This window comes from Homo sapiens, chromosome 10 (assembly GCF_000001405.40).
Source record: "Homo sapiens chromosome 10, GRCh38.p14 Primary Assembly".
Taxonomy (NCBI): Eukaryota; Metazoa; Chordata; class Mammalia; order Primates; family Hominidae; genus Homo; species Homo sapiens.
In genome coordinates, this window is record NC_000010.11 from 62,725,692 (window position 1) to 63,798,437 (window position 1,072,746).

Sequence of the window (1,072,746 nt, forward strand, 5' to 3'; positions counted from 1 at the left end):
AAGATAAAAACAAAGGTAATACCAAGGTACAACCAAAGTATGATAAGATATGCTTCCACTACAGCCCAAAGTTGTGACTGTGTTCCCACAGTGAAAGCGAGGAAGTACTATGGTTGCCTTTAATTGGTGGCAAAACATCCGTACCTCAAATTTCAAAATACGTTACAAACATGCTTCTAAAGCAGGTTTACATTAGGGTGGAGAGGAATAAATCTTTTTGTGTGTCAAGCGCTCTTGTTGGATAACCTTATGCAGAAGTCAGGCCATTCATAAAAATCTTGAGATTTACTGTTGAGCCTGTCTAATGGAATTCCTGCAGATTGAACCCACAGGGAAAAGTGACACTATTCGGGGTCCCGATTTCTCATTAACATAGTCAGAGACCCCCTATGGAACACACTGGAATTCTTCCTAATTATGGGAAATGCCTTAGAAGTGTCCTAGAAGAGAAGACAGCCAGTAGGGAGGCTATTGCTTGTTGGAGACGATACTGAGCACCAAGGAGTGGTCTATCTTCTCAAGCACCATGGAAACCAGAAAGAGGTGTGGAGATGACTTTCCACGTGGGTTTAGAAGTGAGAGGTTCTTCAGTGATCTTAGTAAGTGTAGCCTCTGTAAAGCGGGGGTGGCAGAGGCTGGTGTGGACAGACTCTAGGAGTGAGTCAGGGCAGATTTTTGATGCATCATTTCACTAGTGCTTAGGAGTTGCTAGCAGGCAGGTGCAGAGCTGAGTGGTGTCTGCTAACGCCGACCTCCAGCACTCTGGTTGGCACTGATTGCTGTCTGAGCACAGCCTGGTGCATAAACTGGATCTAATAAAGCCTGGGGAATCATATTCTCCTCCACTCAAAATGCGTTTTCAAATAGACTGCAATAGATTTTGCCCTCAACTCCAGTAGCCCAAACCCAATAGATGATCCAAAAATGGTTAGTATTATTCTCCCTTTCCTACTACAAAATTTTAAAAATGCATCCTTTTGTCACAGAGGGAAGACTTTCCCCTCTGTCTCTCCTTTATGGAAGGGAGACGGATTGTGTCAGTTGTGTGTAATCTCACAGAGGATGGGAGGGAGGATGGAGCATGCTGGTCAGTCCCTGGAGCTCTGAGATTGAATAGAGCTTGAGTCCCAGCTGACTCACTTACTTGTTGTGGGCCCAGAAACTTAACTAACCTGCCTGACCTGCAGTCTCTTCATCTAGATTGTAAAGGAGATGACTGCATCTTTCCCAGTGAGCTGTTATTGGAAATAAATTAACCAAGTATCTAGTACCCAGCCTGGTACAGAGCAAGTCTACTGGTCAATATGAGATCGTGTTAGTTGGTTTTAGGGGCCTATCTAAAAGTCCTTAGGTTGCATAATTCTATCTGACAAAATTCCTTCAGAGAAAAATAACTATTTAAACTCTGTTTCATATGCTCTGGGGAGATTTGCAAAGAATTGGAAGATCTCTTATTTAAGGACAAACCTGCTGATTACATGTTGGTTTTTGCCTCCTCACATCCTTTCAACATGGTTAGAGCTGTATCTTCCTCTCGATGGATATCTGGGGTTAGAGGAATTTAAGAATCTCTGGGGCTAAGGAAAAGAAATAAAGGCAACATCTCAGACTGAAGGCTCAATTGCTCTGTTCCAGACCATATGTAGTGGGACCCTAGACTGCAAAGAGGTGTAATGCGCATCTGAGATTTTCCACTACAGCAACTCTTCCCCTTTCCTCCTGAAACAGCATTGATTTCTTGGGATTGTTCATTTGCTGGTTTGCGGTGATCTATCTTCCCTGACTCTCAGCCCCACAGGGTGTAAGAATCCACCCTGGAGTGTTTGTGACCTAAACTGATCCAATCATGGTGGAATTTCAGGGATTTAGCACATAATTCAGTAATTCTAGGTCAAAATGTTTGTTCTCTTTTGGTGAGTTTGGCCCTGTGATAAGATAAACCTGGAACTTCTGGGGCACATTGTGGAGCCTGGAAATGAATCCAACATAGGAGAAAGCAGAGTCAAGTGGAGATAAATTGGACTCCAAATTAAGTCAAAACCAAACCAGCATTTTGAGTTTTCAATGACCAGAGACGGTAAGTTCCCCATTACACTTAGGCCAGATCAAGCCTGGATTTTTGTCACTTATAATAGCAAAAATTGTGACTGATACTAGAGGCAACTCTAGAGAGTATTTGAACAAGTATTTACCAGAAGAGAGAAAATTCTGATTCTCCCTGAGCTGCTACAGAATTTATGATTGAGCACTTTCTTTCAGACACTGCTTTGTATGTATCTGCTGCCTTAGTCTGTTCAAGCTGCTGTAACAAAATACCATAAACTGGGTGGCTTACCAACTACAGAAATTTATTTCTCACAGTTCTTGAGGCTGGTAAGTCCAAGATCAAGGCACCAATAGATTTGATGTCCAATGAGGGTTCACTTGCTGATTCATAGATGACACCTCTGACTGTTTCCTCATGTGGTGGCAGGAGCTAGCTAGCTCTCTGAGATGAATCTCTTTTATAAGAGTACTAATTCCAATCATAAGAGCTCCACCCTCAAGACCTAATCACCTCCCAAAGGCCCCCTCTTCTAATACCATCACCTTCGGGATTACCATTTCAACATATAAATTTGGGGGCGACACAACTATTCAGACCATAGCATCTGCCAAAGAAAATCCCATTGACATCCTCCAACAGAGAAATTTAAAAGAAATCAGAATACTTTCGCTTAAATTCATAAGTGCCTTATGAACAATTTTAAATTCCCTGTAGGCTAAACTACGATGGTCATTTTTAAGATACATTCAATTAACAATAGTATAGGGTAGGATAATGAAAATCACAATAAAACCTTGTAACTACTGATATCCTACCAGGGGGTGTCAGAACACAAGAACTTTCAATGAGATGCCATATCTTTGAAGAAGAGAACCCTCCCCCCACTCCAGCGTTGAGCAATGCTTTCTCCTTCAGGAGCTATGTCTCCAGTGTTTTGTGGGCACCATGTGATGCCACTATGCAACCAAAAACTAGCTTCCTTAGTGGTGGCCCAGATGCTAATTTCTTTGAAGAGTGAATGAGTCATAATTTGTACCAGAGATGTTGCTGTAATTATAAAACAATGCAAGAGCCAGAACTTTTAATTGTTTTTACTTCAATAATAGACCTTGGGTTTCTTTGTGGGCTAGAAGCTAAGAAGATCAGCCAGCAGCAGGCTCAAAATCTGATGTCCTTGACTCTTTGTCATTTCCATTTCTGCCCTGAGGGCCAACAAGGTAAATTGTCTCTTTGTCTCCAGCTGCAGAGGGGTCTCTGGCAGATTCCTGCTGGGTTCCATGTGAAGCAGCATCGTACTGTTTTTTTCTCCTGAGCGCTGCATGTAACAGCTGTTCTGTAGAAGGACACAGAGGCCATCCAGTGAAAGAGGTTTAAATGATGCCAGTGGAATCCATCCATCTTCCCTGCAAGCCCAGCATTCCCAGGAATGTACCTTCTAACACACTTCTACCTGCCTGGTAACAGCATGGTGGGAAAATCCGTCTTCCTTTTCCTTCCTTCCTTCCTTCCTTCCTTCCTTCCTTCCTTCCTTCCTTCCTTCCTTCCTCCCTCCTTCCCTCCCTCCCTTCCTTCTCTCCTTCCCTTCTTCTTTCCTTTTTCTTTCTTTTTTAGCAGAGCCTCTAAAGGGCTTGGAATTCTTCCTTAAAGACTTCTGGCAGATAAATTAAAGAGATTTCCTTGACTTCTAGTTTCCACCATTGATTTTGTTGTTGCTGTTGCTGTATCAGCTAGGGCTTTGTAGTTTCAAGCTGCAGATACTGATCCTGGAAAACTTAAGCAAAAAGAAGAATTTATTGAAAAGAAGTAAGATAGCTGACAGAATTGAAGGAAAAACTAAAGAATCTGGCATGGAAAGAGAACCAGAGTAGATTTAAAAATCAGGTAGCAGCACCTATGAATAATCTTTTTAGGGCTCTGCAACAATCATTTTCCTTTTTTGCAATAACTTTGCTGAAAAGTCAAATTCCTGGAGAGAGAGTCTCATGGGACTAGATTGATTCAGCTGTCTCTGGCCCTTCAACTGCCTGGGGCTTGGCTTTCAGGCACCTTGATTGACAGATCCACCAAATCAGCTCCTAATAGAGGAGGGGGCGTTCCTGCAATGGTTTATCCACAAAAAAAAAAAAAAAAAAAAAAAGGGGAAAAATGGCATCAGGATGCTTTCTCTATCTGGAATACCCTTCTCCACTGCAGACCCTACTCAGCCTTTCAAATCCAGCTTGGACATCACCATGTCCAGGAATTGTTCCCTGAGCCAAACACATAACCTCACCAGTTGCTTAGTTAGGCATCCCACAGCCTCCTTGTTTCCTTCTCTTACTGCCTTTAAACAATGAAGTGTAATTATCTGAGTGTCTGACTTCCTTGAGGGAAGAAAGAATTTATTATTGAATATTATTCAATCTTCTATTCCTAGCACCTAGAATGTGCTCATCAGATGCTTCTTGAATGATCAGTTGGAAAGAAAAATGGATAGTAGTGAACAAGTTGGATCCTCCTCCATCCTCCCTCTGGCTGTCCCAGACAAAGTGAACATGTTTTCAACCTTATTTTCAACTATTTTGCTAATATGTACCCCAATAAGGTGAGAAAACCTCGAGTGTAGCCTTAATCTAGATGATGTCTGCTTTTAGTCTAGACTATGCCTTTGTGCAAATAGAAGAAGGCATCCACGCTACATGGTCAGATGAGAAATAGGTTCCTCCTTGGGCACCTAATTATAAGATACCATTTAGATAAAAATTAAATAATACACCAAACTTTATATTGTTAACATGATATATTAATATATTATGTATTTATATATATGTTGCTTATATATATGTATATTATATATATCTACATATTTTTTAAAACACATCAAAAGATGCCTGCTCTGGTTGGATGCAACTATGCAGACCTGTGCCAGGGGTATATCTTGGGGAGCAGAGCATGGACTGTGTTTCATGTCCCTGCACACCTTGGTCAGCATCTCTGTGAAGTGAAGGGACTACCCACGCACACATGGCCTCTCTGCCCTAGAAGAGCCCGGTCTGCAAAGAACAGAACTTGACATAAAGTCAAACTATGCATATCAAATCCATGAGGTACAGTAGGGAGTAAATAGACCCATAGGCATTATCTAATTGAAGAGTTAGTTCATTTGAAAAGATATTAGCAAGAAATAGAACCAGTTCTTTTCCATTTGTTTTTTTTAATTTTAAAACATCAAAACACAGAAAAGTACATGTATCTGCATATATGCCATCAACCACCTAGATTTAACAATAACATTTTATTACATTAGGTTCCAATCTTTTTTAAGTTCCCCTACACCAAATCACTGCCATCCCTGTCTCTTTCCTTCATCTCCAGATTGTCCTCGAGTGAGGACATGCCTGTCCAGCCCATGTTTGTTTGTGATACATTCACTATGTATTTTTATATAAACAACATGTGTCTTTAAAAATATATGATGTAGCTGTATATAACAAATATATAAGCAACATATATCATATATAAATATATAATGTATAAATATATCATGTTAACAATATAAAGTTTGGTGTGTTTTTTAAATTTTTATCTAAATGGTATTTTATAATTCAGATACTTGTATAGTTTGCTGTTTCTATTCTTATATTACCTTTCAGAGATCGATCCATACTGGTATATGTAGCTCTATCTCATTTACTTTAACTGCTGTATAGTACTGCATTACATGACTAATTCACAACTTGTCCATCTTTTCATTGATAGGCATTTAAATGATTTCCAGTTTTTGCCTTTACAAACAATGATGCAATGAACATATGTTCACCTGTCACTTTGTATACATGTGCAAGAGACTTTTAGCTTACATACCTAGAAGTAGAATGACTAAATCTTAGGATATATACATCTTCAACTTTGACAGATATTGCCAATGCACTCTCCAGCATAGACTCACCAACTTACACTCCCACCAGCAATGTATAAGAATATTTGTTTCCCTGCATCCTTGACAAACTTGGTTTTATCAGATATTATCATTTTTGCCAGCCTCAGGGGTTTGAAATCATATCACACTATGGTTTTGATTTGGATTTCACTTGATATTAATGAGACTGAGTTGTTTCTTTCTTTTTTCCATGACTGTCCAGTTCATATTAGTTGTCCATTTTTATTGGATTATCTTTTCCTATTAATTTGTAGGAATTTAAAACATACATCTGTATCAAGAATTTTTGCTATCTGTAGGCATTATAAGTATCTTCTTTCAGTCTGCAGCTTATATTTTAACTCTCTATTGTGTCTTTGTTGGCACACAAGTATAATATTTCAATATAAGTCTCTTCCTTTGGATGTATGCCTTTTGAGACATAGCTCTGATGTTTTAAAGTGCCCTATGTTTGCAACTCAAAGTTTTAAACTTTCCCTTTCATACTGAGGTCTTAATTCCATCTGTAATTTACCTGGGTATAGAGTATGACATAGGGATATTTCTTTTTTTCCATAGCTAATTATCCCAGCACTTGAGTAGTTCACTCTTTCTCTGCAGATTTGTGTTGCCATCTCTGTTATAAACCAAATTTCCATGTATTCATGGGTCTGTTTCTGGAACTTTTCCCTCTCAATTTGTCTCTCCCTATGCAAATACCAAACTCTTTAATTACTTTCAGAAGGCAGTTTTTACTGACACCTCACTATTTTCTGGGTGAGATGTGAATACCTCCAGGAAGGGTGATGCTCTAAATCAATGACAATGCCATGTGCATACTGTCCTTAGATTCCTTCCAATCTGTCAATCCACTGAGAGGAAATTTTGGTGGAGAAAATCCAAGGGAGATCCAGAGAACACAGGGCTCCAGGAAAGGGGAAAGGAGAGAGACTCAGAGAGAGGGTCTCTCAAGCAAGAAGCAAAACATAGCACCTCCAATTACTCAAACTTTTTCTAGGCTTTATCCTGAACATAGTTATATTTGCCCAGAAATAGCATATTTCAATATATAAATGTACCCCACAGCATTCTATAACACTTATCATAAAATCATAACCAGACCATAGCTAATATTTATTGGCACCTAGGCTAAACATTGATAGTAAATATGACTTTATTAAATCCCATAACGTGGGTAATTTCCCTGAAATATAGATGAGAAAATTGAAGCTCAGAGAAGCAGAGTGATTTGCCCAAGGTCACACAGCTAGTTAGTGGCAAAACCCAATCTACCTTCCTTGCTACTATATTCCACTGCCTCCATGTTGTAGAATGTACCACATTAGAGTGGGATTACCTGCTTTTGAAGGGAGAGAGTGAATCTTGTTTTACCATTACGTTCTCAACCCAAGCACTGTGTTAGTCACACAACAGGCTCTCAATCAATACTTGTAGACAAGAATGAATAGATGCATGTTAGCTGTGGAGTCTGTGGTTTCTGAGTCATGAAAGGTCTACGTGGTTTATTTAGTTGTTTGGGGGAGAACAGTCTTCACCTTACTTCCTCTGAAAGCCACGCCAAGCCTCTTTTCTTCTTACCCTCAGATAATGAGCTGAGTTACAAATACACAGCAAAGTCTTTCCACCTACACAGATCCTAGGAGTGTACAAATTGATTTGGGGGTGGGAGAACCAGGCACACAAAGGTCAGTGCCAGCAGCACTTCCAGCTTGGACATTTGTTTTCATCTTCTAGAAATAATATTCCCATTTCCCAGATGTTTCAGTGTCATCAGCTTTGTTTCTCAGCAGAGGCAACTGCAACTATTCCTCCTCATGAGGCTGCGTGCTAAATCTGAAAAGCGTTTGCAGCTCAGCCCCACAAAGATTGCTGCTGCAGTGGGGATTCCCAGCCAGCACAGAGCCCTTTGCTGTCGAGTGGATTTCCCCGACATAAGAAGTGAGTGGACCACTGGTCCCTGGGGGATTGTCAGCACCATAACTTCTTTGAAAAAAAAAGTATTTTGGGGTGGTGGGGTTGGGAGACAAGGATCTGTAAAGGGAGGCTATAGTGCATTGGGAACTGGTTTGGAAGACATGGCTCTCTCTTCTGCAGAACAGAATGGATTCATCAATGATGGCTTCACAGCAGTTAGGCCTCCATCACCAACCACCTTGGGTTAACTACTTTACCACCTCTGAATTGAGCTCAGCCTCAGAGCTTCTCAGGGCCCATGTGGGCTCCATTCCAGCAATAAGCATTTGGAAAGCTTCGCATCTGAGAAAGTGCCTCCCGTGAGTTATCTGTGCTAGGAACTCACATCTGCTGTCATTGTCATTCACTTGGATTCTGACATTGATCCAGAATTTCCTAGAAAACACTGTGCTTTCTGACTACTGCTGTGATCTGTGGCTCCCAGATCAGCTTTTACCACCAGCCCTTACCACACGCCTTGCTGTGGCTTCTTGCCTTGTCTCCATAAGCATTGCTCTCTGGAGCTGGCACATGACTTGGCAGGAAACCCCTGGCCTAGAAAAGTCTCCTTACTTTCAACACTCCATTCACTCATTCAACAAACATTTCCTAACACCTGCTATGTTCAGGCACTCGTCTAGGCATTGGGATACAACAATAAACAGGCAAAGTCTGTGCTCTCAAAGTCTTGCACTCTAGTGAAGAGGATAGAAAATCTGCACATAGATAAAGAGCTATTGAACATAATATTCTGTAGTAATGAGCAGCACCATGAAGCAAAAATAAACTAAGATTAGAGAATTGAGATTGGCCTGGGGAGGGGGTAGCACTTCAGAGAGAGGGGTCAATGAAGAAGATAACATTGAAAAAACCTGAACAGATGAGAGAGATTACTGGGGGAACATACCTGGTAAAAGGGCCGAGGGGGAAACGTGCTTGGCAAGATTAAGGACAAAAGTAGGTCAAGGTGCCTAGAAAAGAGAGAGAGAGAGAGAGAGAGAGAGAGAGAAACAGAGAAGGTATGAAAGGAAACAAGTGTATCATGATGTGCTCCTAATCAGCCAATCCTCTTAGCTCATGAGACCTCAGCCTAGATCCCCAAACCATCACCTGCCATCTTACCCAAATTATAGACACAAGCATAAAGAGAAATGGAAAGTTTCATGCATTTACCCTTTGCTAATCGATCCAATGACAGTAAACTCCAAGGAAGGCAGTACTAGGAATTCCTGAAGCCTATATGGGGCCAATGAACACTTAGAAATTAGATATGACTATGGAGTAAAGCAGAAAAAGGTCCCTTGGTAGTCCTGGCAAATACGTGGTACATGCGTCACCTCTCCCCACCTCCAAACCCAAGCTCACAAGCCCAGTGCCAATCAACAATGTCATTCTCATTCATTGAAATGGGATTAGTCATCCTGACAGATTATTGACATTCTGGCTCCAGAGTTACCTATAATGGTCTAGTTTCTTGAGATCAGACAACTATTAAGTATCTTTTGGCAACCTTCTGTGACAGCTTTCAGCCACGTTATAAATGAAGTAGCAAAGGAAATATGTTTATTAAGCTTTAACCTGAACCCTTTACATAGACTATAGTGTTATGTTTCAGCAAAGCTCATCTTTGATGACAGTTTTAATCACACTCAGGCCCGCTCAGGCATACAGTGCCTTCGACAGTCACCTACTCACCTCACTGTGCTGTGTTTGACACGTCTGCCATTTCTGAGTGATTCTGGATGTCTCACACTTTTGCTTACCTGCTTCCCAATCAGTACTCCAATTTTGCCATTCTTCCTGCACATGACACCAGGCAGTCAAACCATATATGTACTTAATTCTGCCAAGGATTTCTGTAATACTCTTAAGGTCTCGTGCTAATAATGGGAATTTCTGGAATTGTGACAGAACTTCTGGGAAGAAAGAGAGGAGGTCTGGGGGAGGAAGGGCTTTTAGCACTTTTGCAAGCATTATATCAGATAGGCAACCATCCAGGTAGGTTGCCATATATCATTGCTTGCCACAGAAAGCTAGTTCTTCTCTGCTTATGTCCAAAATAAAGGAAGTGAGTCTTGCCAAGAGCCATTTTTAACCATATCTGGGGCAGAAGAACATTAATGCACTATCTTGATGCTTTCAAAGCTCTTCTACTAATTCCACATGCATAATACCTCAGGGTCCAGGTGTCACTTGGGTGGACTTCATCCACACCAAGCTACAGGATGAAGAGGCTCAGAAGGGAAATTTCTTAATCGTGTATAGTACTCTAACCACATCCTGCCCAGAAAGGATGGGCTGAGCTGTAGGTCACTGTCCAATGCATCTAAATGCATAGACTATTTTTTTTGGTTGTTTATTTTATTTGGGGCTATGGACTTGGACTTTTGAGAAAATTCTCTGTCATCATTATCAACACAATCTTTCTTACACTTCAGGGAGTTTACTAACCCCACCCACACAAATAGAATGACTCATCCCAGAGGGGTCTGAGTTGGTGTCTGGAAAGACAGTGAGATTAAACAACTGCTTCAAAAAGCAATGTCTTAAATTGTCCTTGTAGCAATTGCCCATCGGAAGAAAGACCCAAAGAGAGGACATCCAGATACTATTTCATAGATATATTGGACATGTCCCAGCAGAAAACAATGGCATGCTCAAATTGTGTAATAGGAGGGTTTATGATAAAGAGACTCTTTTCAGAGAAGTGGTCAGGGTACAAGGGAAACCACCAGAAAAATCATGTAGCATTTAGTTCTGGCAATTGTGGTACTCCCCATACTTCTCCAGGCCTGAAAAGATGAGGGGAAGGAGCTATTTCCAAGGAGAGAGAGAATGGCGAGGAGAGGTCCCTGACAGGAGGAAGGAGCTATGACTCACAGTACTAGGACCCAGACAGTCTGCATTGCCCCCACAGGAAGGGAGTCAGGGGAATCGATACCCCAATTTCACTCTCATCTGCTCACCAGATCTCTTTCTGGTGCCTCCAACTGGCCAATTCCAACAGGAAGCCAAGGGCAAGGAAGCCCAGCAATGCAGCCAGTGGTCTGAGGGCAGAGCGCAGGGTGGTGAAGAGTGGACACTGGGTCTAGAGGGCTGGTCTGAAGACACACAGTAGATACGATACATGTGTGTATATTCAAGTGATTCAAGTCCAAGAAAAAGAAGACCTCTCTGTAAGGCTTCTTTAGCTAGAAAATTCTATAACTCTAAATATATTTACCTTTTTATTTCATTGCCTGTTTTTCTTTCTTTTATTTTCCTTTCTTTTATTTCCTTTCTTTTATTTTCTCTTTTTATTTCCCCTTGGACCACTCAAGTACTCCCTTAAAAGAATGTCTAAATCCAGGGTAGTAAATGGATTTTTCTCACACATGTCAATACCAAGCAATGGGTTGTACCTGACTATAAGGTAATGTTGAGGATTCGGGGGCCCCACTGGCTTCAACAGGAATGACTGCCATGTTGGTGATCAATGTCTGCCATGGACTCCGGAAGGGTGAGGGCCAGGGAAGTCCACAAATTAATATCTACATGATCCAAAGCAAAAGGAGGAATTAAGGTAATTATCTATGTCATCTGGCTAAAAATAAATTTAACAAAAATATTCTCTTTAAGTATGTATATGGGTATATGTTTATGTAAACTTCAACCTATTTACTTTCTCCAATACAAAAAAAAATTAAGATAAATATCGCATACATTATATCATGTCCATTTCTGGGAGCATGAATAAATTGTCTTGATACTTCTGATTTTATCCTACTGATGGTTTTCATGTTCACATGTACAAATGACATTGATGATGTTACAAAATGACTTGTTATTTTTATGTTTATGTTCTAGATCTGTGCTGTCCAGTATTGTAGCCATGAGTCATATGCAGCTATTTAAATTCAATTAGAATTAAATAAAATTTTAAAACTCAGCTCCTCAGTCACACACACACACACACACACACAAACACACACTTGAAGTGTTCAATAGCCACATGTAGAACAGTGCAAATATAGAGTAGTTCCATCATTGCAGAAAGTTCTATTGGAAGGTGTTGCTCTAGAACCCAAGGCTAATTCTTGGACACAGTGAAACTGATGTGTTTATAAACATCACTTAAGCTTTCAATAATCCTATTATGTACGAGGCAGCAAGCTAAGTCCTTTATAAACATTATCTCATTTAATCTTCACAACCACCCTATGAGGGAGAATTATTCCTGTCATATTACAGATAAGGCCTGGAAAGGTAAAGTAACTCATCCCATAACCACAAGGTAGTAATTAAAAGAGCTCAGATTCAAAACTAGATCTTTCTGACATTAAAGCTCATGCTCTTTACCATTATATCTGCACCTGTGAAAGAAATAACAACTCTATGGAATAATTCACTTAGTTTTGCGTTTAACACCTGAGACACCCTAGAGATATTAATAAAGTTGAAATGACAATTTATTTCCAAAACCAACATTTTTCCTTACATAATAGATTGTCATCTGTTGTTCATAATAAAGCTAAGTATGATATGTTCTTGAATTAACCTTGTTGCTATCTTTAGTATTGTGAATGTGAGTTAATAAGCAAATGAATAATTGTTGTAATACTCATCCCATCCGTCTTAGTCAGGGTCCCATTACAAAACAAATGGCACACTCAAACTGGGCAATTAAAGAGAGTTTAACTATGTGATTATTTATCAAGGTGTGGACAGTGTCCAGGAAAACCAGCAAGGAAAAGTGGATACTTAACGGCGAATAGGAGTGGGAGCCATTAGTACCTAAAGCCTACAGTAGGGGAAGAGCAAGGAAAAGAATACTTCCTAGAACCAGAAGGGGCAGCTGCATGGAGAAGGCATCTGATGGAAGCTGTGGCTTTTTGTAGAGGGACATAGTCAACTTATTGACTCAGCAAGGAGAGAGCCACTTCACTCACTTCCTACCCTCCCAGGTGAGGGCAAGTTTGTCCACTAAGACAGTCCATACAGTGCAGCCTCATGGGGTACCCAGCAAGATGCAGATGGGTGGAGAAGGCATCCAGGGGGACAAATAGAAGATGCCATGCACATTATCTATTAGAGTTATTTGGGAAAAGACAAAGGACAGCCATGCATGAGGTTAATATTAATAGGGATAAGGTTAACCAACACCAGACTTCTCTAAATCACAGAGTCACTTATGGCTAGTTAGATCCTCAAGGTAGAGGAGATGCCCAACCTCAGGGCCAGGCAGGCCATGGGTCTGCTTAGTCTGGAAGAGATTGGTTTTCATTAAATTTTAGTATACCAGTTCAAATAAGTAACTAAATATGGAACTTCCCTGTGGGATTTCCTTCAGGCCATGGCCAAGGATGTGGCAACTATATCATGGGATTAACCTGAAGCCAACAAGCACAGGCTTGATTGTAAAAGCTGCTAGGTTAGTGGTCCAAGAATTGACAGCTAGACTCACAGTATTGAGAACAAGGATCATGGGTAGTCTAAATCCCAGGGCCACTTTTACGGAACAGCAGAATTTAACTTTGGAGACTAATCTTTGAATCACTATCACGTGCCTACTACATCCCAGATACTTGCATTCCAATCACCAGCTCATCCCACGATTTCCAGGCACACCATTTTCTTTCCTGCAGTTAAGACTTGGAACATGATGATCCCTATGGCTGATTTCCCCTCCTTGGCTTGGTCTGATAAATTCCTACTCTAACTTCAAAACCCACCTTGGGTATCACATCCTCTGAGAAGCCTTTCCAATTTCTGTCACACAGACTAAAGGGCTCCCTCCCTGAGACCTCTGTGGCTCTTGACTCACCCTGCCATGATAGTGGGTATCAGAATAAAGTGAAATTAATCTATTCAGCTAGTGGGGAGCTAGTGCTTAGCCTGGAAGAGGTTGGTTTTCATTAAATTTTAGTACATAAGTATCTTTGAAAGGCACTGTATTGGGCATTGTGGGGGTGCGTGTGGGAGTGAGGAAAAAGGGAGATAATAAAGGGTAAATAAAATTACCCATCCCTGCCCTTAGAGACGGGGCTATAAGATAAAACGCAGAATGCCCAGTTACATTTGGATTTTAAATAAGCATACGAAAGATGCTCACATCATATGTCATCAGGGAAATGCAAATTATTAATAAAACAACAATGAGCTATCACTATACACCCACTAGAGTGGCCAAAGTCAAGAACACTGACAACATCAAATGCTGGTGAGGATGTGGAGCCACAAGAATATTCGTTCATCAGTGATGGGAATGAAAACTGATATGGCTCTGTGGAAGACAGTTTGTCAATTTCTTACCGAACTGAACATACTCTTACCATATGACCCAGCAATCAGGCTCCTTGCTATTTACCCAAATGAGTTGAAAACATGTCTGCACAAAAACCTGCACACAGATGTTTATAGCAGCTTTATTCATAATTGCCAAGCTTGGAAACAAACAATGGAACATTATTCAACTCTAAAAAGAAATAGCTAGCAAGCCATGAAAAGATGTGAAAGAAACTTAAATGCATATTACTAAGTGAAAGATGCCCATTTGAAAAAGTGGCATACTATATGAGTCCAACTATGTGACATTTTGGAACAGGCAAAATGGTGGCACCTTTTAAAAGATCTATGGTTTCCAGAGGTTGGAGGTGAGAGGAGATGGAGCATAGAGAAATTTTAGGACAGTGAAACGACTCTGTATGATACTATAGTGGTGGATACATTCCATACATTTATCCAAACCCATACAATGTACAACACCAAGAGTAAATATACCCTTAGGTTAACTATGGACTCTGGGTGATTGTGATATGTCAATGTAGGTTCCTCAATTGTAAGAAGAGTCCCACTCTGGTGGGGATGTTGATAATAGGGGAAGCTATGCCCCCTTATTATCTGGGGGTCAGGGGGCATCTGAGGTATCTCTGTACCTTCCTCTCAATTGTTTGTGAATCTAAAATTGCTCTTTAAAAATTTTTTAAAATCTCTTGAATTTCAGGTGGGCAACAGATAATTTTTAATATAACTTTTAAAAGTATATGCCATGCAGGCAGGGCATGGTGGCTTATACCTATAATCCCGGCACATTGGGAGGTCGAGGCTGGTGGATCACTTGAGGTCAGGAGTTTGACACCAGCCTGGCCAATGTGGTGAAACCCTGTATCCATAAAAAAATACAAAAATTAGCCAGGCATGCTGGCACATTCCTGTATTCCCAGCTACTCGGGAGGCTGAGGCAAGAGAATTGCTTGAACCCAGGAGGCAGAGGTTGCAGTGAGCTGATATGGTGCCACCGCACTCCAGCCTGGGTGACAGAGACCCTGTCTCAAATAAATAAATAATGTGTCATGCAAATAGACTCAAATATTCATGGGATATAGATAAACAAACAAAAACTTTTTAAAGTAAATACAGCTATGTTATAACTATTTTATTTTGATTTTTAAAAAATGAGTCTCTTGATTTAATCAGGGCTTTAGGATCATAGGATATTAGTCACTGTCATAATGATGCATTTATTCTGGGAAAAATTTAACTTTCTTTGTCTTCTTCAGAAACAGCTGCAAGAATGCCTAACATGAAAGTAGTGGCCATCTAGCACACCTTTACTAAAACTGGATTCCCTGGGGCAGACGAAGGTCCTCACTGTAGTTGACAGTACTAATAGACCTTCACATGTGCCGTTTCCAAGCATCATTGCCAGACTTTCTGCCACCACCAGTGTGCTTTTCTCCTCTAAATGCACCTCCAACCTCAGCCCCGCTCACTGGAATGTTGACATTTACAATGCCATAGTTTGAATTTCATCTAAAATTCAAATTTAACTGGCTGTATTTTAATTTGCTAAATCTGGTAACCTTGCTCAAAGGATTCATATTCTGGATTGCTGAAATAATATGTGAATACATGGGCCATTTGTGCTACCAGCCAGGGCATACTATGAGCACAAGAAAGGCACAGCCAGGGAGTGCTACGGGAAGCCCAGAGACAGCCCTCCCTTGCCTCTCAGTACAGAGGATTCCTGCCAATAAACATGGCTTCTCTCAGGCTACTCTGGCTTGCAGAAGCATGGTGCACTTGAAAGCACCCTGGAATTAAAAGAGAAGACCTGGGCTTAAGTCCTAGGCAGGCCACTTATCAGCTGTTTGACATTCAGACAATCACTTAATTTCTTTAAGTCTCATTTTTATTTCCCATACTGAAATGCTCATAAACAATTTTTTTAAAAGAGTGAGGAGTCCTTTTATGTACTTAAGGATTCACACAGGGCCTACCCTGAGAAAAATCAGAATCTTGCTCTAGCATCATCCATTGCCCTCCCTCTTCTGCCTCCATATTGCTAACAAACACTGGCCCCCAGACATGATCCAAACCATGACCCAAACCATCTAATGCTTATGCATTCTGTGTCTCAGCCCTCAGAATCTTCTATATCAGCGATCAGAAAGCTTTTACTGTAAAGGGCCCAATAGTAAATATTTTAGGCTTTGCAGACCATATAATTTATAAATTGTAAACTATTTTAGGGTTTGTGAGTTTCTGTTGCAACCACTCGACTCGTCCATTGCAGTGTGATGAAAGCCGCCATCGAAAAAATGTAAACGAATGAGTGTGGCTGTGTTCCAATACAATTGCATTTATAAACCCTGAATTATGATTTTACATAATTTTCTTGTGTTATGAAATATTATTTTTCTTTTGACTTCCAAAAAGCCTACAGAAATGCAAAAACCATTCTTAGCTCACGGGCAATAGAAAAACAGGCAGCAGGTTGGGTTTGGGCCTGGGCTGTGGGCTGTGGTCTGTTTACCCCTCTTCTTTAGGACTGGGTTGCTAATGTCTGATAAACTCTCCAACTTGGAAGGGTGGTCCATCTCCTACAATTGGTGACCTAGAACAGAGTTACAAAAAGAGCAGATCTGAGTTCTTATCCAGCCCTGGCCTCTGTCGTTAACTTACTATGCGAATCCAGGGAAATTATGTCACTACTTCCTGCCTCATCCTTCATCTGTTTAAAAAAAGACTGGGAGTGAGGGGGCATTATATTTAGCAAGCTGCTAAATAAAGTGATTGGGAAATACAAATGAGGAAAAGAGAGACATACTTAGCAGTGACGGTCCAAATGTTGAGTAACATTAAAAATCATACAGCAAGAGAAATAGAGGAATCAAATTGATTTTCTGAGAAAATTTCCACCACTGCTTTTTACTTCATGGAAAGCAAAGTAATGGGTGAGGTCATTTTTCCTTCACACACAATTCACTTTCATGAAGTTTGCCAAAAAGGGGAAGTTTCTCTCAATAGTGAAGTCCTGATGCCCGACTGAGCCCCAAGGGAGCATTTTTCCACAAAAGCTGTTTCTGTCCCTCTCTGGCCCCTCTCCTCTCTTCCTGCACCGCTTCCCACTCCATCTCAGACTACTGTCCGCAAATCCCACTTTTTCCAGTTATTGACTTCATCCCTTTCTCCTGTGGGATTATGGTGCTAACAAATACCAGGTATATTGCAGAGCCAGAAACCAACACAAAACTACAGGGCTTACCAATCGTTGTTTTGATGAGATGATATGAAGAAACTTTTAAAACTGAAACAAAACCCTTAAAACTTATGAAAATAAAACTTCCAGGTAAACAGTGACACAGAAAACTCAAGTATAGAAAAAAAGAAGGTGCATGTTTTAATAACATGGCTCTTTTGCTGGTGAGACATGGCAATCAACCTTAAATGACAAGCCTAGGGGGATTAGAAAAAGGGCCCTCCAGGTGACACAAGGGGAAAAGATCAGGTTTTGTTAGAAGTAGAAAGCATCCACCAGAACAGAATAATGATTAGAGATAATTACAGTCAATTACAAAGGTGCCAGAGTACTGGTGTCTACCCAGCAAGTTACAGTACAGTTGAACCTCATTTTTAATCACTTCGAATGTGCCACTTTTATTTCTTGGCTGATGAATCTTTCACAGACAATCTCAAGTGTATTTACAGAGCATTTTGGTTCAACCAAGGTCAAAGAAAGTAAGAGACACATTCTCCTTAGAGCCTCATTCTCTCTCAGATGCTTGAGTAAGTGGCTTAAGAGAAGCAACTTGGGGCCAGGCGCAGTGGCTCATGCCTGTAATCCCAGGACTTTGGGAGGCCGAAGTGGGTGAATCACTTGAGGCCAGGAGTTCGAGACCAGCCTGACCAACATGGTGAAACCTCATCTCTACTAAAAATACAAAAATTAGCCAGGCATGGTGGCATGCACATGTAGTCCCAGCTACCAGGGAGGCTGAGGCATGAGAATAGCTTGAACCCAGAAGGCGGAGGTTGCAGTGAGCTGACATCACTACTGCACTCCAGCTTGGGTGATAGAGTAACACTCTGTACCAAAAAAATAAAATAAAAAGGAAGCAACGTGGAGCACAAGGGGAATGCTAGAATTCAGGGCTTGGTCCTGCCTCTTTTGAGGCAGGTAAACACAAACACATTGACTTCTTTGAACCTCAGTTCTTTCATCTGTAGAATGAAGATAATGTCTTGTCCCACTTGCCACATATTCCATCAACTTCAAACAACTTGAAATATAAAAGGACTTTGCAAATTATAAAATATAGGAGTGCTCTTTATGATTACTATTGTGATTGAAGGAGGAACAGTCATTCAGGTCAACTGCTAAGCTATTGACCGGCTGCTTCAGTCACTTGAACAGATGACTTGTGAGGGTTAATAAGCACATGGCTTGGTCACCGCTTAGGCCTGGTGAGTCAGAGCCCCAAGCACGAGGGCCAGATCATGGGCTTCATGGGACCAGCTCATCTGACCTGGACAGCAGGAGCTTCAAAGCTAAAGAAATCTGGGATTGAATCCCATCTCTGTCCATTTCTCACTAGGCAAGTCCCTTATGGGTTGCTCCATCCCTGAAACTGAGAAAATAATACTACCTGGCAGAGTTGTTGTGAGGCTCAGAGATAACACACATAATCTCTGGTGCATAGCAGGTTTTTTCACAAGTAGGAACAAGTGTGGCTAAGGGAAGAGCTGATATCTCTGACCCTTACCAGCTATTCTGCAAATGCACATGGAGATGGCTTACGTGGACAATCCGCTCAGATTCATTCTTACTTCTTGGAAAAAAACCCAAAGACATGGCTTATGGTGATGAGATTTGCACCTACAAATGATAGCACATTATAAACCTACTATTTTCAGTTACTTTTCTTATTACAATATAGTTCCTGAGACACCAGAAAGGAATTTCTGATCATTTGACTTGAACTGGTCATAAGACTGCTCCTTAATCTTATTATTCCTGTGCTCAAAACTGCCAACCCTCCCCATCCCCCAACCCTGCCTCGGTCTACTGTAGTAAATCCTTTCCAAACTTCTACCTCACTTTGCCCCTGCATCAACCCAACATTCAAGCCAAACTGGACATCTCATTATTTACCAAAGTCACCCTCTTCCTGGAAAGCCTGACAGTGACTTAAACCAGGCATCCTGGAAAAAGACACTGAAATGCTGAGATTTGTGTGTAGGAGGCTTACGGGAAAAGCTCCGAGGAACACCTGTGAGGGGCAAGGACAGAGAGATTGGGCAAAGGGAGATGTTCAACCATGATTTGTCCACAGCTGAGGACTTAGCTCACACCACAAAAAGCTCTGGAGCTGAGATGACCCCTCAGAGTTGCCGTAAATTGTGTCAAGGAGCTGTGACCTCTACCTATTGACCAGTCTCTGGAGATGGGCTGCCCCCTGGGAGGGGACATAACTTTTGGATAAGGGCAGTGCTCAGAGAGGAAGTCAGCTGAGATCCATCAACAGCCAGACCTCCCTGGGGAATGTGTGTCTCCTCCTGAGGGGGCATCTGGGCCGCCGCCCACCACACTCACTATTCGACTGGCCAGCCCACAAGGCCCATCGTTGTCCCTGCCTCACTGTGAAGCCCACTCTGACCCTATTTCTCTCCCTGTTCATACATGAGATATGACCAACACACTTGCAAGACACTTCCAGGTGTCTCTTGGTGTCACCACTGAGTTCAGAGGTCACAAAGCTCAAAGCCTATATGTGGTGCCACTTCTCAAAATTCCAGTGAACGCAGAGAATGAGAAACTTATACCCCTCAAAAATATGCCGTGATGTGTAGTATTCTCATAGTAAAAATTTCCAAGATCTCAGCATATTTAAGTATACTGAATATTTCCTAGGGTGGTTCCTCATTTTGTTTATAGGAAAGAATATTTCATTGGTAATGGTACAACTCTATTCTTACACAATATCCATTGGGGTTTTCATTTCCTTTATTTGCTGAATAATTTTTCTTTATAAAGTATTCTGTTGAAAATGTAACAAGAAGTTCTACAGACTGAAAGGAAAATTCAGACTAGACAAGCAGAGTCAAATTAATAAGAAATCTTCCAAATTTTACCAAAGTATCAACCATAAAGAAAATATTATTGTAAAGCAAACCCGGTATTCAGCTTAAATACACCTGTCCAGCTCCCTTACAAACTGAAGAAATGAAGATTAGTGTCATCATTTCACATATTGAAATGATTTATTGGATCAAAAACACAAAAATTGGTGCTTTGAAATAAATAGATTGCATAAATTTTAAAAAATTGAGTGAATGAATGAAGTCATACGCTTTTACCAAAGGGGAGAGATTACTGGTATATAAAAGATATACATAATACTTACATATGCACATTTATAAAAATATATACATTAAATCATATTAGTTTATATACATTATATATGCTTATTTTATATGCATTTATATATAAAATGTGTGTGTACACATGTGTGCATTAGGTGAATACACACACATACATACACATATATCCCTAACAAATTATATATGGCTGTTGTCTTTCGGGAAATTGTACAACTTCACTGTGACAGACAATTGCAAAGTGAAAGGCTGAAGTTTCTCCAGCTCTAGTTCAACAGTATAGCTGTCTACACATCGTCCCTCCAATGCTTCCAATCTACAATGCAAGACCCTACACAGTACCACCCTTAGATCCAGGCCTATGACCTACCCTGCACACCTCAGGTTACCTGCACTTTGGATGTCTTGTGCAAATTTTTCCAAGTCTTCCTCAGGTGTCTGGGATCAGGCACCCCATCCCACACTGGGACTTGCATGAGCTCTGGCCCCCATTTCTCCTTTTCAGGATACTCTCCAACCCTCTGCCCCATTGTGGGGTTGACCACATACCCCAAGGAACCTCTCTGTGGTTATCCAGGCCTGTGATTAGGCCCTGTTCCAGGAGAGTGGCCTGGTAAACAGGTCACCCCTATGGACAAGTGTGGTGTTTATTTTGCAGGATCTCATAATGTTGTGCCAGAGTGGCAATGACATACTGATTTGGGGTGATTCACTCATGTTGGACACAGGATTATTCAGGGTTCTGCATTCACTGCCCATCCTGGACTTGAGTCTGGCTTTTGTGGACCTATCAGTGTTTCCACGGTGGTGCTGCCTCCGGTCTACAGAACCCCAGGCTGGTAGGGCAGTAGCAGGTGTCCTTCATCCTATGCCACTCCCACCCTAACTTCTGGCTCCACCCTTACAGGCTCCTTGCCACATGCCAGATGGTCAGGGGTGGCCTCACCCATCTCTGAGTTTTCTGGAGACTGTTGCTCCACAATGCAAGTGGCCATGGATCTTTACAATAGACGTTCCCTCATCTTATCAATGTGGACCTTGCATTTTCCCACATTGATCTTTTTGTGGGAATGAAACTACTCTTCTCACTAGGCCCATGGAAGGAGAACCCTAGGAATGCAATGAGTATAGCCCAAGGCATTCAAGAAAAGACACACTTGAAAGGCATGTTATTCTACATTTATACTATAAAGATGCAAATAATAAATTTAACATGACCAAAAAGTGAGTTATTGTTCCCATTTTTTTACATACTCTGAGTAAGGCTTGCATTTGTGATAATCATCTAAGAAGCATAGTAACAATCCTAGAGAGAGTCACTGGAGGCCAGTATTTACAGTGTGCACAAGGGAGGATGAGGTGCCATAAGTAATGGTATGACCAGCACTACATAAATGGTTATTAGGGATGTAAAGAGGCAAGAAAGTCTATCCATATTGCTCCCATACAAACAGGCTCCAAAGAGCTGTATGGGTATTATAATACTCTCACAGGCTCTGTGAGTATTATAACATACTTCTCACCTTTTTCCCATGGTGGGAGATTTGAAGTTAGCCAGAAATGGTGTATTTGACAACAAAGAACACAGAGAAGTGGTTTCTGAACCTGAATAGGAAGCAATGGTGCCTGGACACCATGAAGAATCTTTACATGCACTGACTGGACAATAAACAAATATGTAAGTATCACTTCTTCATCCATTATCCTAAATCTTCATTAATAAATGACTATACCTCACATGGGTCCTTGAATTTTATGTGCTTTAATCCAGTAGTTTATATAGATTGGGGTCCTGCAAAAAAAAAGAAAAAGAAAAAGAAAAAGAAATTTCCAGGGCCCTGTAAGTCTAGAGGTGGCCCTGATCCCATATGAGTTAGAAAAATCATCCTGAGACCCAGAGATACCAAATGAACAATGACTTTCACAAGTACTTTTTGAGTGCAGCAAGTTCTCTGAACATTTCCCAGGCTGTGATGAATATCATTATTGGATTTACTTGACGGTACTTTGTAGTAATCCAATGGAACATCTTCCAGTGGAATTTTTGGGACATACATTGACTTATTAAAATCAAAGTAGATCTTAAGAGGCCAATAAAACCAACTCCCTTGCCCCACGTAACTGATATTTCCCCATTTTCTCCATTTTTACCTCCTGTTTGTGATCCACTAAAGTGAAAAATTCTACAATTGTTTTAAATGTCAAATGGAAGTAATTTATATTTACAGATAATCTAGTATAGCACTAATCCAAGATGCTCACTAGAACTGGCCCAGCTGCTTCACCCAGCTGTCTCTCACCTTGAAGTAGTCAAAAACCCACATAGACCAATGAAAATGTTTCCTGTTTTTCATAACCTCCTGAGAAGGAGACTGCATTGTCTCAATTACCCACTTTAATGTTTAGCAATGTTTACACTGCTTCTATAGGAGGCACTCATTCTCCATCTGATGAACCCATCTCTGGATTCATGGTCCATGTCTCTGGGTCCCTAACCACCCAATGACCCCATCCTGTTTATCCAGGCAAAGGAGAATTTTTTGAGGGACAACTAACTTTTCCATGAAGACCTGCCTTAAATCTTTCCGAATTTACCTGCCACTCTTATATATGGACTCAAATTACTTATTTCTTAAAACTAAAAAATTCATTCCCAGAGATATTGGTAATCTCTTCCCTAGAAGAATATTTAACCTCCTTTGACTAACTCTATGTGGTAAGCTGTAAACATTAGTCCATTTTCTTTCTAGTTTTATTTGTTTTGGTTTTTATACTTCTTCCATTTTCTTTTTTTCCTATTTGAAATCAAGTACTCCTGATTTTAACTCATGTGAAAGAAACATATTATTCAGCCTCTTCTTTGTCAAGGGTTTGCTTGACAGTTTTCTCAATCCCTAAAAAGTAGAAAGGTCAATTTCTATCATGCCAGCTTGTAAGTGAGACTCTACTGTGGTAATACACCCCCATTGAGCCCTTCTTTCCACCCTCTAAAATTTCAAAAGAACATGTTTCCCCTCAGATCTCCTCTAGCAAATGCCTGATTGCTTTAGAGGCTTTGGGGCACATTTGACATCGAGATATGAGAAGTGAAAGCTCAAATGCAGTGATTCACATTTGTAGCAGTTATGAATTTTACATGTTAAAACAAAATGGAGCTCTTTTTAATTCACTGTAAATGAGCTTAAATTAGTTCACAAACTCATAGCGGAAAACTTAAGCTCGACAATCAAGGTAAACTTAGTCACTTCCGGTTTATGCCAGTCTCCTTGGGAGGGCATCACCAGTCATTTCAGAAGGCTCCCTTCTTTTTCTTTTTTCCTTATCCCCATGGGGAGATACAAGCTGCAGGAGGAGGCGTTTGAAACTTGCTGGCATCAGGCAATAGGCATCAGGCCAAGGTCATCAGTAGGTGTGATACTCAAAAGGTGTAACAAGCAGTTGGAACAGACACTGACTGGTATACGGTGGGGTCTTCCTGATTAGTGCCAGCTGATGGCAACCCTGCCTCCATCCACAATGGCTTCCAAAGGAGCATGTTCTTTGATCTTTGGGACCCTCACCAGGGCATCCAAGGCTGAACAATCTACTTCCTGCTCTGTTCTCAGGCTGCCGGTTTCAAAGATCACACAGTTGATTCCAGAAGCTTATAAGCTATTTGACATCTAAATAAGAGAAAGGAAAACTAGAATGCAACATGATTAACATTTATAGAAGTTATGGATTTATGTGTTAAAAAATGATAAACCCAAAAGGCCACTCTAATACTCATCTCAGGGGAATGGGAGATGTTTGGCTCTCTGGCATCTCCTGGGACTGCAGGCCTGTTGGGTACTGCTTCAGGCTTTCTCTGCCTAGACCTTCCTATTGCTGCTGCAGAGCCATGCTGGAATGGGAGACTTATCTACAATCATTGCTCCCTTTTCCTAAAGCTTCATCAGCAAGCAAGATACAAGGCAGCAAATGCATCCTATCCTATGCTATCATTAGGTTCCCCAAAGACTTGGCAGGAGGTGGATAGGCACAAAGCACTTTCTCTGGTTCCTCACCAGCCTCTGTCCTCAATTTCTTCTCCTGGCTGCCTTTTGCTTAAACCCCATCTCCCCATAGGCAGGAAAATACTCATGAGCCATTCCTTCCCAATCAGTGGTTTCCATGTGCCAAAAATTCCAGGGTCTTAAGCTTTTGGAGTTCAGGCTCTTGCACTAAAATTCTCAGCTTTCAAGAGTATTGTCTCTTTTAAGGCATTAAAAAATAAATTCAGAAACTCAATTGACTTTCTTATGAGTGATTTTAGCTTTCTCCTAAAGAAATAAATTCCACTGGCATAATGGGTGGAGGGTTGTAAAGAAGTAAGAAAATTGTGAAAAATAAAACAAATAGATATACAAAAAATCTCATTATCTCTAAACTGTATTGGTTGCATACATTTGGGGATAGTTTCTTTCAATATTTAAGACAGAGACCAGAGGCCCATAAAATAATTTATATTGATGAAAACCAGTCAATCCTTTTTGGCTGTTGTAATTAAAATGTACATATCAACAGTTAATAAATAAGATGTGATGAAGATATTTAAAATATAAAATGTCTTCATTTTAAAAATTCTACTCCATTTAATATACACTTGTTATATGACCTCAAGTCAAAAGAAATTCAAGATAGCACAATTATCCTTCCCTTTTTTTTTCCAAAGAAAATATTTCAAAAGACCACACTTCCCACATATGTGGCATCCTATTGTAAAGGCCTCCCATCTGTAGAAGGAAGGAGGTGACTTTAAGGACAGTTAAGATTTTCACACTGAATTTTAACAGCAAATGGCATTAGTCACCTCCCCCCTGGGATGCTGACAATTTGCTTCCTTGTTACACAGTTTAAAAGGAATACCTCCCATCTTGTTTTTTCCCCCAAAATCCAAAGACTAAACACACACACACACACACACACACACACACACACACACACACACACACACAGGTTGAGTATCCCTTATCCAAAATGCTTGGGACCAGAACAGTTTTGGATTTCAGATTTTTTTTTTTGTTGAGCACTCCTAATTCAAAAAAAGAACCACCAAAATCTGAAATGGTCCAATGAGCATTTCCTTTGAGCATCATGTCAACACTCAGTTTCAGATTTGGAAGCATTTCAAATTTTGAGTTTTGAGAGAGAGAGATATATATATACACACACACATTATATATATACATATATATAATGTATATATATTATATATGTTATATTATATAATATATTATTATATATTATAGTATATATTATTATATAATACATACATTTTAATCATATACAAGATATAAAAATACATCATTTATAATTTTGTATCTTTAATAAGAGAAATTTATATATAATCTATTGTATATATGATATATTTTATATAAAAATTCATATACATAAGATATAAAAACATATCTTATATATGAGTACATATGTTATTTATTTTTTATATATATGTATGTGTGTGTATATATATATATATATTCAGTTTCTGAGGGAATATGAAAAATTATGTTTAGGCCAGGCATGGTGGCCCACGCCTCTAATCCCAGCACTTTGGGAGGCCAAGGCAGTTGGATGGCCTGAGGTCAGGAGTTCAACAGCAGCCTGCCAACAAGGTGAAACCTCATCTCTACTAAAAATACAAAAATTAGCCGGGTGTGGTGGCGCACTCCTGTAGTCCCAGCTACTCAGGAGGCTGAGGCAGGAGAATCACTTGAACCTGTGAGGAGGAGATTGTGCCACCACACTCCAGCCTGGGTGACAGAGTGAGACTCCGTCTTTAAAAAAAAAAAAATGATGTATAGTCTCCTGGTAACAAAGGCATCAGCATCTCTATCAGTCTTATAGCCAGGTATATGCAACAGATCGTCCCAGAAGTAAGAGTGGAAACTGGACCCAAGGTGAGGAGGAGGAGGAGGAGGAGGAGGAAGGGCAGGCACTTATATTTGCACAGCATCTCAAAGAGTAAAATAAACTCTTCCTTTGATCTCATTTGACCCTGAAAACAACCTATGCAGTAAGTGAGGCAGACATTATCATCACCCTTATCTAATAGTTAATGAAACTGATGCTCAGAAAGATTGTGTCCCATGCAAGTTCCCATAGCTAATAAGTGAAAAGCTAGGACAACTACAAATCCAGATACTCTGATTCCAAATTCCACACTCTTTTTGTCAAAGCACAATAACATCTCCCATTAAATGAATATAGATTTGGGAGCTGTAACAATTCCCCTGTGAGAGTATTTCAATCTACCAAAAATTTGTCCGTTTTTACATATCTATTGAAGGCTATGGCAGAGACTGCTACTACTCACTTACATGCATATTTCTCCTCTTCTAGGAATTTCTAGAAATGTCTCTGCTTTCCTAGGTAAGACAATATGACTGAGTTATGCACAATGAATTGTGGGCAGAAACGAGGCATGCCACTTTCACGCCTTGTTTCTATGATCACCATCAGCCATGAGCTTTCTGTAATCCCATCTTTCTCTAATCCAGATCTAGAGAAGCCAGTGGAGAACACTAAATGGAAAGGATAAGGGTCCCTGAGTAACTGCATGGGGTAGCAGTAGCCTGTGACATGAGTGAAAAATAAAACTTGAAGGTGAAAGCCTCCAACATGTGGGGGCTCTTTCCTACAGCACTAGTAATTTATCCTAACCAATACAAAGAGCAAAGAAAAGATCATATTTTAGCATGCAGGATGCAGTGACACCAATATTTTAAATGATAAAGAGAGGATGGAGGAAATTGTCTTCAGTTTTTAGTGTTCTCTTATATTTGACACGAAAAATCTTAATGATTGGTTCAGGAGAGGTCCAAGATGGCGAGTCTGTCTCTCTCTCTCTCTCTCTCTGTCTCTCTCTTTCTCTCTCTCTCACACACACACACTGTCACACACACAGAGACAGACATTTTGCTTTGCTTTGTATCACATCAAATTGTTCTTGGATAAGGTGGAGTCAGGCTTTGAAAAGACATAAACATAATTTCAGGGGTCTTCTTGAAGAACACAAAATTACAAATAGAATTAGGCACAAAAGTAAGTATTTATTGGAAACTACAAAATAAATCACAACAAATTACAAATTTTAAATACCACAAATGTAACCAAATCCAAAAAGAGAACTTAATATTTTTCATTAATAAACTGCCTAAGTATATAATATTTATTTTTACTTTTTTGGCTGTATACTCTTTCATCACCCCTTTCTATGACAATGATTTTATAATTTTATAATAGAGAGCACAAAGATAAATACCTTTCTTCCAACATATTTCATCAATATTGTTCTTATTATTGATGGTAATGTCATGTGTACTTTTAGGATTATTGCCAACTTTGGGAAAATCTCAGTCAAGTTTCTGCCATATAAGAGCTGTAATATTTGGAAACATTGTACACAGACTAGCTTTCAACTCTGTATATTTCAATCCTTGTTTCTCCTCTTCAATTTATGTACTTCCAGTGCTGGAGACCATCAGATACACCAATATTAAGACAGAACCTCTGCCCTAAATCCTTGTGTTGTGATGCCAAGTGAGTTGGCACAGTGGAAAATAGAAATGTTCCTGGAAGACATACTGATATGGTTTGGCTCTGTGCCCCCACCCAAATCTCATCTCAAATTGTAATCCTTATAATCCACATGTATCAAGGGCAGGATCTGGTGGGAGGTGATTGGATCATGGGGGTGGTTTCTCCCATGCTGTTTGCATGATAGTGAGTGAATTCTCATGAATCTGATGGTTTTATCAGGGGCTCTTCCCTGTTCGCTCATTTGTTCTCTCTTGCCTGCTACCATGACTGTAAGTTTCCTGAGGTCTCCCCAATCATGAGGAACAGAGAATCAATGAAACCTCTTTCCCTTATACATAGTACTTTATGGGAGTGTGAGAATGGATTAATACACATACTTATGCCAGGATAACTTGCAATAACATAGAAGTGACTGAAAGCCATATAAATGTGTCCCTTTTAATCCATACAAGTCTATCCCCCATTGCACTTTCTCTAAGTCAGATCAAAACAACAAACAAATCTATGGCTGCCCCTGTAACACCTGACAGGAGGGGAATTACAACAAAGGAAAGTTAAAGAGAAAATAATGAACTTAATTGATTGCAGCAAAAATATCTAGAAATTTCCCTAGGATTGAATGTTTTAATAAAGTTTAGGCTGATGTCCAAAGCTAGCATGGTCCATGGCTTTTGGGGTTAAATGCTCCACTCCTAAATTGCAAACTTCATTCAGGAAATTATAAATTGGCTTCATGACCATTTTTGATGAAAACTAAACTTTTTTTAATGTTTTCATCAGATACAATATAATAAAATCTCTTTTGGAAATGGGTCCAATCATTTTCCCAGGTATCTCTCTCTCTCATTGTAACATAGACAGTCTAGAAAATAGCAGTTATATTGAATTTTGTGATCATCCCCAGAAGCTAAGACTGTGCACCAAGGTGCCTAAGGTACATTGTCTATTGGCACCTACAAGTTTCAAAGCAGGCACATTAGCTAAATTATGAAACGCTGGATTTTTAAACTACTTAAGAGTATTGTGAAATGGAAGAAGAGTTGAGATTATCCAGGTAGGTTAGAAACTGGGTGGAATTAATCTGGGAGAGCTCCTTAGGGGAGATGTGTAATTTGGGGCACTATAGAACAGTGGTTAAGCTCCATGGAGGCAGGGACTTTGTTTTGTTCATTGCCATCTTCAGTGCCCACAATACTGCTCAGTATACACCAAGTGCTCAACTTTGGCTTGGATGGAAGGAAGGAAGGAAGGAAGGAAGGAAGGAAGGAAGGAAGGGAGACAGGAAGAAGGGAAGCAGGAGAGAAGGAAGGAGGGAGGAGGGGAAGAAAGGAAGAATGGAAGTATGGAAGAAAGGAGAGAAGGAAGGAGGAAAATAGGGAAGGAAGGGAGGGAGGAAGCGAGAGAGGAGAGAAGGAGGGAAAAGGGAGAAACAGAGGGAGGGAGAGAGAGGAAAGAAAAAGAAAGAGGAAGGGAGGAAGGAAGGGAGGGAGGGAGGGAGGGAATTGGTTGGATGGAAGAAGGATGGTTGGCAGGAAGGAGGAAAGGAGGAAGAAAGGGAGGAGGGAAGGCAGGCCTTTGCACTAGGTAAGTGTGTTTCAGGTTCCTCACCTGTAAAATAAGGATAAAAATAGTCCCTCCCTCATAAAGTTGCAGTGATGATTAAATGAACTAATATACAAATAATTTATAAGAAGGTCTGGTACTCAATGACTTAGTTATTACAATGAATATTTGCCCTTCACTTAGTTCCATGGGGCTGTCATTCATAGCATCCAACAAGAGAGGATATTGTTACTGATTGGCACAGAGAGAAGGAAGCTGAATTAAGAATAATAGGAAGTCTGCCAAGGGGCCTGAAATCTCTATTCTGAAAATTCGTGAGAATTGGAAGATCTGGGATTTGATCTGCAGGCTGGAATGAAAAGAAGAGGGTGCCCTGCAATGTGGCAGGAAGACCCATCTCAAGCCCCAACTGGGTAAACGCAATCAATAACATCCTGTCAGGAACTTTTTGTGGTCTCATGTAAATTTAGGCTACCTGAATAAAAGATAAAAACTGTCATTTCCTCTATCATCATGTAGCGTGATGATTTATCTATGCCTTTGAAAGAACCAAACCAAACCAACTAATGCTTAAACGTTCCTGGTTATATGTGTCCATTGTGAAATATAAGAGAAGAATAGTGCAACATGGTGAGATATTTTAGGACATTTGCCTAGAGGAACACTAGAAGAAAATGAGGACTAATTAACTCAAGACAATGGGCAAGTCATTATAATTATTCCTAAGGCAGGCTAGAGGGAAAAAGTGTCATGGGTTGTTTAATCAACCCTGAACTGCGGGGGTGACTAGTTATAACTTAGGTGTTTTCCAATTAGCTAATACCAAACATTAATAAATGGCCAGCTGCATTCGTAACACAATGCTTCCATATACTTACAGAGAGTTAGTGTAGCATCCTCTTAAAAACTTTAAACTTGACTTGGGATGCTCTGAGAAAATTCTACTTCTCAAAAGTTGTTATATCTTGTTTATTTATCAAACCCATGATCTTCAAAGGCGTTTAGGGTCACAAAGGCAATGTGAAAAACCACTATGGCAGGAACCGAGGGTGATTTTCACATATAGGCAAGTCATTGTGCTCAATACATCCTTTAAAATGGGGACAAGGTTGAGGTCCAGACTTATGAACTGTGTTCCACATAAAAGACTAATTCACAACTTGTCTCCCACCATTTGCAATCTGATCTTGCTCTGAAGGGCAGGGAGTGTCATATTCAACACTATCCACATTGAAAGCCCCTGGTTAAAAGGATGTACAGCAGAGAGCTTGGTGTTTCAGATGATCCTGTGGAGAACTGTAAAAACAAACATCCTGCAGAATTACGAGGAGCAACGGCTTCCTCATTTGGGCTCAGCCTGAAGGCTCATCTCATCTCAAGGTCAGAACAAAGGTTGACCTCGTCTAGCACAGACCTTCAAGACCTAAGTCCTCCGGAACACATACACAGTCTTACTGTGACCAAGTGGAAGGGAAAGATCGATTTTGTTTGTCCTACGCCTCAGCCAATCTCTGAAAAATCTACACTTTGGCTCATTTGTATCAACAATGCTAAGCCCTGTTTTCTTTTCTTTTTCTTTTTTCTATTCTTTTTTTTTTTTTTTTTTTTTTTGAGGCAGTGTCTCACTCTGTCACCCAGGCTGGTATGCAGTGGTACGATCTTGGCTCACTGCAACCGCCACCTCCCAGGTTCAAGCGACTCTCCTTCTTCAACCTCCTGAGTAGCTGGGATTATAGGTGTGCACCCCCATGCACGGCTAATTCCTATTTTCAAAGGCATCTTTCTGGAGTAACTGGGTATTATTTTAGAAAAATCTTCACTTGTTTATCAGAGAGGTCAATATTCATTAAAGATCAAAGTAAAATCATATCCACTCAAACCCCATTAACTAACAAGGATGGGGCATAGAGAAAAGAACTTGATCCATGAAGTTAGATAGACCTTTAGTAAGATCTCAACTTATTAGCAACAGGACCTGGAATAAATGCCTTGACTTCTGAGGGTCTGAGTTTCTTCAACTATAAGTGGGACTGAGAAGCCTCACCTTAAGAGATAATTGTGAGAAACAACACATATCAAGGGTTTGGCACAGTGTCAAAAAATAGTAGGGGCACCATAGATACTCTTATGCTATTATTATTGTTATGATCAACATGAAGATTTTGTGATAATTCAACCAAGAAAACATTAGTAGATCTAAACTCCACTCTTGAAGACCCAAAACTTAGCTGTGTGACTGAGATCAATCAAGTTCGGTTTCCGCACCTTTAAATGAAAATTGTAGTTGGAATCGTAATATAGCATATACTCTCAATGGTGAAACACAAAAACATAAAATTTTTTACAGTTAAAAGCACTCTGTGGAGTGTTCTTTTTTTAATTTAATTTAATTATTTATTTTAAGTTTTGGGATATGTGTGCAGGATGTGCAGATTTGTTACATAGGTCAACGTGAACCGTGGTGGTTTGTGGCTCCTATCAACCCATCACTCAGGTATTAAGCCCCGTATGCATTAGCTCTTTATCCTGATGCTTTCCCTCCCCCGAACCCCCACCCCGACAGGCCCTGGCGTGTGTAGTTCCCCTCCCTGTGTCCATGTGTTCTGATTGTTCAGCTCCCACTTATGAATGAGAACATGTGGTGTTTGGTTTTCTGTTCCTGCATTAGTTTGCCAAGGATAATGGCTTCCAGCTCCTTCCATGTGCCTGCAAAGAACATGGTATCACTCCTTTTTTATGGCTACATAGTAGTCCATGGTGTATATGTACCTCATTTTCTTTATCCATTCTATCATTGATAGGCGTTTGCGGTTGATTCCATTTCTTTGCCATTGTGAATAGTGCTGCAATAAACATATGTGTGTGTGTATCTTTATAACAGAATGATTTATATTCCTTTGGGTATATACCCAGTAATGGGATTGCTGGGTCAAATAGTATTTCAAGTTCTAGATCCTTGAGGAATCTAATATTGTTATCATTGCTGGTACTGTCAGAATGGTCAAATACCCTCTGAGTTTGTGCTTCTGCTGCTTTTTCTGCATGTTTTCAGCCGAATGCACCAGAGTCTTAGATTCCATCAGCTAGAGACTACCAGCGTCATGGGGGCAAGACCAAACCGCTTTTGCTCCTCATTTGGTTAAAACATGGCATTTTTTCCAAGCTAAGATTTGACACTACTAAAAAGAATGCGGTAGGTGCTCTCGAGTGAAACGTCTGAAGCAATTTCTCCCCCTGGAAATGTCCAAGAGAAGTCCTCACTTATTGAGCCGAGCCCAGTTGTCAGGGATGCCTTCCTCCATCACCTATGTGGTCCTTCCCTTCTCAGTACTCCCCGAGCTTGCCTGTTGCCCTTTCTCCTGTTTCTGAGCCTTCTGGGTGTGTCTTGTCTCCAGTACTCTTCTTGAGGCCAGGGTCTGTATTTTCATGTTCCTTGAATCTTCTGTGTCACTTCCCACTCCTCTTCATGTGCTATTGGTTGATTAATTCTAACCTCTGATATATGCTTCTTTTTATCTACTCATCACCTGTCTAAACTTAGCAAAATTGTCCAGCAAAATAATGGAGGAGCCTGAGTTCCACCACCTGTTGAAAAGAATAACACTTCCTAATGATGAAAATAATGGCAATTATAATAACTCTTACTGAAAATTTACAATATCCCAGGCATTATACTAAGTGCTTTACTAACATGACTTCATTTCATCCTCCCAGCAACCTCATGAGGTAGCTATTGTTACCTCTCATTTTTAGAGAAAGAAACAGAAGCACAGAATAAAATAACTTACCCAAGCAATAGAGTAGTCTGTCTGTTTGTGGATTTGGAGCCAGGATCCTGACCCAAGTCCATACCACCTCAGTATCTATAACCCTCTGGTTTTTACTGCACCAAACCAAAGCTTTAAAATTTACTTTGGAACATCAAAGTCCTTGCATATAAACCTATTGCTAATTGGGAGATTTTGATTTGTGGATTTGTATATACATCTAATTAACCTTTCTCATTTTATGAACCAAACCCATCTGTAACATGCATTGCCTTTTAAAGAATGAAACTGTCCTAACTCATAAATATCCCGTTTCTTCAAATTGTACCGAGGACAGGGATTGCTTCTTGTTGACAGGGTCAACTTATCCATTAGGTACGGCAGATGCAGTGCTCACATTCCACAATACTTTTACAGCGCCCATGAAAAGTGTTTTAATTTCTTTTAAAATGAGAAGAAAAAAACGAGCTTTCAGGTGGAAGGAAATATTGTGACATATAACACGAACACATTTGTCTGTATATCAGTGTAGCCATAAAATAGAATTATGTATTTATTTATCTTTAGGAAGAAGAAGGCCTACCATGGCAAAAGTGCCTAGGACCCCTGAAGTCCTAGTGTGGCTCGGCCTGTTGCCCATGCAGGGTTTACCAGAGCTCTCTCTTCTGGTGGAACTTCTCATAACACCTTCCTTTGCTGCCCCTACTATCAGGTTTCTGCTGCTTTGTGACATCAGGCTCTTCCATGTGGATTTCAAGTCCAACAGGGAGGCCTGGCTGGAAAAAATCATGACAGCTGCTTTTTAGCATAAATAGCACACAGCGGAACCCTGGTGTTAAAGGGTGGTTTCCTTCTCCCTTTCCACATCATGAGGCAACATAGCTGGATGGCACATCTAGACCACTCACCACGTGAGGGTTTTCTGGCCACAGATAGTCTTGCCACAGGAAAATAGGCCACAACAAAAAGGATATTTCAGAGAGGAAATTTTTGAAATGGCAGGAAAAAAGGCATCTTAGCTGTTTAGCAAGAATGCTCTTAAGTTAGGGTTCTAAGAAATGCACCTGTCACCACCAATTATAATGACAGGCTCCCAGAAAGCCTGGAGGCCAAGGTCCTAGAAGGGAAGACTGTCCCCAGATGGAGACTGCTTTGTGTCACTTCTTTCCCTCCTCATGCCCGTAATCTTGAGCGCTTTTTAGCAAGCTCAGAGATTCCAAATGTCTACCGAAAATACTTACAAAGCTTGAGGCAAGTCTCGGGTTAACATGAGGACTCAGTGAGGGGATCAGTGTCATCTTGACCCCAGCTGGACTGGGAACTCACTGAGAGCTGTGGACTTTAACTTTTGTTTCGTTTGAACTTTAGCGACCTTTATCCCCAAGTCTGGCCTGTGAGTAATGAATACGAAGCCTTCCTTTCAGCCTCTTGGTTTAAAGAAAGAGGAAGGAAACAGTCCATTGTTTTTCTAACTTCGCAGTTTCCTAGTGTAAAATGGAAAATTAAGGATGGCCAGTGAAAGCGGCAGGCATCGCTATAGAAGGACATCCGGTGAGGCCCAGGCCTGCAACAGACGGGCATCTGTTCACCGTGGGGCAATGGGGGACGGGACCGAAAACAAGCCGAAGCAAGTTTCCTTAGCAAACGGACGTGAATACTCACTATGGCCAACTCTTTCCTCCAAAACCTAATGTACAGCCTGTCTATCCTGTGTCTGGAACCCAGGGAAAGGAAACCTCGTTAGATTTACAAAAGTGGGAAAATATACCAGAGCAGCAGTTTCCTCCAGCTCCAAGAGAGATTTTGTTGTACCCGGAAGGCTAAAAGGGACAAGAGTAACAACAAAAATATTTTTAATATTCTGTTCTGTTCATCCACTAATGTGGTCAAAAATAGCTCTCAAGTTTGTCCAGCACAATTCGACCTTCATAATTATGTGGGTGATTATGGGGCCCTATTAGAGCTTTCAAAACACTTTGTACATAAGGGGCCTTTAAACATTTTACTATAATAAAAACTAGCTCATAAAAATCCCACACATTTCACATAGGCCTTTGATAACCCATCACACAATAATGACCTTGAGTGACTAACAGCCTGTACTACATTCAAACAGGTAGCTTAGAGGTAAAAGGTTTTTTCTCTTATTATCTCTGTCTGGAGTCACCCGGGGGCTTAGAAAAAAAAAATACTAGCTTTGCCTTTAGAAGAGCAAATTCGATGAGTCATCAGAAACAACCTCTTTCTTCTTTGGCTGCTTCTTCTTGCAGGCACGTTTGTCAGAGTGGAAGGCATGGATCAGGGCACAGGTGACTTGGGCCCCAACCCCAGTCTGGTAGCCACCTGTCTGTGGAGTCTGAGGTCCCTTCCTCTCTCTGTGCCTTGGTTTCTCTTCTGTAAGGAGAGGGTTGGACTAGAATCAGTGGAGTTCTGTGCAAGCACTCTAGGGCCTTCAGTTTGGGGAAAACCAAGCAGGGAGGTGCTACCCACCTCCTCTCAATCAAAGCAGACCCCTCTATATTTTATAGACAGGTTTATGAATTATGTTTTATTTGGAAAAAAAGTTTGAAAGCCATTATATGAGATGATCTCTCTAGGGCACCTTTCAGATTGTGAATCTATGAGTGCCAGCAGCCAACCTTGGGTGAGCTGCCCTTCAGGTTAAACAATTGCTGGGGGGTTGGAGGGGTCTTTTCTAACCCATCAGTATCCATTAATGAATGAATAGGGATGATTTTATCCTATTTAGTAGAAAGTCGAGTTCTGAAGAAACAGGATACAGAAGAGGTAAATCTTGATATGGAAATCAAAGGAAAGAAGTGTGGAAAGATCAGAGGAGGCTGAGTGCACCATAGGGCCTTGCCTTAGGACAGCAGGCCTCAGTGGGCAGCTCAGCAGATGGTAATGGGTACCCAGGGACCCCAGAGAGGGCACTGGGCAACAGCCAGAACCACAAGCCTTCACTGACCACTGGCTCTCACACATGCCATCTTAGCCTTTACAAAGGACTAATCATGCCCCCATTTTCCAACTGCAGGAACTGAGGCTAAATCATGATCCAAGATCATCAGGTAATCAATTCCAGAGTCAGAATCCCAGCACAAGGGAAGGAGAGAGGTGCCAAAATAGGAGGGGAAAGAGAAGGGCAAGTTTTCAGGCCCTTGTTCTGACTTTGTTCCAGGTAGCTGGTAAGTTCTACAGTGAGTGAGTGAGTCAGTCAGTCAGTCAGTCAACTAACATTGCTCACATTTATACTGCAGGCTGGTGCTGGGAGAAAGGCAAAGAGGAACAATTCTTGGCCATTACCTTCCAGGAGCTGATGACTAGTATAAATGTGAATGAATCCTATTGTGGTAATTTAATGTTAATTAAAACTTCTTTCAAAGTTTCTGCATCGTAGGCTTACAAACATGGATAGAAAGTTTTGGTATATTTACTTTTATGCCAGTTACTTAAACAGCCGTAACAAACTCTGAGGGAGAAAGGGGGTGTGGGAGAAGGGGAGGAACTCATGAAGCAGGAATGGGAAATATAGAAGGTGCTTCTATTTTTCTTTTTAGAGTGATCGCCAATTTCTCTGAGTTTGTATGGCCACACAATATCTTCAACCAATTCTCAATTTCAGCCTTCCCTTTCTATGATTATTCAAAACACTACTGCATTACTTGTTATAAATTAAAACTCTCTGTTCTGATGTTTTTCTCTTCCATCGAGAAGTTCTCTATATCCTAATTCCCCTCTAAAGTCATAAAGCCACATTGAAAGTAAGCAATAAGCTACCATTTGCACTGTGGGCCAAGCTCTTTGCTTTGTGTGAGTTTCCACACTGACCTTCAAAACAACCCTGTGAGGTGGGCATGCTTGTTACAGACCTGACAAATAAGGAAAATGAGGAGTTTTTAGGGGCCAATACCTTACTCAAGCCCCACAGCCAGTATATAGTGGGAATAGGTAATTTGCCTTCGGCACCCATTTGCTTATCTCACCAGGAGCGTGCTAAGGGACACGCTCCTAAAAGTGGCTTGGGCATCTTAGACCTCAGCCCCCTATTCACCCACCATGTGGCTTAGGAGCAGAGACGGGGCCAGATACACAGGGCATTCTGGGGCACAGACAGACAGACACAGAGCACGGAGGCCGCCCACCCCTGAGAACAGACTGTGCGGCTGGAGGCACCCAGCCAGAGCTCATTGTCCTGGGACACTTATGAAAGAAGGTCTTAAAATAGCATTTGCCTATCTGGAGACACACAGATACCTTGTGTGACTAAGCTCTGGAACTCCATGAATACCACTGAAATCTACACTCTGGAAAATGCAGGGGAGTCAGGAGGTCTGTGTCCAGGCCTGGCTCTGTCTTCAACAAGCTCCATGACCTTAGCTAATAATAATGGTAGACAGAACCTAGGCAAGGAGTACAAACATGGGTGTCCAGTGCTGGGCTCAATGCTTCCCATTCATGCTCTCTTGCATTTACTCTTCCCTAAAACCACACAAAAAATAGGCATTATTATTATCCTGCATTTCAGAGATGGCAACTGACAAGTGAGTGACTTGTCTATTTATTACACACACAGGAAGCGGCAAAGTCAGGATTTATTCCAGCCATTTCCTTTTGCTGGGCCTCAGTTTATCCATCTATGCAATAAGAAGTCTGGAGCATCTCAAAAATCTATTTTTAAAAAATCTATTTCAGCTCTAAAATCTCAGCTCCTTCATTCTGTTGCAAAGTTCTGTTTGCACAGGCACAAATAGCCAGAGAAAGTGAGATATTTAATCATCATCATGAATTTGCAGAAAACCATTGTACCACTCTCCCTTTGCCTAACTTTGTTAGAACTGGCCAGAATGGACCAAACTCTAAGCAACACAGCTCTTTTTTTTCTGAAATTTCTAAACATTAGAGAGCGCTTGGCAAATTCACTATGAGATTAATCCCAATGGCAGAGGTGATAATGAGAAAAAGATTGATGTTTAAACATATCTCCTTTTCTTATAATAAAATAATGTGACTCTTGCCTCATCCTGGTGGGTTAGTGAATGATTTATATGAGGAAGTGGTTTGGAATTAAGACCAACTTCACCTTCTTTCCACAGTGCTGAGGTTAATACTGCCTCTGGCTCAAGTTCTAAATGAATTCACAATTTTATTTATTCATTTATTTATTTATTTGTTGTTATTATTATTATTATTATTATTTTGAGATGGTATCTCGCTCTGTTGCCCAGGTTGGAGTGCAGTGGCGCAGTCTCGGCTCATTGCCAAGATTACCCAGGAACTTGCTAAAAATGCTGCGTTCTGGGCCTATCCCCTGAGAATGATTTTGCAGGCTGGGATGGAGCCCCAGCAACTGCTTTCTTAACCCCCGTCCTCCACCCTGATCAAGCAAGGCTGAAATCTATGGTTTCTGGACCATACATTTGAGAAATGCAGTCTGATTTTCATATTAGACTCACTTACCCTCATTTTCCTCAAGAGAGATATGGACTGTCCTAGCCATTTTGGCCAGACACAAATCAGTCAGGTCAGGTTAGATGACCGATTCAATTGTGGTTTGTTTACTTTGTTGGGGAGGTTTTATTGTTTGTTTTTGTCAATTCAGATTTTAAAGCTGTTTAATTGTGGCATACAATTGATATCCAATAAACATACTTTCACACTGAACAAAATTGCTGTTTGACTTTTTTGTTACACAGCAAATAGACAGGTGTTTCATTGGATCAACAGCCTCTCTTACTTGTTTGGGGCCATTAGTCACTGCCTTCATCCTATTTCACATGATTTTTCAATAGCACTTTATCCTATCCCCTCAAAAAAGTTGAATTTGGAAGTACCACCCTAAGGCAACCATGTAATTTATCATCCAAAACAGGCCACCTGTGAGACTAAAAGGAAGTGCTATTAATAATTTCACTAGGGGCAGCCATGGACACATGGACATAGAGTGTGGAATGACAGACATTGGAAACTCGGAAGGGTGGGTGGGAGGCCAGAGGAGAGGGATGGGTACAACAGGTATCACAATTATTCAGGCAATACATACACCTAAAAGCCGGACTTCACCACTATGCAATGTACTTATGTAACAAAATGGCACTTGTAACCCTTAATTTTAATTATTTATTTATTTATTTATTGAGACAGAGTCTGGCTCCACTGCCCAGGCTGGAGTGAAGTGGCGTGATCTTGGCTCACTGCAACCTCTGCCTCCCAGGTTCAAGCGATTCTTCTGCGTCGGCCTCCAGAGTAGCTGGAACTACAGGCACCCACCACCATGCCCAGCTAATTTTTCCATTTTTAGTAGAGACGGGGTTTCACTTTGTGGGACCAGGCTGGTTTCAAACTCCTGGCCTCAAGTGATTGGCCCGCCTTGACCTCCCAAAGTGCTGAGATTACAGGCATGAGCCACTGTGCCCTGCCTTGCCCCTTAAATTTATACAAATAAAAAAAGCAAAATAAATAATTTCACTGGGACAACAGGTATAAACCAATAAACCAAGAGTATCAGGGAGAATCGAGAGATATGGTCACCTGAATTTTCACCAGTGTAGAAAAGAGACCACCAGGAAGCCACCTATTTGCCCAAGACTCCAAAGTGACCCCTCCCCTCACCCTCCCTCTGTGAAAGTCCACAGCCCAGGATCACATACTGCCTTGGGTTGCTTTCATCTTTCCATGAGACTTACAGCTGCCCAGCCCCTAAAATAGTTACCACTGCTGAAAAGGCAGGGGCCATGCCTCTCTTTTCATCTCCCTCCCACTTCCTGGCCTAGGTGCTCGGCAGGTACACCATCTGATGTGGAAGTGGGTTAGGTGGCAGAATCCACTGTTCATATGACATGACACTGCAGGGGTCTCTCACTCAACCTAGAGAGGAAAATCTTTTGAACTATGGAGCCACAGGGAAGCCTGGGTTTGTGCCCTAGCTGTGTGAACTCGAGGAAATCACTAAACCTCTCTGAGCCTTAGTTCTCTGAACAGTAAGGTTGATAATATTTATCTATAGTGTTTCTAGGAAGATAAAATGAGATAATATATGTAAACCGCCTAACAGGGCCTTATCAACTATTGATAACTCCCTCTCTCTCCTCTCTGCTAAACTGATTCTCCTGAAGAGAAATGAGCCAGAAAAACGCATCACTATTTACTATTATAAACAGTGATATATAACAAATTGCTACTGCTACTACTGCAAAACAAATTGCACCAAACCTAGCTGCATACACAACTATTTTATTATGCCCACTGATTCTGTGTGCCAAGGATTTAGAAAGGTCACAGTGAAGACAACTTGCTCTGTTCAGTGACACCTGAGATCTCAGCAGGAAGGACTTGAAGGCTTGAGGTGACTTGACCTCTGGGGGCAAGGATCACTCAGAGACACTTTTAACTCACGTTTCTGGTAGGTGTGGCCTGGATTTCCTCACAGCATGGAAACTCTGGACTTCCTACACAGTGATTAAGGGCTCCAAAGGTGAGTGTCTTAAGAGAGCCAGGAGAAACCTTCATGGCCTCTTACGACATAGCCTTGGAAGTTACCTGGTGTCACTTCCACCGCAGTCACAAGCCAGTCTGAGGTGAAAGTAGAGCCCACCTCTCAGCAGGAGGAGTGTCAGAAACAGGGTAAGAAGACTGTGAGATGGGAGATCTTGATTTGGTCATTTATGGAAAACAAAATTTGCCACATTTACCCTGTAAAGTAATCACAGAGATAAGGATGGATAAATTTAAAGCAAAAACAAAAACAGCAATGACCACACAAAACATTGCAAAATCCCAAAGTGCTCTGGAACTCTGGAACACATTAAACACATGAGCGGCCTCGGCTTTGGTGAAGCTGGCCATGCCCTGCCTTTGAAACACCAAGACTTGGCTTAGCAATGTAGTCCAGTTGTGCTCTACTTCTAGAAAAATTTTGTTGGTGAAAATTTAAACCTTAGGAAGCAAAGTTTCAGGAGATGGGCATTCGTACTTAGTGAGTTATTGAGTTTACTTGCATACCAAATAAGATGTTAGCATGGCAGTCAGGGCGTCTCGTAACCCAGACTCTATCCACATACCCATTTAATCTCCAGCTATACTGAATCCCCTGCCATTCCCAAACAGGCTTGTATTTTCTGCCATGGCATCTTTGAGCTATTTTCTTCTTTCTGGAATGTTCCTCCATCTATACCTACCTATCAAAACCCTATCTATCCTTCAACGTCCCCTCCTCTACAAAGACTTTCCCAGTTACCCTGAAGGTATCCTCTCCTTCAGAACTTCTAGAGACCTTTACTTACACACGTCCTTTATTTACACACGTCCTTTATTTATGCCACATTCCACCTCATGTAAACTTTGCCATTTCCCAAGACCGACCTCACTCTTCCACCTCAGTCTTCCCTATTTCCCCCCAAGCCCCACCCGTAACTGTTGCTAAGAAGAAAGAGAGATGAAAATTTTTCACCCATTTCAAAAGTAACTGGGTTTTCACCAGTTAAAGCAGAAAGTGTTGGCATCAAGAGGTGGCAAGAAGTCAAAGTACTAACAAGAAGTGGAGCTGCATCAGGCATGATTGCCCCTAGCCAAATGACTGCTCTCCCTGTCTCTCATGATTTCTTCTTCTCTTACTACTCCCCTTTTTTTTCTTGAGACACAGTCTTGATCTGTTGCCCAGGCTGGAGTACAACGGTGCAAACACTGCTCACTGCAGCCTCAACCTCCTGGGCTCAAGCAATCTTCCCACCTCAGCCTCCCAAGTAGCTGGGACCATAGGTGCACATCATCACGCCTGGTTAATTAAAAAAAAAATTTTTTTAATAGAGATGGGGTCTCACTATGTTGCCCAGGGTGGTCTCAAACTCCTGGCCTCAAGGGCTTCTCTTGCCTCAGCCTCCCAAAGTGCTAGAATTACAGGCATGAGCTACCGTGCCCAGCCACCACAGCACTTTATGACACTGCTACTACTACACACACCACAGCCACACACACACGCACACACACACACACTTAACTCAGCCATATGAAAGCATTATGAATCTCTATGAGGAGTGCTTTTTTTTCAACCACTGCAAAATAATTGTGTATCTCATAAATGTAGAGATCCATTTTTAATATGGAAACTTGTGAACTTACTGATTCTTTCCTATTGACAAAAACCTTCAATCCTTGGATTTCTATTTCTTCTCCAGACCACGCTCATCTAACTTCCCAAGCAACACTCCAGTACACACAAAATTACATTCTAAATTACATTGATTTTGACTTCATTTTAAGTTACATTGTATTTCTTTCTATTGAACCAAAGGGCAAATTTGAGCAACTAATCTCCTGCTAAATACAGCCATCAAAGAGGAGAACCCCCCACCCAGCGCACGCACGCACACACACACATACACACACACACACACACACACACTGCTCTTCATAATTTGAATCTAATCTGAGGAAGAAGAGCCCTCATCAAGTCGAGCACCAAAGCTCTCTGGCAAGATGCAATCTGACCTTAATGGCACAATTATGACTCTCCTGCACATCCTGTTACTTGTTTCCTTCAATCTTCATTACATTCATGACTTATTTCACATCTTCAATTTCAGCTAGTGCTTAATTGAGCTCCTAAAGTAGTTTAATTAGTTGCTGGTAAACATTTATGACTTAGGCCACAGATCCACTGTATGCTACAGCACCCACCAGAGTGGGGGCGAGGGGAGAAACGGGAGTCTCTGCTGTCCCTGTTTGTCCCATCGGCTAACTGGTAAGAGATCTTTATGTGTGTTCTCTTTCAAATGACAGCAACTGACTAATAGCTGATAACAATCCCTACTTTATCAAAGACAACACCATTATTTTCATATACTAACGCTATCAAAGAAAGTGCCGCCACTCAAGTAGACAGGCTGCTGCCTAGTTAGCAATGGGGCAGTCCAGAGGGGTCCCATCTCCTAATTAACCATCCGTCTAGGGACCTCAGCCTGTCTCCGCACTAATCTTTCAAGAGCTATCAAAACGAGCAAAGCAAGTAGTAGATATTTCAGCCCTTAGCTTTATGGGATATAATTCCTGTCTCATTGAATCATTCATTCAATAAATATTTCCTGAGTACCCACGCAACCCAACTGAGGACACCATAATCCAATAGTTCCCAGAATTTAGACTTAATAGATCAGTAAAATTTCAAAAATATTTGATGGGTTAACAAATGCTGCCAATTTTTACTTTTGTTGAGGGAGGCCAAGGCAAGATGAGCAATGGGTCTCCCCACTCAGAGAGTGGAACAGAACTGGCTAATGGTAGAGGAATGGCAGGAAAAAGGTAACTGTAAATAAGCAGACACATGTGCAGGATGAGAAACATGCAAAAAGTAAAAAACATTCTCTGGTCTCAAAGTTGAATGTGTTAAGAAGACTTGAAAATGGTAACAGAGGCATACCCATAGCCAAGTTAGTAAAGCTTGGAGGAGGGATAGCACCATAGCTGTAATATTAATAACTAGGCGGACTGTTTTTCCAGCTCCCTCCCTCCCCACCATATTTCCAGAGACAGGCCCACATCACCCTAGCAAAGGGCTCAGCCACCATCAGGGTCTAAAGCCAGCTATCTCATAGCCAGGGAAATCTTGCTGAGTCATCCTGGGCCCATCCAAGTCAGCTGTGACCCTGATTTTGGTTACTGGGCTTTCTTTGTGACCCAGCCTGTACCTTCTAGCCCAGTTTCTGTTAACTCTTTTCTTCTTTGACTCCTGGGGCCTTTTCTTGGCTTCTTTCCAGTAGCCCACCAGTCTTCTCCAGGATGGGAATTTTAACTCTTTAAGTCTCAGTCCTCATGCTGAGTCTCTGACACCTATAGCCAAGCATTCCCAGTAAGAGCTCCCACACAGATGAAACATTGACAATTGCTTATTCCCCCTCCTGCTGCTGGGAAGCCCCTGGTAGGCTTTCTCTGAACTTCCTGCCAGCCAGCCTCCCTGCCTGAACCTACAGGTATTGCTTGTTACCAGACTTTGCTGATGCTATTCCACCCACCAAAGAAAACTGGTTCCAAGGGAGCTGGCAACCCCAGAAATAGTGTTCAACATTCTGCTTGCATATATATGTGTGTTTGTAATTTCTAGAGAGAGCTCTTAGCACTTCTCAGCTTCTAAAAGAGTTCCATGACTCTGAAAAGGCAAACACAAAAACAAAACCCACTGCACTAGGGCCATTTCCTGACTGAGAAATCTGACTTTTGTATTCCAGGCTGGTATTTATTCTTATTTTATAACAAAGCCAGGCTTTAATGAGGGGAATGCATTTACAAAGGATCCCTAGTGTTTGCAGAAACCAGGATTTAAGTCCAGTTTTCCTATTTCCTTTCTAGTTCACCTCGGGCCTATGTGCGGTCTTCTATCAAACAACTTTTATATTTCCCTTTCTTGGTCATGCTACCCACTGGCATCTCTTTTTAACAAGATAATACAGTGCTTGGCACATTGTAAGCACTTAACACATGTCAGCTGTTGATATTATTTCTCTCAATGAAGTGGGACCTCTTAGTTTAGAAAAGTGAAAATTCATGTTTTCATGGCTCTTCTCCCTGGAAAACAATCAGTTTAATTCCTACACAAGTTCCTTTTCCTAAGAAAAGGCAGACTCCTCCACATGTGCCCTTAGTTTCTCTAAGCCTCAGAGAGATGCAGGATGACAGGAAAGTGCAGACCTGCCCCCAGACGATGTTTATGTCTCAATGGCCACGAATATGAAGAAGTATGGGTTTGATAGTCAATGCCTGTCCAAGGAAAACCGGGAGGTAGTTTGTACAGTCCGTGAGGGTACCCTGGGAGTTTTCCTTCATCATTTCATGTGGTCTCTCTGTCCCTCTCACTACTTTAGCAAGTAGCTAAAGTATTAGCTGGTAAATGAGGAGCTGAGAGCGATGAGGTCTGAGAATTCACTGGCACTTTCAAAGGGAACCCAGGTCTCAGCTGAGGTTTTCTGAGGTCACCAAGCTGCCTGCAGTGGCCAACTGCTGAAGAAGCCACCCACTGCCAAGGTGTCCCGAATGCTGGGCATCCCAGGTCTGGGATCTGATCCCTGGAGTATCTCAACGTCACTCCTGAAAACCAGCTGCACTCAGTGAGCTTTCCCCTGTGACCCTCCATGCCATCCTCTGGCTTCTCACAGGGTGAGCCTTGGCATAGCACTTCAGAAATATCTAAGACCTTAGATCTTATTCTTCTGCAGAGACCCTTGACTCAACATCATTCAAAATGTGTATATCTTGATTTTACAGCTCAATCAGAAGAGCTTCCCCTCATAATTTGATTTCTTCTTAATTTTTACCCAATTTCTTTATTTATATATATTCCCCCAAGATATCCGTCCCACTCCTATCTTGAATTAAGTCTGTCAATTAATTTTTGAAAGAGGCAGCAAAACTGACAGGATACAGAGGTGGTCCAGACAGCTCTTTTCTTGTGCAAAACTTTCATCGCAACTTGGAAATCTCAAAAAGAAAAATTATTAAGCAAGTTACCTTCTTGAGAATTTTAAACATGAGACATTCTTACTGTTTTCTGGAAATTGTTTAACCCCATGATGCAGTAACATATCTAACTTAATAAGTCTTTTGTATTTGATAACAACCATGGTATTTAGTCTTTGGTATTTAGTCCTCATTCAAAATGGAAACTGCCTTTATTTCAGAGCAATCAAATAAATCTAATTTAAATAGCAAAGCCTTTTGGAATACAGAGACTCACCTCTCAATGCAAAGAACAAATATTTGCATTACCTATTTATATTAAAATATGCAGAAATTTCCCAAGCATTCAGCCAACTTATAAATTTTTATAACTTCTTTGGATTGTTAACATTTTTTTTAACACACTGCATTATTTCAGCTTTGTGAAGGGCTCAATAACAATCTTTCTGGTCAGGAAAAAGGAAAGGACATTAGAATAAAGAATGCAGAATAAATAAAAACAAAACAGTACAGCCCGTACATCCACTCATACAAAGACAACTTTCATGGTGAGCTATAAGCAATTATAATAACACAATGCCTTCATGTTGATTTCAGCAGTGAAAAGAATTTCTCTAGTTATTGAAGACTTTCCTGGCTGAGTTTCAGAAAAAAAATATCTGATTCTATCCCAATCTGACTTCTGTGCAATGCAAGTCATGCACATTTTAAACGCTGATATATAATGCTGCCATTCTTCCACGAACTGTTAACAGCTGTAGAAACTATTATAGCCAGCTTCAAAACATGTCTGTGTAGTCAGTGCTCTCCAGACACTTAGCAATCCCAAAGCTATTCCTGGACTCACTCGGATTGCAGTGCGAACACAAAGTTTTGATTTATCTTGGTAATGAAACAACAAACTTCTGATCTTTCCTCTAAATGGCCATTCAGATTACATGAACAGCATGTGCTTCGGGGGAAAGTGGAGGGCAGAATTTACAGAAACAAAAAGGAAGCAAGAAAATAAATGAAGGGGCCACCCACAGTTACCTTAAGGAAAACCCACAGATGTCAGTACAAAGCACTGTACTGGAGTTCCATCTTGGGACCACAAAAGGCACTTGTGCTTGGAGAGAAAGAAAGAGCAGTGCAGGCTTTGGATGGGGAGGTGATCCAGCAAAAGCTTGTGCTGTGATCAGGGAGATGGGCAAAGCTGGTGGTGGACATTCACATGCCCAAGCTGCCACTCTGGCCATGAGCGAAGACGCATAAAAGCCATGAGATTCACATTTAAACTGAAAGTTCCACTTCAGTGAATGACAAAATCCCCTGAAATTGACAAACTCATGCAAGGGAATTTTTTAGTTGTAGCAATCCAACCACCCCCAAAAGCAAAATGTCCATGGGAGACCTTAAGCTACAAAGTTCCCTTATTCCATATTTGCCAGCTATAACTCAGCTAGTTAGCAGTGCTTCACTAAAATGCTGTATTTCAAGCTAACCATTACAAGATTTCACCTAATCCTGCATCTAAGTTGTTCATAAAAATGGAAAGATTGATACAGACCCAAAATTCAAAGACTGTCCACTCCTAATGATTAGTGATGTAACATGAAGAAATCTCTGTAAGATATTATAAGGCTTCTGTTTTCCAACTTAGAGACCAAGAAGGTGGTAAACTTGTACCTTCTTAAGATAAGCAATGTGCTTACTTCCCTCTCTTGCTGGCTTGGATAAAGAAGGAATGCCACTGTATTCATTCACTTCCCAGTCATTGAGACTGCTCTCCACACCGTGCAGTGCGGGAAGGAACACCAGAAGCCTAAAAGGTCCAGCCTCTATTCTGAAGGAGTTTCAAATCTAGTAGGAAAGAAAACACACATGGGTATAGGAAAATGGTAGAAAATGAAGTATATTCTGAATGGGTTAGAGTTGAAGGGCTGTCTAGCTGTGGTCAAGTTATTCAGTCTTTCTGAACTTAGAATCTAGGTATAACTGAAATGTTGGAGGAAGAGAGGTGCCAGGATAGCTGTAGTATCTACTTGAGATATTGTTCATTGCTTTTATATCAGTTTGTATGTATCAAGTTGCAGGTCATAGAATACCCAACTCCAGTCATTTAACAAAGAGGCCATTTAGTTATCTCACATAACCAGAGATTTGAAAGTAGGTAGTTCCCAATTTGGTCTCATGATTCAGGATCTTTTTATCTTTTGTGCCACCATTCTCTAACATGATTGTTTTTCCCCATGATTGCTGCCTCATGTTGTCGATGGGGCTGCTATAGCCCCTAAAATCACATTTACATTCATGGCGGGAAGAAGATGAAAAGGGAGGCCCAGTAAGCTTTCTTCTAACACTTGTCCCTGTTATCAAGAAAACAAAAGCTTTCACAGAAGCCCCATCCCCAAAGGTTTTCTGCTTATTAGCCAAAATTCTATTATATGACCACCACTAACAGCAAGAAAAACTGGGAATGTGTGCATCTGTGCATCTAAGCCTATCCTAGCACACATGCAGTCAGCACAATGCTGCCAGCAGTCAGTCCCAGCAGTCAGCACGATGTTGCCAGAAGAAATCAGGTTTCTGAAAATGGCAGCTAAGTAGTCAGTTAATAGTGTTTCCTGTATTCCCTTCTTTTTTGTTTTCTATCTTGATAAAAAAATAAAAACTTAAGATTTTCTTTTTGCTGTTACAAAGAAGCAGAAATATGACTTCTGTTTTTCATGCAGAGTACTTTTATCTTGTTTCCAGTGATGGTAGGGTATAAATCTCAGCATCATCTTCTCTTCCAGTGCCATAGAATCATTTCATTAAATGAAAAGGGATCTGTGGTATTGAAACATAAAGTACTTGGAGCAGACAGTATTGGTCGCCCACCTTACAGCCATTAGCCCCAGGTCTTCTTTAAAGTTAGCTGGACCCTGATCTTGATCACCTTCTGTATGACAATATGCTCAGTGAAGATGCCCCTTTAAAACTTCAGGGATGAGTTTTAATTAAACTAAATTAATCATAGTCACTCTATTTTCTAAATCAGAAATTGGTTGAGGAATGAGTATGCAACATAATTCTGGCCAATCATGAGGGGAAAGTCTGCTGAGGACCTTCTAGGAAAAACTTTCTTCTTTGATAAAGAGACAAATGGAGAAACTGTCCCTTTCTTCATCTCAAAGAAAATAAGTGAGGATGGGCCAGGCAGGGTGGCTCATGCCTGGAATCCCAGCACTTTGGGAGGCTGAGGCAGGCAGATCATGAGGTCAGGAGATCGAGACCATTCTGGCTAACATGGTGAAACCCTGTCACTACTAAAAATACAAAAAATTAGCCAGGCATGGTGGCGTGCACCTGTAGTCCCAGCTACTCAGGAGGCTGAGGCAGGAGAATGGTGTGAACCTGGGAGGCGGAGCTTGCAGTGAGCCGAGATCGCGCCACTGCGCACTCCAGCCTGGGCGACAGAGTGAGACTCTGTCTCAAAAGAAAAAAAAAAAAAGAAAATAAGTGAGGATGAGGATGAGATACCTGGAGCATTAGCAGCCATCTTGCAACCATGAGGGGAGAAACCTAAGACCAACATGTTAAGAATAGCAAACACAACCTGGGCCTTGATATAATTGTTGAACCACTGAATTAACCAATCCTGAAACTGCCCTACCTCTAGGCTTTTTATTAGGTGAGATAATAAATCCCTCCTTACTTCAGAAGCTTAGAGTTTGTTTTCTGTGTGCCCAAATCATCCTCATTGACATGGTACTATCCTAATTAGCATATCTCCCAGGCTCCATATTTTCATTAATAACCTTATTTCTCTAGCAGCAGCATCAAACTCTCATCAATGCTCAGCTATCTGCAGGATAATGTGCAGTGCTTTGATAAGCTCATGATGGCTTATCCTCATGCTCCATGCTGCCTCCTCAGCCTCAGCAGAACCAGATATTCTGAAGTCTACGTGGTCAGAAAACTCCACTTCAGTCATGGTTACAAAAGGCTCTGAGGCTCTTCAGGTTCACCACTGAAGGTTCTCTATTTCCCTTCAGCCACCCACAACCTGCCTACCCTGAAGCGTCTCACTGACTGACTCTAAGAGGGGGCCGCATACACTGCTCCTGAACACACAAGCAAAGGGGTGTTAGATGCTCGAAGGAGAAAGCCTATGGAAATAACAAAATCATTTGGCAGAGAAAAAGAGATCTATATATGACAAATTTGCTATAATTTGGGGCTTTTATTCTTATAAGTGAAGATATAACATGTCTTGTGCGCAAATTATATGGAAAGATGAAAAAGCTGTGAATACACAAAAATATATCCAGATAGAGATCTATTATAAATGAAAAATAGCATTTGGTCCTATTAAGTGGTTTATCATAAATTGTCTTTTCATAGAGAAGATTTAAAGTGTGGTTAAATGTCTAAAATGTCAACTGACACATATGCATGTATCTTTTTTTTCCCCAAAAACAAAGTTGTCATGCACGGCTGCACGCTTGTTATGGAAGAAAATTTTGCAAAATAAAATCATGTGTTGTCCTTACCCAGGACTCCCAGTGTTCAAACGCCACTCTGAGCGGGGCAGTGAGCTTGCAACTGATTCCCATGACTTCTCTGAATCTCATTTCGGGACCACTTTTTAAATGTTCACTCTCTCATTTTTACATGAGGACAGTACACTAAAGGGGCTCTAAATAAATACTATCTACCTTGGCATAAGAAAAATATACTGCAAACTTTTGTCCCAAGGTTTCATACCTACAGGGCCTTTGCAAGACAGCATCAAAAGGATTTAGGATCTGACTCCCAATTGAGTGAGGCCAACGACTTTATTTATATCTTCATGATATAATATTCCATGGGCTTCTTTTTTTTTTTAAGACAAAGTCTCTCTCTGTTAGCCAGGCTGGAGTGCAGTGGCACCATCTTAGCTCACTGCAACCTCTGCCTCCCGGGTTCAACCAATTCTCCTGCCTCAGCCTCCTGAGTAGCTGGGACTACAGGTGCGTGCCACCACGCCCAGCTAGTTTTTGTATTTTTAGTAGAGACGGGGTTTCGCCATGTTGGCCAGGCTGGTCTCGAACTCCTGACCTCAAGTGATCTAACTGTCTCAGCCTCCCAAAGTGCTGGGATTACAGGCGTGAGCCACTATGCCCGGCTAGTATTCCATGGACTTCTGAAACTAGTGATTTCTTATATTCACGTTTTAAAACTGTTTGTCTTAAACCAAAAACTTTGGACACTGAGTTTGTCAAAGATACTTAGAATCGAATAAGTAGGTTTTGAATATACAAAAATATATCCAGATATAGAGGTATTATAAATGGAAAGATAGTATTTGGTTCTATTAAGTGGTTTATCATAAATTATCTTTTCATAGAAAAGACTTAAATTGTGGACAGGCCAGGTTACCAAGAGAGCTGATTAGGTCCCATCTGTTCAGTGCCACCTTCAGATCCACAGGGTGGCTGAAGTCAGAGCCAATATAAATATAAAACAGAGGGAAAAAAAAAAAAAACTTGACTGGCTTCTAGTTAACAATGTTTTAACAACTGCTTTTTTCCTGAACAAATTAAAAAAAAAAAAAGTTCAGGTATTGTAGGTCAAGATGCTCTGGGAGGTTGATCGCAAAACACCACAGCTGGTCTTTACACAAATAGAACAAGACTTTTCCACCTAGAAAGGGGTCTAGGTAATACTTGGGGAAAGTATACATTTCCCCTAAGGATGCTGCTATTGCTTAAAACACTTGGAGAACTTCTCCTTCATAATTTCCTTTCAGAGCCTTAAGCACATTCTTTAGAATATTCTCAGTGGTGATGTACCTTTATAATTTAAATTTTTATTTCATTTAGGGGATGGGTGGGAAGATTTTAAAGGAAATGATGGGGAGATTTAAGTAGCCAACAATCTTTTGAAGGAAAACCCAATGAATAAAGTTGGTCAGTAAAAAAGGTTAGTGCTTTTTCACATCCATCTTATTCACCAAAAAGAACAGTTTTCAAATGGGAAAAGAAAGGCAGCTATCATTAAGAAGGCACTAAAATTTAAGACAGATTTTTTAATAATTGCTAATTTAAATGAGAAGAATTGCATCCCATGTGCCTCCCTGCAAAAGACAATGAAAACAAAAATGTTTCAGATGTAATCAGAGAACCATAGTCAGTGACATTTTAAAAATCAGGGAGAAAGACTAAGGATAGATCAAAGCCCCTAAGACTAAGATATAATCCTAAGACTAAGGATATTTCAGAGAGAAGGAACAGATTGGGAGAGGAAAAAATGGAATCCAGAAATTTCATGTTGTTTCTAGAAAAATTCTATGATAGGGTGTTAAAATATGACTCCAAATTATAGAATGCTAGATATAATTGAGTTCATAGTTTTCCAGATTTTTTTTTTAAATGGTGGGTAAAACAGACAAATTGACTTGCCTGAAGTGATAAAACTAAGCATCACAGGGAAATCCAAATAATCACCCAAGTTTACATCCTGATGCCTTCTTACAACACTTAAAAAATAAAATAATGATCACTAGAAAGAAGTGGGTTCAGAAAGAGACCAACAGAATCCACAAAGTCACAGCAAAGTCATCTTTAATAAGTGATTAAATAGGGAAACACCATAGAGTCAGTGTATCAGCATTCTAGCAAAGCATTTCATTCAGCATTGGGTGATATCCTTGCAGACAAGATGGGAAAATGCCACCAGGTGCTAGTAACAGCCAGGAGGATTTAGAATAGTTGGGTGGTTTAACAGTCATAGCAAACTTGTGGGTAGAGGCCACCTTCTGTGTGCAGCAAGGCTCTCATTGAAACATCTGTATTATGACTTTGGGGTAGAGATGGCAAGTATGTTTATCAAATCTATGTTATAATACTAAAAGAAAATTTGAAAAATTGACGTAGAATTCAACCACCACCATTATAAATTGTATATATACGCATATATATACACATACACATATGTAAACACATATATGTATAGATACATATACACACTCATATATGTATATGTGTATATAGGATGGAGGAAGCTGGCTTATAATGGTTCACATTAAAACAAATTTAAAAATAAACAACAGCAAATAATTCTTACTTGACCACAAATTCAATAGAAGCCACCAGGGCAGTATGGATACCAAAAAAAGCAAACAGTCTTAATCCGTATGAACAGATAGTGTCATTGTCCCCCCCACACTTTGGTGTAGGGGCTTCAGTGACTCCATCCAGAGGATTATGTTTCATTCCCAGCCCTAGGTTTCATGAAGAACCTCCACAAACTAAGTCAGCCCAGACAAGGGTGACCAGAACAATGAAAGCCAGAAACTTGAGAAGGGGAGAATCTGATATGCTTAGCTTGAGAAGAGAAAGCCTAGATGTTATAGGATGGTTGGTTGTCTTCAAATATTTGGAACAAGTCATGAGAAAGGGAGGGAAGGCATGTTGTATGTAAAAGGAAAGAACTCTGGCTGCATAATAGAAGAAGCCAGATTCATCTTCACATCAAGAACTTTCTTACCAGCCTTCCTGGCCAGCAAAAGGATGGATGGCTGCCTCGCCATGTGTGGTCAACAATGGGTGCTTCAGCACCACAAGGGCTCGAGGGAAGTTGGGTGACTATCGGTCAGGGAACCCCTGGGAGACATTCCTGCAGCTGGAATTAGAGGATAGATCAGATGCTTTCCAAGAGCCTTTTCCAAAGTTAGAGTTGGGTTTTGTTTCCAAGAGTTGTGACCATGAGGTTTTGAGAATGATTTTCTCTCACAGCTCATCTAGCATCTCTTTGGGTCATTTTCAAAATAGGCTAATCTTCTTCTTAAGATTTTTATTCATGAAATTCTCTTCCACAAATTAGAACTAACATCCTTTCCCATTTCCACAATGCCTCCTCCACTAATCCCATTAGCCTCTTTCTAGGATATAGAGATAACTGTAAACTTGGCCAGAGAGCCAGCTTCAGGTGTTATCTTCCTATATTTGTCTCCTTCCTGTTATTGTCTGTTTGTGGCTCTTTTAGATTCTGAATCTCCTTAATAAGCTGCTGGGTCTAAAATTGGCCCTTTGCCCAGAGTGGGGTTTCCCCAGCCTAGAGGTATGAAAAGACACTTCACACTCTGTGGCACGGGGGAAGTCCCAAGGCCCCCACAGAGCTAAACTATTTTATTTTAAATATTAAATAGAAAAGGAGCTTGATTAGTGGGTGTAGAAAAGAGGGGAATTTTCAGTTGTGAAATAGTGACTAGATTTTCAGTTGTGAAACAGTGACTATTTTAACAATAAAAGATCATGTCTCATCCTTGACTCACACATATACATCTGTTTGATCAATTTGCTCTTTTACCAACTCTCCAATATTCTACTAGCACCATCAGAATAAGCTGTTCAGCCTGTGCAACACAGAGAGACCTCATCTCCACAAAAACAAAAACAAAAACAAAAAACAACAAAAAAAAATTCGCCAGGTATGGTGGTGTGTGCCTGTAATCCCAGACACTCAGGAGGCTGAGGTGGGAGGATGGCTTGAGCCCAGGAGGTTGAGGGTGCAGTGAGCTATGATCGTGCCACTGCACTCCAGCCAGGGCTACATAGCGAGACTCCATCGTTAAAAAAAATAAAATTAAACAAATAAATAAATAAATAAATAAATAAGTAAAAGAAGCTGATCCAGAGGTACCAGAGTTACAACTAGATAACACGTTATCATCTGAACCAAACAGAAAATTTATGTTTACTTTTTGAAAATATTGAGAAAATCTCATTTGTAGTCAATGTCCAAGTGTTTCCCACATACCAAAGGCCTTAGACAAAGTTTTGTATAACTTTCATCCATTAACAACTCACTGGAAAATGCCAGCGAATTTGGGAGTAAATTCATTCACCTTCTATGGGTTAAAAATGGGACTCCTCAAGTCATCTGGACCCTTTAAAAAAATCTTCATAGCCTCCTTTAACAGACCAGTGGAGGAGAAAAAGCTGGGAGAGAGTCTATGTCTACTCAAGGCTATCACTACTGAGTCCAAGTGCATGGTAAAGATGAAAGAGAAACAGCTTGCATGGGTCTACTCATCCTATTAACCCACTGGGACAAAGATCTAGAGGCAGGTCACAGTGCTTAAAGACTAACAAAGGAAAGTTAAAGGAATTGGCAATGAGGAGATGGAGGAAGCAGGAGGTGGAAGACGTTCACTCTAAGCATCTGGATCCATAACTGGGCACTGAACTTTAAATTCCAAGCAAGGAGAAAGGAATGGGGTCCATACAGGTTAACCCTCAAAGGGCCCATAGCTTCCTCTTTGCTGTCCCATCCCCAGATTTGGAGCACGTGTGTAAATTGAGCCTACTGATATAACAATCTTGTCTGTCAGGGACCTCTCTGGTTCTTCCTATGTTATACCAGCAAGAAGGGATGGAGGGTTCTTTGAGGATGATCCACTGAGATGCTAATCCACAAAATAATAACCCCAGGAGATGGGTTAACAAAGAACAGAAGGTGTGAATCATCAATAAAAGTAAAAATTTATATTTAGTATACATTAAGAAGTATACCCCAAAACTAGTTTTTTTTAAGCTGCCAAGATTATTCCTGCCTGAGAACATCTGCCAGGAAAGTTCTACTCAGATCTTACCGTGGCCAACTCCTTGTTGCCCTTCAGGTTCCACTCAAGTGCTACAATCACAGAGAGGATTTCTTTGGTGTTCCAGACTAAAGCAGCCACCCAGTGGCTACTCTACTGTCCAGTTTATCGTTGTGTCACTCTTATTTTCCTCTCAGTACTTAGGGCTTTTTGCAAGATAATTATCTTCTTCCCTTGTTTCTTTTCTATTGTCTGCCCCTCCTTCTGGAATATGAACTCCATGCAGACAGGAATCTTGCTTGTCTTTTCACTGCTATATTCCTCACCCATAGGTACCATGGAATGCATGGAATGAGTGTTTAATACACATTTGTTGAATGAATGAATGACCAAATCAATGCTGGTAAGTTCTCAGTTCCTAATAATTCAGAACTAAGCAATTTTCTGGTTTTTAATTGAATATCTAACAGATTTTCTTGCGGGGAGAACTTCATTCCCCAATAATACCAGACAAATGGAGCATGTAAATAGGAAACCATATTGTCATTGAGATTTAAGCAATTTTACAAACAAAATTTCTTTCTAAGCACACGCTATTAGAGAAGACAGACTATGAATCACAATTGTAAAATAAAACTATCTATCACTTACTGTTTCTGACCCCTATACCACTACTCATCTTTCTCCTGACACCTAGGAAGCTGTTGTATGCAAAGGCCACCTCTTTATTTCACTGAGCATCTTTTTCACTTAGCTTCATTGTGTGAAATTATTTCTCTTTTATTCCTGCCCCAGAAATCTAAACAGAGTCCCAATCTTATATCCAGGAACAGCAGAAGACTGGTGCGATATAAAAGTATTACTCTCACTGGTGGCTGGCAAGATGGCCGAATAGGAACAGTTCTGGTCTGCAGCTTCCAGCGAGATCAACACAGAAGGTGAGTGATTTCTGCATTTCCAACTGAGGTACCCAGCTCATCTCATTGGGACTGGTTAGACAGTGAGTGCAGCCCACAGAGGGCAAGCCAAAGCAGGGTGGAATTTTGCCTTACCTAGGAAGTGCAAGGGGTTTGGGAACTCCCTCCCCTAGCCAAGGGAAGCTGTGAGGGACTGTGTCATGAGGAATGGTAGTCTGGCCCACATACTATGCTTTTCCCATGGTCTTTGCAACCTGTAGACCAGGAGATTCCCTCAGGTGCCTACACCACCAGGGCCCTGGGTTGCAAGCACAAAGCTGGGCAGCAGTTTGGGCAGACACCGAGCTAGCTGCAGGAGTTTTTTTTTTTTCATACTCCAGTGGCACCTGGAACACCAGTGAGACAGATCCGTTCATTCCCCTGGAAAGGGGGCTGAAGCCAGGGAGCCAAGTGGTCTAGTTCCGTGGATCCCACCTCCACAGAGCCCAGCAAGCTAAGATCCATTGGCTTGAAATTCTCACTGCCAGTACAGCAGTCTGAAGTTAACCTGGGATGCTCCAGCTTGGAGGGGGTAGGGTCATTCGCCATTACTGAGGGTTGAATAGGTGGTTTTCTCCCATAGTGTAAACAAAGCCCCTGGGAAGTTTGAACTGGGCGGAGCCCACCGCAGCTCAGCAAACCACTGTAGCCAGACTGCCTCTCTAGATTCCTCCTCTCTGGGCAGGGCATCTCTGAAAGAAAGGCAGCAGCCCCAGTCAGGAGCTTATAGATAAAACTCCCATCTCCCTGGGACAGAGCACCTACGGGAAGGGGTGGCTGTCGGTGCAGCTTCAGCAGACTTAAACGTTCCTGCCTGCTGGCTCTGAAGAGAGCAGTCAATCTCTCAGCACAGAGCTCCAGCTCTGCTAAGAGACAGAGTACCTCCTCAAGTGGATCCCTGACCCCCATGCCTCCTGACTGGGAGATACCTCCTAGCAGGGGTCAACAGACACCTCATACAGGAGAGCTCTGGCTGGCATCCGGCAGGTGCCCCTCTGGGACGAAGATTCCAGAGGAAGGAACAGGCAGCAATCTTTGCTGTTCTGCAGCCTCCGCTGGTAATACCCAGGCAAACAGGGTCTGGAGTGGACCTCCAGCAAACTCCAGCAAACCTGCAGGGAAGGGGTCTGACTATTAGAAGGAAAACCAACAAACAGAAAGGAATAGCATCAACATCAACAAAAAGGATGTCCACACAAATGCCCCATCTGAAGGTCACCAACATCAAAGACCAAAGGTAGACAAACCCACGAAGATCAGGAAAAACCAGCGCAAAAAGGCTGAAAATTTCAAAAACCAGAATGCCTCTTCTCCTCCAAAGGATCACAACTCCTTGCCAGCAAGGGAACAAAACTGGACTGAGAATGAGTTTGACGAACCGACAGAAGTAAGCTTCAGAAGGTGGGTAATAACAAACTCCTCCGAGCTAAAGGAATGTGTTCTAACCCAATGCAAGGAAGCTAAGAACCTTGAAAAAAGGTTAGAGGAATTGCTAACTAGAATAACCAGTTTATAGAAGAACATAAATGACCTGATGGAGCTGAAAAACACAGCATGAGAACTTTGTGAAGCATACAGAAGTATCAATAGCTGAATCAATCAAGCAGAAGAAAGGATATCAGAGACTGAAGATCAACTTAATGAAATAAAGCATGAAGACAAGGTTAGAGAAAAAAGAATGAAAAGAAATGAACAAAGCCTCCAAGAAATATGGGACTATGTGAAAAGACCAAACCTATGTTACATTGGTGTATCTGAAAGTGATAGGCAGAATGGAACCAAGCTGGAAAACACTCTTCACGATATTATCCAGGAGAACTTCCCCAACCTAGCAAGACAGGCCAACATTCATATTCAGGAAATACACAGAACACCACAAAGATACTCCTTAAGAAGAGCAACCCCAAGACACATAATCATCAGATTCTCCAAGGTTAAAATGAAGGAAAAAATATTAAGGGCAACCAGAGAGAAAGGTCAGGTTACCCACAAAGGGAAGCCTATCAGACTAACAGCTGATCTCTCTGCAGAAACCGTACAAGCCAGAAGAGAGTGGGGGCCAATATTCAACAATCTTAAAGAAAAGAATTTTCAACCCAGAATTTCATATCCAGCCAAATTAAGCTTCATAAGAGAAGGAGAAATAAAATCCTTTACGGACAAACAAATGCTGAAAGATTTTGTCACCACCAGGCCTGCCTTACAAGAGCTCCTAAAGGAAGCACTGAAAATGGAAAGGAAAAATCTGTACCAGCCACTGCAAAACATATCAAATTGTAAAGACCATCGACACTATGAAGAAACTGCATCAACTAGCAGGCAAAATAACCAGCCTGCATCAACTAGCAGGCAAAATAACCAGTCATAATGATGGGATCAAATTCACACATAACAATATTAACCTTAAATGTAAACGGGCTAAATGCTTCAATTAAACGACACAGACTGGCAAATTGGATAAAGAGTTAAGACCCATCGGTGTGCTGTATTCAGGGGACTCATCTCATGTGCAAAGACATACATAGGCTCAAAATAAAGGGATGGAGGAATATTTACCAAGCAAATGGAAAGAGAAAAAAAAAAGCAGGGGATGCAATCCTAGTCTCTGATAAAACAGATTTTAAACCAACAAAGATCAAAAAGAGACAAAGAAGGGTATTGCGTAATGGTAAAGAGATCAATGCAACAAGAAGAGCTAACTATTCTAAATATACACACACCCAATACAGGAGCACCCAGATTTATAAAGCAAGTTCTTAGAGACCTACAAAGAGGACTTCCACACAATAATAGTGGGAGACTTTAACACCCCACTGTCAATATTAGACAGATCAACGAGACAGAAAGTTAACAAGGATATTCAGGACTTGAACTCAGCTCTGGACCAAGTGCACCTAATAGACATCTACAGAACTTTCCACCCCAAATCAACAAAATATACATTCTTTTCAGCACCACATCACACTTATTCTAAAATTGACAACAAAGTTGGAAGTAAAACACTCCTCAGCAAATGCAAAAGGACAGAAATCATAACAAACAGTCTCTCAGACCACAGTGCAATCAAATTAGAGCTCAGGATTAAGAAACTCACTCAAATCCGCACAACTACATGGAAACTCAACAACCTACTCCTGAATGACTATTGGGTAAATAGCTAAATTAAGGCAGAAATAAATAAGTTAATTGAAACCAATGAGAACAAAGACACAATGTACCAGAATCTCTGAGACACAGCTAAAGCACTGTTTAGAGGCAAATTTATAGCACTAAATGCCCACAGGAGAAAGCGCAAAAGATCCTAAAACGGACACCCTAACATCAAAATTGAAAGAACTAGAGAAGCAAGAGCAAACAAATTCAAAAGCTAGCATAAGACAAGAAATAACTAAGATTAGAGCAGAACTGAAGGAGATAGAGACATGAAAAACCCTTCAAAAAATTAATGAATCCAGGAGCTGGTTTTTTGAAAAGATTAACAAAATAGATAGACTGCTAGCCAGAATAATAAGGAAGAAAAGAGAGAAGAATCAAATAGTCGCAATAAAAAATGAAAAAAGGGTCCAGGCATAGTGGCTCACACCACCCAGCACTTCGGGAGGCCGAAGCAGGTGGATCACCTGAGGTTGAGACCAGCCTGACCAACATGGAGAAACCCCGTCTCTACTAAAAACACAAAATTAGCCGTGCATGGTGGTGCATGCCTGTAATCCCAGCTACTCGAGAGGCTGAGGCAGGAGAATCACTTGAACCCAGGAGGCAGAGGTTGTGGTGAGCCGAGATCACGCCATGGTACTCCAGCCTGGGCAACAAGAGCGAAACTCTGTCTCAAAAAAAAAAAAAAAAAAAGATAAAGGGGCTATCACCACTGATCCCACAGAAATATAAACTACTATCAGAGAATACTATAAACACCTCTATATAAATAAATTAGAAAATCTAGAAGAAATGGATAAATTCCTGGACAAATACACCCTCCCAAGACTAAACCAGGAAGAAATCAAATCCCTGAATAGACCAATAACAAAGTCTGAAATTGAGGCAGTAATTAATAGCCTACCAACCAAAAAAGCCCAGGACCAGACGGATTCACAGCTGAATTCTACCAGAGGTACAAAGAGGAGCTGGTACCATTCCTTCTGAAATTATTCCAAACAATAGAAAAAGAAGGATTCCTCTTTAACTAATTTTATGAAGCCAGCATCATCCTGATGCCAAAAACCCGGCAGAGACACAACAAAAATAAGAAAATTTCAGGCCAATATCCCTGATGAACATCAATGTGAAAATGCTCAATAAAATACTGGCAAAATGAATCCAGCAGCACATCAAAAAGCTTATCCACCACGATCAAGTTGGCTTCATCCCTGGGATGCAAGTCTGGTTCAACATATGCAAATCAATAAAAGTAATCCATCACATAAACAGAACCAATGACAAAAACCATATGATCATCTCAATAGATGCAGAAAAGGCCTTTGATAAAATTCAACATCTCTTCATGCTAAAAACTCTCAATAAACTGTGTATTGATGGAATGTATCTCAAAATAATAAGAGCTATTTATGACAAACCCACAGCCAATATCACACTGAATAGGCAAAAGCTGGAAGCATTCCCTTTGAAAACTGGCACAAGAAAGGAATTCCTTCCCTCTCTCACCACTCCTATTCAAAATAGTATTGGAAATTCTGGCCAGGGCAATCAGGCAAGAGAAAGAAATAAAGGGTATTCAAATAGGAAGAGAGGAAGTCATATTGTCTCTGTTTGCACATGACATGATTGTATATTTAGAAAACCCTATCATCTCAGCCAAAAATCTCCTTAAGCTGATAAGCAATTTTAGCAAAGTCTCAGGATACAAAATCAATGTGAAAAATCACAAGCATTCTTATACACCAATAATAGACAGAGAGCCAAATCATGAGTGAGCTCCCATTCACAATTGCTACAAAGAGAATAAAATACCTAGGAATACAACAACTTACAAGGGATGTGAAGGACTTATTCAAGGAGAACTGCAAACCACTGCTCAAGGACATAAGAGAGGACACAAACAAATGGAAAAACATTCCGTGCTCATGGATTGGAAGGATCAATATCATGAAAATGGCCATACTGCCCAAAGTAATTTATAGATTCAGTGCTATCCCCATCAAGCTACCATTGACTTTCTTCACAGAATTGGAAAAAACTACTTTAAAGTTCATATGGAACCAAAAAAGAGCCCACATTGCCAAGACAATCCTAAGCAAAAAGAACAAAGGTGGAGGCATCATGCTACCTGACTTCAAACTATACTACAAGGTTACGGTAACCAAAACAGCATGGTACTGGTACCAAAACAGAGATATAGACCAATGGAACAGAACAGAGGCCTCAGAAATAACGCCACACATCTACAACCATCTAATCTTTGACAAACCTGACAAAAACAAGCAATGGGGAAAGGATTGCCTATTTAATAAATGGTGTTGGGAAAACTGGCTAGCCATATGCAGAAAACTGAAACTGGACCCCTTCCTTACACCTTATACAAAAATTAATTCAAGATGGATTAAAGACTTAAACATAAGACCTAAAACCATAAAAACCCTAGAAGAAAACCTAGGCAATACCATTCAGGACATAGGCATGGGCAAAGCCTTCATGACTAAAACACCGAAAGCAATGACAACAAAAGCCAAAATTGATGAATGGGATCTAATTAAACTAAAGAGCTTTTGCAAGGCAAAAGAAACTATCATCAGAGTGAACAGGCAACCTACAGAATGGGAGAAAATTTGTGCAATCTATCCATCTGACAAAGGGCTAATATCCGGAATCTACAAAGAACTTAAACAAATTTACAAGAAAAATACAAGCAACCCCATCAAAAAGTGTGTGAAGAATATGAACAGACACTTCTGAAACGAAGACATTCATGCAGCCAACAAATATATGAAAAAAAGCTCAGCATCACTGGTCATTGGAAAAACGCAAATCAAAACCACAATGAGATACCATCTCATGCCAGTTAGAATGGCAATCATTAAAAAGTCAGGAAACAACAGATGCTGAAGAGGATGTGAAGAAATAGGAATGCTTTTACACTGTTGGTGGGAGTGTAAATTACTTCAACCATTGTGGAAGACAGTGTGGCGATTCCTCAAGGATCTATAACGAGAAATACCATTTAACCCAGCAATCCCATTACTGGGTATATACTCAAAGGATTATAAATCATGCTGCTATAAAGACACATGCACACGTATGTTTATTGCAGCACTGTTCACAACAGCAAAGACTTGGAATCAACCCAAATGCCCACCAATGATAGACTGGATAAAGAAAATGTGGTACATATGCACCATGGAATACTATGCAGCCATAAAAAAGGATGAGTTCATGTCCTTTGCAGGGACATGGATGAAGCTGGAAACCATCATTCTCAGCAAACTAACACAGGAACAGAAAACTAAACACCACACGTTCTCACTCATAAGTGGGAGGTGAACAATGAGGACACATGGACACAGGGAGGGGAACATCACAAACAGGGGCCTGTTGAGGGGTGGGGGGCTAGGGGAGGGATAGCATTAGGAGAAATACCTAATGTAGAGGACGGGTTGATGGGTGCAGCAAACCACCATGGCAAGTATATAGCTATGTAACAAACCTGCAGGTTCTGCACATGTATCCCAGAACTTAAACTATAATAACAACAAAAACAAAGTATTACTCCAACCAACAGTATCCCTTGCTATATACCAAGGCAATTTTAACATGCTCAAATAGTCACCTGCTAAAATGTGAACATTCCACAACCAGTAAATTCCACAAAAATTTCAAAAAGATTTTTCTCTGCAGACAAAATAAACATTGCAGCATGAAATGTACTTTGTGAATTGAATAATTAGATGCCGGATACCAAAGGGCCAAGATAAAAATAGCGGCATCCACCAGGCTTCCTACATTCTTTATGATAGACTAAGCTGGCAGCCTGTACGGGACTGCACTAACATGAAAAATTTGTTGCCACTAATCCTGTTCCTGCAGGCAGAAAATTCTCTTTGTTTAGCTTCAGAGTGAGAAAACTCCACCATCACCTAAAGTCCATCTTGTACAGTTAAAAATAAAACTCGTCAAATAGGGATTTGCTGCATGACCCTGACCTGTGCACAGCTGCAGGCTTCTCCGGGCAGGAGAACAAATGTCTACATGGGAAGAGAATGCACACTCTGGCTGGATCAGGGGAGAGTAGACGCTCATGTGGGAAAGTTCAGGCAGGAATGCCTGAAGGTTGGAAATAATTCTATAAAGTAAATCACACCATACGCCTCTGTCGGCTACACAAATGCACCTGTGGCCAAACAGAACACCGTGTGGCTCTTCTGTCCATGCACAAGTAGAGAGACAAAGTCTGGGCCTTCACTTCTCTCCTGTCTCTTTCCCATCAATGTGCTCCCAATTCCTGCGTAGGGACTTGGTTCAAGCTGCGCATCCTCAGAGAGGCTTTTTCTAAACATCTTGCCTAGAGTGGCCTCTGGTGCATTTTGTAAGCCCAGGCTTGTATTTGTTAATAGGTAACAGGAGCTCCACAAATCCCCTTACCCTGCGTCTTGCTTCCTTCCAGCTCCTGTGTGTCCTGTCTGGAGGGAGATTCTAATCTCCCAGCAGCAGGGAGGCACATCTTCTGTTATTCCCACAGTTTAGTACAGCACTCCTATCAAACGGCTACGTAGTAAAATCTGATGAAGGACTTAGCAAATTACCTTCTCATAGGATTCATTCCTGAAAAAACAAGGCCTCCTTGCATGAGAAGTGGATCTTGGGGAACACTGAAATTGGGTGGGAGCGAGAAAAAGGATTAAACACAGGAGGTTAGAGAGGAAGAGGGAAGGAACGACTGGCCTTCCCCCAGAAGAGCTCAAGGAGGACCTCTGAACTGAATGCAGCATTTCAGGGTCGCGCAGAGGAGAGGAGGCACCGAGGCAATCCAGGAAGGAGCAAAGACTCGCGATCCGGAGAGAATGGTGGCACTGAATGCACAGTGAGGAGGGGGTTTCTGGAAGAAACGTGCCAAATGTTGAACAGAGAGTGAGGCAAAGTGAGCATCTCTGGGTGTGTGTGAGGGGGGCATTGAGATAGACGGAAAGTAAGATAGTGGAAGGGACCACAGTTGCAGCACAATCAAGGCTATTTGCTGACACTGAAGGAGAACTGTTAGGCAAGTTTCCCCGCGCTGCATTTTTGTCCTAAATGCCACCCCAGAGTGGTATCTTCCCAAACCACACCCAGCTCTGACGCATGACGGCTGACACCTGAGTTTCCAAGGTCTCGTGGTGATTAATATGCTCATTTCCATGGTGATATTTTTTGGATCTTCACCTAACTCTCCTTTAAGGGTAGAATAAGGACTAGTTAGATAATTCCCTCGAATTCCAAAGTTATTCCAAATTCTCAGGTAATCCAAGTTATCACAGCTGCACTCAATTCTCCCATCCACTGCTGGCTATTCCGGGAGCAGCCTTCCCTGATCACCTAGGAGGGACCCAGGATAGAGCCTGGCTTCACTGGGGGACCCCAAGGTACCAGCAGAAGATGTGAGAGGGAAGCAGTCTCCTTCCAGGACCTTTTCTCTGCTTCTGGTAAGGCCTGACACCTAGGCAGTCACATGCATGGGGCAAGAGTGCTCTCTGCTTAGACAGTCAGTGACTACAGCCAGGAGCTAGAGCATTTTGAGGGGCACCCCTCACCAGGGATGGGAGAGATGGGGAGGTGCCAGTGCCATCACCAATCACAAATTCTCAGATTGGTTAATTTCTTTGACAGTTCATTTTAATGCTTTGTACATGATGCTGAGACATCTAAAATAAGACAGCTTTTCTCTCCTCGTTTTTTATTAGGAGAAAAGGGGAAAGCAATCAGAATCCATTCTTCTCAGCACTTGGGCAAAGCACACATTAAAGCACCTCCACGTCAGATTCCCTTTCCTCCTCTGCAGTGCTGTCCGTACTTCTCCAAAACATTCCCCAACTATCATCCCTTCTAGGAATGTACTCCAGAATATGCCCTTGAAGAGGACAAAAGGCATAAGCCCCACAGTCACTAGCATGTGCTAACATACTCATGGGTTCTGTCATCCTGGGTTCATCCTGTTATCATCCTGGGTTCTGTCAAAAATACATTAAGTAGATGTAGTCTTCATCCTCAGGAAATGTATAAGCCAACACAGGAATATAGTTTTCAAGGTTTGCTCATCCCCCTGCCTCTCTGGTCCCTGCCCCTAGCGGTGAGGAAATGGCCCAGGTGGCTGTGCCTTGGCTTCCCACGCTCGGCCTGCGCTCCTAGGCTTTTGCCGCTTCACCTCTTTTTGGTTTGGTGACCATATTCTTCAACCCCAGTAAGACACTGGGATCTATTTTCATAGATCCCTATATGTATATTTTTTGGGGGACAGGGTCTCACCCTGTCGCCCAGGCTGCAGTAAAGTGGCATGATCATAGCTCACTGTAACCTCAAATTCCTGACCTCAAGCAGTCCTCCCATCTCAGCTTCCCAAAGTGCTGAGATTATAGGCATGAGCCACCACACCCAGTGATCCCTCTACTTTAAGAGGAAAACAGTCTAAAGCAAGTTATTAAAAGGTGAACACTCATATGGCCATCTGTATTAGTGTTCTATTGTGACTATTAGTAAGAATAAAATACTATCTTTATGTGAAAGCTTACAGGAAAATCTGAGTAGAGAAAAGAAAGGTAAAAACAAAATGCTAGATTGGGGAAGTTATGCCAAAAGGGACAACTGTGAAATCTGTCAGTCAAGTATAATATCATGACAACTGCTTACATGATACATGTAAGTCAAACTACAAAAGAGGAGCCACTTAGTCCAATTTGAGGCAAGGAACCTAAAAAAAAAAATATGAGGTTAATGCAGAATGTAAACTGCAGAATGTTATACTATTCAGCCTGAAAGTAAGAACTGGTGAAATAAACAAGAAAGAATATTTCATTTTATTAACACTAGGCGGGCACGGTGGCTCACGCCTGTAATCCCAGCACTTTGGGAGGCCAAGGTGGACGGATTGCTTGAGCTCAGGAGTTTTGAGACCAGCCTGGGCAACATGGCAAAACCCGTCTCTACAAAACATACAAAAATTAGCCAGTTGTGGTGGCGTATGCCCAGAGTCCCAGCTACTCGAGAGGCTGAGGCAGGAGAATGGCCCAAGCCCAGGAGGCAGAGTTTGCAGTGAGCTGAGATCACACCACTGCACTCCAGCCTGGGTGACTGCGTGGGACTCTGTCTCAAAAAAAAAAAATCATTTTACTTTTATGTTCAGTTGGACTTTTTGAAAATGGGCTATGTTAACTACTAGAAAGTATAAGATCAGTAACTAGTCGAGGAGTCTACAACTTCATATAGTAAGTGGCAAAATGTTTACATAAATAAATCAGGTTCTGCATGGGCCCCTGCAATGCAGATGCTTGTTGTCTAGTCCATCTGTGATCTGTGGTGTATTTTGGCTCCTTCGCTTTAGGAAGAAATTAAGAAATGAAGAAGCAAGTGACATTCGATGGGAAAAAAAAATAAACACAAACTATTCTTAGAGTTTGGTCATGGCCTGAGGGCCATGATACAGTAATTACATAAGAAAAGTCAATGAGAAAAAAACCCAGCATGAAAAACTGAAATCCCATAGCCTGAATGGAAGCCTAGTGTGGGGAACTGCTAAGGGATTTATGAAAATACCCTGGAACCCACTTCAGCATGTCGGCCATCAGATCGCCGTGTCTCTCCTATGTTTCAGAAAGTTCCTTTTTATGGAGCACTACTTCAGTGATTAGAAAGGTGTGTTTCCTAGTGAGGGGTGCTGAAAGGTCCAGGAAACAAACCATCTTCTAGGTCCAAAATTGCCAGTCACTAATGTGTTAGGAAACAAGGGAGGAAAAGCAGGCACCACACCTCTCAGGCCTCCCCGTTAGCACAGATGATAGACTTAGATACCTGTCCTTCTCTAGACTTTTATATTTTATTTACAGTAACTATCCAAAATTAACTTGGGACACCCAACATGAAGTGGCAAAGAAAGTGCAATAGACAACAACTACTACACCATCTATATAGTCTTCTTTACCTTTTTTAAAAATAGAGTTTATTTTAGAGCAGTTTTAGGCTCACAGAAAAACTGAGTGAAAGGTACAGAGATTTACCATATATCTCCAGCCCCCACACGTGCATAGCATCATCAACATCCCCACCAGAGTGGCATTTTGCTACAATTGATGAGCCTATATTGACATATCAGTATCACCCAGAGTCCATAGTTTATATCAGCATTCATTCTTGGTGTTGTACAGTCTATGAATCTGGACAAATGTTTACTGACATGTATCCACCATTATAGTATCACACTTAGTAGTTTCACTGCCCTGGAAACCACTGATCTTTTTACTGTCTCCATAGTTTTGCCTTTTCTGAATATCATATACTTGGAATTACACAGTATGCAGCCTTTTTAGATTGGGTTCTTTAATTTAGTAACATGGATTAAGTTTCCTCCATGTCTTTTCATGGCTTAGTAGCTCATTCCTTTTTATAACTGATTAATATTCCATTATCTGGATGTACCACCATTTATTTATCCTTTCATCTGTTGAAGAACATCTTGGCTACCTCTTCATTACTTTTTTTAAAAATAGGATTTAAAGATACGGTGAGGAGTGAAAAAAAACAAACAAAAACATGGCAAGAGCAACTCAGGCTACCCATCAAGAACTATAAAGAATCTCTTTAGTGCTTTCTACTTTCATCACTCCTTTTCCCAAGGTGATTGCTTCGTGTTCATCCGCCAACTCTTGATATGCAAGGTAATTTTCGCCAGGGTCTTCTTCCTGAAGGATCTTGTCATAAGTAGAACAGTATTATAAGTATATATTAATAACCTATATATACATATAGTTATATATTAATAACATGTTAGCTTTTAACTGAAAACTAAAGTTTCAGTTTTTGTGTAAAGAAATTCTCCTCTCAGGAATGTTTGCATTTTAACAGAAGGAACAAATTTCAGACTAGAAATTTCCAACACTATAGCAGCCTGTTTGGGAAAATCAAGTGGTATTTGGAAACACGAGTGTTTTTCTGGTGTCTCTCAAATTACTCCAAACTGGGATTCACCAAGGCTCTGATTTATTTATCTCTATTAAGACTTCACTTACTGCCTGGGCATAGTGGCTCATGCCTGTAATACCAGCACTTCGAGAGGCCAAGGCAGGTGGATCCCTTGAGCCCAGGAATGTGGGACCAGCTTGGGCAACATGGTGAAAGTCTGTCTCTACAAAAAAAAAAAAAAAAAAAATTAGCTGGGAGTGGTGGTGCATGCCTGTGGTCCCAGCTACTCTAGAGACTGTGGTGGGAGGATCCCTTGATCCCAGGAGGCAGTGGGTGGTGATCCCAGGAGGCAGATTGCAGTGAGTGGTGATCTTGCTACTGCATTCCAGCCTGGGCAACAGAGCAAAACCCTGACTCAAAAAACAAACAAAAAAAAGACTTAACTTACTAAAGTTAAGAATTTGGATCTAGACATCCAAATTCAACACTCTTTATTTGTTTAATATTTAAATGCTTTTAAAGGAAGAAGTTGCCAAGATCTTATCCTTTATAACTGATTCTCAACCGGGGTGATTTTGCCCCATATCCTGAGGACATTTGGGAACAGATGGACGTATTTACGGTTATCACAACAGGGTGGGGTATGGGAGTTAGTGCTACTGTCATCTAGTGGGTAAAGGCCAAGGATATTGACAAACATCCTACAATGCACAGGTCAGCCCCCCACTACAAATAATTAGCCAACCCAAAAGTCAATAGTACTGAAGTTGAGAAGCCCTTCTCTATGTGAGCTAACTGCACTAAAGTTGATACCTGGATAATATAAACATCAATGCCAGTGAAATTAGTGCCCAGCTTAAGAGTAAAACTGACCATAATTTATAAGGATCTGCACTATTTTCTTAACATTTCTGGAATATCTTATCCCTGGCTTTGATTTACTGAAATTACCTTTTCAAAAACACTCAACTGAATAAAATGAAGAGGGTTTATCTACTGTGTAGTTCATGCAAGTTTTTCTATTTTGGAAATGGAAGTAGTGATTAAAATTGGCATTTCTGAAACTCTAATTGCTAGTTGTTGCACTGCTAGGGGGGAAAAAAAAGAAAAATATTTCCAAGACCAGCCAGATGGGAAGTCTCAAGATAAGAAATTATAAGCCAGTGTTCATATTCCAACCAGAAGAAACATTCTGTTTATACATTTTAAAATTCTGCTTAAATAGTAAGCAATGCACTTCTTTAATGAATTCCTAAACAGCTATTAATTGGCTGACTAGTTTTCTAATACTGGGTTTAATCTCCCAAACCCTATTAGATTATTAATAAGTAGAACAGTCTGTATTAAAAAAAAACTCTGTATAATAACAGCTTTATAAATTTTAATGGGATTAGACTGGTTTCTGATATTGTAGGTGATATCTCTTTGTAGGTGTATAAACTGCCAGTAGAATCTCAAAATGTCCATTTTTCAAAACTCATTATGTTACCAGCAGTGAATCCGTACAAGTCTGAAGCAAACTTGATCCTTGACTCCTCAGAGAAAATAATTTGGCTGAGGAGCAGATGCAGGTTTAAGGCAGAGGGAAAGACCAAGGCAACTTTTAGAGTAGGAGTGAAAGTTTATTAAAAAAAAATTTAGAGTAGAAACAAAAAGAAGTAAAGGACCCTTGGAAGAGGGCCAAGCGAGTGACTTGAGAGATCCAAGTGCCCCATCTGGCTCTTGACCTGGAGTTTCATACATTGGCATGGTTCGGGGTTTTGGTTTCTTCTCGCTTGAGAAGAAAAGACTTCCCTTGGAGCAGGCTGTCTGCATGCATGGTGGCCTGCCAGCACTTGGGAAGGGCTGCATGCACAGCATGTTTACTGAATTTGTGCAAATGCTCATTTGAGGTGTTGTTCCCTTACTAGCTGACTGTTCCTAGAGGAAGGTCATATACCCATTAAACCACCATTTTGACTCTTAGTGCGCATCCTTGAGCCCACTTGCCCAACTCCTGAGATCTCATCAGGAAGCTGCTGATCACCAGATGTGGGTGTTTTCTTATCTATTGGGAGACTGCCCTTCCCTGGCACCAGCTGTGCCCAATTATTATTTTACAGAGATAGTTTAACAACCACCTGACCATCACCTGATGGTCGCCTGACATTCCTGGTGGGCAGGGCCCTTTCCTGCCCTGCTCATGTCTGCCTAACTACCTACTCCAACAATTTGTGATTGAAATATGATGAAGTCTTTCAGCTTACACATCCAGAACCAGAGCAACACAAATGTTTTCATGACATCAATACTCAGAGTCTTCGGAACACAATCTATATTTCTTTGGTAACTTCTGCTCTTCTGAAAGCTCTCTCTCCTCCCTTTGTCACTCCCTTTCCTCTCCTTCTTTTTCTCTTCTGCCATTCCCCTAAGAAACAGTAAATGGATGGAAAAGACTTGCAGTGGAGGTATGTGAGGAAAAGCCATAAAGGTTCCATCTGTCATCCATGAAACTAAAACTGCTCAAACAAGAAAAGACAGCCCAGCAAGGGCTTTCACTTACTGAAATTTATCTCAAATTTTCCAAACATAAGAATCTTTAAGCCACGAAGAAAGGCTTTTTTTTTTTTTTTTTTAACAGGGTCTTGCTTTTGGTAAATTTGTGTAACTGTTTTCTTTTATTCAAGTCTGCTGAAAGCTACTGAGTGAGAACTACAAATTGAGGTACATCTCTTGCTCGTTGCTTGGGTTTGACAAATAAAGCAATCATCAAAATCATGGAGTGTGCACTGTTTTTAAAAGCCCTATTTGCTTGACATAATATAGCAGCTGGATGGCTAGGCAAATAAATGGCATTACTTAACATAATCACTTAATGTTGTGCAACGAAATTCAGGTCTCATTGCTTTATTGCTTTCAAAGAGTTTAATGACAATGAAGTTGATTGTTAGTGTGAAGATATAAATTGTTCAGTAGTTAGAGTTGTTAATGGCAGCAAAGGAACACAAAAGAGGAAAAACAGGCTTTAGTAGCACAAATTCATTGCTAATTGCCTGTGCATTCATTATAGGCTGACCAGGGCTAATTATCTAATTAAACTAAAGCTCTGCTGCCTTAAAGAAATTTCTACGCACTGTGATGTTGGTTGTCAATTCCTCAGCATGTCCTGTTGAAATGTGTAGTTAACTCAAGTCATGTTTTGCTTTTCCCACTAGCAATACACGGCAGTCTTATTGCATGATAATTTGTGCTTAGAATGAAAAAAAAATTTTTTTCCTTAAAAAACACATTGTGGAAACTAAAAATAATGACAAACATTTTAAACAAGAGCTCCTGCTCATTTTACTCAATGATCTATATTCAGGAAAAGTCAATATAATCTACTTTAGAAAGGGAAAACACAGACATAAAAACAAGTCAAGTATCATTATATACATGCTACTGAGTGTTCTCTTCATGTTAAAAATACATTTAAAAGTGTCTTTTGTGATATCTGTGCAGATCATGGTATGAAATTAATCATTACAATCTTCAAAATTCATAGGTTTTTTTTTTTTAATGCTGGAAGGAAAGTGGTAAATCATCTAAACCAAATTCTTCAGTTTATAAATAAAGGAACTGAAGTTCCAAGAAGTGAAATGACTTGCCCCAAGTCACACAGCTGGTTGCTAGAACCAGGAGGAGAACTGGTGTCCTCGCAGTCCATTATTCTTTCCATGATAAGTCCTGCTGTTCCACTTTCAAATCGTACTGTTATTTCTCACACTTTCTTAAAATGCCAGAACAGAGCATCTATGTTATGTGGACAAGGTTATTTTTGTTTGTTTTTCCAAAAGAAGGCTTTGATTAGCAGCATTTCATCTCTCCAAGAAAACACATGTAATACTGCCCCTATTTATTTATTTCAAGTCAGTCAAATGCCCAGGAGTGTAATTTAAGGTGAATACTCAAGGGAGAAGCTTAAAAAAACAAACAAACAAACAAAAACAACAAAGTATCACTTGCCTTCTCCAACTAAAGAGAAAAAGATGATAAACTTACAGTGGATTTTATTAATCAGAGTGCTCAAACAATTTAATTGCATCCTGCTATTTTGTTCCTAAGGAATTTGATTCCAAACCAATGATCCATGACCATAAAGCAATATTTATTGGGTTGGTGCAAATATAATTATGGTTTAATGGCAAAAACCACAATAACTTTTGCACCCACCTAATACTAAGCATCCTGTGGGAAAAGCGTCTTCCAAGAAAGTACAATTTCATTCTAAAGAGTTTCCTCACCTTCATTTCCCTTAATCCTAGTATACAGCATCTCTTCCCCTGCAAGGACATAGAACTCTGGAACCCTATCCTGCCCCTTTCCCAGTCATTTTTCAGGCAGGCACCAGCAATGAACACACAGTTCTTTGCTGGCAAGTTAAGGAAGACAATTTTCCCTTTCACTGCCTCTTGAAGCTGAACATCAACTGTTTCACCACTTGTGATTCAAATCCATTAATTAAAATAAATATAAAGTAAAACTCTCTCAGCCAGGAGGAAGAGGACAGATGGGGAAGCGGAGGAGGTAGAGATAGCTGATGTCTTCTCAGAGGAAAAAAAAAGGAAAAGAAAAACAAGAAGCATGAAATGGGGCGGGGTGGGGGGAGTTAATTAAGAGAGGTAAAGTGTGTTTGAATTTAATTTACAGTTCACAACAATTTTAAGTCTCATAATAGTTGTATTGCTTAAATGAGAAGAGGAAAACCTCTCTAATACCAAATTGGTGGAGGGAGTGTTATAATCTTAAATCACCTCCAAAAATCATAATACGTGATCTCTGGCAGTTCTTCAGCCTGAGCTATAGCAAAATCGTCTCTTCATTAATAACTTGTGAAAGCCACACCTTCCCCCACCTCAACTATGCTCTGCATTCTACCAGTTTTTAATTCTTTTTTCCCTTGCCTCTCATTGCCTGAAATAAGGCATTGGCAAGTAAGAGGAAAAAAAGAATAAATTTAAGTCCTTCTCTATCCCAACCCAATATGCACCAGTCTATAGAATTACGATTAGAAAATTGTGTCTATGGCATGTATCACACAACACAACCTCTGCAATTTATTAGTGCAATGTGTGCACCTAAAGTCTCACCCAAACATGAAAAAGCCCTGAACTTAGCATATTTAGCTAAACAGCCCGTACTCCAAAGTGATATGATTTCAGACAACCACACAAATTTGAACTAGAGTAGGCAGAGTTACTTTATAAGATCTTAATGGAGATAGACACAGCTAAGAGGATTATAGTGTAATAATTTTAGGTAAATGAAAGAAAATACATATGTTTGGTTTTGTCTGAATCAGTCTTGTGATTGTCTCTGTCCTCCACATTGAGCTAATGAGATGCCAGAAGGAATCTTACAGATAGATCATCTCTCACAGAAACTGGGATCCAGCGAGGGTGGACTTGCTCGGTAACACACAGCTAGTCAGTGGCAAAGCCATGACACCAGCTCCTCTGACTTTGAAATTTTTATTTTTTTCTTACAACATGACATTCATTCATAATAAGGAATGAGAAATATACACTCATGTTTTTTAAAAACTGAAAGGAAAGCCACAATATGAATCCAAAATACTTCAAATATAATTATGAATTAGTCTGAAAATGGGGACATTTTAATCTATTTATTTACCATGTTCTATACTAATATAAAAGGCAGATATCGGAATAAGGTGGAAATGACTACTCGGGAAAAAATAAACCTTAGTTCCCACTTTAAAAACAAAAACAAAACAAAACTGCAGACTAGGAAGTCTGAGCATGTGAGAATACCATTATAATCTTTTGTACTCTTTCCACTGGATCTCAGTGTGACCAAAAGAAATGGGCAAATGAATTCTGAAGAAGATTTGAGTAAAAGCCAGAAGGTAATGTATCTTGTGAATTAAAGAAAATCAGTCCTCATAGAGTCAAGAGGTAGGGGAAGAAGAACGAAAGGCAAAAGCACAAGCCTAGTTCCCAAAGAATGAAGAGATCATAGAAATGAACAGGTGGAGTTAAATCCATATAGGCTGGGGGCTCTTCCAGCTCTCCTTGTTTCCTGGTTAATTAAGCAACTGTAAAGGAGGAGAAAAAAAAATCTCAGCTTTACTCATGGTTCTGTGTGCTTCCCTCATTCCTAAATTTAATAGATGTGGGTAGGAGGTGGGATTTAAGCTGTATCAGTCTTACCTATCACCACAAAGCTGTCAACCTGTGAAAGAAAAAACATGGAGAAAATACACTTTGAAATAGATTGCTGAAGCAATAGCTCATCAGCAAGCCCTGTCAGCTGTACCTTCAAACAGATTCTTATCCTTACACTAGTTCTCTTGTCTTTCTTCTGGATTACTGCCCCTCATTCAGGTTTCCCTGCTGTTACACTCGCCCCACCACCAACCTCTTAAAAATGTAAAACAGATCAAATCACTCCTCTGCCCAAAGCTCTCCAAAGACTTCTCACTGCATTTAGAATAAAATCCAACTCCCTACCACAGCCTACAACTCCCTATTACCCCCTCCCACAGCCTATAAGGCCTACATAACACAATCCCTACTGGCCTCTGCACCTGCATCTCCCTCCAGGAACCTGGAAGCTCACTACGCAGTCTTAACCCCGCAGGTCTTCATCTTCTCTCCTAATTATACCAAGTTCCTTTCTACGTGGTCAAAGTTGTGATAGTCAATACCCTGTTAATAATCTTAAGGATGTTTCCTGGTCTTGGAATGCTCTGACCCCAGATTTTTCCATGGCTAACTCCTTAACATTCAAAAATAGCTTAAATGTTAACATCTGGTCGCTCCTGATAACCCAATTTAAAGTAACATACCACACACAAATAAATATCACACCAGTCTATGACTGTGTTTTACTGTCTTCCTAAGTTATCTCTGTCTGAAAAGTATGTTGCTCATTTACTCGCGCTGTATAACGCTTCCATCCTCTCAAACATACACATTTACTCGCAGGTAAACTCCTTGGGAATTTGGACTTTGTCTTCCTTTGTTCCTTGCTGAATCCCCAAAGCCTAGAACAATGCCTGGTACTCAGTGGATACTGACTGTTTATCAAACGATTGATTTTGTCTATCCTAAACTTTCCCTAAACCTTGTCTCTGCCATGCATTTTCCTAGTATTTGTTCACTATCACTTCTCTTCCTGTCTGTTCCCTTTCAGAATTTCTTTTGGTCTCCATTTTGCTTATAACAACACTGAAGAATTACAGAATCAACAAGGATAAAAAAGAAGGATGTTAATGCTAATAGAAACCCACTCAGCCTATGCTACTGGCAGTGGGGCAGAAGGGCAAGTAAACTGCTTCTTAAGGGCAAAAGCCCATAGAGTCAATATCACCCATTAGTGCAGCTCTGAATGAAGGGCAACATCAAAAGGAATTATGGAGGTAGACTCTTTGTGACCTAAAAAAGTACCACATGCCCTGTAGACACTCAGCAGTTCTTACAAACTTTTTTTTGAGAGACAGTCTCACTCTGTTGCCTAGGCCTGGGTGAAGGGGTGCAATCATAGCTAACTGCAGCCTTGAACTCATCAGCTCAATCAATCCTCCTGCCTCAGCCTCCAGAATACACTACAGGCGTGTATCACCATGCTCAACTAATTTTTTAATTTTTTTTTTTGTAAAGATGGGGGTCTTGCTATGTTGCCTAGGCTGGCCTTGAACACCTGTCCTCAAGCGATCTTCCTGTCTTGGCCTCCCAAAGTGTTGGGATTACAGGCATGAGCCACCATACCATGCCTGCCTGGTTCTTAAAATTTTTAATGTGCAAAAGATTCAGATGCAGTAGGTTTTGACGTGATCTGGGAATCTGCACTTTTGACAGACACTCCCAAGTGATTCTGATACAGGCAGTCTTCGGAAACTTTGAACTCAGGCCAAAGGATGACTAGCAAATTACCAGGTAAATGGTTTAAGCAATAATCTTTTTTATCTCTACCCTGAAGCTGATTCTCAAAACAAGTCAAATTCCATTTCAATACTTGCTTAGTATTATTTAAATTCATTGGTCTTTAAGTACAACTTATAGCCATTTTAAACCTATAATAGCTACTGTCATGGGGCAGCTACTATGTTCTACATAGTGTCATCAGTGATTTACACAGGTATATTATCCCATTTTATAGATGAAAATTTTGAGCTTCAGTTAAGTAAGTGTGGACAACCATTAAGTGCAAGAGATCTGCATGTTAATATAGTCTGTGTTCCATGGAGTCTATACTTACCACTAATTATACCCTAATAGAAGTAAAACCAATAAATAAAAGTCCATATTTGTAAATAAAGGAAGGGGAAGAATTTTACTCTCAAATACTTCTCACTTTAGAAAAAAGACTGTATGAAATTTATTTATCAGCTTTGAAAGTACATTTAAATAACGTAACAATGGCATGGCAACCTCTAAAAATGAATCAGTCTTAACAATCCTTTCCTAAAGCAAATAACCACCCTCTTAACTAATGAAAGCTGGTTCACTATTTACAGCTCTACCAGTGGTTCTCAAACTGAGCTAATGATCAAGAATCGCTTGGACGAGCGCCGTGGCTCACGCCTGTAATCCCAGCACTTTGGGAGGCCGAGGGGGGCGGATCACGAGCTCAGGAGATCGAGACCATTCTGGCTAACATGGTGAAACCCCGTCTCTACTAAATATACAGAAAAAAAAATTAGGCGGGTGTGATGGCGGGCATCTGTAGTCCCAGCTACTCCGGAGGCTGAGGCAGGAGAATGGCGTGAACCCGGGAGGCGGAGCTTGCAGTGAGCCGAGATCGCACCAGTGCACTCCCGCCTGGGCAACAGACCCAGACTCCGTCTCAAAAAAAAAAATAATAATAATAATTGCTTGAGGAAGCATCTTAAATATAAATCATAGGGGCAACCCGCTGTGGTCCCCTTCCAAGCTGTGGAAGCTTTGTTATTTCGCTCTTCACGATAAACCTTGTTACCCCTCAAAACAAACAAACAAACAAACAAAAAAAAACCACACACAAAAAAATAGGCTTCACTCCAGTTCTTCTGAATCAAAATCTCTGAGGTGTGACCCCAAGATCTTTATTTTTTAAGCTCTCCAGGGGGTTCTGATGAGTAGGGTTCAGAACTTTTGTTCCCTTAACACCGGCATTCTACAAATGAATAAATTGAGGCCCTAAAAGGGTAGGATTTGCCTAACGACACACAGCTTGTAAGTACACACAGTAGGCTGGAACAACAATATCCTGACTCTCGTTTGGTGCTTTTACACCAATTCAAGCTGCTGTTTTTGGTAAGACTGTACTTATTTCTGCTCTGCTGCTCATGCTTTGCTGGGTACTTAGTATTCACTATCCTACAACTTATTCCCTCATCTGCAATCTGGGAATAATAATAGTGCCTGCCTCTTAAGAGTTGCTGCAAGGATTAAATAGTATAACATTCATTATATAATGCACTTAACACAGTGCCTGGCATATTGTGAGTACTCATTAGCCAGGTTATGTAATCCACTTTAAAAAGTATGCCTATTTTAACTGGAGAGGATTCACTGAACCACTCCAATTACAAAATGTACAAGAAACCCATGTTCAGCTTTGGAATCCAAAAAGACTTTAAACTCAGGGTTAAGTTTAAAGTCATAGTATCTAATGTCTTGCTTTTCTAGTCATTTACTTATGCCAAAAGTTAGTTCACGCCAAGGAGAAGGATGCCTCTGTGTAGTGAAACAATTTCACAATTACTGACTGAACTGACTGTTGCACACCACTATTTCTCCTAGGATGCCTCAGAACCATCTAGTAACTCCATCTCTGGGTGACGACAGGGAATCTGCATTTATAAAAGCCCGCTCCCCCTTCTCAGGCAAACCAAGATTTGATAACCACTAGTATGTTCAGAATCCACGACCACTGTAAATGGCCTCTCAAGTCTCTCCAGCAAAAAGCTATACTGCTCTGTAACCAGAAGAGCAGCGTCATCAGGTCCTGATGCAAACAACAGCTGGGCCCAGCTGGGCCCAGCTGGGCCGAGTAACCTTGATGATCACAGAGGACGGCCTGGACCCCCTCCCCTCCTAGGAAACACAAAATTATAAAAGCGCCCTCCTGCAATTCCCGTGGGAGACAGTGCTGCCTAGGCCGCTACGAGGAGCTAAGGCTGACTCAACAGCCTCCTTCCCAGGGGCAAGGCCAAAGGAAGGCGACCCTGCATGGCTAACCAGGCCCCAGCGCGGCGCCAGAAGGTTAACGACCCTCCCTGCCCCTTTCCTTATGAAGGCCAAGAGCCTCCACTACTCCGGGGGCCAGCTGACGGAAGTGCGTCACTCCACCCTGCGGGGAGTGCCGGGAGTTGTAGTCAAGTGGCTACTAATCTTCCACCCCGATTCATCTTTTCTAAAACAAGAAAAACACCTCTGCATCCTGAAAAAGATCGCTTTATGCCCAACATGTGTAATAGTTCCTCTATTTTCCAATCAACAAACTGAACTATCTCAGAGCTCAAGCGGAAGGCCGGACTACAAGTCCCGGCATGCTCCGCAGGGTCCCCGGGCGCCCGGCCACCGTCGTAGGTGCGGGCCGCATGAATGGAGCGCCGGGCGTAAGGCAAAGCCTGGCACCGTCTGCGCGGCCGCTATCTGCTCCCGGAGCGTGAGTGCGGGGTGTGGGGCGTGCGCGTGCGCGCTCAGAGGGGGCTCAAGGCGAGCGCGCCGGGCAGTTGCGGGCGCGTGGCTGCTGAGGTTGGCGGCGGTGCCGCGCGCCCGACGGGCCGGTGGTTGCGGGGCCTCCCGCCTCGACCCGGGCTGGGGGCAGCCGTGGCGGCCGCCGGGGACCGCAAGGGGCGGAGGAAAGGAGGGGGCCGGTCCCGGCACGCAGAGGAGCAGCCGACCATGCCCCGAGACAACATGGCCTCCTTGATCCAACGGATCGCCCGCCAGGCTTGCCTCACCTTCCGGGGCAGCGGGGGCGGCCGCGGCGCTTCCGATCGCGACGCGGCTTCTGGCCCGGAGGCGCCGATGCAGCCGGGCTTCCCCGAGAACCTGAGCAAGCTGAAGAGCCTCCTGACCCAGCTCCGCGCCGAGGACTTGAACATCGCCCCGCGCAAGGCCACACTGCAGCCGCTGCCGCCCAACCTGCCGCCAGTCACCTACATGCACATCTACGAGACGGACGGCTTCAGCCTGGGCGTGTTCCTGCTCAAGAGCGGCACGTCCATCCCGCTGCACGACCACCCGGGCATGCACGGCATGCTCAAGGTGCTGTACGGCACCGTGCGCATCAGCTGCATGGACAAGCTAGACGCGGGCGGCGGGCAACGGCCGCGGGCCTTGCCGCCCGAGCAGCAGTTCGAGCCGCCGCTGCAGCCCCGGGAGCGAGAAGCCGTGCGGCCGGGCGTGCTGCGTTCGCGGGCCGAGTACACCGAGGCCAGCGGCCCCTGCATCCTCACACCGCACCGGGACAACCTGCACCAGATCGACGCCGTGGAAGGGCCTGCCGCCTTCCTGGACATCCTGGCCCCGCCCTACGACCCGGACGATGGCCGGGACTGCCACTATTACCGGGTGCTGGAGCCGGTCAGGCCCAAGGAGGCCTCCAGCTCGGCCTGTGACCTGCCTCGAGAGGTGTGGCTCCTGGAGACCCCACAGGCCGATGACTTCTGGTGCGAGGGAGAACCCTATCCAGGTCCCAAGGTCTTCCCTTGAAGCCACTGGCGCCCAGGAGCGGTGGGCCGAAGACGTGCCCTACCCTACCACAAGGGCTGTGTCTCTACCCCCTAGCCTGGGCGTTGGATCTACTGGAATGAGCAGCAGCCGCTTCCTCGGCAGCCTTGGGAAGCACGGGCGACTGGACAGCAGCCGCCGGGCACGGTTATGGGGGCGGGGTGGGCGGGGAGGCTAGATTGTTTCCTGGTACTGTCACTGCCACTGGGGCTTTGATTTGGAGGAATGGGGCAGGGGACTATCTGAAGCGCTTCCATCCTAAAGCCATAATGAAAATATCTTCCTCTCTTCCCCATTCTATACAAAATACTAAGTGGTTTTCTTGCTCCCACTCCCTACCCCTTAGTTAAATAGGGTTTATTTTCCACTCATGCCCTTATGCCTTTTTTTCTTATAGTTTTTTAACTTATTGACTGTGCATGACCCAGTGGTTTGAATTGTTTTTAGTTCAAGTCATTGGTAAAAACTAGGTTTAAGGAGATGAGCTACTGTTTAAAGTGAGCTGGCCTGCCTAATTAATTCCTTGTGAAAACTAAATGATTTTTTCAGTTTGGGGATCATTCTCACAACATAACTATGCATGTAGAGGACAAGATTTATTTTCTTTCCTCCCTTTGCCCAGTAGCCACATCTGGTTTACTCAGGCAGCATCTACTAAGAAATTCAGCACCTGCATATCTCTGTGACATGGTCACTTAGAGCTTATCTTCCCTATGAATCTCCAGATCTGTGAGTCGAGCAGATTTCATGTTGCAGATTCACCTTTAATGCAAAGACTGTATTATCCTCACATGACTTTTTTTCTTGTCTTACTGTACCTTAAAAGGTGATAGAGTAATTCTGTATTTTCTAACGGGAAGATTCAAAGGAGCTGAATGTGTTATGCTTCCAAACAACTGAATGTAAAACACTCCTAGCCAGTTGTTGCATTCCCTATATTTATTTACTTCCAATATTTTACTGTAAAAGTAGGGAGAAATATTATGTTGATAGTTGTTTCATATTCTCTCAGGAACTTTAATGTTCCCGACTCGGGTGATTCCAGCTGTGTTGCTGGCAGTGTTGTCTCAACCCTCTCCCTAAAATGACTGAGCCCTGGGTTCATCTAATGTGGTTTTCCTTAGGAAGAGATAGAAGGCACAGAAGATCACAGCTAGAGAATTGAGAATTAACTATACTACTAGCCATTTTAGGGCACCAAAACTTGGGATTAAACACTTCCTACTTCCCACTCCCAACTCCTGAAATGAAGTCTTGCTATCTGTGACTAGTTTTATTTTTGTGCTTTTAATAGTCCGAGCAGTCTTACCTTGTTTACACATGTATTGACACCATTTGCTTCAGGCCATGGAGCACTGTTTCTCCCTTTTTACTATTTATAGGATTCCGTTTTTTCACAAGACTTTTAATAAAAAGAAATTGTAGAAATAAACACATTAAAATTTGCCCAGCTGTCGTCTAAGCCCTCTTGATTGACTTGCCCAAGTGGCAATAGAGTTCTAATATCTATAATAAAGGGAGATTTGCTATTATTAGTGGAATGTTGACCCCGTATGTAGAGAAACAGTACGTGCCTTTGCCTCTTTATGCACACAGAGACCCAGGGTGAGGGAGTATTTGTTCCCAGTTTTTAAGATAGTATAAAAAAGCAAATACTTGGTGAGTGATTTAAAAATAAAACCAAAACAAAACACAAAAAGATATTCCACAGGACATGCCACTTTATTATAAAACCTGACACAGGCATAGTACCAAGTATTTCCTGCATTGTTGCTAAAATTGTTTTATTGTAGCTCCACATTCTGGTGTAGTTTAAAATGCCTTTGGGGGCAGTTTGAAGCAGTTCTTCATGCCACTTAGTTTGAAAATAAAATTCTAGATATGCAAATGATTTTCTTAGAAAACTTCACAAAATAAAAGATCTTGTTTTTTTTTCCATAGCACAGTAATGAATGTGGTTATCAATCACATACTTTTTTGGATTATATTGTAGCAAAAAGTTGATTAGCTTACCAAGATTATTAATAGCAATGTATGTGTTATAATACAACTTAGTACATTAAAGCTACGAAAACTCATCCTGGCTGTAGGATAGTAATAAAGGAAGAATTATGACTTCATTATGAAAAAAAGAAGTTTTAAAGTTTTCAATTACGAGCAATTTGGAAGAAAAAACCTAAGGTGCTTTTCAAAAGAGTAACTGAAATTGTTGCAGGCCAAAACAGCAATATGATATCTCAGATTTAGTTCAATAAGAACAGTGAAACTTTTGGTTCACTAATAAATTCTGAGTAAATTAGTGGTGAAGACAAAATATAACTTGTTTTAGTGAGCCACTGAGGAAAGAATATGCTTATTACAAAGACAAAATGTGGTGCAGAAACTATCTTGCACCTGTGTGCATAAACTGTTAGTCGTGACTGACTTGGTGTGTTGCTATTGTGTTTCTATATACTCCGTCCAATATAGATAATGTTTTAATAACAACTGTGGGATAAAAGTTATCTTCCCCTTGGAAAGACTAATGAGCACAATGATATTAATCACTTTTATGGTGAATAATAAATGCAATAATTGCCTCATGGGTGAGAAATTGTCTGTCTAAATGCTTCTGAAGCTTTTAAAGTATCTGGTTCTGTCACTGGCCAGTTATATCAATGCAGAGTATTGTGTACCTACTTACTATTTTATGAGAATTGATTTTTACTAAGCCTGATTTGAATGGGTTGCATTTACACCAACTGCTATTTATTAATGAAAGTGGTAGCCTGCTTTTTAAGTAATATGTGTTTTGGCAACAGGAGAGGGTTTTCTGAGCTTTTAACACCAGTAACCCTGAACTTCTTCCAAAATCCACACCTTTTATTCCCCCTTTTCCTTGTCTCCTTCTAGGTGCCTCAGTCCTGGCATCTCGGGAGGACTCTGCCATTACTCATCTGTTACTGATTCTGAATCTTGTGCTCTAGCTCTACAGCCCAGTGAAGAAGCAATATATCTTTAATTCAGGGCTTGCCTCTTGCTTTCCAACTCTAACCTGAGAGCAGTGCTACTTTTGTAATTGCAGGTCTAAATAACTTAAGCGTATATACAGAAGCCAATCACTGATCACTTCCATTGCAATGAGGCATCTGTTGTCAAAGAAGGAAACCATTTGTCAAGTCCCTTATAGATATTGAATCTTCAAACCCAAATCTGGGGATGTTTACATTTCTGGATTAAAATCAGTGTACCTGTAATCCCAGCACTTTGGGAGGCTGAGGCAGGCAGATCACCTGAGGTCAGGAGTTCGAGACCGGCCTGGCCAACATGGCGAAACCCCATCTCTACTAAAAGTACAAAAATTAGTCGGGCATGGTAGTGGGCGCCTGTAATCCCAGCTACCTAGAAGGCTGAGGCAGGAGAATCGCTTGAATCCGGGAGGTGGAGGTTGCAGTTAGCCAAGATCATGCCACTGCACTCCAGCCTGGGTGACAAGAGCAAGACTGCATCTCAAAAAAGAAAGGAAAAAAAAATCAGTGTACTTATGGAAAATGAAGACATGTTTCAAATTGTTTAGAGATAATTCTTACTTGATTATTGCAAGACAGATAGGGAAAACCTTACCTGCTCTGATGTCTACAGTTTGATTACCATGAAAGGTTCACAGTATATACTGTAAGATTATGTTGTACTAAAATCTAGTGGCCTTCTGCAGATTTCTAAAGCCCAAGTAATATACACTTAAAAATAGTTTATTTCCTTGAGAGTGAGCTTTGAAACAGCCTGAAGGAAAACACATCTGAAGCTAATGTCTAATTGGACTATTTTGCTGTAACAGAAAAAAGCTTACTTTGTATTTAACCTAAGGAAAATAAGATAGTACTATACAAGAAAACAAAAATACTTTCATTCTGGAAGGAAAGAGTTTTAGGACTTATTTTCTTTCCTTATTTTTTGTTTTGTTTTCCTGTAGTATTTGTTTAGTTTTAGCTTCTGCTGGCAGCATTTTTGGGACTTGTGTTAATGCTGACCGCTCTTCCCCCTGCCCCCCCCCCACCGACACACACACACAAAAGTGGTTATTAAGTGGTTAAAATGTCACTGCAGCCATTTTTAATATATATGAAACAATTTGCCTTAATCTTATTAGCAGCTGGGATAATGAAATTAAATAGCCAGGTTTATGAAAACTTGTAAGCCTTGTGTAGGTATTATCAACCCATTTTTAATATGAATTGAAATATCTCAAAAGCACTACGAATCTTTAAGGAATTCTTCTCCAAAAGTGTATGTACAAGATTAGAAGAAGACATTTTTCTATGCTTTATTTCTTGAGCAATGTAAAAAATGAGACGTGCAAGAAGCACCCTGAACATTTTAAGCAGAGAGCAAAATCGGATTAAAGATACTGACCTCACATGTTGAAATCTACTAGTAAAAGCCACAAAGTTGGCTCTGAGAAAATGCTGAGATGTGGTGTTCCTTATGGTATGTGTGTTAATGCTACCTCACCAAGCCCACGTCAGGGTGAAAGTGATTATGTAACCAATTTTGCTGTCATCAAAATATCTTCTATTTTATTTTTGAGATGACTTTTAGTCTACTGCTTCGTAAGTAATTGTTAAGATTATCTTGATTGAAAATCCTCTAAAATTAGAATTTGGCAAGACAAATATATCTTACAAAATTTGGGTATATTTTAATATAATGAAATCTTGGTAGGAGGGAAGTATTCTTTAAAATCACGTAATTATCAAAATGTGGCATTGTCTTATACTTACCAAAGTTGGACAAGCAAGGATGATATTACGCCAACAAGCTGGGAAATAGGAACTAATGGGAAAACACCAGTCACTAAAAAAATATGAAACAAGTTCTGAAAACTCTTGTTTCGTAGTAATAGAATAGAGAGATTCGACATCCTTGAAATAGGGATGGAGAAGAGATACAGAAGAAAGGCATTCATTCCCTCCACAAATTGGATCTCAAATTCTAGTGCTGGTAAGGGCAAAAGGTGGTTTCCAGAGTAGCTGTAATCATCTGTTATTCTGAAATACAGGTTGAGTCTGAGGGAGTCTTAACAGTGCTGAAGGGCAAATAGTCAAAGGGATTTTCAGATGTCAGCTAAACAGTGGACGCTGCAGCAACATGTTACATTTGTGTAAGGATCCAGAAGTGGGTGAACTTAAATGATTTTTAGGCCCAGATTTTACAGTAAAGATGATAACTTCACAAAGGCATCGTCTGTTTACTTTGTGGCTAAATTAACTAATTTTTGGTGAATTTATATTTTAAAACCACTACAAAAGACTTGCAGTGAAATGAACCCTACAGTATATTCTTTGCAAACCTTTATCCAGTACCATGGAGGACTATATTGGCCTATTTAGTTTAGGTTATCTTTGAGATTTTCTTGAGGCACCTATCTTATCTAATGAGCTGAGTACTTTGATCGTCACTTCTAGACCCACCAAACCTTTGGCAGATCAATGATTCTATCAAATAGGGGTAATCAATTGGGAAGTGAAGGTTGGAGAGAAATGAGTCCTGGGGTAATTCCTTTGACAACCCATTCATGCTGTCATCAGCAGCGTCTGGGGGCATTTTCGATCTGAAGAGATGATAGTGCTTTTCAAAAAGTTTTCTGTGGTCATGAGACTAATCCTGGAAGCTGAAAGTCATTTCCAGCTTGACCACGCCACCACACTTTCCACAAAGCCACATCTCGTCTGAGTTCTAGACCCTGGTCAGGGTTCTGAAAGCGACTGTAAATGTGTTGTCTCCGAGTGGGCACTTGTTTGTAAGTATTTATTTTCCGGAGCCCACTCAGGAGCAGAGAGAAGCTATAGGCTGTTAGAGACAACGGAACAATGAGTCAAAACAACGCCTCCCCACTTTTACACTAATGCATGGGGGAAATCCCCAGAACACTAGTGTTTGATTATGAATGGAGCCTGCTTTGGGGTTGGTGTCCACAGGCTAGCAAAGAAGATCTGGAGACCATGGTTTGGTCAAAGCATTTTCACTGGTGCTTAGTGCTGTTTTTAAAAAATATTCCCACAGAGACTGAATGACTGTTTAATTCCCACCCAGTAAGTATTTCAGAAATGATTTCTGCAACAAAAATATTGTTGAAAAGTATTTATTTACACTATAGTCACAAACCATCCATTATCTGAACTTCAGTTAGTGGTTTTGCGTTAGAATAGATTTATTTTTTCACAACTATTAAGAGCTAATGACCAAACAAATCAGCTCCGGTAACATTATGTACATTCTTATCTGAAATTTGACTACAAAGGTAACACTTTTAAGTCACAAAACAAAGCATACAAAAATATACTTTCTAAAAAAAATTCCAAATATTAATAGGCAGAAATATACAGCCATACTAAACTCAGGGAGTGATTTTTTTTCTCCATAATAAGGCAACCCATTTACATGCAGACCTTGTAACATTGTCTACATCACACAAGGCACCAAGGACACTTCCAACACAATTGCATGCATCCTAGTTTCAGAGAATATATGTACATCCCCCTTAAATAAGTTAACCTCTGAGATCATAAATGCTTTACATTTTTTCCCAAAGATTCAGAATTTAGAGAACAGTGTACATCAAAAATACACAAAATCTGAGTGGATATACACTGAAAAAATAGCCTACATTTCTCAAACAACTCGAAAAGGAGCAGATATTGCTATGTTCCTCCCATCACATTGCACTTCTGTTCTCTGAGTTTATAATACATATTGCTTCAAGGGTTGAGACAACTAGATATGCTCTGATTCACCATTTTAGGGCCACAGAGTGTGGCATAAAGGCTATACTTCACTCACTGTACAATGTCCCCCAAATCAGTCCCAAGCCATAAAGTGCACATCAGTTTTGCTTGTCTTTTTGCTGTCCCCACTTGAAGGGATCAGCATCTCCCAACCTATTGTAGAAAACGTCTTAGATCAACTCTGACATCCAGGGTCAAAAACCTGTGATGGGTCAAAATAAGGGGAAGTGGGGTAGCAAAACCTAGTCAAACAACCCTTTAAAGCAGGGTCAGACCTCAGCCCTCTTGGCCAGGGGTCCCCACACCACCTCCTTCTGAGCCTCCCCTTTGCCTTGGGTTGATAGTCAACTCACCTAAGAGAGACTAGAATGGGCTAAGTTTTAGGAAGAACCTGCTTCTAGGTGGAAAGGGGGCAGTGCTAGCTCCACCAAAGCCCTTTGCCCAACAAAGGGAGAGAGGGACAGGAAAGGGTGGTAGTGTTTGTTGTGCAGCTCCAGTGGACAAAGGGCCTCCGGGACCTTTGGGAGCTGGTGTATCAGCCTGAGTCTCATCTCAAGGTGTCCGGGTCCGAGAGGAGCAAGGGGCGAGCGGCCCTCCGCCAAGACTGCTGCTGTTACTGCTGCACAGGGTACCCCCAGGCTGCACGCCCCCAGAGCAGGAGGCTGTAGAGGGGGCTGGCACCGATGCAGAGGGGGCACTGCTTTTCCGCTCTTTCTGTCTCAGGTGGATCTTGGTGTGGCGCTTCCTCTCATCACTCCGGGCAAACTTTCGGCCACAGTAGTCACAGGCGAAGGGCTTCTCACCGGTGTGGGTGCGGATATGGGTGGTGAGGTGGTCACTGCGGCTGAAGTTGCGCATGCAGATCCGACACTGGAAGGGCTTATGCCCAGTGTGGATTCGGATGTGCCGTGTCAGCTCGTCAGAGCGGGAGAACCGCCGGTCGCAGCCTTCTGCTGGGCACGGGTAGGGCCTCTCGTGCACCGGCGTCTTGCTGGGTCTGTTGGGGTACTTGCGAGGCCTCAGAATGGGCCGCAGTGGCAGGTGGTGTGGGTTATAGGCGGCGGCGGCGGCGGCTGCTGCTGCTGCTGAGCTGCTACCAGGCAGCCGGGGTCCCTCGCTGCCTCCACTGGCCCCTGGTCCGGTCACCCCAGCACTGGGGCCCCCCAGGGTAAAGTTACGGATTGTAGAGAGTGGAGTGAGTGGAGGGGGCACCCGCAGGGTGTCCAGTGGGCAGGGAAAGGGCTTACGGTCTGGGCCAGCTGTACCATGTAGGTCTCTCTGGCACTGAGATGGAAAGAATCCAGGATAGTCTGGGATCATTGGGAAGAGACCTGGGTCCGTGGCTGGCTTGGGGGATGGATAGGAAGGAGGTGGTGGGTAGGCCAGAGAGGAAGAGGTGGAGGTGGTGGCTGCTGACAGGAACGCAGAAGGGTCCTGGTAGAGGTCTCCTGCACAGCCAGAATAAGGAGGAGGAGGCGGTGGCGGAGAGTACAGGTGGTCCAGGTCAGGCTGGGTCTGGGACATGGTGCACACACCCAGGGGTCCTGTGGCCAGTGGGTTGGGGGAGGCAGAGGTGACGCTGGATGAGGCTGTGGTTGAAGCTGGGGAAGTGACCCCTTGCAAGATGCCTGCACTCACAATATTGATTATGCCTTCTGGGTAGCAGCTGGCACCAGGGTACTGAGGGTCAATGGAGAACTTGCCCATGTAAGTGAAGGTCTGGTTTCTAGGTGCAGAGACGGGAGCAAAGCTGCTGGGATATGGGAGATCCAACGACCTCTTCTCTCCAGTCATGTCAATGTTGATCATGCCATCTGGGGAGGGGAAAGGCAGAATGGAGGTGGAACAATGAAAATACAGCCAGGACTCCCTTCTCACCCCCGCTCACATAGGTCCATTTCCAAGGCCGAGAGTCTCAGCACTGTAGAGCTGTGGCAAAGTCCAAAAGGTGGGGAAATTGAGGCCCACAGACTGTAAGAAGAGGCCAGCCCAACTGTGGCAACCCATTGACAGTATGGAACTCAAGAACTACCTCCAAAAAAGCAGAATGAGCTTTTCCCAACTCCCCTCCACCCCCAGCCATCTGTGGCTCTAGTCCCCAATAAAAAACACCCAATAATAGCAACAACAATATTTTAAAAAGCCTCATCCGCCCGGAGCTTTTCTCCCTCTTTTTTGCCTGGGGGTTCCACGGCTGAGGCACCAAGACAAACACCACCCAAGAATCGACCTATCCCAGTCAGTGCCGTGATGGTGCCAAACCGAGAGGAGAGCCCGAGAAGGGGGTGGGTGATTTCCCGGCTGCTCCCCATCCCCGGCGCCTTGTGCCTTTTTCTCCCTCCCTCTCCCGCTGCGCTTCAGCCGAGGGCTGCTGGAGCGAATGGGGGATGTAGAGGAAGGAGTCCGTAGGTTTCCGTGCCCTCCCAATCTTCTCCGCCTTTCCCGACAGCCGCGCGTCCCCGCCTCAGCCCAAGGCCAGTGGCCCGGCCTCGAGGAAGGCGCGGGGGCCGCGAGAGACGACTTTCCACAGCATCGCCAAGGAAACCGGCGTCGCCGGTGCCCCCGCGGGCCTCCCTCGGCAGTCCGGGGGCTGCTTCCCGCCGTTGCGCGCCCTCCTCCACCACCCACTCGCTGCCTCCGCCGGCCGGAGCCCCCGCCTTACTAACCCCCTCAACTTCGCGGGCGGCGGGCAGGTGGGGGCGCGCCTCCAGGCCGCAAGAAGGGAGCGCTCCGAGATTTTCCCGGGGTCGGCTCTGCCCAGGAGGGAGCTACCGACGCTTTCCCCTGGCGCTTCTCCGCCGCTCGGCTCTCCAGGCGCGCAGCTCTCCCCGAGAGCCCCGAACTTTACCGTCACTTTGCCCCTGCCCCGGGAGAGGGGAGGTCGAAGTGCTGCCGGCCAGAGGGCCTACGCAAGCCTCGAAACCCGGGGGGACGCCTCTTCCACCCCCATCCCTGCGCTCGCCCGGGGCTGGGCGCGCCGGGGCGCACGCACGCCGGTTTGCTGGCGACCTGGCGCATCTGCCCGCGCGCCCTGGTCTCAGCTGTCGCAGGTTCCTCCTGCACCCACTTCCAGTCTTCAAAGCCAGTGCAGTCAGCACCGTCCACCTGGAGCCCCAATCCTCTCCTGCGATTCCCGCACACCCACTGCACCCCATCCACCACCTCCGGGCCGCGCAGGTCCGGGCCTGCGAAGACACGCGGCTTACCTCCGGCCACTCCGTTCATCTGGTCAAAGGGGCCTCCCAGTTCGGCATTGGGAAAGATGGTCACCGACGTGGCGGCGAGGTCCTCCACCGGGTAGATGTTGTCAGACAGCTGGTGCACAAAACCACTGAGAGTTACTGGGATTTTGTCTACGGCCTTGGCGGTCATCATTTGCTCCTCGCACAACCTGGAGACCCAACTCCCTCGCTACCTGGAGTGTCAGAAAAGCCGTTTTGGAGAGGGGTTGGACTGAGCCTGGGATGGTATCTCCTTTTGCCCTCCACACTTAAAAACAACCACCACACACACCAAGAAAAAAAAATCAACAGAAATAAAAGTAGCAAACAAGTTGCTGTTTTTTAAGAAATAAGAAAAATGTCTATTTGCCACTGACTCTCTCCTGTCTGTGTTCCGGCTGCTGGGAAGCCAGGAGTTGCTGGTGTAGTGTTATTATAACAGTCAGTGAGTCCCCTCGCCGAGCTATTAATCAATTGCTCCTCGCTCAGTTAGACGGAAAGTGTTGCTCTAAGTATTTATGGGCAGGTCTTCAATACCCGTGACGTCGCTGCCCATATATGGACTGAGGAACAGGGCTGGGCCAGGCGGCTTTTGCCGTCACATGGCTGATTTGCATACACGGGCTCGGCCGCGCGGACTCCGCCGGGCTCGCGACTTCCAGCTCGCAGGCGGCGGGGATCGCTGGGGTCCCGGGCGCGCGGCCCTAGCTGCAGCCTGGGTCCGGGGCGCAGGGATCGCGGGGGAGAGGGCGCGCCATGGACCCAGTCACAGCCACAGCAGGAGAGCGAGCTGCTCCAGGCTGCGGCTCAGCCTCCCGGGGCGGGGAGGAATTCCGGTTCTCTGGGACTTTCCAAAAAAGGCGAAGATCCGGTGCCGGCGGCTCCGCCTCCCTAGCCCTTGTTTGGGAGCCATTCCGGAAAATTAAACTTCGGAAAGAAACCGAGCGGAGCCGAGACACTACAGTCAAACCCCTACTCACTTTCTTGGCAGCTCAAAACCGCAAGCAAAAGGAGGCAGCGAAGAAAAAAAAAGCTACATGCATTCACGGAAGCTGACTGCTTTTTTCTGAATTACTTGGTGGAAAGAAGTGGCTGGTGATAAGAGTGAATGCGTATTGCTTTTTTGGAAAGTCTGTTCTATTTATACAGGAGCGAAAACGGAACAGGTTTGGGTTGTTTGTTTGTTTAAGTATTTTGGGCACCTTGGGACTGGGAGGGTAAACCCTAGGAGGAGCAGAATTACTGTGGGGAGCTTCGAGAGAAATCCTCAGCCGGAGACACCCTCCTTCCTCTGCCCGCGCGCTCCCCGCCCCCCTTCAGCTGCTGCGCGGAGCGGGCGCCCTTCCCGGCGCGTCTGGGCGGTCGGCTGCGTGGGGGCGTCCAGATGGAAGCTTGGACACTCACCCTGCCCCTCCAGACACACATACACACACACTCACACTCGCTCCACTTCCGCTACACACTCCCGCCCCCGCTGCCCTCTTCACACACCCGCTCACACACCTTACACTACACACCTCCCTGTTGACTGCGTCCGCGCGCCGTCGTTGCCAGCAGTGTCCCGGCGGCAGAGCGGGCTCCGGGCTCGCTGGACAGGAGGTTCTATGAAGACACTGGCCTAACCTTCACTACCGGTCCCTGCAGCCACAGAATCCCCCTGACCCCCATAGCCCAGGATCCAGGACCGCGCCCTGCCCGCACCCGAGCCAGAATACACGTACTAGAATAAATATTTTCTCTCCCTCCCCAAAAAACACCTCGGTGAGCCCAGCGCGGTCCTCAGTGACGGCCGAAAGCATCTCTAATCACTTTCAAGACGCCATCCCCATCCCCCAACCCACTCGTTTTACTTTGCGAGACCCCGGTAGAAACCCTTCTGTTTCGTTCCCAAAGCAATTTTTAAAAACTTTTCCAAAGTCCAAATAGCAGCAGGTTCTGGCTTGCTGGGCGCAAAGCTTCTACCTCCCAGTGCGCCCCAGCCCGCAATGGATAGCCGGGCCTGTCCGGGGCCCCACAGGAGGCTGGTCCCGGGTGCCCAAGTCCAGCGCACCGCCGCCTGCATGACTCATTCATGGTCGTTTGTGCAGGTTGCGAACTGCCCCAGAGCCCTTTCCCGCTCCAAAGCCGCGGAGGCCAGGGATAACGCGCAGGGTCAGCCTCGCAGGCCTGTCCTGTCCCTTTTTCACCCCGGGCCCGGAGCGGCCCTAGCTTAGTGTGGGCCGGGGCGGGCGGGAGCCACGGCGCCACGCCGTGGAGGAAGCGCGGCGCTGCAGGCGGGTCTTCAGCCGCTCACCTGCCTCGACCGCTGCAGCCGTGCGCCAGCTCTCGCCGGGCCCAGCGCACCGCGGTCAGGGCCCTGAGGCTGCCGGGAGCGGTCTCTCCCTCTGCTCTTCCACTGAAGCGCTGCTTCTCCCCCTCCCTCCAAAACAGCCGGTATCCAGCGGCCGGCCATCTCTCTGACTTAAGTCACCCAGAGCACATTTGGGAAAGTTTCTCGCTCGCGCTGTGCGCTTTTTTCCAATTGGGGATGAAAAGGACATGGAAAGAAATCGCAGCAAGGTTAGCACCCTAGTAGATACCCCACCCCAGCAAAAATGTGCAAAGTCCTATTTCTCAAGAAAGAAAGAAAGAAAAGAAAAGCAAGAAAAGATAGCTGCGTTCTTACCACGTGCGCCAGCCCACTCCGCCTGCGCTCTGGCGGGTCCCGCGGCCCCCGCGCTGACCATGGGCAAGACGACGCCTCGGAAGGGAGTCCGACTCGCATCTCGGGCCCTGAGTCCGAAAGAACGGGGGAAAGCCGAATTATGCAAATGCGGATCCCTGCGATGGGGCTCGGGTTACGGCCCCCGCCGGCCCCTTAGGTGAGGCACCCACCGGCAGCAAGCGCGGGCGAGGCGACTGCTCGCGCTTCGCTCCTCTCTGCGCACGTGGGCGGACCGGCAGGCGGGCGAGTTGCCCGGGCCGCCCCGCGACTGGCGCTGCTGCCAAACCCGCCGGCGGTCGCCGCGCGCCACCCCGAGGGGGAGCTCCTGGACGCCCGAGTGCCCGGCCAGCAGGGCGCGGAGGGCAGGACCGGGGCTGGGGGCGGGGCGGGGTGCCTGAGCGAGGGAAAACCGCGAGGTCTTCGGCTGCCACCTTTCCCGGAGGAGGATGCCAGTAGAAGGCGGGTGGAGGAGGGGGCCCCATCAAGGAGTCTTGAAAGCACATTAGAGTAAATGAGAGTGACTGACCCTCTGAAATTCTTGTGAGCTTTCCAAGGACTCACACCTCCCCCTAAGAGCTACGCTGCATCAGCCTGGGGTGCGCAGGGAATGGAGTGGGGGCGGGGACGGGCGGCAGCTGCGGGGAGGCCAGGGAATGCCTGGGGCCAGTCCTGGGAGGCCTTTATTGAACCTCCGCTGAAACAAGTCAGTAGATAACTCTCGTAACCTTTGTTTTTTTGAGTGTCTCTTGAAGTACCAACCCTTAAATATGGGTAGTGCAGATAATGGAACAGAATCAAGGCGCACCCTTTCAAGCCAGCCACCCTGTGGATAAGCTCAGAAAGCTAAAGTGGCTTGCCTAAAGTCACGTAGCTGGTAAGTGGTCGTGTCCAAACTTGCAGCTGGGTCTTCTGAATCCAAGTACAGCGCACAGTGGTCGCTACATCGTGCCCTCAGGAAAACCCAGGTCTGAAAAGTGAACACTTCTTTGAGGATTGGGAGCCTGACTCAGCCCACTAGGGAAGAATCAGGCCGCCTCCGCCAATTTCATCTCCTTTCTTTGCCATTTCTGAGGAGAGCAAAGCTGAGGTCAGGGCTTTCTACAGGCAAGGAGGAAGGGACTGTCATGGACACGCCCCCTGCCCACTGTAAAGGGAGAATTTGAGTTCTTGGGCTCTCCAGACCTAGACTGTGGATGGAATAGCCAGGCTGGCACAAAGCCAGCATACTAATAGGCGCTGTCATAAGAGAAGCTAGCCCCACAGTATCCTTCCTGGAGACAAGAAGAGGTGAGAAAAGAAAGAAGTGCGGACAAGTAAAAACTCCAAAGGGTTTACTGAGCAAGATACTGTGCTGGAGGTGGAGGGGTGTGGGGATGGAGAATGTGAGAGTTGAATACAAACATGTACCATGGTCCCTACTATTAAGCATTTGAACTTTTTTGTTTTGATTAAAAATCCAACAAAGAAACAACTTTCTTTAAAATAGACCTGTAAAAATGCCCGACTAAATGGGGCACTCCAAGATGTATCAGGGCTATTAAAAGAGTAGCAAACTCATGCCAGATTCCAATTTGCTTTGTCCAGATTCCAGAGCCAGAAAGTAAAATAACAACGATGCAGAGAAACCCTTTAGTAGGCTTGCTCCTGGGGTTGCGGGAGAGTGTTTAGGGTGACAAGCAGGGGTGGCAACCTGAGGGTCCTAGCTGGACCCCAGAGTCTCCTGAGTGATTTTCAGGTTTTTTTTTTTAACCCAGATTTGAAATTCTCATTTACAGTGTGGTGACAGGATCACCATCAGCCAAGAGGGATGTCACAAATAATTTGTTCATATTTGTGTTTTGATTTATTAACATTCTTGCACATCATTATAGGCTCTACCTATTGTAATGTCATTTTTGTTCCCTTCCATACTAATACTGTTACTGGAGTGGAAGACAAAAGAAGGTCAGAATTTGCCTTAACTGTGGACACTCATGAGGGTGGGGACCTCAAACTTGAATGGCATAGAACATGTGCACTTCGGTGAAAATCAGATCAATTGCCAACTCTGCCATCCACCTAAAGTGCCCCTGCATGCTGAAAAAAAGTGATAAATGGTTCTCTACGTTTCAGCATCTCACTACTAATCTGGTAATCCCAGAGGCTATAAACCAAGCCCAGGCTACGCCAATCAGAACTGTTGTGAAGCTTGAGGAAAGCATTGCTTTGCACCAGTCCAATGTACAACTTAAGTCACGTGTCATTGGCACAAATAATCTGGACAGGAGGAGATAAGAGCTCTATGATCTAATTTTGTAGAAGCAGCAGCACAAGCAGCAGCACTGGCCCAAGCAGTGGGTGCTCAGGTTCCCTTTAGATATTTCGTGTGCCTCTCTACCAGGTGTCCATCACTACACCAAACCCCAGGGATATAATGGTGCCTAAAATTAGGCCTGGTTCCCACCCCATGGAATTAGCATTGTGCATCACACAAATACATGACTATGAACAATGACAGTGTTTGATCCCAATGAAAGAAAATGACAAAGGACCCAGTTGAATCTAGGAGGTTGAGGAAGACTTCTCTAAGCAGAGATCTGAAGGATGTGCAAGGATTGGGGGAAGGTCAGTGGAGACAGCATTCCAGGGAGAAAGAACAGGTGTTGAAAGGTGCCAAGGTGGAGGGAAGCAAAGTTCATTTGAAGAATGGAGAAAGTCCATGGTTGGTGGAAACTTCTGAGGCCATCTCCATGTCTAGTGCACTGGGGCTGAAGGTAGCCAATACAGGCATCCTCCTTGGAGTGTCTCCGGAGAGATTTCATTCTCCAAGAGTCTTTCTTTGCTCTGCCATTTCTTTTTCTGGCTAATGACAGTGACATTAGAATTTTTACATTTGAAATTTTTTACCACTCAGCTTCTGCAGACAAATGAGAACATGCTGACAAGGTTTCAGCAAGGAGAACATACACAAAAATGCTTATTGATATTAGCATTGTGTCTTGGTGACAGTCGTAATGAAAAACATTTCTTAGTTGTCTATTTCTTAATAAGGAAATGACAGACTGTGTGAATTTTGTCCCATTTTAAATGAATAGAGTTTGTAAGTGCAGTTTTATCTAGTAGAAACACATCCTGACAAATCTACAGATCACTTTACCATTGCTGGCAAAAGACAAAAGGTAAATCAATGCATGGTATATCATGACTGTTTAAGACAAGGTACATACAAACCTGATGTCCACTTTAATAAGTGATAGGCTGTCAGTCTGATCATAAAGGCTCAAAGCATAATCTTCATCCAAAATCATGCCTTTTTATATTTTCTAATCTTTCAGCTTATACCTTTAATTTATTATCTCTAATTGTATAAAAAATAAAGTTTGCTATAACTGAGGAGCTTACAGATTTTTAGACACATATTACTAGCCTGCTTATATTACCAGGTTACGGGGAGCAATTTTTCTTCTTCCAAATGATGTCATACTTGTTGTAGAAGCTTTGCTTTTATACTGACAAAAGGACCAGGCCAGTCAGTGCATCCAGTTGTCAGAGCAGTTGCTTTGCAGCATTAAACCAAAAAAGAAAGCAAATTGTATATTTCAATCAGATAATCTTAATAAGAATGGTCACTATTTCTCATGATTACGGTTAAGATTATAGGCTCTGGAGGCCTATATGGCCTGGATTTAAATCCTGAGGTCCTGGGTTCAAACCCAAATCCTGACACTACCTGGCTATATGTACTTAAACATCTAGGTAGTCAAAAGTTCTGGCCAGACGCGATGGCTCATGACTGTAATCCTAGCCCTTTGAGAGGCTGAGGCAGGCAGATCATGAGGTCAAGAGATCGAGACCATCCTGGCCAACATGGTGAAACCCTGTCTCTACTAAAAACACAAAAATTAGCTGGGTGTGGTGGCACGCACCTGTAGTCTCAGCTACTCGGGAGGCTGAGGCAGGAGAATTGCTTGAACCTGGGAGGTGGAGGTTGCAGTGAGCCAAGATCACGCCACTGCACTCCAGCCTGGCAACAGAGTGAGACCCCATCTCAAAAAAAAAAAGGAAAAAAAATAACAAAAAAAAACTTCCATAACTTCTGTGTGCCTCTATTTCCTCCTATATAAAGTGGACAGAATGATTATAGAGTTATTTTAAGGATTAAATATAATAATATATGTAAAACCCATAGCATATTGTCAGTATATAATAACTATTCAGTAATTGTTAGCTATTAAATCATTACTATTATTGACTGTTCACTCTGCACCAGACACTTTACTATGTTCTAGGTTCATTGCTTCATTCCTCACAACCACCTTGAGAAACAGGTCTGTTTATTCTCATTTTACTGATGAGGGAACTAAAGCTCAGGGAAGATACACAGCTCACCCAAGTTCACACAGAACCAGAATATGAACTCTGTTCTCTCAATCACCAAAGCCCACATGTTTCAAGTACATTATATAATGTAGAACAACCCACAGCAGATAAAAGCAAGACAGTGGCCATACTTCAAACATTGATATATGAAGTATTTGTCGCTTTTTTCCAAAATTCTGAGCTTCAGCTTCCAAGAACATTGATAATATCATTACTGAGCAGGCGAAAAAGGAACCCAGAAGGCAGAGGTTATTGGCATGTAATTTAAAACAAGCTATACCTTTGTGGAAAATGTCATCTAAACTTGGAAAGCCAAGTTCCACATTAATAATAATCTAATTAATATATCATCTTTTTTTCCAGTGAGACCATAATGCATAATAATAGCACTGTTGTTCTTCCAAGGAGGTTTGGGAATATAGAACCAAAATATAAAATTTAGGAAGAATGGGTTAGCAAATTTCCTGCGAAATCTAGAGACAGTGCTCCATAAGGGGCATTCTTAGCCTTGTACAACCCATGTAGGAGCATGTCCCCGTGGGATCTTCTCACATATTCTCCATGCCATTACTTTTTCAACTTTATTATAAATCTCCTTAAGGCAGGGACATCAGAAATGTGTTCTCTGTTTATATTCCAATCAAGCAAAGTTCTGGATAGGAATCCAATATATGCCTTTCCAGTGACGAGAGGCATCTGAGATTTTTATACTATCTTGTCAGATAATTCCCAATTAATTCTACCCATCCCACTGCATGCTATGTCTAACAGTTTCTTAGGGAGATGTTGTATTCAGAACAAGGGCAAGGACCCTAGAAAGCATCCTCTGAAGGGTTTGTCCTCAGATATCCCCTTTTGCAGAGGTTTAAATCATTAAGGTCTGAGGGGCCACTCTCTGTCTTCAGGATAGTGAGTGCTACTGACATGGTAGCAGCCAGCAGTGAGCCATCCCCTCTCCTTCCTGACTCCTCTCCCACCTACTACTAGTCCCAGATGCAGGGCAATCCAGGTAGCCTGGGGAATGGAAAGGACTCAAGGCACAGAGTTTCAGTTCTGCCTCTGACAATGGCTGATGGTGCTATTTGGGGTAGGTGGTTGATGCTAGAAGGCACCACCTGTGCTTGCTGCAGTCACATCACTCAAACCTTTAGTGACAGCCTTGGGAGATAGGCTTTTCTTTCCCTGTATCCAGTGATGCTTCTTAACCTCATGCCACAAAGAGGTAGAGACATCACATCCCCTTGTGCCTGCCAGAATTTTAAGTAGCAGCCAAGGGGGCCATAATGTTTAGAAAAAGAGTTTTACATCTTCACTATTTTGAGTGAGAAAGGTGGAGGGAGCAGGGGAGAGGATTGGGCAGAAAGAAAATGCAAGAAGCTGGTGCTGGGTACAACACTGTGTACTGGAAATACCATGAGATTAGGAATTGGCCTTAATAGTTGCCTCTCCATCATAATAATGGTTGATATTTATTGAGCATTTCAGGATGCTAAACACTTTCATGACTGGGATGCTTTATCTGTTTTAATCTACCAATCACACTATGAAGCAGATATCATTATACTCAGGAAACTGAGTCACCAAAGCCCAAGTTGCAGAGCTGATTAAGTGGAAGTGCCAAGACGTGAACCCAAGTAGTCTGACTCCATTACTGGTGTTCCCAGTACCTACTCTAACCGGTGTAACTAGACAAGTGACTTAGCATCTCTGAGCCTCTGTTTCTTCATCTTGAAAATGAGACTGGGTATTCCTGCACTAAGTGCCATTGGCCAGAGCATTGCGAGACATCCAAGGAAGACCACATTCTGAAAAGCAGGACAATACTGCAAATATAATTGTTGTCTCCCAGGGCAATTGTTTGGGTTGCTGGGCCTTCAGAGGCAGGGCTGAATATAGATTGGGGTAGGTTGGGAGGCCAAGTTTATGATTCCAGGACAAGGCATCAACCATTGAACTCACTTGTGACTTGTTTGCTTGCTGACCAATCCTAAGGCCCTTTAAAGTGGCCTCTTTTCCTCTCCTCACAGTGCAGAGTGGTCCATATCTGTGTTTTCCTTCTCATGTGGAGATAGGGGAGTGGGGAAATGTCCCTTGGAGTCTTGGGGCCTTTGTAACTAGGCCTTGGTGGGTCTGCTTCTCCTGATACTAATAGCAGGCCCAGACACATGGTCATACTCCTTCTCGCATCCTCATAATTAACTAGATTGTGTGCTTCCCTCTAAGGGCTGTTGTGGTGCCAGTGTGCTCACTACTAACAGAACAATTTCAATCAATGGCCTTGTATGCTCAAAAGAGAGTCTCCCCAGAGACCTGGCAACCCCCAGCCTTTTGGAATTAGACAGATTGCTTTTTTAAAATACGATTATTCAGACAACAACCCATGAACACTTCAAAAAGAGGAAAACTGGAACAATTTATTACAGCCTTTCTTCCCTTTATTTGAATTTCATGAAACAAGCGGCACCAAAAACATGTCCAAAGTGACCATTTTCGTCCTCTCACCTGTTACTCAGAAATCCTAGAGATGGAAGGTGCTTTAACAAGGGAGCTTATTCCTCACTTTTCCTGTGTTTCAGGCTTTTTAAAATCACAGATTGCTCTCACAGAATAGCAAGTAGAGTGGACTGTTACCAGACAAATAGAAACTAGTATCTGGAAGCCCAATATGTATAAATATTAGGTAAAAGATGGGTGGGTGGCTGTAGTGGAACCTGAGTGGACTTGACTCCTTCCCCACTGTGCAAATTCCTGATGAAGAGGACTGAGACACTGTGATGGTTAATACTGAGTGTCAACTTGATTGGATGGAAGAATACAAAGTATTGATCCTGGGCGTGTCTCTGAGGGTGTTGCCAAAGGAGATTAACATTTGAGTCAGTGGGCTGGGAAAGGCAGACCCACCCTTAATCTGGGTGGGCACAGTCTAATCAGCTGCCAGCACAGCTAAAATATAAGCAGGCAGAAAAATGTGAAAAGAGAGACTGGCCTAGTCTCCCAACATACATCTTTCTCCCATGCTGGATGCTTCCTGCCCTAGAACATCAGACTCAGCTTTGGAACTCAGACTGGCTATCCTTGCTCCTCAGCCTGCAGACAGCCTATTGTGGGACCTTGTGATTGTGTGAGATAATACTTAATAAACTCCCCTTTATATATTTATCTATTCCATTAGTTCTGTCCTCTAGAGAACCCTGACTAATAACAGACAGCTTGTCCAAATTCCCTGGGATTTGAAGGCCACTGCTCTAACTTAGAGGCTCAGCCCACATTATGCTGAGCCAGGGGCTGTGGATAAGCAGGTAGGTGAACCAGAGGGTAACTTCTCTCACTTCCAAATGCCCAGACTAGCTCATAGTGTTCCTTTATCCATTCAGCAAATATTTATTAAGCACCTACTATATGCTAGGTATTATGCTAGATGCTTGGAATGCATCAGTGAACAAAACTCCCTGTCTTCATGGAGCTCACATCCTGAAAATTCTTATGAATTTAGTTCCAGGAACCAAAAAAGGGAACTAAGTTTGTAGTGTCTTCCTCTATCTTCAGCCAGAATCACATTTAAACCACCCACACTCAGGTATGAATCTCTCCTAAGGCCATCAGAGAAAGAATACCAAACTTGTTTTAGTAACTCATTCCAGTGTTTAATACGCTCACAAGACATTCTTCAGAGATAGAATACACCTTATTTTAGTAGGCATTTTGTTTTGTTTTTTCCTCAGGAAACCTGATAGAAGTTAGTCACAATGTTCTGGGTAAGAACCAGTCACAGGCTGGAATAGAGCCCTCAAACTTCTCTGTTTAACGTGGATAGAATCTCAGTTTCTATAGCCTGTCCCCAGGATTTTAATGTTTTGAGCCTTTCATCATCCACATCAACTCTCTGATGAATTTCCTCCACACTTCCCAGTGGTTGTAAAGCCCAGTAAGCCACTTTAGGTGCCACTCTACCCTTTCCAAGTCCCTTTCACTCACATTACTTCATATATAACCCTGTGATGTTGGCAAGGCCATGTTCACCTCTCCCACTGCCCAGAGAAGCCAAGTGAGCCCCAGAGGGGCCAAGTGACTTACCTAAGGTCACGTAGCTAGTAATGAGACAGAGGCAGCATTGCCAGCCGGGTCTCCAGGTGCTGAACTTCAGAGTTCTGTCTCATGGGAGCCTCAGCTACCAGTTGGGAAGGCCCAGGTATGTGAAAGCTTGTGCAATCCCTGAGACATTTTGATGGCTGGTGGCCAGTTAACATTTAGGTCATGTGTTTTCTTCCCCAGGTGTGTGCTGACCCTGTTCTGTACCCTGTGTCATATGACCCCTAAAGGTAAGGACTGGTAGCATAAAGTAAAATGATAACCACCATCAACCAGCCAGTTCCTGGCCTTCTAGGTCATCAGAGGCAGGTTGGGGCCCCACCAGCCCTAGGTCCATCCCCATTAGTACTCATTTGTCCCATTTCTGTGAGGTTGGCACTGACTCAGTGATTGCCACCCTCTGGGTTATCAGCCTGTGGTGCAACCAGAAGAGATTCTCATCTGTGTGAGGTGGCTCGAGTGTGGTTGGGTCTTGACTGGGGTGACCAGCCTGACCAGGTGGAGGAGATAGATTCATCCACATCATCAACAGAAGGCTTTGATGGCTTTGTTTTTTTCCAAACTTAGGTAACCTGTGCCACAGTATGCTCAAAAATGATCACCACATTATTTTCAGATGAAGCCATTTGTGTTTGTGGCTAAAATTTGGCCTCATCATAATTCACGTAATGGGTAACACTACACTGCCCTTTCAGTCTTGCCCAGAGGGTTGCAAGAGGGTCCTTAATATAATGAAAGGAATTGGTGTATAGTTACAGGAACTGGCCGGTAACTGTGCTGGGCCATCTTCTGACCTGACTCATTATAAGAATCCTAGTCCCAATAATCTATTGTAGAACAATAATAACAGCAAAGAAAATGCCCTTTAAGAAGCTAATTTTGAAATAATCTGGGTTCCCATTATAATTTTTTTAAAAATCCACTCCTTACCACAACCTGCAAGTCTCTACATCAGGGGTCCCCAACCCCCAGGGCTACAGACTGGCACCAGGAACTGTTAGGAAGTGGGCTGCACAGCAGGAGGTGGAGAGTGAGCATTACTACCTGAGCTCCACCTCCTGTCAGATCAGTGGCGGCATTAGATTCTCATAGGAGCATGAATCCTATTGTGAACTGTCCATGCAAAGGATCTAAGTTGTGTGCTCCTTATGAGAATCTAATAATGCCTGATGATCTGAGGTGCAAGAGTTTCATCCTGAAACCATCCCCCGACCATGTCTGTGGAAAATCTGTCTTCCACAAAACCAGTCCCTGGTGCCAAAAAACGTTGGGGACCACTGCTGTAGATGACCTGGCCTTGTCCTACTTCTCCAATTAACGTGTCTCTCCTCTCTCCCCACTGCTCACCATGCTCAAACATTCCATGCTCCTTCTCATCCTGTGCACCAGCTATTCCCCTTGTCTAGAATGACCCCTGCCCCCACCCTTTGGTCATCCTATGCCTAGTCCTTATTCAAATCTCAACACAAGCCTTCCCTTCCCAACCCTCCCCTCTGTTCCTTGGTCACCCTGACCATTACTGTGATTTATTTTCTTATATTAGGTATATTTTTAGTGAGTATAAGCTCCATGAAGGTAAGGGCAATGCCTATCTGGACGGTCACTGTATCCCCCCACCAACAACAGTGCTGGCACAGAGGAATGTGCAGTAAGCATTTATTGAATGGATGGGATGAATGAGCCAAGATCAGCCAGGTTTGGGATCCACTGCCTTATTACAACCTTTTGCCCTTCCTGAGTCTTAGCTGCCTAATCTGTAAAACAAGAGTATTAGCCTCCGTGGCAGCTAAGGCCCCATACAGCTTTGGCAATCTATAATTTTCTGGCCCTGAGGACCCATAGGGAGCCCAAGGGCTTCAGCCTCAACCATCACCCCAAACTGGACTATAATTTTGTAAATAAGGCAATATCACAAGTCCTGATAAAGGCAAAATATATCAGGCCCATTGAAGAGGTCTCCCTCCTGCCAAGAAAGAGTGGGGTTGTGCTTTTTCCTAGGAAGAGGCTGGATGATCCTTATAGGAATTGTTCCCCATGAAGTCTGTTTGATTGAATCCTGTTGACTTGCTCATGCCAAGGTATTTGCAAATGGATGGAACAAATGAATATTCTGATACATACATGAGCTGTGCTTAGAAGGAAGACTTAACTAAATCTGCAACTACTGGAGCCTCTTTTTAGCTTTTTATCTTTATAAATAAAGATAATTTATCCTTTTTCAATCTTCAGGCAAGTCCCTCAGACTTCATTAATTCTTTCAAATGGATATTCTGCTTAAAGTGACATAGAACATAATGGGAAGGAGACAGTTAATAAGAGGGAAAGAAATGGTTTTTCTACCTAATTAGAGAATAGAACCTTAAAGTAACTTGTATTCTTTGATCTAAGGCAGTTAGGACTGCATATTGCTTTTGAATGAATGCTGCTAAATTTCAGTAAGTAAATACCATTATTATCAACATTTGGCTTTGAATACCCTAATGGCACTCCTGTAGGCTTACTTTAATTTCAATGATGTATTTTAATTTTGGCTATAGAATAGAAACTACAGTTTATATAATTTTTAGAAAATCAAGAACAAGTTGGCTTAATTGGGGCTTGGTTATTTAAAACACACACACACAAATCAATAAATAGTGTGAAGAGAAAATAGTAATGCAAAGAAAGAAGTCACTTTCTTTATTGTCATAGTCCAAAAGTATCCGACCTATCAGGTGTAAATTGTAACTGACAGACACAAAAAGGCCATTTGTTAGAATTGTTGGGCCAATGCTGGCAAAATAAATGAGTAAGCATTTTTGAGACCTACTGAGTGCCAGGCCCTGGGTCAGAGGTTGTAGGAAATGAAAGATGAATGTGAGTCCATGTCTCTTGGAACCCATAGTCCAGAAAGAGGTAAGCTGGGTGCACCCATAAGTAGATTGCACAGAGGACGTGGTAAGTGTGATCAGACATGTTCAAAATGTTGTTACAGGTCCCAAAGAGGGGGACAACAGCTGCAAGTGTAGTAGTTGGGATCAAATAAGGTAAAGTACATGAAGGCCACTCATTTTTCAGACGTGAGTGTTTTCATGTCCTTCATAGCTCAGTAAACCTCTGTACACTATACCTAATACAATGGGATGGCTGTGGGAGATTATCAGTATGCACTAATCAATCAATCAATTGACTTGATTGATACTTAGTAAAAGATAAAGGGAACATATTACAAACACAGTCCTTAGCAACCGATAGGTAGAGTTAATGGATTCTGGGGTTTTACCTGAAGATTGATCAAAAGTTTGGCTACTATAGTTGTAGACCCATAAACATAAGTTCTGTAGGTATCTATCATTTTTAGTTTTCTGAGCTAAGATTATTGAAGCCAATCAAGGGAGGAAAACCCATGCATTTGTACAGCCTAATCAGAAATGAAGGAGGCTGAATTTAGCAGCAACTAAACTTTCTTTTTCCATCCAAATATTCTGAGAATCATGTCCCAGACATCTCACCAACAAGTGGTTGTGTGGCTCTGTCAGGGGAAGAAGCAGGCCCTGAATTGTGCTGGTGTGGTTTTACCTAATAGGTGGATAGAAAATAGAAGTTCAGCTTTGAAAAGTTCATAGGGCTGTCTGCTATGATGTGCAGGCCCCTAAAGACAGCATTTCCCCAGCCACCCTAAACCCTGATCACTGAACCCTCTACAGCTAATCTCACCACTGAACGGCCAGCTTTGCTCTGCATACACTGTGAGATCCCAGGCCCCACCAGGAACAAGCCATGGAGGAACAGCCAACCTGCTCATTTCAGTTTGTTGCCTCAGCCTGCATCTCCACAGGACTCCTGGATGAAATAGGAACTGCGAACACACTTGAGCTGCAGCCGCTGAATTTGGGGCATCTGGAGGAAGCCCATTTCAGGGCAAGACAGCCTCTTGCATTAGGCCAAGAGACCAGAGAAATCAGGAACTTGGGAGGCACGGGGACTTAGCATTCTACCCCACCCACTGCCTTTTATGCAGACTCTGACTCAATTAGAAGCCCAGGGAGGTATAGCAACAAAAATCTGAGGATAGGTAGATGTTAGGAAAGAAAGAAAACCTGTCTCTGGTCCTGGCTTTCAAATTCCCATTTGGAGTAAATTTTCAGAATGGAAATTGATTATTTAACTTCAATGAATTTTTTAAAAAAAGAATGGACTTTTTTTGGTTCTGTCTCAGTGATTTTAATTAATTTTCAGAGGTCTACAGCAATAACTGTTACCTAGAATGCTTTTATGGATAAAATGTGATGAGCTAGATAAAATTAAATGTTAATTGGCATAATTACCCAGTTAATATTTAAAGATTTGTTATCTGCATTCCTCTGCTTTTGCCTTATTGTGCTTTGCAGCTCAATATGAATTTTTTTTAGAAAAAGAATTTTCTCTTCATCTCCCACTGAGTTATTTTTCACTTTGGGTTTGCTGGTTATTAGTCAGAGACGATAATAATAATTTTTTCTTAAAGAGCAGGCTTGCAGCTGAGAATTTCCAAGCTGCAGTGAGTCACCTCTGGAGTAGTCAAGTCATTTATCTCCAAACCTCAGAGTCCAACGTTGTGCCAGGAAAGGGATTCAGGACTCCCCATCCTTGAAACCAAGCATCAATACCATGATTCCCTACCTCATGGCATAGCTGTCTGTAGCTAGTCAGTGTAAGCCACAGTAGTCCCACAAGCAAGCCTCCAAGACAGTCTCTAATTTTCATGTCTCTCAAACCAGTAGCTTTCATGTTCACCCTGCCTCAGCATCACTGCAGACACAAGGTCCCAAACCTATGTCACATTGTCAAACAGTGACAGAGACTCATTAATTGCACAGGACTACCTGTCCAGGTTCCTCTGCAGGAAGGGCCCAGTGTAAGGACCTGGACTATAAGGAGATCCAGCTTGTAGTCCTGTCAATGTTCTACCAATAATTTCAAATCATGGAATGTCAGTGTGGCTCAGTGTTAGGTCTCTCAAACTTCAGTCATTTTTATTTTATTTTGCACTAAAATTTACTTTGTATTTTTCTTTAAATTATTTATTTTCATAAGTAAATATATTTTAAAAGAAAACTTTATATTATTACCACAAAAGAGAAACCTGTATCATTTGGCATAAATAAAAAGGAATCATGAGAATGAATAATACATTAGGGTTTCCAGCCAATACAGGAAAATGGCTGTGAAAGTTCAGCTCCTGGAGGTAAAAAGGATTAAATGCGGAGAAAAGAAACTGGCTCACTGATTAAGACCATAGACTGAGGCAAGCTGTTCACTACCACTTCATATAAATGTGTGTGTGTGTATTATATATATGTGTGTGTATATATATTTGTGTATATATGTGTGTTTATATGTATGTGTATATATATGCATATATATGTAGGTGTATATATGTGTATATATGTGTGTATATATACATACATATGTATATGTGTGTATTTATATGTATATGTATATACACATACATATATGTATATGTGTATATGTGTACACATGTATATTCATATGTATGTATGTATGATGTATGTATGTACATATATGTGTATTATAAACATCCATATGTATGTTTTTATATATACATGTGTATATGTGTGTATGTATGTGTGTGTGTGTGTGTGTGTGTGTAAAAACAGCTGCTGACCCACTGTCTAAGTTTATGGCTTAAAGGAATGTGTAAAGATAGAATCAGCTTCAAGGCTAGGACCTTAGCCAACCACCAGTTAACTTGTTGCTCTGATTTGTGAATGACATAAAAATAGAAAAAGAGAAAATAGCTGATTAGAATCTTGGAAATAAAAAATATGCTAGTGGAAATAAAACAATTGAAAATAATAAAAATCTGGATTAGAGAGAGAGAGTCAGAGAGAGTATTATTAAATGGGAATATGGCATTAAGGAATTTACCAGAATGTAGCACAGACAGAAAAGATGAAGAGGAGATGGAAATGAAGGAGGAGACAAAACAAAAGCAAAAAGGAAGTTCACTTAAGAGACATGTGGATAGATTGAGAGTTTTCTCCAACTCTTTAAATAAGAGTTCCAGAAGCAAAAAAAAAAAATGGAGAGAATAATAGAGAAACATTATATGAAGAGTAATACTTGCAAATTTTATCAAGACAACCTGAGATCAAAGTTGATCAAAGGGTACACAGTTTCAGATAGACATAAGGAATAGGTTTTGAGATCTATTGCACAGCAGGGTGACCATGGTCAAAATAATGTATTGTGAAAAATTAGCCAGGCGTGGTGGCGTGCACCTGTTATCCCAGCTACTCAGGAGGCTGAGGCAGGAGAATTGCTTGAACCCGGGAGGCGGAGGTTGCAGTGAGTCAAGATCGCGCCACTGCACTCCAGCCTGGGAGACAGAGTGAGACTCCATCTCAATAATAATAATAATAGTAATAATCTATTGTGTATTTTGAAGTAACAAAGATAATGCATTTCAAATATCTCACCATAAAAAAATGATGGGTAAGAGAGGTGATAGATATGTTAATTAGCATGAATTAATCATTCCACATTGTTTGGCTATATTGAAACATCAGATTGTACCCCATAATGTGTACAATCATAAGTTGTCAACCAAAAACAATATTAATAATAAAAAGTGTATTGCGGAGCATACCTAGCATGCAGGTCTTGGTTTCTAATACCATTCTCCAATAAAAGGAACCAGGGCTCCTTTAAGAAAAGGCTGATTCTTAGACTGGGGCAGGAAATATACAAGATGAGCCAAAAGGAAAATAATACAATGATGGGGGTGAGCCAAATGATACAGGAACCAACTGAAAGCTACAAGAATTTGAACAAGAAAATAAATATAATTATATTGGGTTATAAGCCAAAGTAGGAAAATGTCCCTTAGTACATATTGATATAAATAAATGATTGAATAAATAAACAAATGGGGAGAATAGATATACTTAATATGCAGAAGAATTTCAAATAATTTATGTAGATACATTGCCCTTAAGAAGGTGGAGCATAATTCCTATTTAAGTGTGAGCTGCACATAGTGATTTTCTTCCAAACAGCACAGTATGGAAAGGGAGGGAAAAATGAGTAACTTTACACTGGAAAAACCTGATAAGCATTACCTCAAGTCAGGTGATCATGGCTAATATCGATAGTGATGTCATTTTCATAGTATGTACCCTTGATACGATGTGATGAGAATGGCACTTTACCCGTGTGATCTTCCTCCATAAAACACATTACCTTGATCTAACAATCAAGAAAACAACAGACAAATCCCTATTAATGTTCATTCTACAAAACACCTGACTAGTAATCTTCACAACTGTCAAGGTCATCAAAAATGAGAAAGCCTCAGAAACTGTCACAACCAATAAGAATCTAAAAAGATAGGACGACTAAATGTAATATGGTATCCCAGATAGGATCCCAGAACTGAGAAAAAAGACATTAGGGAGAAATTGAGAAAACATGAATAAAATATAGATTTTAGTTAATAATAATGTATCAACATTGGTTCACTAATGGGGACAAATGTACCATGCTAATGTAACATGTTAATAATAGAGAAAACTGGATGTGGGATATACAGGAATTCTGTACTATTTTCTCAATGTTTGTGTAAATCTAAAACTGGTCCAGAATTAAAAGTCTAATTATTTTAAAAGTGCATAAGAAGTGACCAAGTAGGATTAAAAAAGGCTCACTGTAATAAAACTGTAGAACATCAAAAATATCCTAAAAGCTATGAAAGTAAAAAGAACACCTACACCTATGACTTACAGTTAAATTTATTTTGATCAGCAGTAATAAAAGCTGGGCAACTATGAAGGTAAATCTCAAATGTGCTGATGAAAAATAAAATAAATGTCGACTTAAAATTTTATACCTACGTAAACTATTACTAGGGAAAGAAGACAAAATCAAGCCATTTTCAACATACTATTTATATACTATTTACATATCTTATGTAAAAAAACAATTCAAGACAGACAATTTTGAAGAATAATTTAGCTGCAGGACTAACACAGATATCAAGATTAATATAAATCTGCATATGTAAACAGTGGTATTGGTCCAAGCATAGGTAAACAGACCAATGGAACAGACTAGGATCTAAAAACAGACGCACCTATCTATGGTCATCTGAATTATGACAAATGTCCCACAGCAATATGAAGGAAAATAATGGACTTCAATCAGTAGTGGTAGATAATTAGCTAGCCATGTGTTACAATGGAATCTTGACCTTACCTCACACTATATACAAAATTCAATTCAAAATGAATCATAGGGCCAGGCGTGGTGGCTCACACCTGTAATCCCAACACTTTGGGAGGCCGAGGCGGGTGAATCACCTGAGGTCAGGAGTTCAAGACCAGCCGGGCCAACATGGTGAAACCCAGTCTCTACTAAAAATACAAAAAATTAGCTGGGTGTGGTGGCATGTGCCTGTAATCCCAGCTACTTGGGAGGCTGAAGCAAGAGAATCACTTGAACCCAGGAGGCAGAGGTTGCAGTGAGCCAAGAGAGCACCATTGCACTCCAGCCTGGGCAACAGAGCAAGACTCCATCTCAAGAAAAAAAAAAATGAATCATAGAACTAAATGTGAAAGGCAAAACAATAAAAATAAACAACTATTTTTATGATCTTGAGGTGGACACAAAATTCTTATAAAGCACATAAAAACACTAAACACGAAGGAAAATATTGTTCTTTAAATTATATTAAAATGAAAAACATATGTTTATTGAAAGATGCATTAAGAGAATGAAAAGTCATACCACATAGTGGGAGAAGATATTTGTCACACATATATCCAATAAAAGTCTTGTACCCAAAACACATTTTTAAAAAACTTCTGCAGAGCGCAGTGGCTCACGCCTGTAATCCCAGCACTTTGGGAGGCCGAGGTGGGCAGATCACGAGGTCAGGAGATCAAGACCATCCTGGCTAACACGGTGAAACCCCATCTCTACTAAAAATACAAAATATTAGTCGGGCATGGTGGCAGGTGCTTGTAGTCCCAGCTACAAGTCCCAGCTTGTAGTCCCAGGCTGAGGCAGGAGAATGGCGTGAACACAGGAGGCAGAGCTTGCAATGAGCCGAGATCGTGCCACTGCACTCCAGCCTGGGTGACAGAGCGAGACTTCGTTTCAAAACAAAAAACAAAACAAAACAAACAAATAAACAAAAACAACTTCTACAAATCAGTTTTTAAAAGACATGCAACCTGATTTTCAAATGGGCAAATAGTTGGGCAGGTATTCCATAAAAGAATGATGTTTATGCCCATAAACATTAAAAATATTTTTTAATATCAAAGTCATCAGGGAAATGCTAGTTAAAACTGCAGAGGGATACCACTACACATCTGCTAGAAGAGCTACCAATTTAAAAATGAAAAATATCAAGTATTGGTGAAGATACAGAGCAACTGGAACTCTTATGTAGTCCTGGGAGGAGGTTATATTGGTAACTGGTTAAATTGGAAAACTGGCAGTATCTTCTGCCACTGAAGATTTACCTAACTCAAAACTGGGCAGTCAAACTCCTAGATATTAAACCAACAGAAATAAATACACACCCCCCCACACACACACACAGATCTGTACTAAAATGAACATAGCAACATTCCTTATAAGAGCCAAAAAACAGGAAACAACCCAAATATCCATCAGAAAAAGAATAGATTAAAAAATTACATTTTATGCAGACGATAGACTACTACCCAGCAATTTAAAAAAAACTACTTGCAATGATGTGGATAAATCTTACAGACATAATGCTGAATAAAAGAAGACGGACCTATATGCATGCATGACCCCATTTATACAAATTTCAAAAACAGCCCAAATTCATCTATGGTGAATCTCAGCTCTGTCATTTTTTAGTAAGTTGCTCTCTGTGCCTCTGTTTCCTCATCTGTAAAATAAAGGCGATAATGGTGCCTACTTCTTAGGATTGTATGTAGAAAGATTATGCAACATGAGGTAACTAACAAACACGGTGCTTGGCCCATGGCATTATGTAGCTATTATTATTATTATTATTGCTGTTATTGGTATTGTCACGTTTAACCCTGAGGAAAAGAAAAGAAAAAACATGTATTGAATTCTCACTTGTCACTCTCTGTGTTACCTCTCAATTCTCACAGAAACTTCATGAGATGGGCATTATCATTCTCATTTTGCAGCTGAGAACAGCAAGGCTCAGATACATCATGGGCTGAATCCAGACATGAACCCAGGTCTGTCTCTACCATACTCTATGGGAATAGAGTATAAGTGTACATGGAGGGGGAGAGGGAGAGGTGATCACTTTGGACTGAAGAGGCTTCTAAGATAACTCAAAGGAAGATGCTTATCCCTGAGTCTCATACCCACCTAGACCTCAGGTAATTCCAAGTGAACATTATATGGAATTGCTGCAGAAGACATAAGATAATAAATAGTAATGGGGGGTTTTATTTAGGAATTAACATTTAGCTACTCTTCAAATTATAAACTGTGGAGATCTAAAAACATTTTTTAAGATATTAAATTCATTTGAATGCATTTAAATATTGAAGGGTTATGATTAATGAAAGTTCTAATAATTATTAATGTCCAGGTTTTTCCAACATCAAACCATCATTTAGGTTAGCGATTCCTATCTAGACTATAATAAACATTCATCCTGAAAACATCTGTTTTTATTCCACAAACCTAATATGTATTTGCCTAAAAAATTAACAAATAAAGGGCTGGGCGCGGTGGCTGACGCCTGTAATCCCAGCACTTTGGGAGGCCAAGGCCGGCGGATCATGAGGTCAACAGACAGAGACCATCCTGGTGAAACCCTGTCTCTACTGAAAATACAAAAAAATTAGCCAGGAGTGGTGGTGGGCGCCTGTAGTCCCAGCTACTCGGGAGGCTGAGGCAGGAGAATGGCGTGAACCCGGGAGGCGGGGTTTGCAGTGAGCCGAGATGGTGCCACTGCACTCCAGCCTGGGCAACAGAGCAAGACTGTCTCAAAAAAAAAAAAAAAAAAATTAACAAATGAAGTAAAAGATTAGCAATAATAATATAATAGTAAACATTTATTAAGCACTTAAAGTGTGCCAGACATCATTATAAGCAACCTACATACATCATTAGCTCATTTACTATCTCAACAATCTTATGAATTGTTATTATTGTTCCTATCTTGCCAATAGGAAACTGAGGTACAGAGATATTAGGCGTCAAAAGTTACATAGCCTGTAAGAGAAGATTCAGTGTGTGACCCCAGGCAGTCCAGTACCAGAACCTGCACTCCTGACTACCCTATGACAAGAATGCTTATCCAAAAGTGATTTAAAATAGAGGAAATCTAAAAACAACTTAAAGGTCCATAAATTAGGGTAAATTTCCAATATGGAATAGTTACATAACCACTAAAAACATGTTTTTCAGAAAAATTCAATGATATAGGAAATGTTTATGAAAATAAAAAACAGAAAGGTGAATATAATAATAAATGACATGGACTGAGTGATTACTATGTTTCAGGCTCTATTCTACATGATTTATAATGGACTATCTCAATTAATTATCACACTAACTTTGAGACAGGTACCATTTTCATCCCCATTTTACAAATGAGAAAAACTTCCAGGAGTTAAATAATTTTCTCAAAATACAGACCCTGGGATTCAAATGCAAATTGTCTGAAACTGGAAACAATGTTCTTAAATAGTACTCTACACAACTTCTACTTTATTCTCCTATAAAATTGAATGTAAATTACAAGCACCCATTAATTAATTCATTCAACAAATATTTATTGAACATTTCATATATCTCAGGTATACCTTAGCAATGGGACTACCGCAGTGAACAGGCAGATAAAGCTCCTCCATTATATTCTAGTGGGAAATTAAAACATCAAACCACTCATTATAATAAAGTTTAATGAGCACTATGACAAGGGCAACTAGTAGTCTAATTAATTCCTGGTATGACGAGTCCCTTCTAAATCCTATTATTTTTATATATTAGTCTGGGCAGGACACAGTTCAGATGATCAGTGAGCACTCCACACATCCACTGCATGAGAGAATCAATCTCTATTTGTTTCTTACTCAATGATTGCCGTAACCTGCCACCCAGGCCACAGACTGGACCAAGACTGGCCAAAAGTAGCTATCCTTATGCAATGATTGTCATGCCCTGGTATTCTGAGTGAGAATAAGAGGGAAAGAGAGGAGGGGGCTGAGGATTCAAGTAGGCACGTTCCAGATAAAAAGACTTGAAGGAAATCTACCATAATGCTATCTCCAGAAAACTTGATGGCTTATCTCCAGATAGACGGAGTTGAGTGATGTTATTTTCTCTGTGTACTTTTGTATTTTCCATATTTTCTACAGTGGATAATGCTTCATATGTATAGTTTTCAAAACTCTAGACCATTTGCACACTGATAGTAAATTGTAGAAAACATAAAATAATCAGTTAAAGAGATTTAGGACTTTTCTGACTATAGGAGCCAAAACGCTATATCAATTTTGTTTATTTGTTTGTTTTTTAATTGTGTAAAATACACATAACATAAAATGTACCACATTGCCAATTTTTAAGTGTATAGTTCTGTGGCAATAAGTATATTCACATTCTTGTGCAACCATCATCACCATCCATCTCCAGAACTCTTTTAATCTTGCAAAACTGAAACTCTATGATGATTGAAAAATACCTCCTCATTCCCCTCCCCACAGCCCCTGGCAACCACCATGCTACTTTCCATCTCTATGAATTTGAGCACTCTATGTTCCTCATGTAAGTGGCATGATACTTTCCTTTTGTGACTGGCTTATTTCACTTCCCATAATGTCCTAAAGGTTCATTCGTTGTCTCAGTCCATTCAGGCTGCTGAAACAGAATACCTCGAACTGGGTGGGTTATAAACAAAAGAAATTTATTTTCCACAGTTTTGGAGGCAAGAAGTTCAGGATCAGAGTGGCAACAGATTTGATGTCTGGTGAGGGACCATTTCCTGGTTCATAGAAGGCCATCTTTGAGCTATGTCCTCACATAGGAAAAGGTGCAAGAGAACTTTCTGGGGTCTCTTTTATAAGAACACTAATCCCATTCATAAGGGCTTGACCCTCATGACCTAATCACTTCTCAGAAGCCCCAACTCCTAATACCATCACATGGGAAGTTAGGATTTCAACATATGAATTTCAGAGGACACAAACATTTAGTCCCTAACATCAATGTTACACGTGTCAAAATTTCCTTTTTTTAAAGACTGAATAATATTCCACTGAATTTATATATAACATTTTGTTTATCTATTCATCTGTTGATGGACACTTGGATTGCTCCCACCTTTTGGCTATTATGAATAATGTTGCTGTGAACATGGGTGTGCAAATATGTCTTAGAGTCTCTACTTTCAATTATTTTGGGTATACGCCCCAAAGTGGAATTTTTGGATCATATGGTAATTCCACATTTAATTTTTTGAGGAACTGCCATACTGTTTTCCATAGAAACTGTATCATTTTACATTCCCACCAACAGTGCACAGTGTTCCAATTTCTCCATAGGCTCATCAACACTTGTTATTTTCGAATTTTTGATAATAGTCATCCTAATGAGTATGAGGTAGTATCTCCTTGTGGTCTTGATTTGCATTTCCCTAATGATTAGTGATGTTGAGCATCTTTTGGTGCGCTTATTGGCCATTTGTATATCTTCTTTGGAGGAACGTCTATTCAAGTCCTTTGCCCATTTGTTTGTTTTACTGCTGTTGAATTGTAGGAGTTCTTTACATATTCTGATATTAACCCTGTATCAGATATATTATTTGCAAATATTTTCTCCCATTCCATGGATTCTGTTTTTACTCCACTAATTGTGTTATACCCATTTTAAATTAGATATTTCCATTAGGGTGAGGACATGAAGAAAACTATGAGTCTTTTTTCCAGGCCAGCAATTTCTGCTGGGCCCAGTAAAGCAAGGATAGTCCCAAGTCTGTGGCCAGCCATTCAGAGGTATAGACCTGATGTTGTGACTTTTAAAATGAGGAAATATAGCAGAAGTAATGAAATCTCAGACCAGTCTTTGACATGTCTCTCCCCTGACTCCACATCCAGACAACTTGCCATGCCCTCCCAATTCTTTCTTCTCCAGTATGATCACATCCACTCCTCCTTCCCATCGTTCTTCTGCCACCCTTATTCAGACTTCTATGATTCTACTCTAACAGATTTTTTAAGTGCTTGCGGTTGTTCAGAATGCCATTGTGAAAAATAAAGGCTGCAAATGAAATGTCCTAGGTCCAGATAAAACTGAGAAATGATGGATTAATAAAAACGAAACACATTTTTATTGCAGGACTTCTCAGAGCCTATACTATGCTAAAGAGGATTACATATCTCAAAGTAGAGATGTGTAAAGGTTTTCTAAGGTTATTTAGCTGCTGAACACATTTAGCAAGGTGGGTGCGAGAACCACTGTTAACTTTTAATAGGACATGGAAAATGCTAAAATATGGCAATAATCTCTCTGCCTCCAGTGTCATAGTCCCCCAAACTTCTGGTCTCCCAGCTGAATTAATCTGCCTAAGATGCCACCCTGAGATATCTCTTATTGGCTACCAAGGGAAGTATATCAAAGGCTAATTGAGAAGTAGGTCTAACTTATCCTTTGAGAATGCTTGCTGACTACTCCCCCACACAAACTCTACACTTCCAGCAAACTGGACTGAGTGTCCTATCCAGAAAAGGTACAGCCTTTTTCATCTTCCTACAGGCAGAAGGAATCACTCCCTCATCCAGATTCCCTAACACCTTCCATTGCAAAATACCATCATTATCTGTATGTTGCATTGATCCTCATATTGGGGTTTTTTTTTTTGAAGGAAGGAGACTGTCCCTTTCTCATCTTTGAATTCTTTGTATTTCCTCTGTCTACCAAAAATAAACCTTAAAAAAATTACACAAGTAATAAATAAATACATGCTTGTAAAAATCCAAACACCACCAAAATACATAGAGGAAAAACAATCTATTCTCTACTCTTACCCTGTTCTAACAGGAAATTTCCATCAATAATTAACTGTGTATCTTTCAAACCCTTATTTACATTTAAGTGTATGTGTGTGTAAAATATACTTTTGATTATAATTTTATTTGTTAAGACACAAATGAAATTATGAATATATCTACTCTGCTATGACCTGCATTTTTCACTTTACCATATGTCTTGAAGATCTTTCTGTGTCATTACATATAGATCAAATGCAGTTCTAGTGGCTTCATGACATTCCATTTATGGAGGTACTATTCTATATTTAACTATTCTCCTTGACAATTTAGTTTGCTTCTTAATTTCACAATTAAAAATTAATGCTGCAATTAACATTCTTGTACATATATATTTATGTTCATTATATGAGTGATTGGATCTGTAAAATAAGGATATAATACTGGGCAAATGCTAAAAATGTAAAATTTTGATGTTAACAAATTTTCCACTAAAAAGCCAATAATAACAATAAGTGTGTGTTTAATGAATATGTTTCAAATTATAATGTTCTAAAGTGCTTATCTCTCTGGTCCAGTGCCCAGCACAGAACCACATACAAACAGACAGTCAATACATATTCCTGTTTAGCAACAGTAGTAATCATTTTTACAAATTCCTATCAGTTGAATACAAGATGGGTAATAATTTCTGTGAAAGTAATCTATGGGTCTTAGCTGGCCACAAGCTTAACATAAGGCAAGATAAAGTAGTACCTTAAAAACAAACAAAAAAACCCAAATATTTCGTTGCATAAATAGAAGCATAAGTTTTAGATCACAGGACCTAATAGTCAGTTCAATTCAACAAACAAATTGTATCCCACAGGCTCATACAAGTCAGACTACATATTTTTCAATGAGGGACACTGGTTACAAGGAGGTCACTGACAACCTGGGGTTTACTCAAGATGATAAAAGCTCTAATGCCATGTTACATGAGGCAGAATAGGAAAACTGGGATATTTAACCTAGAGAGGAGAAAACCTAGGCAGCCCATGATAGCCATCTTGAAACAACACAAAAGGCTGACGTGGAGAAAGAGGAAGCAGATATATTCTCTAAACCAGCACTAAAGGTGGACTTGTCAGGCAGAGAGATTTCAACCAGTATGAGCTGACCACTTGCTAACCACTTAGGTCATTCAACAATGAAATGAGCTGTCTCATGAGGTAATGGGGTTCCCACCCCTGAAGAGGTTACAGAAGAGGGGTGTGGACTTTTAAGGATCTTGCAAAGGCTCCCATGAAGGGTAAGGCATCTCCAGGTGTCCCATAAGCAGGGACAGAAACTATCTTCCTAAGGACAAAGGAATGAGCTCCTGGTCTATTTTCCATTTATTCCAGCACCTCAACCTGTAGGACCTTAAACAATTGTTTCCTAACATCCTGATCCCTGGTGGGAAAAGAGAGCCAAGATGACAGAATCCAAGGATGAAGAAAGCTCTGAAAAACGGAAGGGAAAGTTACAAAGAAGAAAAAACAAATAATACTGAAAACAAGCATTGTCTTTGCTCAGTTCTCTCATCTCTCTTTCCTCTGCTTCTTCTCAACCCTCAGGCTCCCCATAATCCTCCCTTCCACCATATCCCAGGACTTTCCTGCCCCAAAGGATAATGTCTGATAATTAACCCTAAACACAGGTGTAACAAACAGGATCAGTCTCAAGAGCTCATTTCCATCAATTGATAATGCCTGGCAAGAGCCCTGATTGGGAGGGATTCTGACGATGCATCTGGGCAATTGATTAGCACTGTCTGCTTTAAGCTGTGCAATAGGAAGTGGTGGCACACATGCCATAGAGTTGATAAGCTTGCACTAAGATGCACTAAGATGTTAGTATTTGCAAATCCCTAAGAAGGAATGAAACGTAAGTTTCACAAAACATCGTGGGAAGAGGGCAATGCTTAACCCCTAAAAGGGGGCTTAGTAATAAAGGAGATAGAAATCCCTGTGGCATTTTAGTGGAGGCCCCATCTGAAAGAATGAAGTACCTCCCAATATCCCTCTAATCCTACCAGAGAGGTGACCTCCAGTTCCATTCCCTGTTGGACAGGCTCTGGGGGCCAAAGAGAGAAGGTGGATGCAAACATCTTCTGTATCAAGTGTTTCTGACTTCAGTTCTGGAGATCAGGACAAATGGATTTTTGTCTAGAATTGACCACGCTCATCTCTCCCATTTCCCATGCCAAGTCCTGAACCAAGGAACTGAGTGGAGAAATGACTTCCCAAACTTTACACACTTTCCTCCAGCATTTGAATTCATGGCTACCTGTGCCCTGATCCTGCAAGGGCCACGAGCCTCTTTCAAGTGTCTCATTGCTCCTGGGCCAGACTCAGGTCGTCTGTCCCTCACCAGGTAACTCTGCCCACTCCCTGAGGCTCCCGCCTACCTCTCGGAGGCCTGTTCCAAGTATTATGGTGATGTCAGTGGCTTCTGGCTCCCTGCCTGAAGCCCACGCTTTCCTCTACAACAAAAATGCTTCAATTCTTCTGCCCTCATCGCCTTTTAAGTTGTCTCTCCTCAGCCTGCCACAAAGGGCTCTGTTCTCCCTTTGGTGTCTCCTCAGCACAGAGTCAAGACTGCTCCAGGGCAAGGGTTAAGGTTAGTGGGGGTGAGTGGGAGACACTCAGGGCCTCTCACACACACTTTTCACTGCATGTTGAGGAAACTGAGACCCAGAGAGGAAAAGGGACTCACTCAAGATGATGCAGAGATGATAGTGGAGATGAGGCAGGGACCTGGGTTTCCCCACATGCCATCTGGTCTTCCCACCCCATGAGCCTCTGTGTGGCAGCACAGGCCGGGACTGCTTAATTTGGTTATTACCTTATACTCTTTCAAAACAAAGCTCCCTCTCTGTCTCCCTTCTCTCCTCCTTTTCTTCCTCCTTCTCTCCTTCTTGTCCTTGTGTCTGGCTCTTCTCACACCTTTCTCTGTCTCTCATCAACATCTCTTTTCCCCTTCTCTCCACCTCAGTTCTTTTCTTCTCTTTCTCTTCCTTTCCCTCCCTTTTTCCTCTCTCTCTTTCCATCTGACAACAAATGAAGAAGAGCTGTTTCCTCCACAAAATTGGTGTCCTCCCTAAGCTTCAAAGGGGGCCTTGCACAGGACCAGAGGAGAAGAACTGGGGTAATCCCCTCTTGGTTAACAAACTGGGTCACACTCCTTCAGGCTCCATTCTTGGACCCCACAATCTGGGTATTCTATTTTCTTTCGAAAAGGGTGCAATTTTATTTTCCTTTATTTTTTGCTTGACTAGATATAGACACAATCATATCATGTAAAGGTGGAGTGTTCTGCTATTGATAAAGTGTTCCCCCTGTTGGATTTTGGGGGTCAGTGAGGAGGGGGGAATGGGGAGGAAGGGTGGAAGCCACCTGGAAAGTGAGCACTCACCGAGATGCCGACGTTATCTGATGAAGCAGGTCAGTGTGTTCTGCTTCAAACATTGTTAACAATGAGAGAGGAGTAGGAGTGCAGGTTTTGCAACCAGATACCTGCATAATGTGTAATAAATAGGGAACACAGATGAGATGGCCTTTTATTATTTTTCTAATCTATGCTGTCAGGTTTCACTTATGAAATGGGGGAGAGACAAAGCAGACATTTCTCTCCGGGGTCCTCAGCATGTTGCCCTTGGTGGGCCTGGGGCTACTCCTCCCCTGAGGACTCACAGTGTAGACTAGGCTTGGCCACTCGGGTGCTGAAAGATAATCTCTCCCAAACCCACAAGTGTTGGTCTTATGGAAAGAGCGCTATATGAAGAGTTAAGAAATGAGGAGTGTTTATCTCAACACAGCTTCATACCTGCTATGTGATCCTGAGTTAACAATTTGTCTTTCCAATGCCTGGATTTTCTCTTGCCTGGAATGAAGAAATTGAACTGGATGGGTGATTTTCAAATAGTACTCCATGCATTCCCAGGGATCACCATAACTATGTTTCAGGACATCTTCACCCAGAAAAATAGTGTCTGTCAAACAATGAATGTTGAAACTTCCAGAGAAGCCTGCCTGTTGCTTTTATTTGTTTAGTATGATGGAGTTCTAGGTAAGATTTAGTTAGAAAAAAGAGGTTTCCTAAAGTGTGAAAACCACTAAAGTAGATTATTCTTTTCCTTATACAGGGGCTATAGAGTGGTGCCCCAAATCTGGTCAACAAGATTCTCCTCTGGAAGCAAAGAAAGAAGTCAGCTCAAAAATGGCTCAGAGGAGAATTATGCAGTCATCTTCAAGACACCAGCTTGCCTTTAACCCAGCAGCACTTAGCCTGACCTGACTAAACATATCCACAGAAAGACAGGCTTGTCAGAAGAAATATCCATTACGTATGGAAGCACTGAAAAACGATGTTAGCAGTCACCAACCAAGCACTGCCCAGGGTGCCCAATCCTCTAGTCCTAGTGAACGTGTGTGTGTGTGTGTGTGTGTGTGTGTGTGTGTGTGCACATTTATAAGGCTCTCTTGGTGTGATGGTTTTACATGAGGGATGGCTCAAACATAGTATATATATATACACACCTTCTTCCCACTCTTACAGCCATGGCAGACATCACTAACCAACTGTCACTTTCCTACCAAGCCCAAATGTGGCCTCATACTTCTCAACACTACAGACAGCCCTGAACAATTGATAAGAGCACCTGTTAAATGAAGCCTACCTTTCATCCTTGCATTTAAACTTTTGAATCATGTAAGTAACTCCTTTTGTTTAGATCTCTGACTCACCAAGCATCTTTCTTATTATAACATATTTCCCATGAGGGTACAGAAACCAAATGGGCTTTTCAGAAGACAGGAGTGTCCAGTCCTCTTGAGAAACCAAATGGACTTTTCAGAAGACAGGAGTGTCCAGTCCTCTTGAATATTCTATTTTTCACTATATAGCAGCCTCATGAATTCAATTACTGCAAATCATTTCCTTTAAAACAAAAGTATCTTTCTTTCAGTATGAAAAATTAGGTATCTTGATAACTAAGGGTCCGATGATCAAACCCTGGACTCTGACAGATCCCTGGTTAGAGAACCTTCTGGACACCAGGTTTCTCCAGATAACTTACTCATAATCTCTGTGTAGCATGATAAAATTTTGTTCCTTTCAAACATCTCTATGATGATTCCAAGCAGAAGATTCTACAATTTAAGAGGTGTTTGCCATTTGCAGAGTAAGTTAAGGTCAGAGATTAACAGAGTGTCTGTCTAGTACTCATGAGAATATGTCCGGCCAACTTAATGGAAAAAGAGCAAGAGTATGGCAGTCTGGAAACAAACCCATCCCCCTGCTGCAGCCCTTATCTGTCAGACCCTGTTCAAATCTAAATCAAAATTGCATGTCAGCAAACACAAGGGTATCTAACCATGAAATGTCTTCTTTACTTGCTTGGTTTCTGTGATCATATTTGAGTGATAATTAGAAAATAATAATTAAATGCTTACCAAGTGAAGCCTTTTCAGAATGATACTGAAAATTGACCAGAATATCATTTGTCCTTCAATCAGTTTTCACCCTTGGCTTTGTCTGTTGAGTCAGTTAATTGGAGAACCACACTAAGGCCAAGGTTGGCTCAATCCCCATGTAAATGAGTTTCATAATGACAGTCTGTTCTTAAGGGGCTTAAATAAAAGGGTACACAGGATACACAATGCCTTGCCTTCTCCTAGAAAACTCAGACCTGGGTCCCACCTGTAGCAAATCTCACATTTTTGCACAGAAAGTCAGATCTAAAGCACATAAGTTTTCCTTGTGAAAATGCTTAAACACTCCCAAGATACAAGTCTTATGCTTGAATAATGAGACTATCCCCTCTGCCATGGGCTGAGTTGTGTCCCCTCAAAGTTCATATGTTGAAGTCCTCATCGTTAGTACCTCAGAATGTGATTATGTTTGGAGACAGATGTGGTTAAGTTAAAATGGGCCATTAGGGTGGGCCCTAATTCAGTATTGATCCAATACTGATACAATTCTGGTGTCCTTATAAAAGACAAAATTTGAACACACAGAGAGACACAAGGGATGCAAGCACACAGAGGAAAGATCATGTGAGGACACAGCAAGAAGGTGGCCATCTGCAAGCAAAGGAGAAAGGCCCAGGAGCTGACACCTGGATCATGGACTTCCAGCATCCAAAACTGTGAGAAACCAGACTTCTGTTATTTAAACCACCTAGTTTGTGGTATTTTGTTATGGTAGCCCAGCAATCTTGTTAAGGTGATTATACAAACCCCACAAAAAATTGTTACCTCTCCAAGTCCCCAGCTATGCCAATTGAATGCTCTGACCACTACATAGCACTTTCTGATTTGACTTTGCTCTTTGGGTCTAGAGACAATGGATTAAGAGCCTTAAATTTTGTAGTCCCTGACACCACCATTTTGTAACTCCTCCCCTATAGCCACACATCCATTCTTCTTGGAGGATGATCTATTGAGAATATAGCACTTTCCAGAAATGATAATTTAAAGTTCATCTGTGTGTCACATGGTGAGTAGGACAAACCAAACTCTACGCCAAGCAAGGATTATGCTACCTACAACGTAGGAGCTTCATTTGACTTCTTATAAAGGTTTCTCCCCCAATGAAATCATTGATTATTTCAAGAAAAAAAAGCAAATACCAAGTACCTGGCATATATCAGAGAAATATATCATTTTGAGATCAAGAATCTAAATTTTCTCTTTGGAAACTGTAGGAGAGGACAGAGACCACATCTTGCCCATCCTTGCAGTCTCAACTCTCGTGCTCTATGACTAGCATAGAGCTTTGCATGTAGAAGGTAACTTTTTTATTTGAATGTAGTGGATAAAGGAAAATGACAACTCTAAGAGAGTCTGGAAGGAGGATGGTGTCTGTTACAAATATGGATACAACAGCTATTTCAATCAAGCTGCGTGGCAGCACACCCACAGTGACATTCTGGAAGTAGAATCCAAATGCTTTTTTTGAACGTGGTATCTTGTGATTCTTCTTGGATAAGTATCCTATTATCAGGTTACGCCTGATCAAATTTACTCATGCAGCCTAGGTTTGTATATAACATTGTCTCTTCTCAACACTGAAGTCAAAGTAATGCTTTTTAACATATGGAATATAGTGTCACATCTTCACGCAAAACTCTGCAATTGCTCCCCATATCACTCAGGGTAAAGGCTTCCAGAACCCCCATGTTCTTCTTCCTCCTGTGTTCTACTTCTCACCCACTGGTTCACTCTCTCCAGCCTCCCTGGCCTCCTTGTTTGTCCTCAAACAAGACTGGCACATTCCCACCTTAGGGTCTTTGCACTCACCCTTCCCTCTTTCTGGGAACATTCCTCTCCAGATATCTGCTTGGCTAACTCCCTAACCTCCTTCAAGTCCTTTTCTAAATGTCACTGTCTCAGTGTGGCCCATCCTGAGTACACACTGGCATCTTCCTCCCTCATGCCAATTCAATCCCTAATTCCACCTTACCATGCTTTACTTTTCCTTTTTTTCACAGCACTTGTCATCTTCTAACATATTAAATCATCTACTGATTTATTATGTGTGTTGATTATTGCCTGTCTTCTCTCCACATAGAACAGAAGTCCACAGACTGGTACTGGTCAGTGGCCTGTTAGGAACAAGGCTACACAGCAGGAGGTGAGTGGCAGACAAGCAAGCGTTACTGCCTGAGCTCTGCCTCCTGTCAAATCAGCAGCAGCGTTAGATTCTCACAGGAGCATGAACCCTATTGTGAACTGTGCATGTGAGAGATCTAGGTTGCACGCTCCTTAGGAGAATCTGATGCCTGATGATCTGAAGGTGGAACAGTTTCATCCCAAAACCACCATCCCCAGCCCCCATCTGTGGAAAAATTGTCTTCCACAAAACCGGTCCCTCGTGCCAAAAATGTCGGGGACCGCTGACATAGAATGTACGCTCCATGAAGGCAAAGATGTTTGTTTTCTTCACTGATGTACCCCCATGCACCGAGAATGGTGGCTAGCACATAGTAGGTGCTTCATAGATATTTTTGAATGAACTAATAATATCTTATAGGAACTAGATGTTTATCTTCCCTAGGTTAAAATGACGAAGCTCAAGTTTACCCAACAGTGATTAAAAGCACACTAACATCTCTCATGGCCTTATTGCTATGCTGTGTAGAAATCTAGATGCAATGACAGATTTCTAGGACTAGTAACTCCAATATTTTATCAGAACACTTTATAATAAATAAATGCATCTCATGTTGTGGGCAGTGACCCCAAGATTATCAATGCCACCAGTGTAGTCACACTGGTGAAAAGTTTAGCCAAATGGTCGGGCATGTTGGCTCATGCCTGTAATCCCAGCACTTTGGGAGGCTGAAGCAGGTGGATCACTTGAGGTCAGGAGTTCGGGACCAGCCTGGCCAACATGGTGAAACCCTGTCTCTACTAAAAATACAAAAATTAGCCAGGTGTGGTGGTGCATGCCTGTAATCCCATCTACTTGGGAGGCTGAGGCAGGAGAATCACTTGAACCTGGGGGAGCGGAGGTGGCAGTGAGCTGAGATTGCGCCACTGCACTCCAGCCTCAGCAACAGAGCAAGACTCTGTCTCAAAAAACAAAACAAAACAAAACGAAAAAACACTTAGCCAAATAGATTGCTTAGTATCATAAAGTAAAAACAAATATGGAGTCGACCTTTTCCAAGTTTTGACTGTTCAAGGGATAGTCTGGGGTGACCTTAGCTATGACAAAAAAGAAAACCAGAACTTTTAGGGGCTTTTGAGATCCTGAAAGATCAAATGAGGAAATAGCTTTTTAACACACAGGACAGGAAACTTGTTGACTACCAGGCTATTTGGGGACAGACTTTCGGTAGAGATAACACCCAGATTTTCCTGGCTGCATCACTTCCTGGTTAATCTCATGGCATCTAATTCTTTGACCAGATTGTTCTTGCCAAGGCAAGGCTGAGACTTTAGACAACTCCCTTTGTCCTAGGGAAGAAGCAATTCCAACTGCAGCAATTCTTTTATGCCTTTATTCTCTGGGGAAGTGTAGAGACTGGTTCTCTCAGAAAAACCAACTAACCAACCAACTAAAAACAACAACAACAACAAAACCCATCCCTTAGGGGTATCTGATGATGTAAAGGTCATTGTTGCATTTTTCCCCCCAAACTCAAGCCATAGGGGAGTCAGGTATGGCAGAGCAAGAGAAACAAACCATTCAGTGGTACTAGGCCACAGCTGGTAGTTTATTATTACTTCACTGTCAAAGACACCCTTACATTGTCGATGAAGTATGTCATTCACCCTCAGAATATGCATAAGGAGAGAACGTTGCAAGCATTTGGCAAACAGAAAATTCCTCCCTTCTTCCTTCTCTCCCTCTGCCCCTTCCCTTCCTCCTTTCTTAAGAAGTCCTCACTAAGAGGTTGCTATTCCAGGCAGAGATACACAAACACCAGGTCTCTGACCTACAGAAGCTCCCCCTCTAGCAGATACAAATAACTCTATGACAGGGCAACAGATGCCAGGAAAGAGATGGGTGCAGAGTGCCTGGGAAGCACAGAGGACAAGAACATGAATTCTACCCAAGGAAGGCGCATCGACAAGTGCTTCCCATAGGAGGTGCTGTTTGAACTGTGTTTTAAAGTTAGGAGGCAGAGTTTGCCAGGCAGAAAAGAAATCAAAGCCACTTGATTTAAGTGGCTTATGCAGAAAGAAACCATTGAAATTGAGCTTTCTGTAGAGTGAGTCCATGGAGGATTGAAACAACTGGTCAACAAGGAAAGAAGTCAGCCAGAATGATTATTTGACCTTGGACAGATCAAAAAGGAAAATTGTTGGACTGACTTTTTTTTTTTTTTGCATATGTTGACAGATGGAGTCAAGTAGAATGGAAAAGTGATTTGGATAATGCAGTCAAACTCCAAATGATTCTTTTGGTCCTACCAACAGAACAATCAAGTTGTGAGATCTGTCTCCTGCCTTGTGTTTCCTATATGACATGTCTTCAGGAAGACAGTGGCCAGAGGATGGGCTCCAGGAACATGAGGTCTTCGGGTCTAGACACCAGTTGCTGAGTCCAGGAATGTTAGGGGTACCAGAACCTCATCACTTTCTCTATGAAACATATTCCAAGACCCAGGAGGAAGGGACCCTGAGTACATGAATTGTTTCTCCAAATAGGCAGAGAGCTCAAGAGAGAAGAGGTTGTCATTTAGTCTGATTATTTAGGGGATCATAGCAATTGAAAGGCAGAAATGACCTCAAATGCCATTCTAATCTGAGTTTTCATTTTACTCAGAGGAACCTGAGTCCCAGACACTTGCATGAGGTCCCATGAAGTCAGTGACAGAGATGAGACTAGAACAAAGTTATTTTCAGTTCTGAGGCACAGCTCTATTCAAGAAACTTCGCTTTACATTCTACCTCATGACTTTACTGCTATTCCTTTTTTTTTTTTTTTTTTTTTTTTGAGACAGAGTCTAGCTCTGTCACCCAGGCGCTGCAGTGCAGTGACACGATCTTGGCTCACTGCAACCTCCATCTCCTGGGTTCAAGTGCTTCTCCTGCCTCAGCCTCCTGAGTAGCTGGGATTACAGGTGTCCACCACTGTGCCCGGCAAATTTTTGTATTTTTAGTAGAGATGGGGTTTTGCCGTGTTGGCCAGGTTGGTCTCAAACTCCTGACCTCAGGTGATCCACCTGCCTTGGCCTCCCAAAATGCTGGGATTACAGGCGTGAGACACCGCACCCGGCCTGATATTCCATTTTCATGAGGAAAAGGAAGCAAGTGGGAATGAATTAAGATGAAACACCAGTATGTAGAGATGATATTCCAGTGAAGTCAGGATTTAAGGTGAAAACTCTGCCTGGTCAGGTTGATTCTTGGCAATATCTCAACTAGACACCATGCTGGAGACCAGCAGGGGCCCCCTCTCTGAGACAAATGCAACCAGCTTTCCTATCCAGTGTTGGGAAAATGCACTGCTTCTTTAGTTGAGCACAAAGTATTTGGCTTATACCTAGGGGCTGTGCTGGATAAAAAACACATATCTCATAAAATCACACCCAGGGTGGGTTGACTTCAGCTCTTGCAGGATTGAAAGCAGCAACCTCAGTTCCTCTGACCACACAGGAACCACAGTGCCCTCCTGCCCCTCTAGACAGTTCCACATTTTGCCTCAGTCAAATTTCACCTTTGCAAGATTTCCTGCAGAACCTCCCTAGAGTCAGTCTTTCCCCTCTCTGTGGCCTCATTACCCATAGTTTTAGATTCTGTTTCTAGTACTTCATCAAAGTATTTTAAAATATTTCCACATAATCAGAGCACTTAGAGTCATGTATATTTCCTTCTTTTTTGTCAAATATAGATCTTTATATTTTACAGCTTTATTGAGGTATAATTGACCAAAAAACTGTATAAATTTAAGCTGTGCATGTGACGTTTTGATGTACGTTGTGAAACAGTCACCACAATCAAGCTAATTAACACATCCGTCACTTCACATAGTCATCCTTGTGTGTGTTTGTGGAGAACACTTAAGATCGGTTCACTTAGCAAATTTCAAGTCTATAATACAGCGTTATTAACTATAGTCACCCTGCTGTACATTTGATCTTCAGAACTTTTCAGAGTCCTTTGTATTTCTAAAGCAGCCTTTGAATTTGGGAACGGAATAGAAACAGCATTGGACAGTAGTCAGAAGACTTGGATTCGAATGTGTATGGTTAGGGCCCAGATAAGAAACAGATGACATATTCAATGGAAACTAGTAAGTAAAAAGGGACTATGTAGCAAGGCATGAGCCAGGTTCAGCAGGCTGGAGTTAGCAACAACGGAAGCCTGGTCACTCCTGGGGTGAAAGGAACCACAGGATGGAGCTGCGGCTTTGGGTCGAAAAATGCAACCGCTACTGAATCACATCCCAGAAGGGAAGCTGTTGATGGAGTAAATACCCCAGCCTTGCCCTCTACTCATCCTCCAATCTCTTGCCTTTGCCTCCCACCCAGAAGGCTAGAGAACCTGATCCATGTAGTTTACAGAGCTGGCTGGCAAAGGGAGCCAGGCCAATAAAGATGATCCAGCACAGGCTGCAGCTGAATCACTTCAGACAAACCTCTCCACTCTCTGATCCTCAGGATTTGTATTAGTAAAAACAAGTGGGTTGATCATCAGGAAGTGTCTCTGCTGCCTTCCTGCCTAACGTCCAATGACGCTATGACTGTAGGTAAAATAATGCACACATATTGATTTTTTAGATTTCCAGGGGCAGATATTCTCAATAAACCAGGACATAACTGCTGCTGTTAAAATGCTTCTTGAAACAGAATATGTGGAAATAGAAAGTCATGTCTTTATAACATAATTCAATGCTTAATACATTTCTGAGAAAAACAAGCTAGTCATTATTCTTTACTTTAAAAAAAAGTTACTTTTTTCAGCCTTGTTTATGCAACATCCCAATGTATGTCTTGAAAAATTATTCAATTCTTTTTTTTTTTTTTTTTTTTTTTGATGGAGTCTCGCTCTGTCGCCAGGCTGGAGTGCAGTAGCACAATCTCGGCTCACTGCAAGCTCCACCTCCCGGGTTCAAGCAATTCTCCTGCCTCAGCCTCCTGAGTAGCTGGGACTACAGGGGCACACCACCACACCCAGTTAATTTTTGTAGTTTTAGTAGAGATTGGGTTTCACCATGTTGCCCAGGATGAGCTCAATCTCTTGACCACATGATCTGCCCACCTCAGCCTCCCATAGTGCTGGGATTACAGGCGTGAACCACCTTGCCTAGCCTATTCAATTCTTTTTTATGCCTAGGCCTTTGTTTAGACCCTTGGTCTCGAAATGACCTAGTCATCTTATCTAACCTATGTGGGGCTTCTTTTAATCATTTGTAATTTGAAAAAAGACAAAAGTCACCTGTCAAAGCATTCTTTGGTGCTGTGTGGGTCGGGAGGCACCCATTTCCAAATTCAGTAAGCAGGAACCCTCAAAGGTGGTGGAACTCTAAGAGGAATCTTAAGAAACCTTGGTGTCTCCCAACCAAGGGTCCCTCATTAGTAGCCTAGCTCTGGAAAGATGGGGACTGACCATCACAATTTTTCAGGTTTGTTTCTCTCTTACAACCAGTCTTCACAGAGCATGTTCTAGGCACCAGGAAATAGCAGTGAACAAGACAAGGTCACTGTTTCTAAAAGCAAAAGAATTATGATCTGGAATCATATAAATATGAAACATAAATATGTAAGTTATATTTATATAATGATAATTGTAAGCACAATGAAGAACATGAGACAAGTTAATGGGATACAATGATTGGGAGTCAGGGGGGAGAATGGGACCATTTGAGCCAGGATATAACAGGCTTGGGAAGAGGTTGACTTTTGATAGGAAACTTTAATTTCAAACACCTTATTCCATATTTTTGCATAGATATAAAATGCTCTAAAACTTCCAATATCTTGGAAGGTAGTGACTGAAAGGAGGAAATTAGTAATGTTCATTTTAAAGAATTAAGAAATCTAAGATGAAAAGCTACAAAAGAAGAAGGATCCCAGGCTGAAAAATTATTACAGTGACCTGCAATTGTCTGTGTAAAATGCCAGAAGGGTTTATTGTTGGGTCTGTGGGCACTTGGGGATGTGGGATGGGGGCAGGAAAGAAAGGGGCTAGACACATCTGAGTGAAGGAAAGACAGCGTTAAGATGTTGAGGAAGAAAGAGGAGCAGAAAGGGGTAAGCTGGGTTCTTCTGAGCATCAAGATGGATATTGGTCCAAGTGTTTAAGTCTGAAGCTAGGTGCATACTTCTAAGTGTGGAGTGATTTTCAGGCAAAGCTGATTCCTATGATATGCATTGATAATTATAGGGGCTATTTCTGCTCCTGCCAGTAGTTCAGAGATATTCAAAGGGTGCGTAAAATTATTTAAACTATTTTATTTTTGGGTCAAAATGATTGCAAAGCAGAGAAACGGTCGGGAAAAAATAAAACATTTACTGGGGTTTGCAAAAGGAATATTCACATAAATAAAGTGTCAATCCACATGTAGCACTTTGCTTCTTGTGTGGTAGGAAGTGAGAAAATGTCGAAGCCAAATCTGCTATCTTTTTGCGTTTTCAATGTAAGGAAACAGTCATTATCTGTCAGATCTGGATCTTCCATGATTCAATGATGAAATAGCCCATAAAAGGTGCTCAGAAAAGCAGTGGTAATTCCATATAACACCACAGAACACAATCATAACTTCATATCTTTAGACTACATCTCTGAGCAAGGTTCCACGGCATTTGAACTTACATTTTCATCAGCACAAACCACAGGTATAGTGTAAAAAAAAAAAAAACAAAAACAAATTTTAACTCACTCCGAGACCTCAAAAGATTTAACAAGAATTGGATAAAACCTTTGTGTCTCAGCACTATTACAGCTTCAGCTAACCACAAAAATAAAAAAGCTGTTCCTATATTAGTGAGTTATTTTAATGAGATTCCTGGAGATAATGTAAAAGTTCTTGAACTTGATGTCCTGCCAGGGGCAACAAGTGGCTATTTTACTTTCTCTACTCTGAGTGCAGCACCCTGGTTGATAAGATGATCAGCAGGTCAGCTGATAATATTAACTTCAGAGATGGAAAATCCTACCAGTTTAAAGACTTTTTTCAAGAAATTGATGACTAACTTCATCAAAACCTGATAAGAATTGATTCTAACAGTACACTCATATCAATGCTATAAATGAAACATCTGATGATTTTCCAGTTTTTGAGGAAAGTTGTTCCTGTAAAATATTTTTCTCTATATATGGTGTGAATAGGTCACTGCAATAATTTGGTGATTTGGTCAAAGGGCAATGCAAATAGCATTACCTTAAATTCAAGATATCTGAGACTGATGCCTCCTCTTGAAAGAAGACTAAACATGTTTCAAATAGTTTATTATTCTACAAACAGTTAAAACAAATTGATGGCCTCTTATCTAAATGAAGAAAAAGATAAAGATTTTAATTCAAGGCACTGGTTCTTGTTTTAAGCAAACTACTTCCACTATTTTACCTGATGCTCTTTCTAAAAGAAGGGGCAGAACATATCATCACTGAAGACCATGTGCTTTTCTAGCAGTATGCAAAAGTCATAAATAATTCTAAGTTTTCATTTTCATTTCAAACTATGAGAATTGTGAAAGAACATCATTAACAGTGGTTTTCACTCTGGTTTAGATCTATATCTAAACAGATGAGTTATATATAAAATTGTCTAAATCATGAAACTTTGGGAGAATGAAGTGCAAATAAGGCCTATCATTTATACTGGCTTCACTTAGGGAGAAATTATAAATAAAATCATACAGAAAAGCCATTAATTCCTTTCAAAGTTTTGTCCCTTCTTTATCATGCAATGACATTTTTAATAAACACCATGTCCTTAAATTATAGTTTAATGAGAACTTACTAGCCTAATGGGCAAAGAGAAAGGATACAAATGAGAAACAACTGGATATGATGAAAGATTGTTTTCCTCCTGTGTATCTTAGTATTCCAGTCTTATTTTAAAAGTGCAAATTCATCCTCTGCTAGGTACACCATGAAGGAGAGACAAATTTCAGCAAAGAACAATTTTAGAGACTGTGAACCCTCTTCAGGTTCAGTGAGCACTGAAACTGTAGACTCTCTCTTAGTATTCAAATTAAGTACTTAGAGACTTGGTAAGAGATGTTTGAGAAAATTAGGCAAAAATCAACAGTTATTGATGGAAGCTGAGTTCTTCAAAAAAATGCAAGGAAAATAAGTTACTCTCAGCATCATTATTGGATAAATGATTAAACTGAAGAAGTGAATATTGCATTGAAGCATATATATGTCATTTTCCTGACAGACTATGATTCATTGGGAAAAGGTTTTCTGTGGTTTTTTAATACAGTCAAGTTCATTATTAAAATTTTTTAATTAATAGACTTTTTTTAGAACTAGGTTAATAGAAAATTGAACAGATGAAGAGTTCTTATAAACTCTACTTCCTTTTATTGCATCTTATATTAGGGTGGTATATTTGTTAACATTAATGAGCCATTATTAGTGCATTATTACTAACTAAAAATCTATACTTTAGGACTCACTCCTTGTGTTATTAAGTTCCATGTGTTTTATTATAGATATTTTTACCAAATTTTGTATTTCTCTTCATTTTGTTCTTTTACATAAAGAATAATGAGTCATAAACAATGTATAGTGACATATAATGTAATATCTATACTTGGAAGCACTTTTAATATAAATAAATTCTAGGAAATAAAAGCCCTCATTTCCTAATTCAGAATAGGAAGACACTAAAGATACTAGGCATAAGAAAGAACCTGAGTAGTTCTGGGAAAACAGACTCCAGAATGTTAAGGACAGAAATTACTTAGACCTCAGAATCTTGAACACCAAAGCATCAAGCAATGTTAAATCTTAGCAGGGAGGTGCTTGCCTGGCCCTTTAAATGTAGCTGACGTCAGAGGGCCTGGCCACCAGAACCTCTGGCTGCCTGGCCTCTCCTGCCCACAATCCTGGTCCACAGCCCGGACTCTGGAGCCTCTCCCACCCTCCTCCAGGGACCGCCCTCAGCTCAGTCCTGTGCCTCTCTCTGTCTATTGCCTTTATGGTTTATTTTCCAGCCAGATCCCAACCACTTGGCTTTAACCCAGCAGAGATGGAGACGGAAAAGACACATTTCCTTCGTTCAAGGAATTCGCAGTGGACCTAATAGAAGGGGCTGTAAAGTGGTGTCCTATGAGCTGCCTCCAGCCTTCAGGTGTATTCAGTTTTGCAGCAGGATGTTGTCCCATGTGCTATTTTAAATTTGGATTTGGCTACCCACAGTTAAAAATTAGAAAATTTCACACACACACAAATCTTGCTCTCCAGCTTCTCTTGAAAAATCAGAAGCAATCTTGCAGTCATATTGCTAAGAATCAGCTGGAGATGAGTGGCAGCTGCCCTCCTTTTGGGCAGGATATTTGCCCCCTAGTTTGACATAGTCCCCATCTCTCCCTGCTATATTACACTCAGGCCACTTACCGCATTTACATTATTATCTACCTGGCCCTTGTAGACAGTTGATTTTACAATCCTTGGAGTGGCTGGCTGTTTTTGTGTTTCCAGTGGCCAAAGAAACCATAAAAAGCCTAAAATATAAACCTACACCAAGCCCTATTCTTCACCATCCATTGATGGAAGAAATAGATGTTCAAATATGACCACTCATGCTTTTGTGTGCCAAAAGAAACCCCAAAGCCACATGTTGCTACCTTGTAGTACTTCTTATTTAAAATACAAATATAGCACTTCTTATTTAAATATATATATCCTGCTGGTTGAATCAATTGCCCCTTTATGGAAAAGGAGCTCCTGACCACCAAGCCAAATTTATGGTCTGGAAGCATTACTCGGAGGATCTCCCAAACCTGGAGTTGATCAAGATGAACCACCATGCTTGAACTTGGAATACCTTATCACTTTATTTTATTTTATTTTTGAGACGGAGTCTCACTCTGTTGCCCAGGCTGGAGTGCAGTGGCGCAATCTCAGCTCACTGCAAGCTCTGCCTCCTAGGTTTAAGCGATCGTCCTGCCTCAGCCTCCCGAGTAGCTGGGACTACAGGCACCTGCCACCAAGCCCGGATAATTTTTGTATTTTTAGTAGAGACGGGGTTTCACCATATTGGTCAGGCTGCCTTATCACTTTAAGGAATCAATCATTTGTCCCAGAAATTTCACAAGCTCTCAACTCAAGGGCCTTCTTACGAATTCTGGTTTGTACTTTAAGAGGGTTTTCCTCATTGAAAGTTCTTATAAGCTACTTGGATAAGGAGTCATGACATCTCCTTGCCTCTCGGTTTTGCTGAAATACAGCAGAAAGCAGAAAAGTTTCTTCCCTAGACCTGCCCTCCTAACCTCTGCCGCTTTCTCCCATCATCTAGGAAGTACATGCTCCAATGCCCAGCTGGATCCCTGCAGAACTTAGACCTTACCAAAGGTGAAGGGGACCAGCTAGCTAAGGAGGCAGGGAGTACATTAAAAGCACCTAGAGAGAGATCCAGGTGAGCATGCCCAGGAGCAGCCTTCAATGAACACGCCTTTGTTACCTTTGTATTCCCGACGCCCAGAATGGTGCCTAGCATTTTATAGACTTCAGTAAGGATTTGTTGAATGAATGAAAGAATGAATGTATTTCCTATGCACGTCCTTGGCTTCTGTGGTTTTGCTGCTTTGCCTGCCCCAATCTTGGTCTTCCATTTAGGTACCTGGGACTGACTCAAACCTGACCTCCTGACTTTTTGGATCTGATATTTACTCTTTTCTTTACGACAATGGCTCATGAATACCTCTGTTTTCAATTTTTCTTAATGCTCTGTATTTCTTCAGGCAAATGAAAAGAGCCTTGGGAGTCCAAGTCGTTTGGCTCTGGTTCTATTGGTTGGGTGGTCCAAACTTGGGAAATAGGTATGATTTTTGCCATTAAGAATGTTAAAAGTTCTGGAGAGTCTTGCAGTAAAGAAAACTTGTTCAATATTATTTAAATGTAGCATTTCTCAACATTCTTTTGACTAAGGAGGCTCCCTTTTTCCCCACCACACAGTATCTATTGATACCAGGTGAAATTAGGATTCCAGGGAACAAACACACTTTGGGAATTGCTAGAGTAGAGACACTGGGGTCAGTCCCAGAACTAACATACTCTGCTAAAATTCAGTTGCATTAACTTTACTAAAGGGCCAGGACACCTTATCACCAACCAAATGGTATAAAATTGAGAGTAGTTCAAGTCTGAGAGCATTCTCTAAAAGGAAACTACTCATGTCACTCTTTGCCAACTTCCTTTTGTTGGTTCTATTTTATGGGTCTGTCATTTATCAGCAATTAATGAGAACAAGTGGAGTCAAAGCCTCTACCTTCCTTGCAGGGGCATCTAAGTTGGATTGGGGATGGGGGATGGGGGAGCCAGCTGCAGCTTTTTATCTTTTGGTGACAACAAGTAGTTGTATTCCTTCTTGTGCAGTCACCGGGTTCATGAATAGTGCCACAGTCTTTTAAAGCCAGGACTGCTCTTTTGATCTACAAGTTCATATGACTCCACCATGGGCAAGGCCTTCTGTCCCGTTCCACCCCCTCCCCCTTCCTGTGTTTGTCTCTGCCCTTGCAAGCATTTAGGCACTCAGCCAGAACGAGGAAGTGAGTTGCCCAATTCAGAGAAATAAAGGAAAACACCCCCCTCCTCAATTTGATGGTCAATAGCTGTGGGGAGATATAATAAACCTCTTCATTAAACGAATGCAGCTTTTAGATAAGTGAGGAATTATATCTCTAAAGCTATTCTTCAAAACTTGTGACAGTTCCACATGGTCAGGAGGCTGTCATGCTGCCATGGAGATGGAATTTAAGTATAGAATTTAAGGGACTTTAGCCTGCGTGGTTTTCTTCTTCCCAGCCCCACCTTGCAGTTTGGTGTTAAAAAAAAAAAAAAGAAAAAAGAAAAGAAAAAAGAAATGAAGCTGTAAACTAAATGCAACTTCTGATGTAAGAAGTTAAAGAACATGGATACTTTTTTAGAGTAATTTTTATTTTTTTTATTTTAGAATCTATACACGTTGAGTAATACTGATATGAATCAGCTTTGAGGAGGCTGCTAGGAAGACCCAGGCCTCCTGCCAGCCACAATAGCACAGGCGGGGAGGCACCATCACGGTGTCAGCTCTACCAAATGGAACAAGAGCTTTGATGTTTTCTGTCCAGAAACCTTTCTTCCTTCCTGTGCTTGGACATTCACTTGACTCTTTGCAGAGCAAGCCCTACCCAAAAGTAAAGGATGGTCAAATACATCACTTTCCAAATTCCATCCATTAGGGCCACTGTATAGGATTCAGGCACCATCTTCAGAAGATCCTAGATAGGATGTGGTTACCAAGATGGGATGTCCATTTGAACGAAGCCTTGCATTACTTTCCAGGTCTCCTGCTCTACTTTCTCTCCTTCCTTCTGCTCCATCCCTGCTGGCATCTTTGCAACTGTTCAAATGCTCCAGGCATGCACCCCAACTCAGGGTTTTTGCATTTGCTGTTCCCTCCAACTGGAACACTCTTCCCTGGTAAAGACATGGCTCACCCCCTCCTCTTTTTCAAATCTTTCTTCAAATGTCATTTTCTTAGTGAAGCTGTCCTAACCACCCTATTTAAGCAGCTTCCTCACCCAGCAATTCCTAGCCTCTTCCTTGTTTTATTTTACTCCACAACACTTACCACTGTCGAACATATCTTTTGCTTATTTATTTTATTGGTGGTTTGCTTCCACTCCTAGAATGCTGGTCTATGAGGGCAGGGATTCCGTCTGTTTGGTTTGCTGCAAGAATCTCAGCAGTAAAGAGTGCCTAGAACAGGGCCTGGCCTTGGTTGGCATTCAATGACTATTTGTTGAAGAGGAAAGTCATGACCGAACTGCTTAGCTAGCCACCATCTAACAGAGATCAGGGCCCTGGGGCAAGGGCCATAGGACTGGTAAATTCTTGACTGTGGCTTTAATGAATGGCTCCAGGAAAAGAATCTGCAAAATCAGAGGGCCCTGGGCAGGGAGTTGGCAAGCACAGGAGTGAAAGTGGTGCAAGTGCTCATTTCTCAAGTCTTAATAGTGATGCTGAGTGGTGTGTTAAGCACTCTTCCAAGCCTTCCTTCCTAAGGTCTCTGAGTCTCTTATTATAAGAAAATTGCAGCTGTATGAGTCTCTGAAAATAGCAGAGAATGTTAGTCCTGAGACAGACCCCAGAGCCTCCACCCTAGCAGTTCCTAAAATGTGTTTGTTCCCTGACATCCTAATTCCACCTGATGTCAATAGTTGCATCAGCACCCCTATTCCTCCAGGCATAGCCAGGGATGAATGGTTCCATAAAAACAGGTTTCATTTTGCTTAAACCCATGCATACATGAAGGAGACTCCCAAACATTCCCTCAAAACCAGCAACTCAGCCTTGGTTGGTGGCACCTCCCCTCTCTATCACATTAAGGTCATCTTTCAGTTCTCTCTCTGGCCCTCTATATCCAACTAGCTGCCGGGCTATGGCCACTGTATTTCCAAAATACCTCTTTCATCCTTTGCCTCTCTCCCATTCTCATCACCACAGCCCTCATCAGGCCTTCATTAGTCTTTGCCTGGCTATTGCAATAGCTGCCCAACTGGTTTCCTTTCTCTAATTTTTTCCTCCACCAACCCATGCTCTACCACAATAATATTCCCAAAGAACAAATTGGGTGTCACTCTTACTAATCTAACAAAATGCCAATGGCTCCCCATGACCCTTGAGATGGGTCATTTAATCTACCTTCCAGGCTTTCCATCCACTAGCTCCCTAAATGAGCCCTCCGCCATAGTCTTGTCTACGTGTGTGCTCAAGCTCTTCCTCTCTCCAAATAAAACATGTGTTTTCTATTCGTCACATCTTGGGTTTTTCCCTCCCCACCCTATCTTTCTCCCTTCTAACCATATGCCCTAATTTCTCCTCTGTACCTGTTGAAATCTTATCCAGAGATCCCTCAAGGGCCATTTACAGATTGATTCATTCACACAGTGAGTCAAGAGAGACTGGGGGAAGCTCAAACCTCTTTTTCCCACATCTGCCTTGTCAGAAGTGAGCTTTCTTCTATATATCTCCTGTGTATTTATCATATGTTACCTTGGTTAGGGCTACTGCTCTCATATACATCATTATGTCTCCAGCCAGTCTTTTCGTATGGTCCTTGAGGGCAGAGACTTTTGCACCTGTGTTTTATTCCCAGGGCACTTAACATGACAGCTTGTTCATAGCAGGTGCCACACCTATTTGGGGATGATCATAACATCTCGCGCATCCTCTAAGGGTCACTTTAATCCTCTCAAGGTTGCTTTGCCAATTGTAACTGGTGCGCCATCACCAGAAATATTTCCCTTTCCCACTTCCCACGGTCAGCAGGGCTCACAGTCCTCAAGGTAGCCAGTTGTTATTCAAAGCTGAGTGAGCTAGGAGCCCAGGGTGGAAAATAAATGTCACACAACTTCCTCCAAGATGAATTTTAAAAAGGAAATCATCAGGGTAAAAAGAACAGACTTGATTTACCAGTTGAGGCTGTTGTCCCAGGCACATAAGCATAATTTATCTCCCTGATGCCCTGCGGCACACACCTGGATGTCCTGAGTGCCACATGTTGTGGGCAGGCAGTTTGGTGGCAAATAAAACAAACCTGGAATTAGAGGGGTAGAGTGAGAGAATAAGGAGAAGGAGGAAAAATGGAAGGAGAGGAAGAAGGAAGAAAGGAAGTAAGGGAGGGAGGAAGGGAGGTAAGAAGGGAAAGGAAAGAAGAAAAGGGAAGAAAAGATAGGGAAAGGAAGGAAGGAAGGGAGGGAGGGAGGGAGGAAGGAAGGGAGGGAGGGAAGGAATTTAGTTTCATCCTGTTAGGTATGAACATTGTGAAAGGAAATAAGCAGAAAGATATCTGTAATATGCCATTGTGTGGCCTGTGCTGTTAGGTTTCATCCTGTCTCATTGTTATTGTCTGTGATTTTTTGGCTGTTCAGTGCACACCCCTCGTCCCCATCAGTACAGGCTTCCACCATTTACCAGTTTACATGTCCTTCTTCCTGGCTTTGACTGTGAACTCTTAGAGGGAGAAGCTTGTCCCTTTAACTCTGCATCCTTAGTACCGAGCATGGCATCCGGCATGCAGTGTGTTGATGGTGGAAAGTTGTGCTCCCCAAAATTCAGTGACTGGTTTGCCAACTTTGTGCTTTTTGTTCTAATCAAGTTCTACCACTTGCATGGTTATTGGCCTCTTTCAACTGATTCATGCTCTTTTCTTTTAACTTTGGGCCATTCTTTGCAGTCATATCTGTGAAGTCACACAGACTGAGGCAGGATATGTATTTCCTAATCTATATTAAAATAAATAGATAACCACTAAAATAAACAGTATTCATCCAGGTACCACCTACATCAACACCACTGTGGTAGGCAAATCACTTTGGGGAAACACTAATTATGCTTTGTTCCGAAAATTGAAACATAATCAAGTGCATCAATTCTGTAATTTAAGTCTTTTAGTAGGATTTCTGCAAACACAGTCAGCAATACTGTCTTTTCCCAGAAGAAAGTGGGCACTGTGGGTATAAATTTTTCTGTGTACCGGCCAGGCAAGGTGGCTCACGCTGGTAACCCCAGCACTTTGGGAGGCCGAGGTGGGTGGATCACGAGGTCAGGAGTTCAAGACCAGCCTGGCCAAGATGGTGAAACCCCGTCTCTACTAAAAATACAAAAAAATTAGCCAGGCGTGGTGGTGGGTGCCTGTAATCCCAGCCACTCGGGAGGCTGAGGTAAAGAATTGCTTGAACCTGGGAGGCGGAGGTTGCAGTGAGCCGAGATTGCGCCACTGCACTCCAGCCTGGGCGAAAGAGTGAGACTCATCTCAAAAATAAAGAAAGAAATTTTTCTGTGTACCAATTGTTTAATTGGTGAAGCACAATGTGAGCTGAGAGAAGGAAGGATGTTTTGTCATCTCCTCAGATATTTTAATTAAGTAGATTCTGAACTTGAGAAAGCATTTGGCCATTTTAGCAGTCAGTGGTAAAGATTTCCTCAAATCTTGACTGTCCCATCTTCCTCATCCCCTCACCCCTAATGTGTTCCCCAAGTCTGCATAGTCTACCTGGAAAAGGACTCTTAAAAATCCTCCAGAAGACAAATAGACAAACTGCACAAGCAGATGAATTCACAAAGAGGAAATGTAATTAGTCAGAAAAATATGGGAAAATATACAATCAAATGAATGCAGATTACAATTAGATATAATTTATCACTTTAAACCTTCTAAATAAGGGTAATATTTACTAATAAATAATGTGTAATGCAAGTCAAGGCAGGCTGAATTGATACTCTCAAACTTTGCATGTGGCTACCTGATGCATAGTGATTGTGAATTGTAAAAACATTTACAAAGTGTAATTTGGTAACATGAATCAAGGGTTCAAAAATTCCATGAGGCCTTACATCCAGTGGCAATTCTGTTTCTAGGAATCTAGTCTATGGAAATAATTAGATGTAGAAAGTATTATCAGCATGAAAATGTTTGTTACTGTATTACTTATGCTAGTGAAACCTAGGAACAACCAAATACCAACAATGAAGATACTAAGTGAGTAAATTTGCAATCTATATCCATTCAGTAGATAGGCATGCATATATTTAAAATTAGGCTTATGAAAACATTTTATGATGTGGCAAAATGCTTTGGGTATAAGATTTGAAACATTATGGATAATGATGATAAATATGTAAAAATATTTGCATGTAAGAAGAGTCTCAAGGAAATGGCCTTGTTCCCTGGCAAGGCCGTGTGGCATTATGGCTAAGTGCATGAACTCTGGCCTCAGATTTTCTGCTTTTGCAACTCATCTCTGCCACTTATTAGCTTTGTGACCTTGGGTGAGTTGCTTAATTTCTCCAAGACTTCATTTTTCTCATCTGTAAAGTGTAATAGCTCTCTGGCCATGTTGTGAGGATTAAGTAAGGTAGTTTATGCAAAATATTCAGCACACGGTTGGCACATAGTGACACTAAGTAGCTACTCATCAAGCAAATATTTATTAATCATAGACTATGTGCAAGTCACCTAATATGCTGGTAAACCATGGGAAAATTTCGTGTCTTCTGTTTTCTGCAATATGCTTATAACTATCTTTGTAAGGAAAGGAACTCCACTGTGCCTGCCTTGGTCAGCCACTCTGTCATCTCTCCCTTGGGCTACCCCAAGAGCCTGTTAATGGCTGTGACTGGCTTATCCCCTCTCACCCACTCCAAAATGAGGATTTGATCATGTCACAACCTTGCTTCTATAACTTCCCTGGTTCCCTGTGGCTTCCAAGGTAAAGCCCAATGTCTTTATCTGGAAATTTTCAAAATCTGGCCTCAACCTACTCTTAATTTCTTGCCATTTTCTATCTCTGCACTCTCTATTCTAAGCATTCTATCTCCCTATCCCAAACCTGGGCAGGAGAATCATTGTCAAAACCCTGGCTTTCATACAGCACAACACTGCTCTACTGAAATTTTAGCCTCATTTAAAATGATGATTCTTGGACCACACCCCCAAGGATGCATATTTAAAAGTCTGAAATGGAGGCTAGGAATCTGCTTCTTTAATAAGCATCCCGTGTGATTCTGAGATGAGGTTCAAGGATCCTCTGAGAAATAAGCCATTCTCTTCTCTGCCTAGTAGGTCTGTCCTCCTGCCTGATGGATACTTGTGCATTCTGCTAGGCAGCTGAAAGGTTGGCTATATTTTCCTGACTTCCTCAGGAAATGATGATCTCCCCTCTCTGTACTTCTGTGATATTCTCTCCAAACCTCTATGGAGGCGTTATTTCCTTGTGCTTTCTTTACTTACTTCTGCAGCTGTCTGAACTGCCCTGGGAGCTCCTAGACTTCAATAACTGGCACATAGTAGGCCCTTATAGATGTCTGGGGGGTGTATTCATGCATTCACTCATTGACATTAATCCTAGATGATTCCATCTGCCACGCTGAGCTCTAGTTCATCTGTAATTAGTGAGGCTGACCTTACTGACACTCATTATTGGCTCTGCTCATTTACCTCCTAGGCCATGCAAAGCCAGCTTACTTTCTCACAGGGACAATTTAGCAAGTAATCGGAACCCACATAGCTGGGATCTTCTGGCAGAGAGAAGAAATCCAAGCAAGACATCACCAGGTTGAACATGGATGGCATGCAGACTGCAGTGTGGAGGAGGTCAGCTCACCTTGGGGAGTCATGCTGTAGACAGGTCAACAGGGCACAGACCCAGGTGGGTGGTTGTCCTGTGACCAGATCCCAACAGACTCACCATCAGCTTGCCAGTTTAAATGCTAGGATAACAGAATAGTTACTCAAATGGGCCCTGAAAGTCAGAGTGCCTTGGTTGGAATTATAACTCTGCCAGGCATGTGGTGCTGGACATGTTTCATAACCTCTCTGTGCCTTGGTTTTCTCATCTGTGTGATGGGGACAATAAGCAACCTAACTCTTAGAGTTGTTGTGAAAAGCAAATAAACTAAAATATGTACAATATTTGGAATAACATTTGGTGCATATTAACTGCTCAATAAGTAGTGGTTATCATAATTAGATTCCCCAAGCTATACTATGCAGTCAATGCACATATTAGTTTAGAGTTTTTCCTCTGGCCTTTGCTTCAAACACATGCTGAAATTTTCTGTACTAATCTTTGTCCCTGCTTAACTCCAACCTTGGAGATTTGATTTTTATTGGGACAGCTTCAACTCCATAAAACTTGCAAAACCAAGGTAATATTAAGCTAAAAAGAGTCCCTAATTCATTTGTTGGATATAAGTTTGAAGTCAGAAAAATATGGCCAAAGAAAATATAAGAACTCTACATTTGTATAGAGGGGAAAATTAAGCATCCCAAAAATGACAGGATGAAAGAAGACTGAAAAAAATCTGATGAGAAACAAAACTCCATCTAGTCAAGATTGCAAGCAATATCTTGCATGAAAAGATACCTCCTGAATTTTATGCCTTTGAGAAAACTGAGGCATAAGGATGCGCTCAGTGTTGAGAGCCTATTATGGGCCAAGGGCAGAGGTCAGCATAAATTGCCTTTTTAATACTTATTCCCAATCCCTATGATTCTGATCTCACAGAGGGGAAACTACAGTGTTACATAACTAGTAACGTCAAAACTGGATTCCCACCCAGCTCTGAGATGGCTCCCAACCAACAGAGCTTTACATTTTAACCACACTGCTTTCTTGCTGCTCCTAATTATGCCTCTTATAAACTTTATTTATTTATTTATTTATTTATTTATTTATTTATTTATTTATTTATTTTTAGATGGAGTCTCGCTTGTCGCCCAGGCCGGAGTGCAATGGTGCAACCTTGGCTCACTGCAACCTCCGCCTTCCAGGTTCAAGTGATTCTCCTGCCTCAGCCTCCCAAGTAGCTGGGATTACAGCCACCATGCCCAGCTAATTTTCATATTTTTAGTGGAGACAGGGTTTCACCATGTTGTCCAGGCTGGTGTCGAACTGCTGACCTCAGGTGATCCACCTGCCTTGGCCTCCTGAAGTACTGGGATTACAGGCGTGAGCCACCATGCCCAGCTACCTCTTATAAACTTTTGAGTGAAATTTCATAGCCTGGAGCTTCAAAACAAGTATTTATTCAAGGCCAGTTTCCAGTCTTAGCTCTGTAGCCCCCAAAGCTGGGATGGAGGAAAAGCCTCCCATGATCCCCTGGTTGGAGTCTTAACTTCCAGCTCCTCAGAATGTGACCTTATTAGAAGATAGGTCGTTGTGAATGTAAGTAGTACAGTTAAGATGAGATGAGTTTCTACTGGACTAAGGGGTCCCTTAATGCAATATGATTGGTGTCCTTATAAGAAGAGGAGAAGGGATACCGAGCAGACACATGAGGAAAGGTGTCATGCGAGGCATTGAGATGCTGCAGCTGCAAGCCAAAAAAGGCTAGAAAGGGGCAAGGAAGGTGTCTCCCCTACAAGGAAGGTGTCTTCTCTACAAGGAAGGCCCTGATGACACCTTGACTTTGGACTTCTAGCCTCCCAATATGTGATACTTTGTCACAGCAGCTTTAAGAAACTAATGCACACCTACCCCACCCTGGAGTTGGGGGAAAACTGAAATAAACAGAGGATGTTCTTTTGTGGGCTCTCTGTTGTCACTGTGCTCATGTGATGATAGTCATGACAATGATACTATGGCAGACACTGTTGGTTCTTCCCCAGTTGCCATCCTTCCCCACTTTTGCTAACAGATCCCCTATTTGCTCAGATATTAACCTCTGCCTCCTTCATGGGTCCCTCTAGTTCTGTAAACACGTGGACTTTATGCATGTGGAAGGATGCTCTGATTGGACCCATCAAACTGAATTAGCTCCTTACAGCCTATCTTGTTGGCAGTATTTCAAAGCTCAAGAATCTGCTAGGTTTTGGCGTCCACATGCTAAGCCCGAAGGGGACTTCAGCATTCTGCTTTGTCAGCCTGAAAGGAAGGAGTAAGTGATTCATCCACCAACTCAAAAAAATTAATAGATTTGGTGGCTTATGCTGGTGTAATTACTAACACTTACTAACATCCCAACAATAGCATCACTGGTGAGTCTGTAGAGATGTGGTAGTCATCTCTCTGCTTCTCCTCTCCTTCTCCTCCCTCAAAACGACTAGTGGATGGGCACATGTGAAAATGTTCTTATTATTCAAATTGAACTTAATAATTTAATTTTTAATATTTTTACATACTTTATTTATATAAAGTTCAAAAACAGACAAACCAATATATGCTGTCAGAAGTGAGGAGAGAGGTTAGCTTTGGTGAGGAGGGAGGAGGCATGAGAGGGCTGCAGGGTGTTGGTAACACTGTCTTCTTGAGCTGGGTGCTGGTCACACAGGTGTGTTTATTTTATAATGTGTGTGTTTTGTGCACTTTTCTGTACCTATGTTGCATTTCAGTCATGTTTTAAAAATATATTTTGGTTTGCACTAATTCTAATGTCCTTTCTTCCAGTGCACTGTTTCCACATGAGTTCATCCTAAAACAATACTTCTTGGAAGGCTGGACTTGATAGAGAATTCAGTTAAGTAGTATTCGGTGGTTACCTAGGCTCCAACTATTAACTATTCCCCAGGATCAGGTTGGCCTCCCTGCCGCTCCAAGTCACTGCTTTCTAGGAGTTAACAGCTGCTTCCTAATTCACTTTTTTAAAAGTACTTTTTCCTAATTTTGTTTCTGGAAAGTGTTCTTACAAAAGAGGTCTATTTCGCATGAGAAGACCTGAGGCCTGCTTCCCCATGAGCTGAGCTCTGAATATGCAGCTTCTATCTTACATAACGCCCCCCACCCCATCACACCTGACTGCCTGGAGTTGAATTTATTAAACTGATCCTTTGCGTGAGCAGAGGCATCGCTTTCAAAACCGAGCAGTAAGCAAATGACTAACTGCTTTCCCATCTGCACACATTCTGCATCGGCTTTCAGGGGGGTTTACCTACTACGTCTAAAGTAGTTATGAATAATCAAAATATAGTTTTCAGAAGAACTGCTCATTACACATTACATCACATGACACTTCCATCTCAGTTCAAGAAAAAAAACAAAAACCAAAAAAACAAAACCTTAAGAAATGCATCTGCAGACAAATTTTCCTGATTGAGTGTCATTTTGTTCACCCTTGGCAGCCAGGACAGATAAAATGTTGGCATAATAAATTGCAATTTTTATCTAAAGTTTTCGATTCTCTTTGAAATTCTTGGTTGAAGATCAAAATGGACCAAAGTTTTCTCAGTTTTCCCACTGGGAACTGCTTTTGTGAAGAAAGCTTAATTGATTTGATAAACATTTTTTTCATTACTACAAGCTAAATTCTGTGGCTGGTTTAAATACATATATATAATTCAGAATGCTTCCAATTTATTAAGGGAGACAAAAATGTGAAAGTATCACTCTAAGACAAAGCCCATAGTGAAAAGTATTGAAACAGAGGTACCGAGGTCAGGACTGGATTCCTGAAGGAAGTAACATTTATTCTTGAAGAATGGGTGGCATTTTAAAGGTGGAGATGGAGAAGAGGAAAGGTCATTCCAGGTAACAGGAACAATTTTAGGAAATGTAGAAGAGCAAAGGAGGACAGATGAGAGAAATATGAGAATGTATTAAACAATGTAGCCAGAAGTTTGGGTGGGAGATGATATTAGAAGTTAACACAGTGCTGGGAAGGAGACCAGAAGCCAGATGTTACAGAGTTTGGGTTGAAGGTTTAAAAAGATTCCTGGGCCGGGTGTGGTGGCTGACACCTGTAATCCCAGCACTTTGGGAGGCTGAGGTGGGCAGATCACCTGAGGTCAGGAGTTTTAGATCAGCCTGGCCAACATGGCGAAACCCCGTCTCTACTAAAAGTACAAAAAATAGCCAGGTGTGGTGGTGGGCGCCTGTAATCCCAGCTACTCGAAGCTTCAACCTGGGCATTGGAGGTTGTAGTGAGTCCAGATCTCACCACTGCACTTCAGCTGGGCGACAGGAATGAGACTCCAGGAGCGATGGCTCACGCCTGTAATCCCAGCACTTTGGGAGGCCGAGGCGGGTGGATCACGAGGTCAGGAGATCGAGACCACGGTGAAACCCCGTCTCTACTAAAAATACAAAAAAAAAAAAAAATTAGCTGGGCGCGGTGGCGGGCACCTGTAGTCCCAGCTACTCGGGAGGCTGAGGCAGGAGAATGGCGTGAACCTGGGAGGCGGAGCTTGCAGTGAGCCGAGATCGCACCACTGCACTCCAGCGTGGGTGACAGAGCAAGACTCCATCTCAAAAAAAAAAAAAATCAAGAGTGAAGTAATATTGTTTTCAGGCGTGTGTGTTTGTGTGTGTGTGTGTGTGTGTGTGTGTGTTAAAACATACATAACATAAAGTTTACCATATTAATCATTTTTTTTCCTTTTTGTTGAGACGGAGTTTCCCTCTGTCGCCCAGGCTGGAGTGCAAGGGCAAGATCTTGGCTCACTGCAACCTCTTCCCCCCAGTTCACAAGATTCTTCTGCCTCAGCCTCCTGAGTAGCTGGGATTAGGGTGTGTGCCACCACACCTAGCTAATTTTTGTATTTTTAGTAGAGACAGGGTTTCACAAGTTGGCCAGGCTGGTCTCGAACTCCTGACCTCGTAATTCACCTGCCTTGGCCTCCCAAAGTGCTGGGATTACAGGCGTGAGCCACCGTGCCTGGCCATCAACCATTTTTAAGTGTACAATTCACTGGCATTAAGTACATTCACATGGTTGTGTCACCATCACTACCATCCACCTCCAGAACTTTGTCATCTTTCTCAACTGAAACTCCCCATTCTCTGCTTCCCAAGCCCCTGGCAACTACCTTTCCACTTTTTGTGACTGAATTTGACTACTCTAGATACTTCATATAGGTGTATATAAAATACAAACTTTGTCCCTTTATGGTTTATTTCACTCAACATAATGTCTTCAAAATTTATTCATGTTGTAGCATGCATCAGAATTGTTTCCTTTGTAAGACCTAATAATATCCAATTGTACGTATATGCCACAATTTGTTTACCCGTTTATAACACTTGGGGTGTTTCTACTGCTTGGTGAATAATGCTGCCATAAGCATTGGTGTACAAATATCTGCTTGAGTCCCTGCTTTTACTTATTTTGGGTCTATACCCAAAAGTGGAATTGCTGAATCGTATGGTAATTTTATGTTTAATCTTTTGAGGACTCATCAAATCATTTTCCACAGTGGCTGCACCATTTTACCTTCCCACCAGCAATGTACAAGGGTTCCAGTTTCTCTGCATCTTCACTAACACTTGTTATTTTCTGGGTTTGTGTTTTTGTTTTGTTTTGTTTTGTTTTGTTTGGTATTGTCATCCTAATGGGAGTGAAGTAGTGTCTTATTATGGTTTTGATTTGTATTTCCCTAATGAGTGATATTAAGCATCTTTTCATGTGCTTAGTAGCTATGTGTATTTCTTTGGAGAAATGTTTATTCAAGCCCTTTGCCCAATTTTAATTAGGTTGTTTTATTGTTACTGAGTTGTAAGAGTTCTTTGCACGTTATGGATATCAATCCCTATTAGGTATTGATTTGTAAATATTTCCTCCCATTCTATGGATTATCTTTTCACTCTGTTGATAGTGTCCTTTGATGCACAAACGTTTTTGTTTGGTTGGGGATTTTTTGCTTAGATTTGCCTTTTATGTATTTTTATTGACACATAGTATTTATATATATATTTTGAGGTACCTGTGATATTTTGTTACATGTATAGAGTGTGTAATGATGAAGTGAACATTTCAAGTCCTCTCTTCTAGCTATTTTGAAATACGCAATACATTATTGTTAACTATAGTCACCCTGTTCTACTATCAAACATTAGAACTTATTCCTTCTAACTGTATGTTAAGTAATCTCTCTTCATCTCTTCCCCCACCCACACACCCCTCACAGCCTCTGGTATCTATTATTCTACTGTCTATCTCCATGAGATCAACTTTTTTAGCACCCACACATGAGTGAGAACATGCGATATTTGTCTTTCTGTTCCTGGCTTATTTTACTTAACATAATGGCCTCTATTTCCATCCATGTTGCTGCAAATGACTTGATTTCATTCATTTTTATGGCTGAATAGTATTTCATTATGTATATAGACCACATTTTCTTTATTCATTCATTCGTTGATGGACAGCTGGGTTAACTGATGCACAAGTGTTTTATTTTGATGAAATCTAACTTATCTATTTTTTCTTTTTTACCTATGCCTTTGGTGTCATATCTAAGAAGTCATTGCCAAATCCAGTGTCATGAAACTTTATGTTTCTTCTGAGAGCTATAGTTTTAGCTCTTACATTTAGGTCTTTGATCCACTTTGAGTTAATTCTTGTACACAGTGTAAGGCAAAGATCCAACTTTATTCTTTTGCATGTGGGCTATCCAGTTTTCCCAACATCATTTGTTGAAAATACTATCCTCTCCCTATTGGATGGCTTTGGCATCCTTGTTGAAAATAATTTCTCCGTATATGCAAGGGTTTATTTATGGACTCTGTATCCTATTCTATTGGTCTATATGTCTGACTTTATGACAGTTCCACAGTTTTGATTACAGTAGCTTTGTAGTAAGTTTTGATTACTGTAGCTTTGGTCTACAAAGTTTTGTTTGTCTGTTTCTTTGTTTCTTTGTTTGTTTTTGAGACAGAGTCTCACTCTGTCACCCAGGCTGGAGTGCAGTGGCATGATCTTGGCTCACCGCAGTCTCCACCTCCCAGGCTCAAGTGATTCTCCCACTTCAGCCTCCCGAATAGCTGAGACTACACCACTATGCCCAGCTAATTTTGTATTTTTAGTAGAGATGGGGTTTCACCATGTTGTCCAGGCTGGTCTTGAACTCCTGACCTCAGGCAATCCACCCGCATTGGCCTCCCAAAGTGCTGGGATTACAGGCATGAGCCACCATGCCTGGCCCATGTTCTACTATAGTTCTGAATTCAAAAAATGTAAGACCTCCAATTTTATTCTTCATCTTCAAAATTGTTTTGGCTATTTGAGGTCCTTGAGATTCCATATGAATTTAAGGAGGAATTTTTCTGTTTCTGCAAAAAAAATCCTTGGGATTTTGACAGAGATTGCATTGAATCTGCAGATTGCTTTGGGTAGTACTGACATCTTAACAATATTAACTCTTCCTAATTCATGAACATGGACTGTCTTTCCATTTACTTGTATATTTTAAAGTGACATCTTATTTTTTTATTAACATTTTCATTCTATGTGTGTAACCTGTGACAAAGAGGGCTGTTAAATGCCACACAGAAGGCACATGATAAATGCATGTCGCTGAATCAAAAACAAACAAAAAGCAGAATGACAATTGCAATTGCACAAACTATGCTCACCAGAGCTAACAATTATAATATGCAGCTAGGCTTATCTAAGCAAGATTGTGAGATTGGTCATTCATTTCTTCTCCCCCTCCCTTCAGAAACTCTCACGCTTTTCACAATTCCCCCTTTGCTGTATCCATCTCAAGCCTCTCCTTAGGAATCCTTCCTCCTAGAAAAGAAAACTATGTTTTAAAACTCTAGTTCATGGAGTTGTAATAGAGTGAAATTCACAATTTTAAAATGCATGGTGCAGTAAGTTTTCACAACTGTTTACAGTCATCTAATCTCAGAGCCAGGCTTTGGAAGTAGACTCAAGGGCAGCTTCGTCCATCACACATGAAAAAAGTTGGTTTGCCGTTTGATGGTTCCTCAAAAAATTGAACAAAATTACCTTATCACTCAGCAATTCCACTTCTAGGTATGGACCCAAAAGAATTAAAAGCAGCAGCTCAGATATTTGTACACCAACGTTCATACCGGCATGACTCACAATAACAAAATGGGGGAAACAGCCCAAGTGTCTGTAGATTGATGAATGGATACATGTTATATACATATGATGGAGTATCATTCAGGCACAAAAGAAATGAAGTCCTGGCACACACAACAACATGGATGAACCTCAAAGACATTATGTGAAGTTAAATAAGCCAGTCACAAAAGGACCAGTACTGTATGAGTCCACTTACATGAGGCACCTAGAATAGGCAAGTTCTAGAGACAGAAAGTAGAATGGAAGTCATCAGGGGCTGGGGAAGGGGACAATGCGGAGTTATTATTTAATGGCCACAGAGTTTCAGTTTCCAGTGATGAAAAATTTTGAAAACAGATAGTGGTGATGGTTATACAACATTAGAAATGTACTTAATACCATTTAACCATTCAGCATGGTTACAATGATAAATTTCATGTTATGTATATCGTATCGATTTTCATATTTTTTTTCAAAAGTGGGTGGTCTTTACCATGAAGGAACACAGACAACTTCAAATCCTCTGACTTAACATGGGACACACACACAATCATGAGAATAAATATAATATTGTAAAAATATAGAATAAGAACAGATCAAAGAACACTGCAAGCTGGGAGAAGGCTGGAAAAAGAGAAAGAATCTGAAGGCAGGGCCACCAGATAAGAGGTACTGCAATGGTCTCAGAATGGCCTGAGCTGAGTATCACAGAGGGAAAGGGAAGATGGTTCATGTACAGGAGGAAGAGTGAACTCATGGTATCAATTAATGTGGCACAAGGCAGAAGGAAGAGGGGAAAACGCAGGCCAGGACCACATCATGACTGTCGTGGGCCCTGGGCACTTTTCTTAGAGAATGTTTCCTCCCTAAAGTATATATATATATGTTTGTATTCTAGAGGAACAACGTTTTTTTGTCCTGAAGGTACATTTTTTTCTTTTAATTTAAAAAGGAATCAAAACATTTCATGGGCCCCTAAATGGCACTGCCCCTCCTGAGACTGCACTGGGCCAGTCCTGTGTGAGGAATAGATGGTCTCCTGCCAAGAATATTCATCCTCCTTCCCCTTCCCCTGCAGCCTCCCTGTCTCATTTATTGCTTGAGGTATTGAGGACTTTGTTACTGCAGATATGTGATTGGGTGGCACAATGCTGTTGGGGACAGTAACTCAGTGTGGGGGTTAGGATCCAGGACTCCAGAATCAGAACAATTTGGGCCTGAATCACAGCTCCCACTGCCTGGCTGTGTACATTGAGCATGTTACTTAACATTTCTGAGCCACAGTGTCTGTCAAATGAGTATGAGTTCCCAACATCCTAGAGGTTTTGTAAGAATTAAAAGTCGTAAGAGAACAACCAGCTCAGCATGGCGCCTGGTACATGGCTGGCAAGTGCAGGCAACTCCATCACCTCTCCTGGCTTGGCACAAACAGACACAGTTGTTTGGAGTTTGTAGTGAGTGGGAGGAGGAAAGGCATGAAGATACCTGGAGAGGGGAAACAGAAGGGGCAGGAAGTCCAGAGAGTAATGGAAGGGACACGAACCGTTTGCAATTTTGCCAGGAGCAGGCCCAATTAGCCTACGATCTCCCACCACACTGCCTGGAGTGTTGCCTCTTCTAAGCACACAGAGGCTCCTGTCACCAGCTACAAATACCCTTGATATGCTCCCCTCTCCCAGAGCTGGGAAACAAACCAAAGGCATTCAAGGTTTCCAATTCGCTTTAGTTCTCGTTTCCCTGTGGCCTCCTTTTCTCCTTTCTCGCATCCATCCCCACTCCAGATTTGCCATTCCTCACACTCTCCTGCCTTTTGCCTCACGTGGTTTCTTTTGCCTGCAATGCCCTTTGGGAGAACTTCTGCTCATTCTAGAAGACCCAGCTCCAGTGTCTCCTCTGCAACTGCCTCTGCAAAATCAATCCCTCCCTCTCCTGGGTTTCCACTGCACCTGCGTTACTCTATTTATTACTCTTCCAGATAATCATTTGTTTACATCTCTCCCCAGCTGGAAGGTGAGCTCCAGAAGGGGAGGGGCTGCTGGACTCTCCCTCCTGGGCCACCCCCACCCCCACCTCACCCTGCCCCCACCCCAACCATTGCCCCACCTCCTGCACATGCTGGCAGCCCATGAATGAGGAAAGGGAGGTGTCTTCATTGTTTACTTGATTTTGGAATCGCTCTTCTCACACCTGTTCCAACAAAGGACTCTGATTTATGTGGCGAATTAAAGATTCAACACTTAACAAAGTTGCAGTGCGACATGAAGGGGCAAGAAACTAGAATTGCTTCCAAGACAGGAAAATAACAGGGGGATTAACTTGGTGATTACACCTGGGTCCCCAGGCAGCTATTTCTAAGGGAATGGGGTGGAGGGAGTCAGTGGTACCCCCAAAGGCTTGGGATTCAGCTATATAATCAGCACCCAATGGGTAAAAATTAGGGCAAGGGGCTGGATGGCTGCCTCCAGCATCTCCCCCACTCCCACATTTCTCCCTGACTCCCCCAGCCCCTCCCCAGACAGCACTGGGTCTCTTCTCTTCTTCCCTTTCAAGGTTATTCCCCTATTACTGATTTCTACTTAACCTTGACCTCACGCAGGTGGAAACTCTGGGATTAGGAATAATTTGTCCTAGTCTCTTGGAATGGCTCTGTCAATTGCTTTCTGGAATTGCTTTTTTTCTGGGGGTTGTGGGGAACAATCTGCCAGACCCCCAGTGTCCACTTCAGTGGTGTGCTCTTAGCAGGGCAGGGCAGACTTCGGTGGTCCTGATTCATTCTGGATTACTCCTTCACCCCGTCTGACTCCTCCATCACCTGGAGCCTGTAGAGGCACTGTGTGCCTGAAACCTCTGGCCATCCCTACAGCTGCAGAAGAGTTGGGGTGTCTCCATTCTCAGAATTGCTGGGGCGACTGGCGAATGAAGATTGGCTTCTAGAGAACAGCCCTGAGGAGCATGGCGAGAAGCTGCTGTGGCCCTGTAGCCAAGGGTCCTGCTTCCTCCTGTGCATCTGAGAGCTTATTGTGTATCAGGTGATCTGGGAGACACCTGGTTGTCATGACTGTACACTGCCCTGGAGCAGGCTGGAGCCCTGGAAGGTGGTGCACAGACCGCATAAACCCTGGTTTCATTAGTTTTGTCCCTAAGGACCTATGTGTCCCTGCCATCCAGAGCATCTGTGGCCTTCTTCTAATTCTCATGGGCACCACCCCGGCTCAAAGTCCTTGAAATGAAATACATGTCACCCAGGCTCTTGCAAGAATCTCCTCTTTTCCTCACTTACTTTTGCAACAATCTCCTCACTTGCTCTTGCAAGAATCTCCTCCCTTCCTCACTGTACTTTCTGTACAGTGCTGCTGAAGAAATGTCCTAAAGTACACGCCACAGCTATCCATTTACTGCAGTTTAATAACAAACTAATCTAGGTGATAGGAATCAGAAGAGCGGTACTTGTGCATATGGTGACTATTGCCTTGGATGGAGCATGAGGGAGCCTTCTGGGGTATTTGAAATGCTCTGTGTTTTGATCTCACTGAGCTGCATATTATTACTTATGTTACATTTATAAAAATTCATTGAGTCTTCCACTTGAGATTTGTGTGCTTTGGGCTGGCCTCAGTGGCTCATGCCTATAATCCCAGCAACTCAGGCAGCTGTGGCAAGAGGATGGCTTGAAGCCAGTTCAAGACCAGCCTGAACAACACAGCAAGACCCTGTCTCTACCAAAAAAAAGTTAAAAATTAGCCAGCCATAATGGCGCACACCTGTAGTCTCAGCTACTTGGGAGGCTGAGGCGGGAGAAGCCCTTGAGCCCAGAAGTTTGAGGCTGCAGTGAGCTATGATCGCGCCGCTGCACTCCAGCCTGGGTGACAGAGGGAGACCCCATCTCTTAAAAAGAAAAGAAAAGAAAAGAAACATTTCTGCACTTTACTGTATGTATGTTAAGCCTCAGTAAGAAAAGCAAAAAAAATAAAACTAAGTCTGCATTCATAAAAAATGATTTTAGGGCCAAAAACGTGTTAGGGATTCAGGGATAGAATACTCAGCCTCTACTACCCATTCCTCCTTCACATTTGCCTCCTAGACTTCTCACCTCTTCTCCTGGAGTATCACAACTAGACTGTTTCCTGATGTCCCAGATACATCCCTTTACTCGTCAGCTTCCTCCGAAGCCCTCTGCGGGCCTTGCTCCCACCACCATCTCTTCCTACTACTCCTGGTCTCACTGCAAGGCTCAAAAACAAGATTAGCTCCTGAATGAAGCTTTCACCTTCTGAAAGGCGCATGCTCCCTTCTGCAATCCTGCATTCCTTGGTGCTTCTCTGCCCACAAAACTCCGTTTTGGGAGTTCTGCCCCTTTCCTGACCTTTTCTAGTTCTAGTAGACACAAGCTCCTTGAGGCAAGAAACTCATCTCTGATTCACCTGTGATCCACAAATACCTGCTGAACTGACATAACAGAGAAAGGAAAGGGGGAAACACCATCAACGGTGTCCCAGACCCTCCCATCTTGGTCTCTCCCTGTTTAATTGCTGATGAACACACAATTCAAAATGTGAGCCAAAGCCTTGTTACCATCCCTGCCCCTAGACTTCTGCCCTGGTTAGAATGAGGGATTTGGGCTGCAGTGGTTGGTTAAGGCATTCAGTGCTCCAAAAACTAGCTCCAATGGCTTCATCGGAAAAAACAAAAGGGGATTGGGGTATGGGGCAGGAAGAACAACAGAAAAATGAGCAAATATGCCCACTGGCAAGTGGTCCCTCTGGGGACGTGATCTGCTTTTGTCTTCCTAAGAGTCTGTGTGGGGTATCTTTTCTTCTTCCAGAGGAGAGATCCCTGCTGCTTCTGCCACAGAAGAGAGAGTAGATCCAATTCCCAGGCATCAAATGGATTGGATCTGACTACCCAGAAAGCTGTCAGTTCTGAATGTGTACTTCCAGAGCATCACTTCAGAACATAACTTTGTGTACTGGCTTACATATACCTATGTTGCACAATGGATATGTTAATAAACAGATTGATCATCTACCATAAGCAAAGATTTGTATTAGGGATAATAGAGGATTCAAGAAACAGAATTCACTGTTCCTGCCTCCCACAGGATTTAAAAGGAGTTTGACATATTTAAGGGATGTTCGCTGAAGCATTGTTTACAAGAAAAAATTGGAAGCAACCTAAAAGTCCAACATGAGAAGGGCCAAACAAAATGCTGTACACTGGTTCCATAGAACACAGTGGAGCAATTTTTTTTTGAGGGAAGACATTATAGCCCCGGCCCCGACCCTTTCGAGATAGAGTCTTGATATGTTGCCCAGTCTGGAGTGTGGTGATGTGATCATGGCTCACTACAGCCTCAACCTCCCAGGCTCAAGGGACCCTCCCACCTCAGCCTCTGAAGGAGCTGGAACTATGGGCATGCACCACCATGCCTGGCTAATTTTTTTTTTTTAATTTTTCATGAAGACAGGGTTTCATCATGTTGCCCAGGCTGGTCTTGAACTTCTGAGTTCAAGGGATCTGCCCTCCTTTGCCTCCCAAAGTGCTGGGATTACAGGCGTAAGCCACTGCAACCAGCATAGAATATACAGTAGAGCAATTTAACAGAACTTACTAGGGCTTACATATGTCAATGTTGGTAGATCTCAAAAATATATTAAGTGAAAAATATCATAGAATGATGCATACCATACAATGTCATTTATGCAAACACACACATAAGGAAAATAACACTCTATATATCTTATGAATACATAATATATCTGCATGTAAAAGTGTGCTTTTTAAATGGCACAGAAGGACACATACCAGCTCTCTCTCTGGGACAGAAATGAAAAAGGGATGAACCTAGCTCAAAGTGGCTTTTGCTTTTCTCTATAATTTTGTTTTAAAAAAAGAATACATTTGTGTCTTACTTGTGAAATAAAGTTTTGAGTAAACCATTTAAGTAATTAGGAAGGCATGGCCTAAATACATGAGAAGCTTAGTAGTAAGAGTTCACCGATAACCACGACAACAATATAAGCAACATCACAAGGCAGAATAGATGTATTGCTCCACCATCAGCATCTGCAGTAATGGCCAGGAGTTCAGAAGAGGAAGAGCTTGCTGAGTGCTGGGGAGCTCTGAAAGGGGGCTAAGAAGTCAGGGCCTCTTTGAAAGTCTTTTAATAAAGGAATGCTGTGACCAGGTGGAGCTTTGTGAAGATCCATCTGGGCACAAGGGTGCAATGTGTTTAATTAAAAAATTGCATTATGAGTGTAGAGGTTTTTCTTTTTTTCTCCTTATACTTGCCAGGTCCTGGAAATTGAAGATGGTATCATACGATCTAAGATCTAGGAGGAAGTTAGAATAGGAAAATGAGGGATGCTTTGGTATAATCCTCAAGCCAAATGAACAAGTGATCAAGGACCCCCAGGAGGGTGTCTGGGGATCACCAAAGTTTACTTAGTTTCCTCCACTGGATTGTGAATTTCTTCAGAGCCGGGGCTATGATGTCTTCCCTCCTGGAGCCCCAGTGCATAGAATAGAACAGTACAAGATGCCACACAACAGGTACACCTCAGTGAACACTTGTTGAACGAACGAATGCTTGCATGCATGAATGAATGAATACTGCAGAAAGGTCAAAGAGATTTGGATTTGTAAAAGGTTTGTCACTTGAATGGCTACCTCTTCAGTTTTGAGGGACATCTGTCCCTTCTCCATTCTCCCCTGCCAGAGCCCCCCTCCAAGTGTGGCTTTCACTTGCCTCTTGTCCCATCCCACCACCCCTCCACTACTCCACCCCTAAATCCTGGAGACCCTCTTTAAGACAGGGTGGAGAATGGCTGTCAGCTCTCAGTGGGGCTGGGACACAGAGGTCAAGAGAAGAGAACAAAATTAAAAAGTATTTGGAGGTCAGAGCTGGGAAGAGCTTCACAGCAGTTGGGTCAGAGAGTGATGTGTGTTAGGCGAGTGGGGACCTCTGACCTAAGGTGGAGGTGAGATGACCCCACAGGAAGAGATCAGGCAAATGAAAGGATTAGGGCCAGATTTCAGAAACTTGGATGTGGAACTGGTTCTTGCAGAGGCTTTCAAACATACATCTCAGAATCCTGGGGTTCCACAGATAACCTCCAGGGGTTTCCCAAACAATGAGGCTGCTTCTGCCAAGGAGAGAAGATGAGAACTGCCAGAGGGACCTGCTCAGCTGTTATCTGTCTTACACACTGGGGTTCTGAGTAACAGTTCATTTGAAGGAAGGACCCAGGACAGGAAAGAGAGAGAGAGAAAGAGAGAGAGAGATCATTCCACTAAAGCATTTGAAAGAACATAGAGTTCATGGACTCTCTTTTTCTCTCTCTCTCACATGAAATGCGACATTATATAAAAAGTAATCTGGATGGAAAAGGTTCTCGATGAGTGTATTGAGATTGGACATAAAAAAAGAACTCAAGTGAAAGACAAATTCATTTGGAATTACCACAAATTTCCTGCCCCACCCCCTTCTCAGGTTTGGCATTACCCGCTAAAGGTCAAAATTCAGAGACTCAAAGCTCAGGATAAGGGAAGAAGTGGGGTATAGATAATTGGTGTTTAGTTGTTATTAATAATTATCAGCACTTTATTAAGTATTTTTCAGAAGTTCTGCTAAACCATTACATGCCTGATCTTAGGAATTCTCATAACAGCTTCTGAGGTAAACCTTATTATCATCCCAACCAAGGCTCAGAGAAGTTGAACAACTTGCCCAACATCACACCAAATTGCAAGCAGCACAGCTGGGCTTTGTATGCTGGCAGCCTAACTCCAAAGGCTCTAAGCATAAGCCCAGTTCAGTGGTGTATCCCCAGCGACCATGCAGTGAGCAAGTGTGATTGCAGTAAGGTACAGGTCCCTGCAGTAAAAGGTCCTGAGGAAGAGAGAACAACACTTCTCACCACCTGGCAAAAATACCATGTGACACTGTCCTCCATGGAAAATTCCAGAAGCCCCTCCCTGGACCTTCAGGTGAACTAACCACACATGCAAGGTTCATTCACTTCTGGATACCACATCTGAGGAGGGCTGAAAGGTATCTCATTTTGCATCAGTGAATAGCAGGATGAAGGATCTGACTAACCATAAAGAGAAGACATTTAATCTAAAGAAGAGATTAGAAGGGAAGGAGGGAGCTATCTCAAATGCTCAAAGTGCTTTCTCAAAGAATAGTGACCAGACTTGTTTTGTGCAGCTCTGAATGGCAGAACTAGGGACAATGGGTTAGTAAGAGGATGGACAATGGGTTAGTAAGAGGAAGACAAATTACAAGTCAACATTGCCACGGATTTTCCTTAGATCTGTCTGAAATGGCCACACTAGAGGTACTGAGCTCTTTGTCAAAGGAAGCCATCAAGCAAAGATTGAGAATCAGGAATCATAATTGGTAAGAGAAAACTCATCTGTTGAGTGGAAGGTCACATGGCTACTAAAGCCTCTTCTGACACAAAGATTCCAAAAATTTATAATCATGTTTATTTTCCTTTTCAAAAATTCTGCCTCCACCAAAGACTTAAGAATGAACCCAACTGACAGGCCAGCCTCTAAAAGCATGGTGTCTTATGAATTCCTACATTCTGCATGTCTGTGAAAAAAAAGCTCTGACCTGTGACAGGGACCTATATGTCTCTCAGCAGAACCAACATCTTTCACACTAATAGTACAAGTCAGAATAAATACCATCTCCATTTGGAAGACAGTCCTTGACAGAAGAGAATTGGCCTGCTTGATTAGGAATATATGTCAGGCACTGATAATAGGGAAATCCTTTTCAGCCAAACCCCAGAACCTGAACAGTCATAATGAGGCGATTTAATGAGCCTCCTGTTCTACACAATATTAATTACAACCCTGTGGCAGAAGGCAGCCAACTCAAGATAAAATAGGTAAAATGCACAGGAACTGGATCACATTCAGAATCTCTTCCCCAGATACAAATAGGCTTGCAGTCACATACATGTGTCTCTAGCAAGCAAATAGATTTAACACCTTTAAGCTGTTTGGAAGAAATACTAATGGAGTCAGTCTAAACAGCAGAAAAGCTTCTGAACTTTGGGTTTATCTCTTAGAATACATCTACCCCAAATAAGTCTGGTGAGCCTGATCAGTCCCAACTTGTTGCTACCCTGGAGAAAGAAGAAAAAAAGAAGAGCAGTAAAGGCACCACTTGTCCGGACACCGTGGCTCACACCTGTAATCCCAGCACTTTGGGAGGTCAAGGCAGGTGGATCACTTGAGGTCAGGAGTTCGAGACCAGCCTGGGCAACATGGTGAAACCCCGTCTCTACTAAAAATACAAAAATTAGCTGGGCATAGTGGTGCATGCCTGTAATCCCAGCTGCTTGAGAGGCTGAGGGATGAGAATTACTTGAAACTGGGAGGCAGAGATTGCAGTGAGCCAAGATCACGCCACTGCACTCCAGCCTGGGTGACCGAGCGAGATTCCATCTCAATAAAATAAAATAAAATAAAATAAAATAAAATAAAATAAAATAAAATAAAATAAAATAAAATAAAGGCACCACTTGTTGAGCAGGTAGGCATGCCTCCATCCCTTTTTTGGGGTCAGGTCTCACAAATATTTCCACTTAAATAAATAGAATTTCTTCAGGTCAGATATCATCAGTCTCATTCAATAAATCATCACCAAAAGCCTGTTGACTGCTAATAGCTGTTGAGCACTTACTATTTGCTGGAGATTTCTTTACATGCTTTAAGTATTTTAGCTCATTTGGTCACCATGAAACACCCTGTAGTCAGTACTAGCAATGTGTCCCTTAATAGAAAGCGCAGCGATGTTAAGTGGTTTGTCCACACTACCAGTTAGGTGGAGCCAGGATTCAGACACAGACTGATTATTCTAGAGCCAGGGTGCTTAACCACTAGGCAATGCTGTGCACTGTGTGTTTGCAGGCAACTTGTTCATGAAGTGAGTGCTGACTGAGCACCACTTATGTGCGCTGCACTGTGCTAGATGCTGGGACAGTGATCAACGTGACAATTCCTGTCAGAGTAATCAGGCAATGCCAGCAGATCTAAGAAACTGTCCCATTCCCTGTGTGGTCAGCAAGGGCTTCTAGAAATGGTGACATTTAACAAGAAGCCTGAAAGATGAGTAAGAGTTAGGCAGTGAGTCAGGAGGGAAGCTGGAGGAGGAAGAGGATACGGATGGGAATCCCTAGGGGTCAGTTCACAACGGCAGAAGCGCAGACACTCTGCAAATATCAAGGAGTTACACACAGAGAGTGGAGAGACAGTCCTGACAGGGACTCAGGAGGAGGTAAAACTTGATCTAGGTCCTTAAAAATAGAGTAAGGAGGTAGGAATGTACATGATACATACTTTACATCTGTTGACATTTTCTCATATTTACATAACCCTCTCACTCAACTCAGACCCAGGGAACTGCCACATGGACAAAGGACTGACTCCAAGGGGTTAATCACCTGCCAATCAAAAGAAACCACAATGGACTGTTTTCTCTTTTCTCACTAAATCCACATTGCAGAGATTTTGATGGCGCAAGGATGGGGTGGCTGCTGAAGGAAGCACCAAAGAGGACAAGCATGGAATCCTGAGCCTCAACCCAGGCAGGCGCCTACCCATTCTGACACAGAGCATCGGAAACAGTTGGAAGCAAAGCCCACATCCATACAGCATATGCCCAGGGTCCATAGACTTGAAAACTCACACGGACCCCAGGCTCTGTCCCACAGCACACTGACTTGCAAACCCATGAAATGGTCCATGCCCACTCCCAGCTCCCCACTACTAGAGTGAGGCATCTTGCCTGGACCACCTGGCTCTGCCCATCTCAAACCTGCCTGCCTATGCAGTGGTTCTCCAATTTTAGCACACATTCAAATCACCCACAGGGCTTGCTGAACCAAAGGTTGCCGGCCCCACCTCCAGAGTATCTGGTTCAGTAGGTCTGGGATGGTGCCAAGAATGTGCATTTCTAACAAGTTCCCAGGTGATGCCGATGCTGGTGGTCCCACACTGAGAATTGCTGCTCTTTGGCACCAGGCAAAGGCACCTCTCCAGAAAGACTTCCCCCAGCACTCCAGCCCGGCTGGCTTCTCTCCCCAGTCTTACTGCACATTTAAGTTAATATAGACTACAAAGATAAACCCAATTGCCTTGAGGAGCCTGACAGGCAATAGAATATGCGGGTTTGGACCGGCTTAGGTACATTTGAGTACAGTTGTATGAAAGATAGAAACGACTGTAAACTGGAGAATTCAGACACCAATAAAAGGGGGAAACTCACTCAGTTCTAGCCAATTTTTGCTGGGTGTGATTACAATACTACTATTGCAGAAATCTTGATTTTTATGTAAACTATCGCAATTTTTTAAAACTGGTTCAAGATTTTTGAAGACAGTAGGATGCATCAGGTGATCTCTTAGGCCTCTTGCAGCTTTAACACTTGATAGTTTGGGGCTTGTCAGGCATCCTGTAGAAAGTTCCCCAATCTGGGTCTGTGTGTTGTGTTTTCATGATTAGATTAGGGGTATGGACTTTTGTAAAGAATACAGCAGAGCTGAATGTCCCTCATAGACATGTTTCTGATGTTCCTCCCTGTGATCAGCCACAACACACCATCAAAAGACTTTACAACAGCCCCACAGTGGGGAAAAGGGAGCCATGACTGGTCACATTTGCCAATTTCCATGGTGTAAATATTCCCACCACAGCCAATGTGGAGCACCCAGTGTGATGGCACCAAACACGAAATTGGAAAAAGGTGTGCACAATTAGCCAGCTCTGTAGTAGGAGCGGGCTCCTGCACTGCTTGTCAACTTGCTTTATTTATCCTCTGTGTTCTAAATCTCAACCAGGCAACCCTCCCTTGGTTCTGACTGAATGCCAGTCATGCACTCAGCACTCCACTAAAGGTTGTAGAGGAGAGCAAAGGGCTGTAAAAGATTAGTCAAGAAGGTAGGGTGAGTGAGATTGCAAGTTTTGAGAAGCCTGGTTTCAAATCCAGATCTGCCTCTTGTGAGTGTGTAACCTTGGTCAAATTGCTTAACCTCTTTAAGCAATTGATTTTGTATATACAAATAAATATATATGTGTATATGTATGTTTATATATGTGTATATATTTTATATATGTACATTTTATATATACAGTACTTGCTAAGTACTAAAAAATTGTATATATATACATTTATTCACACACACGTAACATATGTCATATATATATATATACACACACACACACACACACAGCCTCTCAAGGAGCTTTCAGTCTAGCCCATATAAGGTTATATTAATATGTTCTAATTTAAAAGTTGGGTGGTAGTTACATGGGTGGTCATTTTATTATTCATCTTTTAATTACACATGTATGGCATATAATCTTTTGAATGTATTATTTCACAATAAAAAATGATAATACAAATCTAAATGAAGTTCATCACTAAAATATGTCATCTCATTATCGCCCCAGCTCATCCATGTTACCATCTTGAAAAATGAGGTCATGACCCATTGGGAACTTGGCAGAGAACTTGGCCCTGTTGGATGTCAGCTGGACGCTTGAGAAAGCTAAGGGCATCTTAGTCCGTTTGCAGCTTATGGATGCCAGACTTGAAGAGATGTGAAGAGATCTCACTCAACTAAAGAGGATATGTGTTTATTCTTCCTGGGGACCCAAGTCAGAAATTCTAGCACTGCTACCACCACCATTGAGGGCTCTATTAAACTACTCCTGCAAATCATTAAGCAGGCTCAGAAATGGGGATAAGAGGAAATCTAGTGTGACTCAGAAAACACATAGGCCCATTTTTCACCTTCTATTTGAACACACTAGATGAAAGGCTTTCCAACAACTGAAATAAGTTATTCATATTTCTACCCAGGATCCACTAAATGTGGAGACTTCTCCCCCTTGTCCAAGTGATGCCTTGTTTTCAGGTGCTGTGTGTACTGAGAGCACCTGGAGCACTGGTGGACAGCAGGCATCCACCATTGACAATCAAGACCACGGGACCTTCCCTGGGCCTCAGGTTCCTTCCTAAACCAGTTAGATGCATCAGGTGACCTCTTACGCCTCTTGGAGCCTTGATGCTCACTGGTTTGGGCTGCAGTAGAATACTCTGGTGATGTGTTCTGGTCTCTCAAGGTGAAGAAGAAACCCACACAATCAAATCACATTACCATTACCCCCTTGATTTCTTATGCTTTTCCTTTGTTCCCAGTAAGATATTCTGATGCAGAAAATAAAGAGGGAAAACAGTTTATTGCATTTAACCAAGTAAATGATTAAATTAACTAATGTGGCTGGACAAGGTGTTCCATGCCTGTAATCCCAGCACTTTGGGAATCCAAGGCAAGTGGATCACTTGAGGTCAGGAGTTCGAGACCAGCCTGGGCAACATGGAAAAACCCTGTCTCTACCAAAAATACAAAAATTAGCTGGGTGTGGTGGTGCACGCCTGTCATGCCAGCTACTCGGGGGGCTGAGGTTGGAGAATCACTTGAACCTGGGAGGCGGAGGTTGCAGTGAGCCAAGATCGCACCACTGCACGCCAGCCTGGGTGACAGACTGAGACTCCATCTTGAAAGAAAGAAAGAAAGAAAGAAAGAAAGAAAGAAAGAAAGAAAGAAAGAAAGAAAGAAAGAAAGAAAGAAAGAAAGAAAGAAAGAAAGGGACAGAGAGAGAGAGAGAGAGAAAGAAAGAAAGAAAGAGAGAGAGAGAGACAGAGAAAGAAAGAAAGAAAGAAAGAAAGAAAGAAAGAAAGAAAGAAAGAAAGGGAGAGAGAAAGAGAGAAAAAGAGAGAAAGAAAGAAAGAAAGAAAGAAAGAAAGAAAGAAAGAAAGAAAGAAAGAAAGAAAGAAAGAAAGAAAGGGTAACAATAAAATAACTAATGCCTAAATAATGCCTGCTATGTGCCAGGCACCACTCTAAGTACTTCACAATATATTGATTCAACTGAGGAAGATACTATATTATTGTCACTCCCAAATTACAGATGAGTAAACTAAGGCATGGAGCAATTAAGTGGTTTGTCCAAAGTCTCATAACTTCTAAGTGGCAAAGCCAGGATTATGAATCCAGGTAGTTTGGCTCCGGAATGCAGACTTTTTAGACTGTATGTTATCCAAATATGTGGCTGATAGAGTTGCCTTCCTTTGAGGAAGGAAAGCTAAAAGATCTCATTTTGTCAAGCTTAGAAACTACTCAGAATCCAGAAGTTTGAAGTTTCTATTTAGAATCATCTTTGTCACAGATTCTAAAAAATGACTCTGATTTTACCTGAAAAGGTATCCAAAGTTTTGCCTAAAAATGTTATCAGTCACTTCTTAATAGATCAGCAGTGGGAAGACTTTAAAACACAGGACAAATCAACGTGGTAGAGAGCACACTTCACAGAGGCAGGAAACCAGGGTTCCAGCCATTCAGCCTCCGACCCAACAAGCTGTGCACCTTGGGGCAGGTGCTTCACCTCTCTGAACCTCAGATTTCTCACTTGTTGATGAAGAAGTGAAGACAGATGACTTTGGAGATCCTTTGCCTCTCTAAAAGAGGCTGTGAGTCTCTATTCTTCCCCCAACTATACAGATTGTTGGTGATGAAGAGATAAGGCAAATGGCAAGCAAGTTTCGACTCTGCTCTGAAGGCAGACACCAGACATGTAAATTCAGATCCCAGGAATGTGAGAGGAAGCTCTGGCATGGCCTTCCTATTTCAACAAACAACTAATCAATGCAGCAGCAGCCTGGTAATTAATAGCCACCTTTTCATTTTCAGACTCTGCTCATCATAGACTAATCCTTCAAACTACATATTTTTACCAAAGTTCATCCCAGACCCAGAAGGCATAGACAAGAAGGGACCTTCCCACCACAATCCTCCTTCACACTCTCTATTTTTTACATTTGATGATAGAAACAAAACTCTTAAAATATTCAACACAAAATGTTTGAGACTTCCAAAGTTTATGAATCATAACATATCATCAATCTGTATAAAACATGACAAATAAATGGTAAGTTCCTTCCCTATACCACAGAATCTACTGAAGAGCAGGCACTCAATGAATATCTGTTGATTTGTAATAAGCGTGTTTATGTGAAGTTCTAATTGCTACCAATAAAGAATCAGACTCATGCATGTGCTGATGAAACCTCAGTTCCTTCTGGGTTAATCACATACTTCATTCATCATCAGACAAGGCGGTAAGACCTCCTCAACATTTACCGCGGAAACTAAGACTTTACCAGAACATCCAATGCCCAGACTTCTCTCTCACACACTTCACTTAGGAACCAGCAAGACGGATCTAGCACACAGACGCTAATACCTACAGTCACTCATGCTTGGGAAACCCTGAGCCTAGGACTTGATGAAAGTTTGGTGGATTATTCCCCAGCTCTCTTACCCATTTGGTTTTGTAACCTCAAGAGGTCAGAGCCAAAGGGCTTGTCAGTAAATGAAAGTGATTGGGGGAGGGGAGAGCGGGCAGGATTGTTAGTGAATTTAGGAAGTCACAGTCCAGTGGCTAGAGCTGCTTTGTCTTAAGAACCCCGTGTTCTGACTTTGAGGGACGCTGGATATCCGTGGCATTACTACCCAACCCAGGAGAAACCTGTCTCATGCAAGCCAGGAGACTTGAATCCATTATCTTAGTCTGTGTCTTTACAATCATGACACTAGGGTAGAGTAGCCTGAGGATCTTTTCTATATGGCCTTTTCTGAAAGGTCCGTATCAGGCTTGAACCATGAAGTAATTTGAAAATGACATTCTCATGGGATTTATTCCCAATTACAAAGACCATCGGTTAGTCCAAAGATGACCTTTAATTATCATTGTCATCATCTGAAGGCATTCAGTGACACTGGACTGCTGCTAGGATGTGTTGGGGAAGATGATATTCACCCTTTGGGAATTGAAGCACATCTCACTTCCTTAGAGTAACCTTTAGTCTTACAAAGAAGGCACCGCTCCTTACTTGACGAATTCTAACTAGCAATGAGATCTAGCCAAGGCTTGGAAGGTCTGGTCCTTAAATTCCAACTCTGCTGAGCGGAGAATGCATGTGGCCATTAGCTGAGTTTTCATCCTCAGTTGCCAATACTTCCTCTCTTAAGAATAATCACAATAACTGTCATACTTCCAACTTTTATTGTATAGTTTTTTTTCAACTGCTCAAACATCTTCCCAAACAATACCTCATTTGGATCAACTAAATTCTAAATAGTTTACTTTACCCTGTCATTCTGTTAAAAGTTTTCTTTTTTTTCCAGCCAGTTCTGGAATCCCTCTTAATTTTCTATTGTGAAGTACTCCCCAGACCTCCTTTAAGCTACCTGGCTTAAAAAAAATGAAGAGTTAAGGGCAGGGGTGTCCAGTAGAAGTTTCTTCAATGACAGAAATGCCTTATTCCTGCACTGTCCAATAGAACACTTGACATGTGGCTAGTGCGACTGAAGAACTCAATATTAAATTTTATGTTAGTTTAATTAATTTAAGTGAAACCAGCCACATGGGACGAGTGGTGCTGTAATGGACAGTGCAGAAGTTAAACTGTCAGTCATCATGATTTAACCTCCTTTCATTTCCAAGTGATACTGATTTCCACCCATAAAAGATTTTAAAGTTTAAGTCAAGTTTCTATATACTCCATATGGTTTAAAACTGGAGTTGTGTGCTCTCCCCTCAAATGCAAATATGGCCCAACCACAATGTGCGGCAGTAGCAACTTTATTCTTCTGTAGGGTCTAGGAACCTTCACATCCCTGCTGGGAAGGCTCCATTCTTTCAGGCTTGTGAATTCCCCACCCGGCACCCACACAGCTCAGGGCTTCTAAAGAGCGGCCCTTTGTCCCCTTGCCTTGTGTGTCAAGGAGGCAAAGGATTCTGCTGCATGGTAATTAATCAAGTGACCCACTCCTACCTTTGATGTGGAAGAAAATAGTTAGGACCACATTGAAGAGGAGAAAGTGAAAGACAGCGACAGAGAAATGGGGGGCAAAAGGAGAGACGGAACTTGCTAGAGAGATGAGGAAAAGATAAGGCAGAAAAGGGAAGACAGACATGGTGGTAGTGTAGGGCACAGGCATTTCAAAGACAGATACCAGCCATCCTTCACCATTCCCTATTCTCAGAAAAACCAGGATGCCTCCCACCACTGTGGCAAGTTCCTTTTCTACTGCTGGCCACATTCAAGCCATGAGTCAGCCTAACTCAGAATAGGGGCCTCATAAAGGTTTATTGGGATGGTTTCAACAATACCTATTCACTTCCTGCTCCAGGGTCCCTATGCTAGTTTTTGCTTGTATCAACAAGAGGTGCACCCAAAGGGAGCATTCAGAAAGATCCTGACTAAGCCAGGGTGCTCCAAGGAACACATGGTAAGTCTGCAGGTCTCCTGTAGTCGGAAACTGCCTTTATCCAACTGAAAAAAACAGAAATCCACAACTAACCACAGAGAAGGCAGGGACTAGGAATAATTTGTGATTAAATACAATAACTTGGTGGCAAAACCCTTCTCAAAGCCTTGCAGGGTTACCTTTAAATGAAGCTCTTTAGACAGTGGCTGGGTGGAGGGTAGCCCTGAAAGAGAGGATTGAAAAAGATATGGTGTTATTTCATTCAATGAAAGAGAAATGAAGTAGTCAAAAACAACGGTTATGTTGGCATTTGTTTTGCCTTCCTTAAAAAAAAAAGAGCAAGAGCTATAATATGTGTTCCTTTTGTACATCTTAAAAACATGTTAGGGACACACTGAGCTGATAGATATGCAAAATTATGAATATTCCACTCAATAATTAAGCATGTCTTCTTTTCTTGGCCCTTTTAATGACAGCATTTCCTGTACAATCCATTTTAATCCAGTTCTTTGATATTTAAAAAAATGGAGATTCCTCTAATTGATTCATAGAGAATTTTTATTTATCCAAAGGAACTGAGAAAAGTTCAGTTTGGAGATAATTACTGGAGCTTTTTTATGAGGTTAAGAGTTGGCATGTACAGGGGAAATTATCAAAGATGCAACAAATTGATCTGCAGTTTCTCTAGAGAACAAACTTGATTTCACTCAACTGCATAAACACACAGACCCAACACACTTACCCTCTTCACAGTTCTCAGCTCAGCTGGACTTGGGGCCAGGCTATAATGTTATAAATGTTTTAAATGAGGAGCCAACCCTCTTGGGTCCTGTAAACATGTCCAGTTTTCCCTGATCAGACATCGGAGTCTGCTTAGGTCTGTCATAGGTGAATAGGTTTGTTCCCAGCCTATCCAACTCAAACCCTCTAGGAACTTATTTGAAAACCACAGAACATCATTCCATGCTTGATTTTGCACTAAGATCTTTCAGTGGGTTGAAACATACTGCACTTAAGAGCAAGTGTTCCTAGCTCCCGGCCCAGCTCCACGCCTGAGGAGGCTGCAGAGGGCATGCCATTCTCATTAACAATGCACCATTGCCAATGTCTCTTCTTGAAATAGGCTCACCTTGTTTCAGACAGAAGAAGGGGGTCAGACACAAGCAATACCTTGGCCACTCTATCTCCTGGGAAAATGCTTGCTTGCAAACTGAGGAAGGACACAAATAAGCATTAATACATGACTGTTCTCTAGATACATTAAGAAGGCCCCAAAGTGTCTTGAAGGGCAAACTTTGCCCTTAACCCTGATCTGTTGATACCCAAATTGATCCTAACATAGAAGGAAATTCAATGAGTATCTCCAATTACAGAGGATGGCCGATCAGAGATTTTATTTTATTTTACATTTTTTGAGAGAGGGTCTCTCACTCTGTTGCCCAGGCTGGAGTGCAGTGGCACAATCATAACTCACTGCAGCCTTGACCTCCCAGGCTCAGGTGATCCTTCCGTCTCAGCCTCCTGAGTAGCTGGGACTACAGGCATGTACCACAATGCCCAGATAATTTTTTTTTTTAATTTTTTTGTAGAGACAGGGTCTCACTTTGTTGCCCAGGCTGATCTCAAACTCCTGGGCTCAAACAATCCTCCCACCTCAGCCTCCCAAAGTACTGGGATTACTGGCATGAGGCATCATGCCTGGGCCAGAATTTTAGATACTATATTGTGTGACTAGCTGGAATGATATGGAAGATTTCCAAATCCAGAAGACTCAAAGACTCATTCTCCTTTCCTAATTTCCAATGAAATGCACATTTTGGGTCACTGGTGACTTACACAAGCTGATAAAATATCATCTCTTTCTGAACAGCTGTCCTGTCAGCTCCAGATAGTTGCTAAAGTGCTAGTAACAATAAAACATTGCAACATCACAAAGACTCACTCCGTCTATTTGACCAGGATGTCACGTACAGCACTGAGAAAGAATATCTTCTGTCAGAGGCCCACCCACGGCCTTCCCTGCAGACTTGGTGGGGGGAGTGCCATTGTGCAGGCATGGAGCTCCGTACCCTCCACACCCAACTTGCTCACACTTAAGCAGTTCTTCACATCAGCCTGGCTAGCTGGCTCCAGGCCTCCAAAAATGAGAGGGAGAATAAAAGGGTAACTGGTCAAAAGCAATTTCTCTTTCCAGGCACTTCATTCCTTTTGCATTTCAATAGTTGCTGTAATGAAAGAAGAAGGAGGGGAGTTTCTCCACTAAGTGTGGGAGAAAATGAAGGGAACCGCATGAGGAAAAGAAATAGGAAGGCACAAAAATCTTTATGATTTGACAAATATAAATTATTCTAGAAACATAATAAATAACACTTATCAGGCCAGGAGTGGTGGCTCATGCCTGTAATCCTAGCACTTCGGGAGGCCGAGGCAGGTGGATCACTTGAGGTCAGGAGTTTCAGACCAGCCTGGCCAACATGGTGAAACCCCCATCTTTACTACAAACACAAAAATTAGCCTGGTGTGGCAGCACACACCTGTAATCCCAGCTACTTGGGAGGCTGAGGCAGGAGAATTGCTTGAACCTGGGAGGCAGAGATTGCAGTGAGCCGAGATTGTACCACTGTACTCCAGCCTGGGCAACAAAAGCAAAGCTCCATCTCAAATAAATAAATAAATAAATAACACTTATCATCAAGTATTTACTATACAACAGGCACTGGGTGTGCATTATTTCATTTACTTCCAATACAAGTTGCCCTATGAGGTAGACATTTTATTTCCCTTTTACAGTTGAGGAAAGTCAAGCTTTCAGCCCCAGTTGCACAGGTGGTAACCAAAAAAGGCAAGGTTTGAGACCAGGCCATCTGATCCCTAGGCCTGCCTCTTATAGGCTGTAATACCTCTGCTATGACAGCCAGACAGAGGCACATGAGGACAGCTTCTAGCCCAGCAAACATCTTAAGAGCAAGAGAAATATGTTCCATGTCACCTTTCATAATTACCTACCATTACATTTTAGGATGCCCATCTTTCTTTTCACTGGCTTCTTCTCTAGTGCAGAGAGCAAGGACTAGCTCAAGGGCTGTCAGGTGGCACAGGAAATCAAACATTGGTCCTAAGTGGCGAGCACCTGGCCAAGTCAGGCCAGACAAAGGCCAACCACATTTTCTTTTTAATAAGGGTATTAGTCTGCTCAATCAGGAGACATGGTGTATCTGATGTTCAGCAAGATATTTGACCAAGTCTTTTAGGATACTCTGGTGGGCAGGATGGAGAAATGCAGAGATTGGCAATTGTGACAAGTTGTCTTCCCCACAAACTGCTGAGGAATGGGCTGGTGTCAGTCTCAGACATTGCTCTCCAGACTTTTTATCAACATTCCAGACAATCTAAACTCTCACAGGTGCTCCCCATTCCCCTCTGAGGAGTTGAGCCCCTTCTCCTGGCATCTCGCTCTGCCAGTCCCATTCATACATACCCACCGCCCCTCCCCCAGGCTGTGCTTTCTTTTGTCTCTGGTCCTTGGATCATGGGATTGCCCCACCTGGAACACTCTTCTTTCACTAATGCCACATCTCTTGCATCTCAGCTTAGAGGTCACTTCCACAAAGCAGCTTTCTCTGACCACCACCCTCAAAACTGGACAAGATGTTCACCCCGGGTCACCCTTCCACGTGTGCACCCAAACATGCACACCACTCATCATCACAGGTACTGTTCATGTTGTTGGTAACTGGTTTGTATTCGTCATTCGACTATAAATTCCATGACAGAAGGGATATGACTACCTTGCTCACCATTTTATCTCCGATATCCAGTACCATGATTGGCATATTATAGCAGGTTTTCAGTAAATGTTTGTGGAATGAATAATTGAATAAAATCAAGTAACCTCGGACTAATGACAAAATCAGCATTTTAAAAAGGTGTCAATAGTCTAGGACAGTGGGGTGACTCCAGCAAGATTAACTGGGATCAATGTTAAATAAAACACATGAGTTTAAAAAAAAATCATCAACTCAAATACTAGGTGGGAGACATATGATTGTAGCAACACTTGTGAAAAGACATGGGATTTTTAATTGTGAGTTGAATGTCATTGGTCCACTCAAAATGATAATGTAATTTTTGTATTTATGGTTAGGCACAAAGTATCTTAGAAGTAATGAATTTTGAACCAGTCAAACCACACTGAGTACTGGTTCTGTTCCAGTTGCTATATTTTAATATAAAAGATGACAAAACAGACTGCATGCAAAGCAAAACAATCACAAAGAAGACAATATTAAAAACCAAGTTATACAAAAAATGGCCAAAGGATCTTGGATTGTTCAACCTCGACAAAAGAATGTTTAGCTAGAAGGCATGATCACAGTCATGTGGAAGGCCAATTAGACTTGTTCTGTATCTGTTTTGAAAGTAGGCCCAGCACTGGGTAGAAGGTACAGGTGTGGAGGAGAGATTTCCAGCCCAGTATAGAGCTAATCGTATGGGATGAGAGTTGTTAGGAAGTGGACAGGGGAAAGGGGATTGGCGTGGTTGGGAGCATCCCAAGAAGTCTTCAAAGAGAGTAGTCTTCAACTAAATGGATGCCTACTTGGCAGGGATATTATATTGGGGATTTTAAGAAACAAATGCAGATTTAGACTTGACAGACTCCACAAAGACCCTTTCAGATAATTCAGGAAATAATCTGCAGGCCTCGTGTTGTTGCATTTCAGTGACATCCTCAAATTTGCATGACGGAGCCAAGGCAGCCACATTACTCGATCCCACTAACCCTGAGCTGTTTCAGATCTGTGTTGTTGTATTTCACCTCTTGACTTGAAGCCTTATAAACTAGAACTCAGGAGACCTGGTTTTAGTCCTGAAGTCCAGAGGATAACTTGTCACTGATTAGCTGAGGGCTTATCATTGTGTTTAAGCTCAACTTCTACAGCTGTAAAATAAGGAAGTTTGGACCCATTTGTTCACTTAGTTCTTGCCATATACACGTTTTAAAGCATTAATGTTTCTCAGACCTGGTCCTAGGACCACAGCATCAGAATCACCAAGGGATACTATTGAGTATATCGATTCCTAGGCTCCATGCTAGAATCTGTGAGTAGAACCCAAAAGTATACATTTTTAATAAAACACCATCAATCACTAATAGGCACACTGAAGATCTAGAAATGATTTAAAAGGGTCTGTGTTCCTTTAAGATCAGCACAGCAGATAGGCAGAATTCAGGCATAGAGAGGTTAACTTGGTGGCCCACATCTCTTGGTAAAATTGTTCCTAGAAGAAAATAATCAGGACATCTCCTGTTCTCTTTGAGGACCTGAAAACTGAAATCAGGTGGGTGGAGAACTAGAATAGTCTCCAAGACATCTCTAGTATGGCTGGAGAAGACTCAAACCCTGTCTGGTGAGGAGAGAACCAGAGCTTTATAACAATAGGCAGCCACACACTCTCCAACTCTCCACAGCAGGTGAGGACAACAGCAGGCACAACTCCACAGCAGGTGAGGACAAAATAGCAGGCAAAGCTGCCAGACTGTAGAGAAAAGTGTAGGGCAAGGCCTGGCAAGAAGCTCTCACTCCACACATTTATCCCTTGGGAGAAAGATGAATCAGGGGTTGAAAAACTGGGCAAATTAAAAAGCAAGGGATGCTCTTAATTAACTGAAAACCATGCTCCACCAGGCTCAGGAAAGCAAGCGTTTCAGATCACGGAGCGATGACTCTATCACAGTTGTAATCATTACACAGAATATTTAGCCCTGCAAAATATTTTTGTCTCTCAATTTCGAGGTCCCAGAGAACTGTTTTCTCAAACTTGCCATGAAATTTCCTTGGTTTGAAGACCGAGTAAAATTAATAGAGTTCTTTATTTTAATTGGTGAAGAGGAGTCTGTATTTAAAAGCCCTTTGGCTACAGACCCCAAGTAGATGTTAGACTATCACCACTCACAAGTCCATTTTCTCACATATAATTCCACTGAGGTTTTCCTGAAACTGAGACTCATTAGTAAAAGTTTTTTTCTTAATCTCTGTTTGAAATGCACATGACATTGCTGGTTATAAAAATTCTGGTTTTGTCCTATAGCTTCTTATCTAGGCAAGCGCCCTAAAATAACAGAAGTTTCACTAAGTCAGCGGCTTGCATAAGCCTCACTGTCTGATATTTAAGCTGAAATGTCCCAGATGCTGGCACATTCAATATTTATACATTTAGCAACTACCTCAAACTCCTGCCCAATCCCTCCACAAAAACAAATCCATGGATGCTCATCATAAATAGAAGTATTGCCTAATAGAGAGGTTTCCAACTGTTTCGATGAGGCATATTGAAAAGGTTAAGACCACAGATTTGCCCATGAGCATGCCAAACATTTGGGTCTTGCACGAACCAGAACAACTTTTGATGTCCCTCTCCTCTTAAAAATTACAGAAAGGCTTTATTTCTAAGTCATGAGCACTAGTCAATCACAAAGTCATACACACTGAAACCTCCAATAGCATCTCCTTAAATGACACCTTCTGTCTCTCGGCTCTAAAGTCACTTAGGTGCCTTTATCAAATCAGCTACAAAGCAAATAAATCCTGTGAAGAAAATATTACTAATGCTGAAAAGAATAAAAACTAAAGCTTGCCTATGAAGAAAGTTAATTTCATATTCCTATCAGAGAGTCATCCAGTAATACTTCTGGAAAAATAAAAAGTACCTTACCCAGAAACAGTTGAATTAGCAGATGGATTTTGACAGGACCTGCATAATTAAAGTTTCCACTGCAGCTTTAGAAACTCCTGTTCTGAAACCCATTTTGTCAGCCAATGCTAAAGAATGTTTTTTTGGCTCTGGAATATAAAATCCAAATAGTCCCAGAGGAGAAGCTGCCTCTCAGCCTGGACACCCTCAAGAACTGCCTTTCAAAGAACAACTCTTTCCCCTGGAAATGGATCTTGACATTGACATTGTCATGTTAATTGGCCAAATTCAAACACAAGTCATCTCTTGAACTAGCAATTGGAAGACCTTTGGGTAGTCTGTTTTAAAACTTTTTCCTAAAGGAAAAGAGACATGCTAGTAAAAAGTCAGCCTTGGCATGCTAGTCCCTAATAATTAAGGACCCAAGACCAAAATGCTGTTTGTTAGCTGCTGCTGGCCAAGAAAGCCTTCTTCTTTCCACATATTCTCCACTGGGCAGTACGAACATGCACTCAGACCTCAAAACCCAATATAATAATAAATGGTTAGACGTGGTATGAATAAATTGTCACCTACATATGTCTAAAACCTTGTATCAACCAACAGTTTTACTCTTCTTCTGAAGCAAATTTTGTTCCATTTTAATACACACCTATTCACAAGGAACAGAAATAAGCATTTAAAGGTGGGGCAATGAGGGTCTCACAGCTCCAGATCCATGGCCTCCATACAAAGCAACCAACTAAGGGGACTGGGGAAATGCAGAATACAAAGCTCGTGATGGATAAAAGATGCAATATCCCCAACTAAAATCTTCTCACCTACCAAAAATAAAAATAAAAACAAAAAACAAAAAAAAACAGTAAACAGCATTCTTGAGATGGGATTTTGATTTCTGGGCCTGAAGGTAAGATGTCAGTCATGTTGCCAAAACCAGTGCTATTTCTGAGTCATTCTGTTCCTGGGTCTGGAAATGACCATGGCAGAGTTCAAAGAAGGATGACTTAGTTTCTAGGACTCCATAATTGGAAACCATAAGGCCCTGTCTCACCAATTACTAACCAAGAAATATTTTTGACACATCGTTTCTGCCTGGTTCAGATCTACTACTGAGGACATATCCTTAAACTTGATTAAAAGAAATGAATGGCACAATTGGAAAGCATAACTAGAAATAAATGCTCCATATGTAAGAAAAATGTAGATTTTACATACCTGAAGACATGTAAATGTTGGCTGTATTACAGTTTCTGTAAAACTCCTCCCACTGATTTGAAACCCTCAAGCATCAGTTCAGAGGAGTCACTGACAGAGTCTCTTGCCCAACTGGTTGCAGGAACCTAATACTGGCAAATGTGCAGTGTGCAGCACGTATGTCTCTGCTTTAGAAATCAGGCTGTGCGGGGCCACTGGTGTTGTGAAATAAGTCTTCCATCTTAGGAGTGAAACTAAAGGCTCGATCTGTTTGTATCTGAGAGCTGGAAAAACCCAGGAAATGGACTCCCTCTTTAGAAATGAGCAATGAGCAAAATTAAGATGTAAATTAAATGGCCTGGAAGTCAATGCTGGCTTACCTTGGGGAAGCTGATGGTGCTCTGTAACCAAGTCCTAAATAGCAGATGCTTTGGGCATTCCCAAGAGGGTGGCCACTTAGGCCCCTGGGAGGGTTGGGCACACCATAGCACTGCCTCCTGGTAGAACTGAGGACCCAGAAAGAAAGAAACAAAGAAAAGTTGAAGGAAATCAGAATATGCCATCCCAAAAGATGCCAATTTGGCATATTAGGTATTTTGAGCTGAAGGCAACTAAAAAACAGCAGATGCAAGAATGACTCTTTGGCCTTTCCCTTTTTACCTAAAGAAAGAACTAAACTTCCCATGACAATGGTGCCTTCTCTTTTGCCAAAAAGAGGAAAACATTCTTATTATGGGGTGAGGGATGGAATGGGATTAATCTGTATAAACAAACCTACCAAAATAACCCTTATGTTCCATTAGTTCCTCCATTATTTCCTCATCACTTTCTCACAATTTGCCACCCCTAGCCCAAATCCCTTTTTCCTTTGTCTTGTCAGATCTTCATAATTCACTTTTTTTTAATTAAAATTGTAAATAAGCTTTCAGACCTATCTCTTTTTTTGGATCTTTATTTCCTTTTTTCTTTTCTTTCCTTTTTTTTTTTTTTCCACAGGGTCTCACTCTGTTGCCCAAGCTGAGCACATTGGTATGATCACAACTCACTGCCACCTCCGCCTCCTGGGCTCAAGCAATTCTCCTGTCTCAGCCTCCCAGGTAGCTGAGACCACAGGCATGCACCACCATGTCCAACTAATTTTTTATTTTTTGTAGTGACAAGGTCTCACTGTGTCACCCAGGCTGGTCTTGAACTCCTGGACTCAAGAGATCCTCCTGCCACCCACCTCTGACCTCCCATCTCCCAAAGTGCTGGGATTACAGGTGTGGGCCACTGCTCTCGGCCGGAACTTCATTTCCTATATATAAATGCATGTAAAAATATTAACATCAAATAAAGTTTGTATGCTTTTCTCCTGTTAATCTGTCTTTTGTAAGTTTAATTCTCAGGCCCAACCACAGAACCTCAGAGGGTAAAGGAGAAATCTTTTCCCCCATACAAGGTCTTCAGGGTCTGGGAAGGCCATAGAAGTAGCTTGATACAAAAGTGTTTACAATGGAGAGAATACATTGTATTCTGGGCTGGGTATAATGTAACTGATGTGGAAACACAAATATAAATATATAACCCCACCTTGGCAGTGGTTTTATGCATAGTTGGAAGAAACCAGTAGTTCTCAAGAGCTGGTCCCATTTTAAAAATTATCCCCCCCTATCTTATCACCCTATGCCACTACATTCACACACACACACACACACACACACACACACACACACACGTGAAATCAGGTTGAAGAACCATAGGGACATCCTTATTCTGAAGCCTTCAGAGAACACTTAATCCTATCCGCTAATGTGACCAAAGAGAATATTGAGGTTAGAGACATACTGTGACTTAGCCAAGGTCTAGGCAGGACTACAGTCCAGGCACCCAGTCTCCTAATCCAGTACTCTCTCCTCTACACTAGCTAAAATGTGTGAAGGTGCTTAACCACAGCAATAGACATTGTAATAGCCATCCTCTCAACCTTTCACTTATAGGACACATGTTCACTAGCCAAGCATTTTAGTGGCTTCATCTCTCCTTAGGCATGGCTCCAGTCTTCACTCCATTCTCCCCACACCCTCACTTCTAGTCTAAGAAGCCTAAGGTGTCTCCGCCCATTTCATCAAAGCCACAGAAACTTAAAACTGAGTGGCCCAGGAATGGCAGAGTCTAGTAGGGCTGGAGCACTCTGTTTATCAGAGGGAAGAGAGAACTACTGGAGGCCAATGGAAATGGAAGATATTTTGAAGATAGATTGCAATGGGTCTCGAATATCCTGCTGAGAGATAGAGAATAAAAAAGGCTACGAACCTTTTTAATGGATGGCCCCAGCCTGCTCGAAGATGACAGATTCATTATGATAGTTGTATTTGTTTCTTTCTCTATTTAATGTTTGTGATCCCGCTAGAGTGGATGCTCTTTGAAGGCAGGAACAATGACTCTCATGCTCAACTCCACATCCCCAGTGGATAGCAAAATGCCTGACACACACAAGTCCTCCAAAGCTATCTGTTGACTGAAGGAATACACACAAAACTACAGACATACAACTCCCCTTACATTTGTTATTGTGAACTCTCTTGGTCAGTGGCCAACATTTATATTTTGGGAAGTAAAGATAACCCAGTTGTCACTCCCTTGGTAGTTTGTCCCCACCAGTTACAAAGATGGAGGGAGAGAGTTAGCCAATATCAGGATAGAACAATGGCCTGGAAGTGAAGAAACTTCTCTGGCTGGCTCAGTCTCTGACTCACACATGACCAAGGACAAATCATTTAACCTCCTCTTGCCTTGTTTTTACTGTATGCAAAATAGAGCCGATAACAATACAAGCCTCCTCCTTCCCTCTGAGGGATATTCTGAGAATTGGAGAGATGCTATCTTAGAAGTGATTAGAGCTCCTAAGAACTGGGCTTTCAATACAGAAGCAGTGTTGTTCTCAGGCTGTGCTACAGCTGTTGTTTTTCATTATGAAAGGTAATATTGTAAGGCCTTGTTGGCAACAATAGGAAACTGTTGCTATGTGTTGACACAATGATACAACAAGCAGGAGGGCAGGCACCTTAAAAGTTTAATGGTTCTGATTTCATTCATTGAATTCCTTCTTCCTCACCTCAAACCTCAATCTCCATTATTCTTTATGGATAGGTGTTTTTAAATTTTTTTCTTTCTGACTTTCCTCAGCTGCCAGGACATCTGGAGAAAAAGCTGGTCCAAGACATAAGTATATTTTTCCTAATTGAATCATAGAACCATGGGGGGAACGTGCTTCGTAAGGAGTCACTTAGTTCATTCAATTCGACAAACTATTTCTGAGGATTTTCTGTAAAAGGACATATATAAAGATGAATAAAAGCTGTGACCATATTTTCGGAAGAGATGTATGGTCTGACAGGCACGGGTGTACTTATATGAGCAGTAAGACAGGAAAAAAAAGTCACTTCCCTGGAAAATCATGATCATATAGAGGTTGTACATATTAAACATGGTTTCAGCTTTTGCAGGAGCTCACAGGCAGTGCCAGAAACAGATACAAACTCTTCACTACAAAACAAGGCAAGCTGTAAATGACTTAGAAGTAAACTTGCCTGGGAGTACAGAGGAGAGAATTTATAATTCTGACTCTGAGGATTAGGAAGAGACATTCAGAAGAGGGAACATTTAAGCTCAGCAAGGATAAGTCTCTCAACAATGAGAACAGTGTGTGCAAAGCCACGGAAACATAAAACGGAGTCAGAAGGGATGGTCATCAGAGTCCAGGGGGCTGGAGTACTGTGCACTTTGGGGAGGGTTGGATGGGGTTAGAGATGGAAGGGATTTGAGAGACAACTTGTAAAGAGACAAAAGTATCAACACTTGCTGAGAGGGTGGGAATTCATACTAGCAATAAAAGGCATCATAAATGTTGAGTTGGACAGGACGATACAACTTGTGCTTTGGAAATGATAGCTCCTAGAATCTGGGAGACGATGTGGATGACTACTGCAATAATTCAGAAAGCAGATGCTGAGGCTTGAACTAGCCTTCAAGATATGGAAGAGAGGAGACAGGGTTTAATCAACTATGAACAAACAGGATGAGGTTCTCGAAGCAGAGGAGGAGTGGAAAGTGATGCTTGGAAGAACTGTGGTCTAACTATTCCATTATGTTTATGCTATCAGCCCAAATGGCACCTTCCTATGCCAAGACCTGTGGCCTGAAGTTGAACCACCTTCTGGGTTTTAGCATGAAATCCTTACTTCCTCTAAAGCAAGAATTGGCTCCTGTTTAGATTGGAACACCATAACCAAGCCATGTTCATGGGGCCACAGAGTACAATGGCAGGAAAGAAAGTAGATGCATAAAAAAATGAAACAAATAAAGATAGAAGAAAATAAGAAAAGTTGGCCAGGTGCAGTGGCTCACGCCTGTAATCCCAAAACTTTGGGAGACCAAGGCAAGAGGACTGCTTGAGCCCAGGAGTTTGAAACCAGCCTAGACAACATGGTGAAACCCTGACTCTACAAAAATATACAAAAATTTGCTGGGTGTGGTGGTGTATGCATGTAGTCCCAGCTACTCAAGAGGCTGAGGTAAGAGGATCACCTGAAAGATCAGGAAGTTGAGGCTGCAGTGAGCCATGATCATGCCACTGCACTCCATCACGGGCATCAAAGTGAGACCCTTTCTCAAGAAAAGAAAGAGAGAGAGAGAAGGAAAGAAAGAAAGAAAGAAAGGAAGGAAGGAAGGAAGGAAGGAAGGAAGGAAGGAAGGAAGGGAAGAGAGATGAATGACTGCCAATAATGATGTCTCACTCCGGGTGCTTTCTCCAGCTCTAGAGCTTAGAAAGTCATCTGAAAGAATATTCCCAGTCTCCACAGATGAGAGACAAGCAGCTATTGTTCTTGGCCTCTTTCAATACATTATAACTTTAGGGGACTAGTTTAGAGCAAAGAACTCTGTAAAGACCATCACAATCTCTCTAACTTGGGATTGCCAATGATGTCAATTTTTACTGCAACGTTTGAAATGTCTCCATAATTAACTAACTCATTTTGCACATGGTTTGACTAGCCATTATGATTGTAAGATCTCCAAATGCATTAATTCATTCAACATTCGACCAAGTTTATTATGTATATACCATACACTCAGCCCTGTGCTAGGCTTCAAAGAAACTGACGTGAACAAAACTAACAATCCCTGACTTCATGGAACTTATAGTCTAATAGGGGATACAGAGAAAATATTTTAACACCTAAACATTTTCATTACAATTTGGTCATGAAGGAATAGTATAGGCACCATGGAGCAACCAGATCTGGTCCCATCCATTTTCACAGACTTGAAGGATGGGTGGGAGTTTGCCAAGCAATAACTGGAAGAAAGTGGATTCCAGGTAGAGACAATAGTGATGTGAAGGCCTGAGATGGGCCTTCTGGAAGGACAATGTGGCTGGAGCCTTGAGAGCAAGTGGCAGAGTAGCTGGAAGTGAGTATGGAAACTCACAGAGGCAAGCCTTTTCCATGTCCTGTCATTACTGCCTTAGCATCTAGAATCAGAACACATGAAGAAATGCATCATGGAGTACTAGAAGTATCCTAGCCTATTGGCAACAAGATGCCCCCCGTGCTGAATTCATCTTTACCTAATGGCATGAGGCTGGATGAAATGGCTTTCATAACTTTGCTTATGCCAAGAACAGCCTTGTAGAAGCTCACAAGAATGAAGATAGCATCTCTCTTACCTGTGTTATTATTCATCTATTTCATGGCAGTAAAACCAATGGTTGTAAACTGACTCTAAAGTTAGTTCAATACCCCCTTTTCATGGAAGAGGAGAGATATGCAGGAGCTAGTTCTCAACAGCCATGTTGATATAACAGACACTGTTCTTTTAGGTCAAATGTCTTTATCCACTATTTCTAGGCACCCAACCCTCTTCTCTGCTTCAGGATCCAGTTCAGATTCATCTCTCCTATGGAACATGACAAGCTCTCCACTGTCATGCTCTTAATATCTTTCCCATTCTCTTTAAGTTCTACCTTATAATAATCTATCTTGTCAAGAAGCAAGAACAGCTCTTCTACTCCTTTCCATTTCCTCCTAAGGTTTGACATAAATGAAAACAAATGCATGAAGATGAACTTGTTATATAAAATGTACATAAATGGATGAATGATGAATCATTCTGTGAATACCAAAGTGCTACAGTTCAACTCACAGGGGCATTCTTATCATCTGGACCCTCATGCTGATTTTTTTAAGATTGGAATCCTTGTCAGGTTTATAGTCTTGTTTCCCTTTCCAGGGAGAGAACGGTAAGAGCGAACAAGCAGGGTGGGGAAGAGCTCTGTATTCTTAAAGTAGGGACTCCAGTATCTGGATTTAAATGAAATCAAGAGAAAGGTGAAAGACACAGATGAATCTAGACTATCATAGAAGTGTAAATGAGTATGAGGCTACTGTTTCCATCCACTAGTGACTCAGCAACGAGCCCAGGACTGATCCCAGGGCAGAGAACCTCTTAGCCACAGATACACCTTCATACCTGGTAGCTAAAGAAGGAGATGTCAGGTGCTACAGTGTCATTTGAGGCCAAAAACCCATAGGGAGGTCAGTAATCTATAGAGGGGCCACAAGAAAATATGATCCTAGCAAGCTGGTGTCGAAAAGGACTCTTAATCTTTTTTTTTCACATGCATAAGTAACTGTACGCTGCATGTCAATGAGTTTTCTCTAAGCAGCCAGGCATTGAAAACCATTTACGTGGCACTGGGTATGTATTTTAATAGCATCAGTCTAAAGGTCAAGCAATGCAAAGAAAAGCAGACAGGAAGCAGGCCAACAGCTCAGGCAGGTAATTGAGCGTGCAAAAGCACTCTCCTACCATAGCGACTACTGACATCTTTGTTTATCTCTCCACTACCTGGTGTGGAAATGGTATTCTTTTATTTTCTCTTCTCTGTTTATGTTAGAAAGTAGCTATCAAGATAAGGATTATCCTTCTAGAAATAATATTGCTATTGGCAATAGTCTATCAGCAAAAGATGGGCTTTCACTATACAGAAGAGAGTCAGGGAGTGTCAGGTGTCAGATCTCAGAAGAAAACTCAAGTATCACAGGGAAGATCAGAACAAAACTGAGAGTGGAGGTGGACCTTTAAAAATATGGAAATCCCCAATGTTAATTCCAGTTTGGAGTCCTGGCAGATCAGAATGTTGAGGGAATACTTTTATAATTCATTGCAAGGTCTGCTTGCTGCAGCTATAGAGAATGACATCCATCCATCTATCTGTCCATTCATCCAACATACAAGCATATATTTAGCACATGAATAATAGTGATAATTATATGTAGCTACAATTTCATTCATTTCTCATTACATTCCAGGAACTGAGAATATATATATATGCTTCTTTGATGCTTGTAACAACCCCCAACACTTCAGTTTGACAAAAGTGGAAACTGAGACTCAGAAAAGATTAAGTAAGGCTGCTTGAGGAGTCAAAAAGTAGTGGGACTGGACCTAAGGGCATGTCTGACTCTAGAGTCCAGGCTGTTAATCCTGAACTGATGTCTACTTTACTTCACATGAGACTCTGCTAGGTGCCATGGAAGGCACTGCCCTCCAGGAACTTAAAGTGTAGTAGAGAAGAGGAACAATGTAAATCACTAAGAAATACTAGTAAGAAAAATAGCATCTTTCCCGAGGGCTGTACAGAGTTTCAAAGCTCATCAGGTTTTCCAGGGTGTAGTGAAAGATTTCATGGAAGAAGGAACAATTGAATAAATTCTCTGTTATCCATTTTAGAAAGCCAAGAAGTACTAAAAAGAACTTTCTAGGTATTAGAAATTTATCTAGAGTAGTGCATGCATTCACACACACACACAAATGTACACACTTTGAAGATGACTAGAAATGACTTCTCTATGAAAGTTTTGCTTAAGCTAATTTCAAAATGACTTTGTATTCCTTCAGAATACATCACTTGCTATGAATGAGAGCCAGAAAGATGCTAAATGAACAAGGGAAGAATGTTAAGATTTTTTTAATTCCCATGGAAAATTTTAAAAGTGGTCTATGCAGTTGACACCATAGGTACCACTGATTGAGAACTTGCAATGTGTCAGGCTTTGTGCTACACACACTATGTAATTTTACCCTCAATTTTATGAAGCATGTCCTTATTCTTCATTTAATGATAAAACTCCTGAGGCTCTGGGAAGTTAATTAATTTGCCCAAGTTCATGAAGCTATAAGCATCATGCTAGAATTTGAGCACAGTTCTCTTCAACGTACAGCTACTAACTAACCCATATTTGTGGTCATGAATCTATAGCATTAATCCTGGTAATTCAGCCTTCAAATAAATACTAAACGATTGGTAGGCCAGAACACTTCCTAAATATGTCCTCTTTCTTAAAGGAACAAAAGGGGTTTTTTTAACGAAGAAGAAAAGCGAAGAAAACAAAGAGAAAAAAATTAATTTATGACTTAGAATATACCAGTTATTCATTGAGCCCATTTATTTCACAAAAGTAAAATGCCAGAAGGCAACATTTCTCCAAATTACCCAGCCATAAGGGGCTAAGTTTAGTTAGACTTTCAGTAACTCTGCTGAGGATGGAAGGAGAGAAGACAAAGATGGCAAAGAGACAAGACTCAAGGAGAGAAAAACCAATGGCCCATTAAAAAAACCTACCCAACTATTCCTCTAAAACTTCAGTTTCTGTGCACAAGGCTAAAGGAGTTTGGATTTCTCCTTTCCTCTCTGAGTCACCAGCGACACTGTCCCATTTCTTATTAGAAAAATAAGCTGAAGTCAAGACATTTCCTAAGGAGAAGGAGAAGACTAGATACAAAGATGTTGAAGAGGCAGTGGCTGACTGATGAAATTTAGTCCAGAGTAACTCAGAAGGAACTCAGCTCTGAAGCCTCAACACTGTGGAAAGACTTGGGAATAAAGTAGTATGATTGATAGCCAAGAGCTTCTGAATCTCCAAACATGAGCTTGTGCAAAAAAAACAACTGTTCTCAAAACTGTGTAAACTGCTGGGGAATTAAAACAAACAAAAACAAAAACAAACCAAAAAAAACAACTTCCGGGCTAATATTTCTAAGACATTTGTAGTTTACACAACTGGCAGAAAACTTGCAATGGTTCAGAAGGGATAAAATTGGGTTTGTCTCTTCAAGGAGGCAAGAGCTTCCCCACAAGGGGCAGACAGTTTCTCCCAAATGCGAATGGTACCTCCTAGGAATCCAGGCTGAAAGGGAGGGTAAAGATGGCAATCCAAACAGGTGTGTGTGTTTCACTCTGGGAATGGAAACTAAGTAGTTCAGAGTGCTCCCAGGAGATATAATTCATAAAGTTCTTCTCAGACCAGTGTCTCACATGGCCCACATTGAAGGGCTGTAAATGCTGTTAGGAAAGAGAGGAGCCATCTGATCATCCACCTAGACTAGAAAAACATAATCTTTTTTTCATATAATTTTAACTTTTCTTTTAGATTCAGAGGGTACATGTGCAGGTTTGTAACCTGGGTCGATTGCATGATGCTGAGGCTTGAAGTATGATTGATCCTGTCACCCAGGTAGTGAGCACAGTACCCAGCAGGTAGGATTTCAACCCTTGTCCCACTCCCTCCCCCACCTATAGTAGTCCCCCGTGTCTGTTGTTGCCATCTTTATGTTCATAAAGAGCCTGGGGAGAGTAGTACCAGAGAGGTCCTCATTAGCCTGTGGACCCATATTTTGGAAGAAGCTCTGCTGCAGAGACTCCTCTCCCTCTATCTTTTCCTCTACTGGTGGCCTTCGCAGCAGGATGAAGCTGCCGGTGACCAAGGCCAGTCCGGTTCACTCCAGTCTCTGAAGCTTCTTCCTGAGGCCTTCTCCATTGGCATGAGCAGTGACTGGATACATGGCAACCAGAAATCAGTGAGGATATCTCTGGAGGTGCCCAGTTCCTCCCACTGTTCTGCTCTGGGTGCTGCCAGAACCAGCTACAAACTATTAGAAAGCTACAAGAAGCAAGGAACCACGTAGGTAGCCAGGATATCTCCCCTTCTCACAGCTACCTCCCTCCATGTTCGTTTCGGTGTGGAGCCCAGGGCCTTTGGAGGGCTGGCTATTGTGCTGGGACTCCTTTCCCTGCTTCCTTCACTCACTCTACAGAACTAGAAAACAAACAAAGCAAAAATGCTTGCAACCCCAGGGGAGATGAGAGGACTGTCCTAACTCCCTCAAGCTTTTCTGTGCAGATCCTAAGAGGCCCAGGATGCGGCCAGAGTCCTAGCCTGAGGACACTAACAAAGTTTGGTTCCTAAACTGTTGGCGCCTTTTTGAGATAAAAGTGGATGCTATTCAGAAATGGGGGAGGGGGGCGGTTCCCAATGACTGAGAAATCAGTGTGGGCTTTTATTGGTTATTGCTGAATATTTATGTCCCATTTATCACTGATCGTTGGCTATGAAAAAGCTAGATAAAGACATTGGGCCACCTGAGTGCCTGGGGCTTTCGATCACTAACAAGCCAGCCTATCAGAAGGCCCCATTTCTGAGGATCTGCCAGAGACAAAGGTTCTTTGTTAACTGGAATGCCCCAGAGCGAGGAGTTGGAGCTGTGTTGCTCTAAACAGAAGGAAGAGGGAGCGGAAAGACGAAAAGAAAACCTTTTGCTTTCCCAGCAGAAACCTAGGATTGAAAGCAGGGACTTTTGAAGGGAAAGGGCTCTTGGGGAATGATGAAGATCAGGGTAGGTGAAATCATCTTTCATGGATTTCCTACTCAGACTGATGATACAGCTCTGACCTGGCTGCAGGCCCGGGAAGGCTCCCTGATAAAGATGCAGAGCTGAGGTGAATTTCCAAGTCTCCCACTTTAATGTACCTTTGCTGCTGCCTTCCCCCAGATCTGGAGAGGCTAAAGAACTTTATTTTTCTTTTTTGGAGGGGGGCTGAGTACAGGAAGTTGAGAAGCTTGGAGGAAGATATGTTCAAAATAAACTGAGAACTCTGATGATTATTTTTAGTCTGGAAAGAGAAGAACAATTCTTTTATAGAACAAGCATTCACTTAAATAGGTTTCCCCTATCTGGGGGATCCCCAGAAATGCAAATCATCCACTTGTGACACTTAACGGTTCTTGCCCGGGATTTTGTTTTTTTCTTTTCTTGGCTGGATGAGCCATCTGGAATAAAAATGGGACAATCAAGTCCAGACCAGATCATTAGAAATGGACAATGGAATTAGGAACCACAGCCCGAGACCAGGAGGGTAAGAACTCTGTAAGATAGATTCAACTTTATCCCTTTCTCACAGTTATCATTTTTATTAGCCCATTGCTAATAAACATGAACAGGAAACATCCTGTTAATAATTTGCAGTAGGACGAAATGAAAGTTTGGAGCTTGTTTCCATGGGGCCATCAATGAAGTGAGCTGCTGTGGATGCTGCCGCCCAGCTGCCTCGGACCAGATGGAGGGAAGAACCCAGATGGAAAGCTAAGGCAGTGTTTAAAAAGGAAAGGGGCCTGAGAGAGCTGAGTTTGGAGGACCCCCCCAGGAAGGTGGAAAAACCAGGGAGCAAGCTTGGCTGAGACAGCCTTGGACCTTCCCAGGAAATCATCCTAGGCTCCCCATCAAAGGCAGCACAGTGGGCCCAGGTGTCCTGTCTTACTTATGCACTCCAATCATCACCTCAGGATGAAATCAGATCAGCATTTTAAAATTCCATTCTTTTTTTCAAAAACTATAACACTATACTTAGTTTTTAAATCCACATCATATAATTAATATTCGCAGCCCTCTGCCCCACTTTAACCCAATCCTCCTGCCCCAGAGGCAACCACCCTCACCTCATGCAGCTCTTGCCTCCCTAGGCATTTCTATGTTTGTAGGTGTGCTTACAATGCCATTTCTTGATGTATTAATTTTAAGCATTATTTATTGGTTCCCTGCCAAAGAAGATAGGAACTTTGCTCTTTCATACACACACACCCAACTTTCCTTCCCCCATCACCCCAAAAGAGTAATATTATATGGTTACATTAATAGTCGACATTCACAATAGAAGCATGCAAATATTATGCACCACTGATATGAGTAGCGCATAATATTTGCATGCTCCTATTGTGAATCTTGCTCAATGTTTGCTTTCCCCTGCACCCTTCATACCCCTCAGATGACTGAGAACTTTTCTAAGTTCCTGTAGAAGAGATGTCCAGGTTAGTCTGTTCAGTCCCTCATAAACACCACTGTCCACCCCCAGCACTCTGCCTTTATTTGCGTTGTTCTCCTACTTCTCTCTTCCTTCCCTCCAAATCCCAACACCTTATGTAACATTTCCTCCAAGAAGCCCCACTTGTTTCATTGCTCTTCTTTGCTCCTAAATGTCTGTATAATTCACAATCTTGAATACATAATTAATCCATTCATTATATTCTTTCTTATAGAGTGTGGCGTTATTTGTTCGTGCTATTCTTGCCTCTCCAACTGTAAGCTCACTGAAAGCAGGTATTTTCTGCCTTGCACATTCTCTGTATTTGTCACCCTCAAAAAAGTTCCATCACAGTGTAGCCCTCAATATATTTTCTGAGGCTACTGCTTTGGAGATCATTATAGCTCCCAGGTATAAGCCCTGGACAAATTCATCCTAGCAATCAGTTTTCTCTTAAACCCTTCTCCCTAAACAGAAACAGTCGAGATCATTACCCAGTGGGGAATTACAACCAAGCTAAAAATCCTCAGTCATCTTTGACAGGTGTTCTACCTTACCTACCCCATATCTGATCAGCTGCCACATTAGTGCCATGGTGTCTCCTCTCTGCCTTCTCATTGTGTTTCTACTGCCTCTTCCTCTTCCTCTTACTCTCCCACTCCTCTTCATGACTTCCATTGTCTATAGCCCAGACTGTTTTAATTACTTCTTGAATTACCTCCCCTTTCTTATCTCACCTTCTAAACCCGTCTACTAGATAAATTTTTCTACAGCATAGTTTGTTTTCATTCTGTGAAATCTTCAGTGATTCTTCATTGTTCTCCTACCTTACATTCCAGGTTCTTCTGGCATTTGAAAGTTTCCATTCAGTCTTAGTGCCTATTACCCTCAACTCATCCTCTACATTACCTCCAACTAGAGGCCTCATTATTTTCCAAACATACCTCCATGCTTTGTGGCCTTAATGCCTTTGCATGTGCAGTTCACCACCTGGAATTCTACTCTTCATCATTCCTACTGTCACTTCCACCATGAAGCCTTCCCTCCTCAGCTCAGCTAGGTCCTCCTCTAATCTGAATTTCTATAACCTTTCATTCCGTCTTTCTTGAGGAGCTTGTTACATTTCACTGCTTATTATCATTATTTGTGGGTCTGTCTTATCTCCCTGCCTAGTGTGAAAGATCGTGGATGGCCAAGACTCAGTAATTTCATATTCCATTCTCCACAAACATGGCAAATCACACAGATTAGGAGAGGCAGAAGTTGAATAAATGTTTATTAAGCAAGTGAATGAATGAAAACAAAACTGTGCGTTTGTCTCTTGAATATACCAGATCCTTCAAAAGACCATTCTGATACTCTTTGCTCTCTCTCTAGTAGGTGGCAGGGATAAGTTTCAATGCCCAGCTTCTAATAAAGTAGGAGAAGGGTGTAGCTAAGTTAAGCCTAGATGCTAGGCTTGCCAAAAAATGGTGTTCTAGAGTTAAATGGAGTGCCTCCTACTCTTATGCATGGGGAGGTTGCACTATTTCCCAATCCAAAGACCCTTTAGGGTATGGGTTTCAATTCGAAGAGATGGTAATTCTCTTCGAACACCAACCCAGCTTGCCTCAACCTCACAACTCAGCTCTAACTGCAAAACAGTGCCCTCCCCATCTGTAAGTGGAAAAGGAAGTCTCTGTCTATTTTTACAGAGATGAGGGGGAGGCCGAAGGAAGAATTTCATTTAATTTCTATTTCTTCTCTTGGCCTCTAACTTTCTGGCCAGGGGTTTCTATTTCAAAAACTCTGTATTATGTAAACACAGAAGGGCCCTTCTCAAAAACAGAAGCAACTTCTACTAATTTCCAGTCTCCTTTCTGGCACTCTCAGGAGTCCTGCTAAGCATCTTGATCCCAGGCAAATTTTTCCTTGGCTACAAAACACTTGTGATGGCCAACCCTGGGTCAACAGCTTCATTTGGCTCTGTGTCCCCAAGATTTTTGCAGTACTCTTCAGTTGAAAGCTTTCCTAAGAAAGAGGATGTTGTCCATGACTTCTCTGTTAGGCCAGCTCACACAGAGCCAAACATGTTTCCATTGAACAAAGCCTACCACAGCCAAGAATAACTCTTTAAAATGCCCTTTCTAACCCATTCCACAATTACACAAATAATTCAGGCAAAAGTGAATTGTGAACTACACATTCCATATCTTGATGCTGTGTAGACTACGTAGCCTGAACTCATTCTAAACAGGTAGACTACCTGCCTCCCCTATTAAGGAGATACAGCAGAAGGTAGACAAACACACAGGTGCAAGCTCCAATGGGGACTGTGTCATTTTTTAAATGGTCCAACAAAAACATGCCATTGAGATTGCTACCAAAGCTGGACAGCCTTCATAGCTCTGTATCAAAGAGGGCTGGGCCCATGCCCTGGAGATCTGAGATCTAAGATTAGCGAGCTCACCTTGATGCAGTGATGAATCAGATGAAATTATAAGAAAACAAGAATTATTTTTATTTTCCCTGCCTTTGTGCCACATACTAGTACCCTCAGGGAGAGAATTTCTGGAACCGGGATGCTAATAATGTAGATGAAGTGCATAGACGGTTTGGAACTATTCTGGATTCCTAGTCTTCTAGTCTACCAAGGATGGTAGCAGATGGCACAGGACCCAATCTGTTTCCAAACGTTACATTTGTGAGTAGAAACAGGCACTTTGGCCAGATTCCAGTTGGTACATTCAACAAAGAATAACATAAGCCTCAGATTTCCCATTGGTAAAACAAAGGAGGTTGGGTGAGCTATTCTCTAAAGTCCCTCCCAGCTCTAATATTTTATGATTCTCAGTGGTAAAAATTCAGGGATTTGGAATGACCAGTCTCATTCTCCCATTAAGCTCTGGGTGAATCAAAGGCCAGCATCACATTGCATCATCTCATGTACAGTAATATGTGAATGACATTACACAATGCCAGCTTTTATTAATGGGAACACTCTTCCAGCAATAATGCAATACCCTTGAGCTCATTCTGGCCTTCTTTGTTAGTACCCAACCCAGCTGCATTGTCAGGAGATACAAAATATTACATAGACGTTGGAAGTAGGAGCAGTAGAAGAGGGCAGACACATCAGCAAATGACACAACTAACAGCCTGTAGTCCTGTTCATGCTCACAGTGGATGCTTAGTGAATGCTTGGTGACTAACAGTGAGTAATGCAGAAACACTAGTGGATCTATTAACTGACTAGAGTCAACACCTTTGCACTTTGCTATTTTCCTAGGGGCCAAGTCTCGGCCAGAATGGAAGGGAGGGAATTCAAATTTAAGAGCACTTTTAGAGTTCCCATAGGTTGAGAACTCTCATATATTGGTGTTCCAACTCCTAAGTATATGGATGGGTTCTCCTTCATTAAGCAGATACTCCATTCCTAAGAGGTTTGGCACAGACAAATTTTGAGTCTATTTTACATGCTTTACTCCTGGCATGGGCTTCTGTCTTAAGTCCTTGTTGGCTCTTTAATGCTGCAGGCACTAGAATGGGAACCAGAAATCCTCAAGTATCTCACCACGTCTCTTACCTTGAGGAGTCCAAGAAGCTCTCCTTGAGTCCCTCGCTTGGAATTCCCCTGGCCCTCTGTAGACACCAACCCTGGCAAACAGCACCAACTTATAGCTCTGGAAGGAGAGAAGGAATAGGCAACAGGCTTAATGTAATCTTCTTTCAAGACACAAATGTCCCACCTCCTATGACTTCAAGAAAGAGTTGAGTTCAGCATTGTCCTTTGATGGTTCCACTACACCATTTGTTTCTGGAAAACACTGATATCCAACAGCCACCCTATGCATGCTACCTTTCTCACATCAAGACAATTCCTCTCCAGCCCCATTTTCACAAGACCCTTCTCTGAACTGTTTTACTGGAATCTACACACTATTATTTACTGGGAGCATACATCATTCCTTCTTTTTGGTCCCTGAGTGCCAGAGTGCAGGGTCAGGTTAAGAGCCTGGTTGGTCCCATGGGACAGAACAAAACCAACTGGCCACACAGAGACCAAGTTTTGAGAGAAATAAACTTTAGTAATAAGACACTTGCTAAATGGAAGAGAAGAATGTTAGGCTGGAATGAATTTTCTGTTCGTTTGGCCCCACTGTCTCTGCAAATCATATCAGATTCATAATGTCAGAGGAAGAGCTAGTTAACGTTTTATAAAGTGTGACACCCAGCACAGTTCCTTCCTCTGAGGTTCTGACTGATTTCTCTCTGTGCTCATTCCCCTTTTGTGGATGTTCCTCTCCTCTTGTCAACTCAGGTTTCACTGTTTTCCCTTTAACCACATTGAACAGGCTGATATCCCCTCATGCTGTAAAGGTGTGAGTTGTACTTGGCCTTGGACGAGCTTGGAGGACTTTTTCTTTTCAGGGAACTTAAAGGTGACATCTTCCATTGAGTCAGCCAGCCATTAGTTCGGGGAAACTTTCACATCATTTGCAGTTGGAAAGCAGTTAACATTGACGTGAAGTCTCTGCTTAGAAGTTTGCCTCATTAAGAGATATTTGAATTTCTACACGGCTAGATATTTAAATATTTAAATAACCCCAAAGAAGTGTAAACACAAAACCTAGAATAGTTACTTGCGTAATGAAGCTGAGGGGAAGCACCTAGATGAGAAGTTTCATAATTTTACAAGTTGCACGAATTCTTGGAAATTCCATAGAAGTGTCTGAAGAAATGGACCTCAGTAGGCCCTGTAATAAGTATGTTTGGCATAAGAGATTGCTGCCTTTTGGAGACCAGGCCTTGGGAAGAGGACTGGGTTGGTGTTACGAGTGTTCTCCAGAGAGGCTGGGGCCTTGTTACCACCTCTGGATATTTGGTCTGTTCTTCCCCCCAAATAGTTTTTAGAACCACCTCTAAGAGGTGTTCAGTGTGCATGATTCCCCAGGCTGCAAGATGTGACTTTGTGGCCAAGTAACAAGGACAGAAGGTGATGTAGGGAAACTGGTCCAGCCAGCTTGTGCTTAAAGATATGTGACATGTCTGATGAGCTGTTTTGGCTTTTGGACTCAAAGATTCTTCATTTTAACAAAACCAGGAAAACAAACCATAGAACTTTCTAGTGTTTCTTCTTAGCAGGGAAGATGAACCACACACCTTCTCACTCCATTCCTCAAGCTCTCCCCCTCCCCGGGCTTCACTTCAATACTGCCCCTCATGGCCCTCCTGGATCTCTGGGGGTAAAGTTTGAGCCCCGCAAGAGTCAGAGGCAGAGTGAGACCCGGTGATACAGCCTAACACGGGATCGAGAGATGCTGTTGTCTTACTTAGTAACAAAATATAAGAGTGTCTGTTGCAAAAATAACTTGGTAATAGAAAGCAAAATGTTTACACTTTGGCTGCAGCCAAGTTTGACAACATTAAGATGCTCTGCCTCTTTTCAGTAACCAAGGGGCACATAGAGTATTCAGAATCAGTGCTTTATGAGGTAACAAAAGCTAGTGTCTATGCAATATTCCCTTCACATGCTACTCGCCTGCAAAGGTTTTAGCAAACAAATCAAAACACTTTTTTCTTTTCCTCCGAAATGTTGAAAGGATAGAAATACAGACACTGAAGTCTGTCTGTTTTATTACAGATTAAAGCTAGCGTAGGGGCTGTGAAATTAAATATGCAGTCACAATAGTTTTCTAATTTATGTCAGAGTAAATCACACTTACCCAGCCAGGCACTGGTGGAACTGGATGACCGCAGGTCCATCTCCAGGCAGGTAGAGATGGCTCACCTTATGGCAGAGTAGGAAGCAAGCTTGGCCTGAGAACAGACGGCTCTGAGAAAGTACGGGAAAAGATATACCATGTTCACGCTAATCAAAAGAAAGCTGGAGTAGCTGTATTCATATTAGAAAAAGTAGATTTCAGATCAAAATGATGAAAAGGTCTTTCATAATTCTAAAGGAGTAAATTGATGAAGAGGGTATAACAATTCTTTGTGTGTTTTTTTTGTTTGTTTGTTTTTAGATGGAATCTTGCTCTGTTGCCCAGGCTGGAGCACAGTGGTGTGATCTTGGCTCACTGCAACCTCTGCCTCCCAGGTTCCAGCAGTTTTCCTGCCTCAGCCTCCTGAGTAGCTGGGATTAGAGGCGCCTTCTACCACGCCCGGCTAATTTTTTTTTTTTTTTTTTTTTTTTTTGGATTTTTAGTAGAGAGGGGGTTTCACTATGCTGGCCAGGCTGATCTCAAACACCTGACCTCAGGTGATCCGCCCACCTTGGCCTCCCAAAGTGCTGGGATTACAGGCGTGAGCCACCGCGCCCAGCCACAATCCTAAACAGTTATGCACCTAGTAACAGAGTTTAAAAATATACAAACAAAAACAGAGCTTGATGCCTTAAAGCAAAAACTGATAGAACTAAAAGGAGAAATAGACATATTTACAATTATAGTTGCTGACTATAACACTCGTCTCTCAATAATGGATAGAACAAGTTGACTGGAAATCAGTAAGGCCTTAGAACTTGGTAAGCAAACTACATACCTTTGGTCCAAATCCAGCTCATTGTGAGTCAAATATGGTCACACCCATTTATGCATTGTTTGGCTACAGCTGCAGATTGGCGTAGTTGCGACAGAATGTATAGCACAAAACTGAAAATATTTAGTATCTGGCCCTTTATAGAAAACATTTGCAGACCCCTAGGCCCCTAATTTGCAAGACTTGACAATGTCAACCAACTTAACATAAATGACATTCTTAGAACACTCCATTTACAGAGGACACACATTCTTTTCAAGTGCACATTGAACGTTACCAAGACAGACCAGTACCTAATTTCAAGACTTCCTAAAAAGCTAGTTATCAAGACAGTGTGATATTAGCATAAACAGAGACACCTACATCAGTAGAAAATAATTGACAGTCTAGAAATAGACTCACACAAATATGGGAAACTAACTTTTGACAAAGATGAAAAGACAATTCAGTGGATTAATAGTTAATCTATTATTAACACATATTATCGTCTACATTTAATGCTCATAACAACTCTATGAGGCAGGAATTGTTATTATACCCACTTTTAGATGAGAAAACTGAAGTCAAACTAGTTTGTCCAAAATTTAAAACTAGTAAGTGGTAGAACTGGAATATAAACTCAGTTTGACTCCAGAATCCATGCTCTTAATCATTCCACCACATGTTACAATGTGCTTTTCAGGAAAACAATATACCAGGTGCCACACTCTGAAACCATTGTTCCAGGAAACCATTTTTAAGAAATGTAATAATTTACTAAGAAAACTAACATTTAAAACATTGTAGCAATGGAGATTTTAAAATAATTTTAACGTTCTTAAAGCAGCCACATACTTCAATCATTCATATGGTAAATACTTATTGAGCATGGTTAACTATAGGACATACTTCTTATTCAATTGATACATTACCATCATATCAATGAGGTTCTCTATTAGAAAAAAAAAATTTAAGGTTAGTATAGGCTATCCCTAAAACAGCATTTCTTTGCTTTCAAAATCCATTTATTTTACAACCTCAGATTAGCTTTCTCCCATTCTTTCACTTCTGAGATTTGACTGCACAGGATTGCATAAGATGTAAGTATATTTAACATAATAAAACATAATTGTAGTTAAGCCACAAGGAAGAAATCTTTCTATCCAGCTTGGCTGTTACCACTGCTTTGTGCTTAGTGGAAAAATAATACATATCCTGAAATTTAACATTCAAAACAGGCTTGATGCCTTAAAAGGGAGCATACTTTGTAAAGTAAATATTTAAACACCAGTATCCATTTAACTTTAACTTTCTAAAACCCTATTTCATATATCTAGAATAAAGTACAGTGCAAGTTTTCTTAATCAAATGCTATTTAACCAATTTACCAGAAAAACCAATGCTCTCCATTTCCTCTACAAAACACACTGATTGATGGCCAAAACATGCTGGAAATTTGCAACTATAGACACCTCTGCAGCAGGCAATTACAATTAAGTTTTCTGCTTACCAAGAGCCAGTTGCACTTGTTTCCAAATGTATTTATGCTGGTTCTATGTGTTCCTTTACTTATGTAATTTAATCAAGTATTATATAAACCAATATAAGTGTAAGATGAGTGCAAGAAGAGAATTGTTTCTATAAAAACTTAGTCAAGTGTTTGAATTGCCTTTGAATATAATATGTGTAGGTTAAGTGTAAAATTTTAGAAGTTTTTCATAAAATTACAGAATGTAGAAAAGTTCTTTATTCATCAGCTTTGTAAATGTCTTTAAATTCCTTAAATAATCTGCTTTAAAGATAATGAGGCCAGGCACAGTGGCTCACGCCTGTAATCCCAGCACTTTGGAAGGCCGAGGTGGGTGATCACCTGAGGTCACGAGTTCGAGGCCAGCCTGACCAACATGGTGAAACCCTGTCTCTACTAAAAAAATACAAAAATTAGCCAGGTGTCGTGTTGGGCACCTGTAATCCCAACTACTCAGGAGGCTGAGGCAGGAGAATTTCTTGAACCCGGGAGGCAGAGGTTGCAGTGAGCCAAGATCACACCATTGCACTCCAGCCTGGGCAACAGAGTGAGACTCTGTCTCAAAAAAAAAAAAAAAAAAAAAAAGATAATGAAACTTGAAAAGTAGATGAAGTATTGTCAAGTGTGGTTTGACCAAGAAAGATGACAGGAAACTCTGTAGGCAAAGATGCATAGGCAAAAGTAAGGCTGAGAATTAAATCCTCACCCTTTTTCTCTCTTGCCCAAATTCCTATCTAAGGAATCTGGGGAGCCATGCTCTACAAGCCAAAAAAATATCATCAGGTGGGTTTTATTTAACCCTACTTGGCTTACTTTCCAACCTGACTCTGGCATAATATCATATGATGAATAAAGAACGAAATCAAAATATTTTACCCCAAAATATGTTCCTTTGCCATATTTTAAAATGGTTCTGCAAAGCTGGGTTTTGTGGGGGAAATTTGCAACTATAAAGAGTCCATATTAACATACAGATCTCTCCCCTTCCAGGACCTCCCAGTCCTGAAGAGGTCTAGCACCTTTTAAAGATATGAATAGGAAACATTTCCTATCTATTGTCTCTAAAGGCAGCCACCTATGAGACTTCATAAGAACATTGGTCTTGGCAACCCCTTATCTTGACCCAGACACTCTTTTCTACTGATTCCAAGTCTTCAGATAATAGCTTCAACCAACTGCCAATCAGAAAACCTTTGAATTCACCAATGATCTGATAGTCCCCTCACCCCCACTTCCAGTTCTCCCACCTTTCCAGACTGAACCAATGTATATCTCACATGAGTGGATTGATGTCTTATGTCTTGCTAAAATGTATAAAGGCAAGCTGTAACCCAACCACCTCAGACACACATTCTCAGTACCTCTTGAGACTATGCCTCAGGCCATAGTCACTCATATTTGGCTCAGAATAAACCTCTTTAAATATTTCACAGTTTGTAAACTTTACAAACTCTGTAAAGTATTTCTTTTCGTCAATGAGGCTATGGCTCTGCCTAAAAGATTGGCTAATCACATCAAGCTAAAAAGCTCTTGCACAGCAAAGGAAACAATCAACAAAATGAAGAGACAACCAGAGTGGGAGAAAATACTTGCACAACTATCTGACAAGGGATTAATAACCAGAATATGTGAGGAACTCAAATGACTATAGGAAAAAAATCTAGTCTGATTTTCAAATGGACAAAAGATTTGAATAGACATTTCTCAAAAGAAGACAAACAAATGGTAACCAGGCATATGAAAATGTGCTCAACATCACTGATCATCAGAGAAATGCAAATCAAAACTATAATGAAACATCATCTCACCCCGTTAAAATGGCTTTTATCTAAAAGACAGGCAGTAACAAATGCTGGCAAGGATGCTGAGAAAAGGGTACCCTATACACAGTGGGAATGTAAATTAGTACAACCACTATGGGGAACAGTTTGGATGCTCCTCAAAAAACTAAAAATAGAGCTACCATATGATCCAGCAATCCCACTGCTAGGTATATACCCAAAAGAATGGAAATCAGAATATTGAAGAGATATCTGCACTCCCATGTTTATATCAGCACTATTAACAGCCAAGATTTGGAAGCAACCTACGTGTCCATCAACAGACAAATAGATAAAGAAAATGTGGTACATATACACACTGGAATACTATTCAGCCATAAAAAAGAATGAGTTCCTGTCATTTGCAACAATATGGATGGAACCAGAGGTCATTAAGTTAAGTGAAATAAGCCAGGCACAGAAAGACAAACATTGCAAGTTCTTACTTACCTGTGAGAGCTAAAAAGTGAAACAATTTAACTTACAGAGAGAACAGAATGATGGTTACCAGAGGCTGGGAAAAGTAGTAGGCAATGCAGGGGGAGTGTGGATGGTTAATGGGTAAGAAAAGATAGAAAGAATAAGATCTAGTATTTGATAGCACAACAGGGTGACTACAGTCAACAATAATTTATTATTATTTTAAAATACTAGTATAATTGGATTGATTCTAACACAAAGAAAGGATAAATGCCTGAGGTGATGAATACCCCACTTACCCTGATGTGATTATTAGTGTATGACTGTATCAAAATATCTCATGTACCCCATAAATACATACACCTACTATGTACCCCCCAAAATTTAAGATTTAAAAATATTTTAAAATGGCTAAAGCAGTACATGCATGTATTGTTATTATTTCTCACTTTTTTCAGCTTTACTGAGGTATAATTGATACATAAAAATTGTACATATTAAAGGTGTAAATGTGATGCTGTGATTTACACTTACATTGTGAAATGATTACCACAATCAAGCTAAGTAACACACCATTACCTCATAGTTACCTTTTTTGTTGTTCTAGTTGACTTTTTCATTTAACCCACAACTAATTTTAAGAGTATAGAGTAAGAATGGTTCTGCTTAATTGATGCTTCCTGTCCCCAAGGATGCAGGTCGCAGAGATGCCCAGGTCCTGCACCTAGGAGGGCGGCCTCAGGTGCCCCGGGGAGTTCCCGCCCCGCCAACTCAGAAGGGGTGGGGTTCCTGCTTGTCCTGGCTCCTGCCTGCTCCGTGGAGCCGGAGGCCCAGGTCTGCAGCCGCGGTTCAGGAGGCTGCAGCTGCACCTGGGAGGGCAGATCTTGCCTGCTTCTGGGCCCAACTCCAAGGGAACAGGGAGGCTCGGATCCACAGCAGCAGTTTGGGTGGCTGTGGCCCCGCCCAGGAGGGCGGAGCGCCTGCCTGCTCCGTAGAGCAGGAGGCCTGGGTCTGCGAAAGGGCTTTGGGCGGCCGCAGCAGCGCCTGGGGAGCTCCCGCCCCAACTCAGAAGGGGCGGGGTTCCCACTGGCTCCATGGAGGGTGCAGCCCCAGCTGGGCCTACCTTAAAATGCCAGGGTAATGAGACCACATGATACAAAATACAGTGATGTATTAATAAGGAAACACTTTATATAGCTTTTCTCAAAAGAGGGTGAATGGCAGGCCCTCATGTCATCACGGCAATACATTGGGGTACAGAATCAATAAATCAATACAAATTTAAACCACAATATATAATGAATAATTATAATAAAATTGAGAGTCCAGACTTGTCTGAGCTTGTATTGATAAAATTACCAAATTTGAGTAAAAGGATAAAGAGGGGAGAAAAAACATTAAAAAAGTAGTTGTGTATTTTTAAATGCATAGAGATTCCCCCATTTTAAATCACCATTGCAATATGAATAGCTTTTTAAATATGTATTTATTTTTTCAGATGAATCCCTCTCCCTTTATTTCTGTTCTTTTTTTACATTAGAAAAATCTGACTATTTTTTAAGTGATGAAAAAAATTTGCAAACACACATTATGAAATATGAAGAATCTTGGGACTCACTGACCACTTCAGTGATTATGAAAACTGTAAACTATTTTTAAAAGCAGATTTTTCACTGTTCTTCATTAAGTCTGATTACCTTGCCCATTAGCATTTGGCTCTTTTATTATGATGATTGTGAAATACTGTAGATGTTACCACTAATGGATAAAAAAACTTTACATGGTTATCTTGATTAACTCATCAATAATCATTTGGAATAATTTTTCTTCATTCAGTGAATGGATCATTCACATGCCCTAGAATAATTGTCTACATTTAGGTGCATGAAATTAGCATAAAAACTATCTACCCTAGAGAGCTAGTTTTCACTTCTAACACCACTAAAAGTTAATTCAGACTAACATTTGAAGGCTTTATCAAGTGAGTGAAAGAAAGAAATATGATTCTTTGGCCATTTTCTCTATAATGCTATTACACAAACAGCCTTCCATTTTTAGGGTCCCACACTTACAAATAAAGAGCAAGATTAGAAATGTAACAGCATACCTAAATCTTCCTTCTTGCTATTTCATTTTTGATAAGGGAAAAATATCAAGAAGCTTTTATAAAACAATATAATAGTGACTCCCAGTAAATAGAAAAATTATACAAGTGTATTATTCCACATTCTTCTTTCTTTGATGAAGAAAGAAAATGATAGCATTTCAAGTCTTGTTCTTATAATGGAGTTCAGATTTTAAGTGAGTTTTACATAGTTTGGGATTTGTGTCTCAGCTACTACCAGAACAACTTAGAAACAGAAGACCTTGGTTCTAGTAGGTTTCTTATAGATCAGCTGATCCAATCCAGACGAGAAAACTGAGAGAGACTGTGTAATTAACCAGGACCTCTCATCCAGATCTTCTGACTTGATCCAATAATTGCTTTTTTAAACCACAAGTCATCACTAACACAAATATCCTGAATCTGGCAGGAATCCAGACAAAACAAGAGTATGGAAAAGGTAGCTAAGGGAGATAGAAACTTCCAGATTAATTTTTCCCCTGAATTATAGCACGTGACAATCTCTCTTTAGCCAGGCTCGGGAATGTACTGATCCTAGTTGGTCTCTGTTCTCTTTCAGGAACTGAGACAGTGAATCCAGCTGTTGTCTTATCTCATAAAGGCCTTGCTTGGCACCATGAGTCAATTTGTTTTCAGGCACAGGTGACCATATCAATAGTGACTAATATAATCTAAGATATGATTTCTGGTTCTCCTTCACTTACAGTTTTCCTAAGTTGATTGAAATTAATGATAACTAGTCCAAGATCACTGATTACATTCCTCCATGGACAGGCTGTTTTCAGGGAATTCAGTTACACGGCCAGATTGAACCTTGAACTCTGACTGGGCATCTCACAAACAGATTCCCTAGTTGACAATGAAGAGAGAATATGGTGGGTCAGTGACACACACAAACTTGGCATTACAGGGCAGGTGACATTGATCTGGATGATTTTATATATAACTAGGTAGTGATACCTTTGGGATTTTGGAACTAATCCACAAAATCCATAAAGCTGGCATGTATGGGGCAAGTGCTGGCAACAGAAATACAATGTGAGCTACATATAGAATTTTAAATTTGCTAGGTACCACATTTAAAAAGGTAAAAAACAAAGGTGAAACTAATTTTAGTAATATATTTTATTTGACACAATATGTCTAAAATATAATTTCAACTTGTAATAAACATAAAAAATATTAATTAAATATTATACATTCTTTTATTTGAACAAAATCTTCAAAATCCAGTGTGGATTTTATAGGTACAAAATATCTCAATTTATATGCCTAGAACTACTTTATCTGATTTAGATTTCATAAACTATACCATTTAAAAAGCAGATTTTTATGCCCAAGTTGTTCCGAAAACACTAAAAGTTTTCCAATCATTCCATCAAGTATTCAAAAATCATTTTCCTTTAACATTTGCATTTACATTGACAAACTGGTTCTTTTAAAAAATAAAAAAAAAAATTGCTGGCCGGGCGCTGTGGCCATAATCCCAGCACTTTGGGAGGCCGAGGCAGGTGGATCACGATGTCAGGAGATCAAGACCATCCTGGCTAACATGGTGAAACCCCGTCTCTACTAACTATACAAAAACAAAAAATTAGCCAGGCGTGGTGGGGGACGCCTGTAGTCCCAGCTACTCGGGAGACTGAGGCAGGAGAATGGCGTGAACCCGGGAGGTGGAGCTGGCAGTGAGCCGAGATTGCGCCACTGCACTCCAACCTGGGCGACAGAGCGAGACTCCATCTCAAAAACAAAACAAAACAACACAAAACAAAATAAAAAAAAAATTTCGCTTTGATTTTGAAGCATAAGCATTTTCAATTTCAAAACCACATTCATTTAACTACATTCAGTTACGTGAATTGTTACTCCCGTGTCTGCTCAAGATTAATATCAAATTTTAAAAGTATTTAATAAATTGAAATACAACTGTAAATTTATCAATATCAACAGTGTTCAAATTTTCCTTGTACTTTTGACAATTTTCATGAAAATATTCTGCATATTAATTCATACTCTAGAAAGTATAAAATCACTATTGATTTGTATTACAAAAAGTTTCTATTTCAATATAAATTGTTCTATCTGTCTAGTTAGGTCACAAACAAGTTTTACCTTTCCTTGGAACTTCAAATTTAGCTCATTCATATGTGGTGTGATATCAGTGAGAAAATGTAAAGCACACTGCCACTTTTGTCTTTAATAATTGAATGTTTGGCAAGCATTCTTTTTGTTTCAAGAAAATTAGAGCTAACAATACAGTAAATCTGTAAAGCTCTTCCACAGCTCAACTAATGAGCATTGCCAAAGAATACAAGATCACTCAATTCATTGTCTTCTGTTTCTTTCAACAGTTCCATAAACTGCCAATGATTAATAGCATTTGCACACACATATGAAAGGATGTTAACAACTATATCAAAACACTTTCATACAGTCTGTACCAGCAAACCACACAAATATTTTCTTTTTCTTTTTTTTTCTTTTTTTTTTTTTAGTATTTATTGATCATTCTTGGGTGTTTGTCGGAGAGGGGGATGTGGCAGGGTCATAGGATAATAGTGGAGAGAAGGTCAGCAGATAAACACGTGAACAAAGGTCTCTGGTTTTCCTAGGCAGAGGTCCCTGTGGCCTTCCATAGTGTTTGTGTCCCTGGGTACTTGAGATTAGGGAGTGGTGATGACTCTTAAGGAGCATGCTGCCTTCAAGCATCTGTTTAACAAAGCACATCTTGCACAGCCCTTAATCCATTTAACCCTGAGTTGACACAGCACATGTTTCAGAGAGCAGGAGGTTGGGGGTAAGGTTATAGATTAACAGCATCCCAAGGCAGAAGAATTTTTCTTACTACAGAACAAAATGGAGTCTCCTATGTCTACTTCTTTCTACACAGACACAGTAACAATCTGATCTCTCTTTCTTTTCCCCACATTTCCCCCTTTTCTTTTCGACAAAACCACCATTGTCATCACGGCCCATTCTCGATGGTCACTGTCTCTTCGGAGCTGTTGGGTACACCTCCCAGATGGGGCGGCCGAGCAGAGGCACTCCTCACTTCCCAGACGGGGCGGCCGGGCAGAGGCGCTCCTCACCTCCCAGACGGGGTGGCGGCCGGGCAGAGGTGCTCCACATCCCAGACGATGGGCAGCCGGGTGGAGGCACTCCTCACTTCCCAGACAACGGGCAGCCGGGCGGAGGCGCTCCTCACTTCCCAGACAGGGCGGCTGGGCAGAGGCGTTCCTCACTTCCCAGACGGGGCGGCCGGGCAGAGGGGCTCCTCACATCCCAGACAATGGGTGGCCAGGCAGAGACGCTGCTCACTTCCTAGACGGGGTGGTGGGTGGGCAGAGGCTGTAATCTTAGCACTTTGGGAGGCCAAGGCAGGCAGCTGGGAGGTGGAGGTTGTAGCAAGCTGAGATCACGCCACTGCACTCCAGCCTGGGCAACATTGAGCACTGAGTGAGCGAGACTCTGTCTGCAATCCCAGCACCTCGGGAGGCTGAGGCGGGCAGATCACCCGAGGCCAGGAGCTGGAGACCTTTCCGGTCAACATGGGGAAACCCCGTCTCCACCAAAAATACAAAAACCAGTCAGGAGTGGCAGGGCCTGCCTGGAATCCCAGGCACTCGGCATGCCAAGGCAGGAGAGTCACGGGAACCCGAGGCAGGGAGGTTGCAGCGAGCCGAGATCATGGCAGTACAGTCCAGGCTCAGCAAGAGAGGGAGACCGTAGAAAGAGGGAGAAGGGGAGGGGGAGGGGGAGGGGGAGAAGCAAATATTTTCAATATACATCATATAAGGGAAATATCAGTCACTTATTTTAAAAATCCAATAAATTCATTTTCAACCTAACACAGTTGGAGCATCATCTATCATTATAAAAAGTATTTTTCTTTCAATTCTACCTTGAACACTCTGACAAATGTAAAAGACTCAGAAATTATGTACATTATGAGTTTAATGTTAAGGCACAAATTTTCAACATTTCTTTGAAATATGGAAGCCCCTTGAGACAAAATATACCTGAAGAAATTAATTGGATAGTGTCTCTTATGTTGCATAGCCTCTGAAGCTAAAGAAAAGTACTTGTAATTTTTCAAATTTTGAATCACCTGATCATTTATATTGTTGAAAGTTCATGTTTAGGCAATTGTTTAATGACTTATTTTTTAAATCTTTTAGTTTTTATTCATAAAATCTTTTACTTTCTGTAAAATATGTTTTACTCTCTATCCTCATAATTTACTAACAATTTCCATAACTAAACTCATAATTTATTTTACCATTTTTCCAGCTAAATGGTGTGTGTGTGTGTGTGTGTTTGTATATGTAAAATATTTTATTGGACACTTAATTCCAATTTCAGGTGACTTCTCTTATCAACTTTTTTACTGTTTAGAGGAGACTTCTTACCAAAATTCAGTATGTATTTCCTGAAAATGTCTCTTAATATTGTCCACTTTATTATCTTAGGAAAGAATTATACAATAAACAGCTCTGCCACAGCAAATTGCAATTGCCATTCACTGTGAAACTGGCAACATACCTTCTTCCAGTCTCTTCTTTACTGTTGTACTACTTCTACATCTCCATTTGATTCTCCATTAGTAGCATGCCTTCATTTGAAATCTAAAATTCATTCATACTTATTTTCTAAGTAGAAAAAAAGTTTAATTATACTATAATTAAAATACTAAGTATTTTAATTTATATGAGTATCACTTTAACTCATGCTGCCTGCATACAGTATTCAAATAAACACGTTCTTGTGTCACATCAATGCATAGAAAAGAATAATTTGAACTGAATCCCAACTACTCGATTATGTGTTTATATGTAACATTAGAAACAACACAGACGCATGACAATATAATATCTGACACTGCAATGGTTAATGTGAAACGCAGTCCTACCAGAGAAATGAGTTTATTACAGGAAAAAATATACTGCTTCAGTTTTTAAATATAAATTAGTTAAAATTAAATAATATTAAAAATTCAGTTCTTCAGTTGTCCTGCTCACATTTCAAATGCTCAACAGCCACCTGTGGCTGGTGGCAACTATTTTACACAACACAATTGTAGAGCTTCTTGGACAGTATCTAGTTCGAGAACAACTGATCCATGTTTATTGTTGCTAGTCTTTTTAAGTAAATTTAAATTTCAGTTTAAGCTTTAGAGGCTTTAAAGTTTTTCTCACAGCCCTTGCTGGCTTCTCTGGAAGCTGCCGCTTGCAGAGGATTAGGAAGTAATTCCATTAATAGATAACGCATTCAGGCTTCCACTGCAGAAGTAGAAAAGAATGAGAAAACATTTATACACTTGCCCATACTTTCTACTTTTAGAATATTAAGAACTGGTTACATCTTCTTTAAAAACTGTGAAATAAACAGAAAAAAAGATAGTTTTTAAAAGTGCAAGTGTCTTTACATTTGTTAAATTAGTAAAAACCGGTTACTTTTTCTTACATCTTTGTTTATTGTTCTTTTACCAATAGGATGCCCAAGCCCTTTTCACAGCATCAGTTCAGCTGCTTGCAGATTAAATCCAGTTGCTCCCTTATCTTTAGTTCTTTTGACCCGTGCCTCACCTACCAACAAGAGCTAAAACTGTCTTGATGACTTTGAATAGCAACAACAAAAAAATGAGCAGAATATTTAGCATACATAATAATAAAAACTCTGAATTTCAATAATGTAAAATGATGCATTGCTTTTAACAATGAAAAACTAGAAACAATTAAACAGTAGAGGTCAAGCATGGTGGCTCACACTTGTAATTCCAGCACTTCGGGAGGCTGAGGCAGAAGAATCCCTTGAGGCTAGGAGTTCAAGACTAGCCTGGGTGGGCCAGGGGCAGTGGCTCAGGCCTGTAATCCCAGCACTTTGGGATGCCAAGGCAGGCAGATCACCTGAGGTCAGGAGTTCAAGACCAGCTTGGCCAACTTGGTGAAACCCCATCACTATAAAAATACAAAAGTAGCCAGGTGTGGTGGCATACACCTGTAGTCCCAGCTACTCGGGAGGCTGGGACAGGAGAATCGCTTGAACCTGGAAGGAGGCCGCAGTGAGCCAAGCTCATGCCTCAGCGAGACAGAACGAGACTCTGTCTCCAAAAAAAAAAAAAAAAAAAAAAAAATGACAGACTACTAGCCTGGGCAACATAACGAGACTCCATCTCTACAAAAAAAATTTTAAAATTTGCCAGGTGTGGTAGCATGTGCCTGTAGTCCCAAGCTACTCAGGAGGCTGAGGCAGGAGGATTGCTTGAGCCCAGGAGTTTGAGGCTACAGTGAGCTATGACTATACCACTTCACTCCAGCATGGATGACAGAGAAAGACCCTGTCTTGAAAAAAAAAAAAAGAAAGAAAAAAAGGCTGGGCACTGTGGCTCACACCTGTAATCCCAGCACTTTGGGAGGCCGAGGCGGGTAGATCACTTGAAGCCAGGAGTTCAAGACCAGCCTAGCCAAAATGGTGAGACCCTGTCTTTACTAAAAATACAAAAATTAGCTGGGTGTGGCGGCACACACCTGTAGTCCCAGCTACTCGGGAGGCTGAGGCAGGAGAATCACCTGAACCTGGGAGGCGGAGGTTGCAGTGAGCCAAGATTGTGCCATTGCATTCCAGTCTGGGCGACAGAGCAAAACTCTGTCCCAAAAAAAAAAGTAGAGATTCGGTTAATTTTGGCGCATCTATACAATGACATCCTCTTCAAGCTTTAGAAATGAAAAAGTTAATGAATATTTATTGGCAGGGAAAGATGCTTATAATAATGTACTAAGTAAAAAAGCAAATTCTATAACAATATATACTGTATGATCTCATTTATGTTCTAAAATGTGTGTATATAGTATATATTATATATGTGTACACATGTGTATCTTAAAATATAAAGATCTGAAAAGTGTAACATGTTTCTTAACCCTTTAAATTTCACTCTTTAACATGGGTGTTTTTATTTCCTTCTTTTTGTTTTTCTGTACTTTATATAATAAAAGCACATTTTATGTTTTTATATTTTAAAACATAATAATATTTATTATTTTTTCCTCTCTATTGTAGTTTCTATATCTGCCATTACTATTTGTTTCTAATTCACTGAAAGCCCTTCCTTACAGGTAAATAACCATTTTTTTTTATACTTTAATTTTTAGGGTACATGTTCACAACATGCAGGTTTGTTACATATGTATACATGTGCCGTGTTGGTGTGCTGCACCCATTAACTCGTCATTTACATTAGGTATATCTCCTAATGCTATCCCTCTCCCTCCCCCCACCCCACGACAGGCCCTGGTGTGTGATGTTCCCCTTCCTGTGTCCAAATGTTCTCATTGATAAATAACCATTTTTATACCTGAGCTCTCCCTTCACCCTCTCTGGCATTTTGAAATCACCAGACAACATGAGACACAGGTCAGAAACTATTTAGGTGGATTTGTCGACAGTGTCCTAAAAACCCTGCTCTGTGTATGTCGTGAGATTTTGAGAATTACAGATTTGGGTCATTTCCCAGTAACTTGCCCCTTTTATGAGCCCAGCTTGGGCAGTATAAGCAAAGAAGAATGTTTCAAGGAGACTGAGTCCCCAAAATTCCATGTGAGTACCTGACCACCCCGAAACGCAGTGTGTTGTCCACTCCGGAGAAACCCGCTCTTGCTGAGTGCTGAGCACCTCAGTCCTTGGCCTCTTTGCCCTGCCTCTGTCCTCTCTCTAGCTCTCTTTCTTACAGGCAGAGACTGATACCTTCTTTCCCATCAGCGCTTCATCTTATGACTAGAGCATGTTTCTTAGCCAAAGGATTGTGAGTCAAGGCCCCAGAAACTCGTCAAGGAGGACATGTGTAGTTAATAAAGGAAACTATCATTTCATTTGACAACAGGATGCCAGCCCTCAAGGAGGTCATGGACCAGTTTAGGAAGCAAAGGGATATACATGCAACCTGTCTTAGGAAAACTTACCAATAAACAAGCACAAAATAGTGCAGAATAGATTGGATTCTTTCAGTGTGGAGGGAGATGAGATCAACGTGGGGTTGGATCAATACCAAAAAGCTTTAACTGGGGACATTGAGGCTGGCTCAATTATGCTCAGAAGGTTCTTTCATGGAGCAATTTCATGGGAACCAGGGATTGTCCAACCCAAAAGTCCCTAATCTCTGGACACCGACTGCCCAACTTTCCCGGATAAATAATTCCTCTGAGTTGAAGCTCCAAAGGCCACTATTAATCTGGAAATGTTAATAAAAAGGGTTAACATATTTGGCTATCAGCCTTTAGTTACCACTGATTTTATTACTGGATTATTAGTTTAGATGCCCAGTCACCTGGCAAGGTTTGAGGAGGTAGAACCCGGATAGAAACATCTTGATGGAGAGAGGGTGAGCTGAGAACCCAGGACACTGGCCCATAGCATGCTCAGGGCGGAATAGCAAAAAGGCAGAAAGATGGCTCAGGACCCAGAGCAGGGAAGAAGCCAAAAGACCAACAATGCCTGTTGAGAAGCCCTGGAGAGCGAGGCCATCAACGGGTGGGCAAAGAGGAAGGGAAAGAAAAAGCGTGCCCCAGCCTGCTGGAGGCATTTGGAGTTCACAGGGCCGCTCATTCGCCACCCCAATTAAAGGCTTTCTGCTTCGTGCCTCGCCTTGCTGTGGTTTTTCCAGACAGAAGTGGCTTTGTTACTGGGTGAGCACCGGGGCCTGGAAGCAGCTGTGAGTATGTGGACTTCCTGGTTGCAGCCTTTCTCCTCTGAATGCTTCTCTGGGACCTCTTGGTCCGGAGCCTTTTATCTCCCGTGTTTCATCTGATTCTCACTGAGTATATTCTGTAATTTGCTTTGTCAACTGCCGCTTCCAAGGAATCATTCTCTCTTGATCTTTCACTCTTCAATACCTTTTTTTGTTCTGTCCAAAACATAATTTTTAATTAATGTTTTAGCTTAAAATGTATCAAAGTTCAAAAGTCAAATAGTCTAAAATGTTTCACCAAAAAGGGCAGTTCCTCGCCTTTCCCATCCCACCCACATGCAACCACATCATCTCTGAGTGATTTTTTTTCTTCTAATTTATCCCAAATCTTTACATAATACAAATATACTGCTACCACTTGATTTATCAATTTTAAACATCATCTACTGACTTCTTATAGCAGAGGAAGATATTAGCACTCTCAAATACCCTTCACCCCCTTCATTCTCCCAACTAGTTACCTCATAATTTGAGGGTTAATCTATTTTGAGTGTTTTAGTTATTATGATTAAGTACTGTTTTCTCCTAGTTTACTGTGATCATGGTAGTATGCTATGATTAATTACATTCTTGAAACGTTTTTGTTTTTCCTGGAGTTCACAATTACTTCTTTTTTCCAAATGTTTAGTTAAAAAATATGAACTGTCTTATGATTTTGTGAGTCCTTCCTGGGCAAGGGCCATGTAGTGGTGCCTTTTCTTTTCTCAGCTGTAGTGCACATGTAACCAAATAAATATTCTCATGACTGTTTCCCTTTCACTCAAAATCCCATAAAACTACAGGTCCTATTTGATGACAAAAATTATCTCCAATCACAGGACCAACACTGAGCCCTACGCATAAGCAGTGCTCCATAAATATTTCTAACTTGATTTACTGTCCATGGTCCATGATCTTGTGCTGTGTACAGCTCCCACCAATACCTTCACATATTCTGTAATAAACCAAGTTTTACTCATCAAAGTTCAGCACAATGAGATAAGGATGCACACACATCATACGAAGTGTAATGAGTCTTTTGCACTGCCTCTCAAGCATATTCCTGTATAAGGCAACTGTAGCTCTATCACCTGGAGCTAAGACTTCCAGAAACCCTATCCTTCTTCTCTTGGAAAAAGTATCTTGTACCCACTTTCTGTAATAGAAACCAACATTTACTATCAGTAACTCTTTCAAAAACCTCACTCATACTGACTCATTTAATCCTCAAAACTGCCCTCAAATGCTGAGAATGTTTTTCTGAGAAGGAGGAATGACAGGGATAAAATATTACTAAAATTGGATCATTCCCAGATTGATCAATCAGGAATTAATCAATTACAGAATAGGTTTGGCTGTCCATAACACAATACTTAAAAAATAGTGGCTTGTTTACTTAAAGGTTTCTGTTTCTCATGCAACAGAAATTCCACTGGAAGGCACTGCAGGGCTCGCACAGAAACCCCACAGTGCCATCAGACTCCTACCTTTCCACTCAACTATCCTTTGTATGTCTTCATGCTTGTTGCTTCATGGTCCAAGATGGCAGCCCCATCTCTGCCATCACATCTGCAGTCCAGGCAGGAAGAAAGGGAAGGGCAAAGGTCAAAAATGTTTGCTGGCTGAGTATGTCTCCTTCAACAAGAAAACAGTAGCTTTTCTTTGATGTCTCATCAGGTGGCTTTCCCTTATGTCTTTGGCCAGAATGAGATCATGCAGTGATTCCTTTCACTTACAAGGAAATCTGGGGAATGTAGGATTTTTTTGGCGGGGGGGGGGTGTCAGGCAAATTGTCATCCCAAATAGCATTGAAATCCTATGTACAGGCTATTAGCAGTGTCTCTGCTGTTCACATATGTGGGTTAACAATACCAATATATCATGGAAATTAGAAGAAAATCAGACTTTCTACAAATGATAGAATTGAGCCTATTTTTATTCCAGTGTTACTTTAGTGTAAAAAGATTGTTAAGCCTTCATTGCACTACAAGTCTAGATCCAATTTCCCACATATAATCACATTTGTTATAATAATTTTTTGTGCGATCTTGCAAATCCTCATTATCAAAAAAGGTTTGAAATTTGTGCATGTATCTAAACCCTCACATACACAAAGACAAAAGAAACAAAAAAGTAGTGCCCAAGCAGTCAGGAGTCAAGTAAGTAAAGAACATTCGGTGATAATCAGGATTAATTTTGAGGAAAATGATACTGCTGGGATTTTAGAAAGAATAAATAACTGACATAATGAAATATTTGCAGTATTTTTACCTTATGCAAAGGGAATTGTTTTCTCCCTTCAAGATGTGAATATCTGTTACATACATATTAAATATAATTCTTATAATTACAATGGGGAGGAAACCTTCAAACACTTTATGCTTTAAATTAAGTTTATCTCCTCTATCCAAACCTCTCCTTAGCTAGTAGGAGAGCTATAATTCCTACAACTTCTAAAACATTAGAATCTAAGAACTGGTCGAAGAAGACATTTTTGCTGCCATCATGATGCAAAATAACTGCCCAGTAGTATTCTCTACAGAAATCAAGTTAATAAAAATGTGCAAGTATTAGCTAACACTTAAAATCCTCAGAACTGAACAACTAAAAATACAGCAGTGGATCTCATGGAAGATGGCTGCATTCCACTTTCATTTTAACTTCTTCAGGTTTGGTGGGTTTTTACAGGAGTGTAGTTTGAGAGAGAACTCAACGTCTCCATTTTCTGTGAGGTAAGAACCTCTTCTGTGCTTTTATCATCACCAGTCAGGAACGCTTTCTTTCCCCTCTCTGCCTTATTGGATCTCTTTGTTGTTCAACGCCACACCTACGAAGCCTTCCTTGATACCTTCCCTCTTTCCCCATAATCTGATTGAACTCATTGTAGTATAACTTGCATATATGATGACCTTATGATTTATCAGACAAACCAGGACTATTTTGGAAAATGAAAGGAGACACTATTAGATATTTTACCAAGTCAACAGGAGTCAATCAGGAATATCCCAAGCAACCTAGGATGTGCGGTCATCCTACTTATTTGATCTATGCAGGATACATTCCCATAACTTCCAGAAGGTCAAAATCATGAAAATAGGTTCAGATTCCTGGTTTGTCTCTTAAATCTATTTGCATTTCAACACATACGTCTCTGGATGCCACCTATTTACTACAAGAAAACTACCCTTTTGAGTTTTCTCTGTCATTTGGTGGGCGTTTTTTCACTATGAAACAACACCATTAAAAACTTCATGTGACACCAAGGTAGGAGTGGATGCTGAGCCATCTGCTAGGTTCATGAACCACAGAAGGGACAGATACGGTCTCGGCAGCCTCAGCATGCACATGGGTAAAATTCCTACCTCAGCAAAATGCCGAATTGATACGCCATGGATCTCCCTTGTCATTTCTCACAAGTTAAAGCATTAACATTGAACATGCAGTAATTACACATTGCCTGGACCTTCACTCACGTTCAAAACTCCATGGTTTCAGTGAATCCTTGCTGAAGCATTTGAACTGCTATGAAGTTGTTTTCTGAGAAAAGCTGTAAACTAGTCTACAGGAATTCCAGTGCCCGTTCCCTGAGAGAAATGGAATGGCCCTTTTCCATTCACACATCTAATATTTAAGACTATTTATGGCTGGGCACAATGGCTCAAGCCTGTAATCCCAGCATTTTGGGAGGCTGAAGTGGGAGACTTCCTTGAGTGCAGGAGTTCAAGACCAGCCTGGGCAATATGGCGAAACCCAGTGTAACACACACCTGTAGTCCCAGCTACTTGGGAGGCTGAGGTGGGAGGATAACCTGATCCTGGAGAGGTCAAGGCCACAGTGAACCATGATGGCACTGCTGCACTCCAGCCTGGGCGACAGAGTGAGACCCTATCTCAAAAAAAAAATGTGTTTAAAAAAAGACTATCTATGCCAAAATCCTGTCCTCCTTCTCCTCACGGCTGAATTTCTAGGAGATGTGTCTACACTCTTCACTTCTTTTTTTTTTTTTTTAGATGGATTCTCACTCTGTTGCCCAGGCTGGAGTGCAGTGGTGTGATCTCAGCTCACTGCAACCTCCACCTCCCAGGTTCAAGCGATTCTCCTGCCTCAGCCTCCTGAGTAGCTGGGATTACAGGCATCTGGCACCATGCCCGGCTAATTTTTTATATTTTTAGTAGAGACAGGATTTCACCAGTGTTGGTCAGAATGGTTTCGAACTCCTGACCTCAGGTGATCCACCCGCCTTGGCCTCTCAAAGTGTTGGGATTACAGGCGTGAGCCACCGCGCCCATCCACTCTTCACTTGTTATGCACTTCTCATCCTACTGTCTTCTGGCTCCAGCACCCTCTGTACTGTAGAAGCTGTTCTGAAAAAAGCCAACAACAAACTCCAGCTGGGGAAAGTCACTGGAAATGTTTTCAGGCTTTATTACATTTGAACTGTTCTCACCAACTATTTCTCTTTGCCAGATGTTTTATTCCTTGGCTTCAGGCACATCACTCTCTTCTAGCTCACAGTCTCATTTGCTGAGCTCTCTACCTTCACTCCTTCTTGAATATCAATGTTCTCCAAGATTCTATGCTAGGGCCCTCTTTCTTCCCCATTCTCTCATTCTTCTCCGGCAAACACGTTGACTTCCATGTCTTTGCCCAATACTACACTGCATAAGCAACAGTCATGGGCTCTAAATTTTCTAATCAGTTCCAAATTATTCTACTCCATTTTTTCTGTGAAAGTTATTTTTGTTATGCAGTTAAATGTGACTTAATTTGAACATTTTGTGGGATTTTTCACATACATATGTAAATCCCTCCTTTGTGGCTTGTCACACCATCCTCTGTCTGGATTTTTGGTTAGGCAAATATGTTTCAGTTCAAATCCCTACTCCATCTCTCACTGGTGTGAACTTGGGTAGATTATATAAAATGGGGTTAATGACAGTAAGTCCTATCTCATACAGTCACAGGGAAGAGGACATGAACTGAACTACATGTGAAGCACTGGGATCAGTGTTGGGCATATAGACTTACATCCATGTTAGCTACTATAATTTTACATGGTCGACCTATTTATATATTAAAGTCTCTGCAAGATCTGTCCTCTTTTCTGAGCATTAAACTGCCTGTTCACATGGAGTTCCTGTGGGTACCTCAGTTGCAACATGTCCAACTCTTGAACTTACTGTTTTGTCCAACAGACTTCCTCCTCTGTTCCCTGTTTACACTAATTGTGTCATTTATCACCCTCCACCTAGCCATGAAATAGCACTATTACTTTTAACTCCCCCCACTTTCCATCCATCAATCGGTAATAAATACTATTGCTTCCAAATGTCTTAGATTGTACCCATTTCTCCATTATCACTGTCACTCATTTTCTCTCAACTGTACCCTCACTTCCTCTTTTTAAAAATTTTTTAGAGATGGGGTCTCTGTCACCCAGGCTGGCAATACAGTGGTGTAATCATAGCTCACTACAGACTAAAACTCTTGGGCTCAAGCGATCCTCCCACCTCAGCCTCCCAAGTAGCTGGGACTACAGGCCTGCACCACTGTGCCCAGCTAAGTTCTTTACTTTTTGTAGAGATAGGGTCTCACTATGTTGCCTAGGCTGGTCTCCAACTCCTGGCTTCAAGCAATTCTCCCTCCTCAGTTTCTCAAAGAGCTAGGGTTACAGGTGTGAGCCACCATGCCTGGCCTCACCTCACTTCCTTTCCAATTCAATGTTACTAAGACCCCAGTCGGGTCATATCACTACACTTTATAATAGTCTTCCTGAGCACTCCATTGTCTCCAGCAGTGCTATCCAACAAACTTCCTGCAATGATGGAAACTTCTATGTCTGTGCTCTCCAGCATGGTTACCCCTAGCCACATGTGGTTATAGAGCATTTGAAATGTGGCTAGTATAACTGAGGAAATGAATTTTTAATTATGACTAATTCTAATTAGCCCCATGTGACTTGTGCCAGCACAGGTCTGGAGGATAGAGCTCCCCCAACCTGGCTTGGCAAATGCCACATTCCCCACCCCAACACCTGTCTGCTTATCTTTTTCTGACATTCTTTGTAGTTTTATACATCTGTGCTTTTGTATATGTTGTGCCCTTTACCTAGAAGTCCTTTCTCATCTTTTCTATTCAGCTTTGCAAACCTATGTCAAATGTCACCTCCTCTCAAGTCTTTTGACATCACACACCAAGACACAGACTTCCTTTTTCTTCTGTGCCTCCCTGCATATTAATACTTATACCTCATTATTTTTTAACTATGTGTTTGTCTTCTTCCAAACAAATTATAATCTCCTCTAGTGTAGACCCTTGCTTAGTTTCTTTAACTTACTAAACATTTGTAGAGTGCACAAACAAATAAATGAAACACAGAAAACTAATTATGGTCAATAGCTGAATACCTATACCTTGGGTTGAGGGCATTAGTAATCTCATGTTTTTGTCATTTTTAATCATCTTAAATCATTGGTACAGTGCCTGTCAAAGTACCAACTGCAACAACTGACTGTGAAATAAGTTGGCAAAAGATTTATGCTTGTCAATCTGACCCTATATTCTTAAGGCTCTACCCTTGTACTAAATCTGATTCTCAAAGAGGCATATACCTAACTTCCCTAAGAAATACTAAGCACTACAGCAAGCTTGCCCGACCCGCAGCCCACAGGCCACATGTGGCCCAGGATGGCTTTGAATGCAGCCCAACACAAATTCATAAACTTTCTAAAAATGTTATGAGATTTTTTTTTTTTTACATTTTTTTTTTAGCTCATCAGCTATTGTTAGTATTAGTGTACTTCATGCGTGGCCCAAGATAATTCTTCTTCTTCCAATGTGACTCAGGGAAGTCAAAAGATTGGACAACCCTGCACTACAGTGTAACACTATGGTCTCATTTTGTGTGTGTGCAAGTCACTATTTAAACAACAGTCATATGAAGACTGAATTTTTAAAATAATTCTATCAAAAACAGTGTCCATTATGTGGTTCTGTGCTCCTTATAGAAAGACCTACATGAGAGCTCTTTCATGAGTACAATTCTAGAGAGATTGCATCCTTTCTAACAAACTTGCACACATCCTTTTAGAAGCTAATGACAGCTACATGACCCTACACATTTCCCATCAGCGCTAAGAAGCATGGAGTTAAGTTGCATGCATTATTAATTAATAGCTTTTTATTTAAAGCTCAAGGTAAATTCCATTCTTAATCTCTGTCTTAATGGTTTTATTGGTTCTAGGCCATTTGTTGTTAGTAGTCTCAGATCATTTTATATTATCAAATGTCCTTTTAGATACTATAAATGTTAAATAAATAAAATATACAACGTTTCCCATTTTAAATGATCTATTTGCTTGTATCTGTCTTTTCTCTGCAGCAGATTAATGCCTTAAAGACAGGAACTCACCTTTTCTCACCTGCGGCATCCTCACTGTGGCTGTCACACCATCCTGCATATAGTCAGTACTCAATAAATAGTTATTGAGTAATGGTATTGAAGCTAATTAATTCATCCAAAATAAAACCTTTGTGGTCTAATTCTAACATTGAAAAAAACTACTTGTAAAGCTGAGCTCTATATTAATAAATCTTAAGGCTAAAACAAAAAAATATGTTTAGTTTCATTAACAGTCAAAGAAATAAAAATCAAAATACTAAGTTACTATTCTTGGATTGTCTCATTAGCAAATTTTTTTAAAATGATAAGCTACATGCTAGCTAGCAAACATCTTGAGAAATAAATGGCATTCTAATCACTGGGGGTGAGAGTTATCCCTTTTTCTAGAAGAAAATTTGGCAATATGGATGAAAAGCTTCAAAAATGTTTATATCTTTGATATTGCAATTTTATTTATGAAGATGTTTAACCTAAGAACACAGTAAATGTGTAAAAAAAAAAAGTCATATCCAAGGATGTTCATCACATTATAACTTACTATAGTGACAAATTGAAAATCACTTCAATATTGAACAATAGGGGAATAAAAAGTGGCACAAAAGTTGCAATTTGTCAACAATTATATCACATGTTCTTTTGGGGTAAATTCCTAGGAAATTGCTAGCAATCCTTTTTCCTAGGAATTTACCCCCTTCTATCTAGCAATCCTTTTCTTGGAATTTTTCCAAAGAGAACATGTGAAACAGTATATACAAAAAGATATTTATCTCAGCATAATTTTAAATGTCCAGCTCTAGGAAATTGGAAAAGTGAAACTTGGAACTTTCATGTGATAGAATACTAGGCAGCTATTAACATGGTGTTGTAGAAGAAAATTTACTGACATGGGAAAATGAGCACAATAAATTGTTTAGATACAAATATAGTCTATACAAAAGTATTCATAAAATGTAATCATTTCTGTAGTTTAAAGCTATGTTCACATTTAGATATACCATTGTGCTTTTCTGTACTTTTCAAATTGCTTACAATGAACAAGTATTATATTTTCAAATCAGGAAACCTTCCAAGATAGATACGTGTTTATGATTTTAAAGCCTAAGTATGAAAACAGCTAACAATAAAATGTCAGAACCCTCTGAAGAAAGTGGTTCTCTAGGTGTGGATCAGGCACTTTATTCTCTGTCCTTAGGCACTTCAGAGAAGCTCTATTAGGGTTTTAGGCAGTGCACTTCTTAAGCATCTGAACCATGTCAGGAAGCCAGGTTTACTAAGGCAGGAGCCTTTTATCTTCTCTGTGCCCACACACAGACCCGAGCCTGCTTTCTCCCTGTTTTCTGGCTCTAACCACCACAGGGTCTGGCACCCCGATCATGGTTTCTCCATCAGAGGGGCTCATAAGCCCGAAAAAAAGAGCACAACCTCTAGGACTGAGGCAGAAGAATGCAAGAGAAAATGGCCTCATCATGTTTTCTGTTTGGCTGCTGCACCCCAATATATGGGCCTGTGCCTTACCACAAAAATGTAAAACAGTGTTTTGCTTTCTGGTATATTTTGCCAATTATTATTTAGAGGCACTAAGTGGTACTAACAGGTCTGAAAAGAGATAATGTGTCTGGCAAAGTCCCAAAACTAATCTTTTATTTAATTCAACTAAAAAAATGTTACTGAGCACCTTAACACTTCAGGGAACTATGCTACTTGATGTGAAATGTAGAAAAGGCAGGGACCTGATATTCAGTAGGCAGCTGCCAGAAATCAGGTGCCAAGCTTGAGCTTCACATTCCTGATCGCTTGCACTCTGTCAGTCACCTTGGGAGGTAGTTACTCTAATCTCTATCTAACAAACGGCACAGTGGTGCGAGCAGAAACAGAGTTCCCAAGCCCAGATTCTAGGTGGTGGAGCTAGAATTCGAACTCAGATCCACCTGATCCTAAAGCCCATGGTTTGCCCATTATTTATCAATCTCTACCTTACTGGAGTTTATAAGTCACGTATCTAATATGAAGAAGAAAAGAAGAAGAAGTAGGAGGAGGCAGAGGAGGAGGAGGAGGAGATGTCTTCTAAGCACATTTCAAAACTCTAAAGGAAGACAAAAGGAGAGTGCCTGTTAAGGGATAGGGGAGGAAAATTGTCACAAAAGAAAAAGGCGGCACAGAGACCAGGCCATGGAGTTTTGATAGGATTCCACCAAGATGGCAGCGACGACATTCCAGCAAGAGATGGGCACAGAGATAGGATCAAGGGCGTTAAGCTTGAGAACTGGTGAGTGTTCCTGGGTGCCTGAAGCAATAGATGGAAACACAGCAAGTGAGCCCAACTTAAGCCAAGCCAGAGAGAGGCCTGAATTGATTCTATGGGCAGTTTTTGAGCAGAGGAACAGCACAATCGGTATTGTGCTTCAGAACATGTTTACTCACAAGCATTTGCTCCAGGGAGTGTTTTTCCCCATTTAATTTCATAAGGAATCTTGGTCTTCAAAGAGCAAATAATGGCCATCTTGAAAGGTAAGGTCAGAAGTTTGTTGTTTGTTTTTTTTTTTGTTTTGTTTTTGTCCTTTTCTATTTTTAGTATGTGGATTTCCTTATCTAGGTTCTTAACTACAATGTAAATCTGACCATTTAGGAACTCACTGTCTGAGCCTCACATATTAGTCCTTCATCATAGACCAATGTTATTTTCCCATGCACCAAATTTCTTCAATACAGGCAAATGTGGATTTGTTGCTAAGATATTTCAATAAGCTCAGCTTGGTTAATGAAGAATACCGACGTTGACGAATGGGTGAGTCCATCAGTGGCCCCCTTAGGGGCTGTGTCATTGCAACCTCCCTGCTCACTGAAATCAGCTCGAGTGCCTCAGTGTTTCAGGATGGAAAGAAAGCTGGGCTGACCAGACAAAACCAGTGGAGACTTAACTTGGAAGCAGAAAAGACAAATGTACATGAACGTAAAGAGCTGGAGAGATGAGTACGGCCTGCTTCCTTTTTTGTTGTAACTCTTCAATTCTGCCTGACAATCAATTCAATTTAATATAACCCCTTGGGAAGCACACTTTCTTCCTGAGCAGGGAACCGCAAAATGTCAAAAATACATAAAAGGTGGCTTACATCTGGAAGAGGAAAGACAGTTATGCTTCTAGAAGGAAAACCCTTGAGTTGGACCCCCAGAATTAAGCAGTTGCAGTGCTCATCTGTTAATGTTTCTTTATTCCTATCAGAAGGACTGCAGTTTAAGGATGAGTTCAAAACTCCTCACTCAATATTCCAAATAGATTATGAGCCCCAGTACTGAAAATGAAATTTAAGGTATAATGATCAGCTTAGATAAAGATACTGGGAATAGGACATGGGTCTCCACTCCTCCCCTTCCCTCCTCCTCTCCCCCACCCCCACTCCCAGGCCCTCAGCACCTCACACCTGAATTCCTTCACAGTTACCTCTTTTGTTCACCTCTTCTTACTCTTTTCCTATTCCAGTTCACCCTGCAATAAGCTCCCTTTGAGGCTATATGTCTGATCATCTACCATTCACAACTCCCTACTGCTTCCCCCTGGTCTGGATTTTCAAGCAGCTTCCAGAGGTACACCTAGGTATGATGGACAGACCTCAAGGGTAGGGTGGGGATCGTGGAATTTGGCTCCTGGACTCGCGTTCCCCTTCACCCAGAATTTATCTGTTTCATCTGTTTTATTTACTGAGCTTCCACTTACAGTTGTTTTTTTTTTTTTTTGGTTTTTTGTTTTTTTGTTTTTTAAGAAAAAGCTTCCGCCGGGCATGGTGGCTCATATCTGTAATCTCAGCACTTTGGGAGGCCGAGGCGGGTGGATCACTTGAGGCCAGGAGTTTGAGATCAGCCTGGCCAACATGGTGAAACACGGTCTCTACTAAAAATATAAAAATTAGCCAGGCTTGGTGGCACGCGCCTGTAATCTCAGCTACTCGGGAGGCTGAGGCAAGAGAATCACTTGAACCTGGGAGGCGGAGGTTGCAGTGAGCCGAGATCGTGCCACTGCACTTTAGCCTGGGCAACAGAGCAAGACTCTGTCTCAAAAATAAGCTGCCATTCCCAAAAGAAGTTTGAAAAGTACCTTCATTCCCTACTGCAAGCCTAGGTTCACACCTCTCATCATCTGGCCCACCGGCTTTGCCAGCCTCGTTTCCAAACCACTCCAATGCTCACTATTTTTCAGTATGTCTATTCTGTTCCATGTGCTCCAGCCAACTCACCCCTCAACCAGGTTGTAAAGAACTCTTCCTTCTCAGGACATTTCTTTGGCTCTTGGCCATGTCATGCCTTGCAGTCCATTTCTGATGCATTTTCATCTCTGCATGTCTTGTCTGTCCAAGTGGACTATAAGTTCAGTGCAGAGACACTCAGCACTCATTCACACATGGAATGTCCACCCACAGACATATGGCTTATGCTACTTCCCTGTGCCCGCTGACACCCTCCTCCACCCTAACTCCACTCCACTCCACAGTCAGGATCTGAGCCCTCCTTTTTTGCAGCTACCTCTTGCCTCCTTCAATCATTTCTGGCAGCTCCAGTCTGTTCTGACTTGCCCTCCTCTGATTGAGTTCACATCTGGTCAGTACCACATGATGTAGCATGTCATTATCCCTGCCATGAACATTATTCCTTTTCTCTGGTTGTTGCAGGTGTTACTTTTCTCTCCCTGACTGAACTGCAGTTTCATTGAGAAACGGGCTGGGTCTTAGCACTTCTCGATGAAGGCAGATGGCCTGATTTTTTTTTTTTTTTAGACACAGTTTCACTCTGCCACCCAGGCTGGAGTGCAGTGGTGCGATCTTGGCTCACTGCAATCTCTACCTCCCAGGTTCAAGCGATTCTCGTGCCTTAACCTCCTGAGTAGCTGGGATTACAGTCATGCACCACCATGCCCAGCTAATTTTTGTATTTTTCGTAGAGATGGGGTTTCACCATGTTGGCCAGGCTGGTCGCAAACTCCTGACCTCAAATAATCCACCAGCCGTGGTCTCCCAAAGTGCTGGGATTAAAGGCATGAGCCTCTCCCTCTCCCTCTCCCTCTCCCTCTCCCTCTCCCTGTCCCTCTCCCTCTCCCTGTCCCTGTCCCTCTCCCTCTCCCTCTCCCTCTCCCTCTCCCTCTCCCTCTCCCTCCACGGTCTCCCTCTGATGCCGAGCCGAAGCTGGACTGTACTGCTGCCATCTCGGCTCACTGCAACCTCCCTGCCTGATTCTCCTGCCTCAGCCTGAGGAGTGCCTGCGATTGCAGGCGCGCGCCGCCACGCCTGACTGGTTTTCGGTTTTTTTTGGTGGAGACGGGGTTTTGCTGTGTTGGCCGGGCTGGTCTCCAGCTCCTAACCACGAGTGATCCGCCAGCCTCGGCCTCCCGAGGTGCCGGGATTGCAGACGGAGTCTCGTTCACTCAGTGCTCAATGGTGCCCAGGCTGGAGTGCAGTGGCGTGATCTCGGCTCGCTACAACCTCCACCTCCCAGCCGCCTGCCTTGGCCTCCCAAAGTGCCGAGATTGCAGCCTCTGCCCGGCCGCCACCCCGTCTGGGAAGTGAGGAGCGTCTCTGCCTGGCCGCCCATCGTCTGGGATATGAGGAGCCCCTCTGCCTGGCTGCCCAGTCTGGAAAGTGAGGAGCGTCTCTGCCTGGCCGCCCATCGTCTGAGATGTGGGGAGCACCTCTGCCCCGCCGCCCTGTCTGGGATGTGAGGAGCGCCTCTGCCCGGCCGCCCCGTCTGAGAAGTGAGGAAACCCTCTGCCTGGCAACCGCCCCGTCTGAGAAGTGAGGAGCCCCTCCGTCCGGCAGCCACCCCGTCTGGGAAGTGAGGAGCATCTCCGCCCGGCCAGCCGCCCCGTCCGGGAGGGAGGTGGGGGGGTCAGCCCCCCGCCCGGCCAGCCGCCCAGTCCGGGAGGGGGGAGGGGGGGTCAGCCCCCTGCCCGGCCAGCCGCCCCGTCCGGGAGGGAGGTGGGGGGATCAGCCCCCAGCCGGGCCAGCTGCCCCGTCCGGGAGGTGAGGGGCGCCTCTGCCCGGCCGCCCCTACTGGGAAGTGAGGACCCCTCTGCCCGGCCAGCCGCCCCGTCCGGGAGGGAGGTGGGGGGGTCAGCCCCCCGCCCGGCCAGCCGCCCCGTCCGGGAGGGAGGTGGGGGGATCAGCCCCCAGCCGGGCCAGCCGCCCCGTCCGGGAGGTGAGGGGCGCCTCTGCCGGGCCGCCCCTACTGGGAAGTGAGGACCCCTCTGCCCGGCCAGCCACCCCGTTCAGGAGGGAGGTGGGGGGATCAGCCCCCAGCCGGGCCAGCCGCCCTGTCCGGGAGGTGAGGGGCGCCTCTGCCTGGCCGCCCCTACTGGGAAGTGAGGAGCCCCTCTGCCTGGCCAGCCGCCCCGTCCGGGAGGGAGGCGGGGGGGGTGGGTCGGCCAGCCGCCCCGTCCGGGAGGGAGGTGGGGGGATCAGCCCCCCGCCTGGCCAGCCGCCCCGTCCGGGAGGTGAGGGGCGCCTCTGCCCGGCCGCCCCTACTGGGAAGTGAGGACCCCTCTGCCTGGCCAGCCGCCCTGTCCGGGAGGGAGGTGGGGGGGTCAGCCCCCCGCCCGGCCAGCCGCCCCATCCGGGAGGTGAGGGGTGCTTCTGCCCGGCCGCCCCTACTGGAAAGTGAGGAGCCCCTCTGCCCGGCCACGACCCCATCTGGGAGGTGTGCCCAGCGGCTCATTGGGGATGGGCCATGATGACAATGGCGGTTTTGTGGAATAGAAAGGCGGGAAGGGTGGGGAAAAAATTGAGAAATCGGATGGTTGCCGGGTCTGTGTGGATAGAAGTAGACGTGGGAGACTTTTCATTTTGTTCTGTACTAAGAAGGGTTCTTCTGCCTTGGGATCCTGTTGATCTGTGACCTTGTCCCCAACCCTGTGCTCTCTGAAACATGTGCTGTGTCCACTCAGGGTTAAATGGATTAAGGGCGGTGCAAGATGTGCTTTGTTAAACAGATGCTTGAAGGCAGCATGCTCGTTAAGAGTCATCACCACTCCCTAATCTCAAGTACCCAGGGACACAAACACTGCGGAAGGCCGCAGGGTCCTCTGCCTAGGAAAACCAGAGACCTTTGTTCACTTGTTTATCTGCTGACCTTCCCTCCACTGTTGTCCTATGACCCTGCCGAATCCCCCTCTGCGAGAAACACCCAAGAATGATCAATTAAAATAAATAAATAAATAAATAAATAAATAAATAAATAAAGGCATGAGCCACCACGCCCAGCCTCTTTTTGACAAACTGCATTCAAGGGTCATCGGATGAGTTTGAGACCCACTTAATTCCAGCAGAAGAGAATGTTCTCTTTCTGTTTTGCCAACCTCATCTTCATATTCAACTGTTGCAAATAACTCTTATAAATGTCATGCATACTTATAAAACAGTATGTTTTGGCTGGACACGGTGGCTCATGCCTGTAATCCCAGCACTTTGGGAGGCCAAGCCCGGTGGATCATGAGGTCAGGAGATTGAGGCTACCCTGGCCAACATGGTGAAACCCTGTCTCTACTAAAAATACAAAAATTAACTGGGCGTGGTGGTGCACGCCTGCAGTCCCAACTACTCAGGAGGCTGATGCAGGAGAATCGCTTGAACTGGGGAGGTGGAGGTGGCAGTGAGCCAAGATTGTGCCACTGCACTCCAGCCTGGCAACAGAGCGAGACTCTGTCTCAAAAAAAAAAAAAAAAAAAAGCAATTTGGAGGGGTGGAGCCAAGATGGCCAAATAGGAACAGCTTCAGCTCCCAGCATGAGCGACACAGAAGACGGGTGATTGCTGCATTTCCAACTGAGGTACCAGGTTCATCTCACTGGGGAGTGCCGGACAGTGGGTGCAGGACAGTGGGTGCAGCGCACTGTGCATGAGCCGAAGCAGGGCAAGGCAACGCCTCACCCGGGAAGCGCAATGGGTCAGGGAATTCCCTTTCCTAGTCAAAGAAAGGGGTGACAGACGGCACCTGGAAAATCAGGTCACTCCCACCCTAATACTGCACTTTTCCAACAGGCTTAACAAACCGCACACCAGGAGATTATATCCTGCACCTGGCTCGGAGGGTGCTACGCCCACAGAGCCTCGCTCACTGCTAGCACAACAGTCTGAGATCAAACTGCAAGGCGCAGCGAGGCTGGGGGAGGGGCACCCGCCATTGCTCAGGCTTGAGTAGGTAAACAAAGCAGCCTGGAACCTCGAACTGGGTGGAGCCCACCACAGCTCAAGGAGGCCTGCCTGTCTCTGTAGGCTCCACCTCTGCGGGCAGGGCACAGACAAACAAAAGACAGCAATAACCTCTGCAGACTTAAATGTCCCTGTCTGACAGCTTTGAAGAGAGTAGTGGTTCTCCCAGCACGCAGCTTGAGATCTGAGAACAGGCAGACTGCCTCCTCAAGTGGGTCCCTGACTCCTGAGTAGCCTAACTGGGAGGCACCCACCAGTAGGGGCGGACTGACACCTCACACGGCCGGCCAGGTACTCCTCTGAGACAAAACTTCCAGAGGAACGATCAGGCAGCAGCATTTGCAGCTCACCTATATCCACTCTTCTACAGCCACCACTGCTGATACCCAGGCAAACAGGGTCTGGAGTGGACCTCCAGTAAACTCCAACAGACCTGCAGCTGAGGGTCCTGTCTGTTAGAAGGAAAACTAACAAACAGAAAGGAGATCCACACCAAAAACCCATCTGTACATCACCATCATCAAAGACCAAAGGTAGATAAAACCACAAAGCTGGGGAAAAAACAGAGCAGAAAAACCAGAAACTCTAAAAATCAGAGCGCCTCTCCTCCACCAAAGGAACGCAGCTCCTCACCAGCAATGGAACAAAGCTGGACGGAGAATGACTTTGACGAGTTGAGAGAGGAAGGCTTCAGAAGATCAAACTACTCCGAGCTAAAGGAGGAAGTTCGAACCAATGGCAAAGAAGTTAAAAACTTTGAAAAAAAATTAGACGAATGGATAGCTAGAATAACCAATGCACAGAAGTCCTTAAAGGACCTGATGGAGCTGAAAACCATGGCAAGAGAACTACGTGATGAATGCACAAGCCTCAGTAACTGATGCAATGAACTGGAAGAAATGGTATCAGTGATGGAAGACGAAATGAATGAAATGAAGCGTGAAGAGAAGTTTAGAGAAAAAAGAATAAAAAGAAATGAACAAAGCCTCCAAGAAATATGGGACTATGTGAAAAGACCAAATCTACCTCTAATTGGTGTACCTGAAAGTGACATGGAGAATGGAACCAAGTTGGAAAACACTCTGCAGGATATAATCCAGGAGAACTTCCCCAATCTAGCAAGGCAGGCCAACATTCAAATTCAGGATATACAGAGAACACCACAACAATACTCCTCGAGAAGAGCAACTCCAAGACACATAATTGTCAGATTCACCAAAGTTGAAAGGAAGGAAAAAATGTTAAGGGCAGCCAGAGAGAAAGGTCGGGTTACCTGCAAAGGGAAGCCCAACAGACTAACAGCTGATCTCTCCACAGAAACTCTACAAGCCAGAAGAGAGTGGGGGCCAATATTCAACATTCTTAAAGAAAAGAATTTTCAACCCAGAATTTCATATCTGGCCAAACTAAGCTTCATAAATGAAGGAGAAATAAAATACTTTACAGACAAGCAAATGCTGAGAGATTTTGTCACCACCAGGCCTGCCCTAAAAGAGCTCCTGAAGGAAGCACTAAACATGGAAAGGAACAACCCATACCAGCCACTGGAAAAACATGCCAAATTGTAAAGACCATCAAGGCTAGGAAGAAACTGCATCAACTAACGAGCAAAATAACCAGCTAACATCATAATGATAGGATCAAATTCACACATAACAATACTAACCTTAAATGTAAATGGGCTAAATGCTCCAATTAAAAGGCACAGACTGGCAAATTAGATAAAGAGTCAAGACCCACCAGTGTGCTGTATTCAGGAAACCCATCTCACGTGCAGAGACACACATAGGCTCAAAATAAAAGGATGAAGGAAGATCTACCAAGCAAATGGAAAACAAAAAAAGGCAGGGGTTGCAATCCTAGTCTCTGATAAAACAGACTTTAAACCAGCAAAGACCAAAAGAGACAAAGAAGGCCATTACATAATGGTAAAGGGATCAATTCAACAAGAAGAGCTAACTATCCTAAATATATATGCACCCAATACAGGAGCACCCAGTTTCATAAAGCAAGTCCTGAGTGACCTACAAAGAGACTTAGACTCCCACAAAATAATAATGGGAGACTTTAACACCAAACTGTCAACATTAGACAGATTAACAAGACAAAAAGTTAACAAGGATATCCAGGAATTGAACTCAACTCTGCACCAAGTGGACCTAATAGACATCTACAGAACTCTCCACCCCAAATCAACAGAATATGCATTCTTTTCAGCACCACACCACACCTATTCCAAAATTGACCACACAGTTGGAAGTAAAGCACTCCTCAGCAAATGTAAAAGAACAGAAATTATAACAAACTGTCTCTCAGACCACAGTGCAATCAAACTAGAACTCAGGATTAAGAAACTCACTCAAAACCACTCAACTACATGGAAACTGAACAACCTGCTCCTGAATGACTACTGGGTACATAACGAAATGAAGGCAGAAATAAAGATGTTCTTTGAAACCAATGAAAACAAAGACACAACATACCAGAATCTCTGGGACACATTCAAAGCAGTGTGTAGAGGGAAATTTATAGCACTAAATGCCCACAAGAGAAAGCAGGAAAGATCTAAAATTGACACCCTAACAACACAATTAAAAGAACTAGAGAAGCAAGAGCAAACACATTCAAAAGCTAGCAGAAGGCAAGAAATAACTAAGATCAGAGCAGAACTGAAGGAAATAGAGACACAAAAAACCCTTCAAAAAATTAATGAATCTAGGAGCTGGTTTTTTGAAAAGATCAACAAAATTGATAGACCGCTAGCAAGACTAATAAAGAAGAAAAGAGAGAAGGATCAAATAGACGCAATAAAAAATGACAAAGGGGATATCACCACCGATCCCACAGAAATACAAACTACCATCAGAGAATACTATAAACACCTCTACGCAAATAAACTAGAAAATCTAGAAGAAATGGATAAATTCCTCGACACATGCACTCTCCCAAGACTAAACCAGGAAGAAGTTAAATCTCTGAACAGACCAACAACAGGCTCTGAAATTGAGGCAATAATTAATAGCTTACCAACCAAAGAAAGTCCAGGACCAGATGGATTCACAGCCGAATTCTACCAGAGGTACAAGGAGGAATTGGTACCATTCCTTCTGAAATTATTCCAATCAATAGAAAAAGAGGGACTCCTCCCTAACTCATTTTATGAGGCCAGCATCATCCTGATAACAAAGCCTGGCAGAAACACAACAAAAAAAGAGAATTTTAGACCAATTGATGCAATGGTCTGCAAAAATCCTCAATAAAATACTGCCAAACCGAATCCAGTAACACATCAAAAAGCTTATCCACCATGATCAAGTGGGCTTCATCCCTGGGATGCAAGGCTGGTTCAACATCCACAAATCAATAAAAGTAATCCAGCATATAAACAGAACTAAAGACAAAAACCACATGATTATCTCAATAGATGCAGAAAAGGCCTTTGACAAAATTCAACAACCTTCATGCTAAAAACTCTCAATAAATTAGGTACTGATGGGACGTATCTCAAAATAATAAGAGCTATCTATGACAAACCCACAGCCAATATCATACTGAATGGACAAAAACTGGAAGCATTCCCTTTGAAAACTGGCACAAGACAGGGATGCCCTCTCTCACCACTCCTATTCAACATAGTGTTGGAAGTTCTGGCCAGAGCAATCAGGCAGGAGAAGGAAATAAAGGGCATTCAATTAGGAAAAGAGGAAGTCAAATAGTCCCTCTTTGCAGATGACATGATTGTATATCTAGAAAACCCCATCGTCTCAGCCCAAAATCTCCTTAAGCTGATAAGCAACTTCAGCAAAGTCTCAGGATACAAAATCAATGTACAAAAATCACAAGCATTCTTATACACCAATAACAGACAAACAGGGAGCCAAATCATGAGTGAACTCCCATTCACAATTGCTTCAAAGAGAATAAAATACCTAGGAATCCAACTTACAAGGGATGTGAAGGTCCTCTTCAAGGAGAACTACAAACCACTGCTCAATGAAATAAAAGAGGATACAAACAAGTGGAAGAGCATTCCATGCTCATGGGTAGGAAGAATCAATATCGTGAAAATGGCCATACTGCCCAAGGTAATTTATAGATTCAATGCCATCCCCATCAAGCTACCAATGACTTTCTTCACAGAATTGGAAAAAACTACTTTAAAGTTCATATGGAACCAAAAAAGAGCCCGCATTGCCAAGTCAATCCTAAGCCAAAAGAACAAAGCTGGAGGCATCACGCTACCTGACTTCAAACTATACTACAAGGCTACAGTAACAAAAACAGCATGGTACTGGTACCAAAACAGAGATATAGACCAATGGAACAGAACAGAACCCTCAGAAATAATACTGCATATCTACAACTATCTGATCTTTGACAAACCTGACAAAAACAAGCAATGGGGAAAAGATTCCCTATTTAATAAACGGTGCTGGGAAAACTCACTAGCCATATGTAGAAAGCTGAAACTGGATCCCTTCCTTACACCTTATACAAAAATTAATTCAAGATTGATTAAAGACTTACATGTTAGACCTAAAACCATAAAAACTCTAGAAGAAAACCTAGGCAATACCATTCAGGACATAGGCATGGGCAAGGACTTCATGTCTAAAACACCAAAAGCAATGGCAACAAAAGCCAAAATTGACAAATGGGATCTAATTAAACTAAAGAGCTTCTGCACAGCAAAAGAAACCACCATCAGAGTGAACAGGCAACCTACAGAATGGGAGAAAATTTTCACAACCTACTCATCTGACAAAGGGCTAATATCCAGAATCTACAATGAACTCAAACAAATTTACAAGAAAAAAACAAACAACCCCATCAAAAAGTGGGTGAAGGATATGAACAGACACTTCCCAAAAGAAGACATTTATGCAGCCAAAAAACACACAAAAAAATGCTCATCATCACTGGCCATCAGAGAAATGCAAATCAAAACCACAATGAGATACCATCTCACACCAGTTAGAATGGCGATCATTAAAAAGTCAGGAAACAACAGGTGCTGGAGAGGATGTGGAGAAATAGGAACACTTTTACACTGTTGGTGGGACTATAAACTAGTTCAACCATTGTGGAAGTCAGTGTGGCGATTCCTCAGGGATCTAGAACTAGAAATACCATTTGACCCAGCCATCCCATTACTGGGTATATACCCAAAGGATTATAAATCATGCTGCTATAAAGACACATGCACACATATGTTTATTGCGACACTATTCACAATAGCAAAGACTTGGAACCAAGCCAAATGTCCAACAATGATAGACTGGATTAAGAAAATGTGGCACATATACACCATGGAATACTATGCAGCCATAAAAAATGATGAGTTCATGTCCTTTGTAGGGACATGGATGAAGCTGGAAACCATCATTCTCAGCAAACTATCGCTAGGACAAAAAACCAAACACCACATGTTCTCACTCATAGGTGGGAATTGAGCAAAGAGAACACACGGACATAGGAAGGGGAACATCACACACCGGGGACTGTTGTGGGGTGGGGGGAGGGGGGAGGGATAGCATTAGGAGATATACCTAATGCTAAATGACGAGTTAATGGGTGCAGCACACCAACATGGTACATGTGTACATATGTAACAAACCTGCACGTTGTGCACATGTACCTAAAACTTAAAGTATAATAATAATAATAAAGAAAGAAATTAATAAAAATCATTGTCAATTGATTTAAAAAAAAAAAAGTTTGTTTTAAAAGGAGAAACTACAGCCCTGTTGACCCCATTTCCATCTTGGACAAGCTTCAGTAATTGTGAGTGACAAACGTAGTCATCCCAGCCAAACCCATAGCAGGCATGTTTGTAAGGATACAGGGGAGTGCACAAAATCCAGGGGCAGCACATGGAGAGACACATGGCTTCCTCAGAACCAGAGGTGAGAGCAGATGCCAAGACTATCCCAGCACCTCCTCAGAGATCACAAAGTCAGTGTTTCAACCCATAGCAGTGCCTTTCTCTGTTTCCTTGTGGCTTCTCAGCTCATGCACACCTTCGAACATTACATAGATAGGCACGTGCCTCTTCCTGCAGCCCCAATACTTGGAAAACTCTCTAGTGTCCCTCTGTTCAAATCTTCAGAGAGACAATTGGATTGGCTCATCCCAGGCTGTGGTTGGGTCCCCTTCTGTCAGGTGTCTGGTAGGTAAAAAAGAGGGCCCTTGTACAAACAGGACATGCCAGGGGATCTGGAGAGAGAATCTTATTACAGGGGTATGTCTGAGAAGGCAAGGACTGGCCCCCCTTTTTTTTTTTTTGAGACTGAATCTGGCTCTGTTGCCCAGGCTGGAGTACAATGTTGCAACCTCGGCTCACTGCAACCTCTGCTTCCCAGGCTCAAGCAATTCTCCAGCCTCAGCCTCCAAAGTATCTGGGATTACAGGCGCATACTACCACGCCCAGCTAATTTTCATATTTTTTAGTAGAGACGGGGTTCCACCATGTTGGCCAAGCTGTTCTCAAACTCCTGACCTCAGGTGATCTGCCCACCTCAGCCTCTCGGAGTGCTGGAATTACAGGAATGAGCCACAGCGCCCAGAAAGGACTGGTGTCTTTAGTGACACTTATTATTACTTGCAACACATTAAAAATGTGCTATAGGCTCCATCTCATTTAACCCCTTCTGTTTTCCAAATATGCTATTCTCTCAAATAGTGCTCCTAATTTTCAAGCGCACGGACAGAAAGAAATCAGCAACCTGGACCCCACCTGGGTTAGACTGAGTGTGCCTACTCAGTGAAGGTTGACACCAACAGGGTCTGTCTCAAGAAGCTTCTATCCTCTTAAAAATCCCCTAAGTCAGCGGTCCTAGCCTTTTTCACACCAGGGACCAGTTTCATGAAAGATAAATTCTCCATGGACCAGGGAGGTGGTTGGGGGATAGTTTCAGGATGAAACTGTTCTACTTCAGATCATCAAACATTAGATCCTCATAAGGAGCACACGACCTAGATCCCTCATATGTGCAGTTCACAATAGGGTTTTCACTGCTATGAGAATCTAATGCCGCTGCTGATCTGACGGGAGGCGGAGCTCAGGCAGTAATGCTCACTTGCCCACCACTCACCTCCTGCTGTATGGCCAGGCTCCTAACAGACCACAGACCAGTACTGGACCTCAGCCTGGGGGATGGGGACCTCTGCCCTAAGTTTCGGTAGAATCAAACTTTGTGTCCAAATTGGGATACTACCTTTAACTAATAAGCTTGTATTCTGTTATTTGCATTTTGAGCTCATTAAAAATGCAATTTTCCTACGGTTCTCTCAAAATTCCATGCCTATGTGTTCTGTGAGGCTTCCCCAGTGAATACCTTTATATCATGGGATTTTTTTTTTCCTACTGGACAAGATAGTATATGTCGTTCAATAAAAAATACTTTGAGATATGAGATTTCTGTCTGAAAATCAGCACAATTTTTTTCAGATGAAAACTTCCAGGAAGAAGTTTGTTTTTAATTCTGTCAGGTTTTGGTGTTGCCAATCTTGTTTTCACTAAAACAAATAAGTTAGAAAAACTGGTTGCCATATCATTGCATTATTGTCCTGTGATTCTCTATTCTGCAAGTTTTAACGTAGAAATTGTTCCCATAAAGTGAAGACCAAAAATAAATGAGAATTTCCACCAGACTTCCAACAAAAACATAGTCAAGTTGTAAATTGCAGAAACGAGAAATTTAATTAATTCTCCAGTAAAGAATTATGGAAACACAACTAGAATTTTATGAACTAAATGTGTATAACACCAAAGCCAAACTAAACATTTCTGAGACTATTTTTACCTTCAGTGATAATAAATTATTGAATTTTCTGCCAAAAGAAAGACTTATAGAAGCCACAAGACCCAGATTTAACAGAAAACAAATCAGTATTATTGGACATTAATGATTTTTGAGTCTTTGAGATGGATTTTACAGTCAACAACGATTCTGTCTTACTCACATTGAATCATGTAGAAAGGAGGGATTTTGAAATTGGCATTTCCCACACAATTTATTGCCTACAACTAAAGGCAAACACTGGTTTCCCCCGGTATCTCTCAACTTTACCTTCACTACTTCTGCATGAGAGCAGAACTCTCTTAACAAGCATTTGTGTGTGAAATCAGAACTCTGCTGTAGTGAAGAAGTTCTTCAGATCCTTTTTGCTACCACTCTCTTCCTGATCTCGTAGATATACTTTGATACATACAGTATTGCCTTTGCTTATAGACTCCCTAATCGTCTACCTGATGCAATATACATATGAATGTATTGCTATTTTTAGCAGACAGTCAGATCCTTTTTTTCTGATTCTGAATATAGAGATAATACATTGTTCAATAATTTATTGCTCCTTTTTCTATGTTTCCGTGGCCAAGAGTACCTCTGTTTTAACATAAGTAATATAAATTGCCTTATGTACTGAGTAGCCAACCAAATCACAAATCTCTCCCTAGGCCATACTCCTTAAGGAAAGAGAGTGTCTCCAAAACCTTTGCATCTCCCAAGGTCCCTGGCATAGAACCTGGTGGTGCCAAGGAGTGTCTTGTGGGCGCTGCAGTGTCTCATCCTCAGCCATCCCGAATAAACACATAACCCAAGGGAAAACTGTACTTGGCAAACTCAACCTTAAGATCATTTCCCTAGTTCATTCCTCTTCATCTTCCAACCTGGTTACATAACCCAAACCTTCTTCTTAAAATAGAAATTACAGAGCTGCCTGTCACTTAGTAGAAGGGGTCAGGAAATGGGGAGGGGAGGGAAGTCCAGAGAGAAGGAGACAAGAGAGGAAAAGGAAGAAGAGAGACAGCTAACATATTTTGGGCCCCATAAGCCAGGAAGCATGTTAAATACTTTACATGCTTTATCACATTGAATCCTACCAACAGCCCTAAAAGGAGAGTACCATTATTAGGTTATTTTTTAGCTGACAAACTGCAAAAGTTAAGTAACTGCCCAGACTTACCAGTAAGAAGCAAAGCCAAATACTCAGAAATTGTTATGAGATTGCATAAATGATGCTTATTAGTAACCATCATCCTTCTCCTGGCACTTCAATAGGAGAGGTCAAGAACTAGAGTAAGATAAAAGCAGTCCATCATTTCACTCCCCAGCATTTTGGGCTTACACACATATACCAGTCTATCACATTGGATTAAGTGCTCAGTGTACCTAGCCAAGATACGGAAACTTATTGGAAGCATGACAGCCACACAGACAGAAGCAGGTACAACATATTTCAGCATAGCTTCTCATGGTTCCTGGAACTGCTCAAAGGGAGACATGGCCAGCTGTTGGAGACAGCATCAACACAAAGTAAGCTCTAATGAAACCTGGAAAGCTCAGTTTTTGCTACACCACGGCCTTCCATACCCAAGATTCCAGACAAACTTTCCGTTCCAGACAAACTTAAACTAACAATCTACATGCTTCATTAAGGAAACGTTTACAAACATTGGATTCTCCTGGTTCTTGAACGAAATCCAGCTTTAGCAAACCCATATCCTTCTCCAGAGAGAGAAACTAGTTAGTGCTCAGGTGTCCTTGAACAATCACTTGGCCTTCAGTTTTCCCAGCTGGGGGAGCCAGTTTCTCGCACACTTCAGAAACCTCAAAAAAAAAAAAAAAATTAGTATTTCCAGAAGTGCAAACCACAAACCTCTGTGTCAGAATTTCCTGGTACATTTTTTGGAAGAGCTGATGCCTCACGCATCCTGGACCTACTAAATCAGAATATCCAGGATTGTAAACCCTAACTTGGCATTAACATTGTGTTTCCCAGTACTGGCCTGCTCATTGGGATCTCCGGATGGCTATGTAAGGGTGGGATGTTCCCAGCTCGCAAGGAGAATCTCATTTATGTAAGAATAGCCTTCCATTTAAAGCATTCAAAACTCATTACTGTTGCAGACTTTTCATTCCAGTGCCTGGCTTTGTAGAAGAAGCCAGGGACCTAAAGTTTTAAGCTTTCTTAAAATTGTACTCATTAAACAGCATGTTAATCATGGATCAGGGAATGCACATTATACAGTCCATTAAGCTTGTGTATGTTCCTGGAAGACTGTAGATTGTATAAAAATACAAATGATCCAGCAGTTAAAATAATTGGCTATAATGAACAGCAAAATTAATTATGAATGACCACATTGCTTACCCAGTTGACCTAAGTCATTAGCAGATGTAATGGGTCAGGTAAAAATAAGATGTATTTTGGCTTCTACAAATTGCTCCACAAGCATCCGCGATAGTCCAGGGATCTCATGGCCAGAACAGAGGCTAGACATGAGACAATGTATGAGAGTGAGGCCATTGATGTTCGTCGGGGAAGCATTCACTACAAATCCATCATAAGAACATAATCTATTATAAGATCACGGATTTATTACAAGCAGGAAGAAAATTATTTACCTTTTTGAGTTAAATGAAGTCTTCTGTACCACCAAGATATTTTCTGATCAACTAAGCAGTGACTCACTAAATCAGCATTTCCCCCAATATGTTCAGTCATTCCGCAGAAGACTAATGCTAAGATAAGTTGTGGGGGCTGGGCACAGTGACTTACGCCTATAATCCCAGCGGTTTTGGAGGCCCAGGCAGATGGATCATTTGAGATCAGGAGTTCAAGACCAACCTGGCCAACATGATGAAACCCCGTCTCTACTAAAAATATAAAAATTAGTTGGGCGGTAGTGGCGTGCACCTGTAATCCCAGCTACTTGGGAGGCTGAGGCAGGAGAATCACTTGAGCCTGGGAGGCAGAGGTTGCAGTGAGCTGAGATCATACCACTGCACTCCAGCCTGGGTGACAGAGTGAGACCCTGTTTCAAAAAAAAAAAAAAAAAAAAAGAGAAGTTGGAGGTCCATTGGGAGGTGGAGGTGGGTGTGGAGGCAGGGCTTCTGGATCAAATGCTTTTAGAAAATGCCACATACTTGAGCCCTGTTTTGGGGAATTATGAACTTTAATTTGCATCGAGTCTATTAAAGGTTCTGAGAGTCGAGCAGTGAGGAACTTCACTTCAGTTCTCAATTAATCAATGGTCTTGGCCATAGGCAGCCAGACAAATGCTACCTAACCTAAGAAAAAAGGGAATCACAGAGAGGATTGGAAGTAACTCCCAGAATAGGTGAGAAGCCTGGAAAATCAACAGTGTCAGAGGCAGAAAAACACTGAAACCACCTGGCTCGGGCATGGCCAGGGCCACTGCAAGACATCTCATCTCTCCCTTTCCCTTTGTGACATTCCCCTGATGAACCATTTCAGGAGAAAGCCATTTGAAGAGACAAGCCCAGGTTAGAAGGCTGTTCTCCAACCAATGGAGGCAGAGAAAATAATTATCCGCCCTGCCAAATTCCTTCCAAGGAGCAGTGAAAACCCTCGCTTCAGAACTCACACAGTAGGCAGTTCCCCTCTCCCGGTCTCACACAGTCAGTAACAATTTTTCAGCTCAACTTTGTTTAACCCAGTGTTTCCCAAAATTATTCTATCTCTATTTCTTCACATAACACATATAAGCAGTAGAAGAGACTTTTAGATATGGGGTTAATAATAGTAAATGGGGTTAGCATGTACATGAGGCACATGATTACTGTGTATTATACACAATTAGTATATCCTGTCATTAGCATGGTTAATTTTGAAGGTATACTGAGTTGTCACTTACATTTGCAATAGCATTCTGAACAGGTCATCCTGGGGAAGGCAGAGATTTTGAGGCAAATCAGTCTAAATACCTCTGTCCCCCAATTTTAAAACAAGTCTACAAGAACTTTGTTTACAATGAATCCCAAGGCAGCCTTGATGGGAAGAAATTAACAAGAAGACATCTTCTCAGTAATGTTGGGGAAGGAAATTGCTTGTGTTGTTACTCTCTTCATTAATGAAATGACAATAATCTTCATGGTGTTTTCTGTTCCACAGTGTGCCTCCACTCACCTTACCTCTTTGATTCTAAGAGCTCTAGACCAATTGTTCTCATATGATCCTAAGTTTCTCTGAACTCCAGCTCGCAGACCTGCCTCCTCTTTGCTCAGCAGCAGGCTGCCTCCCTGAGTCACTGCATAGAAGTGTCTCTGATTATGGCTTGCCAGGTCTCACATGATGCTAACCGAGGAAAAGATGCTACTCTCTGCCCCTGTAGCATTAAGGCTTCTGTTGTTTGTGTCTCCAGTTTTCCCACACTTCAGAGTCCACAGTATTCACAGTCAAATTAATCCCCAGGGAGTGAATGAGCTCAGTGCAGGGGAAATGAGGACCAGTGGGGATGCAGCTGGCCCACACACGACAGAGAGAGGAACAGAGCTGATTCTCACAAGCCTGGATGTTAGAGTCAGCCAGCTGCTTACAGATAGCCCCAAGAAGAGAAAGAGAGGCTCAGCAGAATAGTTCTGCCTTCACAGTCTCTGAAACAGGCACAGGCTATGTCAGCTCTGCCTGCCTCTGCCTCTGCTCAACCCATGTTTGGCCCTTGCAAGGCCATCTGTCCCCTGCACAAGGAATACCTGGCTTGACAGCAAAATAGCTACTTCTTCCCCATCAGTGATTGTGACCCAGATGGTTCACACCCATGCATTGGGCTGGAGTTCGAACATTGATCCTAACTAGTCTGCCAGATTCCTGGTTGCAACTTCCACACTAGTTTCCCAACTAGACTAGACACAAGCCACACGTCCCAGTTCTCTGGGGCTGATTCCTGTTTCCTGTGCCTTCTGGTTAACTCTGATGAACCTCTCTGTCAGATAGGTTAATAGAAAACCCAGAACAAAGTGGCTTAAATACCAAAAGATTTGTTTCTTTGTGTAAAAGAAGTTCAAAAGTAAGTGGTCCCATACTGGTAAGCTGGATTCACAAAGTCATCAAGGAACTCAGCCTCCTATCTTTCTACTCCTCAAGGACTCTCATGGTCCAAAATTGCTGCTGGAGCACCACTTATCACATTCACATTTCAGACAGCAGAAAAGAAGCAGCAAAGAAGATACAAGGGACTTTCTCCAACTGTCCATATCCCTTCTAAGAACTCTTTTCAGAATTCTGCACAATTTCTGCTTTATTTCAATGACCAGAACTCAGACACATTGCCATGCACAGCTTCAAGAGAGGCAGGGGAATACAGTTCTATTGTTGGATACACTGCCACTCCCAATAATATAAGGGTTTCATTTGTGTATTAATTAGGATTAAGTTCACATTAATGTAGGTGGTCTAGGGTTGGTTTGGAGGCTCCATGATTACCAAGGTCTCAGACTCCTTTTACCTTATGGTTCCACCATCCTATCATGGGACTTCCACTTCATGATCATTAATGGCTGCTCCTGCCCAGTTGTCACATGTACAATCCAAATAGCTGGAAGAAAGAAAGTCAGGAGATATTAAATATACTTCCTAACGGTTTCATGTGTCACTATGCTTGAACATATTAACTATATTTTAATCACATGGCTGCTCCTAGCTGCAAGGGATGCTGAGAAATAAATTCAAGGTGACCATGTACTCAGCTAACATTTGGGAATTCTACTTTTGGAAGAAGGGGAAATGCACGTTGTAGCTAAATATCAGTTTCTACCACCATTGTTTTTTGAGCCAGGGTCTCTCTCTGTTGCCCAGGCTGGAGTGCAATGGCATGATCATGACTCACTGCAGCTTTGACCTCCCAGGCTCAAGTGATCCACCCACCTCAGCCTCCCAAGTTACTGGGGCTACAGGTGCATGCCACCACACTTGGCTAATTTTTTATTTTTTGTAGAGTTCGGGTTTTTCCATGCTGCCCAGGCTGGTCTTGAACTCTTGGGCTCAAGCAATCCTCCTGCCTCAGCCTCCCAAAGTGTTGGGGTTATAGGCGTGAGCCACCACACCTGGTCTCTACCATCATTTTTAAGGAAGAGAGACAGAATGGATGTTGGGTAAGTAATTAGTAATACTTACTATTATTATAACCTCACTAATCCGCTAGGACACCCACTAAATGCTGAGACTTGCCTTGGCCAAGCTCTGTCAGCAGCCCTGATCCCTTGGATCTAATTGAATTGGATGAGACTTTGCCAGCTCCCCTAGGTTTAAAATGTGGTATCACCCTAGAGCTGGCCAATTATTCTGTCCTAACTATCCCCCGTCATTCCCTAGCCCTGTCTAAGAGCTCCCAGCATATTTTACACTCCAGACTCAGCCAGTTCCAACAAATAAACAAAGCACTGCTGGTTACTTAAAAAAAAAAAAATCACTCATGTCTGATCACAAAGTAGGTTTAGTCTTATGGAAATGCCTCTTTAAATTCGCCTTTTGATGAATTTGCATTTGTAAACAGAAGCGTATAGATGAATAAAATAACCATTGAATGAAGTGAGGCTTTGGTTTCAATCTAACCACTGAGTATATTATATTTGTCCTCTGCATGAAAACTTAAGAAGCAAATCGCCAATTTTAACCAATAAAAATCTCAAGTTCATCCCACCATATTGAAATAAAAGAGTAACCGATAAACATTTTCAAATAGGCATACCATAAGTAATCATTGTTTTGTCAAATTCAGGGAAACTTTGGAGGTTATAGACATGTCTGTTGGTCCTGCCTGAGGTCAATAGTTCTTAGCACATGAGACTTGGGAAAGGTTATAATACTACCATGATGGCATCTAATTTCACAGCATCCTGAATAAATGTGCTGGTGAGAATGCTGACCTCACAATAAGAAAATCTGGGTTTATATTCCAGCTTTGGAACTTTTTAAACTTTGTAGCTGTAGGCCAGTTACTCCACTCAAAGACTTTAGATTCTTCTTCTCTCGACTGAAGATGACATTGTTGGATTGTTTGAAGATTAAATGACCATATATGAAGAAGAAGCTAATATAATACAATATTTGGCCCATAGAAAACAGTCAATAAATGTTCTCTGAATCTGAATTTATTTAGAGAAAAAGTTTAGTGCTATACTAATTAAACACAACATCCATCATTCTTTTTAAGAACTTTTAAAAAACCTCATCGTGAATTTCTCATTTTAGAAAAACAAACTAAGTATTTTCAAAGCTTTGTAACTAGTATAGTATATAGTACCATGAGCTAGTCAGTTATTTTTCATTAAAATATATAAAAGCTTATATTGGAGATTATATCCATAAAGCCCATTTAGTTTTACAACTTAATTATATGTAGTAAAACTTTACTACCACATTTAACAGGTATTAACCTAATTCTTTTTAAACAAAAGCAATATTTGACTGGAAGTGAACCCTAAGTTGAGAAAACAAAAAGGAACTCCCTTAAAATATTTCCTTAGTATTTATTTTTCAAGAAAGGTCAACTCAGCTAATGCATCAGCTTGCTTAATGTCTTATTTGTGTTATCTCAATATTTTTAGTAAAACAAATTTGTTACTATGGTGTTCAATTTTAGCATTACCAAGAAATAGGCCAATATCAGGAAGGCAAAACCAACTGTGAGTTTTGCAATAACAAATTTTAGTCAATTGAATTTATACTTTGGTTAAAATATTTTTAAACTCAAGCAATAGCTGGGAAAAATGAGTATTTTAGATAGATGAATCTCTTACTATATTCTAGACGATGTGTCACTTTATTTCAGAATAAAACCAAAAAAGAAAAGAATCTATCCAAGTGCTGAAAATACATTACTTTTAATCTTAATATACTTCGGAGTGAAATCTTACCAGAACTTCTACCTTATTTAATGTGTTCCTGTATGAAATAAAATATTCTTTAAAGTTCTCAATAAAAATTCATAAGATACCATTAGATCCTTAAAATATGTTTCATATAGAATATTTACAACTCATAGCTTTGGAAGGTGCCAGCATACATATTCATGAGTAATAATACAGACTTCTTGGATGATTATCTGAAATTCAATTTGACTCTAAAACTACGTATTGACTACTGTATAATCAGAGATAACAAGTTTATATAATGAATGAGATCCACTCTTCACAAGACACCATCAGCATCACCAACTATCATTTGTGGAGTTTACTACAGATATGTAGCCATGTGGCAGGTTCTAGAGATACAAACTCATATAAAATACAGTCTCTGCCTCAAGACGTTTGTTATTATTATTCTCAATGCTGATAATGCCAGTATATTACACTTGCATAGTGCTTTTCAATGTATGAAACATATTTCTATCCATTATTTTATTTAACACTGTCAGTATCTTTGGAAGGTAGCTGCACAACAGGTAAAACCATTTTCATTTTATAGATGAAACCTCAGCAATTAGGCGTCCTGCCCGGGTCGGAAAGCTAAACTGATGGCAGAAGTAGGATTAGAACTATATGCTTGTCTAAGAACTTTTTTCCCCCTCTAATAAACTTCCTCAAGACCTTTATTTAGGAAATCTAGACATATTGAAAGGATTTATAAAACACCAATAACATATGGTAGATGTAAAAACCAAATGACCAATGTAAGATGCATTAAGAAAGCTGTGTGGGGAGAGAACTCCAGTTCTGGACCCTCTCTGCTGAATCAGTTGTAAAGGATAATTAAGAGGCAGAAAAGCAGGGAAGAACCAGGGAGGTATTGCAGGCAGGGTAAGCTTGATCCAAAATGTTCTGCTCAAACTGCCCTCCTTTCCAGAGCACAATAAGCTGAGGCTAATTCATATTTTCTTCAGGCTTAACCTGTAATGCCTAGCACAGGACCCCTGAGGATTGCAGGCTCCGAAGCAGCACCCCTGACCTCTTCCCATAGCAGGCCCTCAATAAATGTCTGGTGAACAGAGAATCAGAATAAATGAATAGACCAAAAGAACCACTTCCATGTCATTCAAGGATTCGGAAAACTGTTGCATTTCTGAATGAGTCTGTTCATCATTTACTCATTCATTCATTCACTCATCAATTCATTCATTCATGCATGCATGCATTCCTTTATACCAGTGGTTCTCAACTAGGGATGATTTTCCCCAAGAGAATATCTGGACACTCTTTTTAGTTGTCACAGCTGAGGAGTATTACTGGCCTCTAGTGAGAAGAGGACGAGGACAAGGATGCTGCTAAACATTCTGCAATGCTGATGAATGCACAGGATAACCCCCTATAACAAAGAATTATCCAGTCCAAAATTTCAATAGTGATGAGGTTGAGAAACTTTGCTTTACAATAAGTTCTAGTAAATGTTTTTATTCTTCCTTTTTTACTTTTTTAGTTTTTTTGTTTCTTTTCTTTCTTTTTTTGTTTGTTTGTTTGTTTGTTTGTTTTTGAGAGACAGCGTCCCACTCTGTCATCCAGGCTATTGTGCAACAGAGCAGTCATAGCTCACTGTAACCTCAAACTCCTGGGCTTAATCAATTCGCCTGCCTCAGCCTCCCAAGTAACTAGGACTACAGGCACTTACCACTATGACTAGCTAACTTTTTAACTTTTTATAGACATGAGGTCTCACTATGCTGGCTGGTCTCGAACTCCTGGGCTCAAATGATCCTCCAACCTCAGCCTCCCAAAGTACTAGGATTACAGGAATGAACCACTGTAGCCAGTCAAGTTCTAGTAAATATTTTGGTTTAGTGATGGGAACAGATGCTTCAAATGACTAAATAGATTATTTATTATAAGTAATCATTAATAATAATTATAAACCATGACAAGTACCATGAAGGACAAAACAGTGCTATTGGGAGATTTTAGATGGCTTATTGCTTCTGAGCAGGAAAGGATAACTGGTCGTGTCCAGAGGACAGCATTTTGGAAAATCTAAGGCAAACTAACTAGAAATCCCAATACACAAAATACCCAAAATGAATGGGTTGTCTTTCTGGAAATATAAAATAAAAATACAATGCCTAAAGCAATGGCTCTGCCATTTTTCCTCTGAAATGTGGCATCGCTCCCAACAGCACAATCAACATTATATATATATATATGTTTCATATAGAATATTTACAACTCATAGCTTTGGAAGGTGCTTCCTTCCATATATATATATATGATAGTGTTTAAGGCTCAATGGACTCCCATTTTTATAAAAATGCAAAGCCAATTTTTTTTTTAATAGAGAGCTATTAGGGTTTAAAATGAGGTCTGGTATCCATCTAGTCTTCCTCTCTTGGGAGGATCAGCCCTTCCCCACTCCTTGTGATTCCAAGAGGGTGCTAATCATGGGAACTCACACCTCCTATACTGGAGTACCCACATGACACAAGCTGGACCAATCAATCTCTCTCTCTCGGCACTCAAAAGGAAGGTCAATGAAGCAGATTCATTCAGTGTAGCATCCTAGAGAACTTGGCTGTGTATTCCTGCTGCCATAATCTCTAGGACTGTTTTGACCACTTGCTTTTATAGACCTTGTTATTTATCTGTCCTTGGCTTCTGTAAGGAACCCTGGCATTTTCCTGATAACACGTGTTCTCTTTCTTGAGTTGGCCCAAGTAACCGTCTTTGCTTGCAACCAAAGAACTTCACCTGATAGAGTTTGGTACTTTGTTTTAGGAATGGACAGTGGCTCAGTGAGGGAAGTAGAAAGAACCAGGGCTTTCTTTTTTCCAATTCCTTACCCACCCTTCCAACAGCACCCATCACACCTTCTCTAAAAGCCTTCACTGGCTATTTCAATGTAGCGTCACCTCTTGACAGATATTGTCACTTGAAATGACCATTATTTATTGAACATGCATTGTCTTTTACTGTTAGTGTTTTTTTCCTAGACTGTAAGGACTATGCAAATGGGACCACACATGGTATTTTTTCTTATCTTTCACACTGACAAGTAAATACTCCATTAACAACTGTCGAGTGAATAACTGTGGAAGCCAGCCTCCATAATGCTCCCAATGATTCTCACCCCTTAGTGTTCATGCCCTTATAGTTCTCTCCCACAGTGAATAGCTCTGACCTGTACACCTAATTAGATATTTTAGAAAGAAATGTTGTGACTTCTAAGGCTATATCCGTCAAAGTCATTTCAGCTCCTGCCTTCATCTCTTTTGGATCACTCTATTGAGAGAAACCAGTCACCACATCATGAGGACACTCTAGTGGCCTTATTAAGAGGTCCACTTGGTAAGGAATTAAATCTCTTGCCGACAGACAGACAGTACTGGCTTGCCAGTGTTTGCCATCTTAGAATTGAATCCTCTGACCCCAGTCAAGCCTTCAGATAACTGGTAATCTGGCCAACATCTCAATTCTAACAACATGAGTGAGAAACTCTGAGTCAGAACCATCCAGTTAAGCCACTTCCAAATTACTGACCAACAGAAACTGTACAATAATAAATATTTGTTGTTGTTTTAAGACACGAGGTTTTTGGGTAATTTGTTATATAACAATAGATAACTAATACAATAATTAATTCTATCCTGGGAGAAACACAAACCTTATGTTTATCTGAACTGTAAGAATGAAAGAAAGATGGGCCGGGTGTGGTGGCTCATGCCTATAATCCCAGCACTTTCGGAGGCTGAGGTGGGTGGATCACTTGAGGTCAGGAGTTCAAGACCAGCATAGCCAACATGGTGAAACCCTGTCTCTACTAAATACAAAAATTAGCTGGGCATGGTGGCACGCGCCTGCAATCTCAGCTACTTGGGAGTCTGAGGTGGGAGAATCATTTGAGCCCAGGAAGTGGAAGTTGCAATGAGCTGAGATTGTGCCACTGCACTCCAGCCTGGGTGATAGAGCAAGACCCCGTCCCAAAGAAAAATAATAAAAGTAAGAGGGACCAATTTATTTGTTTCCTTGAAGAAACAATTTCTATAAACAAAGCTACTCTAATATATGAAGACTCAATTCCATTTAGAGGCTAAAAGCAAAAACAAAAACAACTCAGATTTTGTGCCAATTATAACTTTTTTCAGCTTTATTAAAGGATAATTGATAATTAAAATTGTATATATACGATGTACAACTTGATAATTTAATACTTATATACATTGTGAAATAATCACCATGATCAAGCTAATCAACATATCCCTCACCTGACATAGTTTCCATCTTCTTTGTGTGTGTGTATGTGTGTCTGTGTGTCTGTGTGTGGTGAGAAAGAACACTTACGATCTATCTACCCTCTCAGCAAATTTCAGGTATACAATACAGTATTAACTACAGTCACAGTGATGTCCTTTAGATTTCCAGAACTTATTCATCTTACAAAACTGAAACTTTGTAGCCTTTGGCCAGCGTCTCTTCATTTTCCCCTTCCCCCGCCCCTGGCAATCACTCAGCATACTGTCCTCCATGTTCATCAAAGTTGTTGCAAAGGGCAGGATTTCCTTCTTTCTTAAGGCTAAATAATATTCCACCAATTATAATTCTTAATATGTCAAATACTTAACAATAAATATAGTGCCTTTTTAGATACTTAGCCAAAAGAGAACCGGGTAGATTTCTTGTAGAGAAAAGTCTTCTACTGAAAGTAGATGGAAAAAAAGCTTGAGTGTGGTCACCAGATTTTCTGAATCCCAAATTAGAAAATATGGTTGTTGTTTATGGAGACAATGGACTACAATATTTGAAACCAAAATGGTTCTAGAAAATCCAAGATACGTGGTCTTAGTACCTAAGACCGAACTGGGTGCTTAAATCATGCTAAAGACTAAACTTATTAACAACTACTATTAGAAGATTTAGTCACAATGTTTTGATTTGTTCAGAAGAAGGAAAACAGTTTTAAAAAGACTCTGTGCCATCTTGAGAAAGTAATTGTAATTTTAAAATAATTCTGACTAGGAAATGGCTTACTAAGAAATGGATAAAAATTATGTGAATCATATGTATTTGAAAAATTAAAGTAAGTATCTCTTCTCAAAGTTATGATCTTAATAAACCAAGAAGACCTAGATGTTAAGTCTAAATGACTTCATTTTTTGACAGATAATAGAAGTATAAATTTGATTCTATCTAGCAAATTCACCACATATTAATCCTTAAGTAGAAGTATTATAGGTTTTTAGCTGTATATATCTGTTACCATAAAAAAATTACCTTATAAAGACCTTGGCTGCCTTCTAACAACATAACTGAGTTTACGCATCTAAACAAGATGACTCCTATGCTAGGCTTATCAACTTATTCCTAAGGCATCGTCATTATGCAAAATACTTTTAGAACTCCTCATTTGCTTTTCCCACCACTGAGGAGATAATAATTTCATGGTTAGGAAAAGACAAGTAATTTACTGATTAGAAATAGTGACTCTGGATTTAGATTTTCTGGGCTAAAACTCTGGCTTCAGCATTTACTTACAAAAGTTATCAGGTGCATACAGAGGAAGGTCCAAGGGAGAAAGAAATATATAAACAATAAAATAGACACATAAGTGATACAGTGAGTAACCTTAGGCAAATCACTTAATGTCTCTGCCTTAATTTTCTCAACTGAAAAACTGAAATAAATAAAAGAATCCATCTCTTAAAGTTGTTGTAAAATATAAATGAAATAGTACATGTAAAATTCTTAGACACTCCAGCACACAAAAAGTGCTCTATAAATGTTAGTTGGTGAAGTTAGTTAATTAATTAGTTAATTAGTGATGAGACTTTTATCCCCCAAAAAAGTCCTCCTAAAAGTATGTGCAGCAGTGCCATAATTATAAAACATATTTATTCTCACAAGGACCCCAAGAAATTAATACTTTTTCAGGGTGATAGTAAGTGCTTGTTATATAATTAATGCTGTTGTTGAATGAATCTATTTGCATTCTTTGACTTTTAGAATACTTCTTCATAAACAAAGATCAACTAAGCAGACAAACCCTGTTGCTAAGAAAAACTAGAAAAGCTGGATAATGTGCACAGGCATGCGCGCGCACACACACACACACAAACACACACACACACACAATGTTTGAAGGCTTTGGATAGCTATAAAGACAGCTAGGACTTGAGGGTCTAATATCCCCAATAAAGAGACATTCATTGAGAGAAAGCTAACTTCTACCTTTCTTTTTCCATCAAGGCATTTGCTGATTGATACACAGTTTGCTCAGATAAACTGAGGAACCCAGCAAAAAGCAAGAGGAAAGAGGCAGAGAAGCTGAGTGGAGATTTTCACAGTCTGCTAGGACTGGGGAAGAGAAATTGAGGTTCCTAGCCACAAAGTCATCCAGCATGTAGGGGACTAAGATCACAAATTAAAAAGAAGCATAGAAAAAGAAAGGCTGAGACTGATAGTTTGATCCACTTTTCCCTTAAAGCATTTGCTGACTCATAAGCTGAGTGGACTATGAGGCAGAAGGGCTGAGCAGAAAACAGCATAGAAGAGCCTGGACAGCTAAATAGAGCAATTAAATAGTTTTAGTATGCTAGGGAGATAAAAATGAGTTCAAGTATACTGAGGAGAAGGGCATCTGATAAATTCCTCAGATTTTCAGATTGAACTCCTGAGGGACTATTTTCTAAGAATAAGGGTGAGTGAGAAATTGACTAGGTCTCCTGATGGTTGAAACCAAGCCTAGAACCAGCTTAATCCCTCAGTGGATTAATGCAAGCTACTCCTACTCTTAATGCCTGCCAGAAACAGAATCTTCCCTGGAGGAATTTTCATTAAAGATATTCAGTATTTGATCAAAAGTTATCAGGTGGATCAAGAGACAGGGAGAAAAAATATAAACAATGAAATAGACCTATGAGTGATACAGAATCAGTATTATCGCATATGGACTTCAAAATGACTGGGGTTAGTGTATACTGAAGGAGAGATCAAGACGGAGAATTTTAGCAGAGAACTGGAATCTATAAAAAATGACAAAATGGAAATTCTATAACTGAAAATACAGTAGCTGAAATTTAAACTCATCAGGTGTCTTCAAAAGAAAATTGGACAAAGATGAAGAGGAGTTAAATGAGAAGATAGGTTAGTAGAAAATATATGGAATGAAGAACAGAAAGGAAAAAAGATGGAATATACAGAAAAGTTTATGAGACACTTGGAATAGAGTGAAAGTTGTAACATATGTGTAACTAAATCCTAGAAGATGAGGAGAAAGAGAATGAGGTAGAAGAAACGTGAGAATGAGGTAGAAGAAAAATGTGAAGAAGCAAGCTAAGGATTTTTCAGAATTGACATGACATAAAACCACAGATTCAGAAAACGCTGTGAACCCCAAGCAGGTTAAATACAAACACAAACAAAAAAACCCAGGCAGGTTAAATACAAGCAAAACAAACAAATAAAACCTTAAGCATATTATATTAAAACTGCTAAAAACCTAAGAAAAAAGAAAATCTCAAAAGCAGCCAGGAAAATACACACACACACACACACACACACACACACACACACACACACACATTATTTCAAAGGAGACAAAACATTGACAACTGACTCCTCATTGGAAACAAAATGAGGTTGAGGTTAGTGAAGCAGGAAGAGGCTATTCTGTAGGGCCTTATATACCATGTGTATTAGTCTGTTCTCACGCTGCTAATAAAGACATACCTGAGACTGGGTAATTTATAAAAGGAAGAGGTTTAATGGACTCATAGTTCAGCATGGCTGGAGAGGTCTCACAATCATGGCAGAAGGCAAAGGAGAAGCAAAGACACTTCTTACATGGTGGCAGGCAAGAGAGCTTATATAGGGGAACTCCTCTTTATAAAACCATCAGATCTCATGAGACTTACTATCAAGAAAATAGCATGGGAAAGACCCACCCCCATGATTCAATTACCTCCCATGGGGCCCCTCCCATAACACATGGGAATTATGGGAGCTACAATTCAAGATAAAATTTGGATGGGGACACAGCCAAACCACATCATTCCACCCTTGGCCCCTCCCAAATCTCATGTCCTCACATTTCAAAACTGATCATGCCTTCCTAACAGTCTTCCAAAGTCTTAATTCATTTCAGCATTAACTCAAAAGTTCATAGTTTAAAATCTCATCTGAGACAAGGCAAGTTCCTTCCATCTATGAACCTGTAAAATAAAAAACAAGTTAGTTACTTCCTAGATACAATGGGGGCATAAGCATGCCCCCCATTCCAAATGGGAGAAATTGGCCAAAACAAAGGGGCTACAGGCCTCATGCAAGTCTAAAGTCCAGTGGGGCAGTCAAATCTTAAAGCTCCAAAATAATCTCCTTTGACTCCATGTCTCACATCCAGGGCCCACTGATACAAGAAGTGGGTTCCCATGGTCTTGGGCAGCTCCACCCCTGTGGCTTTGCAGGGTACAGCCCCCCTCCTGGCTGCTTTTACAGGCTGGTGTTGAGTGTCTGCAGCTTTTCCAAGTGCATGGTGCAAGCTGTTGGTGGATCTGCCATTCTGAGGTCTGGAAGACGGTGGCCCTCTTCTGACAGCTCCACTAGGCAGTGCCCCAGTGGGGACTTCTGGGTGGTGGCTCCAACCCCACATTTCCCTTCTGCACTGCCCTAGCATAGGTTCTTCATGAGGGCTCTGCCCCTGCAGCACACCTCTGCTTGGACATCCAGGCATTTCCATACATCCTCTGAAATCTAGGCAGAGGTTCCCAAACCTCAATTCTTGACTTCTGTGCGCCTGCAGGCCCAACACCACATGGAAGCCGCCAAGGCTTGAGGCTTGCACCCTCTGAAGCAACCACCTGAGTTCTATGTTGGCCCCTTTTAGCCACAGCTGGAATGCAGGGCACCAAGTCCCAAGAATGCACAAAGCAGCAAGGTCCTGGTCATGGCCAATGAAACCATTTTTGCCTCCTAGGCCTCCAAGCTTATAATGGGAGGGGCTGCCATGTCCTGTGACATGCCCTGGAGACATTTTCCCCATTATCTTGGCAATTATCATTTGGCTTCTTGTTACTTATGCAAATTTCTGCAGCAGGCTTAAATTTCTCCTTAGAAAATGGGTTTTTCTTTTCAAGACTAGGTAATTTATAAAAGAAAGAGATTTAATTGACTCAGCATAGCTGAGGCAGCCTCACAATCATGGTGAAAGCAAAGGAGAAGCAAAGTCACGCCTTACATGGCAGCAGGCAAGAGAGCTTGTGTAGGGGAAGTCCCCTTTATAATACCATCAGATCTCATGAGACTTATTCACTATTATGAGAACAGCATGGGAAAGACCCACCCCCATGATTCAATTACCTCCCACAGGGTGGGAGCTACAATTCAAGATGAGATTTGGGTGGGGACAGAGCCAAATCATATCACCATGTTAAAGATGTTATCATTATTGGGGGAAAAAATGGAAAGATACTGGAGATGTAGAGCAGATTTGTGGAATTGTTGCTTCTTTGCTTGTTTGCTTGCTTGTTTGCTTGCTTTTTAAGGTAGGTATGAGGCTGCTAGGGGCTATCACACAGGGAAGTCTGCCTGGAATGGAACTCAGCAAATAGAAAATCAAAGCTGATAGATGGAAGTGAAACCAACTCCTGAATACTTACTTAAGGAAAACAGGAGGAGGAGCCAGTCTGAGAGTAAAAGGAGCTAGGAGTAGGATAACGGAAGAGGATAAATTTAATTGGGGGATATGATGACATGAGAGACATATGCAACAAGATCAGTGCTAGGCCACTGGAATTGGATATACAAATCTGGAAGTTAGGTGAGGGATTCAAACTGGAGGATGAAAGTGTGTGCTCAACATTTGCTTGCTGGTGGTCAGAATCTCAGCAGTGGATGAACAAACCAGAATGAAGATTATTCAGAGGGCCAAAGAGGTCAGTGAAGGAAAGGTGCCCACAAAAGCAATTCAGGATGAATTATTAGAGAAATGGAAGGAGAACCAAGTGAGAAAGGAAAGAGGATAACATTTAATGAAAAGAGTTCACAGGCTTCAGAAGTAGTCTGCCTCTCCTGAATATTTGGTTTGTGTTCCTTTCTTTACATTGGTTGCTAGGAAGCTCAGAAACTTGGCATGCATCTAGCAACTGCACAGAACTTTATAATCATTATGTTCAACAACCTTATCCTTAGTTTATTTTTCCAATCTTTATTTCCCCCCAACCCTATTCCCTATTTGTTTACTTTTTATTGCATTTATTTGTATTACCTTAAATCCTGAGGTGGAAGGAAAATAAGTAAATAAACTAACACATTGCAGCTAGTGTAAGATTCCAAACTTCTGGCATGCCAGAGTGTCCATCATTCCCAGTTGACTTGTGTACAGCCTGCCTCTCTCATTTATCTTATCTGCCTCAACTTTGTACTCATCTGAGTCTGAGACTCCTAGGCCAAGCAATCACTAGGATCCTTTTATGCTCTAAATTTGATGAATCTATATTCCTTCAATGCTAAAATCTCATGAGTTAAACTACCAAATATAATATCAAGTAGTTAGAATAGCAGTTATTTCTATTAAGTCCCACTTTAAAAAAACAAATGGTAACAGTGAACATGTATGGTGTGCACAGCACTTGAGAAGAAGTAGGTTGGGCTTAAAAAGCAACATGATGGCATTTACTCTGGATCTTTGTAATGCATCACTATGAGGTCCAGAACTAGCACATGTGTTCAATAGGATTTAGAGCAAAATGACTGAGTGGCACATCATTAAACCATGATGTTCAAGGCTAATTCCCTGAGCCTCTGCATTAACAGAGCGATATTCTGTTTGGCTTTATTCTCTTTATATTTATAGTGTACTCATTACCATAGCAACTAAGTGCTTTCCACAAAGACCTGATCAAATTATTAGGGAGAGGTGAACAGGAAAGGAGAGGACACTGCAGGAATTGAAAGGAACCTTCTCCTTCTGATCTAACTCTAAATAACCCTTTCCTCCCTTTATCTGACAAAATGGGGACCTCATAGAACATTTATTTAATGCTTTCCCTCCCAGAATCCTACCAATACCCAATCTTGCTTCCCTAGAGCACTGCTACATGTCCTATTGGGTTCTTCCTTGACCAAAAATGGTGAAACAGAAGAAGGAGTTTGTCTGCAACCCTGATTTTGCCTTTTTGTGTCCCCTTTTCCTCTTACAAATCAGATTTGCCTGCGTTTGAATTCGAGCTCTCCTACTTATTAGCTAGGTCTTTTTGGCAGGTGACTTAACCCTTCTGTTCCTTGGCTTTCCCTTTTGTGAAATGCAGATACTAAGAGTGCCTACATAATAGAGTTATTACATAAGAATCATGGCCGGGTGTGGTGGCTCACGCCTGGAATCCCAGCACACTGGGAGGCCGAGGCGGGTGGATCACAAGGTCAGGAGATCGAGACCATCCTGGCTAACACGGTGAAACCCCGTCTCTACTAAAAATACAAAAAAAGTTAGCCGGGTGCGGTGGCGGACACCTGTAGTCCCAGCTACTCCGGAGGCTGAGTCAGGAGAATGGCGTGAACCCAGGAGGCGGAGCTTGCAGTGAGCCGAGATAGCGCCACTGCAGTCCCGCCTGGGCCAAAGAGCGAGACTCCGCCTTAAAAAAAAAAAAAAAAAAAATCAGACCGAGCGTGGTGGCTCATGCCTGTAATCCCAGTACATTGGGAGGCTGAAGCGGGAGAATCACTTGAGCCCAGGAGTTCAAGACCAGCCTGGGCAACACGGCAAAATCCCATCTCTACAAAAAAAAAAAAAAAAAAAAAAAAAATTAAAAATAGCTAGGTGGAATGGCATGTGCCTGTAGTCCCAGCTACTCAGGATGCTAAAGTGAGAGGATCAACTGAGCCCAGGAGGTTGAGGCTGCAGTGAGCCAAGATGGCGCCACTGCACTCCAGTCTGGGAAACAGAGTGAGATACTGCTGACGATAGAGAGAGAGAGAGAGGAAGGAAGGAAGGAAGGAGGGAGGGAGGGAGGGAAGGAAGGAAGGAAGGAAGGAAGGAAGGAAGGAAGGAAGGAAGGATGGAAGGAAGGAAGGAATCAAATGAGCTGAGCTGATAAACATTAAGTGTATTAAAGAGTTCCTGATCCATAGTAAATGCTCAATAAATGTTAGCTATTATTTCAACATATCCTATTCTTGTATTCCCAGTCACTAGAATACTCATGCTATCCTGGTCTTCTTGGTTCAGTGAATGGAAAAAACTATTACTGTCAGACAGGGTCCTTCCTACATACAACACAGAGAAATGAGGAAGGTTACCCCTGTCTGGCCAGATCTATTGGCCAGATCAACAAATGCCTAAATCTCTGCCATTGGAAGCTCGTTTTTGCGGGTAAAACAATGTCTTTACAAGTGTTTTTTCCAACTAGATTCAACTTTCACAAGGGCAAGGAGCGTGCCTCAGTCATTTGTTCCCAAATGTAGAGACAAATTCACTCTCACATCCTATTCATACTAAGGTGTAAGTGAATAACTTGTTATCCCTCTCTGAGATTATGTATATAGGCATACACAGAAAGTTATGGCAAGCCTATTATTTCAGGCTCTATGACAGGTGGTACGGGCTAATAAGTGATTGACACATGTTCTTTAGCCTTCATGAAGGTTAAATCTAGTGGGAGAAAATACTGGTAAAGGAAATACATTACCCAAAGAAACTGAGTTTTAAGAGGAACGTGGTGAGGTCTTCATGAGTTCCTCAAACCATTCTAAACAGAGGACCACCGATTCTAGTAGAGGTTAGCCCAGCCCTGGCATTGAGTCAGCTGAATTCTTCTCCTGGAGAGCTACCTCCCTATTGTGGTGTGGCAGTACTGATCAATGCTACTGACTCATCTTTGCACAATTACCAAGAGACTATCTCAGACAAGGTCGGAAGCATCAACACCCAAACCCAAGAGTTAAGATTTCAGATAAGCATACTTGAAACTTGGAAGAGGTCGTTTTAGGATAAGTAAAGGCAAACATTCTTTTACGCTGTGGGTAGTTAATTCATTACCTCATCTGGAACTTGTTACTGCAAGAGCCTATATAAACCAAAAATAAAATTAGGTTCAAGAAGGTTGAGATAAATGGATGAATAAAGAGTTACAAACAGGCTCTTGAGATAAGATTAAGAAGGCCTTCAATTCAATAGGAATCTACCAAGGATCCTACTACTACGTTCTGACCACAACTTTGAATGTGTTCCTGACTTTCTGAAGATCTCATTTTCTTCCATCATATATTCTTTGGTTCCACTGCTGAAACAAGCTGGGTTAGAGAGAGAGTTTGCTAACCACTGAGAATTTTCCTATATCCTTTTGCTCTTTATAAGCATGATTTACTGACCAGATCTTAAAATAATAGGGTCCTTTCTCCCTCACCCAGACCTTGGAGAATCATCTACCAAAGGGCAATGGTTCAACTCCAGAAGGATAACTGGAAAGCCTAAACTGTGCTATAGAAAAAGGAAGGGTAAACCACATCTGCCCCAGTTTTCAAGTTGTCCTGAGCTGAAATTCTTAGATTAATTACATTCTTAAGACTGTTTTTGCTCTTGCATTTGCTCTTGGGTTCCATGGGTGAGGTGGCTTTAGTTACAAGTGGAGTAGGTGATCTCCTGGGAAGAATGATGAGAGGCTCAAGAAGCCCTGTTCTCCATACTGTCTTTCTACCTCAATTGACTGATAAATGCCTCAATACTACTGGGTCATAGCTTGGTCAATTTAGGTCAGTGATTTTCAGACTTTACTGTATATCAGAATCACCTAGAGGGCTTGTTAAACTAGATTGCTGGATCTCACCCTCCAGAGTTTCTGGCGGTCTATAGGAGGGCCCAAGAACATGCATTTCTCACAAGTTTCCAGGTGATGCTAATACTACTGATACAGAGACCACACTTTGAGAACCATTGCTCTAGGCCTAGACGCCCATTCAAAAGCAAGCCTCTACATGGAATGGATGGCACTCAAGCTGGCATCAACCTCTTACACCCAAAAGTGGGGTTAGTACACCTATCAGATGAGAGAAACTCCCAATTAGGAGAAAATGAAAATAATGAATATATCCACAGAGCAGGTTTGGGGTACCCAGGATCTCTGATTTTGCTCATAGGAAAAGACTGAAATGAACTATCTCTGAGTCCCTTCACCCTTTGCACACTGATCAACTGAGAAGTAAAAGAAAAGGAAAAGAAAGGGAGGGTTCATGTACACTCATATTCAGATTTTTCCTCACTTTCCACAGAAAGATTTACAGAAAGAAACCCTGCCTGCTTTCCTAGGTATCTTATACATGCTCATCAGTGGGGAGACTGGTTGGGCTGGAAGTCAGCTGGCAAGTATGCTTTGCTCCTCCCCACCCTCCCCAGTCCTCTTTCTTTCCTCCATCACCCAAAGATTCACTTACTTCCTCCTCTGGTAACATTTCATCACCATGAACAAAGCACCTTCACCTTCTACCCCACCTTGGAAGTCTGCTAGGCTGCCCATCCTTCCACATGCTTTTTTTTTTTTTTCCATGGAAGCAGTCATCTTTAAACCATATAACTGAAACCTTCATTGTCAGAGGATTTTTTTTCTAAGTAAATAATATAAAATAGGAATACTGCACCAAGTTAAATATCAACATTATCCATCTTTGTAGCTGTCAAAGGTAAAAATATTGAATATATTACTTTGGTGAGCAGCAAGCACTGATAAACCATCAGGTATCTCATCTTCCAGGGAGTTATTTTTAGGCAGTTAAGTTGACATGAATGTGCATCTTAATTCCCTAAATTTTAAAAAGAAATTGAGGTAATAGTGTAAGCAAGTTGTGACTCCAAATGTGCTTTAACTGAAAACAGTATCTCTAGGGAATACTTTTAAACGACCCATTCTAATGTTCTTCTTACAATTAGGTTTATTTCCCAGGTTTATAAAATGCAATTGCATTCCCACAAAAGAAAAAGAATTCACCATCTTCCTTTCCTTATGACAAAGCCCCAGCAGCAAGTCATTATCACTTTTGACTAATCAGAGGGAAACCACCTGCAGGAATACTCTCCTTTCTGTGGGCTCCCAGCAGAAGCTTCCAAATGATGATTAATCACTGAGTAAACGGCAGAATTGACAACAGCATAATGACAAAGAGAAAGCAGAGAAGGGGCCTGAACCGTGGGTGCCTGTGGCCCAGCCCCAGTGGGTGGAAGGGCCAAAGAAGATGGATGGCCCTGTAAGCGCCGGACACTTGAGTATCTTGTCTTTCATAAGGGGGGGGGGGGTCACTTTTGCCAAATTCAACAAATAAGGCACCACGCATCAAATGGACATGCTTCCTATGTCTGTCAGAAGCAAGGAGAAATGTCTTAAAAGTTAAACTAATGAGTTTAAATTGGCATCCTAAACTCAGACGATCACAGAAATAAGAGATACTACAAATGACAGCCTAATCCATTATCGTGGAAGGCATTCAGAAGGTTTTACTGATTACAGCTTCAGATTACCCTAACTGTGTCCCTACTAATTTGAAAAATGATGAATCACTAAGTTCAAACAGGGCTCAGAAGAGTCAATTATACTAAGCAGTGATATCAAAAGCTCATATTTTCTACACTAAGGAATAAAACATGTTGTGCCTAATAACAAACAGAAATGAGGCATAATACCCACTCTCAGTTGACCCAGTCATTAGCAATAAGAATGTTTCTCTAATTTTTCAATATTTCTTTCCAGGATATATACTCCCTGCCCTAAGGAATCCTAGTAGCCAAAGTTTATTAACACAAAAAAAAGATTTGTAGCAAATGAAATATTGGTTTGCAGTCAGCTGAAGGTCCTTCAGATACCATGCGTTTCCAGGCCTTCATGCTTCAGCAAAAAGAGCAGTTACTGGTCAGAACCATTATCTCCCAGGCATCATGAGTACCATCATCTTCTTCACCATGATCATATTCATCACCACCTTCTCACCTTTGTCATTTTTTACCCCCTGTAAAACAAAGAGAACTTCCAGTTCACAGAGGTCAAAGAATTCCATGCATTTTTTCCCATTAATCCTAACTTAAACAGATTCGCCTGGCCAGTGCCCTTTCTCTAGACACTTTTTTTTTTTTTTGGAGACAGGGTCTCACTCTGTCACCCAGGCTGGAGTGCAGTGGCACTCTCATGGCTCACTACAGCCTCAACCTCCCGGGCTCAGGTGATCCTCCCACCTCAGCCTCCTGTGTAGCTGGGACTACAGGTGCACACCAACACGCCCGGCTAATTTTTGGATCTTTTGTAGAGACAGAGCTTTGCCATGTTGTGCAAGCTGGTCTTCAACTCCTGGGTTCAAGCAATCCACCTGCCTCGGACTCCCAAAGTGCTGAAATTACAGGCATGAGCCACTGCGCCTGGCCTCTAGACACTCTTTTGACATTTCTTCATTCTGCCTCGCCACATGGGCCACTCTTCATGTTAATTTATATCAACGGAAAGCATTTAATTGTGTGACTATGACATCATATATTGACATGTCCCAACACCATTAGGTACATTTTCTGTATATGATGTCTTTTTCTCAACCTTGCCTAGAACCATGTTGCACATTGTAGGTGTACAACAATTGCCTGTTAAATGGCTTTATTTTCTGTTTCTTTTTCTAGACTTAACCAACATGAGGTCCTATACTTGAGATCTTTGAACTCCTTCCCAAGGGGAGTTCTTGGGCATATGTAGTAGCATTAAGACCTGAAGGGAGCAATTGAAACAGTAGAGGAATCTGGGAACCCAGGATTATAAACAGATCTTGAAGTAGTCTCTTTTCTCAGCACTTATGGTATAGCCATACCATAACACACTGGGAAATTATTTTTCCCACCAACATTCAATTTCTAGCGTCCTCCAGTGATTTCAATGATCCAATGATTTCAGAAAGTTTAATCTCATATTCAAAACAAGTTTCACATTCAAATTCTCTGGCCAGGTTTTCAAGCCTCTACCCAAGATACTGCCATGCCTGCTTAGCCAACACCACCCCACACCAACACACACTGTTTATGTTATGTTCCCTCCTTCTGCCTTTCCCCTTCGACAGGCTGGCTCTCCCTCTTCACTTTCATTCATGCCTTCTCATCTTCCTTGTACCCCACCACCCTTCTTTGGAGCTCCCTCTCTTCTAAGATCTTACAATCTTTCGTCAGATACTTGGAGAGGCTGTAACCAACCACAGCCAGTGTCAGAGAGCATGAACTTTGGGACTATCAAGCCATCCCAAGATCTCCATTTAATCCCTACCTGACCTTGGATAAGTTGCTTAAACTCTCAAAGAACATTTCTACATCTGTGGAATTGGAGTGAGAATATGTACCTTAGGACATAATTGAAATAACGTGTAAGAAATGCCTGGCCCAGATACTGTACAATTAATTGTTATTAATATCACTGTCTGTCATGGTTATGAATATTTCAGGTGGCAAATGCATGGGTCTGGAGCAAGAAGTACCAGTTCTCTTTAACAGGCATTTCTTGTACAATCATTAGAACCATGTGGCCTATATAGTGGGCAATGTTTATAGAAACAAATCAAATACAGGCTTCTGCTGCCTTCCCTACCTCTGCCTGTCCCGAAATTTCATCTTCTTTTTTGGGGCTTCAATGTTCCAGTGGCCCTGCTTTGGACAGTTACCTGTAGCCCAGAAGCTGCTCCTCCCATGGTCCACTAGTTCCAGCAGCTGTCTCACCAGTGATGCACATACAAGCTTGGATACCCCTGTGAGGACACGTGTGCTTACACTGTATTGGCTTCCAGGTCAGGGATGCAAATGAACAGCAAGAGAATGTGCCGCCTAAAGCAAGAGACCGGTGGGCTGCTCCCATCTACTGGTAAACAATTTGGTTGCTTTTTAAAAATTCATTGCACAAACATTTTGACATTAGTAGTGAAAATCAATATCTTAAGGACTTATTTGTTTAAACTACCTATAATCCCACCACTGTAGCTCATTATGTTTTCATTTGTTTAGATGTTCCCAGTCCATATACAGATATACTATCACACCGTTGAATTACAATTACAGCAGTCGTACCATTTTGTGTTCTGGCTTTTTTCTTTTTATTTATTTATTTATTTATTTATTTATTTTTTGAGATGGAGTCTCGCTCTGTCACCCAGGCTGGAGTGCAGTGGTGTGATCTCTGCTCACTGCAACCTCTGCCTCCTGGGTTCAAGCGATTCTCCTGCCTCAGCCTCCTGAGTAGCTGGGATTAAAGTTGTGCACTGCCATGCCTGGCTAATAGCATATGCATCTCCATATTGCCACACTTTATTGTTTTAAAGCCTACCAAAAGCTTTCTGATAAGGAATAAAAGATGGGAATATCAAAATGTTGACCTTATTTCTTGAGGCATCCTCCCATGACCCCTCCATCATCATGAAGTCTTCTCATGGGGCTCTCCCTTCTCTTACTGTATTAAGAACCTTGGACAGGTGAAATGTATGAAATTCAAAACAATGCCCATGTGTAGTTCCAAAGCACTTGAGGTTTAGATCAAAATCACCTAGGAAGGGTGTTAAAAAGTATAGACTCTGGCTTCAGGCAGACTTGGATTTGAAATCCGATTCTGCCACTTACTAGCTTTGTGACTTTGGACAAGTTATTATCCTGTCTATGCTTCAGTTTCTATTCTGTAAAATGGGGTAATAGTATTCCTCTCCGAGAGCTGTTGTGGGGATTAAATGAAAGGACACATACAGAATGTTAAATAAAATTTTGTTGAACGTTTTGTTATTTTTCTCATTATTACTATTATTGCTTTGCGTAAGAGCAATCTTTTAGGCACTGTGGGGACTATGTTTTTGCTTCTTCTGCTAACTTTGAGCTGGATGAAAGAAAAGATTGTTTCATTCATTTCTGAATTCCCAGTACAAACCTTTGGGCCTAACGCATAATAGGGGTTCAGTAAATGTTTACTCAAAATTGATTGAAAAGTAAGCAGACACAGAGAGGGAGAAAACACACATGCACTTGATTCAAAGTTTAATTCAGTAAAATGAAAGCTTTGGTTTTCTTATGTTATCTTTTATTTTTAAAATTATTTTATCTTTCCTTTCTAAAAAAAAAATCCCTACTTCTTATATCTACCGGCAGCCACGTCAAATATTAGGCATTGCTCATTAATGAGCAGCAGAAACTAAATGAGTTTAGTTATCCTAATCTGGAGTTCCAGCTGCTCTTCTTTCCTCCTCCCACATATTTACACAACCCCAAAAGGAAATCTGAGGAAGCTCCTGTGCAAGACAGGTGTGAATTTGCCCAAGAAACTTAAGTATAAGGCATCCCCAATGAGCTCCTCTCTGATGGAGAGATTGGAGGTTTAAAAGCAACAAGAGGTGCAGACATCTCCCCAAAGGCAACTAAAGACAATAGGTTCTTCCAGCCACATAAATGTGAGTTTGGTGGGGAAAACATCATAGAAATTATGGAGTCATTAGATAAATAATTATTAAATAGAGTAAAATTAAATATAAAATGCTAGAAACTAAAAGAATAATGAGGTGGTTTTAATTGCATGGATTTGGGGAGGGAGTCTAAATTCTATATAGATTTTATATCCAGAGCTTCCTAGTTTGGGGATCTTTTTGGATTTTTGGGATTTTTTGCTAGCAATCATATTTTTTACAATGATCTTTGTTACAATTAATTGAAAACTACAAAAAATTAAATATATTAATAAATCAAGTTATTGAATAAAATAGCAAAATAAAACAGAAAAAGATACTTATTCCTGAAGACTTTTCTGAGATATGGGGGCCTTTGTCCCATATCCTTCTGGTTTTTTTCACTTTGGGATTTGACAATTTTATAAACAAACAAAATGCATCCTTTCTTTCTAAACCAAGTGAATTCGAATGTGTAAATGGTGCTTTTAACAAATATAACATCAATAACTATTTTATTTTTAATAATGTTTTCATTCTCTTTTCTACCTGTCTTCACAAAACAGATTTCTTTTCCCGCTATAATTTAAAATTTTAACTGAATTTCATATCTTAGGAGAAGAAGGTTCGGCACATGAAGTTTTGCACCACTTGTTAGGAATTTGGATTTGGTTCTCCACTCAATATTTGCTCAATAAAATTTGTTACATTACATTTGAGTGTTCAGTGAAAGAGGGAAAAATGTTCCTCTTGAGTCTCCACTGTGGTGTTTGGAGGGCCAAAGCTCTCTTGGCAAAGCAAAGTCCTAACTCCAGGCTGCCTGTGTGCAATCTAAGAGCAGACTGGGCCTTCTCCCACAGGGCCCACGCCTCCAGAATATTCTTCCCCTCCTGATCAGACACAGGCTGAAATCTGTGATGCTCTCTGCCCAGTCAGGCATTTTCCTGAGGCCTGTGGGTGGACAGGGATCAGAGATTAAAGTGGTGGCAAGTCTTTATTTATTATGACTGCAGAGTGGTCTATCCAAGCCATCCATTTATAGGGACGGGAGATGCTCTTGTAACAGCAGAGAAAATCATTAGCATTTGATTTCTCCTCTTGACTACCTGTCTGTTGTAGTTGTGCTCACGTTCACCCAATCAGGGCACAGAAATGGTTTCCTGGCCTAAGGGATGAAATGTGAGGTGGCTCACCTCCCAGGCCAGACTGGACGCATGGAGACAGCATGGTCCAGTGACCTAAGCAATGAGCTGGAAATTCCAGACTAATTATGCCCTTTCCATCATCAGGCTTGCTGTGTGATGCCAGGTGAAGCACCTACCATCTCTGAACCTCTGCCTTGGCTTGTTTGCTACAAGCTGAAAGTGGTTGCTACAAGATAACAGGCAACTAACAACCTTCTTGAACCTTGGCTTCCTCATCTATAAAACAGGACTGACTTTAACAAGTGTCTTTGTTGCCTCACAGGGTCACTGTGAGGCTAAAATGCACATAAAAACTCCGGTAATTTGTAGAGTACTGAACAAATTGGTTCTTCCTCATGCCATTATTAGTACTGGAGTAAAGCTGGGACTCAACTCTAGGTCTGCTGACCTCCATTTCCAGGACCCAAGAAAAGCCAAATGGGCTAAAATGCTAAATCCCCCTTGCTTTTCATGAACAGCCAACAAATCTTGGACCCAATGGACTGTGGTTTCATGATACAAACATTCCTGCAAGGGTTCAAGCATGTCCTAGTGTTGGCTAAATCCAGAAAAATCACTAAGCCAGCACGCTTTGGGGCATTTTGTCAGGTTCTTAGGAAACCAAGAAAATGTGGTGCAATATTTTTATTTACAGCGAATGTAGAAGTTAGCCACACTTCTCTTTAAGTTCTTAAATGTATAGGAAGGTTCCATTTGAGGATTAGACACAGAATGGCAAGCTGGCTTCCCTCCACCCTGAATCCCACTTGACCCTCCTCATTATATCCCTAGTTAATTCTTCAGTAATTGGGGAGCTGTGGTCTTTGCAAATGTCACAGTTTCACCACAGTGTATTTACTTCTGGGTGGATTAGCATGAATGTGTCGATTGTATTGGTTTGCCAATTTTGTGGGAGTGATTTGAAAGCCTGCAGAATAAACTGTTATTTAACTCGGGGAAATGGGAAGAAAAAAATGGCAGTATTTTATGTGTTGCTCCCTTTGATTCATATTTGCATGAAATCCTCATAACCCAAGGCAGCTGGAATCCCAAGTATAATGACAACATTGGTGGGAAGAAGTTTAGACCTGGATGGAAGGTGAGGCTTGTGTAGGAGGCAATTTTTCCACACAGATGTAAAGCATAAGAAATATTTATTAGTAGAAATTATATACGAAGATTAGGGTGAAAATAGGCTTGTTTTTTAAGAAATTGTTCACAGTGTAAGCCAAAGTATTCAGCTAACTTGGTTTCCATGTAAAGACGTTTCCTATTGTATCCCCTTGCGAATATTCATGATTGTGTAGAACATTTGCTTGTCATTCATTTTCCGAAAGAACCTCTTGTTTGTGGGAATAATGCAATTATATTGTTTATACAAATCAGCTAACTCCAAACTGACAAAATAAATTGCTTTTTTTTTCCCCCGAAATCATCAGAATCAGGGGTGGGACAATGAATGAGGCCAATATGAAGAGTGCTGAGTTTTCTCACACAGGCACTGCTGATGATGAATGAACATCCTAGTCACTTACATCATTGGATTAACAAGCCTAGGGAGTTGCTACTTTCTCCTCCTTGGCTCTCGTATCTCTTTTCCACCTTGTTCTTCTGCCCTCTTTTGTCTTCTGAACATATCACTAATGATCTCCATTATGATCATGAGGGTATTTTACGTGAAAGACTCCTACAATGTGCACTGCAGAGACAAAAAACACCAAAATGGCGGCCACTGTTACCATACTGTGCATCAGAGGAATTTTGGCCACAGTCTATTGGTGAAGGCTGGATTCCAATCAATCACCCTAGAGAGCAAGATATCACTGCTGGCTAAGGCAAGGAGTTCACAGGTCTCAATTAAGCAGAATCTAAATAAAAAGAATGTCCAATTATTGTTGTTTGCCTCCTTTTTTTTAAGCAAGAAAATGGAAAACTACCATAAAAGTGTGCCAGAGTAAAAGAAGTACTAGGTTAGGAAACTAGAAATGTGGTTTGTAGTCCTCAAGACTGCTTCTAGGAAGTTCAGAGAGAGGGCAAGCACATCACTTATCTCTCGGGTCCTCAGTTTTCCAACATGAAAATGGACAAGTTTGGCTAGAATCATAAACTTTTTCAGCTTCTAACATCTATGTTCTATTTTCACAATGTCTTCTTTTTATTAACTATTTTTCTTATTACATAAACAATATATCTTCATTAGTTATAACAAATAAGTAATAAAGAACAAAATTAAAATCACTTGCTGATTTACTACTCTGAGACAACTGGGCTTACAAATAAATATATATTTATTTGTAAATATATCAAAATGAGGCTATGCCAAATATCCTGCAATAAATTAAACATTGATTTATTTTTTTTCCAAAAGGTAACACTAAATGTTTTGCTTATTGCCAGAGCACGCGGGGCCCATTCTCTTTCATTCTCTTCAGATATTGCTACAGGCCCGGATAAGAATTAATAATGGGATGCTGCTGTCCCTGGCCATCAAAAAGAAAGGATAGAACCTCAAAGGAGCACTCAAAGGAGCCATAAAGATCCCTTGAAACTGCCTTCTAAACATTTTACAGATGAGAAACTTAAAGCCAAGAGTCAAGTGACAAGTCAAACATCGTCACTGGATGTCAACGCTGGAACAAGGATCTCCCACCTCCAGTTTTAAAACTGTTTTGCACTCTTTCATTGTTCCTACAGATTTTTTTACCTTAAACAAGCAGTGTTGACTTTTTTTTCCTTCTGATTGAGCTTTGGTTAACAGGAAAACTTGATTTAACCAACTTTCCTGGTTAATGGAGGTCTCACCTTACCACACTCCAACCTCACACCCTGTCACTAGCAGGCTCCAGGAAGAGTCGCCTTGAATGACAGGGATGAGTCATGGACCATAAATGGTACTTAGCAGGAAAGGTACCGAAAAAGTACGGAAAAGTACTGTTACCCCTCACTATGATATTATCCAAGCAATATAACCTTTTTTTTTTTTTTTTTTTTTGAGGAGTCTCGCTCTGTCGCCCAGGCTGGAGTGCAGTGGCATGATCTCTGCTCACTGCAAAGTCCACCTCCAGGTTCAAGCTATTTTCCTGCCTCAGCCTCCCTAGTAGCTGGGATTACAGGTGCCCACCACCATGGTCTTGGAACTCCTGGTCTCAAGTGATCCACCTGCCTCAGCCTCCCAAAGTGCTGGCATTACAGGTGTGAGTCACCACACCTGGCCTCAAGTGATAGAATCTTAATTTTCCTTTAATTCATTAAGTTTCTTTACATATTGCGCCAAATGAAGGGACATAGCTTGCAATAGATACTCCCAATAGATACTCCCTAAAGGTATGTGTAGATAGATTTTCCTTTGCATACCTTTAAAAAAGCAATGCCAGGAAACAATGTCAGATACTTAATAAATATTCGTTGACTGATTGAGCTTGCTCCAATCAAAGGCACTGCTTTTCTTGGTGTTCTTGTTTACCATGAGATGGGGAAACAGCACCAGCCCACGCCTATCTCACGGAGAGGCCAAGAGAGTGAAAGAAACAAGGGAGATCAGATCCTTAGAAGAAAAGCACTAGGTGTATTCAGAGCTCACTAATATTAATCATCAAGCCAGAGCACCTGGTCCCTAAGTAAGGCTACTTCTTGGCCATTGAGAACTATCAGGCTTATTCTCAGTCTAAAAATGGCCTCATTCCCTAGATCACTCCATCTAACGTTTACAATTCCTCACCACAATTCCCCACCCAGTTTGCTTTCCTGAGGTCATATCTGGTCCTGGTCAAGGTTACTTCAAGGGCATCTAGCCTAGTTGTCTTTTGTTTTCTTTTTTTTGTTTTCCTCACCTCAGCTCATCTGAAGGATACACACATTCTCAAAGACAAGGTGGAGCATGCTTTCTTGTCTTGAATACAACCTTCTGGATGGTTCTGATAAACCCACCTCACCCCTAGTGAGTCTCCCTGATTGCAGTTCAGCAGAAGAAACTGTGAGTCAGAGACTGGAGATGGTGTGTCCAGGGTTTCATCACTAGCAGGAGGAAGAGAAGCAAAAATCTCTTTCACATTTTAACTTTTCATAATCCGTTTTTTTCACTAGGCTCTGATGTGGTCAATCCTGACATTGTTTCATTTTATTTAAGGGTATATCTTAGCATCTCCCTATAGAATCAAGCAGATCACTTTGCAAATTGTTGATGCATAGTAAATACATGAATGAATAAATGAATCCCAAGCTTGTTTTTCTCTTGCTGCTCTTTACTCAGTTTTTACCACTTATCTGGACCCAAGTCTATTTCAGTGGTACTCAAACTAGAGCATGCATCAGATTTACCTGGAAGGTTTGTGAAACAGATTGCTGGGCCCAACTCTCAAAGTTTCTTATTTACTAGGTCTGGGGTGTGGCCAATAATCTGCATTTCTAACAAGTTCCCAGGAGACACACTGATGCTGCAGGTCCAGAACTGCATTTTGAGAACCAATGGTCTATCTTATCCAAAGATTTCATGGGATCTCAGCTTTTTTAAAAGGTTCATTTTCAGTCAATTAAAGATTCTATGTTCACTCACCACTTTTCTCAGGCCTATTCTCAATCAGTGGTCTGATTTGCTTACCAATTTTCTTCTTTTTTTTCTTTTTTTTTGCTTACCAATTTTCTTAAGCAACACTATCCATGGTAATCCGCAACACTCATATTTATCTTTATTTACATCTATCTATATATTAATCTTTCTATTAAGGATTGTCTTATCTAGAATATTTTTCCTTATTTATACTATTATTCTCTTGCTATACATACAAACAAGGCTTATTAGCATAGGCCCATGTCTTAGTTCCCCCTAAAAGAAATTAGCACCCGCACTGTGTTTCGTTGACCGTAGACTACTGTTCAATAATATTTGTTACAGAGAATTATAAAAATTTAGAATTGCAATAGACCACAAATACAAGTATAATCACCAACACATTTTATCAGGGGAGAAACTGACACACATAAAGCTGTGACTTTTCCAAGATTTCACAGGTCAATGGTAGCACAACCAAGATTAGAACCCAGCTCCCCTCCTTTCATATTTTTTAAGCCTACCATAATGCCTCTTGGGCATCATGAAGCTATAATTGTGTGTGGTGCTATTGCAATGGATAATTTATTATTTTTTTATATATAATAAAAAAATACAACAATAGTAACAACAATTCCTATAGTAAACAACAATTCCTCTGATGATTAATTATACAAAGATCTAGCTTTTAAAAAGAAAATGCATTTGCAATAGGAGTTCCCTATTATCATAAAGATCTCAATGTTCTCAGGCACAGGGCTAAGAACTTTATATGAATATTCTCACTTACTTCTTGAGTGAACCCTGGAGGTGGATATTGTCCCCAATTTTCAGATGTAAAAATTGAGACACAGGAAGTTGTTTGCTCACACTACTAGGATTAGAACTTCTGACTATCATTTCTTTTCTGAATTCCCAACAGACAGTGAGCTTCATGAGGGCAAGGATTGCACACACCTTAATTACTATCTCCCACCCAGTGCATAGCTCATGGAAGGAGCTCAATAAATATATGCTGAGTGAATGAATGAATGAAAATCCCTTTCAATATTCTTGGTCTTACCAACTGTTTCTACACTCCTTATTCTACCATGGAGTATCCTTTAATAATAAAAACTGACAATTGTCCTGGCATCATGAGGAAACATGTTTTCTTATGCAGCAAAATCTATAGTTTATTGTTTTTGCCTTGACATTTGTATGCCACCAAATGTTTCCAACTCTTTTAGCATGATTAGGCCCCTATAGAAGGCTTTGCTTGCAAAGTGCTTTTTAGTTATTCACAATGAATTGTTCCAGTGGTAAATGTGACTCATCATCTCATCATTCCCATTCAACAGAGGGGAAACACACAACTAAGTCACGTCCGAGGTCAAAGTCAAGCGAATGGAGGAGTCAGGCATGAAACTGGTGACCCTAGCCCCAAATCTAGTTAGTTATGCCTCCGGCTCCTGGTCTCTTCCAAGATTTCTACACAGTTCCAAGCTCTCCTGCATTTGCCAGATGTTTATCACATCTTTCAAGTGGAAGCAAGTTCTTTCAATTAAGCTCATCAGGGGAAACCCACTCTACTTCTCTGAAAGAGGAACGGCTGAACCAGTTCGCCTAAAATAAGAACTGACGTGAGTCTTTGTCTGAATTCTGAAGCTGTTCTGACAGCGTTTTCTAGTTGGCTAAGGTCCCACCAGTAATGAACTGGAATATAAAAACAAAGGCTGTTCTCATGTTGTTTCCCAACCAAAGAGGGCTGTCCAAGCACTGGGTGAGTACTGAAATATCGGGATGTTTATCTGAGTCTTGAGCCTGACTTTTCCCTACCTAAATACTCCATCAAGTTCCCACCAGTATGCACACAAAAAGACTATGTTTCCGTGTTTCTACAAGAGTCCCAGAAAACAAGCCAATTTCTACAGTCATTTAACAATTCTCCCCTGATATCTCTGGATTTTTTTTCTCTCTTGGGGAAATAAATGAGCAGCTGAAAATAAAATAGAATTTTTAAGTTGCACTTAGGATATAATTGAAGTGCTATGACTTGTCTTTACTCCCAATTTTATAATCCAATTTTCAAGTCTATACTAGCAATTTAATGGTGCCACATTTGTATAGTTTCTTTGAAATTTTCATAATCTCATTAATTAAAGAATTGAAGAACATAAAAGGTAAGAGTGAAAAGGCCAAGAAAGAACAAAAGCATAGTGCAAGACTTGAATACTAATTAGATTTACCATCAAGGTATTCTTTCTGGAGTGAAAAATCACTCCAAAACAGCTACTGTGGATCTAATCTGAGAAGCAACTAATAAAGGTCATTGCAACAGTCTTTCCAGGTTTTCCAGAATTTGAGACAGCAAACCTCAAACCCCAAAGTATTTCTCTGGAGAGGTTTTCAGGTTAAACTGGGAACCACAGATAATTAAAGCAAGCTAACTGGTAGACAGTAGCTGCTCTGGCAAATTTACTGCAAGGGCATTCCTTGGCATGCTTGATGTGTTGGCTTCCACAACAGAGAGGCTGGAGGAAGAATCTCTGCTCCCACCTCAGTGTCTTATCTGCACTTTCTCCCCCAGCCCCTACTTAAAAAACAGAGAAGAACCTCACAGTCCTAGCCCTGATTGCTTCAAATTGGTTTAGGAGCTACCATCAAATTGAACATATAGTGGGGTAGGAAGAGGATTTGGGCTAATATTTTATATTTTATGCTTCCCTAGTTTAGCTGGATGTTTTTTTCTTTATTGCTTAAATCAGGGACAGAGCTTAAGCTAGGACAGTGCTTGAAAACACAGATATTTACAGGAGAAAAGCATATAACATCAACACATATAGCAGGCTGGGTGTGAGAAGCACACATCCCACTCAGTCTAGCTTTATTTTCCCACTTTTAATGAAGACTTGAATGTAAGAAATAGATTGTTTTTACCTTAACTCTACTACACAAAAATAACATTCCAAATTCAGTGGTAAATGGCAAATGACACTAGGCGTTAATGTGGGCAGTAGGGAGTGGCAGGGACTGTGGAAAATAGAGCAATAAGCCCATCTAAAGGTGGTAGCCACTGCACACCTGCAGCAGATTGCTGGCATGCTGGAATTCAGGACCCAGGGTCCTGTCTGATGTTTCAAGAGAAGCCAGAAATTTGGGTATGTCCATGTTGGCAATTTATTTTGGTTTTGTTGTTGTTGTTTGCTGTTTTAAACAGCATGGTTCCAATGAACACTGTGTGGACCAAAAAACAAACAAAAAAACCGAAACATAAAACCTGTGTGCAACCTCTGCTTTCAGGTCCCGAGAGGGTAATTAGTTTGGTTTCTTGGCTTTTATTTCCCATCTCTCTCCTACCCCCCAACCCCCAGCCCTCAGCCTTCACCTGTCACTCTCTGCTCACAGCCCTTCATTTTGGCTAAATCTAAATTCAGCACACAACTTTAGGTTCAGTAAAGCTAGGATTTGTTGATTTGTTTTCTCTTTTATTTTTTATTTATTTATTTATTTTGAGACGGAGTCTTGCTCTCTTGCCTAGGTTGGAGTGCAATGGCATGATCTCGGCTTACTGCAACCTCCACCTCCCGGGTTCAAGTGATTCTCCTGCCTTAGCCTCCCGAGTAGCTGGGATTACAGGCGCCCGCCATCAAGCTCAGCTAATTTTTTTTTTTTTTTTTTTTTTTTTTTTCTGAGACGGAGTTTCGCTCTGTCGCCCAGGCTGGAGTGCAGTGGCGCGATCTCGTCTCACTGCAAGCTCCGCCTCCCGGGTTCACGTCTTTCTCCTGCCTCAGCTTCCGGAGTAGCTGGGACTACAGGCGCCCGCCACCACGCCCGGCTAATTTTTCTTTATTTTTAGTAGAGACGGGGTTTCACCATGTTAGCCAGGATGGTCTCGATCTCCTGACCTCATGATCCGCCTGCCTCGGCCTCCCAAAGTTCTGGGATTACAGGCGTGAGCCACCGCGCCCAACCTATAATTTGTTTTCTTAGAGTACACTTCTATTTTTAAAAAAAGTATGTCCTGGTGGGGAGTCTAGCCCACATTGAGTTGAATCCCAGACATACAAAGATAAGTCAACCAAACAATGAAAGAATATTTCATAGCAATAATATTGAAATTTAAACTCCCAGGATCATTCAACATTAGGCATAGAAATTTCCTTCAACATAAAGCCTGCTTCAGTCCACTCCTTTTATATCCGAAGGAATTGAAGCCTAAAGAGATTCAGTGTTTGGGGGTGACTAGAAAAATAGCTAGCTAATCAGGAAAGCGGATCTAAGATCCAAGTCTCCAGTTTTCATTATTAATGTGGTTTTCATTATCTGCTGTTCTGATGATACTATCATTTGATTGGAGACTATATTCACCAAGCTAAAAAGAGTAAAAAGAAGACTATCCTTTGTCAGTCATGCTCATACATTTTGGAATCTATTCTTGGATGGCATATCACAATAGCTACTTAGCTCCAGAGACAACAAACTACCACGTTATTATTATTATTATTATTATTATTATTATTATTATTATATTGTATTCATGTTCACTAAGCATTGAATCCGGGCTTCCTATGTAACCACATTGCTCCTTGCTCTGTGATTGGCAGGGTCTACTGTGCTACACAGAGGAGTGGTACACAAATCAGCATAAGCACATCATGACTCACCGCTGAATACATTTTTTCCTCTGAAATTACTCAATCAGAAGATGATAGTATCTCACCCAAAAATACACAATTAAATCATTGTGAATGGAAAGACAGACTGTAAGCAGAAGGCTGGAGTGATCTCTTGTAGCCACCATTTCTAGCTCTCAAAATCTGGGGTAGATTTGGTCCCAAGTGTCTGAGCCTATGACAAAGGGGTTCTACCCCCCAAATTCTATAGAGTGAGACCATGGTGGTGTAGAAAGAGCAGTGGGCCCTGAGCCAGGAAAGAGCAGTGGCAATGAATATGTCTACTCCGGCATTCAGTTTTCTCCTCTGTGAAGGGATTAAACGAGGTGACTCTGAGAGTCTCCTTCAAGTTTCAGCATCCTCTGCTTCTCCTACCACAGCTAGTGGTAACTGACTTGAGGTTTTCTGATGAAAACACACATACCACCACACACATAATGACATCTTTAGGGAATGACACATCGTATAGGGTTCATTGCTTAAGTGGCCAAGAATATATTCTGGGTTGGGCACAGTGGCTCATGCCTGTAATCCCAGCACTTTGGGAGGCCACGGTGAGCAAATCACTTGAGTCCATGAGTTTGAGACCAGCCCAGGCAATGTGGGAAAACTCTGTCTCTACTAAAAATACAAAAAATTAGCCAGGCATGGTGATGCATGCCTGTAATCCCAGCTACCTGAGAGGCTGAGGTGGCAGAATCACCTGATCCCAGGAGATCGAGGCTGCAGTGAGCCATGATCGTACACTGCACTCCAACCTAGGCAACAGAGTGAGGCCCTGTCTCAAAAAAACAAAAAAAAAAAAAAACAAAAAAAGAAAAGATATAAAATTAATGTATTTTGTCCTGATGTAAAATAATTATCTTTATGTTGTTGTAGCTGCTGCTGTTGTATGCTTAGATATACTTTGATATTGTCTTTATATTTCCAGATATTTGTTTACAAAGTTTTTGGAGTATCTGCCTTTATATTTTGAAAACTTTTGAAAAACACACCCACAAATCTCAGATTTTCTCTTTAACCTTAATCTTTTAGGAGACAGAGAAGCAAAAGAGAAGGAAACACGTGCAATTTCTTGGCTTTTGTCTCAACAGGAAAACCTTTTTCTTTTCTTTTTTTTTAACATCTTAGACTTTTTTTCAAAACAAACATCACAAGGAAGGGAGGAAATCATAGCCAGAGACACTAAAAGGCCAAAACACTGCATTTCCACATCTTGTGATGCTTCTTTAACAATGAGTTGAAGATTGATGCCTTTAGGGATAATGAAGCATGGAACTACCTTTCAGACATACAGTTCCTTTTCAGTTCCTTCTCTGCATGGGCCAGGATATTGGAAAAAAATCAGCAGATTTCCACGTGTTAATGTTCAACCAGGTACAGTGATGGGTATAAAGCACAGAGGGCAAGACAGATCTGTTTGACATGTTCACCACTCCAGCCTATTGAAGAAGGCATGTACTTGCCTTGTATGTTGCCTTGTCTAATTAGCTGCTGAGCTGTTCCCTGGCTCCCTGCTCCTGACTGAGACTTAGCGGGAAAACTGTCACAAGGCATGATGAAGTGGCGCTTGATTGTGCTACAAGATGTCCTGTGGATGCAGTCCAGACTGTTTCGACTAATCATCAACTTTGCAGATTCCAACACCAGGGCTTGTCTGCCAGGGCAAGGGCTTTGCAAAAGTCAGAGTAAATGATCTGTAGCTGCAGAAAGAATATAAGGAATTGCTTTGTTTATATATTTTTTAAAGGACTGACTTCAATAGGCAGCTCCATGAGGGTGCCTCAGGAAAGGGGACCATTTCAAGTCACGTCTCCTCACAGCACCATCCTAGGAACGAGAAGCACCAGCATTTACTATCATTTACACACACACAGATATGTCGCCATGTTAAGTACTAGGTAAATTTTTAGCCATAGCTATATAACTATTCAGTTAACTCCTCCCTTCCATCCCAGCATTATCACTTACTCTGTACCTTTGGACAAGTTACTGTCTTCTCTGAGTCTCGGCGCCCTCATTTGTAAATTATTTTATATGGTTTTTGTGAGTGACTTTTATTTTATTTATTTATTTATTTACTTTTAAATAGAGAAAGGGTTTCACCATGTTGCCCAGGCTGGTCTCGAACTCCTGAACTCAAACAATCCACCTGTCTCGGCCTCCCAAAGCACTGGGATTACAGGTGTGAGCCACCACGTCTGCCTGTGAGTGACTTTTAAAGGGCTTAGAACATAGTAAGTGCTTATTCATGTTACCTGCAGGTATCATTACTATTATGGTGTTTGAGTCCATCATTCTAAAAGTGAATGTGATTTAAAAAAAAAAAAAGCCACCAGTTGATAAGCATCATCTGCACAGTGTAGATTCAAAAGCTAACTACAGGTTACAAACGATAGTTGAGAGTGTATCTTGAATGATCTTCAGAGGGTTGTAATAACAAGGAAGGCTTCTGATGCAGATTTGCAAGGTGAAACAAGAAGAGCAGGCTGTTCCCCCTGTTAGTTAGCACTACCATAACTTGTTGGTGACAAAGGCCATTCCAAGCAGTATTTTTAAAAACAAACACATATGTCCACCACTGGTAAAAATAGACCTGAGTCTATCCATTCTTTAAATTTTGGCTGCCTGTCACTAGCATAAGATTAGTACTAATCATAGAAGAATTACCCCAAGTCAAAACACAGCATTTAGTTCGGAAAACAGAAATAGAGAATGTAAGATCCGGACAGAAACAAAAGCAAATCTAGTCTGCTCTACCCTGGCTCCCATTTTCAAGTGGAGAACCTGAAGCCCAGAAGGGGGACCTGCTCCTTTGTGTCAGAACTGAATCCAGAGCGAAATCTCCCACCTGCACTGCCTCCCAATCAGGGGCTCACATCCTCTCTAACCACGGGATGAGTTTCATCTTTGCAGTGGGTCAGAAGTGATTGACCCAAGTCAACCAGTTAACTGGCTAGGGCTCAAATTGAGATTTTCCTCCAATTTACCTAGCGAGGACTTCCTAAAATAAAGGATGAGGATGATAAAAAAGAGCAAACCTTATTTCATAGAATGATTTAATGGCTAAAAATAGACATGATCAGTTTTCAAAAAGGAGAGCTATATATATGTACTTGAATGATTTAATGGTTAAAAATAGACATGACCAGTTTTCAAAAAGGAGAGCCATATATATATACTTGAAAAGATATCCAAAACATATTTTTAAGTGAAAAGAAGTACAGAAGAGTCTATAGAATATCCATAAAATGGCCAGGCATGGTGGTTCACACCTGTAATCCCAGCACTTTGGGAGGCCGAGGCTGGTGGATCATTTGAGGTCAGGAGTTTGAGACCAGCCTGGCCAACATGATGAAACCCCATCTCTACTAAAAATACAAAAATCAGCTGGCTGTGGTTGGACACACCTGTAGTCTCAGCTACTTGGGAGGCTGAGGCAGGAGAATCACTTGAACCCAGGAGGCGGAGGTTGAAGTGAGCCCAGAGCACTCCAGCCTGGGCGACAGAGCATTACTCTGTCTCAAAAAAAAAATCCATAGACAGGCGTGTGTGCGTGTGTGTGTGTGTGTGTGAGAGAGAGAGAGAGACAGGAGAGAGTCTGAGTGTTTGTACACGTACATAAGTACATGAAAAAAAAATTGAAGATTTGCACCAAATTGTTAGCAACCCTCTTAGGAAGGAAATGGGATTAAGGAAACAAGAATAAGTAGAAGGCAAAAAGACACTTTCTTTTTTTTCTACCTACTTCAGTTGGTTTGAATTTTTTACAGAAAGAACTTTTTTTTACAGTAAATGTTACTTGTGCAATTATAAGCTTATTTCATATATTTCAATATATTATCCATGATCTATTATCACCCAAAGCATCCCCAAAACTTTTGCAAAACTTATCATAACAAAGGGAAATATTTGGCATATGAAGCTAATTTGCTTCTGTTCTCAAACTAAGACATAGTGAAGCTGCATCTCTACTATGGCCCGATAATAATAATACGTAAATCTTGACTTGGTTATTAGTAGTGTCAGTAATACAAATACAATCTTAGAATATTAATTAAGCTTCTAAAGCATTTTAAGAATAGCATGTAACAATCTAAATACATCAGTATTCTAAGGTTTTTATTGAAGTTTGCATATAAATATGCACAAAAGTTTCCCATCTTTGCAGATAAGTTATATTTTAAAAATTAATCATAGAGCCATGCTTTTATTTAGGAAATTCTATGTGAAATATTTTTAATTCATGGTGACTTTATTCTCCAAACCTCCTGGTGATTTTATGCTGGTAATTCAGCAGCAAAATAAAAATCAAGCTATATTAATCCCAACTAGCAAAATTACCTTCTAATTATACTTTTGCTTTAGGAAGTGGTAAATTATTTCACATTAGGACATTTTTATTGGATAGTCCTTGTATCTGAATGTCAATTGAAATTTTAAACTTCTTGAATTTTAGTTCAGTTTTTCCTGTGAAGCAGAAATAAAAAGTCCCAGCTGTAGTGTTGCTTATGTAGGGAAATCATCAGAGAACACAACTGAACCTCAGCTTGCACTAATAATGACTAGATAGCCGTCATTTTTAAAAACAATGTCACAAAAGCTATTTCGATGCTGTCATGCTTAAGAATAATTAGTTTCCATCAAAGCAACAGATTATCTGTTCATGTTGTCCACTGGGTCATTACAATGAACAACCAATACAGATAAATGATATCTAATCTTTTCTGCTCTTCTATTGGGCTGATTGATGGTTATAACAACTCCAATATTATAAGGTAGAAAAATTATGCTGACATTTAGAAGCAAAAGCACAGCAAGATAAAACTAAGTACAAAGCATGCCCAACACTATTGGTGGTGGTGGGGGGAGAAATATCTAAAGACAAATAGAACTGAAAACAGAATGGCAATTAGGCCAAAGGAGAGTTATGGGAGGCAACGACTATACCTTGTGGGTGGCAGGCAGCTCAATTAATTATATAACAAGGGGGACCCGGGAATTTCTGTAAGACACATTATTAAAAGGAATATTGACTTAAGCATTTTTTAAATTTTATGCCCTAAAAGAAGACAAAAGGGTTTCCCTAGTATTGATCTGCTCCTGAATCAGGTTGACTTTAAAGGATCACATAATGAGAAACGGTTGAGCTGCAAATGAGACTAAGAAGAAACTGCAACTACTTACAACTCACATTTATCAGGTTCAATAGAGTCTATCCTTTTCATGTTGCTTTGTGTTCATGCTGTATTTGTGAGCCAGAATTGGAAAACAACCATTAAGCTTGCCGTAAATATGAAACAGCAGTTTGGGACTGTACCTTTGGTTCAGTCTATTAGCATTGATCATTTGTAGAAAAAAATACGTAATGAGGATAGCTTAGACTGAGAGTCAAGACAAAAGCTGCCTTCAGTTTATTTATCAGATATTTGAAAAATATGTACTAGTATAGTTGTTTTTGCCTCCGAGAGTGTCGATTCCAGCTAAAGATTTTCATTTTAAGCAGAAAGAGGGGAACTTTTTAGCTCAGTGCGTGCTAATGGGGATAGGCCCCTACTTAGAAAAGTCTGCTCACTGTCATTTATCCTACCTATGTCAATGTGGCTCACATTTTTTTTACAGCAAATGTTTTTTAGATTTTCTCTGAGAATCACCAGTTTTCCAGGAATACATTCTATACTCTTTCCATTAAAAAAACTATGCTCCTTCTAAATGCAATGAGGCATCCTAGGTTGAATCTTGGAACAGAAAAAGGACATTTTTTGAAAAACTGAGGAAATCCCAATAAAGACTACAGTTTAGCTAATAGTATTGTATCAATCAATGCTAAGATCTTAGTTTTGATAAATGGGCCAGTTATTATGCAAGGTGCCAACATTAGAGGAAACTGGAAGAAAGGTATGCGGGAACATTCTGTACCATCTTTGCAACTCTTCTGCAAATCTAAAATTATTCAAAATAATAAGTTTTTAAAAATATGCTCCCTGGGGTACCAATTCCCCTAACCCCATCACACTTAAGAATTAATGGTAAACTGGCAAATGAGCGGATGCTTGTTAGACTTACACACAATGCCATCATTGTGGTCCACTGGCAAGACTTCAATACCAGGAGAGAAGAGTTGTAAAAAAAAAATTCTAAAGTTGTTAAAAAAAAAATCTAGGTTTTTCTTCCTTAACACAGAGAACAAGAATGAGAGCAAAAGAGAGAGGGGGAGAGAAAAAAATGAGAGGTGTGCTTTTTTCTTTAAGCCAGTGGTTCTTAACTGGGGGCAATTTTACACATCCACCCCCCGCCCCAGGGAACATTTGGCAATGTCTGGAGACTTTCAGATGTCACAACTGGAAGGTGCTACTAGCATCCAATAGGTAGAGACCAGGGAGGAGGCTACGTATCCCACAATGCCAACAAAGCCCCCTATGACAAAGAACTATCCAGCCCAAAATGTCAATAGTGCCTACATTTAATGATCAAAACAAAACAAAACAGTAACAACAAAAAAACTTGCTTAAAGCAATTAAAATTCAAAAGCAAAATAGACTGGGTGCAGTGGCTTGTGCCTGTAATCCCAACACTTTGGGAGGCCGAGGCGGGTGGATCACTTGAGGTCAGGAGTTGAGACCAGCCTGGCCAACATACATGGTAAACCCCGTCTCTACCAAAAAATACAAAAGTTAGCCAGACGTGGTGGTGTGCCCCCGTAGCAGCCTGATTCTCCCAGCTTACCTACTTGGGAGACTGAGTTGGGAGAATTGCTTGAACCCAGGAGGTGAAGGTGAGCTGAGATCTCACCACTGCGCTCCAGAGTAAGACTCTGTCTCAAAAAAAAAAAGCAAAATAGATGAGAGAAGATATCAGACTAAAGAAAAGCTGTCCCAAGTCTTCCCTTTAAAAAAAATTCAGTAAGGATGGGAGAGATTCTACTAAGGAATGAATAACCCGAGCACAACTCACTGACAGCAAATATTCCCGGCATCCCTACCCCTCTTCTTTCAGCTTATCCAAATTGGCTCTCCTTATTGTGCAGCTTAGTTCAAGTCAGACCTTAGGAATCCTTTATAACCTCACTGCCTTAAAATTCATTGATAATTTCTCCCATGGTTTTCCCATTTCCCAAATTCACAGAACTTACTCTGAGGATTATTTTTGATAATGCTTATAACTCATTTTATCCTTTACCTGGTCCTTGATAAATATTTTTTAAATGTAACATATGTACTAACATATGTACTAACTACCACATTGCACTGAATCAGTTTAAGATGTAACATTATTTTATATACCACTAAAAATGAAAAGATGCTGCCAATTAGGCTGCCAAATAGTAAATCATTATCACTTATTAGATGCATCCCAATAATACAGACATAAAATGTGAAAAATACTACCTTAGAAGCAATAATATATAATTTTATTACTCCTTTAGCATTTACTATGTATTTTCACAATCATTGCATGGAAATAGATCTTATCTCTTTAAGCAGTTGAAAATCCCATTAAAAGCCTATACATCTTATATTTCTCTGCTCATCCCCAGCACCAAGATCAGCACTAGAGCCTTAGAATCAGTGGTGGAAAAGTAGTAATGATAATAGCACTTTACATGCCATGTAGCATGGTAGCATTATTATTACCCCTTTTAGTAAATGAGGAAAGCAAAGTGATAGAATGTGCCCAAGGTCACCAAGCAGGTGGGTGTGCGGCAGAACCTCAGTTCACGTAGCCAGTTCTTTTCATTGCAGAGGCCAGGTTCCCAATGTCTATGCTGCTCTGCCCTCAGAAATGTGGGCAAAAAAGCTACAACGGGCAGGTTTAGGATAGGAGACACTGACCATATGGTGCTTTTTGGACATACCCATGTGAGTTTTCATTTTACAGCAAGGTTTTATATTAGTCTGTTCTCACATTGCTATAAAGAAGTACCTAGGCTGGGCGTGGTGGCTCACGCCTGTAATCCCAGAACTTTGAGAGGCCGAGGCTGGTGAATCACCTGAGGTCAGGAGTTTGAGACCAGCCTGACCAACATGGTGAAACCCTGTCTCTACTAAAAATACAAAAATCAGCCGTGTGTGGTGGCAGGCGCCTGTAACCCCAGCTACTCGGGAGGCTGAGGCAGGACAATCGCTTGAACCTGGGAGGCGAAGGTTGCAGTGAGCCGAGATCACACCACTGCACTCCAGCCTGGGCTACAGAGCAAGACTCAGTCTCAAAAAAAAAAAAAAAAGAAAAGAAACACCTGAGACTGCGTAGTTTATAAAGAGACAAGGTTTAATTGGCTCACAGTTCTGCAGGCTGTACAGAAAGCATGATGTTGGCATCTGTTTACCTTCTGGGAAAGCCTCGGGAAAATTACAATCATGGTGGAAGGCCAGGAGGGAACAGATAGGGCTGGAGCAGCAAAAGAAAGGAGTGGGAGGTGCCACACACTTTTAAATGACGAGATCTCCTGAGAACTCACTCACTACTGAAAACAGTACCAAAGGGTGGTGCTAAGTCATTCATGAGAAATCCACCTCCATGATCCAATCACCTCCCACTAGGCCCTACCTCCAACACTGGGGACTACAATTCGACATGCAATTTGGCGGGGACACAGATCCAAACCATATCAGTTTTATCCTCACAAACAGGGCCATTAGCAATAGCAACCAAAAACTAAGCCAAAATTGTTTGTTTACAACTTTAAGCCACTAGAGGGCAAGTATTAATAATCCTCCTCCACAAACGAATGATGTCTAATAAATATGCTCTGAATGTGATGATGCCTTTGGTCACCCCATAGCAAATAGTTTCTTTTAAAGGTTGCCACAAGTATGAAATTTTGTGGGCACTCTTTAGATTAAGGACCTACAAGGCTTTAATTTTAAAATCATTGACAAGATATTACATCAATATTAAGAAACATTTCAGTAAAGAATAGTACAATAAATTCCGTCTTCCAATTCCCTTCTCCCATATTCTAATGTCGTAATTTTTCCCATAGGCTTATCCATTCTATATGATTGTGTACATGGCTCAATTCATATTCTGCTCTTTCATACAATCTATCATAAGCTTCTTTCCAACTTTCTGTGCCAACCGTCAAAACCATGCCAACATAGTATTTTCTCCTGCATTTGGTTATTAAAGCATTTCCATCATGTTAAATGTTTGGAATTTCTACTTTGTTAGCTTACAAGTTGAGTTGAGTCTCCCGTTATTGTAAATAGCACCATTACGACCAAGCAGTGAACGGCAAAGAGACTTATTTCTGTGGATTTATTTATTTAGTAACTATCCTTAGGTATGGGATTATTGAGTCAAATCATATGAACATCTCTATGTTCATGAGATGATTTCTTAATAGTTCAACAGTATAAAACAGAGATCCCCATATTGAATTATTTCATTGTCCTGGAAAAAAAGGGGAGAAGGAGCAAAAAATTATAGAATAATAATAGTCGGCATTTACATCACACCTTATACTTTTCAAAGTGCCTTTGCAAATGGAAATAAAATACTACTTCGCCAAGCTGTAAACAACTGACTTTCTTAGGGACACAGTTACTGAAAGAGCTCATGAATAACTCAAGTGTGTTTAAGAGAGACTATCACAAGATCAAACAATGTTTGTTAAATTAAGAGATAAAGTCTGTCAAGGAAAAAAAACTAAGGTGCCTGTAGATTATTTAAGTGAAATATTGATCAGATTGATCACAAGCATGCTAAAGGCATAACTACATCTGTCATGTAAACTCCACTTAGTTCATAAAGTATTGAACGGGAACAGTAATTGTTTTCCTGTTAATGAGGCTGTAGACTATGTTCTCAGAGTGACTCACTTATTATTTAGTTTATTTCGAAATGGAGGGTGGCTCACCAGCATTCAGCTAAATTGGATAGATTACTACCACCACCACCAACAACAACAACCTCCAAAGTTGGGCTTCTGTCCAAAATATGCAATGGAGCTCTCACCAAAAACCAAAACGAAACAATTCTTTGAGTCATAAGTAGGCCAAACTACTCAAACCCACCAGTTACTATTTCCCTTCACTTAATTTTTGTAACATAACCCATAACTTAAAATCATCCTAAAGGAAGATTTTTGTTTTTAAGTAAGGTTAAAAATTAACCAAATAAGCTTGTGAATTATATGAAATAAGATTTTCCTATATCTGTTTCTAAGCAAGCTCTACAAGATGACACATTATAATGGTGGAAAAGTGACAGGACCCACAACATGGTTTGGGATTGATCCCCTGGATGATGGATGAGCCTTCTCTGTTACTGTGCATAAAACTTCCCTCTACTCTGTATACCAAGTACAAGTTTCCAAAAGGACCTTGTTCTCATCCTCTTCACAAGTCCTAGCATATCTGCTTAAAATACCTAGCCCTGCCAAAAGTTGGAAGAATCTAAGATGGCCTTCAGCAGGTGAATGGTTAATAAACTGTGGTACATCCAGACAGTGGGATATTATTTAGTGCTGAAGAGAAATGAGCTATCAAGCCATGAAAAAACATGAAGTAACCTTAGATGCATATCACTAAGCAAAAGAAGTCAATCTGAAAAGGTTATATACTGTATAGTCCCAACTATACGACATTCTGGAAAAGACAAACCTGTAGAGACAGTCAAAAGACAGTGGTTTCAAGGGCTGAGGGAGGAGGAAGGGATGAGTAGGCAGAGCACAGAGGATTTTTAGCACAGTGAAACTACTCTGTAGGATACTATAATGGGGGATACATGTCATTATACATTTGTCCAAACCCACAGAATGTACACCACCAGGAGTGAATCCTAATGTAAACTACAGACTCTGGGTGATAAAGATGTGTCATTGTAGGTTCCTCAGTTGTAACAATTGTACTTAATGGGGGAGTCTACACCTTGGTGGGGTCAGAGCGTGTATGGGAATTCTCTCTATCTTATGCTCAATTTTTGCTGTAAACCTAAAATTGCTCTAAAAAATAAAATCTATTAAAAAAAAACAAAAACCTTATCCCCACCTTCTTCACCTAGCTAAAGCTACCTGCCCTTCAAAATGTAGCTCGTGGGTCACCTCCTAGCTAATGTTCACTTTCTCATGTCTTCCTCGTCTTGACCTTCAGCCGCTTGAGGGCAAGGACCTTGTTTCATCTGTCTTTGGATCCCCGGATCTAAGCACAAGCACATAGTAGAGGCTCAGTAAATGTTAGCTAAATGAATATGTGAGAGAAGTTTTTTCCAGCCAGCTCTAGTTTGGCGAAGAAAATATCTAGTTGGCCTTTGTAATTAGCCACATACAGAGATGCATCAGAAAAGGACAGAAAACCTCCCTAAACTAACTAACTAACTAAATAATAAATAAATAAAATCAGCATTCTACCATATTCCAGAAGTCTGTGGGATCCTTTTATCAATAATGTGTTAAAATCCAAGCATGCTATAGCCCAAAACAGAGTTTAAAAAAAAAAAAAAAAAAAAAAACTCTATGAATCCTGCTTTCACTTCAAGCCCCCAAATGATTAAGAACAGGAAAAAAATCAAAGCTCTTGTTTAAACCAGGTGAAAATCGCATTCAAGAGCTCCCTCCGCCTTGCTTTCTGCCCACACAGTGCAGAAGTGTATAAAGTGCTGGATTGTGGAGAAAGCCTCACCGTGGTTCCAACCATGGAGAAAAAAGAAACTCCCTTGGCTCCGATTTACATAGTCACAAAACAAAACCCAACATGACAGACATAAAGGGCATATACATAGAGGAGAGTAAGAACCTGAGAACCCCATTGGCAAAGCGGCATCCGCCTAACGCAGGGTTTGAAATGAGTAATTTGTAGCTAAGAGGTAGCGCTGTCATGCAAGGCATCGGCTGTAGCTTTCCTCCCACCCCTCCAGAAAATAGTTTTGAAAATACTTCCAATTTAGGGCAGTCTAGCATACACAAAAGCAAACAATCAGTTCCTGAGAAAGTGCTTTCTGGGAGCGTCTCCATGCAGCACAGGTGAGAAGACAAGGTTAACTATAGGTAGACAGGCAACAAGGGTTTCATTTCGTGTCACTCTCTGCCTTTATTATGCATTATCCTTTCGGCCCAAAACTTCTGATCGCCCTCACCCCTTAAAGGACATCATTGCTGAAAGGAGTTTGGGGAAGAATTAGCAGTCATCTTTTCACCCTCCAACAATGACATCTTTCTCACAGGTTGTTGCAAGGCTTCCAAGTAATGTAAAGTGTACATAGAGAGCCTGGCACATAAAAGGTACAAGTAGCAGATGTAAAAGATCAAAAGCAGGGCTTGTCACTACTGAGGTGAGGTGGGGTGGGGTGGCAACATGTGGGCCACTGGACCCAGCCCTCACTTACAAATATGGCATCTAATTTAGACTTCTGAAGTCATCTCTGAATAAGGTTATACATACAATTTACAGATATAAACCAAGAGATGGAAAGAAGTTCTTTTACCAACTTTCAAATTGTTGCATAACTGGATCATATCACCCGTATTGTCCTCTTTCTATAAATCCTAAAATTGTATTAAGGCTGGCACAATATATTACAATGCAATGTATTTTTATATTAAAAGTGGTGATTTGTTAGGTATAAATGTTTGCAATACAAAAATATGGAGCAATTTATGTAACTCTGCTTCTGGCATTTTCCATCTTTAAAAATTTACTATGAAGCAAAAAAAAAAAAAAAAAAAAGAAAGTGGCCTGGTTCTCTCATAATCTCTGAGATCCAGATTGGAGAACTGTAGTTTCTGGGTCTTTCTTGAAAGAGATTAGCAAATGCATAACCAGCAATCTGTCTATATTAGTGCTGTCTCCTAGAAATTTATAATGCAAACCACAAATATTAGCTACATATGTGATTTTAAATTTCCTTCTAATCACATTTCAAGAAATAAAATGACATGGGGAAATTAATTGTAATAATATATTCTGTTAAAATATATTTAAGATATCATTTTAAGTGCTATCAATAAAAACTTATTAATGTAATATTTTTACTTTTTTTTGTACAAAGTCTACAATCTGGTGTGTACTTTATAACCTACAGCACACCTCAATTTGAACTCACCACATTTCAAATGCTCAGTAGTCATGTGTGGCTAATGACTACTACATTGGACAGCACAAATCAAAAAAACCATAATCTGCAGAATTTTCCCTTCAGGTTTATTTGTATAAGTGATGTCTGGGCACTTGCCATTTTAATGGTTAACAGTGGCATTTAAAAGAAGGCAGTTAAAAAAAAGATGTAAGAGATGGCAACTGACACCTAGTGGACCTGAAATGAACATTTTTAGCAAGAAAATCAACTAAGAATCCATAATTTAACAAAAATGTAAGAAAAAGAAATATTTTCTCATTTCTGATAGTCTTCCCAGGCCATGACTCCCTCCGTGGAAAATGTTCTGTGAACATTTCTGCAACAAGAAGCCAACTTTGAAAAAACTCAGAGATTCTGAACTGACTGTGATTCTGGAATACACAAAATAAATAAAATTCCATGAGCAAACGATAAAGTGCTTTATTAGAAAGAACTCTGGACTTGAGCTCCTCACCTCAGTTTCATGAAAGCAATCCATTTCTACCTGTCTCAAATATTAAGTTTCTGCATAAAAGTTCATTTGAATATGGCTGAGCATGGTGGTTCATGCCTGTAATCCCAGCACTTTGGGAGGCTGAGGCAGGCAGATCATTTGAGCTCAGGAGTTCCAGACCAGCCTGGCCAACATGGTGAAACCCTATCTCTACTAAAAATACAAAAATTAGCTGGGCATGGTAGTGCATGCTGGTAGTGCTCCAGCTACTCAGGAGGCTGAGGCAGGAGAATCACTTGAACCCAGGAGGAGGAGGTTACAGTAAGCCTAGATTACACCACTACACTCCAGCCTGGGCAACAGAGCAAGACTCCATCTCAAACAAAACAAAACAAGTTTGTTTGAATAAAAACAGTTCCTAGTGGAGTAGAAAAGAAAGGGAAAAACCATTGGACAAAATGATCTCCTGGCTATTTGAAATAAGTTGAACTTACATTTTCACTCATATGACATTCTGGAAAAGGAAAAACTGCAGGGATAGAAGTCAAATCAGTGGCTGCCAGGGACTGGGGGAGGGACTAGGGATGAAGAAAGAACTGATTACGGAGAGGAACAGGGAGCTTTTTCGAGTAATGAAAATCTTCCACATGTTTATTTTGGTGCTCTACACCTAAAAAGTGTGTCTTTCTTGTATATAAACTATATCACAATATACATGACCCCATAAAATGACGTCTCTAAGCCCCCTTTGTCTCTAACTGCTAGAAATCTTGGGGATGTCAGCTCTCAGGCAGAATGTGTGAAATGCAATTTGAACACTTAGACTGTCATTGCTTATTTTTTAGCTTTGTTACTGGGCACTTGTGGGCTTTTATCCTTAAGTTTATATCCCTTTGTTTTGTCAGTAACATCCCATTTCCTTTTGAGGAATTAATTCTCCATCAAATGCTATCTTGGTGAGACTGTCAGTGCAATCCTCTCCTACCCAAGAAATAGGCATGTGACCCTAGCTTTGCCAGCTACGACCTCTTTTCCAAGACTTCAAGTCTTCATAATGAAGGGAACAATTATGTCCTTTTGAGAAATGTGTCTTGATTGCTGTCACCTAGACCTCCAAAGCAGCCCTTGCTCTTGTCTCTTTCTGATTCTGTTTCCTAGACAACTTCAACCCTTCCATTTCTGTATCAGAATAATACAGAATAATGCATAATGGCTCATCAGAATAATACAGAATAATGCATAATGGCTCATCCAGTATCATCTCTAAGCCCTCTGGCATCTCTTCTTGTACTATAGAGGCTAGAAATTAAAACTACATTTCCCAGAGTCCCTTGCAGCTAGAGTTCATATGTGACTAGAGTTCACAGGAGATTGGGAAGACAGTTCTGAGTTGCATGAGATGGTAGCTTCACATAGGAGATAAGGTCATCTTGGGTAACTTGGGTAGAAGTTCTGTTATTTGTAACCCAAGAATCCTACTAATACATCTAGTCATCAAGTAATTCAGTAAATTATCGTTGGACATCTGCTATGTGCCAAGTACTATATTAGAACCTGGGGATATAAAGATGATAGAAACAGTATCCATGCCTTACACACAACCACATGGATGAATCTTAAAGACACCATGTTGAGAGAAAGAAGCCAGACTCAAAAATGTACATCCAATATGATTCCATTTATATGAGGTTCAAGAAAAAGCCAAATAAATCTATGATAGAAGTCACAGATTATGACAGATGTCAGAAGAGTGGTCACCTCTGAGGATGGGATATTTGACTAAGAAGAGGCCTAGAGAAGTTTTCTGGGGTTTTGGAAATACTGTGTGGCTTCATCGGGGTGGAAATGTAAAAAAAATCCTCAGGCTGTACACTAAATATTAGTGCATTTTAGGAATATTATATGTAAATTAAAAGAATTTTAAGAAGCCCATAACCTAGCTGGAGAGCCAAGCATCATTTAGAAAACTCAAATATAGATGATAAGGCTGAGAGACGGGGATTAGATCCTATTAAGTTACAGAGAAGCAAGACATGATGAGCTCTCCTTAAAGCAGGCATGTCAGTGGCAATCAAGGAAGGTAACTTGTGGGTAGACTGAAAAGGTCCTTAAATGCCAAGAAAATAAAAATATTTTTAACACAATTATCATTCATCTTTCTTTTGGAACAGGAAGCTAAATTTTTCTTGAGATGGGGTCTTGCTCTGTTGTCCAGGCTAGAGTGCAGTGGCACAATCACAGCTCACTGAACCCTCAAACTCCTGGGCTCAAGTGATACTCCTGCCTGAGCCTCCTGAGTAGCTAGGACTACAGGCGTGTGCCACCACACCTGGCTCATTTTTTAAAAAATATTTTGTAGAGACGGGGTCTTGCTATGTTGCTGAAGCTGGTTTCAAACCCTCGGCTTCAAGTGATCCTCCCGCCTTGGACTCCCAAAGCATTGGGATTAAGGCATGAGCCACCATGCCTGGCCAAAATGCTAATTTTTTTAAAGAGAGAAAAACTAATTTTATTCTCATCTTATGTCTTTCCCAGGCTTTTACAGAATATAATATCCTTCTATGAATTATTTAAAGTATCCTGTATTCAAACTGCTAGTCAAAAAATAAAATTTTTAATTAAAAAAATACAAAAATAACTATATAAAACCTTTGTGCTCACTGGAGCATAAAAAAAAAAACAACAGCAACAAACGCTGAAACTAGTTTTGCTTTTGATTTTCCAATTTAAGGTTTTCTTAAGGCAATCTTGAAGGTTTAGAACCCAAAGAAAATAAGAATTTTATTTACCATTATTGGAAGTCTCCCATCCTTTCTACTTAATTCTTAAATGATTACTGTGTAATCCCCAAACTCAGATGAATGTCAGGTGGACCTAGAAATTGACCTTTAAAGAGGTTTCAGTATAATCATAAACAAAATTAAAGTGCTGCTTGATGAATAAAAAGTAACTTTTAGGCATCTTTTTTTGTCTGTCCTATATTTTTAACAAACTACTCCCAATTTATGCGTGCTTGTCCTTTTACTTCATTAAGAGCATATACTGCATTTAAAGACTATGAACTGTTTAAGTCTGTTTTAAAACACGACAAGATATCAGCACATAAACAGATTTTAGTGGTACTTTGTTCCCACTCACAGAAATACCTGCAGCATTTTGATTGCCCATGTATATGTAAAGTTGCCTCACATCCTGGGAGTAAGGAAAGGATGCTTACCAACTAGATTTTGCAGAAATGAAAGGATTGTTGCAAAACTCTGTAAAGAAGGTATCTCAACAACATACACAAATAAACATGTATATGGTGTTTACAGAAGAAGCGGGGCTGGGAGAGGAAAAAAATATAATATTGCAACAGTTTTTTTTTTAATGATTAAAATTGCAAGTAAACTGTGTTTAGGCTACAACTGTAGGTTTCTGAATCGCAGTCTAATTTTGGCTTTTTTTAAATAATGGAATTGTGAAATACAGATCAAATGCCATTTCAACAAATATAATTACAATACATGACAAATTCCAGTTAATACTTCACAGAAACAACAAGACACCCAGCAAAATAAAATAATTTAAACAGCCCCTTGGAGTTTATTCAATAATTCAACTCTTCATTCAATGACTATTCATTATGTAACTATTAAGTATGAAGCATTGCACTAGGAACTAAGGAAACAATGAGTAGAATACAGTACTTTCTCTTGAAGATCTTACAGAGCAATGACAGAGAAAGACATAAATGAATGATTACAGTAATGAGGAAATAATATCTTAGAGTCACACACAGGGTATGAATGTACAGAGGAGAGTGTGTGTCTTAGTCTGTTTTCTGCTGCTATAACAGAATACCATAGATGGTAATTTATACAGAAAAGAGATTTATTTGGCTCACTGTTTTGGAGGCTGGGAAGTCCAACAGGCTATATCTGGTGAGGGCCTTCTTGTTGTGTTATAACATGGCTGAAGAGCAAATGAGCATGCAAGCATGCAAGACAGAGAAAAAATGGCCTGAATTCATCCTTCTTATCAGAAACCCACTCCCATGATAACTAACTCACTCCTGTGCTAACTGAATTAATCCCTTCATGACAGCCAACCCCTTGGGGTCTAATCATCTCTTAAAGCCCCACCTCTTGATATTATTACAATGGCAATTGAGTTTCCAACACATAAACTTTCAGAGATACATTCAAACCATAACACCATAGCTACCTCTGCTGGGGCATCATCAAAGGAGACATGATTGACTTTACTCTTTAAAGATATAGGGGAGTTTCAGGTAGGAGGGGAGGCAAGGGAGAAGAGCCACAAGAGATGAGGTTGGAGAGCTAGGCTGGAATCAGGTCCTAAAGGGCTTGATGTCTTGCTGAGGACTGTGGATTTGCTATAGTAGGCCAAAGGAAGCCAGTGAAGAATATTCAGGAACTTGGCCGGGTGCAGTGGCTCATGCCTGTAATCCCAGCACTTGGGAGGCCAAGGCAGGTGGATTACTTGAGATCAGGAATTGGAGATCAGCCTGGCCAACATGATGACACCCCGTCTCTACTGAAAATACAAAAATTAGCTGGGTGTCGTGGCTGTAATCCCAGCCACTTGGGAGGCTGAAGCATGAAAATCTACTTGAACCCGGGAGACAGAGGGAGACAGAGTGAGCTGAGATTATGCCAGTGCACTCCAGCCTGGGTGATAGAGTGAGACTCTGTCACAAAAAAAAAAAAAAAAATTCAGGGACTGAGTCAGGTGTGTATTTCCGTAAGAATCATTACTGCCCCAGCATGGATGATGGGTGGTATGGATGAAACTAGAGGCAGGGAAGCCAATTAGGAGGTTGCAGTGGTTATCCAAACAAGAATCATGAGGACCAGAAGAAATAGGGAAGTAGGCACAGTTCTGAGAACTATTTGGAAGTTTCAGATTGACTATTTTGGGGAGACAGAGATCTCCAAAATATCTGAAGTTTTCAGCTTGACTGACTGAGTAGATGGTGATTTTATTAAAATTAAAATAAAAACAGAGGAGGAGGAGCCATTTTGGAGAAGAGAAGGCAAGTTTGGTTTTGTAACCAAATAATGAGCAGGAATTGACTATAAGACATCCAGACAGAGGTCAAGTAGGCAGTTGAATATACAGAACTGGAATCAGGTTAGCCTGATTATTTTGGTTCTCATTTTTTGCAAAGAAAACAAGAGCCCCTGAAAGTACAATCCTTGATGTCTCTTAGAATAAATTATTGATAAACTAATGTTCTCTTCTTCTTAGGACTCTGTTATCAAACTATATAATTTGTTTAAAAGGGTGGAGATATTCACTGCTTCTCAGAGCTGTCAGCTTAAGGCCAAGTCTTCATAATTCCATAAGAAATTATTCATATTTTTTTTCAAAAGAAAGGAGATGAGAAATGAGATAATATATTAAAGGAAATCAAATAAATTTACAATAAAAGATCATTAGGAAATGAAATCTTGTCAGCCTGGATAAATGGGCCAGATTATTATATTTAAGTCAAACTAAATTACTGTCCATGTATCTATTAAAGCATTTATAAGTGTCGAAAATCAAAATGTTAGGATCCTGACTCTAAGTGTAAAATCAAAGTGATTTTGATAAGTTTAAACAATCTTTTACTGTGAAGAAAAGGCAATTTAAAATCAGAAAACTATATAAGTATCATAGGAAGGTATATAGATTCCTTTTCTTAAACATTGCCAATGATTTGGGAGGCTAAAAAAAAAAATTAGAGACATTATTTGCACAATTAAGCATGACAATCAGATGATCTTAGCTCCAAATAACCAATTATGAAATTTTTTAAGCTGGCAAAGTCTTATATTTTCTTCTTAAAGAACCAAGAGGAAGCTGCTGAGATAAATTCAACTTGTATAGAGAAAAGCAATCTGCTACGTGTGTGTGTCCATCTCTCTCTATCTGTCCAACAGAAAACTTAAGTCATTATTGCTCTTTTTTAATGAGATTCTGTCTAACCAGACTCTCAGTTAAGCAATTAAGCAGATATTGTTTACTCTCATTTGTAAGAGAAAGGGACCAAAGATAAGAAAAGCATGTACATGTATATGTTGTCGCTGTTCTTGAATTGCATTGAATCCATTGAGATTTCCCAAGGATGACTCTCAGACACCAGAGAAAACTTTAATTCTGGATGCTGAATGATACGTTCACCTGCACCTGCTTACCAAACCTGGAAGGGTGGGAAAAGCACCTATGTCACTTGAGCCATTCATGTTTTGGGTTCTCTCATGTGCGAAAAGATAACTGGACTAGATGATCTCCATAGAAGTGATGAAGTGATTGCCAAACCTTGAGAAGTGTTTTTAGTTTTTGTTTTGTTTTGTTTTGTTTTTTGTTTGCTTGTTGTTGTTGCTGTTGTTTTCGTTTTTGTTTTGAGACGGAGTCTCGCTCTGTCGCCCAGGCTGGAGTGCAGTGGCACGATCTCGGCTCACTGCAAGCTCCACCTCCCAGGTTCACGCCATTCTCCTGCCTCAGCCTCCCGAGTAGCTGGGACTACAGGCACCCGCCACCACGCCCAACTAATTTTTTGTATTTTTAGTAGAAACGGGGTTTCACCGGGTTAACCAGGATGGTCTCGATCTCCTGACCTCGTGATCCACCCGCCTCGGCCTCCCAAAGTGCTGGGATTACAGGCGTGAGCCACCGTGCCCAGTCAAGATAACTGGACTAGATGATCTCCATAGAAGTGATGAAGTGATTGCCAAACCTTGAGAAGTGTTTTTAGTTTTTGTTTTGTTTTGTTTTTTGTTTGTTTGTTGTTGTTGTTGTTGTTGTTTTTGAGATGGAGTCTCGCTCTGTCGCCCAGGCTGGAGTGCAGTGGTGCGATCTCGGCTCACTGCAAGCTCCGCCTCCCGGGTTCAAGCCGTTCTCCGGCCTCAGCCTCCCGAGGAGCTGGGACTACAGGCGCCCGCCACCACGCCTGGCTAATTTTTTGTATTTTTAGTAGAAACGGGGTTTCACCGGGTTAGCCAGGATGGTCTCCATCTCCTGACCTCGGGATCTGCCCACCTCGGCCTCCCAAAGTGCTGGGATTACAGGCGGGAGCCACCACGCCTGGCTGAGAAGTGTTTTTCAAACACAGATCACCAGACCCTTCCACAAATCTATAAATCAGAAACTTTGGTGGGGAAAGGAAGTTTGTTCTGTTTGTTTTGTTTTGTTTTGTTTTTTTAAGCTCTTCAGGTGAATCCAATGACCAAATAATCACATTGGGGAACCATAGCACTAAACTACCAGTTTTAAAGCCTATGAAATTACGAGTCAGATATTTTAAGACTCTTAAAAAAAAGAATTCAACAAAACAAAATATGTGACTATCCACTAAATTCAATACAAAATTTGGCAGCCTTTGTAGTTGACACCCTGGCACCACTGTAATGATGATCATACTGTTCCTCACACCCATGCCCCAGTCCTGGCCACAGGGGCTTCCACGAGAAGTTTCCTCACAAGAACTAGTCTGATGTTTCAATCTTCTTTCTTACTTTCCTGTCAATTTCATTGCCCACTGTAGAACCAATAGTATATTTTTACATATAGGAGGAGATTTACTATAAGGAATTGGCTCACGTGATTATGGAGGCTAGCAAGTCCAAAACCTGCATTGCGGTCCAGCAAGCTGGAGATCCAGAAGAGCCAGTGGTGCAGATGAAGTCCAAAGACATTACTGAAAAACTCCCTCTTGCTAGGAGAGGTTGGTCTTTTTGTTCTATTTAGGCCTTCAACTGATTAGATGAGGCTCAGCTACAATATGGAGGGCAATCTTCTTTACCCAAAGTTCACTGATTTAAATGTTAATCTCATTCAAAAGCAGCCTCCAAGTTAATACATAAAATCAACCATCACACCCACCAAGCCCATGAGTTGATCAACAACTGCGCTTAAATCAGGGGATCCTGCTGAGGAGGGCTCTCTCCATCCAATCTCTGCTAATCCAAAGTAGATTCACTATTGTAAGGATGTTCATTTTCTCCAAATTATGTTATATGTTGAATGTAGTTCTGTTCAATATTCCCCAAGAGTTTTCTTAATCCTATTTACCAGATGGGTAATTGGAATAAAAGAGATTAGATCCATGGATTGTTGGTTCATATGGGGTTCAATGGAGCGGTGATAGTGGAAGAACAGAACAGAAAAGCTAGGAGATGGTGCCCCAGGGTGGAATGATTAAAATTGAAATTATGCAAGCACTGGTGATGATAAGGTCTTGGGTATTACCATGTGTTTTTGTTGGAGATTCTTCAGATGCCGACCTTCAGAAAATAATTCAGGTGCAAATAGTTTTATTTGGAAAGTTATTCCAAAAAATACTATTAGCATAGTGGGGAAGTAAGACAAAGAAGGAAAATAAACGAATAGAGGATGTGAAGTCAACTAGACCTTAATATCATTGGGAGCTCTAGGAAGGAGTATAGAACATGTTCCCTAGTTATTCCACTCACAGTCCTGCCATCTTTGGTTGAGGGCTGCTCTGCAGTTCAGTTTTTAGTTCTCCTGGCACTTGCTGCCTGCTGTATGAATGGGCAAGGTGAGCTCCCACAATTATGTGAGGTCAAATCCATATAATAAATCCTGTACCATTACCAGTAGAGGGGAAAAAAAGGATTACTTACACATGGAATATTGTATGCCTATTTCAAATGATACAGAATTATATCTATTGGAAAAAATACTCAAATTTTCTGATTTCAGAAAAGAAGTTTGTAAGATAGAATCTTCCACTTTCTTTACATCCACACCCACAAATATGCACAGAAAAGGATTTAGAAAAACACACATGAAAGCATTAACAGTAGTTGTCTCTGAGCAGGTAGTTTATGGCTTCAATACATTCTGTATAAAATGTGAAATCGGTGAAGGAAGTGTCCAGTCTGATCCCCTGGGTCATAGCCCTTCAATTCTTGAAGATTTTATGTCCTGAATTATGTTGTGTTTTCTTCATCCATTTTTTTCATATACTGAGGATATGTTTATGGAAAGAAACAGACGCTTTCCATGGAGAGGATCAAAGCAGAGATTTTAATAGATTTAACTCTTGTGTTAGTAAGACAGTCTTACTGCATTGTTAGTGACAATGCTATGACTTCTTTGCTAACTCTTCATCCAGCTGGCATCCAGCAATGCCAACTGTACAAGGCTTTGTTAGTCTCTCGGCTATTACGGGTGTCTTTCAAGGCAATGTGATGTGATAACTTATCCTGCAAGATATTTCAATGGATTTTTCATTTCTAATTTGAATAGCTATTAGAAATATTTTGGGGCTTTGAAAGAGCTCATGATTTTTCCTAATTTAAAATATTCAGTTTCTTTTTCTTTACCTCTGAATGATTGGTCTTAAAATGATGCCACAACTTAAATGGCACCATAATCTTATTTGAAACTATTCTGTTGCATAAGACACAAAAAAGCAAATCATTTCACCTCTAATGCCAAAGGCAAGATAGATTTTATCATATTTTTGCTTCTTATTTAGATTTTCACCCAGGATTTTTTTTGGAGTAAATTCCTCCCTTACATGAATCAGAAAATTCTCTAACATATAAGTTTTATCTTGTGCAGCATCTTCAGATATACATGGAGCATCTGTGGGTTGAGAAAGTGAGTCTTCTAATTCTCTTTTTAAAGCCAACAATCTGTCCTTAAATATGAGAAAAATATATTACAAAGAAAATGTATTTTCATTTAGGATGTACACTATTGTTGAATTCTAAACAATAGTAGTTATAAATAAAATGTAATTATTTAAAAATTTTTTTGGAAAATATTTTACAGGCTATGCAAAACAAGACAAGAGCATGTATTTACTACTTATTGTGTTTCCACTAAGCTCAAGGAGAACTTTGGGATTTCAAGATAATGATTTATTGGATGATAACAATGCTACAGAGATTTTTGCAGGCATAATTAAAACAAGTTAGTAAAAACACAGTAGGAGTACTGAGAACAGATTGAATTATTATTTGAATATGCACATATTTAACCTTAGAAAATTCTAAGACTAAAATTTTATGATATATTCTTATAGCCAAAAACAATAACAAATAGAAGAAAACTTAAACCAGTGGGTTTTTTTGTTTGTTTGTTTTTGGTTTTGTTTTTTGAGACAGGGTCTCATTCCGTCACCCAGGCTGGAGTGCAGTAGCACAATCTCAGCTAGCTGCAACTTCTACCTCCTGGGCTCAAGAGATCCTCCCACCTCAGCCTCCCAAGTAGCTGGAATTACAGTCATGCACCCCTACCCTTGCCTAATTTTTGTATTTTTTGTAGAGCTGGATTTTGCCATGTCACCCAGGCTGGTCTTGAACACCTGAGCTCACGTGATCCACCCACCTAGGGCTCCCAAAGTGCTGGGACTCCAGGAGTGAGCCACCGCACCCGGCCACCAGTGGTTTTCAAAGTACTGTTTGGGGGACACCTAGAGTCTCAAAAACTCTTTTAGAGTTCCAGGAGGTCAAATCTATTTTTGAGCCCATTGGCCAATTTTTAGTCACATTTTCATGCCTTATCTGCAAGGAAGCTGGGATTCTCTCCCTGCCCTTTGGGCAGGGTAGGGCAGGAAACAGACCCAACAAGATTGCAAGCCATGAAAGAAAATGGAGGTTTTATTGGAATATAAGGAAATTATTTCAAGGCAAGGAAATATAAATCTTTATTTCACAGATAATTAAAAATTAAGAACAACAAGACTTTTAAAGATTGGGTTACTTGTATGGGTGTCAGACTGGAAGAGGACAGAGCCAGGACCAATCCTCAGTCCTCTGACTCCCATATCTGGGTTCTTTGCCCCACACTTAGACCTTTTCTGGTGCAAACATATCTGACAAAATAACCAAAACCACATCTCTCTCAAATAAACTCTTAGTACCAGGGGAAAATGAGGAGACATTGAAATTATTTCTTCATGGAAGAAGGTGTATAGTTTTGTCTTTTAGAGGTAATAGGTCTCCTTTTAGAAAAGTTATTGACATGTGAATGAACTGACTCCACCACCATTCCCTAGAACCTTATAAGAAGCCTTCCAATCACCCATTTTGCAACTGTAACTCTGGCTTCTCATTATCGGGGACTTGTTGCCCTTGCATAGTAGTTTTGAGGGCACTATGTTGGCATTGCTTTGCAGACCACATGTGTCCCGCACATAGTAGGATCGCATTAGCATGCAACAGAAATAAGTATCTTTATTTAATCATAAGTACTTCTTATGACTCCAATGGTTCCCTACTAATAGTCGTTCCCAATCTACATCTTCCATAGGCAAAGACTTCTTCCTAAGATAAATTTTTTAAAACCTGATATTTTCCTAACCTTCCTTGCAGATAAGGCATGAAAATGTGACTCAAATTTGGCCAAGGGACTCTGGTAAGAAATTTGCTGAGGATGGCTATGAATCGTTTTCTTCTCCAAGAAGACACAAGAGAAAAAAATCTCCCTCTCTCTTCCTGTGGATGCTTGAGAATATGGAACCTGGGTCTGTACCAGTCATCATGTGAATATGAGAGTCAAAGCTAAGGACAAGTCAAAACACTGACCTGACTGTAGATGGCACAGTGGAAAGATAGAAAGAGCCTGAATCTTTGATATCATAGAACCAGTGAATTAACCCTGGAACCACTCCACCTCTGGACTTCTTGTATGCAAGATAACAAATGTATTTTTTAATTTAAACCAGTTTTAGGGTACTGAAAGTATCTTAAATGATACAATCGCTTTCCAGGGAACCAGGCACCTAGAGAAAATTTAGCAAGTTTCTAAGACTACCGCGTACTATATGCAATAGGTCTTACCAGGTACACATACACTTATAACTCAAATATATGTGACAAAATAAACAAAAACACATCTCTCTCAAACTGTTAGTACTGGGGAGAAATGGCGGGGGGTGGGGGACATTGAAATGACTTCTTCACAGAAGAGAGTGTATGATTTTTGTCTTCTGAGGATAATAGTTCTCCTATTGGAAAAGTTATTGATATGTGAATTAACTGACTCCACCGCCATTCCTAGAACCTTGTAAGAAGCTTCCCAATATCTATTTTGCAATTGTAACCCGGATGAGCCCTCCCTGTGTTTTTGCCCCAAGTCCTCTGTCTTTCTGAACTCATTTTTTCCTTAAAAATTAAAAAAAAAAACCAGTATGAAATAAAATGATGAGTAACCAAGATCTCATTGTAGTCTACTGGTTATTTTTGAATGTTTTTCAAAATTCCTATAATGACAAAAAATTGTAAGTGTCCAACCATTCAATCACAGACCATGGGAAGATTAGTGCCTCCCAAGACTCAGCTCTTGCATTCAACCCTCACTATAACTTCCTGCTCCCACTGGACTCTTAGGCTCACTAGTAAGTCTTACTTCCTACATTTAATGTCATCCCAAAGATTGCACAAGTCTCTTTTTTGCTTTAACTTCCCAAAGCCACCACTAATACAAGGTTACTCTCTATAGCCCACTTTTAATGAAAGATTCAACCGTAAATGTTAGGCATCCTTGTTTTTAAATTTCCCTGACCATCCCTGTCATTAATCATCCTTTCTTCTTGGGCTCTGACCTCCCAATAGGCTTCTGGGCCCTCTCTCTTCCCCAAATCGCTTTACAGCTCCCCCACTGTGTTCTCTTCCAGCCCTTATGCCCCTATTTCCTGGGAAACTCAAGAACTCCTCTCCCCTATGTAGCACAACAAATCAGCACTCTCTTTGTTTCACCCCCTCCTTGCAGAACTGCTGGAATCACCTTTTCAAATCAAAGACCTCCATCAGGTTATTTTCCTAAATAAATAAAAATTCATCTTCCCTGAAATGAACTATGACATTCCCCTTATAAGATACAAGTAGCAGCAGATGCAGTTAGTTTTTGGTTTTCAATAGCAATGTTTTTCTTCTCACTGTGCCAGAATGCAATTACTTTGCAGTCAATGCAACAGGATGTTAAAAATGAAACAACTTTCTGCCTCCATTTTAGATGAGGCCTAATGGCCAAAAAGTGCCAAGGCTCATGGCATTCTAATTTGCGTGCTAGGCCATCTAGGCAGGAGTTGCCAAAAGGGTAGCTAAAAAATACTTGTTGGCCCTTAACCCACCACCCCATCTAAGAATATAAAAGGGATAATAAAACAAGGATATAAAAGGTTTGAAGTTGTAAAGGAACATAGAGAAAATGTATTTGGAGTTGCTGATGTTTTGTGCATTCCTTTCTCCCCAAGTGAGGGAAAAGGATGGAGGAGCTTGTGAGAGAGGGAACTGGAAGAGGATCACTCAAAAAGCCCAACATGTCTCCTGGAGTAGAAGTGTCAGAGGCATTTGAACAAGAGCAACTCCATCTTGAATAGAGGCTGGGTAAAATAAGGCTAAGACCTACTGGCTGCATTCCCAGATGATTAAGGCATTATAAGTCACAGGATGAGATAGGAGGTCAGCACAAAATACAGGTCATAAAGACCTTCCTGATAAAACAGGTTGCAGTAAGGAAGCCAGCTAAAACCCACCAAAACCAAGATGGCCATGAGAATGACCGCTGGTCATCCTCACTGCTACACTCCCACCAGCGCCATGACAGTTTACAAGTGCCATGGCAATGAAAGGAAGTTACCCTATATAGCCTAAGAAGGGGAGGCATGAATAATCCACCTCTTGTTTAGCATATCACCAAGAAACAACCATAAAAATGTGCAAAGAGCAGCCTTCGGGGCTGTTCTGTCTATGGAGTAGCCATTTTATTCCTTTACTTTCCTAATAAACTGCTTTCACTTTACTTTATGGACTCACTCTGAATTCTTTCTTGTTCAAGATCCAAGAACCCTCTCTTGGGGTCTGGATCGGGACCCCTTTCCTGTAAGAGAAGGAGTAGAAAGACTGTGCGGTTGCATTGGGAGAAAATTGCTTCTTCACCAATGGCAGGGTAAAAATGTACGAGATCAGACTGAGCTGAATCTTGCCCAAGAGACTTTCTCAAGGAGCAAAGTGACCCAAATGAGGGAGGGACCATGGGAAGTCCAGGGGTGAGAAGGAATTCTGAGTGACCAGCCAAAGAGTGGACTTTCATATGCCATGGAAACTACAGTTAAGGGTTCTCAACATGGATATTTTTGCAAGCAACCCACTAAAACATCAAATGAGAGAGAAAAAAAAAGAACCAAATTGAGAATAGTGCACACCCAGCAGGCATCATCACCAAATGTGATTTGTGCCAATCATGGGAATCCTATCCTGAGACTTAGCTCTCTTCACTCTCCCCTTCAACCGTGAAGGAGCCAGAGACAATTAGGTAAAGAACAGAAGAACCAGGTGAAGAGCAAGAGAAGAACAATGCAGACAAGTGAAAGAATCCAATCACATTCCACATCCCCAGCTGCAGGCTTGCTGACCTGAAGCAAGCTCAAGGTGGAAGGATGGAGAGCATGCAACTCTGAAGGAGACTCTGAGTGTCAGTTATTAAACTGGCTGGATAAATCAATCACTGAAATGAGCCTGTTCTTAAGACTTAATGTTACTAGAAACTTTTATTATTCAAGATTGATGATAAAACTGTTACTGGAAACAGGTCCCAATCCAAACCCCAAGACAAGGTTCTTGGATCTCATGCAAGAAAGAATTCAGGGCCAGTCTATAAAGTGAAAGCAAGTTTATTAGGAAAGTAAAGGAATAAAGAATAGCTACTCCATAGACAGAGCATCCCCTAGGGCTGCTGGTTGCCCATTTTTATGGTTAGTTCTTGATGATATTTTTAAAAAGGGTGGATTACTCAGGCCTCCCCTTTTTAGGCCACTTAGGGTAACTTCCTGTTGTTGCTGTGGCATTCGTAAACTGTCATGGCACTGGTGGGAGTGTAGCAGTGAGGACAACCAGAGGTCACTCTTGTCACCATCTTGGTTTTGGTGGGTTTCAACCAGCTTCTTTACTGCAACCTGTTTTATCAGGAAGGTCTTTATAACCTGTATCTCGTGCTGACCTCCTATCTCATCCTGTGACTTAGAATACCTTAACCGTCTGGGAATGCAGCCCAGTAGATTTCAGCCTCATTTTACCCAGCCCCTATTCAAGATGGAGTTGCTCTGATTCACATGTCTTTGACAAAACTTATGGAATCTATTCAAAAGTTTATTCAGGGTAAGAAAAAAAAAAGTAGTCCACACAGAGCATTTGATAAAGCTGTGCAGAGTAATCTGCGTATCTAAGATCAGGTAGGAGCATGTAGGATATGACAAGCACACAAAGAATAACAAAGTTCAGCAGTCAGGAAGAATGATAAGGATCACTGAATGTGGCCTAAAGGAAAAGTTCTATTTTGCACATATTCTTGGGTTTGTCTTGGTTTTTGGTTGTTGATGCTGGTTTTTGTTGTGGTCGGTATTTTGTTTTATTCAGTGTTATAGGTCCATTGTTTGGAATACTGCCTGGCACACAGTAGTGCTCATTAAACATTTATTAAATGTATTGTTAGATTTGAAACCAGAAAACAATGAAGAGATATCATCATCTTGAAAAGAAAATAAAATGCCAATATAAAAACCTAGAATTCTACAATAGTGAAAAATAGTTGCAAGAATAAAGACAAGCCAGGAGCGGTGGCTTACATCTGTAATCTCAGAACTCTGAGAGGCTGAGGCAGGAGGATGGCTTGAGGACAAGAGTTCAAGGCTGTAGTGAGCTATAATTGAGCCACTACACTGCAGCCTGGGCAACACAGTGAGACCCTGTCTCTTAAAAAGTAAAAAGAACAAAAACAAAAACTGAGAGAATTCATTCTTTTTTTTTTTTTTTTTTTTGAGACAGAGTCTTGTTCTGTCACCCTGGCTGGCACTATCACGGCTCATTGCAACCTCTGCCTCCCAGGTTCATGTGATTCTCCTGCCTCAGAATCCCAAGTAGCTGGGTCTACAGGCATGCATCACCATGTCCCGCTAATTTTTGTATTTTTAGTAGAGACGAGATTTCATTGTGTTGGCCAGGATGGTCTTGAACTCCTGACCTCAAAGTGATCCACCCACCTCAGCCTCCCAAAGTGCTGGGATTACAGGCATGAACCACTGTGCCAGCCTCTTTAAAACTTTTTTTTTTTTTTTTTTTTTTTTTTTTTTTTTTTTTTGAGACGGAGTCTCGCTCTGTCGCCCAGGCTGGAGTGCAGTGGCGCAATCTCGGCTCACTGCAAGCTCCGCCTCCCGGGTTCACGCCATTCTCCTGCCTCAGCCTCCCAAGTAGCTGGGACTACAGGCGCCCGCCACTACGCCCGGCTAATTTTTTGTATTTTTAGTAGAGACGGGGTTTCACCGTTTTAGCCGGGATGGTCTCGATCTCCTGACCTCGTGATCCGCCCGCCTCGGCCTCCCAAAGTGCTGGGATTACAGGCGTGAGCCACCGCGCCCGGCCTAAAACTTTTTATAGACACAAGGTTTCTCTATGTTGCCAAGGCTTGTCTAGAACTCCTGGACTCAAAGCAATCCACCCACCTTGGCCTTGCAAAGTGCTGGGATTATAGGAATGAGCCACCTGACCCAGCTGATAATTCATTCCTAAAGGAAATAATAAGGGCCATTTATAATCCTACATGAAAGTTTGGAAATGCAGAAAGACATGAAGAGCAATTCAAAAAACAAATATTTAAAGACACATAAATGAATGCTAGCCACAGAAAATACAACTACTATTAATAATGCCCCTTAGGAGAATAAAATGTACAACACTTGCATATAAGTCAAAATGGGAATTAATGGAATTAAGTGTTTTATGGTCCTTGTACATTCTGGGAAGAAAATGAAAGCGCCAATTAACATTTTTCTTTATAAATCAAGGAGGCTTATAGTCATCTTTAAGGTAACCACTGTAAGTCTAATTTTTTACAATGTAATAATAAAAATTACTGATTCCAAACATAAAAGAAAAAGGAAAAGAAAATGTAATACAGAATAGCAGAGATAAGTGTCAGGGTATAAAAGTAATTATATTAAATGTAAATGTTAAATGACAATGTACCCAAAAGCCTAAATTTAAATATAAGGACAGTCAACTCAAATTCTGAAAAGCTCTGCTCTTCATAAGAGACACATCTAAAACACAAGGATTCAGAAAGACTGAATGTAATCACAATGAAATAAGATACACCATGTAAAAATTAACATTACTATCAGAGCAATTGCCTTTGGAGAAATAAGCACTACCAAAAATACATAGGAACACTTCAAATTGAAGAAGATATTAGGAATAAATAACAATTCTAAATTTGTGTGTACCTAATTACATGACTTCAATATATATCAAGCCAAAATTGGTAAAATTAGAGTAAGAGGAAAAATACAAAATTATAATGGGAGAATGTAGCATATCTCCCTCAGCAACCAACAGAAAAAGCAGTTAAATACCAGTATGTGTTTGTGTTCTCTGCTGAAGAAAAAAACATCAGTATGTTTTAGTATGTATACAGAAAATGTGCACAATACAATTAAAGGACTTAATCTGTTGGACTAAGAAGAGTGCCACCTCACAATTTCAAATCTCATATTAATTAATCAAAAGTTAGGCTACAGAGCAAGTCTCAACAACTTAAAAAGCTTGAAATCATACAGAGTGGTCCTATAATACAACTAAACTAAAAGTACAAAATAATAATAATAACCAAAATCCCCACATATTTGAAAGTTAAGAAATATAACTTTTAAGATAAATTATTGAAGGAAAAAAAAGAAATACAACTTTAACACATAAATTCATGAAGAAATAAAAATAAAAATTAGAAAATAGTTTGGACTGGCTGCGCAATAATAAAAACACTACAAATCAAAACTCATGAGATATAAGTGAAACAATGTTTATAGGGAAATTTCTTCTCTTGAATGCATACATTAGAAAAGAAAAAAATGCTGAAATTAACGAACTAACAATCCACTTCAAGAAATTAGAAAAGAAAGACAAAATGGACTCCAAGAAAGTAGAAAATGGAAATAATAAAGAGCAGAAATTAATAAAATATAAAACAAACATAATATAAAAATTAACAAATCTGAAAGTTGGCTAAATGAAAAACTAATGAAATTAATAAAGCCATGGTGAGACTTACAAAGATAAAAATAGAGGACAATTAAACAATATATAAATAGATGAAAAGGAAATATACTCTTATACTTTGTCCTACATAAAAGAAATTAACCTTCTTCTGATACATTTGGAAAATTTTAAATGAAATGGACAAATCTCTAGAGAATTAAACTTTCCAGAAGTTATATAAGAAATACAAATGTAACTAGTTCTATAGCAATCAAGAAATTGAATCTGTCATTAAAAATCTCCTCATAATGAAACCCCAGGTCTAGATGAATTTATCAGCTAATGTAGCCAAATATTTAAGAAAGGCCAGTCTTACATAAAATTTTCTAAGTAGTAGGAAAAAAGGAACATTCTTCAACTTCTTTTATTAAAAAAAAAAAGTAAACTGATTACTAAAACTTGACAAGGACTTTGTAAGAAAGAAAAAATTGCAGATCAGCTTAATCATGAAAATCAATCCAAATTCCAAATAAACTATTAGCCAGCTGAATTTATCCAGCAATACGTAGAAAGGATAATACAACATGACCAAATAGCATGTTTCACAAGGCTGTTGGCAGAAGGTCTCACTTCCTCATCACATAGACGTCCATGAAGGGCCACTTGAGAAAACTCGTGACATGGCAGCTAGTGTCCCCCAAAGAAAGCAAACCAAGAAAGAGCACAAAAAGGAAGCCACGAATGCCTTTTATAACCTAGTCTTGAAATCACACACCATCGCTTCCACTATATTCTCTTCCTTAGAAGCAAGCCGCTAAATCCTGTCTGTACTCAAGAGGAGGAAAATTAAGCTCCATCTTGTAAAGAAAGAGTATCAAGGAATTTGTGGATATACTTTTTAAACATCACAATAGATAACCAAACAGAAAAAGAGATACAAATGAGGAAAAAAATGTTCAATGTCATGCAAATTAAATAAAAATTACCATTTTGATCTTTAAATGGGGAAATCTTAAATTATAATACTCAGTGCTGGAAATGGACATGGTGCAGTAGTCACCATCATAAAATGCTGAAGAAGGTATAAACTTTTACAGCCATTCTAAAGAATAATCTAGCACTATGCATCATGTGATTTGACCCAAGGGGTAGACTTCTTGTTGTCCTCCCAAATTTATCTTCACTGTATAGTAACAGTATGTTCACTAACCATATGGTGCCCAGTTATAAACTATATTACCCAGACTCCTTTATAGCTAGATGTGACCATCTGACTAAGCTGTAAACAATGGAAGATGAGCTGAAGTGATTTTTGCAACCTCCATGTGACTTATTTTAAAGGAAATTGTCTTCTGCTTCTATTCTTTCCATTTTCCTATAGACTGGACTGTGATAAGCTAGTGGCCCAGAACTGATCGGATAAAGACAACCCCCAGAAAATAGAACAACAAGATGGAAGGAATTGAGTCCTTGACTTTCTAGCAAACCAGAGCCGCCCAACTTTCTGGACCACTCAACTCTGGATTGCATTTTGGGGTCTCTTCCCTATAGCAGTTTAGCCCACTCCCTAACTATAGTTTCGCAGACTATATGTTTAGAAAACCAACAAGTAAAAAAATGAAGATGACATTAATTAATCAAACAGCTAATAAAGATGTCTAGAGGTGAGATAAATATGTAATACTCAAGTACATTCAAGTAAAATACTCAAAATTATACTAAAAATATAGTCTGATAGTATAGTAAACATACCAAAAATGGTAAGTTAAAATGCATAAAATACACAAACTAGTATTTTATCAGTTTTATTCAGATCATTTTTCCTAATTATAAAACCATATGCTTCTGTTAAAGAAAACATAAAGTGATAAAAATTATAAATACATTTTTCTAATTTGTTCTTAAATTTAATATAACTCAAATTTAGGTTTTTTCAAGTTTTTAAAAAATAAATGTATATGTATTTGATTTGGTTTTACATAGTATAAGTAATTTTAAATATTTTATTTTGCATCTTCCTTTTTCTTTTCACTAAACAGTATTATGAGCAGTTTTCCATGGCTACATAATCTCCTATCACTTGGTCATATCATAATTTAACAACTTAATAAACAGTGGGTTTCTTCTAATTTTTTCTAAAATATATACTGTTTCATTTTCCATAATTGTGGAGTGCTTCCTTAATTATTATAGCAGATTAAATTTTTAAAAGTTAAATGACTGAGTTGAAGGGCATGAAAACTGTAAATCTGTATGTTATAAAAATTTCCTGCAAAAGGATAACATTAATTTATAATGCTAGCAGCATTTTCTGAGAGTGCCTCCTTTATTGTAGTTTTGCCAACACTGAGTATTAACTTTGTTTCATCATCCCCAATTAATTACAAAATAATAATGTTCATTAATTGATTAAACAAATATTTATCAAGTGTCTATCTAGGAATACAATGGCAAGCAAAAACAGACCTAATCTCTGATTACTTGGTGTGTGTGATTTGGTATAAGAGGTAGATATTGAACAAATCATACACGCTAAAATATTACAAACTGAGATCAATGCACTGAAGGAAATGAGTAGAGTATTACGAGAGTGGCTTGAGATAATGGTCAAAAGACAGCTGGGGAGTTTTGAATACGGGTGACATGATTGGATCTGAATTTTGAAACTTGCCTTCTTAGCTGCAATATAAAGAATGAGGCCGAGTGCTGTGGCTCATACCTGTAATCCCAGCACTTTGGGAGGCCAAGGCAGGTGGATCGCCTGAGGTCAGGCGTTCAAGTCAGCCTGGCCAACATGGTGAAACTCCATCTCTACTAAAAATACAAAAAATTAGCCTGGCATGGTGGCGGGCACCAGCAATCCCAGCTACTCGCAAGGCTGAGGCAGGAGAATCGCTTGAACCCAGGAGGCAGAGGTTGCAGTGAGCTGAGATCACGCCATTGCATTCCAGCCTGGGCAACAAGAGTGAAATTCTGTCTAGAAAAATAGAGAGAATGAATTAGTGAACAATCAGAGTGGATCAGGAGAGACCTGTTCATCAGTTATTGCAAAAAAAAGAGAAAATCATAGTTTCTTTTTTTTATTTTTTGTAAATGGTAGTTTCAACTCCAGTTGCAATGCTCTAGTTGAAACTACCATTGCAGTAAGTTGAGAAGTTCCGAAATATGTCAATGGTATTTGAATCTGAATATGTCTGATAATTAGTAAGATTGAACACTTTTCTGAGTGTTTGTTAGCATTTTATGTTTTGTGCCTACATATGTGTGAGAATGAGACAGTGAGAGACTGAGAGAGAAAGAGATGGAGAGGGATATTAGGCTAGTCTTGTTTTTTGGTTTTGGTTTTTGCTTACTTTCAATTGAAGTTTTCAGCATTTCCTTGATTAATTGTGAAAGTCCTTTATACGTGACTGTATTTCCATTATAATTCTCCAAACAATTTAAAAAATCCTAGTGGTTTACAATTGCAAGCATCATTTCTTCTTTATAGTCCTATAGAATGGTGGGGGACCTCTGCTTCGAGCTTACATGGAGACAGGTCTGCTCCACGTCTCTCAATCTGGGACCAGTGTCTTCTCAGGACACGCTCATCCCAAGACAGATGGCAGAAGCATAAGAGACCAAAGCAAACTATGCAAGCATATGTAATGCCTCTGTTTTTATCATATCTGCTAACTTTCCATTGGCTAAAGCAAGTCCTGAGGCCAATTATAACATCAAAAGAGCCGATATGTTTATGCCACATATTTTACTTGGAGGCTTTGCCAAGTCACATGATAAACTAGGCAATTTGTAATTCTCTTACAGAGAGAATGTAAGGAGTTAGCAACAATGATATGATCTACCAAGGGACATTTATCTTTTTTTTTTTTTTGAGACAGGATCTCGCTCTGCTGCCCAGGTTGGAGCACAGTGACATGATCATAGCTCACTGCAGCCTCAACCTCCCAGGCTCAAATGATCCTCCCACCTCAGCCTCCCAAGTAGCTGGGACGATAGGCACATGCCACCACACCTGGCTTTTTTTTTTTTTTTTTTTTTTGTCTATTTTTTGTACAGACAGGGTTTTGCCATGTTATCCAGGCTGGTAACAAACCCCTGGGCTCAAGCAATCCTCTCACCTAGGCCTCCCAAAGTGCTGGGATTACAGGCATGAGCCATGAGACCCAGACTATCATTTGTTCTTTATATATGTATCAATATTTTTTCCCAGGATTTTGCCATCAATTTTTTATTCTATTCAAAAATTTCATGTAATAAAAGTTATAGTTGCTTCCTTTGCATTTTTTTGTATTATCTGCAGGTTTAGGAAATCCTTGCCTATTTTAAGCTCTGAAAAATATTTGCTTAATTTTTTTAGTAGTTTCTATCATTTCTTTTCCTATACATAGCTATTTAATTCATCTGAAGTTTATTTGGAGTATGTGATATAAACGTCTGATTCCCATTTTCCTTAATAGTTAATTAATCACCTAAAATTAAAAAAAAAAAATTTTAAGAGATGAGGTCTTGTCCCGTCACCCAGCCTGGAGTACACTGGTGCAATCATAGCTCACTTCAGCCTCAAACTACAGGGCTCAAGTGATCCTCCCACCTCAGCCTGCTGAGTTGCTGGGATTACAGGCATGAGCCACTATGCCTTGCTAATTGCCTAAAAATATGTTAATAAACCTTTCTGTGTACAATATGAAGAAGACTACTTTGTTGAAGGCTGTTAATGAAGCAAAATTTCAATAAATGAATAAATGTGGCATATATCTAGACAAGAAAGTTAAATGTTATAAAGTTTTCCATTCCTAGATAATTGCTGTGCATTGTAGACAGAAGACCATTGAAAAAAAGAAAAAAGCAAAAAAAATGCTATGTAAATGCAATGAAATATCAACAGAATATTTTTAATCTGACAGAAAATAATAGAATATGTTTGGAAGAATAAACAATGAAGGATAAGTTATGAAAAGTGGTAAACTAAATATTACGAATGACAATTATTAAATATGTTTTTGGTGGCAAGAATAGAAAGACCAGTAGAATAAAATAATCCAAAACCTATAAAAATTAAATGTATCACAAAGAAAACAAACCAAATCAGTAGCAAAAAAAGATTAATTTTTGAAATAAGAGGCAAATTTCTTTAGGGAAAATATTTGCTTAATACATTTTGCTCATTATCCTTCTGGGATCAATAATAATAGTAAAATTACAGCCACATATCCTTTGTATACCAACATAAATTCCAGACAAACTAAAGTTTTAAATACATACTCAGAAATTAAGCAATGAAAATAGAAAATGTTAGGAGAATGCTTGCATAAGTTCAGACCTGGGAGTCTTTTTTTTTTTTTTTTGAGAGGGAGTCTCGCTTTGTCACCCAGGCTGGAGTGCAGTGGTGCAATCTCGGCTCACTGCAAGCTCCGCCTCCCGGGTTCACGCCATTCTCCTGCCTCAGCCTCCCGAGGAGCTGGGAACTACAGGCGCCCGCCACCACGCTCGGCTAATTTTTTGTATTTTTAGTAGAGACGGGGTTTCACCGTGTTAGCCAGGATGGTCTCGACCTCTTGACCTTGTGATCTGCCCGCCTCGGCCTCCCAAAGTGCTGGGATTACAGGCCTGAGCCACCGCGCCCTGCCCGTCATTCTTAAGGAAAAGCGAAACCTACATAACAAACCACTAAGAAATGTAATTACATAAAAATTTAAAATGTCTGTGTGGCAAACACATAACCTCCAGGGACAAGTAATACATTGGGTTTTAAAAAATGGCAATGTATATGACAAAAGGTTAAAAACCTTTGTATATATAGAGCTTGTAAAAATAGGTTTAAAAACAGTAACAACAACAACTTCAATAGGGATAAATAACAAAAGGCCTAAATTCAAGATATGACATCACAAAATTTTAGAACATCAGGAATAAAAAATATTTTATAAGTGAAAGGATCAGGATTCAGGAGAGTATCGACTACAACAATGAAAGCCCGAAGATAATGTTGTAATGTTTCAAAAATTCTGAAGAAAAAATAATCTCCAACCCAGAAGCTATATGGAGCTAAAACAATTAATAAAGTCTGCAGGCTCCTTAAAGACATCTTCAAAATTACATTCTTAAGTCAACCACTATGAAGTTTTTGATGAAAATAAGATAGTATCTTCAAGATCTTCAATAGATAAATATTGTTTGTTCAGAACACAAAAAGCACTAACCCTTTAAAACGTGAAAAATTAGACTTCACCAAAATTTAAAAGGTATGCTCATAAGTAGTTATTATTAAAATTAACTGACAAGCCACAACTTGGGAGAAAATATTTGCACACGTATATCTGGCAGAGGTATTGCTTCCAAAATGAGAGGTAACAGCATGCTGGCAGTCCTCACAGCCCTCGCTCGCTCTCCGCGCCTCCTCTGCCTGGGCTCCCACTTTGGCGGCACTTGAGGAGCCCTTCAGCCCACCGCTGCACTGTGGGAGCCCCTTTCTAGGCTGGCCAAGGCGGGAGCCGGCTCCCTCAGCTTGCAGGGAGGTGTGGAGGGAGAGGCGCGAGCGGGAACCGGGGCTGCGCGCGGCGCTTGCGGGCCAGCTGGAGTTCCGGGTGGGCGTGGGCTTGGCGGGCCCCGCCGTCGTAGCAGCCGGTCGGCCCTGCCGGCCCCGGGCAATGAGGGGCTTAGCACCCGGGCCAGCAGCTGCGGAGGGTGTACTGGGTCCCCCAGCAGTGCCAGCCCACTGGCGCTGCGCTCGATTTCTCGCCGGGCCTTAGCTGCCTTCCCGCGGGGCAGGACTCGGGACCTGCAGCCCGCCATGCCTGAGCCTCCCACCCCCTCCGTGGGCTCCTGTGCGGCCCGAGCCTCCCCGATGAGCGCCGCCCCCTGCTCCACGGCGCCTAGTCCCATCGACCACCCAAGGGCTGAGAAGTGCGGGTGCACAGCGCGGGACTGGCAGGCAGCTCCACCTGCAGCCCCGGTGCGGGATCCACCGGGTGAAGCCAGCTGGGCTTCTGAGTCTGGTGGGGAGGTGGAGAACCTTTATGTCTAGCTCAGGGATTGTAAATACACCAATTAGCACCCTGTGTCTAGCTCAGCGCTTGTGAATGCACCAATGGACACTCTGTATCTAGCTACTCTGGTGAGGCCTTGGAGAACTTTTATGTCTAGCTCAGGGATTGTAAATACACCAATCAGCACTCTGTATCTAGCTCAAGGTTTGTAAACACACCAATCAGCACCCTGTGTCTAGCTCAGGGTTTGTGAATGCACCAATGGACACTCTGTATCTAGCTACTCTGGTGGGGACTTGGAGAACCTTTGTGTGGACACTCTGTATCTAGCTAATCTAGTGGGGACCTGGAGAACCTTTGTGTCTAGCTCAGGGATTGTAAACGCACCAATCAGTGCCCTGTGAAAACAGACCACTCCACTCTACCAATCAGCAGGATGTGGGTGGGGGCCAGATAAGAGGATAAAAGCAGGCTGCCGGAGCTGGCAGTGGCAACCAGCTCGGGTCCCTTTCCACACCGTGGAAGCTTTGTTCTTTCGCTCTTTGCAATAAATCTTGCTACTGCTTTCTCTTTGGGTCCACACTGCATTTATGAGCTGCAACACTTACTGCGAAGGTCTGCAGCTTCACTCCTTAAGCCAGCGAGACCATGAGCCCACCGGGAGGAAGAATAACTCCAGATGCACCACCTTAAGAGCTGTAACACTCACCGTGAAGGTCTGCAGCTTCACTCCTGAGCCAGGGAGACCACAAACCCACCAGAAGGAAGAAACTCCGAACACATCCGAACATCAGAAGGAACAAACTCCAGGCGTGCCACCTTAAGAGCTGTAACGCTCACCGTGAGGGGCCGCAGCTTCATTCTTGAAGTCAGTGAGGCCAAGAACCCACCAATTCCGGACACAAAAATATATGAATAATTCCTAAAACTTAATAACAAACAGTTTAATAAAGAGTAGACAAAAAGCTTGAATAAATACATGAAATAGTGCTGAACATCAGTACTCATCAGGAAAAACAAACCAAAACCACAACAAGACACTTTTCACTAAAACAGCTAAAATGAAAAAATAATAATAAATATTGGAGAGGATTTGGAGCCACTGGAACTCTTAGATATTGCTAATTGGAGTGTAAAATAGTACAGTCACAACCGGGTGTGGTGGCTCATGCCTGTAATTCCAGCACTTGGGAGGCCGAGGAGAGTAGATCTCTTGAGGCCAGGAGTTCAAGACCAGGCTGGCCAACATGGTGAAATCCCATCTCTACTAAAAATACAAAAAAAATAGCCAGTTGTGGTGGCACGCACCTGTAATTCCAGCTACTTGGGAGGCTGAGGTGAGAGAATTGCTTGAACCCAGGAGGTGGAGGTTGCAGTGAGCCAAGATCACACCTCTGCACTCCGACCTGAGTGACAGAGCAAGACTCCATCCCCACCAAAAATAAAAGTACAGCCACTTTGGAAAATAGTTTGGTAATTTCTTTAAAAGGTTAATGTGCATCTGTTTTATGACCTACCAATTCCATTTCCAGGTATCCAAAAGAAATAAACAAAAATTAGAAGCAAAATGGCTGGGCTCAATAGCAGAAAGGAGGGTACGAAAGAAAGAATCAGGCCTGGCGCAGTGGCTAATGCCTGTAATCCTAGCACTTGGGAGGCTGAGGAGAGCAGATCACTTGAGGCCAGGAGTTCAAGACCAGCCTGGACAACATGGTGAAACTCTGTCTCTACTCAAAATACAAAAATTAGCCAGGTGTAGTGGCATATGCCTGTAATCCCAGCTACTCAGGAGGCTGAGGCAGGAGAGTCACTTGAACCTGGGAGGCAAAGTTTGCAGTGAGCCAAAATTGCGCCACTGCACTCCAGCCTGGGTGACAGAGGGAGACTTCAACTAAAAAAAAAAAAAGGTAGGGCAAAAGGCCAGGTACAGTGGCTCACGCCTGTAATCCCAGCACTTTGGGAGACCAAGGCCAGAGGATCGCTTGAGTCCAGGAGTTTGAAACCAGCCTGGGCAACATAGCGAGACCCTGTCTCTATAAAAATAAAAAGAAGGCAGGGTGCGGTGGCTCATGCCTGTAATCCCAGCACTTTGGGAGGCCAAGGCGGGCGATCACCTGAGGTCAGGATTTCAAGACCAGCCTGGCCAACATGGTGAAATCCCTCTCTATTAAAAATACAAAATTAGCTGGGTGTGGTGGCAGGCGCCTTTAATCCCAGCTACTTGGGAGGCTGAGGCAGGAGAATCGCTTGAACCCAGGAGGCAGAGGTTGCAGTGAGCTGAGACTACGCCATTGCACTTCAGCCTGGGCAACAAGAGTGAAACTCCGTCTCAAAAAACGAAACAAAACAAAACAAGCAGAAGAAAGAATTGGTAAACTTGAGGAAAGAATGCAATAGAAAATACCAAATCTGAACAACAAGGAGGGAGGAAATAGAAAAAAATAAAAAGCACCTGAGGCACCTGCGGGCCTTAAGAAGTTCTAACGTTCATGTAATCTGTGTACTAAAAGGAGAGGAGAAAAAGAGTGATGCTTGAAAATTACCTTAAGAAACAATGGCTGAGGCAGGGTTCAGTGGTTCATGGCTGTAATCCCAGCACTTTGGGAGGCCGAGGCAGGTGGATCACTTGAGGTCAGGAGTTCAAGACCAGCCTGGCCAACATGGCGAAACCCCATGTCTACTAAAAATTCAAAAATTAGCCAGGCATGGTGGTATGCACCTGTAGTCCCAGCTACTCAGGAGACTGAGGCAAGGGAATGACTTGAACCTGGGAGACAGGATTGCAGTGAGCTGAGATCGCGACACTGCACTCCAGCCTGGGCGACAGACTCTATCTCAAAAAAAAAAAAAAGTATGCACTATATGCAAAATACATAAACCTACATATTCAAGAAGCTGAGCTAACCTGAAACAGGCTAAGCCCAAATAAATTTACTCCAAGAGATATAATAATTAAACTTCCAAGAAATATCAAAGATAAAGAAAAAATTTTCAAAGCAGCCAGGGGAAAACAATACCTTACCTACAGAGGAAAACGATTTTAATGACAGTGGATTTCTCATCAGAAACCATGTGAACCCAAAAGAAGTGACACAGTATTTTTCAGGTGCTGAAAGAGAAAATCCTGTCAACCCAGTGAAAATATCTTTTAGGAATGAAAAGGAAATTAACACATTCTCACATGAAAGAAAACTAAGAGGATTTGTTATCAGTAGACCTACCCTAAAAGAAATGACTAAAGGAGGTTCTCTAATTAGAAAGGAAACAATAAAAGAAAGAATCTTGGGACATCATATAGCAAGAAAAAACACAATAAGCAAAAATACAGCTAAATACTAGAGACTTTCCTTCTCTTGAGTTTTCGAAACTTGTTTGATGGCTGAAGTAATCTTTGTAACGTTAACAGACGTGATTTTAAATATATGTAGACGAAATTCCTAGAAATTATGTTATAAATGGAAGAGGGTAGAAGGACATAAAGAAAGGTAAGAGGCCGGGCGCAGTGGCTCACGCCTGTAATCCCAGCACTTTGGGAGGCCGAGACGGGCGGGTCACGAGGTCAGGAGATCGAGACCATCCTGGCTAACATGGTGAAACCCTGTTTCTACTAAAAATACAAAAAAAAAAAAAATTAGCCAGGCGTGTTGGCGGGCGCCTGTAGTCCCAGCTACTTGGGAGGCTGAGGCAGGAGAATGGCGTGAACCCGGGAGGCGGAGCTTGCAGTGAGCTGAGATTGCGCCACTGCACTCCAACCTGGGGGACACAGCGAGACTCCGTCTCACACACACACACACACACACACACACACAAAAAGGTAAGATTATTATTATTTTTGTGTGTGTGTGAGATGGAGTCTTGCTCTGTCACCCAGGCTGGAGTGCAGTGGCACGATCTCGGCTCACTGCAACCTCTGCCTCCCGGGTTCAAGCAATTATCTGCCTCAGCCTCCCGAGTAGCTGGGATTACAGGTGCCTGCCACCACACTCAGCTACTTTTTGTATTTTTAGTAGGGATGGGGTTTCACCATCTTGGCCAGGCTGGTCTTGAACTCCTGACATCATGATCCACCTGCCTCGGCCTCCCAAAGTGCTGGGATTACAGGCATGAGCCACCGTGCCTGGCCAGGTAAGGTTATTCTTATTCATGTTATTCAAAATGGTAAAATGACAACAGTAAACTATGATAAGTTATGTATGTAAAATGTAATTCTTATAGCAACCACTGTAAAAGCTATACAAAGAGAAGGCTGGGCGCGGTGGCTCACGCCTGTAATCCCAGCACTTTGGGAGGTCGAAGCAGGTGGATCACGAGGTCAGGAGATCAAGATCATCCTGGCTAACACGGTGAAACCCCATCTCTACTATAAATACAAAAAATTAGCCAGGCTTGGTGACAGGTGGCTGTAGTCCCAGCTACTCAGGAGAATGAGTGAATGAGGCAGGAGAATGGCGTGAACCCAGGAGCCAGAGCTTGCAGTGACTGGAGATCGTGCCACTGCACTCCAGCCTGGGCAACAGAGTGAGACTCTGTCTCAAAAAAAAAGAAAAAGCTATACAAAGAGATAAACTTAAGTTTTAAAAAAAAGACAGTAGCTCAATTAAAATGGAAATCTTAAGGATATTCACATAACCCATGTGAAGGCAGGAAAAAGGAAACAGACAAATGAAAAACAGAGAGAAGCTGGGCACAGTGACTCATGCCTTTAATCCCAGCACTTTGGGAGGCTGAGGCGGGCGGACCACTTGAGATCAGGAGGTCGAGACCAGCCTGGCCAACATGACAAAACTCTGTCTCTACTAAAAATACAATAATTAGCCAGGCATAGTGGCACATGCCTGTAATCCCAGCTGCTTGGAAGGCTGAGGCAGGAGAATCGCTTGAACCTGGGAAGTGGAGGTTTCAGTGAGCCAAGGTTGCACCAATGCACTCCAGCCTGGTCAACAGAGCAAGACTCTGTCTCAAAAAAAAAGAAAAGAAAGAAAAACAGAAAGAACAAATAAGAAAACAAAAAATAGAATGACAAACTGAAGCCCTAATACATCAATAATTACATTAAATGTAAATGGTCTAAATATACCAATTAAAAGACAGATATTGGCAGAATGATTTTTAAAACATGACCCAATCCTATGCTGTCTATAAGAAACTCACTTCAAACATAACAATATAGAAAGATTGAAACTAAAAAGATGGAAAAATATATACCATGCAAACACTAATTTAAGGAAAATAGGACTGACTATATTAATTTCAGATAAAGTAGACTTCAGAGCAAAAAAAAAAAAAACTGGTTACTAGAGACAGAAGGGGACATTATATAATGATGAAAAAGATTAATCCCCAAAAAGACATAGCAATCCTAAATCTAAATGCATCAAACAACAGACTCCAAAGAAGCAAAAACTGATAGAACTGAAGTAACAGACAAATCCATGATTATAACTAGCAGGTACAACACACCTCTCCCAAAATTTGATAGGACAACTAGACAAAAAGTGAGCAAGAATATATTTTAAAAAAATCAACAACATAGGCCAGGTGCAGTGGCTCACACCTATAATCCAAGCACTTTGGGAGGCAGAAGCAGGCAGATCTCTTGATGCCAGGAGCTCAAGACCAGCCTGGCCAACATGGTGAAACCCCGTCTCTACTAGAAGTATAAAAATTAGCTAGGTATGGTGCCGCACACCTGTAATCCCAGCTACTCAGGTTGCTGAGGGATGAGAATTGCTTGAACCTGGGAGGTGGAGGTTGCAGTGAGCCAAGATTGTGCCACTGCACTCCAGCCTGGGTGACACGTGAGACTCTGTCTCTAAAAGAAAAAAGGAAAGTTGCAAAATCAACATCAACCAACAAGATCTAAACATTATAGAGCACATTATAGCAGAATACGAATACTTTTCAAGTGCTCACAGAACATATACCATAAGATAGCCCTTATCCTGGGCCATAAAACAAACCTCCAAACATTTAAAAGAATTGCAATCATACAGTGTGCTCTCTGACAATAATGGAATCAAACTAGAAATCAGTAACAGAATGATAAAAGGAAAACTTGCAAACACTTAAAAACCAAACAACACACTTTTAAAAAAGACATGAGGTCAAAGAGGATCAAAGAGGAGGTTCAGGGGAATTTTTTTTAAGTATATTGAAATGAATGAAAATGAGAATACAGCATATGAAAATTTGCGCTAAAGCAGTGTTAAGAGAGAAATTTATTTAATGTATGCACTAAATGCATACATTTAAGAAGACAGAAACATTACAAATCAATAATCTAAGCTCCCAACTCAAAAACTTAGAGTAAGTAGAGCAAAATAAACCCAAAGCAAACAGAAAAAAGAAAATAATAAAGATTTATCAAGCGGAGTCCCATGGATGGAAAAAAAAAGATTTAAATTGTTTTTAAAAAAAGAAAATAATAAAGATAAAAGAAGAAATTAATGAAATGGAAAGCAGAAAAACAAGAGAAAATTGATTTTAAAAATAACTGGTTAATTGAAAAAAGCTGTAAAATCTCTAGCAAGATTAACAAAGAATAAAAGAGGACAGAAATTGCTAACTTAGGAAGTAAACAGAGTATATCACTAAAGACTACGCAGAAATCAAAGGAGTAATAAGGGAATATTAAGAATAACACTATACACATATATTTGACAACTTAGACCAAAAAATGATTTGTTTTTTTTTTTTTTTTTTGAGGTCTCACTCTGCCACCCAGGCTGGAGTGCAGTCGTGCAAACATAATTCACTGCAGCCTTGAACTCCCAGGCTCAAGTGATCCTCCCTCCTCAGTCTCCCAAATAGCTGAGACTACAACCGTGGACCACCATACCTGGCTAATTTTTGTATTTTTTTTGTAGAGACAGGGTCTCTCCATATTGCCCAGGCTTGTCTCAAACTCCTGGGCTCAAGCAATCCACCAACCTCAGCCTCCCAAAGTGCTGGGATTACAGGCATGAGCCACCACACTCTGCCAAAATGGACCTTTTTTTTTTTTTTCAATTAAAGACACTACAAATCGCTCAATATGAAATAGATGATATGAATAGCCGTATAACTATTAAGAAAGTTTAATTCATAATTTTAAAACTCCCAAAAAAGAAATATCCAGACACAGATGGTTTCACTGGAAATTCCAATCTTGTGCATCCCCAAGAGAAACGAAAATTTATTTTCACACAAAAACCTGTACATGAATGTTTATAGCAGGTTTATCCATAATAGCCAAAACTGGAAACAACTCAGCTGTCTTTAACGAATAAATGGTTAAACAAACTGCAGTATATTCATATCATGGAATACTTCTCAGCAATTTGAAGAAACCAACTACGGATGCACACAATATTTTGAATGAATATCCAGAGAATTATATTCAGTGAAAAAGAAGCCAAACCAAAATGTTACATACTATATTATTTCATTTATGTAACATTCTTCAAAAGACAATACTTTAGAAATAGAGAAAAAATAGTAATTGCCAGGGGTTAGGGATACGGAGGGAGTAGGAGGGAAGTGGGTGTATCTATAAAATAACAACATGAAAGATTCCTGTGGTGATAGAAATGTTCGGTATCTTGACTGTATTAATATCAGTATCTTTGTTGTGATTATTGTACTATGGTTTTGCAAGACAGTACCATTGGGAAAAACTGGGTAAAATTTACACAGAATCTCTGTATTATTTCTTATAATTGCCTGTAAATCTGTCTAAAATTGTCTCAAAATGAAAAGGTTAATTTGTTTAAATGTACATAACTTATAATTCCACTTACATGAAGCTTTAGAATAGGTAAAATTAGCCTATGGTGATATAAATCACATCAATTATTGTGGATGGGAGAGATTAATGGACTGGGAAGAGGCACAAGGGAACTTTCTGTTTTTCAGGAAAAACAAATGAATATTGGTAATAACAATTTATTTATGAGCTTTGTGGCATTTTATCTTTCCCTAGACCCATCCCTCACTCCCCAGTTAAGCAATATCCTTAAGAATAATATACCATATACTTGGTAATATAAAGAACAGACAGACCTCACTTGAAAAGAATTCTCTTTATTCGATCTGTCTGATGGCTTCCTGAAAGACCCACTCAAAAGGCTTATCTTTATTTTGCCTAATTTGGTAACTAAATGCTAAATCCACTACCCAAAGGCCATTTGTCAAAAATATTTCCAGGCAAATATTTTAGTTGCTGCTGCCTGAGACAATGGATAACATTTGTAGCAAACCACACACTAACCAAAATCTTGAGAAGAAAGGCAGGGGAATGAGATTTACGTATGGGCTTTGATTACTCCTGGAAATCTAAAAGGCCACATGCCACTCAGGGCAATGTACATACTCAGCAAAGACCAGAGAAAGCCCTAAGACCTTATCTCTGAATGACGTCATGGCTCTGCGCAAGCAGGAAGTGAAGGCAAATGCAGAGTTATCAATTGCCTGGCTGAGTGTTGGAAGGCATGCCCCAAAACATACACGTGGCCCTTCCACAAAGTCTGGAAGATTTTTAAATTCCATGCCTCTAAGGCAACTGTTCTCTCATTAGCTGACCACTAAGCTAATAGAATAGAGACAGCATTGGCCACACATAACAGAAAACACAGACTGTATAGACTTGGTTTAGTAAAGTCACTAAACAAAACAACTACAACTGCAACAAGCAGCACCAAAAATAAACCTTGAGAAGGAGGTAGAATCTGATTTCCAGAGTTGCCACATTATATTATTCAAAATATCCAGCTTTCAACAAAGAAAAACAATGATGAGGCGTTCAAAGGAACAGGAAGGTATGGCTCACAAACAGGAAAAAAAAAAAAAAGAAATCAGTAAAAATTGTGGAAAAGAAAGTCTGGCCCATATACAGAAAAAAAAAAATCAGTAAAAATTATATCTGAGAAAACCCAGCCAGGCGCAGTGGCTCACACCTGTAATCCCAGCACTTTGGGAAGCTGAGGCAGGCGGATCACGAGGTCAGGAGATCGAGACCATCCTGGCTAACACGGTGAACCCCCGTCTCTACTAAAAATACAAAAATTAGCCAGGTGTGGTGGTGCGTGCCTGTAGTCCCAGCTACTCAGGAGGCTGAGGCAGGAGAATGGCGTGAACCCAGGAGGCAGAGCTTGCAGTGAGCTGAGATCGTGCCACTGCACTCCAGCCTGGGCAACAGAGCAAGACTCCTTCTCAAAAAAAAAAAAAGAAAACCCAAATGCTGGGTTTCCTAGCCAAGGAACTTAAACCAGCTATTTTAAATATGTTCAAAGAGCTAAAGGAAACCGTGTCTAAAAAACTAAAAGTATAATGATGCCTGATAAAATAGAGAATATCACTAAAGAGATACAAATTATTTAAGAAATAAACAAAGTTGAAAATGTGATAACTGAAGTGAAAATTTCATTAGAAAGACTCATCAGCATATTCAGGCAGGAAGAAGGAAGATTCCATGAACTTTAAGGTAGATCAGTTAATATTATCTTGTTTAAGGAACAGAAAGAATAAAGAAGATTGAACAGAGCCTCAGAGATCTGTGGTACATCATCAGGCATCCCAATATATGTAAAATATAAGTTCCAGGAAAGAGAAAAGAAAGATAAAGACAGAATGTTTAAATAAATAATGGTTGAAAACTTCCCACATTTTATATAAGACATAAATCTACACATCCAAGAACTTCAACAAACTCCAAGTAGGATAAACTCAAAGAAATTCCCATCAAGACACATCGTAAACTGCCAAAAGACAAAGACAAAGAGAGGATCTTGAAAGCAGCAAGAAAGTGATTCAACATATAACAAAGGGTCCTCAATAAGGTTAATGGCTGATTTGTTATCAGAAATCATTTAAGTCAGAAGGCAAGGGATAATATTGAAAGGGCTGAAAGAAAAAACTGTCGGCCGGGCGCGGTGGCTCACGCCTGTAATCCCAGCACTTTGGGAGGCTGAGGCGGGTGGATCACCAGAGGTCAGGAGTTTGAGACCAGCCTGGCCAACATGGTGAAATGCCATCTCTATTAAAAATACAAAAAAAAATTGGCCAGGCGTGGTGGCACGTGCCTGTAATCCCAGCTACTGAGGAGGCTGAGGCAGGGGAATTGCCTGAACCTGGGAGGCAGAGGTTGTAGTGAGCTGAGATTGCGCCACTGCCCTCCAGCCTGGGTGACAGTGCGAGACTCTGTCTCAGAAAAAAAGAAAAAGAAAAAACTGTCAAACCAGAATTCTATATGTTGCAAACTCTCTCAAAAATAAAGGAGAGGCTTGGCGCGGTGGCTCACATCTTTAATCCCAGCACTTTAGGTCAGGAGTTTGAGACCACCCTGGCCAACATGGTGAAACCCTGTCTCTATTAAAAATACAAAAATTAGTTGGGCATTGCAGCACACACCTGTAATCCCAGCTACTCGGGAGGCTGAGGCAGGAGAATTGCTTTGAACTCAGGAGGCAGAGGTTGCAGTGAGCCGAGATTGCACCACTGGACTCCAGCCTGGGCGACAGAGCAAGATTCCATTCAAAAAACAAAAAAAGTAGAAGGCCAGGCGTTGTGTCTCATGCCTGTAATCCCAGCACTTTGGGAGGCCAAGGCAAGAGGATTGCTTGATCTCAGGAGTTCAAGACCAGCCTGGGCAACATAGCAAGACTTTATCTCTACTAAAAATCAAAATGTGGCCAGGAGTGGTGGTACATGCCTGTAGTCTTAGCTACTTAGGAGTCTGAGGTGGGGGGATCACTTGAGCCTGAGCCTGGGAGATCAAGGCTGTAGTGAGCTTGATCACACCACTGCACTCCAGCCTGGGCGACAGAGACTCTGTCTCAGGAAAAAAAAAAAAGGGAGAAGTTAAGACATTCCCAGACAGACAAAAACTCAGGGAGTTCATTGCTAGTAGACCTCTCCTACAAAAAATGCTAAAGGTAGTCCCTTCGTGCTGAAGTTAAAGGACACTAGACAGTAACTTTGAATTCACATTTTAAATGAAGAACACCAGTAAAGGTAATGATGTAGGTAAACATAAATGACAGTATGAATGTACTTTTTTGTTTGTAACTCCTGTTTTTCTATATGATTTTTAAAATAACTGTATAATGCAATAATTATAAATCTAGATTAATGGCCACACAATGTACAAACGTAATTTGTGGCAATAATACTATAAAGAGGAAAGTAAATGGAGACATAGAGGAGCAACATTTTTGTAAATTATTGGAACTAAGTTGGTATTAATCTAAATCAGATTGTTATAAATTAAAATGTTAATTATAATCCCAGGGGTGATCATTAAGAAATAACTCAAAAAAGAGAAAAAAAAACATTAGTGAAGGAACCAAAAAGAGAATTAAAATGGTCCACTACAAAATACCTTTTTAACACAAAAGAAGCCAGTAATGGAGGAATTGAAAGGGAATAATGGATATGAGACATTAAAAAATAGTGAAATAGGAGCATTAAGTCCTCCCTTATCAGTAATTACATTAAATGAAAACAGATTAAACTCTCCAATTAAAAGATATAGATTGGCAGAACAGATTTTTTTAAATGGTCCCACTACATGCTGCTTATAAGAGACTCACTGTAGATTCAAAGACTCAAAGAAATTAAAAGTAAAAGATTTAAAAAAAAAAAAAAGATATTCCATACTAACAGAAACCGAAAAAGAATTGGAGTGGCTACACTAATGAGACAATACACCTTAAAACAAAAAAGATTATGAGAAACAAAAAGGATATTATATGATAAAATGGTTCATCCATCAAAAAATAATAGTTATAAACATATATGCAGTTTACAATGGAGCCCTAAAATACATGAAGCAAAAACTGACAGAACTGAAGGAAGAAATAGACAATGCAAGGACAGTAGTTGGAGACGTCAGTAGCCCACTTTCAATAACTGATAAAGCAACTGAAAAAAATATCAGCAAGGAAATAGAAGAATTGAGAAACACTATAAACCAACTAGACTAACAGCCTTCTATAGAACAGTCTGCCTAACAACAGCACAATACACATTTTTCTCAACTGCACCTGGAACATTTTCTAAGATAGTATGTTAGGACATGAAACAAATCTCATTAAATTTTAAAAGATTGATATCATAAAAAGTATGTTCTTTGAAACCAATGGAATGAAATCAGAAATCAGTAACAGAGGAAATTTGGAAAATTCACAAATATATGGAAATTAAGAACATATTCCTAAATAACTAATGGGTCAAAAAAAAATCACTAGGGAAATTTATGGGATGCAGTGAAATCATTGCTCAAGAAGAAATGTATAGCTGTAAATGCCTGCATTATAAAAGAAGAAAGACCTCAAATAAATAACTAAATTTTTTATTTTCTTTTTTTGAGACAGGGTCTCACTCTGTTTCCCAGACCGGAGTGCAGTGGTGGCAACATGGCTCACTGCAGCCTAGACATCCCAGGCTCAAGCCACCCTCCTTATGCAGCATCCCAAATAGCTGGGACTACAGGTGCATGCTACCACATCCAGCTAATTTTTGTATTTTTTGTAGAGATGCAGTTTTACCATGTTTCCCAGTCTGGTCTTGAACTCCTGAGCTCAAGCAATCCACCTGCCTCAGCCTCCCAAAGTGCTGAGATTACAGGGGTGACCCACCACACCCAGCCTAATCTTTAAGCTTAAGAAACTAGACCCCAGGCACGGTGGCTCATGCCTTTAATCCCAGCACTTTGGGTAGCCGAGGTGGGTGGATCATGAGGCCAGGAGTTCGAGACCAGCCTGGCTAACATGGTAAAACCCCATCTCTACTAAAACTACAAAAATTAGCCGGGTGTGGTGACACACGGCTATAATCCCAGCTACTCAGGAGGCCGAGGCAGGAGAATCGCTTGAACCCAGGAGGCAGAGGTTGCAGTGAGCCGAGACTGTGCTACTACACTCCAGCCTGGGCAACAATAGCAAAATTCCATCTCAAAAAAAAAAAAAAAAGGAAACTAGAAAAAGAGAAGCAAACTAAATCCAGAGAAAGAAGGAAATAATAAAGAGTACAGCAGAGATAACCAAAATAGCAAATATATAAATAATAAAGAAAATCAGCAAAGCCTAAAATTAGTTCTTTGAAAAGATCAACAAAGTTGTCAAACCTTTAGTTAAACTGACAAGTGAAAAAGAGGAGACTGAAATTACTAAAATCAAGAATGAAAGAGGGGACTTCACTACTAATCTTATAAAAATAGAAAGATCATAAAGGAATATTATGAGCAATTGCATACCAACAAATTAGTTGATCTAGGTGAAATGAACAAATTCTTAGAAACACACGAACTATCGAAACTGACTCTTGAAGAAATAGAAAATCTGAGCAGAACTATACTAAATAAACAGATAGAGTCATCAATTGAAAAACTTCCAACAAAGAAAAGCTCAATCCCAGAGTGTTTCACTGGTGAATGCTACCAAACCTTTAAAGCAGAATTAGTAGCAATTCTTCTCAAACACTTGCCAAAAATAGAGGAGGAAGAATCACTTCCCGACTTACTCTATGAGGCCACTGTTACCCTGATACTAAAGCCAGGCAAAGACATCACAAGAGAAAAAAGCTACAGACCAATATCCCTTATTACTACAGATGCAAAATCATCAACAAAATAATAGCAAACTGAATCCAGCAGCATATTGAACGGACTATACACCACAATCAAATGGAATTTATTCCCCAAATGCAAAGATGGTTCAATATGAAAATCAATCAATGTAATACACCATATTAATAGAATAAAGGAAAAACTAAATGTGATGATCTCAATAAACACAGAAAAGGCATTCATCAAAACCCAGCAGACTTTTATGTTAAAAAAAACAACAACAACAACAACATTCAACAAACTAGGAATAGAAAGCATCTTCCTTAACCTAATAAAGGGCTTCAATGAAAAACCCATGGCTAACTTCATAGTCAATGGTGAAAGACTAAAAACTTCCTGCTGAGGTTAGAAATAAGATAAGGATGTCCACTCTTGCCACTTCTATTCAACATAGTACTGGAAGTTCTGGATAGGCAATTAGGCATCAAAAAGAAATAGAAGGCATTCATATTAAAAAGGAAGAAGCAAAATATCTTCATTTGCAAATGAAATAATTTTGTATGTAGAAAATCCTGGCCAGGTATTTTGGCTCATGCCTATAATCCCAACACTTTGGGAAGGCAAGGTGGGAGGATTGGTTGAGCCCAGGAGAGAGAAGCCAGCCTTGACAAAACCCTATCTCCACCAAAAAAAATTTTTTTAAATAGCCAGGTGTGGTGGCACACTCCTGTAGTCCCAGCTACTTGGGAGGCTGAGGCAGGAGAATCACTTGAGCCCAGAGGTCGAGGCTGCAGTGAGCTGTAATCATGTCACTGCATTCCAGCCTGGGTGACAGAGTGAGATCCTGTCTCAAAAAAAAAAAAAAAAAGAAGAAGAAGAAGAAGAAAATCTCAAAGAACCCCCCAAAATACAATTAAAGCTAATAAGTGAGTTCCACAAACTTAAAGGATAAAACCTATAATACTTTGTTGTATTTTTATATACTAGCAGTGAAAAACCCAAATACAAAATTAGGAAAACTTCCATTTACAATAGAATCAAAAAGAAACAGGAATAAATTTAACTTGTACATTTAAAAAAAGTGCAATATTTGCACATTGAAAACTATAAAATGTTATTAAAATAAATTCAAAAGACCTAAATAGAAAGCCCTCACATTCATGAACTGGATGATAGTATTGTTAAGATGATAATACTCCCCAAATTGATCTGCAGATTGAATGCAATCCCTAGCAGAATTCCAGCTACCTTTTTACGGAAATGGACAAGATTATCCTAAAATTCATATGGAAATTCAAGGGACCCCAGATAGACAAAACTATTTTGGAATAAAGTAATAAAGTTGGAAGGCTCACACTTTCCAATTTCAAAGCTTGCTACAAATCTACAATCATAAAAATAGTGTGGTATTGGTAAAAAGATAGGCAAATATATCAATGGAACATAACTGAAAGTCCAGAAATAATCTTACTCATTGATAGTCAATTGATTTTCAAGCATGCAAAGAACATTCAATGGGGAAAAGACAGTCTTAACAAATGGTGTTGGGACAACTGAATATCCACATGCTAAAGGATGAATTTGGACTTGATTGATTGATTGATTGATTTTTAATCTTACTTTAATTTCTGGGATACATGTGCAGAACATGCAGGTTTGTTACATAGATATACATGTGCCATGGTGATTTGCTGCACCTATTGACCTGTCCTCTAAGTTCTCTCCCCTCACTCCCCATCCCCCAACATGCCCTGGTGTGTGTTGTTTCCCTCCCTGTGTCCATGTGTTCTCATTGTTCAACTCCCATTTATGAGTGAGAACATGCAGTGTTGGTTTTCTGTTCCTGTGTTAGTTTGCTGAGGATGATGACTTCCAGCTTCATCCACGTCCCTGCAAAGGACATGAACTCATCCTTTTTTATGGTTGCATAGTATTCCCTGGTGTTTATGTGCCACATTTTCTTTATCCAGTCTATCATTGATAGGCATTTTGGTTGGTTCCAAGTCTTTGCTATTGTGAAGAGTGCTGCAATAAACATATGTGCATGTGTCTTTATAGTAGAATGATTTATAATCCTTTGGGTATATACCCAGTAATGGGATTGCTGGGTCAAATGGTATTTCTGGTTCTAGATCCTTGAGGAATCACCACACTGTCTTCCACAACTGTTGAACTAATTTACATTCCCACCGACAGTGTAAAAGTGTTTCTATTTCTACACAGCCTTGCCAGCATCTATTGTTTCTTGACTTTTTAATAATCGCCATTCTGACTGGTGTGAGATGCTATCTCATTGTGATTTTGATTTGCATTTCTCTAATAATCAGTGATATTGGGCTTTTTTTCATATGGTTGTTGGCCATGTAGATGTCTTCTTTTGAGAAGTATCTGTTCATATTCTTTGCCCACTTTTTGATGGAGTCGTTTGTTTTTTTTCTTATAAATTTGTTTTAAGTTCGTTGTAAATTCTGGGTAGTAGACCTTTGTCAGATGGGTAGATTACAAAAATTTTCTCCCATTCAGTAGGTTGCCTGTTCACTCTGATGATAGTTTGTTTGTTTGTTTGTTTGTTTGTTTGTTTGTTTGTTTGTTTTTGCTGTGCAGACGCTCTTTAGTTTAATTAGGTCCCATTTGTCAATTTTGGCTTTTTTGCAATTGCTTTTGGCATTTTCGTCATGAAGTCTTTGCCCATGCCTATGTCCTGAATAGTATTGCCTAGCTTTTCTTCTAGGATTTTTATGGTTTTGGGTTTTACCTTTAAGTCTTTAATCCATCTTGAGTTAATGTTTGTATAAGGTATAAGGAAGGGGTCCAGTTTCAGTTTCCTGCATATGGCTAGTCAGTTTTCCCAGCACCATTTCTTGAATAGGAGATCCTTTCTCCATTCCTTGTTTTTGTCAGGTTTGTTGAAGATCAGATGGTTGTAGATGTGTGATGCTATTTCTGTGTTATTTCTGAGCTCTCTGTTCTGTTCCATTGGTCTATATGTCTGTTTTTGTACCAGTACCGTGCTGTTTTGGTTACTGTAGCCTGTTTTACACTGTTGGTGGCCCACCACTGTGGCACGCCCAGGCAGGTTCATCCTCCTAGTCCAAGGTGGCATCCATGTTCTGAGCAACAGAATGGAGAGTGTTTCAAAAAAGGGAAAAGGAAACATACTAGTTATTTCTTAAATAATGTTTCCAGAATCTGGCCAGGTGCAGTGGCTCATGCCTGTAAATCCAGCAATTTGGGAGGCCAAGGCGGGTGGATCACTTGAGGCCAGGAGTTCGAGACCAGCCTGGCCAACATGGTGAAACCCCATGTCTGCCAAAAAAAAAAAAAAAGGATGCAAAATTTAGTGGCTCACACCTGTAGTCCCAGCTACTTGGGAGGCTGAGGCATGAGAATTGCTTGTACCTGGGAGGCAGAGGTTGCAGTGAGTCAAGATCCTGCCACTGCACTCCAGCCTGGGTGACAGAGTGAGACTCTTGCCTTTTTTTTTTGGAGACAGAGTCTGGAGTGCAGTGGCAAGATCTCAGCTCACTGCAACTTCCGCCACCTGGGTTCAAGCGGTTCTCCTGCCTCAGCCTCCCAAGTAGCTGGGACTACAGGTGCACACCACCACGCCCGACTAACTGTTTGTATTTTAGTAGAGACAGGGTTTCACTGTGTTGTCCAGGCTGGTCTCGAACTCCTGAGCTCAGGCAATCCACCTGCCTTGGCCTCCCAAAGTGTTAGGATTACAGATGTGAGCCACCTCGCCCAGCTAAGACTGTCTTAAACAAAACAAACAAAAAAAAATTTCCAGAATCTGTTACATCTGTTATATAACATTTCCACTTACATTCCATTGGCCAGAATGTAGCCACATAGCCACACCTAGAATAAGAAAGGCTGGAAAATGTAGAATTATTTATAACATCAGCAGCTACATTACCAGCTAAAAAATTCTACTAGTTCTACTATTGTGAAACAGAGGGTGAATGGATAATTAAGGGCAATTAACGGTCTCCACTGCACCAGGTAACCTGTGTACAGAGGGATGAAGATGAGCCCTAAAATGACAGCTGTAGGGTAGACCTAGGTAGCTCATTCCTGATTAGAACAAATGACAGAAGGGAACCGGGGTGATTTTTTTTAAGGGAAAAAATAAAGTAGAACTGAGAGATTAGGTGATGTGTATGGCCCCACTGAAAGGCATTTCATGGTTCTAGTGGAGAGTTTGGAGAAGAATTAGTGATAGATACTAAAAATATATATATTTTTTAAAGGCAGTCATTAATTTCAGTAATAATAAAATAAAGTTGTACTTAAGGCCAGGCGCAGTGGCTCATGCCTATAATCCCAGCACTTCAGGAGGCCGAGGTGGGTGGATCACCTGAGGTCAGGAGTTCAAGACCAGCCTCGCCAACATGGTGAAACCCCGTCTCTACTAAAAATACAAAAAGCCGGGAGTGGTGGCAGGCACCTGTAATCCCAGCTACTCGGAGGCTGAGGCAGGAGAATTGGCTTGAACCCAGGAGGCAGTGAGCTGAGATCACACCGCTGCACTCCAGCCTGGGTGACAGAGTGATTCTCCATCTCATAAAAAATTTAAAAAGTTGTACTTAAAAAGAAAATGCAATCTTAGTACAACCCATGTATTATTTACTTAGTCATAAAAATCAAACTCTAAATATGAATTTAACAAAAAACGCTGATGTGCATGTATTAGGAGGAGGTATGTGGGGGTGGCAGGAAGTGTCAAAGAGTGCTGCTTTCTCATCTTGTATAATTCAAAGTAAATAGACAATTTCTAAAGCTGAAGATAACAAAATAGGCTGGCTGGGCACGGTGGCTCACGTCTGTAATCCCAGAACTTTGGGAGGCTGAGGCGGGTGGATCACCTGAGGTCAGGAGTTCGAGACTAGCCTGGTCAACATGGTGAAACCCTGTCTCTACTAAAAATACAAAAATTAGCTGGGCATGGTGGCATGCCCTGGAATCCCAGTTGCTCGGGATACTGAGGCAAGAGAATTGCTTGAAGCCAGGAGGCAGAGGTTGCAGTGAGCTGAGATCGCACCATTGTACTCCAGCCTGAGCAATGAGAGCGAAACCCCGTCTCAAAAAATATATATATATATATAATTAATATTAAGAAATATGGAGCAAAATGGCGAACAAAACAGCTAACATTTTTATGTTATGTAAATATAACATATTTTATGTTAACTGACTTCGACTTGTAAAGCAATGTATATAAACAGTATTTGATAAAAATGTAAATCAAATTTTTAAAAGGTCTAATAGCAGCTTTCATTTACAAATCTGCTTCCCACCTAAAACTTTGTTAGCTTCAATAGAGAATAATAGTAATCGTGCTATATGGATTAGATACCAAACCTGGATTTACTTTTAAAATTTTTCTTCCTCCAATTATTAAAATCTTTCAAGGTCCCAAAAAATAACCATAAGTGCAGAAGAAACTTTTTATTGACTGTTTGTATTTCTTTGAATGTCTTCAAGTTAGCAGTCTATTTTTTTTGGATGTCTTTCTTAATTATTATTTCAACATCAAACTTTCCATTGAATCAAACCCTATGAATAATTCATGATGGCAAAATAAATGGGATTAGTGCTTCTAGCTTTCAGAGTCTACAAATCTCATGATCGGGAAGGATGTAGTTTTCCAATGTCAATTCCCCCCACAAATAACAATCCAACTTGCAGCCAGCAGATATTTAGACTCCGTGATCCAATAGATCTAATCCATGTAGGTCATGTCATCAAACAGAATGTCACCTCTCCCATCGACGGCAGTTGGCTTATTTTTGCAGGTTCCAGAGCCTGCCCTATCATCTCCTAACCTATAGCTTTATTTTCAGCAGCCACAGCCCTGTCTCAGATGCTTTGTAGAAACAGCCTCATTATCTGCAGTGTTATAACAGCAGTTAGAAACCGAATGACATTCAATTAAAATGATATTAGCAGCTCAGGAGTGATTTTGTTTAATTTACTCCTACTCAGATGTAAAAACATTAGCGACTTTTAAAATTGGACCTCATAATGTCTAACTCCTACTCAAATGCAATGAAATTAAAGACTTTGGTGCCTAAATACCGCTTAATTTACTCCTACCCATCTATAATGACATTAAAGATGCTTTAGGGTAGATATTGTTTCCAATCAATTTTATTCAAAAGAAATCTGAGCTCACAGGTACTATTATTAAGCATATAATAAAATCACACAAGAAATATATCTTTACAATTGGGGATACGATGGTTTCCAGCAATATTAAAAAGTAATCATTTTTATTTAATGCAAGGATATTAAAAAGTAATATCTTAAACACAAGATTTTGTAAAGTTTCCAATTGCTTAAACAAATATGTGATTCCTAGCCTGTTAAAGAAATGTGCATTGTTCCATGTGAGTTTGAAGTGAATTTTATACAATTATGGCATGTGATTTGTTTATGCTTGATAAGAAATTTTAGCTTAAACATGACTCAGAGAAAAGCAATTTTTGTAAATCTAATGTTAATAATTTTTTTAAATCCTACATTAGTTTAAAGGATGAAAATTTCGAACCTTTATTTTGCTGAAAAGGCTAATTTTAAACACAGTAGGGTTTTGAGTCCATATATGCTTGGAATAGAGTAGGTATTCAATAAATTCTTGCTGAAAATTGGAATTAAAACTATCATTCATAATAGTAGCCTATATTTACAAAGTCCCTACTAAGTGCCTGATATGATGCTGAGTATTTTAAATGTATTAACTCATTTAATCATTTGAATTAAGTAATATTCCTAGTATACAGATAAAAACAATAAAAGGAGGGTTGGATGTATGCTGCTGTTATAATTCTGTGGGTTGCCTTTAGTTTGGGAAGACTTTTAAGCACTTACAATTTTATACTCTATAATAGGAACTTTCCTTCATAAAATTAATTAAGAAAATTTAATTGTAAAATTAGAAGTATTTGATGAGGACACAAACACCCATACGTATATGGGATATTGCAGTCCAGAAATACAGGTTCATTTGGATATTTGAGAAATAATTTCTCAAGATATTTTCTTTGAAAAAGGTTGATTTTTTTTTTTTTTTTTTTTTTTTGAGATGGAGTCTCACTCTGTAGAGTGCAGTGGCATGATCTCGGCTCACTGCAACCTCCACCTCCCAGGTTCAAGCTATTCTCTTGCCTCAGTCTCCCAGGTAGCTGTGATTACAGGCACCTGCAACCACGCCTGGCTAATTTTTGTATTTTTAGTAGAGACAGGGTTTCACCATGTTTCACCATGTTGGCCAGGTTGGTCTCGAACTCCTGACCTCAGATGATCCACCCACCAATCCTAAAGTGCTGGGATTACAGGTGTGAGCCATTGCAACCAGCCTAAAAAGTTTATGATGTTTTAAAAGACCTAACATTAATATTGATGTATCTAGATGCTCTCAGCAGTTGAAACATCCTGGTCACAACTCCTGGCTGTGCTCACAGATGCTTGCAGAAATAGAGGAGTAGACATTTTAGTCACTCCAGTAGTACTGCTGTGGCTGAAATGTATGGCTCCTCCTAAATTTGATTTCTTGCTCTGCCACTTGGTGGTGGTTTGATCTTAGGCAAGATATTGAATCCTCTCAGTCAGTTTTCTCATCTGTCTATATAGCAATAAACCCCATTGTCTTCTCAAATATACTGCTCATTTTATGTTTCCTATTTTGGCAACTATCATTAAATTCATTTATAATTGCTTGATCCAGACTCCTAGAAGTCATCTTAAATCTCTCCCCTTCTTTCTCTCTCTTTTTGCCACATCCAATGAATCACCAAGTCTCTTAAATATGACTCAGAGTGTCTAAGCTGCAATGAGACAGTATAGAATATGTAAATGATAGAAGACTGTTATCCACCACATTTATTCTCCTAACATTTATAAAGCCCCAGCTTTTTGCCAGGAGGTGCTAGAATATCAGGAATGCAGAGATGGTAATTTCTGAACTCAAGGAACTTTGTGTTCAATAGGAGACACATACAGTAAAATTTCAGGTTTCAATATGATATGATAAGTTCCTTAACAGCAGCCTGGTTATTGCAGAAAATGTCAATTTGGAGTGCATCTGGCTGCAAGTAACAGAACACCCAACTACAGTGATTGCACCAAATATGGTTTTATTTTTCTCAAATAAGAAAATGTTCAGAGGTAGGAAGTCCAAGGCTGCTGTATCAACTCAAAGAATTCAAGTCCCTAAGGCCATTCTAACTTCCTGCTTCACTAGCATGATGGTTAATATTAGATGTCAGCTTGACTGGATTGAGGGCTGCTAGATGGCTGGTAAAGTATTGTTTCTGGGTGTGTCTGTGAGGATGTTTCCAGAAGAGATTAACATGTGAGTCAAGGAACTGAGAGAGAAAGACTCTCTCTCATTGTGGGCGGGCACCATTCAAATGGCTGCCAGCATGGCTGAAACAATGCAAGCAGAAGAAGGCGAATATCCACCTTGCTGAGATTCCTTAGTCCCCCTTCCCGAGAGGGAGCCTTCTTCTCCTCCTGCCCTGGAACATCAGACTCCAGGGTCTTCGGCCTTTGAACTCTAGGACCTGCAGCAGCCTCCCAGGGACTCTCAGTTCTTCGCCCTCAGACTAAGAGCTGCATTATAGGCTTCCTTGGTTTTGAGGCTTTTGGACTTGCACTGAGTCACGCTACCGGCTTTTCTCATTCCCCAGTTAGCATACAGCATATTGTGAGACTTTACCTTGTAACCATCTGAGCCAATTCTCTCTAATATACTCACATATACATGGGTACATTTCATAAATATATATATTTACAAAATATATAAAAATGTGTTATGTATATTATTATTATATATAAAAGTATAAATGTACATATACTTCTATTGGTTCTGCCCCTCTGGAGAACCCTAACTAATACAACTAGTGTGTGACTTTTGTCTTCACAGTCACAAAATAGTTACACCACCTCCAAGCATTGCATCTCTGACCCAGGTAGGAAAAAGTTGGAAAAAATCTCCCAACCTCTTTCTCCACATCTTGTAGAAATTCTACAAGTGACCAATATCCTTCTAAAAACCCAATGTGCTGCCTATAGTAACAATAGTCAATTTCAGATGCTTGTGGCTAAAACATCACTGATTTATGCCTTTACCACATTTGATCTAATACTAAATTATCTGATGTGCCTTTGGTACATCAATCACTTCTAAAAAGTGAATAGAAATAGGCAAGGCATGGTGGCTCAGGCCTGTAATCCCAGCACTTGTGGGAGGCCAAGGTGGGCAGATCACTTGAGGTCAGGAGTTCCAAGACCAGCCTGGCCAACATGGTGAAACCCCATCTCTACCAAAAGTACTAAAAATAGCCAGGCGTGGTGGTGGGTGCTTATAGTCCCAGCTACTCAGGAGGCTGAGGCATGAGAATCACTTGAACTCAGGAGGCGGAGATTGCAGTGAGCCAAGATTGTGCCACTGGACTCTAGCCTGGGGGACAGAACAAGACTGTCTCAAAAAAAAAAAAAGTGAATAGAAATCATTTTAAAATAACTCTAAAGTTGTAATAGTTTTACGTAATTATCACATTTACTACAAAGCTATAACCATTTCTTTTTATTTTGTACAAAACTTCTCGGCATACCAAGCTTGTTTTCGAACTATCTGGATCACTTTTGAATAAAGTTGCTTAATTTTAACATACAACACTCCACAAAAAGTTGCTTAAGTAAGAAGGAACTGAATAGCAAATTAAAGTTTAAAAATTGAAGTGTCAGATACAACTGTTACTTATTGCCAAGGCAAAGTAGGTGCTCATTAGGAACCGCATTTTTGCATAGATGAAATGTATGCTGTGGTAAAGATACAAGAAGAAGATATCCGCAAAAAGGAAGAATAATTAGAAAAGAAATCAAGAACTAGTTTTGGCTCTTTTAAGAGTAATGTTTCATTATTTTTAGAAAAACCATAGTTAAGAATGTCAACCAGGCCAGGCGCAGTGGCTCAGCTGCGCAGCTAGGGCTAACTAGGATACCTCCTCTCTTGCTCCAGCTCCCTGTGACCATAGTGAGACCCAGGCTCCTGAAAGCCACAAAAGCCCATTTGAGAGATGCTGTCCCCGCTCCAGGTGTGGGGACTTGAGCCCGTGAGTCAGGGTCTTACTCTGTCACAGGAATCCTACTGCAGCGCCGCCAGGTGCTCCCTGCAGAGCACGGGGATATTTTTCAGACAATAGCAGTGACTTTTGAACTACGTCCCCTCTCCCTAGGAAGCAGGCTCAAGTCCGTAGGGCCAGGCCAGAGGACAGTCTGCCCTTCCTCATCTTCGCTCAGCTACAATTTCATGCATCTTTTCACTGTTGTGTCCTAAAACTGTCCAAGCACCAAATATATAAAGGCCCTCTGTACAGGAAGTGGGTGTTGAATGAATGGACACACAAGCATTCATTTTGGGAGGGGTCTCCTTTCTCTCCTAGGGGATTCCCTGCTCCCTCACGTAAGTGTATTCCTAGCAGGAAATTTCTTGGGAGGTAGGGGAATGTGTGTTGCTATCCTTATCTCACAGACGGAGAAACTGAGATGCAGAAGGGTTTTAGTGACTTGCCTGGGAGCTCCACTGCCTCATTATGTTGACTGAGTCCCTCAGTTGTTTATGAGTAAAGCATCCCATGCCATTTGCCTTAAACAGCTTTTTTTAACTCTGTATTTATTCAGGGAAATGGGGAAAAGTGACAGTCTAGGAGAAATTAACAAACAAGTTCATAGTGAAAAAAAAAAAAAAGCTCAATTTTTGGAAGTCAGTGACCAGGCTCCCCACAAAGAATGCCTCAGGGCACTCCAGCCATTTACTTGTCCTTACAATAAGATGTGAGTATGAGCCTAGGAAAATTTCCCACACTGCCTGACTGGGGGAGCTTTTTCAAGGAGAAAGGAACTCTCTATTAGCCTCTAGTCTGATTTCTATGCTTGTGCTCTGAATGCTCAATTGTCAGGCAGGATTCTGGGGTGTATAACTATATAATTATACTGCATAGCAAAAACCATTTAAATAGCTCAGGTTTTGGGTAAGATCCTCAATTATGATCTTCAATTTCTAGTCATGTGGTTTGGACTTTGGATTTCTAATGCTTTGTGGAAATACAAATTTTACATCCCCAAATCTGTTTTCTTTTAAAGGGCTTAAAAATTTGATAGTTTAAATATTTTATTTTAAGGTTTTATAAATTTTTTTTCTTTTTTTTTTTTTTTTTTGAGACAGAGTTTTGCTCTTGTTGCCCAGGCTGGAGTGCAATGGCGTGATCTTGGCTCACCACAACCTCCGCCTCCCCGGTTCAAGCAATTCTCCTGCCTCAGCCTCTCAAGTAGCTGGGATTACTGGCATGCGCCACCATGCCCGGCTAATTTTGTATTTTTAGTAGAGACGGGGTTTCTCCATGTTGGTCAGGCTGGTCTCGAACTCCCCACCTCAGGTGATCCGCCTGCCTCAGCATCCAAAAGTGCTGGGATTACAGGCATGAGCCACCACGCCCAGCCTATACATTTATTTTCATGTGTCATACAAACAGCTACATAGTAGGCCCCACCTCACCAAATAATGTAATGGTTCTATTTTTCTATGAATAATAAAAAACACAGCACTTGCACAGATACTTGTCACTCAAGAATTCCCTTCTAAAAGAGGAGCAGCCTTACGGGTGAGGGCCTCTGTTTCCCTTGTATTCACAGATTTTCATGTTTTATTTGTCAAACAGTGTCCTACATTGCACTGGATTTAAGGAGAATACTCTGGCCAGAGAACTCAGAAACCTTCTTGACATATTATCCTCGGGAATTATCGCCTGCATGTAAAAGTCATAAATAGCAGAGACATGCAGGGAGGTTAATGCCAGTCTGGCAATGGCAGACATCAAGCTAAAGTTTTCTGACTCCTTGACCTATGCTATGGTGACCTACATAGTCACTATTCTGCTAAGCAAAGACACTGTGTTGATCTATATGATAAATGTAATATATATCTTAAGTCTGAAGCAACTGGGAACGGCTATAAAAAGTCTTATTTTCATAGCTGCCCCATTTGAAGTCACTGTAGGTCGGTGGCCTTTGGCCTCCCGCTGTGGGTCTTCAGAGTCCTCCCACGCCCCAGCTTCCTTTCTTTTCATCTCCTTCCTTCTTGAAAGTCGAAACCTCCATCTTTGAAGACCAACCCTGGCACTATGCTACAGGGAACCCTTGGCTTCCAAATACATCAGAGACACCAGGAGGGAGCAGCCAGATGACAGAAGACTGTGTCTACATGGTGGCCAAACTGCTCAAGCAATCACACAGATCAGATGCTCAGAGACTTTGGAGTCAGGAGATAAAGCAACCAGCAAGCAGTTGTTTTGTGCTTTCTTTTTTGTTTTTCTTTCTCCAGTGCTCTACTTGGATATGAGAATGGCATAAAGTAAGAAACAAAAAAGAAAAAGTTGCATCTAGGCAGGGTTGGATTTTTAAAAATCATAACTAAGAGTTTTTGTAGTAAAGTTTCTACTGAGTGGAGGCTTCCCGAATGTGTCTGTCCCCAACCAGATGTTTTCTCCGTTTTCTCCAAAGTCCCCTGGTGCCATGTTTATGCTTTTATGGAAATTTTTACATTCTTTATATAAAACAGTCATTTCAGTACATGCTGTAGGTCCCTTGTTAGGCTGTAAGTTTCCTGAGGGAAGGAGCTAGAGCTTGTATGCCTTTGTGCTACCCACCAAGCCCAGGACCACATCCATAAATCATAATGAATAGTTGCTGAATTGAGGTTTGCTAGTTTTATTCAAAATATTTTATTTTGTAAGCAAGTGTGGCCATATGTGCCATTTGAGCACCACTGTGATTTAGCAAAAGCGTCGGTATTAAGTACTGGGGGAAAACCATTGATTTGGGGCTTTAACTTGTTTGGGGAAAATATATTGATTTATGTCAAGAGTTTTTATTAATTGCTTTGTAACTCAGGGAAAGTGTCAATTGTCAGTAATAAGTGATTATTTTAAATATTCCTTATGACTACTTCTGGGCAAACTGTAATTAAAAACTAGGGCACGGCAGGGCGTGGTGGCTCACGCCTGTAATCCCAGCACTTTGGGAGGCCAAGGAGGGTGGATCACTTGAGCTCAGGAGTTCGAGAACAGCCTAGCCAACATGATGAAACCCCGTCTCTACTAAAAATACAAAAATTAGCCGGGTGTGGTGGCACATGCCTGTAATCCCAGCTACTCAGGAGGCTGAGGCAGGAGAGTCACTTGAACCTGGGAGGCAAAGTTTGCAGTGAGCCAAAATTGCGCCACTGCACTCCAGCCTGGGTGACAGAGGGAGACTTCAACTAAAAAAAAAAAAGGTAGGGCAAAAGGCCAGGTACAGTGGCTCACGCCTGTAATCCCAGCACTTTGGGAGACCAAGGCCAGAGGATCGCTTGAGCCCAGGAGTTTGAAACCAGCCTGGGCAACATAGCGAGACCCTGTCTCTATAAAAATAAAAAAGGAAGGCAGGGTGCGGTGGCTCATGCCTGTAATCCCAGCACTTTGGGAGGCTGAGGTGGGTGGATCATCTGAGTTCAGTAGTTCAAGACCAGCCTGGCCAACATGGTGAAACACCGTCTCTACTAAAAAATACAAAAATTAGCCGGGCATTGTGGTGGGCACCTGTAATCCCAGCTACTCAGGAGGCTGAGGCAGGGAGAATTGCTTAAACCTGGGAGGAGAAGGTTGCAGTGAGCTGAGATCACGCCACTGCACTCCAGCCTGGGTAAAAGAGTGAGGCTCAGTCTCAAAATAAATAAATAAATAAATGGGAAAAAAATAGGAGAAAGGGAGGTACCAATATATGCCTCTTTAAATCGTTTTTAAGAACAGGGAGGACTTTATATGTAAAATGAAAGTTTTAGAAGATTGGATATTAAAAAGTAAAAATTAATTATTGATCCTCATCAAATTCCATAGGTCTGTGTGATGCCATGAGCAGTAGAATTCTACTACTCAAAACTGAGCAAAAGAGTGGTTTCTGTTGAAAATAGGACTCTCGGAAGAAAAGAAGCATTTCACTGAAAGCCTTATTTGCCTGAGATAAAGGGAATGAGACAGAATTTTGCATCAAAATAAATTGCTATAGAAATTTATTTTACTTTAAGCTGCTGAGTTCAAATGTTTATTACCTTCTCAGTGGAAATTAACCTCCACTGGGAGCAGCCTAGCATCCTGCTAGGCGTAGTGAGGACACTGGTCCAGAGCAGGGCTTCCTGGACTTTAATGCTCATACCCATCACCTGGGATTTTACTGAAATACAGATTCTAGTTCAGAAGGCTTGAGGTGAGGCCTGAGACTCTGCATGTCTCAGCAGTGCCCAGGTGAAGCCAACCCTAGTTCAGGGACCACAGCTTACATCGTGACTGGTGGTCTTCAGGGACTAACTATAGGGCAGGCAGTTCCCAGTGAGGGTCACTTCCTAACTCAGCCCTTTGGGATTACAGGCTGACAATTCTTCCAAAGGCTATGTTGTTAGGAAGTTGTTAATTGAGGCAGATCAATGCCACAGGGAAGACAGAATCCAGAAATGAGCCAAAGTTTAAAAGGTGAAAAAAAAAAACTGTGAATTGTGCCCAGGTACGGTGACTTACACCTGTAATCCTAGCACTTTGGGAGGCTGAGGTGGGCAGATGACTTGAGGTCAGGAGTTCGAGACCAGCCTGGCCAACATGGTGAAACCCCATCTCTACTAAAAATACAAAAAAAAAAAAAAATTAGCTGGGCGTGGTGGTGCGTGCCTGTAATCCCAACTACTTGGGGTGGCTGAGGCAGGATAATCGCTTGAACCCAGGAGGCAGAGGTTGTAGTAAGCTGAGATCGCAGCACTGCACTCCAGCCTGGGCAACAGAGTGAGACTCCATCTCAAAGAAAAAAGAAAAGAAAAAGAAAAAAAGAAAAAAATTAGAACACACAGTCCATAGAGAAACCAGAAGTCCAAGACTGTCTAAGGAAAAGGCAAAAAGAAATACACAGATGCAAGAAGGAAAAATGGGGGCAATTCTGAAGCTAATCCTGTGTTCTTTTTTGTTGTTGTTGTTGTTGAGACAGAGCCTTGCTCAGTTGCCCAGGCTGGAGTGCAGGGTGTGATCTTGACTCACTGGGACCTCCACCTCCCAGGTTCAAGGGATTCTCCTGCCTCAGCCTCCTGAGTAGCTGGGATTACAGGCGTGCGCCACCACACCCAACTAATTTTTGTATTCTTGGTAGAGGTGGGGTTTTGCCATGTTGGCCAGGCTGGTCTTGAACTCCTGACCTCAGGTGATCCATCTGCCTCAGCCTCCCAAAGTGCTGGGATTACAGGCGTGAGCCACCACATCTGGACATAATCCTGTGTTCTTTAGATCTACACAGTGTATTAATTTTATGTGCAGTCTGGCTTGTTTCTCTTGGTCATAGGCAAGCTTTTAAAAGGGCTTGTCTGCGTAAGACAAAAATAATATGGAAGTAATCGGGGCAGTGCAAAGCATCTGTATGGGTTCAACAAAATCACTGGGGCCAGGTGTTTTCCTGAATGTGAAGTTTTTCAGACTTTGTACTTTGCACTACATAACATTCCCAGCAGAGCCTGGGAAAAAATAAAAACAGCCTAAAATCATAATCGAAGGCACTAATATTCTGCAGCAAAGCCTGTGAATAGGCAGCCACACTGAGTGGGGAAAATAAGGAATCTAAATAGCCTCGCATCCATTTGGGACAGGTATTGCGGCCAAATTAGTTCCGGTAAAGTCAGGTTTTGTCACCAAATGAGTTACAAAAGTATCTTTTGACTTTCAGTGCTTTGGGAATTTCAGGATTACAGTTTAAGAGAGTGTACACATCTTTTCCAACTCCTCCGTCTCCTGTTAGGGGTGTTCAATCTTCTTCAGCCAGGCAGTCCTCACACATTTCTTCTTCTCTTTTTAAAATAAACCTCTTATCTTTTTTCAGTTATGCTAAGGTGTAAATGACTAACAGCCAGCTCAGGTATACTTGCATTTTTAACAGAGGTAACAACTACATCCTGAATGGAATTTGGGACATTAACCAATCATTAATTTGATCTAGGAATTTAACATCCAGCTAGATGCTAATTAAGAAAGAAAAGATTAAGTGGTTCAATTCAATTAAATAAATTGTAGCTAATCGAAAAAAGTTGTTCCCTGCCTTTGGCTTAATTGACTTTGAAGTAGCCTACAGTTTTAAAAGTGCTTTTGCAATCATTATCTCATTCCTTGTACATTAACCTCTAGTTTTTTGGGGAGGGGCTTGTTGTCTTTTCTTTGAGGAAAATCAGGTTCAAAGGAGTGACTCATCCAAGGTCATGGAGTTGAAAAGAGGCAGAACCAGAAATCAGACCCAAAATTTGGCTAAAATTAAATCCTTTCTGTAAAACATTGGTTAGAAAATAAGGCAACAGTGTTTGTTTCCTCCCAGTTGGTGAAATGCAAATGTGAACTTAGATGATGATGATTCACTGTGGAAGCAGTAAAAGACATAAGAGAGAAAATGTATGTGTTCTTTTTCAGAGTGATCCCACTTTGTCTCATGATAGCTAATAGACCAGCTTTGAAGCAAATGTTCCTTGAGGTGTTGTTACCATCTCCATAATTTCTACTAGTGACAATAAAATCCTGGACTCTGAATCCCCAGACGAAATTTGCTTGGGTCATATTTATTTTAACCATCTGACATAGGAAGCTTAAACTGTTATGGAGGTGGCCAGAGATCATTTCCACAAACATGCATGTATTGCACACACTGCCAAGCTAACAGTAGGTGCTCAATAAATGTTAACTGAATGAATGCATCCCCTGTGATGACAACATTCCCTTTTGTCATTTTGACTAAGACAGTGGCTCCCTTCCCTCTATTGCTTGAGTAGATACAACATTCCCTAAAACAAATGCCTGAATCGAAGCCTAGGAGTAAGGTTAATTTGCTTTAAGGAATGAATCTGGGAGTTGCTTCCAAAAATAATGCCACAGTCTCTATAGGAAAAGCTTCAAGATAAATATAGAGTGTACACAAGCAAAATGGAAGCTAAAGCACATCGTCTGTTTCTCCTCTCTAGGAAGTTCCTTGTCACTCGTATTTCACTTTCTCCAAGAGGAAGTCTCCCGTGATTACACCAGTTGTATTCTTGTTTTATGCCTAGTGGGATGTACTGTAGTAAAATTCTGCTGGGATGCGTACCTCATTTTTGGCAACCATACTCCTTTTTATGTTTTACTTAACAAAAGGTGTTCATGAATCAGCTCAAAATCTCAGTTCATATTTAGATGACGCATTTTCTTCAACTGAACAACAGTCCACAGTTACAAATGCCAAACAGGAAGGGCACATCTGCGAAAAACAAGCCTCTTAAGCTGGAAGAATGAATAATGATGATGTGTGGGCTGTGCTTTCTACACAGCAAACTCTGGGAAGACCTTTCTGTGAACAGCTATCTGATAACAATTGAAGAGGCTTTGTGCTCCCACCCACCTCCCACTCTCTTTTGTATCAGTAACTCCGCAGGAGAAAAGGAGATTGGTGGTAAAGATTCCTTGGTCATTAGAAACTCAGGTATCTATTCAGAATCACAGAATCTCCAGGTATTCTTTTCTTCATCACTTATAGTTTTGAGTGTAGAGTAAATCTTTGAGTGTTTTCTTTGGGGATATGAAAGTTGTTTCTACTTTGAGTCTTAAATCCCCAGTAGAAGCTTCTAGATAATGAACCAGCTACTTAAATAAAATACTGGTTCAATTAGGATTTAATTAAAGTTTATGGTTATAAAACAATTCCATTTTCATTATAGAAATTATATGTGGAGTTTCCCATTTTTATTTTGCATAAATTTCTGTCATTCTAGAAAATGTATAAATTTGCTTCTAATTTGAATAATCTGTGTGTGCGTCTTTGTGTGTGCTTATGTGTGTGTGCGTTTAACAAAATGAGCTTACTGTTCAGTAAAATAATAAAATTTGAGTTTGGCTAAGCAGTCAGCGAATTAGCATGCTTTTTTGCCATCTTTGATTCATGGTAACATTTATAACTAACTTTCTTTAGTTTATAGATCCTTCTCTGTTACTGTCATATAATTGCCATAATAATAAAACCCCTCCTTCCCATATGGAATTCCATTAACAGTTTGGCTACTCTGATTATTGCTACTGTTTCATCCATCATGAGAAGAGTTTGCTACTGAGGAAGATGCTAACAGTATTAACCCTGGAACCTCCCACCTCCTCCCCCCATCCCCAAACTCAATTAAACCAGCATCACACCAAGACACACACAAAAAAGATGCCGCCTATTTACATAACACAATGATCAAGTAATAAATCAACATTAATCATGAATGTTGCAACAAGTCACTGAAAATGATGTTTGACCTCACCATGGACTGGACTCATCCATCCATAAACAGCATTTATTTCCAACTGGGAGCAACTTCCCACACCCAAGAACAGGGTCAAGCATTTCGGATACATATGACAGGCAGGTTTGATCTTTCCTTCCGGGTATCACTTTCCTTTTGTCCTAACTTCATTACCTTCAAATCCTGCAACAATCTTATCATAGAAATTATTCCATTTCCAACACCCTGAGTCCAATTGCCCGTTTTCTTCAAATCCCTTCTTAATGTCTACTTTCTTATGATGCTTTCCCCACTAATATGAATATAGCTTCAAAGTACGGTATACCTAGGCTTCCTGATTCAGTCTACAATATTATGTTTGAAAATTTATGGGAAAAATTGAAGCTAATTATTTTTGGTTAGTTCTGGGGAGTGTTTGACAAGAAGATATAATTCTCCAAGGCATGGTTCAGGCATTTGTTACAGTAGGAGCCACCTGTGCATCACCCCGACCCGTTCTCCCCATCCTTGTCTTCTCCTATAAGCCTCCAGTTAGAAAACCACTCCTCTCCATGGCAGGTCAAACATCAACAGCCTTACCCTTGGGCTTGGAGTGAAGTCATAGTTCAGCATGCAGCACCCTGAGGCAATCTTGACATCTCTATCACACCACACTTTTTAGTACATATCCACTAGATAGAGATAGGAGTGAATTTCTCTTCTTCCGGAACTTGCTTTATAAGCCTCTGAGCCTTTGCATATGCTGTTGGTTCTTTCTAGAATACCATCCTCACCTGTCACCAATACTCCCACCTCCATAGTTGTCTGTCTGGGAAACTGTTATTCACACTTCGAGTCTCCATTCAAGTCAGCGTCAGCCCCTGCGGAGTCTTTCCAGTCACTCTCAGGCTGACTTTGACACTCCTCTCTGTGCCTCACTGTGCTTTGCCCAGACTCCATGTTGGAGCTCATCTCTGCTTGCATTTGTGTAAGCGTCTGATCATCACTAGATTGTAAGCTAAGAGAAACCAGGAGCCATGTCATTTCATTTCTCTATCCCAGAACCTAGCACAATGCCTGTCATGAGAAGGGTTCAATGAAAAATTTAATGAATGAATGAGTGAATGAAGCACAATTCAACTGAAGCTAAAAGAGGGAACAACTAGGAGGATAATTGTGGTGAAATAATCAACATTCCTCTATCAAGTCAAAATTAAACTGCCTTGCAGTTGACTCAACTTTTTATTATTTTCAATTATTTCTCCAAATGTGCCTCTTCTTAACTATTTTGATGAACACGGCAGATAAGTGTTTAATACCAGTTGTCCCTCATTAGTTAGCTGATTAAAATGACAATATTAAAAGAAACAAGGTATGACTAATTCAGTGTTTTAATAGGAAAAAAAGAACATTTGCATACAAAAATCAGCCTGTGTCAGACGTAAATTGTGCACCATCACACTGATTACCTGCTATGGCCAATGACATGGAAGTTGAAAATAATAGAAATATGATGTGGTATTTAAATTAGTATCTTTCACAGCCATATGTTAAATATATGCTATTTCCCACATGACAAACTGATTAAATAACTTAGATAATGTTTTAATACACATCATTATACAAAAAAGATTAGAATAAACTATGAATCATTCTGTCAACTTGTGATTCAACAGAATAATGTATATTTTTCATGGTTATTAATATTTAGTGTCTTTCAGTAAATTAAAAATCAAGCTTAACAAAGGTTAAAAATATCTGATGACACATAGATGATTGTAAAAGTAATATATATTAATGAACCTTTGAATGACTGACTTTTTTTTTTTGGTTAATCACTCACAGAATTATGTCAAACATATATCAAGACTGGCTCCTTTTTCAGCCAACCTTCCGGCATTTCATTACTATAGTTACCTGATTAATGGATGCAATAATATATATGGCATGATATGATATGTTCGCATTAAATTTTAATCAAATATTACTAAATTCAGAAAACATTAAGTAAATCATGACTGATGAGGCAATATTGCTGTACTGTCATATTGATGATTCTGAAACTTCACTACTGAGAGTAACAGATTAAGCACAAGAAGTGAATTTTATGAGGAAATATAAGTATCTCAACTTCCACAGTTGTGTTTTTTAATTGCTTTACGGCCACCAGAGGAGATGTGAGATCCATCAAGTCTATTGATGTCACAGATCTCATAATTCCCTTTCTTGGTTTCAAAAATTTTATTTGCAGTGATAGAGGGGCCCATTCATTATCTATGGGGGTTTGTTTTTCCTATCATGGTTTTTACCTAAAAGCTATTGTTATTCCATTTATACGAGGCATCTAAAATAGTCAAATTTCTAGAAACAGAAGAAAATGGAATGTGGTTGCCAGGGGCTGGGGGAGGAGGAAATGGGAGGTGTTGTTCAATGGGTATAGAGTTTCAGTTTTGCATGATGAAAAAGTTCTGGAGGTTTGTTGCGAAACAATGTGAATATACCTCCCACTGCTGAACTGCACAGTTTAAAAACGGTTATGAGAGTAAATGTTACGTTATGTGGTTTGTTGTTTGCTTTTGTTTTTGTTTTTATTCTTGAGGCAGAGTCTTGCTCTGTCGCCCAGGCTGGAGCGCAGTGATGCGATCTCAGCTCAATGCTGAGATCACTCCATCCCCTGGGTTCAAGAGATTCTCCTCCCTCAGTCTCCTGAGTAGCTGGGATTACAGGTGTGTGCCACCATGTCTGGCTAATTTTTGTGTTTTTAGTAGAGACAGGGTTTCACCATGTTGGCCAGGCTGGTCTCAAACTCCTGACCTCATGTAATCCACCTGCCTCGGCCTCCCAAAGTGCTGGGATTACAGGCATGAGCCATTACGCTCAGTTATGTTATGTGTTTTTTAATCACAATTTATTTTAAGTTGTTTATAAATACACACACACACTATATATAGATATAGATATCTATATATATCTATATACACGTATATAGTTTTTTTTTTTGAGACAGAGTCTCGCTCTGTCACCCAGGCTAGAGTGCAGTGGCACTGTCTTGGCTCACTGCAGCCTCTGCCTCCCAGGTTCAAGCAGTTCTCTTGCCCCAGCTTCCTGAGTAGCTGGGACTACAGGTGCACGCCACCATGCCCAGCTAATTTTTGTATTTTTTGTAGAGACGGGGTTTCACTGTGTTGGCCAGGCTGGTCTTGAACTCCTGACCTCAGGTAATCTGCCTGCCTCTGCCTCCCAAAGAGTGGGATTACAGGCATGAGCCACCGTGCCTGGCCAAGTTGTTGTTATATTTTAAATAGAACTTAAAACCTAATACTGACTTTTCAGTCTTGCCAAGAGGGAAAGAAACAGGAACTATCATTTGCTGGTGACAGGTACTCACAGACAGACACACTGCTTCTGTAGAAGGCAGGTCAAATAGCAGCAGGCTCACCCTAGGGCTTGAAATGAAGTCCTAATTGAGCACACAGCACCCTGAAGCAATCTTCAAATCTCCATCACACCACACTCTTTTTGTCCAGGTTAATTAGATAGAGGCAGTAAAGCATGAGGCATTTATGTGCATTATCTTATCTAATCTCACAACAAAGTCACAAAGTGGGCATCTGTATGCCGGTGTCACATATGAAAAAACACATAACTGGTGAGTGGAAATACAAACTGTCAGCTTCCAGATGTTGTGTTTTTCTTACTGAGACTTCCAGTGCTCATCCATACCCCTTTCTCCTCATTTTCCTGAACTCCCTGAGGAAAACATACCCCAGCCACTCTTGCTGCCAGGCAGGAACATGTAACCCACGTAGGTCATCTGGGTCTCGGGCAGCAAAAAGCCCCGTGAGACTCTCCAGGTGCTCTTCCTTGGCTCGGGCAACTCTGGCAGCCATGTGCCGAGGTGGTGGGATTGGATATCTGAGTCACCTTGGGAACGGAAGATACCTCAGAGAACCCACTCAACCCACAGCAGGCTTTGTGTGAGTGAGAAGAAAACTGTTGCATGTTTAGCCACAGGGGCTTCAAGCATTCATGTTACTTCAGGATTGCTTATCCTGGTCTGCCTAATACACTTCTGTAGACTCAGAAAATGGTTGGTTAGGATTGGTGCCATGAGCTGAAGTATTTGTCCATGTAATAATCAAAAATGCTTTTTACCGGCTGGGCATGATGGCTCACACATGTAATCCCAGAACTTTGGGAGGCTGAGGCGGGTGGATCACTTGAGGTCAGGAGTTTGAGACAAGCCTGGCCAATACCGTGAAACCCCGTTTCTACCAAAAATACAAAACATTAGCTGGGCGTGGTGGCAAGCGCCTGTAATTCCAGCTACTTGGGAGACTGAGGTGAGAGAATCGCTTGAACCCAGGAGGCAGAGGTTGCAGTGAGCCAAGACTGCACCATTGCACTCCAGTCTGGGCATCAGAATGAGACTCCATTTCAAAAAAAAAAAATGCTTTTTACCTGAGCCTCATCACTCAAGTCCATGTTCATATTTTACAATCATCTAGCATCCTAATTACCAAACTTCTCCCCACCTCCTCCTTCTCCTCCTCTCTTTCCTTCTTCTTTTTCATAAGATGAATGAGATATTGAGTCTCATGTTAGAACAACCTAAATCAACTGGTTTTACCCTTCTCACATTGACATGGGATAGTGTTCTTGACCAAGCATGTCATGTCCTCCAAAGGCCAACCTTACTGTAGTTTTCCTAAAATGGGGTACTCAAATAAATTTTAGGTACTTCACAAATGATTTTGTAGTAGTTACATATTTATCTGAAAGTGTATTAGAAAAATATGCATAAGTATATAACATATGTATGTGATTCCATGCTTATTGCTGCTTACAACAATGCTAAAGGAGATATTTGTGTTTTTAAAGTAGATGTACGTTTTTAGAAAGTAAAAAACAGCAGGGCAGCCTGTGCACTGGTACAGCAAAAATCCTGGACCCAAAAAAAAGCCCTGAGCCAGGGTGAGAACCCTCTAAGCAGAGTCAGTGCTGGTCATGCCAGGTGATCAGCTCTCCCTCCTCCCCTCTAGCCTTTGGAGAGTATGATAAAAGGAACACCCTCTTGTCTGTGTTTCCTCCCACCACAGGGGCAGGTAGGCAAATCCTCCCTGCCCAGGCTTTTCCTCCTAGCACCAAACAGCTGTCCATGAAAGCCCACAGATCACTAGACAGAGCTATGAAAGCGTCTAAGAGCTAAATTCGATATCCGTCTTTTCTTAGTAGAGCTCAAGATCTCATTATCAAGAGTGGAGCTGATTGTTCAGCTGATCCCATAAGAGACCCTGCTGCTTTCTGCTGGCAGGGGCAGGAGGTGCAGGGGTGGAACCCTGGGCTAAGGCTGAGTCTCTATTGCTCAAACATTGCTGTAATGTTTAGCCTGGGTCCCTGCCAGGTTCTCAGGATGGGGGCAAGTCGTCCAACTGGTCGCAGTCTGAGCACCTGGGTTCTCTGGCAAAAGGTGGTATAAAAATGCAGAGATAGGCTGGGCGCAGTGGCTCACGCCTATAATCCCAGCACTTCGGGAGGCTGAGGCGGGTGAATCACGTGGTCAGGAGTTTGAAACCAGCCTGGCCGATGTGGCGAAACCCTGTCTGTACTAAAACTACAAAAAAAAATTAACCAGGTGTGGTGGTGCATGCCTATAATCCCAGCTACTCGGGAGGCTGAGGCAGGAGAATCACTTGAACCTGGGATGCGGAGGTTGCAGTGAGCCCAGATTATGCCACTGCACTCCAGCATGGGTGACAGTGAGACTCTGTCGCAAAAAAAAAAAAAAAGAAAAGAAAAGAAAAGAAAAAGAAAAAGAAAAAAATGCAGAGATAGGTAGATTGATCCCGCCTCCCATATGTTTAGGCGTTTAGCACAAACTGAAATACATGAATGGTTTGCCCTAGTCAGAACTCCAAAGGCTGCTTTAACATTAGCATCACTGCCTCTGTGCTATACTATATTTAGATAAAGGTGCCATCTTGCTTTCTGCATGATTCTCCCCTTCCTTCTGCCTTTAGTTTGACCCAGGGGAATTCACAACACATTCTGGGTTCTTATCTTCTGTAGAACGAGTTGCAGTTTCCTCGCCACCATGAGCATGTTGCCTCCCCCCTCAGCCCTTAGTAATTTGTCAAGTGACACGGCTGAGTCTTGGCTCTGTCTCCCTTCCTCTGGTCTTCCAATAACAATCCATAACTATTCTCTTCCATGGACCTAAATCAAACAGAATTCAGACCCAAAATGGAAAAGGAGAAACAGGGTCATGGGAATAGGACATTGATTTCCTCCCATTGGACACCAGCCTGGTCCAGAGCCAATCACCTGGGCCCCCAGGATGTGGTGAAGGGGAGGAGAGGAAGCTGTTCTCCCCAACCTAGCTGGTTTGGCCCACTGAATTTCTGCCATCATTCATAAAAGTCATCTGTAGGCCAGAGGAGTCCCTCTGGAATAAGAAGGGGGAAAAAAAAAAAAAGCAAGGGAAGCAGCCAAAACTAGAGATGTTTTGTTTGTTTGTTTGTTAAGACAGGATCCCACTCTGTGGCCCAGCCTAGAGTGCAGTGGCACTATCATAGCTCACCGCAACCATGAACTCCTGGGCTCAAGCAATCCTCCCACCTCAGCCTCCTGAGTAGCTGGAACTGCAGGCACAAGCCACTACATCCAGCTAATTTTTTTGTATTTTTTTTTTTTGCAGAGTCGGAGTCTCACTATGTTGCCCAGGCTGGTCTCAAACTCTTGGCCTCAAGCCATCCTCCTGCCTTGGCCTTCCAAAGTCCTGGAATTATATGTGTGAGCCACCCCACCCAGCCTAGAGAAGATTTTCCAAAGGAAATTTTCCCAAAACGGAAAAGGATAGACTGTTAATCTGTTACTCCACTTGGGAGCCTGGAGCGATTGTGAAAGGAGCTATGTAAGCAAGGACATTTTCAATTTGTAGGTGAGTTGGGTATTGAGGTGGAGAATATGTGGCCCAAAGTGGGAAAACAGGAGTAAGATAAAGAGCGGGAGAGAAAACTGTTGGAAAACCCCCTGGAATTGGTGCGACTTCTGAGCTAGCTTTGAGCCTGCTGGGGCAGCATGAATTTCTGCCCAAGCCCTCGGGGACTCTCACAGAGCACCTCGCCTGGTTGGTGAGAGCTGCTGTGGGGACACGGGCTGGTCGTCCTGTTGTTGTCTCAGCCTGTGCAGCAGAGCTTCCGACAGGAGAGGCAGCCAGCCGAGCGTGGGCAGACATGCCAGGAATGCCACAGAGCCGCGGCTTCCCTTTGCATCATACCTCCTGCGACAACCAATTTCATTCCCACCTGAACTTGGGGTGACAGGCTGATTGGTGGATTGATGTGGGACCAAAGGTCTAGACTAGACATGGGCTCTTCCACTCCAAAAGGCCCTTGGAAAATGAGTTTCTTTTGACACTAATCTGGTACTACTTCAGGTCCCTTCTTAGTTGGAAGACATCAGCAGTACTATTCCCTGTTGGTGTGGATCTGCTGAGAGTTACACAAGATACTCAGTGTGTGTGAAGCAGGCATCTGGGCATCCTACTTGCCGTTTTCTGCTTTATGTATGCAGTTCTATTACGTTTCAGAGAATAGACTTTGACCTGTGGCATATCTGAATGAACTAATAATAATAATCCATGAAATTACCAGAGCTAGCATATCAGGTGTGGGTCTATTTTATTTCTGAAACATATTTAATCTGCTTATGAATCTGCAATTGCATCCTTGCACCTGAGCTTTGAAATGAGTAGAAATTGGACCCTAGACTTCCAAGATTTATTTATTTATTTAGCAACGTATGGCCTGATAGGTACAAATGGACATTTGTCTGAAAGTTCTCTATGAAGTGGTGGAAAAGAAAGAATTGTCAGGCACACCAGCATATAGGGGAATCCCTTTTGTTTAAAAAATGCATCTTCAAAAGAATCAGCATCCAAGACTCCCTTTGAGGCCATGGTTGCGTGGGAAGCTCTGTGGGTCTCCCTACAATGACAAAACAGAGGATCTTGCTTGGATTGGTGCTTCACTCAAAATGCACAGACGGGGCAAAAACTGCAGACACAAAGCACGCACAGAAGAGAAGTCAGTGTTGAGCAGAGTGTGGGCTGAAGAATCCTGCCTCCTAAGGAGGTGACAGTCAAACAACACTTGCTCATCATGTGTGTCAAAGGCAGCGTTCGGCAGGTAAATAGCAATTAAGCATTTCCCACCCACTCACAAATTCCACGCTGGAAATGCTGGTATTGCAGGCGCCTCTTCCACTGTTGGGTCCATTCATAGCCAAGCTCTTTTTAAGAATGAAACAAACTTCTAAGACAGCAGACACTATTTCAGAGTGTTTTCAAAAATAACCCTAGAAAAACTATAACTTTCCGTCTGATGCCCTGGCATTTAATCACTTACACTGGCCCTATTTTGCTTTCAGTAAAATGAGATGAAAAGTCAAACTGCAACTATTGGATCAATGCGTAGTGTAAGAAAACCTAATCAAACAGGACCTCATTTGAGAAGGACATGGGTTCCCCTAAGCTTTGCACTGTTATCTAACACAGAACCAAAGTTTTCTCATTTGGACAAAATAGGAAACTTTGAAAAGCAGATACAATAAGATTTTCATATAGGTATTGCTTTCCAAATTATCTTTAAAATACAGCGCAAATATTACTTCCACTGAAGTAATATTTGATTTGATAAGTGGTGTATCAACCCATGCCACTTAAAATGTTGTCTTTCAAATAGTTGATGTCACAGTCAGTCAGTGACATCTATATTAACCAAAAGTTATGATCTATGAGAAAATATAGCTTTGTCTGTGAAGGCTTCTACTTTAATGTTGCTTCTTATTGAAGTAAAGTAAAAATAGGAGACAATCTTCTCTTTTTCTCTCCCAACTTCCAAGGGAGGTGTAACTGCATAATATAACCCATTATGCACTAGAGATCTGGGGGTTTTTTTGTTTTGTTTTGTTTTGAGACGGAGTCTTGCTCTTTCCCCAGGCTGGAGTGCAATGGCACGATCTCAGCTCACTGCAACCTCCGTCTCCTGAGTTCAAAAGATTCTCCTGCCTCAGACTCCCGAGTACCTAGGATTACAGGCGCATGCCCACCACAGCTGGCTAATTTTTTGTATTTTCAGTAGAGACAGGGTTTCACCGTGTTAGGCAGGATGGTCTCGATATCCTGACCTCGTGATCCACCCGCCTCGGCCTTCCAAAGTGCTGGGATTACAAGCGTGAGCCACTGCGCCCGGCCGAGATCTGGGTTATTTTTAATGAAGGGAGGAAAGGTGGAAAGGAGAAATAGTGAACACTAGTGATACAATTAAATAAAACAAACTGTGGTTTTGGGGTTTTGGTCTACAACCAGCCAGACAGTGAGTGAAAGAGAAATCATTGGCAGGTGCTGCATTTTGGATGAAGGTTTTTGCAGGCTGGGTAAGTCAGCCCAGTGCCAGCCTGTGTAGGAAGGAGGACAACCACCTACGTGGCATAATTTGAGATGTACAACAAGGCCCTGCTGGCCATAAAATAGCTCTTCCATGAAACTGCAACAGCCCAGTATTCTCCTCAACCAGTAAGTGTAAATCAAACAGTTACTCTATGCCCAATTGTGGCTGAACACAAAAGCAAATATGAGATATTATCCCTGCCTTCAAGACCTAACAATTTTATCAGAGAGACAAAAATAAAGTCAGTGAGGTCATATCAAATAAATTAAGGTAATGTATAGTTAAAATTGTATGATAAAACTTTCAGCTGCTATAGACTTCAGAAAAGGAAGGAAAAACTGGAGCAATCATGGAAGGCTTTTTCCATGGATGAGTGAGTGGAGGAATAAGATCTTGAAGGATTGTAAGGATTAGAAGAAAGGAAGAAAGATCAGAAAGCCCAACAACCCAGGGACACAGGTAAGGCAGGGGGTCTTTCTCATGAAAATGAGACACATCTGATTAAAAGAGTGCACTCTAGGCAGTGTCGAGAAATAACTAAATAGACAGAACCAGATCAGACAATGGGAAACTCTCATTTGTTGTCAAAAACCACGTTCATAGCTTCGTCTTTGCTAAAGACTAAGAAATGAATCCTCCTCCCCAGTTATACTTTATATCACCACCCTATTTATTCTTTCATAAGGATTTATCATTATATTTTATTATCTTACTTTTATTTCATTTACTTCTGGTATTTCTGGACTTACTTATTTACTATTTATTGTACATCTCCTGCCTGGTACATGTGGACCAATGGAAACCATTCCAGAAGACACTTGGTGGAGTTGGGTGGGATGGTCTTTAGCTTTTTTGAGGGGGAGGGGGAAGGTATCGGGGGCAGAGTCTTGTTCTGTCACCCAGGCTGGAGTGCAGTGGTGCAATTTTGTATCACTGCAACCTCCACCTCCTGGGTTCAAGCAATTCTCCCATCTCAGCCTCCCAAGTAGCTGGGATTACAGTCATGCACCACTACTCCCAGCTAATTTTTGTATTTTCTTAGTAGATAAAAAATACTACTTTCACCATGTTGGCCAGGCTGGTCTCAAACTCCTGACCTCAAGTAATCTGCCTGCCTCGGCCTCCCAAAGTGTTGGGATTACAAGTGCGAGCCACTGCGCCCGGCCAGCTCTCTTTCATTATCTCAAACTCACTGAGTACTTTATGTTCCTCTTGAAGACAGAAGGAGCCCAGTCCTGAAGAATCCAGAAGAAAATATTCTTTCTGAGGAGTATGGAATGGGGATATTTAGGAACAAGGCAAGCCATGTGAAATTTAAGAATGAAAGAGTGCCACAAGGGAGAATGCCATCCATTGGTCACAGGGAGATTGAAACGGGGATCCTTTGAGCCCGGAATTGCAAGTCCAGGCTGGGCAACATAGTGAGATCCTATCTCTAAAAGTTAGATTAATGTTAAAAGTTAAAAAAAGAAGAAAAAAAAAGAACAACAGGCAAGTATAGAATTAAGAAGCAAAAAGGAAGCCAGGCATGGTGGTGGCTCATGCCTGTAGTCCCAGCACTTTGGGAGGCTGAAGGGGGAGGATTGCTTGAGCACAGGATTTCGAGACCAGCCTGGGCAACATAGTGAGACCCCATGTCTTTAAAAAAAAAAAAAAAAAGAAGAAGAAGAAGGAGAAGATGGAATCTTAGAGAAGATCTATTAAAAATAAAAATTTTTTGGCCAAGCGCAGTGGCTCATGCCTTTAATCCGAGCACTTTGGAAGGCGGGGGCGGACAGATCACCTGATGCCAGGAGTTCCAAACCAACCTGACCAACATGGTGAAACCCAGTCTGTACTAAAAATACAAAAATTAGCCAGGCCTGGTGGCATGTGCCTGTAATCCCAGTTACTTGAGAGGCTAAGGCAGGAGAATCACTTGAACCCAGGAGGCAGAGGTTGTAGTGACTTAAGACTGTGCCATTGCACTCCTGCCTGGGCAAGAAGAGCGAAACTTCATCTTAAAAAATAAATAAATAAATAAATAAACAAACATTTTTAAAAATTAAAAAAAAAATGTAAGAAGTACGAAAGAGAAAAAATGGGTGAGTGCATAGAAAGGCAGTGAGCATGAAAAGATGGAAGTATTCCTAGGATCTACCTTGTACTGAGTCTAGAACTGGGTCGAATCACAATAGCAGCGACCTCATCCTGGTGTCTTGCTGAAATGTGGAGAATAGCTAGGGAATCCGAAGGTTTATAAAAACACAGAGGTCAAAAGACTTAAGCAGTTATGATGGAAGTCTGGGTCAAAGGAGGAGCTTTCCCTGTGAAGTGAATGTCACTCCAGAAGTGTCTGCACTTTAATTAGACTAATTAAGTAATTGGTATACTCATCTCTTCACTCATCGCATGACAGAGTCTTAGGGGCTGAAAGGCATTAGAGAGACTTTCAATCAACTATCAACCTTCAGATAAACTTTTCCCAAAATATTCTGAACTAAAAGCAACTTATTCTCATTTTTAAAGCACAGGGAAACAAAACTCTACTGCAATTCATGTTCAATAATGAAATAAATGTTTCAGGAAATTCTTTCATGACTCAATACCAAAAAATCTAGCTTCGACAGAGGCGCATGCGCATCCAGGTGCAGTTCTAAAACTGATTTGCAGAGACCAGGCCTCTCAGTTTCCCTTCTTGTAACAACCATCAAATGCTAGTTCTCACCCACCACAGGTTCCTTGCTTCCTTCCTGTCTTGGTCTCATCTTGTCTTCTTCCTGTTCCATGTCATGGTGGAGAATATACTGAAGGACACTGAGTCACGCAAGACAAGAAGCTAAAATCCCACCCTGTCGGAATAGTGCGGGGCAGCTGTCTACTTTGTCTTTATATCTAACTCAAAGTGCTTGACCCACTCACCTATTTCCAATATTTATGAGATCCTGTGAGAAACAGAGCTACAGACATATAAAGTCCTTAATGTTGAAAGAAAATTTTGTTCAGAATTTTTCATTTTTTACAGTTTTGCTCAATTGGTGGAAGACTGTCTCTGCATTATTATTTTTTTTTCTTTTTTGAAACAGACTTTGGTTCTTGTTGCCCAGGCTGGAGTGCAATGGTGCGATCTTGGCTCACTGCAACCTCCGCCTCCTGGGTTCAACTGATTCTCCTGCCTCAGCCTCCCAAGTAGCTAGGATGACAGGCATGAGCCACCACGCCCAGCCATTTTTTTTTTTTTTTTTTTTGTATTTTTAGCAAAGACTGGGTTTCACCATGTTGGCCAGGCTGGTCTCAAACCCCTGACCTCAGGTGATCCACCCACTTCGACCTCCCAAAGTGCTAGGATTACAGGTGTGAGCCACTGCACCCAGCTGATTTTTAAATTTTTTTAAACAAGCACATACTACCATGCCTGGCTAGTTTTTTTTATTATTATTATTTTTAGTACAGCTGGAATCTCACTATTTTGCCCAGGCTGGTCTCGAACTCCTGAACTCAGATGATCCTCCTGCCTTGGTCTCCCAAAGTGCTGGGATTACAGGCATGAGCTACCATGCCCAGACTGCACTATTCTTTATAGTACACAAAACAAGCTTTTCAAATATAACCTTCTGGCAAGGCATGGTGGCTCACGCCTGTAATCTCAGCATTTGGGGAGGTTGAGGCAGGAGGATTGCTTGAGCCCAGGAGTTTGAGACCAGCCTGGGCAACATAGTAAGACCCCCTCTCTACAAAAAAAAAAAAATTAGCCAGGCATGGTGGCATGTGCCTGTAGTCCCATCTACTCGGGAAGCCGAGTCAGGAGGACCACTTGAGCACAGGGGGTTGAGGATACAGTGAATTATGATCACCCCACTGCACTCTAGTCTAAGTGACAGAGTGAGATCCTGTCTCAAAAAAATAAATAAATAAATAAAATAAAATGTAAACTGTCTACTCTCTTTGGAGCCAAATATGGAAGATTGGGAAAAAAAAGTGCTTTGAAAATTAGTAACTATGTTCATGTTGAGAATCATGGTTCCCATTGTGGAAGAAGAGACATGAAAATATGAAATTGGGGAAAGCAAGAAAGAGTCCTACAGGGGTGTATTAGATTTGGAGGTACTGGTGTGAACTGTGATTTCTAAAATATGTCTATGTAGGTATTATATATGCATATCTGTGTGCACATGTATATCATAAATGTATGCATATGTGTATGTATGTGTATGTATATATGCCTATATACACATATGTATTTCTTAGCTCTCTACACTTTTAGAGGGCCAAGAGGCAAATACCCACCAGTAGCACCCAGATCTTGGATTCTAATACCATTCTCCACTAAAAGGATCCAGGGATTCTCAGAGAAATGTCTGATTACAGGAACAGGACAGGATAGGTGCAAAAGAACCTGGAATATCTGGCTATTCCAGAAAGGAAGAAAATGCTCCAAACAATAATGAAGGCATATTACAAGGACACAAGAGCCAGCTTGGCTGATTCTGGCCAAATCGAGGACAATGTGAGTATGAAATGTCCTAGCACCAATCATGAATTAGAAACCATTGAATGAATAGAAATTCACGTCCATTGCAAAAACACAAGGAAAAGTGATGATGATGATGATGGTGAAGATAGAAGATAGATGGACAGACAGACAGACAGAAAATAGATAGATTAGGGGTTTTCACTTTGTTCGAATCCTCCCCCACCCCGTCTCTGTATGGGGGAGCTGTTTTCTTCTTCCTTCCTTCTTTCTTGCCTATTAAACTTTTTGTTCCTTAAAACCACACACACACACACACAAAAGATGATAGATAGATAGATGATAGATAGATGATAGATAGATAGATAGATAGATAGATAGATAGACAGATAAATAGATATAGATAGATAGATAGATAGATGAAAAGAGAGATCTCTTTCTTGCAGTAGAATGCGGAGGGCTGAATAGTAGATATGGAAGTAATGCTAAAGTTAGAAAATTATCATTTTACAACTACCATGGTTAAAATCAAATCAGGAAAAATTTATCAATGAAAGTTAAATACTGGAGGAAATTTTGATAAGATGCAAGATATTTGCATAGTCCTATTACTTGCAAGAGAGAGAGGGGAAAAAGTAATTAGATAGTGGGGAAATCAGGCTGCCTTGACCAGTGTATCAAAGTTAACATCATGGATGAGAGAGAGATGGACATTGCAGGCCTCCTGATGGGATGTCCTAAAAGGACACATCACCGATGCGGTAATCTGCTAAGGAATGTAGTACCTCAATCTAGCACCAGGAAACACCACACAAATACAAAATTAGAAATGTTACATTTATAAAAGGGGGACAAACTATGTTCTTTTTAAAATGTCATAAAAGACAAGGGAAGGTTGTAGGATTTGTTCCAGATTGAAGGAGGCTAAAGAATTCTGACAACTAATTGCAATGCTTATTCCTAGACTGGATCCACTGGAGAGAAAAATATACTATGAAGGACATTACTAGATTACTAATAAAATTGGAATATGGATGGTAGATAGGATAAAAGCGTTATATCAGTGTAAATGTAAGAAGAAAACAGCCATATTGTAGTCATTCGTAGGAAATAAACACAGAAGAACTTAGGGGTAACAGGACATGATGTTTGTAATTTACCATTAAATAGTACAGAAAAAAATACAGAGGGCCGGGCATGGTGGCTCATGCCTGTAATCCCAGCACTTTGGGAGGCCAAGGGAGACAGATGACTTGAGGCCAGGAGTTTGAGACCAGGCTGGCCAACATGGTGAAATCCGGCCTCTACTAAAAATACAAAAATGAGCCAGGCGTGGTGGTGGTGCGTGCCTGTAATCCCAGCTACTCGGGAGGCTGAGGTAGGAGAATTGCTTTAACCTGGGATGTGGAGGTTGCAGTGAGCTGAGATCATGCCACTGCACTCCAGCCTGGGCAACAGAGCAAGACTCTGTCTTAAAAAAAAGAAAAGAGAAAGAAAAAGAAAGAAAGAAGGAAAGAAAGAAAGAAAGAAAGAAAGAAAGAAAGAAAGAAAGAAAGAAAGAAAGAAAGAAAGAAAGAAAGAGAGGGAGGGAGGGAGGGAGGGAGGGGGGAGGGAGGGAGGGAGGAAGGAAGGAAAGAAAGAAAGATGAAAGAAAGAAAGAGAAGGAGCAAGAGACCAAAGAGTTCAGATGACAAAGTAAGTGGGGTAAATGCTAACAATAGGTCAATTCTGTTAAAAGGTATAGGAATGTTCCTTATAACTATCTTTACTTCTACAACTTTTTTGTAAGTTTGAAACTATTTCCAAATAAAAAGCTTAAAAAAAGAAATGCTTTGACATTGAGTAGTTCTAGGGACAAAGGAATAAAGGTAGATGATTTCATCCAATGCTTTATTATTATCTTTTAATTATAATTGAAAATTAATTATTTCACTTATTTGAATGTAAATCTTAAGATATTGAAAGTGCCACTTTAGATGTTGCACACTTCTGTTGGGTCATCAGTATTCTAGGCCAGGGTCATGGAGCTGGTAGATAGAGTCAACAGATCCTCTAGCCTACAACAAAAATTCCCTGGCCACATGCACATTGACCCCACCCACATTTATCAGTGTCAAATCCCACATTACAGCCCCCTCCTCACAACAGATCCTCCCACTGAATATATTTTTAGAATTCTCTCCAAGCCCAAATGTGAATAATAAAGGAAAACAGATTACAATTTGGATCCCAGAGCCTGACAACTTAAGCCTATTGCAGAGTCTTCTTGGACTCTGTCTTTTGTGCCCACTCTAATTTCCATAATACAAATTCAATTCACATTTTTCAATAAAGCTGCTCCCCTTTAAAAAATGTGCATTCTTAATCTTTGCAATCTGTACATCTAACAAAGGACTAATATCCAAATCTACAAGGAACTCAAACAAATCAGGAAGAAAAAAACAATCCCATCAAAAAGTGGGCTAAGGACATGAATAGACAATTCTCAAAAGAATTTATACAAATGGTCAGCAAACATATGAAAAGATGGTCAACATCACTAATGATAAGAGAAATGCAAATCAAAACCGTAATGCAACACCACCTTACTCCTACAAGAATGGCCTTAATAAAAAAAAAAAATAGTAGATGTTGGCATGGATGTGGTGAAAAGGAAGCACTTTTACACTGCTGGTGGGAAGGTAAACTAGTAAAACCACTATGGAAAACAGTGTGGAGATTCCTTAAAGAACTAAAAGTAGAATTACCATTTGATCCAGCAAGCCCACTACTGGATATCTACCAAAAGGAAAATAAGTAATTACACAAAAAAGATACTTACACACGCATGTTTATAGCAGCACAATTCGCAATTGCAAAAATATGGAACCAGCCCAAATGTCCATCAGTCAACAAGTGGATAAAGAAAATATGGTGTATATATATATACCATGGAATACTACTCAGCTATAAAAAGGAACAAAATAATGCCATTCAAAGCAATCTGGATGGAATTGGAGACCATTATTCTAAGTGAAGTAACTCAGGAATGGAAAACCAAACATCGTATGTTCTCACTCATAAATAGGAGCTAAGTTCTGAGGACACAAAGAATGATACAATGGACTTTGGGGACTTGGGGGAAAGGGTGGGAGTGGGGTGAGGTATAAAACACTACACATTGGGCTGGGTGTGGTGGCTCACACCTGTAATCCCAGCACTTTGAAAGACCGAGGCGGGTAGATTACCTGAGGTCGGGAGTTCGAGACCAGCCTGATCCACATGGAGAAACCCTGTCTCTACTAAAAATACAAAATTAGCCGGGTGTGGTGGTGCATGCCTGTAATCCCATCCACTCAGGAGGCTGAAGTAGGAGAATCGCTTGAACCCGGGAGGCAGAGGTTGCAGTGAGCAGAGATCGGGCCATTGCACTCCAGCTTGGGCAACAAGAGCGAAACTCCATCTCAAAAAACAAACAAAAAAAAAGAATACACACTGGGTACAGTGTACACTGCTCAGGTGATAGTTGCACCAAAATCTCAGAAATCTCCACTAAAGAACTTATTCATGTAACCAAACACCACCTGTTCCCAAAAAACCTATTGAAATATATATATATTTTTTTAAATAATAGGCTGGGCACAGTGGCTCATGCCTGTAATCCTAGCTCTTTGGGAGGCCGAGGCGGGTGGATCACGAGGTCAAGGGTTTGAGACCACCCTGGCAAACATGGTGAAACCTTGTCTCTACTACAAATACAAAAAATTAGCCGGGCGTGGTGGCGGGCGCCGGTCATCCCAGCTACTCGGGAGGCTGAGGCAGGAGAATTGTTTGAACCCAGGGGCGGAGGTTGCAGTGAGCGGAGATCGCGCCATTGCACTCCAGCCTGGGCAACAAGAGCGAAACTCTGTGTCAAAATACTAACAACTAATGATAATAATAATAATACAGAACAATGGGGGAAAAATGTGCTTTCTTTAGCCCCAGTGGCATTTTTAAAAACAATTTAACCTAAACCATTTGTATTAGGAGAAAGTTTTCTGAGTAGTCAACATTGCAGAAATAGAAAATCAGTATTTTACCTAAAATGAATGTGAAAAGTTTATTAAATACTTAGAAGTACTTATTACCCAAAATACTTCATTCTAATTTATCAAAATGCTCTATAGAAGTGATTGCAGAACTTGTTCTTACAAACTGAACCCACACTCGGCCAGCTGGCAGAAGTACTCGAAAATATCCACGAATGCTGGTCACTGAAGACACCTAGAGGACGTATTTAGAAACTACACAAAAACAGGACAGCAAATGTTCAACAGCTCCTATTACTGTCGTTGTGTTTAAAGAGCATTTGCTCAGGACACCCTGTGGGAGGAGGGGAGCGGAGTGGGGAATCAGGCCTTTAGTGCCAAAAACTGGAAAATCAGATTCTTGGCACATGCCAGAGTAATTTTCACAATGTGCTACATTAGTTCCATAAGAGCATGTTCTGTGATAGTCCTGTTGCTATAGATAAGAATGTGTGTCTCACTGGCTAAAAAAGAACATCATTGAAAACCTATATTGTGATTGACAGTGGTCAAAGATGCCAGGAAAATCTTTGCTCTGTCCTAGTTCCTTATTTGCTTTCCTGTTGCTCAGTCCTATTTGCACCCATGATTGTGGAAATTTTAAAAAGTTATTTCTAGGTCATTAAAAACTCTCCTTTGACTTTCCAAAAGCCCCAGTTATGGTCTACCCTTTGGTAGAAAGGAGAGATGACTCATCTTGTCCCCTTTGGCCCATGAACCTCCCAGTCTTCTTTCCAATTAATAGCAGGCTGGTGCGAAAGAGTGTTTTGTTCCTGCTTTAGGAACCTAAATTTTACAATCTGGGTGAACAGAAATATGCAATGACAGCAAATGTAACAATCATTTAAAACACAGCTACAACTCTCACAAGAATGACTATTTTTAACACTAAATTCCATGGCCCAGAAAGAAGTTTAAATATTTTAAGCAATATTTATTACAACAAGAATGCAAGCTGTGTCTAGCCATCCTTGATAATGGAATTTAACCAGGGCCCTCCTGTGGAGTATCATACTACTTTATGAGAAAATTCCCTTTTCCTATGTTACAGAGGGATCAGACCATGTATGTATAAAGAGTATTACTTCAGGAACATCTGCTTTATTGACCAATTATTGATTTAAAATATTTGAGCTTTCTTTATAAGAACTATTTGAAAACTTTAGCTTAAAAGTTTTCATCTCTTTTGTCGGGGTAGGGATCAGAGAACAGAAAGAAGTTGCTTCCCAGTGTCTGGAAGTACTTACCAATGACAAACTCGAATCTGAGGTTACATTTTTATGTCCAGACAGGGTGTGGCTGGACATGGAACAGGGGAAAATGTGCATTTGGCAATTTTCAACTTCTTTTTCAAGGAGGAAAACAATGTATAAGACTGGTTAGTTTCTGGCTGGGTGCAGTGGCTCACGTCTGTAATTCCAGCACTTTGGGAGGCCAAGGTGGGAGGATCACTTGAAGCTAGGAGTTCGGGACCAGCCTAGGCAACATAGTGTGACCCCACCTCTGCAAAAATAAATTTACTGGGCGTGGTGGTGTGCGCCTGTAGTTCTAGCTACTCGAGAGGCTGAAGTGGGAGGATTGCTTGGGTTTGGGAGGTTGAGCCTGCAGTGAGCCATGATTGTGCCATTGCACTCCAGTCTAGGCAACAGAAAGAGACCTTCTCTCCAAAAAATAAAATAGTTTCACCAAGGTTAAAAGGAACATTTGCTAATATACATGGGGATGGCATTATTGCTCAATCTTTATTGAACACCTACATGAAATGGGCAGTATTAAATGATATGAATAATTATGATTTCCATACATAACATGTTTCAGTCTGGGGCTTGAGTAGCAAAATTCATTTAAATCCATGTAAAAATAAGCACAATGGAATCTTTTTAGATGGTTAATTAAGTTCATATGATGTTAAAAGATTTTGAATTAAACTGAAAGCAAGTCACTATTACTGTGATATTTAGTAAGAAAGCAGAAATCCAGGAGACTCATAAAAAGTGGAAAAAACAAAGGCCTAATTCAAAAGATATAAGCTGGGGTAATTTTTTTTCTCTCTTAAGAAGTAGGGCTGGGCGCAGTGGCTCACGCCTGTAATCCCAGCACTTTGGGAGGCCAAGGTGGGTGGATCGCCTGAGGTCAGGAGTTCAAGACCAGCCTCACCAACATGGTGAAACCCCATCTTTACTAAAAATACAAAATTAGCCAGGCATGGTGGCGAATGCCTGTAATCCCAGCTACTCCAGAGCCTGAGGCAGAAGAATCGCTTGAACCCAGGACAGGGAAGTTGCAGTGAGCTGAGTTCACACCACTGCACTGCAGCCTGGGTGACAGAGCAAGACTCTGTCTCAAAGAAAAAAAAGAAGTATCCCGCACATCTAGGGCATCTAAGATAACAAATGCTGTTTTTTTTATTTTTAGTAGTCCAAGGGATTTTCTCTATTTTAATTGTTTTAATTTTTAAATACATAATAGACCCACATGAGTTCAAATTTTTGGAAGAAGAAGATACGGCTATAAAAAGTTTTCCTCCCACTTCTGTCCCTTAGCAACCAGTTTCCTGACTCAGAAACAACCAGTCTTATTAGTTTTTTTAATGTATTCTTTATTTTATACATAAACAAACAACACACACACACACCTTCTTTCTCTTGCTTTTTGTGCCCTTGTGAGCATTCTAAACGTTGTATTCTGTGCCTTGCTTTTTCCACTTAATATCTGTGCAAGCATATAGTACATATACCTCTCTCACTCTTTAATTCTTTTCTTTATCTTCTTTTAGAAATGGTGTCTCACTCTGTTGCCCTGACTGGATTCAAACTCCTAGGCTTAAGTGATCCTCCCACTTCAGCCTCCCAGGTGAATGGGATTACAGATGCCTGTCCCAGCTCTCATTATTTTTGTATATCCACACAGTATTCCATTATATGGATGTACCATACTTTATTTAATGAACCCCTTATTAGTGGGCATTCAAAAGTTGTTTTCAAATCTTGTTTCTAATCCTGATTATTACAAGATTGGCATAGTAAATAACTTTGTACATTATCTGTATCTATAAATTCCTTGAAGTGGAATCCTGAGTCAAAGAACATGTGCATTTGTAATTTTGCTAGATACTGCCAAATTTTCTCCAAAGAGTTGTGCCTTTTACACTGCACCAGCATTGTACAGAGGTGTCTGTTTCCTCATTCTCCCCAGCACATAGACTTTAAAAAAATATTTACTGGCCAGGCATGGTGGCTCATGCCTGTAATCCCAGCACTTTGGGAGGCCAAGGTGGGCAGATCACAAAGTCAAGAGATAGAGACCATCCTGGCCAACATGGTGAAACCTGTCTCTACTAAAAATACAAAAATTAGCCAGGTGTGGTGGCGGGCACCTGTAATCCCAGCTACCCGGGAGGCTGAGGCAGGAGAATCGCTTGAACCCAGGAGGTGGTAGTTGCAGTGAGCAGAGATCACACCACTGCACTCCAGCCTGGCGACAGAGCAAGACTCCGTCTCAAAAAAATAAGTTAAAAATATATTTACCACCTTCTTCCCTGAGCCTGAATATTCTAGTTTTCTAGGCTTTCTCTATTCTGGGTCTCGTCTGCATAAATCCCACAACATTTTAACATCAACTCTCTGTTGCCATTTGCCGCTGTTTCCAGCCCTCCCCTTAACCACGTAGACCTTGCCTCCACCCCAGTTACCCTGCCTTGGGTCATATTATTTCCTCCGCTGGAATATCTTTTCCTGTCAATACCATCCCTCCAGCCTGCCCAGCTTTCAAAATTCTCCCTTCACCTCCATGAAACTTTTGTCAATTATCTGGCTCTTATTGATCTCTTCTAAGAACTTCCCAACAACAATTTATTGTGCCATAAAAGGGTTACAGGCAAATGGAGCTACTGATCCCCCTCAGATCTCAGGATAGGCAGGCACGGTCTGCGTGAGAGCCCCTTGATTGGTGTTTCTGGCCAGGTCTGCTTTATCAGTTTACCCCAGAGTCCATACAATATCATCATTTTCTTTCTTTTTTATTTTTTATTTTTTTTTCTGAGACAGAGTTTCACTCTGTCGCCCAGGCTGGAATGCAGTGGCGCGATCTCTATTCACCGCAACCTCCACCTCCCTGGTTCATGCGATTCTCCTGCCTCAGCTTCCCGAGTAGCTGGGACTACAGGCGCGTGCCACCACGCCCAGCTGATTTTTGTATTTTTAGTAGAGACGGGGTTTCACCATGTTGGCCAGGATGGTCTCGATCTTCTGACCTCGTGATCCGCCCACCTCGGCCTCCCAAAGTGCTGGGATTACAGGCATGAGCCACTGCGCCTGGCAATATCATCATTTTCTATGCAAGCCATGACATGAAAAATGAAGATGAGCTTACCAAGAGCACTATGCTGGCACAAAGTCGATGCACAGTAAATACTGTCCGATTGATTGACATGATTTCCTTTAGGTTCTTTGTTGTCTTCCATAATCATTTCTGTTTTTAGCCATAATAGCCACTAGTAAATACTATCATTGTTTTTTTTCCTTTTTCCATTATTTAAAAATAAAACCTACACTCTACTTCACCTCGATCATTTCCTACTTCCTGAACATTCCTGAAACTTTGTAACCAGCATCTCCACCTTCAGCTGTCCTCTGGAATGATCAGGAAGATTCACCAGCACCTCCATGGAGCACTGAGGGAGAGGCGAGTCTCTCACAGAATCAATTCACGTGGCTTTGATAGAAATGGGATACTCCACTGAGGGATGCTTAAGCAACCAGAGGTAGAGCCCTTGTCACAGGCTTCACCTGTGTCTCCGCCTTTGGCAGGGCTGGTGTCAGCAGTGCTGGCAGTCACACCATGGTTGGCAGGGACACTGCACATCATAGCCCCTGATAACTGCGTTCAGCTATTATGATGGTGACCATACGAGGCAGGCAGCACCACTTTTTGTAAATATCTCAAAAGCAAGGCTAAATAAGAAAAGGATACCTCAACAGCTAACCTTTATATGCAGTTTCTTTTTTTTTTTTTTTTGAATGGCCTGCCACAGCTGCCCAGCTGCAGTGGCACCTATGGGGTTTCTATATGTGAGAGATCACACTTTACATATGTTAATTCATTTTAAATCTCACAATCATAACAGAGAAGTATTATTGTTATCATCCTTTTTTTTTTTTTTGAGACAGTCTCGCTTTGTCACAGACACCATCGTCGGTACACTGCAACCTCCGCCTCCCATGCTCAAGCGATTCTCCTGCCTCAGCCTCCCAAGTAGCTGGGATTACAGGTGTGTGCCACCATGCCTGGCTAATTTTTGTATTTTTAGTAGAGACGGGGTTTTGCCATGTTGGCCAGGCTGGTCTTGAACTTCTGGCCTCTAGTGATCTGCCAGCCTAGGCTTCCCAAAGTATTGGCATTACAGAAGTGAGCCACTGCACCCAGCCTCGTCCCTATTTTCAAGTAGGAAAACTAAGGGACAGAAAGATTAAACTCCTTGCCCAAGGTCACTTAGCTGGTAAATGGCAGAGCTGGAATCCATACGCAGGTACTCCAGGCTCTGAAGTCCATGCAGGGAGCTCTGTACTATGCTAGCTCTCTTTACCAGGTACTGGTGGCATAGTTGCCCCTTCAGCCTTAGTTATGCAAAGAGACATCATCATCATAGAGGCTCAAAGGTGTACAGGAGGCCGGGTACGATGGCTCATGCCTGTAATCCCACCACTTTGGGAGGCCAAGGCAGGTGGATCACCTAAGGTCAGTGTTCGAGACCAGCCTGACCAACGTGGCGAAACCCCATCTCTACTAAAAATACAAAATTAGCCAGGCGTGGTGGCACATGACTGTAATTTCATGTACTCATGACTGTAATCATGTAATGTAATGTAATCATGTAATGAGTACATAACTGTACACGTACTCATGTACTCATGACTGTAATCTCATGTACTCGAGAGGCTGAAGCAGGAGAATCACTTGAACCCAGGAAGTGGAGGTTGTAGTGAGCTGAGATCACACCATTACACTCCAGCCTAGGCAACAAGAGTGAAACTCTGTCTCAAAAAAAAGAAAAAAGAAAGAAAGAAAGGTGCACAGGAGGAAACTGTCAGAAGAATTAAGGTGAGGATCCCATTCACTCATGAAAATATTTCATGCCAATAAAAAATGTTTCCTCTAGGTAGCCACAGTCGCCAAGCCTTGGTGAGCAGATGGTATTCGCATGTCAATTAAGAAAAAGTATTGGCCAGGCGTGGTGGCTCACGCCTGTAATCCCAGCACTTTGGGAGGCTGAGGTGGGAGGATCACAAGGTCAGGAGTTGGGGAACAGCCTGGCCAATATGGTGAAACTCTGTCTGTACTAAAAATACAAAAATTAGCCAGACGGTGGCAGGTGCCTGTAGTCCCAGCTACTTGGGAGGCTGAGGCAGGAGAATTGCTTGAACCCGGAAGGCAGAGGTTGCAGTGAGCCGAGATCACACCACTGCACTCCAGCCTGGGCGACAGCAGAGTGAGACTCTGTCTCAAAAAAGAAAAAAAAGAAAAAGAAAAGAGAAAAAAAGGAAAAGTATTTCTCCAGGCAGAAGAAGCCCATGAGGTTTAGTGAGTGAAGCAAGGGCTGGATTTCAGCTCCCACAGGATCCCCCAGCTGAGAGGCCTTGACATTCACAACTATGATGGTTCCAAATTAAGGACAGGTGAGAGACAACACAAAATCAATAGCTCAATGTTCTCTCTTATATAATGATATCTACAGATTATGTTAAAGATCTGGATGACTTAAAATGACATTATGTGTATGTAATCTGTATCTTGCTTGCCCCATCAACCTATGCAGTCAAAAAGAGGTCAGAGTTAATTTTGGTGCCCAAATGGCCATGACTCACGATGTACCCTTCAGTTCCTACCTGCTGCTCAAACCTAACTCATCTGCCCCGATACAAGTTTCTGGAAGGCCCCTAAGGGGAGCATCGCGTGTGCCTACAGCCAAGATAGTAGTTCTAGGCTCCGGCTTTCCCACATCATGGGCTTCTCCTAACCACAGAAGCTCTGCCAAGGTTTTTTAGAAGCCACCAAAGCTACCAGTCCTCAGAGTACCAAGGGAACCCTGGGAGCAGTACAGAGGGAAGGAAACTGACCCCCTCCCCAATTTTGTGCCACATCTTCTCACCTGAGCCCCAAAAACAGATCTGTCTACATCTAGAATCTCTCAAAATCTCGAAAAAAAAGTTTTTACCTCATATGCAGAATTCTACCACACCTTCCTGTCAGTTTCTTATCTTTACCTCTTCAACTAGAGGGAGTCAAATTCAATCCAAGGGGCTGAACAGGAAGACAGACACGATCACCATTGTCTCCATTCATTCATTAATTTACGTATGCACTCATCCATTCAATCAGCATTGATTGAGGCCAACTTCTGTGCTTGACACTGTTCTTGGCACTGAGGATAAAACATTAAATAAGGGGAGATGAAGAGCTTTAGGAAAAATAGCTAATGCATGCTGGGCTTAATAGCTAGGTGACGGGTTGATAGGTGCAGCAAACCACCACAGGACACATTTACCTATGTAACAAACCTGCACATCCTGCACATTTACCCTGGAACTTAAAATAAAAATAGAATTTAAAAAAAAAAAAACACTAAATAAGACAGATAGGCCTGGCGCGGTGGCTCACGCCTATAATCCCAACACTTTGGAAGGCCAAGGTGGGTGGATCACCTGAGGTCAGAAGTTCAAGACCAGCCTGACCAATACAGTGAAATGCCGTCTCTACTAAAATTACAAAAATTAGCCAGGTGAGGTGGCATGCGCCTGTAGTCCCAGCTACTCAGGAGGCTGAGGCAGGAGAATCGCTTGAACTGGGGAGGTGGAGTTTGCAGTGAGCCAAAATCGAGCCACTGCACTCTACCCTGGTTGACAGAGCGAGACTCCGTCTTAAAAAAAAAAAAAGGTAAGGTCACTAATATCACAGAGCTTACATTATAGTGTGGGGAAGCAGAAAACAATCAAACCAACAAATTAATTAACAAGAAGCTATTAGCTAGTGATAATTGCTATGATAACAAAATAAGGTTTCAAACAAAGATTGAAAAAATCTAAAAAAAATTTTAATAAAATAAGGTGAGGTGATAGGGAGAGACAATATTTTTCAATACTGCAAGACCCAGCAGCCTCTATTCATAACACATATTTTATTTTGTTATTAATTAGTTATTGATAAAAATTGTATGTATTTATCTCACAACAAGTTGTTTTGAAATATATATACATTGGGGAGTGGCTAAGTCGAACTAAATTAACATACACATTACCTCACATACTTATTATTGTTTTGTGGTGAGAACACTTAAAATCTACTCTCCTAGCAATTTTTTTTTTTTTTTTGAGACAGTCTTGCTCTGTCACCCAGGCTGGAGTGCAGTGGCACGATCTTAGCTCACTGCAGGCTCTGCCTCCCGGGTTCATGCCATTCTCCTGCCTCAGCCTCCCAAGTAGCTGGGACTACAGGCACCCCCCACCACACCCGGCTAATTTTTTTTGTATTTTTAGTAGAGACGGGGTTTCACTGTGTTAGCCAGGATGGTCTCTATCTCCTGACCTCGTGATCCGCCACCTTGGCCTCCCAAAGTGCTGGGATTACAGGCATGAGCCACCACGCCCGGCCTCTCCTAGCAATTTTTTAAAATACAACACATTGGGCCAGGCATGATGGCTCATGCCTATGATCCCAGCACTTTCAGAGACCAAGTCAGGAGGACACTTGAGCCCCAGGAGTTCAAGACCAGCCTGGGGAACATAGGAAGACCCCTACCCGCCAACAAAAAATTTTTAAATTAGCCAGGCATGGCGGTGAGTGCCTGCAGTTCTAACTACTCAGGAGGCTGAGGTGGGAGGATCACTTGAGCCCAGGCAGTTGAGGAGACGCAATTATCATGTAAATTGATGAAAGATAACCTTTTGTTTTGTTTTAAGCATTATGTAGAATTGTTCCTTATTTAGGTAAAGCATGTCATCAAGGACAATGCCGCTGGTAATATTTGAGTGAGCCATAATTGTGCCACTGCACTCCAGCCTAGGCTGGACAAAGGGAGGCTTTTTCTCAAAAATAAATAAATAAATAAATAAATAAATTCTAGTCACCATGTTATATAATAGAGCTCTTGAACTTATTCTTCTACCTAACTGAAATTTTGTATCCACCATCTCCCCAGCCACTCCCACACACCCCCACCCCATCCCTGGTAACCACCATTCTACTCTCTACTCAGTATTTTTCAACTCTGTCAGACCCAATAGCCTTTATTAATAACATATTTTATAACAGAGTTTGTGATTCTAAAATGAAATTCATAGATGATACAGTCTACATACACACATGGTTTAAAATATATAAGTATACATATATTAGGAATACTGTATATATGTTCCTAACTATAATAAAGAGAAATAAGAGGACATATTTATAATAAAGGATGCATTTCAGTATGTAAATGATTGGGCATGACTATACTTGAAGACATAATGAGACTGTCAGATGTTTGCTTCCAAACAGTGAGTCACTGTGAATGTAATAGCCTCAAACGTCCACTGATTATAGGAGTGTTACGAAGGACTCAAATATTATCAGCAGCATTACCCCTGATGACTTGATTTATCTAAAAAAGGAACAATTCTAGGTAATGTTTCAAACAAAACAAAGGATTATCTTTCATCAATTTACATGATAATTGCATTTCCAAAAATTTCAGTGTCTGTTATAACTAAGCAAAAAATACTTAGCCATTAGATTTCTATGGTTCTATGGAGTGGGTTCTTGGTACAGGTTTTTCCCTACACGGCTGTCCAGAGGAACAGTCAAAGTCATGTAGTACTGTCGGGTATGGTGGTATGTACCTGTAGTCACAGCTAGTTAGGAGGCTAAGGGGCGAGGACCACTTGAGCCCAGAAGCTTGAGGCTACAGTGCACTACAATCCTGCCTGTGAATATTCACTGCACTCCAGCCTGGGCAACATGGTGAGACCCTGTCTCTTTTAAAAAGAGAGAGAGAGAGAAAGAGAGAGAGTAGGGTAGCTGCACTCTTACAAAAAAAAAGGTATGTAGGGCAGTCCTTCATTGGGAGGATTCTATTGTATATTGTGTGATATCTAGCATCCCTGACCTCCCTTTCCACTCTGTCACTAAATGCCAGTAGCACCCCCAATTATTGTGACCAACAAAAATGTCCCCAAACATGGCTGGACGCAGTGGCTCATGCCTGTAATCCCAGCACTTTGGGAAGTCAAGGCAGGAGGATCACCTGAGGTCAGAAGTTCAAGAACAGCCTGGCCAACGTGGTGAAACCCTGTCTCTACTAAAAATAAAAAAATTAGCCAGGTGTGATGGTGGGCACCTGTAATCCCAGCTACTTGGGAGGCTGAGGCAGGAGAATCACTTCAGCCCAGGAGTCAGAGGTTGCAGTGAGCCGAGATCGCACCATTGCACTCTAGCCTGAGCAACAAATGTGAAACTCCATCTCAAAAAAAAAAAAAATGTCCCCAAACATTTCCTAAATGCCTGCTAGGGAGTGGTACCACCCTCATAGAGAACCGCTCTAATAAGCGATTAGGGAAGGGCTTGCTAAGGAGCTATCCTCTGAGCCAAGAACTGAATAACCAAAAGGAATGAGCCATGGGGAAAGAGCATTCCAGGCAAAAGAAACACCTGGTTCAGAGTCACTATAGTGACACCTCAAGCCTGGAGGGTTCTAGGAGCAGGAAGACTGCTGGGACTAGAATGTGTTTAGTAAGGAGTGTAATGGAGGATTGCTTTGGAAAGGTGAGCCAAGGTCAAACCACAGAGGGCCTCACAGGCCAAAGTAAAGAGTTGAACTTTCTTATTAGTGTGATGAGAAAGGAGGGTTGTTGAGGAGGGTTATTAAGCAAGGAAAGGTCATTATTTAATTTGGTTCATTGCTGTGACTGTGGAGAATGACTGCACTGTGAGAGGAGAGGCAGGGAGACCAGCTGGGAGGCTGTTTGCAGGTGTTCAGGAAAAATGATGGTGGATTGGCCTAGGGTTATTAGCAGCAAGGATGGAGAGAAATGGATGGCTAGAAGAATAGGTGTGGGAGAAGAGCCAATGGGACTTGGTAATGAATTGGAATTAAAGGGAGTAAAAGAGCAATTAATCAAGGATGACCACTGGTGGTTTTGACATGAGCAACTGAGTGGTTTTGGCACCATTTCCTACGTTGGTAAATCTGAGGAAGGAATAGTTGTTCATTAATTTGCTTTAGTGGGTGTCAAGAGTTCTATTTTGGACACATTCCATTTGAGATGTCTATTAGAGATCCAATACTCAAATAGGCAAATAGGCTGCCTGGAGTTCAAAGGTAAAGAAAGGCTGGGTTAAAACCTGATATTTAAAGCCAGCCTGCATATACAGTTGACCCCTGAACGACACAGGTTTGAACTGCATGAGTCCACTTACGATGGATTTTATTCCAACTCTGCCACCCTGAGACAGCAAGACCAACCCCTCCTCTTCCAAGACAATGAGGATGAAGACCTTTATGATGATCCTCTTAATAAATAGTAAATATATTTTCTCTGCCTTATGATTGTCTTAATAACATTTTGTTCTCTCTAGCTTATTCTATTGTAAGAATACAGTTATATAACACACGTAGCATACAAAATATGTGTTTATCAATGTTATGTTATAGGTAAGCCTTCTGGTTAACAATGGGCTATTAGTAGTTAAGTTTTGGAAGAGTCAAAAGTTATATGTGGTTGGGTGCAGTGGGTTGGGCCTGTAATCCCAGCTACTGTGAAGGCTGAGGTGGGAGAATTCCTTGAGCCCAGGCGTTAGAGGCTGCAGTGAGCTATGATTTCACCACTGCACTCCATCCTGAGAGACAGAGCAAGACCCCATCTGTAAGGAAAACAAGTTATTTGCAGATCTGCAACTGAGTGAAGTTGGCACCCCAAGTCCCTATCCCGTACTCCCAACCTCCTGTTGTTCAAGAGTCAACTGTAGCTGGTATTTAAAGTCACAGGCTGAGGAAACAGCATTTGGCCGGGTGCAGTGGCTCACGCCTGTAATCCCAACACTGTGGGAGGCCGAGGCAGGAGGATTGCTTGAGCTCAGGAGTTCAAGACCAGCCTGGGCAACATAGCAAGACCCCCATCTCTCTTAAAAAATAATAATTAATTAAAGTCACAGAGAGTGACAAGGGAGAAAGTGTGTCTGGGGCAGAGGAGGGTCCCCAGCAAAGAGCCCAGGGGCACAACACCTGGTAGAAATTGAATAGGGGAGGAGGTAAGGAGTCAATTGGAAAACCAGGGTAGTGGCCATCATGGAAACCAATGCGGACAGATCCACATTGTGTGGGGCCTCATGGTTTTACTATTTGGGAGGAATCTGCTTTATTTTCTTTTATTTTTATTTTTATTTTTTCTTTTTCTTTTTTTTCTAAACCTCAGCATCCACCAGAGGAATTTATTTCTAATATTTTTTGAGACAGGAGCTCACTATTTTGCCCAGGCTAGTCTTGAACTCCTGGCCTCAAGCGATCCTCCTGCCTTGACCTCCCATAGTGCTGGGATTATAGGCATGAGCCACCAAGCTTGGCCAGAGTCTGCTTCAATTTAAAAGATGCAAAGTTATTAAAATAAAATTAGGTTCAGAGTAAACACTTACTTAGAATGAGAAAAAACATCACCACATAATAAGTTTTTTTTACATGTTTTGGCTTCATATGGCTATATCTTTGCAATGTAATTGTTTATGGTATGAATAGAATGATAATTTAATCTTTCCTCTAGCATTGTTGATTGTTTGGTTTTGAAATAATTATGAGGCCAGGTGCGGTGGCTCATGCCTGTAATCCCAGCACTTTGGGAGGCCAAGGAGAGCGGATCACGAGGTCAGGAGATCTAGACCATCCTGGCTAACACGGTGAAACCCTATCTCTACTAAAAATACAAAAAAATTAGCCAGGTGTGGTGGCATGCACCTGTAGTCCCAGCTACTCGGGAGGCCGAGGCGGGAGAATCACTTGAACCCAGGAGGTGGAGGCTGCAGTGAGCCGAGATCGTGCCACTGCACTCCAGCCTGGGCAACACAGCGAGACTCCGTCTCAAAAAAAAAAAAAAAAAGAAAAGAATTATGAATAATTTACAAATTTCTTTCAGCTTCACAAGTCATCATTTGTAGTGTCATGTATATTTTTAGGAATGATGTCAAGTTTGGAAAACATCTATCAAGTTTATTTTACAATCTGTAAGTTATTTGGGATTTTAAGTTATCTTTTGTAGTAACTGTCTTAACTGCTTTTTGAATTTACAACACTCACTAACCAATTGTCATTGATGTCCTTGTATCGTGTCATATTAGATGTTATGTTAGCTTCATCAGAGTCAGTTTTTCATGTAAATTAGCAAGAAATTTAAATCTTTTTCCAATGTGTTTATTTGCCTCTACTAGTGAGATTTTCAAAAAAAATCTGTAAGTTCATTCATTACATCTACTGAAAATATTTTTCTTCTTTTTAACGTGCTACTGCTTTGGGTTTAATCTGCAAATTTTTTATGATTTGCTTCTCAATATCAGAAAAATTTTTCTATCACTTTTGTTTCCAATTTATCTTTTATTCTGAATTTTTTCTATATTATTAATATTTAACTTATGTTAATTTTAAATGATATAAGAAAATATCCTTTATATAAGTCCAAATCAGATGTCTGTAATTTCTCACTTATTTTATTAAAATATTGCAAAACATTTTCCAAATGGCAATTAAAAGTGCACATTCTAGTTTCATAAACATTTTATTTTATTTTATTTATTTATTTATTTATTTATTTATTTGTTGAGACAGAGTCTCACCCTGTTGCTCAGGTTGGAGTACAGTGGCAAGTTCTCTGCTCACTGCCACCTCTGCCTCCTGGGCTCAAGTCCCATCTCAGCCTCCCGAGTAGCTGGGACTACAGGCTTGTGTTACCATGCATGGCTAATTTTTGTGTTTTTTGTAGAGGCAGGGTTTCACCATGTTGCTCAGGCTGGTCTCAAACGCTGGCCTCAAGCAATCTGCCTGCCTCAGCCTTCCAAGCACTAGGATTATAGGCATGAGCCACTGCGCCCAGCCCATTAACATTTTAAATAAACTCTTTGCATCAGGTTGTGTTAGTCTTTCTCTTCCGAGTCTTTGAAAAATGTTTTTTGGTTTCTTTGTTTTGTTTTGTTTTTTGCTGTTTGGTTTTTTTTGAGATGGGGTCTCACTTTGTTGCCCAAGATGGAGTACAGTGGTGTGATCTCAGCTTACTGCAAACTCTGCCTCCCGGGTTCAAGCTATTCTCCTTCCTCAGCCTCCCGAGTAGCTGGGACTACAGGTGCCCACCACCACGCCCGGCTAATTTTGGTATTTTTAGTAGAGGCGGGGTTTCACTATATTGGCCAGGCTGGTCTCGAACTCCTGACCTTGTGATCTGCCCACCGCCCAAAGTGCTGGGATTACAGGTGTGAGCCACTGCACCTGGCCTGAAAAATGTTTTAGAATCCTTAAAACGTTGTATTCATCTTGCAAAGCTTAGAACATCTATGGCAATCTCCTTACACTTAGACTTACTACAGAAAAATCCAAGTTGGCATGTTTATTTAAGATATTCCACATATGTTGAGTGTCAGGATGGTATTGCAACATAAAATGAAATAAAATATTCCATATATAAAGAACTCAAGAGGGAAAATATAACCTGCAAAATGTGGAAGTCACCAACAGCTTTAGTTATTCTCAGAGCAGCTTTTTCTCCATCAAAATGCTTTTAATTCCTCATAATTATTATTATTATTATTATTATTATTTTTGAGACGGAGTCTTGCTCTGTCACCCAGGCTGAAGTGAAATGGTGCAATCTTGGCTCACTGCAACCTCTGCCTCCTGGGTTCTAGCAATTCTCCTGCCTCAGCCTCCCGAGTAGCTGGGATTACAGGTGCCCACCATCACACCTGGCTAATTTTTGTATTTTTAGTAGAGACAAGGTTTCACCATGTTGGCCAGTCTGATCTCCAACTCCTGACCTCAAATGATCCACCCGCCTCAGCCTCCCAAAGTGCTGGGATTACAGGTGTGAGCCACCGAGCCGACTCCAGCTCCTTATATTCACCTTTCCTAGAAGTTGCATAATAGTACAACAGATCATGAATACTGTTCAATGGAAGCTTGCAATTGCCGAATAAAGTCACAAATAAATAGATTTCAATTAACCAAAGTTAAAAATGGCTCATGAGTGCTTCTATTAATAATGTAGAATAAGCCGGGTGTGGTGGCTCACGCCTGTTATCCCAGCATTTTGGAAGGCCAAGGCAGGCAGATCACTTGAGGTCAGGAATTCAACACCAGCCTGGCCAACATGGTGAAACCCTGTCTCTACTAAAAATACAAAAATTAGTTGGGCATGGTGGAGGGCACCTGTAATTCCAGCTACTCAGGAGGCTGAGGCAGGAGAATTGCTTGAACCCGAGAGGTGGAGGTTGCAGTGAGCTGAGATTGTACCACTGCACTCCAGCCTGAGTGACAGAGGGAGACCCTGTCTCAAAGAAAGTAACAGTAACTATTTCATTTTGTACATATTGTTAACCTTTCATAAGTTTTTAGATGTTACATTTGTTCTTTTATATTGACTTTTTTCCAAGTCACAATGCAAAAATAGAATAGAATCCAGAAATTAGTTCAATGATCCCTATGAAAGTACCTTTGTGTGAAGAACACTATATTTTTACTATGACCTCTGAAGCAACTTTTATTTTAAAATTTAATAACTACAGCTACTCTTTGTAGCATTATGTTTTATTTTTCAAGAAATTAGTCTAGTGCATTTTTATTTGATTTACATGTATTCTAAGTAAACATGGCCTCCTAATTTTTCTGTGGAATGTACTTGACTTTTGAAACTTCTTAATTTATTTATCCATCCCCAAAACCCATCTGTTGTAATGTCTGCCCTGTTGAAAACAGTTTACTAACAAAATGATAAATGCAACCTTCAGTCTTAGAATAGGCTAAGCAGGTTATACCAGTTTGACCATTTTTAAACATTCTAAACAGATATGTCTTTGAGAAACATGTTTTTTCATGAGCTGCTCTGTTTGCTCCTCTGTAAATATTAATAGATCAAAAATTTGAAAAAGCAAACTTTTCTATTATTCAGTGCTGAATAAAATTATTGCTCATCATAATGGACCACAATGAAAGATCATGGCAATTATCAAAATCAGTGAATTCTCAGATGAGAACACATTAAAAAAAAAAAAATCAATGAATTCACCAAACTGAAGCGCCTGCTGACCTTCTTGTGTGTTCTGTTGACTACACAAAATTTGTTTTTTCTTTATTATTACTTTCATCTTCCTTATTCCATTTTCTATTTCCTGTTTGGGTATCTTGATTATCATAGTCATTCTTATTTTCTCTTTTGGCTATCAAGAATATTTTTCTAATCCCAGTCAGGTATGGCGGCACCCCTCTGTAGTCCTAGCTACTCAAGAGGCTAGGCAGGAGGATCCCTTAAGCCCAGGAGTTTGAGGCTGCAGTGAGCTATGATTTCACCACTGCACCCAAGCCTGGGTGATGGAGTGAGACCCTGTCAAAAAAAAATTTTTTTTTCTAATCTTGATTGCAACTAACAGAGCTTTTAGTTTCTGTTGTAATAGTATTACAGCAACTTTAAAGTATTTTAAAGCTTCTGTCTTCTTTCTTGATTTCCACAAAGATGCCTTCTCCTCATCATAGTTGAACAGTGAAATGATCATCAGTACAAAAAAAAACTAAAACTAAGACATATACAAAAGTAATTCAAATGTGTTTCAAATTGCTACTACATTGCATAGAACAATTGTGCAGTCAAATTCCTTATATATTGCATACATCGACTTACTGATGAAGAAGTGCAGGAGTTCTGTGTCTGGATTCTTCAGACCACTTCACTTTCTGATGCCAGTTTTTGTGCTATTTCATCTAGAACCAGGAGATTTTGAAGAACAAGATGTGACAAATATACTAAAATGCAATCCAGCCAGGCACGGCAGCTCATACCTGCAATCCCAACACTGGGAGGCCAAGGCCGGAGGATGCTTGAGTCCAGGAGTTCAAAACCAACCTAGGCAACATAGTGAGAATTCACCTTTATTAATGTTAGATATGAGTTCTAAGTTTCTTTTCAAAGAATCAATATGTCAGTAGGTCCAATTCTTTGCCTTCTACTTTTAAACTTAACTTCCTCATAAAGCAACTTTTTCGATTACCTGCTCCACCCTGACTCATTTCAATCACCTGCTCCACCCTGACTCATTCCGATTACCTTATCCACCCCGACTCATTCCGATTACCTGCTACCTGCTCCGCCCTGACTCATTCTCCACCCTGCATAACCATTTTTCCTGCCAAACCACTCACCCAGTCACTTTCTTTAAATTAGCCAATCGGAATTAGTTTAGCCTGTGTGATCTTAACCCTAGCCAATAGCGGAACGACACAGCAGCAGGGGCCACGTGTGTCAGAGATAAGGATCCCCTTCCCCTCCCTTGTCCAAGTGTGCACTCACCACTGCTCCATCTGTAAGGGCGCACCCTTCTATAGAAGTAACTTGCCTTGCTGAAAATTAAAAAGAAAATTTTTTTTCGAGTGCTATTTCTTTTGTGCACCGAAATTTTATTTACAACATTAAGGAAAAAAGTAATAATAAATAAAAAATAAATTTTAAAAAATGCAACCCCATGTGTTGGAATGTATAAAACCCATGACTTCAGGCTGGGTGTGGTGGCTCATGCCTGTAATCCCAGGATTATGGGAGGCCAAGGCAGGGGGATCAGTTGAGCCCAGGAGTTTGAGACCAGCCTGGCCAACATAACAAAATCCCATCTCTACAAAAAATACAAAAAATTAGCCAGGAGTGGTGGTGCTCACCTGTAATCCCAGCTACTCGGGAGGCTGAGACAGGAGAATCACTTGAACCCAAAAAGGCAGACATTTCAGTGAGTTGAGATTGTGCCTCTGCACTCCAGCCTTGGTGACAGAGTGAAACTCCATCTCAAACAAACAAATAAATAAATAAAACCCATGACTTCATACATGTGTATACTCATTGTAGTACTCTTCAGGTTTCTGCCCTAGAAACAGGAATTCTGACAAATTTTATTTTGCCTCATGTCCATTTTTTAAAAACAGTACTTTTTTAGATATATATGCTGCACGATCAAGTATATTCCTAGCCGGGCGTGGTGGCTCATGCCTGTAATTCCAGCACTTTGGGAGGCTGAGGCAGGTGGATCACCTGAGGTCAGGAGCTCGAGACCAGCCCATCTCTACAAAAAATAGAAAATATCAGCTGGGCGTGGTGGCACATGCCTGTAATCCCAGCTACTTGGGAGGCTGAGGTAGGAGAATTGCTTGAAACTGGGAGGCAGAGGTTGCAGTGAGCCAAGATTGCACCATTGCACTTCAGCCTGGGCGATAAGAGTGAAACTCCATCTCAAAAAAAAAAAAAAAAGTATATTCCTAACAGAAGAGGATTTCTAATTTAATATGCTGTCAGTGAGAATCTAATTCCTCTGCTTACAAGTTTATATGCTTCAAATTAGAAGAAATTTTTACAGATTAGCTTCTGGTTCTACGTGTTTCAAACACTGTTTTTCCCCAATTTTTTTTTGCTTTGAAACAGTCTTGCTCTGTCACCCAGGCTGGTGTTCAGTGGCGTGACTCAGCTCACTGCAACCTCTGCCTCTTGGTTTTAAGCGATTATCATGCCTCAGCCTCCTGAGTAACTGGGACTACAGACATGTGCCACCATGACCAGCTAATTTTTTGTATTTTTTGTAGAGACAGGGTTTCGCCATGTTGGCCAGGCTGGTCTCAAACTCCTGGGCTCAAGTGATCTACCCGTCTCAGCCTCCCAAAGTGCTAGGATTACAGTCGTGAGCCACCTTGCTGGGCCCCCAATTTTATGTACTTACAGAGCAGAATGCCATAGAAATTGTTGATGTTATCATATGACATCAAGCCTTGCACCTTCATGTCACAACCCTGGGTGAGATGGTGCAGAGGTAGAAAGAATATTCCTGGAACTCCTTCTATATGGTATGACCACACTGGTATGACCAAATCCAAACTAAATGTTTGTAACTCAACTTTCCTGAGCTGGATCCCAAAATGCAGAAAGAATGTGATCAAGAAGAGGTCAGAGTGAAAAGAGACAGTGGTCTTGACTGACTGTGGTAAAAATAGTTTGCAAATTATACAGAATTACATGACCTTGTGAACTCATGGCTAGAATTCCTTGTAGGTCCTTGGAAGGAGCAGGTGGCAGTGAAAAGCCCTGTGTCCTATGCTTCATTCTCTTCACAGAAAATTATTCTCCACAAGGCAATAAAGTGTTTTAAGAGGAAGATAGGGTTTGCCGCATCAAATGCTGCCAAGAAGTATAATAGGATAAGGACTGGCACGCAGTCCAGTCCTTTGGACTTGGCAATGGAAGGTCTTTAGTGCCCTTGAAAATAGTGATTCTAAGCCGGGAGCAGTGGCTCATGCCTGTAATCCCAGTACTTTGGGAGGCCAAGGCAGGTGGATCACAAGGTCAAGAGATCTAGACCATCCTGGCCAACATGGTGAAACCTCGTCTCTACAAAAAATACAAAAATTAGCTGGGTGTGGTGGTGCATGCCTGTAGTCCCAGCTACTTGGGAGGCTGAGGCAGAAGAATCGCTTGAACCCGGGAGGCAGAGTTTGCAGTGAGCCGAGATCGCACCACTGCACTCTAACGTGGTGACAGAATGAGACTCTGTCTCAAAAAAAAAGAAAATAGTGATTCCATTAGATGATACAGAAGCCATATTAGAATAGATTAAGGAAAGAATGGGAGATTAGGAAGATAAGACAATGGCAACATGCAAAAACTTCTGTTTGGCTATGGTCTTTCTGTACTGATATAGAAAGATTTCCAAGATACATTGTCTAGTGAAAGGTAGAGAATAGTGTGTACACTATACATCTCTTGCGGTATGGATTGATATGTGTATCTCTCAAAGTCCACAGAAGATGCCTCCAGCGAGGGAAATTGGCCTTTGGAATTTTTGAAGCATGCAAATGTATTACCTATTCAAAACATAATTTTTAGCCAGGCATAGTGGCTTGTAACTGCCCAATGGGTTCACCTTGCCTGCTGCCTAGACAGCCAATTTACCAGGGGAAGTGCGATAAAGAATGAGTAATTGATACAGAGCCGGCTGTGCGGGAGACCAGAGTTTCATTATTATTCAAATCAGTCTCCCCCAGCATTGGGGATCCGAGTTTTTAAGTACAACTTGGTGAGCTGGGGGAAGCCAGTGAGCCGGGACTGCTGATTGGTTGGGTCAGAGATGAAGTCATAGGGAGTGGAAGCTGTCTTCTTGCGCTGAGTCAGTTCCTGGTGCGGGGGTGACAAGATCAGATGAGCCAGTTTATCAATATGGGTGGTACCAGCTGATCCATCAAGTGCAGGGTCTGCAAAATATCTCAAGCACTGATTTTAGGCTTTACAATAGTGATGTTATCCCCCGGAGCAATTTGGGAGGGTCAGAATCTTGTAGCCTCCAGCTGCTTGACTGCTAAACCATAATTTTTAATCTTTTGGCTAATTTGTTAGTCCTCCAAAGGCCGTCTAGTTCCCAGGCAAGAAAAGGGTTTGCTTTGGGAAAGGGCCTTTGTTTTAAACTATAAACCATTGGCCAAGCGTGGTGGCTCACACCTGTAATTCCAGCACTTTGGGAGGCCAAGGCAGGTGGATCACCTGAGGTCGGGATTTCGAGACCAGCCTGGCCAGCATGGTGAAACCCCTATCTCTACTAAAAATACAAAATTGCCAGGTATGGTGGTGCATGCCTGTAATCCCAGTTACGTGGGAGGCTGAGGCAGGAGAATCCCTTGAACCTGCGAGGCGGAGGTTGCAGTGAGCTGAGATCGCGCCATTGCATTTCAGCCTGGGCAACAAGAGCGAAACTCCATCTCAAAAAGTAATAATAATAATAAACTATAAACTAAGTTCCTCCCAAAGTTAGTTCACCCTACACCCAGGAATGAACAAAGACAGCTTGGAAGTTAGAAGCAAGATGGAGCTGGGGGCTGGGCGAGGTGGCTCATCCCTGTAATCCTAGAACTTTGGGAGGACGAGGTGGGAGGATCACTTGAGGTCTGGAGTTCAAGACCAGCCTGGCCAATATGGTGAAACCCCATCTCTACTAAAAATATAACAATTAGCCAGGTGTGGTGTCGGGCCCCTATAATTCCAGCTACTCTGGAAGTGAAGGCAGGAGAATCGTTTAAACCCAGGAGGTGGAGGTTGCAATGAGCTGAGATCGCACCACTGCACCCCAGCCTGGGCAACACAGTGAGATCAAGCTGCAACTACATTTACTGGGTGGGAGAGGGAGCTGGTGACAGGAAAAAGCAATCAGAAACAGGAGAAAGACCTCATCCCTACAAAAAACTTAAAAACCAGCTGGGCGTGGTGGTCATGCCACTGCACTACAGCCTGGGCAACAGAGTGAGACCCTGTCTCAAAAACAAAAAAAGTGATCTCACACTTACTGTTTTTTTTGTTTTTCGAGACAGAGTTTCACTCTTGTTGCCCAGGCTGGAGTACAATGGCACGATCTCAGCTCACTGCAACCTCCAGCTCCCTGGTTCAAGCGATTCTTCTGCCTCGGGCTCCAGAGTAGCTGGGATTACAGGCACCCAGCACCACAGCTGGATAATTTTTGTATTTCTAGTAGAGACGGGGTTTCACCATGTTGGCCAGGCCTGTCTTGAACTCCTGATCTCAGCGATCCACCCATCTCAGCCTCCCAAAGTGCTGGGATTAGGATTACAGGCGTGAGCCACCGAGCCTGGCTACACTTACTGTTGATATGTACTGAGAACTATGGTAGGACATTCACATGTGCTACTTCACTAATTTATTTATTATTCAAAAATATTAATTGAGTGCCTGTAATGTATGTGGCATAAGAAATACATTTGGTCTTTGTCTCAGGTTCCTATGACAGAGTTCCTAAAACCCTTGGAATTTCCTGAGTAATAGTGAAACTGCCTTTGCAAAACTATGACTGAGACAGTGAAAGAGATCTAATGTAATCGACTCAAACTTGCTTCTACCCCCCAAGCTGTCCTTGTTCATTCCTGGGCATAGGCTGAACTAACTTTGGGAGAAACTCAGTTTATTGTTTGTAGTTTAAAACAAAGACAATAACAGCACTTTCCCAAAGCAGACCTCCTTCTTGCCTGGGGACTAGATGGCCTTTGCAGGACTAATATTAGCCACAAGATTAGGAATTATGGTTCAGGAGTCATGCAGCTGAAGGCTACAAGACTCTGACGCTCCCTAAACTGCTCCTAAGATCAGTGCTTGAGATATTTCGCAGACCCCGCACTTGATGGATCAGCTGGCACCACCCAGATGGACAAACTGGCTCATCTGATCTTGTGGCCCCCACCCAGGAACTGACTCAGTGCAAGAAGACAGCTTCCACTCCCTATGATTTCATCCCTGACCAATCAGCACTCCTGGCTCACTGGCTTCCCCGCACCCACCAACTTGTCCTTAAAAACTCTGATCCCTGAATGCTCAGAGAGACTGCTTTGAGTAACAATAAAACTCTGGTCTTCCGCACAGCCAGCTCTGCGTGAATTACTCTTTGTCTATTGCAATTCCCGTCTTGATGAATCGGCTCTGTTTAGGCAGCTGGCAAGGTGAACAACCCCTTGCGTGGTTACACTAGGAGGGTGTCTCTGCATCCCTCCCCGTATCATACCCTATGCATCTTTTCATCTTGCTGTTCATCTGTATCCTTTATCTATTTTTTCTTTTTTTTTTTGAGACAGAGTCTCACGCTGTTGCCCAGGCTGGAGTGCAGTGGTGTTATCTTGGCTCATTGCAACCTCTGCCTCCAGGGTTCTAGTGATTCTCCTGCCTCAGACTCCTGAGTAGCTGGGATTACAGGTGTGTGCCATCACCCCCAGCTAATTTTTGTATTTTTAGTAGAGACGGGGTTTTACCATGTTGGCTGGGCTGATCTCAAACTCCTGGCCTCAAGAGATCCGCCTGCCTCGACCTCCCAAAGTCTGGGATTACAAGCATGAGCCACTGCACCCAGACCTATATCCTTTATAATATAGACCATTAAACCAAATCCTGGGGAAGGAGGGTTGTGGGAATTCAATTTGTAATCAGTCAGCAAGAAACACAGATCAAAACCTGGGACTTGGGACTGGAGCCTGAAGCAGGGCAGCCTTTTGGGACTGAACCCTTAACCTGTGGGATCTGACCCAATCTCCAGGTAGGCAGCGTCAGAATGGAATTGAATTATAGGACACCCAGTTGGCATCTGCTGGAGAATTGCTTGGTGTGTGGTGAAAAACCCACACATCTCTTCACAGAAGTGTTTTGTGTTGGGTGTGAGTAGAGAGAAAAACAGTTTGTTTTTTTCTTTACAATGTGCTGGCTACTACGCAGGTGCTGGGTTATGGTGGTGAAGAAGCTAGACAAATTCCTGCTCTTGGACAGCTTCCAGTCTAAAAGGAGGACATAAAGGACAAAACAGATAACTACAATATCATGTGGTAAAGGTTCTAAGGCACACTATGGAAGACAGAGGAAAGATTATGTATTACGGGCTGGGCTCAGTGGCTCACACCTGTAATCCCAGCACACCGGAAGGCTGAGGCAGGCCTTAGGTCAGAAGTTTGAGACCAGTTTGGCCAACATGGCGAAACCCCATCTCTACTAAAAATACAAAAATTAGCTGGGCATGGTGGCGCTCACCTGTAATCCCAGCTACTCAGGAGGCTGATGCAGGAGAATCGCTTGAAACCGGGAGGCGGAGTTTGCAGTGAGCCGAGATCACACCACTACACTCCAGCCTGGGTGATGAGAGCGAAACTCTGCCTCAAAAGATTGTGTGTTAGTGTGCAAAGGCAACCATAACAAAATAACACAGACTGGGTGGCTTAAGGCACAAAGTTTTATTTTCTCACAGTTCTAAAGGCTGAAAGTTGGAGACCAGGTGCTGGCAAGCCTGGTTTCTCCTGAGGTCTTTCTTTTTGCCTTGCAGACAGCTGCTTTCTTGCTGTCTCCTCACATGGCCTTCTCTGTGAAACCACCTTTGCAAAATTATGACAGTAAGAGAAATCTGACAACATTGACTCCATCTTGCTTCTGACCTCCAAGCCATACTTGGTCATTCCTGGGCACAGGCCAAGCTCTCTTTGGGAGCATTTTAGTTTAACTTTGAAGCAAGGATGACAGTAGTCCCTAAAATTAATCCAATCCCTGTTCAGGGGCTGAAACTGCCTTTGTAAGACTAACGAAAGGCCACAAGATTAGGATCAAAGGAATGACGTGAATTTTGCTAAAATGTAGGCGTAGTTCCTATAATCCCTTACTGCTCAGGGGTACCACCATGTGGTACAAGGTCACAAGACTTATGACTTCCCTAATTGCTCCTATAGATAACATCACTATTGTAGAACCTAAGATTGGTTTTCTTTTTTTTTTTTACTTTTATTTTTTTTGAGACTGAGTCTTGCTCTGTTGCCCAGGCTGGAGTGCAGTGGTGCAATCTCAGCTCACTGCAAGCTCTGCCTCCTGGGTTCACACCATTCTCCTGCCTCAGCCTCCCGAGTAGCTCAGACTACAGGCACCTGCCACAGTGCCCGGCTAATTTTTTGTATTTTTAGTAGAGACAGGGTTTCACCGTGTTAGCCAGGATGGTCTCGATATCCTGACCTTGTGATCCACCCGCCTCAGCCTCCCAAAGTGCTGGGATTACAGGCGTGAGCCACCGCACTCAGCCTATAGAACCTAAGATTGGTTTTCTGAGATGTTTTCCAGACTGACCCCACCTGGTCATGACTGATGACTCAACTGGTCCTGTGGCCCCACTGACAGACTCAGCATATAAAGACCATTTTCCACACCCTGTGATTTCATCCCTCACCAATCAGCAGCACCCTTTCCCTATGTCCCCCTACCCCCCACCAAATTGTCCATCAAAATCCTAACCTCTGAGCCTTTGGGGAGACTAATTTGAGTAATACTGTTATGTCCTGCGTGGCCAGCCTCATGTTGATTAAACTCTTTCTCTACTGCAATAGCATGTTCTCAGTGAAGTAGTTTTGTCTTTGCTATGGGCAAGAACTCACAGGGCAATTACATCTGTGCAGACATACCCCTGGTGTCTCTGACTCTTTTTGTTGTTGTTGTTGTTGTTGAGACAGGGTCTTACTCTGTCTCCCAAGCTGGAGTACAGTGGTGTGATCTCACACCACTCTACAACCTCTGCCTCCCGGGTTCAAGCAATTCTCCTACCTCAGCCTCCTGAGTAGCTAGGATTACAAGCACCCGCCACCGCATCTGGCTAATTTTTGTATTTTTAGTAGAGACGGGGTTTCACCATGTTGGTCAGGCTGGTCTTGAACTCCTGACCTCAGGTGATCCACTGAAGAGGGAGTGCTGGGATTACAGGATTGAGCCACCTTGTCTAGTCTCTCTACCTCTTCTTACAATTATACCACTTCTATCAGATTAGGGCCCACCCTGACGACCTTACTTAAACTTAATTATCTCCTTAAAAGCCCTGTCTCCAAATATAATCATATTAGTTGTTAAGACTTCAACCTATGAATTTTGGGAGAACATAATTCAATCCATTAACAGGTTAGGTTTCCAGAAAGAAATCTCACCCAAGGTAAGGCTTGAGTTTGCATGTAATTAGCCAGGTAGAGAGTGGGGAATGGTGGGTGTGGTGGCTCATGCCTGTAATCCCAGCACTTTGGGAGGCTGAGATGAGAGGATTGCTTGAGACCAGGAGTTCAAGACCAGCCTGGTCAACATAGTGAGACCCCCATTTCTAAATACAAATTAAAATTAAGGAACCAGGCGCAGTGGCTCACGCTTGTAATCCCAGCACTTTAGGAGGCTGAGGAGGGCAGATCACGAGGTCAGGAGTTTGAGACCAGCCTGGCCAACACAGTGAAACCCCATCTCCACTAAAAATACAAAAATTAGCTGGGCGTGGTGGTGGGTGCTTATAATCCCAGCTACTCAGGAAGCTGAGGCAGGAGAATCGCTTGAACCCGGGAGGTGGAGGTTGCAGTGAGCTGGGATCGCGCCACTGCACTCCAGCCTGGGTGACAGAGCTAGGCTTCATTTCCAAAAAAAAAAAATTAAAATTAAAATTAAAAAAGAGTGGAGAAAAGGTGCTTACTTCAGCAGCATATATACTAAAAATTGGAATGATACAGAGCAAATTAGCATGGCCCCTGTGCAAGGATGACATGCAAATTTGTGAAGCAATTAAATTTAAAGATAAAAACAAAGAGTGGAGAAAAGAGTGCTTCAGACTGCAGGTAAACGCTGGTCAAAGGCCAGAGAACAAGAAAGTATGGTACGTCAGAAAACCAAAAGTATTTTCTTTTTTTTTTTCTGAGATAGAGTCTTGCTCTGTCACTCAGGCTGGAGTGCAATGGCACAATCTCGGCTCACTGCAACCTCCACCTCCCGGATTCAAGTGATTCTCCCACCTCAGGCTCCCCAGTAGCTGGGATTACAGGCGCCCACCACCACACCTCGCTAATTTTTGTATTTTTAGTAGAGACGGGGTTTCGCCACGTTGGCCAGGCTGGTCTCGAACTCCTGACCTCAGGTGATGTGCCCGCCTTGGCATCCCAGACTGCTGGGATTACAGGCGTGAGCCACTGCACCCAGCCGAAAACCAAAAGTATTTTCTAGATAATACCAGAGAGGTCAACAGAGAACCTTGGAAGGCCTTGGAAGTCATGATAGAATTGGGGCTTTGTCTCAGGGCAATAGGAAGCCAGTGGAACTCTGTAAGCAAGAGACTGACAGAACCATATCTACATTGATCACTTTGGCTTTAGTGTGGAGAGTGAAGTGAAAAATAGTAACATTGGAAATAGAATGACAAGTTAGGAGGTTTTTATAATAAAATAGGTAGGATGGGAATAGAGAGAAGTATGCAGAATTGAGAAATCTTCAGAACTTGTAGTTGGCAGGACTTGCTAATGAACTGGAAAATAAGGAATAAACTGAGGATGATGCTTAGGTTTCTGAGTTGAGCCAGTAGTTGGGCAGTTAGTGACATGCCCTGAGATAGGAAACAAAAAAGCAGATGGTCAGGGGGAGGGCCGGATGGTAAACTCAGTATTCAATACAGTACATTGAGTTGTAGATATGTGAGTCATAAAAGTAAAGATGTTCACAGCCTTATCAGCTAGCTATTTTCATCCCTGTTTTAGAAATAAAAAGGAACAGGCGAGGCACGGTGGCTCACACCTGTAATCTCAGCACTTTGGGAGGCCGAGGCAGGTGGATCACCTGAGGTCAGGAGTTTGAGACAAGCCTGGCCAACATGGCGAAAGCCCATCTCTACTAAAAATACAAAAAAATTAGCCGGGCTTGGTGGTGGGTGCCTGTAATCCCAGCTACTCCAGAGGCTGAGGCAGGAGAATCACTCGAACCTGGGAGGCGGAGGTTGCAGTGAGCGGAAATTGTGCCATTGCACTCCAGCCTGGGTGACAAGAGTGAAACTCCATCTCAAAAAATGAAATAAAATAAAATAAAAATAAAAAGTAACAACAGCTGACGTTTCAAGACATTAAGTGAAATGGGATCCATGCCCAGGTTCATAGGACTCTATACTTTTTCAACCACAGTCCACAAAATCTTGCCCAAAACTCCGAGTCAGTCAGATATATTTCAGAATTCAGAATTTACTGATTTTAGAAAGATAATATAGTGCCTATACTCTATATTATAGAACAGGGACTGGGAAAGTATCTCACAATCAAACACATTGATAAATCTTTAATGAATCATGTGAATATTCATAAGTGGGTTAAAGAAGGACCAAAAATAGTCTTGTGACAGTTCAGGATGAGTGTGCCATTAAATGAGTGTATAAAAATTTCACCAGCCTGAGCATCACAGTGAGACTCTATCTCTATAAAAAGTTTAAAAATTAGCTGGGGGTGGTGGTGCATGCCTATAGTCCCAGCTACTCGGGAGACTGAGGTGGGGGGATCACTTGAGCCTGTGAGGTGGAGGCTGCAGTGAGCCATGATTGTGCCACTGTACACCAGCCTGGGCAACAGAGCAAGACCCTGTCTCAAAAAAAATAGAAAAAAACAAAAAGAAAAAGAAAAAAAAACAGGCCAGGTGCGGTGGCTCATACCTGTAATCCCAACACTTTGGGAGGCCAAGGAAGTTATCACTTGAGATCAGGAGTTTGAGACCAGCGGGGCCAACATGGTGAAACCCTGTCTGTACTAAAAATACAAAAGTTAGCTGGACATGGTGGCACAGGGACCTCTAGTCCCAGCTACTTGGTTGGCTAAACACGAGAATTGCTTGAACTTGGGAGGTGAAGATTGCAGTGAGCCCAGATCGCACCACTGCACTCCAGCTTTGTTCTGTCTCAAAAAAAAAACAAAAACAAAACAAAACAAAACAAAAACCTTGAGAGCAAGGTTCTGTCTCAAAAAAAAAAAGAATTTAGTTTTCAGGGTATATTGGATTTTGAAATTATGGATAAATGATAAATGAGTACCTTCTAAGATAATACTGTATGATAGAAGTCAAAAAAATAGAGTTTCAAGAAAAAAGTGGTGTTAAATATTACTGTGAGATGAAGGACAAGAATTGAAGAAAAGTCATTAAACTTGATGATCAAGAGCTTAGTAGAGATATCTTCAGAAGCACCTTGTTTAACTGCATAAAGTAATGGGAACAGAAGTCAGCTCTTAAGGGGTTAAAGAGTAAGACAATCTTCATATCCAGTAAAATTGTTAAAATTAAAAAGACAAAGAATACAAACTATTGACAACCTTTTAAAGCAAGTGGCATTTTAATTCACTGCTGGTGGTAGTGTATTTTGAAAAACTGTTTGGCGATCTCTGCTAAAGCCAAACATATGCATAATCCTTGATGCAGCAATTCTAGCCTATATAAGTGTTTAGCTAAATGCATGCACATGAACTCAGGAAAACATGTACAGGAATGTTCACATCAGCTTTGTTTTGGAGTAGTGGTGGATATTCATTACATTGTAAATCAAATTAACTACAAACAAAAGGTACCATGCATGAACCACTGATGACAATTGGTCATGAACCAAGGATTATAATTTATTCAAATCTGTGCGGTAAGGTTCATAAGAAAAGGGGAAGAATGTAAGTCATTAATGAGAAGGCACCTATCCAAAAAGGGATTAAGCCAGGTGCAGTGGCTCACACCTGTAACCCCAGCACTTTGGGAGGCCAAGGCAGGCAGATTACTTGAGGCCAGGAGTTTGAGACCAGCCTGGCCAACATGGTGAAACCCCTTCTCTACTAAAAATCCAAAAATTAGCCAGGCATGGTGGCACGCACCTGTAATCCCAGCTACTAGGGAGGCTGAGGCAGGAGAATCGCTTGAACCTGGGAGATGGAGGTTGCAGTGAGCTGAGATCTCGCCACTGCACTACAGCCTGGGTGACAGAGCGAGATTCTGTCCCAAAAAAACAACAAAAAAAAAGGATTAATTATTTATACGTTTACAAAGTAAACATCCTGTTAAAGCCAGCCAAGAATATTTGCTCCATGATGATGGAAGAAGTCTAGAGGTTTCTGCAAATTATTTCAATATTGTGACCAAAACTTTTCCAATTGGTCCATTTCTCTCTCTTCTTTTTTTTTTTTTTTTTTTTTTTTTTTTGAGACAGAGTCTCGCTCTCTCGCTCCGTCACCCAAGCTGGAGTGCAGTGGCACGATCTCGGCTCACTGCAAGCTCTGCCTCCCAGGTTCACGCCATTCTTCTGCCTCAGCCTCCTGAGTAGCTGGGACTACAGGCACCCGCCACCACGCCCGGCTAATTTTTTTTGTATTTTTTTAGTAGAGACAGGGTTTCACTGTGTTAGCCAGGATGGTCTCGATCTCCTGACCTCGTGATCCTCCTGCCTTGGCCTCCCAAAGTGCTGGGATTACAGGCATGAGCCACCGCGCCCGGCTCCAATTGGTCCATTTCTCTAATTACTTTGCTCCCTTCCCCAAAACCCTGAACTGGAAAAAAATGAAAAAAAAAAGCCTGTGATATATATGGCAATCATGCTGGGAAAGTCAGAGCCCTGCAGATTTTAGAAATGACAAGGGAGAACTCAGTGTAGAATAACCTGTGTCTAGCCAAAGCTGAAGCCTGGCCAGGCTCCATGTATGTTGTGAAAATTCTTTGGCCACAGTCCTGATGTCCTAACATCTGAGGTTGCATCATTCTTCCCGTAGTTGCTTCTGGACTGAGTGTCAACAGCGTATGATGAAAACATGTCAGGGTAGAGGTAAAAGGTATTTGTCATATTTTCTTTTTCTTCCTTCCTTCCTTCCACAGAAGAGTGGAGAAAATATTTTAAAAGACCACCACAGAAATAAAGAATACAGTGAAAATGAAAGGTAGAAAATTCAATTCATGGTAAAATTCTTATTTTTCCTGTGCTGTTTGGCTTGACCCTTCCCTTTCCTGAAGCCCTCATATGGCTTCCCAAGATGTCAAACACATATCTTCTGTGCTAGTATCATTTAGGAGGGACAGCAGCAGGCAGCATGGAACACAGGAGAAACAAAATAGATTAACAGTGGATTGAAGAATCTTGGCAACTGTGGAAAATACTTTTAAAAGGAGGCTGGAGGCAAATTTCTCTTAGAAAATTTAATAGCAGAGGCCTGGCACGGTAGCTCACACCTGTAATCCCAGCACTTTGGAAGGTCGAGGAAGGCAGATCACTTGAGGTCAGGAGTTTGAGACCAGCCTGGCCAACATGGTGAAACTCCACCTCTTCTAAAAATCCAAAAATTAGATGGGCATGGTGGCAGGCACCTGTAATCCCAGCTACTCAGGGGGCTGAGGCAGGAGAATCGCTTGAACCTGGGAGGCAGAAGTTGCAGTGGGCCGAGATCACACCATTGCACTCCGGCCAGGGGGACAGAGAGAGGCTCTGTCTCAAAAAAATAAAAAGAAAAGGAAAGAAAACTTAAGAGCAGTTGCTGAATTTATGCCTTATGATTTAGATCATTTCTAAGTGTCCTCTCACTGACCTTTACTTAAGGCCATGATACTCTACCATCTTCTAATATCTCATGATTCCCTTGATCCCTTCCCAGTATGTGACCACTCTATTTGAAATAAAGTCCAGATTGACTAGCATTTTCCGTCAAAGGGTCAGAGGAAGAGGTGGAACTGGAAGTTTGAGGTCTGTATAATTGGGGGTAGTGAATACAGTGGATGGAAAGGATTTGATTAGGATGTCTTAGTGTCCTGAAGTGCCTGGAAAGAAAATGTAGGTAAAAGGGATTTCCCTTGTGTCCAACCCAGCATAGATCAACAGGTAAGTTATATATATATATATATATATATATAAATTCGCCAGGCTGGAGTGTGGTGGCACTATCTTGGCTCACTGCAATCTCTGCCACCCGGGTTCAAGCGATTCTCCTGCCTCAGCCTCCTGAGAAGCTGGGACTACAGGCACGTGCCATCACGCCCAGCTAATTTTTGTATTTTTAGTAGAGACAGGGTTTCACCATGTTGGCCAGGATGGTCTTGATCTCTTGACCTTGTGATCCACCTGCCTTGGCCTCCCAAGTGCTGGGATTACAGGTGTGAGCCACAGCACCCAGCTGAAGTTATATTTTATAGATAGAAAAAAGGCAGCACTACTGGTGCACCAGAAGCTGAGTGGTCCAAGGACATTAGGATTCTGGAGGGTTCGCTTCAGCTTCCTTTTTTGAGAAACACTAACTTAGTACAAAGTCGATTGAATCATTGCCTTTCTGCATTTATTTGACTGCCGTTTCCCAAATGTCAGCTTACTGAATAAAAAACTACCCTGAAATTCTGCTTTCCTTGGACTCTCCTCTATTGAACTTGGTTGAATAGAATGCCTGACTCCTGCCTAACTTGGCTTTGTTCACCCTGGCTCAGGCTGAAGCAACTGGACAAGTTGGCTCAGAGTCCGAGGAGTTAGAGCCTGCTGACCTCACAGCTACCCTCCCCCTTCTCACATGGCCAGTTCCTGCCCAGTCTAGTTTGTGAATAGTTCTTGGAAAATACCCTGGAGGAGAATAGAGTCACTAACAATAGCGACTCTCTTTTTAGCCTGAACCTCTTAGTACTCAGGACTGTGAACCTAGGAAAACCAAAAATAACAAATGTAATTGCAGTGGGTTACCCTCTATTTCTATTATTACCAACATCCAGTCATTCTGGTAGATATTTAGCTGCTTGTCGTGGAAAAATAACTGGGTTTATAACCAGACAGAGCTAGATTCAAGACCTAGCTCAGCCATTTATTAATTTTATGACATTGGACAAGTCCCTAATTTGAGCCCGTTAGAATTGAAAGAGGGAATGTACATGTAAGTGCTTGGAAACGTGCAAAGTATTATACAGTACAAAGTCAAACCATTAATATTGGGAAATAGGGATAATTTGAAAGTTTCAGGAAACAGAATAATTTAATTGTTCAAAAAACACTTGAATCAGCCCGAAGCAAAATGGGGCTTACTAGTCAACACCAGTCTTAAAAATAAACAACTAAACTATACTGTAGTTAGTTTCTGTTTAAAGTTAAAGGCAGTCTTCCCTTTTGTTCATGATGAAGTTGGAAATGGGGAAGGACTTATCAGATCCTTTCATATCAGGGAATGACGCAGAAGGATGATGGGCCCTCACACCTATTAAGTACAGGAAAGATGGCCATTGCTTACATGCTGGCTCTGCTGGCAAACTGTTTTTTTTTTTTTTTTCTCTGAAGTTAAGCCCTTGTTTTTGCCACTTAGTATTTTTATTTTATATATAATGAAAGGGGTTGGTTCTTCAGACTTGGGCATATTTTTACCCTATATCACTCTTGTGCATATATAAAAAGGGAAACAGGCCAGGCATGGTGACTCATACCTGTAATCCCAGCACATTGGGAGGCCGAGATGGGCAGATTGCTTGAGCTCAGGAGTTCAAGACCAGCCTAGGCAACATGGCAAAAACCCATCTTTACCAAAAAAGATACAAAAATTAGCCAGGAATGATAGCACAAGCCTGTAGTCCCAGCTACTTGGAGGCTGAGATGGGAGGATCACTTGAGCCCAGGTGGTCGCGTTATCAGTGAGCCAACATTGTGCCATAGCATTCCAGCCTGGGTGACAGAGTGAGACCCTTTTTAAAAAAACAAAACAAAAAAAAAAAGCCCTGGTGCGGTGGCTCACGCCTGTAATCCCAGCACTTTGGGAGGCCAAGGCAGGTGGATCATGAGGTCAAGAGATCGAGACCATCCTGGATAACATGGTGAAACCCCGTCTCTACTAAAAATACAAAAAAAAAAAAAAATTAGCCCAGCGCGGTGGAGGGCGCCTGTAGTCCCAGCTACTCAGGAGGCTGAGGCAGAAGAATAGCGTGAACCCAGGAGGTGGAGCTTGCGGTGAGCCGAGATCGCACCACTGCACTCCAGCCTGGGAGACAGAGCAAGACTCCGTCTCAAAAAAAAAAAAAAAGATACTCCCCCAAGTCCAGATCCCTATGGTAGCTTCCTGCTCTAGTTCTTCTTTAACAGGCTCAGTTTCAAAGATTACCATCTACCTCACTGTTCTCATATCCCGATACAATGATCTCTAGCCCCTGGCTACCCTCTGCTGTCTCCAGAGAGCCCCCAGGTTGCTGCCCTCTATTGTCTTAGACATCATGTCCCTCTCTCTACCAGGTAGTGGGGCCACAGTTCTGTCTTGTAGTAGTGTTGGCTTTGCAGTAGCTTAAGAAAGAGCCTATCCTGCTGGATATCTTACTTGCAGAATCTGAACTAGTTTGTAGAGCAGCTTCCCAATTCCAATGGTGAAATGTCCTAGAATCTTTTATGGTGGGATGGTGCCTGAAGCTCTTGTGAGTGGAGAAGCTGTTGCTGGTGCCTCCTGGGCTGCTTCTGCCCTTGTTCTTTTTGTAATTTATTTATTTACTTTTTAGAGACAGTTTCTGGCTCTGTCACCCAGGCTGGAGTGCAGTGGCCCAATTATAGCTCACCGCACCCTCAAACTCCCGGGTTCAAGCAGTCTTCCCATCTTGGCCTCCCAAAATGCTGGAATTGCAGGTGTGAGCCACCATGCTTAGCCCTTTTTAAAATTTCTAATGGTCTCATGGCTAACGACTGGCAGGAAGATAATTTTCAGATTTACTTATCTTCATTTGTCTTGCTGCTATCTTCACATAACCTCCTGTAATGGAGGATTCTCTAATTTAGAGTTCTATGTTCTGTACCTTCCCCTTGCTTCCTATCTTTCCATCTGGACCTCAGCACTGACCTGGGAAACTCTCTCTCATCCCATTCATTTATGCAGCCTTTATTCTGTTATTATTATTATTTTCAGATCCAGACCTACAGATGCAGCCTTTACTCTATAAGATTGAAAGGAGAGATCTCCCTACTGGCCCTTTTGCTGTTTTCACAACACTCCTGCTAGTGATCTCTACTACTGTAGTCACCACACTCGTTCTGCCTTCTGGGGATCCCTTGGCAGCCCCTGGCCACATGCTAGACATGCTCTCCAAGGATATGCATGAAGCACCCGCACAGCTAATTTAACACCCACTGAGGACGCGCTGGTGGTCCTGCTGTGACCATCCTGGCTCCTTTTCCTCCTGGGCCCTTGCTGGCTGCCCCTGACATTGCTGTGCTATCTGTTCTGGACATGTGGACTTGGATGCAGCCAAGCGCCCAGCACTACTCTGGGGCCTGCTGCTGCCCCTGCTACTCCCAACCCTGCTGTTGTCCCTGTTACTGTCTCTGTGGCAGGCCTTGTAGGTTTTGTGACTACAGAAGAATGCTCTTGGGTGGCTTCACTGGGCAGTCTGCAAACATCATATGTGTGGCAGGTGCACTGGACTCCCTCTCCTACTGCATAATGGAGGTTCATCTTTTTCTCCTGCTCAGCAGAGAAGCTCAGAAAGCAGAAAGTGGGACCAGGACAGTCTGCTCCACTCTCTCCCCATAAATGAGCAAACCAAGGACTTATAACCGGACAGGCTTTTGAGGTAACCAATCCAAGCTTCCACCTGATGCAGGAATCCCTCTCTCTAGCAGGCCTGTCAAATGGTCTGGCTAGTTTTGTTTGAACTATTCCAAAATTAGGGAGGGTACTATTATGGCACCCCAATGAACATCCTCACATACCTTTATTTTCTACCTCTGTGCTAGTATTTCTGTAGAGAAGGTTTCTACAATGGGGATTGCTGAGTCAAGGATATGCACATTTTGCATTTTGATACAGGGAACAGATTGTGCCTGGTTGCACACACATATGTTATAGTGATTTATAAGAAAAAAAAATTCAGAGCATAGCAGTCATGGGAAGACAGATTACAATTCACACAAATGAAAGACTTTCTAATAGTAAAAAAAAAAATCCAATATCAAATATACAAATGTTAGAATTTTAAAATATATCCTACCACAGATTGGTCTGCCTTGATTTGAGTAGTTCAAGGAGAGACTGGATTATCATGATGGTAAAGAGATAATTATAATAATTACAATATTGAGTATGAGATTAGAGCAGCTAATATCCAAGGAATGTCTGAAATTAAGCCTTGTGGCACATTCTGGAGAAGCATCAAGAACCTGTCCAATGTGGCAAATACCTCAATACTGGCCCATTTAGGCTTGGGCTCTTTGACATGAAATGCATTTTCCTGGGGAGCCTTGAAGAGCACCAAAGGCTTTGCAGGACCAGCTTTTAGATGCTCTCTCAAAGCACCCAGGCCCCATTTTTTCTGAGTTGCAGAAGCCTTACTGCTTGGCTCTTCTTGTCTCTCATTTAATAATAGGCATTTCCATTGTGTCTCTAGTTGGGATTGCCTAGGGATTAGTGCAACTCTCCACTGGTGGTCTCAGAAAATAAATGGCTTTTTCTGATAACTAAAGAAGTCTTCCATGTATCCGAAGGGATACAAAAATGCAAAACAAAGAACACCCTGTAGCAAGTTCAGGCGTAGCTACTGTTTCCCAAATATCAAGGGAAGAAAGCTGGATAGGTTTTATTTGTTTGTTTGTTTGTTTGTTTGTTTTTTCCAAGACAGAGTCTTGCTCTGTGGCCAGGCTGAAGTGCAGTGGCACAATCTCGGCTCACTGCAACCTCCGCCTCCCAAGTTCAAGCGATTCTCCTGCCTCAGCCTCCCGAGTAGCTGGGATTACAGAAGGGTGCCACCACACCCAGCTAATATTTATATTCTTAGTAGAGATGGGATTTCACTGTGTTGGCCAGGCTGCTCTCGAACTCCTGACCTCGTGATCCACCTGCTTCGGCCTCCCAAAGTGCTGGGATTACAGGCGTGAGCCACCGTTCCTGGCCAAAACCCGGATAGTTTTAAAGTCTTTGTAGGTGCTATGGATTGAATGTGTCCCCCAAAAAGCAAATATTGGAAACTTAATCCCCAATGCAACAGTGTTAATAGGTGGCACCTTTGAGAGGCGATTAGGCCATAATGGCTCCACCCTTATGAATGGACTTAGGCCAGTTATAAAAGGTCTTGAGGCTGCAAGTTTGATCTCTTGCTTTCTTGCATGCATGCTCTCTTGCCCTTCTACCTTCCCCCATGGGATGCTGTAGCAATGTTTTAGGACCAACAGCTTGCATGCCAGATGTGCAGTAACAGACTGAGACAGCAGAGTTTGCAGCAGACAAAGAGTTTAATGATCACAGTGCACAGGGCCAGCAGATGGGAGGAGGCCCTCAAATTAATCTCCCCAAGGACTTCTGGGCTGGGGTTTTTAAGTGAATCATGGGGGATGAGGGGCTGGAAAATGGAAGTCATTAGTTGTGGTAAAAGGAATGAAATAATCAGGACATGGCAACTGCATTATTTGGTGAGTCAGCTTCTTGTTGGGTCCTTCAGACCAGCTGGTGTCAGTAGTTTCACTGGTATGCAGGACTTGACAGATTATCTCAAAGAGGAAAACTTAATGTTTTATAATGTTCAAGTTGTTATCTATAGAGCAGGGGTCCCCAACCCCCCATGCCACAAACTGGTAATTGTCCACGGCCTGTTAGGAACCAGGCCGCACAGCAGGAGGTGAACAGTGGGCAAGCAAGAATTACCACCTGAACTCCGCCTCCTGTCAGATCAGTGGCAGCATTAGATTCTCATAGGAGCACAAACCCTGTAGTGAACTGCACATGATCTAGGTTGCTGAGGGGTCTAGGTTGCTGGCTCCTTATCTAATGAGAATCTAATGCCTGATGATCTGAGATGGGGCAGTTTCATCCCAAAACCACCCCGCAACCCTCGTCTGTGGAAAAATTGTCTTCCACTAAACCAGTCTCTGATGTCAAAAAGGTTGGGAACTGCTGCTACAGAGCATTTAAGGGGATCTATAATCTTGTAACAGGGTCTATGTGATTCTGAGGCAATAGGCAGCAAATAACTATGAGGCAGCAGGTTAGGGAGAGCAAGCTGATCTTATAATTCATGCTGAATGTGCTGCAAGCTTGGTTTATTTTTGTTTTTCCCCTTTCCTTCTTCCCTGATTAATTCATAAAGTTTATAAGCATAGTTTCAGTAAGAAGGCCCTCACCAGATGTGAGCCCCTCAACCTTTGACTACCCAGCCTCTAAGACTGTAAGAAATAAATCCCTGTTCTTTATAAATTACCTAGTCTCAGGTATTCTGTTACAGCAGCACAAAATAGACTAAGACAGTAGGTTTATAATATCTTCCCTTAATAGCCTGGCCAAGTCCAGCATGCTCTTCACAGCCTGTGACTGACTGACCAACAGCATGACATCAAATGGCAGAGGATGGCACAGGTGGGTGCTATGCCCATCATCACCATTTGGACATGGTTGTAAAATTCCATCCTTTCTCCTCTTTTGCTGATCCTGATGAAGTGGTTGTCACACGTCAGTGTGTTTGGCATGTACCTGAATATATCACATTTTCCTTCCTGTTGAGTAGTTGCTGAAGATGCCCTCAGAGGTATTAAGCCCACTGTGCAGCAGCCTCTGTGGATTGAGTAGTGCAATGACATGAATTCACTACTCATGGTTATTGTTTTTTTCTTTATTTTTTCTTTTTGACATGGAGTTTTGCTCTTGTTGCCCAGGCTGGAGTGCAATGGTGCTATCTTGGCTCACTGCAACCTCTGCCTCCCAGGTTCAAGTGATTCTCCTGCCTTAGCCACCTGAGTAGCTGGGATTACAGGCATGCGCCACCACGCCTGGCTAATTTTGTATTTTTAGTAGAGTTGGGGGTTTCATCATGTTGGTCAGGCTGGTCTCGAACTCCCCACCTCAGGTGATCTGCCTATCTCAGCCTCCCAAAATGCTGGGATTACAGGCGTGAGCCACCTTGCCTGGCCATGATGATTGTTTTTCAAGAAAATTCTGCCTCTGAATTCCACTCTCTTGAGGGGTCTGCAATAGTTTTCTATGCCACATAACAAACTTAGCGGCTTAAGACAACACACGTGTATTACCTCATAATTGTTGTGGGTCAGGAGTCTGGGCATGTCTTTGACAGGTCTTCTGCTCAAGATCTCACAAGGCTGCAATCAAGGCATAGGCCAGGGCTAGGGCTCACCTGAAGCCTGGGGTAAAGACTGGGGACCCCTGCTCTATAGAAAACAACTTGAACATTATGAAACATTAAATTTTCCTCTTTGAGATATTCTGTCAAATCCCGCATAGCAGTGAAATTACTGACACCAGCTGGTCTGAAGGACCCCACAAGCTCACATGGCTTTTGAAACAATTCATTTCTTTGAAGCTGTGGAATTCACAGTGGCTTCCTTCCTCAAAGCTGGTAAGGGAGCATCCTCTCTTCAGGAAAGATCTAGCCCCTCTTTTAAGATATTTTAACTGATTAAGTTAGGCCCACCCAAGAGAATCTCTCCTTTGATTAACTTAAAATCAACCAACTGGAACCTTAATTACATCTACACATTCCCTTCATCTTTGCCATATAATGTGGCCTAATCCTAGAAGTGATATGCCAACATATTCCCAGGTTCTGGACACACTCAAGGGAAGGGGGTTTACAGTGCATGCATTCCAGGGTAAGAAATCTTGGTGGCCATTTTAGAATTCAGCCTACCATAGGACTAGAAATGGTAGTCCTATGGAGAGGAGAGATGGTGACTGCTTACTTCCCTGTCTCCTCTGGAGCCTCTGCTGTGGCAGCCATTGTGGTCTGTCATATACTGTTTTATTCTCATCCCCCAGCAGCTGGCCCCTCAGGGCAAAACCTCCATCCTCCTCCCCAAAATACAACCTCCACCTCCCTACCCTCCACCCTCAGGCAGGCCCACTCTGCCAGGTGTGGTGAGGGCAGGAGTGTGTGTTAAAGCCATTATTTAGAGAGGTTCTGAGAGAGCATGGGGTTTGCACCCTTCCTCAGAGTAACTACCTAATCAAAGAAACCGCTTGCTTATGTATTTGCAAATGGGCCATTGTGTATTATCCTGTTAACTTCTGTCAGCTGAAGAATAATGAGGTTCATAAGACTGGAAAGGAAAGATTTCTTTCATTCCTTTTTTTTTTTTTTTTTTTTGAGACGAAGCTTGCTCCATCACCCAGGTTGGAGTGCAATGGCATGATCTTGGCTCACTGCTACCTCTGCCTCCTGGGTTCAAGAGATTCTCCTGCCTTGGCCTCCAGTGTAGCTGGGATTACAGGCACGCGCCACCATGCCTGGCTAATTTTTGTATTTTTGTAGAGATGGGGTTTCACCATGTTGGCCAGGCTGGTCTTGAACTCCTGACCTCAGGTGATCCAGCCACCTCAGCCTGCCAAAGTGCTGGGATTACAGGCATGAGCCACTGCACCTGGCTGGAAAGATTTATTTCTCATAAATGGTTGCAGCCTGGAGAGTGGCCATTCCAACAGACTGGGAAACAGTCTCTGAATAGAAGTCAGAAAGAGGCACTTCAAGGGAGGGGCAAAAGGAATAAGAATTTATGCTGAACTGAGTGGTCAAATATACATTATTTAATAGCTACAGGAGGAGTCATAAATATTTATGAAAGCGGAAACTGAGCTTCATGCCTCTTCATGGAAGCCTGGAGGCATGGGTGGAGTTTTCTGCCCTCTGATGTCAAAAGGTGAAGCAGAGGACACTAAGGTACTCAGTGTGCATCCTTTGTAGACTGGCCAGAGCCACTCCAAGGTCAGTGGTCTATTATCAGGAAGGAATGCTGGTTAGTTGTTGTGTCTGGTTGCTCTGTTGAAACCACAAAAAGGAGTGGAGTGAGTTTTTCTGTTTAACCCCTAGGGAAGAAAGCCTAATGGTGATTAGCAAGGGAGAGAGTATAATGAGGAATTTGTGTCCAACCTCTCATCATCCCATCACGGCCAGGAACTCAGTTTTTTTGTGTGTGGTTTTCTTGAGACAGAGTCTCACTCTGTAACCCAGGCTGGAGTGCAATGGCGTGGTCTCAGCTCACTGCAACCTCCACCTCCCGGGTTCAAGCGATTCTCCTGCCTCAGCCTCCTGAATAGCTGGGACTACAGGCACGTGCCACCACACCTGGCTAATTTTTGTATTTTTAGTAGAGATGGGGGTTTCACTATGTTGGCCAGGCTGGTCTCGAATTCCTGACCTCATGATCTGCCCACCTCGGCCTCCCAAAGTGCTGGGATTACACGCGTGAGTCACACGCCCACCTGGCCGGAACTCAGTTTTTAAGGTTTCTGTGGGGTCTCCTTGGCCAAGAGGGAGTCTGATCAGCTGGTTGGGGGGCCTCAGGATTTTATTTTTCTCACCTCTTTTCTCATCATACCTCAGGCCTGTTAACTGTCTCTGAGAGGTAGGTGGTGATGTCAATGCTTACAATGGGATATGGCCAAACTTCAGGTCTAGGACAACATTTGGTTCATGCTACTGCTCAGAGTCTGGTTTTTAGGTCTCCACTGAAAGAATCAGAAGATGTAGTTAGTGAATTCTGGACATACAGGTCTCCCACAAACTGTCATTCACTTGGCCGGATGCGGTGGCTCACGCCTGTAATCCCAGCACTTTGGGAGGCTGAGGTGGGCGGATCACTAGGTTAAGAGATCAAGACCAACTTGGCTAACACAGTGAAACCCCATCTCTACTAAAAACACAAAAAATTAGCTGGGTGTGGTGGTGGGCGCCTGTGGTCCCAGGTACTCGGGAGGCTGAGGCAGGAGAATGGCGTGAACCCGGGAGGCGGAGCTTGCAGTGAGCAGAGATCACACCACTGCACTCCAGCCTGGGCGACAGAGCAAGACTCAGTCTCAAAAAAAAAAAAAAAATTCCTGTCATTCACTCTCCCTGAGTCTTCTCAGTACTAACCCTACCTCCACCAGACCTGAGGCCCAGCTCAAATGGCAATGCCTCCATGGCCTTCTGTGGCCCAACATCTAAAAGAAACCTCTGCTCCCTTGGCACTACCTTTACTTCCTTTCGACATTACTTTTTGCCTTATTTATAATTTCATACCTCAAATGGGCACTCAGCATTACCCACAAAATAAACGGTTTCTCTCTTAGGTTGACTTTCCCACTCTGAGGCTTTCTTTTGTCAAGTTTAGCATAAAGCTGCCTCTTACATATTTTAAGTTTGGCCTAAGGCTCCTCCATACCTAGTGAACTGTAACCTCACTGGATGTGTAAACAAACTGTAACCCACTCTTGTAACAGGAGCTGAGTCTCAGCCAATCACAGCAGCCATACTTCAACCATTCACAGGTGGCCAACTGTTCAAACTGTGTTCAAGTAAGGTAAACACCCGAACTTTAACCAATCCAACTGTTTCTGTACCTCCCTCCTATTTTCTGTACATCACTTTCCTTTTTCTGTCCATAAATTTTCTCCCACCACACAGCAGTAGTAGAGTCTCTCTGAATTTATTCTGGATCAGGGGGTCTGCCTGATTCAATAATCATTCTTTGCTCAATTAAATTCTGTTTTAATTTTCCTTAAGTTTTTCTTTTAATGTTTTTAGATAAACTGTATCCCCTCTGTTCTCAGTTAATAATTTTACTTCATGCTTCATTTTTTTCTTTCTTCTTTTTTTTAAAAATTATGCTTAAAGTTCTAGGGTACATGTGCACAACCTGCAGGTTTGATACATAGCTATACTTGTGCCATGTTGGTTTGCTGCACCCACTTCATTTTTTTTAAACCAGTAATTGGGCCGGGTGCGGTGGCTCATGCCTGTAATGCCAGCACTTTGGGAGGCTGAGGTGGGTGGATCACCTGAGGTCAGGAGTTCAAGACCAGCCTGGCCAACATGGTGAAACCCCATCTCTACTAAAAATACAAAAAAAAATTAGCCATGCATGGTGGCACACACCTGTAATCCCAGCTACTGGGGAGGCTGAGGCAGGAGAATCACTCCTGGGAGGCGGAGGTTGCAATGAGCCGAGATTGGGCCACTGCACTCCAGCCTGGGCAACAAGAGCAAAAGTCCATCTAAAAAAAAAAAAAAAAAAAAAAAGCAAGCAGTAATTGGCTTCAAATCCCCACATTTTCTCCATAAGTAAACTACACAACTACTTTTATATGACCATCTTTTCTCTTTCCTACTTGTTAAAATGGAGCAAGCATCCTTCCTTCCCATGGACAGTTTCTGTATTTGGGCTCTGAATTCCATTCCTCCTTCATCTTCTCAAGGAACTTCATCGATACAGTCAATCTATCTACATCACCTATTGTCTTTCTATTTCATATTTTTATGTATGTCACTTTGATTCTTTCCACCACTGTCCCATTTTTATTCTCTATGGAATGTCTTGGATTTCCTTATTTCATTGGCTCTGCCTTCCTCTTCTACCATATGTCTAATTGCTGGCTCCTCAGCAGCAGTTCTAGGTCTGCTGCTTTTTTCTGCAGCAGAAAATGAAATGTGGCCGGGCACTGTGGCTCACGCCTGTAATCCCAGCACTTTGGGAGGCCAAGGCGGGCGGATCACCTGAGGTCAGGAGTTTGAGACCAGCCTGCCCAACATAGTGAAACCCCGTCTCTACTAAAAATACAAAAAAAAAAAAACTAGCCAGGTGTGGTGGCACGCACCTGTAGTCCCAGCTACTCAGGCAGGCTGAGGCAGGAGAAGTGCTTGAACCTGGGAGGGAAAGGTTGCACTGAGCCAAGATCCTAACATTGCACTCCAGCCTGGGCAACAGAGGGAGACTCTGTCTCAAAAAAAAAAAAAAAGAAAAAGAAAGAAAAGAAAATTAAATGTTCTCCCTATTAAAATTAATGTATTTACCTAGACCAAGCTTGTCCAACCCACAGCCCACAGGCCGCATGCGACCCAGGACGGCTTTGAATGTGGCCCAATACAAATTTGTAAACTTTCTTAAAACATTATGAAGTATGTATAATTTTTTTGTTTTTTGCTCATCAGCTATCATTAGTGTATTTTACGTGTGGCCCAAGAAAGCCAAAAGATTGGACACCCCTGACCCACACCTTTCCTGAGCTTCAGTCTTTTTGTTTGTTTGTTTGTTTTTTGAGACAGAGTCTTGCTCTGTTGCCCAGGCTGGAGTGCAGTGGTGCAATCTCGGCTCACTGCAACCTCCGCCTCCCGGGTTCAAGCCATTCTCCTGCCTCAGCCTCCTGAGTAGCTGGGATTACAGGCACCCGCCACCACGCCCAGCTAATTTTTTTGTATTTTTAGTAGAGACGGTGTTTCACCATGTTGGTCAGGCTGGTCTCGAACCCCTAACCTCATGATCCACCTGCCTCAGCCTCCCAAAGTTCTGGGATTATAGGCGTGAGCCACCGCGCCCGGCCTCTTCAGTCTTGTATATCTACCTGCCTACCTCACATATCCACTTGGATGTGTGAAAATAATTAATAGGGAGGCTATTAGGCTGAGGTGGCTCCAGAGTCTTGGGTCTTGGACTCCTACTTAAGCAAACTAAAACTCAATTCAATGTAAACAGTAAAACAAAATTACCGGGTGCAGTGGCTCACGCCTGTAATCCCAGCACTTTGGGAGGCTGAGGAAGGTGGATCACCTAAGGTCAGGAGTTCGAGACCAGATTGGCCAACACAGCAAAACCCCGTCTCTACTAAAAATACAAAAGTTAGCTGGGCGTGGTGGCAGGTGCCTGTAAACCCAGCTACTGGGGAGGCTGAGGCAGGAGATTGCTTGAACCAGGAGGCGGAAGTTGCAGTGAGCCAAGATGGTGCCATCGCACTCCAGCCTGGGAAACAAGAGCAAAACTCTGTCTCAAAAAAAAAAAAAAAAAAATCCAGCAAGACAAAACTTAACCAGTTAGAAATCACCAACCAGCCAAGCACAATGGCTCACGCCTGTAATCCCAGTGTTTTTGAAGGCCGAGGTGGGTGGATCACGACGTCGGGAGTTCGAGACCAGCCTGACCAATATGGTGAAACCCCATCTCTACTAAAAATACAAATATTAGCTGGGCGTGACAGTGTGCACCTGTAATCCCAGCTACTCAGGAGGCTGAGGCAGGAGAATTGCTTAAACCCGGGAGGCAGAGGTTGCAGTGAGCCAACATGGCACTACTGCACTCCAGCCTGGGTGAAAGAGCGAGACGCTGTCTCAGAAAAAAAAAAAAAAAAACCACCAACAAACCTCTCACTAGGGACTCTCCACTAGACCATACCCAAATAGGGCAAATGCTTAGCTATAGCCAATCAAGTAATTACTTCCACATTCAAGGAATAAAAGTTCACTGCCTCTGCTGCTGTGGGCAGCTCTCTGAAATTTTGAGTGCTGCCTGATTCACGAGTCATTCTTTGCTCCAGTAAACTCTTCTACATTTAATTCGTCTAAAGTTTCCCTATTAACAGATGTTGGCTGGGCACAGTGGCTCACACCTGTAATCCCAGCACTTTGGGAAGCTGAAGAGGGTGGATCACCTGAGGTCAGAAGTTTGAAACCAGTCTGGCCAACATGGTGAAACCCTGTCTCTACTAAAAATACAAAAATTAGCTGGGCAAGGTGGCTCGGGAAGCTGAGGCAGGAGAATCCCTTGAACCTGGGAAGTGGCGATTGCAGTGAGCTGAGATCGCACCACTGCACTGCAACCTGGGCGACAGAGCAAGACTCCATCTCAAAAACAAACAAACAAACAAAAACAGATGTGAAATCTTTCATTTGTATGTGCCAGATATTTTGTATTACTCTTTCCAGATCCGGTCTCTACTTCTTACTACCCTGCTCCCTGCCCTTGGAGGCTGATTTTTATGAATTACATCAATGGGCTCCCTTGCCTTCTGGCTTTTGATTGGGTTTGGACAATGGAAGTCAGGGGAAGAGGAAATAAGGTGATTTCCCTGGATCCTCCCTGCAAGGTCACCTCAGGATAGTGTCCTTGATTGAAGGTCAGTGCTTCTTCAAACTATATTCTACATTTTTCTCCTCATTTCAGATTTCCCTCTTATTCATTTCTCTTTCTTTTTTTTTTTTTTTTTTTTTTTTTTGAGACAGAGTCTTGCTCTATCTCCCAGGATGGAGTGCAGTGGTGCGGCCTCAGCTCACTGCAACCTCTGCCTCCCAGGTTCAAGTTATTGTCGTGCCTCAACCTCCAGAGTAGCTGGGACTATAGGCATGTGCCACCATGCCTGGCTAATTTTTGTATTTTGGATAGAGATGAGGTTTCGCCATGTTGGCCAGGCTGGGCTTGAACTCCTGGCCTCAAGTGATCCGCCCACCTCTGCCTCCACCTCCCAAAAGTGCTGAGATTACAGGTGTGAGACACTGTACCCAGCCCCTTCTATTTCTTTCTTTATAGCCTAGGAGTTATTGCTTTTCTCATGTAAATACCTAAACTCTGGCCACACCTTTGTAAAACAGTCCGTTTATTAAACCCTTCTGGGATTATTTTGAGTATGTCATTGATTTGCTTTAGATACAATGCCTCTGGTAGTCTCAATAATGGTCCGAAAGATACCCAGGTCCTAATCTGTGGAAGCTGAGAATGTTACCTCATATGGCAAAGGGACTTTGTAGGTATGATTAAGTTAACCTTGAGATAGGAAGACTATCTTTAACTATTTTGTGGACCAAATGTATTCACAGGGTCCTTACTAGAGGGAGGCAGAAGGATTTTAAGAGGAAATGACATGACAAAAGCAGCAAGAGCTTTGAAGATGCAGTGCTGCTGGCTTTGAAGATGGAAGAAGGGGCTGTGAGTCAAAGGAATGCAAAGAATGTAGCTCCAGAGGCTGGAAAAGAAGGGGGCAAGGCCTTGCTGTATACCTTTGTTTTGGCGCTATGAAATTATTTTGGTCTTGGCCGGGCATGGTGGCTCACGCCTGTAATCACAGCACTTTGGGAGGCCGAGGAGGGTGATTCACGAGGTCAGGAGATCGAGACCATCCTGGCTAACACGGTGAAACCCCGTCTCTACTAAAAATACAAAAAATTAGCCAGGCGAGGTGGCAGGCGCCTGTAGTCCCAGCTATGTGGGAGGCTGAGGCAGGAGAATGGCGTGAACCCCGGGGGTGGAGCCTGCAGTGAGCCAAGATCGAGCCACTGCACTCCAGCCTGGGTGAAAGAGCGAGACTCCGTCTCAAAAAAAAAAAAAAATTATTTTGGTCTTCTAGCCTCCAGAACTGCTAGCCTCCAAATTTCTGTTGTTTTAATCCACTAAATGGGTAGTAACTTCTTACAGCAGTCATAGGAAATTAATACAGTGCCCAAGATAGAACTTTTCATTTTCCATACAAATTAGCTCCTTCCTATTGTTACCAGGGGGTCTTTGTTCTTAGAGCTCCCAAGATGGTGGCAGGCCACTTCCAAGATGGCGGCAAGCCTTTTGTTCTCTGACCTGGGGTTCTTGGCCTCACGGATTCCAAGGAATGGAACCTTGGGCCATGCAGTGAGTGTTATAGCTCTATTAGAAGCCGTGGGTCACAGAAGAGAACCGTGGAACCCAGCAACTAGTGTTCAGCTCGATTAGGACAAACCCTGGGCACTTAGCCTTGCAGGAACAATGGCGAGCCTCTAGCCCGATTGGGAGCAGCAATGGGCGCCTCGCTGGATCAGGAGCACAGTGGACACCCTGATGGATCCAGAGGGGTGGAAGTCAGCGGCGGGTCTGTGATGGCAGCAAACAGCGGTGGTGGACGGTGAGTGAAAGCTCAGCTCAAGCTGTAACAAACATGGACCAGAAGAGTGTGCAGTTGCAAGATTTAATAGAGTGAAAACAGAGCTCCCATACAATGGGAGGGGACCCAAAGGGGGTTGCCACTCCCTGCTCGAATGCCTGGGTTTATATCCTGATCATTGTCCCTCCCCCTGTGCTCTCAGGCGATATATGATTTGACTATTTCTTTACCTTCTGCTTCTAGCCTAATTTGTATTTTAGTGAGCCCTCTTTACTACCTGATTAGTCGGGTGTGAACTGAGTTACAAGCCCTGTGTTTAAATGTGGGTGTGGTCACCTTCCCCAGCTAGGTTTAGGAATTCTTAGTTGGCCTAGGAAATCCAGCTAGTCCTGTCTCTCACTATCTTGTCCACTTGGTTGTTTACTTTTTTATTTTTTTATTTTTAGAGACAGAGTCTCTCTGTGTCACCCAGGCTGGAATGCAGTGGTGTGATTGGTCTCAGCTCACTGCAACCTCTGCCTTCCAGGTTCAAGCAATTCTCCTGCCTCAGTCTCCCCAGTAGCTGGGATTACAGGCACGCGCCACCACACTTGGCTACGTTTTAGTGCTTTTAGTAGAGATGAAGTTTCACCACGTTGGCCAGACCAGTCTCAAACTCCTGGCCTCAAGTGATCTGCTCTCCTTGACCTCCCAAAGAGCTGGGATTACAGGGGTGAGCCAGTGTGCTAGGCCACTTGGTTGTTTAAATACGAGATTTGATTCTTCCATTTTCTGTATGCTTTACTGCCATTCCATCACTAACTCCTCTCAACCTGATGCCCAAAAATATATCTTGAATATATCTACTTCTCTTCCAAGGTTTCCGGCACATGGTAGAAACATGATAACTATGTAATGAGTGGATGCATGACCCAATCTTCCCTACTTCCATTCCAGTCTGAGCGCCCATAATTAGTCAATCAACTAGCTTGTCTTGGTTCTTTTTCCTTAGGCCTTCCACAATCTATTCTTCACATTACAGGGAAATTAATCTTTTCAAAACTGTAAATTAAAGCAGATTATTCTCTAGCTTAATATCCTTTACTTATTTCCCAATGCACTTTGAGTAAAATTCAAATGTTTCATTGTGCACTGCAAGGACACCTATGTTTTGGAAGTTTCCTATCTCTCTGGTATCTTCTTTTGCATCTCTCTGAAATGCTGCAGCTCCCGCCACCCGACCTCCCCGCCTTTAGAGTTGAGGCATAAGACATTTCCTTTGTCGAGAAGGGTCTTTGTTTAACTGGCATTTTAAGGTTTAATCTTAAAGATTACGCCCTTAGCCAGGTGCGGTAGCTCATGCCTATAATCCCATCAGTTTGTGAGGTCCAGGAGGGCGGATCATTGAGCTCACTTGAGCTCAGCAGTTCAAGATCAGCATAGGCAACATGGCGAAACCCCATCTCTACAAAAAATACAAAAATTAACCTGGCCTGAGCACTTGTAGTTCCTAGCTACTTAAGAGACTGAGGTGTGAGGATCGCCTGGGGCAGGGGGCGGGCAGAGGGAGGTTGCAGTGAGTGGAGATTGCGTCAGCAAGACACTTTCTCAAAAAAAATCACGCCCCCCATGAAAGGCTTTCCTTTACCACCCAACTCCACCTTGGTTACTCTATCACAGCTCCCTATGTGTTCCCTTTCCAGCATAAATCACAACTATTTGTCAGTGAATTCCATGACAGAACGAACCTAGCTTTTGTTTGGCACATAATTGTTAAATGAATGCAGTATTATATTTGGCTAGACCAAAATTGTTTCCCTATCAGTTTGTGAGCAACTTGAGGGCAGAGCCCTAAATCATTCGAGTGTGCTGACCTCTAGGGGGGTTAGTCCAGTGCATGGTCTAGAATTGCTCAAATCGGCCTTTTGAAAAAATGAATCATGTACAATGATAAAGGTGTGGACAGGACCACAAGTAACGGTGTAACGATTAGCAGATTTAAGGAAAAGTCAGTCTAAAAGGAAACGTGAGAAGCTAATTGCAGAAGACAGCCATTTCAAGTCTTCAACAGCAAGGCTGTACCTCCTCACGTGACTTCAGTGTAGACTTTAAGAACCTAAACTAACGCTTCTCGCGAGAGGAAAGATTGACCGCTCGCAAGCGTACATCAGCTGGTGCCCCGCCTTCCCTGGGCCCCACCCACTGCCTGTCCTCATTCCCACCTTGAACCAGCCTTTTGCGCGTGTGACGTCATGGCGCCGTGCGTGGCCTCGGCGGTGGCGCAGGGGGCGGGCCCGCGGCGCGGCGCCGGAGGAGGAAGTGGTGAGGTTGTTGCTCCTTCAGCGCCTATCGCTGGCTCTTGGGGCGCAGAGAGGGGCCGCAGTCTCCGCGGCTGCGTCGAGCTCCCTTGCAGTCCCCTCCATGTTCCCCGGCGCCACTACTCCCCTTCCTAAGGCCGCCGCTTACCCCGGGGTCTATGGAAGTAATGGAAGGACCCCTCAACCTGGTGAGTGTCCCACAGAATATAGCGTTCGTCTTGGGTGCCTTTGCCTCAGGAGCCCGGCCCCGTCCCCGGCGCGTCGGCTAACCCTTTAGGCTGGGAGGTTGGTTTGGCAGGAGTGGTCGCAGAGGCTGTGAGGGGCTGCTAGGCAGGCCCTGGCCCAACTGCGGCTCCAGGCTAGCCACTTCAGACTTTGCCCTCCTGGGGGATCCCCGGGAAGTCCTGGCGCCCCCTGTCGCGGGGCCCCGGGCGAGGGGATGCCACCACCTGGGGCTGCCACCTCCTCTCTGGCTGGGGGAAGTCCTCTTAGCGCCACGTAGCCACCTCCCTACAGCCTGGAGAGGCACTGAAGCCGGCCAAGGCAGAAATGGTGTGATACTGGTTTTAAGTTCTAGCAGCAGGGTCTGAGTCTGAGTCGCCCCGCTTTGGAGAGGTGGAGGAGTGAATAGCCTCCTCACCCTCCACTTCCCCCTCCTCACCCTTCACTTCCCCCTCCTCACCCTCCACTTCCCCCTCCTCACCCTCCACTTCCCCCTCATTTCTCACATACATTCACATGCATAAACTGAGTCTACCGTCTTCCAAATATATTAGAGACAGCTGGGAAAAAGACAGCCGTTCCTGTATTTAGCTCAGATTCATCAATTTAGGCATCATGAAAGTGTAATAGGTGTTTGCTGTTCTCAGGAAAATGGCTGATAGCCTGTTTACTTGTGTTTTAAGGCGTTTCAGGTGTTGCAATTAAAAAACAACACAACAGAACCCCACTAACAACGGGAAGCATGAGTTCTTTTCAGACTGGCCATTGCATCTTTTAGTTTTCCAGAGAGGTTACCCATTTTGGATGTAAAAGTCAGATTACTTAAGGTTGCACACAGGAAGAACTTTTGAGTCACAGGTTTGCAATTCATTTGCGATGGTGGAATTGAAAGAAAGCTCTATAGAGGATTCTTTTCTCACATTAGAACTCTGAGTCCTAGAAGAGCAGTAGAGTCAGGTGGTTTAAGACTCTAGGTTTTGAAGCTATGCTGCTTGGATTTGAATTCTAACCTCGTCACTTGATATCTGTGTTACCTTGGGCAAACTACTTGGCTTCACTCGGCTTCAGGTTTTTTGGGAGGATTAAAGGAGTAAATAGGTGTAAAGCACTTAGAACTGTACTAAGTACATAGTACAGTGTAAGAGTTAGCGATTATAACCAGACCATAAGCCCTTAATTTAAAATCTATTTGTAGAATAAAGGTTTGGACTTGAGCTTTAAAAGCCTAAGATTCTCGGACCAAATCACTGGTGCCAGGTTAACTGTTGTGAGGCGCCCCTCCCTTTTAAGTTGGGTCTTGCCCCAGGTGGTAGGTATTTACACTTAAGACGAATTGGACTACATTTGCGAGTTTTTTTTAACCAGGGAACTGGCCAGGCGCCGGGGCTCACGCCTGTAATCCCAGCACTTTGGGAGGCCGAGGCGGGCGAATCACTTGAGCTTAGAAGTTCGAGACCAGCCTGGGCAACATGGCGAAACCCGGTCTCTACAAAAAATACAAAAATAGCCTGGCGTGGTGGCGCCCGCCTGTGGTCCCAGCTACTCGGGAGGCTGAGGTGGCAGGATCGCTTGAGCCCAGGAGGTGGAGGTTGCAGTGGGCCGAGATTGTGCCACTGCACTCCAACCTGGGCGACAGAGCGAGACTCTGACTCAAATAACCAGGGAACTGTCTTGCACTTTTCTTGTTTTTAAGGCGACATATAGTTGGCAATGAAATACAGTGGATGGCTCAATACTGAAACTTCACAGGAGTATTACTAGAAATAATCAGCTGTTTACGAAGTGCTTCAGAGTTCAGGTGTCCTTGCCAAATGAGCATTGGTTCAGTTCTAGTTAGCTTCACATTATTTGGCTGCAGAATAACCCCCGCCAACTGCCCCACGAATGTGTGATGTTTTAAAAGGAGACTAGAACTGGGTGACAGTTGCAGATAGAACTGCAGAATCACTACCAGTTCAGGAAAAATTAGTTAAATGGTGGCAATACCATTTAAATTCTCCTCCATAAAACGGAGCGAGTTTCGACAGAGTCTTTTTAAGCAGGCTAGCGTAACTCCGTATTTCAGCCATAAAATTTATGTAGGCAAGTATCAGAAATTTGGCATCTTGAATTCTTTTTTTTTTTTTTTTTTGAGATGGAGTCTCTCTCTGTCACCAGACTAGAGTGCAGTGGCGCGATCTCAGCTCACTGCAACCTCCGACTCCCTGGTTTAAGCGATTCTTCTGCCTCAGCCTTCTGAGTAGCTGGGATTTCAGGCACGCGCCGCCACGCCCAGCTAATTTTTGTATTTTTAGTAGAGACGGGGTTTCACCATGTTGGCCAGGATGGTCTCGATCTCCTGACCTCGTGATCCCCCCGCCTGGCCTCCCAAAGTGCTGGGATTACAGGCGTGAGCCAGCGTGCCCGGCGGACACCTTGAATTCTTAAACCATTTGAGTCTTGAAAGATCTAATTTCCAGCATAGTTGTTTATTGGAAGGTAACAGTAGAACAGACGTTGACGGTTACTTGAATGAGTACCAATTACAGGCCTCTGGCACTCAGAATTGTCACTCACAGTTTTATAAGATGAGGTTTTTGAAAATTCAGACTTTTTTTTTTTTTTTTTTTCTTTTTTGAGACGGAGTCTCGCTTTGTCACCCAGGCTAGAGTGCAGTGGTGCGATCTGGGCTCACTGCAGCCTCCACCTCCCGGGTTCAAGCAGTTCTCTGCCTCAGCCTCCTGAGTAGCTGGGATTACAGGCATGCACCACCCTGCCCGGCTATGAAAATTCTGACATTCTTTTATGTCAGTGAACACCTAACTTAGTATCTAGTTGACTCAAGATGAGAGTTCTCAATGCTATAATTTGAATGTCTTTGAAAATTCCACTAGTATTATACAAGCTTTTTCTTTTTCTATACTCAGAGAGTTACTAATGCAATAAGCTTTGTCAAATGACGTCGTAGTGTAGTCCAAATTCATTGTATAAGGACTTATCACAGTACATGGATTTGTAATCATGTGTCCTCAGAGCATCCTCGGAACTTAGTAAGGTGTGTTTTCCAGTTTTACAGATAAATAAGCCTAAGCTGAGAGAATTAGGTAATTACTTAGGTCAGTAACTTAAATACATTATGAATCACGAGTTATTTTGATATCAAGACCTCTTTCTAGCAATGCTGCCATATTGTACTCATCATGTTCATTTCAGTATGGTTCTCATCTATATTGAACTGTAGATTCTGTGTTAGCATTTATTACCTCTGCTCCAGTATTGATTCTTTTATGTTAGGTTTGGCAGTAAGGGCCTTAGAAATTCCTCACAGTGAATTTTTAAGATCTGGAAGAGACTAGTTTGAAATATTCATTTTAATATGTACCACAGAGGTAATGGATTCTAATTATCTGGTTATTGAAGTTTGTCAAAAGAAAAATTGTACTTCCACTGAAGAAAAAAATAGCTAGTCTTTGCACTCTGAATAACTTTGTTTCATTAGGGTTTTTTGGTCAATTTTTCTTTAAGAGACAGGGTCTTACTCTGTTGCCCACACTCAAGGGATCCTCCTGCCTGAGCCCTCCACAATAGCTGGGACTACAGGTTTGCACCACCATGCCCAGCTAATTTTTTCAAAAACTTTTTGTGGAGATGGGGTCTTGCTGTGTTGCCCAAGCTGGTCTTGAACTCCTGGCCTCAAGCAATCTTCCTGTCTCAGCCTCCCAAAGTGTTGGGATTACAGGCATGTGCCACTGTGCCCAGCCTGTCAGTTTTAAATATGGAAAAATTATAACTTATAAAATTAGTGTATATTTAGATATTTCTTTCCGTACACATTTTGTCAGTGTGACTACTGGTAACAAATGTCAAAACTCTTGTGAGATAATTTCTAGTTCTTTGGTTTGTTTGCTGCTGATTTGGAAAGTGATGTCAGATCTTAATTTATATGTGGCTGTTGCTCATGTTTTGCTTACCTCTGCTGCAAAGGGCAGGGTCCATGTGACTGCCTGGCCACAATCGTTTTCTATGTGTTTAGCCCTTAAGAGTGCTGAGAATGTTTGTTGAGTAACAGCTTCCCTCCAGAGTGGTCAGTTCTCACATCACATGAGGTAGTTAATGAAGCCTCTTACTTTCCAGCTTCTGTAAGAAAAGTAGTCAGATATCATGGTCCAAGGAATGGCCTTATGCATACCTGGAGTCCTTATACCTATCCCATTTTAATTATATTGGCTTTAAAATCTTCAAGGTAAAAAGAGGCAATTTGAACCCCTTCTTTGTTGCCCTGAAAAATTCCAAGGAAAATTTCTTTGTCACAAGCTGAGCTAGGCATAATGAAAGCACTCTGGAAAAAGGAGGTAGAGAGTACTAAGAGATATCCAGCAATTATTGCTAAGTGGTAGGATTGGCATCGGGCACGTTATGTATATTTTTTATCTTTTCCTCTTAATAGCTAAATATGAGATATTCCCCCTATTTTAAAGATGAAGACTTTGAAATGCAGGGTAAGTGGTGATAGTAGGATATGAAGGCAAGATTGGGCTGGGCACAGTGGCTCATGCCTGTAATCCCAGCACTTTGGGAGACTGAGGTGGGTAGGTCACCGAGACCAGCCTGGCCAACAAGATGAAACCCTGTCTGTACTAAAAACAAAAATTAGCCAGGTGTGGTGGTGGGTGCCTGTAATCCCAGCTACTTGGGAGGCTGAGGCAGGAGAATCGCTTGAATCCAGGAGGTGGAGGTTGCAGTGAGCCAAGGTCACGCCCTTGCACTCCAGCCTGGGTGACAGAGTGAAACTCCGTATCAAAAAACAAAACAAAACAAAAATTAGCCAGGTGTGGTGGCACATGCCTATAATCCCAGCTACTTGGGAAGCTGAGACAGGAGAATCGCTTGAACCTGGGAGGTGAAGATAGTGGTAAGCCAAGCTCACGCCACTGCACTGCAGCCTGAGCGACTGAGCGAGACCTTGTCGCAAAAAAAAAAAAAAAAATTGGGAGGCCAAGGCGGGCAGATCACGAGGTCAGGAGATCGAGACCATTCTAGCTAACACGGTGAAACCCCGTCTCTACTAAAAATACAAAAAATTAGCCAGGTGCAGTGGCGGGCGCCTGTAGTCCCAGGTACTCGGGAGGCTGAGGCAGGAGAATGGCCTGAACCCGGGAGGCAGAGCTTGCAGTGAGCCAAGATCGCACCACTGCACTCCAGCCTGGGCGACAGAGCGAGACTCTGTCTCAAAAAAAAAAAAAAAGTCTTTCCTGGAATTCTCCAACACTTGAGCGCTTATCTTCAGTATAATTGCGTTATATTACTTAGTCAATTCAGTGCTTATTGATTTGAGATAACTGTTTGCTACTTGTTTGTAGGAGACGCACATTGATTGGGAAAGGGGGAGTGAGTGAGGTTTCTCTTTCAACTGAAGACCCTACCATAAGGTCAGGTGTATGTTAGATTTTCCTCTGCTGCCTTTTCAGTGCTGTGTTCATATGGTGTTCCTTTTCTTTTTTTCTTTTTCGTTTTGAGACAGAGTATCACTCTGTTGCCCAGGCTGGAGTGCAATGGCGTAATCTCAGCTCACCACAACCTCCGCCTCCGGGGTTCAAGCGATTCTCCTGCCTCAGCCTTCCTTGTAGCTGGGACCACAGGCGCGTGCCATCATGCCTGGCTAATTTTTGTATTTTTAGCGTAGATGGGGTTTCTCCACGTTGGTCTGGCTGGTCTCGAACTCTTGCCCTCGTGATCTGCCCACCTTGGCCTCCCAAACCAAAGTGCCTGGATTACAGGCGTGAGCCACCACGCCTGGCCTGGTGTTCCTTTTCTTTTCATCTTTACTTAACAGCTTTCCCCAAGGACACAGAAAAAAATAATAGAAAGTAATACTGTTTTCTTTTGGGAAAGAGGGTAGTATTGAACATGTATTTTTGAAGCAGTTAGCATGTGGAAGTAAAAGGTACTTGTCAGTGATGGCAGTCACTTAGTAACCTAGTTGTTGTAGTTAGGATTTTTGTTGGTTGTAGTTGATGAAAACCCACTTGAAATTAGCTTAAGCCAAAAGAGATAATTTACTGGACTCCAAAGAAAGGTGCAGGAAGGGCAGGGGTATAATGTAGCTTGGTTTATGACCGTATAGAGCCTGTCAGTCCGACTTAATCAGACTCTCCCTCTCTTTTTTTGCCTTTTCAGGCTTGTCTGCTTCACTCCTCCTTTCTGCAGACCTATATTTCCACCTGGCTAGCCTCTGAATGTCACATTAATTAGACTTTCTTCATATTGTCTGCTCCTAAGTTTGAAAATCTGGAGAAGGGATTCTTTAGGTATCCAGACGACAAGGTAATACAACAATGTGGGCCTGGTATGGTAGCTCACACCTGTAATCCTAGCACTTTGAGAGGCCGAGGCAGGTGGACTGCTTGAGCCCGGGAGTTCAAGACCAGCCTAGGCAACATAGTGAAAACCGGTCTCTACCAAAAGAAAAAAAAAAATAGCTGAGCATGGTGGCACATGTCTGTGGTTCCAGCTACTTGAGAGGCTGAGATAGGAGGATCACTTGAGCCCAGGAGGTTGTGGCTGCAGTGAGCCGTTATCATGCCACTGCATTCCAGCCTCTGGGTGACAGAATGAGACCCCATCTCAAAAAAAACAGCAAGGAAATCATAAGGAAGAGAAAATATAGTTCTATACTATAGTTATCAATACCATAAGTTTATGTCAGCTGTTTACAAAACGAATCATCTGTCAGAAATGATGGGCAACCACAGCTGTAGACCTCAATCTAACGTAACCCATCAAGCAATTAAAAAAGAATGTGGGAAGTCCCACAGAATCATATGGATTGCCTAGGAAGTACACAGAGGTGGGACTGCTTTATTGTGAATTTCTTTGAATTACCAGAGAAACATGTTTATGGACTTACTACCCTTTTCTTTTTGAGACAGTATCTTCCTCTGTCCCACAGACTAGAGTGCAGTGGCGTAATCACGGCTCACCGTAGCCTCAACCTCCTGAGCTTCTGATCCTCCTACCAGTCCCTCCTGTAGCTGGGACTACAGGTGTGCACCACTACACCCAGCTAATTTTTCTATTTTTTGTAGAGATGGGGTCTCACTATGTTGCCTATGCTGGTCTCAAGCAGCCCTCCCACCTCGGCCTCACAGAGCGCTGGGATTATAGGCATGAACCTCCGTGCCCAGCCTATTACTTTTTTTTTTTTTGAGATGGAGTCTCACTCTGTCACCCAGGCTGGAGTGCAGTGGCGCAATCTCGGCTCACCACAACCTCTGCCTCCCAGGTTCAAGCGATTCTCCTGCCTCAGCCTCCCGAGTAGCTGGGACTACAGGTGGGCGCCACCATGTCTGGCTAATTTTTGTATTTTTTGTAGACATGAAGTTTCACTATGTTGGCCAGGCTGGTCTCAAACTCCTGACCTCGTGATCTGCCTGCCTCGGCCTCCCAAAGTGCTGGGATTATAGACGTGAGCCTCCGCTCCTGGCCTCAGCCTAGTGCTTTTAATGGCTGTGATTCTACCAAGAACAGTATTTAAAGAGAGACTAGTTTTAATATGTGTAAACTGTAAAAGTTGTTTTAAAAATGAGAAGCACCACCAAGATAGGTTTTCTGTAAAATCTTCAGTTTATAAAAAATGCAATTTAGCTGGGCATGGTGGCTCATGCCTATAATTCCAGCACTTTGGGTGAGTGAGGGAGGAAGATTGCTTGAGCCCAGGAGTTTGAGACCAGCCTGGGCAAGATATCAAGACCCCACCTCTACAAAAAATAAAAGTTAGCTGGATGTGGTGCCGTGTGACTGTATTTCCAGCTACTCAGGAGGCTGAGGTGGCAGGATTGCTGGAGCCCAGGATATTGAGGCTGCAGTGAGCTATGATTGCACCACTCCACTCCAGCCTGGGCAACAGAGCAAAACCCTGTCTCAAAAGTAATTAAGATGAAAATTTTTTTAAAATGCAATTCAGTCTAGACCCAACTATATTGTCAACTTCTTGATGGCAGGTACTTCCATCACTTCTATTGTCTTTTGTAGTACTTAACGAGGGCTATATCGAGTATGTACCAGTACCAGGCACCATTCTAAGCACTGTGATGTTTCAACTAGTTTAATTTTCACAAACTCTTTTGTTTTTGGTGCCATCAAATTTACATAAGCAGACAATAACTTTCATTTTAGAGATGAGAAAACTGAGGCAGATAATTGGGAAAGCCGGGCTTATGTGTCTCATATGTGGTCAAACTGAGATTTGAACGTTGGCAGTCGAGCTCTATAACGAGTTTGCTGTGTGTCTGATAAGAACATAGTAGGAAATGTACTTAAAATACGAAATTTGATTGCTCTGGTGCCAAATAACCTAGAGGAGATGGTGTGTTTTTGTTGAGCTCAGTAATAATCTGAAACTATAATGAGATTTAACTCCTAAATTGGCAGACTGGTTAGAGATTGGACTCTACATGGGGATGTTTTAAGGGAGCTGGGAGAGCCATGAGGACCTGCTCTCACTGTTTGAGAACTTTTTATTTTTTTGGTGTTCAATTAAGAATTTATTCCGTCATCACAGAGTTTGAAGTTTAATTATGGAGCTACATAAATATCCATACTAGAAGAAAGTGATTGAAATCATCAGCGACACACACAGATAGAAAAAAGGTGTTAGAATGAAGTAACCTGAAATAGCATCTCATCCCTGCTTCTTAGAGTGTATCCATAAGCCAGCAACTTTGGCTTTACCTGGGTGGAATCTCAAGCCGTACTCCAAACCTCCTGAATCAGAACCTTTGTTTTTTTTGTTTTTTTTGTTTTTTTTTGAGATGGAGTTTCACTCTTGTTGCCCAGGCTGGAGTGCAATGGCACGATCTCAGCTCACTGCAACCTCTGCCGCCCTGGTCCAAGCAATTCTCCTGCCTCGTCTTCTCAAAGTGCTGGGCTTACAGGTGTGAGCCACCATGCCCGGCCTTTTAGAATCTGTATTTTAACCAGGTGATTTGTATTTTCATTAAAACCTAGAGCCTTATTGCTTATTGATTTAATACCACTTGCTTTAATAGTATCAAAACATGTTCATTAGAGAAATTAGGTTAATCATAACTGCTTGTGCATACTAGCTTTCTTCATCATGTACATTCTTTTCCCAAAATACCTGTATAATTTGTGGGTACTAGAAAATGCTCATGTGTTCAGAATGTATTTTTTGCTCAGTCCAAGTCTCCAGGTTAAAATTCATCCATTATTTTAAGCCCCCAGTCATTTCTTTTCTTTCTTTCTTTCTTTTTTTTTTTTTTTTTTTTGAGGCTGTCTTGCTCTCTTGCCCAGGCTAGAGTGCAGTAGCACGATCTCAGCTCACTGCAACCTCCGCCTTCCAGGTTCAAGCAATTCTTGTACCTCAGCCACCTGAGTAGCTGGGATTACAGGCATGTGCCACCATGCCTGGCTAATTTTTGTACTTTTAGTTGAGATGGTGTTTCACCATATTGGCCAGGCTGGTCTTAAACTCCTGGCCTTGAGTGATCTGCCTGCCTCAGCCTCCCAAAGTGCTGGGATTACAGGCATGAGCCACTGCGCCCAGCCTACCCAGTCATTTCTTGTGACCTATTGTTGTTCCCAGGCATATGTTAAGACTTAGAGGAAAGTTTGATTACTATTTAAAAAATAAAAAGTATCTGAAATCCTGTAATTGAAAGGCACGAATCTTGTCTTTAAGATTGTTGCTTCTTTCCTACAAAAATAGAAGTGGGGAAAAGGCAAACAGCAAGGCATTGCTGGAAGTGCTGTTTTCTACTTTTGTCTTCACCTGTGTTTTATACTGAGTATGATTTGTAAACATGCCCAGAATATTTATAATCTCAGTTGCAAACGTGATTCTGTGAAGTACTTTTATGCAGCATCAAAGGGACATGTCTTTAAAAAGCATCCAAGACAAATCATTTTTCAGCTAACTGACAGAACAGATTTGTTTTTTTTTTGGGACCGAGTCTCACTGTGTTGCCCAGGCTGAAGTGTAATGGTGCGATCTCGGCTCACTGCAACCTCTGCCTCCCGGGTTGAAGCGGCGATTCTCTTGCTTCAGCCTCCCGAGTAGCTGGGATTACAGGCACCCACCATCCTGCTGGGCTAATTTTTGTAGAGACGGGGTTTCACCATGTTAGCCAGACTGGTCTCAAACTCCTGACCTCAGATGATCCACCCGCCTTGGCCTCCGCAAGTGTTGGGATCACAGGCATGAGCCACCATGCCCGATTTTTTTTTTTTTTTTTTTTTGAGACAAGATCTCACTCTGTTGCCCGGACTGGAGTGCAGTGGTGCGATCACAGGTCACTGCAGCCTCCATTACCCAGGCTCAAGTGATTGTCCTACCTCAGCCTCCTCAGTAGCTGGGACTACTACTACAGGTGCGAGCGCCACACCCGGCTAATTTTTGTATTTTTTGTAGAGATGGGTTTTCACCATATTGCCCAGGCTTGTCTCAAACTCTTGAGCTCGAGTGATCTGCCTGCTTTGGCCTCCTAAAGTGCTGGGATTATAGGCATGAGCCACAGCACCCAGCCACTTTTTACCTTTTTTAAGTGATGTAAAAAACACGTGAAGTTTACCTTCTTAATTATTTTTAAGTGTACAGTTTAGTAGTGTTAAGTATATTCGCATGGTTGTGCAACAAATGTCCAGAATTTTTTCATCTTGCAAAACTGAAACTATGCCGTTTGAATACCTACTCCCCATTTCCCCCTCCCCTGTTCAATGATGAGTTGTTCCACCATTCAACTTTCCTGTTTTTAAGAATTTGACTACTTTAGATACCCAATAAGTCGATTTGTATAGTATTTGTCCTTTTATGACTGGCTTATTTTATTCAGTCTAATGTCCTCACAGTTCATCCATGTTGTAGTATGTGTCAGAATTATCTTCCCTTTTTTTTTTTTTTTGAGACACAGTCTCGCTCTGTCACCCAGGCTGGAGTGGAGTGGCGCGATCTCGGCTCACTGCAAGCTCTGCCTTCCGGGTTCACGCTATTCTCCTGCCTCAGCCTCCTGAGTAGCTGGGACAACAGGTGCCCCCCACCACGCCTGGCTAATTTTTTTTGTATTTTTAGTAGAGACGGGGTTTCACCGTGTTAGCCAAGATGGTCTCGATCTCCTGACCTTGTGATTTGCCTGCCTCGGCCTCCAAAAGTGCTAGGATTACAGGCGTGAGCCACCGCGCCCGGCCAGAATTACCTTACTTTTAAAGACAGTACCTTTCCATTGTGTGTGTATACTGCATTTATCCATCTATCTGTTGATGGACATCTGGATTGCTTTCACCTTTTGGCTGTTGTGAATAATGCTGTTATGAATATGGGTGTACAATGCTTTTTGCTTTTTTGTGAAGCTGTGAAGCTTTGCTAAATCGTGTGTGTTTGTTACTGAGGAAAATCGTTACATGAGGTAGAAAACTTTAGCTGATTATCTCTGCCTTTCTCCTTGCTAGTTAAATGTATAATCTTATGTAAGTTACACGACCTCCCCATCAGTCTTTTGGGCCTCCTTATGTAAGAGAGGAAAACACATTAACAAAGTCGTAGTTAAAGCAGCTGAAATAATGTATATTAAAGCTTTTTTTTTTTTTTTTTTTTTTTGAGATGGAGTTTCACTGTTTTCACCCAGGCTGGAGAGCAATGGCATGATCTTGCCTCATTGCAACCTCTGCCTCCCAGGTTCAAGCAGTTCTCCTGCCTCAGCCTCCTGAGTAGCTGGGATTACAGGCGCCCGCAGAGACGGTGTTTCACCCTGTTAGCCAGGATGGTCTCGATCTCCTGACCTCATGATCTGCCCGCCTCGGCCTCCCAAAGTGTTGGGATTACAGGCGTGAGCCACTGCGCCCAGCTAATTTTTGTATTTCTAGTAGAGATGGGGTTTCACCATGTTGGCCAGGCTGGTCTTGAACTCCTGACCTCAGATGATCCGCCTGCCTCAGCCTCCCAAAGTGCTGGGATTACAGCCATGAGCCACTGTGCCTGGACTTAAAGCTCTTTTGAAATTATTAAAGTGTAAGGAGGCCAGTGACTGCTTATTTAATAAGTTTTCCTTCAATTACATTATTTGCTGTTAGAACTTCTGATTTTTTTGACTTTGTTCTTTTGATGAGATATCTTTAAAACAATCTTTGTAATATTAGATGTTGGTATCATGAATTCATCAACTGCAATGTCCAAATTTTTTATTTTAAAAACAAATAGTAACTTTAATGTTGAAAGAATGAGATGATAGAAGAGAAGCTTGGATTTTACTACATGATGAGTGATTTCCTGATTATAGTTTTTAGACTATACAGATTAGTGAAAGTATCTACAAAATAGCTCTTGTTTTGAAAGGAGCTTGTTAAAAATCAAGAAAATAGACATTTTGAATAACAATCTATGATTGTAACTCTTGGTTTATCTCCAAAGAGTGGAAGAATGTGAGTCACTGAAGGAGTTAAGTGCCTGGTGTTAACCTTGAGAGGGCTTATGGTAGAAGTGAAAGAAGTTGCCAGTTCCTTTCAGATGCTGCAGTTCTAGGCTCTACCCATTACATTTCCCCAGCTACAGATAGAGCTGTAATAGTGATTTGATATGTGGCAACAAAACAGTATTATTTATCTTCTTAAAAGGTAGTTGCTTTTTGAAAGAAATCATGTTTTATTTTATGATCCAGAGGAACTTAGGGATGTTTGTCTTCTAGGCTCATCAACAGAGCAGACGAGCAGACCGTTTATTAGCTGCAGGCAAATACGAAGAGGCTATTTCTTGTCACAAAAAGGCTGCAGGTGAGTATTCTTATTAAGTACTCAGTGTAAAACTGAAGAGCAGAAAGTCACAATAGTAATAATGTGTGTTGCTTTTCATATGCAAGACTGATACTGCTGACCCACCAGAATATCAGCTTTGATTATTTTTCAAGTAAGTGTGTTGGATTTCCCAGCTCCTGCTAATCCAATCTTCTTTCTAAATCATGAAGATGGCATAAATGTGGTAAACAGTTCCTGGATACAGCTCTCTGAGCCCAAAGATCCCTAAAAACAGGAGCTGATTGTAACAAGTCTGCCATTTTATCTTAGTTATTATAAAAAGGAGTTTGGGTTTCAAATAGTTGGCCATTTCAGGTTCTAAAAATAGTAATTCAATTCAATTCCAACCAATTCATTTTCACTGAGCTTCTGTTTTCTAACATGCTGATAATGCAAAACTTACTATAAGACTTTTGTTACCTAAAATGTGGGAGATTTTTCCTGTGGTCTTTTTTTTAGCTTCCCTTCTGAATATCTCATCTCTACATGCATGCCTGTAGTAACATGCTGATGTTAGCTTTCATTTCAGTATGAATTTTAGAATTGTTAGCTTCTTATCAAAGACCTAATTTTACCCTAGTCAGTCAAGCAACCTAGCATATGTTGAATTCAGAAATAGATCTTGGGGGCCTGTTTTGCTTAGACCAGTTTCTGTTGGCTGAGTAACCAAAAAACTTTGGGTCCTCGTTAGTGTAGTGGTAAGTATAAAAATAAAAATAAAAAAATTTAAAAATCTTTGGGTAAAGGATGTTTTACTCATGCCTCATCCAAAATGAGTGCAAGTCACCTTTCTTAGGGCAAACCCTGAAGTCTTCTGCTGGCAGGCATGTTCCTTTCCCTCTAGGCCAGTATGATGATCAGAGCCATATTCTTTCTTGACAGAGGCTGCCCCTCCCTTGTTATTTTACTTGTGAAATACAGACTGCAAGGTGGGCAGTAGATTGGATAAGTCTTCTTACTACAGTGGTTTTTGCCTGGAAGTTGGTAATTTTCAGAGAAAATTAAAATTTTTTTTTTTTTTTGGAGATGGAGTCTTGCTCTGTCGCCCAGGCTGGAGTGCAGTGGCACCGTCTCAGCTCACTGCAACTTCCCGCCTCCTGGTTTCAAGTGGTTCTCCTGCCTCAGCCTCCCGAGTAGCTGGGACTACAGGTGTGTGCCACCACCCCCGGCTTGTATTTTTGTAGAGACAGGGTTTCTCCATGTTGGCCAGGCTGGTCTCGAACTCCTGACCCCATGATTGACCCGCCTTGGCCTCCCAAAGCGCTGGGATTACAGGCGTTAGCCACTGCTCTCAGCCTTTTTTTTTTTTTTTTTTAAGTTCTGGGGTACATGTGTAGAATGTGCATGTTTGTTACATAGGTATACACGTGCCATGGTGGTTTGCTGCACCCATCAACCTGTTGTCTACATTAGGTATTTCTCCTAATGCTATCCCTCCCCTAGCCTCCCACCCCCGCTTTTTTTAAAAAAGAAATAGTTTTGCCACTCAAGTGTACTGGAGTTATCTGCTGTAGGGCCAAGCATACAGTAGATATTCCATAAATCTTTGGGTGTTTTTATGGTGAGAGGGCTTTGTACAGTATTAAACATGTCAACTAGTGCTCTTTAAATCTTTCCTAAACCATATTTTGTTATGAATCAGATTGTTAAATCTGTAGTCACTACAAAGACGATGTACCATGTTTAACTATTTAAGAAAACCATGTTTTATATGGATTCCCTAGTGAAACAATACCTTATGTAACCCAAAATGGTCATGGTTACATATATATAACATATGTTAAGTGGAGTGAATCAGCATATGTTAGGCACTGAGCTATGGGATGTTATGAATATATAAAGAGAAGGAAATTTTAGTTGTAACCTAATCCTTGTCTTTGAAGACTTAAAACTGATGTTGGGCTTCAGTTAACCACTCCCCACTCCAGAAAAATACGGCAAACTGTTAGATCACATTAGCTTAAATTATAGAGACAGAACTTAATGTGATTAGTAAATCCCACTGAGTTGATTGGGTTTCCAACTTGTGTTTTAGAATGGAGTTGAAAGTTGACGTGGTTGAAATGAGCTCACTTTTTGAAATTGACTTGCATCTCTAGGGCTTATAACTGGTCTTGGAAGGTATGGGTTAGGTGTATTCTGAAAGGAAGCAACTTATTATTTGGAAATCATTTTAGAGATGTGACAAGGAAAGATCAACATCTGAGAAAGACTAATAGGAAGGAAAGGCTGAACTGAGAGAATTTAAGGGCAAACAGAGGGGACCTGGGTGTCCACCTGTCAAAGATCAGAGGAGATTCTGAGACTAAAAAACTTACCGTGAGATTACCTAGCTAAGGACTTTATAGCCTCTTTGTAGTGTTTGTATTGTAAATGTGCTGAAATAAGTTGCTTGATGTCTCTTGCCTTTTGAGGAAAGGTAGGATCTACTCTTGAGGTGGACAATGGCTGAATTAAATGAAACTGAGCATGTGAGCATTCATTTGCCAGATAAGCACATCCCTAAGTGAATTTCTCTTCTTTCATACACAACAAAAGAACAAAACCTGAAATAAGTTAATAGCCATTGGCAGTGCTTAGAACTCAAAGTGAGCATTTCAGAAGATGAGCAGGCCCCAGAGTACACAGTATTTGGATGGATTTGATGAATATTTTGTTTGAAAACAAATCTTAACCTAAGCCTTTTGAAACTGGTAACATGAAAATGATTCTATCCTTATTCAGAGGCAGTATATTGCTGCACTTTGTATGCGTTGGGACCAGTTTAACAGATTCCTGTTAGAAGAGTAATAGATGTTACTATTTTTTGGTTTTTGGTTTTTGTTTGAGACAGAGTCTTGCTCTGTTGCTCAGGGTGGAGTGCATGATCTCAGCTCACTGCAACCTCCGCCTCCCAGGCTCAAGTGATTCTTCTGCCTCAGCCTCCCAAGTAGCTGGGACTACAGGCATGCGCCATCACACTTGGCTGATTTTTGTATTTTTTGGTAGAGACAGGGTTTCTACCTTGGCCTCCCAAAGTGCTGGGATTACAGGCGTGAGCCACTGTGCCCGGCCCAATGTTGTTATTTTAAGATATTCTTCAGATTTCCTTAGTTCCTTTATTGTATCATTCGCTTAATATCTACTTTAAATTTTAGCCTCGTGTCATAATTAAAGGAAGTAGTTTAACGAGGATTGTTAGCAGTTTTTGAGATACTCTGTTTCTAAATTTCTGTGTTGCTATACTTTTGTTTCTATTGTGAGTCTGTGGAAGAAATCCATGAACATGGAATCAGATTTAAAATAATTTTTTTCTTTAAAAATAACTTTAAAATGCCCCACTTATAAGATTTAAATGTGGGGAATACTTTAAATGACAGTATGATTCTTGTTGAATTCTTTGTGCTTTGGGATATCCTTCTGTAACCTCCTTTGTCATATACAATTTCAAGGTTCTACAAAGGGTGGCATTTCAGTTGGCTAAAGCTTGGTTTTGTGAAAACTATTGTTTGTTAAGAAAGTGGATTTAAAGCAAACTATAGTTCAAACAGGGAGACAAATATATGCAGGCAAGATGGAAGAGATGTCTAAGAAAATGTGTCTACAGTGTATCAGAGCGGTAGCAGAGCAGTTAGAATGTCTCCACAGATTTTTTTTTTTTTTTTTGAAACGGAGTCTTGCTCTGTTACCCAGGCTGGAGTGCAGTGGCGTGATCTCGGCTCAGTGCAACCTCCACCTCATGGGTTCAAGCGATTCTCCTGCCTCAGCTTCCCTAGTAGCTGGGATTACAGGTGCCTGCCACCACGCCCAGCTAATTTTTGTATTTTTTTTTTTTTTTAGTAGAGACGGGGTTTCACCATGCTGGCCAGGCTGGTCTCGAACTCCCGACCTCAGGCGATCCACCAGCCTCAGCCTCCCAAAGTGCTAGGATTACAGGTGTGAGCCACCACACCCGGCCGTCTTCACAGATTTAAACATGAACAAAAGGAAAAGAAATAGTATGCAGCTGTACAGACATACTACAGGAAAAAAAGACAAGGGTTGTGGGAAGGATGTAATTATGGTAAGCATAGCTGGAGCAAAGACTGTATAACCAACTCTGTTTTTTCTTTCCTTTTTTTTTTTTAAATTCTTTTTAAATTGATACAGGGTCCCGCTATGTTACCCAGTCTAGTCTTGAACTCCTGGGCTCAGGCAGTCCTCCTGTTTGGCCTCCCAAAGTGCTAGCCACTGCGCCTGGCTCCAACTCTTCTTTTTCTTGGAAAGGGAGCATCTAATTCAGCAGTCCCAACCTTTTTGCTGCCAGGGACTGGTTTTGTGGAAGTCAATTTTCCATAGACCTGGGGTCAGGAAAATGGTTTTTGGATGATTCAAGCACATTACATTTATTGTACACTTTATATTTTACAATGTAATAATAGAAATAAATAATTATACAACTCAACATAATGTAGAATCAGTGGGAGCCCTGAGCTTGTTTTCCTGCAGCTAGACAGTCTCATCTAGGGGTGATGGGAGACAGCGACAGATCATCAGGTATTAGATTATCATAAGGAGAGTGCAACCTAGATCCCTTGCTTGTGCAGTTTGCAGTAGGGTTTGTGCTATGAGAAGCTAATGCCGCTGCTGATCTGATGGGAGGCAGAACTCAGGCGGTAATGCAAGCAATGGGGAGTGGCTGTAAATACAGATGAAACTTCACTGGCTTGCCTGCTGCTCACTTCCTGCTGTCTGTGTGGCCCAGTTCCTAACAAGACATAGACCAGTACCGGCCTGGGGGTTTGGGACCCCTGATATAATTGTATCTTAAAGACTGTGGTAGAACCTAGCAGGCAAGAACTCTTAAGTTATGACATCAAAGCATTAAATTATTTGGATTAAGACTGGACAGAAAGCAATGCCTCGTAGTATCTGCAAAAGGGCAAAAGAGGAACTTAATGTAGGTATGAGAGATGCCAAAAATGTTTATAACAAGCAAGATAAAAATGGAGATTCATTATGGACAATTCATTGATAATAGAGAACTTATTTATACCTAACCTTGTTCCCGAAAGGTTATAAAATGTCTTACAGATGAATGTACAATAAAATATCGAATGTAATTAAAGATACATAGATAAGGACATCCATAGAGAAAATGAGAAAGGACTAGTAGTGTAGTTCACAAAATGTACCATTAGTTCTTGCATATTTTTTTAAGAACTTGACTTAAGTTTTCTAGCAGTCATCCTAAAGAGGAAAGATAATAATTTTTACATTGGCTATTAAAATTCAAACAAATAGTCACCGAGGATCTAAGATCAGAGAGAAGTTTATTGAAGGTCTTCATAAATGACATTATACTGTCCTCAGTAACTTCCTCGCAGTAAATATGTCAACAAGTTCTTAGGGCTTTTAACCATAAGGCTGATGGTTTAACTCAGAGACAATTCATTAAAAGTGATTCTATAGGAGTCCAAAATGATAGATTCCAGGTATTCAGACGGATAAAAAGTCATTGATAATCTCATGATATTTTTGTGAGTATGATGAGTAATAGGGTTTGGATAGGTTCTTGTTTGATTTTTATCTTTCCTAAACCTATTTTTCTGATTAGACCATCTTCAGTTTCTGAATTATAAAATCTGTAGGAGTTTTAAATAACAAAACCTTCAAGATAGGGTAGGGAATATTTTCATTTTATTGCCACTGACATCCTTTTGGGGGAAGTTAAGAATTCTTTTAAAAAATCCCCAATTGTATCAGAGTTATCAGACCAGTTCTCTTTGTCATATGAAGATTATTAAAACTCTTCCTTTTACCTGTTAATTACAAAATGAAGACACATATTAACATGCCTATTTTTTCTCTTAACAGCATATCTTTCTGAAGCCATGAAGCTGACACAGTCAGAGCAGGTGAGACATATTCCCAATATTTGCGACAAGGGTTAGAAAGGTTTTCTTGTGGAGGCTTGAATTGTGTGTAAAGCAAAGCATTGTGTCCCTCTCAAAATGCTATAGTCAAAAATATATAAAATGGGCAAGGGAAGAGCACTTCACAACGGAAATTAAAACTAAATGAACTGCAGTCGATGCCCCAGACATGGAATGCAGAAACTTCTTTTTTTCTAGTGGTTACTCACAGATCTCAGATTGCCAGCCAGATGTACCTTTTAGAGAGCCCTCTTCGGACCATTCCTAATCATTAGCTCTTATTTGATCATTAGCTTACAGTCAGTAAACAGGCCTGGCCAAGAGGAAACTAGTTGGACCACCCTTTGCTTGTCAAAGATAATTTAAATCTGACCAGTCTCCCACTTGTCTTTGCTTGAATTCTTAAGCAGTTCAGGCACTTTTAAATTTGTTTCACCAATTGCTTTAAATTGTCTTCTGTGTTTGGGGAGGCCCTGCCAAGTGTTTCAAGATACATTTATTCATAAGACTGGGCATGGTGGCCCATGCCTGTAATCCCAGCACTTTGGGAGGCCAAGGCAGGGGGATCACTTGAGCCCAGGAGTTCGAGACCAGCCTTGGCAACACAGTGAGACCCCATCTCTACAAAAACTTAAAAAATTAGCTGGGCGTGGTGGCACATGCCTGTAGTTCTAGCTACTTGGGAGGTTGAGGTGAGAGGATCACTGAACACCTGAGTCCAAGGCTGCAGTGAGCTATGACTGCGCCATTGCACTTCAGCCTCAGCAACAGGGACCCTGTCTCTAAAATAAATATATATAAAATATCTTTTTAAAAACTTTTTGTTATAAAAGTATTAGTTAAAGAGATCATTTCTGTGAGGTATATCAGTGGCAGGGAAAGCCACTAGTTTCTCAAACTGAACCAAGGGAACTTTAAAGTTGTGTTCTATCCCTTTCACTGCCTTTGAAAGTATAGAATCTGCTCATGATACAGGCATGCATTGAGTTATCCAAACACGCGGTTGATAGGAAGACTTTCTTTTTAGCTGTTGGTAGAATTAATATGTCTACAGAGGAAAGATTTCTAATTTTGAGTACAAATGACATTACACATGGGGTCAGGCACATTGAGGAAAACATCCAATTTAGTGTATTGATTGGGAATAGGACTTCTGACTTTCTGAATGGTATTTTTGCAAACATAGTAAATTGTAAATTGTAAGTGTTGGGTTATTCACAAAGGATTTTGAATAGTGTATGTTGGACATTACTAAGATACTTAAAATATTCTTCCAATTTTATCTTTCCTTCTATGTAATAGGCTCATCTTTCACTGGAATTGCAAAGGGATAGCCATATGAAACAGCTCCTCCTCATCCAAGAGAGATGGAAAAGGGCCCAGCGTGAAGAAAGATTGAAAGCCCAGCAGAACACAGACAAGGATGCAGCTGCCCATCTTCAGACATCTCACAAACCCTCTGCAGAGGATGCAGAGGGCCAGAGTCCCCTTTCTCAGAAGTACAGCCCTTCCACAGAGAAATGCCTGCCTGAGATTCAGGGGATCTTTGACAGGGATCCAGACACACTACTTTATTTACTTCAGCAAAAGAGTGAGCCAGCAGAGCCATGTATTGGAAGCAAAGCCCCAAAAGATGATAAAACAATTATAGAGGAGCAGGCAACCAAAATTGCAGATTTGAAGAGGCATGTGGAATTCCTTGTGGCTGAGAATGAAAGATTAAGGAAAGAAAATAAACAACTAAAGGCTGAAAAGGCCAGACTTCTAAAAGGTCCAATAGAAAAGGAGCTGGATGTAGATGCTGATTTTGTAGAAACGTCAGAGTTATGGAGCTTGCCACCACATGCAGAAACTGCTACAGCCTCCTCAACCTGGCAGAAGTTCGCAGCAAATACTGGGAAAGCCAAGGACATTCCAATCCCCAATCTTCCTCCCTTGGATTTTCCATCTCCAGAACTTCCTCTTATGGAGCTCTCTGAGGATATTCTGAAAGGATTTATGAATAATTAAAATGGAAGGCCACAGAAAAGGGGAAAAGAGGAAATAATACAGTAATCGTTAATCCAGCAAAAAGAAATGAAAAGGGAAAACCACATAGAAGGGTAATCCCGGAAATGCTTCATCTGGTGGACTGTGGGAGCAGAGGCATTGCCAGGACTTGGGAAACAGTCACTGTGAAATGCGCTGCGTATCTCATTCACTCACTTCAGCTAATGATTCCGACTTGGCAGACGCTAAACTCATGGAGGTTCGGTTTCTCCTGATACAAACCAAATGGCTACCTGGAAGAATTTCTTTCAAGCAACAGTTATTTTTCTTATCTTCAGGGTTAAAATGTATAAAAGTTATGTGTAATTAATCTATAATGCCATAAATGATAATGCAAAACCTAAATAATATGGTGGCCGGAGGGGCTGCCTTATATTTGAAACATGCTTTCTATCATGCATTGACTGTATGCATTTTGTTAATGCACATTCTGTTTGTTTAAGGTGTGTAAGATACACACCCTTCTAGATGAAACTATATGTGCCACACTTTGCACTACTCATAATGATAACCTCAAGACTATCAGAAGAAATATTTAAATTTCCATTTTATGAAGAAAGGAACCAAATTATTATGCTTTTTAAAACAAATTACCAGTTTACATAATTAATCAGGGTGCATTTTAAGTTCTAACTTCGTTTATTGTATAATGCATCATTTGAAAATACCAAGGAGGAAATACCCTTTGTTTTTAATGATGCAAGAGTGGACGTAATGCTAGTTGGCAGTATTTTATTGTAAGAAATCAATAAAGTAATTGTGTTTTATACCTTTGTTGAACGTGGTTGATAGTTAAAAAGCAAGGCACTGAGTGGCTTCTCTGTGCGTTGTAAACTTTGAATTTGAACAGATGCGGTTAGATGATTACTTTTGTGTGTCAAGGATTTTTTTTTTCTTTCAGTGTTTTGTAGTCCATTTCCCTTACAACTAGGGTGACAGAGAGTACAGAAGTTCCTGAGGTTTAAATGTATTGTTTCCAACCTTTTTCCTGACCACCACATGGAAAATGCTCAGGGCTGCTCTAGGCTGGAGGCAGCTGTCCCTTGGGCACCTGCCACCCTGTCAGAGCATAGTGTGGGGAAGTGCTGCTTTGGATTCTCTCTACCAAGCTGGATGATGTTCCATGAGAAGGAAGGGGAAGAGGAGAATATAAGCAAAACATTTGGGTGCAAGCTACTGGGCATGTTTAAAGCTTGGATTTGCTGTGTGGAATTACAGAAGTGAGAAAAATATATTGCCTTCTCTGAGGACAATTGGGTTGAGGAAGTTGGGTTAGGCTCACAAATCCAGTGACGAAACTAGTAGAAATAGGGCCAGGCGTGGTGGCTTATACCTGTAATCCCAACACTTTGGGAGGCTGAGGTGGGAGGGTCGCTTGAGCCCAAGAGTTTGCGACCACCCTGGGCAACATAGTGAGACCCTGTCTCTACCCAGAAAAACTTTAGCTGGGTGCAGTGATGGCGCGCCTGTAGTTGTGGTTACTCCAGAGGCAGAGGTGGGAGGATGACTCGAGCCTGGGAGGTTGAGGCTGCAGTGAGCTCTCATCACACCACTGCATTCCAACCTGGACACCAGAGTGAGATTCTGTCTCAAAAAAAGCAGAAGTGACCATGGAGAAATCATATTTTTTCCTGTCTCATCTTGCTGCAGATGAAACCAAAAATAAACTAGCCTGCCAAATTGTCTTGAGTTCTATACTTTCTTAAAAGTTACATTAATTTGCTGGGCACAGTGGCTCACGCTTGTAATCCCAGCACTTTGGGAGACTGAGGCAGGCGGATCACCTGAGGTCTGAAGTTCGAGACCAGCCTGATAAATATGGCAAAACCCTGTCTCTTACTAACAATACAAAGATTAGCCGAGTGTGGTGGCATGGGCCTGTAGTCCCAGCTACTTAGGAGGCTGAGCAGGAGAATCACTTGAACCCAGGAGGCAGAGGTTGCAGTGAGCTGAGATTGTGCCACTGCACTCCAGCCTGGGCAACAGAGCTGGACTCTGTCTAAAAAAAAAATATATATATATTAATTTGTTTATCTCAGTGTTGTTGTTTTTTTTATTATTTTTTCTGTTTGGTTGACTAGAATTTCTGTTCTGCTAAATATCTCAGTGTTTTAATATCCTAGACTCGACATTTTACTTGCCTAACCTTGCTCATAAAACTTGACATTTAAAAGCTTGTGCCAAAAATAGTCATGTGTTGCTTAACAAGGATGTGTTCTGAGGAATGTGTTGTTAGGTGATTTTTTCATGTGAGCATCCTAAAGTGGACTTACACAAACCTAGAAGGCAGAGCCGACTCCACACCTAGGCTGTATAGTCTTGCTCCTGGGCTACAAACCTTTACAGCATGGGACTGTACTGGCTAGGCAGTTGTAACACAATGGCATTTGTATATCTAAATATAAAGGTATGGTCTTATAATCTGTCATGTGGCCCATCATTGGCTGAAATTTTATATGGCACATGACTCTATTAGCCTAGCCATTTCTCTCTAAAAGATGAGCTCTGTTAGAGGTACCACTGTACCTCTGCTACTTTCTGCTTCCCAAGGAGGCATTGGAGACTAGGATATTGTGATTTATAAGAAGAAATAAATATTTTGCTGTTTGTCTCTGGTTCCTGGCACAGAGCTCCCAAGTCTGTAATTTCCTGGCTGGTAGGAACTTTTGTTCTAATGTGATGACTCTCAGTGGGCCCCTGGATAGGGATTGGACACAAGAGAGACCAGCATGATTAGAAGCTTAAAACTTTCAGCCCCATGCCCCATCCTTTGGAAGGGGAGAGAGGCTGCAGATTGAGTTACAATTGATTATGCCCATATGATTAAGTCTCCATAAAAATCCCTGAACTACAGGATCCTGAGAGCGTCCGTGTTACGGAACATGTGGAGCTGGTGTGCCCTGAGAGGACACAGAAGCCCCGTGTCCCTGCCCCATGTCTGTCTCCCATCTAGCTGTTCTGATAAGTACTTTCATAATAAATGGTTAAATGTAAATAAGATGTTTCCCTAAGCCATTCTAGCAAAGGATTGAATCCAAAAGTGTGAGGCAGCAGTGGGGAGTGTTGTGGGAACCTCTGATTTGCAACTGGTTGGTCAGAATACCAGGTTGAACCGGGGATTTGTGGTTGGGTCTGAATTAAGGGTAGTCTTGTGGGACTGAGCCCATAACCTCCAGGTAGGTAGAGTCAGAGTTGAGTTAATTTTGCAAGATCACCTACCAGAGAATTGATGTGTGGGAAAAAAAAAAAAAAAGCTCACATCCGGTGCTGGAAGTGAAGTACTGAGAGTGGAGAGAAAAAAAGTGTTGCTTTTTCATTTTTTTTTTTAAGATCATTTTATTTTTTGAGATGGTCTCACTGTTGCCCAGGCTGAAGTACAGTGGATCAATCATGGTTCACTGCAGCCTTGATCCTCCCGGGCTCAAGGGATCTTCCTACCTCAGCCTCCCAAGTACCAAGGACTACAGGTGTGCCACCACACCTGATTTTTTAATTTTTTGTAGAGACGGAATTTCACTATGTTGCCCAGGCTGGTCTTGAACTCCTGGCCTGAAGTGATCCTCCTGCCTCAACCTCCAAAAGTGCTGGGATTACAGGCGTGAGCTACCACGACTGGCCTGGTTTTTCTTTATTCAGAGACCATCTGGTGAGACTTGAGTTTGTCTTTACACTCAACAGAAAAAAACTTCATGTCCATTTTTAATGATAACCCTTCATTTGTGAGCAGTTGTGGTTAGAATCTTGTTTGAAAATGACTAAGATGGATGCTTGTGTGAGGCAGCCTGCCACAGGGTGTTTATAACCTATTTGAAGAGTCAGGGTGTAAACTAATAGTAGCTATTATTTATTGATTCATTCTAGATCATAGGTTATGTGAAGATTAAAAGTGTTTAATTTTAGTATCATTATATTGTGTCATAATCCCAGTGTAGCCTAATCAAAGATCTCTGGGAGTGGATGGCGTGACTGTTTAAAAAAGTAAAGGGCATCCTCAGATTATTTGTTGTTTCCCAGGTGCAATCTTGTCCTTTTACCAGCTACTGCTAACCAACACTGCCATCTGGTGGACAGTAAGAAACTTCTGGTTCTTGTTGGGTCCATTAGCCAGGAAGGGTATTATGGTGTCCAGACTCAAGGCTAGGCCCTGCCAATGACTGACATGGAAAAATGAATCTGTTGGGGTCTTACTTGACTTCCTGTCTGGAACAGATATGGAAAACCAATTCAAAAAGAGTCTTTAAGAAGCCTGGGCCAGGTTAGTGCAGGCAGGGACTGTAGTCTTGCATACTAGTTTCCTGTCTGATAAGACCTTTCAGGTTTTGCTGCCTGGGTTTAATCTCAAGAAGGTTGACCCTCAATGGGCCTGGAAGTGCCTGGAGGTTAGGTTGAAAGCTATCATTAGCAAGACTTCGTCTAGCTTGGGAGAAGGGTTTACTGATCTGGAGAATTTGGCAGCCAAAGCAGGCCTGAAACAATACCAATTTCTTTAGAAAAGAATCAACTTGATGTTTGCTCAGGACCTGGGAAGGAGGTGTGGTGGGCCACAAAGAGTTAACCAAGTCTGGACGCAGTGGCTTACACCTGTAATCCCAGCACTTTGGGAGGCCGAGGCGGGTGGATCATTTGAGGTCAGGAGTTCAAAACCAGCCTGGCCAACATGGTGAAACCCCATCTCTACTAGAAATACAAAAATTAGCCAGGCAGTAGTGGTGGGCACCTGTAATCCCAGCTACTCAGGAGGCTGAGGCAGGAGAATCGCTTCAGCCTGGGAAGCGGAGGTTGCAGTGAGCTGACATCACACCACTGCACACCAGCCTGGGCGACAGAGTGAGACACTGTCTCAAAAAAAAAAAAAAAAAAAGTCCTTAGTTGGATGCTAGTAAATGTCTCATAGTAAGAGCAGTTTATAAACATCTTGCCTTATGCTACTAAAAATACAAAGTAGCTGGTATACTTTTCACCTTCAGGAAAGTATCTGGGATCAAAGAATGGGGAAATGACTTTCTAGGTATTTCTTTTTTTTTTCTTTTTTTAGACGGAGTCTAGCTCTGTTGCCCAGGCTGGAGTGCAGTGGTACAATCTCAGCTCACCACAACCTCCGCCTGCCGGGTTCAAGCGATTCTCCTGCCTCAGCCTCCCAAGTAGCTGGGACTACAGGCATGCGCCACCACACCCAGCTAATTTTTGTATTTTTAGGAGAGGCGGGATTTCACTATGTTGGCCAGGCTGGTCTCGAACTCCTGACCTCGTGATCCACCCGCTTCAGCCTCCCAAAGTGCTGGAATTACAAGCGTGAGCCACTGCGCCTGGCTGTATTTCTAGAACAGCAGGAACAAAGGCATGGAATTAAGGGAGGTGAGTAATCTTGGTCAGAATCATATCATAGTAGGACAATATGAGATGAAATTTGAGGGAGGCTCAAGTGGATTAGCTTTTTATTTCCTAAAGGTGAAGGGGCCAGGATCAGGTTCCAGACTTGAGGAATGGAAAATATTTGGAATAGGCCCTCAGAGTTAGGGCCGAAAGAATCCAAGTGAAGGCGAGTTTAGTTTTTGCGTTCTTAGTCTGTTTCTCTAATGTGGGCACACTACATTAGAAAAAAAGTGGGAGGGGTAGTCCAGATATGACAGAAGGATAAACGGTGAAGGAATCAAGAATACAAATGAGAATGTCTTTAAAGTTGCTAAACACAGATTCCAGGATGTACAGGAAGACAAAGGAGACAGGTTAATTAGGGAGTGGGATAGGGCTGAGGGACCAAAGCCTCCTAAGTAAGTGATGCCCAAAGGTAGTTTCCAGAAAGAGGAAAGGGAGTTTGTCATCTGAGAGAGGGACTCTTGATTTGGTTGATTAGAAGAACCAAACAACGATTAGCCCTAGGCTTCCTCCATGGAAATTCCCTAAAGAAAAGTCTTGCTATTCAGAGTGTTATTAAGTCCCAGGGTCTTCATTGCCACTAATAGATCTTTTTGGAGGGACTGATATCAGATATTTCCCTATTCTTAGGAGGAGATGGCTGTTCAGGGAAGGCCAGATGTTAACAGAAGAAACAGAAGGATATTAAACATGCCATTAAGCTGGTGACTGGAAAAGAAAAAAAAAGTTAAACATTGCCACAAAATCCTTTGGTTTCAGTGTTAAAACTAAATAAACCTCTATGGAGGCAGCAAGATGTTAAATGGGGCAAGAGGGTCATAGACCAGTTTTCATCCTTAGGTAATTTTCATTTATTTGAAATACCCACACTTTGGGCATTGTGGTAAATTCCAGAAGGGCACTTGTCTTGGTCTTTAAATTTGGTTGAATACAGTACTTGAGGTATTGGTTGGATTTTTGAAAGGTAGCCTCATTTATTGAAAGGCTGGCAACGATAAATAGGCTCACGATTCAAAATGGAGCGATACAGACTTACATTGCTTGTCCATGGTTCTGTGATGATAAATCTGTATGTGGGACTATGAAGCTATTAGAAATGTTCAGTTTAAGTGTTTGACATATTGATATGCTGACAGAAAAAACGGTATGCCAATTTTTATGTAATGATCTATGCTCTGTAGAGTGGAATACATAGAAAAGATTTGTCAGAAGTAAGCCAATAACCGTGATCGCCTCTGGGTGGGTAAATTACAGGTGTCCCCTCTCCAGGTACCCTCCCTTCCCCCCATTCCTTACACTTCTTAGTCCTCACATTATCTTGATAAGTTTGGGAAAAAAATAGATAAAACCCGTGAGGTTTTTAAGAATCAGAAACAATTTGAGCTCAAATCAATTAGTGGTCACCCCTGTATACCTTTTAAATAAACCCCTCTAATAGTTGACAGTAGTGGCTTCTGGCTCACTGGGTATCACAGAAAACTTTAGCTTAACTTAGTTTAAACATTAGGAACACAAAATTAGGTGACTATGAGAATTTTCCAGTTGACCAAAATTTTTTCAACTGACTTGAAAAATCCAGCCACCTGCTAAAGGTTGGAAAGACATGACTGGAATACTTAGCTGGACTCCTAACTCAGGTTGCATACAGGAAAGCAGACTACAGTGGCCCAGGGATGAGCAGCAATTTTCTAGGACTAAGTAATTTCTGGAGCTTGTACATTTAGAACACATTTACAACAATTTGTCATGGGACTCAATCTAAAGGGGCTAAATTGCTACTTTTATTTATCCTCTGGGAGGGAATGTGAGAAATAATGGATCAAGTCACATGATACCAATTCAACAGATATGCCAAATCCTTAATGTTCTAGAATGGGTTTCTGAAATCCTATGATTTCATTGGTTTTAGAAAGCTTTGATTCGAAGAATCTTTTGGTGTACAAGTTAATTCAGCTGTAAGTTAGTTTTGAACATGTAAATTTCTTCCAACATAATATATTGTTTGCTTAGTGGGCAATTCATTCTGCAAGAAAATGAACGCAGAAAACTGCACCTCTTGAACCAAGCTGCAGGGAAACACATAAAGCACATACACACACCTCCAATAGATACCAGCTAACTTCTTTCAGTGACATTGAACTACACCCATCCATACTCCCTTTCCCTCTGATTCTAGATAGCCCACCTTCCAGATAACCCACCTTCTTTTCCCTCTATTCCAGATAGCCCTTCATTTCACAGGAAGTCAAATCACAAACCACAACCCTTCTGAGGCCCATTTCAAGTCGTCTTCAAGGTAAAGTGCCATATTTGTTTGTAGTGCTTATATATTTCTTAAATGTTTAACATGTGTAAACCCACTGTTTTTAAATGTGTCACTGGTGAAGTTTTAAAGTGCTATGCCCTAATACCATTTTTCATATAAGCCCTGTGGTTTGTATTTGTGGGACTTTTCATAGTGTAGTGATTTTTAGAAACTAAAATGGAATTCAGTTTCCTAAAAGGTTGTATAGGCTGGCCTTTTTCCTTTCTGTATGAAATGTTTGCTTAATAAAATATTTTGTTGTTCAACATAATTTGTTTCTGCAAAACAGGAGTAAATTCTAGTTATTCAAAAATTTTGGGGACGAGTCCCCACATACGGATTACCCACTCCCAAATAAATTAGGGGATAAAATAAATATATTAGGTTGGCTATAAAATGTTTTTTTGTTTGTTTTGGGAGGCGGGGTCTGGCTGTGTCACCCATGCTAGAGTACAGTGGTGTGATCTTGGGCTCACTGCAACCTCTGTCTCTTGGGTTCGAGCTATTCTCCTGCCTCAGACTCCAGAGTAGCTGGGATTACAGGCATGCACCAATACACCCAGCTAATTTTTGTATTTTTAGTAGAGACGGGGTTTCACCATGTTGCCCAGCCTGGTCTCGAACTCCTGACCTCAAGTAATCTGCCGGCCTCAGCCTCTCAAAGTGCTAGGATTACAGGCATGAACCATCATGCCCGGCCTCAGTTCACTGATTAAGAAAAACGCCTCAGGCTACCACAGTATCTTCTAGATGTTTAATGTGAAAATAATGTGATTGTATTTTATCTATAGAATGGGAGAGATGAGACTACATTGACTTGCCTATGACATCCTGGTAGTTGTTTACTGGACATCTATGATAGGAATTTGTCTATTTGACATTCACCTCTTATAAAGGCCATTCCAAGAAGCAGCTCCTTCCCTGCTGCCCTTCTAGAACAAGAAATGAAGAGTGAATGACTTTGTAAATCTCTCTTGAAAAGTGTATAGAAGTCTCAGTGAATGTGTTTATAAAAAAGGGCCAAACGGAGATCTAAATATGTACACATTTGCTGTCCTTTTTGTTACTTGAAGGGTTGTGCAAATACTACCTTTCTGAAGCCTTCCCTAACCCCAGGCAAAATTTATTACAGCTTTTCCAAATACTTTGTATATACCTGTTATATAATATTTAGCATAGATGGGCCAATCCTCAGCATCTTTTTTAAAATTTTTTAACCATCACATCACCAATGCCTGCCTAACACTTTTGAATAAGTTGTAAATACAAGTTTATTTTTTGTTTTGAGACAGAGTCTTGCTCTGTCTCCCAGGCTGGAGTGCAGTGGCACAATCTCGACTCACTGCAACCTCCGCCTCCCGGGTTCAAGCAATTCTCCTGCCTAAGCCCCCTGAGTAGCTGGGATTACACGCCTGCACCACCACACCCAGCTAATTTTTTGTATTTTTAGTAGAGATGGGGTTTCACCATGTTGGTAAGGCTGGTCTCGAACTTCTGACCTCAGGTGATCCATCCGCCTCAGCCTCCCAAAGTGCTGGGATTACAGGCGTGGGCCACCGCACGTGGCCCAAGATAGTTCTACCTTACACTTACGTAGGGCATGGCATGTGTGGCTGGAAACAGTGATCCCTGAGTCTTTATCTTGAACTTCTTCCACTTACTAAAGCAAACCTGTATCACCTACCTTGAACCGTTGTTTCCATATTCCACAGTAGCCCCACCTGTCAGTTACCATCCTTACTATGCTGCCAGAGGACCACACTCGCTCTCCTTGGGAAAGCAGTCAGTTCGCATCTCATCTTATACTTCCTTCTCATTTTTTTTTTCTATTTTTTTGAGAAAGTCTTGCTCTGTCGCCCAGGCTGGAGTGCAGTGGCACGGTCTTGGCTCACTGCAACCTCTGCCTCCCAGATTCAAGCAATTCTGGTGCCTCAGTCTACAGAGTAGCTGGGACTACAGGCCTGTGCCACCAGGCCCAGCTGATTTTTATATTTTTAGTAGAGAAGGGGTTTCACCATGTTGGCCAGGCTGGTCTCAAACTTCTGGCCTCGTGATCTGCCCACCTTGGCCTCCCAAAGTGTATTTGTTTACTCATCCAGCTCTCCACATCTTTTATCATCTGCAAAATTTGGGTCAAAGACTAAGGGGTGGTGAGGTGGTGTTGGCTTCTGTACCCATAATGCCCTTCCTCTCAAAGTGGAGTCCATTTGACCCACCCATACAACACAGGTCCTTGGTATACCCTCCGCTGGCCCCAGGGCTGAGGTCTTTTTCACAGACAAGACACAGAAGGACAATCCTGTTTTAGCTATAGCCAGTTGTGAAAACCTCCCCAGCCAAGAAAGGGAACTAACTTACAAGGCATGCAGCCAGTGACCTGGAGCCTGCCAACATTTCATTGTCACTTAAAAGTCAATTAATTGTCATTAAAAGAACCAGGCTGATTACTGTGGGAGCCAAAGTACTTCACATACTACTCACATTTGCTATATTTTTATACGGTTTCAAAGCATATCTATCTAGGTTTACATAGTAATTGCATAACCAGGCCATGTCATAACTTTTGCAGTTGGAAAGGTCTGAGTCTGCATCCTGGTGACAGGCCTGGCAGCATACATAACCTTGTGTCTTGGCCAACTTGTTATCCCAATTCATACTGAATACTGTATTGAATACAGAATGATAACTAGCTGGGCGTGGTGTCCCACGCTTGTAATCCCAGCACTCTGGATGGCCAAGGTGGGCGGATCACCTGAGGTCAGGAGTTCAAGACCAGCCTTGGCCAACATGGTGAAACCCTATCCCCACTAAAAATACAAAAATTAGCTGGGCATGGTGGTGTGGGCCTGTAACTTCACCTACTTGGGAGGCTGAGGCAGGAGAATCACTTGAATCTGGGAGGCAGAGGTTGCAGGGAGCCGAGATGGTGCCACTGCACTCCAGCCTGGATGACAACAGCAAATTAGCAAACTCCGTATCAAAAACAAAAACAAAAACAAAAAACAAAAAAACCATTATATAGAATAACTAAATCACTTTTTCCTCTCCCATGGCTGACTGCTGATCTCATTTGTGAGAGCATCTTTAATAGGCTGGCATCTAGAAACAGAACATGTTGTATCAATCTATCTATGGTATACATGCACAGAGCAAAGTAAAGGTATGACAGCACTTTTCTGAAGCTTATTAATTTTACCCAGATGTTATTAAATCCATAACCCATCTACCAAGAAGGGAAGTGACAGAAAACCAGACACTGATTCGTCTGGGTATTACAGTCCCCAGATGCATGGCAGAAATGAATTTGAATGCACGTATTGATTATTCATGAAAAATCCATATTCCAGTAAAAACATTATCAATTAGGGCCAGGTGTGGTGGCTTACACTTGTAATCCCAGCACTTTGGGAGGCTGAGGTGGGAAGATCACTTGAGCTCAGGAGAGACCAGCCTTGGTAACGTAGTGAGAGAGACCTCATCTCTTCTAAATAAATAAATAAATAAATAAATAAAATAAATAAATAAATAACATTTTAAAAATCACGCCTCTAATCCCAGCACTTTGAGAGGCTGAGACTGGCAGATCATCAGGTAAGGAGTTCGAGACCAGCCTCGCCAACGTAGTGAAACCCCATCATCTCTATGAAAAATAGAAAAATTAGCCAAGTGTGGTGGCATGCACCTGTAGTCCCAGCTACTCCGGAGTCTGAGGCAGGAGAATCACTTGAACCTGGGAGGCGGAAGTTGCAGTGAGCCAAGATCACGCCATTGCACTCCAGCCTGGGTGACAGAGTGAAACTCAGTCTCCAAAAGAAAAAAAAATTAGCTGAGCACAGTGATGCGTGCCTATAGTCCCAGCTACTCGGGAGGTTGAGGCAGGAGGATCACCTGAGCCCAGGAGTTCAAGGCTACAGTGAGCTATGATTGCACCACTGCACTGCAGCCTGGGCAACAGAGCGAGAGTGTCTCAAAAAACATTATACACTAGAATGGGAAAGAACTAAAGTAAAGTATTCACCACGACTTTCCCTTTATAAAGGCTCTTTGTTGTTTCTCAAATTATTGTACACATTTAAGATAACACCATACCACCGTCTGGAGGGAGCTGACATACTCAGACATACTCCTGAGGCGCATCAGACCCAACCAAAAGGATGGAGAGAAAAAGGCCAGAGGAACTGCTCCAGTGATTAGGGAGTAATCAGCAATCAATCAACTCCCCAGCCTTCCAAAAAGCTTACAAATGTCATTAAGGATGTAAGCATTATGGTCCTCTCTCTTCACCCCAGATTTACAAGGAATTAATTAGGTCAGCAGCATGGAATTCAGACTATGGATACAATATTCTTCAGACTACGGATAGAATACTGTCATTAAGGTGGGTTTGCACTGAAACAAGCCACATTACCTGGCTTTATCTTCGTTAGCTTCAGCTATTCAGAATAAGTTGTAAATATGGTTAAAAGGTGGCTCATGCAAGAGCAAGAGAAGCAAAAGGTTTTGAGGAAAAACAATCACCACAGACTTTGGGATCCTGGCAGGCTTTAGGGGACCAGCAGGTGGTACTCTACTCCAGAATTAACACCTTGGCTTTCACTTAATTTTACATCAAAATTAAATCAGATGGAACATATGAAAGCATTAGACAAAAGCCACTTTATCAGCTGAGGCACATTTGGAAAAATGGTATTTAAAAAAGTCAAAAGCTCACCAAAGAAGGTTCACAAAATCATCTGAAATATTCCTCAGGCCAATTTTTCTTTCTAGCCAAGTAGTCATTATCCATCCCATGATAAGTATAGGTAATTAATGTGAAATGCCACATGTAGGTAATTCACATGAAATGTAATTGCTCACATTCCTGGCTGAACCTTGCCTGAAGTGGAGGGTGTTGTAACAGATTACATGGAGCTAAACGATGGTGACATAAGGAAAAACAGTATAAACTAAGCAACTTGCAAGGTGTCACAACTTGGACTCCCACTTTTTTCTTTTAAGCTGAATGCTTTCAGTTGAGAAGAAAGGCTATCCTCTCAATATCCTGCAGGTGTCAGTGGAGAGCTACATCTTTCCAGTAACTTAAAGGGTTGGGAATATGTCAGCCTTAACCAACCGACAATAGCAGCCAGCTATTAAAACCAAGACTTCAAATTAATTAAAATAACTTTCTAAGGTCATACAGTAAGTGGCAGAACTCATATTTATACCCAGGATGACTGACTTCGGGCTCTTCTCTGCCCCCAGTGTCATGCTTGTCAACAGAGGGAGTACTCTGGAAAAAGTCAATTTTTGATAAAGTCCTTTTAATGGAAAATGTAAAACCCCTTTCAACTTTAATGTACAAAGCCATATGTAACACTTGCACTTTAACAAAAGCAAGCCAATGTTTTAAAAAAATACATCATTAAATGTATATATGTATATATTTACATAGCATATTAAGTTTAATATTTAGCTTTAAAAGTTCACATAAATTTTACCAAAATGAGACAATTTTAAATAAATTACACCTTTTGAAAATGTTTAATTGTACAGTCAATAGCTTCAACAAAATATTGAAGTGTCTGTATTTAGTATCTACTTTATATACTTTATACTTTACAAATTTTACAATTATTTGGCAGTAATTTTCTGATTATGACATGACTGCTGTGCGATTCAGCAATTTCCCAGATGCAGGCAATAGCTGGTGTTTGTGTCCTATTCTCACAGTAACTGTCTCAATGTAGTGAAAAATATCAGTAATTTTAGTAAACTGTACAAGGTCACATTTACACTTGATCAACAATATAGCATAGAATTTTTTATTTTTTACCAAAAATAAATACATCATTTTAAATCTGGCATTTTCACAAACATCATATACACTATAATACAAAACAGCTATATAGTGCTGCTTTTAAAATTCTGCTTGTTTTATAACATTGAATCACAGGAGCTGTGACATATGCTATACTGCTGTGGTGTCAGTAACAAGTAATTACTACAAAGAGAATTTCTTGGCACTGATGGTTTTATGAAGCTTAAAGTCAGTGTGCATACATATCATCATTCAAGGTTAAGTAATCCCAGTTCAACAACCTAAAAATATCAAACTGGATCACACTTAATTTTCTTCCATATCCTCTACTTCATCCTCGTGTATCTTCAAGGCTCTCACCATTTCTTTGACTGCATGATACAAAATATTTTTAACCTGAAAGAGATGTTGATATTTCTAATCACTTCAGTTCGACAGAAATTAATTAAAAAATGACAACTTCCAGATTTAAAAAAATAATAGGGAACTAGGAAAGCCAAATATAAGAAAAATGTTTGAAAGTGTTAAGCCAAAAGGGACACTATAAATCATACAATTAAATACATGTTGGTGTTAATCTTTGGTTGTCACCCTAATGTGACCAACTAGGCAATGACTGCCTAAGCTGTTATACATGTATCATATTTCTGAATATAAAAAGCCTGAAGAACAGGACCTAGAACACCCAACTCTTACCTGTAGTTTATCATCATAATTGATTTCTTCCTTCAAAAGTCTCAGTTCCTGTGTTAAATGAAATGACTCTACAAGATGTTCTGGAGACACAAAATCTTCAGTTACCTGAATACAGCTGTGAAAATTCTGAACCTATCCCCAAAAGAAAAACCGTGAAATACAAGTTTTAGGAGGTGGAGCAAAGAAAAGCCAAGTTATTTAAAACCAATAAACACAAGAGACAATTCTGCTGGAGAATTTACTTTCTCCAAAACATCAAATGGATTTTAAAGCAGAAGACCACATTTTATGAGAAAGTTATGTCACTGAAAAGCTTCATGTAAAGTGACTTTGTAAATGGAATATTTTTAAATGATAAAAAGAAAATAACTTTTCCAGGAATCCTTTGGAGAGGCTGATAACCAGATATTAAATTATCAATTTTGCCAAAGTGGACTTTTAAAAAATGTGTTACTTTTAAAAACTAACTTGAAAGAATTTATGAGGCAATCTATCTGAGTATGTTTATTGTTGCTCCATTGGCTTTCAGGATTTTGGTCATTTCACTGTTAACTCTTACATCAGAGAATAAAGAAAAGAAAATGAAACTTTGTTAGGAACTGGGATGGAAAATGTAGTCCCAGACAGATCTACTGACCTCGACTGAGTTTCAGAAATATCCCAGGATTTTGGTTATTCATGCCTTTCTTTTGTGACTTTCTTTCAAATTAGCCAATTAAAGATACCCCTTCAATCACCGGTGACATCAGTACAACAGTTTTTCAACAGTTTTCTCTCTCCTGACCAAACAGTTTTCCCAAGAAGCCAGTCAATAGTCTTATCTGTTATTTGTTCAGCATTTACAAACTGACTTTGCACTTGACTATTAGAGCTGCTTTCTATTAATGCCAGTAAAACAACAGAGGAAGGCCCAAGCTGATCCAATCTGGGATTTGTGGTGTTTCTAGATTGTCTTCTAGTGATATTAAAAAACATCATAAAAATTCCTGGGAAAGGAGAAATAATTGAAAAACTAAGCATTTAAAGTTACTCTAAGTATGCAAAATAAATTTAATTGGGAGGAGTGAGATGAAAGAGATAGTAAGTGGGAAATGGAGACTGTGGGGAAAAAAAATCTAATTGATGATAGGGTGATGGAATTCCAGAGGGGCTAGAATTCCTCCTCTGGGCATAATGACCACCTGAACAGCTGCTGAAGTCTGCAGAGTTCTTTAACTCAAGCACTGTGCCTCTATTGATAACTTGGTAGCATAGTAAAGTAAACATTCTCTTTCTTTAATCATTAGGCTGTTGGTTCCTCTGGAGGATGAACATAGTGGATGCCTCACATTTTCAGCATTTCTGTACAGTCTCACTGGCTCTTCATAATGTGTCTGTAGAACAGATGCTCTATTTCACAGAGCAGGAAACTATGGATGAGATGTTCAGCGCCTGTCCCAAGACAAATCAGCCAATAAATGGCAAGTCAACAGGAGCCCAACTCCTGCGGTGTCTTGTCTAACAGATGCTTTACAGTCCTGCTTATTAACTCTCATACCAGCATACAGAGTCTCCAAATGCCCTCTCTCCTTATGTCTTTCATTTATCTGAACTTAAGGAGAGTAAGTCTTTCCAAAGTTTTAGCATGAAAGAACTTTTGGTATATCTAGCTCTAGCATGTCCTAAAATCATTTGTAGCTCCAAAATGTATACTTGGTTCTTTTTTTATATAATTTATTGATATTCTCACTTTGTTCATCCATCGTTTTCCTGATTTCTGCTGGCTCTTTGAGCATATTTAAGACAGTTGTCTAGTAGTAAGTCCAATGTCTGGGCTTCCCGGGGAAGGTTTTTGCCAATTTATTTTCTCCCTTTGAATGGGCCATACTTTCCTCTTTCTGTGTATGCCTTATACCTTTCTGTTGAAAACTGGGCATCTGAACATTACAATGGGTAATCATATTCTCTCCCTGCCTCAGGGTTTGCTGTTGTTGATTCCTGAGGGCTCCAGTCATCCATTTGTTTAGTGACTTTTCCAAACTGTTTTTGCAAAGGCAGTATTCCTTGTTGGGTGTGGTCACTGAAGTCTCTGTTCCACTATCTCACTGGTCAGCCAGTTACCTAACAGAGATTTCCTTAAATGCCAAAAATCAGCTGCCCTTTTCTTCATTAAGCAGTCTCTTGGTTGCTGTTGTAAGTTTTCAATTAGATTCCAGAGTTCTGAAAAAGTTCATTCTGTCAGTCTTTGCCAGCTTATGGTTGTTTTAAAATGACTTTTAGAACAGTAACCTTTATTAGTGCTTACAAGATGCTATTAGGTTTCCTAATGACCCCTACCTGATATATTTTGGATAAAGGCTTGAGGGTTACTTTGAAGAGCCAAGGTTCAGTTTTAAAGCAGAACACAACTCAGCTTCTCATTCTGATTATCCCTTTTCTTTGCCACATTTGACTCATTTATATTTCACTTCCTTGACATTGTCTTATTCATACTTGCCTAAAAGCATCAGTTATAATTATAAATAGGTAATGTTAAGAAAATATAATTTGTATTCATAGTAGGAAGGTTATTATATTGACACTGTGATTGCTATTTACTCAGTTATTTGTGAGAACTTAGTGTGGAAAGATTTTGCCAAGAAGTCCTTTTGGTCATATAAATACAGAGAATTACAACTTTACAATTTTCTAAACTCATGATAAATGACCAAACACAATCAAAGTTAGTATTTTTCGACAAATTTTACTAAAGATTATGTGTTAACTTAAAAAAAAAACAACTGTTGCTGTTTTTAAGTAAAGGCCACTCTAAACCTCAGAATACTACAGCTGAGACAAAAATCCTGGAGGTCAGGGTCATTGCTCTGTGGAGGGATGTACAGGAGTTTCACAGACTGAGTCCCAGTTACCAAGGTAAGATTTGTAAGTCTCCAATTCTAGAATAGTTCTTAGCATATAAAGAGGGCTGTGGCTATGCTGCTTTCCCTCAGCTTGCTAAGATTATATATCTCAGCTTCCTTGAACAGACAGCCCACTCTTCTCAGTTTGGCTCTGGCAATGGTCATTGCTGACGGGCCAAAGAACAGAATGTTGTTTCTTCCCTAGCACTGCTGGCCCTTGTCATGCAGAATCACTTGGTTGAAAATTTTTTGATAGGTGCCTTGGGTTTGCATGAGATTCCTATTTGTGTGGTTTCCAAAGTGTGGTCCCTGAACAGTAAAATCAGCATTTCCTGGAAACTTGTCAGAAATCTATAGTTTCAGGTCCCTCCCCAGACCCATTGAAATCAGAAACTCTGGTGGTGGGGTACAGCAATCTGCTTTATCAAGCCCTCCATGAAATTCTAACATATGCTGAAGTGTCAGAATACTGATTTAGAGTCTGATTATTCTGAGGGCCACCTATAGCCTACTGGAAGTGTTGAAGTCATTAACAGTTTTCAGAACTTCTAAGACCTAAACAGGTTGTAAGTAATAATGCATCTCAAATCCAGGTTAATATTGTAAACACTTATTACTTCCCTTGAATTTTCTCTTAAAACTGCATTGCCACCAATTGTGAATTACGGACAACATCCTTTCAACAGAGTATAAAGAGCTGTGTTGTTGTCATTACACCCCACAGGAGAGGAAAGGTAGCAATTCCCTTTTGTACAGCTGGCAATTTCTGTGCCAAAATATGTAGCAAAGAAGTTAGATCTTGTTTTGGATCACTCAGCAATTTAGTGGCAGAGCTCAGAATATAATTTGTCAGTCTAGGTCATATATGCTGCCTTGGTGTATTTAGATATAACATTTTTTATAGATGTAATCTTGTTTCTATAATCTATGTGAATTTTCTAACTATCTCAAAGAAAATGTGTATAGACATAAAGTGGATTCCAACCTAAGTAAACTTTTGGAAGTAGCCAGAGAAAGCACATATAGGAAGAAGTAAACATTTACATGTTTTACAAAAAGCCCAATACATATAAATTATAGAAAGCCATAAATTTGTTTTCCTCTACCCTTGTGCAAAAACATGTTGTTACTGAGAACGTATTTTCTGGCCTTCAGAATAGAGACTTATTAATAATACAAACATTAAGTGCATTATTCTAGGCATGGGAAGAGAGCAATGGAAAAGATAAATCTCTTACTTCATCATGCTTACGTTCCAGTGGGGGTTAAAAGACAAGCAAAGTGAGTAAATTATAAAGCATATTTTAAGGTGACAACTGAAATGGAGGAAAATAAAGCAGGAAAGACGACAGAAAGTTGGGGGACACAATTTACAGCTTTAAACTAGACCTCACCAAGAAGGTGAAATTTGAATGAAGCCTAAAAAAGTGTAAAGAAGCAAGTCTTACAGATACCTGACAGAAAAACGATTCCAAGCAAAAAAGATTAAGAAGCACAAAAACCCTGGGGGAGGGGGGAAACATACTTGGTGTGTGTGAAAGAAGCAAAGAGGGCAGGATGGCTAGAGAGGAACTAGGAGAGCCATACGAGATGAAGGCAGTGAGACAGAGGGGGAAGTGTGGATATGTAAACCAACCTAACTTTTTAACAAGGTCACTTTGAGCCTACTAAAAGACCACTGTTCCCAAAAAAGTAGCAGCAGGGACACAAGTGTAAGCATGGAATCTCTTTGGGGTAACAATGATTGCATCTGGAAAAAAGGAACTGGGGGAAAAATGTGAGATACTGAATTTTCACCGTGAACTTTTTATACTTTTGAATTTTTCTGTTTATGTATTACATTTTCAAAAGAAAAACATTAAAAAGTAGTATTTTCAACAAATAGTACTGGAACAGCCAAATGCCCATATGCAAAAAATTGAACCTCGCTCCATACTATGCACTACATACAAAGATGAACTACATTGCATACCCAAATGTAGGACCTCAAACTATAATGGTTCTAGAAGAAAATGAGGAGAAAATCTGAGTGATCTTGGGCTAGGCAACAATTTTGTAGATACTATGAAAATACCATCCATAAAAGAGAAACTGATCAACTGGACCTCATCAAAATGGAAAAAACCAGCCAGGTGGGTTGGCTCATGCCTACAATCCCAACACTTTGGGAGGCCAAGGCAGGAAGATTGCCTGAGCTTAGGAGTTCGAGACCAGCCTGAGCAACACAGCAAGACCCCATCTCCACAAAAAATTAAAAAATCAGCTGGGCATGGTGGTGTCCATCTACAGTACTAGCTACTCAGGAGGGTGTGGTGGGGGGATCACTTGAACCCAGGAGTTTGAGATTACAGTGAGCTATGACTGTGCCACTGCACTCTAACCTGGGCAACAGAGCAAGATACTGTCTTTTAAAAAATGGAAAAATGAAAAAAAAATGCTCTTTGAAAAGAGAAGCTACAGGAAAGGAAAATGTATTTGTAAAACACATTATCAGATAAAAGACATTATCAGAAATTGGCAAAAAACACTCAAAACTCAGTAAGAAAAAAAGCAGCTAAATAGACAGAATATTTGAACACATATTTAACCAAAGTAGATATACAGATGGCAAATGAAGATATAAAAAGATGCCCAATGTTTAGTCATTAAGAAAGTACAAAGTAAAACCACCATGAGACACCACTGTACACTTACTAGAATGGTCTAAAAACAAAACTGACAGTAACAAGCACTAGTGAGGAAGCAGAGGAAATGAAACTCACATAACCCTGCACTGGGAAATGAAAATGGAACAACCAATTTAGAGAATAGTCTGGCAGTTTCTTAAATTTAATCATACATTATAGTATCACCAGGCAATCCCACCATTCAGTATTTACTTAACAGAAATAAAAATCTTTGTTCACATAAAACCATGTATATGAATGTTTATGATAGCTTTATCTATTATTGCCCCAAAGTGGAAAAAACCAAAATGTACTTCAGCTGGTGAATGTACGGATTTAAAAAATGAAAAAAATATTCATACAACTACCCAGCAATAAAAAAAGAATCAACTGATAAATACAACAATAGGAATGAATCTCAAATACATTAAGAAAAGCCAGACTTAAAGGGTACATACTGTGTGAGTCCAAATTTACAGCATACTCATAAAAGAGGAACTATAGGGACAAAAAAGCAGATTAGTTGCAGGAACTTTGGGTGGGAAGAGGCTGACTATAAAAGTGCAAGAGGATGCCGAGCATGGTGGCTCATGCCTGTAATCCCAGCACTTTGGGAGGCCAAGGCAGACAGATTACCTGAAGTCAGGAGTTCGAGACCAGCCTGACCAACGTGGAAAAACCCCATCTCTACTAAAAATACAAAATTAGACAGGCGTGGTGGTGCATGCCTGTAATCCGCAGCTACTCGGGAGGCTGAGGCAGGAGAATCGCTTGAACCCGGAAGGCAGAGGTTGCAGTGAGCCAAGATCGCGCCACTGAGCTCTAGCCTGGGCAACAAGAGCAAGACTCTGTCTCAAAAAAACAAAAAACAAAAAACAAAAAAAAAAACTGCAAGAGGGAATTTTTTCGGAGTGATGGAATTGTTCTACATTTTGATTATGTTGTTACCTAACTATGCATTTGTTGAAACTCACAGAATTATACATTAAATAAGGTAAATTTCACTATATGCAAATTATATCTCAATTTACAAAAATGACTACACTACCTAGGTTAACTTTATAAAAACTGACATTGGATAAATTCAATATGTGAATAAAGATCTTCAAGGGAATCTACTTTGTATTATCAAAGGATTATTCCTATGTACAAAAAGATTTATAATACTAGTCTCTTAAATAGGCTCTTCTTTTGAGAGCATTTACATTTGAATACAGATTAGCTATTTTCTGCTAAGAGTCTAGAAGTCAAAGAAATGGTGTATAGGGTGAATCCCAGATTAAACATGAAACATAAATAATATGACATCTCTGAAATAATCATAAGTCCATGGGAAAATATAACCACTTAATGTAAATACATTTTTTCCAGGAAATTATCATAGAGAAAAAGGTATTTATTATTATGACATTTGTATTTTACTACTGTATCATAAATGCCATTTGAGATCTAATAATGATAAATCTGACCCTGAATCTGACACATCCTAAAAGCTAAGCAATTATTATCACCTAAGTAGTATTTGTATGGAAGAGTGCCATAAATGCTAAAACAGTCAATGACTATACTTATATAAAATGTGAGAAAGTTTCCTTGGTAAACTAATATACATCAGCTACATCTCAATTACTTAGCAGTGGAAAAGGTGGAGAACCAACTGTTGAGGCAAAGCAGCTTTTGAGTTTTTTCTGGTTTCCCTGGTACACCTTGTTAATTTTAAGGGTTAACCTGGGCTGTAGTAGCCCCATTCCACCTATAGGAATCCACTGTGTACTTTTAATCCCACCCTCCATAACCACTGCATCTATTCTATGCCATTTTTCCCGGTGCTGGAAAAATTAGGTATTTTAAACTAGGTATTTATTTTAGTTTTTATGTTTTGTGGATCAACAGTTATATAAATTACATACCATCTTTCTTTAGACAGGCCCCTGATATGCTAGCATGCTGAAGAAAGGTAGGAGGTATGCTTAAAGCCTGATAAAAAGTCTGTATACTGTGTCCCCCCATGCTTTTAAGCCTCACTATTCAGAGGTATACATGTCACCAGGAGGGCTTAAAAATCAGATTTCGATCTATTAAATCGGAGACAGTATACAAATAGAAATCTGGCTCATGTTAAAACAATTTAAAATCTTAAGGAAATTATGTGAGATTTCTGCAAGCACTGAGATGTCATTCTAATAAAGGCAGACTGGTGCAGGTAATTCTCTTATTTGCATCTTCTTCCATTTATATCTATACTAAGAGCAATTTTTTTTTCAAAACTAGTTCTTTCAGTCAGTAAAAAATATGTTAGAAATAAGTTTGTATATACCTGATGAAGTGCTCCCGCTGGCAAAACAATAGCATCACCAAGGAACTGAATAAGAGTACAGGTTCTGACTCCATATTCTTCAAGCAGCCTTTGACGGAGCTTTTTGTTCACATACCAACTTTGGTCACGTATTGGATCATGTTCTGGTAGAACTTCAAGGCCTTGTTCTTTTGAAATCTGAAATATGAATTAAAATAGACACTCCAATTTAAGTAAGGAAATGGTAAATCCTGTTCAGTTAAATTTCAATTTTATTTGTAATAACAAATCTTTTCTTCTCAGAATCAATGGAACAACTGAATGAGCTTCTTCAGTTAAAAAATAACATTCTGCAATAATTTGGAAAGCCAAAGAATATTAAAACAATACAGCAATGCTGAAATGCTCTTAACAGTTTACTACTTCCTTCTCACCACCTCCTTCCACTATGAAGTTTCCATCTATCTGGTTTCCTTCCTTATAACTGTTTCAAAAGTATAGCACATGGATGAGGAACAGGGTATTTTTTTTTTTTTTTTTTTTTTACCAAAAGCCAAACCATTCATATGTATGGATTTCATAAACATTTATTGATCCTTTTTTGAGGTAAGTATAAATACCTTTACATGGCTAACCTTCTAACACTTGAAAAATCAATTTCAAGGGACTCTTTAATCAGTTAAATAATCTGCTTTAGAAGGCACAAATGATCATACTTCAGATTAAAATACAGGTAAGTATTCAGGGATAAAATGGTACAAAAAAGGCTGTAACTCTTTTACTTCACATTGATCACAGACAGAACTTACATCCTTTCAGAAAGATGATGTATCAGCACTGAACATTTCTTAAAACAAATTTCCATAATTACGAAGTTTAAAAAGTACCTGAGCAAAGGGTTTCAACCAATTATTTCAGGTTGATATATAAATTTCTTTCAGAGTATATGCCAACTACAGTCAAGGTATGATTACTCAAAATCTGAGTCTACTCAGTAAGTATCATAGTATCAGATGTGATAGAGTAGAATCATTCCCTAGGTCAGCAGCCAAAAATATCTATCAGATTCAAAGAAAATAAAGATCCTACCTTCTTTAGACGTTTCCATGAAATATTTGTTTTTACATCCCGCGACTCCAGATAGCTACTTTTCGCCACCCAACTAATATCTGGCTCAAGAACAGATCAGTCTTTTATTAACAGGGAATGGAGGCACACTACCAACTGGGAACAAATCACCATTCAAAACCCTCAAAATGTTAACAGACTTTCAAAGAGGAGCAAGAGAAACAGGGTTTTGACTTTCAACAAAAACTCCCATCTACTTTGAAGTAAAAATTATGTAATGGTCTTATATTGTTGAATGCCAAGTGAAGGTACGGCAACAATGAATAAGTCCTTGCTTGAGGGGAAGAGATATTATTTGCAAACTAACTTATACCTTTTGAAGAAATTCCCTTATCTTGTCAACATCTTTCCCAGCATAAATATGCCACAGAGCACCAGGTATTTCACTTGAGTCCTTCAATCTTTTCCTTAAAATGTCATCCAAATCTTCTTCCTCAAATTTCTTGAGAATTCCTGAAACAAAGGAACATAATTTCAAATTGTCGGCAAAGAATACCAGAAAGCCAAGTCTCCTAAAGTTGATCTATCAGAGCAGCAGAGTGCCTGACTAGGATCAGTACTTTTTCTTTTTTGGTCACCCAGGCTGGAGTGCAGTGGCATGATCTTGGCTCACTGCAGCTTCCGCCTCCCAGGTTCAAGCAATTCTCTTGCCTCAGCCTCTCAAGTAGCTGGGACTACAGGTGCAAGCTGTCACACCCGACTAATTGTTTGTATTTTAGTAGCCGTGGGGTTTCACCATGTTGCCCAGGCTGGTCTTGAACTCCTGAGCTCAGGCAATCCACCTGCTTGGGCCTCCCAAAGTGCTAGGATTACAGGCATGAGACACTGTCCCTGGCCAGATCAGTACTCTTAAAAAAGAGTCAAACACAGTTATATGTTCATAACTTTTAGGACTACAAGAATAGATAAGTGGATACAAAGCAATAGTGATTTTCCCAGTTTGTTTTATGCAAACCAAGAAGCAGGAGATAGAAAACCTAAGAGCAACTATGTAAAATTTAACCACCTTCCTTCCCTGTTCCAAGGGGGTGGTCCTAACAATGACTTGTACTCATAGCATTTCCTAACTTACAAAGGTCTTTTATGCTCACTATTTATTAGTTGGCCCCTATACTTACTTAAGAATAAGGGATAACCTCTATTTTATACCTGAGTAAAAAGGTTCCATGAGGTGAAAGGTTTTACTCATTACCATGACTAATGAACGGCAGGACAAAATGTATTCTGATTAATTTCGAGGTGCTCTCATATTTGATAATGGTTAATCTGTAATCAAATGCAAATGTTTCACGAACAAAGTTGTGGTTTTGAGGAAAATCAAGCCATCCTTCTAAAATGTTGACAAACTAAAATTCCTACACGTATGTATGTACAGAAAAAAACTTTAGAAGTGTACAAACAAAAATAGTAACTAGTTGTCTCTAAGTGTAGGACCACAGGAAGGTCCTTTTTTAAAAGGACCAGTGAACATTTAAATAAATATTCTTTTTAAAAATTTTGTATAAATTTAAGGGGTACAACTGCAATTTTTGTTACATGGATATATTGCCTAGCGGTGATGTCTTGGCTTTTAGTTATCATCACCTGAATAATGTACATTGTATCTACTAAATAATTTCTCATTACCCACCCCTGTTAACCACCATCCTCTGAATCTCCAATGTCTATCAGGATAAGGAATCAACTTAAGTGTCCATCCACGGATGACTGGATAAAGAAAATGTGTGGCCGGGCGTGGGATTACACCTGTAATCCCAGCACTTTGGGAGGCCGAGGCAGGCGGATCACCTGAGGTCAGGAGTTCGAGACTAGCCTGACCAACATGAAGAAACCCCATCTCTACTAAAAATACAAAATTAGCTGGGTGTGGTGGCACATGCCTGTAATCCCAGCTACTAGGGAGGCTGAGGAAGGAGAATCGCTTGAACCCAGGAGGTGGAGGTTACGGTGAGCCAAGATCACGCCATTGCACTCCAGCCTGGGCAACAAGAGCAAAACTCCATCTCAAAAAAAAAAAGAAAAAAGAAAAAAAGAAAATGTGATATACATACACAATGGAATACTATTTAGCCATAAAAATGAAATCACTGCTGGGTAGGTGGCTCACATCTGTAACTCCAGCACTTTGGGAGGTTGAGGTGAGTGGATCACTTGAGCCCAGGAGTTTGAGACCAGCCTGAGTAACATGGTAAAACCCGTCTTTACAAAAAAATAAAAAAGTTAGCCAGGCATGGTGGCGCCTGTCTGTAGTCCCAGCTACTCTGGTGGCTGAGGTGGGAGGATCTTTTGAGTCCAGGAGGTTGAAGCTGCAGTGAGCTGAGTCTGTACCACTGCACTCCAGCCTGGGCAACAGAGCAAGGAGACCCTATCTTTAAAAAAGAAAAAAAAAAAAAAATCATGTCTTTTGCAGCAACATGGATGGAACTAGAAGCCATTATCTTGAGCAAAAAAACTCAGAAAGTCAAATATGTTATCACTTGTATAAACTTTTTAAAGAAAGCTGTTACCTGCTACAAAGTATATATCAGATGTTTCCTAATTTGTGACAGTAATGTCTATTTTATATTCAAACTTAGCTGCAAACATATTTTTTTCTTTTTTTCTTTTATTTTTCGAGACACAGTCTCACTCTGTCGCCCAGGCTGAAGTGCTGGGGCACAGTGGCACAATCTCGGCTCACTGCAACCTCTGCCTCCCAGGTTCAAGCGATTCTCCTGTCTCAGCTTCCCAAGTAGCTGGGACTACAGGCACCCGCCACCATGCCCAGCTAATTTTTCTATTTTTTAACTACAGATGGGGTTTCACTATATGTTGGCCAGGCTGGTCTCGAACTCCTGACATCAGGTGATCCACCACCTTGGCCTCCCAAAGTGCTGGGATTACAGGCGTGAGCCACTGCTAATTGAAACATTTGGTAAGTGTTTACTATGTGCGAGGCACTGTCCTAGGAAGTTGGGAATTAGAATTAAGAAAGATCCATTCAAGAGCTCATGGAGTTAAAGAGGGTCCTAATAAATCTAGACAAATAAACATCACATTGTGGTAAGTGCAATCACATCAGTACAAAGGGTACAGAGACAGGTTAAGTCCTCCAATGTTATCTGTGACAAAGTCTTTTCCCAGTCATGGTAAAACAAAAAAATTAAGGGCAATGTAAAAAGTTGAACATAAAAAAATCATCCTTTACTCTGGTATCTTTTTGTTTGTTTGTTTGTTTGAGATGGAGTTTTGCTGTGTCACCCAGGATGGAGTAGAGTGGCACCATCTTGGCTTACTGCAACTTCTGCCTCCCAGGTTCAAGCAATTCTCCTGCCTCAGCCTCCCAAGTAGCTAGGATTACAGGCATACACCACCATGCACAGCTAATTTTTTTTTTTTTTTTTGAGACGGAGTCTCGCTCTGTCGCCCAGGCTGGAGTGCAGTGGCGGGATCTCGGCTCACTGCAAGCTCCGCCTCCCGGGTTCACGCCATTCTCCTGCCTCAGCCTCCCAAGTAGCTGGGACTACAGGCGCCCGCCACTACGCCCGGCTAATTTTTTGTATTTTTAGTAGAGACGGGGTTTCACCGTTTTAGCTGGGATGGTCTCGATCTCCTGACCTCGTGATCCGCCCGCCTCGGCCTCCCAAATAATTTTTGTATTTTTAATAGAGACTGGGTTTCACTACGTTGGCTAGCTGGTCTCAAACTCCTGACTTCAAGTGATCCACCCACCTCAGCCTCCCAAAGTGTTGGGATTACAGGCATGAGCCACCGTGCCTGGCTTATCTTTCTTATAGAGAGTTTGAAATGTTCTCTTTAAAAAATGACAGTTGATGTTTCTAAAATCTGTTTTCTTAACAAAATTAAAAGCTGGAAACTTTAAATTGGTTTTCTGACATTTTTCCTTTAAATTTTACTGCTCTGCAAATTAAAATAACAAGTACATGAGGCGGGGGAGGCATCATAATAAAGAGAATGACTGGCTAGAGCATAGTAAGTTTACTTTCTTTAATGAAGACTTCTAGGGTGAATGATAATCTGAGTTACAATTGAAAGAATGAATACAGAAGTTTGCCAGGAAGACATGGAGCTAAAAGACACATGGCAGATGGAGAAAAAAATCATGATCTTTTAAGTATTTTTCAATGTGTTTGAAACATTATTATAACCCTAAAATGTTGCTTTGTGACCACCTATAAAAAGTGACAAAAACTTTTTAGATAAAGAAAGAGAGCAAAAGGATTATTTAAAATGTTGAAATTCTCCTGAAATTTTCTCGAAAGAAATATGCTAGGAACAGAAGCTGGGGGATATGCATAAACAAAGATGAGGAAGAAAGTTCTAGCTTTTAAGGACATGAATGAATAGTAATGGAGGAAAGCAGGTTAACTTCTAAGTGCTACAGGGAAAGATCTGAACAAACTACAATGAGATACAAAGGATGTAACTCCATGGCATCACAGGATTAGAAAGGATAAATAATCTGAACTACAGGTCACATTTCTGTGGCAGCGCTCAGACAATAACTCAAGTGTGCCCACTGACTCTCAAATCTCTGGGGGATAGGGGTGGTTACCTATTATAGTCAATAGTGTCAGTTAAAAAGCTGAGTAGCATAATGTAAAAATGAGTTTCTACAGTTTTGAGGGATTTTAGGTTGTGTATTATAAAATTGTCAAATGTACACAAAAGTAGAGTGAATACTATAATGAATCCCATGTCCCCAGCACCTAGCCATTAAGCTCCAATCTGGGATCCAGATATACAACTGGTGATCTATTTCATGGCTGGATGTCATCCACAGAATTTCACAGAAAGTGCATGTGAAGTAGAAAAGGTAGCGAACATCTGAAACTCCGAAGAAGCCTCCAACTCCATAAGGTGTCAGAATCAGAAGTGGTATCACAGAAGCAGAGAACTATATTCAAAGAGGTTGTGATTAACGGTGCCATTCATTATAGACAGGGGTGAGTAATAAACGAACCAGAAAGATACACTGAATTATCCAAATACGTGTGAGTGACAGCAGTAGCAATAGTAAATTTCAGACCAGTATGGAATAAGACTGCAATGAGCTGAAATGTAAAAGGAAAGTGACAAAGATGGTAAAATATTTCTTATGAGGGTAGAACCAATAGGATGGAAAGGTTTAAAGGAGGCTTTCTTTCGAGAAAGAAAAAATCATCTTAGACTCTGCTTCTATTGTACAGAGAAAAAGCCAATGGAGAAGAAAACGTTAAAGGCCTATGACTGTATCTATGTCTTTGTAAAGAAGGGAATAACTGACACCATGGTTTCAGAAAGAAATTGAGGGCACAGAAATGAAAACCTATATACTGGATAGAAAGAGAAAAGACCCCCTTCTTCCTCTTTTTACTGGAGGGGAAAAAAGAATGTTTGAGTCACAAACCATATTTTAACCATCTTTAGAACCCTAAGAATTAGTTCCTATTCTTCAATAAATTTTTTTTGTTTGTTCATTTTTTGGTTTTTTTTGAGATGGAGTTTTGCTCTTGTTGCCCAGGCTGGAGTGCAATGGCACTATCTTGGCTCACCGCAACCTCCGCCTCCTGGGTTCAAGCGATTCTCCTGCCTCAGCCTCCTGAGCAGCTGAGATTACAGGCATGCACCACCACACCCAGCTAATTTTGTATTTTTAGTAGAGACAGGGTTATAGCATGTTGGTCAGGCTGGTCTTGAACTCCTGACCTCCAGTGATTCACCTGCCTTGGCCTCCCAAAGTACTGAGATTACAGGTGTGAGCCACTGCGCCCAGCCTCAATAAATGTTTACAAGTGCGCTTAATGGTGTATTTTCATCAACACAATACTTAATGATAGAAAAGAAGTTAAAATATTCAATTTTAAAATTAAAATTTCACTTACATAAAAAGAAATAGGAAAATTATTCAATCTTCAAGTAATAAGGGCTAAAATGCCCCTACATCCATTGCAATTCTTTTTGAAATCTTCGCTGTTAACTCAGAAGCTGATATTCTGGACAATACTAGTGAATGTGATTATTCAACTCTTATTTCAAAGACTACTTATTCTTTTAAGTTTACCTGCTTTTGAGAGAATGCCATTTCCTTTTGCTATGCCAACATAAACTAGTATATTTACAACATCAGAAACTTCAATATGGAGATTTGTTGTTCCTATATCATGATCTTTAGCAGCAACTACACCTGTATATAAAACAAAATTTTACTTGACAAAATATTTATATATATGTAATAGCATAATCAGATATTCCCCCAAATTAGCTCGATCTGCATAATTTAATTGTAATTTGAGTTTTAGTTTCCTTATTACAAAAACCTGTTCCAAAAGCCACAATCTATAAAAGACCCTATTATTTGAATAATTACATTTCTATAATAAAATGTACTATGATTAAAAATCAAATAAATAAAAAATCAATAAGCAGGTACTTAACTATATATTGGCTGTTAATTCCTAACATGTTGCTTCATATAAAAAAGGGTTTCGATGGATTAAAGGAACAGATTTAGTAGAAACTAAAAATCATTAGACAATTTGTAGGAACAGTAATTCTTTTTTTGAGAAGGAGTCTCGCTCTGTTGCCAGGCTGGAGTGCAGTGGCATGATCTCGACTCACTGCAACCTCCACCTCCCGGGTTCAAGCAATTCTCCTGCCTCAGCCTCCTGATAGCTGGGACTACAGGTACACGCTACCACACCCAGCTAATTTTTCTATTTTTAGTAGAGATGGGGTTTCACCATGTCAGCCAGGGTGGTCTCAATCTCTTAACCTCATGATCCACCCACCCACCTTGACCTCCCAAAGTGCTGGGATTACAGGCATGGGCCACCACGCCCATCCTTGAACAGAAATTTTTTTTTTTTTTTTTTTGAGACGGAGTCTTGCTCTGTTGCCCAGGCTGGAGTGCAGTAGTGCAATCTCAGCTCACTGCAACCTCCACGCCTCCTGGGTTCAAGTAATTCTCCTGCCTCAGCCTCCTGAGTAGCTGGGACTATAGGCGCACGCCACCACACCTGGCTAATTTTTGTATTTTTTAGTAGAGACAGGGTTTCACCATGTTGACCAGGATGGTCTCAATCTCCTGACCTCGTGATTCACCCGCCTTAGCCTCCCAAAGAGTGCTGGGATTGCAGGCGTGAGCCACTATGCCCGGCCTGAGCAAAAATTTTAAAAAATCCAATATAATTCCTACATGGGAGAAATGTGAATATATACCTACCATAGGCACTGCACAACCTGGGTCCTAGATCAGGACGTACAAAAAATCCTGGCAAATGAGAGGCCAAATTGAATTTTCCTTCTGGATTACAATATTCTGGCAATGGCAGACTTTTTAAAAGATCTTCGTATCTGAAGAAAAACAACATTGCCTTCTTATAAATAAAGATTTGCATTGCTAAGTATTTTCACATATATAATTTTCAAGTTGTTCAAAACAGCAGACTACCTTTCCATAAGACAGGTAACAATTTTCCTTGACTCAAGTGATACTGACTAAAATAGCAATTCTGCTTCTCTAACCATTAAACCATTAAAAAGCTCCAATAGAAGGGAGGTCCTAAACAGGGTCCTGTGTTCTCTTTTTTTGAGACAAAGTTTCACTCTTGTTGCCCGCCTCAGCCTCCCAAAGTGCTGGTATCACAGGCGTGAGCCACCGTGCCCAGCCTCTTTAACATGAACATTCTTTCCTTCACTGTCCTAACATAAAGATTTTCCCACTGCTGAGGCTACCAACTCAGTTTTGCTATCAATCAATCCATCAGACAAGGTCTCACTCTGTCACCCAGGCTGGAGTTCAGTGGCACGATCTCAGCTCACTGCAGCCTCCACTTCCTCCACTCCAGTGATCCTCTCACCTCAGCCACGCAAGTAGCTGGGACTACAGATGCCTGCCACCATGCTTGGCTAATTTTTGTATTTTTTTGTAGAGATAAGGTTTTGTCATGTTGGCCAGACTGATCTCCAAGTCTTGGACTCCAGCGATCCCCTCGCCTTGGCCTCCCAAAGTGCTGGGATTATAGGCGTGAGCCACTATGACGCTCAGCCTCAAGTTATTTATTTTTAATTGAGAAAGAAAAAGCCTACAGGTCACATTTACGGTTACTTATCCTATCTCTGGGGACAGTCTTAGCTCGATCTCAAAAAGTCAAGAGTCAAAATGAAAAGTTTCAAACCTTGCTGGCATCATAGTCTTGAAGTCTTCTCCTGAAGGCCAGTCTTTCAATTTTAAAACAACTGTTTCTCCACTCTTGTTTTTCTGCCGTTCTATAAGGAATGCAGTTAATTACTAAAAGGGTAATTTCTGCCTTTTTATCTTTATTAACATTTGGAAAGAAACGTAAATGAATGAATGATTTGATTGTTGCACATTACATGCTTAATGATTGCTTGCTTATTGACTTATTACTTATGTACTTATGTAGTATTAAAACCTTTGTTCCTTTTGTACATGAATAGAATTCATTAAATTACCCACTTGTAATATCTCAAAAGTTGTTTTTAAAAATCTTGGTAACATCACAATCTTACATCTACACTTTTAATTTTCAAAGAGTTTTACATAAATAATTCCATTTTCAAAAGCTTATGGAACTGCCAAACATTTCTCCATAAGCAAAACAGTATAAACGGCATCTTTAAGGTCAAAGGAAATTAGTGCTAGAAATAGGGATTAGGACCCAGTATTTTGTTTCCAATTACTTGTTTCTTTTTATTAGACAACATAAAACAGATGTTTCAAAGACTAAAAATCTGTTAAGTTACATTTGGAATTTATCATTTTGAAGGAGTATGATGGAGAAAATAGTAAAATAAAAACCAACATACTTGAAACTTCTTCAAAACCATCCCAGAATTCCTTAACATTGGCATTTGAAATGATGCTATCTTTGCAGTTCAGGAGATCAGCTTGGTGGTCTCCAAAATCAAGACTAATTGATTCCGCCTTCCATAGGCTAATGTTCATTTTCTTATGCACACCAGAAACCACTGCAGGCTTATAAATAGATAAATAAATAACAGTTAAAAGATATATAGACTTTCTTTTTTGTTTGTTTGTTTGTTTGTTTGAGACAGAGTCTTGCTCTCTTACCCAGGCTGGAGAGCAGTGGCCTCATCATACCTGACTGTCACCCTTTGGGCTCAATCAATCCTTCTACCTCAGCCTCTTCAGTAGCTGAAACTATTAAATTTCGAGCCTAATGAGTTATTCTCTGAAAGTGAATGTCTCCTTTGAAATTACATAAATTCAAATTCCCTCACAGCTTTCTTACACTTGGTGGCGGAGGGTAGATGTCCTCTCCACCCAAATTCCCTAATAGCTTTCTAATAACGCAGAAACCAGTAATGGAAGATTTACAGCTTCTAAAACTACAATAAATGATATAAAAACATATCTAAGAACATCTGATGTATTATTCTCAGGTTTTAAACAAATTCCTGTACTCTAATGAAGCAGAATTCTGGAATATAGAGAACACAGTAAGCTATGACTTAAAAGTTTCTGAAAAATGATATTTACTAGGCTGGGTGTAGCAATGCATTCTTGTAGTCCCAGCTCCCAAGGCTGAGCTGGGAGGATTGCTTGAGCCCGAGTTTGTATCTTGCCTAGGAGACACAGCAAAACCCTGTCTCCAGAAACAAACAAACAAAAAATTTAAGTGATTATTAGTATTCTTAAACTTGTAACATAATTAAAATATAGGAACCACAAAAGAATAATCTCTAGCTAGATTTTTTTTTTAATTACAAAAGACATCTTTAAAAAGAAAAAACACCCTAAATTCTGGTTTACTACATGGTTGAATGTTCCATTAAACATTTTTTCAATGAGCCAATAATATATACGACTTTAAAAATAGGTCCAGGTATTAGTTAACTCTTGCTGGCAATTCACAGATTAATTCCTAGTGCCTAGTATCTATCCAATAATATTGCTGCTATTAGGGTAATCAGCAGCTTGTTAAAAGTAAATTTTTTAAAAAAGATAAGGGTTAAGCTAATTAGTGTATCAGAATAATTCAAAGCAGAAATCTTAGGCTATCACCATGATCTTTTTACTTTTTTTGGAGACAGGGTTTCACTTTGTTGCCCAGGCTGAAGTGCAGTGGCATGATCATGGCTCACCACAGCCTGGACTTACTGGGCTAAAGCAATCTTCCTGCCTCAGCCTCCCAAGTAGCTGGGACTACTGGTGTGAACCACCACGTCTGGCTAATTAAAATTTTTTGGTAGAAACAGGGTCTCACTATGTTGCCCAGGCTGGTCTCCAACTCCTGGGCTGAAGCGATCAATCGTCCCACCTTGGCCTCCCAAAATGTTGGGATTATAGGCAAGAGCCACAGCACCAGGCCTGTAAAGCTTTCTGATTAGACTCCTTGCCAATGGTATTATTCTCTTCTAACTCAACTTCTAATCTGCCTTGCTGTCAGTTATTATAAAATGTCAATTTGATTATACAGATTCCACAATTAAAACTATCACCTAGAGTATAATGTTAAAACTCCTTAGCATGATATATAAGGGCATTTCATGATCATTCCTCTAGCCATCTCCTTACACCACTCTCCCCCATGAACCATCATGTATATTGCAGATAATCACACCTACTCAGAGAGTTCCCAAAACACCTAATGTTCTTGTATATGTCCAGCCTCTTGTCCACCTAGCAAAAAACTTCACTTAACCTCTAAGGAATCAATTTAGACTAGCCTTTTTGAACTAGTATCCTAGCTTTGACATTTCCTTTTCTGGGTTCTCATAGCACCTTGAACAAAGTTCTTAAAACACTTCACATAATTATGAAAACAATTATTTGTGTGACGCTTTTCTACCTCAAAAGCTCACACAAATTAAATAAAATTTCAGTCCAGTAATGTCATCAGGGCTTGAAGGAGACCAAGGCAAAAAAGACATGCTAAATCTTGTGTATATGCAATGCACAAGTGTGCATTTCTTTTTTTGGGGTGAAAGATTCAGCTTTCATCAGATTTTGAAAGGGATTAGTAACCTAAAAAGATCAAGCAGCATTGCACTAAAATGGTTCTTACTCATTTTTACATAGCTTACTCATTTTTATATATTCTTACTGCCTATGACAGAGACTGCGTCTCTTATTAGATGCTCAATAACTGTTGAATAAACAAAGTAAACATTTTCCAGAAAACAATAAATTTAACAGAATACTGTCATACAAACACTTAATTTGTTCATAATTTTTGCATTAATGTAGTAAATTGCCATCTGAAATGTATATCAAACATTATCAAAACTTTTGTCCAACAAAATCATTTATATTAGAGGAGAATGAAACAATATAGTTTGTCATTCAAGATTTGATGAACTAATTTGTAAGTAAATGTTCTGTGTATAAATATTACAGATAAGAACATCTACATAGGTTCATGAAAAATGCTGCCAATATTAATATTTTAATAGTAGACATGGATCTACTAACTGGACTAAAATACCAATCTAAAAAGAGGAGAAAGGAACTGCATTTTGTAAATTCAAGGCGTTATTACATGTCTGTTCTGATAGATCAAAAAGTAACATAAAATAATCAACGTTTCCCTATTAATTCATATTAAATCTGGCCAAAAAACAGGAATTGAGAAACAAGCATTCTGACAATCTTTTCGGTACTTTTATATCTTATTGTCCCCCAAATGTGTTAACCACTATTTTTCCCCCCTCCATTTCTATTCCTAAGGAGGGAACCATTCTATTTAATAAGCTTCAGTTCCACCAAGAGTGTTCTTTATCAGCCTAAAATACACACCTGTCCTTGTTTCCAACATTCTTTGAAAAGCTTCCAATTACTGCTATTCTTATAATCCTTAAGCCATAAAATATGCTTCTCACAGATCCAAGAATGTGGTATATCACTGTATAATTTATTATTTTCATCCACTGCAGATATTATGCTTTCTTCAGGCTCTTCTTTAAGCTCTGGTTTTACATTTATCTTGGAGGTTTTACTTGGTGGAATTTTGTTTTCAACAACTGAAGCAATTATGTCATCAAGAATGTTAGGCATAGTCCGTCCACTTTTGCTACTCTATTAAGGAAAAAACAAAACAAAAAAAACCTGTTTTTGAGAGAAATCAAATACATTTTCCTCCCACAGACTTATTTTTTTTTAAACAATATCCCTACACTCCACAATATGCACTTCTCTTAGATTTGAGTTCCTATATTCCTGACAAAATGCAAACCAGAAGTCTGGTTGTGTGAGAACTGCCAGGTCTGAAAAACTTAGAAGTACAGCCTTCCTGTCTTTTACATTGTTATAGGCCTGGGACAGAGAATACAAGTAGGTGGCATCCCTCATATACATTTTTTAAAATTTTTAAATATTTTATAAGAAATAGAGATGAGGGTCTTGCTATGTTGCTCAGGCTGGTTTCAAACTCCTGGGCTCAAGCAATCCTCCCACCTCAGCCTCCCAAAGTGCTAGGATTACAGGCATGATTGACCCCCCAATACTCCATATATATATACACATTTTTTTTTTTTTTTGAGATGGGAGTCTCACTCTGTTGCCCAGGCTAGAGTGCAGTGGTGTGATCTCAGCTCACTACAAGCTCCGCCTCCCAGATTCAAGTGATTTTCCTGTCTCAGACTCCCAAATAGTTGAGATTACAAGCATGCATCACCATGCACCATGCCTGGCTAATTTTTGTATTTTCAGTAGAGACAGGGTTTCACCATGTTGTTGGCCAGGCTGGTCCCGAACCCCTGACCTCAGGTGGTCTGCCCACGTCAGCCTCCCAAAGTGCTAGGATTACAGGCGTAAGCCACCACACCCAGCCCCCATATACTTTTATTTTTTTTGAGATGGAGTCTCGCTCTGTCGCCCAGGCTGGAGTGTAGTGGCGTGATCTCGGCTCATTGCAACCTCCGCCTCCTGGGTTTAAGCAATTCTCTGCCTCAGCCTCCCAAGTAGCTGGGATTACAGACACGTGCCACCACACCTGGCTAACTTTTGTATTTTTAGTAGAGACAAGGTTTCACCATCTTGGCCAGGCTGGTCTTGAACTCCTGACCTCGTGATCCAGCCGCCTCAGTCTCCGAAAGTGCTGGGATTACAGGTGTGAGCCGCCGCACCCGGCCCCCCATATAGTTTTAAAAGAAATTATACTGCTCTTTTTTCCTGGTAAATAATTAAAGCAAAATTTGACTTCTAATTATTTTAAGTAACATACAACATTCACTTCCATGTGGGTTTTTCCCTTCACTAGACAAATAGTTTCCAAATTCTAAAGGGGTATCTTAGGGACCTTCTGGAATCGAAGAGCACCCCCCCTCCACCTTTCACCTTGGAAAAAAAGACAGAAAATGCCAGCTTTCAAGGTAAAGAGAGTTATAATGCAAATAGAAACATGCCTAGCAATTTGGTACACTTGATTTCATCAGCATACTGGGTAGTTCAGAGCCAAAAACTAAGTCTCCAAATCATCTCTATTTAAGGCCCACATTAAAACCAAAAATCTGGCATCACTCACTGGGGCTCCCATTGAATATACTGGGGCAAAGGCAATGCCAGCATCTGTAGACCCCACACGTAGCTTTCCAGCTGTTGTAGTCAGCAAATCCCGTAAGGTTGAGCCTTGTTCATTATTCTGGGACACAAGAGGTGATGTTCTGCCATTTGGAGATTCAGAGTTGTCTTGTTCTCTTTCTTCTTTAATTTGGTTTTCAAGGGTAAGTTCTTTGTTTTCTGAAATAGAAAATTTCACAGATTTTGTTTTGTTTTGTTTTGAGACGGAGTCTCATTCTGTCGCCCAGGCTGGAGTGCAGTGGCGTGACCTCGGCTCACTGCAACCTCTGCCTCCCAGGTTCAAGTGGTTCTCCTGTCTCAGCTTCCCAAGTAGCTGGGACTACAGGCATGTGCCACCAGGCCCAGCTAATTTTTCTGTATTTTTAGTAGAGACGGGGTTTCATCATGTTGGTCAGGCTGGTCTTGAACTCCTGACCTCAAATGATCTGCCCACCTTGGCCTCCCAAACTGCTGGGATTACAGGCGTGAGCCATTGTGCGCAGCCCTTACAAATTTTAATTCTATTAAGCATGGTGCTAAAGTACAGACAAAACTGGCCCCAGCATTTTCTACTGTGAGATAAAAACTGAAGGAAGCATTGTGATTTATTCACCTAAACACAAACCTGAGGATGAGTGAGGTTTGAGACCAGCTTGGCCAAATGGATTCAAACAATCTAAATATAAAAAGGCCTTCCTCAATATTTAAGACATGTTTACACCTGTTACAAATGAAAAACACTACAGCAAAGACAGGTAGAAAATACAGGTAAGTGGCCGGGCGCGGTGGCTCATACCTGTAATCCCAGCACTTTGAGAGGCTGAGGCAGGCGGATCACTTGAGGTCAGGAGTTCAAGACCAACCTGGCCAACATGCTGAAACCCTGTCTCTACTAAAAATATAAAAATCAGCTGGGCATTGTGGCACGTGCCTGTACTCCCCGCTACTTGGGAGGCTGAGGCACAAGAATCGCTGGAACCTGAAGTCAGAGGTTGCAGTGAGCCGAGATCATGCCATTGCACTCCAGCCTGGACAACAGAGTGAGACTCTGTCTCAAAAAAAAAAAAAAAAAAAAAAAAAACACAAAAAACAAAACAAAAAAGAAGACATAGGTAAGTTACACTTCTAGTGCTCTGGTGGCTATATCAATATGCTCATCCACAAACAATTCTGTAACTAACTTTGATATGTAGTCAAAGGAAGGCTAAGGCTGGGTATGGTGGCTCATGTCTGTAATCCCAGTACTCTGGGAAGACGAGGTAGACTGCTTGAGCCCAGGAGTTCAAGAACAATCTGGGCAACATGGCGAAACTTCATGTCTACAAAAACTAAAAAAAAAAAAAAAAAAAAAAAAAAATTGGCCAGGCATGGTGGTTCACACCTGTAATCCCAACACTTTGGGAAGCCTAGGCAGATGGATTACCCGAAGTCAGGAGTTTGAGACCAGCCTGGTCAACATGGTGACGCCCTGTCTCTACTAAAAATATACACTAGCTGGGCATGGTGATGCATGCCTTTAGTCCCATCTACTTGGGAGGCTGAGGCAGGACAATCACTTAAACCTGGGAGGCAGAGATTGCAGTGAGCCAAGATCGTGCCATTGCACTCTAGACTGGGCAACAAGAGCAAAACTCCGTGCTCCCCGACCCCTAAAAAGAAAATTAGGCATGGTGGTACATGTCTGTAGTATCAGCTATTTGGGAGGCTGAACTGGGAGGATCGCCTGGGCCTGAGAGGTCAAGGCTGCAGTGAGCAACGATTGTGCCACTGCACTCCAGCCTGGGTGATAGTCTCAAAAAAACAAAAACAAAAACAACAAAAAAACAACAGGCTAGTTCCTAATAAGTGAAGACAAAATGTTTTACATTGAACCTAACCCATAATTCAAGAAAAAGACCAAAGTAAATTGTTTACCTCAATATTAACAGTACTTTATTGTACAATAGTACATTGTTGGTTAGTTATACTATACTCCTCTCACACATGCCTAGATAATCAATTATGTTTACCTTTTTTTTCCTCTCTGGCTTTTTGCTCTGCAAGATCTGCTAACCAGTGCAGTGGTGACTGGGATTCTGGAGGAGTTAACTTGTTATCTGTGCCTACATCACTCTCTGGGCTGCTGCCACCATTTTTCTCAGACTTCGGAGGAGTATTTTGCTGCTGAGACTCAGGCATGCACAGAGAAATTTTATTACTGTGATTAAGAACATTCTGTAAAACCTACAAAGGTAGAACAATTACATTTTTAAACACTTTCTTCAATAATTCAATTAGTAGTATAGATACAAAAAATTTACACAGAAACACAGCAAACCTAATTCATACATAAGTCCTAAACCAAATTTCAAATAAATATCAAAGTTGACTAATTTAACCACAGATTTTATTTGAATAACCAGAGATTTTTACTCACTTGAGATACACCATTCATTGTAGGAAAATTTCCAACTTGTAAATTCTGTTTGTTAGTACAATGACAATGGGATTTAATACCATATTTTTCCCTAAGAGTGTGCATGGCATCTAGAAGATCTGTCAAAACTACAAAATAAAATGGTAGTTAATAAAAAGATTACCACTAGTTGTTAATGCTGTAAAATTTTTTTCTTACAATATTTTGTATTATAATTGGGAATAACGGAGGTTTTCTTGTGCCCTTTAAATTTCTTCCATTTTTCTCCATTCTCTTCCATCTATTACAGTTTTGATTATTCAACCAAATTTATGTTTTTTTTGTTTTTTTGTTTTTTTTTGAGACGGAGTCTTGCTCTGTCACCCAGGCTGGAGTGCAGTGGCGCCATCTGGGCTCACTGCAAGCTCCGCCCCCCAGGTTCATGCCATTCTCCTGCCTCAGCCTCCCAAGTAGCTGGGACTACAGGCACCTGCCACCACGCCCGGCTAATTTTTTGTATTTTTAGTAGAAACGGGGTTTCACTGTGTTAGCCAGGATGGTCTCGATCTCCTGACCTCGTGATCCGCCGGCCTTGGCCTCCCAAAATGCTGGGATTACAGGCGTGAGCCACTGCGCCCAGCCAAATTTATGTTCTCTATTCTTTTCTCTCTTTATTAAAAATTAGATATGCTCAAAAATTATAAGAAGCTTTCATTAAAAATCCAATAGGCCTTTTCATTACACTCCAGCTTTCCACTTCTAATGGTGAACTTTCTTCATCACTGAGGCTTGGACTTATCTTCTGAGCTTTATTACATAGAGGATTTCCAATAACTGAGCAAGACAATTCAAAACTAGTTAAATCTCTCTCCACCCTGTTATATTTCTAGATACTCCTTTAAGTGTTTCCTTAATCTGGAGCAACCAAGAGCAGTTATATTACATGAAGAAGATATACTTACCAGAACCAGGTATAATTTGGGTTGGCATTAAATGTTTGTGATCATGAGGCTGTCCCTTCACACACTTCATCCAAGCATATAGTTCTTTATCTGTAAGATAATAAAACTTGTATATCACACTCATGGTTTCATAATTATAAATTGATAGTGTAAAGAACTTAACGATTATATAAAATGTTTCATAGTTGGCTAGAGTCACAGCCAAAGAGAAAAAGAAAAAAATAAAAATAATGAAATAAAATGTCAATGATATGCTTTAGATGTTTGGTTCTGAAACAAGTCAGGAAAAACAGTTCCACCATTTCCTGATTTTATAAAAACACTGACACAAAATGGATATAATGATAGCCTTTCTAAAAATTACCAGTCATTATTATTAGTGACCTCTATCTTTGTAGCTAATCTTCTATCTCTTAGCTGTTTTCTGTGCCAAACAGAATTTATGCCTGATCCTAGTACATCAGACTGACACAGTTTGAGATGACTGTTAATTCATTTTCCTCTTATGCTTCAAAGACATGTAGAGAAACATGAGACATGTGAAAAAGCTGGTACCATACAGTTACTATTAACTGCTATTGCTGACTTCAAATAAGGTTTCATCCCTGAAGTTGTAAAGAATTAAGGCATAGCATAGGGCATAACATAAAGAATAAAAGCATTTGATACCTTGATCTCAAGAACCTTCTCTACAAATTTAGTGACACAGACAGCTACTTACGACGTGGCTACAAGAGTTTCAGTGTCACAAAGTTCAATAAATTCAGCATAAAAAAATCTAGAACTAGACCAGGCACAGTGGCTCACACCTGTAATCCCAGCATTTTGGGAGGCCAAGGCAGCGGATCACTTGAGGTCAGGACTTCAAGACCAGCCTGGCCAACATGGTGAAACCCCATTTTTACTAAAAATAAAAATTTAGCCAGGTGTGGTGACACATGCCTGTAGTCCCAGCTACTTGGGAGGCTGAGGCAGGAGAATCACTTGAACTCCAGGAGGTGCAGGTTGCAGCAAGCCGAGATCGCGCCATTGCACTCCAGCCTGGGTGATAGAGCAAGACACCATCTCAAAAAAAAAAAAAAAAATCTAGAACTATTGTTTCATAAAAATATACATTAAATAAAATTCAAACCCAGTCTAAAACTAGTTACCTTTAAAAGCTTTGACTTTCCTCTGCAAAACCTACACGGTAACTTGCAAATATTTCATATATTGCTTATATTTTAGACACTTATGTGGATTACCACTCCATGAAGCTATATATTAAACCTACTCAATCTGAGTTTTATTATAATATTTAACAGTAAAATAGATATATAGATAGTATGGACAATAACCCAAGGCATAAGTTACACTTAAAAGAATGATACAGTGGCCAGGCATGGTGGCTCACGCTTGTAATCCCAGCACTTTGGGAGGCTGAGGTGGGCCGATCACGAGGTCAGGAGATCGAGACCACGGTGAAAACCCGTCCCTACTAAAAATACAAAAAAATTAGCTGGGCTTGGTGGCAGGCGCCTGTAGTCCCAGCTACTCGGAGAGACTAGGCAGGAGAATGGTGTGAACCCAGGAGATGGAGGTTGCAGTGAGCCGAGATTGCGCCACTGCACTCCAGCCTGGGCAACAGAGTGAGACTCTGTCTCAAAAAAAGAAAAAAGAATGATACGGTAACAAGACTATACTTTCAAAATTAATACTACTATGAAAATCAGCAGGCTGGGCGTGGTGGCTCATGCCTGTAATCCCAGCATTTTGGGAGGCTGAGGTCAGGAGTTTGAGACCAGCCTGGCCAACTTGGTAAAACCGTGTCTCTGCTAAAAATACAAAATTAGGCATGGTGGCACATGCCTGTAATCCCAGCTACTCGGGAGGCTGAGGCAGGAGAATTACTTGAATCCAGGAGGCCAAGATTGCGCCACTGCACTCCAGCCTGGGCAACAAGAGTGAAACTCCGTCTCAACAACAACATCCAAAAAAAAAAGAAAAAGAAAAAGAGAAAGAAAATCATCAACAATACAACAATTTACTTTTAATATAAATATTCTTTATCTTATTCAAAAAAAGCATTTATGGTAGCTTACATCAAATTTTATAACAATTGAAAATATCAAAATACATGTATTGTGGTTTCACATTTTACTCATATTAACATATTTATTGCATATCCCAGAAACACTTAGCTGTAGATGTTCAGCTATGCTTCCACATTTGCTCAGGTTTCTTTGGTAAGAAAGGGTAAGAGACTTTGGTTAATCCTATCAGTAGAAGATACTGATGGTTAAATCATGGTTCATCTACCTGATACACTACTCTGAAAAAAGAGCGGCCTGAAATGAAAATGACACTCATTACTTTGAGACAGACAATCTATACTAAGTACTTCTAATGTTTCCACAATATTAATCCTCTTATTTCATCAGAACTCTACTCCTAACAAAAAATTCAATACCAGCTTTAGGTAGTCACTTCCAAAATTGCCTTGGATAATCTTTCTAAAACACTTTTGATTCATTTAATTACTTCCTTTCTGAGACAGGGTATCACTGTGTCACCCAGGCTGGAGTGCAATGGGGCAATCACAGTTCACTGCAGCCTCCATCTCCTGGGTTCAGGTGATCCTCCCACCTCAGCCTCCCAGGTAATTGGGACTACAGGAACACACCACCATGCGCAGCTCATTTTTTGTATTTTTTTTTTGTAGAGATGGGGGTTTTGCCATGTTGCCCAGGCTGGTCTTGAACACCTGGGTTCAAGCAATCTTTGGAAGCCAGCCTTGGCCTCCCAAAGTGCTGAGATTACAGGCATGAGCCACAGTGCCCGGCCCACACACTGGAATCTTAAAGCAACAAGGCCTAACCTAAATTTGGGCTACATTAAGGAACTATCTGACTGAAATGAGAAGATGGATATACTCATGAGGCTGATGGGTGTAGATGCAATTTAATTCTAGAAAATATAGCCGTTAATAAACTGTGGTTACTTCTCCTCTTAAAAACAAACTGAAAAAAAATACTTAATACATTAATAAGGAAAGTAGGAATAAAAAAACACATCTCATGTTCTAGAAGAGTGATCCTAAAGAAAAATTATAAAAAACTTCAATTTATATAAACTTATACACCAACCTCTAGAACTCTTCCTTTCCTTTGCCTTGTAACAATCTAAGCAGACCACAAATCCACATTTTTGGCAGACCCAGTGAATGTTAAACAATGTTGCTTCACATGCATCACACATCTCCCGGACTCCTCTCACTGCTCTTTTCCAGGCAATTTTGGCTGAAATACAGAAAAAACAAAAATTTTAAAGGCAAACATGCTCTTTTCCAAGGCAATTTTGGCTGAAATACAGAAGAAATAAAAATGTAAAGGCAAACCAAGAACTTTCAAGGCTATATTAACTGAAGACCAATAGCTTTCTTGAAGTAATTTGTAATTCTCTTTAGAAGACCCATAAATGATCATTAAGTGAAAAATAAAAATGCCGTACATCTAAGCAGGGTTTCTCAACTCTGGTACTTTTGACATTTTAGGTTGAATAATTCTTTGTTGGGAGGGATTACTCTGTGCATTGCAGACTGTTCAGAGGCATCTGTAGCCTCTACCTATCAGATGTTGGCAACATATCCTTAACTCCCTCAGTTATGCAACCAAAGATGTCTCCAGTCATTGCTAAGTGTCCCCTGAGGGGCAAACCAGTGATTTCAAGGAAGGGAAGGAAAAGAAGCTAATATTTAGAGCATCTACTATGTTAGGAACTATTAAGTACTTAAGTAAACATAATTAACATAACTACTTTCTAAACAAATTAATGAGATAGTTATCTTTCCTATTTTCCAGACCTGCCTGATATCCAGAGAGGTTATTTGCCAAAGGTAACAGTTAGGGAGTAAAGCTGAGATTCCAATACAAATAATTGGGGTAGATTATGTCTTTATAAGCCAAATGCTGAAATTTCACAATTTCTAAAGTGGGTTTAACACATTAACTTAATGTTGTAATGGCAGAAACAGCAAAATGCTATTGTGATTTCACAAATGGTTAATTGACTCAATTCACCCTCTATAGGAAAGTATCTGTAACCTTAAATACATACTGTAAAAAGGTATCATTATCATAATTAAAAATCAAGGTTAGATAAGATTAGGGACTTCTTTCACAAACATAATTCAAAGAGAAATTCTTAAAATGAAATTTGTGCAGTTCATGTTATATTTAACTTCCTTACCATCCTTTTTCACCCAGGACAAAGCTGTTTTTTCAGATGTTACTAATTGACAGAACTTATCACCTATTATATCCAAGATATATTTAGAAGTCTCTATATCTAGTTCATCATCTTCAAAATTTTCATGTGTCCACAAACTCATAGCTTCATCATCATATTGGTCAGGAGAAGAGAAACCATCTATTCTAACTACTCCGTTTTTACTAAATGACAACCTGAAATATTAAAACATAAAAGTATTAGGTACCCACATATTAAAACATAAGTCCAGTCTTTAAAATTGTAAATTTATAATTATGTTTACATTGCATTATAAAATATGAATTACATTAAAAACAGGAAAACAGGTTAATTCTTCACACACTAATTATTGAATTAATTTAAATAACTCAGGTGTTATGCAAATGGCAATAAGTAGTAGTAATTTTAGGTTATTTCAAGAAATAAGATCACTTATACTTACTTAACTCCAATAAAATGAAAACTGTTTAAGTGTTTGATGAATGACAAGAGTAAAAATGTGGGCCCAATGTTGCCCAGAGCAATGCTGTTATTTTATACATAATCTAAATCGGAATCACCAAAGCTGAAATGGCCTTAAGACTTTCACCAGGAGGACTTTAAAAATGCCAACTATACATATATTTTCATTAATTAGACTGACACATTGCTGAAGTGATTTAAGAGAACAAGGATGAAAATTCTTAATAGTTTTATAGGAACCCCATTAATGTGCTTACTTGCTCTTAGCTTCTGATATCCAAATAACTACTCTATTCAGAGAAGTTTATGGTAAACGGAAGGCAAAATTGCCATTCTCTTACTGGCTGGTGGTTATTCCTCAATTATATTGTACTTCACTCTCTTTACTCTCAAATAGCTGATGTCTAAGATACAAGTCATACTGTATTTTTCATATGAACAGCAACATTTCTTTTATCCCTACTTTTCATACCTTTATTATTCTTTCCAAAGCTTCCTTCTTTTTAAACCAAATTTCTCCTTTTTGTCATAACCCAGCATCTTATTTTGGTTTTATGTTATAATCTTTGCCTGAACATTTCTTTCCTTCAGACTTTTCCTAGATTTTCTTATGCCTCAAACCTACTTTCCTTTTGATTCCTTTTTTCATCTCTTCTGCACTTCCATGGGTACTACCTCTTATAATTATTCCCTGAAATTGTCTTGTCTTTTAGGGATTGTTGGCTACAAAGTGAGGAAGAAAGAGAACCTGGTTCATTCTTATCAACACGTATTTTTGGAGGTCTATACTGGGCTACCAGCATAGAGTATTCAGCAGAGTAAAGTGTCTCAATTTCTTAGGAAGATAATTACAGCTAACAATAGAGCATTTCATATGCGCATGGGACTACACTTAAGGACTTGGCATACTTATCTCATTTAACCTTCATTAAACCTCTCTTAGGTAGGTACTAACATTTACATTTTGCAGCTGAGACAGGCTTAGTTGTCCTACCACAGTTAATAAACTCACACAGGAACTAAGAGACAGAGATGGAATTCACAACTAGAAATGACTGATTCTGGAGTGTGACATGTTAATTAGTCTTTACTGTCTGGGTTATCCAGCTATTCTTTAGTTGAACTCTTGCAAGTCTACCTTTAAGTTTTTAATTTTAAAATATTATTTGGTAATATTCATATTAAGTTAGTATATAGGTTAACAACTGTTAAGAAAAAAATCATTTTCTCATTAAGAATAAATCTCTCAGAACAGAAAGGTCATATGGAACATGAGTAATAATGTATGTATTTAGTCTTATAGTTAGAAATTGTTAAAATTTAGCACGAAAACATTTAATAACTCTTTTATAATGTTTCCAAAACATGGAGACTCAAAGACTTACTCCCCCATCCAAAAGGGACACTCAGAATAACACTATATAATTTCCAATATCAAATCAATAAATTACTTTTTTCCCAATCTCATATTTTCACTTACCGTCTAAAGTAGTAAAATCTACAAAATACTGGTGAGTGAGCTGGTTCTTCTCCTTTTTTACTGCGAATAAGTCTACATTCTCGACACTTTTGTAAATTAGGCCCTATCTCACAGCAGGAGTCATCCTGTAAAAAGGATTCCCCAGTTTGCTTCAGCTTCTTGACTTTACGCCAATCTTTCAATACTGAACGAGGAATGCCAGCTGTAAAATCAGTAGGAAAGTTTTAGCAAGATTATGCTTTGTAAAAAGTTAAACTCCTTGAGATGAAATTCAAGTCAGTTATACAATTGTGATGATACGGTAAGACTTTAGTAAAGAAGCAAAGACATTAAGAGCTCTAGGTACTGATTAATGACTAAAAAGTGCAGCAGCGTTTCTATTTACTTACTAACCAATTCTATTAACCAAATGAACCACTCTTATGTCAGTGTACTGAAAATGCAGAACTAAATTTTCCAGCTGACTGAACTCTTTAAATATCATTCATGTATGTATAATAGCAAACATAAGAATCATTCATATTCTGTGTATATCAATAACTGAAAATACAGTCCTTCTATACCAAAAGTTGGTTTACATAGGAGAAAGCTCTTTCAAGATCCACAGCAAGAACGTAAAGATTAAAGGTTTATATAGTTAGAAACTACAGGTTAGTTTCAACGTATTTCTATTGAAATACATAATCTGATTTTCCAAGGTAAGTGTGGCTCATTAAGACAAGTGGTAATTTTATAAAACCTGTATTTGGGAGAAGAGGTGCTTAGCTATTTCTCCTAACATCTTTCCTTTATTATAATACCCTGCATTTGATATCAACATACTGATGGTGGCAGTATCTTTTAGAAAAATAAAAGGGTTTGAAGAAAGTAAAAGGAAAAAAAAATTAACTTGGCTATCTTTATTGATGAATTAAAATAGCCATCAAAAAAGTAAAAAGGACAAAACTCTAATGCATTATACAGTCTAATATGTGAAAAAAAAATCAACTTATTTACATACTCTACATCATTGCTCCATCACATTTACTGACTTATGTTTAATAAGTACAAGAACATTGGCTCAAGAAATCCGTCATCTAGAGAGTAAGAAGAATTTCTGGACCGAGAGGAACTCCAAAAATTAAATGTTGTCTATTAAAATTTTTAAAAACATATTTATTTAAAAGTAAGCTGGCCGGGCACGGTGGCTCATGCCTGTAATCCCAGTACTTTGGGAGGCTGAGGCGGGCGGATCACCTGAGGTCGGGAGTTCGAGACCAGCCTGACCAACATGGTGAAATCCCGTCTCTACTAAAATACAAAAAATTAGCCTGGCATGGTGGCGCATACCTGTAGTCCCAGCTACTCGGGAGGCTGAGGCAGGAGAATCACTTGAACCTGGGAAGCAGATGTTGCAGTGAGCCAACATTGCGCCACTGCACTCCAGCCTGGTGACAGAGCAAGACTCCGTCCAAAAAAAAAACAAAAGAGGAAAGAAAAAAAAAAGCAAGCTATGTTGGGGTCCAGGTGCAGTGGCTCATGCCTATCCCAGAACTTTAGGAGGCTGAGGTGGGTGGATCACTTGAGGCCAGGAGTTCAAGACCAGTCTGGCCAATAGGTGAAACCCTGTCTCTACCAAAAATACAAAAATTAGCCAGGCGCGGTAGCACGCACCTGTAATTCCAGCTACTCGGGAGGCTGAGGCACAAGAACTGCTTGATCCCAGGGGGCGGAAGTTGCAGTGGGGTGAGATCGTGCCACTGGATTCCAGCCTGGGTGACGGAGTAAGACTCTGTCTAAAAATATATATAAATAAAAGCAAGCTATGTTAGGATCAGCAATTAGTTGTTGGCTCTAACTTGTAAGTGTCTTATTGCACCCATATTAATGTATCTATATGTCAGATATTAGATTTACATAGTTTGCTATTTCTGTCATGCTGAAAGAATAAAACTGTATTTCCTACCCTTGTGTTTTCTAATCATGCCCAATGTGTGGATCAGAGGTACAGCTATTCTCCTGAGACTACGTACTTCTTGCAGAAACTTACAAAGCACTGTGTTTAAATAAACCATATAGAGTGACCCATTTGAAATCAGGTCCAATTATTAAGCACTTCTGAATTGCTGCCTCGTTCTTTACAATTACATGCTTTCCCCTCTCTGTCTCTAACTTAGGGTAAGGAGCCATTTGGCTTAATCCACTAGAGAAACACCCATGTGTATAACCACACACCACATCTCCCGGTTATGGTATAAACCCATTTCCAGAAGACTTATGTAAAATGTTTATTTCCTCCATTGTGCAAAAGAGATTTTTCCTATGAACTGTGTAAAATATTCAGAGCTTTTACAAGTTGGAATGAATGATAGAATTGTTATACTGCTGATAAATTTTTATTTGGAACACTTGCTTCTAATCATCTATTTACTTTTCAATTTATTACACTAGAATAAACTAAATACAGTCTATTTCTTTTTATTATATGCCTTTAATTCCAGATAATGGAACAGTTCAGAGTATGGATCACCATACCACTGTGAACAACTCAGATAGTACTATAGTAAAGAATCAGACATTTCAAAGCAAATCTCAATTATGTGACACAAAATAGGCATTTAGAGCTTTTTTTCAATAAAAGAATAAATGAGTACAAAGACATTAAGGCCCAATTCATACGTAGAGCTTTTGATATTATAATTTTTGCTTCTAGACAAGGCCACACATGACTGCAACTAACTCCTTTTATGAATTTAACTGTCATAGTATTTGTACAATAAATAAAACTTCATCCTTCAATTCCATATATATATAATTTACTGGCAATATATAAAACCTAGAAGTTTGAGATTAAGACACTTAGTCAACAAAAAAATACCTAACTCAATGGATACTTCTTCATTTATAGTAAGAACCTTAGTTCTCTAGTAGCAAATCCACAAATAGCTGCTCTAACAGAAAACTGGGGAGGAAGAAAGTAAGAGACAAATACTTGCCAAACATTAATCTCTGATATGCCACCCCCTTAAAAAATATTTTTTTGGAGATAGAGAAATTAACTGTGATCATAAACCACTGGTTTTGTATTGTAGAATTTATATATTTGAATATAGTGGCAATTTCAGATCATAAAATTAAATGTAAAAATTAGATAAAATGTAAGATAGAAGTAAATAAAACATAAAAATTAGTGGAGAAAAAGCGGCTGACTTTTAATTAAGAGAAACAAAAAGGTAGCAGAGAGGAAGACATTCCAAAAGAGTAGATAAGACAAAATCTATTATATCTAGCTTTAATGTACTAAGAAACACACTATTATGTGTATGTGTATATAAAATATATAATTATACATGTATAACGGTGTATGTAATCATATTACATAGTTTAGGTGTAAGCCTAACTCATTCTTTTTGATTGACCATGACTGATGACAATTCTACTAAACAATAGAAAGAAAATAGACATTATTTAATCCATGAAGTAGATAATCCATTAATATTTAGAAGTTCCCTGACTTATGAAAACTCCCAACTTAAAGAACTTTTCTGTGCTCAGGAGACTGAGGCAGGAGGATTGCCTGAGCCCAGGAGTTGGAGGCTGCTGTGCACTATGGTTACACCTGTGAATATCCACTGCACTCCAGTCTGGGCAATGTAGGGAGACTGTCTCTAAAAAATATTTAAGAAAAAAAAAACTTTTCTAGGTAGCCTAGAACAAAAGCAAGTCAACTCTGTCCACAATTAATAGATGACATCTAATATTGACTTAATATTACTTTGGACTTGGTGAACAAATGGGTCATAAAACAGCCTCTCTAAAGCTACATGCTAGTTACCAAGCAGGGGAGATTTGACTAAACATTACAACCTGGGGGAAAAAAAGGCACTCATTCTGGCCCTTTTCTTAGAACTCTTACATGTGAATATGTATATTCGTCTCAAGATGAAAAGAGAATACGTATTTCACTAACACTTAATTTCATAAATTTAACTTCACAAGAGTTTTCTAGGCATTAAAACCTGGAAGGTACCTATCTTTTGTTTTTGTTTTTTAAGTTTTACTCAAGTATCTGAACACCCAACACCAAAGGAAATGTCATATAAGACAGAAGAGAAACAATTAAATTGCTCACACTAAGCCTATTATGAATTCATGGGGGTAGTGAGGGAGAGTAAGGGGAACACATAAGAAAAAGCAACACTGTATATAATCCAATATTCAAGTAAATGGCAGGTATCCTTCGATGTTAATCCCCCTCTCTGTCTTCTGACTATGCTTGCATTTCAGTCTGTCAGTCTCTGGCTCTAGTTGAGTTTGTCCTTTGTTCTTTCACTTTCTGACTGTCCTTTTCTATGATTCCATCCTCCTGTTTTCCTCTCCTTCACTTTGCCTCTGGTTTCCACACAGGCATGTGGGAAAACCTCATTCAGTTAAAAGGCACAAATGGGAGCCTTCAAGCATCCAAGTGCTTGTGAAAGTACTTTGAGTGTCCACATTGTCACAGATATTTCATATATTGTATGTGGATGAACACACGGACATAGTGAAACTAAGTGCTTTCTGCATTGTGCAACATACCTAAAAAGAAATAAGCAAACTGAGAAAAACTACTACTAGAGTAAAATGATATAGAAACACTTTATAGTGAATATTACTGTTAAGTATCTCTTATTTTGTCCAGCTGTTGCCACAAAGGATATATAATCAGTTGTGAAGCTATTAATATGGCAATTCTTTAACATCGAAATGAATACACAAAACCACAAGCCTCCCCTTATGTTAATTTTTACCTATTGTTAAGGACTGTTTGAATGAGCAGCATTAAATAGATAGTAATTTCCATAAGCTTCCAATTTTGTCACCAGATGATATAAGAGTGAAATACAGTCCACATTCATATTACTCTGAAGTAAAATTGGCCCTCCATAACCGTGGGTTCCAAACCCATGGGTTCAACCTACCATGGATCAAAAATACTTGGGGGAAAAAATATTCTACAAAGTTCCAAAAAAACAAAACTTTAATTTGCCATGTGCAGAGTACTATGTTCAATCCTGCATAAATGAAGTGATGTGTAAGCGTTGTGTTGGGCATTATAAGGAATCTAGAAATGATTTAAAGTATATGGGAGGATGTGTGTAGGTTACATGCAAATATAGTCATACACTATTAGGCAATTTCCTCACTGTAGGAACTTCATAGCATGTACTTACACAAACCTAGCTTACAAACCCGTACAGTATTTACTGTACTTTATACTGTAGATAATTGTAACACAAAGTATTTACGTATCTGAACAAAGAAAGAGGTATAGTAAAAACACAGTCTTACGATCTTATATGAGACCACTGTCATATATACATTCCATCATTTTTTGTTTATTTTTTGAGACATGGTCTTGCTCTGTTGCCCAGGCTGGAGTGCGGTGGTGCAATCATGGCTCACTGCAGCTTCAACCACGCCAGCTCAAGTGATCCTCCTGCCTCAGCTTCCCAAAGTGCTGGGATTACAGGAGTGAGCCACTGTGCCCAGCTGTGCATTCTGTCACTGACTGAAAAGTTGTTATGCAGCACATGACTGTACTATGCTATTTTATATAAGGGATGTGCACATCTGTGAATTTTGGTATCCGTGGGGGCGTCCTGGAACCAATCCCCCACAGGTATACCCAGGGACAACTGTAACTATCTTCTAGAAATTTGCCTCAAAATATGTGTATGTGAGCAGAATTTCTTTCCTGACTACATCTTGTTAGAGGTAAATATCTTAGCTGATATTACAAATCCACTTTTGGTGTGACAGCCATAACTGCATTTTGACAATTCTTAGAAATGGCCAAAATTACGAGTAACTACTAAATTCCACGTTAAATTACGCAAATTACCTACAATGACTGTCAGGTAAGATATATATTTCTACAAGTCTTTTAAAAATAGAGGAATAAGTGTTCTCTCATTTCCTCTTAAAGGGTACTTACTTGTGAAATGTAGAAATGAGATCAATGAGCATATACATAAAGCTAAGGCACGCAAATGAAGACAAAGGATGCCTTTAAGCTCACTGATCTTTAAAGCAGCACACTAGTATAGCTAAAACATTCAGCCCATTTTACCTGAGATAAAACAAAGTAACTGACTTACTATTACTGTTGCTTTGCAACTTCAGTTTACTTCTTTCTTTGGCACTCCTGCTGAGAACTCCATTGGGTTTCAAATCTTCTTCTATTTCACCTTTTCTCTTTTGCAAATCATTTTGCTTCTTTTTGTAAGTTGGCTTAGGTTGTCTTTTAGTCCTTTGCTCTGACTTGCTTTCACTTTCATCTGAGTCTCCACTTTCAGAGCCAGATTCATAAGTTCTTTTGGCTTTTCTCCTGTTGACTTTATCATCTTTTACATATTTATCAACTATGATCTTACTATCTACACTATTTTGTATATCACTAGATGTAGAGGCTATTAAGTTGACAGAACATGGCTTAATAATTTCTGATACAGAATTCCCTGAATTTTCCATTTTATTAGTATTTTTATCTTCTTCTGAGTGTCTGGTGAGCCAGGCCTTTTTCAGTTTAGTATGGTAGTTTGGTTGACTTGTCTGGGAAGCTTGCCCATTTCCTACAGAGTTTGCTTTGTTAATTGTACTACAGATTACAGTGCTATCCAGAGGAAGGGAGGCTGAAAGTGTCTGATTTTTTATAGCATTAGGTTCAGTCTCACTGGCATTACTACTTTTATACTGAGCTGCAGCCAATGCTGCCTTGTGCTTTTTTAAATGGATAAAATCAGTTGTGCCTGAGAACCCAGAACTGGGTTGAACAACACTTCCTGTCTTACTACTGGCTAATGTAACTGGTGCTGTGGTGCTGACCTTGCATTCTTGTTTTTGAGCCACTGGCTGACTGACACTTTTTGAAGATACACATTCTGATGATGTAGAGGCCAAAATGGTATTTGATAAAGAGGAAATTACTTCTGAACCACCCCAGCTGGAAACACTGGTAGTATCGGCAGCAGATGTGATTACATCCGTTTTGGTATTACACATCGTATTTACAGCAGACATGACTGAACTGGGAACACTGCCCTGTGAGACAGCCTGAAAGTTTTTTTCAGATTTTGTGTGAACACTGTCTGAATTCACATTTGGCAAAATGATTCTTCCAGTTTCTCCGGCTTCTGCTAGTTTGAGGCAATCTGTTTTATGTGCCCCAGCTGAAGATCTTTCACTAACACGATCTTTAGAAGCTAACTGCATTGCTGGCATACTATCAGTTTTTGTACTAGAAGATGGACGCACAATGACAGATGCCATAGCAGCCTGTAACTTTCCGCTGCTTTTCTCCACATGCCATTCAGTTTTCTCTTTGCTGAGGTTATTATTAGGTCTCCACATCTCCGTCAAACTCTGTTCTGAAGAACTCTTAAAATTTGCCTGGGAGTCTTTTGGTTCGGGTATTAGAGTTGGAGGCTTCTGTGATTCTTGAACTTTACCACCAGCATTTACTGGCATCACCGGAGTTAAAGTTGGAGGGGAAAGACTACTATAGCTGCCTTCCTTTCTTTCCAGGCTGTGATGGATTGGTGGGTGAAATACTGGTGCTCTATGTAATGCAGGCATACTGCGGAGTGTATTTGTAGAAGAAACTGTCAAATGGGTAGGACTCCTACAATCATTTCTGAAGGTTGTTACTGAGTGAGATGCAATCTGATGTGGAAGATGTTCTGGTATCTTGCCTACTAAACCTTCACTTTCTGGTTGGTGTTTAATCAAAGGTGGAGGCTTTGAAAGAGATGTTATAAATGAAGTCAGAGTTTGAGGATTAGCTGCTGCCGCTGCAAGGGCATTACTCTGTTTATCACCGTAAATATTTGAAACTTCTTTGGATGGGTATGATCTTGGTGGTTCATTGACCACACTATTAGACAATGTAGTGAAATAGTTACTTTGGGGTAAACTCTGAGGCACTGAGTGCTTCATTTTATAAAGATCTGATACTGAGCGTTCTACATCCATATCTTGTTTGATGATATGGCTTTTAGGACTGGAAGATGATGATGCCACTCTGGAATAATTCTCTCTCTCACCCTCAAGTCCCTTGATTTTAGTTGTAAAGGGAGCAACATCAATACTTTCTTGAAGAATTCGACGGTGTTCCTCTTTGTATTTGTTTAACCTCTCTCCAGTCTCCTGGGGTGGCCTCTGTAACTGATTTAATACTGGATCCACAAAATGCCTATGTAAGTGACAATCTTTTCCAGTCTGTGACCTATTTAGATCCAGGTCATTTTTGGCTGATGTGGATGCAACAGACCGTAATGGTTCCATAAAAGCTTTTCTTTCTAATTCTCTGTAAAGAAAATACACAAATATTTCTGTAACCACTTTTTCCTGCAAAATACAAAGACAGCTTCTATGCAATATCATTCTATTATGAAAGTAAAAGACATCTTTGCATGTACTCTAATACTATAATAAATTTGAAGAAATATCAAAACAGAACAAAGCCTAATCTTAAGATATGTGTTAACTTAAAATTAACTATTTAAAAGGCAAATTAAGAAAAATTATGAACAAGGTATTTATAATTTTTAAGCACTGGTGAACTTACTCCTTATGATGATCTACTAAAGTTTTTGTCAATGGTGGACTGGAATGGGCTGTAATTTTAAGAGGCCGATGAGGCTCTGCACTGGAAGGTCTGACAGGAATGTGACTAAGTAATCCAATACCATCTGCTGAGGTCACAGGGGTGGGCTGATGTAGCCAAGGACTGGGAGAATTCTATTAACAAAACAAAACAAAAAAAACACCTAGATTTCAGTTACTAGAAAAAGCTAAACACCGTGTCACAGTAGAACTGGGTATGATCTTGGTGGTTTATTAGTTCATTCAAATAGCAGTTTCTTTGGGAAACTTGTAACTTTTTCTAAATACATCTTATGAGAAATATTCAGACAAATAATAACATAATTAAACAGATTTTTCCATATCATAATCAGTATTAAATAATTTATTGTCATCTTACTAAAAACAGATCTTGAAATCAGTGCCTTAAATTTACTATAAATGCCATATACAGAACCTAGTTTATATGATTTCCTGATTCTAACAGCAAAAGTATATTGCTAACAGTAAAAACAGAATATTATTCCTAAAACACATTTCATCAGAAATAGAAATTATAACCAAATTCATTTGTCAATTTTTGTCATCAAAAAATTTAACTTTTCCAATGTAACAATTTACTGACAATTGGCAGATAATTACATTTCAAAACCCAAATGCACTCCCCATTTCACTCTAAGCTATAAACAAGGTTGCACCATTAAGCTTGGAGGTGTAGAAGTCTAATAAAGTTAATTTTATACATCAATATGCTGCCTGTCTCATGACTGAATATAAGGTGACAGCAACCTCTTCATCGAGACATACAGCTATCTGACTACATGCTTAAGGATTTTTCTATATTCTGACTCACTGACATCCTTCCAGAACATGTTTTATGAATTTGTTAATAGGATGATAGTCAAATAGCAGGAAAATACAACCTCCTTTGTATTTTCTCTAACAAAGGGAATACGTTTTACTTCTCAAAATAATGCAAAAGCAGTATGTCACACCAAAAATATACTGCTATGAAATTAAAAACATACACTATAGCCATAAACCCCACATAAGAGAAAAATACATAAATATACACATAAGGATCAAATATGTGTCTCAAACGGCCTCAGTTCTATAAGATCCAGAAATCTTAAACAGCAATCAATTATGGCAATGACAACAAAGTTTTGCTCTATAAAATGCCATTCAAAATTATTTCTCAATAATAGTGTCTTATGCTTGTATTGTTTCTTCACTTTTGGTCAATAGTAGGGGGTAAGATATTTTTATTTTTCCTCAAAATGTTATTCAAATTTACTCCTTTATGTTGTAATTTTATATAACAAATAAAAATCTGATACACTTGTTTTTAGTTTAACACATTTATGACCAGTTAATAAAATATTTTATGTACTTATAAACACAGAGGCTAGACAGTCATGGTCTAAGTCCATATACATGTGACACATACTGAGTATTGCTCCCTTCCAAGCCATTTTTAAGTTACTTAAATCTGTTTTCAAGAGTTTGGATGTTAAGGAAAAAGACACAAATCTGTTAGCCAGCTCTTGGCTCTCCTGTGTTCCTCTAGCTAGCTTATCTTTGTGCAGCTGCAGCTACATTAATGACGTGAGAGTGAAGGGTCAGAATAAACATGTGAGTGCAACAATAAAAATAGAAACCTTGAATTAATAATCTGAGTACAGTAGGGCACTTGGGTCACCAGGCCTGCTTTCTATTCTGGTAAAGAGGATAATATAGTGATTAGTGATTCTTCACTGAGTTTGACTATGTAACACACAGGTTCCAGTATGACTCCCATCTACGACAAAAGCAACGGCACCCTCCAAAATGGTAATGGAAAGCTTGTGATCAATGGCAGCATAATTCTGGAACTGAGATCTTGTCAACCTCAAATGTGGTGATGCTGGTGCAGAATCAACTGTGGGCATCACTGGTGAGACTTCATTAAAGGCCAAAGGTCATATGAAAGTAGAGCCAAAAGGAGTCCATGTTTGCAACAGGAATAAACCACAGGAAACATCTTTCAAAACTGGTAGACCTTATGCAAGATGCATCATCAACCACTTGGTGCCTCTTATCATCAAAGTTCACCCATCACATGGTTGGGCATGGTGGCTCATGCCTGTAATCCCAGCACTTTGAGAGGCCGAGACAGGCGGATCACTTGAGGTCAGGAGTTCGAGACCAGCCTGGCCAGCATAGTGAAACCTCGTTTCTACTAAAAATACAAAAAATTAGCCAGGTGTGGTGTTGCACACCTGTAGTCCTAGCTACTTGGGAGGCTGAGGCAGGACAATCACTTGAACCCGGGAGGCAGAGGTTGCAGTGAGCCAAGACTGTATCACTGTACTGTAGCCTGGCAACAGAGGGAGACTCCATCTCAAAAAAAAAAAAAAAAAAGTTTATCTATCACAACTTGGGAATGATAAAAAGACTCATGGCCACAGTCTACCCAAAACATAATGACTCCTCTCACAAACTTTTGGCATGATGAACAGCATGCTTTTATCTACTGGCATCACTAATGTTATATGTAAAAAATATTATCCCTGAGTAAAACAGAAAGTCACTAAAATTGTCTTCTAAATCACCACCCCCAACTGTGATCTCACTTAACTTCAGAAAGCTGTCAAAAAAGATGACATTAAGATGTTAAAAACACCCATGTGAGGCAGAGGTTGCAGTGAGCCGAGATCACGCCACTGTACTCTAGCTTGGGTGACAGAGCAAGACTCTGTCTCAAAAAAAAAAAAAAAAAAAAAAAACCCCACAAAAAAACAAAAAAACCACCCATGTTCACTGTAGCATTATTCACCACAGCCAAGAGGTGAAAGCAACCCAAATGTCCACTGACAGATGAATGGAGAAAGAAAATAGGGCACATACATACAGTGGAATATTATACAGCCTTAAATAAGAAGAAGATCATGTCACATGTTGCAACATGGATGAACCTCAAGAATATTGTAGTAAGCTAAATAAGCCAGTAACAAAAGGATAAATATTCTATCATTCTACTCATAGAAAGTATCTAAAGTCATGAAAACCATAGAAACAGAAGAAAGGTGGTTGCCAAGGGCTGGCAGGGAAGGGGAGTTAGTGTTTAATGGCTATAGTTTCAGTTTTACAAGATGAAAAAGTTCTAGAGACCTGCTGCACAACAATGTGAACACACTTAACACTACTGAACTGTACACTTAAAAATATTTAAGATGGCACATTTAATATTATGTATGTATGTGTTTTTTAACCACAAAAACAAGGTGTTAAAAAGAGATTCTAGGGGATACTTGATGAGCATCCTAGGATGTACGAAGGACAAGGTTGTCTCCTCGGAGTTTAAAAGTGATATCAATTTTTCCATTTTTTATACCGGGGCTAGTATTGCTCTCAATAACCATTTTTTAGTGTAAAAATGAATTTGCTATAGAAACTACATGGCTCATGAATGAACAAGAGCCTTATACCGCTACCTTTAGCAATACTGTGTTAGGCAGACAAAATCTCAGCTGCAGCTTTACCCTCAAATACTGGGAATCTGTAACCTTGAGCACCCTTAAGGGAACAAGGGGGTTAAATAGTCAAACACTGTACTATACCATTAATATACAAACATACATCTGGAGAATATAACAATTTGTTTTTAAGAACAATTTGATAATATATATCAAAAGCCTTACAATTTTATAAAAATTTTAGAAATTTCACTTCTGGGAATTTGGCTGAGCAAAATAATTATGTATAATTTGTATTATATATATTATAATTATTGCATAATTATAATTATGTATAATTTTGTGTAATAATTTTTATACCAAAAATTAGCCGGGCGCGGTGGCTCACACCTGTAATCCCAGCACTTTGGGAGGCCGAGACAGACGGATCACAAGGTCAGGAGTTCAAGACCAGCCTGACCAACATGGTAAAACTCCGTCTCTACTAAAAATACAAAAATCTGCCAGGCATGGTGGCAGGCACCTGTAATCCCAGCTACTCAGGAGGCTGAGGCAGAAGAATTGCTTGAACCTGGGAGGCAGAGGTTGCAGTGACCCAAGATCATGTCACTGCATCTAGCCTAAGCAACAGAATGAGACTCCATCTCAAAAAAAAAAAAAAAGAAAAAGAAAATATACCAAAAATTTAAATCTATAATAAATAAATATTACAATCTAAAAAGTTTTACTTCTTTAAATTAATTCTTTTTATAAGTAGGCTTTTCTGACGTTTCAGCTCCCACTCTTGAGGTTACTAAGTGTATGGAAAAACAACCGAAAAATTCTAACATATTTTATAATAGGAAATGACCTAAAAAATAGATGGAATATTGAAAAAGCACCTGTACATGTTCATTAATATATACTGCTATGTGGCAAACTACAGTGTAACTTACCCTCCTTAATGAAGCTTCAGCATTAACTGCATTTTCTGGGTGAACCCACTTAGAAGAAGGCAAACCAAGTCCTGAGTATGCATGTGTTCCATTTGGATACTGCCAAATAATTGGATAAAGTCCAAGCTGATTATATGAAGCAGAAGGATGGGCTTGTCCAAGAAGATGAGGTGACTGGTGCTGTAACAACTGTTGTTGTTGCTGGTGTGCTAGCGCTAAGTGGCTCAAGCTGCTGGCATGAGCACTCTCTAGTCGTGGGTGGCCACCAAGTAAGGAGGCAGTAGGCACTCCAGGTAACACAGTGGGAAGTAAATGAGGGTGATGAACAGCATGGTGTGGACCACTAGTCAGAGGATGAGTGTTAATGGTAGGTAATGGAGTTTGACTAGATGATCCGGCTAGTAAATGGGGTGCAGGAGTTAAGGCAGGATGATGGGTACCTGGATTTAAACAGGTTCTATGAGATGAGGAGTGAAGAGGAAAAGGATGCTGGCTTAGGAAAGGTGAAATATGATTAGCTCCTGTTTCTGACCCAATAAGTGCAGGATCTCTGTAAACTGTAAAATGCTCATTTTTATCAATGATAAGAGGACTCTTTGTAGTTTCTAATGTACTGCTTCGAGTAGGAATTGGATGAAAACTGCATCTTGATAGCTCATGTTCTATCTTATTTGCCAATCTTCTTTCACCAGTAGCTTGGCTGTTCACATAAGTGGCCTTAGACTTTACAGAATCAGGAGAATGAGTTATTTTGGGTTTAACAACTTCAGGTGATGGGCTGGATTTTATCTTGTGAGTATCTACTGAAGTATTAAGTTTAGATTTTATAGTCTCTGGAGGTGGACTTCGCTTATGCAGCTTATCTTCCATGACAGAAACTGCACTTAAAGGAGAAATGTAAGAGACATACTTCTCTTTTTCCATGTTCAAGTGATCATTTCCTGAAGAAGCATTTGTAACACTTGATTGGGTTAGATCCACTTTAACTACATCACTGACCCAGCTCTGGTCAGAATCTTTTTTTGCTGTTTCCAAGAATTTTGCATTTGCAATAGAGTGTTTTGAATCACTAACATTAGGATCCATTTTCTGAAGTGTCTGAAGGCCAAAGGTACTTGAGTTTTCCTGAGCCACCTTTTCTAAATTAGTGTCATTTGTAATATCAATAACACATTTTGGTGTGGGTGGTCTGGATACAAACTTCTCCTTTGGTAGCAATTCCATGGTATGTGTTTTATCCATATTGCATTCCTGAGGAAGTAAATCATTAGAATTATGATCAGAAACTGTGGACTGTTCTGACGAATGAATAATCATATCTTCTTGAAGCTGAGTGTCAACAGACTTCCGCTTCTCTGCTTCTTCATGTTTTTTATCTTCCTGTATTTGATCCCAGGGAGGCTGGCTATTTTTTAGGGTCTCTTCTCCTGCCTTCTCATTATTATGGGGTTTTCCTTCTTCTCCATTTATTTTTGAAGTATTTTTATTTTTCAATTCATTCTCTGGCTTCTGTTCTGAGGAATTATCTATTATTCTCTTATTTGAATTTTCTGAGTCACTGCTCTCAGAAAAGTCTGAAACATTGTCAGTTCGAAGTCTTTTCATATTTAGTTTCTTTTCATCCTCCTCAGGTTTCCTTCTTTTATTCATCAAGTGTTTGTTTTTACCTTTAGGATTTTCTGTAGGATTAAAGAAAGAAGAGTCTTATTTTTCATACTAAATAAGCATATTTTAAAATGTATTTTTGTTTTATTTGTTTTCATTCCCTTAAAAAAAAAAGTGGGTCCTACCTCCTCGTGATATATAATCATATTTTTCCTCCTTCATCTTCTCTTCATCTGGTATACTGCTATCTGAGCCCTTCCTCTTATTTGGACGGATACTTCTTTGTTGCTGTTGCTGGTGTGTATTCTGTTTTGGTACAGCAGCTTGGGAGTTCATTGCTGGTCTGGGACTATTTGCTTGGGCACGTGTATAATGGCTCTAAAAATAACCAATTAACAGTAATTGTTTACTACCTGGTTTCTACTAGCCTAAGGAAAAATATTTTACAGAAATTCATCCCTAATAACATACATACGTGAACAGCGTTGACGTTTTGATTGGCACGAGACCTGCGTCGTGATGTAATGCCAATATTTTCACCTTTTAACAAAGAGTGAACAACATCATCTAGAAAGGTCATTTGAACCATAGAAGGATCGACATTCTGTGGTTCTAGTACCTAATCCATGATACAAAACAAAAACAAAAATTAAATAGAATGAGCTAATCAAATATTTGGTATAATTTCTTTACTCAGTAGAAATGTTTAGAAATCAGCTTGGGATCCCTAATTTATAAGATGCTGTTATAATAATTTGTTTTATTCACTTAAGACAAAATTACCTTTTTAACCTTCTGAAACTCACCATTTCAACTGCTAACCAAGAATTAAAAAGCAAATATATTTACTGCAAGTACATCTTGAAAAACAAGGGTATTAATCAAGAATACAGATGCCAACAATTCTTAAATTACTTTTTATTTTTAAATAGAAAGTAATTTTCAAAAAGCAGTTGTAAAATAAAACTCAGAGGTAGACTTTAGGGAGTAGAAAAAGACAAAAATTGTGCAAATGAATAATTTTAAAAATGTGGTTAAAACTATTTTAACAATTCAAGGCAGTTTTGTGCTTTTCTGAGAGGTAAAAGTTTGTCACTGTTTTAGGGAAAAAATCAAATGCAATGAAACAGTAACACTTACTTAGCATTTTAACTACATTTTAACCAAAGTATTTGAATTGTGTATAAAGGCGCTCTATCAGATAATCTCCACAATACAATCAGGCAGGAAGGTATAAATATCTATTTTTTCTACATAAACAACAGCTTTAAAAATGAGTATTTTTTGTATTAAGTTAAAAAAAAAATTTGAAATCTCAAGACTTTCAGACTGGTACTTAAAACTCCATAGGAGCCGGGCGCGGTGGCTCACGTCTGTAATCCCAGCACTTTGGGAGGCTGAGGTGGGCAGATCACGAGGTCAGGAAATCGAGACCATCCTGGCTAACATGGCGAAACCCCGTATCTACTAAAAATACAAAAAAATAGCCGGGCGTGGTGGCGGGCGCCTGTAGTCACAGCTACTCGGGAGGCTGAGGCAGGAGAATGGTGTGAACCCAGGTGGTGGAGCTTACAGTGAGCCGAGATCATGCCACTGCACTCCAGCCTGGGCGACAGAGCGAGACTCCAGCTCAAAAAACAAAAAACAAAAAACAAACAAAAACTCCATAGGAAACTTGTAATCCTTAAGATTCACCATAAAACTTAATTGAGCATACCAACACTGACATTTGATGTGAGAAGAAATGTACTGTGTGTTTAAGTTTTCACTGATGAAAAGAAATGATTTCGGAAATATTTTTATTACTGGAGGGACAGAAAAACTGAAACTCTGAGAAAGAAAATTTTAGCTCATCTAAGGATTTAAAAAAGACTAATCAATTAAAAGAGTTTAATGCCTCTATTTTAGGAACTGATTTTATCAGTGTTGAAATAAATTGAGCATTGCTGTCTCCCTATGACCTGAAATGACCTCTATGTAATATCAGATACATTTAAACTTACTAGAATTACACGACTAAAAACCCTAGAGATAAAAATTATTTAGTATCAAATTGTTGATGTATTTTGGGGGGCATGGATGATTTGAACTTTTAAAATCTCTATAAAAATATTAGTGGAACTATTTACCTGATCATTCATAACGATCATGGTGCGGGTGAAGAGATCATGATGAGTAATTATGCCAGTAAACCACTGGGTGGCAGAGTCTTGTCTATATACTCTCACTCTGTATCCATTTAAGGAATAAGGACCTTAAAAAAAACACAAGAAACAGAAACATCTTAAATGGAGACATCTTCATTTAATAACTGCCTTTTAGAAGAAACATGAGCTAGTGTATAATAGTAATATATCCAACTATCAGTTTTCAAAAAAATGTTTTAGAAGTAAATATCCTTTCAAATGAATCATTCTGAAGTTACTATATACACTGCACTAGACCCACATACTTCCTGATTCAATAGAAATAAAATACTTTAAGAGAGAAGGAAGGTTTCTAGGATCACGAGTTAATAAGAGAACAGTTCAAAATGCAAAGTTATAGTAGTGTAGAATGCAGTAAGGTTATGAAGCTACTTAGTAAGATTGCAGTAGATGACTACATGGTTGAAACAGAAAGATTAACTTGCAACTTGATGTTTGTTTGAGTCTTCTAGTTGCCAAAACTTTACCATAAACAACTATAAATTTTGATTTGCTATCACAGCCAGAAAAAGTTGCTAAAAGTCTTAAAAAAGAGATTGGCTAAGTGAATGTATACATATAGCACTAAAAATTTTTAACGAAATATGGTACACTTTTGTGCTAAACTCACTTTTTCAAAGGATATTCTTGTATAGATATCCATTAGAAAATAATAAAAAATATTAAACATATTTATCTGCAGATATTCAGATATGCCTAATAAAACAAGTCACTCTACAGAAGAGGATACTGAGATGAAAACGATCTTTAATTCACAGGTATTAAAATGGTATCAAATACTTTAACAAAGAACTGTAAGGGAAAAAACTGCTGTACCTTAATAATTTACAAAGTGCTTTCAAAATTTTCAAGTGCTTATTTAATTCTCTCTCCTAAGTATTGTTAGCCCTTTTACAAAAATCAAGAAAGTGAGAGGTTGACAGATTAGGTAAAATTTTAAGTCAAAGATCTGGGACTGAATTTATTTTTCTGATATTCCTTCTTCTACAGTTGTAACAGATTCAACAATCCTTTGCCAGCTTTAAATATATATATATAAATCAATGAACTGTAGAAAGTATTCCATATGACCTGTAAATTAAATACTTTCATCTAGAGAAAAGTGAAGATGTTGACTGGCTATAATTTAAGGGAGGTGATGCGTAAACACTGTTTAGTAGCCATATCCATTATATGAACTTCAGTCTTTTCTAACTATTGAAGAATAAGACTCCATATTATTTTTTCTAAATAATATAGGACATGCTTATAGAGTAACTCCAAATATGATCAGTTTTCAATTCCCATTAACAAACAGTTTACACTGGTTTGTTCCCACTACTTAACATAGCTTAGAGTCAGCCTCACACAATTCTGCATAGAATGAATAGGGACTATACTGCCCCTTAATCTTTTCTCCTCTAAGGATACAATGCAGAAACAAAATATTATTTTTTAAAAATTTGCCTGGTTTCTTCAACAAATAAATTGCAAGGAAAGGGAAAAAAAGAGCAACAATGGGGATGTACCAAATAATCACAATGTGTGGACCTTTTCTGAATCCCTTGATTTTTAAAAAATAAATCAAACCTGTTAAAATCTTCGACGTTTATAAGACAAATGAAAACTTGAAATACCTAGTATTTTAAATTTAAAAACAATTACTTTTTTCAGAATAATGTTCCAGCATTGTTTTGTTCAAAAAAATGGATAGAATAGGGTGATGTCTGAAATTTGATAGAAGGGGGTATGGATAGCACAGGATCAGCCAAGATTTGATAGTTGTTGGGGCTGGGAGAGAGGTGAATGAAAGTTCACTGAAATATTCTGTTTTTGTATGTGTTTGAAATTCTCCACAGAAAAGTTTAAAGAATATTTAGCCTAGGAAGAATTAAATATGTAGATGATCCACTACTGTACATACCCATATAAAGCAAACAGCTTTGGGATTCTCTCTTGACACTTAATGGCATGGAAGTTGACGGTTGAGATAGATATGGGAATTTAACAACAAAATTCCATTCACAAAGACATTCAACAACAGTTCATGCCATATTGTCTCACTTTCCATTCAATTTCCAAAAAGCTTGTATTTACAATACATGATTTTACTGACAGAAATGGAAATTGCTAAAAATCGTCAAACCCCACTGGTTTGAAGGTCACACGTTGTAACATACTAAACAAAGGAAACAAAAGACTAGTAATTTCTGAAAAAGGTGCACTGAAATAGGCCACTTTTACCAGATACGAAGAACATTCTTCAAAGGAAATCAATTGTGGCTGTGGGCAACCCTCTACTGCAAACAATGCTTCCTTCTCCAGGAAAGACACACCTAAAGAATTCCATAATATGCAGTTTTCTGTCAACAAAACACCTGTGTAGCTGTAATTTCATGACAGGCATTCAGTTCAAATAAAGTTAATACACTTGTGAAATTATCAACTTTCTATCAAAATTATTATCACTCTGCTATTATTTTCCTGGATGTATATAACTCAAAATATTGGACTGGGCCTTCTATTTATATTGCACACAATTGAATAACCAAAAACAAATATGATAAGTTGCCTAGATCCAAAAAAATTTAATGCATAACTTCAAAATAGTTACCTTGCATAAAAATCTCCTGAACCTTTTGTTCCTTTACCCAGACTTTCACTTCCTCATGAAGCTGCGGGTTGTCCCTGAGAACTGGGTTTAGGCTGTCTATGTCGTCCTAGAATTATAGATTAAAAGAAAGGTCCATGTTACGCTCTCCTACCATTAATGTTACCGACTTTCCCTCCTATACGTTCTAAGGACTGAATAAAATTCCTTTGATCTAAATGTATGCAAAAACACAAATTCATGAGTTATAGTTCATTGGCAATTGTGTAACAAAAGAGCATAAGAAATTAATCTGTGGTAAGATTTGACCTTTGACAACAATGTCCTAAAGTCAAAATTTGAAATTAATGTGTTTTCTAACTTTTAAAGTATAGCCTTATTCAAGTCATCTTTTTAAGGGATTCACTATTGGAAGCAATATACAAATGAAATAACATCAGGTCATTTAAAGGTGTTGGCAAAAGAACTGAGGTGAACATTTGAATGACAATAGATACATACACAGATGACTTACTGACCTTCCCATAATACTTAACCTCTAGACTTTGAAACTACTTTTATTCTGTCCTGATTTAAATGTCATCAAATTCAGTTCTACTCACAGTCATCTGACCAGTAATTTTGCTGCTAAAAATTTTATTTCTTGAAACTAGCGCCAAAGCATCCAGACAATTAAAATTACATTATTGATGGTATTACTCTCATAACAGGCTGGATCTAGACATAGAAACAACCAATTCTCTCTCATTGGAGATGTGAATCATACAGTCACGTGATTTCCCACAATTTGCTGGTCTCCCACTGGACTCTGATATTCTGTTCTCTCTCTCTCTCTCTCAAAGTACCTCTGCTGCTCCTGCATTTGAGATCAGCTGCAGGGACACTAGAGTAGCTGAGAAGAATAACAAACCAGCACTGTCAAATGGCAACTATTTTTAAAGTGGACAGGCAGGGCCGGGCGCGGTGGCTCACGCCTGTAATCCCAGCACTTTGGGAGGCTGAGGTGGGTGGATCACAAGGTCAGGAGATCGAGACCATCCTGGCTAACATGGTGAAACCCCATCTCTACTAAAAATACAAAAAAATATTAGCTGGGTGTGGTGGTGGGAGCCTGTAGTCCCAGCTACTGAGGATGCTGAGGCAGGAGAATGGTGTGAACCGGAAGGTGGCACTTGCAATGGGCCGAGATCACACCACTGCACTCCAGCCTGGGCGACAGTGAGACTCCGTCTTAAAAAAAAAAAAAAAGTGGACAGGCAGATCATGGAAACCCGTGAATAGAAAAGAGCTAAACTAAGTGAACTATATCTGATGAATAAAAAACAATTTGGCAACTTTGAAAAGCCAAAAGGTAGCTGAAGTGTAAAAAATAAAAAAGGACCCCTAATCAAGTAGGTCATACTTCACTCTTCTCCAAAGTCTATCCAGGTAAAGTGTTTCCTTCTCATACTGCTTTTTAAGGCACTACTCTGTATTTTTAGAATAGTATTGTGGTAAATATTCTATCTGATATGTACTTAAACATAGTGAAAGCCAACAGGCCAAAGTAAGGGCCTTTAAATTAATTATGTTCCTTGGAAAATACATAGAAGTACTGCTTTACAGCAGAAGAAAATACCAGAATGAAAAACTGTCATACAAATAAGTAGGCAAAATCTGTCATTTTGGGAGAAAGAAATGGGCATTAACATGTCTTTCTTTACTTTGCAAAGAAACTTTCTAGCAATCTCTTTTCTCTGCACCCCCTCAATAATACAGTACACACTTAGAAAGTCCTATCAGACTCTAACCCCCTTAATGCACACCAGCTGACAGTCTAGTCGATAACAAACAGAACATAGGAAACTTTTTGTTTTTGTTTTTTGAGACGGAGTTTTGCTCTTGTTGCCCAGGCTGGAGTGCAATGGCACGATCTCGGCTTACTGCAACCTCCACCTCCCAGGTTCAAGCAATTCTCCTGTCTCAGCCTCCTGAGTAGCTGGGGTTACAGGAGCATGCCATCATGCCTGGCTAATTTTTGTATTTTTAGTAGAGATGGGGTTTCATCATATTGGTTAGGCTGGTCTCAAACTCCTGACCTCAGGTGATCCACCTGCCTCAACCTCCCAAAGTGTTGGTATTACAGGCGTGAGCCACCACATCTGGCCCATAGAAAACTATTTTACAAGGAAAACCATTACTATTTTCAGATATCTCTGACAGCAAGTTCTTTTAAAATTTTTCTCACTTTAAAACTTCCTTACATAGCACTTCCGCCAGGGAGGTCCCCCATCTGCAGTCATGAGTCATTTCAAGTTTATCGATATTGTTATCAACTTGACTGACACCATGTTCAGAGGAATTTATAGGGGGGTTCAAAAGCATCAAGATGATTTACAGGATGTAACAGGGAGAGCTGTCGAGATTGGTGTTAAAAAGTTTATGATTACAGGTGGAAATCTACAAGACAGTAAAGATGCACTGCATTTGGCACAAACAAATCATATGTTTTTCAGTACAGCTGGATGTCATCCTACAAGATGTGGTAAATTTGAAAAGAATAACCCTGATCTTTACTTAAAGGAGTTGCTAAATCTTGATGAAAACAATAAAGGGAAAGTTGTGGCAGTAGGAGAATGTGGACTTGATTTTGACTGACTGCACTTTTGTCCCAAAGATACTCAACTCAAATACTGTGAAAAACAGTTTGAACTGTCAGAACAAACAAAATTACCAATGTTTCTTCATTGTCGAAACTCACATGCTGAATTTTTGGACATAATTAAAAGAAATAGAGATCGGTGTGTAGAGGGAGTGGTGCATTCATTTGATGGTACCAAAGAAGCAGCAGCTGCTTTGATTGACTTGGATCTTTATATAGGATTTAATGGTTGCTCACTGAAAACTGAAACTAATTTGGAAGTTTTGAAGTCAATTCCTAGTGAAAAATTAATGATTGAGACAGATGCACCTTGGTGTGGAGTCAAAAGTACACATGCTGGATCAAAATATATAAAAACTGCATTTCCTACCAAAAAGAAGTGGGAAAGTGGGCACTGCTTAAAAGACAGAAATGAACCCTGCCATATAATTCAAATATTGGAGATAATGTCAGCAGTGAGAGACGAGGATCCACTGGAATCAGCCAATACACTATATAACAATACTATTAAAGTATTTTTTCCTGGAATATAATTGGTATATGTCTTCCACTTTCCATCATGTATGTAAAATTTCATAGTAAAACTTACCGATAGTTTCAGTAAAGAAATTATCTGCAAAAAAAAAAAACCCAAACAAACAAAAACTTCCATACATAACCATCCATATACCTTTTCCATAATATAGGGAATTATAAACTGTTTTTTCTGTGCTGTTTTTTTTTTTTTTTTTCTGAGACACAGTCTCACTCTCCCAGCCCGTAGTGTACTGGGCACGATCTTGACTCACTGGAATCTTCGCCTCCCAAGTTCAAGCGATTCTCCTGCCTCAGCTTCCTGAGTAGCTGGGATTACAGGCGCATACCACCATGCACAACTAATTTTTGTATTTTTAGTAGAGACGGGGTTTCACCATGTTGACCAGGCTGGTCTCAAACTCCTGGACTCAAGCGATCTGCCCACCTTGGCTTCCCAAAGTGCAGGGATTACAGGCATGAGCCATCACGCCTGGCTATAAACTGTTTTAAAGAAGCATTGCCAACACCGTGCAGACAAGTACACCTTATAAAACCAGTTGACTGTGTTGGAATTTTACAACTTATAACTCATTTATTTATATCTTATTTATTCAACAGGTTAAAATAATGGGCTATAAAACCAGTTGCCTATGTTTAAATTTTATAAGTTATAACTACTAGGATATATAATCTATTTCTTCAACATTTATTTATAAATATTTTTTGTTTTGTTTTGTTTTGAGATGGAGTCTCACTCTGTCGCCCAGGCCGGAGTGCAGTGGTGCAATCTCGGTTCACTGCAACCTCCACCTCCCGGGTTCAAGAGATTCTCCTGCCTCAGCCTCCTGAGTACCTGGGATTACAGGTGCCCACCACCAAGCCCGGCTAATTTTTGTATTTTTAGTAGAGACGGGGTTTCGCCATGTTGGTCAGGCTGGTCTCAAACTCCTGACCTCTTGATCCGCCTGCGTCCGCCTCCCAATGGGATTACAGGCATGAGCCTCCGAGCCCAGCCTTATAAATATTTTTTCAACAGGTTAAAATAATGGGCTCTATTTCCAAGATCATTAAACAATATACAAATATTTTTCCAACAATAAACCATTAATTATCTAGCGGAAATAGCATACCATTAAAAACTGTTAAATTGAGTCCCTTTACTGATAATGACTTTATGTAGGTTCAAACTCTGGTCTCTCAATCTCCTCATCTATAAAGCAGAGTTACTAATATTTCCCTCTTTTTCTATCTTAATAAATGTTTTAATAAGATTTTTTCTTATGTACAAAAATTAGCTTTCTTAAAATATCTAATTCTGATTTATGACATTTGAGTGCTGAATGATGTGAACTACCTGGTTAATTAAAACCCACAAAAAGTATCCCAATGCACTGCCTGATTTATGACAGGCATTGTTGTTGAATTCCTCCCCCTCGTCTACATATAGTACTTTGTAAGTTACAGGGATTTCTGTTACATCATCATTCCCATTTTAAAGAGGATTATTAAAGGTTAAATGAGCAAATCTTGAAACAAAGCCAAATAGGTTTTTTATATATATATTTACTGACTTGAATAATTTTGTAAAGGTGCTAAATGTTAGACAGAAGTCAACAAGGCTGACTTACAGATAAGAGAAATTAAGGGTCTGGAATTAAAAACTAGCTATGAATATCCACTATCTTTCACAGAATTTAAAAGGTCTTCAGCTGTGCCTTGAGCTCGTGTGAGATTAAAAATCCACTTAATGGGCCGGGTGCGATGGCTCACACTTATAATCCCAGCACTTTGGGAGGCCGAGGTGGGTGGATCACGAGGTCAGGAGTTCGAGACCATCCTGGCCAACATGGTGAAACCCCATCTCTACTAAAAATACAAAACCTAGCTGGGTGTGGTGGTGGGCGCCTGTAATCCCAGCTACCAGGGAGGCTGAGGCAGGAGAATCGCTTGAACCCAGGAGGCAGAGGTTGCAGTGAGCCGAGATTGCACCACTGCACTCCAGCCTAGAGACAGAGCGAGACTCTGTCTCGAAAAAAAAAGAAAAAAATCCACTTAATGGCACAGTCTTCACATTTCACACTTTAAAGACAGTAACTATAAGTAGTTACCTATATATAGTTCTTATCTTGAATAACTAATACCTATTAATTTTTCAAAAACAAGTCACCTAAGCTAATTGAAGAGACAGGACCCTCTATGAACCTCTCCTCCTATGTAAACTGTATCCTATTTGAGCTACTAGTTATAACCTCCAGCAAACGACAAATGGAAAAAAATCAGTTCACTAAGCATCTGCTTTATTAGAAATGTATACAGAACACAGAAAAAGTTCAAAAAACATCTTAAATGAGGTTTGGGGGTACATCAGTCACTTGTGTGTTGTTCCTCCTCTTGCAAAGATAGACATGAACTCTAATTGAACATTAGTGAGACACCTTAATGTACTGATACACAAAAATAGCTACCATAAGGCCAGGCGCGGTGGCTCACACCTATAATCCCAGCACTTTGGGAGGCCGAGGCAGGTGGATCACCTGAGATTAGGGGTTCGACCTGGCCAACATGGTGAAACCCCGTCTCTACTAAAAATACAAAAATTAGCCAGGTGTAGTGACACACGCTTGTGAATCCCAGCTACTGGGGAGGCTGAGGCTGGAGAATCACTTGAACCCGGGAGGTAGAGGATGCAGTGAGCTGAGATGGCGCCATTGCACTCCAGCCCGGGCAGCAAGAGCGAGACTGCATCTCCAAAAAAAAAAAAAAAGCTAACCTAAAGGTGCATTTACTATGGCAGACACTATGCTGGGTACTTTCCATACAGTATCAATTGTAACAACTTTGTGAGCTGATATACACAGTATGTTCAGAGAGGTTCATGGTTACAAGCAGGAAGTGACAGAGCTGTTATCTGAACTTAGTTCTGTGACTTCCAGGGCTCAGGTTCTTCTCCCCCACCCCCCCCTTCCCTCCACATACACTCTCTCTCATTAGCACAATCAAAAGAAATGAAAGTTTACTATTATTGCCTTTTAAAATTTGACACATTTCTTTATATGTAAGGGGTAAAAGGCAACATTATCTTATAAACTGAGGCTGACTCAAAAGCAAAGAACAACGGGTGGAAGATACCTTTCTATAAACTTCTAACACTGGTTATGTGACATTCCACATATAGAAATAGTCAAATACTCATCAAAGAGAGGAGACTTAGGGTGGCAAACTCATGCAATCTTATAATCAGAAAGTGTAAAAGAGAAGAAACCTCACTTTGGTGATGTACCTTAGTCATGATCTACAAATACCCAAATGCTGTTTTTTTCTAGGTTAACACTGTGCTGAATGACTGCTTGGATGATCAAAATAAAGGTATTTTTTCACGTGTACAGGAGGGGATAATGGGGCCGGGTGCGGTGGCTCACACCTATAATCCCAGCACTTCAGGAGGCCAAGGTGGGAGGATCCCTTGAGTCCAGGAGTTCGAGACCAGCCTGAGCAACATGGCGAGATGCCATTGCTACAAAAAATTTAAATATCAGCCAGGCATGGTGGGGTGCGCACCTGTAGTCCCAACTACTCGGGAGGCTGAGATGGGAGGATCACTTGAGCCCAGGAATTCAAGGCAGCAATAAGCTATAATCGTGCCACTGTACTTCAGCCTGGGCGACAAAGCACAACCCTGTTTCAAAAAAAAAAAAAAAAAAAAAGAGAGAGAGAAGGACATGATGGAGTAAAAGGCTGAAATCAGGCCGGGTGTGGTGGCTCATGCCTGTAATCCCAGCACTTTGGGAAGCCGAGGTGGGTGGATCACCTGAGGTCATGAGTTCAAGACCAGCCTGACCAACATGGTGAAACCAAACCTCATCTCTACTAAAAAATACAAAAAAAATGTATTTAGGTGTAGTGGTGCGCATCTATAATCCCAGCTACTCGGGAGGCTGAGGCAGGAGAATCCCTTGAACCTGGGAGGCAGAAGTTGCAGTGAGCCTAGATTGTGCCACTGCACTCCAGTCTGGGTGGCAGAGTGAGACTCTCAAAGAAAAGGTTAAAATCAGGCTGGAATGTGTATTTTGACAGTAAGACTACTGTACTAACATAATTTTAGGTGATTATGTACTTTCTACTTAATTCGAAAGAAAAAAATAACCATCTAGGTAATATAAAACATAAGCTCAGAACACTAAAATATTCAGATATGCCTAGTTAGGTTTAATGACACCAGTATTATGAAAATGTTAAAAATATACACAACTCATTTCCTAAGATAATAAGGTAGAGTGCTCCTTGCCAGTTCAAGAAATATATTATTTATGTCACACATAGTCTCATTTGACTGCTGACAAAAAACCAACAAAGGGTGGTTAGTTTCTAAGTGACAGAGAAGACTGGCTTAATAACGTAACAGATTTGCTCAAAAGTCTCAACTGATGTCTAGAGTAGCACTTTCATTTTAGGATAAAAGAAATATCACAAAACTGCAGCAGTTTCTCCTCCTTTGGACAATTTCTGATAGATAATGACTGAATGCTCACTTTCAAATTGATACTGATATGTGTGGCTTATTAATGGAATGATTTTCCCCTCTGCTATAAAACCCTTGACCTTTGTGGTAACATCCAGTGTGCTTTCTTAAATTCCATTCCATGACATAAATTTCTCCATAAAAACCATCTTTGATAGTATAAGAGTTACCATAAAAGCAATTATTTTGTATCCTGAACATCAGATTAGGTGATTGAACATGTTTTGCCATACCAGTTTCGCCAGTCATAAATTCATGGTTTAGCAAAACTACAAATAGTTGCTTGTTCTTAGATCCCTGAGATTGCTGGCAACAGTTTTAAAACGTGAATGTTAAGTCCACAAGAGTGACATTAATTTTTACCACACCACATCTTTTTAACTTATACAAGAATCCATTTTGCTAATAAGGATTTGCTGGGACAAGAAATATATAAAGTTTGAAAGTTGCTACAGGGGTGCTCAAAAAGCAAAGCTGTCTATACCACCTGCAGTTAACTAAATGAAGGTACCGCTGAAGGCTTCCATGTATTTTCATGAATTATAATAAGGGCTAGCAAACATTTTTTGTAAATGGCCAGAAAGTTAATATATTAGGCTTTATGGGCCATACCAGTTGTCACAACTACTCAACCCTGCTGTTACAGCAGAAAAGTAGCTAAAAAAATACCATAAAAATACATAAATGAATGAGCATGGCTATGTTCCAATAAATGTTTCTATATTAGCATTCTATGAAATTTGAATTTCATAGAATGTTTAGGTGTTATGACATATTCTTCTTTTTGAGTTTTTTTCAACTGTTTAAAAATCTAAAAGTAACTGGACACAGTGGCTTGTACCTCTAATCCTAGCTACTCAGGAGGCTGAGGTGGGAGGATCCCTTATGCCCAGAAGTTCAAAGCTACAGTGAGGTATGATCACTGTAGTCACTGTACTCCACCCTGGGTGACAGAGGGAGATCCTGTCTCTAAAAAAATTAAAAAGGAAAAGATAAAAACAAGAAGCAGGCTGGATTAGCTTGTAGGTACAGTTTGCCTTTTCCTAATTAAAAACAACAAAACAGAACAACCAGTATGAAGCAAGATTAAAAACTTCTACATCAATGTATCAAATACAATTTTAAATATACTAATGCAATTTGATCTAACTGACTGCAAACTCTTATTTCCACAAATGCTTGAAATATATACAATCAGGAGCACAGGAAATTAAATCAATACCAAATCCTTTTCACCAGTAAAGACAAAAATATCTTAAGGTAAATACATTATTTAAACTTTCACAAGTAAATGAGTTTCCCTGATTTATTCTGGACAATGCTTAGCCTTCCAAATATAACAATATACTTGATTTTAATGTACATAATTTAGGAAAAATTATCTAATTTGCAAGATAAGATTTCCTCCATTAGGTCAATGACTATTACATTCAGAGATTGGAATCATCATCTTCTCTGGGCTCTCAAGTAAAGTAAAAATGAGAATATGCATTAAAAAGTAAGAGATATTATAAAGATAGTCTACCTGATTTATTAAGGACACGATAGATTAATCTCTTAAGCTCTCTATGTAGGTGTGTGTGTGTCTGAGTACATATAAATATAAATAAATACTTTTTTAAAAAAAAGGAAACATATTAAAAGATTTCACATAATTAAAAGCAAGGGGTAATTAAGTCTCCGTATACAAAATTTCATCATTTGATTAGCTGTGGTTAATTCAGACGTCTAGAATCCAGACTATCATTTAAACTAAAGCAATAAAATGTCTATCTTTCCAAAACGTAATTATACATAAAGATTCGGATGGGGCTACTCTGGGCACACTGCCTACAGGGTAGCCCTGCTCCATGAGCAGCAGTTTAAAAAAAAACAAACAAAAAAACAGATTAAGATGGTAGGAAGAAATAGGACAACAATTTATACTATCCATGTAATTATTTTCTCATTCATACAATCAAGAAGATAATATAAAATATGCTTAGTCTTTCTAAATTATTTACATTCTGCAACTAGATGAGACAAATTTAGTTTCTGAATAGAATTGATGAAAGGAGTAAATATAATAAAACTCTATTTTCATTTATTGTAACTGGAAATAGTCTAGAAATGGAAGTGACATTCAGAAAATCAGAATGATGTTTAGATTTATTTTTTTATTGGCTAAAAAAGGATTGTTGTACCAGGGGAAAACAGCAAACACCAACATTTTAATCTGTTATAATTATTACATTTTTGCATTCCAATAATATTCTTTGCATTCGAGTTTTATTTTTATTTAGAAACAAAACAAAGTGATGAATGACTGTGATCCCACACTGATCTAAAGAAAGCAATTTCAGTAAAAGGCTATTTTAAAAAACCCAAAATAGGTTTAGGTTTTTTTCCTAAAAATTAACATACTGGTAAGCATATTCATCAGATATGGAGGCCTAAGTGGAATTGGTAACTTGAAGTGAACCTTAAAGACAATGTCTAGCATGTCCACGGGCAAATCATTAAATTTGGCATTAAGTCTGTCTACACATAAAATGAAAATAAGCTGGGTGCAGTGGCTCATGCCTATAATCCCAGCACTTTGGGAGGCTGAGGTGGGCAGATCACCTGAGATCAGGAGTTCGAGACCAGCCTGGCCAACATGGTGAACCCTGTCTCTATTACAAATACAAGAATTAGTCGAGCATGGTGGCGCTTGCCTGTAATCCCAGCTACTCAGGAGGCTGAGGCAGGAGAATCCGTTGAACCTGGGAGGCAGAGGCTGCAGTGAGCTGAGATCAAGCCACTGCACTCCAGCCTGGGCAACAGAGCAAAGACTCTGTTTCGAAAAAATTCCACCACTTCTTTACCCTGCACTTTTTACAAGTTTTGAATACCATTCATTTTCACAGCATCAACATTTAATCATAAGAATTTAAGAAACATATTAACTTGTATAATATGCAGAAGGCTCCACAAACATAAGAGCTAAATGTTTTGTCCATTTCATAAAATGGTAACTGTAAATACAATTGGAGCTTTAAGTTGCATTCACAATGGTAGTTACTTAAACCCTGGCTCTATTAAAATTACAAAAACTTAGCTGGGTGTGGTGGCACACACTTGTAATCCCAGCTACTTGAGAGGCTGAGGCATGAGAATCACTTGAACCCAGCAAGCAGAAATTGCAGTGAGACAAGATCATGTTACTGTACTCCAGCCTAGGTGACAGAGTGAGACTGTCCCCCCCCCCAAAAAAAATAAATAAAAAATAAAATTTGACCACCACATATTGCCACAAAATTGTCTCCAAATGCTAGTGGGAGAAAGGAGGCTTTCTACCACACAAGGTTAATGCAATGTTATTTCAAAATATTTCTAACATAATTCTGAGTCTGTATTGTCAATTTTGGTGATGTGATTCTGTACAACACATAATATAATAAAATCTAAAAATTACCAGATTTATCATCATTGTTAAGTTTTTAAGTTGTAAGCAGAATTTTAAATTATTATAACTTTTAAGGAACCTCTTGATTCTCTGTATACATTCCAAACATGAATATTTTAGAGCCAAGCACTTGGGACACTATTTACACACCAACACTCCCCCCTCAAGAAAAAACCTTAAACTATGCAAGCAAGATCTTAATGCACACAAATCAGAATTAAGCTGGTAGTACAGGATTCACTCAACTGTGATCCTAAATTTCTGTGATTACTTTGATTTTCTAAATAAGATGGGAAAACTGTCAGTTTAGAGAACAGAACTGACTTCAACGGCAATTAAGCCCAGCTTTTTACAAAGCAAGCTTTAGAAGCAATGACTTACTGCAATTAGCCTGGTGGCCTTAAGAATTTCCTGCCAAACACAATCAAAAACACTGATTAGTTATAGAAATCAATGAGCAAGCCCGAGATCTGTATGGAATCAAATGGTGGCAGGGCCTATACAGGAACTGCAAGTATATAAAACAAGGAAATAGGCCGGGCACAGTGGCTCATGCCTGTAATTCCAGCACTTTGGGAGGCCACGGCGGGCAGATCACTTGAAGTCAGGAGTTCGAGATCAGCCTGAGCAACATGGTGAAACTCCGTCTCTACTAAAAACACATAAATTAGTTGAACATGGTGGCACACACCTGTAATCCTAGCTACTCAGGAGGCTGAGACAGGAGAATCGCTTGAATCCAGAAGGCGGAGGTTGTGGTGCACCAATATTGTGCCATTGTATTCCAGCCTAGGCGACAGAGCGAGACTCCGTCTAAAAAAATATAAAATAAAATAAAACAAGAAAATAGACTATCTCCTTTACTCTTTTTTTCCTCTAGACAGAGTCTCGCTCTTGTCACTCAGGCTGGAGTGCAATGGTGTGATCACAGCTCACTGCAGCCTCCGTCTCCTGGGTTCAAGCAATTCTCCTGCCTCAGCCTCCTGAGTAGCTGGGATTACAGGCACTGCCACCATGCCCAGCTAATTTTTTGTATTTTTAGTAGAGATGAGGTTTCACCATGTTGGCCAGGCTGGTCTTGAATTCCTGACCTCATGTGATCCACCTGCCTCGGCCTCCCAAAGTGTTGGAATTACAGGCGTGAGCCACAGCACCCGGTCTCCTTTACCCTTAAGGGCTTATTTTCATACTGCTTCTTCTAAAGTTTTTTTTTTGTCATAGTCTTAACAATCATCTTCTCAATATATTACTATAATGTGAAGTCATCCCCTTTCTGGAACACGTTCATCTTTTCAAAGTTGTCCTGATTAAAAAACCACTGATCTTTTAAAATTGTTTAAAAGTTTCAGAAAAGAAATTTTATTAAGCCCATGAATGTTAAAAATTTTTTAAAACTGCATCTGGTCCTTTACAATGACAACATAATTTACTTTTATCTATGAAAAGAAATGAAAAATGTAAAACTGATACTGGTTAATAATTCATTTCAGAGAGAATGAGTATAGCTAAAACCTGCAGCTTGATCCAAGAATATTAACTGTTATGAAGGAAAAAAATTCCATAGTCCTAAGAAATCTACCTAGAAGTTTGCTGTTGCTATAAGCAACCCACTGTTATATATCCAGATATTTCAGGGATCTCTCCTTGGAACATCCATTTGGCATTGCTTGCAACTACTTATATCATTAATTACTAAGGAGGAAATGATAAAGTTTAAGAGAAGTATATGTCATGAGAAATTATGAAATGGTAAAAGGGTTCTGAATTTTAAAGTCTCAAGATTTTAACATTTTATGTACAAAGTTCTATGATGTTTCTATGGACTCATGATTTTTCAAATTAAAATATGATTACATGAAATAACATTCCTGTGTCATTTTCATTATTTGGTATATATAAATTCACCATTAAATTAATTTCAAAGTTCATTTTCTGTTTACTTTTAAATTTTTCCTCTGTTCAAATTTTTAGCAAACCACAATTCTTGGGAACTCAAATGTTACTGCAAACTTCATTTAAAGTGAAAAAGAAAACTACAATGCTGTCTAATTCCACTGAATATTTTAAGTTATTCTCTCTCAGTTAATTTTGACATTCTGATCTAGAAAAGTGACTCTGACCTGAAGGCTTTCACAAAAATTATCAATACAAAAACAAACAAGCAAACACACTACAATTTAATGGAATCTCAAGGCTGAAAAGGTTGCCACAATTTTAGTTAATCCTTTATAGTTAAAAATGTGTCCAATTAACCTGCATAGTCTAAAATATGCTCAACTGAGCACCACTGTTTTCAAACTCTTCACAGCATATTAATAACCTGATTTACTTCTTAAGCATATTTCCCTAAGGATAAAAGAGTATAGTCATTTTAACTCTTAGAAAAGCACTGTCTGTAACATTAGCACTGATAAAATTAGACTTAAAAAAAAATTTTAAACTTCATGTCTAACAACACCCAAAAAAACAAATCTCAAATTATAATCACATTAAAACACACCAGGCAAACAAAACAGAATTAATGACAAATACAAGGGTATTTTAATATAATTGTTTTCATTATATTCGTCAGAATTTATGTCCTGGAATTAAAATATCCCCCAAATGAAATCTACTTAAGCAATGGGATACAGCCTTAAAAATATTTTATCTTGGCTCAAATGATCACAAACAGAACCATAAAAACATTCCTTTTACTTTTCCAACTAGAAAGATTTTATATATATATGTATCTCCATATATACATATTATATATATATATATATCCACACACGCGCGTGCACACACACACACACACACACACACACCACCACCAGGATATATAACAGATATTACCAGTAATTTCTTTAGCTGAGTTATGAATAATCTACTTTGCTATGCTTTTATGTATTTTTCTGGAAGTTTTTTATTTTGCAATGACCATGTTTTGCTTTTATAATGAGAAAAAGAAACATTTAAGATGAAAAAGACTGATGCCAACAATTTATTCACAGTAATACTAATTTCCTTTGTTACAAAGTTTCAACAAAAAATGCAATATAATCTGACAGTTAAATATGATAAGCATACTCCATAGAAACCTAGCTAATTTAGAAATTTTGTTGGTAATGATAACAGAGTAAAATGAAAATACTCTTTGCATTCTTTTAAATACTCACATTAAAAGGTGGACTTAATCACTTGAGATCCAGAGTTACGAGAAGTCTAGCATGGGTAACATGACAGACTCTTGTTTAGAGTCTCTTGAAAACAAACAAAATGTAATCACAGCACTTTGGGAGGCTGAGGCAGGTGAAACGCTGAGCCCAGAGTTTGAGACCAGCCTGGGCAACATGGCGAGACCCTGTTTCTACAAGAAATACAAAAATTAGGCAGGTGTTATGGTGCATGCCTGTAGTCCCAGCTACTTGAGAGGCTGAAGTGGGAGGATTGCTTGAGCATGGGAGGTAGAGGCTGCAGTGAGCCACGATCGCACCACTGCACTCCAGCCTCATCAACAGAGAGAAACCTCCTCTTAAAAAAAAAAAAAAAAAAAAAAAAAAAACACCAAAAACAAAAACCTTCCCTATCCTATAAAAAAAAACCTTTTAATATGTTAATACTTAAATTTTTAGATTTGCTAAAAATATCGTTAAAGGCCTATAAAAAGAACGAGTTATTTAATGCAATATTAAGCTGGGCATGGTGGTTCACGCTTGTAATCCTAGCACTTTGGGAGGCCAAGGCGGGAGGATCACTTGAGGTCAGGAGTTCAAGACTAACCTAGGAAACATAGTGAGACCCTGTCTCTATTTAAAATAATAATAATAAAATAAAAAATAACAATGCTATTCTATTAGTACGACATTGATTGTACCAGGTATTACTCAAATGAAATTCTTATAAAACCTTTGCTAGTCATAAAAATAAAAATTTAATTCTGTAATACATTTTTTATGAACTAAGTCATAAAATTCAAATTTAACTTAGCTAGAGGGCATACATTTTCTTTACTTAACAGATGTGGTATACAGAAACATATCACATAGTATGTATCTGATGATTAATGTTCTAGGAAAAAAACAGTAATACAACATACACATTTAAGAAACAGACTTGTAACTTAGAAAGCACCAGGTAAAATAAATTTTGTATTTATTTTAAAAACTTGATGCAGCGTTTCAGATACTGTGCTAGAAGACTAAATGCCTTATTCTATAAGTATTTTGCCAATATAAATAGCAATTTAAGAAAATCAGCCGGGCACGGTGGCTCATGCCTGTAATCCCAGCACTTTGGAAGGCTGAGGCAGGTGGATCGCCTGAGGTCACGAGTTCGAGACCAGCCTGGCCAACACAGTGAAACCCCATCGCTCCTAAAAATACAAAAAATTAGCTGGGTGTGGTGGCAAGCGCCTGTAATCCCAGCTATCAGGGAGGATGAGGCAGGAGAACTGCTTGAACCCGCGAGGCAGAGGTTGCAGTGAGCCGAGGTTGTGCCATTGCACTCCAGCCTGGGCAGCAAGAACAAAACTTGGTCTCAAAAAAAGAAAGAAAGAAAGAAAATCAGCATGAACACAAAACCAAAATTCAGTCAATTCCCTATTATTCAGAAAGATTATTTATCTATTTAACAGTTAAGCATATTTACTTGCCACTGTAAATTAAAAGATTTTTTAAATTGTCACAAGAGAAGCACTTTCACAAAGATTAACCTCATTTAATCCTAACAATACCTCTGCTATTTTGATATTATTAGGTAATTTCTCCAAAATCACACAGCTAGAAGGCAAATCAGCAAAGGTCTGTCTAATGTCAAAGCACTTCCCACATACCCTTTTCCCCATCCATGCGCTTGCATAATCAAAATTTTGCATGCTCTCTGCTAGGTTTTCAATAACTTACCTACATTATTAGGAATATGGTCACATAAAAAGGAAGATGACCCAATTTATCCAATCATTTTATTGTTATTTTTAAAAACAGAAAATGACGTAGCTAAATTAAAACCAGGTTAGAAGAATATGGTATTCCAAGACTAGAAATGGATATCATAAATAGATTATATAATTTATGAAAATCCTCAAGAGTAATTTTGGAATTGGATATACTATCTTAATATACATGTCCTATTACATCAAATCACAACAAACAACTGTGTATCTTGCTTTATCTATTCGGTTACAGCAATATTACATTAACAGCTATTAACTAGCTTTTTTATTAATTAAAAATAACTACTAATAGGGTTTCTTGGTTGATCACCCAACTGAAACCTATCTTTCATAACAATATTCCCTTGAATAAACTTGATCCAGACCTGTAATATTCCTGCATTTTAACTACAATTTGCTAAGTGTCATTGGTATAAGGTCCGCTCCTCTCAGAATAACCAGAGTAAAAAAATCAGATAAATTAAGAAAACATTATAAAACCACTTGAAGAAAAATGTGTTTTCTTCTAAAGCCACATGTTAATATTCTTTGTGATACTTTTAATAATAGTTTTGAACTTTTTATGGCAGTTCAAAAGTCTGGAAGGCAGTTTTTCTTTCAAGCTATTTATTGGCATGACTTTTACACAGTTGAGTCATCATGAGTTTAACCTACTGAGTCACCTGCTTACAGCATCTGCCAACCACAATTTACTAACTGCAGCTTCCTCAAACTTAAACTGAAACAAACTCAGGAAGGCCTGGGAACTGTTTAATATTTTCCAAAGTAGTAACTGAAAATATTCCTCCAGCACAACCCAAGCTTTAAGAAGTAAAAAATTCCTGGGAAGCTGGGGAGGGAGGTCAACAACAAAAAAGAAGTAAAATTATATACTTGTATAAAGTATTCTACTGAAAATTCCTGTGCACAAACTAATACTGAGGCTGGGCATGGTGGCTCATGCCTGTAATACCAGCACTTTGAGAAGCTGAGGCAGGAAGATCATTTGAGGCCAGGTGTTCAAGACCAGCCTGGGAAACAGAGAGACCCTGTCTCTAAATATATATTTAAAAACAACTAATATTGAAATAGTATACATATACATCGTGTCAATGATTGATTCATACAGAACAAACACTGTTTTTGTTTTGTTTTGTTTTGTTTTTTTAAGACATCTTGCTCTTGTCCCCCAGGCTGGAGTGCAATGGCGCAATCTCGGCCCACTGCAACCTCCGCTTCCCAGGTTCAAGTGATTCTCCTGCCTCAGCCTCCCGAGTAGCTGGGATTACAGGTGCCTGCCACCATGCCCAGCTAATTTCTGTATTTTTAGTAGAGACAGGGTTTCACCATGTTGCCCAGGCTGGCCTCAAACTCCTGACCTCCGGTGATCTGCCCGCCTTGGCCTCCCAAAGAGCTGGGATTACAGGCGTGAGCCACTGTGCCTCGCCAAACACTCACTAAAAATTTTTTTTTAATATACAGTGCAATGAATGTAACTTCCAAATTAATACCACATCGAAGTTTTTTGGGCTGATTTTCACTTTTAGCATATAGTGCTATGGAAATGATGAATCTATAAATGAACTATAGTACCATACTTCTATTTTCTCAGAAAGAACGAATACAATCCAGTACAAATTGGAATGATCAGCAAGACTTGCTAGACTTGCCCAGTGACTTAGTCTTTTATGACACCTATTTGAGTCCATCCACTTCCTTCACTGAGGTCTTTGTAGAGCAATTACAAATACAGGTTGTATCCAAAATGCTTGGAGTCAGAAGTGTTTCAGATTTCAGATTTTTAAAAATTCTGTAACATTTGCATTACGCTTAGTAGTTGAGCACACATAATTAGAAAATCTGAAATCCAAAATGCTCCAATGAGCACTTCCTTTGAGTGTTTCAGATTCTGGGGTTTTTCAGATTTTAGATTTTTGGATTAGGGATACTCAACCTGTACATAAGAAATGTGTTAAATTACACAAAAAGAAAAAAAGGCGGCCAGGCACAGTGGCTCATGCCTGTAATCCTAGCACTTTGGGAGACCAAGGTGAGCAGATCACAAGGTCAAAACTTAGAGACCAGCCTGGCCAACACAGTGAAACCCCGTCTCTACTAAAAAAAAAAAAAAAAAAAAAAAAAAAAGCCGGGTATGGAGGCAGGTGCCTGTAATCCCAGCTACTTGGGAGGCTGAGGCATGAGAATCGCTTGAACCTGGGAGGTGGAGGTTGCAGCAAGCCAAGATTGTGCCACTGCACTCCAGCCTGGGTGACAGTGTGAGACTCCATCTCAAAAAAAAAAAAAAAGAAAAAAAGGAAGGAAGCTATAACTAAAATTCCAATGTATCATAATAGAAAAGCACATTAGCCACCTAGAATTTTTAAGGAAGGTATTATCCATAGTACTCTTTACGATGCCTTTCAGCATTTTTTTTTTACTGCTCCTAGAAAGTTTAACGTATTTAGAAAATTTAATTTAAAAAAGGGAAGAGAACATAAACTGAATGAAGCATATTAAATGCTTATTATAGTTTATCTTTAAAAAAGGAGTTTATATAACATAATTTGCTGAAATTCTATTAATTTTGAATAAAAATATTTAGAGTTCCTTCATGAAATAACATACTGAACATAAGGTCTTTAAATTAATACTCATGGTTATCTTTATATTATGATGCAGTTATAATCGATGTAAACTGTAACCTCTATAACAAATTGTTCCAGAAAGACAAAATTTTAGTTGTAACTGTTTTTTAGTTCTTCCATAACCTCATGCTGTCAAGCTGCCAATCTACCATCACCACTTTTTAAAGTGTTGGCTTCTCATATGCTATGGTAAGGGAAACTAGATTTGACAGCTTGTTGGAATTATGTTTGAAATAGTCTAAGTGTGGGACTAGGAGGCTCTCATTACTAAAATTTATTAGGAATATATTTCATTCAACAAGATTTTGAACACCTGGTATCAATTACTGTGCCAAGGCACTGGCAATATATCTAAGACAAAGTTCCTGACCTCAAGGATCTTACAATCCAGTGGAATTGAGACAGACACACAAATACGATACAGATTAAAGTATCTTTGTATCCTCTAGGATACAAAGGTGAGACAAAATGGGTTGGCGGGTGACCTAGTTAGGTGTGTCAGGAAAGGATTTACAGAGAAGGAAATATTTGAGTTGAGACTCAAGAAAAGTATGAAACCAAGGTTTTTGAGTTGGAACTTCAAAACTGCAAGGGCATCTGCCAGATAATAAGAGATCAGAAAAGAAGGTCTTTCAGACAGAGGAAAATTCATACGCAAGAATAGATGGGTGAAACAATATGGAATATAGGGACAAGTACACTGGTATGGATTGAATTAAGGACAGCAGAGTAGGTGAGGAAGAAAACTGAAAGACTGTAGTTTGGAGTGTTCTGTAATAGTCTAGGCGGGTAAGGATGGGAGCCTTACGATAGAGGAGAAGGGACAGATTAAGCAAAGTTAAAGAGGCAGAATTAGTAATTCTGGGAGACTAATATGTAAGGGCAAGAGAGAGACCTAAAACATTCCTACATGTTGATTTTTTTTTTGAGACTTGCGTCTCGCTCTGTCACCCAGGCTGGAGTGCTGTGGCACAATCTTGGCTCACTGCAACCTCCGTTTCCTGGGTTCAAGCAATTCTCCTGCCTCAGCCTCCTGAGTAGCTGGGACTACAGGCATGTGCCACCACACACGGCTAATTTTTGTATTTTTAGTAGAAACGGGGGTTTTGCCATGTTGGCCAGGATGGTCTCAAACTCTTGACCTCAGGTGATCCACCCACCTTGGCCTCCTAAGTGCTGGGATTATAGGCGTGAGCCACCGCTCCTGGCCCTACATGTTGATTTAAGTGACAAACTGGCATAGATGTGATTGATCTCATTAGCTGGGATACAGAATGATCAGGAAGAAAAACGAAATCAAGGTCTGATGGTTGAATGTGAATACAGTAAATAGACAGCAGAAGACATGGGTTTCACCTTTTCAATGATATCTACTCTGAACATTCTATTAAATATCTGCTTCTCCCCTCCCCAATCCTTATTGATCTTACACTGCTTTACATTTTCATTTTGTCATCGCATTTATTACATTGTATATCACACTATATAAGTTACTTATTACACTTATTATCTACCTGGCCTCTCCAGAATTTTAACTCCATGGGGGCAGGAAATTTTGTATGAATACTGCCTGGCACAGAGAAGATGCTTAGTAAACAGTTATTAAATAATGGTAGAGCAGAGAGGTCTGGAGTTTTGGATTCAGAAGACAGGGTTTTAAAAGACAGTGGAAATGTGACACGGCTTAGGGTGAGTAGTGAAATGGAAAAAACCAAAAAGGAACACTACAGAAAATAAGGAGCACTACAAAAAAAAATCACATAAACACTAAATCTTCTACAGAGAGAACAAACATACAGCAAAGACTGATTAAAAAAATAGGAAAACCTGAAGAGAAGTATCAGAGTAGCAACAGGAACAAAGAATTTCCAAAAGGACAGTGATCCAGTGTTAAATGCAAAGGTTCAGTAGGACAGTGATGCACACTTGAATATTAAATGCAGTAACTAAGAGATGATTAGCCATCTTAGCAACATCAGTTTTGTGAAGTGGAGGAAGAAACCAGGCTGCAATAACTGAAGATATTATTGGGAAGCAAGAAAATATAGATATAACGGTTCACATTATAAGAAGTCCAGCTATGAAGGAAAGGAGTAAGATAAGGCCATAACCAGACTGGGTGTGATAACTTTTAGTTTTTTATATTAGAGGGTTGAGTTTATATAATGAAAAGAAAAGCAATGAAAGAAAAATAGGCTTAAGATTTGGTAAACTTAGAAAAGTATCTGTGAAGACAGGTTCTAGAATACAAAAGATATTAGCTTTTTAAAACATAAGGCAGAGAGAGGAACAATTCCAAACGACTACAAAACACAATAAATTGAGTATATGACCAGCGGGATATCTCCTAAGGATAAAAAGAACTGGAACAAAAAAATACACTGTTTTCAGCAATTATACCATTGGTGGTAACCTTAGTATTGTTATTCTAAGTCTAGTGGTTACATAATGTAAGACAAAGCAAATGAGTAAGCCTATGATACTCTTATCATTCCTGGTGTTGCTGAGAAGTGGCGGTATTATAAAACATAAGTACTGTGAATGAGACTCGACTATAGAGCTAGACTGTTTTAATTTATGCACATACACACACACTTAGAAATTTAGGGGCAAAATAATACAGTGTGTGGGATCTGCTTTGAAATACGGATGCTCGACTTATGAAGGGGTTACATCCAGATAAACCCATCCTAAACTGAAAATATTAAGTTGAAAGCTCAGGAACATACTGAATGCTCCTTTTTCACCCTTGTGAAGTCAAAAAGTCCTAAGTCAAACTATCATACATAGGGGAATATCTATGACAGAAGACGAGCAGTAAAGTGAAACAATACTGGCCACAAATCGATAATTGTTAAAGCTGCATGCTACATGGAAGCACATTTTACTATTCTATAACTACATAGGTTTAAAATTATTTATATAAGGGAAAAAGTTTTATCATATTACTTTTCTGCTCAAAATGCTTCAAAGGCTTTCACTCCAAGCTTAATCAGAATAAAAAATAAAGTCTTTATAATAGCCTAAAAAGCCCAATTTAATTTACCCTTATAGCCTTTCTACATCATTTTCTACTAATTTTCACATAGTATGTTATTTTTTCAATCTTCTTGCTTTAGGGCCTATCCATTTTCTGTTACAACTGACACTTCCTGTCACTTTCCAGGCTTTACTTTTCTCCATAGTACTACTGTCTTCTAATATGCTAAACAGTTATTTTGTTTGCCATCTGTCTTTTCCCACAAGAAGGTAAGTTATAGGAGGCAACAAATTTTTGTTTTGTTTTGTTCATGGCTGTACCCTAAATACCTAAAGTAGTACCTGAGATGTAGCAGGTATCTAATACATATTTGTAAAACTGAAGTAGTAGAAGTTAAAACAGACACATCTCTAAGACAAGAGGAAAGCAGGTAAGGAGAGGTACAAAAATAGATATGAGAACAGGAAGCTAACGGGGTTCCTGCTTATAACCTCAATTTCCTTTGTGCAACAGGAGAAAGATCATCTATTAAGAGAAAAGGAGGAAGCTGAGTAAAGTAGTGATAATTTGGAATAATTACTTTAGGAAACAGAAGTTCACAGGGGCATGCGAAAAGAATGCCAAATGATATACTAAGGGCTAGGGTGATACTGGAGACAATACAATGGTACCAAAATACATGGATGTCATTTTCTGTGCAGTATTCAGCATTTAGAGGCTAAGTGGTTGAGAAGAATTTTCTACAGCATAAATGGTATATACATGCACTGTCCCACATACGATTATCTGGGCACTTGAAATGTGACCTGCACGACTGAAGAACTTTTTTAAAATTTAGTTTTATTTAATTTACGTTTAAATAGCCACATATGACTAGTAGCTACCAATAACGGACACAGCAGGTTTAGGATACATGAAAAAAGCAGGCCGGGCGTAGTGGCTCATACCTGTAATCCCAGCACTTTGGGAGGCCAAGGTGGGTGGATCATCTGAGGTCAGGAGTCTGACACCAGCCTGGCCAACATGGTGAAACAAACCCTGTCTCTTCTAAAAATACAAAAATTAGCTGGGCATGGTGGCACATGCCTGCAGTCCCAGCAACTTGAAAGGCTGAGGCAGGAGAATCACTTGAACCCAGGACGCGGAGGTTGCAGTGAAGCGAGACCACGCCACTGCACTCCAGCCTGGGCAACAGAGCGAGACTCTGTCTCAAAAACAAAAACAGATTACTTTTCTAATGAGTCTCTTGAAAGCACACAGAACAGAAACTGAGATTTACCCAAACAGACCTATTTATTTTCTTAACTCTGACCATATATATTCTCCTTATTAAAAAAAATTTAGAGTACAAAGTGTTTTCATATATATTACCTCATAGACAATGGCAATGATATCATACCTATTTTATAGATAAAAATAAAAATTTAAGTGGTTAAGTGGTTATATGCCTTTCATAGCATTTCAGATAGTAAGCAACAAAATTGGGAATGGAGTCCAAGATGGACTGTTGTTCTATTGCCAATTTCTGAGACTTTTAACAGATGTAAACTTTGACTTCTCTCAAAGAGCCAAAATACACTAACATAAATTATATATATATATATATATATAAATATATATATGGCTAGATAGGTATCTTTCAACAAAATCTCAATAGAATTTAGTAACTTATTCTACAATTGTTGTGAGCTGATTCTGGTTCTCTCTATATCTTAAAATTTGATTAATTTGGCCAGGCGTGGTGGCTCACGCCTGTAATCCTAGCACTTTGGGAGGCTGAGGTGGGAGTATCACCTGAGGTCGGGAGCTCGGGACCAGCCTGACCAACATGGAGAAGCCCCATCTCTACCAAAAATACAAAATTAGCCAGGCATGGTGGTGCATGCCTGTAATCCCAGCTACTTGGGAGGCTGAGGCAGAAGAATCGCTTGAACCTGGGAAGCGGAAGTTGCGCTGAGCCGAGATCACGCCATTGCACTCCAGCATGGGCAAGAAGAGCAAAATTCTGTCTCAAAAAAAATTTTTTTTCACTAATTTGTAAGCAACTTCTGATTTTAAATAATATTAGCAATAAATCAGTTCTCGAAGTTCTTGGTACAAAGGCAGAAATACCCACCTTGTACCACCAGCCAAATTAAATTGATAAAAAATACAAGTACAGACTTCCAGTTCCAAAATGACAATGTTTGGGTTCACTCCCCTCAGTAGAAAACAAAAAAGAAATACACAATGCTGAGATTATCACCAATAACATCCCAGACCTCAAATATGAGAGGGAGACAGTCCTGGGGCCACAGAGAAGTGAAAAAACCAGAAGCAGATAATAAGAGAATTGGACTTTCTATTTATTTATTTTGAGAGAGAATCTCACTTTCTATCTGCAGTGCCCCTCCCAGCAATCTGCCCAGGACCACACTTTCCCACCAACTTATGGTTTCTACAACACTGGAAAAAGTAAGATCAAGGTGGACAACCAGCTTCCCTACCACCTGGGGTTTTCTGGCAGGAGATCTATCCCTGCCTCAACTGACAGGAAGCATCAGGAACACCCAAAGGGAGAAATATCCCTGAGGACAGCCAGAAACAAAGGAAGCAGAGAAGGACTACCATCCCCAGTCCTGGAAACTCTGCTCCATAAATTAGACAAAGGAGATGCCATATCAGAGTGGCAGTTCAGCAGCACCATGCTGTGGAGATTAGTTCCACAGGTACCCGAGGCACAAACCCCTAGCTAGTCTTCGCACTACCAGGATATTCTCCACTTTGGGACCACTGCAATTTGGGACTCCTGGCACTCCTGACTGTTTACTAGAACCAAGGCAAATCTGGGCTTAAGATGTCATTTAGTGCCGAAAAGGAGGCAGCAAACTACTGGGGAAAACAAGAAAGGTAAATTATTTAAAAAGTCTAAGCAAAAATATCTAATTAAAGCCAAAACACGCCAGTCAGAGAAGTCTAGAATAACCAATCCTTCAATGCAAAGACATAGACATACATCCAAAAGAAACAACAGCAAACAGGGAATCATGACATACCCAAATAAAGCAAGAAAACAGTGATTGACCCTAACAAGGTGGCACTGTGTGAACTCTTAAATGAAAAATTCAAAACAGCTGTTTTAAGAAAACAGAGTGATCTCCAAGATAACACAGAAAAGCAATTCATAAATTTATCAAAATCAGCCGGGGTGGTGGTGCGCACCTATCGTCCTCAAGAGACTGAGGCTGCAGTGAGCTACAATCACGCCACTGCATTCCACATCACCCTGGGTGACAGAGCAACACTCCTTCTCTTAAAAAAAAAGGGGGGGGGAGGGGGGAGAACAATTAAAAGAAATTAAGGCTGGGTGCGGTGGCTCACGCCTGTAATCCCAGCACTTTGGGAGGCCAAGGCAGCCGGATCACTTGTGGTCAGGAGTTCGAGACCAGCCTGACCAACATGGTGAAACCCCACTTCTACTAAAAATACAAAAAGTAGCTGGGCATGGTGGCAGGTGCCTGTAATCCTAGCTATTCGGGAGGCTGAGGCATGAGAACCTGAACCCAAGAGGTGGAGCTTGCAGTGAGCAGAGATCGTGCCACTGCACTCCAGCCTGGGCAACAGAGTGAGACTCTGTCTCAAAAAAAAAAAAAAAAAAAAAAAAGAGAGATTAAAAAAAATTATGAGAGAAATTTAACAAAGAGATTGAAATAACAATTTTTTAAAACCAAATAAAAACCTTAGAATTGAGAAACATATTTTCTGAGCCAAATATTTCATTAGAGGCTGTATTATTAGTCTGTTTTCACACGGCTGATAAAGATATACCCCAGACTGGGCAATTTACAAAAGAAAAAGATTTAATAGACTTACAGTTCCACATGGCTAGGGAGGCCTCACAATTATGGCAGAAGGCAAGGAGGAGCAAGTCATGTTTCACATGGATAGCAGCAGGCAAAGAGAGGGAGCTTCTGCAGGGGAACTCTTTTTTTTTTTTTTTTTTTTTGAGATGAAGTCTTGCTCTTGTCCCCCAGGCTGGACTGCAGTGGCGGGATCTCAGCTCACTGCAATCTCTGCCTCCCAGGTTCAAGCAATTCTCCTGCCTCAGCCTCCCAAGTAGCTGGGATTACAGGCACCTGCCACCACGCCTGGCTAATTTTTGTATTTTTAGTAGAGAGGAGGTTTCACCATGTTGGCCAGGCTGGTCTCGAACTCTTGACCTCAGGTGATCCTCCTGCCTTGGCCTCCCAAAGTGCTGGGATTACAGGCGTGAGCCACCAGCCCGGCCGGGAACTCCTCTCTTTAAAGCCATCAGATCTCGTGAGACTTATTCACTATCACAAGAACAGACACACTCCAGTGATTCAATCACCTCCCACTGGGACCCTCCCAGGACATGTGGGAACTGTGGGAGTTACAATTCAAGATGAGATTTGGGTGGGGACACATGCAAACATATCAGAGACTTTCAACAACAGAATGAAGAGAGGAAAGAATCAGTGAGCTCAAAGATAGGCTATTTAAGAATCCTGTCAGAGAAGAAAAAAACAACAATGAAAAGAAATGAAGATAACCTAAAAGACATATACAAAATTACCTAAAAAGACCAAATCTAAGAATTATTGGTATTTAAGAGGAAGTGGAGAAACAGCAGAAAGTGGAAAGCAATAATAACAGAAAACTTTTCAAAACTTGAGAAGGAGATAAAATCCAGGTAAAGGAAGGTCAGACATACCAAACAGATGTGACCCAAATAAGACTACCCCAAGGCATATATAATAATCAGACTCTCAAAAGGTCAAAAACGAAGAGAGGATCCTAAAAGAAGCATGAGAAAAGTAAAAACATAGAGATTCAATTTGGCTCCCAACAGACTTCTCAATGGAAATCATACAGGTAAGAAGGGAGGGCGACAACATTTTCAAAGTGATGAAAATAAAAATAAAAAACAAAACAAAACAAAAACACTGACATGCAAGAATACTGTCTCTAGCAAAGCTATACTTCAAATAAAATGGAGAGAGAATTTTTTTTTCCTAAGAAACAAAACCTGAGAGAATTTATCACCACCAGACTCATCTTACAGGAATGTAAGATATAAGTTCTTCAATCAGAAAGAAAAACAAATAATGTACAAAAAAGAAAATATTTAAAAATATAAAAGCTACTGGTAAAATCAAATACACAGACAATACAATGCCATGAAACAAGCCTCAACAAATTCAAAAAAGCGAAAATCATACGGCAAACTGTCTTTTCTGACCACAACAGAATAAACCTAGAAATCAGTAGCAAGGGAAACCTCTGAAAACACACAAATACATGGAAATTAAACAACATGCTCCTGAACAACGAATAGGTCAATAAAGAAACTTAATTAAATTTTTTTTAATTTCTTGAAAAAAATGAAAACCAAACACAAAATCTACGGGATTTGGCAAAAGCGATACTAAGAGGAAAGTTTACAGCAATAAACATCTATATTTAAAAAGTAGACTTCAAATATACAACGCAACAATGCACTCCAAGGAACTACAAAAGAACAAACTAAATCCAAAATTAGTAGTAAGAGGGACATAATAAAAGTGAGAACGGAAATAAACTGAGACAAAAAAAACAAAAACAAAAACAAAAAAACAAAAAACAGAAGAAAATTTTAAAAAAATGAAAAGCTGGATTTTGAAAAGATAGATAAAATCAATAAATATTTAGCTAGACTGAGGAAAAAAAGGAGAAGACCCAAATAAATTAGAAATGGAAAAAAAAGATATAGCTGAGACCTCAGAAATACAAAGACTCATTAGAGACTACTATCAACAACTATACAAGCTAACAAATTGAAAAACCCAGAAAAATGGATAAATTCATGGACACACAACCTACCAAAATTGAACCAGGAAAGAAAAGAAAACCTCAACAAACCAGTAACAAATAATGGAATCAAAGCCTTAATTAAAAATCTCCCAGCCAGGCATGGTGGCTCAAACCTGTAATCCCAACACTTTGAAAGGACAAAGAAGGTGGATCACTTGAGCCCAGGAGTTCAAGACCAGCCTGGCCAACATGGTGAAACCCTGCCTCTACAAAACATACAAAATGTATGGTTGTGCATGCCTGTAGTCCCAGCTACTTGGAGGTTGAGGCAGGAGAATTGCTTGGGCCAGAGAGGCGAAGACTGCAGTGAGCCAAGACTGAGCCACCGCACACCAGCCTGGGTGACAGAGCCAAAAAAAAAAAAAAAAAAAGAAACAAAAACCTTGCATCTTTTCCCATTTCTTTTCCAAAGAAAAGTCCAGGATCTAATGACTTTACTACTGAATTCTATATGAATCATACTCAAATGCATAAAACAAAACAAAACAAAACAAAACAAACAAAGAAGAGGAGGGAATACTTCCAAACTCATTCCTTGAGGCCAGTATTACCCAGACACAACAAAAAAAGGAAACTATAGGCCTGGTACAGTGGCTCATGACTGTAATCCTAGCACTGTGGGAAGCCGAGGTAGTGGATCACTTAAGGTCAGGAGTCTGAGACCAGCCTGGCCAACATGGTGAAACCCTGTCTCTACTAAAAATACAGAAATTAGCTGGGTGTGGTGGCGGGCGCCTGTATCCCAGCCACTCAGGACGCTGAAGCAGTATATTTTACCACAATTAAACATTTTTATTAAAAAATTTAGCAGAAGGCCAGGCACGGTGTTTCACACCTGTAATCCCAGCACTTTGGGAGGCCGAGGCAGGTGGATCACAAGGTCAGGAGATCGAGACCAGCCTGACCAACATGGTGGTCAAGTTGCTAACACAGGGAAGTTTTTCAAACCCCAAAGAAAAAGCAACCAACATGGTGAAACCCTGTCTCTACTAAAAATACAAAAATTAGCTGGGCGTGGTGGCAGGTGCCTGTAAACCCAGCTACCCCGGAAGCCGAGGCAGGAGAATCACTTGAATCCGGGAGGCAGAGGTTGCAGTGAGCTCAGATTGTGCCACTGTACTCCAGCCTGGGCAACAGAATGAGACCTCATCTCAATAGATAGATAAATAAATAAATAAATAAATAAATAAATAAATAAATGACAGGGAATAATGATGGACACTGTTGAATATGTGGGAAAAGGGGAACCTGTACGCTGTTGGTGGAAATGTAAATTAGTAGCGTTATTGTGAAAAACAACATGGAAACTTCTCAGAAAACTAAAAATATAACTATGATCCAGCAGTTCCACTACTGGATATACATCCAAAAGAAATAAAATCAATATATCAAAGAGATAGCTGCATTTCTATGTTTACTGCAGCACTATACACAATAGCCAAAATATGGACTCCACCTAAGTGCTCATCAATGGACGAATGATATAGGAAATGTGGTATACGTACATAATGAATATTGTCCTGGCCATAAAAAGAATGAAAACTTGTTATGTGCCACAACATGGATGGAAGTGGAGGTTATTACGTTAAATGAAATAAGCGAAGGACAGGAAGACAAATGATCACATGTTGTCACTGATATGTGGGAGGTTAACAAGTGGATGCTTGGCCAGGAGTGGTGGCTCACGCCTGTAATCCCAGCACTTTGGGAGGCCAAGGCGGGTGGATCACCTGAGGTCAGGAGTTCAAGACCAGACTGACCAGCATGATAAAACCCTGTCTCTACTAAAAATACAAAAATTAGCTGGACATGGTGGTAAGCGCCTGTAATCCCAGCTACTCAGAAGGCTGAGGCAGGAGAATCGTTTGAACCTGGGAGGCAGAGGTTGCAGTCAGGTGAGGTTGCACCATTGCACTTCAGCCTGGGTGACACAGTGAGACTCCGTCTCAAGAAAAAACAAAACAACAACAACAAAAAGCAGATGCTTAAAGATAGACAGTAGATTGGTGGTTACCAGAGACCTGTTAGGGTTGGGGGAGGGAGGATGAAAAGAGTTTGATTAATGGATATAAATATACAATTCAACAGAATAAATAAGACCTATGGTTTATAGATCAGTAGGGTGACTATACAGCACAACAATCTATTGTGTATTTCCAAATAGGTGGAAGAGAATAATTTGTTTATGGCATAAAGAAAAGATAAATATTGGGCCGGGCACAGTGGATCATGCCTGTAATCCCAGCACTTTGGGAGGCCAAGGCAGGCAGATCACAAGGTCAGGAGTTCCAGACCAGCCTGTCCAATAAGGTGAAACCCCGTCTCTACTAAAAAATACAAAAATTAGCCAGGCGTGGTGGCGTGCGCCTGTAGTCCCAACTACTCGGGAGGCTGAGGCAGGAGAATCGCTTTAATCCGGGAGGCAGAGTTCGCACTGGGCCAAGATTGCACCACTGCATTCTAGCCTGGGCTACAGAGTGAGACTCCATCTTAAAAAAAAAAAAAGAAAAAAGAAAAAGACAAGACAAATATTTAAGGTGTTGGACATCCCAATTACAATGATTTGATCTTTAGAAATTATATAAATGTATTAAATTATCACATGTACCCCCCAATACATGTACATCTATTATGTATTGATAATTTTTCTTTTTTTTTAAGAGACAGGGTTTCCCTCTGTTACCTAGGCTGGTGTGCAATCGCATAATCATAGCTCACTACAGCCCCTTCAACTCCTGGGGCACAAGTGATCCTCCTGCCTCAGTTTTCCAGGTAGCTGAGACTACAGCCACACACCAAAATTAGCCATGCCTGGCTGATTTTATTTTTTTGTAGAAACAGGGTCTTGCTATGTTGCCCAGGCTAGTCTTGAACTCTTGGCCTCAAGTGATCCTCCTGCTTTGGCTCTTAAAGTGGTAGGATTATAGGCTTAAGCCACTGCACCAAGCCAAAAGAATTTTTAAATATAAATACAGATAAGTACGTATATTTATAGACAAGACAAGATGAGGAAAAGATACCTTGGAAGTGATCAAGACTAATAAAAACAAATCAGCAGTTCAACGCTCATTTATAGTGCTGGTAGTGGGTATCACTAATTAACTGCACACTCTTACTTAGCCAGGGTAGAGCCTCACAATGCTTCCCAACACTAACATGCCAAGCAGATGCTACCAACTGATGTAAAATTTCCTGACTGATATATATGCAATAAATATTAAGAAAAATTCTTAACACTAGGTTTTGTTAAACACTGGAAGGAACTGTTAATATGTGATGGAACTTAATGACCTTGAAAAACGATATGGATGTGCGATGAGAGAAACAGTTAGAAACTCATCCTTTGGAGGTGGGTTAGGTATGGTATTTTTGCTTTTATTTTTGTTTTTAAGGGAGAGTATCTCACTCCGTTACCCTGGCTTGAGTGCAGTGGCACAATCATAGCTCACTGCAGCCTCGATCTCCTGGGCTCAAGCAATCCTCCCACCTCAGCCTCCCAAGTAGCTGGGACTACAGGTGCATGGCACCACATGTGGCTAAATTTTTATTTTTATTTTTAGAGACAGGGTCTCGTTATGTTGCCCAGGCTAATATCAAACTCCTAGCCTCAAGTGATCCTCCTGTCTCAGCCTCCCAAAGCACTAGGATTACAAGCATAAGCCACCATAACCAGCCTAGGCATGAGCCACCACAACTAGCCTAGGTATTGCGTTTTTCAAGTCCACATACTGGATGTTTTGGGCCTTTTGGCTTGAAGACTTTACATATACAAAGAGATCTCATATATCGTGTTGTTGATTCATCCTTGTTATACAGAATTCAACATTTACAAAAATGGCTATTCCATAAATGGCAAATGGGAAAAGGGCTGTCAATTGGGAATTAGTTCCATATATTGTACTGGACTCTCAGGCAAAGAACATCTGAAAAAGCACTGGGTATTTTTGTTGTTATTGTGATTTTTTACTAAAATAAATGCATTGCATTTATTTTAAAAATACCTTATTACTTTACACAACTGACAGATACATTGGAATATATTAGTATTCCTATTTAAGTGCAAATGTGAAAGATTCCTCATTTATAATTAACAACTTTTATTAAATAACTAGGTCTAGACAGCTAAGAATACTTGAGTGAAGCAATCTGAAGAAGATATTAGAAGAATTTGATCTGGAATTAGACTGGACTGAAAGGAGATTGTGGACAGCCAGGAGAAAACACCATAGTATCTAAAGACTCAGGAGGAAGCAGAACTATTATAACCATTCAGAAAGGAAAGACAGATACTATACTTTCTCATATTTAGGATGCTGAAAGCACCTGGTATGCCACATAAATACTTTGCTGTCTGTTGCCCACTTCTTCGTCAACTTGGCAAGATTATTTTAAAGGCTTCCACTTGGGTGGCTGAGGTGGGCGGATCACAAGGTCAGGAGTTCAAGACCAGCCTGGCCAACATGGTAAAACCCCGCCTCTACTAAAAATACAAAAATTAGCTGGGCATGGTGGAGTGTGCCTGTAATCCCAACTACTCGGGAGGCTGAAGCAGAAGAATTGTTTGAACCCAGGAGGTGGAGGCTGCAGTTGAGACAAGATCGTGCCACTGCACTCCAGCCTGGGGTGACAGAGCAAGACTCCGTCTCAAAGAAAATAAATAAAGGCTCTCACTTTCCCAATTGTCTTAATCTATACCTATCCCAATGGCTCTAAATAAAGGCTGAAAGGGGATGGGAAATGGCTCAGGGATATCCATTAATGAATGAGAGAACTTGCCAAAGGCATTTTATTTGCTAAGTCAGAGGTACAGATTCCTACTATGCTACAAATGCATGACAAAACTAAGAATCAAATATGAATAACAGCCATGACTGTTAATTTTAAGTGTCAACTTGACTAGGAAATGTTGCCTAGTGGTCTGGTCAAACATCATTCCAGATGTTGCTCTGGAAGTATTTTTAGATGTGATTACCATTTAAACCAGCAGACTCTGAGTAAAGCAGATTACCCCTAACACATGGATAGGTTTAATCCAATCAGTTGAAGGCCTTAAGAAAAAAGACTAAGGTCTCTCAAGGAAAAATGGATTCTGCCTTCATACTGCCTTTCAGACTCAAAGACTGCAGCAGCAAGTCTTGCCTGAACTACTAGCCTGCTGGTCTACCATGTGGAATTTGGACTTGTTAGTCCCCACAATTCCAAGAGCCAATCAATAAAAATCTCCTCTTTCTCAATTTCTATACACAAACATATATACAACCCCACTTGCCACATCCCATACTGGTACTGTATGAGGAGAACCCTAATACAGCACTCTACTGAGAAACACTACTACAGAACCCTAGTCTTCTGAGAAGTAAAGAAAAAGAAACAGGCAACCATAAGATATTCCCCCATCAGCTGATTCTATACTACAAAATACTATGCATACAGCTCTATTTCAGAACTTCTGGCATGTTGCTGTAATATTTATGACCTGAAAGAGAATCAAGTATTTTATCTGTCTTTGAGTTCACATTTAGAGCAAAGTGACTGGCACACAGCAATAAATGAATGCCTATATGTTATAGCTCAGCAATCACAGGATCTTCTTTTTCCTCGAATCTTAAAAACATATGTTTCCTACAAGGGAGGTCTTATGCCTAATAATTTACAAGGCAGGAGTTATACTCAAGACATTGATCTGGTATTTCAGTAAATTTCACCAAAACAGAATAGTACACTTTAATGATTTATCTTAGAGTGAGCAATCATTTGAACAAATTATTCAGCGGTAGAAAAGTGGGGGGAAAAATAAGGTACTGGAAGTAATCAAAACAGTGTGATACTTGCGTAAGGACAGATATATAGACCAAGGGACCAGAATAGAGAGCACAGAAATAAACTGTTACACAAATGGTCAACTGATTTCAAGGGTGGGAAGAGCACTCAATGTGGAAAGGACAACTTTTCAAAAAGTGGTGCTGGGGAAACTGGATATTCACATGCAAAACAATGAAACTGGACCTTTATATTACACCTTTTTTTTTTTTTTGAGACGAAGTCTTGCTCTGTCGCCCAGGCTGTAGTGCACAGGCACGATCTCGGCTCACTGCAACCTCTGCCTCCCGGGCTCAAACGATTCTCCTGCCTCAGACTCCCGAGTAGCTGGGAATACAGGCGCCCGCCACCATGTCCAGCTAATTTTTTTGTATTTTTAGTAGAGATGGGGTTTCACCATGTTGGCTAGGCTGGTTTTGAACTCCTGAACTCAGGTGATCCGCCCACTTCAGCCTCCCCAAGTGCTGGGATTACAGGCGTGAGCCACCGCGCCCGGCCTCATTTTTTAAAAATATGGTGTAATACTGCACCAGGCGCGGTGGTATTTAACCAACCGTGATGTCCTAGTGGCTTAGCTAATTTCTATTCATCCTGATGTAACTCAGGGGTCACCTACTCTAATTCTAACAATACCTCCGCATCCCTACGACCAGAATGAATTCCTTATTCCTCCCTGGTCTCTGCTACTTACTACATTTTGCTTATATTTGTTTTTCTATGTGTGTTTCCCCCATTAAATTCTAGGTTCTTTGAAGGTATTTGTAGTTCTGAACATAACAAACCTGGCCCTTAAATATATGAATTAATGACTCTCAATCCAGATTATTTAATGACTAAGGACCAGTACTGTTTTGTTTTTAGTCTGAAGCCTAGAAAGACTTGAATTTTAGAGACAACTGTTTTGGCAAGAGACTGACAAGGGCTTCATTTTAAAGTATTTTATTTTTGAATTTTAGCTTTGAGCAAATCTAGGTATTCAGAATACCCATATGCACAACCAAAAAAACAAACAAACAAACAAACAAAAAACAGCAAAACAAAACTAGACAGCTGAAAAAAAAGAGACTAGAAAACATCTTAATATGGATTACCTGCCGAGGGAACAAATGAATCTGAAAATAATGCACAGATTTGGAGTGTAGCTTGATGCCAGTGTACGCAAAATCTAGGTGAAATTGTACAGGCAATAAAATTCAGGAAAAACTTAGTCTTTTATTTAGGAAAGATATTAACTATAAGAAAAATAAAGTGCCACACAAAAGAGAATGATATGTAAATAGGAGACACTTCACACTGGATGGCTCACAAAGGCAGGCAGTGTAACAGAAATAATATCTTATACTCTAAAATTTTGAGTTCAGGTTTTTTTTGAGACAAGAGTCTCACTTTGTCACCCAGGCTAGATTGCAATGGCAGGATCTCAGCTCATTGCAGCCTTGACCTCCTGGGCTCAAGCAATCCTCCCATCCCCGCCTCCCAAGTAGTTGGGACTACAGGTGTCCCGCAAAAGTTTTTTTTGTTTTTTGTTTTGTTTTTGGTACTGGTAGAGATGGAGTTTTGCCATGCTGCTCAGGCTGGTCTCGAGCTCCTGAGCTCAAGTGATCTGCCTGCCTGAGCCTCCCAAAGTGCTGAGATTACAGGTGTGTGCCACTATGCAGCATAGCTCCCCCCCTTTTTTTTTTATGAGATAGGGTCTCCCTCTGTCACCCAGGCTCAAGTGCAGTGGCGAGACCATGGCTCACTGTAGCCTCAACCTCCTGGGCTCAAGCGATCCTCCTGCCTTAGCCTCCCCAGTAGCTGGGACTATACACGTGCACCACCATGCCCTGCTAATTTTATTTTTTTGTAGACAGGGGTTCTCCCATGTTACCCAGTCTCAAATGCCTGAGCTCAAGCAATCCTCCCACCTCGGCCTCCCAAAGTGCTAGGATTACAGTTGTGATCCACCATACCCAACACAGGTTCTTTTTTGACTATCACAAGCTGTGTGAACCTAGATGCCAAGTCACAGCTGAGCTAAACCTCACTTTCTCTGCCTACCACAGAAAATTACTACCATATATTCTCTTCCTTATATTTATTTCTTCTTTTCAACGTTTCATTCCCCTATGCCATCTATCTGTAATTTTAGTAGAAAACATAAATATTAGATTTAAAAGGTCTTGTAAAGGAGCGGGGACAGGTAGGTGAATTGATACTGACACACGTAAGTCAAATGAAAACTAGTGTTATGAGAAGCAGTATCTATGAGTTAGCAGAATAAACCCGTCAAAAAAAGGAGATTCTGGAGAGGGTTTAAAGGGAATATGTGACTTGAGTTCCTAACTTTCTAGTTCCCAATTCCAGTCTGAGTAAAGTTCAGCTGTACTTTCTTGAAATGGATGTACCATGACATTGCCTGCTATATCATCACAATACTCACACCCTTTTAAAACTTAATCTACTTTACATCGTTTCTATTTTTGCTTCCTTCTCATCTGTAAGTTAGACTTCTCAAACAGTTGTGTGGATTAATAAATTAATATATATCCTGAAAGCATTACACAAAATAAGAGAATACAATCTATTTTCCTCATAAAGCTAACATTGGAAATAAAATAATGCACATGAAAATATTTTGGGAATGATCAAATTCCCAAAATTAAATTCTAATTCTAGTAAAATATTACTATTATACTGAGGAATAAAACTCTAATTCTGAGATTTTAAATAATATGACATGCTTCAGTAAGATTATGCAATTAAGAAAAAGAATAAATCAATCCTATGATCTTATTTTGATTGGAAAAAAGAAACCAGAAAATCTTTCTCAATGGTAACTAGTGATGGCTTAGAGTCTACAAGCATAATTTCACATACTTTAAATTCATAGCAGCAGCTATGAAAATTTAAAAGGAGACTGGCAGATTTTTCAGCATATGATCACAGCAGATTTGGGACCAGGAAAGAACTACTGCAGTGACTTATAAATGTTTTTAATCTGAATATTGCAGAATAGCTCATACTTGGGCCAAATTTCAGTCAAAATAACATGTTCCTAAACTCCAAGGATACATTTTCAACACATCAAGTTTCGCAACCAATTTTTACAAATGAAGAGCTCCTTTTTTAAATAGCAACAGATATGTACTGGGGTAATTTATGGGACCTTAATAAGCATGTTTCATTACTATTTTTGAAATTATAGCTATATAAAATCATATAGGTAGGTAATAGAATATTTAAATAGAATACAGAGCAAAATTACTGAATATTAAAACATGATATGGCAACTTTATATTAAAAATAATTTTTAAAAAACAAGGAAGTATATTGACTCTGCTTTAGCTGCTGGTTCCTCTTTTCTTGTTGTCCATCCTACTATCGAGGCTTCAGCTTAGCTCTACTATTGCAAGCTGTCACTTTTGACTTGAAATGGAATAAAGCCAAATATTACAAAATAGCTGTTTCCTGTTCTGGCCTCGTCTCCTAGACCACCCCCAGGCTTTGCCTGCCCATGGATGCTCATCCTACCAAGCCAATAATCTACCAGTAGTCAGTTCATAGTTATGTATTTTTAATACTTTTGGCACAGTATATATGCCACAACTGTTCTCATTTTACTGATTTTATGTCAACAAGGCACCTCTAAATTTTAATCAAATGTTAAAATGAAGGCAAAGTGAAATGGAAAAGGGAGATGCATATGAAAAGTCAGGGAGTAACTGGGAATGTGTTCGACGCCTGTCAAAATATAATCCAGAAACAGATATAGAAAAAGAGAGTAGCCAGGCGCAGTGGCTTACACCTGTAATCCGAACACGTTGGGAGGCCGAGGTGGGAGGATTACTTGAGGTTAGGAGTTCGAGAACATCCTGGCCAACACTGGTGAAACCCTGTCTCTACTAAAAACACAAAAAATTAGCCGGGCGTGGTGGCTCGCACCTGTAGTCCCAGCTACTGAGGAGGCTGATGTGGGAGAATCACTTGAACCAGGGAGATGGAGGTTGCAGTGAGCTGAGATCACTCCAGCCTGGGTGACAGAGTGAGACTTCATCTCAAAAAAAAAAAAAAAAAAGAAAGAAAAGGAAAAAGAAAAAGAGAATAGAAAGTGCTGAGTAAGTACCATTAATCTAAATGATCCTGGTTTTCCAATTCTGCAGAACATCTGATTTGCATCTGGCACTCTAACTGAAAAGTTCTTTTAAGATAAACCTAGCTTTAGTTGAATGCCTCTTATCCTAAAGACTAAAATAATTAGGGCTTGATTCGTTTAATGTTGACCAGAGAAGGCTGTTTTTTCACCTTTAACAAGTTCACAGAGCTAGTGTACTCACTGCTACAAAGGTCATTTAGTCTAACTCTTTTATTTAATGCTTAGGGGACTTCTAGACCTTAGTATTATAGCTACAAAGTGTCTTCCCAGAGCCAAACAAAGAAAAATAATTTTGTACCTTATTGAATATCACTTCTACTTTCTGAGAGAAAAATAACTATCAGCAACAAGTAGAGTACATGACTTTCCCTGTGGAAAAAAGGTAAGGGTGTGCTGTAAAGGATACCACCACAGTACAGTTTTGTTGTCATCTTTTCTAATATCATTTTCTTAAAATAATAGTTTAAGAAGTCACAATGAAATCTTACCTACTTATTCTTCATAAAAACTGGGAGAAGAAAAAAACACTACTACAAAAACGTGTTCTATTATACACTGTCTATGGGTTATATTGAGAGTTGAAAAAGTTTGTTTAGCACCAGCTGGAGAAAAAAATGCTAAGAGTTCTAGGGAAGACTAGTAAGAAAGATTGTTAGAAGTAAGCAGCAGATGGTGGCAGAGAAATAGTCAATGAGTGTGTGAATGGTAGGAAGAGAAAGGAGTTTCAAATATCCACGAAAAAGGTTTAAGATACCATTTATGAAAAGGGAAATTTACAATATGTCTCTTATTGAGCAGTTTCTGTACTATAAACTCTTTACTGTATCATTTCATTTAATCTTTCTAACAACCCTGAGGTAGACAGTATTTACAGTTGAGGAAACCATTTATTCAGAGCAGCTGAGACTTTCCCAATGTGAACTAGCTAACAAATGCTAAAGGTAAAATTTGAAACTAAGTTTGCTTGAACTGATGTCAAAATTCATGCTCTTAACCATTATGCTACAATGAATCTCTAAAAGGTTCTAGTGAAGACCCAATCAATTAGCTGCTTCTGATATTTACAATAACCAACATGCCATTGTTACACAGATAATTTTGTTACTCTCCTGAGAACTGTGCTTAGTGATCTTTTCCTCTTTTGTCTGACCCCACACCATGTGTATCCAGCATTAATTCTATTCATAAACTCTCTTCTTTAGCTAAGCTGACATTCTACTGTCCCCTAAAATACTTCAACACCAATTATGCTGTTCCTCCTGGCAAATGTCTGGATTACCATTACCACCGCCACCACCAACCACCCCACCAACCCCACCTCATCCTTTCACTTACTTCTTTAACCATTTCAGTCTTTATTGACTTCTCCTATCTTTGTATTTCGGAAGTTTTTACTTCAGGCTCCTTAAATCCAGTCTACTTCAAGGAAGTCATTTTTTATGTCAGTTCTTATCATAGATTATAAACTTCTTGACAATAAGATAAAGATCATTACTTACAAGACTTTTATCAACTTTAAAAAATCATTAAACAACTAGCAGGGAGCCGTGAAATTGGTAAAAAGTAATGCTAGAGCAGTGACATGATACCACGAAAATGACAAATCTGAAAGGAACTGTAGGACAAAAATAATTACGGAAGTATACTAATAAATACTGTACCAGGTCAAATTCTCATTCACACTATAGAAATGTTACATTTTTAAAACAATCTAAAGTGATCTGTCTGTACTATAAGCTGAAGTGAAGGTAAAGTTTGAAAAAGCAAGTCCCTTCTCCACCATACAAAGCACTGTAACAGGAAGTTCTGTTTACTTCTTTCTGTAAACTACTAGTAATATCATATTACCCTGAGAAATAAATCTGCTTATAAACAAACCTCTATCAACAAGATTTCAAACTTTGTCAGTGGACCACTTATGTCAAATATTTAATTCAACAAATTACAACATTTGTCTAGTAACGACCAAACAACTGGTTAAATTGTTCACCTTGGCTGACTAATGGCTAAAATTTCACCTTATTTGCATTATTCCATCCTGGTTGTGAAGCAATTCCAAATGCCATAGGACAGTAACACAAATTTAGGAGAAAAAAAAAATACATGTCTCTGGTACACTCTACTCCCTAAACTACTGCAAACTTACCCTAGGCAACTGTTTGAGCTATTTTTAGTAAAACAGATGTGTTGAGCAACAATTACCTTAGGGATATTCAGAAACCACAGCCAATAAATTTATATGATCAATGATGAAAGAAATATGGGTTAAAATGGATTCAAACTGGAAAAACTATCATTGAAAGACTACAGAAATAGATAAACAATCTGGCACAGTCCAGACACATTCATTTACTAGACAATGTGTGAGTCTTCTCTGGTTAAGTCTTTAAGCAATCTTTAGTCCAGGTACTAAGAAAATACTCAGGTTTGTTCTACCCATTCCCTTCAACCAGCAATTCACAGCACAACAGTACTGTATTTAGTATTTAGTAAAGTACTGTAGTTCAATGTCCATACTCTACAATGATAGAACTGTAGTATTAACAGTCTTATCTCCAAACTTTATCAGCTCATTATGATACAGAACTTTTTTTTTGAGACAGAGTTTCACTCTTATTGCCCAGGCTGGAGTGCAATGGTGTGATCTCGGCTCACTGCAACCTCCACCTCCTGGGTTCAAGTGATTCTCTTGCCTCAGCCTCCAGAGTAGCTGGGATCCAGAACTTCTAATGGAATCATTCCTTCAGGTCTAGGATTTATGATTCTACCTTATTTTAGGGAAAACACCTCATTACTACAATGAATTTTAATATACTGTAAGATAAACATGCGGTATAATTTTGGACAACCACATTCCGTATCAAATCTCTAACGGTTTTAACTAGTGACCTTTGTTTTATTTCTTTATTACATTTAAAAGCAAAGAGGAATGTGATGCCTAAAAATACTGGACTAACAAGCCAGACCAAGCCAGGTTAGTTGGTATGAATCATGTACAACTTTCAGGTAAGAAATAATCTCTTCCACATTCTCTATGAAGCAACCCCAACCTGAAAACTGTAGGTGTGTGCACGGCCAGTAGCCAAAATCCATGATAAAATGATTTCAAAATCATGCTAAAAGCTAAATATTTCATTTCATTATCAAAATTTTTATGTGAATGTGATCAAAACTGTTATCAAAATTTAATGGAAAGTTTTTTTGAACTTCTATAATCATACTCCAAAGTAAAGCAACAATACCACAGAGATTATAGTAACAACAAAAAAAAAACTATTTTTTTTTGAGATGTAGTCACGCTCTGTTGCCCAGGCTAGAGTGCAGTGGCGCGGTCTCGGCTCACTGAAACCTCTGCCTCCCAGGTTCAAGCGATTCTCCTGCTTCAGCCTCCAAAGTAGCTGGGATTACAGGCGCCCGCCACCACGCCGGTTAATTTTTTTTTGTATTTTTAGTAGAGACTGCATTTCACCATGTTGGCCAGGGTGGTCTCGAACTCCTGACCTCATGATCCGCCCGCTTCGGCTTCTCAAAGTGCTGGGATTACAGGCATGAGCCACCGTGCCTGGCGTAACAAAAAACTATTAAAAGTACCTTTAAGAAGCAATAATTTATTTTCTCCTCCTTCTTCCCAGCTAGCTAAAAAACACAGTAGAATCTGCAGATTTCCCCACTGCTTCCTCTCCCTTTTCCCTTCCCCCCTACTTCAAAGAATGTTAAGTGTAGCCAGGCATGATCAGGAAACCTAAAAGGAGGAAGTAGAAACTTATTTGTGTGCACAGGGAAGGAGAAAGACACTTAACAATATCGAGGCCTGTTGCTTCAGTGGCCTAATTAATATATATCCATTATACTCTCTGAAAATGTTGGTTCAATTTCTCTTTTTAGTCATGTTTCTTTCCAAAATACTAAAAACTATAATATATAATGATTGCATCCTGGAATACCCAACTAAACGTCACCCAAAAATCTGACCAGTGCCGGGCGCAGTGGCTCACAACTGTATTCTCAGTACTTTTGGAGGCCAAGGCGGGGTGGATCATCTGAGGTCAGGAGTTCAAGACCAGCCTGGTCAACATGGCGAAAACCCATCTCTACTGAAAATACAAATATTAGCTGGGAGTGGTGGTGCACACCTGTAATCCCAGTTACTCAGGAGGATGAGGCAGAAGAATTTCTTGAAACCGGGAGGCGGAGGTTGCAGTGAGCTGAGATTGTGCCACAGCACTCCAGCCTGAGCGACAGAAAAAAAAAGAAGAAGAAGAAAAAAAGCTGACCAGGTTAACTAACTTAATACTTGCTATCTGATATTCAATACATTCAAATCATTCAGAGAAAAGAGTGGGCTTCAAACCAATGACTTAAAAGTGAAAGGACTTGTATTAATCCTGACTCATCTGTTTCCTAACCACTACCTTAGTTTATCATTCTGATTTAATGAAGAATAAGGCTGTGCAACTTGTAAAGGAAACTAAAGAAAAACATACTGCTACTGAATAAAATGCTGAGAAATCAAGGATAAAGGTGGCAGACTGGGAATTCCCACTGAAAACATTTAATTAGATTCACAGCAAAGCATCATTTCTGGAAATTTTAAAAACTTACATGTACCTACCACTCTAGACTAAAAAATAATATACACAAAGGCCATTTCCAAAGAGAATTTTCCCCCACCTACTTAAAAAGTTTATAAAGGATAATTAGCATCCATATTAAGAAACTGCCTCATGAAATTTTAAAAAGTGAGAAAGAAATAAGCTCAATTAAAAAGCTTATTCAAGTGTACCCAAACTCCCCTTGACTTACAGAGGGTTACCCTAAGGTTGAGATAGGTCAAGGCACTATTTACAAAATTTATGCCAGTAACAGCTGCCATTTTAAGAAGCTAAGGAATTTAATGTACTGCTTGGACAACTGGTTAGAAAACAATCAATCTGGTATAGAGCCATTGTAATTACACGAACTCTAAATTTTTTTTTCTTCTTTCTAGAACATTTCTGTATTTCATAAGATTTATTTAAATAAATAAATTTAACCATCTTAGGTATCTGTAGTAAATTTTCATTCAAAATAAGATAAATGTCTATCATTTACACATGGGAGAAAATATTTTTATATTTATAACCTGATCTTATTTAAAAACCCTAACTATAAAAAATGCACATAGAAAAGCTCTGCTATAAACCAGCACTTAGTCTAAAATTCGTAAGAAATTCTAAAACTAAGGTATGCTAGATCCCAAATCAAGTGCTCTCATGTTAATTCCTACTGATTTCTTTGAACTCGGAATTCACATTTTTCAGAAACACAATGGTTAAAATGTCAAGTCAATCACTTCACTTCTGGAAGATATGGCATCCTTCTAGGCCAGAGGGTGACTTAGTATATACACTAGCAGAGCAGATTAAATAGCTTACTAACAGAGACAAACATACAATTCACTAAACTGCGTTAAGACTTTAGCTCTTATGCCTCTCAAACTGTTTTAAAAAAAGTTAGGGTACCCCCCCCACTCTCCCCCAGCATATTCTTTCAATCATTGTAATTTTCAAAAACATGTCGAGTTTTAGGCCACCTGGCAAGAGTTTATTTTTAAAAGTAATTTCTACATAACGATTTCACTTCTCTAAACCAAATCCAAGCTGAAACTTGGTTCCAAAAGTGCTAATAATACAACCACAGAATTAAAACATTAAGATTTGGAAGGTTCCTTTGATTTCACCTAGATTCACCTACTCTAACTCCCTCTAACTGACTGGGGGAAATGAAATGATAAGGTCTGTAGTAAACTAAATGGTATTCACAATTAACAAAATAAAACCCCAGGGAAAAGCTCCAACACCTCCACTATTAAATTGGGATTTGCTATGAAATAAATATTATAAACAAAGAACAAAAGCTAACAATACAAAAAAACTAGGTCCTTTAAAGAAACAAGAAAAATCAAGTGGAAAGACAAGAGCACATCTATATAGACTTCAAAACATGAAATAATGTTTACACTAAATGAACTAACATCTCATTTTGGTGGACCTAAGAGAACTATTCTAATTCCCTAAGTATTACAAATCCATGCACAACAAATAACTGCTCATTAACACAAGCTCTTGTTCTCTCCATGGAAATAATAGCTCTACATTTTATTTTTGAAAAACAGTAACAAGTCTGAAATAAAATAGTATTAACTTTTTACTCCATTAGAAAAAATTTAAACTGGTTCACTCATCCTTTCTTTCCATGCAATTACTGTATTATTTTAAAACATCTGAGTAAAAAGAAATCTATAATATATCCATTTAATTCAACCTAAACTCTAAATATACAAATGAAGGCCAGGTGTGGTGGCTCACGCCTGTAATCCCAGCACTTTGGGAGGCCGAGGCGGGCAGACCACTTGAGGTCAGGAGTTCGAGACCAGTCTGGCCAACATTGTGAAACCCCATCTCTATTAAAAATACAAAAATTAGCTGGGCGTGGTGGTGTGTGCCTGTCATCCCAGCTGCTCTGGAGGCTGAGGCAGGAGCATTGCTTGAACCCAGGAGGCGGAAGTTGCAGTGAACCAAGAACGTGCCACTGCATTCCAGCCTGGGTGAAAGAGTGAGACTCCATCACGGAAAAAAAAAAAAAAAAAAATACACATACACACACACACACACACACACACACACACACACACACACACACACACAATTCTGTGAGCTTTACTTATACCTGAAAAAATTAACTGGTAATTTCAACAATCTTAAAAAATATTTAGCTTAATACTTTTGATGAGTTTCTTCACATAATTAAAAGCTAATAGTCAACTGGAAAATGTTTTCCTAATTAAATGTATTTGTATTTAAATTGCAATAATGGAGAACTGAAATTTATATATAAAATCATTCAATTACTGACAATCTAAAAAAATTTCCCCTTTAAAAAAAGAACTATTATGCTAAACTGATAGGTATACATAAACACTAATCTCATTTAATTATATTAATTTACCCAATTCTTAACGTTTAGCATTGAAGACAATTTATACTAATATTTAACCAATTATTTTCTAATAATGATTATTTAGAATGTCAGATACTTTATTTTGTTTACTTCTGTATTCCTTGCAACAGAACACTGCCTGGCTCATAGTAGGTTCTCAGTATATATTGTTAATTGAATTAATAAATCGTTTATCCTATAAGCAAAATCAACTGACTGCATTCATTGGGTTTTTCACACAACTAGAAGTTAGATGAAATGATATTTAAAGAATATTGTTTAAAGAATGTCTGAATATCAATAAAGTTTAATTAACCTTTAATTTTAAAAAGTAATCTAAAATTTCTTACCTGGTAGGGCTGAAAGGCACTATCTTCAGTTAAAAAATCCAGTTGCTTATCTACAAGGAATTCTACTGCAGTGACTGAACTGGGTATATTTCTTTCAACCAGAGGTTTGAAAGTCTGCCAAGAAAAAAAAAATTTCTAATGATAATTTTCTGGGTAGTATCCTGAAATTATGAAGGAACACACACCAATACAATGTATCAATGTCATTATCACTACAGAGTCTTAGGGTACCTAATATTAATTTTCATATTATAAACTAATGCTTTTATCTACACCATAAGGTATCTGTGTTTATTTAAAAGAAACAAACTAGATCTACATGTGATATGGGCATATTTGAGTATACTAAGTCCCAACTGTTTACTTTTAAAAAGGGATGTAATAAAATATGCATGTGTGTAAAAATGTCTGCTTAAAAAGAGAAATTGCTTTTGAAACAGTAAACTGGGTTGTAGAGCTATTTACCCCCACCTTTTTTTTTTAACTGTATTATTTCTTATTAAAGAGAGTAGTTATTATTTCAATGTACACTTTTTGTCTAGCTCATTCACATTAAGCAGGATTTTAAATGATCAGGAAGTATCTGGTCTTTTAACTCCACCCCTTGCACTCCCACCCCCGCCCCTGCACCAAGCACAGATAAAAATCCCGCAGCTTCGGTGAGAGAAGCATGGAGGAAGGGAGTAGAGAGAGTCCGGTAAGAAGTACTACACAAAACTCTACTTTGCAGTCAAGTCCAAATCTCCACTACTTCTTTTAAAAAAAGTCAATCCAAGGTCATTTGATTCCTTTAAGAAGATACCTTTAACATATGAGATTTAACTCGTATCTTGGGTGGGGATGACAGGGACAGAGCCAGGGTAGGAAGAGGAAGGAAACAGGGATACAATGTATAAATTTCTTTATGACTATCACACTCACTTTCAAAGTAGATGAAGATTAAATAAAATACAAGTGTCTTATATTCATGGTACTGTTCTAAAAACTTGAAAATGAAAACAAAATTCCACCATTTTAAAAACACAGCTGCTTTACTATAAAAAAATTTTTTAACTGGAAAAAAGTTCGGAAAACAGAATTAATAATCAACTCAATTTCTAAGTTACCTATATCACATGGAGAAATCTTTCTAGCTACAGGGTAATTTGTGTTAATATTTCCACACAAAACAAAGATTTTGGCATAGACAGTACAAATTACCAGGCATTTCAAAATCATTGTGTTTCCCCTTTCTCTTATTCTGTCTTAAAAAATATATAACATTTTGTTAATAACAATAAACATACTCCAGGGAAAAACTTCAAGATGTTTGGTTTGGAGTGGCTTTTAAGGAGTTAATTTCTATATTTAAGAAATTCCTAAGAGGAATTTCAGGTTGACTCACTGCAATCTGTAACAATGTTTCAAAGTTAAAAATTTAATATTAAATTTAAGCAAGTCTTATTTCTATGCTATCTACATCATGAAGTTACAAATAATATTTTCTTAATTAAAAAACAGGAAAAACTCTCTTATATTCTCACTTATTTTCGATATTTAAGATCAGAAAATCTAGTCACAGTAATATCCTCTCTCCCATATCCTAGGCTAACCTTTTAAGCACTCTATTATTTATCAAAATTACTATTATTTGGGTGAGAAATCACATTTTCAAAATAGAAAATCCTCACATTATTTAGCTATTTCCTTCTACTGTTATCATTTAACACTTTTCAATTACATAAAATCCTATAGGATTTCATAAAATCCTATTTATTATTTTACTTAAGTGACAAAAAGTTTGTAAGAAATTCAAGAGCATTTATTGTATTTAGGCTTTAAAAGTGTCCACCACTACGTGACCAATTGACATGAAATATGTAACATAAACAGGGATATTCGGCTGATCCCTACTGTAAAAAATGTTTTTTCATATTATATCTCTGTCAGTTTAGTTTTTAAGTAAACTAGAAAACACTGGCATCTTCTCAAGAGGACTTTTAATCCTTGAACATTATCAAATGATCTATTTCTTTTCAAACAGTACCATATCAGGTCAACTCATGAAGGTTAACAAAAAGGTCCACAAAAGGTATTATCTAAGTGGCTAAAGATACAATTCAATTAAGTAGGATTTGAAAAAGAAGTAAAGTTCTCCTTCTGGAGTGCCTCTTTCTTACGCAAATAATACAGGTGGCTTGCATTTCCTATGAGACCTAGTCATTTTATAATATGAAAAACATTCTTCTGAAGAGAGCTCTCCTTTTCAAGGTAGGCCAGAGTTCTAAGGGTAAATTTCAACAAGCCGACCAATGATTTAAATTATTCTAAGTTAATTTGAAAAAAGGATTTCTAAGCTAAAAAAATTCTCACGTTTTAAGATGTCTCATTGAAAGCCAAGTAAAATTTGGCTACCAGAAATCTAAGAAAACTAGCTGACAATGATCAAATTTGAATACTCTTACAAGGACATGAGTACTTATAATCATTTACAAGTGGAAGTCCAAAGTATATCATGCTTCTTAAATAGCAAATAAAAAGTGCTGATAAATACTTTTATAGTATTTGTTAAAAGAAATGTTTCAATATTTATTAAATGAGAAACAGTGAATATGTGTGACTGCTCTACTTTAAGGAAAAATGAAAGGCAAACAACATATGAAGTGATATTAAAATACACCCCGGTTTTTTTAACTGGCAAAACAACCATGTTAAGTATTGCTAATTTTTGTATTAGTCTAGTACATTTCAAAGGAACATTATAAGTTTAAAAATAATAAAAAACATATTTAAATAAAAACAAATGGGTCCTACAGCTGGTATGATGAAATTTGTAGTAAATAGTTCATGGGTCTAGGTGCACTGGAATGTAAAGAAACTAGAACTCATGCATAACTAATTCAACACTCTAAAGATATATCATTCTATGAGTAACTTCCACAGCCTAAAGGGAAGCAATGAGCTAACATCTGATGAAAGTCACAGTAGAATATGGCCCTAATCACAAAAGACTATCATTCAAATGCTCTAAAAAGCCTTTGAAAACCAAAATGAAAATTACTAACACTAAATGTTCAGTTGAAACAAAATGCTTTTTCAATTTTATTAGAGTGAGAGTTTTTTTTAAGGTCATTTATCAGTGTTAAACATACTTTTTAAAAATAGTCTACGGCCAAAATAAATATAGTTGAGAGCCTGCATTTCTAGTAGGGCCTACCAAACTATAGGAAGAATGCTTAGAACAACTGTATCCTGTTTGGGGCTCCATGCTGCACCACATTCCATTCACATGAGGAAGACGCGAACAGATGAGCCCTCCCCGAAAAACATTTTTAAAATAAATCAGCTACAGCTCTTAAACACAACTCAGCTGCTCAAACAAACGATGTTAAAGCTCACCATTTCACATTTAACAGGAAATTCAAGGAGCTTATGTCTGCAGTCTTAGTTTCTAACAATCTCCGGTTAACAGTTAACAATTCCAAGTTAAAAAAAAAAACAGGCTTATTAACTGCAAAAATACTAATATAAATCTCACCAAAGGTAAATACTAAAGCAGAAAACAACCTAAGCAACATTTTAGAAGTTAAGATTTAGTCTACCAAAAAAAAAAAAAAAAAGGACTGGAGTGACTTGAAAGAACAAAGTCCAAATTCCCACCCAAGCAGGTCTATTGAAAAACACGATACTGTTAGAAAACAAGTTGGGGGTGGGGAAGGGAATAACCAAAAAAAAACCTTACAAAACAAATACCCCCACTTTCCTTGAAACACTAGTCTGAAAATCCTAATTTGAAGCACTTCTGCCATAATACTTTAAACAATTAAACTCGTTTTTTAACATTTACAGTTATTAAATTACTACAAACACAATAAACCTTTTTAAACAAATGAAAGTTAAAAATTCTTAAAACTAAAAACATTGAGGCCAGATCTTTTATAAAAGGCAGTGACCTTAATTTCTCAGGCTGAGAAGAAAAACCAAATGTAAATTAAGACAAAAGAAAAAGGAAGCAGAAAAATACAAACCGTACTTTGTTCTTGAGAATTTTAAAGTATCTTTAAATCTCAGAAATCCACAACAAGGCTTTAAAGGTCAGTAAGTATTTGCTGAAATTTCTATTTTGTTCTGGAAGAGTATCTAGTGTAAATACTTCTTTAGTCTTCAAAAATCACAGGCAAATGGCTCTCAAACCAAGCATTTCTGAGCTCACTTGCAGCGGCGTCATTGTATAGGAAGAAAAGCCAAGACCACAGAACGAAGCAGGAGCTGTAACCTAACAAGTCTCCAACGAGCAAATGACGATTTTCTGTCTGCTCTGGCTCAGCCCTGGCAGTGATGAGGATTACAACTCGCTCTTTGTCATCAGCACTGTGGTGTTAACGACTAAGAAATCCTGCAGCTGAAGCACTACTGCATCCTCCGATCTGGGTCAGGATAATTTCTCTCGAGGTCGCTTACATAACCAGTAAGATACTCCAAATAAAGAGAACAGCCATCCATCAGCTGGAGAAAGCCTTTCCCACTGTACTCTGTCTGCGTGGAAACACAGTGCAGTAGCTTCCAACAGTGCAGACACCCAAATGAGAACGAGTACTTGGCTTAGGGCACACTGAGAGAAGGGAAGAGGCGGTGCTCTGTAAACTGTAACTAATCCCCCGTCACAGGTGCTGATGGAGTCACTTCCAGCACGAGTCACATTACTAGTGATTACTCATTTGGCTGCGGCCATAGAGACTGGCTCATAATTTTAACAACAGACAAAGACAGACTAGTGGCGAGACTGAAAGCTCAAGTTTACTGTCTCCTTCATAAAGCAAATGCAAATACTAAGTTTTTGCTTTCCAGATTTACCAAGGTGAGAAAGTGCAGAAAAGAAATAACATGTGACTATCTCTCAAGTTGGTAAAAATAAAGCATCAAATATACTTTGTATGTTTTTGGGCACGATTTATTTATTAGTATAACCATTTTGCCTTAAAAATATTAAAAACTTCAAAATAAATCAATTTAAAATATTTTTAGACAATGATCTCAACAATCTCATAGGCATTTTACTAAAAAAAAACTGGTAATATTTATTTTGGTAGATTTGAAAATATTCCTCAACCATTTTCACTCATTACAAAAAACAACTTAACCTAGATAGTTCTAAGATACAATTTGAAAGCATAAAATGCATTTCTCAGATGTGTTATATAATATAGTCTCTTAACATCTATCTAAATTCTAGAGTTCTGCTGTCTGATGTTGTCCAATATGGTAGTTACTAATCATATGTAGCAACTGAGCACCTGAAATGTAGTTAATCTGAATTGAGATGTGTGATGTACAAAATACACATTGAATATAAAAAAAATTAAGAGGTATCTCATGAATAATTTTATTTTGATATGCTAATATTTTGACATATTGGGTTAAATAAAATACTGTAAAATTAATACACCTATGTTAAAATTTTGATGTAAAGACAATTTAAAATCACACATGTAGCTCACATTTTATTTCTACTGGACAAGAATGCTCTAATAGTAAGTTCTCTCTCTATTTTTTGGAGGACGTAGTCTTGCTCTGTTACCCAGGCTGGAGCGCAGTGGCATGATCTCAACTCACTGCAACCTCTGCCTCCTGGGTTCAAGCGATTCTCCTCCCTCAGCCTCCCAAGTAGCTGGCATTACAGGGACGCACCACCAAGCCCAGCTAATTTTTGTATTTTTAGTAGAGACAGGGTCTCACCACATTGGCCAGGCTTGTCTCAAAAACTCCTGACCTCAGGCTATCCACCCGCCTCGGCCTCCCAAAGTACTGGGATTACAGGTGTGAGCCACTGTGTCCAGCCTCTTCTTTTTTTTTTTGAGACAGGATTTTGCTCTGTTGCCCAGGCTAGAGTGCAGTGGCGCGATCTTGGCTCACTGCAATCTCTGGCTCCTGGGCTCGAGCGATCCTCCGACCTCAGCCTGCCATGTAGAAGGGACTACAGGTGGGCATCACCATGCCTAGCTAACTCTTTGTATTTTTTGTAGAGACAGGGTTTCACCATGTTGTCCAGAATGGTCTGGAACTCCTGAACTTAAGCGATCCACCCACTTCAGTTTCCTAAAGTGCTGGGATTTCAGGCATGAGTCACCCTGACAGGCCTTATAGTAATTTCTCGTTTCATAGTGGAGACTTACGTGATGATATGAGACTGACTTTGGCTACTCAATAAATCAAAGAGCAGAGATGGAATGGAATATAAATTTGTGGCTCTATGTAAAACATCAGGTTATGTCTATTAATTTGTCAGTATAATTAAATTTTAACCTTTAGAGCATCCAGCGAAAATTTGTAAGTTTCTGACTTAGAGCAGGAAAGCTGGCCATATACTTAAGTCAACCACGCTTCTGTATTACAATTTAATTGAAATGGTTTCAGTTTTATTGTAGAAATTACATGATGAAAGAGGAATTATATATGGTAACATGCACTGAAACTTTAAAAATACACTTGTAGGTGCAAGAAATATTTAATTTATTTTAAAAAGATGTATGTAAATAGTCTTTTTTTTCTTTTCTTTTTTTTTCTGAGACAGAATCTCACTGTTGCCCAGGCTGGAGTACAGTGGCATGATCTCAGCTCGCTGCAACCTCTGCCCCCGTGGGGATTCAAGCAATTCTCCTGCCTCAGCCTCCAGAGTAGCTGGGACTATAGACACGCGCCACCGTGCCCGGCTAATTTTTGTATTTTCAGTAGAGACAGGGGTGTCATCATGTTGACCAGGCTGGTTTCGGATCCCTGGCCTCAAATGATCCACCGATCTCAGCCTCTCAAAGTGCTGGGATTACAGGCGTGAGCCACCATGCCCGGATGTAAATAGTCTTTTATTATAAATGTATCCCTATGGAGAAATCTCAATTTCAGTAAATCTAAAAATTCATGCTAATTAAAAAAAATTTTTTTGAGATAGAGTTTCGCTCATGTTGCTCAGGCTGGAGTGCAATGGTGTGATCTTGCCTCACTGCAACCACTGCCTCCTGGGTTCAAGCGATTCTCCTGCCTCAGCCTCCTGTATAGCTGGGATTACATGCATGCACCACAACACTTGGCTAATTTTGTATTCATACTGATGTTTTTTAAATACCACATACATAATCCCTTTAAATCTACTCCAGAAGTATCAATTTCATTTCACAGAAATTATCAGGTTAGCTACTGAAAAGAGGCCGGGATCAGTGGTGGGTGGATCACTTGAGGTCAAGAGTTTGAGACCAGCCTGGCCATCATGGCAAACCCCGTTTGTACTAAAAATACAAAAATTAGCCAGGGCATGGTGGCGTACCTGTAGTCTCAGCTACTCTGGAGGCTGAGGCAGGAGAATTGTTTGAACCTGGGAGATGGAGGCTGCAGTGAGCCGAGATCATACCACTGCACTCTGGCCTGGGAGACAGAGCAAGACTCTGTCTCAAAAAAAAAAAAAAAGAACCAAGAAAAACTACCGAAAAGATATTTTCAATTTAGTATATGATGAACTTGCACTTATAAAAAGAATGAAAAAGAGATGGGCAATGATTAGCCTAAGACTGTGAGTAAAGTATGGCTTTATTTTACAGAACATATTGTGTAGAACATGCATGATCCAGAAGGTAACTTTATTTTTTTGAGATGGAGTTTTGCTCTTTTTTGCCCAGGCTGGAGTGCAATGGCACAATCTCGGCTCACTGCAACCTCTGCCTCCTGGGTTCAAGCAATTCTCCTGCCTCAGCCTCCCAAGTAGCTGGGATTACAGGTGCACGCCACCACGCCCAGCTAATTTTGTGTTTTTAGTAGAGACAGGGTTTCACCATGCTGACCAGGCTGGTCTCAAACTCCTGACCTCAGGTGATCCACCCGCCTCGGCCTCCCAAAGTTGCTGGGATTACAGGCATGAGCCACTGCTCCCAGCCAAGGTAACTTTAGAACGAAGTGTTTTTAATAATGTTGTCAAGTGGATATTAAATCGCATATAACCACCCTAATAATTCATTCATAATTAATCAGACATAAAATAAAAAGAATCTATGTAAATAAAAGAACTCACAATGTCATGTTACCAAACCAAAAAAAGCAAATGCTTAATACAGCTTAATATAACAAACTATCAAATTTTAAGTACTTTAGTACATTTCCCCAATTTATTGTACATTAGAAAATTTCACAGGATTTATCTCATAATCTTGCATAAACTCAAGTTTGTCTACACTATATGATATAGACTTAAAAACAGCTATTTTTGCTTCTCAAGTACTTCAGTCCCTTACAGAATCATATAGCACAAAGTACACTTAGCTAAACCATACAATTGCCTCAAAAGTCATACATTCTTAGTAACACAAATGTACTAATTTTTAGTAAAATTAATGTAATTAACAATACTGAAAAACCAAACATTCATTTTTAAAAAGTATTTCACACTACATCATGGTTGAATTAAAATAAGACTGGCTTCTCCACTACTAAAAATACTATAGAATCAATTCTTGATGCAAAGGATGCAGAGTTACAACTAGTTGGTAATAATGAATGCCTTTTAAATATTTAAAATGGGCTTGACATACATATATTTAGAGATTGGGTCTCACTCTGTTGTCCAGGCCAGAGTGCAGTGGAGCTATCAGCTCACTGCAGCCTCAAACTCCTGGGCTCAAGCCATCCTCCTGCCTCAGTCTCCTGAGCAGCTGGGACTACAAGTAAGTGCCACCATATCTGGCTAATATAAATATATTAATGTGACTGGTCTGGTATTAATTGGTCTGGTACTCTGGTAAATTTTTAACACAAACAAAAATAATGAAGTAATGACATAGAGAACCCACTTGGTATCAAGCATAAATTGCTAGCTTTTACTTCAAGTCTCCTTAATGCACTCCTGTTCTTATAACTCATTAGAGAATGGTAGATCCCACCTTTCACACAATTTAGTCCTTTAAATTGATTGTTCTTATGGCTTATACCTTCTTTACTAGACTGAGGTAAAAAGGTGAAAAGTTAATTTTTGTTTCTTTTTGTTGGGAGGTGAGGAGGGGAGTAAAAGGCCTTTTTTGGCTGCTAAACCAGGCTAGGGGAAGAGGAAACTACTCCAGTTACTGCCCAGAAATACACATCTCTAACTTCCTTCCTTTTTAGTTGGTTTCTAGGTTACAAGCTGAATGTATCAACACAGGTCAGAAGGTAAACAGAGGCTAAAAGGAAGGCAACACTGCCTGCCTACCCAAAGAAAATCTGCTCCTTCCAGTAATGTGAGAATCTTATATGTACAATTTTAGGAGTTAAAATAAACAAAGATTTTGGTTCCATTTATCTTGGGCCATGAAAAGAATACATCTCTCATCTTTATACACGTGGAAGCCTAAACAAACCACTGGATTTTAAAAAATTATACAGACTCAAAAACAAAAAAGCAAAAAACTCTGACAAGTTCAATGATCTAGCAATATAAATATTTTTAAAGACATATGGGTGGAAAAAAAGATGAACAACAATCGTAGGAGGAATTCAACTTGACTGGCCTTACAAGAAAGCTGACTATAATTCATTAAAGTATTTTTCAATAAGCCATACTGTAAAATCTATGAAAATACATAAAAATGTAACTCCTACATCATTGTAATGTCCAAAGGATTAAGTTTTTAACAGTAGGTCATACGCAGTGGTTCACGCCTGTAATCCCAGCACTCTGGGAGGCGGAGGCAGGTGGATCACTTGAGCCCACGAGTTTAGATCAGCCTGGGCAACATGGTGAAACCCTGTCTCTACAAAGAATAAATAAAAATAGCCAGGTGTGGTGGCACGCACCTGTGGTCCCAGCTACTCAGGAGGCTGAGGTGGGAGGATCGCTTCAGCCCAGGAGCCAGAGGTTGCAGGGAGCTGAGATTGTGCCACTGCACTCCAGTCTGGGTGACAGAGCGAGACTCAGTCTCAAAAAAAAAAACAAAAAAGTTTTTAACATTAATAACTCCATGCAGATCTTCTAAGCAATGCAAAACTTGTGTATCACAGTTTCAAACCTTCAATAGTCTATGATTTCTACAAGGATTTCTAGTAGATATGGACCTTAAGACTTTTTTAACTCTCCTATCTCCAGCAAACATTGTAGCACATTCATTCAATCAATAGGTATAAAATGGCTTCTATGTGCAAGGCACCATGCTTTGGGCCAGGGTATGCAATAGTGAGGAAAAGACAACCAAATTTTTACCCTAGCAGAGTATTCAGTCTTTTATAAGAGAACGGAATACAGTAATCATACAAATCAAGCAGCAATCATACAAGCAGACATAGTGGCATGCCCCTGGAATCCCAGCTACTTAGAAAGTGAGCTGAGAGGATGGCTTGAGCCCAGGGAGTAGGAGACCAGCCTGGGCAACATTGCAAGATGCTGTCTCTAAAAATATAGGTATTTTTAAAAAAGAAATACAAAATTTAGTCCTATTACTTTAATGTTAGAAATACTCTCATTTTTACAGATAAAAAAATGGACACTCGAGTCTAAGTGACTTTGTTTGTCAAAAATCTTGTTTATAGAAGTGCTAGGACCAGAACTTGGATTTCCTAATTCACAGCTGAATGATTTTTACATCATAAGATGGTGTGAAAGCATTGTATTTATTTTCATGCTGGTTGGCATGGGTGGCAGAGAGCAAAGTGTTTTGCCATCTGCTGAATTAAACTTTAAACTTTGAACGCTGAATGGAGAAAAATGAAGCCTGTCTAGAAGAAACTGCAAAGTCACAAAGTACAAAGGAAAAGAAGTATGACATAAGTTTATGTATTTTTAATTTGCTTTACTGACATACGTCACCTTTCACAAAGGAGAAATAAGCAGGATTAGGAGGAAAAATCAATTCAACATAAAGGGTTTTTAAAGCTATGTTCAGAAAAAGACCATTGGGAAAGATGATAAAACACCAATATTTGGAAGAAAGAAAAGCTTATTTAATTACTTTTATTTCTGTCAAGAAAAAGTGATTTTACTATGGAAAATATGAACTAGAGATTAAAAAAAACTAAAGATTAAATGATATGTAGAGGATCCTTTTTGTTTCCAAAAATAGTTTTCTTAACAAGTAACATAATTATATTTGAGAAAATTTGTAAAATAAATGCATGAAAAAGATCCCATATTCTTATCCTTAGTGAACCCAGCCAGTTAACTATTTAAGTGCACTTTCAGCCCTTTTTTTCCTCACAACCATATTAGTTATCAACATTCAGGATACACGCAAATTTTAAGTTGCTCATTTTATTTAATAATCTTCTCATGTTCTTACATTGCCATCATTTTAACGACTTAAAAAACAGGCATGAGTTTATTAAAGCATTAGTTTTATTATTCATTCTCTTAATGTTGAATGCTAAAGCTGCTTGCAATTTTGTATTATAAACAATACTATGAACGTCTTCATGCTTTTAGTAATTAAAAATCATAGATTAAATTATATGTTAGAATACTAAATTGGTAGGTACAAGCTCAGAGCCATTAACTGGTAGTCTTTGAAAAAAATCATGGCATTGCCAAGACATTAGAGATAGGCAGTTGAGGCCGGGCACGGTGGCTCATACCTGTAATCCCAGCACTTTGGGAGGCCGAGGCGGGCAGATCACAAGGTCAGGAGATCGAGACCATCCTGGCTAAAACGGTGAAACCCCGTCTCTACTAAAAATACAAAAAGTTAGCTGGGCGGGGTGGCGGGTGCCTGTAGTCCCAGCTACTCCGGAGGCTGAAGCAGGAGAATGGCGTGAACCTGGGAGGCGGAACTTCCAGTGAGCCGAGACCCCGCCACTGCACTCCAGCCTGGGAGACAGAGTGAGATTCCGTCTCAAAAAAAAAAAAAAAAAAAGACCAGCCTGGCCAACATGGTGAAACCCCAACTCTACTAAAAATACAAAAATCAGCTGGACATGGTGGCAGGTGCCTGTGATCCCAGCTACTCAGGAGGCTGAGGCAGGCATGGGGATTACAGGTGCCCACCACCACTACGCCCCAGCTAATCTTTGTATTTTTAGTAGGGACAGGGATTCGCCATATTGGCCAGGGTGGTCTCCTGACCTCAGGTGATCCACCCTCCTCAACCTCCCAGTGCTGGGATTACAGACTTGAGCCATGGCACCCTACCAGGAAACCAATTTTAATTACGTATGTAATTAACAGTAGTCCCACAAAATATGAGACTCACTGAAGAGTGAGATATTGAAGCTTATACAGCATCTGAAGCTATGGAAGGAATAGAAGCTTGGGGCTTTTTTTTTTTTTTTTTTGAGAGAGAGTCTCGCTCTGTCGCCCAGGCTGGAGTGCAGTGGCAAGATCTCGGCTCATGAACTCTGCCTCCCGGGTTCATGCCATTCTCCTGCCTCAGCCTCCCGAGTAGCTGGGACTACGGGCACCCACCACCACGCCCAGCTAAGTTTTTGTATTTTTAGTAGAGACAGGGTTTCACCGTGTTAGCCAGGATGGTCTCGATCTCCTGACCTCGTGATCCGCCCGCCTCGGCCTCTCAAAGTGCTGGGATTACAGGCATGAGCCACCGTGCCTGGCCAAAATAGTAATCTCTATTTTTTTATTTTTTTTAATCAATGTTGACCAGGTTGGCCTCGAATGTGTAGCCTCGCCTCCCCGAGTGCCAGGGCAACCGGCCTGAGCCACCGAGACTCCCAGAAGCTTGGGGCTTTTAAGGGTTGGTGTCTACACAAGTTATACAAAATGGAGTGAGAGGAGGAAATACATGATGAATAAAGATAGTCTTGTTATGCAGACTAAAGTCTCTCAGGTAATAACAGTTGTCTGCAGCAGCCCTTTCCCTGATACAGGTAACTTTTACTAAAGTAGATCTCCTTTATAGATGGGTAAATTTCTTTTACAAAAGGGCAGCTTTTCAAAATTACTCCTGTGTCTGCAGATTCTCAGAATAACTAGCTCAAAACATGGCAAAAAAAGATATTTTGGGGATGGTATATTCTGGTCTCTTACCAGAATATTTTGGGTGGGGTATCTTGAGCCAACAATGGATAATCAGTATAATGAAAATTTTTAAAAAACAAATTGACCAAGTAAGAGCAAAATATATTCATTGAGAGTAATTTGCATTTCTTTTTTTTTTTTTTTTTTTTTTTTGAGACAGAGTCTTGCTCTGTCTCCCAGGCTGGAGTGCAATCTTGTGATCTTGGCTCACTGAAACCTCTGCCTCTTGGTTCAAAAGATTCTCCTGCCTCAGCCTCCCGAGTAGCTGGGATTACAGGTGTGCGCCACCACGCCTGTCTAACTTTTCTATTTTTAGTAGAGATGGGGTTTCGCCATGTTGGCCAGGCTGGTCTCCAACTACCTCAGGTTATCTGCCCACCTCGACCTCCCAAAGTGCTGGGATTACAGGCATTAGCCACTGTACCCAGCCTGCATTTTAATAAAAACAAAAGTTATTAGGTTAATAAGATTTGAAACTAAGCTTTAAGGAACTTGACTTAAACAAAACTTTTATCAAGACAACCTACAATAGGTAAGTCAATGAAATACAGGCTGGATGATAATTACATATCTGCAGTGGGTTAAAGAGTACTGATTAATAGGCCAGGCACAGTGGCTCACAGCTGTAATCCCAGCACTTTGGGAAGTTGAGGTAGGCAGATCACTTGAGGTTGGGAGTTTGAGACCAGCCTTACCAACATGGTAAAACCCTGTCTCTACTAAAAATACAACAATTAAAAGAGAATAATAATAATAATAATAATAATAATAAAATTAGCCGGGTGTGGTAGCGCATGCCTGTAGTCCCAGCTACTTGGGAGGCTGAGGCAGGAATCGCTTGAACCCAGGAGGCAAAGGCTGCAGTGAGCTGAGATTACGCCACTGCACTCTGGCCTGGGCGACAGACGAGACTCCATCTCCAAAAAAATCAAAAGCAAGCAAACAAACAAACAAACAAAAAAAAGAGTACTGATTAGTAGTACTGTTGCCGAGCGTGTGATCCCAGCACCTTTAGGAGGCCGAAGTCGGGAGTTCAAGACCAGCCTGACCAACATGGAGAAATCCTGTCTCTACTAAAAATACAAAATTAGTCAGGCATGGTGACACATGCCTGTAATCCCAGCTACTTGGGAAGCTGAGGCAGGAGAATCGCTGGAACCCAGGAGGCAGAGGTTGCGGTGAGCTGATATTGTGCCATTGCACTCCAGCCTGGACAACAAGAGCAAAACTCCCATCTCAAAAAAAAAAAAAAAAAATAGTACTGTTATTAACCTGTGATATGTTATTCATTCATTTCTGGTCTTATATACTCATTATCGCTTGAAAGCTATCTCTATTTTCAAATTAACAAATGACAGAATGGCTGGCTACGCACGGTAGCTCACGCCTGTAATCCCAACACTTTGGGAGGCCGAGGCAGCTGGATCACCTGAGGTCAAGAGTTTTAGACTAGCCTGGCCAACATGGTGAAACCTCATCTCTACTAAAAATACAAAAAATTCTCCGGTGTGTTGGCGGGCGCCTGTAATCCCAGCTACTCAGGAGGCTGAGGCAGGAGAATCGCTTGAACCCACGAGGCAGAGGTTGCAGTGAGCTAAGACGGTGCCATTGCACTCCAGCCTGGGCAAAAGAGCAAAAACGTGGTCTCGAAACAAACAAAACAAATTACATAGTGATTTAAAAATATGTCTTATGATAAAAACAATCATGACCTAGATTTTAAAATGATCAAGAAAATCTGGAATTGTATCCATTGAAACAGAAAAAAAATTTTAAAAAGCTAAAATAAGGATTAACCTTAAATTTTAATAATGAAAAAATTTACCTACATTTAGGTTTAAAAACTCAAACTACTCAAGTAGAATGTACAGAAGCACTAGCTTCCTTGAAATGCATGTGAAAGAGGCCAAGGGCCAGGGGCTCACACCATAATCTCAGCACTTTGGTAGGGAGGCAAAGGTGGGAGGATTGCTTTGAGACAGTGAGACCATCTCTACAACAAAAAAAAATTTTTAAATTAGCTGGGCATGGTGGCATGTGGCTGTAGTCCCAGCTACAAAGGAGGAGCACTTGAGCCCACGAAGTTAAGACTGTAGTGAGCCATGTTTGTGCCACTGTACTACAGTCTAGATGACAAAGCAAGACCCTGCCTCTAAATTAATTAATTAATTTATGTGAAAGAATCCTGAAGGGTTTGAAGACACTAAACCAATACATATTACATATACATTTTTAAATGGGAGTGGGGGGAATCAAAACTTGAATAGGCTGGACACGGTGGCTCACGCCTGTTTTCCCAGCACTTTGGGAGGCCGAAGTGGGTGATCACCTCAGGTCAGGAGCTCAAGACCAGCCTGGCCAACATGGTGAAACCCTGTCTCTACTAAAAATACAAAAACTACCTGGAGTGTGGTGGCACACACCTGTAGTCCCAGCTACTCAGGAGGCTGAGACAGGAGAATCACTTGAACCCGGGAGGCAGAGGTTGCAGTGAGCCGAGGTCATGCCACTGCACTCAAGTCTGGGTGACAGGGCGAGACTTCATATCAATTTAAAAAAAAATTACAGAATAATAAGATCATTTGAAGGAATGCTAAATGTTTTGCCTGGGGAAGAGAAGAGGGGCAAATAATAAATATGTACGATTATTTAAAAAGTTAGTGTAGGCCACACGCGGTTGCTCACGCCTGTAATCCCAGCACTCTGGGAGACTGCGGTGGACGGATCACAAGGTCAAGAGATTGAGACCATCCTGGCCAACATGGTGAAACCCGGTCTCTACTAAAAATACAAAAAAATTAGCTGGGTGTGGTGGAACGCACCTGTAGTCCCAGTTACTCGGGAGGCTGAGGCAGGAGAATAGCTTGAACCCAGGAAGCGGAGGTTGCAGTGGGGCGAGATGGCATCACTGCACTCCAGCCTGGGCGACAAGAGTGAAACTCCATTTCAAAAAAAAAAGATTCTGAATGAAAATTTGTCAAGTCGTCACTATAAGGAATATATTTCTGCCTCTGCCTGGGGATGGTTTATAAAATATTAAAGATTCTTTTCAATTCTAAGATTTTAATATTATCTTGTTCAATCTACTTAGTGTTTAAGAGCAAAGTACAGATAAATGTGATAAACCAAACTCTTCATAAACACTGCTACCACTTGTGTATATATAAAGAAGCATAAAATAAGTACTCCTGAATGTTTCATGTATTATTCACATGAACTGGCAGAATTAAAGGTAAAAAGTAACATCTCCCATTTTAAACTTCATAAAGTAAACCAAGTAGGCTGTCCCGCTTGACAGAAATAAAACGACACAAGATGCTTGTGTGGCATGGGATCCATGGGATCCTTTACCTCTTTTTCTTTTTTTTTTTTTGAGACGGAGTCTTGCTGTGTCGCCCAGGATGGAGTGCAGTGGTGCGATGGGATTTCACCGTGTTAGCCAGCATGGTCTTGATCTCCTGACCTCGTGATTCACCGCCTCCGCCTTCCAAAGTGCTGGGATTACAGGCGTGAGCCACCACACCCGGCCTTTTTTTTTTTTTTTTTGAGATGGAGTCTCGCTCGCTCTGTCGCCCACGCTGAAGTGCAGTGGCACGATCTCGGCTCACTGCAACCTCTGCTTCCCAGGTTCAAGCAATTCTCCCGCCTCAGCCTCCCTAGTAGCTGAGATTACAGGCACACGCCACCATGCCCGGCTAATTTTTCTGTTTTTTTTTTTTGTTTGTTTTTTGTTTTTTTAGTAGAGATGGGGTTTCACCATGTCGGCCAGACTGGTTTTGAACTCCTGACCTTGTGATCTGCCCGTCTCGGCCTCCCAAAGTGCTATGATTACAGGCGTGAGCCACTGCGCCTGGCCTTTTTTTTTTTTTTTTTTTTTTTTTTTTTTGAGACGGAGTCTCACTCTGTGGCCCAGGCTGGAGTGTAGTGGTATGATCTCGGCTCACTGCGACCTCTGCCTCCCGGGTTCAAGCGGTTATCCTGCCTCAGCCTCCAGAGTAGCATGGACAATAGGTGCATGCCACCACACTTGGCTAACTTTTTGTATTTTTAGTAGACATGGAGTTTCACCATGTTAGCCAGGATGGTCTCGATCTCCTGACCTCGTGATCTACCACCTCGGCCTTCCAAAGTGCTGGGATTACAGGCATGAGCCACCATGCCCAGCCAATCCTTTACCTCTTGAGGATAAAAATTAAATATAATTCTGTGGGAATAAGAAATATTATACCATTAAATCAACTCAACCATAAAAGCAATGCTTGTGTTAAAATGTTAATACTCATAAAAATCACAGGAGAAACTGAGGTTAACCTAAAATAAAATGTCCTCAATCTTGAGTCCTGTCAAGCACACCATCCTCAAGGAGTAGGACATATACGTTTGCATATGACTGATTTCCTGACCTTTTTTGGTCAAAAGCTAGTAATATGCCTCTTCCAGTTTTTCCTAATCGTTTCATTGTTTGTCCTCTTAGAAACTTGAATAAGACACCTTTTTTGCACTGGTTTTGTTCATTTCCATCTGGCAAACATCTGTTTCTTGTGCAGTATAAGTCAACAAGGCTCTACAATTATTTCCCCATTACCTCCTTGTTTGTTAAAACTGATGATGTCAGCAACAATCTGGAAGCCAAATTTTTCAATGGACAAATGAGATACACAATTTCCATTAAGTATATGATACGATGCAGTATCTATTTTTGCATATTTAGAAGATTAACATTTAGGTGACAATGATCACCTATGTTAAGTAGTATTTAGATTCAAAACATGGTAAAGTAATAACAAAGTAATCCAAGTTTCTACCATATTTCTTTAAGTATTGGTAACTTATGCCGATATTTTGACAGCAGTGAAATATCAAAGTACTGATATGCAACACAGAAAGACTATACTGAAAGAGAGACCTTTTTCACACAATTAAAGATTGGCACTGAAGTGTTTTCTTTCAATTACAAATTACGATTCATTTAAAAGTTCTTCCCTTTCTAGCATGTTAAGGGGTAACAAAGTTATATTTTTAAAATGTACAGGGAAAACAAATATACTAATCTCCTCTCAGGTCAATAAAATTTCGATAACATTTCTTCTTTAAAAGACCTTCCCCACTAAAACTCTAGGTTTTCTTTTTTTGAGACAGAGTCTTGCTCTATCGCCCAGGCTGGAGTGCAGTGGCGCGATCTCGGCTCACTGCAACCGCCGCCTCCCGGGTTCAAGTGATTCTCCTGCCTCAGCCTCCCAAGTAGCTGGGACTACAGGCGCGTGCCACCACGCCTGACTAATTCTTTGTATTTTTAGTAGAGACAGGGTTTTACCGTGTTAGCCAAGATGGCCTCGGTCTCCTGACCTTGTGATCTGCCTGCCTGGGCCTCCCAAAGTTGCTGGGATTACAGATGTGAGCCACAGCGCCCAGCCCTCTAGGTTTTCTTAATTCAGGTCAGTTTCACTGAAGTCCTGTCCCTCTAAAGGAATAAGACAAGAGTCCCAGATCTAACTGGGAAAGAAAAAAGTTAAGGCCCACTAATGATGTCCAAAAGCCTTACAAGTTCATCCCTGTGGAGACAGGAAAATTTCATAGACTCTTCATAAATAATAAAGATTTCTTCCAGAGTTGCAGTTTCCTACAAAGTTTCAGATAGCCTATAAGCAGTCTGAGCAAATAAACTTCTTTGTAGCAGTGTTTTATAGCTTTGGTAACAATTGCCTTTTCTTTGGGGATCTGAAAGCTTCCCTGTATTAGCAACCTGACCACCTGCTTTCTGAGCCTTTTTTTTTTTTTTTTTGAGACCAAGTCTTGCCCTGTTACCCAGGCTGGAGTGCAATGGCATGATCTTGGCTCACTGTGACCTCCGCTTCCCAAGTTTGAACGATTCTCCTGCCTCAGCCTCCCAAGTAGCTGGGATTACAGGCGCCCGCCACCACACCCAGCTAATTTTTTTTATTTTCAGTAGAGATGGGGTTTCACCATGTTGGTCAGGCTGGTCTTGACTCCTGACCTCAAGTGATGCACCCACCTCGGCCTCCCGAAGGGCTGGGATTACAGGCGTGAGCCACTGCACCTGGCCTTTCTGAGCTTTTTAATAGAACCATTCTTCTTCATTTCAGGAATTCTCAGAATCATTCTTCCTGCTTCCTGTCACATTTAGGTTAAACAATATTTTGTTTTAACTTTGTGCTGTATTCTACTTGGCCTTGGAAAAATGTGGGTATACTTAAAAAGTTACATAATTCAGTGTAAAAAACAAAAAAAAACCATTTAAAGTAGTCATGGAAATATGCATTTTTCTACTCTGACAATAAGAAAAGCAAAATGCTACATAGAGAAGCAATTGTTCATGAACTAGGTTTGTCAAGAGTCAACTTAAAATGTCTGTGTACTTTGCTAGGAAAAAGAGAATTTTCTGTTTTCTTTTCTTCTTTTTTTTTTTGTTTTTTGGGAGGGGGGACGGAGTCTCGCTCTGTCACTCAGGTTGGAGTGCAGTGGCGCAATCTTGGCTCACTGCAACCTCTGCCTCCTAGGTTCAAGCTATTCTCTTGCCTCAGCCTCCTGAGTAACAGGGATACAGGCGCGCACCAACACGCCTGGCTAATTTTTTGTATTTTTAGTAGATATGGGGTTTCACCATGTTGAGCAGGCTGGTCTAGAACTCCTGACCTCAAGTGAACCATCCACCTCATCTTACCAAAGTGCTGGGATTACAGGAGTGAGCCACCCACACCTGACCTGGAGTTTCCTTTATCCTTCTTTTACAGTGGTGAATTAGATTGAGCTTTGTTATGCTTCATTATGTTTATTACTGTCATTCATTCTGAAGAATCCTGAAAGCCTGATGCTGAAGGCTGAGAGTGGTGTTAACCAAGGCCTAGAACCAGTGGTTCTCAAAGGATAACCCTCAACCAGCAGCATCTGCAGAAACACCAACCCTTCATTAACTTCATCCATAGGTTCTTGGGAATAACTTATAATGAAACCAAAACCACAGTCTGATATAAACAAGAGTTAAGTTCCTATGGCATGTTTCTGGTGACAAAAACATCATTAAACTTCGAAATAAGGACTCAAAGCACATTCAATATTTAACATTGAAATAAATGTAAGCTATACATACATTTAAGAAAGATTAATAAAAACAAGCTAATTATTTACCCAATTATTACAGTTCAGAGTTGTGAGTGGCCAGAGCTTATCCTAGAAGCTCACCATTCAAGGCCAGAACCAATCGTGCACAAGATGCCATTCCCTGGCAGGGAAGATTCACACACACACACACACACACACACACACACACACACACACACACACACATTCTCTCTACTCGCTGTCTCTCACACATACACGCCACACATACACACACAATTTACACAAGCAAATTAAATTAGCTTGCACATCTTTGGGATTTGGGAGGAAACCAGGATATCCTGAGCAAACCCACGCAGACATGGAAATAAAGTGCAAACTCCTCACGGACAGTGACCCTACAAGCACCACTGTCACAACCAGTTTGTGACCAAACTGGGCCTACACCATTGATAACAAAATGTCGAGTTATCTCATAGGTATAATGGAGCCCCAAACTGCAAGTCATGTAGCACGCACGACAGAAAAAGCATTAATGACTTAACAACACCTGGAACCAATAATTCCTCTCCTCAGAACCCAGACTGGGACAGGAGCAGAACCTGAATGTCAGAACCTCTTTTGGAAGTGAGGGGTCCATTGGCCGGAAAAGATACAGGGCTAAAATTGGCCTCAACATAACTTACCGTAAATGGCAAAATTTGAAGCCCTCCAATCAGACCCTGCTAAGCCAACATTTCTAAATCCCTTCCCTTGCCCTCTGAGTCCATAAACTTGCCGCAGATCCCAAATCAGAAAGATTTGAGTCTGACTCTTGTCTCCTTCCTAGCCAGTTTTGCCATAAGCCTTTCTTTACTGCCCGGGCAGAGTGGCTGAAGCCTCCAATCCCAGCACTTTGGGAAGCAATCACTTGAGCCCAGAAGTTCAAGACCAGCCTGGGCAACCTGGGGAGATCCCATTTCTACAAAAAATATAAAAATTAGCTGGGTGTGGTGGTGTGTGCCTCTAGTCCCAGCTACTCAGGAGGCTGAGTTGGGAGAATCACCTGAGCCCAGGAGTTTGAGGCTGCAGTGAGCTATGATCACACCACTGCACTCGAGACTGGGCAACACTGTGGGACCCTGTCTCAGAAACAAACAAACGAACAAACAAAACAAAAAAACCTTTCTTTTCTAAAAAGCCAATGCCATAGTTATTGGTTTTCTGTGCACACTGGACAGCAAGCCCATTTGCTTGAGAGCAGCCCCAGCTAGGAATCTATACTTTTTATCATCAATGAAATAACAAAATGACATCATTCAAGGACCTGTTGTAATTAACAATGCATATTCCTGTGCTCCAAACCAGATTTACTGAAATCAGAAATTCTAGAAGTGGGGTCCAGCAATCTGTGCTTTAACAAATTCTTAGGTCATTCTGATACACTATCAAGTTTGAGAATTAGTGGCTTCTAGCAACTGTTCTTAACATTTTGATTTTCGAATCAAAGACCCTTTTAAGAATCTGACGAAAGCTGTAGCTCCAAAAGAAACATGAGACACACACTATTTTGCTCCACAATTTCAGAATTTTCAAGATCACCTGGAGAACATTCTAAGAATACACATATCTAAGCCTTACTCTGTAACTTACACTGAGGGTGGGTCCCAGGAATCCTTAGGTTTAAAAAGCTCTCTGGGTTAGTTCTGAGGTTCAATCACCTTTAGGAACCGTTGCTTCAGCCATTGCGACCGTGAACACGGTTAAGAACACCTGGCCTAGAGTGAATATATCTCAGAGCAGAGCACCTCAGTCCAGAACTTAGACCTTTTCTTAACAGATCAGTTTCCTGGTCACTTTGCTCACTCAACATCCTACTTTCTCAGGAACCACAGGACCTTTAAATAATTTACCAAGAGCTTACATTGGAAAGCTGCCCATCCTCAGTATGTAGCTCTTTGAACCACATAGAGGCCCTTTAAACTTTACCCAATTATACACACCAGGTTTTCAAATACGAAAAATCTAGGGCTAGTAAGAGAATAAGCTCTTTGGTATTTTGCAGAAGATATTTATTTAAAGGTATTCTGGCTTCCTAAAAATATCAAGCAGCTAAATCAGCACCCTGGGAAAGTGGTAATGCTGCCTCCCCAGAATACACAGAAACAGAACGTAAGTAAAAATAGTAAACAGAATAACCTCAAAAGTAGTTTCTTCTTGATGCTTAAAAAAGATGAAGATTCAATCATTGTTGATCTCAACTTTCTATGCATACTAAGAGGAACAAAGAAAAAGTGCCTCAAAAGAAGACACGAGAAACCAGAAGTAAAGTTAATCATTCAACAAAAAATTTATCAGCCCTGGCAACATAGGGAGATCTTGTCTCTACAAAAATTACAAAAATTAGCTGGGCATGGTGGCGCACACCTGTGGTTCCATCTACTTAAGAGGCTAAGTATGTTGCAATACATACAAACCCCACGCCCACAGGTACATATTAGTATAATATGTGGTAAAACCAGCTTGGCAGCTTTTGATGCAAAAAAGGATTAGGAAGTTTTATTCATTCAACAAATATTCATTGGAACATTTAAAGTGTATTAAGCACTGTCTCAGAGATTTTGGGTGATGCAAAGATGAAGCTAAACAGAAACTCAGTAGGAGACAACACTGTTCTGTGGTATGAAGGTTAAAGCTGTCGTTCCACGTATGTGAAGTACCAGTCTCAATACATTGATATCATTTGAAATGAAAATTAAAGACATACCATTCAGAAAGACATTAGAAACATTAGAAAACAAACAAACAAAACAAAGACATTAGAAACATAAGAAAATAAAGCCAAGTGATACGGATAGTGAAGGTCTATCTAGAATCGTTATGTTATGAATGGCTAAAAGAAATAGAAATGTTTAGTCTAAAACCTTCATTATACTTTAATATACACGAAAAATTTCATATATCTTATTCTAGAGCAGAGGATCTCATCCTGAGTTTTCTTAGAAAGCATTTAAGGAGTCTTAGAATACCCTGTAATTATTTGCAAATATTTATAAATATGTGTTCTTTTCCCCTTAAAAGATTAGATTTTCTTTTTCTTTTTTTTTTGAGACAGAGTCTCGCTCTGTTGCGCAAGCTGGAGTGCAATGGTACGGTCTTGGCTCCTTGCAACCTCCACTTCTGGGTTCAAGTGATTCTCCTGCCTCGGCCTCTCAAGTAGCTGGGATTACAGACACCTGTACCACACCTGGCTAATTTTTGTGTTTTCAGTAGAGACGGAGTTTTGCCATGTTGACCAGGCTGGCCTCAATCTCCTGACCTCGTGATCCACCAGCCTCAGCCTCCCAAAGAGCTGCGATTACAGGTGTGAGCCACTGCGCCCAGCTAAATTTTTAAATTTTTTGTAGAGACAGGTTCTCATTTTGTTGCCCAGGCTAATACTGAATTTTCTATCCATGTTTCATTGCAGAGGCAGAACCCACAGACACAGAGGGCCAACTGTATGTACTGAAAAAAAATCCCTGTATAAGTAGATCTATGCAGTTCAAACCTGTATTGTTCAAGAGTCAACTGTACTTGGAATCATATACTATGTAGCCTTTTCAGATTGGCTTCTCTCACTTAGTAAAATGCATTTTTCTCCATGTCTTTTCATAGCTTAATAGCACATTTCTTTTTAGCAGTGGGTAATATTTCAATGTCTGAATGTACCACAGCTTATTTACATATTCACATACTGAAGGACATCTTTGATGCTTCCAAGTTTTAGCAATTATGAATAAAGCTCCTATAAAAAAATCCATGTTTAGGTTTTGGGGTAGATGTGTTTTCAACTCATTTGGGTAAACACCAAGGAATGACTGCTGTATCTTATGGTCTAATCTGTTCATGTCTTTTGCCCATTTTTACGTCAGGTTGTTCATGCTCTTATTGTTGAGTTTTAAGAATTGGTATATTTCAAGGGCTGAATACAGTGGCTCACACCCGTAATCCCAGCACTTTGGGAGGCCAAGGTGTTTGAGACCAGCCTGGCCAACATGGCAAAACCCCATCTCTACTAAAAATAAAAAATTAACTGGACATGGTGGCACATGCCTGTAATCCCAGCTACTTGGGAGGCTGAGGCATAAGAATTGCTTGAACCCGGGAGGCAGAGGTTGCAGTGAGCCAAGATCGCACCACTGCATTCCAGCCTGGGCGACAAAGTGACACTGTCTCATAATAATAATACAATAATAATAATAATAATAATAATAATAATAATAATAATGATAATAATCTGTATATTTTATTTAAGTCTTTTTTCTTAATCCGACATGTCTTTTACAAAGACTTTCTTTACGTTTGCTTTCTCATTCTTTTAATATCCTTAGTTCTTGCAATAAATTGATTTAATAATTCTAGAATCCCAGTATTTTAATATGGGTTATGGGTCTTTTCGTTGCCTGGCCTCTGGGAGACTTTGCCAGTTAGTACACATGGATAATACCATTAAATTAGGGTAGTTTTCTACACAACACTAGTAAAGATCACCTCAGCTATAAAAAATCCAGAACTAGTGAAATTTAAATCATTGTACTTCTACTCAGTTCATTCTTTTCATAGTCATGTAACAAGACTTTCATTTGGTTTATGTGTATACAAATTTAATAAGAGAAACATAAACATTTTTTCTCTTAGAGGACTGGTAAGTTACTTTCTAATGATTCATTTTGCTAGGCACATGATAAAAACTACTTGTGATCTGAAATGAATGAAATAAAAAAATGTAAATTTGTGGATGGAAATATCAACTAAAACAGCAAAAAATAACTTAAACACCTTTGGGAGTATTTGTTTTTTCTAGCAGTGGCAGCAGTGATTTAGCTTATAAATTAAAGTTTCAAGAGCAGTGACTTGCTTTTCATGAATAGTGACAAGCTCTACTTGATTGTTTGCATGTAGTTTAAATTTATGTATTTACAAGTTAAATCCTGTTAAATAAAGCGCCAAGAAAATTTACAAATACCTTAATGCTAAAATAAACAGTATTGTAATCCATATTACTTAAAGTTTCTGGATTACTGGTTGAATCTCATAATTTTTTTAAAACACAGTTTTCAGTGCAGTAGTATATACTATAACAAGATTTTACATAAATATTAGATCACAGATGCCACAAATACTTCTAAATTATGGCATTTTAGAAAGGTCATTCATTATTCAAAAACCTGATTACAGGCAAAAATTCCAAGATGACTGTACCCATGTTACTTATAAAATTTAAATATATAATAAAAGAGTATGAAAATCACAGAAGTTAAAAAAATTTAAAGGAAAGATTAATGAAAGGTGAACAAAATCAAATATTACAATACAGCCTACATCAAATAAGCAATAATAAACAGGACAATTCTTTGAAAATATATAAATTACATGACTGTTTTGGAAAGCACCAAAAGAAGTTTGGGTCAAAATAACCCAAACTTTTATAACTGAAAAAAACAAACCTTAAAGGAAGGTCTAAACTTTTATAACTGAGAAAAGAATCTTAAAGAAAGGTCTAAAAGGCATATATTAGACTTCTAGGGAACTCTGTATATTTCCGAAACTTCTGAAAACACTGAAAAACATTTAAAAGTAAATGGTGGCCAGGCGCGGTGGCTCACACCTATAATTCCAGCACTTTGGGAGGGTAAGGCGGGAGGATCACCTGAGATCAGGAGTTCGAATCCAGCCTGGCCAGCATGGTGAAACCCCGTCCCTATTAAAAATTAGTCAGGCGTGGTGGCGGATGCCTGTAAACCCAGCTACTCAGGAGGCTGAGGCACGAGAATCGCTTGAACCCAGGAGGCGGAGGTTGCAGTGAGCCAAGATCGCACCACTGCACTCCAGCCTGGGCGACAGAGCAAGACTCTGTCTCAAAAATAAATAAATAAAAGTAGATGGTAAAAAGCTTCTGAAGCGATAATATAGGGAAAAGCTACACTGGCAAGACACAAACAAAATAATCCAATAGGACTTTTTTATGTCTAATGTCTATGATTACTCTGAGGTACTTATTTATGGAAAGAGATTAAAATACACACTGTAGCAAAATGCTTGCAATTTTGCTATTACTATAAGTTCATGATATTCAGGATTGGAATTCATGTCACAATAATGAAGAGGACTGGCTGTAGAAATTTAAATTTCTTCATGAAGAAAGTAACGACAAGCTAAAAAAAATCAGTATGAAATCTTTATTTTTTTAAGATAGCAAATATTGAGAAAAAATATTAAGTATATTAGTTGTTTCAAAACATGTCCAAACACTCATAGATATTTAGTAAGAAAAATCTGATTGCAATTACAACTACTTTGTTTCTTTTTAAGAAACAGGGCTTGGGCTGGGCGCAGTGGCTCACATTTCTAATCCCAGCACTTTGAGAGGCCGAGGTGGGCGGATCACGAGGTTAGGAGTTCAAGACCAGCCTGGCTAACACGGTGAAACTCTCTCTCTACTAACAATACAAAAAAAATTAGCTAGGCATGGTGGCACATGCCTATAATCCCAGCTACTTGGGAGGCTGAGGCAGGAGAATCGCTTGAACCCGGGAGGCAGAGGTTGCAGTGAGCTGAGATAGCGCCATTGCACTCCAGCCTGGGAAAAAAGAGTGAAAGTCTGTCTCAGAAAAAAAAAAAAAAAAAAAAAAAGGGCTGGGCGAGGTGGCTCACGCTTGTAATCCCAACACTTTGGGAGGCCAAGGTGGGCGGATCACAAGGTCACGAGATCAAGACCATCCTGGCCAACATGTAAAACCCCGTCTCTACTAAAAATACAAAAAATTAGCCAGGTGTGGTGGCAGGCGACTGTAATCCCAGCTACTTGGGAGGCTGACGCAGGAGAATCGCTTGAACCCGCGAGGCAGAGGTTGCAGTGAGCCGAGATCATGCCACTGCACTACAGCCTGGGCAAAAAGAGTGAAACTCCATCTAAAAAAAAAAAAAAACCGGAAAGAAACGGCTTTGCTAAGTTGCCCAGGCTAGAGTGCAGTGACTATTCACAGGCATGATCACAGTGCACTATGGCCTCAAACTCTTGCCTCAGCCTCCAGAGTAGCTGGGACTACAAGCATATGCCACTGTGCCCAGCTGGAATTACAATTTTGCAATGCTTTTGCTATCCTAGTCTCTATAATAAAGCTGGGTTTACAACTAATCTTTTATTTTAATCTGTCTCTTCATTTCTTTGGGTGGGGGAGGTTGACTGGAAATGGAAAATAAACTATGTATAGACATGAGAAATGTGTGTGTGCATGTCTGTGTGTGTTGTATGTGTGTGTGTATTTGAGACAGGGTCCCACTCTGTTGCCTAGGCTGGAGTGTCATGGCACGATCACAGCTCACTACATTATCAGCCTCTTGGACTCAAGCAATCCTCCCACCTTAGCCTCCTGAATAGCTGGGAACTATAGGCACACGCCACCATATCTGACTAATTTTTTTTAGTTTCTGTAGAGACAGATTTTTTTTTTTTTTTTTTTGCCTAGGCTGGTCTTGAACTCCTGGTCTCAAGTGATTCTCCCACCTCAGCTTCCCATAGTGCTGGGATTACAGATGTGAGCCACTATGCTGGGCCCTAAATTTATATTTCTATTCTGCATTTTAATTTCACTCCCACAGGCTTGTTTTAAAGAATTTTACTAAAATGGCTGGGTGCAGTGGCTCATGCCTGAAATCCCAACACTTTGGGGGGCCAAGGTGGGCAACTGCTTGAGGCCAGGAGTTCAAGACCAGCGTGGCCAACATGGCGAAACCCCGTCTCTAGTAAAAATACAAAAATTAGCTACACATGGTGTTGCATGCCTATAGTCCTAGCTATTCAGGAGGCTGGGGTGGGAGAATTGCTTGAACCCGGGAAGCAGAGGTTGCAACGAGCCGAGATCACGCCACTGCACTCCACCCTGGATGACAGAGCAAGACTCTGTCTCAAAAAAATAAAAATAAAACAGGACAATCATCACATCATACTAATGTTTACAAACATTCTAAAGCCAAATCCACTTCGTCCATAGTCCCTCTTTATTAACAGGATGATATAAAGTCACCTACCATTCTTAATGTCTTCCTTAAAACCACTTCCGGCTGGGTGTGGTGGCTCACGCCTGTAATCCCAGCACTTTGGGAGGCTGAAGTGGGCGGATCGCCTGAGGTCAGGAGTTAGAGACCAGCCTGGCCAACATGGTGAAACCCCTCTCTACAAAAAATACAAAACTTAGCTGGGCGTGGTGGTGCTTGCCTGTAATCCCAGCTACTTGAGAAGCTGAGGCAGGAAAATCACTTGAACTCAGGAGGCAGAGGTTGCAGTGAGCCGAGATCATGCCACTGCACTCCAGCCTAGGCGAGAGTGAGACTTCCTCTCAAAATAAACAAACAAACAAAACAAACAAACCATTGCCTACAACCAACCTAGCCAAGTATTTTCCCCAGGAAGATTACACATTCTAATCCCCATTATCAGAAATAATCACTTCTACTGTTGTTATTCTAGCATCAGTCTCAAAGAATAAATGACTTCCTCGACCTTTTCTTGGTTTGGTGGTCTCAATGCCACCAAACCTTAACTGAAATAAACCATGGTCACTCCATTTTATATTCATCCTTCTTGCCAGCAAATAAACCAACAAATACCTAGAGATAAGTAGTGTGTAGAACCAAACAAATCTTTCTGCTCTCACAGAGCTTTTATTCCAAGAATATATCACTACCTTCCTAGCCATATTCTGATGATCAGACCTCTCCTACTTCTTTTACTTACCACTTACATTCACTGCTACCATTCTCTCAGGTCCATCAAATAAAATATAAATATGTAATATTTGTTTTTCCTTCTTTATCAAAAATACACAATCAACACACTCATTGTCATAAAATAGGGCCTGAAGATAAAATCTTCAGGTCATCCTACTTTTATAATCACATGTGATCTAGCTGTCTAATTCTGCATTCCTTTGAAACTCCTCTCTCAAAGTAATGGCCCAATTATTGATAAATTCAGTCCTCCACCCTCCTCAACACAGAGGCATTCGTATTAATGATAACCTATAAGAGGCTTATTTCTCCTTTGACTTTGAAAATACCATATTCTGATGCTTTCCCTATTTCTCTAATTTTTTTTTTCAATCTTCCCAGATGGCTCCACTTCTTCACAACCCTTAAATGTGGATGTGGCTCAAGATTAAGCCAATCACTTTGAACTCCAACTGATCAACTTATGGCTCTAAGTATTATCTATATGCAGTAAACTGTCACATCTAGGTCCTTTTTCTGACCTTTCCCATGTACTAATTCAGTTCTTTTTAATTTAATTGCCCTTCTTGCATTTAATCTAACTCTTCCAACTGATCCTAAAAGACAAATTTAACTAAATCATTCCCTATTCAAAGCACTTTATTACTACATTTTGCAAGATATCCTAATCATCTTCACCTTGCAGATGAACTCTTCAGCAATTCAACCCTTTCTGCTTTCCAGATTCATAGTTCACTATGGTCATTTTCGTAATTATGCGTATCTCACATCCTTAAACGTCCTCTGTTCTTTTACATTTATTCTCGTCTAATTTAGCTCAAGATGTTTCCCTTTATCTGTTCAGTTCAATCTTTTTTTTTTTTTTAATTTTTTGAGACAGAGTCTCACTCTGTTGCCAAGCTGAAGTGCAGTGGTATCATCTCGGCTCACTGTAACCTCCGCCTCCAGGGTTCAAGCAAATTCTCCTGCCTCGGCCTCCTGAGTAGCTGGGACTACAGGTGTGTGCCGCCACACCCAGCTAATTTTTGTATTTTTGGTAGACACGGGGTTTCACCATGCTGGCCAGGATGGTCTCCATCTCTTGACCTCGTGATCCGCCCGCCTTGGCCTCCCAAAGTGCTGGGATTACAGGCCTGAGCCACTGCACCCTGGTCAATCTTTCCAAGGCCTAGTTCAAACATAGCCTTGTCTATGAATTAATTTCTGTATCTCATCACTCAAAATTAATCCTTTCCTGCTTTATATACCCACTGCTATCTGTTTGGACTTCTACTACCACACAGTAAAAATAGTTTTAACTTGTTATTTATGCATGTATCTGTCTCCACAAAACTTTGGAGTTCTAGGAAGACAAAGATTTCTTCAATTTTGTTTTTGTATTTTCCATAGTATCTAAAAACAAAGGCTATCATTAAATATTTTTAAAGAAGTTCTAAAATTGAGGGTCATTAAGGAAAACACTTTCCACCAGCTCCTAGGAAGTTAATTTTAAAAGGCATTATTGAAAATGTAGAACTAAATTGTTGCAGCCAGTCTACAGTTTTTTATGAGGAAATTATGTAAGAAGAGCCACAACCATCTTAGGTCATCAAATTTAAAAAACAGCAATTAGAAGATAAAGATTCTTTCTGAAGTAGTTAAAAAAAAAAGGAATAGCATTTAGATTTTTTGTTTTGAGTGAGGATCTCTCCGTGTCGTTGGGGCTGGAGTACAGTGGCTTGATCATGGCTCAGTCTCACTGCAGGTGTGAACTCCTCAGATCAAGTGATCCTCCTGCCTTAGCCTCCCTGAGTATCTCAGAACACAGACATGTGCCACTGTGCCCAACTAATTTTTTTTTTTTTTTTGGTAGAGACAGGGTCTCACTCAGGTTGGTTCTGAACTCCTGGCCTGAAGTGATACTCCTGCCTCAGCCTCCTAAAGTGCTCGGCCACCCAAAGTCACAGGTGTGAGCCACCATGCCTAGCCTGCATTTAGAATTCTGAGGGCAACCATAAGTATTAACTGAAAATGTTAAGAAATTACAATTAGTGTTTCAAGCCTATGAGTTCTGTCTTCATTGGCTGCTTTCTTGCTATGATTCTATATAGGCTCACCAGAGAACCTGCTGATCAAGAAAGGGGTCTCTCTCAAGAAGCATTAACTAGATTTTGAATTGTTTTATGAGCAAGTTTCATTTCAAACAGAAAAAGGTACAATTTATTTCCAAATTGTTAGAGACAAAATTTTTTCAACAGTTTAGTCAAGAAAAATCTGGTAGGTACAATTGATTCTTGTTATGCATGGTAGTTACGCTCTGTAAAGCCCCTTTAAACAATGAATTAGTAAATACTGAGCTACTGTTCTTAAGGAAAATACAAGGTAGGCTCCAATGAGCCCCTTGTCACATTTTTGTTAACTGTATTTATCCACAAACATGTTTCATGTGTGTTTCTGCTTAACCACACTATATATATGTATATATATATACATGAATACGTGTATGTATATACATGTACATGTGTATACATATATATATATACACGTATATGTGTGTGTGTGTGTGTGTGTGTGTGTGTGTGTGTGTGTGTGTGTATATATATATTTTTTTTTTTTTCTTAGATGGAGTTTCACTCTTGTTGCCCAGGCTGGAGTGCAATGGCACAATCTTGGCTCACTGCAACCTCCGCCTCCCAGGTTCAAATGATTCTCCTGCCTCAGCCTCCCAAGCTGGGATTACAGGCATGCACCACCACGCCCAGCTAATTTTTTGTATTTTTAGTAGAGACAGGTCTTCACCATGTTGGCCAGGCTGGTCTCAAACTCCTGACCTCAGGTGATCCACCCGTCTCAGCCTCCCAAAGTGCTGGGATTACAGGCATGAGACACCATGCCTGGCTATCTTGTTGATTCATTAATATTGAGATCACGAACAGCAGCACTATTAACTCATGCCTAAATGAAACTTGTCTAACACATGTATTTTCCACAAAAGGCATATCATCACAGCCTTCTTGCCCTTAAAAAACATTAGGCAGTACTCGGCACTACATTTGGGGAGTATTTTAAACAGCAAAATCACTAACCTAAACCAGAAAAACAGAACAATACAAAAAACATGACATTAAATAGACCATTAAAAGGATACTTGTTTACAGTATGAAATCTGAAACAAAAAAGCAGAACATCACCTGTTCAATCTCAGTTGGAAATGTGCGTATAGGTGACAAAAATTTTTCTCCACTCTGCGTAAGTCTATGAATGGTCAAGGAAGTGCCATTTTGGGTTACAAATAATTTTTAGTGAGTAGGCATATTTGCAATTACAGAATCTGCATATAATGAGATCAGCTATATTTTCTACATGCTAGTAAGCCTAGTTATCTAGCTGTAAAAGATAGTCTCTCCTGGTTGACAGTATGAAGTTCTTAAAAGAAAAGGGGGTGGAGGATAGACAATTTTTTTTAATTTAAAGCAAAAATCTCTATTTTACTCGTAAGTTCCCATTTTAAGATTTTCATAAATCAGGTTACACATTTCTTCAAAGTACCTGTTACTATATAATTATTCCCTTCTTGAACCATATGTGTTTCTTTCACCACTTTGAAAGTTTCTCAAAATTAGGAACCAGTCATCTCCTTTGGCATCTTTTCTCATCATCATACCCAGGATCCTGAAAAGTATATGCAGTTTAGTTGTGTCGACAGCGAAGTGTTTATTTAAAAACATTAAATAAACCAGGCGCGGTGGCTCACGCCTGTAATCCTACAAGCCAGGGATGGCCTGAAGCCTGGAGGCCGGGCTGCCAGTTCTGGGTAGAGTCTCCAACCCAGAGAACTTCCTTGATGCCTTTTGGCCAGTCGGATAGTGCTTTTTCCAGGCCCACCCATGGACCAGTCAGCATGCACTTCCTCCATTCTGAGCCTATAAAAACCCCGGGCTCAGCCAGGCTTGGACACTCATCAGGACTACCTGTCTGCAGATAGGAGCTACCTACTTCAGGTCTCCTCTCCGCTGAGAGCTGTTCTATCACTCCTCTCTGTCTTGCTCACCCTCCAGTTGTCCACATAACCTCATTCTTCCTGGATGCAGGACAAGAACTCTGGACCCACCAAATGGCAGGACTGAAAGGAGCTGTAACACATTCCTGGCTGGCTTACTGAGGTGTGGGTGGTAACATGCTCCCAGATTGTGAAAGTGAAGAGTGGTGAACTTTCTGGGGGCCCAGACCTTGGGGTTCCCAAAGCCAGAGCTTCCGTAACACTACAGCCCTCCTGCCCTCCACCAGGTAGCCACCCCATGGGATGGGAAAAAGCAACAGGGCCGGGCCAGCCCAGGAGTTGCCAGCTGGAGCGGGATGGCAGGACTGAAAGAGCTGTAACACAAATGGGCTGAAACTGCCCTCCAGAAACTCACCCCCTCACTCGCCACACTGCAGGTGACGAGAAAGAAAGAAGAGCTGTGGCCCTACTGGGAGCCCAGACCTCAGGGCTCCTCAAGCCAGGGCTGTGACACGCTGTAACACCCTTTTTGGGGGCTCTGCAGATCCTGGCATTTCTAAGCTTTCAGATGATACCACATTCCCTCCATCCACACGCGGGTGCTGCAGCGACAGCTGCTTACGGTACATCTGATCCAGCTGCAGCCTCACAATGGGGCCAGACCTGTGCTGGTGACTGGAACTGCCTGCCCCACTATAGCAGCCAGTATGCCTGGCTGTGCACAGTGATTGGACCCTGTGCTTGCCCGGTCACACACCCCTCACCACTCTGCTCCTGGCTCGCCCTTGATAGGCGTGAGATCCAGGCCAGTAGTGTGAGCCGAGTTCAGCCTGCCAGGCCAAGTAGGCAGAATGAGCCCAGTGGGAATAAGCAAAACTCAAGCACTGGTGCCACTGGCCACAGAATTTCCAGCTGGTGAAGTGACATCTGTGACATAAACAGGACCATGTCTCCTCTGAAAACTGTACCAGAGCCCTTCCTTGCCTCTCCTAGCTTCTGGTGGTCTGCTGGCAACCTTTTGCAATCCTGAGCTTGCAGAAGCATCATGCCGATCCCTGCCAATGTTGACACATGGTGTCTACACTGTGTATCTCTGTATCCATATTCTCTCTTATAAGAACCCTAGATTAAGGGCAACTCTAACGACCTCATCTTAATTTGATTATATCTTCAAAAACCCTATTTCTTAAGGTTATATTCACAAGTACTATATACTACAAGTATTAGGTTTTCAATATATCTTTTTGGGGAAAACATTTCAACCCGTAACATATCTATTTAAGATGTTCTCCCGACATCAGTAAAAGACAGAATGCCACATTCATTCTAATCTTTTTTTTTAGACGGAGTTTTGCTCTTGCCGCCCAGGCTGGAGTGCAATGGTACAACCTCGGCTCACCGCAACCTCCACCTCCCGGGTTCAAGCGATTCTCCTGCCTCAGCCTCCCGAATAGCTGAGAATACAGGTGCCCACCACCACGCCTGGCTTTTTTGTATTTTTAGTAGAGACAAGGTTTCTCCATGTTGGTCAGGCTGGTCTTGAACTTCTGACCTCAGGTGATCCGCCCACCTCAGCCTCCCAAAGTGCTGGGATTACAGGCATGAGCCACCATGCCTGGCCTTCATTCTAATCTTTAAAAAACACTTTAGTCATTAATTTACATATTTAATAAACATTATTACTAAGTCTATATCAAACACCATGTAGAAACTGTATAATATGAAAAGTTTAGAAATAAAGATATATGAAATATCCTTAAACATTATAACTGAATTTTTCTTCTTTTTTTGAGACAGAGTCTTGCTCTGTTGCCCAAGCTGAAGTGCAGTGGTGCAATCTTGGCTCACTGCAACCTTTACCTCCTGGGTTCAAGCGATTCTCGCCCCTCAAGACTCCCAAGCATCTGGGATTACAGGCCTATGCCACCACACCCAGCTAATTTTTCCATTTTTTTTTTTTTTTGTAGAGATGAGGTTTCACCATGTTGGCAAGGCTGGTCTCAAATACCTGGCCTCAAGTGATCTGCCCACCTCAGCCTCCCAAAGTGTTGGGATTACAGGCATGAGCCACTGCACCTGGCCCAGATTTCTTATTATAGTTTCTCAGCAAGACCATTTAAAAATGGTTAATTAACAACAAAACAGAGCTCACCTACGGCACAAACAATAGCACAAATAATAGAGCAAAACAAACATTTCAAATGCCCTACAAATAATGTCAACTTTGATACTGCTGCCCATAGTTTTTGTATAAAAAAACTATTAATTGATAATCTTCTCTTTGGCAAAAACATAAAAACGATTTGAAGATGAACAAACTGGGTTAATTCCTATGAATTCCAAGAAACTCTACAAGAATGCCCTCATCCTTGTGTTCAAATTCATCTCTGAAATTCAGAGATGATTTTGCCTTGGAAAATCATCTCTGCAAGAAATAGTTAAAGCCTTTCAAGGAACCCAGTCTTCTTGAATTTTCAGTTTTTTTTTTTACAGATGATCAGGTCTTTGAATTATGTCACTTATAATGATGATGATGATCCTATACTTATTTCCAACAAATAAGACTGTAGGATAAATTCCTTACAAGTGGAATGTCTGAGTTGATGAGTATGTACAATTAGAACTGCTGATGATCTGTGTTTTCTAGAAAAACAGCTAAGTATACAGCATTAAACAACCACACTACTTGAATGCTGACTCCACTAGGCAGTTATTACATTAAAGTTAATACAATGTTCAACCAAATATTCAAGTTAATACACTCAGGCAGTCTGGTAAGAAAGCCTGATTACAGTACTAGTGAGGCCAAGGTCAAGGACACTATCTCACATGAAGCTCTGTATGCTGGGTTCAGAGTGACAAACTATCCTCCCATAGTAAGTCAGCCTGGTTATCAAAAGCACAATAAGATTAGAGATGAAAATATTTGTACCAAAAGAAAGGGAAGCTATCTTTGTTTGTCTAGATACAAATAAGAGATTTACACATCATCTAAGTTTGCTACTTTAGGAAATGGTATTATTGTTTCAAGAGCTTGAAAAAAGAAAAATGTTCTATCACAGGAAGAATTTTTTTATTCGAACCATCTCCACTATATGAACAAAATCTTTGCTGTTTCTTTGTCTGAATCTTCATATCATGTGAACAGCAGAGAATTACTTTTAGGGTTAAAGTTGAAGGCTAACAGAAATTCATTAAGAAGCCTGGCGTGGTGGCTCACTTCTGAAATCCCAGCATTTTGGGAGGCCAAGGCGGTAGATCTCATGAGGCCAAAGAGTTCAAGACCAGCCTGGCCAGCATGGTGAAACATTGTTTCTACTAAAAGTACAAAAATTAGCTGGATGCTGTGGCATGCACCTGTAGTCCCAGCTACTTGGGAGGCTGAGGGACAAGAATCACTCGAACCCGGGAGAAAGGGGTTGCAGTGAGCCAAGAACACACCACTGCACTCTGGCTTGGGCAACAGATTGAGACTCTGTCTCAAAAAAAAAAAAAGGAATTCATTAAGAGACAACCATCTATAAATGTTGAATATTCAATGTTAAGACCTTGGCATATTTTCTCAGGCTACTGAAGCATATATCCCAGGAAGGGCAATAAAAGAAAATGCATGAGAACCTTTTTTAAGACAGAGTCTGCTCTGTCACCCAGGCTACAGTGCAGTGGCATGACCTTGGCTCACTGAAACCTCTGCCTCCTGGGCTCAAGTGATCCTCCTGCTTCAGCTTCCCCAGTAGCTGGGACTATAGGCATGTACCATCACGCCTGGCTAATTTTTGTTTCTTTGCAGAGATGGGGTTTTGCCATATCGTCCAGACTGGTCTTGAACTCCTGGCCCCAAGCAATCCTCCCACCTTGGCCTACCAAAGTGCTGGGATGACAGGCATGAACCACCACATCCAGCCTCTGAGAATCTTTCTCTCTCACATGCACAGTGTACAAACATTCAAAAATATGAAGAAAAATCCCAATTACCCTTTTACTCTAGGAAGTACACCTAGTTTATCACACAGGCAACAAGTTTTAATGCATTCTTATGTTTTCTTCCAGAGATATGGTATGCATATTCAAGCACACATACATGCACACTTAAGATATAGTTCACAAATAAAACAAATGGCTAATCATTCTCAGCAAACTAACACAGGAACAGAAAACCAAACACCGCGTGTTTTCACTCATAAGTGGGAGTTGAACAATGAGAACACAAGGACACAGGGAAGGAAACATCACAGACCAGGGCCTGTCCGGGGCCTGACAAGGGGAGAGAGAGCATTAGGACAAATACCTAATGCATATGCAGGGATTAAAACCTTGATGACGCAGCAAACCACCATGGCACGTGTATACATACCTATGTAACAAACCGGCACGTTCTGCATATGTATCCCAGAACTTAAAAGTAAAATTAAAAATAAAATAAAACATTTTCACAATGAAGAAAAAACAAACAAATGGCTAAAGAATTCTGTTCTGTCCTACACTTTAAAAAAACTTACTATGACGTGGAAACCAATCCATTTCCTATGAGTACATACAGAACTACTTCATTCTTTTAAATGGCTGGCTGCATTGTATTCCACTGGATAGATGTAAAATAATTTATTAAACTCTTTTTTTCCCTTGAGACAAGGTCTCGCTCTGTTGCCCAGGCTGGAGTGCAGTGGTGGGATCACGGCTAACTGCAGCCTCGAACTCCTGGGCTCAAACAATTCCTCCCACCTAAGCCTCCCAAGTAGCTGGGACTACTGGCATGAGCAACTGCACTCAGTTTATTTAACAGATAGTTAGGCTGTTTCCAGTCTTCTAATACATACAAGAAGAAGCCCTGTACTCAAGTCATCTCCCACAAATGAATAAATGCATGTAGACTGGACAATAAGTTACGAGAAGAAAAATGCCTGAGTAAATGAATATATATAATTAGAAATGCATTCCACAAGCTTTATATCTGTATATACTCATAACCAGCAATGAATGACAGTGGCAGTCTTTCTACACTCTTTTCAAAAACGTGTTCAAAACATTTGATCTTTGCTAATCTGATATTTGAAAAACAGAAAAAAAGTATCCCATTATAGCTTTATCTTGCATGAGAACCATTTATAAGAGGCAAGTTGTATGTTTATCTTCACAGACAGCTAAGACTGAAGAAAAAGTGAAAGACACCTTTACAACATCTTGGAACTATGTTTTTACTTCAATTATGAATAATGTATGAATATAAAAATCTTATGTCAGTATTTAAAATGTTTACCAAGTTGTGACTGTTGCAGTCTGACTACCAGTCCTAGACCCAGACAGTAATTAGTGAAAGCTCTAGCACAAGCTGGACTTAGTAATGAGGCCATTTGTAAGGTCAGGTCTTATTTGGAATTAGCCAAAATTATGGCCTCTTAAAAAGTAGATTCAAGTCACAATCAAATAATAATTACACTTCAGAAACAAACCAACAGTGATAAACATCCACTTCTTCCTAAAGTTTACATACACATATAGAGACTACTTTTTCTGAGACAGAGTCTTACTCTGTTGCCTATCATAGCTCACTGTAACCTCGAACTCTTGGGCTCAAGGGATCCTCCCACCACAGCCTCTCCAGTATCTGGGACTACAGGCACACACCACCACACCCAGCTAGAAACTTTCTCGAAACTCAAAGAAAGTAATAGGAAAAAAATTGTGTTGTAATATTCACTAATTCACTAAGCATGTTTTAATAAAGTTTATTCAATCACTCACTGACTAGTTCTTGAACTAATGATTTAAAACTCTTTGCATCTAAGATCTTTCAACTATTAACCTGACTTTAAAATGCTTGTATGTATTGTGACTCATTGAGGGAAGAGAGGCATTCTTCTAACTTACTGAAAAAGACTCTGCTTGTGCCTTTTTTGTTGATGTTGTTGTTGTTCAGACGGAGTCTCGCTCTGTCGCCCAGGCCGGAGTACAGTGGTGCAACCTTGACTCACTGCAGCCTTTGACTCCCAGGTTCCAGCGATTCCCCTGCTTCAGCCTCACAAGTAGCTGGGATTACAGGCACGCGCCACCACACCCAGCTAATTTTTGTATTTTTAGTAGAGACAGGGTTTCGTCATGTTGGCCAGGCTGGTCTCGAACTCCTAACCTCAGGTGATCTGCCCGCCTTGGCTTCCCAAAGTACTAATATTACAGGCGTGATCCACCATACCCGGCCTGCTTGTGCTTTTAATCAATCCCAGTGCTAAATGACAACCTCACGTATAACGTACATATGTGATTCATATCATGTTATTTCTTGTACTGTTATGTCACTTTGTAAGCACATAGACATTTCATGCATCTAAGATCAATAGCATACAAACTATTTGGATACAGGTTTAAAAAATATATTTTTTATTTCTGTCACAGTAATAGCTCATTGCCCCAGAAAGCCATTAATAATAGCTTGTTATCTTTGCCAAGCAAAAAATAACCAAGATTCTTGTTTATCATTAATATTTCCAGATACTCTAAATTCATACTAAGAGTTTTTCTGATAACAATATAATAGTTTCAGAAGGAATAGTAAGGATATCCCTGAGAAGCCAGTGTCTGTTATGGAACTGATGTTAGAAACAAATACTCTAATGACACTAATCTTACTCTACCTTGAATTACAGTATTAATGGACCTGTCTGAGCAAGGACTTTGCCTTACTTATCTTTGTATTCCTGGCAGTATCTTTCTATCAGAGTATTCTTATAGTTAGTACTATATAAAATATCTTAAATTGTTATGACCTCAAAATGGGACCAAAGACTCAAACTTCAAACTTTTGAAAACCATTAAATATGAATTATAGTTGGTTACTGCCTTAGCCATTATCAGAAATGCAAGCAAAATAACTCATATTGGATATCAGAACGCGTTGGTAACAGAAGTTTGGGCATAAGGCTGTCTCTACTTTTCAGACACAGCCATGCCCAGATTGCTGGCTACATCTGAGAGAATGAGGACTTAAGATTCACAGCCAGGAATTTAAAAAAAACAAAGCAAAACAAAAAACACCAAAAAAACCCAGCTCCCTGTTAAAATTCAAAATGGAAAAGGACTTAAAAAGAAATAAAAGACGTGGGATTTAATTAAACATTCATATTAATAAACTCTTGTTTTTTGGGTTGTCAGGAATAATTCAAAATGTAAGATTACTTTGTCTAAAATGCAAATCAACTTTTAATGTTGGTAGAATCTGTCCCAAGAATAATAATTATGACAATAGTCTGTATAGTAAAAACACTGGGAACTGGGTTGAGGTAGAAAACCTCAATTAAATAAGGCCACAGAAAAGATCAGATGGCAATTGCTTTTACTCTCTTTTAATCTACATGCAAAGTCTAGGAAACTTAAATATAAATGTATATGTATGTGTGTATTTACACACACAGCAAATTGGTAAATAGCCAACTAAAGATTGACTAGGAGGCCAGGCACAGGGGCTCACATCTGTAATTCCAGTACTTGGGGAGGCTGACGCAGGAGGATCACTTGAAGCCAGGAATTTGAGAACACTTAGACAGCAGAGCAAGACCCCATCTCTACCAAAAAAGTATTTTAAAATATAAACCAGGCATGGTGCCATGTGCCTGTAGACCCAGTGACTCGGGAGGCTGAGGTGGGAGGACTCCTTGAGCCCAGGAGTTAAAAGTTGCAGTGAGTGGCTGGGCATGGTGGCTCACACCTGTAATCCCAATACTTTGGGAGGCCGAGGCGGGCGGATCACAAGGTCAGGAGATCGAGACCATCCTCGCCCACATGGTGAAACCCCGTCTCTACTAAAAATAAAACAAATTAGCTGGGTGTGGTGGCACGCGCCTCTAGTCCCAGCTACTCGGGAGGCTGAGGCAGGAGAATCGCTTGAACCCGGAAGGCAGAGGCTGCAGTGAGCCAAGATCATACCACTGCACTCCAGCCTGGCGACGGAGCAAGACTCCACCTCAAAAAAAAAACAAAAAACAAAAAAGGTTGCAGTGAGCTCTAATTGTACCACTACTACACTCCAGCCTGGATGACATGGCAAGACGCTCTGACCCTCTCTCTCTCTCTCTCTCTCTCTCTCTCTCTCTCTGGAGGCAAGGTCTGACCCTCTCTCTCTCTCTCTCTGGAGGCAAGGTTTGTCAGCCTCGACTTCCCAGGCTCAAGAGATCCTCCTACATCAGCCCCCAAGTAGCTGGGACTACGGGCAAGCACCACCATGCTGGCGTGTGTGTGTGTGTGTGTGTGTGTGTGTGTGTGTGTGTGTGTGTGTGTGTGTGTTGAAAGATCTTTCTCAAAGGGATATTGCTATACTTGTATTCAAACTGTATTGTAACGTAAGTAATTTGATTAAAAATCATTTTTCTGATATTTCTTCTGTGTGCAGTGGCACAATCTCGGCTCACTGCAGCCTTGAACTCCTGGGCTCAAGTGATTCTCCCTCCTCAGCCTTCTGAGTAGCTGGGACTATAGGCATGTGCAAACTAATTTTTTTATTTTTTGTAGAGTTGGGGTTTCACATTGTTGCCCACGCTGGAATCAAACTTCTGGGCACAAGCAATCTGCCCACCTTGGCCTCCTAAATACTGGGATTAAAGGTGTGAGCTACTGTGCCCGGTAGAGACCCCATCTCTTAAAAAAAGAAAAGAAAAAGACTTAGTCATTAGTTTATCACGTTTTTTTAATTTTATTTTTTTTTAATTTTCAGAGTGAGTCTTGCTCTGTTGCCCAGGCTGGAGTGCACTGGTGTGATCTCGACTCACTGCAACCTCCGCCTCCCAGGCTCAAGCAGTTCTCCTGCCTCAGCCTCCAGTGTAGCTGGGACTACAGGCGCCTGCTACCACACCGGGCTAATTTTTGTATTTTTAGTAGAGATGGAGTTTTACCATGTTAGCCAGGCTGGTCTCAAACTACTGGCCTCGAATGATCTGCCCGTCTTGGCCTCCCAAAGTACTGGAATTACAGGCGTGAGCCACCGTGCCCAGCCAACAAAGTCTTGACATGACTTTTAGATTAATTTTTGGATCCTATGGTCTCATCAATACAGAGCCTCAAACTCCAGTAACCCACAATTTTGAAGGCTAGAAGTCTAAGATCAAGGTGGTTGTGAGATGAAACCAGATTTATAAAAGAAAAAATGTATGACTGTGACATCACTTAAACAAATTTAATTTTAAAAAGTGTATATATACCTAGGCTTACCTATTTCACATTTTATCTTAAGAGTCTAAATATTTCGAAACTAAAAATATATAAGTACAATGACCTTATTTTTAAGAGTTCCCACTACTGAGCCTGTAGGAAAAATATAAAAATGTTACATATCAATAACCTATTAATAACACCCGATGTATTATTGAGATAACAGACGTTTTCAAAAATTTTCCAAATATTCAAGTAAATACAATGATAAATAAGGTTTATAGGTAGCTTTACTGCCATATGAAACAAAAATATTTATAACATGTTTATAAGGACCAGTATTAAGTCTGGTCAATCATATCCCTCCTTATTTACCAGGGTTAAACGTCCTGGAGTTAACTTCATTTACTTTTTTAAAGATCTTTCTGAAAGGGATATTGCTATGCTTGTACTCGAACTGTACTGTAACGTAAGTAATTTAATTAAAAACCATTTTTCTGATATTACTTCTTAAACATTTATCTCAAAAGAGGTATTTAAAGGCAAAATTTTTTCATTTAGGTATTTTTACAGTGGTTGGTGTCCACAACAAATAATTCTGAGGATTCGTCTAAAATTTCCTAAACTGTCTCTTTAAAAAAAAAAATCTTGCTCCTATTCCAAAAAGCAAGAATGAATGCTGAGATTTACAAAAATAGTTAACAGATTTGCTGAAGCATTTATTTTAAAAACATATATGGAACAACTAGATATTATGCATTTCAGTATATTTCAATGTTTCATCATAAATATCACACATATTAAAAATAAGGCGGACAATTTAAAAGTAGGTTTAGGTTTCCAGGTTAAGATGGCGAATCATATACGTCTATGTAATTTCAGTACCTTGTGAAACCTACTACAAACTACATCAGGAGAAATCTTTAAGAAAAATACCTCATAAGGACAGGGGCAAAGTGGGTAGAAACAGAAAAAGCAACGGCAATTTGATAGAAACCTGAATTCCAGCCTGACAGAGAAGCTGAGAACCAACCCACTGTATGCCATAGAATCTTAAACAGGCATAAGAAATGGTACCACCAGGTAAGACTGGCACTGGGGGCTAAGGAAGTAGAGGGCTAAAAAGCAAAGAGGATTTCAGTGACAGCCATTTAAGAAAAAAAAAATAGATCCTTCAATCCCCTCCATGACTCTGTACTAGGGAGATTCACTGTTTTAGAAGTTTAGTCTCTGCAGAATTTAAAATAGAAGGTCTCAATACAGAGAAAACCCAAGGCCATTTCTGTGCTTCATCATCATATCCAAACCAAAACTGGGAAATCAGGCTGGGCACGGTGGGTCACACCTGTAATCCCAGCACTTCGGGAAGCTGAGGCAGGCGGATCACTTGAGGTCAGGAGTTCGAGACCAACCTGGCCTACACGGTGTAAACCTGTCACTAATAAAAATACAAAAAAAAATTAGCTGGGCATGGTGGCAGATGCCTGTAATACCACCTACTCAGGAGACTGACGCAGAATCATTTGAACCCAGTAGGTGAAGGCTGCAGTGAGCTGAGATTGAGCCACTGCACTCCAGCCTGGACGACAGAGTGAGACTCCATCTCAAAAGAAAAAAAAAAATTGGGAAATTAAATGACTGTATGCATACTAATATCTAACGAACTTCAGCCATTTTCCCCGACTCTGCACCCAGAATTCTTGCAGACAGATCCTTACCATCTATGTAGGAGATGGATTTCTTCCCTGAGGAAAGTAACCAGTCTAGGAGATGATATCTCAAAATTCTAGTATACTGGAGTTTGACCCACAAAATAAGGTTCCCAGATCACCATCAACTAAAGTTCAAAATAGACAAACCCTATCCATCCTAGCCAGTGATTATTTAGTATTTGTGGAAAGCCTCTAAATTTAAAGGGTCCACGAACAAAGACAGAGACAAAAGAATAAGAGCAACATGTAGGAAAAAGAGATTTACACAGACTCTAAAACATTAACAAAACCAAGATTTGTATTACCAGAAAAAGAGTTATTTCGTCTAAGAAACAAAAATAAGCTGCTATAGGAAAAAAAAAAAAACAGTTGGAAGCTTAAAAGGAAACTTAAGGAAACCTCCCAGAAAGAAGAATAAAATGAGAGAAATAGAAATAGGAGAGAAAACTAGAAAGCCAAAAAATAAAATTGAAATGACAACATCCATTTGAGAACAAAAAAAAAAAAAAAAAGAAAGGGAAAACTGTCATCAAAAAGAAAAAAAAACAACAACTAAAGAAAATTTCCCAGGGCTGAAGAATAAGTTGCCAGATTGAAAGGGCCTAACACAACAGATAAAAATAGACACACATAAAGAAATATCACAGTAACATTTCAGAATCTTGGGGAAAAAGAGAAGATTCTATATGCTTTTAGAAAGAAAAAGTGACAAAGGATCAGAAAACAGAATGGCAGAATGGCAGGCTTGGATACTTTTACAATGGTCCATCTTCAGAATAGTAATTTCCAAACTAAAATTCCACACCCGGGGCAAACCATTCAAGAAAGACCAAACAACAACAACAAAAAACCTCAAGCACCATATCTCAAGAAACTACTCAGAATGTACTCCACCAAAACGACAGAGTAAACTAAGAACAGAAGCAAATATTAACACAGTATAAGGAATAAAGTCGCTGGGCACGGGGGCTCATGCCTGTAACCCCAGCACTTTGGGAGGCCAAGGAAGGTGGATCACCTGAGGTCTGGAGTTTGAGACCAGCCTGGCCAACATGGTGAAACCCCATCTCTACTAAAAATGCAAAAAATTAACCAGGCGTGGTGGCAGGCGCCTGTAATCCCAGGTACTCAGGAGGCTGAGGCAGGGGAATCGCTTGAACCGGGGGGGCAGAGGTTGCAGTGAGCCAAGATCGCACCACTGCACTCCAGCCTAAGCAACAAGAGCGAGACTCCATCTCAAAAAAAAAAAAAAAAAAAAAAAAGGAATAAAGCAACCTCTAAGATGATAATAAAGGAAGATCTCAAGTTTATAACTGTATAACAGACCTACATGGTAACCAATCCACATTGAAACATTTTGATTCAAAAATCAGGTAAACAGGCCGGACACAGTGGCTCATGCCTGTAATCCCAGCACTTTGGGAGGCCAAGGCGAGCGGATCACGAGGTCTGGAGTTCGAGACCAGCCTGACCAACATGGTGAAACCCAGTCTCTACTAAAAATTCAAAAATTAGCTGGGTGTGGTGGCGCACGCCTGTAATCTCAGCTACTCAGGAGGCTGAGGCAGAAGAATCACTTGAACCCGAGAGGTGGAGGTTGCCGTGAGCCAAGATCGCGCCATTGCACTCCAGCCTGGGCGACAGAACAAGATTTCGTCTCAAAAAAAAAAGATAATTTATAGTCAAACCATAAGAACATTTAAAAGAGTTCAGCAAGCCTACTGGACAAAAGATCACGTCACAATAATTAGCTGTATTTCTCTATATCAGTATTTACCACCAAATGCAGATTTTACTCATAATAGCAATAACCACTATCAGATCACAGGAATTAATCAACAAAAAATTTGCAAACTTTATAGAAAAAAGCGTAAACCCTATCTAACAGCATAATACAAGACTCCAAACAAATGAGACATAAATACTATATTCATGGACGAAATGATTACAGTAAACAGACATTTTCCCTAAAATAATATATAAATTCAATGCCATTCCAGTGAAAAATCTCAAAGGGGTTCCTTCTTTTATGTATTAAGCTAATCTTGAAAACTGCCAAGAATAGCTAAGATAGAACTTCAAGACAACAAAATGGGAACGCTTGCCTTGCCAGATAGCAAGACTTATAAAGTTACAATATTTAAGACATTGTTCTATTGGTGCAAGACAACCAATTGGAACAGTGGTACAGATTAAATGAATCAGAAACAGTCCTACTCATTAAAAGAAGATGCTACTTAAAGAGGTGGTGTTAGATTACTGTGAAGGATGGGCAGATTACTTAGTAAGTGCTGCTTAGAAACGTAATACACTACATGGGAAAAAATTTCATTCTTCAGAAGATATATGAAATTAACTTGATAAATTGACTATCCTAAAATTTAAAACTTTTATTCACTAAAACTTGCTAATGTGGAAAAATGAGCTGCTGGGAAATGATATATGTGATATAGAACCAATAAGTAATTATCTAAAATATAAAAACAAATCCTACAAATCATTTTTTTTTAAATACAACTTTCTATTGACAATAGGGAAAAATAATGAACAATCACTGAGAAAAGAAAAGGCCTAAATGGTCAACAAATGTAAAAAAAGATGTTTAACTTTATTGGTCATCAAAGAAGGACAAATAAACCCGACATTAAGATACGATTTTATATTTGGGGGATTTACAGCAATTACAAAGACTGAAAATACTAAATGTTGATAAAGATGTTACAAAATAGGAACTTTCAAAAAGAAGTGATGGGAAAATATATGAAGAAAACCACACTGGAGAGATGTATGAGAATGTCTAGTAAATGGGTATGATCTAAACTCAGTAATTCCGGCCGGGTGCAGTGGCTCATGCCTGTAATCCCAGCATCTTGGAAGGCCGAGGCAGGCAGATCACCTGAGGTCTGTAGTTCGAGACCAGCCAGGCCAAAATGATGAAACCCCGGCTCTATTAAAAAAAAAAAAAAAAACAAATTAGCTAAGTGTGGTGATGGGCAGCTGTAATCCCAGCTACTCGGGAGACTGAGGCAGGAGAATCACTTGAATCCAAGAAGTGGAGGTTGCAGTGAGCTGAGATGGCGCCATTGCACTCCATCCTGGGCAACAGAGTGAGACTCTGTCTCAAAAAATAAACAAACAAAATAAATAAACTCAGTAACTCCACTTTCCAAAATATACTCTGTACTAATCCTCACGTGTCCATCATGGAGAAAAGTAAAAAACAATTACTCCAACATTGTGTCTAAAAAGAAAAACCAAGAAACCTAAAAGTTATTAAAAAGAATTATGGATAAATGTATTCTGACGGAATCATATAATTGAAAACCACATGTAAGTTAAAATACATAATCGAAATCATGAAAGCAAGTAAATCATTCTGAAAAAAATACAATTTATACAGTATGTCAGGTTCAGAAACGTGAAACACATTTATGAATACATGTTGTTTATGAATGCCTACACATATAGTATAAAAGCGCAGATGAGAGTAAGAAACAACAAATTTAGACAGTGATTACTGATGGAGAAAGAGGAGAGCTGGATTAAAAAGAAGTACAAGAACACTTTTATTTCAAGTAGAAATGGTCTGGAATAAGTAGGCAAAATGTTAAGATGACAACGCTGCACGGTACATAGTTAGGAATGTATTAGGTTATTCTTAATTTATTATATGCTTTCACTTAATTGTTTCTTCTGATTTTGAGAAAACCTCAATTATATAAAGTTATGTACCTGTCAAAAGCCAAAATAAATTACTTAACAAAATAAAAAGTAAACAAAATTCTTCATAGTAAGTAATACTTCTCCCCAGACATGGATTTATGACTAGTAGCTAAACTTTTTTTTTTTTTTTTTTTTTTGTGTGTGTGAGACGAAGTTTCGCTCTTGTTGCCCAGGCTGGAGTGCAATGGCACGATCTCGGCTCACCACAACCTCCGCCTCCCAGGTTGAAGCGATTCTCCTACCTTAGCCTCCCGAGTAGCTGGGATTACAGGCATGCATCACCACGCCCAGCTAATTTCTGTATTTTTAGTAGAGACAGGGTTTCTCCATGTTGGTCAGCCTGGTCTCTAACTCCTGACCTCAGGTGATCCGCCCACCTTGGCCTCCCCAAGTGCTGGGATTACAGGCATGAGCCACCATGCCCGGTTGACTAGCTAAATATTAAACATATCTGTGTGCTGGTAAGTAAATATTACATGTATCTGTGCATCAAAATCCAAGAAATATGGAGTTAACCTAATAATCTAACCTAAAAAATTACTTTTCCCACTTAACTCCATGAGGAAATCTAAATAAAAATAATTTCTTTCTTACAAGGATTGAACTGAAGGTATCAAAAGTAGAAGTTTTTTATATTTAAAAAGTTGTGAAGTGGAAATCTGAACTAAACAATTTAGTAAAAAGTTTTCCAAATGCCTTGTACTATACTTAACAATACAGTCCACTCCTGAATTTTCTCTCCATAGTATGTTTTATAATTGCTTCTACACAGGCCTTGAAAATTTTTTGCTAAATGTATTCCAAAGTATTTGTCTCTGATTACCTAATATAATTATAAATGGTATTTCCAATTTAATTATACTTAGAATTGATTAGTTCTGTGCCTTTGGATGAGCCACCGTGGCCACCCTAATTTTAGATGTTATTAAACTAGAAGCACACTTTTACATTAAACAATTACTTTCTTAAAACTTTTTTTTTCCATAGGTTTTTGGGGAACAGGTAGCTTTTGGATACATGAGTAAGTTCTTTAGCGGTGATTTGTGGGATTTTGGTGCACTCACTACATGAGCAGCATACACTGAACCCAATTTGTAGTCTTTTATCACTCAATCCCCACCCACCATTTCCCCCGCAAGGCCCCAAAGTCCACTGTATGATTCTTATGCCTTTGCATCCTCACAGCTTAGCTCCCACTTATGAAAGAGAACATACGATGTTTGGTTTTTCATTCCTGAGTTACTTCACTTAGAGTAACAGTCTCCAATCCCATCCAGGTTGTTGTGAATGCCACTAACTCATTCCTTTTTATGGCTGAGTAGTATTCCATTGTGTGTGTAAGAATTTCTTTATCCACTCCTTGATTGATGAGCATTTGTGCCAGTTCCATATTTTTGTAATTCTAAATTGTGCTGCTTTGAACATGACTGTGCAAGTATCTTTTTCATATAATGACTACTTTTCCTCTGGGTAGACACCCAGTAGTGAGACTGCTGGATCCCACTACTGGGTATGGTACTTCTACTTAAAGGAATCTTCACACTGTCCATATTAGTCATACTAGTTTACATTCCCACCAGCGGTGTAAGAATGTTCCCTTTCCATCACATCTGCACCAATATCCATTATTTTTTGACTTTTTAATAATAGCTAATCTGACTGGTGTGAGATGATCTCATGATTTTGATTTGCATTTCCCTGATCATTAGTGATGTTGAGCATTTTTTAATAAGTTTGTTGGCCATCTGCCACTTGTGCATATTCTTTTGAGAATTGTCTATTCATGTCCTTAGCCCACTTTTTGATGGGACTGTTGAACTTTTTGTTTGAGTTCGTTGTAGATTCTGGATATTAGTCCTTTATAGGATGTATACACTGTGAGGATTTTCTCCCACTCAGTGGGTTGCCTGTTTACTCTGTTGTTACTTTTGGCATGCAGAAGCTCTTTAAGTCCCACCTATTTATCTTTGTTTTTGTTGCATTTGCTTTTGGGTTCTTGGTCATGAAGTCTTTGCCTAAGCCAATATCTAGAAGGGTTTTTCCAATGTTATCCTCTAGAATTGTTAGTTTCAGATCTTAGATTTAAGTCTTTGATCTACTTTGAGTTGATTTTTGTATAAGGTGAGAGACGAGGATCCAGTTTCATTCTTCTACATGTGACTTGCCAATTCTCCCAGCACTATTTGTTGAATAGGGTGTTCTTTCCCCACTTCATGTTTTTGTTTGTTTTGTTGAGGATCAGTTGGCTGTAACTATTTGTTAAAAAAAGTTCCTTTAGAATCTTCTGTATTTCTCAGGCAGGGGATGTGGTGGCTCATGCCTATAATCCCAGCACTTTGGGAGGCCAAGGCATGCAGATTGCTTGAGTCCAGGAGTTCAAGACCAGACTGGGCAAAATGAAGAAACTCCATCTCCACTAAAAATGCAAAAGTTAGCCAGCCATAGTGGCACACACCTGTAGTCCCAGCTACTTGGGAGACTGAGGTGGGAGAATCACCTGAGCAAGGGAAGTCGAGGCTACAGCAAGCTGTGATCATGCCACTACAACCAGAGTGAGACCCTGTCACAAACACACACACACAAACTATATTTTCCAAACAATTAATCATTTATGGTAGGCTTCGCTTCTTTGTAAGGATTCAAAGTTTTGTTTTTTTTTTTTTCAACTTTTATTTTATTTTATTTGAGATGCGAGTTTCACTCTATCGCCCAGGCTGGAGTGTAATGGTGCGAGCTCAGCTCACTGCCACCTCCACCACCTGGGTTCAAGCGATTCTCCTGCCTCAGCCACTCAAATAGCTGGGATTATAGGCATGCACCACTACGCCTAGCCAATTTTTGTATTTTTAGTAGAGACAGAGTTTCACCATTTTGGCCAGGCTGGTCTCAAATGTCTGACTTTCAGGTGATCTGCCTGCCTCGGCCTCCCAAAGTGCTGGGATTACAGGCTTGAGTTCACTGTGCCCAGCCTTTTTTGTTTTTTTTTTTTTTTTGAGACAGGGTCTCACTCTGTCACCAGGCTGGAGTGCAGCAGCACGATCTTGGCTCAGTGCAACCTCCGCCTCCTGGATTCAAGAGATTGCCCTGCCTCAGCCTCCCAAGTAGCTGGGATTACAGGTGCGTGCCACCACATGTGGCTAATTTTCAACTTTTATTTTTGATTCATGGAAGTACACTTGCAAGTCTGTTACCTGGGTATAACTATGTTGCTGAAGTTTGGGGTATGAATTATCTCATCACCCAGGTACTGAGCATAGTACCCAACAGTTTTCAACCCTTGTCCCTCTCCTACCTCCCCCATCTAGCAGTCCCTAGTGTGTACTGCTGCCATCTTTATGTCCATGAGTACCAGATATTTAGCTCTTACTTGTAAGTAAGAACATGCAGTATTTGGTTCTCTCTTTTTGTGTTAATTTGTTTAGGGTAACTTTTCATCTATTGTAACATTCCTTCTGCCATAAGAACCTTAACATTTCTTGCAGTTCATGTCTGCTAATGATGAATCCACTCAGTTTTTATTTGCCTGGAAGTTTTTTTCTCTTCACTTTTGAAGGTTATACTTGCTGTAAGAAATTCTGGCCGGGTGCAGTGGCTCATGCCTATAATCCCAGCACTTTGGGAGGCCGAGGCAGCGGGCGGGTCACAAGGTCAGGAGATTGAGATCATCCTGGCCAACATGGTGAAACCCTGTCTCTACTAAAAATACAAAACTTAGATTGGCATGGTGGCATGCACCTGTAGTCCCAGCTACTTGGGAGGCTGAGGAAGGGGAATCACTTGAACCCACGAGGCAGAGGTTGCAGTGACCCAAGATTGCGCCACTGCACTCCAGCCTGGGGACAGAGTGAGACACCGTCTCAAAAAAAAAAAAAAAACACCACGAAAAAAAAAAAGAAGAAATTCTAATGGCTGGGTATGGTGGTTCATGCCTGTAATACAAGCACTTTGGGAGGCTGAGATGGACAGAGTACATGAGCCCAGGAGTTCAAAATAAGCCCTGGCAAAATAGTGAGACCCCTGTCTCCTTAAAAAATAAAAAAATTAGCCAGGCATGATGGTGCACACCTGTAGAGTTCCATCTACTTGGGAGGGTAATGTGGGAGGATCACTTGAGGCTGAGACTATGAAGCTGCAGTGAGCTATGGTTGCACCACTGCACTCCAGCCTGGGCTATAGAGCAAGATCCTGTCTCAAAAGCAAACACGCAAACAAAAATTTGTTGTTTTCATTTAGCACTTCAAACATGTCATTCCACTGCATTTGGCTTGAAAATTTTTTGATTAGTTAGAAGTACGCAGTAATTTTCATATCTGTTTTTCCGAAAGTAATGTGCCTTGATTCATTGGCTGCTTTTGGCATTTTATACTTGTCACTGCTTTTGAGGCATTTGGTTATGATGTGGCTTCTTACGTGTTTTTTGGTTTGTTTTGTGTGTACTTCTCTTGCTTGTAATTTTCTTTTATTCTGTATATAATATTCATACTTTCTGAGACAGAGTTTCGCTCCTCTCCAGGCTGGAGTGCAATGGCATGATCCCTGCTCACTGCAACTTCCGCCTCCTGTGTTCAAGCGATTCTCCTGCCTCAGCCTCCCAAGTAGCTGAGATCCCAGGTGCCCACCATGATGCCCAGTTAATTTTTTTATTTTTAGTAGAGATGGGGTTTCACCATGTTGGCCAAGTTGGTCTTGAACTCCTGACCTCAGGTGATCCGCCCACCTCGGCCTCCCAAAGTGCTGGGATCACAGGCGTGAGCCACCACAGCTGGCCAATATTCATACATTTTTATGTAGTAATGTGGTATTCTGCTACATGCATAGAATTGTATTGATCAAGTTAAGGTATTTAGAGTATCCACCACCTTGAGTATTTATCTTTTTGTTTGTTTGTTTTTTGAGATGGAGTCTTGCTCTGTTGCCCAGGCTGGAGCCCACTGGCAGGATCTTGGCTTGGCTCACTGCAACATCCACCCCCTGGGTTAGAGCAATTCTCATGTCTCAGCCTCCCGAGTAGGTGGGATTACAGGCGCATGCCACTATGGCTGGCTAATTTTTGTATTTTTAGAAGAGACGGGGTTTTGCCATGTTGGCCAGGCTGGTTTTGAATTCCTGACCTCAAGTGATCCACCTACCTCAGCCTCCCAAAAGTGCTGGGATTACAGGCATGAGACACCATGCCCAGTCAGCATTTATCATTTCTATGTGCTAGGAACATTTAAGTCTTCTCTTCTATTTTGAAATATAAAACGCTGGATATGGTGGCTCATGCCTGTAATCCCAGCACTTTGGGAGGCCGAGGTGGGCAGATCCACGAGGTCAGAAGATTGAGACCACTCTGGCCAACATGATGAAACCCCGTTTCTACTAAAAATACAAAATTTAGCTTGGCACAGTGGCGTGTGCCTGTAATCCCAGCTACTTGGGAGGCTGAGGCAGGAGAATCACTTGACTTATTAACTATAGTCATCCTGCTCTGCCATAGAACATTGGAACTTATTTCTTCTATTTGAATGTATGTCTCTACTGATTAATCAACTTCTCTCATCCTCCTAAGCCTACTACACACACACACACACAATCATTCCCATTGTTTGCAATTCTTTAAGATTCTTGACTCTGCATGTTTATAATGTTCTTGCAAATATGAAAACATTTCGTACATTATTTAATCAAATATTTTCACTGGCTGCCTCCTTGTCCTTGCACCCTCCTCCAACACCAGAATGCCAATGGTGCATACATAAATATTTGATATCATTCCAAAGGCCACTGAAATTCTATTCAGTGTGCCCCGTCGCCCCCCATCCCATCTATTCTATCTGTGCTTCATTTTGCATTGTTTCTATTGCTACATTAAAGGTCACTGATCTTTTTTCTTTTCTTTTCGAGACAGGGCCTTGCTCTGTCAACCAGGCTGGAATGCAGTGGCACGATCACGGCTCACTGCCACTCCAACCTCCAAGGCTCAAGTGATCCTCCTGCCTCAGCAGCCTCCCAAGTAGCTGAGAGTATAGCCATGCACCACCACGCTCGTTTTGTTTTGTTTTTGGAGACAGGGTCTGGCTCTATCACCCAGGCTGGAGTGCAGCGGTGCCATCTCGACTCACTACAACCTCTGCCTCAAGTTCAGGTAATTCTGGCATCTCAGGCTCCCAAGTAGCTGGGAATTACAGGTGCCTGCCAACACGCCCAGCTAATTTTTGTTAATTTTTAACTTTTTTGTAGAGATGGTGTCTCCTTATGTTGCCCAGGCTAGTCTTGAACTCCTAGACTCGAGGAATCCTCCTATCCTGGCCTCCCAAAGTGTTGGCATTACATGTTGGGATTACAAGTGTCAGCCACCACCCCCAGCTTGATCTTTTCTTTTCCCATGTCTAATATCTTGAAATCACCATCCAGTGATTTCATTTGTGTTGTTCACCTCTAAATGTTCATTTGAGTCTTTTTTATATTTTACATTTCTCTTATGTTAATGTTTTACTTTAAATCCTTGAGTATACTGAGTATATTATAATCATGCCCTTTTCTGCCATTTCCTTCATTCTGTCATTATTGCATCTGTTTCTGTTGTTTGCTCCTTTAAATATTCTGTTACTGGTCCAAAAATATACGAACTGATAATAACATGTCCAGAACTCTTACGTAAGTTCAACATTCCTGGGACATCAATACTTGTGATTTTCTAAACAAACTGGAATTTAAAAAAAAAAAGTTTCTTTGGCATAGATAATTTGAGAAGTACTGACCTAGACTTTTAGGTTCAGGGTTAATATGGACATATTTTCTCTATACTTTGGTTAGCTTCACTAACCAATGTATTTCATCATCTTCACTTCATTTATCTCTTTCAACGTTTCCTTAAATGGGTCTGCTCATTTCAGTGCCTCATCTAAACTTATTTTTAATATTAAGGTTTGAAAAACCTTCTGGTATCTGTATTCTTGATAAAAATTTTTATTATGGCTTTAATATCTGAATGACAACTTGGTGGGATTTAAAATCTAGGTTCTCTTCAAACCTTAAAAAATGCTCCCAGCACTCTGGGAGGCCAAGGTGGGCGGATCACAAGGCCAGGAGATCGACACCATCCTGACTAACATGGTGAAACACCGTCTCTACTAAAAATACAAAAAATTAGCCGGGTGTGGTGGTGGCCTGTAGTCCCAGCTACTCGGGAGGCTGAGGCAGGAGAATGGCGTGAACCCCGGAGGCGGAGCTTGCAGTGTGCTGAGACTGCGCCACTGCACTCCAGCCTGGGCGACAGAGCGAGACTCCATCTAAAAAAAAAAAAAAAAAAAAAAAGCTAATACATTTTCTGCTTACATTCAAGAGTTACTGCTGAAAAAGTGTGATGCCAATCTAATTCTTCTTCATTTGTTTGTGACTTTTTTTTTTCCCTCATCTCTGCAAGTCTTTAGCATTTTCTTTATCTCTGGCAGTCTTATATTTTAACTTTAACGTATGTTGTGTTTCTTTCTTCTCTCTTGACTCTGAACTCCTTTTAATCTGAAATTTCTCACCTCTCTCTTTTCTCTCTCACTTTAATTCTAGAAAACTATCCCTTTTATCCCTTTAAGTATTTATTCTCCACTTAAAAAAAATTATCTCCCTTCTTAGATTCCTATCTTCTGGATGTCAATACCTTTATTTCTGTATTTGATAGCTGTCAATTTTTCTTTTATATTTGCTATTTCCTTGTCCTTTTATCCCCGTGAAATATTCTCTTTAATCTTCCAATTAACAATTTTGTTCTTCAAATAGATCAATTCTGTTATTCATCTTTTTGTTTGTTTGCTTGTTTTCTCCACGACAGAGTCTCGCTCTGTTGCCCAGGCTGGAATGCAGTGGTGCTATCTTGGCTCACTGCAACCTCCACCTCCAGGTTCAAGCAATTCTCCTGCCTCAGCCTCCTGGGTAGCTGGGATTACAGGCACATGCCACCACACCCAGCTAATTTTTTTGTAGTTTTAGTAGAGACAGGGTTTCACCATGTTGGCCAGGCTGGTTTCAAACTCCTGACCTCAGGTGATCCACCCGCCTCAGCCTCCCAAAGCGCTTGGATTACAGGCATTAGCCACCATGCCTGACTCAACTAATTGTTATATTTTTAGTAGAGATGGTGTTTCACCATGTTGGCCAGGCTGGTCTTGAACTCCTGGCTTCAAGTGATTCGCCTACCTCAGCTTTCCAAAGTGCTGGGATTACAGGAGTGAACCACCATGCCCAGCATATCTTACATTTTGTATTATGTTTTTGATATTGAGTAATTTTTTCTTTTAGATTTTATTTCATATTATCTTCCTCTAATATTTTTAATACATTTATTAGGATAATTTTATATTCATCATTTGTCTAATCTAGTATTTCTACTACTAATGGCATCTGTAATCCAGTATATTATTTTTCTTTCCTTTGAATGTTTTATTTGGTCTGTGTGCTCATTTTCTTCTAGGAAAATACATTTAAGCAATGTATATAGACGATGTCAGCCCACAATCACTGTCAGCCCCATTGAGCTCAAGACATACAGGTGGAAAATACCTAAGGTGGAATATTCCAGGCAGCAGAAAACTACAATCTCTCATCTTTTCTCAAAACAATTCCTTGGGAAAGTAGCTTCACTATTTTTTCACATGTTAAAGCATCTAAATGGAGACTCTTCTTCGACTATTGTGATAACATGAAATATATATTTGTTTTTTGTCTCCATTTCCTGACATACAGCTTCTAAAATCCTTGTAGATACAGGCACTAGGAGAATCTTTTGTTCTAATATTTGTCCTTTGACTCCTGGTTCCTGACACCGAGCTCCTAAATCCCTAGGAATTTCCTAGGTGACAGAAGACTCTTTTGTTCTAATGAGGCAATCTTGGTGGGCTTCTAGATAGCCCCAGGATGGTGCTTGTTACCAAGGGAACCAACCATGTGTTTAGAGAGTTGGAAAGTTCATAGCCCCACCCCAGACCTCCAGGGAGAGGAGAGGGGCTGAATTGAGTTGATCAACAATGGCCAATTATATAATCAATGATGCCTATGTAATGAAGTCTCCATAAAACCCCCTAAAAATAGAGTTTGAATGAGGTTCCAGACTGGTGTACAAGAACACATCCACGTGCCAGGTGGGTGGCACACACAAACTCCACAGGGATGAAAGTTCCTGTTCTCTGGACCCTTCCAGATCCCATCCCATGTATCTTCATCTGGCTATTCATTTGTATCCTTTAAAATATTCTTTGTAATAAATCGGTAAACATAATAAGTAAAGTGTTTCTCTGACCTTTGTGAATTGCTCTAGCAAACTAATTGAACATGAGAAGGAGCTGGTCTATAGCTGATCAGTGAATTTTATAGCTGCTCAGTCAGAAGTATAGGTGACAACCTACTACTTGCGATTGTCATCTGAAGTGGGAGGCAGTCTTGTGAGATTGAGTCCTCAATCAGTGGGATCTGACGCTAGCTGTAGGTAGACAGCGTGAAAAAATAATTCAGTTGGAGGATATCCAGCTCATGTCTGCTGGAGATCTGCTAGGTGTGTAAGAAAATACCCCAACACATCTGGTGTCAGAAGTGTTGTGTTGAGTCGACAGTGGAAAAAACAATTTGGTTTGGTTTTTCCTGCATCTCTTACCAACTATAGCGTATTAGCACTGAGAACTGTCTGGGTAAGAGGTAGGGAAGCAAAAGTTCATTTTTTAAATCCACTCAGAAGGAAAGGGCCTCTGCACTATCCTGAATTGACTCCTCAAAATATCAAAGGTCTGATACTTTACAAGTGTACGCGAGTTAGGCACCTTTGCTTCAAAGGCGTGAAGAGCTTCAATAGTTCCTTTCCTATTTTTTCTTCTGATAGCCAAGAGGATGCCCTCTCTCTTGACCTGGGACAAAGCTTCTCTATTCCACACACCAGTTCAAAACAGCCTTTCTTCCACCAACCTAGGGGATTTCTCACCATTTGCTCAGAACATTTAGTTTTCCCTTCTAACTGCTGAAGCTGACCTTGGGTGAGGAAGCCAAAAGTCACACTTCTTGAATGTCTTTTAAGGAATCTAAACCAGTTCATTCATTGTAATGATGAAATATCTTCTCATCTGAGTATATTAAGAGGATTTTCCCCCAAAGCTTTCAAAACAGTTCCTTGTATTTTCCTGGCTATTCTTTTTTTCCTACATGTTTATTCTCTCTCATGTTGGGAAAGCTCTTTTCAAATGTTGCACATGCCTTGGTTATCAATTTACATAAAAGAGAAAAGAATATTATTAAAATGAGTGGATGTCAGTTTACTGAGGATCTCACCTAAGGACTCTAAATTTTCAGAATTTTTTTCCTCTGGAAAATTCAGATTTCTACAAAGACAAAATCCCCCTCTAAACTCTTAGTTAAAAGGTATATGCCAACCTGCAGTATATTATGAGCGCAAGAGATGGAAAGTGACTTAGGTGGAAGGGACTCAGTACGATGATTTTAAAGCTGCTAAATTGTAAAATACAAAATGCAAGAAATTAAGATAGAATAGGGTTTAACTTTTTACACTTATTTGAATTGTTAAAAAATTTTCTGGCCAGGCACGGTGGCTCACACCTGTACTCCCAGCACTTTGGGAGGCCGAAGAGGGAGAATCACAAGGTCTGGAGTTCAAGACCAGCCTGACCAACATGGTGAAACCCCGTCTCTACTAAAAATACAAAAATTAGTGGCGCGCTCCTGTAGTCCCAGCTACTAGGGAGGCTGAGGCAGGAGAACTGCTTGAACCTGGAAGGCAGAGGTTGCAGTGAGCCAAGATCGCACCACTGGACTCCAGCCTGGGCAACAGAGTGAGATTCCATCTCAAAAAAAAAAAAAAAAAAAAACTTTTTTTTTTTTCCTAAGTTTGTCAAGGCACAGTTGAGGAAAGAACAGAATCTATATCAAATGTTAATATTAATGTAATTAATATATATTGATGTATATTAACAATTGTTTACGTATCTAGTCATAAATACAGAGGCAGAGCTGGGAAAAGTATTTAATATATATAAAAATTTAACATATACATACATAGATCTATATATGAAAATTAGATAATGTTGAACAAAAAGTAGAGAAGAGAGAAAAGGAAAGAACTGCCGCCTTGGGCAAGACCAAAGCAGCACTGGGTAAGAGTATGCGAGACAGTAAAGTCAACAAAGCTGTAATGACAGCTATGATGGACAGGTAGTGCTAAAGCTGAAACACAAGGAAAAGCCTGTTGGCCACAACAAATTAATTAAGCCTAGAAACAACAGTGGTGCCGGGTACAGTGGCTCACACTTGTAATCCTAACACTTCTGGGAGGCCAAGGCAGACAGATCACTTGAGGTCAGGAGTTTGAGTCCATCCTGGCCAACATGGTGAAATCCCACCTCTACTAAAAATACAAAAACTAGGCTTGGTGGCACGCACCTGGAATCCCAGCAACTCGGGAGGGTGAGGCAGAAGAATCACTTGAACCCAGGAGGCTGAGGTTGCAGTGAGCCAAGATCGCGCCACTGTACTCCACCCTGGGTGACAGAGCAAGACTGTTTCAAAAAAAGAAAGGGGGGAAAGAAACAGCACTGGTATTTTCTGAAGCACAAGTTATAAAACAATGTTATCCATTCAAAAACCAGAAGTCATACTGATAAGAGCACAATAAGGCCAGGTACATAAAACTAAAAAAATTCAAGGCATACTTAGATGTGATATAAAATGAGATGGCTAGTACAATGGCCTGCGGGGGCCATCTTGTGCATTCTCTCAATCTTCAAATGTCTTTGTATTAGAGTTCTCCACAAAAACAGGACCAATAGAGTGTGAGCATATTTGTGTGTGTTTCTCTGTGTGTTTGCATATGTGTGTGTGTATACATATATATATATAGGCTCATTATCTCATATGATTATGAAAGCCAAAATCCCATGATCTGCAGCCCACAAGCTGGAGAAACAGGAAAGCCAGTGGTGTGTCTTGGTTCAAGTCTGAAAAATGAAGAACCAGGAGCACCCACATCTGAAAGCAGGAGACAAGGATGTTCCAGCTCAGAAAGAGCCAATTCATCCTTCGTCTGCCTTTTTTTTTTTTTTTTTCTATGTGGGCCCCCAAAGGATGGACAATATCTGCCCAAATGGATAAGGGTGGTCCTTCCCTACTCAGTCTACTAGCTCAAATGCTAATCTCTTCGGAAACACCCTCACAGACACAGTCAGAAATAATATCTTACCAGGATCTGGGTATCCTGTGGCCCAGTCATGCTTACAACATAAAATGAACCATCACAGTCCTCAACCAACACTATCTCGTATATCCTTAAAACAGAGAAACCAAGGTTCAGAAAAGTTACCTACTGTCACAAAAGTAAGTAAACAGCTAAACCAAAAATCAAACTCGTGTCTATCTAAATCAAGAGATCAAACACAAATGCCAACTAAGATTCTGTGGAGGAGATAATAGTACAAAGTTAGGCCCTTGCTCCAAGAAAGTTCCTGCAGACGGAGATCAGATTTATACACATCAAACAATACAAACCCTGTATTATTCTATATTGACTACAACTTATAAACAAAGAAGCCTAGAGGAAAGAAAGATTCAGAATTAAACAGATTCCTTCATTCAATGAATGCTTCTTAAGAACTTGATATGTGACAAGCACTGGTAACCACAAAGTCAAAGCAGTGTGTTAACAAAACTCCTACCTATAGAGCTCATAATCCTGTGTGAGTGTAGAAATGGCAATAAACAAGTAAACGTGTATGTCAGATGGTGATAAGTGATTTAGAGAAAAATAAGCATTTTCGGGAAGAAAAGAGGTTCCAGGGTGGTGGTTTATACTGGGTAGTCACTGCATGTAAGTCTAATCAGAAAACATTTAATAGAAAAGACAGAACTTGAACTAGGCTTTCAGCTAGATTTTGAGTTAAATTGTAAATTGCTGGAGTCATGAAATCCTTAGCTTGCTTCATACAAACCAAACATACATTTTTACTGTCAGCTGGCTATCTACCTAAAGCCATCATAGGTGGCCTTTATTCTCATAAAATGACAAAGATATATATAGTCTAATTCTTAATATTACAAACTCAGATATCTGATTTTGTAAGCATACTGAGACTAGATGTCCTATTAGGGACAAACTTAGTAATCAAGCTCATAGCTACTGATATATAAACCAGAATGCAAATTTATTACTTTAAAATGATAATTATTAGCTGTTAATTAGTGTAGAAAGCATGGGGATTAACAAATAATACAAACTTTTCCTTAGGAAAGCTAAATCAAAATATTACTTGATAAACACAAATGACGTAAAACAGGGGAATAATAAGCCCAAGAATACTAGAATAGGGTTTCTTCTACCTCAGTGTTTTGGTTTTTTGTTTTGTTTTGTTTTGAGACAAGAGTTTGGCTCTGTCACCCAGGATGGAGTGCTGTGAGGAGATCACAGCTCACTGCAGCCTCAATCTCCGCGCTCAATCAATTTTTATCCAGTTCACCCTCTGGAGTAGCTGAGACCACAGGCACACACCACCCACCCAGCTAATTCCTCCGACAGTGTTTAAATAAGCAATGTCAATTTCTGGCTCTTTGGACCTCTCTTTTCTGTATCTAGAGCCTAAAAAGAACTTTCTTCTTTCCTTCTAAACTCAAAAAAGGAGTAAATACAACTGATTAGATATCTAATTACTAAATTCAATTACATTTTGGTGCCGTCTCTCAAATTCCTTAAGTATGTACTTGACATCCAGTTAACTTATAATATAACTGATAAACAGTTAATTTACCCAAAAATATTTCATTTATTCTGGACACAGTTAAACATAATCCTTCTTAGAATAAACTATAAATCTCAGTGAACTACCTTATTTCCAACTTTTTAGGGATCATATACTTGTTTCCATATCCCTCCAATGTCTTAATGCATATATTCTATGTAGATCAACATACTTATATTTATTCCATTTACATATTAACTGCTAAATCCATCATAGCACAGTTGTTTTTGAATTATAAAAAATTATTTTAAATGACAACAGCAATATAATGAAGACAAAGATGCATATGTGAGCATAATATATTTTAGTACAACTAAGAACATCTTTCACGTAATGAAGTATCCACATAGAGGAACAATGAGCAACATGAATAGGTGACAAATAAGAAATGACATTTGTAATTGACGGGGAAGCGTAACAATTTCTGAGAAGTGTAATAACACAGTGAAAGCCGTGTTTAAAGATGATAAAATGGCCAGACGCGGTGGCTCACGCCTGTAATCCCAGCACTTTGGAAGGCCGAGACAGGCGGATCATTTGAGGTCAAGAGTTCAAGACCAGCCCGACCAACATGGTGAAACCCTGTCTCTACTCAAAATACACTGTACTCCAGCTGGGAGACAGAGCGCAATTCCATCTCAAAAATAAATAAATAAATAAATAAATAAATAAATAAATAAATAAATAAAGATAATAAAATATGGTAACAATTTATTACAATGGCAAGAAATCAGTAATGTTATAAGATACTGCCTATAAAGCCTAACATGAAACACTGAAGGTCCACATCAGACTGGTGGAGGCGGAGAGGTGGACAGACATTGGACACTGACACATTACTTAAAATACCAGGAGCTGGGCCAGGCACAGTGGCTCACGCGTGTAATCCCAGCACTTTGGGAGGCCGAGGCAGGCAGATTACCTGAGGTCAGGAGTTCGAGACCAGCCTGACCAACATGGCGAAACCTGGTCTCTACTAAAAATACAAAATCAGCCTAGCGTGGTGGTGGGTGCCTATAATCTCAGCTAATCGGGATGCTGAGGCAGGAGAATTGCTTGAACCCAGGAAGCAGAGGTTGCAGTGAGCCGAGATCGTGCCATTGCACTCCAGCCTGGGCAACAAGAGTGAAACTCTGTCTCAAAACAAAAAACAAACAAAACCAGGGGCTGGGCATGGTGGCTCATGCCTGTAATCCCAGCAGTTTGGGAGACCGAGACAGGAAGATTGCTTGAGTCCAGGAGATTGAGATTAGCCTAGGCAACACAGTGAGACCCCATCTCTACAAAAAATACAAAAATTAGCCCGGTGTGGTGGCATCCACCTGTAGTCCCAGCTACCGAGGAGGCTGAGGTAGGAGAATCGCTTGAGCCCAGGAGGCTGATGCTACAGTGAGCTGTGAATGCACCACTGTACTCCAGCGTGAGCCACAGACTGAGACCTCGCCTCAAAAAAACTAAAACAAAAAACAGGACAGCCTACAATCTGAAAAGGGGCAAGTGTTATGAGAACACAATAATAATAATATCTGGGGCTTAAAAATACGTTTCTATGTAAACATGCTTCACCTTCATTCCAATACTTTGCTTCATCAATGTAAATAAGCCTACACAACTGTGGTTTTATCTGCTGAAATTCAATTTCTAAAAGGGTGAAACAAATAGAGAAAGTTACTTCATTGCCATTATATGTATATTTCCCCCACCCCCAAGTAAAAGCCTTTTAGTGCTGGCAGAAGAATAAATTTGGGCTAGATATACACCTTCCAGTTACAACTAAGGAAGAAGCTCACAAAAGGTAAATGGACTTCCTAAAGCACAAAGTTACGAGAAGATGTAGTGGAAGAATCCAAGTTTCAGATTTTCATTCTGCTGTCAATGCACTTTCAACTAAATTGCTTTTTAAGGATACTGTATCAAGGGTACACAGAAAAAATTTTTTTTTTTTTGAGATGGAGTTTCGCTCTTGTTCCCCAGGCTGGAGGGCAATGGCGCAATCTTGGCTCACTGCAACCTCCACCTCCCAGATTCAAGCGATTCTCCTGCCTCAGCCTCCCGAGTAGCTAGGATTACAGACATGCACCACCACGCCCAGCTAATTTTGTATTTTTTTAGTAGAGACGGGGTTTTTCCATGTTGGTCAGGCTGGTCTTGAACTCCTGACCTCAGGTGATCCACTTGCCTCAGCCTCCCAAAGTACTGGGATTACAGGTGTGAGCCACCATGCCCGGCTGAAATTTTTTAGAAAAGTAGTAAGGCTAGGCGCAGTGGCTCACGCCTGCAATCCCAACACTTTGGGAGGCCAAGCCAGGCGGATCACCTGAGGTCGGGAGTTTGAGGCCAGCCTGGCCAACATGGCAAAACTCCACCTCTACTAAAAATACAAAAATTAGCCAGGCATGGTGGCAAATGCCTGTAATCCCAGCTACTTTGGAGGCTGAGGCAGGAGAATCATTTGAACCCCGAAGTTGGAGGTTACAGTAAGCCGAGATTGTGCCACTGTACTTCAGCCTGAGCAACTAAAGCAAAACTCCATCTCAAAGAAAAAAAAAAAGAAAGAAAAGAAATATATAAAAATGCTATCCAATTTAGCTTGTCACATATATAAAAAATTTGAGAGGATTAGGGGAAAAAGCTGGCAATATGTTGATAACCTTTGATTTTGCATATACTTAAAAAAGAGCTCCCACTGCAAATTCATTACGAATTGAAATACACACATTTCATAAATGAGGTGAATAACATTATATTTATAGACATGTGATGTTTTGTCTGTATTTCCAGTTTTACTGGTGAGCACTTTATCATGGCTGTTTCATATCAGAAGTAATTTTCTGTTCAAACAACTGAAATTTGCAACATACACATACATAAATGCATAAATATGGGAACAACTTTCATCTGAAACTAAATGTTCTCCCTTTTAGACTGTGTATTTTGAGGGTGTACAGACATGTTTTTACATCTTTGTATTCCAACTTAAATACCTGGAACATACTATAATAAATAGCTAATAAGTAGAATTACACAAAAATGTCTAACTCAGTTTAATATGTACTTTAACTTTGCTAAAAAGAGGGCTGTTTTAATTTATTTGGGACATTTATTCTAGTTACTTTTATTAGTAAGTAAATGTACGTTATATTTTAATTGTATTTCACAAGATCTAGGATTACACTATCATTTCCACAGTGGCAGTGGAACTTGTGAAAACACTGTATTCACGCACTGGAAATTATCTTCACTATTAACAGTAAAAAACTGGCCAGGTGCCCTGGTTCATGCCTATAATCCCAGCACTTTGAAAGGCTGAGGTGGGAGAACTGCTTGAGCCCAGGAGTTCAAGACCAGCCTGGGCAACATGGTAAAACCCCGTTTCTACAAAAAATACAAAAATTAGCCAGGCTTGGTGGCATGCGCCTATAATCCCAGCTACTCAGGAGACTGAGGTGGGAGAATGGCTTGAGCCTGGGAGGTTGAAACTGTAGTAAGCCATGATCGAGCCACTGAACTCCAGCCTAGGCAACAGGGAGACCTTATTTCAAAAAAAAAAAAGAAAGAAAGAAAGAAAGAAAAAAGGAAATTAAAGACTAGCATTCATCTTCTCAAAAATTCCTAAAAGGTATTTTGCAGACTGTGAATAAATTTTGTTACTCATTTGTGTGATAGGATAAGCTAGCAACAGGGCCTGAACAATTATTCAGAAACTTGGGTGAATAAACAAAACTATCTCCATCAATTGAAAAAAAAAAAAAAAGGATATGAACTGAAAAAGTCAACTGCGGGGCCAACACAAAAACACTAAAAAAAAAAAAGAAAAAATCTTGTCAGCAACAATACACTAACTTGACAAATACATAAAAACAAATCCACATATGTATATACAAATGGTCTCTGACTTAGAATGGTTCAACTCAGAATTTTTTGACTTTCTGACATTGCAAAAGCAATACACATTCAGTAGAAATCATACTTTGAATTCTAATATTTTCCCAAGCTAGTGATACACCGTTGATACTCTCTTTCAATGTGGGTTAGCAGCAGTAAGCCACAGCTCCCCGTCAGCCACACTATTACAAAGGGTAAACAACAGAAATTCTATAGTTTATTGTGTTGCCTGATGATTTTGCCCAACTATAGGGTAAGTGTCCTGAGCATGTTTTTTTGTTTTGCTTTGTTTTTTGAGACGGAGTCTCGCTCTGTCGCCCAGGCTGGATGCAGTGGTACAATCTAGGCTCACTGCAACCTCCGCCTCCTGGGTTCAAGAGATTCTCGTGTCTCAGCCTCCCGAGTAGCTGGGACTACAGGCATGCGCCACCACGCCCGGCTAATTTTTTATATTTTTAGTAGAGATGGGGTTTCACCATGTTGGCCAGGCTGGTCTCGAACTCCTGACCTCAGGTGATCCACCTGCCCTGACCTCCCAAAGTGCTGGGACTACAGGCGTGAGCCACCACACCCGGCCCTAAGCACGTTTAAAGGTAGGCTACACTAAGCTATGATGTTTGGTAGGTTAAGTGTACTAAATGCATTTTCAATTTAGAATATTTTCACAACTTACAATGGTTTTTAGAATTTAACATAAGTCAAAGAACATCTGTACATGCTTAGTAAGAGAACACATGTAAATAATTCTATTTATGTAAAAGAAGAAAATGGTATCTTTCTAGTTTACCATAATGCTTTACCATTCATGTTCTACTTTTCTAAAAAAATGAAAGTATTATATATTCATGATTTTAAATTTTATTAGAATCCAAAGGTTTATTACATATAAAGAGGCAATGGCAAAAAAGGGAGAGAATCAAAGACAGTAAGAATATATCTACACTTTCTTCCTCTTAATGTTCACATATTTAAAATATTGAAGTTCCTACTCTCCTATTATCATTTTTTCTTTCTCTTCTTAGGATTATTTCTATTGTTTAGCCTACCTATATCTCATTTGTTCTGAAGATACTTCTACCAGATGTTAATGATCCACCCCCTTTTCACAGATAATATTCTAAAATCAAAAGTTAAAACCATTTCTTCTTTAACAGTCCTCCTCTTTGTATTTCTGAAATTTGGCTTCATCTTCAATGCTCCACTAAAATGCCCAGAATAACACAGCACTTACTCCAAAAGACTTATTGTTCTTATTTTTCCTTTCTAAAATAATTTTAGAATCTAATCATCTCACATCTCTGATATAAACTGTTCAAGGTAGGCATTCCTCTAAGGCTCTGCACAGTCGATTACTCTATGACCTGTATACTCCCCACCTACTTACTTGACTTCATTATCTTCAAGTATCAATTTCATTTTGAATTCCAAATTCATAGTAATAATTTGTTTTCTAAAATACGTACTATCAATAGAAAATTTCCAATGCTAGTATCTCCAACATTTAAAATATAATATGCTAAAACAAAGTTTTTTCTCTCCTTCATTTCTTATTATTCTCCTAGACTCTGGTTTCAAACATAACACTTTTTGTGCATGTAATCAGCTCATTTCTGCCTGAGCTTTCTACTTTACCTCTTGCCCTATAAAAATATGTCCAATCCTCTGTTAAAACTCTTAAACCCACTTCTCATTACTTACTTTTTTCCTATCAAATCTCAATTTTACTTACTTCAATATCCTCGTCCTACAAAATTATATGTGAAACTGCACAATTAGAATTACATTTCCAATACATTCGCTTACATGGTTTTTCATTTGCTTGCCCTATTTTTTTCACTTTTAGATTATGAGGTTTTAACTTGCGATCCAAAGATACATTTCAGGGAAGTCCACAAATCCACTGATAGTCTACACAAAACTGTTCGCCTCCATTTGTTTCTAGGGTGATCCAGACGTTTTAACAGAATGTCAGAGAAGTTCAACACTTCAATAAATAAACATATATATTGAGCCAGTCTCGCTCTGTTGCCCAGGCTGGAGTACAGTGGTGCAATCTCAGCTCACTATAACCTCTGCTTCCCAGGTTCAAGTGATTCTCATGCCTCAGCCTCCCAAGAAGCTGGGACCACACCACAGGCATGTGCCACCACGCCCAACTAATTTTTCTGTATTTTTAGTAGAGATGGGGTTTCGCCATACTGGCCGGCCTGGTTTCAAACTCCTGACCCTCAAGTGATCCCTTGCCTCAGCCTCCCAAAGTGCTGGGATTACATACATGAGCCACAGCACCCGACCTTTTAACAACCAACATACCACAGATTACTGTATATTCCCAGGGTATACACATACTACCCATATTCACTACATGCTCAGAAAGTAACTGCCTATTCTTCACTTAAATATTAATATGCGTATCTTAAAAACCAGTTAACTTCTTGCTTTCCACAAAAGACAATAGCCAACATTTTTCTAATATTATACCATTTACCCTAACTAAAAAACAAAACCAAACTCTATATTAACATTGACTAGATGAAGTCTAAGTTAGGCATGACATCAGACTTCTAAGTGGACCTCAAAATATGACTCCCACAAGAAAATGCAGCTTATATAAGTAAAGTAAGAAAAAGGTTCAGCTGGATAAGCCACCATATGTGTCACTAAATTTGATGTCAATTCATGATTTCTAGGAATTCCCCAAAATTTAATATGATGCACCAACTCTATATTGATATAACCAGTAAGATAATTCAGATGCAGACATCTCAAGCACCATATCAAATAATGAAAACACCTAAGTATCACCTGTGTGATGAATACTGGATCCTTATAATAATGGAGGAATAGACTGTAACCTTGGTGCCAGACTCAGTTTAACTAAATCAAGATGGCAAAGAAGGCAGAGAAAGAAATGAATGGGAAAGAGATCTAGTAATAGCTCTGTAACTTACCAATTGTGTGAGTTTAGGCCTCATTTAACCTTCCAGGTTTCTCAATTACAAAACGGAGATATCTTACATGTTACTTAAATGCCTGATAAATAGTATCAATGATGATAATTATCAATTAGATTTCAAAAAGTAATAATCATCTCTATGTTCCATTTATTTTTATAGGTTAAAGAATCACTTTTCAAATGAAAGGAATTCAAAAGAATATGCTAGGTTGAGAGTTACACATATTTGATTTTTCAACTAGCTGTATGAGGTAGAGATTTTTAACTTATGCTGTCTAGGAATACTGATCTATCACGTGAAAGGCTTAGATTCATTGTTTCTATTATCATTTCCAGTTTTAAACCATTATGCTAATTATCAGACCACAATACATACCATGAATAACAACCCATTTCTCAAAAATAAAAAAAGCAAACCTGTATATTCTATCAGCATTGTTTAAGCTTAATTTTTAGCAACAGAAATATTTCCTAAAAGAAAAACACAGTTTTTATAACACTGGCATATTATTTTTCTTTATAATATAGTAAAATATACAAAATTAATAGATTCTTAGCATTTTTCTATCTACAAATGAAAAACTGTTGACCTTTAAAAGGCATGATACAAAATTTTTAAAACAAATCACATAATACAGCTTCTTAAGAAAAACAATATCCATTCTCCTATTTCTTGCGTATGAGAAAGGCAGGGCTGGGTGTGGTGGCTCACACTTGTAATTCCAGCACTTAGGGAGGCCAAGGCAAGAGGAGCCCTTGAACTTAGGAGTTGGAGAACAGCTCAGGCAACAGGGCGCAACCTCCTCTCTACAAAAAATAAGAAAAATTAGCCAGCCATGGTGGCTGTGGTCCCAATGACTTAGGGGACTGGAGCAGGTGAAGGGCTTGGCCTACGAGGTTGAGGCTGCAACGACTGCACTCCAGCCTGGACAATAAAGTGAGACCCTATCTCAAAAAAAAGAAAAAAGAGAGAGAAAGAAAGGCAAAACACTATTACTGACCATAAATGTCTCCCAAAGCATGAATCTGAATAAAATGTTACCATCTTGTGGTAAACTCACTCACTGCTCTGCAAAAACTTCTAATTTAATTGTAATCTACATGACAATTATGAGGCAGAAACCTAGGAGCATTGCCCACATAATTATTCTTCTGTAAAAAAACGAAGAAAAGGCTTCTACACTATCTCTTCATTTGAGCACTTAAAATTGTCAGAGACTTTTACAATCCTTGCAAATGAAACATAAGGGTCATTTCACCTTGATATAATTTCTTAGTTAAATTTTGAATATTTAAATACAATTTTTCCAGCAAAATATCTGTATCTATAGACAGTTTTCTAAATCCAAATACCAAAATGAAAACACAAAGCAGATCAATTAAAAAAAATAATGTATTAGAATCAGAGGCTATTTGGTATACTGATAAAAAGAAAGTAAGTAACAGAAGTGATTCACTGCACTCCTAAATAACCTTCAGAGACTGTACTGACACAAGGCTTGTCACAAAATACATTAGATGCTGACCCAAGAAGAGGTGGTAGACATACTCCATTATTCTTCAGCATGTACCACTTTTTCAGTACTGTTAAATGTGATTAGAATCACAAGTTTTGATGAATAAAGGAGACAGAGGACATGGTTTTTTCTGTTTTCTTCCGAATATAAATTTGTGTTCAATTTTAAATGACTGATGTAACTCTTTTTACATTAGGGAAAAGACATGTAATTTGGATTTCATTTAATAAATCAAATCATACCACCTTAATGTTCATTAAAATACTAATGAACACAGATGAATATGATCTATACTTCTATATGTCAGGAATACACTACAGAGATTTTGGAGTTTTAAAAAATTATCTATTTTGTTGTTAAATCTTGTTCCACCAAATACTTTGGGAGGTCTAGGCAGGTGAATAGCTTGAGCTTAGGAGTTCAAGACCCGCCTGAGCAACATGGTGAAACCCTGTCTCTACAAAAAATTCAAAAATTAGCCAGGCGTGGTGGTATGTGCTATAGTCCCAGCTACTCGGGAGGCTGAGTTGGGAAGATCACCTGAGCCCAAGAGGTGGAGGTTGCAGCGAGCTGAGATTGTGCCAATGCCCCCCAGCCTGGGCAACAGAATGAGACTGTGTCTTTTGAGACACAGACTCAAACTCGCTCTGTCACCCAGGTTGGAGGGGTGGCGTGATCTCAGCTTACTGCAACCTCCACCTCCCGGGTTCAAACGACTCTCAGGCCTCAGCCTCCCAAGTAGTGGGACTACAGGTGCGCATCACCACATCCGGCTAATTTTTGTATTCTTAGTAAAGACAGGGTTTCACCATGTTGGCCAGGCTGTTCTTGAACTCCTGACCTCAGGTGATCCTCCCGCCTCTGCCTCTCAAAGTGCTGGGATTACAGGCGTGAGCCACCATGCCCAGCCAAGACTCTGTCTTTGGAAAAAAATAAAAAAAAAAAAAAATATTGTTCCTAACTAAGGAGTTCCAGTCCTTCACAAAAAAGAACTGACCCAGAAAAATGGAGACACTACCTCACAGGTAATAAGGTCAGACAAAGCAGTCTGACAAAGTGCCTCTGAATGTTGCTATCAGAGATTGTTGTTCCAGGTCAGACACAGCAGTCTGTCAAAGTGCCTCTGAATGTTGTTATCAGAGAATGTTGCTTCAACCTGAACAATGAAAGCTGTAAGACAAACAACCTGGATACCCTGTTTAAAAATGGTGATAATGTAGGCATGGGGGCAAAGCAATGCAAAAAAAGACCTCTGCACTACCATATGTTGAGAATATAAAGAAGTGCTTAATATTCCAGTTAAAAAGCTAAATATTCCATTTAATATTCAGTTAAAAAGAAAATTGATTCCAAATATAATTCCCCTTAAAAGTTGGCATTTTCACTGCAATGTGCAATCTGAACCATCATACTTGTTTTTTTGTTTTGTTATGAGACAAAGTCTTACTCTGACGCCCAGGCTGGAGTGCAGTGGCACAATCCCGGCTCACCGCAAGCTCCGCCTCCAGGGTTCAAGCCATTCTCCTGCCTCAGCCTCCCAAGTAGCTAGGATTACAGGCACCTGCCACTGCAACAGCTAATTTCTGTATTTTTAGTACAGACGGGGTTTCACCATGTTGGCCAGACTGTTCTTGAACTCCTGACATCAAGTGATCTGCCTGCCTCGGCCTCCCGAAGTGTTGAGATTACAGGCATGAACCACGGCGCCTGGCATAATATTTTCCTAAAAAAAAAACACTTTGGCTGGGCACCGTGGCTCACGCCTGTAATCCCAGCACTTTGGGAGGCCAACACAGACAGATCACCTGAGGTCAGGAGTTCAAGAACAGCCTGGGCAACATGGTGAAAACCCATCTCTACTTAAAATACAAAAATTAGCCAGGCGAGGTAGCTTGTGCCTGTAGTCCCAGCTACTCGGGAGGCTGAGGCAGGAGAATCACTTAAACCTCGCAGGCGGAGGCTGCGGTGAGCGGAGATCGCACCACTGCACTCCAGCCTGAGTGACAGAGTGAGACCCTGTCTCAAAAAAAATAAGAAAAAAAGAAAAAAACCACGTCTATGAAACACAAATATCTAATACCACCCTTAAAATTGTATTAACCATGTAATCTCAGCACTTTGGGAGGCCGAAGGCAGGAGGATCACCTGAGGTCAGGAGTTCGAGACCAGCCTGGCCAACATGGTGAATCCCCGTCTCAACCAAAAATACAATTAGCTGGACATGGTGGGATGTGCCTGTAATCCCAGCTACTTGGGAGGCTGACGCAGGAGAACTGCTTGAACCCAGGAGGCAGAGGTTGCAGTGGGCCAAGATTGCACTACTGAACTCCAGCCTGGGCGACAGAGCAAGACTCTGTCTCAAAAAATAATAATAAATAAATAAAACTACTTACCCAGATTTCAATCCTAATAATACATTTAATTTTCCATTAGTTTCCACATCACGATCCCTAAAGCTATTTCCTAGGATACTTTAAAATCTATAGAATAAATAAAAAAGAAGAATGAGATAGTTAATCTAAAAAACAAAGGACAAATATTATAAAGGGTCAGCACTCACCATCTGTCTCAATGACATCATCAAGGTGTTATGGCTGCTTGGTTTCACACAAATCCTATATTAGAAAACCCTGACAATCCGATATCAACTTGTCATTTTCCCTTATAGAAGAATGCAAATAAACAGAGTGTGAGCCAGGAAAAGCTAATTCCTAATTAGTGCCCACTGCATTCAACTCTAGCCCTCTTTTTTTGTTTGTTTTTTAAGACAGAGACTTGCTCTGTTGCCCCTGGAGTGCAGTTGCGTGATTTTGGCTCACTGCAACCTCCGCCTTCTGTGTTCAAGCGATTCTCCTGCCTCAGCCTCCCAAGTAGCTGAGATTACAGGTGCCCGCCACCACAATCAGCTAATTTTTGTATTTTTAGTAGAGAGGGGGTTTCACCATGTTGGCCAGGCTCGTCTCAAGCTCCTGACCTCAGGTGATCCGTCCACCTTGGCCTCCCAAAGTGCTGGGATTACAGGTGTGAGCCACCATGCCTGGCCAACTCTAGCCCTCTTAACTTCCAAGTTAAGAAATGCTTTGTAAAATCATAGAAACTCCACCATTGAGACCGGCACGGGCACCACTGAGACTGGGCACTTGAGACCAGCCTGGTCAATATGGTGAAACCCCATGTCTACTGAAAATATAAAAATTAGCCGGGCGTGGTGGCACACGCCTGTAGTACCAGCTACTCGGGAGGCTGAGGCAGGAGAATTGCTTGAAACTGGGAGGCAAACCTTGCAGTGAGCCGAGGTCTTGCCACTGTACTCTAACCTGGGTGACAGAGTGAGCCTCCGTCAGAAAGAAAGAGAAGGCGGGGGGGGGGGAGGGAGAGAGAGAGGGAAGGAGAAAGAAGAGAAAAGAGAAGGGAGGAGAAGGGAGGGGAAGGGAGGGGAGGGGAGGAGAGGACAAGAAAAGAAAAGAAAAGAAAAGAAAAGAAAAGAAAAGAAAAGAAAAGAAAAGAAAAGAAAAGAAAAGAAAAGAAAAAGAAAAGAAAAAAAATCCGCTATTGTTCCTCACAGTAATCCACTAACAGTGGCAGTCCTGTTCCTTGGGGAAGCCTCATATAGATTACAGATTCCCTCATTCTTCCTACCACTTGAGGAAGAGCAAGCTGATGAGCCAGAAGATGTGTGATCATGCTCTCATGCCCTTTTCTCCCAGAGGTAAGGTATATTTAGTGACATTCTGTTGTTATTACTATAGTAAGAAATCTCTTCGCAAAGTATTTGATAATTTAAAATTGTAAACTAAAACCACTTCATATTCATTGTCTTAATCACCATAAGAATCTCAAGATGAAGATGTGGCAAGTAAAACTATAAGAGGTTAAATAACATACAAGCTCATAATCTTCATAAAGAAAGCTGAGAGTAAAACCCATGTCAGCTGACCACTAACCCAAGTTTTCTTTTCACAGCGGTAAAAGACCAACATAAATAAACAGAAATACTATTTCTAAAGAGTTTATCTGGAGCTCTTTAGAGTAAATCTGAATATCATCAGTTTTAAGAGACAGAGTCTCACTTTGTCACTCAGGCTGGAGTGCACTGGTGCAATCAGATCTCACTGCAGCCTCAAGCTCCTGGGCTCAAGCCATCCTCCTGCCTCAGCCTCCCAAGTAGCTGGGACTACAAATGTGCACCACCATGCCCAGCTTATTTAAAAAATTCTTATAAGATGGAGTTTCACCATGTTGCCCAGGTTGCTCTTGAACTCTTAGCCTCAAGAAATTATTCCATCTCAGCCTCCCAAAGTACTGGGATTACAGGCATGAGCCACCATTCTCAGCCCTTGATTTGGATCTTAATGATTTGTTTTGTTGTTGTTGCCTGGCTGTTTTTGAAACTTTTCAGATAAAATTTAAGTAGGCACCGCTAAGATAGACCTAGATATAGTGGCATCATTTCAAGGAAGCTTAAGGGCTGACTACACATGCTACATTAGCCACTACAAACTTTAAACATTTTGAATAATCAAATATCTTTCTGCTCCTTAGATTTTTTTTTTTTTTTTTTTTTTTTTGAGATAGAGTTTCGCTCTTGTTACCCAGACTTGAGTGCAATGGTGCAATCTCAGCTCACCGCAACCTCTGCCTCCTGGGTTCAAGCGATCCTCCTACCTCAGCCTCCCAAGTAGCTGGGATTACAGGCATGTGCCACCATGCCCAGTTAACTTTCTGTTTTTAGTAGAGACAGGGTTTACTCCATGTTGGTCTGGCTGGTCTTGAACTCTCAACCTCAGGTGATCCACCCGCCTCAGCCTCCCAAAGTGCTGGGATTACAGGTGTCGTGAGCCACTGCACCCAGCCTTTAGTTTAATTCTTCATCTTGTGTAGTATGAAAGATTATTGTTTCACTTTATGAAGATGTGAGAATGAGCAAATATGTTTTCTTCATCCCAAGAGGCCCCTTGTTTATGGTAAAAAAACAAAAAATATATTTCTATTACCATTCTACAAGCTGGTAGATACCACTTTACCACCTGCCTAACAGATCTAGCCAGCCCAACAGGGAGAAGATGGTACTGTATACACCAATGTAAAGGAGCAAAATAAGAGATTCACTGAAGAGACTTGCTGCACTAAGGCAAATACAGACATCTTAGGAAACAGTGCTGTAAGCAATTATATACTAGCTATATCCTGTATTTTTCTTTAAACCATTTCTCATTCTTAGACATAAGATCAAGAAAAGTGAGGGTGACAAAAAAAATAGAGCTTCAACTAAACCTTGAAAAAATAACACTTGCATATACACGGTATGAGAAAATGGTGGAGGAATGAACAAAACACATTGCAGGCTGAGATAATGACTAGAGTAGATGCAAAAACAAGAAATACATTAAGTATATAGGTTGAGGCCAGGTGTGCTGGCTCACGCCTGTAATACCAGCACTTTCAGAGGCAGGGATGGGAGGATCCCTTGAGTCAGGGAGTTCAAGACCAGCCTGGGCAACATAGTGAGACCACCATCTCTAATTTAAAAAAAAAAATTAAATGTAGGCCAGGCGCAGTGGCTCACGCCTATAATCCCAGCACTTTGGGAGGTCAAGGCAGGTGGATCACTTGAGGTCAGGAGTTTAAGACCAGCCTGGACAACATAGTGAAACCACGTCTCTACTAAAAATACAAAAATTAGCCGGATGTGGTCTCACAAACATTTTGTACCAGTAGCTCAGGTTCACTGCGGAGAAGCTGGACTGAATGATGACTGCAAGATTTTTTTACTCCTTGACAACTGTTCTAATTATCCTTCAGCTGAAATTCTCATTACAGGCATGCACCTGTAGTCCCTGTAGTCCCAGCTACTTGAGAGGCTGAGGCAGGAGAAATGCTTGAACCCAGGAGGCGGAGGTTGCAGTGAGCTGAGATAGCGCCACTGCACTCCAGCCTGGGTGACAGAGTGAGACTTCATTTCAATAAATAAATAATAAGTAAATTACACATATATAGGTTGGGCATCCCTAATCTGAAAATCTGATGTCTGAGCACCAAAATGACACCACATGTGGGAATTTCCACACCTGACCTCATGTGACAATTCACAGACAAAATGCAGGCATACAAACACACAGTTTATTCAGCAACCCTGAGGGAAAAAAAGACCCTCTCAGCCCCCTTTAGCTGCAATATATCTTTTCTGAATACGCCCAGATTACCCCACACATGTGTGCACATAAAGTTGGCCAAAATGGCACATACACAGGCAGGACATGACAATGGCAGGCTCCACATGGAGCCAAGACCTATGTGCATTGCTCACTGTGTGTGTGTGGTTTTTTGTTTTTTTACTTATTCTCTGCTCTGTGGTGTAAAGATACTATTGAAAATGTCAAAAAGTCCTTCAGATATTCCTACGGGTAACGGTTATTAAAAAGAGAGAAGGCATTTATGTTTATATCACAGAAAGTCAAGTTGTTAGAGAAACTGGAGAGCAGTGTAACTGTAACATGTCTTACAAAACAGTATGGTGCTGGCATGACCACCATATATTAATATAACGTGAAGAAACAAAAGGATAGGCCAGGCGCAGTGGCTCACCCCTGTAATCCCAGCACTTTGGGAGGCCAAGGCAGGTGGATCATCTGAGGTCAGGAGTTTGAGACTAGCCTGGCCAACATGGTGAAGCTCCATCTCTACTAAAAATACAAAAATTGGCTGGGCGTGGTGGCAGGCACCTGAAATCCCAGCTACTTGGGAGGCTGAGGCAGGAGAATCGCTTGAACCCAGGAGATGGAGGTTGCAGTGAGTTGAAATCGCGCCACTGCACTCCAGCCTGGGCGAAAAGAGCAAGACTCCATCTTAAAAAAAAAGTAGAAGAAACAAAAGACAGTTAGTTACATGCTGAAATTCATAAACAGAAGTTAGTGAGAAATGCTGTACAAAGCTAAAAATGAAGATTTCAACTGTGTATTAAAAGAATGAATCCAACAGTGTCACAGTGAACAAATGCCACTTAATGGTATTCTGATCATGACACAAGCAAATATCCATCCGGATGAGCTGAAAAACTGAAGGGAACTATAAATACTCAATAGGTGGGTTGCACAAATTTATGAAAAGGCACAGCATTGCATTTTTAAAGGTTTATGGTGATAAAGCATCTGCTGATCATGAAGCAGTACAGAAATTCATTGACAAATTTGCCAAGGTCATTGCTTATGAAAATGTGACGCCAGAACAAATCTATAATACTGATGAAACATCAATGTTGTGGCGTTACTGCCCTAGAAAGACACTGACTACAGCTGATGAGACAGCCTCTACAGGCATTAAGGATGCCAAGGACAGAATAACTGTGTTGGGATACGTTAATACAATATGCATACATAAATGTACACTTCCTATGACAGGCAAAAACTTGTGTCCTCCCTGTTTTCGAGGAGTGAATTTCTTACCAGCCCATATTAAGCTAATGAAAAGGAATGGGACATCTTTTTTGAATGGTTTCACAAACATTCTCTACCAGTAGCTCATGTTCACTGCAGAGAAGCTGGACAGAATGATGACTGCAAGATTTTCTTATTCCTTCAACTGTTCTAATTATCCTTCAGCTGAAATTCTCATTAAAAATAATGTTCGTGTCATGTACTTTCCCCCAAATGTGACTTCATTAATTCAGCCATGCGACCAGGGTATCTTTAGATCAATAACGAGTAAATATTAACACACGTTCTTGAACGACATGCTAACAGCAGTAAAACAGAACTGTAGGTGTGGAAGGTTTTCAAAAAAGGTGAAGATGCCACATACGCTGTTGCCAACGCTTTGGACACAGTTACTAATGATGCAGTTATGTGTGCCTGTAACTATATTCAGTGATGATGGTGAACAAATGGTGACTTGTAACTATATTCAGTGATGATGGTGAACAAATGGTGACTTTGAAGAATTCTGTGTGTCAAGTGAGAAAAAAGTTTCCAACCTTCTTACATATGCAAAACAAATTCCATCACTGTCCATCAGTAAGCTAAAGGAAGTAGATAACGAAGACGACTTTGACACTGATAATGATATTCCAATTGTTCATTCATTAACCAATAGTGAAATAGCCAAAATGGTTCTGAGTCAAAGTGATTATAATAAGTGACAATGAAGATGACATTGTTAAACACTGCAGGAAAAAGTGCCTATGCATGACATGGTAAAAATGTGTGATGGGCTTACTGAAGGACTAAAGCATTGTGCATTCATAACAGAACAAGAAATCATGTCAGTTTATAAAATCAAAGAGAGACCTCTAAGACAAAAACCATTGTTAATGAGGCAGATGACACTGGGGAAAACATTTTAAAAAGCCATCTAGCAGAATACCTCCTCATCACTAGAGGACCCACTTCCTGGTCCTCAAATGCTTCTAAGCTTTCTTCTCACCTAAAAGAAATACAATGTACAGTAACCTTTTAATCAAAACACAGCATCAGAGGTGGAGACTGAAAGCCTGTTGTCTGTTCTTGCTGTTAATATCTGATACAGGTATTCTGGTAATGCTACTGTGCTGATTAGTTACAGTGAACACATTATTTCTTCACTGTACTAATGATATTTCATATTTTTACTGTTCAGTAGTTTTGTGTGAATAAATATAAGAAAATGATTACTTATCAATAGCATATAATTTCAGATTCAAAAATGGTGATAACCATGACTGTCCACATGGGTGGCTGCAATAGTGATAATTTTGCTTTCTAATGTACACAACTTTGTTTAATGCACACCATTATTTAAAATATTATTTAAAATTACCTTCAGGTTATGTATATAAGGTGTATACAAAATATAAACAAATTTTGTGTTTAGACTTGGGTCACCTCCCCAAGATATCTCAAGTATATGAAAATATTCTAAAACCTGAAAAAATCCAAAATCCAAAACACTTCCAGCCCCAAGCATTGTGGATAAGGATACTCAACCTGCATTAAAAAAATAACTGATTTTGGCCAGGCACAGTGGCTCGCGTCTGCAATCCCAGAACTTTGGGAGGCCAAGATAGGCAGACCGCTTGAGCTCAGGAATTAAAGACCAGCCTGGACAACATGGCGAAACCCTGTCTCTACAAAAAATTTTTTTAAAAATTGGCTGGGCATGGTGGCACACACCTGTAGTCCCAGCTCCTCGGGAGGCTGAGGCAGGAGAATTGCTTGAGCCCAGAAAGTGGAGGACACAGTGAGCCAAGATCATACCATTACATTTCAGCCTGGGTGACAAGAGTGAAACTCCATCTCAAAAAAAAAACAAAAAAAAAAACAGATTTTAATGTATGCTAACACATGGACTAATGAAGTACATATAGCCTAGGTTGGCTGGTGACTTCATTTGTTTTTCTGGTATCATTAATAAAGCACATACACATACAGACAATATATACATAAAAAGATTTTGTTAATATATATACCTTACATCGCTGCTTCTACTCTAATCATCTTAGCTTGAATGTAAAATATGAAACTAAAGTACAGTCATATGCTGAATAATGACATTTCAGTCAACAACGGACCACATATGAAGGCAGTGCCATAAAATTACAATGGAGCTGAAAAATTCCTATCTGGTGACACTGCACAGCCATTATAACACTGTACTGCAATTATTTTTAAAAAAAATTAATTTAGTGGGCCAGGCGTAATGGCTCACAACTATAATCCCATAACTTTGGGAGGCTGAGGTGGGTAGATCACTGGAGCTCAGCAGTTCAAGACCGGCCTGGGTAATGTGGCAAAACCCTATCTCTACAAAAATTACAAAAATTAGCCAGGTGTGGTGGTGTGTGCCTGTACTCCCAGCTACTTGGGAGGCTGAGGTGGGAGGATCACTTGGGCCTGGGAGGTCAAGCATGCAGTGAGCCAAGACAGCAACACTACACTCCAGCCCGGGCAGCAGATAGAGACCCTGTCTCAAGAAACAAAACCAAACAAAACAAATATAGGATAGCCTAGGTATACAGCATTTATAAAGTCTACGGTAGTGTACAGTAACATTCTAGGCCTTCACATTCTCTTCCCACTCATTCACTGACATGCCTACAGCAACTTCCAGTCTTGCAAGCTCCATTCATGGTAAGTAACCTGTATAGTATTTCCTTTACCTTTTATATCATATTTTTTTGTACCTTTTCTATGTTTAGATACACAAAAACTTACCATTGTGTTACAATTGCCTAAAATATTCAGTACAGTAACATGCTACACAGGTTTGTAGCCTCAGAACAACAGGCCATACCATATAGCCTAAGTATATAGTAGGCAAACCATCTTGGTTTGTGTAAGAACACTCTGTGGTGTTTACACAGCAAAGAAATCACCTAAGGACACATTTCTCAGAATGTATCCCCTCCATTAAGTGATGCATGGCTATTCGTAAAAGAGAACTGAAAAAAACCTTTGTGATCACAGCAATGAGTTCTTAGGTATGACACCAAAATCTGACCCATGAAAGAAATAAAAACATAAACTTCATGATAATTAAGATCTTTTGCTACAGACTGGTAGAAGGCCATGTATCTGAAAGAGGACATACATTCAAAGTTGAAAAGAAACCATTACAACTTAAAAATAAGAAAAACAACAAAAAATGATTTAAACAAGCATGTCTCCAAAAAAAAAATAGACGGTAAAAAAGTTCACCAATAGTATTCAATACCTATTACCACAAGGGGAAAAAAAATTAAATCAATGCTGTACCACTACATATCTAACAGTATGCCTATAAAAAATAAAAGTCAACCCTAGTAATACCAAGTTCTGGTGAGGATGCAGATCAACTGGAACTCTCAAACATTTCAAGTGGGAATTAAACATAGTACAGCTACTCTGGAAAATAGTTTGGCAGCTGCTATTTATAAAATTAAATATATTCTTACCATACAATCCAGCAATACCCCTCCTAGATATCTGCCCAAATAAAATAAAAATGTATGTTCACACAAAAATCTGTATATGTATGTTTTTAGGAGCATGATTCAAAATCACTCAAAAGTAGAATGGGTATCTGTTAGCGGGTGAATGGATAATCTAACTGTGGTATATCCATACAACAGAATACTCATTAATAAAAGGAACAAACTGGCTGGGTGCAGTGGCTAACGCCTGTAATCCCAATACTTTGTGAGGCCGAGGTGGGCGGATCACCTGAGGTCAGGAGTTCAAGACCAGCCTGGCCAACATGGTGAAACCCTGTCTCTACTAAAGATACAAAAATTAGCCGGGCGTGGTGGCAGGCACCTGTAATCCCAGCTACTCGGGAAGCTAAGGAAGGAGAATCGCTTGAACCCAGGAGGCGGGAGGTTGCAGTGAGCCAAGATTGTGCCATTGCACTGCAGCCTGGGGAACAAGAGTGAGACTTTGTCTCAAAAAAAAAAAAAAAAACAAAAAAAAGGAACAAACTACCAATCTATGGAACAGCATAAATGAATCTCAAAATTAATGAATGAAAGAAAGAAGCCAGCTTTGAAAGGTTATATACTTTATCATTACATTTATACAATGATCTGAAAAATGCAGAAACTAGCCAGAGGTTAGGAGTAGGGAGACAACTACAAGGGGGCAGCACAGGAAAATTTTTAAGGTAAGAGAACTATTTTGTATCTTGATTGTGGCAGTGGTTACCTGAGTCTATGAATTTGCCCAAACTCAAAAAATTGTACATGGTAAAATAAATGAATTTTAGTGTACACACATTTTTATAAAACCAGTAATTTTTTTTTCCAGAAATCATACTCAAGTACTAAGTAAAGCACGGTCTTTAACTCAGTACTAATTAAAGGAGACAGGGAAAAAGGTACATACGGAATAAAAGGAAACAGACCCAACTCTTAACCGTGGTTAACTTTAAAAAAAATTAAAGATGATTTATTTTACTCCTTACGACTTTCTGTGTTTTTCACAAATCATGCAGCAGATATTTTTAAATCTTATAATCAGTAAATGGGGTCTCACTATCTTGCCCAGGCTGGAATGCAGTGGTGCAATTATAGAACACTACAGCCTTGAACTCCTGGCCTCAAGAGATTCTCCTAACTTAGTCACCCAAGTAGCTGGGACTACAGCTGTGTGCTACTCTGCCCACTGGGAAATGAATCATTTTTTTAAAGTGTGATTAGATACTACAAGATACAGAGATTTCTCTGAGTAGCTGAGAAGCAACTAAAATAAAGCCATGAAAAGGGGAAACATAAGATAAATGAAGAGGAGGCTCTAAAGCCTATGAGTGACACTAGTTTTGTTAAATCAAAATCTGGCCTGAAACAGCCCTAAAGCATACTTGGGTTCTTATGTATGAACTGCAACCTAACTTATTAGGTAAGCAAATTCTCACTTAGCAATATGCTTCTGTAACAATAGCTAAATCTCAGCCAACCACAGCAGCCATACTTCAACCACTCATGAATAACCAACTGTTCAAACCATGTTCATTTTGCCAAATAAAGCAAATAAACTATAACCAATTCACTTCTGTACCTCATATTTCCATTTTCTATACATCACTTTTCTTTTTCTGTCCGTAAATTCTCTAAGACCATGCAGCAGTACCACAGCCTCTCTGAATCTGCTCTAAGGGCTACCCAATTTGTGAATCATTTTTCCTTGCTCAGTTAAATTGTAAAATTTGTCTGAAAGTTTTTCTTTTAACAGTCTATTGGTCTATCTACTTGGCTACTATTTTTAAGAGACTTATCGTATCATTCAGTGTCATACCATAATTTAGCGCAACTAAAATATCATTTTAAAAGGCAGTTTTAAAGTTCATCTGCTAATGAGTAATACAGTTTTGGGAAAAAGTGAAAGTCCTAAAATTTCAGGACTTAGGTCCCCCTACACCCCCGGCCCTCCATGATACATATTTTCACACCAAAAGTAAAGTTGGCCCCTCAGGGATGACATTTTTAATGAGCTTTTACTATTCTGCAGTATAGAACAAATGAAAAGAATTTTTTTTTTTTTTTTTTTTTGAGACAGAGTCTCACTCTGTCACCCAGGCTGGAGTAGTGTCATGATCTCAGCTCACTGCAACCTCCACCTCCCAAGTTCAAGGAATTCTCCTGTCTCAGCCTCCCAAGTAGCTAAGATTACAGGTACCTGCCACCATGCTTGGCTAATTTTTGTATTTTTGTCAACTCCAACTTTATGCCTCCTTGTAAAAATTTTTCAATAAAGAAATTACGGGCCGGGTGTGGTGGCTCACGCCTGTAATCCCAGCACTTTGGGAGGCCGACGCGGGTGGATCACGAGGTCAGGAGTTCCAGACCAGCCTGCCCAGCATGGTGAAACCCCGACTCTAATAAAAAGACAAAAAAAATTAGCCAGGCATGGTGGCGCACGCCTGTAGTCCCAGCTACTTGGGAGGCTGAGGCAGGAGAATTGTTGAACCCAGCAGGTGGAAGTTGCAGTGAGCCAAGACTGCGCCACTGCACTCCAGCTTGGGCAACAGAGCGAGAGTCCATCTCAAAAAAAAAAAAAAAGAAAGAAAAGAAAAAGAAAAAAAGAAATTACAGGGCAGGCGTAGTGGCTCATGCCTGTAATCCCAGCACTTTGGGAGGCTGAGATGGGTAGATCACCTGAGATCAGGAGTTCAAGACCAGCTTGGCCAACGTGGTGAAACGCCCCCACCCTACTAAAAATACAAAAATCAGCCAGGCGTGGTGTGGGCACCTGTAATCCCAGCTACTCCGGCGGCGGAGGCAGGAGAATCTCTTCAACCCAGGGGGTGGAAGTTGCAGTGAGCTGAGATTGCACCACTGCCCTCCAGCCTAGGCAACAGAGCAAGACTCCATCTCAAAACAAGAGAAATTACCGCTGGGTGCAATAGATCATGCCTATAATCCCAGCATTTTGGAAGGCTAAGGCAGGCAGATCACTTGAGGTCAGGAGTTCGAGATCAGCCTGGACAACATGGTGAAATCCACCTCCACTTACTAAAAATACAAAAATTAGCCAGGTGTGGTGGCGCATGCTTGCAATCCCAGCTACTTGGTGGGAGGATCGCTTGAAACCAGGAGGCAGAGGTTGCAGTGAGCTGGGATCGCGCCATTGTACTCCAGCCTGGGGGACAGAGCGAGACTTCATCTCAAAAAAAAAAAAAAAAAGGCATTCAAATGTCATCAAGACATCAAAAAGTCCTGGCATTTGACCAGGGCAGATATCTTAAGCAGGTATCACTGAGTCAACTCTGAGAATTGATAAAGTCATCTCTCCAATCCATGAGACTATGAAGATATACTGGCTATCTGAACTAAAACTGGCTCTCAGTTTACACCATGACTAACAAGAAAGCTTTACATAATCCAGAGATATGATTCATTTCTACAAATAGTTTACTTGGTTAAATATAATGACATTGGGTCAGGATAGCTTAATCCTAGGTCTGCCATTCACAAACAGTAAATCCATATGCAGGTCGCCTATCTCATGAGTCAAGTCACCTTATCTGCAAAATGGAGATAATAAGGATGTTGTGAAGATTCAGGATGTTGTGATAAATTCATACAAAGGTGACTGATACTGTTTGGATGTCTGTCCTCTCCAAATCTCATATTGAAATTTGATCCCCATTGTTAGAGGTGGGGTCTAATTGGAGGTGTTTGGGTCATGGGGACGTATCCTTTGAATGGCTTGGTGTCCTTTTCAAGATAATGGGTGAGTTCTCACTCTATTAGTTCCCAGGAAAACTGATCACTAAAGAGAGTCTGGGCGGTGGCTCATGCCTGTAATCCCAGCACTTTGGGAGGCCAAGGCGGGTGGATCACCTCAGGTCAGGAGTTTGGGATCAGCCTGGCCAACATGGTGAAACCCCGTCTCTACTAAAAATACAAAAATTAGCCAGGCGTGGTGGCAGGTGCCTGTAATCCTAGCTACTTGGGAGGCAGAGGCAGGAGAATCACTTGAATCCAGAAGTCAGAGGTTGCAGTGAGCTGAGATCACGCCATTGCACTTCAGCCTGGGTGACAGAGTGAGACTCTGTCTCAAAAAAAAAAAAAAAAAAAAAAAAAAGCCTTCCCTCTCCCTATGTGATGCCTGCCCTCCTTTGCCTTCCACTATAAAAGGAAGCTCCCCAAAGCCCTCACCAGAAGCAGATGTTGGCATCATGCTTCTTCTACAGTCTGCACAACCATGAGCCAAAAAAACTTCTTTTCTTTATAAATTACCCAGTCTCAGGTATTCCTTTTACAACAATGCCAAGTGGACTAAGACAGTGTTTTTACACAATGCCTGGTATGGAGCAAAAGTCTGTTAACAGAAGTTATCGATACCAGTTTTGCGTTCTCATACACTCTGTGTCAATGATGTTCAAGATATTGTGCTCTAGCACTTGGGGAGAAGAAAGTAAAAAATATAAATAAGACATAATCAATCCCTGTCCTCAAAGTGCTTATAGAATAGTAGGATAGCCAGGCATGTATTAGCAATAACTGTATCTCAAGGCCTCATGTAAATGTTGAAACTTTTTATAAAAAGCATTAGACTTACAAAGAGGAGTCTCTGATTGCAACCAATGGAATCCTTGAAATGCGGGAACTATATGAGTTACCCTGGATTTTTAGAGATTTAATTAGCAGAAATAGGTGAAAAGGCTTCATAGGTGGGGGAAAAGTATGAATAAAAGAATGGACATGTAAAAACACCTAGTATTTTCCAGAAGCGCTACACAGTTAGGTATAGATAAAATACAGAATTGAGGAAAATAGTGATGAATTTTGTAATACTGTAAATTCACTAAAAGAATAATTGACAGATACCTGACATTACAGATTGATAACTGGTAAAGAGTATCTACATAAATTTTTTAAAACTTTAGGGTTTTTAAAAACTCTTGACATTCTGCCCCATCCTGAAAGCTTGTAACTAAAAAGTAAAGCACTTATTACTTCTATATGACAAGCATCCTACGATGTCATAAAAATTTATACCTATAAAAGAAGACAAAAAGAATAAGATTTTAATATATTATTCACATAAAATGATTTTCTCACTTCTCTATCAATGGAATCTCACAACCAAATACTTTTCTGTAACATCCTTATTACCTCCATTTTGCAGAAAAGGTGACCTGACTCATGAGATAAGTGACTTGTGTGTGGGTTTATTGTTTGTGAGTGGCAGATGTAGGAAAAGCTATTCTCACCCAATATCATTAGATACATACTAAAGGGTTTATGTTTTTTCAGATTTTTAAAATCCTTACCTGATTGATCTATTGTCATGATAATCATACTGCCAATTTTATTGCTGATTAAATACCAACTACTGTTCGAAATAACTTTTTTCATTTTTCAAAGTCAAATAACTTTTGCATAGTAATAGTGCCAAGAAATACTATGAATTCGTTGAAGGATTTTATATAGGTAAACACATTTAAAACTCACAACATTACTATGAAGTTGGTATTATTGTTTTCTCCTTTGTAGAGATATGAAAATAGAATTACAGAGGGAGTTAAGCAGTCACCCATAATTAAACAGCTAGTGAGCTGCAGAACCAACTTTTTTTTTTTTTTTTTTGAGACGGAGTCTCACTCTGTCACCCAGGCTGGAGTGCAGTGGTGCAATCTCAGCTCACTGCAAGCTCTGCCTCCCGGTTTCATGCCATTCTCCTGCCTCAGCCTCCTGAGTAGCTAGGACTACAGGCGCCCGCCACCGTGCCCAGCTAATTTTTTTGTATTTGTTTAGTAGAGACGGGGTTTCACCATGTTAGCCAGGATGGTCTCGATCTCCTGACCTCAAGATCCGCCCACCTTGGCCTCCCAAAGTGCTGGGATTACAGGCGTGAGCCACCGCACCCGGCCCAAAATTTTTATATACATTAAATATTTCTCCCAACTCTGGTGCTGTATTTATGACTAGATATGTAAGCAATCATATTTAATATACATCTATATATATTACATTAACATTTGATATAGATTCTGTTCTTCTCTGAACTGTGCCTTAACAAACAGAAATTTTTCTTTTTTTTTTTTTTTTGAGATGGAGTCTCGCTCTATCACCCAGGCTGGAATGCAGTGGTGAGATCTCGGCCCACTGCAACCTCTGCCTCCCAGGTTCCAGCAATTCTCCTGCCTCAGCCTCCTGAGGAGCTGGGATTACAAGCGCCTGCCACCACGCCCAGCTAATTTTGGTATTTATAGTGGTATTTATATTTGGTATTATTCACAATGTTGGCCAGGCTGGTCTTGAACTCCTGACCTCAGGTGATCCAGCCACCTCGGCCTCCCAAAGTGCTGGGATTAGAGGTGTGAGCCACTGCACCCAGCCTATAACCATTAATACTATAACCAATCATAATCTAACGTGAATAATTCCAATATATGTATTAAATTTGTATAAAACAAGTTTGAGGTCTATTATAATTCCTAGACAACATTAATTTCATTTACTTCAAAACTGGGTCGTATGAAAAAAGCTGGAATGGTATATAGACTTTTCTTCTTTTACCCTGAGAGCATTTGCTGAATGGGGACAAACAAAATCAAGTTTATAGAGCCTTGTGGGGAAACAAAAATAGAACATAAAATCACCCTCTGTTCATGCAAAGAAGACTAACAAGAGACCTACAAAGGGCTAACTACTCATTGGGATAACAGAGTACCAGAAGTAAACCTACCCTAATTCTTTTTACCTTCACAGGTCTGCAAGGAAAGCTAGGTTAGCACCGAGCAAATACGGCTTAAAAAAAAATCCTTGAATGCCGTAACCACAAACCAGTCCCAGTATGAATTCATTCACATCATTTTAGTGATACAAAAAACTTCAAGCTTTCAATTTAATGTAGTCCAAGGCCATCAGTGCCATCTCCCCAGATATACAGCAGACACAACAGCAAATCCTCTCTAGAGAAACCTACCTCCATTCTAGACCTAAATCATTCTCAAAAATCTCCCCTAACCATCTCATCCTAGTAAGGAGGGGCGAGAATAAAAAAATATACACAAGGAAACAAGGTCACATGACTGAGAACCAATGAAGACAGAAAACAAAAAAATTTTAGACATAGGAATTAGCAGATACAGATTAACACAGACTAACTTGAGGTACTTTGTGTTTAACGAAATAAAGGTAAGTTTAGAAATACGTTTAGAAACAAATTAAATGAGCAAGTAAAATTGAAAAAGAACTACACAGAGCTTCTAAAAATAAAAGACTAATAGACATATTTTCAAAAAGCAATGAATTGATAAAAGTTTATTAGATACCAATAAAAAGGATAAGTAAACTGGAAGTCTGGCCAGCCATGGTAGCTCACGCCTGTAATCTCACCCCTTTGGGAGGCCGAGGCAGGTGGATCACTTGAGGCCAGGAGTTAAAAACCAGCATGGCCAAAATGGTGAAACCCCATCTCTACTAAAAATACAAAAATTAGCTGGGCGTGATGACATGCATCTATAATTCCAGCTACTCAGGAGGCTGAGGCATGAGAACCACTTGAACCCAGGAGGTGGAGTTTGCAGTGGGCCAAGATAGAGCCACTGCACTCCAGCTTGGGTGATGGAGTGAGACTCTGTCTCAAAAAAAAAAAAAAAAAAAAAATTTAAACTGGAAGTCAAGTCAGAGGAAATACAGCACAGAGGCAAAGCAATAAAACAGTAAAAATAATATACAGTTGACCGCTGAACAAGAGAGGTTTGAAATGCATAGGTATGCGTAGTTTTTAATAGAACATGGATCAAAAATACAGTGTTCATGGGATGTGAAACCTGTGTATACAGAGGGCTGACTTTTTATGAGTGTGTTCTACGGGGCCAACTTCAGGACTTGAGTATGTGTGGAATTTGGTAAAAGTAGGCTGGTGGTCCTAGAATGCTATTCGGAGTTCCACTAATGGAGGAATGGTATTGTTCACAACACTGAACAAAACCAATCCTGACGACTGTATTCATGGGACATACAGTCTACGAGGAGAGACTGATGGTCATCAAACAACATAAAATATATTACATTTCATGTGTGATAAATGAAGTTAGGAAAATTTATTAAGTACTTTCCTCAATCAAGACCATGGGTGTAGACAGCCCTTTCATGAAGACATAAAGTAATATCTGAACTATGAGTCAAGTTAACTAGGAAAACTTTCTAGGCAGAGAGAACAGTATATGCAATAGAACTAGGCAGAAGAAAATACAGTATTTTTTTGTAAGAACTCAAAGAAACTTACAGCAATAAATTGTGAATAAGATTTGGGAAGGGGTCACGGTAATGATGGTGGTTCATAAGGCTACAAAGGGAAGACCATGCAAGTCTTATAAATGAATATATTTGGTCTATCTACTACTAATGTGAAGATGCTAACAGATTTTATGCAAAGCAGGTGAAACGGTAGATTTTTATTTGGAAATATATTCACAATAATTGACTGCTTCCTTTGGGAACCACAGGTACTTTGGGAATCTTTTTTGTTTTTTGGTTGAGACAGTCTCACTCTATCACCCAGGCTGGAGTGCAGTGGCGTGATCTCGGCTCACTGCAACCTCTTCCTCCCAAGTTCAAGTGATTCTCCTGCCTCAGCCTCCGGAGTAGCTGAGATTACAGGCGCGCACCACCACGCCCAGTTATTTTTAGTAGAGATGGGGTTTAACCATATTGGCCAGGCTGGTCTCGAACTCCTGGCCTCAAGTGATCTGCCCGCCTCAGCCTCCCAAGCGCTGGGATTACAGGTGTGAGCCACCATGCTTGGCCAAGGGAATCCTTGTTTAAATTTATTACTGAGGCTTTTTTTGTCTGTTTGTTTTTGAGATGGAGTCTCGCTTGGTAGCCAGGCTGGAGTGCAGTGGTGCCATCTCAGCTCACTGCAACCTCCGCCTCCCAGGTTCAAGCAATTCTTCTGCCTCAGCCTCCTGGGTAGCTGGAACTACAGGCACACACCACCACACCCAGCTAATTTTTGCATTTTTAGTAAAGACGGGGTTTCACCATGTTGGCCAGGATGGTCTTGATCTGTTGACTTCATGATCTGCCCGCCTTGGCCTCCCAAAGTGCTGGGATTACAGGCATGAGCCACTGCGCCTGGCCCTGAGTTGGTATTTGTATAGTAATCCAGCATTTAACTGCAAAGGTTAAGTACAATATAAATAGTAATCCACAACTTCAACAAATTAAAAAGGTGATCATGAATCAATTGTCCCCACAATTAACAACTCTCTTATCACTAAGAGAAGGGTAGTCACTAGTTTTTAATCTAATGAAATTGTATATTTTTCTTAACCTAAAATTATTCATTTTTATTGTTTGAACATATTGCCTATTTAATTTTTAAGTTTATGAATGTACTGTATTATTTACTGTGTCTAAGTAGCTGAATTTATCTTATTAATCATTTCTTCATTTTAACCAATTTTTCATATTTTTTATTTGTGTAGCTCTCTGGATTTAACAATCTTATCCTTTTTTATTTATTACAACTGAGATGAGCATGCTAAACTTATTTTTACATAAACTTGTATATTTTACTTTTTCTCTAGTTTTAAAAATACCTTTTCTATTTTAATCATCTTTTATATTTACTTTTTTATTATTCAGAGTATTTTCTACCTAAATTTTCTACTGCTTTTTTCTGTTTATATTTATTTTAAAAATTTTAATATATCTGAATTAAAAATAGACAGCAGCTGCGTGTGGTGGCTCATGCCTGTAATCCCAGAACTTTGGGAGGTTGGGGCAGGTGGATTGCTTGAGCTCAGGAATTCAAGAACAGCATGGGCAACATGGTGAGATCCCATATCTACTTTAACAAAAAAAAAAAAAAAAAAAGTCAGGCATGGTGGTGTGCACCTGTGGTCCCAGCTACTTGGGAGGCTGAGGTGGGAGGATCACTGAAGCCTAGGGAGTGGAAGTTGCAGTGAGCCAAGACTGCACTACTGCACTCCAGCCTGGGTGACACAGTGACATCCTGTGTCAGGAAAAGAATAAACAAATAAATAAAGATGGCTTTCAGCACAATGCTGAGTAAGATAGAGATTTTTGTCTTAGAAAAAAAAAAGCAAGTGATTCTCTAATCTCTCTCACTTGTGCTGCCATGTTCCAACTTATCTACTTTTTTTTAAACATTTTGAAATAATCACAGATTCATAAGAAATTGCATTAAAAAACAAAATCAGGGAGGCCCCTGAGGACCCATCACCTGGTTTCAAGATGTTATGCAAAGGTCACATCTTGCATAGTTACAGTATAATTTCAAAACCAAGAAACTGACATTAAGTACAAACCACAAAGCTTATTTCCATTTCACCAGTTTTACATATACTCATTTGTGTGCATATGTGTGCGCATGGCTGTGCAGTTCTATGCAATTTTGTAATGTGCAGATTCATTTAACATCATGACCACAACCATAACAGAGAATTGTTCCATCATCACAAGGATCCCTATTGCCTTCATTTATAAAACTCTTGAAACAGAGCCTAAATTTATTTACATGAGACAGACCAGAAAGCTACTCTTGGAAGAGAAAAAATTGAGCAGTATGTGAAAGAGGGAACAACAGTAAAAAGCTGAGGAGTTGGAAAAGAGAACTTTTCCAGTGACAGCTGTGTGAGAGTTGCTCTTGGTTGGAAAGAAAGATATGCAAAGATGATTTTGTAGAAGTTTTATTCTATGATGTTTTCCCTAGTTACTTATTAAAAAAAAAAAGGTAATGTGTGCTCATGTGCATTTATCTTAGATCATATACAATAATGAGATGGGCGCCCAGTGAGAAAGCAAGCAGGTCCAACTTTATTTGGACTACACAATAATGAGGTTTCAAGGCTAGCTGATTTAAAGCCCAAAGAAACCACAATCGAGCTGAAATAGCAGGCTACTGCATCACTATTTCTCTAAAATAAATTCATCTTGTGTTCCAAAATTACTCATATGTTCTTCAAATAAATTATATTTAAATGAGGACTTCTTGTAGTCCAATGTGAGGAAAAATTAAGCATAAAGACCAATTATATTACATGAAAAATTAAAAGATAGTGTTAGGGTTACACAATCTACATAGCAGCATATGGCAGTGCTACATTACAGTAACAAAAGGGATTGTAAAAGATTTAATCCAGACTCATATGTAACACAACTACCTACATATTACTGACCAATAACTACTTCATCTACTACAAAGTAGAAGACAAACTTTACCTACAAACACAACGTTATGTCTGAATACTAGATATTTTCTGGCATTACTCACTAAAAAGTGGGAGATACAGACACATGAAATACAAATATTTCTAAATCTGTAATGATTTCTTCATCATCAAAGAAAGGACCTCCTTCCTTCACTCTGAAAATGAATTACTTTGAGCTAGTTTACTCCAGACCCTCACTGAAGAACAAAAAAGACCTGAGAAAGCATTCTTTGATTCCTTGAAATCCCTAGTGGACCGGACCCTCAAGGTTAGCACAAGCACCTTCGGGCTTACCAGATTTAGGAGATATTACAATGGTTTGGACTGTTATTTTTCATTGTTCATCCATCTGCCTTTCAACTTTACAATCATAAGATATCAAAATTGCATTTCATTCACAAGGCTGTATATGTATATAAGTTCTCTATTTAGTTTAAAACAACACTTTTGGTAAATATTTATGTTTACCCAGAAAGAAGGAAGCAAAGTGAGGCAGGGAGTAGGAAGGGAAGGCAAGTCTGAGAACATGTAACAATCTGTTAGCTAAGGATACCCCTGGGAAATACAGGAAGAGAAAGAGAGAACATTTTCACTTTTAACTTTATACTATTCACAACTATTCAAACTTCAATATACAGTTGATTCTGACTTTAGCAAGTTAATTAACTACCCTATGCCTGTTTATTCATCTATAAACAAGAATAATAGTGTCTACCTCAAAAGAATAATGTAAAACACTGAGAAAAATATCTGGAACTTGGTATGCCTTCAAAAATGAACTAGTAATAATATATTACTGACATTATATCTTTTTTTTTTTAATGGACTCTCACTCTGTCGCCAGGCTGGAGTGCAGTGGCGCGACCTCAGCTCACCGCAACCTCTGCCTCCTGGGTTCCAGTGATTCTCCTGCCTCAGCCTCCCCAGTAGCTGGGACTATAGATGCGTGCCACCACGCCCATCTATTTTTTCTATTTTTAGTAGAGATGGGATTTCACCATGTTGGCCAGGAATAGTCTCAATCTCTTGACCTCATGGTCACACAAATATATTTTTTCAAATGGTAAATTCAGATGTGTTTGTTTATTTGAGACAGAGTCTCGCTCTGTTGCCCAGGCTGGAGTGCAATGGCACAATACTGGCTCACAGCAACCTACGCCTCCCAGGTTCAAGCGATTCTCCTGACTCAGCTTCCTCAGTAGCTGGGATTACAGGTGTGCGCCACCACACCTGGTTAATTTTTGTATTTTTAGTAGAGACGGGGTTTCACCATGCTGGCCAGGCTAGTCTCGAACTCCCGACCTCAGGTGATCTACCCGCCTCTGCCTCCCAACGTGCTGGGATTACAGGTATGAGCCACCAAGCCCGGCATAAATGTGCTTTAAAAGAGTATCAAAAGATATTTGTATTTATTTTTCATAAAACTCTTCACAATTGCAGTTACCTATTTGTGTCAGACGGCAGAGATTCACAGTATCTACATAATGCTTAGCCAACAGTAAGTATTCAAATATATTTATTGAATGAATGAAATTATCTCCCAACACAGATAGGATGCTGTGTTTAAAATGTCAAAAGACACAGACAGACAGACACACACACACACACACACACACACACACACACACACACAGAGACAAACTCCTTACATAAAAAAGCAAGCACTTTTAGTACCCAAAACAGACTTCCCCTGCCAGCCCCCAAGAACTAAATAAAAAAAAAAAAAACCTCTCAAATTAGAACACATGTAGACGTGGCAACTGTATTTCTGGACAGGAGAAAAATGGAATCAACACCCTTCATATTTAAATGGCTTGCTGTTCTTGGCTGTTTTGAATTACAATAATGAAAAAGTGAAAATCCCAAGTAATTCCAAGTATAACAAAAGAGATGAATAGATATAGGAAATACTTATAATGGAAAGGTCAAGGAATCAAGAAATGATTCCAAACTATCATCTATTTTAGGATACGAAAATTTTTTCACAGATTATAACCAAATAAAACTCACTATGGCTTAAGAAATAGGCAAAACCAGAAAAGTTCTACAACATCATAGAAATCCTGAGAAATCTAAACATTCTGTTAAATTCTAGTAAATGGCAACTAATTGTCATGTTTGGATAAAACAATGAAATATGACATAACAATTTAAGAAATGGGGTAAAAAAAAAAAATCTGAAGATAGATACGGTGGTGTGTACCTGTCGTCCCAGCTACTCACAAGGCAGAGGCCAGGAGTTCTAGTCCAGCCTGGGCAATATAGCAAGATCCTGTCTCTTTAATACGATATAATTAAGATATATCATATATTAGGGTTAGAATAGGGGAAAAACGGAAAAAAGAAAAAATTATGAAAACTCAGTAATATGGTTTTTATTAGGATTTAGATCCTAATAAAATCACAACAAAAACAAGATTTTAAAACAGAAAAAAAGCTGTATAAAAGTTTGAACATATGGCAGTAGAAGAGTGGGGTGGGGTCCCCAGGTAAGTTTCAACGTTAATAGAAGAGAATGCAATACCTCCATAACCCAGGGGCTGTTAAAGGCAGTCTGGAAAGGCGGCCAGTTAAAACTATCTAGTTCAAAATACTACCTTAAGTTCTACAACATACATTCACATTTAAAACAGTTTTGATTAGTAACGATCAGATTGTATCTTGTGGACCCTCCGAAAATGAAGATGACAGAAAATCTAACCATGTTGGACCTTCAAAATAATGACCTCCTTCAATTTCCACCGAAGCATGGTAATTGTGTGAATTTAAGAATATTACTACCAGATAGAAATCCATTTCATATTCTTTGAGCAGCCATACTAATGAAAGGAACACCTGTTATACTAGAATATTTGAGAACCTAAATTCCCATTTAAATTGGAGTTGTTTCATAATCCTAGTAATGTTAATTCTTAGAAAGTAACATTTTGTTTTAGTATCATCTTAGAGATTGCTATTATAATTTCTCACTATTACCTAGCCATTGGTATAACTGGCCTGGGCCATATTCATGGCTACCACCATTTCTACATTCACAACTATTTAACATTTTTCTAAGCTGTTGTGCACATTTATCATGGTAATAACCACATATTATGTTCATACATTTGTTCTGGACGTTTTACAGAGAATTTATCCTACTAACTTTCATTTTCTTAAAACACAGCAGTTTCTTCAAAAGTTAATTTTTGAAAATGTGATCTAATATTTTTATAATGACAAAACATTTTTGTAGAACTGGTTTTATTTCCCTTGTTTCTTTCTGCATTCCACATAATGTGACCAATTTACCTGAATATGACTATCCAATTTCTAACTTCTTATTACATAAAAAATTGAATTTTAATGAATACTTTTCATTACCCATGATAGGAATTTTGTGGTCTCAGTACAAGTTTTAACTTTGTTTTAATCTAGTTGAAATGTTTCTTTTCTAGCTATTGAGTTGGTCGTTTCCTCCTGTTTCATGAAATCATTTTATCAGAGTTACTAATGTCACAGAAATGCTAATCAAAATATAGTTATTGAAGAAAGTACTGAAAGTTGTTATAACTGCTCTTACAATTTAGAATTTAAACTCTTTTTTAAGGATGGCTTGGTATTGTTTCCATATGGTAACCCGGTACTTTTAGATTCAAGAGAATTAAAAAGATTGGATCTGCATATTTTCCTATCAGTCAGTGTAGCATTTAAAAATACCTTTTGTTCCTTAAAAAAAAGGTATGGAAGACCTTATCTTTTCTAAAGATAGCAGACAGAAAACAATAAGGAATACCACAGAGAAATCTTAAAATAGGGAGCAGAATGGCTTGTGTCTGTAATCCCAGCTACTTGAGAGGCTGAGGCAGGAGAATCAATAGAGGCCAACAGTTGAAGACCAGTTTGGGAAACATAGCAAGATCCCCCATCTCTTAAAAAAATTAAAGAAAAAGATTTGCCAGGCATGGTGGTGGTGCATTCTTAGAAGAATGATCCTCTCACCTCAGCCTCCCCAGTAGCCCGCTAAGTCACAGCTACTTGGGAGGCTGAGGTAGAAGCATCACTTGAGCCAAGGAGTTTGAGGTAATAAGGAGCTATAATCATGCCACTGCATTTCAGCCTGAGTGACAGTGAGACCCTGTCTCCGAATAAAAGAAATGAAATCTTAAAATGTACTTTGTTTAAACATGTATTAAGCAGGTATTATATACCTAATCTACTCTGTGGATATGTTTTAATCCAACCTTGTAAGTCTTATTTCCAGCACCTTAATTTTAAAACTTGGCTTGCAATCTTGGTAAGACTAAACTTGCAGTCATGCAGTAATTTCCTAAAAGGATATTTGACAATAGGTATGTTTAATTTAATGAAAATCCAACACAAACATTTTTGTTCATACCAAAATGATTAGAAATCACTAATTAGAATTCTTACCAGATAGGCAGGTAGACAGTTTTTGGATAATGATGGCATGCTTATATTATAAAAAAATTACTGTTAATAAAGATAAATATTACATACCACAAAAGTTACATGTTTCAAATATATTTAAACCTGATTTTAAAAGTATAGTTTCTTTTTTTATTTTTGAGACAGAGTCTCACTCTGTCACCTAGGCTAGAGCACAGTGGTGAGATCTTGGCTCACAGCAACCTCTGCCTCCTGGGATCAAGCGATTCTCCTGCCTCAGCCTCCCAGGTAGCTGGGATTACATGCGTGAGCCACCGAGCCCGGCCTAAAAAGTATAGTTTCCATTAAATACTTTCAATTGTTTTCCATTATCTTCGTCATTACAAATGAACAGTTTCAAATATTAACTTTGGCTGGTAGCTTAAAACTACAATTTTTAAATTTATTTTTGAATAACTAAATTTTCTAATTTTAAACTTAAGTGAGTTATTTTAATGTTTTAAGAAATAAATAACTAGGCCAGGTGCAGTATCTCACATCTGTAATCCCGGCACTTTGGGAGGACAAGCTGGGCACATCACCTGAGGTCAGGAGTTCGAGACCAGCCTGGCCAACATGGCGAAACCCTGTCTCTACTAAAAATACAAAAATTAGCCAGACATGGTGGCGCATGCCCGTAATCCCAGCTACTTGGGAGGCTGAGGCAGAAGAATCATTTGAACCCAGGAGGCGGAGGTTGCAGTGAGCTGAGATTGCGCCATTGCACTCCAGTCTGGACAAAAAGAGCAAGACTCCGTCTCAATAAATAAGTAAGTACATAAACAAATGAACAACTTGATACTTGTATACCTAGAACTTGGTATACATCAAATACTAAAAAGAAAGAAAAGTCAGATAAAAAGCAGAAGTGTCTCTGGGGTTTGACAAATAGTTCAATTGAAAGCAATTAAAATTAAAAATCAGCTTCCTCTCAATTTTATTTACAGCATGTCTTAAGTTAAGGACTCAGTAAGAATAACCTACTCCAGAGGCTGCAGTGAGCTGAGACTGTGCCGCTGGACTCCAGCCTGGGCAACAGAACAATACTGTCTCAACTAAAAAAAAAAAAAAAAAAAAAAAAAAAAGAAAAAGAATATCCTACTCCTCAATTTCATACACTTAAGAAATATGGAAAGCAAAGTCCAAAATTATAGAGCAGAAAAAATTTAAATCTACTTTTAAATGTACTTAATTTTGGAAAACAATTTAAGAGGATATTTAGAATAATGGTTCACTTCCTTTTTTCATGCAACTTCAGAAATACTGGCTTTTTAAAAATCACTAGTTTGGGCCAAGCACAGTGGTTCACACCTGTAATCCCAGCACTTTGGGAGGCCGAGGCGGGTGGATCACCTGAGGTCAGGAGTTCCGAGACCAGCCTGGCCAACATGGCAAAACCCCATTGCTACTAAAAATACAAAAATTGGCCGGGCATAGTGGCACATGTCTGTAATCCCAGCTACTAGGGGTGCTGAGGCAGGAGGATCACTCGAACCTGGGAGGCGGAGGCTACAGTGAGCCAAAATCATGACACTGCACTCCAGCACGCGCAACAGAGTGAGACTGCATCTCTAAAAAAAAAAAAAAAAATCACTAGTTTGAAAGAAGTGTTTACCAATAAAATCAAGAAATTCCTTTTAATTCATAACTAAAGTGTCTTTTATTCATTATCTACTCAACAGCTAATAGTATCAGGTATTCAGCCTCTACTGAATAACTTTAAGTGCACAATTCTTGCCATCAGATAGGCAAAAACTTAGTTGTAAATCACAATAGTTTAAATAGTTCAGTTACACATATATATATTTATTTATATATATATTTATTTATTTTTTAAGACAGGGTCTCACTCTTTTGCCCAAGCTGGGGTGCAGTGGCACAATGACAGCTCACTGCAGCCTTGGCCTCCAAGGCTGAAATGATCCTCCCGCCTCAGCCTCCCAAGTAGCTGGGACTACAGGTGGGCACCACCACACCTGGCTAATTTTTGTATTTTTTAGTACAGGTATGGTTTCACTATGTTACTTGGGCTAGTCTCGAACTCCTGGGCTCAAGCAATCTGCCTGCCTTGGACTCTCAAAATGCTGGGATTACAGGCATGAGCCATCATGCCTGGCCTAGTATATTGTATTTATATATAATTCCTAAAATATGATCAGTGCTTAGAAGACTGAGGATCCCTGACTAAGCATTCATAATTAAGCATGAGGCACTAAAAAGCTATTGAAAAACACTTTGTGAGTGAGAGTGGCTTGGTGAGTATTACTGTAGGGCACTTATTACCAGTATTTATTATTGTTCTTTTCTCAGGGACCTTCACTTTCCCTGAGGTAACAATCCTCTAATCATTTCAGGGGGGACGTAACTGGTTGACATGAAATAAATGGGGCTGAAAGAACCACTTAGAAAAAGGATTTTCATTTAATGCACTTGTCCTATCAGAAATTCTGATGGGCCAAATGTCCTTAAAGCCAGAACCTCTACTGTTCATATTCTTGAGAGAATGTACTGTAAGTGGTGAAGAGGTTAGCTTGCCAACTGTGAGAAGTATGAAGAAAGCACTGGGAGTCTACTTCTCTTCATACAATTCTTTTTTTTTTTTTTTTTTTTTTTCCTGATGGAGTCTCGCTCTGTCGTCCAGGCTGGAGTGCAGCGGTACAATCTTGGCTCACTGCAACCTCTGCCTCCCGGGTTCAAGCAATTCTCTTGCCTCAGCCTCCCGAGTAGCTGGGATTAGAGATGCATGCCGCCATGCCTGGCTAATTTTTTGTTTTTGGTAGAGATGGGGTTTCACAATGTTGCCCAGGCTGGCTGAGAACTCATGAGTTCAGGGAATCCGCCCACCTTGGCCTCCCAAAGTGCTGGGATTACAGGCGTGAGCCACCACGCCTAACCCATACAATTTTTCGATCAATTCCTGCATTATCAGTTCCCACCATCACTTCTACCATGCAAAGCATCTGGGGCTTTGATTTTGAACCTTTCTAAAATCTGCTAGCATTCCCCTCTGATGACATTTAGATTTCAGGTTTTTCTTTTTATGAGACAGGGTCTCACTCTGTCACCCATGCTGGAGTGCAGTGATGGCTCACTGTAATCTCTACTTCCCAGACTCAAGTGATCCTCCCCCTCTGGCCCCAGCCTCTCCCGGGTAGCTGGGACTATAGGTACACGCCACCATGCCTGGCTAATTTTTTTTTTTTTTTTTTTTGAGACAGAGTCTCACTCTGTTGCCCAAGCTGTAGTGCAGTGGCATGATCTCAGCTCACTACAGCCTCCACCTCCCGGGTACAAGCAATTCTCTTGCCTCAGCCTCCTGAGTAGCTGGGATTACAGTAATGCGCCACCATTCTTGGCTAATTTTTGTATATATTTTTTTTTACGTAGAGACTGGGTTTCACCATATTAGCCAGGCTGGTCCTCAACTCCTGACCTTAGGTGATCCGCCCACCTTGGCCTCCCAAAGTGCCGGGATTACAGGTGTGAGCCACTGCGCCCAGACTGTCTGGTTAATTTTTAACTTTTATGTACAGATGAGGACTTACTATGTTGCCCAGGCTGGTCTTCAACTTCTGGGCTCAAGCGGTTCTCCCACCTTGGCCTCCCAAAGTGCTGGGATTGGAGTGGGCAAGGGGTCAAAACAAAAACCTAGTGCTGAGATTACAGGCGTGAAGCCTGGCCCAGTTTTCTTTAATCCTGTTAAATTGGTCACTAATTGACACCCACTCCCTACATTCTAAAAATGTATTTCTATCTTGTGACCATTATCTCTTACTGTTCATCCTTTTTTTGTTGTTGCTATCTTGGTGCGATTTTGGAGGAAGCAAAGATAAGCAGGTTTTTTGTTTGTTTTTTGAGACAGGCTCTCACTCTGTTGTCCAGGCTGGATCACAGCTCACTGCAGCCTCAAACTCTTGGGCTCAAGAAATCCTCCCACCTCAGCCTTCTAAGGAGCTGGGACTACAGGAAGGCACCACTACACCTGGCTAATTTTTTGTATTTTTTGTAGAGATGGGGTTTCACCATATTGCTCAGGCTGGTCTCGAACTCTTGGACTCAAGTGATTTGCCTGCCTCAGCTTCCCTAAGTGCTGGGAGTACAGGCCACCTCACACGTGGCCGAGCACATGTTTTACCAGACAAATTTATCCAAGTCTCACCTAGATCAAACAAAGGGATGAATTACAGGATAATGTGCTAGCTGCTCTCAAATCCCACCATACTACAGCTATAGCAACCTACTTAAAATACAAAATTGATGATTTAATCCAGATAATTTTGGTTCCATGGCTTTCCATTCCCTACAGGAGGAATATTTCCAAAATTCTATTGTAACACAAGACCCTTTATGATTTGATCACCGCTTACTCCACTCCATCACAATTATTCTACCTATGCCAGCTTGGCACAAGACCTTGGGATTTCCCAATCAGGACCTGTTTTCTCATACAACGCCTTCCAACCTTTTTGGATCAGAAAATGCCAATTCAGCATTTAAAATCATAGCAAGCCTCATCCTCCTCTGTATCACTTTTCCTTAGCCAAGCCAGGCACTTCCTCTTCATTTGTCCCATTTTTATAAACTTTTATTCTATAACTGAATGTTTCATTTTCCACTTGTACATCTGTCTCCTTACTCTCTATACCTCCTGAACACAAAAATTTTAGTTTATTCTCATTTATATCTCCAAATCTTAAATTGTCTGATCAGAAGTAAACTAAAATAAAAATTAGGTTGTTTTCCTTTTAAGACTTTTCCTGAAACTAGGTTGATCAAAAAATACAAATGTTTTTCCATGATTATTCTCAGTAAGATTCAGTAATTCAGGCCAGGTGCAGTGGCTCAAGCCTGTAATCTCAGCATTTTGGGAGGCTGAGGCAGGTGGATCACGAGGTCAGGAGTTCAAGATTCAATAATTGGCAAGGTATAAGCTCCACTAGAGGAGAAAAAAAAGTATTATGCTAAAGATGGACTATTTGGGTTCCATTTTCACTCTCAGTTGTGCTACTAATTAAAATGAAAATGTAAACAAATCAATTAACATGATTATCCCAGACCTTTCTTTTCTTACTGGAAAAAAGAGGGCATTAAACTGGATGATGACAATAACACCATAACTACAAGCTTTTATAAAAGTCCTTTATATACAGTGTTAATACAGTGAAAGATCAACCTTATTGAAAGAGGTCTGGCTTCTGCCCTCAGCTACTGGGAAACAATCACTAGGCCTCTGGCATGTCTTGGCTGATACGAGTGTTTTTGTTCGTCTGGGGGCTTTGGCCACTGGACTATCTAAAAATGTGATTTACAATGGGAAGTACCCAGAAGAATTCCATAATGAAATGGGAATGGTCTGTGCAGGAAAATGCTACCAAAGGAACATATCATTATAATGAGCACATAGACCCTACTATATAACAGCACACAGTATGGCTTTGGGCCACAAAGTAATAGCTGTGACCTCCAGAGAAAGGAATAACTAAAGGTAATAGTTTGACATTCTGGAAGCAGCAGGAGACTAAAGGTCAGCCATGTGGGTGGTATGTGATCAAATCCCAATACAAACAATGATCACCAAAGGCTTTGCTGAGATTCCCTGTTTGACAATATTCTGTGAGTACTGTCATACACTGTGATTGAAATGAGCTAATGTTGTCTATGATACCACAGAGAGAGGGCAATCAGAAACTCTACATTTGGACTCCTCCTGGATTCTGCACCCTATGTCTCTCTTCCCTTGGCTGATTTTAATGTGTATCATTTCTACGTAACAAACTATAGCCATGAATATAATGAGTTCTGTGAGTTCTTCTAGCAAATTATCAAACCTGAGGTTGGTTTTGGAATCCCTCAAGCTTGCAGCAATGGTATCGGAAGTGGGCACAAGAATGACATTAACTTGCTGAAGCTGACTCACTGAATGAAGAGAAAGAATGAGGGATGACAAACCTTTGTTTCCTGGATGGTTACAAGGCCACTCATGGTATAAAACTATAGCTGTGCTATAATCATTTAATGGAGGTAAACATTACCAGTGGAATTTACAAATAATAGCTCCAACTACAGCTGTATTACAATCAATTAGTAGAAATAAAAGTTACCAGTGGGACTGAGAAATGATGGATCCAACTCCTGGGTGCCTGGGTCACTGGATACATAAGAAAATGTTACATAAACAATAAATAAAGTTACTATATAATCCCTTGATTATTGTTACCTGGAATAGCGAAACAGAAACGCAAATCCTAATGCTGGGCCAAGCCTGGTTTTTGGCCAGATCCAGTTATAGCCAGTAGTCACAGACCCACTGCCATATGTAAAAGTCTTACCAAAATAACAGGCAATAAAGATTCATAAGACAATGGAGAAAAAGAAAGAGGAGATTCAAGAGACTAGTCCCAGCTGGGTGTAAATCTTTAAACAGTTATTGAGAAATGGGATAAAATATTGAAGCCAAAACAAAGGTCACACTGCAGCACTCTCAGAGGTTGAGTGGACCAATGAGCCCCTGCTGGTCTCCTTCCATTAAAGAGCCCTAAACAAATCTGCTTTATTCACCCTAGTTTTTTTTTGTTTTTGTTTTTGTTTTGTTGTTGTTTGTTTTGAGATAGAGTTTCATTCTTATTGCCCAGGCTGGGGTGCAATGGCATATCAGTTCACCGCAACCTCCACCTTCCAGGTTCGAGCAATTCTCCTGCCTCAGCCTCCCGAGTAGCTAGGATTACAGGCATGCGCCACCATGCCTGGCTAATTTTGTACTTTTAGGAGAGATGGGGTTTCTCCATGTTGGTCGGGCTGGTCTCAAACTCTCAACCTCAGGTGATCTGCCAGCCTCGGCCTCCCAAAGTGCTGGGATTACAGGAGTGAGCTACTGTACCCGGCAATTCACCCTAGTTTGAGGAAACTTTAAAAACTGGAAGGCAAAAATGACTAAGAAAAATCTAACTTCAACTTGCCTAAGCCAATGCTTAGATAAGGCCTGAAGAGAAGACCTAGATTCCTTGCTAGTCCCTAGCTGGGGACCCAGAGTCAAATGCTTTTAAATGGATAAAATAGTTAAGCATAGAGATGTTTCCACGAGAGACCCATGCACAGAACTTACAAATCTGTTGGTGAAGTCCTAACAGGAGCTACAGTTATACTGGAAAGACATAACAACACAAGAGTTTATGGATCAAGGTAAAACTCTGGATTAAAATAAGAATGTCTGAATGTACTTTATGTACAGTAGTGTGTCTCCTTCACCTGAATGCATTATGGAGATATTTATTACGTCTGACTGGCGAATGTTTCCCCTACTTAAACAGAATACATATAAATCTTCCTATCAGGCAATATTTATAGGACATGCTAATTGAAAGCCAGTGAAAATGCCTGAGCCCATCCAAATTAATTTCAAATAGTACAGAATAGAAGCTGGGCAAATTCTTTATACAACAGTCCTGTGTGGAGCACAAGACTGGAGCTTATAGGAAAACCATCAGGATTCTGGACCCAAAAATTTCAATTTGAGGGACAACTAGTTTACTATTGGGCATTAACTGACACTGCTTCTCTGAATCTGAAAACCTGAAATATATATACTGTCCTGGGAAATGTTGGAGAAACATTCTCAGGGGAAAGCAGTACCCAGAAGAGTTCCATAATTAAATTGGAATGCTCTGTGCAGGAAAATGCTACCAAAGAAATACATCATATTCACGAACATGGAGACCTTACTATATAACAGCACATAGGGAAACCAGTCTTAGTACAAGCCTGTGAACTGAGACAAGGTAAGTAGCTTTGTTCTTAAATGACTTGGAACTCAGAAATAACTGAGTAAGGGCCCACTGTAACTATACCTATCCATGATAATATCCAGCATCCAGGTAAGGGTCAATTCTGCTGAGGCGGCATAGCAAATTCCTCTGCAATTCTTACTGATTTGTTCTGTAATAAAACAGCATCACGTTGTGACATAACACACTATGGCATAACAAGTGACACTGTTGCTAAGATTCATTTACCTTATGTAAATAAATCTTTTTTTGTTTTGTTTTGAGACAGAGTCTCGCTCAGCTGCCCTGGCCGGAGTGTAGTCTCATGATCTCAGCTCACTGCAACCTCCACCTCCCAGGTTCAAGCGATTTTCCTGCCTCAGCCTCCCAAGTAGCTGGGACTACAGTAGAGACAGGGTTTAGCCATGTTGGCCAGGCTGGTCTCGAACTCCTGACCTCAGGTGATCTGCCCACCCTCGCCTCCCAAAGTGCTGGGATTATAGGCATGAATCATCACGCCCAGCCCCTTATAGAAATCAATCTTATAATACTGATATTGATCATCTAATGTATCAGGAAATTTAGTTAAAGCCTCCTCAGGGTGTAATAATGATGGAAAATGAATAGCCTAAGGAAGAATTAGTTAACCATCAACTAATTTTTCTTCCTCTTTCTTTCTTTTCTTCTTTCCTTCCTTCCTTTTCTTCCTGTTTTCTTTCTCTTTCTCTCTCTCTTTTCTTCTCCTCTTCTCGTCTCACTCTGTTGCCCAGGAGTGCAATGATGCAATCTCGGCTCACTGCAACCTCTGCCTTCCAGGTTCAAGCAATTCTCGCCTCAGCCTCCCAAGCAGCTGGTATTATGGAAGTGCACCACCACACCTGGCTAATTTTTGTATTTTTAGCGGAGATGGGGTTTCACCATGTTGGCCAGGCTGGTCTCGAACTCCTAACCTCAAGTGATACCCCCCACCTCAGCCTCCCAAAGTGCTGGGATTACAGGCGTTTGCTACCGTGCCCAGCCCATCAACTAATTTCTATGCCAATAGTCCTGCATGAATTTTTCATAAGATACAAAAATAGTGGTAAATCCGGGGGAAAATGAGTAATTAAATTAGTACAAGAAAATGATGTACATAATGGCTTTATAAATTAGATTGACTGTTTATTTAAATGTACACCTATTCAACACTGGCTCCTCCCAATATTAGGCATATTCAAAAAGTTACTACTGCAATGTCTGTCATATAAAACCTAAATGTAGACGTTCAAATATATTCATTTTGCTTTAAGAGTGTAGGCCAAAGGCTAGGGCATAGCCTATACACCAAAGAAGAAAAAGATGCCTGGGCTTCCACCTTGGCAACTGAGAGATGATCTCCAGGGCTCTAGAATATCTTGCTTCTTAGGAGTACCTGCTTGATAGGAGTGTTTTTGTTTGCCTGGAGGCTTTGGCCACTGGACAGTTTAACAATGTGATTTACAATGGGGGCTTTCGACATTCCAGTATCAATTCTGACCTCCAGAAGAAGTGAGAACTAAAGTTATTAGTCTGACCTCCCAGAGGCCAAAGCTACACCTTTCAGCTAGTATGTGATTTTGAGCCCCAGTAAAACTGGAAAATCAAAGACTCAGATGAGTTTCTTCACTGACGAAACTCACATACTGTGGACATAAAAAGATAATGCTGGACATGACTGCACAGGGAGAAGAGTCTGGACTCTACCCTAAACATCTCTTCCCCTGGCTGATTTTAATTCGTATACTTTCTCTGCAATAAACTGTAGGCATGAATGTAACAGCTCTCAATGAGTTATATCAATCTTCCAGTGATTTATCAACCCTGTGGATGGTTTTGGGAATGCCTCAAACTTGAAACTAGTGCCAGAAGTGAGGGTGTTCTTACAGAGGTTTCTCTCAAAGTGTACACCTATCTAAACTCACTGCAGTGCTATACTGAAGTTTTATTTATATACTGTCTTGCTTGATCTTCACTACTCTGTGTGGTAGATATTACTATTATGAACACAGTGAGACATACAGAGTATAAATGACATTAACAGTAAATGGAAGAATCAGGATTTGAACCAAGAAATATGCCACAAAGTCTATGTCCTTAACATATTATGCTACCTTCCTTGATAACTGCTATTTTCCCCCCAATTCTAACGTTCAAGCCATGCAAATCTAGAAGTAAACAAGAAATTCAGACAGACTTAAAACAAGCCTTAAATAATCTTCATTATATTTTACTTTGTTATGGTTTAAGCTGTCATTTTTATTAAGTGTTAATTCTTTGTATATTAAGGACAGTTTTTTAAATGCTGCAATAGCAAAACACAAATAATACCTATCAAAGTATATTAACAGAAACATAAAACAAGTTTACTAAAATAACTCATTTGAAGAAGACTACCTCCAAAATATAAAATACTGAATAACATCATTATATGAAATTTCCAATTTGCTAGGAAATAATAGTTGTTTTTTAGGGAAAAGACAATTTTGGTCAGGCAAAATTCTGCCATAATATAAAATAATGATCTCCATTACTTTATAATATATATATTTTCCGTTGAGACAGGGTCTTGCTCCATTGCCCAGGCTGGAGTGCAATGGCATAATCATAGCTCACCATAGCCTTGTACTCCTGGAGTCAAGCAATCCTCCCACCTCAACCTCCTGAGTAGCTGGGACTACAAGGCTTGCGCCACTACAATAGGCTAATTTTTTTTTTTTTTTGGTAGGGATGAGGGTATAGCTATGCTGCCCTGGCTGGTCTTGAACTCCTGGACTCAAGCAATTCTCCCGCCTCAACCTCCCAAAGTGCTGGGATTATAGGCATGAGCCACTGTCCCTGGTCTATAAGACTTTTTAAATACATAATTCTAGTGCTGATGTAATTAATTTTTTTTACTTAAATTTTCTCTACATTTTCCTAAAGTATGTACAATTATCACTTTTAAAGCTGCATAATATGCCAAAATATTAATTTAACAGCATTCACAAATTGTTGAACATCAAGGTTGTTCCATTTTTCTTTTCCTCTTTAATAAGACTGCAATAAACATCTTTCTTCTAATAACATTAAACCTTTCATTTTTTTAATCTGCAGCTCCCACCACAGTGTCTAATTCGTATGAGGTACGTGACAAACATTAGCTAAACTGAATACACTTTTTAAAAACTGTTTTTCAAGCATCGTTTCCTAAGACTAGAATTAATGAATCAAAGAGTATGAACTTCTTATGGTTCTTATAACATAATACTTTCCAAAAGAATAATGTCATTTTATAATCCACAAGATATGAGTGTGTGAACTCGTTCATTGCAATACATGCCAGTATTAGAGTTTATCATTTAAAAAGCTTAATATTTTATTATGTATAATTTGATCTCTTAAAGTGCTTTACCTTGTAGAGAAATAACAATCCTGAAGTTATATTGTCATTACTTCCATTTCATTATTTAACAAAGTACAAAAAGACATGCAACTGTTTATTCTAATTGTGGAAATTCAATTATAAATATGTAAAAACTCTTTAAATGAACATACTCCAAAGTTTATTTCTGACTTGGAAGGTGGCATATTTTCACATTTTAGTAAAATTTGCTTGAGGCCATAATCTAAACCAACTTTGATAACTGCTGGATATAAAGGTAATCTTGTCCCAAAGAGCAGTGAACTCTATTCTCCTTTGAGGGGGTTTCTTTTGGAACAGATAGTAAGTAAAAAGCACTCTAAGAGAATATTTTAAAATAAATAAATTGCTAAGAGTTTACGTGTTTATGATGTCATCACAATTCCTGGTTGAACCAGAATTGCCTATCTATGAAGGAAAAGCTACATTGAGAAAAAGTAGTCTGAGTTTCCTAAAACTCAATTCAGAAATTCAAGTAAATTATCAAAGATTTGAATATTTAAGTCAATTGTGAGGACTTCTGTTTCTTCCTTTAACATCTTTAAAATAACGCATTTCAGGTAATTTTACATTTTTCCCCTTGGTGATTTCAGGAATCAAATTTGTACCTGATGAGAATTGGCATTATAAGCTTTTTAGTATTTTTTATTATATATTGACATGTTTAAAATTGGTAACTCACAGTTTTACCACAATTGGGTGATTCTGCTTTCCTGTCCTTTGATATTATCATATGTTAATAGTCAGAAAACTTGTGATAACTCCCAGTAGGGTTCTTTTTCACTAGCTGGGTTGCAGCACATTCATCACTTTAAAATAAGAATTTACTTTCTGAGATGGGTAAAGCACTGTGCTAGACTCCAAGGAACCATACATAGATGACTAAGACATGACTCCTGTCCTCAAAGAACTTACAATCTATTAAGGGAAGACAGACATGCAAACAAATAGGTATAATACAAAGCAGAATGTGCTGATTGTTAAAACAGAGGTACAAAACAAAGTTCTATAGGAGCACAGGATGGTTATATAGGAGCACTGGTTGGGGTGATCTGGAAGGCTGGGCCAGCGGAAAAGTAGTAGAAAACTCTGCCCCTTAGAAAACACAGCAGTGTTACAGCCCACCTGGGTTAGGGTCGAAGCCCCACTCCCCACAGAAGGTTTTCCTAAAGGAGATGGAGCCAGGGCCCTAACCCAGTTAGGTAGGTGATTCGTTGATTTCAATTATGAATGCCAACACTTTCTTTCCCTGGTGCCGATAAATGTGCTTTCACAAGTATTTTACTTTATTAAAAAGTAAATAAAATTTAACAATCTATTAAGTAACTTACATGAAGACGCAAGTTACCTCAGCCTACAGCATTAGAATGGCCTCAAGTGGTACTCTGATTGTACAGGACCAAGCAAAAAAAGACACCACTTCAGCATCTTACATGTGGTGCTCCCATAAATGTTTTGCTACTGATATCCTAGAAAGAAAGAGGAACCAGACAATTCCAGAGAAGGAGCCTGGGTATTATACTATTCATATTTTGCTGAAGATGCAATTATGTTAAGTTTTAAAAAATATACTTTAAAATATGTTAATGAGACAACAGGATTTGTTTTTGTCTTGTCATGATCTCAAGAAACAGCAGGTACACTGCCAGTTTCCACTAATTTCTAGGTATAAGAGGTAGACAAGATAACGTAACTGATATGTAATATTAAACAAGTACCACACGAGGAGTGAAACAACTAGAAAGAAGATAATAAATACAAACATGTTTAAATACAAAAGAACATAAAGCAAGTATCATGTGCACAGAAATAGAAACATTAAATTTGTAGAAAATTAAAGACAAAGTATTAGTTTCTACTGTTTCATTCTATTGCCATCTCATATACAGATCCCTCAAATTTCTCAAATCTGTAGATATAGTATTTCATTACGCTGTAGGAATTTTAAAACGCTTAACTTTATAATTGCTGTTTATAGACATCCTTAAAGAAGCCAAATTTTAATGAACAAAAAAGGAAACAATAAAATCTCAGTCATATCAACTGTATATAAATGTTTGCAAAATGCTTATGAAACTTAAATTGACTATTTTCTTAATTATTACAAACAAGCATTCTCACTTCACTTGTTTATTAATTTTTACAATCTCCTAAAACAAAAGAAAAAAGGAAGGAAGGCAAGCACACATAACCTGACTACTGGAATTAATGACAATATCCCATTGCATAGACTTTAAAATAAACATACAATTCAAAAAGACTTACTATCAAACAACTGGCTAAGCAAACTATGAAATATGACAAAAAGGTTATAATATCTGTAATAATATAAAGAAAGCTCATAACAAATATAAAAAACTCAAAACCCTAATAAGTACTAAATAACAATTCACTAAAAATACAAGTTGCTCATAAACATGAAAAAAATTCACCCTATTAAAGGAATGCAAATTGAAACAACGAAATATTATTTTCAAATATCCAATTAGCAGAGAAAGAGTAACATTCAATGCTGCATCCCCTTAGGATGTAAAACTCCTCCTGTTTTGGCCAAATATTTGTGTTTTAAAACAAGATAAACTGCAAATAAATAATTAATGCTTACAAGGGTGTGATGAGTGAGATAAAAACACCCCAACACTGACTGAGGACAATGGCAGTCAGTACAACCTTTACACAATTTGTGAAGAGTGTCAGGAGATAGATTTTTGTGGCTTTCAAGTTCATACCCTGTGATTATTAATTCTACTACTATGAATATACATTTTAAAAAATCAGAGATGCAGACAAAGGCTTGCAATGGTATTTATCCCAGTTGCTTATAATGCTCCCTAGAACTGGAAACTACAATGTCAAACATTAAGGAAATGGGTCATTATAAGATTAAATATTATGCAGCCATTAAAAATGATCCTAAATTACTACTCATGAAGAGAAATGTAGAGGATAGATGTTAGGCAAAAAAGCAGGATCTACAATTTTAATGCAGTGTTAGCTAAAACTATGTTTAAAAGAAGGCAGAGATTTTGTACTTGCTAATTTGCCAAATTCATTTATTAGTTCCAGTAGGCTTTGTTGTGAAGTCTTTATGGTTTTCTAAGTATAAGATTATATCATCTGTGAACAGACACAATTTTACTTCTTTCTTTCCAATTTAAATGCTATTTGTCTTTTTCTGGTCTAATTTCTGGACTATAACTTCAAATACTATGTTGAGTGGACATGGCAAAAGCAGGGATCCCTTGTCTTATTCTTGATCTTAGAGGAAAAGCTTTCAGTCTTTCACCATTGACTAGGATATTACCTAAGCAACAGGATATGAAATCAACACATAAAAATTGGCTTTTTTTTTTTTTTTTTTTTTGAGGCAAGGTCTTGGTTTGTCACCCAGGCTGGAGTGCCCTGGTGCAATCATAGCTCACTGCAGCCTTGAATTTCTGGGCTCAAGGGATCCTCCCACCTCAGCTTCCCAAGTAGCTAGGACTACAGGCTCACGCTGACTAGTTTCTATATAACAATAATGAATAATTTGAAAATGAAATTAACAAATAATTCCATTTGCAAGAGCATCAAAAAAGAATAAATTACCTAGAAGATGAAATAAACAAAACTACAAAACATAACTGAGCAAAATTAAAGAAAACATAAGTAAAAAGACACCCCTGTTCAAAGACTAGAAGACTTAATATTTACACGTGTGTGTGTGTGTGTGTGTGTGTGTAGTTTTAGAGACAGGGTCTCACTCTGTCACCCAGGCTTGAGTGCAATGACACAATCATGGCTCACTGCAGCCATGAACTCCTGGGCTTATGCAATCCTTCAGACTTAGCCTCTCAAGTAGCTGAGACTATAGGCGTGAGCCACCACACTCGGCTTATTTTATTTTATTTTTTTTGCAGAGAAGGGGGCTCGCTGCATTGTTCAGCCTGGTGTTGAGCTCCTGGCCTCAAGCAATCCTCTCGCCTTAGCCTCCCAAAGAGCTGGGATACAGCACCCAGCCCTTAATATTAAGATGTCTACCACCCAGATCCATCTACAGATTCAATTCAATCCCTATCAAAATCCAAGTGACCTTTTTCTGGAGAAAAAGAAAAATCTCTCCTGAAATTCATACAGAATCTCAAGGGACCCTGAATAACCAAAACTATCCTGAGAAAGAAGAAAGTTGACGGAAAAACATTTCCTGATTTCACAATGTACTACAAAGCAACAGTAATCAAAACAGTGAGCTGGTATCAGCATAAGAACATACAGACCAATGGAATGGAATAGAAAGCCCAGAAACAAACCCTTGCATATACAGTCAAAATATTTTCTGTAACAGTGTCAAGACCATTCACTGGGGCAAAGGCAGTCTTTCCAACAAATGGTGCTGGAAAAAGTGGACATCTACACGTAAAAAAAAGCTGGACCCTTACATGATATTCCAAACTTAAAATCAATTAATTCACCAAAATTTGTGATCTAAAACTATACAACTTTTAGAAGAAAACATAAGGGGAAAAGCTTCATGACATGGATTTGGCAATTTTTTTTTAATACAACAACAAAGGCATAAGCAACAAGCGGAAACAGACAAGTTGGGCTTCATCAAAATTTAAAACTTTTGTGCAGCACGGGCCACTGCTAACACAGTAAAAAGGCAACCTGTAAAATGAAAGAAAATGTTACCAAATCATGTATCTAAAAGGGGATTAATATCAAGAATACATAGAGAAATCCTAAAACTTAACACCAAAAAAAACAAATGATCCAATTCAAAAACAGGCAAAGAACTTTATGAATAGATATTTCTCAAAAGACATACAAATGGCCAAGAAGCACATGAAAAGATGCTCAACATCACATTAAGCATTAGAAAAATATAAAACAAAACCACAATGACATGCCATTTCACACCTACTGAGAAAGTAAATACCAAAAAAATGAAAGTAAATGTTGGTGAGGATGTAAAGAAACTGGAACCCTTACACAATGCTGGTGGAAATGAAAAATGGTGCAGCCACTTGGAAAACAGTATGAAAGTGCCTCAAAAAATTAAAAATGCAATTACCATCTGATCCAGCAATTCTACTCCTGGGTATATACCCAAATAGTTGAACACAGAGGCTTGGGCAGATATTTATACAGCCATGTTCATACCAGTATTATTCCCTATAGCCAAAAGCTGGAAGTGACACAACTGTCCATTAATGGGCAAATGGATGAAAAGAACGTGGTGTATAAACACAATGGAATGTTATTTTGCAATAAAAAGGAAGAAAATTGTGACACATGGTTTAACATGCATGAACCCTGAAGACATTGTCAGTGAAATGAGCCCGTTACAAAAGGACAAATACTGTATAATTACATTCATATGAGATACTCAGAGACCGAAAGTAGAATGGTGGGCCAGGAAGACGGGGGAATAAGGAACTGCTCTTTAATGAGTACAGTTTCAGTTTTGCAAGACAGAAAATGTTCTGTGTTTGGATGACAATAGTGGTAACACACAACACGAATGTACTTACTACCAATGACCCGTGTACTCAAAAACAGTTAAAATGGCAAATTTTATGTTAAGTACATTTTACCACAATTAAAAATTTTTATTAAAAAATTTAGCAGAGGGCCGGGCATGGTGACTCATGCCTGTAATCCCAGCACTTTGGGAGGCTGAGGCAGGCAGATCACAAGGTCATGAGTTCAAGACCTGCCTGGCCAATATGTTGAAAAACCCTGTCTCTACTAAAAATATGAAAATTAGCCGGGCATGATGGCAGGCACCTGTAGTCCCAGCTACTCGAGAGGCTGAGGCAGGAGAATTGCTTGAACCCGGGAGGCAGAGGTTGCAGTGAGACGAGATTGCACCACTGCACTCCAGCCTGGGCGACAGAGCAAGACTCCGTCTCAAAAAAAAAAATTTAGCTAGGCATAGTGGCACACATCTGTAGTCCTAGCTACTGGGGAGGCCAAGGTGGGAGGATCTTTTTTGAGCCCAGGAGTTCAAGGCTGCAGTGAGCTGTGATCACACCACTGCACTCCAGCCTGTGTGGAAAAGTGAGATCTTGTCTAAATAAATAAAATAAATAGTATGGCAAAAAAAAAAAAGGAACCAGAGCAATATGTTTCATAAGAAAATATATCAAAAATTATATATATTAGTATATATATAATATATATGAGTTATCTCTTAGTAATAGGACTAAAAAGATAATCCTCTATTACTTTCATACCACAGTGTTTTCCAAATTTTTCATCACTTTTTCTTTTGTATATGATAAAGTTAAAAAGAAAAGGTTGGTGATTGTTTAAGTAGGCCTAATTTCAAGGCTAAGAGGTTTTCAACAGAAACAACTTTGTAAAATTATGACAAAATTATCATTAAACAGTATTTTCCAATAAAAATTCTCTCTAAAATCAGTATTTTATGAATACAACAGAAATTCATCTCAATCTTAATTGCCTTTAAGAAAGGGCAAAAATTGGCTGGGCACGGTGGCTCAGACCTGTAATCCCAGCACTTTGGAGGGCCGAGGCGGGTGGATCACGAGGTCAGGAGATCGAGACCATCCTGGCTAACACGGTGAAACCCAGTCTCTACTGAAAATACAAAAAAATTAACCGGGCGTGGTGGCAGGCGCCTGTAGTCCCAGCTACTCCGGAGGCTGAGGCAGGAGAACTGCGTGAACCCGGGAGGCAGAGCTTGCAGTGAGCCGAGATCATGCCACTGCACTCCAGCCTGGGCAACAGAGTGAGACTCCATCTCAAAAAAACAAAAAGGCAAAGATTTTTCTAAAGCTTTATTAATTTTTTAACTCTGATACTGATGTATAGTTTTTCATATTATTGATGCTACTGCTTCGTGCTTTTGAGAATTCTCATATAAAATTCACCTATACATCTAATTATTCATAATTTCTCATAAATTGTATCCAGTTTTTGGGTTAAGGTCTATAAAATTAAAATCATGCTTTTGGGTTAAGGTCTATAAAAGTTTAAAATGGTTTAAACTTTTTATATGAACAATTCAACATACTCATTAAATATTTTTTAAAACCTACTATGGATAAAATTATCTTCTTTAGTTTGCTATGCAAAATTTTCTATTGAAACTGCAGGTCACAGACAGATATTATTTTCATCTTTCAATATTATATTTTGTTTTTAAAAATGCCACTGATTCCATTCACTCTCTTCCCTCCCTTCCTATCCTGTCTTTTTATTCATATCTCCACTGACTTCTTAAAAAAGAATAATCAAATAAACAGATCTATTAAATTTCTATTCTATACAGAAAAGCATCAGGATTAACTAAAATAGAAAATTTATATGCATTAAAATTATTAGCAAGCAGAAGCTATCCTTGTAATTAGTTAATTTGCAGGCTTAAAAAATTGAAAGGAACTACCCTAACTCATTAGTTATATCAAATACCTGCAATAATGTTTCAGCAGCTTTTAATATATTTCTTTGATAGTAACATAAGAAGAAAACTTTACAAATATTGCAAATTTGTTATATGCTAGATGTTTTGCCAGAAAACAGCAATAACAATAGTTAAATGAATGTGGCTCTTTTCCTAATACAATTTAATGACCTTGTTTACTTCCTGTTTCTTTTCTTAAATAAAACTCTTCAAAGTACCAGAGAATTTACTGAAAATTATTATATTTTCTTAAATGAAACATGTCCTGATAAGTAATTTAATCCATTACCTGAATAATTACACATTAAACATCTATCACCCACAATGATTTACTGATTAACAAACCAAGAAGAATTACTCGTTATTAAATGTTTTAATACAAAGTATGTTCCATCTCCCACTTAACAAAGTTTCATTCAGCAAAGTTGTTCCACGTGGCATACAGTCAACTATCTCTCAGGTCCCTTTAATCCAATTTATATTTTAATTTGATAGAATAAACTTATTCATTAACTACATACGCTGACAGAATACTAACAAAGAGACACCTAAAGTTGTTTTAACAAAATGAAGGCAGTGTTTTAAAATCTCTGCCAGATTCATCAGAGACTCTTCAAAAATATTAATTTATAAATCAGTAAGATGAATCTAAACTTCTATTTAATTCTTAGTCTTAAATTTTCATTTATTCTTTTTTTTTTTGTTAAGAGATGGGGTCTCACTCTGTTACTCAAGCTGGAGTGCAGCAGTGTGACAGTAACTCACATTGACTTGGATTCTTGGGCTCACGTGATCCTCCCACCTCAGCCTCCCAAGTAGCTGGGACCACAGGTATGTGCCACCACATCCAGCTATTTTTTTTTTTTTTTTTTGGTAGAGATGGGGTCTCGCTTTTTTGCCCAGGCTGATCTCCAACTCCTGGCTTCAAGCAATTGTCCTGCTTCAGCCTCTCAAAGTGCTAGTTTTACAGGTGTCAGTCACCAAACCTGGCCTTTGTTTTGTTGTTGTTGTTCTTTGTTTTAAACGAACAAATGAAAATGCTTAATGAAACAGGAATAGATCTTACCAATGCAGGCCACTGAATCTGTTTGCTCTTTGATCCCTGAGTCTGGCTAGGGTCATTCCTTTTGGCCCAGATTAAGTGGTATTCCACCAAGAAAGTTGAAAAATCTTCATAAACTTTAACCCACTCTCGTTTATCCCATTCAAGATCATCAAATTCCACATACACCTATGAAAACAAAAACACAAAATTCAATTAGCAAAATAGAAGAGTGGTATATCTTTTTTTACTAATGCATAATAATTGTACATATTTATGGGGTACATATGATATCGTGATACATGCACACAATGTGTAATGATCAAATCAGGGTAATTAGAATATCCATCACCTCAAATATTTATCATTTGTGTTAGAAACATTTCAAATCCTCTTCTAGCTATTTTGAAAAATACAATAAATTATTGCTAACTATGGTTACCATACTGTGCTATCGAACACTAGCACTTACTCCTTCTATCTAATTGTAGGAAGCAGAAAGGGGAACTCTAGTACACTGTTGGTGGGAATGTAAATTAGTACCTCCAGTATGGAAAACAGTATGGAGGTTCCTCAAAACACTATAAGTAGATCTATCATAGGATCTGGTAATCCCACTGCTGGGTAAATGTCCAAAAGAAAGGAAGGTATATTGAAGAGACAGCTGCACATCAGTGTTTATTGCAACACTATTCCTAAGAGCCACGATAATGAAATCAACCTAAGTATCTGTCAACATATGAATGGGTAAAGAAAATGTGGTATATATACACAATAGAATACAATTAGGCCATAAAAAAGAATGAAATCTTGTCTTTTGCAGCAGTATGAATAGAACTGGAGGTGATTATGTTATATGAAGTAAGCCAGGTACAAAAGACAGATATCACATGTTCACACTCATATGTGGGAGTCAAAAACATGGATCTTGACCCAGCATGGTGGCTCATGCCTGTAATGCCAGCACTTTGGGAGGAGGAGATGGGAGGATCACTTGAGCCCAGGACTTCAAGATCAGCCTTGGCAACATAGTGAGACTCTGACTCTCACAAAAGAGAAAAGTAAAAAACTTAGCTGGACATGGTGGCACATGCCTTTAGTCCCAGCTACTCAGGAAGCTAAGACAGGAGGATCACTTGAGCCCAGGAATTTGAGGCTACAGTGAGCTATGATAGCTACAGTGAGCTATGATCGCACCACTGCACTGCAGCCCAGGTGACAGAATGAGACTCTGTCTATTCAAAAAACAAACAAAAAGTGGATCTCATGGAGGTAGAGGGTAGAATGATGGTTATCAGAGACTAGGATGGGTGAAGGGGGGAGAAGAAAAGAGGTTGGTTAATGAGTATAACAATATTTCAAAATATAAGCCATGAACTTGAATTAGAAAGGACATTAACAAATTCATTCTTTAACTTAACATTTTTCATAAAACCATCATTTAACTTCCCTTAATCAGATTATACCCCTTAGTTATGACAGGGAGATAAACCATAACTATATCAAGTAAAGCAATTTACAGAGTGTTGATCAGTAAAGATTAGCCCATTATCTTCTAAATGTACACTAAATAATGATGTCTGTACTGATGACTCTAGAAGGAGAGGTTAGAAAATGTTTTTAAAGAGTAAATAGTAGCCATACGCGATGGCTCATGCCTGTAATTCCAGCACTTTGGGAAGCTAAGGCGGGTGGATCACCTGAGGTCAGGAGTTCGAGACCATCCTGGCCACAGAGTGAAACACCATCTCTACCAAAAATACAAAAATTAGCTGGGTGTGGTGGCGGGTGCCTGTAGTCCCAGCTACTCAGGAAGCTGAGGCAGGAGAATGGCTTGAATCCAGGAGGCGGAGGTTGCAGTGAGCCAAGATCAGGCCACTGCACACCAGCCTGGGTGATAAGAGCAAAACTCCGTCACACACACACAGAAGAGAGTAAATAGTAAATACTTCATATTTTGCAAACCAGATGGTTTCTGTCATAATTGTTTCCTTCTGTCTCTGTCACAGACAGAGACAACCACAGACAATATGTAAACAATTGAGCTTGACTTTATGCTAATAAAACATTACTTACAAAGGTAGTCAATGGTACAAAGATGGCTCAACATATGACGTTCAATTAATGTAATATACATTAACAGAATAAAGGAAAAAAATCATCTTTAATGATGCAGAAAAAGCATCTGACCAAATTCCATGGCTTTTCATGATTAAAAACATGCAACAAACTAGGAACAGGATGAAAATATCTAAATATAAAAAGGTCTATATGAAAAACCCACTGCTAACATCATACACAACAGTAAAAAATCAAAAGCATTTCCTTTAAGATGGGAACAAGACAAGGATGTTATAATTTGGAAAACTGAAGCTGACTCTATGCTCATAGGACATTCAATCATTCAACCCTTCGCTCCCCTACTTTCATTCTTTTGCGCTGGAAGCAGTCTTCTCATCACTTATATTTTTATCCTAATTCTGCCACCCATCTTCTGCTCCCTTACACCTGAAGAGTTTCCATTTCCACTTATTTGAATCATGGTTGCTCTTTTGGCCTAGCTCAAGTTCTTCCATGATGTTTACATCCCCCAACTTCAACTCCAACTTAGCTTTGAATTTCTACTGCAATTACTTTTTTTATAGCTTACACTGTATTAGTATATAAGCAAATACCGTCCTATATTTTTAAGTGTAATAAAAGTATCTTTAAATTATGCATGTAAACTCACTTAAGGTAGAACTGTTCTTTCATTTATTTTTAGTGCTCACTACAGTGCTGCATACATATAAAGTTTTTAATTAACATTAAAAATCTCCTGACTCTTAGACTCAATCATGGTCTTTAAAAAATAAAAGCAACCTGGTAAAAGGTTAAGTTTGATTTGGTGGTGTTTATACTGCTGCCCACTAGGAAGCTTCTTTAAAAAAAAAAAAAAAAGCTTATCTATTAGAATATCCACTAAAGATATTCATTAAAGCTTATCTATTAGAATGAGGAAAGAGAAATGCACTGGTCAAGGAGTTAACATCTGTTTCTAGTTAACTATCCATACCAAGTCAAGGAAGAAATCCAAGTCAAGGAAGAAGCCAACAAAACAGCTGGCTATTTCTAATAAAACCCATCGTTAAGGGTACCTCCTTGCCTGTAATCCCACCACTTTGGGAGACACAGGTGGGAGGATCACTTAAACTCAGGAGTTCAAGACCAGCTTAGGCAACACAGTAAGACCTTGTCTCTACAAAAAATGAAAAAAATTAGCCAGGCATGGTGGCATGTGCCTATGGTCCCAGAGACTCGGGAGGCTAAAATGGGAGGGTTGCTTCAGCCAGGGAGGTTGAGGCTGCAATGAGCCATGATCACACCACTGCACTGCAGCCTACGTGACAGAGCAAGACCCAGTCTCAAAAAATAAAAATCAAAAACAATGTACACACTTTAACTTAAAAATGTTCTTACTGCCAAAAAACGGTAACAATCATCTGAGCTTTCAGAGAGTTGTAGTATCTTTTTGCCGATAAAGTGCCTTGCCTCAACGTTTTTGGCTGCTGACTGCTCAGGGTGGTGGTAGCTCAAGGTGGGGTGTTTGTGACAATTTCTTAAAATAAGACAACAAAAGTTTGTCACATCTATTAATTCTTCCTTTCATCAAAGATTTCCCTAGGGCATGCAATATTGTTGGCCACTTTACCCACAGCTGAACCTCTTTTGAAACTGGAGTCAATCCTCTCACAAGCTAAGGTTGCATTATCACCAACGGTTAAGTAGTATTCAGTTCTATTTCAAAAAACCATGTTCTTTGCCCATCCATAAGAAACAATGCCTCATCCATTCAAGTTCAACCATGAGATTACAGCAGTTCTCTCACATCTTCAAGCTCTAGTTTTGATTACAAATCTCTTGATATATCTACCACATCTGCAATGACTTCCCCCTTGAAAGTCTTAAACACCTCAATGTTGATATTATGACCTCCTCCCATGAATCATGAATGTTCTTAATGGCATCTAGAATACTGAATCCTTTACAAAAGGTTTTCAGTTTACTTTGCTCAGATCCATCAGAGGAATCACTATCTCTGGCAGCTATAGCTTTACAAAATGTATTTCTTAAATAATAAGACTTGAAAATCAAAATTATTCCTTGATCTATGGGCTGCAGAATGAAAATTGTACTAGCAGGCATGAAAATATTAATCTCCTTGAGAGCTCTTGGGTGACCAGATGCACTGTCAATGAGAAGTAATACTTTGAAAGGAATCTTTTTCTCTGAGTAGTACATCTCAACAGTGGGCTTAAAATATTTAGAAAAACCTACTATAAACAGATGTGTTGTCATCCAGGCTTTGTTGTTCCATTTACAGAGCACCTGCAAAGTAGATTTAAAATAATTCTTAGGGGCCCTAGGATTTATGGAATGGTCAATGAGCAATGACTTCAACAAAAAGTCACCAGTTACTGTAGTCCCTAACAAGAGAGTTGGCCTGTCCATAAGGCTTCTCCATATCAGCAATAACAACGTTTCACTTTCTTATCATCCCTGTGTTTACTGGAGTAGCACTTTTAATTTCCTTCAAAAGCTGTTCCTTGGCAATAACAACTTGTCTAACTGTGTGGTGCTACAGGCCTAGCTTTGTGCTCTGTCTTGGCTTTGACATGCCTTCCTCGCTAAGCTAGCTTTCTGATTTCAAGTTAGAGATGTGTGACTATTCCTTTCACTTGAAAACATACAGGCAACTATAGGATTATTAATTGGATTAATTTCAATATTATTGTGTCTCAAGGAATAGGGAGGTCCGGAGGTTCAAGAAGAGGGAAAGAGACAGGGGAATGGCTGGTTAGTGGAGCAGTCAGAACACACATAGTGTTCTGGATTAAGTTTGCCTTCTTATACGGGTGTGGCTTCTGGTGCCCAAAACAATTACAATGCTAACATCAAAGATCACTGATGACACATCACCATAAGAGATGTAATAGTAATAATAATAAAAGTTTGAAATATCGTGATAATTGAAATGTAACAGACCCATGAAAATATTTTTCCACGTGCAGATGGAAAAATGAAACCGACAGACTTAATAGATGCAAAGTTGTCACAAATCCCATGCCTTCCCTGCCCCCGCCTTTTTTTTTTTTTTTTTTTTTTTTTTTGCTTTTTTTTAAGAGATAGGGTCTTGCTCTATCACCCAGGCTGGAGTATAGTGGTAAGATCATAGCTCCCTGTAGCCTCCAACTCCTAGGCTCAAGCAATCCTCCCACCATGGCCTCCCAAGCATCTGGGACTACAGGTGCATGTTACCATGACCCGGCTAATGTTTCTTTTTTAAATTTATTTTAGACATGGGGTCTTGCTATATTGTTCAGGCTGGTCTCAAACTCCTGGCCTCAAGCAATCCTCTCACCTCAACCTCCCGAGTAACTGGGATTACAGGTGCATGTCATTTCACCTATCATAAAACCTCAAATTTATTTAAAAACATTCAGCATCTGCTAAGTGCAATAAAGCAAACTACGATAAAAAATGTATATTTACTTATATATAGGTTTGTATAACCCAGGATACTCCAGATCCTGATTTGAACAGTATTTTAAGACAATAAAAAGTAGAAAAAAATGAAGAAGAAATATAACAAAAATGTTCAGAGCATATACGGTGAAAACTACAATACACCAAACATGGAAACTTAAGTCTTAAATAGATACACTGTGTTCACAAATGAAAAGATTCACTATTGTAAAGAATAAACTCTCTTTGGATGCAGGCTAACCCTAAAAAATGTGAAACATACACACATACACAGACACACACACACACACACCCCAAAAAGAGTAAGTTATCTCCCAAATCAACAGCCCTGAAGGAAAACACAAGGTACTAGCCGGACCCCACCCTCCCTAGCAGTGGGGTAACTAGGCATTTTCATATGCCCTAAATACAAACTTCACAGACCCCAGAATCTGTACTGTGGGCTACTGCTGCCAGGGTCAACACCCTAGCAAAGTGCACCTGCCCAGTTACCAGTTGCCTGCCTACAGCTGCTCCAACAGAAAGCAACCCACCTTCCCCAGTAGCAGGGCTGCAACATGATGGCTGGAGCCCTCACCTGACCATTCCACTGGTAGTCTGGGGATCATGCCACCCCTGTTGACCACAGCCAGTGCCTGCACAAACAATCAGGGAACCTGAGGACGGGTCTGCTCATCCAAGCTCAGCCCCCTCCAGTATGTAAGCACATTGCTCAGGGTCTGGAGATTACCTTGCTTAGTCTACCACCATTGGTACCTGAGCACTTTTTCCAGGGGCCAGGGTCCATTCAACTGACCACTATCACCAAAGCTGACACCCACCCACATGTGGGCACCTGCAGCAGGCCTGGAGACTGATTTAGTCAGCCTGTCACAACCTCTGCCAACACCAAAGTGAAATGCTTGGGTTCCAGGGGGTTGTCTTGCCACTGCTACTGACATCAACTATGCCACGCCTACCGCCCAGGGCCCAGTAACCTGCCCACTCATTCACCCCACTACTGCCATTCCTGGCACCCAAGCAAGCTGCCTGGAAGCCCAAGAATCGACCTGCACAGACCCACTAACTCTGGTGGCAGCATACGCCACACTGAAGCCCCAAAACAGACATGATCTTCTGACTAACACCAAAGGAGCCCAAAGTGGCCCATGTGGCAACCCATTCCCTAATAAAATGTCACCACAGCTTCCATTAAGAACCACCCACTAAACCACAGAAGAAATCACAGACAACACTGACCCTGTTTAATGCCTAAAAAAATCACATGGAGTCTACACCACTGCATATATCCAGAATCAAAGCAAAAGTGCCCTACCCAACCAACACCACAGATACATCTCTAGGAAAAATTCCTCCCCTATGAAAGGAAATTCAAACTATTGGAAGAAGTGACTGTCAATACCTGATGCATAGATATCAATGTAGAAATAAAAGAAACAAGAAGAAGCAAGAAAATGTGAATCCATGATAATAAATTCAAAGGAACACAGTAATTCTCCAACAACAGATTCCAATCAAAAAGAAATTTATAAAATCTTGGAATTGAAAATATTGATACTAAAGTATTCTGTTACACTGAGACACAAAGAAAATAATACAAAGAAAAGAAAAACAATTCAGGATATGAATGAAAAATTCACCAAAGAGACAGCATAAAAAAGGATGAAACAAATTCGGGACCTGATGTATTCATCGAATCAAACAAAATACATTCAAACCTTCAACAGACTAGATCAAATAGAAGAAAAAAATCTCAGAACTTGACAGACCTTTTGAAATAACCCAGTCAGAAGAAAAAAGAAAAAAAAAATTTTTTTTTTTTTTTTTTTTTTTTGAGACGGAGTCTCGCTCTGTCGCCCAGGCTACAGTGCAGTGGCGTGATCTCAGCTCACTGCCAGCTCCACCTCCTGGGTTCCTGCCATTCTCCTGCCTCAGCCTCCGGAGTAGCTGGGACTACAGGTGCCCACCACCATGCCCGGCTAATTTTTTGTATTTTTAGTAGAGACGGGGTTTCACCGTGTTAGCCAGGATGGTCTTGATCTCCTGACCTTGTGATCTGCCTGTCTCAGCCTCCCAAAGTGCTGGGATTACAGGCGTGAGCCACTGCGCCTGGCCGAAAAAAGAAAATTTAAATTTCCTTAAAGAACGAGCAAATCCTCATCACATATAGGACATCATAAAGCTACCAAATTTTCAAATTTTTTGTGTTTGAGGAGGCAACAAGAAAACTTGAAGGGCTAGAAAGTCTGTTTAACAAAATAATAGATGAAAACTTCGCAAGGCTGGCAAAAAGTTTAGATACTCAGATAAAGCACAAAGATCCCCAAAGGTATATAACTCAAAAATATCTTTTCCAGAGCACCTTATAGTAAAAATGTCACTAAGTCAAAGACAGAGAATTCTTTAAAAAGCAAGACATAACTATCTAGTCACTTATTAATGAACCCCAATCAGACTAACGGCAGTTTCTCTGCACAATCCTTACAGGGCAGAAGACAATGGGATAATAGGTTCAAAAAGCTGAAGGAGAAAAAAAAAAAAGCCGAATATACTATACCAAACAATGTTATCCTTCATAAATGATGGGGAAATAAAGTCTTTCCTAAACAAGTAAAAGCAAGAAAATTCATCATCACTAGACCAAATCTACAAGAAATGCTTAAAGGAGTCTGATGCTGGGAAAATAAAGAATGGTATCTATCATCATGAAAACACACAGAATATAAACCCCAGTGGTAGAGCAAATACAATCAAGGAAGAGAAAAGCCTCAAACGATAGCACTACAGAAAACCACCAAACCACAATGTTAACAAGAAGAGAGAAAGGAACAATGAATACACAAAACAACCAGAAATTAAGTAATAGAATAACAGGAATAAGCCCTCACATGTTAATAATAAAACAGATTAAAGTGTCAGACTAGTTGAAATGATTTAAAATAATGGCACAACTATATGCTGCCCAAAAGAAACTCATCTCCCCTATAAAGGTACATATAAACTGAAAGTAAAGGAATACAAAAGACATTCCATGCAAATAGAAACCAAAAGTGGGGAGAAGTAGCTACAATTAAACAGTCAAAAGCAGTAAAAGGAGACAAGGTAATTATATAACGATAAAAGAGATTGATTCATCAAGAAAATATAACAATTCTAAACATATATGCACCAAACAGCAGAGGACCCAGATGTATAAAGCAAATATTATTAGACCTCAATGGAGACCAGGTGTGCTGGCTTACACCTGTAATCCCAGCACTTTGGGAGGCCAAGGTGGGCAGATCACCTGAGGTCAGGAGTTCAAGACAAGCCTGGCCAACATGGTGAAACCCTATCTCTACTAAAAATACAAAAATTGGTGACATGCCTGTAATCCCAGCTACTCAGGAGGCTGAGGCAGGAGAACCGCTTGAACCTGGAAGGCAGAGGTTACAGTGAGCTGAGATCGTGCCAATACAGTCCAGCCTGGGTGACAAAGTGAGACCCTGTCTCAAAAAAAAAAAAAAAAAGAAAAAGAAAAAAGATCTAAATGGAGAGAAAGAGTACAATAATAATTGGGGTTTCCAACAACCCACTCTTAGCATTAGGGAGATCATCTAGTCATCTAGACAGAATTTTGTTTTTCTTTTTTTTTTCCTTTTTTTTTTTTCCCAAAAACTCACTGCATGCTAACAGACAGAAAATTAGCAAAGAAACATTAGATTTAAACTGCACATTAGACCAAATGGACCTAACAAACATTTATAGAACATTTCATCCCACAGCTAAAGAACACATATTCTTCTCACCAGCAAATGGAAGATTCTCCCAGATAGACCATATTTTTGGACACAAATAGAGTCTCAACAAATTTTTAAAAATTAGAATTGTATCAAACCCTCAGACCACAATGAAATAAAACTAGAAATCAACAAAGAGGAACTTTGGGAAGTGTACGAATACATGGAAAGTGAACAACATGCTCCTAAATGACCACTAGGTCAAGAAAGAAACTAAGGATGAAATCAAATGTAGCTTTACAATAAATAAAAATCAATTCAAAACATACCAAAATCTAGAGAATATTTAATAAAGTAGTGCTAAGATGGAAGTTCATAATTAATACCTATAACCAAAAAGTAACAGAATTTCAAATACAGTGTCAAACCATACATCCCATGAAAACAGAATAGAACACGGCAAGCCCAAAATTAACAGAAGGAAAGAAACAATTAAGATCAAGAAGAAACAAATGCAACAGATACTAACAAAATACAAAGGATCAATGAAATGAAAAACTGTTTTTTGAAGAGATAAACAAAATCAATTAACTGCTTGTTGAGAATAAACAACAAAAAAGGATACCCAAATAAACAAAATCAGAAACGAAAAAAGAGAAATTACAACTGATACCACAGAAATACAAAAGATCATCAGAGACCATTATGAACAACTATACAAAAACAAACTGGAAAACCTTGAAGAAATGGATAAATTCCTGGACACATACAACTACCAAGATTGAATCAGGAAGAAATAGAAAATCTAAACAAACTAATAACAAGTAATGAGGTAAAATTAGTAGTAAAAAATCTCCCAAAAAAGAAGAGTTCAGGATCAGATGGCCCCACTGCAGAACTCTATCAAACTTTGAAACAACTAACACCACTTCTCCTCAAACTAGTCCAAAAAACTGAAGAGGAGGGAATTCTTCCTAATTTATTCTAAGAGGCCAGCATTATATTACCCTAATACCAAAACCAGACAAGAATGCTACAACAACAACAACAACAAAATAAAACTACAGGCCAATATCTCTGATGAACATACATACAAAAATTCTTATCAAAATAGAAAACCAAATTCAACAGCACATCAAAAACATCAAGATCAAGTGAAAATTTTCCCAGGGATGCAAGGATGGTTCAACATATGTAAATCGACAGTCATGAATCATCTTAATAGGCACAGAAGAAGTATTTGATAAAATTCAACATCCCTTCATAATAAAAACTCTCAACATTCTAAGCACAGATGAAAAATACCTCAACATAATAAAGGCCACTTGTGACAAACAACAGCTAGCATAATATTGAATGGGGAAAACTGACAACCTTCCCTTTAAGAACTGGAACAAAACAAAAAAGCCGCCACTCTCTTCACTCCTATCCAACATAATACTGCAAGTCCTAGCCAGAGCAATCAGGCAAAATAAGGAAATAAAGGCATCCAAATTGGGAAAGAAGAAGTCAATGTGTCCCTCTTTGAGAATAATGTGACTGTGTATCTAGGAAAACCTAAAGATCCCACCAAAAACCTCATAGAACTGATCAATTCAGTAAAGTTGCAAGATAAAAAAATCAACAAGCAAAAATCAGTAGCATTTCTATATACCAATAATGCAATAGCTGAGAAACATATCAAGAAGGTGGCCAGGCGTGGTGGCTGATGCCTGTAATCCCAGCACTTTGGGAGGCCGAGGCGGGTGGATCATGAGGTCAGGAGATGGAAACCATCCTGGCTAACACGGTGAAACCCCGTCTCTACTAAAAATACAAAAAATTAGCTGGGCATGGTGGCGGGTGCCTGTAGTCCCAGCCACTTGGGAGGCTGAGGCAGGAGAATGGTGTGAACTCGGGAGGCAGAGCTTGCAGTGAGCCATGATTGCGCCACTGCACTCCAGTCTGGGCGACAGAGTGAGACTCCGTCTCAACAACAACAACAACAACAACAACAACAACAAAAAAGACAATTCCATTTATAATACCTAAAGAAAAAACATCCATGAATAAATGTACCCCAAAAGGGAAAAGATGCCTACAATGAAAACTACAAAACAGATGAATGAAACTGAAGACACAAATAGAAAGACATCCCATGCTCAAAAGAAGAATTAACATCATTAAAATGATCATATTGTCTGAAGCGATACAAAGATTCAATGCAATCCTTATCAAAATACCAACATCATTTTTCACAGAAATAGAGAAAACAATCCTAAAATTCCTATGGAAGTAAAAAAGAGCCTAAGGAGCCAAAGCAATCCTGAGCAAAAAGAACAAAACTGAAGGAATCACACTACACTACCCGACTTTAAAATATATTACAAGCCTACAGTGGCCAAAATAGGATGGTATTGGTTAAATTAAAATCATGTACTAACCAGGCTTTAAACCAAAAGTAAAAGTTGCTAACAGTGTAACATGTATTTAAAACCACTGATTTCTTTCACTGTCGCAATTTCCTCAGTTACAATTTTGCAAACACCGTCTCACAGCCAACAGATTTTTCACTAAGGTTCCAAGAACACACAACACATTATGGAAAAAACAACCATTTTGATAATTGGTATGTGAAAAACTGGATATCCACATGAAATGAAACTGGACCCCTATCTCTCACCGTATACAAAATTCAACTCAGGATGGATTAAAAACTTAAAACATAAGACCCAAACTATAAAACTACTAGAAGAAAACAAAGGGAGAACACTTTAGGACACAGATTTATGCAAAGATTTTATGGCTAAGACCTGAAACTCCAGAGGCGATATAAATAATGATAAATGCGACTATATTAAACTGCACAGTTCTGCACGGCAAAGGAAACAATCAACAGAATGAAGAGACAACCTGTTGAATGGAAGAAAGTATTTGCAAGCTACTCATCGCACAAGTGACTAATAATTCAGAATATATGAGAAACTCAACAGTTTAAAAAAAAATCCCATTAAAAAGTGGGCAAAAGGCCGGGCATGGTGGCTCATGCCTGTAATCCCAGAACTTTAGGAGGCCGAGGTGGGTGGATCATGAGGTCAAGAAATCAAGACCATTCTGGCCAACACGGTGAAACCCCATCTCTACTAAAAATACAAAAATTAGCTGGGCGTGGTGGCATGCACCTGTAATCCCAGCTACTCGGGAGGCTGAAGCAAGAGAACTGCTTGAACACGGGAGGCAGAGGTTGCAGTGAGCCGAGATCACGCCACTGCCCTCTAGCCTGGTGACAGAGCGAGACTTCGTCTCCAAAAAAAAAAAAAAAAAAAAAAGGTGGGCAAAAAAGTACATAAACACACACACACACACACACACACACACACACACACACACACGTGAGCAAAGGACATAAACAGACATTTCTCAAAAGACAACATACAAACAGCCAACACCGTATATGAAAAAAATGAGTCCAGGAGCAGCGGCCCATGCCTGTAATCCAAGCACTTCCAGAGGCCAAGTTAGGGAGATCACCTGCGCCCAGGAGTTTGAGGCCAGCCTGGGCAACATGGTGAAACCCCGTCTCTACAAAAAATACAAAAAATTAGCCGGATGTGGTGGTGGACAACTGTAGTCCCAGCTAATCAGGAGACTGAGGTGGGAGAATCACTTGAGCCTGAGTTGATGAGGCTGAAGTGACCTGTGATCGCACCACTGTACTCCAGCCTGGGCAACAGAGTGAGATCCTGTCTCAAAAGTGAAAAAGAAAATAAAATGCTCAACAACATGAATCATCAGGGAAATGTATATATCTTAACCACAACGAGATCTTACTCGAGTGAGAAAGGCTACTATTAAAAAGACAAAAAATAACAGATGCTGGTGAGGATGTAGAGAAAAGGGTACTCTCATATACTGTTGACGGGAATATAAATTAGTACAGTCATTAGGAAAAACAGTATGGGGACTTCTGAAAACACTAAAAATATAACTACCATATGGTTCATCAATCTCACTACTGGGTATTTATCCAAGGAAAAGATATCAGCACATCAAAGGGATACCTGCACCCCCATTTTATTGCAGCACTATTCACAATACCCAAGATATGGAATCAACCTGTCTATTAACAGATGAATAGGTGAAGAAAATGTAGAATATATACATAATAAAATACCATCAAGATTTTTCTTCATCTACTCAACTATTGGTAGATGAATAAATGGAGAAATGTGGAATTTATATACAAATTTTGTGTACCTTCTAAAATTTACATGGGGGAGGGAAAAGGAAATAGAATTGCTAAATAATTTTGAAAAAGAACAAAGAGTTGCACAGTTCACATTACCTGGTTTGAAGACTGCATATAAAGCTATCGTAAAGGTGCCACGCACAGTGGCTCATGCCTGTAATCCCAGCACTTTCAGAGGCCAAGGCAGGCAGATCACCTGAGGTCGAGAGGAGTTCGAGACCAGTCTGGCCAACATGGCAAAGCCTCGTCTCCATTAAAAATACAAAAAATTAGCAGGGACTGGTAGTGTGCGCACCTGCAGTCCCAGCTACTCAGGAGGCTGATGAAGGACAATCGCTTGAATCCGGGAGGTAGTGGTTATAGTGAGCCGAGACTGCACCACTGAACTCCAGCCAGGGAGACTGAGTGAGACTCCGTCTCCAAAAAAAAAAAAAAAAGGCTACAATAAAGGTATATGGCATCAAAAAAAACTAGACACACAGATGAATAAGAGAATAAAGTCCAGAAACAGATCCAAACAGAACTGACAATTGAATTTTTTTAAAAAATGTGCAAAGGTAATTCAAATGGAAATGGATAGTCTCTTCAACAAATGATACTTCGATAACTGAATGCCTGCAGGGAGAAAGTAAATAAATTCAATCCATACTATATACAAAAATTAGACTGAAATAAATCAGACTTACACGTATAAGGTAAAACTTTGTCCAAGAAAATATAATATTCGTGACCTTGGATTAAGCAAAGAATTCTTAGAAATGAGATCAAAAGCACAATCCATAAAACAAAAAATGTGGGCTGGGCTCAGTGGCTCATGCCTGTAATCCCAGCACTTTGGGAGGCTGAGGCAGATAGATCACCTGAGGTTGGGAGTTCGAGACCAGCCTAACCAACATGGAGAAACCCTGTGTCTACTAATAATACAAAATCAGTCAGGCTTGGTGGCGCATGCCTGCAATCCCAGCTACTTGGGAGGCTGAGGCAGGAGAATCGCTTGAACCTGGGAGGTGGAGGTTGCAGTGAGCGGAGATCACGCCATTGCACTCTAGCCTGGGCAACAAGAGTGAAACTCCATCACAAAAAAAAAAAAAAGTGATGTTAGATGCCATCAAAATTGGAAACGTTTTACTCTGTGAAAATCAATGTTAAAAAAAATGAAAACAAGCCACAGACTGTAAGGAAATACTTACAAATCACGTATTTCACAAAAGACTTGTATCAAGAATATATAAAACACTTTTGAAACTCAATAAAAGAAAATTAATTCAAAAATATGGGCAAAAGATTTGAACATGTACTTCACTAAAGAAGACATACAGGCAGCAAGTAAGCACATCAAAAGATATTAAAAATCATTAATAATTAGAGAAATACAAATAAAGACCACAATGAGCTACTACTACACATCTATTAGAAAGACTAAAATTTTTGGCCAGGTGCAGCGGCTCATGCCTGTAATCCCAGCACTTTGGGAGGCCAAGGCAAGCAGATCAGGAGGTCAGGAGATTGAGACCATCCTGACTAACATGGTGAAACCCCGTCTCTACTAAAAATACAAAAAATTAGCCGGGTGTGGTGGCGGATGCCTGTAGTCCTAGCTACTCAGGAGGCTGAGGCAGGAGAATGGCGTGAACCCAGGAGGCGGAGTTTACAGTGAGCCAAGATCGCGCCACTGAACTCCAGCCTGTGCAACAGAGGGAGACTCTGTCTCAAAAAAAAGAATGACTAAAATTTTTAAAACTGCCCAAAAGAATGGGAAGGATGCAAAGCAACTAACTCTGGATGCTAGTGGGAATGCAAAATGATAAACTACTTAAGAAAAGTAATTCCATACTTAGATATTCACCCATGTGAAATAACCTATATTTACACAAAAACCTGTACATGAATGTTTAAAGCAGTTTTATTTTTAATAGACAAAAGCTGGAAAAAACCCAGATGTCCCCAAAATGAAGTGGGACAAACTGTAGCAGATAATATAATGAAATACTTCTCAGCAATAAACAAACTGTTGATATATGCAACAATAAAGATGAATTTCTAATGTTTTAGTATAATTAAAAGAAGCCTGACTCAACTCTATACACTGTATAATTCTATTCATGCGACACCCAAGAAAAAGACAAGAAAATCTAATGTTCAGAGTTGAGAAAAAAAGACAGATGAAGGTTTCACTACAAAGAAATGGTAGCAAAAGTAATTTTATAGGGGAGTGATTGCACTGTTCTATGTCTTAATCGTCGAAATGGTTACAAGACTGCATTTGTCCTAATTTATAAATTTTTAAAAGTAAGTAAATTTTACTCTAATTAAAAACAAATTAAATGCATAAGTAGAGAATTTATATAAAAAAGTTAAAAAGTGGGAATCAGCATGACTTAAAAAAAACCCATGCCACTCCCTTCTCCCAAAGGCAATGATGATATATATACAGAGAGATTATACTATACATTCTAAATCTCACGTGCCTTTTATGTTAAAGGGTAGAAGAATGAGACAATAATCTCGAACAGAGGCTATATCCTAACACACTGTGGGCCGAAGATTACTGAACTTATACCCCATTATCACAGCACAAATTAGTCCCTGAACAGTATTTCCTAAGAGATAAAAAAGAACAGCCTTGTTAGTTCTCTGACATATTCACCTCCACCTCTCCTTTTTTATTTTTTGCTTTAAAAAGGCAAATATAGGAGTAAAAGTAGGGGTGAGAAAGCAGCTATAGAAACGCTGCCAACTTGAGATTAAAGACATGTGGTGTGCACACAACAAATCAGATGATATACAACGGGCAATGTAGCGAATTTGGTTGAAAGAGAAAGCATTAACAGAATAGTATTCCCTAAATGAAACTGTGGTAAATCTTGGGTCCCAGAAAAGTTTAGGATATGGAATCTTATTTACAAGCTCAGAAACATTCGTTTCCAGGGAAATGTTAGAAAGAATATTTCTATTTTGTAGAGAAGAGAAACTAATAATACAATAGGCACAGAGCATTAGGTATGTCTTGTGATATACTTCCTTAGATTCAGCAAAAAAAAAAAGTATAAAATTTAAAAAAGGAAAGTAACAACTGGTATACAAACTACATCTCAGTTTCATAGAAATTTTCATTTTTTATACCTTCATATCACAGCCACGTTCAAGAAGAACTGGTTTTTGGTTTTTTTTTTTTTTTTTGAGACAGGGTCTCACTCTCGTTGTCTAAGCTGGAGTTAAGTGTCACAATCATGACTGAAGAAAGCTTTTCTAAGACTATTTACATGTATATATTTTTTCAGTAACACTCTATTTTGACAAATTAATGGATTGAATTTTTCCTATCAAACCCTATTAATAATTGTTTTGATCTCTTCATTCTTACTGGATCCACTATAGTGCTTACATTTAATAAATAACCACAGTCTTCAAACAAAAGTAACTATTATTTATTGAACTGATCTTTATTTTATTTTATTTTATTTGAGACAGAGTTTCGCTCTTGTCGCCCAGGCTGGAGTGCAATGGCACAATCTCAGCTCACTACAACCTCCGCCTCCCAGGTTCAAGCAATTCTCCTGCCTCAGCCCCCCGGATAGCTGGGATTACAGGCATGTGCCACCACACCCGGCTTATTTTGTATTTTCAGTAGAGACGGAGTTTCTCCTTGTTGGCCAGGCTGGTCTTGAACTCCTGACCTCAGGTGATCTGTCTGCCTCGGCCTCCCAAAGTGTTGGGATTACAGGTGTGAGCCACTGTGCCTGGCCTATTTATTTTGATCTGACCTTTTTATTTATTGTATTTTTGAACAGGATCTCACTCTTGTCACCCAGGCTGGAGTACAGTGGCACAATCACGGTTCATTGCAGCCTCAAATTCCTGGGCTCAAACAATCCTCCCACCTCAGCTGTCCAAGTAGGTGGGATACAGTCATGTGCCACCACACCCAGGTAAGTTTTTTATTTTTTTCTAGACACAAGGTCCTACTATGTTGCCCAAGCTGGTCTTCAACTCTGAGGCTCAAGCAATCCTCCTGCCTTGGCCTCCCAAAATGTTGGGATTATACAGGCATGAACCACAGTGTCTGGCTTGATCTTTTAACCAATGTTTCATCACCATAAGAGAGTGAAAGTTACAAATAATTAAAGTTCATAAATAATTATTCAGCAATTTAGTCTCTTAATGTGTAACTTTGGAATATCAAAATGCTATTTTGAAAATAACCTAATTGTTCTTTTTAAAATTTTTAACCTTTTGTTACAGAGACAGTAACAGCAGATTTCCAGGTACTCATCATCCAGCTTCAACAATTCTCAACTCATGGCAAACCTTGTGTTAACTGAAAGAAGTATTAATTCTCTAAAACTATCCATTATTTAACAGGCAGTATTCAAGTTTCCCAGGTTGGGTTGTTTGTTTTTCTTGTTTTTACAGTTTGTTCAAGTTAAGATCTAAATAAGGTCCACATATTGCAACTGTTTGATATGACTTTTTTTTTCTTGCTTCCCCAGGTCACCCAACCATATATGACTCTTAAATCTATTATTTATAGGTTCCTCTTGCTTTTTCCCCTTGGTTAAAGAAATAAAGTCATTTCTCCCATACAGCCTTCAATTACCTGTATTTTACTATTCTGTGGCATTTTAAAATATGTTTCTCCATTCTTGTATTTCCAGTAATTGTTTAACTGGAGTATTAATCAAATTCAAGGTTGATAATTAGAAAAGACTACCTCATACATAATACGGTATTCTTCATCAAGAGGCACATATGTGTTGTCTGATTATATTTTTATGTAACAGCAGCCAATGATAATTGTCTAAATCTAGTAATTCACTGAGATTTGCAAATAATGATATTCTAACTATAATTGCTTCATCATTTACTATCTGAAAAAAAATTTTTTTTTTTTTTTTGAGACAGACTCTCACTCTGTCACCCAAGCTGGAGGGCAGTGGCGCAATCTCGGCTCACTGCAACCTCCACCTCCCAGGTTCGAGCGATTCTCATGCCTCAGCCACCTGAGTAACCTGGGATTACAGGCGTGTGCCATCACATCCAGCTAATTTTTGTATTTTTAGTAGAGACAGGGTTTCACCATGTTGGCCAGGCTGGTCTCGAACTCCTAGCCTCAAGTGTGATTCACATGCTTTGGCCTCCCAAAGTGCTGGCATTACACGTGGGAGCCACCGCTCCTGGCCACTGGAATATATTTTAAGTGAGAATTCCCTCATCAAACCTTTCGCTTCTTGGAGGTTGTTTCTAAAAAGAAGAATAAATCCTTGATTTTTATGAGTTTTGAAATCGGTTGGTATCCTGACTTCCCTGAACAGTAAACAATAGATGTTTTTTAGGGAAAGCATCATAAACTTTCCGGATTTAAATAAATGTGATACGTATCAAATCACTGCAGTTGTTATTCTTACTGATGTCAAATTTTCCATCCTTGGTCAGTGAGACAATCTTCAAGGTAGCTCCTAAGTCTTTTAGATACAACCTTAGTAATCTCTTAATAGCTTCTTTGATTCTGGTATTACAAAATATCCCAGGATCATCTTGTCCATTTCCTGCCCCAGACCTGAAATCAACCATATATCCAAGGAACCCTGGTACTTTTCTGCGGGAAACAGTGTTCAGAAACAACAATCAGAGTGCTAGGGGTGCTCATTACTCCTGATTTGGTCACCTTTTCTAGGCCTTTTTACAGTGGTCAGAATTAGTATACTGACACTTTCAAATAAAATTCTACACTGTTTTTCAACCTCCTTGATCTTTTATTTCTCTTATACTGAAAATCTTGTTATGCAACAACATAAACTCATTTACTTTGTCACACAATATATATACAACAGTCTAGAAATAATAATACTAACACTATGATTAAATGGTTTTTATTCCATTCTTTTTGTACAAAGGTATAACCCCCAGGCATATATAATTAAATCACTATGTTAAAAACTCTTAAAATAGTTTCTTCCTATGGTTATGCCACTTAGGCTTCTGTTTCATTTTGCTTTTCCTTTTAGGATTTTTTTTTTTAATGACAAAAACTTCTTTTGGGATTATGTAAAATATTGACATACTTGATTCAAAGTCACATCTAGAAAACAAGGTATATTCGGAGAATTCTAGCTAGTCCTTCTATACCTGTTCCCTATAATAAATTAGTTTTGGGTTAATTCCATTTTTTAAAAAAAAATAAAAGTAGAAACATAGATATACACATGAACACATACTCAAATATATTTACTTAAATAAAAAGCCTACTTTACTCACTGTTCTGTATCTTATTATTTTACTTAACAAAATGTACAGTAGCAATCACAGCTTAAAAGGTATTGTTTTTGATTTTTATACCTACATAATATCCCACTTGGGGCATGAACCATTTTATTCAATCAGAACCCTAACAGATGGATATTTGGGTTGTTTCAATCTTTTGCTACTCTAAATAATGCTGCAATGAATATATCCTTGTGCATATGTCATTTTGTATTTTTGCCATTCTATCTTTAAGGCATACTCCTAAGGTAGGATTTCCTAGATCAAAGATGATGTTGACAAAACCCCATTATAGGAGGTTATACCACTCTGCATTCCAATAAACAACATGTGAGTGTGTCCATTCCTCTCCTCTAGAGTCTCACCAATTGGGTGTGTTGTCCATTGAGGGAAGAGAAGCCAAGTGAGGGACTACCTTATAGGTGAACATTGTTAACTCAGTGTAGTTTGGTTCATTTTTTCCCGCTTATTTTCTAGTTCATTGATTTCTGCTCTTTATTTCCTGCCTTGTTCTTGAGTTTACTTTGTTCTTTTCTGCCTTTCCCCCGGCCCCGAGATGGAGTCCTGCTCTGTCGCTCAAACTGGAGTGCCATGGCACAACCTTGGCTCACTGCAACCTCTGCCTTCCAGGTTCAAGCAATTCTCCTGCCTCAGCCTCCCGAGTAGCTGAGATTACAGATGCAACCACCACACCCGGCTGATTTTTGTACTTTTAGTAGAGACGGGGTTTCACTATGTTTTTCACCATGTTGGCCAGGCTGGTCTCCAACTCCTGACCTTGCAATCCACCCACCTTCGCCTCCCAAAGTGCTGGGATTAAAGGTGTAAGCCACCACATCCAGCCCTTTTTGTTGTTGTTGTTTTTGTTTTGAGGCAAAGTTTCACTTTTGTCACCAGGCTGGAGTGCACTGCAACCTCCGCCTCCCGGGTTCAAGCAGTTCTCCCTTCAGCCTCCTGAGTAGCTGGATTTACAGGTGCCCTCCACCACACCCGGCTAATTTTTGTATTTTTAGTAGAGACGAAGTTTCGCCATGTTGGCCAGGCTGGTCTCAAACTCTTCACCTCAGGTGATTCACCCGCCTCGGCCTCCCAAAGTGCTGGGACTACAGGCGTGAGCCACTGCACCCGGCCTCGTTTCCTCTCTTGCGGTAGAACTTCAGGTCAATTTTTTTTTAACCTCTATTCTTTTCTATTATAAGCATGTGAAGATGCACATTTCTCTCTAATTCCAGTTGAAGATGCACTGGCATATTCTAATTTGCTTTATTTTCATTATAATTCAGTTCAAAAAGACTTAATATTCCTTGTGATTACTTTGGCCAACAGGTTGTCGAAAATTGTTGTGTTTAATGTAAAAATATTTGGGTTTCTTTTTAGATACTGTACTTTTTGTTTTTGCTTGTAGAGCAGGATCTCACGGTATTGCCCAGGCTGGTCTCGAACTCTTGGCTTCATGCAATCCCCCCACCTAGGCCTCTTGTATTGTTACTGATTTCAAATTTAATTCCATTTTGGTCCGAGAATATACCCTTGTATTAATTCTGTCTGTTTCAATGTATTTAGGATTGTTTCATGGCCCAGCATATGGTCTCTCCTGATGAACATACCACCACGTACACTTGAAAAGAGTGTGCATTATGAAGCTTTGGGGATTGTTTTATAAATATCTCCTATATTCTGAATGTTTGTGTCCCCCACTAAAATTCGTATGTGGAAACCTAGTCATCATTGGGATGGTATGAAGAAGTGGGGCGTTCAGGAGTTGACTAACACATGAAAGCAGAGCCTTCATGTATAGAATTAATACCCTAATAAAAGAGGACCCAGCAGGGCACAGTAGCTCACGCCTGTAATCCCAACACTTTGGGAGGCCGAGGCAGGCAGATCACCTGAGGTCGGGAGTTCGAGATCAGCCTGACCAACATGGAGAAACCCCATCTCTACTAAAAATACAAAATTAGCCAGGCGTGGTGGTGCATGCCTGTAATGTCAGCTACTCGGGAAGCTGAGGAAAGAGAATCGCTTGAACCTGGGAGGCAGAGTTTGCAATGAGCCCAGATAGCGCCATTGCACTCCAGCCTGGGCAACAAGAGCAAACTCCGTCTCAAAAAAAAAGAAAAAAAAACAAAAAAAGTGGGCAGGGGATTGTTTTCAAAAGCAAACATACAAAGGGCTAAAAAATGGTCAAAATTCATGAAAAAAATGCTCAATATCACAAATCATCAGAGAAATAAAAAATTAAAACCATAATTTACATATAAAATGAGAAAGTAAGTACATTTACGAAGAATACTTGTAACATTTCGTTAAAATAAACTTTCCACTTTCCCTTTTCTTTTTAAAAATTGTTAGTCCTTTGTGTTGAGTGAATAAATGAAATTGTGACTGTGTAAATGAGCAGAAGCTTAATACCTGATGATATGTAACACTCATCTGAACAGGATGTTTTTAGGAATATCATAATGCCTTATCCCCATTCCCAAAAGCTGTGCAGTCAAGTAGCTGTTTTCTTCATGCCACTTTGGGATAGAAAAATGTGATAATAAACCAACATTTCTGCACTTTAATTCCCTATCATGTTGCACTAAAGTATAAAATAGCCTCCAGAGCCCCAGCTTTAAGCTAGGAAGAGTCCCTGTAACTACAACCATATAATAAACATACTAGAAATTAGACTTCTGTTAGATTCTCACCACTCGATTTACTTTTTAGCAGTTTAATGGGTATATTTTTAAATCTTCCTTTTTGTGTGTGGAATAACATGTTAAAAACCTCAAAAAAGATGTCAAATCATGCCCCTTATTTTAAAATTTAGCATTCCAGGGTACTAGAATAAAATCTAAACTCTTTATGCTAGTTAAGTCCCTGAAGATCTGGTTTCTGCAGACTCCTCTGACCTTGCTAACAACCACTTGTCCCTTACTCTACGGATCAGTATGGTAATCTTCTTCCTATTCCTAAAACATACCAAGCTCATTTTTCCATCACGGTAGAAGGAAAGCATGATTGAAATAATGTTTGAAACCAAAAGAAAGTTAAGGAAAAACTGAGACGGACAGACCACTCTCTGGATCTCTGCTTTTATTTTCTTAAGAGAAAGAGGTTAGTGTCAGCAAGCTGGAAATTTAAGTGTCACCAGGAAAGCCAAGGGATGCCCAAAGCTAGTATAAGTCATCCTACCACTCAAATGTACATTACTTATCCAAACTGTGTAACTTTTTAAAACTTCAGAAACAAACTTCCAAAGTACATTCCAGATAAGTACCAATTTAGTAAGACTGACAATGAATAAAGAGTACTTATAATATTTCTAAAATCTAATAAAGGTGGTACTTAAAATCACTTAAGGTCTTCACATCAGATGATCAAGTTACATAGGTAATACCATATAAGAGCTTGTGAAATGACATATTCAATGTTCTTTGGAATTAGAACCAGAGACATTGAACACAATGTCTTTGAGCCTTAGTTTTCAAGTTAGTCAAAATTAATAGTATTTCAGAGGGCTGTTTTAAGGATTAAGCATGACAACAAAAGGACTTAACAAAGTAACCAACAGACCTTAAGTGCGAACGCTGTTTAAGCATTGGTTTTCCTTTCTTTTTTCCAACTTAAAAGAATGATGTACAGGCCAGGCGCAGTGGCTCACACCTGTAATCCCACCACTTTGGGAGGCCAAGGCAGGCGGATCACAAGGTCAGGAGTTTGAGATCAACCTGGCCAATATGGTGAAACCCCATCTCTACTAAAAAATACAAAAAGGCCGGGCGTGGTGGCTCACGCCTGTAATTCCAGCACTTTGGGAAGCTGAGGCAGGAGAATCATTTGAACCTAGGAGGCGGAGGTTGCAGTGAGCCGAGATTGCGCCACTGCACTCCAGCCTGGGCGATAGAGTGAGACTCTTGTCTCAAAAAAAACAACAACAAAAAACACAAAAATTAGCCTGGTATGGTGGCACGCACCTGTAGTCCCAGCTACTCAGGAGACTGAGGCAGGAGAATCGCTGTAGCTCAGGAGGCAGAGGTTGCAGTGAGCTGAAATTGCACCACTGCACTCCAGCCTGGGCAACAGAGCAAGACTCCATCTCAAAAAAAAAAAGTGAATGATGTACTTCATAAAGACTAGAGAGACAATATTTGGACAGATATTTGTCACCATGATCAAGACTGCACTGTAATGAAACGTTAAAAAGAGTAAGGACACATAAAATGCAGTTATTTAGAGAAACAGCAAATTTGATTTTAGGAAGAACCAACAGATAAATTGGCCAGTCTCATTTCAAAACAAACGAGACCAAAAAAAGCAGAGAGAGAAAAGATATACGACACACTAATATTTTTAATCTTGGCTTTTTATATTCCAGTAGTGGAACCACATGCTAATTTTTTTTTCTTTTTAAACAGATAGGGCCTTGCTATGTTGCCCAGGCAGGCCTTAAACTCCTGAACTCCGGGGGATCCTTGTGCCTCAGCCTCCTGAGTAGCTGAATAACTATAGCTACGTGCTAGCATACCCAGTAAGTATTAAGATATATTTGAGATTTTAACATGAAGAAGTAAAAATTATCTCTTAATATGAAAAAAGAAGAAAAATGAAATTTATGATTGGAATATAGTAACACGTCTGTATAATTTATCTTTTCAAAAACAGATCTGAACAAGAAAGGTTACTGAGTAGCAGAGATGTAAAACATCTAAAATCCATAAAGCCAAGGGTGACAACATAGTAATTAGGGAAGGAGGATAAAGAGAAGCAATTATTAACTTATAAATATGTAACAAAAATTGGTCATATAAAGAATGTTTTAACATTAAATTTTAAAATGAAACAAAAGCAGTACATGGGGTGAAAAGAAATAGCAACTACCTTAACACTTGTTCTAAGTCCATTTTCTGAAGAAATTCAATCCAAAAAGTAGGAGTCTTTGCTATTTACCAGCTGCAATGTTTAAGGATCAACATGATACAATTAGTTCTTGCTCCCAAGGATAACTACAATTATATTTCAAACAGAGTGCAAGGATAAATATGTGAATAGCAATCCTTATAAAAATACTACCATCATATAACTTTTTAAATTTAAGAAGTTTATACAACACATGTATGTACATTCTCTCACTTCATTTTTAGCACCTCAATTCTCTCAATTAAATCCTATAAAGTAGGTATTAAATATGTTTTTCAGATGAGAACTCAAGACCCAAAAAGATTAAGTGATTTATCTGTTACACAGCTAATACATGGGAGAGTCAGAATTCAAACCTGAGTCTACTTTAATACCACATGTAGATTTTTTTTTTTTTTTTTTTTTTGAGATGGAGTCTTGCTCTGTTGTCCATGCTGGAGTACAGTGGCATGATCTCAGCTCACTGCAACCTCTGCCTCCAAAGCTCAAGCGATTCTCATGCCTCAGCCTCCCAAGTAGCTGGGATTACAGGTGTGCGCCACCAAGCTCAGCTAATTTTTTTGTATTTTTAATACAGACGACGTTTCACCACGTTGGCCAGGCTGGTCTCAAACTTCTGGGCTTGAGTGATCCACCCACCTCAGTCTCCCAAAGTGCGGGGATTACAGGCATGAGCCACAGCGCCCAGCCCCACATGTACATTTAAAAGGAAACAGTACTTGACAATATGGATGGGAGACAAAAAAGCAAAAGATGTATTTTTTAATTCTATAGATGTCAATAATTCTAATAAGAAAATGCAGCAGACATTTCCTGTGAAAGTAGTAACTCTAGTAGTAAAAAGTAATATCAATATTTGATTTCTCAGGGCCTGACATACATTAGGAACTTACTGTCAGTGGACTGAATAAATGAAGGGGATGAGTAAAACAATGAGGCTACATAGTTTCTGGTGTCCAATTTTTAAAGGACATATATATAACAGGAGAGAAACAAATATGCATATATACAGATTAATATCATCAATCTTATAAGAACGTTATCAGAACAAACTACATTTTATAAGTAATACAAAGGAAAACCAAACAAGCCCATTGCCTGCATAAATTCAGGAGGCTAAACTAAGAAGAAACAAGAATATTACATGGGAAAGATGGTGTAATATTAACAGATGCAGACAAAATAAACAACTACTCACACCTCCTGCTTTGTATCCATCTTCTCCACTAAGGAGAATTGAATAAAAAACTGGAAAAGGTAGAAGAAACATAGTTAAAAAGTAAATGAAGAGCAAATAAGAAGACAGAGAATATCTAGTCACTTTTAAATTTAGTTTTTTTCTGTGGAGCTTAACTAATCACAGGTCGGAATTAGGCATGTATGCATCTCCAATGTGTGGAAAACAATACTGGAAGAGAACAGTTTCTAATAAGCAATTTTGGACATGAAGAAAAACGTTTCCTAGAAAATATGTATCAAACAATCACAGAAGTTTCAAGTGTAAAAGTTTAATAATCCATCAATATGTGTCCATATCAAAGTCCAGAAGTTTTTATTTGTAAGATGGTTTAAAGGCATAAAAAAAGAAAAAAGGCTACACCAAGAGGTAATTTTATTTCCCTACAAGTGATGTTAAATTTTTATTATCAATAAATTTCTTCTTTTTAGGTAGGCTAGTATAACTAATCCAACACTAGATTTTTTTTTAAGCAAAATAGTATGGGAAAATATCCTGAAAATATTCTTAGGAATAAAATAAAAAAATAAAAACTCAATAATACAGCACAAGCAGGTACTGATAGCTGGAATAAACAACCATAACTTATAATATTAACCAAGAACTAAAGTAAAATTGATAAAATGTCTTCAAATATATTCCACAGGGCTCTATCATTACACTTCAGTCAAGACACTTACAAAAGTCAAATTGTGAAATGAATGTAGGACTCAAAGAATAATAATTAACATGCTGGATGATGAGGATTGTAAGGTTTCAACAGATTGAAAAGATGGGTAAAATAAACTAATTTTAAAATAACAGCAAAACCAGTGGTAGCTAACTTAGTGGAAAAAAAAAGAAGCTTAATCTAAAGCCAAATATTAGGGAAAGCTGATTAATATGCTAAATTACCAAAGATAAGCTATGCCCCAAAGGTTCAAAAATTGAGTAGGGGTAAAGTAGGGCTAACAGGAAGACTGACCATAGTCTACTGAAGCAGCAGCTAGACTCTCAGATTTCTCCCTGACTCTAGCCTAGCAACTGTCTCCTTTCCCATTATGGTACGAAAAAAAGGTTTATTTCTTAGAAAAGGTTATGAAAGGGTCCCTGGACCAAGAAGCATATTAAAACAGGTTGAGGGCAGAGATTACCATTGAAACAGAAGAAGGATTAAGTGAAAGCTGACATAATGAAATATGTCTAGGACTAGACCCTCCTTTCATCCTCAGTCTTCTTTCCTCATAGGGCATAACTCTGAAAGCCAGATAAAGCACTGACAGATTTCTTTGGAAACCTAACCACTTTAAAAAAATCTAAATATACAGACATTAGGTATTCCCCTATGGAAATGAGCAGATCTCAAATAGATAAGATGACATCCAACAAAGTCCACCCACATGCTCAGAGTTTCCAATGTACTTTTTTAGTGTTACTCTATTACATACAAGTAGTCTGAAAGAATTGTCAGGAATTTCATTTGAAGAAAACATTAGACATAAAATACAGAGACTAAAATATACATAGGGAAAAATGACAGGAAGAAAATAGACCAAAGAGAAGAAAACAAAACATTAAAAAAAAAAAGAATATTCTGAATGAGGTAAGAGGAAAATACCATAATCAAAAGCAAAAGGATGCTATCAAAATACAACAATCTGGAGAAACAAACAAAAAAAAAAACAGAAAAAAATCTTTAGCAAATTAAATTATGATAGCAGAAATAAAAAATACAATAGGTTTAGAAAAGGAAGCTGAAAATTTTTCCAAGTAGAACATAAAGGATATAGGAGACAAAGGGAAAAACAGAATCAGTGTGGTTCAATATCCCAACACAAGTTTCAGAAAAGAGAAACGTAACAGAGAAAAAAGAGAATCTTAGAAACAATTCAGAAAAACTTTTCAGAACTAACACTCATAAATTTCAAAACTGAAAAGCAACTCCTCAAAAGCTAAGCACAACAGATAAAAATCACCTGGTGCAGTGGCTCATGCCTGTAATCCCAGCACTATGGGAGGCCGAGGCAGGTGGATCACGAGGTCAGGAGATCAAGACCATCCTGGCTAACACGGTGAAACCCCCTCTCTACTAAAAATACAAAAAATTAGCTGGGCGTGGAGGCGGGCGCCTGTAATCCCAGTTATTCGGAAGGCTGAGGCAGGAGAATCACTTGAACCTGGGAGGCGAAGGTTGCAGTAAGCCGAGATCGCGCCATTGCACTCCAGCCTGGGCCACAGGAGCAAAACTGTCTCAGAAAAAAAAAACAGATAAAAATCAATGTACATCTAGGAAAGTTATTGTGAAATTTCCAAGCAGAGACACAAGAAAAGATCCCACAAGTTTCTTTTATATAAAAGATCAAAAACCAGAACAACATCTGACTTTTTAAAAGCAAATTCAGAATCTGGAAGTCACTGATTAATGCTTCCCAAATTCTGAGGAAAAATCATTTCTAATTTTTCATCTAGAATTCTATATCCAGTCAGGTCTGAGTCAAGTTTGAGAGTAGAATTAAGATATTTTCAGATGAACGGGCCATCAAGTATATCCTAAATGTAGGGTGGTTTTTTTTTTTTTAAAGGAGTAAGATATACTCCATCGATACAAGAGAATAAACTAAGACAAGAAATCCACGAAAAGAATCCAGCAAAAGTGAGTCAAGGAAATCACCAAGATGATAGTCACATAAAATCAAGAGGCCTGGAGGGCCAGTACAGATATAAAGGCCTGAGGAAAGATTTCATAAAGAAGATAAAATTGACAGGATACCTAATATACAAACCTGAATGTACTGAAATGATTTTACGTAACTTAGGGAGTATCTGATTAATCAGTGGCAAGTACATATCATTAATTCCAAAAAAATAGTATTTTCCAAGAAATTAAAAGTCAACATATACTAAGTAGCTAACCAAAAATTGTGTTGACATTTTAGAAATAAAACTTTTAAATGTTTACTTTAATGTTCTCTCTTAAGTCTCATGCAGGTTAATTTCTCAAATTACTAATGTTTAATAAGTACTACCATTTCAAAAGCACAGTCATTACAAACCACTCGTAATTGACATCTTACTACATACATAAAACAACTTCCATACACAGAAAATTCTGGGAGGGATGGAACTGGCAACCAAAATGAGTGACTGAGGCCACAGTCTCAACCAATCAAGGTTTATTAAGCCAGCTTTAGGGCCCATCCAGGAAAAACCAACACATATGTAACTGTTTTTCCAAAGAGATTTTCAGGAGGTTTCCTATTTATGTGTTTCCTTAAAGCGGGGCAGGCATGTAGGAAGAGGGACAGGTAGGCAGTAACGTGAATGGTTAAATTCCTGTGAGATTTTAATTGGTATCTAGTAAAAACTATATTTTACATAATATTAGGTGAATGAAGGAAAAACAGAGTAAAGGAAAAATCAATTCTGCAGACATCTCTGGGTCAGTGGAAGAATGACTATTCTTGTCTCTGTTCTGCATCTGAGAAGGTAAGATTGTAAATGACATTATCAGTGTGGCACAGAACAGACCTTAGTTTTAGGAGCTTCACTTAGATTGTACACCTAAAGTTACAACTGGCATGTATCTGTTTGTGGGAGACCAGCGAAGCATTTGCTTTTCAGTGATCTGTAGGGGAAGTCTTTCATAGATGCCTGAGGTCTTTTACTTTTACATGAGGATCTGGTTAAGGCATAATGTTAGTAACAGCTACTCACTTGAAAGAGTGTGTTGCATGACTCAGACTCCAGGATTAACTTTCCTTTTGCATAAGGAGTCTGGGGGTCCTGGGATTTTTAATTTCCTTTACAGAATCAAGTCTAGGCTGCTCAGCCACACAGTACCTGGCACAGAGGAAGTAATAAATATATATTTGAATAAATGAAAAGATCATATAAGGAAGTGTCTTCTCTAGATGTATTAAAAGATCTCACTGCCCCTTCCTAAATGCCAGGAAGCACTGTCGAATATCTATCACAGAAAACTAACGACAAGCAGACCCTAGGTATTCCTACTTTAAAATATTGTAACCATTTATAAATGACCCCACAATACATACAGTGACATATAACATATTATTTCACCAAGGCACAAATTTAATCACATATATTGCATGGCTTTTGTGTACAGGAAATAGTTGGTGAACTATTCATCCACAGTTCAAAACATCTATGGATTTCTCCTAAATCTCATCTTTTTGTGATCTCTACTTAGTCTAACATGATCTACTATTTCTAAAGTTAACAAAATGTAACAGAAAAGGTTACTGTTAATACTGTGAAGGAAATGAAGAGTGAGTGAGGTGAAAGAAAGTGATAATATCTATAAATGTCAGGACCACTGCTAATACCAAGCTGTCATATGAAGAACTGGAAAAACCTTCCATAAGAATCCAGAGACATAATTATTAATGACAGAGCCAGGACCAGAAATCAGTCCTAACTTCTAAGCAAATAAACTTTCCAGCATACCTTATTACCCTTTCCTTGAGTTAGCATCTTCTTTTTAAAGACAAAAAATATACTGAGCCCAAACCAGTAATTTTATGTATGTTTTTATTATATATTTTATTATAATACTCTATTTTGGTTTTCATAATACCCCACACTACACTAACTGTTCCAAATTACTTCTTTCTAGGCCCAAGAGAACTCCAGAGCTCTAATGGAGAAAAGTAGATAAGAGCCGTATCTTCCAACAGCAAACAATCCTAAGCATTTTCAGGTCTTAAGCACTAATCAACTTTCAGTCAACATTAAAACTACTTTTCACTGTTGAAACCATGGAGAAAGACAAGTAAATCTTGTTACTAATCAGTCTATGTCCCATTTAATGAAGAAGTTTTGGACTTTTGGTCCTCAGAGCAATGAAAGAATAAACTTCTGTTGTTTCCATCCACCAAATTTGTTGTGATGTTATGGCAGCCCTAGGAATCTAATATATTAAGTTTCACAGATATTATACTGAGTGTAAAAAGCCACTGAATGATTCCAGTTATATTAAGTTCAACAACAGGAAAATCTCATCTTTGGTGATAGAACTGAGATCAGTGGAACAGAGGGGCGGTATAGACTGGGTAGAGGTACCAGGTTAACTACAGTGAGTGAGAAACATGGTAGTTACATGAGTAGATACAAATGTGTCACTGATTTTTTTTTTTTTTTTTTTTTTTGAGACGGAGTCTCGCTCTTGTCACCCAGGCTGGAGTAGGTGGCCCAATCTTGGCTCACTGCAACCTCCGCCTCCCGGGGTCAAGCGATTCTCCTGCCTCAGCCTCCTGAATAGCTGGGATTACAGGTGCCCACCACCATGTCCGGCTAATTTTTGTACTTTTAGTAGAAACGAGTTTTCACCATGTTGGTCAGGCTGGTCTCGAACTCCTGACCTCAGGTGATCCGCCTGCCTGGGCCTCCCAGAGTGCTGGGATTACAGGCGTGAGCCACCACACTCGGCCTGATTTTTTTTTTTTTTTTTTTGAGGCGGAGTGTTACTCTGTTGTCCAGGCTGGAGTGCAGTGGCACAACTTTGGCTCACTGTAACCTCCAACTCCTGGGTTCAAGTGATTCTCCTGCCTCAGCCTCCTAAGTAGCTGGGACTACAGGTGCGTGCCACCATGCCCAGCTAAGTTTTTGTATTTTTAGTAGAGACAGGGTTTCACCATGTTAGCCAGTATGGCCTCGATCTCCTGACCTCATGATCCCACCTACCTTGGCCTCCCAAAGTGCTGGGATTACAGGCGTAAGCCACAGCGCCTGGCCCAATTTTTTTTTTTTTTTTTTTTTTTAAATAGAGACAAGATCTTGGCCATGTTGCCCAGACTGCTCTTGAACTCCTGAGAACTCCTGAGCTCCAGCTATTTGCCCACCTCAGCCTCCCAAAGTGCTGGGATTACAGGCTTGAACCACCATGCCCAGCCAAAAATGTGTTTTTTAAAAACATGAAGAGCTATGTACAACTGACCCTGGAACAATTCAGGGGTTGGGACTGAGGACAGCCCGCCCAGTCGAAAAGCTGAATGTAATTTTTGACTCCCCATAAAATTAACTGGTAATAGCCTACTGTTGACCGGAAGTCTTAACAATGACATAAAGTCAATTAACAAATATTTTGTATGTCTATTATATACTGTATTCTTACAGTAAAGTAAGCTAGAGAAGTTATTATGAGCAAGAGAAAATACATTTACAGTACTGTACTTATTGATTCCTAAATTTCTGTTCTATGGTATCATTCGAAGTTTGCGAGATTGCACTAAACAACATTAAAAATTATGCAAGGACTGCGAGAGATCATTTCTTATTGCAATATGGTATTTAGTGGAGAGGTCAACTACTCACATGGAGATGTCAGCATCACACTGAGTTTTAAGCAGACATTCGCAACATTTGAGTTCAACACAGTAAAAACAGGAGGTGGCTAAAAACCTATCACAGCATGTACTAAAGTTAATTTTATGTAGTTATGAGTTAATACTGCATCTTTATGTTTGTTTATATTTCTCTCTACTGTAAATAGTGCCATGTCACGTCTCTGTGTGGGTAAAGTTCTGATATTTTAACTTTTTAAATAGATTTGTGTATATTTTATGGTAGCAAATGATAAAACTAAGATGTACATATATTTTATGCATTTATGACATACCTAACATTTTCTAAATTTTTAAAAATATTTCTAGGCTACATGGTTCATCTATGAGTTTTTTCAAATTGCTGCAAATCTCTAAAATATTTTGCAATATATTTATTTAAAAGTATCTGCATATAAATTGACTCTCAAAGTTCAAACCCACATTGTTCAAGTGTCAACTGCACAGAAGAATAGTGTATACGAGGGATGATATTGATTTAATTAAAATAAATAAGAAAAAGCCGAAACACAAAAATAGAGTATATCAAAACAATACCACAAAGTAGTTGCTAAATAAATTCCTATTGAAAGACTAAGCAGTTCAGTGTTACCTTAAGACAAGCCATTTTAATCAGGCAGACAAAGATATACAACACAATTTATAAATTTTAGAATGGTCTCATCTACAAAAGCGTATGTATATGTGTGTTATCTCTTAAAGAGGTAACAGGAAAAGAGGTCAAAGACAAGCAACCTTCATTATTTTGATGAGACAGAACTGTTTGGACTTTACCTGGTCTGCTGTTGAGTATCAAAAGAGGTTATTACTCTCTTTATGTTTTGCTACCTTAAATATATGGTATTCATGATAAATTTACCTCTGTTAAATAACATTCTTAAAATTTATGACATATTATAGTTTAATATGTGTAGATTTTAAGACAGGTTTTCTGAGCAGAATTACAAAATAGAGACATAATCTCATATTGGAGGAAAATTGTGGGCAACTACTGGGAAGGAGGAAGTCTTAGATTTATTCAGTAAAATAGTTTGCTAAACTTCTTTCTGGTGGGGGAAAGATTCTTCATAGCTATCTTATGCTGCCAGGTAACTTTTCTTCCGTTTAGCTGAGACAAAAAACGGTTATCAAGCGATAAGATAATGAAAAAGTATTTTTTTCCTTGATAAGAAATACTAGAAATCTAAATAAAGCAAATATTTTAACTTTAGGAAGTATTTTAACTTTTCTCCCTGGATTTTTCTGTCAATTCAGATTATAAGCTGAATGAAAGAGTCAAAAATGTTTGTGGTAAAAATTAGAGAATTTCAAAATTGCTAACACTGAAAAATACCAGATAAACCAAAGATAAAAGGTTCCTTGATTCTATTTAAATGTGAAAAAGAACCATAGTGAAGAGTAACTGATACTGAAAGAATGAAAAATACCTACTTTTACAAAGACATTTGGATTTCTTAAAAGTATGCTATCAATACTTTTTTTTTTTTTTTTTTTGACACGGAGTCTTGCACTGTCGACCAGGCTGGAGTGCAGTGGTGCGATCTTGGCTCACTGCAAGCCCCACCTCCTGGGTTCATGCCATTCTCCTGCCTCAGCCTCCCGAGTAGCTGGGACTGCAGGTGTCCGCCAACACGCCCAGCTAATTTTTTGTATTTTTAGTACAGACAGGGTTTTACTGTGTTAACCAGGATGGTCTCGATCTCCTGACCTCGTGATCTGCCTGCCTCGGCCTCCCAAAGTGCTGGGATCACAGGCATGAGCCACGCACCCAGCCAATACTGTGTATTTTCTAGTATTAAACACTAAGAAAACTGAATCTACTAAACATTCTTAGTAAACAGTTTCTCTTTTTTTAACCTTAAAATGTATATTTTAGTCTGTGTATTATATATTCTCATTTAAAAATATCAATTTAGAGATCTCAAGTCTAACCAGAATCACCATAAGGCCAGAGTTTGTTCCCCGTAATTTTCTCAACTCTCATAATGTGAGCACCGTGCTCAAAAGGTAACTGTGATTCCAGTTACTGACATACAAGAAAAATCGAGATGCAAGAAAATCAGCCTATCAAAATATATATTAAAAATTTATTCTGCTCCGGGCACAGTAGATGATGCCTGTAATCCCAACACTTTGGGAGGCTGAGGAGGGTGAATCACTTGAGGTCAGGAATTCAAGACCAGCCTGGCCAACATGGTGAAACTTCATCTTTCTTTGCTAAAAATAACAACAACAACAACAACAAAACTCACCGGTTGTGGTGGCAGGTGCCTGTAGACCCAGCTACTCGGGTGGCTGAGACAGGAGAATCACTTGAACCCAGGAGGCAGAGGCTGCAGTGAGCTGAGATCAGGCCACTGCACTCCAGCCTGGGCGATACAGCAAGACTCTATCTCAAAAAAAAAAAAAAATTATTCCAACACTAGAGAAAAAAAAAAAACTGTCCTGGATGAACTGACAAACAATAGGTTGGTATTCCCAACAAGGCCTTAAAAGTGAACTGAATTTAAGTGCATTTTTGCTTTATGTGCTGTGCCAACTTTGCAATTTAATCCTCTTCAGGATACAACTCCACTGACTCTGGAAGTGACTAAATGTTAACAGTATGACTTTGTGTAAACATATAGTTACTTAGAAAACCCCACTTAAGAATAAAATTTTTCCTTATATAAAATGACTTTACTATTAATATATAATATCACAGGTACTACGTATCAGATATACCTCATTATGATTAAATCTTTAAATTTTAGTGTCATTATTCATTTAAAAGCTGCCAGTTTACTAAATTATATAACCCTTCTCCATCTAATAAAACCTTATCAGAAAGTACCAATATGAAAGATTAACTATTATGTGATATTAATAAACAGTTATCAATTATGCTTCCTTCAAAGCTTTTATATATCAAAATATGAAACTAGTTCTCACTTGTAATATAACTGGTATTACAAACCATTAGTTCAATTCATGTGGATTCAGCAAAACTTTATTATAGGTGTTTGATTTTTAAATTTTAATTTAGCATATTCTTAGAACTACTGATACTGAACATGACCTTTAAAAAAATCTTTTTATTTTTGTAAGGTGATAGGTACACACAGCCAAAACTTTCAATCATAATCCTCTGGAAGAACTAATTCAGTATATAAACCTAAGACATACAAAACAGTTACAAAACTGTAAAATGAAACTATGTAAGATCATGTTCCTTAAATTTTCCTTAAAATCGTCTCATAACCTAACACAATGAAAAACAACTGCAATGCCCTACAGAAAATAAGCACCTGCAGAAAAAGATACAGTCTGGCAACTGCTGATACTATCAATTCATCACTTCATTCTTAAACATTAAGGCAACTCCTTCCCCTTCCTGTACGCTCAATCCATGAAGTTGAAGAAAACAGAGCTTACAGTGTTTTTGCTGAACTCCCACAACTACACAGCTGAACCCCCACAACTACACAGCTGAACCCATTTCATTCTCTAAAGAAATACTGTCCTTCAGAGAAGAGGCTTTAAAGTGGATTCATGCAGTATCCTGCCCTTAGCGAGAAGTTCCAGATAGGATAACTTCTCTGTGATGCATTTAACCCCTATCAAAAAGCCTCTATTAAAAAATAAAAAAGCCAACCAAAGACGATACTTGCGATTAAATAACACTAAAATAAGAGAAACTTATAACAGTGTTTAAATTGTTATACATGATCATGGAAAACATGATCATGGAAAAAATAACACACATCAAACCCTAATAACAATTAACTACATAGCCGAAGACATTTTAAATCTCAAAGTAACACATAATTCACAAAACAATCAGCATTTATCTTAGTTTTTTTTTTTTAATAATAAACATTTAAAAGTCAGCTGAATTGCAATCCGTAATTGCAGGAAAAATCTATCTCATTTTATGCATGTTTTTCAATGTATTCTTAATATTTTAGAGAGCATGTGATATTATAAAAAAATAATTTAAACATTTCTTTGGCATGTTACTAAAGCATGAAAGGCCTGTCAAGTAACAAGGGGAAAACTGTCTTTTTGGCTGATCATGCTGTGCTGGCAATTTCTCAAACATCTGCTAAAGGTCAGATTTCCACTGCATGGAACCAATCAATGGAATTATACAATTCTCCTACCACTTTAAGAAGCTAAACAAAGAACACTATTTTACATAAGTAATGAAATATAACTTAGCTTTGTAATAAATTGTAGCAAAGCCACCCCCTTATCACAGAATTCACACATTTTAAAAATGCTTACAAAATTCTATTTGCTAAATTTTAACCTGTTTACTGTATTCATCAAATATGTATACAAAACTCTAATTTTCCTTTGGTAAAAACTAAACAATTGATTTTTCAATTTCACACTGCAAAAAGTGCTGCATGTTCAAATAAAATTTTAAGGATGATTTTAACAATAAATATTTATCATTTACTAGTCTGAAAACATCTAACAGTGGGTCACTAAGAATACAGAATCACTTTGCAACTAATTCACATTACTAGGTGACTGAGTTTACACAAGAAGTTACATTGTTAAAACTAAACTTGTCACAGGATCATACTGATTTCTCTGTGATCAAAGTCACTGACGGCACCTACTTTGAAAAAATTTTTTACCCAAACCATCTTGAAAATATTTCACAGCCTACAACTCAGGAAACTTGCCCAATTATTTAAACAAGTAATTGAATGCAACCGGTTATCAAAGAATTGGAAGTTAAATATGTTAAGAAGCATGCTCAATGTACATACATAGATGACGTACTACTATATTGGGTTTTTAAAAGCAGAAATTAAATTAAAGCTCAACTTAAAATGCTTTTTCCTTCAAAGTACCACCCTATGTAGTTAAATACTCAAATTGCTACCAAACTTTTAGTATGTATATTATGGCTATAAAGTGATGATAAAGATTTAAAATATGCCCCTTTTTATAAGCCTGCCCAATTACAAATGAACAATTTTAAATTCTGGATTAAAACACTTTGCCCAATGGCCCTCATAAAATTAGTGGGCAAAATCTGAAAAATCAAGTGACTACACAGACTTGTTAAAAAGCTTAATGTTAACATTTTGATAACACAGTAATCTTGTGCCTCATTTAAAAATATGGTGAAACTGACTAGGAAATGGATGGATACAACTGTCTCTGTGATTATGCTATATTCTACAGAAGTTCCATCATATTGTATATGTTAAATATTTCCTTCCAAACAATGAAAAAATAGAGAATTTACTTCTAATGAAACTTGTATTAAGAAAGTTAGGTCCTAAACAATCCACTCCCTTAAGGAACACTGCAAGGCAACTGGAATAAGCCAGTTATTGTCAACAATTAGACTGGTATCATTTTCCTGTGTAACATAGACAAGTTTTTATTTTTCAACGAACTCAACTATTTCAGGTCATAATTTTGCTCTAATAAACCTAATGACTTTATAGAGGCTTAAAACTTAATTCTAAAGAAAGATCAACATTGAGACTGCATTAAATATTTTCCAAAAATATTCTCATCATAGAAAGATAAATAACCTTTAGCTTTTAAGGGGCCTAAATCAAAATCATATTCTGTTTTATTGTGTTACAGCAGTAGCTCAATAATTTAGGTATGCATCAGAACCTAATTGAGGGCTTTTAAAGCAAACTGCTTAGCCATACTACTATAGTTTCTCATTCAGAAGATCTGAGGCAGGATCAGATAATTTGCATTTCAAACAAAATCCCAAGTAATGCCAATGCTACCTGGTCTGGGGACCACACTTTAAAAATTACCATACTATAGAATACTTATAAAATGCATCCTGACAAAATATCTCATCTATCCTGCATACAGTTTTGAAATTAATCTTCCCTTTAACCACATTTAAGAGGCACTAAGTGGTTATTCAGAAATTATCCCATGATTTTCCACTGCCACTAACATCCAAATTTATTATGTCTGGTACTGAAGGTACAACAAATAAAACAATTAGATTTAATCTCAATTTTCCTTTATGGCTCAAAGGAAAGGATACCTTCACAATTTTTTCTTAAAGCCATGCCAAAACCAGTTAATATTTTCTATGCACTTATGTATCAGACATTATCAGGTGCTGAGTTACAAACAATAAAAGGCTTACAGCAGAGAAATACTAAAAATAAATTTAAAAGGCCACCCTACTGAAAGGACAGACATATAAACAAATAATTAAAATATCATGTGGGGGGGGTTTCTGCTTCCCGTATATTTGAGAACAGCATCAAACATTCCCATGACCATTAAAAATCTAGATAAGGGGCCTGGCATGGTGGTTCATGCCTGTAATCCCAGCATTTTGGGAGGCCGAGGCAGGGGATCACGAGGTCAGGAGTTCGAGACCAGCCTGGCCAATATAGTGAAACTCTGTCTGTACCAAAAATACAAAAATTAGCCAGGCATGGTGGCACGCGCCTGTAGCCCCAGCTACTCAGAAGGCTGAGGCAGGAGAATCGCCTGAACCCAGGAGACGGAGGTGGCAGTGAGCCAAGATCACACCACTGCACTCCAACCTGGGCAACAGAGTGAGACTCCATCTCAAAAAAAAAAAAAAAAATCTAGATAAGGACCAGACACAGTGACTCCTGTCTGTAATCCTAGTACTTTGGGAGGCCGAGGAGGGTCAATCACCTGAGGTCAGGAGTTCGAGACCAGCCTGACCAACATGGTGAAACCTCATCTCTACTAAAAAATACAAAAATTAGCTGGGCATGGTGGCAGGCGCCTGTAATTCCAGCTACTCGAGAGTCTGAGGCAGGAGAATGGCTTGAACCCAGGAGGCGGAGGTTGCAGTAAGCCAAGATCACACCATTGCACTCCAGCCTGGGCGACAGAGCAAGACTCTGTCTCGAAAAAAAATATATATATAGATAAGATATACTTTAAGTTTGGGGGTTTTAAGCCATGTACTAATAAAACAGACAAGAACTACTGAGCCAAGACCTGAAAAGGTGAGAAACCCAGGGAGAGAAATAAGCAAAGCACTGTCAGCTACTTTTGTCCTGGGGTTGAAAGGCCAAGAAATAGACTTGGTGGCTTCTACAGAATAGATCTAAAAAAGTCCAAATCTAGGGTTCCAACAAAGGTAAAGACCCTGATTGAGTTAGAATTCAGAAAGGCTATATCCTGGGAGCAAAAGTAACCCAGAATTAAGTCAGTTCCTTTATGGTCTGCAGTCCAGCTTTGAGTAATCAAGGTGGCTTAGAAAATCTCAAATCACACTAAGAAAAGGATAGTTAATCAGACAATCCCTATCACCAGGCACCTGGATGAAAGAAATACAAATCCTCCATGAAATAAAAAAAAAAAAAAAAAAAAAGGCCAGGCGCGGTGGCTCACACCTGTAATCCCAGCACTTTGAGAGGCCAAGGTGGGCAGATCACAAGGTCAGGAGTTTGAGAGCAGCCTGGCCAATATGGTGAAACCCCGTCTCTATTAAAAATACAATAATTAGCCGGGCATGATGGCGCGCGCCTGGAGTCCCAGCTACTCAAGAGGCTGAGGCAGGAGAATTGCTTGAACCCGGGAGGCAGAAGCTGCAGTGAGCCGAGATCACGCCACTGCACTCCAGCCTGGGCAACAGAGGAGACGCTGTCTCAAAAAAAAAAAAATCACCCCAGACATTAAGTTATTTCTACAACTAATTTTTCAAATGAAGGGCCCAGCACACAATCACAGATAAACAAGTACATGAGAAAATAAGGTGACATGAAGAAAAACCAGCAGAATCAATAAACAACAAAATTTGTAAGTATTTCTGTAAAACTAAATGCCAACAAAAGTACCACATATGAAAATTTGTGAACACAGTGTAAGAATAAAGGGGAAAATCTAAAGGCTCAAATGGGTCTTTAAGGCCCATTTAAAGACTAAAAAAGGGCTGGGCATGGGGGCTCACATTCTGTAATCCCAGCAGTTTGGGAGGCAGAGGCAGGTGTAGCATAGATCGCTTGAACTTTGTAGTTCAAGACCAGCCTGGACAACATGGCAAAACCCCGTCTTCACATAAAATACAAAAATTAGCCAGGCATGGTGGCACACGCCTTTAGTCCCAGCTACATGGGGGGTGGGGGGCGCGGGGCAGGGTCTGAGGCAGGAGGATCACTTGAGCCCGGGAATCTGAGGAGGCAATGAGCCATCTTTGCCCCAGCCTGGGTAACAAAACGAGACCCAGTCTCAAAAAAAAAAAAAAAAAAAAAGGAGGCTGGGAAAGAAAGAATTAGTTAAGAACACCTGACAAAATTAGAAAGAGAACTGCAAAACAGACAAACTCTAAGAAAGTAAAAGGAAAGAAAATAAAGAGCAGAGCAGAAAACAACAAAGTACAAAACAAACAAAATCAACAAAGTACAAAACAAACATTGTATAATGGAGACCAAAAAACCAAAACATGCATTTTTGAAAATATTATTGAAACTGATAACTTTCTGGTGAGACTAAAAAAATCCCAACAAGACAAAAAAATGAAAAACACACTGCCGCAGATCTTAGACATTGCTTATAAGATGCAAACTCAGGCCAGGTGTGGTGGCTCACGCTTGTAATCCCAACACAATGGGAGGCCAAGGCAGGTGGATCATCTGAGGTCGGGAGTTCGAGACCAGCCTGACTAACATGGTGAAACCCCATCTCTACTAAAAATACAAAATTAGCCGGGCGTGGTGGCTCATGCCTGTAATCCCAACTACGCGGGAGGCTGAGGCAGGAGAATTGCTTGAATCCGGGAGGCGGAGGTTGAGGTGAGCCGAGATCGCCCCATTGCACTCCAGCCTGGGCAAGAAGAGTGAAACTCCGTCTCAAAAAAAAGATGTAAACTTAAGATGGCAAAACTATATAGAGCAAAGCAAGAAAATTATTGCCATAAAGTTGGCAATTATCTCTAGGTAGAAGAAGAGATTTGTGATGATTGGGAAGTTGAACTGGTGGAGGTTCTGGAGTGCTGGCAATATTCTAGTTCTTGACCTGGGGGATAGTTACACAGGTGCTCTTCAGAATGATTAGTTGAGTTGTACATTTGTACTTTGTGTACTTTTTGTTATTATTTTGAACTGCTGTGCTCCTTCCCCCCAATTAATATATTGAAGTCCTAACCCCTGATGTGTCTGACTATATTTGCAGATAGGACCTTTAAGGAGATAATTAAGAATAAATGAGATCATATGGGTGAGACCCTGAAGTGAAATCTGATTAAGACTGGAGTACTTTTAAGAGGAAGAAATATCAGAGCTTCACTTCCTCTTTGCTTCTCTTACCCTGTCATACACAAGAGAAGGCCATGTGAGGACATGGCAAGAAAGCAGCTTTCTGCAACCCAGGAAGAGAGCCCACACTAGAAACCAACCCTGATGACACTGTGATCTTGAATTTGTGGCCTCCAGAACTGTGAGAAAATTAATTTCTGTTTTTAAGCTACCTGTCTATGATATTTTGCTATAGCAACCCTAGCAAACTAATACAGTCCCGTTTCACTTTTTAAAAGATTAAAAATACAAGGTGTTAAATTTAAAGATAAAAATACAATGAAACATTTTTTGAGATCATAGAAGAGAGAGACACCATTTATTATAAAAACAATGTGTATTTTAAAAGAAGGGGCTGGGCGCAGCGGCTCACACTTGTAAACCCAGCACTTTGGAAGATCGAGGTGGGTGGATCACCTGAGGTTGGTAATTCAAGACCAGCCTGGTCAACATGGTGAAACCCCAGTTCTACTAAAAATACAAAAATCAGCCATGTGTGGTGGTGTGCGCCTGTAATCCCAGCTACTTGGGAGGCTGAGGCAGGAGAATCGCTTGAACCCAGGAGGCGGGGTTGCAGTGAGCCAACTGCACTCCAGCCTGGGCAACAGAGCAGGACTCTGTCTCATGTCTCATTTAAAAATAAAAAAAAGAACACTTGCCATTTGCTCATGTTAATATGGCAAATAATAGATCTATTTTACCTTTTTCACACTTCTGCTTACAAGATTTCCTCCATCTGGAATATCTTATATTTTCTACTCAGCCCAAGCACTTTTCTTCAGAACATTAATTCTAATCATATATATTCAAAGCAGGAGTCTCTACTGTAGACCCACTCAATGAACATTAAACGTACTGGACTTCCAAACTATATGCTACTTTTTGCGTAGAGAGCATGAGGGCAATAATATGCTTCCTGAATTTGATTACCACAAAAATAAATAGTGGAACTTGGGAAAGTTTAAATCATGGGCACAGAAAATATTCAAATGGATGATATAGCCTTTGCCATTCCATACTAACGAGAGGGCAGTTTAGTGAAAAGGTATTCACATGTACTTTTTACAAAAATTGTGATAAGATGTATAATATAAAGTTAATTTAACCATTTTTAAATGTATAATTTAAGGGCACTAAAATAACTTCACACCCTATGCAACTGTCGCCACTGTTACCAAAACTTTTTTTTTTTCTTTTTTTTTTTGAGACTGAGTTTTCGCTCTTGTCACCCAGGCTGGAGTGCAATGGCACGATATCGGCTCACTGCAAACTTTGCCTCCTGGGTTCAAGCAATTCTCCAGCCTCAGCCTCCTGAGTAGCTGGGATTACAAGCATGTGCCACCACACCCAGCTAATTTTTGTATTTTTCATAGAAACGGGGTTTCACCATGTTAGCCAGGCTGTTCTTAAACTCCTGACCTCTGGTGATATGCCCACCTCAGCCTTCCAAACTGCTGGGATTACAGGCGTGAGGCACCGCACCTGGCCCAAAACTTTTTCATCATCCCAAATAGGAACTCTGCATCCATTAAGCAATAACTCCTCATTCTCATCTCCCCCCATCCCCTGGTAATCACTAATTTACTGTCTCTATGAATTTGCCTATTCTAGATTTAAGTGGAATAATATATCTGTCCTTTTGTGTCTGGCTTACTTCACATAGTATAGTGTTTTTAAGGATTATCCATATGTTGTATCATGCCTCAGAACTTCCTTTTTAGGCACCAATGATATTCCACTGTATTATATAGCCACCTCACTTTATTTATCAATTCCTCTGTTGCTGGACATTTGGGTTATTTCTGCCTTTTGTCTATTTTGAATAATGGTACTGGCATACAAGTATCTGTTTGAGTCTTTCAGTTCTTTTGGATAAATATGTAGAATTGAAATTGCTGAGTCATATGGTAATTCCATGTTTAGCTTTTCGAGGAATTGCCAAGCTGCTTTCAACAGTGGCTAAACCATTTTACGTTCCCATCATCAATGTATGAAGGTTCCAATTTCTCCAATCCTCTCCAACACTTGATGTTTTCCAGGTTTTGTATTTTTTAAAAAAATTATAGTCATATTAGTAAGTTTGAATCTCACAGTGGTTTTGATTTACATTTGCGTAAAGATACTGACGATCTTGCCTTATGTTTAATGGCCATTTTCATATCTTTGTAGCAATTTCTATTCAAGCCCTTTTCCCATTTTAAAATTGGGTTGTTTTCCTGTTGTTCAAGTTTTAGAAGTTCTTTATATATTCTGCATATTAAACCATTGTCAGACATATGATTGTGTGTATTTTTTTAATTAAAAAATGGATTTTTAGAGACAAGATCTTACTGTCAGCATTATCGTGGTTCACTGTAACCTCATGGACTGAAGTGACTGAAGGTGTAAACCTCCTGCACCTCAGCCTCCTGAGTAGCAGCTGGGACTACAGGTACAAATCACCATACCCAGCTTTTTTTTTTTTTTTTTAAGTAGAGACAGTGTCTCGCCATATTGCCCACGCTGGTCTTGAACTCCTGATCTCAAGCAATACCCCTGCCATGGCCTCCCAAAGTGATGGGATTACAGGCATGAGCCACTGCACATGGCCTGTATTTTTGAAATGAAAAACAAAATGACACTTCTTCATATAAAACTATTGTTTATATGGAAAAATCAGTGTTGTTTTAAAGTGGCTTGCTCAACATCATCTTTAACTTACACAAAAACCATTATTATTTCTTTTTTTTTTTTTTTTTTTTTCTTTTTGAGACCGGGTCTCATTCTGTTGCCTGTGCTGGAGTACAATGATGCGACTGTGGCTCACTGCAGCCTCGACCTCCTGGGCTCAAGCAATCCTCCTACCTCAGCCTCCCAAGTAGCTGGGATTACAGGTGTGAGCCACCATGCTTGGCCCAAAACCCATTATTTTAAATAATCTGGATCTATCATTCAGACCTGAACATCATGATAAAAGGTATTACAATTTCTTGAGAAAAAAGTATAAACTGCTCAATCAGCAAAAGCAAACTCTCGACACCAGATTTTCTTTACTCAGAGAAATAAAAGTGATGATACATTTGGGGTATTATAAGACCACATTCAAATCTGCAATGGGACATCAAGAAAACTTTTTCAGAACTGAACACAATCAATGAGTAAGTTAGAAATCCTCCCGCCACTATTTCTCATGCTGAAACATTCAACCCTTCAGCTTTTAACTGTGGCCGCTCACCAACTTACCAGCTTGAAAATATCTTTCCATAATTTCTACTCTATTACACATAAACACCTAGAACTACAGGACACAGGCACTAACTACTTAACTGCTATTTCTAATTTTAGAAATTCACCTTATTTTCTGGGAAAAAAATAAAAGTGGAAAAGATGGGAACCCTGAAGTAAAATATAGGTATAAATACAGATAAAATTTTGAACAACTGCAAATAATATATTTCCTTTAAACTGACATGAAGCTATTAATACTATATCCTTAAATTATAAAAAATTTTAAAACTGAATTTTGATATAGTCAGGCATGCAGGGGAGGCCAGAAAGCCAAAATTTTTAGGTGAATTTTAAAACACAGTAAAAAATTCAGTGGTAGTTTAGATCTTATGAGATTAAAAGTCTCTATACAATCTACAAAGAAATAAGGAGTGATGAAACTGCTCCTGTGAATTCTCTAAACCATGTCCAAACTGCATATCACATGACAAATAAAATCTCAGTCAAAACTGAAAAGTCTGGGCGCAGTGGCTCATGTCTCTAATCCCAGGACTTTGGGAGGCCAAGACAGGCAGATCGCTTGAGCCCAGGAGTTCAAGACCAGGGTGGGTAACATGGCGAGATCCCATCTCTACAAAAAATAAAAAAAATTAGCCAGGCATGGTTGTGCACACCTGTATCCCAGCTACTTGGGAGGCTAAGGTGGGAGGACTGCTTAGGCCCAGGAGGAGAAGGTGGCAGTGAGCCAAGATTGCACCACTGCACTCCGGCCTGGGAAACAGAGCAACACCCTGTTTCAAAATAAAAACACAAAAGTTGAAACAATAATTAAACATTTTATATGACCGAATACTCTGCAAATACATTCCCCTCAACGGAAATATATTCTATGTGAGTGTTCTTGAATTTGGAGATATGCAAAGGCCAAGGACACAGCCCTACTGAATGTCAATGTTTACTATGTAAGTTAGGGAAAACACATACACAGGCATAAGTTTAAAAACAAATTTTAAGACATTTTTGTAGGCATTATTTTTCTATATTGTTCTTCTATATTTATTTTTCGGTAAGATGTAAAAGGATGTGACACAATGCATTTAAGAATTTCTTGCCAGGCCTGGTGGCTCACGATTGTAATTCCAGCACTTTGGGAGGCCAAGGCAGAAGAATTGCTTGAGGCCAGAGGTTTGAGACCAGCCTGGGCAATACAGCAACACCCACCCTCTCTCTACAAAAAAATTTAAAAATTAGCCAGGTGTGGTGGTGCATACTGGTAGTCCTCACAGGATCCTTGGGGCCCAGGAGTTCAAGGCTGCAGTGAGCTATGAATACCACTGCACTTAAGTCTGGGCTACAGAGCAAAACCCTATCTATTAAAAAAAAAATTCTTAAACGTAAGAGACTGTATTACTACTACACAGTAAATATAAAAAGACAATGACACTTTGGGAGGCCAAGGCAGGTGGATCACGATGTCAGGAGTTTGAGACTAGCCTGACCAACATGGTGAAACCCCGTCTCTACTGAAAATACAAAAATTAGCTGGGCGTGGTGGTGCGCGCCTGTAATCTCAGCTACCCAGGAGGCTGAGGCAGGAGAATCACCTGAACCCAGGAGGCGGAAGTTGCAGTGAGCCAAGATCGCGCCATTGCACTCCAGCCTGGGAGACTCCGTCTCAAAAAAAAAAGACAATGGAATCATCCCCAACACATACCTTAGCCACAGGTTACTTACTATCCTTATGAAAATCTCATTTCACAAGAAAGAAAATGAAATATATGAAGTTTTTTCCTTTTCACCACTAGTTTTAGAAGTCTTACTCTGAGTATCTAGTGTAAGATAATATTTTCTCCAAAAGAGAAAAAGATAGAAAATTAGTAATGTACTTGGCTTCATGACTCCATTACTGATTTAGCATAGTTAAAAATACACTTTATCATCAAGTATAAAACTAACTAATCAGATGTTTTAACATTCCCTTTGCTTCGATTATTTCCTTAAAAAGCACAGATTTAAAAATAACTTTAAGACATCCTCGTTAAAAATAAGTATCATGGTTTATAATGTGGTTTGTGTATGTAAGTAATGCCGTCCACACTTATAACAGCATTTGCTATACACAACTCTTTTAAGATATATTAAGACAGCGGACAACTCATGGCGGTGGCGGCAGCAGCTGCTTGGGCATGGTGCAGTGGTGACTGAGCTACGAGCCTGGCGGCGGGTGTTCGCCGAGCTCCGGTCCCCGCGTGTCTCCCAGAAGGCGGTGAACACCTGGTCCCAGGAACTCTGGAGCCCACTCCAGCCGGGACGATGGTGAAGTATTTCCTGGGCCAGGGCGTGCTCCAGAGTTCCTGGGACCAAGTGTTCACCGCCTTCTGGCATCAGTACCCAAATCCCTATAGCAAACATGTCTTGACGGAAGACACAGTACACCGGGAGGTGACTGCTGACCAGAAACTGCTGTCCCAGCAACTCCTGACCAAGACCAACAGGATGTCCCACTGGGCCAAGCAACTGTTTCCTGCCAATGTTCTTCATTCAGTGTACATCCTGGAGGACTCTATTGTGGACCCACAGAATCAGACCATGACCACCTTCACCTGGAACATCAACCATGCCCGGCTGATGGTGGTGGAGAAACAGTGTGTTTACTGTATGAACTCTAACAACAGTGGCTGGACCGAAATCCGCAGAGAAGCCTGGGTCTCCTCTAGCTTATTTGGTGTCTCCAGAAGTGTCCAGGAATTTGGTCTTGCCCAGTTCAAAAGCAACGTGACCAAGACTATGAAGGGTTTTGAATATATCTTGGCAAAGATGAAATGCAAGGCCCCTTCTAAAACACTTGTTGAGACAGCCAAGGAAGCCAAGGAGCAGGCAAAGGAGATGGCACTGGCAGCTACAGAGAAGGCAAGGACCTCACCAGCAAGGCAGCCACCTAGAAGCAGCAGCAGCAGCAGTTTGTGTGGCCAGCTCATTGCCACCACAGCATCCCAGACAGTTTGGCTTAGCCCCCTCTGTGCTGTCCACTGTACTTTATCATTAAAAATCAATTTCCAGCCCTAAAAATACACACAACACACATATATATATATTAAGACAGCTGATCAATTACTTTACCAAACATCATAGATTTTATGAAGGAATTCATATGAGAGGAGGGGACTAAAAAAACAAGTCACCTTAAAAACAGGAAAACATTTTTCTTTTCACAGTAAAGAAACTACATCAATCACTTTTTTTAAATAAAATTCTCCTTTGCAAATGTATATACTTAAGTTTGCATACTAAGAATATTCTTTGTAACTGATTTCAATTACACAGTGCCAGTAAAGAACATTTTTCTCTAACTTGCATTAATATTGACAAAAGATCAATTAACGAAATTTTACAAATTATTTCACAAAGATTACAAAAGACTCATTCATTACAAAACATTCACTACTTGAAATGTCAGAACAGTGTTCAACAGGTCAAAGAAATCAACTGAATGTTTCTGTAGTTCTGATCCTTAAAATTCCTTTCTTGATGTAGTAGGAACTAAATTTGCACAGAAGCAGGGCTTTGGAATAGATGAGAAACTTTTCAGTGACTATAAGCAGAAACATATACTGGAACAAAACCATTCTTCAGTTCAAGTTACTATTGATCGTGATTACCTCACCAGTTAGACTATGGAAACAAAACATAAAAGAAAATTAAGAACAATGAAAAAAAGAGAAAAAACAATAAGGGCAAGAAAGTAAAACTCAAAAATGCTAATTGTTCAATACCATGTATCTTAACTTTCCCTTATCCTTGACTTTTATCTAAGTATTTCTGAAATACCCATACTATTATAATAATAATACTCTTATCTAAGTCTCAGAATCTAACAAGAAAAAAATACTCGGTCAAGGTAAGCCAGGTTATGTAGCTACACAAAGAACCATAAAATCTCTGGCTTAAAATAAAATTTACTTCTTCAGGCTGTCCATTCCTTATTGACAGGTCTTTCTTTTGGTGGGGGGGAGGGGCACGGAATTTCACTCTTGTTACCCAGGCTGGAGTGCAATGGCACGATCTCAGCTTACCGTAACCTCTACCTCCCGGGTTCAAGAGAGTCTCCTGCCTCGGCCTCCCGGGTAGCTGGGATTACAAACATGCACAACCACACCTGCCTAATTTTATATTTTTAGTAGAGACAGGGTTTCTTCATGATGGCAGGCTGGTCTCAAACTCCTGACCTCAGGTGATCCACCCACCTCAGCCTCCCAAAGTGCTGGGATTACAGGCATGAGCTACCGAGCCCAGCCTGACAGGTCTTTTTTAACTCAGGGGGAATAGCACCTCAAAATGTTGCCTCAGGATCTGAGAACGGAAGAAGAAAAAAAAAAGACAGCTTTGAAGATCTCATACTGGAACTTAAATACTGCAGCAATATTAGGATGCACAATTTCCTTTCAAACATCTGTTTTTCTCACAACTCATTTATTGGCCAGAATTAGTCACAGCCCCTAACATGAAGGATGAGAACAAAAACTATTTGGCAAACAGCATTAATGACCAACACAGATGCATAAAACGAGTTGCTTTGATACAATGTTACATAGGCTTTGAGATTCAAGGCAAAATTTAAAGTAGCCTGCAGGGAAAATGTTGTGAGCAAAGGTTTTCCTATTCTAAAACATTTGCCAGTTGAGAAAGCAGCACCTTGGCATCTCAAACAAGTATGAATACTCAGCACAATCAAAATAAAAAACCAAAGCAAAAAGAAGAATCATCACTATGCCTCTTATTATAGCACTATATTACTACAAATAAGAAGGTTTATGATTTTAGTATCTCTAACTGAATGCTCCAACAGCATTTAAATTCACCCACTCAATTTCCTCTCAAGACACCATCCATATATATTCAACAAACCTATTCAGAGTTCCTACTGTGAGCTACTTGCTATCCTAGTAATTGTAAACAGGGAAGTAAGCTCTTATCTAAGGACTAAAAACTCTATCCCATTTCTAAATATCCAGATTCAATATTAAGAATAAAAAAATCATGTTTATTTATGCACAACTATTTCTAAAGCCACTTTTTAAAAAAGTTGGTATGGTTCCAAGACAACTCAATGGGGGAAAGAAGAGTCTCTTAAATAGTACTGGGACAACTGGGTTTCCATATACAAAAAATAAAGTTGGGAAATTACTTCACACCATATACAAAACTAACTCAAAACAAATCAGAGACCAATATGTAAGACCCATAACTATCAAACTCTTAGAAGAAAACATATAAGAATATCTTTGTGACATTGAGTTGGGCAATGGTTTCTTAGATGTGACACCAAAAGCACAAGTAACAAAAGAAAACATAAATTGGGCTTCATCAAAATCAAGAGTGAAAAGACAAGCTAAAGAATAGAAGAAAATATTTGCAAATCATTATCTGATAAGGAAGTTGTCTTAACAACATGCTACAACATGAATAAATCTTGAGAGCATTAAGTGAAAGAAAGCTAGATGCAAAAGGGCACAGATTATATGATTTCATTTATATGGAATGTTCACAACAGACATTTCCATAGAGACAAGAGAGTAGATAAGCGGTTGCCAAAGGGCTGGAAGTGGCAGGAAGAGGAACACAAGTGACTGCTAACGGATAGTGAGTTTCTTTTGGGGGTATACTAAAATTAGATAGGGGTCATGGTTGCACAACTCTGTGGTATACTACAAATCAATGAATTTTATAAGGTTTAATTTTATGCTATGTAAATTATATCTCAATAAAACTATCTAATTTATTTATTTTAGAGACAAGAGCTCACTCACTGGAGAGCAGTGGCATGATCACAGGTCACCGCATCCTGGAATTCCTGGGCTCATGAGATCCTCGCACCTCAGCTTCCCGAGTAGCTGGGACTACAAGGTGTTTAACACCATACCGGCTAATTTTTGTTTTGTTTTGTTTCGTTCGATGAAGACGAACTCCTGGGTTCATGCAATCCTCCCACCTCGCTTCCCAAAGTGTTAGGAGTATAGACGTGATCCACTGACTCTGGCAAAACTATTTTTTTAAAAAAGTGACAATGGCTTAACACCTACATTAGATGACAATAAAACCAGTGCAGATGGTCATGAAAAGCAAACAAATTCAGGGATTATAGACTTTATAACCAAGTATATCTACTGGTCTGTGAAAGGAGGAAATGACAGAGTATGAACAATAAAATACTATAACATATATTGACTTACAAACATTAATCACTTCTGCTTTCAAAACATTTGGAGGGCAACCATCTCATTCAAAAAGACCAACTTAATTATTGAGGAAGTTAAGAGAATAAAAGCTAAGGGAAAAAATAAGATTAATGTACAGAAATATGTAAGAATGACATATTGTAGTTTTATGCTTTCAGAAGAGGCACAGTTATGGAAAATGAGGCCAACCTATGGGTATAACAGAAGGCTCCTAAAGTATGGTGGTTTCTGAGGTAGGGACTTCAAGTTGTAAATACAGTATCCATCTACTCCTGCTTTCTTACCAAAAGAACACTGATTTTGCTAGGTGCAATAATGGACTATCCTAAAATTTTTAAGGTTCTGGAAGACAGAGACGATAATATGACGTAATTCTGGTAAATAAGATGTAATATTTGAGATGACTTGGGGTGAGTTTTAGAAAGCTCCTTGACTAGGGGCAAACTAAGGTGATATTGTAACTCAGGGTCCCCAGGTTTTGGGGTATGCACTGTGAAAAAGTACTCACTTGCGGCCGGGCGCAGTGGCGCACGCCTGTAATCCCAGCACTTTGGGAGGCCGAGGCGGGCGGATCACGAGGTCCAGAGATAGAGACCACCCTGGCCAACAAGGTGAAACCCCATCTCTACTAAAAGTACAAAAATTAGCTGGGCATGGTGGTGCATGCCTGTAGTCCCAACTAATCGGGAGGCTGAGGCAGGACAATCGCTTGAACCCAGGGGACAGGGGTTGCGGTGAGCCAAGATGGCGTCACTGCACTCCAGCCTGGCGACAGAGCAAGACTCCGTCTGAAAAGAAAAAGAAAAAGAAAACTCACTTTTGTAACTGTTGCGCCTTGAGTTCTTGTTGTTTCAAGAAGTTCCAGAAAGAAGCTCAGCCCAGTGGTTGGGTCCAGAGATGACTAAACTGGAGATGAACTTCTGGCAAACTCTCCTCACTACCATACTAAAATCCCCACCCAGGAAGTAGTTTATGTGCCATTTTCTATACATCTGATGTATGTAAAAGCATGATAAATGTGCCTGCACTGCCTTTATTCCACCTCTAATACAATGACTCAGCTAACTAGCCCGGGTGTTCACCTTTGTTTGGGGAGGCACTGCCTTTGGGACTATCCCTAGTGTCCTCCTTACTTGGTGCAAGTAATAAAATCCCCCTGTGAAATCATACTTGGTTGTGGTCACTGGACTTGTCATCCACCAAGCAAATGAACCCACCCATTGTGTGTGTGTGACACTATGAGCCTTCTTGCCCTTTTCTGCTTCCTCCTCCTTCCTGCCTGGAGCTGAACTAAGGAAGACAACAACAGTATCAGCTATATTGTAACTGACCATGAGGAAAAGACCAAGAGAACAACAGCCCAGTCTTCAACAGCCCTGGCATCCTTAAATGATCACATCAACTCTGGAATGTCTACTTCTGGACTTAGAAGGAAAACCTTATCTATTTTGTTTAACCACTGTTAATTGGCATTGAGGAAAAAATACCATGAGACAAAAACTTGAAAAGATCAGATACAAGTTCATAATAAAAACACAGAGACCTAGAACAGCCATAAGAAGCATACAACATTGTTGATGTTTATTTTACAGAACTTTTAGATTACACCTAAAAACAGAAATTCACCGACTGAATACCTAAGATGATGATCACAATGCTATGAACATTTCTTAATCTTTCATGACAATTCTAAGACTAACTGAATGATTTCCTTACACAGGAGATCTCAGTAAAGAAAAGGTGATGCTTTCATTAACTGTCCTGAGTTCTTCTCTTCACTGTCAACCTACCATAGGTTATAAACACAAAATAAAAATAATCTGTTTTCCTATATACATGGATCTCAAACAAGGGATTTATTTATTTTATTATTATCATTTTTTTTTTTTGAGACAGAGTTTTGCTCTTGTTGCCCAGGCTGGAGTGCAATGCCGCGATCTGGGCTCACCACAACCTCTGCCTCCCGACCCCAGTTCAAGCGATTCTCCTGCCTCAGCCTCCCGAGTAGCTGGGATTACAGGAAAGCGCTACCATGCCCGGCTAATTCTGTATTTTTAGTAGAGATGGTGTTTCTTCATGTTGGTCAGGCTGGTCTCGAACTCCTAACCTCAGGTGATCCGCTCGCCTTGGCCTCCCAAAGTGCTGGGATTACAGGCTTGTGCCACCGCGCCCGGCCTAAGGGAGTTATTTATTTATTTAGATACTGAGAATTTAAAAAATAGCAGCAATGGCTTAACTGTAACATCAGGAATAACTCATAATTCAATTACGTCATTCACAAACCATGATGATAATATTCATATCTCCTCAATGACAATTTTCAAACTCTACTGGGCAAGAAACAATGTACTCTTTTCTTTTCTTTTCTTTTTTTTTTTTTTTTTGAGACAGGGTCTCGCTTTGATGCTGAGGCTGGAGTGCAAGGGTGAGATCATGGCTCACTGCAGTTTCGACCTCTGGCACTCAAGTGATCCTCCCACCTCAGCCTCCCAAGTAGCTGATACTACACACGTGTACCACCACATGCAGTTAATTATTTTTTGTACATATGGGGTCCCACTATGTTACCCAGGCTGATCTTGAACTCTTGGCCTCAAGCAATCCTCCCACCTCAGTCTCCCAAAGTGCTGGGATTACGGGTCTGAGTCACTGTACCTGGCCCATACGATATAAATTGAGTTCCAAAAAAAAAAAAAAGGGAAAATTAAGCTAACAATTTAGAGAGGGTATGCTGTGACTAAACTAGGAATCATTTCAGTTACAGCTAAATGCTGAAATGCAAACAAAATATTACAGTATAAACGTATCAAGAGAAATCCCAAATCCAGTTTTTATGTTTAATGTCCCAAAATCTAAATTGTCATATAAACCAACAAAACACTTCTACAAGCCAGTATTTTGCAGCTTTGGGGCTAACATCTATTGGGTACCCAACATGTACATTTTATTTAAATTTTAATAACAAAAAGCTAAAATTTAATAAGCAGACTTCTGTTTTCAGTGAGATGAATTAGCAGAGTTGGCATTTATGTTTCTGCCTGAAACAACAAAAAACCTGGAAAAACAGATGAAACAATTAAGATGCAACATACGTTACAAACGGCAATGGACTAGGTTATGGGAAACAAATTATGTAAGCTTTCTGATCACACCAGTTTAACTGACTGAAGTTTCCAAACTATCCTGCAAAGAAGGGGGAAATCACATGGGATTCAGGAGCCTTTGTAAGTCAAGGAGATAAGGCTAGAAAGAAGTCCAGGGAGGCTAAGACTCTGGAGTTCTCAGGACACAATACTAGAGAGGAATAAGCTACCGAGAGAGGAAGATTTCCAGAGGAGGTTCTCTCTAAGCAATGAGATAAAGATTGACCAACCTGGGCCAGGCACAGTGGCTCACGCAGTAAACCCTAGCACTTTGGGAGGCCAAGGCGGGAAGGATCACTTGAGCCCAGGAGTTCAAGATCAGCCTGGGCAACAAAGTCAGAGCGCATCTATTAAGAAAAACAAACAAAAAAAAAAGATTGACCAAGCCTATGTGCTTTTAAGAAGCTACACAAAGGTGGATGAAACAAACTGAAAGAATGAGAGAGTGAAATTCTCTAAGTTCACCTGAGTTTGGAATAGTTCCTGTTCCCAACAGTTGGAGTGATTAACTTCGTAATTTACAGGGCACTGAAAAAACTCACAAAGATTTGTAATGGACAAAAAAATTGCCCTAGAATAATATCTGCTGTAAAATGCCCTCCTCACAACACTTCCTCATACCAATAGCATATCTTTAGAACACCAATTAAAATCTCACATTGTCTGCGAAATAGCCTACACAAAAATGTTGTCTCTACTGAACAATGCGCTCAAGTATTTGCATTTGGAATAAATCATTTCCTGACCTGTAATCTTCTCATATAAATCACCTTTTATCATTCAGCTGAGATTATAACTTGCACTCCTTTACTACAACAGTGCCTTACAGATCAATTTGCTGTTTTCTGTATACATGCCAGTCCAGGATGTAACACACTGCTATTTTAGTGAGGTTCACTTTCACTCCACAAACAAAATCTCCTGCTTGAACAATTTCTAGCTTTGGCTTATTTTTTCCAGAAAAGAAACAGTTGTACTTTTAACAGGCTGAATAATTGAAAAGTGGGAGGGAATGACTGAATAAATCAAATAAGTAGAACAGAGACAAAACTAATATTTAATTTGGAAAGATTATAGTAAACACAGATTGTAACAGCAAATAGTCCAAGAAATGGAAAATGAAAAACTTGGAAAAGAAATTTCTAATTTCTGAGGATTAATATGTATTTCTGAGTTTTAGAATATTCTACCGGCTCACAGTGTCCCACATAGTGACTCCTGAATTCCAGTTGAAAATGACTTAAGAGGGTGACAATGCCGGGCGCAGTGGCTTACATCTGTAATCCCAGCACTTTGGGAGGCTGAGGCGCGTGGACTGGCTGAGGTCAGGAGTTCGACACGAATCTGGCCAACATGGTAAAACACCATCTCTATTAAAAGTACAAAAATTAGCTGGCATGGTGGCATGCGCCTATAATCCCAGCTACGCAGGAGGCTGAGATATGAGAACTGCTAGAACCCAGGAGGCAGAAGTTGCAGTGAGCCAAGATCGCACCACTGCACTCCAACCTGGGAAACAGAGCAAGACGCTGTCTCAAACAAACAAACTAAAAAAGAGTGTGGCAAAATACTTGAGTACCCTCTCTAAATAAATACCCAATATGGTGGAAAGGTTAGATTCTATATTCAAAGAAAGGCAAAACCCTGAGATATTTTTACCTCATAGTTTTATATTCTATCAACAACAGTGCATTGGAAGGCATTAATATCTATGAAAGAGAAAAAAGAAGTGACTTCAATATGCAATATGTAATCACAGGCCTTGAGAGATTATATGAGGAGGGAGGAGGTGTTAAAGAGTATTAAAAATGCATATTTAAGTAGTAGCCGAATTCAACACAAGTTTCTGTTCTGTTTCACAACTGCAAATTTCTGTAAGCTAACCATAAATATTCAGTTGAATACAAGAGGAATAACAATTCTTCAATTACCTTATGTTAATGTAACAGTTTCAAAGGTGCCACAGTGAAGTAAACAATGACTCCAGCTCTTAAATTCCCCAAGTTAAAATCACTCTTAAAATCTCCTTTGAAGCTACTTACTAGCTCTCTTGTATGGTGGTGTAGCTGTTTCCTCTACCATGATTTTCAGACTTCTATCCTCTCATCTCTAAAAATCAGTACCTTGAAATCTGAACAGCACATTATACTAACCTACTACCATCAACCAGTCATCCACCACACTCATGCGTACCCTAAAATGTTATTCATCATGCCATTCAATATTATTTCTGTCCTAGTTTCTGTCCAATAATCATTTCTGGTGATTTCAGTATCCACAGTGATGACTGTTTTAATTGTTCCATTTCTCATTTCTTTGATTTCCTCTTCTTTAATGATTTTGTCCTCAACCTTATCTCAACCACTGACTTACCATGGCATACTCTAGACCAGAGGATCTTTAACTTTACTCAGGCAATATAAACCTATGGATTATCCTTTCAGACATAAGAAATCCTATCTTAGACCCTTATCATGGCCCCAAACAGCAATCCCTCAAAAATCTCGATTTCAAGCATCTTTCTCTCTCTCATGCCACTACCTCCTATTTTTCTTTTTCACATTCAAGTTCCCCTGGACCTAAGATTCACTGATCTCAACACCATTTCATTGCTATTCATCTCTCATTTTCTCACTTTTTTGCTCACCAAATGTAAAATCCTAGGTCTATCATTAGAGTAATTCATTTGCCCATCTCTGAATGCATCTTAGTTTTCCAGCCAAACCCCAATCATCATTAAATCCAACTCTCCACCTACTTTGTTTCTGTATCTAATCAATCAGCTGAACATAGCTGGAGATGAGTGACTGTAGGGAAATGAATGATGAATTCATCAAAGATTAACGATGTCAGTTAAAAAATCATGACCAATGTCAAGTCAGTCCTTGCTGTACATAATTTCCTTATTTCATTCAATCTTTACTCCCCTAGATGACTATTTCATAACTTCTCTTCTCAAATCCTATCAGCTGCTATTTCACTAAAAAGCAGAAGCAATCAGATTTCCACAAGCTCTTACCTCTCTCTCACTACCTAGCTACCTACAGCTATTCTCAAATACAGTATCTCTTTCTTCTCTTCTATTACTAGGGATTAAGTTTATGGTACTATCTAAGGCCAATTCTACTACTACCTAAAGACAGGGTTCTAGTAATTCCTCCTTAGTTGCATCATCAACTTAATCCTATCTCTGAATTGTTTTCATCAACATACAAATATGGTATATTGTCTTCCATTTTACAAAATCTTATCTTCCTCCTAAAGCTCTGCTCCATTTCTCTTTTTCCCAAATGCCTTGTCAATAATCTCTGTCTCCAATCTACTACCTCCAGTTCTCTAGTAAACTCACTTTATCAGGCTTTTGTTCCCACTATTACACTGAAACTGCTGATCAAGGTTACCAATGACTCATTAGCTAAAACTGAATTGTAGATTCTCAGCCTTTATCTTACTTCACTAAGCAGCATTTGACACAACCAGTAATCCCTCCTCTTCGAAACACTTTTTCCACTAAGCTTTCTGAACATCACTTCTGGATTTCATACCTCCCTGTCCCTTCTTTCTCATATATCTAATCTTTAAAAACTGCTCCAGGGTTTAACACTTAGGTATGTTCTATATTCACTCTCTACATCAACTCATTCAGTCTGATAGCTTTAAATGCCATTTATATACTGACTACTCCCAGATTCTCCAGCCTAGACCTCTCCCTTTAACTAACAAACATGATACTTTAAGTAACTGCCTGTCTAAATAAGCATCTCAAATTTAACACATCTAAAAGACAGATTCCCAATCCCCAGTATTATTACCGCTATCACCACCACTCTCCAAAATGTCTGCTCCTCCAGTCAATTCTCATCTGAAAAAAAATGGTAACTCTATGTTTTGCAGGAGCCAAAACCTTAGAACCCATCTTAAACCCTGTCTCTCACATCAGATGCAATTCAGCAACCCACTCTTATCAATTCTGTGTTGGAAATAAATATGAATCTGAGCATTTTTCACCACCTCTACCATTGCTATCACCATGATCTAATGCTACCACAGAATCGTTACAATTGCCTCCTAACCGCTCTCCCTGCATCTGCCTCACCCCACACCCCAAGAGTCTACTATCAACAAAGAAAGTAGAGGGATCCTTTTAAAACCACCTCGTTCATGCCTTCCCATCTCATCCAGAATGAAAGCTTAATCCTTAAAATGTTCTATAAGGTCCTTCACAAACTATCCCCTGCCATCCTGTTCCCCTTCTGATCTTTTCCTTCTCCTCTCCCACTTTTCACTGCTCTCTGACCATACCACATTCACTGCTCCTCAAATACGCTAGGCTCATTCCCAATCTCAGGGGCTGTGTATTTTGCTCTTCCTTAGGCCTGGTACTTACTCCAGACATCTACGTGACTAGCTTCCTTGTTTCCTTCAGGTCTTCACTCAAAAGTCACCTACTCGGAGAGGCATTCTCTGGCTCCCTTATCTAAAATGTCACCTCCGCCCCCTCAACATTCATGCTTTTATTTTCTTTCCTGGTACTTTATCTTACATACCATTCATCATACTCATTTATCTTCTTATCTTTTGTCTCTCCTTCCATAAACTGATTTCCATAAGGGCAGCAATTTGATCCACTTCCTTTCACAACTTTATTCCCAGTGCCTGATATGTACAAGGCATGCAATAAGTATCTGCTGAATGGATAAATCTAGGATTGCCCCCTCATACTTCAATCTTTAACTGCTATCCAACACCTGTCAAAGACTAAATAACACTGATATTTGAAGATGCTTGTGTGAAAACGGTCTTCAAATACCACAGGATAAAGTATTAATGCCCATTAGTACATACTCAAAATTCTATCATTTTATAAAGCTGTATTTTTAGACCTCAGTAGCTTTCTTCTCTGTAGAAACAACAGTAAGTTATTGTGTAATGTTCTGTTCCTGGCTTTCACTGAGAATTATTATTTTTTAACAGCCACATGAAGAACCTCCACGCAAACCACAAAACTATTATAAACATCACTATTAATTACAACATTTAATATTACTTAAAGAGAAATGCGTTCTTTTTAAACTCAGCCAGGAAAAACAATCTCTTAAAAATTTATTTATTTCATTACTTACCAAATATATCCCTGACTCTCAACAACTCCACACAAGTAACAAATTTCAGAATTAAACACTTACCATTTGTTCATACATTTAAGTTGAGGAGGATATTTCTATTGAACCACCTCAGTTTACACGGATGGTTTTTAAGGCCTTATTTCTATTTTATCAATCTTATTCATAGTTATCCTTAACAAAAGTCACCTCAAATTATTTTATTTAGGTAAATAATTGAAAAACAGACCGTATAATTCTCTAATACTATCATATATAAAAACAACATGTAGATCATAAAAAAGTCACTTATATGTCATGAAGTCACTTCACTGACATATATACTGCAGTCCTTCTAGTCTACAGTTTATTTTTTTAAGTAATTTGACATAACAAAGTTAACTAGGAACTTATTTCTCTATCAGCTACAAGGATGACAATACCTACCAATTAGAGAACAGTGCGTATGCAGCAAGGGAATGAGATACAATGATGCCTAAGGTGACAGTGAGATATGAAAGCAACCTTAATCTACAGACAGTGTAAAGACACTGAGAAACATAGGCACATTACAGAAAACTAACCAGGATTACTGATGGATATTTTTTCAGTAACTATTGCCCACTTTGGGAGGCCAAGGTGGGCGGATCACCTGAGGTGAAGAGTTTGAGATCAGCCTGACCAACATAGTGAAACCCCATCTCCACTAAAAATACAAAAATTAGCTAAGCATGGTGGCAGGCGACTTTAATCTCAGCTACTCAGGAGGCTGAGGCAGGAGAATCGCTTGAACCTGGGAGATGGAGGTTGCAGTGAGCCAAGACTGCACCACTGCACTCCAGCTTGGGTGACAAGAGCAACACTCTGTCTCAAAAGAAAAAAAAAAAAAATATATATATATAGAGAGAGAGAGAGAGAGAGAGAGCGCAAGCGTGCGAGCACACGAAGGAGAGTCGATTAAGGAAGTATTACTCAAATCAATAAGAAAATTCTGCAATTTCAGTAAACATCCAGACATTCACATCTGCCTTTATAATACCTCAAATGATTCTAATTACATTGTTTTTCATTCAGAAGTTTCTAATCAACAAAATTCAAACACATTCTCTGAGCATCCACCAAATAATGGTAGCCTTTATAAAAAGTTTCTATGATCTACCTCTTAGAACCCCAGGAGACAACTGAGTCTCAGAAGGAAGAGAACCACCAGACTGTTGCTGGATATTTTAATTCAAAATATCTTCCTTGAAGACTGAGCCTTGAGGTTACTGACCTTTATTACTGTACTGTCTACTGAAGTCTCCCTAACACTAAGTGTGCACAACCAGGTTTAGTAAAAGAAACATAAAACGGCACTGTGGTAACTGCTTCATACAATTTCACTCAATTCATATAACAACCCTTTTAGGTAAAATAGTACCTATCTTATAGATCAAAAAAGCCATGGTTCAGAGAGGTTAAATCATACAAGTTAACAGTTATGAAGACAACCTACTATGAAGTCACTAACACAAACAAGTAGGAGGAAAAGTGCTTGAGGTCAGGGAAAACTTCCTGGAAGAACTGTGCTTTAAAAGGACAGTAGGAATTAACCAGGCACAGAGTAGGTGTAAAGGCAAAGGGATTGTAGGAAAAAGGCACAAACAGAAAAAGGCCGTGTGTAAAACAGTATTGCATATACAAAAGAACTGAAAGCTCTCTTTAATCCATTTATTTAGAAGACTCTCCCTTTTTTACACGGTTTAGACTGAATCTTGACAGTCACTTAATTCTGTAACTCCTAAAGGTGTCCTTGGATTCTATTACTGGGACCTAGTATAACACAAAAGAAAGTGGACTCTGGAGTCATAGGACCTGGGTTCAAATACTAGTTATCAGTTATAATATGCATGAGCTGGAGAAATTCTTCTAGTCTCTTTATTCCTCAGTTTCCAGACCTATAAAATGGAAATAATAGTAGTAATGAACTTACAAAGTTTCCATGGGGACGAAGTAAGCTAATACATATAAAGTGCTCAAGATTAAGACAATACGTAGCACACAGGAAGTACTATATTAATGGGAACTAATACCAATCACTCCTCCCTTCCTCCTGCATTAGATCATAAGTCCTTCTCAAAATTATCTCATTTTGAGTTCCTCAACTTTACTTAACGCCCTCTTCTCAGTTTTCCTTTTCCAAGCATCACCCAGTTTTCAACAAAATCACATCATAATCAGCTGCTGACTTAAAGGGTTAACTCCAACATATGGTGGGAGTGAAAAAAACCCTGACTTTGATCCCTTTGTACTGCCACACTCAACCCTCTTCCTTTGTTTTTATTCTCATTATTCAATCACTTTCAGTTCTCTGGCCTGTTATTCTACGGCTATTATAATCACCTTAATAAATACCTTTGTATTCTGCTCCTCTCAATCCTCTTCTCAATGTTAACAGCGTTAGGTGTTTTTGAAGCATGGGAGACCCAAGTGAATAACATGTACTAGACATTTAAATATTCAAGAATATTTATATAGCACCTGTTATTTGTAAAGCACTGTTCTGTGGACTACACATCTAAGGTATTAAATGTACATACTGATGACTGGTTGAGGTAACTGGTGAGATCTTCAGCAAGAAAATTAGACCTGGTAAAATGATGTACAGACAAGCAACCAAAAATACTGTCCAAAGATTCAGGAAGACTGATCTAATCAAGAGTTGAGTTTTGCCATTACAGGGTAAAGAGTATAGTGAACAAGCCCAGAGTAGGATGTCCTAGACTGCCAGGGAGAAAAAACGCCAACAATTTTTAAACCTGGGTATATATCAATTTGAAATCAGTTATTCTTAATAAATCTAGGATACCAGAGAACTTACAATGCAGTTTAAAGTATATGACACGCACACACAAAATACATTAAGACAATGTTGAATATATATGAAGAAAGTATGTGTATTCATATTTGTTTCAGATTTGACTCAAGAACGATTAAACTTATAAACTTCTAAAAAGAAGAGACTTAGGTCATTATATCATCTGTAACTTCTAGCAATGCAGCAGAATGTTATGTATTTAATGTGCATAAAATAAATGCATTATAATTCAAAATGTAACCAACCAGAAAACGAAGAGAAAGTTTTCAAGATGGCATAAAAATGTGGCAAGTGTTTCTGTTTCCATGCCATACATTTCTTGCCTCCAAGCAAATATTCACATTATTCTCCTCTCTGGAATACAGTCTCTTCATCAAACACAACTCTTACCCATCCTTTATATAATCCAGCTTCTCCATTAAGCCTTCCTGTCATAGAAAGTATAACAATGCCACATTTTCATATTGTTCCTTCTCTTAATATCTACAGCACTTATTACTACATAATCCAATCCTTAAGTATTGAGTTTTTTTTCCTCCTAACACCAAATACATGATGTCTTTTCCAATACCACTTCTCCGACTCTCTGACATCAACTAGGTGCCCTACAATTCAATTCTGACACTACCCAGAGTTAGCATCAGACTCCACAGATTTAAGTCTCACAAGACTGCCATTACTTCATACACCAGTCACAAGCATGGGGTTCCCCAATCCTCTGATTGATCAACTGACCAGCAATAATTGGGGGCTCCCAGGCCCCCTCCTCCAGTTAGGTAATTTGGTGCAATAACTCACAGAACTCAGGAAAGCATTTTCTTACTAGATTATTATTATAAAGGATACAACCCAAGAACCACCAAACAGAAGAAATGCATGGGGTGAGGTAGGAAGTAAGGGAGCTTCCAGCTTCCACACCCTCTCTCAGGGTGTCACCCTCTCAGCTCTCCAAATCCCATCATTTACAGGGTTTTGTTTTTTTTGTTTTGTTTTGCTTTTTCTTCTTTTGACACAGGGTCTGACTCTGTCACCCACGCTGGGATGCAGTGGCAGCATCTTGGCTCACTGCAACCTCTTCTTCCTGAGTCAAGTGATTCTCCAGCCTCAGCCTCCCGAGTAGCTGGGACTACAGGTGTGAGCCACCGCACCCCGCTAATTTTTGTAATGGTTGTAGAAACAGGGTTTTGCTATGTTGCCCAGGCTGGTCTCAAACTCCTGAGCTCAAAGGCACCCACCCAACTTGGCCTCCCAAAGTACTGGGATTACAGGCGTGAGCCACTGCTCCCAGCCTTTTGACAGGTTTTTATAGAGGTCTGGTTACATATGCAAACCTTTTATAGAGGTTTGGTTACATATGCCACTGGTAATTTACTCTATCTCCAGTCACTCCCCACTCCCCAGAGGTTAGGTCATGGAGATGAGAGTGTTCCAAGCTTCTATTCAAGGTCTGGTCTTTTTGGTGACCAGACCATACCCTGAAGTTATCTAGAAGTCCACCAAGGGTTGCCTCATAGAAGAAATGACACTTCTATCACCCCTATCACTCGGGAGAGTCCAAGGGTATCAGAAGCTCTGTGCCAGGAACTGGGAACAAATAACAAACATGTTTCTAAATATACAACTGTATACAGTAGTATGAATCAACCGCTGAATATTCATCAACTCTCTCCACTAGAAGTAGAAATTTCTTGAGAACGGGTTTACTTCTTAAATGCTATGTTAGCCTACAACACTGACCACATACATAATCAATACTTGATATTTATACATTCAAAACATTTACTGAGAGTCAATTCATAACAGTAAGTGACTGAGGAGTTTTCTGATTTCATATATGCATATTACAGAGTTTTATTTTATTGGTTTTACTAGGATTTTTTCAAAATAAAAAGTGATGCATCTCAAAGAATTAAAGATAAATTTCAAAAAATTCTAGGACATTTCTATTTATTTATTTATTTATTTATTTTGAGATAGAGTCTCACTCTGTCACCTAGGCTGGAGTGCAGTGGCACAATCTCGACTCACCGCAACCTCCGCCTCCCAGGTTCAAGAGATTCTCCTGCCTCAGCCTCCCGAGTAGCTAGGATTACAGGCGCATGCCACCACACCCATCTAATTTTTGTATTTTTAGTAGAGACCGGGTTTCACCATGTTGGCCAGGCTGGTCCTGAACTCCTGAACTCAAGTGATCCACCTGCCTCGGCCTCCCAAAGTGCTGGGATTACAGGCGTGCGCCTCCGTACCCGGTGGACATTTCTATTTAATTAATTAAACAAACAATTACTGAATACCTACTATCTTTTTTTTTTTTTTTTTTGGAGACAGAGTTTCACTCTTGCTGCCCGGGCTGGAGTGCAATAACACGATCTCAGCTCACTGCAACCTCCGCCTCCTGAGTTCAAGTGATTCTCCTGCCTCAGCCTCCTGAGAAGCTGGCATTACAGGTGCCCACCACCACGCCCAGCTAATTTTTTTGTGAATACCTACTATCTACTAAGCAATGTTCTCAATGCTGGGAATACAGTTTATCAAAGCTGATAAAAGTCCATTTAATGGAGCAATTTAATTCTAATGCAGAAAAAGAAGTACAATGTTTAGTATGACAGAAATAAGAGACAAGGGCCAGATGCAGTGGCTCCCACCTGTAATCCCATCACTTTGGGAAGCTGAGGTGAAAGGATCGCTTGAGGCCAGGAGTTCAAGACCAGCCTGGGCAACATAGTGATACCCAGTCTCTACAAAAAAACAATTAAAAAAAATTAGCTGGGTGTGGTGGTACACATCTGTAGTCCCAGCTACTTGGGTGGATCACCTGAGCCCAGGAATTTGAGATTGCAGTAAGCTATGACCACGCCATCGTACTCCAACCTGGGTGACAGAACAAGAGCCAGTCTTTAAATGATTTTTATTTTAAAAAAGAAATAAGAGACAAAGCAAGTAGAGTGATATTTGGTGATAGATGATAGAAAATGTTGACAGAGGAGGGAAGAGGTCAATTTTAGATAAGGTAGTCTTCAAAGAAGACCAAAATGAGCAAGCATGTTAACATTTGAACATACTTACCAGAAAGAAGTGATGGAGTCATGTGGGTATCTTTGGGGAAAAAATTCTAGACAGAGAAACAAGTGCAAAGGCCATAAGGGGAGACCAGACCTGACATGTTCAAGGAACAGCAAAAAGGCCAAGTAAGAGGGTAATAGAAGATAATGTCGATGTGGAATGACTGGAAAGCAGGATATCATGTAGAGTCTCTCAGCCCATTATAAGGCCTTCATCTTTTATTCTTAATCAGTTTAGAAGCCTTTGGAGGCATCTGACCATAAAAGTAACATAATCTGACTGTTTGCTATAGGCACTATAGACTTTTATGGGTAAGAACTAGTTAGGAGGCAGTTAGATATCTAGTTACAAGTAACTAGTTAAGTGACTACTAGAAATAGACTCAACAGACTCTTAAGAGGAAAATCTAGGCAAAAGATAATGTAGGTTTGAACTAGTATAATGCTAATAGAAAAAATGACATGTGCTGGGATCTGAATTTTTTTTTTTTTTTTTTTTTTTTTTTTTCCAGACAGAGTCTCACTCTGGTTACCTAGGCTGGAGTGCAGTGGTGTGATCTGGGCTCACTGCAGCCTCAACCTCCCAGGCTCAGGCGATTCTCCCACCTCAGCCTCCCAAGTAGCTGGGTCTACAGGTGCGTGCCACCACGCCTAGCTAATTTTTTGTATTTTTAGTAGACAGAGTTTTGCCATGTTGCCCAGGCTGGTCTTGAACTCCTAGACTCAAGCAATGTACCCGCCTTGGCCTCCCCGAGTGCTGAGATTACAGGCGTTGAGCCACCACGCCCCGCCTGGGATCTGAATATGTTTTATAGATAGAACCAACAAGACTTTCTTGACAGTTTGGATATGGGATGTGAGAGAAAGGAGTCCAGGATGACTGCAAGGGACCTAAACTAGAAGGATGGAGTTGCTATTTACTGGATAATGAAGACTCAAGGCAGAACAGGTTAGTATCAGGAACTCAGCTGCGGACATATTAAGTCTGAGATGCCTATTAGACATCCAAATAGAGACAATGAATAAGCTGTTTCAACAAGAGTCTGAGATTTAGGGGAGAGATCCAAACAAGGACATAGATATAGAAGTCTCCAGCATATAGATGGTATTAAAGGTTATAGGAATAGATGTGACCAAGAACAAGAGCGTAGCTAGAAAAGACGTCCAAGAAATTAGCCCTTAAAGGATTGTAGATATGAGGAAAACCTTCCAAGGAGAGGCAAGAAAGACAGATACGAGAAAAACCAAGTGAGCATAATGTCCTAGGATGCAAAATAAACAAAGTACTTGAAGGAAAAGAAGGTGATTAACCATATTAAATGCTGCTGATAAGCCCAGTAAAATGAAGACTGGAAAATGATGCTTGATTTTAAAAAGACGAGGTAATTTGCAACCTTGATCACTGCAGTTTCCTTGGAGTAATGGGGGCAAAAGCCTTTCTAGAGCAGGTTCAAGTCATAATAGGAGTCAACAAACTGGGGACAATCTGTATAATACCAAGCACTTTACAAGCCAAAGAAGCCAAAGATAGAGACTATTTTCCTTACAAACTAGAGATTCCAGTTTCTCTGGAATCACCAGGAATTTCCTATCTTTGTGACATACTCTGTTATTATATTTATGTTTCAGGTTATTTGTGAGGGATAGGTATAACTCTAAGGACAAAATATCTGTAAGCATTTTATAACCAGGAAAAAAAAAAAAGACAAAACAGTATTTAAATAAAAATTCATCTTCTCAAGAGACTCTTAACAAGAGGAAGGAACAGTAAGTGTTAATAGTCACATTTTTATCAAGCAAGTTTCTCAAGCTTGAACTCATACACAGCCTCCCATAGAGCACATCACATCACAAAAGCACTCAAAGGTTTATAGCTTCCCTGACCTCAATTCAGTTCTTCTCCATGTTCCCACATTATTTCTACAAAGCTTCTCAGACACCTCCTCTTTATCAACATAGTAAAAAGCAGGCTACAGTATCTGGAAAACTTTGGAACAGAGGAAGAAAAAAACTATAATATTAAAAGGTACAAAATGTTAATGCATTTAGATTCCCCTTCATTTTTATTTTTGTCTGTAATAAACTTCAACATATTCTAGACCTCTTTCATTTCCCAATGAACAATTAAGTGACCAGTCAAAATTTCACTAAGCTTATATATTTTCCTTCACATCTGCTGGGTACTCTAACATGAATCATAATATTCCAAATTACTTAGATGGACAGAAATAATAAAGGTAACAGTTTATAACCTGAAGTGATCAAATCTTATTTTCTATGGTTTTGTGGCATCAATATCACAACTAAAAGGAATCAGCAGTATAAGTGCATTGTCCATCTAGTTGCAGTATGTCAACCATAGGGGAAGGTAGGTGGTGAACCCCATCTCTACTAAAAATAAAAAAATCAGCTGGGTATGGTGGCACACACCTGTACTCCCAGCTACTTGGGAGGCTCAGGCAGGAGAATCACTTGAACCCAGGAGGCAAAGGTTGCAGTGAGCTGAGACCACGCCACTGCACTCCAGCCTGGGTGATGGAGCAAGACTCTGTCTCCAAAAATAAAAATAAAAAGAGAGAGAGAAAGAAAAAATTTCCTTGAAACAAAGTCTAATAAAGTATTGTGAAAACCAAGGTTATTGCTTTTGTCCTATGTAAAAATAAAAAAAGACATTAACAGACCATAAATACCTAAAGCGCCTATCCTCTTTTCATCCTTTGTGCATTACTGAATTTAGTAAAACTAAACATTTTCCCAATACATTTTATTTTATTTTAATTTTATTTTATTTGAGATGGAGTCTTGCTCTGTCACCTAGGCTGGAGTGTAGCGGTACAATCTCCCCTCACTGCAACCTCCACCTCCCAGGTTCATGGGATTCTCTTGCCTCAGCCTCTCAAGTAGCTGGGATTACAGATGCATGCCACCATGCCCAGCTCATTTTTGTATTTTTAATAGAGGCGAGGTTTCATCATGTTGGCCAGGCTGCTCTCGAACTCCTGACCTCAAGTGATCCACCTGCCTCGGCCTCCCAAAGTGCTGGAATTACAGGTGTGAGCCTCCACACCCAGCCCTAATACATTTTAAAATATCACAAGTACCTCAGCCAAGAATTCAGAGTATAACCATTTGTTGTTTGAAGTGGATACATTCTGATCTGTTATTTCCTCAACCCTATCAATGTTTAAAAACATTAGAACCTGAAGGAAATACATGAGAAAGTCAGTTTGCTATTCTCCAAATTTTAACCCTTGCTAAAGTATAGTGTTCTAGAGAAATAGAAATAAAGCAGTTCTCTAAAACTTGACAGAGGTGAGAAATCATTTGAAGTCTATTGCAGAGAATTAAAAGAACTCTATAAAAGGTCTACATATATATCATGCTAAACACATTGGGATTGTATTGAATAGATAACAGCATTTTGAAAAAGTAGTGTTTAAGATACTTCAGGAGGTCGGGCGCGGTGGCTCACACCTGTAATCCCAGCACTTTGGAGGCAGAGGTGGGCGAATCACCTGAAGTCAGGAGTTCGAGCCCAGCCTGGCCAACATGGTGAAACCCCTTCTCTACTAAAAATACAAAAATTAGCCAGGTGCGGTGGCGTGTGCCTGTAATTCCAGCTACTCAGGAGGCTGAGACGGGAGAATCACTTGAACCCAGGAGGCAGAGGCTGCAGTGAGCCAAGATCTCACCACTGCACTCCAGCCTTGATGACAGAGCAAGACTCCGTCTCAAAAATAAAATAAAATAAAATAAAATAAAATGTAAAGGATTCTAATATATACTTGCTTTGTATAGTAAATAATCATCACTAAAATGTTTTTAAATCTGTATTTTGAATGAGAAATTTTTTGTTACAGTTTCACTTGAAGATGAACTGGTACACAATCTAAAAGTGAAATTCTGTAAAATAAATATTATATTTCCATTGATCATAATGATAAAACAAAAGACATGATAAGGAAATAACATCTTGAACAGTTTATTAAAACTTTAGGCAAGATTTAAGAAGCTAGTAACATTATTTCACTTTTTCTTTATAACACTTTTCATATATATAAAGTCTACTGTAACTTTATTAAGCCTATGAATGAAAAAAGCTACCAAGCTATTATATGAGCTAAAAATATATACTGGGAAAAGAAAGATCACATTATTTTTATTCCAAAAGTTGTGTCTGAAGAAACAAATGAGTAAAAGATATGTATTAATGATTCAGGCATATATCAATATACATCTAAGTGTCAAAATATATAGTGTCTAAGAATAAGCCTAACAAACACAGGACGTATATGAAGAAAATCATATCCACTGGAGAATATTTAAAAAAATCAAACATGAATAGCTGGAGGGATACTACATGTTATTTGAAGTGCAGACTCAGTAATGAAAAGATATTCATACTTCCTAAATTAGTCTATAAAACTGTACACAATTCCAAGCAAAGTTAGGCCAGGTGTGACGGTTCTTGCCTGTAATCCCAGCATTTTGGGAGGCCGAGGTGGGAAGATCACTTGAGGCCAGTTTGAGACCAGCCTGGGCAACAAAGGGACACTCCATCTTCAAAAAAAATTTAAAAATTAGGCAGGCATGGTGGCACATACCTGTGGACCCAGTAACTTGGGAGGCTGAGATAGGAGGCTCACTTGGGCCCAGGAGGTCCGGGCTACAATGAGCTGTGATTGTGCCACTGCACTCCAGTATGGGTGACAGAGTGAGACCCTGTCTCAAAAAACAAAAAACAAAAAAAGAGGAAAAGAAAAGCAAAATTAGACCAGGGTATTAGTGTGAGAAAGGCAAAGAAACAATGAAAGGCATCACAAAATAATTTTTTTTTTTTAGTTAAATGCAATTAAAGCCAGGTGCAGAGGTACCCATCTGTAGTTCCTGCTAATTGGAAGGCTGTGGCAGGAGGATCATTTGAGGCCAGGGGTGTAAAAAAGGATATTCATACACTGATGTTCACAGCAGCATTATTACCATAGCAGCATTATTACCATTATTACCATGACTCTGCCTGTGAACAGCCATAGGACTACTGCCTGGGTAAAAGAGTGAGATCATGTCTCTTAAAAAGAGAAATTAAAAAAAAATTATATACCATAACTGAGATTTATTGCTGGAATGCGAGGATGGTTCAACACACAAAAGTCAATAAATACAATACATTCACATAATGAAGGGAAAAAAAATTTTATGATCATCTCAATTGATGCAGATAAAGCATGTGACAAAGTCAACATTTTTTCATAAAACACTCTACCAACTAGGAAAAGAAGGAAAATACAGCATAATGAAGGCCAGGTATGAACATTCCACAGCTAACATCATACTCAATGGTGAAACACTAAAAGCTTTTTCTCTAAGATCAAGAGCAAGACAAGGATACCTGCTGTTGCCACTTCTATTCAACGCAGCATTGGACTAGTCAGAAACTTAGATAAGACATTCAAATTGGAAAAGAAGAAGTAAAATTACCTCTGTTCAAATGACATAATTTGTTATGTACAAAACCCTAACAATTTCACACACACACAGAAAAAAAAAAAAAAACTCTTAGAGCTAACAGATTCGGCAATGTTGCAGTATACAAAAATCAACACAGATAAATCAGTTGTGTTTCTATAAATCAACAATGGACAATCTGAAAAGGAAATTATTAAAGCAATTCCATTTACAGTAACATCAAAAAAATAATACGTAAGAAACCAAGGAGACAAATGACTGGTACATATCAAAGGAAATTAAACACACAAATAAATGGAAAGACATCTGTGTTTGTGGATCAGAAAATCCGATATTAAGATATCAGCACTACCCAAAGCCATCTACAGATTCAATACATACAAACCCTATTAATATCCCCATGTTTTCTACAGAAATAGAAAAATCAATTCTGAAATCCACATGGAATCGCAGGGGACCCTTAACAGCCAAAACAATCTTGAAAAAGAACAGAGTTGAATAACTCACACTTCCTGATTTCAAACTTACTACAAACCCACAGTAATCAAAAACGCTGCAGGACTGGGATAAAGACAGCTATACTGTCGGTCCTCTGTACTGCATTCATGAGTTCAACCAATGATAGATCAAAAATATTCAGAAAAAAATTTAAAAAATATGAATTTGAAAAATACAGTATAACAACTATTTACAGAGCATTTACACTGCATTAGGTATTATAAGTACTATATAGCACTGACATTGTATTAGGAATTTTAAGTATTCTAGAGATGACTGAACATATACAGAAAGAAGTATGTAGGTTACATGCAAATACTATGCCACCTTAAGGCTGATAAAGCACTTGACCATCCATGGATTTGGGGGCTCTAATCAATCCCCCACGATACTGAGAGACAACTGTACAGATGAAGACAGAGACCAGAGATAAACCCCTGCATATATGGCCAAATAATTTTTGAAAAAGGTGCCAAAACTATTCAATGGAAAAAGGACAGTCTTTTCAATAAATGGAGCTGAGAAAATGAGATTAACAGATGTAAGAAAATAAAGCTGGACCCTTATTTTACACCATACACAAAAGTCAACTAAAAATGGATAGAAGAACTAAATCAAGAGCTGAAACTATAGAAGACTTAGAAGCAAATGAAGACAGGAAAGCTTCAATAACATTAGATTTGGCAGCAACTTCTGGGAAATGACACCAAAAGCACCAACAACAAAATAAAAGATGGATACATTGAACTACATTAAAATTTATAATTTTCCTATGCATCAAAAGACATTATCAAGAATGTGAAAAGGCAACCCACAGAATAGAGAATATATCTCTAATCATTTAGCTGATAAGGTACTAATAACCAGAATATGTAAAGAACTCCTATAACAAAGCAAAACAAAACAAAACATGCTGAATCAAAACTGGGTGAACAACTTAAAACATTTCTCCAAAGGAGATACACAAATTGTGAACATGCACATGAAAAGATGCTCAAAAATCACTAATCATTGGGAAAATTATCATAATGAAATGCCATTTCACACTCACTAGGATGGCTATTTTCAAACAACACCCAGGAAATAGTAAGTGTTGACTAGGATGTAGAGAAACTGGAATCCATCTTCATTGCTGTTGAGAACATATAATGGTGCAGCCACTGTGGAAAACTGTGCAGTGGTTCCTCACAAAACATAAAATTACCATATGATCCAGCAATTCCAATTCTGGGTACATACCCCAAGGAAGTAAAAAGCAGGGACTTAAATAGATATGCTGATATTCATGGCAGCATTATTCACAATAGCCAAAAGGTAGAAGCAATCCTTCTACCCTTTGGTAGATAAATAAAATGTGGTATATATATGCAATGGAATATTACTCAGCCATAAAAAAGAAGTGAAGTTATGATACTTGCTACAACACAGATAAACCTTGACATTATGCTAAGTTAAAATAAGCCAGACACAAAAGTACAAATATTGTATGATTCCACTTTTATGAAGGACAGGCAAATTCACAGAGACATTAGATAGAGAGTTTCTGTTTGGGATGATAAACTTCTGACAATGGATAGTACTGATAATTTCAAAATATTGTTAATATACTTAATGTTACTAAACTGTACACTTAAAAATGGTTAAAATGAGCTGTGCGTGGCTCACACCTGTAATCCCAGCACTTTGGGAGGCTGAGGCAGGCGGATCACTTGAGGTCAGGAGTTTGAGACTAGCCTGGCAAACAGAGCAAAACCCCATCTCTACCAAAAGTGCAAAAACTGGCCGGGTGTGGTGGCAGGTGCCTGTAACCACAGCTACTCGGGAGGCTGAGGCATGAGAATCGCTTGAACCCAGGAGGCGGAGGGTGCAGTGAGCCGAGATGGCGCCACTGCACTCCAGCCTGGGTGACAGAGCAAGACCCTGTCTCAAACAAACCAAAACAAAAATAGTTAAAATTGTAAGTTTTGTTACATATATTTTACAATAAGAAAAATTTTTTAAAGAATGTCCATTATTGAAAATGAAGAGTAATGAACAGATTTGCTTACCTATTAAGATTCTATAAAACTGCAATCATTAAAACACTCTGATCTTGCGGTACAAGAAACAGAAAGATATATGGAATATAACAGATAGTCCACAAATATTCCTAAAATATAGCAAAAGACACAGACATTTTATATTACTGGAGAAAAAGTGAATGTTTTAAAATATAATTTCAAATTAGAAAGAATTTCTTAAGCTGAAACAAAGGCCTGATGCCAAAGGAAAAATTTTTACTGATCCTTTGCGTCTGTCAAGCAAAGCCATACAGAATAATGTACTATAAGTAGTTAAAAACGGCAAGAGACTAGGAAAAAACTTGCATGTGAAAAAGCAATAGTTTTTTTTTGTTTTTTGTTTTGTTTTGAGATAGAGTCTCGCTCTGTTGCCCAGGTTGAAGGACAGTAGCGCTACTTTGGCTCACTGCAACCTCCGCCTCCTAGGTTCAAGCGATTCTCCTGCCTCAGCCTCCTGAGTAGCTGGAACTACACCCGGCTAATTTTTGTATTTTTAGTAGAGACTGGGTTTCACCATGTTGGCCAGGCTGGTCTTGAACTCCTGACCTCAGGTGATCCGCTCGCCTCAGCCTCCCAGAGTGCTGGGATTACAGGCTTGAGCCACTGCACCCGGCCTCCAATTCTGTTTGTATCATCCCAATTTTTTTCTACTAGTCAGAAAATTACATGTTTTAATTTTTAACTTTTTAATGGTTACTACAGAATAGCTGTATCCAATTGAATAGCCACATCTACACTTTTTGCAATGATGGAAATTTTCTATATTTGTACTATCTGAGACTGTGGATATTAACCATATGTGTCAACCAAGCGTACAAAATGTGATCGGAGCTCTAAAAGGAGAAATTGATTTTTTTTTTTTTTCTTTTTCAGACTGAGTCTCCCTCTGTCACCCAGGCTGGAGTGCAGTGGCATGATCTCAGCTCACTGCAAGCTCCACCACCCTGGTTCAAGATTCTCATGCCTCAGCCTCCAGAGTAGCCGGGATTACAGGCTTGCACCACCACACCCAGCTAATTTTTTTGTTGTTTTTTGAAATGGAATCTCACTCTGTTGCCCAAGCTGGAGTGTAGTGGTACGATCTCAGCTCACGGCAACCTCCACCTCCTGGTTTCAAGCAATTCTCATGTCTCATGCCTCAGCCCCCCTAGTAGCTGGGATTACAGGCCTGCACCACCACACCCAGTTAATTTTTGCATTTTTAGTAGAGACAGGGTTTCACCATGTTGCCCAGGCTGGTCTTGAACTCCTGACCTCAAGTGATCCACCCACCTTGGCCTCCCAAAGTGCTGAGATTACAGGCATGAGCTACTGCACCTAGCCTGATTTTTCATTTTATTGAAGTGCCACACATTAGTGGCTACCATACTGAAAAGCACAGCTCTGTAATTCCCCACATAATGAATATGGCTGACTGTATCCTCATGGTGTAGTTTCACATGTTCCTCTACCTCCATATGTCCTGTAAACTGCTGTCAGAATCTAGAAGCTTCATTATATTCAGGTTCAGTTCTTCTTGGCAAAAATACTTCATAAGTTGAATTGTGTAGTTCCTGTTGTATTGTATCGCAACACCTATAACGTGGTTATTTTCCTTTAGGTTATGCTCAGCTTGATTACATATGCCTGGGAGGAATAAGACTACGTGCATCCGTTCACATCTTTATTTTTAACAAAAAACTCTGGAAGAAAACATAAGAAATTAACAAAAATGGTTATTTAAAAGAGATGCAGATTAAACTAGGCTGATCGGGGCAGGTGTGGGAGTGAGATTATTCAAAATATACTTCTTTATGTTTCTGTGGTACCCAGTCAAAAAAGTTAATAAATTTTAGTACAGATTTTTGTCCTATACTCCATATCTAAGATCACAGTATCTGGGTATGAGGTCTAGAAAAAAACCATTCAAACATGTTTCCTCCACAATTCTGCACGTTAAAGCTTAACCCTATCCACTGGGACACTGGAATACAAGAAATAAAAGGTTGACAATCATGAACTTTAGTCATATTTATTATTAGTTTCTTCTCCTTTAGGTTCCACTGATCATTATACAGTTACATATCTCAATATTATTTTAATCTCTTGCAGGAATATCCTCATGAAGTGATACTTCATAATGACACACTGGATTCTTATTTACCAAGAAACAGCTCTTCATTTGCTATTTCCCTTGTATTAAGCTACCAGATTCAGATTTTTTTTTCAAGAAAAGTTTCTCTCTTTAAAAATGGCTTATTTCCTTCTCTCTGAAAAAAGAACTGTGTAATCTAATTTTCTGGCCTATGAAATCATTATTAAATAAAACTGATAAAATCAGTGGTGTTCTAATTGAAAGGGGTAAGAATGAGAATTCAGTACTCTCAGGTTTCTTGTCTCCTATACCCTCTGGTCACTTAGTTTTCCAAGACACCAAAGAAAGCAATTCAAAAAGGCAGTAGAACCTAGTGAAAAAACACTGAAAATAAATGATATTTTAATTAATCACAATTCTTATTTTGCTCTTAAGACTGAGAAAATCGAGGCAAATTTAATGCAATATTATATTAACTGTAAGCATATTTGCTTTTTTCCTTGTTATACTTAGTAGTTCAAAGGGTCTTAATAATTATTTCTATTATATAACTATGTGTATATGTTTGTATAGTTCAAAACCGTTACGGAAAGGTGAAATACATATAGTCTATATTCATATTCACAACTTACTCTCTTAATTCACATGAACAATGTAAAGTAAAATGGTTTCCCTCAAAATGATTCACTTTGGTATTAAAATATGATCAGAGATTTTGAAAATTATGGCAATAAAATGTTCTAGCGAACAGTGGAAACGCTCTAAAATAGGCTCTACATAGTTTTATCAATGTGATTTTAAAGAAGAAAAAGAACATAGACCAAATAATAGTATAATGTTATTCAACACATTGGAATAGTTCATCAACTTTAAATTCTTATACAAATATTTCTCCTAGTCCTGTATTGCATCAAGATTCCATCTATAGAATCACAATATAGAGAGGAAATAAATTCTGTTAAATATACAGTCATTTTATATTAAATAACACATAATTTTAACCAAACATTAACATACTGCTTCCTTCTTTGATATTCCTCTGAGCCTAAAGATTTTTGAATCTTAAAACTCCTAACTTTAACAGATGGATCAGATGTTTCAGCTCCTAAGTGTCAGTCTTTCACAAGAAATGAATTAGTCACACAGACCTCTTCTAGCTTTGAAAAAATCTGAAATCTATTCTAGGAATGCTGACTATTCCTACTGCCATGTTAACATTTTCTGGCATGTTACATGCAACCTTCTACGTTCAAAATACATAATTTTCATAAGCAATATAGCCACACAGAAAATACTGGAAGAAACCTGAAATAATGAAGAAGCCAAATTCAACTTAAAATTTAACTATTTAGTGATACTAATGTAAATAATTCTACTAAAGAGAATTAGATGAACAGATACCTTCACCAAATGTTTCCAGGGCAACAAAATCTATTCAAGGGATTAGTAAGATAAAAACTTCTCAAAATACTACTAAGACATTATTTGCCTTTTCCATTCATTCTTTCATCAGTGTTCAGAGCAGCAGACTACTTGTGTTTTGTCTGGTAAAACAAAACTATGTCTGCATAGTGCTGACTTATGAAAAACTGCTCTTGTGTTTTAAAAATTTCAGCTTAGTTTTTAATACAGTAAGTATCAATAGATATAACCCAAATAAATCAAGTAAGGAAGGTTTTGAGCAAGTGGTAGTACAAATTGAAAAGAATGGAGACGGGAAAGCAGGTTCCAATTTAAAGGAAGAAATCTGCAGAACTAAGTTAATGCCAACGTTCAAGGTGGAAAAACATTTAAGATGAAGGTGTTTTCAAGCCCAGGTGAAACTTCAAATTAAATCTCAAAATGGCAGCTGGTTTCACATGAAGATAATAAATTATACTTTAAACACTATTTCAAACCCACACACGGGACATTCATGTAAAGCTTCCAAACAGTAGAGACGGTGGATCAAACTGAAAAAAGGCCAAACTTTAATTGCAGATTTGTGAGTAATTATGCAACATAGTACAAGTAAATTCTACAAAGGAAATAACAAGATTAAAACAACAACAACAAACAGTAAGCAAAGGACTGAATTTGAAATACCAAATTAAGAAGATGAAAGGAACTGCAGACAGGAAGGAAGGAGAAATAAAAGTCCAAGAGGACTTAAACCATAGGGCTATAGAAATGAAGAAAGAGAAAGGGCTCAGAAAGAATATATAACATTACAGTTAAAGGGAATTTCGGGTTTTTACTTTGAGAGTCTGTGAATCACAAACCATTGGCAGAAGCAATATGGCAGAGTACAGAGATAACAGATTTGAAATCAGAAATCTGCATTCAAATTCCTGCCCTGACACTTACTGATTGTGTGATTTCAAAAACTCTTTTCAGTTTTTCGTAAGTCAGCAGTATGCATAGTTTTGTTTTGCCAGACAAAACAGTAAACAGATTGTGAGCTGCTGTTTTTCTACTTAGCCATGTATTCTATAATTAAATCAATAGTTCTACAATATAAGATAAATCAACATTTTCATCAATGGGTTTAAGATAATAATTTCGTAAACTAGCTAGAATATAAAATATAAATTCTACACAAAGGGATTTTATCCAATTCGATAATTTCAGACAATGTTTCAACATTAACAATTTAGTAAAGACCAGTTGTAAAACTAAAAGTACGTAATCCCTAAATCTTTCTTTGTCAGATTAAGAATTTTATATCTAATAAAAGTGTGAAGCTGGATGCCATGGCTCACACCTCTAATCCCAACACTTTGGGAGTCTGAAGGCAGGAGGATTGCTTGAGCCCAGATGTTTGAGACCAGCCTGGGCAACACAGTCAGACTCCATCTCTACAAAGAGTAAAAAAAAATTAGCCAGGCATGGTGGCTCATTCCTGTAGTACCAGCTACTTGTAGGGCTGAGGTGGGAGGATCTCTTGAACCCAGAAAGTGACTGCCATGACCTGTAATTATGCCACTGTACTCCGCCTGGGCAACAGAGCGAGACCCTGTCTTTAAAAAAAAAAAAAAGTCTGCTAAAATCCACACTGGAAAAACTATCTGAAATTAGGCAGACATATGATCACTATCAAATCTCCTAACAAATAAAATTAGCAGTATTTGTTGCCATTAAATCTACACCACCAAAAATCGTATTAGTATTCAAATAACAATCCCTCATCCAAACTCTTTCAACATATTTTGGTATTAAAAGTTTATTGGATTTTTATAAAGTTAAATATAGCTTTTTTTTTATTTATTTATTTTTTTTTTGAGGAACAGTCTCACTTTGTCACCCAGGCTAGAGTGCAGTGGCATGATCATGGCTCAATGCAGCCTTGACCTCTCAGGCTCAAGCCATCCTCCCACCTCAGTACCCAAAGGAGCTGGGACCACAGGCACACACCACCACGCCTGGCTACTTTTTGTATTTTCAGTAGACAGGATTTCACCATGTTGCCCAGGCTGGTCTTGAACTCCTGAGCTCAAGTGATCTCCCTGCCTTGGCCTCCCAAAGTGCTGAGATTACAGATGTGAGCCACCGCGCTTGGCCTATAGCATACATTACGGTAGTTGATTATGGTAATATAGTACAAGTCCTTACGTTATGGTAGTTAACTATGGTAATATAGCACAGTTCCTAGGCAACATGTAACATCTCTGAAGGATTTAGAACAGAACCCTAAAAGTGGAGCACATTAATATTTCTCCTATAAGAAATACTCAATTCCTATTAAGCTCTACTTAAAAAATGAGTTTAGTCAATCAGGTTTTGCTTCCAAATGAATCATTAAAAAATGTAGTTGCTACAGCTATTTGAATTTCAGAATTGCAGATAAAGAATAGTGGACCTACAGTTATTTATCTGACCAACACTGACAGAGTATAAACTAGGGTTTATGATATATGTGACCTAAAAAGCCAAGCTTGCCCTCTCTTGCTAATTTCTGAAATATTAACGATGTATCTCTCCTGAAATTTCTATTTAACTGTGAGGAGTTATGGCACACTTCCTAATATAAAAACTCAATGCTATTTCTTATTTGTAAATATTTAGAAAGTTAGATATTTATACTTCATACACATTAAAACAAATTAATTTTTACAAAGCTTTGGGATACACCTGGACACATAAAAGCAGAACATATCACCCTTTTTGAAAATCATCAGAGTTATACAAAAATCAGTATGACAAGACTCTAACGTCTGAACACCAAATAACAAATTTAAAAGTTTCAAGAAAATGCTGCTTTCATTATTCAAAAAGAGTGGAATGAAATATTACCATGTATATCAGTTAACATACTTTTGCTTCCAAGGCAAAGAAAAAGGAACCAAAACAGACTTAAACCTTAAGTAAATTTATTCTCCCAAAATGAAAACTCCATAAGAGAAAAATCCACAGTAGTATGTAGGATTCAGAAAAAGTTTGGTCAGTCACATTTTTTCCTGCTACCGTGTCAATACTATTAACCTCTCTATGTCAGCTTTGCCTTCAAATTGGTTTACCTTAAAGTAGAAAAATGGCTGCAGCAGTTCCAGACTCATACCCACACAATGCTATCCTTGGAATCCCTCCGACTGGATCCATTTATGGCCTGTACCAATCAATGGAGTTCTATTCTGTAAGTTAGCTTAGAAAAATCATGGCCCATCCTGTAGTCAAACCACACAATTGGATAAAAGATAGAATGGATACTGCGGAGGGGAAGGTACACAGTGCCATAAGAGAAACAAAAAATTTACAATTAAGAGTAAATAGTAAGGTCAGGTGTAGGTGGCACACACCTGTAATCCCAGCATTTTGGGAGGCCAAGGTGGGAGGCTCACTTGAGGCCAGGAGTCCAAGACCAGCCTGGGCAACAAAGTGAGACCTCATCTCTACAAAAAAAAATTTAAAAATTAGTTGGGTATAGTGGCACATGCCTGTAGTCCCAGCTATTCAGGAGGTGAGGTGGGAGGATTGCCTGAGTTGAGGAGTTCCAGGCGGCAGTGAGCAATGATCACACCACTGCACTCCAGCCTGGGTAACAGAGCAAGACCCTGTCTCAAAAAAGAGTAAATAGTAATAGAAACTTGAGATGGTTAGTATGAATTAAAATATTCAAGTAACTTATGACATTCCTTTATTATTCCATAAGCATTTATGGACACCTAAGTAAATGCTAGGTACGGTACTAAATATGTGAAGATGACAGAAAATGAATTTTAGACTTAAAGACATTTCTTGTATATAATTTGAAATTGTCTAAAAATAATATATAAAATCTATAAATACAGGAAAATAGCCTGTATGCTTTCAATTACATTGAAATATCTAGTTAACATTTTTACTTTCACATGCAATAATATCCCTATACAAAGACGATAAGGTTTCACATGGTAAAATTTCTATAGTTCAATTATTCTAATGAATGAAAACATTCCCTATTTAAAATTACTGGAACTTACTGAATTCCCTATTTAAAATTATTGGAAATTATTGGAATACCCTATTTAAAATATGTGCCAGAACATATAGATGATGGGTCAAAAGATCATATAAAACAACAGCCCCTTTAATTTTACACAGAAACACAATTAACAACATTTACTGGGCGATCATCACCTTCTTTTAAAACTAGCTAGTGGTAGTAACTGCACGAGTTTATGTCCCACCATTGGGGCAATTTCGTCATTTTCCTATATTCAAGTCTTTACCAGCAATAGCAATAACAAATTCGAGTGTGAAAAATAGTTGGCATACTTACATCAGACATAGAAGTCTTTCTACCTACCAAAAAAACCAATTTTGCTATAGTAAACCTATCAAGATCGTATTGACCAATGAAGTAAAAATCATTCATTCATTCATACATTCAACATTTTGTAAACAGACCAGAAATCAGCATTTTTAATAATGATGCAAGACAATATAAATGTCAGACTGACATAAAGAAACATACAAGGAAATGTAATGCTACCAACTAAATAAGAAACTTAAATGAGAAAACTAAGCAGAAATGTGTAGACCCAAAAACAAAAAGGGGTTTTATTTATATGCGAAATCATAAATCACTTTAAATTTCCTAAACATGAATATTATTCATATTTAAGACAGAAGTTTTGCAAAATAACATCAGCTGATACACATTTCAACAGTTTAAACTCTTCATTCCCAGGATATCCCCTAAATACAAGCAAATTTATGGGTTTGGCCTTTAATACACAGTATGATTTTTTATTGTCCTTTTCTCTATTGAAAAAACCAGACATATTTTATTAAATACTTACACTTTAGACAGAACTGGCTTGAAAACAGAAATACAATCAACCTAAGCATCAAAGAAAGGTAGATAGATGGGTGTATGGATGAATGGATGGATAGATAAGCAAATAAATAAATCACTGAGATCATAAATGGAAGCGAAGTTAAACAAGAGGAGAGTAAATTGATGTCTGCTATTTAATTAATATTACAATATTATTCAAGGAGACAAATATTATGCAACAGTACTTCTCAACTGCCAGTTTTCCTTAAACTATCAATTTTCTAGAAAAATTCCTCAAAAAGTAGAACAGCAGTAATGTCAAAAATGTATCCCAAGACAAAACTCAGTAATGGGGCTAAAAAAGAAACTCAAAATGAAAAAGGTTCACAATGTGCTGTATATATTTCAACTTCTTCAACAACTTGGTCCTCCTGCATAAAAAAGGCTTAGATATTTTGTTAGCAAAGATAATTCCAATACAGATAACCCAAAAGGTTCTCACGCCATATTTTTAAAAGTTGACAAACTATTTGAAATTATCCAACATAACCTAATGAAAACTCTATTAATTAAACTTATTACTTAAAAGATTAGAAAGTAATATCACTATAACCCCTGGCTGAAAAAATAAAATTTTAATCTTACTTTATTTGTATTAAATTATATATGTTCATATTGTACAAGAAATATGTTTGCTACCACGGTGTGGTAAAAAATAATTTAATCCCAAAGATATCCATGTCCTAATCCCAGGAACCTGTAACTGTTACATTACATGGCAAAGGAGAATTAAAGTTTACAAGGAATTATGGTTGTTAATAGATGGCAAGATTATCCTGGATTATGTCAATTGGCCCAAAGTAATCAACAGGGCACTTACAAGTGTAATGGGGAAGCAGGAGAGTTAGAAGGAGATGACTAGGGAAAAACGGTCAGAGAGATACAACTTGGTTGGCTTTTAAGATGGAGGAAGGGGGCCATGAGCCAAGGAATGTGGACAGCTTCTAAAAACTAGAAAAGGAAAGAAAATGGATCTCTCCTAGAATAAACAGTCTTGCCACACTTTGATTTTAGCCCAGCAAGATCCAGGTCTTATTTGTGATCTCCAGAACTACAAAATAATAAGCGTATAACATTTAAACCACCAAGATTACGTTAATTAAACAATTATAGAAATTTAATTCACGTGGCAATTCCTCATACATAAGACCCAAAATAAGAATAACTGATTATCTTTGAGACACAATATTCCCTCAACTACTTTGAAGTTCTTATCATTATCCTTCCAAATCATGTGCCACAGGTTTGTGGCACATGTCCTGCCTGGTGTATCCAGCCAGGACTTCTAGTAGACTTAACAGGTTTTTAATTATACATATTTGTAGCTTTAAAAAAAAAATCACAAACTAGCCTATTCAACATTTTCCATATACTTTCTTTTTACATATTTATTTATTTATTTAGAGACAGGATCTCACTCTGTCGCCCAGGCTAGAGTGCAGTGGCATAATCTTGGCTCACTGCAGTCTCAACCTCACTGAGCTCAGGTGATCCTCCCACCTCAGCCGCCCCAGTAGATGGAACCACAGGCATTGTACTACTATGCCCGGCTAATTTCTGTATTTTTTGTAGGGACAGGGTTTCGCCATGTTGCCCAGGCTAGTCTCAAAACTCCTGCGCTCAAGTATCTTCCCATCTCAGTCTCCCAAAGTGTTGGGTTTACAGGCGTGAGCCACTGTGCCTAGCCTAATTTCATGTAACTTAAAATCTACTCTGCAGTAATCAAAGTCGAACAGGAATATTACATTATGTTAATGCTAAACTGTTCCAAGTTTCGTTTAAGAAATGTGAATGTAAGAAAATCTGGGAATAAATCTAAAATGGTAGATTCTAGGCTAAAAAAACTAAATTAATATTCAAATTTTCAAATAAAGACAGATTAAAAAAACTCATCAAGGGTTCACATAGGTATGGTTCAACATACATTTTTCTTTTTTTGGTAAAATTTAGATATGGTGAAACGCAAAGATAGTATCAATTCAACGAGTTTTGACAAATATATATATCTGTGTAACCAACAATCAGGATAGGAAACATTTCTATCACCTGAAGAAACTCCTATTCTTTCCAGTCAATCTCTACCATCCATAGATAATTTATTTTTTAATATCCAGCTTAATACCTTACTAACATATGCAAACTTAACTCTTTAATCACTTAAATTCCCAACTAAGAGAGCAATTAAGTTATTTATATATACAAATTTTTTTTTTCCTTTTTTACAGATGAGGGGGTCTCACCTATGTTGCCCAGGCTGGACTCTTAATAAGTCCTGGGCTCTAGCAATCCTCTTACCTCAGCCTTTTACACAAACAAAAATAGTTACTGAATTGAACTGCCATAATTTTTAGAACCACTAACATCACCAATACTTTTTAAGGAAGATTATACATTTCTATACGAAAATAACCAGCCAAAACCTTCAAAACTACCTCTATTTTCTGTTAGAAATACCTATCAGCAAAACACACCTATTTTGCGATATCGAGTCAATATTAATACATGCCGCATTAACCATATCATTGACTACAGTGAGGAAAACCCGAGTTTACAAAAACACACTCAGAAACTATTAAAATAGGTAGGTAAAAAATATTAGGTAGATACCTGTACAAATATTACAATGAATTTGGAATTGTAAGCTTTCATGCACACAAAGGGAAAAAAATTTCCTAAATTTGAAGTTTTCATTGAAAAAGTAAATGGCTCAGGGCATTACAAATAAATTTCACAGATTACGTATTCATAAATCAACCTTTGGAAGTCTAGTCCATGTCTTGTCTCTACTCCGCCCCTTACCTTCAAGCTGTCCCTCAGTGAGAATGTACTTGGAACACAACAGAGCATATTACAGCTCAATATCATGCACATACCTACGCTACTCAAAGAAAGCACTGGCAGCGTCACATGTAAGAAACCAAAAAAAAAAAAAGATAATCAATTCTGCATGGCATTTAACATTTTAATTGACAACATTTTTCGTCTTATTTAAAATCGTATAAAACCCAGAAACAGCTTGACTCCAAAGAACTATACCTTTCTAACAAGAAAAGCACATTGGGGACAGAAAGAGAGATTACCCTCCATACCAAAATTTTTCACTTTTATCCTTTACGGTTAGAAAGCCAAGCATCTATTAAGGAGAGGATGAATCCGGGCACAGCCACCACCACGGCCTCTGCCTCTAAAACACATAGGAATCCCCGGACTGTGTGGGAAGGTCTCTTTTCTTTTCTCCCTCCCCTTCAGCAACCTTACAGGATAAGTTTTAAGTCTCGAGCTACAGCACTATGAAGACTTTTCCAAGAAAAGAGATACCAGGGAAGCTGGCCGCCTGTCGCCATGAGTGGTCCGCCCCCTACCCCCACCTGCCCGCGCGGCGCCGGACTCGCGGCTCCGCCTTTCGGGGAGGTCTCCGTGGCCGCCCAGGCGCCACAGCGGGGAGCCGCGGTCGACCCCTCCGGGATGGGGGCCAGGGCAGCCTCCGCGGCTATCCCGGGAGTCCTGCTCCGACACCACCTCCACAGGGGAAGCCGCTCGGAGAGACGCAGGGACCCAGGCAAGGGATGCGGGCAAACGCGCCAAGGGTTCAGCAGAGGGGCGTGACCGCCAGTTGGCCGGGCTGAGCGAGGCGCCAGAGGGAAGCCTGCAAGGTACGTCTGCGAGAGCCGGGTGCGGGCGCGGCAGGGGAAAAGGGGGGCGCTGACTCTCTTACCGCCAGGTCCGGATTGCGGCTGTCCCTGTGTGACACGGCTCGGATGACCCCCGCTCGCCAGCTTCGCCAGCCGCGTCCGCTCTCCCAGCGCTCCGAACGTGCCTCGTCGCCGACCGCCACACACAGGAACCGCTTACCCACCAGCTCTGCCCGCGTCTCTACCGCCATAGCTGTCGCTGCCGAAGCGGCCGCTGCCTCCTCCAGTGCGAGGGAACCGATGAAACCTCACTCCTACCGGCCGCTCATGCTGAGGAGAGCGGACCGGGACACAGCAGCGGACCCGAAAGAGCGCAGACTCGGGACGAACCGGCCGCTCTGCCCCGGACACAGCGACCTCGGGCCCTCCCCGCAAACACTCCTTTGGACTCCCAGATTCGCAGCCTTGTGCTGCAGCGCCACACAAGAAAACTGAAACAAAACCCAACGCGGCCGTCGAAGACCCCGAGGCAGCCCAGCCGCCGCCACCGCGCCGCGGCCAGTACTGCTCCGTCTCCCTCCCCGGGCAGCGGCGGCGCGCAGCGCGTCTCCTTCCGCCGGCGCGGGCGGGGCAGCAGCCGCGGGAGGGTCGGCGGAACCACCGCAGACGGAAAGTAGTGCCCGGCCCTGCGGAGGCGGCAGCGGCCACTGGGTCCGTCCAGATCCAGAGGCGGCGGCGGCGGCGGCAGCGGGAGACGAAAAAATGAAGAGGGCCGCGGGAAAGTAGGCGACAGCTATTCAAAGCTTTTGGGGGTCTACCTTTGTATTCGTTGCTCCCTCAGAGGTGGAGGTGAGGGGAAAGTGAAGTGTAGTGGTTCCACTCTGATCACAAAATAAACTCCTGGGTTGACGCCTCACCCGCGGTTTGATGTTCAGAGCACACAGCGCCCGCCGCCTGAGTTAGCCTGAATTAGCAGTCCCGCAGTAACAGCAGCAGAGCAGGACAACACTTCTACTGAAAACTAAGCCCCAAAGTCACAGCAGAACCAACCGTTCATGACTTCAAGGGAAAACGAGGGGGAAAATGTGATCCTTTCATTCTTCTCATTTGTGGTGATACTAATTACATGTTTAAGCTATTCACAGATTTAAATTCGTCACTGCTTTATTATAAGAACAGCAAATGCTCCGTGGCGGGCCCTTGTCAACGTCCTGAAATTTCACAAACCGTGTCTGCGACAGTCTTAGTACTTTTAGTACTGGTACACAGCTCAAACACACTGGTCAGATAATAAAAGCAGAGAAAATCCCCAGATTCAGTTATTAGAAAATACCATGGAAAGAAAAGGATTTTAGCCAATCACAATTCAAGAAAAAAAATATTTATTTCCCATCCAATTACAATCGGACTCCCTAACCCACACAAAGATCTCTAACTTGGAACAATCACTCTTCTTTGATCAACTTATTTGTTATAAATCAAACCTCCCTACAAATGTCAGTGAGCAGTTCGATTTCAGGCACCCTTTATACTGCTTTTTTATAGGTAGTCCAATATTCTAAATTTCAGTTTCTTGAGATTTTCCTGAACCTCTATTTAAAAAAAAAAAGTTAACAGAGTTTACAGTAGTAATCTGAATGTTTAAAATAACTATAAGGCTTTTATCTGTTTTCTCTAGAACACTCAAGCTGGGCAATTTGAAGTGGAGAAACACAACCACTGCTAATAGGTTAGAAACCAAAATTATAAGGAAGATGGATTTTAATAATCATGGTCAAATTTTGCCAAAGACCAAACATAGAACTGTAATAAATAGGCTGGGCACGGTGCCTCACGCCTGTAATCCCTGCACTTTAGGAGGCAGATCACCTGAGGTCGGGAGTTCGAGACCAGCCTGGCCAACATGATGAAACTAAATGTATTTTTAGTCTCTACTAAAAATACAAAAAATTAGCTGGGCATGGTGGAGCATGCCTGTAATCCCAGCTACTCAGGAGGCAGCAGGAGAATCACTTGAACCTGGGAGCTGGAGGTTGCAGTGAGCCGGGATCGTGCCACTGCACTCCAACCTGGTCAACAAGAGCAAAACTCAGTCCCCCCGAAAACAAACAAACAAACAAAAAACCTGTAATAAATTAAAACAGCAAAACATACCCAAAAATGCATATCGGCAAGTTGAGAGAAAAAATTTTGCTTGGGCAATTTTATTTCCAAGTCCACTTTTTCAGTGTACACTGTATAATACTTAGCAAATTATCTTAAGAATTACAGATGAAGATTTCTAAAATCAGTGTAGATTAAGGAACCAGTAAAGTGACTTGGTGACAATAATTCAACATATGTAAGGATAAAAGAGTAGGGAGATCAACATCCAGATACCAAGTCATCAATGATCTGCTTTGTGACCATGGGCATGATGCAATTGTAAAAATGCAAAAATGCCTGAATCCTAATTTTCAGTGATATCCTAGGAGCAAACGAAAAATACAAATAAAGTCATTTGAGAAAAACATGCAAATTCATCAGTTATTACATAAATCCCACTCACCAAATTACATTCTTAAGAGTATAGGTTGCTAGTTGCCTTATATAAAACTGCCAGCTGTTTTCAATTTTGTAGGCAAACTGCTCTAAATGGGCCCCTGGGAACTCCCACTACATGTTGAATTCCATCCTTTTCAGTCCTCTGAAAAGCATGTAATCCAACAAATCAATCAAAATATTTCATGTATAGAAACAAAGTTTTTCAGGAGGGCATATATCCCCAAAATATTTTTAATCAAGTATCTTAATATTCTTAGAACTCTGGTCCAAATTCTCTTCTACTAATCCCTTGACTACAGCCAATGCCTAGAGTTTACACTAATTTGTGGATATTTTGCTGTTGGAAAAATTTAAAAGTACATTTTTTTAAATGTAGAATAAAAAGTCCTTAAAGATTTTTTGTTTGTTTGCTGGCATTTTTTGCTTCGTTTTGTATTAAGGGGTATTTTTATTATTTTATTTTTGCCAGCAAATCATAACTTTGTAAATAACAAGGAATTTAAAAAATTTTTCAAGTTGGTTTTGAAACTTCAGAATATTTGTTTCTTAACTTGTTTCCTTACATTCTTTACTTCCATAAAGATACTCGGAAACAGAAGAGTAATGGTATTTGTTTTCATTATACAGGTAAAAAGAATGACAGTGAATTACTTAAAATAACTAAGTTTACTTATAGAAGCTGAAAATTAGACATATAAATTAGATTTTCTAGTCTTTCCATCCCCACGTGTAAATATGTCCATTAAATATGCCTATGCACACATCAATTCAAGCAAACCTCCTACATCAAATATCTTAATCTACACCAAAGACTGGGAGATTATTTGATTTTTTCCCTTTTTAGAAGTTCACAAAAATTTATTCATAAAAACAGCTTGGGCTGGATGATGGCATGTGTCTGTTGTCCCAGCTTCTCTGGAGGCTGCAACTGGAGGATCTCTTGAGCCCAGGACTTCTGTTCAGGCTGGGCAACATCACAAGACCCTGTCTCTAAAAAACATTTTTAAAATACAAAAAAAACCCACAAACTATTTTGTTTTTTTAAAAAACTGACTTATAAAGGAAGAAAATGTATTCACTGCAATAAGAACCATAATTATCTACTTAGTTTAGTCTGAATAAGCAAAAGCCTAGTAGTTATAGATTTTTCACTTTTTGACTTGGTATGTAACTGTGGAAAGTGTCAATCATCTGCTCTCATACATACTAATATTTTATGTCACTATACATGTCTACTTTAAATATCACAGATATTATCTAACACAGACAAAAAGTTTAACACATCTTTTTAGCCACCACTTATAGAACACTTACTATGTGTCAGACAGTATACTAAGTACTTTACACACGTAATCTCATTTTGAGGATAAAGAAAATGAGGTTTAGAGAAGTTTAGTAACTTGCCTAAGAATACACATTAAGAAACTGGTTTTCAAAACCAGATCTTGTGATAACAAAGGCTCCCTGCTATTAACTATTATACTAAAAAGTCACTTAAAAGAAACGTGAAGGTCAGTTATCAAGTTGTTTCATCCTTATTTACAGTTTACTCATAATTGCTGTGTTCAGTATTTATTTAGCACTTACTATGTGGGTCACATCCTGCAAGGTTCTGGAGATAGGACCTTTATCCTTGAGAAGCTCACAGTCTATCTGGAAAGATAGACAATAGAAATGCTTTGGTTTATTTAATTAAGGAACTATCAATAGAATTTCATCCAAATTTAATGCATTTTAACAAATATTTTTCAAACCTATTATAACTTGAAGGCTTTTATTAATTGTCAAATGTAAATAATGGACTGCGTTTATGAAGTCTTAGATTATATATATAGATAGGGCTAAGAATCGTGCAAGCCACTATTTAAATGAGGGAAACCAAGAGTTTCAACTGAATTATGCAAGTGGAAGACCAAGAATAAATGGAATATAAATTTATGTTACCATTTTTTTATTAAACCTTAAATAATTTGTATTTGGGGTTTGTATACCCTAAGCACTTATTTAAAATGAATTCCTCAATCACATTTATGATAATGATAAATTAACTCAAATATCAAAATATCACTTCCTCAAGGAAACCATCCCTGATTCTCAGACTATGTAGGATTCCCCAATAACAGATTTTCAAAACATGCCTTATTTGTCTTAGTACTACCACAACTGTATTTACACCATTTATTGTGTAATTGATCATTTATATTTTTTCCCTTTATAGGATATATAAGCTCCATAAGGCATCTTTGTCTTGTTCATAACTATACTCCCAGCAGCTACCAGGCCTTGCTAAGAGATGATAAAACATGTTATAGCATGAATGAATGAATGAATGAATATAGCAAAATGTACCTTTTTCTAAATCTAACTCAACTAAGAGGAACTTAGAATCTCGGACATAAATGAGAGTTCCTGTTCTTCCTACAGGGTTATTCATCACCTTCAAAATAATGTCTTATGTACATTATCTCTTTTCATCATGGAGGTACAATGTTAAGCCTTCGAAAACATGCTTCAGTAGAAAAGCAAGGTTTTTCCTGGGAAAATTTCTAAAGAACAGATACAGAAGGAAGAGTTACAATTCTCAAGAAAAAACATTCATTTCATTACCAAACTACCAATTTAATACAAACCCAAAAATGATCCTATGAGTGTATATCCAAAACACTAGTCTATTCTTAGTCTTCTAAAAAGAACAGTCTCAAATAACATCCTTGATGGAGCCAATATACAAACATAACTTTCTGACTATCTTCTTGATGCCATGGAAGGAGGGAAAGAGAAGAAAAAAAGGAAGATAGAAAAGAAATGAAGGAGGAAGTGAAGCAATCTCTATTGGGCCTTCTAATTGTACTTTCTATCCATCTGTTATCCAGTTTCCAGTTTAAATTCTGGCTGCACAGGAATGTACCACTTCTTTTCAACATTCTCTTCTCTATTAAAAACAAGGTTGATTTTTAATGATAAAAAATTAAAAATTTAGAAAGAATACACAAAGCATCAGAAAATTCCTAATCTGCTGAGTGAGGAACTACAAGAAATAAAGAAATGGAAAGTTGCCATTGAGCACACAGTAAGAGTCTTGCCAGCGTGTCCCACTGCACTTTTTCTCTGTTCATCATCCCTATCATAAACGCTCCAACTATTAACTACCATTAAAATATGCAAGTCTGCACTTTGCAAACAGGTTAGGTTCCAAAAGGGTCGTGTTCTTATTAATCTTACAAGCTTTCACTATTGTTACAAGTTAATAGCAGCAGGGTAAAAGTCTTCTGTTTATATCCATGAAAGTTCATTAAGTAAAGGAGGTTCTAAACTTGTATTAAAACTATAAATGAAGGAAAGCCAATGTAAAATCTAAACTAAAAAGTAATACCAACTCAAAATCTCTGCATGCTAACCATATACTCCATCTATGTTCTTCCTCACCAATGAAGCTAGGTATTATATAATGAAGGAAATTTATAATCAAGAACACACGTAATTCAGCAAGGAGCAAAGTATGCTTTCCTGTCACGTGGTAGGTTCAAACCCCCAAAATGTTAAAGGACTGACAAAAGTAATCTTGCTTAGCAAAACAAATATTGTTAGAAAGACTTCAGCATATGCTATTTCTCAAAGGTCTCAAAGAAGATATACATATGATTAATACTAATATTACTACATACTAATTACTAATATTAATACATACTAATATAATACAAACCAAAGTACTAAATAACAGTTTTTAAACATCATTGTAAAACTGCTTCTTTCCTCTGCTTTCCAAGTTTGGTCATAAAACCATTATATTAAAACAAATAGGTCAGGCATGGTAGCTCTCACCTGTAATCCCAGCACACTGGGAGGCTGAGTGGGGCGGATCACCTGAGGTCGGGAATTTGAGATCAGCCTGACCAATACAGTAAAATGCCTTCTCTACTAAAAATACAAAAATTAGCTGGGCATGGTGGCACATGGCTGTAGTGCCAACTACTCGGGAGGCTAAGGGAGGGGAATCACTTGAACGCGGGAAGCAAGAGACTTCAGTGGGCTGAGATTGCACCACTGCACTGAAGCCTGGGCGACAGAGTGAGACTCAGTCTCAAAACAAACAAACAAACAAACAAACAGTCTATCAAAACTAACTTGAAATGGAAGAATTTTTGCAATGTTCTACATTACAAATAAACTTTTGAATTGACACTTTTTAACCTTATATACCTTCTTCATCTATAATAGATAAAAATCCTATCTCAACTATTATATATTATATATAATAATTTCTTAATAATTTCAACTATTCTAGCTACAAAAATTATCTTAAAAGCAATTGCTTCATTTGCTTTTATATCTAAATTTGCATGGATGCTTCTTTCCCCCACTTGCAATTTCTTTTTTATTTAATTATTTATTTTTTTGAGTCAGAGTCTCCCTGTTGCCCAGGTTGGAGTGCAACGGCGTAATCTCAGCTACTGCAACCTCCACCTCCTGAGTTCAAGCAATTCTCGTGCCTCAGTCTCCCAAGTAGCTGGAATTAAAGGCATGTGCCACCACGCCTGGCTAATTTTTGTATTTTTAGTAGAGACGGGGTTTCACTGTGTTGGCCAGGCTGGTCTCTAACTCCTGACCTCAAGTGATCCACCTGCCTCTGCCTCCCAAAGTGCTGGGATTGCAGGCATGAGCCACTGCGCCCCGCCCTGCAATTTCTTTTTATATTCACAAGTTTTAAAATTTCATATATAGCCAAATATGCTAATATATTTATGTTGCAGCCTTAAGGCATGCTTTAAAAATACTCTATGTAGGTATTCTTTGGTATTTTCTTTTAGGAATTTTATAATTCAATTTTTATTTATTTATTTATTTTTGAGATGGAGTCTTGCTCTGTTGCCAGGCTGGAGTGCAGTGGCGCGATCATAGGATCACCGCAACCGCCTTCTCTCAGGTTCAAGCAATTCTCCTGCCTCAGCCTCCCGAGTAGGTGGGACTACAGGCGAGCGCCACCACGCCCAGCTAATTTTTGTATTTTTAGTAGAGACAGGGTCTCATCATGTTGGCCAGGATGGTCTCGATCTCTTGACCTCATGATCTGCCCTCCTCGGCCTCCCAAAGTGCTGGGATTACGGGCGTAAGCCACTGCCCCCAGCCTAATTCAAATTTTAAATCTGTTAATGTATCCCTTAATTACAAAAGACCTACAGAATAGAGATATAATACTTTCTATAAAACTAATAAAGATGAAAAAAACATTAAGTAGGACAAGGATATGGTAAAACAAATGCTCTGTTGTAGAAGTAATACACATTTGGTTAAAAAAACTTTTTTTTTTGAGACACGGTCTCACTCTGTCATCCAGGCTGGAGTGCAGTGGCACAATCTTGGCTCACTGCAACCTCTGCCTCGGAAGTTCAAGCAGTTCTCCTGCCTCAGCCTCCTGAGTAGCTGGGATTACAGGCACACAGCACCACACCTGGCTAATTTTTGCATTTTTGAGTAGAGACGGGGTTTCACTATGTTGGCCAGGCTAGTCTCGAACTCCTGACCTCAAGTGATCCTCCCACCTTGGCCTCCCAAAGTGCTGGGATTTCAGGCATGAGCCACTGTGCCTGGCCAGGTAAAAAGAACTTCTAGGAATTACAGGTCACTTATTGCATCGAAACTGGACTTGCCTTTACATTCTTAATGTACTTTTACTTTTCCTCAAGATATGAACTTATTGTTGTAAAGCTGAATTTTCTTTCGCTACTTAAATCATTTATGTATATCTGGTAAATTATGACTAAATTTTTGTTAAATTGCATAAAGTAAACTGAAATACATACTTGGGGCCAGGCACAGTGGCTCACACCTGTAATTCCAGCACTTTGGGAGGCCAAGGCGGGCGGATCACCTGAGGTCAGGAGTTTGAGACCAGCCTGGCCAACATGGTGAAACCTCGTCTCTACTAAAAATACAAAAATTAGTTGGGCATGGTGATGGGCACCTGTAATCCCAGCTACTCAGGAGGCTGAGACAGGAGAATCCCTAGATCCCGGGAGGCGAACGTTGCAGTGAGCCGAGATTGCGCTATTGCACTCCAGCCTAGGTGACAAGAGTGAAACTCTGTCTCAAAAAAAAGAAAAGAAAAAAAGAAATAAATACACACTTGGTACACTAAAAAAAATAATAATAATAAATAAATAAATAAATAAATAACTTCTGGGAAGCAATCTGACCATCTTTACTGATAACAGCCTTAAACAAATCATACCATTTGACTCAGTAATTCGACTCCTTGGAAATCACCCTCAGTGAACAGACTAAGGATATAGAAATATGGAAAAAGTATGTTAGATGCTTTGGTCAACTGATTGCTGAGTCTCTCCTCAATCGCTAAAATGAGTGGGAGTGTAAGAGTGCTTATAAAGCGGGCAGCCGTGAAGAAAAGTGTTTTAGGATGAGAGAGATACATACTTGAATCCTGAAGAAAATTTATCAAAGGATGGGGATGAAATAGAAATAAAAACACCTTTTTTTTTTGTTTTTTTTTGAGACAGGGTCTCACTCTTGTCACCCATGCTGGAGTGCAGTGGTACAATCATGGCTCACTGCAGCCTTGACCCACCTCCCGGGCTCAAGCAATCCTCCTGCCTCAGCCTCCCAAGTAGCTGGGACCACCGGCATGTACCACCACGTCCAGCTCATTTTTTATTTTTTTGTAGAGACGACGGTCTCACTATTTTGCTAGGCTTGTCTCAAATTCTGGCGTTACGCAATCCTCTCACCTTAGCCTCCCAAAGTGCTGGGACTGCAGGCATGAGCCACCGTGCTCAGCCCAAAACAATTTGTTAAACAGAGCAAAATAAAATCAAAGAGAAGACTGAAGGTAATGGGGTCAAAAGTTCCAAATTATGTAGTCCAGTCAGCCTACTCTCAAATTATTAAAAAAAAAAAAGAATGAGTAATAATGTAATACGGAAAATGTGACAAATTGTTAAATGAACAAATTACAGCAAATCTAATGAATGCTGATAGAAGTTGGAATAGTGCTTACCCATGGGGGTGGGTAGTATTGACTGTGAAGTGGCATGAAGGTGCTGGAAATGCCCTATATCTTCATCATATAGTGATGGTTAAGCGAGTATAAAATGTAAAGATAAATCATGAAAATTTGCAGATGTTCATGATTCTAAACATAATTATCCTTTCCTTTACAGTTATAATAAATAATTACATCATTATTACTTGCAACATATGTAGAGTCATTATGTCTCTCTCAAATGCTCAGTTCGATTAGGACTGCATTTATGAACCCTGGACAGCTAAGGATACTCCCCATTTTACAATTTTGTTTTATGCTTTTAAAAAAATAATCCATCTGAATACATACTTCCTAGAGGGAATAGAAATAGCCTTCAATTTGGTCTACATTATCACCACTGAAAACTATGTTTTACTTAGTAAGGAAGATCTAATTCCATGAAAATAGTTAGCGCTACCTTAAAAAGTTCGGGTACTTGTCAAAAATGGCTTCCAAATATATTCCTTTTAATACAGGATGTGAAAACACTTCCTAATAAATTCCTGCAAAATTAGATGATACTGTATGTACTTCTGAAGGACAGACAAGAAAGTAACCTAAGACCAAAACAATAGAGGTCTCCTACTACTGGGGAGAAGGAGGATTATCAAGAATAGAGGAAAACAGAGCCTGCCTAAGACTAATACTGGTCTAGAACAAAAGAGAAAGCTCAATTCCTACCACCACAAAGCTAAACAGCATCCAAGGCCCCATGCCCACCACAACAACACAAACTAGCTCCAAGTAACACCTAAGTAAGAGCATTCGACTACTAGAGAAGTAGCAAAAGAACAGAGAGAGACCCTCTCTGAAGTTCAGGTGCGCAGATAAGGCTAACAGGTAAACATGAAGTAAAAACATTGGTCAAAACTTTGCAGCAAATCAATCCCCATCTTAAGTACTAGGTGATAATAGATTTAAAGTTGATAATGGGCTGGTAGCAGTGGCTCACACCTGTAATCCCAGCACTTTGGGAGGCTGAAGTGGGTGGATCATTTAAGGTCAGGAATTTGAGACCAGCCTGGCCAACATGGTGAAACCCTGTATCTACTAAAAATACAAAAAATTAGCCAGGCATGGTGGCAGGTGCCTGTAATCCCAGCTACTCGAGAGGCTGAGGCAGGAGAATTCCTTGAGCCTGGGAGGAAGAGGTTGCAGTGAGCCGAGATTGCACCACCGCACTCCAGCCTGGGCGACAGAATGAGATTTTGTCTAAAAATAAACAAATATATACATATATTTATTTATTATATATATATAAATAATTATATATATAAAGTTGATAATGCACTGAAGGTAATCAGAGCAATAAAAGGCAAATTCTCATCAACTCCAAGCAAGACTAATTCAACCCTCCACGCTAACACCTTAGCAGAACAAGAGTCATGACAAATTCTCAGCATAAATACGATTTACCATAAAATGATGACTGGCATTCAATCAAAAATTATAGGCTGGACAGAGTAGCTCATACCTGTAATCCCCACATTTTGGGAGACAAGAGGATCAGCTGAGGCCAAGAGTTCAAGACCAGCCTGGGCAACACAGTGAGACCCTGTCTCCACAAAAAATTTTTAAAAATTAGCCAGGCCTGGTGGTGTGCACATGCAGCCCAAGCTACTTGGGAGGGAGGCTGAGGCAAGAGGATTGCTTATGTCCAGAAGATCAACGCTGCAGTGAGTCATGATCACACCACTGCACTCCAGCCTGGATGACAGAGCAAAACCTTGTTTCTAAAATAAGTAGACAAACAAAATTTTAAAATTAAATTAAAAACATTTTTTAAAAGACCAGGCATGGTGGCTCACACCTGTAATCCCAGCACTTTGGGAGGGTGAGGCAAGAGGACCACTTGAGGCCAGCAGATCAAAGCTGCAGAAAGAAATCTCTAGACAAGGAAGAGGGGAAAATATGCAAACTAAAAGGAATGAGAGGGGTGACATCACTACAGATTCTACAAATATTAGAAGGATAAAAGAGAAAGTATAAAAAACTTTATACAAAAAATTCATCAATTTACATGAAACAGAAATTGCTAAGAGACACAAACTGTAGACCTCTCTCAAAAAGATATAGACTGAAGATCTAAATAAGTGGAGAGATATACCATGTCCATGCATCAGTATTAATAATATTCTAATAAGACTCAATAAGATTCTAATTCTCTCCAAATTGATCTGCAAATTTAAAGCAATCCCAATCAAAATGATGGTATTAATTTTTTTTTTGACACCGACAAGTTGATTCTAAACCCAAATAAGTTAAGATGAAGAAACTGGAACAGCCAAAACAATTTCAGAATGAAAAAATTGGAAGACTCTTTATATAAAATATGCTATCTTATATTAAGTCTTACTATATAGCTGCAGTAATCAACTCACCATAATGTTGGCAAAAAGATAGATATACATAGATGAACAGAACAAAATAAGAGAGTCCAGAAATAGACCCATACTTATATGGTCAATTGATTTTTCAATAAAGGTAAAAATGCAATTCAACAGAGAAAGGATGATCTCTTCAACAAATGGTGCCGGAACAATTTGTCATCCATATGTCAAAAAAAAAAAAAAAAACAACGAACCTTGACCCATACTTTGCAGCATATACTGAAACTAACTTAAAATGGAGCATAGATCTCAACGTAAAATATAAAGCTAAAAAACTTTCAGAAGAAAACAGGAGGAAACATTTTGTGACACTGGGATAGGCAAAAATTTCTCACCTGCAACACCAAAAGCAAGATTCATAAAACTAAAAATTAAACATAGTTAAAATTAAAAACTTCTGCTCTCCAAAGGTCACAGGGTGAGGTAAAATATTGGCAAAATGCATATCTGATAGAGGATTAATATCTAGAATATTTAAAGAACTTTCAAAACTCAATAATAAAAAAAACAAATTTTTAAAAATTGGGCAAAATATTTCAACAAATACATCACCAAATAAGATATGCAAGTGGCAAATAAGCACAAGAAAAGACACTCAACATCATTAATTATCAGGGAAATGCAAATTAAAACCACAATGAGATACCAAGTGTAAAGGAAGATAAGGAACAATCAGAACTCTCATACAGTGCTGACTGGAAGTGATTGCCACTTTGCAAAAGAGTTTCTAATAAAGTTAAACGTATACTTTTCATATGACCCAGTAAAGGAAGATGAGGAACAATCAGAACTCTCATACAGTGCTGACTGGAAGTGACTGCCACTTTGCAAAAGAGTTTCTAATAAAGTTAAACATATACTTTTCATATGACCCAGCAATCCCACTTTTAGGTATTTACCCAAGTGAAATAAAAACCTATGTTCATAAAAAAACCTACCTCTACACCCAAATGTACATAGCCGCTTTATTTGTAATTGCCAAACACTGCAAACAACCAAAAATGTCCCTCAAATGGGAAACAGGCAAACTATGGAGTGCTACTCAACAATAAATGAAATATTATACATGCAACAATATAGATATGGATGAAGCTCTGCGTTTGGCGAATCCTCAAAACCACCCTCAGAACTCACTAGAGAGACTCATAAAACTCAAAAGAAACATTATACTTTTGCTTACTGTTAATTACACTAAAATGACAACATTAAAATCAGCAAAGGGAAGAGGGGCATAGGAGACAGCAAGCACAAGCTTCCAGTTGTCCTCTCCCGGTGTAGTCATGCAGGCAGGGCTTATTTCTCCCAGCAACAACATATGCACAACATGCAGGAAATACTGGCAACCGGGAAGCTCACCTGAGGCTTAGTATTTAGGGTTTTTACTGGGGCTATTTGCATGGCTGACCTTAGTCTCCAGACCCCCCAGAGGTCAAGCTGATAACCACATGGTGCATACCTACAGTCCTAGCTAGTTGTGAAGCTGAGGCTGGAGGATCACTTGAGCCCAAGTGTTCAAGGTTACAGCGAGCTATGGATCCTGCCACTGCACTCCAACCTCCAACAGAATGAGACCCTGTCTCAAAAACAAATGAACAAAAACCACTAATAAAGAAAACTTTTTGGTCTTAATATAAGCAAGAATTGTTCTATTCCCTAGCAGGTGTTTTGTTTTTATCATATAGACACTGAATTATATCACTGACCCAATTTTCTTTCTATGTAGGCTGTTAGAACATTTTATGCTATACACTTTTTACGTATTATATAATTTTTTCAGCTTTTTGTTTCAAAAATTTTCAAACTTAATGAGAGAGAGAAAAAGAAGAATGAATACCCACATACCCTTCATGCAACAATACCAACAAATTGCCAATCTTATTTCTTCTCTTTTTTTTTTTTTTTGGCTGGAATGTTTTAAAGCAAATCCCAGATGTCGTATCATCTCACCCAGGAATAGTAAAGAAAGTATCATTATCCATTAAAGACTTTTCTTTAAAGTAACCCTACAATACCATTATCACATTTTACAAAATAAGCAATAATTCTTCAGTATCATCTAATAAGTAGTCCATACTCAAATGTCCTCAATTACCTCAAAAATGAAATTTTTGCCATTAGTTTGTGTAAACCAGAAACAAAACAAGAACCACACATTGCATCTGATTGATAAGTCTCTTTAAATCTCATTTAATCTCATTTAAGTCATTTGTCCTGGAGAATTTCCCATATCCTAAATTCAGCTAACTGTTCCCTCATGGTATTAATTTACTATTCTATTCCCCATATTTCCTGTAAAGTGGTAGTAAGATCTAGATCTAGAGACATGATTCAGTTTCAATTTTTTGGCAAAAATAGTCCATAATAGTCCATAGGTGATACATGTACTTTCCTAATCCATTACATTAGGACACACATAATGTCTTGTTGTCCCACTGAGAGTGACACAGAAATAGCAGAACTTCTTAAATTTAATGACATATGAGACCCAGATTTCTACTTTGAAAGATTCAGACAATAATGATCCCAGTAACCAAAAACAGGGAAGAGATTTTTGAGAAGACTAAATATTATCAGTGGATTTCTTTGGGTGATAGATTTGCCAAATATATATTTTTTAATTTGTTCCAGTTTTCTGATTTTCTAAATATGGTACTCTAGAATACCATTACAAAAAAGAATGAATATCTATTACTTTGACAATTTTTTTAAATCTTTAAAGAATTACACTATATAGTTAGTTGTAGTCCAGAGTTTGTCAAATGAGACAACAATGTTCTGTGGCCAATATAAAAGGTTTTGATCCTGTTGGAAAGGGTCCCATTTCACCAAGATGCAAATGACCTACAAAGCCCATCTTTTGCAACCCTGTGCGGGTCTCCTAAATACATTCGATGGGAGCACTAATGAATCCTCCAGAAACAGCCTAAACTATAGTTTGATTTTTTTTTTTTTTTGAGGCAGTCTCATTTTGCTACCCAGGCTTGAGTGCAGTGGTACAATCATAGCTCACTGTACTTCGAACTCCTTGGCTCAGGTGATCCTCCCACACTGGCCTCGCAAAGCACTGGGATCATAAGAATGACACACCACACCTGGCCTAAACTATAGTTTTATAAAGCCAACACAACTCCAGGGACTGGCACCCTAGAATGGCAGCAATGAAAGCTGTGAGCACAATGGTTACAGGACCAACGCATTTAAAGCTTCCTTCAGTGGATGTTATTGACAATTTAAAAGTACTATTGTAAAAAAAAAAAAAAAACTATTATTCATCACAGCCAGTTTGAATGCCTATAGATAGAGGCACCATTTCTGACAGAAAGCACTGTGGATGCAAACTTATTTTTGCTACATTGCTGTTATATCACTCAGTTAAAAAAAAAATGGAAATGGCAAATGAGAAAGCCCAGGACTCTGGCTATAACTACAAAGGAAGAAAAAGTTCCTTTTTGTGACTACCAACAACAGTCCTTTCCTTACTTTCATTCTATATCACAGGATATTAACTTTCTGGAGAAGAAATGGTAAGCATTTTCATCGCCTACCATATAATTCATATTTATATGTAAGAGAAATTATGTTTAACATAACCACATTATAGACTCATCAGAACTAAGTATCATTATTTGTAAATTTTACAAATGCCACTCATGTGTTGACATTATAAAATTAGGCTAATCATATCATAGACTGAATCCTCAAATGTTTTTACTAAATTCAACTTCTACCTGCTGAGAAACTATAAGTATTTTTCTTCAGGAACTAAATAGGATTTCCTTGTATTATAGGTACTGCTAATAAATGAAGTTCTCTTCTTTAGCTGATAAATAGCTGTAGAATGAAATAGTTTTTAAACTTTAGATAAAATTTTCAGATTTGAAAAATAATTGATCCCTTATAGTTTTTTAAAGTTCACTTGGAAATTACGGTGATATTAACAGAATATGACAATATGTACAAACACATTTATTGCAGATACCATATCTACTAGACAGAATATTTATATCTTTAAAATAGTGGACACATTTCCTTTTATGAAAAACTGATTTTTTTTTTTGCTTTTTTTTCCTTTTAAAAATATGAGCAGTAATCACATTGACTAAACAAACAGCCTTTCTTAATTCTGTGGCTTTGAGACTTCACTTAGAAGCTTTATTTAACAAAAGACATTTCTGAATAAACTACAGTCAATTATAGATTATCTAAATGTGGCTTATTAACTGTGTATTTTAAATGTCTTCTCCTGCCACCCAGAACATTTTTGGATCTCTTCCATAACCTCACTTAGTAGATACAAACACTTCTTTCAAAAATAAATTAATCTCCAGTTTATTCAGACCATTTTGAGGACTGAAAGAGGTAAAAATCAGGAGAGAAAACAAACCCCCAAAACAAGGTAGTAAGACACACAGGGAGGAAGAGACAAACAGGAGCTGGAGGAAGTGGAAGAGAGGAGAAGAGAACCTACGGCAGAGAAAGAACTGTAGGTTTCCCTTGGATTAAAGACTCTTCAAAGCTGCATGGAGAGGGAGGGAAATTCCAAGTTTTTGTTCTTTTACATCCTCATCTAGATGTATGACGAACTCACTGTACAGTACATTCCAAAGCTACAAGTACATTTCAAAATTATATGCCTTTCATTTTATTTTTGGCTATATAGTAAGTCCCCACTTAATGTTGTGGATAGGTTCTTGGAAACCGCAACTAAATGAAAGGAGTACAGAAGGTTCTCCAAAGTTGTTTCAATCAACCTCATTTCCTTACGACATTGATGAGGAAAAAAAAATTGGTTTCATTATACATTGTTTCACTTTTTAAGTAGACGTTTCCAAGAACTTACCAAGACATTAAGGACTTAACTATTCACTGATGTGTTCTAGAGACAAGTAAATAATCAGAAAGTACTTAAACATTCTTGGTTAAATGTCAGTATAATATTTTAATAATATTGTGGTTAAGACAGCAAATGAGCCAGGCATGGTGGCTGACACCTGTAATCCCAGCACTTTGGGAAGCTGAGGCAGGCGGATCACCTGAAGTCAGGAGTTCAAGACCAGCCTGGACAACATGGCGAAACCTAGTCTGTACTAAAAATACAAAACTTAGCTGGACACAGTGGCATACACCTGTAGTCCTAGCTACTCAGGAGGCTGAGGCAGGAGAATCGCTTGAACTCAGGAGGCCAAGGTAGCAGTGAGCTGACATCGCGCCACTGCACTCCAGCCTGGGTGATAGAGCAAGACTTCATCTCAAAAAAAAGAAAAAAAAGAGAGAGAGAGAGACCCCAAACTTGAGCTACATTGCCTGACTTCTAATCCTAGCTCCACCATTTACTAGCTGTGTTACCATGCAAATCACTTGATCTCTCTGTGCTTTCTTATCTATGAAATGGGAATAATTCCTATATAAAGAAGCTGCTGTGCGTGGGGATCACATAATGAACACATAATATATGCATAGAACATAGTTGAGCAAAGGAAGCACTCAATTAACTATTGCTAAGAAAGGTCAGTAACAGCCCGTTTGCTTTTTTAAGAAATCAATGAAATGCTTCCTAATTTTTGAAAAATTAAATCTGTAATTACTATGTATGGTTAATCTAATCAATCATGACCATTTTGAAAAATCTCCAAATAACTCTAGTCTAAATAATTATCATCATAAAGGAACTCATCTCAAATTATAACTATAAAATCTAATGTAAAGTAACTATATGTCAATCAAAATAGTCTTTAAAATTGGTCAACTGGATTGTTCATTATTCATCATGAAAACAAGTAATTATCTGAGAAATTTACTAATTTTAGTTCCTCCATGAAAACCAATAGAATTTCAAGAGGATAAAACACCATTGTCAGTTACAGATAAAGTATGATAGATTAAAACAATCCAGACATTTCTACAAAGTATTTACCACAAAACATACCATAACATTAGTTTCCAAGTGAGCGGTTGCATAAGTCTAGATCAGAAAGTCTTAGCCTTCGCACTAGTAACATTTTAGGAAACATAAGTTTTGGAGGGGGAGGCTATCCTCTGTGCATTTTAGGAAGCTGAGCAGCACCCCTGCCTCTGCGCATTAGATTTCAGCAGTACCTACCTCCCCAACTCTCACCCTCCATGTGACAACCAAATGTGTCTCCAGACATTGTCAAATGACAATTGCTCTACTTTGTGAGAAAATTTTTGTTTATAACAAAGTAGCATTATAATAACAACCAACTTTCTCCCATCCCTCCCCCTTTTGCCATTTTTTGAAAACTTCACAAAAAGATGGATTATCTTCCCCAAATGCATTTTAGTATCTTGATTATACTTGCAAATGATATTGCTGCTGGCATCTATTTTATACTTACCTGATTCTCTGCAGAACCCAAAATAATGTAATTCATTTCTCAATAATGTATGTATACATTTTAACTGTGATTCATTTTTAATTTGTCCTTTCTTCATTAGGATTAAAAATTTTAATATCTTAAACCAGACACATTATGTTGCCAATCACTAGCACAGTACTTCAGTAAATGCACTAATACTTCTCAGCATGTCATAACTACTAAGCCTCTAATAAGCATTTAGCATGAATTATATCATTTAGTCCTAACAATAATCTGAATACATATTATCTCTACTTTTTCAGGTGAGGAAACTGAAGCTAAGAAAGAATAACATGCCTAAGTTATGAACATGACTTCACAGTGATAGGAAGTGACAGAACCAGGACTGGATTGCAAGCTTCCAAAGGCAGTGTTTATATTCACTAGCTGGGCATGGTGGCTCACTCCTGTAATCCCAGCACCTTGGGATGGATGGATGGATGGATGGATGGATGGATGGATGGATGGATGGATGGATAGATAGATAGATAGATAGATAGATAGATAGATAAGATAGATAGATAAGACAGACAGATAAAAATAAAAAAATTCACAACACCAGAATGATCCTAAGAACCACCATTTCAAAAACTCATAATGGACTTCGTATTTTTTGAGATCATACTGCTTTCCTCATTGAATAATTTTCAGTATGTAACTTCTAGTGTATGTAACTTTTCCAAATATATCCCTTTTCACGCTATTTATACCCTCCCACTTCAGAGCAAGCACAGCACTTATTTGAACTTCAATAGTGGCCTTTGTGATAGGATAATTTGTAGCTGAACTTGAGATTTTGTTAAAAAAATGGAGTTGAAAACATAAGATCTTGATGATCAAACCAATAAAAGCAGTGACAACCCTACTTTTACTGTCTCTTAACTTAAAAAAAAAGGCAAGAATAGATGTTTTACTGTCTCTTAACTTAAAAAAAATTGGCACTATCCATGCCAATTTATATATCTATCTAAAATTGATTATAATAAGTACTGTACATTTAATTTCTATTGAGCTTTGATTATGAGATATTAATGACATATTTCTGACAATGGCCAGACTCAAATAGAAAATAGAGGGGGGGAATAAAAGGAAGGAAGGAAACACTCACCTTTCCTCAGTTTTCCCGATTCCACTACTGCAAGGCCCTAGAGGCTCCAAAGGACACTAGAGCAAGCTAGGGTTCATGCTGCTCTCCCCTCCCCTAATTCACTGGAGGAGTGAATTAGGATTTGGCATTATGGGTTTAAAAAAAAAAGAAATCCAGAAATAGATGTAAACCCACTAAAGGGATGGTAACAACACTAGCCTCATAAAGATTAAAATAAATAATTTATTTATAAATTAAATTATAAATTTAATTAAATATTTAAAATGATTAAATAAAAAATTCAAAACAACTAGCACAGTGCCAGGCATATAAGTGCAGAGTAAATGCTAAGTGTTCATTGCTTTTTGTTTGTCTGTTTTTGAAATGAAACGCTACTAGAAAAACTTTTAAAACACAGATGAGAGTATCTATGGCTCTTCCTGAAATACTTACTGTGCTCTCCTCTTTCTATACCTATTCTTTCAAAATCCCCTTGCTATCAGGTTGTGCTCAGAGAATGCAAGCCTTTCTTACAGTCTCCATTTCTACCTCACAAGTCTTTATTCAGACAAAACAGCAGCAGGGAGAAAAAAAAGAAAAGAAAGAGAAAAGATCCCCTCTCCCCTTCAATGCTTTGTTTCTTTTTTTCTAAGCATGTGTGACAGTTTGATGTAGAATAATGAGTGACATCGTATCCTAGAAATAAAATTCTCAAAATTAACAAAGAGGTATTAAAAATAAATCCAAATTTACTCCATTTTGAGTTAGGAGAACTCATATTTGGAAAAGCATCACTGTGCATGTTTCATTTCCAGGACTGGGATTTGAAAGCAGTGCCTGGGGACCTTTGGCACAACATCCAGCACAGGGTAATTTTAAATAACAGTGCTATATGAATGAACTAATATTTTCCTTTATCTAACCAGCAATTAAATCTATTAACTTACTTAGTAAATACTTGCAAAGGGCCTACTGTATGCCAGGTACTGTTGCCTTGTACAGGGATCCAAAAGTGAACAGGACATATATGGCCTCTGTTCCCACCAAGTTGACAGCACAGTAGGGACAAGACAAATAAAACGGCCTATATAATTTAGTATCACAAAGTGAGAAGTCCAACAGAAGATATTAAATGGATGGATGGCAGCACACAGAAGGGGCAACTAATCCAGGATTGGGGTCAGGGAAGTAGTCAGAAAATAAGTGATAGACGTGACAAAGCCTGAAGAATGAATGAAAGTCAGCCAAAGACGTGGAGAAGGGGAAAGTAAAGGGCTTCAAGCAATTGTAAAAAAAAAAAAAAAAAAAAAAAAAAAAAAACAAAAAACAGAAAACTTGAGAGAGCATGCCACATGTGAGGAAGTTTGAGAAATTCATTAGAGTATGACTGAAGCTTAGCACGTTTAAGGGACAGCAGGGGCAGGGGAGATTGGGAGACAGAAGAAGCATGGATAGAGCGAGTGCTGAGAGCTGAAGGTGGATATGTTAGCAGGGACCAACTGACCATGACCTGGTAAAAAGCACTTTGTGAAGCTGTATTTTAGACTAAAGGAAACTGAAGGCATTTAAGGACTTTAAGCAAGGAAGCAAAGGAATCAGCATTTAGAATAACTAATCTACCTGTGGCACGGAAAATGGATAGAAATAATTCAGTCTATTGAAATAAGCTTAATTTATCTCTTCCTGTAACTTTAATCCTTCCTCCTCTAATGGTACCTTACTATGGGCAATTAAAAATGTTTATATCTCTCTCATCTAAAAAAACAACAAACCCACCCACTCCCTTAACTGCATATCACCCTGCAGTTACCATTCTGTCTCTTAACTTACAGTACATTTCTTGAAAAGTGAACTGCATGACTTTCTCCAAATAACTCCAAATAACTCTGCATGGCTTACTCCTCACTTTCCTCAGAAATCTACTCTAATATTACCCTAAAATGGGGCTCTCTGAGCACTTTACATAAAATAGCACCACCTTCCACACCTGTGGCATTCCCTACCCCTTATCATCATCAGACACTATGGCCAAGGCGCTACACTAAGTACCTTACATGATTTCTATCATTAACAGTAATGATACGGATGAATAAAGTGAGGCTTAAAAGCTAACTTGCCAAAGGTCACAACATTTGCTAAATGCTGAAGCCAGAACTCAGATTTAGGTAAGTTCATGGTTGGCATCACAAAATTGAAGGAGGACAAAGATAATAGCTTCTATTTTACTTTCTGTTTGAAAAGAAGACAAGGTCATCTGTTAAGAATAAGAGGAAGGTATGATATAGGAAGTCTGAAGAGAATAAAGGAGATCTAAAATAGCCCCATGAAAAATGGGAGAATGGACTAGGAAGTATTAAAGGACTACCAGGCAAAATTAAGGACCCAGTTGAAATTACAAAATATGGATTTATAGTGACAATGACCTGTGTCATTTTTCATCAGGACCAAAGATGAAGGGGCAAGTAAAGCATATAGACAGTGATTCTCAACACAGGAGGGCTGGGGTGAACAATTTTCTCCCCTTGGGACATTTGGCAATGTCTGGAAACAATTTTGTTTGTCACAATCTGCAGGAAAAGAGTTGCTACTGGCATGCAGTGGATAGAGGCTAGGATGCTGCTAAACATCCTATAATGCCAAGGACAGCACTCTAGAACAAAGAATTATTTGGATCCAAAATGTCAATAGTGCTGATGCTGAGAAACACTGACTGATCCAGGTTGGCAGATTTCCTAGGCACATCAATGGGAAGACAAAGGGACAAGAAAGTTAAAAGACACTGATCAGAGTTAAGGTGATAGACCACGAAGGTGGGTAAGGCAAAGATTTAGTATGTGAGAGGCCTGACAGATCAATGAGGGGGACAAAGTGGCCTCTGTGTTTGAAATGTTCAAATGGCTGACATGTCATCAATGAGTGATCACTCTTAGGACATTACTACATTCATCGGGAATAATGTGATAGACTTTGCAGTTTTCAACTCTGAGTGACAGAGAAGAAACTATCGTTTACTGTGAAGTTGTATGAACCAACCAGGATGCTAGTTCACATTTGTTATTTCATTTATTCCTCATGTAATACTTCTAAGAAAGGTATATTATTCCAATTTCATAAATGAAGACACTGCGACACAGAGAGGTGAAAGTTAAGTGTATATGGTCATACGATGTGGATGACAGAGCTGGGATTCACCCCAGAATGAGTGAATCTCCAAATTCACACTTTCTGAACCAAAACGCAGGAGCCATGACTTACAAAAAAATGGGGTGGGAGAAGAGACTGGCCCATATGTTTACAGACATCTGTTTGCACACAAAGTACACACAGCCTCAGTACTTTATAGTCACGGCATAGATTTATGTATGCAAATACCTCTACTTCAAAGGAAGGCCCTCCTAATATGTGCCCTTATTTCAAACAAAGTGGTGATCCATCAGACCAGAAGACTTTAACCATGTGGAGCCTCCCTACAACTGGGAAAATAGTATTTGTAAATATTTTTAAAATATCAATGTTCTAAAGCTACCTTTCTTAGATTAAGACCAGTGTGGGAAAAAAATATGGTGCTTCTTTTTCTTAGGTAAAATATAAAACATACATTAGAGAAAAAGAAAAATCAACAAGGCTTTCCTAACGTTTCTTGAAAAACCATTAAGCCCAGGTTCTTTTCAAAATGAGTTGAAAATGAATGTTAAAAAAAAAAAACTGTACTATATTTAAAGATAACACTACTGACACTACACAGCAGGGACATGCTCTCAGCACTCATTATATCCATTTAATTAAAAAGACAGCAATAAAGAGAAAATAAAAATAGTGTTTTATATGACTTATATACGAGTAAGCTGAGATTAACTCTATCTTTCCCATTATTTGGCAACTGAAGATATGTTATAGTATGGCATAAAACAGCCTAATTTTGCTAAGGGAAATTGATAACCTGCAGTGGGTGTTGAGAGGAGCTTGAGGGTGCTGGTAATGTGCTGTTTCTTATTCTGGGTGCTGTTTATATGAGTGTGTTCAGTTTTTAAAAATTCATTGAGATATATCCTTATCACAGTCATGTGTCACATGACATTTTTTGGTCAATGACAGATGGCATATAGGACGATGGTCCCATAAGATTATGCTGGAGCTGAAAAATTCCTATCACCTCATGATGTCATAGCTGGCATTACATCCTAGCAAAACACATTACTCATATGTTTGTGGTGGTGCTGGGGTAAACAAACCTACTGTGTTGCTAGTCATTTAAAAAGTAAAAAATGAGGCCGGGCGCAGTGGCTCACGCCTGTAATCCCAGCACTTTGGGAGGCTGAGGCAGGCGGATCACCTGAGGTCAGGAGTTTGAGACCTGCCTGGCCAAAATGGCGATACCCTGTCTCTACTAAAAGTACAAAAATTAGCTGGGCATGGTGGCGGGCGCCTGTAATCTCAGCTACTCAGGAGGCTAAGGCAGGAGAATCACTTGAACCCAGGAGGCAGAGGTTGCAGTGAGCCGAGATCGCACTACCGCACTGCAGCCTGGGCAAAATGAGTGAAACTCTGTCTCAAAAATAAATAAATAAATAAATAAATAATATGAGTATAAGCTACAGCAGCAGGAGTCATGGCAGGTCAAGTGTTTAGAAAGCTTCTTCCACTCTTTCACCGAGTACTGGCTGAAAGGAGTGGAGCTGAAACTGTAACTAAAGGACGCATTATGCTTTCAGAAAAATCTCAAGGAAAAGTACTGCAAGCAAGAGGAGTAACTGTTGGATGGGGGTCTAAAAGGAATGAGTGAAGAGATTCAACACTGGGATTACAGGCATGCACTACCACACCTGGCTAATTTTTATATTTTTAATAGAGACATATTTCACCATATTGGCCAGGCTGGTCTTGAACTTCTAACCTCAAGTGATTCACCCACCTCAGTCTCCCAAAGTGCTGGGATTACAGGCGTGAGCCACTGGGTCTGGCCCACTTTTCCAGGTTCTATACCAGGGGTCCCCATCCCCCGGACCATGGACCAGTACCAGTCCATGGCTTGTTAGGAACTGGGCTGCAAAGCAGGAGGTGAGCTGCCTGTGAGGGCGCATTATCTAGCCTGAGCTCTGCCTCCTGTCAAATCAGCAGCTGCATTAGATTCTCACAGGAGGACACTGTGAACTGAGCACACGAAGGATCTAGGTTGCATGTTCCTTATGAGAATCTAATGCCTGATGATCTGGGGTGGAAGAGTTTCATCCCAAAACTATTCACCCACCCCAGTCCTTGGAAACATTGTCTTCCATGAAACTGGCCCCTGGTGCCAAAAAGGCTGGGGACCACTGTTCTACACCTCAGATGTACAAGCTGTCTCCAACCTGAGCCTTGCACATGCTGCTTCCTTTATGGGAATGCACTTTCCCAGACTCTTGACCTACTGAGCTCATTCTCAATTTTTAGGCCTCAGCTCAACTGCCACCTCTTCATGAAGCCCTTCATGGACACCCTCACAGAAAGTGACTCCTCAGTTATTCTTTCTTTCTTGTCCCTCTATTTATTTCCTTCACAGCACTTAGCACAATCTATAATTATTTATTTATTTTATTTTTTTTTTTTGAGACAAAGTCTCACTCTATTGCCAGGCTGGAGTGCAGTGGTGCAATCTTGGCTCCCCGCAACCTCCGCCTCCTAGGTTCAAATGATTCTTCTGCCTCAGCCTGACAAGTAGCTGGGACTACAGATACGCGCCACCATGCCCAGCTTATTTTTGTATTTTTAATAGAGACGGGGTTTCACCATGTTGTTCAGGCTGGTCTCAATCTGTTGACCTCGTGATCCACCCACCTCGGCTTCCCAAAGTGCTGGGATTACAGGCGTGAGCCACCGCACCCAGCCTAATTATTTATTTGCTTGCTTATTAACTGTCTTGTTCACAAGAGTGAATGAAAGCTTCTTGAGGGCAGGAACTCAAGAAGGGCAGGAACTTTGTTTTGTTTAATCACCAACTTCCAATATAAGCATTCAATAAACATCTGTTGAATGCATGAATAAATAAAGGAGGCATTAATAACAATAGTGATGACAAAAATAACAGTTAACATTTACTGAGCACCTACCATGCACGAAGCACGCTAATGAGCAATCTATAGATAGCTCATTTAATCCATGCAACAACTCTATGTGCTAAGTACTAGTTTACTAACCTTAGAAATAAGAAAACTGAGATGACGAATTGTTGTATCTTGCCCTGTGGTCACACAATTTAGTGTGTGGGCAAGATAATCAAGGTAATCTCTTCAAGGTGGCCTAAAAGTTGGCAAAGAATGAAGATGGCAGATGGAGAAAACAGAAATAGTTATTTTACTTAACTTCTCTGCTTCCAACTTTTCTATTACCTTCCTCATCTCATTTTACTATTATAACTTTTCTTTTTCATCACCCCCTCCCCCAGTTATTCTTAACTACTGACTCTTTTCTCCTTGCCACTTGATCTGATTCAAAATAATTTCATGGGGTATCTTAATATTTACATGTAATATTTTAATATAAAACAATTAGTATTCAATAAGATATTACATAAAGACCCACAATTTTATTTTATAGTAAGATGGAATCTGCACCAGTAACTCTTGATCCCCCTTCCTTTCTTGCATAATGACTCGCATAAGGCAGTCAGCTTACTTGTGGACTGTTTTAAATAAAAAGAAAATGAAGAAAAGGAAAATCTTCCTCCTCTTTCCTTTCTATCTCCTAAGAAGGTGGATAAGAGTATAAAATACTACCCAAGCCTATCTTTAAGAGCCCTTCTTTATTGTGTCTGAAAATTTGCTTTGGAGTATGAAATTTTAATTATGCCTTGGTATTGCTCAATTTCATACTGTTATGACACAATCCCTCCTAGTTCTTCCCATAACAGCTTATAGCTACAACCCCCCTCCAGGGAAAAAGCAGGTTTGGGCTCCTCACTCTTTCCAGACAAACAAGGCAACTTTCAGAGAGCTTTCTAAGCAGTTGAATCAGATAGCTACTACAACACTTCTAGTGGAGTCCCAAGAGGAAATTTTCTTGCCAACTTCAGAAACAGCTATTTGTCAGCACAAAACAGAATTCATTCTAAACTAAGAGGGGCAGAGCGGGGGGAATGCAACCTAGCAGAAATTCCTTTTCCTTACAGAGAAACTTTTCCTTTAAACAACATATAGAGTAAATTATAACTTTTTCTTTCTTCTTTCTCTCTCTCTCTTTCGAGACTTTGTCACCCAGGCTGGAGTAAAGCGTGATCTCGGCTCTCTGCACCCTCGACCTCCTGGGCTCAAGGGATCCTCCCGCCTCAGCCCCGGAAGCAGCTGGGACTACAGGCCCATGCCACCATGCCTGGATAATTTTTTGTATTTTTTGTAGAGACAGTGTTTCACCATGTTGCCCAGGCTGGCACTTTTTCTTTCAAAGTCAAGCGGAAACTCCAAATAAAAAGATTCCTTCTGATATGAACAAAGTTTGATGAAATTAATCATGGGAAGAAAAATTTTAGCCTACAATAAAGATTTAAAAGATTATAAAGAAATGGCCAGGCACAGTGACTCACGCCTGTAATCCCAGCACTTTGGGAGGCCAAGGTTGGTGGATCACTTGAGGTCAGGGGTTTAAGACCAGCCTGGCCAACATGACAAAACCCTGTCTCTAATAAAAATACAAAAATTAGCTGGGCGTGGTGGCGTGGTGGCGTGGGCCTGTAGTCACAGCTACTCGGGACTCTGAGGCATGAGAACCACCTGAACCCAGGAGACAGAGGTGGCAGTAAGCCAAGATTGCGAACACTGCACTCCAGCCTGGCTGACAGAGTGAGGCTCTGTCTCAAAACAATATAAAATAAAATAAAATAAAAATAAAAGATTATTTTTAAAAAGCACATTAATAAAAATAATCACTAAAAATATAAGAAAAAGGGAAAAGAAAACAAATTACACTTTTTAATATGCCAATCTCAAAGTGGCAAGTTCAAAGTGTGGATGCAGGTCAAAGCAACTGAACATAATTCAGACAAATAACCCACTACAGTTTTGTCTGAATAACCCCAACATGAACTTAAAGTCTACACTCTTAGCTGTGAGGTACTAACTGAAATATGAGTCTAGATAACTGTCACATATATCTTCAAGGTAAGTATCAGGTGAAAGTGTTAGCTTAAGGGGGAGAAATAGAAGGATGATTTTCAATTGCCTGAATTTCTTTCTTTCTTTCCGTTTCTCTCCTATGTTAACCTTTCCATTATCTTTTTTCAACACCATTCGTAATTCAAGCAAAATCACTGAGTATGGAGACTTAACAAAATAATGTATTCATAGCAAAAAGATATTCCTACAATCTAAATCAACATATATGTAAGAATCACAGGCTATTTTTAAGTAGATGGGAACAAAACTGTTATTTCTTTTTTTTTTTTTTTTTTTTTTTTTTTTTGAGATGGAGTTTCACTCTTGTTGCCCAGGCTGGAGTGCAGTGGCATGATCTAGGCTCACTGAAACCTCCACCTCCTTGGTTCAAGCGATTCTCCTGCCTCTGCCTCATGACTCCTGCCTCCGCCTCATGAGTAGCTGCGATTATAGGCGTCAGCCACCACGCCCTGCTAATTTTTGTATTTTTAATAGAGACAGGGTTTCACCATGTTGTCTAGGCTAGTCTCAAACTCCTGACCTCAGGTGAACCGCCTGACTTGGCCTCCCAAAGTGCTGGGATTACAGGCGTGAGCCACCACCCCCAGCCTAATTCATATTTTTATAATAAAATTTTAAATCTGTTAATTACAGGCGTGAGCCACCACACCCGGCTAATTCCTAATTTTTGAAAGTACATATTATTAGATAATAAATTCAACAGCACCTAAAACAGAAGCATAAATGTTCTCTTTTTGAACATAAATTAATTTAGGGATTAGCCATTTTCACAGAGCAGATGAGTAGCCACTTTACAAATGGAGGGAATAAACTCATATAAAGTTAGAAAGGAACTGGGAAAATAACAAAGCTCTCAAATAACTCTAAGAATGTTTTCTTTCCAATCCAGATCTCTGATCACATTTTTTAAAAAGAAGGAAAAAAATAAAAACAAAGAGAGAGAGAAACCATGGAGTCTTTTCTTCCCGTAGCTGGCAGGAAGTAGGGTATATGATTTCTATGTAGCCTGACTCAGAATACTTTTCAAAGTTTGGAAAGTTGGGCCTGGTGGCTCATGCCTATAATCCCAGCACTTTGGAAGGCCGAGGCGGGCGGATCACCTGAGGTCAGGAGATCGAGACCAGCCTGACCAACACGGAGAAACCCCATCTCTACTAAAAATACAAAAGTTAGCCGGGCAAGGTGGCACATGCCTGTAATCCCAGCTACTTGGGAAGCTGAGGCAGGAGAATCACTTGAACCCGGGAGGCAGAGGTTGCGGTGAGCTGAGATTGCGCCACTGCACTCCAGCCTGGGCAACATAAACGAAACTCCGTCTCAAAAAAAAAAAAAAGTTTGGAAAGTTATTAATCTATAGCAAAGAGTTATAAAGCTTCATTATTAAATAAGTTTCTAGGTTCAAAAAGTGCTGCATATCATTTAAGTTAAAAATGTCATCATATTGTGTATATTAGAAAGCAAAGATATTTAAATTAACTTCTTTTTATATTATGGGAAGAAATTAGAACATGGTAATAAATAAGTAAAAAAAATATTTTTAAGATTTCACTAGCCAATCATGAGTAAAAGTTTTAAATTGTCTTCTTTGATTGTGATTTGGCAGTATCCATAAGAAAAACTTAATGCATATATACTCTTTAAGCAATTTCCCTTTTAGAAATCTTGTCCTATCAAAATACATGGACAAATGCACAAAAGTACACACATAGTAATATTCCTTGCAGTATTGTTATTGTATTATTACTGACAGAGAAAAACCTAAAGAGAAGCAAAATGTACGCTGACAAATATCATAAATTTATTGATGAGGAAACTGAGGCTCACACTGGTCAGGTCACTAATACAGAGAGAAAGGCATACCACAATATGATCTGAATAGGCTCCTCTCAAAAGTACCTTCACTTTATTCCTCAAAGCTGAGGTCAAGTACCTTGAGGAAGCCCTCCTTGATGTCCCACTTCCCTCTGTATGTGAGAAGACCCTCCTATAAGCTTCCATACAAAAGTCAAACAATTTAGTATTTATAATGCTGTACTTTAATTAACAAAGACAGTGACTATGTTTTATATCTATTCCTCCAAGTGCTAAGCACAGTGTTAGCGCATTTTTTTTTTTTAACTTCTTTCTTCATTGAAAAGCTAAGCAACAATGAATGCCTCGGGCACAAAGAATGTGGTCTCTACATACCATTTCTCACTCAAAGGAACCAATGTTCTTTGTGAAAACAGTTGATTCCAGGTCTGGGTCAGGACATATATGAGATAATCCTGGGATTATCTCAAAAAAAAAAGGAAGCTAGCAAAGACTGCTAAGGTAAGATATAGGAGCCAATCTGGAGACTTTCACTGGCCAATGTATCAATAAGGAGACTAACGAACTGAAATATCAAATATTTTTTAAACCCAAGAATTCATAAAAAAAAAAAAAGACTAAAAACAATTCATTCATCAACTTTGGAAGACTCTAAGGAAACAGTTCATTAGTTTGAAAATTGATAGGCTGCGAGTGGTGGCTCACGCCTGTAATCCCAGCACTTTGGGAAGCCGAGGCGGGCAGATCACCTGAGGTCAGGAGTTCGAGACCAGCCTGGCCAACATGGTGAAACCCCCGTCTCTACTAAAAATACAAAAATTACTGGGGTGTGGTGGCAGGCACCTGTAATCCCAGCTACGTGGGAGGCTGAGACAGGTGGGAGGCGGAGGTTGCAGTGAGCCGAGATCGCACCATTGCACTCCAGCCTCAAAAAAAACAACTCCTAACTCAAAAAAAAAAAAAAGAAGAAGAAAATTGAGAAAGGGAAAGAATGAAGCATTTATCCTTCCTTTACTATTTAAAGTATACCTCAGTGTAACAAAAAGTGAGCAGAGGAAAAGTTCTTTATTTCAAAATATTTTAGCAATTAAAGAAGAAATTATATTTTTAAAAAAGGATATCAACATCTTTCAACCCTTAATGGATCTAAGCAATGACCACCAATTGCTACTAACAGACATTATGTTCCTCTGATGGATATACACAATATCACTTGTGAGGCAATTGCACTAAAAAAAAAAAAAATTAAAAAAAAAAAAACCTCAAACCTAAATATGATCAAGCCTCTAAATCCAACCACTCATTTGTAGGAAACATAGGAAAAGAAGAACATGTCAAATGACACCACAGGTATGTAATCAGCAAAATCAAGACTGAGGAAAACTACAGGATAAATAACTTATTTTTTTCAGCCAAAAAAGTACAAGAAAATAAGAGAAAGAGAACAGAGGACAGAGAAGGGGGAGAAGACAGAAGAAACTTTAGAAACTTAAAAAATTTAAGACCAGCATACTATGCAGACTTTATTTTGATCTCAACTTGAACTATTTTTAAAAAGAGAAAAAAAAATAAGATAATTGGGGAAATATAGAAACTACCTAGGGGTAGCTCTCCTCTTCCAAGTCATCCCCCACAATAACACACATAATATGATCTCTGCCTTGTTCCCCACTCTCTTCTTCTTCCAAAGGTCTCTGGTTTATTTCTAAATATTTGCAGACTGTGGGAGAGTCCCTTGAATTCAGAGACATGGAGCTCCACTAACCTCACTCCATGCCACTTGAGTCTTCTTCAGCTTTCCTCCACAAGTTTCATTACTTCTTCTGAGCTGTGATAGCCTCAGTTTCTGTCCCAAATCATTTGTGTCTCCTTCTACAAATGAAGACTATATATGACCCCACCTAATGCCATGTGATTTTCAGTGCCTACCTATAGTCAGTTTATATTTCCCTGCTCAATTCTTAGGTTTGGTCATATCACTTGCCTAGACCAGTGAAATGTGACCAGAAACGTGACATATGTCAGTTCTGAGCAAAGGCTTTAAATGCATGTTTCCACTAGTTCTGTTGCTTTTTCCTTTGGTTATAATAAGAACAAGATGTCCCAAAGAAGGGTGTTTCCTTAGTCTGAATACTGGATGAAAAGAGAGGTAAGACAGAGCCCCAGCCAATTATAACATGTAACATATGAAAGAAACAAACCTTTGTTATTGTACATGTTATCCGAACATGTTAGTGCAGCATAACCTGGCAAAAATACATGAGGATAAAAAGAGAATGAGAGAAATGTTATATTATTCACAGAAGATTTTTTCCAAAAGTAGCACCCAACTTCTTTTCCTTTAGAACTTGATTAATCTTAGTTTACTTAAAAAAAAAACACCCAAAAGAAATGAAAACATATGGCTACAAATATTTGTACATATATGTTCACAGCAGCATTATTCGTAACAGCCAAAAAGTGGAAACAACCCAAATATCCATCAACTGATGATATAAAATGTTTATGTATACAATGGACTATTATTCAGTAATAAAATGAAGTACCAATAAATGCTACAACTTTTTGCAATGTGAAAGAAGCCAGTCACAAAAGACCACATATTATATGATTCCATTTATATGAAATGTCCAGAACAGGCAAATCTATAGAGACAGAAGGATATTAGCGTTTGCCTCAGCCAGATGGGTTGAAGGAAATGGGAAGTGACTGCTAAAAGACAGTTTCTTTCAGGGCTGATGAAGAATTTCAAATTGTGGTAATGGTTGCACAGCTCTGTGAACATGCTAAAAACCATACAACTGTGTACTTTAATTGGGTGAATTACATGGTATGTGAATTATGCCTCAATAAAGCTATTATTTTAAAAGTCTATGAATGAATGGTTTTAGAAAGTTAAGAAAACTGTAAAGGAAGTAACAAGTCAATTTTCTGCTCTAAAGTTGTTCAAGCTTTCTTTGCAAACTGGGAGTAACGACCTCCCTAAAAAACCCTAAGTACCTGGGAAAGTGGAGGCGCAAGTAGCAAACTTTAGAGAAAACATCAGAATAAAAGCTCAGATAAATTTTGCTTGAAAACGGATTCCAAACATAACCTTCAGATGAGGTGGAATAAAAAAATCAAATCCTTCAGAAAACAAAGAAAAGATAATGCAAAAACCTTTGTTAAATGTCAAAGCAACCAATCACTATGAGTTGTGCAGTGAAGTTATACTTCATGGAGAGATGAAGAAGATACCTATCAAAGAGTGATACGGTCTCTGTAATAAAAATATCACGAGCATATACTACAGCAATGAAATCAAGAGTCAGATACTGACAGTTTTTCCTCAATAAGTAAATAACATGACTAAAAAATAGCAAGTCACTGATCTAATGAAAACAAAGAATGGAGACCAAAGGGCAGTAAGTTTGAGGATGGGAGCAAATCATGTAGTCTGCATAAGAAGATGAATTATCAACATGCTGTACAGTTGTAAAAGTGACCATTCTCTGCCTTTAATATTCTATTCTCATCAGCAAGAAACAAGGGGCTTCAGATAAGCTTTACATATTTGAAAACAATCCCTTATCTGATTACTATTAAAATGTTTTATTTTTGCCCCTAGTGAAAAAAAGCTTCTACTTTCACATTTTCCACTTCCAAAACATGTAACATTTTTTAACCTTCCTGAAGAATGTTAAATTATATTTAATTTTGTCTTTCCTTAACTAAACAATGTCATCACTTTAAATATCATTACTATATAGCAAGGCCCTCAGGAGTTAATGAGGTAAAAGTGTGGGGCCCCGACCCTACACCCCCTACCAAAAAACCTGGAAAATGTAGTGCCAAATTATGAAACCTGAATAAAAACAGACTAAAAAGAGATATATCACTCAAGTTTTCTAGGACTCCTATTTTTTTTTTATTGTGGTAAGACCACTTAATATGAGATCTACCTTCTTAACAAATGTTTAAGTATACAGTACAGTGTTATTGTTAACTAACTATAACACAGTGTTACACAGATCTCTAGAACTTGTTTATCTTGCATAACTGAATCTTTACGTCCATTGAGCAACAACTCTCTGAAATTCCACCTCCCATGAGCCCCTGGGAACTACCATTCTACCCTCTGCTACTATGACTTTGATTATTGTAGATTCTTCTTATCACTAAAATCATACAGTATTTGACCTTGTAATTAGCTTATTTCACTGACACAGTGTCCTCAAAGTTCATCCATGTTGTCATACATGACAGTATTTCCTTCTTTTTCTAAGTCTAAATAATATTCCATTGTATGTATATACCACATTTCCTTTATTCATCAATGGGACATCTAGGTTGATTCCACATCTTGGTTATTCTGAATAGTGCTGCAATGAACACAGGAGTGCTAATGTCTCTTCAAGATGCTGATTTCAATTCTTTTGGATAAATACTCAGAAGCAGGATTGCTGGATCATATGGTAGTTCTCTTTTTAATTCTCTGAGGAACCTTCATACTATTTTCCATAGCAGCTGCACCATTTTGCATTCCCAACACCAGTAGGCAGACAAGGGTTCCGATTTCTCCACAGTCTCACACTTGTTATATTTTCTTTTCTGATAATAGCTGTTAGTCTGGCTTTGCCTTTGGTGACCTGCCTTTAGTGGATGCACTAAAAAGTAGACAACAAAACTTCTAAACTTGTGTAAAATGTATAGGCAAGACTGACTAGAGACCAACATACTAATGTAGATCATGGCCTTCGTGTCAAGTGAAAAAAATTTACATTCTAGTCCCCATAGCAAAGATATAATGAAAAACAACAGTTTAGAGAATACTGAAGGGTATCCTTTCAGCCATGTCTGAAAGGCTATACACCCAAATACTAAGAAAAAAAGAAAAATCAAACAATTAAAAAACAAATTCAGAATTGAATCTCATTACCTCAAGCCCTGTTCATTAAGGATTTATAAATTCAAATGTCTGAACTTTATTTTATGCAAATATTTAAAAAGCAAATTTATAAACATACACAATATCAAAGAAGACGTTAAAATATTTCAGAAGAAAATCATTATTGAATAAATCCTTTTGTTTTAGGTGAAGCTATGTACTTTAAAATGCTTTACATGATATTTATAAATCATTTTTACCTATTATAATGCTACTGCCTCAAAAAACTCTACTAACACTTAGTAGTCTACTTTGTACCTAAACATATTCATATTAGGTAGATCAGCCTTGAATTAGTCATATTTTAAGGTCTTACTAGGGGTAAATGTAAATAACAAACTGAGAGGCCTGGCATGTAATTCATGTGTTATTTAGAACAGTCCATAATAAATACATGTTTAACTGTAAGGCCAGGCATGGTCGCTCATGCCTATAATCCCAGCACTGTGGGAGGCCGAGGCGGGAGAACTGCTTGAGCCCAGAAGTTCGAGACCAGCTTGGGTAACATGGTGATACCCCATCTCTACAAAAAAATACAAAAATTGGCCAGGTGTGGTTGTGCACACTTGTAGTCCCAGCCACTTGGGAGGCTGAGATGGGAGGATTGCTTGAGCCCAGGAAGCAGAGGTTGCAATGAGCCAATACCATGCCACCTTATTCCAGCCTGGGCAACAGGGTGAGACCCTGTCTCCAAAGGAAAAAAAAAAAAAAAAGAACTGTGGCAGGGCATGGTGGCTCACGCCTGTAATCCTAGCACTTTGGGAGGCCAAGGTGGGTGGATCACTTGAGGTCAGGAGTTCGAGACCAGCCTGTCCAACATGGCAAAACCCTGTCTCTACTAAAAATACAAAAATCAGCCAAGTCATGGCACACGCCTGTAATCCCAGCTACTTGAGAGGCAGAGGCAGGAGAATCGCTTGGACCTGGGAGGCAGAGGTTGCAGTGAGCTGAGATCGGGCCACTGAGCCTGGGCAACAGAGCAAGACTGTCTCGATGGATGGATGGATGGATGGAAGGATGGATGGATGGATGGATGGATGGATGGATGGATGGATGGATGGATGCACGGATGCATGGATGCACAGATGGATGCATGGATGCACAGATGGATGGATGGATGGATGGATAGATAGATAAATGTATGTTTAACTATAGAAGGTAGCTTGGTTAAAAAACAAAAACAACATAAAACAGTTAATACATTTTTCAAATAATATGTTTTTCCTCTGTATATCACTTTAAAATTATAACACGAACTACTACATTCATATAAGATAGACTTCATAATTCCCAATTCCTATGGATGAGGACACGAAGACATAAAAACTGAGTAAAGTGCCCAAGATTCCCAGTCCTTAAGAGGTATGACCACAGCTTGAACCCAGGCCTCTGGCTCTTGAACCTGCCAGACGCGGTAGCTGAATCAGGACACATGAATGTCCATATTATCAGCTCATTTTAGTGCCATTTTATTCAATGCTATGAATAGAGTTTACAATACTTTAGTTATATGAATTTTAAAGGCATGGAATTTCACAGTCATGTAAATTTTACAGTAGCTACAAAGGTGTTGAAGAAGACAAAGTGATTCATTGAAAAAGACTGTGAAAAAGATACTGATGTTAATCGTGCTTTTATTTCACAGTTAAAAACTTCATTGCTAATTGTGTCACATTTTTCAGCCCTTTCCCCCATACTTTTCAAAGGTACTAACTCTATTATTCTGTCCACATTTTTAAAAATTGTTTTAGTAAGAATAATACCGGCTAGACACGGTGGCTCACGCCTGTAATCCCAGCACTTTGGGAGGCCGAGGAGGGTGATTCACGAGGTCAGGAGATCGAGACCATCCTGGCTAACACAGTGAAACCCCATCTCTACTAAAAATACAAAAATTAGCCAGGCATGGTGGCGGGTGCCTATAGTCCCAGCTACTAGGGAGGCTGAGGCAGGAGAATGGTGTGAACCCAGGAGGCGGTGCTTGCAGTGAGCCAAGGTCGCGCCACTGCACTCCAGCCTGGACAACAGAGTGAGTCTCCATCTCAAAAAAAAAGAACAAAACAAAACAAAAAAAGAATACTACTACTATTTCTGCCACATGATTGCTTTATTAATTCTCCAGCAAAATCATCACCTATGAACAAACTGATAATGGTCCTAAGAAAGAAAAAGAAGGCGAGAAGAAAGGAGGCAGGGACAGGGTAAAGACTTCATTTTGGTATTTAAAATACGGCCAAATTTATCATTTTTCTAAAGGTAGTAAATAAGACTGATAATTTATAAGGGAAATATTTTCCTTCCTGTGTTGAAATAATATGCCAAATGGCTACCAAGGAAATATACTTATTTATGTACATTCATTTCTATATTGATTCCTATTGTGAAACATGTTGCAAGAAAATGGAATGCATGAGAGACAATTAAGGTCAGAATCAGTTTTACAAATTTTGCCAGTTTGCAGATTTCACTTCTATCTCCTTTCTCCCAAGTAAGGTTACCCCTAAAACATCACCAGCAGCTGCACATCAGTAACCCACTTACCACTGAAGTTAAAGCTTGTTTGTGCTCACTGAAACTAGAAAAGCTGTTTTTTGTATAAAATGTTAGCTTTAAAAACCTGCCGGCGGCCAGGCACCGTGGCTCATGCCTGTAATCCCAGCACTTTGGGAGGCCGAGGCAGGTGGATCAAGAGGTCAGGAGTTCAAGACCAGCCTGACCAACATAGTGAAACCCCCGTCTCTAATAAACATACAAAAATTAGCCGGGCATGGTGGCGGGCATCTACAGTCCCAGCTACTCGGGAGGCTGAGGCAGGAGCATGGTGTGAACCCGCGAGGCGGAGCTTGCAGTGAGCCAAGTTGCGCCACTGCACTCCAGCCTGGGTGACAGAGCGAGACTTTGTCTCAAAAAAAAAAAAAAAAAAAAAAACCTGCCAGCTGCCAGCTCTTCAACTCTCCTTCCACCCACAACTGCCAATATAATATATTCTTTGTTCAACTCTGTATTTCTTGGAGCTAAAAGAAAGGGAATCAATTATTTTTATTTTATTTTTTTGATACAGGGTCTCACTCTAACTTGGAATCAATTCTTACGGATAAAAAGATCAAACTTTGAATCCAAAATCTACAAGACTATTCCGAGAAACATGAGCTGCACAGCTGTAGATAACAGCAATAAAAACAGAATAATGGGTAACAATTACTGAGCACATACTATGTATCACCCAATATGCCAAGTGCTTCAAATGATCTTCAAAATAACTCCTGGAAGTAGATACTATTATTATACCCATTTTGCAGATGGGGAAACTGAGTCTTAAAGCTAAATGATCCATGTAAAAAAGCTTAGCCCTTAAGTGACACACAAAGATATATTTAAAGACAAAGGGCCTGAGAAATATGCTTAGGCCTTTAATGACCAAGTTCCAAAAGCTCTCAACCTAAAGGCCACAGGCCATTTTTAATACTTCCAAAATCTAAATGAAACAATCATTTAAATGTGAAATTCCCTAACTAAAATTGTAGGTTTTTTAGGGGTTTTTGGGGGGGCTTTTAGTTCAACTTAGGTCAATTCAGTATAGATACTAATATGTTGCCCTAATTAGAATCTTTTGCTAAAAACTGGGAGACAAATTATTAATAATTAAGCGTTCTGAGCAAAAACATTTTCGTAGTGTGAAATTAATAGTGGAAAAAACAATTTAAGAGATCCTTTCTATGAAAAGTTTGGGAGACAATGGACTAAAAGACCTGCATGATCTATGATGGATCTAACATGTGAGTTTCTGCTAAAGGTTTCTATACCAGTAATGTGCCTGCCCCACCCTTACTCCTGTCCCTTACTCCCTCCCTCTGAATACCACACTCACAACCGACCAGCTGCTTTTTATTCCTACGGGCAAGCCTAATAAACTGAGATTGGCTCTCACCAGCACGAGCTGAAAAAGCTAAAGTTGACTCAACATTATTCTTTGCTGTGAATCCAGAGCAATTTTTCTTCCCATTTATCTGGTTTCTTCCCATTACTTTCAGATTCTCCTGGATACTTGTTGATTAATTTGCCTTTGACAACTTTCGTAGTTCTGCCCCTTCAACTCCTAAAATCTCCTGGTGACTGCTTAGAGTATGATCATTGAGTCTCCATCCTAGCCTCCTCTGGGATGTGGATCATTTTGATAGATTAAGCAGTATCTCCAACCACCAGGGTCCACATGCTTGTGTTTCATGGGCAGTTTTCCCTATTCTGCTTCCTTGCTCATTCCACTTGAGCTGCTACAAGCCACACTCTGCCATGACACCCTTAAACTGATCATTCTGTTATGGCTGATTTTGGTTGAGGTATACTACATAAAATGTTATGGGTGCCCTATGGACAAAAAGTATAATAAACCTAATGTATAAAGTCATTACTTGTTTCTGTACTTTTCTGGCTATAGATAACCACCCAAATTCCTAGAGGATGTTATATAGGAGATATATAGGTACTGAGACTACTACAATAAAACAGGGCAGACAACATTCCTGCTCTAACAGAGCTCACATTCTAATTGGAGGAGGAAACAGAAAACAACAACAGCAGCCAGTGGTTAAGTACAATGCAGAGAACTGCAACAGGATGACCCAGGAGTGATTAGGTGGTTAGGTGAGATTGGGTAATAAATGAAGGAGTCACCACGGAATCTGAATAGCATTAAGAAGCCAATGCAGGTGAGACAGTTGCTCATTCTGAAGCAGGGAACAGCAGAATCAACGACCCTAAGGAAAAAGGAGGCTGACATGTTTACAGAAACAGAAGAAAGGCCAATAGGACTGAAGCTTAGTGGGCCAGGAGGATAATGATAATAAGATGAATTTGGAAAGGCAAGCAGGGACCAGCTCACACAAGGCTTTGTGGGCAAACATGAAATTTAATCCAAGTGCAAGGAAAGCCACTGGAGGGAGTTTTAAGAGGTTCTCTCATTTGTGCACTAAAAAGGCCACTCTGCTTGCTATGCAGATTGAAACAGGTCAATAATAGAAATAGGGGGCCAGACACAGAGGTGGCTCACATCTATAATCCCAGCACACTTGAGGCCAGGAGTTCAACACCACCCCAGGCAACAAAACAAGACCCTGTCTCTACAAAAAATAAAAATAAAATGTTAGCCGAGCTTGGTGGCACAAGCCTGCAGTCCCAGCTACTCGGGAGGCTGAGACAGGATCAACTGAGCCCAGGAGTTTGAGGTGAGCTATGATCATACCACTGTACTCCAGCATGAGTGACACAGCAAGGTCTTATCTCCATTTAAAAAAGCTTCCTCAGCTGGGCACAGTGGCTCACGCCTATAACCCCAGCACTTTGGGAGGCCTAGGCAGGCGGATCACGAGGTCAGGAGATCGAGACCATCCTGGCTAACACGGTGAAACCCCGTCTCTATTAAAAATATTTTTTAAAAAATTAGCTGGGAATGGTGGCGGGCGCCTGTAGTCCCAGCTACTAAGGAGGCTGAGGCAGGAGAATGGCATGAACCAGGGAGGCGGAGCTTGAAGTGAGCCGAGATCGCGCCACTGCACTCCAGCCTGGGTGACAGTAGGAGAGTCCGTCTCAAAAAAAAAAAAAAAAAAGCTTCCTCGAGTGATTTTTAGCAAGGCATACATGTTCCTCCTTAGAACCAGACATAAAAAGAAGGGAGGATGCTAAGTAACACAAAGGAATTTCACGGTAAGATGATTGAAAATTCAAGATTTTAGAGATGGACAAGTATTTTCAGGGTTTCAGCTGAATGGGATTGGAAGCTTCATAGCAGAGCAGAAGTTCACAACTTTAGAGTCTGTTATAATGGCTCTGATTATTTAACCATATAGCTAATTATATATTTAATTATGGTGGGCTTTTAAAAAAATTACTGGGTCCTACCCAGAGATTCTGATTTAGTTGGTCTGGGGTAGGAACTGAGAATGTTTGTTCAAGAAGCATCACAGAAGATTTGAGCATAGGCTGTACAAACAATTTCAAGATAAATAGTGTAGAGTCACTTTTGAGAATGTAAAACAAACAGGGATGCAAATAGAGCTTTTAAACACATACTAGATAGCCCTCCTCCCCCCACAGTACCCACCCCCCATCAACACACACATAACCTGAAACAGGCCTGAGATAAAGTCTTACAGGTGGGATTCAGAATCGAAGCCTGACATCCATGAGAAGGCAAACGTGTACAATTTCTCCCCCTGCCAAAATTTAGTCTTTCTTCTCTCCAATAAGAACTTACTGGTATCCACACATTCTCAACAATACAGCAGTATCCTTCTATTTAATAGCTGCTAATTTGGCAGGTAAGAAAATTTTTATCTGGATTTCTTTAATAATCAGTGAGACCAAAAACACTTTCTTAGTGTGACATGCCAAAATTTATTAACATGTGAGTGTACTCAGTCTTCCTCCTCTACTCATTCTGCCCTTCCTAAAAAGGAAGATTTGCTGGAACTAAGTTGATCAATATAATAAAGGAATAAAGAAGGAAATGTTGATGAGAAGAAACCTTGTTGGTTGGGATTTAGGAAGAAAGCTTTAGAGTTTGACCAGTGAGAAGTTCCTGGGCAGCAGGAAGCAAGGAAAAGAGAAAAGGAACTTGTAAAAAATATTAATGTGGTTATGAATTAAGTTCCCTTTAATACACTCTTTGAAGACAAATAGAATTCCTTTTTAATTCCTTCTGGTTTTAAACTATGCTTCTTGAACAAGCCCCAGTTCTGAACTTGCACCATGTACTTTTCTGAATTAGCTGGGATTATATCCAGGCCATTTTCCTGGCCACCTGGAAAAGCCTAGCTGCTTTTGTAAACTTTCTGCAGATATCCTTTGCATATTTTTTCTTCTGAGACTTATTTTTTAATAAAATTTGTTTCTTAAGACTGTTTTAGGGTCACAGCCAAACTGAGTGGAAAGTACAGAGTTCCCATTTACCGCCTGTCCCTACACAGACACAACCTCCTCCAATATCAACATCCCACAGAAGAATGGTACATTTGTTACCATCAATGAACCTACAGTGACCCAGTATTATCAACCAAAGTCCATAGTTAACATTAGGGTTCACTCTTGATGTTGTGCATTCTACCATCTTTGACATATGTATAATGACATGTATGCACTATTATAGTACTGTACATAATAGTTTCATTGCCCTAAAAACCCTGTTCTCTGATTATTCACCCCTCTCTCCCCTGTAACCCATAATAATGGCTAATCTTTTTACAGTCTCCATGGTTTTTGCCTTTTCTAGATGTCATGCAGTCATAATCATACACTGTGCAGCCTTTTCAGGTTGGCTTCACTTACTAATATGAATTTCAGGTTCCTCCATGTCTCTTCAAGGCCTGATAGCTCATTTTTTTCTAGTGCTAATATTTCATTGTCAAAATGTACCTTAACTCATTTATGCATTTACCTACTAAAAGGCATCTTGGTTATTTCCAAGTTTTGGTGATTATGAATACAGCTGCTATAAACATTTGCGTGCAGGTTTTTGCGTGAACATATTTCAATTCATTTGGGAAAATACGGAGAAGCATGATTGCTGGGTTAAATGGTTAAGAGTATGTTTAGTTTTGTTAGAAACTGCCAAACCGTCTTTAAAAGTGGCTGTGCCAGCCGGGTACGATGGCTCATGCCTGTAATCCCAGCACTTTGGGAGGCTGAGGCGGGGGGATCACCGGAAGTCAGGAGATCGAGACCAGCCTGGCCAACATGGTGAAAGCCTGTCTCTACTAAAAATACAAAAAATTAGCCAGGAGTGGTGGCAGATGCCTGGAATCCTAGCTACTCGGGAGACTGAGGCAGGAGAATCACTTGAACCCGGAAGGTGGAGGTTGTAGTGAGCTGAGATTGCACCACTGCACTCCTGCCTGGGCAACAGAGTAAGACTCTGTCTCAAAAAAAAAAAAAAAAAAACAGTGGCTGTGCCACTTTGCATTCCCACCAGCAATGGATGAGTTCCTATTGTTTCATATGCTAGTCAGCATTTTGTGTCATCGGTGTTCTGAATTTTGGGCATTCTAATAGGTACATGGTGGTATCTCACATTTTAATTTGCATTTTCCTGACAACATATGATGTGGTACATCTTTTCACGTGTTTACCTGCCATCTACAAATCTTCTTTGGTGAGGCGTCTGTTAAGGTCTTTAGCTCATTTTTTAATCAGGTTGTTTATATTCTTACTGTTGACGTTGAAGAATTATTTGTATATTTTAAGTAGTCGTCGTTTATCAAATATATCTTTTGCAAATATTTTCCTCCCAGCCTGTGGCTTGTCCTTTAATTCTCTTCACAGTGTCTTTTGCAGAGAAAAAAAAAATTAACTTTAATGAAATTCCAGCTTATCAAGTCTTATCAATGACTTTCTAGATACTACACCAAAGACACAATCTTGGATTGTAATCTGCCTGGTGTAAGGTCTGTGTCTTGATTGATTTCTTTTGCATGTGAATGTCAGGTTATTCCAACATTATTTTTTGAAAATATTATATCTTTTTTCCATTGTATTGCCTTTATTCCTTTGCCAACGATCATTTGACTATATTTACAAGGGTCTGTGTCTGGGCTCTATTGTGTTCCACTGATCTATTGGTCTATTCTTTCACTAGTGCCATACTGTCTTGATAACTGCAGTCTTACAGTAAGTCTTGAACTTGGGCAGTGTCAATTCTCCAACTTTGTTCTTTTCCCTTAATATTGTGTTGACTGTTCTGGATCTTCTGCCTCTCCATATAAACTTTAGGATCAGTTTCTTGATAGCCACAAAGTAACTTAGTGGGATTTTGACTGTGATTGTATTGAATCTATAGATCAAGTTGGGAAGAACTGACATTCTGATGATGCTGTGTCTTCCTATCCATGAACATAGAATACTTCTATATTTATTTAGTTCTTCTGTTTTCTTTCATCAGTTTTGTAGGTTTCTTTACATAGATCTTGTATATATTTTGTTAGATTTATACCTATAAATTTCATTCTGGGGGTTGCTAATGTAAATGGTATTGTGTTTTTAATTTCAAATTCCACTTGTTCACTGCTGGCAATAAGAGAAAGTGATAGTGGTTTACAAGTTCCAGAAGTAATTTTCTTGATTCTTTTGAATTTTCTTCATAATCTTGTCATCTGTGAACAATGACAGTTTACTTCTTCCTTTTCAATCTATATACCTTTTATTTCCATTTTTTGTCTTACTGCATCAGCTAGAACAGAATGATGCTGAAAAGCAATGATTAGAGGGGACATTCTTGCCTTGTGCTTAATCTTTGCAGGAAAGGTTCCAGTTTCTTAACATCAACTATGATATTAGCTGTAGGGTTTTTTAGATGTTCTTTATCAGGTAAGAAAGTTCCTCTCTCTTCCTAATTTACTGAAAGTCTTCATAATGAATTAGTGTTGGATTTTATCAAATGCTTTTTCTGAATCTATTGACACAACCCTGTGATTTTCCTTCTTTAGCCTGTTAATGTGCTAGATTACACTAACTGATTATCCAATATTAAGCCAGCCTTGCATACCTGGGATAAATCCCACTTGGTTGTGGTATATAATTTTTCATACATTTTTGGATCAAATTTGCTAATTTTGTGGAGGATTTTTGCATTATGTTTGTAAGAGATGTTAGTATGTACTTGGCTTTTCTTGCAATATGTGTTTTTTGAATTAGGATAATGGCAGAATGAATTAAGATGTATTTCCCCTACTTCTGTCTTCTGGAAAAGATTGTGAATAACTGGCTTAAGTTTTTCCTTAAATATTTGGTAGACTCACTAGTGAACCCATCTGGACCTGGTACTTTCTGTTTGGGAAGATTATTAATTGTAGATTCAGCTTCTTTGCTAGATACAGGCCTATTCAGATTGTCTATTTCTTCTTGTGTGACTTTTGGCAGATTGTACCTTTCAAATAACTGGTCCATTTCATCTAGGTTATGAAATTCATAAGCACAGGGTCAGTGATAATATTCCTTTATCATCTTTTTAATGTCAATGGGATCTGTAAAGATGCTGCTCTTTCATTTTTGATATTAGTAATTTGTATCCTTTCTTTTTAGCTGGTCTAGCTAAAAGATTACCTATTTTACTAATCTTATTAAAGAACCAGCTTTTGATTTTATTGATTTTCTCTAGGTGTTTACTGATTTTCATTTCACTGATTCCTGCTCTAACTTTTATTATATTTCTTTTCTTCTACTTACTTTGGATTTGATGTGTTCTTTTTCTGTTTCCTAATGTGGAACTTTAGATTACTGATTTTAGATCTTTTTTTTTTTTTGAGATGGAGTCTCACTCTGTCGCCCAGGCTAGAGTGCAGTGGCGTGATCTCGGCTCACTGCAAGCTCCGCCTCCTAGGTTCACAAAATTCTCCTGCCTCGGCACCCCCAAGTAGCTGGGACTACAGGCACCCACCACCACGCCCGGATAATTTTTTGTATTTTTAGTAGAGAGAGGGTTTCACCATGTTAGCCAGGATGGTCTCAATCTCCTGACCTCGTGATCCACCCCCCTCGGCCTCCCAAAGTGCTGGGACTACAGGCATGAGCCACCGCGCTCGGCCAATTTTGGATCTTTCATCTTTTCTAATAAATGCATTCAATCCAATAAATTCCCCTCTAAGCTCTGGTTTCACTACATCTCACAAATTTTGATAAACTGTATTTTCATTTTGATTTATTTCAAAATATTTTTAAGTGTTTTTGAGATTCCTTCTTTGAACTATGTATTATTTAGAAGTTGTTTAATCTTCCACATATTTTGGGATTTTCTAGCTATCTTTCAGTTACTGGTTTCTATTTAATTTTATTGTGCTTTGAGAACAGATATGGCATGATCTCTAGTTTGTTAAGGTTTGTTTTATGGCCTAGAATGAAGTTTATCTTGGTGAATGTTCCGTGTAAGCTTGAGAAGAATGTGTAATCTGCTGTTATTTGAAGTAGTCTATAGATGTCAATTATACCCAGTTGATTGATACTGCTATCAACTTCAACTATGTCTTTATTGATTTTTTGTCTACTGGAGTTGTCAATTTCTGATACAGGAGTGTTAAAGTGTCCAATTATAATAGTACATTCATATATTTCTCATTGTAGTTCTATCAGTTTTTGCCTCACATATTCTGATGCTTTGTTGTTAGGCATATAGATATTAAGAATTGTTGTATCTTCTTGGATTACTTACCCTTTGTCATTACGTCCTATTTATCCCTGATAACGTACAGTGCTCTGAAGTCTACTATTAATATAGCTACCCTCAGTTTATTTTGGTTAATGTTAGCATGATATATCTTTCTCCATTCCTTTACTTTTAATCTTTGTGTCTTTAAACTTAAAGTGGGTTTCTAGTTGATAACATATAGTTGGGTCTTGCTTTTTAATTCACTCTACTAATCTCTGTCTTTTAATTGGTATATTTAACCACAGTGATTATTGATATAGTCTGGACTAGTATCTATCATATTTATTACAGGTTTCTGTGTGTGGCCCCTGTTCTTTGTTCCTATTTCCGTCTTTTACACTTTTTCTGCCTTTTGTGGTTTTAACTGAGCACATTATATGATTTCATTTTCTCCCTTTTCTTGGCATATTGATTATACAGTTGACCCTTAAACAACATGGGTTTGAACTGCATGGGTCCTCTTATATGCAGATGTCTTTTTACTAAAAGCAGATAGAAAATACAGTATTTGGCTAGGCGTGGTGGCTCACGTCTGTAATCCCAGCACTTTGGGAGGCCAAGGCTGGTGGATCACGAGGTCAGGAGTTTGAGACCAGCCAGGCCAACATGCTGAAATCCCGTCTCTACTAAAAATACAAAAATTAGCCGGGCGCAGTGGCAGGCGCCTGTAATCCCAGTGACTCCGGAGGCTGAGGCAGGAGAATTGAGTTGCTTGAACCAAGGAGGCAGAAGATGCAGTGAGTGCTGAGATCGCACCACTGCACTCCAGCCTGGGTGACAGAGCAAGACTCCATCTCAAAAAAAAAAAAATATATACAGTATTTGTGGGATGTGAAAACTACATATATGTAGCACCAACGTTTTGTATACACAAGTTCAACAGGGCCATCTGCATGACTTGAGTAAGTGAGGATTTTGGTATACTCAAGGAGCCCTGGAACCAATTGCCCATGTATACTGAGGAATAACTGTTCTCATCTTTCCCTTCCTTCTCCTTCCCCTTCTTCTTTTTCAATTTTTACTTCTCTCAGCGGTTTCCCTGGAGTTTGCAATAAACACTTACAACTCATTCAAGTCCACTCTCAAACAATGCTATACCACTTCATAAGCAGTCCAAGTACCTTATAATAACCAAATATTCCTAAATTCACTCTTTCATCTGTTGCATCATTGCTGTCATTCATTTCACTTATACCTAAGTACCATGTATAGATACACACACATATACAAACCCACAGAAGCATAATCGAATACATGGTCACTATTATTATTTTAACAAACTGTTATCTGTCAGATCAATTATGAACAAGGAATATAAAAGTTTTTAAGATTCAAGCTTCTGACCTATATTATTTTCCTTCTCTCTGAACTTTTTTTTTTTACATATTTCTTACAAATCAGATTTGCAATAAATTCCCTCAATTTTTGCTTTAAGTCTTTTATACATATTTCTTACAAATCGGATTTGCAACAAATTCCCTCAATTTTCACTTTGAGTAAGTCTTTATTCTTCCTTTACTTTGGAAGGGTAACACAACATGGCAGGATATAAAATTCTAGGTGGTGGGCTTCTTTCTCTCAACACTAAATATTTCACTATTCTCTTCTTGCTTGCATGATTTCTGAGAAGTTGGATGTAATTTTTATCTTAGTTTCTCTATAGGTAAGGTATTTTTCCTCCCTGGCCTCTTTCAAGATGGTTTCTTTACCTTTGATTTTCTGAAGTTTGAATATGGTGTGGCTAAGTGTAGATTTTTGGCACTTACCATCTTTGGTGCTCTCTGAGCTTCCTGGATCTGTAGTTTGATATCTGACACTCATTTGGGGGAATTCTCAGTTATTACTTAAAATATTGCTTCTGTTCCTTTCTTTTTTTCTGCTGCTTTGGTATTTCCTTATGTATATTTTGCACCTTTGGCAGCTGTCTCACAGTTCTTGCACATTCTGTTCTGAGGGAGTTTTTCTCTGTCATTTTTCTTCTTGCTTTCCAGTTTTGGAAGCTTTTTGTAATATCCTCAAGCTCAGAGATTTTTAAAAGTCCAGTATACTAATGAGCCTATCAATGAAATTCTTCATTTGTTACAATATTTTTTACTATTTTTTATTCTTTCTTAAAATTTCCATCTCTCTGCTTACATTATCCATCTGTTCTTGCATATTGTCTACTTTTTCCTTTAAAGCCTTTTGCATGTTAATCCTATATTTTTTTTAATTCATAGCCTAGAAATAAAGCCACATACCTACAGCCATCTAATCTTTGGCAAAGTCAACAAAAATAAGCAATGGGGAAAGGATTCCCTATTCAATAAATGGTGCTGGGATAGCTGCCAAGCCATTTGCAGGAGAATGAAACTGGATGCCTACCTTTACCATATACAAAAATTAACTCAAGATGGATTTAAGACTTCAATGTAAGACCTCAAACTATAAGAATCCTAGAAGAAAACCTAGGAAACACCACTCTGGGCACTGGCACCTTGGGAAAGACTCTATGACTAAGTCCTCAAAAGCAACTGCAACAAAAACAAAAATTGACAATTGAGATCTAATTAAACTAAAGAGCTTTTGTATAGCAGAAGAAACTATCAAGTTAGAAAACAGACAACCTACAGAATGGGAGAAAGTATTCACAAACCATGTATCTGACAAAGGTTTCATATCCAGAATTGATAATGAACTTAAACAACTGAAGCAAAAAATAGTCCCATTTAGGCCGGGCACGGTGGCTCATGCCTGTAATCCCAGCACTTTGGGAGGCCGAGACAGGCGGATCATGAGGTCAGGAGATCGAGACCATCCTGGCTAACACAGGGAAACCCCGTCTCTACTAAAAATACAAAAAAATTAGCCGGGCGTGTTGGCGGGAGCCTGTAGTCCCAGCTTCTCCGGAGGCTGAGGCAGGAGAATGGCGTGAACCCGGGAGGTGGAGCGTGCAGTGAGCCGAGATCGCGCCACTGCACTCCAGCCTGGGTGGCAGGGCAAGACTCTAGCTCAAAAGATAAAATAAAATAAAATAAAATAAAATAACCCCATTTAAAAATGGGCAAAAACACATGAACAGACACTTCTCAAAAGAAGACATACAAGCAGCCAACAAACATGAAAAAAGAGGCTCAACATCACTAATTATCAGAGAAATGCAAATCAAAATCCCAATGAGTTATCATCTCACATCAGTCAGAGTGGCTATTACTAAAAAGTCAAAAAACAACAGATGTTGGCAAGGCTACAGAGAAAAGGAAACCTTTATACATTATTGATGGGAATGTAAATTACTTCAGCCACTGTGGAAAGCAGTCTGGACATTTCTGAAAGAACTTTAAAAGAACTACCACTCGACCCAGCAATCCCATTACCAGGTATACAACCAAAAGAAAAACCATTGTACCAAAAAGACACATGCACTCACATATTGATCACAGCACTATTCACAATAGCAAACACATGGAATTAACCTAGGTGCCCATCAACAGGATTGGATAAAGAAAATGTAGTACACACACACACCATGGAATACTATGCAGACATAACAAAGAATGAAATCATGTCCTTTTGCAGCAACATGGATGGAGTTGGAGGTCATTATCCTAAGCAAATTAAGGTAGGAACAGAAAACCAAATACTGCATGCCCTAACTTATAAGTGGGAGCTAAACACTGGGTACTCACTGACATAATGATGGCAACAATAGACACTGGAGACTACTAGAGGAGGGAGGGAGGGGGTGGAAGGGATGAAAAACTGTGGGATACTAAGGTCAGTACCTGGGTGACGGGACCATTCAGACCCCAAACCTCAGCATCATGCAACATACCTAGGTAACAGACCACACACATGTACCCCAGAATCTAAAATAAAAGCTTAAAAAAAAAGTAAAAATACGTAAAAAAATTTCTGGTCTGATATTTCCAACATTCCTGCCATATTTAGCTATGGTTCTGATGTTTGGTTTGGTCTCCTCAAACTACAGTTTTTGCCTTTTAGTATGCCTGTAATTTTTTGTTAAAGGTGGACATAATAATACTAAGTATTTTTTTTTTTAAAGCCTACAGTAAACAGGTGTTTTGTAATGCAGTACTAGGGTGATGGGGGAGGAGAAGCATTCTATAGGCCTAGGATTAGGTCTCAGTCCTCTGGTGAGCCCGTGCCTCTAGACTGTGACCTTCCACCAGCATTTCTCAGGTTTTTTCCTCCCTTCAAATGGAACAGGGTGGCTGGAGAGGGCTGAAGTTATTTCCCTTCCCACAACTGGAAGTCTAGAGGGAGGTGGAGTTAGGAATTTCCTTTTCTCCATGTGGAGGGCTAGAGTTGACTGGAGCTGCATTTTTCCCATTCCCCAGTTAGGTTTGGTTCTAAGAGAAATAATTTCTCCTGAGGGCAGGCCTTGTTAAGAACAGAATACCTTGGTGTATTTCAAAATGTTTCACTTCTCCCTTCTCCAGCTGACAGCGTAAGAGGATTTTTCTCAAATATTTACTGTGAGGACCTGGTAGAGCTCCAGGAAGTAAATCTCACAAAACTACGGGGGCTTCCTTAGGACTGGCTCTCCCTGGAGCTTTTAGGTCTCAGACTTGTCCACACTGAGCCTCCAGCAACTCCTCAATTACAGCTCAGATTTTCCTACCCGGGTACTGGTTCCCTCAGGGGTTTCTGATCCTCGGTTTCTGCTTCAGTAGTTGTGATTCTCTGTATCCAGCTGTCTGTCTCTCCAGTTTTGGAGGATGTGGTTTGCCCTGTGACTTCACTTATCTGAGGAATCTAAGAAGTGTTGTCTATTCTTCATTTTGTTCAGTTATTTATTTGTTGTCAGGACCAAGTGGCAATTACTGAGCTCCTTACATGCTACACTGGAAATTGGAAGTCTTCAGAGATTACTTCTTAATAGTTTTTAAGAGTGCTTTGTATATGAAGATATATACCCAAAAATCAGACAAAAAACCCTCTGTCAGGTTTTACAAATTTTTTCCTAGTTTGTCATCTGTCTTTTAATCTTGTTTATATTGGTTTTGGAGGCACAGGAGTTTCAATTCTTGTATACTCAAATCTATGATTATGGTTTCTGATTTTACGACAGAAAGGTCCTCCTGCTATCAAGAATATAATACCTTTATCTATTTTTTTGTACTTTTATGGTACTTTCAGTTTTTCCATTTCCTACCTATCAGAATTTTTTTTCTTCAGTTTTTATTAAATGGCTGGCTGGTTGTCACATCGTTTACTGAATAATTCCATCGTGTTCCAAAAACCATAAAATGCTGTCTTTATCTTAGACTAAATATCTATTAATAATTGGGTATGTTTCTGGACTTTGAGGGAAAAAAAAAAAAAAACCTGGGAACAGAGACTGCCTGTGAAATGAACTGAGTAGCTGGAAACAGGGAAGAAAAAAAGACTAATTTTTCACTGTTCCCTTTTAAATTTATTCCACGTGCTTTGAATTATCACTCAAGACATCAACAGAAATCTGTTGAAATTCTGCTTACTAGACATGATGTCATTATCAAATATTTCAGATTTGGCAAATTATACCACAACCCCATATGCACCTGAATACCTGAAATCATAAGTCTATCTTGAGCTTAAAACCCTGATTTAATCTATTCTATTTTAAATAAATAGTAAAAGTACCTCAATTATCTTAAACTAGATGTTTCTCTGCCACTTAACATGGTCAAACACAAAACCATATTTTACCATGAAGGAAAAACAAAAGCTTCTGTCTAAATCCTTAATTGTTATAGTTAAGGCTACTACTGGAAATGTGTAAGAATCTCAGATAATGTCAATTTCTTACTGTGTGTGCTTCCCAGATCCAGCCATCACAGATGTATTTTACTTTTTGTGTTGTCAGCTAGTCACCATCTTTTTCTACCAATACCTATAGTGAATACTTAATCAGAACCTAATCTTTTTATTCTATTGCTATCTGATCATTGTATTTTCAGTATCATTTCATTATCATTCAATCTCTGAAGCCAAACTGAACCTCTGTTGTAACCATAATTCCATAAGCGACTGCCTGAGAGAAAAGAGGTATCCATCTAGCAGCAGACAGAAAAAGAACAGCTTTCTTCTGTTATGTCAGTCTTCTTAAGATCCTCTCTCTCCCCCTATTTTCTAAACAACTATGAAAGACAGACTCATTTAGTAATTTTAGCCTTTCTCCAAATAAATATATTTTTTAGCCACTGAAAATGCTCTCTTAATAGAAATGCGAAGGTGACCTAGTATTCAGTCTCATTAGCATTCTCATTAATAATTACAGCGATCAGACATTATCTTTGTACCCTCTAATTCTGCTCTCACTACCTGCTCTCCTAGGTACTTTCTTAGTCTCTGTTGCTCTGCTAATAAATGAACTCTTTTAACATGCAGAAGATGCACATTCCACATATCTCCTAGGAAAACTAATATTTAAAAGAGAAACCAATGCTTTTAACAGTCTAATTACCCTTAGATTTTAAAGCCTCTTATTTTTGATCTTCATAACAGTATCATCCCCATATTCAACAGGAAACATACAGTGTGATTTACCAAACATCCTATTACCGGTAGTAGAACTAGGTCTCCTGTGAGAATGTCCTTTGCCCTAAATACATTGCCTTCCTCAGAGAAGAAAAGTGTCTTTGCAGAACACAATGAAGGATGCGCTTTATATAGCACAATGTATGAATATTAGTGATATATGTATAAAATCAAAATTAAGTTCAGTACTTAAAGAAATCATATCTTCTATATAAGAAATGATTTCAAGCACTCCAAGAGACCACACTATAAAAGCTTCTAGGCAGAAGGTACTATATTTCCTTTTCTCCCAGTGCCCCTAGCACCTTATCTTATACAGTGAAGTACTTATCTAATGGCCACTTTTTTTTTTTTTTTTTTTTTTTTGAGACAGAGTCTCACTCTGTCACCCAAGCTGGAGTGCAGTGGTGCAATCTCAGCTCAGTGCAACCTCCGCCTCCCAGGTTCAGGTGATTCTCCTGCCTCAGCCTGCCAAGTAGCTGGGATTACAGGTGTGCACCATCATGCCCAGCTAATTTTTGTATTTTTAGTAGAGATGAGGTCTTGCCACATTGGCCAGGATGGCCTCGAACTCTTGGCCTCAAGTGATCTGCCCTTGTCGGCCTCCCAAAGTGCTGGGATTACAGGCATGAGCCACCGCACCCAGCATAATGGCCACTTATTTCTTAGCAAATCTCAACTATCTGCTAATAAATTTGGCAGATTTCTGTGTATCTGAGACACAGTCCAATACACAGAAATTATAAACACCCTCCACTAAAATCTGGGCACTTTTCATGAGAGACTCTTCTCAGATGAAGTTACTCTTACTTTAGATCAACAGTTCTCAACCACATCAGATTCAATGTGCCCCTTGCATAAAATATTTTCCAACTTCTGCTTTACCACCCTGAAACAAAATAACAATATTCCTACAATTTCAAACAAATCCATATACCCTAAATAAGAGTGGAAAAGAGACATGAAAATGATTTATAATAACATATATTTCGACGTGGGGCAAAACTACACTAGAAGACTTAAAGAAGTAACTAGTAGCTGAATATATCTATGAATGCAGAGCTGTTTGTGATACAATTTTCCAAAACTGTAAACAATTCTTGGTCAAGTTGTGAACAAAACAATCTTCCTTCAATTCACATAACCGTTGCATGTGGAAACAGACTCAGTTAAAATTCAGTCTCAGTTAAAATCATGATGCAAGATGGAGGTTCCAGGCTTTGATAATTACAAATACTACATGAAAGTCAGGCAGATATTCTTAAATCATGCAAGACATGGGGACACTTTGTTCAGGACTGTCCCACACCTCTCTAGCCTTCACTCAACAAATGCAAGTTGTTAGCTCCAATCATTACAACAATCTAAAAAATGCCTTCCAGTTTCCCCTTGGAGGGCAACACCAAGCTGGACCCACCGCCTTAAACACAGTTCCGCTATCTATCCCAGTATAATGTAAACAAGCTTGGGAAGCATGAATTAGATCTCCAGTTCTGTTACCAATGACCTATGTGATCACCCGCCAGTTGAGTTAACTTCTCTAAACCTCACTTTCCATGGTACCAAAAGGGAATAAACGCTATATGGCTTTTTAAGTTGTCAGAATGACTCAATGACACGTGTATAGCACATAGTAGGTGGTTTCCAACCCATGGCCTATTGAGATGTGAAAAAAGGCACTGTTCCAGGTAAATAGAAAGAAAGCAGCAAAAAGTAATCTAAATGTGGAAGAGGCAGAAGATATAATAAGCATACAAAATGAAACTTAACGCACAGCAGTCTAGGGACATTTCAGAGAGCAGCCAGCCATCCTACCTAGGTTGCCTTCAGCAACCCCTGAAGGCATTAATGTACTAGGATTAGCTGAAATAATTAATATTCACAATGATGACCTCCAAAGTAAAAAGGCAAGAAAGACATTTTTAAGAGACTTCCAATGTACGTGGCTGAAATTTTTTAAATCTGATGCCTAAAGAGTGACTGTATTTCACAAACATTATTCAAATTTTTATTGGACGTTTACCCTATCTGAGGCTAGATAGTTGGAAAACACAAAGAAATCTAATACACCATGTCTGTTCTCAAACATTTTACCATTCAGTACATTAGACATGGTAGAGGCAGAATGACACAGATAAGAAATAGAAATTCAAGTAATAAATTATGAGAGCACAGACAAAATTAGGAATAATTGTCCCTGAGGAAAACCAAGGATGTCTTCATGGCACAGGCCACTGAAAAATGAGAGTTCTGATAGGTACAGAATGGGGAGCAAAGTGTTAAGGGAAAAACGAAATCTGGGCAAAAGCACTGAGCATGAAAATACAGGTTGGCTGAAAGAAGAGAGGTAGGGAACGGGTACATTAGGAGTTGGGGGTGAAAGTAGTAAAAGTAAAGGCTGTAAAGCTATTTCAGGACCTTTCATGAAGGGATCTGAATGATATTCAAATTCATTTGAGTTTTATTGAACAAGAGAGTTCGCCAAAAAACTGGTGCTTATGCAGCACACCTGATCCTCAAATAATGCTGAATAATGGCCAAAAATAAAAGATTCAGAGTTAAATGCAAATTATTACTCAAATTCCTGAAATAAAAAGTCTTGACATGAATTAATAAGCGAAAAGAACCTAACCCAAGAGTAGAAAGTAGCTTCTGAGCTTGTTTCTTAAATAATGAAATATTACCCAATTTATTGACTGAGAACTGAAAATAATTTAGGATAATCTGTTGTGTCCTTTGATTGTCTTCCATGCAAGTCAGAGTATTTCCTAAACATATTATTTAGCAGTGCCTCATATCACCCTTGAAAGGCAAGAGACAGACTACAGTATTATTACCCCCTTTTTATCACAGGGAAACTGAGGAACAAGAAGACAAAATTACAGTATGGTCACAAAAGCCATCATATTTTCTAGGACTTTAATTAAAGGCTCCAAGCCTACATTTCATCTTTTATTCTTCGCACCATCTGAATACTAGAATTATCTTTTACTATCGTCTTAACTGGAAAAAATAAAAATATCTAAACTTTAACATCATTTTCTCAATTTGGTACTGTCACAAAAAAAAAAAAAAAACAGTTTTAAAAGTCTGCCCTTGAAATGATATTTGCAAGAACAGCAAGGTGTAAGCAGTAACCCAACCTCCAAAAAATACAGTTGTAAATCTTACAGCTGTAATATAGTTGTAAATCTTAAGACAGGTCAGGAATCCTAGACCCAGCCTTTACTTTGAACATCTGGCAGGCCTCAGGGAAATAATGGAGATTCGTGTCTGTAAACAGTCTTTGCAGATGCTCTGATGAAAAGGTGCCCTAAGAGGCCCAGAACAGTGGTATCACTGCACCCACTACTGCAAACATGAAATCCTCCTCTGTCCCTCCCTGCATTGCACCACGAGACTCGTGGCACACACGGAGGCCTGTGCAAGAACCTCTCGACGATTCCTTTAAAATGTGGTAATATAAGGACGCCTTTGGTGCTGGGCCTCCGTAAACACTGAGGATACCGGATGTGGCCAGGCACACCTCAAAGTCTTGGCTCTCCAAAACCAGGGCCTGGTCGAGAGTTTTATTGGACACCGAGTTCCTGCGAATATCTCACTTTTCACACAGGCACTGCCAATCCCTACCCTCCAGTACCCTTCCTCAGCCTCCTGCCCCACTCTCGCCGCGAGTGTGGGCGTCCCAAAGAGCTAAGGAGGGTAAGGTTGGTTAGAGCGCAGGGGCCAAGGCCGCGGCAGCGAGGCCGTCCAGCGCGGGCTAGGATCCCGCCAGCCCAGCCCTGGAGCCCGGCCGCCTGGCCCCAGCCCTGGCCCGGGCCAACGCGCCGCCGCCACCGCCTATCAGCGGAGCGCAGGGGCGGGGTGCTGTCCGGACTAGGCTGCCGGGCCGGCGGGCGGGGGCGGGCGGGGACGGGCGGGGGACCGACCTCTGCGCAGCCCAGGCCGCCGCGCGCACACACCGGGCCCGGCTCCTGAGGGCGCCAGCGCGGCCCCGGGGAGCGCGAGGAGCCGGCGAAGCGCGCGGCCTGCCGTTGGCGGCCTGGTCCGCAGCGCCCTGCGCCCACCCGCCCCGGACGTGGGGCCCAAGCCCCCGTGAAGATGGTGTCCTGGATGATCTCCAGAGCCGTGGTGTAAGTGCCTCTCACTGCGCCCTGCAGCCGGCGCGAGGCCCAGGGGAGCTGTGGGAAGGGGAAGGAGCCGAGAGGAAAGGGAAGGCCTGGGCCTGGGCGGGGACGGGGTAGCCCGGCCTCGGGCCTGCCGAGGGTCTGGGGGAGCCCTCGGCTTCCTCACCTTGGTCCACGTCGCTGCGGAGCTCCCTGCGACGGCCGAGGGCCTAGCTGCGGCGACTGCGGCTGCGACGGCGGCGGCGGCTGTGGCGCTGCTCGGCTGCGTGCGGTGCGGCGCGGCGCCCCTGCTCCGGCGGCGCTGGGTGGGCAGGCGCTCAGGGCAGGCGGCGCGCGCTCCCCGCTCCTGCTCCCCGCGCAGCGCGGCACCGCCCTGCGGGCCCGGGAGCGGCGCGCCTCGCAGCTGCTCCCTGCGCAGGCTCCGCAGACGCCGAGCGCGGGAGGCTCCGCGATCCTCCCGAGGATGCGACGGCAGTGCCGAGCCTTTGTATCCCGCGGCTGATGCGTTGCGGTGTCTCTCTTGGCGGCTGATTGCCATTCGGTCACGTGTGGTAGGAGGAGAGATTTGTCTAAAAACCGGAGACCGCTCCCAGCCCAGGATCCCTGGGAAGGGTCCTAGTTTTCCCAAGATTTGCAGCTTACCGAGAAAGGTGACACCGGCTGCTCGCCCAGATCCCCGAATTCGGCCCTGTCTCGGCGGAAATATTTGCTAAGTGATTGAAAGGCTGCAGGTGCCTGTTGCCTTTGTTCAAATTATGGGTTCATTTCATTGTTCTCCTACCAACAAGTGCTACAGGTCTGTAAGAAAAAGAAATTCCTTGAGTTGGTGGTGTTAATCGTGTAAATGTATTTGAATACAGTTTAAACTGATTTTCTCTCATCTCCATTTTACCCCTCTCCCCGATTAAAAAAAAAGTCACCAAGTAAACAATGACGTAGTTACAGCTAGGGCCTATGAATTCATTATTCACCTCTGTAGTAGTGTTATCTCAGAAGGTTTCATAAAGGTATATGAAAAAATGTTTATGTGAGGGGGCAGGCTTCTCTGATAAGCTTTAGAATTTAGGAAAAATAACATTACCAGACTTTTTGTTAAAAGGAGCTAGATTTTCTGAGTTTGGGGTTTATTTTGTTTGGAAGTGAATTACTAGCCCTATTTAATCAGATTTGCAGCACAGCATTCAAAATTTTTCATTTGATTAAATCGCAAAGTTTCTAGTTTTAAAGCCTCAGAGCTTCCTGTGTTCCCCTGTACGAAACTAAAAATCAAGATATAAACAAAAGGATACCACAGATGCCTTCAGATTGTTTTTCAGCCTTTTCCTGGCCTCTCTTTTGAGTCTGTCATTTATCTAATTCAGGCATACCTTTCTTGACCTAGTAGATGTCTATCAACTGTTGTGTCCACACCTAGAAAATCAAGTGCCCTATTAAGAAGCTGTACTTTACAAAAAAAAAAAAAAAAGCCTCTGGATTTCTTTGACCAGTTCTTCAGCTGACAGAAAATTGTGAAGCACTTTTAGACTTTTGTTTTTCATAATTGCCAATGAATATGAATGTCTGTTCTAGGTGCTACCTATAACACAAAGGTCAGTAACACGTAGTTGATCATGGGAATTGACAGTTTGGGTGCACAGATATCTGCAGTACAGGTCCAAATGTCAACTCTTGTAAAAGTTACACCCACTCTAATACCCAGTGTTGGACAAGGAAGGGATATCTGGTTGGAGAATCAGAAAAGGCAAGGGAGATTACGTTTCAGATGGGCCTTAAAGAATAGGCCCAGTAGAGTGGCTCACACCTGTAATCCTAGCACTTTGGGAGGCCAAGGAGGGAAGATTGTTTGATCACAAGAGTTAGAGACCAGCCTGGGCAACATAGCGAGACCTTGTCTCCACAAAAAAAGAAAAATTTAATTAGCTAGTCACAGTAGCTCACACCTGTAATCCCAGCTACTCAGGGACTGAGGTAGGAGGATCGCTCAAATTCAGGAGGTCAAGGCTGCAGTGAGCCGTGATCGTGCCACTGCACTCCAGCCTGGGCCACAGAGTGAGACTGTGCCTCAGAAAAAAAACAAAAAAGAATGGACAGAATCTAGGCAGCCAAAGATGAAAAAGGAAAGGATTCCAGATATAGGGACCGGCGTGAGCCAAAGCCCAGAGGAGGAAAAGCCCAGATTAGTTACAGTGGGCGTGAGGGACTCGGGTGGGGAAAAAGCAAGCTGGAAAGGTAGCCTGGGGCCTGTTTTCAAGAAAGAAGGGGTAAATGTTATAAGGCAGCAACAGCTTTGCTTTGGAAGATTCTCTGCCCTTCTGTGAAATGATTGGCAATGGAGACCTGGAAGACAAGGAGACTCCTTAGGAGGCTCCCTAACTGGAGAGAGGGGATTAAAGCCTCTCTCCAGTTAAAGTACTTGAGCTACAGAATGTAAGGTTTGAGGCTAACGACAGGGAGCAATAATGTGAGGAAGAAAATGTCATGAAAAGAAATGTATTTCTCAAGTGTCAGGAACTGTTATTTTGTGAGCCGTGAACACATTAGCACATTAGAAAGCACACTTGTAGAGAATATAAACATCATTCTATTTTTCCTCTTTACTCAGTTTCTCTCTCTAAACATGAAAGAGCAATCACAGGATCTACACAAACTTGGAAACCTTTTTCACACCAGGAGGTAGAATTTACTTGATTCTTTCTAACCCACTGAGACAACCACCTCCTCCTGAGCAAGATCAGACCCTTCTCTCAACATGAACCTCTGGTAGCATGGGCAGGGAACCTCCATAACCAAAGCACCCTGTATGTAGAAGCACTTTGTCCCAAGATCCTGCACTTTAACACCAGAGAAATTAGCCCTGGACACCACTCTTTTTTTTTTCTTTTTTGAGACAGAGTCTCTCTCTGTCGCCCACGCTGGAGTGCGGTGGTGTGATCTCAACTCACTGCAACCTCCACCTCCCAATTCAAGCAATTCTCATGTCTCATGACTCAACCTCCCAAGTAGCTGGGACTATAGGTGCACGCCACCACACCCGGCTAATTTTTTTGTATTTTTAGTAGAGACAGGGTTTCACCATATTGGCCAGGCTGGCCTTGAACTCCTAGCCTCAAGTGATCCGCCCACCTTCCTCGCTAAGTGCTAGAATTACAGCCATGAGCCACCGCACCTGGCCCTGGATACCACTGTTTACAGCTGCGTGGTCTTGGGCAGCATGCTAAACCCTTCTGAGCTTCAGTCTTCTTGCCTTTAAGTCATTATAATAAATACCACATGAAACCGTTGTAAAGAAAATTAGCCGGGCGTGATGGCGCACACCTGTAGTCCTGGCTACTAGGGAAGCTGAGGCACTAGAATCACTTGAACCCTGGAGGCAAAGGTTGCAGTGAGCTGAGATCGTGCCACTGCACTCCAGCCTGGGCAACAGAGCAAGACTCTGTCTCAAAAAAAAAAAAAAGACTGTTGTAAAGATTAAATTAGTTTAACTAAAACGTGGAAGTGTGGTGCTTGGCATTGAGTGTGCACTTAAAACGTAATAGATATATAGATAGCTTTTTTATGAGGGAAGTGAGTAAAATGGTGTAGGAAGAAATATCACTGGATTGTTACCAAGAAACTTGGAATTCAGAACTGGCTTTGGTTACCTTAACCAGCTGAATGACCCTGAGGCAGTCTCTTGCTGATTATAGACCTTGGTTCTATTTCTTAGAAGAGGCAAAGGGACCTGATAACCGCCAAGCTCTTTTGTCCAGCCTTAGCATTCTGTGATGATATGAAAGTATTTTTCCATTACTTACAGTCTGTTCAATCTCAGCTTACTTTAACATCACAGGCAAGATTGACAGATTAGTTACTTTTTTTTTTTTTGAGACGGAGTTTTTCTCTTGGTGTACAGGCTAGAGTGCAGTGGCACAATCTTGGCTTACTGCAATTTCCGCCTCCCGGGTTCAAGCAGTTCTCCTGCCTCAGCCTCCCAAGTGGCTGGGATTACAGACATGTGCTACCATGCCCAGCTAATTTTTGTATTTTTAGTAGAGACGGGGTTTCACCACGTTGGCCAGGCTGGACTTGAACTCCTGACCTCAGGTGATCCTCCCACCTCAGCCTCCCAAAGTGCTGGGATTACAGGCATGAATAGTTACCAATTTTTAAGGGATAGTAGTTTGAGATTACCAATGATGTTCCATTCATATATGATATCCACACCTCACCTTTTGAAACATGACTCTCATAAGTTGAGGGAAATTCCATTTTTTTCCCTAACTTTTCTTAATTTGTTTTTATGATCTAGCATTGTGATTAAGATCAAGATAAAAGCCAGATTGCCAAATTCAACTATTAACTCTGCCATTTATGCGTCATAACCTACCCCATGGGATTAAATACATTACTATATGTAATGTCCATAGTCCAGCATCTGGCACATAGTAAGCATTCAGTAAATGCTAGTAGTAGTTATCAGAAAAAGGAAAAACATGCTCTCCTAAAATCCCAGCATGCTGAATGTTTGAAGTATCTTCAATATACATTTTTTGTTTGAATCACTTTGTGTGTAGGTAACATAATTTTAATTAGAGTATAGTAAAAATGTTATACTAGTCTTTATTATATTGTAAGCATCTTCTATGTTGCTCTGAAATCTTATAAGCATCTTCTATGTTGCTCTGAAATCCTATTTAGTATCTTCTGTTTGATCAGGCCAGTATTATTTTCTTAGCCATTCATCTATTTGTATTTAATTTTACATTTAGATAATTTTTAATATTTCATTATTATAAGTAATGCTGAAATGCAATTATAATGCTATAATGGACATTATATATACTTCTTTTGAAGTACATACTTCTTTGGGATAAAAATACAAGAGGAATATTTCTGAGTCAAACACTGAATATTTTTATGATCATTGATATGAATTGCCAGATTGCTTTCCAAAAGAATATTAATATTTTACATGCTAGCAGCAATGTGTGAGTACTTTCTTTATCACAATGTAGCCAGAATCGGAAGTTTTAATTTTTTAATACTTTACCAATAAATATAACATATCTCATTGTTTTCTTTTGTATTTTATTTATCAGCACAGTTGAATGCTTGTCCAGATTTTTATTAATTATATATATTATGCATACAGTATGTATATACTTTGCCCATTTATCTCTTGGTTACTTGATAATTTACTTGTTTTGTCTGAGCTTTTTACATAATAAAGGAATTAACCTTATGTGATATTTCATGCAAATGTGTTTCTCAATCTAATTTCAGTTTTCTTTTAGATATTTTATTCTTGGTTGCATAGAGAGTTTATAGTTTTAATATAGTTCGCCTTCTTTGTTTTTTATTTTGTGATTTCTTGATCATTTCTAAATGTAAAATTAGATACTACAGATATTTGATAAGTACTACTTTCCTATGTAGAAGTGGATTAATTTGGAGACTTCCTTTTCAATTCTATATATCGATATTTCCCTTTTTTACAATGATAATACATTTTTGTTTTACCTTAGTTTAATTGTCTGGCAGTACTCTTAAAACCCGCAATTATTTTTCTCTGATTCTCTTCATTTATATTGGGTGCTATAATGGATGTCTTCAAAGGCTAAATTATACACCTTAAAAACCATACTTCAGCAGCTTTCCCCCTTCTTTTCAGCTTCATCTCTTTTTTCTTCTCTACTAGATCTTTCTCGACAGCATACCAACATGCTATTACTTCTCCCATCTTAAAAAAAAAAACTCTTTTAATCTACTATACTTTTCATCTTATCACCCCATTTCCCTCTGTCTCTTTAGAGCAAAAATTCCTCAGAAGAATAGTCCAAGCCGGGCACAGTGGCTCTTGCTTGTAATCCCAACACTTTGGGAGGCTGATGCGTATAGATTACCTCAGCTCAGGAGTTCCAGACCAATCCAGGCAACCTGGTGAAACCCCATCTCTACAAAAAATACAAAAAACAAAAAAATTAGCTGGGCGTGGTGGTACATGCCTGTAATCCCGGCTACTGTGGATGCTGAAGTGGGAGAATCACTTGAGCCTGGGATGTTGAGGCTGCAGTGAGCCATGAGCATGCCACTGCACTCCAGCCTGGGCAACAGAGTGAGACCTTGTCTCAAAAAAAAAAGAAAAATAATTTTTTTAAAAAAAGGATAGTCTATACACCATCTTCACTTTCTTTCCTTCAGGGTACTCTGGAACCCATACGTTTGTTTAGACTTTTCTCTCCTTCCACTCCACTGAAATTGCCCTTCTCAGATCAATAGTGACCGCCACTTGGCCAAACTGTTTGATCCTCATCTGACTTATCAGCAGCTTTTGATACAATTGCTCACTTTCTCCTTGAAGTATTTTCTTCACTTGGTTTCCAAGAAACCTTGCTTTTTTTTGTTTTTTTTTTTTTTGTTTTTGTAACTCAACGGCCACTCCCTTCTCAGCCTACCTGGCACATTTCTCCATGTTCCTTGACTTCTTAAAGTTGTTAAAGTTGGCATGTCATGGGGATCAGTCCTTAGACCATTTTCTCTTTTCTATTTGTAGTCCTTTAAGGATTCCCATTAATTTACATCTCCAACCCAGATCTCTCTGCTGAACTCTGTGATCATATTTTCAGCTGCGTTCTTTGCTCCACGTGGAAACATCTGAAAGTCAGACTGAACTTAAGACATCCAAAACTAGGCTCTTGAGCTTCCTTCCCCATCTGGCTCCTCTGGCAGCTTTCCCCCACTCTGTTAATGCCAGCTCCACCTACTAGCAGCTCAGGCCAAAGACCTTGGGATCATACCATCCTTGATTCCTCTCTTTCTCTAGTTCCCTACATTGAATCCGCAAATCTTGTTGACTCTGCTTTCAAAATACATCCTGTACTCACCACCTTTACATACACCATTCTAGTCCAAGCCAGCATCATCTCTGAAATGTGTTGTAGTGGCATAGTGTCCTGTGTCTGCCCTTGTCCCTCCTCAACAGCAGCCAAAATAGTCCTGTTGAAACCCAAGTCAAGTCATGTGACTCGTCTGCTCACAACCCTCAGATGACTTCCTGCCTCACTCAGGAAAGCCAGGTCCTTATGATGGTCTACAAACAGGACATGATCTGGACTTTTTTCCATCTCAAACCTTTGTCTCTACCTGCCCGCTGCCATTATAACTCCAGCCACAGTGATCTCCAACACAGTGGAGATCTGTGATCTCCAGGTAAGACCTGAGAGCCTGGGCACTTGATGGCCCCTGCCTCAGTGCACTTCCCACAGATACCCTCCTGCCTCATTCCCTCGCTTCCTTCAGGTGTTCACTTTCTCAGTGACCCCAGCACTCCTGCTTTCCTTCCCCGCTCCGTTGTCTGTAGTATTTGGTACTTCACTTCTTTAACCTATCATCTGTCCTCTCCAACTAGAAAATAGTCTCCATGAGAGAAGTCTTTTCTCTAATATGTTCATTGCACACAAAAGAAGCTCAATAAATATTTTCCGCAGTAAGAGAATGAAAAAAATGAATGTGAACTATAAATCACAGAACTATTGATAGTAAATATTATGCCTCATGAATTTGGGGACTGCCTTTTTTTCCCTCCTCCAGAGCTTATTTCACAATTAATTTTTCTCATGAAAGCTGCAGTGAATGAATTATTTGGAAAGAGAGACTGAAAGGATCTCAGCATTGAATAAAGTTTTTTTCACTAATGAGCCTCTTTCCAGACACACTTATTCCAGATAGGGAAAAGAGAAAAGGCTCTGCATTTGTACTGTTACTAAAAACAATCTCTTTAAACCTTGGTAACCTAGCTAAAATTGTTCTGGAGATAGATAGGGAAGTAGGATTGGATACCTTAACAAATATAGGAAAGAAAACAGAATAATATGACTGGAAGTGAATGTCATTCTTTTATTTATTTTATTTATTTATTTATTTTAGAGACAGGGTTTCACTCTGTCATCCAGGCTGGAGTACAGTGCAGTGACATGATCCTGGTTCACTGGAGCCTCAAACTCCTGAGCTCAAGCAATCCTCCTACCTCAGCCTCCCAGGTAGCCAGGACTAGAGGCATGCACTACCACACCCAGCTAATTTTTTTATTTTACTTTTGTAGAGATGAGGGTCTTGCCATATTGCCCAGGCTGGTCTCCAACTCCTGGCCTCAAGCATTCCTACCACCTTGGCCTCCCAAAGTGCTGGGATTACAGCTGTGAGCCACTGCCCCGGCCATGAATGTGATTCTTTTTTTTTTTTTGAGACTGAGGAGTTTTGCTCTTGTTGCCCAGGCTGGAGTGCAATGGCGCAATCTCGGCTCAATGCAACCTCCACCTCCTGGGTTCAAGCAATTCTCCTACCTCAGCCTCCCGAGTAGCTGGGATTACAGGTGGCCACCACCATGCCCTGCTAATTTCTGTATTTTTAGTAGAGACAGCGTTTCACCATGTTGGCCAGGCTGGTCTTCAACTCCTGACCTCAGGTGATCCACCTGCCTTGGCCTCCTCAAGTGCTGGGATTACTAGCATGAGCCACTGCGCCCTGATGAATGTCATTTTTATATTCATCTTTGCTATAATATAGCAAGAGAATGTACCATTTGTTAGGGTATATGTTTGTTAAGTTTATGATAGGATTAATGAAAAAATCCTCATTTTTAAATCCTTATGGAAGTTTGAAGGCAGTCACAATTATATGAGTGATATTTTTCTTCCTTTATATGTGCTTTAAATTTTTTAACTGGTTGTAAAATCTCAATGATAGCTAAAATATTTTCTTTCAATTAGGTTAAGGTAGATTTTGTCTTTATTTACCATTTTTTATGAGATCCATTGTGAATAGCTTACATGTTCATGAGTTGTATCTAAGAATAAGATACATTGCTATTAGACAATGAGAAATCAGGTAAATAGGAACAATGATGTTTTCAAGAAAATTAAAAGGTTGACATTTTAAAAATATATGTAGGAAATGCCCTGTAAGAGGTCATCTTTTCTGTCTTCTTTCATTAAGAAAGAAAACACATTCTAAACTATTGGGTCTTGTTTTCACTGCATGGGCTAGAACTTCCAACAAGATTCCTTTATTAGCCTGCATTTCAAAAACAATTTGCTTTTGTCCATTTTTTGTTACTGTTGCTCTGTTAGCTATTTCTTTTTCCACTATATTTTAAACCCTTTTAGGATGGAGATTTTTATATTATGTACTTTAAGTATAGATGAAACTGTTCAAATAAATGGTACATTACAACAATAGTGGCATAAATGGGTATTTTAAATATCTTAAAAGATGTTATTGTTTTGATCATTTCATGGAAAAAGGTTACTGTTGATTCATAACAACATGAACTTATTTTTATGTCATTGATTACACATTTGCACTAAACTAATCCTTTCATACAACTTTTGAGGTAAATGAGAGGTTAAAGATAAAAATTTTTGTTATAAAATTGTTCATGTTTACAAAACTAACTGTTAAGGGTTTATGCATACTTACCCCTATTACTGAAGTAAATTTACCAGTTTCGTTCATGTTGTTATATTTACAGAGGCCACTATGACTGAAAATCAGGCGAGATGGCATACTCACTAAAACACTGTGAACAGGGAAAACAGTAGCAATCAGGATGGAATTATCCAACAGTGGTTAGAGATTATTTTATGTAATGAGCAGACCAGCTAACGTTAGAATGTTATATAGCCATTCATAATTATTTTCAAAGTACTTTTCATTTCATTTGAAGATGTTTTAATATATCACAGTTTCTTAACCTCAGCATTATTCATATTTTTAAGTGGATAATTCTCTGTTGTGGGAGACTCTCCTGTGCATTGTGGGATGTTTAGCAGCATCCACCAGTTGTGACAGCCAAAAATGGCTCCAGATATGGAATTGACATATGTCACCTAGTGGGCAAAACTGCCACTGGTTGGGAACCACTGTGTTAAGTAAAAAGGGAAGAAAAATATATATGGAGAGGGCATGAGGCTAAAAACTGTGCTATCTCATATGGTTATGTGTGGCTATTTAAATGTAAATTAATTAAAAATTAAATTTCTCAATACACTAGCCACATTTCAAGTGCTCAGTAGCTATGTGAATGCTTATCTTATTCTGTGCTACCTTACTGGGCAGCATAAAAATAGAACATTTTTATCATCGCAGAGTTCTGTTGAAGTGATCCTTTACGAGATATAGTCCGCTCAGCATCTCCACCTGAAAATGGCTGTGCTATTTTCTATTTGCTGCTTCTATGTATTTTATGAGAGAAATTCTATAATGATATTTGGAAATTCACAAGTATCTTAGGATAGCTCTGGCTTAAGAATATTCTATATAAAAATACTGTTGCTACTTGTAGAAAAGAAATTACTGTTGCTGATCAATCTGTCACAATCTTTATTATTTCAAAATTCCTATGTTTACAGAGAATTTCTAAAAATTGATGAAAAATACTGATATAGTACACTTTGCAAATATTTTTATACTCACGTATTCTGCACATCAGGTGTTATAATCCATATTTTTTAGCCTGTAAATGAAGTATGACTTACAAGTTATAGTTTTTCCTGGTCTTAGAATTGATTAAGACATTAGGATTAGAATACAGAGCTGAAGGTTATCACTATGTTGCTTTTCCTAACTATTAACAGTGTCATTGACTCTGCAGAATCAAAACTATCAAGGAAATCATAAAAGTAAAAGTCATAGGACAAATCTAAACAAAATAGGTTTATGCTAACCAATAATTCAAAACATAATCTTAGGAAATATTCAGATATATTAATACCGAGAGCATTAACACTTTCAAGTAATGATGTGTTCATTTTAGGAAAGAATTATTCTCACCTATAAATAAAGAAATAAAGTGCTGTAATCCCAGCACTTTGGGAGGCCGAGGTGGGTGGATCATGAGGCCAGGAGATCAAGACCACCCTGGCTAACACGGTGAAACCCTGTCTCTACTAAAAATACAAAAAATTATCCGGGCGTGTTGGCGGGCGCCTGTAATCCCAGCTACTCGAAGGGAGGCAGAATGGCGTGAACCCAGGAGGCGGAGCTCGCAGTGAGCCAAGATCGCGCCACTGCACTCCAGCCTGGGCGATAGAGCGAGACTCCGTCAAAAAAAAAAAAAGAAAAGGAGAAAAAAAAATTCAGGAGTTCCACACCAGCCTGGGCAACATGGTGAAACCCTGTCTCTACAAAAAGTACAAAAATTAGCCGGGCATGATGGCATGCGCCTGCAGTCCCAGCTACTCAGTACTCAGAAGGCTGAGGTGGAAGGATCCCTTGAGCCCAGGAGGTAAAGGCTGCAGTGAGCTAGGATCGTGCCACTGTACTCCAGCCTGGGCGACAGAGCGAGACCCTGTCTCATAAAAAAGAAGAGGAGAAAAAATGTCGAACAAACTAACTGTCTTAGAGTCATCACATGGGGAAGGGGGACAGATTTTTCTGTTATTGTGAATCCAAGGTTAAAGGTAGGTCTTATAAGGAAGCCAGTTTTATTCCATATATTGAGGAAAACTTTATAACGTCTAAAATTGTTCAACTTTGAAACTGCCAACATCATGAGTGCAGTGTGTATACCATCACTAGAGGCATAAAGGCAGGGTAGAACCCTAGTTGAAGATCTTAAACTATACTGCTTGTATGCTTCCTGTGGAGGATCAGATAGAAAATGTGGAATGCACTTTCACCAAAACTGTGAAGTGGGCAAACTGACTCTTGGAGAGGCCCACAGGAACAACAAGCCTAGTCGTTCTTGAGTGTTGACATGAAGAAAGTGCAGATATGGAAATAAAATAGAATATTTGGTGATATTTGCCTAATGGATACCGTTATTGTCATGATCAGTTCTTCACTGGTTTGTGGCTGTGGTCTTTATTTTCTGCTTAGGAAGCTGATCAATCTCACTATTGCTGAACACACTTCCAAGTTGTTCATTCAGTCCTTTTTATTTGCATTATATTTTTGGTTATTAATTTTCATCAACCGTAGTTTTTTTCTGGTTTTCTGAAATATAGGGACTTTCTGTTTTAACTTTGTATACCTAAGTTAATTTTGTAAATAGAAATGATAATGGTTTTAGGATGTTTAATGGATCGTGAGTGAATGAAAGTACTCTTTAAAGATATACCTATATAAGTCCACATGAAAGAGCCTTGGAAGTATGTAAATCTTTTTTTTTTTTTTTGAGACGGAGTCTCGCTCTGTCTCCCAGGCTGGAGTGCAGTGGCGCGATCTCAGCTCACTGCAAGCTCCGCCTCCCGGGTTCAAGCAATTCTCCTACCTCAGCCTCCCAGGTAGATGGGGTTACAGGCGCCCACCACCATGCCAGCTAATTTTTGGTATTATTGGTAGAGACAAGGTTTCACCATGTTGGCCGGGCTGGTCTCAAAGTCCTGACCTCAGGTGATCTGCCCACCTCGGCCTCTCAAAGTGCTGGGATTGCAGACATGACCCACCGCGCTTGCCCTGGAAGTATGTAAATCTTAAAGAACCTGAAAATATTAAGGTGTGAAATAAAGTTATATGAGAAAAATAGTCAGAAAGTTCTGTGTAGAGATATTCTAAAAAAAACCTGATCTTTCCTTGCTAAGTAAAAATGAGAAATTTAAATTGGAAATAAACTTTTTTGTCCACAAAGATTATGCTTATTATGATGAAATAATTCTTAAGAATTTCTAGATGTTATATCTTGAAGTATTATTATTTTTTATTTTTTTTTTGTTTTTTAGAGACAGGGTCTCCCTCTGTTGCTCAGGCTAGAGTGCAGTGGCACAGTCATAGTTCACTGTAACCTCAAATCCCTGGGCTCCAGCGATCTTCCTGCTTCCACCTCCTAAGTAGCTAGAACTATAAGCACACACCACCACATCCAGCTAATTTTTTATATTTTGTAGAGATAGGGCCTTGTTATGTTGCCCAGACTGTTCTTAAACTTCTGGCCTCAAGTGATCCTCCTTCCTTGGTCTCCCAAAGTGATGGAATTACAGGCGTGAGCCACTACAACCAGTTTTGAATATTTTATGTGGTAAATAGGATGCAAATACTGCCTTGTTTCAATTGGTTTCCTATAAGTTTAAGATACAGATGTATTGTCTCTGTGTAAATCTGTACCCAATTGCCTCAGATTTTTGCTGGTGACAAAGTCTTACAGTGCTTTAACTAAAATAGCTCACCTAAAACTAGGATCAGAAAAATATAGGATAGTAAGCCATTTTAAAAGTAATGGTTACAATAGAGACCTTGAGTTCCTGAATGACTGATAAATATAAAGGAAATACTGAAAATGAAATGACCTATAACCCTACAAGTGACACTGCCTAGACACACTTTTTAAGTGTATGATGAGGGCAGGAACTGTATGAGAAAGGAAAGCAGTCAGTTTTTCCTTTGAGGTCTAAAATTATGCTCTCCCACTGCAAAGTATGCCATCACTGTCACTTGGCTTCTCTTTTATTCTTTCCTCACCTTTATCTCTGGGTTTTTCTTTTTCCTTCATTCTCAATAAAAGTAGGAAGAGAATGGTATGGTCTCTGTCATGTGAAGAGAAATAATAATTTTTAAAGATTAGAAATATAATCTATTGTTTCAAAACTAACAGAAGAGAGGAAAGGAGGCTAAAGAGATACAGAAGGCCAAAATAAAGGGGTCAAGTAGGTGAGAGAGACATAAGGGGAAAAAAAGATGGTAGAAATGGGTTCAAATATATCAATAATAACAATAAATATCAACAAATTTTATCTTCCTGTTAAAAGACAGACTAAAATACTGGAAGGAAAAGAACTATAAAGTATAAAACATGATTGAAAGATAAAAGGATATCTGAATAAATGTATAGTTTATGTTAATGGGTCAATATTAATTAATGATTATCAGTTCATCTCCTAAAAAGTCTATAAATTTAATGGAATTCCAACAGGATTTTTATTGTTGTTTTCATGGAACCTGATAGGCTAATTACCTATAAAGTTCATATGAAAGAGCAAAAGCCCCAGAATCAAGAAGACAACTGTGAAGAAAAAGGAATAAAAACTTTCACTATTACATGTCATGATTTATTATAATGTAGGAATTACAACCTTGTAGTATTGTTGCTGTGATTGACAGTAGACTTAATAGAACATGTAACAAATCCAGAAATTAACCCAAGCTTGCAAAGAATCTGATATGACAGTGGTAGAATTCAAAATCAATGGGAAAGTATACCTAACTTAATAAATAGTGTTGTGATAATTGGTTATCTCTCAGAAAAAAAAATTAAAAAATAAAGATCTTTACTACACAGCAGACTCAAAAATAAATCGTAAATGTATTATCTGCCCAAGTGTAAAAAGTACAGCACTTAAACTTTTGGAAGAAAAGGTAGGAGAATATCACAATTTGGTAGAGAAGAATTTTTCAGACCCTACAACAAACCATAGAGGAAGCAACAGATAACATTTGTCTACATGTTTTATAGCCTACCATGTATCTGATGCTCATTCTGCATCAGGCATTATTCTAAGCAGTTTCAAACTAATTTGTTTCTGTTTCACAACCATCTTCATGACACAGGTACTGCTGTTATGTTCATTTCACCAATGAGAAACCTCAGGCTTAGAAATGTGAAATAACTTCCCAAAGTGGTCACACAGCTGCCAAGTAGCAAAGCTATATGGCAGTTGAGCTCCGGACATAGACCTTAATGTGCTATAATTTACACCTGTTATTTTAAATCCTCCTTGTTGAGATAGAATTTATATATAATAATTTCTATGTGTTTCATCAGATGTGTACACTCACATATCATCACCCTATCAAGATTCAGTTATTATCCACAGTGGTGGTTGAATGTCCATTTCTATTACATTCACCATTCCTGATAATAATTTTATCTCTCTCTATGTGAAAAGTATCTAAATTATTTAAAATATCCTCAGGATATAGAATTTTAAAAGCTAATTAGAAACTCATATTGCTGTTTTCTCAATTCCTTTCTAACTTGGGGCAAGGAAGGAGGGTGCAATGGGAGAAGCCAGCACTAGGATTGTTGCCCAGTGAGAGTAAAAAACGTCAACAGTTACATTGCTTAGATAACTAATAAAGTATAATAATCAGAAGATAAAAAGAATTCTTTAAAATCAGTAAGAAAAAAAATTAACCTAAAAAGAAAAGTGGACAAATGAACTGGTATCTCATAGAAGAGGAAACCAATGGCAACTAGACATATAAAAAGATAGACAAAACTCATTAGTTTTCAAGAAAATGTAAATTACAACCACATTGAAATTCCATTTCACACTTACTAGATTGCAAAAATTAAGAAGTCTGAAAATACCAAGTGTTGGCAAAGATGTGTACAGCAACAGGATCCTTTTCATGATGCCAGTAGGAGAGTAAGATGCTGGAACTGCTTTGGAAAACAATTTGGCCCTAACTTATAGTGTTAATCACTCACATACCCTATAACCCAGCAATCCCACAACTAGCTATGTACCATCAAAGAAATTTGGCATATGCATCAAAAGACATTTGCAAGGATATTTATAGGAAAATCCTTAAAGCAAAAGTCTATGAAAAATAATAGTTTACGTGGACAGAAGAATTGGTAAGTAAACATTGGTTTATGTACAAAATGGAATATTATACAACAGGAACTACTACTTAGAAGCCTCAACTTGGATGACCGTTAGGAAAGTTATAGTGTTTGTGTTTTGTTTTTTTTAAAGCAAGCCAGATATGATTACCTATGGTATGATAGCATTTTAAAGGCCCTACCATAGGCAAAACTGAACAATGTATAGTTTAGTAATGTATACATACACACATATATATATTTAGCAAGTCTATTTTTCAGAAAAGACAATAATGATAAATTATAGGATAGGGGTTAGCTCTGAGAGTCTGGGAGAGGAGAGGGATCTGGAACAATGATATTTGATATTCTGCTTCTTAAGTTGGATGCCGGATTCACTGGGCTCATTTTACTGTGTGTGCTTCATAACTTAGAAGTGTGTGTCATATATTCTTTTCCTTTAATCAATGATTACATTAAAAACATGTTTAACACTTGCAGTGAGTCAGGACCAAGATATCTACAGTAACTAAAGGGGCGAGCTTAGAGAAGCAGGGAGCAGGTAGCAACGGAAAGGAGAGGCTGATCCTGTCCCAGCCCATATGCTTCTTCCTGGTGTAGAGGCCAGTTTCAGTGCTGAGCCAGGCCACAGATGGAGGCAGGGAAGGGGCTGCACCTGTCATGATGAGTATGTGAACAGAAGGCCAGAACCTCTATGAAATCGCCAGGCAGGCTGTCTCTTGTCCTTTCTTTTTCTCAAAGCTGGTATGAATCCAAAGAAGAATGTCCAATTTCTTATTTACCCAAGGGATTTTTGAGGTTCTGGAGGTACATACATAGATAGCCACTTAAAAGCTTTCTTCCCCCCCCGACCCCCATTGATTTCTTGTCTATTCAGATAACAGTTGTTTTCTTGTCTATTCATTTGATACATGGGATATTGCTATAAAAAGAAAATGTCTAAAAAATGTGTAAATTAATGTGCCTGCACTATAGCTCCTTCCAGTTTAAGACAGGCCTAAGAGATAGTGTTGATATTGAAATGTAGAATAATATTCTTCACTCCACAGCTTCTGCTTCTTATTTTTCATGATATTTCTTGCCTATTTTGTTAGTTTAGCCTATCAAAAATGTCACATTGCTTGAAACTCCCTAATACCTACATAAGAGTAATTTAAATTTTTGAGTGATATTTCACAGCAATTCCCCATAATTAGTAAGAAAATAACATTAGCCCAGAATCTGGATGGTTCTAAACCTATCAGTGGGAGATAACATCTAATATTAACATTTTATACTTGATGTGCAGCTCTGATTCTTGATGCACACAGAGTGTCATTTATATAAGACGAGGAAAACGGGCCGGGTGCGGTGGCTCACATGTATAATCCTGGCACTTTGGGAGGCCAAGGCGGGCGGATCACCTGATGTCAGGAGTTCAAGATCAGCCTGGCCAACATGGCAAAACCCTGTCTCTACTAAAAATACAAAAATTAGCTGGATGTGGTGGCACGTGCCTGTAATCCCAGATACTCGGGAGGCTGAGGCAGGAGAATCGCTTGAACCCAGGAAGCAGAGGTTGCCGTGAGCCAAGATCAAGCCACTACACTCCAGCCTGGGCGACAGAGCGAGACTCCATCTCAAAAAAATAAATAAATAAATAAAGATGAGGAAAATGAACATTATTAAATGGTGAATTTTCCATGTGTGTTTTCCATGTGGTCAACATTGCTGTGGGGGTGATCTGGCTAAGACATCTGTCACCTACTGATAGCCAGGATTTATTTGGCCTGTGAGACTATCCCCTTGCTTCCTTGTCATTCCATGTGCTGTGCTCACTTGATCAGTAGAGGACATTCACAGCCTCACTGCCCCTCAAGAACATAACCGTGAGACATTAGCTAGTAGATTTGCAGATCTGTTCACAAAGATTTCTAGTTAAAGAATGCAAAGTAACTAAATTTACTAGATTTCACTTCAAAAGTTATCTATACCTATACTGCACTCCTACAGTTGCCCGAAATACCAACAGATTGCCAACTTTAGGTTAAATAACACTTTTTTTTTTTGTATGAAGAATGCTAGTCTACAGATGGGCCCTGAAATCAGTGGCCATTTACTTCTTTTACTCCTAACCAGATTCTTGTTTAACTATAGGTTTATTAGGGTCTTATGTTTTGGTAACATTTAATCTGTCAAACCAATCCTAAAACTTTCTGATAAACAGGCAAAATTTTCTAACCATACTGACCCTTTGAATTTTGTAAGATGGGGTAATTTAAAATTATAGCTTTGAGCCAGAAGAGCAGTTTTATAGCTTTACCAATGTTGGAAATTGATGCTGTCATTTAATTTGAGAAACATGGTTGATAGACCATATATTTTTCATGTAACTTTAAGCTCTTAGAAAATCTTAAGAATCCAGGTACAGTGGTGTGTACCTATGGTCACAGCTACTCAGGAGGCTGAGGTGGGAGTATTTCTTGAGCCTAGCAGTTCGAGATCAGCCTGGGCAACATAGCAAGACCCCATCTCTTTAAAAAAATGTTAAAATTATGTTCACTGTTACTGAACACATGATAAATTAAGATTATCCATTGTCATAGAGACGCTTTGGGTTCTTCATTTAGAATTAGAGCTTACAAAGTATTATACCATATTTAAAAGCTTTAAAAACCCTTTCTCAGACTTCATTGCCAAAGATTCTGATTTAACTGATTTGGGATGGCACCTGGACATACTTTTTTTCTTAAAAAAACTCTCCAGGTGATTGGGTTTGAAAAACATTACACTAGAGGATATGAGAGAAAACCTGGTGATGATTTTTTGAGAAATAGTAGTGTAGTGTCAGGAAACGGTCACAGAGCTGAGCTGCCAAATACTGTTACCATTTTAAAACGCAACAAAAATTGTAAAATATTCTCAGTTCGATTTTCAGTGACTTTATGATATTAAAACAAGAAAATTTGAGTATCTAAAAATTATCTGAAGCTTAACAGTAAGCAACATTAGTGGCCTATAAGGAAGTGATTTTTCTAGACAAACTTGATTGGTCTTTTAAGATTGAATTACAGAAGTATTAGGAGAAAAGAATGTAATAGAGGGACTGTCTGGATTTTATTACAACATTCTCTACAGTACCTCATGAAATTCAACTTGGAAATGCAATTTATATTTCCAGTTAGTATGAGAACAAAGTCTAGCAAACAGCAAAATAACATATTTGTGAGATGGCTGTACAGCACATTTGTAGCAATACACATTTAAGCTGCCTTGAAAAGATCATTTGTAAAATTTGTCAGTGTGGAGCTTTATGTTTGTTTTTAATTAAAATCATTTCATGCCTTTTAATGTATCCACAGTATTAAGACTGTAAACTAGAATGTGTTCTACATCTTGGTTAAAAAATAATATGTAATAAAAATCTGAAAAGGATGGGGAAGGGAGAAGGGAGGAAGGAAGCTTGAGGGCAAATTTTATCTACCATAGCAGAAAGACAGATGCTTTTTAGAATTGGAACACCAGCCTTTCATAATCCTTTTCTTAAAAGATTATGTTGGACCCTGACATTTCTACCGGTTAAGTACAATTTATTTATTCCTTCAGTTTTACTTATCACCTGTTAAATTTAAGCAAAATGTAATTTAAAGGTTTTTTGTTTTGTTTTGTTTTTTTAAATAGACAAGGTCTCACTCTGTCTCCTAGGCTGATGGCAAACTCCTGGTTTCTAGCCATCCTCCCACCTCAGCCTCCCAAAGTGCTGAGACAACAGGCATACACCACCATGCCCAGCTTAAGGATTTTTATTTTAAGTGACATATATTTTTAAGATCCCATTTCTATGTAGTCTATCAATCTTCTTTCTCTACTAATAATATGAAATTAGATAATCAAATGTTATCATTGATTATTTCTGGGCAGTGGATCTAGGGGAGAGTTTTAGATTTCTTTATTCTTTCTGGCAGTGTTTCTATAATAAATATGAATCATCTCTACTAAAAGCATTTATTTTAAGCCATAAAACATGTTACTTTTTAAACAAATAAAATAATTTAAATTGAAGACTAGTTCTAATTCATCTTCCCTCAGAATTATCAATACCTTTATTTTATAGTCTCAATTTTTCATATCAACCATGATTAAAATCTTTAAGTGCTGGCCGTAGAATGGCGTATGTCTACAAAACAAGCTGAAATATTAGCATGTGTCTAACCGTATGACCTTAACCTTTAAAAGTTATTTCTAGGAGGATAGGGGTGTGATTGACTCTTTTCAGATGGTTCATATAGTTCTAGATTTTCCATAGAACCCTAGAATTTGCTTACTAGGTACAATTCATTTTTCTTAAATAATCAGATGAAAATGAGACAGTACAAAAGGATAAAGTTTCCATCTATTCTATATTAGGACAAAAACAAAGTGGTAGCATTTAAACCCAAATAAGCAGTGTATATTAGCTACAGAAGTATAACCATCTACCAGTATACAATTTGCTGAACAGAAATTGATGACCTTTGTTCTAACATACTTATTCTATCCAGAGAAGTTTTTTTTTTGAAGGTTAATAAACTCTCCAGTTATATTAACGAAAGAACTGAGTACTTAGTTTGTTATTTAAAGGTCAACCAGTAGCATTTTACGTGCAGTTTAAATTCTTCAAAATCTGATAATAAAGATATCTCAACAAAGGATAGGCAATATTTCTTTTTTCCATTTAAAGTGGCCCTGCCCGTAGCAATGGGATAAAAGCAATATTAAATTCCTTCTTCCAGCCAACTTTGAAATTGTTTTTATGAAATTATAACAACTTTTAGAATTCACATTTTTCCATTTTTATGCATAAGGTAAAACTTACTAATATTTCTATGTCATATTACTTCTAGTTTACAGAATTGAGAGCTTCATAAAATGCAAAACACATCATTATCCTAATTCATTATCCTAATTAGAGTTGGTATAAGTGACATCACTACTTCTTTTTGTTTTTGTTTTTGTTTTTTTTTTTTGAGACAGAGTCTCACTCTGTTGCCCAGGCTGGGGTGCAGTGGCATGATTTCAGCTCACTGCAACCTCCACCTCCCAGGTTCAAGCGATCCTCCTGCTTCAGCCCCACTAGTAGCTGGGATTACAGGCATGCACACCATGCCTGGCTAATTTTTGTATTTTTAATAGAGACAGGGTTCCCATGCTGGCCAGTTGGTCTCGAACTCCTGACCTCAGGTGATCCACCCGCCTCTGTCTCCCAAAGTGCTGGGATTACAGGCGTGAGCCACCACACCCACCCAACATCACTAATTCTAAGTAGTTGTATGACTTTACTGCATCTCTAAAATGAGGACACATCTGTTCTTCATTAACTCACAGACATTGCTGAAAGGCACAAATGTGATATTCTGTATAAATATCCTTTATATCCTTATGATACAAAGAACTATATTATCTACAAAGAAGTATATTATCTATATAAATTTTGTATCAACTATACAAATACAGCACTATATTACCACTCCTTGTTCCTTTAAAACAATCCATTTGCATTACAGCAAGGCACTAATCAGTATTTCAGACTCGCAACCCTTTTGTAAGAACATTATTAGAATTATAAAGAAATGAAAGATGATGAAAAATAAGCTTCTGGAATTTTTATATTTTGGAGTTTTTTCACATCTTAATATCATGTAGATGCCAATTTGTGGACCTTAAGTAAGGTGACTTTAACAGTTTGACCGTAAGTCTAATAGATTAATAATTCTAACATGTCTAACTTAGGTACGACCTCAGCTCTTTACTATGTCTCTCTGGGCACGTTCAAGGTACAGGATGCCACAGGTATCATCAGAGTAGCATCGTGCAGCCCTGCAGTTCTCTCCTCTAGCTATTCCTCATGCCATATTGCTGCCACGTTTCTCTATGTTTTATTATACCCCAGTGCTCCTCCCCAGCCATTCATCCAGCAGTAATGATTCACCCCTGGCTTTCTGTGACCTCAGGAGTCTGTGTTCACTGCCACCAAGGCCACCTGGAGTTTCTTGCTGCTTTCAGTTATCTAATACTGTGTAACAAACCACCCAATAACTTAGTGACTTAAAATAATAATCATTTTATTATTTCCCACAAATCTGTTCACATGAAAATTCTGTTCTACATTGGTTTTCTTTAATCTTTCTCATGTTTTAATAACATGGAAAACTTGTATTGTTTGGAATTATTTATTTATTTTCTGACACAGGGTCTCGCTGTGTTGCCCAGGCTAAAGTACAGTGGCACAGTCATGACTCACTACAGCCACCATCTCCTGGGCTCAAGCCATCCTTCTGACTCAAACTGCCAAGTAGCTGGGATTACAGACTTGCACCACCATGCCCCATTAAGTTTTTTTTTTTTTTTTTTAGAGACAAGGTCTAACTATTGTGTTTTAAAACCATAAAAGCAAGTCAAAGAACTGTCAGAATATTTAGCAGTTTGTCCATTTCTTTTGTCACATTTTCATTTTCTAGTCTCAACTTACGTAAATTGTGTGTACAGAAGATTCAGTTCTGCCTTCCTATCCACAGTAAAGAAAGGGATTTTTTTCTTTTATTCTTTCTGCAAGTATTTATTGAATACCTACTACGTATCAGGCCTGGGGATGCAGAGCTAAGCATGACACAGTTTCCGTTTTAAAGCAATACCCAACACAGAGACCACAAACGGGAAAGTCAGTGAACATAATATCGTCTGATGACAGTAATACTAGTAATACTTACAAAATGTGTACCGTGTGCCTGGCATTATTATATGGTTTAACTCATTTAATGTTCACAGCAAGATGTGTACTATTATTGTTACGTTTTTAGAGAAAAGCAAACAGACACAGAAAGGTTAACAACTTGCCCAAAGTCACACTGCTACTTCAAGTATGTACAAAATGTTATGAGAACATGGAGAAAGGGTTCCTCACCTAGAGGAGGCAAAGATATTTTCCCAGAGAAAATGAACTTTCAATTTCATCTTTGAAATTATCTTCCTTGTAAAAAGGCCCCAGTCAGAGAGAACAAAATATGCCAAGGCAGAAAAAAATAATATGACTCTCTTCAGAAATCAAGCAGTTCAATATCAGTGGGGCACAGAGATGCAAAAGATAAAACTGGAGAAGTCAAAGGAGTTAGATCAATTTGGTCTAACCTGCATAGCCTATGAGGGGATTTTTCTTTAATGAGAAAGCAAGGAAAGGTTGTTGAAATATTTTAAGTGATGATTGATATTAACAGGGGGTGTAAGGAAAGTGAATGAGGGCAGACAGTTCCCATGAAAAATAAGAAAGGTCAGAATTAAGGCTGAAGTGAGTATTTGGGACATGGGAACAGATATGAAAGAGATTTAGGGGAGGTGGGAGAATTTGACAAAACTTGACGATTGGGTGTGAGGAGGAGGAAGGAATTTCAGATTTCTGGCTTGGATCCTTGAGTGGGAGGTGTCAAACATGAGAGGAAGAAAAGGTTTAGAGAAGGAATGATGAGCTTAAACAACAGCAAGTGTGTTGTTGGGGAAAGGGTGAACAGAGCACTTTAGATAAGGAAGGTACACAGAAGCAGATGGGATGTTAGGGCAATGCTTTCATTTTAATTTGGATACTGGGTTTGCATGTGTTCATTTTGTTGTTAGACTTCATAACTTGCACATATTACATATATTTTCTAGTATGGATAATATGTAGTAAGTTTTTAAAGTAACATTTGGTAAAACTGCTATTGGAAAAAAATACCCTATGTTAAGATTTTGAGAAGACGACCCAATTCTCCCCGTATGTATATGCATTAGGGATTAGTTAAATGTCACCAAAGCAAAGACTATTTGATTTATATAGCTCTTCTTCATATGTTAAAAATGCAAAATACAAAGGAACAGTGATTTCTATGACCAGCAGAAAAAGTTATCATCTGCAACTCTGGGGTATTTATTGTGATTAGATTAATTTCTGTGGCTATCTTATTTTTTAATAAATACAAAGAAGACAGAATTAGCTATTTGAAGCAAATGAAAAACTTTGCTTTTTAAATTGTTTGTGGTGATTATGGGTACTTGTTTCTTTGTTTTAAATTTAATTTTTAAAATTTACATAATATATTTAGACATACATATAACATACAGTGAACAGATTAATGTAATTAGCATACCCATCATCTCAAATGTTTACCATTTATTTGTGCTGGGAATATTCAATATTCTGGTTCTACCTATTTGAAACTGTGTATTACTGTTAACTATAGCCATCCTACAGCGTTATAGAACATTTGAACTTCTTTTTATTTATTTATTTTTTTTGATGGAGTCTCGCTCTGTTGCCAGGCTGGAGTGCAGTGGTGCGGTCTCGGCTCACTGCAACCTCCGCCTCCCAAGTTCAAGTGATTCTTCTGCCTCCGCCTCCCAAATAGCTGGGACTACAGGCACCCGCCACCATGCCCAGCTAATTTTTGCATTTTTAGTAGAGACAGGGTTTCACCACGTTGGCCAGGATGGTCTCGATCTCTTGACCTCGTGATCCACCCACCTCGGCCTCCCAAAGTGCTAGGATTATAGGCATGAGCCACTGCGCCTGGCCAACTTCTGTTTTTTTTTTTTTTTTTTTTTTTTTGAGATGGAGTCTTGCTCTGTTGCCCACGCTGGAGTGCAGTGGCACGATCTCAGCTCACTGCAACCTCTGCCTCCGGGGTTCGAGTGATTCTTACAGGCGTAAGCCACTGCGCCCAGCCTCATCTTCTTTATGGTGTTACATTTCTGTTGAAGGTAAAACATTTTGTTTGGAATCAAATTTTCATTTAGTCTCGGGGTAACTTGCAATTTTAAATAAGGTAGTTGGGGAAAGCCTCTGAGAAGTGGATATTTGAACAGAGTTAAAGGTGAAGGCATTAGCCACACAGATTCTGGGGAAGAGTGTCCCAGGAAGGAAGCCAACCGGGTGTAAACCCTAAGTCAGGTCTGTACTCATCACATGGAGGTCAATGTGGCTGGAGCAGAGTAGTGTGACCAGAGGTGTAGGCCATTGTTAAAGACACTGGAACTGGCTCTGAGTGAGGTGGGAAGCTGTTGGAGGGTTCTGAGCAGAGAAGTGATATTATCAGATTTTGTGTTTTAAAAGCTCTACTACAGAGAACAGCCTGTATCGAAGCAAAGATGGAAGCTTGGAAACGAGTTAAGAGGCTGTATTAATAAACCAGCGAGTAGTGGTGAGTAGTGGGTGGTGACTTGGACCAGGCTGGTAGCAGTGGTCAGATGCTAGATTCATTTTAAAGATAGAACCCATAGGATTGTTTGACAGATTGGCTGTGAATATTCAAAGTGAAGAAACCTCATGAGTTCATGAAGTAGGGAGTAAGTATACCTAGAGAAGAGAAGAAAATGGACAAGTTATTTATAAAATGTATATGGAAATGCAGAGGGCCAAGAATAGTCAAGACAATCTTGAAGTAGAAGAGCAAAGAACAAAATACTGGGATGCCGTATAGATATTAGTAGTGGAATAAGTTACTTATATCAAGATTGATTATAAAGCTACAGTAATTACAACAACATGGTATTGGGTCAAAGATGGACACATAGATCAATAAAAAACACAGAGTCTAGAAAGTGACCCATACATATATAGGCATTTGTCTTATCACAAAGGTAGCACTACACAGCATTGGGGAAAGATGGCTATTCGCAATTATGATTGTATGCCAATTGGATATCCATCACTTGCAGAATCATAGTCACCTATCTCAGACCAAACACAAAAAATAAATTCCAGTTGGATCACAGATAAAAATAAAACAGTAAAGCTTCTCAAAGATAATATAGAAAACTTCTTCGTGACTTTTTTTTTTTTTGAGACAGAGTTTCACTCTTTCACCCAGGCTGGAGTGCAGTGGTGCAATCTCAGCTCACTACAACCTCCGCCTCTCAGTTTCAAGCAATTCTCCTGCCTCAGCCTCCCAAGTAGCTGGGATTACAGGCGCCCGCCACCATGCCCAGCTAATTTTTGTATTTTTAGTAGAGGCGGGGTTTCACCATGTTGGCCAGGCTGATCTCAAACTCCTGACCTCGTGATCTGCCTGCCTCAGCCTCCCAAAGTGCTGGGATTACAGGCGTGAGCCACCATGCCTGGCCAATTCTTCACGACTTTAAGATAACCAAAAACAACCTTAAACATGATACAGAAAAGCATTAATCATGAAAGAAAAGGCTGATAATGACAAATGGGAAAACACTAAAATTAAGCACTTCTCTTCATCAAAGACACCATTGAGAGTGAAAAAAGAAGCCAAAATGGGAGAAAATCACATGTAAATGCAAAAAATGGCTCATATTCAAAATATACAAAGAAAAATGGACAAGATACTTCACACCAAAAAAGGGGTGGGGTGCATGCAAGTAGCCAAGAAACATAGGAAAAGGTGCTCTCACTTCTTTTCCTGGAGTGGTGGCAACATTATGTAATGCTGGACCACATTTCTATCCTCTTTTTATATCTTTGGGGAAAAAACTAGAGATTCCTGGGCCTTTATTTGTACCATCACACCTTTAGGATTGCATAGGAATCAAGATTGTTCAAATTTAGCCTAAAATGTGAATGGTTGTACATTTAAAGAGAATAAAAATGTATTCTTGAAGATGAGATTACTATTTTAAGAAAAGCTCTTCTACCATTTGCATCAGATAATATTGGGCACACTCACACTCATGCATAACCTCTTTATTAAGAGTTGGATGCCTCAGCCTTGCAGCTAAAACCTGTGGAATGGAGAATGAGGTCAGAAAAATACCACTACAAACACTAACAACTCATATTTTAAAAGAAATATCACCAGGGAAGGAGAACACTGAGACAATTCTGTACAAAGAATGCCTATTTTCTTCTAATGCTTCAAAATCTATTTTGACGTTTTTCCCAAGGATGTAACCTAAAGGTAGAGGCTGCCCTGAGTGTCACTTATTGATTGTCATAAGAAGATTTTCATGAGATGGCACTGGGATCCAAGGTAACCAGCCTGTGTTCAGCGGGGACTGGAAGTGATAAGGATAGAAAAGCATCTGTGTTTAGAATGCTCCAATGAGCAATCAGCACTCTCCTGAGATGACCCTTTACTGTTGCTAGGCACTCATTTCTGTTTCTGGAGTGGGTGGCAACATTATGTAATGCTGTACCACATTTCCATTCTCTTTATATATCTTTGGGGAAAGAATTAGAGCTTCCTGAGTTTTTATTTTGTGCTATTAAATCTTTAGAATTGAATAGAAATTGAGATTGTTCAAATTTGGCCTAAAAATTGAATGATGGTACATTTAAAGAAAAAAAAATCTATTCTTGAACATGCAATTACCATTTAAAGAAGAGCTTTTTTACCATAAGCATCAAAGAACATTAGACACTCCCCTGCATAAGCAGTAGTTTAGGTGCTTAATTTACATAATTCACATCAAGTATAGGGAACTCCTATACCTCTGTTTTATTTATCTATTCCCAGAAGTGCCTAATGAGAAACTGATTTTCTTTTATGGATATTTCTGATTGTCCTTTTTTAGAACAAAGCTGCTGAAAATTTAAAGATCAGGTTTTAGGGTTTTATTTTCAGCAAAATGAACAAAAATGTAACTGCGATGGGCCCTCCCATTGAAAAAAAAAATGCTAGCTAAAATATTTATTTAATTACGCTTTCTCAATGCACCAGTCAGGGAAGCCATTCAGACCACGAGTTTTTGTATAAACAAAATGATAATCAAATACTACTTGATAACATGGTCAACCAAAAACTTTAGAACCAATGAATATTGTATAAAGAATATACTACTGTTACATGTAAGTTCTCAGAACTGGAAATGTTTGATGGTGATCTCTTGTAAGAGTCAAAATAAGTGCCCTTTGAGTTTTTTTTTTTTAAATGCACCATTGAGTTTATTAAAAAGTACAGCTTACTCAGAGGCCAGAGGCCAAGAAAGGTAAAGAGAGAACTAAAGCCACCTTTCACCTAAGGACATTTCCTGAAACCTGATAACCTTGACATTTTGGTTTTCATGTTCTCATGGGGCATGTTGGGCAAAAAGCAACACCAAGGACTGACCTAGTGTAGGTAGTCTAATAGCATAAAGCTAGAAACCAAAGAAATAAAGAACTATGTCTCATTTATTCCATAGAAGGCAGAGGTGTGGAGTGGGGAGAGAGATAAAGAAAGAACAGCCAGGTGTGGTGGCTCATGCCTGTAATCCCAACACTTTCGGAGGCCACGGCTGGTGGATGACTTGAGCCCAGGAGTTGGAGACCAGCCTGGATAACATAGTGAGACCCCATCTTTACAAAAAATTTGAAAGTTAGCTAGCCATGGTGGCCCTCGCCTGTCATCCTAGTTGTTCAGGAGGCTGAGGCAGGAGGATCCCTTGAGCCCAGATTTTGAGGCTGCAATAAGCTGTGATGACACCACTGTACTCCAGTTTGGGTGACGTTGTCGAAGGGAATAGAGAGAAAAGCTGCTGATCTAAGTAACTTTGGAAATGATTGGAATCAGTAAGACTGAACTCAAAAAGACTCGTACATGATACTACTGTAGTTGATAAAGTTGTATACCATGAATGTGTATGGTTAGCAATTCTGAAACCACCATATATGTTTACTGGAATTAAACAGTTAAGTAAATGTTTCTCATTGTTGGAATGTTAGGGTACAGATAAGAAAGGGGAGGAAGCTAGAATGATCCACGTGGGGAAGAGGAAAGATGAGGAGGGAAGGAGGCATTCCAGCTAAGAATCATAACCCAGGATTGAAGTTGAAATACAAGAGGCATATTGAGGAAACCATGCTGGAACAGATGGTTTATATAGGGCAGTGCTTTTCAAATTATGTTCTGATGCACTCCCACAGAGGCTGGCCAGCAAGGGGTGAGGAGGCCTGCTAGTGAAGTCTTTAAGTGAGGCAGTGCTGCAGGTGTATTAGAAAGATTTATCTGACAGTGGACACAGAGGAATGTGTTGGGAAGCTGTTCAGTAAATCCGATGAGATGGCGTGAGCCCAAATGTGTTATTGGCCACGAGTTTGAAAATAAAACAAGAGGATGGATGCATGTATTCTCACCAAGGGAGAACCACCAGGACTGGGTTACAGATGGGAGAAATATTATACCATGGGAAGGAGGTATCAAAGCCCCATCCAGTGATAGAAGTGAAGAATCTCATGTTGGATGTAAATCTGATGGTACTAGATTGTTTGGGAATATGGAAGTTAATACTTTGATTGTATCCAAGTTCTAAAGGGAATTACAAAGTGAATTACAATAATTAGCTTGAATATATCAAATATAACTAGATGGCTTACTATGGGATTATATCTAGTGTCAGCAGTGTGGATGAACACACAGCAGACCTGGGAATTCTTATTTACAGCTCAGTTCTTAAGGTTAATTTTCTTAGAAGTCTCTAAATTTCTGAGTTTAGGTAGGGGTGGGGATAAGTTAAATTGAAAAGCCCCAAGTACTAAAAATCCCATATCCAGAGTCTAGGAGTTGGCACTTCTGGTAAGGTAGCATTCACAGGGTAGTATTGTTAAGGATGGCAGAGATTTGGTAAGGATGGAATCCCCAACAGAGGAAGAGTTGGCATTCCTCCTTGGGCCCAATAAGCCACAAACCTAGAGCTCCAGGTTAAGGAAGGATAAGGATGTCAAGGCTAAGGACCTCAGGTAGTATCTACTATCCTCTCCATCAAAAGAAAATAAATAAGCTATAAATGAACTAAAAATATATAGAGATACAGGTATTTGCTTGCTTTCAATGTAGGAAAGTCTTAATGCAAAGTTATTTAATACAAGGGTTCACAGATATACAATATATACACTTCAGCAAAATTCATAAAATCAAAAGGTAACAATAATCTATAAAAATAACAACATATAAAACAGACAATTAACATATAAAACTAACACTAGAATCAACAACACTCCAGTAGTACAAGAATAGCTAGTGTCCAGATCTTGGTTTCAAATACCATTTTCCAATAAAAGGAATAAAGGCTCCTTAGAGACATGTTGATTCTAGGAATGGGCAGGAAATATACATGATGAGCCTGCAGCATCTTGTAGTGCCAGAAAGTAAAGAAAGTGCTCAAACAAAAACAATGTAGGTATGTCGTAGGGACACAGGACATTGAGAAAGATCCCAGTGACCCAAGGAGATCTGGAACAATTTAAGCAGCAAAATAAAGTAGTATTGGATTATACCATCCAAAGCATAAAATAAATATCATGAGTCCATACTCATATAAATAAATGAATACAGGAGAATAGGTAAATCTCTCCTGGAGAAGAATCCATATAATTTATGTAGATACTCTGCCCTCAAGGAAATGGAGCATCACTCCCCACTCCTTAAGGCTGTACATAGTGACTTTCTGCCAAAAAACGTGGTATGTAAATCTGGGGAGGGGCGCCAGTAACTTTACCTAACATATACTACCTCAGCCACATCATCTTTGTGATATTACTCCCAAAAACCCATGACCTGAGTCTAATCTTGAGAAAAATTTCAGACAAATGTCCCTAATTGAGGGACATTCTAAAAAATACTTAAGTAGCACTCCTCAAAACTATCAAGGCTATCAAAACTCAGGCTTGAGAAACTTAGTGAGGAGCTTGGGAAAACATGATGAGTAAACATGATATGGTAAATGGATGGGATCCCAGATGGGATCCTGGAAAAGAAATGAGACCTTAGGAAAAACCAGGAAAATTTGAATAAAGTATGGACTTCAATTAATAACGATATATTATTATTAGTTTCTTAATTGTGGCAAATGTGTCATACCAATGTAAAATTTTAAGAATAAGAGAAATCAGTTGTGGAGTTTATGGGAACTATCTGTACTATCTTCACACTTTTTCTGCAAAACTGTTCTAAAATTAAAATTTTATTTTAAAAGAGTAAGTGGCCAACATTATGGCATTTCTGTCTTAATTATTATATCTCCTAAATAAGGCATTATCTTATATAGTCACAAGACAAATATCACTTAAGAAATACAGCACTGGGGCCGGGCACAGTGGCTCACGCCTGTAATCCCAGCACTTTGGGAGGCCGAGGCAGGTGGATCACGAGGTCAGGAGATCAAGACCATCCTGGCTAACACGGTGAAACCCTGTCTTTACTAAAAATACAAAAAAAAAAAAATTAGCTGGGTGTGGTGGCACATACCTGTAGTTCCAGCTACTCGGGAGGCTGAAGCAGGAGAATGGCATGAATTCAGGAGGCGGAGCCTGCAGTGAGCCGAGATTTTGCCCCTGCACTCCAGCCTGGACCACAGAGCAAGACTCCGTCTCAAAAAAAAAAGAAAGAAATATAACATTGATGAACTATTAATACCTAAAGTAGTTCATATCCAAAATACCCAAGTTGCCCAAGTAGTGCCTTATGTAGCTACCTGGTTATTGTTTTTAATACAGAATCCAATCAAATAGCATTGCATCTTATTGTCATTTCTCTTTTTTCTCCCTAGCAGAACAGTGCCCTCATGATGAGGAATTTTAACACCCCTTCTTTTCAGTTGATAGATGGACTGCCCTTCATTTAATCACTTGTATATGTTTCTTTAGGGAGGAAAAAAGTAGTAAAGTTAGGATTGGTGGAGATTATACCATTTCTCAAGTAGGATCATCCCAGACTGCCTTTGAGTGACGTTTCATTAGACACAGGGGGCTTGCTAGTGCCAAGCAGCCAGTCTGCTGGTTTTGTGCTGTAATTACTGATGTCAGAATTAAATTAGGTGGTAGTGTAGTTCTTGTGGCACATGTTTGTTTCTTTTTCTGTCAGGTTGTCCCAGATAGAAATAAAGTTCCCACCTCTCTGATTTTCTTGTAGTAAGAAAGTACTTAGACATTGTCTTTGTCAGTTGACCATCTCAAGAGAACATGGAGAATACTCACAAATGCTTTTACAATGACTTAATTTTTATGTTCTGGTTGTTACTTCTGTAATGTAACTTCTGTTATTGTTCACTTACTTTACAAAATAAGAAGACCAAACCTTTTTTTAAAGCCCCGTTAATGAAAGACAGTAAACAGGCAGTGTGGCTCTGAGAGGAGGGAGAGCTCACAACATGAAGAGCGAGATTGTTCTAGCTACAGGGAGTGGCATGGGAAAAAATTACTGTGTTGGAGATGCTGGAGGTATTAGAGTGATTTGAATAAATGGAATGAAGGAAGTGGTTTAAGAAATATGAAAATAGAATGTTTTGGTTTCCAAATCATCACAAATTTAATTTTCATTAAAAAGCGATAGCAAGTTCACTGATGTATCCCTAGTGATAGAAAAACACAGTGCCTTGACATGTAGTATGCCGTCAGTGATACCTGTTATTGTTTAATGGAGACTTAAAAGATTGTTTGAAAGCAAAATATTAAATTAACCTGGTGAAGCGTTTTCATGCTCATTGGTGAAGTGCCTGTAGGTGACTGTAGCTTAGACTGTACATTAGGTATGAATGTTCTATGGGAGGGCTTGGCCAGAATTTTATATCTGAGTTCAGTTTAGAGAAGTTCACTTTGTGGTCATGTGATACTGAATGAATTGCACAGAATAGGGTAGAATTTGTGTTTATGGCTTTCCTTACTCATCCTCCTTTAATTTGTAGAGACGGATGTATTTCAGGAGAGGAAATTTTTTGCAATGTTTTCACAATTGTTTGTACATGTTTTTTCTTCACCAGAAGCTTTTTAAAACTTAGATTGGCCGGGGGCGGTGGCTCACGCCTATTTGTAATCCCAGCACTTTGGGAGGCCGAGGCGGTTGGATCACAAGGTCAGGAGATCGAGACCATCCTGGCTAACACGGTAAAACCACGTCTCTACTAAAAATACAAAAAATTAGCTGGGCGTGGTGGCAGGCGCCTGTAGTCCCAGCTACTCAGGAGGCTGAGGCAGGAGAATGGCGTGAACCCGGGAGGCAGAGCTTGCAGTGAGTGGAGATCGCACCACTGCCCTCCAGCCTGGGTGACAGAGCAAGACTCCGTCTCAAAAAAAAAAAAAAACCTTAGATTGCAATTGAACTTTCACGTTATCTTTAAGTCAGTGGGCCTAATGGTAAGTTCAAATTTTACACATCCTGTGCTTAAGGGGCTAAATAAAGTAAACAACTCCTCTGAGTCAAGAGTTACTCAGGAATCAGGAATTGGTCAGATCATGAGTAATCATTTGATAGGAATTAAAGGGTGTGATGATTGTTGATTAAAGACATGCATATTCCTTTATGTAGACTTAGTATACAATCAGAAAATGGGTCTCAGATATTTTTTTTATATGACAGTAGTATGCCTGTGGAATTACAATTGTTTAGAGAACTTCGGAATATTGACATCATCGAACTGTTAATATTGGGGATCTGCTATGAGCTATACATTGTATGAAATACAGGTTTTCTTTGGGGGACAGTTTTTTGGTATAGAGGAAAGAGCACAGGTCTTCAAATTAGAAGTTCTATGTTTTGGCTTTAACACTTGCTATGTGCTTAATTCATAAGATCATTAATCTCTCTAAGCCTTACTTTTATCATCTGTAGAACTAGAACAATAGCACCTACCTCGCCTATGAATTTTCTGTGTGTAATGACAATCAGGATGGAAAAATTGCAGCTGGAAAACTGTGGAGTGCTGTAGATTGTAGGGACCATTGTCTTCTTTCAGCCCTATGAGCCATTCTGTGGTACTCTACCCACAGGATGCTGAGTTACTGGAGTGCTTCAAGGGTTTGTAGCCCTTGATTCTACAGTGTACTCTGTTCCAAGTTCAGCATTCTTCTAAACATTTTTTTGTTGGGGTCTACCACATGGTAGGCCCTTGTGGTTGTAGTGGGGCGTGGCTAGTGGGGAGAGAGTGAGGAGATGAGGAAGTTTGAGTCTGAGTTGCTGTAGCTTGATTTTTTTTCCCCTCTAGTTTCATCTTTACCTTTCCTTTTAGAATAGAAATTATAGGCTCTGGAGTAAAATTAGAAATGTAGCTCCAATTTAGCTAAGTTTAGCTCTAACATGAAAATTCCAAGTTTCATAGCTTTTGATGAGTATTATGAAAAACATAAAGTCTTTCAAAGGAATTTCCACTGTCTTTTTCTCTCCTTCATGGTTTTAAACATGGGGACCTTTGGTTATAGAATTCAGGATTTGGGGCTGTTGTTGTTTTTTTCCCCATGGGTTTGACTCTTTCTCCTTGTATGGAATTTTCATATTTTTCTTTAAGGTTTAGTCACTTAACCATTGTTTTACTAAATGGGAATTCTCTACTGACAGAGATTTTTAGCAACAAATGTATTTTTCTTAAAATTTGTGTAAGACAAAAATTACATATTATTTTGGCAGTGATCATGCATGACCTTTGCTACCTGATGGCTGCCATGGCAGAAAAACTCATGTAGGAAGTTTATCACAGGGAGAATATACACAGGTACCTTGGTTATCAGTAGACTTTGCACTACTTGTAACCATTTAGTCTACTCTTTGTAACTCTCTCTTCTTTTATCATGATGTCTTACATTTATTTTTGCATCTAAGTGAAGGATAGAGCGTGGCAAAAGTCCAGATAACCTATAATGACTTTCACATTACTTTAAAAAATCCAGTTAACCAACGTACTGTACTGACAACATATTGCTTAATCATAATCAGTTTTAATCCAACACCAAACTAAGCATAATATTGTCACACATTGGTTTGTTGAAGATGCAGAATTTAGAAATTCAGATCCTTGAGCCCTACTGCCAAAAATCCTCCTTCCCAGTTGATTATTTTACATAGACAGGTTTGGGAGCTACTGAACCATTTGTAAGGGGCACTTTTCAAATAATTGTCAAGGGTTTAAAATTCATCAGAGGATTCTACAATCAGTGAAAATAAGTTGTCTTAGGAACCTGTTAACTGCATTTATCTCTTTATTTATGAAGTTCCTAAGAAACATTTCCTCTGGGGGAAAAATGCTACCTTGAAAAAAAACCAGAAAACCATTCTTATAAACTATTTCTGGGATTCCTCATTGAGATTAAGATTCTGATTTTATTTTATTATTTATTTATTTATTTGAGACAGAGTCGCTCTGTCACCCACTGCAACAGAGCTCACTGCAACCTCCGCTTCCCAGGTTTAAGCGATTCTCCTGCCTCAGCCTCCCAAGTAGCTGGGATTACAGGCGCGGGCCACCATGCCCGACTAATTTTTTTTTTTGTATCTTTAGTAGAGACAGGGTTTCACCATGTTGGTCAGGCTGGTCTCGAACTCCTGACCTCAAATGATCCGCCCACCTTGGCCTCCCAAAGTGCTGGGATTACAGGCGTGAGCCACCATGCCTGGCCTATGATTCTATTTTTTAAATTCATTACAGTCTATATTAATATTAGAGAACTAATACTCAAACAGAATTTGAGTGAACTATTATAAATGACAGAAAAATTTGCCCTCTCTCTTAATTTTACATGAAATCATTTTTAAAATTGGTGGGGTTTTTGTTTTGTTTTGTTTTGTTTTGTTTTGTTTTCTGTTTGCTTGTTTTTTTTTTTGTTGTTTTGTTTTTTTTTTTTTTTTTTTGAGACGGAGTCTCGCTCTGTCGCCCAGGCTGGAGTGCAGTGGCGGGATCTCGGCTCACTGCAAGCTCCGCCTCCCGGGTTCACGCCATTCTCCTGCCTCAGCCTCCCAAGTAGCTGGGACTACAGGCGCCCGCCACTACGCCCGGCTAATTTTTTGTATTTTTAGTAGAGACGGGGTTTCACCGTTTTAGCCGGGATGGTCTCGATCTCCTGACCTCGTGATCCGCCCGCCTCGGCCTCCCAAAGTGCTGGGATTACAGGCGTGAGCCACCGCGCCCGGCCTTTGCTTGTTTTTTGATCCCAGGGTCAAGCCAGGAAACTTGGTTGTTATAATGGGCTGCCTTTTTGATTTCACTAAATTCTGTGAATTCTCCCTATGTATAGTGTTCCATTGTCCTCCCAATAAAAACATACTATAGTTTCCCTTGGCTAAAACCCATGTAGGCAGTGGTGTGCCGGTAATGCTTGACAACTGAGGGAAAGAGGACTGATTCATACAATTTGCTAATTTCTGTGATGTAAAGTACTGCCTACAATAGCCTAGTTCAAGCTCGCAGCGTGACCTCACTGAATGTGGAGCTGGAAAGAAATGCACACAGCACACTTAGTATTTCTAGTATTTCCACCATACAGATAGAATAGAAGTATATAACTTGAAGAGCATAGTAAAATGTAAAATAATTAGGAATAAATATAATTAGAAAATAATGAGTTTTTGACTATTTCCCTTTGTCTTTAATAAATGTTATATGTATAACTTATCTTACTGTTTGGATACCAAATAAACTGTTTCCATGCTTATCTTTGGGAAATGCCACTGTTTCAAAATGGGAGGTTTTTGCTTAGCGTTTTCTTCCTTATTCTATTGTTTAAATTAATTACCTACGTTAAATTTATCAACAACAAAGAAGAAGCTCTCCAGGTGATTTTGACGTGTTGCAGGGTTGGGGACCAGTCTTTTCTTGGTTTGCCTGGCACCTTAGAGCTGCATTTTGTGCTTAATTACACTGACTACTACATTTTAACTGTTTATGCTCTGTTATGTTCTTTCAAATGATTTGAGAATTTTTTTTCCAAATTGATATGTTAAATTATAAAGAAAAATAACAGAATTGAGACTAGAAAATAGCAATCAAAGAAAATAAAAATTTGGTGAGTACAAATATAAATATGCCAGTTCTGAGGACCACAAGTGTTGATATAGTAGAACAACAGATTTGATTCTGAGTTTCCTGGCAACCCATGGAGGGAAGCAAGGAATAATATAATTCTTTTCAGATGGAAGGAAGGCATCAATTTCTCAAAGAAAGCTAAGCATTGCATTGTACTGAATTTCAGAGTAAATCTCTCATATGAAATTTCATATGTAGGGATACTGACTAATAAAATAGTGCCGTATTTCTCTACTTCTTATGGATTTTATAGAGCAGATTATTATAATATACTTCAAAAAAATCAAGAATGTAGTATGACTTTCCCCCCAAAGGAGACAGGTGTAATAATTTAGGAATATAACCTAGTAATCAAGTTAGAATAACATCACCTAGAGGAATAAAGATTTACAACAATGTTGGCAAAAGATGACAGATAGGTTTACCTAGCTCCTGTCCTTGGTTAGCGTGAGGTTATGGTGCTGTGTTGACAAGAATTCTGAGACCAGGGTCAGCAGAAACAAATGTAGGGAATGCCTAGCAATCTCTGACTTGATCACAAGAAGGAGGAGTAGCACAGTTACCTCTGCATCTTTGCCATCCTTACTTCACATCTTATGTAAATTTCATGGGTTTTAGATGGTATCTCTAGTATAAACTGGATTACTAATGGAGTTTATACTCTTCGATAAGAGGCTGGAGGCCAGGCACAGTGGTTCACACCTGCAATCCCAGCACTTTGGGAGGCCGAGGCAGACAGATTGCTTGAGACCAGGAGTTTGAGCCCAGCCTGGCCAACATGGCAAGACCCCCCTCTCTACAAAAAAATACAAAAATTAGCCAGGCATGGTGGCACTTGAACCCAGGAGGCGGAGGTTGCAGTGAGCCAAGATCATGCCACTGCGTTCCAGCCTGGGCAACAGAGCAAGACTCTGTGTCAAAAAAAATAAAAAATAGTTTTAAAAAAGAGGCTGGAGTGTTGTATTTTGTATTGATTTTTGAGAGTGTATATAGTGTGTGTGTGTGTGAATTGTGACTAATTTATTCTAATGAGCTTGGGACATGTCTTCCATCATTCCAATTTTTGATCCTCTAGTTTATTTTGTTTGTTTAATATTAGCTATCCTATTTTAGTTTACCTCTAGTCTCATTGAGTTGTTTTTAGTCCCTTAGTCTAATAGTACACTGTAATTAATTTTTTTGTTGTTGTTTAGAAGCATGATTCTGAAAGCCATGAAATAAGGGGAATTTGGCTAACTAATTCTTGCATAAGTGTGGTCATATTACATTTAAGTAATATGTAGATTATCAGCAATAAATTATTTGTTATATTTATTTTTAACAAGCTACAATTTAAATTATTTTGTCATATTAGAGAGGGAATTTGTAATCTAAAGAAAATTTCAGGGGAAAGTATAGCTAGTTCAGAAATTAATTATTAACACTACTAACTATGATATTTATGGATTTTTCTCCATTTTAGTAGTGATTTATACACTGCATAATTGTTCTAATCCATACCTTATTACCTTAGAAATACAATTCATTTTTCAAACAGAATGTCTGTTAGCTACTCTTTTACTTTACTTAATTCATCTGTTGACTTTTTTCTTATTTTTTTAAATAGTCCTGAAATGGATATTTTCATACATTCTTGGTAGTAATATGTATAGGTGTTACCCTTCTAAAGAGCACGTTGGCAGAGGACCTTCAAAATTGACCCAGTTATTTCACTTCTAGGAAAATATCATTAGGAAGTAGAGATTTTAAGTGTGAATTCTGGAGTAAGAGTGCCTGGCTTTGAATGCAGCCGACAGACTTACAAATTATATGACCTTGGGTTAGTTTCTTACCTTTTTAAGCCTCAGTCTTTGCATCTGTAAAATTGGTTTTAAAATAACACCCATCTCTAGTTGTTGTTGTGAAAATCAAGTGATATAAGTAAAGTGCTTAACATTGTGGCTCTTATGAAATGTCAATAAATAATTGCTGTTGTTAATAATCATAGAAAGATTGTTCGTAGCATTAGTTAAAATAGAAAACAGGTAGGAAAGGATTTGAATGATTTTCATTTATATAAGGGAATACTATACCATGTAGTTGTTAAATAATATTTTTAAAGAATATTTAAAGACATAAGAAAATGCTGATAATGTAGCATTGAGTGAAACAGAAGGATAAAAATCTCTATATGCTCTAAGGTGTTAATTATGTTTTAAATTATCTTCTAATGATGTTATAAAATATTGTTTTTAAAATGTTAATTATGTTTACAAGTAATGATTCTTAAAAATATAGAAAAAATCTGGAAAAGGGGGCTCACTGTTAATAATTCTTAAAACTAGGTAATAGGTAATGGAGATTTATTATATTCATACTATTCTATTTCTACATATTTTTGTTTTTCATAATACTTTTTAAAAAGAATGACAAGAAGAATAGATTAAAAACAGATTAAATCCTTGATATTAGTGCTTTGTAACCTGTTTAAATGTAAATTAACTCTTGACCAGTTTTGTTATTAAACCATTATTTATACTTTTTAATGGTTTCTTAAAGCATTTGAGAGATGTATATCAGACTTGTTTGGTTAAGGATGAATTGTGTCTGAATATCTGTCTAGAAAATAGCTGTTTTAAGTATTTTCCGTATCTGAAAATGATATGAGGACCATCTCCCACTACTGCATTCCCATAAGTGGTTTTATTTTTCATCTTTTAAAATGGTGCAGATTTTTCAACATAGCCAGCGTTCGTACATTTCCAAAGTCAACTTTACATTAGTCGGGGTGAACAGTATCTTATTTTGACAAAATTTCCCCTCTTTAGACGGAAATGAGGCAAAGAGGAAAGGTGTAACTATTTCTTCTTGTCTCTATAACTGAAACAATATTCAATGTAAGTGAATTTTACTTGTAGCAAATATTCCCTTTATAAGCCCTCCATTTATCTTGTAGGTGGCCCTGTAAAATATACTTTATTTGATTTTACACACTGTGCTCATGCTTTGGCTTTATGCCCAACCTCCCAGGCTGCAGACATCTACAGTAGACCCCAGTGTTAAAGAAAACAAGCCCCTCAAAACCCTAGAAAATATTACAGTTATTAATAATAAATTCTCAGTAATATTCACATTGGAGCAGTAATAAATTATATTAATAGTAGCAGTCCTTAAAAATGGTCCCACTCTTCACTAAAACATTCAATCTTACCCATGTTCCAAATGAAATGATTATTGTTTTCTACTTTCTACTCTTACAAGAAAGAGGTGTTAAGGGTATTCTGTTTATTTGTTTGACTTATTCTCTTTAATACAGAAGTTAAAAAATAAAGGCAAAGCACATATATGTATAGTATCAACTAGCACCAAATCCTTCGTATGTGAGAGAAAATGATCTGCTTTGGAAGCCAGTTACATACATTTAAGAAATATGTCAAGCAATCTAAAATGAATATGTTAAATGGAAAATGACTAGTCCTGACAAATTCTTCTAAAATGCAAAATAGCGGTAATTTAGAAGTTTATGGAGGAAGGGTAGATCTTGAAGAAAAATATGTGTTTTAATTAAGGAAGAAAATAAAGACCGGGAAGAAAGAAGAGGAAGAAAGATAGGGAGGGAGGCAATCCAGGCATGAAGCAGACGCTCCTGGATTGAAGTAGAAATACAAGAGGCATATTGAGGAAACCATGTTGGAACAGATGGTTTATATAAGGCAGTGCTTTTCAAATTATGTTCTGATGCCACCCCCAGAGGGGCTAGCCAGCAAGGGGTGAAGAGGCCCGCTAGTGAAGTCTTTAAGTGAGGCAGTGCTGCAGGTATATTAGAAAAACTGATCTGACAGTGGGCACAGAGGAATGTGTTGGGAAGCTATTCAGTAAGTCCGATGAGATGGCATGAGCCCAGATGTATTACTGGCCACGAGTTTGAAAATAAAACAAGAGAATGGATGCATGTACTCTCACCAAGGGAGAACCACCAGGAGTAGGTTACAGATGGGAAGAATGTTGTACTGGGGGAAGGAGGTATCAAAGCCCCATCAGTGAAAGAAGTGAAGAATCCCACATTGAATGTAAATCTGATGATACTAGATTGTATGAGAATACAGAAGATAATACTTTGATTGTATCCAAGTTCTAAAGGGAAATATAAAGTGAATTAAAATAATTAGCTTGAATATGTAAAACATAACTTTGGGATTATATCTAGTGTCAGCGGTGTGGATGAACACACAGCAGATCTGGGAATTGTGTTCTTGTTTACACTCTAGTTAGTTTTTCCTTAGATGTCTCTAAACTGAAAAGCTCCTGTGCGGTGGAGGAGTGGTGGGGGTGCTAAGTTAAATTGAAAAGCCCCAAGCTTTGTGGCACAGCTAAAAATCCTGTATCCAGAGCCTGGGGGTTGGCAGTTCAGTGAAGTCGCTTTCACAGGTAATATTGTTAAATAAGGCAGAGTTTTTTTTTTTTTTTTTTAGAGACGGAGTCTTACTCTGTCGCCCAGGCTGGAGTGCCAGTGGCACGATCTCGGCTCATTGCAGCCTCCACCTCCCAGGTTCCAGCGATTCTCCTACCTCAGCCTCCTGGGTAGCTGGGATTACAGGCATGCATCACCATGCCTGCTAATTTTTGTATTTTTAGTAGAGACAGGGTTTCCCCACGTTGGCCAAGCTGGTCTCGAACTCCTGACCTCAGGTAATCCATCCCCCTCAACCTCCCAAGGTGCTAGGATTACAGGCATGAGCCACTGCTCCTAGCCTTAAGGCAGAGATTGTTAATGATGTGGCTTCTAGTTGGTAAGTATAAAATCCCCAGCAAGAGAAGCGTATTCTTCCTGTGACTTGTTGACATAAGCCCCAAACCAATGGATAAGGAAGCCACCAGGCATGTACTGCCCTCTGCAGCAATCAATCAATTGGTAAACAAACTAACTATAAATGAACTAAAAATATGGAGAGATGTAAATATTTGCTCCAGTGTAAGAAAGACTTATGTAAATGCAAACACTTATTTACTCTAAAGGTTCACAAATATATATGTGTTATGGGCTGAATTCTGTCTCCCCAAACTTCATATATTGAAGTCCTAACCCCCTGCGCATCAGAATGTGACTACGTTTGGAGTTAAGTTATTTAAAGGTGTGATTAAGTTCAAGTACGGTCTTTAGAGAGGGCCTTAATCCAGTATGATTGGCTTCCTTCTAAGAAGAGATTAGGCCACACACACAAACTGAGGGGCCATTATGTGAGGACACAGCTAGAAGGCTACAAGCCAAGGAAAGAGGCCTCAGAAGACACCAAATCTGCCAACGTTTTGGTCTTGGGCTTCTAGCCTCCAGGACTGTGAGAAAGCAAATTTCTGTAGTTGAAGCCACCCAGTCTGTGGTATTTTGTCAGGGTAGCCCTAGCAAACTAATACAGTATGCATGCATTTCTGTAAAATTTGTAAATTAAAACAAAAGATAATAACCTACAAAAATATTGATTAACATATAAAATAGACAAGGAAGGACCTAGAATCAACAACATTCCAGTAGCAATGAGCACACTTAGCTCCCAGATCTTGGCTTCAAATACTGTTCTCCAATAAAAGGAACTGGGGCTCCTTGGAGAAATAGCTGATTCTAGGAATGGGGCAGGAGATACAGTAGTCCCCCTTTATCAGAGGGGAATATGTTCCAAGATTCCTGGTGGATGCCTGAAACCACGGATAACACCAAAGCCTATATATACTATATTTTTTTAATCTGATAACCAAAACAGCTGCTAAGAATAAGCGACTACAGGGCAGGTAATGTGTACAGCATGGATACACTGAACAAAGGGATGATTTGTTATTTGTAGAGAATAACTCCCCACTCAAGCATGGGCTGTGCATGGTGACTTCTTTCCAAATAATATAGTACTAAAAAGTGGACAAAAAAGAGTAACAGCAAAATCTGACAAAGTCCTACTTCAGCATGGTGGTCAAGATTAACAGCAGTGATAAGTCACGTTGATAGACTGTGTCCTTGATATAATGTGATAAGAATTGCATTTGACCTCTGTGGTTTTCCTCCCGAAAACCCATATCTCACTCTAATCATGATTAGAGTGAATAGAGAAGCATCGTACAACATACTTAACCAGCACTCCTGAAAACTGTCAAGGTGATAAAAAACAAAGTCTGAGAAATTTACAGCCAAAAAAGCTAAGAGAGTAGCTGAGTGTAATGTGCTATCCTAGAATAGAGAAAGGAGACTAGGTAAAAACTAAGGAAACCTAAATAAAGTATAAAGTTTAATTGATAAACAAAAATCAGCACTGGTACATTAATTGTAATAAGTGTACCATGCCAATATAAGATGTTAATAATAGGGGAAACTGGGTATGTAGTATATGGGAACTATCTGTACTATCTTTCCAACTTTTCTGTAAAATATTCTCAAAAAATGGCCATTGAAAACAACAGAAAACAAATAGACAAAGTTATCGTATACTCATCAAAAGGCCAGTAAGCACTTGAAAAAATTTCAAATTTGCTGGTATTCAGAAACACACATTAGGCCAGATGCTGTGGCTTGTGCCTGTAATCCCAGCACTTTGGGAGGCTGAGGCAGGCAGATTGCTTGAGGTCAGGAGTTCGAGACCAGCCTGGGCAACATGGCGAAATCCCATCTCTACTAAAAATACAAAAATTGGCGAGACATGGTAGCACATGCCTGTAATCCCAGGTACTCAGGAGGCTGAGGCATGAGAATCGCTTGAACCTGGGAGACGGAGGCTGCAGTGAGCCGATGTCACACCACTGCACTCCAGTCTGGGCGACGGCGAGACCCTGTCTCAGAAAAAAAAAAAGAAATGCGCATTAAAATAGCTATAAGGTTATTGTTTTTCTTCTGTTTAGCTTGCAATTTTTTTTTTTCCTAACGATGATACCTATGATCAGCAATGTATAGGAATGTAAAATGGATCAGCCTTTCTGGAGGGCATTTTGGTTAATAGATAAAAATGTGTGTACCCCTTGAAGCAGCAACATCACAACCAAGAAGTGAACATCAGTGATGACAAAGTTTTTCACAGTGTTGTGTAGAATAGTAAAACCTCAGAAATTAATCAAAAGGTTGTAAGCATGGAATTGTTTACATAAAGTAAAGGAACGTCAATGTGTGATGCAATGCAGACATTGAGAATAATACTGGCAGGGCATGGTGGCTCATGCCTATAATCCCAGCACTTTGGGAGGCCAAGGCAGGTGGATCACTTGAGGTAAGGAGTTTGAGACCAGCCTGGCCAACATGGCGAACCCTGTCTCTACTAAAAATACAAAAAAAATTAGCCGGGCATAGTGGCACACACCTGTAATCCCAGCTACTCAGGAGCCTGAGGCAGGAGAATTGCTTGTCCCCAGGAGACAGAGGCTGCAGTGAGCTGAGATCGCACCACTACACTCTGGCCTTGGTGGCAGAGCAACACTCCATGTCAATCAATTGGTCAATCAATAAATAAAAATACTGTAGGATAACATTTGAGGACAAAAAACTTCTGTGCCATATTATGTGAAAATATCCATTGTAAACTGTGTATACTGTGTCGTGAGATTTCTGTGTCTATCTTTTCATTATTCATTTGTACATATGTCTTGGACCTGGGATTTGGTGATCTTTACAAATGGCATTAGATTAAGTCCTATTCGTGATTTAAAGTCAATTTGTAAATGCTTAAAGTTATTTTAATGCATATTATAGTTAATGTATCAAGAATTGCCTTACAACTCTGTCATAATTAGAACCCAGTGATTCTAACTAGTGGAGTGAAGGACCAAGTTTTCATTACCACAAATTGTGTACGTGTATGTTTATGTCTTAGGTATACTACACGTGGATAAATAGTGGGATTTGTGTGCAATAAGATATTGCCTGTGATTATCTCTGACTGGCAGGGTTGGAGCAATTTTTATTTTATTATTGGTGATTTCCTACATTTTCTAAATGTTGTTCAAGGAACCACAGAATATTTTTTGCAATGAGATAAAAAGTTTTAGAAGTCAATTTTTTCAAAAAATAAAGTTTTTATTTTCATGAAACTGCTATCTAAATATTTAAATCATCTTTTTTTTTTTTTTTTGAGACAGAGTCTTGCTCTGTCACCCAGGCTGGAGTGCAGTGGCACGATCTTGGCTCACTGCAAGCTCCGTCCCCTGGGTTCACGCCATTCTCCTGCCTCAGCCTCCCCAGCAGCTGGGACTACAGGCACACCCGCCACGCCCGGCTAATTTTTTTGTATTTTTAGTAGAGATGGGGTTTCACTGTGTTAGCCTGGATGGTCTTGATCTCCTGACCTCGTGATCCACCTGCCTCGACCTCCCAAAGTGCTGGGATTACAGGCGTGAGCCACTGCGCCTGGCTAAATTATCTTTTTATTAAAAATATATTTTTACTTTTTCTGAGCGGATTTAATTTACACACAAATTTACAGTTATTTGTTTATTAGGTTAAATTTTTATGAGCTGTTTAAAACATTGTTGTGTTTGAACAGTATTCTCATTTTTTTTACTTTTAGGCTGGTGTTTGGAATGCTTTATCCTGCATATTATTCATACAAAGCTGTGAAAACAAAAAACGTGAAGGAATATGTAAGTATAGTTTTATGAGTGATTAATCTGAGTTTAATATTTTAATGATACACACTGAAAAACTGCTATTCTCTTAGAAACGGCTGGAGTAGTGTTTTGGGTTAAAAGGTGTTATGAATGTGAAGTAACAAAACTAATCTTTTTTAAAATCTTTGAAGATAACCCCAAAGTGGAGTTTCAATAAAAATAAGTGTATGGTTCCCAAGATGAGTAATTGAATAGGTCTTGATTTAGTCTATAAATTCCAGTGTAATAAGGGGTTGGAGAACTTTTGTTTGTTTGACTTGGGGAGGGGAGTTGTGGGGCTTTTTGCCTTATAAATTTATAGGTACATTGAGAATATCTCTCTGGCCTCAAAGCTTTTTTCCTCTTCTGTAGGTGTTTCATCACTTTCTAATCTATATAAATATGCAGATACTCCATCACCACTGACAACTGCAGTCTTTTTTCCTTCTTGAATCAGACTCCATTTGTAATTATTTTGCTTTGATTTGCGATGAGTCCTCAATATTTCTTTGTTTTTAGTTTCCTCTTCCCTATTCCCTAATTTTCTTTTTCTGTCACTAACATTTATTTTTTAGGATTTCTGAAGTTCTCCTCATTTCTCATTTTATTCATACTGTGTAATAGTAAATGGCCTTCCCCACCTATAAATCCTGATATAGTTTAGTATATGTGATGGAGTGAATTTTTAGAGAATAGCAAAAGCATATTGTATTGGTGGTGTTAATCAACAGGATAAGCAGTCAATACTGAGATAACAGCACATCAATAACTATGCCTCTTTTTTTTAAATTGAGGTGACATTCACATAACATAAAATTATCCATTTCAGAGGCATTTGATGCATTCACAATATTATACATATATATAATACAATATAATACAACTCTTTCTAGTTCCAAAATATTTTCGTCACCCCAAATAAAACCCTGTGCCCAAGTTGCTGACAACCACCAACCTGCTGTCTGTATGTATTTACCTATCCTGGATATTTCATATAAATAGAATCATATAATATGTGACCTTTTGTGTCTGGCTCCTTTCACTCAGCATAATGTTTTTAAGGTTCATACGTATCTTAGTATGTATTTCATTTTGAATGTGTTACATTCCTTTTTATGGCTGAGTAACATTCTACTGTATGGATATATGACATTTTGCTTATCCATTCATCTGTTGACAGACATATGAATTGTTCTGTCTTTTGGCTATTATGAATAGTACTGCTACAAACATTCACATACAAGGATTTGTTTGAGCACCTGCGTTTGATTCTTTGGGATATATAGCTGTGGTTCTTTGTAAGGAATCTTGGATGATAGTCTTGTCATCCAATTGGTCAAATGAACAGAGATTAGATCATTATTCTTTATATTTTCAGGGTTTTTGGGGGGTGGGAGGAAGGGACAGACTCTGAAACTTTTATAACTAACTCATTTTATTAAACTTTTACGGTCATTTTTTTCTCTTGTATATAAAACTAACTTCTGAAGTGAAGTATATATTAATATAAGTCAAAATGGTGGAATACATCTGGCAGAGGTAAATAAGTTACATAGTTGGGCTCTCAAATTTTTCTATCCTTTTATTATATGTGTCTTTTGGACCTAGGATTGGTGAAATTAATCTTAAGAGATGGAACCATATTAAGTCCTGGTAATTTAAATTCATTTTATACATGGCTTGAAGGTTCATATTCTAATATAAGTTGGAGTAAATACTTTGCGTATTGTTTTATAGTGCTGGCATACATTAGTTTCTAGATGCCAGCGTGTCTGTTAACAGTGCTTCTCAAGCTGCCTGTGGTACAGGACCACTTTTGTTTTTCGAGTAAGTCATAGACTAATCCTTGTTTGTTTTTTTTTTTTTTTGAGACGGAGTCTTGCTCTGTCACCCAGGCCGGAGTGCACTGGCGCGATCTTGGCTCACTGGAAGCTCTACCTCCCGGGTTCACGCCATTCTCCTGCCTCAGCCTCCCAAGTAGCTGGGACTACAGGCGCCCGCCACCACGCCCTGCTAATTTTTTTGTATTTTTAATACAGATGGGGTTTCACCGTATTAGCCAGGACGGTCTCGATCTCCCAACCTCGTGATCCACCCGCCTCGGCCTCCCAAAGTGCTGGGATTACAGGCGTGAGCCACTGTGCCCTGCCGACTAATACTTTTATAAAATGAAATACTAATCACTAGAAATAAAGAAATGAAAAAAGCCCCTAAACCTGAAATACAACCCAGAATTTTTTTTTTTTTTTTTTTTTTGAGACAGGGTCTTGCTGTTATCACCCAAGCTGGAGTGCAGTGGCACCATCATAGTTCACTGTAGCCTGGACCTCATGGGCTCAAGCGATCCTCCTACCTCAGCCTTCTCAGTAGCTGGGACTACAGCCGTGCACCACCATGCCCAGCTAATTTTTTTTTTTATTATTTTTTATAGAGACAGAGTCTTACTATGTTGTCCAGGTTGATCTTGGACTCCTGGCCTCAGGTTATCCACCTACTTCAGCCTCTCAAAGTACTGGGATTATAGGCATGAGCCACAGTGCCCAACTCCCAAATTTTTTATTGCTATATTCAGTAACATGAAATTACTGTCAAATAATGTACTTTTGCCTATTGTTTTCATTATTGTATTATTAATATACTTACAGTAACACAGTAGTGCTTTTACAGCCTTGTACAATTCCATAGACAACACTCTGCCCTACTGTGTAATATTTTAATTGGAATTCTCTTTTGAAAGATAAAATTAAGAGTTGGCCATCATTTCCAAACACCATGAAAATATGAGTTGAAGAATCTGCTTCTGGCCAGTGCTTAATAAATGGGAACCATTTCCCTATTTGGAATGTTTTTTATATTGTTATTAAATTAGATCTTTTTTTGAGTCTAATTCAATGTACAGTTGAAGTACAGGGTATTATGTCTCTCAACATTGGGCCCATTTCACCTAGAAAGCATTCAAGAAGCCCGGGATATATAATAATTTGGTGTGCTGCTGTGTGTGTGTGTGCATTGTATATATATTTGTGCTTACGGTATTCTCCAATCTTTTCTCCCAAATCTGCTTTTTTTTTTTTAGGAAAAGAAAGCTAAGTACAAATTTTAAATGTTTAGATGAGAAGCTCTAATAACTTGAGAATATTATCAGTAAGCACAGAAATACCATCCCTAAAATAAACGTCAAAGGTAAAGGGATAGCATAAGAAATATAAAAATAGTTAATAAACTGTAATAAAAAATAGGCTTGGCCACGTGCAGTGGCTCACAACTGTAATCTCAACACTTTGGGAGGCCAAGGCAGGTGGATCACTTGAGGCCAGGAGTTTGAGACCAGCCTGGCCAACATGGTGAAACCCCGTCTCTACAAAAAATATAAAAATTAGCCGGGTATGGTGGCATATGCCTGTAGTCCTAGCTACTGGAAAGGCTGAGGTGGGAGAATCACCTGAGCCTGGGAGTCGAGACTACAGTGAGACATGATCCCGCCACTGCACTCCAACCTGGACAACAGAATGAAACCCTGTCTCAAAAAAAATACTAACAATAATAATAAAATAAAAATCAGAAAGATTAATGCATTTATAAATGATGTGCATCAATTCAATTTTGTTAATATTAATTTTTAGAGACTTAAAAACAACAACAAAAAAAGACTTAAAAAAAAGAATTTGTGTGTTTTATTACCCCTGATACAACACTCAGATTTTCATTACTAGATTAAAAATTGGGGATTGATAAGGATGGTCTAACCCTGAAATTTTTATTCAACTTTATAAAGATAATTGCTTCTTGGCATTTTGGCTAAGATCAAGTGTGAAGATAATTTAGGCTATGGAAGATAATCCATCAGCATTCAAACTGATGAGAAAACTATAAACATGATATGTATTGAGATATATGTATATGTGTGTATTTAGTTACATAGTGAGCATACATACAGCTTTGCACAGTTGTTTTCAGAGAATACTCATTAATAAAGCTGGAATTATCTGTACATAATTTTGCAGTAATACCATGTCTCTGGAAAGCATTTCTTTTTATTTAACTTTGATTGTAAGTTTAGGGTTTGTGCAGGTTTGTTAGGTAAATTTGTGTCATGGGGGTGTGTGGTACAGACTCTTTCATCACCCAGGTATTAAGCCTAGTACCCGGAAAAAAGATTTTCTTAACCATCCATTTGAGAAGACCAGAATAATGAGTAATTGAGGAGAAATTAGGGAAGGTAAAAGGCAGGTGGCTGGAGCTGGTTTGATAATTACATGGTAATCAACTCTACTTCACAAATAAAATGAGAACTAAAAGCAAAATAAATGGCCAGGCACTGAAATAAGGACAAGGCATCTGCCTTTGACAGGGAAATGTGTCATCTCTGAAGACCCTCCCAGCAACCATATTGCCTTCCATCAAGGCTGCTAGAGAGGCCTGGTGCAGTGGCTCACACCTGTAATCCCAGCACTTTGGGAGGCTGAAGCAGGCTGATCTCTTGAGCCCAGGAGTTTGACACCAACCTGGGCAACATGGTAAAACCCCATCTCTACAAAAAACACAAAAATTAGCAGGGCATGGTGGTGTGTGCCTGTAGTTCCAGCCACTCAGGAGGCTGAGGTGGGAGGATCACCTGAGCCTGGGAGGTCGAGGCTGCAGTAAGTCCTGATTGCACCACTGCACTCCAGCCTGGATGACAGACAGAGTGAGACCATCGGGTGGGGTAGTGGGATCAGGGGGAGGCTGCTAGAGAGACTAAGTTGAGATGTCACCTTGGAATAGTAATATTTTCCATTTATATGATTTCCTACGAGTTTCAAAGTACTTTTGTTTATTATTGTTTTAATTTGCTACCCTGGATAATTTTTTGAAACAAATTATCACACTCTTATTGGCTTAGAACAACGTAAATTTATTCTCTTACAGTCCTAGAGGTCAGAAACCTAAAATGAGTTCACAGGCCTCACCCCTTCTGGAGGGTTTAGGGGAAAGTCTGTTTCCCTGTCTACTCCAGCTTCTACAGGCTGCCCGCATTCCTTGGTTTATGGCTTTATTCTTCCATCCTCAAACCCAGCAATGTTGGGCTGAGACCTCTTCATGCTGCCATCTCTCTGGTTCTCTCTCTTCTGCCTCCTCTTCCACTTATAAGGACTCTTGTGATTACATTGGGCCCACCTGATTAATCCAGGATAAACTTCCCATTTCAAGGTCAGCTGATTAGCAACCCTAATTTCATCTGCAACCTTATTTCTCCTTTACGGTGTAACCTAACATACTCAGTTTCCAGAGATTAAGACACAGACATCTTTAGGGGAGAGAGGGCATTTTTCTGCCTACTCCAATAATATCTCAGTTGTTCTAACTGCAGTCTTATGAAGTAGGCATAGAAAATATTCCAGTATTACAGGCTTAGAGAAGTGAATTTACCTGGAGTCACATGGATTGTAAAGACAGAATTGGTACCAGATCAGAGATCTTCTGTTTCTAGTATTTTATTCATTCTATTCTACCATGCTACCTTTAGAAACACAGGTGAAGATTCTAGCTTCACGTAAAAGTTGAAACAGCCTTCACAACCAGCCAGTGAATATGCATCTGATTAATTCAAAGCTGGACGTTCGGGGGCCACGGCCATATAGATATTTTCCAAGAAGGACAATCAGGCAGCTTACCAGGGCGGGACCCACCAGCATTGAAATCACATGTGAACAAAGAGGTTCAAAATGAAATAGAAGGTTTTGAAAATTCTGTAAAGTTCCTCCTTTAAAAAAAAATAAAATCCCTTAAATCTTGACAATCTTCTAAGTATTTCCAATCTAATTTCACTCTGACAAAAATTTTGAACATTATTTGCTTGCACCCAGTGCAAGGCTAAGTCCTAAACTTAGCCATCTAATTTAAACCGACTTTTTTTTTTTAATTATACTTTAAGTTCTCGGATACATGTGCGGAACGTGTAGGTTTGTTACATAGATATACATGTGTGACATGGTGGTTTGCACCCATCAACCTGTCACCTAGGTTTTAAGCCCCGCATGCATTAGGTATTTGTCCTAATGCTCTCCCTCTCCTTGCCCCTGACCCTCCAACAGGCCCCAGTATGTGATGTTCCCCTCCCTGTGTCCACGTGTTCTCATTGTTAAACTGACTGTTAACAGTTTTATCAGAACTCTGTCCTCATAAAGTTTTCCTATACAGTAATCCTATCCAAATTTTCTTTGTTTTATACATGGTATTTTCTTAGTAAAATTAACCTTTTTATATTGCCCTGTTATGTTTTTAATAGCACCTTATAGTATCTGATGTTATATTCTTTATTTGAATATGTTTATGTTCCCCACCAGAATAAGCTCCATGGGGAATGTTTTGTTGTTTTATTAATTGCTATATTCCTGTACCTAGAACAGTACCTGCTGCATAATAGGTACTCAATATTTCTTGAATAAATAAATGAGAAAAGTTGACTTTTAAGTAAATATCAAATATTGTGCTTAATAGCTTGTACATTTCTTAAGTGGATTGATCTAGTTTACCAGCTTTGATTCTGCTGGGTTAGGGAGAATACAGTCCAGTCTTAACATTTATCCCAAAACCCAGTTTCTTTGTGGTATTTGGTTATGACCTAAATTTCACTGCTATCTACTTCAAAATTATTTTCAGAAAGCAAACATTTTCGGTTAATTTACTTCTTCCCACCCCCAACTACTACCATTCCCCTTAAGCCTGCAAATGGTAGATTGCACCTGATAAAACAGATGCTGTGCTCAAATCAAAACAAATGGAAAGTACTGTGTATTTTGGCAACCTTCCTTTCTTCCTTTGCCTATTTTTAAAACAGAGCTTTCCTAGGATATAATTTCCTGCATAGTGTGGCTGATATGGCCTACTTAAAGACTTTCAGTCTTGCAGTAATTGAAATGTAAACTTACTGAAGAATTAGTATGGTTTTGCAAATTTTTTCAGGCTCATTCCATCTCATGACTTGAAAATAGAGTGTTTACTTCCAAGTCGTGTGTAATTGCTGTAGCTTTTCTAGGAAACCAGTGTTCTTATTCTAAGAATGTTGGAGAAAGCAGCAATGAAAAGATTGGCTAACAGCACTTACAAATCAAAATCAGACATTTGGTTCTGAGATTTACTGTGAGCAAGAACAAAGAACAGGAAAAGCTGGGAGATTACTCTCTAAAAGGCCTAGAAATGGCCCTCTAAAAGTCTGCTGACTTGGTTTTTGAAAGTGACCTAATTTTCGACTGACTATTTAGGTGATATGAAAATGAACAAATATACCACATGCCAGTTCTACAGATCTTATTGATAATGAAATCTGAAGTTGTCTGCTAACTTTAGAGTGGAAATAGAAGGGGAAAAACATACTAAAGAACTTTTCTTTGTTCTCAAGAAGTGTTTCCTAGGTATCTTTTGATAATTTTGATAAAAAGTATTCATTTCATTTAAAGGTTTTAATAATTTAGAAAGTTTAAAGATTAGCCTACTGATTATGATGGGATTTTTACTGAAAATTAGTTTTGTCAGGCTGCTTGCTTGTCTGTGTATTTTCTATTCTAATTTAGTTTTTATTTTTATCAAAGCTGTATTTACTTATAATGTAAAAAGTCAATTAGTTTTCCAAGGCTTATTATGGAAAACAGTAGTTCCCCAGGCTCCCATCCCTATGTCTAACTCTCTAGAGGCAACTAGTTCAAACTCTTTTATCTGAATCTTTTAGCATTTATTGCCATATTCCAAATAACATACTTATTGTGCTATTTCTTAATTTTTCAGATGGACGTCATGAGTTAACTTCCTTCTACGAAAGATGATTTAGCAGTTACCCAATGCCACTATACACTTGCATATTTCTCTGTTCTTATAGCTTCCCAGAATCATTGCAGTATAATTTGTTTAGCTCAATATTCAATATTTATATTATTTAGACAAAATTAGAAGCAATAGAATATAGAGGTAAAGTGCACAATGTCTGGAAACAGGCTTCCTAGGTTTCATCCTAGCCCTACCCATTACTAGCTCTACCTTTGGACAAGTTATTTAACCTTTCTGTGCCTCAGTTTTCTAATCAGTAAGTAGTAGTAAATAATGAACATATTATTTAATTATATGAATGCACATAAAGCATTTAAATCAGTACCTTAAACATAACAGTACCTGTCATATAATCATTTTCATTATGTAAACACTATTCACAGCTGATCTCCACAGTATCCTGCCATTACCATTCTTTACTCTGGTGTTATTCACTATCTTGTTGTTTCATTTGTGTGGTGTTCTCTGTGTTCTTACTCTGTATCCAGACCCAAACTTTCCTAGAGTTGTGTGCATTTCTTCTCAGTGATGGTTCTTGTTTTGGATTCTCTGATTTCTTAATTACTTAATTTCTTCATTTTGATAAAATGCATCCTTCCTGAGAAGGCTATAATGAGAGGTCAATTTCTTTTTTTTTTTTTTTTTTTTTTTTTTTTGAGACAGAGTCTCGCTCTGTCGCCCAGGCTGGAGTGCAGTGGCACGACTTGGCTCACGGCAACCTCTGCCTCCCGGATTCAAGCAATTCTCCTGCCTCAGTCTCCCAAGTAGCTGAGATTATAGGCATGCGCCACCATGCCTGGCTAATTTTGTATTTTTAGAAGAGATGGGGTTTCACCATATTGGCCAAGCTGGTCTCGAACTCCTGACCTCATGATCTGCCTGCCACGGCCTCCCAAAGTGCTGAGATAACAGGCATTAGCCACCGCACCCAGACCCCAAGAGGTCAGTTTCTTGAGATGCTAGGTTGGAAATCATTTTCTTTCAGAATTTTGAGAGCAATTCTTCATTGTCTTTAACTTCTGGTGTTGCTGTTGAGAAGGCTGAAGCCATTATGATTCTTACCTGTTTTTCTCCCCATTCAGGAAGCTTGTGGGATATTTTCTATTTTCCTGTTGTTTTAAAATTTCATGATGATGTACTTTGTTGCATGAGTCCGTTATAGTCAATTTTGCTAAACCCTCAGGAGTCCCTTTTAATCTGGGAATCCTTTTTCCTTCAGCTCTGAGAAATTTAGTTAAAATTATCTCTTTAATACTGTTCTGTACTCCATTTTCACTGTTGTTCTGTCTGGAATTCTTTTTATTCATTTGTATTTGTAAGGCACTTGGACTGGTTTTCCAATTTTTTTTTTAATCTTTTCCCTTCTCTTTCCCATCTCTTTTTGTTCTACTTTCTGATTGAGTTTCTCAGTTTTATCTTCTAACCCTTCAATGGATCTTTTAATTTCTGCACCTATGTGCTTAGTTCCTGAGAATATGACTGACAGTTTTTTGGACACTTTTTTAATTTATTCTATTTTATTTTATTTTTTGAGGCGGTGTTTTGCTCTTGCTGCCCAGGCTGGAGTGCAGTGGTGCAATCTCGGCTCACCGCAACCTCTGCCTCCCAGGTTCAAGCAATTCTCCTGTCTCAGCCTCCTGAGTAGCTGGGATTACAGGCATGTGCCACCAGGCCCAGCTAATTTTGTATTTTTAGTAGAGAAAGGGTTTCTCCATGTTGGTCAGGCTGGTCTTGAACTACCGACCTCAGGTGATCCGCCTGCCTTGGCCTCCCAAAGTGCTGGGATTACAGGTGTGAGCCACTGTGCCTGGCCGGACATTTTCTTCTTTCTACATAGTCTTTCGTTTGAATTCTGTTTTACATTTGTTTCAGCTTCTGTTTTTCATGTATAATTTCCTCAAATGTTGGATGATCTCGGGTTCTCTGCTCATTTTTTAGGATAATAATGAAAAGCTGCCTGGAGCTCTGTGCCCATGAAAGGGCTTATTGAACGTGATCTTCACTGTAGAGTGATCTGACTAGACTATAGAATATTTTCCTGTGGCTGCCATAAGGACGTACCACAAGCAGTGTGGATTAAAACAACAGAAATGTATTGTCTCACAATTTCTGGAGGCTTGAAGTCCTTAATTTCATAATCAAGATGTTGACTGGGCCACACTCCCTCAGAAACCTGTTGAGGAGAATCATTCCTTGTGAATTCCTAGCTGCTGATTGTTGCCAGCACTTCAGTCTACCTCCACACTCTACCTCCATTGTCACATAGGACTCGCCCCTCATGTCTCTGTGTGTCTATTTTGCCTCTTCATCTTAAAAAGACACCAGTCACATAACTTCATTTAACTACATCTTCAATGACCCTGTTTCCAAATAAGGTCACGTTCTGAGGGATTGGGGTTTAGGACTGTGTGTTAGTCAGCTTGTGTTGCCATAACAAAAACCATGGACTGATTGACTTGAACAACAGGAATTATTTTTTCACAGTTCTGGAGACTGGAAGTCCAAAATCAAGTTGCTGCCAGGGTTGGTTTCCTGTGAGGGCTCTTTTCCTGGCTTGTAAGGCAGCCACCCTCCCATATGTCATCACATGGTCTTTCTGATGTGTGCACATGGAGAGAAATATTCCTCTTTTTCCTTTTCATATAAAGACACCAGCCCTATAGTAGGGCTTCACCCTGTGACCTCATTTAACCTTAATTACCACCATAAAGGCCCTAACTCCAAATATAGACACATTTGAAGTTAGAACTTCAACCTGTGAATTTTGGGAAAACCTAATTCAGTCTAGAGCAGATCTTAACACATCTGTTTTGGGAACACCATTCAACCCATAACAACCATTTCTTGGAAAGTTATCAATGTCTATATCTTTAGGTATTTTCTCTTGTGCCAGTCAGATTCTTCAGAGAAGACTCTTCCATTCTGAAAGGTACTTGTTTACCAGCATCCTACTAGGAGAATAAGGCTTGGGGGCGCTCAACATTCAGTTTATAAACTTTTACTCGATCCCTATTAGCCCCACTCTCAGTTGTGCTGGAGATTTGCAAATCCAGAAACCCTCTGATTCACCCCTTTCCAGAGAATAAACATAAGGGTTTCCCTGGGGAAGGAGGGACATTGACAGGCTTCTGGAATGAGAAGGTATCTTGGAGTCTCTCTCCTCCTTAAGCAGATGTACAGCCATCCTTCCTAACTTTAGCACCCCTGTCCTTTTTGTTTTGTTAGACAGGGTCTTGCTGTGTTGCCCAGGATGGAGTGCAGTGGTGCCATCATAGCTCACTGCAAGCTCCACCTCCTGGGTTCATGCGATCCTCCCTCCTTGGCCTCCCCAGTAGCTGCGACTACAGGCACATGGCACCACATCTGGCTATTTTTCTTTTCTTTTTTCTTTTTTTCTTTTTTTTCCTTTTAAGTAGGAAAAAAAAGCTGTTCTTGAGCTCCCGGGTCCAAGCTATCCATCCACCTGGGCCTCAGAAATTGCCAGGATTGTTAGGCATGAACCACTGCACCCAGCCTCTGTAACCCTTTTGACCAGGAATTTTGCCACCATTTCTTTTGGCGAGCTCTGCAGTGTAGAGTTAAGTTGCTTCTCAGTTTTTCCCCCTGCCAGCTTGCTGTTCAGTTTTCTCAGGTCTCCTAACTCAGTTACTACTCATCCATTTCCTTCCTGGTTCCAAAATTCTTATGTTCTCTTCTATATTCTTCTGAGCTTATGCTGTCTTTAAAAATCACTTTACTGTTGTTTTAATATTTGTAGAGGGAGTGGAACTGAATATGTATATTCAGTTTACCATCTTTACCCAAATTTCCAAATTGACTTTGTGAGTGGGATACTTGCAGTTGAGTTACTCTGTGGTATGTATGTATGTATGTATTTATGTATGTATTTATTTATTTAAAGTCGGAGTCTTGCTCTGTCACCCAGGCTAGAGTGCAATGGTGTGATCTCAGCTCAGTGCAACCTCCACCTCGCAGGTTCAAGCGATTCTCTTGCCTCAGCCTCCCGAGTAGCTGGGATTACAGGCACCTGCCACCACACCCAGCTAATTTTTGTATTTTTAGTAGAGACGGGGTTTCACCATGTTGGCCAGGCTGGTCTCAAACTCCTGACCTCGTGATCCGCCTGCCTCAGCCTCCCAAAGTGCTGGGATTACAGGCGTGGGCCACAGCGCCCACCCGATTTACTCTATAATATTAAGTAAGACTTATTATACCCTTAACATTGGTTTTTAAATGTGTTCACTTAGGAAATAGATTTAAAGTAATATATGGCCGGGCATGGTAGCTCACACCTATATCTCAGCACTTTGGGAGGCCGAGGTGGATGGATCAATCGCTTGAGTCCAGGAGTTTGAGACCAGCCAGGGCAACTTGGTAAAACCCCGTCTCTACCAAAAAAATACAAAAATTATCCAGGTGTGATGGTACACGCCTGTAGTCCCAGCCACTTGAGAGGTTGATGTGGGAGGATCGCTCAAGCATAGCAGTTCAAGGCTTCAGTGAGCCAAGATCATGCCACTGCACTCCACCATGGGCAAGAGAGCAAGACCCTGTCTCGAAACATAAAAATAAAAATAAAGTAATACATACTGTCGTTTTTTCAATGCTTGAAAATAACTTTAACATTTAATTGTAGCTGACATACACTGAATTCATGTGTGCTTACTTAAATTAGGTTATTATTTCTTTATAAACCTAATTTTTCATATGTCATGTTTACTATTTTATATGTAATATATACAGCATATCACTTCACTGGTAAAGTAACTGGTACTGTTATAATCATCAAGTGTTTTATATTCTTCACTATGTGTTTTTTTTTGGGGGGGGGGAGATGGAGTCTCTCTCTGTCACCCAGGCTAGAGTGCAATGGCGCATCTCAGCTCACTGCAACCTCTGTCTCCCTGGTTCAAGCAGTTCTCCTGCCTCAGCCTCCCGAGTAGCTAGGTTTACGGTCACCCACCACCACGCCCAGATAATTTTGTATTCTTAGTAGAGATGGGGTTTCACCATGTTAGCCAGGCTGATCTCAAACTCCTCACCTCAAGTGATCTCCCCACTTCAACCTCCCAAAGTACTGGGATTACAGTCCTGAGCCACCACACCGGGCCCTTCATTGTGTTTTCTAAAAACAATTTCTGATCACCTGGGGATTATTACAACAGATCTAACTTTAGGAAAGTAAGTATTAAATTTGAATAAGATTATATAATAGGGGGATTTAAATTAAATGCCTAACAGAGTTTCATCCAAAATTTTAGAATGTGAATTCAAGGAACTCTTGACCCTTCTGAAGTAAATTGAAAGCATTTCCACAGTGTTCACACTAGGATGTAGCTAGCCAACTCACAGCTGCCTGTCCTCTTTTAGCTTCCAATGAAAATGCTTTGGAAAACATACACATAGAAAAAGAAATTCTCACAGTAATACTTAAACCTAAGAGGCTAAGCAATCAGGCTTTTGCTAAAATCTAGGAAGAATGTTACCAACTGTAGTGCCAATGGAAATGGATTTTTTAAACCATTTTAAATGGGACTGAAACAGTTGTTTCCATTAAAGGAAATGTTGCTAAGAAGTAAGTTGGAGGGAGGCCTAGCCACCCCCACCCTAATCCCTAGTGATGGAATAGTTTAAAACCATAAAAGCTACAATAACCAGAAAACTCAACTGCTACCACCCTCACTGCAGGGAGACCTGAATTCAGAGGCAGCCAGTGTTTGCCTTCCCTTTTTCAGAAAACATAGCCTCACTACTTTGAAGAAAATACCAGTAATTTCCACACAGGAGAAATAATCATTGACTATAAGAGAAATCAACAATGTAGTAATAAACTAATTATAAAAAATTGAAATGATAGTAATATATATCATAATTTATATTCTTGACTATAATAGCTGGTTTTCGTTGTTGTTGTTGTTGTTGTTGTTTTGAGGTGGGGGGGTGGTATTGCTCTGTCGCCCAGGCTGGAGTGCAGTGGTGTGGTCAAACTCACCACAGCCTCAACCTCCTGGGCTTCAGCTATCCTCCAACTTCAGCCTCCTCAGTAGCTGGGACTCCAGATGTGTGCCACCACGCCCATCTAATTTTTGAATTTTTTCTAGAGACGGGGGTCTCACTATGTTGCCTAGGCTGGTCTCAAACTCCTAGATTCAAGTGACCTTCCCACTTCAGCTTCTCAGAGTGCTGGAATTACAGGTGTGAGCCACTGCATCCAGCTATAATAGCTTTAAAAGACTATTTTGAAAAGGAAGGAAGAAAAATCAAAAGAATCTGTAAGAAATGTAGCATGAATAAAGCAATATAAGAGCAAAAAATAAAAACAAAATCAGGTAAATTAGTGTATCTAGGAGTTTCTTTGAATAAGTTTAATAAGATAAACACTTGAAATAACTAAGGTATAGGGTAAGATAGAAAAGGACTGAAAAAAATGAAAAACAAGAAAAGAGTTTAAGCAAGCAGTACTAAATTTAAGTGACATAGAAAATATTAAACTACCTATAATTTTTATTAAAAAATGGGCCAGGCACAATGGCTCATGCCCGTAATCCCAGCACTTTGGGAGGCCAAGGCAGGAGGATCATTTGAGCCCAGCAGACCAGCCTGGGTAACATAGCAAGACCCTACCTCTACAAAAAAAATAAAAATAGCCGGGCATAGAGACATGTGCCTACAGTGCCAGCTGCTTGGGAGACTAAAACAAGAGAATCACCTGAGCCCAGGAGGCTGAGGCTGCAGTGAGCTGGGATTATGCAACTGCACTCCAGCCTGGGGGACAGAGTGAGACCCTGCCTCTAAACAAATTAAAAAGAGTATTTTCTAATAATATCAGATAGACCTATTTTTTCCTTTTCAGCTAAAGATTATATTATTTATGCAATGACATTTCCCCTTTCACACAATACTGGGATCTGTCTTTGGAATACCCAGACATGTACATCATCTTTCCATTATGTAATTTTAAAAATATAGTGCTTTACCAACTACAGCTGTAATAATCAGATTGTCAACCAGATTGCCATCACACCGTGAAAGGTCCTCCTAAAAATATAAAAGCTAGAGCTATTCCTGAAGATTGTAGCTAAATACATAAAATAAAATCACTCTCCAAAACGTCATAACTTTAAAAGCACCCAAAATGTAATGGAAATGTAAAATGATAAAGTTTTTTTGAAAAACTATAAAAAAATTAAAATGCATTGAAATGTATTATACAAATATTTACCTTAAATTTTGTCTCTTGGCTACGTGTGGCAACTCACGCCTGTAATCCCAGCACTTTGGGAGGCTGAGGTAGGAGGATTGCTTGAGCCCAGGAGTTTGAGACTAACCTGGGCAACATAGCAAGACTCTGTCTCTACAGAAAATAAGGAAAAATTAGCTGGGCGTGGTGGCATGTGCCTATAGTCCCAGCTACTCAGGAGGCTGAGGGAGGAAGATCGCTTGAGCCCAAGAGTTCCATGCTGCAGTGAGCTATGATTGTGCCACTGCATTCTAGCCTGGGTGACAGAGCAAGACCCTGTATTTAAAAAAAAAAAAAACTCTTGCTATTAGAAGAGAGTTTTTAAATTGTATTTTTAAAAATTCTTTTATCTGCTCAATTGTTAGCTATGAACAGTGCCTCTGAGAAGTATGCTAAAGGTTCAGCTCCTTTTTTTTTTTTTTAGCTTTTTGGTATTTTTCTTTTAAATGATGATGTGCCCAAACAGTATTATGAAACTAAGGGTACATTTTAAATGTTTACACTGAACAGATTATCTCACAATACCAAGTTTGTCTTTTCTCTAAACCCAAGGCTCTTACATTCTCTTCGGAAATGGCACCACCTTCCTCTAGTTGATATTGTCAGAACATGCACAGCACAGCCTCTCACTGCAGTGCTTCTCAAAATTTAATGATCATGCCAGTCCCCTGGGATTCTGCTAAAATGCAGATTCTGATTTAATAGTTCTGGCCTGAGCTTCAGATTCTGCATTTCCAACAGGCTTCCAGGTGATGCCAGTGCAGCTAGTCTGTAGACCACAGTTCACATCACAAAGATTCTGTGCATGTCCTCAACTCTGGTTACATATCAAAACCACTGGAGGAGCTTGACTTTTAAACATCTGTCTGCCCTCTCTCTGCACCTTGTGATAATGAGGCCTCAGAATCTATATAACTGTTTGTAATCACCACATGATTCCTATCCACAGCCAAGTTGAAAACCACTGATTAAGCAGTATATTATTTTATTGTGGCACTCAGGCAACCCTTCACTACACCTTTACTACACTGTGTGCTTTTAAAAACATATATGTTGATGTAAACGAATAGTTGATTTTAGAAACATCTTATGTAAATTGATTGATTAACAACTTGGAATATATTATAGAAAAATAATATTTTAGTAAAATTAACTATAAGATACAATTAGGGGAGTAAGGCTATTGAGTAGGACTTCCTCCTAGTTTCCATTTTTTGTGGCTGGCTCTAGACCAAATGTCTCCGTCAGTGAAGTGTCCCTTTATAATCACCCACCCTTCTTTCATAGCTTTCTGCAGCCTCTGTGTACCTGTTTCCTTAGGCCTCCACTGTGGCACTCAGGCAGCCCCTCTTTACCCATGTATCCTGTATTCTGTGCTCCGTTACTTGCTGCCCTCCCACTATCTCCCACTCACCTAAATGTGAACTTTCTCTCTGTGTGGTTGATTGCACATGCCTTTGAAGAGAAGTAATTTGATAACACAGGTTTGTTCTCGGTCATGATGGAGATTTTGTCTTCCTGGAGTTTTTTTTCTTTTTTGTTTTGAGATGGAGTCTCGCTCTGCCACCCAGGCTGGAGTGCAGTGGCACGATCTCAGCTCACTGCAACCTCCGCCTCCCGGGTTCACGCCATTCTCCTGCCTCAGCCTCTGCCTCCCAAGTAGCTGGGACTACAGGCGCCCACCACCACACCCAGCTAATTTTTTGTATTTTTAGTAGAGACGGAGTTTCACTGTGTTAGCCAGGATGGTGTTGATCACCTGACCTCATGATCCGCCCACCTCAGCCTCCCAAAGTGCTGGGACTACAGGCGTCAGCCACGGTGCCTGGCCCCCGGAGTTTTTTTTCTATCAGTCTTTGCTTTCTCAGGAAGACCATGTGGTCCTACTATTATAAGGGCCAGTTCTTGACATTTAAATACTTACTGTATGTTTAAAGTATGCTGTCAAACCTACTATAAAGCAACAGTAGTATATAGGGGCTGTTATGTTCCCTAAAGAATGGAATTTTTCATTTACTAAGTCAGCCATAGCCTTGCCAGACACCTAGAGAATGAAGCATCTCTTTTGGTGGCTCGGTTAATGTCCTTTGTGGAAGGAGCCAGATGGAGTCGACTGTGTGAAGTTAGATAAGGCCTAGGTGCCTAAGAAGTGGGACCAAGACCAAGAGAAAGAAGGAAGTAGGATGACAGTTTGGTATGGGAACTAAGATAACCAGTAGGATGGCTGTGTAGTCCAGTCTATATTTGAATAGTCTTTTTTCCCATGCTAAAATCCCGAGAAATTCTGTGTGGTCCTGTTAAAAGGGAACTGTGTCTCTTACAAATGCTTATTATCCCAAATAAATCAATAGAACTTTAAATAATATAAAAAGTGAAGTATGAATTCTCAGCCAGTGTTGATGGAGAGAGTTATTTTGGGACTGAGAAGTCATTCCTTCCTAAATTCTGCTCCTGGGAACAGTTCCCTTAAGCAGTTCCTGATTTTTGCATCTTTAACACTTCTTTTAAATTAATTATCATCTAATTTTTTAACATATCTGTACTTTCCCATCTCTCAAGTTTCTTAGACTCTACTGAGGTCAGGGTTGAGATATATAAGGCTTCTCTGATTCAAGGGCACTGGGGAAGACCAGTGCAATGTTGCGACAGAGGTATCCATTTCTATATACAGTCGGCCCCATTTTAACTCACTGTAACACCAGATACATTTATATAATGTGAGGCTTTCTCCTTCAGAGCAACAGGATATTCTGTGAGGTATTTGGCAGTGATAATTAGAAACTGCAGGTAAACAATGTTGCTGCCAGTTCCGCATCTGAAAGTAGAACTCCCAAGTCATTGGTGTACTGGGGAGGTGCTGACAGTTAAAACCTGCTTAGATGGGCATGGGGGGAGAAGTACCCCAAAGTTGAGGGAGCTCACATCAATCCTAAGCTAACATATTCACCCCCAACACATGCCCCATCTTTTTAAAAAAAAAAAAAAAAAAAACTATTTTCAGCCACAGTCTCTAGTCACTTTGGATTTAACTTCAAATAGCTTTTTTTCAACCATGCCTCTAACTTGGCACAGCTCTGAGAAAAAATCCCGTAACCAAGCCATCTGGGTTGGATAAAACAGGGAGCTTTTCTATTTGATTTCTCACATTTTGTTCCTCTTTGTTTTTAATGATGGAGTGGGGGGGGAATCATTATGAAGTAACCAAATTATTGGATAAGTTAGTGAATCGGGAATAGATCTTTTCAACTCTATACTGTCTCTAAAAAAATCTGTATCAGAGGATCTCTCTGTTGTCTCTGAAATGTGGTGTAGAATGAATGTTTTGGGTGAATTGACTTGAGTGGGTAACAAGTAATGGTCAGAAAATAAAGTTCTCATTGGGTGGTCTGAAATTCAGCAGTGTTTATTTCTTTTTAGACTCAGCAGAGATTTTTTTTTTCCAGTGAAGCATATTTTAACATGTTATGCTCTGGATTTACTTAGTATGGTTTTAAGTGAATCATTAGGCATGTGTGATTTTTCATTTTTTCTTAAAGACCAGCATTAATAGCTTCATAATTCAAAGAGTCTGTAATTAAGAGAGTTTGAAGAGTTGTTTAAACTCTGTTAACTTTGAAAAAATAGGCTATTTTATATGTGATAAACTGCTGCTTGCAGTTCAGAGTTACTTGTTGGGATTGTGTATCAATTCAGACCTTAAAATGTAAGAGTGGAAGCCATCCTCTGTGCTTGCTTTCCAGGCACAGGGTGCTAGGTACTGAGAATATGAAGATGAACAAGGCACTTTTGATCCCTATTTGTTGTTACAGTCAAATGGCAGGGGTGGTTGTTACATAAACCAACCATATGGATATGTTACAAAGGAAAAGTACGGTACACAGAGATTATATATGATCTCTGGAAGGAGTCAGGGTAATTAGGAAAGGCTTTCTTTTGGAAGTAAAGAAATTTTATTTATACAAGGCAGTGAATAATATGTAATGTAATAAAATACTAGTAGTTATATATTAAATCAGACATTGTGCTGGTAATCACCTATTCTTATCCTTCTATGTTATACTAATCCCCCCATGAAAGCTTTGTGGGTGTAGGAAAACCTTGACATCAAGGTTTATGACTATCTCATGTCAAAGGTTTTGTTTGTAGTAGGCCCTAAGTAATGTTTATCAAATTAATATATCACATTTTTTCTTTTTATTATACAAGTGTAAATTATTACAATTATAACATTTAACTTTATCATTGCTATCATAATGTCTCACTGGTCATAGCATAACAAGTTATATAAAGGTATCATTTAAGAAAAATACTTTGAAGTTAATATGCCATTACTGCTATTATCTATGGCTCTTATAAATCTACAGCAGTGTACCTCCAACCATACCATATTTCCTTGTATACTTGGGGCCTGGGTATTGTTCTCAATTTCTGTGATGGAAATCCTGAGGATCATTTTACAATTGCAGCTTACTTTTTGTTTGCTTTATTTGTTTATCCTGGGATCTAAATCAATTTCATAAAAGTTTTCTCTAAGAATGTAAATCATAGAATCTTGTTTTATTGAAAATGTTAAGAGATCATGAAATGAAGCTAACTCTTCATTTGGCATTAGGGTAGGTAAATGCATACCTATTAAATGAAGCATGGTTTTCTTGATAGTAAATTTAGCCTAGGAGTATGTTCATTTTACAGTATTCACTCCAGCTTTAAATATCCTCTAATTCCTTTGAGAGAGTGAAGCTAAGAACTCTATCACATGACCGTCTGGATTTCTGAAATGCTAAGTCTTTATAAAAGCCTTATGGATTTGAGTAATAATAAAGCAAGTGCTGGCTTGTTAAGTAGGCTAATCTGATCCATGCACTATATAAATCAGAATGTAATTTTAAATACTATGACTTTATATCGCAGATGACTCCATATTCTTCAAAAGAACTTGCCTAATTATAAGAGCATATTTCCTTGGAAAATCAATTTCTTTTGATTTTTAAATGACTTTAAGATTCCATTTGAGGATTATTTTACTTATATATTTTTATTTTAAATGAAAATATTCATCACATTTCTTTAGTCACAAAAAATATAGTAGGTAAAGTGCTCCAGTAGTGAAAATGATTGCCATTTCATTGTGACCACTTTCAAGAGAAGTTTATTACCAAATAATTAGAAAAAAAATGGAAATTATAATCTCACTTGTTAAGTTAACCCAGTTCATTCGTTCTTTTTTTAAAAAATTAATTTTTTATGGTAGGGGTAGAGATGGGGTCTTGCTGTGTTGCCCAGGCTGGTCTGGAACTCCTGTGCTCAAGCAATCCTCCCACCTAAACCTCCCAAAGTGCTGGGATTAAAAGCATGAGCCACGACACCCGGCTTATTAATTCTTTTAATAAGTATTTTTGAGCTTCTGTTTTGTGCCAGGTACTGTACAAGGCATTAGATACACTCTTGGCAAAGAAAACAAAGTAAGCAAAATAAAACATCAAACATCTTTGTTTATAGAGTTTTCCTACTGACGTTTATGCATGTTTTTTTTTTTTTTGCATTTTATTCACTGGCCTCCCACTCAGAATATATTTACTTGAAATATTGTGCCTATTTCTAACAAGTTCATTTATCTGATTTCTTGGCCTATTGAAAGTAGAAGAGGATTGCTGCTGAAACCATGTAGACTGAATGCAGATGATAGCTAACAAATTCACACAGACTTCACACTTGCCAAGGGATCACAATAATAATTTAAAATGGTATTCCTCTAGCTCTGCCTCTGTCTGCTGCATGAGAACATCAATCCTTCCTACCCTTCATTTCTTTCCAAAATACTTCCCTGAGGATATCTCAACCACAGTTGCTTAAAATGTGGTCCCCTTCTCCATTTCTCAATCATTGTAGCACTGTCACGACCAGTCCGGGCATTAGCCCTGCCACAGATGGCAGCTAATAGTACTATGACCAGTGCCTAACTAATTCTGGAACCACTGCTGCTGTGGCCTTGCTCTCTCATTATTACAGAGATTAGTGTAACCTCTTATACTGCGGTAGGCTAAGCCGCTATGATCATAGTATGTAACAATAATGCAATGACTGAAGAACTATAGAAATCTATTTCTTTTTCACATAAAAGTCCTGGTTAGGTGCTCATTTCATCAAGAAGTTCTCCCCACACAACTATTAATATTTGAAAACTCAGATTCTACCCATCTTCAACACATAGCTTCCAAGGGTGCTCTGCTCCCTGCCATCCCAGCCAGTAGGAAGGAAGAGCAAGTGGAAGAGACACCCCCACTTCTCAAAAGCCTCACCTCATATTCTTTTGGTGAGAACTCAACAGATTCCTCATCTACCTGCAAAGAGGGGCTGAGGAACCCAGGCCCTGGCTCAGCCATTTTCTAGCCACACTCTGTCATTCTACCTTTTATGGACAGCAGTACATCATATCCATACTTCTCTTGTTTCATTGTCCTAGACTTTTCATACTTGTTTCATTGTCCTAGACCTTTCATTATAGCCCTTGCACCAGCACCCAGAACTGGTGAAGGCACCATTGGTCATAGTCTGTTCCAGGTCTTCCCTAGACAGCTCCCTTTCCCATCCTTAAAAACATCTTTTCTAAACATTTACTGCTGTTGTGAAATCCACTCACCTTCCCACTCATGTCCAGCCTTAACAGCTAATATGCCGCCTACTGCAGAGTAAAGGTAGAGGGCCTAACCCATGAACCCTTCAACTCTCTTCTGGACACAGCCACTCTTTTCTTCCTTTCTATCTGTCCCAGAGGAAGAGGTATCCCTGCTTCTTTCTTGAGCCCACTCTTTTCCCTCTGTGTTCCTAATCTTATTCTTGTCTATCTCATCCAGGATCTTGTTCCATTAAATATTCCTGCTTTCTCATAATTTGAATCTCATTATCTCTCCAGTATAACGTTAAATCCTTGAGAACATAAACATGCTTTCGTGTTGCTTCATGCTATTTTTTATTCCTTCTCCTTAAAAAAAAAAGATATCTTAAAAGATTAATTTATATGTACTCATCATGTTTTTACCTCCTATCTACTTTCTAGCCTTTTGCAGTTCTTACCAAAAGGAACACATTAAGCTATGTGCATTCCCACATTCATTCACCAATCCATCAACATACATTTATTTACACCTTTTATGCCAGGCACAGATGATTCATCAGTGATCAAAATAAAAGTCTTTGTCATCATGGGGTTTACATTCTACTAGGGAAAAAGCAGAGGAAGAGGGGAAAGCAAATATTTGTTAGATGTGCTTATGATATGTGATACATGCTAAAGAGAAAAATAAAGCAGAATAAGGAAGTTAGGATTTTGATATTTTAAAGAGGGTAGTCAGGAAACGCCTCTCTGATAGGAGATATTCGAACACAGACCTGAAGCAAGTGAGCAAGCTCTTCACATGGATAACTGGGGGAAATGCATTTTAGACAAGGAAACAGCATGCAAAAGGCCTCGAGGCAGGAGCATATCAGCACATACCAGGGCCAGTAAAAGAGCAGGTGTGGCTGAAGCAGAACAGAACAGGAGGTGCAGTAGCAGGTGAGGGCAGAGAGATTGCTGGAGCCACGTAGATACACAGGGCTTTCCAGGCTATAGTAAGCAATGATTGGGAACCATGGGAGGGGTTTGAGCAGAGGAATGGCATGATTTGGCTTCTGTTTTAAGTAGGCACCCTGACTGTTGTATGCAGAATAGAGTCAAAAAAATGGAGTGACCAGTTAGGATGCCACTGAAATAATCCAGACAGGAGGTGATGGTCATTTGAGCTGACGAGGTAATGAAAAATGATTTCTATTCTGGGTGTTTCAAAGGGCTAACAGGTTTAGTAGTGCTGGAACCTTCTATTTTCCCCTCCAGTGGAGCTTTTCCTCCACTCTCCATACTTCTCTGCCCGGCTGCTTATGGCCCAGGAGACTGGTCTATACAGGCTGGATCATCTCTGGCCTCCTTTGGGTTTGGCCCATGAGAGGCCCCTGCACAAGATCAGAAGACAGGAAAAGCATGAGGTCACAATATTTGTTCTCCTAGCCCCCTCACTGCCACCACCAGTTAGCTGTGACCGTGGCTCTCACCTGCTTACCATCTTTGGGTTCCAGGAAGCCTTTTCCTCCCCTACCTCCTTCTCACCTAGATATAATACCAGTTCCTGCAGTGGCTTGCTCAGGGGCACGCCACTATACTTTATTGGTGTTCTTGAACCTTGCACACAGATTTATAAATAATCCCTTTAGTAAGCTTTCCTCCAAATATTGGGATTTTGACCCATACTGGGAGCTAGGACGTCTAATGTACTAAGAACAGCAGAACATCTTTTTTTTTTTTTTTTTTTTTTTTTTGGAAACGGAGTCTTGCTCTGTTGCCCATGTTGGAGTATAGTGTCATGATCTCACCTCACTGCAGCTTCCACCTCCTGGGTTCAAGCGATTCTCCTGCCTCAGCCTCCCAAGTAGCTGGGATTACAGACACGCACTACCATGCCCGGCTAATTTTTGTATTTTTAGTAGAGAGGGGGTTTCACCATGTTGGCCAGGCTGGTCTGGAACTCCTGACCTCAAGTGATCCGCCCACCTCAGCCTCCCAAAGTGCCAAGATTACAGGCGTGAGCCACCGCACCTGGCCCAGAACATCTTTTTAAATTAGGGACGGGATCTCATTATATTGCCCAGGCTGGCCTCGAATTCCTGGGCCAAAGCAGTTCTCCACCTCAGCTTCCCATGTAGCTTGAACTACAGGTGCACTCACGCATTTTAAAAATCATGGTTATTTACTTGTTTTTCTGCCCAGTGAAATGTTGAATCCTTGAGAATGGAACTATCATGTTTATGTTTCTATTCCCATGCCATGAGGCAGGTAGGATTTGCTTACAGTTGAATCAGTGAGTGTTATTTTTAATGTTGCCACCTGAGTCCTCAAGAATTGACTAAATTATGTTTTACATGAAAGATTAATGAAAAGGAGGGTATATGTGCATGTGTCCCCATCTTAGTGCTTATAGGTGTAAACTTCACCTTGTTGGATAATTAAGTTCTCTGGGATCAAGGAAATTTTTTTTTTTTCCTTGACTTGTGTATAGTTATCGACTAGGCTACATAGAAGGGAGGTGCAGAATATTCAGGCAATTCCTATGTTATGTGAGCCTCCTATAATACAAGCCCCCTTTCTGAAAATGAACTGTCATCTGGGTTGAAATTGTGCACCACTGGGAATGGGGGACTTGTAGATTGACAAGGGCCAAAGGGACTTTTAAGGAAATATTGGGTATAGCTTTCTCATTATTCATTGTTCTTGTGAAGATATCTAAACAACAGTTTGTTGATTTTACCAATTGTTTCCGAACTGGAAAGAAATACGATTTGTTCTCACTTCCCCGATAATATATTTCTATCAATAAAGTTAGTAACCTTTTTTCCCAGTAGCTTAAAAGGTGATTTGTGATTTATTAAAGTCACTTGATAAATTACTGACTTCTATTTACATATTTTAACAGCAATTCTTTATATTATATTTGGTTACATATGTTTATAAGATAGTGTATTGGTTTCCTTTCAATTTTTTGGTATTAATACTACATTCTGTTATCAATGTTTTTTGTTGATCTAAAGAATATTTCCTTTATCTTCACATACATTTAGGTTTTGTGTTTTTGTTTTTGTTTTTTTTTTTTTTGACCTTGACTTCTTTCTGCTATTTCTTTTGAGCAAAACCTTAAACAGCAGGCTGAATGGCCTTGAGGTGTAGTTTTAATAAAAGCATCACTGAGTAATCATTTGGTATAAACTCCCAACCAAATACATTAATGGAAAAAAAGAAAGCAATATATTTTCAAGGTTAACTTTCTTTATGGTTGCTTCCATGAATAATACATGGTCATTGAATTTATTTAATTTTTGCCTGTATTCAACTATATTTAAGGTTCATATTTCTGATGAGAACAAAAAAAATCATAGGTTCAAGAGACCAAATTGTCAAAGAATTTATTAATTAAAGACAAATTAAAGCCATGGGGTTTGCATATGTAGAACTGTAGTCAATTCACCAGGAAAATGCCTAGAAATACCCTATTGATTAGATAGTTTGCTGTTGGGTATTTAACTAAAAGTTGAAGCCTTTTCTCTCTCTTTTATTTTTGACACTATTAAATATTCTCACAACCTAAACAGATAATTTTTACTTTCTTAGGAAAAAACATATATTTTAAAGCACATATTTATTTTGTGAGTTTTAAAATTAATTTGATGACTTCATCTGAAAATTGAATAAGCACTTAACTGAAGCACAGCTACTTTTGAAATCTTCAGAATGTGCAGCAGCTCTAATTCATTCCACAATTCGTCATTCAGGGAATGTCAGCAAATGGCTACCGTCTGTACAGTCCTTTTGCCTCTACTCAACCCTATTAACAAGTAAATTAAAACAATTTGTGGAGCATTACTTATAGTTGTTATCCCCTTGGAAGATCACAACCATCAACACAGTTGTAAAATAATGAAAACGTGAAATAATGAAAAATAGAAAGTAGTTACTTAAATGCTTTTATTTTTCTGTGAATTTATTAAATTTTCTGTGAAGTGAGCCATATTTCACTTAAGCCTCCACTTTCCTGGGAAAGGAGGTGATAATATGTACACTGAGGTCTCTGTGCTGAGTACTGGAGAGGGAGAGAGCCAGGAAATCCTAGAGAACTGGAGAGACTGGTCTGATGGCAGCCGCTTGTTTAAAAAGCTGCATCCTTTGGGCTTCAAGGTGGACTGTTCCTCCTTCAGCCATTTCCTAGTGCAGTGATCTTGAGCAACTTATTGATTTTGGCCCTTTGTAAAATGAGAGGAGTTCACCATATTACTTATTTTCAAACCCTTCTCATAGAACACAAGGGTTTCTTAGAGTCTCCCCAAGAGTCTAGGGCAGTATAAATGAGAGACTCAGCCAGAACAGTTTCTCTTGTAATGTATTTACAGGGTTTTTTGTTTTTTGTTTTCGGTAAAGGGTTGTTTAGTTTAAAAAAGCATGATGATTCCCCAAATCCCTGCTAGCTTAACAAAAAAGCACACGGTTCAGTTTGTAGTCATTTTTTCCTTCGTTTCTTTTTAGGAGGGAGGCCTATAGTCAGGATTGACTCTAAAAGATAACCTTATGGGCCGGGCGCGGTGGCTCATGCCTGTAATCCCAGCACTTTGGGAGGCTGAGGCAGGCAGATTGTCTGAGGTCAGGAGTTCGAGACCAGTCTGGCCAACATGGTGAAACCCCGTCTCTACTAAAAATACAAAAAAATTAGCCAGGCATGGTGGCGTGCGCCTGTAATCCCAGCTACTCAGGAGGCTGAGGCAGGAGAATTGCTTGAACTAGAAAGGTGGAAGTTGCAGTAAGCCGAGATTGCACCACTGCACTCCACCCTGGGCGACAGAGCAAGACTCTGTCTCAAAAAACAAAAACAAAAACAAAAACCTTATGAATACAGCTGAGAAGTGAAAGTACTAAATTAGTGTTTGGATTTGGAAGGACTGAGGGAATGAACTCATACAAGAGCATCATTTCCTCTTTTAGAAACAGGTAGGGAGGGGCCGGGCGCGGTGGCTCACGCCTGTAATCCCAGCACTTCGGGAGGCCGAGGCGGGTATTCATATTTCACATTACAATTGCTTCAGAAGTTATTCATGGCTATTTTCTATTGGGTTGTTCATGTAAATAGACAATTGAAAAAGCTATTTGAGTTATCATTTTATATTGCCTGCGAAATACCCAAACAAGCATCTGTATTAAAACTAATAGGTCAATTTCCCAGTTATATATAAGGACCTAAATTTTTTTGTCACTCATGAGGTGAGAACAAGGAAAGTGGTAGTCATCCTTGGACCCTACATTGGGCAGTTTCTCACATCTTCTCTCTCTGCCTGGTATAATGGGTTAAGCAATTCCAGAGTCAGGCAACCTGGACAGAAATCCTACCCAAATGACTTCTCTTTTACCTCTCTGTGCCACTGTTTTCTTATCGATGATGGAATTAATTATATTTCCTACTTTGTAAAGGTTGTTACAGGGATTAAATGAATTAATTTATGTTATATGTTTATCAACGTAATTCCTCGCCCCCTGGTTGGCATGGCATTGTGTATTTGCTGTTATTACTACACAGAAAAGCAGAGATTTTAATCGTACGTGAAACTCCAGTGCACTTGAGAGACAAGAAACTCTGTGTACTGAGGTCGATGAAAAAATATAAATTTGGGAGAATTAACTCAGAAAACATTAATCTGGCATGCTTCTATGAGAAGGATAGGTCCCAAGAGAAGGCAGAGTGCCAGGGACCATTCAGCATGCCCTGACTCAGAAGAGATTAAAACGTCCTGAACTACCATTGTGGAATTAGAGTGGAAGAAGGAGAAAGATGTGTGAGAGATTACAGGCTTACATCAGGGGAAGAGGAAGAAGATTAACCTTATGCTGTCCACCTGGGTAACTAGCATTATGGCTGCATCATTAATAGAAGTAAGAAGCCCAGGATTGTTGTTTGCTTTCTGAACAATTTATATATATTGGGAAATAAGGAATATAAAATTTTAAAGACTAATAAAGATTAAATATAGTCTTATACTATATTATTTATGTAACAATTAAATAGCTAAGGCCAGGCATGGTGGCTCATGCCTGCAATCCCAGCATGTTGGGAGGCCGAGACGGACAGATAGCTTGAGCCCAAGGAGTCCGATACCAGCAGGGCAACATGGCAAAACCTCATCTCTACAAAAAAAAAAAAACCAAAAAAAATTTAGCCAAGTGTGGTGGTGCACACCTGTAGTCCCAGCTACTCGGGCAGCTGAGGCAAGAGGATCACTTGCACTGGAAGGTCAAGGCTGCAGTGAGTCATGATCGTAATTGTACCACTGCACTTCAGCGTACCCTGTCTCTACAAAAAATAAAAATAAATAAATAACTTATAGTCTTCATAAAGAAGCAAGTAGATAACGTCTTTTAAAGAACTTTCTTCCAATTAAGAAAAATATTTCCTGTTTTCCCAATTCCTTGATTTAGATTCCTAGATTATATTGTATCAAGTCCCAGAGATTTGTTAATCTTTGCTCCTGCTATCCCAAGACTGTTGATGTAGTAATGTAAAGAACTCAAACATAAAACCTGTTGAAAATTAAACCATCACTTTCTGCGTTTGACCCAACATACTATGTATCCAGAAATACATACATAATATGAAATTATTATGAAATCCAGAAATACATACATACATACATATTATTCAGAGTTGCAAATAATTTTCATCTGTTGTTTCATGAGTATTTTTATTATTTCCAGGTTCGATGGATGATGTACTGGATTGTTTTTGCTCTCTATACTGTGATTGAAACAGTAGCCGATCAAACAGTTGCTTGGTAAGTTTTACTATTGAGAAGGGGCCAGACTACAGACTCATAATCAGGTGTCCTAAGTTCTTATCCTGCTCTTGCTATTAACTGAGTGATTTTCATCAGGTTACCTAATTATCCACCCATTTGTTTTTGTCATCTGCTTTCCCATAGAACACTACTTTCCTTTTAGTCCCCATCAAATAAAGGCAGCTCATTTTCCTCCCCATACGCCGCTCCCTGCTCACCTCCCACACACCTTCCCCCAGTATCTTGGAATAGGGAAAGTTGATTGTCATCATCCTTTTCTGCACTGATGACTTCAGAACATTTTCCTGTATCACTTCCTAAATGACTCCACTTTTGAAGCCCACAGCATCTGGTTTTAGCACCCCTCCCTATCCTATCCTTAAAACTCTCATCTACAAACATTTGAACTGGAAAACGTCAGCACCCACGTGGACACCCACTCAGCACTAGCTTCCTGGCTGCTCTGTTCCAAATAGACGAGGCAAAATTAAAGTGTGTTTATATCCTCAGGGATTTGACATTTTACCAAGGAGCAGTACTTAACTGGACAACTCAAATCTCCCTGTGGTGTATTTCAGTAGTGCATTTCCATCTAAACCCTGCAATCACTTTGAGAACTTCTCCTTTCAAAATATTTTGGTTTACTACCTTGCTGATATCTTCATCTGCCCTTGACGCACAAACCTTCTGTCTAAATTAGCCTAACAATTACTCGTCTTTTTTTTCTTTTTTTTTTTTATACAAGGTCTTGCTCTGTTGCCTAGGCTAGAGTGCAGTGGCACGATCTCGGCTCACTGCAACCTCTACCTCCCGGGTTCAAGCGATTCTCCTGCCTCAGCCTCCCGAGTAGCTGGGATTACAGGCACATGCCACCATGGCCTGGCTAATTTTTGTATTTTTAATAGAGACGGGGTTTCACCATGTTAGCCAGGCTGGTCTCGAACTCCCAACCTCAGGTGATCTGCCTGCCTCGGTCTCCCGAAGTGCTGGGATTGCAGGCATCAGCCATTGCACCCAGCTAAAATGACTCTTTTTTACTTCTTTAACTGGGCTGCTAAATTCAGCTGAAAAAATTAATCAGCTGCTCACATAGGTATCAGCTTGAACCTCATTCTTTTTACTTGCTCCTGGTCAGTGTCTACTTACATTTTGTCTGGGTCTGTTTCAAACCTTTACTATTCTCTCCTTAAGCTGTCTTTCCCATTTTGCTCTTCTCCTGTTCATGTGGCACATTAGGTCCTATTGGATTTGCAAGAAAAAAAATAGAAGTCTTCATACTAAAATATTTTTAACAACCTTCCCTTATTTGCAAACGTCACTGTATCTGTCTTCTGATTTGAAATACTGTAAAAATTTCCCTTCCTGTGCCCCAAAGCTCATTCATTTATCTGTTATATTTTTGGTATAGGGGTTTGGTTGTGGGGGGTCTCTTTGTTTTTAAGTGACAGAGCACAGATCCCCAACCGTGCTACATCGAAGTTTCCAAGTTCTCTTTTTAAGACTTCATTTTTTTCTGATTGCAAATGTAGCCTATATATGTTATTTAAAAATGAACGATGTAGAAAATGTTTAACATGAACAACTGAATCCAGAAACTCCTGTAATTGCAGTGTGGCAGAGACCTCTTTGTTGACTACATAGTAAGTCATCCTCACTGCTCTCTACCTGCCCACCTTGACAGAAGAACTCAAATTTGCTCAGCTATCATTTATCCTAGTGATAAATGGACTACATTTATGTGGTTCTCACAGACAACAAGATACTGAGCCTCTCATTATATATTAGTGAACTTTTGCTGTGGCAAAAAAACAACCATAAAAGTACAGTGGCTTAGAAAAGCAAACTTTTATTTCTTGCTCAAGCTACATGAGGGCAAATGGTTGACTGCATCTTTGCTGGGGTCAGGTCACTTTTGCTGTTGTTTCTGTTGTTGTTTTAGAGACAGGGTCTTGCTCCATTGCCCAAGCTGGAGTGCAATGGCATGATGATAGCTCACCGCACCCTTGAACTCCTGGGCTGAAGCAATCCTCCCAGTTTGGCCTCCCAAAGTGCTGGGATTACAGGCGTGAGCACCTCACCTGGCACCTTAAACCAAGGCTGAAGAAGCAGCTGTTCTCATGCCAGAAGGCAAAAGCTTAAAGCAAGAGTTTGAGGGTAATGGGTAATGGAGTGAGGGAGTCGAAGGGTGTTCTAAAGCTTCTGCTTGCATGTGACATGTATCATGTTCTTTTCTGCTGGCCAAAGCAAGCAAGTCACATGGTTAAAGCCACAGTCATTGGTTGAGGAAGTATACTGGGCCAACGGGGGAGGCCCACTGTAACACTTTGTATTTTCCTTGGAAGTGAACAGTTTAGGTCTGCAGAGTGCTGCAATTCTGGCCAAATGAAATTGGAAGGGATATTTTTTCGGAGTTCTGAAAAAGATGAAGACGTGTGTGTATGGGGTAGACATTGTGCACTTGGAGCATATGAAGTCATTCTCTGATAGGCACAACTATCATATGAGATAGGTCATGTACTTCCATGCCAGTTTGGCTCTGCAGATAGGGTGGCCATACCTTGTGCACTGGATAAATGGTATTAGTGCCTTCTCTTAACTGCTGCATTCAGTTTGGCAGCTTTCCTATGCTTACTACAAAGGAAGATTCTTGTATTAGAATGAGGGGGGAATCTCTCAGGTCACACATTCATGAACTGATCTATAGTTGAAACAAGATTATTCAAACACAGTTGTCTCCTGATCACTGACTTTTACATTCAAAAACTTAGCATAGGCTGGGTGCTGTGGCTCACGCCTGTAATCCCACCACTTTGGGAGGCCGAGGTGGGCGGATCACATGAGGTCAGGAGTTCAAGACCAGGCCTGGACAACATGGTGAAACCCCGCCTCTACTAAAAATATGAAAATTAGCCAGGAGTGGTGACGTGCACCTGTAATCCTAACTACTGGGGAGGCTGAGGCAGGAGAATCACTTGAACCCAGGAGGCGGAGGTTGCAATGAGCCGAGATGGTGCCATTGCACTCAGATGACAAGAGCAAAACTCCATCTCAAAAAAAAAAAAACAAAAAACAGCATAGTGACTGAACTTTTTAAAAGGTGTTTTTGTGATTTCTACAGTGGTTTGTTTTTCACTGGCAGTTTATTTCCAAATGTTTTTCTTATTAGGTTTCCCCTGTACTATGAGCTGAAGATTGCTTTTGTCATATGGCTGCTTTCTCCCTATACCAAAGGAGCAAGTTTAATATATAGAAAATTCCTTCATCCACTTCTTTCTTCAAAGGAAAGGGTAAGATATATAAATTACTTCCGTAAATAATTTTTTAGAAATGCCTAAGCGGAGGCCAGGTGTGGTGGCTCACACCTGTAATCCCAGCACTTTGGGAGGCTGAGGTGGGTGGATCACTGGAGGCCAGGAATATGAGACCAGCCTGGCCAACATGGTGAAACCCCACCTCTACTAAAAATACAAAAAAAAATTAACCAGGTATGGTGGTGCATGCCTGTAACCCCGGTTAGTCAGGAGGCTGAGGCAGGAGAATCGCTTGAACCCAGGAGACGGAGGTTGCAGTGAGCTGAGATCTCACCATTGCACTCCAGCCTGAGTGACAGAATGAGACTCCATCTCAAAAAAAAAAAAAAAAAAAGGCCGGGCACGGTGGCTCACGCCTGTAATCCCAGCACTTTGGGACGCCGAGGTGGGTAGATCACTAGGTCCGGAGATCGAGACCATCCTGGCTAACACGGTGAAACCCTGTCTCTACTAAAAATACAAAAAATTAGCTGGGCGTGGTGGCGGGCACCCATAGTCCCAGCTACTCGGGAGGCTGAGGCAGGAGAATGGCGCGAACCCGGGAGGTGGAGTTTGCAGTGAGCCGAGATTGCACAACTGCACTCCAGCCTGGACAAGAGAGCGAGACTCCATCTCAAAAAAAAAAAAAAAAGAAGCGCCTGGGCTGGGTGCAGTGGCTCATGCCTGTAATCCCAACACTTTGGGAAGCCAAGGTGGGAGGATTGCTTGAGCCCAGGAGTTTGAGACCAGCCTAGGCAATATAGTGAGACCCCGTCTCTACAAAAAAATTAAAAATTATTTGGTCATGGTGGTACACACTTATTGTCCCATGCCACTGCATTCCAGCCTAGGCAAAAGGAAGAGACCCTCTCTCAAAAAAAAGAAAAGAAAAGAAAGAAATGCCTATCAACACATGCTTAATGCTATAAAATTAATGAAACTATTATAGGGAGAATGTTCTAGTTTGGGGCTTATTAACACTATTTTTAAGTAAAACTAACATCTGTGGCTTTTTCCCCCAGGAGATTGATGATTATATTGTACAAGCAAAGGAACGAGGCTATGAAACCATGGTAAACTTTGGACGGCAAGGTTTAAACCTTGCAGCTACTGCTGCTGTTACTGCAGCAGTAAAGGTAATTGTTCATTTACCTTTTTAATCCAATGTCATATTAAGTCAACAAATAAAGGTGGCTTCTTATTTCAAACCATTATAAAATTGTGGCATTTTGCTATATTTATTTTTCTAATACTGGAAAACAAGTAAATAATTTTAAAGATATTTTAATTTTGTGTTTTCCATACTTGATATTTTGAATCTCTTAATTCATCACAAAATGAGGTCGTTAATAAATAATACATACCTGAAAATGTCATTTAGTCATAATTTTCCCACTTAATCACCTTAAAGTAGTTTGAGTAAATCACCTGATGTAAAGATGACCATTGTTTATTTCTCTGTCTTTGGTGTTCTTTCTCTCTCTTTTTTTCTGTCTCTTTGTCAATGGCAATATCTTGGTAGGATTTCTGGCTTACTTCTGCACCTCTACTTCAATCAATTTGAGGTAACCGATTATTCAAAATAAGGCATGAAAAAGTCTGTTCTTAAAACTTGGTACTTAGCCAGTTACTAATGTCATTTGTTGTGTTTGCAAGCCAAGTTATCAAATGAATGTGTTCTGTAAAAATTTGCATTATGGTTTTGGATTTCTTTGCATGTTGTAATTTGTGTGATTTATTTTAAATACTTTAGCATAATTGATTTTGGTGTGTTTGGTATGGAAAGAAAATAGCCTTCTGTGTTCCTTAGTTGCTTCATGTATAAAATGGGGGTAATATACCTGTGAGAATATTTAAAAGCACAGTGCTTGCTTGCATATAGTAGGAGCCCAATAAACATAAATATCATGTGTCTATCTCCATTCAAAATTCAAGTGAAAATTTAAGTTTTTTGCTATTAAATTAAATTGAGATTGAATAGTATTCTGCTTTCAAGTTAGTCTGTTTTAGTTATCTTGAACTAAAACAACTCTATGGAAATAAATATTCCAGTTGAGTGGTGATTTTATATAACTAATAGTGAAGGGATATGAAATGAGGGCACTTTCACTTTTCAGAGAGGTCTTTGACTCAAGTATCAAAATGAATGTAATGAACAAGAAGGAAAATTCAAATTATATACCTAATAGCATTACATTGAGGGTTAAATGGAAGTTTATTAACTATGCAGCACTATACATGTAAGATAACTATATTATTAATGATTATTAATGGTCAGCACTTTAATATAGCATAGTTTTCTTGTTATTTGGCTTTTAAAGGCTTTTTCTTTTATTAGGATAGGTTTATAAATGAATACAGAAATAGCAAAGTTTTCAGCTTAAAGGACTATGTTTTATTTTAGAAGTTCATTTTGTTTTTTATTTCTTGCTTAGTGAAAATGCATTCCTGATTTCCATATCTGCTAAAAAAGATTATCCAGGAGATAATCCAGCCACTGGGAATTCTAAAAAGAGGGAATAGATGCAATTATCAAAGAAATAATACAATAATATTTCCCAGAACTGAAGGATATGAATCTTCAGATTGAAAGGACCCACCAAGTACTTAGCACAATGAATGAAAAGAATGACTGACTCTAAGTGAAGTCATTGGGTATCCCAAAACACCAGTGATAAGGAAAGAATTCATAAAGATTCCAAATATAAAAAGCATGTCACATTTGGCCAGGCACAGTGGCTCACACATGTAATCCCAGCACTTTGGGAGGCCGAGGCAGATGGATCACTTAAGGTCAGGAATTCAGACCAGCCTGGCCAACATGGTGAAACCCCGTCTCTACTAAAAATACAAAGATTAGCTGGGCGTGGTGGGGGGGCGCCTGTAATCCCAGCTACTCGGGAGGCTGAGGCAGGAGAATTGCTTGAACCCGGGAGGCGGAGGCTGCACTGAGCCAAGATCACACCACTATACTCCAGCCTGGGTGACAGAGCGAGACTCCATCTCAAAAAAAAAGCATGTCACATTTAAATGATGTAGAATCAGAATGACATTAAATTTCTAAACAGTGACAGTGAAAGCTTGAAGACAGTAATACCATCCATGATACCATCATGATTTTCACCCTCAAGAACTATTAACAGTCAAGCTCTCAATTGTGTTAGCTTAGAATTAAGAAATTTCTTAATTCTAGGCATGCAGAGTCACAAGATTTACCTACTGGTTATCTTTTGTCCAGGCAGATATGCTCCCCAGAGCTAGGGAATGGTCCACAAAAAAGAAAACCCATGGGATCTGGGAAACAAGTCATTCAGCACAGAAAGGAGATGACAAAAATTCCCAAAGAGAACACCACACAGCAAGTCCAAAGTGCAGCCAGCCAAAACTGGATGTGGTGGATGAAAGGTGCCAGGAGGGATGTCTCTGGTAGACCTACAAAGCCAAGAGGATTTTTCGTGCTGCACAGGGATGATACTAAAACCAGTGAGAGGCTGGGCGTGGTGGCTCACACCTGTAATCCCAGCACTTTGGGAGGCCGAGGTAGGTGGATCACCTGAGGTCAGGAGTTCAAGACCATCCTGGCCAACGTGGTGAAACCCAGTTTCTACTAAAAATTCAAAAAAATTAGCTGGACATGGTGGTGGGCACCTGTAGTCCCAGCTACTCAGGAGGCCAAGACAGGAGAATCGCTTGAACCTGGGAGATGGAGGTTGCAGTGAGCCAAGATCACGCCATTGCACTCCAGCCTAGGTGACAAGAGTGAAACTCCATCTCAAAAAATACTAATAATAAAATAAATAAATAAATAATAAAAAATAAAAGCAGGGACTCTGAGGGCATGCTTCAACCAGATGACACATTGGCTGTAGGCCACTGGTGCCCATGTAGCTGCACATGATCCCTGAGCACCATGAAAAAATACATTGGCGGCAATGTAAAGAGGAAGAGGGTAAGACAATGAAAAAGGAAAAAAAAAGGCATAATCATTAACTCTGGGGAAAAAAGTTACATAAGAAATGAAATAATGGAGTATGACTGCATTTACATTATAATAATGAACACAGACTAAGGATTTAACAACTGTGGTTTTGCCATATTGAGAGTATGGGGGAAAGAGAAGGAAAGTGGAAGAGAACTAAAATCCTCATTTGTTACAGTAGGAAAGTAGAGGGTTTAAAGGAGTTGCATCGGCAGCGGATGAAGAGGAGAAGGAGACTAAGAGCTTGTTGCTTTTTGCTATAAAATTTAGCATTTTTGATTTTGCAAATCAAGTGCATGTATTTATTTACACCCAATGAAGATGCTATCTGAATTTTTCATATTTAAAAGCATCCTTCAACATGGTTCTATGGAGAAAAACTGAAAATTAAATTTCAAGTTGAAAAATTATTTAGAGAACACATTTTAGAATATTGTCTCAAAAAACAAAGAAGCATACAAATCCCATTTTTCCTCCTCACTTTTAACATTTGTGTATAATAATCTATTATTCTCCTATTTTGTGAGACACCATTGTACATATTGTGACTATTTTGTGCAGTACTTGTTTTATTTTGACTTGTGTTTACTACTCCCACGTAGGGCATCAGCAGTCCCCACTCTATTATCTTATCCTCATTCCCTTCCTCATTTATTTTTATCTTACACTTCGCCTCCATTGGTATTTAGCATTCTACATATTATTTATTCAGCATCTGTTTATTTAATGCCTACTGCATAGTAGGTACTGGGAATGTAGCAATGAACAAGATAGATATAGCCCTCACCTGCACAATCTACTGTCTGTCTGGAGCTAATGTCTGTATTAGCTAGGGAATAGCCCACAAAAATTTTATTTCTAACTGAAAATTTTATTTCACCTCTGGTTGATAAGACCCCACCCATGGCTGGGCGCAGTGGCTCACACCTGTAATCCCAGCACTTTGGGAGGCTGAGGCGGGCGGATCACAAGGTCAGGAGATTGAGACCATCCTGGCTAACACAGTGAAACCCCATCTCTACTAAAAATACAAAAAATTAGGTGGGCGTGGTGGTGGGTGCCTGTAGTCCCAGCAACTCGGGAGGCTGAGGCAGGAGAATGGTGTGAACCCAGGAGGCGGAGCTTGCAGTGAGCCGAGATCGCGCCACTGCACTCCAGCCTGGGTGAGAGTGCAAGACTCTGTCTCAAAAAAAAAAAAAAAAAAAAAAGACCCCACCCATTACCCTTCATTATTAAAATAAGCATTATCTCACAGGAATACTTTTCTGTAAAAATGCCACGAAAACAAAAATGTGTCTATTTCATATATCTATTTTTCTGGCTCTCTTGTGATTTATTCTTTTAATTTATACGTTTAACACCTTAAAATCACGTGTTTTAATTTATACGTTAACACCTTAAAATCACGTGTCCACCCCAAAGGCAGTAATATTGATAAAAATCATCTAAGTCACTCCTGCAAAACAAGTAGAAGCCCATATCCCCTAAATGAAATCAGATACTGGATTTGGAACTGTTCCCATTTGTTTGCAATGTTGTGATTCTTTTATCCATAACATCCCTGTATGTAAGGTAACCTTCATTATTCTCATGAGTACCGGAATGTTGGAGACCCCATCCTGGAGTCTATATTATTCACTAGCATATTCATTAAATATGCTGAACATAGCGTAATGTTAACCCTATTTGCCTCAAGTTATACTGTGCTTATTTTAAAGTACATGAAATTAGTTTCATCTCTGCAGATGTCAAACAAGGGCATTGTCATAGAAGAATCACTGAACCAGACACTTCATACTGAAGAGTAAATTGAAACTGAAATAGGAAATAGGTCAGGTTTAAGGAGAAGCTGCAAGAAAGCCAACAGTAAGATCTGAAAATTATTTAACATTTTTACAATATATAGTTTGTTTAAAGTATCTTTCAGGCTTAAAATTCTTGGACTCTTGGTGTGACCTTTGAAGAACGGGTAATAACGCTGACTAGGTTTCCCAGGTTGAACCACCTGAGCATGTTAAAGGTGAAAATAGGAATCTAATCAGAACATTTATTACACCGTAAAGCAATTTTCTGAAAATGTTACTCAGTTCTATGACCTCATTACCAGGCATCTGTTCGCAAGGTCACTGTACAAGTTTATTTTGGCTGAGCAAAGCATAAACATTTGAAGGACCTTCAAGGATTTTGCTGAGGATGTACAGCATTCCATAGCTTTTCACATGAGAAACATAGGTGGTTTCGTGCAGATGAGCAACACTACTGCCAGATGAAGGACAGATGAAGAAAAGTACTGTTAGTTGTATTAACCATGTCTTTGAATTTCTCTGGCAGCCTTTTTTTGGTGAATTTCTTTAGCAGATATAAGAAATCAGTTACCACAGACTTTTGAGCTTTACAGGTAAAATTGTTGAAATCTAATTAACTTTAAATGATCCCGATTAGGTCAAAAATCCGAACATCTTACTGTCTATGACTTTCTGTTTGTGAATGGCTTTGAGGATATACAGCTTAGTATTATACACTTAAAAAAAAAGGGAAGAATGTTTGTCCAGACAATGGAAAAAGAAGGTTGTACTATTTTTCCTAAAATCTAGGGAAGCAGAATGGTATAACAAACATTGAATGCTACAGCAATTGAGTTAATCTGGATTTTTTTTAGTGCTGATTCCACCACAAATTAGCCACGAGATTTTGGGCAAATCATCTGCATTGATCTAAGCATTAATTTTTCTCACTTGTAAAACGAAGAGGTGAAACATGATTTCTAAAACCCCTTATATCTCTAAAACAGTGGTTCTCAACTAGAGGCAATTTTGTGCCCCTACCCTTACCACGGGACATTTTAGGTTGTCACCACTGAGAGGGGGCTGCTACTGGTATCTAGTCGGTAAAGAATGGTCAGGGATGCTGCTTAATATTCTACAAAGCACAGGACGTTCCCCACAACAAAAAATTATCTAACAAAAAATAGCAAGAGTGTTAAGGTTGAGAAACTGCTCTAAAAGTATGATGAGTCAGAAAAAACTAAAAGAATATATAAATATGTATAAGTAGTTTTGGTGGTAGGTTACAAATAATTTTTACTTCCTTTTTAAAATTTTTCTCCATGTTATCAATGTTCTTCAGTAAATACGTATTGCTTTAAACTCACTAAAATATTTTATTCACCTAATGCAAATGCAGTCAATTCCATTCTGGGCTTGATCAGATTAATTGTTAAATGTGCATGGGGAAATGAGATTTCCCTAAAAACTGGGAACTAACCTTATCTGCAATTATAATGTAACATCAGGGATCAACAAGAAATAGAGCTTAGTGGCTATTCTTTACTGAATAGTATAATAAGAATTATTCTGTAAAAGAATGTTTTGTGCTTGTACGATTATAAAGCATTGCTGGTTATATGTTTTTAAATCTGTGATTTAAAATGTGAAGAAAATAAAGGTTTTATACAAAGGTGCTGATAAACAAAATAAGTTCTTATTTAAAACAAAATAACTAATGTTAATGTAGTGTTTAACCAGGAAATGAAGTATTTAAACAAAGACAGCATTATTTGAGTGTAAAGAAATTGGAATTACTCATACATGCAGGGCCCCTTTTTATGGATGCCAACCACGTGCTTGGATACTTGAGTAGACATTCAGATGTCCTAGTGCCCTTGGATGTAAATGAGCTCTGTGTGGAGCCAGTGTGGGGAGCTGCTTCTCAGCTGAAGAATCCCTTCCAGAGCCTGAGTGTGCTAGCTCTGGACCCAGCCCTCCTGCCCAGTCAGCCCCTGCAGTATTCTCAGTTTCTTACAGAGGCATTTGGGCCCACCTAAATCCAAAACCTGAGAATTTAGTGCCAGCTGAAGTTCAGATGGTTCAGAAACAGTTCTGCTCACGATGATCAGTTTCAATGTGTAAAATATTCTACAGAATACTTAATTACCTGGACTTTTACATTCTCATCATAATCTCTGTTACTTTGATTGTTAGGATCAATTTTAACATACACAGAGTACAGACAATTCTGCAGAGAATAGGATCTAAAGTGCTGAAATATGGAATTATCTTGTGAATGGTAATCCCGCCTTTCCTCTTTATTGACTAAGACCGCTGTTTCCATACAGCAGACTAGACTAGAACTTTTCTTTTTCTTTCTTTCTTTTTCTTTCTTTCCTTTCTTTCTTTCTCTCTCTCTGTCTCTCTCTTTCTCCCTCTCTTTGTTTCTTTCTCTCTCTCTCTTTCTTTCTTTGTCTTTCTTTCTTTCTGTCTTTCTTCTTTCCTTTTTTAGAGACAGGGTCTCGCTCTATCACCCAGGCTGGAGTGCAGAGTTGTGATCACAGCTCACTAAGGCCTCAAACTCCTGGCCTCATGTGATCCTCCCACCTTGGCCTCCCAAAGTGTTGGAATTGCAGGCGTGAGCCACTGCACCAGGTCCTTTTCTCATTTTTCTTATACTTTTGTCTTAATATTATATAAATTAAATAGAAGAAAATAGATACACAAAGCATTATTAATTTAAACAAAACCAATCCCTTTTAGCATTGTTATTTACAAGTGACTATAATGTTCTATTTGTGGCCTCAAAAATAGACATTTTTATTTTATTGATGGGAATAAAGCATTAGATACAGGACACATGAGTGAGAAATGGATTGGAAATTCTTATAGTATGCCACATATTGACTAATTTTGTAATATTAAAGACAATATTTTAAAAAAGGAAAAAAGTCACCCATCCCATCTGCCTAAACATTGTACTGTTGTTAGTTTTGCATTTTTCCATGCCTACTTATAGCCATACTGCATACTTGCAATCATATTATGCATGTGCTATAGAATTCTGGGGTAGAGGGAAGATATCTCCACTTACCGTTAATATAGCAAACATAGTTCCTTTATTACTGGACTTTTTGTGCTGAAGATGTAAAAACTGGAAGGAATAAGGTAGTCTTCAGAAGTGATTACTTTGTAATTATACCCATCCTTTAAACTGGTTACATTGGATACATGTAATTTACGTAATGTTTTCAAAGTCCACAATATTGCACCAATTTCTCTCTTATATTAGTTTTATTCTGGATCCATAAAAAATATACAGTGGAAAGTCCAATTTTCCAAGGTAATAATGGCTGTTAAAGTGTTGGAGGTTCTCAAAGAGGGCTCATATTCCCTTTTTGCTTTTCCCTACAGTGCCTGGCTTTCCTGAAAGCCTTGAAGAGGTTGATAATACTTGGGTATTGATAATAGTAGCATTGGTTACTCAAGAGCTAAATTTAAATCCAGCCTTTAGATAGATCACCCAGATACCTCAAGGTTGGGCCTTGCCTTGCTCATGTTTATTCTGAACCTGAAGCAAACCCTTGGTAGGTGGTGTAGTCTATCCATGGAGAAACCTGTGGCCATACCTGTAGTTTGCTGCTGAACCTCTGCAAAAAACCTACAGTGTTTACATTAAAACATGCTGCCATCTATGGAGAAGTCTTTAACAGTCAAGAGTAATGAAAAAGAAGGGACATAAAAAGAGTATTTAGTTTACTTATTACATGCTCAATATCAGTAGCATACCAGGCACACCAGGAGAATAGAAGAAGCCTAAGATTTGTCCCTCTCCTCTAGTGTCTTAAAAGTCTTGCTCTGGAGGCAAAATATACCTATCCCAACAATAGAAGTAACAGTAGTACGTGAGTTCATTTGTGAGGTATATCCCAAGAGATTTGTTGATTATGCTTGTTAAACATACCAAAGTTTGGGGATGATATAATTATAAAGCTAGACTGATTCCATTGTACTTTGAGTCATTTGTATCCTGAAATGTACCTTCTTGAGTGGGAGGGTTTGGGAATTATAGCCAGCCTTGGAAATCGCATGTGAATTGAGTAAAGGGTATCATGGACATGCATGTCATTTGTCATCTGTGTGGCAGTAAATAAAGAAATCAGAAATTGCTGAGAGAAGGCACAGAACTACGAAGATGAAATAAAGAGAATGACATTTCTGAGAAACAAGGCATCCGTTTCAGATGAACACTGGTCACTTCCTCGTAGTATGTCTCTGGAGTCTTCTGTCAACTATCTGTTTGATAAGTAAATGATATCTAATAAGGAGGAAGCAAGTATAATAAATTAATCCATGCCACAAATGTTTTTTAAATGTGTGAAATCCAATTATTTTTATTGAGAATAAAGTCCTTTAATGATTTCGTATCACAATTCAAAAATATGGTAGAAATACGCAGCTCAAGTGGGATATGGAAATGGCATTTGGTTTTGACATAATATATTATTAACCCAAAGTAACTGAATCAAGACTCATAAATTAAGACCTTTCTCTTGAGTGTAAAATATAAGTTAACTGTAATGCCCAAATGTTTGTAGCACCTTTGACTTTGAAATTTAGAGATGAAGCATTATGGATTAGTTTCTCTGGTAACACTGTAACTAGAGGAAATCATAAATTCACATGTGTGAAACGAAGAAATAATAAGTATAAAAAACCCCTTAGAAGAATATTTTTAATCTAGCTATAAATAAGAAGTGACTCATCTATATGCTATGCAAATTTAAAGTAGGTAAATTTAGAATTTTTTTTTCTTTTTTTGCTTTTACAAAGCTTTATACTTTAGGAGGGGAAATGTAGTTATACATGAACAGTTCAGAAAATGCCTCTTTCAGAGCTGCTGTGATGGAAATGTTCTGTGTCTGCACTATCCAATACAGTAGCCACTAGCCACACACAGCTATTGAACATTTGAAAAGTGGCTAGTGCAATTAAAGAACTGAATATTATATTTTATTTAACTTTACTTAATTTCAACTTAAATACCCACCTGTGCCTAGTGTCTGCCATATTGTTAAGGGAAAGGACTTAAAGTCAAATGTAGAGTAGTAGATATGTCTTGCCAGATAGTTAATTCACTAATTGACTATCATTTTGTATTCAAGATTCTTTGGCTCTTACATGTTTCTAACTTGTTCTAGGAAGAGCCGTTACCAGTCCTGACTTAGCTTAGCTTTAAAACAATGTCATGTCTCTTTTACTTTAAAAAGTTGCCCTTGGCCGGGCACGGTGGCTCACGTCTGTAATCCCAGCACTTTGGGAGGCCGAGGCAGGCGGATCACGAGTTCAGGAGATCGAGACCATCCTGGCTAACACAGTGAAACCCCATCTCTACTAAAAATACAAAAAATTAGCCAGGCGTGGTGGTGGGCGCCTGTAGTCCCAGCTACTGGAGGGGCTGAGGCAGGAGAATGGTGTGAACCTGGGAGGCGGAGCTTGCAGTGAGCCGAGATTGCGCCACTGCACTCCAGCTTGGGCGACAAAGCGAGACTCTGTCTCAAAAAAAAAAAAAAAAAGTTGCCCTTGGCCGGGCTTAGTGGCTCACATCTAAAATCTCAGCACTTTGGGAAGGCCAAGGCAGGCAGATCCCCTGAGGTCTGGAGCTCAAGACCAGCCTGGCCAACATGGCGAAACCCCATCTCTGTTAAAAATACAAAAATTAGCTGGATATGGTGGCACATGCCTGTAATCCCAGCTACTCGGGAGACTGAGGCAGGAGAAACGTTTGAACCTGGGAGGTAGAGGTTGCAGTAGCCAAGATCACGCCACTGCATTCCAGCCTGGGCAACGGAGTGAGACTCTGTCTCTAAATAAATAAATAAATAAATATAAATAAATAAAACAAAAAATTAAAAGTTGCCCTAAATATTAAAGTTTAAGCCCCAAAGTGCTAGTTTTAGGAGACATCAACATTATGGATGCTGTTTACTCTGAGGGTAAGCCCATCATACATCTTTTACATTTTAAAATTAAATATGATGCTGAAATGTTGAGGTTGAAATATACTGATGTCTCCAACTTACTTTGAAATGCATGAAAAAATAAAATGAATTCATGGATAGGTAGATGGTAGGTATGTGAGAAAGCAGATACCGCAAAATGTAAACAATATTGGGTGTTCATTGTACAATTCTTTCAGCTTTTCTGAAGTTATCTTAATAAAATGTTCAGGGATAGTTAAATGTAAGCATACTAAATATTTTTTCTTGGACCTATCACTTCTCTGTTAAATAGAGCCAAGGAGCAATAACTGAACGTTTAAGAAGCTTCAGTATGCATGATTTAACAACTATCCAAGGTGATGAGCCTGTGGGACAAAGACCATACCAACCTCTACCAGAAGCAAAAAAGAAAAGTAAACCAGCCCCCAGTGAATCAGCAGGTGTGCTTGTGTGTTTTAATATACGGTTCTTTTACATGGAAACAGGGAGGGGAACAACATACACTGGGGCCTGTCGGGGGGTGGGGCACAAGGAGAGGGAGAGCATTAGGACAAATACCTAATGCATACGGGGCTTAAAACCTAGATGATGGGTTGGTAGATGCAGCAAACCACCATGGCACATGTATACCTGTGTAACAAACCTGCGCATTCTGCACGTGTATCCTGGAACTTCCAGTAAAATTAAAATATATATATATACACGTATATATATGATTATTTCATAATTGGGCTTGTGGATAGTAAAATAATACATGATACATGATAACTATCTGAATTTAGGTAGACAAAATTTACTTCTAAGCTTATATTTTTTACTTTTACATTTAATCATAGTTCTTTTTCTCTGAATTTTCTCTAAATTAGTACTTGCTAGGCCAGGCACAGTGACTCAGGCTGGGCACAGTGGCTCACACCGTTAATCCCAGCACTTTGGGAGGCCGAGGTGGGCGGATCACGAGGTTAGGAGTTCACGACCAGCCTGGCTAACATGGTGAAACTCCGTCTCTACTAACAATACAAAAAAAATTAGCTGGGCGTGGTGGCACACGCCTGTAATCTCAGCTACTTGGGAGGCTGAGGCAGGAGAATTGCTTGAACCTTGGAGGTGGAGGTTGCAGTGAGCTGAGATGGTGCCACTGCACTCCAGCCTGGGCAACAGAGTGAGACTTTATCTCAGGAAAAAAAAAAGATTAGTACTTGCCTTTTGCTGATTCTGGAGATCATCTAGCTAACAAAGTAGCCTCTTTTGCTGCCATGAATTTTAGAAGCTGTAGGTGTGGTTACCAACACCTTCTCACCACCAGCACTAGTTCTAACCTGTAATCAATACTCTTTCTACTCGAACTGTGCACTGACATCTAAGAAGTTTTATAGTTGAACACTCTTTACTGTAAGTGCTGTGGACAAATAAGGATATTGACTCACAGATTAAAAGTTTTAAGCACGTGATAAAAGATGACTCAATTTGAAAATAAGATTACTCCCATGGAAAATGTGTTAAAATTACATATTCTAGTTCAAGAGCTAGCTTGTAGGCATATTCTAGTATAAATTATGAACATGTCATAGTTAATATATTCTAAAACTTTAAAAAACTATCATGATCTTAGAAACATACATATAAATTAGACACGGTTCCTTAGTCATTTTATCACATATAATAAGAAAGTTTTAATTCAAAGGCAAGGCTGAAAACAAAGATTTTCAAGACATTCCTTATTAATGTGTTAAGTCCATAAGGCACAGGGCTATTTTACTTTTTATTAAAAAAAGAAGTTTTCTTTTGAGAGAGATTGAAAATCATCTTTATAATTAAAATCAATTTGAAAAATAAAAATTAAAAAAACTGTTCCTTCTTAAAAAAGGAAAAATATCTCTGCAAAAAAAAATTTTTTTTTTTTTTATTAGCTGAGTATGGTGGTATTCACCGAGCTACTTGGGAGGCAGGTGGGAAAATCACTTGAGCCCAGGAAGTTGAGGCTGCAATGAGCCATGATCACACCACTGCACTCTAGCCTAGGTGACAGAGGAACACCCTTTCTCAGAAAAAAAAAAAGAAAAAGAAAAAGAAAAAATAATGAGCTTTCTTCCAAGAATGAATACCTTTACAAGTTGTGACTATTATCTAAGAGGTAATGATCAAGCATTGGCCATTGATTAAGGTAGTGATGCCTTTGAGAGAGAGGAACCATCAGTCTTAATAGTACATTAATAATGTAAAAGTAGTTCCTAATGTAGACATTTCCTTTTTTATTTTTATTTTTTTGTTTGTTTTTGTTGTTAATTTATTTATTTTGAGACAGGGTCTCACTCTGTCACCCAGGCTGGAGTGCGGTGGTACGATCTTGGCTCACTGCAGCTTTGACCTCCCAGTTTCAAGTGATTCTGTGTCAGCCTTCCGAGAAGCTGGGACTACAGGTGTGCACCACCATGCCCTGCTAATTTTTCCATTTTTTGTAGAGACGGGGCTTCACCATGTTACCCAGACTGGCCTCAAACTCCTGGGCTCAAGCAGTCTGTGTGTCTTGGCCTCCCAGAGTGCTGTGTGGGATTACAGGCATGTGCCACACTGCCTGGCCTTGGCATTTCTTAATATGCATTTAAAATTAGGTGGTCAGTCACAGTGGCTCACACCTGTAATCCCAGAACTTTGGGAGGCCGAGGCAGGCAGATTCCCTGAGGTTAGGAGTTCGAGACCAGCCTGGCCAACATGGCGAAACCCTGTCTCCACCAAAAATACAAAAATTAGCCAGGTGTGGTGGTGTATGCCTGCATTCCCAGCTACCCAGGAGGCTGAGGCAAGAGAATCACTTGAACCCAGGAGGCAAAGGCTGCAGTGAGCCGAGATTGCGCCACTGTAGTCCAGCCTGGGTGACAGAGAGAGACTCCATCTCAAAAAAAAAAAAAATTAGGTATATTGATTTTGATTGGAGTCTGCTACATATATTATATTTTGCTGATTTAGACCAGCTATCTTAGACCAGAGTCCTTTATTAGCAGTTTATTCATAATCATACCCAAGGATTGGCTAAGAATTATATTCTAATTAGGTAAATAAAAACACGTTTATAAATATGAAAATTTGTAATACTATTTTTATGGTACTCACCTATCAATTTTTTTTTTTCTTTTTGAGATGGAGTCTACCTCTGTCACCGAGGCTGGTGTGCAGTGGCACGATCTCGGCTCACTGCAACCTCCGCCTCCCAAGTTCATGCAGTTCTCCTGCCTTAGCCTCCTGAGTATCTGGGATTAAAGGCGTGCACCACCACGCCTGGCTAATTTTTATATTTTTAGTAGAGACGGGGTTTCACCATGTTGGTCAGGCTGGTCTCGACCTCCTGACCTTGTGATCTGCCCACTTCAGCTTCCCAAAGTGCAGGGATTACAGGCGTGAGCCACTGTGCCTGGCCACCTACCAAATTTTATATCTATGACTGAAATATCTTAAAATATTGACCTGCTGTTTAGTTCTTAAATTTCAAATCATGAAATTAAATAAGTTTTATAAAAATATGAAGTATGTGGTAGCAGTATAAGAAAGATATTTGTTCAGTTATGAAAGGTACTTGTTCAGAGTATAAATTCTGCCCAGTTTCCAATTTTTCTACAGAATGGTATGTATTCTGAGCCTTTCTTCCCTAAGGAAAAACTTTCATCAAAACTTTCTCTCTTGACCGTATTTTTAACAAAGCAGTATGGTTCTAGGACCGGAATAGGTGAAGAGAAGTTAAAAATAGATTGTCTAGATAGACACAAACCCAGGTGTACATGGAAATTTATCAAATGAGAAAGACTGTCTTTCAAATTGGTGGAGGAAAGACAGATTATTTAATAAGTGATGCTAGGATAACTGTTAGACTGCTAGAAGGTGGAGTAGAGAATGAAGTTATATCTCTGCCTCAAATCTTAGATTAAAATAAATTCTTAAAAGATTAAGATTTAAGTATAAAAAAATTAAACTATATAATAGGAAGTCCCTGTGAATATTTTTATAATCTTCAGATAGATAAAATTTCTTAAGCATGATATCAAAACCAGAAAACATAATGGAATAGTTTTTGAGATTTTCCTGCATAAAAAATACATAAAACTCTAATACAGGGGGAAAAAAACATAAAAAAGACAAACTACAAACTGTCAGAAATATTCCCATTATATGTTATAGGCAAAGGGTTCAGATTCAACAATCCAGTAACCCTTACAAACCAATTATTGTCAATGCTATCAAAGAATACAACTGTCAAGAAATATATGAAAGAGATTCTCAACCTCAGATAATCAAAAAATAGTAATAATAATAATTTTCGTTTGCCAGATTGGCCAAAAAAAAATGTTTTTAATTAACAGTGCTCTGTGTTGGGAACTGTTTCAGTTATCTAGTTATCTATTGCTGCATAATAAGCCACCCCAAAACAGCAGCTTGAAACAATCATGGTCATTTATTTTGCTCACAGATCTGGGGGTGACTGGACTTGGCAAAGCAGTTCTTGCTCAGGGTCTCCTGCAGCTGTGGTCTGACAGCAGCTGGGCTAGAGTCATAATCTCAAAGAGAGCTCACACATCTGCTGTCTGAGCTGAAAAGAGTCAAGCAGCTGCTGGCTAGAATGGTTGGAGCCTCTCAGCCATCTCCCTCTATGTTCTCTCCATGTGGTCTCTAAGGGTGGTTGGACTTCTTACCTGGCAGCTGAAGGCTCCCAGGCCAGTGTGCCGAGAGAAACTTGCAGAAGTCCTAGAAGCAGCATCACTTCCATCACATATTTTGTGGCGATTTGTTGAGGCAAGTACAAAGGCCTCTGAGATGTTAAGGGAAGGGAAGAGGAGTGTCAGAGAATCTGTAGACATGTTTTAAAACCACACAGCAAGCCTGTTGAGAAATACTCTTAGGCACTTTTTATGAGTTTAAAATGGAATAATCCTTTTGGATGACAATCTGGCAGTAATCATCATAATTTATTCCCTTTAGCTCAGCAAGAAACTTTTAAGAATATGTCATAAGGAAATAATCAGACAAGTGTTCAAAGATGTATTTACAAGAATGTTCATCTCGTTGTTTATAATAACAAATATTGGAATGAACCAAATGCCTAGGAGAAATGATTAAGCAAAAGGTGGTTTATTAGCTGTGAAACATAACAATGTCAGTCTATACTTAATGATATGAAAACATATCCAGATTGTAGGGAAAAAAAATAATAAGTAGATGATGAAATGGATTAATATACCTAATTTTTTAAATGTATATACATAAGAGAAAGTTTGGAAGGGTATTACTAAAATGGTAACAGTGTTTAGCCCTGAGTAGTGAGCTTTTTCGTTTGTTGTTGTTGTTTAAATTAACCTATTAATCTTAAAATCAGAAGTAAATCAGCCATACTCTTCATTTTGAAAAAATAAGGTATTCATTTTCGGGTTTTAAGTTAAACAGAAAATGTTTTTTTTGTTTTTGTTTTTGTTTTTGTTTTTTAATATATTAATGGAGATGGGATATCAGTATGTTGCCCACCTCTGCTTCCCAAAGTGCTAAGATTACAGGCATGAGTCACCAAGCCCAGCCAGAAAATGTATATTTTAATGAAAATATTTGACTTGATTCTAGTGTCTCTTCTCTCTTTGATTCAAGGATTGGTTTAATAAATTGCTAAATTAAACTTTTTTTTTTTTTTTGAGGTGGAGTCTCACTCTGTCGCCCAGGCTGGAGTGCAGTGGCGCGATCTCAGCTCACTGCAGCCTCCACCTCCCAGGTTCAAGCAATTCTCTGCCTCAGCCTCCCGAGTAGCTGGGATTACAGGCACGTGCCACCACACCCAGCTAAGTTTTGTATTTTTAAGTAGAGATGGGGTTTTGCCATATTGGCCAGGCTGGTCTCAAACTACTGGCCTCATGTCATTCACCCACTCAGCCTCCCAAAGTGCTGGGATTACAGGCATGAGCCACCACACCCAGCCTAAACTTGTGGATTTCATTTCCCAATAAATTCTAAATTTGGCTCCTTGCTCTGTCCTCACTCTCTGTGGACTCTGTCATTTCTGACCTGCTATACTACAGTAACCTCCCCACTTACGCTCCCTTCCCTCAGCCTTATCCATTTCTGATTCATTTTCCAAAGCGCAAGAAGAATATTTTACAAAACCCAACTCTAATCATGTTACTCTTCTGCTTAAAACATTTCAATACTCTCCCCGAGCCTCCAGAGGCTTCATTGCTCTCTGACGAAGTCCAAACTAGATAGCATGGTGTATTAACTCCCCAGCCTTGTTCTCCCACTCCATCAAGTGCTAGCCATACAGAATCATGACTCTTTGAGGATTTAGCTTAGCCACCACCTCCTACAAGGCCTTCTCTCATAACCCACCCTTTCCAACCCACCCCATGCTGATTACATTCTCTTACTGTATGCCCTCTGGCACCTTGTCATTAGCTTATAGTATTTATTACAGTATCATAATGCCCATTACCGTCTGTTTCCCCTATTGGACTCTAAATTTTTTGAGGGTAGAAAAAGACAGCTGTGTCTTTTTCATCCTTGTATCCTCATAATTCAGCACACTGCCTCATTCATAATAGAATTTTAAAAATACTTGTGGAGTAATGAATCAATCCATCACTTTTCCTGAAGCTATAATTAGATAGCTAATAAGATTTTTTTTAGCTGGAATTAGGAAAAAAGAAAAGAATAAGATGTATAATCAGCTTTTGAATGAAATTCCAATTCCTAATCATACAAAATGAGAGGCAGTTAAAATAGCAAGGACTGGGTTTGTTGAACTGTGCTCTTATGCTACATTTGTGGCCTTAGAGAAATTGTTTATCACAGTTACTTCCTTTCTGACTTTTTCCTTGATTCCTCATTCTGTTTTACCATATTAGGATCAGGAATACTATATAAGCAAACATCAATAGGAAAAAAAATCTAGAAATGACAACCTAAACCTGAAGCCTGGTTTATTTTTCTCAATTATAAAATAAACATTTTTTAAAAATAAGAATTTGGCAAGTAAAAAAAGAAAAAATGAAAAAATTTAAAATCACCTGAAAGCTCACTTCCATGAGATATAATCCTTTCATTTATGTTTTTCCTTTGTTTGTTTCTATATGTACATTTTTTTTTTCCACACTTAATATTGCTTCAGGAGCTTTTTTCCAGGACCACTGATCCATCCCCTTCCTTGCCACACTGGCCTCCTTGCAGTTCTTCCAAGCAATCCCCAAGCCCTAGCTACTCTCCTCACTGCCTCTGTGCATGCTGTTTCTTCCACCCGGAACACACACACTTCCTTGGACCACTGCAAGAAAACAAAGGATCTTGGCCTAAATAAGGACTGATTCCACTTCCAAATCTCCTCTGACTTCTAGCCTAGAAGTCTAAGAACATAAAATTATACCTGACTAATATACAATGCAAGTTGCTTATGTTATTATGAGAGTAACAAGCTTATTAACAACTCTTTGTAGTTTGCTTAGTGTTTCTCAAATTATTCGTGTCTTAGAAGAGCAGACCAATAAACATGTATTCAATTTTTTTAATATGTATATTTTTTGAAACAGGCTATAATGCAGTGGCATGATCACAGCTCACTGCAGCCTTGACTTCCCAGGCTCAGGTGATCCTCCTACCTCAGCCTTTGGAGGAGCTGGGACTACAGGTGCACAACACCATACCCGGCTAATTTTTGTATTTTTTGTAGAGAAAAGGTTTTACCATGTTGCCCAGGCTGATCTCAAACTCCTAAGCTTAAGCGAACCACCTGCCTTGACCTCCCAAAGTGCTGGCATTACAGGCATGAGCCACCAAAGCCCACCCCAGTTTTATTTTTTATCAGCATGAGCCACCAAAGCCCACCCCAGTTTTATTTTTTATCACATGCACGGAATCTATCCCGTGCCTTCTCCTAAGCCTGGAAATCCTTCTACTCTTTTTTTTTTTTTTTTTTTTTTTTTTTAAAGAGATGGAGTCTTGCTCTGTCACCCAAGCTGGAGTGCAGTGGTGCAATCTCAGCTCACTGCAACCTCCACCTCCTGGGTTCAAGCGATTCTCCTGCCTCAGCCTCCCAAGTAGCTGGGATTACAGACTCCTGCCACCACGCCCAGCTAATTTCTGTGTTTTTAGTAGAGTCGGGTGTTTCACCATGTTGGCCAGGCTGGTCTCGAACTCCTGACCTCAGGTGATCCGCCCACCTTGGCCTCCCGAAGTGCTGGGATTACAGGTGTGAGCCACTGCGCCTGGCTGTAAGTCCTTCCACTTTCTCCTCACCTGACAATTTAAGTATTTATGCTCCTTATGCTCCTTATTTTTATTAAAGGAGAATTTATAACTTCATGGGGATTTCTTTCCTTCTTCTTTTTTTTTTTTTTTTTTTTTTTTTTGAGATGGAGTCTCGCTCTGTCACCCAGGCTGGAGTGCAGTGGCGCGATCTCAGCTCACTGCAAGCTCCGCCTCCCGGATTCATGCCATTCTCCTGCCCCAGCTTCCCGAGTAGCTGGGACTACAGGCGCCTGCCTCCATGCTTGGCTAATTTTTTTTGTATTTTCAGTAGAGACAGGGTTTCACCATGTTAGCCAGGATGGTCTTGATCTCCTGACCTCATGATCCACCCGCCTGGGCCTCCCAAAGTGCTGGGATTACAGGCGTGAGCCACCATGCCCGGCCTCTTCATGGGGATTTCTAATCTCACCCCTTTCTTTATAACCTACTTAGTACTCTGGTTGTCTGAGACTTGGGCCCCTGTCTTGCTGTCTCCAGCATCCTCAGGCAGTGGTTCTCAAAGTGTGGACCACAGACCATGAGCACAAGCATTACCTGGGAACTTGTCAGAAATGCAGATTCTCAGCCCCACCTCAAATCTGCTGAATCAGAAATTCTGGGGTTGTCAGAACTTGTATTAACAGGTTCTCAAGGTAACTCTGACGTGCTCAAGTTTGAGAACCTCAGCTTCAGGGTTGGAAGAGTTTTCGTCCTTGAGGCCAAGCCTCAAGATGCTCTCAGACTTCCTGACTGTGTGGATGTTTGCATATTGGCCCGTAGTAAGTCTTTATAGCTACACATAACAGCCTTCTAGCATACTCGCGTGATCTCTCACTGATCTGCCTGATTCTATTTTCTTTGACTAGTATCTGTCACACAGTCTGTGGTACTTCTAATTACTGCAGCCTACCTGGCTGGGTTTTATCTCAGCAACTGCAATAGCAGCTAACATCCCCATCCTCATCACCTGCCCCCAGTGACCTTATTTTGCCCAAAGTTCTAGCCCCCTGGGGTCTTCCTCAATGCCTTAAGTAAACCCTACCATTCCCAGTCTTGACAAAAGATACGACACATAGAACGGAAAAGCCTTAATTCCTAATTCAAGGCAAAAGTGCAAATGACAGACTAAAACACAAATGCTTGGGTTGAATTCATGAAGAGGAGGAAAGGTGGGAAGAGACTTTTTGCTCTATATCTATTTATATTCTTGAATTTTTTAACAAGATGGTGTGTTACCTACTCAAAAATAAATTATTTTATAATTATTTTTAAAAATGCATAGTAAAAATAAGAATGATCAGGGAAAATTTCCTGGAGGAAATGAGTTATGAGTTTCACCTGGAATAGTGCGAGGCAAAGCTTAATGATAAAGGGCATGGAGCACATTCCAGATGCAAAAAGAGTAACTGGGGGAAATGCAAACCATACAAAGAACTGTACACAGATGGGTCAAAGAGCCGGCGCTGACTGGTGTCCTTTTACCAAAACATGCTGTTTTTGACAACTTGTTTAGGTTATGGAATTCCACTGAAAGACGGAGATGAGAAAACAGATGAAGAAGCAGAGGGGCCATATTCAGATAATGAGATGTTAACACACAAAGGGCTTCGAAGATCGCAAAGCATGAAATCTGTGAAAACCACCAAAGGCCGCAAAGAGGTTGGTTAAGTGTAGAGCTGTTTTCCTAATGATTAGTGAAGGATTTCCCTGCTGTGTTATCATTTAGGATATTAATGATCCATAAATGAAGGATTGGAATGGTAGAACAGCAGTTTGATTTTTTTTTTTTTTTTTTTTTTTTTTAGTTTTTGGGGATAGAGCTTTTTTGCTTTGTCAACCAAATTGGAGTGCAGTGTGGCGTAATCACAGTTCACTCAAACTCCTGGGCTCAAGCAGTCCTCCCACCTCAATCTCCCAAGTAGCTGGAACTACAGGCACATGCCACCGCACCTGGCTAATTTTTTCATTTTTTGTAGAGACAGGGTTTCACCATGTTGCCCAGGCTGGTCTTGAACACCTGGCCTCAAGCAATCCTCTCGCCTCCGCCTCTCGAAGTGCTGGGATTCCAGGCGTGAGCCACCTCACCTGGCCAGCAGTTTATATTTAAAATTCTTTATTCAGATCAATGTATCAGGATATCAGGAAATTTTGAAAATGGTAAACTCTTAATCTTCTGCTATACGTAGAAAATGGCATTCTCATTTAGCAAATCACATAGTTCAAATACCCAGTCCCAGCCCTATGCATAAACAAAGAAAGCAATGAATAAAATTAACCACACAGTTTTGCTTTCAACTAATGCTACATGAAGATTAAATAGTAAACAGTTAACCATAATAACATATTGTCTTTATACCCAGAAAGCAGTGGAGGACTGTGAATGGCCTCTGATCATTATAATCAATGTTCATTGACATTGTACTAAGCAAAACATAAATAATAGGATTAATGTTTTTATGTTATTAGTAATAATCTGTAACATATATCTAAATATTACCAACTACATTTTTTATGAGTTTATAAGTAGTGCTGTCTTATATACATTTATTAAGAGAATTCATTCTTTATATCAAAAAGGTAAAAAAATTACTATGATTATGAACTATTAAATCTGATGTAATTTTTTAAAGTAATCATCTAATTCTTAATAATAAAACATTTCTCTCTTCAGGTGCGGTACGGGTCACTAAAATACAAAGTGAAGAAACGACCACAAGTGTATTTTTAGTCATCTACACGTCAAATATCCCAAGACAGATTATGCTAAATACATCGACTTCATCTTCTAACATGATATATTCAGGATTTACACATTAAAATGATTATTTAAATTGTGGCAGTGATGGGGTTTACTTTCATGAATTTAAATTGTTTTTATTTCTGTAACAATTGCTTCCAAATATTGACTACTAAAGGCAGTTCTGCAAGATGTACTAAATATGTATATTAGAAATTATAGAAAATCATGTTGTCCGTTTTCAAATTCATCAACAGCCTAGAGTGCCTGAGATATAAGATGAAACACAAATCCACAGTATACTTGAAAGGAGCCTTTTTACGGTTCAGGATAAATCAGCCTTTGTGATGTACTGTGTTTACCTCCTTTTGTGTTGTATCTGGTAATTAAATAGGCCTCAGATTCAGCAGTGACATAACAAGGACATAATGTAAGATAATAAAGTAGGTTTTATATATTCTTTAAATTTTTACTTATATAATACTTTCTAGTTTTTCCACCATCAGCTGAAAGTTTTTGAAACAAATATTTGAAAACCAGGTATCCACACATAGCACTTTTATTCCTGACTAGTTTTGCACACTTGAAAATTGTTTACTTATTTTACAACTGTTTTACTGATGCTATCTTTATTGTTTTTGCCGTATTCTGACATGTCAAATCTATGCCTTGAATTATATCATCTCTTTTCCTGTGGGTTTCATTTGTTAAATTCATTGGATTTTAATAATATAAAAGTATAGCTAATTGTTCAGTTTTAACTATTTTTAATTATCTTCTTAACAAATAAGAAGTTGCTTTAAACATTAACCAATTTTCTATATTTAGCTATACAGAGTAATTGAACTTAACATGTTTTTGTCAACACCAATTACATTTTCAGCTTTTAAAAATGGTAGCTTTTGTGAAATAGAATCAGTGACCAGTATAGCACTTAGATCCCTTCTAACTCATATAATTTTTCTCAGCCAATCCATTCACAAGCTTGGCATTGACATGTGCTGCTAGTTTATAAACTGGCATTGACGAAAATCATTTGAATCTCTTCTGGCTGAGATAATTTGCCAATGCAAAATACAGTTGTCATTAATCCTGCACATTAGAAATTATTAGAAACATATTACTTTTTAACTTTAAATCTCAAAGAGATTTTGAGTTATTGAATTCTTAAGGCTTTCTTAGCTTGAACTGATAACTATGCATTATGAACCCTAAGTCAATATATTTTTGGTGGTTTTAGTGATCAGTAATCAAATTTGTACTTATTATGCTTGTTCAGGTAATTTACTTGACTGTTCTATTTGTTTGTCCAAAAGATAAAATGATGAGAGAGATTCGAGAGGTCTTTGATCTGTCTCCCTTTTAAGAAATGAAGCCAGCTGGTAATGTATATTCAGGACTTCCTCAGAGTATTGGCCAAGAACATAATGTTTACACAGGAGTACCTTGGTATAATGCATACATTGTCTCATGATACTAGTCATAAAATATTTTATGGATTATTTCACATTCTTCATATATAACAAGTAAAATTAATTCAGTTTTCTTCTCCCAACGTTTAATTCTGAATAACTCTATCTACTTTACCCTAATTTTTAGCCTCTTAATTTCTGGAAGGACTCTAATTTCTATTCCAAATTTCTATGAATTCTAATTGTAAATTATCGGAACAGAGTTTTATTTATATGACCTGGTACTAGACTTCTTAATATAACTGTTACACTGTCCTTGTCTTTCCTACTCAAAGACAGTATCATCTGAAGTTGCCTAATAAGGTCATGTGAGTCAAGAACTTTATCTGTGGGAGCTGATTTGCACCATTTTACCTTTTTTTTTTTTTTTTTTTTGAGACGGAGTCTTGCTCTGTCACCAGGCTGGAGTGCAGTGGCGCGATCTCGGCTCACTACAACCTCTGCCTCCCGGGTTCGAGCGATTCTCCTGCCTCGGCCTCCCGAGTAACTGGGTCTACAGGCCCGTGCTACCACGCCCAGCTAATTTTTGTCTTTTTAGTAGAGACAGGGTTTAACCATGTTGCCCAGGATGGTCTCCATCTCTTGACCTCGTGATCCGCCCGCCTCGGCCTCCCAAACTTCTGGGATTACAGGCGTGAGCCACCGCACCCAGCCACCATTTTATCTCTCTAAAGTCTGGTCCCAGTATTAAACCTATTCTTTAGTAAACTCATATTACTGTTCTAAATTGAAGAAATTATTTATTACTCTGTACTTCTAGACTCAAAATTCTTTATCAAAGATAGTCTCAAAGAGGTAGTACAAGTCCTGTTTAACTGCACTTTTTCACATTCACAGTGCTTCCTCTGATATCTTTCCTTACATCATTATACACTGTTGATATCATTTTACTCTTCTTTCTCTTCTACATTTCTTAAATTTTGGTTCTTTTCCTGTACATGTGTTTTAGCGGGGCCCTTTTCTTTGAACTTTGTCTAATTAGCCTGTACATTTTTGTTTCTTTTAAGGTAGAACAGATCTTTTTTTGTTTCTCCTTTTAAGTCTACTGGTTTTAAAAGAGGTAAATGTATCCATAGACCACAGTGCCTTGCTTTTTCCTCTGCCAGCACATGGAGCACGGGATTAGATGCACAAACCTATTTAGGGAACTATTTTGGTAGATGTTTGAGTTTATACAGAAATTGCAGCTGGTATTTTATTTTGCTGTACATTTACTCAACTTGTCCATTAGTATTTAACTATTTCCAGAGTTTGTTTAGGAGTAAGAATTGACCCATTCGTTAGTTTACCATATTTTTTCCTGGTATAAAAAGGAGCCAGAAATAAGCCTTATTGCTAAATAATTAATTATGTAAGCCCACCTAGGTCCTGCATAAGATCCCCCTCACATACTTCACAATATATATGTGTGTGTGTGTGTGTGTGTGTGTGTGTGTGTGTGTGTGTGTATTTGGCTAAAAAATTATACTGCCAAAATTACTGATTATAAATACTTGACTACACTGATTGATGGGACAAAATGATTAAAGTATTTTCAGGGATCTTATTCCATATGTCACCACCAAAGATTTCTACAGTGTTATAAAGTATATAAATATTCCAAATTTCTGTGGTTAAATATTTTTTTCTTTTTTTTCCTTTTTTAGAATAACACAGTCTGTGCTTTCCAAAAATGCTTGAACTTTTATGTTGTTAAGAAATATATAATGATATCTTACATTAAGCATGAGTCTAATTTGTATTAATTGGGATGGACTAAATTTTCATTTGATTATCAGGAAAATTAAGGAGTTATATATTTAAAAGCAATTTTCTGTGTTTTCTTCTTTGTAAGTTGACTCATTTGTGAAGCAATTAGGCAAATTTTGAGAAGATCATTGTTATTGTGGTTTGCAGTATATATTTCTTAGTAAATATCACTTAAGATTAAATTTTTCAGAAAGAAAATTATAGCTTTTTTCCCAAAATATTTTTAAGATTTAATCTTTTTGTAGTATGCTACAGATTTAATTATATTAACTCTTTTTTAAGACATTGACCATGACTTAACATTTTGCCTTCTAACACCTTTTAAATCTATGTACTTTAATAGTTAAGAGAAAATAAGTTTGCAGATTTTTAATAATCTGTTTGTAAAAGGCTATCTCTAAGCCTAGTATGTGGGTAATTTTACAGGTGTGTTTTTTGATAACTTTAATATAAAATAAACTCATTTTATTTGTGGCAATTCGCGTTTCTTTTTTTATGCCAGAGTACATATGTTGGATTCCATGAATTGGTATTACTTATTATTATGTGTTGATTAAATATATGCACACACTTAGGATTACAGATCACAGAGCAAATTATGAAAATCATAAACATTCTGGTATGGTCATCCATAGGATTATGAAAAAGAAATACTGAATTGTTAAATTTGGATGTTAGAAAGGAAAGATAGGAAAAACAATGAGTACAGAAATCCTCACCATCAATTTGGATGGGTTAGCTGTCTCAGGCATAAAATGTAACACAAAATTCAGATTTATGTATCCTGGAAATGTTCTGGGGTTCCATCTGTTTTAAAGTTAGACGTCTGTCTGCCTCACATTTAAGCTTTAGAGAGAAATCCTATGTTTTAAGAAGTTTCTTTGTGTTACTTCATTATGACACATAATGCGTGTTAAGGTCTTTCTAGATAGCATTTTAAATGGAATTATTTTCATTTTCATTATGAGGTATATACTTGTAATGATCTAAAGAGGTTAGAAATATAAATAAAAATTCAAAAGAACACAATATATGAACGGCATTTTTTTTCAGTGTTTTAGTCTCCCTTTAAATCGTTCACTGTTCTGAAAAAAGAGATTTACAAAACAAACATCATGTCAGAGGCTGATGAATTGTTCCCTGGGAAAACATTCTACCCCTTTACCTACTCATCAGTATTTTAGTCTTAAAACACTCTCCTTATGGTCTGTCCTTGGTAACGTTTTTTAAACTGCTTTTTATAAGACAATGCTTTGAATTGAAATTTTAAAGCACAGGATTGATAATTGTCTATAAGTGTAAATAACTAAAGGACCATGCTCAACAAAAGCAGGAAAGTCACCATGCGTACTGTTTACCTTACAATCCCAGATTAAGAGAGAAAAAGGCAAGCGTGTTATTTTGGCATTATGTGCAAATCAAATCAGCATCTATTTTTTTTTTAATTCAAAAATATCCACTGATTACCTGCTTCTTATGAGAGCACTGTTAGGTTTCTGCACAATGCTTATATCCAAGTAAAGTAGCATAGAATTAATTTAAGGGAAACAATTCTTGCTCTTAATAAAATGAATTCACCATTACCAACCAAATCAATGTTTGGATTATTTGAGTATTATTTATTCTAGAATTTATTCTTGGCTATTGAATAATTCATGTGGTTCTCTCAGAGCAGTTTTTGTTTTTTAATTATTGGTTCCCTTCCCCTACCTCTTACATCCAATACATTGGTAAATTGTTTTGGCTGTCTTATCTCCAGAATACATCCTGAATCTGACCATCTCACTCTTGAAACCTTACTACATTTTCAGTAGCCTTGCAAATTTTTCAAGGTGACTTTTAACCTTGAGTCCCTTAGGACTGCCACAGTTTCTTATATTTTCAACCGGTGCCTTGGGGAATACTCATAAAAAGAAAGTTGTGAAGGGAGAGAACAGGATCAGATGCTTTTGCACATCAGTCTTGTGTTTTTCTCTTCCAATCACTGTTTAATGCTGAGATTTGGAAAAGATGCGTGAGGAGAGTTAATGAAGCCAGGTTAGAATATCTGGCTGAATTCTAATGTGTTTTGACAGGATGTTAAACTACTGGGAAACATGGGGTATATGTGGGCATTTCCCCCATGGCAATGCTAAGCATAATTTAAGTCACTCTCAATTTGAGGGCTACAATAGATATGGTAGTGCTAAGAGTCAATAGTAAGTACCTGAATTAGTCAAGGTTCTCCAAAGAAAAAGAACAAATAAGATATGTAGAGAAAGATTTATTTCAAGGGATTGACTGGTGATTGTGGACACTGGCAAGTTCAAAATCTACAGGGTGGGCCAATACACCAGAGACCCAAGGAAGAGCTGATGTTTCAAGTACAAAGGTAATTCTGCTGGTAGAATTCTCCCTTCACCGTTGGATGAGGCTCATCCACATTATGGAGAGTAATCTGTTTTACTCAAAGTCTACTGACTTAAACACTAATTACATCTAGAAAATACCTTTACAGCCACATAGACTACTGTTTGATCAAATGCCTGGGTACCATGGCCTAGCCAAATTTGACACATAAAATTAACTATCACAGTATCCTTAAAATTAAATTCCAAAAGCTAGGCGTGGTGGCTCACGCCTGTAATCCTAGCACTTTGGGAGGCCAAGGTGAGTGGGTCACTCGAGGCCAGGAGTTCAATACCAGCCTGGGCAACATGGCAAAACCCCATCTCTATGAAAAAATACAAAAATTAGCTGGGTGTCGTGGCGCATGCCCATATTCCCAGCTAATTGGGGGGCTAAGCTGGGAGGATTGCTTAAACCTTGGGAGGTCAAAGCTGCAGTGAGCTGAGATTGTGCTGCACTCCAGCCTGGGTGACAAAGTGAGACCTTGTCTCAAAAAAAAAAAATTCCAAAAGAAACTCCACTTCAAAATATAAAGTCATAAATTCAGTATGTAGAAATTATAAATATTTTATTAATTTATCTTGTAACGAAAGGGGATGTTGTAGCACGTGATGTATTTGGAAGAAGAATTAATACTTTATAAGGCTTGTGATGCCCCTTACATTCAGTTGTGATAACCAACAGTAGTATATGTTTGTTTTCACACTTTGCGAAGAGGCATCATCCCGATTTTACAAATACGCAGAGACTCACTAGTGACCAACCTGTGACCGGGTGCAGTGGCTCATGCCTGTAATCCCAACACTTTGGGAGGGTGAGGCGGGCGGATCACTTGAGCACAGTTGGAGACCAGCCTGGGCAACATGGCAAAACCCCATCTCTATAAAAAATACAAAAATTAGCTGGACGTGGTGGCTGGCGCACACCTGTAGTCCCAGCTATTTGCGGGGCTGAGGCAAGAGGATCGCTTGAGCCCGGGAAATTGAGGCTACAATGAGCTGTGATTGCACCACCACACTTCAGCCTAGGTGACACAGTGAGATGCTGTCTCAAAAACAAAAACAAAAAACAGTGACCAACCTACGACCCAAGCAACCGCAATGTTTGTGACTTCGGACTCTGTTGTTAATTACGTCACAGTTGGTTGTCTTAGAGATCACAGAATACTTGGAAAGTTAACATGGAAATGATTCCTTCCATACATGTATTATATAATACAAAAGTTTCAGATTATCAGAATGTTAAATGAAGTAAAGTTGTTAAGTCATTGGAAGTTAATGGATTTGGTTTCAAGAGTAGCTTTAGTACAGAGAGAAAGGATGCTTTTAAAGTGAATAGAAAAAAATGAAGACAAATAATTTACTATCAGTTATGGACTAAGACAAACAGGAAGAATCTGAAGAGAGGATGCAGCTGAAACAGGAGGAGTATCCTCTCAGGAAGTGCTTTCCTTCCTTCCTCTCCTTTCCACCAACATTTGTTCCACGGCTTCCTCTCTTCAAACCACACCTTGTAAACCCTTTTATGTGCTCTGTTCACAACAAGAATTTCATGTGCTGTTCCATACTGGGTTTTAACTAATAAAATGCACACACACACACACAAAAGGCTAAATGCCTTTTTACACAGGAGATTAACTTTATTCAGTCTTTAAGCTGAAAGCAAGTACAGTTAGGATATATAGCAGGCGACAGTTTCCATATGTTCTAGGAAAGTGGAGCTGTATTATTTATAGTTTACAACATGTTGTATAAAATTAAAGCTAGCAAGGGGGCTCCCAGGGAGGTAAATTAAACAAAGAAGGGAAGACTTAGAGAACTCTATTTTGCTATAATCAGAGAACATGCCTATAAGAAAGCACTAAAAAAAATAATATTTAACATTAAACAATATGCAAAAGTACTTGGGGTGTTTACAATAGCTTAAATTCTAAAATTAAAAAGGACATTGAAGACTGAGAAGGGGAAAAACACCTTAATTTTGTAATCTTAATAGAAAGAAAAATGTGTCCTAAAAGCAGGAGTAAATAAATGTCATTAAAAAGGTGTATCTTCCAAAGTGCAAAGACACGTTACAAGAAATCAGGTTGCTCTTTGACCCACCAGTCTCAAAGCACATTAGACTGCAGCAAGTAATAATTGCTTCCTCATTTAGATTAGACAATGAGTGCTCTCTGCAAGCTGCTCTCCTCTAAATAGATTGTAGAGAGTAATTGAAACAAGTTATATGGGGAAGTGGAGTGACCGATTCCTCAAAGTGTGGGAGCAGAGCTATGGTAACCTCTTGAGCCTGGCCTTCATCCTGTTCCTATTTAGGGAATCCGCGGGGCAGCCAGTGTTGAGTGCAGTCTGCAGTTCGCCGGCTTTATTGTTCAGACTTGAAGAGAAGGTCACATGCCCTCTTTGACAGAGAGGTTTATGGGCTCTCTCTAATTAGCAGCACCCTCCACCAGACAGACTGTTGGCCACTTTCCAAGAACGGGACTTGGTAGCGGCCACTGATGAAGGAGAAAACAAGGTTATTTACCCTGCGACTGTAATTCTTGGCACAAATTCTCCCTTTACACTCAGACACGTTTTTTCTTTTGTTCCAACTTGCCTTTGGAATCCTGATTAGGGCGTTAAGAGAGGGAAATGCAGCTATATATTTAGTGGTGTAAGCAACCCATATGTTGGCCTTAGATACTTTTGACTATTCTAAGACCTCATACCAAAAGAGAGAAAGAAAAAGGAAAACGAAAAGGGCAGCGTAGTCGAGCGTTGCTTGCAAATGTAACTGCTTAAGCACATGCCCACACACAACTCCAGAAAAGGAAGTTTAATTTGCAACATCTATAAAATAACGACAGTTGTATGGTAGGACACAGAAATCCCAGCGGTAAAGTGTGATTGGGCTTAGCTATTATTGGAGTGTTAAAAGAGTACCGGGAATATATTTGGCTTGTCCTGTTCTGTCAGTTCTGTAGGCCGGTGGATTAAGCTGATAGAAATGCTTTTTGGTTGATTTAAACCAGATGCTCCGACTATTTTTGTCCCGTTTGCAGGCGCAGAAGCTCTGCATAAGGCAATACTGCCCCCCTCGGCCGACCGCCAACTGCAAGGCGTAGGAGACTGCTCTCCACTAGCCACCTCGGCCATAAAACCCTTTCAAGTCCCTATTATTATTCCAGGCACATTCCAAGGGGATTGAGTCACAGAGTTCACTTGGCTTTTCTCCTGCCCTGAACTGCCTGTACCAGGTGGAATACGACTCTCAACTTCAAATATGGAATCCAAAAGCAGTCAAAGAGCGCTTTAGAGCAAGCCCCAGATGCGAACTCTACTGCCACTTCTCCCCCTCCCCCAACTGGGGTTTGCTGGCTGCGCAGCTGTAGTCCCACGCCAGCACTAAGGTCGCCTGGTCGACAAATGAGGGTTTTCTTTGGGGCATCCTGTAGAGCTGTCCTATTTTCTCTACCACTTTGAGAAGCCCCAAGGGCTGCTTGGCGGCGAGGCACAGACTGGGCTGAAAACTTTTCCGTTGGGCAGTGCGTCCCGGAGACCCAGGAGGCCCAGGCCGGGAGCCCAGGGGGCTGGAGGTTCTGCTGGCTTTTAAGTCTGCTAGGAGGGAAAACTCCCAGCCCCTCCCACGCGTCCTCCCAGACTCGCCGGCCGCCTGCCCCGGGCGGGGAACGCGCACATCTGGCGGCCCAGGAGCCACATCTGATGCACTAACCCCCGCACCCAGATGTCCAAGAGGCCGGGGGAGTCAAAGAACGCCAGGGGCGGGGCGACCGCGGCTGCGGCTCCTCCCTCGGGCAGAGGGAGTCCAGATGCGAGGGACGCCCTCCAGAGCCGAGCTGGGCCGGCCGGGCAGCTAGGGTGCTGGGAGGTTGCGGTGCAGGGTGGGTGGGTGCAGTGAGGCTGGAGCCACGCTGGGGGGGCTGGGCTGGCGGGGGGAGGCTGGAGCCGCGCCGGGGAGAGGGAGGCGGCGGTTGGGTGCTGGAGGGCGCTGGTGCCGTGCCAGTGGGCGGTGGCGCCTTACGCCACCCGCCCCACCCCCGTCACCGTGCCCGCCCCACTGCGTGGGATTTTACAACCTAGGTCCCCGGGAGGTGGTGGTGGAGGGAGGGGCGGCGGGGACGTTTCCGGGGCGGGGGAGGGGCGCACTGCTCCAGAACTGGACCGAGGGCGGGGCTCCCCTCTGCTTCTCCCCTCTGTTCCAGCGCTGAGACGCAGGCCTTTCCTGGCGCGAAGCGACTCGCCCCGGAGCTCCCCTGCACCGTCCTGGGTGTCAGGACGCGTCAACCCAGATGACCCGACCCGGAGATCCTGGATCCTCTGCCCTCTTCCCCCTACCAAGTCCTTAACCGGAGAGGGAGGAGCTACCAATGTCCTCCAGACGTTCTCCAAAGCCCGAGCTGCCGGGAGAAGCTTGCTCAAGGCGGGTGCGCCCCTCAGACGTTTGTTTGCACGCAGGGGTTTTGACGTTTCGCTAAGCAACAGCGTTTGCCAGGGAATCAGGGCTGTTTCGAAGAGCTTGCGTCTATTTGATGCTCCCATCTTGAACAAATCGTTTCCATTCGATTTGTTTAACCAAGGCGAGGGCGGACTATGTTGTTACTTAAAAGTTATTCTTCATCCAAGCTGTCCTCAGATTTTCATCTAAGGGTGTCATAACACCCCAGGTCGTTGCGCAAATGTTTTGTGACAATTTAGAAAACCAGAGGGGGGAAATATCCTTAGAGAAAAAATCATAACCAACAAGAAAATTATGTTAAATGATGTTGGTCCTTTTTCATCGGATGGTCCCAGTTGACACATAGTCTTTTACAAAACCAGTGACTATTCACAGTCTTCAATTTATGGCACATCTCCCGGTGGGGGCGAAGTGCATGAATGGGTCCCACCTTATTCACCAGCTGAAACTCTGAACAAGCCTTGGGGTTTCCTCTCCCAAAGACTGCCAGGCTTCACTAAGAATCAAAACAAAACAGGATACTAAATGCCTGCGGTAAGTTTTCAAATATGAGCTCTTCCATTGCTTATTTCTGTGAATTGTGGCAAATTGCATAATGTCTTTTGCCCCTGGTGCTGCTTAGAGACAGGGTCTCACTGTGTTGCGCAGGCTAAAGTACAATGGCACGATCCTAGCTCGTTGCAGCCTCAAACCCCTGGGCTCAGACTATCCTCTGGCCTCAGCCTCCCAACCAGCAAGGGTTACAGTCGCATGCCACCACACCTGGTTAATTTTTTATTTTTGTTTTTTAGAGATAGGGGACTCACTATGTTGCCCAGGCTCGCCTGAAATTCCTAGCCTCAAGCATTCCTCCCAGCTCAGCCTCCCAAAGTGTTGAGATTACAGGCGTGAGCCACCATGCCTGGCAAGCTTCATCATTTCTAAAATGTAACTGTATATTTTAGAGTAGCATAGGAGTGGTGTAAGGGTTAAGGATTAATGATACTGCAAATCAAGTGCTTAACACAAAGTTTAATGCATAGGAAGAACATAATTGTTATTATCAATGTGAGTAGACTGTTTACCACCAAAATGAAAGGTGTGGGCAATGGTAACTGGGTAGCCTCCAGAGATCCTTTTTTAAAAGGAGTATGAGTTTTAATACATTCGTTGAATGAATAAAACCCACAACACTCTAGGCACATCTCCAGTCCTTGCCCTGGCAGGGCTTTCAGTCTAACTAGAGGAAATTGGATGAAATGATAATGATGCATACCTAGTCTTTCGTCATACTGTGAAAGCCTTTTAAAACATGGATTTGACTTCTGGGTTTCCCATTATAACCACTTCCCAAAGAAGATTGTTCGTTCTTTCAGAAAATTTCACTAGGGTGATGATAAGGTATTAACAGATGTATGTTGAAAACATCCTCTTCCTTTTTCTGTGTAGCCCCTTCTTCCTTTGGAATTTTAGAAGAATCTGATCAAGGCAACCTCTGTATTAAGTGAAAATTTGGGAACTCAAAAATATATTAGATGCACAGAAAGTGCAATTCTGAAAAGGTCAGGGCTATTGCGTATAGAGGGGAGCTGCTGAAACTATAGGAGTCTTTTAAATTTTTCAGGCTCAGCTTCCTTTGCTTTAAAGTTAAAGAAGGGTTGGACTAGTTCTTCCTTCCTGCACTCAAACTCTTTGGTTTCAAAGGTAGCTGTGTCCAGGTATTTTCTGTGTATTCCAGAGCCCTGACCAGGAGGGGAAGGACTTTGAGAGGCTTTGGGCTTGACAAAATATCATGACCAAGTGTGGTGGCTCACACCTGAAATCCCAGACTTTGGGAGGCTGAGGCAGGAGGATCGCTTGAGCCCAGGAGTTTGAGACTAGTGTGGGCAACATAGTGAGACCCTGTCTCTTAATAAAAAAAAAAAAAAGGAGAAAGAGAAAAAAAAACCATGGAGTGAAGAGAGGCTAAGGAACTCAGACCAGTACTGAATTATAAAGCAAGGTAAAGTGTCTATAACCAGGTATATATTAACGTATTTCTTTCTTTTTTTTTTTTTTGAGACAAGAGTCGCGCCCTGTCACCAGACTGGAGTGCAGTGGCATGATCTTGGCTCACTGCAACCTCTGCTTCCCAGGTTCAAGTGATTCTCCTGCCTTGGCCTCCTAAGTAGCTGGGACTACAAGGCGCATGCCACCATGCCCAGCTAGTTTTTTGTTTTTTGTTTTTTTGTTTTGTTTTGTTTTGTTTTTTTTAAGTAGAAATGGGGTTTCACTATGTTGGCCAGGATGGTCTCGATCTCTTGACCTCGTGATCCGCCTGCCTCAGCCTCACAAAGTGCTGGGATTACAGACATGAGCCACCACGCCCAGTCGTATTTCTTTCCTTTTTTTTTTTTTTTTTTTTTGAGATAAAGTCTCACTCTGTCACCCAGGCTGGAGAGCAATGGCATGATCTCGGCTCACTGCAACCTCCACCCCCCGAGTTCAAGCAATTTTCCTGCCTCAGCCTCCCGAGTAGCTGGGACTGCAGGCGTGTGCCACCACGCCCAGCTAAATTTTGTATTTTTAGTAGAGACGAGATTTCACCATGTTGGCCAGGCTTGTCTCGAATTCCTGACCTTGTGATCCGCCCGCCTCAGCCTCCTAAAGTGCTGGGATTACAGGTGTGAGCCACGGTGCCCGGCCAACATATTTCAATATATATAGTGGATATATTAATATATACATTGGTATATATATTTTAAAAATAAGAGGTACCTATGTATTTATTTCTGGCTTATCTATAGTATAGATTCTGTATACACACAGATCACCCTGTGAGTCTTCCTAATACCTACAAAACAGGTAGAATTTTCTTCTTTTGTCTATGATCGTGGTCTGAAGGATGACTTTTCAGCAGCAGAAGGGACTGGAATGGAAGGTGTCCATAATTTTGGCTGGAAGAGAGAAGTGTGCCCTCTTGTGGGTCTCCTGTCATGTTCTCAGAAAGTTCCTCAGGATAGAGCTGTGGCCTTTGTGGTCAGGGCTCTAGTCCCATTTTACCTTCAGATGCCTCCTATGCAATTTTTTTCTCATCATCTTCCCTGAGAAATATTTCCCAAATAATAACACAGCTCCCTCATCTCCCTAAATTACCTCCCTCACACTCCACATCCAGTGGATCAGCCCTTCCTCTTAGGTCTAATTTTTTTTAAAACTTTTATAAGTTTAATATTGTCACTGTATGTTTACATATTCATTGGTACAATTTACATCATCTTCTCCATTTTTGCAAAGATAGCATGTACACAAAGATACATATTCAATAACTGAGAAACAAGTGAAACTTCTGATCTATACTTTCAGGTTTGTTCAATCATGATACTTCTGATAAGGATCATGGACATACCAGTTTTACCTCTCCCAGAATGACGTCGCCATTTTATCTTAAGAGTTTACTCTGGGTTTTATTGCAGAATACAAATTCCCTCAATCGCTTTTTTCTTGCAGGTTCCTTTTTCCATAATTTTTTTCTTTTAACCAGCCTTTCACCTCACCCAAAGGCCACAATGAAGTCGAAGAAACCTGTAGATGACAGCTTTCACAGTCTTTCTCTTGTCTTTTCATGTACTGAAGTATGTTAGAGATCTGACTGGCAGCTTCAGGACACTCGGAAGCAAGGGGGACACTCTATTAAGGATCGCTGAAGTATGCCCACATGTCAGGTTTCTCTCAGATGTGGTTAAGTCTGGAAGTGGAGGAAACAACTGGTGTCTAAATATGACTGAAACGTCCAGTGGACAATGCAGAAATAAGAGAGGCATTCTTGACACAGTTTCTGTATGCTGAAGATGCCAAAATATTCAAGAGCCATCGGATTCCTGAAGCTGCTCTCACTGCACCAGCAAAGGCAAAAGCAGCCATCCCTCTCAGCTCTAATTTATGGATATGGATGTATCCCAAACCCCATCCCTTCTTACTACCTCCTGCACTAGCAACTAGTCCAAACCACCATCATTTCTTGCCCAACCTGCTGCAATCACCTCTTAAGTATTTTCCCTGCTTCCACTCCTTCACCGTATATTTCATTCTCCACACAGCAGCCAAAGCGGTTTTTTTAAAAAATACAAATGAAATGTGCTCACTCTACTATTCAAAATCCTTTAGTAGTTTCTTTTCACACTTGGATAAAATCCACACTCCCTCACCACAACCTATATGACTGGACTCTTGCCTAATCTTCTCACCTCATCCTCTATCACTTTCTTCCCTGTTCATTCCTCTCCAGGAACTGGCCTTCTCACTGTTCCTCAGAAATATGAAGCGGACTACTGCTTTAGGGTCTTGCATTTGCTGTTTCCTCTGTTTTCAACCCCCAGACCGTCACATGGCTTTCTCTCTTACCTCACTCAGGTCTCTGCTCAAATGTTGCCTCAGAGAGGACTTCCCTCATCACCACCCCTAATATAAATGAAGCACCGTAGCCGTAGCCGTTCCCTAACCAATTGCCCTACTTTATTCACCTTCACATCTCTTATCAAATATCCTGTTTACCTGTTTACTTGATTATTGTTTGCTTTACCTCTAGAATGCATGTTCTATGAGTGTAGGGACTTGGTCAATCTTGTTCAACAAGGAACTTCCAGTCCAAAACTGTACCTGTCATAGAAAAGGCACCCAATAAATATGCAAATCAAACTACGGTCACTCAGTGACAGAGAAAGAATGAGAACAATTTAAATAGTGTGAGGAAGTGTGTTTACTATTTTGCTCAGTAAATGTATGCACTAGAACAAGTATGAGATGGGAGATGTGAATCTACTTTATCTCTTAGTTCCCCTGTGCTATTCACAGTATGATCAATGTGCCATGCTGGGTGTTTAAAGATGCTGACAGTTTGAACAGCATGGCCCTTACATGCAGAGAAGTTCCGTAATGAGTTTGAGTCCTGGATTCACCACGTTAGTGTCTGACCTTGGGGAAGTTACTTACGCTTTCAATGCCTCAGTTTCTTCATCCATGAAATGAGGCTAATAATAGTACTACCTCTATAGGATTGTTATAAGGATTAAATTAATAATATAAATATCTTAGAACAGTGCCTAGAACATAGTAAGCCATGTCTGAGTATTTTTAAAGCAAACCTATTTGGCTGTACTTGGTTCTCCCCTTTCTTGGGGACTTTATAACTTGAGTACTTATAAGATACTACTCTGCCCAGCACTTTGGGAGGCCGAGGTGGGTGGATCACGAGGTCAGGAGATTCAGACCATCCTGGCTAAAATGATGAAACCCCGTCTCTACTAAAACTACAAAAAAATTAGCCAGGTGTGGTGGCGGGCGCCTGTAGTCCCAGCTACTCGGGAGGCTGAGGCAGGAGAATGGCGTGAACCCAGGAGGCGGAGCTTGCAGTGAGCCAAGATCGCGCCACTGCACTCCAGCCTGGGCGATAGAGCGTGACTCCATCTAAAAAAAAAAAAGATGCTACTCTGAAGTGACTGGCATTGGAATTTTCATCATGCTTTTAGACCAGTAATTTTAGTTTTAGCACCAAGTACAATAATTATTTTATAACCATTGCTAGTCTAGCATTTTTGCTTAGCCATAAATTCCATTTAAGCCAAAATATCCCTAACTTTGCAAAAAACTGTACCTTCAGGGGACACCACCCAATTATAGTTGAAAAAAAGATGTTTCTTCCTTTTTAATTCTGTAGGCTTTTCTTGGCTGGCATTTCCATAACATAATATTGTTATTTGGTAGTTGAGTGTCAGTCAGCTCTACAGAAAAATAAATACCAGTGATCTTGCTAAACCTGTGTACCAAATCATTCCTGAACTAGGGGAGTGGGCCAGATAACCTTTGGAAGGCTTTTTAGCTCTGTTTTTCTGTGGTTTTCGTAAAATGAAAATAGCTCAGAAATTAGAGGTTCTAGATTTAGCACTATGTGAACTGGGCCGGGATGCTTTGTGAATCATGGACAATTGAAATAGTTTAAACTCAGCTTATTTGGAACAGATTAGGTCCATATTCGGGTTGAACAAGAATGAAACCTGTTTGAACTGTGGACAGGCTGTCAGCACCCTTCTAGGCTCAGCTTTTCACTTCTCTTTCTAGGGCCTTGACTCGTTCATATATAACTGTATGAATGCCTCTTTAGAAAGGACTGCAAACACCTCCAACTAGTGTTTGTGAAACCTCCTTGAGGTATTCTACATATGATTCAATAATAAACACCTTCTGCAGTCTTTACCTTAGTTATGGTCCCATAAGTCATGCATTTATTCATCCAGTAAATATTCCCTGAGGGCTTAATATGTGCTAGGAATTGTGCTAGTACTAGCCACTTAGTTGTCCAAGTTAGAAACTAGGAGTTGGGCCAGGCACAGTAGCTCACGCCTGTAATCCCAGCACTTTGGGAGGCCGAGGTGGGAGGATCACCTGAGGTCAGGAGTTCGAGACCAGCCTGGCCAACATGGTGAAACCCCGTCTCTAGTAAAATTACAAAAATTAGCTGGGTGTGGTGGTACATACCTGTAATCCTAGCTACTCGGGAGGCTGAGGCAGGAGAATCGCTTAAACCTGGGAGGCAGAGGCTGCAGTGAGCCAAGATCGTGCCACTGTACTCCAGCCTGGGCAACAGAGTGACTCCGTCTCAAAAAAAAGAAAAGAAAAAAGAAAAGAAAGAAAAAGAAACCTAGGCGTCGTCTTAAATATACCCCCCTCATTCACTCCCCACATTAGGTCAGCCACCAAACTGGTGCCAATACTACCTTCCAAATATCTCTTGAAGTTTTGTTCTCCTCTTCACTCGCTCCTGGTGCCACTATGTTGGTAAAAGTGGTGTAAGCCCAGCTACTGTAGAAAGCAGGGCACAAAGCAGTCTGCTAAGGAGGGGGAAGAGGAGGGGAAGATGGGACACAGTGAGATGCACTGTTATACTGTTTACTGTTGTGCAGTCATACAACAGGTCACTCAGCAGGCATGGGACGTCCCTGGAAGGGTTAACAAGGAAGAACTCCATCTTGGACTATTCCACATGAGAAAAAAGAGTGAGTGTGTCTTCCTGTCTCTCTCCTGGATCCATTTGCCATTGGTGAAGGTTTACCCCATGGAGAGATAAACACCCCTGAATTGGATTGTGTCATCTGGCCGCTTGGCGGCTCTCAGGAAGGCAGATCCCAAGCTCAAGGTGTGGTACTTGTTCCAACTTCAAAAGTAAAGCAACAGGCACTCTGGAGATCTCAGAAAGTACACAAGGTTTGTTTCTCAATATAAACGAAGACCTCAGAGTTTTTTCCTTCAGATTCTTGCAAACGCCTACTAAGAGGACTTTGTACCTCTCACTTACTCCCTTCTAATCCATTCTTTACACTGCACCTACGGTGATCTTTGCCAGACTCAAATCTTTCACTAGCTCTCCTTAAACTCCAGGATACACTCTAAGATCTCTCCTTGCCTGCTTTCCAGTCCTCTTATTAAAGAGAAGTTTTACCAATTGAATCAGATGGTCATTCCTCTCAAGTTCTTTGTTAGCATTTATTGGTTTCTTTTTATTTTTATTTTTGATACAGAGTCTTGCTGTGTCACCCAGGCTGGAGTGCAGTGGCACAATTTCAGCTCACTGCAACTTCTGCCTCCCGGGTTCAAGTGATTATTGTGCCTCAGCCTCCCAAGTAGCTGGTATTACAGGCACACACCACCACACCCGGCTAATTTTTGTATTTTTAGTGGAGATGGGGTTTCGCCATGTTGGCCAGGCTGGTCTTGAACTCCTGACCTCAGGTGATCCTCCCACCTCAACCTCCCATAGTGCTGGGATTATAGGCGTGAGCCACTGCACCCAGCCTATTGGTTTATTATTCAAAAGTAATATACTTACTATAGGAAATTTGGAAAATACAGAAAATATGAAAAAGGAAATAAAAATCACTTTCCTTGAGGAAAAAACTTCTATTAACATTTTGGAATATATCCTGGCCATATTTTTTCTATGAACATATGTACATGTTTTTGAAATCTCAGAGGCATATCTTAAATAAAAATTGTACTTTAACAGTTACTACACTGAAGTTAATACTCAACCAAAAGTGTGTCAAGACCACCCAAATGGTTCAATTTGATAAATGCACTTTACAATAATTTTTTTATTTTTTAATTTTATTTCTTTTCTACTTAAGCATGAAAAAAGGTATGTTTACATTTCAGAAATATAACACATTAAGAAGCCCTCTATAAACATAACCCTTTCCCAATATATTTTACTGCTTTGTTTTAAATACAATTACCTAATAATAAATAAACTTAGATAACAATCTAAAAATCGTAATTGCAACTGTTAACATTTGCTTTGTTATATTGGAAGAGAAAATTTAAAGTTATAATAAACTGTTTGCTACATCATAGCCTAAAACTAGACAAAATTTGTCCTATATTAATTGAGCTTAACAAAAATTGTTTATTTTGTGATTCTATAAATACCAATATAATATTTTTACTCTATTATAAGTAAATTGATGTATTAGCATCACAAATTACTGTTTTCTCCCAGTCAGCCTATGAAATATGAACTTTCCATGGTAGTTGATAAAAATACTGTGTTTAAAAAAAAAAAATCACACGGTCAAGACTAGAATTTGAAAACAATAGCAGGAGCTGATATTTAAAATCACCAAGACCTATTAAAACGACAACAGCATATTTAAACAAAAAAATTAAGCTACTAAATAATGAATGCTTGTATAGTCATAATGAAATTAGAGTAAATCTATATTAATATCATGAAAACACATCAAGTTTCTATTAGAGGAACAGAATCAACACTATCCTAACTTTTCTAAGAATTATTTTGAATATAAAACTTTTAGAGCCAGGCGCGGTGGCTCACGCCTGTAATCCCAGCACTTTTGGGAGGCTGAGGCGGGCGGATCACGAGGTCAGGAGATCGAGACCATCCTGGCTAACACAGTGAAACCCCGTCTCTACTAAAAATACAAAAAAAATTAGCTGGGCGTGATGGTGGGCGCCTGTAGTTCCAGCTACTCGGGAGGCTGAGGCAGGAGAATGGTGTGAACCCGGAAGGCGGAGTTTGCAGTGAGCCGAGATGGCGCCACTGCACTCCAGACTGGGCGAGAGTGAGACTCCGTCTCAAAAAAAAAAAAAAACTTTTAGGGTACAAATGGCGTCATACAAAAAAGACAGTTACGACTCTGATATTGGGACATTAACTTTTTAATAACTGGAAACCCTTGAGAAAATATTAACACATTTATAAATCAAAGACATCTCTTGTGATTTATTACAGAACCACTTAAGGTTCATTAGATAAGCACTCGTTATTTTGTTAATATTAATACAATTAGAAAATATTTGCTGTTGGTCATGTTTTATTTTATACATTATATTATTCTCTTAGGCCTTCAATTAAAGATAATCATAGAAAGCAAAGCATAACATTCTTAATGAAAATACTAAAATTCCAATTATATTCAAATTGCACAGTTATTTTTAAAATCTGTTTTCAGAAGTTTATATATATTCACACATATACATATACATACACATATACACGTATATGTGTGTGTATATACACACACATATATATATATATTTTTTTTGAAACAGGGTTTCACTCAGTCACACAGGCTAGAGTGCAGTGGTGTGATCTCAGCTCACTGCAGCCTCAATCGCCCATGCTCAAGTGATTCTGCCACCTTAGTGTCCCAAGTGGCTGGGACTCCAGGTGTGCACCACCACACCTGGCTAATTTTTGTTTTTTGGTTTTTTTTTTGAGACGGAGTTTCATTCTTGTTGCCCAGGCTGGAGTGCAATGGCATGATCTTGGCTCACCGCAACCTCCACCTCCCAGATTCGAGTGATTCTCCTGCCTCAGCCTCCCGAGTAGCTGAGATTACAGGCATGTGCCACCACACTCAGCTAAATTTGTATTTTTGGTAGAGGCAGGGTTTCTCCATGTTGGTCAGGCTGGTCTCGAACTCCCAACCTCAGTTGATCCACCCACCTCAGCCTCCCAAAGTGCTGGAATTACAGGCGTGAGCCACGGAACCTGGCACACCTGGCTAATTTTTGTAGAGACTGGGTTTCACCATGTTGCCCAAGCTGGTCTTGAACTCCTGACCTCAAGTGATCCGCCATTTTGGCCTCCCAAAGTGCTGGGATTACAAGTGTGAGCCACTGTGCCCAGCCCCAGAGTTTATTTTTTAAAGCAAAATAATCTGATTCATATTAATTACCAGCTAAACTTCATACTTAAAATACTAAGTTCTTTTCATTATAAAAGCAAATTACATATTTTTCCCATGTTCTTATAAAATATGGTTCTGCTGTATGTAATGAATCTAGGTCAGCATTCACAAAGGCTATCTGAAATTCTTTTGACTTTCAGCCCAATGTAAAGTAAAACCTCAGTTATACATAAATAATTCAAAATTAGAACTTATGATGGAAATGTCAACAAGCCATAACTACTAGATTACTAATGAAGGGTTTCACTAAACTTCCCATGAAATATAACAGATGGCAAAATTTGATAGTTTTCAGAAAATTAAAGCTATCAGAGCTATAAATGAGGAATATATTATATACTAAACTTTATCAAGGCCAAAGCATTAAGGCTGTTAAAGTGATTAAGATATGAAGTAAACATCTCTGGAACATATAAACAGACCACAAACCAAAACATATGTCACTTTATATTTGTTTATAACTCTATGTTTTTTAATAATTATTTTTAAGATGAAAACATTTCTGCACTGTGGCATGCAGTGATTTTTTTTCCACCTCCCTGATTACCATGCAGTCTTCAAACCCTCTCTCAGGCTGGCATTCTTTCATCAAGATTTCTCTCTGAAGTCAACTTGTCATATTTTCAGCAGGCTTTAGTGCTTTGGAGCCTTGCAAAGTTCTTTCCTCTTCTTCCTAACCCAAGCTTCTGCCCTATCCTCAGTTTCCTGTCCTCCCCCTGGCTGGAATAAAGGGACGGCATGCTTTAGTTTCTGCATTGCCTGTTAAACACCAGTCGCACACAAGGTATGGAGCACTGGGCTTGTGTATCTGGACTCCTTTCTGCTAATGCTTGGCCATTGCTTCTAACCGTACTGCGCTAATGGAGTGTCTCTTCTCTTACAACTTGTTGACTCTGCCTACTTCCAGAGAATCCAGCCACTAACCCCAAGGTTCTCAGTCTTGCCCGAACCTATCTGGATTGATTCCTTCCTTCCTTCCTTCCTTCCTTCCTTCCTTCCTTCCTTCCTTCCTTCCTTCCTTCCTTCCTTCCTTCCTTCCTTCCTTCTTTCCCTCCTTCCCTCCCTCCTTCCTTCCTTCCTTTTTTTTTTTTGTCAGAGTTTCACTCTTGTTGCCCAGGCTGGAGTGCAATGGGGCAATCTTGGCTCACTGCAACCTCCGCCTCCCGGGTTCAAGCATTCTCCTGCCTCAGCCTCCTCAGTAGCTGGGATTACAGGCATGTGCCACCACGCCCAGCTAATTTTTTTTTTTATTTTTAGTAGAGACAGGGTTTCTCGGTGTTGGTCAGGCTGGTCTCGAACTCCCGACCTCAGGTGATCTGCCCGCCTCGGCCTCCCAAGGTGCTGGGATTACAGGCGTGAGCCACCATGCCCAGCCTATCTGGATTTCTATCATTTCCCCACATGGATTTCTACCACCAACAGGGGTAAGGTGTAGACACCAGCATCTGAACTCCTTTCTCTAATCTATCGTCTTATCTCTCCTATTCTCTCCCTAAACTGAAAATTTCCCTACACTTTCCTTTTTTAACTAGAAGGCTGTTCCTACATTGTCTCCTACTTCTGTGCAAGGTGGCATTTGCCCTTTCTCTTCCCTGGGGCCATAATGGTAGAATGGTGGCAGAGAAGCACAATTTATGGGAGGAATAAAAAACACATCATTCTGGATTTTTTAGATAGTTTTCATTATGCTATGATAAACAGTATCTAATGTTGCTGATAACATTACAGCACTTCCTTGTCTGTTACCTCCCTATCATCGTGTTACAACATGATGGTTGAGTTTCCAGAAAACAGACGCTGAGATGATGGAAATTTGCACACTAGAAGTTCCTGGGAGCGAGCGTTCTCAGGAACAGTGTCTATGAGGGAGGGAAAGAAACAAGACTGGGCAGAGGGAGTGGTAGGACTGTTATGTCAAAGGGCTCAGAAGGAGCTCTGGACTGAGATAGCCCATCTCAGAAGGAGCTCTGGACTGAGATCGTTTTCATATTTTCCCCAGATTGAGGCAAGAGGGCCTGCCCTTCATAGCCCTGCACTGGATATGGGCCTCTTACTGGGAAGGGCCTGTGACATTGGCCTTCAGCTGCAAGTAATTCTCTAGGAGGATTAAGCTGAGAACCCTTAGCTGAAAACCCCAGGTAGCTGGAGAATGAGTGTCGCAGTCCTGAAGGGGGACCTAGGGGACACAACACAGAATCCACTGTACATTACCAAAAGTGAAGTTAACTTCCTGCCTGTCATTGCATTTTATGCACGGGGACCCGGGGCTCAGGGAGATTAACTAATTAGATCAAGGTTCCAGATCAAATACCTGATGTATGTATTTTATGTCATTTGGCCTTCCAAATAATTTGATCAGGTGTAGCTTAATAACTTTCTTTTAAAGACAAGGCTACTGAGATTCAAAAAGCTTAAATGATTTCTGCAGGTCTTCAAGGCCAGCCAGTGGTGGAGGTAAGATCCATATCTGCCAATTGCACGTCTGTGCTTTTTGTATCTCACACACTGAGTTGATGTTGCCTAAATCGCTTGGATTAAATAAATTTTAGGACTGGAAGAGACCTCAGAAAACAGTGCAACCCACTTACTATTCAAAGAAATAAAGTAACTTGGTAAATTGTTCAAGGAAATGAGGCTGCTAATAACCTCTGTGCCTCAGTTTTCTTATCAGTTAAAATGGGATGAGCCACCCACCTACAGAGGGATTTTAAGACTCAAATGAGATGGCCGGGTGCGGTGGCTCACGCCTGTAATCCCAGCACTTTGGGAGGCCAAGTCGGGTGGAATCACGACGTCAGGAGTTCAAGACCAGCCTGGCGAAGATGGTGAAACCCCGCCTCTACTAAAAATACAAAAAATTAGCCAGGCGTGGTGGCGGGCGCCTGTAATCCCAGCTGCTCCTGAGGCTGAGGCAGAGAATTGCTTGAACCTGGAGGGACAGAGATTGTAGCACTGCACTCCAGCCTGGGTGACAGAGCAAGACTCTGTCGCAAAAAAAAAAAAAAAAAGACTCAAATGAGATAATAGATGCAACATAAACTTGAAACTTATTAAAATGGTACAGGATGGTCAGTATTTTGCCATTTAGATACGGAGTAAGAAGGACTTCCAACTGTTAACAACAGCAGTGTCAGGCTTGTACACTACAGTGTCACATTTTAAGTTTTGGGGGTGCTTGCACAGAAAATGTTTTTGACTTAATAAATGATTTTATTAAATTCAATTTCCTATGAAAGGTGAACAAGTTTCCATGGGATTTGTGGGGAACACAAAACTTGCTTTCTGAAAAGTTTGGATTAGCAGTTAGAGCCTAAGAGGCTTTTGCTGTGAATAATTCTGACTGATACTCAGAATTCATAATCACGTAACTTCCTATTCTCAGATAAATAAAATAACACAGCTCAGTCTGCTTTGGTGTAAAGGAAACACCGAAGTTCCTTCCTCTGAACTTTGGAACTGTTTGTGACATAAAAACAAAAGGTCCAAAATACTTTTGTCCTTTCCTTTGTCATGCAGGCTGAGTTCCTAAAACATCATAATTTAACAAAGTTAAAGTATTTGCTTTCTTTTTCTACCAACATCACAACTTCTGCTGTATTGAGTCCTTAGCACAGAGTTTGGGTTTTAAGAGAATCTACAGATTAGTTGTTTGGATGTTTCTCTTATGGAAAACTCATGAGTAAATTTATATTCCATGCTTTTAACATCACAAAATAGAAAGCTCTAGTCAATTTGTTGTTCATAACACCACCACCACTGCCACTATCTTTTCAAAGGATGAATTAGTCATCTTTGTTGCATGACAAATCACCCCAAACTTAAAACAATAATAATTCTCTTTCACAGTTTCTCTGGGTCAGGAGTATGGAGCAGTTTGGATGGGTGTTGTGGTTGGGGGTCTCTTGCGAGGTTGTAGTCAGATGTCAGCTGAAGCCTTTTGAATGCTTGACTGAGGCTGGAGGAACCACGGTCAAGGGGGCTCACTCACTTGGCTGTTAGGATGGTGCTGGCTGTTGGTGGAAGATCTCTGTTCCTTTCCACATGAATTCTCCAGGGCTGCTTGAGTGTCCCCAGAGTACCGCAACTGGCTTCACCCAGGGTGAGCAATCCAAGACAAGATGGAAGCTGCAATGCCCTTATGGGCTAGCCTTAGAAGCTACCCATTGGTAACTCTATTGGTAGTTCAGAGCAGCTCTCAGCCCTGATTCATTGAAGGAGGAGACTACACAAAGAGATAAATACAAGGAGATGAGGATCATTAGGGACTAACTTGAAGGAGGAGGAGTAGGCTGATGTGTGAATTTTACTCATTTCAGTGTTCATGAATCAAGTATGTACAGTGAGAGAGATCTGACAGCACTCCCTGCCTTCCCCCGAAGGAGGAGAAATGTCATGAAGCTAAGAGAGACTCAACATGGAAAATCCAAACCCTCCGAGGACATTTACATAGCATGCAGAGGGCTGAATGGTCCATCTGGGTGCCTCTTCATCCTCTGAAACCAGGCAGATCAACTCTCGGAATCCTGAGCCATGTTCCCAAATGGTTCTGTGATTTAAAGGCAAGTAGGCGCAGCCAGAAATAGGAAATACCATGTCCCATGCACTCGTGGGAGAAACTCTTCCCTCTTACTTCATATCTCAACTCTGCCAGAGTCATCATGCTATGAGTGTATCTTTTTTGGTTTCTTAGACAAAGTCTCACTCTGTCACCTGGGCCAGAGTGCAATGGTGCAATCATAGCTCACTGCAGCCTCGAACTCCTGGGCTCAAGTAATCCTCACACCTCAGCCTCCTGAGTAGCTGGGAATACAGATGCATGTCACTTAGCCTGGCTAATTTTTTTTTTTATTTTTTGTAGAGACAGGGTCTCGCTTTGTTGCCCAGGCTGATGTCAAACTCCTGGGCTCAAGCGATCCTCCCACCTCAGCCTCCCAAAGTGCTGGGATTACAGACATCAGATACCACGTCTGGCCCTAAAGGACTATTTAAAAACTACAGTAAAATTTTTTTATCCAGGTCAGTGGATAAATATAGAAGCCTACAAACGGCGGGTGGGGAGGGCAGGGGGAAAGCATATTCAGCAACTCTGAAGCATTCTCTGATTTGGATCATCTTTAGTAACAACTGTAATGACCTTTCTTGACACTCAAGGTGGGAAATACAAAATTCAGAGGGAAAAATGTAAAAGCAATCCTATAAATCATTTAGTGTGAATTTGGTTTAAATTTATTCAACGTCAGAGAAGTTTCATTATTAATATAGTCAAAAGAGTATGTCCTAGCTTCAGATCTTTTCTGTTTATAAAGAATATTCCTCATATTCCTATTTGTAAGAAAAATGTAATCTCAAATTGTATGCATAATCTTTCCAGATTCAACCATCAGTAACTTTTTTGGAATGCCCAATAAAGATCGAAATAAGAAAGGCCTGAGAAAATTATATTTTGCCAGAAACATTTAGGTTCCTCTCTCACTTACTATACATGTCATTTCCTCTGTAACATGGACATACTTGGTGAACTTTTCATGACTCATACAACTTTCTTCATGGTCAAGATGACCTGGTCCTACACCTCTCAAAGTAATAAGCATAAACTGATAAGACCCTTAGTCTTTTAAAAAAAGAATACACCATTTATGTTTGACTAAAGATGTACATTTATTATTATTTTTATGTGGCTTCTTTATTTGTCATGCATACTACGGATTGATTCCACCCTTAGCCCTCACCCCACCAATGGTTTCTATCACCTAGGGAATTGAGGTTTGACTTCTTTAAAAGGTTGATGCCCTGCAAAATGTATCCACATATGTCTTCTCACTATATACACTGCTAACTGTAGGGCAATAAAAATTATTATGAATATGTAATATGTAAACTATAATTAAATATACTTCAATTTTTCAAGATCACAGATTTGCATTACAAGTGATCACAACTAAACACAATATATCTAGATGCCCATTTACAAGTCCACATGACAGTACAAGTAAAAAGATGATGTAGACGTTGGTGGCATTCTGCTTAGGGTTCTTTGGTTCAAACTGGGAAGGAGGTGAATTCTCTCCAATACCCACACCTCAGGTGTTCAGTGACATGGTACTGTCTGCTGGCTTCCTGGGATACTGAACTGCCTGTTGAATGGAAAATTGAATGAAGAGAACTCCAAGGGTAGTTCATTAAAAAAAAATTTTTTTTTCCATAGGTTTTTGGGGAACAGGTGGTAATTGGTTCCATTAGTAAGTTATTTAGTGGTGATTTGCAAGATTTTGGTGCACCCATCACCTGAGCAGTATACGCTGAACCCGATTTGTAGTCTTTTATCCCTCACTCCCTTCTCACCCTTTCCCCCTGAGTCCCCAAAGTCTGTTGTGTTATTCTTATGCCTTTGCATCTTCATGGCTTAGCTCCCTCCTATGAGTGAGAACATACGATGTTTGGTTTTCCATTCCTGAGTTACTTCACTTAGGTTAGTAGTCTCCAATTCCATCCAGGTTGCTGCAAATGCCATTAATTCATTCCTTTTTATGGCTGAATAGTATTCTATTGTGTATATATACCACAGTTTCTTTGTCCACTCATTTATTGATGGGCATTTGGGTTGGTTCCACATTTTTACAACTGCGAATTGTTCTTCTATAAACATGCATGTGCAAGTATCTTTTTCATATAATGACTTATTTTCCTTTGGGTAGATATATCCAGGGGCAGTTCATTTCTTTCCTTCCTTCCTTTCTTCTTTCTTTCTTTCTTTTTTGAGACGGAGTTTTGCTCTTGTTGCCCAGGCTGGAGTGTAATGGCATGATCTCAGCTCACTGCAACCTCTCCCTCCTGGGTTCAAGTGATTTTCCTGCCTCAGCCTCCAGAGTAGCTGGGATTACAGGCATGTGCCACCATGCCCGGCTAATTTTGTATTTTTAGTAGAGACAGGGTTTCTCCATGCTGGTCAGGCTGGTCTCGAACTCCCGACCTCAGGTGATTCGGCCTCCCAAAGTGCTGGGATTACAGGCATGAGCCACCACACCCAGCTATCCAGGGGTAGTTCATTTCTAAATGAGGACCCCAGTTAGCAGACTTTTGCATCATTCAGGTAGAGATTATAGTGGCCTAGATTAGCATGGCGGTGGTAATGGTGGTGATAATGGTGGTAGAGATGGAGAAGAGTGCAAGAACTTGGGATAGAGTTTGGAGTAGTATGGATAAAATGTTCTGATGAAGGCTGGGCGTGGTGGCTCATGCCTGTAATCCTGGCACTTTGGGAGGCTGAGGTGGGCAGATCACAAGATCAGGAGATCAAGATCATCCTGGCTAACACAGTGAAACCCCATCTCTACTAAAAATACAAAAAATGAGCCAGGTGTGGTGCCACGCGCCTGTAGTCCCAGCATTTTGGGAGGCTAAGGAGGGTGGATCACAAGGTCAGGAGTTTGAGACCAGCCCTGGCCAATATGGTGAATCCCCATCTCTACAAAAAAAAAAAAAAAAAAAAAAAAAAAAAAAAAAAAAAAAAAATTAGTGGGGCATGGTGGTGCATGCCTGTATTCCCAGCTGCTCAGGAGGCTGAGGGAGGAGAATCGCTTGAACCAGGGAGGAGGAGGTTGCAGTGAGCTGAGATCATGCCACTGCACTCCAGCCTGGGTGACAGAGCAAGAGTCTGTCTCAAAAAAAAAAAAAAAAAGTTTTGATGAATTAGATCTAGGGGTTGAGGAAAAGAAGGAATCAAGGACATTCTTTAGGCTATATGCCTAAGCTGCTAGGTGAGTAGCGAGTGGAGAGGAGGCCGGGTGTGGTGGCTCATGCCTGTAATTCCAGCACTTTGGGGGGCCGAGGCGGGCAGATCACCTGAAGTCGGGAGTTTGGGACCAGCCTGACCAACATGGAGAAACTCTGTCTCTATTAAAAACACAAAATTAGCCGGGCCTGGTGGCGCTTGCCTGTAATCCCAGCTTCCCGGGAGGCTGAGGCAGGTGAATTGCTTGAACCTAGGGGGCAGAGGTTGCCATGAGCCGAGGTCGCGCCATTGCACTCCAGTCTGGGCAACTAAGAGTGAAACTCCATCTCAAAAAAAAAAAAAAAAAAAAAAAAAAAAAGTGAAAGGAACAGACTTTGAGTATTAGAGAGGTGGATATTAGAGTTATGTTTTAGACACAACATATTTAGGATACCTATTAGCCATCAAACTGAAGATAGAGATTAGAGTTAGAATTTGGGGCTGAAGGGTCACATATATTGAGCATGTAGACCTCTCAGCACACACTCAGATCCTTTGATAAGATGCACCCCCATAGGTGTACCTTCACATTCACCAATACTCCTGCCCCACCCTCCCAAAGTGTCGGGATTACAGGCATGAGCCACTGCATCCAGCTATGCCAGTTTCAAAAGACTCTGTGATGTTGTCTAGAACTACTTCCAGATATGTTATGAAATCCCAAAACAAGCTAACAAGATTTTAAAAAGAAACCTAGGCTGGACACAGTGGCTCACACCTGTAATCTTAGCACTTTGGGAGGCTGAGGTGGTAGGATTGCTTGAGGCCAGGAGTTCAAGACCAACTTGGCCACCATAGCGAGACTCTGTCTCAAAAAATTAGTTAATTAATTAATAAATAAGTAAATATGAAAAAAGAGGCCTTCCAATTAATTTGATTTCACTTTAATCTTGGAGCCTTTAACACACTCTTGGAAGGAGGAAGGGCATCTTTAACTCAAATAATAATATTGTTTAAATAGGTTTGGGCATCACAGAGCCATGGGGTAAAATGGTAGAAACCCCATTTACTGTTCTTGACCTTAAATGAAACTATTGTGAGATTTAAAGGAAGGACCAAAGAATCAAAGGGCTAGGTTTCTTCTAGCCCTAGTTCCGCCACTTTCCCACTGGGTAACCTATATATACTACAAGTCCCTGACTATCTCTGAGTTTCCTTTTGTCTTCAAAATGGAAAAGACACCACTGACCTCCCATAGTTGCTTTGAGACTTAAGAGAGATAATGAATGTGAGTGCACCCTGTGAATGCACAAACATAAAACATTTTTAAAACCTTTGTGAAAGGATGTGTGTTTTGGGATAGGTGCTACCTGTTAAATAAAATATTTTACTACATTTTAAGAATAAATATATACTTGAAAATATCCTTTTTGCCTTTACATTTTAAATTGAGCATTAATAGAGGAACTCTTTGGAATAGAATTATAGAGGGGAAACGATCTAAAAATCATGGATCATGGAAAAGTGACTTTTTAGGACAGATTAATTTATTAAAGAATATATGAAATGTATATACTAAATGATAATTTATTGGACAAAGATGAAAAGTATTCTCAAAATGAAAATCAAAGGAGTCCGAGCATTCTGTGAATTGATAAATCTTAGAGTGTCTTATTAAATGACAGGAAAGCCAACAACCATATACTTTATATTGGCCTGTTTTTTTGGTTTGTTTTTTGTTTGTTTGTTTGTTTTTTGTTTTTTGTTTTTTTTAGATGGAATCTCACTCTGTCACTAGGTTGGACTGCAGTGGTGTGATCTCGGCTCACGGCAACCTCCGCCTCCCGAGTTCAAGCAATTCTCCTGCCTCAGCCTCCGAGTAGCTGGGACTACAGGTGCACGCCACCAAGCCCGGATAATTTTTGTATTTTTAGTAGAGACAGGGTTTCACCATGTTGGCCAGGATGGTCTTTATCTGTTGACATCGTGATCTGCCTGCCTTGGCCTCCCAAAGTGCTGGGATTACAGGCGTGAGCCACCACGCCTGGCCGGGATTTTTTTTATTTTTTTTATTTTTTTTATTTTTTTTATGATATGGGTAAGACAGTCTGAAAACAATGTGAGTACTTTCATCAACTAATGCAGGTAATGAACTTGACTTAATGTAAGTAAAGTGGCTCAGTGGCCACACTTCCAGGTCTTCTTGCTCTCTGTAGCTTTTGCTCTGCTTTAGACAACACAGTGCCTTTGCTCACAGACTGGCCCAAACCAGTTTTTATTTCTTCCCACTGGTGCACCTTTTTCCCATTCCAGCATCAGTTCATGTGTGTGTGATATGTTATTAGAGGTGTGGTTTATGCTGACAGACAATATAAACTGATAAAATTTATCAAAGAACTCATGTTCCCAACCTTGCATCTATACAGATTAGTGAATTGATTTAAGTTAAAGATAAAATGTTGGATGAACACATCTACACAGATTGGTGCATTGATTTAAGATAAAATGTTGGATGTATATGCCATTTTAAAACATGACCCTTTACTTTAAGTGAATTATTTTTGGTAATTGAGCAACTCCCGGTCCTGATTGTGTCAATAATGAAGGCTGCTCCAGCCTGGGCAACACAGTGAGACCCTGTCTCTACAAATTATTTATTTTTATTTATTTATTTATTTTTTGAGACGGAGTCTTGCTCTGTCGCCCAGGCTGGAGTGCAGTGGCACGATCTCGGCTCACTGCAAGCTCCGCCTCCCGGGTTCACGCCATTCTCCTGCCTCAGCCTCCCGAGTAGCTGGGACTACAGACGCCTGCCACCACGCCCAGCCAATTTTTGTATTCTTTAGTAGAGATGGGGTTTCTCCATGTTGGTCAGGCTGGTCTTGAACTCCCGACCTCAGGTGATCCACCTGCCTTGGCCTCCCAAGTGCTGGGATTACAGGTGTAAGCCACTGCACCTGGCCTACAAAAATTTTTAAAAATGAGCCAGGCATTGTGGGCATGCCTGTAGTCTCAGCTACTTTGGCGGCTGAGGCACGAGGGTTGCTTGAGCCCAAGAGGTTGAGGCTGCAGCGAGCCGTGTTTGTGCCACTGAACTCCAGCCTGGGTGACAGAGCAAGATCCTGTCTCAAAAAAAAAAAAAAAAAAAAAAGAATACTGCCATCTGTTTCCCCAGACGGCAGATCTAGGACTGATGATTTGAATCACAGACAGATGCTGGCTCAGTGTAAATTTCTGATGGTCAGAGCTGTCCAAAAAATACTTCCTTGGTTGATAATCCTGAGGTCAGGAGGTTTTTGTCAGAGGCAGATAGATATTTGTTAGGGATGTTCATTCATCTACTCACCTATTCATTGACCTATTCATCAGAAGTGTATTGAGCACCAACTATATCCTCAATATATAGTTGATACAATGGGGCATTCCGTGGTGTGATTTACAAGGGGATACAAATTCATGGAGCTTAGTCTAGAAGACAGAGGTTTGGATGATGGTAGGGAAGAGGCAAAGAAGAGCCTGAACACAATGTCCTGTTTTACTCCTCAGAGTATTATAGGGTTTCACCTGGGAGCTTGTTAGAAGTACAGAATTTCTGGTTCCACCTGAATCAAAATCTACATTTCTAACAAAATCTCAGGGTGGTTTTGTGTTTTAAAAACACTGTTCTAGGTTTCTTTCTAAACCCAATATTACATTTTTCTGTGACTCTATATCCTTCCATGCCAATAATGAAAGATCCTGGAAGAAGTAAGTGGCTTTATGAGGCTTACAGCTGTGGAGTGTCTTCTCAACAAGGGGCCAGATTCTCAAGAAGTCACCTCAGTTTAGACCTAAGTTTCCAGGCCAGTCTAGAAAAAGTCTTAAGATACTTAATGTCTTTTTCCTAGATTATTCTATTGGCAGCCTCGGTGCTACATCTCTAGTTTCCCTTCACTAGTCCAGCATCTGCCTAACTTTTAGATTCCACAAATAGTTAACAATTAAATCAAGCAAGAAGGAAAATCTTATTTACACCTGAGTCAATTTCAATCTCTCAGATATTTTTTCACATATTGTAGGAAACCTCGATTTTCCTTAAACATAAAATCAACTACACACACACACACACACACACACACACACACACCCCAGAATGTGGCCTCTTCTGCTGGAACATCTCTGATTTCTGCCATTAGGATAAATAATTTTAGCAAGGACTTTTGTGATCCGCCCCTACACCAATTCCTGGAGCCCCCTCATCCCATCTAAAGCAGGTGGCCTATTATTCTCTCTCAAAGTTGTATGTTTAATTCCTTCCTGGTACTTCATTAATCATCTCGGTGATTTTCTTGGGTTTTTTTTGTTTGTTTGTTTTTTCTTAACTTGTTTACTGTCTCTTTTTTCCTACTGGGTTGTATGTCTGTGAGGGCAGAGACCCTGCCTTATTTTCCATAGCACAGTGCCTAGCACTCAGTAGCCTTAAAATAAATATTTGTTGAATGAATTAATTAATATAGTAAAGTCATTTTTTTTACTTGAAAGTTTTACTTGCCTCATGTGAAGTTATGGACAATTACAATTCACAGGAATTTTTCACAGAAATAACATAGAATGGCTTCAAACTTTGATTGCTAAAGGTAATTGAGGAAAAGAATGAAGATGATACATTTTCTTTTTTAGGGCTGGAATATCTGTTTTGTCAACTGTAATTACTTACAGTTATGCTGCAGTGTAGCTTTTTCCTCTTAAGTAGATGACATCGTCTTATTACAATCTTTTTTTTTTTTAAATCTCTAACAGTGTTGTTAATCAAACACAAGACCCATAAAGTGAATTTGGGGTCATCTTGTCCTTTACTGGTTTCCTGATTGGGAGGCTCACCCTTGGCTTATGATCACATCCATTTGGCAGAAAGTCAGCTTATTTGACAGGTAAGGACATCAATATGTCTCTTTTCTTGGTAGAATTGATCCCCCTTCACCAGAAATACAGTATAAATGGATGTGATGTGTCAAACCTGCAGATGCTGTTTTTCCTAATTCCCTCAATGCTCCCCTAGCTCATGTCTGAGGAATTGAATGAATAACATAGGGGAGGTTAGCGCCCAATATGACATCAGCTCAATAAGCTGATCAGCCTGAAGCTGAACTTGGCTGGCAGAGCTTGTTTTCCTTCCCCTGCTTCACTAAGTTATAGGTTTTACAGGAATAAGGATGTTGTCTTCTTCCTTTGCAATTTTGCAAACATATATGCCAACTGCCTAACTGATTGATAATATTACTAACTATATACTTATGAAGTGGTTTGGACTTTATGGAAGACTATTTTAGGTAATATAAATTCTTTAGGATGCAAACACAATTTTCTTAACCCAAAAGACAAAAATTCCCATCTTCTTCGTTGAGAAACACTAAGTAATGCATGATAATTACAACCAATAAGATATTGCTGAGTGCATAGTCTATGCTAGGCATTGCTCTAAATAATTCAGTATAGTCTCTTTTCCTACCATAGCACGCCAGCCATTGAAATGTATATAGAAGAACTAATGTAGTGAATGGGCCGTGTTAAATAATTTTATTGTTTGTTTATTAACACATTTAACAGAGAAGTCTGGCTTCACCTTCCTTTTCTTTACTTCTTAGGGTTGGAAACAATGCCATGTGAGCAGAAGAGAAATTGCTTTCATCCCTTTTTCTACCTGATGGTCTTATATTATGATATGGTTTGGCTGTGCGCCCACCCAAATCTCATCTTGAATTGTAGTTCCCATAATCCCCGTATGTCATGGGTGAGACCTCATGGGAGGTAAATAAATTATGGAAGTGGTTCCCCCATGCTGTTCTCATGATAGTGAGTGAGTTCTCATGAGATCTGAATGGTTTTATAAGTGGTTTTTCCCCGCTTTGCTCTGCACTTCTCTCTCCTGCCACCATGTGAAGAAGGATGTGTTTGCTTCCCCTTCTGCCCTGATTGTAAGTTTCTGGAGGCCTCCCAAGCCATGCGGAACTGTGAGTCAATGAAACCTCTTTCCTTTATAAATTACCCAGTCTCAGGCCAGGCACAGTGGCTCACGCCTGTAATCCCAGCACTTGGGGAGGCTGAGGTGGGCGGATTGCCTGAGGTCAGGAGTTCGAGACCAGTCTGGCTAACATGGTGAAATCCCGTCTCTACTAAAAATACAGAATTAGCCAGGCATGATGGCGTGTGCCTGTAATGCCAGATACTTGGGAGGCTGAGGCAGGGGAATTGCTTGAACCAGGGAGGTGGAGGTTGCAGTGGGCCAAGGTCACGCCACTGTACTCCAGTCTGGGCGACAGAGCAAGACTCCATCTCAAAAATAAATAAATAAATAAATAAATAAATAAATAAATAACCTAGTCTCTGGTATTTCTTCATAGCAGTTTGAGAATGGACTAATACATATTATAATATCCTTATTTTCCTGATGAAGAAGTTGAGGTTCAGAGAAGTTAAGGTCCCATGGGTAGTAAATGTTTAAGTCAGGCTTATATGGTAATTTATCTAATTCCAGAGTCCATGGTCTTGACAAATATACTATAAACTGCCTCTAATGTTTATTAAAGTTTATAATAATTGGCAGTGGCTTTTTAAATTATTTTTGAAGAGTTACCTTTACATTTAAAAAAAATAAAATCAAGGTAATATTTAAAAGAATGTTAAGACAAGAATCTGGAAACATGAGTTCTAACCAGAACCTATCATGAATGAGGGGAAACCTGGAAATTACTTAACTTCTATTCTCAATTAGGTATCCATATAAAAATTTTATTATTTTATTCCAAGGCTCTTATAAACAACTTTACAGAAAAATTAAAAAGTTATCTAGTGGTTCATCTGTACCTTGTCTCTACACATATATTTTTAAAATTTGTTGTAATCACTGTATCAGTGCTATTTTGTGATTGCTTTGTAATTTTTATTTTCTAAATTATGAAAGCCAGAGAATAGTGATTTAGAATAAATTATCATAAAAAAGAACTAATCTAGATAAACAGTGCTATGGCCTGAATTTTTGTGTCCATCCAAAATTTAACCCCCAAGGTGATGGCATTAGGAGGTGGGGCCTTGGGAGGAAATTGGGACATGAGAGCAGGGCCCTCATGAATGGGATTTGTGCCTTTATAAGACACCCCACAGAGCTCCCTTGCTCCTTCCACCATGTGAGGACTCAGCAAAAGATGGCCATCTATAAACCAAGCAGGCCCTCCCCAGGCACAGAATCTACCAGCTCCTTCATCTAAGGCTTCCCAGCCTCTAGACTATGAGAAATAAATTTCTATTGTTTATAAACCACTCCATTTACAGTACTTTATAATAGTAACCCAAACAGACTAAGACGGGAATTTTTAATTCGACTGCACATTAGAAACACCTGGATGGGGATGGTGGGGGTGAGTGGGGGTAATTTTGAAAAAATACGGTCTTTGGCCAGGCACAGTGGCTTATGCCTGTAATCCCAGCACTTTGGGAGGCTGAGGCTGGTGGATCACTTGAGGCCAGGAGCTCGAGACCAGCCTGGCTAACATGGTGAAAGCCCATCTCTACTAAAAATACAAAAATTAAATGGGCTTGGTGGCGTGTGCCTGTAATCCCAGCTACTTGGGAGGCTGAGGTGGGAGAATTGCTTGAACCCAGGAGGCGGAGGCTGCAGTGAGCTGAGATTGTTCCACTGTACTCCAGCCTGGGCGACAGAGCAAGACTCTGTCTCAAAACAGACAAACAAAAAAATGGTCTTGGAGCAATAAACCAATTTTATCAGAATCTCAGGAGTGGGGACTGGACATCAATATTTTTAAAATGCCCCTCTCTCCCATTATTTTAATATGTAGCTGAAGTTTATATTATAGTTATATACTGCAAGTACTTTTGCTCCAGCCTAATAACTGGTCATCTAGAATAGATCATTGTTTATTGCATTATGATCTCTGATAACTGCTCAACTGCCTTCTCAAAAGTCAACTAACTCAGTAATACAGGAGTCTAATGTACCATCAATTATTAATCCCAAACAATACTTCCTTATTCTAATAGTACAAGTTAGGTTCAAAATACTTCTTGTTCAATAACAATTTCAAGTCAGCCATTATAGTTTGTTTAATGGCTATATTAATCTCTGAGTCCTTAATAATTATAGAAGTAGAATGGTTCCCTGAGTACTAGATATTTGTAATGTGAAAGGAAGATAAGGAGCATCTGGCAGTCTGAAAAAAAGTTGGGGTAATCCCAGCACTTTGGGAGGCTGAGGTGGGTGGATCACCTGAGGTCAGGAGTTCAAGACCAGCCAGACTAACAAGGTGAAACCCATCTCTACTAAAAATACAAAAATTAGCTGGGCATGGTGGCAGGTGCCTGTAGTCCCAACTACTCGGGAGGCTGAGACAGGAGAATCGCTTGAACCCGGGAGGTGGGGGTTGCAGTGAGCTGAGATCGCACTACTGCACTCCAGCCTGGGTGATGGAGCAAGACTCTGTCTCAAAAAACAAACAAACAAAAAAGGTGTGGGTTGAGGGTTTGAGTTTTGAAGCTCCCTTTTGAATTCTACGTTGGTTTATTTTGAAATCTTTATTTTAAAAGTAAAACAATGACATAACTTTACGTTTTTTCTCCCAAATTCTTCAGTTCCTAAATGTCAGAAGTTACCTCCACAGTGAAATGGGACCCAGAGATTTTCATTAATTAATCTCCAGGAAATTCAGCAGTAAAACTTAAATTTATATTCAATGATATGGAAACTCTCCTATCACCAGAGGACTTTGAAAGCCATGGTGAATGAGATCCACTTCTAGATCAGGACACAAAGGAGACTCAGCTGTTTGGATGGCTGATTAAAGGAATCATCTGAAATTCCACAGTCATAACATTGGAAAACAGACATGGTTGTAACTTATTTATTTACTTAACCATCTGATCTCAGGCACGAGAGGAAAGAACATTATTATATAATTCACAAATGGGCCTGCAGTTCATTGCACCTGATATATTCGAAAGGCTTATTTGGGCCCATCCTGCTGCCCAAGAAGGCCCACTCTCTGGTCAGAGTGCAGTCATTGGCCATGGCGCCACTGATAGAGGTCAATCTGAGAACCATCTAGGGAATGAGGACCAGGGAAAAGGCTCCCCTAACCCTCCATCTGGTGTGAACTGCCTGCCAGAACACATGGAGAACCCTCCCTCTGGGAGCTGCAGCACTCGAGCAGCAGCAAGGAAAGAAAAAGCCAGGTGTAGCCAGTGTTGCTTAAGGTCTTTCTGCTTGTTTATCACCTTTGGCCTCTTATTTGTAACCCTACTGTGGATAATAGAATTAAATGTAAATAGACACATGCTCTCTTTAGAGAAGAGGTGGTGTCCTCCAACCATTCCTCCTCTTATGTAGATATACTGTGTATCTTTTTGGCTCTGTGCTCCCATCATTTCATTTTTATTTGCCTGTGTTGAGACCTGGTTCCTGGATTTCAAAGTGCTGTCATGAGAGACAGCAAAAGAAAAGACTCCTCATAGGTCAGGATCCTGCTGAAAGAGGGCACTTATGTAATCCGATGGTCTTTTTGGTGGTCACTTTTATTCTCCACTTCAATCTGAAGTAGCCTTTGATGAGAAAGCTGCTGAAAAGCAGGAGAGTGAAAAACCATTTCTAAAACTATGAGGGTACTTTTGTTCTATGTGAAAAGTCTTCACTGAAGGTTAAGGGAGGTCCGAAAAGGCTGAGGAGGAGACCTCCACATTGGAAGTTATGATGGCAATGGCCATTGCTGATTTTGTTGAATTCACTTATTGTAATATACCGTACTGAATCCATACTCATCTACCTATGGCTGGTAAGATAATGTGATTATCCTTCCCATATTCAGAGGGACTGAACCTGATCTTTTATAATGAATAGATACACAAGTCTTGTGCTATATTCCTAATCTAAAGACTTCTAAATATATTCATTCACAGAACTGTTTTTGTTTCATGGATCAGATTTACTTTATATTTCTTTTTTTTTTTTTTTGAGATGGAGTTTCGCTCTTTCACCCAGGCTGGAGTGCAGTGGCATGATCTCGGCTCACTACAACCTCTGCCTCCTGGGTTCAAGCGATTCTCTTGCCTCAGCCTCCCGAGTAGCTGGGACTACTGGTGTGCACCACCACACCTGGCTAATTTTTGTATTTTTGGTAGATATGAGGTTTCACCATGTTGGCCAGGATGGTCTTGATCTCTTGACCTCGTGATCTGCCTGCCTTGGCCTCCCAAAGTGCTGGGATTACAGACATGAGCCACTGTGCCCAGCCTATATTTCTTTTTTAATAGCATACATTTTCCTGCTTTTCTAAAATTATGCACATATATTTATTGTATACTTTTTAAAAGGTAATAAAGGCCAATTTCCTCTACTTGGTGACCTTTATCCTTCAGCACTCATCTCAAGCACTGTCTCCTTTCCAAAGCCTTTGTCATACTCCATAAAGCAGAGTTTGATACTTTCACCTCTAGATGCCCATACAAATGTTTCATTACTCTCTACCACACAAAATTATGTTGCATTATAATTGTCTGTGTACATCTATTTCCTCCACTGGACTGTGAACTCCTTGAGAACAAGGCATATGAATTGTTCATCATTATATTAACAAAAACCTAAACCCAGCACTGGCAAAAAATAGAAGCTCAATAAATGCTAGTTTCTGGGATGAACAGACTGGTTACTGGCAAGAGTGAAAATTAGAATCATAATGTTTTAGAGCTGGGAGAGATTATTGACAATCTAATTCATTCCCTGCATAGCTTTTCATCTAGGTTTCAGCTAGTTAGTACTTCATCTGGGTTTAAAATACAAATCTTAGGAATTCTGGCAAGATGGTAGTAGTAGTGAAATAGTTCTTTAGTTCTTAAATGCCCCATAACCACACCCCTCTCCCATAAAAATAAAACTAGGATAGCTAAGCCAAAGCCTATTGACAAACTCAAAACAAGCGAAGTGAAAAAGTACTGCCATCAACCCCGAAGTATAAGCAGATAGGGACAAAATACCAGTAATAAGACCTGTATAGTATCAGCATTTACATGGGAAGCACTGGGCATCTGACAGATCCAAGCAAAGTAGAATCTCAAAATGACCATTAGATAGAGAGATACTCACTGGAAAGCATAGTTGGCCAACTTGAGAAAAGCAGCTTAACCTGAGAGGAGTTTGTACAAACTCCAATTTGTGGGTAAGTAGAAGGACAATACAGTGATAAGTTCTGAAAGGGATGGAGTAGTCTTGGCCTTGTGAACTCTTGAAATTGACCAGCAGGGCCCGGCGTGGTGGTTCAGGCCTGTAATCCTAGGACTTTGGGAGGCCGAGGTGGGCGGATCATTTGGGGTCAGGAGTTCAAGACCAGCCTGGACAACATGGTGAAACCTTGCCTCTACTAAAAATACAAAAACTAGCCGGGTATGGTGGTGGGCACCTGTAATCCCAGCTACTTGGGAGGCTGAAGCAAGAGAATCACTTGAACCCAGGAGATGGAGGTTGCAGTGAGCCGAGATCATGCCACTGTACTCCAGCCTGGGCGACAAAGTGAGACTCTGTCTCAAAAAATAAACAAACAAACGAACAACAACAACAAAAAAAAAAAAAAAAAAGAAAGAAAGAAATTAACCAGCAGAAGCTTCCTTTCAAGACAAAGTTCCATATTGAGGAAGAACTGCTGGGAGTAGACCAAACTGAGCAGGACAGACAGCCCAGGGAGGGGCAAAGGAAAAAGATTCAGATAGAAGTGAGGGAGAAGAACAGAGCCAGGAGATAAGAAGTCAAAATTGTGAGCAAAGAAGAGAGAGCAGAGATCACATAGTAAGTATTTTAAGCTTTGAGACCTACATGGTCTTTGTCACAATGACTCAACTCTCCCATTTTATCATAAAAGTGGCCACAGATAATATGTAAACAAATAATCACGACTATATTTCTTTTTTTTTTTTTTCTTTGAGACGGAGTCTTGCTCTGTCTCCTAGGCTGAAGTGTAGTGGCGTGATCTTGGCTTACTGCAACCTCTGTCTCCTGAGTCCAAACAATTCTCCTGCCTCAGCCTCCTGAGTAGCTGGGATTACAGGCGTGTGCCACCACGCCTGGCTAGTTTTTGTATTTTTGTAGAGACGGGGTTTCACCACGTTGGCCAGGCTGGTCTTGAACTCCTGACCTCAGGTCATCCACCCGCATCAGCCTCCCAAAGTGCTGGAATTACAGGCGTGACCCACCACGCCCGGCCCTCAGGATTGTATTTCAATAAGACTTAGAAAAGCAGATGATGAGCTGAATTTAGTCCATGAGCCATGGTTTGCTAACACTGCTCTAGAGTCATGAGGTAGAAAAGCTATTCTGACCCACCCTTCCTTCCTAAAAGTTCAGTCTGCCTTCACCTAAAAATCAGCAACAGAAAAACATAGATTTGAATTCTGTACAAACTTTTTATCATAAAAAGATAATGAGGAACAAAGTAATTTTCTTACAGATGAGAGCACACCAAATAAACATGCCCACAAAGCAGGTAAAAGAGGTGAGTGAATATTTCAAAATGACTTTTTAAATTCAGGAAAAAATTAAAATATGTGAAATAATTACACAGATTAGAATTAGAATAACTTAAGAGTGAGCTGACCAAACTCAGGAAGGATTAAAACATCAAGAAGAGGCCGGGCGTGGTGACTCACACCTGTAATGCCAGCACTTTGGGAGGCTGATGCAGGCGGATCATGAGGTCAGGATTTCGAGACCAGCCTGGCCAATATGGTGAAACCCCATCTCTACTAATAAATAAATAAAAAATAAAAAAAAATTACAAATAATAGCTGGGCATGCCGGGCACAGTGGCTCATGCCTGTAATCCCAGCACTTTGGGAGGCTGAGACGGGCAGATCACCTGAGGTTGGGAGTTCGAGACCAGCCTGACCAACATGGACAAACCCTGTCTCTACTAAAAATACAAAATTAGCTGGACATGGTGGCGCATGCCTGCAATCCCAGCTACTTGGGAGGCTGAGGCAGGAGAGTCACTTGAATCCAGGAGGTGGAGGTTGCAGTGAGCCAAGATCGCACCGCTGCACTCCAGCCTGGGCAACAGAATGAGACTTTGTCTCAAAAATAAAATAAAATAAAATAAAAATAAAAAAATAATTTTGCTAATGAAGCCCAAACTTTGAAAGAATGTAAGTACAAATAAATATCAAAAAATTAGAGAGGAGGAAAAATTTAAAAATAGAAGGAAGAGATAAAAAAGATGAGAGAAAGAAACAGATATAGAGGAAGGGCAAAAATGATCTAATATACTTACAGGAAGTTTCCCTGAAAAAGAAACTTTAAGCAATTGAACATATCCAGGAGATTTTATATTCATATACAGATACATAAACAGATTATATTAAAATATGATTAGCTTTAAGGATCAGGGATAGAAGCAAGACCATGCTTGAAAATATCTAGTTTTATACGTTTGATGTTGAGAACCATGAAACATTTTATATAATTATAAAACAAAATTAAGTTTTACAAATTATTTCCTTAAAATCAAAAATAAAATAAGTAATCAAAAGGCGTATCTAATTGGTCTCATAATCACACAGAGAGGAGCTATTCCAAATGACTTTATAAAATAGTAATCTTTTGGACATTAATAATGGACTGTGCCCTGAGGACAAAAAGATCTTCAAATCAGAAAAATCACTAAGTCATTTATAGAGTCATGGTGTTGGTGAAAGTGTTGGTATTATTCTGAGACTGTTAGCTGTGCACTGTAAGATAAAGCAACTGAGTATGTGACTTTTTTTTTTTTTTTTTTTGAGATGGAGTCTAGCTCTGTCACCCAGGCTGGAGTGCAGTGGCATGATCTCGGCTCTCACTGCAGCCTCCACCTCCTGGGCTCAAGTGATTCTCCTACCTTAGCCTCCCAAGTAGCTGGAACTACAGGTGTTTGCCACCATGCCCAGCTAATGTTTTGTATTTTTAGTCGAGACGGGGTTTTGCCATGTTGGCCAGGCTGGTCATGAACTCCTGACCTCAGGTGATCTGCTTGCCTCGGCCTCCCAAAGTGCTGGGATTACAGGTGTGAGCCACCACACCTGGCCATTTATGTGATCTTTTGAGTCTGTCATTCTTGATGTTATTAAGAACTGAGATTCTGAGCATGGAAGGAAAGGAGATACAACCTTTCTTATATTACTGTTGTATCACCTTTCTTATATTACTTATATTATCTCCTTTCTTATATTACCTTTCTTATATTACTGTTGTATCTTCTTTCCTTCCATGCTCAGAATCTCACTTCTCAATAACATCAAGAATGACAGACTCAAAAGATCACATAACTGGCCAGGCGTAATGGCTTACACCTGTAATAACAGCACTTTGGGAGGCTGAGGTGGGCAGATCACCTGAAGTCAGGTGTTTGAGACCATCCTGGCCAACATGGTGAAACCCCATCTCTACTAAAAATACAAAATTTAGCCAGGCATGGTGGCGCACGCCTGTAATCCCAGCTACTCGGGAGGCTGAGGCAGGAGAATCATTTGAAACCAGGATGTGGAGGTTGCAGTGAGCTGAGATCGCGCCACTTCACTCCAGCCTGGGTGAAAGACGAAACTCCATCTCAAAAATAAATAAATAAATAAAAGAAAGAAAGGTTAATTAAAAACCCTATGGTTATTGTGACAGTTAATTTTACGTGTCAACTGAGTGACAGGGTGCCCAGATATTTGGCCAAACATTATTCTGGGTGTTTCTGTGAGGGTTTTTTTTTTAATGAGATTAACATTAAAATCAGTAGACTGAGTAAATCAGCTTGCCTTCCTTAATGTGAGTGGGTCTCATCCAGTTAGTTGAAGGCCAGAACAAAAAGGTAGACCCTTCCCTGAATAATAGAGAATTCTTCCTGCCTGGCATACTTTGAACTAGGACATCGGCTTTTTTCCTGCCTTCTGATTGGAACTGCATCTTTGGCTCTCCTAGGTCTGTAGCGTGCAGACTCACCCTGCAGATCTTGGAACTTGCCTGCCTCCATAATCACATCTTCCAATTTCTTTCTTTTTTTTTTTTTTTGGAGACAGAACCTTATTTTGTCGCCTAGACTGCAGTGCAGTAGCACGATGTCGGCTCACTGCAACCTCTGCCTCCTGGGTTCAAGAGATTCTCGTGCTTCAGCCTCCCAAGTAGCTGGGATTACAGGCATGTGCCGCCATGCCTGGCTAATTTTTGTATTTTAATAGAGACAGAGTTTCTCCATGTTGGCGAGGCTGGTCTCGGGTCTCAAACTCCTGGCCTCAAGTGATCACCTGCCTCGGCCTCCTAAAGTGTTAGGATTACAGGCGTGAGCCACCACTCCCGGCCTAAATCTAAATTTATAAAAATCTAAATGTATAGGTTCGACATTAAGAACCATGAAAAATGTTATATAATTATAAAACAAAATCACTTTTTAAAAAATTTTTCCCTAAAATAAAAAATAAAATAAATCAAAATGTGTATCTAATTGGTCTCATGATCACACGGAGAGGAACTATTCCATGTCACTTTATAATCTAGTAATCTTTTATATATTATAATGAATGTACCCTAAGGACAAATATACACACACACATACACACACACATACACACACCTCTATAAACATACATTCTATTGATTCCGTTTCTCTAGAGTCATAAATTTGAATTTAAAGTAAACAGTATGAAGTAGTAACATTTTACTACATCCTACTGGGATTGTTGGGAGGGGCGGGGGGAGGGGCGGGGGGAGGTGGGGGCCAGTCCTTGCTCCGAGAGCTTCCAAGATGGCGGCGGGCCGCTTCCAAAATGGGATGGTGGCAAGCCTCTTGTTCTCTGACCTGGGGTTCTTGGCCTCGCAGATTCCAAGGAATGAAATCTTGGGCCATGCGGTGAGTGTTATAGCTCTATTAGAAGCCGTGGGTCACGGAAGAGAACCGTGGAACCTAGCAACTAGTGTTCAGCTTGATTAGGATGAACCTGGGCACTTAGCCATGCAGGAACAGTGGCAAACCTCTAGCCTGATCTGGAGCGGCAATGGGTGCCTCACTGGATCAGGAGCGCAGCGGACACCCTGCGGGATCCAGAGGGGTGGAAGTCAGTGGCAGGTCTGTGACGGCAGCGAACAGCAGTGGTGGATGGCGAGCAAAAGCTCAGCTCCTGCAGTAACAAACACCGTGAGCAGAAGAGTGTGCAGTGGCAAGATTTAATAGAGTGAAAACAGAGCTCCCATACAAAGGGAGGGGACCCAAAGAGGGTAGCGGTTGCCAGCTGGAATGCCTGGGTTTATATCCTGATCATTGTCCCTCCCGCTGTGCTCTCAGGCTATAGATGATTGGCTATTTCTTTACCTCCTGTTTTTGCCTAATTAGCATTTTAGTGAGCTCTCTTTACTAGCTGATTGGTCGGGTGTGAGCTAAGTTGCAAGCCCCGTGTTTAAAGGTGAATGCAGTCACCTTCCTAGCTAGGCTTAGGGATTCTTAGTCGGCCTAGGAAATCCGGCTAGTCCAGTCTCTCAGGATGATTTGAGTATCAGTAAAGATGATAACTACAATAGATTGAAACATACAAAATATGTTTAACTCTGTTAGTTCATAATGTTACTAAAACACAACAACGGCTCGTTGTTCATCATGGTAGGGTACTAGAAAACCAACTTATTATTTGGAAAGCTGTTAATAAAAAGGAAGATGTAAGCATTTATCCTGCCTTTGCTTTTGAACTGTACTCCTGGGAGCTATATAGCAGGCAAGGGGAACTTTCTTTTTATTCTAGCTGATAAAAGAAAGACTAATAGAATTATAATGTCACCATTTCACAATCCTTAACAAATTAATGCATTTAGAAATTAAGCACCAACATCTGCTGACATAATACAACAAGAGATAAACAGACATTAGGGCCTCCTGATGAAATCACACCACATCCATCAAGTACCCTCGCCAAAGACAACCAAATCTGAATCCCTTCAAACGTCTTAGATTCAGTTACCAATTTAAGAACAGAGACTTGAAGAATGTGCTAAAGAATACCACAAAGTTGCTATCAGCAAAAGCCAGTATGTTTCTAGAGGACATATGACCTGCTCCTTCAACAAATAAATTACACAGGAAAAAAAGAGGGCCAGGCGCGGTGGTGTGATCCTGTAGTCCCAGTTTCTCAGGAGTCTGAGGTGGGAGGATTGCTTGAGCCCAGGAGTTCAAGAATGCAGTTAGCCATGATTGCACCACTTCACTTCAGCCTGGGTGACAGAGTGTGAGATCTTGTCTCAAAAAAGGAAAAAAAAAAAAAAAAAAAAGGAAAGAAAAAAAAGAAGAGATGGAGGGAAAGCCCAGAAATTTAGAAAGAACTAAGAAACGTGATGAATCACAACAAGTAGACTTTACTTGGATCTTGATTCAAACAAATTTAAAAATTATTATATTTGCTGGCTGCGATGGCTCATGCCTGTAATCCCAGTACTTTGGGAGGCCGAAGTGGGAGGACTGCTTGAGCCCAGGAGTTCGAGACCAGCCTGAGCAACATAGTAAGACTTTGTCTCTACAAAAACAAAATTAAAAATTAGCCAGGTGTGGTAGCATGTACATGTAGTTCCAGCTACTTGGGAAACTGAGATAGGAGGAAGGCTTGGGCCCAGGAGGTTGAGGCTGTAGTAAGCCATGATCACATCACTGCACTCCAGCCTGGGTGACAGAGTGAAATCTTATCTCAAAAAAAAATTATATTTATGAGCCAGTTGGAATTTTGAACAATAGATATTTGATGGCATTAAGTAATTATTATCAAATGTTTTAGATATAATAATGGTATTATGGGTTTTTTTTTGAGATTCATCTTTTAGAGGTATATCCTGAAATATTTATGGAGGAAATGATATGGTATGATGTGTGGTATTTGCCTTAAAATTATATAGGATAAAAAAATTCAGTGGAATATAGATAAAATGAGATAGGTTATAAGTAAGATTCTTGAAGCTGAGAGATGGGTCAAAAGGGTTCATTGAAAGTTTCCGTTACATAAAGTTGGTTATTTTTGAAAAACAATCTCTGACTCTTAGTGCAGAACTCTTTCCACCACTCCGTTAAATTGGTCATGGAAAACAGCAACCAAAATTCCAGAATTTTCTACTTTTTTATTTTAATGGGGTTCCCAAAACAAGGGACAAAGGCAGTGGTTAAAATGCTGGTACTGGGAGTTCATGAACTCTTTTTTCTCATCTGACTTTGCCAAGGACTTCCTATGTGGTCTTTAGCAAGATCAGATTTTTTTGTCTTGATTTGGTCACTCTCCAAAAGTGGTTAGAGGTCGAAATGCACATTATGACTTAGAACGCAGCAGTTCTAGCCAAGGAGGGCTCTGCTATTTGCATGAAGATGACTCACTACTCTATCTTAGGAAAAAAATATATCAGCTTTTAAATAACTATCAATACAATGCATTAGATGACAAATGTAAAATGAAAATCTTCATAGAGAAAAAATAAAAATGCTTTATATGAAAGGCTGTTATAGACCAAAGCTTTGTAAGTAACCATATAATTGACTCAAAATAGTAGGACTGTTTTTCACTTTAATGTAAGATCTCATGGTTGGGGGTCTCTACAACTACTTTTTTCATGGTTTTCTTGTTTTTTATATGAAAGATAATATTAATATTTTCTACACTGGTTCTAATCTATGGTTTACATTAATTTCTTGTATAAAGGGCTGCTCACACTTAGATTTTGAGTTTTCAATACCAATACCCTTGCAAACAAATGAAAAGCAATAATCATTTGATGGTAAGACATATGTGCTGTTTTTACTTGTCTTGCCCCAGAAATAAATGAGGTGGTAAAGTAAATGGAATCAACTTTCTCTTTTACCCACCTGGCATCAATTGTTTCTAACTCCAAGCATCTAGCTGAAGATGATTTGTCAGCCAAAGAGGTTGAGGGTTATCCCAGAATTCTCAGTTGCTTATATCACAACTAGACAATACCCTTCTCTGCAGAGGTCCAGTCTCCATACTAATCCTCTACCATATATTTGGACAGATACACTTTCTCAACCACAAACATATGCCTACTCTAATTTTCTTTCTCATATCTGCAAGTTATTTTGCCCAAGATATATATTTTCATCTGTTTCACATTTAGATAGCCTCCCTCAGTGTAAGCTTTAAAATGCTGTCATGGCTTTCGGAAGATTATTACAAGTAAAAGAAAAGTACATGCCAGATAATTATAAATCAGAACTTTTACATACCAGATAGGAGGAAGAAGAGAAAGGGAAGGAGAGGAGTGAAAGCAAAATGCACACATCAGAAAGTTTTGAAACATCTGCAACTCACAAAAATTAATGGTGAATAACATTGTTTGGAATTCCTTGTCCTAGAATATCAAGATAAAATGCTGGTATCTGAACAGAATGCACACAAGATCCTGAGCACATTCAACTAAGCCACACTTAGACCTCTGATGTTGACCTTAGCCCCATATCATGTAGGGCATGATGTTATACTTCCAAAGATAGCTCACTTTCTTTTCTTTTCTTTCTTTTTTTTTTTTGAGACAGAGTCTTGCTCTGTTGCCCAGGCTGGAGTGCAGTGGCGCAATCTCGGCTTACTGCAAGCTCCACCTTCTGGGCTCACACCATTCTCCTGCCTCAGCCTCCCGAGTAGCTGGGACTACAGGCGCCCACCACCACGCCCAGCTAATTTTTTCTATTTTTAGTAGAGACGGGGTTTCACCATGTTAGCCAGGATGGTCTCGATCTCCTGACCTTGTGATCCGCCTGCCTCGGCCTCCCAAAGTGCTGGGATTACAGGCCTGAGCCACCGTGCCGGGCAGATAGCTCACTTTCTGATCATATGTTTGAAGAGCTCACAGGGGCTTGTGCATTTTGCAGCTAATAAATGTTTCCAGTTAAGCAAAATGATTTCTTCTGCAACTGTGAAATAACTTTTTAGGGTTAGACAGTTGACATTTTGGAGATAGTCCTCCATATACATATACATTCTGCTTTCTTTCCATATTCTTACTTTCCAGCCCAAGATTCATAGTCTTAATTTTGTTTGGATATCTGAATTTCTTCTCGGTGTTTAACCCACAGATGCCCATTAATTTTTGTGAGTTGTGGATGTCACAAAACTTTGTGATGCATCCATTTTGCTTTCACTCCTCCCTCCTGTAATGTGTGTAATAGCTCTGTTTTCTAATTGTCTGGTAGGTACTTTTCTCTCTATTCTAAAAAAGTTTCTAATAGCCGTGACAGTGTTTCTTACAGTTTGTCTGCCCTCCTTCCACACCCCACCTCCCATAATCTCAGCAAAAAGGGTTCAGGATTCACCAGCTGTTCCCTCTCTGCCCAGCCCAGCCTGTTTAAGGAGCAGCACTTGCAGCATGTGCCGAAGAAGTCCAAAGGCCCTCATCTGCTCCACCTGACCATTTCCAAAACTCAACCTCAGAAACTGGGCGCTTCTTTATCCCCACCATTGTCAATTCATTGAATACCTACCTACAAGTTCTGTTGTCCTTGAAGCTACTCTGTGTTTAGCCAGTCCTTCCCAAACCCAGTTTTTCAGGATCTCAGAATCAACCTAGTTTATATGCTCTTAAATCTTCCTCCTCCAGAAAAGTCCCCCATTTAACCTAAATGCACGGTCTTGACTTTACCAAATGCCTTCTCGTGGTAGGGCAGGTTCTACTTGGTGACCAGGACCATGCAGGGCATTCTCCCAGGGCCTAAACCCAACCCAGATCTCGGACTTTCCCTAGATTCTGGCACAAGTCAAAAACAGAATCCCAAAGCTGAGAATGCATAGAATTACCTAGGGGTTACTTGTTAAACAGCAGATTCCTGGCCCGGCACGGTGGCTCATGCCTGTAATCCCAGCACTTTGGGAGGCTGAGGCGGGTGGATCACAAGGTCAGGAGTTCAAGACCAGCCTGGCCAAGATGGTGAAACCCCGTCTCTACTAAAAATACAAAAAACTAGCCAGGCGTGGTGGTGGGCACCTGTAATCCCAGCTACTCAGGAGGCTGAGGCAGAGAATTGCTTGAACCCAGGAGGCGGAGATTGCAGTGAGGCGAGATCACGCCACTGCCCTCCAGCCTAGGTGACAGAGCAAGACTCCATCTCAAAAAAAAATGCAGATTCCTGGAACCTCCTTCAGAGATTCTAATCCGTAAAATCTTGGTTGGATCCTAGAAATCTGTATTTCTCTGAAGCCCCTCAGATATATCTGTTCCCAGTGATACAAGGACCATACTTTGAAAAATGCAGATGGTGTGATGTCAATTATCAAGTGACATATTTAAGATGCCTGAGGGAAAAGCCACTTTGCATGAAAACAAAGTCAATTAAAATAGCTTTATGACAGGTTAGCTTTGCCATAAGACATTATCAGGATTTTGATGCTCCCTCCTTTGTTCGTGGCTGTCCAAACCTCCCTCCCTCTTTGGCTCCTGGCCTTGGTTTGGGACCTCTGAGCTGGGGCTCATGCCTTTTGTTATGTATCCTTAGCTTTGCCTCTCGACCTCGATTATGCTAGGAAATCACGTTGTGCTAGGAAAACCTCCAGAATTCCAGGTCACTAATATGCGTATGTGGAAATTACTCCCATATCCGGCTCCTTCCCCTTCCTCTTTCAGGCACAAATGACACAGCACTTGTCAACTGCCTGTGCTTGGAAGGAGCCGTGGGATTAATCCTGGCTAATGAAACATGAGCAGAAGTGACATGTGTGGGATTCCCTTTAGTTTCTCTTCTTCCACCTCCGCTTCCTGGCCACGTATTCCAGATGGTGCAGCGATGAGCTGGTGGAGCCTTCATCAGCCCAAGTCCTTCAGAGACTATGTGGAGCAATATTTGCTGATTTACCTGGAACATGTAGTGTGAGCAAGAAAGAAACTGTGCTGGATGAATCCACTGAGATTTAGGGGTAGTTTGCTATCACAGAAAACCAAAGTCTATTCTGACTAATATGCATTGGTAATGTACTTTAATGGAGTTTCCCCAAAACCACCTCTATCCTTGCTTATTTAGTTGATGGCTGCTGACAGTCTTAAATAATTCAGTATATGGTGAGGCAGGCAATGTAATAAATTCTCTTTATTTAGTGGTAATGGTTGGAGGAGCACCTAATAAATGTACTTAAGTAGATACATCTTTAGTTTGAGACAGATATATTCAGCGGAATCTCTTCCTGACCAATTAGACTGTGAGCTCTTTGAATCTGACTAACACAGAGCTGATGGATTATTGAGCATTTATCTTTTAATAAATCTCAACCAGATTTGGGATCCAGCAGTCATCACTTGCACTAACTCTAACCTGTGCTGAATTTTCCACATTTCTTCTGGATAGTCTCTGTTGTGTAGACACATAACCTTAGTGTATCTTGTAAGTTCAGAAAAACATTAGGATCTGTCCTGATAAAACACCTTAAAATGACTGAGTCACATTTTTTTTCATTTAACTCTGCTAGATGTGGCATGAAAGCAGGGGGCAGTCACAGACCTGCAGAGCCTTTTAAGTTTCACTCCTGTGGATTTGTATTCTGTGTGTCCTCCTTAAAAGCTTTCATTGCCCATACAAGGCGAGCTAGGTTGTCTGATTGTCCTTGTTTTACCTTTGCAAATGCTTCAATTGTGCAGCTGGAAGAATGGCCTCTGAACAGATTCTTCTGGAGTGATCATCTGATTCCTGGCCCAGAGCAAGATGCAAACTGGCAATTTTCTTTTGTTGTCTCTACCCCCTCCTCTGTCTCCATCCCCCAACTCCAAATCGTTAGTTGCATTTGAAAGTTGTTTTTTCTTCCTTTTTTTTCTTTCCTCCCTAGTTGTATGCACTCCTAGTCTGGCTGACTTTCTGGGCTCTGATCCAGCTTAGTTTAACATTGTTTATGCCTTTCAGAGCCTTCTTGGGAGATTGGTGCTTTAATTAAGAACATATTGATTTTAGACACTAGAAAATGTCATCTGACCCAAAATATCTCTCCATGTTAAACCTCCTCAACAGTTTTCTCACTGAACCATAATCACTCCCTAAAAATAATCACAGTCTATTTTGAGCATATTTACACTTTTGAATGTAGCTTTGCTTATAGCACTCAATCAACACATTTAGTACACCTTGGCTAAAATATTCTCCTCACCATAGTTTTCTAGTTTTTTTCCTTTTCCTACATTTTAGTTCATTTTTATCTCCAAGAAATCTTTAGTTCAATAGCCACTAAAGACACATCTAAGATTAAAAGGGGACAATTACCTTGGAATATAATAGTTGTTTTTAATAACTTGTCATACTTTAAATCTTAACCTATCTCAAGACAATTTGAATTTCATGCTAACTAATTATCTGGCAAGCTCCTGATTTGTGACCTATCAGTGTCACCCTTCACAAATATCTTTTCCTTCTTAATATTTCCTTCCTTAGTATTTTAAAATAGGTAATTCTAATTCCAATATCAAAATGGGAAAAATATATGAATGATCAGGTAATTGACTAAATAAGGCAAACAAAGAAAAACGTATTGTCTTGGTTTGGGTTCCCTAGCCCAGACAGAGATCCTGAGACAAGGATTCAAGTTCAAGTTGTTTACTTGGGAGATGATCCTAGAAAACACTGACAGGAAGTGGGGAAGTGAAATAGGGAAAGGAAGGAAGCCAGCAAAGGGTACCTCAAGCCATTTCCTTTGTGGGCAACTGGGATTCAGTCCTGCCAGGGAGCTCTGGGAGACAGTGTAAAACATTCCCCAGAGTTACCGCACCTAACAAGCGGGATATTTACCCCTCAACAGGGTGCCACTGGGCACCTATACCTCAACTTGGTTGCTCCTTGGAGTGTTAATTCTCTGGCACTTCCTGCTACTCTTGCACAGCTTCTTCCTGCTGTTAAACCAAAGAAACACTCTCAGCAGTCACAGTGATCTGGACAGGAGACAGGGAAATGCTGGAAAGAAGAGGGCAGTTCCCTGGCAAATGCCCCTCCCTCAAGCCTGGAAACCTGCGGCCCTAAATGGGAACAGGCATTCCTGTTTTTGCACCCAAAAGTTGACTTTTGGCCCACCACACCCCCTATCATGTACCCATACCCCAAACCCCTGGCTCCACAAGGAGACGAACAGAAGAGCAGAAGAATGGCAGCACGGCATGACAGAAGAGAAGGAGCGTCTGAATGCCGAGAAGATTTTGGCTGGGGACATTTGGAGAGGAGGTGGGCCACTGGACAGCCAACCTCCAGAAGAAGATCATCTTTCCAGTTCATTCTGCTTCTAGCTCCCCATCCATCCTGCTGAGAGCCATCTCCACCACTCAATAAAATCCCCGCATTCATCCTTCAAGTCCATGTGCCACCGGATTCTTCCTGGACTCCGGACAATCACCTGGGTACCAAGAGGGCACTGACCTGGTTAACACTTAAGTCATCCACGAACAGCAAGGCTAAAGGAGCGCACCATGACACACGCCCACTTGGGCTTTGGGAGTCACAGGCTTCCACCCCTGGACACTGCTGTGGGGCCAGAGCCCAGGGGCGCTTGCCCTGGCTCCCGTACCTGCCCATATGCGTGCCGCCTCTCCCATAAGGGGTTTGAGCACACACAGTGGAGCCACACCTCTGTTGCACATCCTGTGTTGGGGGAGTCAGGAACTTTCCTGTTTCAACAGGTCCTCTGAGTAAGCAGCCAGTGGCTACAGAGGTGGAAGCTGGAGGATATGGAAGGCCTCACAGTGCCTGCTATTCCTATTAAAAGATGATCAGTCTCACTAGTAATCAAATACATGCATATTAAAATAACAATGAAATATTATTTTTGACATATTTTGACATAATTTCGACATATTAGAATGGAAAAGATTTTCTTTCCAAAGAGGAGAATGTTGGAAAACTGGCACTTATATACTACTGGCAAGAGTAAAAGTACAATCTTTCTGTAAAGGCAATTTGGAATGTGAATCAAAAGCCTTAAAATTGTGCTTCTCTTTGATCCAGAAAGTCTGCTTCTAAGAATGTATTCTGAGAGGATAATTAGGCCAGTCTGCAGTGTTCACTGAATCATGTTAAAAAAGACAAATAACTATAAAAATATAAATGTCTAATAGTAAGTGATTGGTTAATCCCTCATTCATCCATCTAATCCATCCATCCAGTAGAATATAATGCAGGCATTTAAGCTGATTCAGCAGAAGTGATTACCTGGAAATATTTTCACAATATACTGATAAGTGGAAACATCAAATGCTCTATTTTGTTTAAATATATATGAGTGTGTTATGCATATGTGAAAAATTCTGGAAAGACAAAAACCAAAATGCTAAAGGCAGCTATTGCTGATCAGTAGAAATACAGGTATTTAAAAATTGTTTTGATAGCTTTTTGTAATTTCAGAGCTATTTATAATAGTGTTAAAGAAAGCATATATAGTTTATGAGGTTTCTATATAAAGGCCACTTAGGATGCAATAAATGTTACATTAAAAATGTCAGGCTGTGCGTGGTGGCTCACACCTGTAATCCCAACACTTTGGGAGGCTGAGGTGGGTAGATTGCTTGAGGCCAGGAGTTTGAGGCCAGCCTGGGTAATATGGCGAGACCCTGTCTCTACAAAAAAATAACAGTTAGCCAGGCATGCTGGCTAATTTGTGGTCCCAGCTACTCCAAAGGCTGAGGTAGAAGGATTACCTGAGCCTGAGAGGTCGAGGCTGCAGGGAGCCATGATCATGCCACTGCATTCTAGCCTGGGTGACAGAGTGAGACCCTGTTTAAAAAAAAAAAAATTATTTGTATAAAATAAATGTAGAATGATAATTTACTTGTGAAAGTCACCCCTATAAACTGAAAGCATAAGATACACATCATCTCATCTTAAATAAATGCTTTTGTTAAATGAAAATCACTTGATTCTTTTCTAGAAAAATGCCACTTAGCATTATCCCTTTTCCCTATACAGAAATATGGGTCATCATAACTTTGTCTTGAGTAAAGTTATAGCTCATGTAATTTTGCAGTTTGGAGGAAAAACTTATAGCGGGAAACAAAAATGGAAGTAGATTGTGTTTAAAACTTTCGTTGTATATCCTGTAGTTAGAAACATGATATAGCAACCGAAACATGTTTTCTCAGAAGATCAAAAAGACGTAGAAGTAATGATCAAAATTTTATGACTCTTTATGGTCTAAAATCACGGTTTTATACCTTATCCAATTTGTTTCTCACCAAAAACTCTTTGGGGTTACGTTATTACTATCCCTATATCACAGGTGAAATCTCTGAGGGCTAAGTTTTAAATAATTTTTTTCTACCTTAGCTAAAAAAGCTTCTGTCTTAGGAATCAGAGATTTTTCTGATTCTTAAGCTCATTTCTTTTCCCTTTCAATACTGGGCATGAGATTTGGAGTCACACGGCTTGGCCCTTGTCCCAGGCTCTCTTAGCTGGGTTATGCATGAGCCCAAGTTCCCTTATGGGTAAAATAAGGATAATAATATATACAGATTAGGGCAGTTGTTCCCAAACTGTAGAATGCATATGATTCACTTGGAGAGCCTGTTAAAGCACAAATTCCTGGGCTCCATCTCCAAGATTTCTGAACCAGTAGGTCTGGAATGGAATCTGAGAATGTGTGTTTCTTACAAGTTATCCGGTCATGCTAATGCTGCTGGTCTAAGGACAATACTTTGAGAACCAGTGGCCTAGGGTATATTAACTTTTGCTTCTACTGAGAGGTTTGTTTGTTTGTTTTTTTAATCTGTCCATGGCATTCAAATCACAATTTGGATTATAAATTGTTCATATATTTTCTGTGGCTGTAGATTTTTTTTATGTCTTTTTTTTTTCTTTTTTTTTTGAGACAGAGTCTCATCTGTTGTCCAGGATGGAATGCAGTGGCACAAACACAGCTGAACCTCCTGGGCTCAAAGGATCACCCCGCCTCAGCCTCCTAAGTAGCTGGGACCACAGGTGCATGTCACCATGCCCAGCTAATTTTCTTTTTTAAAAAATCTTTTGTAGAGATAGGGTCTCACCATGTTGCTCAGGCTGGCCTCAAACTCCTGGGCTGAAGCAATCCTCCTACCTTAGCCTCCCAAGGTGCTGGGATTACAAGCATGAGCCACTACACCTGGCCTTTTAATGTCATTTTTAACTGTTTCAGACTTTCCCCAAAATAAGTCTTTGCTATGTTGTGCTTTTATGTTGGAATTATGAATAATATCACTAATATGAAAATTATTTGGGGGTACGAATAGTGTTTATAGTTACCATTGTTGATAATAAAAAAAAGTAAGCTAAAGACTTTGATTTGTCTTCAGAAATGAAGAAAATAATGTGTGAGGTACCCACCCCAAATTGCACACTGTATCACTCAGGACTGCTGCTTATCAGCCTCTCTCCATCATAAAGCCTCAGGTGGAAGTTTCATTGTCAGGGAAACAGAGAAGAAATAAAGCAGAGTGACCGGAATATGCACTGCTTATTTCTTCCTTTATTTTTTTCCAGCTACCCCTGGAACTTGAAAGTAATTGGACAATCTTCCCATTCTGGAAGAAATCTTCATATTTGGGTTGTAGATCACAGACTCTCCAACAGAGAAGTGGGCCTAAGTCAGAAAATTGTACTATGTGTGGGCTGGGCGCAGTGGCTTACAACTGTAATCCCAGCACTTTGGGAGGCAGAGGCAGGAGGATTGCTTGAGTCCAGGAGTTCAAGATCAGCCTGGGCAACATGGTGAAAGCTCATCTCCACAAAAAAATACAAAAGTTAGCCAGGCGTAGTGGCATGTACCTGTAATCCCAGCTATATGGGAGGCTGAGATGAGAGGATCACTTGAGCCCGGGAGGTGGAGGTTGCAGTGAGCCGAGATGGCGTCACTGCACTCCAGCCTGGGTAACAAAATGAGATCCTATCTCAAAAAAACAACAAAGAAAAGAAAATTGTACTACTTGTATGATAGTGATATGATACCCTCTGCCTATGAATCCCATGGCTCAACACAGAACTTGTTTTTGTTTGTCCTAAGTGCAGGTTGCTCAAGTTTCTAAAGAGAATATCCTAGCATGTTAAAAACAAAGCGATTTTTTAATTTGTCCTTACAATTCATTAACTTTGTGTCTTGTTAGCCTTTACCTTTTTAAGATGAAGGGTGCTAAATCTTTTCATATTTTTAAACATGAAAATAAACAATCGGCTGCTATTCACAGTCCTAAAATGTGCTAAATGAGTTTTCAACCAAGTAGATATAAAAATCTTAAGATTGATATTATTTGCCTGTGGAGACAGTTGTTCTTAGTGATAGAAGATGAAACTGACTGTTGAGGTTCAATGGTTGGCCCCAGGCCCCAAAAGCTTTCAAAATTAGATCAAGGACCAGAAACTTCTGATGCTTAGTCTTTTACTTTGAAAGAGAAGCAGAAGAGAACATCTGGAACCTTAGGGAGATTTATGTATTCTTTCTCGACAATGGGGTCCATTTATTAGCTAATATACTTTCTCTATTTCTAATCATGGAGACCATTTAGCTATTTGAGCTTTCCAATACTTCATTTTTACAATGCCATGTGTTCTTTGTTTAGCTTGTTTGAAATAGCTTAGGAAGGGGATTTCATGTCTTGTAGCTATCTAATTTAGAATTGCCCTTTCATTTCTACCAGTAATTTTTAGTATAATACATTAATCAAAGTTGTCTCATTTATTTCCTCTTGTTATTTCTTTCTTTTCACATGACTTTTTTCTTTGCCTACCTCTTGCACAAAGAGCCAAATAAAAGCCCACAAAAAACATTCAATGTGCACTAATTAAAATAATAAAAATGTTAGGACAATATGTTATTTATTTCTAGGCTTTCTGTACTAAAAATAATAATACCTTGAAATTTTTTTTTTTTTTTTTTTTGAGATGGAGTCTCGCTCTGTTGCCCAGGCTGGAGTGCAGTGGCTCGATCTTGGCTCACTGCAAGCTCTGCCTCCCAGGTTCACACCATTCTCCTGCCTCAGCCTCCCGAGTAGCTGGGACTACAGGCACCTGCCACCACGCCTGGCTAATTTTTTGTATTTTTTTAGTAGAGATGGGGTTTCACTGTGTTAGCCAGGATGGTTTCGATCTCCTGACCTTGTGATCCACCCGCCTCGGCCTCCTAAAGTGCTGGGATTACAGGCGTGAGCCACCACGCCCGGCCAATACCTTGAATTTATGCTGTAACTCAAGGCACTGTTGCAGATATTTATCTTTCTATTATTTTCAGGAGGGAGAAATATTTATTACAGTCCTGATTTTGTAGGTGGAGAATGAATGATTTGTCCAGAGTTTCAGAGTTAGAGTGGTGGAGGTGAGACAAAAGGATTTTGTAAGGATTTACTAAGATGAGGATTTCTTGATGCTCATCTTAGTATTCTTTGTAGTATATTTTGTTGCTGTAATTGCAAGAAGATGCTTTTATAACATAATAATAGACATTTCAAAGAAACATTGGTCCTAGTACTGGTTGTAGATTATGTTTTATTCTTTGCAGAAGCTTTATGTAGGTTTTTTTCCAACAATTTCAAATGAATTTTGGTTGTCTATTTAGATTTACTTAGAAAATTACAGATGGCATGGAATTCTGTGCAGTGGTAGGTTATAGCATCATGACCAGCCTACCCTGGCAGATGTGTCAAATAACCTCTGGAGTGTTTTCCTTCCTACTTCTTTTTAGGTTATTGAAATATTCATATGGAGTAAACTAAAGCTCACCATGTGAGTTTTTCCTACGGGTGGCTGTTGTCTTTTAAAAACAAGGAGTTATGAGGAAGGTTTGAACATGGCTTATTGTGGATAGTCAGTCACAATTACATTCAAAGCACAGAAAAATGTGGTCCAAGTCAATAACTTTCCTACTCATGATCCTGTCCTACCACAGGGCCTATGAATTTCAATCATAATTTCTTTGGAACAAGACATCTATTGCTCAAACGTTATCCACTAAGGATGATGGATAAAAATAATAGTTAAGATTTTTGTATTAATGTATCATATTACATTTCATCTCATGGGTGAGCTCTGTGGTTGAGAAGGTTGAATAAAATGAGATCTACAATCAAGAGGCTTACGTAGCTAAGAAACAGTGTGAACTCACAGGGCACCTGGTAGTTTAGAAGGTGGGAAGGAAAACAAAAGTCAGGCACAAGTCACAGACAAACACTCCCATGGTAGCCCACCCTGCCTGAGTCCCAGAAGGTCAAACAATCTGTGATATGAGAAATGTGTCTAATAGAAGCTAGCATGAAAAGTTAAAGTATAATTTTTTTTTCAACCTAACAGAAGCTGGTAGATTGTAACTAATTTTATTTTGAAGCAAGTATAGTCTCTTAGTCTTTGTCATCGTGATGTATAAGAACATCAAATAGTCGATGATGAGGCTGGGCATGGTGGCACATTCCTGTAATCCTAGCACTTTGGGAGGCTAAGGCAGGGGGATCACGTGAGGCCAGGAGTTCCAGACCAGCCTGGGCAGCATCAAGAGACCTAGTCTCTTAAAAGAAAAAGTCAATGGTGAAATATGAAACAATATAAGGCATAGAAAATGGTGTTTTGATTAGAATGGATACTTGTAAGTAAACTTTGGTAAAACAGAGTCCCATTCTCCTCACCCCCACCTCAGTGAAGCGTCTTTTGCTCTACCTGAAGAGCATACATGTAGCTGCTTTAATTCAGTTCAATTCAATTCATTTCAAACATTTTGGGGATGTTCACTTTGTGCTTGCTTCAGAGATAGGAAGCAAGAGCTATTGGCCAAACATGGAAGAGAAGCCCAGTGTCTCCTAAAGCAGATGGTAACTTGAAAGACTATGAGCAACCTCTTCCAGAGAGAGACACAATGTATAGGGATAACATTTCTTTGGTTTTCTCTAGTTTGTAAAGAAAATATTGCCAGTGTTTGCTACCTTGGTAGTGTACATGAAAATAGTTTTAAAAAGAACAAGATAAATGTATAGTCAATAAACATGAGAAAAGATGCTCAACATTATTATCATCAGGAAAACACAAATGTAAGTAACAAAAAGATCACTACTCATCCACTAGAATGGTGAAAATTAAAAACACTGATAATACTGTGTTGGTGAGGATGTGGGGCAACTGCAATGCTCATGTATTTATCATATAACTAAGCCAATTCTACTGCAAGACTTACACTTGAATGATCCTAGCAGCTTTATTCATGATAGCCCAAACTGTAAACAACCCAAATGTTTATCATTGAATGAATGATATGGATGAAAAAATTTGGAACATCTTCACTCAATGGAAAACTAATCAGTAATAAAAATTAATTATTGATGCATGCAAAAATGGATGAATATTAAAAAAGATAAAATTGGGCTAATAAAGTTAGACCAAAAGAGTATATATTGTGTGATTCTATCGGTCTAAAGTAACAAGTACAGTCAAGTAATGTCAAGAAGCAGATGATTGGTTTCCTGGGGCTGGAAAATGGGGGTTGTTGGGGGATTGACTGCAAAAGACAGCAAGGGAATTTCTTTTTCTTTTCTTTCTTTCTTTTTTTAATTATATCTTAAGTTCTGGAATACATGTGCAGAACATGCAGGCTTGTTACATAGGTATACATGTGCCATAGTGGTTAGTTGCACCCATCAACCCGTCATCTACATTAGGTATTTCTCCTAATGCTCCCCTAGCCCCCCAACCCGCCGACAGGCCCCGGTGTGTGATGTTCCCCTCCCTGTGTCTATGTGTTCTCATTATTCAACTCCCACTTAGGAGTGAGAACATGTGGTGTTTGGTTTTCTGTTCCTGTATTAATTTGCCAAGAATGATGGTTTCCAGCTTCATCTGTGTCCCTGCAAAGGACATGAACTCATCCTTTTTTGTGGCTGCATAGTATTCCATGGTGTATATGTACCACATTTTCTTTATCTAGTCTATCATTGGTAGGAATTTCTTGAGTGATGGAAATATTGTATATCTCCAGTGGAATGGAGGGTATATGAGTATGTGCATTTGTCTCATCAACCTATACACAGAAAATGGTGCATATTGTATAAAAATTATACCTCAATCAAGTTGATTTAAAAAGAAAAATATCCATGTGTTTATTATGATTTGTGCACTAAAATTATTTCTCAAGATATCTCTTTCATAGAGGTTCCAAATTGGCCTCAACATAGTGCCAGGCAGAAAACTAGGTAACATTTTACAGTTTAACGAAAAGTAGGCCACTGATGCTGGGAGGAGCTGCTCTAACAATCTAACAAATGAGGCGATTCCCAGTCAGGCACTGGTTAAGGGTGATGGCTGGATTTAGGATGTCTGGATTTGCATCTAGCTCACCATCTGCCGGCTGAGTGACCTTGAGAAAGTTACTTAATTTCTCTAAGCATCCATTTTCTCATGTAAAAAATAGGGATAACAATGGTCTCAATGTTCCTGTGTGTACAAAGATTAAACTAGACAGCCTATGTGAAGAGCTCAGGGTATATAAAATTCTTCATCTATATGAGCTATTATTTCTGATTTCATCTCTCACAAGAACACGGAGATACAGAGGAGAAAGAACACAGGAAGGAGAAGTGTATGCAGCTTTATGCATCTGTTTATTCCTTGGTTTCCATTTTTCCTTCATGCTGAATGGAAGGCTCTTGTGAAAGGAATGTTGTCTTCCATTCCCAGAAGAATGGAAACTGGGGACGCTGTACTGAACCCGAGAGACTAGACTAAGGGAAGTGCAGGGCTGAGCTGTACTGCATTCCCAACTTGTCCTAATGATTTTGAGAAGCAGAAGAATTTAATGGCAGGCAGCTGATTTGCATCCATTTACCTGTCTTCACTGTGGCAGGTAATTCTGGGCCACGTCAGGCACAGGTAAATATAAAGCCCCACGGAAATATTATCTCATGCTCACATTTAAAATCACAAATCAAAAAATAAAATAAAATCACAAATCAAGGATCTGTGAATCATCTTGCAATCTGGTTACTTCACATTCTAGCATTATATTTAATGTCAAACTATCCAATATTTAAGATCCTTTATCACAATCAGTAGAGAATGGTGTGTGTTTGAGGGTAGTGTTGCTGCTGCTAAGTTAAAGAATGTGTCTGAGGAATGGAACTTTCCCTCCATTTGTCCTATCTGCTTCTTACTCAAGTATTTACAAATTTGGTTTAGATTTCTGAAGTCAAGTAAATAAATGAATTTTATAAAGTTTTTCTGTGAAAAAAAAAGAATAACAAGTGAAAACATTCTGGAAGACTCACTTATTCAGAAATACTTTATCAGTAGCTCAGCGGTGTGTGTGTGTGTGTGTGTGTGTGTGTGTGTTTATTGGACATTTTTATGGAGTTATTTGGCAGAGTTTGAAAACTCTGAGATATGAAAACTATCTGATCATTTTCTTTGCTTTGACAAATTCTGCCTGAGTCCCCTGTTCTTGAAGTCTTCAAATGAATGCATAATTATCTATAAGCTATTGCACACATTGGTTTGCAAAGGAGAAAAGGCAGGGAGTCAACTTTGCTTAAATGGAATGAATGTTCGTGATTGAATCCTTGTTGGTGTGTGTGCTTCCTGAATCCCTTAGAAGGCTGTGTTCCTAAGACAACATGGAAAATCAGAGGGGATGTTGCAACACATCACCCAAGGGAATGGAAATGTAAGTCTGAGTATAAAATTGAAGACGTCCATCTGTAGGAACAGTGAGTAACTCAGTGAGTGCCCTAAACCAAATGAAACCCAGGTCTTCCTTGGCGTACAGTCATCTGATCTCTATCTCTCTGGCTAAGTGATAATGTGAAGGAGGAGGCCTGAGCTAGCCCAGATTAATCAAGCATGAGAAACTGATTAATATTTTCTTATTTGTCACTTACTTCAGAATAGATTTTTCACATAAAAATATCTGGTTGGATAACTGTTTCAAGTAATATGTGTAAATTTAGTTTTTCTTGCTTGGGGTGTGATTGCTGAGACCTCTAAGAAATGTGAATGTTGGCCGGGAGTGGTGGTTTCACGCCTGTAATCCCAGCACTGTGGGAGGCTAAGGCAGGCAGATCATTTGAGGTTAGGAGTTCAAGACCAGCCTGGCCAACATGGTGAAACCCTGTCTCTACTAAAAATACAAAGAAATGAGCTGAGCATGGTGGTGCGTGCCTGTAATCCCAGCTACTGGGGAGGCTGAGGTATGAGAATCACTTGAACTCAGGAGGCAGAGGTTGCAGTTAGCTGAGATTGCGCCACTACACTCCAGCCTGGGTGACAGAGTGAGACCTTGTCTCCAAAAAAAAAAAAAAAAAAAAGGAAATGCAAATGTTGTTAGTAGAGAAAAACCTAAATTAAATAAGAATTGAATATATAGGGAAACCGTTTAGTCAACTATGAAAAAAACGCTAGCTCCTGGCTTTGGACCTGTAACAAAAAAACTTTAACCCACAATCAGGAGATTCTGCAGATAATTTTAGTTCTGCTACTAACGTTTATGAATAAATTGTGTCAACTCTCTGAACAGTTTCCTTTTCTTGAAAATAAGAAGGAGAGTGTTGGACTTTGTGGTCTCAAACTCTATGATTCTGCCCTGTCTAAACATAGATGAAGTTTTCAAGATCTCTATCTATGGGGAGGCAGGATGATGCCTTCATAACTTTACTGTGGTTTCTCAATCTTTTCATTAACTAATTATGTCATATTTAAGCTCTACAAAAGATGTAAGCAATTAAACTGTAGTTATATGGTTATATAAACTGTCAGGTAAAGATACACGGATATAATTTCAATTCTTCCTGCACTCCCACTTCAGCTACACATAGAGGAATCTTTAATTAAAGGCATAAACCTAAGGCAACAAGAAGACTGTGGTTGCCTCCCCAACCGAACAGTAGGAACCTACCTAGAAATCACACAAAACAGACGCTTGATTTTTCGTGTAACACCTAGGCTTAGTTTGTGTTTTGTTGCACATGCCAATGGGAATCCACAGCAGCAGCATTTTAGAAGCTGGAAAGCCGATGCAGTAGTGGGTACTGACTCAGTAAACCTGAGAATGCCAAATCCTAAACTGACGCTGTGAAGATGAGAACCAACTGGATTTATGCCACACAACCCTGAAAAGCCTCAAAATAGGTGGCGTCAGGGCTGCAGGAGTAGAAGGGAAGTGAGGCTAAAAGAGGACTAAGTCCCGGCCTGGTGGCTCATACCTGTAATCCTAACACTTTGGGAGGCCGAGGCAGGCGGACTACCTGAGTTCAGGAGTTCGAGACCAGCCTGGGCAACACGGTGAAACCCCATCTCTACTAAAATACAAAAAATTAGCTGGGCGTGGTGGCAGGTCCCTGTAGTCCCAGCTACTTGGGAGGCTGAGGCAGGAGAATTGCTTGAACCCAGGAGGCGGAGGTTGCAGTGAGCCAAGATCATGCCACTGCATTCTAGCCTGGGTGACAGAGCAAGACTCCGTCTCCAAAAAAAAAAAGAGGACTAGCAGTAGTGGCTCAGTGGCTCACACCTGTAACCCCAGCACTTTGGGAGGCTGAGGCTAGCAGAATACTTGAACCCAGGAATTTGAGATCAGTCTGGGCAACAAAGTGAAACCCTGTCTCTACTAAATAAATAAATAAATAAATAAATAAATAAATAAATAAAGCCAAGCATGGTGGCATGCACCCATAGTCCCTGCTACTCGTGAAGCTGAGCTGGGAAGATTGCTTGAGCCCAGGAGGTCCAGGCTGCAGTGAGCCGTGTTCGTGCTACTGCACTCTATAGCCTGGGTGACAGAGTGAGACCCTATCTCAAATAAGTAAATAAGTAAAATAAATAAAGAGGATTGGTTGAGAGCTAAAGTGGATTGGTAAGAAGCATGCAGATCCCTAGGCTCCCCTGGCACTGCATACCCTAGGAGAGAACCTCATTACCACCACAACTGAAGGCTGCATGCTGGTTTTTTGCAGATGGTAAACAAGAGCCTCTGATCTGGAGGAAACCAGACACAATCGATTGAGAGCATGAATACCATACATAAAAGAAGGCGATTAAATAAATGTATGTATTGATTGTTGAATCCCCTTAACTCTCTCCTCCCACTTAGCTCCCCAAATACTGGCAGCTGAAAAAAATGAGTGAATGAAGAAGGAGGAAGCCAGGGGAGACAAAGAAACAGGATACACAACACAGGGGAAAGATGAAAAGGACTCCCCAGGATGGTGGTGAAGAGAGTTGCTAGGATGACAACTGTGCATCAAGCTTAAAACCCAGATTGGAGCGTGTGAACCAAGAGATATATATGGCATCATCTTTTTGAACTAAAAATGGCTGCGTGAACCTGGCCCAGTGTTTATCTGTACTTGGCTTTCCTGGGTCACATGTAGATGAAGTACCGATCTCTTCTCCTTCTTGGGTCAGCTGAGGACAGTCATTCCCTCCATAGGGATGTTCTGCTCGGACCTGTTCCTGAGAGCTGGAGGTTGGTCAAGGTAAGAATAGAAGTAGGAAATATGAGGAAGATTCCTGCCTGTTGTCTAGCACCTGGCCTATACTGTCCTCTGCCAAATGTCCCAGTTGTGGTGAGCCCAGTGTTTCTCAGAACTCGCTCATTCCCTGGTCCACCGACTCCTCCAGAAGGTTTTGGTAAACTGTCAGTCAAGATAAAGTCAGACGATGAGCCAGAATCATAGTCTTTTTCTGTAAATTCCTCTTTTCCACTTAACATTATTTTAATGAAATTTATCCATGTTTATATATTTAGGTCCAGTTCATTGATTTTCTCAGCCATATAGTATTCTATTGTTTGACTACACTGCAACTTACAAATCTTCCTTTTGTTGGTTGTACTTTTAGGTTGCTTTTTTTTTTACGTTATGAGCAGGCAAGGCTTTTAGGAATATCTTTCCACATATCTCCCCGTGAACATGTAATATTCTCTCTGGTATTTACTTAGAGGGGTACTGCTGGATTATAACATTTGTTCCTAACAATGAATATTTCCAAATTTTCCTAAGTACCTTTTACCAATTTTTACTCCCACCAGCAATGTATAAAAGCTTCTGGTGCTCTGCATTCTCACGAATACCTGGTCTTGCCAGACTTTAATTGAAGTTTGCTAGTTAAATGTGTGTAAAATGTTTCCTCATTGTTATTTTCATTTATATGTGACCAATGAGATTGAACTTTTTTTAATGTCTATTAGCCATTATATGTCGTATTATATGACTTGCCTATTCATATTTTTGGTACACTTTTCTATTTTGTTATTCAATGTTTTTCTCTAGATTTGAGAAAGTTATATATTATATATTCAAAATTTATATATTTTGAATTATAATCCTTTATTGGTTATAGTGTTGCAGATATCTTGTCCCAGAGTATTGCCGTCTCCTTGATTTTTATTATAGTGTCTTATTTTGGGTAAACTTTTAAAAAATTAAAATATAATAGACATAAATGGGGGTAGAAATCTTAAGGGTATAGTTCTATAAATGTTTACAAATGAATCTACCTATGTAAAAATATTATGTGCCTTTTGATGATTTGTTTTGTTTTGTTTTGTTTTGTTTTGAGATTGAGTCTTGCTATTTTGCCCAGGCTGGACTTCAACTCCTGGGCTCAAGTGATCCTCTTGCTTCAGTCCCAAGTAGTTGGGATTACAGGTGTGCACCACCATGCTCAGCTCTTTTGATGCATTTTTAACAATGTAGTTGAATGAAAGAAACTTTCCATTTATGGTTTGTGAGTTTGTGTTTTGTTTAAGAAATTCTCCTTTATCCTAATGTCATAGACATGTTCTCTTACTTCTAAACACTTTAAATAGTTTTGGTTTTATTTCACTTCATGGATATGGAATGGGTATATGTGTGTGTGTGCATGTGCACATGTGCATACAATTTGAAGTAGTGATCCAGTTTTTTAATACGGATTTTATTCAAGTGCTATTTATTGGCCATCATTACCCTCTGATCTACAAATCACCACTTTCATGCATCAAGATTCCATATGTGTGTGGGTCTAATTTCTGGCCACTCTATTGTGTTCCATGGATCTCCTTGTCTGGCTTTGTGCTGTGAGGGAGAAAAAGATATTCCAGGAATATCGGCCCAATAAGCTGATTTTTTTTTGTTCTTGAGAACTGAACTAGATTATCATTTTTTTTTTCCTTTTAAAGTCTTCTCAGATCTTGTCAAAGATTCCAGGAATATCTTTTTCTCACCTATCAAAAAGTTCATTGTTGTGACACCTATAATAAAAAACAGATTAACAAGAGAAAAGCGTACACATTTATTTAATATAAGTTTTACAGAATTGTCTTTGGAAATGAAGCCCCCCGCCCCCACTGCCCACTGCCCAACCAAAGAAACCAGAGAAACCTGTGTATTTTTATGCTTAGGTTTGATGAAGAGTGGTCAGTCTTGCAGAAGTCTGATTGGACAAAAGGGGTATGATCTAATGGTAATAAACTGGGAGGAACTTAGCAAAGCCTGTCCAGATCCTTCTTGGCGACTTTGTGTCTTCAAGGGTAAAGACAGTTCTTTTCTCTGGGTATAGGGGAGGATACTTCTGGAATGAAGGTTTTATGAGCTACTTCAAGAGAGAAGGGTGAGGGAAAGGTGAGAATGACCTTCCTGCTTCTGCTGTTTCCTCAAAGGTCAAGGTGCCACATTTTAAGGTAGAATGTTCTGAACCCATCACTGCTAATACCCATGGCCTTAGTCGCTGTAACTTCATCATAAAATTTGATACTGGGTAGAGCAAAATTTGTTCCCTGTTTTGTGCCATAAATTCTCAATTGTGCACAGAAGCATGAAATCATTCAAATGGTTCTATGAACTCAGGTCAATGAAGGAGAAAACGTACCCGATTTGTAGTCACAGCGTCTAGCCCAGTTCTGGCCTATCTGGTTATGTGACTTTGAGCAGGTCATTCTTCTGTCTGGGCCTCAGCTTTGTTGTCTTAAAACATGTAAATCTGAATGGTTCCGTAGGGTCCCTTCCAACTCAGAAAATCCTGACTCTATCATACCAATTTCGTCTTATTTCTAACAATCTACCCCTATTGCCCAATAAGCCAATTTTTTTTTGTTCTTGAGAACTGAACTAGATTATCATTTTTGTTTCCTTTCAAAGTCTTCTCAGATCTTGTCAAATATCTTAAGTTCAGAAGAGAAACAACTGTCATTGATTTTTCATAAATGTCTCATCTATTTTGTTCGTACTTTCTAAAACAATTTGATTAACACAGAGATTTTAGTTGATCTCATTGGGACTGTAAAAATACCTCTTCCTCTTTCAGAATGGATTATTTCAAGAAGTGATTTAAATGAAAATCAGCATGTAGTTTTATCAGTCAGTTTCAACTAGACTTAGTAGAAGAAACGTTCCCATCCTTATAAAGCAAATGAGTTCTCTAGTGAAATGCTATAACTAGCATGCTTTAGGTTAAGAACTTTTTTTGGCCAGGCACGGTGGCTCACACCTGTAATCCCAGCACTTTGGGAGGCTGAGGCAGGCGGATCACAACATGAGGAGTTTGAGACCAGCCTGGCCAACTTGATGAAACCCCATCTCCACTAAAAAAATACAAAATTTAGCCTGGCGTGGTGGCGTGCGCTTGTAATCCCAGCTACTTGGGAGGCTGAGGCAGGAGAATTGCTTGAACCCGGGAGGCGGAGGTTGCAGTGAGCCAAGATTGCACCACTGCTCTCCAGCCTGGGCAAAAGAGCAAGACTCCATCTCAAAAAAAAAAAAAAAAAAAAGAATCATTCTCATTCATTTACATTTACAAAATGAATACTTAATTGGAGGGTCGGTATAATTATTTACACTACTGAAGGCTTAATTTTTTTTTAAAATGAGGATTCACTATGGAGTTCATTTAAAATATTATTTATTATATTGTTGAAAGTATGGCAAGACAGGTATGATGAAGTTAGGATTTTCTGAGTTGGAAAGGTCTTATGGGGCCAGTCAAATCTACATGTTTTAAGATGAGAAAGCTAAGGCCCAGAAAGGAGAGTGACTTATCCAAGGATTTAATTTAGAAGACTTTTCTGCCCAGAAATCTTTTCTGTGTGAAAAGTTGAAATTTATCTATGTGTTTTTGTTCATAATGTTAAATTACAATGTTATATACATTGAAGGGCAAAACTAGGTTTTGTAAAGTCTGAAGTAATTCAAGGGGTCCCTTTTGAAAAAAAAGGACCCCAAATTACAAATATAAAATTAAGTATAAAATAAAAAATATATGTATATATTTAGAATAGAAAAAATAGGCTGGGCGCAGTGGCTCACACCTGTAATCCCAGCACTTCGAGAGGCTAAGGTGGGGGATCACCTGAGGTCAGGAGTTCAAGACCAGCCTGGCCAACAGGGTGAAACCCTGTCTCTACAAAAATTAGCAAAAATTAGCCAGGCACGATGGTGGGTGTCCATAATCCCAGCTACTCGGGAGGCTGAGGCAGGAGAATCGCTTGAACCAGGGAGGTGGAGGTTGCAGTGAGCCAAGATTGCACCATTGCACTTTAGCCTGGGCGACAGAGTGAGACTCCGTCTCAAAAAAAAAAAAAAAAAAAAAAAAGAATAGAAAAAATTTCACAACATATTATGAAGATTTAGAATTCTGGTCCCTTTCTTCTGAGTTCTTTTTAGGCAATTTATCAGAAACACATATAGTAATGTTTCCAAGCACAGTCTGTCTTCCTCTCCCCACCTAGAATACTCTATAACTCCCAACAACTTCCAGAACTCATGGCTTCATTAGCTTTAAGGTAAATCTGCCTCTGCACACATCATACACATTATTTCACTAATTTTAAGAGTGATCAACAAAGTGAGAATCTGTGTAATGCAGAAAATAAAGAAATCTGTATTTCATTTTTATATCATAACTAAAAACTAAACTCACATTTGTTATAATGTATAATGGAACATATAGACGTTAGCTAAAAATAAGTATGAAGAAAAATGATACCTTTTATTCATTGTCAGTTATATACCAAATTTCAGATTTTAGATGAGGAAACAAAGTCTCATAAAAGTTAAGCAGCCTGTCCAAGGGGACCCAGGTATTTGCATTCTATTACCCCTACCTCCCACCAATGGTTCCAAAAATGACTCTTTTCAGTGCCTAGTGCAGAAGGTTCACAATGACAAATGAGGCCCCAGGGGTGAGCTCAGAAGCACAGAGCAGCTCCCCCAAAACACCAGCCTCATATCCCTTAGGAGATTTCCTAACAAAAATAGCAGACCCCACAGGTGGTTGAAGGTAGAGTTTGGGTAATTCCCCAGCATTTTAGTTATAAATACATTGTATAATGGCAGCCTGCTATGTACCTGTGTGCACTGATGCCACTGTATTTCCTCTTGGCTTGCGATTTTATCCTTTTTTATCAGCTAGTAGAATATAGTAACATATTCGGAACTTTGATTTCTAAGATCTAGCACACTGGATTATCTGAAGCCACATCAATGCCCATTTTCAATACCTGTGTGATGAAATTTATTTAATTTAAAAAGATTGCGTCTTATAAGCCTGGTGAGTATGTTGAGTGATCCAGAGTATGCTCAGAGTGGAGAAAACTAGTCCTGGTCCTGTCCCTATTAGTTATGTCCTGAAATTTGATGATTTTTCTCCTTTGGCTGCAAGCTACAAAATTCTTAACTCCTTGCAATGTAGGATCTTTGGCTATGAAATGAAAGTGTTACACCTAGGACTCTGAAACAGTCCGTGACTTTTATTTTATTTTATTTTATTTTTACAGAGGACTAATATATGGGAATGTTTATCCCAGTATTATTCATAGCGGTGGTAGGGGTGCTGGTGGTGGAAGTAGCCTAGTGAACCATACCAGGAGAATGGCTAGGTAATTTGTGTTGGATGGTTACCATGGGGTGTCATTCAACTATTAGAAGCACCAAACTGGATGCACATATTGCAAAGTAGACAGATCTTAAAAACATATGATATAGTGAAAGAAATAGGAACAATTGGTTCTATGGTACAATGTCATTAACATAAATTTAGAACATGCATTTTAACACAAAGTAACAGTATGCACTTCACAAGGATAACTGGTTATTTAAATACATATATCAAAGACATCAAGTGCTACAGTTGGGGCTGGAGATAAAGGAAGAAAGGGGATGGTGATGAAAAGAAGGACCTTGCATGAACCAATAAATATAGGGTGCCATAAAATAAAAGATATGATTAATTCCATCCTGTGCACTTGAGGTTAAAATTTCTTTCTTTCTTTCTTTTTCCTTCCTTCCTTCCTTCCTTCCTTCCTTCCTTCCTTCCTTCCTTCCTTCCTTTCTTTCTTTCGACTGAGTCTCACTCTGTCACCAGGCTGGAGTGCAGTGGGGCAATCTCGGCTCACTGAAACCTCCACCTCCCAGGTTCAAGCAATTCTCCTGCCTCAGCCTCCTGAGTAGCTGGGACTACAGGCATGTGCCACCATGCCCAGCTAATTTTTGTATTTTTAGTAGAAACAGGGTTTCACCATGTTGGCCAGGATGGTCTCGATCTCTTGACCTCATGATCCGCCTGCCTGGGCCTCCCAAAGTGCTGGAATTACAGGTGTGAGCCACTGCACCTGGCCCGAGGTTAAAATTTCAAAGTTGCTTGATCACTCAAGAATGACCATGGGCCAGGCGTGGTGGTGTATGCCTGTAATCAAAGCACTTTGGGAGGTTGAGGCAGGCGAATCACTTGAATCCAGGAGTTCAAGACCAGTCTGGGCAATGTGTCCAAACTGTCTCTACAAAAAATACAAAAATTAGCCAGGTGTGGTGGCACGAGTGCCTGTAGTCCCAGCTACTTGGGAGGCTGAGGTAGGAGGATCTCTTGAGCCTGGGAGATCGAGGCTGCAGTGAGCTGTGATTGTGACACTGTACTTCAGCCTGGGTGACAGAGCGAGAACCTGTCTCAAAAAAAAAAATGGCTATGATTTTGTATTGAGTCAAAATGAAAAATGTAGACTGAGAATAGTATGAAATATAAACCAAGAAATATATCAAGTATAAAACAATTTTTAAAAATTGATACAATAAGAGGAGGCAGATTTCATATCACTTCAACATTACTGATAAAATGGCTGGGCACAGTGGCTCACGCCTGTAATCCCAGCACTTTGGGAGGCTGAGGTGGGCAGATTGCTTGAGGCCAGGAGTTCAAGACCAACCTGGTAAACATGGTGAAACCCCGTCTCTACTAAAAATACAAAAATTAGCCAGGCTGTGGTGGCATATGCCTGTAATCCCAGCTACTTGGGAGGCTGAGGCATGAGAATCGCTTGAACCCAGGAGGTGGAGGTTGCAGCGAGTGGAGATTGCACCACTGCACTCCAGCCTGGGCGACAGAGCGAGACTCCATCTCAAAAAAAAATAAGAATAAAAATAAAATAAAAATTACTGATAAAATAAAGAGACATAAATTTAAGGAAGCAATTAGAACATATGTGTTAGAACCAGTTCCTCAATTCATATGTGTGAACATGGGTCACATTTGAGTCTTGAAGAGCTTACAGGAAATCCACATGTGATAATAATGAAAGGTTAAATGTTCTCAGCATTGAACACTCACTAGCTTCATCATTTCTGTAGTCTTTCCTTCCTCCAGCCAGATTATTTTTGGCTTTACTTTCTCTGGCCAGGACTGGGCTTCCTCTTCCTTTGGCTGTTGTCTTGGCTGCACATTATTGATATTTCTTTTAAAGAAGTAAATAATTCCTTCTTTGGCCACACACAATATAAACTCAATCTCTCTCTCCCTCTCTCTCTTTCTCTCTCTCTCTCCCTCTCTTTCTATCTCTCTCTCCCTCTCTCTTACACACACACACACACGCACACACACACACACACAGAGAGCTACTCCTAAAACTTCAAATAAAGCCAACCCTACAATTAGTGGTTTAGGAATGAAATTTCATACAGGGGTAAAAAGGGTGGTGTAAATCTGATGATATGAACAAAATGTTCCAGAGAATTTCAAGTAGTTATTTACTCCATAAATAAAGAGATGGCAAGAGCCGAACTTTTTTCATATTCTTTATCAATTCTCTACTTCCATAGCCCAAATCTAAGCATTTAAATTATATTACTATATAGGGTGGATTTAATATTTTATCTGATAATCATAAATCTCATTACAAGGAAGGGATTGAGTTTTAAGCAACTTTTTCTGTGACTACAACTTAATTATTTTTCTTCTTTGGTTGTGAGATTTTTGCCTTGATGTTTAGAGACTGAAAAGATACCTGAAAATGTGGAAGCAACTTTGGAACTGGGTAACAGGCAGAGGTTGCAACAGTTTGGAGGGCTCAGAAGAAGATAGGAAAGTGTGGGAAAGTTTGGAACTTCTTAGAGACTTGTTGAATGGCTTGCCCAAAATGCTGATAGTGATAAGGACAATAAAGTCCAGGCTGAAGTGACTCAGATGGAGATGAGGAACTTGTCGGGAACTGGAGCAAAGGTGCCTCTTGTTATGTTTTAGCAGAGAGACTGGTGGCATTTTGCCCCTGCCCTAGAGATCTACAGAACTTTGAACTTGAGAGAGATGATTTAGGGTATCTAGTGGAAGAAATTTCTAAGCAGCAAAGCATTCAAGATATGACTTGGGTGCTGTTAAAGGCATTCAGTTTTATAAGGGAAGCAGAACATAAAAGTTCAGAAAATTTGCAGCCAGACAATTCAATAGAAAAGAAAATCCCATTTTCTGAGGCAATATTTAAGCCAGCTGCAGAAATTTGCATAAGTAATGAGGAGGTGAATGTTAATCCCCAAGACAATGGGGAAAATGTATCCAGGCTATGTCAGAGGTCTTCATGACAGCCCCTCCCATCACAGGCCCAGAGGCCTAGGAGGAAAAAGTTATTTTGTGGGCCAGGCCCAGAGTCCCCATGCTGTATGCAGCCTAGGGACTTGGTGCTCTGCATCCCAGCCACTCCAGCCATGGCTGAAAGGGGCCAATGTAGAGCTCAAGCCATGGCTTCAGAGGGTGCAAGCCTCAAGCCTTGGCAGCTTCCACATGATGTTGGGCCTGCCAGTGCACAGAAGTCAAGAATTAGGGTTTGGGAACCTCTGCCTAGATTTCAGAGGATGTGTGGAAACACCTCGATGTCCAGGAAGAAGTTTGCTGAAGAGGCAGGGCCCTCATGGAGAACCTCTGCTAGGGCAGTGCAGAAGAGAAATGTGGGGTTGGAGCCAACACAGAGTCCCTCCTGGGGCACTGCCTAGTGGAGCTGTAAGAAGAGGACCACTGTCCTCCAGACCCTAGAATAGTAGATCCACTGACAGCTTGCACCATGTGTCTGGAAAAGCCACAGACACTCAGTGCCAACCCATGAAAGCAGCCGGGAGGGAGGCTGTACTCTGCAAAGCCACAAGGGCAGAGCTGCACAAGGCCATGGGAACCCACCTCTTGCATCAGCATGACCTGGATGTGAGACATGGAGTCAAGGGAGATCATTTTGGAGCTTTAAGATTTGACTGCCCCGCCGGATTTTGGACTTGCGTGGGCCCTGTAGCCTTTTTGTTTTGGCCAATTTCTCCCAGTTGGAATAGCTGTATTTACCCAATGCCTGTACCCCCATTGTATCTAGGAAGTAACTAACTTGCTTTTGATTTTACAGACTCATAGGCGGAAGGGACTTGCCTTGTCTCAGATGAGACATTGGACTGTGGACTCTTGAGTTAATGCTGAAATGAGTTAAGACTTTGGGGGACTGTGGGGAAGGCATGATTAGTTTTGAAATGTAAGGATATGAGATTTGGGAGGGGCCAGGGATGGAATAATATGGTTTGACTCTGTCCCCACCCAAATCTCATCTTGAATTGTAACTCCCACAATTCCCACATGTCATGGGAGGAACCCAGTGGGAGGTGATTGAATTTTGGGGGTGAGTCTTTCTTGTGCTGTTATCATGGTAGTGAATGAGTCTCACAAGATCTGATGGTTTTAAAAATGGGAGTTTCCCTGCACAAGCTCTCTTTTTGCCTGCTGCCACCCACTTAACATGTGACTTGCTCCTTCTTGCCTTCTGCCATGATTGTGAGGCTTACCCAGCTACATGGAACTATGAGTTCGCCATTAAACCTCTTGCCTTTGTAAATTGCCCAGTTTTGGGTATGTCTTTATCAGCAGCATGAGAACAAACTGATACAGTAAGCAAATTTCAATATAGAAGTCCAAGATAATGTTTGTTGCTTAGAATGGAAAAAAAATTGAACTATAAAATTGCTATTTTTACTTATCTTTTATTAATAGGGAATGAGAAGTCAATCAGGTCACTGGACTTTCCAGTTATCCCAAAGGCCACATATTAATAATGTTATTACACTACTATGACATTAGTAGTATTGACATCATTACCTTGGAAGAAGATACTTTTTATTTCCTGGCATTATTGAACAGAATATGTTGGTATCCCTTCTCCCATTTATTGATGGCAGTCATCATGAATAGTGAATGGTAACCGGCCTTCATGCTGTAAGGGTTGTCAGGTGAGGCAGCCTGGCCTGGTAGTGCAGCAAACAGACTCTGGAACTAGACCACCTGGGTTGAATCCTGGCTCTGCCAGTAATGCGTGGTATGGTCTTGGGCAAGTTATTTAGCCTCTTTGTACTTTAGACAGTTATTTTTTATTTTTTGAGACAGGGCTTTGCTCTGTCACCAGGCTGGAGTGCAGTGGCCTGATCTTGGCTCACTGCAGCCTCCACTTCCTGGGTTCAAGCAATTCTCCTGCCTCAGCCTCTCAAGTAGCTGGGATTACAGGCACACCCCACCACTCTTGGCTAATTTTTGTATTTTTAGTAGAGACAGGGTTTCGCCATGCTGGCCAGGCTGGTCTCGAACTCCTGACCTCAAGTGATCTGCCTGCCTTGGCCTCCCAAAGTGCTGGGATTACAGGTGTGAGTCACTGCACCCGGCCTGTACTTTATACAGTTATTTATAAAGACTAAATGATGTAGTTTTTGTAAAACAACAATAACAACAACAAAACCACCTGACATATAGTAAACATTTTGTGTCAATTAAATACAAATAAAAGTAATGCACTTCAGCAAGTGTAATTGAAGTATATATATAAATGACCATAGGGTGGCTTTTATTTTAACTTATGTTGATTTCTTTTAATACTTTTTCTGCCTTCTCTTTTCTGTTGGCTGCCAGTTCAGTACATTTCTAGTACTTAGCCTCACGGTTTTGTTGTTGTTGTTGTTGTTTTTGAGAAGGAGTCTCATTCTGTGGCACAGGCTGGAGTGCAGTGGTGCAATATCGGCTCATTGCAACCTCCATCTCCCTGGGTCAAACGATGCTCGTGCCTCAGCCTTCCAAGTAGCTGGGACTACAGGCGTGCACCACCATGCCTGGCTAATTTTTGTATTTTTTGTAGGGACAGACAGGGGTTTCGCTATGTTGCTCAGGCTGCTCTTGAACTCCTGACCTCAAGTGATCCACACACCTCGATCTCCCAAAGTGCTAGAATTACAGACATGAGCTACTGCACCCAGCCGTAGCCTCACATTTTAATTAAGCTACTGTTTCTATTTTGTGATGGCCTGGGTAATGAGAAAATCAATTATTTGAGTCATGTCTAAATTTGAATTGAATAGTTTGAAGATCTTTCTTATGAATCATGCATATGTTCTTTAGTCCTTGGATGAGGAGGCTTCTATCTGGCTTGATCAAAAATTTCCTCTTCTTCCAATCTTTAATTATGTTCTAAATAACTAAGGTCAATTGCTAACTGCTCTCTAGGTAACAGGGTTTATCACATCTTTTATTCTGTAAAGACATTCTGCATTGAGTATCACAGTTCCCTGTCCTTTCCTCCCCATTTATACAAATGCTTCCATGCAGCAGAAATCATTCTGGGATAGTATGGAATATGTTGGGCTAAGAGGAAGAGAAACAGCTATCATAGTGGATAATGGCTAGATGATCCTCTCTGTATTCGGCTCTCTGTGCTGACTGCAGAGAACTGCCATAAAGTTCTGCTCACTTCTGAACTGGCAATGCTTCCTAAGTATTTTTTAACCTAATCTGCATCTTTTCTACATGAAAGGAGGTGCTGGACTCCAATTGTGATGTGTGAAACAAGACAAGCTGTTAAAAACTCATAGAAATTGGCCGGGCGCAGTGGCTCACGCCTATAATCGTAGCACTCTGGGAGGCCGAGACGGGAAGATCACCTGAGGTCAGGAGTTCGACACCAGCCTGGCCAACATGGTGAAACCCTGTCTCTGCTAAAAATACAAAAATTAGCCTGATGTGGTCGAGTGCGTCTGTACTCCCAGTTCCTCGGGAGGCTGAGACAGGAGACTCGCTTGAACCCAGGAGGCAGAGGTTGCAGTGAGCTGAGATTGCACCCCAGCACCCCAGCCTGGGTGACAGAGCAAGACTCCGTCTCAAAACAAACAAACAAAAACTCATAGAAATCATCACCAGGTTGACTCCACTCCACTCCTTTCCACTTTTCCCCTTAAAAATGTCCAATAACCAGAAAACAAACAAATCGTTCTTTTGAAATTATTCTCCTTGGCCTTGTAGCTAATGGAAAAACTGAGCTTCAGAGAAATCTTGAAGGTAGCCAAGGAGAACTTAATTTAAGTCACAGTTATAAAATTTTAAGCTGAAAGAGTTCATAAGGATTACTTAGTCCGGTCTCCATGTTTTCAGGTGAGGAAACTGAGACTGGGAAAAGTGAATTGACCTGATTTAAAAAAATCACAAAGCCAGAACTTGATATTTTCAGTGCTGATGAGGGTACAATTTTTTTGTATTTCTAAGATGGAAGGTCCATGCTCCCTGAGTGCGGAGACCATCTTATCGCCTCTGCCTCAGCAACAATACCTCTGCCTTGGCCACAATACTTACTGCGGGCTTGGAGACATGTTGTAAATTGCACCAGTTTGTTGTCTCTCAGTTGCAAGTGATTAAAAGACAGACAAACAAACAACAACCTCAAGAAAAGCCCAGCAGACATTCATTTAAGGAAAAGGAAAAATGTAAATGGAGTAATTATGTAATTGAGAAATCTAGAAGGTTTGGTTTCAGGCATCCCACGGTCCAACAGCCCAAATAACATCAACAGAGCATGATTTCTCTGTCATGGATCTGTTCCACTCTCCTATTCTCGGATAGGTTCTTCCCTCATAGTTAAAAGATGGTTGCAAGCTGCTCTAGGCTCTGTATCCTCTAAGATTTAAGTCCAGTAAAAAAGAACCAATATCTCCTTCCCAGAAATCCCAGAAGTAGACTCACATCATCCTGTTGGCTCTGATTGAGACCGTGGTGCCATCCACAAAGCAATCACCGGGGCCAGGAGAAATGCGATACATTGATTGACTTCAGCCTGAGTCACATATAGTGAGAATGAGTACACAAATGATCTGAAAAAAGTTAATACACATATGTTATTTATGATTTGCTAACAAATACTTTTACAGCACTTATTCTGTCAGCTTGTTCTAAGAACTTTATAAATATTAACTCATTTAATCATCTTAACAACTCATTGAGATAGGTACTATTGTTATCCCCATTTTGGAAACGAGAAAACCAAGCCAAAGAGAGGTTATGCAATGTGCCCAAGGTCACACAGCTTGTAAGCAGCAGAGTAGCCACAATTCTAACACAGCCAGTCTTGCTCCTGAATACCTGCTTCTTCACTGCCTGAACCAAGTCATTTAATCCTCTCTCTTTCCATCTTCTTAACTACAACAGTTTACTAAAGCAGGGACTATGATTTTTCTTCTTGTGAGGAGGCTGGTTAACAGAAAGGGGAAGTGCTTTACGAAGGTGCACTGGCAGGGCCTGAGGTAAGGGGCTGATCTTGCTCTGCATGAGTAACAATTCATTCACCGTGTCCTGGGCTTCCTTTGCAAAGATGCTTTTTGGACCCCTCTTGTAGATGTGTTCATATGCACATCATATTGCTAATTCCTGAAATGGAGAAGATTTGCCAATAAACTTCTTGGAGATGGATAACTTCTTAAATGTCAAATGAAACACTGAGCCATTAAATTGTGCTGTTTAAAATGTCAGGGAAAACCATTAGTTTTGCAGATGGAGCTTCAGTGTGGTCTGGCTTCAGGCCTGTGAAATGACTCCTGTCTTGGAGAAGAATCCTTCTTTTCTTATTTTGAAATGTTGTTATCGTTTTGTCCAGAGAGTGGTTTAAGAAGCAGTGCTGGTCTCTGAGCCCAATGTAGCAATGGGGAAATAGTGTAATTCCTCCTGTCTCCTCCAAGGCGCTTCCACTCTATACTACCCTGCTCTTCCCAAAGTCTCCATGGACAGCTAGCAACTGTCCTGCTCTCTTCCTGGCTTCCTTCTTCCCCTCACCCCAGTTGCAAACCTCTGGGTCCTTCAGAATCCATTTCCAGTTGTGTTATTTTAAGCTGTTTTCCTGCACAGCACAGCAGAGGCTGGTAAAGTAGAAGTTATACTTCAAGAGAATATCAGAGCTGAGTGATTTTGAGGGGAACAGCCCTCAGGCAAGTACCAACGAATGACCAGTGCCAGTGGCGAGTTAGACCCTTGAGGCCTTGGGTCTATTTCTCCACACCTGTCACTTTCATCCAGGTATTGTCAGGTGATTAGGAGCCTGAAGCAAATCACCAAAAAGTAACCTGAAGTTTGAGTGCTACGTGTGGAAGTGGAGAGGAGAGGGTCTACTAACTTCCCTTGTAGAAGGAGAACTTGGAGAGGAGGAGTTAGCACTGCCTCTATGTGTTGGTGAAGCTCCAGCTTTATAAAGCACAATTTTAGTACAGTGAGCTCCTCCTCTTCCTCACTTCCTTGTTCATCATGACCCAGCTTGACCATCTCAGAATTGTTAGGTTGTAGGAGATGACCCCCAATATGTTTCTATATCTGAAATTATATGGTATGGCTTACCACATAATTTACAAAAAACAACATTAATTTGGGGGGAGATGGATAACTGTTTTGATAGCATAGGAGACCACTATCTTGGATCTCACCAAGACTCGATATGAGTATATTATTTTACAAATTCTAGATAGTCCCATTTATAAAGAACTCTGAATAGGGTGAGCAATGGGGCAGGGCATAGAGCCAAAAGCAGTGAACTGCTTGTCAAAAGGCTCAGTTTTTCCAACTCTAAAACCATCCAGCTGGGTAATGTTGAACAAATCAAAATCTTTCTTATCTTTTTTTCCCCTCTCTGGTGAAAAGAGGAAATAAACTAGATAATTTTTAAGATCTGCTTCCTGCTTGAAGAATCAAAGTTGTGTCTATGAAATCAGATTAAAACCATTAACAATTATTTTTTATGTCTGCAGTCTTAGAAAATTTAAATAAATATTTGTCCCTAGGTAACAGACAAGAAAACTGAGATACAGAGAGATTTATATGCCACCTAACATCAAAACCTAGAGCCCTTCTGAGAGATCATATTCCCTTGTACGATACTTGGTCAGTGAGTCACTAACCTCCATCACACAGGCCAGGCTGGCTCTTGCAGTCCCGGGAGTAACACAGTAATGTCAGTGGGTATGAATAGTTTGAGTCTCAGATCACTCAGCTGGGAGATGATATTTAGAACGATGGCTCAAAAACAATTCTGACCAAGCAAAGCATTAGTCAGCTTGGGAAAAACTTTATGGGTTGGGAAGAACTTCTCAGGGAGGGAGAAGTAACAGTATATTCTATTCATCCCAGGAGGACCATTGCCATAAATCCGTGAGGAAAGGATTTGTTTTGGACCTACACAGAGAAAAGGGAGGCAGTAAGGAAAAGCAAGCTGGATTGGGAGTTAGAAGACTATTTCTAGTTTAACTCTGCCAAATACTTAGCACAGGGCAAACTAGATACCCTTTCTGGCCTTCATTTCTTTATCTCTAAGATGGAAAGATAAGACTAGATGATCTCCAAACTTCTTTAAGCTCTGACATCTACTGGATTTCTTCCAAAAGCACAAACTGTTTCCTGTGCCACAGAGGTCATTCAGAGGCTTCTCCTTATTTTTCAAAATGAATCCTAAACAATTAGAGTGATTTCTCTTCTCATGGTTCCCGTCACCCCTCCTCTGTGTTCTCTTGAGCTTATGAATACCTCCCTATAAGTAGCCTCATCACAGCCTACTTTGTATTATAAAGAATATTATGTTTTCCTGTTGTGGGCTTTTGGCAAACAGTAACCAAGTAATTAATTTTAGGCTCTTCTAAAGCATGTAGTGAATGCTGCCTTCCCCTTTGTTTATTAGAATTGCATATTCAGGAAATTACAAGTCTATGATTGCTCAATATTTCAAGTATTACTGTTTCTCAGATTTTCAGTGCAAATGATTGAATAATTATTCCCTGTGTAACTTTCATGATACTATGCAAATACAGAACTCCTTTGCTTATGTGTACAATTATTGGTTCATAATTTTTTTATTAAGAGAGTAGCAATTTATATATGTATATGATTATGTGTTTGTATATATAAATATAGATATAGATATAGATATAGATATAGATATAGATATCTTTTTTCTCCTGTACCAGTATATATTTCCTTGGCTTCAATAATTGGCATTTTTTTTTTTTTGAGATGGAGTCTCGCACTGTCACCCAGGCTGGAGTGCAGTGGCACAATCTTGGCTCAATGCAACCTCTGCCTCCTGGGTTCAAGCAATTCTCCTGCCTCAGCCTCCCAAGGTAGCTGAGATTACAGGTGCCCACCACCACACCTGGCTAATTTTTGTATTTTTAGTAGAGACAAGGTTTCCCCATGTTGGCCAGGCTGGTCTTGAACTCCTGACATCAAGTGTTCCACCTGCCTTGGCCTCCCAAAGTGCTGGGATTACAGGTATGAGCCACCGCACCTCGCCGGCAATTTTTATATAATGTTTTTCATTTTTATGCTGGAGCCCACCTCACTTTTTCCAAGTCCTTCTTACATGTTGCTCATTATAAGGCCCTTATGAAGAATTTGAAAGTGGAAAGTGTTCTTCCAGGTCATCTCTGATCTAACCCCTTATTTTATGTTGAGAAAACAAAGGCCCAGAGAGTTTAAAATGTCACTGCCGGTCATAGCCAAGGGTGAGCTAGAACTGATGCGTCTCAATTTCCAGCCCAATGACTGTTTCTCTGCTATAGCACAGTAATATTTATGGACATATCACATAAAACATATCTATTTATATAAGTATAAGCATAAGAATATTTATGTTTGGTTTACATTCTCTTACAGAAAGGTAGAGAAATTCAGGTATATATTTTTTCTCTTGAATGTCTTAGAGATTTGCATCTTTATGAATATTATTCATTGGTTGAAGAAAACATTGCTAAGTAAGTAGAAGATATGTATCCTGTTTCTTTAGAAGCCTATTTCATGCTGTGCCAAGGGGATAGAGTACAAGTGCTGGTTAATAATTTATAGTATATATTCATCTCCATTCCTCTTTGACTAAAATATTAATTCCCCATTGATCATCATTATTTGCTTTTTGCCCAGGCAATATGCAATGTGCAGAGAGTTTGATGAAAGGGTTATTTCCTAATCTCATCATGCCCCCTGTGCTCTGCCAGTAATTTACTGACTTTATTTACTTGTGGTAATGAGCACACCACGTAGAGTGTGCCAGCTGCTGGGATTGTCCTGGGTGCCTTCTTTCTAAGGCAGGATGATGTAAAAAGCACAGATGTTTTTCTAATTTAGCATCTGCAGCATGTGCTTGCATTTATATTACATTTTTCATGGAACAATGCAGGTGAATATATAATATAAAAAACCACACTGGGTGCAGTGGTGTGCGCCTGTAGTCCCAGCTACTCAGGAGGGTGAAGCCCAAGGATCCTTTGAGCCCAGATGCTTGAGACCAGTGTCTACAACATAGCAAAACCCCATCTCTAAAAAAATAAAAATAAAAAATCTCAGCTTGATTTAATAAAATGAGTTTATTTAAAATATCTCGAGAAGTGTTTGGAGGGTGTATGTGTATTTAGGCTTGTTTAAAAAAACAACAGGTCCTGGAAGATGGGGCATAGAACATTTGGTTTAATGGCTTAGAAATTGTATAATTCTAGAATTTGTATAATTTTTGTATATATAGATATTTTTGTATATATGCTTACACTGTGTGTACTATATATATATATATATAATTTGTGTAATTTTTCATAATTTATAATCCAGGCAACAGAAGAAATCTAGTATGTAAGCCATCCTTTACTATATATGCTAAAGGAGAGAGGCTTTTTATATTTGAATTGGTAACAAGGAAGTCAATCTGCAAATCATTCTTTGTTTATGTGAAGTGCAGTTTTCAACTTGTATTTGTCTAAGAATATCTGCCTTTCCAAAATGTGAGCATTTCCACTAGACTGTGAAGCCATGGGGGTAACTGATGAAGGAGGAACTAGCTCTTGTCCCACTTCCTCTTTGGGCTACTAGTTCATTCCCTTTCTATGCCTTGCTGAGTTGGGAATTGATTGCATCATCCTCACACCAGTAGACCTATGGGCTAGCTCCTCTCGCCCCTTCTCTTTCTGACTTTCATCTCTGCCTTCCTCTTTTTAAAAAATATAAACATTTCTGCTTTCATCTTCTCCCACTACCTCTTTAAAACCTTCTGCTAATATAAATGAACTCAAGAACTGCAAGAGCTCTTGGCACACTGAGTTTATGGGCTGCACCGCATGTCCATCACATACTCGTATTTTTTTCATAGTTGAGCCAATGGTATGACAACCATGGGGTGTTTGGTTGCTTATAACACACTTCAAGGACAGTGGATTCATATTACGATTGCTCTTGCTCAGATGGTGGCCCAGTTCTTCCTGAGGTAAATCTGTTTGAAGAGTCATCTAAGCAATTCCTGCATATTGGGGGCGAGGAGGAGACAGTCTTTGTGTTCTAGGCTCGAATATCGTAACTGCCCTACTTGGCAAGTCACCATTTAATATATCAATTCTTCATGTATATATGTATCAATTAGGATCTAGCAAAGAAATCAGAAACCACTTTAAGTATTTACAAGAGAAGAAATTCAATTTGGGTACAGGAATTGTTTACACAGGTGCTGGAGAAGCTGGAAGCCAAACGGGTTTATCAACAGAAAAAGAAGTGAAAGAGGTAAGGCCCCAGGAGCCAGGGTCAGCTGGCAGTGGCTAGAACCACGGCAGGCCTGCCCAGCAGGAGCTGAAGCCAGAGAAGGGACCTGTCTGTCACCTGAGAAACCATCCAAGGTGGAGGAGCTGTGGCTTCAGGCTTCTTCCCACTCCTCATCTCCTCTACACTCCCAAGCCTGCGCCTCACATTGCCCAATCACAGAGGGCAGCCAGTGACACTGGAGCTCAGGAAAGGCAACCTGTTGAGGTCAGCTCCTCGTTGAAGAACATATAGATCGGAGCTGGATGGTCAGTGAGGCGGGAGGGGAGGCATAGGAAATGGAAAGGAGAAGAATGGGTCATATTGTGAAGAGGCTCAAGACACACATAAAAGTCACCATCTGACCCTGAGTCTCTTGATCCCCATTACTGGTGAAATCTGAGTGCAGGTTTAGGAATCCAAGTGGGCAAGGATCACGAATCTGAAGGTTTTCCAGAGGCTCCCTGTGGTTCTTGGAGTACCTGTTTAAGCTCCCTTCTCTTTAGGACTTTCTGGTTTTTCTCCTCTTGCCAACTGCCTACACCACTACTTCCTTGTTTAAACTTTCCCTGCCATCACTGGTCAGAATTATATGGGTTTACCAGGGAAAACCTGAAACCTTCTTCAGCTAGCTCACAGCCTTGGTTGAAGGTTAGATTAATCAAGTCAAGGATGTTGATGTCTTCACAAGTGTTGCTTAAGCCTTAGAGGTGGGATCAGGTCTTCTTCAAACACCTGCACAGGAAATGATCCCTGAGTGCTATGCTGGGCTTTTTGCTCCACTGTCAAGCGCTCATCACATACCACCAAATATTTTAATTATGTGTTTAATGTCTTTGCAATTCTACTAAAATGTAGATTTCTTGAGGATAAAGCCTGTACCCTATGGAACTTTACATCCCAGAACACTGTGCTACTCAAATATTAGGTATTGAAGTTTTTGATCAATCGAGAGGTAGAGATCCATCAAACAGAAAAGATAAGCTCTAATCTCTGTGGTTTTGGGTAAATTAGTCTAAAGTCTCTGAGCCTTATTTTAATGATTTTTAAGATAGGATTTTAAAGCATTCTTCTGTGACCTGTTGTTTCAAGTACAACACAAGTAACTAGAGGGCAAGGACAATATCTTATGTTTTTATGTAGAGCATCTAGCACATTGTCCTGCACAAATAAGATGCTCAGTACATGTTTAGTGAGGAGCGCAAATAAGATGCTCAGTACATGTTTAGTGAAGAAAAATTGAAAACAAGATTGGCCAACCTGCAATGTGGATAAGCCTTTTTTTTTTTTTTTTTTTTTTTTTTGAGACAGAGTCTCACTCAGTTGACCAGGCTGGTGAAGTGCAGTGGTGCGATCTTGGCTCACTGCAACCTCCACCTCCTGGGTTCAAGCGATTCTCCTGCCTCGGCCTCCTGAGTAGCTGGGATTAGAGGCACATGCCACCACGCCTGGCTAATTTTTGTATTTTTAGTAGAGATGGGATTCACCATGTTGGCCAGGCTGGTCTTGAACTCCTGACCTCAGGTTGTCCACCCACCTCGGCCTCCCAAAATGCTGGGATTACTGGTGTGAGCCACCACACCCAGCTGGATAAGCTTTTAAAATTTTTACATTCTTTAAAATTTTTCTATTTCTGGCCAGGTGCAGTGACTCATGCCTGTAATCCCAGGACTTTGAGAGGCCGAGGCGGACGAATCACCTGAGGTCGGGAGTTCAAGACCAGTCTGACCAACCTGGAGAAACCCCGTCTCTACTAAAAATACAAAATTAGCCAGGTGTGGTGGTGCGTGCTTGTAATTTCAGCTACTCAGGAAGCTGAGGCAGGATAATCACTTGAACCCAGGAGGCAGAGGTCACGGTGAGCCAAGATGGCGCCACTGCACTCCAGCCTGGGCAACAAGAGTGAAACTCCGTCTCAAAAAAAATTTTTTTTTTCTATTTCTGTTTATTATATTTAAACAGTAAGAGTAACTTAGGAATCTACTTATCAGGGATTGCAAACTCAAATGCCTACCAGAATCAAGTAAGTAATGTGAAATGGACCTGGTTAAGACAAAAGGGAATATAGTTGGCTCTCCATATTCTCGGGTTCTGCATCCACAGATTCAAGCAACCATAGATTGAAAATAACTCAGAAAAAAACCTCCATTAAAAAAAGATACAACAAAAAAATTTATACACATTTAAAAATACAATATAACAAATATTTACATTGCATTTATATTAAATACTACAAGTAATCTACAGGTAAAGTATGCGAAGGATGTGTGTAGGTTATATGAAAATACTACACTATTTTAAATAAGGGACTTGAGCAGCTATGGACTTTGGTATCCACAAAGGCCCTGGAACTAATCCCCCATGGTCGCCAAGGAGAGACCGTAGTGGGGGCTGTGGTGAACTGGAGATTATTGAAAAGAACATTAAATGTCCTCACTAAAGGGAGCAGCAGATATTCTGTCCTAATCAATTACTGTCATATGGGAGAATGGCTCCAATGTTGTCAGAACTTAAGGATATGTATTTTTTAATATTTATTTATTTATTTTGAGATGGAGTCTTGCTCTGTGGCACAGGCTGGAGTGCAGTGGCGCCATCTCAGCTCACTGCAACCTCCACCTCCTGGGTTCAAGCGATTCTCCTGCCTCAGCCTCCCGAGTAGCTGGGATTACAGGCGCCCACCATCACGCCTGGCTAATTTTTGTATTTTTAATAGAGACGGGGTTTCACCATGTTGGCCAGGCTGGTCTGGAACTTCTGACCTCAGGTTATCTGCCCACCTTGGCCTCCCAAAGTGATGGGATTACAGGTGTGAGCCAGCGTGCCTGGCTTGAACTTAAGAATATGTATAAAATTTCTCTGCGTTTGTGGCTAGATTAGCCAGTTAGGAGATTCTGCTAGTATCAATGCACGCATTAAAAAATAATCCCTTGTATATTCCCAGGTGTTAATGTTAACATTTCTTATAAAGGCACTCATTTAAGATGCTTTGGAAATTAAGACATGGTTTTGGAACTTTAATTTTTCCCGTCTTCCTTTCCAGTTTTAACTGGAATACTTTATTAGTGCAGCTCTCTGTTGCATTCAGTTTACTTGCGGAGGTGGCATAACCATAAGGCAAAAAAGAGAGCTGTTAGCTATTGCTGTGCTTTGACTTTTTATTGATGAAAGCACTAACTGGGTAGTTGTTTTTTTTCAGATTATTTTCTACAACGATTATTATATAAGTAATGATAGGCTTTCAATCAATTATCTAAAAATTGCTTACATGTAGAGACTACAAAGATTATGGATATGCTAATGTTTAGATGTGGTTAGCTCAGATAAGTGCAACACACTGTTGGCAAGGCTGGGCTTGAGTTCTTGTGGCAAAACAACCAGTTAATTTCAGACACAGAAATCCTCTGTGTACCAGCAGAGAGTAATGGCTCAAGCAGAGCCACTTGAGTTTCATAAGACCTACTCCAATTTGCTGTTGATTTGATCTTGAGGGGAGCTAATAAAGGTAGTAAATGAGTCATTTTCCAGCATGATATAACTAGAATTGGTTCTTGGCCCAGAAAGATGTGAGTCAGTTTAGTCCTGACTCAGTTCCCAGTATGATGCACAGTGACTCATTTCCCTATGTGATGTCATGTTTGTTCCTTATAAGATTTGACCTCCTCATTGTTTTGTTGTATTTTTTTAAAAGAAGAAAAGGAGAGTGTTGTAGAATAAGATGAAATACTCCAAGGAATATAGAATCAGACTAATAAATAAAGCCTTGATATTCTCACAATGAGCCTGAAGGAATAATTAAACTTTAAACACCTATATTGTTGTTCCCATCTATTTAGATTATTAATTTCCAAACAGCCTAGCTATTAGGCAACATTTGATTGAAAACATTGCACGTGTAAAAGGAAAAAGAATTGCTATCACAACAATTCAATTATTTGGTAGATACATTTATAAAAGACAGCTGCATTTGAAAAAGTTGACAATAGATGGTCAGATTAAAGAGGACACATGAATGGATCTTTCTAGAAAGATACATTCATTTATACACAGAAGGTAACCAACAATGGAATGTTTCTTATGAAAACCGCATTTTCAAAATATGTAGAATTTTAAAATATACTGTGTAAAAATGGCTTTGTCAACTGTGAATGCAGTTCAGTGTTCATGGCTTGTGTTGGCGATTAAGTTTGGAGGCTGAGGAGAAAAGCAACTAAAGCATCTCCGACATTGTTTGGTGAAATGTATTAACTTTGGTGACCTCCTCAAGGCAGACCAATCTCATCCTCAGTAGGTAACTATACCGATAAAGTCAAAGCTATGTAAGTTAAGGTTTGTTTTAATGGCAAGCAATAGAAACCCCTTTTAACTAACATAAGCCAAAAAGGGAATATTGGATGGTTGAATAAAAGGAGGTGCATAATAACTAAGCCTCAGAGCACTTTGGGGGCCCCTCATTAGGTACTTCTAGACCTTCTATGGTTCTGTTGACTGCTAACCCTGCTCCAACAACCTTCTGTATCTGTTTCTCATAATTTACGTTTCAAATTCCCAGAGGATGATCCACTAATTGGCCTCACTCAGTAGGTGCATCTCCCTTTGGGACAATCATCCCTGACTGAGGGGCTAGCTGCACGATTCCCTCTGGAGAACCGTTATGAGCAGCACATCCCAACTTGTGTCTGTACAGAGACTGTTTTGTTCTCCAACTTCCTTCTCTTCCAGCCCCAGTCATAACACTGTTTTCATCTATCCTGTAGATGAGTGCATTCAAAGTTCTATGTTTACAGAGGTCACCGGGGGATCTCGTTAAAGTGCAGATTCTCATCCAGTAGACTTGGGGCACTACCTGAGATTCTGTATTTATAGTAAATTACCAGGTGATGCCAACAATGCTGGTTCTGGAACTGCGTTTTCAGGAGCAAGCCTGTATTAGGTGTTCTTGATGCCAAACTAGTATCTATTCTCTCCTCCCCCTTTCCTGGTAGCAGAGAAGTCTTTATCTAAGGATCCACTTCCATCCCTATACAGTCCATGTGCTTTGGGGGAAATTAAACACACTCCTAGCGCTCGTGATGGGTACCAATTGCTTTAAGCTAATCAGTCATTCAAGGTGATTTCAATGTCCCAGAACCTGAAACAGTGGCTAATATGTAGTAGGTATTCCATAAATATTTGTTCAATGAATATATGAGTTGATGTGAGCATAAATGTGTGAATTAAGGGCCAGGCGTGGTGGCTTACACCTGTAATCACACAACTTTGGGAGGTCGAGGTGGGCAGATCACTTGACCTCAGGAGTTCGAGACCAACCTGGGCAACATGGTGAAACCTTGTCTCTACAAAAAATACAAAGATTAGCCAGGCATTGTGGCGGGTGACTGTGGTCCCAGCTACTTGGGAGGCCGAGGTGGGAGGATTGCTTGAGTCTGGGAGGTGGAGGTTACTGTGAGCTGAGATCGTACTACTGCACTCCAGCCTGGGTGACAGAGTAAGAACCTGTCTCAAAACAACAACAACAACAACAACAAATATGTCAATTAAACTTACTCGATTTAGGTGAATCTCAGGACACTGGCTGGAATGCTGGTCTAGAAGCCCTCTTTGCCATCAGATGTAACTATTAGAGACTTGATTGTGACTGTCAGCATTTCTACAACCATTGGGAGAGTCAGCCTTAAAAAAAGGCTGACACGGCTGGGCGCAGTGGCTTAACGCCTGTAATCCCAGCACTTTGGGAGGCCAAGGCCGGTGGATCACGAGGTCAGGAGTCCAAGACCAGCCTGGGCAAGATGGTGAAACCCCGTCTCTACTAAAAATACAAAAATTAGCCAGGTGTGGTGGAGGGTGCCTGTAATCCCAGCTACTAGGGAGGCTGAGGCAGAGAATTACTTGAACCCAGGAGGTGGAGGTTGCAGCGAGCCGAGATCATGCCACTGCACTATAGCCTGGGCAACAGAGTAAGACTCCATCTCAAAAAAAAAAAAAAAAGGAAAAAGCTGACATGGCTGGGCGCCGTGGCTCACGCCTGTAATCCCAGCACATTGGGAGGCTGCAGCAGGCGGATCACCTGCGGTAAGGAGTTCGAGACAGCCTGGCTGACATGGCGAAACCCCATCTCTACTAAAAATACAAGAAAAATTAGCCGGGTGTGGTGGCGGGCACCTGTAATCCCATCTACTTGGGAGGCTGAGGCAGGAGAATCACTTGAATCCAGGAGGTGGAGGTTGCAGTGAGCTGAGATAGTGCCATTGCACTCCAGCCTGGGCAACAAGAGCGAAACTCCATCTCAAAAAAAAAAAAAAAAAAAAGAAAAAGAAAAATGCTGACACTAGTGAAGGTAGGACAGAGAGAGAGAAATGGGCCATTGATAGCATCATTAAAACACTGGATTAACTACTCTATGCCCACCCTAACAATTATGTGAAACAATAAATTCCCTTCAATTTTAAAGCCAGTTTTAGTTGGATTTTCTGTTACAACACAAAGAGTCTTAATCAACAATGGGGAAATGACTTATTCCATTCCTAGGCCATCCCACTTTGGTACAATGTGGGTTCCTTCATAGTCACCCTGGTCAGAAAACACCAGGATCAGAAGGCGTTCCAAAATACCCCTTGGTATGAATTTAGAAACAGGCTTTATTGTAGAAACATACAAAGCAAGTGTCAGCAGGCAAAAGAGTCATCTACAATCTCCCAGCCTTTCATGAATCCAAGAAAATGAATCTTTTAGAATATGGCAAGTTATGTTTTAGGGGAAGGACTCTACCTCCTTATTGCTTTCCATGTGGAGAGAGGATCAGAACAACTTATCAGTGGGGATGGAAATAGGTACTGGGGCACCAGGCAGTCTGAGTTATGTGTTAGATGTTCTGAGAAGTTGTCTGGGAAAGCCAGCTTTCCAGTTCTGGAGATTTGAGGACTGTGGAGAGTGGTAGCTCATATGAGTAGGGTGGGAAAGAAACTGCCAGTTCTGTGGGAAGCTAAATTTAGGGCAGCCCACCCCACTGGGAGAAGGGGGGAAGCCCCTGTTCCACTTGGCTTGTCCAAGCCACCCCAAGTGACCTCCCAGAGTCCCTTTTAGACAACTTTGCTTGTCATACACCAAACTAAACCCTTGACCCAGCCAGTTGCTTAAAATCCTTCATCTGCTTCACCACTGCCTTCAGGGTAAAGTCCAAGGAGTTGGTTGTCCGAGAGTCACCATCTGGCCCAACCCAACTATTTGGTCTTTCCGTGTCACCCTCCACCTTATACTGTAAACTCCAACTGTCCTGGATGACCTGCTGTGCTCCAAGCATTTCATGTAACAAAAGCTTTCAGTGTCTGGAAGACTTTTGCACCATGCGTCTTCCTGGAATGTATCTTGCTGAGCACTCTGTCCCCCAAATTTTGTCATGATCAAAGCCTGCTCATCATCTGTTTCAGCTCCACTGTTTCTCTCTCTGGAAAACATTCCCAGATCTTTAATCCCCATACCCTGCATAATTAATCATTGCTTCCTCAGAGTTCCCATGGCACTTGGTTCACACTGCTAGCATGCACTTATCACCTTGTTAAGCAACACATCCACGGCCTCCCCTAGATTACCAGTTTCCTGAGCACAGAGACCTTGTCTTACTTGTCTTTACAGCTTAAGCCGTACTGGGCTGCTCTCCATGGGACTGAGCCTGCTGGCCGCACTGTGGCATCCTGCCCTTTATTCTGTATTAGGGAGCATACCTTACGGCCAAGGCTTACTGAGCAGTTGTACAGGCCTTTCCCTGGTGATAAGAGAATCTGAAGAGGACTAGGTACACCTTGTCAAAATGCTGGAATTTGTATCCAGGTTGGAGAGTGCCTAACACATTTGGGAAGAAACAAAATTGGGGTAAGAAGCAGCCCGATTTTTTAAAATAAGTTCTTAAAGGGTCAGTGGGACCGAATGCCTTGAGGAATAGCTACTGATACAGAAGATGACCTAGTTTGTAAAAAGAACAGCATAATATTTTAAATAAAGGTTTTCCTCCTTTTGACCTTTTTCCAGTATGACTGTATTGCTGTTAACTTTATTACTGAAGCTTAATGCCCACGATACCAGGAAGCACTTCTAGAAACAGCTGTGAATGTGGCCATTCATGGGTTTTGCCCCCACCATCAGGGCATGTGGGGAGGGATTTCTGTTTCCGCTGCCATGGTGCCTGTGTTTTTCCTGTGAGTACTAATGAAAGGCCCTTAAATTAGACCACACAGAGTTAAGGGAAATTGTTTATTCCTTCATTTTCATCATACCAAGGAACTTCAGAGATTTGGATCTATACACTTTGACCTCTAAGGAGTTTTAGAACAAAGGTGTGATGTCCAGAAAGATAAGAATCAGCAGGTCACATGGCTTTTCTGAAGGTTTATTCAGTCATCCCAGGACATCTAAAGGCAGGCAGATGCCAAAGTACACACGGGGCATTGGGTGTGAGCCTGATGAGAGCAGAGACCGGGAGGCCTAATGGAGGGGCTGGCACAGTGACAGTCTTCAGGACTAGTCTGGCCTGTGCAGCAGCTGCACATGTTCCTGGGATCAGAGCCAGCTGGTGGCTCATGGCAGTGGTTTCTGGGTCCTGGCTCCACCCCAAGACAGGCTCGAGCTCCTTAGCCCTGACCTGGCAATAGCTTTGTTCTGGCTTCACACTGAAGTTTGGCTGCTGAGCCAGAAGGTGAAGGCAGAACCTTGCACTGTCACCCATGCCCTCCTTCCAGCCTGATACACGGGCTGCCCCAGGCAGGGCCAGGGACCAGTGGGAAAAACCAGTCCTCCGGGGTGAAACTTCCATCATCCTCAAAACTTTTGTAGTGGTCTTGCCCTCTTTGGGTCTTCTGGGGGCACTTCAGTGTTGCTATCTGTGCATAAGGCCTCAGGTTAAAGTAGATGTCATATGGGATGGAGCAGAAATCTGGCAGGAGATGCCCTGGCTGTAACAATCCAGAAACATTCAGAGATGACTCTGAGACTGGATTTCAAAACTGGCTTTGGTTTTGCAAGAAATGCCACCCCAGATCTGGTTCTCCAAAATACAGTATCAGGAAACCCACAAAATAAGATGGATTTTAATCTCTATTAGAACATTTCCCAAACATTCCAAATAAAACATCACTAGTGACACTATTGGATATTGATGCTTTCAGTCTTTCCTCAAGTGTGGATAAAGCATCTTCAGAACATTTTAGTAGCTTTATTGATTGGAACAGGCAATCTAAGTAAAAGCAAAGTGCTTGCTATGCAAATAAAGCTTCTAGACAAGACTCCAGTCTCCCTCTGGCAGCAGCTTGCCATCCCAAACCCCTCCCATCTGGGACTCTGAAATCTGCTTTTAAAATACAGTCTGTATTTGCATGTCCCAACACCCCCCTCCTTGTTTTAGTCTAATTCTCCCAGGTTGAGAGAAACACAATAAAGGAAATTTTGTTGTTGTTGTTTTCAGTGCTTCCTTTTCACAGACTCTTTTTTTGGAAACCGCAACCTCGGATCCCAGCAGAGCTTCCTGGGGACTTGAAGAACATCAATCAGTTTCGCAGCTGGAGGCCGAGGCTTTCCTCAGGGAAGACTTTTTACATAAAACAGATTGTACTTTGTCCTTGCCAGGGCAGACAAAGATTTAAATTAAATATGCAGAAAGCTCCAGTTGGCTGCCTGCCACAGCCTGGGAGAGGGGGAAGGGAGATTGTGTCCCCACTCTCCTTCCTTTCTCTCTAGTTGTTTCTTTTTCCCATTTCTGTTATTACAGTGATAGGAGCCAGCAGTTAAGAGACTTGGGCTTTAAGCTGGGATTTTCTGTAAATTCACTGTGTGATGTGATACAAGTCACTCAGCCTCTGGGACCTCAGTTTCCTCTTCTACAATGAAGAGTTTGAATGAGATGATCTTTGAAAGTCTTTTCCGTATTTAACCTTCCAAGTTATCTCCAAACTCAGATGCATGCTTTTCCAGCAAATACCCTAAGCCTCATCTATGAGTAATGCATCCTCACTGTTCCTGGGGTGACTGGAAGGACCTGGCCTGTTTTCCCATACACCTCACGGGCCAAGCAGTCACGTTATAAGGGAGGGAGGCCCAGTAAAACATGGTAAGTGGCAACTGACTTTGTATCTCAGTTTTAGGGAGTATAAGAGAATGGTGGGGATTGTGGCAAACTGAAGAGAAAGAGTCTTCCCAAAAAGGGGCATCCTCTACCCAAGTTGACTCAAGTCAGTTGTTGCCACTGGGAATGTGGGTCACTGGGACAGCCAGTTCTTCGTGTGGTGTTTTTTTTTTTTTTTTTTTTTTTTTGAGATGGAGTCTCACTCTTTCTCCCAGGCTAGAGTGCACTGGTGCGATCTCGGCTCACTGCAACCTCCGCCTCCTGGGTTCAAGCTATTCTCCTGCCTCAGTCTCCCAAGTAACTGGTATTATAGGCATGCGCCACCATGCCTGGCTACTTTTTTGCATTTTTAGTAGAGATGGGGTTTCACCATGTTAGCCAGGCTGGTCTCGAAATCCCGACCTCAAGTGATCCACCCACCTCAGCTTCCCAGAGTGCTGGGATTACAGGCATGAGCCACCGTGCCTGGCCCAGTTCTTTTTTATAGTGTGAAAGTGCTAAACTTTTAAATATTGGCAATGAATTAAGAAAAACTCTGTGTGCTTCACAAAATAGATAAATAGATCTGTGGGCTGAATTCATCTTGAAGATTAGTTTGCCAGGTCTTCGTGGACCTTAAGAAGATAAGGTCTTCTCTGTCTCAGAACTGTTGAGAAAACCTATGTGTTTAAAAGTGTGTTGTAAGCTGCAGCAAAGTACTAGAGACATAAAAAGCAGAACCTTAATAGGTTGTTCATCATATTTTTCAATATAGAAATTTTACACTGGAGGGTAGGTTTCAGGAAGATAACTTGATCCCTAATCAACTTCCAAATCAAGTCATGGCTGGGGAGTTAATGATTCTGTTCTTTTGTTCATTAAAAATAATTTATAATTTCTACCTCCATATTAAAAATTGATTTCATGCTATTAGCCTTGTGGGAAAAGCAGGCTATAATATAATATATATTTAAACTTCATATTTCTATATTCTGTGGTAAGTGCAGCCTTTTATGTTATGATTAACATATTAAATGAAAGTATCATTTTAGTATAAAATTGAATATGGAAAATTGATATGAGTAATATACATTTTAGTCAATATTTCTGCCATTTGAATTCACAAGGATATAATGTATATCTTCTACAATACTATAATAATTGCAAAAAAAGTATGCAAAGTACAAAAGCAACATGACAGAAGTTCTATTTTCTTTATACTAAAGTATTAAACCTTATCTGCAGAAAGACAGAAAGAGGAACAGAGAGAGAGAGAATCAAATGAAAGTTGAATTTAGTCTTTTAAAACATACATGGTAGCTGAGCGTGGTGGCTCACACCTGTAATTCCAGCACTTTGGGAGGCCGAGGTGGGCAGATCACAAGGTCAGGAGATCGAGACCATCCTGGCTAACATGGTGAAACCCTGTCTCTTCTAAAAATACAAAAAATTGGCCGGGCGTGGTGGCAGGAGCTTGTAGTCCCAGCTACTTGGGAGGCTGAGGCAGGAGAATGGCTTGAACCCGAGAGGCAGAGCTTGCAGTGAGCCGAGATCCGGCCACTGCACTCCAGCCTGGGCGATAGAGCGAGACTCTGTCTCAAAAACAACAACAACAACAACAACAAATACATAGTAGTAGCTAGATTACTTTTGTTTTTTTAACTGTATAAGAAATACAAATTTTAATTTCGGGAATGTGTATGATATATACTGCAGTTTTTAATTTATTTAAGTGATGTGCAAGTAATAGGCACAGGTGATAATTTAGGAAACAAGATAAAGTGAATCCCATATTGAAATGCCATAATTTCAGAGTAAAATAATGGAAATAGTACTTAAATATAAAGCTTTTGCTTTTACATGGATAGATAACAATTCTGTTTTCAATTTTTTTCATGATCTTAGCAACTTAAGACATAAATATTTCATTTCTTTATCCTTTTTTCTAGAGTTTGTCTCATTTTCTTCCCTTGTATTTAAGCTTTTTATCTTTTTGCCTCATGTATATAGTCTCATAGATTTGATCGATTAATGTATAGTTTCTGATGATGGAGTTTAGAACATGCTGCCTCAACATAGAGCATCTTGGCATTTGAGAAAACAAAAGCAGGAAGGACTCTGACCTTCTCCCTTTCTTCTCCTTTGAAGCAGGTCATAAAAGAATTCTCTGACTTTCCTCTGAAGCAGATCATAGTATTGTCATGTGAGAAGTGTCCACCCTATACCCCGAGGAAAGGAGTATCCTTACCTCTGAAGACACAGAAACACAAAGAATCTAAACAAACAGTTCTTGCTAAGTTCTCCCAGTTTATTCTCAATAGGTCATACCCCCTTTGCCCAATCGTCGTACTTCATGGCTATCCACTTCCTCATCAAACTTAGCATAAAAATACACAGGTTTCCCTTTTCTTTGAGTCTTTCTTTCTGAAGCCTCCTGTGGCATATAAAACTTATATTAAATACATTCATGTGCTTTTCTCTTGTTAATCTGTCTTTTGTAGGTACCTCAGCCATGAAGCTAGCAATAGGTGAGGGAAAGAAATCTTTCCTTTCTAAAACTAACTTATAATTTTAAAACACATTTTATGCTTTTAAGCTTTCACTTTAGAATACGTTGAAGGGCGCATGTATATAGTTTTCCTATGAGCAAGGCAAAGTGTGAAGAAATCTTTACCAAGTCAGATGGCATAGGCACAATCAGAATGGACACTGCCATGGTCTAGACAAACACCAGCTGTAAACAACTGTTTCAGACTTATGTTTCTCAACAAGTTGCAACTGTGCAATTATGATCACTAGAATAATTACAGTATGGGAAGTACTAAAACATTTTGGTTATTGTATCAGTCAGGATAATTAACCATTAGCTGCCGCAATAGATCAACTCTGAAATCTCAGGGGCTTTATACAACAAAAATTGATTTCTTGCTCACATAAAATGATGTAGTCAGCAGGGATTCCCCTCTACCCAGAGACCCCATGCCTCTCCATCTGTGTCTAATGCTGCCATATTAACACTTGGTTTCCAAAGTCACTGCACAAGAGACAGGAGAGCTGGAGGAGGTCCCTGGCTCTCAGTGACCTTGACTTGGAAGCGACATTTGATGCTTCTGCTTACCTTTCACCGGCCAGAGCTAGATATATGGCTCTAACCTCACTGCAAGGGAGGATAGAAAATGTAGGAGAGCATCAATTATTTTGTGAGTTTGCAGGCACAGCCCTGGTGATGATTTCTATCTCACATCATGAATTTATTTAACTCAAGGCAACTTGCAACCTTTGCTGCTGACTCACGGCCTGATTCCATGACTTCTTTGCATCTCCTTCTCTTACGGCTCTATCATACCATATTCTTCAATCTATTTCTGGTTCAGATGCTCAAGAGAGACAATTTGATTGCCTTGTTTATTTATTAACATAGTCTCATTTGGACAGAGCTTTTTATTCAGACAGAGTCTCACTTTGTCACCCAGGCGGGAGTGCAGTCGTGCAGTTGTGCAGTCACAGCTCACTGCAGCCTTGGCATCCTGGGTTCATGCTATCCTCCTGCCTCGGCGCCGCCCCCCCCCCGCCCCCAAGTAGCTGGGACTACGGGCACATGCCATCATGCCCAGCTAATTTCTTTCCTATTTGTAGTAGAAATGGAGTTTCACCATATTGTTCAGGCTGATCTCAAACTCCTGAGCTCAAGCAATCTGCCCGCCTCAGCCTCCCAAAGTGCTGGGGTTACAGGCATGAGCCACCATATCTGGCCAGAGCTTTTGTTTTAAATCATATGATAAACACTGGCCAGCTAAATTTCAGGCACCCCCTGCCCCCAATGCCCAGAGTTGTATCTAAGATTCGAGTGGTGTATGTAGCATTAAGGCATTGGAAAAAATACAGTCTTACCCTGTATGTACCCTGTATATATCCACCTTGGCCTTCATGTGACACTGAGCATAGCAGAGATCACCACTTATCTGCAGATATCCATGTACTCTTTCTTTGGTCAAAGAACTACCTTATTTTTACCTAGGCACAGGCTGCCCACTTCCCAGCCTCTCTGAAGTGAGGTGTGGACATGTGTCTAAGGCTGGCAGGTCGGCAGCAAGTGGGAACGGCGTACCTCCTCCTGGCTCAGGCCCTTAAATGGCATCTCTGAACCCTCAGCTTTGCACATCCCTTTTTCTCTTTCTCCCAGGCTGGAATGAGGATGTGGTGATGATGAGTTGGCTTTGTTTCCGTGAGGGCACAAGGATAGCATTCTGTGGGGTGGCAAAGTAACAAGATGAAAGGAACCTGGGCTCCTGGGTGATCTGGTGGTGCAGAGCAGCTCTAGCCCCCTGACCAGTATTACCTTGAACTTGTATGTGGATAGAAATGAGCATTCTATCTTGTTTAAGGCTCAGTTATGTTGGTCTCTTTGAAAACAGCTAAACTGATATCCTAAAGGATACTCCCATTTTCTAGGGGGGGTCCCTGCCGTACCCTCCTTTGTTTCTGATGGTCCAGCCTCTTCTGGTCTGTGGCTTCTGAGAGCTTTGCTTGTGCCGCGTTCTGCATGTTGGCGATATTCGAATGCTTCTTCGCCAGCTGCACTGTGAGAAACTCTGGTCTATGCTCATCTTGCATTTCTGGCACCATTCTCTGCCACCACACCACTCTGTGGCTTTGGAACTTTGTGAAGCTCTTAGCGGACCATCTGCCTAGACATGTCATACAGATTTTCCTTCCACTTCTGCACAAGCCAGATGTGGGGAACTAGAGAGTCCTATAGCTCCCAGATTCCACCCAAAGGGGAGCAGGATACTCAGCTCTAGAATCCCCAAACGTGTTTGGACATTTTATTATTCCTCCCTGTGACCCCAAATATAGGGCTCAGCTTAAGATAAAAGTAGGTTAGACCCAGGGTCCCTTTTCAGAAGCCCACTGGTGTCTTCACTTTTCTTTCAAATCTCTCCATTCTGCTCTATCAGATAAATCTTCTGAGTCTTGGGAGCAGAGGAAGCTCTGTCCTAACAGGGCAGGTTTCCTTCTACACCTTTTATCTCATTTCTGGGGCCTAAGCTTTAGGAAGATTCTGTTTTCTGGATTATGTTGTATCCTCCCTTCTCTGAGGCAATTAAGGCAGAACCTCATGAAGTGATAAACAGAATGCAGTAAATGGACAGAAGTGTCTGTTAATACTTTAGAATTTCACCTGCCATTTAACTAGCAGCCAATATTGTCAAATACTTGTCTTTTAGGAGTTTCTTCAGTCAATAAATCAGCCTGGTTTGTCATGGTGCAGTGGACAGGTCACTGGCTTGTGATTTGGAAGGTTTGTGTTCTACTCCTAGTTTACTCGTCGTTTTTGGAAGCAGACCCTCTATGTCAATAGCAAAGGGCAATTCCAAGTGGTAGTGTTCGTCTGTTTTTATCTGTGGACTTTGATTCTGCTGATTGTGTGACATTGGGAAATTGACCTAGATTTCATGCTTCAGTTTTTACTGTATATTTCCATAGCATGCTCTATCTCAGACTCAGGGAACTTATGTGAAGTGATAATAATGGTTAATATTTAAATAGAATCTCTAAAGAAAAAGTATTGTTTCTAGTACTTTATGTGTATGAATTCATTTGTGACTCATTCATAAGGTAGATCATGAGGTATAATCTAAAGTAGGGCTAGGATTTAAGCTTACACAGTCTGGTTCTAGGTCTGTGCTATTAATTATTAAGCCAGACAACCTCTTATAATAGGGAATAATTTGAAGGAGAGAAATGAAAAATGCCCTGCAATTATTCGAGTACTTTCCTAGTCTTATTTATAAATACCAATCTTTCAAAAGTAAACTGGGCCTCAATTCTGCTGAAACCATCTCAAATTTCAGATGAGGAATAGCTGAATGGATGCTAATACTGCAGTGATTACAATTATTAAACTATTCATTTTTATAAAATGAATAATGAATACACTTTAACCCACCTCCTTTCAAAAATGGTTTCAGGTCACAGATCAGTATAAGCAACTCAATTTTAATTCCAGCTTAGAAATAATAATTCAAAAATAGTATTTACTAAGTAATTAAGTAAGGGTTCTTTTAATTTTTTCGCCTTATGCTCATTAAATTATTTTAACCCTGGCCAGACTAATTGAAATTTAACTGCATGATAAAACTTTACCGCCATCTAGTGTCAGTCAGGAGCATTGCAGGAGTGTTGCTTTTTGAATCTGTTTTGGTAGCTACCTGCCGTATCTATGGCAATATTAAGCGGCACTCCCAGGTGGCACTCTTTGACTCCTATACCAGCGACCTTTGATTTTATAGATTATTCCAATAATTTGAGTTCAGAGGAACTAATTTCATGGCATTTCTTATTTCTAAATCCTGGTTTATTTTATGAGTGTGCTCTCAGGGGAATATAAGAATCTTTCATCCAAGTCAGGGATAGTTTCTAAATTCTCTGAATGTCCTCACCCCTAAGAGCTCTTGTTACTTTAGCTTCAAGATGGTAAACGTGGGGGAAAACTTTGTGCTATATATTTAAATTATTATGAGTTTTTTTTGTATATCAAGTATTTATGTGTACACTATAATAGTTATCTACTGCTGTGGGATAAATCGCCTCAAAATGTAGCAGCTTAAACAGCAAAAATTTATCTCACACTATTTCTGAGGGTCAGGAAGCAGAGAGTGGTTTAGCTGGGTGGTTCTGGCTAAGGGTATCTCGCAAGGTAAGTCAAGTGTGAGATGAAGCTGCAGTCATCTCAAAGCTCAACTGGAGCTGGAGAATCTGCTTCCAGACTCACCCGTGTTAGCAGGTTTTGGTTTCTTGCTTGCTGTCGGCTAGAAGCTCAGTTCCTTGACATGTGGGACTCTTCACAGGACGTGCTTCCCCTAGAGCAAGAGGAGAGGGGAAGAGAGTGAGAGACAGAGAGGAAGCCACAGTCTTTTAAAATAATCTAATCTTACTCTCATATGTTATTGATCAACCAAACCAGCCCTGGTCCCCTTGTGTGGCAGAGAATTACAGAAGCTTGTGAATAACAGTAGGTGGGGATCCTTGGGGCCATCTTGAAGGCTGGTGACTACACCCACCATCAAGCTTTATTAAATAGTAATGTTTTGCCTGATTTGGGTAACTGCTTCATAACATGAGTTTAGCCCAAGGCTAAATTCTGAGAGGTACAAATGGGAAACAACTTTTTCTCCCTTGGTTGCTTTCAACCATACTATGCTAAATCTCCCTTCTGTGCTCTGTAACTTCAATCTCTGGTAGATTTCATAGCTTTTGGCTCACATTCAGCTGTAACAAGAGTCCTTGTTTGTTTGTTTCTTATTTTTAATACATGGTTTCTTATTTTTAATACATGGTTTCACTCTGTTGCCTCACTGCAGCCTTAACCTCCTGGGCTCAAGTGATCCTCAATCTCAGTCTCCGGAGCAACTGGGACTACAGGAATATGCACCATACCTGGCTAATTGTGTGTGTGTGTGTGTGTGTGTGTGTGTGTGTGTGTGTGTGTGTGTGTATTTGGTACACATGAGGTCCCACTATGTTGCCCAGGCTGGTCTTGAATTCCTGGGCTCCTGCCTGGGCCTCCCAAAGTGCTGAGATTGCAGGCATGAGCCACTGTGCCTAGCCCCTGTTTTCAGGTATTAAAAATGTTAGTCTGGGCTGGGCATGGTGGGTCACGCCTGTAACTCCACTACTTTGGGAGGCTGAGTGGGAGGATCACTTGAGGCCAGGAGTTTGAGACCAGCCTGAGCAACCTAGCAAGACCCTGTCTGTATTAAAAAAAAAAATTAGCTGGGTGTGATGGTGCATGCCTATAGTCCCAGCTACTTAGGAGGCTGAGGTGGGAGGATCACTTGAGCTCAGGAGATTGAGGTTACAATGAGCTATGAGTGCACCACTGTCCTCCAGCCTGGGTGACAGAGTGAGACCCTGTATTAAAAAAACAAAACAAAACAACGCCCTCCCCAGCCAAAAAAAAACTTAGTCCAATCTCATATATAGCTTGAATCTTCTCTCCTTAACTCTTCTTACTTCTGACTCTGAGGAAGGAGAGCATGACTGTTCTTTCAGTGTTTTTCTGACTATTTCTCATCTCTTTCCTGCTTTCTAATTCCTCTAGTATAGAATCCAGCATGCAGATCAGAGAAAGAGGAGCAAAGTGTCACTGTACTTAGCTGGTATTGTATGTGATTCTCTCATGGATAATACTGGCTGGGACTCATTCCCTCTGTTAATCTGAGAATTCACATAGAGCTTCTCCAGGGCACCCTGTGGGGATGCAGGGGGTTCCTCCTATTCTGGTCATTCTCCAGTTGCTTCTGAAAATCTTCTCTCAGCTTTTGCCCCACATGTTCTGGGCTTCACTCTACACAGCTTCTTCCTGCTGGGGACCCCTGGCTTCAGGCAGTAGTTCTTTTGGTCAGGGTCTGTTCCAGATGATGCATGTCTTGCTACTCTCTTCAGGTTCCCTTGGTCAATGGGAAAACACTGTCCATCCTTTTCCTCCCTAAAGCTTAACCATCTAATCAGCCCTCTCTCCCACCCTGTAATTGCATGCTGCTCCAGCCAGTCTCTTGCCTTCAGCGTTCTTGAGATGGATGGAAACCAGGCAAAGATGCCAGCAAATGCCTGTGGATGCTCTTTGGCTCTCCTAAGAACACTTGTTGTTCTCTATGGTCTGGAAGCAGCACCAGGGCCTGTGATGTCAGGGCTCTGTAAACATCCAGCCAGGAAGTGAGATACAAATCTTTCTCGTAGGCATTTCTGGTCCCTGTGACTGATTTGCTTGGACTCCTTCACTTGGCTTAGCAGTAGGGAGGGAGGGAAAAAGCCAAAGCTTTTCTAGTTCTAAAAATGCCTTTCAAAGCACCTCATAGGCCGGGCAGAGAGACGCACGCCTGGAATCCCAGCACTTTGGGAGGCCAAGGTGGGTGGATCACCGGAGATCAGGAGTTTGAGACCAGCCTGGCCAACATGGTGAAACCCTGTGTCTACTAAAAATAAAAAATTAGCCAGGTGTGGAGGTAGGCACCTGTAATCCCAGCTACTCGGGAGGCTGAGGCAGGAGAATCACTTGAACCCAGGAGGCGGAGGTTGCAGTGAGCCAAGATCGTGCCACTGCACTCTAGCCTGGGCAACAGAGCGAGACTGTGTCTCAAAAACAACAAAAAACAAAAAACAAAGCACCCCATAATGAATGTATAGCCTTCTCTTAAATTGGCTGAAGGTAATTAATGAAGTTTTATTTATTTATTTTTATTTATTTATTATTGCCTGTCTTTTGGCATTTTCTCCACATCCTCACCAACACTTGTTATTTTCTGTGTTTCGTTTTGAAGTTTGGTATTTTAAGGATGAGCTTGGGCATTTTAAAATAAAATTCTGCAGAAATGTACCTAGTGGGTCTCTTTGGCTTCAGGGTCTTAGCTGAATTTCAAAGATAATAAGAGAAGGCCATTCTCTCTGTTCTTAATCATGTTAGGATACAAGAAGATAGCCGTCTGCAAACCAGGATGCAGGCTGTCATCAGACACCAGATCTGCCAGCACCTTAGTTTTAGACTTCTCAGCCTTCAGAATAACTGTCTATAAGGGAACACTTGAATTCATCGGAGAAGAGATGATAAGTGCCAGAAGTAATTGAGGAGAGGGTTCGAGGCAGCTTGCTCAGCTGAGAGCTGACTGAGAGCTGAGAGGTTTCTGGCCTTGGGGAAACAGTGAGAGAGAAATCCCCAGAGCTCCAAAATGGGTTTTTACGATCTTGGCTATGGGAGGAACCCCTGACCCACTGGGGCCTCATGCCTGACATACGGAGCTGCCTAAAGATTGCACAGGAATCTTGCTCCAGAAAGGGAACCCACACAGAATCCCACGGGCATCTGAGCCTGGAGCAGTCTCAGCTGGGAGCCACTTTGAGAGCCCAGATACCAGGGATCTACAGACACAGCTGCAGCTGCTCCAAGGAGGAAGAGGCAAGACTGGGCGCTCCCATGCACCCTCGGGAAGGTGCTTGCCACTCTGCTATAAGCTGCTGTGGAGACTGAGACACGAGTGAACTGCCCTCCCCCATGCTGCCAGCCTGGGCAGGGATTGACAGGGAATCCAGGCCATTCTACGCCTATCTAGGACAATACCCACTGCCCTGTAATGAGCTGCTGTGAGACTGAGACGTGATCACACTGCACTCCCCACAGCTTCTTGCCCATACTGCTTGCCTGGGTGGTGCACGCCCTCTCTGGCTCCTGGTCCAAGGCGACATTTTGAGAGTTTAACATGGGGCTGCACCTCACCCTCGGCCTGAGCTTGGGCAACCATAGCTGCAGCCACTGCCTGCCAAAGAGGCCCCACCCTCTCCTATCACAAGCCCACAGCTAGTACCATTTTGAGAGTTTAGAGACATTGTTTGGCAACCTGGCAGCAGTGGCCACAGCAGGCATCGTAGTCTCAGGTCAGAGATTGGAGCACTTGCTCTGGAATGGGAGATGGGACTCCATAGCCAGCACTGAGCAGCAAGTATCAAGAGTGCCCCAGCAGTAGGTGCTGGAGTTAGGCTCTCTCCTGTCGCAGGACTGCAGTGGGAGGAGAGTTGCTGAAGCCAAGGTTTCTCCCAGGTGGTGAGACTTGCAGCCAGGGACAGCTTTGTGACCTGGAACTGGTCTGTGCATGTCATTGCTGGGTGCCCCGGTTTGCTCCCTTGGTCACTTGGGAGACGGTGCGCCACAAGCATTGAGGAGCAGGAGGGTGACGAACCCCACTCCCCAAGAGATCTAACCCTCAGCACGGACTGACTCTATGGGAGGGGAAAGTACAGCCTCCCCAAAGCCCCCCTTGGGCCAAAGGAAATGTGAGTGTGGTGCCAGCCACTGAAGGTGGCACCACTGAAGCCTGGGAATGGACGTGGAGAAGGGGTTCTCTCTGTCATCCCTGGCCCCTCTCAGTGCATTGTCACTGAGGCCTGGGGAGTGTGGGCTGAAAGAGTTCATTTATTGGGTTTCTCCAATGGCTTCACCCCCACTGAAGGCGAATATGCATTGGGGGAGGACGCTTTTCACTCTTCTCCATTGCTTTCACCCCTACCCCTACCTGTTGGCTGTTACTCTTATATGTCACCTACTGGCCTGCAGTCTGAACTACACCACCAAACAAAATTAGATTGCTACAACAAGCAACATCTGAGATAACCACTGTTAAACCTATCTGCAACCAAGGAACTTGTACAGAGCCTTGGTATCATGAAAGCACTCAGAAATGAAGCCAATCAGGCATACACAATATACACTACAGTTATACCCCCTCAGAGGAAAAAATAATAAAAAAACAAGAAGCCCTATCTAAACAATAGGAATTTTTTTTTTTTAAAAAAAGAGGTGTCAGCTCTCTCATATGAGAAGAAACCAGCATGAGAACTCCAGAAATACAAAAAGCCAGTGTTGTATCACCTCCAAAGGATCCTGCTAGCTCTTAAGCAATGGGTCCTAAGAATGAAATGTTTGAAATGACAAATATAGAACTTAGAATATAGATGGCAAAGAAACTCAACAAGATCCAAGAAAAAGTTGAAATCCAACACAAAGAGGCCAGAAAAACAATCCAAGATTTGAAAGATGACACAGCTATGTTAAGAAAGAACCAAACAGAACTTCTGGAATTGAAAAATTCACTACAGGGATTTCAAAATATAGTCAGAAGTCTTAACAATAGACTAGACCAAGTAGAAGAAAGAATTTCAGACTTCAAAGACTGGTCCTTTGAATCAACCCAGTCAAGACAAAAATAAAGAAAAAAGAATAAAAAAAAAACCAAAGACTTCGAGACATATGGAATAATGTAAAGTGACCAGATCTATGACTTATTGGCATTCCTGAGAGAAGAAGAGAAAGTAAGCAACTTGGCAAACATCTTTGAAGATATAATTCAGGAAAGTTTCCCCAATCTTGCTAGAGGTTGACATGCTGATACAAGAAATCCAGAGGACTCCTTTGAGACACTATATAAGATGACTATTTGTAAGGCACATAGTCATCAGACTATCCAAGGACAATGTAAAAGAAAAAATCTTAAAGGCAGCTAGAGAAACAGGTCATATTACCTATAAAGAGAAACCCATTAGACTAACAGGAGACTTCTCAGCAGAAACCTTACAAACAGAAGAAATTGAGAGCCCATTTTTGGCATTCTTAAAGAAATCCCAACCAATTTCATATCCTGCCAAACTCAGGTCATAAACAAAGGAAAAATAAAGTTTTTTTCCCAAACAAGAAGTTGCTAAGGGAATTCATCACTACCAGACTGGACCTATGAGAGATGCTCAAGGGAGATCTAAACATAGACATGAAAGAATGATACTTACTACCATAAAAGCACATGCAAGCACATAGCCCATGGATGCTACGGAGCAACTACACAATGAAGACTATAAAGCAACTAGCTAAGAACACTATGACAGGAACAAAACCTCACATAATATTAACCTTTAATGTAAACAGCCAGAATGTTCCACAGAAGACATAGTCACAAATTGGATTAAAAAAGACTCAAACTTCTGCTGCCTTCAAGAGACTTCTTTCACATGCAATGACAACCATAGGCTCAAAGTAAAGGGATGAGCCTTTAATGAAAATGGAAGACAAAAAAAGAGCAGTGGTTGCTATTTACATATTAGATAAAATATACTTTAATCCAACAGCAGTACAAAAGGACAAGGAAAGGTATTACATAATGATAAAGGGTTCAATTCAACAAGAAGACTTAACTAGCCTAAATATATACATACCCAACATTGGAGCATCCAGATTGATAAAACAATTACTTCTAGACCTAAGAAAAGACTTGGATAGCCACACACTAATAGTGGGGGGCTTCAACACCCCACTGACATCAATAGACAGATCATCAAGGTAGACAATTAACAGAGGAATTTTTGGCTTAAATTTGACATTTGACCAATTGGACCTAATAGACATCTGCAGGATACTTCACCCAACAACCACAGAATATACATTCTCATCTCCACATAGAACATACTCTAAGACTGACCACATGCTTGGTCATAAAGTAAGTCTAGATAAATTAAAAAAACATTGACGTCATAACCAGCATATTTTTGAACTACAGTAAAATAAAAATAGAAATCAATACCAGGAGTAACTCTCAAAACCACACAAACACATGGAAACTAAATAATTTGCTCCCGAATAATTTTTGGGCAAACAACTAAATCAAGGATGAAATAGAAAAATTATTAGAAACAAATGAAAACAGAGACACAACATACCGAAATCTCTGGGATACAGCAAAAGCAGTGTTAAGTGGAAAGTTTATAGAGCAAAATGCCTACATCAAGAAGACAGAAAGATTCCAAATTAACAAGCTAACCTTGCACCCTTGAAGGAACTAGACAAACAAAAATGAGCTAAACTGAAAGGTAGCAGAAGAAAAGAAATAACTAAAATTAGAGCAGAACTAACTGAAATTGAGACCCCCCAAAAACATACAAAGGTCCAGGGAAATAAAACGTTGGTTCTTTGAAGGGATAAACAAGAGTGATAGACTGCTAGCTAGATTAACAAAGAAAAACAGAGAGAAGATCCAGATAAGCACAATCAGAAATGACAAAGATCACATTATAACAGATCCCACAGAAGTACAAAAGATAATCAGAGACAATTGCGAACATCTCTAGGCACACAAATTAGAAAATCTAGAGGGAATAGATAAATTCCTGGAAATATGCAACTTCCCCAGATTGAACGAGGAAGAAACAGAAATCCTGAACAGACCAATACTGAGTTCTGAAATAGAATCGTAATAAAAAAACCTACCAGCCAAAAAAAAAGCCTGGAACCAGATGGATTCACAGCCGAACTCTATCAGCTGTACAAAGTAGAGCTGATCTCAATCCTACTGAAACTATTCCAAAACATCAAGGAGAGACTTCTCCCTAATTCATTCCACAAAGCCAGCATCATCATCAGATTTTTGTATCACAAAATGATTTTGATACAATTTTGATACAAAATCATTTTGTGATACAAAAATGTCACAAGGATACCCCCCCAAAAAAAACCAAAAAACAAAAAACTATAGGCTAATATCCCTGATGGACATAGATGCAAAAATCCTTGACAAAATACTAACAAACCAAATCCAGCAGCACATCAAAATGTGAATTCACAGTGATCAAGTGGGCTTTATTTCTATGATGTAAGGATGGTTTAATACATGCAAATTAGTAAATGTGATTTACTACACAAACAGAATTAAAAACAAAAAACATATAATTAATAGATTCAGAAAAAGCATTTGATAAAATCCATCATCCCTTCATGATTACAAATTCTCAACAAACTAGGCATTGAAGGAACATACATCAAAATAGGAGCCATCTATAACAACCCACAGCCAACATCGTATTGAACAGGCAAAAGTCAGAAGCATTCCCTCTAAGACCTGGAATCAGACGAGGATCTCTACTCTCACCACTCTTATTCAACATAATACTGAATGTCCTAGCTAGATCAATCAGGCAAGAGAAAGAAATAGAAAACATCCAAATAGGAAACAAAGAAGTCAGTCAAATTATCTCTCTTCACTAATGATAAGATTTTTTTTTTTTTTTTTTGAGATGGAGTTTCGCTTCAGTTGCCCAGGCTGGAGTCCTGTGGCACGATCTCAGCTCACTGCAACCTCTGTCTCCCGGGTTCAAGTAATTCTCCTGCCTCACCCTCCAGAGTAGCTGGGATTACAGGTGCCTGCCACCATGGTGGCTAATTTTTGTGTTTTTAGTAGAGACGGGGTTTCACCATGTTGTCCAGGCTAGTCAAGTCCTGACCTCAGGTGATCTGCCCGCCTTGGCCTCCCAAAGTGCTGGAATTACAGGCGTGAGCCACTGCGCCCGGCCATGATAATATTCTATACTTAGAAAACCCTAAAGATTCCACAAAAGACTCCTAGATCTGATGAGCAACTTCAGCAAAGTCTCAGGATACAAAATCAATGCACGAAAACAGTAGCATTTCTATACACCAATAACGGTCCAGCTGAGAACAAAATAAAAAAAACAGTCCCATTTACAATAGACACACAAAAAAATAATATACTTAGGAATACATCTAACGAAGGAGGTAAAATATCTCTACAAGGAGAACTACAATACACTGCTGAAATTAACCATACATGACACAAACAAATGTAATAGCATTCCATACTCATGGATTGGAAGAATCAATATTGTTAACATTGCCATACTGCCCAAAGCAATCTGCAGATTCAACACTATTCCTATCAAACTACTAATGTCATTTTTCACAGGATTAGAAAAAACTATTCTAAAATTCATATGGAACCAAAAAAAAGAGCCCGAATAGCCAGGGCAATCCGAGGCAAAAAGAATACAGCTGGAAACATCTCCTTACTCAACTTCAAACTATACTGCAAGTCTATCCTAACTGAAACAACATGATACTGGTATTAAAAACAGACACAGGCCGGGCACAGTGGCTCACGCCTGTAATCCCAGCACTTTGGGAGGCTGAGGCGGGCAGATCACCTGAGGTCAGGAGTTTGAAACCAGCCTGGTCAACATGGTGAAACCCTGTCTCTACTAAAAACACAAAAATTAGCCAGGTGTGGTGGTGGATGCCTGTAATCCCAGCTACTCAGGGAGGCTGAGGCACGAGAATCGCTTGATCCCAGGAAGCAGAGTTTGCAGTGAGCCGAGATCGTGCCACTGCACTCCAGCCTGGGCGATAGAGTGAGACTCCATCTCAAAACAAAACAAAACAACAACAACCAAAACCAAACAGACACATAGACCAATGGAACAGAATAGCGGACTCAGAAATAAAGTCGCACACCTACAACCATCTGATGTTTGACAAAGTTGATGAAAATATGCAATGGAGAAAGGACTTCTTATTCAATAAGTGGTGCTAGGATAACTGGTTATCCATATGCCAGAGAATGAACCTGGACCCCTTCCTATCACCATATACAAATATTAACTCAAGATGGATCAAAGATTTAAATGTTAAGACCTCAAGCCATAACAATACTAGAAGAAAACCTAGGAAATACTGTTCTAGACGTTGGTCTAGGCAAATAATTTATGATTAAGTCCTTAAAAGCAAATTTAACAAAAACAAAAATTGACAGTTGAGACCTAATTAAATTAAAGAGCTCCTGTACAGCAAAATAAACTACCAACAGAGTAAACAGACAACCTACAGAATGGGAGAAAATATTTGCAAACTAACCATCTAACAAAGGTCTAATATCCAGAATCTATGAGGAACTTAAGCAAATCAACAAACAAAAACCAAATAGCCCCATTAAAAAGTGGGCAAACAACATGAACAGACACTTCCCAAAAGAAGACATACAAGCAGCCAATGAGTATATGAAAAAATACCCATTATCACTAAACATCAGAGAAATGCACATCAAAGCCACAATGAGACATCATCTCACACTAGTCAGAATGGCTATCATTAAAAAGTCAAAAAACAACATACTGGTAAGTTTGCAGAGAAAAGGAAGTGCTAATACACTTGGTAGGAATGCAGATTGAGCCTCTGTGAAAAGCAGTTTGGAGATTTCCCAAAGAAATAAAAATGGAATTACCATTCAACCCAGCATCTCATTACTGGGTATATGCCCAAAGGAATATAGACCATTATACTAAAAAGACTCATATATTCATCACAGTGCTATGCTCAATAGCAAAGACATGGAGTCAACCTAGGTACCTATCAGTGGTGGACTGGATAAAGAAAATGTGGTTCATATACACCATGGAATACTACACAACCATAAAAAGGAATAAAATAATGTTCTTTGCAGCAACATAGATGCAGCTGATGGCCATTATCCTAAGCAGATTAAAATAGAAACAGAAAACCAAAAATATCACATGTTCTTACATACAAGTGGGAGCTAAACACTGGGCACACATGGACACAAAGGTGGGAACAATAGACACTGGGAATTCGAGAAGGCGAGAGGCGAGGGCAAGGACTGAAAAACTACCTATTGGGTACTATATTCTCTAATTGGGCAATCAGTTCTTTAGAAGCCCAAACCTCAGCACCATCCAATATACCCTTGTATTGAACCTGCACTCATGTCCCCTGAATCTAAAGTAAAAGAGAAAATACCTTTTAACATACTATTAAATTTCAGTCAATTAAAAACTAAAAAATTGGCCAGGTGCAGTGGCTCACGCCTGTAATTCTAGCACTTTGGGAGGATGAGGCAGGTGGATCATGAGGTCAGGAGTTCAAGACCAGCCTGGGTAAGATGGTGAAACCCTGTCTCTACTAAAAATACAAAAATTAGCCAGGCGTGGGTGCCTGTAATGCCAGCTACTTGGGAGGCTGAGGGAGAGAATTGCTTGAACCTGGGAGGCGGAGGTTGCGGTGAGCTGAGATTGCACCACTGGACTCCAGCCTGGGCAACAGAGTGAGACTCCATCTCAAAAAAATAAATAAATAAATAAATTTAGAAGTTTACAGATTTATTTGAAGTTCCTGTGTACTATTTCTCAATTCCATTCTTCTTCTTATCTATTCAGAGTAATTGTTATATTGAATTTTGTGTTTTTCAATGTCATGGATATTTAAATGCTGTTACATATATGTATCTCTCTACAAAGGATATACTGTATAAATTCTTTTAAGCTATATGGAAATGGTATTTTACCACACACGTCACTCTGGAACTTGCTTGCTTGGCTCAGTATTATGGTTTTTTTTTTTTTTGGACATTTATCCATGTTAAAACCTGAATTTCTAGTTATTCATTTTAACCAGTGTATAGGATTTAATTTTATAAATATGATATGCTTTATTTGAAAATTTCCCCTCTTGGACATTTAAATGATTTTCTTTCCTTCTTCTTTTTTTTGCAACTGCAAATGATACAATAATGAACACCCTTGTACTTGTCTCCTTATAGATTGTAATATATCTACTTAAAAGAGGTATAGAAATATTGCTGGCTTGAAAGATATGCTCATTTACATCTTTACTAGATGTCAGATTTCCCACTCACGTTATTTTATATTAGCACAAGCAAATCCAAATTTTCAACAACACTTAGTGTAGTAGAATTCAATATATATATTTTTTCCAATTATCTTATCCTAGTTTTAAGTTGTATTTGCACTTTCATGGCTGTAAGTGTGAGTGAGCTTCTTTTCATATATTCTTTGGCCATTTGAGTTTCCTATTCTGTGAATTACCTCTACATAAATCTTGCCAACGTTTCTGTTATTCTGTTTTTTCCCCCTCATCGATTTCTAAGACTTTTTTTTTCATGTGCACACATTGCAAATACTTTACCACAGTGTGTGATTTGTCTTTTAGCTTTGTTTATTGTGTTTTGTATAACAAGCTTTTATATAAATACAGTCATATTTATCCATCTTTTCCTTTTGATTTGTGCCTTTGAAAAATATCTTCCCCAACCTGAAGATCAGAGCCATATTATTTTACATTTCTTCCTAAAGGTTAAAGGATTTTCTTTTTAGACTTGGGTCTTTAATCTATCTTTAATTTATTTTTATGTGTGGTAAGAAGAAGGAATCTTCACTCCTTTTTGTATGTTTGGATAAAGCAATTGTTCCAGTACTGTTTACAAAATAATCTATATTTCCTCCACTGATTTATAATGAAATCTTTGTCATATATCAAATTTTTATGTATGCATAAGTCTCTATCTGGGTTTTCTATTCTGTTTATTGCTCTATTTTTCTATTCCCCAGTCAATACCAGTCTTAATTGCTATAGAGTTTTAGTAAGTCATAATATATAGTAGAATAAATCTCTCCTCCTTTTCTGCATCGTCTTCTTTTCTCTCCAAAATTGACTTGGCTGCTCTTTGTCCATTACATGTCCATATACATTTTAAAATCAGGCTCATAGGCCGGGCGCAGTGGCTCAAGCCTGTAATCCCAGCACTTTGGGAGGCCGAGACGGGCGAATCACGAGGTCAGGAGTTTAAGACCAGCCTGGCCAACATGGTGAAGCCCCGTCTCTACTAAAAATACAAAAAATTAGCTGGGTGTAGTGGCGGATGCCCGTAATCCCAGCTACTCGGGAGGCTGAGGTAGGAGAATCGCTTGAACCTGGGAGGCAGAGGTTGCAGTGAGCTGAGATCGCACCACTGCACTTCAGCCTGGGCTACAGAGCAAGACTCCGTTTCAAAAAAAAAAAATCGGCTTATAAGATCTTAAAACACAGCTGTCAAAATTTTTATTGAGATTGTATTGTATTTATAGATTAGTTGGGGAAAATTACATCTTTTTAAAATTGAGTTTTTCTGTTTATGAATATGACTCTCCATTTACTCTGATCTTCTATATCTTTTGGGGTAGGTTATGGCTGGGCCACTCAGGAATCCTTTCAGCCTGAAAACTCCTAAGCTATGGAGAAGTCCTTTCGTCAAGTTGAAATCCCCAGTCTCTATGGCATAGTTAGAAATTCTAAACATAAAATTTAGACATTAGGGCTGCATGTGGCAATTCCACACTCATCATTTTGTAATAAAGGTTGAACTAGACATTAATGATGCAGCCTTCAGGGGTTTTAGAGAATAAAAGTCCAGATACTATGAGATTCAGTACTTCTTGTTCTGGAGGAAACTTGGGAGTCTCTGCTGGTCACATAATTCCATCAACCTAGGGAAGGCTACTGTGAAAAATAAAGAAGGCATCAGAAATCCATATCTTCTCTCTTTCTCTCTCTAAATATATATATCTATAGATCTATATCTACAGATCTATAGATATCTATATACCTTTCCTTGTTAGATACCTTTTATTCTTTCCCCAGGTAAATCGTTTCTTCCCCTGTAGTTACTCTGAGTATTTGATTTTTTGCTGACCTAACTCACCTACAGTTGGTCTACAGAAATCATGGAAGTGACACGTGTCTGTATTTGGGCCTGAGTGTTAAAGGGGTGGCTAAGGACTGCATAAGTAGTAGCTGCAGTAATTCGTGTGAGATCTCAAAGGGGAAGGTGAGTCTTGGGAAACAAGTGTTGACTTTCTCAACTTTTAAAATCAAGTTCCTGATGTCAGCTAAGATTTGGTCAATCTTTATTTTCTGTAGTTTCTATTATGAAAACAAATGGCATGCCCTCCCTATCCCCATATAATATTAAACTATAATATGAAAAAACTTTATACTCACCCATCTGGAGATAATGACACATTTTTGCTCCCTGTCATTTGTGAATGACTGAGTGGAAATGAGGTCTAGCTGCCTCTTCCCCTATGGGGTCTCAGTATTATTGGTCCACCAATAATATTACTAATATTACTAATATTGGTGGATCAGATATTTATTTTATTAAGAAAGGTGATTTTCCTTTCAGATGACAGAAAGAACACAAGATTCCTTTCTCATCTTTTCCTCACACTTGTATTTTTAAAAATATGACATGTATTGTGCACACGTGTGCTTATTACATAATCACTGAGGATATTTTAGAAGTCTGGAAAAGCAGAAATAAAAAGTTACCCAGAAGCCTATAACTTAGAAGTAACTCTTAATATTTTGGTACATTTTAATATGTAGAAATTGTTTAAAAGTTGTATATTTACTACATACTGTTTTGGCCTACATTTTCACTAGTAATATAATTTGAATATTTCATATACCAACAAATATTTTTAATAAAACATGTTTTTAAGTGTCAATTCTAGCATCTGTGGATTTAAGAATATCTTAGCCCTCTTCCCCCAGTTGCACTGAAGATTGATGGAGAGGACTGAGTGATACGTGTCTTTATTCATTTCTTTCTTCTTCTTCTTTTTTTTTTTTTGAAGCAGGATCTTGCTCTGTTTCCTGGTCTGCAGTGCAGTGACATGATTAGTTCACTGAAGCCTTGAACTCCTGGGGTCCAGCCATCCTCCCCACTCAGCCTCCCAAGGAGCTGGGAATATAGGCATGCACTACCATGCCCAGGAATTTTTTAAAAATTTAATTTAATTTAATTTTTTTTTTTTGAGACGGAGTTTCACTCTTGTTGCCCAGGCGGGAGTGCAATGGCGTGATCTCGGCTCACCGCAACCTCCTCCTCCCAGGTTCAAGCGATTCTCCTGCCTCAGCCTCCCAAATAGCTGGTATTATAGGCATGCGCCACCATGCCTGGCTAATTTTGTATTTTTAGTAGAGACGGGGTTTCTCCATGTTGGTCAGGCTGGTCTCGAACTCCCGACCTCAGGTGATCCGCCCACCTCGGCCTCCCAAAGTGCTGGGATTGCAGCCATGAGCCACTGTGCCGGTTCCTAATTTTAATTTTTATAGAGACCGGGTCTTGCTATGTTGCCCAGACTGGTCTCAAACTTCTGGCCTCAAGCAATCATCCTGCCTCAGCCTCTCAAAGTGCTGGAATTATAAGTGGGAGCTACCACACGTGTCTGCACTTATTTAAATTGTCAGTTATGTTTCAGGAACATTGCTAAGATCTAGGGTTACAAAGCTGAGTCAGAGGTTTCTCTGTCTTCATTCTCATCTCCATAGGCCCAGAGGTTATTGATAGAGACAGGTATGTTAGCAGATAAGTAATAAAGCACTAGGGAAACACAGAGGAAGGAGAAACTACCCTGTTTTATTGCTATTGAATTCCTTCTATGTGAAAGGCATCACATTTTACGCACTCTCAAGAAAGGGAAAACATTTAGGATGGAGAGTCTCCAGGTGTCATCACCCTCAACAGAAAAAATTGGAAATGCCAAACAGTTATATTCTCAGTGTAAATGTAAGTGAGAAAAAAACCCTCTGTGCATAGAAGTTCAGGAAGAAACTTTGGATGGTTCAACCTGGCCCTGGGTGGAGGGCATGTAAATCTCTCCTGAAAATTGGAAACACACATAGGTTCTCATGCTGTTTGTGATCTGAATTTACCAAAGCGGCTCAACAAACTTCAAGGAGATAATTTAATTTAAAGTGGTCTCAGTTTGGTATGGACCCATGTGACAGGCAGAAGCAAATTCAAATCCTCTTTAGAAAAACTTGACTTCGATCCAAGCTGACAACAACTAACAAGACTTCATGGGCTCTAACCGCATCTCACTTTCAGTGATACTAAAATATGAAAAAAATATGCAACATAGAAATCAAGAGATACAATTACTGCCTGGGGAAGAACAGATCAATGTGCCTTAAAATTAAGCCTCTAGGCTTAAAAAACTATATCTAGGTAGAAAACAAAAGAAGGAGACAGCATTGATGGAAGCAAATGCAAACTATAGACGAGGAGTTCTTCATTCACTCTCTGTCCACACTAGAAGTGCAGGAGCAGTGCCCTTTGCAAAAGTTCATACTCTCACATGTCCCAGTGGCCTCATGGCTAGCTCAAGCTTCTTGAAATTCAGGGCTAAATGTTGCTTACCACAGTGTTCCAGTTCCTAGCATAGTGCTTGGTATAGAGCATATCCATTTATCTGTTCAAGCTGCCATACCGAGATACCACAGATTGGGTGGCTTAAACAACAGAAATCTATTTTCTCACAGTTCTGGAGGCTAGAAGCCCAATATCAAGGTACCAGCGAGGTTGGTTTCTGGTGAGGCCTCTTTTCCTGACTTGCAGACAACCATCCACATTCTCACTGGGTCCTCATGTGGTGGAGAGTGAGAGAGGTTTGTGGCTTTTCTTTTTCTTATAAGGACATCAGTCTAATCAGATTAGGCCCCCACCCTCACAACCTCATTTCACCTTAATTACCTCCTTAAAGGCCCCATTTTCAAATAAAGTCACCCTAAGGGTTAGGGCTTCAATGTATACATTGTTTTTGTTGGGGAGGACACAATTCACTCATACAGCATGTCTTCAATAGATATATGTTACAATAATATCACTTTTATTTCATGAGTGCCCCTATTTCTGATGGTCATATTCCCTTCACATCATATAGAGCTGATCGTTTAGGTTGACTTGTGCCTCTGAATTTGGCTTTTTCTTTCCTTTGTGGATCCGTTCTGAAGAAATTGATATCCCTGGCCTTCTAGGTATTCTGAAGTCCAGGGATCTTTTATAATTATGGACATTGCTATAGCTTGGATATGGTTTGTTTGTCCCTACCAAATCTTATTGAAATTTGATCCTAGTATTGAAGGTGGGGTCTAATGGGAAGTGTTCCGGTTTTGGGGGCAGATCCCTTATGAATAGATATGCCCTTCCTGGGGTGTGTGTGAGTGACTTCTCAGGCTATTAGTTCCTGTGTGAAAGCTGGTTGTTAAAAACAGCCTGGCACCTCTCATATCCCTGCTTCCTTTCCTGCTATGTAATCTCTGCACATATCATCTCTCCTTTGCCTTCTGCCATGAGTGGAAGCAGTGTGAGACCCTAACCAGATGCAGATGCTGGCATCATGCTTCTTGTACAGTCTGCAGAACTGTGAGCCAACTAAATCTCTCTTAGTAAATTACCCAGCCTCAGGTGTTCCTTTAAAGCAACACAAAATAGACTAAGACAGATATATACAATATACCTGCCAGAACAGCTAAAATGAATAGACAGAAAATACCAAGTGGTGGTGAGGATGTGAAGCAGCTGGAGTCCTCATACACTGTTGGTGGGAGTATAAGCTGGTACAACCATCTGGCAAACTCCTTGACAGCATGTCAAAGCTAAATATATGCATACCCCATGCTATATATACATATGACCCAGATAGTCTACTCCTAGGTATTTATCCAACAGAAATTCATCCATATGTTCACCAAAGACACAGACAAAAATATTCGGAGCAGCACTATTCATAATAGCACTAAATGAGAAACTGCCTAAATGCCCATCAAAAATAGGTGAATATCCTGTCATTTGTGACAACATGGATGAACCTGGAGGACATTATATTAAAAAGAAATAAGCCAGGAACAGAAAGACAAACACCGCATGATTTCATTCATACATGTGATCTAAAAAAGTTGATCTCATAGACATAGAGTGTAGAATAGTGGTTACCAGAAGCTGGGGTGGTTAGAAGAAAGGGGGGTTTGGGAGATGTGATACCAGTCATAATCCTAAAAGGCACACAATCCTAAATGTCATAATCCTGACTGTTGAAATCTCAAAAGGTCAAAATCCCTAAAGTGTAAAATTTGTAACATCCCCAAATTCCAAAATTCACAATCTTGAAATATAAAATCCTGAATGTTGAAATCCTGAAAGCTGAATTCTGGGGAAGGGATTAGTGCATTTTTGGTTGCAAGCAAGGTAGTTGTAACATGTTAGTTGTATCATGTTAGAGGAAATATTACCTTGTCATTGTCTTTATTTGGAAATTAAGTATAATTTAAGGAGATGCTTATAGGTGCCAAGTTGACAAGGGGTGGACTTGTGGACTTAATTTTAGATGTCATCTTGACTAGATTGAAGAATACCTAGAAACCTGGTAACACATTATTTTGGGTATGTCTGTAAGGGTGTTTTCAGAGGAGATGTATGTGTGAGTCAGAGTGGACTAGCTGAGGAAGATCGCTCCTGAATGTTGGCAGGCACCATCCAACTGGCCAGGGGCCCTGAGAGAACAAGTGCAGAAGGCAAATTGGTCTCTCCCTGAGGGCTGGAATAGACTTTTCTTCTGGGGCCTTAGACAGCTGAACTCTAGGCCCTTTGATCTTTGGACTGCAGGATTTACACCAGTGGCCCCCCAGAGTGTGAGGCCTTGGACTCAGAGTTACACAATTGGCTTTCCTGGTGCTGAGGCCTTTGGACCTGAACTGAGTCATGCTATCGGCATCCTATGGTCTGCAGCTTGCAGATGGCCTATCATGGACTTCTCAGCCACCATAATCATGTAAGCTAGTTCCCAAAGCCCTTAATAAATACCCTCATATATCACATATATATATATATATGATATACCAGTATATTCTATTAGTTCTGTCTCTCTGGAGAACCTTGACTAATGCAGATTTGTTATTGGGGAAGCTGAATATCATTCCCTCTTATTGTATTCTTGACAATGCAGTGAAAGAGATCTGTGAAATTGTTCCCTCATAAATAGGCTGTGATAAGTTAAGTGTGTAAAGCTAATCAATAGTGAAAGATAAAAGTTTAAAAACTAATCATTATTGGTGCTGAGAAAGCAGAAACATCACTTAATTGCAAGGATTAAATAATAATCAGACTTTCAAATGGACAATATATACTTTCAAAATTTGTAGAATGCAACCACTCTCCAAACACAAGTGCAGTGAGTATTTTAAAGATCATAGAGTAATTGAAAATGCAGGCTAAAAACACGAGAAATCTCCCCTGCCAAGTTATTCAGTCATGTGCAACTTCTGCCCCTTCACACACAGCACCAATTTGCTATACTATGTATTTCATCTTCACATTATTTCCAATACTGGAAGTAAAAATTGTGCAAAGACTTTTATAGTGTTCTAGTTTGCTTTATGCATTTTTGTTTTTTACAAATTTGACTCCGCAAAAGTGCATTATCATGATGTTAACTTTGTGTGTAAGAATTGTGCATATACATAAAAATGTTGACTTTCTCAGTAAATAAAAATACATACTTTTTGTACATCTGCATTTGTGAATGGTAAATTTCTCAAGATCTCAGCTTTGCAGTGATAGCATATGCGGTGCTGACCCATTGAAGTTTTAGATTGATATTGTCAAAAAACATAGGTTGTCTGTCATGGTATTTCAAATGATTGCAGTTATAAAGCTGAGTACACACAATTACTGACTATAGTGATATGCATTGATACATTTCACTTTTTGACCCATTTCTTTAGAAATATGATTTGTCTGCTCATGACTGTTACAGTCATGTGACTGTCACTGGTATACCTGTGTTTATACTTGCAAGATATATATGTTATTTTTGTGTTATTAATATAGTATGTAAAGTGGCCTATGAAGTGTTCTGTCATTTTTTTTTTTTTTTTTGAGAGGGAGTTTCACTCTTGTTGCCCAGGCTGGAGTGCAGTGACACAATCTTGGCTCACTGTAACCTCCACCTCCTGGGTTCAAATTATTTTCTTGTTTCATCAGCCTCCCAAGTACCTGGGATTACAGGTGTACGCCACTATGCCTGGCTAATTTTTTTTGTATTTTTAGTAGAAATAGGGTTTTACCATGTTGGTCAGGCTGGCCCTGAACTCCTGACCTCAAGTTATCCATCCACCTTGGCCTCCCAAAGTGTTGGGATTACAGGTGTGAACCACCGTGCCTGGCCCTGTAATGTTTTTATGTTTCTCAAATAAATAATAAATCTCCTTTTAAAAAGATAAGTAAATATTTTAAAAAGAATTAAAAAAAACTACTTTTCCCAGAATTAGATTTTCTGGATTTTCATCTTTTGGTATTTCAACTTTTGGGATTATGGTGTTTGGGATTGTGTCTCTCAGGATTATGGCCCCAACCCAGAGAAATGTTCATCAAAAAAATATAGATGAATAAATCAGTTTGTGGTATTTCATTCAGTGACATCTGTATTAGTCCCTTCTTACACTGCTGTAAAGAAATACTTGGCTGGGTGCAGTGGTTCACGCCTGTAATCCTAGCACTTTGGGAGGCCAAGGCAGGTGGATCTCTTGAGCCTAGGAGTTCAAGACCAGCCTGGGCAACATAGCAAAAACCGATCTCTACTAAAATACAAAAATTAGCCAGACATGGTGTGAGTGCCTGTAGCCCCAGCTACTCAGGAGACTGAGGTGGGAGGATCACCTAAGCGTGTGGAGGCTGAGGGTGTAGTGAGCTGTGACTGTGCCACTGAACTACAGCCTGGGTGACAGAGTGAGACCTTGTCTCAAAAAACAAAACAAAACAAAACAAAAACCCTGAGACTGAGTAACTTATAAAGAAAAGAGGTTTAATTGGCCCACAGTTCTGCAGGCTGCACAGGAAGTATAGCGGCTTTTGTTTCTGGGGAAGCCTCAGGAAACTTACAATTATGGCGGAAGGCAAAGGGGAAGCAGGCACATCTTATATGGCTGGAGCAGGAGGAAGAGAGAGAGGGAGAAGGTGCTACATACTTTTAAACAACCAGATCTCACCCGAACTCACTATTGCCATGACAGCACCAAGGGGGATGGTGTTAAACCGTGAGAAACTGTTCCCATGATCCAATGACGTCCCATCAGGCCCCACCTCCAACATTGGGGATTACAAGTTGACATAAGATTTGGGTGGGAACAGATCCAAACCATATCAACACCCTACACACCAATGAAAAGGAATGATCTACATCTATCTGCAACCATATGGATGAATCTTCTAAATATATGTTAAATGAAAGAGGAATGTACAGATACCAGTGGGTGGTGAGAACTGTCCACCCCAGGTGTAGGCAATGAGTGTGCATTGGCTGTAGAAAATTTAAAAATAATTATAAAACTGACTAAAATTAGTTTCTCTTCTTTTTTTTTTCTTTTTTGAGACAAGGTCTTGCTCTGTCACCCAGGCTGGAGTGCAGTGGTACAGTGGCGTGATCTTGGCTCACTGCAACCTCTGCCTCCCGGGGTCAAGTGATCCTCCCACCTGCAGCCTCCTGATTAGCTGGGACTATAGGCAGAAGCCACCACATCTGGCTAATTTTTGTATTTTTAGTAGAGACAGGGTTTCACCACGTTGCCCAGGCTGGTCTCAAACTCCTGAACTAAAGCAATGCAATCTGCCTGTGCTGGCCTCCTAAAGTGCTGGGATTACAGGTGTGAGCCACTGTGCCCAGTAATTTTTCTTCTTTTTGAATTCCATGTGCTATTGATTCAATGAGTAATAAAATATTTCTTCCTGCTGGGGCAGAGCACCCCTTCCCATTCCCGACCCCTACCCCATCACTGGAGTGAAAGAAGCTTGCCATAATAGTGTACATACTATGGCCGGGTATGGTGGCTCACACCTGTAATCCCTGCACTTTGGGAGGCCAAGATGGGTGGATCACGAGGTCAAGAGATCGAGACCATCGTGGCCGACATGGTTAAACCCCGTCTCTACTAAAAATACAAAAATTAGCTGGGTGTGGTGGCATGTGCCTGTAGTCTCAGCTACCCAGGAGGCTGAGGCAGGAGAATTGCTTGAACCCGGGAGGCGGAGGTTGCAGTGAGCTGAAAAAGCGCCACTGCACTCCAGCCTGGCAACAGAGTGAGACTCCGTCTCAAAAAAAAAAAAAAATTGTTTACATACTACATGATTCCATTTTAAAGTACAAAACCAGGCAAAACTAATCTATGCTGTTAGCATTCAGGATAGCTTTTTAAGTCTTTGAGATGGTGACTAGAATGAAGCATGAAGGCATTCTAGAAGCTGGAAATGCCCTGGATATTGGTTATAAGGGTGTGTTAAATGTGTTAAAATTCACTGAACTGTACCCTTATGATCTGTGCACTTCTTGTATGTTATATTCCAACAAAAATTTTTTTTTTTTTTGAGAAGGAGTCTGGCTCTGTTGCCCAGGCTGGAGTGCAATGGCACAATCTCGGCTACTGCAACCTCTGCCTCCCGGGTTCAAGCGATTCTCCTGCCTCAGCCTCCCGAGTAGAGCAGCTGGGATTACAGGCGTATGCCACCATGCCTGGCTAATTTTTGTATTTTTAGTAGAGATGGGGTTTCACCTTGTTGGCCAGGCTGGTCTTGAACTCCTGACCCCAAGTGGTGTGCCCAGCCTGGCCTCCCAAAGTGTTGGGATTACAGGCATGAGCCACTGCTCCTGGCCCCAATATAAAGTTTTTAAGAAAGTTATAACACATTAAAAAATTTAGATATACTTAAGAATTACAGTTTTGCCCAGGAATGTATTTCTGGCTTGATTTTAGAAAAAAAAAAAATACTTCTGTCTGCCTCAATGGAAATTTCCATCATAATTGCTTCTAACCAATAGTTTGAGAATCAATCCCTAAAAGTTCAGCACAGGCAGTTATTGAGTGCCTGCCATGTGGGAGAAATACTGAGCATCATGGTTTGATGGTAAGAAAGAAGGGCCATCTCTTAAAGCTGACTTAAAGCAGTTAAAATGCTTGGGACTTAATTACATGAAACTAGGCATTTACCTTTAAACACAGATGGCAGATAACCTGCAATTCTCTTTTGCTATTTCTGCGGAGTGTGAATTCCTTTTGAGGTCACTAACTTTGCAGGAGAGGGACAGAGCTTGAGCTGGGAAGAATGAAGGTAGGTGGGTGGAGCAGATGAAGACCAAAGGAAGAAGCTGAGAAAAAGGCCAGAGAGAGGAAAAAGGTCATTGCTCCTTCTATCCCCATCAACCAGAGTGGATAAAGGGATAAAATAGAAACAAACCATCATTCATCATCACTGAATAAGAGAAAGGACATCTCTTCACTTCAACAAAAAGTATTTTTTTTTTGTTAACTGAGGGTGTTAACTGAGGATAAAGGACTCTTCTTTAAATTGAGTAAGTTTAACTTTATGAAAAAGCCACTTTTTAAATACTTTTTTTGGTATTTTTCTGTGAATTGGTAAAAAAAAAAATTCATCACTGACTGATGTTGAGAGGGACCACTGTTCTAGTCCAGAGATTGGCTTTTTCCATAAAGGGTAAGAAAATAAATGTCTTAAGCTTTGGGGGCCATGTTTTCTGTTGCAACTACTCAATTCTGCCATTGTAGCATGAAAGCAGCTATGGAAAATATGCAAATGAATGAGAATGGCTGTGTTCCACTAAAACCTTATTTGAAGACACTAAAGTTGCTATGACTGAGCAAAATTCAACAAAATTGAGATCCAAAAATTTATACAAAAGATCAATGAAAGGAAAAGTTGGTTATTTGAAAGGATAAACAAGATTGATAGACCACTACCTAGATTAACAAAGAAAAAAGGAGAGATGTTCCAAATAAGCACAATTAGAAATGACAAATGTGACATTACCACTGATCTCACAGAAATAAAGATTATCAAGACCATTATGAACATTTATGCACACAAACTAAAAAATCTAGAGGAAATAGATAAAGTCCTGGAAACACACGACTTCTCAAGATTGAATCAGAATTAATTAAACCCTGAACACACCAATAATAATATTGAATCAGTAATAAAAAACTACCAACCAAAAAAAGCCTTGAACCAGATGGATTCACAGCCAAATTTTGTCAGATGTACAAAAAAGAACTGGTACCAATCCAACTATTACAAAATATCAAGGAAGAGAGACTCCTCCCTAACACATTCTGCATAAACAGCATCATCCTGATACAAAAATTTCACAAAGACACAATAAAAAAAGAAAACTACAGGCAAATATTCCTGATGAACACAGACACAAAAATCCTCAACAAAATACTTGTAAAGAGAATTCAGCAGCACATCAAAAAGTTAGTTCACCATGATGAAGTAGGCTTCATTCCCGGGATGCAAGGTTGACTGAACACACATAAATCAATAAATGTGATTCACCACATAAACAGAATTAAAACCATATGATCAGATGCAGAAAAAACATTTGGTAAAATCCAACATCACTTCATGATAAAAACCCTCAACAAACAAGGCATTACAGGAAATTACCTCGAAATAATAAGAGCTATCCATGACAACCCAGAGCCAACATCATATTGAACAGGAAAAAGTTGGAAGCGTTTCTCCAAGAACTGAAACAAACAAGGATACTTGCTCTCACCACTTCTATTCAATGTAATACTGGAAGTCCTAGCTAGAGCAGCAATCAGGCAAGAGAAAGAAATAAAAGTCATCCAAATAGGGAAAGAGGAAGTCAAATTATCTCTCTTCACTGATGAAATGATTCTATACCTAGAAAACCCTGAGGACTCTGTGAAGTCTCCTAGAACTGATAAATGACATCAGTAAAGTTTCAGGATACAAAAAACCATGTACGAAAACCGGTAGCATTTCTATACACCAATAACATTCAAACTGAGAGCCAAATTAAGAATACAATCTCATTTACAATAGTTAAACACAAAAATACCTAGGAGTACATCTAACAAAGGAGATAAAAGATTTCTATAAGGAGAACTACAAAACACCGCTGAAAGAAATCATAGATGACATGAACAAATGAATAAACATTCCATGCTCATGGGTTGGAAAAATCAATATTGTTAACATGGCCATACTACCCAAAGCAATCTACAGATTAAATACTATTCATATCAAACTACCAGTCATTTTTCTTTCTTTCTTTTTTTTTTTGAGACAGAGTCTTGCTCTGTTGCCCAGGCTGGAGTGCAGTGGTGTGATCTTGGCCTACTGCAACCTCTGCCTCCAGGGTTCAAGGCATTCCCCTGCCTCAGTCTCCCATGTATCTGGAATTACAGACACACACCACCACGCCTGGCTGATTTTTATATTTTTTAAGTAGAGATGGGGTTTTGCCATGTTTGCCAGGCTGGTCCCAAACTCCTGACCTCAAGCAGTCCGCCTACCTCGGCCTCCCAAAGGTGTGAGCCACTGCACCCAGCCTCATTTTTCACAGGATTAGAAAAACTATCTGAAAATGTATATGCAACCAAAAACGAGCCTGAATAGCCAGGGCAATCCTAAACAAAAAGAATAAAGTTGGAGGCATCACCTTACCCAACTTCAAACTATACTACAAGGCTTTAGTAACCAAAACAGCATAATAAAAGCAGTCATAGATGAATGGAACAGAATAGAGAACTCAGAAATAAAGTTGCACACCTATAACCATCTGATGATCAACAAAGTTGACAAAAATAAGCAATGGAGAAAGGACTCCTTATTCAATAAATGGTGCTGAGATAACTGGCTATCCATATGCCAGAGAATGAACCTGGACCCCTTGCTATCAGCGTATATAAAAATTAACTCAAGATGGATCAAATATTTAAATGTAAGACCTCAAACTATAAATATCCTAGAATAAAACCTAGGAAATACCCTTTTCGACATCAGCTTTGGCAAATAATTTATGACTAAGTCCTCAAAAGCAATTGCAACAAAAACAGAAATTGACAGTTGGACCTAATTAAACTAAAGAGTTTCTCCATAGCAAAATAAACTACCAACAAATTAAACAGACAACCTATAGAATAGGAGAAAATATGCACAAACTATGCATCCTGCAGAGGTCTAATATCCAGAATCTATAAGGAAATTAAACAAATCAACGAGAAAAAACCAAATAACCCCATTAAAAAATGAGCAAAGGACATGAACGGACACTTCTCAAAAGAAGACATACAAGCAGCCAAAAACATAAGAAAAAATGCTCATCATCACTAATCATCAGAGCAATGCAATCCAAACCCACGAGATACTATCTCACACTTGTCAGGATTGCTAATATTAAAAAGTCAAAAAACGACAGGCGTGGTGGCTTACATCTGTAATCCCAGCACCTTGAGAGGCCGAGGCGGGTGGATCACGAGGTCAGGAGTTCAAGACCAGCCTGGCCAAGATGGTGAAACCCCGTCTCTACTAAAAATACAAAAATTAGCCAGGTGTGGTGGTGGGTGCCTGTAATCCCAGCTACTCGGGAGGCTGAGGCAGAGAATTGTTTGAACTCGGGAGACGGAGGTTTGCAGTGAGCTGAGATTGCGCTACTATACTCCAGCCTGGGCAACAGAGTGAGACGCCGTTTCAAAAAAAAAAGTAAAAAAATAATAGATGTTGGCAAGGATACAGAGAAAAGGAAATGCTTATTTACTGTTAGAATGTAAATTAGTTCAGCCACTGTGGAAAGCACTTTGAAGATTTCTCAAGGAACTAAAAACAGGCTGAACATAGTGGCTTATGCCTGTAATTCCAGCATCTCGAGAGGCTGAGGCAGGAGGCTTGCTTGAGCCCAGGAGTTCAAGATTAGCCTGGGGAAGATGGCGGGAACCCATCTCTACAAAAAATTAAAAAATTAGCTGGGTGCTGGTAGCATGTGTCTGTGATTTGACTATTTGGGAGGCTGAGGCAGGAGGATCCCTTGAACTCAGGAATTCAAGGTGGCAGTGAGCTATGACTGCATCACTGCATTCCAGCCTGGGTGACAGAGTGAGACCCTGTCTCTAAAAAAAGAGAGAAAAAAAGAACAAAAACAGAGCTACCATTTGAGCCGTTTGATCTCAATACTGAGTATATACCCAAAAGAAAATAAACTGTCCTACCAAAAAGGAACATACATTCATTGCAGCACTATTCACAATAACAAAGACAGGGAATCAACCTAGGTGCCTATCGACAATGGATTGGGTAAGGAAAATGTGGTACATATATACCACAGAATACTATGTAGCCATAAAAAAGAATGAAATCAGTCATGTCCTTTGCAGCAACATGGAAGCAGCTGGAGGCCATTATCCTAAGTGAATGAATGCAGAAGCAGAAAGCCAAATATTGCACATTCTTACTTATAGGTGGGAGTTAAACATTGGGTGCTCATGGACTTGAATATGGGAAGTGGGGATTGGGGACTACAAGATGGGTGAAGGAAGGAGTGGGGCAAGGACTGAAAAACTACCTATTGGGTACTATGCTCACTACCTGGGTGACAGTTTCAATTGTACCCCAAACCTCAGCAACAGGAAATATACTCTGATTAACAGACCTGCACATGTACCCCTTGAATCTAAAATAAAAGTTGAAAAAAGAGATTAAACAAATTCATATGATTTATTGGGTCACAAAATGTTATTCTTGTTTTGATCCCCCCACCCCAAACATTTAAAAAGGTAAAAATCAAAAACAAGAAATGGGGAAACGATTCCCTATTTAATAAATGGTGCTGGGAAAACTGGCTAGCCATATGCAGAAAGCTGAAACTGGATCGCTTCCTTACACCTTACACAAAAATTAATTCAAGATGGATTAAAGACTTACATGTTAGACCTAAAACCATAAAAACCCTAGAAGGAAACTTAGGCAATACCATTCAGGACATAGGCATGGGCAAGGACTTCATGTCTAAAACACCAAAAGCAATGGCAACAAAAGCCAAAATTGACAAATGGGATCTAATTAAACTCAAGAGCTTCTGCACAGCAAAAGAAACTACATCAGAGTGAACAGATAACCTACATAATGGGAGAAAATTTTTGCAATCTACTCATCTGACAAAGGGCTACTATCCAGAATCTACAATGAACTCAAACAAATTTACAAGAAAAAAACAACCCCATCAAAAAGTGGGCGAAGGATATGAACAGACACTTCTCAAAAGAAGACATTTATGCAGCCAAAAGACACATGAAAAAATGCTCATCATCACTGGCCATCAGAGAAATGCAAATCAAAACCACAATGAGATACCATCTCACACGAGTTAGAATGGCCATCATTAAAAAGTCAGGAAACAACAGGTGCTGGAGAGGATGTGGAGAAATAGGAACATTTTACACTGTTGGTGGGACTGTAAACTAGTTCAACCATTGTGGAAGTCAGTGTGGTGATTCCTCAGGGACCTAGAACTAGAAATACCATTTGACCCAGCCATCCCATTACTGGGTATATACCCAAAGGATTATAAATCATGCTGCTATAAAGAAACATGCACATGTATGTTTATTGCAGCACTATTCACAACAGCAAAGACTTGGAACCAACCCAAATGTCCAACAATGATAGACTGAATTAAGAAAATGTAGCACATATACACCGTGAAATACTATGCAGCCATAAAAAATGATGACTTCATGTGCTTTGTAGGGACATGGATGAAGCTGGAAACCATCATTTTCAGCAAACTATTGCAAGGACAAAAAACCAGACACCGCATGTTCTCACTCATAGGTGGGAATTGAACAATGAGAACACATGGACACAGGAAGGGGAACATCACACACCGGGGCCTGTTGTGGAGTTGGGGGAGGGGAGAGGGATAGCATTTGGAGATATACCTAATGTTAAATGACAAGTTACTGGGTGCAGCACACCAACATGGCACATGTATACATATGTAACTAACCTGCACGTTGTGCACATGTACCCTAAAACTTAAAATATAATAATAAAAAAAAGGTAAAAATCATTCTTAACAGATTGCAAAAGCAAACTGTACAGAAACAGGTGGTGGGCAGGGTTTGTTCCACAGGCCACAGTTTGAGTTCCATGGCTTTCTTTATTCTGCCATCTCCACCTTTTCTCAAGCAGTTTTCATTGCATATCCTGGCCTCCTGGCCCCCTCGCATGCTTCTGTCTCTTTCTCTTCTTTATTTTTATTATTTATTTATTTATTTATTTTGAGACAGAGTCTTGTTCTGTTTCCCAGGCTGGAGTGCAGTGGCGCAATCTCTGCTCACTGCAAGCTCTGCCTCTCTGGTTCAAGCGATTCTCCTGCTTTAGCCTTCCGAGTAGTTGGGTTACTGGCGCCCCCCACCATGCCCGGCTAATTTTTGTAGTTTTAGTAGAGACGAGGTTTCACCATGTTGGCCAGGCTGGTCTTGAACTCCTGACCTCAAGTGATCCATCCCCCCAAAGTATTGGGATTACAGGCGTGAGCCATTGCAGCTGGCCTCTTTCTCTTCTTTAAAAGATCTACTCTCATCTCCTCACTGAGTTTTGCCCAAACATTCTAGGTAGATCTCCTTCCCATGATGACTTATGGTAGCTCTGCCCTTTGTTAGCTGAGAGACCTTCGGCAATTGCTTCTCACCTGGAAGATGGGGATAATACTGGTACCGACCTCAAGGTATTGTGTGTATATGTGTATTACATGAGATAATGCATGCAAAGCACTTAGCACAGTACCAGACTTACTTTAAGTGCTCACTAATGTTATTTAAGGTAGTGAATATTATTTAAGTGCTTTGCAATAGTTTTGCTTGTTCATTTAAAGCTTCCTCTGATATTTTTCTTATGTTCTCACAACACCAATAGCCTAGGGCTCTACTTAAAGCAGGTGCTACAAATATTGACATCAAAAATTAGTTAAATTTAAGAAAATCAGCCTGGATGTGGTAGCTGATGCCTGTAATCCCAGAACTTTGGGAGGCCAAGGAGGGAGGATTGCCTGATCCCAGGAGTTCAGGACCAGCCTGGGCAATATCTCAAAAAAAGAAAGAAAAATTAAAAATTTCCACAAGCAGTTATATGGGAGGCAGGAACTGTAGCAGCCGCCAGGTTGTACCAAGTGCTGAAACTGATAGGGCAGAGTTGTAAGGCAGTTTCAAGCTCTCAATTTAGTGCTTCTTCACAGCCCTATTCTTTTAAGTATTTGTCCAAGATCTCTTCAGTAGGGGAAAGATTAAACACTCTTTGTGGGAGAGGCAGAGCCACCCACTCAGACTCTTGTCTGTTATCAAGAGTACTTCCACTCTGGCCTCAAACTTGTTCAACTTTCCCAACAAATCAAATTTAGACGTGAACTAGACTTGCTCTGCTTAACAGGCAGTTTAGTGACCACTTGCTTCTACCTTTACACACTCACATGGAATCTTACTAGTCCATTTTCACACTGCTATAAAGATATACCCAAGACTAGGTAATTTATAAAGGAAATAGATTTAATTGACTCACAATTCTGTCTAGGTGGGGAGGCCTCAGGAAACTTACAATCATGGCAGAAGGGGAAGTTGGCACATCTTACATGGTGGCAGGTGAGAGAGAGGAGCAAAGGAGGAACTTCCAAATGCTTATAAAACCATCAGATCTTGTGAGAACTCACTATCATAAGAACAGCATGGGGGAAACTGCCCCCATGATCCAATTACCTGCCTCCCTTGACATGTGGGGATTATAATTCGAGATGAGATTTGGGTGGGGACACACAGCCAAACCATATCAATCTCCAAGTGACTTACTAATGTATTCCTTCCCACCACAAGACATGCTCTTCATGCAAGGAATTTCAGTAAACACAGCCCTATTCTCTTATCTGGTTACATTTCTTGTGATATCTTAGTGCTCACCTCCCTCCTAACCCCACTCAGTTTGTAGAAATCAGGTTGCTAGTAGGTTTTGACAAAAGGAGAATAAAAGTCTTATCCCCTTGGGGAGGGCAATGCAGAGAGTCTGTCTCAGATTTGGTCCCCTGGTCTGGCCTATGGAGAGAGGGATGGCAAGCAGAGATGAAGGTGTTTCAGAAGGCGCTCTGTGAGATATGTGATAAACTGCCATTTGGATGTTAATGAGGGACACTGGGTGGAGTGAGAGAGGCCTTTCCCCATCTGTGTCATTCTCTCTGTGGCTTCAGTGTTTGACAACTTGGAGGGTGGGCAACAAATGTGCCACTTTCAGGGGAAAGGACTGACAGTGGGCTTCAGAGGTGTGGCAAGGTGTCTTTGTGCAATTTTGCAGGTGAAGAAGACTCGGCCAATAAGCCTTACCCAGGAGTTTGTCCAGTGGCAATGCAACAAGGTAGCACGGCCTAGAAACTATTGGGGTGGAGGGTGTGTGGATATTAGGAACACGGGGCTTTGGTGTCAGGTGCTCTACCGCTTACTAAAACCCTTGGACTATTTCTTCATCTAGAAAACAGAGATAATGGGCCGGGCACGGTGGCTCACACCTGTAATCCCAGCACTTTGGGAGGCCGAGGCCGGTGGATCACTTGAGGTCAGGAGTTCGAGACCAGCCTGGCCAACATGGTGAAACTCCGTCTCTACTAAAAACACAAAAAATTACCTGGGCGTGGTGGCAGGCACCTGTAATCCCAGCTACTCCGGAGGCCAAGGCAGGAGAGTTGCTTGAACCTGGGAGGCAGAGGTTGCAGTGAGCTGAGATGGTGCCATTGCACTCCAGCCTGGGCAACAACAAGAGTGAAACTCCAACTCAAAAAAAAAAAAAAAAAAGAAAGAAAATAGATATAATGATAATACCTATGTAGGACAGTTGAAAAGATTAAGTAAGATAATACATGTAAAGCATGTGGCAAGTGATATTAAAATATCAGAAAGCAACATGGGTCAGTAACATATGACATATTCCTGGCAATGTGACCCCACTGGAATCTATAAAGAGTGGCCTGGCATTTAGACACATGAGTCACATATGTTTCCATGTGCCTTGAGTTGCCATGAAATTAAGTGATTTTTTTTTTTGTCCCTTAAAAACCACATCCTTTTAATAGAAAACTACAGCAAATACCATGCAATATGTGAAAAGGACCACTTATTTATTATCACTACATGTCAGAAACCATCTGGACCATTTTCTTGCAGCAGATGTTTGCCAAATTAACTTTGGAAACAGAATTCATGTAGGGTATTTCTGTTAGCACAATGAATGTAAGTAGGACAAATGCAGATACATTTTTCAAAACAATATTAAGCCTTATTACAGTCAGGTAAAAAAACCATGGTGACTGCACACATTCTTATAATTTGCTCAGAGAGCTCAGGAAGTGTCAATAAACTATCTCTTAATTTAAAAGAGATTAATTTAGAAATGATATGAAATGCAAAAGATTTAAAACCTTGACCATGAAAGCTTAAAAACATTTAATTCATATTGTTCATGGTAATGAGGCAGGAGAATGGGGAATTAGGGTAGCCAAGGGCTGGGGCATAAGCAAGAGAACAGCAGGTGCAGCCAGTTCTAGGCAAGATTGGGCAGCACACAGGCCTCATCTTCACCCCTGTGATAAGACGGAAGTCTCCACTTCAGCCTCTGATTGGTCGCAGGCCAATCCTTTATAGGATATCACCAATTGGAGGCCCCTAAAGGGCACTTAGGGGTGTTACCAAATTCTTTTGGCTTTATACAAATCCTGGGGAGCCTTGCAACAGAAGAGGCTCTCCAGCCGCTTGCTTGAGCTCGCTCCCATTTTGTAATTGTACTTCCGCCTCTTCATAAATCTGTGCCTTCGTTACTCTGTTCTTTATTGCTTTGTTTGCCTTTTGTTGCTTTGTTCCTTTGTTGCTTCGTTCCCTTGTTGCTTCATTCTCTTTTTGCTTTGTTTGTGCGTTTTGTTCAAATTTTTGTTCAACACACCAAGAACCTGGACAACTCACAGTTAAGACCTTCCATCTGGTAAAAGTGATGGTAATTGTTAAGACATATGTTCTATTTATTTATTTATTTGTTTATTTATTTTTGAGACAAGGTCTCACTCTGTTGCCCGGGCTTTTGTAGTGGCACAATCATAGCTCACTACAGCCTCGATCTCCCTGGCTTAATCAATCCTTCTGCCTCAGCCTCCCAAGTAGCTGGGACAACAGGTGTGTACCCCCATGCCTGGCTACTTTTTAAATTTTTTATAGAGATGGGGTCTCACTATGTTGCCTAGTCTGGTCTCCAACTCCTGTGCTAAGTGATCCTCCTGCCTTGGCCTCCCAAAATGCTGGGATTACAGGCCTGAGCCACTGCGTCCAGCCTGCTGATTGTTAAAGAGTATTTTATTCTCTTTCATTCACAGATGTACTGTGTTAGGGACTGGGAAATAAAAAAATCTATTGAGAATTAGCTTCTGCCCTCAGGGATCTTTTAGTCTCATAGAGAAACAGGTAAACAAATATAGACAGTGTTATCCAGGGCTAAGATTCAGGTATGCCTCAGATCCTAGGGAAGCCCCCCAAAAACAACCATAACAACCAGACCAATGGGTATAAACATATGATTTGATAGAAGTAAGACCTGTTTTTGATAGATCAGTAGGGTGACTATAGTTTACAACAACCTATTGTACATTTCAAATAGCTAGGAGAGGCTAGGCATGGTGGCTCATGCCTGTAATCCCGGCACTTTGGGAGGCCGAGGTGGGCGGATCACTTGAGGTCAGGAGTTTGAGATGAGCCTGACCAACACGGTGAAACTCTGCTTCTACTAAAAATACAAAAATTAGCTGGGTGTGGTGGTGCATGCCTGTAATCCCAGCTACTCGGGAGGCTGAGGCAGGAGAATTGCTTGAACCCGGAGGTGGAGATTGCAGTGAGCCGAGATTGAGCCACTGCACTCCAGCCTGGGTGACAGAGAGAGACTCCATCTCAAAAAACAAAACAAAACAAAAAAAAACACCTCCCCCCACCCCCGACAAAAAACAAAACAAAACAAAAAAAAAACAAAACCCAAATAGCTAGGAGAGAATAATTCAAGTCTCTAGCTTAAAGACAAATATTTAAGGTGATTAATATCCCAACTACACTGATGAGATCTTCACTGTACATCTGTTATGCATCAATAAAAAAATTGTTTAAAAGATTGAAATTCCCCAGGCCTCCCTCAAAAAACCAGACCAAGGGCCAGGGAATACTTCTTGAAGGACGTGAAATTTGAGAGACAGGGAAAGTTTGCAGAGCAAAAGCAAGCAGGAAGTGGGGGTAGGGGAGTAAGATCATCAGCAACTTGTCAATTTTTGTAATCACCACAGTACAATAAGATAATTATGACTGTAATATCTAATAATTAAAAATTTTCAATCGCTAATATTTTCAACAGGCTTATTTTAAAATCCAATATTTGCCTTCTGTAGAGTCAGAATTCTGGAACATAAAAGGATGTTTACCATCTTTTTAGTCTATTTCCAATATGAAAAACCTTTAAAAAATACCAAGGTAATACATATTTAATATAGAACATTTAGATAAGCAAAAGAAGGAAAAAATTCACCTTTAATCCTATTCTAAACTGTCATGAATATTTTGTAACTAAATTCTTGCAAATGCTCATGATTATTTCCTTGAACTAGATTAGGATAAACTCCAAGATGAGAATGCAAATTTAAAGAAAATGATTATTTTAAGGGCTTTGACTAATGTTAACAAAGACGGAAAGATTGTGTTCATATTTGAAAGCCTAAGCTCTGGAGTAGATTGCCGAGTTTTTGTTGCTACTGTCCACCATTACTAATTCTCGCCATTTGGCAGATCCTGTATCTTTCTAGAAGCTTTTGCTTCTTTATTGACCAGTGGAGAATCTCAGCTTTGGCTCATCATCTATCATGCCTGTACCATGGAGTGGCCATTAGGATTACAATGGATAATCTCTGTAAAGAATTTATTACAGTGCTAACACACATTAAGCATTCAGTAAAGTTCAACTATTATTACTATTACTGTTGTTATTATCACATTCTTCCTAGCAATACAGAAAAATGCCCATTTTGCTCTGCCTTTGATAATAGTGGCAAAAAAAGCATTTCTAGCTTGATAGATGAAAATGGTGCTTGCTTTAATTTGCAATTCTTTATTAACCCACAACCCCCTTCTTAAAAAAAAAAAGATGAAGGGCTCAAGGACACCCAACAAATTATTAGAAGAATTAAAACTAGCACCCCGATTGCCTGATTTATAGACCATTGCTCTTGCTAGTTCATTGCTCAGCCTTGAAAGGCAATATAGCTCATTTGTCTAATGTGGCCCCTGAAGTCAGCCAGCCTGGGTTCAAATCTCAGCCCTTACTACTTTCCAGCTCTGTGATCTTGGACCTTTCCTTCCTGCAAAGAGAGAGTTAGTAACTTCTCTGGGCCCTAGTTTCTTGCTTTATAAAACAAAGATACTGAAATTAAAGGTCATTCTAAGTATTAAATTAGTTAATTCATATTAAGTGCTTAGAACAGGGACTAGCAAGTATGAAGTGCTCATGGGGCTCTAGCCTGTTGGATGTGCCACCCTCCTGGATCACACTGACTTTCTTATAAGGCATTTGCCTGCTCATATAGCTCAACTGCCTTTAACACTGGAGTTGGGAGAGTAGTTTGGGAACTGGTGTGGACTTCTCCCAAAGTTAGGCAGCTGTAATGAAATAGAATGCATAGCTGATCACAAGGTCTTTGCCTGGAAGGCAGGTTCAGAGTGACATGATTAATTTATTTCACAGAAGCTTCCATATTTATGAACATTCAGAGACAGGAACAACACACAGAACCAGAGCAAAAGCACACTCACTCCACCCATTCCCAGCAATCTGCTGTTCCTTAGGTTTACCCACATATTGACTTAAAAGTCTTTCAGGGGCCAGGCGCGGTGGCTCACACCTGTAATCCCAGTACTCTGGGAGGCTGAGGCAGGCAGATCACTTAAGGTCAGGAGTTCGAGACCACCCTGGCCAACATGGCAAAATCCCATCTCTACTAAAAATAAAAAAATTAGCTTGGCATGGTGGCAGGATCACACCTGTAATCCCAGCTACTTGGGAGGCTGAGGCAGGAGAATTGTTTGAACCCCGGAAATGGAGGTTGCAGTGAGCCAATCGTGCCACTGCACTCCAGCCTGGGTGACAGAGCAAGACTCCATCTCAAAAACAAACAAACAAACAAACAACAAAAAAAAAGTCTTTCAGAACCTAACCTGTCTACAAGTAGAAAAACTTGTTAAATCCCAGAGTGGAATCAGTTATAGAATCTAGCTGGGATTTTTCTTTGTCCTAACCATAGTCTTTTAAAAACAGTGTCTATTTACAGAGACAAATACTGGAACCTGGTTCTTATTGTGACTGCTTGTGTTTCAAATCAAAGACATTTTAGAATCATAAGGAAAAAGTTGCAAAGACAAATTTTTAAATAACCATGGATGTCCAATTTCACTAAAAATAAAATCTCTATTTTAAAAATAAAGAAGATAACATAACCTTCCTTAAAGATGCTGATATAGCCATTAGTCTGACAAATATGCATTACATCTAAATGCTGAATATTGTGCAACTTAACTTTTGCCATTTCACATATTTCTGAGAGAATTACAGACAATTATCAGTTATTTGTTTTTAAGATAAAAATATTAACCCTATTCTTTAAAAAAATCTTTTATAATTGAAATTATCTAAAACACCAATGATTCTAATCAATATGCAGGCATTTTGCAAGCAAGTATTTATAGCAAAAATGTTCATTTAAAAAAATGTTTGAGTAGAAAAAGTCCAGGAGCAAAAAAATAAACTTCCATTCTCACAGTATGGAAGTATTGAAAGTGAAAATCCATCAGAAAAATAGGTTGATGGCTTGGTCCACCCATACCCATACTGACAGTAAATAAGTGAATTTAAAATGAAGATGAGAAACCTTTGTGCAGAGGTAGGAGGTTAATTATCAGTGAAACATTGTAAAGCAATCTTTCAGAAATCACTGGGGCTAGACACAGTGGCTCATGCCTGTAATCCCAACACTTTGGGAGGCTGAGGCAGGAGGATCTCTTGAACCCAGGAGTTCAAGACGATCCTGGGCAACAAAGCAAGATCCAGTCTGTACAAAAAATTAAAAAAATTAGTCAGTCATGGTGACATATACCTGTAGTTCCAGTTACTCAGGAGGCTGAGGTGGGAGGATTGCTTGAGCCCAGGAGTTCAAGGTTTCAGTGAGCTATGGTCATGCCATTGCACTCCAGGCTGGGTGGCAGCGTGAGACCCTGTCTCAAAAAAAAAAAAATCCTTGGACACTTTACTAAGCTCTGACATCAGTATTAGTCACCAAGATAAAGTGTGTGCTGTAGAGTGACATGATGGCATTGTTTTATAGGCAGAGTGCTTAGAAAACACCCAAAGTAGAGGTCTTTAAGGGAGGGCACTGTCTAATTGATTGCTCAGATATGTTGCCACATTTAGAAATACATTAGCCAGTATAACTCGTTTTCAGTTATTTCTGATTTTCCTTTTGTTGGGGTTGAATTCAAATCAGGAATAAATGAAAATAAGTTATTAAATTAAATTTCATATAAGAGAGCACTAGTATTTTACATAAACAATGTGACAAACTAATCCAATTACAAGGATCATCAGAGAAATTTTTTAAAGTATGGATTGTTTTCATAATTATGTCACGTCTCTTCTTAAGCTCTTCACCTTACTTTTTATATATCTGGTATTAATATTCCTACCTTAAATCATTTTTGATTAACATTTGTTTTATACTTTATATCTTTTTCCTACTTTTTATTTTCAACCTTTGAGATAAATATTATATAGCTGGGTTTTATTTTTTCATCTAATTCAAGGGCTTGGAAATCCTTCCTTTCTTTCTTTCTCCTCTTCTCTTCTCTACTCTTCTTTTCTCTTGTCTTCTCTTCTTTTCTTTCTTCTTTTTAAGGGACAGGGTCTCTATCACCCAAGCTGGACTGCAATGGCCTGATCAAAATTCACTGTAGCCCCGATTTCCTGTGCTCAAGTGATCCACCCACCTGAGCCCCTGGAGTAGCTAGAACTACAGGGGGATGCCATGCCACCACACTAGCTAATGTTTGTATTTTTTGTAGACAGAGGTCTCCCTTTGTTGCCATCCTCCCACTTTGGCCTCCCAAAGTGCTGGGATTACAAGAGTGGGCCACTGTGCCAGGCTTGGAAACTGTTTCTTATCCACCAAAATCTATTTTTCTATTCTTCTACAGTAATAAAGTTGTAACTGGGCTGTTGCTATCCAATAAGGAGCTACATTTCCCGGCCTCCCCTTGCAGCTTGGATTCTAAGTTGTTGCCAGTGAAATGTGAGTAGATGTGATATCTGCATTTGCTGGCTTTGCTTGTATGCCTTTTGAGTCAGAACTTAGATATGCCTTTTCCTATCTTCAAGTATGCAGATGAGGACAACACTGTGAAGGATTGTAGACAAGTGATATGGAAAGAAGTTGGATCTCTGGATGGACTGGGGAACAGAGTTGCCCATTGATTTAGAGCATTGACTTCTGCTATATTATATTCTTTAAGACATTAGATTATTGTTGGATCTTTTTATTTTTTATTTGAGACAAGATCTCACTTCATCACCTAGACTGGAGTGGAGTGGTGCAGTCATGGCTCACTGCATCCTCCACACTTTGGGCTCAGGTGATCCTCTCACTTCAGCCTTCCAAGTAGCTGGGACTACAGACACAAACCACCATGTCCAGCTAATTAAAAAAATTTTTTTTTTGCAGAGACAGCGTCTCCCTACGTCACCCAGGCTGGGTCTTTTTGTTATAGTAAACTTATCTTGCCCCGTGGCACTTACCATATAACATATTCTACACAGGATTTTCATCTATTTTATTCTGTTTCCTATTGATTTGTATCTATTAGATTAAAAGCCCCTTGAAGAAAGAGGACATGACTTCTACTTTTGTACACCATGTTAGTGCTGAGCATATTTTCTCTTTGAACAATTATTTTCTGAGCCCCTAGTGGGTGCCAGGAAATGTACTAGGAAGTAGGCGCATAGTGGGGAACAAACAGAAAAGTTTCCCACTCTTTAGTATTGCGGGGAGCTGGACATCAAACAAACAGAATAAATATGTAATTATGATAAAGAAAAGTACAGGGCATTCTGAGACCTAATTTATATTGGGAGCTCAGAAAGACTTCTCTGAGGAAGTGATTTTTCAGTTGAGACTTGATGGCTGAATAAGAGTTAGGTGAAGAGTGGAAGGGAAGACCACTGCAGACACGGAACAGCGTAGGCTAAAATCAGCGGCAAAGACCGTGGTGCGTTCACAGAACTAAGTGAAGGTCAGTTAGGTTGAGTGTGGTGAGTGAAGTGGAAACTGGGGTGAAATGAGCCTGGAGGAGTTGTCAGAGGCCCAAAGATACAGTGTCTTGAAAGATTTGATATCTCATTCCAGTCTTGGCAGCCACTGAGGGATTTTGATTTAGTTTGCACTTAAAAACATTTCTCTGGATTCCGGGCGAAGGACTGATTATAAGGGAGAGAGAATGGGAATAAACCGATAACCGGAAGCGCCTTGGCAAGAAATGACTGGCCTGGAACGGGGTGGTAGCCATGGGGAGAGAGGGAAGAGGAGGGACTCAAGATGTAGTCTGGAGGTGGAAGTAGCAGGACTTGGAAACACCATGTCTGGAGGAGGGGTGGTGGAGGAGGGGAAGGTGGCAACAAATCATTCTTAAACTGATTTATTCATTTCTTTCACCCACTTAAATGGAGGAGGAAAACGGTCTCATGGATCTTTCTTCTGTGATTTTCTTTGAGTAAACACCTACCCTATAGCCACCTAAACCTGGCTGTCCCACCTGAAGTATTCCATTCTGCATTCTATCTTGGGCTAGTGGAATTTTCCTTTCCAATTGGATTGTTAGATTGTGCGAGGGAGAGAACTGTGTTGCTTTCATCTCCTGTCCTACATAGCACCTAGCATGGTGCTTTGCACAAAGCAGATGCTGAAAATCATTTCTGAAATACATTTCTTTTGAGTGCTTTGTAAGAAATATATTTTTCTTCAGCTGCACAAGAAAAATTTTATTTTCCTTTAATCTTTCAGTTTTTAGCCCACTGGTAAACTGCAGTGCATTTGGGATATTGGTTATACATTCAAGTGAATTTTTCCTTTCCTCTTTGATTTTAGTGCATAGTAGAATCAAGTTGTTGGACCAGTAAAAAGCCCAGTGCCTCATCCAAGTCTGGTATTCATATCTGTGAGGCGAGAACTACTGACGAGCACACTGAAACATTTTGCACATGTGTTTTTCTCTTTTGCCTCTGTGGTAAGGCATTTTCCTAGCTGTGCTTTGGATTTTTCCCATTCCAGTTTTGAAATTTCCACATGGGATTTAGCCACTTGGTGAACTGCTCCCAGATCCCCTGCATACTATCAGAGTCAGCTTCAGCCATAAGATTCTTGGTATTTTTCTGGTTCTTTGAGCCTGTCTTCACTGTCCCACCTCACTGGCTTCATTGCCTTTATTCTTTCCCAATATTTCATGGTTGTAACCTGTGAACTTTTTCTTTCAACAGTTCTCTATCCTCAGGAAAGCACTCTGTCTTGTCTGTTCCATGGTTTTTGATTTTGACTCTGTTGCTAGCCAGCTGCGACAGTTGCCACTTGAACCAGTGTGGGCTATTTTTCTTTAGCTGTGTCTGTTTCTCGTCTTCCTCTGCCTTGACATTGTTTCAGACATAGTTTTTAATTCAACAGAGTTTTTCTCGTAATTCTTAGATGCTGATTCCAGTCTGTCTCTTTAAAATAAAGCCAATTTTGTCCATTTCTTTATTTTTTCTATTTGGCAATGTTGAGATTGCCACTGCTCTTGACAGCTGCTATTCAGTATGTCATTACTCAGCCTTGGAAGTAATTTTAGAATGTCTTGTGCCCCTGACTCTGGAACACTGTGTCCCAAGGGTGGTGCATCCGAAGGATGTGGGGATGACCTGAAGAAGAATCTGTGACATTTGTACAGTGCCTTACAAGTTACAGGGGACCTTTAAGTATGTGATCTTGCTTAGTGCTTACAATAAGCATATGAGGGTGGCAGGGCATTATAATGCCTGTTGTAAAGTCAAGGAACTTGAGATCATAAAGTTAAGTATTTTCCCAAAGTTGCCCAGCTAGAAGGTGATGGAGAAAGGTTTGAACATATGTCCCACCAGTGCTCTTCATGCTATAGAATTCTGTCTTTTTAATATCATTTCAATTTCAGGCTGGGAAGGACACTGTAGGTTGCAGGAGCAATTGGATCCAGGAACTCAAACAATGTTGTCAGGGCCTAGTCTTTCTTCTCGTTTGGCTCTGCCTTCCTCTGAGTTGATTTTTCTTTTATCCAGGCTCTTCCCTTGCAGGGCAGTGTGGCTTCTAACAGCTCTAGGACAATAACCTTCAATTCAGAGGAAAGGAGAACATGCCCCTTCTGGCAGGAGTACAGAACTTGCTTCTCATTGTCTCCAATTGGGTTATATGTTTGCCTCTGAACCAATCACTGTGGTCAGAGGCTTGGGTGCTCTGATTGGGCAGGCCTGAGGCATATGACCTCTAGAGAGCCACAGGGGTAATCAACCAGGCTTAAATTCCATGGCAGGAGAATCGGGGAAAAGTGGTTTCCCAGAAGAAAATCGAGAACAAAAGTAATGCTTGTTGGGGAGACAAAGACCTGAGATGCCCTCTGTGCTGGATATTTCTCATTTGCCCCTCAGATCTACTCACCACCCATCTCTGCGCCTCGGGAGTCTAACTCATGTATATTACGTTGATAAGCTTTCTTTCCCTCAAGCTTCCAATTGAATTTGGCCAATGGAGAACTCTGGCAGATTAGAGTCAAGCAGATGTGTGAGGGAGGGGTGTTTATTCCACCAGCCCCTTTCCAGAAAGGGCCCTACCTGTAAATAAAGTTCACAGTGCCCACCAGGCAACCCTCTTGACACAGTTTGTGCCATCTCCAGGTGCTGCTGCTTTCTTTGCTTTTTCAAGACAGAATGGTAACACCCCTGGGGTTTGGCACAATCCCTTTTAGTTTTTCTACACTCTGCTCACACTTTTATAAAAGATCCCCTTATTAAACTCAAGTTCCCAAATAGGAGTGCATCATCTAACTCCTGCCACGACCTGAATGATATACCCTTTATAAGCAGAGAAGTAAAAGTCACATTCATGTCAAGTGAAAAATGATTTGGTTCATCTGGGGGCGTTAGCTCAAGAGTTGAGAAGATTTAGGTGAGGCATGTTGACTGTATTCAAAATCAATGCAAAGGGTGGCCACAGGGAAGAGGGAGCAGCATGGTTTTGTGTGGCTTCTTTCAAATCAGAGTTGTTAGGTTTCCAACAAATAGTGCTGTCTAAAAATGAAGCAAGCTGCCCAAAAGGTAATGAGTTCACCATCACTGAAGGTATTCAGCTGGACATCTTTAGTGACATCCACCTGTTAAGGGTTTTTGTGAAGGGGATTCCTTCATCAGATCGTAGGTGAATTAAATTACCTTGAGAGTCCCTTCTTAGAGTTCTATTCATGCAGAAATATTTTTCATTTCCTCTGGCCCATTGCTTTCTCACTGCCTGGCAGACATTTGATGTTGGAACCAGAGGCTATGGGTGCATCTGCTGAGGCCTGGAGACTTTGTATTGTTTGCACTGATTTCCTAGGTCTTCTGGTTCCTCTCCTCCCCCAACACCCTCTGGTGTGAGGGTCATAAATCAGAAGTGGTGAACTGTTCTTTGGTATCTTGTCAGTGGCATGTTGGGTGCATTAAAAGACTTCATGTGCCCCTTTGCCTACATAGACTGGCAAATGTCCCCAGGTAGAAGCTATAGGGAGCAATCTAATGGTGCTCATTACTAAATGTCACAAAGAACTAAACTGCTACTCCCAGAGAAGTAAAATTACATTAGCAACCAGAAATTGCTGAACTTTAACCATTGAGATGAACAGAAAAATTTGTGACATGACATTGCTATTCTTTTTATTATATATGTTTTTCCATTTAAGAAATTGAATTTAAAAAGCCTTCTAGAGTTTTATAGGCTCAATTACGAGCTTCCTTTCCTAATCCTAATTTATTCAGAAGGAATCAAACTCCTTAGAGACAAATTCTCCTACCCTGCAGGGTTTTCTGGACCTACTGTATCTGGGTATAAGTGACAGACAGTGATTTGGCCAACTTACTTTAAAAAAGAATTGACAGGACTGAAGAAAAATCTGAAGACGCAGGCTTGGAATGGGCAATTTGCAGAGCAGTAGAAGCCAAGCATCTTGGAAGGGGATGGCTGGAGGTATAAAGCAGCTCTAATGAAATTTCTGTCTATGAGTCACTCTACTCAAAATGTGAAATTGTGAGGAAGGAGTCCTAACGGGCTCTTTGAGTCTCAAGCCTATCTTTGGTTGGGGAAAGGGCGGGGCACCTTGACTGAGGGTCCGACCAAACCTACACACAGTGGGAGAGGTAATATCCCTGAATACTGGAAAAATGGAAACCACTGCCCACACACCAACTCTTAACGGCAGCCAGGAAATTACCACATGAAAATAAAGATTGAAGCAGGTAATATGGTAGTTCTGAGGCAGGATAGCCTATCCTAGAAAAGTTGATTATGGTTAATGTGGAAAAAGTACTGACACATAGACATGTATTGGAGAAATATTCATTGAGAGAAGCATTAGTTGAAAGGATTAAGATTCTACTGTTCCTCTCAGAGTGGTTTTAGGATTGTCTATGGTGTAATGAGATATTTGCCAGCCCAATGTGGGTCTCGGACAGGAGCTGACAAGCTTTTTCTGTAAGGGCCACATAGTAAATATTTTAGGTTTTGTAGACCATATAGTCTCTGTTGCAACTACTCAACTCTGCCATTGTAGTGTGAAAGTGTCAGACAATATGTAAACAAACGGGGGTGGCTGTGGCCCAATAAAACTTTATTTACAAAAACAGGTGGTGGTGAGGTATGACCCATGGCTGTACCTTGCTGAGCCTTGGTTTAGGGAGATACTTTATTGCTATGGTAGTTTGGTGGAGCCCAGTCAAGGCAGCAATTGTAGGCTCAATGTGAGTCATCAGTTTGCTCAGCAGCTGAGTCTGAGCACATTGGTGATGGGCCCTGGAAGACATGTCTAAAACAGAAAGAAAGCACATGGTAGTTGACCTGGGATTTCCGAGTTCATCCTGGTCCAACTGCTCAGTGATTGAGGGCTGCTAGAGCTCCCAGAGCCTCAGTTTCCTCATCTTTAAAGTGGAGAATATAATTAGAATGCCCCTTATGTTTGTTGTTTATGAGAAATAGACAGCATGGAGCTTAATACGTAGTACTTAGAGCACACACTTTGTTCCTTCTCTTTCCTCCCTTCCTAAAGTCACATAGAAAGCATACATTGCTTCAATAGGTCTTCATTGAAAGATCACTGACATTTCATTCAACTTGGGAAATGTTTGAAAAAAGCCAATGCCGTGTTTTTGAAGATTCTCAGGAGCACAGAATGATGAAAAAGAGGGTGAAGGAGTGGCCTTAGAAGGATGAGGAAAATACCTTGTCTCCCTGTCTTCCCTATCTTCTTTACGTTTCTCTCCAACCGTGGCCTCTTCTCTGGACAGACTCCCTTTGAGGTATGGGCAGTTCTGAGGCATATTCACAAGCAGGAGTTCCTGTGGAGGGAACTCTAAATCAGGCCCTTGGGGTAACAGGTTGGGAATGTAAAAGTATTCAGCCCAGAATGTGATACTGTCTTTGATGCAGGGTAGGCAGGCCCCAAAGTGGAGTTTAGCCCACTGGGTTCTTGGCTTTGTCCAAGAAAGAACTCAAGGGCAAGCCAGAGGTAGAAGGAAACAGCTTTATCGAAGAGACAGTGTTACAGCTCTATGACTGCTCCTGCAGAGCAGGGCTACTGAGTAGGCAGAAAGTAGCAGCTCAGGGCAGTTTTGTAGTCATATTTATACCCACTTTTAATTGCATGCAGATTAAGGGGCAGTTTATGCAGAAATGTCTAGGGAAGATGTAGTAATCATTGGGTCCTTGCCATGGAAAGGGACGGTAACTCCCGGGTGTTGCCATAGCGACATGACACACTGGTGGGCATGATTGAAAGCTGCCTTGCCACCTCCCCCCCAACCCTGCCCTGTTTTAGCTAGTCCTCAATCTGGTCCAGTGTCTTGGCCCCACCCCTGGAGTCAATCCCACCTCCTACCTCATCTTCACATGTCTGAAGGGCTAAGCATATGAAATTGGCGAGACTTCTGCTGAATGGCCCCACAGGATGGAGGTAGGCATGGAAGCCATAAGCCATCCAAAAATGACATGGACAGCATGGGGAAGGGATGAGTTTCCTGTTGCTAGGGATAGTCAAGCAGATGGTTTCTAGGATGTTGGAGAGGGAATAAAGTCTTAATAGGAGTCAGGCTCTTATGACTCATGAATCCCTTTTGAGTTTGTGGAAGTTCAGAAGAGACAGGTCAGGGCATGAGGTGTTCCTGAAGATCAGTTACCCAAACATATCAGCAGTAGTCTACTCCTGACTGGGAACAGATTCTTCTCTACAATTGGAGAATGCCCCATTTTGGGGAAAGGTAATGATAGGTAACATTTATTGAGCTTTTCCAATGTGCCAGGAACTCATTTGTGTACTTTAAATGTTTTCTTTTTTTTTTTTTTTTTTTCTCACAATGGCTTTAAGAGGTTGGTGCTCATTGTTGTGTTCATTTTACGGATGAGTAAACTGAGGTCCAGGGAGGTTAAATACCATGCCTAAGACTGCGCAGATAATAGGCGATGCCGAGATCTGAAAATTAAATATTCAAATTCCAGAGCCCACACTGTTAATCTGAATTTTATTCAAAATTAAATAATTAGGAGAGAGAGGCCTTTTTGGCATAACATTGTGGTATATTGGTACAATTTAATAAGAAAATTGTATTTCAGGAACTAAAAGTTTGAAAATTTAATGAAGGCAAATAACCCTTTTTAGCAAAATTAAATAACGATGTGTTAGGTTCTGGCATTCAGTTTGTGGTAATCCTCTCAGAGCAAGAAGCTTTTGGTTTAGTTCTGGCTGTGACTGCCACTTACTTGCGTTATAATCTTGAATTCAGACACCTTTAGGGTCTCTACTCCTGGCCCCATTTTCTGAGGTGGCCCCACAAAGAAGTGACCCATGCTGGTGTGGACTAAGCTCTGATTTTTTTTATCTTGCCCAAATTCCTTTCTAAGGTGTCTGGGGAGTCATGCCCTACAAGCCATAAATTCTCATCAGATGGGTTTTATTTTACCCTATATATCGTGACTTACTTTCCAACCTGACTCTGGCATAACAAGGGAAAAAATAAAAATGTTTTACCCCAAAATATATTTCCTTGCCATACCTTGAAATTGCCCTGCAAAGTCTTTTGTGGGAAAAATCCACATTCTGTAGGGAATCCTCTTTCCCCTTTGTTTTCCTTCCTTCCTTTTCAGATCCAGGAGATAATCAACTAAGAGGCAGGTACCCTTTTAAGTCTGATAGGAAACATTTTTCAACCTGCTCTCTGTAAAGTCTGCTGAGAGCTTCCTCTGCACAATAAAACTTAGTCTCCACATCTTTCATCTCAACCTGAACATTTCCTTCGATCCCAGGTCTTCAGATAACCAGTTATCAACCAGAAAGAGTTTAAATTTATCTATAGCCTGGAAGCCCCCGCTTTGAGTTGCCCCACCTTTCTGAACGAAACCAATGTATTTCTTAAATGTATTTGATTGACGTCTCAGGCCTCCCTAAAATATATAAAACCAAGCTGTGCCCAGACCACCTTGGGCACGTGTTCTCAGGACCTCCTGAGGGCTGTGTCATGGCCATGGTCACTCATGTTTGGCTCAGAATAAGTCTCTTAAAATGTTTTATGAAGTTTGACTCTTCTCGTCAACACTGGTTACTGGTGTAGGGAGGAGGGGAAGAAAGGAATGTGCCTGCAAGTTCAAAAGGACTCCCAGAGCATACATGCAGCTGAGAAAGAGAAAATGTTATTTTGACAGCTGGCCTTAGGAGAAGTGGTCTTTGTTTAAGTCCTTGAGTACAGAAAGCAAGGGCTGGAAGAAATGATCTAGAAGACAGGCCTCTGGGTTAGGAGATCAGGCCGTTTGGTTTGACTCTTAAAGGATGTGGTGGCCCCTGTTGACATTCAGGTTGCACTCTTCAGTCACCCATTTCTTCACCCAGGACCAAAGCAGAGTGTACTCCTTACTTTGCTGACTTATTAGACACAATGGGCTGCATATTTGGGACTTTTCCATTTATGGTTGCTCTAGAGATGTTAATTTTAACCTGATTTTCCTTGGCTGTGAGTGCTGCAAAGCTGAAGAGGGGGTGGCAGACACTGACTTGACAGGCCTGGAAACATTTTAGTTATGTGATTCAAGAGAAAAAAAAAATACCGTAAAACCACAGAGAACACAGTTGGAGCTTCCATCACGGAAAGCACAGTCCCCAACCAACCCCTTGTTGCTAGTCCAGCTCTGCCATGTGATGTTGGGAAAGGCATTTCATCTCTCTGAGTCTTGGTTTTTCCATCTGCAAAATAAGGGTGTTTAGACTGAATGATCTCTCCAGTCAACCCTTCCTGCTGTAAATTCTATCATTCTTCAGTATTTCTTTTTCGGTATTGAGGGATTTGGTTTTTTATTCTTTTCTATTTTTACAGAAGATAACTCATACAAGGAGAAGCGTGGTGGTGACATGATCCTGGAAAAAAAATCAATGTATTTTCTGAATCTTTTTTTCCCATATAAATTCTATATTTCTGTGTGTTTCTTGCTCCCCCTTCTGTCCAAACTTTGGTTTACTCTGAATATTTTCACATTTTGAAGGTCATTGTACAGACTTGGAGCTTTACTGTTTGGAACCTTTGCCATTATTGTCATTGCTGATATTTCCTGTTTCACTTTTAAAAATTGAGTTGGAATTCACATAACTAGAAAATTAGCCATTTCAAGTGTACAATTCAGTGACATTTAGCACGTCCAGAGTATTGTGGAACTAACAGCTCTATCTAGTTCCAAAATATTTTCCTCATCCCAAAGTGAAACCCTGTACCCATTAATCAGCTACTCCCTACTCTCTTTTCCTTTCAGTTCTGGCAACCATCATTCTGGTATCTGTATTTATAGATTTATCTTTTCTGATATTTCATGTGAATGAAATCATACAAAATGTGACCTCGTGTGTCTGGTTTCCTTCACTTAGCATTGTGTTCTTGAGGTTCATCACGTTGTAGCATGTGTCAATACTTCATTCGTTTTAATGGCTAAATAATTTTCCATTTCATTATATGTGCATATCACATTGTCTATCCATTCATCTGTTGATGGATATTTGGCTTCCACCTTTGGCTATCATGAATAGTGCTGAGGTGAACATTCATATACTTGTACTTGTTTTCAATTCTTTTGGGTATATACCTAGGAGTGCAATTGCTTAGTTATATGGTAATTCTATGTTTAACTTCTTGAGAAACTGCCCAACTATTTTCCACAGTGGCTGCACCGTTTTGTATTCCCACCAATGTGTGAGAGTTCCAGTTTCTCCACATCTTTGTCAACTCTTGTGATTTTCCATTTTCTCCTTTTGCTTATAGTCATCCTAGTGGGTATGAAATGATATCTCATTGTGGTTTTGATATTTACCTTTAGGAGGTCACAGGTTATCTTTCCTACTCCCACCACCTCAGCCCAGCACAAGAGCAGATAGATACCAGGCAAATCCTTTGGTAAAATTCATTTGAACCACCAATCTGATCTTATTCCCCTGTTTTATATACCTGGGCCTTACTTTCATGCTTGTGTCAATCCTGTTCCCAGGATACAGTTCTGTGCCTTTATGTGAAAATGTCTTACTGACCTTTTGCTCATTTTATTTTTTTGAGACCAAGTCTTGATCTAATGCCCAGGCTGGGATGAAGTGGCACACTCATGGCTCACTGAAGCCTTGACCTCCCAGGCTCAAGTGATCCTTTTGCTTCAGTTCCCCAAGTAGCTGGGACTACAGGCATGTACCACCATGTCCAGCTCATTTTTGTATTCTTTATAGAGACGAGGTTTCACCATGTTGCCCAGGCTGGTCTTGAACTCTTGAGCTCAAGGAATCCGCCTGCCGCGGCCTCCCAAAGTGTTAGGATTACAGGCATAAGCCATTGTGCCCAGCCCTTTGGCTCCTTCTTAACAGATAATAGACATTTTTCTTTTTTTTCTCATATACAGAAACAGGTTATGAAATACAAGAATAAAGGGGGAAATATTTTGGTTTCAGTGAATATGCACTGTAAGACACTGATTCTTCCTTCTACGGTAGGTTCTAGATGGGGTTGTTAATTACTCTTGGTCTTGTGTGGAGTTGGTTGTGTCAACTGCATTTTCCTGGACAGGCCACACCTGAAGGGCCATGCCACCTGCTTCAGCCAGTGCTCTCTTCAGGGGACCTTGAAGCTAGTTTTTGTGTCACAGTTAAAGGGTAGTCTTTGTTCTCACTCTCCTGAGGAGCTTCTATTTCTGCAGGGGATGCATTTGGATTTCTAACTGCAGTGGTATCATCTCCAGGAAACCACACTTAGGTGGTTCATCTGGCTCAGAGAGAGGTGAACTCCAGATTTCAGTGTGACATAGTCAGCAAAATCTAGCAGGCTGGCATATGGCTGAGGCCAGCAGGGGTTAGTTGTTTTTGCCATCTAGCTGACCCTTCTTATCAAGAATTTCTTCTCTTTCCTCACACACCATTCCTCTTGCTAAGAGGTCAAGCCAAAGTCAAAATTTTGTAAGGACAGTCCAGTTTTCAAAAATTTAGGGGTGATGTTTCTCTAGCTTCTGTGAATAATAAGATTTACCCACCTTCTATTACAAAATTAAGCATCAAGGAGTTAAGAAAAAGTACCTAAAACTCAGAAATGAGACAGAAAGATTGGTAATATGTTCTTTTATGATCATATGGGAGCATAGTTTAGCAGACCTGTCCAAAGAGTTTTTAATTATCCAGGCAGGAGAATAAAGTTTGTTTAGCCCACTCATTACCATTAATTAGTTTCCAGATTTAATGAAGTTACACGTTAACATGTAGATTTTTCAAATCATTTCTATTTAGTGGAAAAAACCCCAAAGTTATGGTTTATTGCCTTGTATGTCATTAGCCAGTTTTGTATCTAACCTAGTAATCTTGCTCTAACATTGTTCCAAATACTTATGAAAACCTACATCCTCAAAATGCTCTTTGAAGAAGCTTTGTCATCTTGTTGGTTTCCTCATTAATTAATGAATTAAATAACATCCTTGACTCATGTTCATTTTATATTTGTATGAGAATCATGTTTTTAACTTTTTGAGAATTTTACTTTGACAAGGGTTTCAGATGTTTCTGGTAGACACCCAGGGAGGATGGGATTGAATCAAAGATAGCATAAATGCAGGGATTATGTCCTATGGGGACTGATGTTATCTGCTTTGCTAGACAAGATAGTCATGGATCCATTTGGTGGTTTCAGTTGAACACTGAAGGTTCCCTGGGATATTGGCCCTTACTGTAGGTCTATGATTTTATGGTATTTCGAAGCCTTGCCTTCATTTTCAATGTTAATTCTGCCCAATGTCTGATAGCTTTGGGCCTCCACCTCTGGCTTCTCTGTTCTCTTCCAGCTCTTCAGCGTCTGACGTTCACAACCCAAACGCCCAGCTGGTGAATCTATTCACTCCTGACTTCTTCTAGTCTTCCTTTCTTGTGTGAGACTTCTGTACTTACAGGTTCTACAGGCTGGATTTTTGGCGCCCCCTTCATAACCTGTTGAAACTCCTTCTTCCTGCTGCCTACCTGTGAGGCACACATCTGATCTGCCTGGAGAAGAAACTCTGGGGCAGAATTTTTCGCAAGAGCGACTAGTGGGATCTTGGGTAGACTTGGCTTTAGACTGAATTGACTCTTTCTAGTGTGTTTGAGGGCAAGTGAGCCTGTGTGCTCAATTATATCGTCTTTACTTTAAAATCCACTTCCTGTCATCAGTTCCTCAGGCTGTTTAATCTCCTGGTCACTCATCAGCACTTGAGCTATTCTTCTCTCTATCTTTATCTCTTCCCACAGTTCAAAGCAGAATGTTCTAGGAGGTGGGCTCACTTTGATAATTCTCCTTCTTCTCCTACCCATCAGAGAGCCTTCCTCCTCCAGATGAGCCTTTCCTGTCTTGGGTTGAGGAAAGATTGTTTTAATTTATCGGTCTTCATTCTTGTTTTTCTATTCCCCTCTAGTCTATAATGGCTTCTTCTCTAAGGTATCATTTTTTCCTGGTGTCTGGGATTCCATGGTAGGTGAAGGCTGAACAGCTGAGAGGCTGGCCCCACTTCTAGAGGCCCTGTTCCCTGAGGCAGGCTCAGCTTTCCCCTCTAGCCAGATACCTATGTTGGCATCCCTCTGGGAGGATACCAGTGACCCCTAATATTGTATGTTTTTGGGTCAGAGTTTACATATGTCCTGCTCTGCCCTGACCTTAGTAGGGGCTGAAGGAAGTTAGAACTTACTTCTATTTCTCAGGTTATCAGGTCCTTTTTTAATAGGCTTGTCAGAGGGAATAGAGCACTGTCTTTATGCCTCTCCAGTAGTACCACTTTTCACTCTGCTCTGGGGTGTAATCATTTTTTTTTTTTTTTTTTTGGTTAGATTGGGTCTCTCTCTGTTGCCCCAGCTGGAGTGCAGTGGCGTGATCATGGCTCACTACTCACTGCAGTCTTGAACTCCTGGCCTCAAGCAATCCTCCCATCTCAGCCTTCTGAGTAGCTGGGACTACAGCAGTATGCCACCACACCTGGCTAATTTAAAATTTTTTTAGAGACAGGGTCTTGCCGTGTTGCTCAGGCTGATCTCAAACTCTCGGCCTCAAGTGATCCTTCCACCTCAGCCTCCTAAAACCCTGGGATTATAGGCTCATGCTTGGCCTGGGGTGTGATCATTGTGAGCTTTATAGATCCCCTACAGTGCCTAGAATAGTTGCCAAGAGATGTTGCTTGATATGTGTTTGTTGAATAAATGAATGAATCAAATCAGTGGGATTCATTTTGACCCTTGGGTTCCACTTTGGTTCAGGCCCTGATTGGTCCAAATATTGTTTTTCCAAATATCTAGCTTTGCAGTCTTCATTATTTAAAATGTTATAAGAATATATATTTAAGAAATATCATGTAAAATATTGATGCTGGTATAGTGGAGACCCATTAAAACCTGGGGTCTTTCTATTTTTAAAATTCTGCAAAACATAAGTCTCATCTGTACTGAGAGAATTCCAGCTAAAACATGGCAGGTCTATGAGGCACATGTCAGTCCAGGACTGTGCTAACAATCCAGCCAGGATTTGTGGTTGGTTGTGTCAGTAGAAAGATGTCAACTGTGGAGTTTGATGTTGCTCTACATACTAACAGCAAATTAATGTTATTAAAATGTTTGGTTACTAAATACAAAAAAGACTTCCTTGCATAGACTGACTGTACACTGAGAGCCAGAGCTTTCTTTCTTGACTTAGACCTTAAAAAGATTATTTTAATTTGTAGGACTTCTTTCTTGCCTTAGACCTTAAAAAGATTATTTTAATTTGTAGGACTTCTTTCTTGCCTTTCTACTCCTCTCAATTCTTTTTTCAAGCTGTTGTTGATGCAATCTAGATTTTCCCAAATGGGACAACTTGAAACAGAAGTGAATTCATTCTTAAATGAATGTATGAGGAGAGAGAACAGCTCAGGAATGTATTTTGGTGATTAGCCATCAAGCCAGGAGAAAGGGTGGCAGTTGGCTGGAACTCACCCGTATCCAGTCTGCATTCATTTTGCATCCTTCTTTATACATATGTCACTCTCCTCTTTTAATGGAGAAAAAACCCAAGTAAACATTGTTAAGCACATTTTGGAAAAGGGTTTAGTCTTAAAATAATATTGTGCACAGTATGCATGCAAGAGAATTTGAAATTTTTGGAAGTGAAATTAGACAGGCTCAAATCCTTTGTGGACTGAAGTGATGTGTAGAAATAAGTGTAACAGAGATCAGAGTATCTCTAACTATCCTAGAGTGTGGGACATAAGAGAGAATAACCTTGGAGGGATTGAATGAATGTCATTTATGAGAAGTTTATGAAACTTTGCACCTTTTAATTTGGGAACTGACGTTTTGGAAAAGAGAAGCAAAAAGATGTCATCAAAAGAAAAGACAGAACAAAATGTGACTTATAGTATGTTAAAGAGACCTCAGTGGTTATTTTGTCCAATCTTTTTATTTCACACAAAGGAAACTGGTGTTCAGGGAGGTTGAGTGACTTGCCCAAGGTCACCCAGACACTTAATGGCATATCCTGGAATTGAATCTAATTTCCTCTTTAATAAACCAGTATTCCTGTGGTGTTATGACTCCTGTGGTCCCTGTTTACCTAATGTGGAGCACGTGAAGCTTTTGAGAGAATGCAAAATGCTCCAATTGAGCACACAGAGACCTATGGAGCAATTTAAAATCCCATGACCCTGCTTTGTAATTGTGGAGTTTGCAGCTCATTTTATTTAATGTATGCTAGTCTCTAGTGGATAGTTTTCTGGCAGACTTCTGTATTTAATTTTTTGTATCATTCCTTTGGAGAGGATTGCAGACTCCCAAGGACATTGCAGGTACCCCTAATAGGACTTTGCTGTAATTAATGTTTTGGGGCTGTATTCTTCATTCATACCCACACAAAAGGAAGACACTTTAATTTCACTATTCCACTGTTTAGTAGCTGAGAATTTGGACATTTTATTATCCTGTCACATGTCTTTGTGAATGTGTTTCTAGCTGGTAAACATGGTTATTTTTACTTCTTTTTGAAAGTTTTTTTAAAAAGCATTTTGCTTCTTTTTAAAAAACTTTGTTCATGCCTCCTCTGGATTTACCAATCTTTGCTGGCCATTTGTTGCTTGATTTTTTTTTTCCTACCTTTTTGTCTAACTAGACAGTTTCTCATCTTCCCAATGCCATGAGCTTTTCTCAACTTTACTATTTGGTTTTGAATGGACAAGGATCTAGTTTTCTATATAACTTTATTACCTCTTGGAGGCAATTAAAAATTGTGGCAAGATATACTTATCATACAATTTACTATTTTAATCACTTTTATGTGTACAATTCAGTGACATTGATTTATTCACAATGTTGTGGAACCATCATTTCATTAATCATTTCCAGAACTTTTCATCATCTCAAACAGAAACTCGGTTCCTATTAAATTATAACTCCCCATTCCCTCCCCCTATTTAACCTTCATTTAACTTTCTGTCTCTATGATTTTCACTATTCTAGGTACTTCACATAGGTGGAGTCATACAACATTTTTTCTTTTGTGTCCGGTTTATTCCACTTAACACAATGTTTTCAATGTTTGGCCATGTTATAGTGTATTTCAGAATTTTATTCTTTTTTAAGGCTAAATAATACTTGATTGTATGTATATATGGTGTTTTGTTTTTCCATGCATCTATTGGTAGACATTTAAGTTTTTTCTACCTTTTGGCCATTGTGAATAATGCCACTATGAACGTTGGCATACGCATTTGAGTTGCGGCTTTTGTATACCTAGAAGTGGAATTGCTAGGTCATATGATCATTCTATTTTAACTTTTTGAGGAATTGTCAAACTGTTTTCCACCCCTGCACTGTTTTACATTCCCACCAGCAATGCACAAGGGTTCCAATTTCTCCACATCTTTACTTATACTTGTTATTTTCCACTTTTTTGGTAATTGCCATACCAGTATGTGTGGAGTGGTATGTCATGGTAAAGTTTTGATTGGCATTTCTCTAATGACTAGTGATATTGAGCATAATTTCACGTGCTTATTGGCCATTTGTACATCTCCTTTGGAGAAATGTCTGTTCAAGTCCTTTGCTCATTTTGAATGATTGGGTTATGGTGTTTTTGTTGTTGTTGAGTTCTAGGAGTTCTTTACAAATTCTTTTTTTTCTTTTTTTGAGACAGAGTTTTGCTCTGTCACCCAGGCTAGAGTGCAGTGGCGGTATCTTGGCTCACTGCAAGCTCTGCCTCCCGGGTTCATGCCATTCTCCTGCCTCAGCCTCCCGAGTAGCTGGGACTACAGGCGCCCACCACCATGCCTGGCTAATTTTTTTGTATTTTTAGTAGAGACGGGGTTTCACTGTGTTAACCAGGATGGTCTCGATCTCCTGACCTCGTGATCCATCTGCCTCAGCCTCCTAAAGTGCTGGGCTTACAGGCGTGAGCCACCACGCCCGGCTACACATTATTGATATTAATTCCTTATCAGATACAGGATTTGCACATTTTTTTTCTTTCTCTGAGTTGTTTTTACCTTTTTTTTTTTTTTTTTTTTTTTTAGAGATGGGGTCTGGCTATGTTGTCCAGGCTGGAATGCAGTGGCTATTCACAGGTGTGGCTGGAATGCAGTGGTTATTCACAGGTGTGGTCACAGTTCACTGTGACATTAAACTTCAAGGTTGAAGTGATCCTTCTGTCTCAGCCTCCCAAATACCTGAAATGACAGGTGCATGCCACCATGCTCAGCTAATTTTTTAAACTCTTTTTTATAGTATCCTTGTGATTCATGAAAGTTTTAAATTTTGACAAAGTCTGATTTGTTTTTTTCTTTTGTGGCTTGTGCAAGGCTTAATGCATTTTGAGTTTCAGGTAGGACGGTGACTCTCTTAGAACTGTGAGGTGTCATACAGTCAGTGACAATAATGCCTCTGCCTCTAGTGCTGTAATCATTAGCCATGGATATTCTGAATTCTTTTCACCGTGGGTAGGGCCTCTTACCTGCCCACTCTAGGGAGGTTTCTTAAAATCTGGTAGAAGGCAGTTGTGCTATTCTCAGATCAGTAGCCCAGTTATGCCGCTGTGCAGATCAGGGGCCACATGCCCCAATCTGACAAGCCAAGTGGGAAATATCAAAGTGTGAATTTTGCAGAGTGTAAAATTGGATTAGGGAGTCAACTGCAGTGGGTAGCTAGCTTCCCAAACTCTGCGGCCTGATTGCCCACATCTAAATCCTGGCTGGGCTATTTATCACTTGTAGGACTTCAGGCAAATTATTCAATTATCTCTGCCTCAGTTTTCTCTTAGGTAATATGGGGATAGGGTTGTGAAAGCAACTCATGAGTTAATGCATATAAAATGCTTGAAATAGTGCTCGGCATATCGCAAGTCCTCAACAAATGTTCTCTAGAGGATTAAATGGATTCAAATATGCAAAGTACTCAGAACAGTACCTGCTGCAGTCAGTATTATTCCCAGCTCATGACATTCAAATGCAAAGTTCTAAAAAAGTTCTAAAGAAACAGAGTGCAGACCAAACAACATATTTCTATGGGCCAAATTCAGTTCGGGGACTGCCAGTTTGCAATGCTTGAACTAAAACCAGAGAACTTTGTCAAGCCTCCCACTCAGAATTTGCTTCTAAGTGTGCTTCCTCTGGCTTTAGTGGAACCTTGGACCTTGATCCCACATCTTCCTCCTCCTCCTCCTCCTTCTCACATCTCCATTTGAAGATTCTTGAAAACCAAGAGTCTGAGAAACCATTGGCTGTTTCCGTGTATTGGTTTCACAAAGCTTTTTGTTTTTTTTCTTTACCTATGCTGTGTCTTCAAGGAATGATCATTTGTGCTTTTTTAAGTTTAATTGCTGAGGTCAGGAGTTCGAGACCAGCCTGGCCAACATGGTGAAAACCTGTCTGTACTAAAACTACAAATATTAGCCAGGCATGGAGATGCCTGTAATCCCAGCTAGTAGGGAGGGTGAGGCAGGAGAATCACTTGAATCTGGGAATGGAGGTTGCAGTGAGCCGAGATTGTGCCAATGCACTCCAGCCTAGGTAACAGTGGGAGACTATCTCAAACAACAACAACAACAACAACAAATACATTGTCATAATTGATCAAATAGACCTGAATTTTAAAAAGCATGTTTATAAAATTCATTCATTCATTCAAAACACATATACTGTGACAGGCACCAAAAATGTAGAGATGAAGAGATATGATTCCAACCTTCCAGGAGTGAAGAGTCTGGTGTCATATAGATACCCTTTCAGTCTGAATTCAGGAGAACATTTGAGGATGGCTAAATTAATAGCCAGTAGTTATTAACCACTGTCTGTTTCAAATGAAGGAAGCACAACTCAGTCAGGTAGCACTGGAATTAGAGGTTAAAACATCCTTGGGATCGTTGGGACTCTGTCTTCTGTGTTTCTCAAGCCTGCTTGGTTTCCCTTTGCTTCATTCTCAGTGGTGAATACTTGTTCTCTAAGTGGTGGCAAGATGGGCTCCAGCAGCTACTGGTGTCCATGCTCCTTCAAGCTTGTGAACCCAGAGTCCCTCCATCACCACATTTCCAGTCTCTTGGTGGGACCTGGATTTGGACCTGTTTTATATGTGTGTCTGCTTCTTGCACCAATCCCTGTATTGGGTGCCATGACTATTTTCATGCGAGGTCTGGGTCGTGTGTCCATTTTCATGACCCCACCTAAGGAATGAATTTATGTATACAAATTCACAGATGCCTGCCTCGAGCACTTTCCATTAATGAGTAGAAAGATACATTTAAGGGAGGCTGAGGTAGGTGGATGGCTTGAGTCCAGGAGTTTGAGACTAGCCTGGGCAATGTGGTAAAACACCACCTCTACCAAAAAAAGAAAAAAAAAAACAACAAAAGTTAGCCAGACATGGTGGCACATGCCCATAGTCCCAGCTACTGGGGGTGCTGAGGTGGGAGGATTGCTTGAGTCCTGGGAAGTCAAAGGTACAGTGAGCCAAGATGGTGCCACTGCACTCTAGCCTAGGCCACAAAATGAAACCCTGTCTCACAAAACAAAACAAAACAAAAGATACATTTAAAAACTTGAGGATGCAGTGTTTTTCCAAAATCTCCATGCTAATTTAAAAGTATACTTCCTCAAGTTTACCCACTGGTCTTCAATTCTATAGAACTTGTTCTAGATAAAGTTAATGGTAATCAGGAGGCTTTTTTTGTTTTTGTTTTTGTTTTTGTTTGTTTGTTTTGAGACAGCCTTTTTCTGATGCCGAGGCTAGAGTGCAATGGCGTGATCTCGGCTCACTGCAACCTCCGCCTCACGAGGCTTTTTTTTTTTTTTTTAAATTATACTTTAAGTTCTAGGGTACCTGTGCACAATGTGCAGGTTTTTTACATATGTATGCATGTGCCAATGTTGGTGTGCTGCACCCGTTAACTCGTCATTTACATTAAGTATATCTCCTAATGCTATGCCTCCCCCCACCTCCACCCCACGACAGGCCCCGGTGTGTGATGTTCCCCACCCTGTGTCCAAGTGTTCTCATTGTTCAGTTCCCACCTATGAGTGACAACATGTGGTGTTTGGTTTTCTGTCCTTGCGATAGTTTGCTCAGAATGATGGTTTCCAGCTTCATCCGTGTCCTGACAAAGGACATGAACTCATCCTTTTTTTATGGCTGCATAGTATTCCATGGTGTATATATGTCATGAGGCATTTTTTTAAGGTGCTAGCATGGTGACATGAAAGCCAGGGTCTGCCATGAGCTCTAGTACTGGGTTCTCCAACCCTTGGGTCACGGACTGGTATCAGTCCATTTGTTGTTAGAAACTGGGCTGCAGAGCAGGAGGTGAGCAGCAGGCGAGCAAATGAAGCTTCATCTGTATTTACAGCCACTCCCCATCATTTGCCTGAGCTCCACCTCCTGTCAGATTAGTAGTGCATTAGATTCTCATAGGAGTGCGAACGCTATTGTGAATGGTGCATGCGAGGGATCTAGGTTGTACAATCCTTATAAGAATCTAATGCCTGATGATCTGTCACTGTCTCTCATCACCCCCAGATGGGACCATCTAGTTGCAGAGAAACAAGCTCAGGGTTCCCACTGGTTCTACATTATGGTGAGTTGTATAATTATTTCATTATATATTATAATGTAACAATAATAGAAATCTAGTGTATAATAAATGTAATGCGCTTAAATCATCCCAAAGCCATCCCACCCCCACCCCATTATGGAAAAACTGTCTTCCACAAAACTGGTCTCTGGTGCCAAAAAGGTTGGGGATTCTTGCTGGGGTAGCCCAGCCTTTGAGGTGAGGTCAACTCATGGACTGGATCTCTGGATTGGTTTTCCCATACCGCTGGACTCACTCACTCATTGAGATGGGCCCATTGTGCGATAACAATGACCACATGTTGAGCATAATCTGATAGGAGAGTAGTAGGTAATTTCATGAGATTTGTGTTTTCACCAACCATTGTGATACAAAGTCTGTGATACTTATATTGTCATAAAGCAAATATGACTATCATTCACATTTTATGTAGCTTTTCTCATGTATTATCATATTTCACATTCAATCATTTGAGACAGTTAGAAAAATGAAAATGGTTTTAGAGTTTTTATTCTAACTATAAAAATGATAAGTGCTCATTGTAAATGATTCAAAAAATATAGAGAAGTATAAAAAAGAAAAAAAAGCGCTCCAAATTCTGTCATCCAGGGATAAATACTGTTAACATTTTGATGAATATCTTGGATATTTTTCTATGCCTATATATCTGTCAAAAAAAAAAAAACAAGAATGAATGCTGCCTTTGCCCCAGCGCCTTTGGAGTCTTTTAAAATTCTCACATGAGGCTGGGTGGGGTGGCTGACGCCTATAACCCCAGCACTTTGGGAGGCCGAGGCAGGTGGATCACCTGAGGTCAGGAGTTCGAGATCAGCCTGGCCAGCATGGCAAAACCCCTGTCGCTACTAAAAATACAAAAATTAGTCAGACATGGTGGCGCACAGCTGTAGTCCCAGCTACTTAGGAGGCTGAGGCAGGAGAATCCCTTGAACCCAGGAGGCAGAGGTTGCAGTTAGCCAAGATCGCACCATTGCACTCCAGCCTGGGCAACAGAGTGAGACTCTGCCTCAAAAAAAAAAAAAAAAAAATTCTCACATGGCCTGTTGAACATTTTCCATATTGACCTAATGAAATAATGAAAACGTATTTTTCTATGACTTATCTATCTGCATATTTTTCCCTTTAAAAACTGCTGTTGGATTTACTTATCAGTCTGGTTTTTGAATTTCTTAATTTCTGTTTTTTTCTACATTAAGCCCTTCTTTTTCTTTAGGCTTTTGTGGTTCTTTTTCTAACATCTTGATTAAATTCTTAGTTATACATCATGGGAATGTAAATCGAATCCTGTTTTCTGACCCTCCTTTTACCACCAAAAGAAACTCCAGAGTTTATACTAAATAAACAGCTTTCTGTTTTGTTAACTCTTATCTTGGCGTAAAAAGACAATGGGAGAAGCTGGAGACCTTTCCACACAGCGGCTGTCACAGATGGTATTGCCATTTACTTTTGTTTTGGAAGCTAGAGGCAAATAACCATAGCATCTGGGATGAGATCAGTTAAACTTCTGGAGGGAAGAAGAGAATTAGAGGTTTTTTTTGCTATATGAAGATATAACAGTCCATTCTAAATGTCTTCACTGAAGGAAATGTTACTCTCTGCATAAACCCAGGGGTTTGGGCTCACCCAGCAGGCTTAGCATTTAGTATGGATTGGGGACCAAAGGGCCTGAGTTTGGTGATTTCTCTGACCTATTAAAACAAGAAGTTTCTGGGAATCACATTTCCCCTGTTGATTTACTTAGTGTGGCCAGCCTACTTAAACTTCGGTCTCACAATCCCCAGGGATATGGTTTGGCTGTGTCCCCACCCAAATTTCATCTTGAATTGTAGTTCCCATAATCCTCATCTGTCATGCAAGGGACCTGGTGGGAGGTAATTGAATCATGGGGGTGGTTACCCTCATGCTGTTCTCATGATAGTGAGTGAGTTCTCACAAGATCTGATGGTTTCATAGGGGGCCTTTCCCCCTTAGAGGGGCACTTCTCTCTCCTGTCGCCATGTGAAGAAGGATGTGTTTGCTTCCCCTTCTGCCATGATTGTAAATTTCCTGAGGCCTCTCCAACCATGCGGAACTGTGAGTCAATTAAACCTCTTTTCTTTATAAATTACCCAGATTCAGGCAGTTCTTTATAGCAGTGTGAGAATGGACTAATACACCCAGCATAAAATCTGCCCTTCTAGGACAAACAAAAACTCAGGCTCTAAAGTAAAATAGAATTTATGCTCAGCCATTTATGCTGTGACCTTGGCCAAAACTCCTACCTCTTTGAGCCTTAGTTTCTTCTCCCAGGATGTAACAATAATGTAAGAATTAAGTTGCTTAATGAGTGTAATATTAGAGTGATTTTAAAAATATTTAGTGGGGTCATTGACCAGTCAGAAGAGGCACAGATCATAACATTGGAGGGAGTACTCAGAGGCTCCTTTCCGTGCTTTCAGTTCCTCAGGGCAGGGGACACAAGGGGTTCTAGTAAAGGAGCTCAGATGACCAGGGCACTAGGGGCTCCCTAAAGATGCTCAGGGCTTCAATTATTTGCTAATGTGTATGACAGCATTTCGATATTTTAATAGTCAGCATTTTGGTTTGGAGGAAAGGGCATAGCACAGTGTCTGGCACATAGTAAGTACTCAATAAATGTAAGTTACAGTTCCTGTTATTATTTTAAAAGTTGAATATTATTTTTATTGTTTTGATGATGACTGTATGTATTCCCACCCATACGCTTTTGCTTTCACTGTTATGTGCCTGAAGTATATGGGTATAAATAAGAAATGCAGTCCAGCACAGCTGCTTTTTGTCGGTGGTATGTCCTATGCAGTTTTATGTTTCTATCATGATCCTCCTTAACCTTATTTTAGCTCTTGCCCTAAGGATCACTTTCCTCCTTGACAAGTATCATGTTTATCAATCCATGAGCATGATTCAGTATCTCTGATGTCCTCAGCACTGTTAGCTTGCTCAGTCTGGGCCCTAAAACACCTCTTTGATGGCTTTCCTCATTTGTTCCAAAGCCTTCAATGAATTCCTTATCCTAATTTCCAACCCCATCTTCTGGTTCTCTTTTCCACACTCCATGTTCCAGACTAATGCGACTATTTGTCACTCTTCCCCAAGCACACTAGGTAAGTTCCTTTCTGCCTTCTATTTTGTCCATATGGCATATCCTCCCCTCTGTCTTCACCAGCCTTGCTGCCCCATGTTTCCTGAGAATGCCATTAGAATTTCTGATCTTTGCTCATGCTGGACCCTCTGTAGAATACTTTTCTCCCTTGCCTCTGTGTTTATTTCTTCCCTTCCTATGACTACCCCTAGCCTTGTGACTACATCCTCCATATAATTTTCCTGGCTCTTGTGATTTGCATTGTTAATTTGATACCTTACATTGCCTTGTGTATAGTTTTGCATCTTTAAAAATTTATGTTCTATATAATTGCAGCAATTGGATCAGAGGCTCCTGGGGGAAGTTTTGTATCTATACATTCAAGCATCCAGAGTAAGTAGTCAGTAAATATTTGTGGATGGTAATGATGATGAGGCCACTGCTAGTTCTGATTAGGGGTATTACATATCCAGTGCAAGAAGGCAGGGGAGATTTTGGAGTGATGGACAGAATGGATAAGATGAAAAGAATGTGGAGAGCAAGGAGGCCAGTGAAGATTCTGTGGAAGTAATTTATGCCAGGATGAAGATAATAGCAGTGGGAATGGGGAGGATAGAATAAATCTGAGAGATATCTAAAGAACACCAGGATTACAGGGCAGATTTAGTCCAAGAATGACAGAGTAGAGCCAGAAATAAGTTTTGAGGTCTCTTATCTGTAGAGAATCAAAAGAATGGTAGATAACTGAGGAGAATGTAGATGCAGAGACGGTTTTGCTTTGCACATATTGAATTTGAGAGGACTCATGATCACATAAGAGGTGAAGATATAGAGGTAAGAGTTGTAAAGATAAGGTCATTAAGGGAAAGAATCAATAGAAGGACTATGAAAAAAGAAAGATAAAGCTGGGTATGGTGGCTTACGCCTGTAATCCCAGCACTTTGGGAGGCTGAGGTGGGAGGATCGCTTGAGCTCAGGGGTTTGAGACAGCCTGGGAAACACAGTGAAACCCCATCCCTACTAAAAGCACAAAAATTAGCTGGGTGTGGTGGCATGCTCCTTTAGTCCCAGCTACTCTGAAGGCTGAGGCAGGAAGATTGCTTGAGTCTGGGAAGCAGAATGAAAATGACTTCCCTGGTTTCAAGAAATTCTTTTAGTAGAAGCTTCTGATTTAGAATCAAAGAGGACTAAGATTAAACATTTCATTATCTTTTGAAACTCTGGAAGACAGATCTTTGGACATACCATGATTCCAACAACGTAGCACAGAGCAGACGAGTTTGTATTAATGAGGTGGCGAAGAGTAGTCATTATGGACTGGGCTCTGCACACCCCAGTTTGAATCAAGATCCATTGCTTACTAGTTTCATGAAACTAGGCATGTAGTAGTTCAACTTATTTTGAGCCTGTTTATCTGTACAATGGGCCCAATAATGGTATAATCCTTGTGATGACTGAATGAGATCATCTATGTTAAGTGCTAACTACAGAGCTCAGTGAATTTAGTGTCATCATTATAGTCAAGAAAGAATCAATGACATAAACCTGCTGGTAGTTCCTGGGGTCAGAAACTCATTGATGCAACGTTATTTAATTGTTCTTTGAGTTCCTCCATTACTAGCTATCAGGAATGCCAGATTTAGCAAATAAAAATACAGGATACCCAGTTAAATTTGAATTTCAGGTAAGCAATCAATATTTTTTAGTGTAAATATTCCTAAATATTGCATGGGACATACTTATACTAAAACATTTTGTTGCTTTTCTGAAATTGAAATTCAGCTGGGAATTCTGTATTTTGTCTGGCAACCCTAATAGCCTAGTAGCTGTGTGACCTTAGGCAAGTTACTTAATTTTTCTGTGCCTCACTTTCTTCATATGTTAAATGGGTTATTGAAAATACTTGGAACCATGATTGGATCTGCTCTACGTATTATAATAATTGTTACCATTCAGTTGGGGCTGTGTCTGGTTAATGTGAGTTGCTGGTGGTAATTCATGTCTATTATGATTCAAGAGAAATTTTAAAAATTATGTTTCACTGTTATTGCATTTAGCATTTCATTTGAAATTGTCTTTAAAAATGCAACCTCAAACTAAAATAAAAAGAGACTCCATTCTTATAATAGCTCCTTTTGGCTTTAATGGTTTTTACTCTCCCATAAATTCTTATGACAGGATTGATAACCATCAAGGAAAATTCAATCCTGACTCTGTATTTCTGCAATTTTCCTTACTGGAGCAGTGCTGAGCTGGAGATGAAACTGAAATGAAATTGCCATTTCCTCCTTTGTCTGAAGAGTTTTTTTATTACTTTCAAACCAGTTCAAAACTGTTTCTCAAATATAGGTGTTTGGCACCGAGAATGTTTTAGATGAGGGACTATGAATCTGAGGTGTAATTGCAGCTCTGACAGGGGAGATGTTTCTGTATTAATTTAACCCATACACTGTATTTCAAATTTGTCAGAGGTTAGTATTTGCCATCATTGTTTCCCCCATCAGATTCTTTACTAAAGTTATTGACTTTACAAGTCTTCAGTCTGAGAAAGTAGCTCAACTAAAATTATGTCTCCTTCACTTGAAGTGTCTAACTATGTTTTGTGCAGCTATAACAATACCATACACTGGGTAATTTATAATGAACATAAATGTTTGGGCTCACAATTCTGGAGGCTGTGAAGTTCCATATTAGGGCCCTTCTTGTTGTCACATGGTGGAAGGTAGGAGGAGAGACAGAGAGAGAGCAAAAGGGGGTGGAACTCACTTGTTGATAACAAATTTACTTTCTTAATAATGAACCCACTCCCACAATAAGGGAATTAATCCATTTCTCATGGCCCAATCACCTCTCAAAGGTCCCACCTCCTAAATGTTATAATGGCAATCAAATTTCAACATGAGTTTTGGAAGGGACATTCAAACCATAGCATGAAGTATCTCTCCAACTCCTCATCCTCACAAAATGACACCAAAGTTTTATGTATCTTTTCAAATTCAAGTTCCACTTCCTGATGCCCTCTCAGAGTACTGCCAGAATTAATCTTTATAAGAACATTTATCATCCTCTGTCTTCAGATGCTGGTGTGAGGGAGGCAAATACAATCTGTAACTCATTTTTAAATTCCTCATGATGCTTTCATTGCAGATAGTAGACAGCTCAATAGAAATTTGTGGCATCGAGCTGAAAAGATCTGAGCACTCGATAGGACTTCAGTGTCACTACACACAATGCGTACTTTAACAATATTTAAAAACATTCACCTTTGCAAACCAACCTGAGTTGCTTTCCCTAAAATAGATGAAATTCAAATATGAAAAAATAGACATTAGAAAATGTTCATCAGCATTATAATGTTTAGATTTTCAATTTCCATTGATAAAGTAGGTTGGATGAGGCATGAAGAATTCACAGTGGACATAGGAAATAAGTAGTGTGATGGAAATTATCTGTGTTAGACAGAGAATTCCATTTTCCCCCCAAGAAGGGAAGGATGTTATCTATAGTGTGGATAAGGGCTGGTCTTAAGACTTCAAACCAATATTAAAAGGTTGGCTTTTGGCCGGGCGCGGTGGCTCACGCCTGTAATCCCAGCACTTTGGGAGGCCGAGACGGGCGGATCACGAGGTCAGGAGATCGAGACCATCCTGGCTGACGTGGTGAAACCCCGTCTCTACTAAAAATACAAAAATTAGCCGGGCATGGTGGCGCGCGCCTGTAGTCCCAGCTACTCGGGAGGCTGAGGCAGGAGAATGGCGTGAACCCGGGAGGCGGAGCTTGCAGTGAGTCGAGATCGCGTCACTGCGCTCCAGCCTGGGCGACAGAGTGAAACTCCGTCTCAAAAAAAAAAAAAAAAAAAAAAAAAAGGTTGGCTTTTTCAGCTGTGTTGGTTGTTCTCTTATTTCCCCCCTTGCTTTGTCTCTTCCATCCATTCTCTGCTCTGCCTGCTCTGTGCCCAAGAAGCTGATCTTTTCTTACCATGTCTTCCTTGTTTACCTGCTGGCTGTCTTCCAGGTGGGTTTGGCCAACAGCAGGACAGGAGAAAGATGTTGGGATGTTGTTTCCCTGTTTTTACCCTACATCACTGGCAACAGCTGGGTCCCTCAACAGTGATGGCATCTGCTGGGTGCCTTCTCCATAGCTGGTTCAGCTCTCCCAAGTCTTATGGGTGGTGACAGTTTCTCACTATTTCTAGCCTGTGGTGGCTTACCATCCCTTGTTTCCTAAATCCTGCTCTCACCTCAATGACAAGTCCTTTTATTAATCTTTCGCTTTTTTAAATTTAAAACATCTGGAGTAAATTTTTGTTGTTGCCAAGATGTCAATGGTCACAGCATCCAAAGCAAAGACTTAAAAAGTTAAAGCCTTCTAAGCAAAGGCTTAAAATCTTCGCTTAATAAGCCTTCCTAAGATACCTACAATGCTCTAAACCCTGCCTTAGGAGCTAGTGACAGAGGCAGTACAGAGAAGAAAAACGCCTGTTCTCTGCTCTTAAGTTAAACACAGGCTAGTGCTGTAGTCTCTAAAGAGATCTTTAGATACTGGGAAGAAACTGTCTATATACAATAAAGTAAATAAGTTTATTATATGTATTAATAATAATCTGTAGAACAGAGAACAATTCTGACAGGTTGTGGGTAGTTCCCCAGCACAGAGGTGTTGAGAGCATGGTGTCTTCATTTTCATTTGCTTTTTTTTAAAAAAAATTTTTTTAAAAATTTTACTTTAATTTTATTTTAAGTTCTGGGATACATGTGCAGAATGTGCTGGTTTATTACATAGGTATACACGTGCCATTGTGGTTTGCTGCACCCATCAACCTGTCATCTACATTAGGTATTTCTCCTAATGCTATCCCTCCCCAACCCCCACTCCCCGGCAACAGGCCCCAGTGTGTGATGTTCCCTTCCCTGTGTGTGTCCATGTGTTCTCATTGTTCAACCCCCATTTATGAGTGAGAACATGCGGTGTTTGGTTTTCTGTTCCTGTGTTAGTTTGCTGAGAATGATGGTTTCCAGCTTCATCCATGTCCCTGCAAAGGACATGAACTCATCCATTTTATGGCTGCATAGTGTTCCATGTTGTATATGTGCCACATTTTCTTTATCCAGTCTATCATTGATGGGCATTTGGGTTGGTTCCAAGTCTTTGCTATTGTGAACAGTGCTGCAATAAACATACACGTGCATGTGTCTTTATAGCAGCATGATTTATAATCCTTTGGGTATATACCCAGTAATGGGATTGCTGGGTCAAATGGTATTTCTGGTTCTAGATCCTTGAGGAATCGCCACACTGTCTTCCACAATGGTTGAACTAATTTACACTCCCACCAACAGTGTAAAAGTGTTCCTATTTCTCCACATCCTCTCCAGCATCTGTTGTTTCCTGACTCTTTAAAGGTTGCCATTCTAACTGGCATGAGATGGTATCTCATTGTGGTTTTGATTTGCATTTCTCTAATGACTAAGGATGATGAGCTTTTTTCCATATGCATAAATGTCTTCTTTTGAGAAGTGTCTGTTCATATCCTTCGCCCACTTTTTGATGGAGTTGTTTGCTTTTTTCTTGTAAATTTGTTTAAGTTCCTTGTAGATTCTCGATATTAGCCCTTTGTCAGATTTTGGAATATGGTACCTAATTGCATTATTTTTTTTGTTGGCTACAAATCATCAAAAGGGTTAGCATTATAAAAACAATATCTTTAAATGTAACGAGGTAAGGAGTGACTTTGAACACTTTTTCTAAGATAGATTTTTTTTTTTGTTATAACAACTTAAAATAAAAACTTAAGATTAAAAATGAACCTTAATGATATTGGGCATTTTTCTTTTATGAAGGAGACAAATGCTCCAAATTTGCTTCTTTTTATTGAAAGAAGACAAGTGTTTATCAAGTACACTCTTTTCAGAAGATTAAAAAAATTAAACATGCTTAATTAATCTGTACCTTCAAGTTAAAAGTTATTCTAAATAATTAGAAAATAACTGCTTTGTAAAACAAAACAAAAACAAAAGCAACCCCCCTGCCCCCACAAACTCATGTTACAAAAAGAGCATTTTGAAAAAGGATATTTAAAAATGTTTTCAGGCAGAGCAAGGAGGCAGAATAGAAGCCTACACCATTTATCCCCCCTGCAGGAACACCAAATTTTAACAACTAACTACACACAGAAAAGCATCATCATAAGAACCCAAAATCAGGTGAGCAATCACATTACCTGCATTTAACTTCATATGGCTGAAAGAGGCATTGAAGAGGTCAGGAGGGACAGTCTTAAATTGCCGATGCCACCTCTCCCCTGTCCCCTAGCAGAGGCCATGTGGTGCAGAGAGCCTGTGCACTCGGAGGGAGAGCACAGTGACTGGGGGTTTACATTGAACTCAGTGCTATCATGTAAGAGCAGAGAATAGAGTCATGCTTGATTCAGCCAGCAGCTGCACATGGAGAGAACATTTGGAACAGATGTAGCCAAAGAGAAATTGCCCATCCCAGCAGTCAGAACCTGAGTTTCTTGGCAAAGCCTGTCATTGCAAGCCAAAGGGCTCTGGGGTCCTAGGTAAACTTGAGAGGCAGTGTAGGACACAAAGACTGCAATTGCTGGGCAACTTTCAGTGTTTGGCTGGGCTCGGAGCCAGAGGACTGTTCCAAGTGCACAGGCTTTCTGCACCACATGGCCTCTGCTAGGGGACAGGGGAGAGGTGGCATTGGCAATTCAAGGCTGTCTCTCCTGACCTCTTCAATATCTCTTTCAGCCAGGAGAGCAGGATTTATGGTGGTGTGTGACCTAGGGTGACACCAGACTTCAAACTATACTACAAGGCTACAGTAACCAAAACAGATGGTACTGGTACCAAAACAGAGATATAGACCAATGGAACAGAACAGAGCCCTCAGAAATAATACCACACATCTACAACCATCTGATCTTTGACAAACCTGATAAAAACAAGAAATGGGGAAAGGATTCCCTATTTAATAAATGGTGCTGGGAAAACTGGCTAGCCATATGTAGAAAGCTGAAACTGGATCCCTTCCTTACACCTTATACAAAAATTAATTCAAGATGGATTAAAGACTTAAATGTTAGACCTAAAACCATGAAAACTCTAGAAGAAAACCTAGGCAATACCATTCAGGACATAGGCATGGGCAAGGACTTCATGACTAAAACACCAAAAGCAATGGCAACAAAAGCCAAAATTGACAAATGGGATCTAATTAAACTCAAGAGCTTCTGCACAGCAAAAGAAACTGCCATCAGAGTGAACAGGCAACCTACAGAATGGGAGAAAATTTTTGCAGTCTACCCATCTGACAAAGGGCTAATATCCAGAATCTGTAAAGAACTTAAACAAATTTACAAGAAAAAAATCAAACAACCCCATCAAAAAGTGGGCAAAGGATATGAACAGACACTTCTCAAAAGAAGACATTTATGCAGCCAAAAGACACATGAAGAAATGCTCATCATCACTGGCCATCAGAGAGATGCAAATCAAAACCACAATGAGATACCATCTCACACGAGTTAGAATGGCGATCATTAAAAAGTCAGGAAACAACAGGTGCTGGAGAGGATGTGGAGAAATAGGAACACTTTTACACTGTTGGTGGGACTGTAACCTAGTTCAACCATTGTGGAAGACAGTGTGGCGATTCCTCAAGGATCTAGAACCAGAAATACCATTTGACCCAGCCATCCCATTACTGGGTATATACCCAAAGGATTATAAATCATGCTGCTATAAAGACACATGCACATGTATGTTTATTGCGGCACTATTCACAATAGCAAAGACTTGGAACCAACCCAAATGTCCATCAATGATAGACTGGATTAAGAAAATGTGGCACATATATATACCATGGAATACCATGCAGCCATAAAAAAGGATGAGTTCATGTCCTTTGTAGGGACATGGATGAAGCTGGAAACCATCTTTCTCAGCAAACTATCACAAGGACAGAAAACCAGACACTACATGTTCTCACTCATAGGTGGGAATTGAACAATGAGAACACTTGGACACAGGGTGGGGAACATCACACACCGGGGCCTGTCATGGGACGGGGGGAGTGGGGAGGGATAGCATTAGGAGAAATACCTAATGTAAATGACGAGTTAATGGGTGCAGCACACCAACATGGCACATGTATACATATGTAACAAACCTGCATGTTGTGTACATGTACCCTAGAACTTAAAGTATAATAATAAAATAAATAAATAAATAAAAAAGAAAATTAAAAAACTGTTTTTGAAAGTATGTACTTTTATTCAACTCACTGGTAAACACTGTTGATACTATAAAATAAAATAAAAAAGAAAAAGATATTAATGATCAATAAATCATCTAAAAGTACAAAACTCACTGGTAATAGTAAGTACACAGAAAAATACAGATTATTACAACACTGTAACTGTGATGTGTAAACTACTCTTATCTTAAATAGAAAGACTAAATGATGAACCAATAAAAAATAATAACTACAACAACTTCTTAAGACATAGATTGTTAAATGAGGGAGATGAAGTTAAACTATAGTTTTTATTAGTTTTTTTGCTTGTTTATTTGTTTATGCAAGCAATGTTAAGTTGTTATCTGCTTAAAACAATGGATTATAAAATAGTATTTGCAAGCCTCATGGTAACTTCAAATAAAAAAAAAGTACAGCAAATACACAAAAACAAAAAGCAATAAATTAAATCATACCACCAGAGGAAATCACCTTTACTAAAAGGAAGACAAGAAGGAAGGAAAGAAGGAAGAGAAGACTAAAACAACCAGAAAACAAATAACAAAATGGCAGAAGTAAGTCTCTATTATCAATAGTAACACTGAAGGTAAATGAACTAAGTTCTCCAATAAAAAGACATAGAAAGACTGAATGAATGAAAAACATGACCCACTGATCTGTGGTCCATGAGAAACACGCTTCACCTATAAAGGTATACATACATGGAAAATAAAAGGATGGAAAAACATACTACATGCCAATGGAAACCAAAAAAGAGCAGAAGTAGCTATACTTATATCAGATACAATAGATTTCAAGACAAAAACTGTAAGAAGAAACAAAGATGGCCGCTGTATAATGATAAAGGAGTCAATTACCTAAGAGGATATGATTATAAATATATATTCAGCCAATACAGGAGCACCCAGATACAAAAAGCAAATATTATTAGAGCTAAAGAGAGAGAGATAGACCTCAATACAATAATAGCTGGAGACTTCAAAACTCCACTTTCAGCATTGGACAGATGTTCCAGAGAGAAAATCACCAACGAAACATTGGACTTCATCTGCACTATAGACCAAATGGACTTAATAGGTATTTACAGAACATTTCCTCCAACAGATGAAGAACACACATTCTTCTCCTCAGCACATGGATCATTTTCAAGAACAGACCATGTGTTAGGCCACAAAACAAGTGTTAAAACATTCAAAAAATTAAAATAATATCAAGCATAGTCTCTGACCACAATGGAATAAAATTAGAAGTTAATAACAAAAGGAATGTTGGAAACTATACAATTAAATGGAAATTGAATGATAAGCACCTGAATGACCAGTGGGTCAATGAAGAAATTAAGGAGAAAATTGAAAAATTTATTGAAACAAATGATAATGGAAATACAGCATATCAAAACATATAAGATACAGTGAAAACAGTACTAGAAGGGAAATTCATTAGCTATAAGTATCTACCTCAAAAAAAGAAGAAAAACTTCAAATAAATAACTTAATGATGCATCTTAAAAAACTAGAAAAGCAAGAAATTAGTAGAAGAAAAGAAGTAATAAAGATCAGAGCAGAAATAAATGAAATTGAAAGGAAGAAAACAATACACAAGATAAATGAAATAAAAAGTTGGTTTTTTGAAAAGATAAACCAAATTGATAAACCTTTAGCCAGACTAAGAAAAAAATAAAGACCCAAATAAATAAAATGAGAGATGAGAATGAAGACATTGCAAGTGTTTACTGCAGAAATTCAAAGATCATTAGTGGATATTATGAACAACTATGTGCCAATGACTTAGAAAATCTAGAAGAAATGGATAAATTGCTACACATATAAAACCCAGTGAGATTGAACCATGAAGAAATCCAAAACCTGAATGGACCAATAACAAGTAATAAGTTCAAAGCCATAATAAAAAGTCTGCCAGTAAAGAAAAGACTATGACCCTATCACCTAACTGATGAATTCTAAAAACATTAAAGAACTAATACCAATATTACTCAAACTACTGCAAAAAATAGGAGGAGGGAACACTTCCAAACTCATTCTACTAGGCCAGTATTACCCTGATACCAAAACCAGACAAAGACACATTAAAAAAAAGAAAACTACAGGACAATATTACTGATGAATATTAATATGGATGCAAAAATTCTCAACCGAATACTCACAAACTAAGCTCAACAGAACATTAAAAAGATTATTCATCATGACCAAGTGGGATTTATCCCCAGGATGCAAGGATAGCTCAATATGCACAAATCAATCAATGTAATCAATGTGATACATCATATCAGCAGAATGAAAGATGAAAACCATATGTTTATTTCAATCAATGCTGAAAAAGCATTTGATAATATTCAACATCTATTCATGATAAAAATCCTCAAAAAACTGGGTATTGAAGGAACACACCTCCACATAATAAAAGCCACCCATGCAACAGACCTAAAGTTGTATCATACTGAATAGAGAAAAACTGAAAGCTTTTCCTCTAAGATCCGAAACATGACAAGGATGACCACTTTTGCCACTGTTATTCAACATAGTACTGAAAGTCTTAGCTAGAGAAATCAGACAAGAGAAAGAAATAAATGACACCCAAACTGGATGAAAGGAAGGCAGGTTATCCTTGTTTGCAGATGACATGATCTTATATTTGGAAAAGCCTAAAGACTCCACCAGAAAACTATTAGAACTGGTAAATAAATTCAGTAAAGTTGCAGGATACAAAATCAACATACAAAAATCAGAAGCGTTTCTATATGTCAACAGTGAACAATCTGAAAAAGAAATCAAGAAAGTAATTCCATTACGACAGCCACAAATAAAATTAAATACCAAGGAATTAAGTTAACCAAAGAAGTGAAAGATCTCTGTGATAAAAATTATAAAATACTGTTGAAAGAAATCGAAGAGGATACCAAAAAATGGAATGATATTCCATGTTCCTGGATTGGAAGAATCTATATTAAAGTGTTCATGCTACTAAAAGCAATCTACAGATTCAATGCAATCCCTATCAAAATGCCAATGACATTCCTCATAGAAATAGAAAACAAAAATCCTAAAACTTATATGGAACCACAAAAGGCCCAGTACTTCTACTAGATCTGCTAAGTGGATCTAGCATGTGATAGCCAAAGCCATCCTAAACAAAAAGGGTAAAACTAGAGGAAGCACATTACCTGACTTTAAATTATACTACAGAGCTATGGTAATCAAAACAGCATGGTTTTGGATAAACCAGATGCATTGATCAATGGAATAGAATAGAGAACTTGGAAACAAATCCACACACCTACAGTGAACTCATTTTTGACAAAAGTGCCAAGAACACACTGGAGAAAAGATAGTCTTTTCAATAAATGGTGCTGGGAAAACTGGATACCCATGTGCAAAATAATAAAACTTGATTCCTCTCTCTCACCATATACCAAAATGAAATAAAAATAGATTAAAGATTTAAATTTAAGACCTCAAACTATGAAACTACTACAAGAAAACATTGGGGAAACTCCAGGACACTGGTCTGGGCAAAGATTTCTTGAGTAATACTCTACAAGCACAGGCAACCAAAGCAAAACTGGACAAATGGGATCACATCAAGTTAAGAAGCTTCTGCACAGCAAAGGAAACAATCAGCAAAGTGAAGAGACAACCCACAGAATGGGAGAAAATATTTGCAAACTACCCATCTGACAAGGGAGTAATAACTAGAATATATAAGAAGCTTGAATAATGCTATAGGAAAAAAATCTAATTACCTGATTTTAAAAATGGGCAAGAGATTTGAATAGACATTTCTCAAAAGAAGACATACAAAAGGAAAACAGGCATGTGAAAAGGTGCTCAATCATTCATCATCAGATAAATGCAAATCAAAACTGTAATGAGGTATCATCTCACTCCTGTTAAAATGGCTTTTACCTAAAAGACAGTCAGTAACAAATGCTGGTGAGGATATGGAGAAAAGGGAACTGTCATACACTGTTGCTAGGAATGTAAATTAGTACTATCACTATGGAGAACAGTTTGGATGTTCCTCAAAAAATGAAAAATAGAGCTTGACACAATCCAGCAATCCCACTGCTGGCTGTATACGTATAAGAAAGGAAATCAGTATATTGAAAAGATATTTGCACTCCCATGTCTGTTGCAGCTCTGTTCACAATAGCCAAGATTTGGAAGCAATCTAAGTGTTCATTAACAGATGACTGGATAAAGAAAATGTGATACTTATACATAACAGAGTACTATTCAGCCATAAGAAAGAATGAGATTCTGTCATTTGCAACAACATGGATGGAACTGGAGGTCATTATGTTAAATGAAATTAGCCAGGCACAGGAAGACAAATATCACATGTTCTCCTAATTTGTGGTATCTAAAATTTAAAACAATTAAACTCATGGAGACAGTAAAAGGATGGTTACCAGAGGCTGGGAATGGTAGTTGGAGGGGTGGGTGGGAGGTGGAGATGGTTAGTGGGTACAAAAAAACATAGAAAGAATGAATGAGGTCTAGTATATGATAGCACAACAGGGTGACTATAGTCATAATGTTAGTTGTACATTCTAAAATAACTAAAAGAGTATAATTGGATTGTTTGTAACACAAAGGAAAAATCTTTAAAGGGATTGATACCCTATTTTCTATCCCCTGTATCAAAATATCTCATGTATTCCATAAATATATACATGTACTATGTATGCACAAAGTTAAAAATTAAGAATGAAAAAATACATTCATCATAATGTAACTTTGTTGCCAAAATTAATGTAGTGATTTTTACCTATTAAAAATTCTCATATTTGCACTCTTAAACTTGGAAACAAAATTTTCTAACCTGTGAACTAATCTTTTAAATGAATAATTTCAGAAAGTGTTAAGCCCATTTGTTAAAAATGAATATTGTGCCTTTTTCTAATTAGTTTGGAGATGACAGAGAGACATCAGAAAGATGAAAATTTTCTAGAAAAATTTTAAAGTATTATTTTTCATGTTTGACATGTGGAATTAAACATTGAGTACGACAATTCAGTAAGTATGCCAGTTACGCATTCCTTCCATTTGGCTTTGAGTTTTTGTGATGTATTTTTTCCAGCTATGTAAGATATTATACCAACTACTATTGAAATTAACTGTATCTGGAACCAGAGCATCCACTTGCTCCATTACTAAATATTTTGTCAAGAGTTTCAATAATGAAGCATACACAATCTCACTATTCTTACTAAATAATAAACAATATGAAACATTTTGTTGTTTGGTTTAATGATGTAATTATTAAATAAGACAAAAGCACACACATTAACCTAGGCCTACGCAGGGTCAGGATCATCAATATCACCTCCATATCTCGTCCCACTGGAAGGTCTCCAGGGACAATAATACACAGGGAGATGTCATCTCCTGTGATAACAATGTCTCCTTCTGGGGCACCTCCCCCCAGGGACCTGCCTGTGGCTGTCATGCATCACATAATGGCATTTCAGTTGACAGACCCCCATATACAATAATGGTCCTATACGATTATAATGGGGCTGAAAAATTCTTATCGCCTATGATGTCATAGCCGTAATAGCTGTAATGACATTGAAGTACAATGCATTACTCGTGTTTATGATGATGCTAGTGTAAACAAACCTACTGTGCTGCCAGTTTTTATACTTTTTATACAATTTTTATAATTTTAAATAAAGTATAGCATACACATTTATGTATAGTACTTAATACTTTATAATGATAATAATAAACTATGTTACTGGTTCATGTATGCACTACACTACACTTTTTATTATTTTATTTTATTATTTATTATATATTATTTATTTATTTTGAGATGAAGTCCTGCTCTGTCGCCCAGGCTGGAGTGTAGTGGTGCAATCTTGGCTCACTGCAACCTCTGCCTCCCGGGTTCAAGCAATTTTCTTGCCTCAGCCTCCCGAGTAGTTGGGATTACAGGCACACACCATCATGGCTGGTTAGTTTTTTTATATTTTTAGTAGAGACAGGGGTTTCACCATGTTGGCCAGGCTGGTCTCTAACTCCTGGCCTCAGGTGATCTGCCTGCCTCAGCCTCCCAAAGTGCTGGGATTACAGGCATGAGCCACTGTGCCCGGCCATCGTTATTTTAAAGTGTATGCCTTTTACTTATAAAAGAAAGTTAAATTGTAAAACGGTCTCAGGCAGGTCCTTTGGGGGAGGTGACCCAGGAGGAGACATTGTTATCACAGGAGATGACAGCTCCATGTGTATTCTTGTCCCTGGAGACCTTCCCAGTGGGACGAGACATGGAGGTGATATTGATCCTGACCCTGTGTAGGCCTAGGCTGATGTGTGTGTTTTTGTCTTATTTTTTTAACAAAAAAGTTTAAAAAGTAAAAAAAAAATTGAAGTTATAAAAAGCTTATAGAATAAGGATAGAAAGAAAATATTTTTACAGCTGTACAATGTGTTTGTGCTTCAGTTATGTGTTATTACAAAAGAGCAACAAAAGTAAAAAGTTTATAAAGTAAAAACGTTATAGTAAGCTAAGGTTAACTTATGATTGAAGAAACATATTTTAAAAATAACTTCAGCAAAGTCTTAATTATAAGTGTTTCTGAAGTCTACAATAAGTTCAGTAATGTCCTAGGCCCTCACATTCACTTACCAGTCACTCACTGACTCACCCAGAGCAGCTTCCAGTCCTGCAAGTTCCTTTTTTTTTTGAGATGGAGTCTCACTCTGTCACCCAGGTTGGAGTGCAGTGGCATGATCTCGGCTCATTGCAACCTCTGCCTCCTGGGTTCAAGTGATTCTCCTGCTTCAGCCTCCTGAGTAGCTGGGATTACAGGCACGTGCCACCACGCTTGACTAATTTTTGTATTTTTAGTAGAGATGGGGTTTCACCATGTTGGTCAGGCTGGTCTCGAACTCCTGACCTCGTGATCTGGGCATCTCAGCCTCCCAAGGTGCTGGGATTACAGGCATGAGCCACCGTGCCCGGCCCTGCAAGTTCCTTTTATGATAAATGCCCTATGCAGGTGTTCCATTTAAAAAATATTTTATACTGTATTTTTGCTGTACCTTTTCTATGTTTGTTAGGTATGCTTAGTAGATATGTTTAGATACATAAATACAATTGCCTACAGTATTCAGTACACTAGCATGCTGTATAGGTTTATAGTCTTGGAGCCATAGAATACTATACCATGTAGCCTAGGTGTGCAGTAGGCTCTATCATTGAGGTTTGTATAAGTATACTCTAGGATGTTTGTACAATATTTGAATTGCCTAATGACACATTTCTCAGAGCATTGCTCCATGAGACATTACTGTATTTTTAAATAATCACTAATTTAAATTAAGTTACTAGTAGAAAACAATTTTGCCACTATTAAATAAAAGAAAGTTTATTTGAAACATATTGCTTGTGATATCTTTTTAATATTTCCTTTTTATGTATATGTTTTTTCTTCCTACAGTAGAATAGTACAGTCAATATCTGAAAATGGATGTTTATTTTGGGTTGTATTAAAAGGTTTATTTAGTGACTTGGATAAATGATTTGGTCAAGAGTAAGAGTTTGGAACATAAAGATATAAGAGAGGTCTAGAAGTGATGTGGGACCACAGATGACAAAATGATTAATTTCCTACAGGGGTTAAGGGGGCTGCACAGACGGAGTGACATCCCAACCTTGTTTTCAAAGAGCTAGACCAGAGACAGGGTGGAGAGATCATTTTGAGCTGAGCCACAGAGACCAGGGTGGAGGAGATGAAGATTTACTTATTCTTTGAGGCTCAGTTTCCTCTTTTGTAAAATGATGTCTGTAAAACTTTTTTTTTTTTTAAGGAGTCCACTCTGTCGCCCAGGCTGGAGTGCAGTGGCGCGATCTCAGCTCACTGCAACCTCTGGCTCCGAGGTTCAAGCGAGTCTCCTGCTTCAGCCTTGATGTCTGTAAAATCTATCTTGAAGAAAGGTGGAAATGTTGGGGAGATTAGAAAAATAGTACTGTCACCCCACAGGTGCTCAAGAAACGATAGTGCTGCATAATTTTTTGTGACAGGATGGCTCTTTGTTCTATGAGGCACAAGGCAGGCATGACAAGTGTGAGACACCCTTGGGAGTCAAAAAATATTTTAGGGAGGGCTGAGTTTACTGGATCAGTTTACCATTGTGAAATAAAAGTCCTTGGACTCCAACAGGGTTTGGAGTCCCTCTCTCTGAGTGTTTTTT

At 40.0% G+C, this 1,072,746-nt stretch overlaps 5 protein-coding genes, 10 long non-coding RNA genes, 1 other non-coding gene and 5 pseudogenes across 39 annotated transcripts, besides 58 other annotated features; 10 read left to right on the plus strand and 11 right to left on the minus strand.

Annotated features, from left to right (window-relative positions):
• Positions 15,299-15,703, minus strand: ALDH7A1P4 (aldehyde dehydrogenase 7 family member A1 pseudogene 4; annotated as a pseudogene).
• Positions 67,513-68,717, minus strand: LOC124902437 (uncharacterized). Its single transcript, XR_007062156.1, has 2 exons — positions 68,602-68,717; positions 67,513-68,283 (listed from the first exon to the last, which is right to left on the minus strand). It is a non-coding gene; the product is annotated as an uncharacterized LOC124902437 (long non-coding RNA).
• Positions 78,784-79,043: an enhancer, noted in NCBI's record as "active region_3429". NCBI's record gives its function as "activates an Ori minimal core promoter by ATAC-STARR-seq in GM12878 lymphoblastoid cells {active_cell/tissue: GM12878}" and the evidence as "EXISTENCE:reporter gene assay evidence [ECO:0000049][PMID:35858748]".
• On the plus strand, positions 79,029-82,788 carry ADO (2-aminoethanethiol dioxygenase). Its single transcript, NM_032804.6, has one exon. The coding sequence runs from the start codon at positions 79,369-79,371 to the stop codon at positions 80,179-80,181; it is 813 nt and encodes a 270-aa protein (NP_116193.2). The 5' UTR covers positions 79,029-79,368; the 3' UTR covers positions 80,182-82,788.
• Positions 79,084-79,333: a silencer, noted in NCBI's record as "silent region_2399". NCBI's record gives its function as "represses an Ori minimal core promoter by ATAC-STARR-seq in GM12878 lymphoblastoid cells {active_cell/tissue: GM12878}" and the evidence as "EXISTENCE:reporter gene assay evidence [ECO:0000049][PMID:35858748]".
• Positions 79,514-79,633: an enhancer, noted in NCBI's record as "active region_3430". NCBI's record gives its function as "activates an Ori minimal core promoter by ATAC-STARR-seq in GM12878 lymphoblastoid cells {active_cell/tissue: GM12878}" and the evidence as "EXISTENCE:reporter gene assay evidence [ECO:0000049][PMID:35858748]".
• On the minus strand, positions 86,305-93,476 carry EGR2 (early growth response 2). Of its 6 annotated transcripts, NM_001136178.2 has the most exons (4): positions 93,415-93,476; positions 92,850-92,956; positions 90,170-90,378; positions 86,305-88,777 (listed from the first exon to the last, which is right to left on the minus strand). In NM_001136178.2, exons 3-4 carry the CDS (start codon positions 90,336-90,338, stop codon positions 87,516-87,518), a joined length of 1,431 nt encoding a protein of 476 aa, NP_001129650.1. In that variant the 5' UTR covers positions 90,339-90,378; positions 92,850-92,956; positions 93,415-93,476; the 3' UTR covers positions 86,305-87,515. The 6 variants fall into 6 exon arrangements, with proteins under 6 accessions (NP_001129650.1, NP_001397860.1, NP_001307966.1 ...); NM_001410931.1 differs by lacking the exon at positions 93,415-93,476 and having other exon boundaries at positions 90,170-90,278; positions 92,850-93,084; NM_001321037.2 differs by lacking the exons at positions 92,850-92,956; positions 93,415-93,476 and adding an exon at positions 90,562-90,675 and having other exon boundaries at positions 90,170-90,278.
• Positions 89,586-89,675: a silencer, noted in NCBI's record as "silent region_2400". NCBI's record gives its function as "represses an Ori minimal core promoter by ATAC-STARR-seq in GM12878 lymphoblastoid cells {active_cell/tissue: GM12878}" and the evidence as "EXISTENCE:reporter gene assay evidence [ECO:0000049][PMID:35858748]".
• Positions 90,696-91,125: a silencer, noted in NCBI's record as "silent region_2401". NCBI's record gives its function as "represses an Ori minimal core promoter by ATAC-STARR-seq in GM12878 lymphoblastoid cells {active_cell/tissue: GM12878}" and the evidence as "EXISTENCE:reporter gene assay evidence [ECO:0000049][PMID:35858748]".
• Positions 91,416-91,495: a silencer, noted in NCBI's record as "silent region_2402". NCBI's record gives its function as "represses an Ori minimal core promoter by ATAC-STARR-seq in GM12878 lymphoblastoid cells {active_cell/tissue: GM12878}" and the evidence as "EXISTENCE:reporter gene assay evidence [ECO:0000049][PMID:35858748]".
• Positions 91,521-92,518: an enhancer, noted in NCBI's record as "H3K4me1 hESC enhancer chr10:64576972-64577969 (GRCh37/hg19 assembly coordinates)". NCBI's record gives its function as "activates a minimal SCP1, AML or CMV promoter by ChIP-STARR-seq in primed H9 embryonic stem cells {active_cell/tissue: H9 hESC(primed)}" and the evidence as "EXISTENCE:reporter gene assay evidence [ECO:0000049][PMID:30033119]".
• Positions 91,521-92,555: a biological region, named in NCBI's record as "H3K4me1 hESC enhancer GRCh37_chr10:64576972-64577969".
• Positions 92,156-92,325: an enhancer, noted in NCBI's record as "active region_3431". NCBI's record gives its function as "activates an Ori minimal core promoter by ATAC-STARR-seq in GM12878 lymphoblastoid cells {active_cell/tissue: GM12878}" and the evidence as "EXISTENCE:reporter gene assay evidence [ECO:0000049][PMID:35858748]".
• Positions 92,406-92,555: a silencer, noted in NCBI's record as "silent region_2403". NCBI's record gives its function as "represses an Ori minimal core promoter by ATAC-STARR-seq in GM12878 lymphoblastoid cells {active_cell/tissue: GM12878}" and the evidence as "EXISTENCE:reporter gene assay evidence [ECO:0000049][PMID:35858748]".
• Positions 93,056-93,305: a silencer, noted in NCBI's record as "silent region_2404". NCBI's record gives its function as "represses an Ori minimal core promoter by ATAC-STARR-seq in GM12878 lymphoblastoid cells {active_cell/tissue: GM12878}" and the evidence as "EXISTENCE:reporter gene assay evidence [ECO:0000049][PMID:35858748]".
• Positions 117,319-117,478: an enhancer, noted in NCBI's record as "active region_3432". NCBI's record gives its function as "activates an Ori minimal core promoter by ATAC-STARR-seq in GM12878 lymphoblastoid cells {active_cell/tissue: GM12878}" and the evidence as "EXISTENCE:reporter gene assay evidence [ECO:0000049][PMID:35858748]".
• Positions 145,170-145,229: an enhancer, noted in NCBI's record as "active region_3433". NCBI's record gives its function as "activates an Ori minimal core promoter by ATAC-STARR-seq in GM12878 lymphoblastoid cells {active_cell/tissue: GM12878}" and the evidence as "EXISTENCE:reporter gene assay evidence [ECO:0000049][PMID:35858748]".
• LOC107984012 (uncharacterized) lies at positions 168,785-194,216 on the minus strand. Its single transcript, XR_001747465.2, has 5 exons — positions 194,127-194,216; positions 193,410-193,519; positions 191,270-191,366; positions 175,904-176,029; positions 168,785-168,846 (listed from the first exon to the last, which is right to left on the minus strand). It is a non-coding gene; the product is annotated as an uncharacterized LOC107984012 (long non-coding RNA).
• Positions 198,788-199,005: a silencer, noted in NCBI's record as "fragment chr10:64684239-64684456 (GRCh37/hg19 assembly coordinates)". NCBI's record gives its function as "represses an EF-1alpha promoter that drives an FKBP-Casp9 reporter gene in an ReSE screen in phorbol 12-myristate 13-acetate-treated (for megakaryocytic differentiation) K562 erythroleukemia cells {active_cell/tissue: K562(+PMA)}" and the evidence as "EXISTENCE:reporter gene assay evidence [ECO:0000049][PMID:32094911]".
• Positions 243,161-243,330: an enhancer, noted in NCBI's record as "experimental_13913 CRE fragment used in MPRA reporter constructs". NCBI's record gives its function as "activates a minimal promoter by MPRAs in K562 erythroleukemia cells, with activity observed for both the introgressed and non-introgressed 10:64728697 variant alleles {active_cell/tissue: K562}" and the evidence as "EXISTENCE:reporter gene assay evidence [ECO:0000049][PMID:34662402]".
• Positions 343,338-343,507: an enhancer, noted in NCBI's record as "experimental_14056 CRE fragment used in MPRA reporter constructs". NCBI's record gives its function as "activates a minimal promoter by MPRAs in K562 erythroleukemia cells, with activity observed for the non-introgressed 10:64828874 or rs112603038 variant allele {active_cell/tissue: K562}" and the evidence as "EXISTENCE:reporter gene assay evidence [ECO:0000049][PMID:34662402]".
• Position 343,423: a transcriptional cis regulatory region, noted in NCBI's record as "Neanderthal adaptively introgressed variant 10:64828874 (GRCh37/hg19 assembly coordinates) or rs112603038 in the experimental_14056 CRE". NCBI's record gives its function as "modulates activity of the experimental_14056 enhancer by MPRAs in K562 erythroleukemia cells {active_cell/tissue: K562}" and the evidence as "EXISTENCE:reporter gene assay evidence [ECO:0000049][PMID:34662402]".
• Positions 364,852-365,021: an enhancer, noted in NCBI's record as "experimental_14069 CRE fragment used in MPRA reporter constructs". NCBI's record gives its function as "activates a minimal promoter by MPRAs in K562 erythroleukemia cells, with activity observed for both the introgressed and non-introgressed 10:64850388 variant alleles {active_cell/tissue: K562}" and the evidence as "EXISTENCE:reporter gene assay evidence [ECO:0000049][PMID:34662402]".
• Positions 375,584-375,784: a silencer, noted in NCBI's record as "peak959 fragment used in MPRA reporter construct". NCBI's record gives its function as "represses an SCP1 promoter by STARR-seq MPRAs in K562 erythroleukemia cells {active_cell/tissue: K562}" and the evidence as "EXISTENCE:reporter gene assay evidence [ECO:0000049][PMID:32103011]".
• On the plus strand, positions 384,448-384,555 carry RNU6-543P (RNA, U6 small nuclear 543, pseudogene; annotated as a pseudogene).
• On the minus strand, positions 398,245-400,136 carry LOC105378328 (uncharacterized). Its single transcript, NR_188199.1, has 3 exons — positions 399,734-400,136; positions 399,034-399,180; positions 398,245-398,491 (listed from the first exon to the last, which is right to left on the minus strand). It is a non-coding gene; the product is annotated as an uncharacterized LOC105378328 (long non-coding RNA).
• Positions 407,454-407,703: a silencer, noted in NCBI's record as "silent region_2405". NCBI's record gives its function as "represses an Ori minimal core promoter by ATAC-STARR-seq in GM12878 lymphoblastoid cells {active_cell/tissue: GM12878}" and the evidence as "EXISTENCE:reporter gene assay evidence [ECO:0000049][PMID:35858748]".
• Positions 407,637-429,333, plus strand: NRBF2 (nuclear receptor binding factor 2). 3 transcript variants are annotated; one of them, NM_030759.5, is made up of 4 exons: positions 407,637-407,809; positions 420,518-420,602; positions 426,459-426,499; positions 427,820-429,333. In NM_030759.5, exons 1-4 carry the CDS (start codon positions 407,780-407,782, stop codon positions 428,525-428,527), a joined length of 864 nt encoding a protein of 287 aa, NP_110386.2. In that variant the 5' UTR covers positions 407,637-407,779; the 3' UTR covers positions 428,528-429,333. The 3 variants fall into 3 exon arrangements, with proteins under 3 accessions (NP_110386.2, NP_001269334.1, XP_047281088.1); NM_001282405.2 differs by lacking the exon at positions 420,518-420,602; XM_047425132.1 differs by lacking the exons at positions 407,637-407,809; positions 420,518-420,602 and adding an exon at positions 424,537-424,665.
• Positions 407,914-408,183: a silencer, noted in NCBI's record as "silent region_2406". NCBI's record gives its function as "represses an Ori minimal core promoter by ATAC-STARR-seq in GM12878 lymphoblastoid cells {active_cell/tissue: GM12878}" and the evidence as "EXISTENCE:reporter gene assay evidence [ECO:0000049][PMID:35858748]".
• Positions 432,397-432,446: an enhancer, noted in NCBI's record as "active region_3434". NCBI's record gives its function as "activates an Ori minimal core promoter by ATAC-STARR-seq in GM12878 lymphoblastoid cells {active_cell/tissue: GM12878}" and the evidence as "EXISTENCE:reporter gene assay evidence [ECO:0000049][PMID:35858748]".
• Positions 432,527-432,576: an enhancer, noted in NCBI's record as "active region_3435". NCBI's record gives its function as "activates an Ori minimal core promoter by ATAC-STARR-seq in GM12878 lymphoblastoid cells {active_cell/tissue: GM12878}" and the evidence as "EXISTENCE:reporter gene assay evidence [ECO:0000049][PMID:35858748]".
• Positions 441,534-796,199, minus strand: JMJD1C (jumonji domain containing 1C). 15 transcript variants are annotated; one of them, XM_047424772.1, is made up of 27 exons: positions 796,047-796,199; positions 743,852-743,917; positions 654,627-654,791; positions 538,960-539,073; positions 494,187-494,292; positions 491,516-491,640; positions 489,862-490,005; positions 489,572-489,764; positions 487,782-489,460; positions 483,372-483,544; positions 480,904-483,110; positions 474,785-474,986; positions 472,822-473,036; positions 471,720-471,872; positions 468,595-468,684; positions 467,654-467,781; positions 467,247-467,460; positions 465,203-465,417; positions 463,477-463,755; positions 460,524-460,692; positions 459,872-459,962; positions 458,917-459,047; positions 457,756-457,878; positions 452,026-452,165; positions 450,606-450,782; positions 442,744-442,875; positions 441,534-442,443 (listed from the first exon to the last, which is right to left on the minus strand). In XM_047424772.1, the coding sequence occupies exons 5-27, from the start codon at positions 494,191-494,193 to the stop codon at positions 442,354-442,356; spliced, it is 7,077 nt and encodes a 2,358-aa protein (XP_047280728.1). In that variant the 5' UTR covers positions 494,194-494,292; positions 538,960-539,073; positions 654,627-654,791; positions 743,852-743,917; positions 796,047-796,199; the 3' UTR covers positions 441,534-442,353. The 15 variants fall into 15 exon arrangements, 14 of the variants coding, with proteins under 14 accessions (XP_047280728.1, XP_016871387.1, NP_001305083.1 ...); XM_017015898.2 differs by lacking the exons at positions 743,852-743,917; positions 796,047-796,199 and adding exons at positions 679,203-682,703; positions 684,172-694,138; NM_001318154.2 differs by lacking the exon at positions 743,852-743,917.
• Positions 454,966-455,162: a silencer, noted in NCBI's record as "fragment chr10:64940417-64940613 (GRCh37/hg19 assembly coordinates)". NCBI's record gives its function as "represses an EF-1alpha promoter that drives an FKBP-Casp9 reporter gene in an ReSE screen in K562 erythroleukemia cells {active_cell/tissue: K562}" and the evidence as "EXISTENCE:reporter gene assay evidence [ECO:0000049][PMID:32094911]".
• Positions 473,913-474,449: an enhancer, noted in NCBI's record as "NANOG hESC enhancer chr10:64959364-64959900 (GRCh37/hg19 assembly coordinates)". NCBI's record gives its function as "activates a minimal SCP1, AML or CMV promoter by ChIP-STARR-seq in naive H9 embryonic stem cells {active_cell/tissue: H9 hESC(naive)}" and the evidence as "EXISTENCE:reporter gene assay evidence [ECO:0000049][PMID:30033119]".
• Positions 480,684-480,884: a silencer, noted in NCBI's record as "peak963 fragment used in MPRA reporter construct". NCBI's record gives its function as "represses an SCP1 promoter by STARR-seq MPRAs in K562 erythroleukemia cells {active_cell/tissue: K562}" and the evidence as "EXISTENCE:reporter gene assay evidence [ECO:0000049][PMID:32103011]".
• TATDN1P1 (TatD DNase domain containing 1 pseudogene 1) lies at positions 496,433-497,443 on the plus strand (annotated as a pseudogene).
• Positions 515,035-515,571: an enhancer, noted in NCBI's record as "NANOG hESC enhancer chr10:65000486-65001022 (GRCh37/hg19 assembly coordinates)". NCBI's record gives its function as "activates a minimal SCP1, AML or CMV promoter by ChIP-STARR-seq in naive H9 embryonic stem cells {active_cell/tissue: H9 hESC(naive)}" and the evidence as "EXISTENCE:reporter gene assay evidence [ECO:0000049][PMID:30033119]".
• On the minus strand, positions 528,420-535,696 carry LOC124900287 (uncharacterized). The gene is made up of 2 exons (XR_007062158.1): positions 532,967-535,696; positions 528,420-532,000 (listed from the first exon to the last, which is right to left on the minus strand). It is a non-coding gene; the product is annotated as an uncharacterized LOC124900287 (long non-coding RNA).
• Positions 542,862-543,387: an enhancer, noted in NCBI's record as "OCT4-NANOG-H3K27ac-H3K4me1 hESC enhancer chr10:65028313-65028838 (GRCh37/hg19 assembly coordinates)". NCBI's record gives its function as "activates a minimal SCP1, AML or CMV promoter by ChIP-STARR-seq in naive H9 embryonic stem cells {active_cell/tissue: H9 hESC(naive)}" and the evidence as "EXISTENCE:reporter gene assay evidence [ECO:0000049][PMID:30033119]".
• Positions 543,388-543,911: an enhancer, noted in NCBI's record as "OCT4-NANOG-H3K27ac-H3K4me1 hESC enhancer chr10:65028839-65029362 (GRCh37/hg19 assembly coordinates)". NCBI's record gives its function as "activates a minimal SCP1, AML or CMV promoter by ChIP-STARR-seq in primed H9 embryonic stem cells {active_cell/tissue: H9 hESC(primed)}" and the evidence as "EXISTENCE:reporter gene assay evidence [ECO:0000049][PMID:30033119]".
• Positions 544,227-544,727: an enhancer, noted in NCBI's record as "H3K27ac hESC enhancer chr10:65029678-65030178 (GRCh37/hg19 assembly coordinates)". NCBI's record gives its function as "activates a minimal SCP1, AML or CMV promoter by ChIP-STARR-seq in primed H9 embryonic stem cells {active_cell/tissue: H9 hESC(primed)}" and the evidence as "EXISTENCE:reporter gene assay evidence [ECO:0000049][PMID:30033119]".
• Positions 544,728-545,228: an enhancer, noted in NCBI's record as "H3K27ac hESC enhancer chr10:65030179-65030679 (GRCh37/hg19 assembly coordinates)". NCBI's record gives its function as "activates a minimal SCP1, AML or CMV promoter by ChIP-STARR-seq in naive and primed H9 embryonic stem cells {active_cell/tissue: H9 hESC(naive and primed)}" and the evidence as "EXISTENCE:reporter gene assay evidence [ECO:0000049][PMID:30033119]".
• Positions 629,316-629,495: an enhancer, noted in NCBI's record as "active region_3436". NCBI's record gives its function as "activates an Ori minimal core promoter by ATAC-STARR-seq in GM12878 lymphoblastoid cells {active_cell/tissue: GM12878}" and the evidence as "EXISTENCE:reporter gene assay evidence [ECO:0000049][PMID:35858748]".
• Positions 629,806-629,925: an enhancer, noted in NCBI's record as "active region_3437". NCBI's record gives its function as "activates an Ori minimal core promoter by ATAC-STARR-seq in GM12878 lymphoblastoid cells {active_cell/tissue: GM12878}" and the evidence as "EXISTENCE:reporter gene assay evidence [ECO:0000049][PMID:35858748]".
• Positions 635,378-635,578: a silencer, noted in NCBI's record as "fragment chr10:65120829-65121029 (GRCh37/hg19 assembly coordinates)". NCBI's record gives its function as "represses an EF-1alpha promoter that drives an FKBP-Casp9 reporter gene in an ReSE screen in K562 erythroleukemia cells {active_cell/tissue: K562}" and the evidence as "EXISTENCE:reporter gene assay evidence [ECO:0000049][PMID:32094911]".
• Positions 640,215-640,716: an enhancer, noted in NCBI's record as "NANOG hESC enhancer chr10:65125666-65126167 (GRCh37/hg19 assembly coordinates)". NCBI's record gives its function as "activates a minimal SCP1, AML or CMV promoter by ChIP-STARR-seq in naive H9 embryonic stem cells {active_cell/tissue: H9 hESC(naive)}" and the evidence as "EXISTENCE:reporter gene assay evidence [ECO:0000049][PMID:30033119]".
• MIR1296 (microRNA 1296) lies at positions 647,266-647,357 on the minus strand. Its single transcript, NR_031566.1, has one exon. It is a non-coding gene; the product is annotated as a microRNA 1296 (primary transcript).
• PRELID1P3 (PRELID1 pseudogene 3) lies at positions 701,440-702,356 on the plus strand (annotated as a pseudogene).
• On the plus strand, positions 704,884-705,511 carry JMJD1C-AS2 (JMJD1C antisense RNA 2). Its single transcript, NR_134312.1, has 2 exons — positions 704,884-704,932; positions 705,082-705,511. It is a non-coding gene; the product is annotated as a JMJD1C antisense RNA 2 (long non-coding RNA).
• Positions 739,399-739,738: a silencer, noted in NCBI's record as "silent region_2407". NCBI's record gives its function as "represses an Ori minimal core promoter by ATAC-STARR-seq in GM12878 lymphoblastoid cells {active_cell/tissue: GM12878}" and the evidence as "EXISTENCE:reporter gene assay evidence [ECO:0000049][PMID:35858748]".
• Positions 739,399-740,428: a biological region, named in NCBI's record as "H3K27ac hESC enhancer GRCh37_chr10:65224969-65225758".
• Positions 739,518-740,307: an enhancer, noted in NCBI's record as "H3K27ac hESC enhancer chr10:65224969-65225758 (GRCh37/hg19 assembly coordinates)". NCBI's record gives its function as "activates a minimal SCP1, AML or CMV promoter by ChIP-STARR-seq in naive and primed H9 embryonic stem cells {active_cell/tissue: H9 hESC(naive and primed)}" and the evidence as "EXISTENCE:reporter gene assay evidence [ECO:0000049][PMID:30033119]".
• Positions 739,538-740,872, plus strand: JMJD1C-AS1 (JMJD1C antisense RNA 1). Its single transcript, NR_027182.1, has one exon. It is a non-coding gene; the product is annotated as a JMJD1C antisense RNA 1 (long non-coding RNA).
• Positions 739,929-739,998: an enhancer, noted in NCBI's record as "active region_3438". NCBI's record gives its function as "activates an Ori minimal core promoter by ATAC-STARR-seq in GM12878 lymphoblastoid cells {active_cell/tissue: GM12878}" and the evidence as "EXISTENCE:reporter gene assay evidence [ECO:0000049][PMID:35858748]".
• Positions 740,079-740,248: an enhancer, noted in NCBI's record as "active region_3439". NCBI's record gives its function as "activates an Ori minimal core promoter by ATAC-STARR-seq in GM12878 lymphoblastoid cells {active_cell/tissue: GM12878}" and the evidence as "EXISTENCE:reporter gene assay evidence [ECO:0000049][PMID:35858748]".
• Positions 740,279-740,428: a silencer, noted in NCBI's record as "silent region_2408". NCBI's record gives its function as "represses an Ori minimal core promoter by ATAC-STARR-seq in GM12878 lymphoblastoid cells {active_cell/tissue: GM12878}" and the evidence as "EXISTENCE:reporter gene assay evidence [ECO:0000049][PMID:35858748]".
• Positions 740,699-740,748: an enhancer, noted in NCBI's record as "active region_3440". NCBI's record gives its function as "activates an Ori minimal core promoter by ATAC-STARR-seq in GM12878 lymphoblastoid cells {active_cell/tissue: GM12878}" and the evidence as "EXISTENCE:reporter gene assay evidence [ECO:0000049][PMID:35858748]".
• Positions 794,906-794,955: an enhancer, noted in NCBI's record as "active region_3441". NCBI's record gives its function as "activates an Ori minimal core promoter by ATAC-STARR-seq in GM12878 lymphoblastoid cells {active_cell/tissue: GM12878}" and the evidence as "EXISTENCE:reporter gene assay evidence [ECO:0000049][PMID:35858748]".
• Positions 795,346-796,395: a silencer, noted in NCBI's record as "silent region_2409". NCBI's record gives its function as "represses an Ori minimal core promoter by ATAC-STARR-seq in GM12878 lymphoblastoid cells {active_cell/tissue: GM12878}" and the evidence as "EXISTENCE:reporter gene assay evidence [ECO:0000049][PMID:35858748]".
• Positions 795,710-899,437, plus strand: REEP3 (receptor accessory protein 3). Of its 3 annotated transcripts, NM_001001330.3 has the most exons (8): positions 795,710-795,886; positions 840,647-840,719; positions 869,087-869,163; positions 872,333-872,453; positions 873,479-873,592; positions 884,496-884,643; positions 893,964-894,109; positions 895,122-899,437. In NM_001001330.3, exons 1-8 carry the CDS (start codon positions 795,855-795,857, stop codon positions 895,176-895,178), a joined length of 768 nt encoding a protein of 255 aa, NP_001001330.1. In that variant the 5' UTR covers positions 795,710-795,854; the 3' UTR covers positions 895,179-899,437. The 3 variants fall into 3 exon arrangements, with proteins under 3 accessions (NP_001001330.1, XP_016871385.1, XP_011537803.1); XM_017015896.2 differs by lacking the exons at positions 884,496-884,643; positions 893,964-894,109; positions 895,122-899,437 and adding exons at positions 873,979-874,021; positions 875,695-882,564; XM_011539501.3 differs by lacking the exons at positions 884,496-884,643; positions 893,964-894,109; positions 895,122-899,437 and adding an exon at positions 873,979-882,564.
• Positions 863,118-863,412: a silencer, noted in NCBI's record as "tiled region #5662; K562 Repressive DNase matched - State 14:Gen5'". NCBI's record gives its function as "represses a minimal TATA promoter and a strong SV40 promoter by Sharpr-MPRA in K562 cells {active_cell/tissue: K562}" and the evidence as "EXISTENCE:reporter gene assay evidence [ECO:0000049][PMID:27701403]".
• LOC105378329 (uncharacterized) lies at positions 866,091-899,422 on the minus strand. Its single transcript, XR_001747467.3, has 4 exons — positions 899,128-899,422; positions 888,886-889,001; positions 870,313-870,405; positions 866,091-866,177 (listed from the first exon to the last, which is right to left on the minus strand). It is a non-coding gene; the product is annotated as an uncharacterized LOC105378329 (long non-coding RNA).
• Positions 903,325-903,534: an enhancer, noted in NCBI's record as "active region_3442". NCBI's record gives its function as "activates an Ori minimal core promoter by ATAC-STARR-seq in GM12878 lymphoblastoid cells {active_cell/tissue: GM12878}" and the evidence as "EXISTENCE:reporter gene assay evidence [ECO:0000049][PMID:35858748]".
• Positions 903,925-904,104: an enhancer, noted in NCBI's record as "active region_3443". NCBI's record gives its function as "activates an Ori minimal core promoter by ATAC-STARR-seq in GM12878 lymphoblastoid cells {active_cell/tissue: GM12878}" and the evidence as "EXISTENCE:reporter gene assay evidence [ECO:0000049][PMID:35858748]".
• Positions 904,115-904,164: an enhancer, noted in NCBI's record as "active region_3444". NCBI's record gives its function as "activates an Ori minimal core promoter by ATAC-STARR-seq in GM12878 lymphoblastoid cells {active_cell/tissue: GM12878}" and the evidence as "EXISTENCE:reporter gene assay evidence [ECO:0000049][PMID:35858748]".
• Positions 904,635-904,964: a silencer, noted in NCBI's record as "silent region_2410". NCBI's record gives its function as "represses an Ori minimal core promoter by ATAC-STARR-seq in GM12878 lymphoblastoid cells {active_cell/tissue: GM12878}" and the evidence as "EXISTENCE:reporter gene assay evidence [ECO:0000049][PMID:35858748]".
• MRPL35P2 (mitochondrial ribosomal protein L35 pseudogene 2) lies at positions 908,619-909,137 on the minus strand (annotated as a pseudogene).
• Positions 911,378-911,477: a silencer, noted in NCBI's record as "silent region_2411". NCBI's record gives its function as "represses an Ori minimal core promoter by ATAC-STARR-seq in GM12878 lymphoblastoid cells {active_cell/tissue: GM12878}" and the evidence as "EXISTENCE:reporter gene assay evidence [ECO:0000049][PMID:35858748]".
• Positions 919,634-974,668, minus strand: LOC107984238 (uncharacterized). The gene is made up of 3 exons (XR_001747468.2): positions 974,592-974,668; positions 972,397-972,524; positions 919,634-919,699 (listed from the first exon to the last, which is right to left on the minus strand). It is a non-coding gene; the product is annotated as an uncharacterized LOC107984238 (long non-coding RNA).
• Positions 925,241-929,004, plus strand: LOC101929846 (uncharacterized). Its single transcript, XR_946008.3, has 3 exons — positions 925,241-925,333; positions 927,968-928,098; positions 928,813-929,004. It is a non-coding gene; the product is annotated as an uncharacterized LOC101929846 (long non-coding RNA).
• Positions 938,942-961,398, plus strand: LOC124902438 (uncharacterized). The gene is made up of 2 exons (XR_007062157.1): positions 938,942-939,081; positions 959,231-961,398. It is a non-coding gene; the product is annotated as an uncharacterized LOC124902438 (long non-coding RNA).
• Positions 947,638-947,932: a silencer, noted in NCBI's record as "tiled region #9763; HepG2 Repressive non-DNase unmatched - State 24:Quies, and K562 Repressive non-DNase unmatched - State 21:Repr". NCBI's record gives its function as "represses a minimal TATA promoter and a strong SV40 promoter by Sharpr-MPRA in HepG2 and K562 cells {active_cell/tissue: HepG2 | K562}" and the evidence as "EXISTENCE:reporter gene assay evidence [ECO:0000049][PMID:27701403]".
• Positions 958,954-959,455: an enhancer, noted in NCBI's record as "H3K4me1 hESC enhancer chr10:65444405-65444906 (GRCh37/hg19 assembly coordinates)". NCBI's record gives its function as "activates a minimal SCP1, AML or CMV promoter by ChIP-STARR-seq in primed H9 embryonic stem cells {active_cell/tissue: H9 hESC(primed)}" and the evidence as "EXISTENCE:reporter gene assay evidence [ECO:0000049][PMID:30033119]".
• Positions 958,954-959,955: a biological region, named in NCBI's record as "H3K4me1 hESC enhancers GRCh37_chr10:65444405-65444906 and GRCh37_chr10:65444907-65445406".
• Positions 959,385-959,585: a silencer, noted in NCBI's record as "peak966 fragment used in MPRA reporter construct". NCBI's record gives its function as "represses an SCP1 promoter by STARR-seq MPRAs in K562 erythroleukemia cells {active_cell/tissue: K562}" and the evidence as "EXISTENCE:reporter gene assay evidence [ECO:0000049][PMID:32103011]".
• Positions 959,456-959,955: an enhancer, noted in NCBI's record as "H3K4me1 hESC enhancer chr10:65444907-65445406 (GRCh37/hg19 assembly coordinates)". NCBI's record gives its function as "activates a minimal SCP1, AML or CMV promoter by ChIP-STARR-seq in primed H9 embryonic stem cells {active_cell/tissue: H9 hESC(primed)}" and the evidence as "EXISTENCE:reporter gene assay evidence [ECO:0000049][PMID:30033119]".
• Positions 981,222-982,421: an enhancer, noted in NCBI's record as "P300/CBP strongly-dependent group 1 enhancer chr10:65466673-65467872 (GRCh37/hg19 assembly coordinates)". NCBI's record gives its function as "activates an origin of replication core promoter dependent on BRD2, BRD4, P300/CBP, MED14 and CDK7 cofactors, with strong dependence on P300/CBP, by STARR-seq in HCT116 cells {active_cell/tissue: HCT116}" and the evidence as "EXISTENCE:reporter gene assay evidence [ECO:0000049][PMID:35650434]".
• Positions 987,585-988,263: an enhancer, noted in NCBI's record as "OCT4-NANOG-H3K27ac-H3K4me1 hESC enhancer chr10:65473036-65473714 (GRCh37/hg19 assembly coordinates)". NCBI's record gives its function as "activates a minimal SCP1, AML or CMV promoter by ChIP-STARR-seq in naive and primed H9 embryonic stem cells {active_cell/tissue: H9 hESC(naive and primed)}" and the evidence as "EXISTENCE:reporter gene assay evidence [ECO:0000049][PMID:30033119]".
• Positions 1,010,564-1,010,764: a silencer, noted in NCBI's record as "peak967 fragment used in MPRA reporter construct". NCBI's record gives its function as "represses an SCP1 promoter by STARR-seq MPRAs in K562 erythroleukemia cells {active_cell/tissue: K562}" and the evidence as "EXISTENCE:reporter gene assay evidence [ECO:0000049][PMID:32103011]".

Coding starts and splice junctions, on each gene's coding strand:
- EGR2 (NM_001410931.1), bottom strand. CDS start 92,948: ATGCGAGTCGGACTCCCTTCCGAGGCGTCGTCTTGCCCATGGTCAGCG. Junction 90,279..92,849: donor GGAGTGGGCTGGCGCACGTG/GTAAGAACGCAG, acceptor TTTGTGCACCAG/CTGTCTGACAACATCTACCC. Junction 88,778..90,169: donor GATGAACGGAGTGGCCGGAG/GTAAGCCGCGTG, acceptor TCCCCTCCCCAG/ATGGCATGATCAACATTGAC.
- ADO (NM_032804.6), top strand. CDS start 79,369: ATGCCCCGAGACAACATGGCCTCCTTGATCCAACGGATCGCCCGCCAG.
- REEP3 (NM_001001330.3), top strand. CDS start 795,855: ATGGTGTCCTGGATGATCTCCAGAGCCGTGGT. Junction 872,454..873,478: donor TTCTTTCTTCAAAGGAAAGG/GTAAGATATATA, acceptor TTTTTCCCCCAG/GAGATTGATGATTATATTGT. Junction 884,644..893,963: donor AGCCCCCAGTGAATCAGCAG/GTGTGCTTGTGT, acceptor CAACTTGTTTAG/GTTATGGAATTCCACTGAAA.
- NRBF2 (NM_030759.5), top strand. CDS start 407,780: ATGGAAGTAATGGAAGGACCCCTCAACCTG. Junction 407,810..420,517: donor TGGAAGGACCCCTCAACCTG/GTGAGTGTCCCA, acceptor TTTGTCTTCTAG/GCTCATCAACAGAGCAGACG. Junction 426,500..427,819: donor AGCTGACACAGTCAGAGCAG/GTGAGACATATT, acceptor TCTATGTAATAG/GCTCATCTTTCACTGGAATT.
- JMJD1C (NM_032776.3), bottom strand. CDS start 739,971: ATGGCGGTAGAGACGCGGGCAGAGCTGGTGGGTAAGCGGTTCCTGTGT. Junction 490,006..491,515: donor TGATCGTTATGAATGATCAG/GTAAATAGTTCC, acceptor ATCATGGATTAG/GTACTAGAACCACAGAATGT. Junction 467,782..468,594: donor CCAAATTATACCTGGTTCTG/GTAAGTATATCT, acceptor TTTATTTTGTAG/TTTTGACAGATCTTCTAGAT.